Consider the following 1135058-nt stretch of genomic DNA (forward strand, 5'->3'; position numbering starts at 1 on the left):
GTACTCAATGAGTGTTAACTCCATGTTGGCTGTCCCACTACCCATTGCCCACCACCTCTGGTTTCAGCCACAGCTGGTGGATGGTCTTATGGGAGCCCTGACTTGTCTCTTGCTGAGTCTCACCTCAAGCATTCACAGATTTTCATTCTGCCCCATGGTCTTCTGTGATGCTGTGGGATTTCGCAGGATCAGAACACAAGTATTGCCCATGGTGTGAGATTAATGCCCCAGGGCAATGTACAACTAAGAGAGGCAGGAGCCTTCACTGCTCTTGTCACCTCACACTTCAGGCAGACATGGAAGGTATTCTGCAGGCTACTTGGGAGGACCCAGTGGAATCCAGCCTTAGTGCACATGACAGTGACCTCAGTAACACATCCTTATACTGGCTTTTCCTCTTCTCTTGTCTTACTCACTCCAGCCCCTCACATCTGCTTCCTGGGATCATCTCCTAAATAAAGCACCCACTTCCAAGTACTTGTCATAGGCTCTGTTTTGGGGAGACTTTTAGACTCTGACTTTGAGTCTAAAAGTGGCTTGAAGCTCACACTTGAAGCACACAGAGCATGACCAGGATGTGGTAGGTAACCAAAGAGGGCTTCCTGGAGGAAGTGACCTCTTACTTTAATTTTAGAGAAGAGAAGAGAAATGTGGATTGGTAAATCAAAAAAAGCCCCTTTTGGGCTGCAGGGATTCAATTCCCAAAGACTTAACAGCAAAGGGCGGAGAAGTGAGTCCACACAGACCACAAGGTTTTTTACTTTACTCTGGGAAGATGGTAACTATAGCTGCCAGGTTTCATGCTTTTCCATCTTCAACCCTTCTTCATAGAGAGAGAATTTATAAGAATGCTTTTCCATTCCTAATGAAAATTTAGCCTTTCAAGTCTTATTAACTATAATGGGAAAAAAATACCTCACTCTCTTTTTTTCTGGAGGTAAAAGCAATGATATTAAATGATCCAATTTACCCATTTCTAATGCCACTCTGGTCACTAATGAAGATGCATCTGTGGCATAATGTGTGGTTCACACACAGGGCATGACTGCTCAGATGGAGAGCATGCAGACGGCTCTGTGGAATAAGGATGCTAATTAAATTTTTGTGAATCAAATATTGCTCTCTTCTTGATTCATATGACTGTTTAAGAATCATAGTTTCTAACAAGGGGGGGCCTGAGTGGAGGATCTCTCTCATGCTGTCCCTTTCCTCATTGCCATGTGGCTGATACCCATAAGGAAAAACGTGCACAAGGGGAGAGCGCCTTTTTCAAGTCTGATATAGTAGTTGAAGCAGTATCATATTGGCATAAAAACAGATACGTTGATCAATGGAATGATAAAGAGGGTCCATAAATAAACCTATACATATGTGGTCAATTCATTTATGACAAAGGAGGTAAGAATATAAAATGGGAAAGGAAAACAACAGTCCCTTCAATAATTGATGTTGGGAAACCTGGACAGCTACATGCAAAAGAATGAAACTGGACCACTTTCTTACATAATATACAAAAACTAACTCAAATGTATCACAGGTTGTATGTAAGATCTGAAACCATAAAACTCCTACCAAAAACAAAAACAAAAAATGTAGGTGGTAAGCTCCTCATTGCTCTTAGTGGTTCTTCTTCTTCTTCTTCTTCTTCTTCTTCTTCTTCTTCTTCTCTTTCTTCTTTTTGGCTCTGACTCCAAAAGCAAGGGAAACAAAAGTAAAAATAAATAAGTGGAGTACATCAGACTAAAAAGCTTGAAAGAAATCATCAACAAAATGAAAAGGCAACCTACTAAATGGGAGAAGATACTCTCAAATCGTATATCTGACAAGGGGTTAATATCCAAAATATATTTTAAAAGCTCATACAATTCAATAACAAAAATCTCCACAATAATCCCACTTAAAAATAAGCAGAGGAGCTGAATGGACATGTCTCCAAAGAAGACATACAAATGGCTGAAAAGGATATTAAAAGATGCTCAACATCACTAATCTTCAGGGAAATGTAAATCAAAACCACAATTAGTATCACTTTATACCTGTAGGAATTGCTATTATCAAAAAGACAAGAAAAAAACAAAAATTGGCAGGCATATGGAGAAAAGGAGCTCTTGTGTACTGTTGGTATGAATGCATATTGGTGCAGCCACTGTGGAAGACAGCATGGAGGTTTCTCAAAAAAAATCATTTGGCAATTCCTACTGGGTATCTATCCAAAGAAAATAAAAACAATAATTCAAAAAGATATATGCACCTTTATACTCCTTGCAGCATTATTAATAATAGCCAAGATACAGAAACAACCTGTGTCCATTTTGGGGTGAATAAATATTTCTTGAACAATTATGCAATGCCAGGTACTGGTATGTAACTGTTACCTTTGACTAGCATTCTTTAGGGTAGCTCTTAACTGTCTCATGCCCTATTTCATGAATTCTCACAATAATTCCTACTCATATCCCCACTTTACAGATGAGGAAACAGAGATATAAAGAGATTAAGTTCACAAAGTCACATAGCTAGTAGCTGAAGAGCTAGGATTTAAACCCAGCCACATTAGACCCCAGAGCCACCTTCTCTGCTAAACTCTAAACTCCCTTCCAAGGGGAGGAACTAAAATTCAAACTGAGCCTTCTATGTCCAAGCTATGATTTTGCCACTATGTCACACCGTGACATAAAATTCACAAATGATATTATGCACTTAGATCTGTTTATACTAAGTATACAGTTGTGGCTGCATTAGCAGATGCTTGGAACATATTAAAACGATAGTCATTTTTTAAAAGATTGATGGATTGATTGATTGATTCATTGATTGATTTGAGAGAGAGAGAAGGAGAGAGAAGGAGAGGGAGGGCCAGAGGGAGAGAGAATCTCAAGCTGAATCCATGCTGAATGCAGAGCCTGAAGCCAGACTCTATCTCATAACCATGAGATCAAAGCCTGAACCAAAATCAAGAGCTGGACACCTAATCATCTGCCCAATTGAGCCACCCAGGTGCCCATAGTCACCATTTTCACAACTGAAGTCATCTGTTTGGGCGAAGACCCATCACAAGTGAGAGTTCTGACACCATGTTATGTCTCTTTGTTCCACTCATCCTGGAGGTATATTGAATAAAAATTAAGGCAGAATTCTGAGAGAAAAAGCCCAATACACATGAGCTGAGGGTATATACCCAAAGTTTGACCCACTGGGGACACTGAATTGCCAGAGAGAATCCAGTATCATAAGAGCAAGGCATAAGATATGAGGTGGCTTCTCAGACTTAGGCTCTATGCACTTGTCCCTGCCTCAGACAAATCTTGCTCCCACAAGGCATCCAGCTGCCTTTGTGGTTCTGGCTTTGGTGGAAGCTCTGTACATATTCCTCTCAAAATGAGCATCTTTGTAACAAACCCCAAATGAGTATCATTTCAAATGCTAATATGTGAGGTGAACAAAATAAAAGAGATGAAAAAACTCATCTGAATATATTTATTTGTGATGATACATGAAGTCTGGTATTTCAGGGAAACCATTTTCTAAAAGGAAAGCTACCCATCATGTGAGTTGTCGGACAGCTAACTCAAAAGCAGAAGAGGCATGGGATTTTTCTGCATATTAAATGCACAATCAAAGAGCCATCTGCCCCAGATGATAGTGATGGATATTGATAGACAATTCCATTAAGTATAATCTTCAAATTGAGACTTTCAGGAACAGCATGCAAGAAGAGGGTATGTTAAAGATTTATTATGCTTATAAACTATTTTCATACAATTATTCAAAACAAACTGAGAGTAAATTATTTCATAAAATGTACTTGAAATGAGTGTGTACATTTAGGCCTTTAAAGTGTGTGTATTTATTAAAGAGCTCTTAACATCCTGCTATTTTATTTAGCATGTGGTTTTTGTTTTTAAATGTCAGTTAAGTATTTCCTTTTTTAGGGATATTTTTCAAGCATTCCGATAGGCAATGGGAAACATGATATGGCTGCTAATTTAGTAAAATTACGTCTGGAGGGACACTGAACTCTGGGTCTGTGCTCTACCTATTTTATAAATGGCACTATATCAAACAGCAGAGGCGGTTGGTATATTTTAAATATGATGGGAAATAAGTAAGACAGGCACTAATATCTTTATATATTATTTATAATGCCCTAATCTCATGCTTTCAGGAACTTCTAGCCACACTCTTATGTGATAATTCAAGCTAAACTTCATTCACTTTCATATCTGCTTCCCTAGTGATCTTTCTCATCCCTTTGTATCTCCAGGCAGAGTCTGACACTTCTCATTACCTCCTCCATTCCATCACTTTGATCTTGTAGGACTTGAGGGTAATGGAGCCTATTTCTCCTTCCTCTGAAGAGACAGCTCTGAAATATTTGGGTTTGATACATACAATTATACTCTCGAATCCAGTCCATTGTGTGCCTTCTGAGAGCATGTCCCTTTTCATGCGAGAAAGGACCAATGCCAAGGAAAGAGATGGGCTGTATGCTGTTTCTTCTCTTATGGCCAAGCAATACTTAAGAGTCTCTTGTACCCTTTCCCATCCCCAGGTCTTGCATTCTTGAAGAAAGGAGCCTTGGTTTTCATGAGTCTACCCTGTGGCAAACCTTTTGGAGGCTTACCACTAGCTATAAAATAAATTGTCTTAGAATCAAATATCAGCTTAACTAAGAGAGAATGAAGAGGAAAAGTGAATTAGGGGTTGTTGTACCACCAGAGACAGACATGAAGAGTGAGCCAGATTATTAATATTTTTTGTTTAATATTTAACAAACCACAGCTCTCCACTTGCCAAAACTACTCCCTGGGTATAAATGTGGCCCAGATGGAATGAGAGGTTTCTTTTCCCTACTGCAAAATCTGATTTTTATTGTTCTCTTTGCAGTCCTAGAAATTGTCATATGCTCTAAATTTACTCTCTTCTCCATCCCAGTATACCAAAATTCAACCTGTCCTTCACCATGTCCTTGAGTTAAATACATTCCCAGTCATTGAAATAGTTCGGAGCATTTCCCACAGAGCTAGCAAGTCTCCTGCAGTTTTTTTCCTTCTCTGTCTCATAGAGACTTCAGACATAGGGAAAGAACAGGGGTTTGTGACCAAATCAGAAAGTTAGAACTGGGAGAAGCTTTGGAGAAATCACTCAGGGACCAGGATGCCTGGGTGGCTCAGCAGTTGAGTGCCTGCTTCAGCCCAGGGTGTGATCCTCAAGTCCCGAGATTGAGTCCCACATCCAGTTCCCTGCATGGAGCCTGCTTCTCCTTCTGCCTGTGTCTCTGCCTCTCTCTGTGTGTGTCTCTCATGAATAAATAAATAGAATTTTTTTTAAGTATTTAAAAAAAAAAAAAAGGAAATCACCCAGGAAAACTGAAGCCCAGAGGGGAAGCAATTGGGCCAGGGTCACATGGCCAGCATGACCTGGGGCAGACATGCCAACATCGGTAAGGATGCATTAGCTCTGGGATCCAGCTACCAGAGGTCCAAGCCTGGTTCTGCCACTTGCTAGCTGAGTGCCCTCTTGAAGTTTCAGTTTCTTCACCCAAAAATTGGAGATAGTAACTGATATGTGCCTACTGTGAGAGTTTTGTGGTATAACATAGGAATATAGCAAGGAGGGATGCCTGGGTGGCTCAGCGGTTAAGCCTCTGCCTTTGGCTCAGGTCATGATCCCAGGATCTGGGACTGAGTACTGCATCAGGATCCTTGTAGGAGGTCTGCTCCTCCCTTTGCCTATGTCTCTGCCTCTCTCTGTGTGTCTCTCAGGAATAAATAAATAAAATCTTAAAAAAAAAAAGAAATATGGCAAGGGTCCAATCAGTGTCAATTATTATTAAATATAGAGCGACTACCCATTTCATTAGGAAAAAAAACCCCTCTTTACCCAAATGTTGCTTCTACAGAACTCATTTTTCTTTTTTGCCACCATGGGATTTAGCATACTCACTCACTATTCTGCCTATAAACGTCGAGAATAAACACTAGAGCAGCAATCTGCCATTCCTCATGCCCCATGTATTCCCAAAGACATTATATTAATATCCTCTCTTGCCCTTGGTGACTTGACAAACCAAAAAAACCATGGGATATGGTTAAGGGAGAAAGGGAAAGGGAAATGAACTTCAGAGGAGGGCAGTGCACAGAATGGGGAGGGAAAGAAAAAGAGGGTTCCACAGGAGCAGGGAAAATTCCTTTCTGCCTAGAACTTAAGAAATCATCTAATCTAACTGCTCACATTACATAGGGGGAAACTGAGGCACGGGACTGGGATGGGTCTCCATGGGGCAGAGGTAGAGTGAGAACCTAGGATCCAGTTTTCCAAACGCCATTCCTTCTGCCTTGAATGCTTCTCATTCTGCACCACTCTCCCCATACCACCCTCTTGCCTAGTTAATGCCTATTAATTTTAAAATCTCAGTTCAAACATCCCTTCTTCTAGCGAGTATTCTCTGACTTTCCCCCACCACTTGATCCAGTTCCTGTTAACACACTCTCATAGCACCTGCCAGTGTGTTCCTTCCTCAATTCCCCATTCTCTACCCACCACACAGGGCTGGTAATCTGTACTCCATAAACATACCAGTCAATTAAGGAGCAGGAAACAGAGAGCATGTGCTCCACGTGGGATGCTTTACTATAGCAAAGAAATATCTCCATATAACTCATTCATAAAGGAACAGACAGAAATAGTTTCCATTGATGCATCTTTCAATAGCAAGGTTCACATAGGATTCATTAAAGGAGACTGTTAATTGTGATGTTCCCTCCCCAAGAGTCAATGTGGCTTTTTCTCCCTAACCAGTTCCTTCTTTCAAGGCAAGCAGTGCTAAAGAGAAGAAGAACTAATAAGCAAATTCCATCAATTGTTCTAGTGCTTAATTTTTTTCTAACACTTGCTCTTATCACCCCAGACATACTTTATGTGGAACAAATTGATTAAAACATAAAACGAGGATTCTCTTTCTGTTAGGCTTTGCTGTGTGTAGTTACTGGGATGTAAAAAGATCTAAGTGGCTTAACTAAATCCAAAAAAAAAAAAAAATCCATCTCCTACTGTCTTATCTTCAGCAGTAAAGTTTAAGCTCCTTGCTGAGAAGGGCAGGGGAGGAGAACGGACATTTATTGAGTTCCTACTACATGCCAAGCACTAGGTGAGAGAGTGTTCATCATGATTGTTCAGCATGAATGATAACTTGACAAATATTTGAGTATGGGCACTGTCCTAGGAGCTGGGGAGTCAGCAATGAAAAAAATAAAGTCCCTGCCACCCCTGAGTTTCCAGGCCAGTGAGGGGAGACAAAAGTGAGCAAAGGAAAAGACCACATGATGTCAAATAAGAATTCTTTCTATGTAGAGAAATAAAGTAGATGGAAGACATAAGAATAATGGGAAAGATTTTTGGTATAGTGGCTTTTTGAGGAGGTAGCCCTGGAAAAGAGACCTGAATGCTGTGAATGAGAAGGTTCATGACTACTGGGACGAAGAGTATTCTAGTTGGAGAAAGCAGCCACCTCAGAGGTCCTGAGGTGGAAATATGTTTGGGTTGCTGGAGGAAAAGGAAGGTGGGCCAACATATGAGAGCCCAAGAAACAAGACAATAAGGGTCAAGGGATGTGGACAAAGGTCAAATCATGTTGCCACGCTAAGGGCTTTGAACTCTATCCCAAACTTCACAACAACATTATTGGAAGGTTTTTGAGTGAGGGTATACCATGATCTGATTTACTTTTTTACATGGTTGTGTGTCATTTAATCCTCAAAATAACCTTAAGAAAGAAGTAGTATTAGCCTCAGTTTATAGAGGTAGGATGGGGATGGGAAGATTCAATATCTTGCACAAGTTGGTGCTGCTTGCAAATGGTAGATTTGCAATTCCAACTCAGGGTTCCCAATGTAAGGCTTTCCACACCTTCCCATGCCACCTGTGTCCTGCGTAATTTTGAAACATGGCCACAGCACCCAGCATGCAGCCACTACCTGGTGGGTATTCCCTAAATGAATGCAGGAGATTCAAACTGCCAAATTCCTGGGACAGCTGGGTGTTTGAGCTATTGAAGAGGTAGATATGGAGAATAAAGGAATTTTTATCATCTAAAAGAGAATGAAAAAAATTAAGATGCTTTGATCTGTGCTCTATTTCAGGCACTATTAGTCCATGGAAAAACATGATTTTTTTTTTCAGTGCTTCAGTGCTTACTTCATCTGATATTTAAAATTTTTGTCTTCTACATATAGTTCTGCATGCACACACATATCAACTTTGAAAATGATGATGACTTGCTGTTCAGTCCAGGGGGCTACTGGAAATGACATCCATTAAGATTTGAGTTTGCTCCTAATGGCTATCACATCAAGATGAGTAAACCATGACTGGATGGTGTGCCTTTTCTCTTATTTTTATTTTATTTATTTATTTATTTGCTTTTCTTTTCTCTTATTACATCCATATAGCCCACCATAGAGTGGCACTTTTCCATCCTTTTCCCCGGGGTACCTGAAAGAGAAAAGACCATTTTCAGGTGAATGAATACACATTATGTGCCCTACCTCTGACTCAAACCCACCTGAACACCCCAAGGCTAGTCCCTTATAGTCGTTTTTGCAATAAAGATTAACAAGGAAAGTGACGCCTAGGGTTAGGAACTGTCCTTGGTGCTGGAATGCTAGTGAGCTAAGCCAGGCTGTCCTTGATCTCAGGAACCTGTAGGCTTGTCTGGGGCATAAGGCCAAAGACATTCTCACACAAATATTAAATGGAAATGTGGAAAGGCACCAAAAAAAACAAACCAGAAATTCTAAGAGCTTCCAGGAGGGCCGTCACCTAATCTGGGATGAAGGCACAGAGCGTTCTCTGATGAGTGACTCACAGAGGATGGGCAGGCATTAAGAAGATGAAGAGGAGAAAGGGGGAACAATTCAAGCTAGGAGCTTTCTTGGAGCTCTGTAAAGGGCAGAATCAAGGCATGCTGGAGGACATGAAGAGGACTATTGACTAGAGCCTAGAAAGAGCACAAGAGGACTTTCGGAAGGAGGCATGGACTTTCAGGACCTGATTTCTGCATTGCCTTTGCCTCTAATTCTCACCATACTGATTGTTGACGTAACCTCCAGGTGAGACAGCACAATAAACAAGCAAAAACAGGCCCAGGAAATCCTAAAAGCCCCTGGGGTGTCGAGACATAGCAGTTTTCCAATCCTATAAGGAGACAGGGGGTGAAGAGGAATTTGCAAAGAATGCCATTAACATCACCTCCCCGGGGAGAGGAACTCCAGGTGAGGCTCTTGGGGGAACCTGGCCGTGGTGAATAGTTTACTTCCTGGGGCTCCTGGATGAAATGAGAAGCAGTCATTAGCACAGCAAGCAGCCCTCATCCTTCCTTCTCCATAATAACACTGTCACCAGAGGATGGAAAATTACCCTGACGTCTTTATATCTCTAAATTGCACTTTGGAGACAGACTGCGTAAGGCAAACAGACCCCGAGTGAAAACCTCCTGGCTAGACTTCCAAGCCAAGGACTAATAAATAACCCTGAAATATACAATCTGACTGCAGCTTTGCTCTGTAGCTCGTGGCTTCTGCCCTAGGGAGGACCATGAATTGCAGGGCCTGACAGAAGGGTCAGAAAAGTGGTGTCTGCCTGGTGGGTTGAGGACCTGCAAATTAACCCCATGGTGGTGCTTTCAGAGCAAGTTAGCCTGCTTAGGCAAAAACTAACCCCTACTAGAGGAGCAGGCCTGGAGGAAAGGCCTCCTGGGCATGAAAGGATCAACTCCATCCCACAAAGTGCAGGGATGAGACATCCTGCCTGAATGAGGGAGCTCTATGAATCACAGAATGGAAGATTTTTAGCAGTGATTGAAAATGCTCATTAGGGGAGAGCCTGTGTGCATTAAGTGAGCCCAATTGAAAGGTGCAAAATTTTCATAGACTGTGTTTTTCTTTCTCAGTCAAAAACACTCTCAATTTGCCAAAGCATTTTTGCAATCATTTGTAAATTGGTCTGCCAGGATCTCCATGAGAATGTTAAATGACAAGAAAAGAATCAATATCTCATTGCTGACTCGGGGTAGGCATCCGTGTGAAAAACAAGATTCAAAGCACCATAGAACGATGCAAAGATGTCAGTCTCCTGGGATGAAAAATAGTTAAGCAAAAGGTGCCAAATGCCAAGCTAGAGAGAATGATCTAAATAACGAATGCAAGTAAATCCAACATAAGGCATCTATAAATGTTGAAACTTTTTTTTTTAATTTGATTTTGTCAGGGACTACTGAGAAGAATTACATCAAATAAGATTATCAAAATAAATTGACTCGCACTGAAGCAATGGCTGCAAAAAAATTGTGATGTGAATTATAGAGAAAATATAAAAACAACTTTGGAATAGGGAATTTACAGAGTTTAGTACAAAATCTGCATCCTGGAAGAGGCATTGCTTCTGGGGTGGAGGACTGCTATTTGGGAGTCAATAATTGTTAGTGTTTGTCAGGTGTTCACTACAAAAAGGTACCTTTGTGAGGCTTTCTTTTTTTTAAGATTTTATTTATTTATTCATGAGAGACAGAGAGAGAGGCAGAGACACAAGCAGGCTCCATGCAGGGAGCTCAACGTGGGAGTCTATCCCAGGTCTCCAGGATCACACCCTGGGCTGAAGGCGGCACTAAACCGCTGAGCCACCCGGGCTGCCCAGGCTTTTTTTGAACATTCAACAAGCCCTATGAAGTATACAGATTATTATCCCTGTTCTTTAGATGAGGAAACTGTGCCACAGACAGTTCAACTATCTTATCCAAGGTTGTGCAGCAAATCAGAGCTGGGATTCCAGTCTCAGTCCCAGAGCTGTTGCTATTTGAATCTACTTTTTATAATTTCCTATTCATTTGGCTCAGAAAAAAGGGAATATTGGAAGAACTAACTGATATTCACACAAGAACAAGGAAGAAATAGTTTGATAGCTTCACCCAAGCAAACTGTTTTCTGGGGGGAAAAAAGTGAAATGCCAATGGGAAGAGAGAAGATCGACATTGTTTGGGTCATGACCATCACCAAAGCTATTTCCTTTCCCCTCAATGCCATTGCAGAGGCTTCAAGCTTCTGGCTGCAACTTCAAAGAGAATCCTGGGTTTTTCTCTAAACACAGTTATATTTAGCAAAATAAATATAAATTGGAAAGCAAGAGACAGAAGTATTACTTATACATGTTTTTCTCAAGCTCTTATAGGAAAAAGAAATTCAGCAAAGCAATCATTTGAAATATTTTTAAATAATTGCACAACAACAAGGCAAAAAGCCAAAATATCCTCCTTTTTTTTTCAAGATACTGACTCCTTTTGCGTTGTTACTTCTTAGAATAACAAACCATTGTCTCCTTTTATTTCTTTTCTGTTTCAGAAAAGCTGCACAAATGCCCCTCAAGTCCATGTCATACTCTTCTCAGCAAATTATCAGTGTCTCTTGAAATATTTCCTCAAACATTGTGAAGGCTCGTAATCAGACCCTTCAAGAATAAACAGAACTTTTTTCTTTCCTTTTCGCTTGCAGTTTTATACCAGCAATATCTTCTTTTTCATCCCAAGAAATATATGAATCAAATTCTCTTCCTAAATAACACAAGACTATTTTCATGTTTTATCCTAGAGGGAAGGTCTGGAATGATTGTTGACAGAGTCCAGGCCAAGAGCTTCCACCAGTAGATGCCAATGATCCCATTTTCTCTGTACTTGGTAGCCACTTTGCTTTTTTTTTTTTTTTATGGCTCTTTTGTTATGCAGACCTGCTTGGCAGTGAAGGAGGGCATTAAGTCAATTAATTGTGCTTGGATGCTGTGGATCTTGTATTCTGTGAGCCAACAGAGGATTGCTTGGCTGAGAGAAAAGGAACTCAGAGAGGGGGAAAGAGGATTAGGTGGTTTTCTGGGGAAAGTACTGAAAGACAGCCCACTGCCCAATTGGCCCAGGTGTGAATTGAATGGTGACAGGGAAAAGGCAGGCCAGCCAGAATGAGCAGCCCTGGCTCCGTGGGGTTTTCCCTTCCAGCCAGCAGCTCAGTGCTTCCTTCATGAAATCACGATACATTCTCCTCTGGGCCTTTCTTTTCCTTTGGTTTCCTCAGCCATTCAGAAAATCTTTTCCTTCACTCCCTTCTCCCCTTTCTCTCCCCTCTCCTCCTCCTTAATCTCTGTCCTCTTTCCCACCTTTCTTTTGTCACTAATGTTTTATAGAACACACTCCATTTGGTTGGCATTTTCCCCCAGGGAAATTGGTGTGCAATCTTTTGTTCTTCCAAGCTGTTTTTGTTTCCAAGAGACAAAATACCTACTTTGTGCCATGTTCTCTTGTGTGTGACTAATGATAACAGAACAGTTATGAGCTATATATTTATATTCTTAGAAAGCTTAAGTTAGTGCCATTTTTAATATAACAATTATATTAGCGTAAATTGCTTCTAAAAAAAACATTTGAAAGCAAGTTAAGTGGCTTAAATTATAGATGTCCATTGACTACTAAACCATTAGAAAATAAAGACTAGTAATCCTCAGTCCAAACTGTGGCACTATTTCTGTTACCTACATGTTCATAAGATGACTTCCTCTGCCTTCTAAGAACACAAGAATATCGGGGTGGGAAGAAATAGCAAATACTATTAAAGCCAATCATGTGCACTTGTTATCATTTTTGATATTTCTGTGTTGGTTCTCTCTCTTAACATTTTTGATATAGCAATTAATAACACTCATAAGATAAAAGGCTTTTAAAACTAAAGATCTTGCCGTATTTGAACTTTTATTTTTTTATTATTTTTTAAAGATTTCATTTATTTATTCATGAGAGACACACAGAGAGAGAATGGCAGAGACACAGGCAGAGGGAGAAGCAGGCTCCATGCAGGGAGCCCAATGTGGGACTCGATCCCAGGATCACGCCCCGAGCTGAAGGCAGGCACTAAACCACTGAGCCACCCAGGAATCCCTGAACTAACTTTTAATAAACATTACTGGATGAGTGAATGAATTGATGAGTGATGTTTGAGTAGATGAATGGTAGGTAGATGGATGTATGTTGAGTAGATGCTGGCTGCCTAGCTGGATAGTAGATAGATGAGAATGGATAAGTGGATGGATGAATGAATGGTTGCATGGTAGATCTAAGCTCACTCTTCTCATCAAATCAGATAATTTGAGGAACATTATTATTCAGTTTGTTCATTGTCAGTCAAATGAGTCCCTGCTTTATGCAAAACATACAGGTGGGTGGATATTTTGAGACAATATATAGAAGATATGCTCTCAGCCCTCAAAAAAAGTTGCAGTCTAATTCAGAAATAAGACAGTACACAAACTACAATATGCTTTTGATTAAATGCAAAATTATGTGGTACAAACTGTTCAGAGAAAACTCAGGTGGTAAGTGCAAAAAAGAATTCCAAATAAAGAATGGAATATTCAGGGAAAGCCTTACAGAAGAGACCTAACCTGAACAAGAGTTTAAAGACAGATTAGGCTTGGGCAAGTGGGGAGGAAGGGCTATTTCTAGGAAGTAACAAATGAAATTTGGTGCCACCAAGTCATTTCTCTTTTACTGGTAGTTTTCCTCTGTTCAAGGGCTTTCAGTAGGAGACACTATAACCTGTCTTTTCTTTAACAATGCCCCTAATACCTAGCACAGTATCTTGCACAAATTAGGATCTCAACTAATATGCAGTGAATGAATGATGAATGAGATGAATGAGGAACTATACTCAAAGTCCCTACCTGGGTTATGATCCCTCCTTGGGATTCTTGGCATATAATGAGGTTTGGCTATACCTTGGCTAGTATGGATTATATTTGATTAGACTCTTCCTGCATAAAAGAGCCCTTATAGCAAGTTTACAATGTGGGTTGATGATAGATTGATTAAATAAAAGTTGTTCTTTAGCAATAATGGAAACAAATAATTTTTATATCTTTCCAAAGGAATCATTTTATATTTGAAATGAACTTTTAAAAAGGCCAAAGGGAAAAATAGAGCCGTACTTTGACACAATCTTAATTAAATAACCTCACTTCCAGCTTTTTAGAAAAATCAAATCTAGTAATATTTTGCCCACGGATTGTTCTTCAAGAGGATAATAACAAATCACTCCACTGACTTTAGCCTTGTAACCAGCATTGTACAGTAATTTAATTAGCTGATATGCCATATCAACAGTTTAGAGACTGCAATTGACTACTCAGAACTAGACAGGGAGCTTGACTCTAGAAGTCTTGAGCAGGAAGTAATGCAGGGAGTTTGTTAAAGATATTAAATGTTCTTAAGTATTTGAATCCTGGATTCCCTAAAGTCCATCTGTTCTTGAAGTTCCTCTGTGAACTTTTATTTAGCTCCAAGGCTAGAAAGAAAATAATGGGGGAAAAAAAGAAAATAATGGGGAGAAAAGAAGGAATATTATAGCCCCCAAGAAAATCTTGCCTGCCTCAGGGCCTTTGCATTCCTTCTGCTTAGAAGGTTCTGCCTACAGCAGCCCAGCCTTCCATTATTTCTTCACTTCCCTCTGGTCCCTGCTCAAATGTCATCCCAACAGAGATACTTTCCCAGGTCACCCTATCTATTTTAACATTCCCTCTCCTTCCTTCTCCCTCCTGACCTCCTTTACTCTCCATACCCCTACACTGCCTTATGTTCTTTTCATAGCACTTATTACCACATAATGTAAATATTTGTTTGCCTGTTGTGAGTTACGTCACATGTGAATAGATGGGATATTGCTTGACAGTCACATTCAATACTTAACCTTCACTCAAGGCTAGAAGGTGCCTGATACACAGAAGGCACTAGTAACTTTAAGGACTAAAGGAATCAATTTTTTGCATTTTTGCCTTGTATATTTTATCTCCTTAAAGAACTAAGGTGAAAGCAAGAGCTCTCAAAGGACTTGTAGTTAGCATTTCTCAAATACCTACTCTATGTGAGGCCCTGTGTTAGTCACCCTACACTCATTAGTGCATCCAATCGTCACAACAACTTTATGGAAGAGATTCTATTGTACCCCTTTAGTAGGGAAGCAAGCTAACTCAGGCACTGCCTGCCACACAGAAGAATTATATTTAGGATCATCTCATTAGTAACCCATGTGTATTGAAAGTAAAGAAACTACTTGAACTGAGTGATGATGGTGATGATAAGCTGACATATAAAGTACTCACTATGTGTTGGGTACTTAACTGAGCACACTACATTACATTGCACATAATTAATTCTTTTAATCCTCACCATAGCCTTATAAAGTAGCTCCTGATATGATCTCCATTTTACAAAACAGGAAAATGAGCCAGAGAGAAGGAACTTGTTCATGGTCACACATTCAAGATAAATGTCAGAGTCTGGCTCCAGGGTCATGTAGAAATGCCATTTAAACAACAACAAAAAATGGAACCCCAAAGAAGAGAGGTGTTCAGGACTGGAATCTGATTCAGCTCAACAGATCCACAAGGACTCAGCAGTTGCTGTCAGAGGAGTGCTACAAAGGACCCAGAAACTGGAGCATTACTTTTCCCTGAAATATTTACAGAAATTGTTCATTGAAGAAACCATTAAAGGTGCAATCTCTTACCAAAGGGTATTTTTATACCTAATAATTACTAGATAAGTGAAAAAATTCATGCTCCATGGAGCTAAAAATTCTCTCCCAAGGGGAATGGAAAAAGCAGTCCCCAAAATAAAAAAACAGACATGTAGGATAATCATTATGCTAAATAACATACATGACAAAAACAAAAAACAAAAATCACCCAGTCTCTTGCATTTAGCTGAAAACTTTTTTTTTTAATGAGGTTCTTTTACTTGCATCTAAGAGATTTCTTTTTCTGCATGAACTGCTGCAAAAAGAGCAAGTCAGAGAGAAAAGTTAGTGGGTATGGAATTCAGTAATATTTAGGGAGAAGTAAAATTAAATATTATTTGATGTCCCAATTCCTGGCTGGCCACACATAAGTTCCTGGCAGGGAGCTTCCTTAGAGAAGCTTCAGGAAGCTTCAATGGGTTGTGATTACACACACACACACACACACACACACACACACAGGAGGAGGGTAGAGAGATAGAACGAAAAAAAAGAAAAAGTTTGAGTTCTCTAGTAGCACCCAGCACGCAACTCAGAGACTATAGCTCAGACTTTGTGTCTGTATTCATGTCACTCTTCTTCAGCCAACTAGCTCCTTAATAACTTAAATATTAATAGTTATTTGTTGAGCACTTTCATGAGCCCAGAACTATGCTAAGTGCTTTCTGATTATTATATCATTTAAATTCTCATAATCCCATGGAAGAGATGAAGAAATTGGGGCCCAAAAAGGTGATCAAGACTAATCCCACCTTACAGCTGGTAACAGGTGCAGCTGAGATGTGCACTGTGGCAGACCCCACTGAAGAATCTGAATTGTCAACCATGCCATAGTTAAGAACCCTTTTGATGTAACTTTAGTTCATTTCAAATCCCACTCCCACACCTCAGAGAATGAGGCCAGATGAGAAATGGCTCCTCAGAATGAAGAGGTGGGCTCTTGCACCAGAATAGGCAAAGTTGGAAGAAGCGACAGACCAATTCCAGCAGTTGTCGTTTATATGTGTCATGGATACGTGAAGAATAGTCAAGGGACACCATCCAGATATGATGATATCCTTATAGTCCTAGGTATGGGAGAATCCATTTCACAACACGATAACCCTAAAGACGAGCTCCATGCTGCTCAGTGATGCCCAGGCCACTTCTGCACTGGGAGAAATGGTTTGTCACCTGATTTCTTCAGCATCACCAGAGATGTGATCTTAGAGGACACTGAAATAGGAAACACCAGGCAGCTCAAGGTCAGCTACAGAGTCCTCCTTTCATTTTCTTTTTGGGATAAATTCAAGCATATTTTCTCCAATTAGGATCCCCCAGAAACAAATCCTAAGTTGATTGTTTAGTACAAGTCACTTATTTGGGAGGTGATCTCATGAAAACCAGGAGGAAAGGGAAGGGAAGGGAAGGGCACCAATGCAGAGTGTTTACAAGCAGGTCCCATTGGGGTTCAATCTTGCTGAGGACCTCAGGGATCATTTAGATTATGCCTCAGACTCAGGGTATTTATCTACTAACTACTGTCCAATATTTTTTGAGAGCTGCTCCCAGGGGCAGCTATATGACATTTCTGGCCACCCTGTGGTTATGCTGAGAATGCTCAAGTGGACAAAGAAAGACCCAAGGGATAAAAGGATAGGTAAGAGCAGTCCAAAGCTGTCTGGCTGGGGTGTGTGGGAATGGAACAGGCTCAGAGGAAGTGGCCCAGGTGCCAACAATGCCTGTCACATGTACAGAATACTAGTTCTCTGCTGTGCAAAAGGCAACAGTCTGCACATCAACAAGAAGCTAAGTAGCAGCTACTTGCTCCAGCTAATTGTTTGCCATGCAAGAATATGGATCTGGGTTCAAGAGAAACTACAAATCTAAGTTTTATTGGAAATCTTTTGATTTTCAAATGCATTGATAATTAAAACACTATGCAGGCTAAAAAAGCTCATCTACTAGTCCCAGTTTATAGCTTCTGGCACAATGGGTACCTGTCACCTCACAAGGCCTTTATCACATCCCAGGAAAAAGCCCATCTTGAGAGAGTTTTCTTGCAGAGAGCACATCTCAGAGTTGTCTAATCTGTTGATACAAAGTTCTGCCAGCTTTGGCTGTCTTTTCCCCTAAGCCAACCAATTGTTTTGTGACTCTATCAGCCCTTGTGGATAAGCCATCATCAGGGGTGGCAGCCTTAGATAGGAGGTTCTGGGGGAATGAAGTTTTCCTATTCATTTTTCCCCACTATCAAAGATGTGAATTCTTAAGGGCAGTGGTACCATCAGTTGGTACCTCTTCCAGTTTGTATACCAGGAAATCTGCTTTCATAGCCATTCAGCACCATTCTTAAAAAGAAGGGGGCAACAGTCACCACAGACAGTGATAATAAAAATTATTTTCCAATCACACACACACACACAATACACCTCTTCAAACTTCTAGAGAGGTCATGGTCAGAGAATGAGAGCCAGACTTATTTACTCATTCAACAGATAATTACTAGTGCCCACTGTGTGCCAGCACTGTTCCAGGCTCAACAAGAGATGGACAAGCTCTCATCTCATACGGCATTTATATCCTATTCAAGGAAATGCACATCCACATTGGAGAAGTTGAGAAAACATCCCCATTAATTACCTATGAGACCTCCTTGCCCAGAGGAGAGCAATACCCCCTAATCTGCCCACCCTACTGAGCACCACCTACATCTGTGTCTGGAGCAGGTGAAGCCATGAGTGTAGGAGTTGGGAAACTGAAGACAGTGAACGCATGTTCATCACTCACCTGGTCCATCCCCCCCACCCAGCCCCAGTCTCTCCCAGGTGGAGAAGAACTGAATCTTTTAGTCACACAGGAGGAATTGGTTAGGTAACATCTCTAGTGTTTACCCAGAAGTTACACCTGGACTTGACAACTTCTCATATGAGTATTTGGAGTTCACAAGAAAATCATTCCCATCCATAAAGATTCACCCTTTCATAGAAAATTAATGTATTTTACCCTAAAAATTTGGGAAATTTAAACCAAAGCCTATAGCCTTGTGTTTGGATGTTTCTTATAAAAGTGGGGTTAGTGAATCTTAATAGTATTCAAAGATGGGAGAGTCTGGAAACATCATCTTGGCCACTCTCCATTTTTATAGCTTGGAAAATTGAGGTCTGGAGAGAGGACCTGACTTGTCAGAGGCTGCCTATCTGGTGAGAACAGAACAAGACCAGGACTTCGTCCAGAACACTCTTGACAACAAATCACAAAAATGGCCTTCCGTGTGAGTCTGTCTGACTCTTTCAGTACATTCCTACTGAGCACTTTTCAATGCAAGGTCCTTGGATAAGTACTCGGTACAAGAATTTTCTTAAAATAAGTTTCCCAGTTGCTTTTGCTGGGATTTTAATTCAGGAGTTTCAAAGTGGGCACCTATGTTTATAACAAGTGCCCCTGAGTTACTCTGCAAGCCAGGAAAGCAGCAATACCAACCTGACTGGCTTGGAGCATGGTTCCTCTCCAAGTTGAGCATGACCGTCTTAGAGCACACATCCCTGGGAACCCCTCCAGTGACACTTCATAATCATTTCATTTTATTTCAAAAGCTTTCCTGGGGAAGCCTGATCCACATCCTGTACCTGGGAACTCCTGACATCATGGGTGAGACCACTGCTACAGAGGCCACACACCTGGATTCAAATCCCAGCTCCCCAGTTACTGGCTGTGTCATGTGGGGCAAAGGAACTTCTCTACTGCAAACCACAAGGAGAATGACAATGGAACTTCTCTCTGAGGGCTCTTGTGGGGATTAAGTTAGACGGTTCATGTTGAGCCCTTAGCATAGCAGCACATGGGCACATGATGAATGTTAGCTATTGTTTTATTTTATATAGTCTGGCAAATCTACACTTACTCGGTAGTCTAAAACTCCACGTGAAGCTACGGTTCCTTGGTGTAATGAAGATCAATAATGTTGGAAGAGAGCATGTAACCAAATATTTTGTACTAAGAAAAGAAATGCTAAGAGCTTTATACTTTCAATACTGAACAAAGAGAATGTATCCCACATTGTGAAAACTGCCCTTCCCTTCTCCACATCCAATCACCAGCCTTCCTATGTATCCCCCCAACTTAGGGATGCTACCTAGCACAAGCATTCCAGTGAAGGAAGCATTTGGAATTACCTTTGCATTCAAGGCAAGGCATACATTATGATCTTCTCAGAAAATCCTCAAATCTTTCAACGTTACCCAAGAACACTGTTGAACTGTCAGAGATGCTCTGAATCAGGCCACTTAAAAAAAAGATTTTATTTATTTATTTGAGAGGGAAAGAGTACAAGCAGGGAGAAAGACCGAAGGAGAGGGAGAAGCAGGCTCCTGTAGGGCTCAGGCTCAGGGTCCTGACCTGAGCCGAAGGCCAACATTTAACCAACTGAGCCACCCAGGTGCCCCCAAATCAGGCCACTTTTTTAGCAACTTCCCTAATTAGGGGTTCCTGAGAGCCATCCATTTTAGTGTTCTGCAAAGAGATTATCCCATTTTAGGGAAAAAGACTATTTCAAAGGAGCTAAGAAAATAAACACACTTTTCCTATATTAAAGCCTCTGCCTTCTTTGAACTTCTCATTTTTAGAATATCTCCACTGATAAGGACAAATGCAATTTTCACCATCAGTGGATCTGAACAGACAATTACATTAAGGCAAATAAGACAGGGTGAGGCCAATGATGTAAATCACATTGTGTGCATCTAATGTGCAAACAAACCCTCAGATAAAAATGAACCCTCAAAAAGCAGTCAACAATTATTATTCTTTTTTTTCATCTAATCAGGATGCAATTTGCATAAACATTCCTCTACCTCCCACCTCCACAAAATCATTTACTGGCATTGGAGGTCTGGGGAGAAAGTAGAATTCAGTCAATTTGCAAAACATTTTTCCTCAGGAAACCACTTGACCCCTGGGGAAGGGCTTACAGGAGGCTAACAAAAAGAATGTCCTCACTTTTACAGCATTTCAGGTCCACAAATATCTCATATCCAGTTCCCATTCGGTCCTCCCCATAATCCAGTAAGCTTGGCAAGAGATACCATCTCTTATCTTTATAATGGAGACAAACCCAAGTTAGGAGTGATCTCACAGAAAGTGGCAGGACCAGAATTGGAGTCTTACTTTCCACTGGACCAGGCTAGGGCTGTCTCTTAAGTCTTTGCCCCGGCAATGAGTATTAGCCCATCCAGTATATCCTCTCAGGCCTGATGCTGCTCTGAGCCCTCAGTGCAGAATTGGACAATACTACAGAGCAAAGCACTACACTGCACTCAGCAGAGCTGAGATTTACATTTTTTGCAAGTGGCGTTTGAGCCAGCCAAGCGGGGGAAGCAAAAGGTCAAGCTCACAAAATAAACTCGTGTTGAGCTTTTGTGTAGCCAAAGAAAGAGAAAGAAATGATATTCGGGAAAAGAGTGTCAGGGAAACCACAGGGAGGGTAAGATGGAGCGAGGCATGAATGCACAGGCAGAGAAAGGCAATAGCCTGCTCTTTCAAATCTCCCTGGTGCTTCTCTGGCATCGGAGAACAGAGACCCTGGCGGATGTGCTTCTGAAAGGGAGCTGGCAGCTCATGGGGGTATTATTTGCAGGCCTTGCAGTCATAGCAGTCCATGCTTGATGAAGGCCTGGGGTGCTAGCCAATGTTGGGGTGCACTAGTGTCACAAAAGAGTGCAGGCTTTCCACAGCCCACCCCACAGCTTGGCCTTTGACATGCTTCTGCATCCCCCTGGCTGCTGATGCCGGCGGCGGAGGACACTTTTGCTGCTTCTCTGTGGAAGAGGCAAGCTTGGAGTGAGCATGGGGCAGAGGGAGGAACGGATTAGGGAGAGGACTCCAGTCTCTGGGGAGATTTGGCTTCCCCAGAAAAGCAAGGGAGAATCCGTGAAAGGGTTTAGCCAGAGCAACCTTGCTTTTTGCTGCTTTGTGTACCATCTTGAGCTAAGAAAATGAAGGGTAGGGGATGACAAAATGGTGTCTATCAAAATGAGGAAAAACGATCGATTGCAAAACACTGCCTATATCCTTACTAAGACCTTTTCCAGATCTGAGGTTTTAAGATTCTCCCCTTTTCAGCAAAAATGGGTCTGCTTCATTCTCCAACCTGATGTTTTCCTGAGTTGGGAATTAATGTATTACCAGGGATTTTACGTGGTACTTGGGAAGTGCTGTTTAACAATTATGCATTTATTTTAAAGTGGCATCTCATGTTTATAGCAACCGACACTGGTTTTGCATTTATGATAATGATACAAAATGTCTTTTTAAAGTCAGTTTATTTATACTCTTTAAAAGTAAGTTGCTTTCATTATTCAGTAATTATTAAGTAATACTATGTGTTAGACATGGAGATGGCAAAAAGCATGCAGCAATGGGGGACTTGCTGTGCTGACCGTTGGTGAAGCCAGCTCAGCACTGGCATGGAAGCTAGTGGACTGCCCAGCAGGCCCCAGAGGCCCATTGGGAGTCCCCAACCAAGTCACTGTGAAGCAGTGGCCACCATGTGAGCATTCATAACCGGCCATTGTACGGGCCAGAGCAAGGACAAGCTAAAGACACAAGCCACAAGACGAGGTAGCAAAGTCAAAGCTCCTGCCCACAAAGGTGGAGTGGGGCAGGTACAGTAAGAGAAAAGAATGGATACCAACTTTTTGTGAGCTTGTGTCCAACACAAACTTTGTCCTCTAACCAGGCTGGTCTAGCAGTCTCCCATAACCATGGTATTAACTTTCATCCATATACATTTTCCTACCAGAAATGACCTCTTTTCTCCCCTCTATCTTATGGAGCTCATGGTCTACCTTCTCCCTGAAGGATCTCCTTTCCAATCATTACAAATATTACAAATATTTTGGTGCTTCCCTTTGGCATTTTCCATGCACTTACCACTATTGCTTCAACCCAGCCTGCTTTTCCCCAGCAAGAAATACACACCACTGATGATGTATGGGATGATTTAAGGGTAAACTGACACAACCTTAAAAATAACATTAAATCAGAGAATGAGAAAGTCACTTCTTTTTTGTTTTTTTATGCCGGTGCTTCTGATTAAGTCAAGAAGAGAATCTCAGTTGGTACTAACATGTCTTTAACAATACTTGCTAATCTCTCTTTTAAACAGAGAGGGAGTTCTAGATGAGACCCTTTGTCATGCATTAATATCCATCTAGAATTTAATGAAATTATTTTGGTTTTATTGTATCTGTTTTTAATTAAAGTTATTTTGCTTTTTCACTTGGAATCATGATTTTTGAATCAATGTATTTAAACAAAAATTTAATTGATTTAAAGAAAATATGTGGTAGCACGTAGCAATGCATTTATACATAAGGTGCCATATGGACATAGCAAATTTTGGGAAGGTAGTAGGTATATCAAGGACTGAATTTAGAAAACACTGTCAAGCTTTTTTTGTGAGCATGATTAATCTGTTCATCTTCACATGGCAGAGGTTAACCAGGATGAGCAGGAGTTAGAACTTAGCACTAACTTTTTCTGGCTTCCCAATCCACTCCTTCATCATCTAGACTCTCATTCCAGTTCCAAAACCTCACTGACTCTTCTCTTAGGAAATAGTTAGGGTGCAGATGATGGAAACAACCAACAACAGCAACAAAAGACAAATAAACAGAGAGACAAAACAAATATACTGGCAGGAGATTGGGGTCTCACAGAAGCAAGAGGTAGCTTCTTTAAAAAAAAAAAAAGATTTACTTATTTATCTATTCATGACAGACACAGAGAGAGAGGCAGAGACACAGGCAGAGGGAGAAGCAGGCTCCACTCAGGGAGCCTGATGTGGGACTCAATCGCAGGACCCCAGGATCACTCCCGGAGCTGAAGGCAGACACTCAACCGCTAAGCCATCCAGGCGTCCCACAAAAGGTAGCTTCTAATTAAGGCAGCCCCTGGGGACCAAAAAAGGGAAGCACAAGAGTTTCTGACAGTATGAATCCATTACTGCCATGAAAGAGTCTCAATGAACCACCCATCTGTGTGTCCCTCTCTCAAGATTCATATGCTGGTGAGGGGTCTAAATGATTAAGCCCAAGTCACAAGCCAGTGTGCTGGCTGCCAGCGGGAAGGAAGAGGGAAAGCATTGTCTTCTGCTATGGAAACTGAGGCAATGGCACTGCCTCCTCCAAGACCGTACTCAGTGAGGACCTCCTTCAGCACAGGAGGGATGAGTAGAAGCCTAACACTCCAAACACGGCAAATGTTCATAAACACACACATACACAAACGCACACACACTTGCCTATGCTCTGCATCTCATCTCAGTCCCACCTCCTAAAGTTCTCCTTCTCTCAACCTCTCTCTCTCAGCTACATTTAATCTCTCCCTCTTCTGGCCCCTTTCCTTTAGCCTATAAACATGTTTGAATCTCTCTCATTATTAAAAACCTCCTTTACCCATTCACTGCTTATAGTCTATTATCACCTAATCTTTTCCAAACAGGAGCGGAAAGCCATTCACTCAGCACCTACACTTCCGCCCACCCACTTACTGATCGTCCCACTGCAGTCAGACTTCTGTCTCTTCCACGCTGGCACTTCCCTGAAACTACTTTCCAAAGGGATGAACTTCAGGTTACTCAGTCAAAGGAGCACTTTCCAGTCTTAATGTCTCCCAGGTGTTGATCCCTCTGTTTTCCTGAAACACTCTTCCACCTTGGCTCCAGAGTACCTTCATCCAGTTCTTCACTGAGTAACTGCACACCAGAGCAAGCATTGAGGTTGGATCTGGAGACTCAGTAATAAGCAGGATACTCAGAGTCCTGCCCTAAAGGCCCTAAGAATTTAGTGGGAAGACCAGTAAACACGCCAATGTCATAACTTTTGACATGGATGTGGCAAATCGGATTGTTGTCCCTCACTCTTCACTTCCTTCCTATGATGGAACTGTATGTAGGCCCTTGCCCTCTGCCTTGCGAATATGTGCTGTGGGTATTTCCTGCCCCTCTAACTTTGGGCGTGACCATGTGGCTTGGTTTGGCCAATGGAATGTGAGCAGATGTGAAGAGGTAGAGGCTTTAAATGTGCTCACATTTCTTGGTTTGGCTTCTTGCACTTTTGCCATCTGCAATGATAAACAGCATGTCCTAGAATGAGATACACAAGGAATAAACCTTGCCAACAGCAGCCTGTAGCAAAACTGCCCTAGATAACACCTCTACTCATGAGCAAGGAAATAAAATATTATTGTGAGCTACTGAGATTTGGCAATTTGTTACATATCCTTGTAGCAGAAACCTGGCTCCCTGTGTGAAATCACTGACCTGATGGGAGCACAGAGGGTGGGACTCAACCTTATTGTGGCTGATCAGGGAAGGAAGTGTTGATAACTAAGATGTACAAGTAAGAGCTGGTCAAGGGAAAGTGGAATGAGGGTGAGGGTGAGGTTCCTGGTGGAGGCAGCAAAAGCACTGAAAGGAGGGAATCTGTCAGGCTTGAAACATACCCATTCTTTGCTTTAGTTGGAACATAGACTGTAGGACCTTTTCATCCATTTCTCTGGGCAATCTCAGCTAGTCATATGACATCTTGTGCTGCCTTCTCCTAAAATACATCTCCAACTCAGACTTCTCCCAAGCTTCAGGATCCTTTCTCCAACTGCCATCCTAATGGGGCTTTCAGAGACAACATGTCCTAAGCTTTCTTACTCAGTCCCCTTAAATCTACTCTTATTATGCCTCTGATCTCAACCAATAAACACCCCTGCCAGGGGCCCAGGCCATAAGTCTGAACCTCATCTCAGTTATTTACTTCTCATCCAATCCACATCCAATAGAGGATGAAGTTTATTTAAGTACACACCTTTATCCCCCAAATTTGCTCCTGACTTTCCACACCTCTTTCCACTGCAAATTGTCACAGTATTGGTGAGCATTTTTACATTGTTTCTGGTTGTTAAAGATTTCTGATGGCTATAGTTTATCAAATTGTGGAATTTTCCCTCTATTCTTAGCTTACTATGAGTTTTTTTTTTTTTTGAAAGACACGGGTGCTGATTTTATAAGGTTTTTTATTCCCGAATTAATTAAATGATTACATAGTGTTTATTCATTAATCAGTTACTGAAGTAAATGTTCTGAGACATTCATCAACCATATTTGGTCATGATGTAGTGTCCTTTAACTCAATGTTTAATTTCATGGAATTGTGGGTTTTGTTGTCATTCCCGCATTGATTTCTCCCAGCCAATATCTCCAACTCAGACTTTTTCCATCTATGTTCATGGCTGATATTGACTTATGTCATCCATTCTTATAGGATATATAATATTACATGAAATATTTTTATAATTCTTTGATAAACTCAAACAATAGGTTAGAACCCTTCGGGTCATCTCTACAATCCTGAAAGTGTATGTATATGGATAATGGTCACTATATTTGCATAAAAATGGATAACAGAAATTACCCATTCCTTAATGGTTTAGTAGAATTCACTTAAAAATTAGTTGGACCTAACATACTTTTAGGGTTATATCTTTCATTGTCTTTCTAATTTCTTGCATGATTATTGGTCTTCTTGGGTGTTTTTCAAAATGACTTAATTTGATTTTATTAATAAAGCTTAGTTATTTTCTATCTTATTAATAGAAATTAATTTTTATCAGTTTTATTTAACATTTTAACTTTTTGGTTTATTTGATGTTTTTTCTAGCTTCTTAAGTTAAAGATGCGTTAATTAATTTTCAATATTTCTCAGCTTCCAGTATATGCTCTTGAAGCTACGTATTTTCCTATGAATGCCATATTGGCCTTCTCCCATTGGTTTTGACTTGTAGTGCTTTTACTGTCATTCATTAGAAATGGCTTATAAACAATCTGGCTATATTATATGGAAAATCATTTCTCATTGTTTTTTGGCTATTGTTGGATATTTTTCTATTCCACATATGCAATAGACAAGACATTTTAAGTTTCTTATTATAATTTTAATTGAGATTTTATCATTGAGAGTTTTTAGTTTAATTGGGGAGAATTTGTATTAGATTTCCTAATAACGTGGTATGCATCTCCATTTGTCTAGCTAGATCTTCTTTTGTGCCCATCAGTGAATTTAGCATAAGTCTTAGGCATCTTTGGTTTGTTCTTGCTATTATGGATGGGATCTTTTCCTTTTTATGTTTTCTAATTGGTTATTAATGATGCAAGGATAACTAACAATTTTGGAGATGTTTGTATTTGACCATGTTACTAAACACGTTTGAGAATTAATAGTTACTTGGTTTATCCTCCTGCATTTTCTGCCAGAGAAAAGACAATCAAACTATCTGCAAACTATTGCTCAAAATAAGTGTTAAATGAATATTTGTTGAATGAACCCTTGTTGACTTTCTGAGCTTGTCTTCCAAGAAGTATAGAAAATCTCATGCAACTTGGATGTCCTTTAAGAACTTTGCCCTATAGGAATCTTTCAACTTTTCTGAATACACTCTAAATTTTCTCCACAAATTCTTTGTACCTCTGTGATTTATTTTACCACATTACACAAGCTATTCTCTGGTCTTAAATAATTTAGAAGAATCAGAATGTAAAGAATTCATAGAGCATTCTCACAAATATTAGGGCCTCAGTGATGAATACTCTCATATTTCTGAAAGACCTTCTACATCATATCTGAACATCAAAAGTGAGAGTATCTCTATTCTTCCTCATTGCAAAAGGACATTATGGGAAAATGCCCTGTCTCCTGTCAGAAAGCACAGACTAACCTTTTGTCTCCACATGCTCTTGACACACAGACTCCTTCCACAGAGAAGGAGCAGAAAAACGAAATGCTGAAACTTGCCCTAGTGGCAACACCAATCCAAGAGGACTTGAAAGAATTGAGAAAAACAAACTGTCCTCCAAGAGACACATTTACTTTTTCTATATTTGATTTAAGCAACCCAAACTTTAAAAAAAATCAATGAGGGCTAGGGAGGAGAATGGAGGCAGGAAAATGAGCCCTTTGAAAATTCCTCTAGAGAGCCAACTGAAGCCTATTAATATTAACACAAGGCACCTCTACCCTTGGATGCATTTGGAGATTCATGGAATGGCTCTCGGGACCCTGCTGTGCATGGTTCTTTTTGAATGTTAGGAATAAAACCCATGCCTCTAAGTGAGGCTGAAAAATGTCCATTTTCCTTTGTGTACACTCTTTCATAGGAAGCTGCCTGAGGCATAGAAAAGAAGGAAAACAATGAGAATTTTTAACCACAGTTTGTTCCTTGGCAAGGAAAATCCTTATTTAAGAATCTTACAAGGTGAAGAGTGAATAGGAGACAATGAAATAAAGCTCAAATTCATCTCAGAAAATTATTTCTTCCTGAGATGGACTCAATTACTGTACCTGCTTGGTGACTTGCAACAATTTGTACCCAAAGCTACAGTGAAAGCAGCATGGAACCTTGGGCTCTAGACAGAAAATGACTGGAGAGAAGGAAGACTTTTTAAAAATTGGAAGAAAGAAAAATAAGTGCTTCAGCCATTTCTTAGATACTTAGTAGGAATTCATACTTGACCTAGAACACAAACAGATTCTCACCACTAGGCATCCAGACACTTGGCCACACTGCTCTACCTTGAGTTCTCTGAACAAGCCCTCTTGTTTGTGTGTCTCTCTCTGCCATGATCTCCCATTGCCTCTTAACCTGCTAACTCCTACCAGTCTTTAAGGTCAGCTGAGATGTCACTTGCTCCAAGAATTCTCCCTTAATATCCCAGGTCTCATGACTACTTCTATTGTAGCACCTATCACACTTGGATATAATTGCCCATTTAGTCCTCGGTCTTTTCCCCATAGACTCTATGTCCATGGCATTGAATATTGTTCACCTGACACAGTGCCTGGTCCATGCTAAGAACTCAATAAATATTTCTTGAATGAATGAACAAGGTATAGACCAGCACAGCATTTCTGGAGGCATTAAGTCACCCTCTCACCCTGGGGCTGCATTTCTGTTTGAAATGAAAGCATTTTCAAGGTTAAATATATTCCTGGAGTCACATTTAATTGGCCAGCATCCCAAACACTAAATCATTTAGTTCCAGGAGGAAGATTTTTTTTTCTCCCTTAGCAAACATTTTCTAAAGAAAAACAGATGAGGTGACTGTTGGAAGAAAACGAAACGTTACCATGGAGTGTGCAGACATCCAAACATTGCCAACAATGTCCCATGAATTTGCCCACTTAGGGAATATCTATAAATATTTTCCTTGGTTAGACTATTAAGATAAAATTATCTTGAAAACATCTTCTAAACATTAAGTCACAAATGTTTTCTAATAATTCATTTCCCTTCTTTACTCTCCCTTCAACATAGTTGGGTGTCCTTCATTTCAGGACTACATTGAAAATCTTCAGCCTTCCTTACCATTTCTCTTAAGAAATGGCAAACTTAAACAGTTAAGCTTTAGAGTTTGGTCAAAACAATCTTCACCCCTTAAATGAGGTGTGTTACTTTGTATATTACTTTGCTAGAACTTGCCATAACAAAGGACCATACACTGGGTGGCTTAAACAGGGGAAATCTATTTCCTCAAGATGGTGGATGCTAGAAGTCTGACACCAAGGTGTCAACAGGATGATTTCTTCTGAAGTCTCTCTCCTCACCTTGCAGGTGGCCACCTTTCCCCTGCATCTTCACATAGTCTTCCCTCTGTGCATGATTGCATCCAAATTTTCTCTTCTTATAAGGATGTCATATTGGAATAGAAATCACCCTAATGACCTCATTTTAACTTAAGTAACTTTTTAAAAGACACTATGTTCAAATATAGTCACTTTCTGAGATACTAGAGGTTAGAATTTCAATATATGAATGGGAGGGGGTGGGAAGACACAATTCAGCCCATAACATCAGGATAGAATTATTTCCTGGGATATTTGTGGGCAGAGAAATGGAAGACATAGCAACATGGACTCATGGCTATATTTCTTCATGGGTGAAAAGGGAAATGAAATCTGTCCACTCAACATATGATCTCTAGTGGGAAATCCCAAGGTGGAAAAAGCTTGTTTTTTCACAAACAAGTTTTTCACAAACAAAAAGATGTTTCTGTGGTTTAAATTTCCCCAGCCCCATCAGAGTAAGAATAAGATCATTCTGACTTAGTTGGATTTCTATTTTGGATTCACTTTTCCTTTCCATTCCCAAAGTACCAGGAGGCTGAGGACAAAGGGTAAAGTTGTCAGGGATGGGTGAGGGGTGACCCCTTTCAATCTATTCCCCATGATGGAGATACGTGATATTAGTATATCACTTTCCTCCAGGACTCAGGGTGAGAGTGAGGGGTTGTTTCTCTCTAAGGGAGAGAAAGTAGAATGAAAAGTGACTTTTGGAGGTTGCAAATCACATCTGCCCTGACTTTGATTAAACATGCTGCTGACTGCTTTTAGGAGATAAACAGTGTTTAATAAGATAGCCTAAACATGCCATCACTCTCCACCCAGACATGGAGATTTTTCTGAGCAGATGGGAAAGCAGGCTGTCAGGATCATCACTTAGCCTGATTTGACAATAGCAGAAGACTTGGAAAGAAATGCCAGCGATGCTCAGAACATGGCCCTGCAGTGGACATCTCTGAGTGCTTCTTATACCCTATCTCATGTCCACCTTACATGTTCAGAACATTCTTATTTTCCTTTGGGGAAAATTCCTTTTGTTCTTGCTCCTGAGAAATTGCCATAGTTACTGTCTATTCCAAATCATTTTTTCATAATTACCTTAGATTCTGTGAACTATTTACATCTCCCACCCAGGCTTCTCTCTCAAACTCTACTCATATATCTAAACCCTGCACTTAAATAGTTAGCAGGCACCCCAAACTCCAATCTAACTCCTAATCTCCCCCCTACACTTGCTATAGCCATAGCCTTTCTCATATCATTGGATAGCAATGAGTTACCCAGGCCAACAACCTTGGAGCTATCTCAGACTCGGGTCTTTCTCTCACATTCCACACGCAATGTATGAAGACTTCCTGAAGTATATGTAAAGTATATTCAGAATCCAGCTCCTCACCACCTCCTGGACACCATCATCTCTTGCAAGGATGTACTGCAACTGCCTCATAATTGGGCTTCTTGCTTCTGCAGTCTACTCTACCAAAGTATATCTTCCAAAATGAAATTCAGAGCATATCACTCCTCTGTGCAAACCCTCCAGGCTCGCCATTTAACTCAGAGTAAAATCCAAAGTCCCTGCCATGGCCAGTAAGAGCCCACATAGTTGGAGGCTCCTTTTCATCTCTCCAACTTCCTCCATTGTCTCTCTCTCCCAACTCGCTCTGCTCTAGCACATGCCTCTACTTTCTGCTACTGGAACATACCAAGCATGTGTCTGCCTTTGAGAGCTCTGACTGGCATGGCTGACCCCTCACTAGCTTCAAGCTTCCCTTCTTCAACGTGACCTGTTCTGATCAACCTGCTAAAAGTGCCACCTCTGGCACTCTTGCCTTGCTCTACTTCTATTTATTTTATATAACTTATCGCTTCTCGTATACCCTGTAACTTGCTTATTTTTCCTTATTGTTTACTGTCTGTCTGCCCAACAGCCCTTTCCCTTCCCCAGCGAGACACTAAGTTCTACAAGTTCAGGGATCTTTGTCTGTTTTTTTTTTTTTCTCTGAAACATCTCAACACCTAGAATAATGCCTGGCATGTATTAGGTACTCATAGTTTTTTAATGAATAAGATAACAAAGCACATATCCTTCCAATGAACCCCTTTTAATTCAATCTAGCCCAAGTCCGTTACTGTTTCTTGCAAGCAAAGCAGTCCAGCTGAGAGAGTGCACTGCACTGAGCACCATGGCCCCAAAAGAAAACCTGTTATATTTTTCTAAGAAAAAGGATCAAAACCAGAAAGAAGCAGAAAAGATACATACTATTATGCTTGTCTCTATATTGAATTCAGCTCTGATCTGAGCAATTGGCCCTTTCTGCCTTCCATGTTGGTAAAAATCAGTGGAAAAGTCATTGGACTTGGAGCCAGGAAACTCAGCAAGGTGCCTTGACCCTGCTATTTTTGAATGGTGATCTTGGGCATCACTCAACCTCCTTGGACCTGTTTTTTCTTCTGTAGGGCAGAGCTAATGTTCCCTATGCCTCAAAGTTATTGCAAAGATTAAATGAGATAATGAATGTGACTCACTCAGCACAGGTCCTAGGACTAGGAGGATGGATCCCTGCTCCTTACAGAGCATGAGGCCAGACAAACCAGTTCAAATTCCACCTCCACCACTTATTGTGATGAACTCTGGGCATATCACCTGGCCCCTCTGAGCCTCCATTGCCTCATCCTTAAAATGGGATAATAACAGTAACCTTCCTCAGAGGATGAGCCCAGGAATCACTGATTCATACCCATCAAGTGTTGAGGACAGCACCTGACACATGCAAAGTGTTCAACAAATATTTGTTGTTGTTTTTGATGGGGCTCAGCAAAGGTTAATTTTCCCTCCTGTGATGAGAGCTTCAGCGTGTGAGCCAGACCATTTATTTCTTTTTTCTCCTTTGATGCCAAGGATGACATAAAACTTGCCCCAACAACCTGGCTCCCCTGGAATATTTTGATGGGATAACAAAAAGTGTGTTTCTTAAGACTTCTACGGCTACAGTCCCTATGACTTCTGGCCTGGAACTGTCAAAATAAGCCTGAAACACGGGCTTCATGCCAAGTCCTCTTTGAGTGGGAGAGAGTTAGCATTCAATCCTTCCTTTCTGCACTGCCCCCACCTCCACTCAACCCAATTCTTCTGCCGCAGCACATTGTGTCAGCCGTGTATGAGAGGGCTGGTAAAACAAGGGTTTATTTTAGCTCCATTGGCAGAGCACAGGGTAGTGTGTGGAGAAGGCGCATGAGTAGAGGCATGTGAGAACAGAAATGCCTATGATTTGGCTGCATCAGGGAGCTGGAGGCAAAGGTTATGATGCTGTACCCTTGAGGCTGACTTGGAGTCACAGCTTGTAAAACCTTGCATGTTAATGGGGAATCAGAGCAACTAAGGACAGACAAGGATACCTGTCCACTTTGGAATAGGTCTTCCAGGGTGATAAGTGTTGTCAGGGGCAGCACTTGGCTGCCAAACCTTGTTGTCACATCATCATAGCTTCTTTGTCACTTCTGATTGTGACGTGAGTCCTATAAAACAGACACCCTCCTGCTGCCTAAGGTCTCAGAGTCAGGAATCTGTAAAATTTCACCTCAAGCTCATACAAACACACCATTTCCATGGTCTCTGGACTTCTGCTCTGACCAGGAAGGCTAGGCTCTCATAGGTTAACTTTCCACATAAACCAAACCTCTAAAAACCACTGTATTCCATCCATAAATTATCAGCTACACAAATGTAGACCTATGGTTGAAACAGAAACCACTCACTCAAATCTCCAGCAAGTATGTACATTTGGAAGTAACTCATTGTCTTCCTGGAGGAGGTCGCCTTCCTCACTTAGACAGGCTTATATATTGGTCAGGACTCTTGGATGCAGATAACAAACCCAAATGAAATTGAGTTAAACAAGAAAGGAGACAATTGTGGTCTCTGTGACTAGAAGCTTAGTGGCATAGCTGGATCCAGCTTTAGGCATAGCTGGATCAAAATATCCAAAAACTACTCCCAGACATTGATTTCTCTATTTATTCCATGCTACAAGGATGAATTTCAACAGTTCCCCTTCTCAAGCTTGCATCTTGCTGGTAGAGCTGCCCTGAGAGAGGTTTTCTTTGCCAATATTTCCATCAAAACTCCCAGCAAAGGATGGCCAAGGCTCTAATTGGCTCTATCTGGGTGACATGCTAACCCAACTATGGCTAGAGGCACGTAATATTCTCACACAAACCCCATTTTGATAGCTGCTATTAATTGTCTACAGTGTACCAAGACTTTAACCACTTTTTCTCTTTATCAGCCTACTTTCAGATGATGAAATATAATTAAGGGGATTAGATAACTTTCCAATATCACATCCTAAAGATAGAGAAACAAAAATTTGACCCAGTTCTTCTGAACTCCTTGGAGTGCTGACATCTTTGCTGCTCTGGAATAAGTGAACTTGCTCATAGAACATGCATCTATTCCACAAATGATTATGAGGCACCTACTCTGTGCCAGGCACTGGGCTAAGACACCAGTTATGACTGGAAAATCATGAAAACATTTCAGCACTCCAAGAACCACTGTCCTTAAACCTCACACGGGCCCTTTCTGGGAAGTGACCTGGTAGTGCTAGGATGAGACAAGGCTCATCAAGTACTCCTGGGTGGTAGAACTTGCCCAAAGAAGGCTAAGTCACAGTTCTCAACTTCTGCTCTATTTGATTTGCCCTCAAGGGGCTCAGCATCTTAGGGGAAGATAGAAGTGAAAAAAGGGTCACAAAATGTTTGATATCAGCTATATTTTTCTCATCCCACATGGTATTTTTTTCTAAACTGGTTTGTTGCCAACATTAAAAAGACAGGACATCTTACATTCAATACCACATTTATAGCTTCTAAACATATTAGATGCAGCAATAATATGCCCACACTCCCGCATGATGACATTCAATGAGAAATAACCAGAGCACTGGTTGCTGATTTTGGGTGGGGCATGGGCTCCCTAGTTTGCCCTAGTCCCCTTCATTCCCTTTTGCCTTCCACCTAAGCTGCTTTACTCATTTCCCTGTTAAGTGAGCAGAATGAATTAGATGCTCAAGGGTACAAACAAGAGCCTATGGGCATGCTGAGAAAGAAGCAATGGATTCTTCTGGTTGGAAAAGAAGGAGAAATCAAAAAGATTTTTCCAGGAAGTGGTTAAGGTTGAGCCCACCCTTAAAGGACCAATAGGATTTAAAATATGAAAGTCTTTGTCATAGGTAAATTGTTATCTTGAGAGTGGAATGATGTGGTGGTGTGGGAAAGGGGGTGGCATAAGTGAGTGAAGGGCATGGGGAAAGATCTAGGCAGAATGCCCAACTGAGATTTGGGGGAGCCCTGCCTGCAGAGACAGTATTTTAGGAGGCCAAACTATGGAGTCCAAGCAAGGTGGAGACTAACTGAACTGAATTTCGCAGCATGCCTACCCAGCCTCTCAGGAGCATCAGTATAGTTGTGAGAGAAGGCACCTGGGTAGCTCAGTCAGTTAAGCAACCAACTCTTGACTTCAGCTCAGGTCATGATTTCAGGGTCATAAGATCAAACCTCATGTCAGGTTCCTCACTGGACATGAGGCTTGCTTAAGATTGTCTTTCTCACTCTGGTTCTCCTTGCACTCCTGCTCCACTTGCACTCTGTTGCTCCCTCTCCAAAAAAAAAAAAAAAATGTTTCTCATGGTTTCAGAGATGCAATTGAGTCCAGCTGGCCAGCCCACCCTGTGGACCAGAGTAAAGAGCATTGCTCCAAACTCAGAATCATCCCTCAGAATCATCCCATTATCTCTATAAAGGTGACTGTTTCCTCAGCAAGCCTGATGAGCATCTTGACCCACATCCTGCTAGGATCAGGACCTTTTGCTTCCTCTCCCAACTTCTGTTCTGTCTGCCCTGGCTGTTTCTGAACCCCTAAGGCTCAGACACCTCAGCCACACCACAGCCTCCTCTCAGAAGATAGAGAAGTACCCCAGCTGAATCTGGGTCCCCAGGGTTTTGCATCATCAGGTGGGGGGCCTAGGGCCCATGAGGTGGATGAAGGGAGGGCAGGGCAACAGGTAACAAGGTGCCCTGCACGGCTGGGTGCTTTTATCCAGTGCCCCTGGAGAGTTGGTAAAATGATCCCAAGTTTACAAAGGAGGAAACTGGAGGTTGGAATGGTTAATGACTGGGCAAAGCCTCTCAGCTTCCATTTCATTTTCCATATAGTGAGGATAATTTACAAATCTCCCAGGGTGTGTGTGTGTGTGTGTGTGTGTGTGTGTGTGTGAAATTTAGAAATAGTGTATAAAGTGCTGGCTTGATGCATTCATTTGTTTCAAATAATTAGGAAATGTCTTTTACCCCAGGCACAGAGTTACAACACTCAGTAAGACAGACACAGTTCCTGCCTATAGGGAGTTATAGTCAGTGTGTGTGTGTGTGCATGTGTGTGTATGTGAATGTGTTGTGGTGGGGAGAGTGAGTGACAACCTCTGATACAGTGTATAAGTGACCATTGAGAGGAGTGTTCAAGGATAATAATTCTGGATTTGGGGATGCAGGGAGGATATGCCATTTCAACAGCAGGTTTATAAAACAGAGAAAGTCAGTGTAACTGGAGCAAAAATGTGCCTGGGAGAGAAGGAGATAAGACAGGAGAATGGGAGGAGCATAGGCTCCAGCAGAGGGGAGGGGAGACAGGGCCTTAGACATTGTATTCAGGAAGTTGTACTTTATTCTAGGGCCCCTAGCATGTTGTTTAAGTGTGTTGGTGGAGGGGAATGAAGAGAAGTGGGGGTTCCATGTAATAACCTTCCACCTGGTCCTTTGGCCCACTGCAGTTCATCTCAACTCCGCAGGCAAAGCAATCCCTTTAAAATGTCAGTAGGATCATGTCATGTCTCTGCTCAGTACCCTGCAATGGCTCCCCATTTTCCTCTGCATGAAAGCCAAAGTCCTCACAAGGCCCCCCCATGCTCACTTCCCTGTAGGACTTTCTCTCTGGTTGTTGACTCCATCTGGGATGCCCTTGCTCTTCCCTCATCACCTTCATCTCTCTGCACAAATCTCACCTTCTCAGTGAAGCTCATCTTGACCACCTATTTAATACTGCAGTTTGCCTCCAGGGTACCTCTAATACCCCCTTTTATACCTTGCTTTGCTTTCTCTACAGCACTTCCCTCCTAACTGTCAATGCCTTCTGGCCAAAGGCCAGGAGGCTGCTCTGGGACATGCTCAGTTTATTACTGTTGCAATGACAGACATGATATACCAGGGCAACTGTTGGGAATCTCCTTCGGTGCAATGAGCAATAAATCCAACTTGCTCAACTACACCTGTGTTTCCAGTGGCCTTTGCCTGGTGGACGTTGACAGTACTATAGGAATTACTTGCTTGTTCTGTTCATTTTGTCTTCTCTTCTAGTTTCATGAAGGTAAGGATGTTCTTTAACTGATATATCCAAGGGCCTAGAACAGTGTGTAATACACAGTAGAAGCCAAATTCAAATTTGCTGAAGGAATTAGCTCAGTAATCCAGGCAGTGACAGGACTTGGTGATTGGTTGGGGAAGGAGGCAAAGAAGAGTTACAGATGGCACTAGACGACTGGCTATGGCAATGGGGTGGGTGAAAGTGTCATTTGCTAAGATGGAGAAGACTGGAAGATGGGCAGGTTTTGTGGGTGGGTATGCAGGCGGGGAGGAACTGACAGGCTTGAGTTATTTTCAGTCACAGAATCATTAGCTCATCTTCCTGTGTCAGCCTCACCCACCTGCTTGCTGGGCTGCAATCACAGCCTCCACTCCCACCCTACTTTACTCCCAGGCATGCCTCAGCCCTCGGTGAACTTCCCCAGCAGCACGGATAAGAACACTATTGTAACATATGCTAGGCACTGCTCTAGACGCTGGACACAGATTATTTCACCTAGTCAACATCCTTATGATTTTAAAGATGAAACTGAGGCACAGGAAGGCTAGGTAAATTGTGAGTCGCCAAGCTGGGATGTGAACCAAGGTGCTACAACTTGAGGCTAAAACACTTGGGACATTCAGCAGCCCTGAATTCATATGCCAGGAAACAAGACAGGGCTGAGGAGACATGGCACCAAGGCGAACTTGACTTTGGGGTGTAGCAAAGGAATCCATTTTTTTTCATCTGTTAGGAGGGGGCAGTTTGCAACAAACACTGCTCTGTGTCCTGCAGGGAACCCCAAAGGCTGCCCAACGCCTTCACAGCTGCCAGGTCTCATTCAGCCCACTCTGCCCCATTGAGTGAGTCAGCCCCGCTGGTTATGTAACAGGAAGGGACTGGTGCCTCTGACACGATGCACCAACTGGGAAATTCATAAAAATTTTAAAAGGGGCCGTGCCTGGTCCTTCTCTCTCCTCCAGAGGAGAGCAGCTGAGATCTGAAAAACAGGGTTATTAACTCCAGCAGACACCCGAGTTGCCATGGATACCACCAGCCCAGAATGACGCTTCTGCCCCTTGGTCCTAAACTGCTTTGCTCTTCAGCCCTGACTCATGCTGGCACAGGAAGGATTTTTCTCCCCTCCTCCCCAAAGCTGGTCCCAAATGTGGAAGGATTTGACGACTCAGAGCTGGAAGAGCTCATTCTGTTCCATGTCGTCTTTTTAATCACTGACTTCTTTCAAACTCTGTGGTGCATGATGTTAGTTGCATTCACATCAACGTGAACTTGTGCATGTGAGTACAGTGTGCTTTTAGAAAGTATGTCTCTATGCATTTCTACCATAGTTGAAGATTAAATGCCCTGGCGGTCTGAAGAGGGGAAACAAAGAAGAAAATTAACAAGTTCAAATGTCTGTGTATGTGCCTATTACAAAGATGGTCATTGGTGATCCTGAGGCTAAATTAAAATTACAGATATCAACACGCTAAAGTGAAGCCTAAACTTTGTTCTGATGGTAAAACCTCCACCTTTCTCCACCACAGGGACACTGATTGATCTTTGTGTTCCCAAGACTTCATACGCAACTATGTCTATCACTGATATTCTCAATAAACATTGATCAAATAGGCAATTTGAATGCTACTTTTTTACCTTTCCAAAAATTCCTTGTCTCAATTGAAGTCCACAACTACATGAAGTCAACACGAAGTACTATTAGGCTAAAAACAGTACTATAAATGATAATCATCTAAAAATGACAGAGTAGAAGTTTACTTGAAATGTGCCAGTCCTAAGTGGCTTGATGGCTGGACAGAGGAATGATAGAGAGAGAGAGAGAGAGAGAGAGAGAGAGCTGTGAACGAGCAAATACAGCAGAATATCAATGGTAAAATGTCTGGATTGGACAAATCTCAATGCTCCTTTCATTTCCCCAAATTCTGCTTTTATATTGATTTCCTAAGCACTCATCAGATACTCACTATAAAATGAAGATTAATTGACATTGGTCAGATAAGATCCATTTAAGATTAAGTTTTGCAGCTATTCAGAATACAGCCAAAGTCTATCAGTCAGGGACTAGCTTATGCCGTGCTAGTGAATGGTACTAAAGGCTCAGGGCTCTACAGCTACAGAGGTTTATCTCTTGCTCATGCTACATGTTCACTGCAGGTTAGCTGGGGGCTTTGCTCCAGCATCACCACCAACATTGTCATCTTTGTTGCTCTCACTCAGGGCCCAGGTGACAGAGAACCTCTGTACTTGCCCAAGGGAAAGAAGAAAAGTCCAGCAAAGCACCAATGCCTCTTAGACTTCTTCACATTTCATCAGCTACAGCAAGTCGCATGGAGTCTCATGACCGAGGGAGGGGAGCAGGTCTTCTGGATCGTCCTACAGACCTTTTGGCAGAGTAATGTACTTGCTTTTTGTCCTTTCTCTCCTTTTAGATTGTAAGCTCCCTGAAGTCAGTCGCCCTTGGGTTTATTCCCCTAATTATGCAAACTCTGTCTAAGAAGTTCCCACCTCTCTGACACACCCAGTGAACATCTGCCATCAACAGAGAGTGAATTTCTGATAGCTTCACCCTCTGAGGAAAGCAGGTCTTCTTTGCATGTGATATCCTTGTTTTGCCAGCTCCAGGATGAAATCCCATGGACCGTGACAAAGATGGGCCTTAGAACCTGTGGAACAAAGGCCCTGCGTGCCTTTCTTTGCCTGGTTGAGATTAGAGGCTCAGCAGTGGGACTGTCTCTCTTTCTGGAAGCTCTCAACCTGACACTCCGCTATTGTACCACTGCAGCAGGGAGCAGGGAAAGAGGGAATCATTTCAGGACCCCAGGGGCTCGTGTGGAATTTCCACAAGACAGAAGTGATAATAAAAACTCAGTGGAGTGGGACAATTGCAAGGGAGAATACGATTAGCAGTCTGGGTGGAAGGGGGAAAAGGGATTAAAAGGAACCCTGAGGTTTGTTTCCAAGGCAAAGATCTCAGCTCCCCCCTCACCCCCAGTGCCCAATCCCTCCACTGATGTGTTTGAGTCTACTCATTGCAGTGCTGTCCAAGGCCAGTCCCCTCCCCAGAGGCCATCGAGCCAGATGATTCATGCTGTACAACCCGGTACATTCTGACACAGGCTTCTGTGAAAGCCAGCTTGGCTCTAAAGCGGCAAAGTACAAAGCCCTTCACAGCGAAAGCCAAACAGGTACATAAATGAATCAATACTCAAGCGCTCAGCACATTCACACATATTTACTACAGAAGCCCGCTGGCTCAGGCCCAGTACCTGGGCCCCTCACTGTGCTAGTCAATATCACTCGTCAATTAAAAACTAAAGGAGTTTTATCCCTCCCCCGACACCCCAGACTCCTGGCTCATAAAATGGATTTCAAGTCAGTGTAAATAGCTTGCTTGCCCAGCAGCTGTGTTCCTGAAAAGTTTCTTGTAAATCAAATCCTCTTTTAAAATGCATGAAACTTTCTGTTTAAAAGGAACCCTGTGATTAATCCTTTTGTAAGGCAAAGAATCTTTCTGTAATATAAAAACACCACTACCACCTGCCCCCATCTGCTCTTTCTCCCCACTCTCCGTCCTGGTGGCCACCTGCCCCTACACATTCTATTCTGTAAGGTCAGCTTTAGGCACAAATAACATTTTTAAAAGATGACTTACGTCTTTGTGACTTGGAAGCAAACCAAAGACCCATCTTTTTTAACATGTATCTTACAAGCATCCCAATAAAGAGGCCTGCAGAATATATATCACTTGTTTGCAGATACCACAATGCACAATCACCAGAAATGCTGATGAGCTTGGCTATGAAAGGAACTAGCTGATGTTCTCTGCAAGAATGCCTCATCATTCCTCACTCGGGACAAAACTGAAGGCAGCACCAAGGAAAACAGGTGGAGACATGGTGAAGACGCCCTTATATCCCCTCCCCAGGTCCTCCCAAACCTGCTGGTGAAGACTGAAAAATAGAATGAATCATGCAAAATACCACGCTCTGAGTGTCATTGGGAATATCACCCATAATTTTGCCCAAGGGCGAGGCCAAAGACTAGCTCAGGGTTTCTCAGTTTTTAGCTATTTGGGATTTTTACCATGTCCATGTACCACCCTGCAGTATTATTTACTAGATAATTTTAGTTAAATCGACTCACTGCTTTTTACCTGGCCCCATGGGAAACAATGAGATTCATGAATGCACAGGTTTAAGGTGTAGTTATATTTTTTGGACACATTAAAATCAATCTATAACTATTTTTTAAAAAGGATCCATCCAAGATGCCACCTAAAAATCATCCTGTGGACCATTACTGATATGCATACCATGCTTTGCCAAGAGTGGACTGAGTGGCCCCACCAAGTCTGATTGAGTCAGTTCTCTTCCCACTGTTTGCATGTTTGTGCCCGCATCATTCAACAGGCATCACTGAGTATCTACCCTACATGGGCTCTGTGCTAGGGATGGGTGGCAAGAGGAAGAGCCTTGTGCCTTTAGGACCTTACAATTACTGGAAAGAACGGGCTGGAGAAACAGAGTCATAATATAGTGTGTTGTACAAAGAACTAGTGGGACACACACACAAAAAAAAAGAAAAGTGAACTCTCCCTGAGGAGAAGGAGCCTTAAAGAGAACATTTTGGGTGGGCTTGGTAAGAATGGATATGACTCTTTCTGATGGGAGAAATGAAGGAAAGGTACTCAAGGAGAGAAGTAGAGATGTGTGCAAAGGCATGTGACAGGACTGTATATGGTTAGGAGGGGTGAGAGTTCTGGGTGCAGGAGAGGGGGCAGGTTCTAAGATCAAATCAGAGGTCTTCTGTGTGGAACCTCAAGGTTCACCCATGTGGTAGTATATGCCAGGATTTCCTCCCTTTTAAAGGCTGCATAATATTTCCTTACGGGTTGTTGCGAACTGAATTGTGTCTCCACAAAATTCTTATGTTGAAGCTCTAATCTCCATATGACTATATTTGGATATAGGGCTTTAAAAGAGGTAGTTAAGATTAAATGAGATTATGAGGGTGGAACTCTGATCCGAGGGGACTAGTGTCCTTAAAAAGGAAGAAGAGACAGTAGGGTGTCACAGGCAAAGAGAAGAGGAGTTGTGAGGACACGGTAGTGGGCAGCCTCCTGTAAGTCAGAGAAGCCTCAAGAGATATCAGCCCTGTTGGCACCTTCGTCTTCAACTTCCAGCCCCCAGAACTGTGGGAAAATAAATTTCTGTTGTTGAAGCCACCCCGTTTGTGGTATTTTGTTATGGCAGCCCAAGCAAATTAATAGGTATGTATACATCACATTTTGTTTATTCATTTGTCAGTGGACATTTGGGTTTTTTCCATCTTTTGGCTATGTTTGTTGAGGATTTTTGCATTAATATTCATGAATGATATTTTTCATAAGTTTTTTTATGGTGTTTAGGGAAGTTTTGTCTTGTTTTTGTTTACTTTTTGTTTGTTTTGTCTTATAGTATCTTGTCTGGCTTAGGCATCAGGGTAGTGCTAGCCCCATAGAATGAATTTGGAAGCTGTCCTTCTCCTCAGTTTTTTGTAGGAGTTTGAGGAGAATTGGTACTCGTTCTTCTTTAAATATCTGATAGAATTCTCCAGTGAAGTCGTGTGATTCTGGGTGTCTTTGTTGGGACGTCTTTGATTACTGCTTTAATCTCACTAATTATAGGTGTATGCCAATTTTCTATTTCTTCCTGATTCAATCTTGGTAGGTTATGTTTTTCCAGTGATTTGTCCATTTCTTCTAGGTTACCCAATTTGTTGCCTTTAACTTTTCATATTAGTTTCATTTTTATTTCTGTGGTATCACTTGTTACGTCCTCTCTTTAATTACTGATTTTTTTGAGTCTTTTCTCTCATATTAGTTAACTAGAGAAAGGCTATCAATTTTGTTATCTTTTCAAAATATTCTTAGCTTCATTGATTTTTTCTCTTCTTATTTTCTATTTATCTCTATTCTTTTTTTAAAGATTTTATTTATTTATTCATGAGAGACACAGAGAGAGGCAGAGACATAGGCAGAGAGAGAAGCAGGCTCCATGCAGGGAGCCCAATGCGGGACTCGATCCCTTGACTCTAGGATTACGCCCTGGGCCAAAGGCAGCACTAAAACCCCGAGCCACTCGGGCTACCCTATTTATCTATTCTAATCTTTAATATTTTCTCTCTTCCACTGGACTTGGGTTTAGTTTGTTTCTTATTCTAGTTTTTTGAGGTATAAGGTTAGGTTGTTGATTTGAGATCCATTCCATTTTTTTTTTTTTTTTTTTTTTTTTACTGTAAGTATATACAGCTACACACTTCCCTTTCAAAATTGCTTTCACAGAATCCGTAAGTTTTGGTATATTGTGCTTTCATTTTCATTTGTATCAAGATTTTCTAATCTCTCCTGTCATTTCTTCTTTGGCTCATTGGTTGAGTGTATTGTTCAGTTTCCACATATTTGTGGATTTCCCAGCTTTCCTTCTGCTACTGATTTCTAATTTCATTCCATTGTGATTGGAAAAAGATACTCTGCATGGTTTCCATTGTTTTAAAAAATTTAAGATATTACAATGTTAATTAAAAAGTTAAGAGTCATGGGGCACCTACGTGGCTCCGTTGGTTAAGTGCCCAACTCTTGACTTCAGCTCAGGTCATGATCTCAAGATCATGAGATCAAGCCCCAGGCTGGGCTCCTCGCTGGTCATGGAGTACGCTTGGGATTCTCTGTCTCTTTCTGTCCCTCCCTACCACCCCACCACCTCCCCACTTGCCACTTGCCTATGTATGAACACTCTCTCTCCCAAAAACCCTCTTTTTTAAAGTTGTTTTGTGGCCTAACCAGTCCTTAATCTGAAGGATGTTCCATGCCCACTTGAGAAGAATATATATTCTGCTGAATTGGGAGTGTGTTCTATATTTCTGTTAGGTCTAATTGGTCCATAATGTTATTCAAGTCATTTGTTTCCTAATTGATCTTCTGTCAGGTTGTTCTATCTATTATAGAAAATTTCCTACTATTACTGTAGAAATGTCTATTTCTCACTCAGTTGTGCCAAGTTTGCTTCATATCTTTAGGAGCTCTGATGTTCGGTGCATATAGTTTCATAGTATGTTATACCTTCCTGGTAAAGTGACCTTTTTTTATTATTATATAATGCCCTACTTGTCTCTTGCAACAGTTTTTGACATAAAGTCTGATATTGAGACAGCTACTCTTGTTCTCCTTTGGTTAATATTTGCAAGGAATATTTTTCTATCCTTTCAAATTTTTTTGCTTATGCATATCCTTAGATCTAAAGTGAGTCTCTTATAGATGGCATTTAATTGGAGCCTATTTTTCTATCCGTTCCGCCTATGTCTTTTGATTAGGAAATGTAATCCACATATATTTAAAGTAATCACTGATAAAGAAGGACTTCTGTTGCCATTTTAATTGTTTTTGGTATGCCTTCTAGCTTTCCTATCCCTTCTTTCCTCTCTTACTGCCTTCTTTTGTGTTTCATTGATTTTCTTGTGGTGATTGCTTTGACTCTTCTCATTTCCTTTTGTGTATATTTTATAGGTATTTTTTTGGTGGTTACTATTGTAATTACATAAGACATCTTAAAATTATAACAATCTATTTTAAACTAATAACAGTTTAACTTCAAACACAAAAGCTCTGTTCTTTTGCAGCTCTACTCTTACCCCATATCATGGTATTAATGTCACAAACTACATCTTTATATATTGTGTGCCCATTAACATTGATATATAATTATTTTTATGTTTTTTAAAAATTAGAAACAATAACTAACAGTAGATTTATGCACCCAATTAAAATGCTACAGGTTTCTCTATTTTCCTATATATTTGCTTTTACTAGAGAACTTTACATTCTTACATAGTTTCATGTTAATGTCTAGTATCTTATCTTTTCATTTCCGCTTGAAGGATTCCTTTTAGCATTTCTTGTGGGACAAGCCTAGTGGTAATGAACTTCCTCAACTTTTGTTTATCTGGAAAAGTCTTCGTTTCTCTTTTATTTTTGAAGGACAGTTTCTGGATATAGTATTCATGGTCGACAGTTTTTTTTTTTTTTCAGCACTTTGAATATATCATCCCACTGCCTTCTGGCTTATAAAATTTCTGCTGAGAAATCCACTGATAATCTTGCAGAGGCTCTCTTGTATATGATAAGTCACTTTTCTCTTGCTGATTTCAAGATTCTCTCTTTGTTGTTGAATTTGACAGTTTGATTATAATGTGTCTTAGTGTGGGAACCTTTGGGTTTATCCTACTTAAAATTCTTTGAATCTATTGAATTTTCATGTCTGTTTATTTCTCCTCAAACTTGAGGAGTTTTCAGGCATTATATCTTCAAATAAACTTTCTGTCCCTTTCTCTCTCTCTTCCCCTTCTGGGACCCCCATATTTATCTGCTTGGTGGTATTGCAGAAGTCCTTTAGGCTCTCTCCACTTTTCTCCATTCTTTTATTGCTTCTCTGACTCAATAATATCAAGTAACCTGTCCTCAAGTTTATTGATTTTTTTCTTTTGCCTGATCAAGTCTACTGTTGACCACCTCTAGTAATTTTTAAATTCAATTATTATATATATTTTTCAGCTCCAGAAATTTTGGTTCTCTTTTATAGTTTCTTTTTCGTTGATATTCTCATTCTGTTCATGCACCTTTGTCCTGATTTCTGTTTAGTTGCCCATGTATGTTCTCTTTTATCTCATGCAGCATTTTCAAGACAGTTGTTTTAAATTCTTTATCGATGATTCAGAGATCTGTGTATTTTTAGGGCCAGATTCTGATGATTTATTTTATTTTTTTCATTGGGATGAGTATCCCTGTTTCTGTATATGCCTTGATCTTTTGTTCAGGTTTGAGCATTTGACTAAACAGCCACTTTCTTAGTCTTTATAGACTGACTTTGTGCAAGGGAAGACCTTTACTAATCAGCCTTTCTAGAGGTTCTGGGACCTCTCAAAACTTTTCTGAGCTTTTATATTCTATGGACTTGTGTGTGTGTGCCTTTATTTCAGTACATATGACTGCTTTTAACTTTCTTAATTTCTCTAAGAGGCTCAGCCCTGATTCTTCTCAGGAGTTTTTTTGTTTGTTTTTTTGTTTTTTTTTTCTGCTTCTATTGTATTCCTTTGGCTATAATCTTTTGCTCCTCTGATAATTGCCTGTGGAATTTCAGACCTCCTGCTGCTTTAACATGATACAGTGCTTGCCTCTGTTTTTGGCATGGACATACTCCAACCTGGTATCTAAACAATGCCACTGTTGCCATCAATGCTTCAAGTCAGACAACAGAAACCAATCCCTCAGGCAGCCACCTAAATGACTGAAGCCAGAATGTTGAACACAAATTCCACTCTTTCCCAGGAGGACCCAGGACTTCAGAGGTTTGGGATGAAGGGATGCACTGCATTGGGGGGGGGAGGGGGGGGGCTGGAGTGTGCAAAATGCCACAAATTTTCCTAACATTTTAAGTCATTTATTTCTGGCTATATGTTCTCCTGGGTTCTTCAGCTACCCAACTGATTTCTGGAATACTCATGATATTGCTGTTAATTTGGTATCTCTGGGAAGGAATCATGGCCAGAAGCTTCTTATTACACCATCTTGCTGACATTACCCCCATCTACTGTTTTTTGCATAAAGGTGAAAAGCCAATTTAATGGAGAAATCATAGTCTTTGCATTAAATGGTCTGGGCTAATTGGATATACACATGCAACAGAATGACTCTTCACCCATACTTCACACCATGTATACAAATTTACAAATTGAATTAGAGGCAAAATCATAAAACCTAAAACTATAAAATTTCTAGAAAAAGGAAGAAAATCTTTGTGTCTTTGGGTTAGACAAAGGTTTTTTGATATGATACAAAAAGCATGATCCATAAAGAAAAATCTAATAAACTTCATCAAAATTTAAAACCTCTGCTCTTCAAAAGATTCTGTTAAAAACAAAAAAGCATTTCAGATGGTAAGTTTTGTGTAAATTAGAATGGATTTATATTGGTGTGAACCTAAGGTTTTAAATTTATATAAATAGATATGGAATAAATATAGATATAAATGTGTAAATATAAATTTCCTAACTCACCACTGTGAGAGCCTACAAGCAGTGACACCCTAGTAACAATAGTCACACCAGATCTAGGTTTCTAAATGCCATTCTTCTATAAAAGGGCCATGGCTCATTGAAGAAATTATTTATTTTAGGGCTAGGGTAGGACAAGTACATTATAAGTCTAGGTGTTCAAATTGATGAGGACATGACAAAAGGTCACAGAAGCCATCTCAAAGAGGCTTCCATTACTCAAATCTAGGATAATTTGTGCAACAAAATGAGTGATAGTAACAAGGCTATAACTAATTCACTAAATAAGAAATTGATGAATCCATATCAATGGACACAATAAATTGAAAGTTTAAGGAGAAATAAAATATCAACATAGTCTCAAAGCAAATCCCTCCCAAGAAAAACTTGTAAGTTACTCAGGGAACAAGAATAACTTTATAAATCCTAATAGATAGCACTTTATTAAATGATTAAAGTTAACATCACAAGTAATGAGACAAGTCATTGTGTGCCACCTAATAAGATGCAATAAGAAGCACATTTTTATGAGTTCTATCATATTTCTGCCAAAGATGCATAACCTGTTTAATCATAAGGAAACATGAAACAAATCCAAATCAAGGGACATTTTACAAAATGAGTGATCTATAATCTTCAAAGGTGTCAAAGTCTTAAAAATCAAGGAAAGATAGGCACTATTACAGTGTGAAGAAGACCTAAATATACATAACAACTAAATACATGTAATCCTGAACTGCATCTTTTTACTGAAAAGGATATGGGAACAACTGGGAAAACTTGGAGTCTGACGATTAGATTGCAGTGATGTCTCAATTTTAATTTCCTGAATTTGACGGTTGTATTATGGTTTTTGCAGTTACTAAAATATTCAAGGATAATGTAGCATCATATTAGCAACATATTCTCAGATGGTTTATATTGTTTTTACAACTTCCTGTAAGTTTGAGTTTGTTTCAAAAATGAAGGCTGATTGTAACAGTTGTTCAGATAAGCCTCAATGACAATATGAGCATGGAGCCATCAGAGCCCTTCCCAGAGAAAGAATAAGATGAGGAGGGTGAAACTGGCAAGACTCGGAGACTATTGAGATGAGGGGGCAGCAATAGCAGGTGGAGAATAAAATGACTGTCAGTTTTCAGGCCTGGATGATTGAGAAGATATTGGTGAAGTAGAAATGTGTAAGTTGGGCAGAAGATTAGGGTTGAGTGAGGACAAGAATGAATTTGCGTTTTGGGTATTTTGGACATGTTGAGTTGAAAGAGTAGTTCACAGCCTGTTCAGACTCCAGGTTCCTCTGAGGATTTGGATAAAGAGCAGATGCTAAACACAATATGTGTGTGTTGGAGCAGGGCAGATCAATGCAGGCTTGGCTTGTTCTGGGTCCACCTCAAATAACTGTCTGAATGTGCTGCATTCCTACATGAGTTATCCTCTTTCCCAGGACCCTGATTGTCCACACCTGTGAGGAATGAGCCTAAATATATAACTGATTATTCTTGGAAGTTTGCCAAGAGTAAAAGCTAAAGCCAGAAACTCCCCAAGCTGTCTCCAGAGCATAATGTATTTTCAGCTCACACAAATCCCCTGTTGCCAAATGATCTGTCAATGGCCTGGATGGTTAAAGAGATGGAATGCATTTCAGTTGCACAAATGTGTCCTTTGATAACCTTGTTATTTAGTTTCCTATATAAAGGCAATTTGTGGCCCCAATATCTTATCTTGGCATTTGAGACTCTCTCTAAATATAATTCCGTAGCCCCATTTCCTTTCTTTTCCTATCTAAGACCTCATTGCAGCCAGGCCTGTGTCCTTTTCATTGTCAAAGCTTGTCTTGCTTTTTCTCATTTTTGAGACTTTATCTTGTGGGTTGAAATTCACATCATCATGTCTATAGAAAGCTTTGTGCTAGGCACTCTAGACGCATTGAATTAATTAAACCATGACCTGTGTCCTCAAGGAATTTGCAGTCACAATAGATATATATAAGGAAGAAGATCTTTATGAAGGCGGATGTGGGAGAGGAGTGGGCATATGGACTCAAGACTGGACAGATGCTTACTTTTACAATTGTGGTGCAAAAACATCAAACCAACCTGTCCCCAAATCTCCCATTTACAACTGGCTGCTCCCACTGCCTGGAAAGTACATACTATATATACCATCTTCACCATCCCTTATTCTTCATGCCTCAACTAAAAATAAATACTTCCCTCAGAGTAGCCTTTCCTGATCCACCCCTGCCACCAACTACAGTATGATAAATGAGATCTACATTCACGCTTTTCTTTCTCATCAGGGAAAATGGCCAGGTGTGTTATAAAGAATTGGAAGCAAAAGATCAAAAAAATCTCAGAATCTCAAAGCTGGAATGGAGCTTAGCCAGCCCAGCTCCTTGTGTGGCAGATGAAGAAACTGAGGTCCAGACAGGGGAAATAATTTTCCAAATACCAAATGGCAGATCAGATGCTTTTGGATGCAAGAAATACAAATCTCAATCCAAACTGCCTTACGCAAAAAGAGAAGTTATTGGTGCATATAATTGAATAGTCTAGAGGTATATCTACCTTTATATAAGACTTGATCTTGAACTCCAATGATAAGATTGGGATTGGGATTAAGTCTCTCTCTCTTTCCTTCCCTCTCTCCATCCCTCTCCACCCCCACCCCCACCCCACCCCCAGCCCCCTGGGTCTCCTGTTGTGGCACCAGAATAGGCCCTAAGACACCCCAGAATACAACTACATATTTCCACCCTGGACTCCATCTCCCCAGTAATTCAACCAATGCTCCAGAAGTTGGTTTTCTTGGCTGTACTTGGCCTTTACATGGCTTGGTATGTGGTATTCCGCTGAACTCATCATTGTGGCCACAAACCATGGGATATGCAGACTTGTTTGAAGCAAACAGGGCCTAGTCCTAGAGCTGGAGGTGGGATCAGTTCACTCAAACCTAAGAAATATTGGATGCTATTGTGAGGAGAGAAAATGGATCATGGGGATACAATCCACAGTTGTCCACCAGAGAAAGCTACTGGCAAAGTCAGGGTTACATGCCAGGTCTCCCAGCTCTGTTTAATGGTGTCATCACATTCTGGAAAAGCCAGCTAAGGTTCTGTGGCATCAAGACGTAACCACATGGCCAATAGAGCTTTGCATTCAAATAATTCTGTACTGATTCTGGAGTGGCAATGCTAAACTCAACATTCCTCAGGCAAAGAGAAAGAAAGTCACCCCAGGACCTGAGTCCAGAGATGAGGTGCAAGAAGTAGAGAGGTGATCAAAACAAGGTGCAGATCTAAATCAGGAATGAGAAGTAGAGGACTTGCCAATGGAATTAAATTAGCATAATTAATTTGATCTACACAAAGTGAGACAGGTCTTCTGGAAAACTGCCTCTGGGGAGATCAGCAAGACCCATAATAGGCAAATCAAATGAAAATAAAGTGACGCTAAAGGTGGAGTTCTTCCAACCTGAAATACCCAGAGCAAACAGAGACTGACTAGTTGGAAGAGAGCACGGAGAAGGATGTGATTTATTCCAAGGGGTGATTTATTCCAAGGGGACCATGATTCAGAGTTGGCTCCACTGGGAATCTTTATTTGTGTATTATATTAAACGTGAAGTTCAGACAAAATACATTTTATTCCCGGTAACATGCAATTTAAAATATGCTTATTTCTTGGTTTAATCACAACAATATCACATCTGCCAATCCTCCTGGGCATTTCCAGTCCCATAATGGTAACCCCTTTTGGCACATCATACTATTACCAAATAAGCAGGAATGACTCAAGTCTTTTGATAATTTTCATCTCCATCATTTCTAAGTGTTCTCTTGGAGAGAAGGGCTAGAGAGTTAGAGGACAATGCTACCTTGTGAGGACCCTTTTCTGGCATATACTCAGTAAGAAGGAAACTTCCAATTCTTTGCAAGGCTCTCCCTAATCTAGTTCTGGCCCCTTTTTAGAATTCAATCTTTCAGTTCTCTGTTCGGTTTCTATTACAACAAGCCTGGGGCAGTTTTTCTGTACAATTTCTATGCTTGTCTGATGTGCTGTGTCATGTAGGCTGTATCCTTTACCTTGCCCACATCTATGAGCTAGATTCAGATGTTGTCCTCCAATTTGTGATCTCTAGATTAAAAGGTCACCTTTTTGGTAAAGCCTTCTTTGGTTCCCAATGAGAGAAGATGACCACTCTCTCCTTTGGACACCTCAGCATTTTTCTTCTCTCCCTCTCTTAGGCCACTTGTTACATGTCCTGCCTTGTGTTACTGTGATTCGTGCATCCATCTTACCTTTCATTTTTATCTATTGATTTCCAAGGTAGAAATGACAGATGATTTATCCCTGTAGTGCCATGATGCCTAACCTGGATGGATTTCTTGAAGACAATTCACATGGCAGAAACTGTGTATTTTATTAACTGTAGCACCTTGAACAAGTACAGTCAGATACCACAGGAAGGTAAATAAATGGGTAAATAAATGGAGAGAGACCCTGGGTTCATTCTCTGATGGCACTCCCTAAAACCTTATTTTCATTGCCCTAGCCCTGAGCCTTTCACCGTGAAGTCTATTTGTCATCCTCAACCCAGAAGAACTTTCACTTATTAAATTACCATGACCCTGGACAGTTGCTAATCTGTCAGGCAATTTCAGGCCAACATTCTTGGTGGCACTAATCATCTGGAAAAGTTATTGTGAAGTGACATCCAGCTGGTAACATGCCCTGAAGTGGGATGTTCCCAAGAAAGTTGTCTAGATTAAAAAATAGACTCTGAAACCACCAGTTATAGAATTAGATTCTGGTACCAGGGACCATTTGGGAGGTTTCGCTTTGTTTTGTTTCTTTTGCCTGTGCGCCTGCCGCCAACTTTCCCCAGGACTCCAGCTACCCAACCCTACTCCTGTCTAAAGTGATAGTCAACCTCCCAGGAGTATATTGCATACAAGATCTGAAGACAAAAGACTCTTAGCTTCATGTCTGCCTTCAGTTCAGGTCATGATCTCAGGGTCCTGGGATCCAGCCCCCTGTGGGGTTCTCTATTCAGAGAGTCTGCTTGTCCCTCTTCCTCTGCCCCTCCTCTTGCTCATTCTCTCTCTCTCTCTCTCAAATAAATAAATACAATCTTTAAAAAAGACTGCTAGCTTCCGGCAAAACTAATCAACAACCCATATGCATCATTAAAATTAAAATTAAATTAAAGTGAAATTAAAATTTCAGTATTGTGTTAACCACTAAAACTATGTATTCTAGAGTTAAGGTTTAAGGTTTGGAACTATCTCCTTTAGATGAGGGACCTTGAGAAAGTTCTCTGACCTCTTGGAGCCTCGGTGAACTTATCTGTAAAGTGATGACACCAATAGTGTTTACCATATAGGATTGTTTTCAAAATTAAATGAGATCATGCAAGGGAAGTTATTAGCACAGTACCTGACACATAATGGCATCAAAAATGTTAGATATTAGTAATGCATGGGTGGCTCAGTGTTTGAGCATCTGCCTTCAGCTCAGGACATGATCCCGAGTCTGGGGATCGAGTCCCACATCAGACTCCCCACAAGAAGCCTGCTTCTCCTTCTGTCTATGTCTCTGCCTCTCTGTGTGTTTCTCATGAATAAATAAATAAAATCTTAAAAACAAAAAGTTAGATATTATTTTATCTGTTTTATCATCATTATTAGTAATGTTCCATGTGCTAAAAATTCCTGGTTGTTTGCTAAAAATCCACAGGACAGGTTCTTAACTGCCATCTTTCCTGAAACTGAAATATTCATAGGCCATCAGGGCCCATCTTCTGCCTGCAGGAATGTCTGTTCTCACACATCTTTGAAAGAAGGTCCCTCGTCTTTTTGTCAGGTCCCTTGGATCTTTCATTCATAGATTCCAAGGACCAGAGCTAGAAACATCAGTTGGAAAAATATGCAGAGGCTAGTTTCAGCTCAGTATAACAGAAGAACTTTCTCACAAATTAGACAGTCTAAATATGAGAAAGACAGCCTCTAGAGGTAGTGAATTCCCCATCAAAGGAAATAGGCAAAAGCTGGGTGAACCAATTAGAAATACTGTGAAGTAATTCAGGTATCATATACAGAATTGAACTAGAAGACCTATGAAAACTTGACTAACCCTAGGATTCGATGCTATCTCTTTTTTCACTCTTAACACTTCCTTACAGAAAAGTAATTTGATAACATTGGAAAGTGTCTAAAACACATTTCAGCTGGGAACCTGCTTTGCAGAGCAGAGCATTTTGTAAAGCAAAGATCCCAAAACTATTATCTTTGGTTAATAGAAAAGAATGTCTAGTACACACGCTACCAACATTTACAAAACTCACACTTGGGAAGTCAAAGAAAATTCTGCTTCATAACTCTTATTTTGAAAAGGCATTCACTGAATTGTACCTTGAGTTGAATTAAGTTCAGGAGAAAAATGTACTTTAAAAAAAAATGCTTGACTTCTATCTTTTACTATAGCATGCCTTCTGGCTTTGGAATGTGTCTTTTATCTTCTGGGAGAATAGAATCTCTCATCCTAATCAAAGAGTACTTATTAGATGCTGTGGTATAATAAAGAATTTGTGTGTTCTGGGTCCCAGGTTCCTGGAGGGGAGCTTCCAAAACCCTTGGAATTTAAGTGACAGGAGTGTCTTTGTTATGCTAATAAGGTGACTAATGGTGGGTGCTTAAATAACTTTAGAATGGAACTTGGTCAATATAAAGACCAACCAGGTGATTAAATGGTTGTGACAGTTGGGCCAGAGCAATCTCTGGGGATGATTGAATTCAATGACGTGGCCAAGGATTTAATCAACTCTGGATACCAGAGCACAGTGAAGCTTCTTGATTGGTGAACACATTGGTATTCCAGGAGGGTGACATGGCCTAACTCCACAGGAAGAGGGCATGGAAGGTCTGCATTCAGAACCCTCCTAGAGCTCACCCTCCATGTATCCTTTGTAATAGAGTTGTAATTTTAAGTATATAGCACTTTCCTGAGTTCCATGAGTCCTTCTAGTGAATTATCAAACCTGAGAGGTTCGTGGAGCCCTCAAACCTGGAGTACCTCAGTTGGTTATAGGTACAGCCTGAGGGCACCTGAGGTGTGACTGGAACCTCAAGTTCTGCTTTTCAAGTTTTGCAGTGTTATTCAAATTTTGAATATTTTGAATGTGCTACCCGGGGAGAGCTAGGGACTTGGATGGTGGTCCACCACCAAAGTTTATTCCTCAAAGTAGTCAGTATGCTGTTTAGAATCAAATCCACACATGTGCAACTTGGAGGTTGGGCTCAGGAGCTCACCCACAACTTCATAGGATCCCTCTGTCAAGCTTCCTTCCCTCCACAACTTCCACATTCTTTCCGGAAGCCCCTTTCTGTCCTTTGGCTAGACAGTGTCTTTGTCTCCCTAGAGTACTATACATTTCTCACCCTTGAGTTTGCCACCAGGGACAAACGGTGGGAGGAGAGAGAGAGAGAAGCAATGGAAGAAGGACTCGTCTTCCCCAGAATTTTAGATGCCTTCCTGGCCACTGATGCCACCATTGCCTCCACCAGATTTCACTTTCGGGACTCGACTCCAGAGAAAGAGAAAAAGTACAGGACATTTCCCCAGTGCTCTGTGTAATAGGGGCTCCTCTTTCTACCCTTCAGACAAGAATGGGAGGGCTTCTCTTAGAGTGCTTTCTGTCCACATTCAGTGAGCTTCTCCAGGATTCTGGTGCTTTGGAATTTGTACCAGAATATACAGATGAGGGAAAAGGAAGGAAAATCAAGTTCATATTTTCTTCCTCAGTCAGGCTGATATTATCTAATTTTGAAGTCCTCAGATAGCCATTCCATATATTCTGTCCAGATATTTTAGTTATATTCAGTGGGAGAAACAGTATAGAGCATGTTTATCCCATTTTAACTATAAGTATTTTGTTTATTTCTTTTTTTAATAGATGTGATTTTTTTTTGTATATTTTTTTTATTGGAGTTCGTTTTGCCAACATATAGCATAACACCCAGTGCTCATCCCATCAGGTCCCCCCCCTTAGTGCCCGTCACCCAGTCATCCTTTTGTGTATTTCTTTTCTTTTCTTTTACAGATTTTATTTATTTATTCATGAGAGACAGAGAGAGAGAGAGAGAGGCAGAAACATAGGCAGAGAGAGAGAGGCAGGCTCCATGCAGGGAGCCCGATGTGGGACTTGATCCCAGGACTCCAGAACCACTCCCTGGGCCAAAGGCAGGCACTAAACCGCTGAGCCATCCAGGGATCCCCCTTTTGTGTATTTCTAAATTTTTTTTATAAATAGAATCAGACTTCATCATTCACTCAACATTTTAATTTTATATTACCATATTATGTCATATACACATATGTGTTCACTGCTATATGTATTTCCTTACTAATAAATGTTTAGTTTGTTTCTAACTTTTAATGATTGTAAACAATGTTGTAATGAACATTCTTAATACATGTTCTCTTGTGTGTGTTTTAAGAGTTTTTCTAGAACATATGCCTAGAAGTGTCACTGTTGAGTAAAAAGATATATGCTGTCTATTATAAAATATTCTCTAAAGTAGATGTATCGATAAATACTCTTGTTGACAATGTATAGGCATTCTTTACTCCTTCCCCACATCCTTGCAAACAAATAGTGTTATTAAATTAATAAAATATTTTCCAACTTTATGGGTGTGAAATGCTATCTTATGATTAATTTATTTTGTATTTCTCTTTTAAATCATTTTATGACCACAGAAGTACATATATACACTATAAAAGTAATATAGCTAATATAGAACACTTGAGAGAAAAGTATAAAGAAGGTTTTTTAAAAATCCAGTACACCAAACTATACGATTATCTTAGAGAAAGAGGACAGGTGGTTAGGAATAAACACCATAGTCAAAGGGGATTTAGCTATTTTTTAAAAAAAATAAAAAATGTATTCATTCATTTCTTATAATCAAAAATTGATTTACATGTAGTGATATATGTAAACTAGATTTTGTGGTGCTCATTTAGTGATATATACAAATATCAAATCATTATGTTGTATACCTGAAACTAATTTAATATTATATATTAACTATATCTCAATTTTTAAAATTAATTTAAAAATATATCGTGATTATTTTGTTTCATTATCTTTCCACTTAATATGTTATCATATGTTTATACATTATATATTATTCCTAGATACTAAATAAAACCCTATATTTGCAACTTAAAATCTTGGGTTTCAGTAACCATGCCATAATATTTTATTTTTTAAAAAATTTTGTAAGCATTAAAAAAAATTTGCTCATAGGAGCTTTATTTTTAAATTTGAGACATAATTGACATATAGTATTGTATAAGTTTAAGGTATACAATGTGTTGATTTGCTACATTTATATATTGCAATATGATCACCACCCAAGTATTACTAGCACTTCTATCACATCACATAATCATCATGTCTTTTTTTGTGGTGAGAACATTTAAGTCTACTCCCTTAGCAGCTTTAAAGAATGTAATATACTGTGGTTAACTGTAATTGCAATGCTGTGCAGACCTTGTTTATCTCCAGATCTCCAGAACTTATTTATCTTCTAACACTTTGACCAACATCTCCCTCACCTTCATTTCTGTTTCTATGACTCCCATGTAAGTGAAATCATACAGTATTTGTCTTTCTCTGCCTGACTTACCTCACTCAGCATGATACCCTAAGATCCATCTATATTGTCTCAAATGGTAGAATTTCTTTCTTTCCCACGGCTGAATAATATTTCTGGGTGTGTGTGGAGTGTGTATCTGTGAGTCATCTTCTTTATCTGTTCATCCGTTAACAAACACTTGGGTTGTTTCCATATCTTGTCAAATGTGATTAATGCTACAATAAACATGGGAGTTCAGATATCTCTTTGAGATACTGATTTCATTTCCTTTGGGTATGTACTCAGAAGTGGGATTGCTGGATCATATGGCAGTTCTATTTTAATTTTTTTGAGGAACCTCCATACTGCTTTCCTTAATGGCTGTAGCAATTTACACTCCCATCAACAGTGCCCAAAGTTTCCTTTTTCTTCACATCCTCACCAACACTCATTATCTCCTGTCTTTTAGGTGATAACTCTCCTAACAGGTATGAGGTGACATCTCATTGTGGTTTTGATTGACATTTTTCTTGATGATTAGTGATGTCCAACATCTTTTCATGTATCCTTTCATGTATCTGTAACTTCTTTGGAAATATGTCTATTCATTTTCTCTGCTCATTTTTAAATTGGATCATTTGGGGCTTTTTGCTGTTGTCACTGAGTTGTACATATTCTATGTATATTTTGATATTAACCTCTTATCTAATATGTAGTTTACAAGTATTTTCTACCATTCCATAGGTTGCCTTTTCATATTGTTGATTGTTTCTTTTGCTGTGTAAAACCTTTTTAGTTTGATGTAGTACCATCTATTTATTTTTGCTTTTCTTTTCTTGTGCTTTTGGTATCATATCCAAAAAATTGTTGCCAAGACTTTATGTTTTCTTCTAGGAGTTTTATGGTTTCAGATCTTATGTTTAAATCTTTAGTCCATTTTGTGTTAACTTTTGTGAATGGTATAAGATGGGGATCCAATTTTATTCTTCTGTGTGTGCTCATCCAGTTTTCTCACCATTTATTGAAGAAACTATTCTTACCTTATTGAATATTCTTTGCTTCCTTGTCAAATAGTGGTTGACCAAAAATGGAAAGGTTTAATTCTGGTCTCTCTGTTCTGTTCCATTGGTCTATTTGTCTATTGTTTCCCAGCACCACACTGCTTTAATTATTATAGCATTGAATTGTAGTTTGAAATTAGGAAGTGTGATACTTCTGGCTTTGTTCTTCTTTCTCAGGATTGCTTTAACTATTCAGAATCTTTATGGCTCCATAGAAATTTTAGATTTTTTTTCTATTTCTGTGAAAAATGCCATTAGGATTTTGATAGGGATTACAATGAATCTCTAGATGACTTTGGACAGTATAAACATTTTAACAATATTAATTCTTCTGACTCATGAACACAGGATATTTTCCAATTGTTGTGTCTTCTTTAAGTTCTTTCATCAGTCTCACAGTTTTCATTGTATACGTATTTTGCTTCCTTTGTTAAATTTATGCCTAAGTATTTGTTTTTGTAGACATCTTAATGGTCCATTTGTATATGTATGTCATAATTTACTAACCATTCACCCCCCCCTTAAAGGGATTGGAGTTAGTCTCAATTTTTCCTCCTTGGAGGGAAAATAGCACTTCAAAGGACATCTTTGTCAACATCCTGGATAATTTCCGTAAGTTAAATTCCCAGAAGAGGAATTAATGTATTGAAGCGTACGGACATTGCTAAGACTCTTGATGTAGTCTGTCTTATTATTTTCAGAAAGATTGGGTCACTTCAACCAGCAGCACATGAGAGCAGCTCGCTAGGATTGGAAGTTTCACTTTTTAACAATTCTCTAATTTCTTTTTTAAGTTTCTCAGAAAGAAAATCCATAAAACAATTCTTTAGCTTATCTAAGATATAACTTCACTATAGAAAGAAGAAGAAATGTGTGTGTGAGAGAGACAGAGACAGAGAGACAGAGACAGAGAGACACAGAAAAGAGAAATAGCACTTTTCTCCCAGCTAAAATAATGCCAATGGGCAAATCCTGAGTGAATCAGCTCCCAGGAAGGGCAAATAGAACAAAATTAACTTTCTTCTTTGTAGAAAGCTTTGTTTTTCAACTACATATTACTTCAGTTGTCGTGTTACTTCTCTTAATCTAAAACCACCCCCTAAACCCCAGCCATATGTAGGCAAGACAACAGCTATTATTGGTAATAGCATCTGAACAAAGTCCACTTGCCCAATCCTGCAGGAGAGTGGAAGAAACTGGAACTCCAGTCCTGAATGGTAGAACTAACTTTTACTCCAAATAACACAGAACGCTCATTTTATTCTACAACAAGGCATTTTAAATCCCTTGAGAAGTGCTTTTATCAAGTGGTTGAATTCAAAACATCATTTTATATTGTATAAACAAAAAACAGCTTTTTGGCCTTGGGAAACGCCCTCACAATTGTTGTTGTTGTTTGCACTTTGCTTTTTTCAGGTAATAATATATGTTAGCGATTACTCCATAGCAGTATATACAGAGAGTTCTCATTGCTTTATTTAGAAGCAAATTTTTATATTGAGGTAAAACACACACAACATGAAATTAACCATCTTAACCATTTTAAGTGTACAGTACAGTAGTGTTAACCATATACACATGGTTGTAAAACAGATCTCTCGATCTTATTTATCCTGCAAAACTGGAATTCCGTATCCACTGAACAACTTCCTCCCTCCTCATCCCCCAGCCCCTAGCAACCACCATTCTACTTCCTTATAGGTTCTTTTTGAAACTTTCGAATCATATGAAAATCAAACATACATAAAATGAAGTCACATAAAACAATCCCTAACTCTAGAAGCTAGTATAAAGCACTGAACACAGACCCACTTTGCAAAGATGAAAATAATTTATGAGTTTAGTCTTGAAAATACTGTTCACAATATTTCCAGTTTTTCACTATGCATATTTTTAATTTATTGGGATAATAACATTTAGACAATTTTTCTTGCTTTTTTTAACTTAACTTTTTAATGTAAGCATTTTACCTGCCATTCATCATTCATCCTAGCACCATTTTTAATAGCTGCACTATATATTATAGTTTGCTATTTGCCATTAGTTACCTGGAGAATTCCTATTAAGTAGGTACAATGATCATCTCCATTTTACAGAAAAGACTGTTGCACAGAGTTTGGTATCCCACTTCAGGAATGAAAAAAAAAAAAAAACTATCTAGTGATCCTTGACTGCTAACTGTGATTTCCATAGAAACTGAGAGTCCAAATAATCACTGTTTTAAAACCTCAGTTACCTTGTTTTAGTTGAGCTGGTGTCCATTTCCATGGAAACAGAGTGATAGCAGCAGAGGAGTGAGAATTGGCTTTGGTGAGCGTCAGAAACAATTGCTGCCTGAGAGCAGGACTGTCACTTCCTAAATTGCACCTGCCCAGCCCGCGGCAAAGCCACACAGCTGGAGTTTGTAGATTATTGACTTTGGAAAGTAAAAAGAAGAGTGCTGCCATATTTGACACCCAACTCCCCTGCTGAGCCTCGGAAGTCAGCCTAAATAATTTAAGCAAAATTAGATTTCTTTTGAATCCAAAGTTTGCAGAGAGACTATGTAGTTGTCATCAACGTTTTTAAGATAATTGATGATGTTCTACTTCGTTCATAGAAAAAAGCTTACTTTGACCAAAATGTGATTACGATTAAGTGACCAGTGTTCTGTGCATCGCAACAGAAGATAAGAATTTTATACTTATGGTTTCACTTCTTATGAAATTATCACCTCTAACTTCAGGAACAAATATTTTACTGTTTTGCGATGGAAAATTTAAAAACATCCACTAAACTAGATAGAATAAAGCATGGAAAGGCAAATTTTATCCCATAGGCCAAATCTGGCTTGCCACCTGTTTTTGTAAAGTTTTACTGGAACACAGCCACATTTCTGCATTTACACATTGTCTGTGATTGCTTCCATACAATGGCACAGCTGGGTAGTTGTAACCAAGACAATACGGCTTGAAAGCCTGAAATATTTACTATCGGGCCCTTTGTATAAAACTGTACAGGCCCCTGATCTAATGAACCCCATATATCCATCACTTGGCTCCAGCAATTAGCAAGGCAGGAGAGGCATACACAAGCAGGTAAGCAGTATTGCGTTAAGTCTCTCTTTGTGCTGCATGAGAAGCACTCAAAGATTTATACAAAATAAACATCAAGAGTCAAAAATAGTTACAACTATAGGCATGATAACTAAATCAAGTAGAGGTTTAGATAACAACATGGCCTGTCTTGCTGTCAATCCTCCTGCCCTTCTTGACTTGTGTCCCTCTGGACTTGGCACTGAGGAAATGAGAGAGGAACAGAACCCAGGGCTGAGTAGATATAAAGGTGCTTCAGAAAGGTGTGTGGCAGCTTAGAAGGGAAGGAAGACCCAAATGCTGACAAGGAAATTTCCAGAATCTTCTCCTCCCTCACCCCGTTAGCCCTAGGAGCCTGCTTGCACAGCACACACTGCCAGCACTGATGTCAAGATGTCCTTATACCAACACTTAGTGTAGGCACGAGATGGTGGGGTATGTTAATAGAGCACATAGCCAGCAGAGGAGGGCTCTGCTTTGCTGCTGGTGTGCTGTGCAAATTTGGACACGTCATTCACCAGTTCTGGGCAAATCAGTCCATGGGAGACTCAGTTTGCCAGAAATAAAAGGTCATCATCCCCACCTTCAAAATTTGGAGGATCAGTTGGGAAGGATATGCATAAATGTGCTTTTTAGAGCACTATAGTTTGCCTACATGGTAGATATGAGGGATAACTTGTTGAGACCATCTAAAAGATACTCAAGAATTTGGAATGAAATAAACTAACAACAATAAAACAAAGGGAGAAAAATCCTTTGGTTTCCCCATCTCTTCCAACTTTTTTATGTGCTTTTAGTTTTATCCATTTATTTTACCCTCAGAACCTGCCTTTAAGGCATGTAGGCAATTTATCTAAACCCACACTTTATAAATGAGAAATACAAGGCACTGAGAAATAAATGTCATTTCTCAAGGCCACTTGAAGGCATGATCATGTTCACAGCACAGACTGTGGGACCTCGCCAGTTGGACCTAGATTTCTGGCTCTAACACGTGCAATCTCTGTCTCCTGGAACAAATTTCTTAACCCCCTTTTCACCACTTTTCTCTCCTTTGAAAAATGTGGATAATAGCTAATAAGTACTTAACAAATACTTTTTCCCACAATGTGTATCCTGGGGGGAAAAAGCTCAATGTGATTACTGTTTTTGTGTTTGGGGCTTTTTATAGGAGAAGTAAGTATGTAGGGGTGACATGAAAGTAGAGTCCAGTCCTAACTCTGCATAAATAGTAAATGTAGAAACCACTTTGAACGGCAGAGAAATATTCAGCCTTTAAGAGAATGCTCTCTGTTCTGTTCTTTTCAAAACAGCAGTTCTAAATGATTAGACTACGGAGCTACTAGCCTTGACTTTTGGAAAACTTAATCTTCACCCAAAACTTGAGCCCAATGACTTTTGGGCTGGCTGAGTAAGGTATCTCCACTGGAAAGTTACTAAGCCATTAGGAATTCAAGGATATTCATGCTCACAGGCTGTAGAGAACTGCACCTCCCCAGCCATGGCACTCTCCTTTCGAGAAGCCAAGATTCTACAGGTTCCATGAATACACCCTATGCAAATAGAGGCCAAGGTAGACCCACACCTGCTGTGGCACAAAACTAAAAGGACTGCAGGCTGGCACATAAATGGGCCAAGTACACAAACCATCAAAATCTTTCTCATCAGTCTTCTGAGTCACATCTCTGCATTCTGTTTGCAATGGTGAGATTTTCTCCTCTTCAGCCTATTATCCTAGCATTCATCTGTCCTGTCAACACATCATAAATTGTTTATAATGCATTGCACCAGAACAGCACTGAAGTAATGAGAATAAATAGATCCTGATAGACATATTGCTACCCACCAAAATTGAACCGTTAAACAGCTCATGAATATTTAGAAAGTGTTGACTTGCTTCTCACCTCATAAGGCATTTGGGATATTTTGCCACAAATGGGAATCTGCTGTTAGAGAGCCATGGAGAAGCAATGAGTAGAAAGAATTGGGAGTGGGGCGCGTTCTAAGCTCTGTCAGTAACTAGAGCAATTGGTTGTGAGTTTATTTAGCAAGTCTCTTAAACTCTCTGTTTTAATTTGTTAATTGGGAATGTATCCCTAAGGTTTCTTTTAGGTGTCTGATTCTGAAATTCTGATTCTGGGGGATAAAGAGGTTTCTCCTCTGGACCTCATGGGCCACAGTGCTTTGGGCCACTTGTTCTAGTCCTAGCCAGTCAACACTGTGATGACCAACTCAGCTGGACCCAGCCTCAGCCTCACATTGATGGAACCTGACAGTGCCTGGCCTCAAGCATGCACTGCCCACCACCCTCTTATCATGGGATTACCCCACTTGGCACTGAGGTAAGAACACCCACGCTGAAAGTTTGAGGGTGTTCAAGCCCTGTTGGTCAAACACTGGACTGATAGGAGATGGGATCTTGCAGAAATTCTCCCTCACTCAACCAGACAGATTATTGTAAGAAGCATCTTTTTAGTTGGCATCGTAGAAGATGTTCCTATGAGATAGAACAATGAGTTACCTTTAACAAGTGGTGGCCAGTTTATCAAGACACCCTCATCCTGCCTTTCTCTCCTTTTCTGCTTCATTCCCTTTGTTCCTCGTACCTGCTTCCTGGGATTTTACTCTCTAATAAAGAGCTAGCCCGTGAGCTTTGCCTCAGGATCTGCTCAGGGGAAACTGAGCTAAATACTAGGAATATTCATGGATCAAATTAGACAATGTGAAATTTATGGTCCAGTAGAAACATCCAATGTTCTCTACTTGATTGGTGACTATTTTAGAAAGTAGAGTATCTTTGGGCAATTATTTTTGTTTATTCACCTAGAGAAAGATATAAATTCCTTTCAGAAATTTTTAAGTGAGGCAAGAAAAGGTAGGACATGGACTTCACCATCACTGAGACTTCTATCTGAGTGGGGGAAGATAGTCAAAATTCTTTTTTCACTTCTGCCTTGCTTGGCTTGAACCCAATAAAACAATAACTCCTACCAATGACTCCCTGAGACTTTGCCTATTTTCACCATCATCATTCACTGCCACCATATCTAGGGTTTTGTAGTTGGCTGTCTTCTGAAAATAATTCCGCCTAAAATTCTTATGTATTTCTATGTGGCCTCACTAGGGTCCAAGTCATAAGAGAAAGTACAAGTTCCATCAAAAACCTGAATTCTAAGATTGTACACAAAATGACCTCACTTCAGTATACTTTGGGTCATTAACTTGGACCCTGAAAATGCTCTCCAGTTTACACAAATGCATATTTGTGTGGATTGGTGCTATTGTTCAAATGTATCCCCAGTATGTGTTCTCTTGTCCCAGCCCCCACCTTCTTCTGATTATCAGCCTTGCTCCCTGCACAGGGTTGGGTATATGACTCAGGCTGGACCAGTCTTAGTGCCTTAACCTAGTCCCCAAGCCAGGAAAAGGTGCTTGACCCAATCTAGGTCAATCAGAGTACTTCACTGTTGTTTTTACTTTTTTTTTTTTTTAAGATTTTATTTATTTATTCATGAGAGACAGAGAGAGAGAGAAAGGCAGAGATGCAGGCAGAGGGAGAAGCAGGCTCCATGCAGGGAGCCCCACGTGGGACTCCATCCCAGGTCTCCAGGATCACACCCTGGGCTGAAGGTGGCGCTAAACCTCTGAGCCACCTGGGCTGCCACTGTTGTTTTTTTCTTAACAGAACATGAAAGATTCCTTTTTCCCCCAGATAGAAGTTTCAGAGATGTGATCCTAGAGTTTCTCTTAGCATGATCACTGCCAAATAGCGAAAACTTTTCTGTTATACAAAAGAACAAAGCCAAGACAAAGAGGAAAACAAAGAGATTGATAGAAGAAGACAAGGTCTTGGTACCAAGTCCTCAGTTCCAGTCTGAGCTTCATGTATTCCTGCAGCATTTTATTTTTTGAGATATTCCAGTATCATGTTACTAAATCCCCTCTTTACAAAAGCTGGCTGGAATTGGGTTTCTGTCACTTGCAATCAAAAGAATCCTGATTAATATAGATGTCTACAAAAAGAAAAGCCCTCTCTCTACTTTAATATGCTTTGCTATTCTTTTCTTCCCTGTGCAAAAGAAAAAAAAATGAATTTGATGTAGAGATAGCAGGACCTTTCAGCTACACTGCGTATTTGTTAGTTAAGCTGGATTTATGGTTCATCTTTGGACTCTGATATGTTACTCCTTTTTTTTTCATGCTATATAGAAGTTTTATTTAGATGTCTACACAAACCAGAATAGGAAGCCATAGCTTAATATGACAAAGAAAAGTCAACCAAGCCAGTTTGTTCTGCTTACTAGTCCAAAATTATGTTCACACATATAGCTATGGAAACATAAACCTCAAATGTTTAAATTTTATGTTTTCAGATTCAGATACATTGTCAGGTAGATAGAAAGCCCAGTCTTATTCTTTGGGTGGAGGCTTTTGACTATGGACATTCGTGATATTTATTTTCATATCTTTCAGAGACACAGACAGCTGAGTAATTATGCAACATGGAATATCTAATTGTATTCAATAATTACATGGGAAGCTGCAGTGTGGAAAATAAAGAGTTACCAAAATAACACTGTTTCTGACAAAATGAGAGGAAAGTATAGTTCTGGCTCCAGCAGGCACAGCTGCCTGCCATGAGGCTAGTGCCCTTTCTGCTCATCTGGGCAGCTCTACCACCCATGTGCACAGATGTGAAACCGCCCAAGACACTCTGAGACCTGACTTTTGTGGCTGGGACATGTCTTTCTCTGAAACAAATTATGTGGGCTCCTTTCATACTTGAAAAAGGTTGTGTTTCAAAAAATTGATTCTCAGGCATCTGTCACTCTAGCTTCTGAAATGTTTTCTTCAAAGATATAAGCACTTCAGTATGGAGCCTCACATCTACACATCCTTATGTCTTAGTTATTCAGCTCTGGCAGCCCTGCCAACCATGCAGGTTGGATCCCTATGTGAGCCCCTTTGCTCCAATAAACGCAGGAAATCAAATCCTTTGCATTTTCATAGCATGGTCTTCTTCTCAAACTCCTTCCATTTTAAACTCGAGTTCTACCCTATTTGGTTTATAAGTCAGGAGTTATTATCACCATTTGATAGAGAAGAAACCTGGAACCACGAAAAGGTCTTGGATGAGTTAGGACGGATCTTAACACATATAGAGAATATGACCTCCCTATTGCTGTACACATACACACACACACACACGCACACATCGTGGGAGGTATCAATTAGTAGTAATTATCTGCTGCCTAATTATTTTCCCCTGGAGATAGGAGGTCATTCCCAGTCCTAACTTCTCTTGACCATGGTGAATCATCCACTGAATAAAAAATTTAACTGTAATAATCAAAGTATGATTAATCCATCTGTGATCCCCTTCCTTCCTATAATCACCAGCCAGTTTAGAGTTGACTATAAATTATGTCAATCTTCACATCTTTGTAAGAAGAAAAAATTCATGATGCTATGCTCTGCCAGTCTACTTCGAGCCTCAAAATTCCTAGCATTGGTGTGTTAATTCCACAAAACTTAAAATACCAACAAAGACCTTTAGAAAATTCTTCTAAAGATGGCATAGAGATAAGCAAAAAATATATAGACACGGCACTAGAAGGTCACTGAAAAAGAACAATTCTTTCAATTATTATTAAAAGAACACCAGCAAAATATTACCAAAAATTTTACCAAAACATATTACCCAAAAATATTGCAAGGTCTCCTCTCATAAAATGTTTAAAGTCATATGATGAAATCTATCAAGGAGAAAACAAAGGCAGAGATGGCAGTGGAAGGCCAGCATCCATGGTGAGGAAGGAATAGACCTGAGAGGTCTTGATACATCGTTGTGGTTTTTGCACAATGTGAAATGTCATCACATAATTAAGAGTCCTAGAGGAGTGGTGTTCAGAGACATCCCCACCTGGTCTGATGAAGCATGGTGTCCACTAAGGGTCCCTGGTGGGTCTACCACTTAATGTCAGTGGGCCAAGGAAGCTGTGACAAACTGAGACCTGAAATCATCAGATAGTGGGTCAGCAGAGAGGAGCTGTCCCTGCTGCTCAGTGTTCTATGACTTTCTAGCTTACTGGTTATTGTTCTTCTGGGTGCCTAGAGACCATTTCTGAGAGGCACTTAGTAACTTGCTAGCTTCAAAAGAAAAGGAAAACAGGCCCTGAGTAATGTTGTGAAGAAAATGGAAAAAACAGTTTTCTGCTCAGAAAAGACAGTTTCAGGGATCCTTGGGTGGCTCGGTGGTTCAGCGCCTGCCTTTGGCCCAGGGCGTGATCCCGGGGACCCCGGATCGAGTCCAAATCGGGCTCCCTGCATGGAGCCTGCTTCTCCCTTTGCCTGTGTCTCTGCCTCTCTCTCTCTCTCTCTCTCTGTCTATCATGAATAAATAAATAAAATCTTAAAAAAAAAAAAAAAGACAGTTTTAGGGATGTCTGGGTAGCTCAGCAGTTGAGGGTCTACCTTCAGCTCAGGGTGTGATCCCAAGTCCAGGGATCAAGTCCTGCATCAGGCTCCCTGCATGGAGCCTGCTTCTCCCTCTGTCTATATCTCTGCTTCTCTGTCTCTCTCTCTCTCTCTCATGAATAAATAAATAAAATCTTAAAAAAAAAATCCACTTCCCTAAGAATTGGGCAATTTAAAAAAACAAAGATAGTTTTAAAATGTGGGACCACAGAGGGAGGGAGTAGAAGAAAGAGAGAGAGAGGGCAAGAGAGAAACAGCCTCTATTTTCTTTATGTTTTGGATATTGTATTGTATATATTCAGATTGTCATTGTTGATGTTTCAAGTCAATCCACATTGAGGCATAAGAGCCAGGACCACACATAGAAGTAGGTGGATATCTACAAAGGGTGACTTAAGGGGTGGGCAAGCTCCAGACCCTAAAATAGTTCTTCCCCAGGCTTGACAGGGCACATTAACTAGTGATTGCCTCACATTCCTCTCTATTTAAATGCTAATAACTCTGGAAAAGATAATATATTATGATAGTCATTAAGCCTTAGTGTGATTAGCTTAGCAGATCACTTCCTCCACTAGATTCCTAAGAGACCCTGGTTCAAGATTCACCCTGACTTAGGTACTAATTTGTGGTCTTGGTTAGTCCACTAGCCTCAATGTGCCTCGGTTTCATCTGTTATACAGACACCATGGTTTGCCCCATCTGCCTCTCAAGACACTTGTCAGAAATGAATGAGATAATGTATAAGTAATAAAGTAACATAGACTCTAATGAGTCATCACACCTGGAATTGGAAAGCACTGAGGTAGAAGGGCCTAAAGGGCAAGAACCACTTTACAACCTAGGGACCAGTCCTGGACACATACATATTTTCGTAACAGCTACCTTGTAGTTCAGAGAGAGCATTGAATTTAGAATCAGTAGATTTAGATTTCAAAACTCTCAAATAAGAAAGTAGGCAAAGATTATAAGAAGGAAGTTAAGGAAAGAAAGATTTAAATGGCCTAAAATACTTTAAAAATATCCAATCTTACCAATAATATAAGAAAAGCAAATTACTATGGCAAGATGCCATTTCCACCTTATAAAAGAAAAAAAATATTTTTAAATAGCAATACTCAGAGTTTATGCGTATTGTCAATGGTTGTACAAACTGGACTATTGGGTCAAAAGACCTTAAATTGTGTGACCCAAATTTTCCATTTCAGAAGTTTTCTTGAAGAAATAAATAAGAATATGGATAAACACTTAGCTATAAGAGTTTTTATTACAATATTGCTTGTAATCACAAAGACAATAGAAATTATCTAAAGGTGCCACAAAAATTGGTTCAAATTATGGTACAAACCCACAATTATATACTTACTATTCACCTATTTTGAAAAGCTGTGGAAATACATTTACTAACATAGAAAAGGTATTGAATAACTCTCTCAGTGAAAAACATGGTTGTGAAACAGGATACACAATATTAGATCATATATCTTCTTTCCCTCTATATATTTATATATCTATATCAAGGAATATTTATCAAAATGTTGACAGTAGTTCTCTATGGATGTGGGACCATAAGTATTTTCATTTTCTTCTTTTTTACCTGTCTTTCTGAAATTTCCACTATTAACTTTTTTTTACATATGTAAAAATGGTTAAGTGATATCTATCAAATGAAAGAAGTTCCTAGAAAAGCAGAGCTTTTTTTTTTTTTTTTTTTTTTTTAAGTAGAGCTTTTTAGATTCAAGCCAAGGATTCCCAATCTATAAAATGTGGAAAGAAGGAACCACCTTCCTTACAAAGTTTACAAAACTCTCAGGAAGAAAACTAAGATATGTGTGAAAAGAGTTTTGAAACCCATAAATCTCTCTGTAGCACCAAAATGGAAGATGGCAGAAGCATTATTTCTTCTCAGTTGCCTGCTGTAAGAAAAATCGTTTTAGAACCACAAACAATGAAGCTACTTAGTTTCATTGAAAAACTGGCCGTACCAAAGCAAGTAAAGGAAGTGTTAAAACAGCTTTTAAGTACAGGTGTGTGTTATGTAATTCAAGAAAGTATTTCATTAAAGTGGTTGCAGAGGGACACCTGGGTGGCTCAGCAGTTGAGGGTCTGCCTTCGGCTCAGGGCATGATCCCGGGGTCTCAGGATCGAGTTCCACATCAGGTGGCTCCCTGCATGGAGCCTGCTTCTCCCTCTGCTTGTGTCTCTGCCTCTCTCTCTGTGTATCTCTCATGAATAAATAAATAAAATATTTTTAAAATCATAAATTAAGTGGTTGCAGAGTGATTAGTCAATCCATTCAGGCACTGCTCTCCATAAGCATCTGCAACTCCTACCTCTGGTGTGCATGGGTAACAGCTGACAAAAAAATCCTACTATGTAGGGCTCTCTGAGACCCTCATAAGAAAGAGGACAGGATGCTCACAAAGCAATTTGTTTGCTCAACAGTAGCAACAACTACTACCCTTCTTGCCTTTTCAAACTTTACCTCCTTGACAGAATTTAGTTTATTGCTTTACGTGAACACAATGGGTTCTAGAGTACAGTGCTGTTACTGATGTTGTATATCACACCCACTGAGGAGCCCCCAGACAGGAAAAGCCTTGCAGGGAAAGCCACACACATCTATCAGCTCTCAGATTCTAACCACAGCTCCAGGTCAGCAAGGGATCTAGTACCAGAGCTAAGACTGCACATCTATAGATGAGGGAGAGGTGGTGGGAGGAAGGTATTCAGAGATATTCTCTGACTTCCAAATTCCTCCTCCCCTTTTCTGCTTCTATAAAGATCTGGACTTCACCTTTGAATACATTTTTTCATTGTACAGATATTTAACGAGCACCTGCTATGTGCCAGTCAGTATTCTAGGATGAGAGCTACCAGCTCTAGATTAAGTAAGAAGATAAGGTGCCCACAGAGAGTTTTACACCCTAGTGGGGGTGACAGGCAGCACACAAATAAGACAAAAATAAGCATTATAAATCAATGAAAAGAAGATCAGAAACTAGAGAATGGGAATGGGAAGCAGCTTTGGATTAGGTGGTAAAAGAAGGTTTCTCAAAGGAGACCTGAAAAATAGGAAGGACACAGCCATGGAAAATATTTGAGGGAAAAACATCCCAGGCAGAGGGAATGGTGAGTGTGAGGCTCTGAGTTGTGAAGAAGTCCAGCGTGTTCAAGGAACCAGAATTCAGTAATCAAGGAGACAGTGGAATGAGATGGAGCCAGGGAAGCTGGCAAAGGTCAGATCATGTGGATTCTTGTAAACTATGGTGTAGAAGTTGAATTGTATTCCATATGCAACGGGAGGCCAATTGGGAGATTAAGATAGGGAGTGACACTTAGGCTATTGAGTGAACATATTTCAGTGACTTAAATGTTCATGCAAATACCCTTGATGGAGGTAGCATCTTAATTGGAATCTATTGATAATATTCCTCTTCCCATTCCCATTGCAGTCCAGGAAGGATCAAAGCAGTAGATGTCTGGAGTTCTGAATGCAGGAAGAAGTGTTTCAAAAGGCAAAAACACATGTGCACCTGAGACCAAACAAAATTGCTAAGGGCAAACCTTGAAAACAGAGCCTCTAGCATGGTAAGAGAGAGAAATAGTAACCTTGGGAATCAAACAGTATTAAATTCAAAATCTGGCTCTTCAGTCCCCTATCCACTAACCTTGGACAAACTCCACCCTTAGAAAGTTGGTTACAAAAGCACATAGAATGGGCATCACTAGGTGCTATAAACTTAGTGTTTGTATTCCTCTCAAAACTTAGATGTTGAAAACCCCACCTTCAATGAGATGGTATAAGTGGGGCCTTTGGGAGGTAATCGGGATTAGATGACATCATGGAGGTAGAGCCCTCCTAATGGGATTGGCGTCCATAGAGCTTGCTTCCCCTCTCTGTTGTCCATCACAGGAGGATACAGTGAGAAGTCAGCAGGCTGCAACCCAGAGGAGAGCTCTCACCAGAACCTGACTGTGCTGGCACCCTGATTTGGGACTTTCAGTCTCCATCACAATAAGAAATATATGTCTTTGTTTATAAGCCACCCAGTTTATACTATTCTGTTATAGCAGCCTCAACTGACTAGCACTTGGAAATGTACTGGTATTTATCTAGGTTATCCCTATGAATTCCTGAATTGACTACTGCACTAGAGGAGCACTCTATGATTTAATTCAATATCATAACAACCAAGTGTTTACAATATGCCCAGAACTATGCTAGGTGATGGGGTTTCAAAAATGAATGAGACAGCAATAATAGCCACGTATTTCCATGCACACTATTTTTCTCAGAAAGCTATGAAATTTTAGAAGCATGCTTTGGCAAAGAAATCTTCTTAAGCTAAAAATAACAGGGTGGATATTCCAAGCATTTTTAAATGTCTGCGTTACTCTACACCAGTATGAAAAGAGTACTGCTTTTTGGGATATCTTCTAGTTCTGAATTAATTAGCAAGGTGAGTTGGAATCCACATCTAATTCTTAGGGCTTTTGGCAAGATGGCAGGAGTTCTGCAGTGTAAATTGTTTACAACTGATGCTAATGTCTGTTCATTTGATTTAATACGCGATGTGCTGTTCAATTGCTCCTGGGGAGGTGGGAAGGGAGAGAATGTCTCCTAATAGTCAATCTTGTCCATAATTGCAATGTCTGCCTGCCAAATGAATTCAGAAATATTAAAAAACAATTCTATGAAACAATGAATTGAAAAACCCAGAGAAAATTTGCCACAACATGAACAGGAACGTAGATGAAAAGGCAGAAGGGACTCTGCTGGAGTTGAGGATCAAAAGTAAGAAGCAAGTCCCAGGAAAGATGAGAGACAGAGGAAGTCATGTTAATTTTAAAGAAAAAATGAAGGGAAGGCAGGAGGGGGTGGGGCTGTCCTTCTAACAAGAACTCTCCCACAGACTCCACCTGCCTTCCAATGCCTGCCACACACATCCACAACCTCAGAGCAGGGGAAACGTGTTGTTGGGATGGAACACTCAGGGGCAAACACCACAATGGTTGGATATCTGACCAATTTCATATTTGTTATTTCAGATAAATAGTTGGCATCTGGTCCATGTATTAAAAATCTCAAACATACTTTGGTCCCCTTTCCCAAACCACAGCCTTGTCCTCAGTGACTTTCACTGATCTGAAGTAAACACACTTCTCACTCAGCTAATGAGGACAAAAACATGTCTGGCCATAGCCATCTTTCCTTTAAAGGAAAGTTGGAATTTTCCTTTAAAGCTTTTGTTTTCCTTTAAAAGTTAGCTAATAGAGGAGACCAAAATGTTAATGTTTTCTGTCTGTTCCTGGTTTATCACTGAATCTATTTTAATTTCAGATTCTTATACGACAAAATAAAATATGACTCAAATGAGTGACAGCTTATCATCATTATCAAAAAAATCAATCAGGTCATAGGTGAGTAGGTGTGACCATTTGGCAGTGGCTCTGGGGCCACTAACAAAATTCCAAAAATGAGAAAAGAATCTTCGAGAATCTGTGGAGTTGATCTTGGCAGCTATATCCGAGGAAGGATCTTCCCATCTAGTGAAAACATTGGGATGGAAATGTAAGCCTGGGATGATTTTTCTTAGATCATTTCTCTGGGAAACAGACCCTGAGATGGAGAGTTGCATGCTGGAAATGTATTTATTGGATAGTGACTTAGGAATTGAGACCTGTTTGGGAGTGAAGGAAATGGGAATGAGTAAGGGAAGAAGCTGAATTTAGTTGTGGATGCCAAAAAAGCCCTCAGCTGGCTCCATGTGGAGCCCTGGTGCTAAGAGGGCTCTTTAGTGTTGTACAGTCTGGAGGCAAGTGGGCTGGACATTTATACTCCCTCATTGACCAGTCATTATGTGGAGGGTGCCCTCAGGAAGGGGCATGGCCTGGAAGATGACAATTCCCAGAGAGTGACTCAACTGAGAGCTAATGGCTGTCACACTCCAACAGCTGGGGGAATGGTTGCCTCAAACCTAAAGTGCAGATCTGGGCTGCAAGCCATGGCATTCATTATATCACTGAGGGCCAGTGGCATGCCTGGTTAGTCCAGGCTGGGAATCTGTCCTCACAGATTGCCTTCAAACATTTGATTTCCCTTCTGCCTTCTTTCCTTGGATGACATTCTCTTCCAGCAGTAGTCTCTGATCACTGACTCTATGTGTCATCCAAACTGCATCTCCTACACACATTTCAGTCCTCACTTTCTCAAGTTTCTCTTGTAGAGGCAAAGGTTTCATGATCCAGTCTATCTTGGCTTTCTCCTTATCCTCATTCCTCCATTCTAACAGCAGTAGAAGGTGTCCTGATGTTCTTGGCACTGCACTCAGGATGGGACTTGCAAAGATGAAAAGGACACCAGCCCTTTCCCTGAGGCGCCTATGGTCTGTTAGAAGAATCGGTGAAAAAAGATTTCAGAACAATGTGGTAAGAGTAGTGATAAATGTCATGAAGAAAGTTTTTGGAGAAGGAATGACCAACTTCTGCTTAGAGGGGATGTTGGATCTTGGATTTGAAAAGTGAGTTGATCTGCCAGATGGGGAGATGGAGGTGGACATGCAAGGCAGGGTATATGCAGAGGTATGAGTGGGGTCTAGGGTCATTTAGGTTAGGGTTTAGAGACCTATAAAGTTCCTCACGGCTTGGGCATAGGAGGGTATGGAGGGCCTATTGTGTCAAGCTAATAAATTCTGTAAGAAATAATTCTGTAAGAAATGGGAAACTAATGTAATGGAAATTTTCAAGAAGGGAATGATAAAATTAGATTTTCTTTTCTTAAAATATTTAATGGAATTGTGAAGAAAGGATATGAATATAGGGGAACTTCCAGAAAGGTGATGAGACAAGAGACTTGAAACATTATTATTAAATATTCAATATTCAGAGAAAAACACAGAGAATGTAATGAACATCTTGTCCATACCAGATTCAATAAACCTTAACCTTTTGGGATATTTGCTTCAGGTCTTCTAAAAAATAAGAAAAAACTCAGAGATACTGTTGGAGCCCTCATTCTATCTCTCTCCTCAATATGGCCCTCCCCTCTTATACTGCACCCCCTCCCAGGTGAATGGCTTGTGATAGGAGACTAGAAACAATTCAGAGTGAAAATATAAGGCGTAGTTTAAGGCAATAGCAACTGGAAAGAAGATGAGAGCATGAATTCAAGAGGCATCTACATTGTACACCTGAAACTAATATAACACCATATGTTCACTATACTGGAATTAAAATAATAAAATAAAATAATGGGAAAAAGCCACAAAGAAGCTTCTTGAGATATAATTGACAGAATTTGAAGTAAATAGATTAAATGAAGGAGAGGAGAGTTGTCTTAGTCCTTTCAAGCTCCTATAACAGAATACTGTAGACTAGTAGCTTATAAACAACAGAATTTCTTTCTTGCAGTTCCAGAGGCTGGAAGCTCAGGATGGTTGTGCCACCAGATTTGGTGTTTGGCAAGGGCCCACTTTCTGGTTCATAAACAAAGCCTTCTCACTGTGTCCTCACATGGTAGAGAGGGCTAGGGATTTCTGTGGGGTCTCTTTCATAAAATCTTAATCCCATTCATGAGGCCTCCACCCCTCTGATGTAAATGCTTTCCAAAGGTCTACCTCCAAATGCCATCATCTGTGGGAGTTAGGATTTCAGTATATGAACTGCGGGGAATGGGGGACATAAATATTTAGACCATGGCAAGGAGGAAAGGGTAATTTCCAAGTTTTTAGCTTGGATTACAATTTAGCCTGTGATACCATTACTGAAACATGAAAGCAGATGTGACAAACTAGATTTGGAGAAAACAATAAAGAGTTCAGCTTAGGGTAGTTCTGGAAATCCAAAAAGAAGTGAAGGCTGGAGCAATGTTTCTGGTGTCCACATGGAAGTGATGTTCTGAATTTTGGTTACCTGTACCCTCTTTCTTCGTTTCCATTTTTTTCTTTATTGCAAACAATATATAAATGCAGCTTCAGAGAGAATTGATTGCCAGAACTGGAATTACAGAATTCGAGGGAAAGGAGCATTTGGCATCAAGGATTTGAACCTATTCATGTGCAGGAATTCCTCTTGTAGCTCACTCTTGCCAGAATCAGCTATTATCATTTTGACAGACGTTTTCTAATCTGATAGGCAAAGAATGGTTCTCTTACTGTTGTTTAAATTTGCATGTCTTTGATTATACTGGAAGTTGCACATTTTTCCATATGTTTGTTTACTGCTTTGCATTTCTTATTTTGTGAATCATCTGTTCCTGTCCTTTGCCCATTTATTTAATTCAGTTTAAATGTTTTCATAATCAGTTTTAGGAGTTCTTTATATAACAAAGCTATTAACCCAATGTCCTATGGCTTGCACATATTTTTCTCAGTGTGTTTGCCTTCTCATTTGAGTTGTGGGTTTCATTTTTGTTTTATATACATATATTTTTTCATACCTATTCTTTTGTTTAAGATCTTTCTGCATGCAACTGCTGAGCATGTATGTAAGACCCTTTGGGGTTTGGCTCCTTCCACTTCTCCCTGGCAATTCATCCCACAAAAATGCAAAGGTAGGTGTCCTCAATGATCTCTCCCTACATAAATGCAAAAAGTTCTCTCATACCTCTAGAACTTAACACATGTGCCCAGAACACTCTTTCTGCCCCCATCAACCAAGATAACTTCTGGTCCTTCAGAATCCAGCTCTAGCATCATCTCTACAGCAGTGTCATGAAGAGGTTGGTGCATGGACTCCAGAGTGAGAGGTCCTGGGCAGGATTCCCAGCTCTACAACTTCCTCACCTATTATGTGAAAATAAAAGTAGTGGTTCCTCAAAACATTAAACATGGAGTTACTGTATGACCCAGAAATTCCACTCCTAGGCATAAATCCAAGAGAATTAAAAACACACTTTCAAACAAAAACTTGTACATGAACATTCATGGCAGTATTATTTACAATAGCCAAAAAGTGGAAACAACTCAGATGTCCATCAACGATTGAATGGATAACCAAAATTTGGTATATCAACAAAATGGGAATATTATTCTGGCATAAAAAGAACTAAAGTTCTTTATGCTACAACATGGATGATTCTTAAAAACATTATGCTAAGTGAAAGTAGTCAGACATTAAAAGCCACATGTTGTATGATTGCACTTATATGAAATGTCCAGAATAGGTAATTTCATAGAGAAAGAAAGCAGAGATTACTGGTTGCCAGAGGCTGTGGGTAGGAGGAATAGGGAGTGACAGAGTTTGTTTTGGGGTGATTAAAATGTTTGGAACTTAATAGTGGTTATGGTTGCACAATATTGTGAATGTCCAGGGAGCTGAATATGTTAAAATGCTTGAAACAGTGAATTGCATGTTATACAAATGTGCCAAGCTAACAGGGCACCTGACATGGGGGATGGCATGGGGTGAGTGCTACCGCCTTTTCACTAAGAAGAGGCTGTGGCCTTTGAAAGACCCTTTACTATCCTCTATAACCCAGCACTTATATGTATAGCAGACCTTGTTTTACCGGTGTGGGGGCTCCTTATGAGAAGGGCTGGGTTATAGTCAGCTATGTGTCCCTGGTGCCCAACATAGAGTCTGGAGTACACATTTATTATTGGGTAAGACTAGAGAATAATTGAGAGTGAAGCTGGGTCTAAACTCTAGGAATATACATGTCTAGTGAATAGGAGTCCAAAGGATCAGTTGGAATTATAACTGTAATCTCACCTTTTACTTTGTAATCTCACCTTTTGCTACAGGAATAAACCAAGACCCAAAAGGTGATATATTCACTCAGGGGGCATCTGGGTGGCTTAGTTGGTTAAGGTCTGTCTTCAGCTCAGGTCATGATCTCAGGGCCCTGGGATCTAAAGCCCTGCCTCGGGCTCTCTACTCAGCTTCTCCTTCTCACTCTCCCTCTGTGCTATCTCTCTCTCTCAAATAAATAAATGAAATGAAGTCTTTAAAAAATACACTTACTCAGGCCACGTGGGGGATGAAAAGAGAGGATGGATCCAAGATACCTCTCTGGGACCACTCCCACATACACACACACACTTAGCACCTATAGAACATTACTATAGGTTTTGGATTGAATGGTGTCTCTGCAAAATTCCTATATTAAAGCCCTAACCCCTAATGTGACTGTATTTGGAGAGAGGGCATTTAAAAAGGTCATTAAGATTAAAGTCAGTCATAGGTAGGGCCCTAATCCAATATAATTTGTGTCTTTATAAGAAGAGGAAGAGACACCAAAATGTGTGCTCACAGAGAAAAGGCCAAGTAAGGACACAATGGGAAGAGGTAAGCCAAGGAAGAGGCCTCAGAAGTCTACCTGCTAACACCCTGATCTTGGGTTTACAACATCCAGGATTGTGGGAAATAAATGTCTGCTGTTTAAGCCACCCAGTTTGTGGCATTTGTTATGGCAGCTTGGGCTAATTCAGTCACCAAGAAGTTGTAAAATGCCTGCTCAGAAGTATCCCACCCCTAGAAGGAAGAGGCCCCAAATGATGGATCAATGTGAAGGTGAATGCAAAGGGAGTAGAGTCTCCAGGTCCTCTCACGTTCTGTCTTTGCCCACATCTGTGGCCTCTCTGGCTGCAGGAACATTTCTCTAGCATTGCTTAGCAAAAGGAGAGCTGGCTTTGTGAAGAGCAGGGAGGAGTAAGATGGGACATATCTGAAGGCCAAAACCAATGTCCTGGATTGTAATTCAGAACAGCCTCCTCCTCCCACCCCTAGGGTGACCTTCTCCCTCTGAATGGTTAATTAATCCCATGAATGGTTTAAGATACAGGCACTAAATTAAACAGATCATTTTCTATTGTGAATTCTCCTACTGTCTTAGTTACTTTTTATGCCTGAAATTAGTTTATTTTTAGTTAACACATTTTTTTAAAAACAGAATTAAATGCAAATCCTTACAGAGCTTGTCCGACTCCTGTAATGCTTAACTACATAAAAATTTCAATGTATTATTTATATCCAGATATGCTGCAGCTGAATTTTACATGTAAATGTTCAGAATTCCAAGTTCCTTAACTGGAAGAAAAAGAACGTTTTCACTGCCACTTGCTTTCTCTCATCTTTTATTAAAGAGTCTGTTAACACTTTAAAATGTGGCCCTTTTACACACCAGGGACTCCAAACCAAGTTAACATCTTGCCTTAATTCACAAAAGAATGAAAATCCAACATCTGAAAAATGTTCAACCTGTATGTAAACGCTCTAAGTGGAGAAAAATCAGCAAGAAATGTCCTGAGTTCTGAATAAGTATTCTCCTTGCATTCAGGGAGACAAGAAAAGCTTGGCTTCCCCTAATAGCATCTATACACTGTGAATTTGTACCCTTAAAATCAATCGTTTAAGTCCTAAGCATGTGGTGAGACTCAGAGAGAAATCAAACAGATAGACTGAGGCTCAAAATCTTCAGGCCAATTATAATCATGGAAGCAGTGATGCCAACGGGAGGCTAACCTGCCTCATAAAGAAGCACCAGGATGCTGGGAAAGGCACTCAAAATGCTGCAAGGAGAGGGCAGAGCCAGGTTTTAGCAGCCAGTGAGCACGGTGGGTTGTGGAGGAGGAAGTCAAGAAATACTCCCCATCACTATCTCTCACACCCACAACCTCTTCTAGGTTCTTCCATCATCCTGTTAATGCTCCAATTGCATTTTGTGTATTGAAGAGACTGGCCCTTGTTCTCATAGTTTGGAGGGGTGTGGATGAAAAGCACACTGCTTTTAGAGAAGGGGCTTGCTTGGGGAGAGAATGACTCCTCTAGCATACTTCTGACTAGGAGAAGGAAGACCCAATTCTAGGTCCCCTTTTTGCTCCACCCATGTGACCTCGTGATACCCACACAACCTCAACAATAATATGAGTCTATCTTTAGTGAAAGTAGGTTATTGCTTGATGTTCCTTGAAATTCTGAGTTCTAGGAGTCTATGAATTTGCATTAGGACCCTATAGCACTACAGTAGGAAGATGCCTGGGAGCTTCCTCCTTCTTCTCCTGACAGGTGGAGTAGGCTGCATCTCTGGGGAGAATCTGTGCTGTCAGCTACTCAGAGAACATTTCCTGGAGGAGGTGGGTTTCAGGAGCAGGCAGCTAAAGAACTTTCAGTAAGAGTCAATGTAAAAGCCAAGAAGTCACTGAGAAGCCTGAAGCTCTCAGAGTTTAAAGGGGTGGGACTTTCTCCACAGAAGTAGAAGGGCTAGGAGAATAAACATCAGCTGTAGAGAGTGGCCCCTGATGGTCAGCACGTCCTACACCCAGTGCAGGGCACTGAGGCACATAGGTTCTGTGCTATGTGTGAGTGTGCGTGTGTGTGTGTGTGTGTGTGTGTGTGTGACCAGGCTGGGTGCACAGAGGAGACACTCAGTGCAAGGGTGGGAGATTATTCCCAAAGGACAGGCAAAGGTTTGAATGTTTTACTACTAAGAGTCACAGGAAGGAGGGCCAAAGGGATGGAAAGAGACCTTCCTGAACCATCAAAGTTCATGAGTGTGGGGGAAAGAAAGGACCCTATAACTACAAACACTAATCTAATAATAATAACAATCATATAGTAGTTCAATTGAAGCACTTACATATGAAGAAATATATTAGGCACCTTACCTACATTTGTTATCTCATTTGACTGTCATAAAATTCCTGATATATAGATATTATTATTCTTTATTTTTGATGGACAATCAGTAACTTGCCCACAGCAAAACAGTTAGGAAATTCCCAGACAGGGGTTTGATGTTACAGGATCAAAAAGAACTGGAGTTTTAATCCTTACAAAGATTACTTAAGCTTATTATCGTTGTCACTTCCTGCTGAGTTCCTCCTAATAATACAAGTGCATGGATGTCTGTCTTAAGAAACAAGAAGGTGGAAAAAAAAAAAAAAAGATAGAAACCAGAAGGTGGGAGCTGCCTTCAGGTAGCCAGCTCTGGGGAAAGAAGTATTCCCTTCATGAGGGCAAGGAAAGCACTGGGCAGAGACTCAGGGGCGGGAGAAATGGTTGTGTTGTCTAGAAGCTGTGTTCACAATCTCCTTTTCTCAGAGTAAGTCTTCAGTAAAATGGCAGACAAACTGTTTACTACTGGGCTGCTATAACATACTAAACCCTAAATTTTGGTGGTTGGATCAGTCCTGGTCTGTTTTGAGCTGATGTTTTTGTGTTCCCAAAATTCATATGGCGAAGCCCTAATTCTCTCCCACCATGTGATGGTCTTAGGAGGTGGGGTCTTTGGAAGTAATTAACTTTAGATTAGATCACAAGAATGGAGTCCCCAGGATGGGATTAGCACCCTTAGAAGAAGAGAAAGAGACAAGAGAGCTCTCTCTCTCTCTCCACATGCAAATAAAGAAGAGATCATGTGAACACACCAAGTAGAAAGCCATCTGCAAGCCAAGAAGAGAGCTCTCACCAAGAACTGAATCAGCCAGCATCTTGACCTTAGACTTCCCAGCCTCCAGAACTGTGAGAAATAAATGTCTGTTGTTTAAACCACCCTGTCTGTGGTATTTCGTTATGGCAGCCCAAGCTGACTAAGACAGGGTTCTTGGCTGTGAGCAACAGAAACAGAGGGAATCTGCCGAGGATTTCAGGACACTTGTGGAATCTGTGGAACAGCAGACTTGGGAAGGGCAGGAAACAAGAGGGTGACACAATGCCAGGAAATGGGCATCAGAAGCACAGTAGTTTCTCACATCTGAACAGCCTGTCTGGGACACCAGTCATCCTCTCGGTGTGTCCTCTGCTCTAAGTCTAACTCCCGAGAGGTCATGTTCCATTGGTCAGTCCCCAACAAACCAGGGTGGGCAGAGAAAGTTTTTGTCTTCGGTTTCTGCAATGGATGCAGGACCTGAAACTAGCCTCCCCCTAAGGCAGTAAATGCTGGGAGAGAAGAAACTCTCCGAAGGAATCTGGGTGCTGCTGGGCAGGGAGGTGAATTCTGGTGGGCAGAAGTAAGGACACACACTTAGATATAAGATGTGAATGAACCTGTGAATGAAGGTGAGCACCATCCCCCCTTGTCTAGTCCACTAGGGAAGTACTGCGGTCCTACTTCCAGACCCCAGAGCCTCTGAGTCCACAGGAAATCCCACCATCCAGGGGCACCGTTGTCCATCCAGGGGGCAGAAGTCTGGAGGGAATGGAAGTGAGGGCCAGGGAGACTCTAGGAAGAAACAGACAGGTGAGAAGGAACCTCAAGGAAAGTTCACCAAGATGGAGTGAATAAATCTCTTCCAGGGAAACAGAGAGGTAAAAAGAAATCACCATGTTACTCATTAAAGCAAGACCTTTTAGCTGCATCTGGCAAGGTTCCAGGAGCCCAATGGCATCAATACAGAGAAGCAAGCAGCACTCACCCCCCACTCACCCCTGGCTCCTGAAGAGCCTCAGGAAGAGAGAATCCCATCTTCCTCTATAGTCATACCTTTCTAGGCGTCCCCTACCTGTGTAAACCACAGATGCTTTTCTAAAGTCCATTACATTTCTGTTTTCACTTCCACTTGACCTCACTTTGCATTATTATTTTTCTCTCTACCTAAGGCTATTGAATTTAGAAGGCAAGGTGGGAAGGTAGTAGGCAGAGACTAAGGATAACTGAAGGTGCATAGAGACAGAGAGCATGAACGGTGGATATGATAAATGAACTGCAAGAGTTTGGAGACCTGGCCTCTCTTTCCAGCAATACCACTGACCACCTCCCCATCCTGGGCGCTAGGCTGCATCTAGACTTCTGTTTCTTGTAAAACAGAACAAGGTGCCCCTGCTCCCAGATGCAGCCCATGGGCAGCTTGGCTATCTGGCACAGGCTATATTTCAGTTCTATTTACTTCTCTGCTAAGTTCCTTATATAGTGAAAAACCTACACAATTGGATGTGGCAAATCTGTTCAGTCAAATCATGTAACTTCTGTGCCTCTATTTCCCCAGCTGCAAAAAGGGAAGAATTCCAGCTGCCCTGCTGGAATTGTAGATAGGTATTCTCTTACATTTTTTGTGTATGAAATATAACTACAAACTGAAAAGTGGATGAAATAAATGTACAATGCCCCAGGGTTTTTTTGTTTTTTTGTTTTTTTGGCCCCAGGGTTATTTCAGGGGAAAATGAAATAATGCCAGGGAAGAGATCTGGAGAGTTATAAGTGCTAATTTAACTGTTTACTGAGTCAGAGCCAAGTGTTTTCACACCTTCAGAGGGAGAGTCTAGATTGAGTGTCTGCTTCCCATTCTTTACTAAGTCCCTTCTGGGCTTTTCCTAGGGGACTCCTATGACTCCTGAGTTAGGCCTTAGTGGGGACTCATGGCTAAGGAGGTCAAGAGGTGTTGTCAGGGATGATTGGTAGTAGTGAGGGGACTGGCTTCTTCCTCCTCCCAGCCTCAGTCGTTTTGTTTTTTTTTTTTTGTGTGTGTGTGTGTGGTGCTGGCTTTGTGGGGGAGATGTTGCAGGAGTTGGCTGGCGTCATAGCCTCCCCTCCTCCTCTCTCCACAATCAAGTCTGACTCACCATGGGGTGGGGAGCCTGAGTCACTCGCCCACTCACACACCCAGCAACTCTCAGCATCACAGATAAGAACTTACAGCACAGTCAGGTTGGTCTGATCCACTGCCTCTGAGCTGTGTGACCCAGGACAAATCACCTTACCTTTCTGAGCTTCAGTGTCTATATTCATCAAACAGGAATAATAAAACCTATCTCATCGGCTTCTATTTTACATGCGATAAGCAGTAGACAGATGTCAGCCATCACTGTGATTGTACAGGACCAGAATTCAGATCTCTTAGCAAACAGGCTTGCTGTTCTTCTAGACTCCATGTTGCTCCTTACCCACCTCACTGGAAGGTGTGGGGTAGTTCCAGTAAAAGCTAGCTCTTCATCTTCCCCCTGGGAGGGAGTCACCAAGAGAACTTCTTTCCCTAGTCACAGTGGTGATTTTTAATGAAAAGAATCAAGAGCTTGTAGAGGTAAGCAGCCATATGCTGATTCTGGCCTCCTGAAAGAACCGTCTTCCCCTTCTGACACTGAATGTGGTTGCAAAGAGGCTTGTCCCTTAGGAAATGTCTTTTTTCTTTACAAGGACAGGAAATAGTTCAGTAGCAATGCCTGTGTTCAGTGTTCATCCAGATTCTGACAGAAGTCGGTCTTTTCCTGGGTCTCTGAGAAGAAGTACCAGGACCTTCTCCCCATCTCCCCTTACGCTTGCACTGCTTAGGCTGTGACAGCACAACAACCACACGGGCTAGTCATTCTGTGGACAACTGTGATTGTGCATGCTCCACCCCAGAGAAGCAGAGGATTGTCAAGAACCTTCCATCTCCAGGCCACCAAGAGGCCTTCGAGGCCATTTAAAAGAAGGGCTTCATGCCTCTCTGGGAGGAGCTCATCCATGGACAGATCCAGAGTGTTTTCTAAGTACCCTGAAATCATATATGAAATTTTATCTTTGTTCAACATGTGAGTCATTTTAGGAAGAGAGTAGAGAGTTTTCACTGATTCTCAAGAAGATCCACATCCCCCCCAAATACCAAGAATAAATGACTAAGAATCAGGAATCAAGGGCACATACCCATAAGGACCACAAAGACAGTATAACTGTATGAAGCAGACCAGGTGAAGAGGTGAAAGGGATACGGTGAGCTGGAAAGCACATTTGCATTTAAAGATGCATACGGTAACAGCACTTTTTAGGACAAACAATATCTTGGGCCAGATCTGGTCCATTGGTCCAGTGTGCAAACCCCCCCAATCAGCAAGAGAAAGGACTTGTCTGAAGCCCCAGAGCCATCTAGGGCCACACCATACCTGGACCCTCCCACACCCAGGTGGGGATCTTTCTACGACACTCTCTTCCACAACACCGCTCTTATGTTCATAGAAGAGGAACAACAGAAGACTGGGTTTGGATGTACACTGTACCAGAAAAGAAGTAGGACTTAGAATGCCCAAGGAAGCTTGTCATAAAAAATGAGGCTGCAGGAAGTTTTAGATGGATGGGGAAAAACTATGTTTGGCCAAGGAAATAGAACTGAAACAGAAACCTGCAAGGCATTTGGCTAAAAGAGCTAAGAGTAAAGGTAAAAAAGCTTTCACTGAAACCTTCTGTTGCCTAATTAACACAGAATGTTTTTAAGGCGACAGGGGCTTTTCAGGACATTAGTGCTCTCATGGGCATGGGATAGAAGGTTTTGAGACACATTTGGTTTGGAAAATCATTCCAATGCCTGACTCACACCCTGTGCCAGACAGCAGTCCAGCCAGAGTGTTAGTCCCTATGGTCTGAGTCAGGAAAATAAAGGTGGATTTTATCCATCTCACCAGCTGCTTTTATCCCACAGAGAATGAGAGGCCAGTTAAATCCTTCCACAGGGAAATATGGCCTTTCTGTGCCCCTCCAGATGACTGGACTGACTTGGACAGAAGGAGGGGTGGCCACGGAGCAGGGAGTAGACAGCTGAGGGATGTCATTGAAAAGACAACATTCCACTTAGCCCAGCCTTCAGGCAAGAGCAGGGATAGTGCACCTGATTCATGACTGCAAGGGGTAGGTCACAGGTCACCATCGGTTTTGGAAAGCTTTTACCCCTTTCCTACAGAAGTGATGGGGCAGGAGGATAACAGAAAACTGCTCCATCAAACTACCTGACCAAGCTGGAGGAAGTGATCATGGGATTCCCGCCATCCATGACTATTCTTTACACAGTGCCCATTAGGAACATTCTCTCCTCTCCCCAGTCTCTATGGACTGGAAATTCTCCTTTGCTCCTCCAGGTCTCCTCTCCACATTGTGCTCTGTGCTAGGAGGCTGACCTGTAAGTGCCACATCCACAGGCTTCCCAATCCTCTCCCCAAATGGGGGCCCCCAGCAGACAGCAAGAGAGCAGAAGGGAGGTCAGTGTGTTTACTCTCAGTCTCTGCATGTCACCTTGGCTGGTTGCCACAATTTGGTAGAATAACATTCATGTAAAAAGCTAGTATTTACACACATGTACAAATGCATAGAAAATTATTTGGAAGGGTTAAAAACACTGATTAACTGTGAGAAGGTTGGTAAGATTTTATTGGAATAGGAGGTGAAGATAGATTTTTCTTCTTTAAGTATTCATGTTTGAATTTTTTTTATTAGCAGGTATTTGAGAATTCTTTCTGCAAATATCAAGTAACTACGTTGGACATGTATTGTGTTTTGGGATATCAAGGATCAATCTCTTACCAATAGCCTACAACTGTCTTTCAGGACATTGAGATTTGGCTCAAACATTCTAACTGCAACAGAACACACCTTTCTGTACTGCAAAGATTGGAGAGATCAAATCTACTCCTAAAGTTCTAGACATGGCTCAGGTTCTATCAGTAGATGCATTCACTTGAGGCCAGTTCAGAACAGTGTTTAATGTGGAGATGGAGTGAGTTTAAAAGCGCAAACTGTTCATTTTGTTGGCGTGGTGTGCTGCAAAGGAGGCTGCACCTTCGGTGGTAGCTTCCTGATTGAGCAGGGGTAGCGGTTCCTTGGTTGGCCAGCGCTACAATTTATTTTCCGAGTTATGCCTATAAGATCAGCCTAGACTTTTGTATTATTGTCTTAGTTAGGGTTCTCCAGAGAGTATATATATATATATTCCAATATATTCCAGAGAATATATATATATATATATATATATATATAGAGAGAGAGAGAGAGAGAGAGAGAGGGAGGGAGAGAGAATAGAGAGTATACTCTCTATACTATATATATAGTATACTCAGAAAGTATACTCATAGTACGTATACTCATAGTATACACTATATATATGGAGAGAGAGAGACAGAGACAGTGAAAGAGAGTGAGAGAGAAAGGGAGAAGGAAAGAGGGAAGGAGGGAGGAAGAGAAAGAGAGAGAGATTTATAATAAAGAATTGGCTACATGATTATGAAGGCTGACAAGTCGCAAGATCTACAGGCTAAGTTGTAAGCTGGAAACCCAGGAGAGATGATAATTTAGTTCAGTCCAAGTCCAGAAGCTTGAGAACCAGGAGAGCTGATCACGTGGTTCTTAAAGCCAGTAGAATTAAGACCCAGGAACGTCCAATGTTTTACTTTGAGCCCAAATGCAGGAAAAAGCCAACGTCCCAGTTCAAAAGCAATCAGGCAGAGAGAATTCTCTCTTCCTCAGAGTGGGTATAGGGGAGGGTCAGGCTTTCTATTCTATTTGGGCCTACAACTGATTGGATGAGGCCCACTCATGTTAGGGAGGACAATCTGTTTTACTCAGTCTACCAATTTAAATGTTAATCTCATCCAGAAGCACCCTCACAGAAACACCCAGAAAAAGGTTTGACCAATACCTAGGTACATCATAGGCCAGTCAAATTAACACATAAAATTAACCATCACAATTCTGTTCATTAAGCCCTATAAATGATTCTGTAATCTACCTACAGCTCTTAATAAATTGTCTTTTCCTTAAACTACCTTAGTGAGACTAAGAATTTCAACCATTAGCCTAAACCACAAAAGTGGTTGCTTCAAGACCAAAAAAGTCCTTAAGGGTTTGAAAATACAGAAGTAGCTAACTGATGCGGTTGGTTTTGAAAACAGAGAAGATCTAGTGACCATTAGAAGGCTGTACCTAATGGCCCTTGGCTCCAATGATAAAAAGTTATGTGGTCACTTGGAATCAAGAGCCTATTGAAATCAGTACTTAGGTGAACCAAATGGCTGATAGGATATATCACCATACACTTACAAAGAATGCAAGGTATTTCTCATTGTATTAGAAAACTTAAAGAGAAAAAAATTATAGGCTCTGAGCTATACATTTTTAGCTCAAGGCATGATAAGAGAGTTTTTATAACTGCTACAAAAGAATCTTTTTATATATCTATAGGGTATATATAAGCAAAAACGAGAAGCAGAGTTTAACTCTGTGGGCTGTTGAATTCATACTCTTTTCTAATCCTTATTTGACAATTATGGCATTGAATGGAGGAAAATGGCACCTTGAGAATTGAATCTGCAATATTTGGGAGGACTTAGTTGGCTTTGAATATTCTGAACCCCTAAGCCCCACTGATACCCCTTTCGCAGCAGAAACAGCTGTTCTGACTCCATCTGAAGGTTGTGATGCCTCAGTTGAAGAGCCCCTAATGACCTCATCTGAGGTGGTTCCATTGCAGGAGGATCTTAATCCTCCTTAAATCCCACACCCAACACTCCCCATTGTGTTTAAGCTGAACCCCAGACCTATCAGATCAAATTCATAGTCAAACCCAGGAGAAGGCCAAAACACTAAAAATGATTGCTGGATTTGCAAATTTACCAGCAAAAACCTGGGGGAAATGTACAAAATAGATTCTGAAGGTGCTAAGCACAGAAGGCAGAAGAAATTTTAGTTCAGACTGCATCTATCTATGTGGATATTCTTACCAGAGACTCTGGATTCAGTGTGTTGACTACAGCTAATCGTGGTTGTTAAGTGTTGCTTATTTGGTTAAGTAAAACTGGATTAAGTGGTGACCTGCATTGAATGTGGTATAAATGCCAGAAATTTCTTGGTATAATATAGCAGAAGAACCACAAACATGAGGATGGGAATGTTGGAATAGATTTATTCCATGTGACCAGCTCACCCAATATTTAAGTATATTTTTTTGAAAGGGCCCAGAGGAACCTTCCTTCACTAAGGCATACAATGTACATGTATGAAATACATTACAGTTCCACATGCCCAGACCTTGAATCAAGCTCATCTCTTCTTTCTGTCTTATCCCACATTTAACTCATCTGGAAATTATGTTGCCTTTGCCTTCAAAATACATCCATAATCCAAACACATCTCATCACAGCCACTGCTGTGTCTTTCCTGGATTACTACACTGGGTTCCTGATTGGTTTCCTGATTCTTCCACTGTTGGCCCCTTCATGTTGTCTTCCAAATAGCCAAAGTCAAATCACTCTGACTCTTTTTTCTAACAACAACTAATTGTTCAATTTTCTGACACCACTGGGTGTCCTATAATTCTATTCAACTAGGACGCTAACCACCAAGACCCCACAAGACTGTCCCCACTTCAGAAGCCATCTACAGACAGGATTTTCAGACTATCTGCACTTCTGCCCAACCAACTCCAAATTCAAGGGTTCTCACAACCCAATCACCCTTCTCAGGTCTGATAATTGGAATTAAAATTAGAATGAAACATAAAACTCAGGAAAGCACAATACTTACTAACATAATTTTCTTGTAAAGGGTACCATTTAGGAGCAGTTATATGGAAGAGATGCACAGGGCAAGGTATGAGGGCATGGGGGTGGAGCACAGAGCTTCCATGCTCTCTCCAGATACTCTACCTTCTTAGCACATTAGAGTGATCACCAACCTGGAAGCTTGGAGTTTTAATAAATGTTTCATTATGTAAGCATGATTGATTAAGTCATTGGCCATTGGTGAATGAGCTTAATCTCCAGCCCCACTACTTCCCCAGAAGTGGGGGACAGTGGTAAGGTAAGCCTGGAGGTTATTATCCACTCTCCTAGTCTCTTTTAATTGGTATATTTAGACTATTCACATTTAGAGTAATTGTTTATATCATTGGGTGACTTTCTACTATATTTATAACTGTTTTCTATTTGTTACCTTTGCTCTTTTTTGTCTTCCATTTTTTCCTGCCGTTTGTGGTTTTAACTGACCATTTTATATGATTCCACTTTATTTCCTCTACTAGCATATTGGTTATACTTTTTTTTTTACATATTTTTAGTGGTTGCTCTAATGTTTGCAGTATACAATTTTTACTAATCCAAGTCCACTTTCAAATAACACCATACTACTTCATGGGTAGTACAAGTACTTTATAAATAGAGTATTCCCAAATTCTCTTTTTTTTTATTTTAAGATTTTATTTATTTATTCATGAGAGACACAGAAAGAGAGAGGCAGAAACATAGGGAGGGAGAAGCAGGCTCCATGTAGGAAGCCCGATGTGCGACTCAACGCAAGGACTCCAGGATCATACCCTGAGCCAACGCAGATGCTCAACTGCTGAGCCACCCAGGCATCCCCCAAATTCTCTTTCTCAGCACTTATAATACTTGTTATTCATTTCACTTATCTATCACTATAATCACCAAATGCAGTGTTGCTACGATTATTTTGAACAAATTGTTGTCAGATCAATTAAGAATTATAAAAATAAAAGGTTTAATTTTACCTCATTTATTCCTTTTGTATTGTCCATCCTCTCTTTGTGTAGATTTATATCATATTCCTTCTCTCTAAAGAACATCTTTTAATATTTTTGTTTGCAAGGCAGGTCTACTAGCAACAAATTCCCTCAGTTTCTGTTGTCTAAGAAAGTGTTTATTTCTCCACTTTTAGAGAATCATTTTCTTGTACGGAACTGTAGGTTGGTGGGGTTTTTCTTTTAACACTTTGAATATCTCATCCCACTCCCTTCTTGCTTGCACAGCTTCTGAAGAGAAGTTCAATGTAATTCTTATTCCTGTTTCTCTATAGGTTAAGTATTTTTGTCCACTAGCCTCTTTCCAGATTTTCTCTTTGTCTTTCCTTTTATGTAGTCTGTACATGATATACTGGGGTATATATATATATATATATATATATATATATATATATATATATATTTTGGTATTTATCCTGCCTGAGCTTTCTGGGTCTATGGTTTGACATCTGTCATTAATTTTTGAAAATTCTCAAATATTATTGTTTCAAATATTTCTTCATTCCTTTCTCTCTTTTCCTTCTAGTATTCACAAGAAATATATGTTACACTATTTATAAATGTCTCACAGTTTGGGTTAGTCTGCTCCATCTTATTCATTCTTTTTTTGTCTTTACATCTCAGTTTTTGGAATTTCTATTGACATGTCTTTTTTTTTTATTTAAATTCAATTTAGGTAATATATACTGTATTATTAGTTTCAGGGGTAGAATTTGGTGACTCACCAGCCCTCTTTAATTCCCATTACCCAATTACCCCATCCCAACACCCCCCTCCCCAATAACCCTGTTTGTTCCCTAGAGTTAAGAATCTCTTATGGTTTACCTCCCTTTCTGTTCTCATCTTATTTTATTTTTCTTTCCCTTCCTCTACGTTCATCTTTTTTGTTTCTTAAATTCCACATACTAGTGAAATCATATGGTATTTGCTATTGACATATCTTTAATTGTCCTCCCTTCTGCTTGATTTGGGTTTATTTTTCTATTTTCTTCTCAAGGCTCTTAAAGTGGGAGCTTAGATTGTTGGTTAGAGATTTTTCGTCTTTTTTAATGCATACATACAGTACTATAAATTTCCATTTCTACACTTCTTTAGCTATGTTACACAAATTTTATTATTATACTTTTATCTTCATTCAGTTCAATGTATTTTTTGATCTGCTTAAGTACTTGTTTCTAATAATAACCAATTGATGGTTTGGCAAGTTGATTATTTAGAAGTACTTGTTTAGTTGCCAAAAGTCTGGAGATTTTCCTATTTTCTTTCTTTTATTGATTTCTAGTTTGATTCTTTTGTGGTTGTACACATACTGTGTATGACTTCAATTTTTAAAAATTTGTTGGAGTTTGTTTTATGGTTCAGGTTTGATCTATCTTGGTTTATGTTCCACAGGCACTTGAAAAGAATATGAATTCTGCTATTGTGGGTAGAATCTCCTATAAATATCTATTCCTTCCTGGTGCTTGATGATGTTGTTCAGTTCTTCTATATACTGACATATTTTCTGTCTAGTTGTTCTAGCACTTTAAAAAAGTGTATTAAATCTCTAGCCATAATTGTGGATTTCTCCTTTCAGTTCTATCAGTTTTTGCTTCACATATTTTGAAATTCTGTTGTTTGATTCATACACAGTTAAGATTGCTATGTTCTCTTGGTAAATTAACCCTTTTATCATTATGCAATGTCCCTCTTTGTCTCTGGTAATTTTCTTTGCCCTGAAGTCTACTTAATCTGATATTACTATTGCTGCTTTAGCATTCTTTGATTAATTTTTACATAATATATCATTCTTTATCTTTTTTCTTTCAACCAACCTATATCATTTTATCAGAAGGGAGTTTCTAAAGGGAACCCTCATGCATGGTTGATGAGAATGTAAATTGGTGCCAGCACTATGAAAAATAGTATGGAAGTTCTTCAAAAAGTTCTATTAAAAATAGAACTATCATATAATCCAGTAATTCCACTTCTAGTATATATCTGAAGGGAACAAAAACACTAACTTGTAAAGTTATCTGCACCCACATGTTCACTGCAGCATTATTTACATTAGCCAAGATATAGAAAACAAAGAAACAAAGAAAATGCGGTCAATCTATATTCATAAAAGTATTATTCAGACACAAGAAAAGGGAAAGCTGCCATTTGCAACAACATAGGTGGACCTTGAGGGTCTTATCCTGACTGAAGTAAGTCAAAGACAAATAACATATGATTTTATTTATATGTGGCACCAAAAAAAAAAAAACAACAAACAACCCAAATGCATAGGTACAGAGAACAGAGTAGTGGTTAACAGAAGTGGTGAGGGGTGGAGGGGATGAATTGGATAAAAGTGACCAAAAGGTAAAAACTTCCAGCAATAAAATAAATAAGTCCTGGGATATAATGTACAGCATAGTTTACAATGCCCTGTGATACATTTGAAAGTTGCTAGGAGAATAAATCACAAGGAAAATCATTTTTTGTAAGTATATGCAGTGATGGATGTTAACTTATTGTGGTGATCATTTTGCAGTGTACATACATATCAATTCAGTATGGGCTTAAGGGGTGCAGACCCCTTAAACTTATATAGTGTTGTATTTCAATCATATCTCAATAAAACTGAGTAAAATTTAAAAAAAATAAGTCAGTTTCTAGTAAACATCATATGATTAGGTTGTGTTTTTTATCCAGTCTGCCAATCTCTTTTAATTGGATTATTAAAAATATTTATATTTAATGTAATTATGTATGCATTAGAGTTTCAGTTTATTTTTTGTTTTGTTTTCTGTTTGTTTTTTTCCATTTTTTATTTCTCTGGTTTCTTTTCCCTGCTTTCCTATAGGTTACATCATTTTTTTAGAAATCCACTTTAATTTATAGTGATTTAAGTTTATAAGTATATTCTTAGTGTAGCTTCTTTAGTGGTTGCTCTAAAATTTTTTTTTTAATTTTTATTTATTTATGATAGTCACAGAGAGAGAGAGAGGCGCAGAGACACAGGCAGAGGGAGAAGCAGGCTCCATGCACCGGGAGCCCGATGTGGGATTCGATCCCGGGTCTCCAGGATCGCGCCCTGGGCCAAAGGCAGGCGCCAAACCGCTGCACCACCCAGGGATCCCTAGTGGTTGCTCTAGATGTTACATTTTGTATACACAATTTGTCACCGTCCACTTGTGACTGTGACATCATTTTACCAGTTTGAATGACATAGAAACCTCACTCCTTTTACTTCCTTTAAGCCTCCCCATTTGTAATATAATTGTCTTAAATATTTGTCCTATGTACATTCACATCCACACCAGACAGTGTTATAATTTTGCTTCAAAAGTTAAACATCGTTTTGAAAACTCAAGAGGAGAGGAAATTCTGTTTTTTTCTACCCATATTTTTCCTTCCTGATGTTCTTAGATTCTTGCTTTTAATCATTTCCTTTCTATTTAAAGGATTTCCTTTAGTCATTCTTTTAGGATAAGTCTGCAGGCAACAAATTCTCTGAGGTACTTTAGCTGAGAATATATTGATTTCCCCTTCATTCTTGAAAAATATTTTCATGGGATATAGGATTCTGGATTGATACTTCTTTCAGCTCTTAGAAAATATTGTGCCACTTTTTTCTGACCTTCATTATTTCTTTTAGAAATCTGCTGTCATTCTAATTTTTTTTCATTATGGTTAAGGTGTCATATTTTTCTCTGACTTTCAAGCATTTGTCTTTCACTTTCAGCTTAATTCTAGTGTGTCTTGACATAGATTTCTTTGAAATTATCTCATTTGGAGTTTGTTCAGTTTGTTGAATCTGTAGGTTTACACCTTTTGCCAAATTGGGGAGTTTTCCAGCAGTTATTTCTTTAGGCACTTCTTCAGTCATACTCTTTCTCCCTCCTTCAGAGACTCTGATGACACAAAGGTTAGATCTTTTGTTATAGTCCCATAGATCCCTGAAGCTCTGTTCAATTGTTTTCACTCTATTTTTTCCCAAAATAGAGAGAGATCTAAATCTGTTGTTTAGATTGAGTACTTTGTATTGTTCTGTCTTCACTTATTCTTTCCTCTGTTTTCATCATTCTACTGTTGATCTTGTCAACTGATTTTTTTCAATTATTGCTTTTTTCAGTTCTAAAATGTGCATTTCATTGTTTTTTATATTTTCTATTTCTTTTCTGGTGCTTTCTATTTTTTCCCTTATTACAAACATGTTCATAATTACTCATAGAACATTTTTATCATGGCTGCCTTCAAATCTTTGTCAGTTAATTCTAATATTTCTGTCATCTTGGTGTTGACATGAATTTATGAAATTTTCATTCAATTTGAAATCTTTCTGTTCTTCCTGGTATGATGAGTGATTTTTTTAAATTGAAAATTGGATATTTTCATATTGTGTTATGAAACAGGATATTATTTTAAAATTTTTTTGGTTGGCTTTTTTTTTTTGACACTGCTCTGTCAGGTGAAACAGGCACACTGCCTTGTTACTACCAAATGGGAGTAGAAGTCTAGGTTCCCTACTTAGCCTCCACTGACACCTGCACACTAACAGCTCCTCAGTACTGCAGAGTAGCAGTGGGAGTTCCAGCTTCCCATGTGGTCTTCACTGACACTCTGGGAGGATAGTACCATTATTACTGGGCTAGAGTGAAAGTCCTGACTCTTCACCAGTTCTGCTTTGACACCAAACACCTTATAACTGCTGGGTGGAGTGGATATACAGGTGGTCTACTGATACCACAGGAATTAGGCATCATTAGTTGCCAGCAGGTATGAAGTCCCACATTCCTACTTGGCCTTCCCCGACACCACCTCATTAGGGGTGGTGTTGGGGTGCCTCACAATAGTAGAAGTGTAGGTTTCCCACTAGTCTCCCATGGGCTTTAATGGCACAAGTGGGGATAAGAGCCATAATTTTTCCCATAGTATTTGGCTGGAGGAAAGCCACATGCTTTCTATCTTGCTAGACCACCCCTTTCCTGGACCTTTGTTGGACTTTTTTGATCTGCACCCCTTATTATTTCCAGATTGCTGACTTCTTCAGCATCAAATCTGAGACATTTGAGTCCAAAAGAAAACTCAGGGAACTCATCATCATGTTGTTTATTAGGTCCAGAGGTCTTCTTTCTTTCTATGTCTGAGTCTTCTGTTTGTTTTATATATGATCATTGATTTAGTTGTACTTTGAAAGGAGATAGAAAAAAGTACATCTATTCTATCTTCTCAGAAGTGAAAGAACCACTTTTGTCTATTTTTAAAAATTGGTTTTGTCTTCTTATTGAATTGTAAGAATTCCTTATATTTTCTGGATAAGCATCTTCTTTTCATTTTTTTATTGCAAAATTTCTTTCTTTCAGTCTGTGGCTTATTTTCTAAAATGTTTTCTTAAGAGTATCTTTAGAAAACAATTTATAATTTAGAGTGTTTTGTGTGTCATATATTAGAAACTTTCCCAAGTACACAGTAACTAAGATTGTTAATATTTTCTTCTAGAACTGTTATCATTATAGGTTTTATATTTAGGCCTATACTCCATTTTGTGTTATTATCCATATTTGTGTATTTATATGTGATTTGAGGTAAAGGTCAAGGGTTTCCTCTGCCCTGTGAGGTTATCTAATTTTTCCAGCACCATTTGTGAGAAGTTGAATGGTTATATATGTGTGGGTCTATTTCTGGACTCTATTCTGTTCCACTATTCTCTATATCTGTCTGTGGGTCACTACCATACCATTTTGATTCTTGAAACTTTATAATAAATCTGGAAATCAGATAATGAAGTCCTCTCTTTTTGTTTTTTTTTTTCTTCAAGATAATTTTGGTTATTTTAGGTTCTTCACATTTTGCCATAAAATTTTAAATAAGTTTCTCCATTTCTACAAATAACGCCTGTAGGTTTTGATTGTGGTTGAATTGAATCTATAGATCCTTTAGGGAAGAACTGATATCTTAATAAATTGAGTCTTCCAATGTGTGAGCATGGTATATCATTCTATTAGTTTCTGTCAGCAATGTTTTGTAGTTTTCGGTGCACAGGTCTTACACATACTTTGTCAATTTTGTCTATTTTTTTTAAAGATTTTATTTATTTATTCATGAGAGACAGAGAGAGAGGCAGAGACACAGGCAGAGGGAGAAGCAGGCTCCATGCAAGGAGCCCAATGTGGGACTTGATCCCAGGACTCCAGGATCACGCCCTGGGCCAAAGGCAGGCGCTAAACCGCTGAGCCACTCAGGGATCCCCTAGTCTCTTTTTTCATATATTTTACTATTGTAAGTAGTATCATTTTTTAAATATATAATTTTATTTTTTATTATAAGTATGTAGAAATACAATCGATTATTCTATATTGATCTTGTTTCCTGCAATTTAACTAAACTTGCTTATTTGTTCTAATAGATTCTATAGGATTATTTGCATAGATGATCATGCCATCTGCCAATAAAGACAGCTTACCTCTTCTTTTTTAATCTGGATGCCTTTTATTTCTTTTTCTTGCCTTCTTGTGCTAAGACCTCCAATAAAATATTTAATAAAATTGATGAGATTTTAGGAAGAAAGTATTTGGTTTTTCACTATTAAATATGACATTTGTTATGTGGGGATATTTGTAGTTGCCCTCTATCAGGATAAGATAATTCCCTTTATTACAAATTTGCTGAGAGGCTTTTCTTTTCTTTTCTGTCTTTTTTTTTTTTATCATAACTAGATGATGGATTCTGTCAAATGCTTTTTTATACATCTACTAAAATGTGGGTGTTTTCTTTCTTTCTTAGTCTTTTAATAAATCATACATTGTTTATTTTCAAATGTTCAATAAGCTTTGCATTTCTGGCACAGGAATATATTTACTTTTGAAAAGGATGTAGAAGTTATCTTTCGCAGGCAATTGATTAAGTTGGGAAAGGCCACCGTCCAAAGGAGATCCTTTTTCCAGGAGGAGAATGCTATCCAGGGGTGACAGAACAAAGCTGGCTACAGTTAGACATTGCTGCTAGCTGATCATAGTAACAGGCAACAGAGCCCAAGTAGTGATTAGAAACATGTGAGATAATATTCAATGGAAGACGATTGATCACTGGAGTCTGAGCAGCTCTGTGGTCCTACCTGCTCAAGGCAAACAAGACTTATGTGAGTCACTATGAAAAGAATCACAGCCCATTACTTAATCCCAAGGTCTTATAGCTGTACCTATAGTTCCTGAATCAATTTATGCATCTAGAGCCCCCAGAATAAACGGAAGACAGGGAAACATTAAGAATATTGATATAGCACAATTGTGTACTGGAAATCTCCCTCCTTGCCATGGCCAATGGGACTAGAGACCAGCATAACTGATCATTAAGGAAATGAAATACTGGGATCATTCAGAAATTGCTGGACTCCATCTGTGAGCCAGCAATTTCTTGGAGCCCTGGAGATCCATTGGTCAGAGTGTGGACTTTCTAAATTTTCTTCCCGTCTCTGTAGCTTTGGACTCTGTTAAAGTTAGAGGTTTTAGAATTTAAGAGAAAAAGGATTTTACCTGGAGATTGAAATTATGCTTACATTAAACTGAAAGTTAAAAATTCCACATGATTATTTTGAACTGCTCATGCCACTGGAAAAACAACCAAAAAGCAGTTGTGTTGGTTGGGGTCATTGATCCTGTCAAGAGGAAATAGGAATGTTCTACACAATAGGAACAAGAAGGAAAATTTCTAGAACCAAGGGATCCTTGAAGGAAACTCCTAAGCAATGCTGCTGAACTCTGAACAGTCTTGTAAGCATATAAATCCAGGTATGCAAAGAGATTCCATGATCCTTCCTCCAGCCTCCCCAGTAGCTGCCAATAGGTACACTGTACACATGGTCTAAGAAATAAAAAATTTCTACCTGTCTCATTTTTTAGTGAAAAGATACTTGAAAGAAATTGCTGGAGCTCAGGCATTCCAGCTGTGCCACCCTACAGAGGAAATCACTAACTGTCCATTAATATCTACCTGACCATCTTCCATAGTAATGGAGTTGAATATGGGATGTAGCAAACCAGCTAGGAACCATATTTCCCAGTTCCCACAGTGCCAAGTGACTAAGTTCTCATAAATAGAATAAGCAGAACAATTCCTGCCTCATATATTGAAAAAAAGTCCCCAATCCTGAACTGCTCTTTCTCCCCTCCTGACACTGGAATGGCAGTGAGCAGAGGGACCTTAGAAGCCATATGTTGAAACAGAAGCTCTATCATAAACCCAAACAAAGCTTCACCAACATTGTAACCATACATCTTAGATTATTAGGGGAAAAAGAAATGTATTTGTTTTGATAGCTACTGAATTACAGGGTCTCTGTTATGATCCTAACACATCTCTAATAGTTAATATGCTTTGATCTCAGGTCAGATGTTCAGTCTTTCTGTCAATTCTGTGATCTCTATAAATAATCTAGTAATTACAATTTTAAATATCCTCAGGAAAATAAATACCATAATCAGTCTCCAGCCATTACATTAGATAAAAAGAAATTATTTGACAGCCCCCTGAAAACACTCTGTTGGAAGGAATGCAAGTTCTGGCAGACATCACTGGTCATTGCCTGTATATGTTCTCCTCCTTTCCTATAGGAAAGGTTACCCTCTTGTAGCTGATCATAGCCATAGAACTATAGGAACAGCTATAAGACTAAGTTCTTGTCAATGACATATAAACAGAAGCGATATCTACAACTTTCAGATTGTGCTCTTCAAATGTGAGGGAATGCTCTCTCCTTCCTCTGCCTGGAATGCAGATCTGGTGCGTGACATGCTGTGCTAGCAAATGAGGCCAACTAGTAGAAAGAGCAAAAAAATGATATAGAAAGAGCCTGGGTTCCTGACCCCATAGTCCCTGACACCTGGGACTAGGTCCCTAACACCTGCTTTGAGAGAGAGAAAAACTTTAAAACCTGTTTAAAACACTTTTATATGAGAGGGAATCTCATTAGAGTGACCAGAGCAATGTTCTACCAGGTGTATAAATTTTGTGCTCAAAGCAAAAGTGAGACAGTGAAAGGGAAACTAAACTGTGTGGATTGGAAGTCAGGCTAGTGGCTCTGGCTTCAACAGGTCTGCTAACAAGCAAGTCAGTTCCCTTCTCTGAGCCTCAACTTCTCCATCTGAAAATGCAACCCCTGCCAAGATGGACAGTTAATGAATAAACAGAGAACATGTTGTGCTAAACACAACAGTGAAAAAGAATAGGCAAAATCAAGTCCTGCCAGAGGTGAACAAATCCTTGGGATACATAAAAAAAAAAAAAAAAAAAAAGATTAAAAAAACCCCACCAAGCCATGCATGTTAGAGGGGCAACTCTATGCCCCCCTCTGTTTTTTGCCTTGATGTTATTCTCTAAGACATTTGTGTTTTTAAATAAATCTTACAGATTCAGTGCCAAAATTCCATCTGCTTCCTCCTGCTGAGAAGTCATAATGCCATGTTTATGACACCAGGCTCTGTTTCCATGGGGATGATTGTGTCAGTGTAATTCTAGCATTATGACTTCTGGGTATGTTTGAGAAGATGGTTGAAGGCAATGAAAAAAATCTTCGAATATACACATTTGTTGTTATTCTGATAACTCACAGCTACATGAATGATGATGCTGAAAATAGAGAGTAGGAACCAGACAGATGCCCATTGAAGGCTGAGATCATTTTTCTGACTGCTGAAAAGGTCGCTTAACCCCCTCAGCCCCTCCTTCTTGAAATTTTTATTCTGCTAATTTTTAATTTTTTTGTTAAGTTTTTAATGCAACATAATTTGCATGAGGCAACTGTCAAGCTTTTATGTGCTCCATTTCATTGCTTGAATCTTTTAGCTGGGTAGGAACTGCATTAAGCTCAACCTGGATAATGGCTTCTATTATTTAAATCTATTATTTAAATTCAATTTTGCCAAGAAGCTATCACTCCTACTCTATCTGCAAATATGGAAACTTAAATGTAGAAGTTCCTCCTGAAATTTTCCACAGAGAAAAAAAAAAGTCATCTTTTTAAATGCACACTTTGAGCACATTTTGCAAATTCTGTGAGCAAACAACTTTAAACAACCTATTTCTTTATCATACCAAAATTGGGAATTTTAAAAATTAAAAATTTTGCTGATTATAAAAGTAATCTGTGCTCACTATAAAAAAATCAAACACTGAAGAATCTAAAATAGCAGTGTCTACTCAAAATTGCTACACCCCAGAGAAACATTGTTTTGTATTTATATTTTTTCTAGATTTTTGAATATAAAGAAACTTCAATATTTACATATATTAAATCATAGGATATGGTGGCAGACTGTATTTTCCAAAGAGAGTCACAATCGTATCCCCATCCTGTATGCTTTTCTGGAAGTGTCCTCACCACTTTCTCAACAAGAAATGCTGTTTTCCACCTCTTGGAATCTGAGCAAGCTACTTCAGACTACTTTGGACTACTTTGATCAATCAATCAATCTAATAAAGCCACCATGTCATACTAATTCTGCACATAGCCCTTAACTGGACTGATAACTTCCACTTTCTACTTCTTGGAAGCTGGCCACTGTGTAAGAGCTAAGACTACACACTGAGACCACCATGCTGTGAGAAAGTCCAAGAAAGCCTGGAAGATGAGATTCCATGTTGAGAGGTCAAGAAACTGAAGTTCACCAAGGCACCAGACATGTAAATTAAGAAGCTATCCTGGAAGTGGAAACTTCCATCCCAAATGACCCTGAATTGGGATGAAGCTGAACACATGCAACAAACTACCCAGCTGAGCCCTTCTTGATTCCAGGTACAAAATCATAAACATAGTAAAATCATTGTTTTAAACTCTGAAGTTTCAAGGTTGAGTATAACAAACCAATTAGATAACCAAAATATATTCTTTGAATATTTTTTATGTTAAAACAAATCCACTTTGTTTCTTTTAATGGCTCTCATAGTATTCAACTATATGCATTTACCATATGTTAACTCATCCCTAATAAATGTACTTTAAGACTGTTTTCCCTTTTATTAATCATAAATAATTCTGTAGTGAACATTTCTTTACCAATGCACCCATCTGATTGTTTTTAAGGGTGAATTCTTACAAGTCATATTACTGGACCAGAAGGTAATTCAAAAATTACATTTTGATATCCAGCCTGATGATATTTCAGAAATGTAAAAATTTATTCTTACACCAGGAAATATGAGAATTTCTCTTTTTCCCACAATTTCATCATCACTGGACCATATCAATCTTTATAATCTTAACTAATCTGCTAAAATATGCCAAATTTCATTTTATTGATCATCTTCTTATATTTTATAAATTGCGTGTTCATAAAGTTATTTCAAAGGCATCTTAAAACTTAGTTTCTTTATACTATATAAACAATAATTCCATAAATGTATGTATAGTAGATACTATTTCTGTTCACTAATATTTCAATTTCTCCTCCCCTTCTGGGGGGAGCACAGGAGTAATAGATTTTCTTGACTCTATGAATTTATATATGGCTATGTGCCTTGATTTGAAAAAAAGAAGGAAGAGGAAATGACATGCATCAAATCCAGGCAAAAACCTTTAATTGCTGGTGCACAATTCTCCGTGTTCTTTCTTCTCCAGCTGCGGCAATAATAAAAATACAAGTTGATAGGAAGATTTCATAAACTCTAAACAGCCTGGAGGCCTAAGCTAACCTGTTGAGAAAATTACTCTGGAGAGTCTCCCAGACCCTCAGACTTGGTGTGAGCAAGAAGTAAATGATTTTTTTATATTAATGCACTGATCTGTTGGACTGTTTACTACTGAAAAATAACCTAACCTATCCTGGCTAACAAAATCCGCATTGATTATATACACGCTTTCCAAATGCAGTCTTTGTCTTTTGGCTTGTTTCTTTATTGCTTGGTTCTACCCCTACCTTCATATATATCAGCACACACAACCTGGGTCACCTTAATAGAAAGATTTAAAAATCTGGTGTGTGTCCTTCCATATTTTTCTTCATGCTCACAAGACTATACAAATATACACATATGCATACATAGGAATGCAAGTATGTATATAAAGTGGGATTTTAGTCTTTGTTTTATAGAAAAAGAAAGTGCTCTGTATCTTGTATTTCTTACTTAACAAAAAGTAGTGAAATAAAGTCACCTACTATAGTTCTAATTCACTCATTTTATTGATTGTTCAATAGAATGTAGTACACATGCGGCAGGATTTATCAACCAGTCCCTTCTTGACCAGCATCCACTTTAAACTAGTATTGTGCCATTAGAAACAATGCTGCAATAAACACTTTAGTGCCCATGCCCCTTAATACATCTGCTTTTATTTCTATTGGCATTCTTGGGAGAAGCCTAGTAAGGTTAAATGATATATGTGTTTTTATTTTTAATAAATGCTGCTATTTGCTTCTGCCAAAGGCTATAACACTGCACATTTCCACTAGGAATATGAGAGTATTATTTTCTTTAAATCACCAGGAGTATTAAGTGTGTAGCTCTTTCTAATGAATGTAAACTGCTATCTCATTGCTCTTTAAATTTGCATTCTCTCGGTTACCAGGGAATTTAAGCATCTTTTCATATATCTGTGACCATTTTACATTTGCTCCTTTATGACTTTCCCTTAGTCGATTATCTAATAGTGCTGTATTTTTCTTTTCCATTTGGAGCAACACTTTGAATAATATGAACAACTTACAACTTGTTTGCATTTACATTATACTATTTTTTCCTGATCTATTTATCCATTGATTTTAATTGCTTCTTTAGCCACACAAGGTTATTATCATCCCTTCTATGGCACCACGTTTCTGCTCCTAGTTAAGAAGTTCTGTCTGATTCCTACATTGCAAGATTTTCTTGCAAGAGTTATTTTTTGTTTTTGGCTTTTTACACTGGGGGTCTCAGCATCTGCCTTTGGCTCAGGTCTTGATCCCAGGGCCCTAGGATTGAGTCCCGCATCAGGCTCCCTGCTGGAAGCCTGCTTCTTCCTCTGCCTATGTCTCTGCCCTTCTCTGTGTATCTCATGAATAAATAAATAAAATCTTAACAAAATAAAATATATAAATCGTGAGGAACCTATTTTGCTTTTCTTCATTTTTAAAAGTTAAGGCATAATTTATATAAGATAAAATGCATTTTAAGTATATAGTTTGATAAATTATAGTTAATGGTATGTGGTAAAGTAATCACAATCAAGATACAGAACAGTTTCATCACCATAAAATGTTTTCTTATGGCCCTTTTTACCTCCCCTCCCCAGTCCCAGGAAACCACTGGTCTGTTCTCTGTTTTGTCTTTTACTAAAATTGTGTATAAATGGAAATAATCTAATATAGACTTCTGTGTTTGACTTCTTTCATTTACCATAATGTTTTTGAGATTCAAAGATGATGTTGAATGCATTAATCTTTTGTACTTTTTATTGAAGTGCAGAATTTCATAGTACAGATATATCACAATTTATTCATCCACTAGCCAGTTTTTGTCTAACATAGATTGTCCTGCTATGAACATTGGCATACATGTCTTTGTATATATAAATTTTTCTTTCTCTTGGGTAACTACCTAGAAGTAGAACATCTGGGTCATATGGTAAGCGTATATCATACAGTTAGGGATACTACTAGACTGTTTTTCAAAGGGATTATGCCATTTAGTATTTAAACCAGAATGAATAAGACTTACAATTGTTCCATATCTTCACATATCCTCATTTGTAAAATATCTGTTCACAAATTTGGTCCTTGTTTTAGAAATACCTTCTTTTTTACTGGGATGTTTTACTTCTCATGTTTGAGTTATAGGAGTTCTTTATGTATTCTAGGTATAAGCCCTTTGTCTGATGCACATTTTGCAAAAAATTTTTTCCCAGTCTTTGGCTTGCACTTTGATTTTTCTTTAACTATGTCTCTTAGAATCCAAAAGCTTTTCATTTGAATGAAGTCTATTTTATCAAAGTTTCATTTGTATTTTATGCTTTTTGTATACTATTTAAGAAACCTTAGTGTAACCAAAGATCACAAAGATTACAAAGATTTCTCCTATGTTTTCTTCCTGAAGTTTTATAGATTTAATTCTTACATTTAGGTCTGTAATCCACTAAGAATTAATTTTTTGTTTAATGTTAGGTAAAGGTATAAGTTCCTTTTTTTTTTTTTTTGCACATGAATATACAAATATCCCAGTACATTTGTTTAAAAAAAGATCATCTTATCTCCATTGACTTGCCTTGGTACTCAAATGACCAGATATGTGTGGTCTAGTTCTGGATTTTGTTCTGTTCCATTGGACTATATAATTATCCCTATGCCAATCGTGATTGCTACAGATTTATGGTAAGTTTTGAAATCAGGTTGTGTTAAGTCTTCCAAATTGATTTTTCTTTTTCTTTCTTTTTTTAAAAAAATATTTATTTATTCATGAGAGACACAGAGAGAGAGGCAGGCTGCCCACAGGGAACCCATTGTGGTACTGGATCCCAGGACCCTAGGATCACTACCTGAGCTGAAGGTGTCCCTGATTCTTCTTTTTCAAAATTGTTTTAGCTATTTTATGTCCACTGCCTTTATTTAAAAAAACAGATTTTATTTATTTATTCATTAGAGACACAGAGAGAGAGAGGCAGAGACATAGGCAGAGGGAGAAGCAGGCTCCCCACAGTGAGCCCGATGTGGGACTTAATCCCAGGATCCCGGGATTATGACCTGAACCAAAGGCAGATGCTCAACTACTGAGCCACCCAGGCATCCCTGTCCACTGCCTTTCTATATAAACTTTTAAATCTGCTTGTCAATTTCTTTAAAAAGCATACTTATTTTCATCTCCAGATACTGGAGCATCCCAGATGTAGAGCCCAGAACTGGGAAGGTGTGGCCACTGATAAGGCCCAGAATAGGTGAAGAAACTGATCTGCTTTTCTGCCTGAAACAACTAACACATTGGACAAAATATATAAAAGAAAGTTTCTCAAGACATTGAACATCAAGTAAAGAAGGACACTGATCCCTGAAAGATTAGAAATAAATAAAATAATTGCTCTATAATTGCTCTAGCAAAGGTCTGGAGAAAATTTCCAGGCAGCAGCTCAGGGAGGAACAACTCACATGGAGCACAACTGTCTTCCTAAGTTAAAAAGGCATGGGGATTCAGGGATACTAAGGCAGCTAGAATTAGCAGGGCAGGGTGTTGAATAGGCGAGAGCTACAAGGAAAGAGAACTCTAGAGATCTATGAGAGTCCCAGTATTCTTCACACGTGCACGCGTGTGAGAAAAATACCAAAAGGATTAGCGGGGAAGGTCCTTGAGGATTAGGGCCAGAATAGTGCCTGTTCACACCATCTGAAGTGGATAATCCTTACATTTTAGGATTGGTAGAATGCTGAAGAGTTTTGCCCCAGTAGTAGAGAAAATTTTCCCCTAAGCTAAACATAGCTCTGTTCCCTCTTAACAAAGCTTAGCGCTGGACCTAAAAGGATTGAATTGTTTCCAAGTAACTTAACTGCATCCCAAATGAAGCTCAAGTATATTCATAGGAATACAACAACGTACAGCACTCAACAAGGAAAATTTCACAAAGTCTGGCATACATTTCGAAATTGTAAAGCAGGGATGCCTGGGTGGCTTAGAGGTTGAGTGTCTGCCTTTGGCTCAGGGCATGATCCCAGAGTCCCTAGATCGAGTCCCAAATCGGGCTCCCTGCATGGAGCCTGCTTCTCCCTCTGCCTATGTCTCTGCCTGTGTGTGTGTGTGTGTGTGTGTGTGTGTGTGTGTGTGTGATGAATAAATAAAAATATTTTTTTGTATTTTTTTTTGGAGTTCGATTTGCCAACATATTTTTAAAAAAGAAATCTTAAAGCATGGAAAGAAGTAGAAAAAAATGTAACCCATAAAGAGGAGAAAAGTGGATCAATCAAATTGATCAAAAAGACACAGATGATAGAGTTAGGAGACAAGGACATTAAAATAGTCATTATAATGCATTCCATACAAGCAGAAAGCTATAGGAAGACTGAACAAGGTACGCAGAGACATGTTATTTCAAAATAACAACAATACATCTAACTGGTTTTTCTTTTCAATCCTTTTTCTGTTCTTCTCCTTGGATAATATTTATCATTGTATCTTCAAATTCATCTACATTTTCCTCTATATATCCATTTGGATTTTAAATCCATCCAGTGAATTTTTGACTTCAGAAGTTGTAATTTTCATTTCTAGAATTCTATTTGCTTCCTTTTTACTCTTTATTTTTCCTCTGCTGAGATTTCCTTTTCTATGCTAAAATTTTCATTAATTGAAAATATGTTTTATTTTACTTCATGTAAGACAGTTATAATAGTCACTAAAATTACCTTGTTTGTTATTTGCAACATGTAGCTCATCTTGAGTGTCATGCTTGACTGGTTTTTTTTCTCCTGAGAATATGTTCCATTTTTTTTTTTATGTTCCATTTTTTAAATTATGTTAGATAATTTGGGATTATATCCTGGGGATAATGAATGTTAAATTGTGAAAACTCTGGATTCCATTATTTTCCTCTTATGAGTGTTTTTAGCAGATAATGTTCTTGCTTAGTTCTTAAGCTTCAACTCTATCTTTTGAGCAATGGGTATATTCTCAGTTCAGATCTTTTGTCTTCAGCTGAGTTGCTTTGAGTCTTATGCAAATATGTAAGGTGAGAATCAGAGATGTGGATATATCATCACTCCCAAATCTCTTCAGAGTTCACAGGATTCCAGCTTCAATCTTCTGGTTCCTCAGAAAGAAGGCAAGTTTTCCCACATGTACCCCATAGCAGCTGTGTGCACCATGGTGTGGAGGCACAGAGAACAACAAGGGGAGCTTCTCATTTTCCCCACTCCAAGTAAATGTACACTTCCCGCTAGAATCTGTCAGCTTCTCTTCACCCTCCCATACTTTCAGATAATTACTTCTTGTATTAAGTCCATATTTCATAATTGTTTTCTGCAATGGAGGGTGGGCAGGTTACCCAGTATGGCCTTAGTCCATGGGAGAGCCTGTAACAAATTTATCTTAGCATATGGTATCAGATAAGAGTTAATTTAGCTGGATGGTTAATTTTAAAACCCATCCTTTCCCATAGAACTTACCACTTTTATCATATGTTAAATTCTCAAGCATTAGTATTTACTTGGAAGGCTCTTCTATTTCCCTGATCTATCCGTTCCCATACAACTATTGCATTGGTTTAAATACAGTGATTTTGTGGCATAATATTTTTTTTAAGATTTTTAAAATTTATTTATGAGAGATACAGAGAGAGAGAGAGAAAGAGAGAGAGAGAGAGGCAGAGACACAGGCAGAGGGAGAAGCAGGCTCCATGCAGGGAGCCCGACGTGGGACTCCATCCCCGGTCTCCAGGATCACGCCCCGGCTGAAGGCAGCGCTAAACCGCTGAGCCACCCGGGCTGCCCTTGTGGCATAATATTAAAAAGCAAATTCTTCTTCATGGTTATTCTTCAGGGGTTTCTAGGTTATTCCTAAACCTTTATTCTTTAATATATATTCTAGAATTATTCATCCATATTTTTTAAAGTATTTGTATTACTAATTGAAATTGCATGGAGTTTATATATTCAATTAGAATATAACACTAACAATAAGTCTTTATATTCAAGAACAAGTTTCTTGGTGACATCTTTCTAGTATCAGTAAGATTTATAATTATCTTCAAATAGGTCCAATGTATTTCTTTTAAATGTATTCTAAACACTGTATAATCTGTTGTTTATAAACAATGCTTTCATATTTCTACATACTGATTTTAAGAATAGTATAGTTCATTTTATTTTATTCATATCTAGCCACCTAACCAAATGTCCATCGACTGATGAATGGATAAAAAAATGTGGTGCATCTATCATCTATCTATCTATTTAATGGAATTTTAGATACCATAATATTTTACACATATGGAATTTAAGAAATAAAGCAAATGATCATAGAGGGAAAAAAGAGAGAGGCAAACCAAGAAACAGACTTTTTTTTTTTAAGATTTTTTTATTTATTCATGAGAGACACAGAGAGAGAGAGAGAGAGAGGCAGAGACACAGGCAGAGGGAGAAGCAGGCTCCATGCAGGGAGCCTGATGTGGGACTCGATCCCGGGACTCCAGAATCAGGCCCTGGGCTGAAGGTGGCACTAAACTGCTGAGCCACCCAGGCTGCCCAAGAAACAGACTTTTAACTGTAGAGAACAAACTGATGATAACCAGAGAGGAGGCGGGTGGGGGGAGGGGTTAAATAGGAGATGAGGATTAAGGAGTGCACTTGTGATGAGCACTAGGTGATGTATAGAATGGTCGAATAGCGATAGTGCACACTTGAAACTAATATTACACTGTATGTTAATTAGCTGGAATTTAAATAAAAACAAAAAGCAAAACAAAACAAACAAAAAACAAATTCTGATAGCTTCTAAAAAGCAAACAAACAAACCCCCTCCCAAAACCCAAACTTTTAATTTTCCAAGTGTATAGATACCATTAACAAAAGCGTTGTTGTTCTTTCCTCTACTCCCCTAAGTTTTATTTCATGCTTTATATTGTTCCAGGTTTTGGAAACTCAGTACTAAATACTAGCCATAGCAAAATTCCTTATCTATTGTTATATTGAATGAAATCAGTTTATTCGCTAATGAAATCAGTTTATTTGCTATTAAGTTCTTTTTTGCTGTCAGCATTTTTGAATCATGTTTTGTAGTCATAATTCAAGTAGTTTCCTTTTATTGCTATTTTGCTTACAATTTTAATAGCTATTGAATTTTATCAAATTTCTTTTCTGTGTCTATTGCTGTAATATAGCTTTCTCTTTATTCTATTATTATAATGGACTACATTGATAGATTAGAATATTGACCTTCCATTCCTGGAGTAAATCATACTTAGAGCTATTGTTTTGATGCAAAAATGCTTTAAAAATAGCGAATATAATTTAGCAGTAGTTCTATATTCATAAGCAATATTGGCTGTCAGTATATTTTACATGAGAATTACCATAATTAGGTGTTAAAATTATATTGTTTTCATAAAGTAAATATATAAGAGGTTCACATTTTTCCTTGGCCTGAACTATGTAAATAATATTGGAATAATCTATTCTCCAAAGGTTAAACTTAATCTTCACCATGGTGCTCTTACCAGAACTTGCATAAAAGTCTGGCTTTTCCTAAGGGTACTAGTTTACTCAAATTTTCCAATTTCTGAGTAAAATTTAGTGATACTTATTTTGCTATGAATGATCTATTTCCTCTAAGTCTTAAATTTAGATATCATAGAGTTACAAGCAGTATTCTTCTGTAACTTTTAAATTGTTATAGCCCCCTCACTTATTCCCATTCTTGGCTATTTTTGCTGTCTCATCTTATTTATGCTTGCAAATGTTTCTGCTTTACTGTATTTTTGGGTTTTTTTCAAAGGAACCACTTTCTGGATTTATTTACCTTTTTTTTTTTCTATTTCATTGTTTCAACCTTTATCTCTATCAATTCCCACTTCTTTGTTTACTTGATTATTTTTTATAACTTTATATGATGAGTATTTTGTTCCTTTAATAGATTTGTCTTTCTGTTTTAAAAAATTAAGACATTTAAAGCTCTAGAGAATTCTGTTGTATTGGGTCATTTTATTTTATTAGTGATTTTTAAATTTTTTTTCTCCAATTTAAGTGCTTCCTAAAAGTGTGTTTCTTAATTTCCAAGTAATCAAGACTTTCAGAATCACTCTTTCATTATTTATTTCCACATTTATTGGGTTATAAACAGAGAATGTGGTCAGAAAAATTTAAGGTTTTCTTCATAGCCAAGTCCATTTTTAAACATGTGCATGAACATAGAAAAACTCCATTTTGTATTTGAAAGATGTAAAATTCTATCTACAGTTATCAAATCAAGTTTGAGTGTGATCAACTTCCACTATATAATTTCTTTTAAAAAACTTTCTAAAAAAACAAAACAAAACAACCTAAAAGGGAGACTAGGAGCCAATTAAAGGAATATCCACTAGCCAAAGCTATACAAAATTTTAGTGACAAAATACATTAAATAGTGAGAAGTTATAGCCCATAATATAAAATAAATTTTCATGAGTCCATATAGATATAAATAAATGAATAAATAAATAATTGGAGAAGAACAGACAAATCTCCCAGCAGAATTCCAAATAATTTATGTAACAACTCTAGTTACAAGGACATGGAGAATAACTCCCACTTCTGAAGTGTGGGCTATGTGTGATGACTTTCTTCCACAGAGTACAGTATGGAAGGAAGGGAAAGTAACCTTACGGTAGAGAAGCATTTATCTAGGTAACCAAAGTTGGCATCTACATGGTCTTTCACTCTGATAGCATGTTCTCTTGACATGATCTAATGAGATGTCATTTTACCTCTGTAGTATTTCTCCCAAAAAAAACATAACTCCAGTCTACTCATGAGAAAAATATCAGGCAAATCCCACTTAAGGACATGCTACAAAATATCTGACTAGTACTCAAAACTGTCAAGTTTTGATATTGAGATATCAATAAAAATGGCAGAATAAGGACCGACTATACCAAAGCTCTCCTTCCATAAAAGCAATGGGGAAAAAACTGGCAAAAATGGTCAGAATACACTTTCTTCAAACTCTGGAAACTAAATGAGCACTTGCTGTAACTTTGAGATAATTTGGCCAAAAAAACAACAAAAATAAAACAACAAAAAAATTTTTTAAAAAAACAGAACAAAAAAAAATGAAACACAATCTCAGCAAGAATAGCAAGCTTTGTGGTATTTTAACTTCCCATTTCCCACTCCTCAGCCCTGTGAAGACCTTCAAATATAATAGCCTGTGTTACTAGTATAAGAGGGAGCAAAATGGGGCTGGAGCTCTGTCTCAAAGTCCCATAACCAAGGAGAAGTCATGATTTGACCAATCTGGTAGTTTTCTAGAAGACCTGCCTCCAAAGTCTTGTCTTCATTTGATGTCAATAAAATTAGTTTAGTGATAAAGCTTCTCCTTGGAGGACACTTGTCAAACATCTTAAAATCTTGGCTTCCTGGAGCAATGAATAGTAGTTGGGGCAAACTATAGACTAACCAAAAAGCTTGAAAGAAAAAGTGGGGAATAAAATGTTCATAGGGGCTAAATGGTCATGCACACTTGTAGGGCTCTACACATGTTCAGGAAACACCAGAAGCTAAAGGGAAATCCTAAATTCTCACCACTGACTGACTTTGAGAATATGTGTAAGCAGCAAGTAAAGTCCGAGACAAAGTTGTAACTCACTGAGTGTTGAAGGTATTCCCAAACATGCACACAGAATCCCTTGGCAAATACCCATAGATTATAGGTTCTAGGCACTTAAGGAATCAGGAGAACAATGTGTCATCAAGTAGAAAATATCAATAAAAAGATAGAAATTATAGAAGACTTGGATTAAAGAATATTAACTGAAATTAAAAATTCACTAGATGAGCTCAATACAAGATGTAACACAGATATAATCAGGAAAAAAATCAGTGAAGATGAACATAGATTAATTGATTTTATTCAGTCTGAAAAAAAATTTTTAATGAAGAAAAATAAACAGAAACTCAAAGATCTATAAGAGTCTTTGGTGACACCATCAAGCACACCATCCCAAGAATAATGAAAATCCCATATAGAAAGAAGAGTGAGGGGATCCCTGGGTGGCGCAGCGGTTTGGCGCCTGCCTTTGGCCCAGGGCACGATCCTGGAGACCCGGGATCAAATCCCACATCGGGCTCCCGGTGCATGGAGTCTGCTTCTCCCTCTACCTGTGTCTCTGCCTCTCTCTCTGTGTGACTATCATAAATAAAATTAAAAAAAAAAAAAAGAGAGAAGAGTGAGAAAAAAGGGCAGAAAGAGTATTCAAAGAAATAATGAGTGGAAACTTACCAAATATTGGTGAAAGAAATGAATCTACATATAAAAAAGCTTGATAAATTTCAAGTAAAATAAATTCAAAGAGATCCACATCTAGACATCATCATCAATAGTTGAAAACTAAAGACAAAAAGAATATGCAAAATAGCAAGTCATTATTCAAAAAACGTGACTCTCAATAACACTAATAGCTGATTTCTCATCAGAAACCCTGGAGGCCAGTGGCACCTGGTTGGCTCAATCTTCAACTCTTGATCTCAGGGTTGTAAGTTTGAGCCCCATGCTGGGTATAGAGATTACTTAAAAATAAAATCTTGAAAAAGAAAAGAAAAGAAACCCTGGAGGCCAGAAGGTAATGGCATAACATATTGAAAGTGCTGAAACAAAAAAACCTGTCAACCAAGAATTCTATATTCAGCAAATCTATTCTTCAAAAAAATGAAAGGGAATTTTAGACATTCTCAGAAAAGCAAATACTATGAGAATTTATCACCTGCAGAATTATTCTGCAGAAATACTGAAGAGAGTTCTTCAGGTTAAAATGAACTGATACTAGACAATAACTTGAGTCCTTATGAAGAAATAAAAAGCATTAATAAAATTAACTACATAGTTAAATATAAATGACATTATGAATGTATTTTGTGTTTGTAAGTCTTTTTTTCTCTTGTCTGATTTAAGAAAAAAACAACTAATAAAGCAAGAATTATAAATCTAGGGAGGAGTAGGGATCCTCAACTCACCTGGCCCCACCAACTTACCTAGATAACTTTCAAACCATCCTGAAAACCTACAAATTCAACCTGAGATTGAAAGAGAGAACAGCTGGAACACTACAGAGAGAAGGGTTTTCGCCTCTAACAAGGTAGGAAGGCAGGAAAGAAAATAAAAAAGAATCAAGTGGGGAAGGGGCCCCACGGGAGCCAGGCTAAGGCCTGCAGGGAGAGCCTCAGGACAGGAAAGCCCAGCCCCGTAGAAGCAGGAACTTTAAAAAATCCGCGCTTGATTCTTCCCCAGTGGAAAGGCACTCAGCAGGGAAATCGGGCAGGATCACAGAAGGAGCAGTGGAGCTTCCAGTTTCCTGGAGTCACTATCAGAGGAAGTGCATCCCGGGAGAGCGCCCCACACACCTCGGGTCAATCTTGCTAAAGGGCTGGAGCGCACCAGGGGGCGGTCTGGGGGGAAGCTGGTTGGTCAGCCATGGGCTCTGGTCAGAGGGGGCTGTGCCCTGCTGCATTCGGTAGCTGCGGCCTAGGAGTGTGATTCCAGCAGCGCAGGCCCTGGATCCCAGGGCGCCTGGGGACACAACCCAGGATCCTGCACTCCCCCAGGACAGGTGGAGGCCGGGAGGGCACAGGACAGCAAGGACTCTCCTACCACCGAATGCCCTCAAGCTGAGCAGATCAGCGCCACCCCCCCACCCCCCCCCGGGGAGCATCCAGGCCATTGTGAACTGGGAGACTGCGGTAGTTACTGTGGGAGATGACTCCAGGGCTGGAGACCTGGCTGCTGCCCGTGTGGTTGTTCCTCCTGGTGGCACCGTGTGCCTGGGAGGGGCAGGGATCACCAGGGAACAGAGGCCTCACGAAGTAAACAGCTCCCACTGAGCCCCCCATTGGGCAGGGGACAGGGTAGCTCCCCCAGGTGCCCACACCTGAGAATCAGCACAGCAGACCCCTACCCCAGAAGACCAGCTGGAAGGACAGGGGTAGAGCAAGTTCTTGACGGAGCAGCGCTGGAAAGCTCCAGGGGAAGTCGAGGGATTTACAGTATATAAAACCAGAGGGTACACCTCCTATTTTTTTTCTTCCTTTTTCCAGGATACCTCGTTTTTATATCAGACTATAAATTTCCAATTTTTTTCTCTTTTCTCACCTTAACTACAATATTTTACCACCTCTTCATTTTTATATACAGAACTTTGCATCAGAATGCAATTGAATACACATTCTTCTCAAGCGCGCATGGAACTTTCTCCAGAATAGACCACATACTGGGTCACAAATCAGGTCGCAACTGACACCAAAAGATTTGGATTACCCCCTGCATATTTTCAGACCACAATGCTTTGAAACTAGAACTCAATCACAAGAAGAAATTTGAAGAAACTTGAACACGTGGAGGTTAAAGAGCATACTACTGAAAGATGAATGGGTCAACCAGGAAATTAGAGAAGAACTAAAAAGATTCATGGAAACTAATGAAAATGAAGATACAACTGTTCAAAATCTTTGGGATACAGCAAAAGCAGTCCTAAGAGGAAATACATAGCAATACAAGCCTCCCTCAAAAAATTGGAAAAAACTCAAATACACAAGCTAACCTCACACCTAAAGGAACTGTAGAAAGAACAGCAAGTAAAACCTACACCACCCAGAAGAGAGATAATAAAGATTCTCGCAGAATTCAATGAGAGACCAGAAGAACTATAGAACAGATCAACAAAACCAGGAGTTGGTTCTTTGAAAGAATGAATAAGATAGATAAACCATTAGCCAGCCTTATTCAAAAGAAAAGAGAAAAGACTCAAATTAATAAAATCACAAATGAAAAAGGAGAGATCACAACAATACCAAGGAAATACAAATGATTTTAAAAACGTATTATGAGCAGCTATATGCCAATAAATTAGCCAATTTAGAAGAAATGGATGCATTTCTGGAAAACCAGAAACTACCAAAATCAGAACAGGAAGAAATAGAAAACCTGAACAGGCCAATAACCAGGGAGGAAATTGAAGCAGTCATCAAAAAGCTTCCAAGACACAAAAGTCCAGGGCCAGATGGCTTCCCAGGGGAGTATCAAACATTTAAAGAAGAAACAATACCTATTCTACTAAAGCTGTTCCAAAAGGTATAAAGGGATGGAATACTTCCAAACTCATATTATGAGGCCAGCATCACCTTGATTCCAAAGCCAGACAAAGACCCCACCAAAGAGGAAAATTATAGATTAATATTCCTGATGAACACAGATGCAAAAATTCTCAACAATAGGATCCAACAGTACATTAAGAAGATTCACCATGACCAATTAGGTTTTATCCCTGGGATGCAAGATTGATTTAACACTCATAAAACAATCAACGTGATAGATCGTATCAACTAGAGAAAAAATAAGAACTATATGATCCTCTCAATAGATGCAGAGAAAGCATTTGACAAAATACAACATCCATTCCTGATCAAAACTCTTCAGAGTGTAGGGATAGAGGAAACATTCCTCCGCATCTTAAAGGCATCTATGAAAAGCCCACAGCAAATATCATTTCAATGGGGAAACACTGAGAGCCTTTCCCCTAAGGTCAGGAACATGACAGGGATGTCCACCCTCACCACTGCTATTCAACATAGTACCAGAAGTCCTAGCCTCAGCAATCAGGCAACAATAAGAAATAAAAGGCATTCAAATTGGCAAAGAAGAAGTCAAACTCTTCCTCTTCATAGATGACATGATACTCTACATAGAAAACCCAAAAGACTCCACCCCAAGATTGCTAGAACTCATACAGCAATTCGGCAGTGTGGCAGGATAAAAATCAATACCCAGAAATCTGTGGCATTTCTATACACTAACAATGAGACTGAAGAAAGAGAGAGTAAAGAGTCAGTCCCATTTACAATTGCAACCAAAAGCATGAGATACCTAGGAATAAACCTAACTAAAGAGGTAAAGGATCTATACCCTAAAAACTACAGAACACTTCTGAAAGAAATTGCGGAAGAGGCAAAGAGATGGAAAAATATTCCATGCTCATGGATTGGAAGAATTAATATTGTGAAATGTCAATGTTACCCAGGGCAATTTACACATTCAATGCAATACCTATCAAAATACCATGGACTTTCTTCAGAGAGTTGGAACAAATAATCTTTTTTTTTAAGATTTTATTTATTTATTTATGAGAGACCGAGAGAGAGAGGCAAAGACACAGGCAGAGGGAGAAGCAGGCTCCATGCAGGGACCCTAACATGGGACTCGATCCAGAGTCTCCAGAAGCAGGCCCTGGGCCAAAGGCAGGTGCTAAACCACTGAGCCACCCAGGGATCCCTGGAACAAATAATCTTAAGATTTGTGTGGAATCAGAAAAGACCCCGAATAGCCAGGGGAACATTGAAAAAGAATACCAGAGCCAGGGGCATCACAATGCTGGATTTCAAGTTGTACTACAAAGTTGTGATCATGAAGACAATGTGGTCCTGTCACAAAAACAGGCACATAGATCAATGGAACAGAATAGAGAATACAGAAATGGGCCCTCAACTCTATGGTCAACTAATATTCGACAAAGCAGGAAAGACCATCCACTGGAAAAAGGACAGTCTCTTCAATAAATGGTGCTAGGAAAATTGGACAGCCACGTGCAGAAGAATGAAACTAGACCATTCTCTTACACCATACGCAAAGATAAACTCAAAATGGATGAAAGATCTAACTGTGAGACAAGAATCCATCAAAATCCTAGAGGAGAACACAGGCAACACCCTTTTTGCACTTGGCCACAGCAACTTCTTGCAAGATACATCTATGAAGGCAAGGGAAACAAAAGCAAAAATGAATTATTGGGGCTTAATCAAGATAGAAATCTTCTGCACAGCAAAAGAAACAGTCAACAAAACTAAAAGACAACCAATAAAATGGGAGAAGATATTTCCAAGTGACATATCAGATAAAGGGCTAGTATCCAAGATCTATAAAGAACTTATTAAACTCAACACCCAAGAAACAAACAATCCAGTCATGAAATAGGCAAAAAACATGAACAGAAATTTCTCCAAAGAAGACATAGACATGGCCAACAAGCACATGAGAAGATGCTCTGCATCACTGGCCATCAGAGAAATACAAATCAAAACCACAATGAGATACAACCTCACACCAGTGAGAATGGTGAAAATTAATAAGACAGGAAACAACAAATGTTGGAGAGGATGTGGAGAAAGGGGAACCCTCTTGCACTGTCGGTGGGAATGTGAACTGGTACAGCCACTCTCAAAGAGTTAAAAATAGAGCTACCCTATGACCCAGCAATTGCACTATTGGGGATTTACCCCAAAGATACAGATACAGTGAAAAACCAAGACACCTGCACCCCAATGTTTATAGCAGCAATGTCCACAATAGCCAAACTGTGGAAGGAGCCTCAGTGTCCATCGAAGGATGAATGGATAAAGAAGCTGTGGTCTATGTATACAATGGAATATTACTCAGCCATTAGAAACGACGAATACCCACCATTTGCTTCAATATGGATGGAACTGGAGGGTATTATGCTGAGTGAAGTAAGCCAATCAGAGAAGGACAAACATTGTATGGTTTCATTCATTCAGGGAATATAAAAAATAGTAAAGAGATTAAAGGGGAAAGAGAGACAATGAATGGGAAATATCAGGAGGGAGACAGAACATGAGAGACTCCTAACTCTGGGAAATGAACAAGCGGTAGTGGAAGGGGAGGTGGGCGGGAGCTATGGGGTGACTGGGTGACAGGCCCTGAGGGGGGCACTTGATGGGATGAGCACTGGGTGTTATACTATATGTTGGCAAATCTAATTCCAATAAAAATATACAAAAAAAAGAAATCACAAGAAAAATTGATAAATACTTTGAGTTGAATGAATACAAAAATACAACACACTAAAACTTAACCTATTAAAAAAGAAAAATGATCTCAAATCAGTAACTAAAATTCCACCTTAAGGAACTAGAAGAAAGAGACCAAATTAAATCCGAAGTGAGCAGAAGGAAGGAAATAATATAGATAAGCATAAAAATAAATGAAATAAGACTGGAAAAATAGAGAACATCAATGAATTTTGAAAAGATCAACAAATATTGAAACTCTAGCCAGCCTGCCCAAGAAAAAGGTAAGTTTAAAATTACTAAAGTTAGGAATGAAAGAGAGCACATTACTATCAACCTTACAGAAATAAAAGGATGATAATGGAATACTATGAATAACTGTATATATACCAACAAATTATATAACTTAGGTGAAGTGGACACATTTCTAGAAAGAGACTAATTACCATACTGACTCAAGAAGAAATAGAAATTCTGAATAATAAATAGAGTTTAAGTTAGTAATCAAAAACACTTCCCAAAAGAAAAGCCCAGAACCAGATAACTTCACTGGTTAATAAAACATATAAAGAATATTTAGCACTAATCTTCCTCAAACTCTTTCACAAAATAGGACAGAAGGAATATTACTTTGATACCAAAATCAGACAGATCTCACATGAAAACTACATGAAAATTGACACAAAAGTCCTCAACAAAGTACTAGCAAACAGAATCCAGCAGCATATAAAAAGGATTATACATCATAACCAAGTAGATTTTATCCCAGGAATTTAAGATTGGCTCAACATCTGAACATTACTCAATATAACACGTGATACCAATAGAATAATTTTTTAAGGTCCACACAATCACCTTAATAGATGCATTCCTTCATGATTAAGAGACACCTTTCTCAACTTGATAAAGACCATCTATGAAAAAGACACAGCTAAACTAATATTTAATGGTGAAAAAGTGAATGCTTTCCCAAAGATCAGGAACAAAACTTGGATATTCTCACCACTTCTATTCAACATTTACTAGAGGTTCTAGCCAGAGCAACTAGTTTTGACAAAGAAAGAAAAAAATGTATGCATTGCAAAGGAAGAAGTAAAACTATTACTACACACAGATAATATGATCTTATAGAAAACTCTAAGGAATTCATGCACACAAAAACTAGTAGAGCTAATAAGTGTGTTCAGCAGGGTTGCAGGATACAAGATCAGTATGCAAAAACAGTTGTATTTCTGTATACTATTGACTCTTGCACAACATAAGTTTGAGCTGCATGGGTTCATTTATATACAGATTTTTAAAAATAAATACTGTAAATGTATTTTCTCTTCCTTATGATTTTTCTTAATACCATTTTCTTTTCTAAGGCATACTTTATTGTAAGAATATCGTATGCAATACATTTAGTGCTAACTATTTATGTCATTGGTAGTGCTTCCAGTCAACAGTAGGCTATTTATTAGTACTTAAATTTGGGGGGAGTCACAATTTATACATAGATTTTTCAATGTGGATGACAGGCTTAGCATACTTAAGTCCCATATTGTTCAAGGGTCAACTGTACTTTCAATGAACAATCTGAAAATGAAATTAAGAAAAACAATTCTATTTATAATAGCATAAAAAAGAATAAGATGCTTAGAAATAATTTAACAAAAAAATATGCAAGACTTGTGCACAGGAAAGTATACAATGTTGAAGGAAATTAGTAATCATATTCATAATAGTCACCTGGGCACCTGGGTGGCTCAGTTGGTTAAGCGTCTGCCTTCAGCTCAAGTCATGACCCCAGGGTCCTAGGATAAAGCCCCACATTGGGCTCCCTGTTCAATGGGGAGTTTGCTTCTCCTTCTCCCTTTGCCCCTCCCACCTGTTCATTGTCTCTTTCTCTCTCTCTCTCTCCCCCCTCTCTGAAATAAATAAAATCTTAAAAAAAAAAAAAAAAAGTAGAAACTACCCCAATGTCCATCAACTGATGACTGGATAAACAAAATGTGATATGTACATAGAATGAACTATTTGGCCATAGAAAGGAATGAAGTGCTGATATATGCTACAACATAAATGGATCTTGAAAACATTTTGCTAAGAAAAAAAGCCAGCAACAAAGTCCACACATTACATTTCATCTATGTGAAATGTCCAGATTAGACAAATCTATAGAGATAGAAAGTAGATTCATGGCTGCATGGGCTGAAGGATAGGAAATTTGGAGTGGAGGGGTAATAAAAAAAAATGACAGAGTTTCTTTTCAGGGCCACTTAAATGTGATGATTGATTCTAGTAATGGTTATACAACTCTGTGGACATACTAAAAGGCATTGAATGGTACACTTCAAATGGTATGTAAATTGCATGGTACATGATTTTATCTCGGCAAAGCTGTTACCAAAATAAAACAAGTAAATAAACATTGGTCTAAGTCATCAAAAACAAGAAAACTCTGAGAAACTATCACAGCTAAGAGATGCTTAAAGACACATGGTGACTAAATATGATATGGTATCCTGGATGGAATCTAGGTGTAGCTATACTCATATTAGTTAAAATAGACTTTAAAGCAAAGACTGTAGTAAAAGACAAGAAGGGCATTACATAATGGCAAAGAGATCAATCCAGCAAGAAGACATGATATTTATAAATATGTAAGCACCCAACATAAGAGCACCAAAATATATAAAGTAGATATTAAAAGACCTGACATTAAAAGAAACTGACAATGACACAATAATAGTAGGGGACTTTAACACTCACATCAATGGATAGATCACCTAGACAGAAAGTCAATAAGGAAATATCTACCTTAAATGACACATTAAGCCAGATAGATATAATTAAATTACACTGAATATTCCATCCAAAACCAGCAGAATACATGTTCTTCTCGAGTCCATATACCACATGCCCCAAGATAGATCACATGTTAAGCCATAAGACAAGTCTCAATAAATTCGAGAAGATTGAAATGACATTAAGAAAATTTCTGTCTACAATGATATGAAACCAGAAATCAATTTCAAGAAGAAAACTGGATAAACAACAAAAAGTGGAGATTTTTTTAAAAACATATTTTATTTATTCATGAGATATATATAGAGAAGCAGAGACACAGGCAGGGGGAGAAGCAGGCTCCTTGCAAGGAGCCTGATGCAGGACTCCATCCCAGAACCCCGGGATCATACCGTGAGCCAAAAGCAGATGCTCAACCACTGAACCATCCAGGTGTCCCAAAAAAGTGGAGATTAAACAATATATTTGATTTTGTCATTATGTAATATTCCTTTTTTTTAATCCTATTTAATGCTTTCACCCTTAAATCCCACTTTAACTGAGCCATTGCAGTGGCCCTGTGATACACATGTTTTCTACATGACCACAGTAAAGTGGGATCTTTGCTTTAACTTCTCACCTTTGCTCCCTCTTCTCCATAGTTTATTTCATAGACACCCTCACTTTAAGAGTTCTGGAACTTTTTCTTCACCTGTGGCCTCCCACTCAAATTTACTGAGCATTTATTAGAAATCCCCCCCACCATACCCCTACTGTTCTCCCTTACCATACAACATCAATCCATCTATATCTACTTATAGATATTCTGTTATTCACCTAATTTTTTCTCTATTCTTTTTTGGTAGTCAGTCATTTCCTTATTCTTTAGCTGAAGCATAAAAAGAAATATTTTTAGATCCATCTTTGAAACCATTCACTACTTCAGAAGTCACACAGATCCTGAGTTTATGGACAATTTAAGAAGTCATTAATGAAGAGAGTGATTCAAACTGTCTCTCCATCTGTTAATTTCTTCAGAAGGGTGCAAAGACCTATTTCCTGTCAGAGAAAGGTAGAGGTTTTCTCCTCCATGAAAGACTCTTAAAAATCACCACCTGTGAAGGCAGAAGCTGGAGGCTGCTAGAATTTACCTGCTTGGAACAGTCAGAAAGTATTTGTGTAAATGTTAGTGTAATTGGCAAAAATGAAAGGGCATTTTGGCCTGTCGGAAAAGGAGTGTTTAAGCCAAATAGAGCAGAGTCCCACCCGCTGGCTAAGGGAATAGAGCCAACCAAGCCAGCCCAGGTAGTAAGAGATAGATAGGTAGGTAGCCCTTTTCCTGCTCTCATTTCAGAAACCTCACCAAGAAGGATTTAGTTGTCTGAATAGCCTCCTTTGTAGAAAGAAGCCATGCCTCTGTGAAAATGAATTATTGTTCTAATACCACTCAGATTTATTTTAATGCATTGTTACAAGGGCCTGATTCTAAATAAAGGAAGGGAAGAAAGAGGAAAAGAAATAAGGAGCCAGGGAGAAGTTTTCATGTCTGTCTCCATGTGAATCTGCTAGGCCTTTGTAGGAATCAAACCTAACTTGAGATTATTTGGGAGTAGTTACTACTTTTAGTTTTCCGGAGAGAATGGTCAGTACCTGTAGCCAAAGACAAACAGATAAACTTGAGGTCTCCTGACAAATTTAACGGAAGATTTTATCCCAGGACAAATGGGACTTCAATGTTTCCTCCCTACATATTGATGTGTGTTCTCTTAGTCTTGTAGGCAGAGGTCTGAGACCACTAGTCTGGGCCCAGTGACTCATTACAATTGTTAGCACAATCACATTTTTTCAGATCTTAAGAAAGAGCCTTAGGGTATATTTTTACTTATAAGGTAGACTCAGCACTTGGCCCCATTATGAAACATCTTGATCAAAGTCAGACAGGTGAGTCCTAGGACCAGCTGGGAGTATTCATATAGTCTTATATTAGGCACTTTAGTTCCTCTATCCTCAAATCTGCTCTCACCTCATCATTTGAATATACAACATCTGTGCCGTTGTTCTCAATTGCACTCTCTGATGGGAAGCTATACGACTTGATCTCTTACACATTATAGGTGTTTCATTAGGATTATCATTTGAAATAAGGAAAAACGGCACACTCCAGGGTGCCACATATTAAACATTTTATCTCTTCTCTTTAAAACAATCAGAGCTAAATGTTTTTACAGATAATCCCAGATCTCATTATAGAGGAGTAAACGCATACTCTTATGAGCCACTTTTTAGATTCCTCAATAACCTGGCTTATTAACATTTTTCTCTTCTCTTTTCCCATTTTCACACTTCACCTAGTTTCCTCACCTTCTAAAATTGATCAGGAGCATCTCTGCCTTGTGTATTTTGGACTGAGTTCCCCGACTTCATTTCTGGAAATGATTTCTGTGGGTTATTTACTTAGTACCACCCACACTTTCACACTCATAACAAAAGTGTACCTGTAGTGGGCTGTCAGGAGTTGACACCTTTATGTCATTTTCTGACTTTACAGTGTATTTTGCAGAGGGGAAAAGTCAGTGAAGTTAGTAAATGCTACCCTTACTTCCCCCTCAGGTATTATTGCTATTGTTACAGTTGAGGTTGCAATGGGAATTTCCTTCTGTCAAGGGCAAAGATGCCTCATGAGTGAAGGAGTCCATAGACCTTCATGTCTGTCTCTCTGCCTCTAGGATGAGCTGGGGTCACTCTGGATTTCCAGAGCATTAGTCCTCCCTCACTGTGTGGGAGGGTTCAACTTCCTGCTCAATTGCGGTGAGTTTCCTCAGTGGAGCAGAAGCCTCCCAGGTCATCCTCCATACCAAGCCAGTCATAATCCCTTCCTTGGGAATATGGGTTGGGACTCATAGCAATATCTCCAGCATGTAAACCCAAGTATTGCTGGTGGCCATGTCTTACACCAGGTGAACTATTGAACTGAAGCAGCAAGGACGTGGAATGAGGAAGATATGTAGAGGGGAGCCAAGATGAAGGCAAAGAGAAGATCTGCTTCAGTGACATCCATGTCCTTGGGTTTATTCTTTTCTGAAACCCTGCTGTATCATGATCCATGAGCTACCCATATATAATAAATTCCCCTCTCACTTATTTTCCCCCTTAAACAGCTCCAGTAGGCTTCTGATGCAACCAATAAGGTTTTTACAAATAAACATTTCTAAGTTTTAAGGAATTATTCCTCTTCTCCTTTCCTTCTACCTTTTCCCACTTAATTGCTTGGCTTTTGCCTTTATGGTTTTTGCTGAACATGCACATGTGCACTTGTGTGTTATATACAGATCTGCCAGTCCATATAGAAAAAGTTACATTTATCCTATTCTTAAGCACGGGGGAAAGCACTTCAAAGCCTCCCTTGGTGATTCACTTCCATCACCTTAACAGGGGCATCCCTCTTCAGCACTAGTCCAGGTGGAAATGCAGAGCCAGATCTTTCACTTTTTTCATGAGAAGTCAGCAATATGAATTTCTGTGAGAAATCTCTAAATTTTGAAGTGTTGTCTCAATTTGTTTAAATATGCAATAGACCAACCAAAAGGGGAAAAAAACCCACAAAACTATCTGTGGGCTGCTTGAGATCTTTACTTTAGAGCCTTGCTATTCATAATATGGTCTGAAAACCAACAGTACTGGCATCACTCGGGAACAAACTAAAAATGCAGAAACTAAGTCCCACCCTAGACCTGATGAATCTGAATTGGAACCAAATCTCCAGGTCATTTGTCTGCACATTAATGACTAAGACATCCTGGCTTAATTCTTTATCCATAAACCATTGAGATTACCTAAGGAGGCTTTAAAAACACTGATATCTGTTTCCCATTCCCAAAGATTCTTTTTAGTGAACTTGGAATACAGCCTGGACATTTTTTCATAGCTCCCCAGGTGATTTTAACATGCAGCAAATGTCAGGGACTGCTGGTCTACCACAGGATTCCACCCACCCCCCCTCACTTCCTATTGCCTCTGAGATAATACACCCAGCATTTCACTCAGACCTTATCTGCCTTGGTCTGTGAATTGGCAATCCCTGGCCTGCAGTCTCAAGACACACAACATGGATGGAGCTGAATGAAATGTCAGTCAGAGAAAGACAAATACCATATGACTTCACTCACATGTAGAATTTAAGAAACAAAACAAAGGAGTGAAGGGGGGAAAGGGGAGAGAGAGACAAACCAAGAAACAGACTCTTAACTCTAGAGAACAAACAGATGATTACCAGAGTGGAGGTGGGAATGGGGGATGGGTGAAATAGGTGTTGGGGATTAAGGATGAGCACTGGGTGTTGTATAGAAGTGCTGAATCACTATATAGTACACCTGAAACTAATTTTTTTTTACCTGAAACTAATATTACACTGCATCTTAACTGTACAGGAATTTAAATTAAATTAAAAAGACTTGAATAGTTGGTGGAAATCGAAGGCCCACAAATATCACCAGATCTTTTTTTTCTGCCCAGAACAGTGTTTCACAAATATTTTAAATTTGTTGGTACTAAATAAGAAGACAGGACCTTGTTAAATCCTGTAAAGAAACATTGAGTATAAATATCTTAGAAAAATAAACTATTATAACCCAAAATAATCAATTACACAGTACAAAGGTTCTGAACACACATTTAAGACCTGTATCTTAAATGATCTCAGGCATCTGAAAATCCCAGTCCTTTGAAAATGTAGCCAAATGAGAAGAGAGAACAACAATAGCAAAATCACCAAGGTCAAACCCTGAGAGAATGGACACCTAAAATTAGAGTACAGGAAAAACATCTTTTACATTTTGACACCTAATGTTGCACTCTGATCACTGCTCCTACATTTCAGTAGCTAAAATAAGCTTTTTTTTCCCTCTCAAAACAAACTTTTTTTAAATTTGTATCCGTGTATGTATAAAATTCTCCCAATATGTGAACTACAAACAAAAAACAAACCCAGGTAATCCCGGGGTGGCTCAGTGGTTTGGCGCCTGCCTTTGGTCCTAGGCGTGATCCTGGAGACCCGAGATCGAGTCCCATGTCAGGCTCCCAGCATGAAGCCTGCTTCTCCCTCTGCCTGTGTCTCTGCCTGCCTCTCTCTCTGTCTTTCATGAATGAATAAATAAATAAATAAACCCCACAATTATTTACCCTCCCTGTATCTATGCTTTTGCAGTGTGACTTGTGGCTCTTCCCCTCCAGAGTTAGAGTCTAATACCTCACACTTTGAATCTGGGCTGGGCTGGTGACTTCCTTTGCCCAACAGAATGGGCAGAAATGACATTGTGCCAGTTCTGAACCTAAGCATCAAGAGACCTTGCTCACTGCTTCTCTTTGCCTGCTACTGCAGTGTGAACAAGCTGGATTATCTGAACTTGGGATAAGGACCCAAGGCCTTCCTAAACCAGCTGGCAGTCAGCTGACTCCCAACATTTGAGAAGTCCCAGCCAGTATCTGTAGTCACCTATCTAACCCATAGTTGACCAAAAGTGCATGAGCAAGCCCAGAGGAGAACAAAGGAATTACCCAACCAGCCCACAGAATCATAAGTTACATAAATGCTTGATTTGTTTTGGAGTGATTTCTTACACAGCAATATCTAACTGACATACCTAGCCCAGGGAATTTCAACATAACTATTAAATTTCTAAAGAACTGGAATCTATAGAAATAATTAGAAAATGGTTAAGCTAAACTAGAAAGACTAAGGAAAGGATTACAAGGTCTTATCAACTTCATTCCTCCATTAGGCCATATTGGCAATGTTGAATTACTTAGGTAGGTCAAGAAGCTGAGCAGAAATAGAGCCAGCTATTTGGAGGTGGTGTATATTCAAAGGATGTCCCTAGCAACCAGCATCTAATACTGATTTCTATCTACTTCCTAATTCTATCACCACCATGGCTTCTTTTATATTTCCACCCCCATGTTATTGAGCATCTTAATTTGGAGACTAAATTTAAATGTGAGCACTGGCTCATATTCTGAATAACACTAAGTATACTGATTCACACTTAGATAACTTCTATGACTTAGAATTACCATCTGAACCATACCTGTTGGCAGTACTGATCTACACATCATTGTTCTCAGGTATGTCCATCTTGTAAAATTAGTATGATTTCCCAAATTATAGCAGCATTACATATCTTAAGGTTTTCTACAAACTGCCTAAGAAAACTGAGCTGTTTCAGAAAATAAACTACTTTCAATATTCTTGCTAGGTCTGAAAATCATTTTAAAATTGAGCTCAAATGGCAAAAGAATAGAAAAAGAGAGTCAGCATTTAAAAGATACCACATACACAATAGACTTGGTCCTCCCCTTTCTCTAGCAAATTATGAGTAGTGTTCAATCATCTAACAGTAGACAGCTTTGTAGAAAAGAAAATTATTCTGCATGTAGCTAGCTCCCTGTGATACAGGATGAACACCAGATTTCTGCAAGTTCCTCCTAACCTTCATAGCTAACTTCAGTTTGTTAAGAAGGGGATAAAACCAGCCACATAATCCCAATGTAAGGCCATCCATGGCTTTTGAAGAAGATTAGGGGCTGCTTATAATAAAGATTCATACTGAGAAGCCAGATCTACATCAGTCTCACTTTCATGTAAATAGAAGACTGAGGAAGTTGCTTTTCTTTTTCTCCTAATAATGAGGCCAGCAAACTAGGTACATGACATGTGTATGGATCTTTGTCCTAGGGTATTATGAGGAGTAGAGAAGCCATTTCCTATGTAGTTACTGCTGTCAAGGAGACAAGATGGACATACCTGAGAGCAGTAGTGTGTAGATCAATGCTGTCACGAGGTGTGGTTCAGAAGGAGAATGGTACCAGAGTTACCAGAGTTAGGGGACAGCTAAGCCACAGTGAACTGGGCAGGTCAGGAAAGGCCATAGGAGAAATCAAGTAGTCTTCAAAGGACCCTGTGTGTTGAGAACAGCATGATTAAGATATAATTAAAAAATAAAAATGTATATATTTAAGGTGTATAACTTGCTGTTTTGATATATACTACAAACATTGTGAAATGATCACCACAATCAAAATTAACATCCATCACCTCACATAGTTATCATTTTCTTTTTTGTGTGAGTGATAAGAACACTTAAGTTTTCCCTCATAGCAAATCTCAAGTATATAATACAGTATTGTTAATTATAGTCACCATGCTGTACATTAGCTCTCTAGATCTTGCTCATCTTACATCACTGAAATTCTGTACCCCTTGAACTGCCTCTCCCCATGTCTTCCTCCCCCCAAGCTCCTGGAAACCACCATTCTACTCTCAGCTTCTAGGAGTATTTTAGATTCTAAATATAAGTGAGATCATGAGGATTCTGTCTTTCTGCATCTGTTTCATTTCACTTAGCGTCCTTCAGGTTCATCCATCATATCATTCACTGATCTGTGGAATGTAAAAAAAAAATTAACAAAGAAAACAGAGACCAAAAAAAAAAATCAGACTTTTAAATATAGAGAACAAACTTGTGGTTTCCAGAGGGGATGGGTGAAATAGGTGAAAGGGATTAAGGGATTAAGAGTACACTTATCATGATGAGCACTGAATATACTGAATAATATATAGAACTATTGAATCATTATATTGTACCCCTGAAACTAATACAACGCCATATATTAATTATACTTGAATTAGAAAACAAAGCAAACAAAAAACAGACATTAAAAGACAACCTACAGAATGGGAGAAGATATTTGCAAATGACGTATCAGATAAAGGGCTAGTTTCCAAGATCTATAAAGAACCTATTAAACTCAACAGCAAAGAAACAAACAATCCAATCATGAAATGGGCAAAAGACATGAACAAAAGTCTCACAGAGGAAGACATAGACATGGCCAACAAGCACATGAGAAAATGCTCTGCATCACTTGCCATCAGGGAAATACAAATCAAAACCACAATGAGATACCACCTCACACCAGTGAGAATGGGGAAAATTAACAAGGCAGGAAACCACAAATGTTGGAGAGGATGTGGACAAAGGGGAACCCTCTTGCACTGTTGGTGGGAATCTGAACTGATGCAGCCACTCTGGAAAACTGTGTGGAGGTTCCTCAAAGTGTTAAAAATAGACCTGCCCTACGACCCAGCAATTGAACTGTTGGGGATTTACCCCAAAGATACAGATGCAATGAAACGCCAGGACACCTGCACCCCGATGTTTCTAGCAGCAATGGCCACAATAGCCAAACTGTGGAAGGAGCCTCCGTGTCCATCGAAAGATGAATGGATAAAGAAGATGTGGTTTATGTATACAATGGAATATTACTCAGCTATTAGAAATGACAAATACCCACCATTTGCTTCAACGTGGATGGAACTGGAGGGTATTATGCTGAGTGAAGTAAGTCAATCGGAGAAGGACAAACATTATATGTTCTTATTCATTTGGGGAATATAAATAATAGTGAAAGGGAATATAAGGGAAGGGAGAAGAAATGTGTGGGAAATATCAGAAAGGGAGACAGAACGTAAAGACTGCTAACTCTGGGAAACGAACTAGGGGTGGTAGAAGGGGAGGAGGGCGGGGGGTGGGAGTGAATGGGTGACAGGCACTGGGGGTTATTCTGTATGTTAGTAAATTGAACACCAATAAAAAATAAATTAAAAAAAAAGATGAAAGATAGGAAGTGTTGGTGAGGATGTGGAGAAAAGAGAGCCCTTGCACACTGTTGGTGAGAATGTATACTGGTACAGCCATGTAGAAAACAATATGGAAGTTCTATTAAAAAATTAAGCATTTTGTCAAATGCTTTCTCTGCATCTAATGAGAGGATCATATGGTTCTTGGTTTTTCTCTTGCTGATATGATGAATCACACTGATTGTTTTACGAGTGTTGAACCAGCCTTGTGTCCCGGGGATAAATCCTACTTGGTCATGGTGAATAATTTTCTTAATGTACTGTTGGATCCTATTGGCCAGTATCTTGTTGAGAATTTTTGCATCCATGTTCATCAGGGATATTGGTCTGTAATTCTCTTTTTGGTGGGGTCTTTGTCTGGTTTTGGAATTAAGGTGATGCTGGCCTCATAGAACGAATTTGGAAGTACTCCATCTCTTTCTATCTTTCCAAACAGCTTTAGGAGAATAGGTATGGTTTCTTCTTTAAACGTTTGATAAAATTCCCCTGGGAAGCCATCTGGCCCTGGACTCTTGTGTCTTGGGAGGTTTTTGATGACTGCTTCAATTTCCTCCCTGGTTATTGGCCTGTTAAGGTTTTCTAGTTCTTCCTGTTCCAGTTTTGGGAGTTTGTGGCTTTCCAGGAATGCGTCCATTTCTTCTAGATTGCCTAATTTATTGGCGTATAGCTGTTCATAATATGTTTTTAAAATCGTTTGTATTTCCTTGGTGTTGGTAGTGATCTCTCCTTTCTCATTCATGATTTTATTAATTTGAGTCTTCTCTCTCTTCTTTTTAATAAGGCTGGCTAATGGTTTATCTATCTTATTAATTCTTTCAAAGAACCAACTCCTGGTTCTGTTGATCTGTTCCACAGTTCTTCTGGTCTCGATTTCGTTGAGTTCTGTTCGAATCTTTATTAACTCCCTTCTTCTCCTGGGTGTAGGATCTATTTGCTGTTTTTTCTCTAGCTCCTTTATGTGTAAGATTAGCTTTTGTATTTGAGTTCTTTCCAGTTTTTGAATGGATGCTTGTATTGCGATCTATTTCCCCCTTAGGACTGCTTTTGCTGCATCCCAAAGATTTTGAACGGTTGTATCTTCATTCTCATTAGTTTCCATGAATCTTTTTAATTCTTCCTTAATTTCCTGGTTTACCCTTTCATCTTTTAGCAGGATGGTCCTTAACCGCCACGTGTTTGAGGTCCTTCCAAACTTCTTGTTGTGATTTAGTTCTAATTTCAAGGCATTATGGTCTGAGAATATGCAGGGGACGATCCCAATCTTTTGGTATCGGTTCAGACCCGATTTGTGACCCAGTATGTGGTCTATTCTGGAGAAAGTTCCATGTGCACTTGAGAAGAATGTGTATTCAGTTGAGTTTGGATGTAAAGTTCTGTAGATATCTGTGAAATCCATCTGGTCCAGTGTATCATTTAAAGCTCTCGTTTCTTTGGAGATGTTGTGCCTAGAAGACCTATCTAGTATAGAAAGAGCTAGATTGAAGTCACCAAGTATAAGTGTATTATTATCTAAGTATTTCTTCACTTTGGTTAATAATTGATTTATATATTTGGCAGCTCCCACATTTGGGGCATATATATTGAGGATTGTTAAGTCCTCTTGTTGGATAGATCCTTTAAGTATGATATAGTGTACCTCTTCATCTCTCACTACAGTCTTCGGGGTAAATTTTAGTTTATCTGATATAAGGATGGCTACCCCTGCTTTCTTTTGAGGACCATTCGAATGGTAAATGGTTCTCCAACCTTTTATTTTCAGGCTGTAGGTGTCCTTCTGTCTAAAATGAGTCTCTTGTAGACAGCAAATAGATGGGTCCTGCTTTTTTATCCAGTCCGAGACCCTGCGCCTTTTGATGGGGTCATTAAGTCCGTTCACATTCAGAGTTACTATTGACAGATATGAGTTTAGTGTCATCATGATATCTATTCAGTCCTTGTTTTTGTGGATTGTTCCACTGAACTTCTTCTTAAAGGGGAATTTTAAGAGTCCCCCTTAAAATTTCTTGCAGAGCTGGTTTGGAGGTCACATATTCTTTCAGTTGCTGCCTGTCTTGGAAGCTCTTTATCTCTCCTTCCATTTTGAATGAGAGCCTTGCTGGATAAAGTATTCTTGGTTGCATGTTCTTCTCCTTTAGGACCCTGAATATATCCTGCCAGCCCTTTCTGGCCTGCCAGGTCTCTGTGGAGAGGTCTGCTGTTACCCTAATACTCCTCCCCATAAAAGTCAGGGATTTCTTGTCTCTTGCTGCTTTAAGGATCTTCTCTTTATCTTTGGAATTTGCAAGCTTCACTATTAAATGTCGAGGTGTTGAACGGTTTTTATTGATTTTAGGGGGGGATCTCTCTATTTCCTGGATCTGAATGCCTGTTTCCCTTCCCAGATTAGGAAAGTTTTCAGCTAGGATTTGTTCAAATACATATTCTGGCCCTCTGTCCCTTTCGGCGCCCTCGGGAACACCAATTAAACGTAAGTTTTTCTTCCTCAGGCTGTCGTTTATTTCCCTTAATCTATCTTCATGGTCTTTTAATTGTTTGTCTCTTTTTTCCTCAGTTTCCCTCTTTGCTATCAACTTCTTCTATGTCACTCACTCGTTCTTCCACCTCGTTAACTCTCGTCGTTAGGACTTCTAGTTTGGATTGCATCTCATTCAAATGATTTTTAATTTCTGCCTGATTAGCTCTAAATTCTGCAGTCATGAAGTCTCTTGAGTCCTTTATGCTTTTTTCTAGAGCCACCAGTAGCTGTATAATAGTGCTTCTGAATTGGCTTTCTGACATTGAATTGTAATCCAGATTTTGTAACTCTGTGGGAGAGAGGACTGTTTCTGATTCTTTCTTTTGAGGTGAGGTTTTCCTTCTAGTCATTTTGCTCAGTGCAGAGTGGCCAAAAGCAAGTTGTACTGGGAAAAGGAGAAAAAGAGAGGAGAGAAAGAAGGAAAGAAAAGAGAAAGAGGGAAAAAAAAGTAAGAAAAAAACGAAAAAAAAAAAAAAAGAAGAAAAAGAAAGAAAAAGAAAGGAAAAAAAGGGGGGTGGGGGAAGGAAACAAATCAAAAAGCAAAACAAAACAAAACAAAAAAACAAAACAAAACAAAAAAACAAAAAAACAAAAAAAAAAGAACCACGGGGGAGTATCTTCTGATTCTGTGTACTTTAAGTCCCTTGGCTTCCCCTGGAAATTGTCCGTCTAGCTGGTCTTCTGGGGGAGGGGCCTGCTGTGCTGATTTTCAGGTGTTAGCGCTTGGGGGAGCTGCTCTGCCCCCTGCTTGGTGCAGGGCTCAGTGGGGGTTGTTTACCCCGTGAGGTCCCAGGAGCGACAGCCCCAGTGGCGGGGCAGCTCTGGAAACCTGGATTCAGCCCCCGCTGGAACTCCGGAGCTCTCCTCTGCAAGGCCTGGAGGCTCCGGGGCGGGGCCGCTGATCTGCTCAGCTCCGGGCAGGAGCGTCCTTGCTGTCCTGGGCCCTCCCGGCCTCTTCCTGTCCCGGGGGGAGGCAGCATCCTGGGCTGTGTCCCGGCGCCCTGTGCTCCCGGTCTGCGATGTTGGATTCGCGCTCCCGGGGCCGTGCAGCCCCCTCCGCGGAGCCCCCGCCCGAGCCCCTCCGAGCTGCTCTGGGTCCCGCCGGGTCCCGCCGTGCGCGCTGCAGCCCTTAGGGAGCTCGGCGCACTCTACCGGGGCGCAGGTGTCTGTTATTGTCCCCGGGAGCCCAAGGCATCCCCGCCCTCCTGGGTCCTGCTCCACCTCCCTGCGAGCCCCTTTCCGCCCGGGAAGGTCGGTGCAGCTCCTGCGTCTCCGGGACGGGGCTCTCCTGTCCTGGGGACACTCGCCCCGGCCTCAGCCCGGCTCCTCGCGGGGCCCCTCCCCCTTGGAGGCCTTTGTTTCTTTATTTCTTTTTCCCCGTCTTCCTACCTTGATAGAAGCGCGAACTCTTCTCACTGTAGCATTCCAGGTGTTCTCTCTTTAATTCTCAGGCCGAATTCGTAGATTTTCAGGATAATTTGAAGGTTTTCTAGGTAATTTGGTGGGGACAGGTGATTTGGGGACCCTACTCTTCCGCCTTCTTGCCCCTCCTCGTCCTATCTTTCATCTTTTTGATAAGAGGTATCCAAACATGTGTGAGGTGATATCTCATTATGTTGAACATCTTTTCATGTATCTGTTGGCCATTTGTATGCAGGATCCTGTTTATTAAATACTCCTTTAGAGGTATGCCCTCAAAATCTGTCTCTATTCACACACACATACACAATGACAATACTATATTTGTCTCACGGAATCATCCCTGTCTCCTGAGAGATAGCTTGTAGTAGGTCATTGTTGTCGTTTCTTCACATTAGCTTGAGCTGACATAATCTGGGACAGGTGAACTCCCAGAGAAAGAAATAGTCCAAAGTGTTACCAATGAGACCAGAGCAACCCAGACAAGTGAATACACAACAAAAGCATCTTTTGATAAGTTCCCATGAATAGCAATTCTTAGAAAGCTTTCTATGGGATGCCATCTGGATGCATAAGTATCACCATGATAAAATAGCACTTGCTTCCACTCTAGCCATGCACATATCTTATAATTATCTATACTCCCAAGTTTTCTGAGCATTTATTTTTAAAATTAAGGGAAACTTTATCTTTGCACATTTGGTTTTCAATACAATTGTAGCACATTTTCCAAAATGCCAAGTAATCTAAAAGCAATTTACATCTGAGCTAGGAATATGTTGAATTTTAAGGATACTTTCCTTCTTAACTTTCTGAATTGTGCTCTGACTAATCTAGTAGTAAAATTAGTTAAATATTCAACTAGGCACAAACTGCATGATTAGGGAGGATAGCTATGAGGGCTGGAAGGAAACCAGACTGATTTAAAATTTATCAAGAGATCATTTAATTCCATGCAATGAGCATTTCCCAACTACCAGGGAACCAGTCATCATTATTCATTAAGACGTGACCCACATGGAGCTAGATTAAGGGGTGATCATTCAAAGGTCTCACTAGTTTTTACATACAAATGCAACCCCATAGTCTTAACAGCACAGACCAACCTACAGATGGCAATTTCACCTTGCAGTTATTAAAATAAGCCTCTTTGAGCTTTATCTAGCAGACAACCACCTAGGCTTCCTACAAGCAACCTGAAATGTGCTGCACGTTGTATCTTGCTGCCTTAATTAAAGTATACCAATCATCCAATTACACTGCACGATTTCTCAAGCCTCTCTTGAAACAAGCCCCTAGAAAACCAGGAGGAGAAATCAAACTAAAGAAGGAAGCCCCAGGATTTCAAAAGGCTCTAACCACAAAGGGTTCAATTGGCTCCTAGGTATATAAGGGTCAAAGTGAAACAAGATTCTTCTCTTATATGGTCTTCAACGGGCAGAGGATGTGTTTCAAGAAGGTAAATGTGAAAATGCTCATGAATGTCTCATTATGAAGAGACACCTGACTTCTCTTTGTTTCTCACCCACTAGGCTGACCGAGCTGGGTAGGTTTACCTTGGCTACTAAAATACAAATCTTTGAGAAGAAACAGCTTACCTCACTGACTATATCATTCACCAGCAAGACTATTCTTTACATTTGATAAAGTGAATTTCAAGAGATCTTTCACAGAATGTGTACACCCAATGTCTCTTTCCAAGTAGAAACCAAGTGTCCGTGTGGAGACTCCTCTTAAGAAATGTAACTAGCATTTTCTGAATCTCTGCTCTGTGGCTGACACAACGTTGATAAAATGTTAAGTGTTCAGTGCAGGTGATACCTTTACTCTTAACCATCTACATGGGGACCTTGAAGTTCAGAGTGGGTCAATAATTTCCTTACAGACAGGCAAGAGCTATGATGCAGAATAAGAAAATGCCACTGGACAATTTGAGAAAACAAGTCTGGGTTTCAGCTCTTCCCAGAAAACTGAAAACTGAAACACGATTAGGAGCATGAATTCTGGTGGCAAGCAAGCTTGGGCTTGAATTCTAATTTTACCATTCTATAGCTGTATAACCTTGACAAAGCTGTTGAACCCCACTGAGACTTGGTTTCTTCATCACTGAGATGGAGATACTCTCCTCTACCTTACAAAGTTTCAATGCGGAATCAATGAAGTAATAATTCATGCATAGTACTTAGCACATTACCTGACACTCAACATATTCAGTCAGTGCTGATTATTATTATGTATGACATTATTTTTTTGTATTACATTATTTTCCTCGGTTTGATCTCCTTTCAATCCCTTATTGGAGAAGCTAAAGATGGCAGCTTTAGCTAAAGCAACTTCCAACAGATGGATGCGAGAAGCAACTGGGAGATCATTTGCCATGATAGTGATAAAGCAGTAATTAAATGGGAATTACCACCCAAATTCAACCCAAGCAGGAGGGATTGGGTAGGAAATCTGGTCTATTGGGTTTTTAAAATTTTGTTGTTGTTGTTGTTTTATCAGAGGCAGAGCTGTGTTCCCAGTAATGCTGGAGCTGGAGGCAGAGAATTGTGGAGCTGGAGGAAGTGGAAGCCCTCATCACCTATGGCTTTCACTTTGATTAAGACTCCATCCTTTGTTCTGTACCCTTGAACAAGATGAACCTTGAACACAGGGTGTGCTGCAAGAGACTCAATTTGGATCTGCTGGCTCCCAGGGCCGGCCATCTGCCACATTGGATTGGGGAGCAGAGATGAAATTAAGTTGCTGCGGCATTATTCCGCACTCCCTAAGAAACCCACTGAAGGATGGCAGGCTGGCCGCTGTGGCTGCTCATAGGGCAGACCATTCTGCGTTAATGGAGCAGAAACAAGCAGGACAGCAAAACTGGGGGAGATGCATTTTCTGTTTTTTCATGGAGAGACCTCAAGGAAAGACAACATCCCACAGCAGAGTGAGCAAAAGAAACCAGAACCATGTTAGTATGGTGACATCTCTGTCAGTTCAAGGTTTCCCAGACCAGAGGAGCACGGAAAACTTTGAAGAGCGTTGCAAGGACAGCTGGAAATAAGAAAAAGGACTAATGCATGAGACCACTGCTAAAATGTAAAAGCACTGCAATTCACCCCCAATGTGGAGATGAAAGGGTCAGGTTGGGACATAGCACCCATCCCATAAAGCATACCTAGGCCAGGAGCAAAGGATCCTCAGTTCTAGTCCTATGAAGAAGCAGAAGGGCTGACGTGCTCTACAAAGGGGCATTTGCTCATTGTTTTGTTTTTGTTGGTTATTTATTTTTTTTTGTCCACATTTTACATTCACATAGATGAAAGACATCATAGGGCCTGTCTAGGTGTGAAAGTAAGACCACAAGACCCACAGAGAAAATAGTCCAAAGGCGGCATGAGCTTGCTGCAGCCCCTTCGCACAAGCTCCAGTGCCAGGCTAGCCCCCGGGCATCCTGCCTGCATGCAGCTGTGGCACACTGACCATGAACTGACTACAGAACTCAGAGATCCATTTTTAGCAACCGGTTGGGGGTGCTGCTGCCCGCTTTGCCTCTGCAAAGTCATGAAGCAGATTCATTTAGAGCTTTTAAAGAAAGGATGTTGTCAGTGTGTTGTTCTTCTATGGTGAGATTCAGACAAGAGAACTAATAAACTCAGGCTAGGGGAGCATTTCATCCTGTTCCTCCATCATTTAACAAGGGAGCCAACCAGGGCTTGGGAAGGCTGATTTCTGTAAGATTACACACCAAGGTCAGAGGTAGAACTAGGGCAAGAATTACACAGCTTTCGAGGAATGAAACTCCTTGTTGTTAGGAAGTTAAAACTGAAGTGTGCCTGGATTAGTGGGAATCTCTTTCCTGAAGGCATGGAAAATAGGACTGATTTTCTTACAATCACAAAAGCTCACGAAAATCAAAGTTCTTCCCATGCCTGAGAATCCACGAATACAGAAAAACAAAATGGAAAAACGACTAAGGGGCAGAGAGAGCCAGGTGGGCAGAATGAGACAGCCGACACGGCTGTATGACTGTAAGGTAGCTGGATGTGTTGTTGGAGAACACAGGCCGGGGCTGACCTTTGGCAGAGAATTTCCAACAGTCCAGGCACCCTTCTAGGCATGGCTGAGAGAGGGGCAGGGAGGGAAATAAAATGCAGTGTTGGGACCAGATACAACAGAGTGTCACTTGCATGTACGAGCCATGAGCTAAGTACTGTTTTTCCTATTTCAGAGAGGAGCCTCAAGCAGTGGCAAGAAAGAATTAGAGCTTGTGCATTCTCTCCCTATGCATCTTCAGAATTTAGCTAGAAATGGGTAGATACGTAGACAACCCAGACGAATTAATGAGGCTGATGTTTCAACAAATCTAAAGACTGTAACACAGAAAAAAGAGATGAACATTCTCTGGTGTCTCCACCCATAGCCATAGACACAGTGTTGACAGCCCCTTTGCTCCGCTTCTGGACCTAAGGGGCTGCGTGACTCTCCCCAGAGCAGAGAGTTAGCCAGTCGCAGAGTCCCTACAGCTTTGGGGCTTTGCCAACACAGTTTCAGGAGTCTAAACAGTGGGGACTCAAGAGAGGTTTCTGAGAAGGAGTGAACCTGGTTGGATATGATGCTTGCGGCCAGCTGGACCTGAAGGACAAAACTCAGGCTTGCAAAACTGGTGGGAAGAGGTACTTGGAGGAGTGGAGGGGAGAGGTGACAAAGATGAGATGAAAATGAAAAGAGTGAATGAGTGGCAATTACCTCTGGGCCCTGGCGTTAGGCAGCCTACATGATGAATCCATGTCGACATGGTATATGATTTGCTCCCACTAGCCTAGAGCATGCATGTAGCAAGAATCGCCTGGAGATGATGGCTTTCAACCCAAAGGTGGAAAATGAACCCCAGGGCGCAGCTGGGTGAGAAAAATCTGTCTGGAAAGGGGGCAGTGAAGTCTCACAAGCCCTGCTATGAGCATCTCTTGCATTCCTTAGCTGGGAGACACTGTTCCCCAGAGAACACCTCTTCCACCCACGTCAACTCCTGGCTAATGCAGAAAGAGATGTTTTTTGTTGAGTCCCTGTCCTATCTCCTTGTGCCCATCTTCCAACCCAGTGATGGAGTTTATCTACGAAAGTCTCTTTGCTGCTTTCCTGAGAAATAGGCAAAATCATGTCTTGCTTCTGAGGGACTATTATGAAAGCAATTTGATGATTAACTTTTTTTAATGTGAAGAATAGATTTTAAAATTGTCAGACCAATTACTGGGTCCTGTCCCTCAGCTTCACTCAAAGCTAACCACGTGCCCTCCTTTCGCCATCTATCACAGACATAAAAGCTGGTTAAAGATCCATTTCCTCCTCCTGCCTCCCATTATTATTACCCTAGTTCTAACTGTCAAGAGACCTTGCTAAAGAAAAGAATGCCATAATTCAGTATTAGCTTACTAGAAAACACTAGTGGGAGTTGAAATCACAAGTAAGCAGAGAATAAAGGGGGAAGGACCAAAATTCATCACGAAGTCATTTTCACCTCCCACACTCCACTCTGACCCAGACAGTACCCTCATTTGTGAAGAACATAAAGATTTGCTCCGGCACATCATAGGAAAAACATCATGATGGTTGGTTGCTGCTATTTTTTAAGTGTCAAGATTTTTATTCCTCTCCTGGAAAAGAGCAATATATTTTAAAATGCTCTGATCTCTTATCTATAATCAGCAGAAAAAAATTTATAATTTAGTTCACTTTGAGGAAATGATGTTTGAACTGGATTCCAAAAGCAGACTACATGGCTAATTGGCAATTCTCTGCCTTTAAGAGCTGTGACAGTGTCACAGAGGAGCCTTGTCCAGCACTTCAGCAAGAGGTCTCCGGAAGTCCTTAGATGCCTACCTGGCTCCTGATAGGGAGGCACAAGGAAAGCAGCTTTTGGAGGTGGCTGGCTAGCTTCAAGCACCCAGCAATTTGGCGACAGCAATTTAAAGGTAGAATTGTTAACTCTGCAAATGCAGCCCAGTCATCTTAATTAAGGCCAGAGCCTCTTCATTAAATGAAATAGCACTTGAGTTCGGGAATCCAATATAAGTTGCCACAACAAATTGGAAAGGATGGAGGGTGCTGATTGAATATACAGCTAAAGGCACATATGATTTTTAGTTGCCTTTTCTTAAAGCCTAGTCTCAGGCTAAAGGCTTAGTGGCTAACCAGGGCCAAGGGAGACAGTTTGGTGAGATCAAGGGTCTCTGGCTCTTGGCTTAGACACTGCACAGATAGCAACTGGCCTCGGCCTCACCAGGGGCTGTCCCTGTGTTCTTAACCCAGCAATGAGTCCCCCAGATTCTTCTTCACTCCAAGTCATTCGTGTCACCCCAACACTCACTGCTTAAAACCCTCCAATGTCTTCCCACTGCACTTAGACTAGCGAAGGCCTGCAGGGTTCCCAGCAGATTCAGCTCCAACCCTGTTCCAAACCCACAAATCCCCATTCCTGTTTGTTCATTCCAGTCCAGCTACACCGGACTTCCTTCTGTTCTATGCACACAATTAATTTGTTCCTGCCCCAGGATATTGGCACTTGCAGTTCCCTTCTCCTGAATTGCTCTTCTAATTTTCACATGGCTGGTTTCTTCCCATCATTCAGTTCAAATGCTAAGTGCTCATAGAAGTCTTTCTGATGTTCCCTAAAGTATCCTTGTTCCCACCGTAACTCTAATCACTGTCCTGGTTTTGTTTCTTTTTATGATCAATCTCTGACATTACTATATTTCTTGCTTACTGCTATTTCCCCATACTAGAATATAAGCTCCTTGAAGACAGAGACCTCACTTGTCTTGTTTGCCACTAGATCCCTAGTGCCTATAACATGCTCAACCAATATTTTTGAATGAATAGACAGATGAATTTGTTAGGAGACTTACAATCATTAAAATCTAGAATTGAATCTTGTAAAGATCTAGGCAACTGGACGAGTGCATGTGGAAATATGCCAGTCTGGCAATGCTTTACAGAGAATTCTGCACATGCCTTGTTCAGAGTCACTGCTGCAGCTCCCACCACCCCTGTGCTCCCGGCTGGCATCTGATAGAAGACAGAAGTAATTTGTAGGAAGTCACTTTATACTAAAAATCAGAGGTTCTAGTTTTCACTCCCCAGAACCATAACATTCATTGGTGAGTATTTTTACCCAGAAATGCATCCTGCACTCAGCCCCATTAATATCTTATGTAAACAAGGGACAAGGGGCTTCAGTTGGAAAGTCTTTAAAATAATGTTTCAAGCAGTCTGTGCACAGGCGATAGGTTCAGAGTGATGCACTGCTTGGGACAGAGTCTGTGATGAAAAGAAAAATTGCAATTGGAATCTCCTTCTGAAGTACACTTACCTACCTATTCTTCTTTCACATCTATTTAGATGTTGGTCCATGCTGCCACATGCACACCCAGGGAACACAAATAAGGCAGTTTTTCCAGTTATGATGCAAACTGTGAGCATGCTCACTGGAGCATGCTTTGCTTCATCTTGAGTCAGTGATCCAGAAAGGAAAGTAGAAAGAAATGGAACCAAATGAGGTCAGAGTCATTGATTGTTTTTGGTTTCCTCTAGAGTAATCCTAAAATAAATAAAGGTTAATGCTTTGTAGGAAGAAGGGTGTATGGTCAGTCTGAATTCTTTCTGAGACGGCTGCCTCCATGACTAGCTGATTTCTATTGGTCACAGGAGTTTCTCAGTGAGGACCTGAATGTGAATGATACCTCCATGAAGCCATACCAAACAACAAAGAAACTATTCAGGAGATGTAAAACAATAATGGTAATGAGAGTAATAATTCAGCTGTACTTCCCTAGGAATTGTAGGTAAGATTACTGTGTAGAGACTGAGACCCTTGCTTTCATGCTACTGTATCTGTAGGTGTAGAGCTGGCCTGGTGCTGCCAGAGTCAAGCTATCAGAGGGGAAATGTAAAAACTCCTTGTTCTGATGGGCTTCCAGCTTCTAAGCTCAGGGTCACTGCCTCCCCTTGTGGTGTGACCAAGGTCTGAGGGCATTTACATAAAGAATATTTTAAAAATCAGGCTGGAATAGATCAAAGCAAAACTTTTTCTCCTAAATCTAAGAAAAAACCAAGCATTTAGTAGTCAGGAGAGCAGCCCTGTTACGTACTCACACTCTTCACCACCATTCAGCCAATATCTGGGCACACACCATGTGCAAGGCACCCCATTATGTGCCAGCTTCTCAATGACAAACAAGATAGACAAGTTCTCTACTTCTTCTAGAGCTTCCATTTGCATATAAGGCTTTTAAAAATATATGACAGCTTTATTGAGATATAATTCATATATTGTACAATTCTCCCATTTCAGGTGTATAATTTAACGGCTTTTCATATATTCATAGAGCTGTTCAGCCATCACTATGATTGATTTTTTTTAAAAGTAGTGTAAGGTTTTAAGGAGCTAATCCCTTCATCAATTATTGGGTTATAATTGTGATCATGGCTTCTACCTCTTTGAAAGAATGAAGCATGAAACACCAGGGTTTTTTTTGGTCTTGGGGCTCCAAGAAGGCTTCCCACAAAGTGACAACTGAATTGCAGGCTGATTGATGAGTAGCAGAGAGCCTGGCTAAAGGAGCAGTGCGGAGGCAGCAGAGAAAACAGGAACACAGGCAGACTTTGTGGTGAATCTGAGAAATGGAGAAAAGAATTTTGAATTTTATCTTAGAACAATTGATTTTCTATTTTTTAAGTGTTTCAGGTCTCCCTGCTCTCCCTTCAATGCCCAAGCCCCCTATAAGATTTTCATTTCAAAAGTACATCTCCTGCTGATGGCTGGAGAATGGATTGGAGGGAGGCAAGAGAGAAAGCAGGAAGACTAGTTAGGAGTCCCTCATAGAAATTCAGCTATGAGATGATGATGGCTTAACTCAGTAGGAACAAGAGAAGTGAGTTAACTCAAAGTCTGTTAGGACCTGAATGGAAAGACCTTAGTAATTGACCAACTGTGGAAGTGATGAAGCCCAAATATGATGCCTTCATGCCTGAACTTATGGATTATGGAAGGAATCTGAAAGAAAACCAGGACTTTAGGAGTTGGGAGAGAGAGCATTATAAGTTCGATACTGCATATATGGACAGTGAAGTGTCCAGAGAGCTGTCAGGTAGGTAGTTGAATATGGGTCTGATGTCAAAGGTGAGATCTGGGTTAAAGATACAAACACAGAAGTCACCGTTGACCACAGACATACTGCAAGCAGGTAAGACCACCGAGGGAGAGACAATGGAGTAGAGAAGGGGTTCTTGGGTGAAGCCAAGGGGGAATGGCAACTTTTTAGTGGTGGATACAAGAGGATAAGCTGGTTAAAGCAGCTGAGAGTTTCCAGGGAGGAGGAGGTAAACCAGTAGAATGTAGTGACCTGGAAACCAAGGGAAGATGGTGCTTTAAGGCAGGAGAAGTCATTTACACACTGCTAAAGAGATGAAGCCTAAAGAAAATGTCCTTTGGACTTGGTGACATGAAAATTATTGGTGACCTTAATAAGAGTAATTTCTGAGACAGACAGGAAAGTGAAAAAAAAATAGAACATTTGGAGACTGTTTTGAGAAATTTGCCTGTGGGTGGGAGAAGAGAAAGGTGGTGTGGATGAAGGGATATGCGGAGTGAGGGAGGAAGGTTTGTTTTAAGATGGGAAAGATATAAGCAAAGGTCAATGCTAATAAAAAGGATTCAGTGAAGAGTGGAGCAGAGAGGAGAGGGCTAATGGGTAAAGTGCCTGAGAACACCAGAGGGATGAGAACCCAGCACAGTTGCAGGGGCTGGCCACAGTTAGGAGAGAAGCCTGCTTCTGTCCTGAGGAGCCTGAGGCAAACTGGTTTCAGCAATGGCCAGAGATGGAGCCGCGTCATACTGGCAGCAAGAACAATATTCTAAAAAAGCCTCATTGGGTATCAGTTGCTCTTCACCATGCACTGGGTGTGGGGTGAGAGTTTGTCTCCTTGCCTGCCATCCCTTTCTCTGCTCACACACACACACACACACACACACACACACACACACGTTCATGCATGTTCACTCATCAAACATGCGTTTTGGAAACAGGAACCACATAGGAGCCCCTACTCCTACTTCCTGATCAAAGGCTTTCTCCTTGCACAACTGAGACCTCAGTATATACTTGGTGCATCAAAACACCCTTTTTCCTTTCCTCCTCCTCTTAGAGTTCATATTGTCCATCCTCCACCTTCTCGGGATAATGACAAATGGCCAAGTCCCATGGACAGACAAACTGAGACATAATTAGCTGCAAAAGGAAGGTCAGGAGCATATCACTGCAGAGAGTGGTGTTTGAGTCACTGCAAGACATCATTTTCCCAAAGACAACAAGATAGGCGCTCAGCGGAACAGTGGTGCCAGAGGAGAACAGCCACTGCCTGATTCTCTGCCCCCAGCATCTATAAAATTTGCAAAGCCTCAGACCTGAACTATGAGAGAGGCAGCTGCCCTCTTTCTCTGGTCACAGAGTTCAGGTGGAATGGCCTTTGACACAGCTCCTGCGCGGTTGTGTCGGGGTGAGGACTAGGCTGTCTGTTGGACCACTGCTTTAGGAGGAGGGGAACCACACCAGAGCAGAGGCCCCGTGATTGTGATGGTGAAAGGGGATGATAGTTGGGAAAGGTCCTTGAACAGGTGGTTAATATTGTCATGAATCATTAATATTGGAAGGATTTGACAGAGATTCATATGGAGACCTGGCCTGTCTGGGAGATCTGGGCTGAAGGCCTATGTGGTCACTACTCTAGTACCAAACGGGCATATAAAAGTCACTCTCCCATATGTACAACAATACAATGCCTGTACACAGTTGAGATTTCATTTTATAAATTATGTGATAGAATAACTACTACGCAGACCTGTTGTTTTATACAAAGCAACTTTCCATAATGACATGCTATATACTACAGGGTTATCTTTTTTGGTGCACTTTCTCATTTATCACTCCACTCTTTCTTCACAATGACCCTCTGATGTTCCCCTCATGCATTTGAGGATGAAAGGGGAGCCAAGAAGGAACTATGGATGAGCATGTGCTTCCTCCATTTAATAGTAAAGCATGGTGACCAAAGACAAGTGTTTTTTCCAGCTACTACTTTGTATCGCTGCCTTGAATTGCCTCTTAGTCCAAGAATCTAAGGAAAAGTTCACTGGCATCAGGTATTTTAACCAAACAGTTGCCAACTAAATTCTTGTCAAGGATGCGGGGCACTGGGCCAAAAGTAGAAGGAATTGTGTTGGGATCATCCTCCACTCCACAACAGAGAAAATTAATGGCACTGCCCTTGATGCATTTGAGAGAACCACTTAACTAACTGCTGACTCTGCTAGCTCTAGTTATTTACTTCCCTGCTCAATAGAAGTTGAAAAATCACTTGTATTATTAATTTGCGTAAAATCTTCCAGTTTCAGAATGTGACTCTAAAGCTATTTTTACAAAGCAAAGTTGGAATTCTCAGCTATTTGCTCTCAGAGGACTATAGTCATTCATCAGCAGTTCTCATAAACATGGAGCTTACAATTTTTTTACCTTTCATTTTCTAGATGAGATAAACATGTACAGGTTAACTGAATTTCTCTCACACTGCACAATTATATATAAAACTTCCAAAATAGCCCTGAATCTCTATTTTCAGACAATCAGACAGTAATGTTCCCCTTTGGAAAAATCCCATTTATAATAAAAATTTATTACCCACTCTCTTTCCTGTCAATCAGTAGGCATTTGCTCACCTTCTACTATATCCTTAACACTGAGGTTGGCATGAGTGGAGACACTCAATTCATTTAGCCTTTGTTGAGTGCTAGGCTGCAGAAGGCTTATATTTCATCTAAAGAAAGCATTGGCCTCACAAAATGGTAAATGCACCAGTTGGGAGTCTATATTCTATAACTGTGGGGAACCTGTGGCATCCCGGGGCATGCTGAGATAGAGACTATTAGGAGGAGGAGTAGTCATGAGCATGGAAGAAGTAAGAGAGGAGGATAGGAAGTTCATTTCAGGCAAGGAAACCACATCTGTGTCTGTTTTGAAGACCATAAGTAGCCTGGACTGAATCAAAAAGTCTGACAATAGGGAGTCACTGAAGGTTTATTTACAAGATGAACAAAGTGTTCACATTCAGTTTTGCAATGGCTAGCAGGGAACTCTGACTTGACACCTCCAACTGGGTGAGTGGTGGACATAGTCACTTTGGCAGTGGCCTAGAGTTCTAGGGAAAGAAAGTGATTCCACATCCCCTCAGGGGAGGAACCCAGGAGGAATAAAAGAACCTGAAGGGACACTTGGAGTATGAGAGTGCTTAGCAGGAGTCTCAACTCCAGGTGGGGCCTCACCAGGACAGGGGAAGGAGCTTAGGCAGGAAGACCTCTTGCTCATGGTATACAAAGGTCATAGTTAAATCAAAGCTGGGGGTGGGTTTTGAGGCCACGGATCTTAAAAGGTGTTAAGTTTTGGATAGGAAGAGATGTTTACAAGCCCTACTGTTCTCGTCAATCAAATATGCCAAGCTATGGGAATTCTGGCCTAGGGAAGTACCTGCCCAAGAGACAAGTCTGTGTCCGGGATTCTAAGGAGAGCCGTCTTTAATTGGGCTGAGGGCCTCCATTAATGTAAGGAGGAAGGATGCAGTGGAGCAGAATCCAAATCAGCAGAAATGTAAGAAAGTTTCCTTCCTTGCTCATTTACAACAAGGATGATTCTTCCTCCACTGAGGACATTATTTCAGATTTGCTTTTTCTTAGCCATTATTGTCATTAGAAAAGATAAATGGTTAAAAAAAAAAAATAAACCAAAATCAGCTGTTTACGAAAGTGAGGCAAATAAGTGTAGTGAGATAAGAGCTCAGACCTGAAATCATGCAGATCTTGATTCCAACCCTCGCTCCACCACTGACTTTGCACAGACTCTTTAGCCTCTTAGCTCAGTCTCCTCATCTGTAAAATGGGAGTAATAGCAGTGCCTTATTCATAGATTCAGTGTTGGGGTTGAATGAGGCAAACCATGCACGGCGTTTGATGAAAAACGGTAGGACGGATAAGGGGAAATTGCCAGTGGGCAAATAGAGATATAACATATATATAAGAGAGAGAGTTGTGAGGATTAAGGTGTATTTAAGACGAGAGAATGAGGGTGTTTTTTGAAAAACAGCACCTAGCAACACAGGCAGCAAAAGCGCACAGTTACTTAAGTGGAGGATGGTTTGATAAAATGGTAAGAGGTGAGAGGACTTTGCAAAAATCTAGCCCAACTCGGTCGCTATTAGGATAAAGAAATGAGGTTCAGAGAGCATCAGTGATTTATCAAACGGTTCACAACGTGCAGAAAATGGGAGATCTGTGGCAGGAGACCAAGCTCTCAGATGCCCAGTTTTTATCCTTTCTCACACTTCTAACCTGGAGCCCAGGAACTGGCTGTGTGCCAGGTGAATGCTAATTAATATTGACCACCAGGATGAAATTGGCAATCGTGAGCTTCTACATTGGAGTAAAATAAGCATGAGTCAAGGAATTTTCACAACTACTACTATTCTTTGTCCTCTAACACAGGTCAATAAGAAACACCAACAAAAGCAAAACCAGAAAAAAGGCTTAAATGAAACAGAATCTCTTTAATTGAGGGCAGATTAATGATTTCAAAGGCTGGAAAGTCATCCCCCTCCCCCACACACACACCTTTTTTTTTCAGTACAAGGAAGCAGTAGGAAAAATCAGATTCAAACACTTCATTTCTGATGGGTTCATCCTGCTGTTCAGCCCAGACTCCCACATGAAGTGGACCAGAAGAAAAACTTGATTGTGCCGCCAAACTTCTAGGTCGTGAGCTGTGCTTCTGTAATTTGCAATATCTCCATCAAAAAACAATTGAATCTGAAGAGCTGGAAACGTGTGCTGCATGAAAGATTTCTGATTACAGCACCCACTCTCCGCTCAGAAAACAAACACTTCTCTAAATGATTCAAACGCCTTATGAACTTATCATCTTGACCGGTGGCTCGGCCAGTGTTTGAACCAAAAATTGCCACTTAAACCTCCCCTTGTAGTTCAGGGTACTGAGTGCACAAGATGGGAGAATTAATTACCCACCTCGAGCTGTACTTCTCTACCAAAAACAGGGACACGGCAGGCTGGGCACTTGATGGGGAGGGATATTATTGAGTTTCTTCTTTCTCATTTGATCTTGGGCTCAAAAAGGAAGTGAAATCCACTCATGCTGAGAACTTTTGTACTTTAGTACCCTTCAATGCTTTCAGCAAGATGGAATTGGGACCTGCCTTTCCTGCCTGATGGATATGCTTCAGATGATCTTTTTGCAAAGAAGGAGGATTAAGCCAGATTCCAGAGCCAGTGTGCTGCAGGGCGTCCAGCGCTTCGGGGAAACTGTTCCCATACGCCCCATATCACAGAGGGACCAATGCTGTTGTAAAACAGGCAGGGGTTGGGGACAAAAATAGATGAGCTTGGTTCTTAATACAGCATCCTTGAACCAGTCATATTACAAGTTTAAGAATTTTCCAGTGTTCATAGTGTATCATTAAACATTTTTAAAAATTCCTCCGCATTTGAGAGATAATGATCTAAGTTCTAATTTTGTGATCTGGAATCTGACTGTTCAGTCACTGTGGGACCTTGGAGAAGAGGCTTAAACTCTGTTCCTCAGTTTCCTCCTATATGAAATGAGGAAAAATAGGGAAAAAATAGAAAAATAGCTCCTACTTCACAATATACATAGAGCACTATCTGCCATGTGTACATACTGCACTTTAATATAAAGAACTAAATATATGAAGTGCTCAGTAAACCATTATCAGCCTCTGTTATTGAGTAGGCTAACTAGTGGTATAGCTATCTAAAATTTTCTTTAAAAAACCCAGCTCTTGGATTTATTCTTTTTCTGTTTTTGGATTAGTTTCACTTGATCATTTTCTTTCTTATGCTTTCCTTATTTTGTTGTGATTTTAACATTTCTTGCAAAAAAAAAAAAAAAAACATTTCTTGCAATGAGTATTTATTTTCCATTTGATCCTGTTTAGTGCTATGTTTCGAACTATAATTTTTATCTGAATACGGTCAGAGCCATCGTTTATGTAGTAATTTGATCACAGTCTAGGTATTCTGAAATTTCAGTCTTGGTTTCAATACAGCATTTCAAAATTTACAAGAGGCTGGCTTTTTTTCTTTTCTATTTTGGTCATTAAACTGTGGCTTTTTTCCCCCCCTCTTGCTGGACATAAGAGAATGCAGTCTTCACTATTCTTGGGCATGGAGCTCAATGTGTGGCCCAAACTCACAACCCTGAGATCAAAGCCTGAGCCAAGATCAAGAGTTGGACATTTAACTAACTGAGCCACCCAGGCATCCCTCCACTATTTCTAATTTTGAAATGCATGGGGATTTTCTTTGGCACCCAAAATAAGGTCAGCTTTAAAATGTTTCAGGGGAACTAGAAGGTATAATCTTAGTAGTTTGGATATAGAATTAAATATTTATATCTTAGTGATTATTCTCATGCTATCATTTGTTTGTAGATTTCATTTGTCACAGGTAAGTTACTGATTGTGTTTTAGTTTCTCCTTGCGTTTTCAGACACTTGCTTTATGTTTCTTGCTGCTGCTGGTTAGAGTGAACTACTAGAATAAATATAACGGCTCACATACACACTCAGTTTCACACTTTTTATCTGGTTAAACAATTCTTTACATTACATTCTTTCTGCCTAAATAACCGGGATAGTTTCTGTGTCCTGACAGAATGAATGCTGGCTCAGTGGTCCATGACCGATGTTAAAGCAAGCAGAGTGGGGTGTCTCACCACTAGTCAGGAACTGACACAGAGGCACTTTGGCTACCACATTCACCTTGCTCATTGTCCTCCCTACCCACAGGAATGAGGGAAGTGAACAGGGCAGGTAAGCAGGGAGGTTTATGGGCCAGGCCTAGTAGTGGCATTCACTACTTCTGCTCACATCCCGTTGGAGAACATTCCACTGAAGTCACAGAAATAATAAAATGTGTGGTGCATCTGAGCAGACATATATGCCCAGCTGTAATTCTGTTACTATGGAAAAAGAGAATAGATTATGATGGACATCTAGCAATTTCTGCCATGATGTTATTTTGTTTTGTATATAGATATAGGCCATTTGTATTCTAGTTACAGATTTAATGCTTTTTTTTTTTTTTTACGTAAAAAAATGTTGTCTGACATTACAGTGGAGAGCCGTAGTTATAAGGGATCTAGAGACTGTCATTTTTTTCTGTCTTGTGCTATATGGTCAATTTTCTGAACACCACCTCTCCTACCTGGCACCTTCTGATAATTTAAACTTACTTGTATTTCAAAAGATAAACTTTAAGAAAAGCTTTATTTCTTGATTTATTAACTTTAAAAAATGAAGTGAATAATACTTCTTTCTGTGGAAAACAAGGAAATTAGCTCACTTATACCCCCTTCTCAGTCCCTACTTTTATCAGCCAGCTCTAGGATTTTTGTCCCTGCCCATTAATTATATCATTTTATTTATTTTTTTAAGATTTTATTTATTTGACAGAGAGAGAGAGAGAGAGAGAGAGAGAGAGAGAAACACAGTGACTGCACAAGTAGGGGGAACAGCAGAGAGCGAGAAGCAGGCTCTCCGCTGAGCAGGGAGCCCAATGCAGGGCTAACTATATTATTTTAAATTGCCAAGTTTTTCTTTCAAGTCACCTTTACATTTTTTTCTGTCACTGCAAATTGCATTGTTGTTACTATTAATATTTTAATGGATTAATCATTTATGAGTAGTTCTTATGTATTTATTATGTTTTCTCCATTACTGCACTATTCACATTGATTTCCTTGGTTGACTGGATTTAGTCAAGTATTATTTTCAAGAAAGATTCACAGTGTTATGATTCCTTCCTGAGTTATTATGTATTGAAGAATTTTTTGCCTTTATAACTAGTTGGAAAAAAAGTCTTAGGTCATACTTATTGTGTGACATTGAACTGATGTGGACAAGTTAAGCCCTAGAAGATGATGGATTTTTGGTCTTCTCCAAGATGTTTCAGTGTTGCTCATTTTGTATCAATTTTTTTTTCTTTTTTGGAACATGATGTGTTCTCTTTACCTGCAGATTTAGTTCTTTCTTATTTAGGGAAAACTTTGTGTCTTTGATTTTTTTTTCTTCTATGCCAACATAGCCTTCTCTACCTATAAATACCATTTTTCTTTATGTTGATCAACCTTGTCCACCCCTATCTTTATCCTTTTCCATCAGCATTTACTCTATCTCTCTCATGAAATGTCACCATATCAGAAACCTTTCCACAACCATGGAAAAACTAATGATGTATGTCACTCTTTCCCTCCCCCTCCTGTCTTATTTCTCTTCATAGCATTTATTACCATACATCACTATGTCCCCAACGCCAACTAGAACATAAGCTCCATGGAGAGGAAAATTGTCTTTTTTTTCCATTACCATGCCAGAACAGTGTCCAGCATATAGTTGATACTCAATAAATATTTGACTGAATTATCTCAAGCTTTCCCTGTCAGCAATTGTTTTCAGCTATGTATATTTTGTTCAGTTTCTAATTTATGAAACTTGTTGCCTCAGCTCTATTTTTCTCTCTTTTTTTAAAGATTTTATTTACTTATTCATGAGAGATATAGAAAGAGGCAGAGACACAGGCAGAGGGAGAAGCAGTCTTCCTGCAGGGAGCCTGATGTGGGACTCAATCCCAGGACCCCAGGATCATATCCTGAGCCAAAGGCAGATGCTCAACCACGGAACCATCCAGGTGCACCTCTATTTTTCTTTCTTATTGTATTCTTATTTTGCTTTGATTTTTTCTTTCATAAATTCCTTTTCTCTTTAATTTCTTTTAGAATATAGGGCATTTGTTGTGGAGGCTGTATATTCAGAATGAGTTCTTCATTCGTTTTTTCCTATAATATTTTTACATAGTTTAGAGGCAGCTTCTTTCCAACTTTCTCACGATTGGCACAGCAATTCTGTGGGTACTCAGATACAATGTGGATGGTCTTCTGAGCCTCTTCCCAATCTGAACTTTTTTGTTCTCTCCCAGCTGTTTCCAGAGGAGTCCCTTCTCAGGCAATAATAAGTAAATGCCAAAGTTTACCCTGTTTGGAGGAACAATCTCATACTCTAAGTCCCTGTCCTTGGAAACAAGATGCCCTTAATTAGGCAGAGTGAATTCAGGTCTCCTAGTATTAAAACAAAACTCCAGAAAAAAAAAAGTAGTCATCAAATCCAATCACCATTGCCCATAAGGTCTCTCTAAGGCAATAGGACATAGGTCTACCGTACCTGTTCTCAGGCTATCATTGTAGACAACTGGTTCTAGGGGGTTGTGGTCACCCTTGCTCCTCATCTGCCTCCTTCCCAGATGAAAAATCAAAACGGCCACTCCTGATAGCAAGTTCCTTCCCTGCGGAGCATGACTGTGGCAGTCATGTAGTTAGTGAACTGCACAAAGGTGCCCAGTTAAAAGGGCAACAGGGGGCTGAAACAGTTTACACCTGGCTGAGCCACATGTTCTGGTATGCGGTTGTATCTGTTTAGCAAAAGAACCTTTTTGTTTGCACAACACCACCTAACCCTGTGCCCACGGGACTGAGTGTGCCCAGAAAGGGCGCCTTTTCCTAACTCACACAGATGTCATGTGGGCAGGGAGAATTGCTGGAGAATATGTGGTAGGGAAAGAACTTCTACCCTGAAAGGACATTTTCTATCTTTTTCCCCTAGACGCTGACTCAACACTCATCCAATTCCCTCCAAATGCATTAGGTTTTTCATAATTTATCTACTGACCTTGTCCTCACCCTGTACAGCTTCTGGGAGGCCAAAGTATAGGAGTGAGCCAAATACAAATCCCAGTGAGTCTTTTGTCTTCCCGCTGCTTTATAGAGTTTATGGTAGGAGGTTGTATTGCTTCTTCTGTTTGAATGCTGCTGGTTTTGTTTTGCTGATCCTGCCTCTCTCATTTTTCATTCATGTTTTTAGTTTCTGAAATAGAGTAGTTTTATGATCTGGCTGCATACTACCATGCTACTTCCAGCCTCTCCCTGATTTAAATGTGGTCTCTCTGTGCTGCTATAACTGTGTGGTCACACTGTGTTGACTCCTCTACTTTTATATGCCATCTATTTAATATGCATGCTCACGAGGGGCTACAAGCACATCTGAACCTACTCTTTAGAGTTCTGGTGAAAAGTTAAATTTATTCAGGTGTTCTATAAATGTTATTTGGTGTCCATAAGGCATCACCAGTTTATCACATATTGAAGATGACATCAAGATGATCCCACACTCTGATTTTTTTAAATTGAAATATGGCTCCTTCAGACTTAAATAAAATGTTAGGAAATCTGGAAAACACCATGTTTCTTAAAATGATAGCTCTGGAAATGTAGTTGAATTTGATATTCAGTCAGGAGTTTCCAACAGACGTTGCTTGTACAATAAACTTACACAGTGAATCTGCCATTGTGATAAAGGAAGCTTTAAATCAGATTTAAATCTTGTCATGCCTGGATAAATGTGCTAATATTTTCAGTCAGCCTCTAGTACAGCTGTTAAAACATTTTGGCTCTGTGGGCCAAATGGGACTTCCAAAATTCATATGAGTTCTGTGTTCTAATTCCTATTATGTTTTGCTTTTCTACTTAGAAAACAGACATTGGCTTCTGTAGAGGTGTACATCAAGGTTTACTGATCCCAACATATCTTTCAGTACAATAAATTTTAAATTTCATCAAAACTCAAAGTCAGTACATATGTCACAGATCCTGAAAGCCTGCAGCAGCATGGGAAAACCAGAATCTTGCATATGTAGCATTTAAGCAGGAAACTAAAACTCATTAAGGAAATATACATTTGCATTTGATGTTTGATTTCAATAAAGATGACAGGTTTCTGGCAACTTTGTTTAGCTTATCAGACTTTAAAATAATTCGTTAAAAAATGCAACAGTTTACTTTCCTCTAGATTTCAGCAAAAATTAAATACTTCAAGGGGTTTTTCTCTTTATATTCAGTTTCTTTAGCTATGAAGTATCAGTCCTCGATTCTCCCTGGGCTTCAAGTTTAAGGTTTTTTTATGCTTGTTTTATAATCTAAGTTCATCACTCTCTTTCCTTTTTTTAAAAAATGATTTTATTTATTTGAGAGAGAGTGAGAGAGAGATCACAGGGAAGGGAGCCTGACGTGGGGCTCGATCTCAGGGCCCTCAGGTCATGAGCTGAGCTGAAGGCAGAAGCTTAACCAACTGAGCCATCCAGGCACCCCATTTCTATCTTTTCATAAACTGTCTTAATTTATCAAATAATTATCTTCTTTGTCATATCCCTCTCCTTAAGATATTCTCTAAGGTCAGATTTTACCTCATTCTCCTCAATTTTGCCAAAGTGCATATATGATTTCTTATACAAGACCCACGCAATACACCGCAAAGTTAGGAGAAATGTGCCTGACTCTGCAGATTTTTCCATGAATTCACCCATCCATTTATTTGATATCAATTTGACTTGTTACTGAAGCCACCTGTCCTATGTTTCTTAGATCTACAAATGGGCTGCATCCTTTATGTAACAAGTTTGACATCTCAGGTGATACTTCTAATATGATTGGTCAGAAAAATGACTCTCTTTGGATCTCTGGCTAAAATTAATGGGCTGTGCTGTATAACATTCAATAAGGATATAAATTCATAAAACTTAAACGTTTAATCTATTTTCTATTTTTATTAAAGTTTGCTTAAATAAATTTGGTAGTAAAATATGTGTAATGGTAGGTACCATATATCCTCTTCCACTCTGTCTCCAGATCAATTAAACTGAGAATATTCAGGAGTAATAGACTTAATAGTGTGAACAGGAGAACCAAAAATGTGTCCAGATATATTCATTAATTCAGAAATAAAGTTTAATGATTTTCAGTTTTGTTTTTACTAGTACAAACTAGGTTAACAGTCTACTCTTCTGAACAATCTTATGCATGCCATATTTTTAGTAAGAGCTCAAAGAAAATGTTTGATAAGGTATATATTATACTGTATTTTATCCCAACCCCTAAAGTCAACACAAATACAAAACCACAGTCATGTTTACAAGGTAAAAATTGTACAGTAGCTCTGTATACTAAAATATTATCAACAATGCTGTTTCTGAGAATAAAAACATCAGCTGGCAGATCTGTTTTTATGATTTTACTGTATTTTTCCAGTATGACAGTGCCACTGAGTTAAGCTCACCATTCGTTCCATTCTTTCAGTATCTTTTCATTTCCAGTATGCACACCAGCTGGCAAATTCATTTTAATGGCAGTACTAGGTGGGAATTTAGTCTAAAGAGCAAAGACTCATTTCAATGAGTTATCTGATCATAAAACATGCAGTGGTGAACTTTCAATTCATTAACTATTTGTATCACTCAGTAAAGATTATTATTGTGGTTGGCATTATAATCATGAGGATTTTTTTTCCATGTAGTTAAAGCATGTTTTACCATTAGATTGACTATGGCGTGCGAGATCCACTAACTCTGTCAAGGGTGTGGCAACCACCTCACCAACATAATAAGTCCTTACATTCACGGCGGCCTGAATTAAGCTTCAATACAAAACTTAACAAACTTCCAGAAAACGTATTTCAACAGAGCCTTTTACACCTTCCTCACTAGCTAACCAGACATGGGTCATCATTGCTTGGCTTGACTTCTCCTTCTAGCAGCAAATTCATCACAACCTTTGTCAAATAGCTGCATGTTCCTCTTTTTCCCAGTGGGGGAGTGTTGTAAAAGGAAGTCATGTCATCCTACAAAGGAAAACAGTAAGTAAGTCATTTGATTTTTGTTTGTAAAGAGTTGACAGGTAAAATCAGTGTCAGCCTAGGGGGAAAAATAAATTCACAGAAAGATTTCCTCATGGAAAATAGAAACTTCTTGAGCTTTTCTTTCATTTTCCTAAGGCATCTTCTCAGCATATAAAACAAAGAGAGACATTTTTAGTATTCTCTTCTTTGCTGATAATTTTTATTTACTTAGGGAACCTTTTTACAGATGAGCATAAAATATTAAATGGAGAGCCTGGAAGGGACTATATTAGGTAGTATACACAGACCAATGCAGCCTGTTATGCATTCCCATCCTCCCCAGAACTTAATTTTATAGCCTTCTGGAATCTATGGCTCCTTTCTGGTAAAACACATTTTAACTGCTAACTATATAAAGGAAATTTATGTCTTCCCAATTTTTTTTTAGTCAGAGCTTCATAGCTGAGCTGACTAGTAATTAACTAAAAAGCACTACTAATTTCTCAAATAAGTCAGACTTCTCCCTGCCCCGCAAGTACTCTATTTTGCACTCTATAAATCTGTTTTGGAAGTTAAGTGATGAGAGATTAGGGATATTTTGAAGAGTCGAGACAATGAAAAAATTCTACAAAAAGCTGTTTTCTCTACTTACTTGTTTTTCAACTTCCTTTAGTCGACTCTCATCTTTTTGAAATTCATGAAAGGCATCTTTCACTAGTTTGTCTAGATCAACTTTGTCTTGGAATTCTAGCTCAGGGTTTCTTTCCAATACAATGGATACAACCATTAGTAACTAGAAGAGACAGAGGTTGAAAGACAATTATATGAACCATAAAAGCAACATAATCTGTACATGTTTTCATTCTTTACTCAGATTGATGGATGACCCTTGAATCTCACAGTGTGTTCTGTACAATGACTGATTGTAGGACCATTGTGAGTGGAATCTTTCTAATCTGGCAAATTAGTAGCGTTAAGTTCTGTTTGGAAACTGCACATTTTTTTTCAATATATGTATCTTTGTAGCTGTCATTATGTATATAACTTTGTAGCTTATTCATTTCAATGAAACTAGTAAGAAAAATTATTTTCCCAATCACAGTCAACAGTACATAGTGCCCTGTTCACCCAAAGTGTCTGAACTTTCTGGCCTCTGGGCATTAATCCTTATTGGCAAGACACCAAAATCAGTGTCCAGTGGGACAGAGGCTGCCCTAGAAAAGGTAAGTAGGCCACAATGCCAAAGAAGGCAGATGAGTTCAGTGGAGACTCTGGATCTAGGCTCATGATCAAATGACCTGGAGCCCAACATCCCCAAACGGGTATAATTCTGTGACATCATAGTGTTTCTCAGGGGATGGTTATGTTTTAAAAAACACACCTAATTTTGACCTCTTTCTGGTCTGAGTACTATTGGGTCTGCATATCTTAGTTTAATGCATCACCCTATTGTTTAGCTATCTCATACATTCATCCTAAGTAGTAACATTCATTTTAGATGACAAACTGTTAGACACAAAGATTGTGTCTGAGTATACAATGCTTGCTTGGTAAAGAATTTAGGATGATGATTATGGCTCTGACTTTGTACATGGAACAGGAAAAAAGACCTCATAATTCCTAATTTGGGAATCTTCCTGATTATACTTTATCTAAATGCTTCCAAAACAGAACCTAAAAGAACCAAATGAAACACTTTCAGAAAAATCCAGGTGTTACAATGTGGCAGGGCAGGACTTTAGCCAGGAGAATGTGAAATTTTGTTCTAGTTCAAAAGAGAAATTCTTCTGCAAAGAGACCCTCATTTGGTCAACAAGAAGGACCTCCATGTCTATTGTAGTTCCCACATGATAGGCACTAGACACTGAAAGGCTGACAGCACAAGGAAGGCATCCACCCCTCCAATAACCCCATCTCTTCCTGACCTCAGGTTGCCTCATTCCCACATGCTACAAAACTGATTGGCTGATAGTGTCAGGGAATCTTGGCACATCTGAGGTAAGACTGAATCTCACTCAACTCTGATTGGATTTTAGATGCCAGATCCAGGACTTACTGAGAGCTTCTCCCTCACTCAGACATATTACCCAACCACAAGAGACACAAAATCTGATGGAGACATTCCCAGAGAAAGAGACAAAGTGAAGATGTACTATATGCTAAATCCATTCATTATGGGGATTCTCTCCATATTTGGCATAATGTTTTAAAATGGCAAAAGAGCACATGTATACACCATGCACATGTGTGTATTTTAGCATTTAACCTTTTATAAAATAATACAGCACAAAATTGCATGTCTTCTCTGTTCACAGAGAGATGTTTAGTAAGATGTCCCTCAAAATACCAACACTAATGACCTATTGCTAGTGGATGTAGTGGATGGAGGGATTTTTTTTTTTTTTTTGCTTTCTTTTCTATAATTTTCTGAACTATTAAAACTTTCTACAATAGTCATGCACTATTTCTGTAAACAGAAAAAAAAAAAAACCCTGAAATTAAAGCAAATAAGAAAAGGTCACTTCCTCTGTTTTTCAGTAGTGTTAATGCACTTGCTTTTTTTTTTTTTTTTTAAATGCACTTGCTTTTGAGAAGTGAGTATGTGTCTAAAAAAGCTGGGCAGTCTTTCTACACGGAAGGATTTAAGATTTTTTTTTTTGTATATTTTTTTATTGGAGCCCTATTTCCAATGTAGATTAAAACACCCAGTGCTCATCCCGTCCAGTGCCCCCTCAGTGCCCGTCACTCAGTCACTCCATCCCCTCGCCCACCTCCCCTTCCACTACCCCTTGTTCGTTTCCCAGAATTAGGAGTCTCTCATGTTTTGTCACTCTCTCTGATTTGTTTATGTACCTTGACTTGGGTCAAGGATGGCTATATTCTCCAAGACTCAAACAGAGGAGATCCAGGTTAGGTAAGGAGTAGAATTCCTGGTCTCTTGAGCAGTTTCCTTTAGGTTAATTTTCAGGGAGCAGATAGAAAGCACTTTTCAGCAATCTACATTTCTAAATACAAACCTCCACAACAATCTGTCTGTACTTTGGCTGGTCAATATTTCCCAACATGTCTTCAACAAGGAGAGAGAAATTCATCTCATACATGGTCATATCTGACAGGGTTGGTTGCTGAAAAAAATAACTCAATATTAACATGCTGCATTGTTATACTGTGGTTCCCACTTAATAGAGGAATTTCATTTTCTAATCAATAACCTTTTTCAGCTCCTAAAAACCTTAGGGAGCATTTTAAGCATTTTATATATGTCAAACTACTGAAGCCAACCAGCTGACTATTGTGATAAATTAAACCTTCTGTTTTTAGTAGTTATCTTCACTATACAAATGTTAAAGGAAAGGGACTATATTGGAAATCCACTTCAACACACAAAAGAAACAGCCAAAAATTGAGACAACAAATAGAGTACATATTGCTTTCAGAATTAACACAACAAGTTATGCTTGCTGTCAGACTTTAGCATGTAAGTCACTTGATATTGAATTTACATCATTTCTGTGACAGGTCCCTTCTGAGCTGGCAGCATAAAAATGCATACAAATAAGCAAAAACAACATTGCATGTAGAAATGGCAGGAAAACAGAGGGAAAAAACTAAAACTAAAAGAATTCACCCTACCCTTTATATTTCTTTTAAAACAAGAGTATTACATAGTCTTCCATTTACTTTTTACAAACGAAATGAAAACAGCAAATAAACTCAAATCCAAATGCATATCCAATTCTGGGCATGATGGCTAACCCTCAAAGGATTGAAAAGAAGACTCTGTTAGGTTTGTGTGGTGGAAAGCAGATGGAGTTACCAGACTTATTACCAGAGATGCAGAGATGGTGAGTCATATTTATTTGCTTCCACCTCAATGATGATTTACAGTGAACTTAATCACAGCCTCAGAACAAAGTGTGTCTACTTACTACTTCAAATGGGACCCAGCAGGAATATCCCCTTGAAATCAAATGATAGCAAAGTTGTTTGATTTGGTATAATAATGCATCAGCCCTATAATTCAATATGGTTTACCTATTGTATTCTATATTCAGTATAATCTAACCTATTATTAATGTTTATAGATGGTACCTAGTTTGGGGAAACTGAAGCCCAGTTGTTAAACACAGTAATAATAATTCTTTAGATGTCTAGCAATGAGATTAGTAGGGCTACAGAAGGAAAGAAAGGTCCTGTCATGGTTTCATATCAATTTCATATTAATGTATCTCATTTGAAAAGTCAACCTGGCTACTGTGCAACCATGACAAACCTAGAGAAGAGACATCAAGCTTGCTTTATTTCCTACTCTCTCAAAGAATAGCATAGAAGTTAAGACAAAAGGTTTAGAAGTCAAATTACCAGGGATAGGGTAGGGGATAGGTGATACACTCTGGGTCAACTACTTCCTAGATGTATGACCTTGGGAAAAAACACTTAGCTGTACCTCAGTTTCCTCATCTGTAAAGTGGGAATAATAGAGCACCTACCTCAAAAGATTGTTGTGAGGATTTAAGTGCCTGGCAAAAAAAAAAAAAAAAAAAAAAAAAAAAAAGGGCCTGGCACATAAAAATATTTAGTATGCATCTGCTGTTATTTTTGTTAGCAAAGAGAGAATATAAAATGTAAGTGGCCTAGGCAATCAGAGAATTATATGCAAATCTAGTAGGTATTAGAGGGGCCTGAGAAAGCAGATAGCAAAAGGTCGCCATAGTCCAATGTATGCAGACATGAGGCCTAGCAGAAGCAGAGCAGGAATAATGGAGGGCTGTTCTCTGCTCATGACAGTGCTGCCCCATATGATGGTCACAGAGTATCTGAGGAGAGGGATGGAGCACCTATATTGACAACCAAATATAACTACTCAACAGTTTGTGAATAGTATAAAGAATTCTTTTAACAGTGATTATTCATTTTTAAAAATAAGTAATCAATGCACACAGTTCAAATTTGAATGGTTAAAAAGGTTTTTAGTGAAAAGCCTCCCCTGTGCCCTCAAACCACAGTTCCCTTCCCCAAGGCAAAGAAAATAATGCTACCAGCATCTTGTGAGTCCTTCCAGAAATACTGTGTACATATAAACAAAATAAGTGTGGGTATGTGTATTTAAGAATACTATATTTGTAGAAGGACCTTCATTGGAAATAATTTGGTTGACTTTTCATTACTAAAAACAAATATGGTACTACATTTCCAAAAGGCCTAATCATTCTTGTGTGTATATAAGCAGAATGAGTCAGATGTCAGTATTAAATAAAATAACCAAATCAAAGAAGCAAGCCAGTTTATACAACTTGTGTAACCATCCGAAGGAGGGAGCCCTAATTCATTTGGACCAAAGCTAAGTTATATCTTGAGTAAATTAAGTGATTATCTATGATCTAAAAATTTATTACATTTTTCACATTCACTGAAATTCAGTCATTTCCTTATTCACAGCACTACTAAGTCACTTTGCTTCTTAGGTCAGATTTGGTTCTGTCTTTTGAATGTATGTTTTATTGTTTGTGAGGTCCTCCAACACTGGCCCACTATCACTTGGTGTAAAGAAATACCAACATTCATAGTAATGCTAACATAAGAAACCCTAACTTCACTAATAAATAAACAAAGGAAGGACAGCTGCTTGGCAAAAGGTTTGGTCATATGGTTCCCTTAAACACAGAGCTTCCTTGAAACATTTGAAATAAAATAACACAAAAAGATTTTTGATTAAATACAACTTTTAAGGAAAATATCCATTTGGTTAAGCAAGGCTTTTGTATAGAGAGGCACTAATTTTAAAAAATTAAAGTAACTCAGACTGGGGAAAAAAATTTCCAATCCAATTGATTAGGTATCTTATTTTCTAGTATTCCCTCCCTTCAGGTATCTGGATATCCTTTCTTTAAATACTCTTAGAAAATGGAATAAGCAGAAAGACTATTTGCATTGCAGAAGGGGAAAGATTTCCCTACTCCCTTAGGTCCCCTTAAGTGACATAAATACAGTGGGGCTGTACCTGTGGCAAATGCTTCCCAGCTACAATGATACCATTGGGTGTACGCTCCAGGATCTGCCATACTCGGTCATAGAACCCAGCAGGAGTTCTATTCAAAGACCCATCAATCTGACGCCTGTTCAGCCAACATCTGTAGACCAAAAGAAAATGCCTCAGAGTTGAAAAGCAAGCTTGTTCTCATAGACAGCAGGGTTTTCAATATGAATTAATTGCTCCAATAGGGTGAGCAATAAAAGCCAAAATCCATCAATGATGCATATCTACCATGTGTTACAGAGGTTACTAAATATTTCATAGTGAATACAGAGCTTGCCAAAAGGAGAAAATACCCAAGATTTTAAAAAATTTAATAGGCAAAATGATATTCTCTAGTAAGTTATATTGTTCACTAAGGCATCAAATGACTTCCTAATATGCAAAGAAACTCTATTTAAAAACACAGAAGCAGGGAATTTCAAAATAATTTCATGAAGTCCTTACACACAATAAAATATACAACTTCAGGGATCCCTGGGTGGCGCAACGGTTTGGCGCCTGCCTTTGGCCCAGGGCGCGATCCTGGAGACCCGGGATCGAATCCCACGTCGGGCTCCCGGTGCATGGAGCCTGCTTCTCCCTCTGCCTGTGTCTCTGCCTCTCTCTCTCTCTCTGTGACTATCATAAATAAATAAAAATTAAAAAAAATAAAAAAAATATACAACTTCATAAAAGCATGGCTATCATATGGCTTGATCACTCCTATGCACTCTCCCAGAAAGATGCTTAATAAACATTTGGTAAGTAACGAAGGCTCAAAAAAGTATTATGCATCTAACGAAATTACCTTCTTTTAAACCTTATATTTTATTTTTTAGACCTTATATTTATTTTTTTCTATTTAAATATGGCGAAAGTACCAGTGCTGAAAAATCAGTTACATGATCTTACACATCATAGTAATCACACTATAGTGATAAGCCAAAATTCTAGATCTCTTATTTCCATGGATTAAGTATTACATCTTAAAGATATAATACTTACTCATTCACAAACTGCTAAAGATGCAGAATTTGCATAATTTGAAAAAGAACACACAAAGACACAGTAGTATATTCTTCCAAAAAGCTGCAGAGAGGAACAAATATACATCTTTTATATTTGGTATTAAAATAGGCATTGAGTGAAATGTTTTCTTTTTTTTAAGATTTTATTTATTTATACATGAGAGACACAGAGAGAGAGAGAGAGAGGCAGAGACACAAAGGGAGAAGCAGGTTCCGTGCAGGGAACCCGATGTGGGACTCGATCCCAGGACTGCAGGATCATGCCCTGGGCTGAAGGCAGGTGCCAAACCACTGAGCCACCCAGGGATCCCCGCATTGAGTGAAATGTGCCCTCAACCACAAGGTAAAGCATATGACCAACAATATTCTTAGGTAGGAAAATAGCTATGCAGGAGACATATATTGAAAAAGACATTTTTGTTCTGATGAAAGAGGACCAATTAAGTTTTAAAACTGCATAAAACGAGTGAGGCATCTTTTTTGGATGCACATATTTTTTTTTTTTTTTGTTAGACCCAGACTTGTGTGGCTGGGTTCAGGGTCTGGCTAAAGAGAAGAAGCTCAAATGTGCAGGGGTTTCTTCTCCTTCCCCTTTTCCTTCTCCCCCCAACCTTTTTTTTTTTTTTTTTTAAGAATTTATTTATTCATGAGAGACACAGAGAGAGAGGAAAAAAGAGAGGCAGAGACACAGGCAGAGGAAAAGCAGGCTCCATGCAAGAAGTCCAATGCGGGACTGGATCCTGGGACGTCCTGAGCCAAAGGCAGACACCCAACCACTGAGCCACTCAGGTGTCCCAGTGTAGGGGTTTCTTGCTGATGTTTTACTTTGGATAATGAGGATGCAAAACTGAATACCCAGTATTCTGCATCTGATTTTTTTTGATATTCCCTTTGTGAGACAATAAGAAAAAAAAAAAAAAAGGTGTTTTCAGAGTTCTAAAGGCATGGTTAGTATTATAAAAAGGAGAGGTTTATTTAGAACAACAAAGAAAGTAGAAATGTGTGAATACTCACAATGGAGATGAATTACTTTTGAGGACCTCTCTTTTATTTTTTATTTTTTGGCTTTTTACTTTGAAATATGTGATTTACAGAGAAGTCAAAAAATTAATTCACAAGGTTCCTATATACTCAGCTTCTCCTACTTCCATTATCTTACACTAACACTTGCCAAAACCAGGAAATGAACGCTGACCCAATACTATTAGTATGGACCTTATTCAACTTATGCCATTATGCCATTTTATTTAGTAATGTCCTTGCTCAGATTGTGGGTTCAATGCAGGACATCACACTGCCTTTGGTACCTCCGTCTCCTAAGGTAGGTTCTTCCAATCTGTAGCAGTTCCTCAATCTTCTTTCATCTTTCATGAATTTAACATTTTAGAAATGTCAGTTATTTTGCACCTCAATCCACCTCAATTTGGGTCTATCTGATGTTTTCTAATGATTAGACTTAAATTATGCATTTCTGGCAAGAGTATCCAGAAGTGGTTGTGCCTTTTTAGTATATCATATCATGGAGTACATGATACTGATGTGTCTTGTTCCTAGGATGCTAACTTTGATCATTTGATTAAGGTAGTGTCTACTGGGTTCCTTCGTTGTAAAGTTAGCATTTTTCCTTTTGCAATTAAAAAAGTATCTTGAGTAGAAATACTTTTAAATTACGCAAATTTTTTTTATTCTTATAATACTTCCACCCACTAAATTTAGCATCCATTGATGGTTCCTGCCGCAATAATGGTTACTATTGTATTCGTCTAATGATGCTCTTCTACTTCCATTATTCCATCTACACTTATTAATTGGAATTCTACTGTCAGAAAGAATCCCTTCTGTCCCATTTATCTATTTATATCAGCATGGACTCAAGTACTTTTATTCTATTGGTTATAATTCAATATTATTATTATTTATTTTGTTGCTCAAATTGTCACATCTTTGGCCACTGAGCCTCCTTCAATTTGTCTCCAATATCCTTCTAACACACCTCTATAATTTTCTGGAGTACTATCTTACTTTCTGGTACCACAAGATACTCTAGGCTTGTATCTTATATTTTTCCTGTCCTGGACCTAGAATCAACCATTTTTCCATGGAATGTTGGCTCCTTCTATTAAAAGATATTATTTAGAAACCAGTGTTTGGGCACTAAGTTAGCTCATTGCTGTGGGGGTTTCACTGCTTCTGGGTCTTCCCAATGGACAGAGCAAAGAAAGATATGGATATATACTCATATATACACACACACATCCATATTTATTTGTCTCCATCTGTGTGAAAACCATGAATTCATACTGACACCTGCAATTTCAATCTACCACCACAGGTTATATTCTAGCCCTTCCCCTTCCCTTATTTGTAACTACTTGCTCTAACAGAGCCAAGTATGGCTTTCATTACCCACAATATATTTACACTATATATATATATCAATTTCAAAATTGTTAATCTCTACCTTTGTGAGATTTAAAAAAACCTTATTAATATACTGTAAGTATAGTATTTGTGTATAGCTCTTTTTTTTTTCTTTAGCTTTACAGTATCTAGAAATGTTTTCCAAAGGTATTTGGGTTAATTCTTTTCTTCCCAACTCCCTTCAGTGTGGGAGTATTATTCATTTGGCATACAGTTAGGTTCATTTGTTACTATTTGTATTGTTTTGTATTCCTTCCACATCTGGATTAATTTTAATTAGTTACTACATTTTGGGTATATAAAATATTATGGCAGTTTAAGAGTCAGTGCTACACAAAATGGTGATATTCAGGAAAATACTGCTTTCCCATTCAACCCTATTACGCTGTACCCAGCTGTTCCACCCTGTTCTCATCCACTCCCTGAAGGTAACCAATCTCCTTAGTTACTAGTTTAACCTTCCTGTATTTCTTCTGCACAAATGAGCAAATATTTCCTTTCTTACACAAGTAGCATGCTACAGATGCTCTTTTGTACGGTTATTTTCATTTAACAATATATTGTAGAAATGATTCCATATCAGTTCAGAGACAATGCTCCTTCTGTTTTCACAGCTTCATCACACTCCATCTGTGGATGCACCACAGCTTATTCAAATTTTCTCCTATGCACAAGGATTTAGGTAATGGGCACTCCAAAATTTATACACAATGATGCAATATTGTTGGAAACACATCTCTAGAATAAATTCCTAAAAGTCAAGGGGTTAAGTGCACATGTAGACTTGTTTTAGATGTTGCCAAATTCCCATACAAAAGGGCTGTACCTACCAGCTACACAAGAGTCTTGTTTCCCTACAGCCACAGCAAATGTTTATCATAATGTTTAACTTTTGCCAGTCTGATAGATGAGAAATAGCATCCCAATATGTTTTAATTTATACTTCTCTAACTATGAGTTGGTTCAAACATCTTTTTTAAATATCTAAAGTCCATTTTTTATGTTTAAATGAATTTAATTAATCATATTTTCTCCTCTTTTTCTCTTGGGTTTTTGGTTCTTTGTCCCTCAGTTTTTAAGAATTCTTGGAAATTAGCCATTTGTAGCCTATTTTTTGTTCCAGTTTCTCAGCTGTCTTCTGAGATTGTCTATTTTCTGCCATGCAAAATGATGTTTTAAATTTTTATATAGTCTTATTAATCTTTTAATACCCCTAGATTTGAGCCATAGTTAGAAAGTCTTTCTCATACCGAGGTTAAAGCAGAATTTACCCATGTCTTCTTTTAGCTCTAGTGTGGTTTCATTTTTTATATTTAGACAGCAAACGCTATTTGGAGTTTATTCTTGTGTATGGTATAAAGTGTGGATTTGACTTTCTCTTTTCCTAAATGACTATTCAGTTGTCCCATCACTACTTATTTAAAAAAATAATGTCCATCTTTGATCCAGTGATATGAGATGCACCTTCATCACACATTAAATTTCCTATGTGCTTAAGGTCTGTTTCTGGGCTTTCCATTCTGTTCAGCTGGCCTATTTAAGTGTTCATGTGCCATCAGCACACTTTTTATCATAGAGGCTCCATAGTATGTTTCACTGTTAGGGCAAGCCCTTCTTTCATGTTGTTCTGGTTATTCTTGCATGCTTGCTTCTCCATATGAAGTTTAGTATTAACTTGTCTACCTCCATAAACAGCTTGTTGGAATTTTTTTGGAATTGCATTAAATTTATATCTGATATCTTTATAATGTTAAGTGCTCCTCTGTAAGAACAAAGATGTCTTCCCATTTCCTCAAATCTATTTTTGTAGAGGACTTCTTTTCTAGGCATATAACTATACCATCTTAGAAAATATCAGGCATACAAATAGTGCTATTAAATGCTTGCCTAAATAATTATATTAAAACTCTTACTGTGATAAAACAGTCTTCAATGCATTCCATAAGTATTTTTTTGTTGTTGTTTATTCTAAGCTTTACACAAGTTAAGTCTATGAAAGGATTTAGCTCTGAATAAGTTTATAGTCTACTTAGGAAGACAGAGTTACAGGCAATGTATTTAAATAATGTTACCTAACTCAAATCTTTATGCCAAAATGTTGGGAAGAGATGGTAAGTGCTACAAAGGTTCAGAAAAGGAATTGACCAAAGTGGTAAAAACTCTTATATTCTGTACAAAATAAAAATTAAGATACACTGATAAGCTATACCAGAAAACAGTATAAAATTAAATTTAATACAAAATCACAGCTGAAGATAAACATTTTGAGTAGTATCTTTGTGTACACTGTCTCCTAGTAAGGTGACCTCTGATACTGTTGTATTTTATTACTATCTTATTAATTTCATATATGAATGAAATATATATATGGCATATATATCAGAGTATGATGTTACTATAAATACAGAGTGTTCTGTAGGTAATAAAGGGTCCTCATTACCCTCCATTCTGTTGAGGCTGGAGAATATCCAACAGAAGCTGTTTAACTTCACTAGGTGACAGCTGATACAAGTCTCTAGCTGGTTTGTCTCCGCCACGGATCTGTAGTTCATACTCCATAGCATGGATGATCCACCTGAAACAAAGAGAAGCATGAATCAGTAAATCACCTCGTGCTTCTCACAGCAGTCCCCTCGACAGCACTGACCCATTCAAAGGGGAATGAAGAAAAAGTCATCGGAATTTTCTGAACCATTGATATAATTACTTCCATCAAGATTATATGACATCATCAGATTCTTAAAAAAAGAGGTCAGGTCTGCTTTTGCATATGTGCTTAGGTAGTAAACTTAAAAATAGGTAAGGACTGAGGTTCTTACTAAATGAGATTCTATCAATTTGGTACAAAAGTATACTGTGTACAATAGCTGCTACACTATTATTTTCATAATACTAGATATATCCAAGTAGGATAAAAACAATTCATTGGAATTGGAAATGGGCTGAGATATGCTATTACATAAGTGTTCCTTTCCCAGGAAGGACAAGCACTTATACCTATTTCCTTTACTTTGCAGTTATTCCCTTGTGTTTGGAAAAGACAGGGAAGTATCTGCCTTCGAAATACAAGGACACAGTTAGTTAGAACTCAATTATAGGAGTATATTAGAGAACATACTTTAACAGATTTCAGAAGAATCTTCTTTACAGATATTTAAATGCTGTTCATGTACCTATTCTTAAAGAATCTATTCTTTAATAGATATTTAAATGCTGTTTATAAAATATTTTTTTTATTGCAGAGGAGGCTTTAATGTAATTACTTAGGCAACTGGATTGCTATTTATGTGTCTTGCATTTTCCAAGGTAAAATATTGAATTATTTTACATATATGTCATTTCACTTTTTAATTTAAGAAGCTTTTAATATGTATTTTTACAGTTTCATCTCATTTCTTTCATTTACTGTATTTTGAGGAAAGAACTCAGACTAGTTATGCAAAACAAAGAAAACCATGGAAATAATACTGTGCCTTAGGGAATCAGAACTCTACACACCATTAGGAAGAGCTAGGGAATTAGTTTTATATAGCAGATTTCCAAGCTTTATCCTTAAATCCTTCGATGAACACTGAATAACAAACACAGACAGTGCAGCTCAGCAACTAGAAAGAATGTGCCTTCACCACCCATATTACTTTGTCTCCCAAAGGGGAGCAGTATAGCCAACCCACTGGGAGAAATGTCTGGTTACAGCAGTGAAGAGTTTAAAGTAGTTAAGTTACCGCACTCAAATATGTCATTATCTTTTTCCTGATACACTTTATCGAAAAACAACCCACAAGGCTATTGCAGGTACAGAGGATGAAAAAGCTGGGTGGAAATAATCAAAAGATTAAAGTCCTTCTTTCTCTAAGGCTGCTTTGCAAAACAACACTGATGCATCCCCATGGGATACTTTTAATGTCTCTCATAGGAAAAAAATAAGAAAAGCATGAAGCCTTCCCAGTTGAGCCCAGGTGATATCAGCCAGGCATATGTCCCTGCCTTCTGGGCCAGGCCACAGGCCACAAGGCAAATGTCCTTGTTTTCTGACTGCTCCAATCTCACTGCCTTCTGCTGAGGCGACCCAATTCCTTTTCCTACCCTTTCCCATATATTCTGTTGTTATCATTTCTGGAAGTTAGGAATTTAACTAGTTTACCAGTTAATTGCACTGAGATGTATGAAAGATACACAAGGATGGAACATAATAATTTAAAAAATATATATTATTACTATTATTACTGTTGATGGTACATGACAAATATTTAATAGTTGCTCACTGGTAAGAACAATAATGATGACAAAGCATGTGCAAACAACAAAATAAACAAAACAACAGAACATGTGACAGAATTAAGATTTACCGTTTATATTTCTCTAATAGGTTGAAAAGAAGAGCTGGACTAAAACTATATTATTGTCAAAGACTAGAATGTCTTTAATTTTTAATTCTCATTATTATGAATTGTATTTAGTCAAAATGTTATATCAGTTTAAAAGCCACAAAGATATAGTTTCTTTGGATGCTTTGATGTTAAAGTTGCCTATGAAATTAGCTGTTAAAGTAATAAACTGCTCCATGGGCCTCTGTTTAAATAAAAAATTGTTTTTAATTTTACAGGTTATAATTATCCTCTATTATTTTCTTTTCTTTAATATTTAACATTTACATTTGAGGTAACTTAGTATAAAAGGAAGAGCATCAAATTAAAAATCTAAACACCTGTCTTTTGGTCTCAACAAGTCAATGGAATGAAAAGTAAAGTGGGGTTTGGAAGTCCTTTACCAGATTAAAAGTGACTGAAGAGCTATAACAACAAATGCCACAGGTGGGTCCTGTTTGGGATCCTGACTTTTTTTTTAAATTTATTTTGAGGACAATCGGAGAAATCTGAATAAGAACTGGGCGCTAGGTGATATTAAGGAATTACTGATAAATTTTGTCGGGTGTGATAACAGTATTGTGTTTATTGAGAAAATGTTCTTTTAAAGATATACATAATTAAAATATTGAGAAGTAAAAGTAAAAAAGTCTGAGATTTGCTTTATAAGCTACCGCCAAAAAAAAAAAGATGAAGCAAATATGACAAATGTAAATTGCTAATAATTTAAATAATGGGAACATGGGTATTTACCAAATTATTCTATTATTAAACATTTAAATTTTTTTATAATGAAAAGCAAAAGCAATAAAGATAGGCTTAAGTGACAATTCTGTCACTTACCAACTGTGTCCCACTGGCAAATTATTTTTCAAATGGGAATATTATTCTTACTTGTTCAGCTCATTTTATGGAATTATTTTCAGGAACAAAAAGACAATGTATGTTAAAAAGCTTTTGAAAGTATAGAGTCATAAAAAAGTTAGAAAACTCCTTTTATTTGACCTCTGATACTCAGGTTGGAGAAAGATAATACAATGTTTATACTGAAGTCTTGAAGTTTCAGGAGGTGTCCCCTTCTAAAAGAAATAACTTTAAAATTTTAAAAACACTAAGTTTCTAATTTTCTAAAACTTGAATTATTAAAACTGAGCATTATTTATCACATTTACCTTTTATAATCTTTTGTGACAATAACAAGATAGTTGGAGATCTAAAAATTTCCCCTCAGGTTTCTTCCTTCTGTTCACAAAATCTCAGCAGTTCTGTGAGCCAAATTATAGAAAACATTGTACTCAATAGTCACCAAAGAAAGGTGACTGTTTTCCATTCATTCTAGCACAAATGAATATAATTTATCTGCCATATTACTAAAAATACATTTATTCATTCAAAAATACTGTCCAAACCAATCATTTTAGCTTAGAATTCTTCAAAGGACTAAAAAACAGCAAGTCTTAGACATAAACTACTACACTGGGATCCCTGGGTGGCGCAGCGGTTTAGCGCCTGCCTTTGGCCCAGGGCGCAATCCTGGAGACCCGGGATCGAATCCCATGTCGGGCTCCTGGTGCATGGAGCCTGCTTCTCCCTCTGCCTGTGTCTCTGCCTCTCTCTCTCTCTGTGTGTGTGTGTGTGTGTGTGACTATAATAAATAAATTAAAAAAAAAACAAAAACAAAACTACTACACTGCAGTCAAAGACAGAGAATGTAAATTACCTAGGGAGAAACACCCCCAGTTAAAAAATTCAAAGAGTTTTAATCCATTTTTAGAACTACTAATATGAAAGGGCATTAATTCCTTTGCATGAGAATATCTCACTTCTTATCCTTATTCCTGCTGACAAAATCATCAAATCTGAGTTGACAATTCCAATGTAAAAGCAGTTAATGCAAATGGGGAAAGAAAGCAAGTGAGCAAATGTGGAAGGTCAAAAGAATGAAGGTTATCCTTGGATCACATCCATATAAATTCAGTCTGTCTAAAGAACCAGGGACATGCTCTACTTGCCAATAAGCAAATGAGAAAGTGGCAGATACACACGACTGACCAGATCAACCTTCATGTGTATCAAGGTTTGAGTTGAGGACAATGAATTCCTCAGCACTGCTGCAAAAGTATGAAAAGGTGGACTAGTATTCCTATATAGTCCTAGGGACAACCTTATCCTTCTAAAAACTATCTTGTGAGGTTAGTAAGCATACTGTCCACATATTGGTATTTTTCTTTCCAACATGCCCCAATCAAGGAGTGCAATATACAGTAAAGTACATGGAAATCTGACATCATTGGTAAACCAGGACAGCTAACATTTTCTGAAAACATGCCTCTGATTCATAGCAAGAAACAATTTTAAAAATAATCATTTTGAGCCAATTTGAAGATACTAAGAAGTGCTTGCCAAGTTTGCTGTTAAACAGGGAATGAATAACTCTCTGCAAGCATTTACTAAGTCATGTAAGAGGAGATGGTAAAATTGCAGGAAAGGACTTTTTTGCTTGATTCATATTAATACAGAAAGGGTGATAATTTGAAAAGGCAAGCTGAGCTTCCTGTCCGGTAACTGGAGAACAATGACTCACTTACTCTACCCCTGAAATAATCAGAATAGAGGTAGGAGAGCTCTATCATCTCACTTCCTCATATCAAATGTCAAAAATAAAGACCTTTGAATGAGCATAAAGACATGCTAATGTACTCAGACCTCTAATTATCTCCTCTTTCCTTTATTGCATAAGCAATGTTACAGTCTAGTACCTATGACATCAATGGCCCAGCTGTGGGCATCAGAAGAGAAGACATGCCTGAATCATAATTGCTTACAGATGATGTCCTGGCAGTATGAAAAGCAGAGATGAAAAAGGCTTGATAACATATATCCTCAAGGGTTATCTCCCACTAAAGCCTGACTGACAGACCGAAAGCAGAAAGCAGTTGATTGGAGGTCTTTACAGTAATGGGCCTGTCAGGAACTTGATCTATTTCAACAAGAAAGCTGGAGCACAAATCAATAATGAGACAGCAAATCAAATCATTATCAGACTAGAATACCATTCCTGTGAGTAGGTTAATTTCGTTCACAGGAGTACCTGATAGCAGTAATGTTGAGAAATTGCACTGGCAGGATTAACTTTGGAAAAAAGAGGAAAGAAACATAGGTAGCATTGATCTAAAGCAACTGAGGCAGTGGGTGATATAAATAAATAAATTTTAAAAGCCCCCAAACCTCATAGAGAAAGGTTAAAACAGGGAGATAAAAGTATACATAGTGCAGAGGAACTCTAGGTAAATGGACCATGACTAAGATGAATGTTCTTATTTCTTATATCCATTCAGCCTAGTGAATGTTGGCATTTCAGGAGGAATATGGTGTTAAAAAGTGACTAAACTATCAATCTCTTTATTTGTAATCAACAAGAGAAACAATAGTAAAAGGTTAGATATGAATGAGTCTGAAATGCTTTAATTAACCTTTAAGGAAGTAAAAAATTAATGTTTTCTAGAACACCCCCCCTTCTTTTAAAATCATGCTGCTATCACCATAATACACAAAGGGGTGACTTAGAGGAACAGTAAGTTCAACAATTTATAAGAAATTTGACATTCAAGGACCCTATAAATGAATAATTTGCTCATCATTAAACAAACTAAAACTTTCTAGGGACTAACTCAAGTAAATTCTTGTAAGAAACATATATATTTCTGTAGCTGGCAGTAAACTAACATGCAAGCAAGCCATTCACTTAGGGAGCTGACGTCCGAGTAAAATTGACTAAGGATAAAGTGCAATACAAATATATTTAAAAGATACAAAAACACCTTTTCTTTTTTAGAGGGACACTATTCCAAGTCCCAGAGACAGGATAATTGTACTTCTCTAAAGTTGTCTGATATCCCTAGAATAGAAATAAGGTTCCAAAAACCTTTCTGTTAATGTGGTAGGAGAGCACTATGGGCACAGGTATAAGGGGATTTTAGAGGGTTTGGCAAGTATCTCATGAGGGATGATTAAGTGATGGAGGGGAGAGACCAGGTCAGATGGCAGTAGGGAATACAGAGGGGATTCTGAGTTAAGGTTTCTGTATGAAAGGCTTAAGGATTACTGCACTAGATTCTCAAGTAGAAATAACCACAGCAAAAAGGGATACTTCTAAGCTGAACATATTTTATGGGAGTAGAGGGTCTTTGAAAGCCTAGGACTGGAAGATGGGGGGAGGAATGTGTGTTGGAAGGGAGAGTGTCCTGCTTCTTGGGGCTTCTCGTGTGTATAAAGGTATGCCTAGACGTATCTATACTCCAAAGCCATATGATACATGACCTCAAATTACTGAATGTCACAGCAACACTGCTGAAGCTTTATAAAACAACTTCACATTCCTTACTGAGAATCCCCACAATCCAATGAGGAAGCAAAGCCAATGATAGCTTCCCTATTTTATATACAGGAGAGCTGGAATAGGTGGTTGGGAAACATGAACACTGGAGACATTCACTCTAGGTTCAAATCCTAGTTTGTGGTCTTGTGACCTTGGGCAAGTTACTTTGCTAAATTTTCACGGTATTTTAATACATTTCTTGCAGCGTACAAAGAGCTAATTCAGAATCAGTTCCAAATCATCCCCATTTGTTTGGTGCCATGATGAATAAAGTGGCAAAATTTAATTTCTTATGTTAACTTCTAATGCTTCAGGCTCCTTGGTGTGCCTTGCACTGTGCAGTGCCAAACAGTACTGATGCCGTATTAGAGGAATGACAAACAGAAGATGAAAACCATCTAGAGCTAATGTACATCATAGTTGCTACATGAATACTTGAATACAAAATGAGTCAGAAGTTGAAATCATGGAGAAGAGACCCTAAAGGTCATAAGATTTTAGGAAAACAGCAATGTGTATTTCCCTGAGAAAACAGCAACAGTCTACATAAGTGAAAACATATATAAAGCACTTATAATCAGATCAAGAACTGTGGAATCCGGCAGATCTGGGTATGAATCCCACTTTGACATACTGGTTTAACAAAGACAGGTCATCTAGGCTTTCTGAATCTTGGTTTGCTGATTTGGGGTACTAGTGCCTACCTCAAAGTTGTTGAATCTATTATATAGATAATATATGTGAAGTATTTTAGCATTTTGCATAGTATATAGTAGGCATTTAATAAGTAATATTTGTGGTTATGTTGGAAGAATATATGGAAGAAGACAATATCATAGTCATAGTATGAAGACAATATCATAGTTTATCATAGTGAACTTCTGAGTGCGCTAACCACATGCTATTCATATGCTTATCCCCTTAGATCTTAATTGGGAAAGCTATTTTAGAGAGGTACCATTATAAGGCAACTTGTACCATACTCTGATGTGATTAATTGTACCACTCCATTAATAAATGGAGAAAAGTGCTATATCCTTCTACCCATTACATGTATAGCTGGATTTTCATATAAATAAGGCCCTATTTAACTTGGTAAATTCCTGAAGGACGTGACTTGTACAAATCAAATAACATTTATCAAAAGTAAAAGAGTCCTTTATTTCTTTATCTAATGAGCAGAGGCAGGCTATCTTTTATTTTCCCTAAATTCCCCATTGCTGGCTCAAAGCAAGCTTTCTGAACCTACTTATAACCTACCTATATATTAAACAATCAAATTTTATTAAGCATCTCCTGTAAGCTAGACCCTGACATAGACAGGAAAATAAGATATAGTCCCTATCATTAGCAGAAGTAAATTTCTCAAATAAATTATAGCTTATTAAAAAAAAAGATTTCTCTCCAATTGAAAATGCAACACTATTTGGAGCTAAACCTGTGAGACCCAAGTGAGAGGGAAATACACAGCAATGAGTTGGGCAGGGACATTGTTAATATTCACAATGGAAATACAATGCCACATTTAATTCCAGGATGAGTTTCAGGACAATGAATAATTAAAGTTTCATGGCAAATCTTCATTAGAAGGTCTTCTGCTATCATTAAATACTAAGTCACATGCTGCTATCCTGACATTTTTATTTTGGGTGGCACAGTTTAAGGAAAAAAGGGTATATTATTTCTCATGGAAGGCACTGAGCATATAGAGTAGCAGATACAAAAACTGGAAGAAAACTATTTTTAGAGTAAATTAAACCTATTTCATTTCCATCAAGTGAAGTTTCAGGTCAGATTTGAATTCAAGAAAGAAAATTCCAATGGGTTTTTGGAAGAACATAAATTAGCCTAAAATGCTGAATAAGCAGTGAAGGAAAAACTACAGGTTGAAAAACACAGCATTGGAAGTAAAATTCTGGGAAACTGTTAACTTTTACTCTAAGGCTCTGTTTAAACCTCTGCAAGGATGACTATCACTTAAAGTGGCTCTCCTGAATAGAACATTTATTACAAGGAATGTGCTTTGGAACAGTTATAACCTTTGCTTCTCAGTCAGGTTCAGAGAAATGCCTGAGTCTGGGGCAAAAGAGTACTTTTAATATCCAGTATGGATACAGAGAATCACATTTCCTTTCATTTAGAGACAACTTACATGAAAGATCCATTTCTGTAACCTTATATGTAGTCAAGACATTAGAGTTAAAAATATTAAAGCAAACAGATTGAACAAATCAGGGTATGATGGAAAGTTCTTATAATTGATTTGGAATACCTCTAAATCTTTGAAAGGAACAACTTTAAAGAATAAAAATTAAGGTCAAGTTCTATGCTGAGTGAATTCCCTCTTTGATCAACAGAAAGGGGAGATAAAGGTTGGGAAATTCACCTGAAATATGCTATAATTGAAGTAAGGCCAACAGTTTAAAAATAATAACGTCAAATGAACATCTTTAAATAAAGCTGAAAAATATAACTTAGAAGTAGAAATCTCCTAGAGAAAATAACTGACAATGATTTTATATTTTTCAGGTATTTCCCCCCACATGTTATATGTATGTACAGTATTATTATTGCTCTTTTATTTAAAAATAGAACAATACATTCGAAACTTAGTTATTTTTTCACTTAATTTATCTTAGATATTTATAAATGTCAGTATAGACTTGCTCTTGTTACTTGTAATAGCTGATCAGCATTTTATTATCTGGCTATAATAATTTATTTAAACTAATTTCTACTGATGGAAATCTAGGTTGTCCCCAAGGTTTCACTATTTCAAACACTGCTGAAATGAAGACTGCTATAAAACATGTCTAAATTCCTAGGATGAGAATTGTTGAAACAAGAGGTATGCAGATACTGCCAAATAAGCAACTAGTTTTTTTTATATGTAATTTTGAATGAAAAGCTGGGTAATCACTTTTCACAAAGTGCTTCATACACATGTGCAAAATTAAAACTAAGGAATGGGGAGTGCCTGGGTGGTTCAGGTGGTTGAGTGTCTGCCTTTGGCTCAGGTCATGATTCCAGGATCCTGGGATTGGGCCCCCGCATCGGGCTTCTCCCTCTCCTGCTCTGCCCCCTGTCTGTATGCTCTATTCGTGTTACATAAATAAAATCTTTAAAAAACAAACAAAACTAAGAAATGAAAGGGAAATCAATCAACATAAAAAAAGGAAAAAATAACAAAAAGCATGGTAAACAGAAAACAAAATGGTAGGAACAAATAAGTCAAAATAGAAATGTCACAAATATGAAATACAGATTTCTATGAAAAGATAATCTCAGATTGAGTTAAAAATAAATACAGCATATATGTTGAATATAAAAGATATATCTATATTAAATGAAAAAAGAACATCAACGGTAAAGAGAAGACAGTATATTAAGCTAATAATGACATTAAGAGAAAGCAGGCACAGGAGTAGTATCAGACGGAAAATAATTTGTTATATTTTATGCATTGTAATGGTATCATGGTTATGTTTTTTAAAAGTCCTTATCTCTGGCAGCCCAGTTTAACACCGCCTTCGGCCCAGGGCATGATCCTGGAGACCCGGGATCAAGTCCTGCATTGGGCTCCCTGCATGAAGCCTGCTTCTTCTCCCTCTGCCTGTGTCTCTCATAAATAAATAAATATATAAATAAATAAATAAATAAATAAATAAATAAATAAATAAAATCTTTTTAAAAAAAAGTAAAATAAAAAGTCCCTATCTCATAGAGATACACAACTCAAGTATTTACAGATGAAATGATATGATGGATGTACTCTAAGCCTGGGAGGGGGAATGAGTGGGGTGAGTAATAGGGAGGGTATGAGTGAAATAAGACTGGCCACGTGATGATACTGTTGAAGCTGAGTGAAAGTATGGGCACAGAGGCTTTCCTATACTAGTCTCTATAATTTTAAAAATGATTGAAATTAAAACAAATCTTTAAAAGAATTCAAGTAGAAAATAAATGGCACAAAGGAAGATATATTGTTTAAATTCAAAGTGACACAGACAAAAAAACTTTCAAATATACAAAGCAAAACTAAAAAAAAGAAAAAAATGCAAGGAGAAGGAGACAAATCCATGATTAAAATGAGAAAGTTTTATGACTTTTTACCAAAAACCAAAGATTGGGTAGAACAGAAACAGTAAAGATACTAATGATCCAATTTTATTACCAGCCACCTCTACACTTATTCATACTTGCACATTCATATATATTTGCGCCTGACAGACAGACTCTGTGTTCTTTTCAGACACTTGAGGAACACCGTCTCAAACTGCCCATATATTAGATTCCTCTACATTAGTTTCCTTCTTTATTGTTTGATTCTATTCATGTATGTGATAATCAAAAAAATAGTAAAGAAAAGAAACATTTATACTTTATTTGGTTGTGGTAGGTTTTTAAAACATATCCTGTCATTCCATCTCCCATAAAACAATGAGCCTGGTATAAACATGAGGCTGGAGAGGCTCAGTCACTTATCCCAAGTCACTAAAGGGGTAAGTGGCAGCCAGGACTTACACTCCATTCTGCTGAATGCCAAAGCCTGGTCAGCCTGCCTGACCACATTGCCTCACAAAATTCTTGATTAAAAAGACTGAAGATCACCAGACCCTTACTTTTAATTTCTCCTCCAAATAGAACATGTAAGATTTTAATGATTAAAAATCAGATTCTGGTAGAAAAATGGAGGTAGTAGAATATTCTGAAAAGGACAAAAATTTTTTACTTCAGTGTGTTTTCCTGACATTCCGTTTTACTGAAAATCATACTTCGCTTAAGGTTTATCCATTTTATTTACAGGAATTTTTATGGGTTTTATGTTTGGTGTGTTCGTTTTGTTTTTTTTGTTTTTTAAACATGATATAGCTCTTTAAATCCCTGGAGTTTGATTTTATCAGAGAACAGTGTTACTTCATTATGTGTAACATGTGAATTAAAAAAAGCAGGAAGGTTCTTTCAGGTCAGGTCACAGGTATTTATTTCTTCACACCAGCAGATGCTGCCTCTATTACTTTGGGGAAAGATGTGCTCTCCTAGATACCCACGAGGCCTGGGGTAGGCCATGCCTATTGGAGGACAACTTGAACAACTCTCTTTATGCAAATGCAAAGCACTTTACTCACCCAATTCGTATTTTCAGCATGCCACTGAATAACTCAGGGTTATTGGAGATGATCCAGCCAATATGGATGACCAGTTCTTGTTGAATGACCGCCTCTCTCTCATCGTGGGTATTACACTTGTAATAGATGATGTTCTTAATCACTCTTGGAGACAAAGGATTAGAGATAACCTCTTCTTCATGCCCAAAGGCACCCAAAGTTACCTATAAGTGGCAGAATTTTATTGTAAAAATTTCCTAGCTACTAAAAGATAAAAGAAAAATATTCAAGGCTCAGGATGACTGGCAGGCTGAAATTACTCTACACGAGCTAGGGAATTAGGTAGAATAACTGTTCCTGCTATTTATTAAAATGGCTTTCAAAGCATGACTCCCACTGGAGTTCATGATGGTTCACAGTCTGGTCTGAAATATAAGGGCAGGTAAGGGTCCCAGTTAGGGGAGTGAAGGTGAGTAGATAAAAGCTGGAAAGGAATATAAATAACTATTAGGAGAAAATTATTCTGAATGACTTTAGTACTAGAAACTCCCCAGAGAAACCAAAATACATTGGATAGTTTTACTTTACTTCCCAGTCTACACAATTTAGTATTTGAGAGTATATTTTTCACTTCTTTTATATTTCTCATGTGGAACTTTTGCTCTTTAATAACACTATAACCTTTAAAAAGGTAGATGCAAGGTCATATAGCTCTAGCATAGACCCCACTTATCTCGGCATAGGGCTAGGCACCCGGTATTAAAGTACTTGTTGATTTATCTCTCACCTATGGAGGGGAATAAACAAGGCTGCCCACAGGCCTAGGAAATGAGATAGCACAGAGGGAAAGGACAATAAAAATTCAAAGCAGAGAATGCTGCTGAAGCTGGCAAGAGGAATACTCTGGTCTTTTTCTCTCTCTTCTCTACCCTTGGCATCTTGCCTCCCAGAAGAGTCTGCAACCCCTCCTTCCTCCTGATTACCCCTCTTCCATGGACAGTGCACAATTATAAGGGGCTGGAAAATGAAGAGCAGATGAAAGGGGCCTTGTGTTTTCTGACATGAGGGGAGAGAAGAGAACATTTGCCACAACTTTGTGATGAAATGAAAACTGAGAACATAATAAACTGGGTTTATTATGTCCCAAGTGGTACCAACCAGTTAGTCCAAGTGCAATTACTTTTATTAAAATGTCAGTGTGTAAAGAAAACAGAAGGCACATCACTGCTTCTAGAAGTATGAAATGTACCACTATTTCATTCTAGAGAGCTTGAGGTGATCTGAAAGTGCTTTGTAGAAACAGTATTAACTTCAGTTCTCAGGGCAGCATTTCATAAATGAGTGAATGCAAACTGAATGCTCCATCCTCTTTTTCTTTTGTAAAGGGGTAAGGTGCAGTCAGTGAATGGACTTCATGCACCTGAAGCGGAGCTGTCAGCTTCCCAGGCTTACTCAGCTCTGTAAGTGACTGTTTTCCTGGGAAGGCAATGGTCCAGGCACAGCCTCAGAACAGGCTCCAAAGCTTTTGGGATATGGGGAGCAGAGTTTCAGGATCATAGGCTGCAAGCTCTCATCAGAGAATGCACAGAATGGACATGACTAACCGTAACCTACCCCTCTCCAAGTGTCAGATCCCCAAAACCTTCTCAGATACTCATATGTAGTAGAATTAACTATATTTTCAGATATACTACAGTGGCCTAAAATTCAAGGAAAAATAGTATCCCATTTACTTTCTTTCAGAGGTGGCTAAGTCCAGAGCAACAATACGAGACTGTGGTTGGAGGTGAGGGCTGTGGTGAGGAAGGGCAATGGATAAGGTACTTCCTTGTACCTTGGTCTGTGTAGCTGATGAATGAGGATGAAAATTCTACCTCTTAATGATTTGGAGAAAATAGAGAAAATAACATATGTGAAAAGTGATTTAACTTTTCCTCAGGAGTTTTTAATTAGTACAATCATTTTTTCATTGTTAATAAATATTATAGGATAAAATAACTTAAATTTCTAACATTTCAAGCTGGATGTCAAGATGAAATTATTTCAATTTTAATGAATTAAGAGCCCTGAAATATGAGCAATGGACTGATTCTATTAAGGAAGGTTAATGTATTTCATATTATTAAAGCTTATTATATCCCTAGGTCAACTGTCAGGAAAATATCATAAAGCACACATATTCCCAAAGAAGAGAAAGAAAGCAAACAGGTTTTCCTTCCAACTAGATGATGATTCAGCCAGGTAATTAGAGCTCTGGAAAACAAAACAAAAAATGAGCAGCCACATCCCACTCTGCATATCCACATGCACAAGCTCAATTCAAGCCACATTCATCAAGTGCCTTCTCCAAGCCAGACCCCATGCTGGGACAGGTGCTGGACAAGACCTGGGCCCTGACTTCCAGGAGTTCACAGCCTACTCTGGGTGAAGAGACACACACTGAAATGAACTGGGATGCAGGGCAGACTGTGAGAAATGTCACAGGCCTGTCATGAAAACCTAGTGGAGAGAGGGACCATGCTAACTGGAGATGGCTCTGTAAGGAGGAACTAACAGAAGCTGGCCCTTGTGGGAGGGGAGGAGCTCTAGGGAGAGGTGGCCCAAAAGGTTTGGGATCTGGGGAGCCAATGCATTTCTAAGAGTGAGAAGAATTTAATATGGAATAGAAGGAAAAATGTGCCCTTCACTATTCACCTGTCTTTGCCCTGCCCATCCTAAATCTGTCTGGAGTACATTAGTTGGGATTATTCCATTTTCTGGGTCAGTATCTTCACTGACCTCAACACAGGAGTTGAAAATCACAGCTCTAAGGTTCAGCAAGAAAAAGGGGTGGTCTACTTAGTAACTGCATCTTTAAGACAAGGTTTTGCTTCTGCAGGAGTCTTCTGTAGAAATACCTGAGCCACTGTTAATGTGATTGAGAGGCCTAGGACACTGAAGCTTGCCAGATTTAAAAGGAAGAGTCCGATCCAGAAGCTTTTCTGATTGTGACCAAGGGAGAGTCTGAAAAAGATACTTACCTGTTTGCCCTGCACTAAAACATTAGTAATGGATGGGGCCAGGCTGTCCACTACTTTACTTAATAGACTTGCTGCACGGCGCACAACCGACCTGGGGGCAAAGAAGAGAGCACGCCAGAGATTGACAAACCTAAAAGATGATAAATGAATGGAGCCCCTGATGGGGGAGATTCAACATGTACACAATTAGTTCCTCACATAATAATTTGGAGGAAATACTGAACCTGACACTGGACCTAATATCTGAAGTCTCCCAGATTGTAGAGGACTCTCCAGAATTAGGAAGGGATCCCTCATCCTCACCTCTGTTACCAGCATTATTCATGCCATTATCAATTTTAAAAGAAAGAAAAAGGAGCTTAACCATTCCTTTGATGGGGAGTAGAGTAGGGGGAGGATTTAACTGAGTATTCTGATTTTGCATTAAAAATCATAAATAAATAAATAAATTGAAAAAATCTTAAAAAAAAAAATCATTATTAAGTCTGTCACTGGTAAACATCATCTATTCTTACAACCACTTTAAATCATGTTTCTTTTGGTGCATAGATAACCAAATCCCTGCATTTGGAGCCTCGCTTAGTACTCCATTTTAGGAAGTGATACAATGAAATACCAGCATTTTTTTTCTTCATAAAGCCAGAATGTTGGAGAAAGGAATTCACACTGCTATTTTTACATTTCTGAAAAAGTCTCAGACTCTAGAGAGAACAGATTTTTTTAAAAGCATGGCACATGCAATACATAAGACATTTTTTTCCCTCAAAAGTAAAATTCATGTGGAACTTTTAGAGGAAGAAAATAAAATGGAAATAAATGTAGGCTTAAAGCTGTTTTCCTACATTTCAGAATGTCCATGGAAGCTGACTTAGAAAACATATTTATATTCCTTAATCTCAACATACATGGACCAGTAGAAATTAAGTCAATAACTGATATAGTTAGTGAAACAAACACTTCCTACTTTTAGAGAAGCTTTAACCCACACACTTTAAGGCCAAAAGACATACTTAACCCTCATAATGCAAATAGGGCCACACGTTTCAAGCAGCTTGAGTTTTTCCACATTCTGTGTATGTTACCTGTTTCCCATGGACCAGAAAAGTAGTAATGTGTGGAGCTATAGAGGAAGAAAATTTCTGGGTAAAGGCAGCCCCGTAGCGTACCGCCAACCTGGGTGTGTCAGTGCAAAGCCATAAAAGGAAAAATACAATAAATAAACTTCTAGGAGCTTGTTCTTTTAAACCTAACAGCACTAAAAATATCTGCTAGCTAATGCTCTATCTAAAATGCAAGTATAATAACATAAAAACAAAAACAGGTTTGCTTAGCAAAATCTAAGACTATAGAGACCACATTTGAAACTTACTGGCTGAAAAGCAGTATCTATTGGTTTGCATGCCTTACTGTGCTGAGAATTTACAGTGCAAATTTGAGATTTAGCCAGAGGATTATTATATTATTTCTTCTGGGTCAGGATGGTTAATTTACTATAAATCACAGAACTGAAATACTGCTAAGGGATTGTTTTGTCAAATCCCCTTGTTTTAGAGATTAGAAACCCAAGGCTCATTGAGGTTAAGAGAGTTTCTTAGGGCACTGCTTGAGATTTTTTTTCAAAATGAGATAATAATAGGTCGTTATGTGTACTTTTACTTAAATTCTGCTAGTAAAATGGCTAGAATTGCTTCAAAATACAAAGGACTATGCATTTAGGCATACCTACCCCACTGTGAATTGAAACAATTTTATCTCGATTTACCTAATTTTTTTTCAATCCCTGGGAGACTACTTCTGCAAAATATATTAGTTATTCTACATGAAGCAACTATAATCACTGGGATTCACTCAACTTAAGTGATGAGAGAACTGCCTTCTATTATTTTTGGTTATGATTAAATGAACCATTGGTCTCTTTTTATGGCCTTCTATGATAACAGAACAGATTTCCTGAATACAAAGTAGAACCTAAAGCACCTTGGTGGGACAGAAGAGGTGCAGTGTAGGAAAGAGTCATTAGCATATCATTCCAGTGAATACTCTCTCCAGGTTCTATTCCTATGGAGGTCTTTATTCATAGACATTATATTTAGTATCTTGGGAGAGCCAATACAGTGGAATGCATGCAGATCCTTAGAAAATAAAATCAGGGCCATAACCTTGGAGTTTAAAAGTAAAAATTAGGATAAATAACCATCTTTAAGACTGGCCCATAATCTTTATGCCTTTAAATATGACAACGCAAAAAAACATAATGACAAAGACACTAATACGAACCAAAGCTTTTTGCTGCCAGCTCTTCTATAGACTCTCTCAATGTGATCAGAAACGGTACCTAGACATTGAATAATAGTCTTTGTTGAAAAAAAAAATACCCTTTAAATTAAATGCATAATATTTATTCTCTTTTTAAAAACTACCCTTGAATTTCATTTTGTTCCACTAGAGTTAATATATCCACATCCATTAGTATTCTGAACTACCTGATATATTTAAACATGTAACCCAAATACATATTGTGAATGTCCTGGTCATAGTTACTATTTGTTTTGAGTATATGATTTCAGTGAGTACTTTATTTCTTGAAATTTGTTTTCTTGCTTAATATATAATCTGAGTTTTTAACAAATAAAAAATAAGTTATTTTAATTTACTACAGAAAATAATCAGAATACAGCAAAGTGAACAAGTGCTGTAGACTCTGAATATATGATTCTTCATTTACTTCTCCCAGGAAAGTTTATGAAGGCTCTGTTATGTGCATGATTATTCCAATACATACTAGCCCTCAAAAGACACCACTGGACTTCATTCTTTTGCCACAATTTACATGTGATCTGGCTTCATGACTGGCTTGTCAATAAATTAATGACGGTGACAGGACAGAATAGTAAAAAGGAAACAAGGGTAGAGAACAAGATCTTTATCATTTTACCATGAATTTTTTTATTATAGCTTTATAACAAATTGGATAAAATTATATTCAGATTCTGTAGATGCTTATGATTTTCAATGTATCATAAGATTTTACAGATTTAAAAACTTAGTCTTTTAAATAACAAGAGTATTATTCCCAAGTTCATAAAAATAGTTGAAAAAAAGTAATTCAGTATTTTCATTATAAACTACTTTATATAAACCTTTTTTTATTTTAAAGCACTACTAAAAAACCCATTCTGCTTCTAGGTTCCTAATAAAATGCTTGCTTTTTAAAAATCCTATTGTTTTAGTTAAAGTATAAATTTCAATGAATGTCCTCAAATAATTGGAATTCTGCTTACAGTTTCAAGACTAATTAGAAACCTGGGGGATTCTGCATGAAATTTGCTTAAAGTTTTTCTGCCTTTAATCAGTTAAGAAAATTAAGACTATTCAGTTGACATACATAATATTCAAGAAGTTTATCTCTTAGCTACAGTAATGTAAAAACTAAGAAGACCTAACCTGAATAAACAATTATGTTTAGTTCACTACCAAAAGTATAAATTTTATTAATTACATTGCTGTTTAGAATCCTGACTCAATTTCTTTTTTTTTTCTGACTCAATTTCTAATCCTAAACAAATCAACATGCCCCTCTAATAGAGGAGGACTTCCCAATGAGCCAAAAACTACATGTTATCTTGAAATGTATTTTATATTATTCTATATAACAAATTGTTAGAAGCAGTCTGTGATGGAAAATTCAAGAATTCCTTAGAGTGCCTCAATATACAAGTGTGGATTTCAGGGGTAATTGGGATACATCCTTAATGCAGAGAGGACATGATTAGAAATGATTTATTTTTGTTAACAATGTTTAGAGCACAATTCTATTAAATGCCATGTTCCATTTCAAATGGCTGCTGCAGCCCATGAGGGAGCTAATTTTTACAGTTATAATGATTCAATATTCTTCTTAAAAATATACAGGTAATAAAACTGGAAACAGAAACTGTCAATAAACAACTATGAAAGAGTCATCAGAGGTTAATAGTCATAGGCAGAATCAGGCTCTAACACCATTCAGACAATCAGAGAAACAATCAAGCATCACTGCATGAAAGCAATTTAGGAGTTCATACAGTCTATTCCACTCTAGGAGGTATGAATAAACACTTTCCATTTAAAGGTTTCCAAATAAAAAGGTTTAATGGATGATAAAATACCATAATATTTTAGTATATATTCATTATCTATATTTTATATATGCTCAAGGATAGAGAGGTCTCATTATTTAAAAATTTTCTTTGGACTGTATACTTACCTTCCCTGGTGATGAAGTTGGGGCCTTCTCTTTTGAGTAGTATACCCAGCAGGATGGCTTGGCTAGCCAGACAACTGCAGTCCTAAAAACACAAATCATTGTGAATAACTGGAATAAAATGGGTACAAAAGTTATAGGGAATAAAAAATCAGGCAGTCACATGATGCAAAGAGGAAATCTATGAAATTAAATAAATATCAAATATTACTGATAGACTACTATGCATTAGATGACATTAAACAACTATTAATCTTAGGTATCTTGGAGACAGAGCATAGACAAGTTGGCTTCCTGATGTAGTAGTATTTAGTAATCAAATTTTCCAGGAAATAAAGTAAGCAATGAATAGAAAATATATTGTCTCCAAGCATAATACTTGATTAATACTTGATTCTGCCACTCTGAGAAATTTGACCAAGTCATTCCACCACTCCCTTTTTGACCCTGCTTATTCATAAATAAGAGACCATGTGGCTATCAACTTGTCGTGAGGAGATGGATAAAAGGAGAGGACATGTACAGAGTGCTTTTTATGTATTATGGCACTGTGCTATGTGCTTTATGTTTACCATATCATATTTATGCTAATAGAGATCTATAGATAATATCAATCAATAATAAGGACAAATGATGTCTAATAGGATATATATTTATTTATTTATTTATTTATTTATTTATTTATTTTTATTGGTGTTCAATTTACTAACATACAGAATAACACCCAGTGCCCGTCACCCATTCACTCCCACCCCCCGCCCTCCTCCCCTTCTACCACCCCTAGTTCGTTTCCCAGAGTTAGCAGTCTTTACGTTCTGTCTCCCTTTCTGATATTTCCCACACATTTCTTCTCCCTTCCCTTATTTTCCCTTTCACTATTATTTATATTCCCCAAATGAATGAGAACATATAATGTTTGTCCTTCTCCGACTGACTTACTTCACTCAGCATAATACCCTCCAGTTCCATCCACGTTGAAGCAAATGGTGGGTATTTGTCATTTCTAATAGCTGAGTAATATTCCATTGTATACATAAACCACATCTTCTTTATCCATTCATCTTTCGTTGGACACCGAGGCTCCTTCCACAGTTTGGCTATCGTGGCCATTGCTGCTAGAAACATCGGGGTGCAGGTGTCCCGGCGTTTCATTGCATTTGTATCTTTGGGGTAAATCCCCAGCAGTGCAATTGCTGGGTCGTAGGGCAGGTCTATTTTTAACTGTTTGAGGAACCTCCACACAGTTTTCCAGAGTGGCTGCACCAGTTCACAGTCCCACCAACAGTGTAAGAGGGTTCCCTTTTCTCCGCATCCTCTCCAACATTTGTTGTTTCCTGCCTTGTTAATTTTCCCCATTCTCACTGGTGTGAGGTGGTATCTCATTGTAGTTTTCATTTGTATTTCCCGGATGGCAAGTGATGCAGAGCATTTTCTCATGTGCATGTTGGCCATGTCTATGTCTTCCTCTGTGAGATTTCTGTTCATGTCTTTTGCCCATTTCATGATTGGATTGTTTGTTTCTTTGGTGTTGAGTTTGATAAGTTCTTTATAGATCTTGGAAACTAGCCCTTTATCTGATATGTCATTTGCAAATATCTTCTCCCATTCTGTAGGTTGTCTTTGAGTTTTGTTGACTGTATCCTTTGCTGTGCAAAAGCTTCTTATCTTGATGAAGTCCCAATAGTTCATTTTTGCTTTTGTTTCTTTTGCCTTCGTGGATGTATCTTGCAAGAAGTTACTATGGCCGAGTTCAAAAAGGGTGTTGCCTGTGTTCTTCTCTAGGATTTTGATGGAATCTTGTCTCACATTTAGATCTTTCATCCATTTTGAGTTTATCTTTGTGTATGGTGAAAGAGAGTGGTCTAGTTTCATTCTTCTGCATGTGGATGTCCAATTTTCCCAGCACCATTTATTGAAGAGACTGTCTTTCTTCCAATGGATAGTCTTTCCTCCTTTATCGAATATTAGTTGCCCATAAAGTTCAGGGTCCACTTCTGGATTCTCTATTCTGTTCCACTGATCTATGTGTCTGTTTTTGTGCCAGTACCACACTGTCTTGATGACCACAGCTTTGTAGTACAACCTGAAATCTGGCATTGTGATGCCCCCAGATATGGTTTTCTTTTTTAAAATTCCCCTGGCTATTCGGGGTCTTTTCTGATTCCACACAAATCTTAAAATAATTTGTTCTAACTCTCTGAAGAAAGTCCATGGTATTTTGATAGGGATTGCATTAAACGTGTAAATTGCCCTGGGTAACATTGACATTTTCACAATATTAATTCTGCCAATCCATGAGCATGGAATATTTTTTCATCTCTTTGTGTCTTCCTCAATTTCTTTCAGAAGTGTTCTATAGTTTTGAGGGTATAGATCCTTTACATCTTTGGTGAGGTTTATTCCTAGGTATCTTATGCTTTTGTGTGCAATTGTAAATGGGATTGACTCCTTAATTTCTCTTTCTTCAGTCTCATTGTTAGTGTATAGAAATGCCACTGACTTCTGGGCATTGATTTTGTATCCTGCCACGCTACCGAATTGCTGTATGAGTTCTAGCAATCTTGGGGTGGAGACTTTTGGGTTTTCTATGTAGAGTATCATGTCATCGGCGAAGAGGGAGAGTTTGACTTCTTCTTTGCCAATTTGAATGCCTTTAATGTCCTTTTGTTGTCTGATTGCTGAGGCTAGGACTTCCAGTACTATGTTGAACAGCAGTGGTGAGAGTGGACATCCCTGTCTTGTTCCTGATCTTAGGGGAAAGGCTCCTAGTGCTTCCCCATTGAGAATGATATTTGTTGTGGGCTTTTCATAGATGGCTTTTAAGATGTCGAGGAATGTTCCCTCTATCCCTACACTCTGAAGAGTTTTGATCAGGAATGGATGCTGTATTTTGTCAAATGCTTTCTCTGCATCCAATGAGAGGATCATATGGTTCTTGGTTTTTCTCTTGCTGATATGATGAATCACATTGATTGTTTTACGGGTGTTGAACCAGCCTTGTGTCCCAGGGATAAATCCTACTTGGTCATGGTGAATAATTTTCTTAATGTACTGTTGGATCCTATTGGCCAGTATCTTGTTGAGAATTTTTGCATCCATGTTCATCAGGGATATTGGTCTGTAATTCTCCTTTTTGGCGGGGTCTTTGTCTGGCTTTGGAATTAAGGTGATGCTGGCTTCATAGAACGAATTTGGAAGTACTCCATCTCTTTCTATCTTTCCAAACAGCTTTAGGAGAATAGGTATGGTTTCTTCTTTAAACGTTTGATAAAATTCCCCTGGGAAGCCATCTGGCCCTGGACTCTTGTGTCTTGGGAGGTTTTTGATGACTGCTTCAATTTCCTCCCTGGTTATTGGTCTGTTCAGGTTTTCTATTTCTTCCTGTTCCAGTTTTGGTAGTTTGTGGCTTTCCAGGAATGCGTCCATTTCTTCCAGATTGCCTAATTTATTGGCGTATAGCTGTTCATAATATGTTTTTAAAATCGTTTGTATTTCCTTGGTGTTGGTAGTGATCTCTCCTTTCTCATTCATGATTTTATTAATTTGAGTCTTCTCTCTCTTCTTTTTAATAAGGCTGGCTAATGGTTTATCTATCTTGTTAATTCTTTCAAAGAACCAACTCCTGGTTTTGTTGATCCGTTCCACAGTTCTTCTGGTCTCGATTTCGTTGAGTTCTGCTCGAATCTTTATTAACTCCCTTCTTCTCTTGGGTGTAGGATCTATTTGCTGTTTTTTCTCTAGTTCCTTTATGTGTAAGGTGAGCTTTTGTATTTGAGTTCTTTCCTGTTTTTGAATGGATGCTTGTATTGCGATGTATTTCCCCCTTAGGACTGCTTTTGCTGCATCCCAAAGATTTTGAACGGTTGTATCTTCATTCTCATTAGTTTCCATGAATCTTTTTAATTCTTCCTTAATTTCCTGGTTGACCCTTTTATCTTTTAGCAGGATGGTCCTTAACCTCCACGTGTTTGAGGTCCTTCCAAACTTCTTGTTGTGATTTAGTTCTAATTTCAAGGCATTATGGTCTGAGAATATGCAGGGGACAATCCCAATCTTTTTGTATCGGTTCAGACCCGATTTGTGACCCAATATGTGGTCTATTCTGGAGAAAGTTCCATGTGCGCTTGAGAAGAATGTGTATTCAGTTGAGTTTGGATGTAAAGTTCTGTAGATATCTGTGAAATCCATCTGGTCCAGTGTATCATTTAAAGCTCTCGTTTCTTTGGAGATGTTTTGCTTAGAAGACCTATCGAGTATAGAAAGAGCTAGATTGAAGTCACCAAGTATAAGTGTATTATTATCTAAGTATTTCTTCACTTTGGTTAATAATTGATTTATATATTTGGCAGCTCCCACATTCGGAGCATATATATTGAGGATTGTTAAGTCCTCTTGTTGAATAGATCCTTTAAGTATGATATAGTGTCCCTCTTCATCTCTCACTACAGTCTTTGGGGTAAATTTTAGTTTATCTGATATAAGGATGGCTACCCCTGCTTTCTTTTGAGGACCATTCGAATGGTAAATGGTTCTCCAACCTTTTATTTTCAGGCTGTAGGTGTCCTTCTGTCTAAAATGAGTCTCTTGTAGACAGCAAATAGATGGGTCCTGCTTTTTTATCCAGTCTGAAACCCTGCGCCTTTTGATGGGGTCATTAAGCCCGTTCACATTCAGAGTTACTATTGAGAGATATGAGTTTAGTGTCATCATGATATCTATTCAGTCTTTGTTTTTGTGGACTATTCCACTGAACTTCTTCTTAAAGGGGAATTTTAAGAGTCCCCCTTAAAATTTCTTGCAGAGCTGGTTTGGAGGTCACATATTCTTTTAGTTGCTGCCTGTCTTGGAAGCTCTTTATCTCTCCTTCCATTTTGAATGAGAGCCTTGCTGGATAAAGTATTCTTGGTTGCATGTTCTTCTCCTTTAGGACCCTGAATATATCCTGCCAGCCCTTTCTGGCCTGCCAGGTCTCTGTGGAGAGGTCTGCTGTTACCCTAATACTCCTCCCCATAAAAGTCAGGGATTTCTTGTCTCTTGCTGCTTTAAGGATCTTCTCCTTATCTTTGGAATTTGCAAGCTTCACAATTAAATGTCGAGGTGTTGAACGGTTTTTATTGATTTTAGGGGGGGATCTCTCTATTTCCTGGATCTGAATGCCTGTTTCCCTTCCCAGATTAGGAAAGTTTTCAGCTAGAATTTGTTCAAATACATATTCTGGCCCTCTGTCCCTTTCGGCGCCCTCGGGAACCCCAATTAAACGTAGGTTTTTCTTCCTCAGGCTGTCGTTTATTTCCCTTAATCTATCTTCATGGTCTTTTAATTGTTTGTCTCTTTTTTCCTCAGTTTCCCTCTTTGCTATCAACTTGTCTTCTATGTCACTCACTCGTTCTTCCACCTCGTTAACCCTCGTCGTTAGGACTTCTAGTTTGGATTGCATCTCATTCAATTGATTTTTAATTTCTGCCTGATTAGCTCTAAATTCTGCAGTCATGAAGTCTCTTGAGTCCTTTATACTTTTTTCTAGAGCCACCAGTAGCTGTATAATAGTGCTTCTGAATTGGCTTTCTGACATTGAATTGTAATCCAGATTTTGTAACTCTGTGGGAGAGAGGACTGTTTCTGATTCTTTCTTTTGAGGTGAGGTTTTCCTTCTAGTCATTTTGCTCAGTGCAGAGTGGCCAAAAGCAAATTGTATTGGGAAAAAGAGAAAAAGAGAGGAGAGAAAGAAGGAAAGAAAAGAGAAAGAGAAGAAAAAAAAAAGGGAAGAAAAAGAGAAAAAAAAAACGGAAAAAAAAAAAGAAGAAAAAGAGAAAGAAAAAGAAAGGAGAAAAAAAGGGGGTGGGGGAAGGAAACAAATCAAAAAGCAAAACAAAACAAAAACAAAAAAACAAACAAACAAACAAAAAAAAAAGAACCACCGGGGAGTATCTTCTGATTCTGTGTTCTTTAAGTCCCTTGGCTTCTCCTGGAAGTTGTCAGTCTAGCTGATCTTCTGGGGGAGGGGCCTGTTGTGCTGGTTTTCAGGTGTTAGCAGTTGGGGGAGCTGCTGTGCCCCTGCCTGGTGCAGGGCTCAGGGGGGTTGTTTACCCCGTGAGGCCGCAGGAGGAACAGCCCCAGTGGCGTGGCAGCTCTGGAAACCTGGATTCAGCTCCGGCAGGAACTCCGTCTGCAGGGCCTGGAGGCTCCGGGGCGGGGCCGCTGATCTGCTCAGCTGGGGCAGGAGCGTCCTCGCTGTCCTGGGCCCTCCCGGCCTCTGCCTGTCCCGGGGGAGGCGGGATCCTGGGCTGTGTCCCGGCGCCGTGTGCTCCGGAGCCTGCGCTGGTGGATTCGCGCTCCCGGGCCGCGCAGCCCCCTCCGCGGAGCCGCCCCCGAGCCCCCCCGAGCTGCTCCCGCCCCGCAGCCCCCTCCGCGGAGCCGCCCCCGAGCCCCCCGAGCTGCTCCGGGTCCCGCCGTGCACGCTGCAGCCCTTAGGGAGCTCGGCGCACTCTCCTGGGCGCGCAGTTGCTTCTGTTACTGTCCCAGGGAGCCCGAGGAGATCCTCGCCCTCCTGGGTCCTGCTCCAACTCCCCGCGAGCCCCTTTCCCCCCGGAAGGTCGGTGCAGCTCCTGCTCCTCCGGGACGGGGCTCTCCTGTCCTGGGGACACTCGCCCCGGCCTAATAGGATATATATTTAACCTACATGCTCATATTTGTGGTATGGCCCAGTAAGATGTCATGATGTTTTAGTTCTATCATTAGAATTTCATTTCCTTGGTAAGTACTATACTCACTCTCACCTCACCTCTTTAAAATGCAAATAATCTTAGGGTAGATAAAATATTAGGTTGCTAACATAATATTCATATGAATGTGGTCATAGGATTGCTTTCCTCAGTGACTGGAGAGACTTAAAACAAGCTATTAAAACCTAAACACAGGGACGAGAGGGAAGATCCAAGAAGGAGAGGATACTAAAAGAGAAGTCTGGATATCCCAAAGGCAACTATTCCTGACATATTCTTTAATGTCTCATATAATACCTTCATATCCAAGGCTACCCAATTCATCCCCACTCCTTAAGCATCTCTAAGACAACCATGCTAAAATGTTAGATCACGAGAATAGCCTCTCATTACTGCTTCTCTACTATACAGAGGCCATCTACCTCTAGGCACTTCCATACTTCCTCTGAGAGGACAAAAGAAATATGGGCTGTCCCTGAGAATTCTTGTTCGGTCAACCTCACTCAGAGCCATGTGGGAATTACATCTTCCTCACATTCAGTTTTTGAAGAATTTCATGGGTGGGCTTGTGCTTCCATTCAGCAATGGCGACATCTGGTTGCTGTTCTAGATCAGGAGCACTTGAGGTACTGCTTTGTCGTTTGACTTTTGAGTGTTTGGGAAATTCTAGTTCCTCAAAACTCTTAAATTCTGGAAGCCTAGAAATTAAAATAAACAGTTTCAGATTTCCTGCATTTCTAATTTCCTGCTTTTCTAATAATGACCCAAAGGGACTTACTCTTCTGTGTCACTGATTCGTAGGAAGTCAAGTTGTTCTACTACAGCTCCAGATATTAGTGTCTGAAATGTGATTGAGAAAAAATTCACAACTCTTAAATTCACAAACCCATACCCTTATGATCTGTGCATATACATTTCTGTAAGTTTGTAATACTAAAAAAAATTTACTTAAAAAAAGGTAGACACAATTCTTAAGTCATTTCTTAAGAGAGCATTCTAAAGTGAGATAGGTTTTCACATACAACAAAACCTTCTTAAATAACATATAGGGTCCCTGGGTGGCTCAGCGGTTGAGCGTCTGCCTTCAGCTCAGGGTATAATTCTGGAGTCCCAGGATCAAGTCCCACATCAGACTCCCTGCATGAAGCCTGCTTCTCCCTCTGCCTATGTTTCTGCCTGTCTCTCACTGTGTCTCTCATGAATAAATAAATAAAATCTTAAAAAGAACATATAAATCAAGTTATAAGTTCATGGGTCATAATAAATAGGAAAGTCAAGATGAGATTAACTGTATTTTCCCTCTGTTCTTAGAATTGTGGGCATTTTTTAAAGCTGGAATTAAAATTCAGTATCTATTAACATCTTAAGAATAGTTTAAAATAAAAAATCAAATACTAAAATTGCTTTGAGAAAAGATGATATGAAATTGCACTTTGGATTCTGTTACTGTGTTAAACTTCAGAGCTATCCAACAATGGGATACTGCCAAATCTTCATTTTTCAGGATCATGAAGTTGTTGATTATTAAGGCCAGTACTTCTCTACATTCTCGCAACCCATATCTGGTCATTTTATTTTTCATTAGTTCCTGATTATAGGTTAGCAAACTAAATAAGGCCACACTCAAATATAGTTTTTGTTTGTCAGTGGTTCACAGTGAAGAGCATAAATGAATGATAACCCACGATGGATTTTTTAGCAATATGTGTCACTACTAATTATCTGGTGAATTGTCAGATACAATTGAGAAATGTACTACATAAAAAACAAGCCATAAATTATTTTAAAAATAAGGCAATTCTTCAATCAAAACTGTCTTACATTTATTACTTCCTCTATTTTCTCACTGTTCTTTTCAAATATGAAACAACATGACACACAGGAAATGTTGCACTCATTGGTTAACCATCCAGGGTTGTACTGCCTTCTTCTCTAGTGGAAACTCATAAACAAAGTGGGTCATCAACAAATACTCATTAAAAATGTCAGGACAGACATATTACCAGCAACCATACAAAAGCCTTCTTGCAAAGTTTGAGTGAGGAAGGCCAAATATGCAACTGATTTGCACATTTTCATGTGGCAGTGGCAGTCAGGGTCTGAGAGCAGTCTGTGCCTAGGCAGAGAGCAGTGCTGAGCATAATTAAAAGTCCTCTGATGTATTTCCTAAGACTTGGGCTCAGATATACATCTTGCTCTCTGGTTGACTAATTTGTTAGACAAATATTTATTGAACACCCACCATATTCCAGGCACTCTGCTAGGTATTAATGATATAGCAAGAATAAAATACAAAATTCCTGCCCTCTGGAAATTGACTTTAGCTCTGTGTAGGAAGTAGACAATTTAAACAAACAAAAAACTAAATATGTTAGATGATATTAAGTACAAAATAGAAATAAGAAAGGTAGAGGATGAGAAGTGTTGGGGAAGGGGAATAGGAGGTGGCAGGTGATTGCCATTTTATACAGGTGATCAGAAAAGACTTCCCTCATAGGGTGACATGTAAGCAGAGACTGAAGGAAGGACTATAGTCAACAATATGGATATTAAGGAAGAGTGTGCAGGGCTGAGGAAACAGCAAGTGCAAAGGTCCTGAGACAGAAGCATGTTTGGTGTGTTTTAAGAGCAGTAAGGAGGAGAGTGTAAATGGAGTACAGTAGACAAGACAGAATGGTAGGAGATGAGGTCAGAAGAAAAGGTCCAGATCATAGACAGTGCAAAAACCATTACAAGGACTTTGGTTTTCATTTTGTAAGACAGAGTAAGTCATTGAGTCTTATGATACGTGACATAATCTAACTACCTTATGACCAGGAGGAGTATGAAAATGCTAACTGTCTTATGGCCAGTAGGAAATCTAGGTAAGGCATGATGGTAACTTGAGCTACGATATTAGCGTTAGAAGTGATGGGAAGTGGTTAGATTTTGGGTATAATCTGAGGGTAGGGAAAACCAGATTTGATAATGGATTGTAATAATGTGGGGTATGAAAGAAAGAGAAGAGTCAAAAATTATTTGATACTCAAAGCTAATAATATTGAAAGCATAAGAAAAATAATTTTGACTTAATATTTTCTATTATTAGCCTACCCACTCTATATACTGAATAAGCCCATAAAGTTAAGTGTTAATAGGCAAATGCTAAATTTCATTAATAGCCTCTAGAGCTTTTTTTTTTTTTTTTAAGATTTTATTCATTTATTCTTGAGAGAGAGAGAGAGATATTCAGAGACACAGGCAGAGGGAGAAGCAGGCTCCATGCTGGGAGCCTGACATGAGACTCGATCCTGGATCCCCAGGATCACACCCCGGGCCGAAGGCAGGCACCAAACCACTGAGCCAGCCGGGCTTCCCACCTCTAGAGCTTTTGATAAAAAAAATTCAGTTGGTGAACAGAGGCTCCTAAATTAGTTTTATAAAAAACATTACACTTATGATTAATTTACTGGGCATTACTACTTTAGTTTGGATGGTAAGTAAATAACATTATTATATATATGCCAAATTAAATATAATATTCAAAAAGGTATCCTGCTCTGCAGTACTTAATTATATCCCACCAAGGTCCTTTCCAGCTGAACATCCTACCTAAGACTGCATGCCATCCTATCATTCTGCACCCCTTCCTAGCTTTGTTTTTGGTTTGGCTCCTCCACTAGAATAAATCCCATGAGATCTTGTATTTTTTTTTTCACCATTTTATCCCCAGTGCCTAGAGAGGGAGCTCAATCAATACATGCTGAATTAATGAACCAATATTTATACATTTTCTAAGATAGAATAGTAGTGAGCAGAGCACTTTGGGAATTCAGAGATGACTCAAGCTTGGCCTGAAAGAGTTTTCAATCTACCAAGAGAAGCAGACACAAGAACTAGTACACCTAAATTAAGAGCTATAGCAAAGTTTCAAGCAAAGTGCCACAGAAACACACTGGAATGAGAAATTAATTCCAACCCTGGAGACTTCACTAAAAAGATGACAATGACCTAAGTTATAAAATTAAAGTATTTAAGAAAAAAAAAAAAAAGAAAAAGGCAACTCTAGAATAGAATAACAGTATGAGCAGGAAAAAAAAAAATCCAATTACATTCAAGGATTTTGAAACTACCTAGTATACCTGGGGAGTGGAAAGCCGGGCTGGGAATGAGCTTCATGGAAAGATCCTGGGTGATGAGGTGGGAAGGGAGGTTGAGGCCCAGTGACAAGAGAGACTGTAGAATTTGGGCTTGAAATAAAATGAGAAGCATATAGATGCCATTTCCATTTATTATATTAAAGAGAAGATGAAGGCTAGGGTGGGGGGATGAGAGATTGTTGGTTAGTAAGTATAAAGTTTCAGTTTTCCAAGATGAAAAGTTTATTCTCTGATGAAAGACCCTGTACTCAAGGGTCCTTCTTCAACCCTGTTCTTAGGATATGAAAGCAAAATGTATGTTCTTTGGGCAGGAGGTTGGATGTTTATTTTAGAAAGTGAAAAGCCTAGGAGAAAAAATTCTCCAGATATTGGCACCTGGGGTTTCCCCCAACAAAAAGGACCCTTGCCACCAGACTACCTGATAAATGGCTTCACGAATCCTTGTTTCCAAGCATAGAGCCTCCATTAAACTTATTCTTTCACTCTTAAAAATGAATGTAAGGCTAAAGATTACCGCACATCTGGCAAGTGCCTCTAACATAAAAGACTGAGCACAAAAAAAAAAAAAAAAAAAAAAAGAAAAAAAAAATTAAGAGAGAAAAGAAACCTGAAAGAGATCAAGCAGAGGAGAAAATTTCAAAAACTCTCTAGTAAATAACCTCAGAAAGATAAAATATAATATCCAGAAAAGCAGAACATGATACTGTGAAAAGGGAGAATTAAAAACATGATAGCCAAAATATAAAACTTAACAGGGAAGCTTCATGATAAATATGAAAGAAATTTTTCCAGGAAGCATGACAAAAAGATAATAGAATAGCAATAGAAAGAAATAAAAAATAAGGGGAAAAAGATTAAAAATTTAGATAAAAACCAATCAAGTATACAAAACACAAGTGCTAGGGGAATGAGTATGTAAACATTTTACCTACATAGGTATAGGTTTCTCTGTAAAATTTCCTCTTTCTTTCTCAATACTGAGAACCTGCTACAGGAAAGACTCTGAGATAATCACATTTCTTTATAGGAAATAAGGCACCTAAGTCCACTATAGACTACAATCTGAGTAGTTCATATTAAAGGTCATAAAAGGATGTTCAAGAAGAGTAGTGTTATTTTTGGTCTAGGTGATTTTGCAGAACTGGCCCTAAAGTTCCATAAGATTTTAAAGTGTAGGCGTCTTGAAAGAATGAAGGATATTCCAGGCAGAGGAAATGGCATGATCAGAGGGGAAGAACCTCACCAAGTCAGAACACAGTAATTAACTTGTATTGGCTGAAGCACAAAGAGCGTTTAGTAGAAGATAAATGTGGGCAGGGAGGCTGTTCTGGCTAACAGGGAACCACAAGGGGCTTCTGTTATTTAGGAGTTCTGAAGATAATGCTGTGAGGTGAACAAGGATTATTTCCTGGTTGGATGTTACTGAATAGGGAAAAGAACACTGGGCCAAGGAGTAAGGCAACTTATACCTGTGCCTACAGGTATAGGACTGTACAGCAGGTCACTTCATCACTCTGGACCACAGCTTCCTCAATCGCGAAATAGAGGGTGGAGAAGAGCTATTAAAGTCTAAAATCTTGGTTGGGAAACCTCTGCAATTGTTCAAGCATGAGATTGGAAGGACAAAACAACAGAATGGTTACAAAAGGAATAGGAAGACAGGCACAGAAAAAAAACCTTAAGACAAAAACCTTAAACAGAACATATATTAAGAAATACAGCTATATCCGTGCATTAATTGTCCTGAAAACAGAAACATGAAATTCAGAAGACTACCTGTAGACGATCAACATGAACTTTGACTCCTCCAACTATTCCTTTTTTAAAGGCTGCCAACATATCTAATATGGGGTTGAATCGGCTACCTCTAAAAAATATAAACAAACAAAAGATGCATTATTAATAACAAGAAATAAAAAATATAATACTAAGTATCCTTCACATATGTAAGTCTCTCTGCCACATTCTGACAGAGACATAAAAACAGTAGAAGGCCCTGCTTCCAAAGGGTTCACAGTGTTAAAGGGGATGAGACAGGTGCACCTCACTTCTTTCATCAACCTACCGTATATTGTCTTCCCGGATGAGGACAAGGAAAAGTGGACGTCCGTGCATTTTCCAGTATTGCTTAATGAACTGTAGGGCATTCTATCAAAACAAAAGAATGAGGCAGAATGTAATGGCATTATATCTGAGCTGATCAGGATGTTTAACCATTTGTGGCAAAGAGCCAACAAAACTCCAATATATCAAGACAATTCACGGTCAAACTCTGGATAATATAGACTACTAGGAGTAGAAATGAATATATTATTGTTTGCTAAGTTTGAAACTTCACTGATTTTAAGTTGAAACTTTATTGACTTTAAATTTTGTTCTTAAAAGTAATCAGATCACATGTATTTTAAGTCTGCTTCTTTTTTGGTGGCCTAAAGAATACAGTTTAAGAATAGTTCCAGGAGAGAAAAAAAAAAGAGAGAGAGATACAAACCAAGAAACATTAACTACAGAGAACAAACTGATGGTTACCAGAGGGGTGATGGGTGGGAGGATGAAATGGGTGATAAGCATTACGGAGTGCATTCGTTGTGATGAGCACCAGGTGATGCACAGAACTGTTAAATTCTATATTGTACATCTGAAACTAATATAACATTGTATGTTAACTATACTGGAATTAAAATAAATACTTGAAAAAAAAATGGTCCCAGGGAGGAAAACCCAAACCAGGACTGTCATCTGGAAGATTAATCCTCATTCCACATTACTATGCATGTATTATAGGAGGTAGAAGAAACTAGACTGAATCTCTACAGACCATCAGAAATGTGGAGAGAGTTTTTTCACTCAACTTCTATTATCATCACGTCATCAGCATATCAAAGGCTTACATAACACTTCACCTTATGTCAGGTACTATCCTGAGTGCTTTATATACATTAACTCATTTAATTCTCAGAATATTTCTATTATTATTCAGTTATACAGACAGGAAAAGAGAGACCCAAGAAGTTAAGTAACTGGCCCAAGATCACACAGCTGGTAAATAAACAGTAGAGCTAAGATCTTAACAAACGTCAAGTGTCTCCAGATTTCATGCTCTAAACCAGGACTCTAAGCTTCTCTACTCTGCAAATAGAAAAGGGAGTGGAGATTTTAACTGACTAGGTGTTATGAGTTAGCTGGGGTTTTACTTGACATTCTTCATAAATAAAATTATTTTGCTAACTCAATTTTTGTTCAAAAAGAGATAAACTACTGCTGTCGTATGAACATGGTTTTCAAATGGTCTCCCCCCTGCTTTATAAACTGTATAAACTTTTCATTTTTTTTATAAACTGTATAAACTTTTCATTCCATTTGTAGAATGGTCTATCAAGCAAAGTCATACAACTTTATATAAGACATACTCCATCTATTATCCTAATGCTGCAAGCAATTTAACTCTTTCCCCATAGCCATACAGATATTGTTTTACTTTCATGTTTTACACTGTGTTAACCCAGTGTCACAGACACCCAGGAGCACTCAATTTAATAACATATGATAAAATCAGTAGAAATACAGTCATCCAATTTCAATGAAAAGGGGTTTTGAAACTACCTTTATGTCATCTATCAGCAGTAAAACATCTTGAGACATGTAGAAATCACTTAGGTCGAAGATGATAGGGTAACAAACCACAGTCTTTCCTAGAATGCGATAAATCTGTAAGAGACAATTAAAAAAATAATACAAAACAGGACCAAAGGCAAAGGAACAGTAGCTTAAGTTCTAAAAAAGTTAAAATTGATCAAGAAATTTTAAAGTTTCTTGATTGGAACAGTAATATCACCTCTACTGTGATAGAAAAAGCCTCTGTTTAAATAAATGGCATAATCAGGTACCTTACAATGTTCAGAAATAATATAGCAGTAAGATGCTTATTCTCTCTTCTAAGACTTCTGTGATATTACACAAAACAAACAGTAAGATTTCCTTGTAGAAAATAATAATTCAGATAACCAGCCCAAGTATATAATGAAATGTGAGAATGGATGCATAGCAGGTCAAACATCATTTCATTCTGTGGTATTATAATCTGAACATTGCTCCACAAGGAAATTTTATGAGCACCTTTGATGTACCGAGGCAGCCAATGGGCCTATCTGGCCTTCCGGAGAGTCCTAATTTTTCATTGATACCCAGGTGGAAATAAGCCTGTAAGACATAAATTTATAAATCAGTCAGGCAGGAAGAATCTATGCTTTCTTTTTTGGTCCTTTTACTCCCCCTGACTAAAGCCCTGCTAATTTCTGAATTTTCCTGAGGAAAAGTGGCCAGGGAAACCTTACTCAATAGACTTGTAAACAAGCTAGCCAATGATGTCAACTTAGATTTGGGGGTACCGAGAGATTTGAGAGCAAATCTTTGCAGATCTGCTTAACAATATTCTAAAATCTGACATTGTTCTTGTGCTGTCAAATGTACAACTTGCATGGCTTTGCCAATTCATAAAAGAACACAAAGAGGCAAATGCTTCCTGTGTGATTTAAAAAAAAAAAAAAAGGCTAAAGTTTTAAAATTCAGGACCTCACATCTCCTACCAGATTCCCACCTTCAACTATTTCCCACCAAAATGGAAATGTCTGTATTGATCCTTCTGGTTATATGAATTTTATGAAAGATTTAAGCCACGTGCTCCAAGTGAATGATCCTGTTTACTCTCATAATCTCATAGGTAACACTCTTGCATTTTGGTATATACTGAAGGAAGGATAATTTATTGTGTAAGCCCTAAAAAACACCTGAAGTGTAGATAGGGTTACAGATTTTTAAAAGATATTTTATTTATTTATTCATGAGAGACACAGATAGAGAGAGAGGCAAGACATAGGCAGAGGGTCTATGCAGGGAGCCTGATGTGGGACCCGATCCTGGGACTCGGGGATCATGCCCTGAGCTGAAGGCAAATGCTCAACCGCTGAGCCACCCAGGCATCCCAGGGTTACAGATTTTTAAAAGTATATAGACGAATATATACCCATTTACACACATATATCAATATGTGCATATATTTCCATAAACAGATTTATAAACTATATATGTCTTTTTGGTGTCTTAGTTGTTAAAACTTAGTACTGTGGTGTTCCAGTTTCAAGATGGTAAACTGAGTCTATGCATGTACTCTACATTTCAATAGTGAAATGAATAAATATAAAGACCCCCCAAATATGTGTAGCATTCACTACTGGAAAACAGAAAAGGGTGCCACAGTGGAGCAGAAACTTCTAGAATTTCTACAAAGTAAAAACAGATGGACTTGGAATGAATTAGAAGGTAATCAGCACCAGAGCTGAGCACTTAATCCAATAAGATGCCTCCTTACTCTATTTTTTTTAAAAGATTTTATTTAATTATTCATGAGAGACGCAGAGAGAGAGGCAGAGACATAGGCAGAGGGAGAAGCAGGCCCCACGGAGGGAACCTGAGGCGGGACTCGATCCCGGGTCTCCAGGAGCACATCCCCAGCTGAAGGTGGCGCTAAACCGCTGAGCCACCTGGGCTGTCCTCCTTACCCTATTTGATACCTCTCCCTTGATGATGGTAGTTTCCAACTTTTTGTTATTTCTAATCCAAGTCAATAAACATCTATGGACAGTGTACTATTATTTCTGCAGAATAATTTCCTAGACTTGCTGGATTACAGAAAATATGTTTTCTTTGAAACATAATGACAGGGTGGTCACCCTGTAGAAACAGTGGATTAATTTATATTGGCATACACTGAATAGGCCTTTTTTGTTACTCTCTTGGGTCAAAATGATAGTTCTTAGTTTTAAATTGCTGTATTCAAATATTTTATGAACATTTTCCCATATATTTAATGGCTACTTGTATGTTCTATACATTTTTTCCATTGTTCCTCTTTCTATTGGATGTTTTTCATTCTTTTTGATTTGTAAGAGATCTTGGTATATTAAGAATATTACCCTTTGTATAAATATTTTACCCAGTTTGCTCATCTTCAATATTATTATGAAATGTGAGAATGACTGCATAGTAGGTCAAACATCATTTCAGCATGTGATATTTTAATCTAAACATTTTTCTACTAGGGAATTTCACAAGCACCTCTGATGTGCCAGGTTGTTTATCCCATCTTCAGCTGTATTTAGTTAAACTTGTCAATCATTTCCTTAATGGCTTTTTTAGCACTGGCATTATTCTAAGAATGGACTTTCACTCCAAACAGTTGTAAACTGCTCTTCTATTTTTCTTCTAGTGACTTTTTTATATTATTTAAAAAAAAAATTTAAATCTTTAATCTGTCTGGAATTCATTTTTCTATTTGACAAGAGGTAGAAATCTGTTTTCCTAAATGGAAAATCACACCAACTGTCTCTACATAATCTACTGATTACGATTTGAACTGACTTCAAATATCAACCTCACTGTACACAAAATTAATGTCATCATCACCAGAGGTATCTGTTCATTCTGCTACGGTGTACACTCCCTGTCAAAATTAGCTCTGTCTCTTTCTCATTCTGTATTGCTATGTTCCTAGAGAATAACATCCTTTCAGTTGGTTGGCACTGTGCCTGGCATATAGCTGTTGCTCAGGAAATACCTGAAGGATGAATGAAGGAGCAACTGGATGTCCTTCTGAGCTAACTGTGCTGTGAATACTGACTGGAATAATGATTCTGGTTTTAGACAAAGTCAGTTGGCCAGAAAAAGTACCCTATAAGCATTAGGATTTATAGCTACACTAAAACTATCGCATACTACACTAGATAGAGCGCCCCTTTTCTCTCAAATATTTTCAAATTTTCAGAAATAAATGTATGTCTAAAACTATTTGATTTCTTCTCTTAGACAAGTGATTAATCAACCATGTGCAAGTTAAAATGTACTGATCTAGGTTTCCTTTAAATACTAGTCTATTACAGTGAAAGAAATATCCTTAACTTTCTGAACCTAGATACAGCAGGTCTATGACAATTATGTAGACAGATTTGGAGTGCTTCCTAAATTCCAGGGTACAGACAGTACACATGCACACTATTTAATCCACTGAATGGTATATAGTAATGGCTAAACCACCCCAAAGTACAGAAGTACTACATTCTAGATCACATTATATTCACCTCCCCCACGAGTCAAGTCTCACCATAGTCCCCACATCATGAAACATTAGCTACACACAGTATAAGCCCTGCTCTCAGCTGTCTGCTCTCATATTCTCTTAAGTGGGCTGAAGGAGGGTACAGCTCCTCAGAACAGAGAGATTAGTCATTGGCATAAAAATACATATTTTTATAAAAATATAAAAAGATTAAGTATAGTAAAGTATTAAAAGATGAGAGAATACTTTTACTTTTAAAAGGTGGGCTTATTACTGAGTAAATATATAGAACTGTTGAATCACTGTATTGTATACCTGAAAGTAATATAACACTGTATGTTAACTACACAAGGACTAAAAATTTTTTAAATATGGGTTTATAAGAAGCAATATACTAGGCAGTATATCTTAGAGGATGAATCCCAAACAGCAAATAGCTTGGAACACAGAGAATCTTCTATCTTATCTTAACACATGCTTAGAGAAGTTGGACTCTTGGCTCCAAATCTCATTTTACCCATACCACATACTCAAACTCTAAACCATTTGTTTACACCATCTTTAAAACAACAAAACATAAAATAAGTCAGGTCCTGTTAGAAGTCTTCCCCTCACTCTTTCAATTTATTTATTTATTTGGGGGGGGGGGCGGGGGGATAGAGAGTGGTGCATGTGTATCATTCTGTGCAGGGCAGAGGGGGGAGGGAGGAAAAGAGGGAGGAGGAGGGAGAGGGATAGAGGGAGAGAAAAAGGGAGGAGGAGGAATCTTAAGCAGGCATCCAGTGCAGAGCCTGATGCAAGACATGATCTCAAGAGTTGGATGCTTAACCAACTGAGCCACCCAGGTACCCAAGTCTTCACCTTACTCTTAAAGGAATGCTTCCTATCACCTCCATGGCACCTTGTATAAACATCTATTATAGCACTAATCAAGGTGGATTGTAATTAAATATTTTTCCTGTCAAACCAGTAGACTCAGAATTCACTGAGAACAGGGACAGAGCACAGAGCCATTTTATCTGAGTGCCCCACAAAAAATTCTGTACATAGCAGGTATTCACTAATGAATGAATGAATGAAATGTCACATTTAAGTCATCTGGAGCCATGCTGGTCTTTTAAATCTTGACTGCATGTTATCTGGTGGAGTACAGATTTACCTAACATAAAAAAAAGTTGCAATATAAATTAGGCCTGAAAAAAACAAAGTCAGGTTTATTTGCACTGAACACATGTTTATCAAAGAATAATAATCTTTGTTACTATTCTCTGGAGCTTTCAGTGAAGGACCATAAAAAGTGTACCAGTAAAAACAGCCAGTAATAATAAATGCAGTGTTAGAGCCTTAGATTTTCTTCACTCTCATGCTGCCTCCTCTCCTTGCCTTGTGAATCCTCAGTTTCCTCTCCTCTTCTGCCACAAAACCCATTTACATCTTCGTGTGATTTCAAAATGTTACCTACTCTAGGGATCCTTGTATTTTTAGCCTTATCTCTAAGCAGAGGGGAAGAGAGCTCTAAATTTGTTAGAGGGAGTTTAAAAGCTCTCAAAGAGCTGGTACTCTGGGTGATCTGACACCCAGATCTGGGTTCGTTGCCAATGGAGAGAGTCTAGGCCAATGAGCAGTGACACTGTGAAGCCCTGCTTTCTCCTGTGCAATGTGCACCTCATGTCTCTAAGCTTTTCTTTTTTAATTTTATTTATTTATTCATGAGAGACAGAGAGAGAGAGAGAGAGGGAAAGGGGGGGGGGGAGAGAGAGAGAGAGAGAGAGAGAGATGAGAACAGAGACACAGGCAGAGGGAGAAGCAGGTTCCATGCTGGGAGCCCAACGTGGGACTTGATCCTGGATCCCCAGGAGCAGGCTCTGGGCTGAAGGTGACACTAATCCGCTGAGCCACCTGGGCTGCCCCTGTCTCTAAGCTTTTATTCCTTCTTATAGCATCAAGGCTTTGATCACAAACATTTTTATCAGCTGAATTGAGCTAATCTTGATCATTTGAGAGAGAAAACATTTATATCAAACACTTCAGAGTTTGTTCCTGTATTATTTTTTATCAATTACTAAGTAGAAGTGGTGGTTTATAAATAACTAGTGGAACTAGTTATTTATAGTCTATAGTGGAAGTCCACAATTTCCTGTCCCTAATGGGCAGGGATATTCCTAAACAGGCATTTCTGAATCCATCTGCAGAGTAGTACAGGCAAAAGGCCTCAAAAGTCACCTTTTAATCCAATTCAAAGAAGTATGTAACTTCATCAAAGATAAACTCAGATGTTACTTTATAATTACTTTGACACCTAGCAAACCAAAAGGGTGGGAATTACTTCAGACTCCAAATAGTAAGGCAAAAGAAAAAGAGAAGTAGTTATTACCAATAAATATTTAGATGAGAAGGTTTCCTTAATAGGTAATGTAAGTGAAAATTATCAAATCCAATGTAAAGGTTAATTTTATACACAAGGTACTAAAATTAAGGTTAATTTGTTATTTAAGTGCTCAGTCTAGGTGAATAATAGACTTTAGAAGAATCAATAAGACCCATGAATATAATGTATACACACACAATGCAGGGTTTTTTTTAGTAACACTGCCTGATAAGGCAGGTTTTTCAGCTTAATTAGAATGACTTTTCGATTAATGACCTATCTCAGAATCGGATTTTAACTGTGCTACCTGACTGTAAATTAAGCTAATCATCATGCTCTAGCACCTCCATAAAGTTGACAATAAAGAAGCAGAATCACTTACTTTCACCAGCTCCTGCTGAGCCCAAATCTGAATGGGTTCTACCTGTTGAGGAGTTTGAGTCTGAATACCATACGTGTTGAGGAAAACCTGAAGGCTAAAGAACACAGGGAAAAAGCAAGAGACATTTTTAGGCAATGCATGTAGAGTGTGGAGAATGGTGGAGGAGGGGAGGGAGCTAGCTTGCTGATCGTTTTAATTTATTAACATGAGCAATATACCATCTGCATTGGGATCCAGAGCCTTCTTGAGTTCTTCACAAGGCATCAGGTGGGAGCTCTAGGGGCTGGCAGATAGAATAAGCACTGTTTTGGGGAATTCCTAGTATCTGTTGCACTAACTTCTCAAAAACACAGCCCAGGCAACACTGGCACAGTTCATAGGATTGAATATTCACATCAATTAAAACAAAATTATTTTCAGATATGAAAAGAGAGTTGTTCTGGCACTTAAAGTAACATTACTGACATCCTTGAAACTCTGTTAAGGACTCTGTGAAATTCATCTCTGCCACTATACTCAATATTGCAACATAAAGTAGTAGACCCTCCACCCTTCCTCCCAAAGGAACACACTATCCATCTGGATCTCATACCGTTGGCTTTCTGCTACAAGTGCTACGTGAACTACGAGATCATTTTCCAGTGGACCCTGTAAGATAAAATGGGGAGGGAGGGAACATTTAAAAAGATCTGGTCATCATCAGCTACAATGAGAATCAAGGATGATATTAACCATCTCTAAGCAGTTCATTAAAATGATGGACATCTACTGGCTCCATGCAGTCACCTCTCTTTCCTTGCTCTCCACTGCCTACTAATCAATTTGATAGTGTAGACAGAGTAATGGAATACCAAGGAACAGAAAGCCATAAATCTCACCCCTACCAGAGGGGCTACCCTGTTAGGCCTATTTTGAATGATTTGGGGACTGAGAGTCATTTTCCATCATTTAACTCTGAAGGAAGAGAAGGAACTAAAAAAACTCAACTTATATATTCTCTGTAAAAAAAATGATTGTGAGTGAAAATTATTTTTTTTGACAACCACATATTAGGCTATTCCCTTTCTTGCTAGCCAATTTTCCTTTGGCACCATATACATCAAAATAGCTTTATTCTAATATATAGTTCCTATAGTAGAGAATGAACTACCCAGCTGACTATGTAATTAACACTGTGTTCATGAAATACAAGCTGTTGGGCTTAACAGTGCTAATCAAAGATACTATTGGATATTTGCTATTCTTGTGTGTGTGTGGAAAAGATTCACTATAGCATATATTATACACTGTTAAAATGGATCCAATTTTGAGCCGGTATTAATTAGCAGAGAACATTAAGAAGCATCAATAAATTACAGTACTAGGAAGCTCTGAAAAATACTGATCAAATATAATTTCTTTATAGTAATGAATACAACATTCCCAATAGTATGCTATAAAATGTCTGATTTACCATCAGTCAGTTCCCCTCTATGGTATTCAATATGTCACTAGAATTTATGTATGATGGAAAGCAAGAAACACCAGAATACATGTATCAGCAGTAAATATCATACAATCAAAAGGATGGTTCCCAGAATCATCATGAAAATGCCATTTCAGGCAGACTTCCATGTGATTTAAATGAATATATAAGAGAAAATATGATATAACAACCCAACAAAAATAAATACACATTAAAAATACCATAAATTCTATTTTTATTTGATAAAGACCTTAAAAGTTAATGTTACTCAGAAGGGTGAGAAAAAATTAATTATTCAGAGTTTCATCAAGATTTCTAACACCAAATGAACAGATTAAGGCTATTTCTGTCAGATGAAGTCTAGTATTTACTTCATCAAAAGAAGTAACCTTAGAGTGGGCAAGTTATCCACTATCCAAAATCTTCAGGATAATTAGCAATTCTTAAGTAAAAAGCAAGTGAATATATATACAAGAACAAAGATGATAATTTCAATGACAATAAGGCAGCTTACAGATCCTAGGTGGCAAAGTGGTATCTTCTTTTTGAATCACAGACCTGTTTAAGATAATGTTGTTTCCATTTGTATGACAGAGTACTCAGATCTAAGATGCCCACAACACATGTTGAATCATAAGTATTTGGTTAGGGGACTATTAGATGGCTGAAGAATTCTTTGATTGTAAAAACTCAGAATTTCAGAAAGTTCCAATTCACAAACCTTCATGATGGTTATAGGCCCTCACCACAGCCCAAGTGGGACCCTGCACTCTATTTCTACCTCAGAAAGAATTCGGTATGCGTAGTCTCACCCTAGTCATTCCCTTTCTCTGTCAAAGTTGGAACCATCTTTTCTCTATTTTCAGAATTTTCTTCAAAGCACCAACATTTTGTCTTTGAAATCTCTCTGAAAACTTCCTAATAGTAATTAATGTCTTCTATTTTTGAATTGTATTGCCCTTAATATTACTGTAATATTTTCTTTTAGGTTCATAAACTATGCACACATGTATATATGCATATACATACTCAAGGCCTGTATGGTACTGGTGCTCTCCATTTCACATGTATTTATGTACTCATTCATTTGACCAACAGTTATGACATTCTAATACATAAACCCCATGGTAGACCCTGGTGTTACAAGATAAATACAACCTAGTGTCCCTTTGTGAGGAGCTTAGAGTGTCCTGGGAAAGATGGATAGCAGATAAGCTTTCAAATATGTTTGGAATGTTTTTCCTTTCCAATTGTATTGTGAATGCCTTCTTGTTATGCAGGTTTCAACCTTATCCTGTTCCTCAAAAAGGTCTTCTCTCTCTACCACAGCCAGCCCCTATAATTTTACCTTATTTTGTCTACTTCATAGTACTTACCAGCTCCAGAAATTATATTGCATTATTATGTAAGTGTTCAATGTTATTCATTCCTACTAGAAAGTAATTCCCTGAAGACAGGAACCTTGATCTATCTTGTTTATTGCTATGTCCCCATTGCCTAGAAGAGTACCTGAGCATATAGCTGGTGTCTACTGTTTGATGAATGACCGCTCAAGCAAGCTTCTCAATTTTGTGTTTATCTGTAGAATGGGAACGATGATATCTAGGCTGCCTACCACACAGGGGGAGAATCAAACAAAAGAGGGCATGTAATATATTCACAAACTGATCTGTTAAACACATGATATGTACCGTATTTGTTCTGTCATTCTCTATGTCAGTTTACCTTGCTGACATTGGTAAATTGAAATAATAAATAGGATTATGAGGATAATACAGAGCACATATAAGCATTTAACACAGTGTCTGACATATCGTCTTAAGCATTCAAAAAACAGTAGCTTTCTTATCAACTCCAGAAATGCAATCACAATTCCAAATTATTGTAATATGCTTCCTTAATATTCTGCTTCATACTTGGCTCTGCCCATCTTCTGTAGTTTATTGTCAGGTTAATTTTCTTATGTCAGTGATTTATACAAAAGAAGTGGTCAAAAAAATACTTCTTGAATGAAGAAAAGGGAGGAAAGATAGGTGAGTAAACATATATTTATGTAATGTTTAGAATATCACTTCTATACTCTAAAAGTAGTGCTTCTAAATAAAGGTCCAACTTCCAGAAGATCTTTACGATGCCACTGCTACCTATGGTTCCCTGTTTACCTCCCATCTGTTTGCCTAAGAGTACTCCACTAAACACAGTTCATTCTTGTCCATCTCAAGTTTCTGCCTACTGTCCTTCTACATTTGAACTGCTCCTTTGTTCCTATTTATCCAGATCCTGACCCACTCTTTCAATACAGTCTCCTCCATAAACTCCGCAAACATCAGGGTGTCCAGATACCTTCTGTAACCTATCAGCAAGAGCAGGTAATGTTTGTATGAGTCACTTGACAATACTCTTATTGTCTCATTGAAAGGCTTTTTGTATGCTTATGAGTAGTCTATATAAGAACAGAGAGAATCCCTTGAGGGGCTCCCCATGCTCACTTTTTTATCTAGTTTGTGTACAGCACCTTATATTAAAAGAAAGACGGTTCATTTGGTGGTCTGTATGATGAATTTTTTTTAAAGTATTGCTGTTTATATTTATTAACAATACATAAATCATCTCTTGAATATACACGAGTATTTGCAAATATAAATAGGATATTTTCAACAAAGGGAAATAATTATACCTTGTAGCACACATATTTATATAAACTATCAAGGAATGTACACAGGTCATTTTAATCACATGACTGAGGACCAATAACCTGTGGTTAGAAATATTCTTATTTAAAACTTTCATTTTTACAAATGAATCAAGACGTTTAAAAAATGTTTTTACTGTGATAAAAATCCCAAAACACAAAATTTAGCATCTTAACCATGCTTAAGTGTACAGTAGAAAAAGAATTTTTATAGTATAATTGCCCATAAGATAGGTACTACCTGTATATACAGTGTAACTCTTTCTAAAAATTTTAAACTATGGTAATTAAAACACTGCATGTACATCTGTCTAGAGTCTAGTTTTTAAATTACCCAAATCAGGTCAAAGCAGCAAAGCTAAGAAATTTGCAGCTGGGAGCTATAAATAAAACAGTGTAATACAACTTTCAAAGGGTATACAGAGAAACTTTAACGTGAATATGCTCTAATGGTTTCCTTCTCCCTGTTCTTTTTTTCAATAGATAATTAATTCATATGGTTCAAAATTTCAAAATTATTAAAGTTTTCAGTGAAGTGTCTCTCCTTACCTGTGGTCCCTATTACATAGTTCCCCACTGTCTACCAACCAGGTAATTGCTAGGATTATTTATACCCATTTCCAGAATTTCCTTTTACTAGAAAAGCAAACAAGAATTTACATTCTTATTTTCTCACAGTTTTAGATAAAAGGCAGCATACTATCAGCTACTTTTTCCACTAAATAATTATATATGATGCTTTTCATATATTTGCATATAGAACACATCCTCATTTTTGTTATAACTGCTTAGTATTCCCTTTTATGCATATACCTTCTTAATGTTATCTTTACACATCTTTTATCATTTAAAGCTAGTCAACCTTTTGCATCAAATCCCTGGAAAGGGTTATAGTTACACAGTGGAATCAGTAAACATCAGGTTTTAATTTTGTTTCTAAGAGTGGAACAGGCACTAAACCTAAATCATTCTGAGGCATTTCTATCACTGGATTATTTGGGTCACTAGAAGACTGTTATTAGAAAAGATCAATAGGACTGGATTTTGGGAGGGAGCAGTAAGAAGAGTTTGAACATTTTCTAGAAGAAGACACATTTATAGGAATACCTCATTTTATCTCACTTCACTTTACTGCATTTTGCAGATAATTAAGCTTTTTACAAACTGAAGGTTTGTGGCAACCCTACGTCAAACAAGTCTATCAGCACTATTATTTCAACAGTATTTGCTTACTTCATGTCTCTGTGTCACATTTTGGTAATTCTCACAATATTTTATACTTTTTCATTATTATTATAGCTGTTATGGTGATCTGTGATCAATGATCTTTGATTTTATGATTGTGATTGTCTTAGGGTACCACAAACAGTGTCCATAAAAGACAGCAAACTTAACTGATAAATGCTGTGTGTGTTCTCATTGTTCCACTTGACCAGCCCATCTCTTTCCCCCTCCTCAGGCTTCCTATTTCCTAAGACACAACAATGTTGAAATTAAGCCTATTAATAACCCTACAATGGCCTCTAAGTGTGCAAGTGAAAAGAAGTCTCATGTTTCTCATTTTATACCAAAAGCTAGAAATGATTAAGTTTTGTGAGGAAGGCTTATCAAAAACTGAGACAGGTTGAGAGCCTGGGCCTCAGTGGGCCTCTTGCACCAGTTAGTCAAGTTGTGAAAGCAAAGGAAAAGTTCTTGAAGGAAATAAAAGTGCTATGCCAGTGAACACAAAAATGACCTGAAAGGGAAACAGCCTTATTGCTGATAATGAAAAAAGATTTAGTGGTCCGGATACATCAAACCAGTCACAACATTCATTAAGCCAAAACTTAACAGAGCAAGGCCCTAACTCTCGTCAATTCTATGAAGGCACAGAGAGATGAGGAAGCTGCAGAAGAAAAGTCTAAAGCTACCAGAGGCTGGTTCATAGGTTTAAGGGAAGAAGCCATCTTTAATACATCAAAGTGCAAAGTGAACAGCAAGTGATGTAAAAGCTGTAACTAGTTTTCTAGAAGACCTAGCTAAGATAATTAATAAAGGTGACTACAACAACAACAACAACAACAAAAAACAGATTTTCAATGTAGATGAAACAGCCTTCTATTGGAAGATAATGCCATCTAGGACTTTCAAAGCTAAAAAGTCAATGCCTGGCTTCAAAGATCAAAGGATCTGTTAGAGGCTAATATAGCTGGTGACTTTAAATTGAAGCCTATGTTCATTTACCATTCTGAAAAATCTTAGGGTCCTTAAGAATTATACTAAATCTACTTTACCTGTGCTCTATAAATGGAACAACAAAAGCTGGATGACAGCCCATCTGTTTACAACATACTTTACTGAATATTTTAAGCCCACTGTTGAGATCTACTGTATAGAAAAAAGGATTCCTTTCAAAATATAACTGCTCACTGACTGTGCACCTGGTCATCATCCAAGATCTCTGATGGAGATATACAATGAGATTAATATGTTCATACCTCCTAACACAATATCCATTCTGCAGCCCATGGATCAAAGAGTAATTTTGACTTTCAAGTCTTACTATTTAAGGCAGCCCTGGTGGCCTAGCGGTTTAGTGCTGCCTTCAGCCCAGGGCGTGATCCTGGAGTCCTGGGATCGAGTCCCACGTCGGGCTCCCTGCATGATCGAGTCTCACGTTGGGCCTGCTTCTCCCTCTGCCTGTGTCTCTGCCTCTGTGTGTGTGTGTCTCATGAATAAACAAAATTAAAAAAAAAAGTCTTCCTATTTAAAAAAAATACACTTCATAAGGCTATATATGCCATAGATAGTGATTCCTCTGATGGGTCTGTGCAAAGTAAATTGAAAACCTTCTGGAAAAGATTCACCATTCTAGATGCCATCAAGAACATTCGTGATTCATGGGAAGAGGTCAAAATATCAACATTAACAGGAGTTTGGAAAAAGCTGATTCCAATCTTCACAGATAACTTGGAGGGTTCAAGACTTCAGTGGAGGAAGTATCTGCAGATGTGGTAAAACAGCAAGAGAACTAGAACTAGAAGTGGAGTCTAGAGATGTGACTGAATTGCTGTAATTTCATGACAAAACTTTAACGGATGAGGGCTTGCTTCTTATGGATAAACAAAAAATGTGGTTTTTTGAGATGAAATCTACTCTTGGTTAAGATGTTGTGAAGATTATTGAAATGACAACAAGGAATTTAAAATATTACATAAACTTAACTGATAAAGCACCAGCAGGGTTTGAGAGGACTGATCCTAATTCTGAAGGAAGTTCTAATTGGTAAAATGTCACCAAATGGCATCATATGTTACAGAGAAATCATTTATGAAAAGAGTCAATCAATGTGGCAAGCTTCATTTTTGTCTTAGTTTAAGAAATTGCCACAGTCACCCCAACCTTCAGCAACCACCATCCTGACCAGACAGCAGTCATCAAGATAAAGGCAAGACCATCTTTCAGCAAAAAGAATATGATTCGGGGCAGCTCGGGTGGCTCAGCGGTTTAGTGCTGTCTTCGGCCCAGGGCCTGATCCTGGAGACCCGGGATCAAGTCTCATGTCAGGCTCCCCGCAGGGAGCCTGCTTCTCCCTCTGCCTGCCTCTCATGAATGAATGGATAAAATCTTAAAAAAAAAAAAAAAAAAAAAAAAGAATATGACTCGCTTAAAATTCAGATACTGGTTATCTTTTTTTTTTTTTTAGCAATAAAGTATTTTTTAATTAAGGTATGTTCATTGTTGCTTTAGACAGAATGCTATATTACACAACTGATAGACTATAGCATAGTATAAACATAACTTTTATATGCAGTGGGAAACCAAAACCTCATTTGACTTGCTTTATTGAGATACTTGGTTTATTGCAACGGTCTGAAGCCAAACCCATAATATCTACAAGGTATGACTACACAACTTATTCAATGGAAACAACAGAGAGTTTATTAGTAAGATTTACATTATCATTTTATTGATTATATTTGTTTTGCAGCCTAGTTTAGAATGTCAAAAAATTAATATATCTTGATAGTCTGCTATCAAGATGTATTATTTAAGCTCTATGTTATACAGTGTCACTAGAATTACCATATTTAAAGATCAGGAAACCAATATGGAGAAAGATGAAATAATTTGTCAAAGGTCATACATCTAGCCAGTGATAGAGCTTAAACCTGAATGTAGGTATGTCTAAGTCCAAAGTCACAAAGTCAATATGGAGCATGTCATAGGATGTATTTCACAGATTATATGCTGACTGCTGTTGTGGTTTCTATTAGTCAGGGTTCTGCAGAGAAGCAGAATTGATGGGATGTGTGTGCATGCGCGCGCATGTGTGTTGTGTATGTGTGTGTATGTGAGAATAAAGGGCAGAAAAAGATTTATTATAAAGAATTGGTTCAGGCAATTATGGTGTCTGGTAAGTTTCCAGATCCACAGGTTGAATCAGCAGGTGGAAGACCCAGGAGAATTGATGATATAGTTTATCTGAAAGCCAGGAAGCTCAATACCCAGTTCAAATCCACAGGCAGGAAAAAAAGCTGATGTCCAGTTTGAAGGCCATTAGGCCAGGAAAATCCTCAATCCTTTTACTCAGGGAAGAAATTAGGCCAGGAAAATCCTCAATCCTCTTACTCAGGGAAGAGTCAACCTCTCTGTTCTACTCAGACTTTCATGGATGAAGCCCATCCACATTAGGAAAGGCAATCTGAGTTCCTCAATCTACTGATTTAAATGTTAGTCTTATTCCCAAATGCCCTTACCCTCAGACCCAGAATATCTGATCAAATATTTGGTACTGTGTGTCTCAGTCAAGTTGACATAGAAAATTAAAAATCACATGGTTGCAGTAACATATTATGGGGAGCAGAGCAGTGAGCAAAAGCCCTTGTGATCCACCAACAGTCCACTCTTCATCCACTTCAGATCAGGTTTTAAGAAAACTCAACCTTAAGGGTTGTCTACAAAATACCTATTTTCTATCTGCTTTTTGATAGAATGTAATTCTATCAAATGTGATAGAATTCTAAATGATAGAATGTATTCTATCAATTAAATTTAAAAATTACCTCTTCTAATAAATAATGTACACAAGTATATAGAGTTCATAATTCTTACTTTTGGAAAATTGTATTGAACCCTAGTCTATGTAGCTTTATTTTTAAAATGTCATACGCTGCATAAAATCTATTGGGGCTGGCTTGAATGGGTGGAAAGAAGGAAAGAAAAAAAGAAGCCAACAAATAAATGGGTCACACCTCATCCAAGGCTGGTCTCGCCTCAAGGGTAGTGCATTTGAAACATTCTATGCCTCTGCTTTTGGGGCCTTACAGAAACTCATTTATGCTCATTAGCCTTCATCAGTAGGTCCTGCCAACAGCCAGAATTTTTTCATTACACTCATTTTTCAGCAAAACCTCATTAGCTGAAGAAACCAAGCAGATGCTTTATACATCTCAATTCCAACTGGAGACACTGCACCCGCAGTATTTTTCCTGTAAGAGCCAAGTAACAGGATACAGCAGTTTGAACACAGGCTCGTCCTGACTGGAACACATTGGCATCTTGTTCTGACATTTCCAACCAAGCCAAAGCAGCAACATGGAGAAAATTAATAGGGAAGCAGAGAAAAGGTAAGGAGAAATACCTGAGGAATGACAACATCAAGCAGGTTAAAGAGCTAAACTCATTCAAGAGTGGAGCCGGCCAGAGAGAAAATGGGCCTGTAGGATCCCTGTATTTATATGCCAAATTAATGATAATATAGCTTTCTACTTAAGAGCAAAACAAATGAATTTTTAAAAGTATTCCCAGACCTCAGACACATAGGTTCAAATACCGGAATGAATAAATCAGGCAATGTCTTTTGACAGCAGGCCTTTCAATGACTGCAATTATCTTGGAAGAGAATACTGATCATCACTTTGTCACAAGGAATTGATTTGTAAAACTGTTTTCACTCCTTTCTAAGCACTTGCTGTAACTAGATGTTTCTGTATTTTTATCTTAAAGAAATGACAGTGTTAAAGATCTTGCTACTTTTTGGCAACAACGCTAAAACGACTATATGGGCCCAGGTGGAGAAAGCCTGACTCATGGTGTTCATACAGCTTTAATCAAAACCAGAGGGAAGAACAAATTATGGGAAACTTATAGAAACAACATCAGGAAAGACTGGCAAAATGAGGTGAGACAGGGGAGGCAGAGGCAGAAAGAGGGAAGCATAGTTTCCAAAACTCTAATCATTTCTCTCTCAGGGATTTTGTCATTTCAAAGGGCTTCTGGACCTGGATTACCACCATGAAAGGCCTCTAAATGGTAGACAAAAGTAAACCACCTCTTTAGAATCATGGAAGAAAAAGAAGCAAACATAGCAAGCCAACTTTCTTTGGTTCTTCCCTTTTTACAGAATTTAAAAGGAAGGGGACGTGTTCATAGGTGCTGAATATCTTGGAGGCCAAACTAAAATCTGAAAAGAGATCACTGGATATATATCAATGAGAAGATCATTAGTAACCTTTTCATGTGGTTTTAGTGGAGTGGTGGTAGAGGCAGCTGAACTATGTACAGTAAGCAGTGACTGGGATTTGAGGAAATGGGAGATAGTGGCAAGTACTCTTCCACAACGTCTGAAAGGGAAGGAGACAATGAAGTAATGAGAAGCCTTTAAGAGAGAGGCCCAGTTGAGTAAATATTTTTTTTGGAGGGAAGGGGTTTTAGGTCAGGAGATAATTAAACATGTTTATGGATTCAGGGAGAAGAAATAAGCAGAGAAAAAAAGATTGAAATCTACAAGAAAGAATGGATATCAATATAAAACATGTTAAAGGTTGAAGGGAAAAGTTGAGTTAATGGCGTTTTCCTTAGACTTCTGGGATTCAGAAGAAAAGACTAAATCATAATTAGAGGCAAGGATGTCAGCATGTACTAGAATCCATTAGTCTGGCCTTAATCTTTATGTTTATAGACCCTTCTGAGAACTTAAAACTCTATCTCCACTTTTAATAATTTTGACCTAGTACAACAAGGAAGGCTCATGCTCTCCTACAGAGGATTATTCATTCTTCATTGCCACATTTAACTCATATTCTTGAGCTAACTTTATTAGCTTCTTTAGTCTCTAATTAATGATATGATTAGAAGACTCATTATCAGTGTTCAATTATCTGACTATGCCATAGTGTCCCTCAAAATTCATCTTCATTAACCATCCGGCTCTCCTGTCTGTAGGCTCCCACAATGGAAGACGTTTTAAATAAGATTGGTGAAAATAATAAGATGGTCACAAAAATAAATACAGAGAACAATAAAATATAAAGACTTTCTCATGAATGCACATGAGATTTATGAAAATTGATTAAATTATAAGGAAATTATATGCATGATAGGATATGGCCTCCTAGCTTCTGAAAGTGATTTTCAAAAGATATATTTCTTAGGCTTTATATTCTGAGATTTCTAATGCAATATTATTCTTAAGAAGTATGGTATACAACAGGATAGTGCAATCTGATAAAAGGCAATTGACAATTAAGTTGTAATATATCAAATCAAAACTATCAAGATATGGCTAATTTTTAAAGTGGAACTATATTCCAAATTTAAGAAAAGAACCTGTCCAGATTAAAACACTGGCTTGCATATGTATAGGGACAGTCTCAATCAGAGACATACACAGAGATAAAAGGAATTTAACACATCAAATACTCAAATTAAGTTTTTCTAAAATAATTATAATCTAAAAAATATATTCAAAAGGGTTCTTACTTAATGAGGCCAATGCTTCCTTTACATCCTTACCAATTCTCCACAAATTCAAATTTTATCTTCTGCAAAATAACCCAACAATAATATTTAATCAATACAAAATATAAAAGTTCACACAAGAAGTATTTTAATATATGATGATCAACAAGGTCAAACTCTCTGACTACTCAAAAAACAAAAATAAATGGGGGCAGCCCCAGTGGTGCAGTGGTTTAGTGCCACCTGCAGCCCAGGGTGTGATCTTGGAGACCTAGGATGAAGTCCCACGTCGGGCTCCCTGTGTGGAGCCTACTTCTCCCTCTGCTTGTGTCTCTGCCTCTCTCTCTCTCTCTGTGTCTTTATGAATAAATAAAATCTTAAAAAAAAATAAATGAAAAATTTTCCAACTTCCTAAGTTGCAAAGCAAAGGAATGGCAAAGGAATGGCAGAAACTACATAGTGGTTTTACATTCCTACGGATAAGTAATTGGCTGATAAATGATTATATGTTGGCTTAGCCAAATGCGCGTTGTTGGTGTGGGAGATGCAATAATATAAGACATGCTGCTTCCAACTAATCTAGCTAAGTCATAATTAAGGAACAATGAGAATACAAAAAATGGCATTAGTAATAAAAGCCCCATTGACAATGATTCTTTGAACAAATTTCACTCAGGCTCCTGAAACTTCTCCTCAGCTCATCTGTGTGCTTCTTTGTAAAATTTAGTTTTAGCAAGAATCCTGCTAATGATATCTGATCATCCTGAGCTCAGGCACCTCATCTTCCTCCATTCTTCAGGTAACGATGTCTGGTAACGCTGGCCTGCTTATTAGGTTGGTTTAGCCAGAATCCCCCTTCCTTATGATGTTTCCTCTTAGTAATTTTCCATCATCCACTGACCCCTGCTCTGATCCTTAGCTATAAATTTCCACTTGCTCAAGCTCTATTTAGAATTGAGCCTAGTCTCTCTCTTATTGTAAAATCCCATTGCAACTGTCCCTATACCTACTGTGATGGTTCAGAATCAAGTCTGCTGTATCATCTTTAATAAGTGTCACTGAGGTAGATTGATTGATTGACTGATTGATTGATTGATTTTTGAGAGAGAACGGCAGAGGGAGAGGCAGAAGGAGAGGGAGAAGCAGAGTCCTCGCTGAGCAGGGAGTCCCACACTGGCATGGGGCTTGATTCCAGGATCCTGGGATCATGACCTGAGCTGAAGGCAGACGTTTAACTGACTGAGCCACCCAAGTGCCCCTGAAGTAGTTTTACTTTTTAATATCATGCAGTAAATGTAAAATTTTCACCACATTGTACCCACCACGTACACTACCATATAACCATGTACACTGTCATGTAACCATGGTGTACATGGCTCACTTCAGTATCTCTGGGTCCCAGCTTTGGATTTGTACCCATGTGACCTTAGATATGTCGCTTCCTGCTCTATAAAATGAGGGAGTTAAAGAAGACACTGTTGATGACACTCCTAATACTATGCTCTTTATATTCTACCATGTATGTGAGGTACAGGCAATAAATACAAGTATAAATATGATATATGAAATCAAAGATTTTTGAACTTTATCAGTGAAACAAGAAGAAATCAACTCCTCTCTGTTACAGAGTTATGGGTAGTTTTATGGTTTATACAGACATATTTGATTAATAAATAAAACATTCCCAAATCTGGGCAAAGGTTTAAGATGATATGTTTGGATCAAGCATGTCTTAGGGAAGGAAAATTTTTGCAAAGTGATTTTCATTTTTATGATTTTTATTTAAGTGTAAACTTAAATTATTTTATAATCTCTTGCCTTATTTTCAGTAGCTAATGAACACTATGAAATATAAGATATTTCATGTAGTGACAGAAAAGCATTAAGTAGAGACCTTTTAATGAATAGCAACTTAGCCATACCAATTGTCTTAAAAATGCTATGATGCTGCATTAAACATCAAATCTTTTTAAAAAAATTTTTAATATTTGAGAGAGACAGAGTGAGCAAGAGAGAAATAGCAAACATGAGTAGGGGGAGAGGCAGAGGGAGAAGGAGAAGCAGACTACCTGCTGAACAGGGAGCCCAACTCAGAGACGCAGAGCTCAATTCCAGGACCCTGAGATCATGACCTGAGCCAAAGGCAGATGCTTAAGGGACTGAGCCACTCAGGTGCCCCTAAACAACAAAACTTAATCAACTCTTATTAGGAGAAACTTCTAGAATAGAAATGATTAGGTGTTTGGTAAAGGACTTTGACATAGCCAAATGAAAAAACACTGTATAGACATCTAAAGATTTTACTTATTTATTCATAAGAGACACAGAGAGAGGCAGAGACAGGAGAAGCGGGCTCCATGCAAGGAGCCCGATATGGGACTCAATCTTGGGACTCTGGCATCATGCTCTGAGCCAAAGGCAGATACTCAACCACTGAGCCACCCAGGCGTCCCATGTATAGAAATTTAAGATAATATTTTATTGAAGTAGTGTGAAAAATAACTGATAGTATAAATAAGTGTAACTGCAGAACTGAATATCAAACAAGGCTGCAAACACATAAGATAGCCTTTGCATAGCAATAGCCAAACTGTTAAAAATATAATGCTTTCCTCCAGACTTTTCAATATTTTTCTCATTCTCACTAAAGATAAAGTAATATTACTTATAAAATAAACTATTTGGAATAAAATATAAATAGCAATAATACTTATTAAGCTCTTATAATGTGTCAGACATTGTGTCAGGAGCTTTACATACATCATTTCATCACGTATGACCACCATGAGTTAGAAATGGTTATCAAAAGGGTGGGGTAAGATGGCAGAAGAGTAGAAGTCCTCAACTCACCTGGTTCCAGCAACTTACCTAGAAAACTTTCAAAACATCCTGAACACCAACGAAATAGACCTGAGATTTAAAGAGAGAATAGGTGGAATGCTACAGAGAGAAAAGTTTTCGCTTCTAGCAAGAATCATCTAGGGTAAAATTTACTTAGGCCATGGTGATATTCTTGACTCAACCGGCTCATACAGCCACTCTGCACTGAGCAAAATGACTAGACGGAAGAATTCACCACAAAAGAAAGAATCAGAAACAGTACTCTCTGCAACAGAGTTACAGAATATGGCTACAATTCGGATGTCAGAAAGCCAACTAGTGGCTCTGGAAAAAAAGCATAAAAAGGACTCTAGAGACTTTGTTACTGCAGAATTTAGATCTAATCAGGCCAAAATTAAAAATAAACGACATGCAATCCAAACTGGATGTCCTAACGGCTAGGGTTAATGAGGTGGAAGAAAGAGTGAGCGAAATAGAAGACAAGGTGATGGTAAGGAAGGAAGCTGAGGAAAAAAGAGAAAAACAAGAGACCATGAAGAAAGGCTAAGGGGAATAAATGATAGCCTGAGAAGGAAGAATCTATGTCTAATTGGGGTTCCAGAAGACACAGAGAAGGAGAGACGGCCAAAAATAGATTTGAACAAATCATAGCTGAGAACTTCCCTAATCTGAAGAGGGAAACAGGCATTCAGATCCAGGAGATAGAGAGGTCCCCCACCAAAATCAATAAAAACCATTTAACACTTTGACATTTAATAGTGAAACTTGCAAATTCCAAAGATAAATAGAAAATCCTTAAAGTAGCAAGAGACAAGAGATCCCTAACTTATATGGGGAGAAATATCAGATTAATAGCAGACCTCTCCACAGAGATCTGTCAAACCAGAAAGGGCTGGCATGATATATTCAGGTACTAAACGAGAAGAACATGCAGCCAAGAACACTTTATCCAGTAAAGCTGTCATTCAGAATAGAAGGAGAGATAAAGAGCTTCCAAGATGGGCAGAAACTGAAAGAATATGTGACCATAAAACCAGCTCTTCAAGAAATATTAAGGGGGATCCTGTAAAAGAAAGAGGAAGCCCAAAGAAATAATCCACAAACACAGGGACTAAATAGGTATTACAATGACACTAAATTCATATCTTTCAATAGTTACTCTGAGTGTGAATGTGCTAAATGATCCCATCAAAAGATGCAGGGTTTCAGACTGGATAAAAAAGCAAGACCCATCTATTTGCTGTCTACAGGAGACTCATTTTAGACCTAAGGACACCTCCAGCCTGAAATGAAAGGTTGGAGTACCATTTACCATTCAAATGGTCCTCAAAACAAAGCTTAGGTAGCAATCCTCATATCAGATAAATTAAAGTTTATCCCAAAGACTTGGGAGATGAAGAGTGACACTATATCCTACTTAAAGGGTCTATCCAACAAGAAGACCTAACAATCATGAATATTTATGCCCCTAATGTAGGAGCTGCCAAGGATATCAATCAATTAATAACCAAAGTAAAGACATATTTAGATAATAATATGCTAAAAGTAGGAGACTTCAACACGACACTTTCTGCAAATGACAGATGTTCTAAGAACAACATCACCAAAGAAACAAGAGACTTAAATTATACACTAGACCAGATGGATTTCACAGATATATACAGAATTTTGCATCCAAACGCAACTAAATACACATCCTTCTCAAGTGCACATGGAACTTTCTCCAGAATAGACCACATACTGGGTCATAAATCAGGTCTCAACCGATAGCAAAGGATTGGGATTGTCCCTTGCATATTTTCAGACCACAATGCTTTGAAACTAGAGCTCAATCACAAGAAGAAACTTGGAAGAAACTCAAAAACATGGAAGTTAAAGAGCATCCTGCTAAAAGATGACTGGGTCAACCAGGAAATTAGAGAAGAGCTAAGAAGATTCATGGAAACTAATGAAAATGAAGATACAACTGTTCAAAATCTTTGGGATACAGCAAAAGCAGTCCTGAGAGGAAAATACATCGCAATATAAGCCTCCCTCAAAAAATTGGAAAAAACTCAAATACACAAGCTAACCTCACACCTAAAGGAACTGGAGAAAGAACAGCAAGTAAAACCTACAACCAGAAGAAGAGAGATAATAAAGATTCACGCAGAACTCAATGAAACAGAGACTAGAAGAACTGCAGAACAGATCAACAAAACCAGGAATTGGTTCTTTGAAAGAATGAATAAGATAGATAAACCATTAGCCAGCCTTATTTTAAAAAGAAGAGAAAAAAGACTCAAATAAAATTATGAGTGAAAGAGGAGAGATCACAACCAATACCAAGAAAGCATAAACGATTTTAAAAATGTATTTATGAGCAGCTATATGCCAACAAATTAGGCAATCTAGAAGAAATGGATGCATTTCTGGAATACCACAAATTACCAAAACCAGAACAGTAAGAAATAGAAAACCTGAAAGGCCAATAACCAGGGAGGAAATTGAAGCAGTCATCAAAAAACTTTCAAGACACAAAAGTCCAGGGCCGGATGGCTTCCCAGGGAAATTCTATCAAACGTTTAAAGAAGAAATAATAACTATTCTTCTAAAAGCTGTTCCGAAGGATAGAAAGGGACAGAATACTCCAAACTTGTTTTATGAGGCCAGCATCATCTTGATTCCAAAACCAGACAAAAAAGGAGAATTATAGACCAATATTCCTGATGAACACAGATGCAAAAATTCTCAACAAGACACTAGCCAACAGGATCCAACAGTACATTAAGAAGATTATTCACCATGACCAAGTGGAATTTATCCCCAGGATGCGAGGTTGGTTCAACATTCATAAAACAATCAATGTGATAGATCACATCAACAAGAGAAAAAACAAGAACCATTTGATCCTCTCAATAGATGCAGAGAAAGCATTTGACAAAATACAGATCCATTCCTGATCAAAACTCTTCAGAGTGTAGGGATAGAGGAAACATTCCTCAGCATCTTAAAAGCCATCTATGAAAAGCAGCAAATAACATTCTCAATGGAGAAAAACTGAGAGCCTTTCCCCTAAGATCAGGAACACCACAGGGATGTCCACTCTCACCACTGCTATTCAATATAGTACTAGAAGTCCTAGCCTCAGCAATCAGGCAACAATAAGAAATAAAAGGCATTCAAATTGGCAAAGAAGAAGTCGAACACTTCCTCTTCACAGATGACATGATACTGTACATAGAAAACCCAAAAGACTCAACCCCAAGATTGCCAGAACTCATATAGCAATTCACCAGTGTGGCAGGATACAAAATCAATACCCAGAAATCAGTGGCATTTCTATACACTAACAATGAGACTGAAGAAAGAGAGATTAAGGAGTCAATCCCATTTACAATCGCATCCAAAAAGCATAAGATACCTAGGAATAAACCTAACTAAAGAGGTAAAGGATCTATACCCTAAAAACTACAGAACACTTCTGAAAGAAATTGAGGAAGATGCAAAGAGATGGAAAAATATTCCATGCTCATGGATTAAAATAATTAATATTGTGAAAATGTCTATGCTACCCATGGCAATTTATATATTCAATGCAATCCCTATCAAAATTCCATGGACTTTCTTCAGAGAGTTGGAACAAATCATCTTAAGATTTGTATGGAATCAGGAAAGACCCTGAATAGCCAGGGGAATATTGAAAAAGAAAACCAGAGCCGGTGGCATCACAATGCCAGATTTAAGTTGTACTACAAAGCTGTGATCATCAAGACAGTGTGGTATTGGCACAAAAACAGACATACAGATCAATGGAACAAATAGAGAACCCAGAAATGGGCCCTCAACTCTATGGTCAACTAATATTCGACAAAGCAGGAAAAGACAGTCTCTTCAATAAATGGTGCTGGGAAAATTGGACAGCCACATGCAGAAGAATGAAACTAAACCATTCTCTTACACCATACACAAAGATAAACTCAAAATGGATGAAAGATCTGTGAGACAAGAATCCATCAAAATCCTAGAGGAGAACACAGGCAACAACCCTTTTTGAACTTGGCCACAGCAACTTCTTGCAAGATATATCTATGAAGGCAAGGGAAAGAAAAAATGAACTATTAGGACTTAATCAAGATAAAAAGCTTCTGCACAGCAAAAGAAACAGTCAACAAAACTAAAAGACAACCTAAGAATGGGAGAAGACTTTTGCAAATGATATATCAGATAAAGGGCTAGTATCCAAGATCTATAAAGAACTTATTAAACTCAACACCCAAGAAATAAACAATCCAATCATGAAATGGGCGAAAGACATGAACAGAAATTTCTCCAAAGAAGACATACACGTGGCCAACAAGCACATGAGAAAATGCTTTGCATCACTGGCCATCAGGGAAATTCAAATCAAAACCACAATGAGATAGCACCTCACACCAGTGAGAATGGTGAAAATTAACAAGACAGGAAACAACAAATGTTGGAGAGGATGTGGAGAAAGGGGAACTCTCTTGCACTGTCGGTGGGAATGAGAACTGGTACAGCCACTCTGGAAAACTGTGTGGAGGTTCCTCAAAGTGCTAAAAATAGAGCTACCCTATGACCCAGCAATTGCACTGCTGGGGATTTACCCCAACGATACGGATGCAGTGGAATGCCAGGACACCTGCACCCCAATGTTTATAGCAGCAATGTCCACAACAGCCAAACTGTGGAAGGAGCCTCGGTGTCCATCAAAGGATGAATGGATAACAAAGATGTGGTGTATATATACAATGGAATATTACTCAGCCATCAGAAAAGACGAATACCCACCATTTGCTTCGACATGGATGGAACTGAAGGGTATTATATGCTGAGTAAAGTAGGTCAATTGGAGAAATACAATCATTACATGGTTTCACTCATAAGGAGAATATAAGAATTAGGGATTATAGGGGAAAGGAGGGAAAACAAGTGGGAAAAAATAGAGAGGGTAACAGAATATCAGATACTCCTAATCTGGGAATAGAACAAGCAGTAGTGGAAAGGGAGGTGGGCGGGGGGATATGGTGACTGGGTGACGGGCACCAAGGAGGGTACTTGACGGGATGAGCACTGGATGTTATATGTTGGCAAATCAAACTTCAATAAATAAAAATATATTATAAATAAAAAGAAATGGTTATCGCCATTAAATAGATGGGGAAATTGAGTCTAGAGAGATTAATTAAACTCTCCAAGGTCACAGTTTTTTTTTCCTTAAAGATTTTATTTATCTATTCATGAGGGACACAGAGAGAGAGAGAGAGAGAGAGAGAGGCAGAGACACGGGCAGAGGGAGGAGCAGGTTCCATGCAGGGAACCTGATGCGGGACTCGATCCTGGAACTCTGTGATCATGCCTTGTGCCAACGGCAAACCCTCAACCACTGAGCCACCCAGGCATTCCAAGATCACACAGTTAATCAGTAGATGAGACTGGTTATACAGTTGGGCCTGTATGATGCAAAGCCAGTATACTATGTCATCTTAAAAATATAAATTTATCACACACATATGTGGTATTCTTTAATCTTTTGGAAAATACTTTGTGCAAAATTTTATGCACCTGCATTTTTAGAAAACAAATATGAGCCCCCTCTTTTCTTCATTAATTTGAAAAATGAGAGACCAACAAGTGTACATGTTTGTGACTGAGTTCTGTATAAATATGTACATGATTTAGTAAATAAGTACTGATTTTCATCCTAAAATTAGAACTTCTGCAGCTTGGAAAATAAGCTCTTATTATGACTAAAAAGCATTCCTTTCATATTAGCCTTTTTTCCAAAGACTGTCAAAGTAGATCAATCCATTTTAATTGGCATATTAAATGTGCTAGTCTACTTCTCAGATTCAAAGCTTGGGTGTCACTGAAAATGATGAATGTAAAACTGAATTCTCTCAAGGGTGCTTCAACACACATGATCTGCTCTATCATGATAATTATGCCATAAATGTAAAATAGTGCTTCAAGCAGCTGACCAAAAATACTCATATTTTATTCACTGTATGATGACAAAAATACCTGGAACTGTCCAAGGACCTCATGAGGGAACATCACTCCTTGGGGAGGCAGGGGCTCCTAAAGTGCAGTCCTCTAGTTTAGAAGAATCAGCTCCTTGTAATATGGCTCATTAAATAAGAGGGGGTTAGAATAGGACTAAAGGGTACAGTTTTTCTTCAAAGATCAGTAGACATTTAAAAGCTGTTAATAGATTCAAAATAATTTAAAAAGAGAGGAATAGGAAAGTAAAAAGTAAGTTCATAAATTTATTTGTTGTTTTGAAAAAATATGATTTTCTTTTTCTCAGAGTAAAATGCCAGGAATATAAGTAAGCCTGGGGGGTTGGACCAAAGCAGGGGCATAAATTGAGACCTGCAGTATTCATTAAAATAATACTAGATCATAATGTTCCTGTACACCTTTATGGTGGATCAAAAGCCTTGCTTTTTTTACTTGGATCTATTTTTCTTTTACATTTCACCATAACTAAAAGAAGTCTTCATCTTGTTGATGAAATATTACATTTCATGTCTATTAATGGAACTTTTAATTTTAATAAGTTCAGTGGGTTAATTAGAATGATGATTTTTTTTTTTTTTTTTTACCTTTCAATTTAACATTTTTCAGTTCTGGATACTTTTGATCAAGGCATTTAATTTTCATTGCCCATGGTATAAATATTAGCTGATAGGAAACTCTCATTTCCCTTAAAGACTACAGACAGTATTACCTGAACAGAACCTCTGTGTAGCTGTGGCATATGCAGGCTAGGTTTTCAGGAGCATTTTTGATGCTTTGACTATTTTATTCTGTTTTATTATGATAATCACAAGAACTTCTGTTGAGTATTCAAATTTATTCCTATGCTTGTAGATAAATTTGGCTTTTTGGTCCCACACAAACACTTTCTTTCCTTGCCAAGCTAATGAAGTGGATTTTTTTTTAATCCTTTAAGTAGAAATTATGTTTTGAACTGACTAAACTATTTGGGAGCATTAGAATGAATTGAACTGAATAAAATTGAGCCTCATGCAAAATTTCTTTAAATCACCTAAGATTAATAAACCTTTAAAAACTGAACAGATTTGAAACAGGAATAGAAAAGGGAAGCAGGTATATAAGTCCATATTGTAGGAGTACAAATGTACTAAATTAAGAGAGGCTTATAACCTTTCTTGGATCGGAGCAAACTCAGTTCCTGAACAGATGGTCTTGTACCATTTAATCACTCTTTAACTCCCTACAATCTGGCTTCTGGGCACACTATCCACTGAAAGCACTCGAAGGTTACCAATAACCTAGGATCATGGAAGCCAGCAACAGAACTGCTAGAAGGAGATTTACAAATCAAACCCAGCCAAATAATTTTATAGATTAGAGAACTTTACCCCAGACATATCAGGAGACCTTCCCCAGATTACACTTCAGGTGAACCATGCAAGGTCTGAAGACTCACACCTGAATTTCTGCCAGTGCTGTGCTATTCCTCCCAGCCAACTAGGTAGGTTTGCCTTCTTGAACCACTGTCTCAAAGTCAATCTCCTCCACATTTTCTTACCCACTGACATTGTTTTACCTTCTTGCTAGATTCCTTTGTTCTGCCCTTCTTTTGAATATCCCTTTCTCCAACATCTGCTACTCCCCATATTCTGTTAAAGAACTAAGCCTCAGGCCTGGCCTTCCAAGAATTGTCTGCTCTCACAGTTTCAGTTTCATGTTCATGTTCAACCTTGTCCCTTTTCTTTTAATGAACTATTGGGCACCTCAATTAACTACCATGTCTGCATTGGAACTATGAAAATGCAAATAAAAGCGCTAACATTTGTTGAGTGTTTAACTAAAAACCAGGAACTGTTCTGAGCTCTTTACCTGTATTAACTCTTTTAATGCTTAAAAAAACTTTATGAGATACTATTCTGATTTTACATGTAAAGAATCTAAGGTACACAGAGGCTAATCAACTTGTCCAAGCTTGGATTCAAACCCATTTATTGTGTTTCCAGAAGCTGTGCTCTTTTTTTTTTTTTTTTTTTAATTTTTGATAGTCACACACAGAGAGAGAGAGGTGCAGAGACATAGGCAGAGGGAGAAGCAGGCTCCATGCACCGGGAGCCCGACGTGGGATTCGATCCCGGGTCTCCAGGATCACGCCCTGGGCCAAAGGCAGGCGCCAAACTGCTGCGCCACCCAGGGATCCCCCAGAAGCTGTGCTCTTAACTATTTTGTTAGGCAGAGTGTCTGGCAATAAGAAATCTATTTATAATCTTGAATATTAAAATAACATTTCATATCAGAGTGCTTCTTTCTGTGACTCTTCCTTTGATATTAGAATGGCTTATTTATGTAAAAATTCTGTTGCATTCAACATCTATTTCAAGAAACAAGATCAATTTTTCTCAAATTGGCTTAAATATAAAGGAAAAAAAATTCTGGCTGGTCTTACGCTATTACCTGTTATATGTGTTTATTTCAGATAGAATCCTGCAAATCCTGCCAAAAGGAATTAAGTGTGTTTTTCTATTTAACCAGAAATTTTCTGTATTCTAATTAGTATAACACACATTTCAAAATAAAGTCCATTTGCTATATTACTCCAGAAACCCACCCCCCAGTTGCTATAAATGGATGTCCTCTACAGAATTACCTTATTCCCAGTAGACAACAATAATATAGAATACAATGACTTAGTGAAATGTACACGGTCAGCTGGTTAGTTTCTGCAATAATTAGACCTCTTCCAAATATCAAGGAGCAGCAAAGGCTGGAAACAAACACCATCTTCAAGGACCATTTTCTCACATTAACATGGCAGAGGTGCTGCAATGTGAACAATGAAAATCTTATTCACAGATAATCAGTAGGTTGCCAGCACCAGAATTGCCTAGGCAACAGAAAATGATGGGCTCCTAATGGGAAACAAGTTGGGGAGAAAGGAGAGAGGACTAACCACTCAAAGAAGCTTGCTAGCCTCCTGAATGTACTTTCCTTTAGATAAGGAAGAGGGGAATCCCTAGTAAAATCACTAATGGTTAGACTTGTGCACTTGATCTCATCCTAATGCTAACAGGGAAGAAGAAACTAAAAATTAGACCCCCTTCATATGATAAATCTTATATATAATGTATCTCAGCCTACATTTTACTAATGTGACATCCTTGCACTTAATTTTCAGATCATTTCCACAGGACTCTCAGTGTTCTAAAGGCACAGCTGCAACTATTTTTCTGTGATGTGATATTGAGGCAGGCTGCTGGAGAAACAAGCTATCTCCTCTGTTAACTCCTTCACACCATTATGAAAATCACTGCTTCCAAATGCCTGACAGCTCTTCCTCCTTTCCTTCTTCAGTTAACACCTTCATATGGGTTCTGCACACATATTGACAAAAGTGTGGCCTTGGAAAAATATTAAACCTCTTTGAAACATCTATATGTAAAATTGGTATAATATTTATTTCAGAAAACTGTTGAAACCACACATAATACATATAAAATAATTTGAACAGTGCCTATAAACAGGAGCACAATAAATAATGGTTATTCTCATTTTTCTGACTTCCTTTCTCTTGCCCTAGAAGACAAAGCATATGATACATTTTCTGTGCTGAGGACCACTGCCAGAGAGGCAGGCACATAGATCAACAACTAGAGTAGTGTGGCAAGTGTTGTAACATGGAGTATGAAAAGGACTATAGGAAACCAGATTTAATGGCATATTTTTCAAATCCACAAGATTTGTTTTCAAGGAGGAATCTATGGGATGATTGGATAATATGGTCTTTTGTATAATTTGTCTATTCCAAATCAAATGTGACATAGGAAAGCAGGGGTAAGTGAAACAGACACTGTTACCATATTTACAAGAATAAAGGACTAACAATTGGGGTAAATTATTTTCCTTTAAATATTTCTTAATCAGACAATTTGAGTAATTTTCACATTTAATTTACTTGGTTTGCATCTACTTGTGGCCATCGCAACTGCTTAATGAACATCAACTCTGCCCAAATACCAGTGTTAGGGTCATCAACCAAGATCTGAAGTAGCATAGAGTGCAGATGGAGAAAAAGATACTTAACAACAACAAGGTAAGACTCAAGCATAGAAGGTGAGGCCTACGCTTCTGGTTCTAGATAAAAAAGTGAGTGTATAGACTCAATTCTGATCCTCTTCAGCCCCACAGAAGTGACCACATAGATATTTAAAATAAACATAAAAGACTAAAGTCATAGCAATGAATAGAAAGAAAGAGGGCCATCAAAGAAGATATGTCAGCACACTTTTAGTACAAAAGATGGCAAATGGACGTGGATTAAGGAATAAAGTAGAGCAGTGAAAACCGATATAGAGATATAGATATAGATACAGGTATATTCCAAAGTACACCAGCATCCCAGAGCATTACCAAAATACTGCCACAGGTATAGGAGCTGATCCACCAAAAAGAGAGGCTCTAGAGGGGCACTTAGTTTGCAGGTACAATGGAGGACAGATATAAGAAGGGGGGCATGACACAGAACTGACTAAAGGCCACAGGAGCCAGCTCCATGCCCTATATAGGGAACCACAGTCATCAATAAAACAGGGTTTTCTCTGAATGTATTGAACAAATTGGCTGTGATATGTTAATGCTTCTAGTATAGGCAATGGCTTCCTCAAAGTAAAGGCCTTCATATTCTGGCATTTGGCAAAGGTAGTGAAGTCTAGTTTGCTTCCCATCAGATCCCTGCGAGACAAAGGTCCCAAACACATCTTCTTCACCTCTTGTTGAGGTGGTGGGGGGAAGAAACTACTTAATATACTAAAATAACCAGACCGTCTATCACATTAATATATAATTAGATAAACGAGGAATTACCAGGTCTGCGACAAAATAACCAACAGAATGAGAGACAAATACCATGTTAATGAAACACAAAAATTACCTCAGACGTTATACTTAGTGAAATAAACCAGACATAGAAAGGCACATATTGCATGATTCCACTCATATGAGGCACCAAGAATAGGTAAATTCATAGAGACAGAAACTAGAATAGAGATTACCAGGAGCTGGAGGGAGAGGAGACTCACTTAATGAGTACAGAGTTTTGTCGGGGATGATATAAAGTTTTGAGTACAGATAGCAGTGATGGTTACAAAACACTGTAAATGTATTTAATGCCACTAAACTATACACTTATGAATGGTAAAATGAGAAATATTAGGCACTTTAGTGAATTGGATAGGATTAATTATATCTCAATAAAATTTTAATTAAGGGGAAAAAAGACAATTCAAGGAACAGAAGAAATCTTAATTCTAATTTCTACTTATAGAAAGACTCATGAAGATAAACTATTTATTAAAAGAAAGGAAAAAAATAAATAAATAAAAGAAAGGAAGGTGGGAACACAATGGCCTAGACTCAGTTTTCCCTCCTCCTCTTAATCCAATTATTCACCGTGAAAATAATTCAATGGATAATGATGACTCTGGGAGCTGGACTGGCTACGTCAGGACTTGAGGCAATGTGGTCACATTCCTGAGATCTCACATATGCTGAGCTGAGCACCAGAGAGGGCTATGGCCTAAAATAACCAACAGGAATAAACTAAAAAATAAGCACAAAACAATTAAAGTCTATTTTCTCTGGCTAAAGGACTAGGAAACAGGAAGCACAACAGAGACTGAGTTGGGGGAATCCAACCCTAGCTCTTCAGCTGAGCTCCCAACCAATTAGTTGCCCAATGTGCCTTTAGCAGAAGCTTCAAAGCTATAATGGGTCCACCCAACCTCTGCTTCACACAAGGTACTGGAGGGCCGATAGGGCTGTGGCATCAGCTAAGAAGCCCCAGTGAGCTGTCCTGATATCTGCTTTGTAAACTGGGCTTCAGTGGGCAGTCCAATTCACCTGTAATAGCAGCAGCAAAGCTATGAAGGCCATCTCAACCCCACTCCACAACCAGTGCACCAGCCATCTGATCTACCTACTGCAGCAGCTTCACAGCATGACAAGCTTACCCTGATCCTCACTTGCGATACCAGTTGAGTGGAGTGATCCACCCACAACAGCCGAGCTCAGTGTCTCCTAGCCTTCCACTCAGAGGAGATGCAGGCCAGACAGAAATGGTGTATTACCTATAAAACACAAATTTGAACTGACGAAGGATTTATCACCTAACACTAGGAAGCCAGAGAAAGTAGTACAATAATTCTCAGTGCTATAAGAAAACAACTGTCAATCAAAAAATTCTGTGACTAACAAAAGTATCCTTTAAGAATGAAGGGGAAATAATGACATTATCAGACAAAGGAAGACAACGAATTATGTTGCTAGCAGACGTACTCAAAAGTAATGTCTATAAAAAGCTATTAAGCAGAAAGAAAACAACAGAAGAAGGCTGGGATGTTCAGAAAGGAAAGAACAAGGGAATGGTAAAAGTTGAGATAAGCACAATAGACTTTTACCTCATGAATTTCTTCAATCAAATTTCACAATTAAATCAGAACTTTTCACACAGTCTGATATGCTGCTCAATAAATGCAGAGGAAATACTTTAAAAATATGTTTAAAAGGTAAAAAAGGAAAAAAACACTAAATGGAAGTAAGGTTTCTATACTTGTATACTTCTGTTCAAGGAAAACACTGATACCAGCAGGATTTTTGATAACTATGTATATGGTAATTTCTGGAGGAACCTCTAAGAAAATTTACAAAATCAATATACTAAAAAATATGACAAGTAAATCAAAATGGAATTCTAAAAAAGGTCAAATAACCCACAAGATGGCCTTCAACAGGTGAACGGTTAGACAGTGGTATGGTCATACTGTGAACAAGTACTCAGCAAAACACAGGAATAAAACTGATACATGCAGTAACTTGGATCTCTCTCTTCGGAATTAGGCTGAGTGAAGAAAGCCAATCTAGAAGGTTATACGCCATATAGTTCCATTTATATAACATTTGTGAAGTGACAAAACTATAAAATGGAAAACAAATTAGTGGTTGCCTGGGGTTAAGGAGAGCAGTGAGGGAGTAAGGAAGTTTTAGGATGATACAGTGATGGTACATTTCAGTATCTTGACTATAGAGGCAGTTACACAAAGCTACACATGTAATAAAAACAGAGCCACACACACAAACACAAATGAGTGTATGTGTAACTGATAAAATGTGAATAAGCTCTGTGAATTATATCATCAATTTTCTGTTTTTCATATTGCACTACAGTTACATAAGATGTTAATGTTGTGGAATGCTAGTGAAGGGTTCACAGGCCCTCTCTGGGTATTTCTTTGCAATTTCTTATGTACCTATACTTATTTCAAAATTAAAAGGTAAACATTTTTATTAAATTGACACCTCAAAAATTTTGGTTGTCTAAATTAATAATTACTTTAAATAAAAAGCCAAGAAGCTATGAAAGGTATAATCAAGCTTTGCGCAGTGGCAGTACCGTAGCCAATGAGGTTTATCCAAGGCACGATTATTGCTAATTGAAAGGTATAATCAGAGAACAAAGATAAGCTACTAGAAATTTAAAATATGGCTTTGAAAAACAATTCAACAGAAGAGCTGTAACAAAAAGTTGAGGAAGAGTGTCTAAATATAGGGGGGAAAACTCAAAAACTAAACCCCAGAACTTTTGTTTTGGGTTTTTTAACCCAAAGAAACAGAAACCATTTGAGGAAAAAAAAAAAAAAGGAAGAGATTCAGGGGATCATTCCTGGAGGACTAAGATCTAATAAAAGAGCCCTACTAGAAAGAATAGAAAAGCAATAATTAATGAGAATCTCTCACAGCTGAAGAAAGTCACAAATTGAAAAGGCTCAAGTGCTAAGCAGAACAAATGAAAACAAGACCCACAGAAAAACAGGTTCCCATGAAATTTTATTTTTTTTATTTTTTATTTTTTTAATTTATTTTTTATTGGTGTTCAATTTACTAACATACAGAATAACACCCAGTGCCCGTCACCCATTCACTCCCACCCCCCGCCCTCCTCCCCTTCTACCACCCCTAGTTCGTTTCCCAGAGTTAGCAGTCTTTACGTTCTGTCTCCCTTTCTGATATTTCCCACACATTTCTTCCCCCTTCCCTTATATTCCCTTTCACTATTATTTATATTCCCCAAATGAATGAGAACATATAATGTTTGTCCTTCTCCGACTGACTTACTTCACTCAGCAGGATACCAAAGATAAAAACAAGTTCCTAAAAGGATATGACCTCAAAAATGTAGTTTTACTACAATGTGTAGAGTAACAAAGGTGATAAATAAAATAATTAAAAATAACTACTAAATATCAGGAGATTAAGATAGAAGGGAGGCTGAGGTATACAAATGACCTTTTCAAACAAACAACAGAAATTGCAAAGGTAAGAAATGAAGCAAAAAGACTTTACATTATTCAGGAATTTGGAGACAGGTGAAAATAGGTATTGTTTTTAAAAAAAAGACTTTCTAGAGATAGGGAAATGGCATACCCAATATTCCCAGTGTAATATAATGTAATTGCACTGTAATCTCAACTATATTATTTCACTTTTTACAATAGGCATTTATACAATTTTTATACCCTATTCAAAAAAAGATGGGCAGTCCCAGTGGCCCAGCGGTTTAGCGTTGCCTTCAGCCCGGGGTGTGATCCTGGAGACCCAAGATCGAGTCCCACATCAGACTCCCTGCATGGAGCCTGCTTCTCCCTCTGCCTGTCTCTGCCCCTCTCTCTCTCTCTTTCTCTCTCTCTCTCTCTCTCTCTCTGTGTCTGCCATGAATAAATAAATACAATCTTTTTTTTTAAAAAAAAAAAAAAGAGGCACTATTTGGGACATGGATTTTAAGTATTCTGCCTGCAAAGAGGCCTGGGTTTTGGGGTGAAGATTGATGTGGAAGCCTAGGAGTGTGGGTGAGGGCAGGGTGCTATATTAGATCAGCAATCCTGCTCAAACTGTAGTACAGGAGGATTGGAAGAAATCTGGAGAAACTGCAAGATACAGGTGAAAAATAAGAAACTGAGGTGCTGTGTAGGACCTCAAATGTCAGGATATGGAGTTTACAATCTATCCTGGGGAGAGTAGGGAATCATGGAAGGTTTTTTTTTTTTTAAGATATATTTATTTATTTTAGAGAGAGACACACACATACAGAAAGTGCACAAGTGGGAGAGGTAGGGAGGAGGAGAGTGAATCTTAAGCAGACTCCACACAGAATGCAGAGCCCAACACGGGGCTTGATCTCACAACCCTGAGCCAAAACCAAGAGTCAGATGTTTAACTGACTGTGTCACCCCAGTGCCCCATCATGGAAGGTTTTAAGCAAGAAATTCCATTAATGGACCCAGGCTTTATAAGATCATGTGTTCTCAAGCACAAGGAATAAACAGAGAGACTAGAGACAGAGAGATATTATTAAAACCATGCCACTGAGTAGTAATGAAGTCTAAGTGGTACATGGCAATGGGGATGAGTATGAAGAGACAAATATCAATGCTACTGTGAAGGCAGAGCCAATATGAGAACCATCTGGACAGAAGAACTACTGGCAAAAGAAGGGACTACTGAAGGCAATGTCCTTATCCAAGACAAGCACAATGGAAGGAAGGGCAGATCTGAAGAGAGAAGCTAACACATTTCGTATTAGAAATGTATTTTTGCTCATCATCACTTATCATCAGGGACATGCAAATCAAAACTACAATGAGATATCACCACATACCTGTCAGAATGGATAAAATCAAAAACACAATAACAAATGTTAGCAAAGATGTGGAGAAAAGGGAACACTCATGCACTGTTGGTGGGAATGCAAACTGGTGTAGTCACTCTGGAAAACAGTGTGGAGTGTCCTCAAAAGGTTAAAAATAGAACTGCCTTATAGCCCAGCAATTGCACAGTATTTACCCAAAGAACACAAAAACACTAATTCAAAGGGATACACATAACCCTATGTATATAGCAGCATTATTTACAGGAGCCAAATTATGGAAGCAGCCCAAGTGTCCAAGTGATTGATGAATGGAAAAAGAAGATGTGGTGTATACATATATATACACAAACACACACACACGAATATTATCAGCCATAAAAAAAGAATGAAATCTTGCCATTTGCAATGACATGGATGAAGCTAGAGAATATAATGCTAAGTAAAAGAAGTCAGAGGAAGACAAATACTATATATGGAACTTAAGAAACAAAACACACAAGCAAAGAAAAAAAAATGAGAAAGAAAAAAAAGAGATAGTCAAAGCAAGAAACAGACTTAATTATAGAGAACAATCTGACAGCTACTAGAGGGAAGGTGGGGGGATGGGCTAAATTGGTGATGGAAATTAAGGAGTGCACTTACTGTGATGAGCACAGGGTGATGTATAGAACTGTTGAGTTGCCATATTGTACACCTGAAGCTAATATAATACTGTATATCAACTAGAATTAAAAAACAAATTAAAGAAAATTTTAATTCATAAAAAGTTTAATATATTGAACAATGTTATTGAGATATGATTGACATGAAAAAGCTGTGCATATTTAATGTCTACAACTGAATAAGTTGGAGATAAGTATACATCCAGAAATGATGGATCTTAGATACTAGATCTGTGGAGAGATGATCACCAAGTAGTTGGAAATTCAAGTTTAAATATTAGGAAAGAGGATTAGAGGTACAAATTTAGAGACATTTGCCTGAGAAGTCCACTATACCTTCCTCCCACACATACCTTCAAGTATACTCAAACATTCAAGTTAAACATGATGATTCTATCACAGGTATTGAAGCTACGAAAATAAATGAAACATTTTCTCTGATCTCTGGGAACTTACATTCTAAGATCTCCAAAAGGTGGGTTTCTGGAGGGGTTTTTTTGGAGGGAGTCAAAATCTCACAATACTACAAAGTATATCTGCTGTTGTTCACAATACCTTTCTTTTTACTCCTCTAAATTTACCTACAAAAGGGGATTTGTTTTATTCTCTATTCTTCAAAAGAAAACAGCAATTTCTGACTAGTGAGAGAGTAGTGAGGAAGGTCATCGAGATGATAGCATACTTTTCCAACAGCCGTCTTAAACCCAGGTATAAAAGGACTTCCTTTCACATGAAATTAATTCGCTATGGGTATTGTTAAGGAAATCAATAGCTCTCAATTTAGTCCTCAATGTTTTAGGTCTATAATTCATCAATAGCCCTATACATAGTTGAAGGAGTGGACAATGCCACAGTTCTGGCACACTTTCTCCTTTCTGGATTCTGGAAACTTCCTTCTGCCATAACCTTTTTGTGAAGGAAAGAATTAATTCAGCAGGCCTGGGCTGTTCAAACTCTGAACATTTCCAGGAAAGGCATATTTGCAGGATGGGTCCTTGGCTGGCTTCTTGGAATGTTCTGTCAGATAAGAGCGTTTTTGCATGCTTAATTAAGGCCTTTGGCCATACCGTACCAGTTTGTCCAGATGGTTTACGCTAACAATGTGATTTATGGTGAACATCTGTTTTCCCCCCCTCTCTGGGGAGCTAGAGCTTGAATAACCAAGGTCAATCATGCAGGTGCTATGTGCTTACATGAATGACCCTTGATAAAAACCCTGGACACTCAAGCTTGAGCAAATATTGGTTGGCAACACTTTGTATGTGTTTTCACACATCATTGCTGCGTAACTGTGTCTCACATGACTCCACTGGGAATGGACACTGGGAAGCTTGTGCCCGGTCTCCTCAAGACTTGCCCCGAGTGCCTCTGCTTATTTTATCCTGCATGCTTTCACTGTAATAAATCATAAGTGTAAGCAACACAGTTTCTAAATCCCGCGAGTTCATCTAGTGAATCACTAAGGCAAAGGATAAATGGGGACCTCTGATATAGCTTCCTTCAAAGTCAGGGACTTCTTTCATTTCCAGAAATTGCTTGAACTTTACTACTCCTTCTTTACTCTTCCCATCATTTAGTAGGGTTTAAAGCACCTGGACAATCCCTGGATATCAGTTAATTGCAAAGTCCAACCTGGTCAATAATGATTAAGAGGTCTGTGACATCAACATTTCAAACAGAGGGCTATGTCTGATCTCTATTTCATTAGTCCATGCCACCCAGTCCCAGCAATATGACCTTGGTCATGCTACTGCCAAGAAAGTGGCAAATGGCATCTCGTCATTTTATATATCACTACAACCAAGTTGCCAACAGGGTGAGGCATAATGGCTCCCGGGAATTTTCTGCTGCCAATCCTTCCATCATATCCTTCTCAGAAACTGTATGCAAGTCTGTATAGATATAATCCCTATGAAGCTGCAGGAGAGAAGTCTTTGTCCTTACCCTACAGCAAGACTCTTATGTAGGATGTGGCTTCACTTGGAAGGCACAGCACAAATAATTTAGTAGCAATTTAAAAAAATGATTTCAATATAAAAAACACACCTAGAGTGAGTTCTCTATAAAATTCTCACTTGTACTCTAATTGGCTTTTCTTGAATGGGAGAGAAAGAGTAGGAAGTATACTGCATGTCAAAAATTACACATAATCCACAGCCTTCCTTATATGTATCAAGCATGAAGTAACTGTTTGAATTGTTGATTTTGTTAGTTATGTGCTTTGGTGCTCTCTGGCTCCTATTCCCACAACTCAAATCTGTGACCTATTTATTTTCTAATAAAAGGCTTTGAGATTTCATTACTCTACAAAAGTGTGTAACACATGTGAAATGCTATGTAAATGATACATACTGGTCTTAAAATGGCTCAGAGTCACAGCAATGGGTAATATGAAGTTAAATGTATTCCCTATTTTACCATTTCATCAAGTGAAATTGCATATCTCAAATTTGTACAGAATATATACTTGTACTGCACTGATACAAGTGGTAACTAAGATAAAGCCCAAATCCTCACCTTACACAGGAGTCAACAGTCCAGTGAAAAATTTCTAACACATATTAACATAGGGATTTCACACTCTTGAGAAAAATCTTAACATTTATTTACAAGTCTCCGAAATAGCTTCTCATATATAAACCACTGTGAGTAATTACATGTTTTGTTGAAGACCAGCAAAAGAATCAGAGAAATAGTGTGACACAATCTAATGGACCTGGTTGGATCTCCCTTTCTCTCACTAAAACAAGTATTTATTTCTGTGTGTGAATGTATATGTGTGTATTATATGTATATGCATTTTTTTTAATAAAGGAGTTTTTTTGCGTGTTTTTTTAAATTAGGCTCCATGCCCAGGGTGGAGCCTAACATGGGGCTCAAACTCATGACTGTGAGATCAAGACCTTAGTTGAGATCAAGAGTTGAAAACTTAAACAACTGAGCCACTTAGGCACCTCAAAAAGGGCATTTTGATTTTATAAGCGTATCTCCTGGAAGTACTGTTACCCTTATTAAATAAATGTTAACTGCTTGGAATCCCAGGCACACACTCAGGTTCATTCCCTTTCTCCTCAGGCAGTTTCCATAATCCACAACATTTTCATTTTAACAGTCCTCATTACTGGTATCATTTAATACTTGAGGGTTTGCTCAAATCAACATCAATCTTGCTGATCCTGCAAACACTTATTTTGTTGACACAACACAGTCTGAATCCATAGCTAGTAAATGTAAAAAATTTTAAATTATTCCTGCACCCAACATGTCACTAAGTACAAAGAACACTCTGTCAATCACTCAGTTCTGTCACCGAGACACAGAAATAGAGAGAAATTAAGCACAGGGCCTTTCAATGAGACTCCATTTCTACCTCATATATTCCCTTGCCCACACATACATACTGTTTCCTCCTGAAGGCATTTAACACCTTAAACTCAAGCACTGTGAAGATGAAAACATTTGTCTGGAAGACATCCTGTTGGATACATCTGACTCCTATTTCTTCATTAATAAATAATCTTTTACCACAAGTAAATCTTAACTAACCAGAAAAGAGAAAAGCCTTGCCCTCAGAAAAATCAATAAAAACCTATTCAGAATAAATTTTTTTAAATTAACATTTAAATGTCTTTAGACAAGTCTAAATTAAGAAAAAAAAAATCTCTTTACTTGATTGGAAAACCTCATGCTCACGTTACGCTGATTCTGTAGTGGGACATAGCGCTGGACAGGATCAATGTCTTTAGGACTGATTAATTCATCAGCTGAAAAAAAAAAGAGAAGGGAAAGGACATTATTAAAAATGCATCTGTACAACACTATAAACCAACTAGACCTAACAGAACATTTTCCATATACAATCCTCAATAAATTTAAAGAATTAAAAGTATACAATGTATTATTCTGACAATAGAATGAAATTAGAAATCAATCAACAGGAAGAAATTTTAGAAATTCACAAATACATGGAAATTAACACACTCCTAAATAACCAATGGGTTAAGTGGGAAATTAGAAAATAGTTTCTAATACATATTCTGATAAGATGATTGAAAATGAAAAGACAACATACCAAAACTTATGGATGAGGCTAAATCAATGAACCCTGAAAGCAGGCTAATTCATTGGGGGAAAGAATAGGTTTATTCACAAATAGTGCGGGGACAACTTGAGTATATTTAAATGCAAATGAATAAAGTTGGACCTCTTCCTCAAATCATCTACAAAAAATAACTCAAAATAGATCAAAAGTTAAACATAAGACCTAAAACTTTAAAACTGTTCAAAGAAAATAAGAGTAAATTTTTGTGACTTTGGCTTAGATAAAACTATACAATCAAAACATTAAGTGATAAAGAAGAGATGAGATAAATTAAACTTTGTCAAATTATAACCTTTTGGACCTTAAGGGTAATGATTAAAAAGTGAAATCAAAACCCACAGAATGAGAGAAAACATCTGCAAATCATGTATCTTGTAAGTGACTTCTGTTTTGAATACATTAAAAAAAATCTTATGACTCAATAAAAAAAAGACAACACAATTAAAAAATGGTCATGGTACCCGAATAGACACTTCTCCAAAGAACATACACAAATTACTAATAAGCCCACAAAAAGATGCTCAACAACATTAAGTAGTTTGGGAAATGATTATCAAAATCATAATGAGACACCACTTCATATCCATTAGGATGGCTATTATCAAAAAAACAGATAAGAACAATGGTTGGAGAGAATGCATTATGGTACAGTTACTTTGGAAAACAGTTTGGAATTGCTCAAAATGTTAAACACACAGTTTACCATAGACTCAGCAATTCTAATCCTACGTATATACCCAAGAGAAATGAAAATATATGTCAAACAATAACTTGTATATAAAAGTTTACAGCAGCATTATTCATAAAAGCAAAATAGTGGGAACAACCCAAATGTCCATCACTAGATGAATGGATAAATCAAATGCAGTATATATACAAGGGAATGTTATTTGACCATAAAAGGAATTAAGTGCTGATACATCAGTGAACCCTGAAAGTGTGAAGTGAAAAAAGTCAGTCACAAAGGCCATGCATTATATGATTCAAGGTATATGAAATGTCCAGTATGGACAAATCTATGGAATAGAAAGATTAATGAGTGTCCAGTGTTGGGGGAAAGGATGAAGTGATAAGGGGTGAGTTGGGGGGACACCTGGGTGGCTCAGTGGATGAGTGTCTATCTTTGGTTTGGGTCATGATCCCAGGGTCCTGGGATTGAGTCCCTTATCAGGCTCCCCACGGAAAGCCTGCTTCTCCCTCTCTCTAGGTCTCTCATGAATAAATAAAATCTTAAAAAAAAAAAAAAAAAAGAGGATGAGTGGGGAGTGACTGGATATGAGTTTTTTTGAAGGGTGATGAAAATATTCTAAAATTGATTGTGGTGATGGTTGTACAAATCTCTGTAAATAAATAAACTAAAAACCAATGAATTTAAACTTTGAATAGGCTAAGATATGGTATATAAATTATACCTCAATAAAGCTGTTCTAAGAATAATGTATTTGCATTCTCTCAAGAAAGGAAACCAGTTCATGAAGAGCAAAGTATTTCCTAATACTAAATTCCAAAAGAGATTTCTGAGACAGGGTATTTTTTATGGGGCACTAGCCAGCATGAAAGCAATGGCTTCGGGGATCCCTGGGTGGCTTAGCGGTTTAGCGCCTGCCTTCGGCCCAGGGTGTGATCCTGGGGTCCTGGGATCGAGTCCCACATTGGGCTCCCTGCATGGAGCCTGCTTCTCCCTCTGCTTGTGTCTCTGCCTCTCTCTCTGTGTCTCTCATGAATAAATGAAGAAAATCTTAAAAAAAAAAATAAGGCAATAGCTTGGACTGGTGTTGTACTGTTGCACTGGAAGCCCTTTTCATGTGGTAGTTCCTTGTGGCAACTTTGGATAAAATCCAAGGACATAACAAGGAACGTAATTTAGAGTGGCTGAAAGAAGAGAGTACGGAGAAGGTATTTAGTCAGGAGTTCTCTGTGTTTACTGCTGTAACACACCTCAGAGAGATTCAGTACCTGAGGCTCAACGTAGCAGGGATTCTCCATGGACATGGAGAGGACTATGCTGGGAAGAAAACTTTCAAGTGTAATTCTGCATAACCTTTGCTGGAGTGCAAGTGGTGGTATTCATGCAAATTACAGCAGGTACTCTGTCCCAGCAACTGCACATCTATAAGGTTATCTTAGTTACGCCCAGATATGTAAAGCTAATTGGATAACATAAAAAAAAAAAAAAAAAGAATTTAACTTCTCCCAAAGTGAATCAGTACAATTTCTGCTGTACTTAAGCTATGAAAATGTCTTCTTTTCATATTTGATCTTCAGTTCTTTACTGATTACATTAAAAACAACACCATGTGGAGTTTTGTATAAATTCACCTGCATATAATATTTAGTAGTAAAAAAAAAAAAAAAAAAAAAACAAAAACCCAAACCTTCATTTTCCATAGCTTCTTTTAGTCAGTGAATAATTCTGAAAAACAGAGCAGAGAGTCAACCACAGACATGCTTGTAAACTTCTATGCAGCTGGGGTACTGTTTCTCATTATACAGGTATTTCTATTCTACGGCAATTTCAGGGTATGTATACAATGCTATCTGATAGTGTTTTCAGTAACTCTTGGAAGATGTTTTTAATAATAATAAAAGTGATATTAATGATAGTATGACAAGAAAAAGGAGGAACAGCGACTGTAGCAGCCATAGAAGCTGCCGCACCAAAGATACCACAGCTACTGCTGTCTCTGCCACAGGAACCAGGGCAACATTTCACAGTGCTTACTACATTCCTGGCCTCATTTGAGCATTTTATATATGCTAAATCATTAATCCTCATTACAACCTTCATTTTACAGATGACAAAATGGAGAAGTGGAGGGGCTAAGCAATGTGCACACAGCAGGTAAATGACAGAGCTTGGGTTCAAACAGGCAGTCTCTCTCTCGATTTTGGGTTCCAGACTAATCCTATCCTTTAAGAATACTGATACTGTACAAACACAGATGGAAAAAATACCAAGAGGAGAAAACATTAACCAAATAATTTGGTCCTTGATATGCTATATTTTTCCTATTCAAATCACAAAGCATTCTTTTATTTCTGAAAAAATAATAAACTTTTACAAAATTTAAATGAAAACAATATAGGCTTAATTAATGGCAAATATCGCCATATAATTTCTATTTATTAATATCAGTTGAACTCATGATGCAGGGTTGATTAGTACAGTGATATTCTAAATAACACCAAATTATTTCCCTATCTCATTTGTCTGATCACTGAGATGTGAAAAAATTTCCACTACCAACAAGCATTTTACATAATTAATGTTTCACTGTCTTTCTACAGAAATGAAATTCTATCTTTATTATTTTGTTATTTATAAATGATACAGAAAAATTAAGAAATCCTATATCCTTGGAAACCATAAATGCTAATCTATTAAAATTGATATGGATCAAACAGTTAACCAAGTCTCTTGAAAAAGCTTCTTTCTTTGCATTTCCTTCTCATTTCTCAATTTGTACTGCATCTATATATCTAGCTTGATATTCCAATCTACACCATGTGCTCATCTATAATCCCATGGGCTATATGCTTCTATTCCCTGCTTTCTAGCACAGCATCTGCCATATAGTAGGTGCTCAAGAGACTTATTAAACAAAATAATAAACTGGTGGATTAACAAATTAGGAAACATCAATTGCTGTAATCATTGCTTTCATTTCCATAATGGTAAAAGTGACTAATGCCTCAAAAGGTTAGGTTAATAGACATAGTCTTCTCACTGAATTGATTTTTAACATTCAGGAGGCAAAACAGAGTTCCTCAATGCGCTGATTCCACGGCAATGGCTTTCTCCTGAAGAGTGGCAAGCCTGAAAGAACTTGTGCCTGACCAACTGCAGAATATTTAAAATGAAAATAAGAGAAAAAGGATAAAAGAGTAATGGCTTTCTACATCTCATAATATGGTACCAAACCTCACAGATAATCAAGCATTTCTATATTTAGGGACAGCTGTCTTTAAATCTTTACATGACAGATTATGTCCATTAATATTTGTATTTTTTTATTCATAAAAATTTTATGAAAAATATACCAGGATTACTTCAAACAATCATTATTAAGGGTAAAAAGAAAATACCAAGAATTTTTGTTTCTTTAATAAAATGACAATCCAAAGGAAATTTAACAGAGCAAGTACTTTTATCATGACACCAAAATTACATAGGACATACTAAAATAGGCTCAGCAGATAATTTATGGGGTAAAAATTATGTGCTTCAAAGCCTAACTGATTCTCAGTTGCAATGACATATATTACTAACACATGTATTAAGAAATAAGCTACAGAGAAAAAGAAAATATAGATCCTCAACCTCATATACTATACCAAAAAAATTCAAAATTATAATTATTTTTAACTCAATTGACTAACAGGAATGGACTTCTCAAAATTAAAAGTTCCATGACCAGAATTAAATTAAAAAATAATGATATATCTAATTATGTAAAGATTTTAAATTTCATTCATCAAAAAAGAATGCAAAAAAATTCAGAGGCAAACAAATGAGGAAAATACCAAGGAGGTTTAGTATATCTAATATATAAAACATTCATGCATACTGATAAGGAAACCCATAAAAATCAAGGGTAAATGGGCAAAGCAAACTAGACAATTTGTAGAGGGCAAAAAATGACAAATATGTTTTTAACAATAAGCATATAAATGAAAACAGGATACAAATTAATATTTTACTAAGTTAGCAAACTTTTTATTTTTAATGAGCATATTTAATGCCACAAAGGTTACAAGTGACACAGTCACCCTGCAGACTCCTGAATAAATCAGTAAGTGTTAGTCATGGGCTATATGACCTTGTGTGAGTTGCTAAACTCTTCTGAGCCTCGGTTATGACATACAGTATCCATCTCATAAATAAGCTAGGAAGATTACTTAAGATAATACTTAAAAAGGACAGAGCACAGAATCAGATACATTTTAAGGCAGGTATTATTAGTATTTCTGGGAAACAGTCTGATAGTATGTTTGCAGTCTTCTCAGACCCTAGGTATCACTGCTTTTATATTCAATTTTATTAATATATTTAAGGGTAGGATCATAAATTTTTATGCAAGTTTTCTAGCCCTAGTAGCAATTCAACTAAACATTTTAGATTTAAGAAAGCCAGAAATTTATCTAATAAGCTAAGGGAAGAAAATCTTCTTAGATGAAGCTTTTAAAATTATACTGTATTACATGTGCTCTCAAGTTGTTTATAACGCATACTGCACAGAAATCCCACTTTAGGGCACTAGCAATCACAAAGATACCATGAAAAAGATAACAACAGTGCTTAGAAATCAATGTCTTTCTGCTTGAAGTTTCCTGAAGTGTAACAGCTGGGAAATCTCTTAGCAACCACAATGTAGAAATATATCCATGTACTCTTATCTGTTCGTTTTATCTTTAACTGATCAGTAACAAAACCATGTGCTATACTGAATAAGGCGTCAACTGCATTTGAAGTCAAGAGACCAATGAAAATCAAGACTTCAGTTTCTTCATGCACACTAGGGGGCACTTGATCACTAACTTTAACTTTAAAAAACATTAGATTTCCAGGCTTAGTAAGTTGCTTTTATATCTGACGTCAATTGGGCAAAAAACACCGTGAATGAAATCAAATACAAATGGATTTACCTTAGTTACAAACATTGTAATTAGAAACTAAGCTGCCCTCAGAGAGACAAATATTTCCTAGGTTGTCACATTCAATTCTGCTGTAGAGCTACTGGATGTCAGTAACTAGCATACAGTAGGCCTCTACAAATTGCTAAATCATGGAGAAGATGAATGGTTAAGTAGCAACTAGGGAAGCATTTTCTTCTTGTGATGTTTTGTGGCTATGGGGGTGCCTACAAGGAGGGCCTGTGAGCATCCTGAGTTGCCTGGTTAATAAGAACTATGAAATACATTTTAACAAATACTATCTCCTAAATGGTGGCTGAGAGAGGGAGGGAGGGTAGAAGGAAGTACAGGAAGTAGAACCATGTAACTATGTATCTGTCTCACAGTAAATGCTTTATGTCTATTTCTTCATCAATGAATCCTTTAAAAAATAAAGAAACTGACAATCAAAGAAGTTAAGAAAATTCTTCAAGTCATATAAGTGGTAAGTAGTAGAAATTGTATTGAAATCCTGAACTGTCTAGTTCCTTAAGTTTATGATCCCAAAACTCTTCATCTTCCTGCCACAGTTGAAGAAAAACATGAAGAAAAAAAAGAAGAAACTAACAGAGAAGAAAGTGAAGGATAAAGATGATTATATCAGAGAAATAATCTATATCACATGGTTAGTTCCAAGTGTGCTGGCAGTTAATAATCATTTAAAATATAGTTTCTACTGGAAAATAGATTCCAAATAATGACTTACCAAAGAACATTAGACACCTAAGAAATTAATTTGGGAACTTTATATGTACATAGCATTTTGGATATTTTAAATTACTTCTATATCTATTTTATCACTTTAAAAACTTCCTAACCCTCCTAGAAAATTCAGTAACACTCATCTTGACAAGAAAAAAAAATCCTTGTGAAATTCAAGAAAATTTTCATTCATCTGACTGTTTTGGGAGTGTGTGTGTGTTGGAGGGAAAGTTGTAGTTAACTAAAATTGGTCAAAATGTTCAGGGCACCTGGGTTGCCCAGTTGGTTGAATGTCCAACTCTTGGTTTCAGCTCAGGTCATGATCTGATCTGATGGGTCATGAGATCAAGCCCGATATCAGGCTCTGTGCTCAGTGAGGGGTCTGCTTGCAGATTCTCTCTCTGCCACTCCTCCAACTTGTGCCCCCTTCTCTCTCTAAAATAAATAAATAAATCAACTGTTCAATATTTTCAAGTTTAATTAGAGAACATGCCTTGTTTTAAGTATTGATACTTATTATTAATGTTTTCAAAGTATCCATCCTAAAAAAATTCTTCTATCCACTTATCTTAAGTTCTATAATGCTCTAATCTTTAATGATTTGGGAATCTTATAGTGGTGCCTAAGTGAAGGTCATAATCTTGAATATCTTAATTTTTTAAAGAAAAAAATACTGTAATAATTAACTATTTTCTCAGAATACACTGGGCAGTTCAGGCCTCAAGCCAGGAAATAGCATATTGAGTCTTTTTGCTCTAACAATGTAATAAAAGTCACATGGTTTTGTTGCATAATTATTCATTATTGTGTGTGTGTATATATATATGTATATATAAGAATATTTTGCTTATATATATGTATATAACTGACATATATATGTATATATAAATATACATATATATGTACATATAAAAGCTAAATATTCTCATTAGATTTCACTGGATAAAAAATTGGCAGAATTAGTGAAAGTCATATATTATAGAATAATTTCAAAGATTTACTGTTCTATGATTTTCAGATAACTCCAATTAACTGCCCACAAAATGCTGTCAAGAAGATATCCAACCAAGCCTCCTTTAATGAATAAATAAGACTTTGTTAGTAAATGTGGTATCTGGAATCTAAATAACATCCACAGAAGTCTGATGTTCTTGGGATGAGTATACAATAGTTTAAGAGCAACTAAATGATTTAGTCTTCTGAGATTTTATTCATCTTAATCAGTGAGTCTGTTAACCAGATGACACACAGCTAGGTCAGAGAGCTAATGAATATGCAGCATCTCTTTTTTCAGTGGGAAAGAAAGCATGTGGTTTCATAGTTTGCAACACACCTTCTGTATGTTCTCTACTGCCTTTTTAGGAGCTCAGCAGGAAAAGAGAAATTGACTCTTTATAAAGTTTTTCTTCTTTTTGGTCATGAAACAGATAGGATGGCATCGTCTGGACTATTTTTTGTTCACACTCATCTTAACATACGGAAATGCTATCTACACTCAAAATCTGCCTATATTCAATACATTTATTTTAGAGTAAGGAAGGGCCAATGCTTTTTTACCGATTGATAACATTTTCAAACTTCTTTTTAAAAGCCCAATTTGCTTATGTATAGTAAATTCTGCATTCCCAATTCATTAGCCTTCCCAATTTTATCCAGAGGCTTTGCTCAAATAGCACTCTTTCCAGCACTCAACCCTAGACTGGATACAGAGCAAAAAGCAGGATGATAAAGATTTAGATCTCAAATCCAATATCCATCCCAAGTTCTAGTTTTCAACATCAGAAAAATTTCATCATGTTCAATTGTAACAAATTTATATAGGAATTTATGATTCTGATGTTAAAATTCTTGTCCTTAGATCAGTTAACTACTCCTCTGCTACATGTTTTGTTTAGTTGTGTCACCAGAAGGCTTCTTTGTATTCATGCTATTAAGATGGAAATAACATTCTAATCAGAGATAACCTTGCCCAACCTGGCTTGATTTTAAGAAAACTACTTCATGTATATATATTTTTTCTTTCGGAAAATCTAAAAGCAAAACCTGTACAAATAATATCAACTCCTTATCAAGAAGCTGTCCCTTTAAAAGATGAAAATTTTTCTACTGGTTCTTAAATTAGCATTAAGTATATATGGACTCAAAAAAGCAGTTAGAGGGGATCCCTGGGTGGCGCAGCGGTTTGGCGCCTGCCTTTGGCCCAGGGCGCGATCCTGGAGACCCGGGATTGAATCCCACATCGGGCTCCCGGTGCATGGAGCCTGCTTCTCCCTCTGCCTGTGTCTCTGTGCCTCTCTCTCTCTCTGTGACTATCATAAATAAATAAAAAATTAAAAAAAAAAAAAAAAAGCAGTTAGGAAACAAGCAAATTGAAAACTGCATTAAACTTAATTTTCTCTTCTTTGGTTAGCTTCTGTGTGCTCTTATATGTCATTTGTAAAAAGCTTGAATTGGAAATCTGAAATATTCTTCCCTAATGGAATGTAAAAAAAAGAAACTAAAGATGATTACTCTTACAACACAAACAATTTTAGCATTTATGCAATAATACTGGGAAAAACAAAGACAGTAACAATTCTTCACACAGTAAGCAGTTCTTCTAGTGCAGGTACACACAGTATTTACAATCAACCTGTTTCATAATTTGTTTGCCATTAAGGAATTGACTCTAATATGATAGTCTTTTTGATGTAAAAGCTAATAATATTTGAAATTTTAGTAAGCAATGATGCAGAAAATGCATAATAATGCTTTTGTGTGTGTGTTCATTAAATTAGCCTTTATCTCAATGTATCCAAAGAGTACTCATATTCAGCAGAAGTTTTAGGATACCCTGAAAATTCTTCAAAACAAAACAAAACAAAACAAAACAAAACAAAACAAAACAAAACACGAATAATGGTCCCATTAAGCCTCTAAGCTAACTGAGTAAATTGCCAATGTATATTTTTGGGAAAGAGGAAAACTTTGAGATAACCAATTCCTTTTGGCAACTGGTTTATTAAAGCTATGACCAAGCATAAAATCAGAATTTTTTTCACATTATATAAATGTAACTCAAAGTTCCCACAACCTCCTGTTAGAAACCTATCCACTAGGCTGAATGCAGCCCCTAAACGACCATAAAGGTACCCACACCTACTTGACATTCTTCCCAGAAACTGTCCATCGTCATTCAGAGAAAAAGACACATTATACTTTTACATACTAACAAACTCCCCCAAGACCTCTTAAACAGTATGAAACACCACCCAAATCCAAGAAAGATGTCAGCAAAAATATACTTATTTCTAACAGCTTGATACCAAGGGAAAAAATGTACCCAACCTTCTCCACTTACCCAGGAGTTTTGCAATGATATAAAGAGCTTGTCCCCAAAGAAAGAGTTTTCCATCACGGCCACAGTTGCTAGGAAATCGCTTTTGACTACCAGGGTTTCTTTTCTCATTTTCTACAAAATCAGCTGGCACATAATAGTACTTTGGTATGACAGGATAACCTACGGAGTTTAAAAATAAATATCTGAAATATAAAAAACAGTGTCCTCCCCAAGTTTTCCCTTCAAGATATTGCAATGTTAGAAAGCAGAGAGAGAGAGAGAGAGAGAAATAGAGAGAGAGAGAGAGAGGTTGTAAAGGAAGTAATAGATTTGATAGGCTACAGAAAATTGGATATATTGGCTTTCAGAAATTGCCAGTGAAAAACATGGAAAAAGCTCCTTGACTTTAAAACACTAATTTGACAGCATATGATATGCTTTAGCCAATAATGTGTACATAATCTCCTTTAACAACATTTAATTTTAACACCTTTAAATGAATCAATAAAAATACAGTATGCAAACATTTAGAGCCATAGAAGTTATCTCTAATAGGATTAGTCTGTAGAAGCATTACAAATGAGATACTGTGTAATCTCAAATGAAGAATTATAACCCTGAGCCATTGCTTAAAGCAAAGAAATCCCCATTTTAAACATTTAGCCCATTATCTACTATTCAATATCACTGAAGAGAAAAAAAAATCCATTGTCCCCTGTGACTAACTCATTTAAAACATTTCTTAAAGGGCATGTGTTGTGATGGGCCTGCCATATGTAAGTGATGAATCACTAAATTCTACTCCTGAAACCAATACTATACCTAATATATTAACTAACTTGAATTTAAGTAAAATCTTGGAAGAAAATAAATAAATATATACATTCCCTGATGGAAACTAAAATTTATTATTCAAAGACTAAAATCTGGGATCCCTGGGTGGCTCAGCGGTTGGGCGTCTGCCTTCAGCTCAGGGCATGATCTTGGAGGCCCAGGATCGAGTCCTGCATTGGGTTCCCTGCATGGAGCCTGCTTCTCTCTCTGCCTGTGTCTCTGCCTCTTTCTCTCTCTGTGTCTCTCATGAATAAATAAATAAAATATATTAAGAAAAAGACTAAAATCTTGGTGGATAACACAAAAGGAAAAAAGCCAATATTCTTGTAGAATGCTACAGAAGACTTTTTGCACTGTCAGCCCATAGTAAACTTATTTTTCCTAATAAATTCCACAGATATTCCTAAAATTTGCCTCCTTCATACATCAATCAACAGTTATATTTGTGTCTAAAACCAGTAATAAGGTCTATGGCACACAAAGAATACTCTGAACATCATTCTCTGAACATGATAAAGGTTAAACTGTGGTACGCTAAACTACCCCCTCAATGCATCAAAGATCTACCACTGAATGCTAACAGATCTGATTCAAGGAATTTCAAATATTATATTCATTACAGCATACATTACATCATTTCTCATATTGGAAAACTGTTATTTGGAGCTGAAAATATAAATAACTGCTTTTAATAATTAATATTTATTTGGAATTCAATGTTTATCCACAAATGTTTCACTACTTTAATATTACAAGGATTTTAAAGGGTGGACACACATTATGAAGTTTTTACTTGAAAAGACTTGTGGGAAACCATAAAGAATATTACAAACATCACATGAGGAACAGGGCCCAGTGCCATAACTGCAAATTTGCATACCATGTCCATAAGACCATCCATTTTTTTACCCACCCACATCATGATTTTTCACTTTCAGATAAATATGTTTATAAAACTATTTACTCAAGAGAATATGTTCTTATTTATTAATACTTCCAATCCCCAAAGTATCTGGAGCTTCTTCTTTGTAATTTTTTGAGAATTAGTTTCTAGTCATACTGAAAAATTAGTTATCTTCTTTTATGGGCCCTGCTGGTGTTTAACTAAAACCAATATACTATACTCATAAGAGTCTTTTAGCTATTTCTATTATTAAACCCATCCTCAAAGGATGAGACGTTAGCAGAAGGCAGACATTCAAAATGATATACTAAAGGCCCAAGAAGCAACTCTAAAGAGGAGGCCAAAATGATCTTGGCAATGGTAGTACCTTTAGGCTAGGATAGAGTCTTTTAACGTAACCCTCTGTAGGGGGGCAGTATTCACCTGAACGTGGCATTTCTGATGATCTGGAGAAAAAGTGGTCACTCTACACAGAGTGGAGGAGTTTCATAGTAGATAGCAGGAAAAGAACCTGTGCCCACCTGGTAAACTATTTTGTAATTACTATAGCCATAACCCCCTAAGTTTATTCTCCATCCTTGCCTTGCTCAATGAACTCCTTTTATAAACACACATTTATAATAACAAATTAATACATTATTCTTTATAATTCATTGAAGGCTCAATTCACTTTTTACAATGTAATATAAATTGCTATATTTAAAAAGGAATCATTTATACATTTCAAAGCAACATTAAGAAAATATGAGGAAGAATTTCTTGAAAAACAATCCAACTATACCTTCTGTGGTATGATGAAGTACTGGAGTCAGAAGATCCTGATACTCCTTTACTTGTTGGGGATTGCCTCTAAAAACTCCTGAAATTTAAAATATAAAATCCAACAGCATTTGAGCTCAGTAAGTACCACAGAAAACTTAGAAAACTCTACTGGGGGCACCTGGGTGCTTCAGTCAGTTAAGCATTCAACTCTAGATTTCAGCTCAGGTCATGATCTCAGTGTTGTGAGATGGAGCCTGGTGGTTGGGCTCCATGCTGGGCGAGAAACCTGCTTAAGATTCTTTCCCTTCCTTTCTCTTTGTCCCTCCCTCTCCATTCTCTCCCTCTAAAAACAAAAAACAAAAAACTACTAGCCCAGTTATGTTTATTTTGGTAATTCTGTACATAAATACTATAAATAAAATTGAAAAAAGGTCATGCAAATATGTATGATATTATTCCAGGAAACTGATTTTATTTTATTTTATTTTTTTATTTTTATTTTTTTTGGAAACTGATTTTAGAAGGACATGTTAGCATTTAGAACTGAAAATTGAATTTCAATAGAAATTTCTCAATTCTGAACTGTAAATGTTATATTCACAATGTCACAGATTATAATACCCATTATTACTATTCATAAAAAATTTTTCTTTGCAAATATGAAAATATATTTGTATCATTTCTTAAATTCTTCAAAGTGTTTTTTTAATTCTTTAAATGACTTAACATTCACTCCGAAAGCAGAAGAGCAGCATATAAAAATGCAGAGCAGTTAACATCACTGAAATGTAGTCTATTTTGCTAGCTAGAAGGATCATATTTCATCCGCTTTTCTTTAAACCATTTATATTATATAGCTTAAATTTTAGGAGAAAAACTCACTTACCATCAATCATCATGTAAAGGAAAAATATGGGAAATTCACACTCAATGCCATCAAACAGCTAAAACAGAAAATAAAATATTAAAGATTTCAATGAAGTTAACTAGAACAATTATATTAGAACAATTATATTAATTAGAACAAATATGTTAATTACATTTATAGAATGATTGTTAGAACATTATAGTTAGGATATACATAGAAGATTTATTTTTTTTTTTTTTAAATTTTTATTTATTATTTATGATAGTCACACACACACACACAGAGAGAGAGAGAGAGAGAGAGGCAGAGACACAGGCAGAGGGAAAAGCAGGCTCCATGCACCGGGAGCCCGACGTGGGATTCGATCCCGGGTCTCCAGGATCGCGCCCTGGGCCAAAGGCAGGCGCCAAACCGCTGCGCCACCCAGGGATCCCAGAAGATTTATATAGTAGTAACAAAACTGGACTAATGTAAGTAGTTTTGTTGTTCTTTTAAAAAATTCTTAGAACTCTTATTCAAATTCTCATTCATTTAATCCATCACACAGTGATCATTCATTCAATAAGTGTTTACTAAGTACTTAGTAATGCCTGGCATCAACTAGACAGAGGGCTATGGCGACAAAGAAAGAAAGAACCTGCCCTCAAGGGCTCCTAGCCTAATGGTGAGTCAGGCATGTAAATAAACAACTATAGTATTATATGAGATGTCTATACATAATACATCAGGAACATAAGAAGTGAAATACCTGAGTCTGCCCAGGGATTGGGAAGGGATAATAGGAAAGGAAATGCTTCAATTAAGGCTTGATGGATTTCTCTGGGGAGATGAGCTAAGGGAACTCCATGCAGAGAAAAGAATAGTACAAACTACTGATGCACAGGAGAACAAAGTTTGTTAAAGAAACTACCAGCAATTCAGTATTTTTGGAACAAGCAAGCAAGAAATCATGAAAGTTAATACCCAAGAGGTGGGCTGGGGCCAGGCTAGGCCAGGCCAGCCACATCAAGAAGGAGGTGGGAAATTATGTTAAAAGACTGAGACTTTGATCTAGAAGTGACAGGGAACAACTGGTGAATACTGAGTGGAAACAGATTTACTCATTAGATTTACTTACTAGTTGGTCAGCTGGCAGTATTGAACAGTTTTAGGGGCAAGAAATAAGGAGATCAGCTGGAAGGCTACTTGGAAGCAATCCAAAGAGAAAATATGATAGCCTAAACTGAGGTTTCTCCACTTCAGCACTATTGACATTTTGGGCAAATAATTCTTTGCTGTAGAGGCTGTTCTATGCAAAATAGAATTTTCAGTACCCTCTCTGGCCTCTACCTTCCAAATGTCAGTAGCACCCACTAAGTTGTGACAATGAAAAATGTCTGCTTGTCTCCTGGGTCATAAAATCATTTGCTTATGAATCATTAACCTAAACCAAGGAGTTAACAGAGAGGAAGGGACAGATGTTAAGATTTAAAGGAGATTAAATCTACTAGGCCTGGGGAATGACAAAGAAAGCTGAATGAGATGGAAAAGCCTAAAATGACCTTCAGGTTTGGGGCTTGAGCATAAGCAGACTGAAGGACATCCAAGTAAGGATGTTCAAAAGGCAGCTGGATACATGGCAGCATACTCAGGGGATAAAGGAGATCTGAAGCTAAGAGTGATAGCTGAAGTTATGACTGCATGGATAGCATGAAAAGAGAATAGGACTAAGGATGAAACTCAGGAAAAGGGCAATCTTTTTTTTTTAAGATTTTATTTATTTATTCATGAAAGACACAGAGAGAGACAGGCAGAGGGAGAAGCAGGCTCCAGGCAGGGAGCCTGAGGTGGGACTCCATCCTGAGACCGCAGATCACGCCCTGAGCCAGAGGCAGGTGCTCAACCGCTGAGCCACCCAGGTATCCCATAAAGGGCAAAGTTTAAGAAGTGGCAGAAGAAGAGCCTGAAAAGGAGACTAAGAAAGACAAAGAAGAGCATTAGGAAGAGAATGGGCCCAGAGAAAGTGGAGAATGTTCCAAGAAAGAAGACTCAGTTAAAACATTCAAATGCCAAGGAGAGAGGTTCGGTGAAACAAGATCAGAAAATCATCCACTACCCAGTTACCTAAACCCAGACACCAACACGGCTACTGGGAAGTGTTGAAGCAGAGCTGGAATATAATATGAAAGAGTGAGTAGGAGGCAAACAAGGAGACACACCAAGAACAGACTATATACTTTTCAGAAGTGTGGCTACAAAGACAGAGATGATTGGAGGTAGAGAGGAGTAAAGGTTTTTGTTTTTGTTTTAAATGATGAACATCACTATGTTTATGCTGAGGAAAAGAAGCTGATTGGAGTTGGGGGAGTACAAGACAGAAGGAAGGGAGAAGTGAGGAAGAGGAAGAGGAAAAAAAGAAAGAAGCAGAGGCAGACATGCTTCTATCAGAGAAGAAAACAAATGATAGTAATAACCCCAAGGAAGTAAAAGAGACCAGAAGGGGGTGTACATACGGAAGGATAGCCCTGGGATGAAGGGCAGACATCACCTTCTGTGAAACAAAGAGAGATGGAGGTAGGGATGGATGCAGGAGAGCTACAGTAGCAAAGTCAAATAGAAATGAAACCTATGAAGTAAGAAGTCACGTCTGGGAACTTGAATACAAATAGGAAAAAAGCTGGAAAAGCTTGTAAGGGGAGTTCCTGCAGAGTCACACAGCAGTAGGGACAACAGTGAGGACTGAACCAACACAGGTGTTCTGAAGCTGGGATGGCATCTGTCAGTACTGCTATGGCTGTCCATACTGGTGCTCAGCAGCAGGTGCAGAGACAAAGAACCTCTACTTGACCGATCCAAAGCTGAAAATTTGCAAGGTGGTACGATTCAAATGTAAGTGCTATAAATCAGCTCAGGAAATGTATTAAATAGAGGAGAAATATCTGAAGGTGTTTAAGAGATAAATGGATCCTTTGACCATTTATAGACTGCTATAAATTATAGTTTCAAATATGTACACAATAATATGGCTCCTAATGCTTTCAGATGATAGTCAGTTATGAAATTAAAAAAAAAAGATAAATAGCTTGTCTAGTTGTCCAGCAAACCTAAGTGTGTATTAAATATTAAGAGTGGTATTTAACTGCCTAACAAGTTATAAGGTACAATGTTGCCTAAACATTTTCTATATACAGATTCATGGTCCCTTACCTATCTTCAAAGTTATGACCATGCTTACAAAAATATTTTTCAATCTACACCACTAAAGAAAAGTCTTCACCAATGTAGATGGATGCTTACCCTTTTTTGGGTGTTATAGTTTTCTGGACAGATTAAAAATAGCTAGAATAAACCTAGATAAAGTGGTATGTATGTGCATTTGAAATAAATGATTTAAAACTAAATATTTAGAGGACTATATTTCAAAGGGAAATGTCTAAGTAAAACAGAAAAAAGAGCATTTGCTTAAAAGATTGAAAGTTGAATCACAAATAAATATTTTCGGGCAGCCGTGGTGGCTCAGCGGTTTAGCGCTGCCTTCAGCCTAGGGCATGATCCTGGAGACCCAGGATCGAGTCCCACATCGGGCTCCCTGCATGGAGTCTGCTTCTCCCTCTGCCTGTGTCTCTGCCTCTCTCTCTCTCTGTCTCTCTCTCTCTGTCTCTCATGAATAAATAAATAAAATCTTAAAAAAAACCAAATAAGTATTTTCTATTATGTAAGGCAAATGATATGGAGCAAGTAGACAAAGTACTGAAAGTTCAGTTGAAAAATTATTCATCCAGTGAATCACCATGGCCCAATATGAGCAAATGGGCCTTACTAGCTAGTAAGGCTAACATTTACCAATAGCTTACTCCTGTGTCCAGAACCATTTGAATCACCTTTAAAGATATGTTAACTCATTTAATCCTCATACAAATTTCAATAACAGGACAAATAATAGTAGATACTATTACTATTTTAACAATGAAAAGTATTAAACATACTGAAGTTTATTAATTTGCCCAAGGCCAGAGAGTAAGTGGCAGTGCCAGAGTTCAAACCCAAGAAGTCTGTTTCCTGAATCAGTGCTTTTGACTCCTCTGTTATGATATGAAATATTTTTTGATACCTTAATTTCAGCTGGTTTGTAGTAGCGTCTGTTGGGATCTTCCAATGATGTTCTGTATCCATCTCTCAAGAAACGCTTAAATCCATATTTTCCTTTTAATTTTCTAACCACTTTATCAAGTGTTTGGCTAAACAAAGCTTCATCATCTAGGGCAAATGCTGGATAAGTGATGCAGGGTAGGAGGGCAGCATCTGTGTTCTGGGGGCAATAAGAAAAAAGAAGGGAATGTTAGTGTCTACAGGATAATGATCAGCACAGACCAAGGAGAATCAGGGAGATGAAAAGTCAGTAAGGTTATCTAACTGACAGTGAGACTGCTGTGCTCCAAGGGACAGACAGACATTTATATGACATAGTTTGATGAACCTAACAGAGGAGATAAAACTTTATCCATTGATAAGGAGTATTTTCAATATTCAACACGACTCAAACTCGAGGACATTAATAACAGCAATGTGCATGAATTTAACACAGATAATTACTACTTATAACTTAGTCTGTCATAACATTGGTTTACAATGGTGAAAACAGAAAACAATCTGAATGTCCAACAATTAGCTGAGTAAATTAGCAGCCATAAAAATTTATATTGTAGAAATGTTTATAGATATGGAAATATGTCCACACAGAATTAGACTATCAAGCATTATGAACAATATTCTTCCAGTTTTGTAAAACAAAAATGTTACATATGTATATAAAAATGTGTGGAAACATATAAACCCAAATGTTGCCACCCTAAAACTACTGAGTGGTGAAATAATGAGTGGATATTCTATTATTATTTGCTTATTTGTGGGTTCTGTTTTTTTCTAAATCATGATCTTGTATTATTTCTTTAAATCATACTCTTTAAATAATTAAATTATTTTATTTGGGGTATTTTCTAAGAATAGACCCACAAATAACCCCTAGAAAAATCTGTAATCCGGTACTACAGGAATATACAAGTTTGAAAGTGAGTTACATGAGAATAAAGAAATAAAGCAGGTAATTTTATTTAAAAGAAATATAAATCATGAAAAATACTTTTCTAATACTCTATGACTAAAAATTTCATTTTGGTATAATGTTGCTACTCTCTACCCCACCCTCAAAAAAAAGGTCTAGTTTTCTATAGTTCTACAAAAGACCCAAGGACAAAGTAGCTTTGTCCACAGTTCTGCTCACTTCCTAAACTAAACCTCCACAGGATGGTGGAGCGAGAGGCAACATTTATTTTCTCTTTTCATCTCTTCTGGCAATCTGTAACATTTTAAGCACTTTCTTGGGAAAGCAATCATAAATAGTAGTACATATTAATTTATTATAAATATATCTCACATGAGATCTTGATTCTCTGGGTAACAGTGAACACAAAGTTTGCCTATTGCGATTGTGAGCATCGAGATCCACAAATATAACCGACCAAGAACAGCCCTGGAACGAGAAAGAAAAACACATTTCCTGAATCAAGAAAAAAGAAATTATAGAATGCTGGACATTTTGGCTGTAAGAAATTTCACAAAAATATTAACATTGGTTACATTTGAGAGTGGCATTACAGAAGATTTTAATTTTCTTTTTTATATTTCCAGTATTCCTCAAATTTCTTGCAATAAACATTAATTTTATAATTATAAGAAATAAATATTATTTTTACAATTTCCCTATTTCTCCTTAGTCATCTTACAATTCAAAATGTAGTGATTAAAAGATAACTAATCAATTAAGGATATTTGGTTTAATAAAGATAAAAATAGTTTAGCTAGTATTTTGGCAAGGAATAAAGCAAGAATTAGGATGCACAAAATCTGAATTATACAGTCCTAAAAAGAACTGTGATTATATGATCAAACTATACAAATTTAGATACAATCTAGAATTAAAGCTGTAAAGAACTACTTGATTAAAATATGAAGATAGGGGCAGCCCTGGTGGCTCAGTGGTTTAGTGCCACCTAAAGCCCAGGGTGGGATCCTGGAAACCCAGGATCAAGTCTCATGTCGGGCTCCCTGCATGGAGCCTGCTTCTCCCTCTGCCTGTGTCTCTGCCTCTCTCTCTCTGTGTCTCTCATGAATAAATAAATAAAAATCTTTTAAGGAAAAAATGAGATAGAAGCATCTCTAATAATAATAATGCACATAATGCTAGCTAATATTCATGAGGTCAAGCACTGCTCTTCATGCTTCACATGGATCACTTAATCCCCAATACGTAGATATTATTATCTCCATTTTAATGAAGAGGATTCTAACTCCTAGTTTAACAGAGCAAGGGTTCAAAAATCAGGTCTTTGACATAGAAGCTCACATCATAACCACTGAGTTGTACAACTTACCACATTAAAAAATATCTTTCACATAAGAACTAAAAACTTAAAAAGATAGGTGTAAAAAAATGGCAATTGGTCTGATAACAAAATTTTTAAAAATTTACTATATAGCCATTAGTACTTTCCATATCCGAGAGCATAGTCATAAGTAAACATGGCTTTGTTCTTTAACTGGGAAGCTAAATATTTTGAAAACATAAGAGATGAAATTGGAATACAAAGACTACTTCCATAATAAGAGAACACTCAGAAAAATACATGGAGAAAGGAAAAAGAGAACTCTTATAACTTTCATGTTACTTTAATATTACCCTCTAAGTCTCATCCAAACTTACACCAACTTCAAAGATGTATTTAACCCTGAAACTAAAATACCTTGAATCAATCAATCACCTAAACTGACATTCCAAATCTAGTACTAGTAGGCCCTACCTCCAAATATTAGACTCATTATATGTATATTTTTCCTGTTAACCTGTTCATACATGAATATTAGCTCATGAAATAAAATAATTTTTCTATCATGGTATCATTTCTTAAATCTCTATTAACTGATCATAAATAAAAATGAGTGAAGCTACCTCTGAACAACGAGATTAATGCTAAAGTGTCCTTCCTACGATTTGAAAGTCTCAACTCCTCATTTCCAGCCATAAATCTGAGCCCAACAAAAGCTTGACACAGTAGCTGCCATTGTCAAGAGTCAAATGCTCTATCCTTTGAGAAAAATAAACAAGATAGGACCTGATCTCCTCTCTCAAGGAACTGACCCAGGTGATATATAGTCCCTAAACAAGATGAATAACAAGCAAAACAAAAAGACTGCACATAGCAATACCCAGCTACATACCAAATGATTAGCTTAGATGAAAGAATACTAATGATAATAAACTTCTTAAGTTAATAGGAGAAAAACAATAGGGCACTTGGGGACTTTCTGGAGAAGGTAAACTAAGTTATGAATTTTGGGGGAGAGGGGGGCAAATAGGGTGATTAGAATAAGGCAGCAGAGAAATAAATGGGTATGAGATGTTGGGAATCTCTGAGTATAGAAAATCAGACTCACGGTTTATCCTTAGGCTGATAATTAATAAAGTTAACTGCATGTCAAATCAGTCTGCCTTGAATTGAATTTTTAAAAGATACAATCTAAGTAGAGAAATAACAAAGTGAAATGGCAAATTTGGCAATTCCTGACATTACCTAATTAATATAAACAGCCAACTTCTATTCTCTGGCTAAAATAAATGGCTTGTTTACCTAAATTCAAAGTATTTGTTCAGGTCTCTTCCTTTGCCAGCCTCTAACAAATATACCCAAAAGGAAAAATAATCTCATAATGTTACCATATTTTAACACTGAGATAAAGATCAAAAGTTAGTTAACTGTATTGTTTGGGCAATCTCTTGAAAAATACACCATGCTTTAGGTATATAACCCATATTTACAGGAGAATAAAATTCATCCAAAGCCATGGGCCACTATTCCTAATCAGAAGCAACTTTTTCTAAAAGTCATCAAGGAAAACTTACATATGGAATTAATTATCACCTTCTTTAAATGATCAGACACATTAATTTTAGGACTGTAAATTTCAAAGGAAGCTACATATGTCTCCATTGCTTTGAACACTTTTCATAATATGAGCAATCTCTCCAGTCATCACCTTTTACCTTCTGACCTCAGCTCATCTGTTAGTATCTTGATTTCTCCAATTAAAGGCACAAATATGAAAGGATGTTTTATATGTATATATCACTGTAAATTAACTGATTAGCTTTGGATATTTTATTTTCATCTTCCATTTCTGAAATCTCACAACTCTGTCATAATAGCCCAACTCCAGTTAAAGAGTATATTTTAAGAGTGGTAGATCAAACTTTAACCCCCAAATTGAGTTTCTGTAATTGTGTCCTAGTAAATACACTAGAATTTGATTCAACCTGACTACTGTCTTGGGGACTTCAGTTTCAGTGGTGGGTAAGAGTTGCAATGACCCATCTACCCCAGGCTTCATGCCCACAACAAATCTTTCTGAGATAGTAGCAAGGGAGACATCTATGACCATTAGGTACTGCTGATCTCTTTAATTTCAATTCAAAGTGAAATTATTTGATGGATTGTCTGGGTCTTTCTTTTCCCCATTAATCACTTCTCTGAACCTGAGCTATTGGCTTGCTGTCCTCATCTATCAGCAAAGAATCAAACAATGAAACTGGTCAGTATATCTACTATATATGATACCTTCTCTATTCTCAGGATAAAACCACACCACTCTGATGAAACCATATTCCTCCTAGCTCAGCAACAGGCTGTCTCTTAGCTTTGTGGCAGATCCTGGAACGTTGTATTCTTACAGAAAGGATATTTACTGTTGGGCATTACCCCTCTGCACCATGGCTATGGGTGGCAACAGGTGTGTAAATATCCAACTTTTACAAATTGTCAAATAGCCTCCAGTAGCTCCTCCCACAAACCATGCTTCTTTCTTTACAGAAGATCCTACTCACATAAAGGATGTGAGTTTTTCAAACTACAGAAAGAGATGAACCTAAGGGTTCTCAGGTTTCAGAAGAGCAGAGCTAAGACTCAGACCCAGGGGACAGCCTGGGTGGCTCAGTGGTTTAGCGCCGCCTTCAGCTGAGGGCGAGATCCTGGAGACCCAGGAAACCCAGAATTGAGTCCCATGTCAGGCTCCCTGCATGGAGCCTGCTTCTCCCTCTGCCTGTGTCTTTGCCTCTCTCCCTCTCTCTCTCTCTCTCTCTGTTTCTCATGAATAAATAAATAAAATCTTAAAAAAAAAAAAGACTCAGATCCAGGAATCACAAAGCTTATGCTAACAATGTCGATGACACTTTGCTGAGTGTAAATTATGATTTACTTAAACATTACTTCTAATAATAATATTTCTATATATTGTCACAGAATATTGACAATATATAGAAATTTATATTTATACAGAATATATATTGAAACCATGATCAATATATAACTGTCACACTGAGGCTTATATGAGTTATTTTTCTAAATGCTACAAATTAGCCTTTTTTATAAACTTCTCAGTAAAGAAATTAAGACATTTTATCATATTTTCTTCTTAGTCTCTCACAAAGGAAAATAAATTTTGAAAATAGTTTCAGAGTAAGTATTTAAGTAATGGGTTTTCTTCCTGAATAATAAAATAAGTTTAATATTAAAAAAAAAAAGGAAGTAGAAACACATGCTAGTCATAATGAAAGCTAAAAATTTTTTCCACCCAATAATTTCCATAAAAATAAAAACATTTGTCATATACAGTACACAAAGGGTAAAATGCAAGTCTTTGCATTGTTCGGTGAGTTGATACCTCCTTCAGAAGTTCAATAAAATGGGGATGGGGTGAGTGACAGGCACTAAGGAGGGCACTTGATAGGATGAGCACTGGGTGTTACGCTATATGTTGGCAAACTGAATTTAAATAAAAAATTTAAAAAAATAATTAAGGAGAAAATGGTGTGGTCAAAGGTATGAACTCTCCATTATAAAATAAATCTTGGGGCTATAATGTACTGCATGGTGACTATAGTTAATAATACTGTATTTGTATATTTGAGTGTTGCTAAAGGGAATAGATCTTAAAAGTTCCCATCACAAGAAAAAAAAACTCTAACTATATATGGATGTTAATTAGACTTAATGTGGTGATCACTTTGCAATATATACAAATATCCAGTCATTATCATACATCTGAATGTTATATATCAATTCTATCTCAATAAAAATTTTAATTTCATTCAAAAAAAAAAGAAGAAAATGCCTTAAGAGTTTCTCAAGAAAAAGCACAGCTGGGATGCCTGGGTGGCTCAGCAGTTAAGCATCTGCCTTCGGCTCAGGGCGTGATCCCAGGGCCCTGGGATCGAATTCGGCATCTGGCTCTCGGCATGGAGCCTGCTTCTCCTTCTGCCTATGTCTCTGCCTCTCTCATGAATAAATAAATAAATCTTAAAGAAAAAAAAAAGAAAAGAAAAAGTACATCCGTCACCTCTAAAGGTGGAAAGCATTCAAGATTCAAGATTTCCTGTACTAATAGCTGATATTCCAGATTCATTACCAAGTGGCTTTGGTTTAATTCCTGGTTTTGCCTCTGTTTCATGACCTGTGAAAAGTCATCTCAACTCTCTGACCATTCATTTTGAGAGAAGGACCCTTCTAACTCCAAAGATCTATGACTCTCTGAGTTGCCACCAACAGGAGAAGCATTTTTGGAAAGCTCTAAATTAATTTAAAGAAGTCTTTAAAACACTTGAGCAGGTCTTCCAGAACACTGTACCAACAATATTAGAAATAACTGATAATATTAATGATAATACCCATGTGACCTGAAATCCCTCAAGTCTTGAAGAGGTTTCTTTGGGTTTTCATCTGAACATTTCTTTTTTATATTAGTTCTTTTTCTAGCTGCTCATCTTTAATGAGACCACAACTCTTTTAAGTACATGAAGCAATATTATAAGATGATTAAACACTAAAAAAAAAAAAAAAAAATCACATGCACTTTTAAATGTGCTACTGTTTAGCAGGTACCTCTTTTTAAACTGTTCTAGTGGTGGGAATTTGCAAAACTAGGATTCTCTCTGATATTATAAAAAAAAAAGGAAGACAAAGAGGGGTTCTACTTGCAATAGGTAACATCTGTGTGGCTACAGGAATAAGACATTATTTGTCTAAATTCTATCTGAAATAATCAAGGAATAGTCAAGTCAGTGAAATTTGGTGTATAGCTCAGCTGGAAACAGACACAAGCTAAACAAGGTCAAGAATGAACTCTGCTTAGAGCAGTTGTTCTCATCCTTGGCTGCACATTAGAATTCCCAGGCAGTACATGAAAACTTCAACATCAAGGTCTCCCCCAGACCAATTCAATCAGAATCTCTAGGGGTAGAATCCAGCCATCATTATTGTTCTTTAAGTTCTTCAAATAATTCCAATGTGTAGCCAAGATTAGAAATTATGGCTGGGTAACAATATTGGCAGTATATTTGTAATTAAAAATCAGAATGTATAAAAAAGCAATTCAGTGCTTTTAGAGTTCTGGCTAAGAGATTTATGAGAGCTTCTTGGGAAGAGCCGACTAAAGGCAGAGCCCTGAGAGACAGGCAGTTGGGAAAAGTGCCATTCCATGTGTGGGTATGTAAGTAGGTGGAGCAGGTATATACCAGATACATAAGCTGCATATGTTAATGTTCAAGTACATCAAAGGAGATGACACAGTTGCAAAAAAGAGCTGACCACCACTTAAGAACATCCAACCTAAACACACAGAACTGCACACGGCCACTATTTGGTAGGCCATGGAGAACAGAAGAGCAAGACCTGCATTTTTCTAGACTGTTACTGTAACACTACTAGTTTAGTCCATGACTCTTCTCTATCTCCTTGAGATACTCTCTAGAGGTTTTTCAGTCCAATCCCTTCATTTCCTTTCTTTAGGATTATCAGTATTACCAAAAATTCATTAATAGCAACAAGAGATAACACCTAATGAGGGTTTAATCTTGGCCAAGCACTATGCTAATTGTTTTTAATTGTAGGAAAACCTTCTCAGTTAGGTCCTAGTATCATTATGTCTACCTTTTTAGAACAAAGAAGCTGAGACATAGGTAAACAGCCAAAGTTACAGAGCTCACTGGTGGGAGTACAGAGCATACAGTGATTCTGTTTCCTGACTCCGAAAACAATGTAACAATGTCATTTCTTTATGCCATATTACTCTTCCCTTTCATCCTATCTACCTCTATTTATCTATCTCTATTTATTATATATATATTCTCTACATATTTGTATTTACACACACACATTCATACATATGTACACATTTAAATGAATGTATGGAGTAAGGAAGGGGTAAAAGGAAATGAAAAGCACTGGGGAAGCCCAGGTGGCTCAGCGGTTTAGTGCTGCCTTCAGCCTAGGTGTGATCCTGGAGACCTGGGATCGAGTCCCACATCAGGCTCCCTGCATGGAGCCTGCTTCTCCCTTTGCCTGTGTCTCTGCCTCTCTCTCTCTCTCTGTCTCTTGTGAATAAATAGAAAAACCTTAAAAAAAAAAAAAAAAGAAAAGCATTGAAAGATACATGTGGGACTTCCATAAGTATGGTGACACTTCGAGAGAGACGGAAATGTTGATACAAGCTAAGGGATTAGTGCTAGAGGAACTGAGAATCTCAAGGAGAGGTATAGTATTAATACTCATGATTTTCAATACGTTCATAACACCCCTCTATCCCCACAAGCTCTGATCCCTCCATTTCTCCAGCCACAGGTCTTGAGAGAGGAAAAACGGTATGGGAGTGGGTGATTGAGAGTCACCTCTTGGGAACCAGAATGAATTGCTGCTCCCCTCTTCCCAATCTTTTCATGTCTGTGCTCATTCTTCATTCTTCATGTCCTGGATATAACCAGAAGCCATCCTCCAGAGGAAATCGGAGTGAGAGGAAAAGACAGTTTGTATATATAGGGAGGGGAAAAGAGGCAGTTTGCTACCATACTCCAACTTGAAATATTCTTAAATTCAAGGCTTGAGGTGCATAGTATTATAACTGCCAAAACAGAAACCAAGTCACATTTTGCACGTCTGCGTTAAGTTCCTAAAATGTATCTGCACTGACTTAGCATTTTAATAGCTTAGGGTTAATTATAGTATCAGTTGGAAACTTCCTTTACCCTCTCATCTTAGAAATCTACAAAAATTGCTAAAGAAAATTAGTCTAGGGGCAGGTCTGATGGCTTAGCGATTTAGCGCCACCTTCAGCCCAGGGTGTGATCCTGGAGACCTGGGATTGAGTCCCACGTCAGGCTCCCTGCATGGAGCCTGCTTCTCCCTTTGCCTGTGTATCTGCCTCTCTCTCTCTGTATCTATCTCTCATGAATAAATAAAATCTTAAAAAAAAAGAAAAGAAAAGAAAAGAAAATTAGTCTACTCCTTGATTCAGAAAAGTAACCTGTATTCTTACATAGTATTGCCTTTCATTGACAACTCAGTTCATGGTCACTTGGGTAGTTCAATGATTAGGTACAGAGAAACTGGTTAAACAAATCATGAAAATTTAGGGCAACCCTCAGAGTTTCCTTTTAATCCCAAAGAAAATGAGATTTAGACATAAAATTACAGCCAGCTGAGGGTTAAACTAGGATCAAAGATTCCAATTCTTTGGCTCCACACATTACACAAATTCCCCTCAGCATAAGATATATATTGATACACATTAAATTAAAATCAACATGGGAACTGACAGAATATAAGTGGTTTATAACGTGAGGAATATTTAAAAACGTGAAAACTGGGGGTGCTTGGCTGGCTCAGTAGAGCATGTGACTCTTGATCTTGGGATTGTGGGTTCAAGTCCCATGTTGGGCACAGAACTTACTTTAAAAAAAGGAAAAAGAGAAATAAAAATTTGAAAGCTCAAGAAGAGACTTGAGGGAAAAATTATTAAACAAAGAAAATGAGAATTCTTTATCAAAGGATATTTTTAAATTAAGCAATATTTTTAGTTAGAAAAATATAATTTAACTAGCAAATCACATTCAAAGGAAAGGATGTTCAACCATGAGTTTGCTACATGAATTTCAGGCAATTCTTTGATCATAAGAAATGACTTGGTAAATCAATGGCCAAATTAATTAATCATGTAATTCAATAAAATAATCAAAGTTTGTTGTTAATATTCCTGTTTTTTGTTTTGTTTTGTTTTTTACCTGGTTGCCAAAGAGGTTGAATCCATTAATCGCTTCTAGTGCTGCTTTTGCTAAGCCAACAGAGCTAAAAGAGAAAAGAAATACTTTAGAATTCTGATGTCTGGCTACAAAATAAGAACCATTATCTAATGAATATTCACAAGCAAGTTTCTTTATTAACACTTATAACAACTTCCAGGAGAAAAATAATGTCTAAGAGACTTTAATCTGACATTTCACTATTTTAATTTTTCTTTTTTATGGTTAGTGATCTTATGGGAAAAATATTTCTAAGTTCACCTTGATCTAGATAAATGGTCATACTATTGATGGGAGTAGTTTTAATCCCAGTATCATTTATATTCACTAACTCAAGGGAAAAAAAAAGATGAACTTTAGAGGAAGGTGTATTATGATGAAATGTACTCAATAATAACCAGGTTGGGCATCATTAGTTCAGATCAATTTAACAGAGCTTTCCTGGCATCAATACTGAGCCTTAAAAAAGATCTTGCGTGTCATATACTTACTAGAGCTTAATATACCCATTCAAACATTCTTTGCTTAGTGTCCAATAAAATAGGCATTATTTTATTACTCAAAGAACAAATGATCACCACACATCTCATTTTTTGTCATATTCTTCTTTGCATAAAATGTGTATCCCTTTGGCCTCTAAAATGCCATATTATAATAGTGCTGAAAAATGGGAAGATCCTAATTTCATTAAGTGTGGCATTGTCATCTTATAAATATCAACCTTTAAATATTTTAGATCAAGTATCTAGTTTATTTTACTTATATTTTTTTATTTAAAGCAACTGCATATGCCATTAATATTTTCAAAAATAATGGTCTATCATCATCTAAGCGTTTCTTTAAAGCAGTGATATGTACGTAAGTATGGTCCCCAGAGCAGCAGCATTCCTGGGAACTTATTAGAAATGCCAGTTCTCACTTCTCTCTGTGAGTGGGATCCAACAATCAATGTTAAGAAGCCCTCTAGGTGCTTGAATGTGCTTTAAATTTGAGAATCATTGTTCTAAGCTGTTCATATCATCATGATCCACATTTTCTATGGGTTGTTTACATGAAATGTTCTTAAGTAAGCACTACTTTTATTACAGGATAGGGAAACTTACTTTGGAAGAAGAGAAAGAGGTGGGAAACTTATTTTGAAATACATGGATGGAAAGGTGGAACAGACGTAACTTTCCCTAATTCTTCTCACTAAATATGACTAAAAACCTTGGACACTATGTAAGCAAACATAAAAAGCTCAGACAATGGAATAAGGAATAAGGCAGACTGGCTTCAAGAACCTCGAGATTCCAGGAACAACACTGTGGTAAATACTCTAAGTTTCCTTTTTGCCTCAAATGCAACAGACTTAAAGAAGCCAACAAGTAGGAAGTGCCAGTAGGTGCATACAAAAAAACCTCAACAAAAGCCTGACAAAGGACCAGGAAAAGGGTAGCAAAACAGAAAACATTTAGACAATAACCATTCAGAAAAAAAACTGTGGCCTTACCCCAACTTAGTCCTATAAAGGCTGAGTGGGAAACCCAAACTTCTACATACCAGAGTCTATAATGAGGAACCACATCCATTTATCAATCCTCTCAATAGTGATGCTATCAAGAAAGTCCAAAGAGGAAGCCAAGACTTTTCATTCCCAATGGGTAGTAAGAAGTCTCCCTTCCTCATACTGTGAAAATCATACAAAGAGCCTAGATTTCCACCCCTACCCATCATTAATGAAATGAACCTCCCTATCCTGCTGTGACGGCACCAGAAGAGGTCCAATGGAGAGAGTCAGTACTTTCACTAATGCCCAGCTGTAAGGAGACTTATACCCTTTTCCTGTCATGTAAGTGGAAGCCAATTGGGAATAAGTAATGAAGCATTCCTATCCTTTCCATCTGGGGAAGTATCAGTGTAGGCCTACTGGGGAGCTATACCTCCCACCTAGCCCAGAAGTAATGAGGAATCCCCATCTTGGGTATCAACAAAAAAATCTGGCAATACATTCTCACCTGGCAATAATACAGTGATGTTTCTGTCCCCTTTCCCTACCAGGGTGGTATAAAAAAAATACAGCTAAAGTAAGAGGTTAAAAAAAAGCTCAGGGTCCTATAACACCCGAATGTTCATGTCTCAATAAAAAAAAAAAAAAAAAAAAAAAAAAATCACTCATCATATCTAAAAACAGAAAGATTTCAAACTGAAAGAAAAAGACAATCAATTAATGGTAATATTGTGATGAAAAAGATGTTAGAATTATGGGACAAAATTTTAAAGCAGCCATGATAAAATGATTCATTGAACAATTATGAATATGAGTGAAAAAAATGAAAAGATAGAAAGCCTCAGCTAAGACACAGTCTCAGCAAAACTGTTAGAATTGAAAAATAAAATAATCAAAGAAAAACAAACTCAGTAAACAGGACTAATGGTAAAATAGAGAAGATAGAAGAAAAATAACTAAATTAGAAGATAAAACAATAGAAATAATCCAATCTGAACAAAAGAGAGAAAACAAAACTGAAAAAAAAAAAATGAAGAGAGCCTCAGGGACCCGTGGGACATCTAACATTCATGTCATTGAACTCCCTGAAAGACAGGAGAAAAAGGGCAGGGCTAAAACAAGTACTTGAAATGATGGCAGAAAACTTCAGCAAAAGACAAAAGTTACAGATTCAAACAGCTAACTCAAACAGAATAAAAAATATTCATGCTAGGACACATTGTAAATTTTGAAAACACAAAGTAAAAATCTTAAGGGACACTGGCTGACTTGGTCAAATGAGCAACCCTTAATCTCAGGGTTGTTGAGTTTGAGCCCCAGAGTGGGTGTGGAGATTACTTAAAAATAAAAAATCTGGGGATCACTGGGTGGCTCAGCGGTTTAGTGCCTGCCTTCGGCCTAGGGCCTGATCCTGGAGTCCTGGGATCGAGTCCCACATCAGGCTCCTGCATGGAGCCTGCTTTTCCCTCTGCCTGTGTCTCTGCCTCTCTCTGTGTGTCCCTCATAAATAACTAAATAAATAAATCTTTAAAAAAATAAAATCTTGAAAATAGCCAGAGAAAATACCTTACCTATAGGAGGAAAAACAACTGAACTATAGCAACTTCTTTATCAGAAACCATGAAAGCTAAAAAAATGTGGCACAAAACTTTTCAAGCACTAAAAGAAAAGAACTATCAACCCAGAATCTTATACCAGTAAATACATCCTTTTATCTATTTATCTATCTGTCTGAGTGAGACATTCTCAGATAAAACAAAGAGATCTGTCACCAGCAGAACTACTCTAAAAGTGTGACTAAAATAAGTTCTCAAAACAGAAAGGAAATGATAGAAAGAAAGAGGCAAAGAAAACAATAACCTTGGAACAATCAAAAAGGAAAAAAGAATATGGTAAGCAAAAATATGGGTAAATACAACAGGCTTTTCTTCTCCTCTTAATGTGTGATAGTTACAGCAAAAGTAAAACTGCGTGGTTCTAAATGTATGGGGAGGAAATGTTTAAGATAATTACATCACAGATGGGCAAGGGTAATTCTATATTTCCCTCCAACTGGTACAATGATGACATCAAAAAGCTGAGTTATTATGTATAAATAATGTAATAACTACAGCAACCACTAAAAAGCTACACAAAAAGATACATTCAAATCCAATACACATAAATCAAAATGGAATTCTAAAACATGTTCAAGAATCCGCAGGAAGGTAGGAAAAGAACAATAGAGAAATGAAAAACGGAATAAACACAAAATAAAACGATAGACTCAACCTCAAACATATCAATAATTACATTAACTGTATCAATTAAAGGAAAGATTGGCAGAACTGATCTAAAAATACAACCCGGGGTGTCTGGGTGGCTCAGTTAAATGTCTGCCTTCAGCTCAGGGTCCTGGGATCGAGCCCTTCCTCAGGCTCCCTTCTCAGTGGGAAGTCTGCTTCTCCCTCTCACTTTTGTCTCTACCCCAGCCTGTGCTCACTCATGCACTCTCTCTCTCTCTCTCTCAAATAAATAAAACCTTAAAAAAAAAAAAAGAATAGAAAAACCAAAAATAACTGTCACCCAATTATACATCGTCTATAAGAAACTCACTTCAAATGTAACAATATAGGCAGACTGAAAGTAAAAGGATAAAAAAAGAAATATTATGCAAACATTAATTTTAAAAAAAGCAAGAGTGACTATATTAGTATCAGATTAAGTAGACAGTAGAGCAAAATTACTGGGGGCACAGAGGGATATTATATAATGCTGAAAAGATCAATTTACCAAGAAGACAGAACAATCTTAAATGTGCATGCACCAAATAAAAGAGCTACACAATATGTGAAGCAAAATCGATAGAACTAAAAGGACAAATAGACAAAACCACAATTATAGTTGAGACTTAACACTCCCTTCTCAACAATTAGTAGAACTAGACATAAAATAAGCAAGGACACAGAAGAACCATTAGCCAACACAATCTAATGCATATTTTTATAACACTCTTGATACAAACTGAATTATGTCCCCCAAATATACATACATTGAAGCCCCAACCTCCAGTTTCATATATTTGAAAATGAGTCCTTTAGAAGGTAATCTGGTTTAGATTACGTTATTACAGTGTGGCCTTCATAACATTAGTGTCACTATAAGAAGAGATACTAGAGATCTTGCTTTCTCTTTCTCTCTCTGCCCTGAGAGGACAGTATAAGAAGGTGACTATCTGCAAACCAGGAAGACAGTCTTCACCAGAGAATCAAATTGGCTGGCACTTTGGTCTTGCTCTTGGACTTTCTAGCCTCTAGAACTGTAAGAAATAAATTCCTAGTATTTAAGCTACCCACTCTGTGGTATTTTATGATAGCCCAAGCTAATAAAAATCTACATAAGAGTACATTTTTTTTGCAAGTGCCAACCAACAGATACCAAGATAGATCATATCTTAGCCATAAATAAAACCTTAAAAATATAAAACAACTGAAACCTTAATATGTTCTCTGACTACAATGACATCAAACTAGAATCAACAACATAAAGACCTTAGGAAAATCTACCAACATTTCTAAACAGAATACAATTCACATGGGTCAAAGAAGTCTTAAGTGAAATTAAAAAAATACTCAACATTCATTTCAACATGAAAATGAAAATATAACATCAAAATTTGTGTAGCACAGATAAAGCAATGCTAAAAGGGAAATGTATAACATTAAATGCATACCCTAGAAAAAAGAGAAAAAAGCCTCAAATCAATTATCTAAGCTTCAACATAACCTGGAAAAAGAGCCAAATAAACCTAAAGCAAACAGAAAAATATATATAGGTAAGAGCAGAAATCAATGACATTAAAAACAAAAATAATAGAAAAAAATCAATGAAACAACTGATTCTTTGAAAAGCTAATGAAAATTGACAAACCTCTAGCAGGGCTGACAAAAAAATAAGACAAAAGACAGAAATGACCAATATTTTTATTTTTTCCTAATATCATTACAGACATAGTAATCTCAAAAGGATAAGAAGTGAACACTACAAATAATTCTACATATAAAAATTTGACAACTTAGAAAAAATGAATCAATTCCTAGAAAAGGACTACCTACTACTACTTGCCCAATATGAGATAAATCATTTGAATAGCCCTATAACTTTTAAGGATATTTAATCCATAATTTCAAAATAGCCAAAAAAAAAAAAAAAAAAGAAATCTCCAAGCCTAGATGATTTGAGAATTCTCTCAAACATTAAAAAAAGAAAAAAGTTAACACATACATACTGTCTTCCAGAAAACAGGAAAGAAAGTACTTTGGGGTTTATTTTATGAAGCTAGCGTTACCCTGATACCAAAACCAGACAAAGACAGTACACAGAAAAACAACTATGCACCAATATCTCTCATTCATATATATATATATGAATCCTTTTTAAAAACTACCAAACAGAATTAAGTAACATAAAAAATGAATTATCACCATAAGTGACCAACTGGAGTTGATTCCAGGGACATAAGTCAGGTTCAATAATCAAAAATCAATCAATATAATCCAAGATAATATTAACTAATAGGCTAAAGAAGAAAACTCACATGATCTTATTATGTCTGTGATATCGTTGCCGGGATAGACACACAGAACCCAGAAACAGACTGATACAAATATGCCCACTATTTTTAATAAGAGCACAAAGGCATTTAAATGGAGGAATGATAGTCTTTTTTTTTTAAGATTTTATTTATTTATTCATGAGAGACACACACAGAGAGAGGCAGAGACATAGGCAGAGGAGCAGCAGACTCCATGCAGGGAGCCTCATGTGGGACTCGATCCCGGGACTCTGGGATCACACCCTGAGCCAAAGGCAGGCATTCAACTGCTGAGCCACCCAGGTATCCCATGGAATTATAGTCTTTTAAACAAATGCAAATAATTCTGGAACAATTGGACATTCTTAGGTAAAAAAGAAAAAAAGGAAAATAATCTCAACATTAGTCTCATCAAACCTTACACAAAACTCAGAATGGATCATAAACCTATATATAAGACATAAAATTGTACAACTTTTAGAAAACAAGTTGTTGAAGAAATTCTTAAAGATCAAGGGTTAGGCAAAGAGTTTATAAGACTTTATACCAAAGGTACAATCCATAAAAGGAAAAATTGATAAATTGAATTCCATTAAAATTAAAATTTTTTACTCTGTGAAAGACTCTGTTAAGAGAATATAAAGACAAGCTATACACTCGGAAATATATTTGCAAAACACATATGTGACAAAGGACTAGTATCTAGAATTACATTAAAAACTATCAAGAGGGACACCTGGGTGGCTCAGCGGTTGGGCATCTATCTGCCTTTGGCTCAGGGCGTGATGATCCTGGAGTCCCAGGATTGAGTCCCACATCCGGATCCCTGCGAGAAGCCTGCTTCTCCTCTGTCTGTGTCACTGCCTCTCTCTCTGTGTCTCTCAGGAATAAATAAATAAAATCTTAAAAACTATCAAATCGATGATAAAAACAAAAATGAGCAAAAAACATGAAGAGAGATTTCACCGAAGAGAATCTACAAATAGCAAATAAGCACATGAAAAAATCCAACAACATTATCCACAAGGAAATGCAAATTAAAACCATAATGAGGGGATCCCTGGGTGGTGCAGCGGTTTGGCGCCTGCCTTTGGCCCAGGGCGCGATCCTGGAGACCCAGGATCAAATCCCACATTGGGCTCCCAGTGCATGGAGCCTGCTTCTCCCTCTGCCTGTGTCTCTGCCTCTCTCTCTCTCTCTCTCTCTCTCTGTGACTATCATAAATAAAAATAAAAAATTAAAAAAAAATAAATAAAACCATAATGAGATACTATAAACCAATCAGAGTAACTAAAATAAAAAATGACAGTAACACCAAATGCTGGCAAAGATGCAGAGAAACTATCGTTCACACATTGCTGGTAGGAAAGTAAATGATATAGGTTTCTGGCAAAGTCTTGCCATTTCTTTGAAATCTAAACATGCAACTATCTACCATCTACTACTGGGCATTCATCCAGACAAATGAAAACTTGTATTCATACAAAAACCTGTAGAGAACCTTTTTGCTGTTGTTGTTTGTGCTTTAGTGTGATCTAAAGTGTAATCTTCTCTAATCCAAGGTCACAATGATTTACAATTATGTTTTCTTCTAAGAGTTTTATAGTTTTAGCTCTTACATACAGGTCTTTGATTCATTTCTAATTATTTTTGTATATACAGTATGAAGTAGAGATCTAAATTCATTCTCTTACATGTAGATACCTAGTTGCCCCAGCATCATTTGTTGAAAAGACTATCCTTTCTCTATTGAGTTGTCTTTGCACCTTCATCAAAATCAACTACCATAGATGTAAAGATTTAATTCTGGATTGTCAATTCTAGTCTACTGATCTCTATATATGTTCTTAAATCAATATCATACTAATTCTTATAGCATACTACTGTACATATAATATGTATAGTACTGTAGTAAATTTTGAAAACTGGAAAGTATGAAAGAACTTTGTTCTTTCTCAAGGCTGTTTTAGCTATTCTGAATCCCTTGCATTTTTATATGAATTTTAGGATTAGCTTGTCAATTTCTGCAAAAAGACAGCTGGATTTTTTATATAGATCACATTGAACACAAGATATCTTTACATTTTTGTATGTCTTCACTAGAATCTATGGTGACCATTCTACCCTGGTTTTCAAGAACAATCGAGCCAATAATCTGGTTTTACATACTGTCCTACTAACTCAAATCTGCAGTCTAGCATTTCACTGCCAGTGAAGTAAGTAATTGATGCTTCTACAAGTTAAACATTTCACATGGCACTGCTAGTATACTCAAGACAAGGACAGTGATCTCTTTTCACAACCAAAGCCATTTTAGAGAAGTGACTAGGCCTGAGACCCAAAGGAATAAAATCCAAGTGAGGAATATGTGGTGGTTTAATGCACAGAACTTACATGCATCTAACCTTAGTAATGCCAGAAAACTTCCCCTCACAGCATGGTCTTTATGTGTTATTACAACTTTTAACGGTATTTTGAGAAATGAGAGAAAATAACTTATTCAAAAGGCAAATACTTAAGAAAGTCTGTACTCAGGTAAATACATAATGTAGCCAGTCCAAGGTTCTGTCTTTAACAATGGTACATAAAGACAGTTAAGAGATGAATTTGGAAATTGTCTTAATAAACCATTACAAAAAAAATCAAACATTGTACCCGAAATACAGCAAATATTGAATTCTTTGCATTTTAACCTGCTTTCCCAATGCAACTGGTTAAATAATTGGACCTAACTGAAATTCACAAATATGCTACTTTATTATCCACTGGTTATTTGAATCTCTGGCAACAGCAAGCTATTTAGAAACTCAAACTTATCCCTATTGTGATCTACATTTTATTGGCAAATAGAATACATTATATTGAAAGAATTAAAAACATTTTACTGGCACAAAATACTCTCAGAAAATTAAATTGTTCTATGATTAGCTAATGAATATATTAATATTAGGGGACTATTATCAATAGAACATACACCAATATGATTCTTGAAGGTGTTATCTCAACATTCATTTAAAAGAGCTAAAAGCAACATTTCTTGAGATATAACTTGTAGAAACATGATTTGTTACATAAATCAAGCTTTACTAGAAAAAAGGATGGGTTGGGACTAAGTGATTTATAATACACCATGGAATCCAAAAAGGAACTGGCAAGCACAGGAACTAAATTCACAATCTCCTACTCATTAACACTATGCTCTAACTCACTGAGTTACCCAATGACATACTTCCTGAAAGAAAAGGATTTTACTATGGTTGTAATGGATGTTCATGAATTATTTAGTGATAAAAATTCATATAATGAAGGACAATGGATGGATAGTTGCTTCTATCATAACCTAATGACCAGTCCATCAAAAATGATTTAAAAAGGCTAAGTAGTTACTTTAAACAACAAGAACTATATGAAAAAAAAAAAAAAAAAAAAAAAAAGGACACTAAAAGCATCTTAAACTGAGTAAAGTGGCGTTTTGGTGGTTACTTGTCTTATATTTGTGTGATAGCTTTCCTTATTGGAAAAGCCAAGAGAATAGAACATAAAACCATTAAAAAAATCTTGAAAAAGGTTTAAATTTTTTGCTTCTATGATCTTTTTTATATTGCAAATATAAGACTTAACAAAGTTAAAAAAAATTATGCTGTTAAGTGTAAAGTTCTATTTAGGAGTCAATGTTTCAAAAACTTATCTTTCCATTTGGGCATGTATCTATATTACTAAGTTATTACATAATAATTTTTCCTTTTTGATTCCCAATAACCAAAACAATTCAAGGTTAGGTTTGAGATTCAATCATATCTTATAAGACACCTCTCTTCTCCAAAATAAAGAGCTTTGGTTTAAAGAGATTAAATGAAGCCCCGAGGAGTAGGAATAGCCCTACATAAATGAAGAGGAGGAAATATATATATGTATTTTAAAGATTTTATTTATCTATTCATGAGAAGAAATATATTAATATATTAAGATTAAAATACCTAAATTAAACTTAGAGAGGCTGAGAAGACTACTTGGATATCTAACTCTGGGAGTTAAGCATTAGTGCTACAATAAATATGTACCAAATTATATATGCAGTAAAATGCAATTAAATCAAATAATAGGATTTTTAAATATATAGGAACTTACTAAAAGACTTAGAGACTGACAGGAGAAAAGAGAACTATCTAATATAGTTCTAAACACCCTAGCAGAAACTGAAAGCATGTTGCTTGTGGAAAATAGGGTAACAGAAAAAAAACAGGAGAACTAGGAATGGTTAGGAAACACTTTAAGAGAATCACTGTAAGCTTAGAGCAATAGACCCTTTTACTAAAGCCCTGAAAAAGGTGAGGCTGCTGCTAGAATGGGGTTCAGATAAATGTAATGAGATCACTTTTTACAAAAAACTTTTGGAGTTTATCTAAGAAATACTAAATAATTAAAGAATTTGAATTGCAAGAGATACCAGCAAACCTGGGGCTGAAAAGGGCAGATGGGAAAGGGACTGACCGAAGCATTAAGCTGAATCAAACTTTAGCGATTACTTAAAGATATCCTTAAAAACTTACCAAAATTTCACCAAGATTGTAATTGTACATCCTGCTGTTATTTCAAACTTTAGGAAACTTTTTAAGACTTAAATTACAGCATGAAACAGTTGAAACAACTTTCCATTTGGAGGCCAACCACCTGGAATCCAGTTCTAGCTCTACCATTTAGCGATTTGTATTATTTAAGGTGTGTGTGTGTGTGTGGCAGGGGAGAATCACAAAAACTTCTAAACTTTAACTTTTTCCTGTATAAAAGGCAGTAATATGTTCCCCATGTGGCCTAAATAAAAAATATTCTGTAACTGTACAGAGCCACGAATTGCAATTATTAAAGAACAGCTGAGCTTGGGTGCTGAAGAGGGAGTCTCTGACCTCAGAATACTACATGCATGTGTACTGGGGGTCCAGAGGTGGTAGCCTTCTTTGATCAAGGTATAGCTTAGAAGGGATGTGTGCAGTGTGGTAAGGAAAGGAAGAAATATTTATCAAGCTAGCCACTTTGGCCAAGGCCTAGTAAGCACCAACGAACTTGTTAGACTATGCTCTTTTTCTGACCCCTGCTAAGAAAGCTGTATAGCCCAGAGCTGAAGAGAGGGGAAAAATAAAATTAGAAGACAAAGAACAAATGCGTACTCACAGGAGGACTTATCATATACTATTTCAGTATGTCTATGTCTGAAATTATGAGAACTGTTTAAGGATAGAACAAGGATAATGTATTAAGTAGTAAAGATCACATCCAACTAGGAACAGATAGTTCTGGGATAGAGAGTCCCTGGTTAGTGGCAGGCCTACATCCTACTGCCCACGCGTACATACAGGCTAGGCTACCAGCCTCCTACCAGCCTCAGTGTTGTCATCACTGAGTCCATGAGTACCATGAGGCTCAGTTCTCCTGTAGTTTCAAAACAGACCCTTTTGACACCAGACATGATACATCCAAAACATGCTTGTGGAGATCTGAGTTCAGAAATGTTTGGGGGAAAAAAAGCTTAAAGTTCTTTAGAGAAACTGTAAAGTGATACACCATAGAAAATTAGGAAATCAAAACAAAAAACAAAAAACAAAAAAAAAAAAGAAAATTAGGAAATCAATATTAAATGTGTAAAACCCATCATCCAAATTTAAATGGCAAACTTCATTTCCTAACCATTTGAATAAAACTGACCACCACAAATTAAGATTGATTTTCCATGTAAAAATAGCAAAGAACACCACATAATGATCTTCTGAGTTCTGAAAGAAAATATTTAATGATTCAATGTAAAGAATGACACCTTAGGTACATGAAAAACATGTTGGAGCCTCTGTGTTTGTTCACTGGGGACATTCTAATACCCTCTAGACCCTCTAAACCCTTTCTAGGGTTAATGGAAACTTTTACCCAAGGTTCTTCCTGAGTTGACTACAGTTTTTGTAAAGAGAAAAACCCCTACTCCAAATATTTTATAATGAAAATGTCAGTGGTTCACAATGGAATATACTAAATGGTTATTACAATCAGAGAAGGGGCTGATAAATCATAAATACAGAAAAAGTACATTTTCAAAAATCACCTTTTCTAATTAGATCCACTTACTTTCTTATAATTTGACTGATAATCTGGAGTGTCAAGAACTCAATTTGAATGATGGCTGAAAAATAACTTCCTATTTATTTTCCTATTTTTAGTATTGTCAGAATTTAATGCCTGAATTGAACTTACCTACAAATCATTTCACTACTTCAAGGACTTCTTCCCTGATTGCTACTATTCCACTCTATATTTCAAAATGTCTCATATAAATCATAAAACTTATGGGAAAATGTGCATAAATTAGTTTCCCAGAGTTAAGAGAAAAATCCTCTTTGTTTCAATGACTGTTAACATATTCTGAAATGTGTGAGTACACTTGGATTCTAGTGCTTACTTCTGCCCAGGTATTCAAATGATTTGTATATATTAGCTCTATCATTACAACAACTTTATAAAGTAGAAACGATTATTGTCTTCATTTTGTAGATGAGGAAACTGAGGCATGGGGATATTATATAGCTAGTGATCTAGGGCCAGTTTTCAGCTTACTGAGTATCTTATATTGGCTTGATTTTTTGTGTATGTTTAGTCCTTCTATTCAAAAAAGTATATCCTCTTAACCAGTATTTCCTAAACTGTTTCTCTAGTTCATTTAAGTCCCAATGATCTAAGTTGACCTATAGATGATACCCTTTAAATCTTAAATCTTTTAGTTTGAAAATGTCTAGACTAGTTAACTGAGCTATACTTTTCATTTTTAATTCAAGTATAATTAACATACAGTGTATTATGTACACATAATATTGTACTATGTAATATTAAGTATATTACACATACGGTGTAATATTAGTTTCAGGTGTACAATACAATGACTCAACAATTTATATATTACTCAGTACTCATCAAGATACTCTTGGGGCACCTGGGTGGCTCAGTCAGTTAGAGATCCGACTCTTGATTGTGGCTCAAGTCATGATCCCAGGGTTGTGAAATCCAGCCTTGCATCAGGCTCCATGCTGGACATCAAGTCTGCTTAATATTCTCTCTCTCTTTTCCTCCTCCCCTCCCCTCTCCTTCTCTAAAAAAATAAAATAAAAAAGATATGTATACTCTTGGGACACATGGCTGGCTCAGTTAGTCGAGCATGCAACTCCTACACTCAGGGGCATTAATTTAAGTCCCATGTTGGGTAGGGAGCCTACTCAAAACAAAAATTAAAAATAAAAAAAAATAAAAGATATGTGAACTTTTAATCCCCTTTATTTGATCCATCCCCCAACCACCTTTCCTCTGGCAACCACCAGTTTGTTCTCTGTATTTACGAGTTTAGGTTGTTTGTTGTTTTCTTTTTCTCTTTTTATATTTATTTTGTTTGGTAAATTCCTCATATGGCATTTGTCTTTCCCTGCCTGACTTATTTCACTTAGCATTATACCTTCTAGCTCCATTCATGTTGTTATGGCAAGATCTCATTCTGTTTTATGGCTGAGTATTATTCCATTATATATGTGTGTATATATAATATATATTATTCCATTATATATATTCCATGTGTATACATATATATAATATATATGTAATGGAATACATACATATATAATATACATAATGAAATACATACATATATAATATACATAATGAAATACATATATATATAAAATATACACACACTATATCTGCTTTATTCATTCATCTATTGATGGGACACTTGAGTTGCTTCCATAGTTTAGCTGTTGTGTACAATGCAGCAATAAACACAGGGGTGTACATATCTTTTCAAATTAGTGTTTTCATTTTCTTTGGGAAATATCCAATAGTGGAAATACCCATTGGGTAATTTCTGGAGGAACCTTTATCTATTCTCTATAATGGCTCACTATAGGGCTCAGTTTGCATTCCCACCAACAGCACATGATGGTTATTTCTTTTCACATCCTCATCACTTATTTGTGTTTTTGATTTTAGCCATTCTGATAGGTATAGAATGATATCTCATTGTGGTTTTAATTTGCATTTCCCTGATAGTGAGTAATGTTGACCATCTTTTCATGTTCCTATTGGCCTCTACAGGTCTTCTTTGGAAAATGTCCTTTCTAGTCCTCTGCCCATTTTTTAATCACATTCTTTGTTTTCTTGATGTTGAACTGTATAAATTATTTATATATTTTGGATATAAACCCCTCATCAGATAGGCCATTTGCAATATCTTCTCCCATTCTATAGGTTGCCTTTCTGTTGGTGGTTTCCTTCACTGTGCTTCTCCCTCTGCCTGTCTCTGCCTCTCTGTGTCTCTCATGAAAAAATAAATAAAATCTTTAAAAAAAAAAATACTGTCTGGGTTATCTTCTAGGAATTTTATGGTTTCAAGACTCACATTAAGGTCTTTTTTTTTTTAGATTTTGTTTTTTTTTTAAGATTTTATTTATTGATTCCTGAGAGACACAGAGAGAGGCAGAGACACAGGCAGAGGGAGAAGCAGGCTCCCCACGGGGAGCTTGATACGGGGCTTGATACGGGACTCGATTCCAGGACCCCTGGATCATGATCTGAGCCAAAGGCATATGCTACTGCCAGGTGCCTCATATTCAGGTCTTTAATCCATTTTGAGTTTATTTTTGTGTACAGTATAAGAAATTGGTCCAATTTCATTCTTTTGCATGTTGTTGTCCAGTTTTCCCAACACCATTTGTTAAAGAGACTGTCTTTTTTCCATTAATATGTTTTTGCCTCCTTTGTTGCAGGTTAATTGATCACATAAGTGTGGGTTTATTTCTAGGCTCTCTATTCTGTTCTATTGAGCTCTATTTTTGTGCCAGTACCATATACTGTTCTGATTACTATAGCTTTATAGTATATCTTGAAATATGCAATTGTGATACCACTAGCTTTGTTCATCTTTCTTAAGATTGTTTTGGCTATTTGGGGTCTTCTGTAGTTCCATACGAATTTTAGGATTAATGTTCTAGTTCTGTGAAAAATGTCATTGGAATTTTGATAGAAATTGAATTAAATCTGCAGATTGTTTTGGGTAGTAGGAACAGTATAACAATATTGGTTCTTCCAATCCATGATCATGGACATCTTTCCATTTGTTTGCGTCATTTTCAATTTCTTTCATCACTGTTTTATAGTTTTTGGAATATAGGTCTTTTCGTTTCCTTGGTTAAGTTTATTCTGAGGTATTTTATTTAGGTGTAATTGAACTATACTTTTCAGTTAAAAAATAACCTCCCAGGCATAAAATTTGGATATTTGAAAGGTGCAGTCAGTCACTAAAGTTATTTCCCTAACCTTAAGGAGTAAAGGAAATCCATACACCACTAACATCAGTCATCAGCTTATTTTTCTTTAGCAACCCCACTAAACCAGAATGCAAGATGTTTATCACACTTCCTACAGGAAACAATAAGTTAGGTTTTATATGAAGAGTGTGAATACCTGGTTAGGATAAAAAAGTCAGCTCTACAACATGGAAAGAAATTTTATGTGCAATGTACATACATTTAGTGTCAGGCAATTTTAATGTATTTGATCTTCCAAATGATGTCATTTCAAAAAGGAGAAAGAGAAACAGTTGGTTGAGCAGGAAGGCCAAGCCTTGGACTGGAGGCTTATATACATGTACTGATACCACGGGAAGTTGGGAAAGATACCCTGTTTTTTTCTTCCATCTGTTTTGGGGCACTGAGAGTAGCCTCTTGCTTTAATTTTAGGCAAATTTCATCTGCATCATACATAGGAAAAAGGGGATGAAAACTAACATAGAAATCACAGTTGCAACCTAATACAAATTCCACACATTTAAATTTTAAAAATTAAAAAAAAAAAAAAAACCACTCAGAAATCAGCCAATTACCTTGAATGTAGCTCTGTGCTGCCATTATTATATTTGCTTCCTCTTTCCCAGACACCAAAATCGGGTACACGGTAAACTCTTTCTACACAAAATACAAGGTTCTGAATAAAAGAGACCTAAAAGAAAAGAACATAAGGATATGCAGAATAACAGGATCTTTAGATACTGATAAGAGCAATTAGATTATCATTTGAATTCCAATTACACACTTGCTACCAACACTTTCTTAACATGTTCAAATTCCTATGATTATTATATTACTATGAATACTGTCATACCTGGGTTTTCTAATATAAAGCCTAAAGTGAGAACCTAACATACAATACAAAAATAAAATTTAATTCCTGTCAATGCTCCAACTATAATTTTTTAGCGACGTATCTATTACTGTTCATGGAAACTGGGTATCCTGAGAATTAAGAAAAATATATTGTTTTATACTAGATAATATTTATCTGAAGTATTCATATGAAATGTTAAATAAGTCTAAAACCTTGGAGATAAAGAGATATTTATCAGTTCTGAGTCAGCCCATTAACTCACTCATTAGATTAACCTGGAGTCTTAAGTCTATTAATCCTGGAATCTAATGTCCTTCTGGTCTTTCCTACAGTTATCGATATCAATTCTTACAAACTCAAAGCTTATGATAAGAGATGAATTCCAACCAACAGCCCAAGAGTCACAGTTTCCTTATATATATTTCAGACAACTGATGAAATTTAAACTCTCAAAAGTAAATATAGAAAGCAAATAACAAATAACCCATAACTTCCCTACCCAAGAGTGAACCATCATATAACTACAGTAAACTTTCTTTTTACTTTGAATATTAGTGAGGGTCTCCTCAGCTTTGTCAATTTCTTGCTAACTTGCCTATATACCCTAAGGAAATGTGCCTGTAGAAAAATCCTGGTCCATCTTCACAAAATCCAGGATCCTCAGCTTTTCTATTGTCTTTAGAGTTATTTAGGATTCTATAATACATACAGAAAATACTTTATACATTGTCAAGTCTTCAAGTTTAAAGATTTGAAAACTTCTAAGTCCTCCTTCCTTTCATAACAAACTTCTTAAGTATATGATCCATATTCCTGTTTTTTCCTCCTCTTAGGAGGATTTGAGGACAGTGTTAGGCCCAAGTAAGGCAGTCTGCTCAGAATGCCTAAATGGTATAATAAAAGGTGGGTGGAAAGGCATTTTTGGCTAACAGGCCCTGTGAGGAAACCTAAAATACCATTTACATTCTAGTTTCACAAATAAGGACCCTGGAAATTGCCATTCCATTCCATCCTAACAAATAAAAAGCTAAACAGACTGAAAAATTAACAACTTTTCTTGTATTCATAAGTGGTGGTGGGGGGAACACAGAGCATACTGCTCCCCTAAGACTAGAGAGACCCACAGGTGAATACAGGCCAATGGCTTCCTGGAACAGAGACTCATGAGCGGAAGTTACCTTGGGAACCAGTGCTGGGGTGGTAAAACCTGAACTGTGATTGAACTGCTAGAGGCTCCATTAAAAATTGAGTTAAAACTCTGAGAGTTAACATCTCTAGGAGGACCTAGTCATAAGGAGCTCCCCACAATATTGAGATTTATTGGCAAAAACTCCACCAGGTTCCCATAGAAAATGTCTTAGGAAAATCCCCCATGGCTTTCAGCAGGGGAAGTAGAAAAGAAACCATTTTGAAATAAAAAGTATCCGTGCTTTCTAGAGTTCATGTTATGCTAGTTCACTTTTACAGAAGACCTACATTACTACCTGATTTCACTACCTGAAAGAAATCCAAAGAGGATTTTCATTAAAAAAAAAAAAAAAAAAAAAAAAAAAAGCTGTTACTGTACTAATGCAGGTTTTTTGTAAAGGCAAAGTGATGTAATTCAAACTTCCAGAAAGTGGGGATAATAAAAGGTCTCATAGGAACACTCCACTTTCAGATTGTGGGGGAAGTCTCTACATTGAAACACTTTGTTTTTTTATAACAAGGCCTCACCTCTGTTATGGCCTCCCACCTCTGGTTAACTGTGGGAAACAGTTAACCAGATCTTGACCTACTGGGGTATTAGACCCTAACTGACCTGGGGAAGGGAAATACCTAATTTCAGCCAGCTCTAGCCTTTCACATGAGGATGAGAAATACTCAACTCCAGCCTACTAGAACTATCTTATCTTGCCTAAGGGGAGAAGAAAAAAAAATGAGATATACTTGTGAAGTTCACAGTCCAGAGGCATAGGCTAACTAAAAGACTAGACCTAACCATAGGATTACAGAATGTCTTGCTTCCTTCCCCTCGTATCTCACCACATTACTGAAGGCCTATTTATAACCATTCCTTTAATAGTACATCATGTCCAGCTATCAAGAAAGAATTACAGGTCATATCAAAAAGAAAAAAACCTCACACAATTTAAAGAGACACAGTAAACATCGGCCCTACACGTAACGGGGATGTTGGAACTACCAGACTAGATTTAAAAGAACTATGACTAATATGATATGGAATCTGTTGAATCAAGTAGTAGTAAGCAATGTAACCAGAGAGATGGAAATCCTAAGAACAAACTCCTCAAAAATGCTAATATAAAAAAATACTATAAATAGAAATGTAAAATGACTTTGATGGACTTATCAGAGACTCAACACAACTGAGGAAAGAATCTCAGGTAGAGGCTATATATACAGAATCCTTGAAAACTGAAAAGCAAAGAAACAAAGATGAAGAAACACAGAACAGAATATTCAATGTAATATTAAATAGGCATATAATAGGCATATCAGAATGAGAAGAAAGACAAAAAAGGAACAAAAGAAATATTTCAAACAATAACAACTGAGAATTCCCTCAAATTAAGTCAGATACCAAACCACACATACAGGAAGCTCAGAGAAAACTAAGTAGGATAAATGCCTGAAAAAACTATACCCCAGCACATCCTTTTCAAATAATAAAATATCAAAGATAAAGAAACCATCCAGAAAAAAGTCAGAGTAAACAATCACCTTACCTACAGCACAACAAGGCTAAGAATTATATTCAACTTCTTCTCAGAAACATCCAAGTGAGAAGAGAATGAAATACTGAAATCAGTGTTGAGACAAAAATAAAACTATCAACCTAGAATCCTGTACCCTGGGAAATTATCCTTCAAGAATGAATGAGAAATAAAAATGTTTTCCGGTAAACAAGTTGAGGAATTTGTTGCAAGTAGGCCTGTCTTGAAAGAAATGTTCAAAGTTCTTTAGAGAGAAGGAAAATAATATGACAAACTCAGATCTAAATAAGTGAAGGTGGGGATGTCTGGGTGGCTCAGCAGTTGAGCCTCTGCCTTTTGCTCAGGGCATGATCCCAGGGTCCCGGACCAAGTCCCTCATTGAGCTCCCTATGGGGAGCCTACTTCTCCCTGTGCCTGTGTCTTGGTCTCTCTCTCATGAATGAATAGATCTTTAAAAATAAGTAAATAAATAAATGAAGGTGAATTAAAAATTTTTATTTTTATTACTCTTAATGGATCTAACAAATAATAGTTTGTCCAAAATAATAAACAGCAACAATGTAATTGATTATGTACATTTATATCTATGTGTACGTTTATACATAAGTGAAGATGAGTAAAAAATGAGTAGTGCTTTACTTTAATGACAGCAAAGATACAAGAGCTGAGAGGAAGGAATTAGGGTTGTTATTATAAAACACCGCACACAAAGTAGTACAGTGTTATTTGAAAGTGGACATGGATTAACTGTAAATGTATATTGCAAACTCCAGGGTAATAAGTTAAAAAAATAAAAAGAGGTATAACTGATATGCTAAGAAAGGAGAGAAAACAGAATCATAAAGTCTCAATTAAAACCACAAAAGGCAAAAAAAGACTGGAATACAAAAATAAACAACAGGGCAACAAATAGAAAACAGTAACAACTATGGTAGAGAGTAATCCAACTATATCAAGAATCACTTTATTTTTTTTTCCCCAAGAATCACTTTAAATGTCAATGGCTTAAATGCACCAATTAAAAGACAGAAATTTCAAGGTTGGATCAAAAAAACATGACCTAACTATATATGTTGGCTATAAGAAACCAACTTTAAATATAAAGACACAAATAGATTACCAAGTAAATGAATGGAGGAAAATATACCATGATAACACTAATCAAAAGAAAGTTGGAATAGCTACATAATTTCATTTTTGGTTTTTTTGTTTGTTTGTTTGTTTGTTTGTTGATGGGCAGCAAAGCAAAATTTATTGAGCAATAGTAAAGTGATAGTACAAAGCTCCTGATGAGGGAGGGGACCCAAAAGGGTTGCCCAACAATTTCAGATAGAACACACCTCAAGGTAAGTAAAGTTACCAAGGGTAAAGAAGGGAATTACAGAATTCCAAAGGAGTTAATTCTCCAAGAACACATAAGAATTTTTAATGTGTATGCAATTAACAGAGCATCAAACTATGTCAAGCAAAAACTAGCAAAATTGGAAAGAGAAATAGATTAATTTGCTATCAGGGTTAGAGATTTAAACACTCTTCTATCAGAAGTAGGTAGATCCAACAGCCAGAAAATTAGTAAGGACATATTTGAACTCAACAACACCATCAGTCAATTGGAAACAATTGACACCTATAGATTAGTCCACCCAACAACATAAAAATACACATTCTTCTCAAGTTTACATGGAATATTCACCATGAAAGAACACATTCTGGGCCAAAAAATACACCTTAACAAATGCAAAAGAATATATACCATACAATGTCTTCTCCTAGACCACAATTGAATTAAACCTGAAATCCATAACAAAAAGGTAACGGGAAAATCCCCAAATATGTGGAGATTAAACGCCATACTGCTAAAAAACAAAAACTAAAGAAAAAAATCTCAAGAGAAATTTAAAAATATTTTGAAATGAAAACACAACTTTTAAAAATTTGTAGGACACGGGATCCCTGGGTGGCACAGCGGTTTAGTGCCTGCCTTTGGCCCAGGGCGTGATCCTGGAGACCCGGGATCGAGTCCCACATCGGGCTCCCAGTGCATGGAGCCTGCTTCTCCCTCTGCTTATGTCTCTGCCTCTCTCTCTCTCTCTGTGTGACTATCATAAATAAATAAAAATTAAAAAAAAATTTGTAGGACACAATGAAAACTATGTGTACAAGGAAATGTATAGCACTGAATGGATATTTTAAAAAGAGATCTAAAAACAATAATTTAAGATTCCACCTTAAGAATATTTGTAGTTAATAAATATATTAACGGCAATGCTTTAAGACTACATAAATTGTTTCTCTTCAGATTTCACCCAATAATTTTAGCTTCTGTCAGTAAATCTTGTTTATAGTAATTATTACTATAGTTCTTGCCTAAAGGTTATTTTCTATTTCCCTATTTATACTTTTATTTATTAATTGGAATTCTACTGTAACAAATGTTTTATGTGACACTGTTGCAATGAACATCTTAGTATGTTTCTAAAAAAGAGCTTCCCAACCATTTTGACAACATAGCACACACAGATCTAGTATCTATACAACACACTTAAGTAACTGTCCTGGAAGGTGGCATACATGCCTTTGGAATGAAGGACTCAGTTCTTGGGCCTATCTGTAAGCTGCCTGTGGTATCATAGCAGGAAGGCTCTGATCTAGGATACATATCTGAAAGTTGAATTGCTAAATTGTAGACTAAGTGCACTTTCAACTTCACTAGATGTTGTCAAAGTGCCCTCCATATTTAAAAAAAAACTCGTGACCAAGTTCTGGCCAATAAGATTAGGCCAAAGTCACAAGGTCAGTCTTCTAGAAACTTTTTAAAGTCCCTTCTTTCCCAATTCTCACTTACTAGTGTAAACATGATATCTAGAAGAATAGCGCCTTTATATGATTATTTGGATAAATGTCCCATGTTAAAAATGGCAGAATTGGAGAAAAAGAAGTCTATATCCTTGATGACACTGATCAGTTATTTTAAAGCCCAGGCCTTACAATCTCCAAAAATGTTGGTAAATGAAATAAAACTTGTATCTGTTGAAACCACTCTTTGCTGGGTTTTCTAATAGTTGTTGCCAAATGTAACTTATATGTTAACCATGACTCATTTCACATTTTCATTTTTCCACCTTTCCTCTTTTTCTGCTCTCCCCCTGCCAACTGGAGTTGGTTTGAAATTTAGGATTTTAAAACTTCCCTGCCCACTCAATCAAAAGTAGTATATTTGTCATTCTCTATCAGACCATGCCATTTGAATTTGCTACATTGAACCTTATCTTTTTCCTATTTTGCTGATTTTTACAACTAAAATGTAATTTCTACAAGGCAGGAGGTGCCTTGTCTGTCTTCATCACTCAGTATGCCTAGTGCCTAGAATGGTAATTTCTATAAAACAGCAACCCAATCAATTTGTTGAATGAATGGTTAAATGACCTACAAATGTTTTTAAAAGAATTTGATTTTTCATACTACCTCTGTCAAGTTGTATAAAACTATAGCAACCTTATAAAACTTACTGGGGAGTTTTCCTTGTTTTATCATTTAGGAATTACCTCTTCCTTTAAGCTTTGGTAAGATCTGCCTATAAAACTAGCCAAACAGTTCTTTTTTTGAAGAAGTTAAGGGGGAGTGGAAAGATTTTGGACAATTATTTTTGTCAAAGACTATGGATCATGCATTCCTGAGGTGAGAACTACTTCTCGGAAGCAAAAGAAAAAGTCTTAGATATTACAATAGGGTGTGGCCCTGGAATACTCAACTCTACCTTGACAAAAATCTTATTCCCTAATTTTTCACATTACAGAAAACTTATTCTCCCCCCATCTTGAGGGTAACAACAACAATAATAAAAAGATTAAGAAACACCATAACATAGGTCTATTTTATTTTTCTATTTCTTAGGTTAGTAACTGTATTAGTTTGCTAGGGCTATCAGAGTAATATACCCAAGACTGGTATTGGTTTATTTTCTCACAGTTATAGAGGCCCTATACTAAGATCAGGGTGTCAGAGGTTTGGTTTCTTCTAAGGCCTCTTTCTTTGACCTACGGGTGGGCCACACTCTTGCTGCTTTGTCCTCACATGGTTTTCCCTCTGATCCCCTGGTGTCTCTTTGCATGTTCCAATTTCTTCCTCTTATAAGAACACTAGTCAGATTGTATCAAGGCTCACCCTGTGGGCCTGATTTAAACTTTTCCTCTTTAAAGGCCTTACTCCAAATACATCTGCAACAATCCTATTTCAATATAAGACCACACTTTGAGGTATAGGGGGCCTTTGGGTTTTAACATATAAATTTGTAGGAAGTGGAAAGGGGACACAAATCATCTTATAGCAGTAACTTATGATTTTCCTAGAACACATTCCATTTGTGATCATTTTGATATTTATTGCCAAATAATTTCTTATGGTATATTCTCTCTCTTTAAATATCTACTTATTTGTAGGTATATTCTCCTTTTCATTCCTAATATTGTTCATCTGTTTAAATATTCCTTTTCTGTTGGGCAAGATTTGCTAAGAGATTGGTTTAACTTACTAATCTTTAAAAAAATACAGTTCTTGGGGATCCCTGGGTGGCTCAGCGGTTTGGCGCCTGCCTTTGGCCCAGGGCACGATCCTGGAGTCCCGGGATCGAGTCCCACGTCGGGCTCCTGGCATGGAGCCCGTTTCTCCCTCCTCCTGTGTCTCTGCCTCTCTCTCAATCTCTGTGTCTATCATGAATAAATAAATAAATCTTTAAAAATAAATAAATAAAAAATAAAAAAATACAGTTCTTGCTTTTGTTGACAATCCCTATTCTAACTTCATATTTTATATAATTCTTTCTTTTAGCATTATTACTTTCTTTTCTATTTTTATCTTTATTACTTTCTTCCTTCTACTTGCTTTATGTTTATTACGGTATTTTTTTAATGTATAAACAAGATACTTAACTTGTTAGTTTTTCATCATTTAACTCTTTTCTAATATGTGCATTCGAAGCTAAAAATTGCCTACTAACAACACTTCACAGCTACATTCCACAAGTACTGGTGCGTAGTGTTTTCATTGTCATTCTGTTATTTCTCAATTTCCATTTTTATTACTCTTCAAAATCATAAAACAGAAGTGTATATTTTTAGTTTCCAAACACAGGCTATTTAGTGGACATCTTTTACCTATCGACTTTTAAATTTTAACATGGTCAGAGAAGATATCCACTTGTTTGTGTTGTTCATTTAGTCTTTATAGTGTTTTGATGAGACTAATTGTGCTATTCAAATAATCTATATCATAACTTTTATTTTTTGTCTCCACGGTTCATCACATTCTAAGGGAAATGAGTTAAAAATCTCCTACCTATTCTATTAAATTTTTGTTTTATATATTTTGAGGATATACTGTTAGGTTTGTGCAGTACTATTTTATCTTCCCAGTGAAATGTTCCCTTAATCATTAAGTAATGGCCCTTTTTATAACTTTACCTTAAGTACATGGGGTAAAAAAAAGACTGCTGTAAAAAGACCCCCCACCCCCGCAATATGATGATGTCATTTTAAGCTGTAACTGATTTCTTGTACAGTATATTTTGTCTATGTGTGATATAGTCTTGTTTATTCATTTGTTTGTTTTAGTGTGGTCTTATCTCAGTTTTGAGGCTCTGGATAGAGACTGGTCACTTCTTCTTGTATATGATAGAGGATTAAGTACTGATTAAGTTCCTATCCCAGCCATTTTGCTTACTGGGTTCTTATACCCTGTGTATTATGCACTTAATGTAAGTACTTTAGGACTAGATACCATAAAAATAGAGACACAGATCCCGGGGCCCTCATGATTATTCAAATTAGCCAGTACACAGGGAGACTACAAAACCTTGTTAACTCCACCCTGCTTGTTATATATAAGCTATCCCCTATAGTCACAGCTCATTACCCTGTCCTGAGCTACAACCCCCAGCGTGGCACTACATAGGGACTTTCTCTCAGTTATAAACAAGAGTCGTGTATTTCAACCATATGAGTGTTACTATGTTGTTTCAAGTCATTAAAAAAAAAAAAAACTTTTAAATCTTCTAAGACACAGATTAGAGTTGCAGCTTAGTTCCACAATGTCATTTAGAGACCCAGTCTTTCTCTATCACTTGTTCTATAATTCCTGAGGGCCTTTCTGGTTGGGGAAAGGGTGCAGAGGAGGGGATAATTTATTATCTATTCTGTGCAAGACTCATATTTTCTTCAATTCTGATGATCAAGTCACTACTTATTCAAATATTGCCTTTCCTCAATTTTCTTTACTCTTTATTCTTATGAAGCATATTTGAGACCTTCTCATTCTATCCTCTATTACTCTTAAACCTGCTATCCTATTTTCTATATTTGTACCTCTCTTCTCCCAAAACTATCTTACGATTCATAAATTCCTTCTTCAACATTGTCCAATCTGCTCTTTATCACTGACCTTTTAGTGGTTTGTAATCATTATTTCTAGTAAACACTTTTGGTTCTTTTTCATACATTCTTTTATATTTTTTTCATTCTTTTATATTCTTATTTTATCTCTATAATATTAATATTTAACAATTGAAACATTTTTATTTTAGAGTCATTTTCAAATAGTTCTCTCACCTAAATTCTTGGAGTGCAAACTTTCCTATCTGCTGTGCATGGTTGTTTTGAATAATTTCCTTATGTAATTTGTGATCATTTGTAATTATTATTTTTATTATTTAATTCATTTCAGGAAAGGTTTTCATTTGTGAAAACATACCTAAAAAGCAATTTTATCTTTGTTTCAGATCCCATATCAGCATATGGCACAGGCTTAAGGTTTCAATCTAGGGTCCTAGACAACAGTAGCTTTCTATTCTCTGGCCCAGAGCTGAGATTTTTTGGTTCTCCTTCCAGACAGGACAGTTCTTTATAAGTTCATGCAGAGAATTCACATGTAACATTTCATCTTGAATGAGCCCAAGGCAAAATCTCTTGTTCCAATGTGACCTTATTTTAAAAACTCCAACGTTGGCCCACAAGATCTATGGTACAGCAATTACAAAAAAGGACTTAATCCTCTATCCATCTCTTTATTTATTTTTTTTTTTTTAATTTTTATTTATTTATGATAGTCACAGAGAGAGAGAGAGAGAGGCAGAGACACAAGCAGGCTCTATGCACCGGGAGCCCAACGTGGGATTCAATCCGGGGTCTCCAGGATCGTGCCCTGGGCCAAAGGCAGGCGCTAAACCTCTGCGCCACCCAGGGATCCCTCTATCCATCTCTTTATCTAGACCTTTTGAAATAGTTCCTTCCAACAAGAGGTCAGACACATGACTTACTTTGGTCAGCACAATGTGGCAGAAGTGAGGGGTTGCCCATTCTGAGCCGGCCTCAAGAGGCCTCATATGCATCTGCTCTCTGATTTTTTTTTAATACTTTATTTATTTATTCATGAGAGACACAGAGAGAGGAGAGAGAGAGAGAGAGAGAGAGAGAGAGAGAGAGGCAGAGACACAGGCAGAGGGAGAAGCAGGCTCCATGCAGTGAGCCCGACGTGGGACTTGATCCTGGAATTCCAGGAACATGCCCTGAGCTGAAGGCAGATGCTTAACCGCTGAACCACCTGGGCTGCCTGGTCTCTCAGATTTCTAATTTTCCCTTGAGAATAATCCTAGCTCCTTTACGGACAATGATAGACCATGTGGAGCAGAGACGGCTTAAGATGCCATCTTAAATCAGAAGTGAACCTGTCAGGGAGCCTGGGTGGCTCAGTGGTTGAGTGCCTGCCTTCAGCCCAGGCGTGGCCTGGAGTCCCTGGATCAGGTCCCGCATCAGGCTCCCTGCATGGGGCCTGCTGCTCCCTCTGCCTATGTCTCTCTCTCATGAATAAATAAATAAAATCTTAAAAAAAAAAAAAAAAAAAAGAAGTCAATCTGTCAACTAGCCATAAAGTACATGAGTGAGCTCAGCTGGTCTTGGCTGACCAAGCAAAACCGGCTAATCAGCAGAATTGACTAGCCCTTCTGTAGACCAGTAGGGAATAAAAGTTATAAATAAGACACTAAATTTGGGGGTACTTTGTTAAGGAACTATAACAGCTAAGTGATAGAATATATCTGAATCTATTAGGTCCATGAGCTTACCCATATCCCCAGATCAATGCTAATCTGCTCATTTTCTCTTCATTTCTGGCATCTAGGAATCTCTTTTTCTTTCATTTGTGCTTGGTTACTTGGTTGTTGTTTTTTTTTATAAATAAATTTTGTTATAAGTTTACCTATATTACATATCATATATTTGGAGTGAGGCTAAACAATGAGCTTATTCAATTATATGATCACATTTACATAAACATAAGCAAATACCTTTCCAGACAGGTGCCCTATTCTCTTTCTGGTTGTTCCCCAAAACTTGGAAGTGAACCTTCCTCCAGTTCCTAAAATAATCTATGTTCTTTCTCAAGTTTGGTGATTTCTACGTATTACTGCTTCACCTTTTTCCACTGCTTCACCCACATATAATTCCTACACTGTGTTCCAGTATTAACCGGATGAGGAAATTTCCTAAAAGAGAAAAACTCTGATTTGACAAATTTAGATGAGCTATCTTTTTCACCATTTTATCCCATTATGTGTCATAGTTTCTTATACATGAGAGGTCCACAAGAAATATTTGTTGAAAAAAGCATATATTTACACATCTGTAAACATCAAAAGAAAAGCCAATTATCCTTTCAGTGCTTTGGCATTATTTATTAAAAAGATTTTATTTATTTATTTGAGAGAGAGTGAACATGAGGGGAGGGGCAGAAAAAAGAGGGAGAAGTAGGCTCCTCGCTACCAGAGAGATAGTGAGGGGCTTGATCCCATAGGACCTGAGCCAAAAGCAGATGCTTAACCAACTAAGCCACCCAGGTGCCCCAAATCCTTTAGCCTTATTCAAGAAAAAGCCCTCCCTACCCTAAAACAGTGATCATTTGTGTGTATAAATCCCAGGAATATTAAAATTAAAAAATTAGTTTTTTCCTGACTGAACTACACCTTGCATCCTCCCAAAATATTAATATAGTTTGTCATTGATGAGGGCTTCCTCTTCTAACTCTGTTATACTGTTATAGGTGACAAGTGCAGGTGCATTAAATTCTAAAGAACTTTCATCCAAGGATTTCAGAAAACAAAACTTTTGTCATCCTAATAAAAATTCTATTGAAAAAAACCCCAGGGGATCCCTAGGTGGCTCAGCGGTTTAGCGCTTGCCTTCAGCCCAGGGCGTGATCCTGGCGTCCCGGGATCAAGTCCTGTGTTAGGTTCCCTGCGTGGAGCCGGCTTCTCCCTCTGCCTATGTCTCTGCATCTCTCTCTCTCTCTCTCTCTCTCTCTCTAAGTCTCTCATGAATAAATAAATAAAATCTTAAAAAAAAGAAAAAAAAAAAAAACAAAAACAAAACCACATAACCTTTGCCAGATTCAGGATACTGCAATGAAATAATATACCATTAAATACCAAATAATATAACTTGATCTAAAATTCCCATAAACAGGTGCCTGGGTGGCTCAGTGGATTGTGTCTGTCTTCTGTTGAGGTCATGATCCTAGGGTCCTGAGACAGAGCACACATTAGGCTACCTGCTCAGTAGGAAGTCTGCTTCTCTCTCTCCTTCTGGCCTCTCCTCTACTTGTGTGCACTCTCTCTCTCTTGCAAATAAATAAAAACCTAAAGAAAAAAAACAAAAAAATCCCACAACTAAAATAAAATTCCCGTAAAAACCCTTTGTAAATTTTTAAGTGAGCCAAGTGGAATTTTGAAATAGTAAAAAGGAAAATACTAAAGTCTTAAGAATTACCAATTAGGTATCACAGGATACTAAATAACAATAAAGGAATTTCAAAACTGTAAAATAAGATCTTCAAAGAATGTTATTCACAGATCAAATATTTATTTATTTTTTTTTTTAATTTTTATTTATTTATGATAGTCACAGAGAGAGAGAAGCAGGCTCCATGCACCGGGAGCCCGACGTGGGATTCGATCCCGGGTCTCCAGGATCGCGCCCTGGGCCAAAGGCAGGCGCCAAACCTCTGCGCCACCCAGGGATCCCACAGATCAAATATTTAAATCCTAACTTTAGCACCTCATCTTATCATCAGTGACCTCATTATCATGGTAGTTGAGAACTTGCAACTAATAGTAACAAAATCAAAATGTACTAATGTTGCAAAGGCCTAAAAAAACAATTAAAAATAGGTCACACTAGGGGATATTAATGACTCTTATAAATCTTGACAAAAATTATAGGAAGATTATATATCTTAAGTGCTACTTAATTACACAAGAATTGTTCAAAATTTCAATAACTTTCAGAAGTTCCTGCCTTTCTCTTAAAGTAATTTGGAATAATTCTGAAAGTTGAAATTTATGATATAATTCAAGAATGATTATTCAAAAGTTGCTTTGTAGCTAAACATGATATATTTTAGTTTGACCAATACAAATGAATTTTACTTCACAAGAAGTCATTTCATTGCCCAATTAGATATATTTGTCACAAATGATATTTTCCCAAGAAATTCCTTGTATCTAATTCTAAAGTAACCATCATACCACATAACAGATTTAAAACTTTTAGACAATTCGCCATTCACTAAACTAAATACTAGCATTTCCTAATGAAATAGAAAAAAAAGACTCTGACTATATGTAAATTTAACTTGTAACACTAAAAGTTTTTTTTAAAAAACACTAAAAGTTTTAACTCTTTGTTTATTAAACATATTTGAAAAGTAAATGCATTACTATGAACAATTACTAATGTTATATTCTTTTCCTGTAACATGCCTGGGTGGCTCAGTGGTTGAGCACCTGCCTTCAGCTCAGAACATGATCCAGGTCTGAGGATCAAGTCCACGTTGGACTCCCTGTGGGGAGCCTACTTCTCCCTTTGTCTTTGTCTCTGCCTCTCTCTCTGTGTCTCTCATGAATAAATAAATAAAATCTAATTTAAAAAATGACAAAAAAAACTGCATGCAATATAGAAAAGTGAATCCATATTATAATGACCATTTTATACAGTTTGGATAATTTGTATAAATTTCTGCAATAAGAGAAGTGGCTATTCCAGCTATTATCAATATTTTTTAACCTATCAGTTTTATTTCAATAATAACTAACATTTTGGAATAAATCTTTTGGTGACACGATTCTTTAATTAGGTAAAGAAATCTTTTTTATTTTTATTTTTATTTTATGATAGTCACAGAGAGAGAGAGAGAGAGGCTGAGACACAGGCAGAGGGAGAAGCAGGCTCCATGCACGGGAGGGGAGGGGAGGGGAGGGGAGGGGAGGGGAGGGAAGGGAAGGGAAGGGAAGGGAAGGGAAGGGAAGGGAAGGGAAGGGAAGGGAAGGGAATGGAAGGGAAGGGAAGGGAAGCGAAGCCCGACGGGAGCCTGTCGGGAGCCCGATGTGGGATTCGATCCCAGGTCTCCAGGATCGCGCCCTGGGCCAAAGGCAGGCGCCAAACTGCTGCACCACCCAGGGATCCCAGGTAAAGAAATCTATACCAAAATACTGTAGGCCTAATTTTTTTTTTAATTCTTCAAGATACAACATTAACTTGAAATGGGAAAAAACAAATTTTTAAAAAGGGGGAGATCCCTGGATGGATGGCTTCCAGTGGTGGAGCATCTGCCTTCAGCCCAGGTCGTGATCCTGGGGTACTGGGACTGAGTCCCGCAGCATGGAGTTAGCTCCTCCCTCTGCCTATTTCTCTGCCTCTCTCTGTGTGTCTCTCATGAATAAATAAATAAAATCTTAAAAAAAAAAAAAAAAAAAACAGGAAAAAAACCTGAAATGGGAAATTACTGTAGTAACAATTACAAATCCACTTTAATCCTATTGAACACTTTTAAAATTTCCCCATCTCTCTTATATCCTATCAACACTACACACACACTGAGACAAACAAACAAAATTCAAGTCTCAAATTTCAAAGCATGTATTAGGGAATGAGGGACAAATTTTTATGTTTGGGAAATATTTTTATTTGGTTGACAAAAATAGAACAAAATTGCTATTTTAAAATATTTGGAGACTGAACTGGAAAAGAACTCAAGAGATCATCTATACCAACCATTTCTAGGTGTGTCCTGGAAAGACTTCTGGCATCTATTCTAAATTATTTAAAATGATGTAAGCACTACAAGGCCCTATTTTTCTAACAGTAACAGACCTGAATCCTCTCCAGGATCTGTAAATTCCACTTAGATTATAGCACCACAACTTATACGCAATACTGGAAAATATATCTGTACCATAGATGATGATGATTTGTTTCTTTCTGTAACACACCATACCAAGATACCTCTTAAGTAACACTGTAATACAGTCTGAATTATATGTAAAGTATCACAAAGGAAGGACAAATTACCATTTGAGATATGAGGAGAGTTTTTAGGAATGTGAACATTTCAAGAGACCCAGCATGGGGACACAGAATGGCAGCAATGGTCAGACAATGAGTCTGATGACTGGATTGGTGCTCTAAAGAACAATCTTTTTGCAACAACTTAACATTTTATCTATTAAAAAAACAGATTAACATTGTGTCCAGATATCATGGCATGTACATGGTTGGCTTAAGAGACACTAAATCTTTTATGAGACACTACCAGCAAAATTTAAAAATGAGGTACAATAAGCTTTCTTTCATCAGGAAAAGCTGAGTGTCAGAGTGGGGTAAGGAGATGGGAGATTATCTAAAGGAAAATAGTTTCCTGATTCTTGTACAAAATCATTTGATAACGTTATGAAAATTAAATGTAATTGCAATTGACAGGCAAGGTAAGACATGAGCCACCTGTGTCTACTAAGTACTTGCCATGTATTAGGCCAAATTAAAATGGACTTTCAGTGTAAAATACATACCAATTTTGAAGACAGCAAAAATTAAAAAATACCTCCTTAATAATCATTTATATTTATTACATGTTGAAATAAAGATGTTCTAAGTATATTTATTGCATTAAATAAAATACATTATAAAAACTAATTTCAACTGCTGTTTTTAATGTAGCTATTGGAAATTTTAAATTACCACTTATTTAAATAAGTGGCTCACATTGTATTTCTATTAAACAAATCAACTATGGAGTTTGGAAAAAACATATATGCTTTCCCAGCCTGCCTTCTTAGCTGGAAGTACCTTATATAAGGCATAAGCAGGAGTCTGCTGAGGACTTTTGGGAAAGCTGATAAAAAAAAAAAAAAAAAGGCTACTTATGATAAAAAGTAGCTAACACAACACTTCTATCAACCATCCCCCTTCTTTTTGCCATTATACCAGTAATTAGAGCAGCCATTTTGAGATCAACAGAAACTGACAAGACCACGCAGCCGGCTATCTCCAGGTATCATATTTATGAGAAAAACTAAGCACCTTTTCATTTACACCACTATAGTAATTCCCAACAGATATATAGGATGAATTAGTATGACATTTCATAATGAACTATAATTTTAAAAAGGCAAGGATGAAAGATAAATATTATTAATAAGACAAGATTTATTAAATACAACAATCCTAAATTTATCTGATGACAGTCATATATGCAACAAAAATTACAAAAGCATTTCTATATAATTACTTGGGAATTCTAATTTAGTTTTCTAAAAATTCAAAGATACTATTTTGGATGGACATAAGTAAAAATTCACTGCTTAATTGTGAAATCAGTAAAGTGACAAAAAAATCTCAAGGCAATAGCTAAATTCTAACAATTCTTCATAAAATAGGTACATTCAGCAAAAAATCATCTATTAACAGCTTTACTGTTATAAAAGAAACATAATGTCCAAGGGAACAAGGGGTGCCACAACAGTCATCAAAACACACAACAGGCGTTTGCTATACATTTGAGAATGAGTGGAGAGTAAGCACTTAGTTGCATATTTCTGACAGAGGGTACAGAATCTCAGACAGCCATTAAATGTGTTATTATATAGACGTTCCAATGCAACAAAACAGTTGTAGAATATCGAAGGTTTTTAAAAAAAATACAGGTAAAAATACATTAGGACTGCTGGGTCAATTGATTTTATAGAATGACTACACTGAAAGATAAAAGGCAGTTGGGGAAAAAGGGTATAAATAGAAAGTTACATCAAAAATACAGTGGGAATTCAGCTCACAGAACTCAGAAAATCTAGTCATCCATAAAACCAATAAGAATACTGACAAAAATGAACAAAATCAGCTTTTTTAGGAATCTAGAAATTAAAAAAGAGCTTGCAACAATGCAAAGAACATTTAATCAAGATAAAAGGACTGAAATCTCAGTTGAGTGAGCCTTGAAATGTATTAAATTGTCCTATTCCTCCTGCATCTCCCATTTTGTTGTAGCCTAGGCCACACAATCAGCCATGAAAACCAGCAGACTAACAGCCACCAGAAAGGACAGAGGGGTTTAGAACTCCCCCAAATCACCACCTCAGTGAATTGTCACTATTTTAACTGTTTGGCAGCTTCTTAAAAACTAGCACAAAGCTTATGTTTAAATGACCTGACTCAGAGCTTTCACAACATGCATAGCTTTTTCCCTAGGCATATAACAAAAACAATCAGTGGGAACTACTGAGCACTACAGCTGCCTGAAACAATTTTTTCTTAATAGACAGAAAATGATATACACGTAGGAGGATTTGAAAATCTCCAAAATATTCCTGGAAAGATAGGAGGCAATGCACATTTATAGGGTATGCCTATAACCAAAGAAGCCCTGAGACGTAATTAATATCATTGAGGCTCTGCAAAGGAGAAAATAAAGGCTAAAGGAGATATACTGCCAGTGAAAGTTTTCATGCTATGCCCCAAAACACACAGAAGGCCTTGGGAAAAAGCTAAGAGACTTATTTGTTCAAAGCTTTTTTTTTTTTTTGAAGATTTTTATTTATTCATGAGAGACACACAGAGAGAGAGACATAGAGACATAAGCAGAGGGAGAAGCAGGCTCCATGCAAGGAGCCCGATATGAAACTTGATCCCAAGACTGCAGGATCATGCCCTGAGCTGAAGGCAGGCACTTAACCACTGAGCCACCCAGGCATCCCCTCTCCTCTTTTTTTTTTAAAAAGAAATTACTCTCTTGCCTTTGGAGACATGTCTGGCAAGAAGTTCCTCAAGAAGTTAAAAATAGAGCTACCCTACAACCCTGCAATTGAACTACACAAATGTAGTGATCGAAGGGGCACTTGTACCTTAATGTTGAAAACAGCAAAGTCCACAATAGCCAACCTGTGGAAAGAGCAAAGATGTCCACTGACAGATGAATAGATAAAGAAGATGTGGTATATCTATACAAAGAATATTACTCAGCCATCAGAAAGGATGAATACTTATCATTTATATCGATGTGGATGGAACTAGAGGGTATTATGCTGAGTGAAATAAGTCAATTAGAGAAAGACAATTATCATACAGTTTGCTCATATGTGGAATATAAGAAACAGTGCAGAAGATCATAGGGGAAGGGTGAGAAAACTGCATGGGAAGTTATCAGAAAGGGAGAAAAACCATGAGAGACTCTTAACTATAGGAAAGAAACAGAGTTGCTAGAGGGCATGTAGGTGGGAGGATGATGTAATTGGGTGATGAGCATTCAAGGAGGGTACATGATGTGATGAGCACTGGGTATTACACACAACTAATCAATTATTGAACGCTACATCTGAAACTAAGGATGTGCTATATGTTGGCTAATTGAATTTAAATTTTAAAAAATCTTAAAAATATATGTAGAATTAAATTAAATGTTAACAATATTATATAAAGCTAAAACATGCTAAGGGTCTTAAATGGTCGAGAAAAGAGTCAAAATACAGAGTAGACCCTAATAAGTTGAAGATACTATGATTTCTACAGTTAACACTAAATAATAGAATAACAGAAGGCCTAATGAGTTTATGAAAGGAGGGATGTTACAGTAACAAATGTTTAATCAATCCAAAAGAATGTAAGAAAGGAGAAAAAAATACAAAGAACAGATGGAATCAACAACAAGCAGAAATATAAAAGACAAACCAAGATACATTAAAATTTACATTAAATTGTAAATGAACTAAGTACTCCAATTAAAAGGAAAAGATTGCAGACTAGATTTTAAAAACAGCAATAATTATATGATACAAAAGATACAGTATACAAATACTAATCAAAAGAAATTTGTCTAGTTAAAAAAAAAGAAACTTGTTTAGTTAGAAAAGGAGATTGTAAGAAAAATTTTATGAGTTGAAATGGGACATTGGGAACATTAAAAATTATAACTTTAAATCACATGTCTATATACACATATAGACACATAAATCAAAAAGTTACAGAATTAAATGAAGAAAAAATTCAATCATAGATACTGAATGAATATAACAGAAAATTGCACAACATGGAACGCCTGGGTGGCTAGGCGGTTAAGCATCTGCCTTGGCTCAGGGTGTGATCCTGGAGTCCTGGGATCAAGTCCCACATCAGGCTCCTTGTATGGAGACTGCTTCTCCCTCTACTTATGTCTCTGCCTCTCTTTCTTTGTGTCTCTCATGAATAAATAAATAAAATCTTAAAAAAAAAAAAAAGAAAATTGCACAATACATATAAGGTATAAATAACATATCTGATTAACACAGTGTACCTAATTAACATAAAGAACATTGAAGCCAAGAGTATTTCTGTCATGTTTCTATGAAATACCAATCAATAACAACCAAAATCTGGGTTATAAGCAAATCTCAACAAATTTTAAAGGATTGGAACTGTATAGAATATGTTTTCTGACCACTGCAGATTTAAACCAGAAGTCATATTAAAAAGACAGAAAATCTTCAAATGTTTGGAAATTAAGAAATACATTTTTAAACACCTCGCTGGTAAAAGAAAATATAATGGTGACTGGAAAATATTTTTATTGAATGATAATAAAATTGTAACATAAACTTTTAGAATGAAGCTAAGCAGGGAATAGTTAAAGCCCTAAATGTGTACATTAGGCAGAAAAAAACCCCTAAAATTCAATGATTGAAGCTTCTATATAAAGAAAGAATTTGAAAAGGGATAAATTAGACATAAAGAAAGTAGAACAAAAGAAATAAAGGTTCAGTAGAAATGAATTAAGCAAAAAAATATGCAGTAGAGAAACTCAAAAAGACTGAAAACTGGTTTTTTTATTTTTTATTTTTTGAAAATTGGTTCTTTAAAAATAAAACTGAAAAACTACAAGCAAGATCAATCAGAAAAGAGAGATGTCACAAATTATCAAAATGAGGAACAGAAAATAGTACATCATTACAGAACCAACAGTTGTCAAAATGATGAGGATTTTGTAAAAATAATGCTGCAATAAAAAAAGATAGTAACAGAAAAAAATGCTCTTAAGTGTTCATTACATAGTAGAAATAATACATAATCTCATATAAAGTAATAATCATTTGGTGAAAAAGATATAAAGCTACAAAAACTTTAGGGACTGCTCTCAAATATTTCAAAATTCCTAAATCATTATTTTGCATTACATAATTAATGTTAAAAATGTTAACATTAAGTATTTTGTTTTAAAGTTTGCAAGAAATGGAACATGATTTACATGTTCCCTAGACAAATTGGATTATTACTAAGCATAGTTGAACTTATTCATTTAGATATAAATGTAAAATCCATTTTTAAGATAGAAGTTTGAATTAGTAAAATTGTTGTTGGTTCCAAAGTATTCAAATTCATACCCTCCACCCCCAAATGGCAGATACAGTCTTTTGTGTGCAAGCAGTTGTGTAATACACTTGGCCTCTCTCTTGCTCCTTCCCTCACTACTTCCCAGGAGAAGAGGAGGAACTTAATTGGATTGAGTTTGAAAAGACATATTGGTATGTATAGGGCAGCCCCCTTCCTATTAAGGCTCAGCTTTTGAGAAACACCTGATCTGCTCTGGTCCTCAAACTTGAAATTATATCTTAGGGAGCTCTACCTTGCCTCCTTAAAGCTCTGTTTGTGACTGAGGGTAACTTTGCCTAAATCTGGAGCTCACAAAGGCAAAGCTCATTTGCTGTAGACATATGTTTCACTCTCTGTTACGAATTTTATCAGAAAGAAAGGTGATATGCTGGTCTCCTATCTGCTTTATTCTTATTTTCTTATGAGTTGGTCCAGCACTTTGGTGGATAAGAGTAGTGTTTTAATTGAGCTCTTTCAAACCCCAAATGAATAAGCATATTTTGCTCCTTATATCAATTTCAGTCTTCCAAGAAGGGAAGGATTTCTCCCCTATCTGCAGACATGACAGACCTAAGACAAAGGCAATAAGTTAAATTTTATAAAACTGTTACACATGATTCTTGTGTTCAAAGGAAGTCAGGTTGGGCGCCTGGGTGGCTCCGTGGGTTAAGCGTCTGCCTTCAGCTCAGGTCATGATCCTTAGAGTTCCAGGATGGTGTCCAGCATCAGGATTCCTGCTCAGCAGGAGTCTGCTTCTCCCTCTGCCCTCACCCTACTTGTTCTCTCTCTCTCTCTCTTGCTCAAATAAATAAATAAAATCTTTAAAAAAGCAAAGCAAGTCAGGTTGATTAAATTGCTCCCTTTGAAGCAAAAACAAAAAAAACAAAAAAAACAAAAAAAACAAAAGTGGTCATATATTTCTTTTTATTTTTATATTTTTATCTACATATATATGTAAGTGTACATTATATACACACATATATTTAATATATGAATGATTTTATTCAAATAATCCCTACTGTGGCATAATAAAAAATATATTTATAGATCTATATTTGGTCTTTAAAAAAAGGACATTATGAAAAAATTTATTTTGACATGCATGAGGATTTAGACTGAGAGAAAATTTTCTTGTAAAATACAATTCACTGCAACTAAAAAAACCCCACAATAATGGGTCAGTAATAAGTGGGAGTTGAAATTAGTAAAATGAGTACTTAATCATACTTGGAACTTTCTATTCCTTCAAATCACCATATGAATTAAGAACTGTGATTTAACATCTGAGTTTTCTTAAAATATATGCTGAATAAAGGTCAAAGAAACAAAGTAAGGAAAAGTTATACTTGATTTTAATAATGGGCTTTAAAGAAAATTTCTTATTTAAATTAAATTAATTAACATATACTGTGTTATTAGTTTCAGAGGTAGAGCTCCGTTGATTCTATATATAATACCCAGGGCTCATTACATCACATGCCCTCCTTACTGTCCATCACCCAGTTATCCCATTCCCACCCTCTCTCCTCCAGCAACCCTCAGTTTGTTTCCTATGGTTAAGAGTCTCTAATGGTTTGTCTCCCTCTCTGATAATGTCTTGTTTTATTTTTCCCTCCTTTCCTCTATGCTCCTGTTTTGTTTCTTAAATTCCACATATGAGTGAAATCCTATAATTGTCTTTCTCTGACTGACTTATGTGTAGTTAAGTAAACTGGCATCACCAGATTTTAGTGATGCCACTAACAACACCTATGAAGTTCATAAGATGCCTGACACCTCAGAAAAAGAGGACCTAAGAAGAAATAAAAGCATCTGGAAAACTAGGCTGCATCACAGCAAACATGACATAGTTTTATTTTCTCATTTGATGTTCACAACTGAACTCTCATTTGAGTTCATTTGGAGTACTTACAAATCTCTAACATTTCTCATACATAAGGGACTATCATTTTCAATTTTCACATATAATTTTCCCATTTGGGTTGGAATAAACAAAAAATGATAATATATACTCTGATTTGTTAGCAACTATTACTCTTGCTCATTAATTTAATACAAAGAGCTCTAAATATTCTAGCATCTAAAATAGTTTTTATCACTTACATATAAGCTATAAATTCCTGTAATTAAGATGAATAATACATGATGAAATATTCTTTTGTAGATAGGCACAACAAGGAATAATTTATTAAGCCACAGTTGTGGTTTACTGTGCCCAAACTGTTAATACAAACAAGGTTTTTTTTTCCCTAACCAGATGTTGCACTGAACACCTGCTTTGCTGAGACTTGGAAATCTGGTACCTGCTAGGAAGAAGGTGTTTACGTGACCAGAACCCAATAAACACCTTGGGCACTAACTTCCTAATAAGTTTTCATGGTAGAGACAACATTTCACACATGTTGTCATAATTGAACGCTGGAGGAATGAAGCATGTTCTGTATGACTACAGCAGGAAAGGACTACTGGCAGCTTGCATCTGTTTTGTTCTAGGCTTTGTTTCATGTGCCTTTTCCTTTGGCTGAGTTTGCTTTCTATTCTTTCACTGTAATAAATCTTATCCATGACTCTGACAACATGCCAGGTCCTGTGAGTTCTCCCAGAGAAACATCAAACCTTAGGGATGGCCTTTGGAACCCCTGAGACAGTACCCCTCATTTATTTTATTTATTTATTTTTTTTGGAATTTAATAAATTTATTTTTTATTGGTGTTCAATTTACCAACATACAGAATAACCCCCAGTGCCCGTTACCCATTCACCCCACACCCTGCCCTCCTCCCCTTCCACCACCCCTAGTTCGTTTCCCAGAGTTAGGAGTCTTTATGTTCTGTCTTCCTTTCTGATATTTCCCACACATTTCTTCTCCCTTCCCTTATATTCCCTTTCACTATTATTTATATTCCCCAAATGAATGAGAACATATAATGTTTGTCCTTCTCCGATTGACTTACTTCACTCAGCTATTTGCCGAGAGAAGTATTTTTAAGTGACATTGACGTAAAATTTCAAAAGAGGGCTAAGAATCTACAATCCAATATAATTGACTATAATTGACTTGGTTCAAAGAGGTCATGCATTGACTCCTTCTAAGCAACATCTCAAATTATTATTATCCTTCTAGATATAAAAGCATTCCCAAATCCTTAAAATTGTTTTTTGTTAAACGGTTTTTGACATAAATTTCAAGAGTTAGAAACACAAGGCCAACCTTCAATCACATAAAGTCATATAATGGAAATTAATTAGAATGGTTCTTAGAATTTTTTTTTCATTTAAAGTCACAAACCCATGTGTCTATTTCACTTCTTCCTTTTGAACTCTTAATCTACTTTGCCCCTTTTCATATTCAGCTGACATTCCTGCTTTCCATTTCATCATGATAATAGTAGCAATCAAAAGAGAACTTCCACATCTACCAAACTCTAGATTTACCAACATTCCAGGTTTTTCACCAATTAATGCTTATTTCTACTCATATTTTAAGATTGTAAGAAGAGTATCTGAGGTCAGTTTTTTTTATAAAATGATGTAACACTATGACTTGTGATCCATCATTAAATAACACCAAAATTAGTCATGTAACAGCATGACACTGGAGAAAGGACCTTAGAAATCATACAGTTTGTCTACCTCCATGTGTAAGGACATACAATTAATAGATTTTAATACCTCAACTAAAAATAAAAGCAAATCCAAAATATAGGAAGGGAAGACAATATTTTAGCTTTGTATATCTTCACTTTCAAAGTACTCTTTAAAACATAAAGTTGTGGGGTCACCAAAGTCGAAAATAAAATCCCTTCTTTATTAAAGAATTGTAAGTCTTTTTATATGATGAGGCTTTCAACAAAAAGAAAGAATAATTATCTAAAACACAAAGCAAAAACTAATTTGTTACACAAATTTGTGGGATGTGTGGGGTTCTTTTATTTTAAATAAAGTAAGTTTCTATGGATCCATTTCTGATTGATTTCTTTCCTATTTCTTTTAATCTACCCTTAGGAAATTTATTTATGGCATGGAACATAACATAGAATGCCATGCAGTACTAGTTCTTTACTTTGCCTCCCTCCAACAGATGTGAGTTACCTCCATTAATAGAGAAGGGGTCAGATTTAGGTAAACTTTATACTTAGGTGATATATATATATGTGTATATAAATATATATATATATATACACACACTTAGGTGATATATTACATATTTATATTTATATTTATAAGATATATATAAACTTCTATTAAAATATGTAACTTTAATATTTCTCTCCAGATAAAGAAGAGAAAGCAAGTAAGAGTGCCAGGAAAGAAATAAAAAGTTTGCCTATTTTACAGTTTTCATTTTTAATAAAAATCCAATATTGTAAATGTGCACAGCAATACTTCTATAGACACCAATTTAGCCCAGGTAACCACAAAATATGACACTTGTGTAGGTAATGAAAAACATTAGAAAATGAGCATCCATTACTATTCCTGCCTTTAAGAAATATATTCCCCAGCAAGGCCCATGAGCTCAAACACTGGCACTCAATATTTTCACAGCATCTTAGAAGGGATACCTGTAAGACAATGGCCTTCTCCTAAAGGAAATACAATGTGGATACAAAGTTTATAAAAACAAGAGAATCAGTAAAGATATGATGATTAGCTGTTAAATTAAGGAAAATAATTTATTGAAAAAATAAACCAAAGTTGCTGACAATATAATATGTATATTATGTGTGTGTGTTGTGTATGTAAGCTCTCTATTCTCCAATCCTAAAAAGATAAGGATTTGGGCAAATGAAATATTCACCAGTAAATAGAGAAAGAAATGAGTGGTATTCCCACTTCCTTCCCAGGTCCTTGGGTTGCCCAGAGATATAATGTGGTTGGGAATGAAGAAAAGAGACAGGACTATGAAACTTCCCATTCAGGGTATAAGGTACAATTAAAAAATGAAATGGGGATCCCTGGGTGGCGCAGCGGTTTGGCGCCTGCCTTTGGCCCAGGGCGCAATCCTGGAGACCCGGGATCGAATCCCACGTCGGGCTCCCGATGCATGGAGCCTGCTTCTCCCTCTGCCTGTGTCTCTGCCTCTCTCTCTCTCTCTCTGTGTGACTATCATAAATAAATAAAAATTAAAAACATATATATATATATATTAAAAAAATACTTTATAAAAAAAAATGAAATGGTCCCAAGTCATACTATCTTTCAAAGGATTCGTTTCTCTGAAATATCTAGATAAAAGGAATTTCATTCCCTGAAAGATTTTATGCAGGCCCAATTACTGCTTCTCTACATAATTCTTGACACAGTATATAAAAAATCAAGGAAAAAGACAGTAAGCCCCAATAACACATTTTATTATTCTAGGATTTTAAGTGTATATATTAAAGGCCTATTGAAATTAGCTACATAAAAATATCGTATCTACCAAATAAAAACTTCTAAGGGTAAGGAAAAAACATCAACAAGAAAAAAAAAAAGAAAATAAGGTTAAGAAGAAGATACTAAATATGCTCAAGTAGATTCAAATCATATTAAAAAAGATAGAAAGGTTAAAGGTGTATCATATTTTTGAAAACTGTCAATTGACAACTGAAGATTTAAAATTAACTATGGTAGATACTGAAAAAGCAAAAAATAAAATGTGAAAAATGAAAATAAAATACCAAACAAAACAATGCTACCACTAACCAGGGTAATTTCACCACTGCCATCAGTAAGGTTAATGGAAAGTCACTTGGAACCATCAATGTTAGCTGTCACTTTTTTTTTTTTAAGATTTTATTTATTTATTCATGAGAGACACAGAGAGAGAGAGAGAGGCAGAGACACAGACAGAGAGAGAGAAGCAGGCTCTACTCAAGGAGCCTGATGTGGGACTTGAACCCAGGAATCAGGATCATGCCCTGAGCCGAAGGCAGGTGCTCAACTGCTGAGCCACCAGGCATCCCAGCTGTTGCTTAATATAATGGTAATCATACTATGTTGTGCTGGATACATGTCTCAGTGCTTTGGAGTTTCTAAGAGAAGCTAAGTGGGCTGGTTTTGGGAGCCTTCCTCTACTAGGTCAGAGGATGTTTTGTGTTTCAGGATGCTGCTTAAGGGAAAACCCTTCTCTAACCAAAATCTTTGAATACCACTATTTCACAATATTATAAAAACAGAACTTTTTGGATGAAATAAAAACGTAGTTCTTTGAAGAATCACAAAACATTAGTGAGTATTAATAATTTCTTCTTTACTGTTTATCTGTACAACTAAATAGACTTCACCTGGGCACCTGCCTGGGTGGCTCAGTCAGTTAAGCATCTGCCTTCAGCTCAGGTCATGATTCCTGGGTCCTGGAATTAAGCCCTACAGCAGTCTCCCTGCTCAGCAAGAAGTCCACCTTTTCCTCTCCCTCTGCCCCTCCTCCCACTTGTATGTGCCCCCTCTCAAATAAATAAAAAAGTCTTTTTTTTTTTAAGATTTTATTTATTTATTCATGAGAGACACAGAGAGAGAGGCAGAGACACAGGCAGAGGGAGAAGTAGATTCCATGCAGGGAGCCCGATGTGGGACTCAATTCCGGGACTCCAGGATCACGCCCTGGGCTGAAGGCAGCGCTAAACCACTGAGCCACTGGGCTGCCCAAATAAAAAAATCTTAAAAATAAATGAATAAATAAATAAATAGACTTTACTTACTATTAAAAAAGCAATAACTGGAAGGATGTAAGAGACTATAAACTACTGGAGGACAGGACTATATATACTAATATCATACTGCAGTCCAGTGATGATTTGGGTGTTAATTACATGATACATTTGTTCTCCCTGTACAGATCACAGGAAAGAAATAATAACAAGCATACGTAGCACATCTATTCTGATGAAGTCTCACTGTACCAGTGCAATAATAAAAACTTTTGCTTTCACTGTGGCATACCTGAAAATGTGTCAGCATGTGTGTCTGTGTGTCTTTTCAAGCATTAGTACCTATGAAATGAATGCTTCTCATCTTTGGGATATAAATTCTTTTCAAGTTTCAAAAACATCAAGAACCTTACTGAGGTCTCACAATAAAAATAACATGATAGGGACGCCTGGGTGGCTCAGCAGTTAAGTGCCTGCCTTCAGCTCAGAGCGTGATCCTGGAGTCCCTGGTTCGAATCTCACATCAAGCTTCCTATGCTTCTCCGGCTGCCTATGTCTCTGCCTCTCCCTCTCTGTGTCTCTCATGAATGAATAAATAAAATCTTCAAAAAATAATAATAATATGATAAAAGTATCTTTTTTTAAAAGGATGGGTTAAAAAAGGGAACAATATGCAAAAAAGACAATAACTCTAAGAAAATCTGCAAATGCTATTTTACTTTCATTGTTATAAAATTTTCTGAAAGTTTCAAGTTTTTATTTCATTCAGATCACCTGAAGCACAGCTTTTTATAAGGGTAAAGCTTTACAGCCTGTCATATATTTCATTCATTTTTGAAGTGCTTTGCATTAAAAATATTCTTGATCCAACATCCAAAATCCAGTATCTGATTATATGAATAAGCCATTTTTATAAAACTGAAACTAATTTTTAAAAAACTAAAAGAAAAAAAGATATTCTCAGAGATGAAATTGAGTACTAGAAAATTTGGGCAATTCATACCTCATCAGTGTTATAGATAATCTGGAGTCCTGAAGAAATCATTTCCACAAGGTAAAGGAGATAGAGTGACACTGTATTTATCTGAAAACAAACATTAAAAGGTTAAAGGAAATAACAAAAAGACTATGTTATGAAATTATATGTAAGAGCCAAAATTATAAGTCATTTCCTCTAATAGTAGCAAATAAAAACTATTTCCTTTCCTATTGTGAAATAAAGGAGCTGAGTGTTTAGCTCATCATAAAATCCTAGCTTTGAATATAAAACTCTAAAATCCTCAAATTCATTGTGATGGTTAATACCTGATTAGGGAAATGGCTGCAAATAGAACTGTTAGCAACTGTTTCTATAACATTTGTTCTCTAAGATTTACTTTCAAATTTTGGGTTTAAAGTACTCTACTTTGAAGTCATTTTGCCCCACAGGCAGCTATGTAATGTTAATTCATCTCAAATGTATGTAAATGAAAAAGTTATTTGGCAAGTAAGATATTAGGACTTTGCCAGTACATCATAAACAATAGGCAGTGCATCTTGAAAATAGTCTTATTCTCAGACAATACAGAATTTATGTAAACAACTGCAGGGACATATTAATTTTAATCAATGGTATAGCATATAAAATATATTTGTGAACAAATGAGTTTTATAAACAAATGAGTCACTTTTTTCTTTTAATCTATTCAAGATAGACATTATATGATATAAAAAAAAATGAAGACAGTAATGTCCATTTTAACAAAACCAGATTCTCACAGAAGCCTGAATGGGTGTATAAATTGTGTCAAATAAGTAAGTAGTGAAAGACAAATACTACAAACCTTGAATATGCTAAATGAAACAAGCCAGTCATAAAAGACCATATACTGTATAATTCTATGTACATAAAATTCATAGAACAGGAATATTCATAAAGATAGGAAGTAGATTGGTGATCGCCTAGGGCAAGGGGGTTTTGGGTAGATAGGAAGTAACTGCTAAAGAGCACAGATTTCTTTATGGAGTAATGAAAATGTTCTGAAATTAACTGTGATAGTGATTGCACAACTGTGAATATAATAAAAACCATTGAATTGTACACTTTAAATAGGTGAATTGTATGTTTTGTGAGCTATATCTCAATAAAGCTGTTATATAACAAACACATAGGAATCAGTAAAAGAACTTTCATTTAGCTAGGAAAATGGTAAGTTAAAATCAAAGAGAAAGCACAATTTAATTTAGTGCTGGTGTGATTCTAACCCAGAAGAGTATTTATTACCTTCTAACAGCCTTGGTGGCTCAGGTCTTCCTTGACTCACTTTCAGTCCTTACTGAGTAACTGACAGAAAGTCAGGGCAGAAAGTTATTTGTGTCCCAGAGGCCTTGGCAAAGCGGCCTTATGCTAGCAGGTGTGTTGGGTAGTGCTGCCTAATCATCTCTGCCTGAGACATCTTTGCCACAAGCACTTCATCCCAAACATTCTCAGTGTGTACATTTTCTCCACATCACCACCTGGCCATAAAGCAATTTTGCCATAAAAGATTATATAAAAAAAAAAAAAACTGGTTGACAGATTCGACAGTTTAGTTTCATTTCTCCATTGATGTGAAATTCCCACTTTTATATTATATAAATCTTATATTTTTATAATTATTCTTTGTATTCCATACTTTCTATATTATATAAATCTTAGCCCTCATAATGGTCTCTCTACAGTGATCCAGATGTTTGAACTCACATTTTCCACACGAGTATGGAGTGCCTATGAACAGCATATGACAATATGCCAAAAACAAACATACAGTGTAGATGGTGTTCACAAAGCAATGCAAAGCTTTGTTACAAGTATGAAAGTGCTACCCCTCTTAATGAAGGAAGAAATTTTAGTGAAAAAAGAAAAAAGTGTAATGCCAGATGAGAAGGCAAATCAACAAGCAAAAAAAAAGTATTACTCTAAACAAAAGACTTTGAAAACAAACGCTTAGGTACGATCCAAATAATAAATTCAGTTATTTGCACAATAGTGCCATGAATTTACACATATATTTTTTTAAGATTTTATTTATTTATTCATGAGAGACACACAGAGAGAGACAGAGACACAGGCAGAGGGAGAAGCAGGCTCCATGCAGGACAACATGGGACTCGATCCCAGGTCACCAGGATCACGTCCTGGGCTGAAGGTGGCACTAAACCGCTGCGCCACCAGGGCTGCTCTACACATATTTTAAATGTATTTAGTGTTCCATATTCTGCAATAAGGTTTTAGTTTTGTCATTCATTTTTCATGTTATATTATGTCCTTTTTAATGATCCTCTTTTATTTTTTGTGATTTTATCTTTCAAAGTAAAACTGCCTTACAGTCAATTAGTTATGCGGTGAAAATACATGCAATGAAAATTGTGGCAGCAAAGATGTGAATTGCAAAACTACTTAACACTGCCGCCAGGGCCTGGCAGTGCTGATGGCTCTTTCAGGAAGCAGAACTGTCTTGGACACCGCCTGACTTTTCAGCATTCAAAATCCAGAGGTTAAAAACAAAACAAAAATCCAGGGGTTGTCACGGTCTTGTCATGGTTCAAGTGAGCAAGACACAATGATACAGGAGTCTCATTTTAGGGTTTTTAGACTGACATTAATTTTTGAGTGATCCTTCTTAAAACATGGTAAACATGGTAGAGAAGAGCTTCAAAATATTGCCAGTCTCACCCAAATATTTTCTTATAGCACTGACACTGGTCTATCAGAAATGACTTCAAAGAAATGTCATTGCAGCCATTTATAGCTACACCTCCAAGAGCTCTCTGCTCTGACTTGCAGAATGCCTCTGTGAGAAAATATCATTAAGTGGCAAATTGTACAGAAACAGCCAAATAACAGGTCAACCAGTATTTATTTAAAATCTACCATGAGGCAGGTACTAAGCCTGAATTCTGGGATAAAAAATAAATGAGCTGGTATATTCTGAAAATCGTATTTCAAATAGTAAACATATTTGTCAAAGCAAAAAATACATACAATCTAATTAGATTATAATTATAAGAAGGTCAAGCAACTACATATTCATATAATACTAATTCTCCAAGGTACTGGTTACAAAAAAGTGTTAAGAATTTCTGCTGCATAGAAATGGGGACACTGCTTTCCATGACTCGGAGGAGTCATACTAAAGTAAGACATTTCAGATCTCTAGAGAGACAGAGGGACTATAAAAAGGACATATTCTTATTTTAGTAAAGAATATATGAATAATAAGTATTCTGTCTTAAAGACAGCAGAACCAAATGATGAGCAGGAAGACAACTCATTAAAAAGCATATATAATATCTATATCCTAAAAACAAGGCAACAGGATGTCCAGCTATAAGCAGTACACAGATATAAGAGAAAAAGAAGTGAAAGCAAAACATAAAATACCATAGTACGTTCTTAGCCCAGGTATAAAATTTAATATACGAGACAAAATTTATAGACTCCAGAAATGCCTTTTGGGATTACATTTCAATGTTATGCTTATAGCTTTGTTGAAGGTTGATATATCAAAAATGAAATGTCATGTAACAAAAATTTCTGATTTGCTGTTCTATCACTGCCTACTGTCTTTTATTCCATAGTTCCTAAGTGTTGGCATTCTTCTAAATTTGATAATAAGTTTAAGCTTTTGTCACAGAAAAAACTGTGGGATTCTTTCTTTGAGATAGGGAACAATATTATAAGCCATCCACTTGCCCTTTTCTGCTTGCTGACCAAGACCACAATCTGACTTAATAATGCTCAGTCACAGTAACTAACTCAGCCCTGGTGGCTCCCATTTCACTACCTCATTTTAGGGTTGGTTTTCTGCTTCTGTTTTGAACAATTTAAGAAATCTACTTTATCCAATTTGTAAATAGCTCCAAATCTTCTATGATGTAGAGTATGCAGAGAGAAGAAGAAAACATACAGTACTCTCCTCTTACCTGAAGATGACCGTATTCTTCATAGGAGAGGACCTCATCTCCCGTGTGCACATTGAAAACAGAGTGAAGACAGGTTGCTGGGCGTGGGTCCTGCTTAAACTGCTGGACCTAAAATCAAACACAAAATTCAAATAGTACTAATAACTCACACTATCACCCAAATTTAGAGATTATAAATTATTTTTCATGAAACCTTTCAATAAGGAAAGCTGCAGTCTAAAGGCAGAGTACAGAGCAAAGTAGACATGTTATTTTTCCTAAAGAAACAAAACACTGACAAAACTCGTAAGTACTAAGGTAATACTTAACATGATTGTAGAATATTTAAATGATATTTCAAAAACAGCAAATCAAGTGTAATAGGGAGCTTGTGAATATGGTAGCAGCAGAGTTTGCAGTTTGTTTTGTATTCATTTTATTTTAGAGTTAAATAATAGTTTACTCTGTGGGACAGTATTTCAGGGATTACATCCCACTGTATTGCTATTTGGAAATGCTTCCATGACACTCAATGAAAAGGTGGTTCAGACCTCATGCTAATTCAGTAAGTGTTCAAAACTTCAAATGCTGTTTCCTTTTCTAAGGATCAAAAGTTGTAACCTTCGTACCTATCAACATGTTTTGACTTCCTTTGCCACATATACTCTCTTTACTAAGGTACCAATTCCAAGAGAACATAGGATATACCTGCACTAGTAACTGCACATAAAGTTTAACCATTTAAAAAAAAAAGTTTAACCATTTTAGAGTACTAAGTAAATATTAAATGATACAACAAACTCCAAGGACCAAAAATGAAATCCATCTCCTTTTTTAGAGCCTCTTCAATTCAATTTGGTGAATATTTCCTGATAGGAAGTATGAGATGCATAAAAACAGAGGATGAATCAATTAATGCATAGTTATATGTAAAGGGAATGATTTTTTCTTCCTTCGAAAATATATAAGTGGTTATAATATCTGTGATGTCATGATCTTGCATTGCTTCATTTGGCTAATGAAGCACATAGAACCATATTATTTTCCTCACCTTCAAAATCCTTCTCATCCTTAAAATTCTATCCCCCCAAAATATCTTCTTTTATAAAGTCCCTTCTGAACTGTTTCTCACATTTCTTCCTTTGGACTCCATATCAAGGTGCTTATCCTTCAATAATTTCTCCTCTTTTCTATTAGTTGTCTGTGACTTTCACTATCTTATAACTTTCTAGCAGTTACATTATCCAATATGGTAGATGATGGGGAACAGAGGGCTAACTGGGACAAAGCACAGCAGGTATCCCACAAAGGACCTGCTCCTAGAGTGGGATATGTGTGACATTCCTCAGGAAGTTTCCAATTGTCTTAATGTTAATGTCTTGCTGAAGGGAAAAACAATCTTTAACCTGACCAAGGCAAGGTTTCCAGTATCTAGTAGGTCCTCCTGACCATATGAAAATGCTTTTGAAATCTTTTCCCTACCTCAACCAACTCCCAGGTATATAATCAGCCACTCCTCACAAGGCCAAGGCAGCACTTGAGGAGTCCTTGAAATAGGCAGAGGGACATTCCTCTAGGGACTCAACTGCCTTGATGTTTTAATACTTTGCTAAGGGTAAAAGGCAATCTTAGCCCAATCTCCAGGATCCTGTAAGGCTCCTTTAACCTATAAAAATTTCTTTAGAAATTTCCTTTATTTCTAAACCCCCCAAGATATGAATTGGCAATCATCCCCCAAGCTATGGCCCACGAATTTACATCTGAATGATCTCATGACTAAAGTTTTACTAGGTGGTAATAAATGACCTTTTTCCAATAGCCAGCCCCTCAAAGTCCTGAAAACCTGGCTTCCAAAATTCCTTAGAGAGTACACTATTCCCAAACCTCTCCCAACTTGAAAATAAATGATGGGCCACTTCTCTGGACTCCCAGGCAGCTCTTCCTAACCATGGGTCCTGTCTCCATGCATTAATAAAACCACCACTTTGCACCAAAAAGGTCTCAAGAATTCTTTCTTGGTCATTGGCTCTGTACCTCACCATACCAAACCTCACCTATATTCTAAAACTTCATCAGTAGCCACTAACTACAGACAACTAAATAAATTACAATTAAAGAAAACTTAGAAATTCAGTCCCTCAGTCACACTTGACTACATATCAAATACTTAGTATCCATATATGACTAGTGGCTTCTGCATTGTTCAACACATTAATACAGAACATTCTATTATCACAGAAAGTTCACTTAACAGTGTTGTGCTAGAGGGCTAATACCCTTTTATACCCCACCCCCCAAGAGGCCTGCAAATACCCCACAAACAAATACACGGCCCTCCTTCTCATTCAAGTCAACAATAAAAGCTAGGCCCTACCAGTAGATAATCAGGAATGAGAGGATGAGGATGAAGGTAGGGCTATATATCTTTTTTTTTTTTTTAAGATTTTATTTATTTATTCATTGTGGGGGTGGGGAGGCAGAGACATCAATAGAGGGAGAAGCAGGCTCCTCACAGCAAGCCTGATGCAGGACTCAATCCCTAGACCCAGGATCACGACCTGTGCTGAAGGCAGACGCTCAACCACTGAGCCATCCAGGTGTCCCCAGGATTTATATCTTCTATGTATACAGTGACCAAGCCATCCAGCATAAACTCAGAGAAGGTGAAAAGTCTATTTCTTCTCAGTATCTGAAACTGCTGGCCACAGTCTTAGACTACACAAATAGAAATCAATGTGGTCACTCTTTTTACATTATTATCTCAAGATGCTGAATATTACTCGGGGCTCTTAGACAAAAATATGGTTAAATTAAAATTGTACCTACTTGATAAAGATCTAAAAGGATGAGATTTTATTAGATTAATAAAGTTATTGCTACAGTTGACAATGTAGTGTTTGTCATTTGTCTTCAAGACATACAAATATCCAGCATGAGAATTTGTATTTGATCACTGTGCCAGGGGAAAAGCAACTCTTAAATGATTAAAGATACTCAAAAGGGAAATTATGTAACTATGCTTTGAATCTTACAGCTGTTAAAAGACAAATAATTTAAAATTTCAGGAAAAAATATGATCCAAACTATAGATGCTTTGAATATTAATGGAGCGCATTATATGTGAATTATAGAGAGCAACTATTCTTGAAATCAGTCAAAAAATAAGGGGACATTAATCTTTTTTTATATATATCTGGCACCTGCCAAGTAAAATAAATGATTAAACAAAAAATTTCATAGACCAAAAAAAATCCAGAATAATGTTTTCTCTACTTGTATTTTATTTAGATTTTTCCTGGAAACTTAAATCATTGTGAATAAACAGTTTGTCATTTAGGAAAAGATGAATATTTTGTCATCCACTCTTAATGTATAATCTAACTCAGCATTTAGGTGCAAAAACTTATCTCATACGGGAATGCTGGAAGAACAAATTTTATAAAATTTTAATGATTTTTCACAAGCTAGAAACTACTCAGTAACATTTTAGATGAACAAATTATTTATGTAGATAGTGAGGAACAGCAACATTCATAGCCCATTATAAAGGAAATCTGTGCCTTCTTAACTACTAAATGCAAACTGAATTTATTTTTAAAAATTCTGAATGCTTCTCTTTAGGGAGTATTAGAAAATAAAGTAAATGAGAGAATACGTATATGAACATTTAGAGGTTAAAAAATATCTAATATGAATAAGTAGGCATTAAGAGGTAATACATTACAGAAATCAGATTGCTCTACACTCTGCAAATCAAGGACAACTCTATTCATTCAAAATGCATAATGAATTAAAATATCTCTTTTAGATAGTATTTTTAGAAAATGTGTCAGGAAGCATGTCATGATTTTACTTCAGAAGGCAAAGATGAACCTTAACAGCAAATGATCACTACAAATATGTTCCACTTTAGTTTTAGGAAGAGGTCAAAAGATATATATATTTCACATTTTAAAATATGGTAACATTCCCTACTGCTGCAGGCTCATGAAGGAAATTGTGAGCATCAGTGAGGTGAAGGTTTGGTAGAGGCAGTGAGCTGGACATGTGTGGTTAAATCTCTCTGAATCACTCCCTCATAGTCACATGTGAATTATGATATATCCTTCATTCACTCTACAAAGTTATGTGGATCAAGAAAGATTATAGGGGCGCCTCGGTGGCTCAGTCGGTCAAGTGTCTTGACTCTTGATTTCAGTTCAGGGTCATTATCTCAGGGTTGTAAAATCAAGCTCTGTCAGGCTCTAAGATAGGCAGCCTGCTTAAGATTCTCTTTCCCTCTCCCTCTGTCTGCACACTGCTCCCCCTCCACATGCATGTGCATGCACTCTAAGGAAAAAAAATTTACAACAATAAAAAATGCTTTAAAATCTGTAAAACCCTATATTTTGTGGTATGCATAAATACCTAATCCTAACGTGCTCCATACCTTCTTATATATTATTCTGATTGTCTAACATCATAACTACATAAAGAAAAGAAATGCTAATTCTTTATAATTTAAAAAATTTAAGACCTCTTAGGTTCCATTCAAGTCATATTCAAAAGAAAATATAATTGAGAAGACTAGTCAGAAAAAGACAAATACCATATGATTTCATTCATGTGGAATTTAAGAAAAAAACAGATGAGCATATGGAAAGGGGAAAAAGAATAAAGGAGAGAGGGGAAACAAGCCATAAGTGACTCTTAATGACAAAGAACAAACTGAGGATTGATGGAGGAAGGCAGGTGGGGATGGGCTAGAAGCATGATGAGTATTAAGGAGGGCACAAGTTGTGATGAGCACTTAGTATTGTATATAAGTGATGAATCACTGAATTACACTCCAGAAACCAATATTGCACAGTATGTTAACTAACAAAATTTAAATTAAAAAAAATTGTATGTTAACTAACAAAATTTAAATTAAAAAAAATTGTGAAGACTGGTTAAATAAGCCACAAGGAACTTTTTGTATCATCATTTCCTTTCCTTTTGATAAACAAAACTAATTTCAATCTGTCAGCTTGTTTAGTAAACATGAAATCCATGGCTCTCACAATGTTTCCTTGAGAGTAAAGTTAATTCACAGGCATTAGGCATTCATGAAATGATAAATGTAAAATAACAGTAAATTATTCACACTTAGGAAAAAAATTTAATCATAATTACTTTAAAATATATGACATACTAGTTTAATTCAAGTATACCAATATGACATTATTTTAACCACTGAAAAACCTTTATAATGATTTGCAAAGTGAAATCTTAGCAGACACCTACAGTTTTGTTATATATTTTTATTATCATTGGGTGAGCAAATTTACTTTTTCTGCCAACTAACATTTTCTTGTTACCACATTCTACTGGCAGAATATAATTTTTTTAGCTTCGACTTCAGATACAGATCTTAAGAAGAAAATGTGCAGTCACAAAAACTTAATGTAATAATCACAAGATAAAAACCTACAAAAATGTTAATTGATCAGAACTGACTGCATAATTAGTGATGTGCATCTTTGCCCATGAATCATCGAACCTGAGGGTAGTCTTAGGGAACTATGATACACTCACTAATGTATATGAATAAATATATTAGGACCTGGTGACACAGAGACGTAGTTAAGTAGGAGAAATATCACATTATATTTGTATAGAACTTTACAGTATTTATTATGTATATTATTTTAATAATAATAATTACTGACTATATTATTTTAATTTCCACAATAACCCTATAAAATATGCTATTTTCTAAGCCATTAATTCCTGTCCTCTCTACATGTAAATGATGAAGTATTTTTAAACTGAAGTTCACTTAAGCTAGGACAATCACATGAGCAAAAGGAATTTTGATAAGGATTTCCTTAAGTAATATAATATTTGTTAGAATTATAGATATTGTAAGGTTCCTGAGAAACTGAGTCTTTATCAAGCAAACACCAAATACAAAATACAAACAAATTCAAGCCTAAATAACAATTCTCAATCACCTCATGCTTAAGATGTTTCTTCAATTTCAGTATTTCAAACCCTGGGCTGGGAAGGCAGAGGCTGTTTTAACCCATCTAGACAGCCCCAGGATATGGCTTTACCTTTTGAAAGTACATTCTTCTTCAGAAGATACTACTGCTATACTGGTTAAATTAATCCTTCAGAATGATGTGAGAATTCCAGTCCACACTAGTGTTTTACCTTATCGGCCTGACGCATATAGCAGTAGAGAATTCCTCTCATACATTTTATAGCAGAGTGCTCCAGCTCATGGGTTCTTCCCTTGTCATCATCAATGCGCCTGGGTGAGAGAGATAGCTCATGAAATAAATTGGAAATGCATTTGAAAAGGAAGCAGAGCTTTCGGTAATTAAGTATTTAACTATCTGACTAATCCTATGTTCTGGCGACATCTACTAATTCTGTAACAGTGAAACTCCATTTTCCCAGCAGATGTAGAAATGCTGCAATAAAAAAAAAAAAATCCTATGATGAAATTTGTGTTGATTTATCCTTCTTTTAAGTAAGTAAGCCAATTGCTTCAAAAATAGCATACAATATTTCTACATTGACTTGGCTAAAACTTTAAGGGATATTCTATATTGGAAAAAATCTACCAAAGATTTTTTTTTTTTAATTTGCTGTTACAGAATAAAGGCAATTTTTAGTTATCAATCCCTTTATGCAATGGCCATTTGGATTCAAAGAAACACAGATTGAAGTAGACACATGCCTTCTTTGTTCTGCCATATGTTTAATAATGTCAGGGTGGGCACTTTAGTCAAGGATGCCTTCAAATAAATACACATCCAGTATGATACATGATGTATGTGGGTGGGTACAGTTTTGCATTCTTGGGTCTTAGTTTAAAATCAATCGTCCACTGTTTATACTATTTGTTTTTAAAAAGAAAAAAACAGCTAACATCTAACTAATAAGTGAAGTTAAGATGTTCTTCTGTTCTTAAGTTCCTTTTTTTTACCATGGATCAAAAGGTAATGAGAGTTACCCACTATTGCAAATCAAAGGAACTTATTCATTATTTCACTAAATCTTAACAAAAATATCTGGCAATCATCCTCACTTGATAAAAAGCATCACCAGTCTCCTTAAAAAGCATATTACAATTATCTCCTCTTCCAACTGCAGATCTCATATACCAGGGGTTAGAAGGAATAATGATCATTTTAACATAGCATTGTCAATGTCAGACAAAAGTAAGTTGTCATTAGAACATTATTCCTCCCTTCATATGCAGGAACTACAATAAAACTACCATGATTTTGCTCTATGCTGTATTTTTTTGTCTAATGTCCTACACAAGTGTTTTTTTTTTTAAAGATTTTATTTATTTATTCATGAGAGACAGAGAGAGAGAGAGAGAGAGGCAGAGACACAGGCAGAGGGAGAAGCAGGCTCCATGCAGGGAGCCCAATGTGGGACTCAATCCTGGGACTCCAGGATCATGCCTGGGGCTGAAGGCAGGCACTAAACTGCTAAGCCACCCAGGGATCCCCACCAGTGTTTTAATAGAGGCAAATTATGGCATAGGTAACAATGGACCAGGCATTAATACATGAAGGAAACAGTACGCTTTGGGTTAAATGAGTTCAAATTTGTTTCCAACTCCTACTTTATCTAAAAACAAAAGCAAAAACAAAAACAAAAAAAAATGAAGTACTTCTAAAATTGTCTTTAAAATAATTCTCTGCCCCTAATTTCAATAAGCATTTAACCAAAACAAAATATTTCAGAATAAATCATCCACTATAGAGTTCTATTTTAATGAAGTTCTCTTATTTCTCAATTCTTCTGCAAATAAAATAGAAACCAGAAGAGTATTTCTCTTCTGAGAGAGTAAAAGAATAGTTGCATGTGAGTAAAAACATTTAGGCCACCAATCTATATTTTATTACCTTTTCAAAGATTTAAAGTGAATCTGATGATCCAAAATAATTCCTACATTTTCCACCAGGCTCTGGTAATATTCTACCTCTTTAACAAGCTCTGTGGGTGTAAACTCAAGTTTTAATATGATCTAAAGAACACTTTGACTGAATAAATGAAAGAACTTTAATCTGTGCATTTACTGATTACAAGCTATATATGAGTGTTGAGATATTTCTAATATATCAAATCCTGCAATTATATCTGAACTAGAATTTTATACTTATAAATATATATCCAGTGAAGAAACTGAACATTTGAATCCTATTGTTAGTGCATTATGTCCCTACAAGCAAGCTTAAAGGAAAATAAAATCAATACTGTTTGGTAGAAATTGTCATATGATCTGATTGTTTACCAACAGTAACTAGGGCCACCTATTATTCTCAACTCCTAAAACAGCTATAAATCTGATAACTGGGAGGAAATATGCTGATTTCATGCAGAAGTCTACCTCTCTCTCTCTCTTGGATAGTGCTTCAAAGGTATATCCTCAATGTTGGCTGTGTATTCTCATTTTTCATATATATATATATACACACACACACACACACACACACATTTAGACCATCTACACATACTCTTTGAAGTCAATACTCTTCAAAAAATTACTCCTCTCAAATATAAAAAAGAACTAAATTCCATATTTGAAGCCTAATGTAAAGTCATTTTTTTCACTAGAAATCATTAGAAACAAAAAATGAAAAAACATTACATAATACCTTTTAACATAGCATAAAGTATAGAATCAAGATTCATTTAACAGATTTTGTGTAATTGAGTAGGTTCAGAAAGTTTTAAACTGAGCCATGTAAACAAAAATAAGTATACATAATGAAATTATAACTATATAATAAAATAATTATATTAGTTATAATATATAGTTATATATAATTTAATTTTAAACAGCAGTACATTGAGAACTGCAACATGACATATGATATTTTACTATATTTTAATTTTTTTAAATTTTATTTATTTTGAGAGAGAGAGAGAGCACACATAAGTAGAAAAGGAAAGGAAAAGAGAATCCCAAGCAGACTCCATACTAAGTGCAGAGCTAGACACAGGGCTCAATCACAGGACCCTGAGATAATGACCCAAGCTAAAACCAACAGTCAGACACTTAACCGACTGCACCACCCAGGCACCCATATAAATGATACTTTAAGGGACACCTGGGTGGCTCAGTGGTTGAGCGTCTGCCTCCGTCTCAGGGCTTGACCCCGGAATCCAGGATTGAGTCCCACATTAGGCTCCCTGTGCGGAGCCCGCTTCTCCCTCTACCTATATCTCTGCCTCTCTCTCTCTCTGCATGTCTCTCATGAATAAATAAATAAAATCTTTAAAAATAAACAAACAAGCAAAAAGTCAAACATAGGGCCACTGGGTGGCTGAGTCAGTTAAGCCTCTGCCTTCAGTTCAGGTCATGATCTCAGGGTCATGGAATCAAGCCCCACATAGGGCTCTCTGCTTAGCAGGGAGTCTGTTTCTCCTTCTCCCCCTCCCTCAACACATGCTCTCTCTCTCTCTGTCAAATAAATAAAATATTTTAAAAAATAAAAAATAAAAAGTCAAACATACTAGTTTTTCTTCCCTCCTCTAAAATAAAGTGCAACCATAATACTATATTCAAAAAAAACTATTTCAAAGTGTATTTTTGCAAAGAAATCACCTCACTGTTTCTAATAATAAACTATCTAATTAAGTAAATAACACCAAATTATACTCTTACATGAGTATAAAATATAAATGTGCATAAAATCTTTTTAAGCCCTCAGTACACATACACAAATCCAAACAGGTATGAGGTTTCATGAGATTGTTAATAAGACTGAGAACTAATGCAATGAGAATAATCAAATTACTCACAATTTTTAAAAATTAATAATTTTATATCATACATTCATTAACAGAAATACATATAAGTTTCTAAAGAGAAAATATTGACAGCTTAATTTTTCAGGAATTCTTCTTTTTTTTTTTTTTTAAATGTTTATTTATTTATGATAGTCACAGAGAGAGAAAGAGAGAGAGGCAGAGACACAGGCAGAGGGAGAAGCAGGCTCCATGCACCGGAAGCCCGATGTGGGATTCGATCCCGGGTCTCCAGGATCGCGCCCTGGGCCAAAGGCAGGCGCCAAACCCCTGCGCCACCCAGGGATCCCAGGAATTCTTCCTAATGTAATCTTCTGTATGACTTCATTGCCATTAACAAGTAGAACTAGAGGGCAGCCAGAGTGGCTCAGCGGTTTAGTGCCGCCTTCAGCCCAGGGTGTGATCCTGGAGACCCAGGATGGAGTCCCACGTCAGGCTCCCTGCGTGGAGCCTGCTTTTCCCTCTACCTGTGTCTCTGCTTCTCTCTCTGTCTGTGTCTCTCATGAATAAATAAATAAAATCTTAAAAAAAAAAAAAAAAAAGAAACAAGTAGAATTGGAAACAAATCTTCTATTAATTTTACATGGAAATTCTCTAAACAAATCATCACAACCTAATATTGCAAAAGTAAAAAAGGACTTTGGGATCCCTGGGTGGCGCAGCGGTTTGGCGCCTGCCTTTGGCCCAGGGTGCGATCCTGGAGACCCGGGATCGAGTCCCACGTCGGGCTCCCAGGGTGCGATCCTGGAGACCCGGGATCGAGTCCCACGTCGGGCTCCCTATATGGAGCCTGCTTCTCCCTCTGCCTGTGTCTCTGCCTCTCTCTCTCTCTCTCTGTGTGACTATCATGAATAAATAAAATCTTTAAAAAAAAAAAGTAAAAAGGACTTTAATAATTCTGTTATAAGTACCCCTGCAATTCTCCAAAAGGGAAACAATTTCCTTGCTAGTAATATAAAAAATGTAATGCTTTATATACAAAAGAAAACAAATTATCCAGGGAGTTGGTACATACACAGTGTGCCCACAAAGAAAGGATGTGAAATTCTCTATCAAATGTTTAAAGCTTTCTGAGGAAAGTCATATACACTTCTATTTTTTAAAGCAATATTCCCTATTCCCCCAAAATTTTATTTAGGAAATGTTCAGGACTATAGAAAAATATCTTAAAAACAAGGACATTCACCTACATACCTATAATATTATTATTACATCCAAGGAATTTAATATTGTTACTAAATTATCTAATATATATGCTATAACAAATTTGTCCAATCATACCCAAAATATAACTTTTAGGATTTATTTTTTTAAATATTTTATTTATTCATGAGAGACACAGAGAGAGACAGAGACACAGACATAGGCAGAGGGAGAAGCAGGCTCCATGCTGGGAGCCCAATGCAGGACTCAATCCCTGGACCCAAGGAATATGCCCTGAGCCAAAGGCAGACGCTTAACCGCTGAGCCACCCAGGCATCCCAGAATTTATTTCTAATTTATGATCCAATCAAGTACTGGAATTTAGTGTCATGTTTATTTTCTGTTGAGTGATTTAACATTTTAGATTTTTTCCTTTTTTTAGATGAAGTATAATTAACATAGTGTTACATTAGTTTCAGGTATACAATATAATGATTCAACAACAAATGTTAGTTAGTGCTCATCAAGAAAAGTGTACTCTGGATCTCCTTTATCTATTCCACCCATCTAGCAACCACCAGTTTGTTCTCTGCATTTAAAAGTATGCTTTTTTGTTTGCTTCTTTTTTCTTTTGTTCATTTGTTTTCTTAAATTCCATGAGCAAAACCATATGGAATGTGTCTTTCTCTGACTTATTTTTCTTGGCATTATACCCCCTACATCCCTCCATGTTGCTGTTAATAGAAAGATTTCATTCTTTTTTATGTCTAAGTAATATTCCTCTGTGTGTGTGTTTGTGTGACATCCACATTTTCCTTATCCATTCACCAATGAATGGACACTTGGAACATTTCTAGGTACGGAAACAATGGTTTTGTATCTATGGCATTGTCAATAATGTTACAACAAACATTGGGGTGCATAAATCTTGTTGAATTAGTGTTGTCATATTCTTTGGGTAAATAGAAAGTAGAAGAATTACTGAATGATATGGTAATTCTATTTTACGTTTTTGAAGAACCTTCATAGTGTTTTTTCAGTGGCTGTACCAATTTTATTCCCATCAACAGTGCACAAGAGTTCTTTTATCTCCATTCTCTGTAATACTTGTAATTTCTGGTGTTTTTTATTTTAGCCATTTTGAGAGGTATAAAGTGTTATTTTACTGTGGTTTTAATTTTCATTTCCCTAATAATTATTGATGCTTTTTCTGTGGTATTGGTTGTTATTACTCCCTCATTTCCAGTTTTCTGGTTTTGAGTCTTTTTTTTTGGTCCTGGCTAAAGGTGTAATTACTTTGTTGAGATTTACAAAGAATCACCTCATTAATCTTTTTTTGTCTCTATTTTATTTATTTCTATTCTAATCTTTACTATTACCTTTCTTCTACTGGCATTGCTCATTCTTCGTTTACTAGATCTTTTGGTTGTAAGATAAATTTTTCTTGAAGGAGGTCTGCATTGCTATAATGGCCCCTCTTAAAACAGGTTTTGCTTTATCCCCCAAATTCTGGATCATTGTGTTTTTTTTTTTCCTTTTCTTTTCTTTTTAAGATTTATTCATTTATTTGAGAGACAGAGAGAAAGAGAGAGCACAAACAGGAGGGGTAGAAGGAGACAGAGAGAGAATCTTAAGCAAACACCATACTGGGTGCAGAGCCCAATACAGGACTTGATCTCACAACCCTGATTCAGGACCTGAGTTGAAAACAAGAGTCAGATGCTTAACTGATTGAGCCACCCAGACATCTCATGTTTTCATATTCATTTGCCTGCATGTAGTTTTTTATTTGTTGACACATTCATTGTTTAGCAGAATGTTATTTAGTCTCCGTGTATTTGTGCCCATTCCAAACTTTGTTTTTATGATTACATTCTAGTTTCATACTGTTTGGGTTATAATAGATGCATATTATTTCAGTCTTTTTGAATCTATAGAGACTTCTTTGGTGACCTAAGTCTCCTGGAGACTATTCCATGTGCAGTTGAAAGGAATGTGTATTCTACTTATTTTGGGTGGAATATTCTGAATATATGTTAGGTCCATCTGATCCATTGTGTCATCCAAGGCCACTGTTTCCTTGTTGACTTCCTGTCCAATTTATCTATCCATTGATGTAAGTGGGGTATTAAAGTCCCCCACTATTATTGTATTCCTGTCAGTTAATTTTTGTCTGTTAATAGTTGCTTTATGGGGATCCCTGGGTGGCGCAGCGGTTTGGCGCCTGCCTTTGGCCCAGGGCGCGATCCTGGAGACCTGAGATCAAATCCCACATCGGGCTCCCGGTGCATGGAGCCTGCTTCTCCCTCTGCCTGTGTCTTTGCCTCTCTCTCTCTGTGACTATCATAAATTAAAAAAAAAAAAAAAAAAAAATAGTTGCTTTATGTATTTTAGGTGCTCCCAAATTGGGTGCATTAATAATTACAATTATTATACCCTCTTGTTAGTGTATTATTATCATTACAATGTACCCTTTTCTCTTGTTAAAGACTTTGTTTTAAAGTCTATTTTGTCTGATACAAGTATTGCTATCTGAGCTTTTTTTTTGCTTCAATTTGCATGATAACTGTTTTTCCATTCCTACACTTTCAATTTACATGTGTCTTTGGTTCTGATGTGAGTCTTTTGTAGGTAGCATATAGATGATGGTCCTGCTTTTTATCTATTCAGTCACACCATGTCTTTTGATGGGAGCATTTAGTACAATTACATTTAAAGTAATTTATTGACAGATATGTACTTATCACCATTTTGTTACTTGTCTTATGCTTGTTTTAATAGTTCTCCTCTGTTCCTTTCTACTCTTCATGCTCTTTAGTTTTATGCTTGGATTTCTTCCTCTTTATTTTCTGTGTATCAATTATAAGTTTTTGATTTATGGTTACCATTGGGTTCATATACAACATCCTATGCATACAAGTCTATATTAAGTTGATGGTCACTTATGCTTGAACTCATTTGAAAAGCACTAAATTTTTACTCCCTCCTCCCCACATTTTATATATATGATGTCATAAATTATATTCTTTTATTTTGTGAATCCTTTGATTTTTATAGATATAATTAATTTTACTGTTTTCTTCCTTCAACCTTGATACTAGTTTAATAAGTAATCTGCTTTTATTATGTTTGCATTTTTCTGTGAATTCTTTTCCTTTCATAATTTTCTTACTCTTGACTATCGCCTTCTCTCTCCATTCAAAGAATTCCCTTAACTACTCTTAGAAAGCTGGTATAGTGGTGATAAACTCCGTTAACTTTTTTCTGGAAACTCTCCTTGTATACTAAATTATAACTTTATTGGGTAAAGTATTCTTGGTTGCAGGCTTTTCCTTTCAATACTTTGAATATATCCCTCTGTCCTGTAAAATTTCTTTTGAAAAATCAGCTAATACCCTTATAAGGTTTCCTTTATTTCTGTTATTATTTTTTCTTGCTATCTTTGAAATTCTCTGTCACTAATTTTTGCCAATTTAATTATGTGGCTTGGTGTGGAACTCCTCAGGTTAATTTCACTGGGGGCTCTTTTTCATTTCTGAACCTGGATGTGTTTCCTTCCCCAGATTTGGGGAGATTTTGGTCTTATTTCTTCAAATAAATTTTCTGCCCCTTCTCTCTCTTTTCTCCTCCTAGTATCCCTATAATGTGAACATTATTACAGCTGATTGTGTTGCTGAAATCTCTTAATTCTCATTTTTTATTATACTTTTTTCTGTTCAACCACATTGCTTTCCTTTACCCTATATTCCAGGTTGTTAATCCATTCTTCTGCCTCCTCTAATCTTCTATTGATTTCTCTTGGTGTATTTTTTGTCTCAATTATTCAAATTATTCATTTCTGACTAGTTCTTTTTTACATCTTCTTTTGGTTGAAGGCCTCACTGAAATCCTCCACTCTTTTCTCAAGTCCAGTGAGGATCTTTATGACCATTACATTAAATTCTTTATCAGACATACTGCTTATTTCCATTTCATTTAGCTTTTTTGTTGTGGTTTTGTTCTGTTCTTTCATTTGGGTCATATTTCTCTTGCTCCTAATTTTGTCTAATTCTGTTTGTTCTATGTATTAGAAAAGTCAGGTACATCTCCTGTTCTTAAAAATAGTGGCCTTATGAAGATGTTTTGTCATGCCCTATAGTACAATGCCCCCTATTCACCAAAATCAGATGCTTTATTTAAAGGTGTCTCCTATGTGGGTTGCATACACCCTAGTATTATGGCTGAGTCGTATTTGCCTTCAGTCCTATTGGCTGCAATGGCCCACTTTGCCTGTTGTTGATGTACCAAGTAGGGTTTTACGTCCATATCGTTAAGAAGCCAGTTTGCGGGGGGGGGGGATCAGAGTTGTATTTGAGTAGTATCATCAATCAGATCAGATGCCTGCCTTCAGTCTACTTGCTGGGGCTGACTGCACTGACATACAGAGTGGTCTCCTTTCCTATCCTCTGACAAGTTGTCATTAGTGGTTGGGGCTGGCAGTCAAACCAGATGCCTGGCCCTAGTCTGACTGCCATGGTTGCAGTCACACCGATTGGTAAGGTACTGTCTCTGCATGGCTAGCTATAAAGTTCAGCTGCTGGAACTATGGACTCACTAGGTTATGTGGTTATCTTCTCCACTCCATAGGAAAGGAGTCACTGTAAAATAATGCCAATCCCTGCCAGGAATACATGCAAAGTGTGTTGGCACAGGAGATGCTTTGGAGACATGCTTGCTGAATGGAGCTGGTTGAATGGGATAGATCCCCAGGAGAACACAAGAGCAGGGCCCTTGGTGCCAACAAGATAAGTGGAGAGTGTTTGTGCTAATTCTGCAACTGTCTTGCTTTCTAGGCTGTGTAGGGGGAAAGAAATGTCACCTGCCACCTCTTTTGTTCTTGGAGAAGTCTCCTAAAGATCCCTCCTCCTCTAATACCTGTTCTGATAATAATAAATAAATCTCCTTTATGAAGACCCCACACACTTTTCAAACTCTTCCTCCTATGCTGTATGTCGACCACATTACTTTTTTTTTTTTAAGATTTTATTTATTTATTCATGAAAGACAGAGACAGAGAGAGGCAGAGACACAGGTAGAGGGGAAAGCAGGCTCCATGCAGGGAGCCTTATGTGGGACTCAATCCCGGAATCCCAGGATCACACCCTGAGCCAAAGGCAGACACTCAACCGCAGACACTCAACCGCTGAGCCACCCAGAGGTCCCCCAACCACATTACTCCTTATGTTGGCTTTTTAAAGGCAGGAACAAGGTTTCCTATCACCCTCCAGCTCTTTCAAAACAAAATTAGGAATTTTTAAAGAATTAAACCCTGTTGATTGTAAAAACTATTGATGTTAAGCCCCACTGGTTTTCAAAGCTCAGTGTAATAGGGATTCACCTTCCCAGTGTGTGCCTTGTGCCTGGGGTGCCTGGTGGGGAGTCTGATCCTCTGACTTCTCTGGGCTCATGGTACCCCTCTCCTTTGTAGTTAGTCTCACAGGGGATTTGGCTCCCAACCATGTCTCTGCCCCTCCCACTCTTTTGGATGTGGCCTCCTCTCTACAATTAACTGTGTAAAAGTCTGTTCTGTCAGTCATCAGGTCATTTTTAGAGTTAGTTACATTGATGTGACCGTTATCTTGGAATGTCTGTGGGACAAAGTGACCTCAGGATCCTTCTACTCTGCCATCTTCCTGGTTGTCATATCTTTTTTAAGTCAATTTTACTCTAGTTATATTCATACATATGATATGTATGTAACTTCTATGATAGTTACATTTTTTAAGAGTCTAGGCAAGTTGTCTTATAAGTAGCCACAATATGGCTTTGTCTGTTTATTTACAGGTAGATTTGTTTTATCATTTTGGTAAGAAGTCAACATTCATGATATCCACTCACCACTATGTCACAGTGAAGCACCTATTGTCCCATTATTAGCTTGACCACTTGGTTAAGGTACTACTGGTGCTCTTTATACTCTTAAGACCATGACACTCAATGAAGCTAAACTGTGCTCACACAGTATGTAAAGAAATGCCTGTAGATAAGCAAACCAGTGTGCTAAAGGTGACTGTTTCATATTATCTCAGTATTTAATTTTCTTTTACAAATGCAACACATCAATAATTTAAGACAGAGAAATCATGTTCATGTTAAAGATACAATTTCCTAACTGTAGTATTTTTTTGTCTCACTTCAGAAAATTAATATTCAGAAACCTAATCTTAGTAATGGTTAAAATGTATTACTATAGAACTATAAGTCAGGACACATGTTGGATATTTTCCATATATAACAAAATAAAGAAGATATTTTGTAGTTTGAAGGGATTTTTTTGTTTACTTTATAAAATAATTATTACACACACCTTGATTTAATAAGTGATACCACAAAGAAACTGCAGGGGGAAAAAACACTAAACTGGGGTCAGGTGGGGTAGGATGGGGGGGGGGCTTTGATCTGCTCAATCATTAATTGGTTATGTAACTTTGGATAAATCTGTTAACTGCCTGAGCCCCAGTTTTATAATTTGCAAAATTTGATCAGCCATCAAGTCCCTCTGAAACCAACCAACTCAATGAGAATGAGAAGCTCATTCTGCCAAAGAAGAATGATTATTTAAAAACCTTGAGATAAAAAAATTTTGGTGACAGTCATAAAATGTTAGGACTAGTCTTGTGTAAATCCTTAGGAAAACTGAAATGTTTAGAGGCCTAAAAAGAGATGTGAGCAGTCATAGATCACATAGTGAATGAGCAGCAGAGCAAAAACATAGCTGCCCAGTCTGTCTTAGGCCAACAAAACCCTATTATGCAAACATAAAGTTACTAGAAGAGCACACACCAGCTTACCTGTATGCAAGAGCCAAAGCCCAGGCCCCAGCAGCACAATACAGACTGTCCTGGATTTTTGCCTTCTGATCATCTCCACATGTTTTAGTGGGAAAGAGACCTGTGGTTGGACTTTGATACAGTAGCAATGTTGACTTGACTGGAATGGAACACAAGAAAAAAGTGAATTATACAGCCATCCATTTTCGTTGCGCTGAAGATCTTAATCTTCAGTTCTTCATCCTACTTCTGACAATGGTGGTGTTCCTAAACTTAACTATAATATGCAACTTTTTAGGATGCAGAAACTCTTCATTTAAGTCATTCCAGCTTAAGTGGGAATCCACCCTGAAGGAAGGGTGTTTCCACGTCTGAGGAAAGGACTCAGCTAATTAGCAATTAAAAAGCTTTTAGCTGGGCCCTCTAGATGGCTCAGTTGGTAAAGGGTCTGCCTTTAGCTCAGGTAATGATCCCAGGATCCCTGCTCAGTGGGGAATCTGCTTCTCCCTCTCCCACCACCCCTTCTCCTTTCTCACATGTTCTCTCAAATAAATCAATTAAATTAAATTAAAAAAACAAAAGCTTTTAGCATATCCTACCTAATGTCAGTAATTGTTGTAAGGCAATAGGTACAAGAAAAAATAATCAATAAAAAGTAAGTATATTTTGAACAATAAGTTCAACAAAGCAAATATACAACAAAGAGTGCTATTAGTCACTAAATCCAAAGCCAACTCAACTGCTAGAGAAACCCAAATCTTGTTTTCCCCTGATGACTAACATGTCTGGTGTTCAGAGGAATGTATTTGTTTTACTTTACATATCGTATTATACAGGCTAGAGACATGTTTAACATTTCAAACCAAATCCCATCCTTATATGACATGAAAACAAGTAATAAATATTTGGAGAAAATTTTACTTAAATAAAAGAAGTCTGAAATTAATGTTTTACTACCTTTTATACAAGAGTCCTAAAATATAAAAATATACCCACCAAAACTACATTTCCTAAAAGCCACTTTATTCCTAATTATAAATGTTTTCCACAAAATACATTAAATTACTCTAATCTAGATTAACATTGTCAACTTCTTTTAGGATAGTTTTTTTTAAAAGGTCTAAAGCACTCTGCTCCTTCCAAAAGATTAAAAAAATAAATCTCTTTTTCTCAGACAAAATTGATGTTATCATTACCATCTTTTTCAGAATACCAGGGTATTTATCATTTTTCCCAGAGTAAAGAATTACTCCTTACAGTCTAAAGTAAACAACTGACATTTCTTTAAAAAGGTACTAAATTTTTTTTATCTAGTTATGACTACAATGATAATAAAAGGGCTACATAAGAATATATTTCAGAATTGTCAGCAAAATAAGATGAATTAAGGTTTTACCTGGAGTTAACACAAATAACAAAAAAATTCTTATCTTAGGGGGAATAAATAAATTAAATTTTATATTATTTGCCATATAATACCATGTAAATGGCACAAGAAACAAAATGGCAAAAATTAACAGGCTTTTCTAGCTTACACTCTGATGAATAAAGAAGAGTCCCATGCATACGTATCTCAAAGTTGATTCCTCATATTAAAAAACAAAATCTTCCAGGCTGCTCTTGGCAAAACAAAACAACAACAAATAAAATAGTGACCTGTTATTTGTAATAATAACCTGAGATTATTATTTGTGAATTAGAAATAGATATAAAAGCCTTAGGACTGCTTAGGAACCATGTATAGGTAAATGAGTAAGGAATACTTCTACAAAATCTTTATGTAAGCAGTAATCAAGAAACACTCTAGATCTCAAATCTGGTAATAATTAGGAGGGCTAAAAGGACACAGAGGACATTGGTGACAGTTTTAAAATTATTTAAGGGACAGATGACTTGCTAGAGTTCTTTTATAGTCCCACTATCAATATGCAATTGGAATATATAGCTGCCTAAGCAATGAAACTACCCCAACATCCAAATGAGAGAATACCATCATGCACATAATATACGCAATATAAGGCAGAATAAATACTAATCATAACTATGTAAGGACATGTTTTCTTCACCCTGTTTTGCTTACCAATTCTGTAATAATGATCCAATTTATCCCACAGAGTTGCATTATCAGGTCTCGGAAGATTAATGCTTTTAAGAGGTTCATAAACTGAGCCTAAAAGAAAAATGAAAACCCATCAAATGCAGTCATTTTCACTAAGATAAACAAAGAAAACTTCTAAGAAATGAAAAAGTATACTACTTAGGAATCTAATTTTGATTTTTATATGTGAACTACCACATATATTACTGGTCAAATTTTTGGTGGGGAAAGGAGAGAGAAGAAATCGCCCTTGTAAGAAGTAGAGAAAGATTCTGTATGTTATGGAAACCCCCACCCTCACCCCTGGTAGCTAATCTAACTGACTCATATATGTGTACTGGTCCCAACAATTCAAATACCATTAGTACTTAAGTTCTAGTCACTAGTTCAATAACTTCAGTTCCCTTTGAGAAATATCTACACTTAAATGCCCTGAAACCTGAACCTTATTCTTTATGCTTATGATCAGGCAATTTTCTGTCAAATGATCATACCTCAAAAACTTCAAAGAAAAAGATAATGCTGACATGTTCCAAAGTCATCCACTCTATGAATATTCAGATAGTTTTCAAACTGAAATTCTGAAGCCTCTACTTTTTCCTAGGTAGATAAAATTCATACCTTATTATCTGGACTAAAGCAGAAACCATTTCTACTTCTCAGCCACGAAAACTACACCAAGGTATTAGGAAAGCATACTGCTCAAAAGCTACAGAACACACAATAATTATGATAATTTCCCACAAAATGGATACAGAAAATTGTTCACTTGACTAGTGCATATTCTCAACTACTGACTGAAAGGAAGACATCTGAACCTTCAGCCATCAGACTAAGTACTGTCTCTCATTCTTCTTAAAAGCACTCAGAAATTATAAACATCTCAAGGTCACAACTAATCCACCTCTGGATTCAGATAATATACATCATATAGTCTAACAAATAGCACAAGACTGGCCCTAAAATTTACCTGAGGTTATAGGAGGAGAATGTGTTGGCATGCATTAAGAATCTTTTTCTAAAAAAATTAAAGCATTTTGTTCATAAAAGTGCAATGTCCAGTATGCTAGTATAAAGCCAAGGTATTTGGAATCCCTTTATGTTTAGAGAGATAGTAAACATTATGAAGGAAGAAAGGAAAAGACCTATATATTGAGGCAATAATCTCTTTATCTTCTGTTGGAAAGAGAGATGATTTAAGCACCAAAGCAGGAATACGAAGTGACCTAAGTGAAGAGGTTTTCTGAAAAAGAATCTTTGCAATGACACCCACCAAAATCACCCTGTAGTCAAGAATGGGGAGACCTATCAACATAGCCAGGAAAGCATCAGGAATCCTGCAAAATAGGCAAAGGCCCGGTCACGTACTCTGTCTCCCTGCATTCAACAACTCTGGGTGGGCATAAGAAATGGGCAGTCTGGCAGTTCAGAAAAAAGAATATGGCCAACGCTTACATGTCAGGTGCTAAGCTCTGGGAGTCTACACACTCCCCATGAAGCTCACTCAATCTGGGTAGGCATAAGAAATGGGCAGTCTGGCAGTTCAGAAAAAAGAATATGGCCAACGCTGACACGTCAGGTGCTAAGCTCTGGGAGTCTACACACTCCCCATGAAGCTCATTCAATACTTAATAAAATAAAATCAGGTACAAATCATCAAAAATTTTAAATTGTGAATATATATGTATATATATATACATATATATATATATATACACACACACACACACATATACACACACACAAATTAAAGGAGACACCTTTGCTGGGGTGAAAGGACTGTGAATGACTGATATTTCTATTTTTTATTTAGAAAAAATTTTTGTTAGAAAACCTAGCATCTTGCTTTATATAAGGAAAAACCACTGGAATTCACATATACTTTCATTACATAAAGGTAAAACAATACATGTGCATATGAATAAAACTGAAATGGGATATGCAAAACTGAAATCCACTTTTATATCTACCATAATAATTGTAGGTGAGTTTATTTTGAAAGATTGTTTTAATGATCTTGTATCATGATTTTTAGGGTAAAAAATATTTATTTTTAAAAGTGCTATTACATCTAAGGTGTCCCACACCTCCCAAAAAAACTAAAATGATTCTGTTATCTAATGTTTCTCAATTAAGTTACCAATGGAGTTTCTCGAAAGCAACAATAAATAAACAGAAGGAAAACCAGACTTTTCAGGAAAATAAATACCTATGCAGTAAGAGCTAGAAGAGAAGATGTTCAAAGCATAGCAGAAAAGTACAAAAGTAAAATCACCTAAGAATCAATATTTTCTTATACCTTCTTAAATCTTGAAAGAAAGCCCATGGTGAATTAAGAACAGCTTGCCTAGATAAATGTTAACATTTTAATGATCACCACTGTATTGTTTCTGAAGCAACTGCATAAAATTAAACAAGGATGTTCCACACAACTTACGGGAAACAATACCACAAATCTGAAGTCAAAGGAAAAGTGATCAATGGTAACATTTTAAACAAGAATTAGACATCTGAAAAGAATCAATACCAAAAAAAAAAAAAAAAAAGTGGAAGAGAAAGCAATCAATAGAGCATGAATTTCCAGACAATGAAAAAGATTTAAAATTACAGAAAATACTAATAAATGATCAGACTTCAAAATGAAATCAAGTTTTTAAATGTAAGTATTTCCTTTTTTCCTTTTCATGTTTTTCCCAGTTGAATTATGACTATATTCAAACATCAAAGTAAATAAAGGTAAAATAAAAATTATCTTTTCCCAGTTTGTAAAAATGAGTTTAAACATGTTGATTTGATTTTTTCCTTGTCAATTCTCTTGCTTTTAGAAAAATACAATCAATCTACTCTTCATTTCAGAACACTATATTGCCAAAGACATTCATTGACAAAGATCAATACAAGAAGAGGCAGTTGTTCCTTGAAGAGTAATATTATAGCTTTAGCATGAAAGAGGAAAATGTTACTTTTAGGAGATTAAACAAAGAATTTCCTAAGAATTATCCATGAAGCAAAAACAAGAAAGAGCATAACCAAAGTACAAACTTCCTGAACTTGGCACTATAAAACACTTAGTGTTATGGGGAGGCTTTTAAGCAATCACAAAATAGCACTGGTAATTCAAATAGCAACCACTAAAAGAATAAAAATGAGGACTTCAAAGGGAAGTCAAGATAGAAAATAGATCAGCAAACCAAAACAGTATCAATAGTCTATTATTTGAGCATACAATTTTTCATTATATGATTGAAAGTCCTTTAATAGGGTACATACAAAAATGTTATTAATCAAGACTTTGATGAACCCTTAAGTAGCTTAATTATGTTTCCACATATGGTGATAGACTAAGATAAATACCATTATTTATTTATTCAGTTAATACATGTTGTATATGCATAAAACTCTGGACCATACATCTAGTAGGCTACCAGGACTCACAGATTAGTAGGAAAGGTAAGATAAGGTTTTGAATAAAACTAACACAAGTTAGAGTGCTGAGTTTCTTAAAAGACAAAGGATAGGAAAATTCAGTCCCTTTGCGGGACTGAGATAACAGGAAACAAATCCTGTATTGCAAACTCTGAAAATAATTGCAATTTCAAATAATGAACTACTACCTGAATATGAAGATAATAACTGAAATCTAGGTGAATATGAAGTCATAAACACATATGCATATCAGCAGACATATTATCATAGCTCCAAAGCTTATACACGTCTTATAAAACAAGACACTACATACTAAGGGCTTTTTTGAAGTTTGCCTGCCTCTAATCTAACTACTCAATAGTATAAAATTCAGTAATAAATGTACGTTTTATAAAATAATGGCAAACTGCATTTTTTAAAAGGCTAAAACAATTCACATTCCTACTAGATTTAAGTGCTCCATCCTTTTAAAAGTTTTTCCAGGGGTACCTAGGTGGCTCAGTCGGTTGAGTGTTCGACTCCTGATTTTGGCTCAGGCCATAGTCTCAGGATCATGAGATTGAGCTCAGTGTTGTGCTCTGTGCTGGGTATGGAGCCTGCTTGGGATTCTCTCTCCTCCTCTCCCTCTGCTCCTCCACTTGTGATCTCTCTCAAAAGTTTTCCTATCTGATAGTATCTAACTTTTGTTCTTCGTTTATCATATACTTAGTCTGAAAATCTTTGCAAACTCAACATTTGGATTTGCTCTTCTGTGAATTGTCTACATCAAATTGTGATTTGTTACTGTTTTGTTATTGTTTTCATCATCAAAATCTAAAAGCTCTTTGTATATTTTATTTGCTATTTAATATTTCATTTCAAATATTTTCCCATGAATTTTAATTAGTATACCAATACTACAACATAAAAACTTTCAAGAGTTGAATATATCTATCTTTGCTCATTTGGTTTTAGTTTTCTTTTTTTTTTTTTTTTTTTAAAGGTTTTAGACAAAATGAGCAAATGGGAAAAAAGAGAGAAGGGCAAACTAAGAAACAGACTCTTAACTCTAGAAAACAAACTGATGGTTACCAGAGGGGAGGTGAGTGGGGGGATGGGTGAAACTGGAGATGGGGATGAAAAAGTGCACTTGTGATGAGCAGCAGTTATTGTATGGAAGTGTTGAATCACTATACTGTACATCTGAAATTAATATTACACTGTATGGTAACTAACTAGAGCTTAAATAAAAACTTTAAAAATACCAAAATACAGAGGTTTTTGACAACTCCTAGGTTATACACAGTCACCTCAATTTTCTGCTAAGCTTTTTACTATGTCAAAAAATTTTTCCATTTAGGTATTCAATCCATTGAAAATTTGTTTTCTAAACCGGTTTATTTATATTTTAATTTATTTTACAGAGGGAGTAAGGGGTCGGGCAAAGGAAGAAAGGAAGAGAGAAGGAAGCAGACTCCTCGCTGAAAGCAGAGCCCTACATGGGGCTCGATCTCACAACCCCAAGATCATGACCTAAGCTGAAACCAAGAGTTGGACACTTCACCTACTGAGCCACCCAAGTGCCCTAAAATTGTTTTTAAAGTAAATAGTGAGGTCCAGACTTTTAAAAAAGATTAAATTGATCAATTTTTTATTTTAGATTACAGAATACTGAATAGAAAGATCCATTTATCCTAAATTAATAGCAGAGACCATCCCAAGTTATGGGATTCAAATAGAACATTTTCTCTTGAAATAATATAACTTAATTTTCAGAAGCTATATAAATAATTTCTAATAATGTAGCATTTGGTCTACTTATATTTTCTCATAGATATAACACTTTTATGCTAGATTTCAAGCCTATCTGGAATATATGATGTTTACAATAGCTTAAACAACAGTCAGCTTTATGTGTAGTCACATTAATGTCTCTAAAAATATTACTGCTTCTGGCAACATACATTGATTTTTTTAAAAAAGTAATTTATGCAGCACTCAATACTGAATATTGACACAAAATTAAAACATAAACAGTATACGTTCATTTTTCTATGGGTCTTGGGTTCTAGCAGAAAATATACAAAATTCAGGAAAGTAAAATCTTAGCCCAAGGAAAGAATCAATCAGTATCTTCCATCTACATTTTATTAATGATTGTCCTGCTTTGGAAATAGAGCAAATTGAAGTTCACTCATCCTAATGATTGCAACTTTAGAATCCTCTCCTGCATTAGTCAGAGTAAGCAGCTAATTTGATAGATAGAGGACATGTTAAAACCTGTGACTTTTCAGTCAGGAACAAGTCTCCGAAAGCCTAAAGAGTAGTTTTTGAAGACTCTAAGGTACAGACACTAATAAACTAATAAGATAGTATATACAGGGTCACGTGGGTGGCTTAGTGGTTGAGCCTCTGCCTTTGGCTCAGGTTGTGATCCTGGGGTCCTGGATGGAGTCCCACATCGGCTCCCCAAAGGGAACCTACTTCTCCCTCTGCCTATGTCTCTGCCTTTCTGTCTCTCATGAATAATTAAATAAAATCTTTAAAAGAAGTATATACAAAGAAACAGTAAATAACCAAAATCTCTGAGCTAACATGTTCCAAAGACCATTAAGAACTAAGCAGAATGTGAAGACCTTGTATTTTAGAAGGTCAAATAGCCCCATAGTTTCATGAGATCTATATATTCCTTGTACTCTCACATGCGTGTAGAAAAGGTGAGGAGGACAGGAAGGGCTAGAGCAGATAGGCATAGGAGAGCAAACAGACAGCCTTATATATGAATATACAAAATATATGCAAACCTTTGTGGTTTATCAGTGAATTACTGATAAAAATCTGTGGTTTATCAGTTGATTACTTAAACACTAATTTTGGGGCTAAGATAGCAAGAGTTCTTAGAATACAATAATCTGTATATCTTACATATAAATCTCTATATGATACAATGTTTTTTCAAACAACTTTAAAATTTAAGTTATATCATCAATGTGAGATGATAATTTCTTCATGGTAAAATTCCCTTTCACTCCTCACTGATAAAAACCAGGATACCACTATAGAAGGGACAAGTTATTTCAAGACATTCTCAACTCTATATCCCTGATGCTAGTACTAAGAGGTTCTCAATAAGTATCCTGAATTGAACTGGATGATCACATGATCAGAAGAAGCCTTCTTGGTGCCTGGGTGGCTCAGTGGGTGTGTCTTTTGGCTCCAGTCATGATCCCAGGGACCTGGATCAAGTCCCACTTTGGGAGCCTGCTTCTCCTTCTGCCTATGTCTCTGCCTTTCTGTTTGTGTCTCTCATGAATAAATAAAATCTTAAAAAAAAACAAAAAAAAAAGCCTTCTTGAATTCCAACAGATTTAATTGTTTCATCTTCTGCATTCTTATGACACTTTGTAAATAGATTAATTATAGCTCTTGTCACAATAAATTTTATTTTCACTATTTCATTAATGTGTTATATTATATCAGAAGCTGATCAATGATAGGGGCCATGCCTTATACGTAGTAAATGGCAGTAACATTTGGTAGGAAGGAAGGAAAAGGAGAGAAGCTGACAAAAATATGTCTCAGAAAACTTTAGATGACCAGTTTTACAATTTTCTTCTCACAAGCTACCCTATCTCCTATTACTGTCCCATCCACATCATCTAATTTAATAATTAAGTCCCACTTCTTCAGACTTCTATAATTAGACAAATTGCAAAATCTCTTTACTAACTTTAGATGTACACATGTTAACTTTTAGAGTCAAAAGATATGAATATACTATGCACGACTCTACACTTCGAGCACCTTCAAGATCACCAATATCTCCTTGCAAAACAAAAAAACAAAACTTAAACCATGATTTTCTTTACTGTTGAGTTCCTTCATGCACTGAAATTTAAAATATTAAGGAATAAATGTACCCCCAGTAGAAGAATGAATAAATTATGAGACCTCCATTCAATGAAGTACCTTTAAACAGTTTAAAGAAATGAGGTAGATCTCTTGTAATATCATGAAAAAAAACAAAAAAATTGTGTGTAAAAGTAACCTTGTAGAATAAGACTTACAGTATGATACTACGTGTTGCAATACTATGCAAAAATAACTACACATATGTGATGTTTACAAATGTATATACATATATGGATAACTAAGAACTTTAAAATGCTCAAAAAGGATACACACCAAACTGTTCAAAATGTTACTACTCAAGAGGGGATTGTGATTTTTACTCTCTATATTTCTGATTTATATAAGATAGTATTCATTTAGGGGCACCTGGACAGGCCAGTTGGTTAAGCTTCTGACTCTTATTTTTAGCTTACATCACGGTCTCAGGGTTGTGAGATAGAGCCCCATATCAGGCTCCATACTGATTGTGGAGCCTACTTAAGATTCTTTCTCTCCCCGTGCCTTGCTCCCACTTGGGCTTGATCATGCTCTCTCTCTCAGAAAAAAAAGATGGTATTCATTTACTACTTATAGAATTTTTTAAAATGATAAATGGAGGGCAGCCTCGGTGGCACAGCGGTTTAGCACTGCCTGCAGCCCAGGGTGCAATCCTGGAGACCCGGGATTGAGTCCCGCGTCAGGCTCCCTGCATGGAGCCTGCTTCTCCCTCTGCCTTTCTCTCTCTCTCTGTCTCTCATGAATAAATAAAATCTTTAAAAAAAATGATAAATAGAAATTCTGAATACCTACTACTATGCATTGTACAAGATATTTTATACATACTGTTCCATTTCATCATTTCACAAAGTTCTAAGGCTGGCATTAAAGTGAGACACAAAGAAGTCAATAAATGGCAGTCTGAATTTGAACACAGGGCTCTTTGAAGACAATCTGTGTGTAGTCTTTTCCCTATCCTATGAGACCTCAAAATTACGAGGTTGTTCCAAAATATGTGCATATATGCATACATGTATATTTTTAACCAATTTATTTTCACAGTTCATCTGAACCCTCAACTTTTTAAGTCTGTATGTTTCTCATGGTAAATTAGGTAAGAAACATTTTAAATGTAAAATATGAAATAGCAAATATGAAATAACACGTTATAAAAATGAAATAAAATTTCCCTGTTCAACTTATCCAAATAAGATGTGAAAAGGCCATTCCACTATTCTCATTTTATTTTTAATAAAAAGATATTAAGTTCTTCCAATGACCTTTATAAAAGGAGCACAGCCTATAAAATCTATTTAAGGATATTAAATCCAGTTGATGTTTCATATGTTGACCTTATAAATACCAATCACTCAATTAGCTATTTCATTTTCCTTTTTTATTTATAGTCTAGTAGAATACCTTGTCATAATGTTCCATGAATTTGTATGATTTCTGTGAGGTCAGAGCTATATTCCAATAATTCCAATCTTTAAAAAGTTTTTGGAACTCCTCTCTATATAGAAAAAAAATGCATTCAGAAGTGGCACAAGTTGTTAAATTTTGTCAAGAATGGTTGTTTCATTCACTGTTTTAATTCTAGTGCCAACAGTGCTTGGCATACAGTAAGTACTCAAATATTTATTGAACAAATGAAATTAATATCTTCTGATATCTAAAATTTGCCAAAATTTACTCATAATTAGCTGCAATGAATAAGATGATTCATTAGGACAGATGAAATTAAGACTACTAATTAATAACCTAAGTTGTGACAATAAAGTAATTTAACTTGTTCTACTCTACTCATATCCTATTCTGTGCTCATAAAGGTGGATCTAAATGAAATCATAAAATGATATGATTAAAAAATGATTTGATCACAAGAGTAAATATATATAGCCTTACAAGTGGGTCACTTTCTAAAAGATAATGCTAATCTGGACACATAAGATTTCTCCAAAGAAACCCAGATTCATTATTTCATACTTATACTACAAGTAAAAATTATAAATTCCAAACATCTAAGACTTAAATGATAAAGTTTTAGTTCAATATTAATTGAATTATAGAGGGGGGCTAAAAGAACTTCACTCTACACCATTCCTAATCTTTACAAGAAATATTTAACTTTATTAACATCTTCTGCTATTATAGTGATAAAAACATGTCACAAGTTATTATATACAAGTCTGAAAGAAATGATACTTTCAAAGTCATTCAGCACTTTGAAAAGTGGAACTGAACCATTTCCCTTTATCATTTAAATTTTGATGAAGCCTGGTCTGTATCTCTAGTCTTGGTAAAGTTCGGAAATGCATTTAATATGAATGTCATCACTACTAATTAAAAATTGTCCTGATAATACTTTGTACAATAGGCATGTATAGAGTAAGTCTTGAATGTTAATAATAAAAAAAAAAACAACACTATAAACTATGAATTAGCAAAGTAAGTTTACCACGGTTAACAAAAACATACTACCAGAATAAAACTGGAAATACTACTAAAAACTAGTATACAGTTTGTAGATAATGAAAGCTAGTTAATTTTCTCATCAAAATGCAGTGAAGTTAAAAAAAAAAAAAAAATGGGGCAGCCGGGTTGGCTCAATGGTTTAGTGCCGCCTTTAGCCCAGGGCCTGATCCTGGAGACCGGGGATCGAGTCCCACATCGGGCTCCTTGCATGGAGCCTGCTTCTCCCTCTGCCTGTGTCTCTGCCTCTCTCTCTCTCTCTCTCATGAATAAATAAATAAAATATTTTTTAAAAAATGCAGTGAAGTTTAGATCACTAAGTCAAACAGGGCAGAGACGGCACTGCCATTTCTTATGCTATACCCTCAGACTTTGGTGGTCTGCTTCAAGCCTGTCCTATGGGTCTTTGTCAATGAACTGCCTTCTGTTAAGATCCACCTGCAGGGGCACCTGGGTGGCTCAGTGGTTGAGTGTCTGCCTTTGGCTCGGGGCATGATCCTAGCCTGCTTCTCCCTCTGCCAATGTCTCTGCCTCTATGTCTCTCATGAATGAATAAAATCTTTAAAAAAAAAAAAAAAAAAAAAAGATCCACCTGCAATAAAATCATTAACTGACCAAACTTTCTTTTATGGAATCCAAGCCATATCTTTTAAAAGGCAACTTTCACTCATTAGAGAATAAAGTTAAATCCCAAAGTTCAAATAAAAGAGAAGTCTCTCTGCTCTCCGCCACTTCTCCTTCTCAAATCCCCAAAGTGTAAGGAAACTTGTGAATGGAGAATGTTTTAATATCTAAGAGGCTGTCTAAAGAACATGGGTTTTGAAAACAGAGAGATCCAGACTACAATCACAGCTATATCACTTTGCAACTTTTAGGACTTGGACTCTCTCTGAGCTAGGTCTTCTTATCTGTGATGTGGGAAGAATTATATAACCTCCCACAGTTATTTTGAGATTTAAAGGAAATATTCTGAAAAAAGCAACTAGCACAGTGTATATTAAATACCAATTATCTTTCCTTTCCCATCCTTAAACTTTATGAATCTTCTCCAGCACTTAACATAGGATTGGTCACAAAAGAAGAAATCAAGGAATGCTTGATTAACTGGCTTTGTCAGTTTAGTATCTTGACTGATGCAAGGATGGATGCTCCACAGAGTGATTTTAAATCAGCAATTTACATAACCAGTAACTTTTAAGAAATAGCAAAAAAAAAAAAAAAAAACCAACTGAGTGGAATCTGAACTGTGATATTAAAGTACCCCTGGGTTGCTATGCATTTTTTAGTGCCTATGTGCAGGAGCCATAAGAAACCAAGATTATGGGAACCCTGGGTGGCGCAGCGGTTTGGCGCCTGCCTTTGGCCCAGGGCGCGATCCTGGAGACCCGGGATCGAATCCCACGTCGGGCTCCTGGTGCATGGAGCCTGCTTCTCCCTCTGCCTGTGTCTCTGCCTCTCTCTCTCTCTCTCTCTCTCTCTGTGTGACTATCATAAATAAATAAAAATTTAAAAAAAAAAAAAAAAAAAAAAGAAACCAAGATTATCACTTTATCTAACCAGAGGAAAAAGTATTACTTAGGGTGTAAGAGGGAGAAATACTCCACTGAAATAAGACCCTTTGCTACACAGGAGTGATGCTAACAAATCTTTAATAAAATTTTATAACCAAAATGAATAATTATTTCTGAAGCATGACTATTCAGAGCTAATCTTAACTTCACTCATAAATCACTACCAACCTCCAAGTCTGATCAGAGCCAATTGTCAAATGCCCCAGGAAAGCATACTCTCTGCAGAGAGACAAAGCAAACTTAAGACCCTTGGAAGTGAAATCAAATCTCTCAGTAAGAAGTGTAGGATGAGTGGGGTGCCTGGGTGGCTCAGCAGGTTAAATGTCTAATTCCTGATTTCAGCTCAGGTCGTGACCTCAGGGTTCTGAGATCTAGCCCCACACAGGGCCCTGCATTCACTAGGGAGGCTACTTGAGGATTTCTTTCCCTCACCCAGAAGTATGAGTATTAGGCTGCTGTATCCATGCAATAATGAAAATATTAGTAAGTAAATTAATCTTTATAATACATATGTTTAACATTATAGAACTAGAATACCAGAACAGGCATTCCTTAAGTTCTAAGTATATTCATTCAGCAATACACTTTTCAAACCATCTACTTTGGCTTAAAATTTTTCATGTCTATTCTAAGTGTAGCTTAACTTTACCATATGTTTTATGGACTGTTAGTTTTTTATGTAATACAAAACTGAAAGAGTATAACTCTGGGTGAACACTAAGACTATTAAAATTTTGCTGTACTTTAATTTGCATTATAATTTAGTTATAAGGATTTTATTGTAGCAAAAAATTGAAATGAAAACTGGAGTCATGACAATGGATATTTAAGGTATTCAGCTTATACTATTGCAAATGAAACTAAACTACTACTGTAACATGAAACCATAATGGAAATCAGCCCTGAAGTTGATGGGTTTTGTAGTTAATTTGAAGACTGCCTGCTGTTTCCTCTCCTCTTCAAACAAAATTATATTCTATTATTTGAAGCACCTACCCTCGTTTTTATGTTCATTCTTTAAGACTGTTGAATATTATCTTAAAAGGATGCCTAGGAAAAAAATTCTAAAGTCAGTGTTAACGGACATCATTCTGCTTTAAATGATAAGCTCTGTGAGATATGAAAAAAGCCAAGTCCTCCCCACTTCCCACCCCTGCCTGCAAAATGACCACCACCATGAGGGACCTCCACAAAGATCTTAAAACAATCATCACTACAGTTTCTCAAAGAAATACGTGGGGAAAATAAACTGGACTGTGGGGGAAAAAAATTCAGCTTTACTTCCAGTGCTGACCAATCATGTCTCTCATTTCCATTCAATTGGCTAGGCAACTCTCTAAAAATGGAGGGGTTCATTGCATCCTAAACAGAGCTGTCTATTGAAATGGAAACTACATGGTCCTCAGGACACAGAAGGATCACGAAATATAATTACTGAAATCAAATGGCAAAGAGACTATAAGGAAAAGTGAGTAACAGTCATTTTCAATAACATCTGTTGGAAAATTTAACTTATGTTCTTAATGTACAGCAATAGCCTCAAAATGGGAGCCCTGAACTGGCAATTCAAATGCCCCAACTCAGCTGAATAAAAGGATGTGCTCCAGGTAATTCCAGGCAAAAGTCAGAGCCTGGAGCAGGCCACAAAACTGGTAAAGGCCGAGAGCTATATTAGTGAAAGAAAGCTGCAGAAACAAGCCAGAGTCACATATAGTAACTATGGAGTTGTGCCTAATGGGAATCAGAGATGCTGATAATGACATATTCATCTAAAGACTAAGTTCAAAATTGGGAATATAAGGATGCTTAATTCAGAGCCCAAAATCTAGAGTCTACAATGCAAGGCCAAGAAGAGATGAAGATGTAATAAAGACCTGCTGCCCAATAAGCATGGTACTTAGTAGACTTTTGCTCTTTAAATGGTAATCCAACTACCAGCAACAGGATCTCACCTGGGAACTTGCTAGAACTGCAGACTTTCAGTCCCCATCTCAGACCTGCTGAATTAGAGTCTCCATTTTAAGGAGATCCAAGAGTCTACAGAGATAATAACTCCATCTTGCAAAACACAAGATAGGGGAGGAAAAGAGAGGGAAGAATAGGGGATCAAAATCAACTAGCAGCGTTGTTATCTTAGGAAAATCCAATTCTACAACACCTAGGAGGTTAAGACTACGATCCAATTAAAACAGTTTAATATCAAGATAATGTCTTACTCGCTGAGTTGTGCTTCAAGATCTTCAATCACTGTAATAACCAATCCAAAGCTATCATGTCATCAATTCTGCCCAATCACAACCAGTTCCCCATCTTCTAAGATCTGCCTGAAAAGCACTCAGCTTAGGTTCTGAAACCCTAAAAATATTCTCCCTTGACTACACTGAAGTTAATGAGCAAGATATATATTTTTTTAAATATTTTATTTATTTATTCGTGAGAAAGAGAAAGAGAGAGAGAGGCAGAGACACAGGGAGAGAGAAGCAGGCTCCTCACAGGGAGCCCAACACAGGACTCGATCCTGGGACCAGGATCATGCCCTGAGCCAAAGGTAGACACTCAACTGCTGAACCACCCAGGCGTCCCAATCTCTAGTCTTGAGATATATTTTTTAAAAGATTTATTCATTTGAAGGAGTGAGCATGCACACATATGCACAAGCAGGGGCGAGGGGCAGAGGAAGAGGGAGAAGCAGACTCCTCACTGAGCATGGAGCCCAATGTGGGGTTTGATCTCAGGACCCTGGGATCATGACCCAACCAAAAGGTAGACGCTTAACCAACTGTGTCATCCAGGCACCCCAAGACATAACATTTAGAAGCAGAAAGGAATATGAAAAGTATCTAGTCTAAGCCCCTTATTTTATGGAAGAAACTTACAATTTGCTCAAGAATACAGAGCTAGTTAAGAGGAGAACTTACCCCAGAAACAAGAACTTCTGAAAACCTCCTCAGAGGTCTGATTTTTTTTTTTTACATTAATTATTTTCACCTCTATGTCCTGAAGGACGTTGCTTAATGTTAATATAACTTACCAGTATACCCAAACACCATGCTTAATGTGAGCTATCAATAGGCAACATGCCAGACTAAATATAAATACAATAAATCCACTTCCAACCCAAAGAGATCAAAAAGGTAAAGAATAATATAATCTCATTATTACTAGCATCATAAGAAAGCAGTTAACATTGGGATGCCTGGATGGCTCAGTGGTTGAGCATCTGCTTTTGGCTCAAATCATGATCCCGGAGTCCTGGGATGAGTCCCACATCAGGCTCCCTGAGGGATCCTGCTTCTCCCTCTGCCTATGTCTCTGCCTCTCTCTGTGTACCTCTCATGAACAAATAAATAAATAAAACCTTAAAAAAACAAACAGTTAACATTATTAGGGCATTTATCATGTGCAATGTACTGTGTTAAGAACCTTATATGCATGGTTTCATTCAATCCTCACAACCCTATTATGTAGGTAGTATTATTATTTCCATTTTACAGATACTGAGGTTAAGTAACTTTTCAAATGTCACACTGTTAATAAGTGGAAGAGCCAGGACTGGTGTTTTTCCTTGTTTATTTCAGGTAAAACAAAACAAGATGAGTATATACTTATTAATGTCTTCTCTTAAAAATTTCATTTCTAATTATGAAAATAACACATGTTCACAGCAATATAGAACCTGCTTCCAAGTAACATTTTTTTTTTTTAATTCTGTGGTTCTTTGCTTTTTTTTTAAGATTTTATTTATTTATTCATGAGACACAGAGAGAGAGAGAGAGAGAGAGAGAGAAGCAGACACACAGGCAGAGAGAGGAGCAGGCTCCATGCAGGAAGCCCGACGTGGGACTTGATCCTGGTCCCCCAGGATCACCCCCTGGACTGAAGCGGCGCTAAACCGCTGAGCTACCAGGGCTGCCCCCAAGTAACATTTATTTATTTATTTATTTGTTTGTTTATTTATTTATTTATTTTATTTATTTATTTTTTTTAAGAGATCTTATTTATTCATGATAGACACAGAGAGAGAGAGGCAGAGACACAGGCAGAGGGAGAAGCAGGCTCCATATTGGGAGCCTGACGTGGGACTCGATCCCAGGACTCCAGGATCACGCCCTGGGCCGAAGGCAGGCGCTAAACCGCGGAGCCACCCAGGGATTCCCCCCCCAAGTAACATTTAAATGAGAAATATTGCTTTAACGTTTTTCCACCAAGGCACTAAGCTATTTTCCAAGCAATTCTAGTGTTGATCACTGCACTCTGTGCATGTTAGCCATGGAAATGATCTGTTTCAGACATTATACCTAACACACCTGTCCTTTACCTAGATTTCATTTCCCTTTACTTCTATTAGTTCAAGACATCTGCTGTACATAAGAATAAAAAGCGCTCTCTTCTATAAGTTACATACATAACAACGGATAGGCTTGATTTGAAGAAATCTACCATGAAAGGAGATTTTTCTCTAGTGTATTATTAGAAATAATTTTATATCATTTTTTATTCTGAAAAATTTTGTACTTATTCTCAATAGCAATGTTTAGGAAGCCAATTTCTTCTCATTTCATTTAAAAGAGTGTCATTTAAAAAAAAATACAGGGGTATCATTTTATTGTCCTTCATTTTCACATTCCTGAAATTTAGATGCCACTGTTCAAATTTTTTTTGGTATCTTGGGTAAAGATATTATGATAGACAAGGCCTATTAAACAGCATTGACTTTCTCTATGTGTGAAAAAATAGACATGCTACTGATAACTGATATTTTGAAAACAATATAGATAAAAAAAATCTATATGATTTCTTACATTTTCCCTTCTGAGAAAGCAAAATTTAGTACAGAGATTGCTCAAGTTTTTTAGGCATGGGACAAAGGCAGTTAGAGCCAGACAGGATTGGCCCTGGAGATGCTGTCCACAAGTGAAGAGAACAATCAAGAGTGCCCAACTCATGAAGACACTACACTCTAAGATTATATTTTGCTTCACTTACTAGATTTCTTTTTTGAATTTGAACTTTGAATCTTTTTGGATTTGACCGTAAGGAAAATCTATTTAGTATGAAAATGTATTATTCAAAAACAGCTAGAAAATCAAGTCATCAAATTCTATTTACCAAGCATAAAAGCGAAATGATTAGACAACATAGAGCACTGACAAGTTTATTCTGTACTCAAACTGAACTAATTCTTTCCAGTATGATTCATTCAAGTTTAAGTCCCCAGCTCCAAGGCTTTATCAGGGGCTACTGATACAAAATACAACCAATTCAGTCTGACCTAAAACGATTCATAACCCAGAAAATAGATGGGTATGTAATTATGGCAATTCAGGGACATAAGAGCTAAAAGAAGCATGCATAAAGTGCCAAAGTACAAGCTGCACAATTCAGTGAAAACTGAGATGCAGAGAAGAGTGTAATCAGAAAATATGTAAAGATAATAATCACTGGAACCAAATAAAAGATTATAGGAGTATATCAAGTTTATAGAGAAAGACTGCTGAAAACAGGAAGAACCTCACTATAAAGGTGCATAAGCAAGAAAGAAAGTGTCCCATATGGGAGTTGCAGATTAACAGCACTACAAAAGAGAATGCAAGATGGAGAGGAGAGTGGAAAGGTATCTAGAAATCTAACAGTGGAGAATACTAAACAATAGGTTCTAGGTTTGCATTTTATCTTTTGGATAATGGAGAGCTGCTGCGGGGGGGTGGGGGGGGGAGGCGGTTAAGCAAGGGCATTATATAATCAAAACTTTAAAAATATAACTCTTAAAAATAAATAAATAAATAAATAAAAATATAACTCTTTTGGCACTGTGAAGGACTGCATAAGTGGTGAGTCCTTGGAACGGGTCTATTGGTTAAAAGTCCATTTTAACCAATGTTTTGGTTAAAATATTCATTCTAGAGCCTTCAATTAAGATAGTGACAGCAAGAAGGCAGAGGGGAGGAAAAATTCAAGAAATATTTAACACATAAAATAAAAAGACTATGGCAAAGCTTAAATTTGATACAGGTGTTAGGTAAAATATCAATACTGTATAGTTTAATACACAGTAGAAGGAGTCCAGTGATAATTCCTAATCCCTAAATGGTTTTTATTCCTTCAAATTATGGTAATTAACTTTACATTCTGCTAGGATTTTTTTATCCTTGTAGTTATTGTGCAAATGATTATTATCAAAGCTACAAGCCTATTGAGAATTGGGATTAAGTGGGTATAACAAATGAACTGAGCTTCATTATGTACTTCCATGAAAACAAGATAACACAACCAAACACAAGGATCTCTGAACTGACAAAAACAATGACAGAAACTGATAGATTCCACATTGCAAGGGGCAAGGGGGTGGGGTGGGGTGAGGACTAAAAGATGGCAGCACAGAAGGATCCTGAACTCACTTCCAATCATGGACATACCAAATCTATAACTGCATACGGAATAATTTCCCCCAAAACTAGCTGAGAAGCCCCCCCCCCCCCAAAAAAAAAAGAATAAAAGGTCCACGTCAAGGTAGATGGAAAAGGCAGAGACATGGTCTCACCAAAAACTTCACCCACAGTGCAGTGACCCCAAATCAGAAGGGATCTCAAACATACAAAGCTTCTCCTGAGTAGTGAAGCATTTGTGTCTCACATCAGGACCTCAACCCTGAGGACCTGCATCAGAGATATAAGTTCTCCAAATTGCTTTGAAAACCAATAAAGTTTATGTCCAGGAGACTCAAAGGGCTGCAGGGAAATGAGATTCCAGTCAGAAGGAGTCCCTCAGACTCAATCACCCTATGACTCAGAACAAAATCAAGTTTGAAAAATGCCTACACTATGTGTGGAGATTTGCTAATCTTAGTATGTGATGAAGGAGTGGGGCCCATTGAGACTCTCGGGATAGAGACAATGGTGGGAAGCTCTTTCAACACTCCCACTTTACCTTGCTAGTGCCAGTGCTACCAAGTCCCATTCTTAAGCTCTCCCTCTATCTCCCTAGAGCTGAAGGACCTACACAGTAACAGCATTCTCCCAGTGTCCCAATCACCTTGGGCAGCATGCCCCTCCCCCTGAAGTCTACACCTCCCTTTCTAAAGTGAGCAGGTGTGCCCTGACCATGTATTCTCACACTGCCTTGCTAAAGCTGGCAAGTATGTGCTGGCCCTTCATCTCTTGTTCCCTTGCTACAATTCACAGGAGCCACCCTAGCCCTGCACTTTTATGCTGTCTCACTACAGTTGGAAGTTGCATCACAGCCCTGGAAGATTCTGCTACCTTGCCAAAGGCAGCAAACACACACAGTCCACATAGGGGATGCCCCTAGATCACTTGGCTCTGGAGGTCAAGGAGACTTGCATTTCTGGGCCTCATGGGACCAAAACGATTGGAAACATAATTCTTATCAGCCTATCACCCAAAGGGCACTGCACAGACAGCTGACTGAAACACATCCCAGGTGTTTCTGTGAAAAGGGCCTATTTACTGGTCTTGGAGCTTAAGCCTGAGGGAAAAGTGTCAGGTTTCCCACACTTATAGAGACTATGGAAGTGATCCCAGGAGGCACAGACTGGGGAAAACTATTTTTGCTTACTCCCTTAGCTTCACTACAGCTTACTGACACCTACCAGAAAGGAGCTCAGACATTTGTCTGGGGCCCCAATTTTTGCAAGTGTTGCCCAGAGACACCTCCAGATGTCCAGGACAGGAAGCTACCAAGGTTTATAACTGCATTCCCACAAGACTATATATATTTGAATGCTTTAAAGGTTGCTGCCTGAAGGTCTGGCACCCATTCAGCCTAAACCTAGGTGCTGACTGAGATCCCTCCCTTTGGAATACTGACAGGTCTTGACAGTCCTCAACAACTGGGACCAGTCAAGAATAAATCAAACTGCTTAGACGATCACAAAGGATTGAGTGACAACTAAGAGCTGGGGCAAGGTTGAACCATAAGGTTCCTCTCCTACATGAGGCAACTAGGCCAAGACTGGGAGAGGTAGCTGCTTATCTAATACATAGAAACAAACAGAATCAATAAAATGAGAGAATAAAAGAGTATGTTCCAAACAAAACAAAATGAAACCTCTGAAAAAAACCTTAATGAAGCAAAGATAGGTAATTAATCTAACAAAGAGTGCATAGTAATTATCATAAAGCTGAACTCGAGGCAAGAATGCACGTATATAGAGAGAACTTAAACAGACAGGGAATATTAAAAGTACCAAATAAGAAGAAAGAAAAAGAGAGATAAAGAGAGGGGTCGGGGGAGGGGAGGTGGAGGAGAGAAAAAAAATACCCAACAAAAGCCACAAAACCAAAAAATATAATAAATGAATTAAAAAACACACTAGAGGGATTCAAATCAGACTAGATAAACTAGAAGAAAGGATCAGTGAGATAAAAGACAGGCACTGGAATTCACCAAAAAAAAGCAGAAAAAAAATTATTTTAAAAAGTACAGACAGCTTAAGGGACCTATGGGACAACATCAAATGTAATAATATTATTATAGAAGTGCCAGAAAGAGAAGCAGGAAAATGACTAAAAACTTAAAGAAATAACGGCAAAAAAACTTACCTAACCTAGAGAAATAAACAGACATCACGCTCCAGGAAGCCTAGAGAGCTGCAATTAAGATGAACCCAAAGAGAACCACACCAAAACACATTATAATTAAAATGTCAAAAATTAAAGATAGAGAATCTTAAATGAACCTGGCTGAATCAGTCAATAAAGCACACTAACTCTTGATCTTAGGGTTGAGTCCCACAGTGGGTGTAGAGATTACTTAAAAATAAAATCTTTGAGGCACCTAGGTGGCTTAGTCAGTTAAGAATCTGCCTTCAGTTCAGGTAATGATATCAGAGTCCCAGAATCAAGCCTCATATCAGGTTCCCTGCTCAGTGGGGTGGACTCTGCTTCTCCTGCTGCCCCTCACCCCACTTGTGTTTTCTCTTTCTTGCTCTCTCTCAAATAAATAAAATCTTTAAAGAAAAAAAGAATTTTAGATAACATCTTTAAGCAAACTATAGAGACTTCTGACATACAATGCAACACCCAGAAGATTGTCAACAGAAACACTATAGGCCAGAAAGGGGTGGCTGGAAGGAAGAAATTTGCAATGAAAACTACTCTATCTGGCAAGCTTAACATTCAGAATTCAAAGAGAAATAAAAAAAGTATTCTAGACAAGCAAAAGCTAAAGGAGTTCATCACTACTAAACTGACCTTACAAGCAATGTTAAAGAGACTACCTTAAACTTAAAAGAAAGGGCACTAATTAGGAACAAGAAAACATGAAAGTAAAAAACTTATTGGTAAATATTTAAAATGGTAAAAAATAATGGGTTAATCATTTATAAAGCTAGTATGAATGTTAAAAGTCAAAAGTAGTAAAAATGACAATAACTACAATAATTAGGAAATATACAAAACAAAAAGATGTAAAATGTGACATCAAAATTATTAAAAAGTATGAGGGGAGTATATACGTAGTTTTAGAATGCATTTAAACATAACTTGCTATTACTCCAAAATATTGTTATATATACAGGATATTGTATGTGAGCCTAATAGTCAACACAAAATTTAAAAACTATGGTAAATATATAAAACAATGAGAAGGGAATATAAACATAACACTAAAGAAAAATATCATACCACAAATGAAAAAAGCAAGAGAAGAAGGAAACTACAAAAGAAGAAGAAAGGAACTACAAAACAGCCAGAAAACAATTAACACAATGGCATTTAGTACATATCTATCAATAATTGCTTTAAATATTAATGGCCGGGATCCCTGGGTGGCTCAGCGGTTGAGCATCTGCCTTCAGGCAGGGCCTGATCCTGGAGACCCAGGATGGAGTCCCACATCGGGCTCCCTGCATGGAGCCTGCTTCTTCCTCTGCCCCTCTCTCTGTCTCTCTCTCTCTGCCTCTCATGACTAAATAAATAAAATCTTAAACAAACAAACAAACAAATAAATATCAATGGCCTAAATATGCCAATCAAAAGACACAGATGTGACTGAATGAGTAAAAAAACAATCTTTTTTTATGCTGTTTTTATGCATAAACAATCATCTTTATGCTGTGTACAACAGACTAACCTCAGATATAAGGATACAAGACCAGAAGTGAAGGAATGGAAAAAGATATTTCATGAAAATGAAAACAAAGATGAGGTAGTTATACTTATATCTGAAAAAAATACAGTAAGAATGTAATAATAGACAAAGATGCACATTATATAATAAAAAGGGTCACTGTAACAAAAGGATAAAACTTTTGTAATTATTTATGCAATCAACACAGGAATACCTAAAAATATAAAACAGATATTATCACACTCAAGTGAAAAAAATTGATAGCAATACAATATCAAAGAATATTAATACTCCATTTACATCAATGGATAGATCCTCCAGATAAAAAAACAATAAGAAAACACTGGCTTTAAATGACACATTAGACCAGATGGACTTAATGGCTATATACAGAACATTCCATTCAAAAGCAGCAGAATAAACATTCTTCTCAAGGGCACATGTGTCCCATGGAACATTCTCCAGGCTAGATTATATGTTAGGCCACAATACGAGTCTCAATAAATTTAAGAAGACTGAAATAATATCAAGCATCTCTTATAAACATAATGACATCAAACTACAATAACATAACAAGAAGAAAACCGGAAAAATCACAAATACGTGAATAATAAACAACATGCTATTCAACAACAAAGGGGTCAACACAGAAAGAATGAATCAAAAATTACCTTGAAACAAATGAAAATGGGAATACAACATACCAAAGTCAATGAGGTAGCAAAAGTAGTTTTAAATAAGAAGTTCATAATGTAGGGCAGCCCAGGTGGCTCAGCGGTTTAGCACCACCTTCAGCTCAGGGCCTGATCCTGGAGACCTGGGATCAAGTCCCATGTAAGGCTCCCTGCATGGAGCCTGCTTCTCCCTCTGCCTGTGTCTCTGCCTCTCTCTCTCTCTCTCTGTGTCTCCCATGAATAAAAAAATAAAATAAAATCTTTAAAAAAAAAAAGTTCATAATGATTAAGGCTTGCCTCAAAAAAAAAAAAAAAAAAAAAAAAAGAAAAATCTCAAATAAACACTCTAACTTTAAACCTAAAGGAATTAGAAAAAGAAGAATAAACAAAACCAAAAGTTAGTAGAAGGGAGCCCATAATAAAGATAAGACTTTAAATAAATAAAATAAAGGTTTTAAAAGAAAATAGAAAACATGAATGAAACTAAGTGGTTTCTTTCAAAAAAATAAAACAAACCTTTAGCTAGACCCACTAAGGAAAAACAGGGGGCTCAAATAAATCAGAAAAATACAAAAGAATCCTAAGAGCCTACTATGACCAATTTCATGCCAACAAATTAGACAAGCTAGAAGAAACAGATAAATTCCTAGAAACACAATCTTCAAGTGATTGAATCACTAATCAAAATCCTCCCAAAGAAAAATGTCCAGGACCAGATGGCTTCATAGGTAAATCCTATCAAACATTTAAGAAGAGTTAATATCTCTTCTTCCTAAACCATTCCAAAAAATTGAAGATGAGGGAAAGCATCAAAATTCATTCTATGAAGTAAGCATTACCCTAATATCAAAACCAAAGACACAACAAAAAAAGAAGAAAACTATAGGCCAATATTTCCAAAGAACAAAGATACAAAATCCTCAACAAAATATTAACAAAGCACCTCAACAACAAAGTCATTCACCACAATCAAATGAATACCAGAACAGTTTGATATTCACAAATCAATCAGCGCGATACATCACATTAATAAGAGGAAGGATAAACATCAGATGATCATATCAACAGATGCAGAAAAAGCATTTTACAAATTCAATACCCATTTATGATAAAAACTTAATAAAATGGATATAGAGGAAATGTACTTCAAAATAATAAAGGTCCATTTGATGAGCCCACAGCCAACATCATATTCAATTGTGAAAAGCTAAAACCTCCTCCTGTAAGACCAGAATAAAACAGATACCCAGTCTTGGCACTTTTTTTTTTTTTTTTTTTAATTTATGATAGTCACACACAGAGAGAGAGAAAGAGGCAGAGACACAGGCAGAGGGAGAAGCAGGCTCCATGCACCGGGAGCCCGACATGGGATTTGATCCTAGGTCTCCAGGATCGCACCCTGGGCCAAAGCAGGTGCTAAACAGCTGCGCCACCCAGGGATCCCCAGTCTTGGCACTTTAATTCAACATAGTATTAGAAGTCTTAACCAGAGCAATTAAGCAATTAAAAGAAATAAGAGGAAACTAAACTGGAAAAGAAGTAAAACTGTCATTATCTGTGGATGACATGATTTTATACACTAAAACCCTGAAGACATCACCAAAAACTATCGTAAGATTCATATCCTAAAATCAGTTGTGTTTTCATACCTAATAATGAGTTAGAAAAAGAAATTAAGAAAACAATGCCATTTACAGTTGCATCAAAAAGGAGAAAATGCCTACAAATAATTTAACTGAGGAGGTGAAAGATGTGAACACTAGAAAAACTACAAGACATTAAATGAAAGAAATCAAAGAAGACACAAATAAGTGGAAAGATATTCTGTGCTCATGAGAAGAATATTTTAAAATATCCATATTACCTAAAGTAATCTACAGATTCAATACAATCCCTATAAAAATTCCAATGACATTTTTCACAAAAAAGAAAAAAACAATCCTATAATTTGTATAGTAACACAAAAAAAACATAAATAGAAAATACAATCTTCAAAAAGAACAATGAAACTAGATGTATCATGATCTCTGATTGCAAACTATATTACAAAGTTATAGTAATCAAAACAATATTGTATTTTCATAAGAAAAGAAACACAGATCAATGGAACAGAATAGAGAGCCCGAAATAAAATCATACATATATGGTCAATTAATTTATGACAAGAGAGCCAAAACTACACAATGGGAAAAGGGCAGTCTCTTCAATAAATGGTGTTGGGACACCTGGACAGCCACATGTTTAAATAAAACAAAGAAAGGAAGAAACAAATAAACTAAACTATCTTATACTATATACAAAAATTAGCTCAAAAGGGATTAAAGACTTGAATTTAAGACCTGAAAACATGAAATTCCTAGAAGAAAAGACAGGCAATAAGCCTGACATAAGTCACAATGACAATATTTTGAATCGGACTCTGAAAGCAAAAGCAACAAAGAAGAAACAAATAAGTGGAACTACAACAGACTAAAAAGCTTCTGTACAGCAAAGGAGATCAAATGAAAAGGAAACCTGCTCAGTGAAAGAAAATATTTGCAAATAATATCCAATAAAGGGTTAGTATCTAGAATGCATAAAGAACTCCTACAATTCAACACCAAAAAAACCAATCCAATTAAAAAAATGGGCAGAGGATCTGTATACACATTTTTCCAAAGAAGACATCCACATGGCTAACAGACACATGAAAAGATGCTCAATATCACTAATTATCAGGGAAATGCAAATCAAAACTATAATGAGATATCATCTCACATATATTAAAATAACTATTATTGAAAAGGCAAGACAAAACAAGTGTTAGCGAGGATGTTGAGAAGAGGAAACACTTGTGCACTGTTGATGGGAATTAAATTGGTTCAGGTACTGTAGAAAACAGTATGCAGATTCCTCGAAAATAAAAAAAAGAACTATCATATGATCCAGCAATTCCACTTCTGGATATTAATCCAAAGAAAACAAAAACACTAATTTAAAAAGATAAATATATTGCCATGTGCACTGGAGAATTATTTATAAGAACCAAGATCTAGAAACAACCTAAGAGTTCATCACGGATGAATGCATAAATTGTGGTACACACACACACACACACAACGGAGATGTATTATTCAAAGGAGTTGTACTTGTATGGAGTTTTTAATTCAGTCATAAAAAAAGGATGAAATCTTGCCTTTTGCAACAACACAGTTGGACCTTGAGGGTATTATGCTTAGTGAAATGTCAAACAAAGACAAATACTGTATGATTTCACTTGTATGTGGAATCTAAAAAACAAACGAAAAAACGAAAAGTCATAGATACAGAGAACAGGTCAGTGGTTGCCAAAGGGGAGAAGGAGTATGGGGGTAAGCAAAATGGGTGAAGATAAAAACATCCTACAACAAAAGAGTCATGGTGGTGTATTACACAGCATGGTGACTCTGGTCAATACTGTATTTGTATTTGAGAATTGCTAAGAGAATAAATCTAGAAATCCCAGTAACAAAAAAAAAAATTTGTAATTTTCTATGGTAACGAATGATAACTTATTGTGGTGATAAATTGGCAGCGTATACAAATACTTAATCATTATGTTATACACCTGAAACTAAGATGTTATATATCAATTATACCACAATAAAATAAATACTAATAAGAAGAGTCCATCAAGCAAAGATAATCACTCAGAAATATGTAAATTAAGAAAATAAGCTCTTGATATAAAGAATTATATAAATATATTAAATATTACAAATATTTAACATGAAAACTTCATTGTCATCAGTAGCCCATTTAAAAGAAACACAATTGAACAGAAAAACTCTCATCCTAGCAGAAATGTATCAACTGAAATGATTAATACACTCTACCAAAGAATAGCATAATACCAAATAAATTATGTTTAGAGAACATTTTTAAATAATTATTTTTAAATAAGTTATGTTTTAAAATGTATTTAGAAGTATGAAAGTTGAAGTCTAAAAGGTCACCTAGTAAGGCATGGCTTTATTTCCTATGCCACATCATGAACAAAGCCTCATTGATGTTTACTACATTTTCTCTAGAGCTCCAGATTTCTTAGTATGAATTTCCAGATGAAGTTACCTAACCAAATCTATAATACCAACCTAGTCAAAAACTATTGAGTGCTGGGGCACCTGGGTGGCTCAGCTAGTTAGGCCTCTGACTCTTGTTTTCTCAGTACACACACACACACACACACACACACACACACACAACAAGCCTATTTACATTATCACTATGAACTATTTTGGTCCTTCCTCTTTCCTCCTCCTCCTTCTGTGTCAAGTCCATAAAAGAACATATAAGTAAAAAAAAAAAAAAAGAACATTTAAGTATGTGATTCTTTGGAATTGGATTGTGTGGTCAATGGAAACCAATGTTTTAAATTCTCTGGAAACATGGGTCATGGATACTATATTTAAATAAATTTTGGAGTCATCAGGTGGCTGGATTCTTCCACCAATATTTTCACCCCTACCTGTTCTCTAAAATAAACAAACAAAAAAAAATAATAAAATAAAATAAACAAATAAATAAATAAAATTTTGGGGAAAAAAATGAAAAACAAAACAGAACAACAAAAAACAAAAACCCAACAGTGCTGCCGACCTTGAAATCACTTGGCCATAGGATGTTCTGTTGTTCAAATCTTACTAGATAAAATGTTTTTACTTAAGGAGAGAGGACATGGTAATACAACCTACATTAAGATAGCAAGGTCTGTGGTCAAATTATACCCACACATACTCTCTCATTCACACACAAGAGTTACTTGAGACATGCCAAAATTTCCATTATCATATGATCAGTAAATGCTTATATCAAAATATTTAAAATAAAAGATCACAGTAGGTTTAGAGGTTTATTCCTTAATCGTTAATTTCTGAAGAATTAACTCTGTACAACTGCCATTTGGTTACAGATGCAAATTCATGAAAGAATATATTTAGAAGAAAGAAAAAAAAAGATGAGACTGAAATCACTATAAATTAGAAACTGTTAAAAGTTCAGATGTAAATTTCAAAAACTAACAAACATCTGCCCATAAAGCTAAAAACTTCACAGAAAAAAACAGTACACTGATTAAAGCCACAGCAAGCCAAGGTCATGTTTATGGCAAACTGATTTTTTATAACTAGAAGAAATTATCAGATATTTATGACCAAGCTTAAAATTAATTGAACCACATAAAGAAAAAGAATTCAAATACACAAAAAATTCTTCACTGGTTCACCTCCAAAGCGAAGATAGAAATGTAACAGAAAATAACAAGTTAAGCACATGATACGAGTATGTTCAAAATATATCAGAAACGTATGCGATAAAATACTGTCCAAAGCTCAACTGTCCAATCCCAAACCCTGGGCTTGTCCTTGTCAGATTACCTGCACAGCTTTAGCAATAAGACTCAGTCTGTTACCAAATAACAACATCATGGCTGTTCATCTCCATGAGTAAGATCTATATATTTGCAAAAATTTAGTCCTGAGCTATAAGACTTGAATCTTAAAAGCCAAAAAGGCAGGCCATGGATATGGTGTGAGGTTACAGATTTATTATTGCTTATTAGCAAATACAACAATAAGCTTTTAAAATTTTTATGTAACAAGTTAAAAACTAATGCTGTATATTTGAAAGACAACCAAGAACACGAGACATATATCAGAACCTATAAAAATGGCCAATTTCAATTATACACATAAGAAGATTCACACTGGTTTCTGGAAATCACCATTCATCTATAAAAAGCAACTTCCTCAAGAAATTCGTGAAATATGAACTGCAAGAGAAGAAAGCTATGAAATCAAAAAATTAAAAATGAATAATTGGCTTTAAAGGATGAAGGTGTAGTCATATCATTGTTGGTAAAAAGTAACTAATAAAATCTATAAGAAAAAAAGGAAGAAAATAGAAAATAGGAACAAGTTTTTTCATCTTTTAAAAACTACTTCTAACCAATGCAGCCAAATCCTAATGTGACAAAAATGAGAACAAGTATGAATTTATTAAAAACACATCACAGAAAACTATAATGAATGATCAAAAAGCATTTACTAATTTTTCAAAACCAGGTTTATATCAACAGTTACAATTTCTGTTTTCTACCTAGAGATTTAAAAATAAACCTCCCTCAAAATCTTAAAAGACATATTCTATTATGTGTTTACTAGTAAAAATAAAATATTTATATCTGTCACAAACCCAGTATCTATTAACAGGTAAATCAAATGCTATATGCATTTTTCAGTCTGAACCAAGAAAAGATACAGCAGAACCTAGCAAAATTTTGCAGATTATTTTTCAGAAATAGAATGGCCAATCTGTCATTTTAAAATACGGACAAAGATTATAATGACATAAGAATAAGATTTATAAGAATTTACTATATATATGTATATGTGTGTATATATATACACACACACACAGGAAATCTTCTGTTGAATTCTAAAAGTCTGTTGAGTCAAAAATTATGTGATAAATGGTAAATGGATTCTAATGCATAATCAAGGTGATCACATTTTCTTTTTTTTTTTTAAGATTTTATTTATTTTTTCATGAGAGACACACAGAGAGAGGCAGAGACACAGGCAGAGGAAGAAGCAGGCTCCATGCAGGGAGCCTGATGTGGGACTTGATCCCGGGTCTTCAAGATTATGCCCTGGGCTGAAGGCGGCGCTAAACCACTGAGCCACCAGAGCTGCCCTAGGTGATCACATTTTCTGAATCTGGACTGATGACAGAGCCAATATCTGCCCTTTCATAGACATTCATCACCCAACATGGACTGAGTGACCTACATGTCTGGCATTGTACCCTGTGTTCCTGTGTTAAGTGTCAGAAACAGACATATAACACATGGTGTCTGCCATCAGCTACTCCCTGTCTTCTCCCACTCTCCAAACTATTTTTCACTTAGTAGCCAGAGGATCTTCATAAAATGTTACTTGGTCTTATCACTGTATTACCTCAAATTTTCAATAGCTTTCCCTCTCATTTACAATAAAACCAAAGTATCTTCAAGGCTTCCAATGGTCAGCCCATCTCAGTCATCTTCTCTCTCCTATTCCTGTCATTCACAATGCTTTGTTCTTTGGCCTTTTCAATGCTCCTCCAATGTCCAGCTCTATCTATCCAGGATCATAGCCTAGAACCCTCTTCACCCTAAATTTTCATTTGATTTCTACTTCCTCCTTTGGTTCAAATGTTACTTCCAGAGAAGATTTCACTAAAGTCCCACACTAATGGTGCAAGAGATGGGGAGCTGATGAGTGGTATTAAGTAAAAAAATAACAGGTCAGTTTTTGTTTTAGAAAAATCATCCAGATAGGAGCTTGTAGAACGTTGCTTGCTGGAGGTGGTATGAGGGCAGATGAGGGCTTAGGCAGCAAAGTTAAGTAGGAAATAGTCCAAGAGAGAGATAGAGATTCTATGTATACAAGAGCACTAAAGTCACCTTTAGCTCTACACAAAATTCCATTAGGCTATGAGCTCTCCAAAACCAGTATTATATATTACAAACTTCCTATGACATTAGAGAACCCCATAAACATTAGTTAATCTGAAATGAGTGAGAGAAGAGCTGTGAACATAACCAAGATACAAACAATAATCACTGCCATTCATTTGTGGAACACTTAGGCATTATACATAATGAAGAAGAGGAAGGCAGCAGTGGTTAGCAGTAGTTCTGCCAGAGTCTGTATCACAGCTTCATGACTTTATGTGAATTTACTTCTTTTTTTTTTTTTTCAAGAGAGAAGTAATAGTACCTACGGCAAAGAATTGCTGTGAGATTTAAATGAAAAGCACTGAAAACAACACTGCTTTTCACATAGTGAATACTTAATAAAAATTAACTACTAAATTAGTCACTGCTGTCATCAACATTATAATCTTTATTGTTATTATATTAGTACCACTACTACAACCACCAGGTACTTCACAGGCATTATTTTACCTTCACAAAATAACTTAGGAAGGAAATACTATTATCTCTACTACCCAATGAGGGAAAGTAGATAAAAAAACAATTCAAATAGTTTATAAGTATCATACTGGAATCTGAGCCTAGTAGTATGAGTCTAAAGTCTGTATAGTAAACACATGATGACAGTCTTTCAAAAGGGGCAGGAGGGACTCAGGTGTGATAAGTGATACAATTTTTTAAACAATATGATTTACTGAACATATATTATGCTCCAAGACCTCTTCTAGGCTCTAGGGATACAGGAGAGGACAAAACAGATGAGATCTCTTCTCTCATATGTGACAGGCAAGAGAAAAATATCAAATAGTGAGAAGTATACTACAGAGCATTAGAATTAAGAGTGATGTGTCTTGGGGCCATTGAGATTGGATAGACAGAAAAGGATACTTAAGTTTAAGATGAGAACCTAAAAGACAACCAAAAGGGACAAGCACACACTACCAAACACCAGGATACAGAGCTTTCTAGGCAGAGGAACTAGCTATCACAGGAAGCCTAAGTGAAACAAAATGGAGTCTTAAGCAACCAAAACAAGTCAGCATAGCTGAAGAGCAATGGGTGAGGAATGGAGTATTCCATGAGAAGATTACAGAGATAGGCAACAGCCAAGTGCCTTGGGTCACCCAAGGGAAGGGACTGTGGATTTTATGCTTAAAGATAATAAATGATCACAGGAAAGTGACATGATCTGACTTATATGTTTAAAAGAATCTTCTCACTGTTGGGTGGAGAACAGATTGTACTCAGGCAAGAATGTGAGTTCTTTCCAGGCTATCTCAGTAGTTTAGATCAGAGATGAAAGTGGCTTAATCTAAAGAGGCAGGAGTACAGATGGAGAAAAATAGACAGATTTTGGTATACATTTTTGGAGATGGAGTAGAAAGGATTTACAAATGAACTGAATAAAAAAAGATGAAGAAAAATGGAATAACCTCTGTATCTTTAGCTTGAACAGCTGGAAGAATAATGGTTTAGTTTACTGAGATGAAGAAGATTAAGGAGGTGCATATTTGGGGTAGGAACAGGAGTTAGATATAAGAGTTCGGTTTTGGCCAGGTTTCATTTGAGATGCCCATCATACACCCATTTGGAAATGTTTAGTAGGCACCTGGATCAGAATTAGGAATTGTGAAAGTTCCTCCTATCCTTTCTCTTGCCTCACAGACGACTGAAGATAAAGAAAACATGAAGAGGAAAACAGATTTTGGGATGCCCAATGTGAGTATTCTGTAACAATCTGAAACAGTGAGAATAAGACGTTGTACTCCTCATGAAACTATTTCACTTATAGAATCTAAAGCATCATGTCTGCTGAGGATAATGATACAAAAAGAAAGCAAGCTTTAAGGTCAATGAGATTCATGCCAGGAGAGTTAAGCCACATCATATGGCCTCTATTTCTTAAATCTTTTAAGATTATAGGGCGGGACCTCCTAAGAAGAGATCAGAGCTCCCAGCAGGATACACTTTACAAGTGTTTCTGAAAATTCCATCCCACTTGAAGGGAACCCATTGCATACCCTATAGAAGATAAAAATAACCTCTAACTGTACATAAAATAATGACTGCTCTCCCTACTCTCTGACAGGAGTTTCCATGGAAACTGTAATAAAGAATTTCTTTAGACTTCTGATTATTGACAAAAATGAAATGGAATTGGAATCAAATGAGAACTAGATAATGGGTAATCAAATTTAAGCTAATTGCGTTTTAGTATGACAAGTTTTCTTAATCAAATGGCTACCTAGATCATAGATATAAAAATAAGAGAGATAAGCAACCTTATCTGTTTTTGCAGAAGTCCTATTCTTAAATACCTTATCAGCAATATTGTAAAAGACCATGTTAGGAAAGATAAGAACTAAAATTTATTGGGCAGCTACTAAACATCAAGTGTTTTGTGTGTAACACCTTATTTAATTCTCATAATAATCCTTCCAGGTAGGTTTTATTACCCTTATTTTTATAGAAAAAGAAGCCAATTCTCAGGTATTACCTGAGGTATTACCTGTACTCCCTACACAGTGCAGAGCCTGACACAGGACTTGATCCCAGGACCTTAAAATCATGACCTGAGCCCAAATCAAGAGCCAGGCACCAGATGTAAAGTAACTTGTTCAAGATCAAACAGTAAAGAACAAAGCCAGGATAAGATTTAGGTTTAGTTGAATACAAAATGTATACTTTTCTTAGGCTTTTAAAAGGGGCTCACAGTGGCCTAAGAGCCCAGGTATGTGATCTCGTAAAACCACAAGAAACTTTTTGATTAATTGTTAAATTAGGCTGAAGACAGGGCTATCAAATAATGGCTAAAAAAGAAGGGTGTCAGATATGTAAAATAAAGAGTTGAGTTATGCCCAGAATATATAATAAAATTTTACCAAGTACTGATATGCTTATAAAATGAAATTAAAAAAGGAAATTAATCAAAGAACCTAAAAAGACATCAGGAAAAAATGCAAGTCTTAAGCTGATAAACTCACTTAGATGGTGATAAGCTTAGGGAGCTAAGATAGAGATACTTCATTTTAGGAAAGAGTAACTTCTAAAACTATTATCTAAGAATAAAACTAAAAATACCAAGACATTTCTTATCTCATTGCAAAATGCTATAACAATTACCACAAATAATTCAACCGCAATACCACCGTGACTGCTATTGCTGACTAGCTCTGTTAACCTAACATATTGCATAACTGTACTAGTCACATGAAAAATGGAGGCAATATGAGGTACTGAATGCTACACTCCTTTCCTAATTCCATACCTTATTTTGCTGGTGGAGTTTGCCTATAAATTCATGGTCTTGTACATTTTACTCCAAGGTTCTTTAAAGAAAAACTGGGACCTCCAGGTATCTCTTTGGATTTAAGTAGTGGAAACCAAATAAATCATATTCAACCACAGCACATATAGACACATTAGCAGTCAGAGCACAACTTAAGCATGCACACACAGAAATGCAGGGCACACAACAAATTCAGCATAGGGTAGAACAAAGACAAAATAGTAGAAATAAATTCAGGAGAAATAAAGAGGGTTAACAATGCATAAAACAATCTAGGTACATTGGACGTTAATTTCCCAAAATCAAGGTAGTCATTAAAGGTACAATCAAGGTTTTCATTTTTTGTAACATTGGATGGTGTCTAGCCAAAAGCACCAGGGAAAAGCTCAGGTGTCAACCAAGGACATGCTTTAAAATAATTGTTTTTTTTTTTTTTTAAATAATTGTTAAATAAAATTATTCCTTTTTCTTAGGATTGATTGATTTTAGAGAGAGTGAGAGTGAGAGAGAGAGAAAGCAAGCAAATGAACAGGGGAGGGGCAGCGGGAGAGAGAATCCTCAAGCACACTCCCTACAGAGTGCAGAGCCTGACACAGGACTTGATCCCAGGACCCCAAAATCATGACCTGAGCCCAAATCAAAAGCCAGGCACTCAACTGACTGAGCCACCCAGGCACCCCTGAAATTATTCCTTAAAACACTCTCGTACAATGATAATGTCCAAAGAATGACACAAAGGAGAAAACAAATCATTTCCAATGCAGTATTTCTCAATTAGTAAATAAATTATAAATGCAAATCACTCTGAGTATTTTTAAACAGATAAAAGATTTAAGGAGTTTTTAAAGTCATTATTAAGTTTTGGTTAGAAGAGCCCCCCCTCCCCCAAAAAAGTGTAAATGTTGAAAATAAGTCACAAGGAATTGGTTCCTGAAGACTCTTTAAAACTGTGAGGTTTGGTATATTTCTATTTTGTTTCTTGGGGCATTTTATTTCAATTTAACATAGCACTGGAAATGTTTCTTGTATATGCCTTCAGACACTCTATATAATGTTAAAAACACTCTACATAATGTTAAGTCCTTATGTCTTGAAATTTTCAGGACTATTGATGCATAAAAGCGTATCTTTAGTATTCTCTTTCCGCATAACTGCTGAATGACTTTACTAGTGCTGGAAACCCACCAAGCCCTTATTATTAGGAAAGCCAAGATGGAAAACAGAGCCAAGTGCTTAAATTACAGAAAACACAGTCCAAAGATACATGTCTTCTTGTTCTCTTAGTTCAAAGATTAAATTAGAAATCAATTGTAATATCATATAGTATATACTATTTTGTTATTTAGCAGATGACAACTGAAGACAAGGATCATTTTCATTCCTTAATAAGAGCTTTCTTATCTGTGATTTTTCCTTAAGCTCCTTCCTATTTCAAGATTGAGGAAGAATCCTCAATCTTGCCAATATAGGATTTAAAGTCTAAATGGAAATAAAGGGAGAATCACTGTCAGGGCTTGGGCTGCCTCATCACACATTTACCTATTAATGAGCCTTGAGGTTGAATATTCTGCTTAAGCCATTTTTGAGACAAAAAGCAGCCTCTTGCCAACAGGTTTCTCCCAGAGTGTTCATACAATGAACAGGTTTTAAAAGGCCAAGATGGGTAACTACCTACAGGAAAAAGCTGTAAAGTGTTTAGTCTTCATTCTACCTCTATGGCCACTAAACAAAGGCCTTTTCTTCTTCTGTAAAGGAAGAATGATTACATCCAAAGACCTGAATTCCTAATGAGAATACAAAGGTGGTCTCTCTTAGATGCATGAACTTCCTTGAAAATGTCTTCCAAATCCTGGGCACTCATCAGGGAAGCAATCAGCTTTCATCCAGCTTGCAAAGGGTCTCAACGTGACAGTCTAAGAGCTACTGTGCCAATGTCTCCTCTAGCCCTTATACTAGGATGCCTGAGGTGGAAGGCAAAGCACACAGCCTTGAAACATAATAGTCTAAGATTTGGGGCAAGATGCTTTACCTTTGTGAGCTTCCTGTATATAAAAATACCTACTTCACAGGAGCACCTGGATGGCTCAGTCAGTTAAGTGTCTGACTCTTGATCTCAGCTCAGGTCATGATCTCAGGCTCATGAGATTGAGCCCCGCATCAGGCTCCATGCTGAACATGGAAGCTGCTTAAAATTCTCTCTCTCTCTCTCTCTCTCTCTCTCCGCCCCTCCTCCCATCTCTCCCTCTTAAAAAAGAAAAACCTACTTTGCAGGTAGTTGATGGCAAGGAAATGATTCTAACACTAACCAAGAATTTCTCATTTATAGAAGTTATTTCCATTATGCAAGGAGATGATAGTCACTTAAGAAGCTTTATAGGTACCCATTTTACAATTGAGGGTCCCAGGCACTGTGGCTCCTAGGCTCAGGTCACACAGAGCTGGTATAAGGACGGGATCTCCATTCTTACCCTTCTCATGCCTTAAAAAACACCACCACAGGCCACACTCAACATACAGTAAGTAAAAAGTTGAACCTAACAACAGCAGAAATGATACTAAGGCTTGGGTCCACCAAAGAAGAAATTTTTTAAAAATTATACCAACATGGTTGACATCAATCTTCAGAAACAAAGGTATTTAAAATTACCAAGTGACCCGTTTGGGGTCTACACACTTACCAGACCTTAAGAAAGCTGGAGGAGAAGAGATGACGGCATCAGGTGAGCTGGCCATTTCAAATTGTTGACTCTAATCATAAGTGTCGCAGGCTAAACTACAGCAATTTTCAAAACTGTTTAGTGAAGGTTAGAAGCAATCAGCGTTAGATTAATTGAAAGCAGTGTGAGTGGTTATTAACATGATGCAGTGTGCAACAAAGGCAATAATTGAAGTTCATTACAATTTTATTTTCTTTTTAATGACTTGAAAATCTGATTTTCTTTGCTTTGATAAATTACATTTGCTTATATGGATGAGGCAGGAAATATATAATATCTACTTATTAAACATTACATAAGTGTAACATACTCTATTGAGCAATGAAGTGATTATGTGACTATGTAACAATGCTCAGAACTTTGCAGTGGTATCTATCTCAGAATCAGGTTAGCCCAAGTTTTAAACTAAGCTCAGTTTATACGTTATTCTAAAAGACACAGGAATCAATGATTATTTTTAATGACACAGGAAATCAATGATTCATTCAATAAACTTAGTAACACCTTACAGAGTTAGAACCTGAAACCTAAACTAATTTGGAGGAATGACTTCAAATGGTAACTCTTTTACTACGATGATATATACAGTAACATCCAACATATATACTATGCACTTAACTACCTTGCACATGAAACTGGACTTAACTGACTGCATTCAACAAAAGTTAAATACAATCAGGCTCCCCCCCCCCCCCCAAGAAAGAGAAAGTAGGTCTTCAAAGCTTACTGTTAAGACATGCAATTCAGAGAAAATAAAGACTGGAGAATAAACCCTGTATGCTTATTAAGAGAAAAGAGAAATGCTGTAATATAGACGTTGAAGGCAGAGCTCAGTTCCCTGTAAGAAAACTCACGTTACTCTCTTTGACCAGATTATTAGCAATCCAATTAACACTTTTTATAGCCCAGGTAGACACATTGTTAGTCAATATTTCAATATGACACAAAAATTTTAAGTAGCGTGAAACAAAAATATATGTGATTACTCCAAGGAACTATACTGACTCTGAAATGTACTAAGGACTTACTTGTCAAAAAATTTCTCATACTTTTGGGGTAGTTTTGCTATAACCTAAGTAAATAGCGCAGAACTTTTAGGTCTAAATAAGGTCTAAATATAATAAGGTCTAAAATAAGGTCTAAAACATAATGAAATCAGCAAACAAAGACTGAATGAATGTCTCCTGTAGGATTTATGAAATTAGATGCTTTCTTTAAATAAATTTTTAAGAAAAGAAAAAAGGCAAACTACACCACAGACAACTAAGAACTTCACAAACTGGAAAAACCCCAAACATAATGGGGTATATTAGCTGAGAAAACAAAACAAAACAAACAAAAAAAAAACAAAAGCCCTCCCAATATCAAGGCAAAGGCAGAACTGATGTTCCCAGGGCTATGCCTTTCCTCGTCCAACATCAGCATCTCTCAACATTGACACATAGTAACGTCAATCCTTTAAAAGGGGGGAGATTCTTAAGGGAACACTTGTCGTTCCACCCGTCCTTCCTGTTTTAGAGGCACACTTTTCGCTCACGATTCTATCCAGCCAACCAGAAATAAGGGAAGTTTCCATTCCATCTAGAGGAGTGGTGAGCCACGAGCGCTAACTTCCAAGTCGTGACTCTGCAGTTTGGACGAGTCAGCGGAGGGGCCGGCCTCCAGCGGTGCTAACCGCCTGCGCAGCCGCGGCTCCGGGCCTCCGCGGCTCTGGATCTGGGACGCACAAGAGGGATCCGAATCCTGGGGCCACCTGCCCAGGTGAACAAGCCCACTTCCTTCTGGGCCCTGAGCATGCTCGAGGGACACCCCCCCCCACTCCACCCCACCCCGCCACCTGCACAGCCTCAGGCCCTGTCCTCCCTCAGCTTGTGACACGGAGACAACCGGCTGTGGCTCAGAACTTGCCGAGAACGTAAAAGGGAGATACGGAACAGGGCAACGCTTTCCCGCTGCCAGTTCTCTAGGACCATGTCATAGTCCCATCCTAAGAATGAAGCTATTTGACTTTTGAGGGAGGACGCAGTCTCCGCGGACCCTGGCAGCCGCCTCATTTCTCCAGGCGTAGCCGACACCACCACCTAACTTTCCAAGGTGGGGGCGGGGGCCGGGAACACAGACGAAATAGCACTGGGGGGAATACACATGTATGTAGTAAAGTTGGGGCCACCGCCCACTGGTGGAGGTCGAGGTAGACCAGGGGAGGAAGGCCAGGGCCGCCTTCTGCTTTCCAAGGGGAAACACGCGGGCACAAGTTCAACTCCAGCACCCCCCCCCCGCCCAGACTCCCGCCCAAGGCGCTAGAGGGGGTGCACCACCCGGGTGCCGGGGGGAGGGGGTGGCGCTCCAGCCAGCCAAACCTGAGCGCTTGGCCCGGGCTCTCCGCTCCAACACCTTCCAGTTCACTTCAGCCATGAGCCCCGCCGCCCCCACCACCGCGCTCGGGCCGTCTAGGCCACCGCCCCCAGGGCCGCTTGTCAGCTCCGCCCGGCAGGCCCCGCCCCCCCCGCGCGACACTGTCGGGAGGCGCGCCGGCCGGAAGTGAGCGCAAGGGCGGTCTTCAACCCAGCTCCGCGGCCTCCGAGGCGTCAGAGGGGTAGCCCTAGGAGAGAGTGAGATACGGACCGGCGGCGACAGCCACGAGCGTCGGGGCTGTGCGCCTTCTCTCTCGGCCGGCCGCACGGTGCTTTCCGGCTGCCGTCAAGCGCGGCAGTGGGCCGGCGGGCGGGGGCCGAGGGGCTGCCATGGCGGCGGCGGGCCGGCTGCCTAGCTCCTGGGCGCTGCTGGCGCCGCTGCTCGCGGGGCTCGCGCTGCTGGGAGTCGGGCCGGTCCCGGTGCGGGCGCTGCACAACGTCACGGCCGAGCTCTTTGGGGCCGAGGCCTGGGGCACCCTGGCGGCCTTCGGAGACCTCAACTCCGACAAGCAGACGGACCTCTTCGTGCTGCGGGAAAGTCAGTGCTTGCCCGGCCCTCCCTCTGTCCGCTGTCCCTGTGCCCCTCCCGGTGTCCCCACACCCCTCGCCCGGATGGCCGGTCCTCCTGCATTTCCCAGCCCTTCTCTCCCAACCCTGTCTCTCCCTTTATCTCCAGCATCCTTTGCAGCTTGCCCGTTTTCTCCATCTTCTCCAGCCCCGGGTGCTGGCCCGGCCACCCACACAGTTTGATCTTCCACCAAAGCCCTGGAAACACCCCACATTTTTTTGTTGTTACTAAAAAGCCTGCGGCCTTCACCCACGTACCCTCTCCTCCCCCATGGAATCACCTGCCTTCCAAAGTCCTTCCTAATTCCAAAGACTTTGTAGCTTGCTTCTGTACCCTCCCAAAGCCCCTTTATTCCTTTCTGCTTTACTTCCTTCAATCTTCCTTATCCTGTAATGAACTGGAAAAGATTTCAGCTTGACAATTTCTTCTCGTACCTACCTTCTCATTTGCCTCACTCACCCGCCCCTCCCTTTGTCAGGTCCCAGCTTTCTTTGAAGCTACTGTGCCCTGCCCCCCACCCCATGCCCTGAACAGTCCACAACCCACACGAGCATTTTGCAGGGACCATGGATAAACCCAGTGTCTCCTTGGGAAAGGATTCTCAAACTGCAGATTCTTCTCCCTGCTGAGCTGTCTATTTTGTGCACCTGACCTTTTCCTCACTTCGGTCACCACCCTAGTCTTCCAAATCTCTGCTCTCCTTGTCAACTTGAGGTTCTTAGGAGTTATTTGCTTTAACCATCACTAAACAAACTGTATTGTCAACCTTGATGCTAACAATGGGTAATAAAGGATCTTAGCATTTTGAGCACCCACAAACTTGGGTAGATGAAAGCCACTAAGGAAGAAAGTGAAGCAGGTTTATACAGAGCTTCACAGGATCTTGGTCCAGGTGGCTCTGGACTCTGGATAGTTTTCCTATCTTTTTTATGACTATGTATTTATTGCAAGAAGGGTGCATCCTGCCAAACCAGTAGCTACTCCATCCAAACTGGATACAGAGACTCTCCTCTTAACTCTAAAGATGATTTGGGTTTAAGTAAACAGTTTCAAAAGTCTGTTGCAATGAGTTCTCATGAATGCAGCCAATGAGTCCTAATGCTTCAACTTGGGAGATGGTTCCATAGGAGCCACAAGAGGAGGGTCTTGGAGGATTCGACTTTTTCATAAATATGTAATCATATCCTTGTTACCAGTCAGATACCTACAGTAAGAGTTCCTTTTTCCTGGTGCCATGCATCTGTGTGATAAACTAAAAAAACCTTGAAGAGATCATGTTGTTAGGTTTGGGGAGACAAGGCTTGACATAGACTATAGTTAAAAGGCACGTTCTTTATATGGTTCTTTTAAGTCACCTAATCTGATTCCTGGCAAAAGCCATTGGCCTCAGTTTGTTTTGGCCAACTGCATTTTCAGTGTTCATCCTTCCTGTTTCTGTATCACTTAACACTGAATTTGTGATACACTGTTAGGTATCCCCATTCATTCAGACAAGTAGGACTCACTGTGAGAGGGAAGAGGAACTGGAGTAAAATAAAAGTTCTTTTGTTAAGAGTAGTACCCAGAACGCTTTTTGTAACCCCTGATTGGAAGCTATTTGGAAATAATTCTCTAATAATGTATATTCGCTTTTTTTAGGAAATGATTTAATCGTCTTTTTGGCAGACCAGAACGCACCCTATTTTAAACCCAAAGTAAAAGTATCCTTGAAGTAAGTACAAGTGTATCTGTTCCTGTAAAAACAATCATTATTGTAATGATTGATATGCAATACCTAGTTGGATTGTCTTTCAAATCAACTTTACTCAACTTTGTTGACACGAAACCACTGGTTATAAGGTGTCAGTAGCAAGTAATTTATTAGGAAAAATAATAAATATACCAAAGTTTAAAAATTATTTACTTTTTAAAAAAATGAATAAATTTGAGTAAATCAGGTCTGTTCTCCATAAACACCTTTCATTCTCTTGCAATCTAGTATCCCTTCTTGAATGTGTTGAGGACTGTCACTCATTCTGAGTGTGCATGTGGGAGCACCAAGCTCAGCAGGTCAACCATGTGTTGAGGGGGTGGGTGGGCTTCATTTGCACTGGGAAAAGGTCAGTGACCTCTTCTAATTTTTGTTTGACGGGTAAGTGCTGGGTTTTTTAAGGTTTATTTTAAAGGAATTTAAATCAAACATTTGTAAATGTTCAAATAGTAGTTCTTATTTTTCTTTTATATGACCAGCACTGTCTGAAACTCAGTGATCATCATCAATAGTGAACCAGCAGAGTTTTGAAACATCAAAAAACAAGGTTTCATTGCTGGATGGTTCAAGGAAGAAGAAATGAGTTAGTGCAGACTAAAGTGGAAGCTTCTAGAAAGTTATAGGATTTCAGTGACCTTCAGTAAAATATAGGTGAGGGCTTTCAGATTTGAGAACACAGCGTTAACAGGAGTGACAGTAAGCATGTTGTGAAGAGGAGGTGGAAAGATTTACCTAACAGACATGGATGATATACTTGGAGAGTTATGGACCAAGAAGATGAGATCAGGGCAGACTAGGAACCTTCATAAATACCACAGTTTGAACTCAATCCCATGAAAAGTGGGGAATCTCTATAGGTTCTTGTTTAAAGGAGAGCTGAAGAAAATGATATTTTAGGTTGATTTTCTTAGCCATGTACAGGATGCATTGATTTGTAGAAAGACCAGAAATTACTTGGGAAATGGTTTAAAAAAATATTTAAGTCCCTTTCTGGGCTAATGACTACTCAGACTCTACAATAGTTAAACTCAGACATACGTTAAAAAAAAAAAAAAATTGGACTTAAGTTAGAACATCGAGAGGAAAGCTTTAAATGGACAAACAGGAACTTATCCCTCTTTAGAAATTTCCTAGTACTGGATGTCTAGTATGCATGCATGGAGTGGGCAGAGAACATGAGTTGATAAATATTATATACAAGAAATGACCTGCCTAGAAGTAATTTTTCTTGGAAAGAAATGTTTGAACAAATTTCAGTTTGAACAAAGAACTAGAATTCCACCCAATTTGTTTCATTTTCTGGTTTTGATTAATGCAGTGTTGTTTGATATACTATTAAAATTTAGACTTGTTTTTATTTTGTTTAGAATATTTTTCAAAGGAAAAATAACTCTTCTTCACTCTTTTCTTCCCCCACTTCCCTGTTCTTCTCTCACATACAACCACTTTTAGAACCTTCAGTTATTTTGTCTGCTGTTTATTTCCATGTTTTAAAATAAGCATTTACAGTGTAATTTCTTGAGTAATTATCTTCCTCTCTTGGATTTTTGTTAGCATAGATGAGGGTTTGCCATCTTTAATTTATCTCTATCATATCATATTTTTAGTTAAATCAGTAAATATTATTTACATTTTGACCATGTAGATTCAGTGCACTTCAGAACAAACTAGTACATAGTAATTTCATTTCTGTAGAGTTTTTCCTCCTAGAATATATGGATGCTTTTTAAAAAATCAGTTATGTAGCTTTCTGTGTGTATATCCTTAATTTCTTGGTAGATGTTCCATCATACTGGCCAGATACTTATTGTACACTTTAATTTTCCCCATTGAGTCCTCTACACTTCTTTTTTTTTTTTTTTAAAGATGTTATTATTTATTTATTTATTCATGAGAGATACAGAGAGAAAGGCAGAAACATAGGCAGAGGAAGAAGTAGGCTCCCCGAGAGGAGCCTGATGTGGGACTTGACCCTAGGACCTGGGGATCATGCCATGAGCCAAAGGCAAACGCTCAACCACTGAGCCACCCAGGTATCCCTAGTCCTCTACGTTTGTAACCAATCTGGATTCATTCTCTATGCCTTCTGCAAGGTTAGTATTTGGGGACTTTGTTGTTCTTTCTTGGATCCTGTGCCATTTTATTAGCTGCTTCACTTACTTAGCTGAAGTACATCCTTCAGGAAATTCCTGAGAAAGAGTATATGCTATGTCCTTCCATGTCCAAATTTATTTTTTTTTTACTTTTAATACTTTGGTTGGCCTATAGTCTTGTGACATCAAAGTAGAGGGCCCCTTCAAACTGCAGGCTTCTATCCGTGGAGGCTTTTTAAAAGGTTTTTTTCTTTAGTGATTTTTTTTTATTCTCTTAGGAATTCTTATCATTTAGTTATTGGAATGCCTGGGTACACCCTTTATCTCTTATATTTGTGTTTTTGTCATTTCTTTTTTTTTTTTTTAATTTTTTTTTTTTAATTTTTATTTATTTATGATAGTCACAGAGAGAGAGAGAGAGGCAGAGACACAGGCAGAGGGAGAAGCAGGCTCCATGCACTCCATGCACCGGAAGCCTGATGTGGGATTCGATCCCGGGTCTCCAGGATCGCGCCCTGGGCCAAAGGGAGGCGCCAAACTGCTGCGCCACCCAGGGATCCCTGTTTTTGTCATTTCACTTTGTTTTCCTTTCCAGGGGATTTTCTCTATTTGAAGCCTCTATTGAATTTTTTGTTAGCTGTCATATTTTTTTTTTAAGATTTTATTTATGTATTCGTGAGAGACAGAGAGAGGCAGAGAAATAGGCAGAAGGAGAAGCAGGCTCCCTACAGGAGCCTGATACAGGACTCAATCCCAGGACCCTGGGATCGCAACTTGAGCCGAAGGCAGATGTCTGCTCAACTACTGAGTACCTGTGTGCCCCAGCTGTCATATTTTTTATCTCCAAGAAGTTTTCTTTGTTCTATTATTATTTTCTCTTAGGAAATTATTATTTTCTATTTTTGTTTTATGGAACTACTTTCTTATGTCTTCAAGTGTAGTTTTGAAGTTTCATTGTTCCCCTTATTATCTCTTTTCCTCAGATCCCTTACTGCTATTTATTTTGGCTCTCTTTAATAGTCATAGTTTTCTTCAAAAAGCAGGGGTATCATATTTAAGAATATGGCACTAGAGAGCTAATTGGAAACTCTGACTTTGCATGGTGGGACTATCTCCTGTCCGCTGCCCTGCATGTATGTTCCTGGCTGACTGGCATCCAGAAATAGGGTAGAGCTGAGGGCAAGGGTCAAAATGTTACTTCTGTATATTTTCCATTAACTCCGTTTTTTAACTTAAGTCTAAAACCTTACCCTCTGCTTGTATCTTAAATCCCTAATGCCTGATTAATAAACTGCATAGTTCTTTCCTTGCTGAGAAAGAGGGACATGGGACCATCACTCACAAAACAGATTTTCACTTAAACCTGTTTTCAGCCTTCTGCCTCACCTCTTGTCCTTCACAATTTCTGATGACTACAAATTCTGAGCCTCTTGGGTATTCTTCTGGGCAAAAAACTTTCCTTGTTAAGCCTTTTTCTTTAGACATTCTAGCTTATAGCCAGTTGCTTTGCCCTCATAAATTAGTTAGCAGTCCCTCCCTTCCATTCCCTATCTCCCTTCATGATCTCTGTTTTTGAGAGTTAGGTTTAAAAAAAATTTTTTTCATTCTGTATCATGTTAGTGGGTTCTTTGAGAGAAGAAAAAATAAATGCATGTCAATATGGTATCTTTAAACATTCTACTTAACGTTTACAACCATAAAGAAGCTGGGCATTTGTGGCAATTAGGTTAAATTTGCACCTAATCCTTTTGTAATATATTCCCATTTATTCCAGAGTACTTTTCCCCCCAAAATTGTGAATTTATTTACACAGTAAATAAATAAGTAGATGTGGTATATGTTACTGGGTATGCACCTCTACCCACATGCACATGAGGAAGTCTCCACAATTAGATAGAGTTGGCTACATAGTAGCATATATAGCATATATAGCTGTTATATGACATTATATATATGTCATTTCTAAAGACCAGGTATTTTTCATGGAAAAGTTAAAGTATTATTGGAATTATTTGAGGAAACTGGCATTACCAAAATGACTTTATCATAATGAAGATCAATTTTAAAGGCTAACACAATTTGAACTTCAGCTATTCCACTTAACTAGCTACTAGCTAGGTAGCTGGTTAGTTGTTAGCTTTTAGCTTTAGCTGTTTAATCACTCCAAACCTCAGTTTCTTGGTCAGTTCAATGAGAATGATAATACCTATGATGTGATGAGCTACCAGTTAATAGTTGTTAAGCATTGATGTAACATGTGGAACATAGTAGGTAGATGCATTATGATAAAACTATTGTTTTTATTCACACTGCTTAACCTTGCTTAACCTTTTCAGTATTTTTCTCATTTCCACCTTAAACCCGTTGTATATATTTTTCTTGATGCTATTTATAAAACAATTATAGTCTTTTGGAAAACTTGTTGTCTTGCTATTGCTCTAAGTGGAATTAAATATAGATTGAACTTAAGGCCTATTTTTTTGATTGGGTCATTCAGACATTATGACAAGACATGTTTTAAGTTTTCAATGTTAATATAATTTCAGAATTATTTCATTATTAAAATATAAAATTAGGTACGTATGTTTTGATAGTGTATTACCAGGATTGGTAAAAAAAACTTACCTACCATTGTAAATCTTGAGTATTTTTCAGAAATCAAATGATTACTTAATCTTCACATCTACATTAAAATCCAAAATTAAATATTTCACAAATAATACCTTTGACGACAGTGATAATCTTTGCTGCCTTAATTGATTATAAGCTTGCATTTCTTATAAATCAGACAAATGCATTGGTATCCTTGACAAAAGAATTAAAGAATTAAATACAAGGGCTATAAGCCAGCGTAAGAACATAAAACTACTTTCTTTTGAAATATTTCAGATTTGTCTTATTTCTTAAGACAAAATCCTGAATTGTTTTATAGACCAAAGAATACTACATACATGAAGGATGATAAGAGAATGAAATGAATTAGTTCTGTGATTTTAAATTTCTTTTTGAAAATATTTGTGTTTAGTACAAATACAGAAGTGTCCTATTATAGCTTGACTAGATACCTGTGTGTCTTTTAGGAATCACAGTGCATTAATAACAAGTGTAGTCCCAGGGGATTATGATGGAGATTCACAAATGGATGTCCTTCTGACGTATTTTCCAAAAAATCATGCCAACAGTGATTTGGGAGCTGTTATCTTCTGGGGACAAAATCAAACATTAGGTAAATTTGTTTTAAGAGTTTTTAATACTTATCATTGGATATTAAAGGAAAAAATAAACCTGTTATTGCTAGATAAATATAAGCATTTCATGTATTTAAGCATGGACATTTTAGAGTCAGGTGGTTTTGTGCATATTGTCAACTGCTCTAGTGCTAAATTATATTTAAAGAAGACTCACCTAAGAGATTTTTAGAATGAAGCCTCTAAATAAAGTTATTATAATGATGGTCTTAACTATATAATAAACACCAGTATTTTGTGCTGATGTCTATTTAAGTTAGATTTACAGTGTCTTGTTAATAGTAGTAGTTGGAATTAATTATAGATGAATCTTGAAAAGAATAAAGATATCTTACCCCAAGTGTAGATATCAAAAGTAATATAAAGTGCCTGCTGACTTATATATTTTCTTTCTATACAGATCCTAACAATATGACCATACTCAATAGGACTTTTCAAGATGAACCACTAATTATGGAGTAAGTATGTGCTTGTTTCCCTTTGAATGAATTTAAACTTAACAACATAAGGTTTCTCATATCAAAGACTATTTTGTGAAGTAGCATTGACACTAAATTCATTCGCCCTTTGACACTGACAGAGGCTTATACCCTTGATTATATGGTATTTATTTGCCATGATAGAAAAGGAAAGTGAAATTCAATATTTTGGAAAGAGGAAGAAATTTGTGTTTTTGTTTCTGCTTCGATAGCTTTGAATGTGTCCATAATGGATCTAGGTTAATGGTAGCCATGTCAGTTTTCAAATAATTAAGGTAACTATTTCAGGGTAAAACTATTGGTGTTTAATGGACAGATATGAATGGTATGAGATTTCCTCCAGAGATTTAGAAAGATGTCTATATTAAGGAGAAACTTACTTTTTTTAAAGCTCTTCTTTAGTGTTATTTATTTTTCAAAATAGACCCAAGTGCAATCCAAATTCCTGTCAGGAATTTTGGTAGTCATGTAGAGATCATTTGGGGATTATAAGCAATGTACAGACTTTTTCTTGTTTCCATTACTGCCTTTCGTATAATTATTAAAAACAGTCATGTATCAGTAGGTCAGTGAACATTAGAAGTCTGAACTATAAACCTGTATATTAATCATCTTAAGGGCCTTCAGTTTGATTTCTTTCATAGTTGTGTATTTTTCATTGTTGTTGCAATATTTAATGGCCAGTACGAATTTTTACACCAACTGGGGATTACTTTTGTGGGTTATTTCTCCTAAGTCCATCTAACTACATAAGTTAGGTCTGAAATAAGTGCTGTCTTCTTGCCAGGGATGGTCAAGGTTATGCAGAAACTACAGACAACCCTAAAATTTCACAACGAAAGTTCATTTCTTGCTTACATGCGTGTCCAGTGTGGGTCAGTGGTAGGCTAAGCTCTGTGCCATCACTTAGAGGCCAGCCACATCATCTGTGGAGCAGGACCATCTGAAACACATGCTCTTTTCATGGCCACCACAAGCTTAAAGAGGGCTGGAGGGTCCAGTAATAAATAATAATAAACCCTTTGGCCTAGAAGTGACACATGTCTGACACTTGGGCTGACATTTTGTTGACTACAGCAGAAACTGGTGAGCATTGTGATGGCAACTACACCTCCCAAAGGTTATTTTCCTTTTAAAGCTAGAACATGACAGTTTTATGAAACAGCTACTTAATGTTTTTAATGTTTTCCTTTCAGCTTCAATGGTGATTTAATTCCTGATGTATTTGGTATTACAAATGAATCCAACCAGCCACAGATACTGTTGGGAGGGTAAGTAAATATGATTATAACTATGTCATTAATTGTACTTATTGCTGCTACAAGATCTGTGTGTCTATGTGAATTGATTACTTTAACCATTAGGAAAAAACCCAGCTTACTGAAAATCCTTGCTCTTAAAGATTTTTAAATGGGCATTTGTTTGACACAGAAGCTTTCTCAAATAGTTTGGGATTTGATCTGCAACTGCTCTCTAGGAAGAACCATCTTAATCCATTTATCCCTCTGGAAATTAGAAATACAGACTTTACAAGTGCCCATTTGAATTTGGTTCATTAGATGTTTTTTAGGAAAGATTTAACTTAAATAGAATGGATAACTGCAGTCTTGAATGAGTTCTCCACCTTAGTCATGTTAGCTCTGAGGCTTTTACTGATAAGCCCGTTCCTTCTCCCTTTTATTTGTTCAGAGAGCAATCACTAATTGCTTGAGAATGTAAACACGCCTTCTCTGGGCTCTGGAAACTTTTCTGCATGTACTTTATGCTTGACCAGTATGTGCTAAAATTCTCTTACCATCCATTTGTGCCATGTTTCAAAAATCTATTTGGAATCTTGTGTTCAATGATATAGTTTCTCTAGACTTAAATAGAACTGGCCTCCTAATATTTATAGGACAATACTTTTCATGAGATACCTTTAGCTTGGTTAATTTATTCTTTGTCTGATAAGGCAAAAATTTAGCTCAACATTGGGCTCCTGGGTGGCTCAGTTGGTTAAGTGTCCAGTTCCTGATTTCAGTGAGGTCATGATCTTGTGAGTTATGGGATCAAGACCCATATCAGGCTCTGCGCTCAGCAGGGACTTTGGTGGAAATTCTCCCTCTCCCTCTGCCCCTCCTCCCACCTGCATGTGTGCGAGCACACTCTGCTTCTCTCGCTCACTCTCCCTTTCTCTCTTGCTCTCAAATAAATAAGTATTAAAAAATATGTAGTACAGAATGAATTTACTTGTTTGACTTTCCAGCAAGTGCGAAGAAGTACCTTTATTAATCTGTCTTCTCCAGGTGTTTGAAAATCTAATGGATTTCCTTTCTGTGTTTTGGAAAAGTCATATATTTTTATATTTACCTTTTGAAATGTGATTTACAGCCCATAGATGAATAAATTGTCTAAGGTATTATGAGAAGACACTGTCACATTTCCTATCACTTTTTCTGAAGGTTTTCAATAAATAATATGGATGTTTTGATACTAGTGATAGTGATCTTTGAGGGACTTAACTATGAATCTTGAATGAGAAACTTGTGGGGTTTTTTCCCCAATGTTTGAAAAATACCTGGAAAGAGAGCCCTGCTCTAGAGACCAATTAGATGGAGATCTTGCTTTGCCTTTGTAGTCCTCCAGGGAACTGAGTGTGGGTGGGGTTGGAGGGGAAGGCACAGTTCATTCCTGCCACTGCCAAGTTCTGCTTATTTGCCTTGGGCTGGGACTACTCAGGAAACTGTCTTTTTGTTTCTTTTCTACATATCGGGGGCACCTGGCTGACTCATTTGGAAGAAGCAACTCTTGATCTTGCAGGGCATGAGTTCAAGTACCATGTTAGGTGTAGAGATTATTTAAATAAATAAGAAGTTGCGGTGCTTAGTAGCTCAGTCAGTTGAGCAGCTGATTCTTGATTTCTGCTTAGGTCATAATCTCAGGCTCACTGGGTCATGGGGTTAAGCTCATGCTGAGCAGGGCATGGACGTGAGATTCTCCTTCTGCCTCTCCCTCTGTACCACCCCCCACCTCATGTTCACCTGCACATGTGCCCACACACGCTCTCTCTCTCACTCTCTCAAATAATCCTTTTAAAAAATCAAAAATAAATAGGTAAATGAATAAAGGCATACATATGATTGAGAACGTGATGGTGACTTCTGGCCTGCTCTATTTCACGGTAACTTCCATTTTAGCCAAAGAAATACTTGGAATAAATACCTTTCATATGTAATTTGACCTTTAGAAATTAAAACTTTTGAAATAGCTATTGTTTTTAATTCAGAAAGTAAACTTTCTAATATCTTTATGGTTTCTCTACTTAATCTACAAAAAACTAGAGTATCATGTGATTGTGTCATAGGTTATTCATAATTTTGCATTAGATTTTTTTCTCTGATGCTTACTGAAAAACAGTAGCTTTAAAAACTTATTCTGGCTAGAGACATATTTTATTTTTTAGACATAATATACCAGAATATTATGTATACTGTATACCAGAGTATTCAGTATACTGGAATAGTATTCCTGGTCTTTTATTCTCATTTAAACTCATTTACAGATTAAACAATAATAACTAACCATATTATAAGTAAGAAATTTATATCCAAGATTTATTCTGATGCCAGTTTAAAAAATGAAATTATATAAATTGGCAGAAAAGAATTCCTGTCAGTAGCATCGTTGGGATAACTATAGCCTAGCGATAATTATGATTCCAGACAACAGAAAGCTGAATTTGTCTCTAAAGGAGCAAACATTAATGTGTTACTAAAATAAGAAAATAGGGCAGCCCCGGTAGCTCGGCGGTTTAGCGCCGCCTTTGGCCCAGGGCGTGATCTTGGAGACCCAGGATCAAGTCCCACATCGGGCTCCCTGCATGAAGCCTGCTTCTCCCTCTGCCTGTGTCTCTGCCTCTCTGTCTCTCTCTCTCTCCATCTCTCATGAATAAATAAATAAAATCCTTAAAAAATAAATAAATAAAATAAAATAAGAAAATATACTTAGGCTGTATCACTTTTAGAAGTTACAGATATATGTACAGGTAAATAAGTAAAAAAGCCATCAGCAATGACATTTTAGACTATTCATGTGACCTTGATTGGCAGCCCAATCAGATTTATCAAGAAACCCAACCTACCTTTTGCAACTTAAATGTGCTTTATGGTCATGGCAGACCCAAGATTATCTTAAATTTAATTAAATTTTACCAACATCTTAATTTTATGGGAAATTTGCAATGATCTTTAAATAGAGTACTGAATGCTCCCATAGGATTGTGCTGAAAAGCCCAGCTGTAACCTGGTCTAGTGCAGACATGGAAATAGGAGATTTCCCACAAGTGAAACTAGCATGACTGATCTGGCTAGAGTAAAGATACACATACATAGTCAGTCTAAGCAGGCAATGGTAATAGGCAGAAGGATCCTTTTTAATTGATAATGTGGGGGCTATCTAACAAGGACAGGAAGGATGCTAAATCTACTTAGATGCCAGCGATAATTGAACTATATTAAATGATCAAAGGTGAGGCTTCAGTTTGTCTCAACCTGACTTTATAATGACTTGAAATAATGTAATTGTGTGCCATATTACTTAGAAATAACACCTAGCCATTAAGTATTAGAGCAGCTTTTGCAGTGATGTGAGGTTATCATTAATGAGCATTTTCTTTAAAAGGGAATTTGAAACTGATGTTGCATAAGCATTCAGAATATTTAGTATTGAAATGAAAACATTTGTACCTGTAATTTTAATCAAAGCCAAATATAACATTGGTCTGTTCAAATTTCTGTGACTCATATACTGAGTTCAAACACATTTCTGGGTCAGGCCCAAGTTGTATACTTGGGAATATTAATGTAGATGTGTCATAGATAACTGCTGCTTTTCCATGTACTTTGTTCACTTCATAAGTGATTGCATAAAAATTTTGAATGAATATTAATATCACAGAAAGCAGCCATTTTAAACTATTAGTTATAAGGATGGATATTTTTCTCCACTGCCAGCAAAAAACTGTATCTTCTATCTAAATATAGTTAGCCACTCTCAATCCAAGAGATGTAAATGCCTATTTTTCTACATAATGTCCTCTTTTCTCACTTTATACCAATGACTGATTTATTTAATCACGCTTCATTTTTACTGCTTATTTTATTGGTTTGCTGATGTATTACAGAAAATACTGCAAATATTGGTCTTAATGAAATAATGATCTGATATTCTGTCACTTAAATCTGTTGTTTAGAAAAAACACAAAAATTAATGATTTATAACACAAAAGGAACCAAATAATTATCACAGCAGCTTTTAACTTTGTAATCATTCATAATCTTAACAAAACAGGTAGCTTGAGATGATTCATATTTTCTGATATAAAAATACTAGAATTCCCCTAGCAGCCTTCTCCCCTCTCACTTTTATACACTGTTTATATTTGGAACATTGTTGTTTAAAGGAATCTATTAGAACTTGAGGAATTAATTTTTATTAGTATTTCCATAGAAACAGTGCAACAGTTTTCTAACTTTTCTATTTTCCTAAAGAAATATTCCTGTTGGAGATAAATTCTTTTGTTTTTCTATTGTTTTTTATCTAAACCTTTTTTTTTCAAAACTAAGCCACAGAAATAGTGAAAAGCTTTAACAGATGACAAAATCGAATATGATATGATTATTTCAAATGGCATGTTACTCAGGGATCTCTAATTTGATTTTCTGGATTTCCACCAGGAACTTTTGAAGGGTCATATGATCCACATTCCCTGGTAATTGATCATACTGCTTTGTTTCAGGTATTGTCTGGCAGTATTGTTTGTAAGTGAATTTTTGTTTGTTTGTAAGTAAATGATTTAAGATGTTATCCTTAAAATTTAGTCACTTTGCCTTTAGTTAAATATTACAATTTTTAGCTATTCTTTGTAGTAATCATTTGGAAGGAGATCAGCTTTTTTAAGAAAAGCATAGTTTTATAGTTTCTGTGTAAAGAAATTTGATAGTAACATTTCATCATGAATATTGATGATTTAAAATGTCTTGGATTCAGCCTATTTCTATTAGCATATATCAAGTTTTTGTTTCCTTCTTTGAGGGTAAACTATTTTTTACTTCATTACTATTTGCATATGTACTGAAGAAAGTCTATTTTAAACGAAGCATAGTATACACTGAACTGTACATTTAAAAATGATGGAGATGGTAACTTTATATTTACTTATAAAAGTAAACATAATTGGAAAAAGAAAATCATAGAGAAGCTGTGTATACAGCACACCAAGCAAGATCAGTATATATTATTTCAATTTAAGGTAAAATGATTCAAAATAGTTTATAATAGTTTGTAATTTGGAAGATACAGGTTAAATCTCTTTCATTAGATTTCTATTACTTTTTTTTTAATGCATTTGCTATTGAAAATGCCATACAAGTACTTGATATTTACCAGTCTGGAGGCCTAAGCTCTAAGCTGCAGTTCTTGGGTTCCACAGTGGTCCTGAGTTAGACAGTCCAGCTATGAGGGCCTGTGCTTCTCTTAAGTTGTACTTGCCTGCTCTAGGAACTAGAGCACATCTCCCAGGTATAATATTACAATGCACACTCAATGGAGGTAGGAATACTGGGACAAAATAAGGATATGGTGGAAAGAAATCTCCACATTTTCTTCTGTGAACATAAGATGTTATTTCTGTGAAGTCCTTAAGATTTATCTGCTCCATTCCACACCTTTGAGTTCTTGGAGACACCCATAGTGAGTGTATGACTCATCAGGTATCACCAGGGTAACTTTGTCCTCCAGTGATGCTTTTCTTCGCCCCTAGATCCTCCCCTAGGTTCTCCCCTAGATCTTGCTCCTCATTGTGCCCCTCCAAAAGAGGCATACAATGGAGTTGCACAATTTATCTGTGTTTTTTTAAGTGTATATATATATATTTTTTTTTTTTTTTTTAAGATTTTATTTTTTATTTGTGAGAGACACAGAGAGAGAAGCAGAGACATAGGCAGAGGGAGAAGCGGGCTCCTCGCAGGGACCGGAATGTGGGACTCGATCCCCAGACCCAGGATCATGCCCTGAGCCAAAGGCAGATGCTCAACCACTGAGCCACCCAGGCGTCCCTCTTTTCTGTGTTCTGAGAGGCTTAGGGTTAGATGGAGAGAGAAGCGAAGAAATAATATCTTAAATGAAGCTGGTTTTTTAATTATCTACTGAGTAACTCTGGGGCTTGGCACGTTACATTACTTGTCTTATATTTTTTCTCACAACAGATAGCTCATGTGGCTAAAGAGGCTCTCGGAAGGAGGTTGCTTAGAGAGGCTAATTGAAAGGTGAAGTGACCACTACAAGCTCGGGATTCAGAAATAAATGGTAGATCTGGGATTTGAATCCTGGTCTTCCAAATTCTACAGCCTGTACTCTTGTCTTCATTTCTGTATAGCCATTACCATTCTTGTAATCACAGAGGACCTTTGGTGGTGCTGCTACATGGCTAGCTTGGACTTCCTCATAGCATAGTGGCTACTTGCCAAAAAGGAGCTTTCTAAGAGGTGTAGGTGGAAGCTGTAGATCTCTTCCAGGCCCAATCCTGGAAGTTAAACTGCATCACTTCTGTTACACTCTGTTGATCAAAACAGATCAAAGAACTAGCTAAGACTCAAGGGAATTGGAGGATTATAAGCTCTCCCTATAGATGTGAACATGGCAGAATTGAAATGTGAAAGAGTATGTGGGATGGGAAATAATGTGGCCATCTTTGGAAACACAACACAATATATTTGTGTTTATTTACTTTACCATGAATGAAGACCTGCCAAGGAATATGCAAACAGATCATTTAAGTAAATCACTTTCTATATCCTCAGGTTTCATAGGTACTCCTACCTAAAGTTGATGTGCCTGAGAATGTACCTGTTTTCACTATAATTTTCTCCTCCTTCATATGAGAATGCCATATCCCTTACCCTTCCTAAATTTTACTCATGTGTTTCCTGGAAAGTAAAAGCCCAATGGCACCAAACATAGATATACTACACTATTTCCAATATTTCTGTTTCTTTATACCTATGTCTCTTAAGATGAAGGTTGACTGCAAAAGGGAACATTTTGATCCACAGTGAGATATTCTGAATTCAGATGTGGTAGAGTAGGATTGTGAGAGTGTGAGAGTAATGACAGTTTTGTTTTAATGACTTTGCCTCTTCCATTCCCTGACTGTTGTCAATAATCTGTTAACTGTTGAGAGAGGGCCCTGCGAGAATAAAGCAAAAAGCATCCATAACAAACACCCTATCCCAATAAGCAGACCTTTCAGCTTTTCTTAGTACTCTATCCCTAGGAAACAACATTAACTGGAAAGAAGGCACCTTTCATCCCAATGTAGTTTTGGATGATGACAATGATTGTTATATATGGGACTAGAATGTTCTCTAGGACTACCAAACCTACAAATAAAACTTTTACATAATTTCCTTCATATTCAATATGTATTTTTCTGTCGTATAGCTGAAAACTATTTTATCACATCATACCAAAAAAATTCCATTTCAAGTCAAGGATTTTATTATGTATTATGGAATATTTGTTTTCTTTCTCTTATTAGTAAAAAATAAATTTAGTGCTGGCTCCTAAGCCAGATGATTTTTTTCTAGTATATGCCTTTCTCATTTATTACAGTCACAGGAAAAGTTTGTTCTGTGTAAAGAAATGTAAAACAAGTGTTCTCATTTTTATATACCCTTTAAAAAAATGTTTATACTCTATTTTTATTGAATTACTCCAAAAACCAGATAGCAGAAGTCAATATTCATGCACATTTAATGAAGAGCTATTATACTTTATCATATTTCTTGTATTATAAATTATTTTAGCTGTATTGCATTGCTATAAGTTAACTGATAAACAGCATGTTGCTTTACTACCTTCTTTTTATAACCTATTTTATAAAAATAAGTAAATCAATTTTATAAGAACTATGTTATTTTAATCTTGACTGCTTTTAGTAATCTATCCCACAATATATATTCTACACTTTTCTCAACAGTTTTTATACTATTCTTTGAAAGACACATTAATGCATATATTTGAATTGAGAAACTTAAGTCAAACTTTGACAGAAAATGACATTCATTTGGAAATTGGTTTGACAAAAAGAACTGGCTTTGCTAATTGGATTATATGGCAGACATTTTTCATACATTGAGTTAAATCAGCAGCTCTAATATTTTTTACTTTTATTTTTTAAAAATTTAAAGGTATGCAAAGGTACATAGAATGAGACATTTAAATTCCATATAACGTACTTGTCCACTCTTACCAGTCTTATTTCTTTCACATCTTCCCCTCATTTTTCTCTTCTGGCCCACACCCAATATATTTTTAATCTATATTTCAATACGTGTTTCTAAAATACTTCTAATAAAGATTTTAAAAATACATAACCATGATATATTTATCATGGTGTATTTATCATACATATATTAGATACATTTATCTAAATATCTAAGAATCATTTCCAGGGAGATTTTAATTTAAATATATGAACAAGATTTCTTAGCATTTTTACCTATAAAGACGGAGGCCATGAATAGACTTTTTGCTGAATCCTGTCTCATTCTGGCAATGTCATGATGTTAGGAGGAAAAATAATATATTTTAAAGCTCTGGTCATTACTTCAAAAAATGCATTTCAATAAAATTTAAATTCCATTTTAATAAATTATCAAACTATGTGTTTTCATCAGTTGTACACTAAGAGTTAAAATAATGCAACTTCAGGCCTGGGTGGCTTAGTGGTTGAGCGCAGACCCGGGGTCATGGGATTGAGTTCTGCATCCGGCTCCTTGTGAGGAGCCTGATTCTCCTTCTGCCTATGTCTCTGCCTCTCTGTTTCTCATGAATAAATGAAATCTTTAAAAATAATAATAAAATAAAATAATGCAACCTCAAAGAGATTTCTTTTAATATTTGAATATATAAACAAAACCAACTTAAATGCTAAGTTTAATTTATGTATCAATTTGTAGACATACATTTCTTGGAGACATATGATAGTGACCACTACAACCACTAAACAAATTTCAGATGTAAAAACTTTTTTTTAATTTTTTTATTTATTTATGATAGTCACACAGAGAGAGACAGAGGCAGAGACACAGGCTGAGGGAGAAGCAGGCCCCATGCACCGGGAGCCCGACGTGGGACTCGATCTGGGGTCTCCAGGATCGCGCTCTGGGCCAAAGGCAGGCGCTAAACCGCTGCACCACCCAGGGATCCCCATTTTTTTTTTTATTTTATTTATTTATTCATGAGAGACACACAGACAGAGAGAGGTAAAGACACAGGCAGAGGGAGAAGCAGGCTCCAAGCAGGGAACCCGATGTGGGACTTGATCCCAGGTCTCCAGGATCACACCCTGGGCTGAAGGCGGCACTAAACCACTGAGCCACCCGGGCTGCCTCTTTTTTTTTTTTTTTTTTTTTTTTTTAAGATTTTATTTATTCATTTATTCATGAGAGACACAGAGAGAGAGAGAGGCAGAGACACAGGCAGAGGGAGAAGCAGGCTCCAAGCAGGGAGCCCGGTAAAAACATTTTATATCAAGATAAAGTTCTGTAAGAAAAATGCAATAGAAGTACAAGGTGGGTAAAAAAGGGAAAGATGTTTAATTAGAGAAGACCTTATTCATGCGTATCTTTAAGTCTACTAGAGTTAATATACAGTGTTTTAGTAGTTTCAGGTGTACAATATAATCATTAGACAATTCTATACCTTACTCTGTGCTCATCAAGATAAGTGTAATCCCTTTAACCTACTTTACCCATCCCCTACCCACCTGCCCTCTGGTAATTGTCAGTTCTCCATACTTAAGAGTCTGGGTTTTTTTGGTTTATCACCTTTTTCTTTCCTTTGTTTTTTGATTTCTTTCTTACATTCCACATATGAATAAAGTCATGGTATTTGTCTTTCTCTGATTTATTTTGCTTAACGTTATACTTGATTCACCCATATTGATGCAATAGACAAGATTTCATTCTTTTTTTAAAGCTGAATAAACAGGTCTCACATTTAGGCCCTCAATCCATTTAAGATTATTTTTGTGTATGATGTAAGTGGTACAGTTTCATTTTTTTGCATGTAATTATCAGTTTTCCCAGAACCATTTGTTGAAGAGACTGTCTTTTTTCCATTCGATATTATTTCCTGCACTGTCAAGGATCAATTGACCCTTTAATCATGGGCTTATTTCTAGACTTTCTATTCTGTTCTATTGATCTATGTGTCTATTTTAGTGCCACTATCATACTGTTTTGATTACTACAACTTTCTGGTATAATCTGAAATCTAGAATTGTGCTGCCTCCAGCTTTGTTTTTCTTTTTCAAGATTATTTTGGCTATTTGTGGTTTTTTGTGGTTCCATACAAATTTTAGGATTGTTCTAGTTTGTGAAAAATACTGTTGGTATTTTGATAGGAATTGCATTAAATGTGTAGATTGGTCTGGGTAATATAGACATTATAAGAATATCGGTTCTTCTTATCCATGAACCTGGGCTATCTTCCCATTTGTGTTGTCTTTAATTTCTTTCTTTCATCAGTGTTTAATAGTTTTCAGAGTACAGATCTTTCACCTCCTTGGTTGAGTTTAGTCCTAGGTATTTTTATTATTTTTGGTGCAATAGTAATTTGGATTGTTTTCCTAATTTCTCTTTATTAGTATATAGAAATGCAACAGATTTCTGTACATTACATTCTGTACATGCTGTATTTTGTATCCTACAACTTTACTGAATTTAATTGTCAGTTCTAGTAATTTTTGCTGGAGTCTAGGGTTTCTGTATATGGTATGTCATTTGCAAATAGTGAAAATTTTACTTTTTCCCTATGAGTTTGGATGCCCTTTATTCCTTTCTTTTTTTTTATTTTATTGGAGTTCAGTTCGCCAACATATAGCATATCACCCAGTGCTCATTCTGTCAAGTGCCCCCCTCAGTGCCCATCACCCAGTCACCCGAACCCCCCCCCCACCTCCCTTTCCACTAACCCTTGTTCGTTTCTCAGAGTTAGGAGTCTCTCATGTTCAGTCATCCTCACTGGTATTTTCACTCATTTTCTCTCCTTTCCTCTTTATTTCCTTTTACTATTTTTTATATTCCCCAAATGAATGAGACCACATAATGTTTGTCCTTATCTGATTGACTTATTTCACTCAGCACCTAATACCCTCCAGTTCCATCCACGTCAAAGCAAATGGTGGATATTTGTTGTTTATAATGGCTGAGTAATATTCCATTGTGTACATATGCCACATCTTCTTTATCCATTCATCTTTCAGTGGACTCTGAGTCTCCTACCACAGTTTGGCTATTGTGGACATTACTGCTATAAACATTGGGGTGCAGGTGTTCTGGGGTTTCACTGCAACTGTATCTTTGGGGTAAATCCCGAGGAGTGCAATGCTGGGTTGTAGGGCAGTTCTATTTTTAACTCTTTGAGGAACCTCCATACAGTTTTCCAGAGTGGCTGTACCAGTTGACATTTCCAACAATGCAAAAGAGTTCCCCTTTGTCCACATCCTCTCCAACATTTGTTGTTTCCTGTCTTATTTTTTAATTTTCACCATTCTCACTGGTGTGATGTGGTATCTCATTGTGGTTTTGATTTGTGTTTCCCTGATGGCAAGTGATGCAGAACATTTACTCATGTGCTTGTTGGCCATGTGTATGTCTTCCTCTGTGAAATTTCTGTTCGTGTCTTCTGCCCATTTCATGACTGGATTGTTTGTTTCTTTGCTGTTGAGTTTAATAAGTTCTTTATAGATCTTGGATACTAGCCCTTTATCTGATATGTCATTTGCAAATATCTTCTCCTATTCTGTAAGTTGTCTTTTAGTTTTGTTGACTGTTTCTTTTGCTATGCAGAAGCTTTTTATCTTGATTAACTCCCAATAATTCATTTTTGCTTTTGTTTCCCTTGCCTTCATAGATGTATCTTGCAAGAAGTTGCTGTGGCCAAGTGCAAAAAGGGTGTTGCCTGTGTTTTCCTCTAGGATTTTGATGGATTCTTGTCTCACATTTAGATGTTTCATCCATTTTGAGTTTATCTTTGTGTATGGTGTAAGAGAATGGTCCAGTTTCATTCTTCTGCACGTGGTTGTCCAATTTTCCCAGCACCATTTATTGAGGAGACTGTCCTTTTTCCAGTGTATAGTCTTTCCTGCTTTGTCAAATATTAGTTGACCATAGAGTCGAGGGGCCATTTCTGGGTTCTCTATTCTGTTCCATTGATCTATGTGTCTGTTTTTGTGCCAGTACCACACTGTCTTGATGATCACAGCTTTGTAGTAAAACCTGAAATCTGGCATTGTGATGCCCCCAGCTCTGGTTTTCTTTTTTAACATTCCCCTGGCTATTTGGGGTCTTTTCTGATTCCAAACAAATCTTAAGATGATTTGTTCCAACTCTCTGAAGAAAGTCCACATGGTATTTTGATAGGGATTGCATTAAATGTAAATTGCCCTGGGTAGCATAAACATTTTCACAATACTAATTCTTCCAATCCATGAGCATTGAATATTTTCCCATCTCTTTGCCTCTTCCTCAATTTCTTTCAGAAGTGTTCTGTAGTTTTTAGGGTATAGATCCTTTACCTCTTTTGGTTAGGTTTATTCCTAGGTATCTTATGCTTTTGGGTGCAATTGTAAATGGGATTGACTCCTTAATTTCTCTTTCTTCAGTCTCATTGTTAGTGTATAGAAATGCCACTGATTTCTGGGCATTGATTTTGTATCCTGCCACACTGCCGAATTGCTGTATGAGTTCTGGCAATCTTGGGGTGGAGTCTTTTGGGTTTTCTATGTACAGTATCATGTCATCTGTGAAGAGGAGAGTTTGACTTCTTCTTTGCCAATTTGAATGCCTTTTATTTCTTTATGTTGCCTGATTGCTGAGTCTGGGACATCTAGTACTATGTTGAATAGCAGTGGTGAGAGGGACATCCCTGTCATGTTCTGACCTTAGGAGAAAGGCTCCCAGTGTTTCCCCATTGAGAATGATATTTGCTGTGGGCTTTTCGCACACCGCTTTTAAGATGCTGAGAATGTTCCCTCTATCCCTACACTCTGAAGAGTTTTGATCAGGAATGGATGCTGTATTTTGTCAAATGTTTTCTCTGCATCTATTGAGAGGGTCATATGGTTCTTGTTTTTTCTCTTGTTGATATGATCTATCACATTGATTGTGTTACAAGTGTTGAACCAGCCTTGCACCCCAGGGATAAATCCCACTTGGTCATGGTGAATAATCTTCTTAATGTACTGTTGGATCCTATTGGCTAGTATCTTGTTGAGAATTTTTGCATCTGTGTTCATCAGGGATATTGGTCTATAATTCTCCTTTTTGGTGGGGTCTTTGTCTGGTTCTGGAATTAAGGTGACACTGGCCTCATAGAACGAGTTTGGAATTATTCCATCTCTTTCTATCTTTCTGAACAGTTTTAGTAGAATAGGTATTGTTTCTTCTATAAACGTTTGATAGAATTCACCTGGGAAGCCATCTGGCCCTGGACTTTTGTGTCTTGGGAGGTTTTTGATGACTGCTTCAATTTCCTCCCTGCTTATTGGCCTGTTCAGGTTTCTGTTTCTTCCTGTTCCAGTTTTGGTAGTTTGGAATACCTTCCAGACATGCATCCATTTCTTCTAGATTGCCCAATTTATTGGCATATAGCTGCTCATAATACATTTTTAAAATCATTTGTATTTCCTTGGTATTGGTTGTGATCTCTCCTTTTTCATTCATAATTTTATTAATTTGAGTCTTTTTTGTTTTATTAATTTGAGTCTTTTTTCTTTTGTTTTTTCTTTTGTTTTAATAAACAATGGTTTATCTATCTTATTAATTCTTTCAAAGAACCAACTCCTGGTTTTTTTTATCTGTTCCACAGTTCTTCTGGTCTCTATTTCATTGAGTTCTGCTTGAATCTTTATTAACTCTCTTCTTCTGATGGGTGTACATTTTATTTGCTGTTCTTTCTCCAGTTCCTTTAGGTGAAAGGTTAGGTTTTGTATTTGAGTTCTTTCCAGTTTTTTGATGGATGCTTGTATTGTGATGTATTTCCCCCTCAGGCCTGTTTTTGCTGTATCCCAAAGATTTTAAATGGTTGTATCTTCATTCTCCATGAATCTTTAGTTTCCATGAATCTCTTGAATTGTTCTTTAATTTCCTGTTTGACCCTTTCATCTTTTAGCTGGATGGTCTTTAACCTCCACGTGTTTGAGTTTCTTCAAATTTCTTCTTGGGATTGAGTTCTAGTTTCAAAGCATTATGGTCTAAAAATATGCAGAGGATGATCCCAATCTTTTGGCATCTGTTAAGACCTGATTTGTGACCCAGTATGTGGTCTATTCTGGAGAAAGTTCCATGTGCACTTGAAAAGAATGTGTATTTAGTTGCATTTGGATGTAAAGTTCTGTAAATATTTGTGAAATCCATCTGGTCCAGTGTATCATTTAAAGCTCTTGTTTCTTTGGAGATGTTGTGCTTAGAAGATCTGTCATTTACAGAAAGCGCTGTGTTAAAGTCTCCCAGTATTAGGGTATTATTATCTAAGTATGTCTTAACTTTGGTTATTAATTGATTGATATACTTGGCAGCTCTCACATTAGGGGCATAAATATTCATGATTGTTAGGTCCTTTTTTTGGATAGACCCTTTTACGTATGATATAGTGTCCCTCTTCATCTCTTACTACAGTCTTTGGGATAAAGTTTAATTTATCTGGTATGATGATTGCTACTCCTGCTTCTTTTGAGGACCATTTGAATGGTAAATGGTTCTCCAACTGGATGCCCTTTTTTCCTATATGTGGTTTGATTGCTGTGGTGAAGACATCTAGTAGAATTTTAAATAAAGTGGTGAGAGTAGACATCCTTGTCTTATTCCTGACCACAAGGAAAAAGCTTTTTCTTTTTACCATTGAATATGATGTTTGCTGTGGGTTTTTCATATATGGCCTTTATTATGTTAAGCTATGTTTCCTCTAAACCTCCTTTGTTGAGGGATTTTATCATGAAGGAATGTTGTACATTGTCAAATGCTTTCTCTTCATTTATTGAAATGATCGTATGGTTTTTATCCTTTCTCTTTTTTTGTTTTAAGGTTTTATTTATTTGAGAGAGAGACAGCATAAGTAGGAGAAGGAGTAGCGGGAGAAGGAGAAGGACAAACAGACTCCCCACTCTAAGTCTGGAGCCCTACTAAGAGCTTGATCCCAGAACCCTGAGATCATGACCTGAGTTGCAAGTCAGATATATAACTGACTGAACCACTCAGGCACCTCTATCCTTTCTCTTATTAATGCAACGTATCACTTTGATTTATGAATATTGAACCACCCTTGCATCCCAGGAAAAATCACAGTTGATTGTGGTGAATGATTTTTTTAATATGTTCTTTGATTCAATGTGCTACTATTTTGTTGAGGATTTTTGCATGTGTATTCAACAGAGATATTGGCCTGTAGTTCTTTCTCTTTTTTTACATTTTTATTTAAATTCCAGTTAATTTACATATTGTGTAATACTAGTTTCAGGTGTGCAGTATAGTGATACAGCATTTCCATACATCACCTAGTGCTCATCACAACTGTACTCCTTATTTGCTATTTAGCCCATCCCCTCAACCACATACCTCTTGGTAACCATCAGTTTTTTTTTTTTTTTTTTTTTTAGGTTTTATTTATTTATTCATGAGAGACACACAGAGAAAGGCAGAGACATAGGCGGAAGGAGAAGCAGGCTCCCTTTGGGGAGCCCAATAAGGGACTTGATCCCAGGACCCTGGGATCTCGCCCTGAGCCAAAGGCAGATGCTCAACCACTGAGCCACCCAGGCATCCCTCAGTTTGTTTTCTATACTTAAGAGTCTGTTTCTTGGTTTGCCTCTTTTTTTCCCCTTTGCTGATTTGTTTTGTTTCTTAAATGCCACTTATGATTGAAATCATAATGGTATTTGTGTTTTCTCTCGTCTTCTCTCCATGTTGTTGCAAATGGCAAGATTTCATTCTTCTTTATAGAGGAGAGACATTCCATTGTATATATTTACCATATATTCTTTATCCATTAATCATCAATCGGCATTTGGGTTGGTTCCATAATTTGCTATTGTAGGTAATGCTGCTATAAACATCAGAGTGTGTGTATCCCTTTGAATTTATATTTTTGTATACTTTGGGTAAATATTTAGTTGCGTAATTGCTGGATCATAGAATGCTTCTATTTTTAACTTTATGAGGATCTTCCACAATGGCTGCACCAGGTTTCACTCCCACCAACAATGCAAGAGGGTTCTTCTTTTTCCGCATCTTTGCCAACACCTGTTGTTTTTTGTGTTGTCGATTTTCGCCATTCTGACACGTAGGAGATGATATCTTATTGTGGCTTTTATTTGTGTTTCCCTGCTGATGATCAGTGATGTGGAGCACCTTTTCCTTGTATCTGTTGGCCATCTGTATGTCTTTGGAAATATGTATATTCATGTCTTCTGGCCTTTTTTAATTATTCATTTTGGGGTGTGGAGTTGTATAACTTCTTTATATATTTTTGGATACTAACCCTTTATAGAATTGTCATTTGCAAGTATCGTCTCCCATTCAGTAGGTTGTCTTTCAGTTTTGCTGATTGTTTCCTTTGCTGGCAGAGGCTTTTTATTTTAATATAGTCCCAATAGCTTATTTTTGCTTTTGTTTCCCTTGCATCAAGAAACATCAAGAAAAATATTGCTATACCTGATGTCAAAGAAATTACTTCCTGTGCTTTCTTCTAAGATTTTTATGATTTCAGGTCTTACATTTAGGTCCCTAATCCAGTTTGAGTTTATTTTTGTGTAAGAAAGTGATCCAGTTTCATTCTTTTGCATGTTGTTGTCCAGTTTTCCCAACATCATTTGTTGAAGAAACTGTCTTTTCCCCATTGTATTTTCTTTCCTGTTTTGTTGAAGGTTAATTGACCATACAGTTGTGCACTCATTTCTATGTTTTCTATTCTGTTCTACTGATCTATGTGTCTGTTTTTGTGCCAGTAGCTACTATTTTGATCGCTACAGCTTTGTAATATAACTTGAAGTTCGGAATTGTGATGCTTCTAGCATTGTTTTTCTTTTCAAGGTTGCTTTGGCTAATTCATTGTCTTGTGTGTTTCCATCCAAATTTTAAGATTGTTCTACCTCTGTGAAAACTGTTGGTGTTTTGATAGGGATTGCATTAAATGTGTAGATTGCTTTGAGTAGTGTAGATATTTTAACAGTATTAGTGTTTCTGATTTCATGAGCATAGAATGTCTTTCCATTTCTTTGTGTTACCTTCAGTTTCTTTCATACATGTTTAACAGTCTTCAGAATATAGGTCTTTCACCTCTTTGGTACATTAGCTTTGTATCCTGCAACTTTACAGTTGTGATGAGCCCTAGGTGATGTATGGAAGTGCTGTATCACTATATTGAATTTGTTTATCAGTTCTAGCAGTTTTTTGGTGGGGTTTTTCAGGTTTTCTATACATATATAGATAGTGTCATGTCATCCACAAATAGTGAACGTTTTACTTTTTCTTTGCTGATTTGGATGTCTTCTATTTCTTTTTGTTGTTTGATTGCTGTGGCTAGGATTTCCAGTACTATGTTGAATAAAAGTGATGAGAGTGGACATCCATGTGTTGTTCCTGACTACAGAGGAAAAGCTCTCAGTTTTTCTCTATTTAAGATGATAGTAGCTGTGGTTTTTCATATTAAGCCTTTATTATGTTGAGATATGTTCCCCGTAAACCTACCTTGTCCACAATTGTAATCATGAATGAATGTTGTGCTTTGTCAAATGCTCTTTCTACATCTATTGAAATAATCATATGGTTTTATCCTTTCTTTTATCGATATAATGTATCATGTTGATTGATTTTATAGATATTGAACCACACTTGCAACCCAAGAATAAATCTTACATGATCGGGGACGTGTGGGTGGCTCAGTGGTTGAGCGTCTGCCTTTGGCTCAGGGCGTGATCCCTGTCCTGGGATCGAGTCCCACATCGGGCTCCCTGTGAGGAGCCTGCTTTGCTTCTCCCTCTGTCTATGTCTCTGCCTCTCTCTCTCTGTCTCTCATGAATAAATTAAATCTTTAAAAAAAAAATCTTATATGATCATGGTGAATGATTTCTTTCCATGTACTGTTGTACTCAGTTTGTATTTTATTGAGAATTTTGGCATCTATGTTCATCAGGAATATTGGCCTCTAGTTATCTTTACTAGTGGTATCTTTTTTATTTTTTATTTATTTTTACTAGTGGTATCTTTATGGGGTTTTGGTATCAGGGTAATGCTGGGCTCATAGAATAAATTTTGAAGTTTTCTTTCCTGTTTATTTTTTTAATAGTTTGAGAAGAACAGGTATTACCTCTTTAAATGTCTGATAGATTTCATCTAAAGCCATCTGGTCCTAGACTTTTGTTTTTTGGGATTTGATTGAATTGAGTAGTGATTCCATTTCACTGCTTGTAATCTATCTGTTGAAATTTTCTATTTCTTCCTTATTTGGTTTTAGGAGGTTGTAGGTTTCTAGAAATTTATCCACTCCTAGTATGTCCAATTTGTTGGTATATAATTATTCATTGGGATGCCTGGGTGGCTCAGCGGTTGAGTGTCTATGTTCTATTGTTTTTTTTTAGTTTTTATTTTGTTTATTTCTGGTCTAATCTTTATTACATTCTTTCTGCTACTGGTTTGGGGTTTTGTTTGTTCTTTTCTGAGTTCCTTTAGGTGTAAGGTTAGGTTGTAGATTTTTCTTGCTCTTGAGGTAGGTCCATTTTGCTATAAACTTATTCTTAGAGAATCTTTGCTGTATCATGCAGATTTTGGAGCATTGTGTTTTCATTTTCATTTGTCTCTATGTATTTGGGGGGTGAGGGGAAGGAACAGAGGGAGAGGAGAGGGAGAATCTTAAGCAGGCTCCACACCCAGCATGGAGCCCAATAGTGGGCTCAATCTCATAACCCTAAGATCATGACCTGAGCTGAAATCAACTCAAGTATTCTGCCTCCATGTATTTTTTTATTTTCTCTTTGATTTTTTGGTTGACCAATCCATTATTAGAAGCATGTTATTTAACCTTCATGTATTTGTGCTCTTTCCATATTTTTCTCTTGTGGTTGATTTCTGATTTCATAGTGTTGTGGTCAGAAAAGATCCATGGTATGACTTCTATCTTTTTCAATTTGTTAAGACTTGTTTTGTAACCTAATGTGTGATTTATTCTGGAAATGACCCATGTGCACTTGAAAACAAAATGTATTCTATTGTTTTAGGTTGGAATTTTTGAATATATCTAGTAAATCCATGTGGTCCAATGTGTCATTCAAAGCCACTGTTTCCTTGTTGATTTTCTCCTTGGGTGATCTGTCCATGATGTAAGTGGGATGTTAAAGTCCAATACTACTATTATATTACTATCACTTAGTCCCTTTATGTTTGTTATTAACTTTTTTATATACTTGGGTGCCCCTATGTCAGGTGCATAAATATTTACAATTACTATATTACCTTGTTGGATTGATTCTTTTATGATTATATGGTGTCTTTCTCTTGTTTCAGTCTTTGTTTTAAACTTTATTTTGTTTGCTATAAGTATTGCTATCCTGGCTTTCTTTTTGCTTCCATATGCTTCATAAATGCTTCACCATCCCTTCACTTTCAGTTTGCATGAATCTTTAGGTCTTAAATCAGTCTCTTGTAGGCAGCAATGCGCCTTGCATTTTATGCATTCTGTCACCCTATGTCTTTTGATTGGAACATTTAGTCCACTTATTTCCAAAGTAATTATTGATAGTTATGTACGTAGTTGCCATTTTATTACTTGTTTTGGTTGTTTGTTTGTAGTCCGTTCTTCTCTTGCTCTCTTTTCTCATGGTTTGTTGTCATTCTTGAGTGATATATTTAGATTCCTTTCCCTTTATTTTTTTTTATATCTGCTACTGGTTTTTGGTTTGCGGTTACCATTTGATTTGTATGTAACTTCTTCTGCGTAGAGTAGTCTATGTTAAGTTGATGATCACTTAAGTTTGAACCCTTTCTTTGCTACTCTCCTCCACCTCCCCAGATATATAGTGTTATACTTTACATCCTTTTATTTTGTGAATCCCTTGACTGATTTTTACAATATACTTATTTTTCTGCTCTCAGGCTTCCTACTTTTCATGCTATTCTTATGTTCTGCCATTTTCACACAGAGTCTCCTTTAAGATTTATTATGGGACTTCTTTAGTGGTCATGAATTCCTTTAACTTTTATTTGTCTCAGAACTCTTTATATTCTCTTTATATTCTCCTTCTATTCTAAATGATAGCCTTGCTGAATATTCTTTCATTCAGCACTTTGACTATATCATGCCACTCAATCTGGCCTCCAGAGTTCCTGTTGAAAATCAGCTGATAGCCTTTTGGGGTTTCCTTTGTTTGTAACTGTTTTCTCTTTCTGCTTTTAAAATTCTCCCTCTGTCACTACTTTTTGCCATTTTAATATTATGTATCTTGATGTGGACCTCCTTGGGTTGATTTTGTTGGGAGATCTCTGCCATCTCCTAGGTCTGGATATGTTTCCTTCCTTATGTTCAGGAAGTTTTCAGCTATTATTTATGAAAATAAAACTTCTGCCCTCTTTTCTTTCTCTTCTCCTTCTGAGATTGCTATAATGAAAATGTTAGTAAATTTGATGTTGTTGCTGAGTTCCAAAAGTCTATTCTCATTTTGTATTTTTTTCTTTCTCTCCTGTTCATCTTGATTCCTTTTCATTACTGGGTCCTCAAGTTGCTAATCCATTCTTCTGCTTCCTCTAGTCAACTATTGATTCCTTCTAGTATATATTTAATTTCAGTTGCTGATTCTTCATCTCTGATTGATTCCTGTGTATAATTTCTGTCTCATTGTTAAGGGTCTCACCAAAGTCCTCAACTCTTTCTCAAACCCAGTGAGTATCTTTATGATCATTAGTTTAAATTCACTATTGGGCATATTATTTATCTTTGTTTTGTTTTTGTCTCTTGCTGTGATTTGCCCTGGTCTTTCATTCAGGATATATTCCTCTGTCTCCTCATTCTAACTCTTTGGTCTGTTTCTGTGTACTAACAAAGTAGCTACATCTCCTGCGCTTGAAAATTATGGCTTTTTGAAGAAAAGGTCATGTAGTGCCCTGCAGTGCAGTGTTACCTGTTTACCAGAACCTGGCATTTAAGGACTATCTCCTATGTGTATTGCCTGTGCCCTACTTTTGTGGCTGAGCTGCTTTTGCCTTCAGTCCAGTCATCCTCAATGGCTCTCTTTGCCTGTTGTGGGCTTTATTTGGTCCCTGTCTCGCTAGTAGGCCAGTCTGAGGCCACATTGGGCTTGAGTTGAGACAGACCAGGTGTTTGTCAGAGATGCAGTAGCACCAAACTGCAGAGTACCCTGTGTCATCCTCTGAGAAGCTTTGATTGGTGGATGCAGTCTGCAGTCAGACCAGCTATCTGCTCCTAGCCCACTGCTGTGTCCATGGTCTGACTAGTGTATGTGGTTATCTTTCCCTCTCTTTGAGGCAGGAGTTACTTTGTGGTTGTTCTGGGACTTGTTGGGGCTGCTTGCATACTGCCAGGCTTTTGGCACTGTTTTGAATGTGCTCTAGCCAAGAGCATATTTGAGGCTGTGGATCCACATAGTTTGTCAAATCAGACCTGCAGTTTTTGCAAGGTTTGCAATCATGTCTTTGCAGGAGGGAAGCTGCAGTCACCATTACTAAGGCCAGCTGGTTTGGAGGGAATAGGTCCACAAAGTATGTGGGTTTCAGTGCACAGCGTTAGCAAGGTTTGTGTGGGTCCTCTGGGGGAAGGGTTTTGCTGGGGCAGGACTTGCAATATAAGCAAGTAAGCTTGGGAGTGTTGGCACTGCACTGCTTCCCGCAGATGGACATGTATGTATGCTGGGAGGCTGGCGTGGGGAGTACCACCTGCCAACCTCTTTGTTCCTAAAAAAGTCTCCCATGGAAGCCTGCCCCTCCAGCACACGCTCTGAGAAGTATGACCCTGGCACTTTTCAAACTGCTGCTTCTATGCTGTATCTCTTCAAGCTGTTTATTGTGCTCTTTCAGGACAGTGACTCCATGTTCTCTCACCTTATGGTTCCTCCAGAGTGTGGAGCCCAGTGATTTTTAAAGTTTCAAGTTTTAAGTCCTGCCGGTTGTAAGAACTCCTGAAATTTGGTCCTTTTGGTTTTCAAAGCCCAATGTTAGGGGGATTTGTCTCCCTGTGAGGTTGCCTGTAGTGAGAGTCTGTTTCTCTCCCTATAGTATCCCTCCCTCCTGCCTGCTGGTCTGTTTAGCTCCCCACCTTTTAGCTCCCCACTTTGTCTTGCCCTTCCTATCCTCTTAGATGTGACCTGTTCTCTATATTTAGTTTGGGAATTGGTTCTCCCAATCTTTGGGTCTTTTTCCGGGTTATTTAATTACACTGTGAGTGTTATCTAGTTGTATATATAGGATGAGATGAGCTTAGGGGGTCCTCCTGTTCCCCCATCTTTTCCAGCAATCTTCTTGATGCAGTTTTTCTATGGAGAATAATGGGTAAAAATTCAACATGATATTTATATTCCACTGGATATACTTTTTAAAGAGTATTTTATTATAACATCTTAAGAATTCTGGTAGATTTGAAAATTACATATTTTGTAGCTGTTTAAACTGATGAAAATATTTAGATTACTACTTTTTTTTAGAAGTGAACTTAATGTGTTAAAGGATACATAGTTTTCAAAGATTCCTTTAGAGCCTATCTGAGCAAAAATGATTGAAGACCACTAGACTAAACTAGAGAGCTTGGAAAAGCATGCTATACCCATCTCCTGGTAATTGCTTTTATCTGTATATCTAAAATAATGATAATTCATGGTAGACTGATCACTGAAAAGTGGGTGGATTCGCAGTCATTTCAAAGTCATTTGAGTCAAAAAGTCATTTCAAAGAGCAGTTACCATAAGCAGCTAAAAGCTACAGGTGACATTAATTACATTGAAATTCATTCTTTGATAAATGCTATTCTTTGAGATTAAGGGTAATAGTGCCCACAAATTAGAACATCTTGATATAATTATGTTTCCTGTAGGGTGGGGTGGTGGGTAGCTAATAATTGTAATGTTCTACAGAAGTCAAGAAATGTCAATGAATATACTCGAAACGGCTCAGAACTGCCCATTTTTTCATCTCTGCTGTTTCTTCCTTTGTAATCAGAACAGTTTGTATTTGTGACCATGGTCTTCAAATGGAGTTAAGCATATATATGAGAAGATTATAGTTTATATGAATACAGTTGCTTATAAAGATGGTGTCTGTTGCTTCTTAGCAAAAAACTGATTTGTACAGAGAACAAAGGTAAAGGTAGAAGGAGAAATGAATTTTATTTTCAACTCTAAATTTTTAGACAATTGAATTTTAGTATACAACTGCATATACATTTAATTTTCAGCTATCTTAAAATGCATCACAAAAAGAAAGAATAGCTCTTCCCTTCTCCCTGCCCCCATAAGCTAGTAAAGTATAAGGATTAACTTACACCTGCCTTTTAAGAGAGATATTAACTGCCTTTTAAGAGATATTATTGTAAATTAACAGAGTATAGGTAACAAATATAAAAGTTAAAATACTGTGAAGACCTTGAATATTGATTTGAAGTGTTCTGGAAGGGAATATTATAATTAATATTTTGTTAGGAGTTGCAAACTCGAATGTCTAGATGAACCCAAAAAGAAATCAAAATGAGTGAAGCAATTTGGGAAGGTGGGGACATTGGCTGACCATAGGCAGTATAGCCCTTGTCTGGAAAGGGCCAGTTTGTTATCAGACCTGGTAATTTCAAGAGAAGCTGGAAATCAGATTTTTATGTAAAATCCGATTTTGTATTAAGTTTTACCAGTGAGGGGATCCCTGGGTGGCTCAGCGGTTTAGTGCCTGCCTTCGGCCCAGGGCTTGATCCAGGATCAAGTCCTACATCAGGCTCCCTGCATGGAGCCTGCTTCTCTCTCTGCCTGTGTCTCTACCTCTCTGTGTGTGCGTATCTCTCATGAGTAAATAAATAAAATCTTTAATAAATAAATGAATTTTACCAGTGAATTCAAAGTATTAAAAAAAAAATCTTCATGCTGAATTTGGCCCATAGTCTGCTACTTTATCATTTTTGTTTTATTGCTCTTTTAAATTCTTTATTTGAAGTGTACATTTTTGTCTAGGAGTTAGTTGAAGTTTTCCAAAACTTATTTCAAAGCAAATCTATAAAAAATTCTTTAAGGAATAAGATCAATAATTTCTCAGGCAGTAATTAAGGACAACCACATAATTAACCTCATTGAGCTCAATTCTGTAGAAGCTTATATTTTTTAATTCACTTTTGACCTATAATTACAAATTTCTTGGGAACATTAGGAAGCTCTTCTGAAATGACTTTGGGTTAAACTTGTTGTAGAATCTCTCTAGCCTACTTCTGATTATTTTGTTAGTAATTAAAAATAATTTAATGCTTAGAATTTAAAGAACCTATGAATAAATGGTCTAGCTTAAAAAGAAGTGAAGGGATCCCTGGGTGGCGCAGCAGTTTGGCGCCTGCCTTTGGCCCAGGGCACAATCCTGGAGACCCGGGATTGAGTCCCACGTCGGGCTCCCAGTGCATGGAGCCTGCTTCTCCCTCTGCCTGTGTCTCTGCCTCTCTCTCTCTCTGTGTGACTATCATAAAAAAGAAAAAAAAGAAAGAAAAAAGAAGTGAACCAGCCATTTTTAAATTGGACTTGATTGAAATTATTATAGGCATTTCTAACCTTGTGTAGTATGAAAGAATAACATGACATGAATGCTTGGCATTGAATTACCTTACACTAAATGCTGAATACAATTTCTCACTTTTATATCTTACTGCCATAACCTTATATTATGGAATTTTGATTAAAGTAATAAAATCAGGTTATTCGAGCATTTGCTTAATTTTGTTTTTAAGGTCTTATTTTGGCAACAGATGAGGCCTATTGTATGCTAAAAAGTATGCATAAGGATTTTGGGAAGAAGTTAATGTTTGTAGAACATGGACCCCTGGTGGAGGGAAAATCCTCCTGCTGAATGCTTATTCTTTTTCCCAAGATTCACCTGCCTAGAGCATATTAGTCATTTGTTTCTCTCTGCTTTCCCGATACATCAAAACCAAGTCCAAATAAATCTTGTTTGCTACCCAGTCACTTAGATGCTATATTGATAATTCAGTTGGACTTATTAATTAACCTTAAAGTTCTCTTTGGAGATGGCATACCTAGGCTTCCATATTTCACTCGACCATACATAGTATTGCTGGGAAAAACATTGCATGTTCTCACTAGAGGTAGAGAAGAATAGGAAATGCTACTTGATACTATGACATAATCCAGCAAATATTTGCTGACTATAGACCATGATTCATTTCAGCCACTATTTGGGAGCCATGTCCTGGTTAGGCAATGTAAATAGATAAATACATGAATCGGGGTATCCAGAGGAGCTTACAGCTCTTTTTTTTTTCTCCAGGAAGTGGAGGTGGAGGAGGAGGACGAGGAAGAGAGAGAGAGAGAGAAAGAGAAAGAGAGAGAGAGAGAATGGGAGGAAGGGCAGATGGAGAAGCAGAAAGAGAATCCCACAACCCTGAGATCATGACCAGACTCAATATCAAGAGTCAGATGGTAAATCTATTAAGCCACCCAGAAGCCCCTCAGAGGAGCTTACATCTTAAAAACTGCTATTAGTAGAGAAAAGTATACTCAGATACCAGTAAGAAATGCAAAGCAGGGCCTTGATAAATGAGAATGACTTTGACACTGGAGTGTATTCTGATGAGGAATTGAGAAATTATTTTATTTAGGCTTGCTCTTTCTTCTATAGTTCATAATAGTTTACCAGAGTGACCTTCTTGGTTTTGATAATTGTACTATGGTTATATTAGATGTTCACATTAGAGGAAACTGAATGAGGCATATATGGTTGTTTTTTATAATGAAATAAAATTATATATAATTAACCATATAAAGTGTACAATTTAATGATATTTCATATATTCACAATGTTTTACAACCATCTTGTACTTCAAGTAGCTTTTCATCATTCCTAAAGGGAACCCTGTACATATTAAACAATCATTTTCCCTTTACCCCTACTCCCAGTCCTTGGCAACCACTAATCTGCTTTCTCTCTCTGTGGATTTTTCTATTGCTTATATTTCATCGAAATGAAATCATAGAGGATATGACCTTTAGTGTCTGGCTTCTTTCTTATAGCACAATGTTTTTTGGGGGTTTTTTAAATATTTTATTTATTTAAATAAATAAATAAAAGAATAAAATAAAATTTAAATAAATAAATAAAAGAGAGGGAGAGAGAGAGGCAGAGACACAGGCAGAGGGAGAAGCAGGCTCCACGCGGGGAGTCCGACACCGGACTCCATCCTGGGTCTCCGGGATAACTCCCTGGGCTGAAGGCGACGCTAAACTGCCAGCCACCCAGGTTGCCCAGCACAATGTTTTAGTGTTCATCCATGTTACACCATGTATCAGTAATTTAGGTGGTTTTTTTTTAGCTGTATAATATTTTTATTTTATGAATGGCATTTTGTTACTACATTCATCTGTTGGTGTACATTTGGGTCATTTCCAGTTTTGGGCTGTTGTGAGTAGTGCTGCTAAGAGTATTCATGTACAATGAGTTGTTTGAATATGTGTTTTCAGTTGTTATGGGTATATACCTAAGTATAGAAATGCAGAGTCATGTGGTAATTTTATGTTGAATTTTTTGAAGAATTGCCAAACCGTTTTCTACAACCAGTGTACCATTTTATATTCCTACCAGCAGTGTACAAGATTTCCTATTTCTTTACCTCCTCCCCAACACTTACTATTTTTTGGCTTTTGATTTTTGCCATCCTAGTGGTTGTGAAATAGTTTCTCATCATGGTCTTCTATTACAATTCCTTCATGACTAAAAATAAATAAAAATAAAAATTCCTTTATGACTAAAATGTGACCATCTTTTGATGTGCTTAGTAGCCATTTGTGATATTCTTAGGAGAAATATCTAGTCCTTTGCCCATTTTTAAATCAGATTGTTTTTATTGTTGAGTTATAAAAGTTTTGTATGTAGTCTAGATACTAGGCCTTTATCAGAGATATTTGCAAGTATTTTCTTCCCATTCTATGGAATTGTCTTTTTACTTCCTTGATAGTATCCTGTAATGTACAAGTTTCTAATTTTAATGAACCTAATTCATCTATTTTTTTCTTTTGTTGCTTGTTCTTTTGGTGTTATACCTGAAAATCCATTTCTAAATCCAAAGTCATGAAGATTTTCCCATATGTTTTCATTCAAAAGATTTATAGTTTTAACCCTTTGATCCATTTTTAGTTACTTTTTGATATATGGTCTGAGGTAAGGGTCTAAATTTATTCTTTTCCTTAGCTCAAAATGTTGGAATTAATATTCATAAGAGATAATCATCATCATTCTTTATTGTCTTGGAAACAACATCTATGATAATATTAAATCATTAAATCATTTTTTCTTAAAAAAAAGAATCAAAGACAAATATGAGAGCTAAAACTAAAAAATTCTCAGGAGAAAGCATAGGAGTAAATCTAGATGAACTTGGATTTTGAAATGGATTCTTAGATATGACAGCATAAGAATAATCAACAAAAAAAATAGGTGAGCAGGATTCATGGAAATTAAAAACTACATCACAGGACACTATCAAGGAAGTGAAAAGACACTATTTAGAATGTGATAACTGGGCAGCCCAGCTGGCTCAGCGGTTTAGTGCCACCTTCAGCCCGGGGCCTGACCCTGGAGACCTGGGATCGAGTCCCACATCGGGCTCCCTGCATGGAGCCTGCTTCTCTCTCTGCCTGTGTCTCTGCCTCTCTCTCTCTTTCTGTGTCTCTCACGAATAAATAAAGTAAATAAAATCTTAAGAATGTGAGAACTTTTGCAACTTAAAAGTAAAACACTATATTTAATAGTCTAACTTAAAAATAGGCAAAGGATTTGAGTAGACATTTCTCCAAAGGTGTACAAATGGCCAGTAAACACATAAAAATATGTTCAACATCATTAGCCATCAGGAAAATACAAGTCTAACCGCACAATAATAAAACAAAGGGGCAATAAATAAGTTTTGATTTAAAAATGGAGCTGGAACCCTCTGACGTTGCTAGTTAAGAACATAAATGCTAAATCCACTTTGGAATGTAATTTGACAGTTCCTCAGAAAGTTAAACGTACAGTTACCACGTGACCCAGCAATTCTTAAATATATACCCAAAAGAATTGAAAACATGTCCACATAAAAACTTGCACATGAATATTCATAGTACCATTATTTATAATAGCCAAGAGTGAAAACAAGCCAAATGTCTATCAACAGATAAATGAATAAACAAAAATACAAATATACAGTGAAATATCATTCAGCCATTCATTAAAAGGACTGAAGTATTGACATATGCTACATCAATCAACCTAAAATTATTATTCTATATGGAAGAACCAGATTCCATTTATAAGTAATGTCCAGAATAGGGAAAATCATAGTTATAAAAAGCAAATTAGTATTTGCTAAGGGCTATAGGGAGGGGAGAAGAGAAGTAACTAATGGATACAGGGTTTCTTTTTGAGGTAAAGAAAATTTTTTCCAAGTCCGTAATGGTGTTGTTTACAAACTGTGACTATACTAAAACCATTAAATTATATACTCTAATAAAAGAGTGAATTTTATGGTATGAGAAATATCTCAACAAAAATCAATAAATTTTTAAAATATCTTACAGGCAGGGATTTTTCTGTTTGAAAACAATGCTTATTTGATATTTCCCTTAAGAAAATTATTTTTTTTTAATTTTTATTTTTTAGGAATTTATCATGGCATCCTGCATTGACCACTAAAAGTAAAATGCGAATTCCACATTCTCACGCATTTATTGATCTCACTGCAGATTTTACAGCAGGTAAGTTGCACATAAATGTAAAATATTTCTTTCAAACTGCCAAAGAATTATAAGGTTTTACTTATTCTTATATTAGTAATTATTCTTACTGAGTTGAATGTTAAAACCAAAATTTTAAAAGGTTATAAGGAAGTCAGTGATATTAGATAGATATTAAAAATACTGGATATTGGGGCACCTGAGTAGCTCAGCTGGTTAACTGTCTTCAACTCAGGTCATGATCCTAGGGTCCTGGAATAGAGCCCAAACTCTGGCTCCCTGCTTAGCAGGAAGCCTACTTCTCCCTCTACACTCACCCCTGTTCATGCTCACTCTCTTTCTCTCAACTAATTAAATATTTTTTTACAAAAAGTACTGGATGTAATAAATAAACCTTTAGTTGTTGCTTTTGTTGTTTGTTAACCACATCAGCATTTGTATTCTCCACTTAACGTGGACTTAGATAATTGAGACACCTGTTGCCTGATGTTTCTTTCCCTTTTCGTTTAAAAATTATTGCGACTAATAAATGCTGTAAATTTAATTATAAGAAAAATACTTAGCTTATAATTTAAAATTTTCAAAGACTTTTTACAACTTTTTATAATGAAAAATCCTAAACATAGAAAAGTAGAATAGGATGATATAAGCACTTTTAAATTATCAGTTAGCTTCAACAACGATCAGTATATGGTCAATCTTATTTCATTGGTACAACTATTCACAATCCCTCCTGCCCCAAATAATTTGAAATCCCAAACATTGTATCATTTAATTTGTAAATATTTCTCTAAGATTTGATTGATTGATTGATTGATTGATTTATGAGAGACACACACAGAGAGAGGCAAAGACATAGGCAGAGAGAAAAGCAGGCTCCCTGCAGGGAGCCCAATGTGGGACTCGATCCCAGGACCCCAGGATCACACGCTGAGCCAAAGGCAGATAGATGCTTAACCACTGAGCCACCCAGAGGCCCCCATTTGTCAATATTTTAATCTATATTTCTAAATGATAAGGACTTTTTTTATTTTTAACAACCATAAGATCATTTTGATATCTAAAAAAAAATTTAACAATGGTTTTTTAATATCATCAAATATTTATTCACTATTGAAAATGCCCCAGTTATGTCCTAAGTATTTTTATCAAATCAGGAGCTAAATGGAGTACATACATGTATTAAGAAAACATTATCTATGTTATAAAATGTTTCAAACTGTGTTTTGCCAATTCTGTCTCCACAGTCTTAGCATGTGACTCTATACCCTGTATTTCTTCCTAACCAGTAGTTAAATTTGAAGCCTTGATCAGAATAAGACTTTGAGGGGTTTTTGGTCAAGAATACCTCCTAGATACTGCTATTTGTTTATAAAGTACAGTTGAGAGAGCCAGGTTAAGTGCTGGATGTTTGCTTCCTCCTATGTTTTTTTCCAGTTATTTTTAATGTGGTCAAATACTCATAAAAGTTGCCATCTTAACCATTTTTAAGTATATAGTACAGTTGTATTAAAGGCACTCATAATGTTGTCCCACCGTGTAACTCTTTCATTTTATAAACCTGAAACTGTGCACCCATTAAACAGTATCTCCTCATTCCCTTTCTCCAGCCTCTAGCAACTTCTATTCTATGTTCCGGCTCTGATTTTGACTACTTTAAGTACTTCAAATAAACAACATCCTGACAGTATTTGTTATTTTGTGACTGACTTCACTTAGCATAATGTCCTCAAGGTTCATACATATTACATATATCAATCTCTCTTCCTCTTTTTTTTTTTTTTTTTAAGATTTTATTTATTTATTCATGAGAGATAGATACAGAGAGAAAGGCAGAGACACAGGCAGAGAGAAACAGGCTCCATGGCAGGGAGCCCAATGTGGAGTTGATCCCAAGTCTCCAGGATCACACCCTGGGCCAAAGGCAGGTGCCAAACCACTGAGCCACCCAGGCATCCTCCTTCCTCTTTTAAGCTAAATAATACTTCATTGTACATATCCCACATTTTGCTTATCCATTCATCTGTTCATGAACATTTAGTTTACTTCTGTTTTTTAGCTGTTGTGAATAATATTGCTATGAACATGGATGCACAAACATCTCAGAAATCCTGCTTTCAATTGCCTTGGAAGTGGGATTTCTGGATCATATGGTAATTCTTTTATATGTATGTTAAGGAACCGCCATCACGGCAGCTACACCATTTTCTATTCCCACCAACAGTTCACAAGGGTTCCAATTTCTCCACATACTTGGCAACATTTGTTATTTTCTGTTTTTGGTTTGTTTGGTTTTTTCATAGTAGTCCGCCTAATGTGTGTAAGGTGGTATCTCATTGTAGTTTTGATTTGCATTTCCCTAATGATTAATAATGTTGAACATCTTGGGGCACCTGAGTATGTCAGGCGGTTAAGCATCTGACTTTTGGTCTTAGAGTCCTGGGATGGAACCTTGCATCGGGCTCCCCGCTCAGCAGGGAGTCTGCTCAAGGATTCTCTCTCTCTCAAATAAATCTTAAAGAAAAGAAATAACGTCAAACATCTTTTTGTGTGGTTTTTGGCCATTTGCATATTTCCTTAGTAAGAATGCTTATTCAAGTCTTTGCCCATTTTTTAATTGGATTTTTTTTTTTTGGTGTTGTTGAGTTTGAGTTATTCTCTATCCAGAATATTACTTCCTCATCAGTTATATGATTTGAAAATATTTTCTCTCACTTTGGGGATGCTTTTTTGCTCTGTTGATAGTGTTTTTGGATGCAGCGATGTTTTTAATTTTCATTAAGTCCATTTTGTCTGTTGTTTCTTTGTTACCCATGCCTTTGGTGTCTATCCAAGAAATCATTGCCAAGTCCAGTATTGTGAAGCTTTTGCCCCATATTTTCTCATAAGAGTTTTATACTTTTATCCCTTACTTCTGGACTTTAATCTATTTTGTGTTAACTTTTGTATACAGTGTTACATAAGAGTCCAGCCTCATTCTTTTGCATGGACCAATTTTCCCAGCACCATTTGTTGAAAAGACTTATCATTTCCGCAGTAAATAGTCTTGGCACCCTTGTCAAAAGTCATTTGACAGTATATAGGAGGATTTATTTCTGGGCTCTTTATCTGTTCTACTGACCTATACATTTGCCTTTATGCTAATACCACACTGTTTTGATTATGATAGCTCTTCAGTAAATTTTGAAATCAGAAAGTGTGAATTCTTCAACTTTGTTCTTTTTCAAAATTGTTTTGGCTATTTGAGGTCCTTTGAGATTCCATGAATTTAAGGATGGATTTTTCTGTTTCTTCCAAAAATGTTGGGGTTTTGATAAGGATTTTCCTGAATCTGTAGATCATTTTGGGTGATACTGACATCATAACAATATTGTCTGGCAATAGAACATGAAACATGTTTCCATTTATTTAAATGTTTTAATGATTTAATGATTTATTTCAACAGTGTTTATAGTTCTCACTATACAAATCATTCACCTCCTTGGTTAATTCCTATTTTAATTCTTTTGATTCTGTTGTTAATAAAGTTGTTTTCTTAAGTTCCTTTTTAGATTTTTCATTGTTAGTGTGTAGAAATGCACCCAATTTTTGTGTGTTAATTTTGCATCCTGCTATTTTGCTGACTTCACTTACTAGTTCTGACACTTTTTTGTGGAATCTTTAGGGTTGTCTACAAATTAATTCATATTGTCTATAAGCAGAGATTATTTTGCTTCCCTCTTTTCTAATTGTTTACTTTGTATTTCTTTTTCCTCTTCATTCCATTTTTACCAGTAAAGAGATTCTCTTTGAGTAATCTTTCTAAAGTTAACTTAAAATACATGGGGAAATATTAAAAATTATCATTGTTAGTGTTATGTTTTTCAAAACCTTATTTCTGCCTTTAAAATCATTTCAGCAAGGGCAGCCCAGTGGCTCAGCAGTTTAGCACCACCTTCAGCCCAGGGCATAATCCTGGAGACCCGGGATCAAGTCCCACATTAGGCTCCCTGCATAGAGCCTGCTTCTCCCTCTGCCTGTGTCTCTGCCCCACCCCCCATGTCTTTCATGAATAAATAAATAAAATCTTTTTTAAAAAAAATTAAATAAAATAATTTCAGCAAAGTTATTGAATACTTGCTGCATGCAAAGCCCTCTGCTCTTTTGTTATGTGAAATACAAAGATGACAAAAAATATTTGCAGTCATCAAAGAGCATTTAGTGTAGAAGAGGCTTACAAGTCTAGCTATGTTATGTAGCAGAATAAAATAAGCATATATTAATTACAAACTGCTTTACAATAACAACAGAGGTAGTAGGAAGAGAGATAGCCCTGCTGTTCTTGGGACTGGAGTCCTGATGCAATTGAGCTAAGAATTGGCCAAATGAAAAAGTGAGTTATATGTTTCTCATTATCCATCATATGCTCTATGCTCATTCTTTAGAAAATCTAAAGCTTTTCTGAATGATTAGTTCTAGAAGAAATTCTTGTCATAGATGGAACTTCTATGAGAAAAAGATATGTAATGTAGTAATTGAGTTGGCCATAGCATATTTTTTTAAACATTGTTTATTAGATTTTTTTTTTTTTTGTAATTACCAAAACTGTGGCTTTTAATGACTTTTATCCATTGTATGGTAACTAATCCTTTTTTTTTCTTTTTTTTTTTTTTTTGACATCTTCTAATAAGACCTTTTTAATTTCTTGTACTTCTTGGCTAAGTCTTATAGAACTGTGGCCTCCTTTGAAACTTAAAAATGAAGGGAAAAATTAAAAAGCCAACACTAAGTTCAAAAGATGAAGCAGGGGCAGCCCGAGTGGCTCAGCGGTTTAGCGCCTGCCCTTGGCCCAGGGTGTGATCCTGGAGACTCGGGATCAAGTCTCACGTCGGGCTCCCTGCATGGAGCCTGCTTCTCCCTCTGCCTGTGTCATGGAACGCTTCACGAATTTGCATGTCATCCTTGCGCAGGGGCCATGCTAATCTTCTCTGTATCGTTCCAGTTTTAGTATATGTGCTGCCGAAGCGAGCACTTTTTTCTTGAACAGTAGTTTCCAGTTTTTTGTTTTGTTTTTTTATCCTAACTAGACCTCTGGTACCTTATTTTGTGTATATCTCTCAAAAGTTCCTCAAAGACAGGTCCTGGAAGTAAAATACCTAGTTAAATAAGTATAAAGATTTTTAAGGTAAAACATTGCTACACTGCCCTCCAGAAAACAATGAAAGTGCTTATTTCTCCTACCTTTGCCAAAACTTGATATTACTTTTTAAAAATTTACTACTATTTTGATAGATGAAAAAAAAATATGATATGTCCATACCAAGAACCAGTTCTTGGATTGTTAGGAGAGGTGAAATGGTCCACATGTCCCAAGTCATTCACCTGTAAATATCTTCTTTCTCAATTGGACTTTTGATACAGGTTCTATTTTATAACAATACCTGGGTTCTAGTATATGTTTTTATTTTTGAAGACAGGTATCTTTTCCTTAGTTACCAAATGGGGTAAATTGATGATAAGATGGTTTTTCTTCTGTAGGAATAAAGGAATGCAACAGAGTCTACTCTAGGTGATGTGCAGTAATTTCTGCTGTGTATAGAAAGGTGGGCTAAGACACTAAGATTTTTTTCTTAAGGTGGATTATTGGAAAAAATGAGATGATTAGAAGAACATGTTAAGAAATACAGAATGTTTTGGGGGTAGTAAAGAACTGGAAAACTTGAAGACTATTTAGAAAATGGTAGCCCAAGTGAGTCAGTTGCCAGTGGTTGTAGAAGTCCCTTGGTTGATAGAATAACAGAATTTTAATCCAGAGTGGAGAATTTAGGAAGCACATTTGATATGGGAGAATTTGAGTTTAGACAAAGGTATTTGAGGCCGAGGTGGGTGGGGGACACCTACATGCAAGCAACCATTGTCAGTTTTACCCTAGAACTTGAGAGCATGAGTGCAAGGTGAGAACTTTAATCTGGGTGTTCTACGTTGTCAAGGCTGTGGAAGCGGCAGAGCCCTGAAAAAGTGAGATTGCAGTGGTAAGAACAGAGGGCTATGAATTTGGTATCTGGGTTTTTTTTGTTTTGTTTTGTTTTGTTTTGTTTTGTTTTGTTTTTTTAAAGATTTAATTTATCTATTCATGAGCGACACTAGAGACAAAGAGACAGAAGCAGGGTCCCTCCAGGGAACCCAACACAAGATTTGATCTCAGGACCAACGGATAATGCCCTGAGCCAAAGGCTCAACCCCTTACCCACCCAGGCGCCCCTACATTTGGTTTTTGTTTGATCAGTTATTCATGTGTGTATTTATATATCTTAAAAATTATTTAAAGGTAACGTGATTATGATAAAAAAAAAACTCAAACAATTCAAAAGTGTGTAAAGAGAGGCAACCACTATTTTCAGTTTCCTCCGTGCTCTTCCTGAATTGTTTTGCACAGATTCACACTTTCCTTTTTTACCGAAGTAAATTTTGTATGTAATTGTGAATCTCTCTTAATTCGTATATATTAACATACCAGCACATATAGATCTACCTTTTTTTTTTTTTAACGAATTAATGGGTCTTCCTTTATAGACAGATACTCTAATTTGACTAAATATCCATCTCTTGATGGACATTTGTATCCTTTTCCTTTTTGTTTGCAACAGTACTCCATTAAACCTTTTTGTTCATACATCTTTGTATTCATGTGCAAACATAGGAATATCTCATATTCCCAGCACTTTAATTAAGATTGTGTATGTGCTTTACTTTCCCTTAAATAGCTTTTATCTTAGAATATTTTAAATACTGAGGAGAACAAAGGATAAACTAGAATGAACACAGAAAACTTTTATTTTTGATTCTCATACATATTGCAGTTTCTATTCAGAGACTATACTGATTTGCACTCCCACAAAAAGTATATGAAAGTGCTCATTCTAGCCAATGTCGGATATTTTCTTTTATTTTCCTAAATGTGTATTATTAATTATGAATTATTTCAGGCATACAGAAAAAGTAAATATGGGCAGCCCATGTGGCTCAGCGGTGTAGCGCCGCCTTCAGCCCAGGGCGTGATCCTGGAGACCCGGGATCAAGTCCCACATCCAGCTCCCTGATTGGAGCCTACTTCTCCCTCTACCTGTGTCTCTTCCTCTCTTTCTACCTGTGTCTTTCATGAATAAATAAATAAATAATATTTTTTAAAAAAGAAAAAGTAAATATAACATTTGTTATTTTAAATGTTCACATTTTTTGCTAATCTAACAGATACAAAATCACACCTTATTTTGATTTGCATTCCTTGAAATGTTATTAATGTTAAACAGCTTTTCATATAATTATTACCCATTTACAGTTCTTTAAAATTTATAAAAGTTATTCCTTTTCTGATATCTTTTTCTAATTCTTTATGTAAATTCAATTTAGTTATATACTGTATTATTAGTGAGGTAGAATTTAGCATACATGGATTGTATATAATGTCCTCCTAAATGCCCTTCACCTAATTACCCCCCCACCCACCTCACCTGAATTAACCCTCAGTTTGTTTTCTAGAGTTCAGCGTCTCTGTGATTTCTCTCCCTTTGTGTTTTCGTCTTATTTTATTTTCCTTCCCTTCCCCTGTCTTCATCTGTATTTTTTAAGTTCTACATATGAATGAAATCATATAGTATTTGTCTTTCTCTGACTGACTTGTTTCACTTAGCATAATATCCTCTAGTTCATCTACATAAAAAGATCTTCTGCCTTAAGGAAATTATTCTTACTTTGTGATACATGCTATATATATCTCCAGCTTGTTGTATAATTTCCTACTTTATATTTAGCATTTTTTGGACAATATAGAATTGTTAAATGTTTACGAATGAAATTTTTCTTTCATGGTTTTTAAGTTTTGTGTCATGCTTGGATAATACCATTTGTATGTAAGATTTTTTTAAACAAATTTTAAAAATATTTTTGGTGCTTTTATATTGCCTTTAAATCTTTGATTGAGTTGCATATTTTGTTGATATTTTTATTATATCTTTAGATTCACATCTTTCTGTATCTGTGGCCCCTGAAGATTCCTTCTTCAGCAACACAGGCTTCCTTGCTACTGAGGAATTAATTCCTGTACTTAACTGTTTATCCGTGTCCTCCCTTATAGAGCATATTCACTTTAAAAGGAATATCAGGGATCCTTGGGTGGCGCAGCGGTTTAGTGCCTGCCTTTGGCCCAGGGCGCGATCCTGGAGACCCAGGATCGAATCCCACGTCGGGCTCCCGGTGCATGAAGCCTGCTTCTCCCTCTGCCTGTGTCTCTGCCTCTCTCTCTCTCTCTCTCTCTCTCTCTCTCTCTCTCTCTGACTATCATAAGTAAATAAAAATTTAAAAAAAAAATTATAACAGATTACAACATAGGTATACACAGTGAACAGCCTATTTATTTTCTAAAATCAAGGCCCTATGCCTTGGGTAGGTATGGGAGAAAGGGAATTTAAGCTTCTCAATTAAAATGATCTCTTTAGGATTTTAATTTGTTGGTTAAATTTTCAGTTTTTTTAGACCCTACCCCATTTTTCCTTCTAGCATGAATTACAACTGGGTGAGCCTAAGCATAGGCTCATAAGTCCTCAAAGAATTGGAAGGAGAGATCTTTGTATCTGCTTTGAGGTCCTTGTACCACCACACTGATGGCCCTTGTACACTAGATACCCTGCTGGCATTTGCTGCTGAAGTAGGCAGCTGGGGACCTACTGATCTTTTCTGACTCAATAAGAGCTTCGTAGTCTGCCCTGACTAACTTAATTCTACCTTGAATCTCGCTGTTTTAATGGATTCCTCTGAAGCTCCACCTCTTTTATTCAGCCCTCTGACTGAACCTGTCCTCTACCATGGGATTCATTTGACTTGTACCATATTAGCCCATGCAGGTCCTTTGACCCTCAACTGACTACCTTTTTGATCTTAAGTCTTTCTCTACAAATGAAAGTCAAGGGAACTATGAGAATGCTAGGTTAGACATTCTGTGCTTTTATGTCACTAAGGATAAACTCCTGTGCATAGCTGTCATTTCACAAACCAGGCTTCTCCCTGAGTTCCAACAGGAAGCAGTGTGCAGTTCTGTACTCTGCTTTCCCTTCAGCTTCATCACTTTCTGTATTCTCAGTGTTTTCCTCCTCCAGGTTGAACCTTGACACTGAGGTCAGGAAAGGCAGTCAAAGAAACGGGCCTTGAATCTCCTCTTTCTCTATTCTCTGACTCCTCTTTGCCCCCAGCTGCCTTCTTGCTTCCTCACATTCAGACTTCAGTTTTTTTCTACCTGTGATTTAAATAAAATTTGTTCAGATCCCCAGGTTTTGCTTTTAATATGTAAATAGAATTACAGGGATTTAGGAATCTTTTTTCATTCTCAACAGATCCTGACTTTTGGTACTTTTTTCTGGCTGGAGACTCAAAAAATGCTATTTTGGAGATCAAAAGCTAAATAATTGACTCATTTTGTGATTCTGCTGTGGTAACCTTAATTTTCCCCTAGACCAAACAGTTCTTAAAGTGTGGTGTGGGTATCCCTGAGGATGGCAAAAACCCTTTGGGGGGTAGGGTCCTTGAGGTCAAAGTAATTTTTATAAAAACCATAAGACATTACTTGCCTTTTTCACCCTCATTCTCTCACATTCTTTTCACTGTCATTCTCTTTGCTCTCATTCTCTCAACTACACAGTGTAGTTTCCCAGAAACGTTAAAACATATAGTGTGTTCATTGCTCTGACACTTGTGTGTGTGTGCTTATGTATTCTTGTGTTTTTAAAATGTCTACTTTAATGGTGTGTGGCCAAATACCCAAGTTCAGTAAATGCTTGTTGAGTAAATCTCCAACATAAATTTGACAGAGACTGCCCTGGACTCTTGACCATATAAAATATGCTTTTCACATAATTGTAACTTTAGTAATCCTATTTTTTTTGTAATCCTATTTTTTAAATGCTAATTATTTTAATTAAGACTTCCTTCTAAAAAAAGTATCTGCTTTCACTTTTAATTTGATAGGTTATAGCAATATTATATCTATTATATGATAGATACAGCTCGCATAAACAAAAGCTCTCAGGGATCCTCAATAAGAGTGCGAAGAGATCCTGAAACCAAAAAGCTTGAGAACTGCTGCCCTAGGCAAATGGATGTCTCTGACTGACTGGGGTCACTGTACAAAGTAATGAAAAAGAGTCATGTAATATATTTATCAACCAAAGATAAGACCTTGGCTGTGAAAAGTCAGATAGATTATAACAGTCTCTCTAAGCAACCCTCCCCCCACCAACCACCACCTTGTTCCTGCCAAATAGTTGCCATGGTTCTGTCATCTAGCCCTGAAAGGGAACCAAATGAAGGAACTTAGAGGCTGGTCTTTTGGTGAGCAATACAAAATATACAACCGTTGGCCCCAGGGAGCCTACCATTTTCTTTGTTAGGTCATTTGTCTGCTTATTACAAAACTGGAAAGATATCCCATTACATGGCCGCTAGCCATGTGTTTACTTTTAGAACTTGAAAGTTCACAGAATACCTCCCTAGTTACTTCCTTGAGCAGGGTGGATGGGGCCTGCTAGGCATTTAAAGGGGCAAGTGTTGTATTATTGGGAATCATGACCTGAATATTTCTTTGTTTTTCCCCTATTTTATTGAGATCTATTGACATATAGCACTATATAAATTTAGGGTTTACAGTATAATGATTTGATTTACATACATTTTGAAGTGATTACCGCAATAAGTTTAGTTAACAGTTATCATCTAATAGAGATATAAAAACTAAGCTAATAAAAAAAACAGCACACGTGCAAAATGTCTTTTTTCCTTGTGATGAGAGCTCTTAGGATTACTCTAATAACTTTCCTATATATCATACAGCAGTGTTATCTATAGTCATCATGTTGTACAATACATCCTAGTGTTTATTTATAACCTTACTACAATTCCCGCTGCCCCTACTGGCCACCTCTGATAACCACAAATCTGATCTTTCTTTCCAAGTTTGGTTTATTCTCTTGTTGTTTTAGGTTTCACATATAAATGAAATTTGTCTTACTCTGTCTGTCCTGTTTCACTTGGAATTATGCCCTCAAGGTTCTATCCATATTGTTGCAAATGTTAGGATTTCATCATTTTTTATGGCTGAATAATACTTCATTGTGTGTGTGTGTGTGTGTGTGTGTGTGTGTGTATAATTATATACATATAATTTCACCCAGGAGTGGACACATAGATTGTTTCCATTTATTAGCTATTGTAAATAATGCTGCAGTGAACATGGAGACACAGATATCTCTTCAGCATAGAGTTTTCATTTCCTTCAGATGTATTCCCAGGAGTAGACTTGCTGGATCATGTATAGTAACTCTAGTTTTAACTTTTTTGAGGAATCTCCAGGTCATTTCCATAGTGGCTGTACCAATTTACAGTCCTACCAACAGTACATAAGGATTCTCTTCTCTCCGCATCCATTCTAGCATTTATCTCTTGTCTTTTTGGTGATAGCCTTTCTAATAGGCATGAGGTGATAACTCATGGTGTTGATTTGCATTTCAACATGACCTGAAAATTTCTTTGCTATCATAAATACATTTTCACTCATTTCTCAGTCTCAATAATTACTGATTTTCAGGCACCTAGATGGCTCAGTCGGTTAAGCATCTACCTCTGGGTCAGGTCATGATTTCAGGGTCCTGGGATAGAGCTCAAATTGGACTCCCTTCTCAGTGGAGAGTCTGCTCCTTCTTTTCCCACTATCCCGCCTCCCTGCTCGTGTTCTCTCTCTCACTATCTCTCAAATAAATAAAATCTTTTTTAAAAAGTTACTGGAATTTCTTCTCTGTGAGGCATTATGCTGGAAACCAAAGCTTTAAAGATGAAAAGCAAGATCGCTAGACTCAAATGCTATCTTAGCACAAACCTTAAGGATGTTATAATAGCAAGATATCCCTTTATTCATGTTGGATTCAGAAGTTTAAATTTGAGTTTTAAATACACTGACTGATGTACATCTTAAATGTTTTAAAATGCAGCAGAATTTCAGAACCAGGTGCATGTTAATGCTGAAGAGCAATTGTTTATAGTACATTTGGTGGAGCTACACAAGATTCTTTTTACCTTTCTTTCCTTGCACAACCTTGGTGATCTCATGGTTTCCAGCATCATGTACATGTAATGACTGCCAAGTTTATGTATCTCCAGGCTGGATCTCCCTCTGAGCTCCAAAGTCACATATCCAGCTGCCTGCCAGCCATCTCTACATCCAAATCTCTGTCTGATTAGGTATTTCAGACAATATTTCCAAAACTGTATCCCTGATCTTTCCTTTCAGACCTCCTCACCCCAAAATCTTCCATCTTAATGGTATCCCCATCTTTCCAGGTACTCTGTCAAAATGTTAGGAGTCATCCTTGCCACTTCTTTCTGTCATCCCCAACATCAGATCTGTCAAGTAATGAACAGGTACTGTTCATTCTGCTTTCTAAATATATCCACAACCTGACCACTTCTCATGACCTTCACTGTAGCTACCCTGATACAAGATATCATTTCTCACCTGAATTATTCCAGTTACTATTCCCCTGCTTCTGCTTCTGGCTTTGTCCCCCTGTCATCTGTGTTTAACACATGAGTTATTGTGATCTTTAAAAATATAACTCAGGTCATGTCACTGCTCTCAAAAGTTTCCCAGTGGCTTCTTCATTAGGTTTAGAGGTTTAAATGCCTTTAAAATGGCCAACTGGGCCCCCCATAATTTTACCCACTATCACCTTTCTAGGCTTCTATTTTCTTTTCCCTTTGATGTATTGCACCAGCCACACTAACTTCCTTGATGTTCCTTAAACACTACAAAGCAAGGTCCAATTGCAGGGCTTGGGTCAAGTAGCTATTATCTCTGCCTAGAATATTATCCTTCCAGATACCTGTATCACCTCTTTGAAGTTATTTCTCCAAATGTACTTCATTTCCTTCACACATTCATTCAGATGTCATCTTATTTCTCTTTTTTTTTTTTTAAACATTTCTTTCAATTTATTTATTCATAGAGACACACAGAGAGGCAGAGACACAGGCAGAGGGAGATGCAGGCACCATGCAGAGAGCCCGATGTGGGACTCGATCCAGGGTCTCCAGGATCACGCCCTAGGCTGCAGGCAGCGCTAAACCGCTGCGCCACCAGGGCTGCCCGCATCTTATTTCTCATTGAGTCCTGCTGGATTCAGAATTGTAACTCACAAGCACTCCCCTTTGCTTTTGCTCTGCTTTAGTTTTTCTCCAAATCCCTTTCCCTTGCTAAAATATTCTATACTTCTTTTTTATTATTATTATGTCTTCTCCTACTATAACATAAACTCCATGAGGGCGGGGATTATTTTTTGTTCTGTTCAGGGTCATTTCTCTGTTACCTAGAACAGTGCCTAGCACCAAAGGGACTTAAAAATATCTGTTGAATAAACAGTCCCAAGTTTGGCGGCAGAACAGAACCTGCAAACAGCTAGCATATTTTTAAGTGCTTGAACTGTCCTAATTGGTGGGCCTCTCAGCTAAAGATTTAACAGCTAACAAAGAAAGCTCTTGGGGCAGCTCTGGTGGCTCAGTGGGTTTAGCGCCACCTCCAGCCCAGGACGTGATCCTGGAAACCCAGGATCGAGTCCCACGTCGGGCTCCCTGCATGGAGCCTGCTTCTCCCTCTGCCTGTGTCTCTGCCTCTCTGTGTGTGTGTCTCTATGAATAAATAAATAAAAATGTTTAAATAAACAAACAAAGCTCTTGACGAAAATGGTATTTGATTGCAGTTCAAATATATTATTAGAGGGGTTCTCTTTTAAAACTCCACAGGAGTTTTCTCAGAACTATATACAAAGCTTAGGAGCTTTAGCTGTGGAAGTTTTATCTAAGCAGATGTAGAAAATAATGGAGACATTTGTCAAGAGTTCTGTCCATTAAAAAAAAAAAATACAGAAAGGGAGACAGAACGTAAAGACTGCTAACTCTGGGAAACGAACTAGGGGTGGTAGAAGGGGAGGAGGGCGGGGGGTGGGAGTGAATGGGTGACGGGCACTGGGGGTTATTCTGTATGTTAGCAAATTGAACACCAATAAAAAATAAATCAAAAAAAAATTAAAAATAAATTAAAAAAAATACAAATTAAGCTATTTCAACCCTTAAGATACCATAAGGTTATCGTGTAAGTCCCTTCTAAATGCATTCAGTTTGAACTGATTCAAATTCTGTTCTAAACAATAGTTGATATTTATCAGCAAAGATGAAGAGACCTGTTTACTAAAAATTGCAGTTGTTTCTGATGTTATCGTTTTGGTCTCTGATAAGGATAGGGCGCTAGGGAGACAAAGTAATAGAATATGTTTTTTTGTAAGCATCCTGTAACTTCTCTGGTACTTACACAGTTCATTATTAAATACTTCTGAGAGAGACTTTACAGAAATATTAGTCTGTAGTAGCACTGTTACACTTGTTTATTTCATAACTGTTAGTACCAATTATTAGTAGGTAGGTTTAATAAAGGGATGTCTATCCTTTCCTCAACCCTTCCCCCCAAAAAACGTCTATTAAAGTATTGAATCTGCCACATATATATACACACACACACACACACACACATATATATATATATATATATATATATATATATTTTTTTTTTTTTTTAGCTCTTACCTGAAGTAGAGTCAGGAATTAATAAGAATCACTACCATTTATTGAGCACTTACGTGAGCCTGACCCTATTACAAGCAGTTTAATTATAATTTATTTAGTAAGTATTTAATTATTTGATCCTCATGACAACCTTATAGAACATACTCTATTATTAAACTCATTTCTATATTGTGAAACCAACATAGAAAGGTTAAGTAACTTACCCAAAGTCGCACCATAGGACCTGAGGAAGAGATCCTCTGCCTCTAAACTTTCAGTTTATTATACATTTATATAACTGTATAGAGCTGTATTCTTAACATTGTTGTGATACTAAATCCTTTTGAGAATCTGGGAAAACTATGGAACCTCTCTAAAGAAAAATGTTACCCATAAAAATAAAATATTTTATTCACGAACACCCTGAAACCTCTATATAAACTCTCTAGAAGGTCCCCCCAGTGAAGAATGAAATAATACAGCTCTCTGTCCTTTTTTTTTTTTTTTTTTTAAGATTTCATTTATTTATTCATGAGAGACTGAGAGACACAGAGAGAGAGGCAGAGAGAGAGGCAGGTTCCTCACGGGGAACCTGATTCAGGACTCAATCTCGGAATCCCGGGATCATGCCCTGAGCTGCTCAACCACTGAGCTACCCAGGCAGTTCAATACAGCTCATTTTTAAATACTCAAACATTACAGACAACTGATACAAAAAACAAGTCCCACATTACCTGAAACCCTAGATATTAACATTGTTATTGCTTTGGTCTATGTTCATCAGATTGTTTTCTAAGCATATTCTCTGCACAAAAGAAAACATATGTGATTTGTTTTGTGTTTTGCTTTTTTAATGATATTGAAAGTAAGACCTCTATTCGTCAGAAAATATCATTAAAATAAAACAAGAAGAAAAGCCACAGATTGGGAGAAGATATTTGCAAGTATATAACCAAGCATGAATTGAATTCCAAACTAACTAACGAATTCATAAATCAAGGGAAAAAACAGCTTATAGAAAAATGGACAAAAAATATGGACAGGCATATCACAAAAGAACAGCCAGTTAACCTTTATCTATAAGAAATCAAAGAGGGACACCTCAGTGGCTCAGTCAGTTTAAGCATCTCTGCCTCACATTATGATCTCAGGATCCTAGGATCGAGCCCCACATCAGGCTCCCTGTATGACGGCAAGTCTGCTTCTCCCTCTCCCTCTGTGATGTCCATTGCTCACTCACTCTCAAATAAATAATAAAATATTTTTTAAAAAAGAAAGAAAGAAAGAAATCAGAGAAATTAAGTGAAATCCACAAGGTAACATTTTACAGTCATCTGATCTGCAAAAATTATTGAGACTTCTACACAGTGAAAAAAACTATTATACATATTAACGTGAATGAATCTCAGAAACAATGTTGAGCAAAAAATAAAAGTCTCAGAAGAGATTTTAGGTAGAGTTCAAAACTAAGCAGAACCAAATAATACACATTGCATATATATGGGTGTGTATAATAAAACTATAAAGAAGAGTGGAGAAATAATCAGAAAGTAACCTTATGGAGGAGGAAGATAAAAAGATTCAGCAGAGAGTCTCTGGATTTGAGTGACAAAGAGGAGATCTATTTAAGGAAGCAGAGTATACTTGAGTGTATATTATTCTCTATATCTTTGATAGATTTTGTTTGTATGAGTTATTTCACAATTTTAAAAATGATTGCCAGAAATGAGGGTATATACTATTTTGACACTTCCTTTTTTCACTTAATTTCTTAGAAACACTTCTATTCTGGTATTTTAGTTCTACTTCATCTATATCATAGCTGAATTATTTTTAAGTGAATATGTATCTCTTTTAACATATTAAGTCTTGCCACTAAACACAGATTGGGAAGTACCCCAGTAATAAATGCTGCTTACCACGTTCTGGCTTGTGAAGACATTCTCCGCGTTCACGTGGATTTTGCATATTGTTTATAAGATACCACTATCATCCAGTGGATTTAAGGCTTTTACTTTGTTGATTTAAAATTTAAATTTTGTTGGTTTAGGGACACCTGGGTGGCTCAGTGGTTGAGCATTTGCCTTCAGCTAGGTTGAGCATTTGTAGGGAGCCTGCTTCCCCCTCTGCCTGTGTCTCTGCCTCTCTTTCTTTCTCTCTCTCTCTCTGTGTCTCTCATGAATAAATAAATAAATAATCTTTTTAAAAAATAAAATAAATTTTGTTAAAGTTTATTTGAACTTTAAGTAAACACATGCTGTAATGCCAGTGTGCTGTTATATGTAGCACTAAATCTGCTTTTAGCTTACTTAACATAGCGTTCTACATTTAGCACTGACTTCTCATTTTTCTTTTCCCAGCTTTTTATTCTGAAAATTTTCAAGTACTCACACATATTTAAAAGACTATTAGAATTAAAATACCCTTAACCTACATTGAACAATTTTTAACATTTTGCTATATTTTCACATATATACATGTGTGCACACATATGTACATGAAGATTTTTCCTGAACTATTTGAAAGTGATGTTCTCTTACACAACCATAATACACAACCATATTCAACTGTTATTAGATCTAAGATAATTAGTAGTTCATCCATTATATCATTTAATAATCCATTTGTATTCGCATTTTAAAATTGTTCCCAAAATACCCTTTATAACTACCTTTCTTTCCTGTTTAGGACACAGTCAAAGCTCATCTATATGTTATTTCTCTAATATCTCTTAATCTAGTTATCACCTTGCCTTTTTTTTAATGATACTAACTTTTTAAAGAGTCTTAAGACACTTGAAATATAGAATGCCCCACATTCTGAATTTACCTGGTTGTTTCCACATGGTATTTAACTTTTGGACACCAACTTCTTACAGTGAAAAAATGGAAGGTACTCCAGTAAACTCAGTGTTGTTGGCTCAGGGTGTTTTGACAAAGATGAACTTTTTTTTTCTTTTCATTATGAAGAAGAGAAAGGGGCAAATGCTACAAATAGCACAAATGTGATTTAAAAAAAAAAGAGGACGAGGATCAAATATAATGAGTGTTTATTATATTCACTGTATTTCCACAGAGGGAGCAATGTGTTGGCCATAAGCAGTGTATAAAGTCTCTTTGCAATTAAAAAAAAAAAAATCAAACACTTTTAAGTTCCTTTTTTTCTTATTATGTTAGTGCAGTGTGTTATTTATTGTATAGAAATAGCAACATAGAAATTTTTTCTTTGATTCGAATGGTTTTTGGTATTTATTGCATGGAGTATGATTTTTCCCCTCCATTAAATACAGCTGAATTTCAGTATGTGAGATATGTTTTCTTTGATTCTATACAAATGTATTTGACCCTCATATTTTGTGGTTCTAAAATTAAAAACATAATCTCTTTATATGTATGATCAATTTGTTCATTTAAATCACTTACCAGAAGCAGCCAGGGTGGCTCAGCAGTTTAGCACCTGCCTTTGGCTCAGGATGTGATCCTGGAGACCTGGGATCGAGTCCCACCTTGGGCTCCCTGCATGGAGCCTGCTTCTCCCTCTGCCTGTCTCTCTCTGCCTCTCTCACTCTCTGTGTCTCTCATGAATGAATAAATAAAATATCTTAAAATAAATAAATAAATAAATAAATAAATAAATAAATAAATAAATAAATAAAATCACTTACCAGTAAATTTAGCCTATAAATTATAAACTGTTAAGATTAGACAACATAGTTGAAGTCACTTGGCCATTTGGTACCAAATAGAAATATATTCCAGATACTTATACTCACAGAAGGTTAAATGAACATTTTTTAACACCATGCATACTGGCTCTGTGGGCCAGAGTAAAGGTTCTGTAGGGAACTGTGACTGTGACACCCAACAAGGTTGGTCTTTGAGTTCTTCCCCTCACGTTTGGGTTTTGATCAAGTCTTTTTTGTTTTTTGAGACTGTATTCTCATTTGATAAAACAGATGGTATCGCATAGCTTGATGAAGTGTCTTTAGAGCATTTCTGACTGAGAGAAATAAAATATTTTGCACCATAACCTATACATACATAGTTATACTATGCATATTTATAGGTCTATACCTATATAAACATTAACATTTTTACATAACAAGGCTTACTCAGTGTCTGGTACACTTTATATTAAAATGTTGATGAAATTGATTTCATGACCCAATAAAAAGGTAGTGGCCCTTGGTTGGAAACACTGTATAATGATTCAATTAGTTTCAGATTCTACTACCAAAATGATTCTACTCCTCTGGTCATTCGATTAGCAAATGTTTATTGAGCAACTATCATGTACCCGCGAACAAAACTAGCAGTCCCTAGCCTTTTCTTATTTGTATCCCCTTGGGGAAGAGAAAAAATATATAAGAAAATGTGTCATTATGAATTGTCAACTAAGCCACAAAGAAACACCTGGGCAAGGTGTTCGCATGGGCATGTGAAAGAATACTAGAAAGGATCTGCCTCATATTGGGCATGGGAGGCTGCGGAGGGAAAGGATGAAAGAAGTAGAGCAAGAATAAGAGAAAGCTTCAGTGGGGCTTTTGAAACTTGTCTTGACAAGTTGGAAAATTGTGCTTTCAACCGTGTCTCCTGAGGTCACTGATTTTTTGTAAATGATCCTATTGTAATTAACCACATAAATAATACACAAAACACTTTCCCAAATGATTTTAATCTTTAACAGTCTGTTTTAATAATCATCCCCACGGGCCAACACCTCCAGCTCATTCAGGCACCAGTTCCCTGGTCATACCAGTGCTTATCCCAGAACTCCTATGACAATCCCGTAGGAGTCGTGTCTAATTTAACCTCTAAGCAGCATCTGACACAATTTTTGTGTTAACCCTTACTTTTTAACCCTTACTTTTTTTGCCCACTTTGAAACCTGATTTTCTTTCTTTTTAGAACTCTTTGTCCCTTTGACTCATGAAGAGAGATAAATCTCAGGATTTTGTCCTCAACGCCTCTTCCCTTTTTACACTACTCTTCCTGGGCACTTTATTGATTTCTTTGTTCACTTCCGTGGCCTAAATCAGTTGCATTAGCTATGCCATCACCTCTCAAATTTATATCTCCTATCCAGATCTCTCTTACAAATTTACCATTCCTGCAATCCACAGGCATCTTAAACTCAACATGGCCAACACAGAACATGTTATCTTAACAACGAAACTTTATCATTTTCTTTCTGTTTCGTTGGATGGCAACATCATCTCCCCAGCCATCAAGCCATTTATAAGAGTCATTCATATTCCTCTCTTTCTCACTCATGAAGTTACCAAATCTTCATGATTTTGCCTCATAACAACCTTTGGAAACCACTATTTCACTACTCAGGTTTAGACCACCTTGTATCTTACTTTACTGTACTTAACAGTCACCTGACTGGTCTCATAGTCACTAGTGTTCTTCTCTTCAAGTCTTGTGTCCAGGTGACATCCTAAAGTCTAAAGTAGAGAGTTGATCTTATCAAACCCTTATTAAAATCTTAGTGGCACTTCATAGCCAATGGGAAGAATTTTACACTCCTTATCACAGCATCTAAAGCCCTTCCTTTCTCTAAACCCCACCTCTTTGTACTCTTGCCAAATGGAACTTATGTGCCCCTACCTTTCAACTGGCTGACTTTTACATATCCTTCAGCTCTCAGCTGAGTTCTGTCTTTTTTTCTGGGAAACTTTCTCTGATCCCTAGTGTAATGGCTACTATACTGTTGTAATTGCTTGTTTACCTGTCTTTTTCCTCTAGGAGTTTGTCAGCTTTTTTTTTTTTTTTTTTTTTTTTTTTTTTTAGTTTGTCAGCTCTTAAAGAGAGTTGTCTGCTCTGTTCATAGTTTTAGCTTGAGCTCCTGACAGTGCTGGTGCCTAGCCATACTATTTGAGTGACAAAGGAAAGAATGCTAGTTGCAAAGGAGTTGTACCATTGTGGTTAAGAATACAGACTTTGGAGTCCAGGATTCTAAAGGGGAGTCCACCACTGACTAGCTGAACATTATTTCACCTAAGCTTCAAACTCCCCATCTGTAAAAATGATGATGTTATTAGTTCTAATGTTCCAAGGCAAGGGATAAAATCAGAGAATACACATGGAGAATCTAGCACAGTACCTGTGGCATAACAAGTGAAAGAACAAGTGTTCTTTCATTGCATTCTGATATATGAACAGATTGAACTAAAAAGCCATCTGATTATCACTATCGTGTTTTTGTTGATAAAAGCACACATACCTAGGGAACTACATGACCACACTGACAGAAATTACTTAATTAATATCGAGAGACATGAGACATACTGTTATATGTGGTCTTCAAGTCCTGAAAATATTAGAAAAAAGTTTAATTATAATATAAGTAAAACAAAATCTTTACTTGTTATAGGGAAATGTGAGCAGTAATTACAGTATATTAAAAATGTCCTTTATAACAGTATGCTGCATGAAACAGAAGGGAAACTTTATCGTTATCTAGTAAAAGGTGGAAAGAAGGTGAGGTTTCTAAACTTTTTCTCATGGAAACTACTGTCTACTAAGGAATATATCTTAAAATGTTTTTTTCTTAAAGCCAAGTCAATTGTGGCTCTCTGTTAAAATCCACTTACTAGTATTATTCCATTTACCTTTTATTTCATGTTCACTGAACTTATTATTTGAAACAAATTAATTTACTTGCACCTTGGTAACATGTCTTATGCTCCCTGCCATCTGTCAGAGTAGCCCTAGCCCTCAAAATGTCATCTGTGCAGAGAGGGACCCACTTGCCTGAGCTGATTAGAAGTACATGGAGAGCGGTTCTCTTCTTCCTGACATAGAAAGTTCTTTCCATTGTGGGTTTTATCTAGTCTGATCCACACATGTGTTTTGAAGAATTGCACTATCTCTGATTAATGTTCACTAAAACATTGTCTGGTGAACAAGTACGGAAAGAGCACCATTGAAATCATATTAGCTCTTTAGTGTCACTAAGGCTCCATTTGGTACCCTGAAGTAGAAATAAGTGACACTTTGGCGTTGCGGTTATCATTCTGAAAAGAATGCCTGCCCGTGGATTAAATTCTTTACCTGTCAGGAAGGATCTGATTTATTTGTGGGCATTATTGCCTCGATGACCTTGTTTGGTATCTAACTTATTTTCAGGGAGAGGAATAGAAAAGGCAACCTGTATCAAGGTAGTATTTTCTTCTTGGAAACAGATTGCTTCAGTTATATTCAGCCTTTTATAAATTCCCATCATTATAGAAAAAATAAATGTTAACTGAAGTGAGCAAAACAAATTTACAGAACAGCTAAAAAAATGGTACAAATTTGGAAGCTTGAGTTAAAGATTTTCTTCTTGAAGAGGAGGAGTTAAAATGAAGAAATCTAATGACCCGTGTTTTAGCTTTCATGAGTATTTCTAAAATCGAGCAGTACAATTTGAGTCGATTTTTCAAGAAGTATTTCCATACTTCTTGTACTAATTCAGGCCTTTTTTTCTTTTCCTGCATCATGCTTCCTGCCATTTCTTTGTTCCTCACCACCTCTAAATAAACACTGGAAATGAAGAGAGAATAAATAAATAAAGGTTTATCATGTTTTCTCTATTGAGTAATTGAAGGGGGTACATGGCAGTGCTGTTAAAAGCAGTGTAGCTTAAAGTCTGAACTTCAGGCTAGCCTACTGTGTGCCAGATCACCTGTGGGACACCACGTCTCTCCTCTAGGGCCTACTGTTCTGTCTTGGAGAAGAGACCTCAGGGAAGTGTTAAAGATTAAAGGCATGCTTGCAAACAGAGGCCCCTGGGTGACTCAGTGGGTTAAGCGTCAGACTCTTGAGCTCTGCTCAGGTCTTTTGTTTTCAGCTCAGGTCTTGATCTGACCCCACCCCACGTTGAGTTCTGTACTGGACGTGGGGCCTACTTTTAAAAAAAAAAAAAAAAGTGCTTGTAGACTGAAAAGACAGGTTCTGATAAGGTTCCAATCATATGTAAAGCTTCCCAAATCAGAGATGTTGTGTAATTTCTTTTCTCAGAGACCTGCAGTAGCTCCTCTTTATACCCTAAGTTAGAGTATGCTGGTTCCTAGGCCTGCACATTTTGTGGCCCTAGCCTCCTTTCCCGCCTTTCATTCCAGAATTTGCTGCCTGGTATGCTGCACTTCAGCAGTACAGAACCGAGCATGCCCTAGTTTTCCTTGTTGCTATGCCTTTGCTTATGCTCTTTGCTCTATCTCACGGTTTCTCAAGCATAGCAATATTGACATATTGAGCTGATAATTCTTTGTTGTGAGGAGCTGTTCTGTGCATTGTAGGAGGTTTATCAGTATTCTTGACCTCTAACCTCTGAATACCAGTAGTAACCAAAAAGGTCTCCAGACGTCACCATGTATCCCCTGTGAAGCAAATTACACATACAGATTATCTCTGCCCTAAGTTTCTGCACATCTACTCCTTTGGGGCTTCTGCCACCCAGCTATACCAGCTGTCTTCCATTTTTCATTACTAACACCTACCAGTTGGTCAGTTTACTAGAGATAAAATGCCTCCCAGATGACTGTCTAACTGCTGCCATCATTTTAGATGATTTCATTGTCCACAGAGATGACCCCAACCCGGCATCATTACCTTCCCACCTCAGCTGCTTCAGTTAATTCTGTGTACCTTGTAGGTTCCAGAAAACACTGTCTCAAAAATCACTAATCAGATGTTGCACTCTCCTGCTACTACCTCCTGTCTTTCTAGGCTGTCTGCCTTAAGTGCCTTCCCTGCGACATTTCTTGGACCTTACTGAAACCTCCAGTCCACTGACTGACCCTACTGCTTTATGTCTACCCATCCCCCTCCCACCTTCACTAACCCTCCCTGGCCACGGTGCATCAATAAAAACAGTCTCTTGCGAACACTTTTAACTTCTCTCATTCTCCAACACTCTGACACTCTAACCCTAGCTAAACCCAGTTCTTCCTCCAAGAAAAACATTAATAAAATCATTGAGTTGGGAGTTTTCCTGATCTCAGTCAATGTTCTCAAGTCAAGGCCTCATTTTATTCTCTCATATTTTCTAAACTTTTTCTTCCCTTTGTCACAGTAGTTTGAAATTGAAGTCTTTTCTCATTCTGATGTATATCAGGTGGTCTCTCCTGTTCCCTTCCTCTCCCTCCTCCCTACCTCCAACTACCCCTAGGGGAGAAAGCCATGCGTGCATTTCAACAACCACTAACAGCTCTACGTGTTCCATTTTGGCATGTAGGAATCTATTTGCTCTGAATGGCTTCAGAGACAAATGACCTCCCCCTCACCCATATTCTTAAGAAAATAAAAAGGGCAGTTTAATGTTCTCTACCACTATGGAGCAGACTAAAGTAACAAAATATCCTGTGGATAACTGCATAGACATAAATTGGGTCATCAGATATCTAAAACATTAGGCAGTTTTTTACCAGGATACTGATATGACATTTAGTAGCAGATTATGTTGCATGGTTTGATATTTCTTCAGACTTGCTTTCTGAATATAGATGTGTTCTTAATCTGATATCCAGGATCGCATATTGCTGATGATAGACACAAGGCAATAATATTGTATTATCTACATAAATGTAACTCAGCTTTTTTGACAAAATTATGAAACTGGGCATTTTTATTATTAATAGAACTTCAGAAATTTCTAAAGCAGTATTTGGTAACCTTAGATACTCAACTCTTAAGACTATACAGTAATGAAAATAAAATTATGTGTTTTGCTTCCATTATACATGTTTTCCATGTATTCAGGTACCCTAAACAATGATTCTTAATCACCTGAAGATTTCTTTCAGTTTTGTCAGTTATTAACAGAATCGTGCTGACATTTTAACTCTTAACTAGTTAACTTTTCATAGGGCTATATGGTAATATGGACTTTTATTTTTATTTTTTTATTTATTTTTTTTTTTTTTAATATGGACTTTTAAAACAAGTTTGTTTACTTGGGCACACAGGCTATGTCTTTTAATCTGAGTGACAGTTTATGTCATCTCCAAGCCTCACATATTATGCCAAAAACCTTAAATGATTGTGGTAGCTCATTCTCTTTTTAATACCTTCTGTGGTAAATGTACATTAAGAGCTTAAGTTTTTTGATTTATTATCTGGGCATATTCAACATGAACTAAGTCAATTTCTATCAATGATAGTTGGTTTACTATGAACTTAAAGGCTAGTAACATTAAATGTCCTGGACCTTGAAACTTACGTTGGTACAGTAAGGAAAATTATTTTTAAAAAATTATTTTTAAATTATAAGATTAACATTGAAATTAAGTCATATAAAAATGTTTTGACCAAGATGTATCTTAGTAGAAATGATCTATAATCATAATAGGCTCTTCATATTGTATATTATCATGCAAAGCAAAAACATCTGAAAAGAAATACTTAGATGGACCATGCCTGCCTTTCCCACAAAACCAAAAGAACCAGTTTTGCATTGATGTTTTTTGGAAGGCTGGCTGAAATTACAGGAGTAATAAGAAACTATAATTTTTACTGGCTAAAGAATCCATTGCAGTCTTTTAGCACCAAGGATCTTGGTTATCAGTCATGCCATTGGGGTTTTTTGAGAATATTTGAGAATGCTTTCAGTATCTATATTTAGAAACATAAAGTAACTAAAATGTGTGGTAAAATGAGCTAAAAATATGTAGAATGACTTTTTACAAGTCATTTTACAAAGTAAGAGACTTTTAATTTTTGAAAGAATTTTCACTGTAATGCTTCTGGCAAACAATAGGACGTTAGCTCTTCAACTGTAGGAAAACACATTGTGCCTGGGACATGGCATCCTGTCAACTTTGTCAAAGACACTGTTATATGTGGAGATTTTTTCCCCCCTCCTATGACCTTTATCTAAGGTGAAATAGAACTTTTATTTCTGAAATCAACTTTAGAATTAGTCTATGTCAGTGAGTCATGACAGATTTAAAACAAAGCTATCGGGATCCCTGGGTGGCGCAGCGGTTTGGCGCCTGCCTTTGGCCCAGGGCGCGATCCTGGAGACCTGGGATCGAATCCCACATCGGGCTCCCGGTGCATGGAGCCTGCTTCTCCCTCTGTCTGTGTCTCTGCGCCTCTCTCTCTCTGTGACTATAATAAATAAAAGGGAGTGTTTAAAAAAAAAACAAAAACAAAGCTATCAGGAAGGCAGAGCAAGCTGAGATAGAGGTACTTTTGACTCCTGAGAGTTGCAAGCTATCAGCTGACTTTAAAGTATATAGTATTGCTGAGTGAAGTAAGTCAGTCGGAGAAGGACAAACATTATATGTTCTCATTCATTTGGGGAATATAAATAATAGTGAAAGGGAATATAAGGGAAGGGAGAAGAAATGTGTGGGAAATATCAGAAAGGGAGACAGAACATAAAGATTGCTAACTCTGGGAAACGAACTAGGGGTGGTAGAAGGGGAGGAGGGCGGGGGGTGGGAGTGAATGGGTGACGGGCACTGGGGGTTATTCTGTATGTTAGTAAATTGAACACCAATAAAAAATAAATCTAAAAAAAAAATAAAGTATATAGTATTTACAGTCAATTTAAAATGATAATCAGTATGGGGCCCCTGGGTGACTCAGTTGGTTAAGTGCTGGCTCTTGATTTGCCTCAGGTCATGATCTCAGGGTTCTGGGATCAAGACTCCCATCAGGCTCCACACTCAGTGGGGAGTCTATTTGATGATCCTCTCTCCCTCTGCCTCTGCCCTTTCCCCAGCTTGCACACTCACTCTCTCTAAAATAAATCTTTAAAAAAAAAAATGATCAGTATGCCAAACACACACACACTTTGTTTCCTTAAAAATACATCTGTAAAACAGCTCGGTTAGATCTAACATTTAAACGTTTCTGTCCTCTAAAGCCAATGTTAATTTTTTGTGATCACTAAAAATATAATGCAGATGAAAGAAATAATGGGTTCTCTTACAAAAACATTTAGTGTATGAACTAACATAAAATAATGAGTTCTTAAAGCCTGCTGCTGAGTAAATTCTTTCCTATTGCTCACAGAAGCATTTCTACTATTAGTACTAGAATAGATGCTAATTTCCAGCATTTATACTAAACTATATAAAATGTTTAATATCCCAAAGGATGAATCCTAATCCATTTTGATAATTGAGAACTCTGTTTACCTAAAGAGATTTAAATTAAAAGCTATATATATTAAATGACACTGAACTGTTTATTATGGTTGCCTATGGTTTTATTAATCCCTCAAACATAGAATAGCCAAATGTTAGATGAAGTTTGTTATAATGCCACAGTCTTGTTTTTTTTTTTCACGGTCTTGTATTTAATAACTAACTTTATATTTATTGGAACATGAAGTCACTTTTTTATGAGAGTTTTTAAATCTTTGTTTTTATTTATACATATAACTAAAATTTACCATTTAAGTTTAATTGTACTTTTCATTCATATTATCAAAGGAATTCCTTTCTTTTTCAGGTTGGCTATTCCATTGTCTGTATATAACACATTTATCTGTTGATAGATGATGCTTGGGTTGCTTCGGTGTTTTAGTTATAATGAAAAATGCTATTTATGAACATGAGTGTACAAACATCTCTTGGAGATCTTGTTTTTAATTCTTTTAGGTATATACCTAGAAGTGGAATTGCTGGATTCTGTGGTAATTCTATTTTTAATTTGTTGAGGAACTCCCATCACAGCAGCTTTACCATTTTACATTCCCACCAGTAGTGCACAGGGGTTCCAGTTTCTCCACGTGCTTGCTGACATTTGTTATTTTCTGTTTTTCCCCATGGTAGCCATCTAATGGGTATAAAGATATCTCACTGTAGTTTTGATTTGTATTTCCCTAATGTTTATTGATGTTAAGCATCTTTTTATGTACTTATTGGTGATTTGCATATTTTCTTTGGAGAAACATCCCTTCAATTCCTTTGCCCTGGTTTAATCAGGTTGTTTTTCTTGTTGCTATTATTGAGTTTTAAGAGTTTTTTTTTTATATGTTTAAGATATTCTCCCTCACCAATACCTGATTTGCAAACATTTTCTCCCATTCTGTGGGATGCCTTTATACTCTGTTGATACTGTCAGAAGCAAAAATGTTTTTAAAATTTCTACAAAGTCCAATATGTCTATTATTTTGTTGTTGTTGTTAACATTATTCTCATTATTATTTTCCAATCCAGGAATATGTTATTGAAGTCTCCAACTACTCTGCTAGAACTATCTATTCTCTCTTCAGTTCTGTCAGTTTTTACTTCGTGTTTTGAAATATGGTATACTTCATACTTCATTTCACATTTTACTGGTCCATGTAAATGAGATGTGTAAATGTTACTGCTGTTCTTTGTGCTGTATTGCACATTTTAATGATAGATAATGTCCATTTTTATCTTTTCAAACCTTTTTTGATTTAAGTCTATTTTGTCTAATATTAATATAACCACCCCTGCTCAGTTTTGATTATTTGTGTTGAATATGTTTTTCTGTCTTTTTACTTTTAGTCCTTTTGTGACGTTAGAGCTAAAGTGAGTCTCTTGTACGATATATAGATGTGCATGTGTTTTTATTCGTTCTGTGAATCTCTGCCTTTTTTATTGGAGAGTTTAATATATTGACATTTAAAGTAATTGCTGATAAAAAGGAGCTTGTTACTTCCATCATTTTTCTATTTGTTTTCTACATGAGTTACGGTGTTTTTTTGCTTCTCATATCCTAAATTACTATCTTTTGTGTTCAGTTTTTATTCTGTTATGGAATATTTAAATTCATTTCTTTTTGTATATAGTTTGTATCTGTTTTGTTGTGGTTACCAAAATGATTACATTTAACATCCTAAATTATAATCCTCTAATTTGAATTTATATCAGTTTAACTTCAAAAACATAGAAAACCCTGCTCCTTTACTGCTCTCTTCTCATGCCTTTATGTTGTTAATGTCACAAAATTGCATTGTTATTTATTATGTGACCAAAAAAAGATGAATAATTCTTGTAAATGCGTTAGTCTCTAAAATTATAGAGAAAACAAAATATATTGATATAAACCAAAGTTATGATGATACTAGCTCTTAGTTGATTTTTTAACAATGTATTCTTTTATATCATGTAGAAGACAAAAAAGTGGAGTTAGAAACCATTGTTTAAAACATTAGCCTAAAAAATAAATAAAAAATAAAATAAAATAATAAAATAATAAAATAAAATAAAATAAGCCTAGGGCAGCCCGGGTGGCTCAGCGGTTTAGCGACACCTTCTGCCCAGGGCCTGATCCTGAAGACCTGGGGTCGAGTCCCACGTGAGGCTCCTTTCATGGAGCCTGCTTCTCCCTCTGCCTTTGTCTCTGCCTCTCTCTCTCTCTCTCTGTCTCTGTCACTCATGAATAAATAAATAAAATCTTTAAAAAAATAAAATAAAAATAAAAAATAAAAAAACATTAGCCTATAAAAAATAATTTTAAAATGTTAAAAAATTAAACACTCACTTGTATATAATTACTTGTGTATTTGTTTTACTAATATCTTTATTTCAATATATAACTTCAGGTCACTTTCTAGTGTCCTTTCATCCCTACCACCCCCCTGCCCCCCAGGACTCTATTGAGCAGTTTTTCAGAGCAGGTAGTGGTCATGAATCTCCTCAGCTTCTGTTTATCTGAATGTCTTAACTCCTACCTGATCATTGAAGGACAATTTTGCTGGATATAGGATTCTTGATTGACAGGTTTTTTTTTTCTTCTAGCATTTTGAATTTATTTGTGCACTGCCTTCTGGACTCCAGTGTTTCTGATTAAAAGCTCTTAATTTGGGATCCCTGGGTGGCGCAGCAGTTTGGCGCCTGCCTTTGGCCCAGGGCGCGATCCTGGAGACCCGGGATCAAATCCCACATCAGGCTCCCGGTGCATGGAGCCTGCTTCTCCCTCTGCCTATGTCTCTGCCTCTCTCTCTCTTTCTGTGACTATCATAAAAAAAATAAATAAAATAAAATAAAAAATAAAAATAAAAGCTCTTAATTTTATTTATGATCCTTTGTATGTGATTAATTGCTTTCAAGATTCACTCTTTGACTCTGTCTTGAAAGTTTTGATTATAGTGTTTTGGTGTGACTCTTTTTGAATTCATCTTTTTTTGGAGTTTGTTGAACTTCTTGGATGTTTACATCCATGTATCTTGTTTAATTAAGGGAGTTTTCAGCCATTAGTTCTTCAGATTTTGTCTCTATCCCTCTCTTCCCTCTCCTTTTGAGATTCCCACTGTGTCCCACAGGCCCCTTAGGGACTGTGCCTTTTTCTTCAACCTTTTATCTCTCTGTTCCTCACTCAGTAATTTCCAGTGTCCTTCTAAGTTCACTGCTTCCCCCACCTCCCACCCCCCCCCACCCCACCCCCCACCCCCCCACCCCCCCCCCGCCTTCTGCCTGCTCAAATCTGCCTTTAATTTCTTCTGGTAGATGTTTCATTCATTACTGCACTTTTTAGCTCTAAAATTTCATTGTGTTTTCTTTTTAGGTTTTCTCTTTGTTGATAATATCCATTTTGTTCAAACATTGTTTTATTGACTTTATGCACAACTTCCTATATAGTTCTTTGATCATCTTTAAGATGATTGTTTTAAAGTTCTTATGTACTAGATCTACCACCAGGTTTTTTTTCAGGGACAGTTGCTGTTGATTTTATTTTCTTTGAATGGGCTGCACTTCATTTTTTCATTGTATGCATTGTGATTTCTTATTGAACACTGAACATTTGAATCTAATAATGTTTTAATCTGGAAATCAGATCTCTCCTTTCCCCATAGCTTACTAGGTTTTGTTGTTTATTTTTTTATTATTATTATTGTAGGCTCTCTCAGTGCCAAAAATCAACCTGAGGTTTAAACTTAAGATCTTCTTAGGTCTTTTGTGGGACTGTGCCTTTCCCTGAGCATGTGTGGTCACTTTCTAATTTTTCACATATATTCAGTTGCTCTTTAATATCCTAGTCTTTAACGTCTAATTCCTAAATTGAGAAAAAGAGAAAAATGGCAATTAGAGGACCAGCCCTTTAAATCCCTTGGAAGTCACATCAGCTGGAGGTAGGGAGCAGGGGGTGCAACAACAATGGCCATCCTCCTCTTTGCCTGCACCTCTGCCAATCAGACACAGCAGTCAGTGATCAGAGGACAGATCCTCAGTATTTGGAAGGCAAAGTCGTCTTTGCCCACCCTAGCTTCTGCACACTGTGTTGATATTGCTTCAGTAACAGGTACACACTGCCTACCATGAAGCTGGGAATGACGGGTAGGTGGCTGATACTGGGCTAGGAGCTGAAATAGACCAAAATTAACTGTAGTTTACCATCCATGCGTTTCCCTGGAAATTGCAAGCTTCGATAGGCTACAGAATTCCAAAATAAGTACGAGACAGATTCTGCCAATGCAGTTGTTATCTTGGTGGGAAGACAGATTCTTGGAGCTTTCTACTCCACCATCTTCCCAGAATCTTCTCATCTATAGTCACTCTTAACTGTGAATAAACTTGAAAAGATCATTCCTGTGTGCACTATAATAAATAAAACTTGCCTGTTTCCTCTGTACCACTTATTCTTGCAGGATCTCTCCAATCTACCAAAGACCTTCTCTTGAACTTTTAGAACATTTCAACATGAGCACAGCCCTTTGGATAGTGTATTGTGTGTGCTACATATCATTATACTACCGATTATCTAATTTGCTAGAAGAATAAAAGGCTCAATCTGAAGTATGACGTAGTCAGAAAAGGAGCAGATACAGGGATGCCTGGGTAGCTCAGTGGTTAAGCATCTGCCTTCAGCTCAGGGCATGATCCTGGAGTCCCAGGATCAAGTCCCACATCGGTCTCCCTGCATGGAGCCTGCTTCTCCCTCTGCCTGTGTCTCTGCCTCTCTCTTTCTCTCTCTCTGTCTCTCATGAATAAATAAATAGAATCTTAAAAAGAAAAGAAAAGGAGTAAATACGTTAGGTGGATGTGTCCTTGGCTGTTGTTAGAGATCCGGGAAACTGGGGACTAGGTGAACTTCCGTATTACTTCCTGATTACCTAAGCTCCAGTTTTCCTAAAATGACAGTTCCACTACTTTTATAGCTCTGCTTTTCTATATATATTGTTTTGTTTCTCTTTCATCTGCTGGTCAACTGATGTTCCTCAAAAGCTACAGCTTTGGATGTGTGCACAGTCACCTTGGTATGACAGTAGTTTTCGTAGGGCTTTCTTTGTCTCTTTCGCTGATCACACTCAACTGTTAGACTACAGTTGATCACTCTTATTATTTTCAACAATACCTTGGGCATAAATTGCTCCATAGTCTGATATAAATAAATTTGGACTCCTTTGCAGGTTAGTTTTTTAGGTCAGTGTTTTAGGTTAGCATTTAGGAACTCAGGCAGGTTCATATTTCTTCTTTCCTTAGTTCTCTCTGCTAAGCTATCCAGTGTGTGGTTTAGGAAATTTCCTTCATGAGGCTGACAGGCTCCTCTAATTGCTTGTTTTCATTGGTTTTGAGTTTACCCTTAAGCTTGAGCTTCCCAACTTTCTGTTTCAAATAGAGTCAGTTCTTTTGACAAGAGTCGAGTCTGTGTACAGCCTGCCTCTCCTCTTGGGTAAAATTCTTGAGCCATAGCTCTAAATCTGGGAGCCAGGACAGTGATATACTTCTTTGAGTGACACACCCGCTTTAGGAGAGCACAGATTGAGAGTGGTAACTTCTGATCTTCTTGGCTTACCTCTCTAACACAGAACCAACAGCCTACAAATGAGCTGGGATGCAGATGATCAGAACACCACTATTTTAAATATGCCATGACTAAGGAAGATCCTCCATCCTATAATGGGGACTGAGTTGAAGAAGAGATTTCCCTGATATCTCAGCTACTCTCACACATTACTGTGAGAGATGTAAAATCCTGGCACCTGCCCCTCCTAAGAACATGCCATAATCCTTAGTTACCCTAGAAGAATAGATTGGTATCAAAAAATAGTTTGATTGGTAGCTGGGGAGAAGGGAACCCTCTGTTTTGGCTGTACCTGCCTAGGGCAGAGATTCTATCACACTGAGCTAGGAGGGAAAGGAAGAGAGCTGGTTGTGGTTCATATGCCACAGATTCTCACTCAGTAAGAATACTGAGTTTTGTTTTGTTTTGTTTTGTTTTGTTTTGTTTTGAAGAGATGTTTCTCCATCTGCTATAGGCTTTTACAACAATGTCTAGAGACTTAAAATGGGTTTTCTTAAATGATTTTTCGCAGTTATGCTTGTTTTGCTAGGGAGCAGGTCTGTGGCACGAGCTTCTCATGCTGCCATCCAGAGATGGAACATTCACATTTAGTAGGTATTTACCAACCTAAGAGGAGTCCATCCTAATGCCAAATTGTGATTCTTCTTTGAGCCTACGGGCTTGAATTTAGTTGTTCACTTTTTCTGGTGGAGTTTTTTAGGCTGAAGTTTTTGGGGTTTTTTTAAAGATTTATTTATTTATTCATGAGAGACACACATAGAGAGAGGCAGAGACATAGAGAGAGAGAAGCAAGCTCCATGCAGGAAGCCCGATGTGGGATCTGATCCTAAGACTCCAGGATTATGCCCTGAGCCAAAGGCAGACACTCAACTGCTGAGCCACCCAGGCGTCCCAGGATGAAGATTTATAATGGATGCTATATGGGCTTATTCTGGCATGTTAGAAATTATTCTGTAAGTAAATATGACAGATTTACAAAGCATCATTAGAACTTCTGCATCTGGCTTAAGCCTTTCCTTTTCTTATTTTTGACACAGTGTTTTAATTAGGTTTTCAATTTTAAATGATGAAGTTCTGATTCTCATACAAGGCCCTTTGACATTAAAAAAGAAAGGTTAAATCTCTTCTCATTTGATGTGAGCACTCTTAACATGACCTATAAATAACATTTTGCTATTATAACAGGCAGAGAAGACAGATTTAAAAGAAGGTTAATTAGAGGTTTAATAGACACTATAAGGTTTACTATTTGCATTACAGCTGTCCACTTTCCATATCATTAAAGCTGTATTTTTGGAGTTAACATTAGGTTTTTTAAATTATTTCATGTAACTACTTGAAAGCTTTAATGCATCTAAATGCATCTAATATACATTTAACTTTTATGTTTAACCATACTGGACTTGTTTTGCTTCATGAGAAATACATTTATAATGTCACATGTGGTATTTGGGGATTATTTTAATCAATTCCTTATTGAGGAAATTATTTCCTTCTACAGAATTATCATTAACTTCAGATTTTGTATAGCAGGAATGGGTATATGTGCAGTTTTTATAATTGTCAAGTGTACTTGGTGTATATATTACATTAGTAAGATAAGCTTTACCTAATACTTGTTTCTGAATAAGGGAGAAGCCATGAATGTGTCTCATTTTTTTTGAGTGAGTTGCTTTAACTTGAAGTTTCCTAATGATTTGATTGTTTGGCTTTAACTTATTCTGTATATGTGGAGTTTTATATGCTACAAAATATCATGTATTGGTAGTATTAGCAAGTCCCTGATAAGAGTATAATAACTTCTGAAAGTAATTACCCATTACATTTCTGACCACACAAACGTCACCTTCTTGGTGAAGCCCTCCCCAAATTCATCTAAGCAGTGAGTATCTCTGTCAACTCAGTTCCCATTGCACACATTCATAATTCTAGCAGACCTTTGTGCCACATGGTATTTGTCCATCTCCACATCTGTCTCGCTCACAAAGTTCCTCAAATCTAAGGAGCATGCCTCATTTGTGTTTCTCTAATACCTAATTAAGTGCCAAAAACATAGGAACATAGGAAGTGTTCAAAAGATGTTGAGCAAATAGGTGGATATGATATGAAAGAAATCTTAAAGATCATTTAGTTTAACCACATCATTTTATAGGCAAGGAAATGAAGCCCGGATCGGTGAATGCTGTGCTTTTACTTTTTCCAGCTTACTGGAATTTATTTACATTTGAAGCATTTTGTTACTGCATTGCTCAAGATTGCCCTTCCATTATGTTCCAGAAATGTGAAGCATAGAAACCATATAATTAGAAGTACTATTAGAATACTATCCTATTAGAAGTTTGCTTTCGAGTGACTATGAGTTTAAGTCATTTTAAATAACTCATTTTGTATGGTAAACTGTCCTGCCCCTGGATTTACAAGAGGAATAATCTGCTAAACTTTTCCAACCATATGTATTGCATTTTGTATTTCAGTCTGACATAGGCATTGTCAGAGAGACCAACAGCTTCTACTCATAAATTTTAGAGCATTCATCACCTTGATTGAATCATGCCACTTGAGAAATAAATTACTTTCAGGTTGAATTCGACTTTAAATGTCTAGCCACTATTTTTGTGAGCAAAATTGAGGTTTCTTGCAAACCCCCTGAGTAGGAGCCATCATGTAATGAAAATTAAGACTTGTGTTAAAAATTAAACAACTCAGGAGACAGAAATGAGTAAAAGATACAGTTGAGGCCCCTTAACAGTCCTTTAACATCAGTATAGAGTGACACACAATCTTTATGCTTTTACATATAAATCTACATATAACGTTGGGATTTTTTTAAAGTTTTTATTTAAATTCCACTTAGTTAACGTACAGCGTAATATTGGTTTCAGGAGCAGAATTTAGTGATTCATTACTTACATACAACACCCAGTGCTCATCACAAGTGCCCTCATTAATCCCCATCACCCATCTAGCCCATTCCCCACCCACCTTCCTCCAGTAATCCTCAATTTATTCTCTATAGTTAAGAGTCTGTTTCCTGGTTTGCCTCTTTTTTTTTTTCCTCCTATGTTCATCTGTTTTGTTTCTTAAATTCCACAGATGAGTGAAATTATATGGTATTTTTCTGACTGACTTATTTTGCTTAGCACAATATATTCTAGCTCCATCCACATCATTGCAAATGGCAAGATTTCATTCTTTTTTATGGATGAATAATATTCCTGTGTGTGTGTGTGTACACCATAATTTCATTACCCATTCATTAGACAATGGACATCTAAGCTCTCTCCAAATTTTGGCTATTGTTGATAACACTGCTATAAATATCAAGGTGCATGTGCCCCTTCGAATCAGTATTTTTGTATCCTTTGAGTAAATACCTAGTAGTGCAATTGCTGGATGGTAGGGTAGTTCTATTTTTACCTTTCTGAGGACCTTCCATACTGTTTTCAGAGTGGTTGCATAAGCTTGCATTCCCACCAGGTATAAGAGGGTTCCCCTTTCTCTGAATCCTCACCAACACCTGTTGTTTCCACAGTCTTTTTATCCAGAGGCAATAAGTACTCAAATCCAAGATGCCATGTTAGTGCTGTGTAGGCAGCTGTTGAACAGTTGGCAATATGCTGTTTTTATAAATTTGTAAATAAGACATAAGTGAACGTGATATTAAAGGATCATAATTTTGGAATGAAAGGAACTAATGGAAGTAGGTAGCCTTATTAGATAAGCCAAATGGATACAGACTAACTTCACTGCCCTGAGAAAAAACAGCAGGCCAAATGCAGTTCTAAAATTTGTCTTATAAAACCTTCATTCAAGTAAATTTACTTTACTGAGAGTTGATGGAAAATATGAAAATCTTAGTGGTAATTAATGCCAAGTTCTCCAGTTCTTTCCATCATTAAGTATTATCATCTCTAATGAACTCTTTACCTTCAGAACACAGAGGATTCTTCTAGAAGATGAAGTGTCTTCTCATATTGGAATTTTGAATCATAATCATAATAGAAACATCACAAGATTAAGAACATTAAAACTGAAAAATCCTCCTGGTTCCTTAATACTCTGACCTCTGAGTAGAGGAAATATGTGACTTCAATTAAAAGATAGATATATAAAACACTAGAATTGAAAATATTGCTAAGACTTTGAAGATCATTAACTTATAACTATCTTGATTACAATTCTCTTAAAAAAATTCAACATTCGGGATCCCTGGGTGGCGCAGCGGTTTGGCGCCTGCCTTGGGCCCAGGGCGCCATCCTGGAGACCCGGGATCAAATCCCACGTCGGGCTCCCGGTGCATGGAGCCTGCTTCTCCCTCTGCCTATGTCTTTGCCTCTCTTTCTCTCTCTCTGTGACTATCATAAATAAATAAAAATTAAAAAAAAAAATTAAAAAAAAAATTCAACATTCAAGCTCTGAAAAATAAATTTCCTATAGTAAAAATGTAGATAATATATATCCACTCTTCATTTGTCAATAATCCTCATCAAATGGAAATTAAAACCCCCTTAATCATTTTATTTTAGGGTGCTTATTGGGCCCCCTCATCATGTGCTGCCAGCAGCCTATTAGAGTGTCTTGTTTTCACCTGATACTCTCATGTTCCTACACAATCTGAAAGAAATAAATCCAGTCTTTTTATTTTCTTACAACAAAAGAACTTCTAAAAATGATTTGACTAATGAGGGAAGAGGGAGGGGCTGTTCGTTGTTTGCCCAGGGTTGAGGGCTTGTAATGTGTGCCTGTGTTCCGGAGTATGGTGTCTAAGTCTCTCTGCATCTTGTGCACATTTACTTAAGTTGGAGGTAGTTAGAGCTCTCTGCTAAGTATAGTGAATCTTCATTTGGGGCCCAGTACTTCAAGATAGGAAAAAGAAAGGGAAGTGAATTCTAGATAGAAGGTTATGAACTTAAAAAATGAAATTGAGGGGCACCTGGGTGACCCTGTTTGTTGAGCGTCTGACTCTTGATTTCAGCTCATGTCATGATCTCAGGGTCATGGGATCAAGCTCTGTGTTGAGCTCCACACTCAGCATGGAGTCTGCTTATCCTTCTCCCTCTACTCCTCCCCCTGCTTGTGCTCTCTCATGTACACACATGCTCTCTCTCTCTCCCAAATAAATAAAATATTTTTTAAAATGAAATTGAAAAATGATTCCTAGAAACTTATACTTCTTCTTTAAACATTGTTTTGTGAGTGGAAATCCATTTAAACAGGTTCCTCATATCATCTTATTAAATGTAGTGCATCTGTACAGAATATGATTTGGCAGTAATATTTGACATAGGAATATAGGAGGTAGGGCTGGTTCTATGCCCAAAGATATATAAGCAAAGCAGTAATGTATCAAAGGTTCCAATCAAACCTGGAGCCTGCAGAAATGTTTTTGGTTTCTTGCCCTTACTGCTTAACATATTTGAATTAGATTTCAATGTTTTTAAAATAAAATTTCTCATATTTAAAAAATCATATTTCCATAACCGTCATTGCCTGGAGCTAATTAGTTGGTGTCACCTTTGGGCATTGATTGGTTCTTGTTGCTTCCTCTAAGTCCACTACTTCCCACTGTCGCATCCATCCTGAGATCGTAGTCAGCTCTTTGTGCTCTATGACTTTTTACTATCTGATCATCTTGGTTGTACCAGGACCTATTAACTTACTTACATTGGGGGCTTATGCCTTATAACATGTGAGTTGATGACCTCTGAACCACAGTTCAGTTAAACTGATGCCGGAAAGAGGAAGAGCTCATTTGTCTTTACTATTTCAGCTGTCATGTGGACTTCAGTGTGCTTTTCTATGAACAAGGGAAGCAGGAGAAAGATATTTTTATTCTACACACTTATGCTTATCTTCCCTAATACAACCAGATACTATCAAACAGATGTAAACAGGAACTTGGCATGTCCTCCTGGCTCAAGCATTGAAACAGTGCAAACTGTGATCCTGCTTTGAACCATTCTTTGTGGAAATACCTGAAGCTTCCAGAAAATACTAAAAATGTTTTATTAACTGTTTTTTTTTTTCCAAATGAACCATAATATTTACTCCCTTGGAAATATAGTAACTTTCATCATTCAGGGAGAATTTCTTCAGGAACTCTAAATGATATTTTAAAATCTCCATCAAGGGGCAGCTGGGTGGCTCAGGCGATTGTCTGCCTTCTGTTCATCGTATGATCCCAGGGTCCTGGGATCAAGCCCTGCACTGGGTCCCTGCTCAGTGGGGAGTCTGCTTTCCCCTCTCCCTCCCTCTCCCCCTCTGCCTCTGCCCTTGGCTTGTGCACTCTCTCACTCTCTCTCTCACTCACTCTGTCTCTCAATATCTTTAAAAAAAAATTTACCATCACAACATTTAAAACATGAAGATTTCACACTGAAAGGATACAGTGCTGGAAATTACAATCTTTAACCTCTTCTTTCCTACTATAGTATATCTAAAGGGTGTTAGGTGCCCACTACCATCTAACTTTAAACTTTGATCACAATCATAAAGCTTTGTTTGGATTTTTCCTAACGTGATTTAGTTTGCATAGTCAAACTTCCAATTTTAGTTTTTAAAACTCCTAAGTGGGCTTCCTTTTGATGCCAACTTTAACAAGGCTTTTCATTTGAAGGGAAGGCTGTGCAGCACTTGGCAGCATTTAAAACTGCAGTAGCTTAATCCTTTCAAGCTATGAATGGAGATAATTGAAGCAATACCATTTAATGTTTAGTATACACTTACTCAACTATGTGTCTGTATTTTCTGGGGAAGAAAGTGCATGTGCGTTGAATAGTTTCACTATTTTACTTGATACAAGATTCTAATGAAAGAGGATTTAACTGAGTTTGGGGTTTATATCCTGAATTTTTCACTAATTCATGATGTGATCTTTTGTTAAGGATTATTTCTTCAAGTGAATGCCAGTGATGTCAGCTATATCATCATACTGTTTTTATTAGCACTTTAGAAAATAGTTTCCAAGACAGGAAAAATCATCCAGAATGTGATCTATTCCTGTAAAGTAAGTTGCTGCCTTCTCTAGGATGGAAAGGATCCAGTGTAATCATCTTGCGCCAACCCCAAATTTTTATTCTACTGCATCCCACACCTCATCTTCCTTTCCCCACCCCTTACCCCTACCTTGATCAAGCACTCTCAGAATATAGTCTCATGCATACTCTCCTGGCTCCTGCCACTACATGTTAACTAAGTCATGGACTTAATTCAGGCTATAGTTCCTTTTTCCCTTACATGTACATCACATTCCTGGTCAGGGTTAATCCCACTTTGTGGCCTAGTGGCCAGGAGAGAGGATGAGACAAACTGTAAGAAATTGGGAGTTTCCCCAGTGGGAGCAGAATCGTCTTCATCATCTTTAAACAAGAAAGAACATTAGCCTTTAGGGAGAACATCATATTCAAACAGAAGCAAATACCGGCTTTGAACAGTGAAGATTCAATCACTTTATGCAAGCTTTGCAGGTCAAGTGAATCCGAGGGTTAAAGACTTTCAGGTTCATCACCCAGATGATCCTAATTCATGAGTCTAGTATCATTCTTTCCCAGCTAGGACCCTAACCTTACCATAGCAGACTGGCTTGGGTTGAGAATTTAACCTTCTTGGGAGATCTTCTACTCTTACCATTAAATTCTGGTCTTAGTTTTTGCCCTCCTACTGCAGGAAATGAGAACCTTTTTAGATACTACCTAAGAGGCCCTCTGGCTTTCACACATAGCTTTTATTTTCTCATCAATCATGCTTAGCCTTTGTGTCTCTCCACTATTTCCTCAAGTAAGCTTGGCAATAGCCATCTAATTTCACTATCCTTATAGTTAGTGTTTACCCCACACTTCCCCAAAAGCCTGAAGTACCACACTCACTAGTGCATTGCCTTCTACCAGAATACCATCCCGGTAAAAGATAGTATGGCTATCTGTGCACTGCTTGACCCCACTGAAAGAATCCTTCTTAGCATAGCTTTTTAGGTGATCCAACTCTAAAATCGTACTTAGTATTTGCTTTCTCAGATCACTTTTGGTATCAATGGTTATAGATGGTGTTTCCTGGGAAGGAGACTCTGAAATGAAAACTAGTGTGCAAGAAGTTTAATTTTAGGGAGTGCTCTTATAGTCAGTACTGCTGGAGGAAATGGGAAGGAAGCAGAGCTTGGCTATGATTTAGTGCCAATAAAAGCCTCATCTGACCTTGGGCTTCTGAATGTGCTGTGGCCCTGCAGAGTTGTCCTGAGTGATGATGGTGGGATGTAGCCTTTATTTCTCTGATCTGACCAGTTACTGAATGTAGGCTAGTGCAGAAAGGGATGCAGCTTTTGGCAGGGTAGCAGCTTTTCACCCAAAGCTGTTCCAGAAAGGCCAACTACATAGGGTTGTCTGCCAGCAGCATTTCCAGAGGCTGAAGGAATAAGTCTTTCATGCAGAGGGGATCTGGGTGGCATGTCACAGCATCTGTTACAGTTTCATTGGTACATTTCCTTTCATGAGATTGTGTGAATTACTTTTACCCATGTAGGAGGGTGAGAACTTGGTTGCTTTATTGACTAATTTTTTTTCTAGCTATCATTTCATTGAAAGTAAGAGGCTTGATTTCATCTTGAATTGTTAATTATTAATTATCTCTATTTCTCCACATAATGAATCATTTATTTTTTTCTCTAACCTTTTTGTATAATTGAATAGTGAAATGAATTTTTTAATGTTTTACAAGGTACTTCCAATGCCTTTTCTCACTTTACTATATTTCAAAATCTTAATAACTCATGAAGCTATGAAAATAGAATCAACAGTCATTTTAGTTATAGTTGTTAAATTTTCTAATTATGAATGGGAGAGCTGAAAACTCATAATTTATCACCTTTTACACAAATCTATTGAGACTTGAGCAACACCAACAGAAAAAAACATTTTGTGTCATTTTTCCAGGAATGGTGATAGATTGCTGGTAACCAGCTACCCCTCTCTTCTCACTATCCCTGCTTGGTCATTCGTGGTAACAAAATAGCTCTTCCAATCCTACAAAGCTAATTGGCTTATCAGGGCAACAGGCCTGTGATCCCTTGTTGGAAAGATGCCTCCTCATTTCTTCTCAAATACGTCCAGAGTTTCAACAGTGTAATGTTTTCAGTTTGAACAAATTCACCTGTTTTATATAATAATAGTGTAATTGTCTGTCTTCTTTCAAATAGCTCAGAGCTTGCACTGACATGGCAAGTCATAAGTGGTTCTTAGAAATCTCTGTGGCTATTAATCCCTAATCACATTCTTACACTGATTACCCACATTTTCAGATAAAAACAGCTTTTAAGCATTCCTAAGACAGGAGTCACTGTAGTCAGTCATACTTATTTTTAATGAAATGCTTTAACATAAAACCCTTCTCTTCCCAATAAGCTTTTTTTTTTAAGATTTTATTTATTTATTCATGAGACACACACACACACACACAGAGAAAGGCAGAGACATAGGCAGAGGGAGAAGCAGGCTCTCTCCAGAGAGCCCATGCGGAACTCAAGCCCAGGACCCCAGGATCACAACCTGAGCCAAAGGCAGATGCTCAACCACTGAGCCACCCAGGCATTCCTGAATAAAATCTTAAAAATAGAAAAAGAAGCAGCTCAGGCAAGACATGTGAAACTGGAATATAATGGAATTTTGTAATAACCATACCCATTGAGATATAATAGTCAAATAGCAATGGAGGGAAAGCTATGCGTAGGGAGAGGAAGAGCCTCAGGAACAGTGAGGACACCAGATGGCTGTGACATAAAAGGATACTCCAGAGAGTTAGTTTCTTATGAGGAAGTAGCAGGAAATGAGCATGGAAACTTAGGTAAGTATACCTCCTTCACACGGGAAAAAGAGATCCTGGAAGGGAAGGAATGACATGAAATATGCACTTAGGTTTTTTCATCATGCTGCTGGCAATGTTAGAAGGAGAGGATGTTGGCTGTAGATACATCATCTCACAAATCTCAGGTATTGTTAGGGAGTTTTCCTAGATGAGTATGGAAGTAAACACTTCATTGGGAGTGTATTTTGACCAAGTAAAGAAATTACCTTCATAAAAGACTACATTTGTATATCCACAGGCAAAGCATCCTTAGTGTGGTAAAAATAAATGCAGAGATATTTGGTACATTGACAGAAAGAATAGTTCCACTTGCTTGGAATCAGGAGTTTGAGTATTATTAATTATAACAGTGAAGAAATTACTTAGCTTTCTGGAGATTCCATGAAAATTATTGTTATAATTATTACATAAATCAGTGTCATTAACCTCATATGAAAGCTCTACAGAAAACACATTAAAATGCAAAAGATAGTTTTCCTAAACATATTTCATGGGGCAAAAAAAAGCCTTTTCTTTAAAATAGAGATGGTCTGCATATCACTCTGAGTAAGTCCCATTTTTTAAAGCACAAAAGAATAATGTTATTTTAATATTCTTATGAGTCAACTCATCATTTTGAAATTTTATATATTCACTAAGTAAAATTGCCATTATGCAAACGTAATAAATACTGCTACTAGAATAGATTTGCAGTTCACCTGGCCTTTGCATTAATAGGATGTTAGATTTGACTGTCAACCTATTATTTTTCAACAAATTTTATTAAAAATCTTGTACTTTTCAGTAAAACAGACTTTGTTTAGTTGGACTATATGAAGACAATTGTTCTATTCAAAATTTGAAATACAGGGCATCCCAGGCGGCTAAGCGGTTTAGCGCCACCTTCGACCCAGGGTGTGATCCTGGAGACCCGAGATCAAGTCCCACGTTGGGCTCCCTGCATGAGGCCTGCTTCTCCGTCTGCCTGTGTCTGTGCCTCTCTCTCTTTCTCTCTCTCTCTCTCTCTCTCTCTGTGTCTCTCATGAATAAATAAATAAAATCTTTAAAAAACAACAACAACAAATTTTAAAATACAATTTATTCTTCACTTAACATGAGTACTAAAGACTTTGGATGCTGTAATTATATGATTTAAAATAATTCTTAAACCCAACTATGATATATAGTGAAGCATAGCTTTTAGGTGAAAAAGCACAATGTGATTCTGATTCAGATATTTTGTGATAGTCTGCCTTAAAATAAAAATGTGTAAGATAAAAAGGTTAGTTAGTACACATAACTGTTCTTAAAAATAATGCTCTTGAAGGACTTATACCAGATGCTCCCTTTAAATACATTTTTATTAATTGTACTAGTACATGATCATCTGTTTTCTTTTCTTGGTTGGGATCAAGCTTCTGAAAATATAATTTAAATTATGTTTAAGTTACAACTCTGTTAATTCTTACATAATGCATTTCTTGTTTTAAATGTACACATTAGTAACAAAACTTACAATTCTCTTATTTTCCTTCTAGATTTATTCCTCACGACATTGTCTGCCTCTAGTACCTTCCAGTTTGAGATATGGGAAAATGTGGTAAGAAATCTCTTCTTTGAAGCATTTTTAAATGATGGCTTTCAGTAAAAGCACACAATTTTAGAAAATAAAATGAAGGTAATCACTTGGTCGGTTGGTTTCAACAATAAATAGAACAACTTTAAGAGCCTTTGGTTGCATTGCTGCATTCAAACTGCTGAATATTGCTGAAGGAAATGATTCATTCAGCATCAATTCCACTGCAGGTTTTTAGGCATGACTGCCAATTAAACCAATCAGTCTGCCCTAATGCGAATGTTAACAGGGCCCCTGCTAGGCTGTCAGCTGTTGAGAGAGGTTACTGTCATTTAATTTGTCAGCATGATGGTTTACTGAAGAAACCCCTTTTTAAAAAACTAATTTTTTCCTCCTTGCCTTCAGGCTTATATAAAAAAAGTAAGAACAACACACACTAAACTTATTGCCAACTTGACCAAGATTAAGGAGTCTTTCCCAATATATGTATTTTTTATATTTTTTATATATTTTTTTAAAATTTTATTTATTTATTCATGAGAGAGAGAAGAGAGGCAGAGACACAGGCAGAGGGAGAAGCAGGCTCCATGCAGGGAGCCTGATATGGGACTCGATCCCGGGTCTCCAGGATCACACCCCGGGCTGAAGGCAGGCGCCAAACCTGCTGAGCCACCCAGGGATCCCAATATATGTATTTTTTAATTGCAAGTTGAAGATTCCAAAATTGATGTCATTAAAAAAAAAAAAAAAAAAAAACAAAATTGATGTCATGATTTTATTTTACTTTTAGCCTGATATAGATTATATGAAATATTAATTAATGAAGAATTAGACCACTCCAAATCTTAAAGTTGAATTTCAGGCTACATAATAGAGGATAGGATTTGAGGACAGGCCAAATTGGCCAACTGAGTGACATCCATCAAGCAATAGTCAGGTTTTAAATTTTACTTTCCTCATATGCAAAACAGGAATAAGAGTGCTTCATATAATGTTAGTGAAGATTGAATGAAATAATGTGTGTAAAGTGCCAAGCACACAGTAGACACTTAACAAATTTTAATTTTAGATCTCTTGATTTCCTATTTACTAATGATTATATTTTATTCAATCCAAATTAAACCTATAACATTTTTATATTTTTATTAAAATACAGATGAGAAATAAGCAGATCTTAAAAACTGTACCATAAAAGCTTGTGGAAGGAAATTCATAATCAGCCATGTCTTAAGGCATAGTCAGTGGTGTTGATCATGACTCAGATTTTTTCATAGAAAGAAACTAGGATGAATGGAGAAGCTATGTGTAGACAAGACCAGAGCTTCTATATGGGACTTCGACAGTAAGCAATTTTATCATTTTTTTTTAACATGAGAAAAGGGAGAAAGGCTGTGAAACCAAAAAAATTTATTTTTGTTTACTTTTTTAAAAATATAATTATATTTGTTTTACTGATGATAGAAATATAATTGTTATATACATAATGATTACTGTAAATTATATCTCCCAATGCTGGGGGGCATTTGTTTTTAGGTGGCCTTGGAAACATACCTAAAGTGAATCTTGAGGTATTAGAAATGAGGAAATCAGTGATTTTGACTAAACTATCCATCTGGAGGATAAAAAGCCTATTGCACATAAATATAAGGTGTATATAAAATTATTAAGTACTTTTTAGTGTACGTTGTCTTCTTAGCCTGATTTTCTTTTTCCCTACATTAAATTATTATTCTTTTCATTAAAGTATAACCAGCAAAGTGTTATGTTAAATTCAGGTATATAATATAATGAATCAGCAGCTTTGTGCACTTCTAAGTACTCATCAGGATCCTTGTACTCTTAAGCCCCTTTATCTATTTCGCCCATCCCCTCACCATCTCCCTTCTGGCAAATATTAGTTTCTTCTGTATATTGAAGAGGCTATATCTTATTTGTCTCAATTCTCTTTGTGTATTTGTTCATTTTGTTTCTTAAATTCCACATATGAGTAAAATCATATGACGTTTGTCTTTCTCTGGCTTATTTCACTTAGCATTATACCCTCTAGAGTCATCCATGTCATTGCAAATGGTAATATCTCATTCATTTTTATGGCTGAGTACTTCCATTATGTATATATACACCACACATCTTCTTATGAATGGACACTTGGTTTGCTTCCATATCTTGACTGTTTAAATAACGTTGCAATAAGCATAGGGTTTCCTATATCTTTTCAAGTTAATAGTTTTGTTTTCTTTGGATTGATATGGTGATTCTATTTTTAATAATTTGAGCAACTTCCATACTGTTTTCCACAGAGGCTGCACCAGTTGGCATTATAATCAACACAGAGGATTCCTTTTATTCCACATCCTTGCCACTTGTTATTTTTTATGTTTTTGATTTTAGCCATTCTGACAGGTATATAGTGGTATCTAATAGTTTTAATTTCTGTGATGGTTAGTAATGTTGAACATCTCCCCAAGTGTCTGTTGGCCATCTATGTCTTCTTTGGAAAAATGTTCATTCAGTCCCTCTGCCTATTTCTCAGTCAAATTATTTGTTCTTTTGGTGTTGAGTTATATAAATTATTTATATATTTTGGATATTAACCCTTTATTGGATATCATTTGCCAATAACTTCTCCCATTCTGTAGGTTGCATTTTGTTTTGCTGATGGTTTCCTTTACGGTGCAAAACTTTTTACTTTGGGAGAGTCTCAACAGTTTAATTTTGCTTTTGTCTCTCTTGTCTTTCTCTTGCTTTTTCTTTAGACATATTTAAAAAATGTTGCTACAGCCAATGTCAAAGCAATTACTGCCTATTTTCTTTTCAGGAGTTTTATGGTTTCTGATCTCACATTTAGGTCTTTAATCTATTTTGAGTTTATTCTTCTGTATAAGAAAGTGGTTCAGTTTCACTCTTTTGCTTGTAGCTGTCCAGTTTATACAATACCATTTGTTGAGGAAACTTTATCCCCTTGTATATTCTTGCCTTCTTTTTCAAAGATTAATTGACCATGTAAGTGTGGGTTTATTTCTGGACTGTATTCTGTCCCAATGATCTATATGACTATTTTTGTACCAGTATCTTACTGTTTTGATTGCTATAGCTTTGTACTATATCTTGAAATATACAGTTAAGATACCTCCAGCTTCTTTTTTCTTTCTCAAGATTGCTTTGGCTATTTGGGGTCTTTGTGGTTCCATATGAATTTTAGGATTGTTCTAGTTCTGTGAAAAATGATGTTTGTATTTTGATAGACATTTCATTACATTGTTAGATTTCTTTGGGTAGAATGGACATTATGACAATATTGACTTTTCTGGTCCATGAGCACGGAATATCTTTCCATTTGTTTGTGTCACCATCAGATATTTTCATCAGCATTTTATAGTTTTTGGAGAGTCACTTACCTCCTTGGGTAAGTATATTCCTAGGCATTTTATTATTTTTGGTGCAGTTGTAATTGGGATTATTTTCTTAATTTCTCCTGCTGCTACTTCATTTTAGAATATAGAAATGCAACAGATTTCTGTATACTTCTTTTGTGTCCTGTGACTTTCATTTATCAGTTCTAGTAGTTTTTTTATATGTTTTTAGTAGTTTTTTCTTTCTATACATAGTATCATGTCATCTGCAAATTGAAAGTTTTTCTTCTTTCTTAACAGTGGATGCCTTTTATTTATTTTTCTTATTTTATTACTATGGCTAGGATTTCCAATACTATGTTAATAAAAGTGGTGAGTGGACACTCTTGCCTTATTCCTGATCTTAGAAAAAAAGCTCAGTGTTTCACCATTGCATATGATATTAGCTGTGGGTTTTTTTTATATATGGCCTTTATTATGTTCCCTCTAAAACTATTTTGAAAAAAAAAAAAACTATTTTGCTGAGAGTTTTTATCATGAACAGATGATGTGTGTATATTCTTAAATGCTCTTTAGGCATTTGCTGATATGATCACATGGTTTTTATCCTTTCTCTTGTTAATATCATATTATCATACTGATTGATTTGCAAATATTGAACCACCCTTGTATCCCTGGAATAAATCCCTGCAGTCATTGTGGATGATTTCTTTTTATGTGTTATTGGTTCAGTTTGCTAATATTTTGTGGAGGATTTTCCATCTGTGTTCATCAGAGTTATTGTCCTGTAATTTTCATTTTTTGTAGTGTCTTTGTCTGGTTTTGGTATCAGGATAATGCTGTCTTCATAGAATGAATTGAGTGGCTTTCTTTACTCTTCTATTTTTAGAATAGTTTGAGAAGAATAGATATTAACTCTTAATGTTTGGTAGAATTCACTTGTAGAGCCATCTGATCCTGGACTTTTATTTGTTGGGAGTTTTTTAAATACTGATTAAATTTTACTACTAGTAATCAATCTAATCAATTTTTCTATTCCCAATTCAGTGTTGGATGTTACAGGTTTCTAGGAATTTTTCCATTTGTTCTAGGTTGTCCAATTTATTGGCATATAATTTTTCATAATATTATCTTATAACCCTTTGTATTTTGTGGTATTGGTTGTTATTTCCCCTCTTTCGTTTCTGATTTTGTTTTTGTTTGAGTCTTCTCGCTCTTTTTTTTCTTTCTGGTTTTGCTTTTTGGATGAGTCTGGATAAGGGTTTATCACTTTTTATTGATCTTTTAAAAGATCCAGCTTTTGAGTCTTTAATCTGTTCTTTTGTTTTTTAATCTCTATTTCTGATATTTCTGTTCTAATCTGTTGGGGGTTTTTTTCTTTCTACTAGTTTTGAGCTCTAGTTGTTCTTTTCTAGTTCCTTGAGGTACAAGGTTAGGTTGTTTATTTGAGATTTTTGTCTTGTTCCTTGAGGGTTCTCTTGCAATAAACTGCCCTCTTAAAACTGCTTTTGCAAACATCCCAAAGATTCTGGATAATTTTTTTTCATGTTCATTTGTCTACACATATTTTTTCTTTTCACTTTGTTTTCTTCCTTGACCCATTCATTGTTTAATGACATGTTATTTAGCCTCCATATATTTGTGTCCTTTCTAGATTCTTTCCTATGATTTATTTCTAGTTTCATACTGTTATGGTCAGAAGAGATACATGATATGACTTCAGTCAATTTGAATTTATTGAGACTTGTTTAATGACCCAATATGTGATCTAATCTATACAGTGTTCCATGTGCTCTTGAAAAGAATGAGTATTCCACTGCTTTTGGGTAAATTGTTCTGAGTATATCTGGTTCAATATGTCATTCAAAGCTATTATTTCTTTGTTGATTTTCTGAATGATCTATCCATTGATGGAAGCGGAGTATTAAAGCTTTCTATTATTGTATTCCTATTGATTTTTCCTTTATGTCTGTTAATATTTGCTTTACATATTTAGATGCTACCATATTAGTTGCATAAATATTTACAATTGTTGGATTGTTTCCTTTATCTTTATGTAGTATTCTTCTTTGTCTCTTGTTACTGTCTTTGTTTTAATGTCTTTTATTGGATATAAATATTGATTGCTACCTCAACTTTTCATTTGAATTTGCATGGTAAATGTTTTTCTGTCCCTTCACTTTCCGTCTCACGTGTTTTTAGGTCTGAAATGAATCCTGTAGGCAACATATAATAGATGCATCTTCCCTTTCTATCCATTCTGTCACCTTTTGTCTTTTAGTTGAAGTATTTAGTTGGTCCATTTACAATTACATTCAGTGTAATTATTGATAGATATGTACTTATTATCATTAAGTTACTTGTTTTATGGTTGTTTTTCTTCTCTGTTTTCTTCTTTTGTTGTCATCCCTTTTGGTTTGATGGGTTTTTTTTTCTTTTAGTGATACGCTTAGATTAATTCCTCTTTATTTTTTGTGTATGTTACAAATTTTTGATGACATGGCTACCATTAAGTTCATATATAACATCCTATGCATGCAGTAATCTGCATTAAGTTGATGGTCTCTTAAGTTTGAACCCATTCTAAAAACATTAAATTTTTACTCTCCCCCCTGACATGTTTTCTGTATATGATGTCATATTATATCCTTTTATTTTATGAATCCCTTGACTGATTTTTATAGATATAATTGATTTTAGTGGTTTTTTTTCCTTTAGCCTTTGAACTGGTGTTATAAGTGATTAATCTACTGCTTTTATTATGTTTGTATTTACCTGTGAAATCTTTTACTCTCATAATGTTCTTACTCCTAATTATTGCCTTTTCTCTCCACTCATAGAATTCCCTTTTAACATTTATTGAAAGGCTGGATTAGTGATCATAAACTCCCTTTAACTTGTCTGTGAGAAACTTAATCTCTCCTTGTCTTCTGAATAATAACTTTGTTGAGTAGAATATTCTTGGTTGCAGTTTTTCGTTTCAGTACTTTGAATATATTATTCTGCCCCCTTCTGACCTGCAAACTTTCTGCTGAAAAAATCAGCTGATAGCCTTATGTGGTTTTCCTTGAATGTAACTGTTGTTTTTGTTTGTTTTTAATCTCTCTCGCTGCTTTTAAAATTCTCTCTTTATCATTACTTTTTGCCATTTTAATTATGTGTCTTGGTGTGGACCTCCTTGGGTTGATTTTGTTTGGGATTCTCTGGGCCTGCTGAATCTGGATGTCTGTTTTCTTCCCTGAATTAAGGATGTTGTCAGCTGTTATTTTTTCAAATAAATTTTCTGCCCCTTTGTCTCTCCTCCTTCTGGGATCCCTATAATGCAGATGTTATTATGCTTGATGATGTCACTGACTTCCCTAAGTCTATTCTAATTTTTCTTATTTTTTTCCTCTTTGTTGTACAATTTGGTTGCTTCTATTATCTATCTTCCAGGTTGCTAGTCTCTTCTTCTCCCTCTTCTAATCTACTGATTCACTTTAGGGCTTTTTAAATTTGTTACTGAGTTCTTCCTTTCTTATAGGTGTCTTTTTATATTTTCAATCTCTTATCTCACTGAGATTCTACTCTCTTTTCTCAAGTCCAGTAAGTATCTTTGTGGTCATTACTTTGAATTCTTCATACATACTGCTTATCTCTATTTCATTTAATTATTTTGCTGTGGTTTTGTTTTGTTCTTTCATTTGAAAAATATTCCTCTGTTTTCTCAGTTTGTATAACTCTATGTTATATATTAGGAAAGTTGGGTATGTCTTTTGATCTTTCAGGAGTGGCAGCCTGCTGAATTAAACCTAGTAAAGCAATGTAGTAGAAAAATTGTCAAGAAGAGACTAGACTTTGATTTTATCATTTTCATTATTGTTGTCTTTAAAGAAAGTTAATAAGTTGACTGTTGGACAGTGGAGACTAGTGGTTGTTCTTACTGTAAAACACTGAATGAGTAAGGTCCCCATGTTAACATTAATAAATCACTGGTACAAATTAAGGGAAATGTAGACTCAATATCAATTAGTTTAGGTTTTATAAAACATCAAAGTGTAGGTTTTGTAAAATGGATGAGTATTTTCAGGTAGAGATTAGGCAGACAATTTGTAGTATTCACTATCGGCCAAAAAAAAAAAAAAAAAAAAAAACAACCTTGAAATCATATTACATAGAAGAACTAGAACTTCAGCAAATCTTGTTAGAATGTCAGTGTGCACAAAGTCCCAGATAGGTGCTCTAGGAAGCATGAAATTTAAAGGAGCTTATAAGTCAAAAGGGGTAAGATGGGAGTATGGGCAACTCTGGCTGGTTTGATGAGATATAAAAACCTCATGCTGCAGGTAGCTCAAAGACAGAGTAGTTGCTACCATTTGATCCACCCAAGATCATCAGGGAAGACTTTAAGAAAAATATGGTATTTAAAACGGCCAGTACGGGGATCCCTGGGTGGCGCAGCGGTTTGGCGCCTGCCTTTGGCCCAGGGCGCGATCCTGGAGACCCGGGATCGAATCCCACATCGGGCTCCCGGTGCATGGAGCCTGCTTCTCCCTCTGCCTGTGTCTCTGCGCCTCTCTCTCTCTCTGTGACTATCATAAATAAATAAAAATTAAAAAAAATAAATAAATAAAACGGCCAGTACAAGTGAGCAGGATGTTCACTTGTACAAGTGGTAGGAGGTTCCTACCTAGTGATAGGAAGTGACAAAAAAGAGAGAGATGGGCAAGGGAGGGCACAGGAAACCCAGGACATATTCAGTGTGTAAAATGTGGCTGGTTTGGGCCAGAACATGAGAAGATACTGGAAGGTAAGATTATAAGAATTAGTTCAAATAAGATCAGCAGAAGCTTTCACTTCTAAACTAATTTGATCTTTTAAGCTTTAAAACAATTTAGGACTGAAGGTGAGATGAACAAGAGCTTTCATTATTGCAGTTATCTTGCTATCAGATAAGTTTGCATGGAAGATCTGGAGATGGGGAGATCACTTAGGTGGAATTTACTATAACCTGGTAAAAAGGTGAATGATTCATTTGGGAAAGGCCTAGAAGGGACAAATGTGATAAGAAAGAAAGACCATTATTGCAAGTTTAGCTTGTGTTTTCTACTAATGACCAGTAAGAGAAAAGACAAATGAAATATCTAATTTGAGACAGGAAAAAACTTATTTTAGCTAAGAAACATATCAAGGAGATGGTTAGAAATATAAGACTTAGGGGCACCTGGGTGGCTCAGTCGGTTAAGCAGCTGCCTTTGGCTTAGGTCATGATTCCAGAGTCCTGGGATGGAGCTCCACATCGGGCTCCCTGCACAGCAGGGAGTCCGCATCTCCCTCTGCCCCTTCTCTCTGCTCCTATACGTTCTCTGTCTCTGTCTCTGTCTCTCTCTCGCTCTCTCTCAAATAAATAAAATCTTTAAAAATGGGATGCCTGGGTGGCTTAGCGGTTGGGCATCTGCCTTTAGCTCGGGGTGTGGTCCTGGGGTCCTGAGATCGAGTCCCACATCGGGTTCCCTGCATGGAGCCTGCTTCTCTCTCTGCCTGTGTCTCTGCCTCTCTTTCTTTCTGTGTCTCTCATGAATGAATGAATGAATAAATAAATAAAATAAAATAAAATCTTTTAAAAAAAAACTTTGAAAAAGAATAAAAAAGGAAGAAATGTAATGCTAGAACTCAGAGAAGAGACTAGGTAAGTGTCACAAAGGGGAACAACTAGGACAAGAATGGCAAAGTCATTGGACTTTACCTACCACCCTTTATGTCAGAAATTTTTCATCTTGGCACTATTACCATTTGGGTCCAGATAATTCTTTATTGTAGAGTTCTGTCCTGTGTCCTATAGGTTGTTGATCAGTATCTCTGACTTTTACTCACTTAGATGCTAGTGCCTGACTCAATTGTGACAATCATATAGGTCTCCAGTCATTGTCCCATATCCCCTGGAGAACAAAATCACCCCTGTTGAGAATCATTGCTTTATATGAATAAAGATGTAGACACAAAACAGCTATCAGCTATTGCTTCTTTATCATTTTTTTCATAAATTATAAATATGACAGTTTTAACATTAAATATTAAAACATACAGACTGGGGACACCTGGCTCAGTTGGTTAAGCATCCAACTCTTGATTTCAGCTCAGGTCACAGTCTCAGGATTGTGAGATTGAGCCCCACATTAGGCTCCACACTGGGCATGGAGCCTTAATATTTTCTCTCCCTCTACCCTCCCCTTTGGTGCACTCACGCTCTCTCTCTCTCTCTCTCTTTCTCTAAAAAAAAATAACAGCCAACAAAAAAACGTGCAGGCCAGAGTATAGGTAGTCATCTACAGAGAGGTACTTGTTAAAACATTGCATTTGTGGTTGAAATTAAAGCAGAAAATGGCAGGTTTTTTTCCTCTGTCAATGGCAGTGGGTTAGCTATTTCAGTGGTAGGTGGTAGTTTTGGTAACAGAAATACTGATATTACTATTAGTGTTCCTACTAGCAATAATAGTTAATGTTAACTAAGTGATACTATGTACATATATTCTACTAAGCACTTTATATGGATTATTTCACTAATCCTCACAGAAATTTTGTAAAAATACATTTTCAAGATAAGTAAACAGATGCTTAGATTAGAACTAACATATTCAGGGGATCCCTGGGTGGCTCAGCGGTATAGCGCCTGCCTTTGGCCCAGGGTGTGATCCTGGAGTCCCGGGATCAAGTCATACGTCAGGATCCTTGCATGGAGCCTGCTTCTCCCTCTGCCTGTGTCTCTGCCTCTCTGTGTGTGTGTGTGTGTGTCTCTTGTGAGTAAATAAATAAAATCTTTAAAAATAATAAAAAAATAAAAAATGAAGATGGGAAAGAACTAACATACATATCTGAACACCAGTAAACAGTGGAGCTAAAAGTTGAACTAGGAAATCTGTCTCTAAAATTTCTACCTTTAAGTCATTCATTGTACAATCATTTCAGAAACCAGATAGGCAAAAGGAAAGACAAAAGACATAACTGCAGCAGAACCACTAGTAACTTAGCTCAGCTTTGGTTTGCAGGGATACAGTGAAAGCCAGTAAGAACAGCATGGTAAAGAATGGGACAGAATGCCTTGTATTAGTGTCAGATAGCCCATGAAAAAAGTACTTGCAGCTCATCAGCGCAGGACTGCCATTATAAATATACCATGTAAGTGCCTGATAACTTCACATTTTGAAGAATGCTTTCTAATCTATCATTGCATCGATCCTTTCTAGAACCCTCAAGTAGGCGGTACATTTATCCCTTACTAACAGTTAAGAACTAGGACCCAGAACAGTAATGTTCCAAAGCAGTACAACTTGCCAATGAAAACAAGACAAGAATCCCTGTCATCTAATTCTATGTCTAGTGCTTTCTACCAGACTATTCTACTCTCTCAATATTAAAAGTCTTGATGCTGTACTTGTATTTTCTACATTAAACAAGTACATAGAAGTTTCATGTTTGAAAATAAGTGTACTTATATATCATGTTAAAATGTGTTACCTCATAAACATATTGATGAAGTTTGTTGAATCATTTTTATTACATATGTAAATGACACTAATTTGAATGGAGATTGAATTATATATAGTGTTTTACTACCAAATGGGAGTAGAGAACAAATAATAATAATAAAGGGAAGTTAAATTTGATAAGGTATTGTCTTTCCCCCATTATGTTGTTTGTAGAATGTATTCTGCATATTCTCACCATAGCAAAAATATATTCTCTTTCTCCAGTGGTTGGAAGGAAGTATTGCTTTCCTTCTATTGGGGTTCAGAATTTATATGACATCTTGGACATGGGAGGCCATCACCTGGAAAGTACTCAGTGTTTCTTGATGGAGATACATCATGAGGTTATATCCAGAAATATTTCTAGATATATTTATTAAGTTTAACAGAACTTCATTGGGGTAATTTGTTCACATGAATCAGTATAATGGGTTGATACTCCACTTTAGTACATAAAGCTGATGTATTTTAGAAGAGATTTTTCTCCATTCATTCTAGAACCATTATGTCCACTGTACACCCAATGCTATGATCTTTCTAAAATGCAAAAGCATTTGACACTCTAGTCAGAAATTTGGCACCTTTGATATATCTATAATGTAATTTCAGGTACTCACACTGGAGGGGATTCATAAGGTTTAAGATACTATGTAAATAAGATTTCTATAGAAAGATCATTCAAAAAGCATATCAGATACTTTAATAATTGTAGGGGAAACATGTTTCTGAATGTAGATAATGGAGTGTTAAAATGTTTGGAAAATTGCCCATCACAAAACAAATCTTACCCACTTACTCATTTTCCAAGCACTTGGTCTTCATGTTTTCAAGGCAGCAGTGCCTTTCTATGTAAATATCAGAAGGGATTTGTTCACATGAAATTAAGAAATTAACATGCAAATCTGAATATCCTTAGGGGAAAAATTAATTTTAAAAATATTTTTCAAATAGATAGATATCTGTATAAAGTATGTCATAATCAGGGTCAGTATGTCAAATAGTGAATAGAGATGTCAGTGATAAGAAGAGAGCTCTGTATAGAACTAAGTGCTCCAAATCCCAAATTCAGTGTGTTGGTTGATTTTTCTGGTGTCATAGTCTAAAATTATAGAAAGGAAATAATAATTTAAAGAAATGCATATTTTTATAAGTAAGATGTGTACCTCCATTTTGGAAAGAGTAATTGAAATAAAGGATCTCTCATGGATTTTTGTTCTTATTTATTAGCTTAGCCACCTCTCATTAATACCTGCCAGTTGTCTTCTTTGCTCCCTTTTCTCAATGATACTTCAACTTGAGTTGCTAAGAAATTGGCTCTTTAAGGAAGAGTGGAATTCTTATCTCATTTGAATCTTAACTTTTTTCTTAATTATGCCCAACAGAGGTCTTCTTTCTTTGAAATCTGTAAGATATAGTATCTTTGCCACTTACTTGTACCATTTATATATATTACGTTCAGAAATTCTATTTTCCTGACATATCTTATGTCCCAACTGGACTATAAGCTCCCTCAAGGTAGGAATGATCTTTTTATACTTATTTATATTTCCAAATATAAAGAATATACCAAATATACTACCATTTTCATGGTACTTGAAAGTAGAAGACACTCATTATGCCTGAAATTATAATGAAGATTAAGTAAATGATATAAAACTAGAAGGGACACCAAGGAAAGCACTCCAGGCAATCTTTATCAACTTAGAGCTTAGAGCTTCTTTTTTTTTTTTTTTGTGATAAAGGTATTATAAGAAAGTGGAATAATTTTTGTGCAGTAAAACAAAAGCCTTAAATTATTTATTTCCCTGCTTCAGTTTAAATGCTTTCTGACACACTTGACAAATGAATGGTTTATGATAGTCTAACCCAAAATTTTCTGCCATTAACAGGATGGAAATTTCTCTGTCAGTTCTATAACTATATTTGAAAAACCTCAAAATATGATGGTGGTTGGACAGTCAGCATTTGCAGATTTTGGTAAGATTCTTTTCATCTTTCAAATTCTACCCCTGTCTCTAACCTAGTCATCTTAATTTCCTCTACTTGAATATAATTTTATTATCTTCAGAACTATTAAAGATTTAAAAGATGCCTTTCCTAATATTATATGTGGTAAGCGGTCAGCTCCTTAATACCAGGAGCAATTTATGACATTTATGTTTAAAGTATAATTAGAACTTAAAAGATTCCTGTTTGCAGGAGTAACATGCAAAACAAGGAAGTCTATTGAGGCTTTTCTAGAGAATACCAAGTAGTTGTGAAGTCTTCATATACATCTAAATTATGGAACCAAAAAGAAAAATTGGAATTAACCTGACCTCTTGAAACTTCAATACTAAGAACATTTTTTTATTTACCTCTTAATCCCAAAGAGCAGTAAAGTAACATCAAGGAATTTGCCACATGAGGACACATGAATCTGTTTGCCATAAAATTCCATACTATAAGTCAAGTTCACATTGGTTAGGAACTTCCAAAACATGTATGGCTCTTTCACCATTTTTCAATTATTATTAAAAAGGATTTTGGTATTAGATGGGAAGGTAGTCTAGATGACCAACACTGAAGAGTTTAAAGTTCACTCCCCTCCTACTTTTTCTTCATTCGTCCAATAAACACCTCAGCCTGTTCCTCAGAATTCAGATGACATGTCACCATGTTCAGAGGCCTGTTTCCTCATCCATAAAATGACAGTGTTGATCATATGCACCTCACAAGACTACAGTGAATGACAGAATGTGAGTAAAGCACAGTGTTGGGCACAGAGTAAGATCACAAGAAATATGAATCTTTTCATCAGACTTAACTGGCTTTATTGTTATCACTGCTCTTTGCTCAGTTGACTGAATCAAAATCAACCCATCATTCAGTGTCATAGAGATAAAATAAATCCTAAGGCATCTAAAGCAGGTTTAATAGTGTTATTTGATGGAAACATCCACATACATCTCTGTGTTGTACTGTATTTTAGTTTCATTATGTTGAATGTTACTTTGATTTTGAGCAGATTTCTGGTGTCTTTAATAAATAAATAAGTATAGAATATATGAAAATATTCCTTTTAATTTGCTGACTGACATAATTAGCTGGATTAATGACAAATCCTTTTATAAGTCTCTCTCTAGAAAAAAAAGTATATATGCATTATGTAATTCTCAGAGGGCACATATACCTCCCCTAACCTCTGGTTAAGAACCTCGAAATTGAAGTTACTTGTCTTATAATTGTGGTTTGTATGATAAAGTGCCTTGTTTTTAACAAAATTGTTAAAGTCCATGTATTTTTAGTTGGGTATTATCAAAAAACAAGACTGCTAATGAGTCCAAAAAAGCAGATGACATTTAATAAGGTTATGAATATTAATATATACAAAATGCACATTTTCTATACATTTGTTTTTTTGGGTTTTTTTTGTAAATTTATTTTTTATTGGTGTTCAATTTGCCAACATATAGAATAACACCCAGTGCTCATCCCATCAAGTGTCCCCCTCAGTGCCCATCACACAGTCACCCCCCCGCCCACTTCCCCTTCCCCCCCCCCCAGTTCGTTTCCCAGAGTTAGGAGTCTCTCATGTTCTATCTCCCTTTCTGATGTTTCCCACTCATTTTTTCTCCTTTCCCCTTTATTCCCTGTCACTATTTTTTATATTCCCCAAATGAATGAGACCATATAATGTTTGTCCTCCAATTGACTTATTTCACTTAGCATAATACCCTCCAGTTCCATCCACGTTGAAGCAAATGGTGGGTATTTGTCGTTTCTAATGGCTGAGTAATATTCCATTGTATACATAAACCACATCTTCTTTATCCATTCATCTTTCGATGGACACCAAGACTCCTTCCACAGTTTGGCTATTGTGGACATTGCTGCTATAAACATCGGGGTGCAGGTGTCCTGGCGTTTCATTGCATCTGTATCTTTGGGGTAAATCCCCAACAGTGCAATTTCTGGGTCGTAGGGCAGGTCTATTTTTAACTCTTTGAGGAACCTCCACACAGTGTTCCAGAGTGGCTGCACCAGTTCACATTCCGACCAACAGTGCAGGAGGGTTCCCCTTTCTCCACATCGTCTCCAACATTTGTGGTTTCCTGCCTTGTTAATTTTCCCCATTCTCACTGGTGTGAGGTGGTAACTCATTATATTTCTATACACTTGAATACATCTGTGAATTGCATCCTATCCTTCACCCTCAACTCCCCTTCCCTACACACAGCACACACACACACTGTTAGAACCAAGTCAGGAGAAGGGACTGACAGCCAGGAAGTCAGCATGATTTCAGAAATTCGCTATTTACCAAATGGGTAAAATTGGGTTTTTGTGTTTTTTGTTTTTTTTTTTTAAAAAGCACATGCTTGAATAAATAGAACTTACGGGAAGAATCTTGTACCAGAAAGGAGGGTTTAAATGGCCCCCAGCTCACTTAAATTGCCTAGGAACAGAAGTTGCTTTACAGCTATGATGAAATATTTAGCTGCTAACATAAAATATTTTATTACAGATTTTTAAAAATCTACTTCAAATTTAGGCTATTCTAGTTATAGCCAAAGGGAGGTAGGTAGGATGGTTGAAAATCTCACACATCAGGAGCCTTTACCAAAAAAGCAGCAGAATAATTATCCAAGCTAAATATAATTATGTTACTTATTTCTTTAATAAGACAAAGAAATACTCTTTGAGAAATCAGCTAAATAAAACTCCATGGAATATTATACAGCCAATGAAAATGATAGTTAGAAGAAAAGAGCAGAACAATATGTTACACAATGTAACATCTAAAAAACAATATGTTACACAATGTAATCATCTAAAAAACAGATTAGAAAAAAATAGATGAAACTGATAATGATGGTTATGTGAAAGCAGGTTATCATATTATTCCATGTTCCTCAGATTTTCTGTTATGTGGTTAGATTAATATATTGATTTAATAATGAAATAGTAAATTATGGAAGCGTAATAGTGAGCAAGAAAGAAAAAAAGTATGTACCTAAAGTGTCATTAGATTTTTTTGGCATAGTACTTCTAACTTCGTATATAATTGAACCTATCCTCTGAGTTGAGTGAACAACTTCTTTAGAGAACATAATGTACTTTAAGAAGATCTTTAACTCCTACAGATAAAATGCAAAAGTTAGACCTGTCATGTTTTAAGTATTGTACTGAATGCCATGTAAGAAAGCACAGATTTTTAAGGTAAGATCCTTCCCTTTAAGAATTGTATAGTCTAATGGGGAAAACAAAAGCGCAAAATTTGTAAAAAGCACAAGAATAAAGAAACAACTGCCACAATATAAGAGAAACTAGGCTGTATTTCACTATTAATTATGGAACTAATGCCATAGACATGATGCAAAGTATTGTGCCAAGTTGAATCACTTTAGGCCGTGAAAGGGTAGGAAGGCTCACAGAAGAGGTGAGTATTGGACTAGACTTTGAAACAACTCTGAAAAAAAAAAAAAAAGAAACAACTCTGAGGTTTGGTTTTTTTTTTTTTTTAATTTTTTTTTATTTATTTATGATAGTCATACAGAGAGAGAGAGAGAGAGAGAGAGGCAGAGACACAGGCAGAGGGAGAAACAGGCTCCATGCACAGGGAGCCCGACGTGGGATTCGATCCCGGGTCTCCAAGATCGCGCCCTGGGCCAAAGGCAGGCACCAAACCGCTGCGCCACCCAGGGATCCCTGAGGTTTGGTTTAAAATATGTAGAGGTGGGCAGCCCCGGTGGCTCAGCGGTTTAGCGCTGCCTTTAGCCCAGGGTGTGATCCTGGAGACCCGGGATCGAGTCCCACGTTAGGCTCCCTGCATGGAGCCTGTGCCTGTGTCTCTACCTCTCTCTCTCTCTGTGTCTCTCATGAATAAATAAATAAAATCTTTTTTAAAAAATATGTAGAGGTATGAAAACAAGGTGTAATTAGTGACTAGTGAATAAACCACTTAAGGCTTGAATAGAGTTTCTGTAAAAATATAAAAACATACAAAAATCGGCTGGAACACACTGGATTACCAAATTATAGCAGATAAGCAAATGTTAATTTTATTCTCTGAAAGCAATGGGAAGACAGAACAATTTTGAACATCTTTTTGTTAATACCTTCTTAAATTAACTTCAGAAAGTAAAAATCTTCTGGTCTGGTAGGATATGCAGAAGATATTGCTTCTTGGACATGGAATAGGAATTCAGAGGAAAATTATTAGAATCTCTGATACGCCTGAGATTTTTATATCAAAAGAGAAGCAGATTTAAAGTTTTAAAAAGTACTGGATTTTCTAGAGATAGAAACTAGTCAGGAGATAGGGCAGGTCATGAAGAGGTAAAAGCATGTGCTAACTACATCAATAAATGGGAGGGACAAGTGTGAGAAACATTGCAAAGAAAGAATCAGTAAATTTAGTCATTGATTTGACATTAGAGAGGTTAAAAAAAAGCCTCTGAGTGACTAAAAGAATTATTTTCTCTACCATGCTTCATAGAGATAGGTAATTAGAAGAGAAAGCTTGTTTGAATACTTTAGAGATACTTCAGAGTCATCACATTAATTATACTAGTAAGACAACAAAGCTGGAACATTCCTGAAACATTTAGGAAGCCTAGCTTCAGGAATAAAGCAAAACAAGCTTAAAAATCCTCCAAAAGCTAAGATGTCAAGACCCAAATGAGACCTCCAAGGAAGAGAGTATAAATAGCTTGACAGAAAAATAAGATAAAAAGGGCCAAAAGGTGGTTCAAAGCCACTGACAATATTATGACAAGAAAAAGCGTTTGCATTTACAGGTTAAAAGGGCACTAGTGACCCAAAAGATATAATTTGCAGAACTCTTTAGCAATCTCTGAGCCTTAGAAATCAACTCATAAATAGTGGCTGCTACTGGTTACTGTCAGATGAGGTGCTTAGATCTCCAACCCATAGATGCCTCCAGTGGTTAAGCAGTCATCTTCTGGAAAACACATTTTGTGTCTTATACTGTATAATTCTTTTAAACTGTATTTTAGGTCAAAATACCATATTCTAGAATTTCTACAGATAAGGTGGTATCTCTCTATTAAATTACATAGGACAAAAAGTCAAGAAAAATAAGGTACTTTTTACCTATCAAAAAGTATTATAACCAAAAAAAAAAAAAAAAGTATTATGACCAGACTTAAAGAAAAAACATTAATTTTGTATACAATAACAGATGTAGTAGAAATTAATAAAGAGCCACAAAACTAAAAGTTAAATTGAAAGCTTTAATAGAGTGTTAGCATTTTCTATAGCTTGAATCATTTTAATCTAATAATATATAAATTTATGTATCTAAACCTGATGCTATATCATATATATCAGATTATCATAAGGAGATGACACTTTATTCTTGAAGCGAAGGAAAAATGCCTAGCATGTTAGTGAAGCCTGGGAATTGTCAGTCAGGTCATCTAAATAATTTTATAAGAAATAAAGAGGCTGATGAAAATATAAAACTTGATCATCCTTCAAAGTTATTAACATAGATTGTGTCACTGATGGTTGAGACCCCGTCATGTTCAATTGAGTATCCCCATTGCCTAACCCAGTAAATAATCAATGATGTCTTTTAAAGTGAAGGAGAAAAAAGGGGAAACCACCAAATCAAATTATTTTATGAAGTCTATATGCTACTTGGAAAAAATTTAGATTTTAATTCCAAATTAAATTCTACCATAGTAGAACTGAAATGCTTAGTTCAAGATAACATGGTATTTATACTTTCTCTTGTTTCACAATTAGGTATACTCAATAACAGTCTGTCAAATTAAAAGTTTCTTGTTAGTCCTTTATCTTGTAATAAAAGTAAATCAGATGAGCCATGTTCAGAAATTTGAATTTCATATTTAGCCTGAATGCTAATGGAGAATTGAATGTTCATATTATCTTTTATAAAAAATATTTAGAAATCAAATGCCTTCAAATAGACAGATGACAATTATTATTACAAGAGAGACTGGAAAGGGAAAAGTTCTGGGTGTTATGTTTTCTGGGCTTGGTCTCATTATGAGTCATTTAAAGCTATCTTTTGTTCCAAAGACTTAATAGTAGAGTTTATTTGTTTCTTATACTTGGAAATTGGCTGCTCTTTTAAGTAGCTTTATTTGTATTTTCATCAAGAAGGTGACACTGACAATTGAATTCAGAGAAATGTTTCAGGTTTCAGAAACTCTCTCTTAAATATACTACCATAGCACCTTCATCACCAGTGAAAATTATTAAGTAGATACAAATATAGAATACTTTAATATATGGAGTATGGACAAATTAGATATAATTCCTGGATTCAAGGAATTTGAAACATATAATACTTGTACTTCTTTGAATTTTATGATATAGACATTTTAGTTCAAATAGTTTATTCTTTAAAATTATATGGTAATTAGCTGTTCCATTCAATTTTCTTCCTCTTTTATGCTGAAAGATGTACAAGATGTTAATCTATTCAAAAAATATTTTTTAAAAAAAATATTTTTTTGAGTGCCTTCTATTTGGACTGCTCTATCCTAGCTGCCTGGCATATACACAAGTGAAGGATACACGAACCCTGCTCTGATGTTTAAATTCAATTGAGGGGGGAAAAGATAATTAAATTACTAAGGCATTTTTAGAAAGTAGTAAGAGCTTTATGAAAATAAAGTACTGTAATGGGGGTAAGAAGGGCTATTTTCCATAGCTGATTGGAGATCATATTTAACCGAAGACTTGAATGAAGTCACAAGAGGTCTTTGGAAAGTGTTCCATGTAAAGATAACACCTAAGTGAATGTTGAAAGGAACAAAAAGAAGACTGGCACTTGACCAGGTCTTTGGAGCCTTGAGGACCTAGATAGGTAAAGAGTTTAGATTTAATTCTAGATGTAATTGAAAGCTTCAAGGTGACTTGTTAAGAGGATATGCAGTTAACCAGGCAAAAGAATAACCAAAGCAATCATAGAAGATAAGAGAAGCGGTCATATTTAGATATGGGAGACAAAGTTGATGGGACTTGCTAATGGATTGGATGTTGGAAGGAAGAGAAGAAAGGATGACTTCTAGGTTTGGGACTTGAATAACTGTCTGGATGATGACACCATTCACTGAGATAGAACTATATTCTAACCACACTGGCCTCTGTGTTCCTCAAACAGGCCAGGCATAAATAGTTTCCGCTGAGGGCTGCTCCTGCCTTTGTTCATTCCTTTCTGTAGAATGCTCTTCCTCCAGCTATTTCTCATGAGTCATTCCCTAATAACCTTCTAGTCTTGCTAAAATATTGCCCTATCCAGGAGACCTTCCCTGATCACTCCATGTAAGTTCTACCCCCTCCCCTGCAGCACGCTTATCTTCTTTCCCTCTTTATTTTACTCCATGGCATTTATTCACTATCTGACATACTGTGCATTTTACTCATATACTCTCACTAGAATATAGTCCATTGATGTGTTTTGTTCACTACTATATTTCATGCCTGGAGCAGTGCCAGTCACATTGTGAATAATCAATAATTTAATTAAATGAAAATATATTCTAATTTATTTAACTAATTGCTTTTTAAGAATTGAACCCAAATTTCAGCTAGGTCTTAAGTATCTTTAACCATAATCCTACTAAACAGAACTTCTAAGTGTCACTTATATGATGAGGACTGATCTAACTTACTTTTGCTCATTTTGATTAAAGTTAAGTGCTTCAACTAAAATGTGTTCTGAATCTCTAAAATAGATGGGTGCTGATTCTAGGATACATTCTGGGTCCTTATAAATTTTTATTCTTAATCCTCATATGTCTGTTTTTCTAATTCCTGAATTCTGACAATATATATTATCTGTAGTATTTATTTTATTTAACATTGGAACAAACTACAGTATTTGTATAGCTTCTCAATATTTTGGGGGTCTTTCTAGTGCCAATTTATTCGGACATGATCAAAGTAAAATCAGCTAATTTAAACAGTTTTCTCTCTAACCTGCTAGACCTTTGTTTCCCTCCACTTGACCTGCCCCTACCCCACTAAAGACAATATTGTTATAAATTTTTGGTAAAACTGAAATATATCATATGCACACATTGCCATGTGGAACATAAAGTAATTAGATGTTCTTAGAATATTCTGAGTCCAGTTTGTTCCATTCCATGTCACTGTAGCAATTGCACTGCAGTGGTTGCCATAGCAAAAGCGATTACTCTCCGAGTTTCTACTTTCTAGCAAAGACTGAGGCATCTATCTTGGTGAGTCATGGATGCCAGATGTGATTCTGATAAAATATTTTGAATGCTTTTTGATTGGAAATGGTAATTTATACACAAATTATAAAATTGTTGCTTCAGAGTCCTGATTTTATACATACTCAGCATTTAAAGCAGCATTAAAGCTGTATTCATTTCTTTTAAGATATACAAGCATGAGGAAAAATTAGGACCCTAAATTCCTGGAGCCATTATGTACAAGTTTGTATATATATTAGATTCTTACCTTTCTAGGTAAGAGTTCTGTTTTGTTCTGATTTTGTTGTTGTTGTTGTTGTTGTTGTTGTTGTTTTTTAGTAAAGTTATACCTCTGATGATCTATAGTCTCAAAACTACACTGTTCCTTTTTTTTTTTTAAATGACTCAAGGTATTAGAATGTATAATTGACTCTTTGGATATTAAATTTAAAGTACTTAAAAATTCTGTAGGATAATTATTTTTACATTATTACATTGCTATTTTGTAATTTAACAAGTAATATTCTTATTACTTTATCTAATATAACCCACAACTTAATTGGAGCACTTGTCTCTCTAATCTTGCCCTAGTGATAAGTGGAGCAACCCATATAACTGCCCTGTGATGTTCACCAGGCATTTCTGTCTTCCTTATTTGATTGCCATAGCACAAGGAAAGTGATTATTGCAGGATCTTGCCTGTTCTTAGGGCTTCTAGATAAATACAGCCTAGAAAAGAGGAAAGACATTGAAATTTATTCCTCTTTGGTATATTATACTTGAGGGGAATCCCCTACTATCAGAGCAATAAAGAAGCATGAGAATAAATTATGAAGGTCCCAGTGCCACCCCTTTTCTAAATGTCCTATTCCATTTTCAAACAGCTTAGGTTTTCATTTCAACCCCATTTTCTTCCATCTGCAATACTGCCTTTTCATTCTGTGTAAATGCCCCATCTGCTGATAAGCAAAAGCAAACATGTACTTTTTGGATGTAGGTAGGTACACAGACCACTCTTCTTTGCTTAATTAACTCTTATGCACTAAAGAGTTGACTTATGGATTGGACGAATGGATTGATAGTTAGGTAGATGGTGGATGGATAGTGGATGGATGAAAGTGCCTTTTGCTAGTTATCCTTTGTCTGGAGCAATCCATTCCCATAGTGGCTCTCAAAATGCAATCCCATTTTCTTGTTCTGTTCCTGTGGAACAAAATAGCAAGTCAGTTCTTTTTCATTCCCTGTTACATGCAGAGATGAATGGACATTATGTGTACTTAACCTGCCCCTGCCTATCATCATATTACCTCGTATAACTAATGTATTCTTAATTTAATCATAGGAAAGTTTCAAATTTTTGTTACTCAGCAACATTTAAGGATTTAAGAGTTTAGTATTTTCCAAATGTTTGTTTACTTTTTCATAGTACTTAAAAGTACTTATTATTTGGCAGGAACTCTTTTACATTGACAATTCTCCCCAACCCTCCTGAGGTGAACAGTTTTATTTATCTTCTTTATACAGATGTAGTAACAGCGGTTCAGAGATGTTAAAAAACTTGCCCAAGGGCACAGCGCTAGTAAATGGCCAAGCTGGGACACACAGTCCTTGGCTCTGTCTCACAAGCTGGTTTTGTTGTTGTTGTTGTTGTTGTTTTGTGTTTTTTTGAGGGAGGGGTGGTGGGAAAGGAAGAAGGAGAGGGAAAATCTTAAGTAGGCTCCACACCCAGTGCAGAACCCAACACACACACACACACACACACACACACACACACACACACACATAATCAGTGATTCTACAATATAGGATGCTTACGGATTCCAGAAAAAAATAAACATAAAGATTGGTGGTTTTGATTTAAAAACTCACCATAGGGAAGCCTGGGTGGCTCAGCAGTTGTGTGTCTGCCTTCAGCTCAGGCCGTGATCCTGGGGTCCTGGGATCAAGTCCTGCATCAGGCTCCCTGAGGGGAGCCTGCTTCTCCCTCTGCCTGTGTCTCTGCCTCTCTCTGTGTGTCTCATGAATAAATAAATAAAATCTAAAAATAAATAAACAAACAAACAACCCTCACCATATATTAATATCTCCTGAAATAACACAGCTTTTCAGATATCTTTATCAAGTATAATAAATTTCTAGTTATTAGTGGTATAAAGTCATTTCAATATTAATTTTCTGAGTACTTGTGGGAGATCATTTCCTAGAAATAAGCTCCTTGCTCTCCCTTTGATTTGATTGTTCCCCCTTACTTGTTTATGATTTTCAGCCACATGTCCATATTACTTAGTGTTTGAAACTGGCTCACTTCTAAATTGTGACTCATCCTTTGATAGCAAGATTTCTCTATGTTTATTCAAACACATTCTTCTTATATAAATTCTTTATGTTCTCTCTTAGTTCATATTTTTTTAAGATTTTTTTTATTTATCAGAGAGAGAGAGCACACATGAAGGAGGGGGAAGAGAGCAGGGGCAGAGGGAGAGGGAGAAGCAGACTCCCCAGTGAGCAGAGGGCCTGATGTGGGGCTCGATCCCAGGACACCAGGATCATGACCTGAGCTGAAGGCAGACACTTAAACAACTGAGCTACTTAGGCACCCCTAGTTCATATTTTTTAAATCAAGAATTTTTTGCTTCATATCATACAAATGATTTCTTTTTCTGTTCTCCTTTGATTTGGTAGTCTTCATTTGAATCATTGGCTTATATGTGTCCTGCATTAAGAATGTTTATTAAGGGGATGCCTGGGTTGCTCAGTGGTTAAGCATCTGCCTTTGGCTCAGGGCATGATCCTGGAGTCCCAAGATCGGGTCCCACATCAGGCTTTCTACGTGGAGCCTGCTTCTCCCTCTGCCTATGTCTCTGCCTCTCTCTCTCTGTGTCTCTCATGAATAAGTAAATAAAATCTTTTTTAAAATCTTTATTAAGTCTACATCTCATATAATCTTTTCAAAATAAGCTGCCGCTTTTAAAAATTAAATTCATTATTATTTATTTTAATTAATTATTTTAACAGTTGCAGGTCCCCATTAGAGGGAATATGTTGCTTTTGTTTTGTTTTTATTGAAGCATAATTGACATACAATGTTATATTAGCTTCAGGTATACAACATAGATTCAAAAATTCTATATATTATTGAATACTTGCCATGGTAAGTATAGTCACCATCTGTCATTGTACATTATTACAGTATTATTGACTGTATTCCCTGTGCTGTACTTTTCATCTCTGTGATTTATTTACATTATAACTGGGAGTTTGTACCTCTTAATCCCTTTTATCTATTTCACCATACTCCCACTCACCTCCCTTCTGGGAGCCAATTTATTCTCTCTCCCTCCTCCCTGTCCCACCCCTTCCCCCCCATAATGTTTTTCGTTTGTGGGGCTTTAACTTATGACCCCCTAAGATCAAGACATGAGCTGATATCAAGAGCCAGACACTTAAACCTACTAAGCCACCCATGCACCCCTATTCTCTACATTAAAGAGTCTGGGTTTTTCTGTTGGTTTGTTCATTAGATTCTACATATCAGTGAAATCCTACACTGTTTGTCTTTATCTGACTTCCCTTAGCACCATACTCTCTAGGTCCCTCTATACACATATGATAAGATCTCACTCTTCTTTATGGATGAGTAATATTGCTTTGTATGTGTAGTATGTGTATGTACACCACATCTCTTGGACACCTGGGTTACTTCCACATATTGGCTACTGTAAATATACTGTAGTAAACATAAGGGTGTACATATCTTTTTAAAATATTGTTTTTATTTCCTTTGGGTGTATAACCAGTACTGGAATTAATGGATCATATAGTATTTCTATTTTTAATTTTTTGAGGAATCCCCATACTATTTTCCACATGGTTGCACCAATTTACATTACCACCAACAAGGGTTCCTTTTTCTCTGCATCCTTGTCAACACTTGTTATTTCTTGTTCTTTTAATACTAGCCTTTCTGACTGGTATAAGGTGATATCTTATTGTTGTTTTGATTTGCCTGATAGTGATGTTGAGCCTCTTTTCATGTGTCTCTTGGCCATCTGGATATCTTTTTTGGAAAATGTCCTTTCAGGTCCTCTGCCCATTTTTAATTGGATTATTATATGATGTTGAGTTGCATAAGTTACTTATATATTTTGGATCCTGATCCCTTATCGGATTTATCATTTGCAAATATCTTCTCCCTTTAAAGTGGTTGCCCTTTTGTTTTTACTGATGGTTTCCATTGTTGTGCAAAAGCTTTTTATTTTGATATAGTCCCAATAGTTTATGTTTGCCTTTGTTCTCTATGTTCCTGTGGGGACATATCTACACAATGTCCAAAGAGATTACTGCCAATGTTTTCTTTTAAATTTATGGTTTCAAGTTTCACAGTTAGGTCTTTGATCCATTTTGAGTTTGTTCTTTTTGCGTATGTATGTTGCAAGAAAATGGTTATTTTCATTTACTTGTATGTAGCCATCAGATTTTCCCAATACCATTTATTGAAAAGACTGTCTTTTTTCCATTACATATTCTTGCCTCTTTTGTCATAGATTAATTGATCACATAGATGTGGGTTAATTTCTGGATTCTTAATCCTGTTCCATTGATTTGTGTCTGTTTTTGTGCCATTACCATACTGTTTTGAGTAATATATCTTGAAATCTGAGATTGTGCTTTCTATTATATCTTGAAATCTGAGATTATGGTGACTCCAGGTTTGTTCTTCTTTCTCAAGATTGCTTTGGCTATTTGGAGTCTTGAGGTTCCTTACAAATTTTAGGATTGTTTGTTCTAGTTCTGTGAAAAATGTTGTTTGTATTTTGATAGGGATTGCATTGAATCTGTAAGTTTCTTTGGGTAGTGTTAACATTTTAATGATACTAATTTTTCAAATCCATGAGTATGGAGTATCTTTCCAATTGTTTCTGTCGTCTTCAATTTCTTTCATCAGTGTCTTATAGTTTTCACAGTATAGATCATTCACTTCTTTGGTTAACTTTGTTCCTAGATATTTTATTCTTTCACTACATTTGTAAATGGGATTAATTTCTTAATAGCTGCTTTTGCTACTTTATTATTAGTGTATAGAAATATAACATGTTTCTATATTTTAATTTTTATTCTGCAACTTTGCTGAATTATCAGTTCTAATCGTTTATTGGTGAGGTCTTTAGGATTTTCGATGCATAGTATAATGTCATTTGCAAATAGTGACAGTTTTCCTTCTTCTTTATCAATTCAGATGCCTTTTATATCTTGTCTGATTGCTGCAGCTAGGACTTCCAGCACTATGTTGAGTAAAAGTGGTGAGAATGCACATCCTTATCTTTTTCCTAATCTTAGAGGAAAAGCCTTCAGTTTTTCACCATTGAATATGATGTTAGCTGTGGCGTTTTTATACATGGCCTTTACTGTGTTGAGAAACGTTCCCTCTAAACCCACTTTGTTGAGGGTTTTTATCATAAATGTGTTTTATATTTTGTCACATGCATTTTATGCATCTATTGACTTTATCATATGGTTTTTATTTTTGCTCTTGTTAATGTAATATATCACATTCAATGATTTGCAAATATTGAGCCACTCTTACATCCCTGGAACAAATCCCAATTGATTGTGCTGCATGGTTTTTTTTAATGTATTACGGAATTCAATTGCTAATATTTTGTTGAAAATTTTTGTATCTGTGTTCATCAGAGATCCCGGCCTATACTTCTTTCCTTTTCTAGTGTCTTTGTCTGGTTTTGGTATCAAGGTAATGCTGGGCTCATAAGTTTTCCTTCCTTTTCTGTTTTTTGCAGTCGTTTGAGAAAAAGAAGTATAATTTTTCTTTCAGTGTTTGGTGTAATTCACCTGGACTTTTCTTTTGTTAGGAGTTTTGTGATTAGTGATTCAATTTCATTACTAGTAATCTATCTGTTAAATTTTCTTTTTCTTCCTGATTCAGTTTTGGAAAGCTATGTGTTTCTAGGAATTTAGTTCTTTGTTGTCCAATTTGTTGGCATATAATTTTTCATAATTTTCTTTTATAATTCTTTATATTTCTGTAGTGTTGGTTCTTATTTCTTCTCCTCATTTCTTATTTATTTGAGTCCTCTCTTGATGAATCTGCCTAAAGGTTTCTCAATTTTATATTTTCAAAAAGCCTTTTCTTGGTCTCACTGATCTTTTCTATTGCTTTTTTAGTCTCTATTTCATTTATTTCTGCTCTAATTTTCATTATTTTCTCCCTTCTAACTAGCTTTGGCTTTTTTTTTTTTTTAAGATTTTATATATTTATTCATGAGAGACAGAGAGAGAGAGAGAGGCAGAGACACAGGCAGAGGAGAAGCAGGCTCCATACAAGGAGCCTAACGTGGGACTTGATCCCGGGTCTCCAGGATCACGCCCTGGGCTGAAGGCAGTGGTAAACCGCTGAGCCACCTGGGTTGCCCTAGCTTTGGCTTTAATGTTCTTTTTCTAGCTCCTTTAGGTATAAGGTTTAGATAGTTTGAGATTTTTGTTTCTTGAGGAAACCCTGTATTGGCTATAAACATCCCTCGTAGAACTACTTTTGCCTAGTCTCAAAGACTTTGGACCATTGTATTTTTATTTTGATTTGTCTCTATGAATTGTTTTATTCCTTTTTTATTTTATCTTTGACCCATTCATTGTTTAGTAGCATGTTATTTAGCCTCCATGTGTTTGTGTTTTTTTAGATTTTTTTCTTGTGATTGATTTCTAGTTTTCATATTGTCGTGGTCAGAAAAGATGCTTGTTTTGATTTCATTCTTAAATTTATTGAGACTTGTTTTGTGGTCTAATATAGTCTGATCTATCCTAGAGATTGCTCCATGCACACTTTTTAAAAATGTGTATTATGCTGGTTTTGGATGCACTGTTCATCTAGCCTTATGTGTCATTCATTCAAAGACACTCTTTCCTTGTTGATTTTCTGTCTGTCTGGATAATCTATCCATTGATGTAAGTAAGTTATTAAAGTCCCCTGTTTCTATTATATTACTGTCAGTTTCTCCCATTAGCTCTGTTAGTATTTGCTTTATGTATTTAGGTGCTCCACTTTTGGGTACATAATACTTATAATGTTCTATCCTGCTGTTGGATTGTTCCCTTTATCATTATGTAGGGCCCTTTATCTCTTGCTACTGTCTTTGTTTTCAAGTCTGTTTTGTCTGATATAAGTATTATTACCCTGGCTTTTTTTTTTTTTTTTTCATACCATTTGTGTGGAAAATTTTTTCTATCCCTTTACTTTCAGTCCATATGTCTTTAGGACTGAAGTGAATCTATTATAGGCAATATAAGCTACAAGTTCTAAAACTGGTATATTTTATGATTAGTGGGAGCAACAGAAAATAGGAACATAGTGCATTGTATGTAAGACACTTGGAAATCAATCAAAAACCTGTTAAAAGTAATTGAGGACTTATAAAGTATAATTTGTATTTTATCTTAAATCTATTACAAATCACTTATAACAGTATTATTTTGCTATTAAAGATTTGTCTTAGGCTTTAGATTCACATGGATCTAGATTCAAACTTCAGTTCTGGGTAAGTTACTCAAACTCTTTTTTTTTTTTTTTTTTTAAAGATTTATTTATTTATTTATGATAGAGAGAGAGACAGACAGAAGACAGACACAGGCAGAGGGAGAAGCAGGCTCCATGCCGGGAACCTGATGTGGGACTCGATCCCGGGACTCCAGGATCGCGCCCTGGGCCAAAGGCAGGCGCTAAACCACTGAGCCACCCAGGGATCCCCAGTTACTCAAACTCTTTAACCAACTATTGTCTCACGTATAATATGGGATTATAACTACATTTGTGAGAAACATAAAATAAAATGATATTTTAGTTGCTTTAGTGCCTTGCACATGGTTCAGGCTGAATAAATGTGAGCTGCAATAATAATATTTTAGATCATTTACTTATAGTTTAATATTCTCTTTATTCAATATATTCTCCAAAAGATATAAGAGAGGAGTTCCTAATACAAATTCATTCTTTAAAGCCTTTCTCTTGGGGATCCCTGGGTGGTTCAGCAGTTTAGCACCTGCCTTCGGCCCAGGGCATGATCCTGGAGTCCCGGGATCGAGTCCCACGTCGGGCTCCCTACATGGAGCCTGCTTCTCCCTCTGCCTGTGTCTCTGCCTCTCTCTCTCTCTCTCTCTCTCTCTGTCTCTCATGAATAAATAAATAAAATCTTTAAAATAAATAAGTACAGCCTTTCTCTTTTCTCCTCTCCTCCTAGAATATCTTCCTAAGATTTTACTTTCTTTTCACTGTCCCATAGTCTTCAAACCACCAAAGTACATGGATCTTACTTCCTTCATATTTCTTTAAACTGTCCTTTTAAACGGATATACTTCTTTATCTCTTCTTTCTCCTAGCTTACTAAAAGATTACGGATCTTCCAACTCTATTCTTGTGCCTCTCCAAACCATTCTCCACTTTGTAATGCTACTTCAACACAAAATTAAATATGTATTTACTTATTGAAGAGAGAACATATGCAAGCAGGGAGGCAAGGGGTCAGAGAGAGAGGAAGAGACTCTCAAACAGAAGCCTGATGCAGGCGATCTCACAACCGTGAGATCATGACCTGAGCCAAAATCGAGTCAGATGCTTAACTGACTGAGCTAGCGGGTGCCCCAAAATAAATAAATAAGACTAAAATTCTTTAAAAGTTCCCCGTGCCCTTAGGATAAGGTCCAGTGTTCACTGGCACAGCAGGTTCTTTTAGGTCTAGTTTCTCTTAACTACACAAAAACTTTACGTACACACTAATCTGTGTACAATTGCCCAAATATATCATACTCCTTTTCCTATTTCATTTCCAAGCCTTGTGGACATTCCTTTGCCTGGCATCACCTTCCTTCTCTTTTGCCCTCCTAATACCCTACTCACTTTTCAGGTCTTAATAGTTATTCTTAACAAACTAATCACCGTACCTGACACATAATAGACTCTCTGAAAGTGTTTGCTGGATGGATAAATAAGGTACTTATTTATATTTGATTGAGGCGGTGATTATATCAGATGGAGTTTCAAGTTAGAGTGACTTGCCAATTCCGAGTTGTTCCTGCTATACCTTCTCTGTTTTAGTACCTGCTGTACCCTTGCAATTATTTATTGAGTTGTTTCCCCCACTTTACCCAGAATAACTTTTCATATTTATACTTCAGTGTTTAGGATAGTGGTTGCCACACAATAAACACTTAGTAAATGTTTAATGAATAATTCCTTTGAGAGGAGTCTGCCTATATAAAGTCTTTTAAATTTTTAACAATTTTATTGCAATATAACTTGCATGACATGAAAGTTTCCATTTTAATTAAACGTGTAGAGTTCAGGGATGCCTGGGTGGCTCAGCAGTTGAATGTCTGCCTTTGGCTCAGGACATGATCCCGGAGTCCAGGATCGAGTCCCACATTGGGCTCCTTGGGGAGGAGCCTGCTTCTCCCTCTGCCTCTCTCTCTGTGTCTCTCATGAATAAATAGATAAAATCTTTTTTTAAAAAGTGTAGAGTTCAGTGAGTTTTAATAAAGTATGATACTGTTGTGCAGTCATGACCACAATCCTAATTTTGGAATACTTCCACTAACCCAAAAAGTTTCCTCATGCCCATAGGCAGCAGTCTGCATCCATACCCCTAGCCACAGACAGCCATAATCTATTTTGTTAATTGTGGTTACAATGACTTAAAAAATTTTTTTTTCTATCTGCTATGGTTTCATTTTGATGATTGTTCCTTTGCTGCACAGAAGCTTCTTAATTTGATGTATCCTCCCTGCTTATTTCTAGTTTTTTTTGCCTTTGCTTTTGGTGTCAAAATTATTATTCTGATTATTATTGATTGTTAGTATATAGAAACACAACCAGTTTTTCTGAGTCAATCTTGTGCCTTGCAACTCCCTTAAATTCATTCATTATTACATCCAGTAGCTTTCTTGAGAATCCTTTGGGGTATCCTCCATTATAGCTTCATATCTATAATAGAGATAGTTTAATTTCTTCCTTTTGAATTTGAATGCTATTAATTGCTTTTCTTATCTAATTGCTCTGGCTAGAACTTCTGTACAGTGTTGAATAACAGTGATGAAAGTGGGTATCTTGTTCCTGAACTTGGGGGGGATAGTTTTCACCATTATGTTAGCTCTGGGTTTTCTTAAATGTCCTTTATCAAGAAAGTTCCCTTTTATTCATAAATTTTTGAAATATTTTATCAAGAGTGTTGGATTTTATGAAGTGCCTTTTCTGTGTCACATGAGATGATCATGTGGATCTTTTTTTCTTTGTTTAGTCACTATGATGTATTTAACCTTAATTGATTTTCTTATGTTGTGTCTCCCTTGCATTCCTGCCATAATGCCCACTTATTCATGTTGAATAATCATTTTAATATGCTGTTGAATTTTGTTTCTTGGTGTTTTGTTGAGAAATTTTGCACAAAAAATCATAAGGAATACTGATCTGTAATGTTCCTTTGATTTCTTTATCTGACTTTGATATGAGGGTAATTCTGGCCTGAGCTAGAAAGTGTTCCCTCTTCTTTTATTGTTTTGATGAGTTTGAGAATTTGGTGTTAACTCTGTAAATATTAGTAAAATTTACAAGCCATCTGCTTTGACTCTTTTTAGTTGTAAAGTATTTGATTAATGATACAATCACTATACTTATTATAGGTTTAATGATATGGTCTGTTTGTTCTTGAGTCAGTTTAGGTGATTTGTGTATTTCTCAGAATTTGTTAATTTCATCTAGATTATCAGATTTTTTGCCAAAAGTTCAAACTGTTCTCTTATACCTCCTTTTTATTTCTCTGAAGGCAGAAATAATGCACTCACTCTCATATCTGATTTTAGTGATTTACATCTTCCTTTTTTTTTGTCTCACTAAAGTTTTCTCAATTCTTTTGATCCTTTCAAAAAGCAACTTTTAGTTTTGATTTTATTTTCTGACCTCTAGTTTCTTTATCTACAAAATAGCCTTTAGTTATTTTCTTTGTTTTTCTTAATTTGAGGATAGTTTTCTTTTTTCTTATTCCTCAAATCATATACTTAAGCTATTGATTTGAGATCTTTGTTTTTAAGGTAGACATTTTATTTATGGATATAAATTACCTCTGCACACTGTCTTCACTGTATCCCATAGGTTTGGTTTTGTTGTGTTTTCATTTTCATTCATATCTTAAGTATTTTCTAATTTCCCTAGTGATTCTCCTTTGACCTATTGGTTGTTTAAAACTAGGCTCTTTAATTTTCACATATTTGTGAATATTTCTGTTTTCCATCCGCTATTGATTTTTACCTTCACTCTATTGTGAACAGAGAAGATATTCTATGATTTTAGTCTTTTTGAATTTATTGAGATTTGTTTTGTGGCCTAACTCATCATCTATCCTGGATAATGCTCTGTATGCGCTTGAGAATGTATATTCTCCCATTGTTGGTTAGAATGTTTTGTACATTTCTCTTTAGTTGTTTTTTTTAGTGTTGTTTAACTCCTCCTTTTCATTTTTTAATCTCTGTCTAGAAAGTAGAGTATTGAAGTTTCCAACTATTGTAGAATTATCTTTCTTTTTTCAGTTCTGTCAATGATGGCTCCATATATTTGGGGGCTCTGTAGTTTGGTGAATATGTTTATATATAGTATATCTTTTTGGTGAACTAACCTCTTTTTCAATATATAATATCTTCTTGGGGACACCTGGGTGGCTCAGCTGTTAAGCATCCAACTCTTGATTTCAGCTCAGGTCATGGTCTGAGGGTGCATCCAAGTATGCCCCTTCTCTCTCTCTCTCTCAAAAAAATATAATATATATATATATATATATACACATATGTGTATATGTGTGTACATATATGTGTGTGTATATATATATGATGTCTTCATTTGTCTCTTTCAACCATCTTTGACTTAAAGGATATTTTCTCCCCAGCTCACTTTGGTTACTTTGCACGGAATATCTTTCTCAACCCTTTCACTTTCAACTTATTTGTATCTGGATGTATACTGTCTCTTATAGCATATACTTAGATGTGTTTTTATTATTGTTTCTTATTGTTTGTTTTGGGTTTTTTATCCATTTTGTCAGTCCCTGCCTTTTGATTGGAGAGGTTAATCCATGGACACTTAAGTTACCACTCATAAAGGACTTTATTTTACCATTATGCTCTTTGTCTTGTATATGTCATTTAGCTTTTTTGTTCTCTTTTCTTTTGTGTTTAGTTGACTTGTAGTGACTGTTTTGATTCTTTTATTTCCTTCTGTATAGATTCTGTAGATTTTTGTGTGTTTATGTTACCATGGGGATTACATTTAAGAACTGAAAGTTATGGGCAACCTGGGTGGCTCGGCGGTTTGGTGCTGCCTTCGGCCCAGGGTGTGATCCTGGAGACCCGGGATCAAGTCCCGTGTCGGGCTCCCTGCGTGGAGCCTGCTTCTCCCTCTGCCTGTGTCTGTGCCCCTCTGTGTGTGTGTGTGTGTGTCTCTCATGAATAAATAAAGTCTTTTAAAAAGAAAAAACTGAAAGTTATAATATCTAATTTGAATTAAAACCAACCTAACATTGTAGCATACAAAACTCTACCCACATACAGCTCTGTCCCTCCCATTATTTTGCTGTCCCGAATTACATGTTTACACAGTGCATGCTCAATAACATATGTGTATAATTGTTTTAATGTATTTGTCTTTTAAATCATGTAGGAAATAAAAACTGGAGTTACTAAAAAAAGATTTAAAACTAGTGGCCTAGGGATCCCTGGGTGGCGCAGCAGTTTGGCACCTGCCTTTGGCCCAGGGCGCGATCCTGGGGACCCGGGATCGAGTCCCACATTGGGCTTCCGGTGCATGGAGCCTGCTTCTCCCTCTGCCTGTGTCTCTGCCTCTCTCTCTCTCTCTCTCTGTGACTATCATAAATAAATAAAAATTAAAAAAAAAAACCAAACTAGTGGCCTAAAAATAAATAAATAAATAAATAAATAAATAAATAAATAAATAAATAAATAAATAATAAAAATAAAATAAAAATAAAACTAGTGGCCTTTATATCCACCCAGGTATTTACCTTTACCAAAAATCTATTTTTTTCATACAGCTTTGAGTTACTGTCTAATGTTCTCTCATTTTTCTCAGAGAGCAGGTTTGATGTAAACAAACTCATTCAGCTTTTGTTTATCTGGAAGTATCTTAAATTCTCCCTCACTTTTAAAGGATAGTTTTACCAAATATAGAATTCAAGGCTGACGGTGATTTTTTTTCCTAGTGTTTTTATTTTTTTATTTTTCCTTTTTCCTTTTTTTTTTTTTTTTTTTTTAGAGGGAGAGCACATGAAGACGGATAGGTAGAGGGGCAAAGAGAGGGAAAGAGAGAATCTTAAGTAAGCTCTGTGTCAAGTGTGGAGCCTGACGTGGGGCTTGGTCTCACAACCCTGAGATCCTGACCTGAGCTGAAATCCAGAGTTGGATGCTTAACTGACTGAGCCACCCAGGTGCCCCTCTAATGTTTTAAATATGTTATCCCACTCCATGGTTTCTGATGAGAAATTGATTGTTAATTTTAATAGCTTTCCTTATTCATCATGAGTTGCTTTTCTCTGATTGCTTTTAAGATTTTCCCTTTATCATTGGCTTTTGACAATTTCATTATAATGTGTCTTGGTATGGGTCTTCTTGAGAGGGTCCTGGTTGGAATTTGTTAAACTTCAGATTCATGTCTTTCCTCAAATTTGGGAAGTATTTAGCCATTATTTCTTCAAATATTTCCTTCTGTTCTTCCCTATCTCTCTCTCCTGACACTTCCATAATACCGATATAATCCACAGATGGTTTCCCTCTTGTGCCTTCAGCTCTGTTCACTTTTTCTCATGTTTTATTTTTCTTTTTCTTGGACTTTGATGCCACTTTTTCTGTCTTGAAGTTAACTATTTCTTCATTGGAATGCCTGGGTGGCTCAGTAGTTGAGCATCTGTCTTTGGCTCAGGGTGTGACCTGGGTCTGGGGGTTGAGTCCCATACTGGGCTCCCCATGGGGAGCCTGCTTCTCCCTCTACCTACATCTCTGCCTCTCTCTGTGTGTCTCTCATGAATAAATAAATAAAACCTTTTTAATAAAATACTCTTCTTCCTTATTGCACCTAATGTTGAATTCCTCTAGTGAACTTTTCAGTTATTTTCCTTTTCAGTTCCAAAATGCCTATTTGGTTCCTTTCTGTAATCTTTTTATTGATATTCTCAACTTATTTTTATGTCATTTTCTGCTTTCTTTTAGTCTTTTTTTGTTTTTTTTTTCCCATTTTTGGTTTTGTTTTTTAGCCCTTTGAGCATATTTAAGACATTTAAAGTGTCTACTGAGTCTGTCTGAGCTTCCTTCAGAATGGTTTCCATCCAGTACTTTTGTTTCTTGGAATGGGCTGTCCTTTCCTAATTCTTTGTATACCTTGTGATTTTTTGGCTGTAAGCTGGATATTTAAATATTATAATGTGGTAACTCTGGAAATCAGATTCTTACCCTATCCCAAAGTTCTAGTCTGAAGGACTCCCATTTATTTAGGTACTTTCCCAAACTTTTCACAAAGACTGTATTCCTTGTCTTGTACACTCAATGAAGTCTCTATATCTTTAGCTCACGTTCTTCTAATGTTTGACAGAGATGTCCTTGAATACCAGGAGCTTTAAAAAAAAATTTTTTTAAATAAAAACAACAAGCTCTTTGCATATTGGCCCTATGCTGGGTCTTTCCTTCAAAACATAAAACATAGCCAGGCTTCTACTTAGTCTATGGAACAGCCCAATGTGAAAACTTTGGATTATTTCAGATCTTTCTAAGGTATGTGGCTTTCTAAATCAATCACTTTCCCCATCCCTTACCTCAGATACTTTTAAATTTTACAAAGAATGTCTTTCAGATTTTTGTTCCAGGACTTAAGCAGCCAATTGTGTCTTGCCCAACACATCTGTGGTCCTTGCAGTGTTTTTGAGCAGTACCCACTGCTTTTCTGGCCTGAGTTTCATTTTAAACAAAAACCCACAAGGACCTTTCTTTCATCTGTCTTTCAGGGAACCCCTAGACAGGTTAAAATAGATATATACAATAATTTGCAAATAAGATCGGTTCCTGACTCTGGATTCAGGATCTCACACTGGGAATAAAAACCATCACTGTTTCAGCACTTCTGTCACACTGAGAGGGGTAGGTCATGGACAAGTAGAAGTACCACAAACTTTTCCTACCATTTTCAACTTGTCTTTTTTTTAAATCAGAATTTGCAAGGCACTTTGGTGGTTCAGCTGTTTAAGCATCTGACTCTTGATTTTGGCTTAGGTCACGATCTCAGGATCATGAGATTGGATCCGAAAGTGGGCTCCACCCTGGGCATGAAGCCTGCTTGGGATTCTCTATTTCACCCCCTCCCCATCTCTCTAAAATAATAAATAAAGTCAGACTTCTGGTTGCTGTCACCTTTGACTGTTTTCAGACTTCTGTCAGAGTTGTTTCTGTAAGTTTCTGCTTGTGGTTATTTTGGTTGGTTGGTTGGTTGGTTGGTTGGAGTTTTTTGTTTGTTTTTTAAGTATGTCTTTGAGGGAATAAAAGCCTGGAGGTGCCTAGCCTGCCATCTTGCTCATGTCACTTATCTACTTTGTCTAAATAGTTTTGCCTATTTTAGAAATTGTATTTAAATGAAATCATAAAGTATTTCTGGCTTTTTACAGTTAGCATCATGTTTCTGAAGTTTATTCAGGGTGTAGTATGTATCAGTAACTTGATCCTTTTTATTACTTAGTGGGATTCCATTGAGTATACTATCCTTTGTCACCCATTGATGAACATTTTAGAATGGTTTTAGTTTGGAGCTATTATGAATAATCCTGCTATGAAAATTTGGTTAAAAGACTGTGTAGACATATGGGTTCGGTTTTCCATTATTATTACCAGGAGTAAAATTACTAGGTCTGTATGGTAAATATATGCTTAGCTTTTTTTTTTATGCTTAGCTTTTATGAAGTTGCCAAACTGCTCTCCAAAGTGGCTATATCTTTTTAAGTTATTACCAGCAGTATATGGGGGTTCCAATTTCTCCACATCCTTGTCAGCATTTAATATTGTGATTTTTTTCTGTTATAATCATTCTGTTGAGTGTATAGTAGTATATTATTTTGCCTTTTATTTTCATTTCCAATATGATTAATGATGCTGAGCATTTTTTTGTATTTTTATGCCGTCTGAGTATTTTCTCTAGTGGAATATCTATTCCAATTCTTTGTCCATTTTTTTAAAACCTGGTTGTTTTATTCAGTTGTAGGACTTCGTATATTATCAATATGAATCTTATTTCAGATGCATGATTTGAAAAACTTTTCTCTCAGTCTGTGGCTTATCTTTTCATTTTCTTATAGATTCCTTTGAAGAGCAAAAGTTTTAAAATATTCTGAAGTCCAGTGTATCAGATTTTCCTTTTACTCATCATGCTTTTAGTGCCATATCTAAGAAATCCTTGCCTAAACCAAGGACAAAAATATTTTCTCCTGTTTTCTGTAAATTTTCTAATTTTACCTGTTGCATGTAGGACTATGATTCATTTCAAGTTAATTTTGAATAAGTTCCTGAGTGTTATATGTAATCAATATGTTTTTTTTCTCATCTCAGAACAGTGGATTATTTAGAATATTTTTCTAATCATAATATTTGTGTGTAAAGAGAATAGTATAAAATTTAACCTGTTTGAGAGACAATAGTAATATTGACTGATGATTATTTGTTATAGTTCAAGGTGAAGAAGAAGCTGCACAGTTCTTGGTTGTCAGAGTTGAAATTGCATAGACCCAAGTGTCAGCATTATAATCTAGCTGACAGTTCTTCACCCATATAAAGATAGATAATTTGGCTGGAAACATGTTTTCAAGAAATGAATCCTATACTAAAAAATTTAGTTTAAGTTTCTGAAATTACTTGGTCTGGTTTTTTTTTTTTTTTTTTAATTCATTGCCCCTAGATTCAGTCGTTTATTTAATATAGAATAAAGTGTATATCCTGTAACCATAACTCCTCATCAGGGAAATAACATCATTTATCAAGAAACTAAGAAAAAATACACTTCTCTGTTAAGAGAGGGTCTTTGGATGGAAGTAGCATTAGTAGCATTGTCTTAGCAAAACCAATAATTAATCAAATTAAGTGAAACACAATTGAAATCCTCTTCATATACTAACACTGTTCTTTCACAGTACCTGTTGGTGGGACAACTTAACAATATGGTGAATACTAGGTCTTAAATACTACTAGGAATATCTAGTAAGATACTGTTTGCAGTGAAATAATGCAGATGTGTGTTTTACAATTGATGACTTTTAAACTCTAAATTTGAGCCATTGAGGTTTTTAAGGGTTAATATTGCTTAGTAAATACCCAGTCAGTGATGAAGAATACATTTATTTTCCTGTTCTAGGTGCAAGATAAAGAGGCCCAGTCCCTTAAAGTATTAAGGAGCTCTCATGTCCACTCAGCTCATTTTGTGGATCAGAAAATTGAGTTATATGAACTAAAGTAATTTGCCTTTGGGCCTAAAGTCAGACAGTTTTTGGTATGAATCTCTGCTCCACCTGTAACTATATAAATTTAGGAAAGATACTTAACCACTTTATATTGTGCTTAATAAATGCACTGTTAATATGCTTTGCTAAGTGAAATATTTTAGAACACATGTTCATATTTCTTACACCTGAACTGATGAACTCAGAATAAGATAAAATCATATTTGAGAATGTATTCATTATGGTCCACTCTCTTAAAATCCAGAGAAAAACAGTGTTCCTCAGCTGTTTGTGAGGTTGAACCTTTGAAAATGTCAGTTTCAGGAAGGGAAGGAGACAGTCTTGAGTAATGAACTTAGACTTAATTTCAAATCCCAGGTAAAAAATCCCAGGTTTACCTGCTACTCACTGGCTTTTTGCCTGGGTGGTTAATATCACCAAGGATCATTGTCCTCAACCATAAAATGAGGATAATATTGGGGTTTTTTTTATCTTTTTTTGTTTTTTCAGAATTAAATGTGATAGTATATTATAAAAACAACCTCTACTGGGACTTAAGAGATATTAAGGAATTATTTGTTCTCTTTCCCCATCCATCCCAGAGAATACCCTTCCTTTGTAACAGAGTGGGAAAAAAAGTTGAGAACTACAGCTTTTGGCTTAGTGTTTTTATTTTTTTTCAGTGTTTATGAACATAATTAAAATAACTGTATTTATAAATGATATAGTAAATGATGTTTCAGCTGTTTCACAGATGAATAACTCTTCAGATAACTCTGGCACCTTTAAACAAATGCTGCTCTAATGGAGAATGTAGTTGGAAAGATGACATCAATATTCTGATGTTGTACAGTGAGTTATGCCTAACAAGTTGTGTAATTAGCTGGCTCTATTTCCTGCATGGTTGAAGGAACATGTGACTGGAGTCAGGTCTTGACTCTTCCTTTCCATGTAATACTGGAAAAATAATTTAATCTTTCTGATACTTCATTTTCCCATCTGTAAATGATAGAGGTAAAGAGTATAATTTTTATTGCCCTTTGTATTTAAAATTATATAATTTTAAATCAGTGAGAAATTAATCTACTCAAGCTGATATATTCTATTGACTGATTATTTAAAATAAAGGAATTAATAATTTGGAAAATATGTGAATAAAACAGTGTTATGAGGGCTAACTTTATACCTCTTATTAGGTAGAATATTTTACTTTTAATTAATGCACAGGAAATAATTAGAGATCACAATTACTATAGACGTCATTGTTCAGTTCACTTATGAACTTACCAACTTCATAAAGTTTGTTTTACTATTCCTCCTTTGAAAAGGATGGATAATAAAGATTTTAATCTCAAAAATGAGTATTTTGTGAGAGTAATGGTATTATCACTGTTATCAATGTTTATTTCATCTATCCCCATCCTTCTGACAAGAAGTTCACAGCCAACCAGTGAAACAAAATTCAACCAAAACCAGAAAAAACCAGCAATGTTTAAGGCGTTCTATACTGAAGAATCTTTTATTAATATTATAATGCCAGGTGCCTCGTTAGCGCAGTAGGCAGCGCGTCAGTCTCATAATATTATAATGCCTCGGTGGCTCAGCGGTTAACCATCTGCCATCATCAGCTCAGGGCGTGATCCTGGAGTCCCAGAATCGAGTCCCACATTGGACTTCCTTCATGGAGCCTGATTCTCCCTCTGCCTGTGTCTCTGCCTCTCTCTGTGTCTCTCATGAATAAATAAATAAAATCTTTTAAAAATAAAAAATAAACTATAAAAAATATTATAAGGTAGGAAAAGGAACTTCTCAAAGATAGGGAGTCAAGACTTGAAAGCTTGATGTCCTAATAAATAACTTCTTTGGTATTAATAAAGATGCGTACGTGGTTGTTTAATAGCTGTCCTAAATAAATTCTGGTCCTCAATGGAAATTAGAACTCCTCCATAGTTATGAAGAGAATTAAAGATGTTTATCTTCTGAGAAAAGTGCTAATTAGCTCATTGATTATACAACCAAATGACAAAAATCCTCTAAAATACTTTTTTTTATGAAAAATTCAAAATTAGCATGACTAGTTTATTTTTCAAAAGAATATGAATCTAAAAACATCTGAAATTTAAAAAAAAGAATATGAATCTATATATTTCTGAAATTTATCCTTTATTAATACTTGTAAACTATTCATGTTTATTTAAGATATTGCCAGTTATAAAAGGATCTCAAATGTGAATCTCCCAAAGATACATATTTCAAAGAAAGATAAGTCTAGCCAGAAGCTGTAAGATAACCTTAATTAGTGGTTATTATCAACATCCATTTAGACAGGAGACTTCAGAAGGTACTGTGAAGGTAACACCCTCGTTCATGCTCTCCAGAAGAAATTATATAGCCATAGTCCTTCCCTGTTTTTGGAGATTGGGGATTCTTGGTTTATATAAAAGCAATAGTTTTGACATTTTAGTATCAACATTTTACCCCTTTGACTATTCATTATACTGACAATAACTATCTCATATTAAGCTTCTGTGTGCTAACCATTTTGCATTTCAGTAACTAGAAATAGGGGTTCTAGACTCAGTTTAACTTTGGCTCTTATTACCTCATTGTTTATGGGCAAGTTACTTAATCTTGATACCTTTATTTCTTCTCTTTTTTTTTTTTTTTTTTTAAATAATCAAAACCTGTTTTTTTTATCTTTTTTTTTTTTGTAGATTTATTTATTTATTCATGATAGACATAGAGAGAGAGAGAGAGAGAGAGAGAGAGAGAGGCAGAGACACAGGAGGAGGGAGAAGCAGGCTCCATGGCGGGAGCCCGACATGGGACTCGATCCCGGGACTCCAGGATCGCGCCCTGGGCCAAAGGCAGGCACTAAACCGCTGAGCCACCCAGGGATCCCCCTATTTCTTCTCTTAAATGAAAGTAACAGTATAGGATAGCACCACAATAGTATTTGTAATGAACATTAAAGGAAATAATATATGTATAAAATTTATAACTGATGTCATGATTGTCATCATTTAATATTACAAGGAAAGGTTCAGGAAATATGCATTTTACAAATAAAGGAAGTAGGGATGCCTACATGACTCAGCGGTTGAGCGTCTGCCTCCGGCTCAGGGCCCGATCCCGGGGTCCCAGGGTCGAGTCCCATGTCGGGTTCCCTGCATGGAGCCTGCTTCTCCCTCTGCCTGTGTCTCTGCCTCTCTCTGTGTGTCTCACATGAATAAATAAATATTAAAATATTTTTTAACAAACCAAAACAAATAAAGAAATTAAGGCTAAGAATGATGAGTAACTTGCCCACTGTCGCACTGCTACTAAGTGATAACTAATTTTGAACCCAGGTCTCTGTGACGCTTGAGTCTTGCTGTTAAACTATACTGTGACCTCAGTGAAAGTGCACTGTAGATGGCATTTTATCTTAATTTTTTGTTTCTGTGAAACAACATTGTGTAGAAGCATCTTTCTTTATTTTAGATTTACTTAAATTTATTTTAGTTAACATAGAGCATATTATTACTTTCAGCAGTAGAATTTAGTGATTCACCAGTTGAGCATAACACCCAGTGCTTATTACATCAAGTGCCTTCATTAATGCCCATCCCCCAATTGTCCCATTCCCCCACCCACCTTCCTTACAGCAACTTTCAGTTTGTTCCCTTTATTTAAAAATCTCTTATGTTTTCCTCCTTCTCTGTCTTTATCTTATTTTATTTTTCTTTTCCTTTCCCTATGTTCATCTGTTTTGTTTCTTAAATTCCACGTGACTAAAATCATACAATATTTGTCATTCTCTGACTGATTTATTTCACTTAACATGATACCCTGTAGTTCCATCCACATCCTTGCAAACGGCACGATTTTAAATGACCAAGTAACATTCCTGTGTGTGTGTGTGTGTGTGTGTGTGTGTGCATATTCACATCTTCTTCATTCATAGACATCTCGGCTCTTTACATATTTTGGATTTTTGTGGACATTGCTGCTATAAACAGTGGTGTATGTGGCTCCTTCAAATCAATATTTTTGTATCCTTTGGATAAATACCTAGGAGTGTGATTACTGGGTTGTAGGGTAATTTTATATTTCATTTTTTAAAGAACCAACCATATACCGTGTTCCACAGTGGCTGTACCAGTTTACATTCCCACCACAGTGTAAGGGTTCCACTTTCTCTACATCCTCATGAAGTCTGTTGACTTGTTAATTTTAGCCATTCTGATGGTGTGAGGTGGTAAGTCATTGTGGTTTCAATTTGTATTTCCCTGATGCTGAAGATGTTGAGCATTTTTGCATGTGCCTGTTAGCTATTGTATGTCTTCTTCAAACAAATGTCTGTTCATGACTTCTGCCTATTTCTTGACTGGATTTTTGTTTTTTCTGTGTTGAGTTTGATAAGTTCATTATAGATTTTGTTTATTAGCACTTTATTTGATATGTCATTTGCAAATATCTTCTCCCATTCTCTAGGTTACCTTTTAGTTTTATTGATTATTATCTTTCCTGTGCAGAACCATTTTATCTTGATGAAGTCCCAGTAGATCATTTTTGCTTTTGTTTCTTTTGCCTAGGGAGATGCGTCTAGTAAGAAGTTGCTATGGCCAAGGTCACAGAGGTTGTTGCCTATTGACTCCTCTAAGAATTTGATGGATTTCAGTCTTTTTCATCCATTTTGAGTTTACTTTTGTGTATGATCTAGAAAAGTGGTCTGGTTTCATTCTTCAGCATGTTCTTGTCCAATTTTCACAGCACCATTTGTTGAAGCAACTTTTTTTTTATTTTATTTATTTATTCATGAGAGACATAGAGAGAGACAGAGAGGCAGAGACACAGGCAGAGGGAGAAGCAGGCTCCATGCAGGGAGCCTGATGTGGGACTCAATCCCAGGTCTACAGGATCACACCCTGGACTGAAGGCGGCGCTAAATCGCTGAGCCACCCAGGCTGCCCGAAACTGTCTTTTTTATATTGAATATTCTTTCCTGCTTTGTTGAAGATTAACAACCATAGAGTTGAGGGTCCATTTTTGGGTCCTCTGTTCAGTTCTGTTGATCTATGTGTCTTGTTTTTGTGCCATTACCATACTATCTTGGTGATTACAGCTTTGTAATACGGTTTGGAATCTGGAATTGTGCTGCCTCCAAATAGCACTTTAGCTATTTGGGGTCTTCTGTGGTTCTATACACTTTTTAGGATTGTTTACTTTAGACCTCTAAAAAATGCTGGTGTTATTTGTATAGGGTTTACAATGAATGTGTAGATTGCTTTGGGTAGTATAGATATTTAACAATATTTGTTCTTCTCCATTTCATTGAGTTTTCTTCCTTTTCTTTCATAAATGCTATATGGGGACGCCTGGCTTTAGGAGGACAGGGATCCAATTTCCTTTCTCCAGGATGGTTGCCACATCATCCCAACTCTAGTTACTGAGTGATCCATCGGTCCTCCACGGACGTGCAGTGACACCTCTCTCATACACTGAATTTCAGGCTCTATTTCACATCCCTTTCTGTACTTTCCCGTGCCACTCATCTGTTCCACACCACTTAGATTCCTACGGCTTCAGGATGCGTTTTAAAATCTGGTCTGGGGATCCCTAGGTGGCTCAGTGGTTGAGCGTCTACCTTTGGCCCAGGGAATGATCCCAGAGTCCCAGGATCAAGTCCCACATCAGGCTTCCTGCATGGAATCTGCTTCTCCCTCTGCCTCTGTCTCTGCCTCTCACTCTCTATGTCTCTCATGAATAAATAAAATCTTTTAAAATAATAAGTGTTGTATAGTTTTCAGATCTTCTACCTCTTTAGTTAGGTTGATTCCGAGGTATTTTATGGGTTTTGGTACAATCATAAATAGGATTGATTCCTTGATTTCTCTTTCTTTTGCTTCATTATTGGTGTATAGAAATGCAACAGACTTACGTATAATGATTTTATATCCTGAGACTCTGCTGATTTTATGTATTAGTTGTAGCAATTTTTTAATGGAGTCTTTCAGGTTTTCTACATCATCTGTGAGGAATGGAAGTTTGACTTCTTCCTTAGTGGTTTCAGTGCCTTTTACTTCTTTTTATTGTCTGATTGCTGAGGCTAGGACTTCCAGCACTGTATTTCACAACAGTGCTGAGAGTGGGCATCCCTCTTGTGTTCTTGACCTTAGGTTAAAAGCTGTCCGTTTTTCTTCACTGAGCATTGTGTTAGCTGTGGGTCTTTCATACATGCCTTTATGATGTTTTCATATGATCCCTCTATCCCTACCTTGTGGAGGGTTTTCTCAAGAAAGAATGCTATACTTTGTCAAATGCTTTTTCTGAATCTATTAAGAGGATCATTTGGTTCTTAATCCTTTCCTTATCCTTAACATGCTGTATCATGTTGATTGATTTGCATATATTGAACTGCCTTTGCAGCCCTGGAATAAATTCCACTTGATGGTAGTGAATAATCCTTTTAATGTACTGTTGGATTGGATTAGCTTGTATCTTGTTGACATTAGTTGCATCCATGTTCATTAGGGATATTGGTCTGTGATTCTCCTTTTTGGTGGGGTCCTTGTCTGGCTTTGGAATCAAGGTAATGCTGGCTCATAGAATGAGTTTGGAAGATTTCCTACCATTTCTATTTTTTGGAACAGTTTGAGAATAGGTATTAATTCTTCTTTAAATGTTTGGCAGAATTCCCCTGGGAAGGCATCTGGCTGGCCCTGGGCTCTTGTTTGCTTGGAGATTTTTTTTATTACTAATTCAGTGCTTTAGCTGGTTATGATGAGTCTATTTAGATTTTCTGTTTCTTCCTGTTTCAGTTTTGGTAGTTTATATGTTTCTAGGAATTTATCCATTTCCTCCAAATTGCCCAATTTGTTGGCATAATTGTAATAAAATGTAATTATAATTGTATTTCTGTGGTGTTTGTTGTGATCTCACCTTTTTCATTCATGATTGGTAATTCTGGCCAGGGATTTACCAATCTTTAATTCTTTGAAAGAATCTGCTCCTACTTTCATTGTTCTCTTCTACCACGTTTTTTATTTCTATATCATTGATTTCTGCTTTAATCTTTCTTATTTTCCTTCTTCGACTGGTTTTAGGCTTTATTGGCTGTTCTTTTTCCAGCTTCTTTATATGTAAGGTTAGGTTGAGTATTTGAGACTTTTCTTGCTTCTTGAGGAAGGCCTGTATTGCTATATGCGTCACTCTTATGACTGCCTCTGCTGCATTCCACAGGTTTTGGAATGTGTTTCCATTTTCATTTGCTTCCATGTATTTTTTAAAACCTTCTTTAATTTCCTGGTTGACCCATTAATTATTCAGTAGGATGTTCTTTAAGTTCCATTTACTTGTGGTTCTTTTTTTTAATAATAAATTTATTTTCTATTGATGTTCAATTTACCAACATACAGAATAACACCCAGTGCTCATCCTGTCAAGTGCCCCCCTCAGTGCCCGTCACCCATTCACCCCCACCCCCCGCACTCCTCCCCTTCCATCACCCCTAGTTCATTTCCCAGAGTTAGGAGTCTTTATGTTCTGTCTCCCTTTCTGATATTTCCCACACATTTCTTCTCCCTTCCCTTATATTCCCTTTCACTATTATTTATATTGCCCAAGAGAATGAGAACATACAAAGTTTGTCCTTTTCCGATTGACTTACTTCACTCAGCATAATACCTTCCAGTTCCATCCACGTTGAAGCAAATCGTGGGTATTTGTCATTTCTAATGGCTGAGTAATATTCCATTGTATACATAAACCACATCTTCTTTATCCATTCATCTTTCGATGGACACCGAGGCTCCTTCCACAGTTTGGCTATTGTGGCCATTGCTGCTAGAAACATCGGGGTGCAGGTGTCCTGGCGTTTCATTGCATCTGAATCTTTGGGGTAAATCCCCAACAGTGCAATTTCTGGGTCGTAGGGCAGGTCTATTTTTAACTCTTTGAGGAACCTCCATACAGTTTTCCAGAGTGGCTGTACCAGTTGACATTTCCAACAATGCAAAAGAGTTCCCCTTTGTCCACATCCTCTCCAATATTTGTTGTTTCCTGTCTTACTAATTTTCCCCATTCTCACTGGTGTGAGGTGGTATCTCATTGTGGTTTTGATATGTATTTCCCTGATGGTAACTGATGCAGAGTATTTTCTCATGTGCATGTTGGCCATGTCTATGTCTTCCTCTGTGAGATTTCTCTTCATGTCTTTTGCCCATTTCATGATTGGATTGTTTGTTTCTTTGGTGTTGAGTTTAATAAGTTCTTTATAGATCTTGGAAACTAGCCCTTTATCTGATATGTCATTTGCAAATATCTTCTCCCATTCTGTAGGTTGTCTTTTAGTTTTGTTGACTGTATCCTTTGCTGTGCAAAAGCTTCTTATCTTGATGAAGTCCCAATAGTTCATTTTTGCTTTTGTTTCTCTTGCCTTCATGGATGTATCTTGCAAGAAGTTACTGTGGCCAAGTTCAAAAAGGGTGTTGCCTGTGTTTTCCTCTAGGATTTTGATGGACACTTGTCTCACATTTAGATCTTTCATCCATTTTGAGTTTATCTTTGTGTATGGTGAAAGAGAGTGGTCTAGTTTCATTCTTCTCCATGTGGATGTTCAATTTTCCCAGCACCATTTATTGAAGAGACTGTCTTTCTTCCAGTGGATAGTCTTTCCTCCTTTATCGAACATTAGTTGACCATAAAGTTCAGGGTCCACTTCTGGGTTCTCTATTCTGTTCCATTGATCTATGTGTCTGTTTTTGTGCCAGTACCACACTGTCTTGATGACCACAGCTTTGTAGTACAACCTGAAATCTGGCATTGTGACGCCCCCAGATATGGTTTTCTTTTTTAAAACTCCCCTGGCTATTCGGGGTCTTTTCTGATTCCACACAAATCTTAAAATAATTTGTTCTAACTCTCTGAAGAAAGTCCATGGTATTTTGATAGGGATTGCCTATCAAATCTGATTTGATTCCACACAAATCTTATTGTGTGGTACAACCTGAAATCTGGCATTGTGACGCCCCCAGATATGGTTTTCTTTTTTAAAACTCCCCTGGCTATTCGGGGTCTTTTCTGATTCCACACAAATCTTAAAATAATTTGTTCTAACTCTCTGAAGAAAGTCCATGGTATTTTGATAGGGATTGCATTAAACGTGTAAATTGCCCTGGGTAACATTGACATTTTCACAATATTAATTCTGCCAATCCACGAGCATGGAATATTTTTCCATCTCTTTGTGTCTTCCTCAATTTCTTTCAGAAGTGTTCTGTAGTTTTTAGGGTATAGATCCTTTACCTCTTTGGTTAGGTTTATTCCTACGTATCTTATGCTTTTGGGTGCAATTGTAAAGGGGATTGACTCCTTAATTTCTCTTTCTACAGTCTCATTGTTAGTGTATAGAAATGTCATTGATTTCTGGGCATTGATTTTGTATCCTGCCACGCTACCGAATTGCTGTATGAGTTCTAGTAATCTTGGGGTGGAGGCTTTCGGGTTTTCTATGTAGAGTATCATGTCATCGGCGAAGAGGGACAGTTTGACTTCTTCTTTGCCAATTTGAATGCCTTTAGTGTCTTTTTGTTGTCTGATTGCTGAGGCTAGGACTTCCAGTACTATGTTGAATAGCAGTGGTGAGAGTGGACATCCCTGTCGTGTTCCTGATCTTAGGGGAAAGGCTCCCAGTGCTTCCCCATTGAGAATGATATTTGCTGTGGGCTTTTTGTAGATGGCTTTTAAGATGTTGAGGAATGTTCCCTCTATCCCTACACTCTAAAGAGTTTTGATCAGGAATGGATGCTGTATTTTGTCAAATGCTTTCTCTACATCTAATGAGAGGATCATATGGTTCTTGGTTTTTCTCTTGCTGATATGATGAATCACATTGATTGTTTTACGAGTGTTGAACCAGCCTTGTGTCCGGGGATAAATCCTACTTGGTCATGGTGAATAATTTTCTTAATGTACTATTGGATCCTATTGGCTAGTATCTTGTTGAGAATTTTTGCATCCATGTTCATCAGGATGTAATTCATATTGGTCTGTAATTCTCCTTTTTGGTGGGGTCTTTGTCTGGTTTTGGAATTAAGGTGATGCTGGCCTCATAGAACGAATTTGGAAGTACTCCATCTCTTTCTATCTTTCCAAACAGCTTTAGTAGAATAAGTATGGTTTCTTCTTTAAACATTTGATAGAATTCCCCTGGGAAGCCATCTGGCTCTGGACTTTTGTGTCTTGGGAGGTTTTTGATGACTGCTTCAATTTCCTCCCTGGTTATTGGCCTGTTCAGGTTTTCTATTTCTTCCTGTTCCAGTTTTGGTAGTTTGTGGCTTTCCAGGAATGCGTCCATTTCTTCTAGATTGCCTAATTTATTGGCGTATAGCTGTTCATAATATGTTTTTAAAATCGTTTGTATTTCCTTGGTGTTGGTAGTGATCTCTCTCATTCATGATTTTATTAATTTGAGTCTTCTCTCTCTTCTTTTTAATAAGGCTGGCTAATGGTTTATCTATCTTATTAATTATTTCAAAGAACCAACTCCTTGTTTTGTTGATCTGTTCCACAGTTCTTCTGGTCTCGATTTCGTTGAGTTCTGCTCGAATCTTAATTAACTCTCTTCTTCTGCTTGGTGTAGGATCTATTTGCTGTTTTTTCTCTAGCTCCTTTATGTGTAAGGTTAGCTTTTGTATTTGAGTTCTTTCCAGTTTTTGAATGGATGCTTGTATTGCAATGTATTTCGCCCTTAGGACTGCTTTTGCCGCATCCCAAAGATTTTGAAAGGTTGTATCTTCATTCTCATTAGTTTCCATGAATCTTTTTAATTCTTCCTTAATTTCCTGGTTTACCCTTTCATCTTTTAGCAGGATGGTCCTTAACCGCCACGTGTTTGAGGTCCTTCCAAACTTCTTGTTGTGATTTAGTTCTAATTTCAAGGCATTATGGTCTGAGAATATTCAGGGGATGATCCCAATCTTTTGGTATCGGTTCAGACCCGATTTGTGACCCAGTATGTGGTCTATTCTGGAGAAAGTTCCATGTGCACTTGAGAAGAATGTGTATTCAGTTGGGTTTGGATGTAAAGTTCTGTAGATATCTGTGAAATCCATCTGGTCCATTGTATCATTTAAAGCTCTCGTTTCTTTGGAGATGTTGTGCTTAGAAGACCTATCTAGTATAGAAAGAGCTAGATTGAAGTCACCAAGTGTAAGTGTATTATTATCTAAGTATTTCTTCACTTTGGTTATTAATTGATTTAAATATTTGGGAGCTCCCACATTCGGGGCATATATATTGAGGACTGTTAAGTCCTCTTGTTGGATAGATCCTTAAAGTATGATATAGTGTCCTTTTCATCTCTCACTACAGTCTTTGGGGTAAATTTTAGTTTATCTGATATAGGGATGGCTACCCCTGCTTTCTTTTGAGGACTATTTGAATGGTAAATTGTTCTCCAACCTTTTATTTTCAGGCTGTAGGTGTCCTTCTGTCTAAAATGAGTCTCTTGTAGACAGCAAAAAAGATGGGTCCTGCTTTTTTATCCAGTCTGAAACCCTGCGCCTTTTGATGGGGTCATTAAGCCCGTTCCCGTTCAGAGTTACTACTGAAAGATATGAGTTTAGTGTCATCATGATACCTATTCAGTCCTTGTTTTTATGGATTGTTCCACTGAACTTCTTCTTAAAGGGGAATTTTAAGAGTCCCCCTTAAAATTTCTTGCAGCTGGTTTGGAGGTCACATATTCTTTCAGTTGCTGCCTGTCTTAGAAGCTCTTTATCTCTCCTTCCATTTTGAATGAGAGCCTTTCTGGATAAAGTATTCTTGGTTGCATGTGCTTCTCATTTAGGACCCTGAATATATCCTGCCAGCCCTTTCTGGCCTGCCAGGTCTCTGTGAAGAGGTCTGCTGTTACCCTAATACTCCTTCCCATAAAAGTCAGGGATTTCTTGTCTCTTGCTGCTTTAAGTATCTTCTCTTTATCTTTGGAATTTGCAAGCTTAACTATTAGATGTCAAGGTGTTGAACGGTTTTTATTGATTTGCGGGGGGGGGGGGGGGGGGGGGTCTCTCTATTTCCTGGATCTGAATGCCTGTCTCCCTTCCCAGATTAGGAAAGTTTTCAGCTATGATTTGTTCAAATACATATTCTGGCCCTCTGTCCCTTTCGGCACCCTCGGGAACCCCAATTAAACGTAAGTTTTTCTTCCTCAGGCTGTCGTTTATTTCCCTTAATCTATTCTCATGGTCTTTTGTTTGTCTCTTTTTTCCTCAGTTTCCCTCTTTGCCATCAACTTGTCTTCTATGTCACTCACTCGTTCTTCCACCTCGTTAACCCTCGTCATTAGGACTTCTAGTTTGGATTGCATCTCATTCAATTGATTTTTAATTTCTCCCTGATTAGATCTAAATTCTGCAGTCATGAAGTCTCTTGAGTCCTTTCTGCTTTTTTCTAGAGCCACCAGTAGCTGTATAATAGTGCTTCTGAATTGGCTTTCTGACATTGAATTGTAATCCAGATTTTGTAACTCTGTGGGAGAGAGGACTGTTTCTGATTCTTTCTTTTGAGGTGAGGTTTTCCTTCTAGTCATTTTGCTCAGTGCAGAGTGGCCAGAAAGCAAATTGTATTGGGAAAAGGAGAAAAAGAGAGGAGAGAAAGAAGGAAAGAAAAGAGAAAAAGAAAAAAGGAAGAAAAAAAGAAAAACAGAAAGAAAAAGAAAGAGGAAAAAAAGGGTGGGGGAAGCAAACAGAAATCAAAAAGCAAAAAACAAAAACAAAAACGGGGATGTATCTTCTGATTCTGTATACTTTAAGTCCCTTGGCTTCCCTTGGAACTTGTCCGTCTAGCTGGTCTTCTGGGGGAGGGGCCTGTTGTGCTGATTTTCAGGTGTTAGCACTTAGGGGAGCTGCGCTCTGCCCCTGCCTGGTTCAGGGCTCAGTGGGGGTTGTTTACCCCGTGAGGCCCCAGGAGGAAAAACCGCAGTGGCGGAGCCAGCTCTGGAGCCCAGGCTTCAGCCCCCACAGTAACTATGGAGCTCTCCGTCCACAGGGCCTGGATGCTCCGGGGGCGCGGCCGCTGATCTGCTTAGCTCGGGGCAGGAGCGTCCTTGCTGTGCTGGGCCCTCCCGGCCTCTGCCTGTCCCAGGGGGAGGCCGGATCGTGGGCTGTGTCCCGGCGCCCTGTGCTCCCGGTCTGCGCTGTTGGATTCGGGCTCGGGCCGCGCAGCCCCCTCCGCGGAGCCCCCGCCCGAGCCCCTCCGAGCTGCTCCCAGGTCCAGCCGTGCGCGCTGCAGCCCTTAGGGAGCTCGGCGCACTCTACCGGGGCGCAGGTGTCTGTTAGTGTCCCAGGGAGCCTGAGGGCACCCCCGCCCTCCTGGGGTCCTCCTCTAACTCCCCACGGGTGCCTTTCCGCCCGGGAAGGTCGGTGCAGCTCCTGCGTCTCCGGGACGGAGCTCTCCTGTCCTGGGGACACTCGCCCCGGCCTTAGCCCGGCTCCTCGCGGGGCCCCTCCCCCTTGGATGCCTTTGTTTCTTTATTTCTTTTTCCCCCCGTCTTCCTACCTTGATAGAAGCGCGAACTCTTCTCACTGTAGCATTCCAGCTGTTCTCTCTTTAAATCTCAGGCCAAATTCGTAGATTTTTAGGATGATTTGAAGGTCATCTAGGTAATTTGGTGGGGACAGGTGATTTGGGGACCCTACTCTTCCGCCATCTTGCCCCTCCCCCTACTTGTGGTTCTTCCAAGTCTCTCTTGTCGTTATCTTGAAGTTTCGTATCATTTTGTTCTGAAAATATGCATGGTATGATCTGTCTTTTTGTACTGGTTGAGTCATTATTTGTGACCCAGTATGTAATCTACCAGGAGAATATACCAAGTGCATTTGAAAAAAAAAAATGTATATTCTGTTACTTTAGGATGAAAGCCTCTGAATATATCTGTGAAATCCATCTTCTGTTTGCATCATCTGTCCATTGCTGTGAGTGGGGTGTTAAAGTCCCCTGCTATTATTGTATTGTTATCAATGAGTTCCTTTAAGTTAGTTTTTTTGATGAATATGTTTGGCTACTCCCACAATATTTACAAGTGTTAGATCTTCTTGACAGATAGACTTCTATCATGATATAGTGTCCTTCTTTATCTCATTACAGTCTTTGGTTTAAAATCTAGTTTGTCTAATATAAATATTGCTACTCCACCTTCCTTTTGATTCCACTAGCATGATAAATGATTCTCTACCCCCTCGTTTTCAATCTGGAGGTGTCTTTGTGTCTAAAATGAATTTCTTGTGAGCTACATATCCATTCTGATACCCTGTGTCTTTTGATTGAAGCACTGAGTCCATTTACATTCAGAGTAATTATTGAAAGATGTGAAATTAGCGGCATTATTTACCGGTAAAGTCGCTATTGCTGTATGTTGTTTCTGTTCCTTTCTAGTCTTCTTTACTTTTGGTCTCTCCTGCTCCAAGGGTCTCCTTTAATATTTCTTGCAGAGCTGGGCTAGTGTTCATGAACTCTGTTAGTTTTTGCTTGTCTTAGAAGCTCTTTTTCCTTCTATTCTGAATGGCAGCCTTGCTGGATAGAGTATTCTTGGCTTCATATTTTTCCCATTTAGTATGTTGAATATGTCATGCCACTTTCTTTTGGCCTGCCAAGTTTTTGTGGACAGGTGTGCTCTTAACTTTATGTGTTCTCCTTTGTAGGCTAAGGACCTTTTCCCCTAGCTGTTTTAAGAATTCTCTCTTTATCTTTGTATTTTGCAGGTTTCACTATGATATGCCAATAGGCATTGACCTTTTTTTTTTTTTTTGGAAAAAATTCTTTCTGCCTCTTGGACTTGAATTCCTGTTTTCCTTCTCCAGATTCGGGAAGTTCTCAGCTATAATTTGTTCAAATAAACCTTCTGCCCGTTTTTCTTGCTCTTCTTCTGGGACTCCTGTGATATGATATGATCCACTTTAATGAATTGCTGAGTGCCCTACATCTGTATTTGTGATCTAACAGTTTTCTTTCCATCTTCTTTTCTGGTTCATTATTTTCCATAATTTTATCTTCTTTACTGCCTATTCTCTCTTCTGCTTCTTCGGTCCTCAATGTGATTATATCCAATCTGTTTTGCATCTCAGTTGTAGCATTTTTTACTTTGGCTATTTTTTAGGTCTTTTATCTCTGCAGTAAGGGCTTCTCTGGTGTCTTCTGTGCTTTTTTTTCAGGTCCAGCTAATATTCTTATGACTGTTTTTATAAATTCTTCTTCAGATATATTGCTTCTATTGTTTTGCACAAGTCCCTGGCTTTGATATCCTCCTGACCTTTCTTTTGAGAAGGATTCCTCTGTCTTGTCATTTTGGCTAAGTTTCTTTCATGTGTTGTGGAAGCCTGTTATGTTTCCTGCACCGATATTTAAAAGAAGTCATACACTCTCCATAGTCTGGAGCTTCAGGAAGTGTTTGTGGTGCTGTTGTATTTTGGCTGCTCTTTCCCACATGTCAGTCCTCCACAGAGTTCCTCCTTGCTGGTAGTGGGAAGTGTTTGGACCTTTATCTAGGTGTGCTTTGATCTGTTTGTGAAAACAGGCCTGCGAGGTGAGGGAGGAAAGCCTGATCCAAAAATAAAAGTGTAAAGGGAAAGGTACAAACAAAAAAACAGACAATCAAAAAACTGTAAGCCTGATTCCAACAAAATATAAAGAAAGAAAAAAGAAAAACAGAAGCTCGATCAAAAAGAGAGACAGAGAAAAGAAAATTAGAAACATACTAACAAAACACTGTAAGCCTGATTCCAAAGGAACAAAAAGGAATGGGGGGAAAAAATACAGCCTGGTCCTATTTCCACCAGAATTGAAGGGGACATTTTGAAGCACTGTATGATCAGTAGATTTGCTGATCTTCTGAGGAAGAGGCCTGCTGTGCTGGCCCAGAGTCAGTCCTTTCCTAGTAAAAATGCATTTGCCAAGCACAGGAAGTGCAGTGTTTGATGTAAGTGGCTTCCACTGATGGCCTCTGTGTTGCTCTCCAATGTCCCACCTTGTTAGTAGTGAGGGTAAAATGGCAACATACCACCCTCTTATCCCAGGACAGGGGTGAGAGGATCTCACACCTGCCCCATTGTTCAGGAAACCTTCACAGAAAAGTGACGGTTCTTCGATGCCACAAGTCTCCTGGGTTCTATCTTTGACACAACTGGGATTCAAAACTCCAGATCTTAATGGAGTTGGCACAGCTAGGATCTGCTTCCTCCTCAGGATTAGAGCCTTGCTTTGCTGTGATTAGTGACCTTTGTCCCAGAAAAACAGTCCCACGCCTCCTCAATGCCCAGAATCTATGGTGTAGCACCAGGAAAAGCAGTATCCTGATTACCCACCTTCTTGCATGCTTTTGTCCCCTGCCAATGAAAGGCCATATACTGGTGCCTGCAGGGTCTTTTGTACTTACAGGAGCAATATACCCTTTTCCAAGTGTACTCCAGGAAGGGGAACGATCCCTCCCAGTGCAACTCCAGGAGATCCCTACACCATTTCATGTGTATTCCCAGACCAGAGCCCTCCTTTCTCCTCAGAAGTGTGAACCAAAGCTCCAGTAAAAGTTGCACACTTCTAAAACCTCAGAGATTGAGCTCCATACACACTGTTTGCAAAAAAAAAAAATCCTGCAACACTCAGTTTCTCTGGCTCCCCAGTCTATGGCCAGAGAGGTTTTCTTCTTGTGTGAACCGATGCCACACTCTGTCAAACCCTCTCTCTTTCTCTTCCCAGGAAAGAGTTCATTCCCCTCTGCCACATGCAGTTTTTCTCTCCCTCAATTCACTTCCACACACCTCACACCTGCCACATTATCTCTCTCCAACCATGGTGATCCTTCTTCCTTCTCAGATCAATTTCCTGGGTGTTCCAAGTGATCTGACCTCAATGCAGCTGTGTTCAAGAGACAAGGAAAGATCAGGGTCCTCCTGCTTCTCCACCATCTTAACTTCTATGGATAGCATTTTAGAATGTCACGGAATCTAGCCTTTTCATATTATGGATGAAAAAACTGAATTAGCCAAGCATCTTACTAACTAAACAGACTTAAAAGCAAAATATTTCTACAATATTTCATTGTCGTTTCTACTACACCCAAACATGCCTGTATCCCAAGAATTATCTGGGACAACATCATACATATTTTGATTCTGACCCCTCCCCAAATGTAAATACTAGATTGTTAGATTTATTTAAAGCTCTTGAGTTTAAAGATTTTATTAAATAAACTAATTTTACTTATACTGTCATTGTTTGCTTCCTTATCAAAGCAAGAGTTTGAGGGATCCCTGGGTGGCGCAGCGGTTTGGCGCCTGCCTTTGGCCCAGGGCACTATCCTGGAGACCCGGGATTAAATCCCACGTCGGGCTCCCAGTGCATGGAGCCTGCTTCTCCCTCTGCCTGTGTCTCTGACTCTCTCTCTCTCTCTCTCTCTCTCTGTGTGTGTGTGACTATCATAAATAAATAAAAATTATAAAAAAAAGGCAAAACAAAACAAGAGTTTGAGTCATTTTGCTACCATTTTTGCAAGTGTGGGTTTTTATGTTTAAATCATTTCATGTTATGTTGAGAGCACTCTGAAGTAAATAAATAAAGTAATACTCTTTAAATATTACTCAGCATAGTGGAAAATAAGGAGGATGTTAAAGTATGCTAATCAATTACATAACAAGTAGAATAGATTTTTTTCTGTGTTATCAAATTGGTTTTGAATTATATTTGGTTGCTATGTAAAGATATATTCAAGATGTTTAAAGCATTATTAATATTAATATTTGTCTTCATTTTATATGATACATGAACATTATGGAAGAATTCACTGTACATAGTTAAATAAACATACTGTGTTCATTTTTGGTAACAAGGTAAGAATTATAGTGGCACAGCATATTTGATAACTAATATAAAATAATAGGTACAGAGTTACAGATTTAATCATAAGAATCTTAAGAATAATCTGTTTAAGCCTTCCTCCATTCACCCACCTCCCAGTTTCAGATGTAAAATAAACAAGGCCATCGCCATGCAGAATGTTTAGTAGGAGACATTTCCACTATCATGTACCTGCTGATGACTAGGCTGGAATTAGGCCTCTTTACCCTGTTACTTCCTTCTCACCAAAACAGGTAATTTTTACCTTTGTTCAGATAATAGAGCAAGGAAAACGCAGAACAAAAAGTGAAATATGCCATGACTTTTCTAAAATTCCTAATAAGGAAAGAAAATTACTAAGACATCGTGGTCAAAGAATCAGCTTATTCAGCAAAACAGAAAGAAGCATCAGCAGATAAGTTTCAGGAGACATTAAAGCCTAATAGATATTTAGGTATTTAAATGACAAGGAAAAATATTTTATCATTTCAAGAAGAAATAATAGAATTGACAAGAGAAATCTCAGTCATTATGAAAGTCCTATTTCATGACTATCTACTCACAAAGCCTGAACATATATTAAAGCAAATTTGGTCATTTTGTATATTCTTGGTCCTGCCTAATGCTTTCCAGCATTACCATGTCTGATAGTAACAAGCAGCATCTTAAAGAATTATAATTTCTCTATCTTGATCACATTCATATTCTTTGACAATATGTGTTTCTCTCAGTGAAATTGTTAAGGCCCTGGTACTTTGTAGAAGTCTTCAGTCACATACATACATTAATACTATGCTTATATGAGCATAATTAAAAATCAACCTATATGCTATTCAACATCTGAAACAAAATTAAGTAAACTGATGTTCATATTCATAATTCTGTCATTTATGTCATTTAAAAATGAATATTTTGAAAAAACATTGACTTTCACATGATAATGTGATAATATATTCTTTTTTCTCTTTTTTTAAGTAATACAGCAACTATTTCTCATAGGTTTACGAGCATTTTTTAAAAAGCTAAAGAAATTTAATAGTTTCATTCATGCTCTCTTTTTTATATAGTTTATCATTTTAAAAATATGAGTTTTACTTTCTTTAAAGGTCTAATTTGGCTATTTTAATAGTTTTTGTATCAGATTCAACTTATTTCTGCATCAGTAATCTCGCTTATTTCCATATTCTGAAAAATATAAAGTGATATACTTCATATCTTAAAATGGAAATAAGGAAATGGATTTTTGGTAAATGGTTTTTTATTTTAGCATGTGTATTTCTAGCTTTATATTAATAATCACCAAAAAATGTAGTTTAATATATGAATACATTATCTGTCATATGTCTCACATGCCTCTTGACAAATGTGATGGGAAAGCTGTTACTTCTACTTATATTCTGGGTCTATTTTAGCAAGAAATTCGATTTTAAAAGTCCAATACAGAAATCTTTCAGCCTTGTGTTAAAAGTTAAAGCCTTGAATTCTATTTAGAACCTTCTAACATTAATTAGTTGTGTGACTTGTGGTATTTATATCTTGCGTATGCTATAGCCATCCATGAGTAAATTTTCCAGATGGTGGAAGGAATCATTTTGACTTATTCCCCGTTTGAGCTGTCATAACTTGTTCTACTCTGTAATTCAGAAATTACTGATTTATTTTTGTTATTGAACTCAAGAGTTCCAGGTTATAGATCTAAATATTCAGCCATTTTACTTAATTTTTTTTCCATCTATGGAGTGACATTCATCAAATCCTAAATTGTTACTTTAATTTTTCATGAACAAATGTTTCAGTGTTTACTACTATAACCATTAAGTGGGTCCTGGAAGTGCAAAAAACCAGTCTGTTCTTTTAGGAGTTACACATTTTTTTTTTACTCTCTTGTCCACCTACTAAGCACAGTATACCACTGTCCTAAGTACACATTGTGATAAGGGGGATATATAGAAATAATGTATTCTGTTATAGTTGTTTACTCTTTTATAGTATTTCCCAAATTCTTTTCCCATTTAATCTTCATAATGACCCTTTGCAGTAGCCAAATTATGTTCCTTTTGATCATTGTACAGATAAAGACAATTCAGAGATAATGAGTTTCCCGAAAACTAGATCATTCAGTAAGTGGTATGGGACAACTGGATATATCCATCTCTGTAAAAGTGCAGTAGGATCATAACTCACAGCTTAAGTCAGAATAAACTCTAGATGAATCAAAGACCTAAAAGCAACAATAATGTCCCCAAGTACTGTGAATTTCAAAGGCCTTATAACTTAAAAGGAAAACCTAGATGCTACAAAGAAAAGTATTAATAAATCACAGACAAAAGAACAATTTTCTTAATGTAGAATACACTCTTGTAAATTGGCAGGAAAAAGACCAACATTTTAATAAGAAAACTAAAAATTAAGACTACAGTGAAATACCATTTTCACTTATCAGTGTGGCAACAATCAGAGTATTTGGTGATTCACTTATTGGTGCAACCTCTCTAGTGAAGATGCTCAAAGTATAGTCTAAAGTATAGACCTGGGATTAGGAGTGGAGGGAGGCTTCCTGCAACTCTTTCAGGGTGTCCATAAGGCCAAAACTATCTGCATAGTAGTATTAAGATGCAATTGGCCTTTTTCACAGTGTTGACATTAGCTCTGATAATGTAAAAGCAATAGTGAGTAAAGCTGCTTGCCATTTAGCACAAACCAAAGCAGTAGCACCACTTTTTATTAGCATGCAATGCATTACCATGCATTCTTCACCATTATACACTCACAGTGTTAAAGGAGAAATAAGAAAAACAGTTTGACTCAAGAATGTTTTCAATGAAGCAGTGAAAAATAATTTTATTAGATCTTGACTCAAGTACACACCCTTTTAATACTCTATGTCAGGAAATATGTGCATAAAACTGAGCATGATGGTTGTCTTGATGAAAAGCTCTAGGGTGATTATGTTGTAATCTGAACTAACCACTTTTTTTTTTAGTGTTGTACCATTTTTTTACTTGAAAGAACAACTGACAAACAGAAAACTGTCATTCTCACTTGGGGTTTAGTAGACATCTTCTCTAAAATGAACAAAACTGGGATCCCTGGGAGGCGCAGCGGTTTGGCGCCTGCCTTTGGCCCAGGGCGCAATCCTGGAGACCCGGGATCGAATCCCACGTCGGGCTCCCTGCATGGAGCCTGCTTCTCCCTCTGCCTATGTCTCTGCCTCTCTCTCTCTCTCTCTGTGACTAGCATAAATAAATAAAAATTAAAAAATTAAAAAAATAATAAAATAAAATAAAATGAACAAAACTAACTTGTCCCTTCGAGATAACAACTAATGGGAAGGTGCCAATGATAAAATTTAATGTCTCAAGCAAAAATTAGGATTTTAGAAAACCATAACCTGCTACCATGAACTGACAGCTTCCCAATGCTTAAAAACCTTTTTGAAATAAGATAGGTGGTGATATTAACAAATGGGAATTTTTGATATTGTATAATGAATTATTTCAACACTTGGAATATCTACATAACTCAGTTTCATAACCACATAACCACTCAGTGGTTCAGTGAACCACTATCTTCTAAATGTTTGACATGTGGTTTTACAAAGTCATGCAATAGTAAAATCCATTCAAAATGCAAAGTAGACTACTAGATTTTATTTAACAGTAAGAAAACTTCATTGCTTGGCTCTGTATTCTTCATTGGACTAATCTTTAAGAAATTATCACTTGCTGAGTTTTTGTGGTAGTATGAAAGAAGTTCCAGAGTTATCTGAAGAAACTATTAAAATACTTCCTGCAACTATATATTTTCACATTTGTCATCCAAAACAACAGATTGAGTACAAAAGCAGCATGAAAATCCAACTTTTTTCTGTTCAGTCAGAGAATGCCACTCTTCTTGCAAAACATTTTTGCTTTGGAAAATAGTTATTTTTCATGAAAATGTGATTTTTACTGTATATAAATTTATGACTATATTTTTGACTTACTAAATATTTCTCAGTCTTAATTTCTGATATAAATACCTATCAGTATAACCCACATAAACAAAGCTTGTTGAGATCCTCAGTTTTTAAGACTATAGGGATTCTCAGAACCCCTGGCTGGCTCAGTAGAGCATGTGACTCTAGATCTCAGGGTTGTAAGTTCGAGCCCCATGTAGGGCATAGTGATTGCTTAAAAATTTTAAAATCTTTTAAAAAAAAACTATAAAGGACTTTTGAGACTAAAAAGTTTGAAAACTACTCTGTGGAGATTAAAATAAAAGCTTTAAGTTCATTATAACCATCAAAACCATAATTTCCATTTTAACAATTTATACTACAGATATCATCTCAAAAGATGACATAATACCTGTACAAAGTTACTCATTGTTGGATTGTTTGAATTATAAGAGATCAGAAACAACCCTGGTATTTGCACATCAATAGAGGATTGATTATATTGAGATATATCTTTGTAATGCTGTGTTACATATGAGGCATATACAAATCAACTGATGTGCAGTGATCTCAAAAATACATTAAATGAAAATTTCAAGGTGCCAAAGCGATATAACCATACTAACATTTGTGCACAATTATATATAGTTTATGTATATGCATAGATTATGTGTTGAACGATATATAAGAAACTGCTAGTGGCTGCTACTCTGGAGGGGAGCTAGCAACAAGAGTAGGAGGAAGACATTTCTAAAAAACTGAATACATCTTGAACAGTTATAAAAAATACTAAAAAAAATGCTGCACTTGTTCCCAAAAAGTCATAATATTTTTAAAATTATTTTTCAGTTTCTTTCTCAAAATTATATGACTAATTACTTATTCAGAGTTAAATCAGGTTAAAAACCCAAATATGTCTGATCCTTGTTCTACCTGCTTTCCATTATGCTAAAATCTCCACACACTCTCATGGAGTGGCAAGACATTCACAGAAAACAATTGTTTTCTGGAGTAGTAATTGTTTTGTTGCCATAATGAGTTGACTGCCCAAGAGACCTAATTTATACAAGATGACCTGGAGTCAGGCTGAATGGAACACAGCTCCTAAGGAAAGGATACAGACTTAGTCCTAAATGGGTAATGGAATTTGATTAGCAAGAGAAGTTTATTCTAAATGGAGGATCATGATCAGGACAGGAGTAAGGATCCATATATATCCCCCTGATGTTCCTGGGAGATCAGTATAAATACCTTAGGTCAGTGGTTCCTGTACCTTACCATGCATCCAGCCAGATACAGATTGCTGGGCCCTACTCTCAAGATGTTCTCTTTCATTAGATCTCGACAGGGGCTTAAGTTCCCAAGGTGATGCTTAGGCTGTGGACTGGGACCACAATTTGAGAATCCCTGCATTAGAGAAATTGTTGTAGGAAGTTGGATAGGTAATATGTAATCTGGGGCTAGAACAGAGTTATAATTTGTTTAAATGATACCAAAGGTCAGTTAATTTCACGAAATTATGCATGTTTAAGAGGATAAGTAATATTTATGTGACTCCTTTTTTTTAAGACTTATTTATTTATTTTAGAGAGAGAATGCATGCATGAATGGGGGGAGGGGGAAAGAAAAGGGGAGAGAGAGAATCCATAGGCAGGCTCCCCACTAAGCCTGAATTGGGGCTTGATCCCAGGACCCTGATACCACAACCTGAGCTGAAATCAAGAGTTGGTTGCTTAACTGGCTGAGCCACCCAACCACTCCTATGTGATCCTTTGTTATATGTGTAGCTTCTTCTTTGCCCCTGCTTAATTAAAAACAAAAACCATTATATAAAAATTGATTATCCATTTTTATGAAAACAATAACTTAATTTCGGTGCCTTCTTGGTTTTAAGATTAAAATTTTTCAGAAAATTAGTTTGAATCATTAAATGTATTTCAATAAGTTCTTTATATGTTTTTAGGGAAGAGTTTCATCAGAAAATTGTAAGGTCAACATCAGATGAAAATTAGCATGTGTTCAGTGTGCATTGTAGTGATCAGCCATTCCAAAGGTCAATTTTTACACTGCAATTTCTAAAATAATTAGAATACCATTCCTTCTGTTACATTTTCTGTTGAGTCTTTGAGAAGTGATGTTAGCCTTCAAGAAAACTTGAAGTGCCCTGAAATCCTAAGGAGAAGAAGATACAAAGTTATTAATTCCTGGGACTTCTTTAAGGAATGTGTCCAAGTTCACAGACTGGTACCTCTGTCAGCATGACTTCTTCATAGTCTGCTCAAAGTCACATTATTTCAAAAAAAAAAAGTCACATTACTTCTTATAGAATATGCTTAAATGAATATTAGTTCTAGCCTTGGGCCTTTGGTTCATGTGAAATTTACTTTTCTGAAATTATTTTTTTCTAGGCATAAAAGTTTAAGTATTATTGAAGTATTTTTCAGAAGTAGAAGATTCATGCGGTCTTTAAAAAAAAAGATACAGAGATTATAAAAGACAGAGGCTATGAAAATATGCTAGATTCAAGGATGCTAAACATGCAATTCCTAACCCTAGATTGGATTCTGTGTTAGAGAGGCAAAAATGCTATGAAGAATATTGCTAGGTCAATGGATAAATTTGGAATTTAAATAGTACATTAGATAGAAGTATTTGTCTGAATTGCTGAACTGATGACCACTATGGTTAAGTAAAAGAATATCCCTATTCCTAGGAAACACACACTCAAGAATTTAGGGCTAAGGGGCCATGATCTATATAATTATGTACATGGTTCAGCAAGAACTTGATTTCATAGAGCACACAAATGATAAAACAAATGGGGTAAAATGTTAACAATAGGCACATCTGGTTAAACGGTGTTTACATACATTCTATGTACTACTTTTATTGAACATTTAAGTTTAAATTATTTTCAAATAATTTGTTTTAAAAAACCTGCAGAAAAGTGAAATCTGTGAAATTTAAATGTTAGTTGCCTTTAAGAAAGAAAATTTCCTTTGGGCATGAAGTTGGACTCTCAGAAAGCTTTTCTCTTGCTTCCTCTAAATATCAAAAAATAGCACTTAGAAGGGGCACAAGGAAGACATTCTCTGATAAAGATCTCCATTTCTATGACTATATCCGTAAAATACTGCTGATAATTTATACCAAAAGGCATGATTATAAATTATCACATGAGTTTGTTGTATGTTTATTAGATGGTTATTTGCTAAGTCATAGTTGAAATACTCGTAGGAAATAGGAAGCTACTGGGAAGAAAGAAACTAGAAGAAAATAAAAGTGTAAATCAGAATCTAATCTGAGTATTTTGCCATTGGGTAAAAATGAAGGGCAGAGACTTAGTAATGGTCTTCTAATTGGTCCCCCATTAATTTGCAATAAAATGGTTTGGCTTTTAATGAGGTCTATAATATTCCTAGAGCCTGCTTATAAATCACATTTTGCATTTAATTCATTCTTACTTGGCTAGCTCTTTTTTATTTATCTTTAACCATGATATATGTTTATGTCCTTGGAAACCCTTTTCCTTTCCAAGTATTCCTGCCTAGAGTTGCATGTTTCTCTCAACTTCTCTCTCACTAATCCAAATGCATATATACTGTCAAATACAGATGTTCTCCATACTTTCCATTATTAATTCAACTATTTTATTTAATGTTTTACTCCTCTACTTAAGGGTTTATAATCACAAATTATATTAATCATAAGGATCATAAGTAATTAAACCATGAAATTAAATGAAAGAAATTTATTTTTCACTATGCTGTGCCTTTTATTTTTCCTTGCTGAGGTCAGCTTCCATTGGCTATGTTTTCAGCCCACTTAAAATTATTTTTTCCCTTTCGAATATATTACTGAAGACTTGATAGGTTTGTTAGAATTCTGTATTTTCTTAATATGTAAGCCTGCACATGGAAGAATATTTATTTATTGCTAATCCTTATTATTTCCTTCAAACTGTGAAGGCACTTACCTCAGACACACATTATATATTAAACCATAGCAAATAAATCAGCGACTAAAGCAGCACAGAATGTAAAATCTAAATGACTATTCCACTGTGCATGTCACTGTAGAGATTTAACTCTAGGACATCAAAATCCATAAACCCCATCAGATAAGAGGCAGTGGATAGGAGAGACCACTAGAGGAACAGATTCCACGTTCCTCAGTAACCTCACTTCTGAAGGTCTTTGCAAAGCATTGTGCAGCTTTTCTTTAAAAGTTTGTATTTATTTATTTGAGAGAGAAAAAGAATGTGTGCACATGTGTGGGCACATGGGTGGGGAAGGGAAGGCAGAGGGACAAAGCAGACTCCATGTTGATGGCAGAGCCAGACTCAGGACTCCATCCCAAGACTCTGAGGTCATGACCAGAGCTGAAATCAGATATTTAACCGAGCCACCCAGGTACCCCCATTGTGCAGCTTTTTAAAAGCAGTCAGCTGGAAAGGACATCTGCATTCTTTTCATATGCTTTTTTACTGATAAAAAATTATTGGTGCTTAGAAGCCAGGATGCTGAGAGCTTTAGAACTCCTTCCTGAATTAAATCTCATACTATGTAAAAGATACTTAAAAGCATGTGTTTAAATAAATTAATTTGTAAAGACACATTTAAAATAAGATAAAATAATTGCTATTGACAAGCTTCTTTTTCTCCTGTGGCAGCAATGATAATTGTGTAAGTAAGTCAAAAGCCACATTGTTTAAAAATTGATGATTTTATCATTAAAGCCTGAAATGGGTTTTTTCTCCCAATATTGGGTAAATATTTAACTACAAAAAGTGAGCAATTTAAAATAAGACACAATCCAGGTAATAGGTGGCAAGGGCCAGAATAATTGTTTTAATTGAATCGCATTTATCACAAAGTCCTACATCAATTTCTTCCATTCCTCCAGATTGATGCAGACTTTGAACAAATAGGAAATGTAATCTGCCATACAGGAACACTTTATTTTGTAGCTGTTAATGGACTCTTGAAGTTTCTTTTGGCAGATGGAGATGGACACATGGATCACTTATTGCCAGGCTGTGAAGATAAAAACTGCCAGAAAAGCATCATTTACTTAGCAAGATCTGGAACAAAGCAGGTATATCAGCTTGTTTTTTAATGTCAATAGAGTTACCTTCTTGAAGAAAATCTTCAGAGATTAGAAAAATTATCTAAATCAGAACACAGAGAAACCCTATATAAATTATTGACTTCCTCATTTTAATGAAATGCATTTAAATCTTTTCATGTTTGTTTTTTGAGGGGAAGGCACTGTTATAATCATTTCTGGTGAAGAAGACCAATTCTTGGTCCCGTAATTAAATGATCCATTAGCATTTTATAGTCTAGGAATAAGGTAAAATGCACACTAACTATAATAAAAGGTTATGGAGAAGAACACAACAATTGTCGAAGCTAATCTTTATTTGTGCTATCTATATCTGTTTCATTCACTTATGCCGATGTTTTGCCTGTAGCTTGTAGGTAAACAATTTAGAATCCAATAGTCAAAGCAGATTATGTGGCAATGATAGGTTGTAACACTGAGAATTTTTCCATATTGATAGCACCAGACAGAGAAAGCCAGTATTATAGTACTAGAATTAATCAGTTCTGTTTTCTATCTTAGGGTAAGAAATGAGAAAATAACATACTGACTTTTATTGCCCTTATATAAGGAAACCACATTTATACTCAGACACTAAAGAAAAACTTCCATATCAACAGTCTAAAAACTTCCAATCAACACTCTAAAAACATTTAACTTCTATACTCATAAATTTTATTATCTTAAGCCTTTTTAAGTTTTGAATCACTGAAAACATGAGGTCAAGTAACACCTAATCATTGTTTCATGGATATAAGTAAACATAGTAATTATAGCCTGGCTTAAGTGACAGACTACTCTAAGAATATTTTCAAATTATCCTCATCTCTCTGGAAAAATAAATGTCACAGTTCTTTGGTGACTGTTAAGGATGTCATATGAATATAAAATCTTTTTACTTTTTAGACCTTAATACATTTACATTAATAAGAATACTTTATCCTCATTAATAAACTGTCAAGCTTTTCAGAAGTTTGTGATAACATTTTGCGAAACTTCCCATCTTCTTCCAAAACAAAACCAACTATTTTTTTCAAAGTTGGGTAAATCATTTTGATAATATATAATTCTTTTTGCTTTAAGAAAGATTGAAAAATTGATCTAAGATGTAAACAAGTTTTTTTAAAACAGCTTATTTACTATAAATGTGTCCTTATTAGCTATTTTTTCTCTTTTGCCTTGGCAAATTATGCTTTCTTTGGAAAACCTAGAAAATGTTTGGGATATCCTTTGTACTAAACCCTTTTTAAGAAGCCATTTTTAATGAAATTTGACTTGGAGCCATATAAGGTGTCACCTGCTTAAAAGAAAATAAACATATATAGGCACGTTTGGCCTGCTGTCATTTCAAGACAGCTGTACCTGTTTGAACATCTCTAAGGAGTGTTCCAGTATCCATACTCTTAACTAATTATGGGCATATTTATAATTTTAATGGTATGGTTTCCACTCCTCAGATTTTTAGTTTGCATTAGGTTATTAGAGTAAAGGTTAAGGCATTAAAAAGAGGAATGGATTTCCAAAAGCTCTTCTTGAAATCAACTTACTCTCTCTGTTTTCTTCATTACAATCAATATAAAAACAAAGAATTTACTAAAAGTAGATTACAGCTATGTTGATGACAAAGTTCATCCCCCTGGACAGGCAGAACTTTTTCAGGGCCCGTGTTGTTAGGAAAGCCTCAGAACTCTTGGCTCTGAAGATGATAACTAAAGTCATCATCATGTATAAAAGGCAAAAAGCAGGGGAACAAGGAAGACTCTGTCATCTTCTTTCTTCTTAAGCTGATCCTCCTGAAAGGACATCAGTATTAGATGATATTACAGTTTGTTCTAACTTAAAATACTCATTTGCAGAGTGCCGAGGTGGCTCAGTCAGTTAAGCATCCAACTGTGGGTTTTGGCTCAGGTCATGATCTCAGGGTTGTGACGTAGAGCTTCCAGTTGGGCTCCATTTTCAGAGGGAGTCTAATTGAGATTCTCTCTTTTCCCTCTTCCCCTCCCTCTTGCTTGCTCTCACTCCTTGTCTAAAATAAATAAATGAATCTTTAAAAACTAGTCACTTGAAATTACATTTCCACTCAACACAGGTTTAAAATGGGGGATTCAGGGATCCCTGGGTGGCACAGCGGTTTAGCGCCTGCCTTTGGCCCAGGGAGCGATCCTGGAGACCCGGGATCGAATCCCACGTCGGGCTCCCGGTGCATGGAGCCTGCTTCTCCCTCTGCCTGTGTCTCTGTGCCTGTGTCTCTGCCTCTCTCTCTCTCTGTGACTATCATAAATAAATAAAAATTTAAAAAAAAAAATAAAAAAATAAAATAAAATGGGGGATTCAACTATAGGAAGCAACATCAATTCAAAGCTAATATTTGTGATTTTGTGAAAAACTTCAAAGGCTCTGTGTGCCAGTTCAAGGAAAAATGACTAGTGATGAAATCTAAAGGGGACTTTATTTTTTCCAGAGTGTCAGTTATCTGTTAGTCAAAGTAAATTTTAATACCCTTTGTATATTGTAGAGATAAAGAAGTTTAAGTGAGATGAGGCTTATCCTGAGAACTTTTAATGGATCATTTGTTTTGTAAATGGTGAAATTCTTTTTCCTAAAGTAACTATAAAATCTCCTCTTCTTCCTCTTATTCCATAGTGGATTCCAGTTCTCCAGGAGTTCAGCAACAAGGGCACACTCTGGGGCTTTGTGCCATTTGTGCATGAACAACGGCCAACTGAAATACCACTTCCAATTACTCTTCATATTGGAGACTACAACATGGATGGCTATCCAGACGCTCTTGCCATACTGAAGAATACATCTGGAAGGTATGGAAATTAAGTCAAGTGAGAAATATTTCTAAAAATATCTTTGTTTTGATACTTTGTTAACTGAATAGCAACTAAATATGGTAGAGTACCTTAAATAAGGAAATGATGAGCTTATAATTCCTATTTCTTTACACTGTACTTGAACTTCTGGTGGCCTAGAATACCTAATTCTTTCCCGATTTATTTTCTATAGAATAGAAACAAACATCTAATCTGAAATACAAAGCTCATTTTTCATTCAACAAAACTTTATTTTTAAAAGGCCAAATTTGTTTCTTTTTAATGAGTGTAATTGAATCAATTCAATATGATAAATATTAACTGAGCCTTTTTTTTCTGCAATTACACATGAGCCCTACAGGCAGAATGCTTTCATTCTGGAGACAGAGATAGGCTGGAAAGCAAATAACTGCAATATGGTATATTACATTCCATAATAGAGGCAGATACAGAGGACAGAGTGCTTTCCTCCTTATTTTTGGTGGGCTTTTTCCTAGAAATACTTGAAATTTTATTTCCTTCTTGGTTTAATTTCTGTATTTGAGTATAATTGACACAATGTTACATTAGTTTTAGATGTACACCTAGTGATTTGACAAGTTTAGTGTAACTACCATCTGTCACCATACAACACTATTATAATACCATTGACCAGTATTACTTAATACAGTGCCTTTAATTCTGTGACTTATTCTTTCCATGAAAGGAAGCCTCATATCTCTCACTCCCTTTCACCCCTAAGGCCAAAATTTTTTAAAACAAATGACCCAGTTACATTTTGAGACGGAAAAGCATCATGGTTAAGAGCTGAACCTAGGCTTCAATTTCAGTCCAGCCAATTACCACCTGTGTGACATTAGGCAGATTACCTAAATTCATCTGTAAGACAAGAATAACAATTGTATCTATGTCATGCAGTTGTAGGGAAGATTAAACGAGGTAAAAATAAGTGAAGCAATTAGTAAGTACCTAGCACATCCAGACTTTCAGTGAATATTGCCTTACTATTGCTTGTTTACGATTGCATTGAAAATTCAGACATAATTATTTGTCTTATTTGTACACATAAAATGTATATTTATTACATTACCAGTGATCTTTAGAGCTGCAGCTCCTTTTTTTCTCCTGAAAGTAGAGGAACCAGTAGATAAACCAATATAGTTAAATTTGTAATTAGCCTAAATCTTTGCAGATTCCATGAATATGACTCTTCCTTAATTTTAATACCTTTTTGTTTTCTTCCTATTGCAATTAATTGTGTTTCTTGGCCCTTATTCTTTATCACCTCCTGCATCATATCTATCCACAATTTTTCCTCTGTTCATCAATTCATTTGTTGACTCTGGAATTAGTGATAATTCAGCTTCACATTTCCTACCAGGCTCATGATGCAAAACAACTTCCCTGATTAAAAAAGAAAAAATCACATTTATTGTTTTTAACACTAAACAATAAAATCTAGAAATATGATTTTTAGAGAAAGATATATTATTAATGAGTGTTCCTAAATATTTGTAGAAAATTATAGACAGTCTGTACTTAAACTTTTCTTAGGATTTGATTTGAAATTACAATTGCTTTAAGTTATGTTTACTTAAACATATGTTTTGTGGACATGATCATCCTGCTTCATAATACAAAGTACATACACTCAGAACCTATGTGTGTGAAGCAATTTAATGTAAAAAAATCTCTGAACTGACTGTGATTATTATTCTTTTAAAGGACTATAATGGAATAGGGATCCCTGGGTAGCTCAGCAGTTTAGCGCCTGCATCCAGCCCAAGCCATGATCATGGAGTCCTGGGATCAAGTCCCATGTCAGGCTCCCTGCATGAAGCCTGCTTCTCCCTGTCTGCATCTCTGCCTCTCTCTCTGTGTGTCTCTCATGGATAAACAAAATCTTTAAAAGAAAAAAAAAAAGAAAAAGAAAAGGAAAGATATAGTGGCATATAACAACAAAGAAATGTAAAATTGCTTTATTCTAGACATTAATTCTATTCAAAAGAGTAAGAAATTGCATCTCAGACTCATTCAGGTCTATGATTACTCATCCTTAGAAGACTAGCCAAACAATTTAATGTTTTGGTCATAAGGGTTTTTTGGTTTGTTTGTTTTTTTTTTTTTTTAAACTAATGAGTTACTTTTTGTTATTGTTTTTTAAAATTTTAAGTCCCGCTATAGTTGACATACAGTGTTATATTCGTTTCACTATATCACAATATAGTGATTCAGTAATTCTATACATCATCCGATGCTCATCATAGGTACCCTCCTTAACCCCCTTCACCTATTTCACCCATCCTCCCACCTGCCTCCTCTCTGATAATCATCAGTTTGTTCTCTGTAATTAAGAGTCTTTTTCTTGGCCATATTCTCTCTCTCTGTCTCTCTGTCTCTCTCCCTCATTTTCTTAGCTTATTTGTTTTGTTTCTTAAATGCCACATATGAGTGAAATTATATGGTATTTGTCTTTGTCTTATTTCACTTAGCATTATACTCTCTAGCTCCATACATAACATTGTAAATGGCAAGATTTCATTCTTTTTTATGGCTGAATAATATTCCACTGAGTATGTATTGTCATAAAGTTTTTATCAATATTTACTCTTTTAAACCATCAAATATTTAACTTACGTTCCTTTACCATTTAGCCATAATGTTGGTATCAACAGCTAATTCAGCAGGGAACAGTGTAACTACAGAAAAAATAAGGTAAGAGGCAGTCAGTCATAGACACTTGAGCTTTTATAAAAGCAACTATTTAAAACCTGGGATTTCTTTTTGGTTCTCATGGGGTAGATGAGAATTAAAAGATTTTAGTGTATCTCATTGTTCATTAAATCACTAAATCAAAAAGAGTCCTATACTTGAAGATGTGTGTCTAGGAGAATTTAGCATAATATATTCCTTGAAACATAGAAGAAGGCAAAAAAGACATAGTGTGCATGATAATCCTCTCCTACATGAATTCATGATTGTCCAAAAAGCATTTTATAATTTTTTTATTCATGAGAGACACAGAGAGAGAGAGAGAGAGAGAGAGAGGCAGAAACACAGGCAGAGAGAGAAGCAGGCTTCATGCAGGGAGCCCAACATGGGACTCGATCCTGGGTCTCCAGGATCTCACCCTGGGCTGAAGGCGGCGCTAAATTGCTGAGCCACCGGGGCTGCCCCATTTTATAATTTTTAACTGATTTCAAGATTGTTGTATTGCTGAGAATTAGTGCAAGGGTTGATGTTTCTAATTTGAAGGGTTGCTACCTAGAGAATTCTGTCTCCTTTTTTCCTGCAGGTTTTAAAAATGAGGTAGAGATTATGCATAAGAGTAAAATCCAAACATGTAATTCACAAAAAGAAATTCTGACTTGTTTTGCGTTTTTGTTTTCACAAGAGAGTTACGTGTTTGTTCTTTTATTTTATATTAAAAGGCCTAATTTATCCTAAGTTAACCTTTAAAATCATGGTACATGAAAAATCTTTTTTTTATTTTTTTTTTTTTGAAAAATCTATTAATGACATTCAGTAGAGGCAGCCTTTTCTAACATCAGTCATTTTCCATATATGCCACCACTGACTGAAAACCTTATTTTTTGCTTGGCTATGCCAATGCTACTCAGTTGCCTTTAGTTTACTGTCATATTATATGGATAGTCATGTCTTAATTCTCTGAATTTTCATTTTATTGAGAAAAAAAGGAAAACTAAAATGACATTGTTGTCCTCTCTCTAGAGACAGAGGTGCAGTTGGGCACCATTTTTGCAACTTCCTCTACCTTGCTAATGTACTTACCTGGCCCTATATACAAAAATCTGGGTTATGTATGTCCCACCCTGAAACACTCCACAGCCGTAACTTGCTAGAGTGCCAGGCATGCCCCATCCTAGTAAACCCAACTGGTGGTCTTCCAGACTTGTAGGTATGCCCTAGCCTGACTTACCCCTGGGGGTAAGGCCATCCCACCAAAGTTGACAAGCAGTTGCCTCAGTCTACACTTTCACAGAGTCCCACCAAAGCCAGGGGATTTGTATATTTCAAATAAGTGATAACCCTTGAATACCTGGCTTTGGTGACCAGAGAGACTTACTTTCTGGGACTCATGGGACTAAAACAATGGGAGAGACAGTTTGTGTCAGACTACCACCCCTAAGGCACTGCACAGACAGCAGACTGAAACACACTACTAGTCTTCCTATGGTTGCTTCTTCAAGACTAGAAGTAACCAGTTCTCCTAATACATAGAAACAAACACAGAGATTCCAGCAAATGAGGAAACAGAGGAATATATTCCAAATAGAAAAACAAGATAAAATCCCAGGGGAAAAAAAAAAGAAAAAAGAAAAAACTTAATAAAATGAAATAAGTAATTTACCTGATACAGAATTCAAGATAATGGATACAAAGATTTTCACCAATCTTGGGAGAAGGATAGATGAAAACAAAGAGAGAGAAAATATGAGAAAATACCAAACAAATCAAAGAACTGAAGAATACAATACTAAACTGAAAAATACACTAGAGGATTTCAACAGCAGAGTAGATGGAGCAAAAGAAAGGATCAGTGACCTGAAAGACAGGGGCAGTGGCACTCATCCATACAGACCAGCATAAAGGGGTGGGAGAAATGGGGTAGTAAAGAGAGATAGCATAAGGACCTATGTAACACCATCAAGTGTGCTAACATTTGCATTAAAAGGTCTCAGAAGGAAAAAAGAAAGAGAGGGAGGCCTGGGTGGCTCAGCAATTGAGCGTCTGCCTTTGGCTTAGGTTGTGATCATGGGGTCCTGGGATCAAGTACCACATTGGGCTTTGGCAGGGAGCTTGCTTCTCCCTCTTCCTATGTCTCTACCTCTCTCTGTTTCTCATGAATAAATAAATAAAATCTTAAAAAAAAAAAAAAAAAGAAAGAAAGAAAGAAAAAGAGAGGAGGTGGCAGAAAACTTATTTGAAGAAATAATGGCTGGAAACTTCCCTGACATGGGGAGAGAAAACAGACTTCCAGATGCAAAAAGCCTGAAGAGTTCCAAATAGGATGATCACCAAAAAAATCTACTCCAAGAAACATTACAATTAAAATGGCAGAAGAGAAAATCTTAAAAGCAGCAAGAGAAAAACATCATTACATACAGGGGAACCTCCATAAGACTATGAGCAGATTTTTCAGCAGAAACTTTCCAGGCCAGAGAGAATGGCATGATATATTCCAAGTGCTGAAGTTAGAAAGCCTGAGTGGCCCAGTGGTTGAGCATCTGCTTTCAGCTCAGGGTGTGATCTCAAGCGTCCTGGGATTGAGTCTCATCCTTTTGTAGGGCTTTTGTAGGGAGCCTGCTTTTGTAGGGAGCTTTTGTAGGCTTTTGTAGGGAGCCTGCTTCTCCCTCTGCCTATGTGTCTGCCTCTCGTTCTGTGTCCCTCATGAATAAATAAAATCTTTAAAAAAAACGTGTTGGGACACCTAGGTGGCTCAGCAGTTGAGAGTCTTCTTTGGCTCAGCACCTGATCCCGGATTCCTGGGATCAAGTCCCACATCGAGCTCCTTGCATGGAGCCTGTGTCCCCTCCCTCTGCCTGTGTCTCTGCCTCATTTTTTGTGTCTCTCATGAATAAATAGATAAAATATTTTAATAATTCATTAATTTTTTTTAAATGTTGAGGGCAAAAAATTTCCAAGCAAGGATACTCTATCTGGCAAAGTTATACTTCAAGTAGAAGGAATAAAGATTTTACCAGACAAGCAAAAACTAAAAGAGTTAACCACCATTAAATTGGCCTTATCAGAAATGTTAAAGGGACTTCTTTAAGCTGAAAAAAAGAGGGCACTGATTAATAATAAGAAAACATGAAAGAAAAGATCTCACTGAAAAGACATAGTAAAGGTAGTGGACTAATCAGTTTTAAAACTAACATGAAGGTAAGACAAAAGTAGTAAAAATAATTACAATAATCAATTAAGGGATATACAAAAACATGTAAAATGTGACATCAAAAACAGAGCATATATTTCAGAATTCAAACTTGCTGTCAACTGAAAATAGAGTGGTATATATACAAGCTAATATATGTCAGCCACATGTTAAACAAAAAGCAAAACCTTAAAAAAAAAAAAGCAAAACCTTGAGTACATACACAAGATAATGAGAAAGGAATCTAAACATATTACTGTAGTCATCAAAACACAATAGGAGAAAGCAAGAGAAGAAGAAAAGTACAGAGTACAAAAGAGCTGTAAAACAACAAAATGGCAGTAAGTACATATCTACCTATAATTGCTTTAAACATAAATGCAGTAAATTCTCCAATCAAAAGACACAGAATGGCTGAATGGATTTAAAAATACCCCTTCATATATGATATATGAGACTCACCTCAGATGTAAGGATACACATGGATTGAAAGTAAAGGGAAGGCAAAAGATGTTTCCTGCAAATGGAAACCAAGAAAACCAGAGGCAGCTACACATATAGCAAACAAAATAGGCTTCAAAGCAAAGACTGTGAGAAAGGACAGTATGGGCATGACAAGATGAGTGAGTCAATCCAAGAAGAAGATGCACCATTTGTAGACATTTATGCACCCAACATAGGAGCTACTAAATATATAAAGTAAATACTAATAGTCCTAAAGGTAGAAACCAGCAGCAATACAATTATAGCAGGGGACTTTAATATCCCAGTAACATCAGTGCATAGAGCAGCCAGACAGAAAATCAATATGGAAATATCAGCTTTAAGATATTCTTCTAAAAGAGAAGTTTGTAGTTAGGCAAGACTACTTCAAAAACAAAACAAGGGCAGCCTGGGTGGCTCAGCGGTTTAACGCCGCCTTCGGTCCAGGGAGATCCTTCGGTCCAGGTCCGGATCCTGGAGACCCGGGATCGAGTCCCACATCCGGCTCCCTGCATGGAGCCTGCTTCTCCCTCTGCCTGTGTCTCTGCCTCTCTCTCTCTCTCTCTCTCTCTCTCAATCTCTGTGTTTCTCATGAATAAATAAATAAAATATTTTTTAAAAAAACAAGGAAAAATCTCAATTCAGTAATCTAACTTTATACCTAAAGGAACTAGAAAAAGAAGAATAAACAAATTCCAAGGTTAGTTTGAGGAAGGAAATAGTAAAAAATAGAGTAGAAGTAAATATAACAAACTAAAAAGATAATAGAAAGGATTGATGAAATTGAGAGCTCGTTCTTTGAAAAGAGAAACAAAATTGATAAATCTCACCTAGATTCACTGAGAGAGAGAGGAGAGGTCTCAAGTATTTCTTTATCCATAGGAATAGCCCTCTTCATGTTTCTAATGTTATTTGCCTTCTTTATTTCATTAATCAGACCTGATAAAGTCTTGTCTATTTTATTTTTTTTAATAGCCTTGTCTATTTTATTACTTTATTCATGTCTATGTTTTTATTATTGGTGTAGTTATCCAAAGAATCACTTTTATTTTCAATAAGATGAAATTTTTCCATAAATATTTTGTTTTTATATTTAATTTGTTTTGCTTTCTTTAGGTTTATTTTTCTTTTTTGCTTTTTAAAGCTTATTTCAAAAAAATTTTTTTTAAATTGAATATTTTTAATAGATTTTTACCCTCATTTCCTAATAAGTATTTTTAAAACTAAATATTTCCTGTGTATTTGATTTTAGACTACATATTTTGATAATTGGTACTTTTATTGTTCTTTTATTTAATTGTAAGTTTCTATTAATCTAAGCGTTATTTTATTTTATTTATTTTTTATTATTCAAATTAACTCATATTTTATTATTTAGAAATCTTTTGATGTGTTGATTCTAAAGAAACTTCATTGATGAAAGGAGCCTGCCCTTTCTCTCACTAGAGTTGATGATACCCGGGATCCAACTGACTGTTTCCTCCAATTCAGTAGAGTAGAGGATGGAAATAAAATAATGTGGTTATAAATGGTTATAAGTATGCATGGTTTGTGCATGTTTCACACAGAATTAAGGACAGGTAACACATCTCTGTATTACCAGACATTGAAAACAATCAGGTCCCCATCCCTAGGGGACCTTGTTAGCTTTATGCAGCCATGCTGAGTAAGTGGGATAGAGATGAAAGGGGAGAAAAAAGCACAATTAGGTGCTGCTAAAATGAGGAGAAGCTAATTTCAGAATTCCAATAAGTGTGCATATGTGACTTCTGAATTCTATTCTTTTGTCTTTGGAATACTGATCTCAAACATATTAGATAAAGTTAATATTTTACAGGCTCGTTCAAGAGACTATCTATGACTTTATAAAGTTGAGTTCTGCATCCTGTCTGTATTTTAAATAAGGGCATACAATGATGTTTTCAAGCAGGGTGATGGACATGGTCCTGGACAAAATTCAGGAAATTATTTATTTATTTATTTATTTGTTTGTTTGTTTATTTATTATTCATTCATTCATGAGAGACACAGAGCAGAGACATAGGCATTGAGGTTTGAATCTATATTTTTATTGTTTATTCTTAAAAGTGTTGCAATGCAAACATAAATTTGTCTTAAGTGATACTTTCTGTAACTTTCCGAGATTTTTCTGGTAGTTGGATAGCCCAGTGAATGATTATTTGAAATATCATTCATGTTAATTGCATTACTAAAGTCTTCTATATGTCCTTACATATTTTATGTCCTTTTAAAAGTATGTTAATCCTTCACTAGGAATACATACAATTGTCAATTATTAGGTGTGTAAGGCTTTATGACTATTCTGTCCTCTTCACTTCTTTTATTAATCATTAAAAATCCTGTTTTTCCATTTAATTGTTTTTACTTTGAATTCTTTTTTGTAATATCAAATTTCTATGCTATTTTTCCTTAGCATTTACCAGGCATGTATCTCTAGCCCTTAAAAGTATAACTAGATAAGTTTTGATAACATGTAAAATTAGTACTCCATCCAAGATATAAAACTTTCATCACCCCAGAAAATTCTCTCATGCTTCCCTTCTGGTTAATCCCAGCCTCATAAGTAACCAGTGTTTTGATTTTTAAAAATGTAGGTTGGCTTTCCCCATTCTTGAGCCCCAGAATACTGTAGAGAGTAATTAAAGAAAACCTAAGAAAAAGTGGAGAGAGAAAATATTTGTGCATCAGAATACTCAGTATTGCTACAAAGTCAGTTCTTTCCACCTTGATCTATAGATTGAATGCAGTTCCAATCAAATTCCCATATAGTATTTTGTAGAAATGTATATGCTCATTCTAATAGTTGTGTGGGAAAAAAAAAAGATTAGTTGGATTTGAAAATTAAAACTAAAAGCTAGATTAACCAAAATTATCTTTTTTATGATTTATTTATTTATTTTAAAGACTGAGTGTGAGGGTAAGGGGAGGCACAGAGGGAGAGGGAGAGAGTCTCAAGCAGACTGTGTGCTGAGCATAAAGCTTAATCTCACAACCTGAGCCAAAACAAAGAGTTGGACACTTTGCTAACTATGCCACCTAGGCGCCCCTAGCCAAAATTATCTTGAAGGCAACAACAAAGATGGAAGACTCCTACAACTTTAAGACTTGCTGTGAAACTGCAGAATTCAAGACCTTGTGTATTTACATAAGGATGCTGATAGAGATCAGTGCAACAGAACAGAGAGTCCAGAAATAGTGCTATACATATTATGATCAACTCATTTTTTTTTTTTTACATAGATGCCTAGGCAGTTCATTGAGGAACATATATGAATGGCCAATAAGTATATGAAAAGGTGTTCAACATCACTGGTAATTAGGGAAATAAAATTAAAGCCATCATGATATATTTTTCACACTAGTTAGAGTAGTTGCCATTAAAACTACTGGTAATACCAAATTTTGGAAGAATATAGAACTAAAACACTCATGTTTTTTAATTTATTTTTGTTTCAAGTTTTTATTTAAATTCTAGGTAGTTAATAAATAGTATAATATTGGTTCCGGGTGTAGAATTTAGTGGTTCATCACTTACATACAACACCCAGTGCTCATCACAAGTGTCCTCCTTAATACCCATCACCCATCTGTCCCATTCCTCACCCAGCTCCCCTCCATCAGCCCCTCATTTTGTTCTCTGTAGTTAAGACTCTCTTATAGTTTGCCTCCCTCTCTTTTTTCTTCCCCCTTCCCTTATATTCAGGTGCTTTTGTTTCTTAAATTCTGCATATGAGTGAAATCATATGGGATTTATATTTCTCTGACTTGTTCGTTTAACATTGTACTACTAGGTATTTACCCAAAGGATACAAAGCTACTGATTCGAAGGGACACATGCACCCCAGTGTTTATAGCAGCATATCAACAATAGCCAAATTATGGAAAGAACCCAAATGCCCATTGACTGATTAATGGATAAAGAAGATCTGATATGTAAACCATATATATACCAATGGAGTATTACTCAGCCTTCAAAAAGAATGAAATATTGCTATTTGCAATGACATGGTTAGAGCTAGAGTGTATTATGCTAAGAATTTAATTCATTTAAAGCAATATAATTTAGTAGTTAAAAATCCAGATTCAAATTCTGGCTCTACAATTTTTTAGCTGTGTGATCATAGCAACTACCAATCTGTGTCTTAGTTTTAATATCTGTTACTGAGAATAATAATGGTATCTACCTAAGATTATTCTGAGTATCAAATGAATTAATATATGTAAAGGACTTAAACACTGCATGGCACAATGTAAGTTCTATGTGTATCTGCTATTGTTTTAATTATTTAATAATATGTGGTCACATATGTTTTGATTTATTCCTGCCATTTTATGTTTTGTATTCATTATGGTTTTTTTCTTGTTTTTTTCCCCTTCTTTTCTCTCTTCTGTTGGATCATTCAAATATTTCTTCTGTAGTTCCTAGCACAGTTTGTACATTATAAATTTTATTTCTGTTTTAGTGGTTACACTTAAATGTTTAGTATGTATATTTAAATTTTATTCTTAAATGAACTACTAGAGGGGCACCTATTTTCATTTTGAAAAAAACACTTGGGGAAACTAGATGTGATCACATTCATATGGTTGGCTCCCTCCTCAGTACCTTTCATCCAGATAAAAATACATAATGGAGTGATTTGAGAGGGCAGTTCTGAGCTTGTCAAATGCTATAATCTGATAATAAAGTCTAGCTGATTCTGGTCAGCCAATAAAATGAGACCTATTAATATTTGAACTGGGATCTTTCCTACATTTGGAAAGGAGCATTTATGCTAGGATCTGATGATACAGAACTGAGCAAGACATACACATATCCTTATTCTCATGATGTTTCAATCTGGCTAACTGCACAATTCTTTTCAAAAGTTGAGTACTGGGGCCCCTGGGTATCTCAGTCAGTTAAACATCTGCCTGTGGATCAAGTTATGTTCCCAGGGTCCTAAAATCAAGCCCTAGGCTCACTGCCCAGCAGGGAGTCTGCTACTCCCTCTCCCATACCCCTGCTGGAGCGCTCTCTCTCTCTCTCTCTCTCTCTCCCCCTCTAATAAACAAAATCTTAAAAAAAAAAAAAAAAAAAAAGTTAAGTGCTGTGATTGAATAGGGCAAGAAATAATGAAAATGTACCACAGGGCCATTTCTTCTATTCTAGAAGGATTCAATGTGAAGACTTTTAGAAGGATTCAATGTGATGTCAATAGTTGTTGTTATGTATATATGACACTGTATAAGATAGAAGTTAGGTTGAGACATTAACCCTATCCATGAGTTGTAACAGAAGTTAATGCTTACTTTTCATCTTAACAATGAACTGTGAATCTTATACAAATGGCCAAAAACACTTGAAAAGATGCTAAACATCATCTGTCGTTAATAAAATATAAATCAAAACCATAATGAAATACTACTTCACACCCACTAGTGCAGCTGAAATCAAAACTTGGTAACAAAGGTGGCAAGGATGTGGGTAAATTGAGACTCTGATACAGTACTGGTGGAAATGTAAAATGATGCAGCTGATTTGGAAAACACTAGCAATTCCTCAAAACGCGAGCATTTTGAGGAATTAGGAATTACCATGGAATCCAGCGGGCCTAATCCTAGATACGTATGCAACAGAATTGAAAACATGCTTATCCAAAATGTGCATGTGAATATTCAGAAGTTATTCACAAGAATGAAAAGTAGAAATAACCCAAATGTCCATCACCAGATGAATGGATGAATATACAGTGAAATACTACACTTTCAAAAATAGGAAAGAAGTACTGATACATACTACTGTGTGGGTGAATCTTAAAAACATGCTAAGTTATGTTTCAATTTATTTAAAATTTCTAGAATAGACAAATCTGTGATACAGAAAAAAGATTAGTAGCTATCAGGAGATGGGGGCAGAGAGGAATTGAGGCTGAATGCTAATAGGGTGGGGTTTCTTTTTTGGGGTAATGGTTATATTCTGGAATTAGATAGTGGTGATAATTGTACACCAGACTGACTATACTTAAAACCACTTAATTATATATTTAAATGGCGAATTTTATATATGTGAGTTACATCCGTGGATTATGCCATTCATATAAATTTTTTTCAAAGATGTGTGTCAAAAAATATACATTTCTCTTGTTCGCTAAGGAACAAGGAGAATAATTCTAATTAGAGTGGCCATGGAGAAAGTGCGCATAGTTTATCTGCCCCCTTATGAAATGATCTGACAAGTGGTTAAAGAATATAATAAAATAGGTATTGGGATTTTATTTGTTTGAAGAAAAAGTTATTTTTTAAAAGATTTTATTTTTTTATTTTTTTTATTTATTTTTTTTATTTATTTATGATAGTCACAGAGAGAGAGAGAGAGAGGCAGAGACATAGGCAGAGGGAGAAGCAGGCTCCATGCACCAGGAGCCTGACGTGAGATTCGATCCCGGGTCTCCAGGATCGTGCCCTGGGCCAAAGGCAGGCGCCAGACCGCTGCGCCACCCAGGGATCCCCTAAAGATTTTATTTATATGAGAAGAATGAGCAGGGGAGAGGGTGGGGGAGAAACAAACTCCCCACTGAGCAGAGAGTCTGAAAAGGAGCTCAATCCCAGAACCCTGGGATCATGACCTGAGCCAAAGGCAAATGTTTAACCAACTGAGCCACCCAGGCACCCCAAGAAGAAATAATTATTATGAAAATGTTTATCATTTGTTTAGATGATGGCTACATTGTACATTGCAGCTGAAAAAGATATCAGAGAAATTAAAATTTTGTTACTTCTATCAGCATTGAAACATTGTGTGAGAAAATAATGTTTTCTAAAGCTACTATGTAATAACACAGTGTTTAAATAAGTTGCATATTCTGTGACTAGAAAAATGTATATTTTATAGGTACTCTGTTTTTTGCTAGGATTTTAGGATACTTCTATAATACATCATTTTTTATAAATGTATAATTGTTTCCTACCCTTATTAATACACATACTGTAAATTTCACCCTTTTAAAGTATAGTTTAATGGCTTTAGATAAACCACAGAGTTGTGAATCCATCACCACAGTCAACTTGAGAGCATTTTTATTTCCCCACAGAGAAACCCCAGTGCCTCTAAGCCATTACCACTCCCCAAGCCCCAATCCAAGGGAACAGCAGGCAACCACAAATGTACGTTCTGTCTCTATTGGTTTGCCTGTTCTGGGCATTTGACATAAATGGATTTATACAATATATGCTTCTTTCTGGCTTCTTTCACTTGCCATAGTTTTCTCAAGGTTTACCCATGTTGTAGCATGTATCAGTACTTCTTTCTTTTTATCGCCAAATAATTTTCCACAGCATAGAGATATACCACATTTTATTTATCCAAGCTTCAAGTGCTGGCTGACACAATATTGTAGAAGGATACCAAGAATGACATTGTATTATGTATTAGTGTAATACCACAAATAAAGTATCTTATAAAAACACATTTATTCTGTTACAGTTCTGGAGGTCAGAAATCTAAAATCAGGGGCACCTGGGTGGCTCAGTCAGTTAAGCAGCTGCCTTCATCTCAGGTCATGATCCCAGGGTCCTGGGGTGTAGCCCTACATCGAATGGATCCTGCTTCTTTGTCTCTCTCTCTGTCAAATAAATAAATAAAATCTTAAAAATAAAAAAGGAAAAGAAATCTAAAATCAGAGTATTAGCAATGCTAGTTCTGTCTGGAGGCTCTAGGGAAAAATCTGATCCTTAACCTTCTCCAAATTCTCAAGGTTGCCAACATTCCTTGGGTCATGGCTCCTTCCTCTGTTGTCTGAGCCAACAGAGTAGTATCTTTGTATTAGTCAGGGTTCTCCAGACAAATGGAACCAATAGGGTATATATAGATATATAGATGATGAGACAGAGATTAATTGTAAATAATTGGCTCACATGATAATGGAAGCTAACAAGTACTAAGACTGGCAGTTAAACAAGCTCAAGACCCAGGGAGCCTTACGTAGTTTTTCAGGCCTAGTTTGAAGGCCTGAGTACTAGGAAGGTCAATGTAAGTTCCAGTTCAAATTCCAGCGTGCTCAACTCTTGAAGTGCTCAGTTCAAGCCCCACATTGGGTTTAGAGATACTTCAAAATAAAATCTTAAAAAAAAAAAAAAATTTTTTTTTGCATGCTCAAGACCCAAGAAGAGCCAATGTTTCGGTCCATATCCAAAAACCAGAAAAGACCACTGTCTTAGGAGTTCCCTCTTTCTCAGCCTTTCTTATTCGGGTTCAAATGTTAGGATAAGACCCACATACATTAGAGAGGGCAATCTACTTTATGCATTCTACCGAAATGAATGTTAATCTCAGCTAGAAAGATTCTCACTGACACACCCAGAATAATCTTTAACCAAATATCTGGGCACACCTTCTCCTAGTCATGTTGATATCTAAAATTTTAACTATCACGAGCTTCTTTCCTTTCTAACCTATACTTCTATTTACGTATCTTCTCCCCCACACTCCCACCCTCCTTCTTCCCTTTTATAAGGAATGTTATTGTCTTTGAGGTGGCCATTAATCTTTCTTGGACAAGCTCATCACTATTTTTGGCTTCTAAGATGGCTGAAGAAACAAGTCACACCCCTAATCTCTTCAGAGAGCCTGATTTGTGACTAAAAAGGGCTCTTTTGCTCCTTCCAGAGACTAACAATATATTGTTCTGTCACTGTCACTTTATTTTTTTGTTTTGTTGTTGTTGTTGTTATTCAGACACCTTTTTGACATTCTCTCCAGAGTATCTTTTCCTAACAGTAAATCTTAATTTATGTGTCTTTTGTAACCTGCCTAGACTGAAAATTTCCCGAATCATCAAGTTCTGGGATTTAACAGTTCTTCCCTCACTTTATCTCTTTCCTCTCACAGTTTACTATTAAACACTAATACCAGGTTTTACCTTCAAAATTTTTCTTCAGAATCTTCTCAGTTAAATGTCCACATACATCAGTTGCTATTCTGCTTTTCATGTAATAGTAGGACACAACTCAGCTAAGCTTCCCTCCATTTTCTAATAATATGCTCCTTACTTCTTTCTGAGCCCTTATCAACAGAGCTTGTAATGTCCATATACCTACCAACAGTCTGTTCATGAAGATTTAGGTATTTTCAACAAAGATACAGATTTTCTTTATTATATTCCTCACATCATTCTCAGCCTTCACCATCAGTCTTTAAAATCCATATTTTTACAAATAGCAGACTGTTCAAGGCAAAGTAGGCCTTTTTTATCATGTTCCAGCCTCTACAAGTTACCAATTTTAAAGCCACTTTCACATTTTTTAAAATTATTTTACTTATTTATTTGAGAGAGAACACAAGCAGGATGAGGGGCAGAGAGAAGCAGACTCCCTGTTGAGTGGGGAGCCTGACACAGGGCTCCATCCTGGGACTCCAGTATCAGAACCTGAGCCAAAGGCAAACACTCAACCTACTGAGCCACCCAGGTGCCCCACTTTTCACATTTTTAGATATTTGTTACAGTACCACCCTACTTCTGGTATCAAAATATGTATTAGTCTCTTATTGCTACTAATTTATTGGCAAATTACCACAAACTTAGTAGCCTAAACCCAAATTTATTCTACACCAATTCTGGAGGTCAGAATTTCTGTATGAGTCTTTTAAAGCTAAAACCCACTGTTAAAAGAGCTGGTGTCTTCTGGATTCTCAAGGGGAATTCAACCTTTGCATGCACTTCAGCTTCTAGAAACTATTCTCATTCTATCAAGGCCCACATTACCAGTTCTACTGCTCCCATATCATACCACCTCCCACATCATACCACCTTCTTCCTCTCTGCTTCTGATCTCACATGGCCTTCTAGCTCTAACTCAGATCTCTTCCCTCCCTCTTATGAGGATCCTTGTGATTACATTGGGCCCACCCAGATAAGACAGAATAATTTTCACACCTCAAGATCCTTGATCCCTTCTGAAAGGTTTTTTTTTGTTTTTTGTTTTTTGTTTTTTTTTTCTGTATAAGCTGACAAATTTAGAAATCCTGGGGATTACAATGTGGGCATTTTTGGGTGGCCAGAATTCTGTCTGCCACAAGCTGTTTATTGGTAATTTTTCTCATATTTGTTAATTTTACTGAGCATTGATGATGTGTCCTAAGTGCTCTGATAAGAGATTTAAATATGGTATTTCATTTAATCTTCACTACTATCCCGGTAAGCTACTCATTATTACCCCATTTTATAGATGAGCAAACTGAGATTACCATAAAATGAACTGAACACAAATGACAGCATATATGAGATGGTGGATAGTATTTAAAATACTAGATTTTGGGGGCAGCCCAGGTGGCTCAGCGGTTTAGCGCCACCTTCGGCCTAGGGTGTGATCCTAGAGACCCGGGATTGAGTCCCACGTCAGGCTCCCTGCATGGAGCCTGCTTCTCCCTCTGCCTGTGTCTCTGCCTCTCTCAATCTGTGTCTCTCATGAATAAATAAATAAAATCTTTAAAAAAAAATACTAGATTTTGGGTTGCCTGAGTGGCACACTCAGTTGAGCATCAGACTCTTGGTTTTGGTTCAGGTCATGATCTGGAGGTCATGAGATTGAGATCTCACCTTGGGCTCCATGTTCAGTGCGGGGTCTTCTTGAGACTCCCTCCAACCCTCCCCCACCATGCTCTCACTCTGTCTTTATAATAAATTTTAAAAATATTTTTAAAAATAGTAAAGTAAAATAAAATACTAAATTTTTAAAACCAAGTGGAATAGCCAAAACAATCTTGAAAAATAAGAACAAAGTTGGAGGTCTAAGACTTCTGATTTCAAACGTAGAAACCATAGTAATCAGAACAATGTGATACTGTGGCATAATGACAGACAACAGGGTAGAATAGAAAGTCTAGAAATAAACCTTCACATATATGGTCAAACCATTTTTAACAAAGATGCCAAGATCACTCAAGGGAAAGGACCAGTTTTTTTTTAATACATACTGTTGGGAAAACAGTAACCACATGCAAAGAAAGAAAGAAATTGACCCCTTACCTTGTACTGTATTCAAAAGCTAACTCAAAATTAATCAAAACCTAAAGATAAGAGCTAAAACTGTAAACTAGATGAAAATATAGGAGAAAATCTTCACCACTTTCAATTTGGCAATAACTTCTTGGATATGACACCAAAAGCACAGGCAACAAAAGCAAAAACAGACTAATGGAACTACATCAGAATTGCAGACTTTTGTATGTTGAAGGACACTATCAACAGAGTAAAAAGGCAACCCATAAGATATGAAAAAATATTTATAACTCACAAATCAAATAACAGGTTAGCATCTGTAATATAAAAAGACCTCCCAACATATCATCAACACAATAACAAAAACATAAAACAGACAAAGGACTTGGATAAACATTTCTTCAAGGAAAATATACAGATGGCCAATAAGCACATGCAAAGATAAAGCACATGAATACTAGGGAACTGTGAATCAAAACCATTATAAGATACGACTTCACATGAGTTAGGGTGACTATTATTTTACAAGAACAGGACAAATTTTGTTGAGGAGGTGGAGAAATTGGAACACTTGTACATTTCTGGTGAGAATGTAAATTGCTGCAGCTACTATGGAAAACAATATGGTGGTTCCTCAGAAAATTAAAGATAGAATTACCATATGATCCAGCAATTCTTCTGGGTATATATCCAAAAGAACTGGACTCCAATAAATATTTGTATGCCACATTCACAGCAGCACTATGCACAATAGCCAAGGAGAAAGAAATCCATGTGATTGTCAACAAATGAAAAGATAACAAATGTGGTGGACAAAATGGAATATCATCAGACTTAAAAAGGAAGGAAATTCTGACACATGTTACAATATGCATGAGCCCTGAAGACATTATGCTAAGTGAAACACCAGTCACAAAAGGACAAATACCAGAGTAGTCAGATTCATAGAAACAGAAAGTAGAATGGTGATTACCAGGAGCTGAAGGAAGAAGGGAATGAGGGAACAATGCTTAATGAGCAGAGAGGATTTCAGTTTTTGAAGATTAAAAAAGTGCTGGAGTTGGTTAGTGGTGATGATCGCACAAGACTATGGACGTACATAATGCAACTGAACTGTGTACATTAAAACTGTTAAAATGATAAATTATGTATATTTTCCTCAACATAAAGAATATTAAGGGAGTTTGTCTACGTCTGCAAAAATGGAGGCATTATATATGTTATCTAAGAGAGAGGGGGAAAAAAAACAACTCAGTATTTCCTTACCATAATAACCTCGAAAACACCTAAAACATACTTTTAATCAACTAAACTGATATATATGTTTTCTTTCTCTTCTGTTTTAACTTTGTGTTATTTTGGTTTGTGAAGGTATCTTTTCTCTTATGCAGATTATACTTGTTTGTGTTTTCATTCACCTAGAAAACAAATAGTGCTGCGCATTTTTTTCAGGTCTTAGAGCAAGAACAAGAAAAGACAAAGCCCTTGTTTATCAGTCAGTTTTACATTCTAGTGGTTGGGGCTGAGACCAGGATGTTTACTTTTAACTCATACTTGTCAAATAAGGAATTGCCAAATGCCAAAGTAATAATGTTTGAGATTAAGCTAAAATTATGAGGATATAGTCATAGTCACATAAGAACGACTGCATTGTAAAACTTGATTAAAAATTTACACATTAAACAAATTTTGTTGAGGATGTACCATGTTCCTGGCTCTCTTCTATACTTGGAAAATAATAACATGGAATGAATAAAGTCCCTAATTTCCTAAGATTGACCTTATAATTGGAAGAACAGTTTGCAAACAAATATATGTAAATATAAAATGTTTAAAAAAATACCAAGAAAAACAAAATTAAGCAAGGTAATATGTGACAGAGTGGGAGTAGGCAGCAAAGAGATGGTAGATAATTTTGGGCTAGAAATCAGGTGAAGTCTTTTTGTAGAAGTAACTTTTTAGGAGAAACCTGAATTTAATGAGCAAGAAGTCATGGGACTATCTAGTTAAAGAACATTCTAAGCAGAGGAAAAAGGTCCCGAAATATGTTAGAATATTCCAGGAAAATGAGTGTGGCTAGAGTGAGTGATCCAGAAAATAGTTGGAAATGAGGCTAGAGAAGTAGAAAGGGGCCACATGATTTACAGCTTTATGGGCAATAGTCAGACTTTGGATTTTACTTGAAGTATCATAGAACATAGATGTGAACAGATGCAGGATTTAATTTTTTTTTTTAAGATTTATTTATTTATTCATTCAGAGAGAGCGAGAGAGAGGCAGAGACACAGGCAGAGGGAGAAGCAGGCTCCATGCAGGAAGCCCGATGTGGGACTCGATCCCGGGTCTCCAGGATCACACCCTGGGCTGCAGGCGGCGCTAAACCGCTGCGCCACCAGGGCTGCCCAAGGATTTAAATTTTTAAAATTATTTCTAATTATTCTTGCTGCTGTTTGGAGAATGGGTTTGGGTAGAGACTGAGCAAGATTTGACTAAGGGAGGCCAATTAGGAGGCTACTGCACAGCTGTAGGCAAGAGATAATAGTGACTTAAGTTGATAACAGGGAAGGTGTGAGAAAGTGATATGTTTTGCTAATATATTTGAAGGAAGAATCAACACTTTTCTTATGAATTGGATATGAAGTCTAAGAGAATGTGAGGAGTGAAAGATGAATCCATAGTTTTTGCCCTGACTAGCTGGGTGGATAGATGGGGGTGCTATTTCCTGAGATGGGGAGCACTAAGGGAGAAGCACTTTGAGCACTAGAGAAAGGATTATGTAGATCTGTTTTGGATATATTTTGGTTGAGATACTCATTAGCCACCCCAGAAGAGTTATATAGAACAGTAGATATATAAACACGAAGTTCAGGGAAGATAATATAAGGCTGAATTTAAAAAAAAAGAGGGGCATTATCAGCCTATATATAATATTTAAAATTTAAGATTGAATGAGATAGAGAATTGGTATTGATAGAGAAGTAGTCTCATAACTAAGCTATGGGGCCCTCTGACATTTACAAGTTAGGAACAAGAAATAACTAGCAAATGAGACTGAGGAGGTCTGGCCAGTGAGGAAAATCATCGTAGTCTGATTTCCAGAAGAAAGAGTTTCAAAGAGTAGGAAGTAATCAGCTGTGTTAAATGTTGCTGAGTCTGGATAAACTGAAAGTATGAGAATTCACCATTAGATTTAGCAATGAAAAGCTCTTGGTAACTTAAACAAAATTGTTTTCAAAGGATTGAAGTTCAGTGGAGTAGATTCAAAAGTAAATGGGAGCTTCCAGTTTCAGAGAAGAATAATCAAAATGCACTTTATCCCTTCTGATTATTACTAAAAATACATAAAAGAATTATAATAAGACTCTGAAAAGTGAGGTGGGGGAGGTAGACTGGCTAGGATCCTCCAGGACTACAGGAGCAACCCAGTAATGAGTCCCCTAGTTTTGGGTGTTGTATTATTTTTGTATTTAGTTGAGGGTTTTGTTTGTTGCTTCTCATATATCCTGACCTGCTTACTAGAGTAGCTTGCAGCTCAGAAATGCCAGTGGGCAAAGACACAACGAAAAGGCCCAAGAAAAGATTCTCAAGTCAAAGGATTGGGGAAATGGAGAAGTATTGTACAATAGAAATCCTTTTGGCAAACCTGCTGTTATTTCTCACAGTTTGGGAGGCTAGAAGTCCAAGATCAATGTGCCATCAAAATTGGCTTCTAGTGATACCTTTCTTCATTGCTTATAGACAGCCATTTGCTCACTGTGTTCTCACATGGCCTTTCTTCTGTCTCTGATATCTCTTCCTCTTTTTATAAAGAAACCAGTCTTCTATCAGATTAGCACCCCACTCATTTAACCCTAATTATCCTAAAGGCCCTATCTTCAAATACAGTCACATTGGAGGTTAGGGGGTTCAACCTATGAATTTTGAGGGTTAATGGCGCCTACTCTACACCAAATGAATACCAGACAGACTCCACTACCTCTTCATGGGGTTCCATTAAGACAGAGTGGAGCCTTGTGGAATATAGCACTGTGCATTTACAGGCAAAAGCAGCATTCTTCCCCTTCTCACCTGGTTAAGAGACTGAGGAAAAACCCTATTGACCATTGAGCATAATGGTCAATTGACCATCTACCCTGTCTCTCACTGTGGTTTGCAGACTATGGGAATGGGACACTCTTGACCATCCCACCCTAATGTAACCAAATATTAGCAAAGAGCCCATGCTCTACCACCTACCGACAAGACTGTGCGGAGAAGATTAAGGAGAGGAGGGAGCTGAAGAAGGAGATGCTTAAACCTGTTTGAAATCCTAGGTATGCCCCTAGGTGGCCTATGCCACTTGGGGACTTCAGCTTGAAGTCCCCAAAAGTGAATTGGGAGATGCATTCTGATTGACTCCTCTAAAATAGAAGAGTCTAGACAACTAGAGTCTTAGAAAATGTCAAAGATACAATCCACAGTTAGTCATACAAAGAACAAGGAAAATCAGAAACTCAAATGAGAAAAGACACTTGGCAGGTGCCAGCAACAAGATAACACAGATATTGGAATTGTCCAAAAAGTTTAAACCACTGCCATAAAAATGCTCCAACAGCAATTTCACCCTAGTGAAATAAACAGAAAAATGCCCTCCAAAATAAAGTATACCAAAATGGAAATTTTAAAACTGAAAATTACAATAACTAAAATTTAAAACTCACAGAATGTCTCAGAAGCAAAATAGAGATCACAAAAGAGAGACTCATTGAACTTTATCTTAGATTAATAGAAATTATCCAGCCTCATATTAGAGAATATATAGATGGAGGACAAAATGAACAGAACTTAGGATTTTGTGATACAGTAATAAAAAATCTAGCATTCATTTCTCTGGAAACCCAACAAGTTAAGCAATGCAGGGCTGAAAAACATGTGAAGAAATAATGGAAAAAAACATCCCAAATTTAGTGTAAGATGAAAACCTACAGAATAAAGAATGCCAAAGAGATTTTTTTTTTTTTTTTTTTTTTTTTTAGCAAACAGATTCAGAAGAAATCCAGGGGTGGGCTCAGTCAGTTAACACTCCAACACAGTCTCGGCTCAGGTCATGATCTCAGGGTGTGATATTGAGCCCATGTCCAATGCAGAGCCTCTTAAGATTCTTTCTCTCACTCTCCTGCTGCCCCTGCCCTCCGTCTCTGAAAGAGAAGGAAGAGAATGAGAAGAGGGAGAAGAAATCCACAAATCATAATCAAATTTATGAAAACAAAGATGAAAAAAGTCTTTAAAGTAATCCAAAAAAAAGGAAGCATTGCCTTTAAGAGAACATTGATCCAAATGACTACATATTTCTATCAGGAACCATGGAGACCAGTAGCACTGACACAACATTTTTCAAGGGCTGAAAAAGAATTATAAGCCCTGAATAATTATGAGCCTAGCAAAATTATCAAAAATGAAAATTAAATTTATATCCTCAATAAAAGATATATTCTCAACGGAAGAAAGCCTGAAAGTTTGTAGTCAGAAAACTTGCTATAATAATATTAAAAGGAGGGCACCTGAGTGGCTCAGTGATTGAGCATCTGCCTTTGACTCAGGTTGTGATCCTGGGGTCCTAGGATCAAGCCCCACATCAGGCTCCCTGCAAGAACCCACTTCTCGCTCTACCAATAAATAAACAAAATCTTTAAAAATAATAATAAAAGTAATATTGAAAGGAAACCCAGAATATCAATAATGAGGAAAGAAAGGGTAACTATCTGGGTAAACATAATAGATTATTATTTTCCTTTGAATTATTTAAACTATGTTTGATGGTTGAATGCAAATAATGTATCATTTTCCTGATATGTATCATATCCCTTTCCTGAAAGGGCTCTCAGTGTGTTGTATATGAATGTGATCACTAGAGCAACCAGCAAAGGAAAAACAAAACAAAAAACTATAGGTACATATACTCAAAAACAATAAATAAAATGTAATATTTTTAAAATATTCAAATAACCAAATGGGAGGCAAAAAGAGGATAAGAATGAAAAACAGAAATTAATAATATAGCCAATACTTACATTAAAGGTAAATGGTTGAAACATACTAATTAAAAGACAGAGACTGACAGAATAGATAAAAAATTATGAGCAAATAATATACTGTCTGTAAGAAATGCACTTCAAATATAAAGATATGGGAAAAGACTACCATGCCAACAATAATTAAATGAAAACTCAAGTAGCTATTTTAGTATCAGTAAAGTAGACTTCAGACCAAAAGAATTTAGCAGGGACAGAATATTACATGATTATAAAAGTGTTAATTCACCAAGAAGAAACTGACATCCTAAATGTGTATACTCCAAGCAACAGAGCTGCAAATACATGAATCAAAAACTAATAGGATTGAGAAGAGAAACAGACAAATCAACAAATATAGTAGGAAAACAGTACCACTCTCTCAATCAGTAGAACCACCAAACACAAAGTCAGCAAGATATAAAAAGGACTAAACAATGTATTAAGATCTAATTCCTAATTGCAATGGACTCCATGCAAAAGTGGGAAAATGCACATTCTTTTCATGTAAACACATGGAGCACTTGCTGAGATAAAACAAACCTTGCAAAATTACCTGTATTGTATGACCAGGACGGAATTAAACTAAAAGTTAATTAAAGATAACAGGAAAGACTGTAAACACTTAGAAATTCAGCAACACTTCTAAATAGTATGTTGGTAAAGGAGGAAGTCTGAAGGAAAAAATTTAAAGATACTGAAGTAAATGAAAATGAAAGTACAAAATATCAAAAATCTTGTACAGATTTTTTTGTGTATTTGTACAATAAAGCTGGTCTTATGAGAAAATTTAAAGCACTAAATACATTTAAAAAGAACAGCTGTATTAAGTCAACAATCTAGAAAAAGAAACTAGTAAAAGAAAGCAAAATGAACTCAAAGGAGTCAGAAAGAAGGAAGCAATACAGCTAAGAGAAGAATTCAATAAAATTTAAAAGAGAAAAACTGTAGACATAGTCGAATCAAAAGCTGATTCTTTCAAAAGATCAGTAACATTTAAACCCCAAGCAAAACTGATTGCATAAAGAAGAAAAGAAATAGAAAGTACCAATAACAAATGGAAAAGAGACTATCACTACAGACCTCACAGACTTTTAAAGAATAATAAGGGACTACTGTTAACAACTCTATATGCACAAAATAACCTTGAACATAATGGATCAATTCTTTGAAGACTGCAAACTACTAAAACTCACCCAAAGTTAAACGTTATAAACTGTTGTATAACGATTTTTTTAATCCTTTTTTTTTTTTTTTTTTTTTTTGGTAGATTCCTCTTGAAAAAGAAACCTTCATATCCAGGTGGTTTCACTAACAGAGTCAACTCATTTTAAGAGACCTATATTACCTTGAAATCAAGTCACAGAATCCAATAAAAAGAAAACTATAGACTAATTTCCTTCATGAACAGAAATACAAAACTGCCCAGCAACATATTAGCAAATTAAATCTCTTTGATTCTCCAGTACCAGTTGAGTGTCCCCAACTATTCAATCCTATTCTGACACTTAACTGCCAGAGGTTAGTGTCAGACTCCACAGGCTTAAAGGTTCAGTCTCAAAGGAATACCCTCACTTCGATGCCAACTTCAACTCCCAGTCTCTAGGCACTTCTATCTAACTTGGCTACAAATTAAGGATTTCTACAACATCCATGACTTCCAGGATTGATAATTTGTTAGAACCACTCACAGAACTCATTCAATTGTTAAATTTACTATTAGTTTCCACATAGAAACGAACAGCTAGAGAAGTACATAAGCCGAAGTCCAATAAAAAAGACAATTTATGTGAAAAGACAAAAGAACTAGAATACCTAAATCATCTCTACAAGTATTTCTGGTTTATATAAATTTGGGACTGAGCATCTTCTAACATACAGAACTTAATATACTCAGAACCAAGAGGATCACCCTCTAGGACCCGTCAGGTAAACTACATTCTCCCTCCACTACAACTTCGTCACAACCACCATCTCCCAGTACCCCCGCCCCTCCCTATTTTTCTTCTCCTTTTTTTTTTTCTTTTTTCATTTTTTTCCTCTTTACTTTTGCTTTTTTTCTTTTTTTTCTCTTTTTATTTCTTCTTTGGGATTCTGGGCCATTTATTTTTTACTACTTTGTTTTAAAATTTGTTTTTCACTTTAGTGATGCTTTTGTTTTATTTCATTCTGATCTTTGTTTTCAATATCTGGTCTCTGACCTCGTCAGAATCATCTAGGGTGAAATTTACTTAGGTCGTGGTTGATACTCTTCACTCAGCCAGCTCATACAGCCACTTTGCACTGAGCAAAATGACTAGAAGGAAGAACTCACCTCAAAATAAAGACTCTGAAACACTACTCTCTGCCACAGAGTTACAGAATTTGGATTACAATTCGATGTCAGAAAGCCAATTCAGAAGCACAATTATAAAGCTGCTGGTGGCTCTGGAAGAAACCATAAAGGATTCAAGACACTTCATGACTGCACAATTTAGATCTAATCGGGCAAAAATTAAAAAGCAATTAAATGAGATGCAATCCTAACTGGAGGTTCTAACGTCGAGGGTTGATGAGGTGGAAGAAAGGGTGAGCAACATAAAAGACCAGTTGATGGCAAGGAAGGAAGCTGAGGAAAAAGAAAAACAAAAGACCATGAGGAAAGGTTAAGGGAAATAAATGATAGCCTCAGAAGGAAAAATCTACATATAATTGGGGTTCCAGAGAGCGCCAAAAGAGACAGCGGGCCAGAAAGCATATTTGAACAAATCCTAGCTGAAAACTTCCCTAATTTGGGGAAGGAAACAGGCATTCAGATCCAGGAGATAGAGAGGTCCCTCACCAAAATCAATAAAAACCATTCAACAGCTCAACATTTAATAGTGAACTTGCAAATTCCAAAGATAAATAGAAAATCCTTAAAGCAGCAAGAGACAAGAGATTCCTAATTTATATGGGGAGAAATATTAGATTAACAGCAGACCTCTCCACAGAGACCTGGCAGGCCAGGAACGGCTGACAGGATATATTCAGGGTACTAAATGAGAAGAACCTGCAGCCAAGAATACTATATCCAGCAAGGCTGTCATTCAGGATAGAAGGAGAGATAAAGAGCTTCCAAGATAGGCAGAAACTGAAAGAATATGTGACCACCAAACCAGCTCTGTAAGAAATATTAATGGGGACCCTATAAAAGAAAGAGGAAGCCCAAAGAAATTATCCACAAACACAGAGACTGAATAGGTATTACAATGACACTGAATTCATATCTTTCAGTAGTTACTCTGAACATGAATGGGCTAAATAATCCCATCAAAAGACGCAGGGTTTCAGACTAGATTAAAAAAAAAAAAAAAAAAAAAAAAAAAGCAAGACCCATCTATTTGCTGTCTACAAGAGACTCATTTTAGACCTAAGGAAACCTACAGCCTGAAAATGAAAGGGTGGATAACCATTTACCATTCAAATGTTCCTCAAAAGAAAGCTGGGGTAGCGATCATCATATCAGATAAATTTAAGTTTATCCCAAAGACTGTAGTGAGAGATAAAGAGGGACACTGTATCATACTTAAGGATCTATCTAACAAGAGGACCTAACAATCATGGATATTTATGCCCCTAATGTGGGAGCTGCCAAGTATATCAATTAATAACCAAAGTAAAGATATACTTAGATAATAATATACTAATAGTAGGAGACTTCAACATGGCACTTTATGCAAATGACAGATTTTCTAAGCACAGCATCACCAAAGAAAGAGCTTTAAATGATACACTGGACCAGATGGATTTTACAGATATATACAGAACTTTGCATCTGAATGCAACTGAATACACATTCTTCTCAAATGCACATGGAACTTTCTCTAGAATAGACCACATACTGGGTCACAAATCAGGTCTCAACCAATACCAAAAGATTGGGATTGTCCCCTGATATTTTCAGACCGCAATGCTTTGAAACTTGAAGTCAATCACAAGAAGAAATTTGGAAGAAACTCAAACACATGGAGGTTAAAGAACATCCTGCTAAAAGATGAATGGGTTGGGATGCCTGGGTGGCTCAGCGGTTGAGCACCTGCCTTTGGCTCAGGGGGAGATCCTGGAGTCCTGGGATCAAGTCCCACATTGGGCTCCCTGCATGGAGCCTGCTTCTTCCTCTGCCTCTGTGTGTGTGTGTGTGTGTGTGTGTGTCTTGAATAAATAAATAAAATCTTAAAAAAAAAAAAAAAGATGAATGGGTCAACCAGGAAATTAGAGAAGAATTAAAAAGCTTCCTGGAAACTAATGACAATGAAGATACAACCATTCAAAATCTTTGTGATACAGCAGAAGCAGTCCTAAGAGGGAAATACATCACAATACAAACCTCCCTCAAAAAATTGGAAAAAACTGAAATACATAAGCTACCTTGCACCTAAAGGAACTGGAGAGAGAACAGCAAATAAAACCTACACCCAGCAGAAGAGAGTTAATAAAGATTCAAGCAGAACTCAATGAAATAGAAACCAGAAGAACTGTAGAACAGATCAACAAACCAGGAGTTGGTTCTTTGAGAGAATTAATAAGATAGATAAACCATTAGCCAGCCTTACTGAAAAGAAAAAAGACTCAAATTGATAAAATCATGAATGAAAAAGGAGAGGTCACAACCAATACCAAGGAAATACAAACGATTCTAAAAACGTATTATAAGCAGCTGTATGCCAATAAATTAGGCAATCCAGAAGAAATGGATGCATTTCTGGAAAACCACAAACTACCAAAACTGGAATAGGAAGAAATAGAAAACCTGAACAGACCAATAACCAGCAAGGAAACTGAAGCAGTCACCAAAAAGCTCCCAGGTCACAAAAGTCCATGGCCAGATGGCTTCCCAGGGGAATTCTATCAAACATTTAAAGAAGAAACAATACCTATTCTACTAAAAGCTGTTCTGAAGGATAGAAAGGGACCAAATACTTCCAAACTCGTTTTGAAGCCAGCATCACCTTAATTCCAAAACCAGACAAAGACCCCACCAAAAAGGAGAATTATAGACCAATATCCCTGATGAACACAGATGCAAAAATTTTCAACAAGATACTAGCCAGTAAGATCCAACAGTACATTAAGAAGATTATTCACCAAGACCAAGTGGGATTTATCCCCGGGATGCAAGGTTGGTTCAACACTCATAAAAGAATCAATGTAACAGATCACATCAACAAGAGAAAAAAACAAGAACCATATGATCCTATCAATAGGTGCAGAGAAAGCATTTGACAAAATACGGTATCCATTCCTGATCAAAACTCTTCAGAGTGTAGGGATAGAGGGAACATTCCTCAACATCTTAAAAGCCATCTATGAAAAGCCCACAGCAAGTAACATTCTCAATGGGGAAATGCTGAGAGCCTTTCCTCTAAGATAAGGAACACAACAGGGATGTCCACTTTCACCACTGCTATTCAACATAGTACTGGAAGTCCTAGCCTCAGCAATCAGACAACAAAAAGAAATAAAAGGCATTCAAATTGGCAAAGAAGGAGTCAAACCCTCTCCCTTTGCAGATGACATGATACTGTGCATAGAAAACCCAAAAGACTCCACCCCAGGATTGCTAGAACTCATACAGCAATTTGGCAGTATGGCAGGTGTATGTCGTCTTTGGTGAAATTTCTGTCACCAGAAATTGGCAGGATACAAAATCAATGCCCAGAAATCAGTGGCATTTCTATACACTAACAATGGCAGGATATAAAATCAATGCCCAGAAATCAATGACATTTCTATACACTAACAATGAGACTGAAGAAAGAGAAATTAAGGAGTCAATCCCATTTACAATTGCACCCAAAAGCATAAGATACGTAGGAATAAACCTAACCAAAGATGTAAAGGATCTATACCCTAAAAACTACAGAACACTTCTGAAAGAAATTGAGGAAGACACAAAGAGATGGAAAAATATTCCATGCTCATGGATTGGAAGAATTAATATTGTGAAAATGTCAATGTTACCCAGGGCAATTTACACATTCAGTGCAATCCCTATCAAAATACCATGGACTTTCTTCAGAGAGTTGGAACAAATAGTCTTCAGATTTGTGTGGAATCAGAAAAGACCCCGAATAGCCAGGGGAATATTGAAAAAGAATACCAGAGCCAGGGGCATCACAATGCCGGACTTAAGTTGTACTACAAAACTGTGATCATCAAGACAGTGTGTTACTGGCACAAAAAACAGGCACATAGATCAATGGAACATAATAGAGAACCCAGAAATGGGCCCTCAACTCTATGGTTAACTAATATTCGACAAAGCAGGAAAGACTATCCACAGGAAAAAGGACAGTCTCTTCAATAAATGGTGCTGGGAATATTGGACAACCACGTGCAGAAGAATGAAACTAGACCATTCTCTTTCACCATACACAAAGATAAACTAAAAATGGATGAAACATATAAATGTGAGACAAGAATCCATCAAAATCCTAGAGGAGAACACAGGCAACACCCTTTTTGCACTTGGCCACAGCAACTTCTTGCAAGATACATCTATGAAGGCAAGGGAAACAAAAGCAAAAAATGAACTATTGGGGCTTATTCAAGATACACAGCAAAAGAAACAGTCAATAAAACTAAAAGACAACCTACAAAATGGAAGATATTTCCAAATGATATATCAGATAAAGAGCTAGTATCCAAGATCTATAAATAACTTATTAAACTCAACACCCAAGAAACAAACAATCCAATCATGAAATGGGCAAAAGACATGGACAGAAATTTCACCAAAGAAGACATACACCTGGCCAACAAGCACATAAGAAAATGCTCTGTGTCACTTGCTATCAGGGAAATACAAATCAAAACCACAATGAGATACCACCTCACATCAGTGAGGATGGTGAAAATTAACAGGACAGGAAACAACAAATGTTGGAGAGGATGTGGAGAAAGGGAAACCCTCTTGCACTGTTGGTGGAAATGTGAACTGGTGCAGCCCCTCTGGAAAACTGTGTGGAGGTTCCTCAAAGTGCTAAAAATGGAGCTACCCTACAACCCAACAATTGCACTACTGGGGATTTACCCCAAAGATACAGATGCAGGGAAATGCCAGGACACCTGCACCCCAGTGTTTATAGCAGCAATGTCCACAATAGCCAAACTGGAAGGAGCCTCGGTGTGCATCAAAGGATGAACAGATAAAGAAGATGTAGTGTATATATATACAATGGAATATTACTCAGCCATCAGAAAAGACGAATACCCACCATTTGCTTTAACATGGATAGACCTGGAGGGTATTATGCTGAGTGAAGTAAGTCAATCGGAAAAGGACAAACATTATATAGTTTCATTCATATGAATGATATAAAAAAAAATAGTGAAATGTGTTGTAGGGGAAAGGGTAATTTCTCTAAATATTGTTCACTTTAAACAAGCCTAGAAACAATACTCAGGACCCAGAAATGAATGGATATAAACTTTCGGTCTCTTTAGACAGTGGGAGGATCAGGAAACAGGGAAAAGAAGGTATTTGAATAAATATTTGATATAAAGTTGAAACAAATTTCTTCTGCCTTAGTTATTATATATATAATTTCGTGGTAAACTTTAAAATGACCCTTTTGCCTAGGTTACTCCTATTGATTATAGACAATTCCGAACCTGAACTGGAAACATAAGCTTTCTCCCAAATCTTAGAGCTAAAATAAATATGCTTGGACATCACACATAGTCATCTCCTTACAGATTAAGAAATGCAAATTACATACACTTTAAAACACAGGCTTTGTTATTGTAGTTTGTATTTTACATGTGTGTACTAATTCTTCCAAATCCACTGTGTATTTTACATTGTACAGTTTAGTCTAGCCACAATTCAGTTGCTCTGTAGCCATTGGTGGCCTCCTGGCTGCCATATGAGGTAGCACAATTTTGGACTAAGTCATTTCATTCTTAACAGCCTGAAAATTCAAATTTGTAGTTACAAATATATAATTACAAGCCAAATTTCAATTGTTATTGCCACTGAAAATTGCATATTAAATGGCCATACCTAATTTCCTTTTTAAGTTCTCAGGTATTTTGCTCATTGTAACTGTATTTTTATATTTAATTTTTATAATTGAGAAATAAAAATGCATGGATTATATTTCTAATAAATAAGCTAACTGGTTTTAATATATTTTATTATCCCTTATGACCTATGTAGTTCAATTGAATATATAATCAAAATATTTTTTATATATTGTTATGTGTAAGTTATCACAATATTAATGATAACCACTAGCACTCAGTAGCCTCTCCTTTTGTGACAGGAAATTACAGGGAACAGGGTAATTAAATCCTGTGTAATATTAGAAATGTTTATGTAGAATAAATATAGGTTATTTTATATGCAGTCTAAGCTTACTTGATCTAATTCAGTAGTACTGATATATCCTATGGCCATAAAGGTATATTCTGGTATTTTATCATAATACTTTAACATTAAAAATAATAATAATAATAATAATAATAATAATAATAATAATAATAATACTTTAACATTTTTCCTTTTTCACATAAAGGCTTTTAATCTACCAAATGTATTTTTGTGTATTGCATGCATTAAAGGGATCTAATTATATTCTTCTCCTCTTGGATAACTAATTGTTCCCATATTTACTGAGCAATCTCTTTTACCCCCACAGATTTTAATGACACTTTTGTTGTATATCAAGTTTCTCTATATACATGGTTCTATTTCTGTGCCTTCTGTTCTGGTGCCTTGTCTTGTTTGTCAATCTCTGTATGGATTCCACATTGTGTTAATTATTGAAGCTCTAAAATAAGTTTTGAGGGGTGCCTGGGTGGCTTAGTTAGGTGTCTGACTCTTGGTTTTTGGCTCAGGTCATGGTCTCATGGTTGAGTAATCAAGCCCTGGTCTGGCTCTATGGTCAGGAAGGAGTCTGCTTGAGATTCTCTCTCTCTCTCCCTCTGCCTCTTCCCCCCACTCATTTGTGCTCTCTCTCTAAAATAAATAATAGGGGTACCTGGGGGGCTCAGTCAATGAAGCATCTACCTTCAGCTAAAATCATGATCCCAGGATCCGGGGATTGAGCCTCATATTGGGCTACCTGCTTAGTGGGGAGTCTGCTTCTTCCTCTCCCTCTGCCCCTACCACTTATGCTCTGTTTCTTGCTCTATCTCAAATAAATAAATAATCTTTAAATAAATAAATAAATAAATAAATAAATAAATAAATAATAAAATCTTTTATGAAATGAGTTTTGATATGTGATAGAGAATATTCCTGTGTAATTTTTTTCTTCAGAATTATCTTGATTATTCTTGTCTGTTTGTTCATCCCACATAAATTTTTAAATTATTTTTTATTTGACCAAAGAAAACTTATATTGGGCCCTTTATTGATTTGATTACATTATATTTGCTGATCAATTTGTTGGCATATTTGTGATTTGGAATCTTTTGATTCGTAATACTCATATTTTCTTTGATTATTCTGTAGTAATGTTTTGAAGATATTTTCATAAGACTCCCACACATCTTTTGTTAAACTGCCCCTTGATAGCTTAAAGATTTTGTTGTTACTATGAATGAGATTTTTCTATTAATTTTTTAATGATTATTATTGGTATGTGAAAATAGTATTGATTTTGATATATGAATCTTATTATTCACCAATCTTTCTTTATTCTTTTATTCTAATAGTTTATATATCCTGTTGGATTTTCCATTTATATAGACGTTTCATTTGAAAATAAGGGTGTTAGTTCTCTTGCTATAGAATTGTTATAACTGTCATTTCTTTTTCTGGTCTTATTGTACTGGCCAGGACTTTCATTACAATATTGAATGGTAATGGTATTTTCTGGCATCATTTATTTGTTCATGACCATACATTTTGTTTCTATTCAAAAGAGTAGTTTATTTTTTAATATGTAACAGAAACTGTCATGATTTAACAATTAAATATAAATGTAGTACGGTATTTTTATTTTACATATTCAAATTATAGAAATTTAGAAAGTACAAATAAAAAAATAAATTAAAATCACCCATAATCATCCACAGATGATCACTATTTGCATTTTGGTATATAGCAGAGTCATAATTTAGGCTTTGAAATCAGTCTAAAAATGGCAAAATTACCCTTAAAAATTCATTAAATCACCCATAAATATTTATGTATGTGTGTATTTATATATGAATTTGTGTAATCCTCCCTACACATAATGTATACTTATAAAATGAAATAGAAAATACAGGGATCCCTGGGTGGCGCAGCGGTTTGGCGCCTGCCTTTGGCCCAGGGCGCGATCCTGGAGACCCGGGATCGAATCCCACATCAGGCTCCCGGTGCATGGAGCCTGCTTCTCCCTCTGCCTATGTCTCTGCCTCTCTCTCTCTGTCTCTCTGTGACTATCATAAATAAATAAAAATTAAAAAAAAATTAAAAAAAAAAAAAGAAATAGAAAATACATGTGAAAATACATTTCTCGAGCCTTTTTACCGTATTTCTGGAATTCTTGAACAACAGATTATATATAATTCTCTCAGTCTGCCAAGCATTACACATAAAGCAGAATTCAGAACATTAAATGTATGTGGATCAACTCCAATATGATATTCACTTTACTGAGTTAAGCACCTATGCTTGTGTAAGGTACAACTCCATCATATAAAATGTACCACATTTTATAAATATCTATTCTAGTATATTTACTTGCTAGTATTTTGGTTTAGGCTCATGATTAGCATTTCAGAACTGGTGCCCTTTTTAATACAAAAACAGCTAGACTGAAGAAATTTAATAGCAAAGTAGAGGCCTGAGATTCTCACTTTCCAAGAAAATACATTATTCAGTCTTAATCTTTTCAGGAGGTGGACAATTGATGTCAACTAAACAGAGGAGAATAACATATTAGTACATGCACGAGTGCATGTGGGAAATATATCAAAAGATTTTAGGAACATGAATCCAGGTAAGGGAAACTATTGGAATAACAGAAATCTGGTATATAAAACCCATGTTAACCAAGCTTTTAAAATGCTTTTTAAAATGTTCAGAGGTATTAGAAACTACCCCCCTCCTTTCTGAATAAGTGAACATCAGAAACCAAGTAGATTGCCAAAGTGAGAATGGTACCTAATTATAATTTTTCATATGCTGTAGAGTTTCTGAAGAGCAAAGGAGAAATCATGGACTGAAGGAATTTAGGCTTATGTTGCATCATAAGTAGGGTATTTAAACACATTTGCTTAGGTTTTTTCCCATAGAACATATGGTGAACTCATGGTCATTCCCACAGTAGTGCCAGATACTTCATTTTCAACAGTTTATTATTTGTTACCACCAGTCCTAACACAGGAGTCATAGTTTATTTAGTATAGTTTCTATAAATTTTCATTATCACAAGTATGTCGTTACTTGGCAGTTTTAAAGCCACTATTATCCCAAGAACAGAGGATTTTATCTTACCTTTGAGTAATGGTAAAAAGTAATTTAGGATGATGAGCCTAAGTCTTAAGTTGGGTCACTTAGGATCACTCAAGGCCAAGAAAGACCTGACTAGAAAGTTTTCAGTTTTGTAGAAGCACTAATTGTGTTACATTTGCTTTTTCTTTCAGAGCTTTAGCTAATTATCTAAATGTTTTGTCCTCTGCTTAATAAAGGGTTTAATAGGTGATTATGTATACATTCCTGATTTAATCTTATTTTAATGCATTCTCATTGATAGGACGATGCTCTTTTTTTAAAGATATGTAATTATCTTAACTCAGCATGTTATCAAGCTTTCCCAAGAAGATAAAATTGAACTTAAATGTAGTTAGTTCTTTTGTCTCATAGGTAAAATACAATAGATTTCTTACCTTTCACAAACTCATGGATATTTCAGAAAAATTGGTTTTAGAACATGGTGTAGAAAGAAAATATGGCTGGTGACAGAACAGTTTGTTTTCCTTGATTGAATTTTATTGATTAAAAAAAAAAAAGAATTTTATTGATATCCCCAAATATAAATGAATATGACTGGGATTTATCTAAAAACAATATATACAGATGAATCAGTTGCCCATAGAAGTCACCTTAGTAGAATAGACATTTCTTTAATAATGTTTAAAACACTTCAGAAATTCTTCTATAAGAATTACCTGTATAGGGATTGACTTCCAGTGGTATGGGATTTTATGAGGGTGATGAAAATAATCTGGAATTTGATAGTAGCAATGGTTGCATAACCTTGTGAATATACCAAAAATGGCTAAATTGAACACTTTAAAATGGTGAACTTGGGATCCCTGGGTGGCGCAGCGGTTTGGCGCCTGCCTTTGGCCCAGGGCGTGATCCTGGAGACCTGGGATCGAATCCCATGTCGGGCTCCCGGTGCATGGAGCCCGCTTCTCCCTCTGCCTGTGTCTCTGCCTCTCTTTCTCTCTCTCTCTCTGTGACTATAAATAAATAAAAATTTAAAAATAAAAAAAAAATAAAAAAATAAAATAAAATAAAATGGTGAACTTTATGGTATATGAGTTGTATATATCACAATAAAAATAAGCCCATTAAAGAGTCAGACTTCTGTAAGTCTCACTGTTTAATTACATGCTTTGATTTTGTATACATATTAACCAACCTATTTACTGACCTTAACTATAGCACTTAAGTTCACATTTACTGCTCACATTGAAGATTTACCATAGCTGAGAATGACAGAAGGCTCAACAATGTTTAAAGGCATCCCCCAAAGAGAAATCACAAAAACACTGTAAGCAATGACATTGAAATTAGTATAAAGCATCACAAGTTAGCTTACATGGAGGATGCAAGATCTGTATGTGTTCTGAGATTATTCTTTTATAAAGATGAGTTCTGTCAACTTGTCAGGCCCAGTCTTTTCTTCTGCAACAGTCCAGGACTACTCAGGGCCTTGTGAGGTATCTCACTAGGCAGCCCAGAGAGGTATTTGTCCTCAGATTCACAGTATTATTGGAGATAAAGTCCCTATTAAGCAGACTTTATCTCCACCATTTTCCTTTGCTTCTAACTTATTTGATCACTTCTAAAATAGAAGAACTTAGGAGAATCAGTGCTTAACAATAAATTAAGCTTTTAGTGTTTATTACAAAAGTGTTACTTATTAAATTTTACTTCAGTATTTATGGAGTGCCTATTGAGGCAAACTTGGAATGTTGAAATATAGTGCAAATAAGAGATAAATTTGGAAAAGGTAGGCAATAAACAAGCAAATCAAAAATAGGAAAGTGTAAGGTAGTGCTAAGATTATGCAGTGAGTTAAAATAAAGTACGTAATGTGAGAGAGTGAGTGGTGACTATAGGAAAACATTTTCTGCTTACTACAAAAATATACATTTTCACATCAAAGGAAATAAAGTAAAACATACCTAAAACCCTGCCTACTAAGAGACAGCCACCATTAGTCTTGGGTATACATCCTTCCAAAACCTGCTGTAGCCTCTTTCTGCTCATGAGTATGTGTATGAGTATGTACATGATGTTTTGTTTGTATTACAAAACAAGATCATATCATTTACTGTCTTGTGACATGCTTTTATCCCTTTATATATAATGAACAATTTTATGGCAATAATTACTACTTTTATAATATTTTAATAATTGTAAAATATTCCATTATGTTAATTTAACCAACTTTTAGTTATTGAATGCTTGCACTGTCTTATAGCATAACTTAAAAATAACCACATGCTTTGTCATATTTAGCTAAAGTTCATGTATTCAGAAAAGTCATTATTTAAAAAGATATCATTCATTTATTCATGAGAGACACAGAGAGAGAAGCAGAGACATAGGCAGAGGGAGAAGCAGGCTTCCTGTAGGGAGCCCATTGTGGAACTCGATCCCAGGACCCCCGGGATCATGACCAGAGCCGAAGGCAGACGCTCAATCACTGAGCCACCCGGGCATCCTAGAAAAGTCATTTCTAATGTTGAATGACAAGTTTCTCTCCGTCACTGGATTGTTGGGTTTTTTTGTTTTACTCTCTTACCTGCCCCGAGGACATTCCACAAGTTGGAATCTTCAACTATTGATACTTCCTACATTTCTCTACTGGGCTACTTCATTCAGATATATAGCACAAGTCATCTTAACTTGTAGGTGAATAACTCCCAGATGAGTACCTCACACTTTGTCTTCTCTATCCTATAGATATCTAACCATAATCATACCTCCCCTCCTCTTTACGTCCAACCCTTCCTCATAATTCTCTGTTTACTGCAAAGATTCTATCATGGCCCCAGTCATTTTAGCCTGTAAAGGTTAAATTACCTCTGAATGCCCTCCAAGAAGGTATAGTCCTCTTTGACAATGTGATTTCAGGCTTCGTTTCTTTTCATCATCACTGCCACCTCTTTAGATCAAGTCACTTTCTCCTTACCCTGATTTATTGTAACAGTTTCCTCAGTGATTTCTCTGTCCCTATGGGCTACCCTCTCCATTTCAATTCCATCTGCATCCTCTGATGCATAAGTATCCCCTCTCCTTTGCTTTCAAAGTCTTTTCATTCTACCCTCTTTTTCCCCATATTTTACATAAATAGGTGCAAGTCTCTCCAAACTTAAAAAAAAAAATTAAAGATTTGTGACTCAGGACAAATTTGTCACCTGCTCTGTTACCTCAAATTCACCCATAACCTATCATTTTAGCTTCAGCCCACTCCACTATACTAAACTTTTCATTTAGCCTCAGCGACTTCTAGCTGACAAATCCAGTGGACACTTCACATTCCCTCAGTCACCAGATTCTTGCCTACATTTGGTTGTTGATGATTTACTCTTAAAGCTCTGCTGGTTCTCTCTATACCCTCTCTAACTTCCTATACCATCTCTTCTGAGAACTCCCCATCTTAGCCACCTTAAGTATTGGTGTTTTTTAGGGTTTCGTTCTCAGCCCTTTGTTCTCTTCTGCATGTTCATTATCTACTTTGACCATTTTAATACTTAGAAGCTTAGGACTTCTAAATCCTTTTATCTCAACCTTATACTTGTGTTTGTTTGTGCCTGTTGGATATTCCCCTGAATGCTCTACCTATGGCACCCCAAACTGAAAGTATCCTTTCTCCCCTAAACCTGTTCTTAGTGTACTGTTTATCTCAGGTGATGGCTCACTCCATTATTCAAGTCAGAAAGGTGAAGGTTGTCCTTCATTTCCCTTTCTCTTTCCTCATTTCCCCTCTCCCGCTATCCAACTCATCACTGCATCCTACAGTATCAACAACTAAACCATCACTGCATCCTACAGTATCAACAACTAAACCAGAATTATGATTAGAATAATTTCCTAATCATCTTTTTGTTCCTTTTGCATGTGTACTTTATAAGTTGTGGCATGTCCATGAATTTCTTACTCTTGAATCTGAATATCCTGTTTATACCTTTGCCCAGCTAACAAATAAAATTAGCATTATATTCCATTTTTCATAATAAAAAACACAAATATCATAATACCTGGAAGAAGATGTAGTGGCTACCAAATTTGCCAATATGCAGGACATCTTTGAATAAAGATATATTAGAACATGACAACATTTTTTCTAACCACTTACTTAACAAGAACTTGTAGCAGTCTTACATCCTATTAAGCTTTGCCTTTCACTTGGCCTTGCTCTACAAAACATGATTGTTTCCTCCTTTCATTCAAGAAGCTTTACTACCTGCCCACTGAATCTTACATCCTAGATGCTGTTTGGCGAATAAATGTATTGCTTTTACCCAGAGCTCAAGTGAACTTTATTCTGGATACCAAATTTATCACCCCTTTTGAACATCTCCAATTGTCAGTCTGTGTTACAGAAATACTTCAATAATTTTTAATATTTCAAAGGAAAGTTTTACTTTGTTATATTAGCTTAGCTGAGGATTCTACATTTACCAATAGCTGGCAGCATAGTTTCAGAGCAGCAATTTAAAAAATAGAAAAATTGTTTTATTTTCAGAAGATTCCTAATGGACGTATTTGGGTTTCTTCTTAATTTGTTTTTCTTCTGTGTGTGTAGAGCTGTCTTTCTTAAGGCTTATATGGAAAGATAGGCATATCCTCAAATTGAAGTTCGTTTCCTTCCATATGAGCGTAGGCTGATAATGAAATTGGGGAATTCAAAGGAAGAGTTAAGGACAGTCTAGAAGAGCAGAACTCACTGGAGATAGAAATGACTAAAGTGGACACACAAGCTCTAAGAGCAGCCAGGGAGAAAATCAAACTTCAAGTTAAATGATCCATCAGCTACCTTTCTTAATGAGAAATAAGACAGATGCACACAGATATTAACAACCTAGGATAAACCAAGCTTTGTCAATGGTATCAAGAAACAACAGTAACTTTATAATCTTGAAAGAGAAATTAAAACCAGCCTCAAAAGGCTGCATGCTTAAATGTATAAATACCAGCCTGTTCAGAGAAGAGGCATTTGATATGTGCATTTTACATGTTATATCTTTTAAACATTCCCCCTGGGGTTTTTAATGGGTTAACATTTTCTGCAATTCTCTTTTTTTTTTAACAGCTTTATTGAGATAGAATGTACACACCATACAATTCACCCATTCACCCATTCATACTATTCAGTGGCTTTTAGTATATTCATATAGTTGTGCATTCATCACCACAGTCAGTATTAGAACATTTTCATTACACTGGAAAGAAATCCCACTTGCCTTAGTCATCAGTCTCCAATCTCACCAGCCCTAGGAAATCACACATAAGTCTCTCTAGTTTTGCCTATTCTGGACATTTTATGTAAATACAATCAAACAATGCATGATATTCTATGACTAACTTGTTTGACTTAGTGTTATGTTTTCAGGGTTCATCCATTTGGTAGCATGTACCAGTACCTCATTTCTTTCTGCTGTTGAATATATTCCGTAGTATGGATATACCACATTTTATTCATTCATATGTGAATGAACATGAACATTCATATAAAAGCTTTTCTGGAGATGTGGTTTCATTTCTCTGAGATATACCTAGGAGTGGAATATACTTAAGAACGGAGCCATTTGAGGAACTACCAGGCTGCTTTCTAAAGCAGCTGTGCCATTTTCATTCTCACCAGCTGTTTATGAGGGTTCCAGTTTTCCCACATCCTCATCAGCATTTATCTTTCTTATTGTAGCCATCCTAATGAGTATGAAATGTTATCTCATTCTGTTTTGCTGTTTCCTAGAGGACTAATGATTTTGAGCTTCTCATGTGCTTACTGGCCACTGTGTATCTTTCTTCAGTGATTGTTCATTTAGATCCTTTGCCCACATTTAAAATTGAGTTATTTGCTTTTGTATTATTGAGATACAAGAAGTCTTTATATATTCTACATACAAGTCCCTTGTCAGATACATGATTTGCAAAAGTCATCTCTCATGCTGAGTCATCTTTTCACTTTCTTGGTGTCATTTGAAGCATAAATGTTTTTCATTTGATGATGTCAAGTTTAGTTTTTATTTTGTTGCTTGTGTTTTTGGTTTTTCTCACGAAGGAGTAACATTTTAAAAGCTTTATTGAGGTTTAAAAGCTTTATTGAGGTTTAATTGACACAAAGTAAAGTACACATCTTTAAAGTATTTACATTGATAAGTTTTTGCATATACCACCTATGCAAATATCACTACAATCAATTAAAGAGCATATACAGAACTCACAAAAGTTTCTTTTTACCCCTTGGCAATCTACCCTTCCACTCCTTCCACCCCTTTAACCCTTCCCTCATCCCACAGGCAACCACTAGTTTTCCTTTTGTCACTGTAGATTAGATTGCATTTTCTCTTATTTTATATTAATGAAGTCATGGGCTTTATGTTCTTTATGCCTGGGTTCTTTCACTCACCATTATAATACTGAGATTCATCTATACTGTTAAACATATCTTAGTTCATGGTTGCTTATGGCAGAAGAGTATTCCATTGTACAGATATATCACAGTTTGCTTATTATATCCATTTACATGTTGCTTGACATTAGGTTTTTATCAGGTTATTACAAATAATCTGCCATGATCATTCTTGTAAAAGTCATTGTATAGATGTAAGCTTTTATTTGTCTTGAGCAAATACCAAGGAATGGAATATCTGGCCTTTGGGAAGATGTGTGTTTAACTTTTTGAGAAAATGCCAAACAGTTCCAATTGGTTCACCTTTTCAGCATTGGTATGATCAGTCTTTTTAATTTTGGCTATCTTATTTGTAGTGTAGCTCTTTGTAGTGTTAATTTCAGTTCCTCTAATAACTGATGATTTTTTTTTTAATTTTTTATTGGTGTTCAATTTACTAACATACAGAATAACACCCAGTGCCCGTCACCCATTCACTCCCACCCCCCGCCCTCCTCCCCTTCCACCACCCCTAGTTCGTTTCCCAGAGTTAGCAGTCTTTACGTTCTGTCTCCCTTTCTGATATTCCCCACACATTTCTTCTCCCTTCCCTTATATTCCCTTTCACTATTATTTATATTCCCCAAATGAATGAGAACATATAATGTTTGTCCTTCTCCGACTGACTTACTTCGCTCAGCAACTGATGATTTTTTAAGATCTTTTCATATAATTATTTGTTTTTCATAGATCTTTGATGACGTGTCCAAATCTTTTGCCCATATTTTATTTGGGATATTTGTTTTCCTAATTGGGTTTTGAAAGTTTTTCATATACAAATCCTTTATTACTATTATTTGCAAGTATTTTTTTTCATCTCTGGCTTAACTCTTTGTACTCTGAACACTGTCTTCCACAGGGCGATAAGTGCTTAATTTTTAAAAAGTCTATCAATTTTTCTTTTATGGATTTTGATTTTTAGTGTCATATCTAAGAAATCTTTACCTAACTCACTCACAATGAGTTATGCCTTCTAGAATTTTTTTAAAGTCCTTCAAGTCCTTCTGCATATTCATTATCTACTTTAGGTCTATGATCCATTTTAAGTTAATCTTTCTATATGGTACAAGATATGGGGGAAAAAAAGAAGGTAATTCCTTTTTTCTATTCAATTGCTTTTGAACTTTGATGAAAATCAGTTGGCCATATGTGTGTCAGTGGGTATATTTCTTCACTTTATTCTGTTCCAATGATCTGTTGTTCATCTTTGCAGAAATACTACAATTGTTTAACGGTTGTTTACTTATAATGAGTAGTAAATTCAGATAGTGTAAGTCCTCCAGCTTTATTCTTTTTCAGAGCTATTTTGGCTATTTTACATATTTGGTATTTTCTATGAATTTTAGGCTATTTGTAATTTTTGCAAAAAAAAATATTTTTAAGTCTGCAGAGATTTGGATTGGTATTATAGTAACCCTCTCCCTTTATCCATGGGGATTATGTTCCAAGACTACCAGTGGATACCTGAAACTGCTGATGTACTGAACCATATTTTTTTTCCTATATATACATAACTATGATGAAGTATAATTTCTGAATTAACCATAGTAGATTAACAATAATTAATAACAAACTAGAATTATATAATATATAACTATGATGAAGTTTAATTTCTAAAGTAAGCATAGTAGATTAACAATAATTGATAATAAAATAGAATTATACTATAATAAAAGTTATGTGAATGTGATCTTTGTCTCACAAAATGTTTTATTGTACTGTACTCAACTTTCTTGTGATAATGTAAGATAATAAAATCCCTGCATGATAAGTTGAAGTGAAGTGAATGATGTAGACATTGTTATATAGTATTAGGCTACAATTGACCTTTTAATATATGTCAGAAGTAGGGTTGTCTCCTTCTGGACCACAGTTGATTGGGAGTAACCAAAACCATTAAAAGTGAAACTGTCAATAAGGGGCTACTCCTGTACATTGCCTGTGTAAATCAATGTGGAAATAGTTGATATCTTAACAAAATTGAGTCTCTGAACCCATGAACTCTGTGTGTTTGTGTGTATGTGTCCATTTGTCTTTTTACGTGTTATAGCTTTCTTTGTACTTCTTTTGTCAGATACCTACATGTTTCATTTTTGTGATTTTATCACTGGTGCTTATTTATTTCAATTCCTAATTGTTGTTTGCTAATATATAGAAATACAGTTGACTTTTGTATATTAATTTTGTGTTCTGCTACCTAGCTCAACTTATTAGTTCTATACTAGGTTTTCTTCTAGATATGATAGGGTTTTCTAAATAGGTGGTCAGATAATTTATAAATAAAGACAGTTTCACTTCTTACTAATCTCAATGCTTTTTATTGTTTTTCTTGTCATTTACAATGGCTAGAACCTATAGTACACTGTTGAATGGAAGTGGTGAAAGCAGACATCCTTGCCTTGTAGAAATAAGGTTCTTAGAAGGGCAGTCTTTCAAAATTAGTATGCTGTTTGTTATAAGTTATCCGTAGATGCCCTTTGTCATGTTGAGAAAGTTCCTTCCATTCCTAGTTTGCAGAGTTTAGATCTGAAATGGATATTGGGTTTTGTCAAATATTTTTTCTGTTCTTATTGAAATGATTGTATGGATTTCCTGTTATTAATCTACCGAATCACTGATTCATTTTAAAATATTTAACCAACTTTGCATTCCTGCAACAAACCCTTAATTGGTCATAATTTTTTTTGACCACAGTTTTTATGTATCTTTTTTTATGTATCCACAGTTTTCATGTCACTTGTTCTCTGAAACATGTCCATATCAGAACCATATCCTCTCTTTGCATGGTTCTCTGGTAAATCATGAAGCAGAGACATGGTTCCAAAATGCACAAGTATCAGTGAACATTGTACTGTATAAAGCAAAATCTGAATGTACTGTTAGATTTTATTTAATTTTGTTAAAATACTTGTGACTGTGTTCATTTGGAATATTAGTCTATAGTTTTCTTGTGATGTCTGTCTAATTTTCATATAAAATTCAGTATCAGAGAATGAGTTGGGAAGCATGTCTCCATTTGTTTCTTTAGGAGTTTGTGTAGAATTGGTATTATATCTAAATATGCAGTATAGGGGATCCCTGGGTGGCTCAGCGGTTTAGTGCCTGCCTTTGGCCCAGGGTGTGATCCTGGAGTCTCGGGATCGAGTCCCACGTCGGGCTCCTGGCATGGAGCCTGCTTCTCCCTCCTCCTGTGCCTCTGTCTCTCTCTGTCTCTCTCTCTCTCTCTCTATCATAAATAAATAAATAAATAAATAAATAAATAAATAAATAAACAAACAGTATAATTCATAAGTGAAGCCATCCTGGGCTTGGACTTTTTCAGATTTTTTTAGAAGATATAAAACTATAATTTCAATTTCTTTACCCATTTCATCTTCAGTGCACTTTTGGTAACTTGTGAGTTCCAAGGAATTCGTTCATTTCATCTAATTTGTCAATTATATTGGTACAGAGTTTTTGTTTGGTACATTCCTTTATTATCTTTTAATACTGGTATACTATGTAGTGGTATTACCTCTCTCATTCACAATAGCTGTACTTTGTGTCTTCCCCCATTTCAGTTGGAAGTTTATCAGTTTTAAAATTTTCTTCACAAAAACCATCTTTTTGTTTCATTGATTTTCTTTATATTGTTTTTGTTTTCTACTTCGTTGACTGTGTTTCCTTTCTTCTGCATATTTCATATTTCATTTGCTGTTCTATTTCTACTTTCTTAGGAAAGAAATTGACTGTGGTCAGTGTTTTGAGACTTTTCTCCTTTTCTAATAAAGTAGTAATAAAGCTATAAATTTGCCTCTAAATACTATTTTAGTGACATACTATAAATTCTTAATATGTTGTATCTTCATTTTCATCAAGTACTTTGTAATTTCCTTTTTGATTCCTTCATAGATTTTTAGTAGTAGCACTTCATTTAATATCCAATTATATTGGAGATATTTTTTAATGTAACTGTTACTAATCTTTTTTCTATTTTCCCAGCCTTATGAGATATAACTTATATATAACATTGTATAAATTTAAGATGTACGGTGTGATGATAAACATATCATCATGCAAGTATATTGCAAAATGTTTACTGCATTAAGGTTAGTTAATATTCTTCATTTCACATAATGACCATTTTCTTATTCATGTTGTTACAGTAAGAACATTAAAGCTTTATTCTCATAACTGCTTTAAACATACATACAGTATTGTTAACTCCAGTCACCATGTTGTACATTAGATATCCTGATTATAATCATTTTACAAGTGAAAATTTGCATTCTTTAACCAGCATCTTCCATTTCCCCTACCCCTGGCAACCACTGTGCTACTCTGTTTCTATAAGTTCAGTGTTTTTAGATTATACATATAAGATTATACAGTATTTGTCTTTCTGTGTCTGGCTTATTTCATTTAGCATAATGTTCTCCAGATTCATCCATATTGTTTCAAATGTCTTTCTTATTGAAGGCTGAATAATAATCCAGCATATATGCCTGTGCATGCCCCATTCTCTATTCATTCATCAGTTGATGGACATTTAGATTGTTTCCTTATTTTCCTATTGTAAATATAACTGCAGTGAATATGGGACTTCAAATATATCTTTGAAATCCTGATTTCAAGTTCCTTTCAATATATACCCAAAACGTGGAATTGCTTTATCATAATAGCTCTGTGTTTAATTTTTCTGAGGTGCCTCCATATTCCTTGCTGTGGTTGCTATACCTGTGTATACTCCCAACAGCAGTGTTGTCTTTTCCCTTTTCTGCCTTTATTTGAATTAGGTGAGGATTTTTTTATGATTCCATTTTGTCTTTTTTGTTGTTAAATTATAAACTATAAATCTTGTCATTTTAGTGGATGCATCTTAACTTACCCGTCTGTCTTCCAACAATATTGTACCACTTCATTTACAACTGAAGACACATTTTCATTTTCCCTCCTGGCCATAGTGCTCCTATTTGACATGTTCTATGTCTCCTTATGTCGTTCACATCACACTTATGTAATTATCAATTATCAATTATCTTTAAAGAGACTTCAATAATAAGAAAAAATATTTTTTATTTGCCCACATACTTAACATTTTCACTGTTCTTCATTCCTTTGTGTAAATGTAGTTTTCATTTGGTTTCATTTTCCATCAACATGATGGACTCACTTTAACATTTCTCACATTTCCATGAAGAAAAATATTGATATAAATGACTATATGATATTATAAACTTTTCCGTGAAGAACACCATAAATTTTTAAAACAAAATAAAAGGCTGGAGCAAAATGTTTGCAACATATCAATAATAACAATAGCCATATATAATAATAATAACAACAGCATATATTGAATGTATGCTGTGCAGTGTCTCAGGCACTTTACAGAACTCTTTACCATGTACTTTCTCATTTAATCCTTTCAACAGCCATTTGAATTAACATACTATTTTTGCCCTTATGTTACAAATAATGGTATCAAAGTAACAGGTAAGATGTTAATGCCCTAACAATCAGAGATGTCCTAAAAATTAATAATTTAAAAATATTCTAAGTGCCAATTCCCAGAAGAAACACAAATAGTTGATAAATACAAAAATAATCCTCAGGGGCTCCTAGGTGGCTCGGTTAAGCGTCATATTCTTGGTTTCAGCTTAGGTTGTGATCTCAGGGCTGTGAGATCAAGCCCTGTGCTTGGAGTCTGCTTGGGATTCTTTCCCTCTTCTTCTCCCTCCCCCCTCTGCCCCTCCTCCCACTTACACACACACTCTCTCTCTCTAATAAAAAAAGAAAATCCTTTTTTTAAAAAAAATTTTTTTTAAAGCAATGATTTAGCTGCTCTTACACTCAGGAGAATAAGATTTTAAGCTACCCAATTGGCAAACATAAAAAGCAGTGAGGCTAATGGCAAGATATGGAGAAGGATATACTCATATACTACTAGAAGTACAAATTGGTGCATTTTAGAAGTACAAATTGGTACATTTTTTAAGCTACCCAATTGGCAAATATAAAAAGCAGTGAGGCTAATATTGGCAAGATATGGAGAAGGATATACTCATATACTACTAGAAGTACTAATTGGTACATTTGTACATTTGGCTTTAGCAAGGGACATTTAAAATATGCATATTCTGGGCAGCCCCGGTGGCTCAGCGGTTAGCACCGCCTTCAGTCCAGGGCATGATCCTGGAGACTAGGGATTGAGTCCCACGTCAGGCTCCCTGTGTGGAGCCTGCTTCTCCCTCTGCCTTTGTCTCTGCCTTTCTCTCTCTGTCTCTCATGAATGAATGAATAAATAAATAAATAAATAAATAAATAAATAAATAAATAAATAAAATCTTTTTTAAAAATATGCATATTCTTAGACCAGATAACTCCCAAGGGAAAATAACATTTTCCCTTGGGAAAATAACATTTATATGAGTGTGAAAATGTGATATGCTATAATGGAGAACAATTGAAGACTACCTATCAACAGCAGGGTGTTGAAACAAGTGATGGCTTAGACATATTGTGGAGTACCCCCTGAAAAAAATGCACATATGGAGAAACCAGCAATATGATGGGCTGCTCCTAGGAGATATAAACCACAACTTCTCTGAGGGAACTTTTCAGAATAGATATCAAAAGTCCTTATTCAGGTGATATCCCTTTCCCCCATGAATGCTGTCTTACTGATGTAAAGAAATAAGTTGCAGAAAAATCTGTGTAGTAGAACCCAAGGGAGGAAGAAGGGATGGACCTGGCAACTCCACATAAGAGGAGAGAGGCCAGCAACAAGGTAGCCCCTGAGAATTTTTGCCAAAGGCTCACAGAGGATAGCCAACAATTTAATTTTTTTATGACACAGTACAATTATCAATAAAATGTGGGTTTTTTTTTCATATCAGTTCACTATATACTATTTCTCATCTCTTTGATTCTAGGAAATACAGCACAGCTGATACTATACAGCACTGATGTGTTATATTAACTAAATGCCTTTCCTTTATCTTACAGCAATCAGCAGGCCTTTTTACTGGAGAATGTTCCTTGTAATAATGCAAGCTGTGAGGGGGCACATCGTATGTTTAGAGTCTACTGGGAGCTCATGGACCTAAATCAAATCAGAGATGCCATGGTTGCCACCTTCTTTGACATTTATGAAGATGTGAGTTCAGAGCTCTCCTCTGTATTTGGAGTCTAATTGCCATCCACTTCGTCTCGCTTTCGCTTCACCCTGTTTGACCAGAAAATGTAGATGAGATAATGCAAGCAAATGAGTTAATTAAAGAAAGCCCCTTTTAATGTTAAATGGCACAGGGAACAAATTTATTGACACTACTAGCTGATCAGTACAGTGAAATATGAAAACGCCTTTATCTCATTTTGTGCTATTTAGATTAAACCCCTAGAGATTCATGCTCTGAAGCTGGCAAGTGTGCATGTGCATCAGTAGACAAAAGCATAGCCAACAGATTCTTAATCTGTACAAGATCATAGAAGAATGAATGTGGTACTCCTTTTTAAATCTGTGAACTAGAAGTAGCATCTATTGCCAGAGATTCCTGTGACTCTGTCTTCAGTTGCCAGGTGACAAGGAAAGGCCCTCAGGGCTCTAGTTTCCTCCGTTCTAATGTGAAAAGCCAGTTTACCACTCAGAAAAATAATACATTGTGATAAAAATGTGTTAAATTCTAGAGTTAATATATCACAATATATCCTTGTAAAATAACCTGATTAATTTTAAAAATTCAAAGTCCATCAGGATATTTATGTCTCCTCCTAATCTCATTTTTGGTTTTGTTTTGTTTTTTTTAACAAGCTGATTCTCAATTATATGCATTGTCCAGGTTCTTATTTTCTTCTTTCTGCTACCAAATCTCACGTTATTTCACTTTTAATTAATAGTTAACAAGCATAAAAGTAATTAACAAAAATACTGTAAGGTAAAAGTCAAGAGGACTGAAGAGGGGCAAAGGGACAGGGAGAGAGATAATCCTATGCAAGATTCCACAGCCAGTGCAGAGCCCAATGTGGGGCTAGATCTCACAACCCTGAGATCATAACCTGAGCCAAAATCAAGAATTGGAGGCTTAACCACCTGAGCCACCCAGGAACCCCTACAAAGTTTTTAATTTCTTTACATAATCAAGTGAAATTTATATTCTGGAAAATAAACTTAATATGAAAGAATCAAATAGTATCTTTAATATAAGAAGGGTTTATACAAACTAACATAAGTCACCAGAAAGTCCCACTGGAAAAACAGAACATAATCAATTTACAGAAAAAACACATGTGGCCAGTATATTAAAAAAATATGGTAAATGATCCATATCATTAAGAATCAGTGGAATGGACTACTCTTGTGGTGAGCATAGCACAAGGTATACAGTTAATCACTTTGTTGTAGCCCTGAAACTAATGTCGTATTATATGTCAAGTATATTCAAAACAATTTTAATAAGTAAATAAAATAATCCACAACATGGAAATTTAAATGAGCATACTTTTTTTCCCCAATAAAATCAACAAAACTTCCCTCTTTTTTAGGGAAAAATAATGTTAATATGCCATGGTTATCAGGACAGATAAAAAGGTGCTCTGTTTCTCTGATGGTTGAAGACAGTTTAGTGGTCCATTTCATAGGCCTTAAAAAATTCACGCAGGAGCACTTGGGTGGCTCACTTGGTCAAGCTTCCAACTCTTGATTTTGGCTCAGGTCATGACCTGAGGGTTGTGGGAATCTGAGCTCAGTGAGGAGTAGGCCTGAGATTCCCCCTCTCCTTATGCCCCTCCCCTTACTGGCACACTCTCCCTTTCTCTAAAATAAATAAGTAAAGCTTTTTAAAAAAATAAATAAAATTAAGTAAAGTAAAAATTCTTGCAATTATGACTGAAAGAAAATATATAACAGTTACCTCCAGAGATTAAAATTACAGATTTTTTTTCTTTTCTTTTTTTTTTTTGTTTTGTTTTTCATTTTGTTTATTGTTTACTATTCTGCGGGTTTAGGGTTTTGTTTTTTTTTTAAGTTTCTATGTAAATTCCAGCTAGTTAACATACAGTGTAATATTAGTTTCAGGTGTACAATTTAGTATTCAACAATTCCTTACAACACTTGATACTTGTGACAAATGCACTCTTTAATCCCTATCATATCTTTCCCCCACCCCTCCCACTTCCGCTCTGGTAACTCATCAGTTTATTCTCTAGAGAAAAGAATCTATTTCTTGATTTGCCTCTCTCTCTCTCTCTCTCTCGTAAGGTTTTATATTTTTAATAGTATTTTTATTTTAAACATCAAGTTGAGTAAGGTTTATATTTATATGATAAACATGCAGGTATTTTCGTTATTTTTTCAGTTGCTGATTTGTTCTTAGAGCTTTTGTGTATGTTTTTTTCCAGGGAATCTTGGACATTGTAGTACTAAGTAAAGGATATACAAAGAATGATTTTGCCATCCATACACTAAAAAATAATTTTGAAGCAGATGCTTATTTTGTTAAAGTCATTGGTGAGTATTTGTTTTATATGTTTTATTATCAATTATTAACATTTAATTTTTGTATTCTATCAATGCAAATTTTCCAAAGAATAAAGAGACACTCCTACATAACCTATATATAACTCTCCAAATCAGGAAATCAACTTTGTTGCAACACTGCCATCTTCTACATAGACCCTGTTCAAATTTTTCAGCTGTCCCAATAATGATTTTTTTCTGTTCCAGAATTCTTTTTTTTTTTTTTCCTGTTCCAGGATTCTATCCAGGAATTGCTACTGCATTTAGTGGTCACATCTTTGCGTACTTCTTCAATCTAGAATTCCTTTTTCAGGTCTTTATCAATTTTTTAAAATACAGGCTTCATTCTGTAGTATAACCCTGTTTCTTCTTTTTCCACTCAGATCATACATTCTCTAGAAATTTCACTGCATGGAATGGCAGAACTGATGCTCTTCACTTCTCAGTTGTTATATCAGGAAGCACATGGTGTTGACCTGTCTCACCACCATAATGTTCATCTTGACCTTCTGGTCATCTTATTGACCACCAGGTCTGTCCACCTTAAGTTCATTGTTTCCCTCTTTGTAATCGCCATCACTAAGATAGTTGTCAAAGAGTGATTCTCTATTCTCAACATTCCTTCTACATTTATTAGTTGGAATTCTACTATAAGGAAGATCTTTTACTTCTCTCCCATGTATTTATGTATTCACTTATTAGTGTAGATGGATGTATTCATATTACATTCAATAAATAAAATAATTTCTCTTAATGCTCAAGGTATTCCCAGTAGAACCAGGTAGGAGCTCCTTCAGGCTGGCTCCTGTATCTTTTTAACACTTTATCTGAGATAGAAAGATATTCCAGGTTCATCTTATACCTCCCTTGCCCTAATTTTTTAATCTGACCTCTCTCCAAGGAGCCCTGTTTCTATTTTCCTTTTGTAGTGGGTGGTATTTAAAAACCAAGTTCTAGATTCCCAGTGTGCTTGATTGTTACTGAGTTGTCATCTCCTCTGGTTTCCCTCAATAGGCAGAGGAAATATAGGAAATATAGAAATGGCTTTATATACACAACATACAAATATACCCATCTAACTCTATGTTTGTATACAGATATTTACTTACTCTAAAACCATGAATTTATGCCATTACCTCCTTTTCTAATCCAACACAGCATTTCAAGGGTTCTTTCTAATCCTTTCTGTCTATAGAGATCTTCTTTAGCAGTGAGAAACTCAGGTCTCACTTTCCTCAGTAGATAGGCTTCAGTTTGCTCATTGTTACCTCTTCCCAATCATGCTGTCTCCTCCACTTGACACCCATGTTCACATAGAGATCCTGTACATTTTTTGTTAAGTATATGGCTAGATATTTTATTTTCTTTGAAGTTATTACAAATGTTGTGTTTTTAAGTTTGGTTTCCATGCATTTGTTTTTAGTAAATAGAAATACAATTGAATTTTGCGTGTTAATCTTGTATACTGCAACCTTGCTCAACTTACTTATTGATTCCTGAGGGTCTTTTAAGATTCGATAGGATTTTCTGTATAGACAATTATGTTATTTACACAGAGACAGTTTTATTTCTTCTTTCCAATCTATACCTTTTTTCTTCTTGTTCTGCCTAAAATTTCCATTACCATGTTGAATAAGATTGATGCCAAGGGACATCCTTGCCTTGTTTCTGATCTTGGGGGAAGTATTCCATCTCTCACCCTTCAGTATGATATTATTAGCTATGGGTTTTTGTAGATGCTCTGTATTGTGTTAAGTAAGTTTACCCTATCTCTAATTTGCTGAATTTTATCATGAACTGTTCTTGAAAGGTAACTGTGTTTGTGTATTACTATTAGTACACTTGACACCAAGACAGCCATCAAGACAGTCATTTGTTAACGAAATGGCGCATATTTATAAATGACAAAATGTAATTGTCTTTTCTAACCAGCATATTAAAACTGTAAACTAAAGGTAACTCCCATCTTCATTACTGTTCCAGGCTAAAAATATGGATGAGTTTACCCATTTCTACACTTTTTTTTTTTAAGATTTTATTTATCTATTCATGAGAAACAGAGAGAGAGAGAGGCAGAGACACAGACAGAGGGAGAAGCAGGCTCCATGTGCAGGGAGCCTGATGTGGGACTTGATCCTGGGTCTCCAGGATCAGGCCCTGGGCTGAAGGCGGTGCTAAACCACTGAGCCACCTGGGCCTCCTGCATTTCTACACTTTTTATCCATATGATTGTATGCTCTCCTTTCCCATTTTGAAGGAGGTATGATTTGGCTAATTTAGAGCTTTCAAAAAAATTTAAATTTTGCTGTATATTTGCTGTATACCTACTTTAAAGTGTATTTTTTTTCCAAGCAGTTTTCTTTCAACTTTAATCCTCTTTTTATCTGAAAGACAAAGAATCCTTAAAATTTTTGTTAATCTTAAATGTATGTGTAATTAGAATAACCTGGTTCAATTCACTGAATTGAAACAAGCACTGTTGAAGTAAGAGTTTGGAATTTGATCACCTACAGGTAAATAAGTCTAGTATACCCATTGACTAATGCAAACTTTGGTTGCCAAGGGGGAGATTCAACAATGCATACATCTCAAAATATCTATTCTATTCCCTTGGATCATTAGAATCATCCTTTGTGAATGACAGCACACTCCTAGTCCCCGTTGATTTTAATATATAACACATAATCTCCTCTTTACCCCTAACTCCATCCATTCCAGGATATTTGAGAAGCACTCTGAAATCTAGACTGACTTACTTAGATCACTTGCTTAACATCTTTCTCCTATAGTATACTGTGGTAGTCTAAACAACTTGAGAGTAATGTCTGTGTCTTATTTGTCTTTGATTCCCCAGTGCCTAACACAGGGCCTGACATATAGGAGGCATTCAGGAAATTTATGTTAAACAAATGGCCAGGTACTTTCCAAGGCATGGATTGGCTATCTCAATTTAAAAGTATTACCGCTAGTACCCAGGCAACATTTGATGCTTCAGACCCCATTTTCTGTTTCTAGGAAGCATTCTACCAAAATACGAAAATCCAAATCAAGGACATATTCCCACCATTAGCTGTTTTCTGATCTCAGAGCTATAGCTAGTCAGTAGTTCATTTCTTGAAAAAAGAAGATTGAGCCTTAGTGAGTGAGTTACCTGCCTGCTTAAGTTCTCAAGTCCACCTATCTTTAGGATTCTCTATGACTAGAAAGTAACTTACTTGGGGCACCTGGGTGGCTCAGGCAGTTAAGCATCTGCCTTTGGTTCAGGTCATGATCCCAGGGTCCTGGGATTGAGCCCCACATCAGGCTCCCTGCTCAGTGGGGAGCTGGTTTCTCCATCTCCCTCTGCCCTTCTCTGCCTTCTTGTGCATGCACTCTTACTCTCTCTTTTTCTCTCTCTCACTGAAATAAATAAGATCTTTAAAAAAAAAGAACTAACTTAATTTCCCAGTCTTATAAGCCAAAAATGTACAGAAAAAATATCATGACCTAAGAGAGGAGCTATCTCTCATGACCTTAATGGGATGCTGTGAAAAATAACCTTTTTGTTCCAACCTAGAATAAATACTATTTGTTTCAAAAATTTATATTGAAACTCAAATTAATACTTCTCTTTCAAAATACTTTTTTTTTTCAGTTTAATGAGATAGGTATAGGATTTGTGTCCTTGATTTGAGTTTTGCCAGTATACTTCAAAGAAACTATTTTCTCAAGTTTAAAGCTTTCTAAAAACCAGACTTATTGTTTAGTTCATCTGAATTTGAAGTGTTTATGTGTATGGCTGTATAAATTGAAAATTAATGCTTTCTAGAATAGATGTTACTCATTGAGTAGTAAGGAAAAATTCCAGTAAAAGAGATAAGTTGTATACAGTTAGGACAAATCAAGTTCACCCTGCACTCAACAAGCTCTTTTATTCAAGCCTTAAAACTGCTTTTATACTTAAAATTATTTGTTTTGTGCTCTTAAAAAACATAATTGAGCTTTTGTATTACACTCCCAAATTTGTTAGTTAATATGAGTGTGTGTGATGCTGTTATTTCCCATGTGTGCACCTGTAGACTCCCCTAGAGCAAAGGTTGTCAGTCATGTGAAATAGAAGTAAATCAGGGCATAAAATTTTCCTGCACCGATATGGAACTCAGATCCTCAGTTGCAATAATAGTAATAATAATAATAATAATAATAATAATAACGCTAAAGAGAAAAGGCAGTTTCTCAGCATGAAGCAGAAGCCAGTCTCACATTTTTTTTTATATTGGTCATTTGGAAATTGTCCATGTGGAAAATGTTTACATATAATTTAGAATCCTCAATCCTTCCTTGGTATTTTATTCACTTACATTTTTACAAATTACAGAAAGATCAGGGAATCTTAGAGATGGGAAAGGCCTCAGAAGGCATCTTGCCCAAGTGCACCCTAATGCAGCATCTCAGCCAGCTTCTGCTTAAATGCCTTGCAATAAAACTCATCTCCTCATAAAGCAACACACGCTTCTTTTATGAGTCAATTTAGCTTTTAGAACATTTATTTTGTATGAAGTCAAATATGCATATTGAGTAACTTCTGTCCATTGACACTAATGTCTGGTATTTAGCAGGTCTTTGATTAATATCTACTGAACAACAAAACAATTAGTCCTACTAAGATTATTGCAGTTTTTGTCCTTACAGTAGACCACAAATTATAACTATGGTAACAGAATACATAAATACATAATGGTCCTCCTCAGGAAAAAGTAAACTTATTTAAGGAATTAAATAATGAAGACAACAGACTATGTGAAAATGAAATGACATGTTCAAGGTGTTTCTTTAAAGTAATCCAGGGAAGTAGGAAGTGGAATGTAGGTCTAACAAGATTGGCCATGTGTTGTTGACAACTGAAATTATGTGAAGTGTGAGGGGGGCCCTTTCTATCTCTCTAATTTTGTATAATTGGAAAAATTCCATGTAAGAAGTTTAAAAACATACGAGCCTCTTGAGAATCTGTAGCCTGTGACTTCCTAGCCTAAGTCAGGGTGGGAACCACTGGGGCTCGAAAGCTGGGAACTGACCAGAAGTGGAAGAAGTATTTGAACAAGACAGTGGCTTTCAGGGTTCTCAGATAACACTGCTCAAGTGATGCCTTGGTGGTGAACTGTACCCACCTCTATGAGAATCACTAGCAAAGGACACTACAGGAGTCTCTGACTTACTCCTCTGGCCTCAACGTGGAGGAATCATCAGACTCTCTTAAGTCTGAGCAGAGTTGTGCTTTCCAATGGGAAGAAGAGAAGGGGCATCACAGGGAGATACAACTTATTACACGATCTCACTGCTTTGCTGGGCCTTTTTGTGTTATTTCACCATGTGGATTCAGAGGGTTGGTTTTTGGCAACACTCTAAAGTTATTTAGAACACTGTCTAGGAGCACCAGCAAGTCCCTCATTTTGCTTAGCTAGCTGGGACCTCCAACTGACAAATACATCTGTTCCCTGTGTGATCTTTCACAGAGTTCCAGGAGTCCTTCATGTCCTCCTTGCTCCCTTGGCCCCATCAGGCTTGCCCTTGTTCTTAGCCGTCACCTTGAGATTCAGGGTTTCTCACTGGTCTGCTAGGGGGTCCATCCACATTGCCCCATTGATTCTCTGACCTTGTCAGCATTAATTGGCTATTTTCTCAATATTATTTACCTATTTAATACCCATTAGAAATTCCTCAAATAGCTGCCATTAATCACACACTTATTTTCAGATTTCTTTAATCATTGTAGTAATATTTAGGGATTAAGGAAGATAAATATATGTTTTGCATTTTAAATTATTTACTTAAAGTTTTTTAAACATTTACCTAGAATCAAATATGCTTTTAGAGGTAAGACATCTCTGAAGTTAGAATAAATTTTAACAACTTTACATGGTGTATAAAAATGTACATATGTGTATAAAAATGTATATGTGTATAAAACATATGCCTACTACATTTAATATTAGTTTGCACAGGTAGAGAACAGGATCAAAATTATGTGAAAGAGGGCAGCCCGAGTGGCTCAGCGGTTTAGCACCACCTTCAGCCCAGGGTGTGATCTTGGAGATCCAGGATCGAGTCCCACATCAGGGTTCCTGCATGGAGCCTGCTTCTCCCTCTGCCTGGGTCTCTGCCTCTCTCTCTCTCTCTCTCTCTCTCTCTCTCTCTCTCTGTGTGTCTCTCATGAATAAATAAATAATCTTTTTTTAAAATTACATGAAAGATGACTATAAGTTTCTGTGTCTAAGTTCTTTTCGATGAGTGTATTTTTTTTAATTAAAGTAATTAAAGATAGGTAATCAACAGACATAAAAAGGTTTCCACAAAGTGTCTAAATAATGTCTGAATGACAGGAATAGCTGGGACAGGGGCTTTTATTTCCCATATGATATTTGATTATGGTATTTGCCTTATATTCACATGTCTTAAACCAAAACAAAAGACATTTTCAGAGAATGAATATGAGGAGACACCTATAATTCAGACAAGGATCTTTCATTTTTCTTCTTCCAAGATTTTATTTAAATTCTTTAACATTTAATGTACTATTAGTTTCAGGAGTGGAATTTAGTGATTCATTACTTAAATACAACACCCATTACACACCACAACTGCACTCCTTAATGTGCATCACCCATTTTAGCCATCCCACACCCACGTCCCTCCATTGACCCTCAGTTTCTTCTCTATAGTTAAGAGTCTCTTGTGGTTTGCTTCCATCTCTGTCTTTATCTCATTTTATTTTTCCTTCCCTTTCCCCATATCCAATCTATTTTGTTTCTTAAATCCCGCATATGGGTGAAATCACATGGTATTTGTCTTTCTCTGACTAACTTTTAGCCATTCTGACAGGTATAAGATGGTATCTCATTGTAGTTTTGATTTGTATTTCCCTGATGAGTGATGTTGAGCAGTTTTTCAAATGTCTGTTACACCCATATGTATGTCTTCTTTCAAGAAATATCTGTTCATGTTTTCCGCCCATTTCTTAACTGGATTTATTTTTTGAATATTGAGTTTAATAAATTTTTTATAGGTTTTGGATACTAGCCCTTTATCTGATGTCATGTACATATATCTTCTCCCACTCCTCACATTGCCTTTCAGTTTTGTTGATTTTTGTCCTTTGCTGTGCAGAAGTTTTTTTTATCTCAGTGAAGTTCCAATAGTTCACTTATGTTGTTGTTTCCCTTGCCCCCTAAGATATGTCTAGTAAGAAGTTTCTACAGCCAAGGTCAAAGAAATTGCTGCCTGTGTTCTCCAATATGATTTTGATGGATTCCTGTCTCAAATTTAGATTTTTCATCCATTTGAGTCTGTTTTTATGTATGGTGTAAGAAAATGTCCAGTTTCATTCTGCATGTCACTGCCCAATTTTCCCAACACCCATTGTTGGAGAGACTCTTCTTTCCATTTGATATTCATTCCTGTTTTGTTGAAGAGTAATTGACCATATAGCTGTGGGTCCATTTCTGGGTTGTCTCTTCAGTTTCATTGATCTATGTGTCTGTTTTATGCCATACTGTCTAGGTAATTACAGCTTTGTAATACAGCTTGAAAACCAGAATTATGATACATCCAGGCTTGGTTTTCTTTTAATTTGCTTTGGCTATTTGGGGTGTTTCTCATTCCCTACAAATTTGAGAATTATTTGTTCTAACTCTGAGAAATGCTGGTGTTATTTTAATAGGGCTTGCATTGAATGTGTAGATTGCCTTGGTTAGTACAGACATTTTAAGAATATTTTTCCTTCCAATCCATGAGCATGGAATAATTTTCCATTTCTTTGGGTCTTCATTTCTTTCATAAGTGTTGTATAGTTTTCAGATCTTCTACCTCTTTGGTTAGGTTGATTCCAAGATATTTTATGGGGTTTGCTACAATCGTAAAAAGGATTGATTCTTTGATTTCTCTTTCTGTTACTTCATTACTGGTGTATAGAAATGCAACAGACTTACGTATGTTGATTATATATCATGAGACTCTGCTGAATTCATGTATCAGTTATAGCAGTTTTTTGGTGGAGTCTTTCAGGTTTTCTAAAGAGTATCATATCATCTGCAAAGAATGAAAGTTTGACTTCTTTCTTGATGATTTCAATACCTTTTAATTCTTTTTGTTGTCTGATTGCTGAGACTAGGACTTCTGGTACTATATTGAACAGCAGTTCTGAGAGTGAGCGTTCCTGTTATGTTCCAGATCTTAGGGAAAAAGCTCTCAGTTTTTCCCCATTGAGCATTGTATTACCTGTGGGTCTTTCATACATGGCCTTTTGATGTTTTCGAATGTTTCCTCTATCCCTACCTTGTGGAGGTTTTTGTTTTTTTTTTTTTTTTAAGTTCAATTCGCCAACATGTAGTATAACACCCAGTGTTCATCTCATCATGTGCCCTCCTTGTGGAGGGTTTTTATCAAGAAAAGATGTTGTACTTTGTGAAATGCTTTTTCTGAATCTATTAGAGGATCATATGGTTCTTATCCATCTTTTATTAATGTGGTGTATCACATTGATTTGCAGATATTGAACCACCCCTGCAGCCCAGGAATAAATCCCACTAGGTGGTAGTGAATAATCCTTTTAATGTATTGTTGGATTGGATTAGCTTGTATCTTGTTGAGATGGTTGCGTCAGGACATTCGTCTATAATTCTCCTTTTGGTGGGGTCTTTGGTTTTGGAATCAAGGTAATGCTGGCTCGTAGAATGAGTTTGGAAGATTTCCTTCCATTTCTATTTTTTGGAACAATTTGAGAAGAATAGGTATTAATTCTTTAATTGTTTAGTAGAATTCCCCTGGGAAGCCATCTTGCCCTGGACTCTTGTTTGCTGGGAGATTTTTATTACTGATTCAGTTTCTTTGCTGGTTATGAGTCTGTTCAGATTTTCTATTTTTTCCTGTTTTAATTTTGGTAGTTTATATATTTCTAGGATTTTATCCATTTCCTCCATATTGCCCAATTTGTTGGCATATAATTGCTCATAATATTCTCTTAGAATTGTTTGTATTTTTGCAGTGTTGGTTGTGATCTCACCTCTTTCATTCATGGGCTTATTTATTTGGGTCCTTTCTCTTTTTGATAAGTCTGGCTAGGGATGCCTGGCTGGATCAGGAGGTTGAGCATCTGCCTTTGGCTCAGGGCATGATCCCCGGGTCTTGGGATCGAGTCCCGCATAGGGCTTCCTGTGAGGAGCCTGCTTGTGTCTCTGCCTCTCTCTCCATGTCTCGAATAAATAAATAAAATTAAAAAAAAAATAAGTCTGGCCAGGGGTTTATCAATTTTGTTAGTTCTTTCAGTATACCAGCTCCTAGTTTCATTGATCTGTTCTTCTGTTGGGTTTGTTTTTTTTTTAATTTCTATGCTATTGATTTCTGCTCTAATCTTTATTATTTCCCTCCTTTATTATTCTTCTTCCTCCTCCTCTTCCTCTTCCTCCTCCTCCTCCTGCTTCTCCTCCTCCTCCTCCTCCTTCTCAGTTTAGGCTTTATTGACTGTTCTTTTTCCAGTTCTGTTAGTTGTAAGGTTAGATTGTGAATTTGAAACTTTTCTTGCTTCTTGAAGAAGTATATTGCAATATACTTGCCTCTTAGGACTGCCTTTGCTGCATCCCAAAGGTTTTGGACCAGTTATGTTTTCACTTTCATTTGCTTCTATGTATTTTTTATTTCTTCCTTAATTTCCTGGCTGACCCCCATTCAGTCTTAGTAGGATGTTTAACCTCCATGTATTTATGGTCTTTCCAAATTTTTTCTTGTGATTGACTTCTAGTTACATTGTGGTCTAAAAATATGCATGGTATGATCTCAATCTTTTTGTACCGGTTGAGGTCTGATTTGTGATCCAGTATGTGATCTATTCTGGAGAGTGTTCTGTGTGCACTCAAAAAGAATGTATATTCTGCTGCTTTAGGATGAAATGCTCTGAATATATCTGTTAAGTGCATCTGGTCCAGGGTATCATTCAAAGCCATTGTTTCCTTATTGATTTGCTGCTTAGATAGTATGTCTGTTGCTTCGAGTGGAGTGTTAAAATCTTCTACTATTATTGGGTTGTTATCAGTTTCTTTAAGTTTGTTATTAATTGATTTGTATATTTGGCTGCTCCCAAATTGGGAGCATAAATATTTACAATTGTTAGATCTTCTTATTGGATACACCTCTTTATTATAAGATGCCTTTCTTCATCTCTTATTACAGTCTTTGGTTTAAAATCTGGTTTGTCTGATATAAGGAGGGCTACTCCAACTTTCTTTTGATGTCCCTTAGCATGATAGATTGTTCTCCACCCCTCACTTTCAATCTGGAGGTATCTTTGGATCTAAAATTAGTCTCGGGGGATCCCTGGGTGGCGCAGCGGTTTGGCGCCTGCCTTTGGCCCAGGGCGCGATCCTGGAGACCCGGGATCGAATCCCACGTCGGGCTCCCTGTGCATGGAGCCTGCTTCTCCCTTTGCCTCTGTCTCTCTCTCTCTCTCTCTCTCTCTCTCTCTCTCTCTCTCTCTGTATGACTATCATAAATAAAAAAAATAAAATAAAATAAAATAAAATAAAATAAAATAAAATAAAATAAGTCTCGGGGCAGCCCCGGTGGCGCAGCGGTTTAGCGCCGCCTGCAGCCCAGGGCATGATCCTGGAGACCCTGGATCGAGTCCCACATCAGGCTCTCTGTATGATGCCTGCTTCTCCCTCTGCCTGTGTCTCTGCCTCTCTCTCTCTATCTCTGACTCTATGAATAAATAAATAAAATCTTTAAAAAAATAAAAAATAAAAAAAAATAAAATGAGTCTCTTATAAGCAGCAAGCATATGGTCTTGTTTTTTTATCCATTCTGATACCCTCTGTGTTTTAATTGGAGCATTGAGTCCATTTACATTCTGAGTGATTATTGATAGATATGAATTTAGTGGCATTGTATTACCTGTAAAGTCACTGTTACCGTATATTGTCTCTGTTCCTTTCTAGTCTTTGTTGCTTTGGGTCTCTCTCTCCTGCTCAAAGGGTTCACTTTAATATTTCTTGCAGAGCTAATTTAGTGTTCATGAACTCCCTTAGTTTTTGCTTGTCTTAGAAGCTCTTTATCTCCTTCTGTTCTGAATGACAGCCTTAGTTGCATATTTTTTCCATTTAGCACATTGCCACTTTCTTCTGGCCTGCCAAGTTTCTGTGGGTAGGTCTGCTGCTAAACCTATGTGTCTACCTTTTTTGGTTAAGGATCTTTAATCCTAACTGCTTTCAGAATTCTCTCTTAATCTTAGTATCTTACAAGTTTCACTGTGATATATATTGGTGTTTGTGTCTTTTTGTTCATTTTAAGGGGAGTTCTCTGTGCTTCTTGAATTTGGATGCTTGTTTCCTTCCCCATATTAGGGAAGGTTGCAGCTGTATTTTGTTCAAATAAATCTTCTGCCCATTTTTCTTACTCTTCTTGTGGGACTTCTATGATATAGATATTATTTCACTTTATGGAATTGCTGACTTCCCTAAATCTATATTTGTGATCTAATAGTTTTCTTTTCCTCTCCTTTTCTGGTTCATTATTTTCCATAATTTTATCTTCATGTCACCTATTCATTCCCCTGCTTCTCCCATCTTGTTGTAATTATATCCTGTGGGTTATGCATCTCAGTTACAGAATTTTTTATTTCAGCCTCACAAGTTTTTAGGTCTTTTATCTCTGCAGCGAGTTTCTGGTGTCTTCTACATTTTTTCAAAACCCAGCTAGTATTCTTATAACTGTTGTTCTAAATTCTTGTTTAGATATATTGCTTATATATGTTTTGAGCAAGTCTATGTCTATGATTTCTTCTTGATCTTTTTTGGAGGGGGAGAATTCCTCTGTCTTGTCATCTTTGCTAAATTTCTGTCTTTTGAATATATATGAAAACTTGTTACATTTCCTGCTCCTGAGAGTAATGCTGTATTAAAAAGAAGGCACTGCCCAGGAACTTCAGGAAGTGTTTCTGGTATATGCTGTGTGCATTCTGCTGCTGTGTTGTGGCTGCTCTTTCCCACGTCAGTCCTCTACAGGGTTCCTCTTTGCTTGCAGTGGGGAGTGTTTTGGCCTTTAAGTAGGTGTGTTCTGATCTGTTTGTTCAGATAAGCCTGATTAAAATAGAAACACAAACCTGGTCCAAAAAAAGAGAAAAGGAAAAGGGACCCAAAAAAAAAGCAAACAGATAAAAAATTATAACCTGATTGAGAAGGAAAAGAAAGAAAGAAAAAAAAAGCCTGATCCAAAAAATGAGAAACTATAAGTCTGATTCCAAAGAAAAAAATGGGGGGAAGCCTGGTCCTGTTCCCCTAGAGCTGAAGCTGACCCTTAGGAGCACTCTATGATCATGTATCTTTGACACATATGGGGAGTACAGGAGTGCTGTATTGGTCCTCTAAAGGAGATGCGGCCTGCCACGTTGGCTCAGTCAGACTTGCCCTAGTAGTGATGGTCCTGCAGGGCAACAGGAGACCTGGGTTTGGTGTGACTGGCTCCAGCGCCCACTAGGGGCTCTGTATTGCTCACTGAAGTCCCACCATGCTGGTGGGTGGGGCAGAGCAGGGGGCATGGAAGATGGTATCATCTATCCCTCTTGACCCCAGAGAGGGGAACTCTCAGCTGCCTCTGCTCAGGAAGCCCCCACAGAAAAGCGAGCAATCTCCCCTCCTGTGGCCCAGGGCTCTTACATATCCCCACCCTCAATCTGTCTGTGCCAGGGCATGGGTATACTTAGCAACACAGTTCTCCTGTGTTTTATCTCTGGCATATGGCTGGGATTTAAAAGTCCAAATCTTAAAGGACCCAGCAAGGCTGGACTTGCTACCCTCCCCCAGAGGAGAGCCTCACAGCACTGGATTTTTCATTTTAAATGCTACTAAAACCATTATACAGTACTGACCTTTATAGCTTTGACTTTATTCTACTCATCCTTCTCCCAACCTACACCATGGTTTAGTGTTACAGTACTTACGCATGATTATTGCTATTTTTTGTTTTTGACATTTGTGTGAAGTAGCTAATATAAACTGAATCACAAAGCTATACCTTAAATATCTTTAAGAATACGTGAGCTATAACATATAATGTGTTTTAACATGAAATCTTAAGATCCTAAGCATTGTCAGGGCACCTAGCTAGCTTAGTCTGTTGAGCATGCAACTCTTGGTCTTGGGGTTGTGAGTTGAAGCCCCACATTGGGTGGAGAGGATACTTTAAAAAATCTTTAAAAAAAAAAAAAGAAGAAGAAGAAAAAAGACCCTAGGCATTGTCATTTTAAAGAAAATTTAGGAATTCTACATCCCATTAGTCATGTTTTAAACTAATCTACTAGTATCCAGTATTTCAAATAGCTCATTAAGTATTTTAATTACAGGTTTTCATTTAATTCTGTGAATAGGCTATCTTCCAAATTCCATTAATCTTTTTATAATAACTATAGTTTTAAAAGTCTAAGGGTATTAGAAATTACTTTTTAAAACAGTTTATTTGAAAAGGTATTATAAAATGTTACAATAAATCTACATAGGATTTTGTAATATGGTCAGAAATACATACTAGTAATTTACAAAAGTTGAATGAAATGGATAAAATTCTTAAAATTCTAAAAATTAGACTGTGGTTTAGCAAAGATCAGCTGGTTAGTAGGAAACCATTTATTGACACTTAAAATGAGCAACACAGATACTTCAACAGGCTCACAGTAGTGAAAAATACAAATAGTGGAAGGCTGGAATTGTATACCAGTATCTGCCCTGTGAAATTTCATTTTTCATAGGGGCTCTTTATTTTAGCACACCTTCCCAATTGTTACAGTTGCTTAAGAACAATGTTTTACTTAAAACAGTATAGTTTTATATAAACAGTATAACTGTCTCCCTTCTAGGAAGTGAGCTTTTGCTGAAATGATAATAAATTATGCCTTGAAGCATTTAGGAGTAGATTTTTGGTTTGTTGGGGGTTTTTTTTCCCCTGACTAAAGCACAGTAGATGGAGTTTTTATTCTGATGTCACTGGGGAAATTACATTCTTACAATGGATTAATAGATTACTGGTACTTTTTACTTGTTCTTAAGCTTGACGTTATGGAGTCTTAAAATTATAATTTCTGGGTGACATTTGTAAAAACACCATCAGAGTCCTCCCTTTTATTTCCTTGATTATGCAAGAGAATTTTAAGGCATTATCCTTTTTTTAGTGGTAAAGTTTTGACTTAGCACTTATTTTCTGATTACAAATAAGGCAGCCAAATAAAACATTTGGAAAATCTGGAAAGGTATTTTTAAAAAGTTATGCCCTTTGCCACTTATTAGATATAAATATTATGAGCCCTGAGCATTCTCTGCTAGCTTCTGGCGGTTACCAAAGTTTCAGGCATACCGAAAGAAGCTGTGGCAGTAAAATACTTCTAAATACTATAATCCAGAATTACAGAATCGATTCATTTAAAAAAAAAAAAAAAGCTACAGTAGCTAATATTTGTTGTTTATCATGTACCAGGCCCTCCATCAAGTGTTTTACATGGATTGTCTCATATAATAGTACCTACATATGATCACTTTTAGTGGAAACACATTAGAATGTATAACTTTTTAAAATACTATATAATCTTGCATATTAGGGAAAGAGAAGACAGAAAATTAGATTATAAAATAAGTTATATTCCTGGTTTTGCTCTGCATTTCTGACATACATGAACAAACTTAAAGCACTCTTTAAAACCAGACCACTTCTTCTGTGCTGGGGCAGAGTGGTCAGCACCTGAAACTATCTACCAGCAAGATAAAACCCAGTTTGGAATCATAGGATATGGGAGTTTTTATAAACCTTATAAATGATTTTATCCAACCATATTATTTTAAAGATTTTTCTAAAACTGTGAAACAGAGAAGTGAAGTCTTTTGCCCCCACCCACATTTTACTCTGGCTCACACACTTGATGAAATTTCTTGTACTGTATGAATAGGGTGCCTGAAAGGAGCTGATATTATGGATTTTAGCCAGTCTTTTTTTTTTTAATTTATTTTTTATTGGTGTTCAATTTACTAACATACAGAATAACACCCAGTGCCCGTCACCCATTCACTCCCACCCCCCGCCCTCCTCCCCTTCTACCACCCCTAGTTCGTTTCCCAGAGTTAGCAGTCTTTACGTTCTGTCTCCCTTTCTGATATTTCCCACACATTTCTTCTCCCTTCCCTTATATTCCCTTTCACTATTATTTATATTCCCCAAATGAATGAGAACATATAATGTTTGTCCTTCTCCGACTGACTTACTTCACTCAGCATAATACCCTCCAGTTCCATCCACGTTGAAGCAAATCGTGGGTATTTGTCATTTCTAATAGCTGAGTAATATTCCATTGTATACATAAACCACATCTTCTTTATCCATTCATCTTTCATTGGACACCGAGGCTCCTTCCACAGTTTGGCTATCGTGGCCATTGCTGCTAGAAACATCGGGGTGCAGGTGTCCCGGCGTTTCATTGCATTTGTATCTTTGGGGTAAATCCCCAACAGTGTAATTGCTGGGTCGTAGGGCAGGTATATTTTTAACTGTTTGAGGAACCTCCACACAGTTTTCCAGAGTGGCTGCACCAGTTCACATTCCCACCAACAGTGTAAGAGGGTTCCCTTTTCTCCGCATCCTCTCCAACATTTGTTGTTTCCTGCCTTGTTAATTTTCCCCATTCTCACTGGTGTGAGGTGGTATCTCATTGTAGTTTTGATTTGTATTTCCCTGATGGTAAGTGATGCAGAGCATTTTCTCATATGCATGTTGGCCATGTCTATGTCTTCCTCTGTGAGATTTCTGTTCATGTCTTTTGCCCATTTCATGATTGGATTGTTTGTTTCTTTGGTGTTGAGTTTAATAAGTTCTTTATAGATCTTGGAAACTAGCCCTTTATCTGATATGTCATTTGCAAATATCTTCTCCCATTCTGTAGGTTGTCTTTGAGTTTTGTTGACTGTATCCTTTGCTGTGCAAAAGCTTCTTGATTTTAGCCAGTCTTAATATCAAATAGTCGCTTTTGGATTTATTCTTGATGAACATTCATGACCTGTAAACTTGGTATAATTAATCTGATATACTAAAAAAACACCCTTATTAATAAGATGAACTACTAACACAAGCATAAAGCATATGCTATATTGTGTTTCTCAGCAGCATTCAATTCAGTTCTCCCTTTCTTTTTGCAGTTGTGTGTAATTTTAATAAGCTATAGTTTAAACTGAATTGATGAGTCTGTCACATTTTATACAGAAAAATATAGTAGAGAAATAAAAATAAAATTTTTCCTAATACAGCCTACACATTTGAAGAAACCTAATGCTTTTCAGACTTTTTTAAACTATTATTTTATTAACTCAAGAGAAGATAAAAGTGTGTATGTGAGTAGGCATGTCCCTTTTTTCTGATTGGAAATCTAAAGGGAAAACAAAAGGATTTAGTGGTAAAGCCAAAGCTAAAAGTAAAATTCTACTTTGAGAAAGCAGTATAATTACTGAAACTAGCTAAAGACATTTTTTCTGCTTCGTGTCACATATATAGAGCTAGTAGAGCCCAGAAACCATACAGTCTAAGTCTGCCATACCTGCTGCAGTTATTAGGTTGATGTCACTGGAAAAAAGTCAAATTGTTCTGTAGATGAAGTAATAATTTCAGGCTAAGAATAGGTTAGCCTTTAAAACAGTGTTTAGGAGTCCTGAATTCCTAACTAAATAATATTATCAACCAGAGTATTGATTAGGCTCAAGGATTATTACCATTTCTTCTTCTTACATTATGCCTGTAAAAACAAGGAAATACATATTCTATCTGTATTATGTAGACATCTCCTTTTATAAGACATATGTATGTATAATATATATGTGTGATATGTATCTTGATCTTATTGCTTATAGTATCAAACTTCAAGTTTGACAGAGGAGATCTTGTAAAAAACAGAAATAGATACAGGAACCCAGATTTTGGCTTGCTCTATACAAAATGAAACATAGTATTATATAATTTTGAGTAAATACTCTCAACTATGCTAACCAAGACACAGACAATTTATCCTATACAGAAAATAAAATAATCTACTGGTTCATCGATTTTTCCATCTCCTGTAAAAGTAGGATAATGTGTTTTTTAAATGAGTTAGTGACTAGTGGCCACATGTTCTTTCATAAGAGCTCCATTTGTTTTGTGACCTTGAGTGGATATACTAGCCCAAGCTTCAGTTTCCTTTTCTAAAAAAAGAAAGTTGGGGGCAGGGGAGCAACTAAAGGTAACTCACAATCTTTCTGTGAGCAAGAGCATATATGAAAGCAAATTCCTGTTCAGAGTTTGGCACTTACCAGAAGATCAATGAATGTTTACTAAAAAGATGTTTGATAGCCTTTCTGAAGGATGATTTCAGTATACACACCAAAAACTTTAAGATTAAACCCAGAAAGAATTCTAATTCTATACAGTTATCCCAAGAAAATTATCAGAGATTTGCCAGAGATTTGTGTATAATGTACCATGTCTGTAAAGATGATCTTTCCAGTGGTATTTATAAGAGGAGAAAAAGATGGATTATAGAGTGGAGAACCTAAATGTCCTAATAAGAATGGGTATGTATTTTTATGCATATATTTATCCATACATGCAGTGGAATACTGAAGTTATGTGATAGAAACATATTTAATAATGTAGGAAAAGACTGGATTATGTTAACCAAAAAGATTAAAAATTATGTGTAGCATGATTTCACATATGTAAATTCTTTTATTTGTATGTTAATCTCAGTCTGCCATAACAAAGTGTCATATACAGGCTGGGCAGCTTAAACAACAGAAATTTGGTTCTCGTAGTCTAGAGACTGGGAATTCCAAGATAAAGGTGCCAGCAAAGTAGGTTTCATTGTGAGGCCTCTTGGCTTATAGGTGGCCTCCATCTCCTTGGGTGCTCACATGATCTCCACTTTGTACGTGCAGTGAGTGAGAGAGAGTAAGCTCTCTCATGTCTCTTCTTATAAGAACACTAATCCATCAGATTAGTACTTCACCCTTATGAACTCTTTTATTTAAAAAAAAAAAAAACTTTTATTTATGTGACACACACACACACAGAGGGAAAGAGTACAAGCAGGGACAGCAGCAGGCAGAGGGGGAGGGAGAAGCAGGCTTTCCTCTGAGCAGAGAGTCCAATGTGGGGCTCAATTCCAGGACCTGGGATTATGACCTGAGCAAAGGCAGGTGCTTACCCGTCTGAACTACTCAGATGCCGCCTTATAAACTCATTTAACATTTTTTCCATAGAGGCTCCATCTCCAAATATGGCAGCACCAGACATTAGTACTTCAACATAAGGACTTTGTGGAGACACATTTAGTCTATGACAGTGTTGATATCTTACAACAAATTGGTAACGATATCTGGATGGTTGGATCACAAGTGACTTTTATTTTCTTCTCTACATTTTTGAATTTCTTCTATAATATCCTCAAAATATTCAGAAAAGTATGTAGACACAGAAGATTATGGTGGTTGCTTTGGACTGAGGGTGGGAATAGGAGGACTGGAGCATGATATCTAAAGGATACAGGGTTTCTTTTTAGAAGTGATGAAGAGTGATTGTGGTAATGATTGTACAGCTCTGGGAATACACTAAAAACCACTGAATAGAACACTATAAATGAGTGAATGCTATCTCAAAATGTGAATTATATCTCAAATATGTGTGTGTGTGTGTGTTTGAAGGTGGTTTTGGAAATAGATCTGTTTATTAGCACTTTGAGTCACCACACAGTATGTTCTTCCACAAAGTGCATTATTGTCTTGGCTTTTTACTACTACTCAGTTTTATTCAGTAAAGATCTATCCATTTATGTAACTAGTATTTATTGCTAACAGGAATCTGTCTACTTGAAAGAGGAAGATATATGCATGTACTATAGCTAAAAACCAGTGAAAACTGCTTTATATTTGAATTATATGTTCTATAAGATTATTAAGATCAAAGAAGGTTTCTGTGAAAATGATAGGCAAGAAGTTCCAAAAAGGTGGAACAATCAAAATGGATAGTGGCACAGCATTTCAGGTAGAAGGCCATGTTGATAGGAATAGGAATAGAGAATGAGCAGATAGTAAGAAGTAGAAATTAAATCACCTTCAGGGAGAATATCAATAGTATCCATTGATGAGTGGACAGATATGGCAAAGAGCAGAGATTGTCAATGACCAATAAAAACAGAAACTTACTGTATTAGTCTGGGTTCTCCAGAGAAACAAAACCAATAGACAAGAGAGAAGAGAGAGAGAAGTTAGTTTATATAAGAGATTATGTAATCTTTATATATATTTTATATATAATCTTTTAAAAATAAAATAATACACTGTTGTAAGCTTGTAGGAGAAATGGGGTTAAGAAAAATGGTAAAAGTCTACAGCTTAGTGAAATTTTACATAGGTATACCCCCTTAGATCAAGATAAAATATTTGCGGTACCACAGAAGGTCTCCCATCCCAGGCAGTACTCCACGCAAAAGTGTATCCACTGTTCTGATATCAGTCACCACAGATTCATTTTCCCTTTTTTGAATGTCATATAAAAGCAAGCATACAGAACTGTAGTCTTTGCCTCTGGTTTCTTTTTCTTTTTTTTCTTTTTTTTTAAGATTTTATTTATTTATGCATGAGAGACACAGAGAGAGGCAGAGGGAAGAGTAGGTTCCCTGTGAGGAGCCTGATGTGAAACGCGATCCCAGGACCCCAGGATCACTACTTGGGCCAAAGGCAAATGCTCAACCACTGAGCCACCCAGGTGCCCTGCCTCTGGTTTCTTCACTCAGCATTATGTCTGTGAGATTCATCCAACACATAATTTGTAAATAGAATCTTACTAAACATGTTTACCTGCATCTTGTTTTTCTTTTTTTTTTCTCAGCAAGAGTATAAACACTCTTTCAAGTCAGCACGTATAGGTCTCCTTCATTCTTAATTGGGAGTTTGGGGAGAATGAAGGAGCAGCTGTTTTAGTAAGTAGTAGTCATAGTAGTAGTAGTAGTCGTAGTAGTAGTAGTAGTAGTAGTAGTAGTAGTAGTAGTAGTTGTTTCAGAGGTAGAATTTAGTGATTCATCAGTTGCTTATAACACCCAGTGCTCATTGTATCAAATGCCCTCCTTAATGCCCATCACCCAATTACCCCATCCCTCCACCATCCTCCCCCAGCAACCCTCAGTTTGTTTCCCAGAGTTAAGAGTCTCTTATAGTTTGTCTCCCTCTCTGATAATGGTCTTTTTTTTTATTTTTCCTTCCCTTCCCCTGTGTTCATGTTTTATATCTTAAATTCCACATATGAATTAAATCATATGGTGTTTGTCTTTCTCTGACTTACTTCACTTAGCATAATACCTTCTAGTTCCATCCATGTCATTGCAAATGGCAAGATGTCATTCTTTTTTTTTTTTATCCAAAGGATACAAACATAGTGATTCGAAGGAGCACATGCATCCTAATGTTTATAGCAACAATGTCCACAATAGCCAGGATATGGAAAGAGTCCAGATGTCCTTCATTCTTTAATAACTCCATGTCATTCCATAATACTGTACATGTTCCAAAATTTACCCAGTATTTTCTCTCAGTGGATATGTAGGTGGTTTCCATTATTTCACAGACATGAAATCAGTAAGTTGAAGGGCTGTGCTTTTAATGTTAATAGGTAATACCAAATCACCATTCCCAAAAGATACAGGCATTTACATACCCACCAGCATATGACACTATCCAATTTAGCATATATTCATCTGAGAGGTCTAAATTTTTATTTCGGTAATAAATTTGGTTTTTTTAAGGTAAGTAATACATGCAAATATGAAGAAAAAAAAAAGTACAAAAGTATATGGTGAATAGTCATCTCCCTTTCACCTGTCTCCCAGTGGTGCAATTCCTTTCCCAAAGACAACTTTATGTCTCTCAAAGATAGTTTATGTATATACTTCTATTTTACATAAATGGTTGTTCTAGGCTTTGCTTTCTCCACTTAACAAGATATCTTAGAGACTGTACCACAGCAATATAATCTAGAGCTGCCTCAATATTTTAACTACTGAATAGTATCACATAGTATGGATACGACATAATTTAATGAGTTATTTTAAAATAGAAATCAGGCTATCTCAGTCCCTTATTATTATAAATAATGCACAGAGAACATCCTATAGGATAAATTTCCAAAAATGTAATTATTAAAAAAACAATATGTGAGGGGTGCCTTGGTGGCCCAGTCAGTTAAGCATTTGCCTTCAGCTCAAATCATGATCCTAGGATCGAGTTCCACATCAGGCTCTTTGTTCAGTGGGGAGTCTGCTTCTCCCTCTTCTTCTGCCTGTTACTTCCCTTACTTGTGCTCTGTCAAGTAAATAAAAAAATCTTTTTTAAAAAAGTGAATGTTTTGGGGATCCCTGGGTGGCTCAGTGGTTTAGCGCCTGCCTTTGGCCCAGGGCGCGATCCTGGAGTCTCGGGATCGAGTCCCGCGTCAGGCTCCTGGCATGGAGCCTGCTTCTCCCTCCTCCTGTGTCTCTGCCTCTCTCTCTCTCTCTATGTCTATCATAAATAATAAATAAATAAATATTTTTTTTTTAAAAAGTGAATGTTTTAAATAAATAATTATTGAAAATACATACAGAAAAGTATATCTAAGTACACAGGCCTGTAAATTTTCACAAAATAAAACATACCCATGTAATTATACCCAGATCAAGAAACATATAACCAGCAACCAGAAGCTTCCTCATGCTGCTCTATTAGTTACTAACCCACTTTGCCTAAAGTAACTACTATTTTAATTTCCAGCACCACAGATTAATTCTGCCTAGTTTTGAACTTTATAAGTTTTTATTTTAACAGATGTCCCTTCATAGAAATTGTATCAATTTACACTTTCATCTACAGTATATAAGAATATGTATTTCCTAACACCCTCACCAACCAATGCGTTATTAAACTCTTTGATTTTTGCCAGTCACATAAGTAAAAGGAATTTATTGTCTATGTTATTTTGCATTTTTCTTATACTAAATAAATTCAGTATCTTTTCATAGGTCTAAGAGTCATTTGTATTTTTATTTTTACAAACCGTCCTTGTCCTTTTTCATTATCTTATTTATAAATGCACTGTAGTATATATTAGGGAAGTTAATCCTTTGTTATATGTGTTGTAAATATTTTTCCTAGTTTGTCATTTATCTTTGATTTTATTGTTTTTCCTACAGGTATTTTACTTAGTCTTTTATTTTTTGCCTGTTAGGTATAAAATGATTTTTTTTCCCCCTGACTGGTGAGGTTGAGTGTTTTCGTTTATGGCTTTGATTATTTACATCTTCTCTTTTGGATATTGCTTCTTGATATCCTTTGTTTTCTATTGGATCATCATCTTTGAACACATACCTAGAAGGTCTTTGTATATGACCAATGGTATGGCTTTGTAATGTATGTTTACAATGACGTTTACATTATATGTTCTCATTCATTTGGGGAATATAAATAATAGTGAAAGGGAATAGAAGGGAAGGGAGAATAAATGGGTAGGAAATATCAGAGAGGGAGATAGAACATGGAAGACTCCTAACTCTGGGAAACGAACTAGGGGTGGTGGAAGGGGAGGAGGGTGGGGGGTGGGGGTGAATGGGTGACAGGCACTGAGGGGGGCACTTGACGGGATGAACACTAGGTGTTATTCTGTATGTTGGCAAATTGAACACCAATAAAAAATAAATTTATTATTAAAAATAATAATAATAAAATAAATAAAAATAGAAAATGACGTTTACCCCCTTATTTTTTTGTGAGCTCTTTTATTTATTTTTTTAATTTTTTTTAGTGAGCTCTTTTAAAGAGTGCTTTGCTGAAACATTAGTTTTTAATTTTTTTAAGAGTTTATTTATTATATCCATGACAGACACAGAGAGAGAGGCAGAGACAAAGGCAGAGAGAGAAGCAGGCCTCCCCACAGGGAGCCTGATGCAGGACTCAATCCCAGGACCCCCGAATCATGACCTGAGCCAAAGGCAGACACATCTGCTCAACCACTGAGCCACCTAGGTGCCCCTAGTTTTTAAATTTTTATGTCTTTTCAGTATTGTAACAGCTTTGAGATATAATTCACATACCAATCTATTCACCCACTTCAGTCGCTTTGAGTATATTCACAGAATTGTGCAATCACCACAATCCATTTTAGAAATGTTTATTACCCTAAAAGAAACCCCATGCCCGGGCAGCCTGGTGGCCCAGTTGGTTTAACGCCACCTTCGGCCCGGGGTGTGATCCTGGAGTCCCAGGATCGAGTCCCACATCGGGCTCCCTGCATGGAGCCTACTTCTCCCTCTGCCTGTGTCTCTGCCTCTCTCTGTCTGTGTCTGTCATGAATAAGTAAATAAAATCTTTAAAAAATATATTTATATAAATGAATGAATGAATGAATGAATGAATGAATGAATAAATAAATAAATAAATAAATAAATAAATACCCTATGCCCTTTAGTCATCACCTTAAACCCACTATCCCCGCCCCATCCCACCCCAGCACTAGGCCACCATTACTTCCTGTGTCCATATATTTGCCTATCCTGTATTTCCTACAAATGGAATTATATAAAGTGTGGTCTTTTGTGACTGACTTCTTTCACTTACCATGTTTTCAAGACCATTCATGTAGCATTACCAATACTATATTCCTTTTAATTGCCAAATAATATTCCATTATATGAATATACCACATCTTGTTCATCCATCAGTTGATGAATTTTGGCTATTACAAATAAACCACCATGAACATTAACTTACAAGCTTTCATATGGACATATATTTTAATTTCTCTATTTTAATATTTCTTGAGATATACGTAGGAATGGAACTGCTGAATTAAATGGAAACTGTGTTAATCCTTTTAAGGAATTGCTAGATTGTTTTCCAAACCAGCTGAACCATTTATGTCCACACCAGAAATGTGTGAGGAATCCCATTTCTCTGTATCCTCACCAACATTGGTTATTACCCGACTTTTTGATTGTACCCATCTTAATGGGTGTGGAATGGTATGTTGAGAGTTTATTTCATTTGTTTTGTTTTCTACCATCTTAACCATTTTTAAATGTACAGTGGGCAATGTTAAGTATATTCACATTGTTGTAAAACAGATCTCCAAATCTGAAACTCTTTACCCTTTTAACAACTGCCCCTCTTCTCCTCACCTTAACTCCTGGGAACCACCATTCTACTTTTTGTTTCTAGGAATGTGACTACTTTAGACACCTTATATAAATGGAATCATATAGTATTTGGCTTTTTGTGACTGGCTTGTTTCACTTAGCATCATGTCCTCAAGGTTCATCCATGTTGTGATATGTGACAGGATTTCTTTTTTAAAGCCGAATAATGTTCCATTGTATGTATATACCACATTTTATTTACTTCCATTCATCTGTTGAACATTTATTTGGGTTACTTCCACCTCTTGGATATTGCAAATGTGCATTGCATTGTGGTTTTGGTTTATTAATGATGCTGAGCATCTTTTCATGAGCTTTGTATATCTCTATATCTTCTTTGGAGAAATGCCTATCCAGATCCTTTGCCCATTTTTTAATTGAGTTGTCTTTCTATTATTAAAAGACAAGAGTTCTTTATATTATTTGTGTCCTTGCCAAATGTAATTTTTTACATTGAGTTAAAATCTAACTTTATTTTCCTCCAAGTAGCCAATTATCTACTACCATTTATTGAATAATCCATCTTTTTCCTCCTTCAACAAGTATTATTGAGCAAATACACTGGGTTAGGCCCTGAGAAAATAAGGATAAAATGATGCAGAGCTTACATACTAGTACAATGACAGACTTGTGAGAAAATAATTATTATTCAGCAAGATAATGGTTTAAAGTAAAGTTTATGAAAATCATTTTGCAACAAGAAAAAAAGAAGTACCATATCTGTCTGGAGTTGAAGGAAGAGAAACAAAGGAGGGGGAGACATTAGGGCTTAGAAAGTTGAGAGAATAAAAGAGTGAGAACGGGTGTCATGCTGGGGTAAGAAACTTAAACATTGAAAACTGTTTTTCAAATGCAAGACACTTATTTAACTGTTTCCTCAGATTGTAGTTCACGTAAATGTATTATAGCAAATAAACAAGTATCTTCCTTTGTGATGAAGTATGTCATGCTCATTTTTTTGGTATCTTTATATATACTTTTTAAAGTTTGCCTATACTTTAAATACCCGGCCTGGGTATTTTTATTATAATGATTGTCATTTGACATTCATAGAATATAAATAAATGTAAGGTACCCTTTTCTTATAAATATGTTTGAGTTAACAAATATTTATAATTATTATTAAGATAATCCATGCTTACTGAGCACAAATGTCAGCCATCTCTCTTTAATGCATAACATTTAATAGCACACATAATGTCCACTTTCTTACAAAGATGTCACTTCACATGAAGGGGTGGTAATATAATTATGTTTCAAAACTCATGTTACTTATACAAAGAATATTCAGACATTCTAACCTTTTCTTTCTTGGTGATTATAGAATAAACATGTCATTAAATTACTTTTGGATATTTGTTGTAGACTCATCAATTCTTCTATAGTTGTATTCTCTCCATAATAGTAATCAAGAGTGCCCAAAATCTTTGACCCAGAAACTTTGACTAGATAAGTGGAAAAAGTCTAATTTGAGATATAAAATGCTAAATGTGTTTTTCTCCATATACAATTTAATTGGTTTGCATTTGGCACTTCTATATCAGATTCTAAGTCATCCTTAGAATTTAGCTAACAGCTTGGAAAATAGAGTCAACAAGTATGGTATGATAGAACTATAATTAATTATCTCACTATATATTTCACAAAACAGCATCTTAACTGCTTAATAAAGGCTTTTAAAATATCGGTAGAAAGTGAACAACTTTCAAGAAACTTGATTTACTCAAATCCAAAGGAATTGAATTGGTTTCTGCTTGTGATTATGACTCAGTAGAGCATATTAATAGATTATAGGGGGAAAATTAGAGTTCATTTTAAATATGAGCTTAGGTTATATCAGTAATAATGGCCTCTTCTTATTTTTCCACAGTTCTTAGTGGTCTCTGTTCTAATGACTGTCCTCGTAAGATAACAGTAAGTAAACTTAATTCTCAGTTGTAAAATTTTCTGTGAAAATTCTCTGCATAATAGATATACACAAAATAGTTGTTATAATAGGTTACACTAAAATTGTTATTATTTAGAAGTGCTTAAAGTATCCTTTAGTGCTTAAAGTATCCTTTAAGGTCAGTGCTCAAAAAAACTTTACTGGGAATAAAATTATTTGCCTAAAAAATTCTCACCTCAAAGTTCACTCCTTAATGAAGCCTTTTCTGATACCTTGGAAAAATAAGCACCCCTCCCATTCTTTCTGGGCATACTACTGCCATTTTGGCATATATAATACTTGCACTCCCTTCTCTGTTTGTTTTAAATGTCTCTCTACACTAGTCTGGAATCCCTGGAGGTCAAGAAAGCTCTCATCTTTGTATACATAGTACATAGCACAGGGTCAAGCATATAGTAGACAATAATAAATTTTTTTTGTATAGTCTTAATATTGACTTTTGCTGTCTAATGGAATGTTTCAATGAAATAACTAAGTGTAAAAATAATTAGGCTTAGTTTTTTAAATTGCCAGTTCATGTCAATCATAAAAATATAACATTATGGGACGCCTGGGTGGCTCAGCAGTTGAGCATCTGCCTTTGGCCCAGGGCATGATCCTGGAGTCCCAGGATCGAGTCCCACATCGGGCTTCCTGCATGGAGTCTGCTTCTCCCTCTGCCTGTGTCTCTGCCTCTCTCTCCCTCTGTGTATCTCATGAATAAATAAATAAAATCTTAAAAAAATATATATATAACATTATATGTGGGGTGTGTGTGTGTGTGTGTGTGTGTGTGTGTTGGTATATGTCTGCTTGGGTCCTCATTGTAACCCTTGTTTCATAAGAAATTACTTCCATGTAAAGCTGAGGAACCTGAGGCTCAGAGAAACTAATTTGCCCAAAGTCATAGAGCTATTAAGTAGTGGAACTAGAACATAAAGCTACATGTTCTGATAATAGCCTCATACTTTTACTACCACTTAAGTACTACATGACCAACATTTTGTGTATGGTTGGGAAATTACATATTTAAGACATATGGAAACACACCCTGACCCAGAGATTTGCATGCAGAGATTTAATTTAGACTCAACAGCAACAGCTATGAAGTAGTAAGGAAAGGATTGGCAGAAGAAATTGGTCTGTGATGCATGGGGAGCTGTGAAGCTAGGATGGCCCCTCAGATGGCCCAAGGAGAGGCAGAGGAGCCAGGCCTTTGTATCCCTATATCAATCAGATACTGTGTACATGTAGTCCCCCGGAAAGGCTTATAATTGGTAGGAGCCAGCTCCATTTGGCTGGAAAACTGTTTCCAGGTAGGAACCCCCACTGTGAGCTATCAGCAGCCAACACTAGGAGCAGCTCAGAGAATTAGCATCTCCGGCCTGAAGAGAACATCTGGACAATGCATCACCACATTCATTATAAATGTATGTGAGTGCCTGGTCAAATTCATCTGTTTTCATATCATTATAACAACGTAGATGTATAGTGGGAGAGGCTATGGGATGGGGAATGCAGGACATGTAGGGGAAATCTCTGTACTTTCCAACTTAATTTGCTGTGAATCTAAAACTTCTCTAAAGAATAGTCTGTTTTTTAAAAAAATTTTAAGTGTAGATGTAATTAATCAGAGGCTAAAGATTAGTTCGGTTATTCAGGTATTGTCTACCCAGGCTGTGAAATGTTCAGAGCCTTTGTTCCTCTTCCTTTCTCTCATTGACCATATTCATTACATGGTCAAAGAACTTGAAAACATCGAAATGGAACCCACTTATTTTACCCACAAGTTCTGGCAGTAAAGGTGATAGGAAAAGGCTGCATGATTAAGGCAGAGTGCAAAAATGCTCCCATTCTCTTTGTCTTGAAATAAAAGCAACTTTAATTGTAGGGAGGACAGAATCATTTTGAAAGCTATGTAAGTAAAATTCAGCATGCAGAGGTGTTCTTACAATGATAACACTAAGTCCAGAGCCTTTGGGCTTTTCTGCCTCCTATTTGTCCATTTATTACTTTCTTTGAAATTCAGATCCTGTTGAACTGCCTTCCCATAGGTCATTTCCTTCTCCACTGATATCATAGATCACAATTTTATGACAACCTGAAAGAAATAAATGCACACTATACTTCTCCAGTTTTCCATATATCAAATGTGTACCCACTTGTAAAATTATTATTTCATGAAAAAGTGGGCCTTTTTCCTAATGCTTTGACATTAGATCCACTTGATCATAGGAGAAAGTGTTATATTAGGTATGACCCTGTGTAAGCCTAAGAAGAAAGATGCATCTACCATCTGATATTCTTTACCACTTGAGTTAATTTATGAGTTGAATAGCTCTTCTGCTGCCACTGTGCTCTCACCTGATACTGGCAACCTATCTGATACATGAGAGAGGAAAGAATTATCCAAATCAGAAACCAATCCCACTCAAATTCCTTTATCTCCATTTTGGAAACCCCAGGCAATACACCTTATCTCTCAGAACTATTTTACTTTTGAAATTTTAATGCCATCCATTCAGCAGTCTGACCACAATCTATTTTTCCAGCCCTCTCCCATTACTATTCCTGTTCATCTTTAAGACCATTAGTTTCCCAATCTCTTGCCTTTACCTTCCTCCTTTAGCTGCCACACAGAAACTCACTCCTGCCATTACTTTTAACTCCTATAAAGCACTCTCCTTCTACTGTGCCTGCCTAGCAGAATTACAGCCCCAGGTTAGTCCAGCTGTCTGTCTTGTTCAGTACTAGACCTAGGCTCCGGGGCATTTCTGAAGAAAAATAAACAGCCTTGCATATTGGTACCATAACTGGTTCATAGTCTTCATCCTGAAATGAGCATTCTTAATTGTATCAGTCTTATATGGATTCCTCATCCTCTTTTCTCCCATTCTTTTTCTCTGATTACTTTCAGGATTTTTTCTTTGTCTTTGGCTTTCTGCTGATTGAATATGATATGCATAGGTATAGATTTTTAGTTATTTTTCCTGTTTGGTATTCTTAAGCTTCCTGGATATCTGGTTTGGTGTCTGTCACTAATTTTGGAAAATTCTCATGTTATTATTTCAAACATTTCTTCTGTCCCTTTCTCTCTTTTTCCTTCCAGCAATCCCCTGACACATATGTTACACCTTTGGTAACTGTCCCACAGTTCTTGGATATTCTGTTCCATCTTTTTCATTAGTTTTTCTCTGTGTTTCAGTTTTAGAAATTTCTTTTGATCCTCAAGCTCACTGATTCTTTGTTCAGCTGTGTCCAGGCATTCATTTCTATTTTAGTATTTTATTTCTACCATTTCTATTTGATCCTTAAGAGTTTCCATCTCTCTGCTTACATTAATCTATGTTTGCATGTTGTCTACTTTTTCCAGGAGAGCTCTTAACATATTAGTCATAGTTATTTTAAAGTTCAGGTTTGATAATTCCAACATTCCTGCCATATTCTGAGTCTGGTACTGATGCTTGCTTCATCTAGTCAAACTTTGTTTTCTGCCTTTTAGCATGCCTTGAAATCTTTTGTTGAAAGCCAGAACTGAGGCAGATCTTTATGTCTATATGGCTAGGATAACTAACAACTCTATTTTCTGTTTGAGTAGCTATGCTCTCAGAGGTAGCATTTTTCTGTATTGCCTTTTTGTCTCCCCTGTTGTCTTTTTGTTTCCCTATACAGACTTATATTTAAAGAGGGTCGGAGTCTTGCAGTGCTTTTAGCTGTAATCCCATTATTAGACAGGAGCCCACTGATGTGGTGATAAAGAACAGATGGAGAAAATGCATCCTATAATCCAGTGATTAGGTCTCAGACTTTTAATGAGCCTGTATCCCTGGGATGTGACTTTCACAAGTGCTTCTTAGCTCACCCTTCCCCTTAGACAAGACAGGAAGGCGAGAGAGGGCTAAAGTTAGGCATTTCCTTTCCCCCAGGTTGGAAAGGTTTTAGTAGAATCCAAGTCACTTAAGCCCTGATAAAATAGTTTTCCCTTGAGGGCAAAATGTTAAGAACAAAAGAGGTCTGGGCATATTTCAGAATGCTCTACTTCCCCTCCCTGAGAGTTGTTTTAGTGTTCCAGTCTTACCCTGAGAATCTAGTGGGACTCTGGAGATAAAACTTTTGTTTTCCTTCCTCCCCCCAGAGTTTTACATTCTCAAACTAGTTCATATTGGGCTTCCAGCAGTTTCTCAGTTAAAATTTAAATGTCTGTGGGACTGGCTTCTTTCAGTCTCCTGCTTCTAAGGTCTCTGCTCCCAGTCAGCTATGATTGATTCTCTGTACCCACCCCTCTCTCCATTTTTCAGAGTAGCAGTTTGCCCTGTGATCTCAGTTCTCTGGATCTAAGGAGAGTTGGTTTTTACTTTCTTCAGCTTTTTTTGTTGCTTTTGTGAGGACTAGGAGCCACAACTTCCAAAGCTCTTTACATATCAGGCCAGAAACTCTCCTTGCATTTTTATCAGCATCATTTATCAGTATTGCCTTATCTTTATTTCTCACAGCTTTATTGCAGTGTAATTGACATGCAATAAACTGTACATAATGAATATATTCAATGTTATGTATATATTGTATATACGTACACTATTTAAATGGATATATATTTTTAGTAAAAGCTACTATAAGCATCTGCAAATCAAAAGAATATTTATATTACTTCCTGCTTTTTCTCTTAAAATACCAAACTAACTTTTTTTTTTTTTTTTAGTCTTTAAACCTTAGTATAATATATTCTGTGTTAGTGGAGATTAGATGGCTTCTTTCTCTGTCACCTGGTAATTCTTTTACCCAAAGCCTGGTGGTGACTTTTCCACTTTATAGATTATGAGTCTATAAGCAGGCATATGAATACTCTTCTCACTGAACAAAGGGTTTGGAAATAGTCCTTTAATCCTCTATGCATATTCCTTTTAAGTAGCTCCATGAGGGCAACAGGATCTGTTTTGCCTGCCAGTATGTCCTAGAACATAGCACAGGGCCTTGTGCTTAACAATGTCAGTTGTCTTCTATAGCACTAAATGTAATATCTTTATCCACACCCATCCCTTTTGCTATTTCTTTTTACTAATCAATGTACCATTTCTCTGTGGGTCCCACATCCTTCTTAGGGACTTCATTCCATTGTTTATTCTGCTTGACCTGTGTATTCAACCTCTGCCGCTCTGTTGCTGCCTTCTCTTCAGCATTTAAGGAGTGTCCAAATCTCTTATCCATAAGAGCATATATGCCTTCCTTCTAAAACCCTACATCCTCTCCAGCTACTGCCCAATCTCTGTTTTCTCTTCCCAGCCAAACATAAATTGTGCACCATTGGCTCTTTCCAATCACTTACTTCCATATCCTTAACCCACTGTTTTAATCTAGCATTTGACCTGCGTTTGATCTCCTGACACTCCCCTTTCCTCAGCCTCCTTTACATTCACCCTTCTCTGGCCATTCTCTCAGTTCCCTTATGGACATTTCCTTTGCCCACTTTTTAAATGTTGGTGCTTCTCAGGCTTTCATTCTAAGTTTTCTTCTCCCTCTACATTATACTCTAAGTTTCCTCAACTTCTCCCCTGTTTGGTGTGTTTTGTTTTGTGCGGCTTTTTGCCATTTGGATACTCTCCTGAGCTTCCGACTTTTATATCTGAGTGTCTTACAAAACCTCAGTCCACTTCCCATGTTTCCTATCTTGGTTACTTTTTCTTTTCTCTTACCCCCAGATCTACTAGATTATTGTTCTCAACCCTTAACTGTCCCTTTTCTCTATCCCACCATTATTTAATCCAAGCCACCATCCTTTCTTGCCTGACAGCTGGAGGATCTGAGCCATCCTTCAAAAAGGTACCACAGTGATCTTTTTAAAATACAAACCTTCAGTGGCTTTTCTTTGTCCTTGAAAAATGGTCCATACCCAGTTTGTTGGAACAGAGCTCTTGTTTACTTCTTCAGCCTTATCCCTTGCCATTCCCCTCACACCCGCTCCCAACTCTGTCAGCCACACAGAATTGCAGTGCTCTGCCGTGCTGTCCCCTCGTCTCCACCATCTCCTAAAGTCCGTAACGTGACCCTAGATCAGCTTCCAGACAACATTTCCTCTAAGCATCATTGTCCTGCTACTTAGAAGCTAGTGAATTCTGTGTTCAGTTCTTGAAGAAGAGACACTGGATCTTGTTTATTATTCTGTCCTTACTCCCTTAACACACACGGTAGCCTGCACATAGTAGCACAATAAATATTTATGTATGAATAAATGAGCTTTTCCTAAAATTTGGTTTCTTTTTAATGGTCCTTCATTGATAAATCTACCATACCACCTCTTAACCACAATCACATATTCATTGTTAAGTTTGAACATTTGCAGAATAAATTACAAGCTATTCACAAGAGAAATGCATTCTGCAAAGGCCTGATATAAAGGGAAAACATCTCTTATTTATGTTCTCAGAGATACCTCATTATGAGACACAGATGTTCCAATTGTTACTACAAACAGATTTATAATATATGTAGCAGAACAAGATGTCTTTAACATTTTTTTCATCTTTTCAATCAGAAATATTCTCAGGCTTTTCTTTGCTCTGTATAGGAATAGTCTGAGAAGGTATAAGGCAAGTAAGTTTCTCTTTTGCCTTTATTTTGATTAAGCAACTTACCTGACTTGGTACTATTTTACCTCTCTATCTAGCCTTTGCTACAATGAATATTAGGTATCACAACAGATTTATTTATTTAATATCTTTTTAAAATATTATTCTACCCTTAATTCTAAGTATCCACCTTTTTCTTATTACACTTGACATTGGTGATATCATGTTCTGGTACCAAAGATAGAAAAAAAAATGACATAAACATTTTCTGCATTTAATGTCCCTTTATGGTCCTTTACAAAGGGAAAATACCTTGCAGTTTTAACAGGAAAATAAACAAAGAAAATAATTTGTTGAATTTAATTGAAGAAATGAATAAGAAGCAATACAAAAATTCAATATTGACTAAATTAGACAATACAGTTAATACTAATGAAGATAAGGAAAAAAAATCCATGTTTGTAAAAAACACAAACAAGGTAAACAATTGCCTTTGAGAAAAAATAAAGTTCATACTATAAATCAGCCCCTTTTCTAATATTTTAGAATCATAAATTTTATTGCATAAGCCAAATATTGATTTTCATGTAACATAATATGTTTTATAACTTCTTCCAGTTTTACTATCCAGAGCCAATGATGTAGAATATACTAGGTCTCCATTGTAGGAACCAAGACCTTGAAATAAATCCTTAGATAATCAGGTACTTAACACTGACATAAAAACCCAAGGTTTGTCTAGGCTACTGAAAAAGATAATCTACAAAGAAAAATGGTGTATTTGAAACCTGATTTTATGTAAGTCAACAAGGCATAAGGTACTGTATAATACAACACCTAAACTGCACTGCATCGATAGGACACATTATAGAACAAGAAAAATGACCCAAATATAGTCCTTAGCTATATATATAGTATGGAAAAATTAAAAGATCACTAATATTTTTTAAATTAACTCCTCTGATTTCTTTCAAATATGAGACATGACATTTAAAAGGAAAAGTGGGGCAATGTGAGAGATTTGTACTAAGATTTTCTCACAGAGAGTGAACTTACTAGATGATGGAGTGCAGAACTCGGCATTCCATAGGAATAGCTAATGTCTTAATTTATTCTTACCAAAATTTATGAAATTAATTTATGAAGTGTTTTCCACAAAAATATTTCTGCCTTAAAAATAAAAACTAAAACTGAAACTATTGTAAAATTGTATGTTAATTATACTTAAATTTAAACACAAAAACAGGCAGATACGACATGACTTCTAATGAGAGGGAGGCTTCATCTCCTAAGTTAGAAGATGGCAAACTATAAAAGGTCAGAGTAAATAGTTTCATCTCTGTGGGTCACATGGTCCTTATCTCATCTACTCAGCTCTAGAGTGAGAGCAGCCATAGATAATATGTAAACAATGAATATAGCTGTGTTCTAGTAAAACTATATAAAAACAGGATGCAGGCCAGATTGGCTACAGGGACCATCTTTTGGCGATGCTTACCCTGGGTTCTAGATGATTGCTTGACTACTTTTTCAGCCCAACACAGAAAATCATTGTATAAATTTCCTATTAAGGGAGGTGTGTCTAGGAAAGATCCTTGGGCTTTGCAGTGAATGTAAGAGAACAAATGATCCTGTATGAACTGACACCCCAAAATACACAGAACATAAAATCACATTCCCATATACCTCTACTGAAAACACAAAGTTTGGTCACCCAAGCATATGGCCTAGTCCTTTCCTTCACCCAAATCTTCAGAACGTGGGGCACCACCCTTTCATACAATTCAAGCCATCAATGCCTCATGGTGTACCTTATGTTTGGGGCTGAGCTGGCAGCCTCTGAGTGTAACGGTCCTCCATTAGGGCTTCTTTCCTATCCAAGTTTCCAGAACCTTTACTTTCAAAAAAGTACTCAAACTATGGTTCGTGACCAAAACTGCATGTACCACACCCTAAGGTGAAACTTTCAGGCCATATTAAAACAAGGTTATGCACAATGTCCAGAATTTTTTTTATTAGAGAGGAAGGAGGGAAAGCAGCAGGAGAGGGAAAGAGAATCTTACACAGGCTCCACACTCAGCACAGAGCTCAGCCCAACCCTGAGATCATGACCTGAGCCAAAATCAAGAATCAGACGCTTAACCAGCTGAGCCACCCAGGCACCCCAATTTCCAGAAATTTATACAGAGAACTGATCTGCCTGTGTGTGGATGTGGCATAATACCTTCAGTCTTAGAATTACAGGCTATCTAAAACCCTCACATTTCAGTATAAAACGGAAGGTTCAGAATCACTGGAACTAGGTCATATCATGAGGCACTCCACACAAAAAAAGTTGCCAAACTGGAAGCAAGGAGAAGGTGTAAGACATAGAGGACAAATAATTCTTTACGACTGAGGAGATATCCATGTATTGAGTAAATATTCACTTTTTGCTCTAGGGGCTAGATGAGACAAAAATCACTGCCCTCATGGAGATCACAGTCTATATTCAGCAAAGCCTACTAGGAGGAGACATTTGAGCTGGGAGGGGCCTTTATATTGCACAACTCTAGAGGCTACCATTCACATCACAGTCTATGTCAGTGGCCCCCCTGGAGTGGTAAAATGGACAACCTGTAGAATCTGCCATGGTGACCATGACTTGAGTCTTGAAGTACTAGGATTTTAGTAGGTACAGAAACAGAAAGAGGGCAGTCCAAATAGAGGAAAATAGTATGTGCAAAGGTATCAACCATCATTTATTTAATGCCTACTGTTGACATGACTCTAGATCCTGGGGCTGCTAAGAGGTAAGTTCTTGTGACTTGCATTATAAAACTACATCACTCCTTCATGATCCAGGCTCTGCTATAACACAGGGGCATGTAGCAGTGAACAAATCAGAAATTGTGCCCAACTTCATGGAATTCACAATCCAAGGACATATGAATAATTACAAGAATGATGAGCACTTCAAAATTAAAGTACCCAATGTTAGGAGCCCTTATAACTAGGAGAACATGCCTACTTCAAATAATTAAAAACTGTGGGGATGGGAGAGGGACTGATAGAGTAAAAACATGAGAGAGGAGAATGGATTTGAATTATTTAGGAAATCAAATATCTATAGCAAAAACAAATCAGGAGCATCTTTGAAGAAAGTAGGCAACTCAAAAAAAGACATTTAATACACTGTATTCTTGCTAATCCTGGATATTGGGTCTCCATGGGAATGTGTCATGGGGAACGTTGACTTCAGTGTACATTCTGTGGGGGAAAAATTCAGAGAAACAGTTCATTTCATAGAAACTCTAGTATGCATTTATTTCATTAAGCAAGAACTCTTTGCACTTAGACAACTAAGATTACTGTACCACCTACCTCAAGTTACATCCTTAAAAGTGTACCTGGAAAATTCAAATGAAACCAAGGACCTACAAAAGCATCAGCAGATCCAATCCTAGATCCTGACTCAGCCTGCTTCCACCACTTCGAAACCAGGAAAAAAAAAAAAAAAAAAAAAAACACAAAAACCTACATATACCCTTTTCTGTTTGACTCAAGAGCTTAGATGTCTCACTATGAAAAGGAAGAAACTCTCATGAAATGGTGAAGAACTCTGTAATTATTCATTTAATATAGGAATTTTAAAGAGACTGCTTACTTCATACATTACTAAACATATTCCCATTAATAGTAAGTACCTTTTCCTTATCATATGTATATGAAAAACATTCTAAACATTAGAATTGAACAAAAATTATGTTCAATGTAATTGAAGTTTCTGGACCCCTAAGCCAGAATAACAACAATAGAAAGTAAAAGATACTTCTTTCTCTGATTTGCTAAATGTTCTGACCAATACACCTAAACTTTTTAAGCTAGCACCCTAAATATCCATTTGATCAAATATTTGCCTTTTCAGAGATGTTCCCTCCAAATCATTTTAAACTGTCTTCTGTAACACGGTATAAACTACAGAATTTTCTCATTTGAAATACTCTGTATTTATTGCTCAAGGTAAAAGTACTCCCCTCTTCATGATTATTCTCTTTCTCTGAATTTAAATCATTTGCAAAATAAAATTTGCAAATTTAATAAAGGTTATTTAATGCTAAAATATCCATATTTGATGACATATTCCACTTGCTTCTTTGCTTGTCAAGGGAATTCTACTCCCACAGGTATTCCAACAGGATCCTACACTTCACTTATATACCTATCTGATAGGCAGCCTTAAGTTTGCCTTTAAAAGGAAAAAGTCAGGATCCCTGGGGGGCGCAGCGGTTTGGCGCCTGCCTTTGGCCCAGGGCGCGATCCTGGAGACCCAGGATCGAGTCCCATGTCGGGCTCCCAGTGCATGGAGCCTGCTTCTCCCTCTGCCTGTGTCTTTGCCCCTCTCTCTCTCTCTCTCTCTCTCTGTGTGTGTGTGTGACTATCATAAATAAATAAAAATAAATAAATAAATAAATAAATAAATAAATAAATAAATAAATAAAAAAGGAAAAGGTCATGCTACTTTACTTTCAGATCATACTTCTTAGAGCTAAATAACTTAACGTAAATCTAAATATTGCAGATTATATCACAAATTCAGAAAGTTTAATGATTCCCAACTTGAACCTCTCCAACTGCCTTTCAAGTCTGTGAAATTTCCATTCTGTGAACCCTCATTTTACTCCTTTGCAAAACTTGTATTGTTTAAGAAAGGTGCATTGCTACTAAAGAAAACAATTTTCTGCACCACTACAAGCTATTGAAAGGAATAAGACGTGTTTCTAACACTGTTTTTTGTGCATCCAGCTGAATCAATGATTTTATTCTCTTGTATTCAATCAAATGCAATCATTAAACAAAGGTTTAGGTTACACAACATACTCTCATTAGCTGCCAATTTTTATAAAGTATATAAAATGTAGGGTCTTAGTAAGAGGTCCCTAACCTCCTGGCATCAGCATCTCTGGGAATTTTAAGAAATGTACATCCCCAGGCCTCACCCATATATATGAAATAAGAACATGTGGGGATGCAGCCAATGAATCTGTATTTTCAATGCAAATTATTCCAATACTTTCTAAAGCTGGAGAACCACAGCACTGGACTTTTAGAAAAGGGATTTACTGAAGGCCAACTTTGTCTCACACAGCAATTACATATACTCAAAAGCGGAATTTCATTCCAACCATATATATGCTTGCAAATGAACTATTCATATAGTTTTAGAATCCTACAATGCAGTAAAGAATACCAGAAGGCAAACTTGATAAATATTTCTGGTTTTAACCAAAATAATTTTACTCACCAGTATGGTCAGGTTCCGATGAAGGCTCTCTCCCTGGCTTGTCAAGGGTCACATTCTTGCTTTGTTCTCAGATGGCCTTTCCTAGGTTCAAGCACATGGAGAGAGTGAGATATCAGCTCTGTGGTGTCCCAAGGGTTCCATATTCATGACCTCTCTAACCCTAATTACTTTCCAGATATCATCAGATTAGGGGTTGGTCCTTCTACGTACAGATTTTGGGTGGACAAACAGTCCATAACACAGCAAAAATCTATTTCAGAGGAAGTGTGAGAAAGAAATTAATAGGAAACTCACAGCTGTGTTATCGTCATCATTGCTGGTTAATATTCCCATAGTTTGGACTCCTGGCATATTGGCTTTTCAGATCTCACATAAAGGAATTTACAATATGTGCATAAATACTTTTGTGAACTAGCATTATTTCAGAAATTCTTAATCCTCTTAAATTGAAAATCCCTTTAAAATACAAATAAGCACTCCCCAAATTATAAATTTATAAAAATTGAAATTTTTCTTTGGACCAGCATTAATATAAACCAGGTATGTAAAAGATATTAAAGATATAGCAATAATCCTAGCACCTCTATTGTATTAGAAGAAACACAGGTTAAAAGTTATTCCAGCTGTCTTGGCAGTCAGTGTAAGCATGGTCATTTTTAGTACATTTTGTTATGAACATTCATACAAATGCTAAATGGCACTATCTTGAGGAAAAAAATTCTGAAACATGTAATGGTATGACATGGAGTAAGACACCAAGAAGACTTATAGGCGTTGGTATCAGTCATATCATTTCAATTGAGGAAGGCAAAGTAGGATTTGAAAATATATACTCGTTATGTGTATAGTATAGAGCAGTGGCTCTTAAACTTCTTGGTCTGAGGACCCCAAAGAGTTTTTTTCTTTATGTCTATCAATATTACTCTATTTGAAATTAAGACAAATAATTGTTAATGTTTCTAATTAATTCATTTAAAAATAAAAACCTATTATATGTTAATATAACCTGTATTTTATGAAAAATAACTATACTTTCCAAATTAAAAAATTAGTGAAGAGTGGCACTGTTTTACATTTAATTCAGATCTCTAGTATCTGGAATAATAGAAGATTCTCTTTTTGCAGTTTTTTGTTTTGGTTGAAATACATGAAAAAAAATTTAACCCCTCACAGATATATAGTAAAAACAGGAATGCTTCATTTCCTGTTCAGATAATAATACTATACCAAAACTGAACAAGTGGCAGTTATTTAAAGGTTAATTGTAATGTGGAATTTGAAACCATATCAATGAATTTTTCCTTCTGTTACATTTCCCCCTGGTTATTTAGAAGTCTGTTGTTTAACTTCCACACATTTGTGAACTTAGATTTATTCGGGCTTGCTTTATGGTCTATTATATGGGTCTCCCTGGAGAATGTTTGATGTGCGCTTGACAAGTATATGCATTCTGCCAGAGGTGGGTGCGGTGTTCTAAACATATCTGGTAGGTCTAATTGATTTATAGCATTGTCATCTATTTCCTTGTTGATTTTCTGCCTCATTGTTCTATACGTTAATGAAACTGGTATATAATAATTATAACAGTATCCAACCATTGTTGTTATTTCTTTCTTCCATCAATTCTTCATGTATTGTAGAACTCTGTTTTTAGGTGCATTTATAATTGTTGCAGCTTGATGGATTGACACTTTTAACATTACAAAATGTCCTTTTTGTCTCTAGTAACAATTTTTGTCTTAAAGTTAATGTAACAATTTTTGTCTGACGTTAGTATGGCCACTCCAGCTCTTATTTGGTTACTATTTTAACGGTATATCTTTTCCATGCTTTTACTTTCAACCTATTTGTTGTCTTTGAATTTAAAGCATGTCTTTTGTAGACAGCATTTGGTTGAATCATATTGTTCTATCCATTCTGCTAATTTCTGCCTTGTGATAGCAGGGTTTTAATCCATTTACATTTAATATAACTTGATAAAGGAGGATTTATGTCTGTTATTTTTTTCTGTATGTCTTATGTCTTATGTCTTTTTTCTTTCCTCTGTTGCACCATTACTGCTTTCTTTTATGTTACATGTTTTCTAGGATATGATTTCAATTCCTTTGCTTCTTACACTCTTTTTAAAAGTTACTTTCTGGGCAGCCCAGGTAGCTCAGCGGTTTAGCGCCACCTTCAGCCGGCATGATCCTGGAGACCCGGGATCGAGTCCCACATTGGGCTCTCTGTATGGAGCCTGCTTCTGTGTTGTGTCTCTGCCTCCCTCTCTCTCTGTGTCTCTCATGAATGAATAAATAAAATCTTTAAAAAGAAAATTATTTTCTTAGAGGTTTCTCTCAGAATTACTTTTTTTTTTAAATTTATTTTTGATAGTCACAGAGAGAGAGAGAGAGAGAGAGAGAGAGAGAGAGAGGCAGAGACATAGGCAGAGGGAGAAGCAGGCTGCATGCACTGGGAGCCCGACATAGGATTCGATCCTGGGTCTCCAGGATTGCGCCCTGGGCCAAAGGCAGGCGCCAAACCGCTGCGCCACCCAGGGATCCCTCAGAATTACTTTCTATCTTAGAAACAATCTAGTTCATATTAATACCAACTTAATGTCAATAACATAAAAAAAAACTTTACTCCAATATTCCTCCCTCAGTTTATACCCCCCTTTTGCATTTCTATTGTCATACAAATTACATCTTCATGCATTATGATCCTGACAACATGTTCTCTTAATTGATTTATGCAATTATATAAGATTAGAAAGAAGGAAAAAAGCCACACAAAAAAATACATTTATGCCATCTAGTATATTTACTTGGAGTTACCTTTACTAGTACTTCTTGTGTGGATTTGAGTTTCTGTCTAATGGACTTTCAGTTCAGCCAGAAAAACTCCCTTTAGTATTTTCTGTTAGGTGTGTTAATAACTAATTCTCTCAGTTTTTACCTCACAATGTGTTAATTTCCCTTTCATTCTTGAAGGATATTTTTTGCTGAATTTTAAACTTCTTGGCTGACAGTCTTTTTTCTTTCACATTTGGAATATATCATCCTACTGTCTTCTGGCCTCCTTGGTTTCTCATGAAAAATCAGCTGTTATTTTATTGAGATTCCCTTGTATATGATGGGTTATCTCTTGCTGAATTTAAAATTCTTTGACTTTTATCAGTTTGACTAGGATGCATCCTAGTGTAGATCTCTTCAAGTTCATCCTATTTGGAGTTTGTTGAGCTTTTGGATGTGTAGATTAGTGTGTTTAATTTAGGCAGTTTCATGCATCACATTCTTTTTTGCCAGTTTCTCTCTCTCCTCTAGTTTGGAACCCCTATTATTGTTGGTATTCTTGGTGGTGCTTCAATATGTCACTGAGGGTTCTGTTCTTTTATTTTTTTTTTTTTTAATGTTCCTTCCTCATTTTTCTTTCTCTACCTCAGACTGGATAGTCTGAATTGACATAGCTTCAAGTTTGATTCTTTTTTCTGCCAATTTAAATCTGTTATTGAGCCTCCCTAGTGATTTTTCATTTCAGTTATTGTACTCTAGAATTTGTGTAATTCTATCTCTTTATTGATACTCTTTTGGCAAAACACTGTTTTCGTAGCTCTGTTCAGCTCTTTAGACATGACTTCCTTAGTTCTTTGAATGTATTTATAAGAGCTGATTTAAAATCTCTGCCTAGTAAGTCAAATATCTAGGCTTCCTTGGGGACCATTTCTTTTGGCTGCTTCTTTTTTTTTCCCTATTTATGAACCAAACTTTCCTGTTTGTACATAATTTTTCGTTAAAAGAATTTTTTATAATAATAATGTGTAAAAAAAAAAATAATGTGTTAATCTTGGAATTCTCTCCTCTAGGCTTGTTGTTGTTGCTGTTTGTTGTTGTGTTGTTAATGCTGTTTTTTCAGTGATTTTCCTGGATTAATACTCTAAAGTCTCTATTCTCTATTGTGCGTAGCCATTGAAGTCCCTACTCAAGTTAGCCTCATGGTCAGATATGATTGCATAGATGTTTCCTTAATGAGACATTAGAGATTAGGGTCTTTTCAGGTCTTTTGTGTGGAAACAGTGTTGCACATGTGTATGGCCTTCCAAATCTCCAGGAATGTGTCAGAGTTTTTCAAAGCTCATCTTTGAACATCTCGTTCACATTTTTCTTTTAAAATTTGTTCAATTTCTCACTAGCCCAAACTGATATAAAGAATTGCTAATGATTGTTTTTAACAAATGTTCCAGTTTGATAAGGCTGTCCATACAGAATAAGCTCTCAGTCTTGCCAAATAAAGATAAATACGGAGTATAGAGCTTGTCAGGAAGCTGCCAAACACATCAAATAGTGACAGTTCTCTGGGGATGAGGCTTTGGGGAGCTCCCAACCTGTTCTGCCAGCCCATCCACTAGCTGCTAGGCTTTACATTTTCACAGCTAACCTACTTGCACAGCTCTTGGTTGTCAAGACTGTTTCAAGGCTAGGGAAAGGATTATAGGAATAGGGCAAATTAAAACACAGCAAAGTACACTATTCTTACTGATATTCAGTTCTTTTCTTGAAGAGATACTCTCAGATTCTTGCCTTTGGTTGATGTCCAGAGTCCTGAAAAAGTTTATTTTGACAAGATTTTTGCCAGTATTGTCTGATTTTTATGAAGGAGATTTTTGAGGTCCTTACTGTACCATTCTAGAAATGATTCTTCCCTACTCTATTACTTTAAAATCCAATGGTCTATCCTATACTTTGAATGTTCTTTTATTCATGCATGGCTTAGTAACATGCATTGGTCATCTGGAAAATACTGGTTTACCGAATTATGCAGATCTTCCCAATATTAACATACTTCATTATACAGTTTTTTTAAATCATACTTGTTAATATCACCAAAAAAGTTTTTAGTTTGTCAGGCTCACAGTCTTACAAGTCCTCTAAAGTTCCAATTTTCATTTAGAAGCTGAAATTTTATCATTAGCCACAAATACTATCAATCATTTTCCTAAAAGTGATAAACCCACTTTATTTTCAAGAAAATGTTGGCTAAATTGAAAAGCCAAGTCTGAATAACCATAGTTTTAGTGCCACTGCTGACTACCCATGCTTTTTACAGTAGTATTTTGGGACCCCCAAGGGTCCTTGCACCACACTCTTGAGAACTACTGTGTGGAAGAATCAAATCTGGATTTCTAGACATTGTCTTTAAATATCCAAGTGACTGGTCCATGGTGAGAAGTGAACTTTAGCTTTAAGACTCATAATCAAGACAGGCTGGCAACTTATTTTTTAAATGAATATAGGGCAAGAGAGAAAAACTTGCCTAAATAAATCTGTAAAATAAGATAAAGTTGATAATAGTATGAAATTCTTCAAGTGTGAAATACAAAAAAATAGTCAAGAATACATTTGGGAAAGTTCACTGAAAACACTGCTTATAGTTCACGATACCAATCGTCTAGTACATAGACTAGATTGTGGATAATAAAGTAAATTTGAGGTTGTAACACAGTGATAAATGTAGCCTCATAAATATTACTTCAAGCTTCACTGGAATCAAACCAGTTTAAAGTATGAAAGGTCATACCCTATTCCAAAGAAACAAACCTAGGAGGGATGAAATAATTTATATTAAGAACTGTATACCACATTAGCAATGTTTGTTGCTAAGCATGTGAAGCAACATTTAGCTAGTAGGAGTATAAACTGGTATTACCACTTAAGAAAAAAATTAGCACTACTTGTGTGAGCACCTGGTGTTGTATGGAACAATGTGTGTTATACACGGCATGTTAACTAACTGGAATTTAAATTAAACTTAATAATAATAATGAAATTGCTACCTTTCAACATGGGGGAAAAGAAAAAAAAAGGAACAACTGAATATATTTTTAAAGAGTATTTAGGGGATCCCTGGGTGGCTCAATGGTTTAGCGCCTGCCGTTGGTCCAGGGTGTGATCCTGGAGTCCCGGGATTGACTCCCACATCGGGCTCACTGCATGGAGCCTGCTTCTCCCTCTGCCTCTCTCTCTCTCTCTCTCTCTCTCTCTCAGTGTCTCTCATGAATAAATAAATAAAATCTTTAAAAAAAAAAAGAGTATTTAGAGCCTCAGATCCCCTGGTTGCCTCAGCTAGGTAGATGACTCCCATGTCGATTCTCACCCCAGCAGAAGTCTGGGGTTTTATTCCCTGGAAAGGTAGCTGAACTACAGAACCAGAGACCTAGCCTGATGCAAGTCCTAACCCTAATACCTAACCTCTAACCCCTAAACCTAACCCTATGTGGAAGTCTCTGAACTGCAAGACATCAGGAACATACCCTAACCCTGGCCCTAACTCTAACCCTATATTGGAGGTGGAGGGGAGTTGGTATGGGGTGTGTGTGTGTGTGTGTGTGTGTGTGTGTGTGTGTATTATAAGGAATGTTACTCTGCCATTAAAAAAACATAATCTTGCCATTTGCAATGACATGGATAGAGCTAGAGAGTATTATGGTAAGAGAAATAAGTGAGTCAGAAAAAGACAAATACCATGATTTCATATGTGGAACTTAAAAATAAAACAAAGGAGCAGAGGGTGGGGAAGAGAATGAGAAAGGCAAACCAAGAATCAGACTCTTAACTGCAGAGAACAAACTGATAGTGGCCAGACGGGAGGTGGATCAAGGGATAGGTGAAATAGGTGATGGGGAATTAAGGAGTATACTTGTGATAAGCACTAGGTGATGTATGGAAGTGTTGAGTTACTATATTGTACACTGAAAACTAATACTACACTGTATGTTAACTAACTGGAATTTAAATAAAAACTTTTTAAAAATTGACACTATGTAGTACACTTAAAGATGCATGAATATATCCTTTGACTTTACAGTTCTACCTCTGGGTACGTAACTCCCAGAGGATGCTTATTAATGCTAATAAACATTAGCACTTGTGTGCATTAAGATGCCATGTTTATCATGGCAAAAAAAAATGTATTTTTTGTGTCAGTCAAAAGAATGAAAAATATTTATGCTATAATCATACAATAGCATACTCTGTAGCAATGAAAACCAACTATACAGGGCAGCCCTGGTGGTGCAGCGGTTTAGCACCGCCTGCAGCCCAGAGCGTGATCCTGGAGACCCTGGATCGAGTCCCAAGTCGGGCTCTCTGCATGGAGCCTGCTTCTCCCTCTGCCTGTGTCTCTGCCTCTCTCTCTCTCTCTCTGCATCTCTATGAATAAATATATAATCTTTAAAAAATTAAAAAAAAAAGAAAATCAACTATACAGCTTCATACTTAATCATGGATGTGTCTCAAAAAATCTATTTTAAAAAGCAAGTTATAGGGCAGCCTGGGTGGCTCAGCAGTTTAGCACCACCTCCAGCCCAGGGTGTGATCCTGGAGACCCAGGATCAAGTCCCGCATCGGGCTCCCTGAATGGAGGCTGCTTCTCCCTCTGTGTTTCTCCCTTCTGTGCCTCTGCCTTTCTCTCCCTCTCTCTCCCTCACTCTCTCTCTCTCTCTCGAATAAAAAAATAAAATCTTTGAATTTGAAAAAATACAAGCAAGTCATAGAAAGATACATACAGTATGGTTTCATTTACATAAAAGTTAAAATAGGCATTACCAAATATGTTTTAGCATATTTGCATAAATGACAAAACTATAAAGGAAAAAAGGAATAATTTTATGAAGAAGATAATTCCACAGCGTAACTCCTATGTAATTTATCTGTGGTTTGCTTTAAAACTATGCATATCTAAAGATCAATGTTCTCTCTTGCCCATCTACAAAATAGGGATATAGATAAAGAACCTTGGTAATTCTTTCACTGAAGTAGTATGTTGTACAAAATATAATAATCTTTTTTCTACATAAAAATACTTCATTGATAAATTTTTGTTATGAATTTGTGTGATATTCTTCATGAATCTTTATTCAGTTATATCTTAAGAGTAATTCCATTCTTAGAACAATATGTTTTGGGACGCCTGGGTGGCTCAGCAGTTGAGTGTCTGCCTTTGACTCAGGGTGTGATCCCAGAATCTGGGACCAAGTCCCACATCGGGTTCCTGCGAAGAGCCTGCTTCTCTCTCTGCCTATGTCTCTGCCTCTCTCTGTGTGTCTCTCATGAATAAATATATAAAACTTTAAAAAAAAAAAAAAAAAAAACAGGGCAATCCCGGGTGGCTCAGCGGTTTAGCGCAGCCTTCAGCCCAGGCCCTGATCCTGAGGGCCAGGATCAAGTCCCGTGTCAGACTCCCTACATGGAGCCTGCTTTTCCCTCTGCCTGTGTCTCTACCTCTCTCTCTCTCTCTTTCTCTCTCTCTTTCTGTGTCTCTCATGAATAAATAAATAAAATCTTGAAAAAAAAAAAGAACAATATATCTTATCATGGTCACTGAAAGCCAATGGACTTCTAATGTTCTTAAAACATCAATCAAGTAATTATTATATCAATGAAATTAATTTAATTTCTTGCCTTTCATCCTGGAGGAAAATCATTTCTAACACATCATTAGACTATCTACATGTCTTTGTAACTTTTCCCTACTTCACCGGGGAGAACAGTAGAATTTTTAATTCTGTGAAGTGTTCAAAGAATTTTTTGAGCATTTTATGATATGTTACTTGTTACTTGTTACGATACCCATTGCAGACAATGGTCTTTATACCCTATTTAATTAGTCTTGATATCTAAAGAGAATAAGTCATTGCATCAAGGTATGAGGAAAGTTCCAGAAATAAGGAACAATATATAAATTGGAGACAAACTTCACCATTGTAACTAGACTCTGCTAATTATGTTTTCCTTACCTGGAAAATAATGTATTCTCTAAGTCTAGGGCAAGAGAATAAATGTGATGGAGCTACTCATTGATATTTTTCATTCTATTATAATTGTTATGGGTAGATTTTATTCATTTTGATATTTACAGGGAAAATATAAACTATGCCTATCCATCCCAGAAGGGAAAAGCAATGCTAGAATCAACAGAAATGTCATAAATAGGGATCCCTGGGTGGCGCAGCGGTTTGGCGCCTGCCTTTGGCCCAGGGCGCGATCCTGGAGACCCGGGATCGAATCCCACGTCGGGCTCCCGGTGCATGGAGCCTGCTTCTCCCTCTGCCTGTGTCCCTGCCTCTCTCTCTCTCTGTATGTGGCTATCATAAAAAAAAAAAAAAAAAAAAAATGTCATAAATAAAACTCGAGTTCCATTTTGGGTAGAACCAAAAGTAGTAAAGAAAAATTGTGCTTAAAATATTTATATAATAAAGAAGATTAATAGTAGATCTTAGAAATATATAATAAGATTAATGAACTATATAAATGCAACTATCAAGTCATTTAAAATGTTTACCATTTAAAGCTAATTATATACATTTAAAGTGTTTCTACTAACAGGTTTTCTCTTGAATAGTTAACAGGTTTTTCTATTTATGGAAATGTTCTCTAGTAACTGCCATCTATTAACAATTATATATAAGAATGTTTTACTTTATTTGTAATAGATTTGCCTAAAATTTCAAATAATTCACTTACATTCCTAGTCTTAACTATTCCTTTTTCATTGCAGCCCTTTGGAGTAAATCAGCCTGGACCTTACATCATGTATACAACTGTGGATGCAAATGGATATCTGAAAAATGGTTCAGGTAAGACTAGATAAAATATCCGTAGTGCACAAAAACACCTTTAATCAATATATTGTCATGGATGACAAAAATTATCATCATGTTTTCACATGCTTTATAAAATCTTCACTTTTTCTGTTATAGTCTTTTGCACATCAGTAGATTACAAAACGGTCCTCATGGCAAATATATTAACATTCATTCCTCATATATCCCTATTGTGATATAGCCAAATCATTATCCTGTGTTTCAGTTGAAGTAACAGAAAGATTGGGAGAAATTACCAGAGTTATCTTGAGCAAAGTGCGAAGTGGTAAAGTAGTTAACAAAGCTATTCTTAGAAGAAATAAAAATTAGGAATCCAATCTACAACCTAGACAAATTCTAGTTTTTTCATACATGAAACAGTAGCTTAAATGTTACATAGAGGTTTTTTAATAAATGATTATAAAGAAAAACTTGTAGTTATTATATATTTGAATAAATAATAAAAGGAAATGCAATCAAAACAAAAAAGAAATAAGACTAAACAAAGGATGCCTGCTTTTGATAGATGATAGCTGACTGAAATGCGGTCCAAGTCACAGTAAATACAACTGTTCTAATTTCAATTCTTTAAGTAAGAAAACGAACCCTAACATATTAATAGGCTTCTCTGAGACTCTTAGAGTCCTAACCATGAAGAAATATAAGCAAAATTGCTGTTACTCCTCCATTTTTATGCACAAAAGAAAGAATTCATTATAGGCCATTCTTGTTTTATATAATACCTTACATAAATCAAATATACCACAGTGAGTTTCCTTTTTAGCTATTTGTACACATGTAAGACTCAATCATAATACTGCTTCAGCACAGAAACATTCCATAAAACAAAAGCAGTTTAATTAAATTCAAGGAGAAATTGACAAACACAACTAAAATCAAATACTTTAATATACCATTGTTAGTCAAGGAAACTTAAATAAGGTTATATAGACAATTTGAACAATTTATTTATGTTTTAATTCATATACATATCAAACAACAAAAAAGTTCTGGGACTGGCTGGTTTTATCTTGTATCAATTAATTACTTTTGAATTTTAGATATAGATAATTTCAGTGCTAGGTAAGGTGTTCCAGACAGGAGAAGAAAGATGAAGTTACTTATTTAATGAAGTAAGCATAACTTAGGCAAGGCCAGCATACCTAAAACCAAAAGCTTAGCTCACTGGTCAATTATTAATGAAAAACGCTATCTAAAATACTAATAATTTTGGGCATGTGGGTGGCTCAGATGATTAAGCGTCTAACTTTGGCTCAGGTCATGATCCCAGGGTCCTGGGACCAAGTCCTGCATCGGCTCCCTGCTTGGCAGGGAGCTTGCTTCTCCCTCTGTTGCTCCCTCTGTTTGTGCTCACTCGCTCTCTCTGACAAATAAATCAAATCTTATTAAAAAAAATTAAATTAAAATATTAACAATTTTAATTCATCTGTATTTTGAAAGAATTGCTTACTTAGCATCAAATTGGTGATTATCTCAGAATACACTGATGGTTTAAAATGGGGGGAAAAATAAAATAAAATGGGGAAAAATCTCTTCATTATCATAACAATAGGTCAAAAAATTTTAAAGACCCATCTTCCTCTCTTTTTTCATACAATGATATATTTTGCAAATTTTTCCATGTCAGTTTATATAGGTAATTTATTTGGGGATCGTTTTGTATATTGATATAATAATTACTCTAGACATGCTGCTGGGTTTTTTTTTCAATATAACAATATAACAGTAAAGATCTTTATACATATATTTTTATGCATTTAAATAATTCTTAATCCATGGGAAAAAAGCTAGAAGGATGTTCATCAAATTGTTAACATTTGGGACACCTGGGTGGCTCAGCAGTTGAGCCTCTGCCTTTGGCTCAGGGCGTGATCCCAGAGTCCTGGGATCGAGTCCCACATCGGGCTCCCTGCACAGAGCCTGCTTCTCCCTCTGCCTGTGTCTCTGCCTCTCTTTCTCTCTCGTAAATAAATAAATTTAAAAAAAAAAAGTTTGCAAATTATTCAGCTGTTCAACTATTAGAAATCCTATCTGTGCAAATGTAAATGAGTCAGAGTCATATACTAGAAGAATCCAAAGGAAGAAAACCACAAATTGTAGGGTCAACAAAACAAAAGATTTGCCTCCTGAAATTCTATTCTCAAACTGATTTCTAGTACAGTATTACAGTCAATACAGATTCTAATACCAAGGGAAAAAACACATAATAGTTTTAGAAACAGAAAGTGGGAGAAGGAATATAATTCATCTCTTCTGTGGTCTTTGCTAGCAAATGTTTTGCCATTCCACAAGTTGTTGGAAAGGAATTTGATCAAAATCTCATTCATGGACAGCCCCTGTGGCGCAGCGGTTTCCCCGCCTGCAGCCCAGGGAGTGATCTGGAGACCCTGGATCGCATCCCACATCGGGCTTCCTGCATGGAGCCTGCTTCTCCCTCTGCCTGTGTCTCTGCATCTCTCTCGCTCTCTCTGAATGAATAAATAAATAAATCTTTAAAAAAAAATCTCATTCATTACTCAGTAATACCATTGATGTATTCCTTTCTCATTGCCTCAGCTATTTTTTTTTTTTTTTAAGATTTTATTTACTCATGAGAGAGAGAGAAAGGCAGAAACATAGGCAGAGGGAGAAGCGAGCTCCCTGTGGGAAGCCCAATGAGGACTCAATCCCAGGACCCTGGGATCACACCCTAAGCCAAAGCCAGACACTCAACCACTGAGCCACCCAGATGCCCCTCATTGCCTCAGTCTTACTTAAGAACTTGACCATTTTCATTACCCATGTTTTCCTCCACCTCAGTTGTGCATAGTATAAACCACAGAAAGCTACTATGTACTGCAATAAAGGTTGAAATTCACAAATATATTATATACACAATGCCCATAATATAGGCAACAGTACACATTAAACTCAATGAAACAAAATTCTTGACATGATTTTCTTATGCATGCTTAAATAAAACATTGCCAATGCAAGGCATTATTTACTATAAGTTGAGTCTAAAATTATAATACAGTACCATTTGAAAAACACTAGATTCTGCATCTCCTTAATTTTTCACCATTTCTTAAATTCATTAGAAATACAGTATCAGGTAAAATCAACTAAGGGAACTTAAAGACGAAATGATCCGACTTAATTACAAATAGAGCAATTTACTCATAGGTATTTGCTTCCTTACACTAGCTCCATCTGACACAAATTCTAAATTGTTATTCTGTCGTGTGCTTTTTCTGTTATTAACCTGGACTTTCTAGACCATGAAAACAATAGGAGAATTAGAGGCTACAAAAAAACAAATATGTGATAAAGAACAATAATTAGATTGTCCCTGCTTAACATAATACCTCATAGCTCCCCATACTACTCCCACAAAGACCTAAGTCATGGATTCGTATTTTCTCATCTTTCCATAATCTCTGACATTACTCACTGCAAATTTAGATTACACTTATCTGAACAGTTTGTTCTCAATAACATCAGAGATTAACTTCTATAGAATGTTGAAATCTCTTAAGAAATCTTATAGAAATTCATCTTTCTAAAGCAGAAGTCTTTTTATATCCCTAAATACCTTCCTACTGCCTGAGAATCAAGGACTTCCATAACTGAACCTTAAATTACCTACCAGCCTTCTCTTTCCCCTATCCCCTTTATGTATCCTACACATATTCAGCTTGGTGTCCAGTATATAGCTTTTTCCACTTCTAATATCAATGCCTTTGTTCGCTCTTTCAGTCTTCACCTCTTCTCCATATTTTAGACACTGTCCCATCAGACTTTCACTAACCCTACTTCAAAAACTGGAAATAAACTTTCTTCCCACCAAATGTCAGTAGAACTTTATTGTATACCTCTCTTATGATACCTACCACACTCTACCTTGTAGCAATAGTTATATCTCTTGTTTTATCTCCTTGAAACAACAGACTCATTGAGGACTGGTTCTTTATCTAGTTTTTGTCTTTATGTACTTTGTCCATCCTAGGACACCCAAGTGTTGATTGAAATGATTACTAAGACCAGTAATAAGGATTTCTATTTCTTTAAAAAAAAAAAAAAAAAAAGAATCAAGACAAAAAAGCCTAACCAAAAGTAGATCATGGTGACAGTTCATAACTGGTTGTAAACAGATTTCTTAATCTAATATAAAGTAGTATAAACTTCATAATAACTGAATTAAAAATAATAAGTCTGTGGATGTTTATTATTATAAAGCCCCTGCTTTGTGCTGGGCACTTTTGTAGACTCACTGCATGTTATCTCATTGAATTTCACAATACCCTTGAATGGCAGCTCTTATTCTACACCAGAAGATACTAAGGCTCTGAAAGCTCAAGTAATTTAGCTATGTCAGTCAGCTATTAACTGTAGACCTGAACTTAAACTCAAGAACACTCTCTAACTACAAAACCTACACATTCTTTTTTTTTTAAGTTTATTTATATAATCTCTACACCAACATGAGGCTCAAACTCAAAACCCTGAGATCAAGAGCCTTTGTGCTATTCCAACTGAGCCAGCCAGGCACCCCTAAAACCTATACATTCTTAATAGTACTACCCTATGTTTAAATGTCATCTTTAAATGCCCTATGTTTAAAAAGCTTAGGGTATCCTAAAAAGAGGAAATTATTCCTAACAATTCTTGTTTCATTTCTATTTAAAACATGGTACCTGTGTAAAGTGAAATGATGACTAAACTTAACAAATTGTTGTTTTAAAATTTTTCTTTTTTATTCCTTTAGGTTTAAGACTTTTGTACTTAATGATTTTTTTTTTTTTTTTTTTTTTTTTGGTAGTGATTTCAAAAACAGCATTTGGATAATGGGTACATCCCTTGGCTTTCTGGGAGGTTGCTGATCCCCTTTCTTTATTCTCTAGTTGAGTGATAGGAAAAGATTCTACTGACCCAGTGGTTCTAACACACGGTATTTGTTCCTGAGGGACATCGTCATTCTCTTTTTTTGTCCTTAGGACTTGAGGGTACTCCTAAGTAATAATAATAGCCAACAGTGATCAGTACTTACTCTGGTCAGGCACTGTGCAGAGTATTGTATGTACATGGATGTCCTCATTTATAATATTAGGTGTAAAATTTCCTGTCAGCTGTACATATTGCATAAAGTTTTTGAAATTTAAATACATGAGGATTTAAAAAGCACTCTACTATTATAATAGTACATATAATGATACATAAAGCAGAGGAAATTTCTTAGTAAAGCAAGGAAAAATTATGATCCTGGTATTCTACTCTTGCATTTCTTTTTTCCATGATTTAATGAACATAGATTTCCATTTTCCTGAGATATTCAGAAGAAAATAATAGATATACCCTAAAACTTCTAGTCTAACATTCTTCATTTAAGACCAAAGAAATTACATTTTGAACAGTTAAGACTACAATTAAATTGAAGTATTTTAATTAAGTAATTAAAATGTATGAACAGATTATTTTATTAAATGTATCATTTTGACTATATTACTTTTGGTATCCTTAAATATTTTTTTTAAGATTTCATTTATTCATGAGAGATACAGAGAGAGAGAGAGAGAGGCAGAAACACAGGCAGAGGAAAAGTAGGCTCCATGCAGGGAGCCCAATGTGGGACTCAATCCTGGGACCCCAGGATCACGCCCTGGGCCGAAGGCACACATGCAACCGCTGAGCCATCCAAGCATCCTGGTATTCTTAAATCTTTTCCATTTAAGCAGAAATACTTTTAAAAGTTTTCCAGTAATACATAGTAAGGGCAGTTTTATTGTACAAAGTAGAAATAACAGTTTAGTTATATTCGAACTTTAGAAACATAACACTCACTCATGGGCTGAACACTAAGAACCAAATAGTATGCCCTGCCAAATGTTTTTATGTGGCTATTGTTATTCCTTTATAATAAAGTAGGTAAGGGGAAGTGCTTATTCTTTAATCAATAAATAGTTTAGAATTTCTTTTTGTGGCACCTGAATAATTTAATAGATGAGATGGAATGGGTGTTCATTATTAAAGGTTAAATTATCTTTTTCACTTCAGAAGGTATCATTTAATACACTCAAGTACTTTCAGGAAGGAGACGCTTATGGTCTTAAGGACTTTTTAGAATTGAAAACAGAAAGAAAATCATTCCATAACATTGGCAGATTCAGGCTTAGTTCTCAGATTCAAGAATGAAATATTAAGAACAAAAAAGGATACAGATTCAAACATTGTAATGATTTTTTTGTAATGTCTGGTATTGCTTCACAAGCTAATTGATATTCTTTAATGTTCTTCTAGCATTAATTCTTCTCACACTCTACCCTGTGAGTGAGTACTTATTTCAAAGGCTGTTATGCAGTTGCAACTATTAAATGAAATATAATAGGAAAGCACTTAGATACAGGTATTGCCCCAGGCAGAAATCTTAAATCATGTGGCAGTACTCAACAACAGAAACAAAAACAATTCAAAAATGGACTAAAACTAGTATAGATAATTCTCAAAAAAAGATATACCAATGATTAGTATAATACATGAAAAAGGAGCACCTGAGTAGCTCAGTCGGTTAAGCATACAACTCTTGGTTTCAGCTCAGGTCATGAGATTGAGCCCCACATCAGGCTTCCTGCTCAGTGCAGAGTCTGCTTGAGATTCTCTCTTTCTTTCCCTCTGTTTCCCCACCCCCCGATTCAAACACGCACTCTGTCTCAGATAAATATTTTTTTAAAAATACATGAAAAAATGTTCAGTATCACTAATCACTACAGAAAAAAAATAAAAACCACAATGAGATTCTAACTCACACTTAGTGGGATGGCTACTAACTAGTTAAAAAAAAAAAGTAACAAGTGTTTTCAAGGATACAGAGAAATTAGAACCCTGTATACTACTGATGTACTATAGGCTGAACATTTATATTCCCCCCAAACTCCTAAATTGAATTCCTGATGTCCAACGTATTAGAAGGTGGAGCCTCTGGAACATGATTAACTCATGAGGGCAGAGTCTTCATGAATGGGATTTGTGCCCTTTATAAAAAAGGCCCTGGAGAGTTCCCTCCCCCCTTCCCTCTATGTGAGGACACAGCAAGAAAGCTCTGGCCTAAACCAGGAAGCAGTATCTCACCAGAACACAACATCTCACTCTCAACCATGTCGTGATTTGCATGATAAATTCTTGGTCACCTTCTCCATGGAGTAAACTTTGTGGAAGTGTGGTCCCTCCTCCTTGCCTGGTGCCTTAGTCATATAACCTCCAAAGGGGTGCTACAGATTCCAGGGCTACTAATAACCCTCACAAGAAACTTCTTGTCTTTTGTGCCTCCAAAAATGTTTTACTTGTGTCTTCCTGAACTTGAAGGGGGAAAATGGGCTTAAGGTCTGTCAATGGGCTTGAGAAAGAATTTTGTATTAACATTGCTGCACATCTGCATTAAATACTGTGATAAAACCCTTTCTTTACAATATTTAAAATAAAAAAAAAAAAACTTCTTAATCTGGGGCTTCCTTGCCTCCAGAATGGTAAGAAATAAATTCCTGTTGTTTATGGGCTACCCAGCCTATGGTGTTTTGTTATAGCAGTCTGCGCAGACTAATACATGGCAGTTATGTAAATGGTACAGCCGCTATGTGAAGCAGAAGACAGTTCTCATAAAATTAAATAGAATTTACTATGTGATCCAGCAGTCTCACTTCTCAGTATATACCCAAAAGAATTTAAAGTAAGGTCTCCAAAATATATTTCTTTTTTTTTTTTTAAACTACAACAGCTTCAGGTGGTTTCTTTTTTTTTTTTTTTTTTTTTTTTTTTTTTTAATTTATGATAGTCACACACAGAGAGAGAGAGAGACAGAGACACAGGCAGAGGGAGAAGCAGGCTCCATGCACTGGGAGCCCAACGTGGGATTCAATCCTGGGACTCCAGGATCGCGCCTCTGGGCCAAAGGCAAGCGCTAAACCGCTGCACCACCCAGGGATCCCCCACCAAAATATATTTCTAAATCCATGTTCACAGTAGCCAAAAGGTAGCAGGACCCACATGTCCATTCACAGAGAAGGAGAATTCTGAGGAAAATGGCAGAAAAGGGGGATCCTAGGCTCTACACCTCCTAAGGATACAACTAGATAACCCCCACATCAGAGCAAATAACCCAAAAGATAACCTAAGACAGGCAGAACAGACTCTCCACAGATAAATGTAAAGAAGTCGTCACATTGAAGAGGGCAGGAAGGACAGAGATATGATCAGGAGCTGAGCAGAACTGCCAGACTGTCTGTTGGAGATAGTAAGGAAAGAGACCCTCAAACCGAGCGCCCCAGGCATGGTGAACCCACACAGGGAAGAGTAATCCCCATAACATAAGGCTTTGAAAACCAGAGGGGCATAATTTCACAAATTCTTATAGTCAGCAGGACTTAACATCTGGAAATTTAAAAATCAGCCAGTTCAGCTCTAGGAGAGCCAGAAGGGTGATGGGAAATTGAGTCTCCCTTGAAGAGAGAGTACAAACACTCCAAGGACATATATCATAGAAGAAAGTTTGGGTAAATGGGAGGGAGGTTTACTAATCTCAGAGCTTGAGCTGGAGGGGCAGGGGTCATTGGGAGATGGGAGACTCCTCCAGGGACAAGAGCTGGTGGACACCATTTCCCCAGCCTAGATACATGGACATCCATGCAAACAGCGAAGTACCAACATACTGCACTTAGATTGTTAAAAGCATGCCCCATCCCAAAGTTCTCCTGTGGACCCACCCCCTCCAATACACCCTTGCACAGAATCCATCCAAAGTGATGCCACAAGTCTGGCAGTGTGCAAGCAGCCACAACAGGAGCCAGCACCACTCTAAAGTGGCTCCTACGCCTTGTATTCCTCTCTAAAATAAATAAGTAAATTTTTTAAAAGATTTTATTTATTTATTCATGAGAGACACAGAGAGGCAGAGACATGGGCAGAGGGAGAAGCAGGCTCCATGCGAGGGTCTCAGTGTGGGACTCGATCCCAGAACTCCAGGATCACGCCCCAAGCCAAAGGCAGGCGCTCAACCGCTGAGCCACCCAGGCATACCAAAATAACTAAGTAAATCTTAAAAAGGAAGTGGATGCCTGGGTGGCTCAGTTGGTTGACATTTGACTCTTGGTTTTGGCTCAAGTTATGATCTCAGGGTTATGGGATTAAGCCCCACATGGAGCCTATGCACTTACTACAAAATCTGCTTTAGATACATTTCCTCTGTCCCTCCCCCTGCTCATGTACTCTCTCTGTCTCTCTCTCTCTAACATAAATAAATAAATCTTAAAGTGACTCCTACCCCTGGGAAGAAAGATAACCACACACACCAGTCCAACTGCAGCCCCAGCAGTGGGCTGGGGGCAGACAGCTGGTCTGGCTCTCTCCCTTGAGGCAAAGGAAACAAAAACAAAAATAAACTGTTGGGACTATATCAAAATAAAAAGCTGCACAGCAAAGGAAACAATCAATAAAACTGAAAGACAACCTACTGAATGGGAGAAGATATTTGCAAATGACTACTCCAATAAAGAGAGTGTCCAAAATACGTAAAAACCTTAAACAACTGAACTTGCAAAGAATAATAATAATAATCCAATTTAAAAATGGGTAGAAGGGATGCCTGGGTGGGTCAGCGGTTAAGCATTTGCCTTCAGCCCAGGGTGTAATCCTAGAGTCCCAAGATCAAGTCCCATGTTGGGCTCCCTGCATGGAGCCTGCTTCTCTCTCTGCCTGTCTCTGCCTCTCTTTGTGTGTATCTCATGAATAAATAAATAAAATCTAAAAAAAAAAAAAAAAAATATCTCCACACTTTCTACCTTCTTTGATTGTGGCCTCTTTTCTCCCTTTAGTTGTGAAGTTTGTTCTGTCAGTCTTCGGGTTGATTTCTCAGTTGTTTTTTTTTTTTTTTTTTTTTCATGATAGGCACACAGTGAGAGAGAGAGGCAGAGACACAGGCAGAGGGAGAAGCAGGCTCCATGCACCGGGAGCCTGACGTGGGATTCGATCCCGGATCTCCAGGATCGCGCCCTGGGCCAAAGGCAGGCGCCAAACCGCTGCGCCACCCAGGGATCCCGATTTCTCAGTTTTGTATATATTTTTACTTACTAAAATTGCATTCAAAGTATTGTGCCAAGCCCCTTGATGAGGATGCAAAAGTAAACAACAGAAGAGCTAGTGATCATGTCAGAAAAGATAATAACACGATCACTTATAAGACGAATTAAAATATATTGAGCACCCTTGAGGCACCTGGCTGGCTCATGTGGTAGAGCATGCAACTCTTGATCTTAGGGTTGTGGATCTAAGCCCCACTTTGGGTGTAGATTACTTTAAAAATATATTGAGCACCCCTGTGAAATAAATGCAGAGGATTTTTTTTTTTTTTTTTTTTCTGATTTATAGCTTGACTGATAGAGTATTTCACAGGTCCTCAGCTTATTCCACCATGGTGGGTTTGGCTCTGTATTCATGTTGTTTTACTATCAATAAACTGTGAGACTAAGGATTTGATACAAAGATAAATTCAGTAAGAATATTCCTAGATTGAAGTAGTATGCAAATGGAAATTTATTCTGAAGTGTGAGTTCTATTCTCATAAAATTTTATTAATTTTAGGAAAGATGATATATTTATTTTGAAAATAAGTCTTGGAGTCCCACTATCCAGTATCTTGTACAGATGTCATTAAAAATAGAAAAAATAGTCTCCCTATTGCAGTGGTTTCCAAACTTTGCTTCTCTTAAAAATCTCAGTGTCCATTACTACTATCTCATAGGGCTTTTAAAGCATATTATAGGGGGATATGAGCAAAGAATTTAATAAACTAGTCACATATTCAATAGATATTTTATTTTTAATGTATATATTGCACTTTTATATGTATTTGGTTTTGATTAGAGCAATGGTTCTCATACATCAAGTTATCTAGAAAACTAATTAAGGGGCACCTGGATTGCTCAGTATGTTAAGCATCCAACTCTTGATTTTGGCTCAGGTCATGTTCTCAAGGTCCTGAAATTGAGCCCCACATTAGGCTCCACACACAGCATGGTGCCTGCTTAAGATTCTCCTTTTCCCCCTCCACTTGTGCACATGCTCACATTCTCTAAAAAATAAATAACTAAATAAAAAAATAAATCACAAATTGCTAAGCTCCACCACTGAAGTTTCAATTCAGTAGAACTGTTATAGAACCAGAGAATTCATATGTCTGACAGGTCCCCAGTGGGTGACCCAGTATCCAAGTACTACATTCCGAGAACTATTAATAAGAGATTTACAATTAAGAATATTCCCAAAGGGATCCCTGGGTGGCGCAGTGGTTTGGCGCCTGCCTTTGGCCCAGGGCGCGATCCTGGAGACCCGGGATCGAATCCCACGTCGGGCTCCCGGTGCATGGAGCCTGCTTCTCCCTCTGCCTGTGTCTCTACCTCTCTCTCTCTCTCTGTGTGACTATCATAAATTTTTTTAAAAAAAATGATCTATAATAACTCGTTCAGCTTCTTCATATCCCCACAATTGGGAGTTTTTATATCAAGTGTAATGACATTTAAGAAGACAACATAGGAAATAAATTTACATTGTTACTAACAATTATCATCATTCTTGTAGATACAAGAATGATGTTTAAGGCATTTTCCTAGAGAAAAACCATCCTAGATTACTTGTTTCTAATATGTAATCTCTATTGTGTAGAAATATGCAAGTGAATAATTAGCATGGCCCCTCTGAGGTTGAAATACCACTTAAATTTTTTTGTATGGTAAATGTAAAACTTTTAGGTAATTCAATGTGGCATTCTAATACACTGATAAATTTGAAAAACAAGTATTTTAGCTCAAAGTTACTCATCCTGTAACTATTTCAAGTAAACGTATAGAAAACATGAGACAGTTTTATGGTTAATGACTGAAAAACTTTGCTATTTTCTTTATAAGACTTGATTCATATGACAGAACCAATATTTTGTTTTCTTAAAGTTAAATCAGTAACAACATTCTGATTCTACTACCTTCCAAAATATAATCTCAAAGCTTTTCAATAAAAAATTATACTACAGAGTTTATTACATCTTGACTTTCCCTACCTCAAAGTAGAAAATCAATGGAGCAAATATACTGTAGTAAAATCAGAGAAAATAATTTTAAGTACTTACTAAAACTGGCCCCACATCTTCCTGGGTTTTCAGGAATTTCACTAGGTTCTCATGATGAAGAGCCAGAAATGACCCCTCAGGCCAAGAACATTCTCTGTAACAAAAGAGAATGTTCTTTTTCCTACTCTCTGAGGAAAAGTCTTTTTCCTACTCTTCAAGGAAAAAGACCTTATGAGGGAATGGCATTTACTTGACACCGGTCCCTCCAACCTTCCTGTATTACACTAAAAATCTCAGGTCTATAACATCCCATATCAAGTATATCATATCTGGCACCCAGTGAAAAATTACTTGGCAAGAAAATACAGTCTAAGTAGACAAAGCAAACATCAGAACCAGGCCCAGAAACGTGACAGATTTTGATGAGAATGGACATGGACAAGGAAAGACTCAGCCTAAAGGACATGTCAGTAGTAATTCCCCAAATTGAAATGCAAAGACGAAATAAGAATAGAGAAGAAAAACACAACAAAGCATCCCAGAACTGTAGGACAATTTCAGAGTGTGAAATATGTGTACAGTTGGAATATCAGAAGAACAGAACTGAAGAAATAATGAAATAATAATGGCCAGGAATTTCCAAGTTTAATGACACACCAAACCACAGATCCAGGAAGCTCAGAGAACACAATGCAGGATAAATATGAAATCTACACCTAGGCATATCATAATCAAACTGCAGAAATCCAAAAGACAAAGAGAAGATCTTGAAATAAGCCAGAGGGAAAAAATACTTTACCTTCCCTATAGCAGAATAAAGATAAGAATTACAGGGATCCCTGGGTGGCGCAGCGGTTTGGCGCCTGCCTTTGGCCCAGGGCGCGATCCTGGAGACCCAGGATCGAATCCCACGTCAGGCTCCCGGTGCATGGAGCCTGCTTCTCCCTCTGCCTGTGTCTCTGCCTCTCTCTCTCTCTCTGTGACTATCATAAATAAATAAAAATTTAAAAAAAAAAAAAAAAAAAGATAAGAATTACAGCCAACTTCTTTTCAGAAAGCAATACAAGCAAGAAGAGAGCAAAATATTTAAAGTGTTGAAATGTTGAAAGAAAAAACTACCAACCTAGAATTCTATATCCAGCAAAATTATCCTTTAAATATGAAGAAGAAATAAACACTTTATCAGACAAACAAAAACTGAGGGAATTCATAACCAGCAGCTGATCTCTCCCACAAGATATGTTAAAAAAAAATTCTTCAAGGAAAAGGAATATGATAGGTCATAAAGCCATATCTGCCTAAGAAAGGAATAATATCAGAGGAGCAATAAATGAAGATAAAATAAGACCTATTTTTCTCAGCTGATCTAAAAAATTAACTTTTTAAAGTAATAATAGTAACAATGTACTGGGTGGTTATAGCATATAGATAACCAATACCAATGACAGCAATACCATAAGAAATGGGTGGGAGGAATTGGGAATACTCTGTTGTTTATTCAAATTGGCCCTTTCCTGGAAATGGCAATCAGGAGCCCCTCCTTATCACTAACTTTGTGTGATAATCTTTCAGTGAAACAACAGTAGGCTATAAAATTTAAATATACTGTTTCTTTAAAGATGAGTGACAGGGCAGCCTGGGTGGCTCAGCGGTTTAGCGCTGCCTTCAGCCCAGGGCGTGATCCTGGAGACCCGGGATCAAATCCCACATCAGGCTCCCTGCATGGAGCCTGCTTCTCCCTCTGCCTGTGCCTCTGCCTCTCTCTGTTTCTCATGAATAAATAAATAAAATCTTTAAAAAAATAAAAAATTAAAAAGATGAGTGACTTTGTAACACCCTCCCCCCAAAATTATGTTTGAGTCATGAAGTTAATAAAAGGTAAGGAACAGTAAATCAGAAGGACATGCAGAAGGACAAATCTGTAAAATAAGTATGAGCAAGAAAAAAAGGGAAAAAGCAAGAGAATAGAAACTGCTAAGAGAGTAACTGAAAATTAACAAGTAAAAAGTTCAAGAGCTGACAATGATTTCTAACATGAGAGTTGTCTCAGAGTTGGGACTGTACATTTAGATAGTAAACTACACAATGATAGTTTGCTCTGTGAAGATTTATTTTATTATTATTCAAAAAATGCTTATTGAACACCTAAGTAAAAGTATAATCCTAGGTACGTTAAGAAGTATGAAATAGGAGTGCCTGGCTGGCTCAGTACATAAAGCATGTGACTCTTGATCTCAGGATTCTAAGTTCAAGCCCCATGTGGGGTGTAGAGATTACTTTAAAGAAATAAAATCTTTAAAAAAAATAACATATTCATTATCCTCAAAAAATCTACAGTTTATCTAGAGAGATAACAAGAAAAAAAACATGATTTTTTTTAGTTTTTATCTAAATTGCAGTTAACCTACAGTGTAATATTAGTTTCAGGTGTACAATTTAGTGGTTCAGCAGTTACATACAGAGCACTCAGTACTCATCACAAGTGCCCTACTTAATCCCCATCACCCATTCTACCTATCCCCCCCATCCACCTTCCCTCTGCTAACCCATCAATTTGTTCTCTATAGTCAAGAGTCATTTTCCTGGTTTTCCTCTCTTTGTTTACCCTATGATCATTCATTCGGTTTCTTAAATTCCACATATGAATTAAATCATATGGTGTTTGCCTTTCTCTGACATATTTTGCTTAGCATAATATTCTCTTAGCTCCATCCCTGTCATTGCAAATTGCAAGAGATTTCATCCTTTTTTAATGACTGAGTAACATACCACATCTTCTTTATCCACTCATCAGTCAATGGACATTGGGGTCTTTCTGTAATTTGGCTATTGTTGATTATGCTGCTCTAACATAACAAGCCACCAATGAAGGATTTATCAGAAAACTAATACCTTTCTGGAAGGTGATGACTTCTTCTATGAGATTTAGGTATCTAGAGTAAAGTCCTAAGAAAGACTAGGATTCATATCGTTACTTATGACTTACTAGAAATTTGATGCCCTTGGCCTTATTTGTCTGGATAATTGAGCAGGACAGTTTGCCAGGTGCTATAAATGTGTAAAAATATTAAGATGCAGTTGCTGCCATGAGGAACTTTATATGAAATATAAAGTTAAATATATATATTTTAAATATCTTCATAAATAATAATTACAAAGCAATAAGTAAGTGTCAAATGAGTGGCAACAGTAAATGCTATAACAGTTGAAAGAAAGGAGACTGTTGTGGAGTGATTGACAGGTAACACTTTGTGAAGGAAGTCTTCATTTGAAGAACTGGTACAGTATGTATCAGAAAAAAATGAACAAGAAAAAAGGTATAGGCTGCATTATCAAAATCAAACTATGAGAGGGACGCTTGGGTAGCTCAGTGGTTGAGCATCTGCCTTTGGCTCAGGGCATGATCCTGGGGTCCTGGGATCAAGTGCCACATCAGGCGCCCTGCAGGGAGCCTGCTTCTCGCTCTGCCTGTATCTCTGTGTCTCTCCTGAATAAATAAAATCTTTTTTAAAAAAAATCAAAATATGAGAAATGTGACTTTATTAGGAGCAACACAAAAAGGAAATAATTTGACAATCAATAAAGTCTTGTTCTGGTTTTTGAAATCTATATACACACAAAAGTTGGAATACCTATGAATATTTTCTTTTTACTTTCTTAAGTACATTGAGGAATATCTCTAGTATTCTGGATAAATGTTCCAGTTGATTTCATTTAGTTGCTCTAGTATCTTTGCATAACTTGGTAAGTGGCCTGGAATTTAGAACAGTTACTGTTCTTTACACAAAATATTTGTTAGCTCTAAGTTTAATTTAGAGAGTTTACTAACCATTATGATACATGTTACTTAATTATTTTTTTTTTAAAGATTTATTTATTAATTCATTCAGAGAGAGCGAGGAGAGAGGCAGAGACACAGGCAGAGGGAGAAGCAGGCTCCATGCAGGAAGCCGGATATGGGACTCGATCTCGGGTCTCCAGGATCACACCCCGGGCTGCAGGCAGCGCTAAACCGCTGTGCCACCGGGGCTGCCCCATGTTACTTAATTATGCACAGTCACAATAAGTAATAATTGGGAATATCAGTTCTACTTAATTTATTTCAAGATTTTATGTTGTTTTTTAATCAATAAACAATCTTAAAATAGGCCTGGTTGCCCAGTTCTTGAAATGAATTTTAAAATAAAATGAATGAAAAATCTCCTTTTACCAAGTTCAGTCTTTAGGACTTTGTTTCCAGTTCAACAGGTAAAGAGCTTGGCTTAGAATTCATACTCCTATCCTCACCCCCCAAAAAGGTGGACAACTCCTCTTAGACCCATTAGAGAATTGAGTACACAAGGCAAACCACTACCCCCAAAACTGAAAAAGAGGCAAATACATAGAATCACAGTGTAACAGAGCAGAAATCACAGTGGGGCCAGCAAGAACACTTAAAGGGTAACTGACTAATTGCTGGAGACTGAGTTTGAGACTAGTTTAAGAGATTTAAAACCTCCTGGAGGCCCAGACTTAGGGGACCCTGCAGTTTTATGAGTTTCACATGTAGGAGCCACATTAGGTTCTCAGAGTCGAGATCTGAAAAAAATCCTGTTGTGCTTCTGTTGGAGGAAGGGAAAACTGAACATTTTAAAAGACTCCCAGAGCTACTGTTCACTTTAACAAAGGCCTGATCTCAAGGGAAATTATTTTACAACAGCCTAACCAACTTCGGTTTTAGAGCTTAACTGATTTGAGGGAAGTGAAATATCCAACTCTAGTCCCCTCTAGTCTTCCTGTCTCACCATCAGGAATGGATGAGGATTGAGGAGAAAGGACCTGAGAAGCACATGTAAAGGTCACAGCCCAGGGTCATAGACTCACTAAAAAATGACACCTAATTGTAGAACTATAGAATACTTAACCCTTCTACCAACAACTTAACACTATATTAATCAGTCTCCTGCATAACAGGAGATTACAGGTGAGCAAGGACTAAGCCCTTTTAAAAAGGAATCTCTAAGGAGATAACAAAAGAGACAAAAACAAGGACACTAGAGGAAATTTTAGCCTCTGACACTCACAGCTACAGCAATCAATAAATGCAGCCTAATTCCCAGTCAGGTAAACCTAAAGCCTCATACCATACCAGCTTTCAACAAAAAATTACAAGGCATGCAAAAAGGCAATATGAATAGACAAAGCAAGCATCAGAATCCGTTATGACAGAGAATTTGAAATTGTAAGACTGGGAATTTAAAATAACTATGATTAATATTCTGAGGGCTCAAACAGAAAAAAGGAAATGCTAGAAACCAAAAGCACCATAATAGGAATGAAGAATGCCTTTGATGGGCTCATCAACAGCTTGGACATGGCTAAGGAAAGAATCAGTAAGTTTGAAGATGTCAATAGAAACTTCCCAAACTGGGAAGTGGTTTGGCGCCTGCCTTTGGCCCAGGGCGTGATCCTGGAGTCCCAGGATCGAGTCCCGCATCGGGCTCCCTGCATGGAGCCTGCTTCTCCCTCCTCCTGTGTCTCTGTCTCTCTCTCTGTCTCTCTCTCTCTCTAGATATATATATATATATATATATATATATATATATATATATATATATTATCATGAATAAATAAATAAATCTTTAAAAAGAAACTTCCCAAACTAAAAATCAAAGAGAAAAAGAAAAAATAGAGTTTAGCTTAATGACCATTGAGGTGTAATCTGCTACACCAATGGCCCCCAATAACTCATAATATACCCCTTCCCCTATTGACTGTGCTTAACCAAGGGGACATCAGCAAACATGACACAACTAGAACCTTGAGATCTTATACTTGATGCTTGCCCTCTTGGGATGCTGTCCTGAGACTGCATGTAAAGAAACCCAGTCCAGTCTCCTTGAGAATGAAAGTCTAAAAGAAGAGAGGCCTATTCAGCCATCCCAGCTGACCTTCCAGCTGAATTGCAGCCACAAGAGTGAGCCCAGTTAAAACCAGCAGAAACTGCCCAGCCAACCTACACAGTCATGAGAAAATGGTTATAGCTATAAGCCACTAAACTTCGGGTTGGTTCATTACAGAACAATAAATAATTGCAAAAAGAAGTGTATTCTGCTTTCCTAAAGAGCCATATGTGAACATTTATAGAGATGGATCTGTCAACTTTAATAAAAAGGTGTGTTTGGGAAGTGCAGAGTTTAGTCGACAGGAAAGGGAAAGAAATATACAGAAGCAGAAGGTGAAAACTTAGAAGAGTTTAAGAGAATATGTTTCTTGACAGTCACAATTTTAATCATGTTCTCCAGGAAGAAGGTGCATGTGAAAAGAAATGACTTTGGTAAAGGAAAAAATGTAAGGTATTTTTGTGTGTATGTGTATCAGAGCCAAGTAATGTCTCTAAGTCTCTCCAGTTGACTAACATATAATAGCTACCTAGTCTAATGAACATTTTTAAATCACATGTTTTAGTGAAAAACCTTACTTGCAATGTGGGACTAAAAACAACTTCTCACCTTTGGTTTATTAAGAAGCTATGTATCTTTTATCTCTATTTTAGAACTAAGCAGTCTTACTCCCGTGTGCTTTTTGTCGCTATAAAAAAAGCACAGTTTTGACTGAAATGCCATCGCTAAATGGTTTGCCTCTCAGAGGTCTCCAACATGAAAAATAAAGTGCACTAAAGCATAAGCCATGCTTTCCCATTTAGCTCATTTATATCACAGTGTCCACTTTGGAAACCAGAGTTTATCTTGCTAATCCAGAGAATGACAGCTGAAACATAATTATACACAACCTCAGAAAAGTTTACCTCCCTAATGCAACTCTGTAAAGGAGCATTGACCATTAAATTAGACAGACATTCACAGTCAGTAATGAATGCCCAGTACAATTTGGCTTTATGAAAGTTGTGGATTTATTTTATTGTTTCCCTTCGCGTTATTTTTTACATGCATTGGCGGTGGTTTTTATCATGCCTTCATTAGATGCTTTGACCATTAAGCTGTAGAAAAACAATTATCAAGGGCACCTGGGTGGCTCAGTCGGTTAAGCATCTGACTGTTGATTTCAGCTCAAGTCATGCATGATCTCATGGTCGTGAGATTGAGCTCCCTTTTGGGCTCCATGTTCACAATGGAGTCTGCATGAGATTCTCTCCCTCCTCCCTCTGCCCCTCCCACCACATGTGTTCTCTTGCTCTCTCACTCTCTCTCTCAAAATAAATAAAATCTTTGATAAAGAAAAACCAGTTATCAAAATCAAACTACTCAGTTCCAAAAACAGTTAAATATAGAGTTACCATTTGAACTATTAGTTCCACTCCTAGGGATAATATTCCCAAGAGAATTGAAAATATGTCACACAAAAACTTATATATAGCAGCATTATTCATCATAGCTAAAAAGTATAAATGAACTAACTGCCCATGTTTATCCATAAATGGATAAACAAAATGTGGCATATCAATATAGTGGAACATTATCCAGCCATAAAAGCATAAAACATACTATAACATGGATGAACCTTGTAAAACATTCTAAGTGAAAGAAGTCAATCACAAAACACTGCATATTATACAATTCCACTTATATAAAATGTCTAGAGTAGGCAAATATTAGAGATAGAAAGGGACTGAGGGTTACCAGAGACTGGCAGAAGGAAGAAATAGGAAATGACTGCTAATAGTTACAGGTTCCTTTGTTGGCTTGGTGAAAATGTTCTAGAATTAGAGGTGACAGTTACACAACCTTATGATTATACTGAGAACCACCAAATGCTATACCTTCAAATGGTAGACATGGTGGCATGTGAATTATATCAACAAAAATGAAATTTAAAACTATGTTCCAAATTTATAAATGGGAAGCAGGGTGACAGATGAAGTTGAACAGAGTTCCAAGCTTCCTGATTTATTACAAAAGAGAAAGAAAAATTTCCATGAAAAATTGGTGTTAACACTATTTTTCAAGAATATGAAGTTGAAATTCAACCTAAAAAAAATATGAAGAATGATTATATAATAATCAAACTAACTAACATTTGTCTAATGCTTTGCAGTTTTCAAAGCACTTCTATAGGGCAGCCCCAGTGGCTCAGCTTTTTAGCGCCGCCTTCAGCCCCGGGCCAGATTCCAGAGTCCCAGGATCAAGGTCCACATCAGGCTCCCTGCAGCCTGCTTCTCCCTCTGGCTGTGACTCTGCCTCTCTCTCTTTCTCTCTCTCTCATGAATAAATAAATAAAATCTTTAAAAAAAAAAAAAAGCACTTCTATATACCATTGAAAATTAAATACCAGTGTGGGATTGCCTTACAAAATCCATGCAATAACTAGTATTGTAGTTCTATTTTTAAGGATGAGGAAACTTTCATGTTCTATTTTTCTGTTATTTCTTTAAGCATTTCCAAGTCAGTTTGTCTCTTTTTCATCTCTGTGTAAAAGGCATATATAATACACATTAAATATATGTTTAAGTGAATAAATAGACAAATTAAGGCTTAGGGAAGACAAGGGACTTTCTAAAAATCAAACAAAGCAGTGTTAAAATACCGTCTTTGGTGTTCGTATCCTGTGTGCTTTCCATAATACCACATCAAAAGTCTCCTGTGTTAGGAAATACATTTGTTCAAGTTCCAGTCTAAGTTGATGTCAAGTTATTATTAAAATGGATGTCTTCAACGGTAATTATTGATATGGCATAAAACAGTTGTCTTCCACAGTAATTATTGATATGGCATATTATATATAAGACCTCAGGAAAAACTAAAGTTAAACAATTACACAAATTAGACTTTGTTACTTACTACCAATCTTGTGGTTAATACATCAAATATTTACCAAGTGCCCATTAGGTATCAGCCACTGTGCTATACCCTAGAAATAGGTCATAAAAAGGAATATATCACTGGACTGGAAGCACCTAAGCCCTCCTTTCATGGAGCTATTTTCAATCTAATTGTAGGAGGTTCTCCCACATATTTTATCACTTTATCCTTGTCAGTTATCTACAAGCAAAGTTCAGATATGACTCAAAATACTGTAAAGGAATGACAGTCAAATCTGAGTGGATTCCTTCACTCTCCACTATAAGTCACTCATCAACTACCAGGAAAAGAGGCCAACAATTGTTTTAAGAAATTTTCCATAAATAGCTATACTTCTAAATTCTGAAACCCAGGAATTTAGCATTTGAGCATGTAACCTCACAAATTCTTCATATACTGTTCTCTTACGATAATGCAGGATCTCTCTTCTGGATCCACATTCTAGAGCTACTAGTAACATCACATACTCTTAAAAGGTTATTAACAACTTTCTCTGCTTGGATTTATGCCTTCCTATGAAGATGGGCTATTTCTTGCTCTTGACCTGATTACTAAGGACTATTAAAAAACAAGAGTATTCATACAGTGACATTAAATTAACACGTCTTACATTTGTAATTTGATCATAGATTGATTAAGATGCTCCTCCAGTCAACAGTGCCTGATATATATAGCAGGTGCTTCACATCTGTAGAACAAACAAACTTATTAATCACATATTTAGTGATTATTGAGAATCCACTTACACTGGAAACTAGATTTTCCCAAAGTCCAAGTAAAATAATGTGCTTTACTCATATAAGCCAGTAGATTTTGCCATCAAGAAAAGAACAACTCCTTCATTTCATTAAAATCAAGTGAAATTTAAAACAAAATAAGAGGAAGCTCCAATTTAGTAAATTTTTTGAATAGGCTAAGCTGTATCCAAATTTTATTTTATTTTAATTTTAGTTATTTATTCTTGAGAGACACAGAGAGAGAGGCAGAGATGCAGGCAGAGGGAGAAGCAGGCTTCATGCAGGGAGCCCGACGTGGGACTCAATCCCAGGTCTCCAGGAGCACACCCCAGGCCGAAGGCGGCGCTAAACTGCTGGGCCACAGGGGCTGCCCTGTATCCAAATTTTAAAATGAAGTATCAATACTTTTATTATTCTCAGTCAAAATTCTTTCCAAAATTTCTTCTCACCTTCCAAATCTATTATGTCTTCTTCTTTTACCACATTGAATTATGGTGTCAGATTACAATATGGTATAAAGAAATACAGGTGAATGTAGCCTGTTGACAAGTAACCTTTTTGTAACTAACTGTATTCTATATTTAGGAATTAGCTTTCTTCCCCACCCCCGGTAGCTGGCTAAACCCTTCACCAACAAATTTAAATGTTAAAAATCATCACTGTTTTGACTCTTAATTATAGAGGACATATCCATAGGGCAGTGGGTAGGGAGATTAGTCAAATAGGTGATGAGGGGATCCCTGGGTGGCGCAGCGGTTTGGCGCCTGCCTATGGCCCAGGGCGTGATCCTGGAGACCCAGGATCGAATCCCATGTCGGGCTCCCGGTGCATGGGGCCTGCTTCTCCCTCTGCCTGTGTCTCTGCCTCTCTCTCTCTCTGTGACTATCATAAATAAATAAAAAAATTAAAAAAAAAAAGACTAATTTAAAAAAAAAAAATAGGTGATGAGGACTAAAAGTACAGTTATCATGATGCACAGGATGTTATATGGAAGTGCTGGATCATTATATTGTAAACCTGAAACTAAAATAATTATACTGGAACTTTTAAAAAAAGAATAAAAGATTCAAAGAAGTAATTAAAAAATCATCAGTGTGTTAATCCATTTTATCACTTGCTGTCTTTGGCTATTATTCTTAGTTGATAATTTCTTTAAAAAGTGGTTATATATAAAAAAAAAAAAAAAAAAAAAAAAAGTGGTTATATATTACCAGAAATCATCCTACTAAAATAGCTTTGATATTCTATATTATCCAGAATATTCAGGACATTGGGGTCTTAGATCAAATATTTTGATAAGAAGCCACCAATGCCACCTTAGATTTTTTTTATTGATTTCCACATAATTAAAATAGGTATATGAAGCATCTGTCATACTCATTTTCTATAAACTTTGCATGTAAGCTGTTTGAAACTTGGAACGCTTTTTAAAAATCATTTTAAAATATGAGAGAAAGGATTATATTATCAGAATACACCAGAAAATCCAGTTTAACTGCTAGATTTTCTGGCTAGGAAATCTGATTTGGTAAATATTTACAATGAAACTTATTAGATGAAATACCACAAATTATTTTACCTCAGGTTGGCATTTAGGTACAAGGGACATGATAATTGTTACAGCTACAAAGATTTTATTAGCTGTATCAAAAACCTGCTCTGTAAGCAATTAAAATACACCAGTAGTGGGATGCCTGGGTGGCTTAGCAGTTGAGTGTCTGCCTTTGGCTCAAGGCATGATCCCAGAGTGCCAGATCAAGTCCCACATCAGGCTTCCTGCATGGAGCCTGCTTCTCCCTCTGCCTGTGCCTCTGCCTCTGTGTGTGTGTGTCTCTCATGAATAAGTAAATAAAATATTTTTTTAAAAAAATCCCCCTATGGGCAGTGAAAATAGTCCCAAAATTTTCACCCTGCTCTTTTAACTATCTTGAATGAGCCAGAGAACCTGACCCTATTCTAGTGTAGATCAAAGACTAGTCCATATCCAGAGTACACAGTCTTTTTCATAATCAAATCCTGTGTGGATATAATTGGATTAAACTCTTCCTCAGCAAGTTGGTGCCTGTTGTAGAAGATCAACAACGTATACCAGTCTCATCTCCCAGAACTGCTTAAATAGCCTAGGCTTTAGGTATAGAAGAGGATATCACAAAGCCCAGGAGCCACAGCCTGGATTTACAAAAATTAAGAAAAGCCATGTTAACTGGAATGGCTGCATATAAAATGTTATTCCCAGATCATATCCTCGGACACCACAAATACTATACAGATCCAAACAGTAGAAGATAAAATGCCATTGAATGGGGTTATTCAATGTCATTAGAAGTCCTTTTTATAGAACGGTAAGACAAACATCACACTTCTTTTTCAATTCAGAGTAAGATCACAGGTGATGATGAAGGGTGTCGGATTTGGAATTAGGCTGCCAAATTAAAGCCCCAGCTCCAATATTTATTAGCTGTAGGTTTTTTGTCAAATTGCTTAACCTCTTACTTTCCGCATAATCAAGTGGAGATAGTAATAGTACCTAGACACATGTAATTATTATTAACAACTGAACTAAGACACAAGAAGCACTTGCCGTAGTTTTTGGCACATCATACACAATTAATAGCTGTTAATTCATATTGCTTACAGAGAGTATTTTCTTTAATTTTTATACTTTGTCCTCTCTTGCTGTTCTTCATCTCCACTTTAATTGATGTCAATGTACTCTTGTTTCAGAGTTGTCCATTTTGGAATAATGAATACTTCTCAGAACAGTCTTCTCTCCCAAGAAGAGGCATGTTTTTCTCTAAAGTTGCATAAAATATTGGTTGTTTGAATGTGTTCTTTTATCTCATTTTTATAGAGATGCTATTTTTCCTCAAGCCAGGGCAGTGCCAGAGGACTTACAGACATTATTGTTAGATGCAAATTCCCAGTCGCTTAAACCCTTGCAGGGAGATAAATTTCAATGTCCTTTTGACTCAAAATAACACACACGCACACACATATCCACGTACCAAGGAAGATAAAATTTCAGTGTTTTCCCTTTAATTAGTGATTTTTCCTTTCCACTCTTCCTCCTCTTACATCAGCATATATACATTATTTAAGTTTTATTTTTGACAAATAGATATCAGAGCTACAGTTATGATAAAATTCATATCCAGTATTCTTTTTTTTTAATTTTTATTTATTTATGATAGTCACAGAGAGAGAGAGAGAGGCAGAGACATAGGCAGAAGGAGAAGCAGGCTCCATGCACCAGGAGCCCGATGTGGGATTCGATCCCGGGTCTCCAGGATCACGCCCTGGGCCAAAGGCAGGCGCTAAACCGCTGCGCCACCCAGGGATCCCCATATCCAGTATTCTTAATAAAGTTGACTTCCATATCTTACCTCAAAATAGAGGGCACGGGAATTATTTAAGTGGGATTTATCTCCTGTCCTGCCTTCTTAATTAACTTAGACTTTTAAATTACAGCATAACCTATTTTACAATGGCTTTAAGTAGTTAGAATTATATATCAGTGTAACATTCTCCTGGAGAATAAGAATGAATCAACTTTTAAAAATGTTATTTTTTTAATTACATAAATGTGTATTTGAACTATATTGGAAAATCAGATTATGATAGTCATAAAAGAACATACAGGCATTTGAATCTGGTAATTGGGGTATCACAAATGCCTTTTATGTATTTATCTTTAGGTAGACTATCTTTCTATATTGTAGGTAGACTATCTTTCTATATTGCCATCTATGTAGTATAAATTGCTACAGTATTTTTAAGTTGGTAATATGTTACAAGACTCAGGTTTGATTCATTTGGAAGGTAAAATTTCTTTATTCATGCATTTGTTTAGCAAATATGTACTGAGTGCCTAATATATGCCAGGCCTGTTCTAGGCTCTTATAATATAGAAGTAAATAAAACTAACCTAAATCTTAGCCCTCATAGAGATAACGTTCTAGTAGGGGGGAAAGAGGCAATAAACATAATTATTTAATATTATTTTGTTGTCAGCAAGTGCTAAGAACTGTGGGGCAGGTGGATAGTCATCAATTTTCTGTAGAGTGTTCAAAGCAGGTCTTCCTGAGAAAGTGTCATTTGAATAAAGATTTGAAGGAAGTAAGAGAATTGGACACATGGTTATCTTTTGAAGAATATTCTTGGCAAAGGAGAAAGCCACTGCCAAGGCTGGAAGGTATCAGAATTTGTGTAATTTTCAAGAAAGAGTGAAGAGCCAGTGTCTTAGAGAAGACAAAAGGGAAATTAAGGAGTTAAAAATGAAACTGAGTTAAATGAGGGTTGAGGAATATAAACTAAGTAGGACAAATTTTTATTCCTAGTGAAGCAACAGACAATAGGAAGAACAACAGTTGAAGCAGGGAAACCCATTAAAATAATTCAGCTAGAGATAATGGTGGCTTGGATCAAGATGATAGCAGTGAAGGTAGAAATGTGTTTGGATTGTGGACATATCTTTCATCTCTTGGCAGACTGTGTATAGGGCATGAGGAGGGGAAAGTACTATAACTACAAGGTTACTGGCCCAAGCAAGTAGAAAGATTGAGTTGCATAACTGAGATGAGTTCTATTTCTGTGTATATAACCCAAAAGAATTGAAAGCAGAGTCTTAAAGTGATATCTGTACATCTATGTTCATAGCAACATTACTCATAAAAACCAAAAGGTGGAATCAGCCCCAATGTCTATAAATGAATGAATGGCTAAACAAATCAAAGTATATACATACTTTGAATATTATTCAGCCATTAAAGGAGTGAAGTACTTACGATAACTGCAATAATTTATATAGACCTTGAAAATGTTATACTAAGTGAAAGAATCCAGACACAAGTGGCCACATGTTTGTATGATTCCTTTTACATGTAGAATAAAGGTAGAATAGATAAATTCATAGAAACTAAGAGCAAGTTAGAGGTTACCGGGGAGAAGGGAAGGGGGAATAATTACTTAATGGGTATATTTATGGGGTGATGAAATATTTGGAAACTAGAGAGAGCTAGTGGTTGCACAACATTCTGAATACACTTAAAGGCCACCTAATTTTTATACTTTAAAATAGTTAACTGTACATTATGTGAATTTCACACCTAAAAAAAATAAGGAAATGGAATGTAATAGGTGCTTTCATTGAAAACTAGTAGAAATGTAAAGTAGTACAACCTCTTTTTAGAAATCAGGTTTTCTTTTCTATATCATTATCCAGGTGTTCCAGCACAATTTGTTTAAGAGACTTTTTTTTTTTATCCAGCGAATGTTCTACTTCATAACCTAGTATTCCATATCTAGGATGTAAAAAACTAATCTGGATACAGACAAATACTGATGGGCAGAGATGTTCACCAAAGCATTATTTAAAATGGTGAAAGATTAATCACTTCTTGGCCTTTCGGCTAAGTATAGTATCTGTTCTTATCAGTTTAATATAATAGTGAAAAATAGGAAGAAATCCATCACCTCCAACAATAGATTTTTTTGATGATGATATAAGAGGATTAATGTAGGCAATAAAATTGTTTTGATAATGTCTGTGTAGATTTTAGAAAAATAATTTAAAAAAAAGAAAAATAATTTTAAAGGCATATGTAATCATAAATGTCTTTTAACTGTTATTTTGGTTTTCTCTTAATGGGGTTTCAGTGTTGCAATAATCTTTCTCTCTGCCTACCTGTTTTTAAAGAATTTAATAACATGAGAAATACTCATAATACTAATTGAGAAGCAATAAAACTAAACTATGCTAATGTGTTTGTGCCTGCACATGCCTAGGGAAAGTTACATGATTAAAAGTATGCTAAAATATAATACTTGTGTCTTCATTTTGAGATTTTGGATAATTTTATTTTCCTTATTTTTAATAGTTTTTAAGTTTTCTTATTCAACATACTATTTTAATTTGAAATTTATATTGTATGGTCTTAATACAGTATTACTGATAAATATTCTTATTTTGGTTCTTTACAGTAAGGTAATCATAGGAAAATAATTTGTATGTCTAGTTTATTTTTTTTTTTTGTATGTCTAGTTTAATGTCTCAAGTCAGTCTTTGCTGGTAGTGTAATGTAATCAGTATATATTTTATTTTTACTTCACTATGTATTAATAAATTTTATGATAACAAATACAGCTAACACTTATTATTTACTGTGCGGGACAAGATACTCAAGTTTAAGCATTATCATTCAATCAGCATAACTCCATAAGGCAGACTAATTCTACTAATTTGCAATTCACTGTATTGCTTTATAGTTTTACTACATTGTTTAAATACCTACCCCTAAGTTCGCTGTTTCTTTCCATTATATACACCTATTTCTAACATAAGAACTATATTAAAAAACCATGTATACTTTCAAATGATTTCATATCTCTGGTGATGTTAGCAGAGTACCAATGAATATTAAAATATTTAGATATTAATTAGTCTTATCCTTTAAACATTCAGTTTAATTATGTAGCAAATACCTAACAAATACACACATAGGGAGAGATTGACTTTTAGAATGCCAGTGTGAGGACTACGTGAACCTACTCTCCCCAAAAAGGAAAAAAAAATACTGGCCAAACAACTAATATCAACCATTTCAGAACTCTAGAAATTAACTAAAGCCAAAGAATGGACTATTTGTCTATCCAAGAGGAACTACTAACCCTCAGTAAGGTAGCAGGGTCTATAGCGCTTTAATTTGGGGCTATTACCACCCAAGCTCCCTTCTCAAGTACTGAGTGGTGTGGCAGTGCAGCGCTGTGAAAAGCCAGTAGCTCACAGTAGACAGGACTGACTGAATTAAAATTCCCATCCCCATAGCAGTGTCAAAATTTTATCTAAACTAGCAACCCCCTGGAAAAATCCCCATTCTCAGGATGTTGGGGCTATTTGATCTGAGTTGGAGTTCAGCCCAACAGTAAAAAAATAAAATTAAAAAAAAAAAAAAAAAAGCCCTATCCCCCAGGGCATTACCAAAACAACAATCCTCTGTCGGCAAAATGTAAGCAACCTAAGCCTATGATTTCAGGGATAGTGAAACAAGAGCCTGGCCAAAGTATAAAAGGAAGCCCTGAGGAACTAGGTGACCATAGACAACTTTGCAGTATATTCATGGGGATCTAGAAGGCTGTGAAGATGCCTAGAAAGGAAACTCCTTCATTCAAAAGTCAGCTTGAGGACAGCCCTGGCTCAGTGGTTTAGCGCCGCCTTCAGCCTGGGGTGTGATCCTGGAGACCTGGGATCAAGTCCCATGTCGGGCTCCCTGCCTGCTTCTCCCTCTGCCTGTGTCTCTGCCTCTCTCTCTGTGTCTCTCATAAATAAATTTTTTAAATCTTAAAAAAAAAAAAAAAAAGTCAGCTTGAGTATACTACCTTGAGGCCCTGCTCAAGCAAGAAATGAAAGCTAAAGCTGTCCTGTAAATGCCTGAAGTTTGAAGGCATGCTTCCACACATACTTCCCCCAAAGTGTGGAACACATATAGACAAGATTTTTAAGGAAATCCTGTGTACCAGTCATTGGTTATAATGACTCAAGTATGCCCCCTAGAAAGCCAGGCTTAAGACAAACACTTTAAAAATAAGAAAATAAATAACTTTGTGGCGGGGAATGCAGAATCTATAGAATTCATCCAGGAAAGTCATTAAACAAATGAGCACCACCAACAACTAAGAAAAACCGACAAAGCCCTGAAGGGAGATGGTTGATACTATAGTTGTTATAGTATCTAAGAAGTCCACTTGCAACAACAAATTATAAGATATGCAAAGAAACAGGAATGTGTGCCACAAATACATTTTAAAAAAATAAAAGCAAACAACATAAAATGTGCCCAAAGATACTGGACTTAGTTGACAGAAACTATAAATCAGCTATTATAAATATGTTCAAAGAACTAAAAGAAGCCAGGATAGAAGAATAAGGGTTAAGTATGACAACTATGTCTTATTAAATAGAAAATGGAAATAAAGAGATAAAGATCATTTTTAAAAATCAAATAGAAATTCTGGAGGTGGAAAATATAGTAACTGAAATGAAAAATTCAGTAGAGGCTCAACAACAGATTTGAGTTGACAAAAGAATAAACAAACTTGAATACAAATCTTTGTATAGAGAAAGTATACAACCTGTGTTACAGGAAAAACCTGAGAGAGGTGCCTGGTTGGTTCAGTCAGTTAAGTGTCCAACTCTTGGTTTCAGCTCAGGTCATGATTTCAGGGTTGTGAGGTTGAGCCTCTCCCCTTTCTCTCTCTCTCTCTTTGTAAAATAAAAAATAAATATTTTTTAAAAACATAAAACCTCAGAGACCTATGTATCTTCCATCAAGCACACTAACATATGTAGAAGGGAATTCTTAGAAGGAAAAAAAGGAAAGGGGGCAAAATAAATATATGAAGCAATAATGGGAGAAATTTGATGAAGAACATTAATCAGCACATCTAAGAACCTCAGCAAATTCCAAGGAGAATAAATTCAGAGAGATCCACACATAGTCAAACTGTCAAAAAACAAAGAGAGCTGCTACTTAATACATACAAGAAGCCTCAATAAGATTAACAGCTGAGGGGCAACCTTGGTGGCTCAGCAGTTTAGCACCACCTTCAGCCCAGGGCGTGATCCTGGAGTCCCAGAACCGAGTCCCACATTGGGCTCCCTGCATGGAGCCTGCTTCTCCCTCTGCCTGTGTCTCTGCCTCTCTCTCTCTCTCTCCTCTCTGTGTATTCTCATGAATAAATAAATAAATAAAATCTTAAAAAAAAAAAAAAAAAGATTAACAGCTGACTTCTCACCAAAAACCACAGAAGCCAGAAGGGGATAGTATACTCAAAGTGCTATTCTGCATGTATGGGCAGCCTGGGTAGCTCAGTGGCTTAGTGCCGCCTTCAGCCCAGAATCTGCTTCAGCATGATCCTGGAGACCCGGGATCGAGTCCCACGACAAGCTCCCTGCATGGAGCCTACTTCTCCCTCTGCCTGTGTCTCTACCTCTCTCTCTCTCTCTCTCTCTCTCTCTCTCTGAATAAATAAATAAAATCTTAAAAAAAAAAAAAAAAGGAGTTCTGCATGTGGCAATGCTATCCTTCAAAAATGAAGAAATTTAGACATTCAGATATTCTTAGGTAAACAAAACAGATAATTCACCTCCAATAGACCAACCCTACAAGAAATGCTAAACTGAGAGGGCAACTGGACAGTAACTCAAATCCACACAATTAAGTTGAAAACACCAATAAGACTATAGATAAACATAAAATATGGTAATGCCTCATTTCCTATCTGTCTTAAAAGACAACTGCATAAAATGATCATTATAAATCTGTGTTGAGGGGATCCCTGGGTGGCTCATCAGTTTAGCACCTGCCTTCAGCCCATGGCGTGATCCTGGAGACCTGGGATCAAGTCCCATACCGGGCTCTCTGCATGGAGCCTGCTTCTCCCTCTGCTTGTGTCTCTGCCTCTCTCTCTCTCTGTCTTTCATGAATAAATAAAATCTTTTAATTAATAAATAAATAAATAAATCTGTGTTGATGGGTTGATAATGCATAAAAATATAATTTGTATAATAAGAGCAAGGAAGGAGGAAGACAATAGCTATTTTGGAGCAAAGTTGTTATATGCACTAGGAATTAAAGTTGATTTTTTAGTTAATATGCTAATTGTAATCCCCATGGCAACCACGAAAACCATAATTCAAAAAAGAGAAAAGAAAGTAGAGAATTAAAATGGTATACTAGAAAACATTTAACAAAGCATCAATGAAGAAATAGAATTTAAAAGACATAAGACCTGTACAGGGATCCCTGGGTGGCGCAGCGGTTTGGCGCCTGCCTTTGGCCCAGGGCGCGATCCTGGAGACCCGGGATCGAATCCCACGTCGGGCTCCCAGTGTATGGAGCCTGCTTCTCCCTCTGCCTGTGTCTCTGCGCCCCTCTCTCTCTCTCTGTGACTATCATAAATAAAAATAAAAATTAAAAAAAATAATAAATTAAAAAAAAAAAAGACCTGTACAAAACCAGAAGTAAATGGGAGACATAAATCCTACCTTATCAGTAATTACATCAAATGTAATTGGAATAAACACTCCTATCAAAAGACAGAGATTGGTACAATGGATAATTATAATATGACCCAATTATGTGCCATCTACAATTATGTATCTTTGAGACGCTTTAAGCGCAAAGATACAAAAAAATTGAGGGGTGCCTGGCTGGCTCATTCAATGGAGCATGTGACTCTTCACCTAAGAATTGTAAATTCAAGCCCTACATTGGGTATAGAGATTACTTTAAAAAAATAAAATCTTTTTTAAAAAGACATAAATCAGTTGAAATTAAAAAGATAGGGAAAATTATGCCATGCAAAGAGTAACCAAAAGAAAGCTGGAATTGCCATTCTAATATCAGATTAAACTAGACTTTAAGATAAAAAAATGTTACTAGAGACAAAGAAGGACACTTCATAATGATAATAAAAACGGCAGTCCATAAGGAAACTATAAAGATATTGGCACCTAATAACAGAGCATCTCAAATACACGAAGAATTGAGGAGAGAAATCAATAATTCAAAAATAAATTATTGGAGACTTTAATACCGTACTTCTAGCAGTGGATCAAATGAGGCATAATATCTAAAAAGAAAGAGAAAATGACGCTGTAAACCAACAAAACCTGACATTTATAGAACACTCCACCCAACCGGAGCAGGGTATGCATTCTTCTCAAGCACAACTGGAAAGTTCTCCAAAGTAGACCATATACTAGGTCACAAAACAAGCCTCAGTAATGGAAAATGATTGAAATCATCCCAAGTACATTCCCCAACTATAATGGGATGATATTAGAAATCATTAATATTTGAACATTCACAAATATATGGTAATTAACACACTCCTAAAAAATCTATGGGTCAAATAAGAAATCACAAGGGAAACTAGAAAATATTTGAGATGCAAGAGAGCAAAAACACAACATACCACAATATATAGGATGCATCTAAAGTGGTTTTTGGAAGGAAATTTAGTACTTTAAGTGCCTATATTAAGGAATAGGAACAATCTCAAATTGATAACCACCTTAAAAGATAGCCAACTAAACTAGCAAACTAAAACCAAAACAAGCAAAAGAAAAGACTCATATTACTAAAATCCAAAATAAAATAAGATTCTACTACCACCCTTCACAGAAATAAAAAGGTAACTACACGTACATATAGCCAATAACATTTGAAAAGGCACTCAGCATCATAAGTCATTAGGGAAATGCAAAAAAAGCCACAATGAGATACCACTTCACAACTACTGGAATGGCTATGATAAAAAACGAAACAACAACCACAACAGATAAAGTGTTAGCAAAGACGTGGAAAACTTAGAATCTTCATACATAATGGTGGGAATACAGAATGGTGCAACCATTTTGGAAAACATAAGTTGACACAAATACTTGTATGTGAATGTGCACAGCAGCATTTTTCATAAAAAGACCACACATTGTATGATTATATGAATCTCCAGAAGAAGCAACTCTATAAAGTAGATTTGTGGTTGCCCATAGCTGAAAGAGTAAGGGTTAGAAATAGAATAACTACTAATGAGAATGGGGTTTCTTTTTTTGGGTGATGAAAACATTCTAAAATTTGACCATGGTTATGGCTCAAAAACTTTTTTAAGGGATCCCTGGGTGGTGCAGTGGTTTGGCACCTGCCTTTGGCCCAGGGCGTGATCCTGGAGACCCGGGATCGAATCCCACGTCGGGCTCCCAGTGCATGGAGCCTGCTTCTACCTCTGCCTGTGTCTCTGCCTCTCTCTCTCTCTCTCTCTCTCTGTGTGTGACTATCATAAATAAATAAAAATTTTAAAAAAAAACTTTTTTAATATACTCAAAACCACTAATTGTACATTTTAAATGGGTGACGCCTATGGTATGTGAATTGTATCTCAATAAAGCTGCTTTCTTTGAAAAGTGAATCATTGATGGTAATGAACCAGACATTTCATTTAACATTTTTATCCTTAAAGAATTAAGTTTTGGCACCTGAATTGTTAACATTTTATCATTTTAATATTTGATGAGAGCAGTGTTTACAAAGATGCCTTTTTTTTTTTTTTTTAATAAATTTAGCTGGACAACTCAGCCAATCAGCACATTTAGCCCTCCAACTACCATACAATGTACTTGGTTTAGGTCGAAGTGCAAATTTCCTTGATCATCTTTATGTTGGCATTCCCCGTCCATCTGGAGAGAAGGTGAGTAAAAATTTATTTTGCTTACAATTAATCTGTGTCATAATATACACTATTCAAATATCTGAATTTAACAATTTGAATTTAATCGAATTTGAATTCGAATAATTGAAACTTTTTAAAAAGAATGTAGGAAAAGAAAGTGACCCATCTAAGCTTATCTTACATAGAACACATCATAACTTAAAGATATTGTTTCTACCACTGCTCATAAACCTCATGACCTCCTTTCCCTCTTTCCTGCTTTTAACTTCATCTTCAATATCTAAAGTAATACTTTATTTTGTTTCTTGTCATACTTCGCCTCCACTCGAATTTTAACTTCAAGCAGCACTTGTACATAGCACTTTGAACAGTGTCTGCTACACTGTTCAAGTAAATTAATGAATCCATAAGACGGAAAGAAAATCCTTCCCTGAAAAGATCTAAAAAATTGGCCAAAAGGGCACCAGAGCCTTGTTTGGGGCTTAATATATATATATAAATTTAGCTTACTCCATACCTAGAATTTCAATTAATTAAGGAGCACTTGAGCTTTTTCCTTACTTATTTAATAATAATTCTGTTTTTAAAGTATACTAGATGTTAAATGTTCTTAAATTCTTTTTCCAGTCTATACGAAAACAAGAGTGGACTGCAATCATTCCAAATTCCCAGCTAATTGTCATTCCATATCCTCACAATGTTCCTCGAAGGTAATGTCCTTGCTTGAACTGATTTTGGTAAAAATGCTGTCAACTCAGAATCATAGGTACAGTTACATCTTGTAAAAACTCTCTCTGTTCTACTGTGTTCCCATGAGTGCCATCATTTAATTTGCTTACAGCAAACGTTAAATGACTAAACATTCCTACACAAAAGGTCTCTGACTTTTTTTATAAAGAACAAATTAAGCCTTATTAGAAAAACAGCCAGTTAACTAATTAGGGATTTATACATATGCTGCTTAAATAAACTGATCTTCAGTTTACTAGCTGTAAATCCTAAAATTTCAGAATGCTGAATTTTTTTAATGATTTATTTATTTATTCATGAGAGACACAGACAGAGAGAGAGAGAAAGAGAGAGAGGCAGAGACACAGTCAGAGAGAGAAGCAGGCTCCCTGTGAGGAGCCTGATGTGGGACTCGATCCCAGATCCCAGGATCATGACCTGAGCCAAAGGCAAGCGCCCAGCCGCTGAGCCACCCAGGCGTCCCAGAATGCTGAATTTTTTTTATAACAAGCACTGATCTTTCTAATAAATGCTTGGGAAGTGGTATATATCCCACAGTGGTTAGGCACAAGTTTTAGAGTCAAACAGACCTAGGCTGGAAACTAAGATCCACTGCTGAGGGTCAATTTCTGCACCTTTTTCTACCATAAAAGGATGTAGACAAAATATGTTTCCGATAGTGCCCAGCATAGATTAAGTTTTCAGTGAAAGGTATTTTTATCTTATTAGCAGAATATATTCCTTAAAAAGAAAAAGAATATATTCCTCATATAGGAATAGCATTTAAATCTAAACCCCCCTGTTTTTTAAAAGTAGATGATAAAGATATTCACTAACACTTAAATTTCACTAGGAAGAAAAATAACCAGGGATGCCTGGGTGGCTCAGCAGTTGAGCATCTGCTTTCGGCCCAGGGTGTGATCTGGAGTTCGGGGATCGAGTCCCATATCAGGCTCCTTGCATGGAGCCTGCTTCTCCTGTCTCTGCCTTTCTCTGTGTCTCTTATGAATAAGTAAATTAAAATCTTTAAAAAAGAAAAGAAAAAAATAACCAAGGAGGAAGGGTGTAATGTATCTATGAATATGTAACCAACAAGGTCTGGCTTTGTTACATTCCTTCTCGAAATGCCGTGTATATTGTTCTTTATTAAATTTTTAGGTGGAGTATATTCAGTGGTTTGCTAGTACCAGTTCATGCCACCCCATGAACTGATTATATGCATGTTTTTCCCACCCTGTTCAGTGAGGTCACACGTCAGCTATGATGGGAGTATTTACAACATGAAAATTGACAACTGCCAATCAGGGCTTTTTCCCCATCCCAGAGAGCCCGTTTACCAGCATACCACAGGATGTATCTTATGTGGGTTAAAGGGCTTTAGAACCAAACTACTTAAGAAAATAACTTTATTACAACATTATGCTTGAAATAAGATAACATCACTAGAAGGGCACCTGACAGGCTCAGACAGTGGAGCACATGACTCTTGATTTCAGGGTTATGGGTTCGAGCCCCATGTAGGATACAGAGATTACTTAAAAATAAAATCTTAACAAATAAAAAAGATGGGATGCCTGGGTGACTCAGCGTTTGAGCGAGCGCCTGCCTTTGGCTCAGGGTGTGATCCCACGGGATCGAGTCCCACATCGGGCTTCCTGCATGGAGCCTGCTTCTCCCTCTGCCTACATCTCTGCCTCTCTTTCTGTGTCTCTCATGAATAAATAAATAAAATCTTAAAAAAAATAATATCACTAGAAACAGTTCTAATCTGCATTCAAATATTTTTTAATGAATCTGTATTATGTGTTTGTTATTTTTCTATACGTGAAATTTATAACAAAACTAAAAAATCTGTACCATGAGTAGGAAAAGGTTTTGATATTTCTATATGGTATAATATCATCACATAGAACAGTTTCTTAAAATAGAGTGGTAAGCAAAAGACAATAAAAGAAAAATGTATTTAGAGTATGTAATTAACCATTTGTGATTTGAAAAAGGTATCTGTGCATATATGTCTTTATCTGTATAGAATATCTCTGGAAGGATATGCAAAAAACTGTTAAGAATGACTGCTTCTGAGTAAGAAATTAAGGACTAGCCTTTTGTCCAATTTTTTACCAAGATTCCTATTTTCATGGTTTTAAGTCTGCTTAAGAACTACCCAAAAAAAGTCTCATGAAAGAACTTTTTCCTTTTTTTAAGTATGAGGTAAGCTACTGAAAATAGCTAACCTCAACTAACAATAATCGTTTTCCTAGTTTTCTTACTTTTGAGTTTCTGGAAAATTCTTTTATAGTTTTCTTTTATAATCTCAACATTTTTCATGTTTCCCTTGCTCTTTCTGAAGAACTGTTCTTTTCAAATTTATGTACATAATAAAAACTGAATTGATTTTAGTTTGAGGTGTATTTTGAGATTTATTGACTAGAGGCTAACTTACAGATCAATAAATTTTAATTATCCCAAAATAAGTCAATCGTACTTGCTATTCATCAGAATGATCTTACTTTCATTAAACTTTTAAAATGAAAATAGGCTGAATGGATTAGAAAACAAGCCCCATCTCTATGCTACCTACAAGAGATTCACCTCAGAAATAAAGACACAGACTGAAGGTGAAAGGAGAGGAAAGATGTTTCACGCAAGTGGGAACCAAAAGAAGCTGGGTAGCTATATTTATGTCAGACAAAACAGACTTTAAAACAAAGACTGATAAAAGACAAAGAAGGGCATTATAAAATATTATAGGAGTCAATCCAACAACAGGGTGTAACAATTGGAAATATTTAGGTGCCCAACACAGGATCACCTACATATATAAAGCAACTATTAACAGACCTAAAGGAAGAAACCGACAGTAATACAATAATAGTGACTTTAAAATGAAATTTATGCATTACCTATTTTCAGAGACAACAAAATTCTTTGTACATAACCACCTACAATGTTGATGATATAGACCTCAGTTTTAAGCTTTTCGGAGTTTGCAAGTACTGTATTATGTGGACTGTTTTAGAAGAAAGAACTAGTTCTATTTATACTATGGTCTACATATTGCCATTAACACTAAGGGACTAAAAGTGATTTTCTAAGAAGTCTCAACATCATTATAGTAATATAAACCCTCCAACATGTTACAGAAATGATTGAAGTGTTTTTACACAAGCCATCTATTCTCACCCCCTTAGATATATGGCTGGTTTAGTTGCCCATAATACATATGTGAACAGAGATAAAAAAAATAAGGTGATACAAGATCTTATCAAAATTAGGTTTCAGATTCAGCAAGTAAATCGAGATGTAAAAAAAAGTCTCCAATTGTTCTAAGTACCCTTAATAAGTTTACGTAAGAATAATTCTCATAGGATCAAAGAAAAATAATGAAGCATCTCATCAGAAATTCTGTTCTTTTCCAGTTCTCTGAGTAAAATCTGAACTCTGTAGGATCATCAATATTCTTAAAACCCTATCTAAATTTATTGCTGTTGTTTTATGTCTAGTGAATGGATAGATGGGAGAATGAATTAATGGATGAATCATCTGATTCATTAATTAATAGCTATTTGCTTTTGGGACTCAGTAGAATTTTGTTATTTTTCAGTAAAATGTGTAATTTTAATGATTCTGTTTTATCTGCAGCTGGAGTGCCAAGCTATATCTTACACCAAGTAACATTGTTCTACTTACTGCTATAGCTCTCATCGGTGTCTGTGTTTTCATCTTGGCAATAATTGGCATTTTACATTGGCAGGAAAAGGTTTGTTCATTTAAGTGAAACATTAACTCTTGTTAATTTATAATAGTAATATATTGCTCTCTAAAAATACTAAATAGTATAGACTTTTTTCAAAAGACTAAGATTTTGTGATTTTTCACATTCTATCCATAATGTCCTCTTTTTAATTATAATTTCTTTCATCCCCTTAAGTTACTGGTGTCTCTTAGCAACTCATACAAATCACAGAAAATTATTTTAAAACTTCAGTGCTATACAATAGTAATAAAATGATCACCCCACAATTCCCAGGTATATAGAAAAACTTAATTAGAAATAATGTCATAAAGGCCCAAAAAATAATAATCATTTTTTAACTGGCCTGTGTTTATTATCTACTGTTAGAGCCACGAACACTTTTTTCCAGGAATAATGGCTATGCCTATATAAAGAATTAGAACACAGAGAGGTTAAATGATTTTCTCAGGTATGGGTGTGAAGTAACAACTAAAGTGATAAACGTCTTTTCCATCTATAAAATATTCTTTGCACTAAACTAAACATTTTCCTATTCTTTAGAATAATGGTTAAATAATATTTAAAAACAACAGTCCTGGGCAGCCTGGGTGGCTCAGCGGTTTAGCACTGCCTTCAGCCCAGGGCCTGATCCTGGAGACCCAGGATGGAGTCCCATGTCGGGCTCCCTGCATGGAGCCTGCTTCTCCCTCTGCCTATGTCTCTGCTTCTCTCTCTCTTTCTCTCTCTCTCTCTGTCTCTCATGAGTAAATAAATAAAATCTTTTTTTAAAAAGTGTAGATTTTTTTATACAGTGTTTATGAGGAGGAAAAAGGAGACTATCACATAAATTTACTAGCAGTTTAGATATAAATTGAAAAAGCTAATTTCTATGAAAATGTGGATATGAATTATACATGAATTAATATGAATATATGTTAAAGTATGTAACTAGCAGGTTCCAACAGTGTTTCCCAAAAAAGATTTCTTCATGTCATAAAAGTGTTTCCGTTTTTTGTACCTTCTCTGTTTTGAATGTCATGCCCATCATAATCATTTTTTGTAAACTAAATTTACCATGTGCTGTAGCTGTTGGGAACTTAGGGAGAAGAGATCTTAATTGTTCTGATAAATGTTCATAGGTTTGTCTCTTCCTAAAAAAGTACTCCATTACACTTTAAAAAGGATAAAAGAAACTTATACATTCATGTACTTTTAAGATTGCAACTGAAGACATAAAATAAAGGGTAATTCTACATACTTTTGTCCAGAAGTGTCAGAACATAGTCTGAAGAACATAGCTCTAGACCTATAAAAGGAAGAAAAATAATTTCATTAATTTCTCAGATCACCTGATTATAGTATAAACATAGTAATAATGATACAGTGGCAAAAAATTGAAGTTTTAAATACAGATGTAGATTTAGCCATGTATACTCTCCTATGGTACTGTGCTTCATCTCTACCTCTTTGACCACTTCTCATTCACCTAGCTGGGTGCTCCTTTTCTACCCATTCCTAAACACAGTGTCTGCCCTAAGCCATCCTCTTTCTACACTTTTCCTGCCAATTTTATCCAAAACCATAGCTCAAACTATCACCTCAAATATCCCTAACACTCATCTGTTCCTAAAGTTCTCTTAGCCCATTTCCAGCTGTATCCATGACATCTCTACCTAGACCACTTAAAACAAATACTTTAAAGCTTTGTCTCTCTTCTTTCCCACCTACTTATAAGATTTGATCAGTTGCCCTACTGATTCTGCTTCCATAACAATCTCTGTAGCTGACTCCACTTCTACATTCTTACTCTCAGGGCTTTGTCCTGTTCAGTCCTGCCTAGTCTCCCTGAATCTATTCTCTCCCTTTTCACTCCATTGATCACACTGCTGTCTTTATAACTCATCAAGTTTAGCCTTAATGATATCACTCCTCGGCTCAAAAATCCCTGCCTAAAATGTGTCAACTCCTTAACCTAGCCTTCATAGAACTTCCCTGTGACTCCATCATATACGTTTCCAACCATGTTTGTTTCACATATTCCCTGCTCCTGCCCAAGTTCCCGTGAGCGCACCTATTCTACTCCAAGCTTGGAAGGAATGCCTCTTCTCCTCTATTTTCCATAAATATTTTCTTTCCAAAGCTCTCCCTTTCCTCACTCCAACCTACAAGTAATCTCTCTCCCAGAATATTAGTGATATTTTTCTTTTTTTCCCTGAAATAGTTATTCAATATGTTTCACTTTTTTCTTTAAGTTTCTTGAGAACACGATACAAAACTCCGAATTTTTTTTAATCCCTCAAAATACCAAGCACAGTACTTTGCTGGGAGTGGAGGTCAATGAATATATGCTAAATCAATAGGTTAATGCCAAAATAATTAAGTTACTTAGATTCATTTATTAACATCAGTATTAAGAATGGGAAAAGTATAATAGGTCATTCCACCATTGTAGATTCTAATATTTACTACTACTTTCAAATAAATAAGAAATGATAACAAACTAATATTTTAGGAACATTTCTTATTGTTTTTAAATTCAATTACTGGGTTATTAATTATAAAATAGGTACTGTAAACTATAAAAATTTTATAAGATGATTACTTAATAAAATCATATCTTTTATCTATTTGCTTAGAGATTTGTTTTTTTTTCATTACTTTTTATTTCAGAAATAAGTCTTCTCTTGACCTTTTCCTATCATTTATAAACTAGTCTAAAATTCTTTTTCAGAAAGCAGATGATAGAGAAAAACGACAAGAAGCCCATCGGTTTCATTTTGATGCTATGTGACTTGCCTTTAATATTACATAATGGAACGGCTACTCACTTGATTAACTGGAACACTAAATTTGGCTGATAGAAGAAATTAAGGGACTTTGAATATTATTTATAAATGATGTATCCTTTGGTAATTATTGAAAAGTATTCAAATAAATATGGTCTGAACATGTCACAAGCTCTTTTTTTAAAGCACTTTGTATACAATAATTTGGGTTATTTAAATGTGCTGTACATTTTTGTTCCTTTGTGGAATGTGTTGCATGTACTCAGGTGTTTATGTATTTATAATCTTACTAGAATAATGATGATGGAAAAAGACATGTATAAATTAAAAAAATGAGCAGAGATTTTGTGTTCCACTTGAATGGGTCTTGCTTCTTATTCTAACAATACGAATTATACCTTTGCGAATGTATCACAGATAAAGTTTTTTCACCTTTGTCATAGCAGGTGATAGCACACAGGATACAGCTAGGGTACTCTGGCTTTGGAATTGCAGTCCAACAGACTTGCCTTAAATTCCTGGTTCCACCACTTACAAGCTGTTTGAATTTGGCTAATTGTTAACCTCTGTGAGCCTTGTTTTCTTGTTTACAAATGGGGCTAGTAATACTACTCACTTGGGTTTATAAACATCAGATGGGATGATGTATGTGGAGTGCTTAGCTTGGTGCCTAGCACAAAATTAGTTAACTGCTCAATAAGTGGTAGTTGTCGTGATTATTATTTTTAGGTTTTGTTTTTTTTTTTTACAGATTTCTACAACTAATTATCAAAATATTTAGACTCAATAGAATGTTATTTTCAGGCATGAGAAAATCATATTCTTTGGAAGACCTAAATTCTTAGTAGTTGGCATTACATAACAATTTAGTATTTGCTCATATGAACTAAAAATTATAGTACCCTCCGAGAATTAATGTGCACTAAAAATTTTCATTTCAACACTGATCCTTATCATGTGATAATGAGGAATGTCTGATTTCTTGAAAGGAACTGCTGTAGATAGCATCTAAGAATGCAAATATTCAACCACATTTTTATTCTCAAAAGCATATTGGAATCTCTAATTTACATTCAGACTTCAATGCAAATTTTTATGAACTTCACTTCACCAAAATATTACTTTAAGACTTACACCTAAGACTGGGAAAAGTTTATATATCAATGCTATTAATTTTCTAATATGCAGTGGACATGTGATGGCTATAAAACACAAAAACCCATCTAAAAACAATAATTTTGTTCTTCATGTTATTTTTTTCTTTACAGTTCATTGACAATGGCATGTGTATAAGTGGTTTACTTTGTGTATCTAAGCATGTTAATGTGTCTCCTTAATAAATACTGTGTATTGAAACAAAGTATTTTTGATGAGTTTGTAAGTATTTTTTAAGTATAAAGTCTAAATCATTTATCTGGACCATAAGACAGAGGTAAAGTGACTCACCTATTGCCTCCTTGTGAGTTCATGCAAGACCGGAATCACCTGACTACAGTACTCGACAACAACACTGCAAGGCACAATTCCACACTCTCCTAAAGACTATTGAGCTAAGTATCTCTCGATTGATACAGCATGAGTTTTAAAACTCACTTGGAGTCAGGATCTATGAGGAGTATGTTATAAGCAAAGAAAATGTTAAAGAGAAAAAAAGAAAAGAGGAAGGAATACTTCACAACTCCCTTAATAAGGTCAATATTTCCCTAATGCCAAAACCGAGTACATATATAATGACCAAGTGGATTACATCCAAAATGAAAAACTAATTTCACTATTTGAGGGAGGAAAAAGCAGTATAACTCACCATATTAGTAAATTAGAAAAACCCTCTTTATTTTCTCAGAGAAAACTTAACAAATCTAACATCCATTCCTGATTTTCTTTAATCTAGGCAAACTATGAATAGAAAGAACTTCCTTAAATTTAAAGGGCTTTTTTTTTAAATATGCAGCTAACAGTCTACTTCATGGTGAGATTGAATGCCTTCTGCCAATGATTAGGTACAAGGCAAGGATGTCCTCTCCCATTGATACTTTTCCACAAAGTACTAGAAATCTTAATGAAAGTAATAAAGAAAAGGAAATAAAAGGCATACAGATTGGAAAGGAAGAAATAAAACTATTCCTATTAGTAGATGACATGAGTATCCAGAATATTCCCAGGAATCTATACACACACACACGCACACACATACACAAAACCTCCTAGAACTAAGTGAATTTAGCAAGTTCAGCAGGACACAAGGTCAACACACAATCAATCATTTATATATGAAGACAATGAGCAATTGGAAGTTGACATTTTTTTAAGTACTATTTAAAACAGATACAATAATGAAATTCTTTTTAAAAGATGTATTTACTTAGAGCACATGAGCAGAAGGAATGGAATACCAGCAGACTCCCTGCTGAGCAGGGAGCCCAATGCTGGGCTCAATCCCAAAACCCTGAGATCCATGACCTGAGCCAAAATCAAAAGTTGGATGTTTAACCAGCTGAGCCACCCAGGTGCCCCTGAAATTCTTATGTAGACCTATAACAAAGCATTCATGGGATTTGTATGCAGAAAACTACAAAATGCTAATGAAAGAAATCAAGGAAGATTTGAAAGTAAAGACACTGTTCATGGATTGGAAGATTCAACCTATTAAAGATGCGAATGAACATTCCCCAAAATGATCTATAGATTTGATACTATCCTTATCAAAATCCTAGCAGTATTTTTTTTAACTATACATTATAAACTTTATATAAAAGAAGGAACTAGAACAGCTTAAAATAATTTTGAAAAAGAAGGTAAAAATGGAGGAATCAAACTATCTGATTTTAAGACTTCCGTTAAATCTTATAATAGGGGATCCCTGGATGGCTCAGCGGTTTAGCGCCTGCCTTCAGCCCAAGGTGTGGTCCTAGAGTCCCAGGATCAAGTCCCACATCGGGCTCCCTGCATGGAGTCTGCTTCTCCTCCTGCCTATTTCTCTGCCTCTCTCTCTCTCTCTCTCTCTCTTTCTGTCATTCATGAATAAATAAATAAAATCTTTTTTAAAAATCTTGTAATAAAGTTAGTAACTGAGAGAGTGTGGTATTGACAAAAAGATGGACACACAGAGCAATGGAACAAAACAAAGGGTCCAGAAAGAAACTTACACAAATATAGCTATTTGATTTTTGACAAGAGTGTAAAAGTGATTCAATGGAAGGCAGTCTTTTCAACAGATAGTGTTAGAACAATTGGTCAAACAACAGCAAAGAAAAAGAACTTAACCTAAACCTCACACCTTCTATGATAATTAACTCAGAATGGTTCATAAACTGCAGCACCTGAGTGGTGAGGTCAGTTAAGCATCCAATCCTTGGTTTTGGCTCAGGTCATGATCTCAGAGTTATGAAAATGTGGAACTTAAGACTCTCTCCTTCTTCCTCTGTCCCTCCTCCCCAAGCTCTCTCACTCTCACAATCAATCAATCAATCTTAAAAATGGATCATAAATGTAAAACATAAAACTATAGGCTTTTAGAAGAAAACAGAATATCTTCACAAACTGGAGTTAGGCAAAAAGTCCTTAAGAATGACACCAAAAGTATGATCCATAAAAGAAAGTATTGATAAATTTGACTTCTAAATTAAAGACATTTTCTTTGCCAAAACCAGCTTCAAGACTATGAATAGACGATTGGGGTGTTGGGTGGCTCAGTGGTTTAAGCATCTGCCTTCAGCTCAAGCCATGATCCCAGGGTCCTGGGATTAAGCCCCACAGGGGCTTGTTGCTCAGCACAGTCTGCTCCTCCCTTTGCCTCTACCCCCAGTTTGTGCCCTCTCTCTCAAATAAATCATAAAATCTTTTTTAAAAAGACTATGAATAGACAAGCTGCACACGGGAAGAAAATTTTTGCAAATCACATATCCAACAATGGGCTTATATGCAGAATGTATCCAGAACCCTTAAATGTCAACAATACATAATCCAATTTAAAAGTGGGCAAGAACTTGGATATGTCACTAAAAAAAGGTACACAATTGGCAACTAATCACATGAAAAGATACCCCACATCATTAGCTGCTAGGTAAATGAATATTAAAATCATGAAAAGATACCATTACACACATAACAGCTAAAACAAAAAAAATATTTGAATTCTAAGTGCTGACATGGATGAGGAACAACTGTATCAACTAGAATTCTCATATTCCTGATCAGAATACAGCACTCTCTGGAGATGGTTTTTTTTTTTTTTTTTTTTTGAGATGGTTTCTAAAGTCAACTGCACCTTTATATATGAGCAAATCAGAAACAAAATGGATTTTAAAACAGGTAACATTTACAAAAGCATCAAAGTCAACTATCCTTGAATCAATAACACAAGATGTATCACATCTCTATGGGGTTAATGATAAAACTTTCTTCAGAAACATTAAAGGAGTCTTCAATAAAAGTACATCTATACCATATTCATAGACAGGAAGACAAAGTATCATAAAGATGTCAAATCATCCCAAACTCTAGTCAAGAACCCAATGCATTGTTGTTATTGGTGCTGCTGCTAAACTTGACAAGTTGTTTCTAAAATGCATGTGGAAATACAAAGGGCCAAAAATAGCCCGGAGAATCCTGAAAAAGAACAAAGAACTTGATTCGTCAGATATCTAAACTTAATATAAAGTTATAATGATTAATACAGTATAGTATTAGTGAAGAGACAGATGGATTCCAGACCTAAACATGAATGCAGGGCAGTCCCTGTGGCGCAGCGATTTAGCGCCACCTGCAGCCCAGGGTGTGATCCTGGAGACCCAGGATCGAGTCCCACATCAGGCTCCCTAGGAGGAGCCTGCTTCTCTCTCTGCCTGTGTCTCTGTGTGTCTCTCTCTCTAATGAATAAATAAATCTTAAAACACACACACACACACACAAAAGAAATAAAACTTCACTTATACCCTGAAGCTCCCCATGTGCTTGTGCCTGATTATAATCTTCTCCCAATTTCTTAGTTTATCACTATTATCATTTCCTTCCTTTAGTTTTCTTTTTGTTCTTCCTCAAGGAACATAACTATTTTTCTCTTTTTGAAAAATGAAGTATAGTTGACATACAATCTTCTATTCATTACAGGTGTACAACATAATGATTTGGCAATTGTACGCATTACAAAATGTTTACCACGGTAAATGTAGTTACCCTCTGTTGCCGTATGAAGTTTACACTCTTACTATATTCCCTCTGCTGTACTTTTCATCTTGTGACATATTTATTGTGGAACCGAGATTTTGTACTTCTTAATCCCCTTTACCTATTTTGCTCATCCCTTCACTCCTCTCTGGGAACCACCAATTTGTTCTCTATATTTATGAGTCTGTATCTGATGATTTGTTTACTTAATTTCCATTTCCCAAACTTGAACACCTTTTTACATGTTTCTTGGCTACTCGGATTTCCTTTTTTTAGTGAATGACCTTTTCAAAACTTTTGTGCAATTTTTTACTGGGCTGTCTTTTCAAATAATTTTGTAGACTTTCTCTATTTTGGATAATTAGTCAGTTATATGTGTTGAAATATTTCCTTTCATTTTATGGCTTGTCTTCATCCTTTTAATAGTGTCTGTGATGAATAGAAGTTGTTAATTTTAATGTGCTCCTGTACATAAAGAATTTGCCATATAGTGTTTTTATTGACTTGAATAAGAAACCCATCCCTACCTCAGGATCATGAAGTTATTTATGTGTTTTTAGTTATTAAATACTAAAAGCTGGTAAATTTGCATTCATGTTCATTTTTTTATTTTTTTATTTTTTAAAAGATTTTATTTATTTATTCATAGAGACACACACAGAGAGAGAGGCAGAGACACAGGCAGAAGGAGAAGCAGGCTCCATGCAGGAGCATGGAAAGCAGATGCTCAACTGCTGAGCCACCCAGGCATCCTGAAGTTTTATTTCTTGATCTGGGTGTTGTTTACATGGCACTTAGCTTTATAATTAAACTGTACATACATGTTTGTTTTAGATACTTTTCCATGTATTGTATTCCACAATTTTTTAAAAATCTTAAAAAGTTTCCCAAAGAATCTTTCATAGATCACATATCTAGAAAGTGTTTCATTACAAACCTTATATATAAATCATAAAAAATAGAGATTTGTTGCTAATAATTGCAATAATTTAGACACAACTTCCTTTAAAAATGAAAATTGAATAACACCAATATATAGTTAAATATATTTGCATTCTAATCACACCAGCATTAATAGCATAGGAGTACATAGCAAGCAGCACAAATATTCAGTGCATCAAGGCCTTAAGTTGAACATATGAGAGTTACTCTATCTAGCAAACATTACCAAATAACTATATGAAGAATTTTACAGTTTAATATATGGTTTCATGTTTTATGAATAAAAAAAGCATTCATTTCAGTTTGCAGTAACCAGGTTTAAGCATAAAGTAAACAGATATTTCAAAATGGGATTTTGGCTTTTAAGAAAATGACACCAGGGGCGCCTGGGTGGCTCAGTTGGTTAAGTGCTGAATCTTGATTGCAGTTCAGGTCATGATCTCAGTCAGGGTCATGAGATCAAAGCCCTGAGTTGGGCTGCGTGCTGGGTGTGGAGCCTGCTTAAGACACATACACATTCTCTCTCTCTCTCTCTCTCTCTCTCTCTGCACCCCCCCCCACTTCGAAAAAAAAGAAAAAGAAAATGATACATATATGTTAGCAATATTGTTCTAAGAAATATCATTAGGATCTTTCTTGGTTTTTTACGATCAAATGAAAGTACCTGATCAGAAATTCTCTTGATAAAGCTGAGATACGGGGCAGCCCCGGTGGCACAGCGGTTTAGCGCCACCTCCAGCCAGGGGTGTGATCCTGGAGACCTGGGATCGGGTCCCACGTCGGGCTCCCAGCGTGGAGCCTGCTTCTCCCTCTGCCTGTGTCTCTGCCTCTCTCTCTGTGTCCCAATAAATAAATAAAACCTTAAAAAAAAAATAAAAACTTCTTGCTTTGCAATTACACTAAGCAGAAATTTGGAAACAAGTAGAGGTGACAGTGTTACTGAAAGAACTCATGTTGACATCCTGGAAGCAGCTCTTCAAAGTCATCAACACAAATAGTTTTGGTTCATGACTGTATGAATATATGGACTAAATTGTGTCCCCCATGCCCTACATTCATATATTGAAGCTCTAATCCTCAATGTGACTGAATGTGGAGACTGGGCTTCTGAGCATATAATTAAGGTCAAATGAGGTCATAAGGGTAGGACCTTAATGCAATCTGAGTGGTGTCCTTATTACAGGAATAGAAATGAAGAGTTGGCAGTGCACAAAGGAAGGGCCATGTAAGAGAAAGCAAGAAGTCTGCGGTCTGCAGGCCAGGAAGAGAAGTCTCACCAGAAACTAAGCCCACGTGCACCTTGATTCTGGACTTCCAGCCTCCCAAACTGTGAGAAAATAACATCTCTATTGTTTAAGCCACTAAGTCTGTAGTATTTTGTTATGGTAGCCCAAGCAGAATAATATGACTTAAAATTCTTTCCTGGGCAGCCTGGGTGGCTCAGCGGTTTAGTGCCACCTTCAGCCCAGGGGGTGATCCTGGAGACCTGGGATCGAGTCCCACATCAGGCTCCCTCATGGAGCCTGCTTCTCCCTCTGCCTGTGTCTGTTTCTCTCTCTCTCTCTCTCTCTCATAAATAAAATCTTAAAAAAAAATTTTTTTCTTTTCCTCCTTTCTTTCCCTAAAAAAGCCCTACAGATATATAATAACAATGTATCACTTTTCACCATATTTTGCCATCACCCTTGCCATATCCATACACTGTAAGAAAAGTGGTGTGAGACCCCCCTGTCATAACAGTAAAAATAGATTTTTCTGTACATCAGCTAGGTTATGTAAATTCCTCTGTCTTCCTTAATCATTATAGCTTTGCATTAGTCTGCTCAGGCTTCCATTAAAAATGCCATAGACTGTGTGGCTTAAGCAACATTTCTTTTGTCACAGTTCTGAAGGCTGGAAGTCCCACATCAAGGCTCCAGCTTCTGGTGAGAACTCTTCCTGGCTTACAGATTGCTACCTTCTCACTATGTCCACCCAGGGCATTTCCTTTGTGCTGGAGTGTCAAGGAGAGGGGAGCTCTCTCTGGTATCTCTTTTTATCAGGACACTAATCCCATTAGATCAGTGCCCCACCCTCATTTAACCTTAGAGGTCGCATCTCCAAATAGTCATTGGAGGTTAGGATTTCAATGCATGGATTGTAAGGGAAACAAACATTCAGTTCATAAAAATCTCTAAACATAACAACCTGCCTTCCTAGGTTATCATTTAATAAAATGTTAGAGCTCCCAAACTCTAGTGGAAAAGAGAGACAACAAAAAGCTGTTCGGTATATAAGCATTGAGATAAAATGCTATATGTTTTAAATGACTCATTTCATAGTAAGTAAATGCTACATACCATTCAAGTGCTAGAAGGGATTTAGTCGGAGAAAAGCAAGTTTAAACTATGATTCTGTGAGGAGGTGGAGAGGCTATTCCTATGCCTTGAACACTCAGGAGGGATGCAATGAAAGCAGAGTTCCAATCACCTGGGAACTGGAAGGTAATCTGGGAACAGACTTGAGCACTACTGGGTGGTCTTCCAGGGAAATAATAATTCAAATACAGAACTCTCCAACTGAGAGATATGCAAAGTGCTTTCATTTTGATTTAGTTAACATATGGCCACACAGTAGTCCCAGCTATGATCTGTGCTTTATCACGTTCCTTGAAAAAATCCACCACCGACAATTACACTAGCACGGCCAAAAGACAGGTGTCTTAAAAGGAAGCAAAAACTGAGCATTCCCAATCTACTCCTTGGGAATCTACATCTCAGCCAAGAACCTAGAGGAAAAAAACCTTTTTAGGCTTCATCAAAATGGTTCTACCAGTAAGAGCTACTAGGCCAAATGAGTCCTGTGTATATACTTTTTAAATTAATGGCTCTAAACACCCGCACCCCCTTCACTATATCCTCAACTGAACTGCCAGATTGGTCTTCCCAGAGCTGCATTACTCCACTATTAAAAACTATGCCTCTGGCCTCCCGAATCAAGCCCAAACCCCTCTGCTTAGCATTTGAACAAGAATCTCCACAATCAAAGCCCACCATATTCTATTTTATCTTTACCGCCAGACAGAACACTTGCCCCAAATGCAATGCCAACCCTTGCTTCTTGCCTGACTTGAAAGTTCTCCTTCCTTCTCTCCTCTACATTCACCATCCACAGACTTTTCATTCTGTCTCCTCCTTCATGAAGCATTCCCTGATGACATCACACTCTGATTCTTCAGTCAACAATTATGCATTAAGAACCTATTCTGTTCCAGAAGTTGAGAGGGCTCCTTCCTCCTAATTCTTTCTGTCCACATTATCTGTGACTTACATTTAACACTCTTACTACTGTCCTACTCTTCCCATATGTCACTTTATATTTGTGGGAAAGGATCTTAAATGTTTTATTTAGCAGCTGGTTTTTGTGTGCAATCTCACAAGCGACTTGTGATTTGTAGGTGATTTGTCTTGGGAACCAGCATATGCACGTCTTTTACACCGCCCATAGCACATGATGAAGGGCTAAATATCTTGCTATTTAATTGCTGTTAAGTATGTTTTCACTTTCAAACGTTGTGAATACTTTTGTGCCTTTCTTAGAGGGACAGAAGGAAAGAGGGAAGAGGTTGACATCCCTAGAATTTGTTCAGTTGCCTAACATTGTCCTTAACTATATAACTCGTTAACAAGTATTTATAGAGTTCCTATTACCGGTCAGATACAGGCACAAACGTTCCATTATGGTAGAGCCTTAATCAGTCTTAATTCACCAGCACCTATTGCTGTTTTCTGCACATAGTTAGCACTCAGTACGTGTTGAGCGACTATATGAATGTAGCCTCCTGCTGTCAAGCAGCTCTTATTTTAGCGGTGTAGGGGTAAATGGGATATAGGTGACGAACAAATAAGATGAGCCAGGTGATTTCAGAGCATGATCATTACTGTGAGAAAAATAAGACGGGATAATTAACATTATGCAGTTTGCCAGTTTGGGCTCATTGGGGTTTTTTGTCGTTTTTTAATCAGCAGAGTCAAGCGACCCCATGAGCACGGCTTAGTGGACAAGATGCCAGTCTCTGGAGGCAGATTTCCCGGATTCACAACCCGGCCTCCTCCCTCGCCGGGAGTCTCTGGACCAATTACTTAACCTGTCTGGCCTCGACACCCCCATCCTCTAACAGTACCGACCGCACGGGGTGGGTGTGAGGGTTAAAGAGAGGCGATGCGGAGCGCAAAGTACTGGGAGCCGTGCGGGCCGCCGAGGGAAGCCCCCCGGAAGCAGCGGGATCCCCAGGGCCTCGGTTAACTCACCTGGCGCCGAGGGAGGCGAGCCCCCCCGCCCCTCCCCCCGCGGCAGGTTGTGAGCAGGGGCCAGCCGGGCAGAGCTCTGACCTTGACCTGGGGTCCCTGGGGCTGAGGGGTCAGGTCCCCCGTCCGCCGGCGGGGGCAGAGGAGACGGGCTGGCGGGCCACGCGGGGGCGGCGCGGGCGGGAGGCCTCGAGGGCTCCGCCGGCGCCCCAGGGCGCCCCCGGCGGGGGAGGGGCCGGCTCGGCCCTCCCCGCCGCCCGCGGCCCGGAGCAGCGCCCCCCGCCCCCGCCCCTCGCGGCCCCGCCCCCGGCCCCGGCCCTGGTCCCGGCCCAACGGGCGCGGGCGCGCAGCCCCCCGGGGGCGCGAGGCCGCGGGCGGGCCCTCCTGGCGATTGGCCGGGCGGGCGCGGGGAGGGCGCGGGGAGGGCGCGGGGGGCACGCGGGCGGCTGGCGGGCGGGGCGGGGGCGGGCACATGCGCGCAGGCGGCGCGGCCGGCACGCGGCGCTCGCGCTCCCGGCTTAAATGAGCCTGGGCTGCCCGCGCCCGCCACTTCGGAGCTGCCCGTGCGGGCGCTGCCCCTCGCGCCAGCGCGCCTGGGCTCGCGGGCGGCCGATGGGACGGAGCGCCGCGGAGCTGGAGGCGGCGCCCGTCGGGGGGCTCGGGCAGCGCGGGAGCCCGCCGCGGGGCTCGGGCATGGCGGGCGGCCGGACCTGAGCCCTGCCCCGCGGGGAGGCAGCCTGCGGGCCGGCGATGGGGGCCGGGCCGTGAGCGCCGCTGGCCGCCGCCGCTTGGGCCCCTCGCGAGGCGCCGGGCCGCCCGGGAACATGGCCCTGGAGCAGCTGTGCGCGGTCCTCAAAGGTAAGCGCGGGGCCCGGACGGCGCCCCCTGCGGGCGGAGGCCGGCGTCCCCGCGTCCCTCCCGGGCGCCCGCGCGCCTCTTTGTCTGGTCCGCGCGGGTCGCCGGGTGCACCTGCCCGCCCGGCGCGGCTGCCCCAGCCTCCTGCGGGCCGGCAGGCTCCGGGGCGCTCCGGGGCGCGCGGGGGGCCGGGGAGCAGCGGCGCGGCGGGGCCCTCCGAGCCGTTCGCGCCCCTTCTTGCAATTCCGCTCATGGCTTTGCAAAGTTGTGGGGTTCGTGCAAGTGGGGCCGAGGCCGTTCTCCCTCGGCCTTTGATGACAGAAAGTCATTCCCCGCGGACAACAAAAGCCCCCGCCGAGGCGCCGCGGAGCAGCTCTCGGAAAGCCCCGCGCCGGCGGGGGGCGGGCGGGGGGCGGGCGGCGGGCGGCCGAAGGGCCTGTGCGCCGGGCCGGGTCCCACCTGCTGCGGCCGCGGAGGCTGCGGCACCACTGCGGGCGCCGCGACCCGGCCCGGCCCGGCCCGGCCCGCCGCCTCCCGGGACCTCGGAGCGCCGCGCCGCGGCCGCCTGCCGGGTTCGCTCTGCCTCCCGAACCGGGAACTAACACGGCGGCTCGCCAAGTGCACGAAGCTCCCGAACGTGCTCAACGGCTTCGCCTCTCCCTGGAGGTGTTGATTCTAGATAGAAATATATTGACGTAGATAATTAAGACTGTGATACAAAGTTGCTTCCGAAACTCGGGTGGCATAAATCCTTTGCTCGGTCGTCAGAGGAAAACCGCCACCGAAACGGGGCTTCCCCCTCTCCCCCCCGCTGATTGAAATTGAAAACTGAAGAGCTACGTTGCTCAGGCTGTGAAATGTGTTCTTTTATATTGGGTCAGGAGTTAAGGTTTTGTATTAGCAGCGTTACATGGAGCTTATTGTAGCCCGGTATTCGCACAGTGACAAATGGTGGGTGTTTTTTTCCCCCATTCCGGATTAACACTTTTTTTTTTTTTTCAGATTCATTAGAAAATTCAGTGTAATTTTGCTTTTAATTTTAACTGGACAAATTACCTGCTTTCCAGATTTTCCTGAGCTTTTAGCAGTTCAACTTAAAATGTTTACCCACTGGACACTTACAGTTTGTATCAAGGTAACCCAGTTACCTAGTGCACACTTCACTCATCCATGAATTCCTAGTGGTTTCTTCATTACATTAAAATTTAAAACTCGGGTGTTAATTTCATATAGTTTTCCTATATATAAATCTGATTTATATAGCCATTCCGTGGAAATTAAGATTGTCGTATTCTCTCAAAATAAATCGTGTGTGCACAGTAGTTTCTTCTGATGGTGCTCCGTTATCCGAATGTGCCTCATTGTCCTGATCGCTTTAAGGTCATCAACATCATGACAGTCCATCCGGGCAGCCCTGTTCTAGAGCCCTACCTGCCCAACTTCAGGGAACTGAGCTGGATAGGACAGATTCCCTGATCCTCCTGAATGAAGGGGTTTTTTGCAGCTTCTCTGCCTCTGCCTTGGTCGTTGGTGCACACTGCCCTCTCTGGCCACCGTGGTAAAGCACTGAGCTGTTGCACCTTTCAGGAAAAGATTCTGTGCTGATGGCAGAGCCAACAGTGAAAACAGTGTAGTATCTGGCTTTTCTTTTTAATGTACAGTAAATCTTACAGTAGTTTTACATGCTAGAGTGTTTTAAGGGTCAAGCTAACTTACAGTTGTAGGCTAGCTAGAGATGAAAGACTATTAAGTCTTCTAAAGTTTGTGTGCTTGTAAATATGGGGAATTGGTCTGGGGAGATTCAAGAAATTAACAAAACTTGATTCTGAGAAGGGAATCTGGGAGAGGACAGAGCGAAGGGAAGACTTCTCTTTCACTGCACCCTCATTTGTAGCACTTGATTTTTTTTTTTTTTTTTTTTACCAAATGTGTGTCACCTATACAAAAATTGTTATTTTTAATTTTAAAAATTATCTTTTGGTAAAACACTGGATTTTCCTAGTGTTTCCATTCATTGTGTGCGTCAAGGCAAGAAAAACAGCCCTTAAGTGTCCTGTGAGGTGAATTGCTTCAACACTGAAGAGGTTCTTATCAGAAGCAGTTATTTAATATTTGCATAATTATGGATATTACCTACCAAAAGCCTTGTTTGCAGTATTATGGTCAGTTTCTACTAAAACAAATCATCCATAATGAATGTGTGAGATTTTAAGTAATAGGTAATTTTCTTTAAGATGCCATTGATTCACAAAAAAAAAAAAAAAAAAAAGATGCCATTGATTCTTTTTGTTTTACTCAGCAGTGAGAACAAAAGGATAATTCTACTAGGTTTTTAAATCTTTCATACGTTGTTAAAATGGAAAAATTCACTTCTAACTGTTTATGATCCCTCCAGGTCTTATAAAATTTAACTTTCTGTCAAAGTTAAGTAAGCATCATAGTCACACGAAAATATTGCATCAGTATTATGAGCCCATTTTTTACTGTTTTATTCATCTGCACATTTTCGGAGAATCGTATTAGACTCAGTTATATTTAAATCTGTATAAACTCTTGTTAAATTTATTGTGTAACAGCGCGAATATCCCTCAGCACTATATTTTTAAAATCTTATGCGAGACTGACAAAAATTAACTCCTGTCTTTCATTCTCACACCTCATTCAAAAATCAGTAAACTATACAAAAATAAGTACAGTACTAGAAAGCTAGCTCTTTAATAGTGAAGTTCTTAAGCACAGTCTTGTTAAAAATTAACTTTTTGGCTTTTTCCCCCAGAATTTGGAGGAAATGTTTTAATGCTGAAAACTGAAGTCCGGCTAAACACTGGTTTTATTATAGTAAATCCTTAAACTAGAATCTAGTTCATCTGTGTTTTGAAACCAAGTTCACCTGTTAGAAAAAACATGCAGCCCTGTAATACACACCCATGTGTGTTCAAATCACTTTCATTTTTGAAATAAGAAAAAAAGATAAACTATGAATAAAAATCATATCTAAAGTTTTAAAGTAATCTCAAATTCCGTTCTTGGTTACTATCCATTACACAATAAATTACTATCCATTTAGTACAGTCTCCTGTAGTTTTTTTTTCAGTCTCATTTTTAAATTTACGCTCCTGCAGGGTAATTGTTGATGATTTAAAAAAATGTCTGTCTCCCTGAGTCACTATGAGATTCCAGTTATTACTTTCTCTGAGTTGGAAAGGGGAACCCTAAAATGTTATCTGGTCCATTGGTTTCCAAATTTTCCTTAACAGTAGAACTTCCTCAAAAGGAACCCTTCTCAGGGGGTACTCAAAAACCTAAACCAAGATGATAAGAACTAGATGGTTCTAGTTGGTGAGCAATCTCACCATCTCAAAGGCTCATCAGAGCAGCCCTCCCCAAAAAACTGATATTTTTGAACATGTGTGTTGTATCCCTCACAAAATTGCAGTGTACTAATCTGAAAGTTCAATTCTTCCTAGGCAAAATGACATTAAAACATGTTGGTTTAAATATGCCTAGAGAAATATGTTGGAAATTGCAGCACTAGTGGGTGAGAAGATACCACACACTCTTTAAAATGTGACCTGGTCACTTTAAATTTGTTCCTGTGGATGTCGATGTCTAAAGAAGACTCCTGTAAAGTGAGAACATCCAAAATTGCCCTCTTAAGAGCATTTGGCCAGCAAGGAGATTGTCACATTCTGCAGGAAGGAAAGTGCTTCTGCTATGGTTACTCTTTCTTAAAATGGTTAGCAGTCTGATTAGCATATGTAGACTGGAATGATCCCAAAGTTTGCCAAGTCCATCTTCTTTCTTAACCAATAAGTAAAAGTGAGTTTGATTAAATTTGAGTACTCTGTTCTGTGGAACATAGTTTACTGAAAACAAGTTACTACTACCTCAAGTAGTACGTGGACTCTCATGGAACTCCAGTCTGCTTTCATTATACCAAAGAGTGGAGAGCTGGAGACCAGTTAGGCGGTGGTTGCACCCTGGCACCTCGTGATAGATTCTACAAACTTTACATTTAATGGTTTGGTGCTTAAAACAGGAAGGCTTATTAGAAAGAGGCACATTTAATTACTAACAGAGGTAAATTGAGCCAGCTTGAGAAAAGTAAGAGGAGTGGCTAGATATCTGGAAAGAAAAATAAAAATCAATTCTTTGATTTATCCCTTGATTTATGCTTAGATAAAAGAAGCGGGATCATCTGTGTGACTACTGTTAACCAAGATGCGTGCTTCTTAATTTGTTAATGCAGGATGGACTCTGCACTGTATGTTGTAGTTACAAAAAAGACCTAATCACGGTCATGCTTAGTCATGCTTATTCATCTAGCTTTTATTGAATGATATTGTGGGCCAGGCAGTCTTCTAGTCCCTAGAGATGCATCAGTGAATCAGACAAGGTTCCTCTTTCTGGTAGGTATTGACAAATAATGAGCAAGAAAATATCGAGCGATATAAATAATAATTACAGTATTTATATAATAAAGAAGGATGAAGGAGAAAATGTAGAGCTTTTTTAGAAGTCAGAAAGGCCTCACAAGACCTGAATGACAGGAGGAACCAGCCATGCAGAAAGATTCTAGGCAAAAAGAATAAGCTAGTCCCTAAGGCAAGAATTAGCTTGGTATATTGAAGTAATGGGAAGAAGGCCCGTGTAGCAATAGGTAGCAACTGGGAGGTCAGAGAAGTGGTTAGATGCTAAATCACTAAGGACATCTGAAGTCCGAGTAAGGGGTATGGATTTACTCTAAATGTAATGGGACTGTATTAGAAGATTTTATGAAAGGCTGTGATATGATCTGGTTTATGTCTTGAAAGGATCACTGACTGCTGAGTACAGAATAGACTGTAGGGGACTATGGCAGAAATACCCAGTTGTCTCCCAACATCCATTTTACACTTCAGTAATTCTCTGAATTTTAATTAAGCCCATGACCACCCAACAGAAAGAGTAGATTTTCCAGCTTTCCTTAGGATTAGGTATGATCATGTGACTAAGTGAGTCTAGCTAATTAGATGTGTGTGCAACTTTGGGAAAGTGGTAGTGTTTTTTGTTCAGTTAAAATTTTTATTTTGAGATCATTATAGATTCTGGGCAAATTTTTTTATTTTATTTATTTTTTTAAAGATTTTATTATTCATCAGAGAGAGAGAGAGAGAGGGGCAGAGACACAGGAGGTGGGAGAAGCAGGCTCCATGCAGGGAACCTGACATGGGACTCGATCCTGGGTCTCCAGGATCAGGCCCTGGGCTGAAGGCGGCGCTAAACCACTGAGCCAGCCGGGCAGGGCAAATGTTTTTAAAGGAAGAATGTCCTCAAAAAAAAAAAAAAAAAAGGAAGAATGTCCTCTATCATTTCTTCATTCTTGCTGACTCTAACACAGGCATGGTAGATCCATGTTGGACCTTTAAGATGAACTTAGAAGGAAAGTCGTATACAGCTGAACAATAAGAAGTTAGGTTCCTAGGAATGATAGCCTTCACTCTAGCCTCTTGACTACTACTTTCCACAGTAAGAATATATTTGACACAAATATATTCTATCTGATATAAACTGCGTAAAAGTAAAGGCTAAAGTAAAAAACAAACCCAGACAGAACCATTAATAGTCATAGAAGTGAAAAATCTGAATGCTATCAAATAAAATTAATTTTGAAAGTGCCTAGAAAAGGCAGGTTTTAGACAGTGCCGAGGTAATTTGGTGAAAGCAAAGGGAGATCCACGGCAAGTACAGATGTTCAGAAATAAGAAATATTTGTAGAAACATTATGAGATTAGGTACCAGAGCAGAGCATTCACCAATATTTCCAAAACCAACTCATCTGCCTGCCCTCTACCCTGCCCCATCCATCTAGGCCCAAACTTGCCCCTGCCATCACCAGTGGAGACAAGGGGCAGCCTCTTTGCATTTCTTGCAGTATATTTTCATTCTTTTATTGTAGCAGTTGGACTGTGAAGTGGGCCCCCCCCAGCAGCTTTAGCATCACTAGGGAAATGCAAGTTCTCAAGCCCTACCCCAAACCTACTAGGTCAAAATCTCGGGAAGTAACCCCCATCCACCAAAATCTGTATTTTAGTAAGCTCTCTGAGTAATTGTGGTGCACACTACTGTCCCAGTGATTGATCCAGTTCTCCCACCTGCATGTAGACTTTGCCCAGAGGGATTTGTACACTTTTGAACACCAGTATATATTACCAGTTAACCTCCAAAAAGTTATGTCACTTTGCAGTCCAGTGACAATGTATGTCAGCTTCCTGTCTTGACCAACAGGGTATCTTTATTTAAATATTAGTCTAAATTTATGTATTGTTTCGATTATTGGCACATTTTCCTAGTGGCATAATCTTTTTTTTTTTCAGTTTTTTGTAGTTTTTGTCTTGAATAAATGAAGGTGTTCTCTACACAGAAGGATACATACATAATTTACCTTTTTGTTTTTTCAATCTGGTATTGGTATTTATTTTTCTGTTTAGCTTAGAAGTAGGATCTGCTTTCTTTTTTTTTCAAATAATTATTAAGTTATCTGAGAATCATTTATTAAACCTATCCTTTTACTGAGAGTTTCAAATACCATACATAAAATAAATTTTGAAATATATGTTATGTGTCTGTTGCTTAAACTTTTTCTTTTTTTTCTGTCTTTAAGCTCCTTGAGAATAAGAACCAAGGCTGCTTGGTTCATTGCTTTAGCCTCAAGGACTGGCTTGTCACACAGTGGGGGCTGGATATGTTTGTTGACAAATCATCTGTTTCTTTCTATACTGTTGCTACATTTTGAATTACTACAGCTTTATGATAAGTATATATTATTTTTAAGTATTTTATGTCTTTATTTCTAATTTTCCTTGGCCAATATAAAAAAGTCTTCAAGATGATCATCAGCAACGTTTTTAGTCCCCCAGAAAACTAAGATTTTGATTCAAATATATTTAAATACATGACTTGGAAGAATTGTTACCTTTACATTGTTTTATTATCCAAAACCTACTGTTTCTCCATTGTATTAAATTTATTGACTTGTTTATTTAATTTATTTTAGTCTTATTCTCTTCTCTTACTAAGGGTAATAATTTTCCAAGTAATTCTCTTGGGACTTCTAGGCATTGAGTAACATTATCTATAAATAATAATTTATCTCTTTTCCAGTATTTACTACATTGGCCAGTTTCCATTATTAAGTAACAATAGAAAGAATAAACTTGATCTTGACTTTTCCAGTGGAAGGTAAGGCCTTTAAACTAGAAGGCCTGGGGAGAAAGAAGCGAATATGACAGTGATTTAAGGTAAAAGTAGCAGCATTGAGAACTTGTATATAGCACCTTCCACAGAGTCTCTCTGTATCATGTAAGTCTTCATTAAAAAAAAATTTTAAGAGAGGGGAAGGGGTGGAGGGAAGACAGAGGGAGCAGGAGCAGGAGAGAGAGTCCAGGGTGAAGCTCAATGTGGAGCTTGACATGGGGCTCATGGTCAGATTCAGTCTCCTGACCCTGAGTTCATGACCTGAGCTGACAGGAGTTGACTTTTAACTGACTGAGCCACCCAGCTATACACATTATTACAAGGCCTGGACTAAACTCCAGAACCAGGTGTATGAGCAGAAATGGTGGGCACTCCCACTTTAAGCATCAAATCACAAGCAGTTCTCTATATAACTAAGTGGTATGTTTATAGAGTTTAGAATTTTTATTTTGTCATGGATCTACCTTGCAGAATTAGTGCCTTCATGGGATACCTGGGTGGCTCAGTGTTGAGTATCCGCCTATGACTCGGGTCATGATCAATGGGGTCCTGTGATCAAGTCCCATATTGGGCTTCCCGCAGGAAATGTGCTTCTGCCTATGTCTCTGCCTCTCTCTGTGTGTCTCTCATGAAGAAATGAAGAAAATCTTAAAAAAAAGAAAAGAAAAGAAGAAGGGCCTTCTTGGATACATTATCTTTGAATTCGAAATGTATGGTATTTCTGGATTTGAGTAATTATTGGTCCTTTTGGTAAGAGGAAGAAGGGAATAGTGACATGTGGTTGGAACTAAACACAGAAGAATTCCAGTGTTTGACATTAATGGAGTTTGTTTTATTATCCCAGTCTGGTTACAACAAGCAGTTTGCAAAGATCCTATTTTATACAACTAGGAGGAAACTATGTTTATTATGATATAGAATTTAGAATGATTAATAGTCACACCTGTATCACTAAATATTTGTATCCCTAATTGTCATGCAGATTCACCCCATTCTTTATATAACACTTTTATATTCAGTAGCACTGCTCATTTGGTTGATTTAGTTGTGAATAGTTTTTTTTAACATTTGGGGAAAAAGAAAATTGTGAGCAACCCTCTAAGTAAAGTAGAAAAGAATAATAGGTTTATTTGGGCTTACAATTTTATTTTTAAAATGATTTACCAGGGCAGCCCCGGTGGCTTAGCAGTTTGGCGCCACCTTCAGCCCAGGGCGTGATCCTGGAGACCCAAGATCGAGTCCCACATCGGGCTCCCTGCGTGGGGCCTGCTTCTCCCTCTGCCTGTGTCTCTGCCTCTCTCTCTCTCTCTGTCTGTCTCTCATGAAGAAATAAATAAAAATATTAAAAAATAAAATGATCTACCACAGTCACACTCTGTAAATTTCATAAGTCAGATATATTACATAGCCAAATTTTATTGATCATTATGTAATTTTATTGGCACGGTTCACCCTTTTGCCATAGTTCTGCCATTGCTCTCCTGGTTTCAGTTTGTTGATTTGTTACTTGCCCTGTCGGTCTTTGTGTTAACTTCTATACTGTGAATTATAAATTTGAAAACTAGTAAATTGTTATGCCCGTGATTCAGGATGAAAAGTATACTGAGCACAAAATTTTGATCAGTTATGTATCATCCAAATGATATTCCTTGGGAAATAGTGTCCTCTAACAAGATAAATTGATACGAACGGATGTGTTATTTGCTGAATTGCCAGATACCTAATATTACTCTAGTTTTTTTTTTTTTTTTTTTTTTAATCATAAATACTCTGTTTAAAAAAAAAAAAATGGGGACCCTGGGTGGCTCAACGGTTGAGCACCTATCTTCAGCCCAGGGTGTGATCCTCGAGTCCTGGGATCGAGTCTCACATCAGGCTCCTACATGAAGCCTGCTTCTCCCTCTGCCTCTCTCTCTCTCTCTCTCTCTCTCTCTCTCTGTGTGTGTCTCAAAAATAGAGAAAAACTTTAAAAAATAAAAAAGTGTTTCAGTTCTCCATTCCTCAAACTCTGATCCAGTGCAAAGTTGTGAAGATTTTGAAAGGAGAATTGTTCTTGTATGACAATGAGGTCTTCAGGACTACTAGCAACCAGAGAAAGGGAAGGGGAAGTGAAAGGTGTTGAGAGAAAACAGAGGAGACAAAGGTCAGCAAGGATACAGGAAACTAAAGATGAAGATGTCAATGACTAGATTATAAAATGTAAACAACTGGCAAGAATTTACTTTTTACTTTGGTGATTTGGGTAGTAGATACTCAGTACATGCTATTGCATGAACAATGGTATGACCATCCAGCAGTCACTTAACTAGCAACCTCTTCAACCTCATTTCTCACTACCTCAGCTCTCTCACAACCTCAACCACCCTCATCTCTCTCACTGCTTTCATCCTGTAAATCATCTGCAACTACTCTACATCTGAATCATGTTATAAGTCTCTCCTTTCAATTTCCAGTACCACTGCCCTGCTTCAAGACCTTACCATTTTTGTTTCCTGAATGGTCTCTCTTTTAACAGTTTAGACTCCATGAAACCATCAGATTATTGGTCTAAAAGACAGATGTAATATGTCATTCTCTAGTTTAAAAACTCAAAATGAGAGGCACCTGGGTGGCTCAGTCGGTTAAGTGTCCTACTCTTGATTTGGGCTCAGGTCACAATCTTAGGGGTTTTAAGAGCCTGCTTAAGATTCTCTCTCCCTCTGCCCCTCCCCCTTCTTAATAGATAAATAATTAAAATTTTTGGAAATAAAAATACAAAATGACTTCTCATTAGGGTCAAAAGTCCAAACTCTTTAGTGTGACAGCTTTTTATGATCAGGCCTCATTCTGTCTCACCTGGTATACCTCTATTTCCCCTCCTTGTGCTGACCCTCCATAGATCAGTGCTCCTCCGTGTTTTTGTCCAAGCTGTTTCTTTCTCTGTATCCTGGGTTGAAGCCTGTAATATCCAAAGAGAATATACCTTTTATTTCTGAAATTATCTTCACTCTGTTCCTCTTAAGCCCCAGCAGAATGAATGGTTCCTGTCTCTGCTTCCATTATGCTTTCTGTATAACTCCTATTAAACTTATTTTCACCTTGTATTGTAAATTCTCTTTGACAATAGATTGACTTCTTAAGGATGGTAGTTTCCCATCCTTTATTTCACAGAATGCCTAGCTTATAACCCTTGCTATGTGCATCATCTTATTTAATCTTCTCTACAGCCTTATGAGGTTGGTGCTACTAGGGCAATGTCTTCATTTTATAAATAAGTAAACTGAGTTAAAAAGGCCTCACAGCTGGTACACAGCAAAACTCGAACCCCAACTTGGATCTACCTAACTCATAAAGTCCATAATCTTAACTATTTTGCTGTATCCCCCCCACCCCAAAACATCTGTGTATCCTTGGTGCCTACTATCCCTTGGTACAGTAGGCACTCTGTAAGTGCTTATTGACTGAATGAATAATAAAAACTCCAGTTCACACAGGACTTTGAGGCACTGTGATTTCCATTGAAAGGGAGGGTGAAAGATATCAGTGCACCATTCATAAAAATAAAATGTTTAAAAGAATCATCAAAATACATACACAAAAGAATTCAATATATTGTTGACTGGGTCTCCGAAATGTTCAACTTGGGGGAAAAGCTTCATTTTCTAAACATGCTGGCTTTTGTAATGCAGGACACCATAGTACTGCACAACTATTAAACGTCTTGAATTTATTTCTGGGAGACTGCTGCCCCCTTACTTCTGTCTTTATTATAAATGCTCTCACAAGTCAGATAATCTAATTGAACTTTTACTGGCATAATACATTGTAGAGCTACCCAAATAATGCATGTAAAGTCTTTGAGATGGAGTACAGTAAATATAGGATGACTGAGGTCAACTAAGTTTGTTGCAAAAAAACTGTGTGTTTTTAATATATCATAAGTTGAAAAATATTTTATATGCCACATGCTGTTAGTGCTTGTACAGCATCAATTGTATTTTTTTCTTGGGTTGTCTTAAGTGCCAAATGGTAAAGCAGAACATAACATTTAACCCTTAAAAATCTTGAGAGTGAACATTAGTAAGAAATAGCTTTAATTAATCTTTTCTTTATCATCTGATTTTCCTTATAGATTTAGTAAAATGTAATATAGATTCTATTTTTTTAACTTTTCTTTTCTATTATTTCTCTAGTGTTGTTAATAACAGTACTTGTAGTCGAAGGGATTGCTGTGGCCCAAAAGACCCAAGGTAAAGTATTTCCAGTGATAACTTACCACATATTCAGGACAGTGGGATGCCTTATTGGAAAGGATTGCAGCTTTTGGATACTATTTCCATAATCCCTCTAGGGTGTTGCAGTGACCTAAGGCTTTCTGTCAACCTATCAGCCTCAATTTTACTGGGTTCCACTGCAGTTAACTGGAGTAAATTGTCAACATAAAGTCTTGCCCTGATAAATTCTTTAAATTGGCATCACTAGTAGCTCCTAGCACATTATGGATTATGTCCAAAAATTAAATGAGATTCGTGCTTTATCATTCAGCAAAAATAAAAATCCCTTTTTTCAATGTAGACAAATGAAATATTTCCATCAGTATCTTATTCAGAGCCCCGTGGACCTGTTCTGATTGTCCTTGTTTATGAAAGAAGATTAACTAGTTTGCTTTTTGAACAAGATTTTCATGTCAGAGCTTAGTACATCTCCCGATTCACTTTTTATTTTCATCTGAGTTCTACATACAAATGACAAAAATCAAAGCATTCTAAAAGTTAATTATGAAAAAGCAGTTTTCCACCCTCTGTGACTCCCCCATGGAGGTAACCAGAATTTTAGCTGAATCTTTTGGTATTTCCCTTCCTATTTCTAAATAATATGTTATACTGTTCCTTCTTAATTATTTCAGTTTTACTGTATTAGAGAATGATTTCCCACCATGGAAGATGAGCATTTAGCCCTTTCCTGTACCCACTTCCCATCCCTGACTATATATTGGTACTTTCCCTCTATACCACCTGTTTCTGTCATAATTCTGATCACATCTGTATTCAGAATTTACATTAAGTCACTCATAGAGCTTTTTCCACATGAAAATTTTGTCTTTCAGTTTATGAAATTTTTATTTCCTTTTTTCTTTGCTTAATTTTTTAAATTCCCCTTTCTCTATTTCTGTTCCTATCTTTAAGAAACTTTTATTTGGGTATGGAGTATTTTATTGTTTTTTTTTCTATTTTCCAACTGTCTTTTACTGTTTTATTCTCAGTCTTTATTGAGACTTCCCCAATTTTACCAAGAATTGGAAAACTTTTTCTGTAAAGGGCCAGACAGTAAATATTTAAGATTTTTGCAGGCCTTACAGTTTCAGGAGCAACTACTCACTTTTGCTGTTGTGGTATGAAACCAGCTGTGAAAAAAAAAAAAAAAAAAAAAGAAACCAGCTGTGGATCGCGGGCACATGAATGGACATGGATGTGTTCCATTGTAAACTTTATATTTACAGTAACAGGCCACAGGCCAGATTTGGCCCAGGGCTACAATTTGTAAACTTTCTACTAATTTTTCATTTCTTCTATTTTTAGAAAATTTTTATTTTCTGAATATTCTTAAAGTATCCTTGTTCTTTTTTTTTTTTTTTTCCCCTTGTTCTTATTTTATAGATATACTCTCATTTTCTCTAAGGAGATTAAATGACAGTTTTGTTTAGGTTGTTTTTTGTTTGTTTGTTTTGTGTGTGTGTGTGTGTGTGATTTTTTTTTTTTTTACATCATCTTTGTTTCCTCAGATTTGCTTTCTTCTTGTTTTTATTCATTGTTCATTGTTCATATTAGAAGCTTTCCTCAAATATCTGGTGACCCTTGAATTCTACTCTTATTTATGAGAGGAGCACTAAAATCTGATGATTAGCTATCTCCAAGTGTAGAAGGGATTTGTTTACTATGGCTCACACTGGTGAGTGACCCACAGTGGGGAATCCCTGAACCTACACTGGTGGGTCTTTTTCTTTGGACTGTTTAGAGTCCCCAGAGAGGAAGCTTTCCATTTTCTGCTTAGAGGTTCTGCTCTACCGAGAGCCTTGAAAGAAGTTGGGTGGGGGAAGAAGCCAGAAATGCCATTCACTGGTCTCCTTGTTTGCGGGTTGGTACTGTCACCCTCAGCTGTGCCTGGTGTCTCCTAGTCTAGTAGCCCTGCTTTATCTTCTTCTGCAGAGGAATAATCTCATTTTCTGGTAGGATGACAGAACAGCAGGTACCTAGATTTGTAGAGGAGAGGGTATTAGAAATCAGATTGATTCTAAATAGACTTTTAGCCAGGCCTCATGTTTTTAGGAAGCACAGTTTCACCACCACCTGTCATGCCTTATCCTGCTTGCAGGATAGTACACCAAGTACTACCAGTTTTTGTGATTGTACCTACCTCGTTGTGCCTCTCTAAGAGTTTGTTTATGCCCTTAAAAAACTTCCGGTACTGTTACCAAAGTTTAAGGAAAGAGAACTAAATGCATGTGTTCAATCTACAATCTTTAACTAAAATCTCTTTATAATATTTGGATCCTATTTGGTTTTTTTGTGTGAAACTAATTATAGAGGTACCACATCAGAGATAAACCCCTGGGATCCTTTTATTTTTATGTCACAACTGAATTTTATAGAGTTGCACCGATTTATCAGATTCTTCCACATGATTTTGCCCTTGTAAAATCTAAGCATTTTATTACCCCACTCTCCTACAGGGCAAACTTGTCCTCTGGCAGCAAGTTCTTCCCACCAGCACAGCATACAATTTTACCTTTCTCTCATTTCTGCTGTATTCAATTTGTTGTGCTAAACTTGGCAGTGGCTCTTGCAAAATTATATACACTATATGTGTAACATAGAGTGGGCAATTGTTTGGCTAAATTGTGGGGAAAAGAGCAGAATGCTATTCTCTTTTGCTATAATTTGTATTTTAATGCCATTTTTCCCTAAGATGGACAAAATATTGGAATCAAGCATATTCCTGCAACCCAGTGTGGCATTTGGGTTCGAACTAGCAATGGAGGTCATTTTGCTTCACCAAATTATCCTGACTCTTATCCGCCAAACAAGGAGTGTATCTACATTTTGGAAGGTATTTGACCAATTTCTTTTAATGGATGAATTTTAACTTTATTGTAAAACTAAGTACATTGGTAAGATGCCCAGTTTAAGCCAGTTTGAACAAAATGTAAGCATGTATTTGAATTAAACCCTAGTAATTATAAATATTTCTGAATATTGAACACATTAACAAAATAATAGTTGAAATTTTATAGGAATTTTGAATCCCCTAAAATATAATTCAGCTAAATATATCAGTATATATGAGAAACTTCTCTAGTAAGAACCTTTAAAAAAAGAAACTCAAACTTATTAGCATCTCTTATGCTTTATGCAAATTTATGTCCAAAGTTACATTAGTTCTTGTCATTTTTTGTTTTTCTATTCATTGTATCTCATGAACTGTTAGCTCTTCTACTCTAATTTTAATTAAGTACATTTAACTAATTTAATAACCTATTCCAAAGGGAAAAATCACTATAGTTCTCCAAAGCAGCATTGTTATTAGTGATATATAGTGCAACATTAATTATGAGTTTTATATATAACAATCCTCATTATGATTGTCTTCTGTGCAACAATAACAGAGCAGTTGTTTTGCTTTTCCCACTTGTGTAGGATGTTTATACTTTCCTTTGTTTGTGTTGCCCTGATTTGCTTGCTCTTATTTTCTAGCGGCGCCACGTCAAAGAATAGAGTTGACCTTTGATGAACATTATTATATAGAACCATCATTTGAATGTCGGTTTGACCACTTGGAGGTTCGAGATGGGCCATTTGGTTTCTCTCCACTTATAGATCGTTACTGTGGTGTGAAAAGCCCTCCACTAATTAGATCAACAGGGAGATTCATGTGGATTAAGTTTAGTTCTGATGAAGAACTTGAAGGACTGGGATTTCGAGCAAAATATTCATTTATTCCAGGTAATGAAGTTGTGTTTTTCAGTGGGTCTCACTATGGTTTTAGAATCTTATGTCTAGAAAAAGAGAATTTAGTCAAGTTATACAAACCAAAATGTTAAAGAAATGAGCAGGACCAAAAGGAAAATAAATAAAACCAAAAATTGGAAATAGAACTGTATCACTTGAATTTTGAAGCATTTCATCGATGGTATCACATTTTTCTTAGATTTCTTTGTTTTATAATGTATATCAAGGCTAGAAACATCAAGATAAATATATTTTAAAAGATAATTCAGCAAATTATCTTTTCATAATCCTTAATAAAATTTTGTCAGGTTTTTCCATTGGAATGACAATTAACTACTCATTTGAATAAGTAATCTCAAAAAAAAGAATAATCTCTAGAAAATATTGAGCAATAGAAAAAATACTGCTCTGCATTTGGAGGCAAAAGATTTGGGTTTGAATCCTTTCCCTGCTCCCTGACAGCTATGAGATTACTCAGCGCAGTAGAACCTGAGGGTTGCTATTGGTAAAATGGGAATGCCTGATGTATTATTTTCCTGAAGCTGCCTTAATTAGCTAAGTACAAATTTAGCAGCTGAAAACACAAATTCTCTCAGAGTTTTTGAGGGCAGAAAACCCAGCAGGGCCACATTTTTTCTGGGAAGTCTAGGGAAGGATCCATATTGCTCATGGCTTCTAGCCCAGCATTCCTGGATCTGTGGCCACATCACTCCCATCCCTGCCTCCATCTTCACATTGCCCTTTCTTCTCCAAATCCTGCCCTTCATACCATCTTGTGTTGTAATATTCACTCTTTTGTACCATATAAAGTAATACAGGTTCCGAGGATTAGGATTAGGGTCTTCATTCAGCCCCCTCTACCTATTTTACCCTACCCTGTGGTACGTGCAAACAGTTGGAGAACTGCAAAGCCTCTCTGGTATAAAACCATGCATATCCCTAACTCGGAAACACAAAGATACACAAGTTATTGCCGCTGTCTTCAAACAACTTAAAGACTAACGAGGTGAAAAAGTAACTCAGTATACCAATTATTTCATCTCTTTGCATATATTTGTTTTCATGTAAGAAGTTTCTTAATTTAAAACATATATATATCTAAATGAAAAGAAAATACCCATAATCTTACCATTCTACATATAAAAAACCACTGTTAACAGTTTGGTGTGTATCCCTTCGGATGTTTTTCTGTATCTATTAGTTTTATGTAACTGACAGCATACACATATATTACCTGCTATTTGCCTAAACAAGATAATCAACATTTTTTTCTTGTCACTAAACGTGGCAATTTTTAGGTATTGTTTCAGTATTTATGTTGTCAATGCCAAAGGATAACATCTTAGGAAGTAAAGTTTATCTAATAGACTTTATTTTTTAGTACAGTTTTAGGTTTCCAATAAAACTAAGCAGAAAAAAGAGAGTTACCACCATAGATCTCCAAACATAGCTGCCTTCCAGAATCAGCCTCCTGCTCCAGAGTGTGGTACATTTGTTAAAGTGAATGAACCCACGCTGACACATCGTCACCCAAAGCTCCCATCCCCGTAGTTCACCTGAGGGTTCATTGTTGGTGTTGTGTGTTCTGTGTATTTGGGCAAACGTATGATGACATGTGTCCACTATACAGTATCATACCAAGTATTTCCACTGCCCTAAAAATCCTCTGTACTCCACCTATTTATCTCTCCCCTAATTCTTGGCAAGCACTGATACTGCCATCTCTGTAGTTTTGCTCTTTCCATGTTACATAGTTGGAATCATACAGTATGTAACCTTTTCAGACTGGCTTCTTTTACATAGTAATATATATTTAAGTTTCCTCTCTGTTTTTTCATGGTTTGACAACTCATTTCTTTAGTGTTAAATAATATTTCATTTTTGTATGTACAATAGTATATCCCTTCTATTGAAGGGTATCTTGGTTGCTTCCAAGTTTTAGCAATTACAAATAAACTTGCTATAATCATCTATATGCAGAATTTTTCTTGCCAGGTTTGTAACTAATTTGGATAAATACCAAGGAACACAATTGCTGAATCCTAGAATAATTTGTTTTTAATTTTTGCTTAAGTGGATAGTGGTTGTATATGTACGTTATATTTTTTATTAAAATAAAATTTTTTAATTACCAAATTATCAAAACAATGTGAAAGTTCAAATGGGACTTATATACACCAAATTGCCAGAATGAAAAAATTGCTAGTTTAAAATATTTCAGTATCTTTAAATAGCCTGCAAAACCTATTTCAATACACAGTTTATTGTATTTAACTGTCTGCTCAATTCTTGTTAAAACTGTTTTTAATTCCAGATACTTTCTGCATAGTTCTATTTAAAAAAAAAAAAAAAGTAGGGGGGAAATTTTTAGCTTAATTGAAAATACATCTCAGAGACTTCCTTTTTTAACCTAATAAACCAAATCCAACTTTGCTGAAAGGGGATAACAACATTTCAGTTCTTTTGTGGAGAAATGTCAAAGACAAGTTTAATTAAATGCAATGGAGGGCAGCCCCAGTGGCCCAGCGGTTTAGCACTGCCTTCAGCCCAGGGTATGATCCTGGAGTCCTGGGACTGAGTCCCACATCAGGCTCCTGCATGGAGCCTGCCTCTCCCTCTGCCTGTGTCTCTGCCTCTCTCTCTCTCTCTCTCTCTCTCTCTGTCTGTCTCTCATGAATAAATAAATAAAATCTTTAAAAAAATAAATAAATAAACAGCAATGGAGTAAAAAGTCATAGGAGCTACCTGCCAAATGAATCAGAATTTCTTCATGTGTAGGCAATAATTCTAGGATGTTGTCACTCTTGCATTAAAATTTCCAAAATTATCCATTACTTCCAGGAAGTAGCAGTCCTGTAAGAGTCCTCTATCCTCAATAGATACCACCAATAACTTAGAGAATTTCATTTAAAATATACTAATTTCTTGGGGTGCCTGGGTGTCTCAGCTAAGTGTCCAACTCTTGATTTTGGCTCAGGTCACGATCTCGATCCTGAAATCGAACCCCACATTGGGCTGCATGCTCAGCATGGAGTCTGCTTAAGATTCTCTAACTCTCTGCCTCCTCCCTTGGGCATGTACACTCTCTCACAAATAGGTAGATATATAAATAAAATCTTTAAAATACACTAATTTCTCAGTACTAGTAGTCTTCTAGATTTACTGATCCCTAGACAAATTTATAAGTATGACTTGAAATAACTAAACACAGTCATAATTAGCTAATTATGCATTACCTACTTATTTTGATATTTTTTTCTTTCAGTGGTAAAACTATGGAATCTTCACCCACATTATAAAGGCAATATGGTAGGGTAAGAAAAATTGCCTGGAGAATTGCAGCTCAGCCTTAGTTTTGCCATTATAAATATAGTCTAAGAAAATCATAATCTCTCATTCAGTTTCCTCATCTACAAAATGGGATATTACATAGTTTTCCTGGTATTGCTATCATTAGCCTGATACTAAGCATGATGTATGTAGAGACTCTCAAGTACTATAAAATGGAAATGTAGTTTAGAAATCTTAAGTGTTTTATTATAATTTGTCTATATTTTAACTATAATCCATATAAAGTTGCTCTTATGATACATAAACTAATAGAAAAAGAGCTCCTTTTCTTCAAGTAAGACTTTTTATGTATTAAAAAGCCTGATTTTTAATACTTAAAAACAGTATTTAATTAAGAACATTGTTTTTGATGTCTATAAGTAGTCTGAGCTGATTCATATATAAGATTTTTAAAAATCTTTTTGATACTAAAGTGTCATTATTTCAGTTAATTGATTTAGTTCATAAAAATCAAATCAATTTACTGAAATCAGTTATTGTGATATGTGCTGTTGGTTCTTAATCTTCTATAAACTACTTCACAGAGCAGAGTATTCTGTATATCGCCTCATCATTTTTTCCCTGCCATTTTAAAAACACTCCTCACTAGCTACTACCTTGTATGTGTGTAGTGAATTACAAATAACATAAAAGTCACAATTTTAATCCTTTTTAAGTGTACAAGTACTTGTGAAGTACCTTTTTACAGTGTTGCCCAATCATTACCACTATTCATTCCCAGAACTTTTTTGTTAACACAAGCTAAAACCTGTGTCCACTAAACACAAACTACCCATTCCCCCCTTTCCTGCAGCTTCTGGTACTGTCTATGAATTTGATCAACCTAGAAACCTCAGTAAATGGAATTGTACAATATTAATATTTGTCCTTAAGTGTCTGACTTTATTTCACTTAGTGTTATGTTTCAGGGTTTATCTATGTTGTACCATGTAACAGAATTTTCTTTGTTAGGCTGAATAGTATTTCATTGTGTTATGTATACTACATTTTCTTTATTCATCCATCAGTTGACTAACTGTTGCTATTGACAGAAGGCTACATGTATCCAGGTGGCATAAATAAGTTACTCATGATGGGATCAAAAGTATAAACATTACCATTTTAAAAAACATTGTTCCTGTAAACAAGAACCTATAAACTATTTTCATGCCCAGGGGAAAAAAAAAAAGTGATCTGTAGTCTACACCAATGAAATCTTTCTTTTGCTTTGCTGTTAAATGAAGCATTAGACATAACTTAAGACATGAAATCTTAACTATCTCAATGCCAATTACTTTCTTCTTTTCTCTATTACAGATCCAGACTTTACATACCTAGGAGGTATTTTAAATCCCATCCCAGGTTTAGTATATCACCTCTTTTTCCTCATGGCATTTTGATCAATCTTATTTTCCTTTGAACATCATTCATCTATTCTTTCTAGATTGCCAGTTTGAGCTCTCGGGAGCTGATGGAATAGTGCGTTCTAGTCAGGTAGAACAAGAAGAAAAAACAAAACCTGGCCAAGCAGTTGATTGTATATGGACAATTAAAGCTACTCCAAAAGCCAAGGTATTATTATGTATTGAGTCACTTTAGAGAAGAACATAAGACAGTGATGAGCATAATGTATTATTTTAATAGTTACTGTTATACAAACAGCTGTTACAACTTTTTAAAAATTTTATTTAAAAAAAATAATAAAATAAAAATTTTATTTCAATCAGATTGGGCACCTAAGATCTCAGCATTGTTATAGTTAACTACAGTATAGTTTCAGGAATAGCATACAAACATGGAGATTCTTAAAATCTGTGTATTCCTGAATCGAGAGTGCAAGTATTGATCCATATCATCAATTCATAAAAAAACTTTATGAGAGGGAAAAATAGACTACAAGAGATTGAAGTGTCTTGTCAGAGTTCTCTAGTTGGTCATGGCAGTGTCAAAACCAAAACTTAGAAATCTAAAACAAAACATTAATCTAGTGAGCCTTGGTTCTGTGTTCTTTCCACGCTGTCCTCTGCTAACGATGTAGAGCTTTTATTGGAAAGTACCACAGGGAAGGATGTTTTTAAATAACTCTGACAGATTGAGATTGGTTGCTAACTACTTTTGCTTTTTGCTTTTAATTTATACTTCTAGGAATATTCACAGTGAAAAATATATTTAATGTGGATATATGTGAAAAGAGAAAGTGAGGATAAGAGAACAAACCTTTAAAGAATTATGAAAATCAAATTTAGAGTTATGGTAATAGGATGGATTAGATAACATGAAAATCTGACTTACAAAACACCTGGAAACATTGGGTAAAAGATAACAGATACCCTTTTAAAAGCATAGGTAAGATTTTCTTTTAAAAAGAAGGTAATTCTTGGGACGCCTGGGTGGCTCAGAGGTTGGGCGTCTGCCTTCGGCCCAGGGCGTGATCCTGGAGTCCCGGGTTTGAATCCCACATCAGGCTCCCTGCATGGAGCCTACTTCACCCTCTGCTTATGTCTCTGCCTCTCTCTCCCTGTGTCTCTCATGAATAAAAAAAGTCTTAAAAAAAAAAAAAAGGTAATTCTTATGGGCTAGAAATGAAGAGAGAACTATAAACCAGAGCAATAAACTGAAAACTGAAATTGATGGCAAAAGTGCCTCTTGCCAATTTTATCTCCCCACTCCCACTCCCCACTACTTACCAACAGACCTGCCAGGAGCTTGGTGTTAATATCCACAGTGAGATGGAAAAGGCTTGGGGCTCACATGACCTTTGTGAGATCCCTCATATAAAACTGGAACCCTCAAAGGGAGATATAATTGCTGTGAAATGGTAGATTAGACGCATCTTCTACTAATACAGGTTAATAATGAAGAAGCTTATCTTTCTGGGCTCAGTCTCAGTATAAGCCTCTGTTGTTTCCCCTAAAACTTTAATCTAGAGACCTGTTTTTATTAGAGTTTGGGATGTATGTAATTTACATGCCATGCCCAATCCAGGAAACAATTTTTGTTTAGAATTAACAAAATGGTCCTGGCCTCAAAAAAATTTTTTAGACACCTGGCAGAAATAAATACAAAATAACCACGGAGGCCGCAGGATTGCCATCAGTAAAACCCTGCTGAAGGTAAGCTCACAACTCAAAATTAGAAAACATTTAAGCAAACAACCCACCAGGAGTGAATTAGCAGACAAAACAGCAAGAAGTTAAATCCCTAAGAAATTAAGTGTTTTAGATATCTTACAAGAAGGAATCAAAAAGACAAAAAAGAAATGACCAGGTACCCTTTAAAAATAACCAAGTAGAACTTCCTCAGGTAAGAGGTATAGTTATTAAAGGATATAGACCTGAGAAAATAACCCACAATGTAGCTCAGGAAGTGGTGGTGGTGGGGTAGGTATTGACAGTTTATCAAAACATTCAAGCTGACAAAAAGCATTGACACAAAGTGACTCCCAAAGCAAGAAAAAAGTTCTAATTGACATCTTGCTACATTGGCCACAACAGGCAATGAGGAAATCTTTAAAGCAACTAGAGAAAAAAGCTATGAGAATCATTAATAATAAAATTGGAGCCAGAAGACAATAGAATAATGTCTTCAGAGTGCTGAGAAACAAAAATAACTGCCAATCTAAAAATCAGCACTCAACTGTCATTTTAGAATGTGGGCAAAATTAAGATCTTTCTGGGAAAAGATAATAAATGGACCAAATGCTACATTTAAAATCCAAGTATATTCTGTTTTAAGATAACTATGGGAAAATTTGAAAATAAAACAGGAAGGATATAACAGACAAATACCAAAAGAGATCTAATATAGCTATTGAAATAAAAATGTCACAAATTCATGAGATGCAGTTTTCAGTTTTATGTATTAATATAGTCTCAAAATGTACAAAATATGAATTGACAGTTGCTGAGGAATACTGACAAATCCACAATTACAGTGGGTAATTAATTTCACCTCTCAGTAATTAAGCATACCAAAAAAAATAGTAAGGCTCAGAAGATTTAAACAACACATTATGCCTGATGAAACATGGTGTCTTACTCCCAATATCCAGAAGATATGCATTCTCTACAAGCATGCACGAAACATTTATAAAATCTGATCCATACTCTAGACTAAAAACAAGTCAAATATGCTTAGTATTATGTAGAACATCCTCTGACAAAAATACAATTAAATCAGGAACGAACAACCAAAAGATAACTTTAAAACCCGTATGTTTGGTAATTTAATATATACCACTTAGCAATTAAAGGTCACAGAAGAACTCATGATAGAAATTTGAACATACTTAATGATATTGAAAATACTATACCTCAAAATATGTAGGATGCAGCTAAAAGTACTACAAGGGAGTTTTTATATGTTTCTTTTAGAGGAAGAAAAAGATTTAATGAACTAAGTTTCAACTGAAGAAGTTAAAAGAATAACCAAAGAAATCCAAAGAAAGGGTAATAACGAAAGGAGAAATAAATTATATTTTAAAAAGAATCAGCAAAGCGAAAAGCTGGCCCTTTGTAAAATATAACTATAGGCCTACTTCTGCCATGGTTGATTTAGCATAAAAGACCTAAATAATACTTAAAATTGGAAAAGGTCATGAGTTTACCTAGGTGGCTCAGTTGGTTAAGCGGCTGCCTTGGGCTCGGGTTGTGATCTCCGGGTCCCTGGGTCCTGGGATCCAGCCCTGTGTTGGGCTCCCTGCTCAGCAGTGTCGGCCTCTCCTTTTCCCTCTGCCTCTCCCCTTGTTTGTGCTCTTAGGGGCATGCACTCTCAGATCTTAAAAAAGAAATGGAAAAGGTCATGAATCAACAATAGCAGAGATTTTTAGAACTCTCAAAACTGAAGAAAACCTGTTGAACAAAAGAAAAAAACCTGGGGGTTCCTTCAATAAATAAATGACAAAGGGGGAAAAAGTGACATCTGTAGATTAAAACAAAAATGAAATGAACTTGTGGATTCAAACTATAAAAGTAGGAAACATTACAAGACCAGAGTCTGAACACTGGTATTTGATAAGAGATTAGTTTGATAATAGTATGAGATAATTTTTTAAGCATTTTTTGGCAATACACATAGAACTGTTGACCTGTGAAGTCTCTGGGATCTGTGTCAGTATGTGAGAGGCAGATGTGGGAGGGATGTTGATAACTGGTAAGGCTAGGATGGGAACAGGATGTTCAGGATATTACTTTGTCTCCTTTTGCACATTTGAAATTTTCCGTAACCAAACTATTTCAACTATTAGAGAAAATACTAACAGTAATTTTTTGCTGATAAATTCGTAAACAGTCTAAATGGACATTTCCTGAAATATACAGTGTATGTGTGTACATACATATTTGCATACATATATAAAGTTTACAAAAACTAAATCAGAAATAGAAAACCTGAATAAATCTTACCAAATTAACAAAATTGATTTTGTACTTAACTATGTAAATAGAAAAGTTGATCAGACTGGATTTTACCAAGTACTCAGGGAACAGGTTATATAAAGTTTCAGAAAATTGAAGGAAAAAAACATTCCCTAGCCAATTCTATCAAAACTAAACAGCATGAGAGAGAGTTATATATAAACCAGGATCTGGGGGGTGGGAGTGAATGGGTGACGGGCACTGGGGGTTATTCTGTATGTTAGTAAATTGAACACCAATAAAAAATAAATTTAAAAATAAATAAATAAATAAACCAGGATCATTTATAGGAGGGGGGAGGGAGACCAAAAAAACTAAGCAATAACTAAACCTAATAAACTTTTTTTTAGAAATCATGACCTAGAAATTAAATTCTTGGACAGTTTAATATTAGAAAATCAAATGATATAGTTTTCCATATTAACAGATTAAAGGAAAAAATCCAGATATATCAGTAGATGCAGAAACAATACTCAGTGAAACTTGATAAAAATTAGAAATTCCATCACAGGAGAATGCATCTTAACCATGATGAAGAGTATCTACTAAAATCCTAATTCAAACATAACTAATGGTTAAACCTTAAAAGCATTTCCTTTAAGCTCAGGACAAGTCAAGAATGTCTGTTGTCAGTGTTTTATTTGGTAGTATTTTGAAATCCTGGTCAGTGCAACAGAATGAGGGAAAGAAAGAACAGTTCATCAGTTGTAGAAATCAGCTGCTTTTCTTTATTAGAGCCAAAGTCAGTTGGAAAATAAAACTTTTTAAAGCACCGTTTACATTAAGAAATCAGAAAGTACCAGGAAGCAAATGTTAAAGTTATATGGAAATGCATAAAAGAAAGCCTATAGAAATGGGGAGAGAGAGATCATTTTCATGGATGGGAAGATTCAGTATCACAGAAATGTTCATTGTTCTCTAATTTATCAATTTAAAGTAATTCCAGTCCAGATCCCAAGAGAGCTTTCCAGGGAAGTTGGCAGGCTAATTCACACAGAAGAGGAAAATGTTCGGAAGAACCATAACAATTTTGAGTAAAAACAATCCTCCAAGATAAAGTTGTGGTCATTGGATGGAATGCAGTTGTCAGCAGGATATGTAAACTAATAAAATTGAATAAAGTATCTAAAACTACACATGTATGGTGGTTGCCAAAGGGCAGGTGGGTGAGGGGATAGGTGAAGTAGATAAGGGGAATTAAGAGGTATAGACTTCCAGTTATAAAATAAATAAGCCACAGGCATGAAAAGTATAGCATGGGGAATTTAGTCAATAATACTGTAATAATGTTGTTTGGTGACTACACTTACCATGGTGAGCACTGAGTAATGTGTAGGATTGTTGAATCACTGTGTTGTACTCCTGAAATTAATATAACACTATGAACTATATTTCAACTTTTTAAAAGTAAAAAGAAAACTACACATGTATGGAAACTTGGTATATGACAAATGTACAGGTATACCTTGGAAATGCTACCAGTTCAGTTCCAGACCACAACAAAGTGAATACAGCAATAAAGGGAGTCAAATGAATTTTTTTTGTTTTGTAGCGCATATAACAGTTATGTTCATACTGTACTGTAGTCTGTTAAGGGTGCAATAGCATTATGTCTAAAAAATAATGTACATACCTTTAATTCAAAAATGCTTTATTGCTAAAAAAAAAAAAAAATGCTAACCAGCATCTGAGCTTTTCGCAAGTCCTGTAATCTTTTTGCTGCCTCAGTGTGAATGTCTGCTGTCAATCAGGGTGGTGGCTGCTGAAGGCTGGGGTGGCTGTGACGATTTCTTAAAATAAGAGAATAATCAAGTTTGCCTCATCAATGGACTCTTCTTTCACAAATGATTTCTCTGCGCCGTATGATGCTGTTTGGTAGATTTTACCCACAGAACAACTTTTAAAATGGAGTCAATCCTCTTAAACCCTGTGGCTGCTTTATCAACTGAGTTCATGTGATATCCTGAATTCTCTGTTGTCATTTCAGCAGTCTTCACACCATCTTCACCGGGAGTACCTTCCATCTGAAGAATCACTTTCTTTGCTCACCCATGAGAAAGTCCTCTTCTGTTAAAGTTTTATCATGAGATTGTTGCAATTCAAATCTATTAATTTCAGTTTGAAATATTGGGAAAATTACCAAATGTGACCCAGAGACACAAAATGAGCAAATTCTGTTGGAAAACTGGCTCTGATAGATTTGCTGGATACAGTGTTGCCACAGACTTTCAATATGTAAAAAATGCAGTATCTGAGAAGCACAAAAAACAAGGTATGCCTGTATTTTTATAGAAGGGCCACCGAGAACAATGGACTGGAAAACTACTTGCATACTCAAACACCAGTGACTTCTTTTTTATACATAAGTAGATTTTTCTGAAACATCACCCATTAACTGCTTTATCCCATTTTGACTATTAACTGGTTAGAGTGTTTAATCTTTAACATTTTTTCCTTTGAATTTCTTTTTTTTTTTTTTTAAAGATTTTATTTATTTATTCATGAGAGACACAGAGAGGCAGAAGCAGGCTCTACGCAGGGAGCCCGATGTGGGACTTGATCCCCAGGATCATGCCCTGAGCCAAAGGCAGATGCTCAACCACTGAGCCACCCAGGCGTCCCTCCTTCAAATTTCTTAAATCTGGTTGCCCATTTAGTTAAACACAGTTTTGTTTTTGTTTTTTTTTTTAATTTTTATTTATTCATGATAGGCACGCAGTGAGAGAGAGAGAGAGGCAGAGACACAGGCAGAGGGAGAAGCAGGCTCCATGCACCGGGAGCCTGACGTGGGATTTGATCCCAGATCTCCAGGATCACGCCCTGGGCCAAAGGCAGGCGCCAAACCGCTGCGCCACCCAGGGATCCCTAGTTAAACACAGTTTTAAAAATTTGATCCAATTCCCATGTCAATTGTGTATAATATTTTGGGTTTTTAATTTTTAAAATTTAGTGATTAAAGTTACATTTTCCAGTGTTCAATATTACAAACAACACTTCTAAAAATTTATGAATATAGAATTTCTCCAAGAAGTATTTCAGAAAGAGAGCAAGAACTAAGAATAATTTCGTTAACACTTAGATAAGTAAATATTATCAAATAAGAAAGGAAAAACTATTAATATTATAGGTATAGAGGAAATCCATGTTCCCATTATCTTTTCTACGTACCCTATCATGAGTTTGAGTTTTATAATTCCTATATACAGTTTTGTATCTTCATATTTATGCACTATGCAAATATATACTATTCTGTATATTTTTAAAATTTGTATCAATTGTGGAAATAAATCACTATCCATTCTTTTAGACATTTAATTTGCTTCCGCTTTTTTTTTTAAGTTTATTTATTTAAGGCAAGGAGAGAGGGAGAGAAAGAATCTCAAGCTGACTCCCTGCTAAGTGCAGAGCCCACTGTGAGGCTTGAGCTCACAACACTGAGATCATGACCTGTGCTGAAATCAAGAGTCAGTCGCTCAACCGACTGAGACACCCAGGCGCCCCTGCTTTCACATTTTAATATATTAAATATAATGCTGCTCTAAACATTTTTGTATTTTTATTATGCCTATGTGTGATGATTTTGTTTAGTAATATATCCAGAAGTGTAGTTTTTGTATTGTAGGACATGACCATTTTCAGCTTTACCAGAGCATGCCAAAGGCTTTACAAAGTGTTTGTGGCAGTTTATTCTTTTAAAGCAAGTTAAGAGGGATCCCTGGGTGGCGCAGCGGTTTGGCGCCTGCCTTTGGCCCAGGGCGCAATCCTGGAGATCCGGGATCGAATCCCACATCAGGCTCCCGGTGCATGGAGCCTGCATGGAGCCTGCTTCTCCCTCTGCCTATGTCTCTGCCTCTCTCTCTCTCTCTCTCTCTCTCTCTCTGACTATCATAAATAAATAAAAATTTTAAAAAAAATAATAAAGCAAGTTAAGAGCATTTTCATTATTCAATCCTTGCTGGCACTTGGTTGTGTCAGGATACTTGGTCATGTCAAGTAACATATAGTAAAATTTTTTGCAATGCATAGTCCTATGACAGCTACCATAATCCAGAACAGTCTGGGTGGCCTGGGTGGCTCAGCAGTTTAGAGCCGCCTTCAGCCCAGGGCCTGATCCTGGAGACCCGGGATCGAGTCCCACATCAGGCTCCCTGCATGGAGCCTGCTTCTCCCTCTGCCTGTGTCTCTGCCTCTCTCTCTCTCTCTCTCTGTCTCTCATTAATAAATCAAATCTTTATAAAAAAAAATCCATCACCCCCAAGAAATTATCTCATGCTGTTCCTCTACAGTCAAAACCAATCTTCAATCTTGACTCTTAGCAACTAATGATCTTTTGCTATTCTATAGTTTTGCAGTTTCCAAAACTTCATATAAATAGAATCACAGTTTGTGTGAGTCTGAATTCTTTCATTTAGATGATGCATTTGAGATTATTGTTAGTGCATGTACCAATAGTTTATCTGTTTTATTGCTGAACATATTTTATTATATAGATATGCTTACTGTAGTTTACTCTTACCAGCTAAACAACATTTGGACTGTTTCCAATTTTTGGTTATTATGGATAAAACTGTTACATTTCTGTACAGGTTGTTTTGTGTAAACATGTTTTTAATTTTTCTGGATATCCATCCCTGAGACTACTGATTCACATGATAGCTTTATAAGAAACCACCAAGCTGTTTTCCAAAGTGCTTATATTGTTTGGCATTGGAACAAGGGGTGTTATCAAATTTTCAATTGCTCTACATAGTTCTCAGCACTTGGTATTATCAGTTGTTCTTTTTTTAATTATAGTTACTCGAAGGTATATGCTGTAAGTTTTAACTTGCAGATTTATAATGTCTAAATCTTTGATGAAGTGTCTGCCATGGCCATTTTAAGATTAGGTAGTTTTCTTACTGTTCAGTTTCGAGTTCTGAATTAAGACTTTTGGCAAGTGATTTGCAAACATTTTCTCCCAGTTGGTGGCTTTTCATTCAACAGTGTCTTTCACAGAGAAAAAGTTTAATTTTCATGCAGTCAAGTTATGAGTTTTTAAATGAATTTTCCTATGATGTATCTAAGAGCTCTTTGACCCAAAGTCCTAAGAATTTGTTCCTACATTTCCTTCTGAAACTTTTACAATTTTATACTTAGGTTTATGACCCATTTTGCGTTAATTTTTGTATAAGGTATTAGGTATAGCTCAAGATTCTTATTCTTGGGATCCCTGGGTGGCGCAGCGGTTTGGCGCCTGCCTTTGGCCCAGGGCGCGATCCTGGAGACCCGGGATCGAATCCCACATCAGGCTCCCGGTGCATGGGGCCTGCTTCTCCCTCTGCCTGTGTCTCTGCCTCTCTCTCTCTCTCTGTGACTATCATAAATAAAAAAAAAAAATTTAAAAAAAAAAAAAAAGAATACAATCCACACTCTAAAAAAAAAAAAAAAAGATTCTTATTCTTTGTCTCTTTTTATTTTTGGCTATGGATGTCTGATTTTTCTAGCACCATTTGTTGAAGACTTCTTTCTCCATTGAATTGCCTTTGTATCTCTGTTAAAAATAATAAGAATAGCTTTATTTGTAAGAATCTATTTCTGGGCTCGGTTCTGTTTTGTGGATGTCTGTCCTTTTGTCAGTGCCACATTGTCTTGTTTATTGGAGCTTTAAAGTCTACACTTGTGCACTCTACAGCTTCCAATGTGGTGCTGAATAGGAATTACCTTGTTATTGATTTTGAGGGGGAAAGCATTCAGGTTTTCACCATTAAGTATGGTGTCAGCTCTGGGTTTTTATAGATGCCGTTTACCAGGTTACAGAAGTTCTGATCTGTTTCTCTGAGATTTTCATTAAATGGATGTTGATTGTTTAACAAATTGATCATGTAGCTTTTCTTTTTTAGTCTATTTATAATAGTGGATTACATTTACTCTTCAAAATTTAAACCAGCCTTGCATTCCTAGGATAAACCACATTTAGTTGTGATTATATGAAAGTATTATACTTTTTACATATGTTGCTAGATTAGATTGGCTGATAATTTGTTGAGGATTTTTGCATCTATTTTCTGGGGTGATTTTTTTTTTTTTTTTTAAGATTTTATTTATTCATGAGAGAGAGAGAGAGGCAGAGACACAGGCAGAGGGAGAAGCAGGCTCCATGCAGGGAGCCTGACATGGAACTCAATCCCAGGTCTCCAGGATCAGGCCGTGGGCTGAAGGCGGTGCTAAACCACTGAGCCAGCCGGGCTGCCCTGGGGTGATGATTCTGATACCATTTCCAATTTGTAGAGTTTTTTGTTTTTCCTTTGTTTTTGTTTTTGTTTGTTTGTTGGTTTTGTTTTTGTTTTTTAAGACCAAGCAGTTCTCAGACACTAGCTGGGTGTCCTACAATTCAGCTCAGTTCTGATCTACCTGGAGATGGCATCAGATTCCAAGAATTAGGGGCTCAGTCTCACAAGTCTGGCCTCCACTTAAGATGCCAGTCTCATGTCCAGGTTGTCACCTGTGCTTCTGACCAATTGGCTATAAATCAGGTTTCTATGAGCCCCTCCTTGAGTTTGATTAATTTGCTAGAGAGGCTTAGAGAACTCAGGAAGCCAATTTACTTACTTAAATTTTAAGTAAGAGCATATTAAAGGATAAAAATCAGGGGTGCCTGGGTGGCTCAGTGGTTGAGCATCTGCCTTCGACTCTGGGCGTGATCCCAGGATCCCGGATTGAGTCCCACATCGGGCTCCCTTCATGGAGACTGCTTCTCCCTCTGCCTATGTCTCTGCCCCCCCCCCATGAATAAATAAATAATTTTTTTTTTTTTTAATCAACAGCTAGATGAAAAAACATAGGTGAGGAGGTCCTGAACAAAGAAACTCCTATCCCCGTGGAGTGTGGAGCCTAGCACAATGGCAGAATGGAAAAATTCTGTTTCACCAACTTGGAAGCTTTCAAACCTTTTGAGTTTTTATGAAGGCTTTTTTCTGTGGCATGGTTGATTAAATCATTGACCGTTGGTGCTTGATTTAACCTTCAGCCACACCCCTGCCCCTCCCCAGAAATTGTGGTGGAACTGAAAGTTTAAACCTTAAACTCATAGTTGTTTCCCCTAGTAACCAGCCCATATTTTTAAGGGATTTCCAAAAAATGCCTCATATTTCTTGTTAGAAGTGTTTGGGCAATTTGTTCCTTTTAAGGAATTTGTCCATTTCATCTGAGTCATCTGATTTGGGGTCATAGAGCTGTTCACTGTATTTTTTTTATTCTTCTTGTTTTAAGAGTTTATTTTTAAGTAGTCTCTACACCCAACATGGGGCTCAACTTACAACCCCAAGATCAAGAATTGTACATCCCACTGACCGAGCCAGCCAAACGCCCCCTTTTTATTCTTAATGTAAGGTCTGTAGTGATGCCCTCCTTTTTTATTCTTGATGGTTTATTTATTCAGGTATTTATCATTTCTGTTTCATTTATGAAGTTCCAAGATTCATTCTAATGACCTTTCTCTCCCCCCCCCCCTTTTTTTTTTTTACGATTTTATTTATTTATTCATGAGGGACACACAGAAAGAGGCAGAGACATTGGCAGAAGGAAAAACAGGCTCCCTATGGGGAGCCCCACACAGGACTCAATCCCAGGACCCTGGGATCATGACCTGTCCCTCAACCACTAAGCCACCCAGGTGCCCCAGTATCCTTTCTCTTTTATCTAAAGAATTTGTTTAGGCATTTCTTTCATAGCAGATCTGTATACAACAAACTCTAAGTCTCTTAAGTCTTTACCAAGGTTTTTATTTATGTTGCCCTCATTCCTGAAAGAATATGTTTGCTGGATATAAAATTCTAATGTTCCCAAGTTCTCTTTTTCAGGGCTTAAAATTTTTGATGCACTGTCTTTGGCTTTGATGATTTCTGAAGAGCAATCCACAGTCATTCAGGTAGTTTGCTTCTACAGAATACATCATTTTCCTCTTTCAGATCTCAAGACTTTAAATCTTCAATTTCAAGTAGTTCAATTTTGAAGTGTGTGGCCCTTGTTTCTGTTTGTTCTTATCCTGTTTGGTGTTTGCTGAACTTTTTGAATCTGTAAATTTTTGCCTCTCACCAAACTTGGGACATTTTTAACAATTATTTCTTCAAAAAAAATTTTTTTTTGTAGGAGTCTCTTCTCCTTCTGAAACTTAAGTGATGTGTTAAGCCTTTTGAAATTGTCCCACAGGTCCCTGAGGCTTTATTCATTTGTCCTCAATCCTTTTTTCTCAGTATCTCATATTAGATAGTTTCTCCTGAGTCATCTTCTAGTTGGTTGACTTTCCTCTATCCTCCCCATTCTTGGGCCCATACAGCAAATTTTTTGTTTCAGGTATTTTTCATTTTCAGTTCTAAAGTTTCCATTTGGTTCTTTTTCATAATTTATATTTCTCTACTGTGATTTTTCTACTCCCTCAGTGTTTGCCTTTACCTTATGGAATATGTTTATATTGTTGCTTCAGAGTCTCTGACAGTTCTGAGGCACCTGGGTAACTCAGTCCATTAAGCATCCAACTCTTGACTTCAGCTCAGGTCATGATCTCAAGGTCATGGGATCGAGTTCCATGTCAGGCTCATCACTGGTCATGAAAACTGCTTAAAAGTCTCTGTCTTCCTTTGCCTCTTTCATGTGTGCACTCTCTCTCTCTTTCTCTCTCTTAAGAAACAAAACAAAAAGTCTTTAAAGTCTTTGGCAATTCCAATATCTGGGTCTCATTAGGACTGGGATCTCTTGACTCTTTTTTTTTTTCATTTCAGAATTCACATTTCCTGGTTCTTTATATGTGAGTAATTTTTTCTTATGTCCTGGACAGTTTGAATATATGACACTGTGAACCCTGTTAGAAATACCTGGAAAATGTTGATTTTTGTTACTCGTTTTATTTTTGTCAGGCAATCTACCCAGTTAGATTCAGATTGCATGTGCCATGTCACTTTATGTGGGTGGTGGTTCCAATGGTGGTTGGGTCTTTGTGGTCTTGCCCAGGGCATGTGCCACTCAGGGATTTGGACAGTGGCTTGTACTATAGTTTCATTCTCAACACCTTTGTCATATTTCTTTAGTTCTGTTTGATGAATACACAGCTGGGGGTGCGGGGAGTGGTAAACCAGAATTAGTGCATTTTCTTTAGCTCCGTGTTCTTGTCCAAGACCTCCTTCACATTTTCCAGATAGCATGGTTTCCTTTTCCCATTTCCTCTAGTGGCCAGAAAGTTGTTTCCTTCAATTTCTGCCTCCTAACCTGTTGTGAGTTTTGAGTATCTAAGAGAGAAGGGAAAAAAATAATAGGAATTCCCTCCATACTCCCCCAACATCATATCCTTTTCTCAATCCTGCTAGTTAGAGAGATGGGATTTCTCTTGGGGGTTTAGATGCTGCTATAGCTGCTGCACACAGATCTTTACAACTGGTGCTGGGGGATCCCTGGGTGGCGCAGCGGTTTGGCGCCTGCCTTTGGCCCAGGGCGCGATCCTGGAGACCCGGGATCGAATCCCACGTCGGGCTCCCGGTGCATGGAGCCTGCTTCTCCCTCTGCCTGTGTCTCTGCCTCATTCTCTCTCTCTCTCTGTGACTATCACAAATAAATAAAAATTTAAAAAAAAAAAAAAAAAAACAACTGGTGCTGACCCAGGGCAGAGCTGATAGAGTGGAAAGAACAAACCAGATATCCCTGCTTCACCCCACTCTTCAGCTTGGAAAGGGGGCCCTCTTGCCAGTCTTCTGGCTGGGGCTCTCTCTAAGTTCCCGGAGTCCCTGGCATCTGTTTTTGCCGTGAGTTCTTGAATCAGCTCAGGAGACAAAGAAAAAAAAACTGAACCTCACCCTCTTTATGGGTCATTCAAGTTTGACTTCCCACCTACACCCATCTTTTACTTTCCAGAATTCTCATGTAGTTGCTTTTCATATTTTATCCTCAGTTTTTAGTTGTAATAGGAGAAGTAAGCCATACTGTATTTAATCTTGGCTGGTTCTGGAAGTTAAGTTTATTTTACATAATTGATTAGTTTTGTCTTTATATCTTGTGTCTTCTGTGTTTGTTTTTTTTTTTTTTTTAATTTTTATTTATTTATGATAGTCACAGAGAGAGAGAGAGAGAGGCAGAGACATAGGCAGAGGGAGAAGCAGGCTCCATGCACCGGCAGCCCGACGTGGGATTCGATCCCGGGTCTCCAGGATCGCGCCCTGGGCCAAAGGCAGGCGCCAAACCACTGCGCCACCCAGGGATCCCTGTGTTTGTTTTTAATAAACTTTCCTAACCAAAGGTTATAGAACTATACTTCTATATTTTATGTGTATGCATTAGTTTTTACATTTAAGAATTGATTTTCTGTCCTGTAAGACAGGGATCTAATGTCAGTAGTCGGTTGCAGTGCCAATTATTGTGTGTCTCCTTTTGATCTGGAATGCTATACAGGCATTCCTCCTTTTTCTGTGCTTCACAAATACTGCATGTTTTACAAATTAAAGATTCAAGACTTCACTTCTGCAGATGTGATGAAACAGCAAGAGAACTAGAATTAGAACTGGAACCTGGAGATGTGACTGAATCACTGCAATCTCATGATCAAATGTGAACTGATGAGGAGTTTGCTCCTTTTTTTTATTTGGGGTTAGAATGGATGTTTATTTTTTTATTTAAATTCAATTAACATAATATATTATTAGTTTCAGAGGTAGAGTTCAGTGATTCATCAGTCTTATATAATACCCAATGCTCGTTACATCATATGAGAGTTGCTCTTTTTGATAAGCATGAAGTGATTTCTTCAGATGGAATCTGCTCCTGGTGAAGACTGTTGAAATGACAACAGAGGAATCAGAATATTACATGAGTTTAGTTGATAAAACAGCTGTAGGGCTTAAGAGGATTGATTCCATTTTAAAATAAATTCTGTGGTTAAAATGCTACTAAACAGCATCACAGTCTGCAGAGAAGTTATTTGTGAAAGAAGAGTCAAATCAGTGCAGCAAACTTCATTTTTTAAGAAATTGTCACAGGGCAGCCCCAGTGGCGCAGCGGTTTAGCGCCGCCTGCAGCCAGGTTGTGATCCTGGAGACTGGGGATCGAGTCCCATATCAGGCTTCTTGCATGGAGCCTGCTTCTCCCTCTGCCTGTGTCTCTGCCTCTCTCTCTCTCTCTCTCTCTCTCTCTCTCTCTCTGTCTCATGAATAAATAAATAAAATCTTAAAAAAAAAAAAAAAAGAAATTGTCACAGCCTTCAGCAGCCACCACCTTGATCAGTCAGCAGCCATCCACATTGAGGCAAGACCATCCACCAGCAGAAGGATTATGATTTGCTGAAAACTTAGATGCTGGTTAGCATTTTTTTTTAGCAATAAGAATTTTTGAATTAAGGAATGTACATTTTGTAAACAATGCTATTGCATGCTTAACAGACCACAGTACAAGCTAACTGTTTTATGCACTGGGAAACCAAAAACTTAATTTGACTCACTATATATTGCAGTATTCCCTTCCTTGTCTGGAAGGAAACACCCAGTACCTCCAAGATAATGTCCGTAGTTCCTTTCATTGTCCATAGAAGATTTCATTGCATTGGTGGGAGCTGTCTTCTGAGGCACCAATAGACAGCATTCCTTTTTCCTTTCACATTGAGAATATGGAGATTCAAAATAGCTCCTTTATTACAGCAAAGGCTAGAGGAAGCAGCTTAGTGAGAGAGTTGTATTAGACTTGCTAATTCTCTACCCATCAGTTCTACCACCCACCTAAGTCTAGCCTAGACCAGTCCAGCCCCAGGAAAGTTTGCATCTGCAGAGAAAACCCACTTATTCAGGTCACTGCTTCCTACTCACCAGTCCAGGGAAAGAAAGAAGGCAGGAAAAAGAGACCAGACTCCATATCCTCAAGGTAACTCACTCCACTTCCCTGAGGAGGGTGTAGGAGTGGAATAAGAGACCAGGAGCATTAGCAGACCTGTCATACAGCCTGGGAGAAAGAGAAGTAGTTTGTGCCCCCACCCCCACCCCCCCGCCATTTCAATTTGTCAGGTTTTTATTGTTAGAATTTTTTTTTAAGATGATTTGTTTATTAGATTGAAGATGAGCAGGGGAAGGGACAAAAGGCAAAGAAACAGACTCCCCACTGAAAGGGGAGCTGGACAGGGAGGTAGGGCTGGATCACAGGACCCCTGAGGTCATGACCTAGGTCAAAGTCAGATGCCTAACTAGCTGAGCCACCCACGCACCCTTTGTTAAGAAATATTTCCTGAAAATTAGTTGAACTAAACCATTTCAATATTTAGCTGCATTCATAACAGAAAAGAATGTCATGATCATATGACTTAAAAAATATATCTTTAAGGAGCATTAACTATGGCCTGTACAGTACCATGTTTCTTTGGATTAAAAAAAAAAAGCAGAGAGCAGATACTTCAGACTTCTTGATTATTTTTCTTAGATCTACCAGTTCATGGTTTTATAAACCTAGTCATGTATTCATTACTTGCTATGAGCAAGAATTACACTAGATATAATTAGCACATGGTTCTCATTGGAAGGCCTCACAGTATACTAGAGAAGAGAATTACGGTATTAGTGATACTTGCTCACTACCACAGAACCATGGACAAAATGTTTCGATTATGTAAACAATGGAGAAATTGAGAACTAGTGTTATATTTAAGGAAACCTGTTGTTTCTATGTAATATATTTGTGAAGATTTTGTGAAGTTTTGAAATGGTAATCCTATTTAATTCTGATTCTCTACCATTTTCATGGAAGTAAGTAACCAATGATCATTTCAAATAAATGATCATTCCAAATGAAAATTACTTGGTCAATATATATCCCTTTGAGGTGTATTTTTTAATTTTTTGCTCTTAGTTTGTGCCATCAAGGTATTTTAGCGGGAAGAGATACCTGACATTACATTGTTTTTATATAAAGTCTTTTAAATTAAGAGGCAGGATGTGACTGGCTGGCTCAATCAGTAGAGCAGGTGACTCCTGATCTTATGGTTGTGCATTCAAGCTCATGCTGTGCATAGAGATTACTTAAAAATAAAATCTTTAAATAAATAGATGGAGGGATCCCTGGGTGGCGCAGCGGTTTGGTGCCTGCCTTTGGCCCAGGGCGCGATCCTGGAGACCCGGGATCGAATCCCACGTCGGGCTCCCAGTGCATGGAGCCTGCTTCTCCCTCTGCCTGTGTCTCTGCCTCTCTCTCTCTCTCTGTGACTATCATAAATAAATAAAAATTAAAAATAAATAAATAAATAAATAAATAGATGGAGGTGGCATCATACTGCTACCTCAGAGATAGAAACCAGAATGAATACTTATTATGTGTTTAATGACAAAGGAAATCTTTATTCTCTGCTCACTAAAATTTTAATTATAGAGTCACATAGGGGCAACTAGAGCAAAAAGTGAACTGTGTGTGTGTGTGCGCATAAAAGACATCCCAGGGAGTGGAGAGAACACAAGTGTTTGAGCCAGGCCAACCTAGGTCACATCACTCTGAGTAACCTTGGGCAAATTCTTAATCATCTGAACCTTAATTTTCTCCCTGCCTGTAAGGAATAATAGCTACTGCATTCACTTCTTTAGAGCTATGCATGATGTGTTTCTAAGCCCACAACCTGAACATGAATGCTCCCAGTCTTTCTAAGCCTATGATCTAAAGGAAATCTTCAAACAAAAGTGGGCCAACTGTATTTTAAGAACTTAGTGCCAGGTAGCAAGCTGCCTATAAAATTTCAAAAAAGAGAATGCTAAACAAAATAGATAGTGCTTATTTTGATACTGCAATTTATATCTTCCTGATTGAAAATGTAGAAATTGTTATTTATGGGGTGAAGCCTTAAAACTACATAAATGTGCAATATAGAATAGGGGATAAATGACAGGAGATCATGGGGGATGTGTATGGTTATGAAGAGTATAGATAAGATAAAAATGGTTTTGATGTGTTACAGGATATATATATATATGTTACAATTAAACTTGGGTTTAAACTTAAAAAACTGGGGAAAAAAAAATCCCAACAGTTGCTGAGTGATTGATTCATTTTCCCAATTGGTCGGTGCCATCATAAAAAAAAAAAAAAAAAAAAATATGTAATAGAGCCAGTGAGCCTCATGGAGCAAAAGGTTTCTTTATAGACAAAACACTAACTTTCAGTTTCTTAATGCTTAGTTCCACTAAGAACCAAAGGAGACCGGCAGCCTTAGTTCTTTTAACTCCTTCGATGCCAGCCTTCTAGCTGTTGGGTTTCTGTCAGCTGTCATATCTACCATGTTGACAAGATAGTGAAACTACAACATTCAAATTTATCTTTTCAAAAGCAGGGTTTTTCTTTGTTTTAATGTTACAGATTTATTTGAGATTCCTAGATTATCAAATGGAGCACTCAAATGAATGCAAGAGAAACTTTGTTGCAGTTTATGATGGAAGCAGTTCTATTGAAAATCTGAAGGCCAAGTTTTGCAGCACCGTGGCCAATGACGTAATGCTGAAAACAGGAGTTGGAGTGATCCGAATGTGGGCCGATGAGGGCAGTCGGCTGAGCAGATTCAGAATGCTCTTTACTTCCTTTGTGGAGCGTAAGTAAATACTACAACACTGAGATCTTTTTACACAATTTTCATTCATTCAGAATTCAATTATGGTGCATTTCCTCTTGACAAAGACTGCAAGTCAAAGAGAAGGCAGAAATAACTAAGTTTTAGTCACTGTTCTCAAAGAATTATCTGTTCTAGGTGAAAAACCACATTAATACATACATTGCAACACTGCCTTATTACAAAGGTGTAAACATATGACAGGAAATGCAGAATGGAAACTTCAAGATTTTCAAATTTAAAAATAATTATCAGTAGTATTAATTTAAAAAAAAAAAGTAGTATTAATTCAGCTTGGTGAATCATTATGAGCCTGCCAAACCATGCTCATCAAAATTTAGGTAGGCTGTTTTTTCTTTTTAAATAATTTTAAGCTGATCTAAAATTTTTTAAATAGGACAGAATTTTCATGTGTCCTTTACTCAGATTCCCCTAATAGTATAGTAAAACTGAAAATGAACACTGATACAGTATTATTGACTGATACATAGACCATATCCACACATCACTGGTTTTCCCATTAATGTCTTTTTCTGATGCAGGATCCACGTTGCATCTATCTACTTGTCATCTCTCCTTTAGTCTCCTCAGTCTGTGATGGTGCCTCATTCTTTGGTGACCTTGATACATTTGAAGAGCACTGGCCATTTATTTGGTAGAATGTTGTCCATTTGAGTTTCTCTGATGTTTTCTCATGGATTCATTTGAGGTTATATATTTCTGTCAGTATCACAGAGAGGACATTACACCTTTTCCTGCACATCACACCGGTGAGGTGGATGTGTGTAATGCAGATTTGTCCCTCGTTAACTTCCCTCACTTCCTTGGGGAGCTCTCTGTCAAGATTCTCCACTATAATGTTACTAATTTTTTCATTTCTAGTTAATAATGCTCTTTGAGACTATGCATATCCCTTTGCTCATAATTATAGTGTCTGTTAATGGTTTTCATCTGTAATAGGTGATACCATAGTGTTTACCTAATGGTAGTTTACTGTCTCCATTATTCCTTCTACACTTATTAATTGTAATTCTTTTGTGAGGAAGAACTGTTTTTCCCCTCATTTATCTTTTGGTGATTTATATCAGTATGAGTTTATGGATTTTTATTTTATGCCATTATTATTATACATATAAAATTATATATAACATACAATTAGTATAATACTAACATTATTTTGTTGCTCAAAGTCCCAGCTTTGGCCATTGGGAGCTCCTTCAACTTGTCTCTTTTATCCTTTGTTTTTTGTTGTTTTGGCGGGGGGGGGGGGTGTTTAAATCACTTTCTTTCTATCACCACAAGATAGCCCACGCCTGATTGTGTTTTCCCTGGCCCAGCCCTAGAACCAACCATATTTCCATCCAAGTACTAACCAGGCCCGACCCTGCTTAGCTTCCGAGATCAGACGAGATCGGGCGCATTCAGGGTGGTATGGCCGTAGACCCAACCATATTTCCAAGAAGCCCTTTTCTTCTTCTCAGAAAACACTGCTAAAAACGCTTACAGGGTTTTTTTTTATAGGAATCATAATGAATCCATAGATTGCTTTTAAATAGTAGTGTCATCTTAATATTAAGTCTTCCAGTGTATGAACCCAAAATGTCTCCCAGTTTGTTTGTTGTTTTTATTTTTTTTCAAGAATGTTTTATTCTGGAGATGCCTGAGTGGCTCGGCAGTTGAGCATCTGCCTTTGGCTCAGGGCATGATCCTGGAGTTCCAGGATAGAGTCCCATATCGGGGTCCCCAGAGACGGCTGCCTATGTCTCTGCCTCTCTCTGTGTATTCTCTCATGAATAAATAGAATCTTCTAAAAAAAGGTTTTGTTCTGTATACAAGTCTACATTGTTAGTATGTAGAAATGCACCTGATTTTTGTTTGCTGTTTGTATCCTGCAGCATTGCTGAATTAGTTTATTAGTGTGTAATCTTGTTAGCGTTTTCTACATATAAGATTATGTTGTCTGCGAACAGGTACTTTTCCAATATTGGATGCTATTTTATTTTTCATTTCCTGTTCTCGTCTCATTGTTCTTGCTAGAACTTCTAGTACTATACTGAATAGAAATGAAAAGGGACACCCATGTCTTGTGTCTGATCTTCGGAGAAAAGCTTTCAGCCTTTCACTGTTGAATAGGTGTTAGCTGTGGGGTTTTCATATATGGCTTTTATCACGTTGAGGAAGTTTTCATCTGGTCCTAGTTTATTGAGTGTTTTCATCATGAAAGGATGTTGAATTTTGTCAAATTCTGGTTCAATGGAAATGATCATGTCATTTTTTCCCCTTTCATTCTGTTAATGTATATTACATTGATTTTTGTGTGTAGAACCATTTTTCTGTTCCAGGAATAAGTCCCACTTTGTCATGGTGTATAATCCTTTTAATATGTTGCTGAATTCAGTGCTAGTATTTTGTTGAGGATTTTTGCATCAATATGCATGAGGAGAATTGGTCTGTAGTTTTCTAATAGTATCTTTCTGGCTTTAGTAGATGGTTATGCTGGTCTTTAGAATGAGTAAGAAGTGACCCCTTCTCTTCAACTTTTTGGAAAAGCTTGAGAATTGACATTCTATAAACATTTGGTAGAATTCACCAGTGAAACCATCCAGTTCAGGGCCTTTCTTTGTTGGGAGATAGTTTGATTACTGATTCAGTCTTCTTGCTAGTTAGAGATCTATTCAAATTTTCTTTTTTTTTTTAAGATTTTATTTATTTATTCATGAGACAGAGAGAGAGAGAGAGAGAGAGAATGAGAGAGAGGCAGAGACACAGGCAGAGGGAGAAGCAGGCTCCATGCAGGGAGCCTGATGTCGGATTCAATCCCAGGACTCCAGGATCACGCCCTGAGCCGAAAGCAGGCGCTCAACTGCTGAGCCACCCAGGCATCCCTAATTTCCACATATTTATGAATTTTCCAGTTTATTTGAAAAAGATACAAAAGATACTTTGTATCATGTCAGTCTTTTAAGATTTTTATGTGTCTGTGGCAGAACATTTGGTCCATCCTGGAGAAAGCTCTATATACACGTGAGAAAAATGTGTATTTCTCTGTTTTGGGGTGGAACTTTATGTATGTATCTATTAGGTCCAGTTGGTTTATAGTATTAGTCTTGTATTTGCTTATTTATCTTCTGTATGGCTGTTTTACCCATTAATGAAAGTGGAATATTGAAGTCTCCAACCATTTTTGTAGAGTATCTAATTTCTCCCTTAAATTCTAATAGTGTTTGCTTCCTATACTTTAGGACTCTGATTTTTGGTTTATATTTTTTTATAATTGTTGTATCTTCTTGATGAATCTCTTTTACCAATAACAGTGTCCCTCATTGTCATTTGCAACAGTTTTGATTTAAAGTCTACTTTTGTCAGTATTTGTATAGCCAGCCCAGCTGTCTTTTTGGTAACTATTTGCATGGAACATCTTTCTCCATTTATTCATTTTCAACCAATTTTTTTTTTTTTAAGATTTATTTATTTATTTATTCAGAGAGAGCGAGAGAGAGGCAGAGACACAGGCAGAGGGAGAAGCAGGCTCCATGCAGGGAGCCTGACGTGGGACTCGATCCGGGATCTCCAGGATCACACCCCGGGCTTCAGGCGGTGCTAAACCGCTGCGCCACCAGGGCTGCCCTTTTCAACCAATTTTTATCTTTAGATCTAAAGTGAGTCTTTTATAGAACAGTATATAATTGGACCTTGTAGGAGGGTTTTATGATCTATTCTGTCAATCTCTGCTTTTTGAATAGAGGGTTTAACTCATTTAGATTTTTAGTAATTAGTAAGAAGGAAGGACTTCTGCCCTTTGGCTGTTTGTTTTCTAAATGTCTTAAAGCTTTTTGTCCCTCATTTCCTTCATTATTACTTTCTTTTGTGGTTAATCGATTTTTTGTGGCAACACATTTGAATTTCCATTTGTGTATATTCTTTAGATATTTTCTTTGTGGTTATAATGGGGTTTTGTCTTTTTATGAGTTAGTTATGTCTTTAAAAGTCATCTTTACAGGATGCCTGGGTGGCTTAGTGGCTGAGCACCTCCCTTCTGCCGGAGTCCCAGGATCGAGTTCCACATTGGGCTCCCTCCATGGAGCCTACTTCTCCCTCTGCCTGTGTCTCTGCCTCTCTCTCTCTTGTGAATAAATAAAATCTTTTAAAAATTAAAATTAAAAAAATAAAAGTCATTTTTACTATTTTGTGGGCATGTGAGAACCTTTTCATATTAAAGAATGGGGTAGCTCATGTATAGATCCTGACCTAGCTTAAAAGTGGAGACACTCTTGAGGACAGATTTTAGGATCCTTCCCTTAAACTTCTGATAATTCACATGAACAAATTCTAGGAAAAAATTGGTTCTATTGCCTATCTCCTATAAAAGTCCAAATGACTGTTTTGTTGATTTTGTCATAAGTGCAAATCATATTACATTAGCTTTGATTTTTTTAAAAATGGCCTTCAAAAATACCATCATGTTTTTGGCTTGATTTAATTTTAATCTGCATTTGGATAGTGCTGAATGATTAGTCTCTCTCAACTAGTCCCTTTCCTCATGGCCACTTCTGTTCAAAGAAAATTACCATTTAAAGACTCATCCAAACTGCCCCAGTGTAGTTGAAGGTATATGTTCATATCACATATATTTTAAAAATAAATGGTAGATCTTCTACATTATCCTCAGAAGGAAATATTTTCACTTTTATATACTGACTAATGAATACAGTAACATGGTAAAATATGATTTTTGCAAAGCAAAATTTGTAAATATAAAGGTGTAAGAGTAAGGTACTATCAGATATTTTTCTTAAGAAATTTAGGACTTAGGGGCAGCCCAGGTGGCTCAGTGGTTTAGCACCACCTTCAGCCTAGGGTGTGATCCTGGAGACCCGGGAGCACATCGTGCTCCCTGCATGGAGCCTGTTTCTCCCTCTGCCTATGTCTCTCTGTATCTCTCATGAATAAATAAATAAAATTTTTTTTTTAAAAATAAAAATAAAAAATAAATAAATAAATTTAGGGGCAGCCTTGGTGGCGCAGCGGTTTAGTGCCGCCTGCAGGCCGGGTGTGATCCTGGGTCTCCAGGATCGAGTCCCACATCGGGCTCCCTACATGGGGCCTGCTTCTCCCTCTGCCTGTGCCTGCTTCTCCCTCTGCCTGTGTCTCTGCCTCTCTCTCTCTCTCGCTCTGTGTCTCTCATGAATAAATAAAAAATAAAATCTTAAAAAAAAATGAAATTAAATTAAAAAAGAAATTTAGGAATTAGCAATTTTTCCCTTTACTTATAATTTCAAGATATTATATTACTATTCCATGGATTCTATGTTAAATTCATGAATGGTATGTGACCTATACAAGCTTTTGCTATAGCTCAACTCTTCTATCTATAATTTTATTTATTTTTTTTTAATTTTTTTTAAACATTTTCTTTTCTTTTTTTTTATTTATTTATGATAGTCACAGAGAGAGAGAGAGAGAGAGAGAGGCAGAGACACAGGCAGAGGGAGAAGCAGGCTCCATGCACTGGGAGCCCGACGTGGGATTCGATCCAGGGTCTCCCGGATCGCGCCCTGGGCCAAAGGCAGGCACCAAACCGCTGCGCCACCCAGGGATCCCTATCTATAATTTTAAAAGACTTGATGAATTGCCAAATGGCTAGCTGGGTTATGAAACCAACCACCCTTCCTACCTGCCTTCCATTCATTTATTTAACATTTATCTTACAAGATATTGTATTTGCTATGAAGACACAAAAATGGATGAAACAGTCCCTGCTCTAAAAGATCTTATTATAGTCACTTAGGTGAGGTAACTTATATGCAAATGAGGCAGTTGCAGGAATGACTATGACAAAGACTGAGACAGAAAATGAAGTGCTTCCTGATTAAATATGCAGGTTACTTCTAGCAGGCAGCATTGATTATGGAGCAAGTAGTTAAGGTAGGGACTTGGGTTTATTCTTGAGGACAGGTAGGTTTTAGAAGGTAGAAATGTTGAATAATTGAAGTTATTATTCCGAACAGAGGCTACAGAGGGAATAAAATGCATAGAGCCCAGGCTTATCTGGATCACAAGAAGTAGTAAAAGAAAGAAGAGAGAAAAATGAGTCAAGAAAGATTAAAACTAGAGTTAGAAGGCCTTTAAATTAAAGGCTAAAATTAGAGTTCATATTAAAGGCATTGGGGAGTTTTGAAGGGTTTCATACTACAGAATGACAATCAGAGCCATGCTTCGGTTGTGGTGTAGAGGCTTTGTAGGAGGGAGGCTGACTTCCATAGTGGGGAGCCCTGGGGGTATGGGGGGACCAGGACAGTCTGAACCGAAGCAGTGACAGAAGAGAGACTTGTGGACGTAGCATCAACAGGATTTGGTGACTGAGCAGACAAAAGTAACAGAATGGGTCAAAGATACCTATAGCTGCCGTCTGACTTGGAAAATGAAAATTGGAGAGATAAGAGGGAAAAGTTATTTGGATTTTTAATCCAGTTATTTTGGATTTAGTGAGTTTCTCAAGTAGCTGGAAATGTCAAGAGCTCAGCAGTGATATTTACCGTGAGTAAACTGTGTTGCTACTTCTTGTTGCCCTATGAATCTAAGCAGTTTCAAAAAAGATTTTATCAACTTTTCACACTTAAAACAGCTATGTAAGGCTGCTTCACTATTTCAAATGACTACAAAGCAGTGCTTGATACAAAGATAGAGTTTCGGTTAGCAAGAAAGCGTTTCAGCTGTCTTCCTTTCTCCTTGGTTTACTTCTTCCCAGCATCTTACATCTGTGCTTTCCAGGAGTGCCCATCAGCCACAGGTAGCTGCTGAACACTCATAATGTGGCCCATCTCAACTGACATGTGCGATAATTATAAAGATAGATCCTGGGTTTGAAAGAAGTGGAATGAGGGATCCCTGGGTGGCGCAGCGGTTTGGCGCCTGCCTTTGGCCCAGGGCGCGATCCTGGAGACCCGGGATCGAATCCCACATCGGGCTCCCTGTGCATGGAGCCTGCTTCTCCCTCTGCCTGTGTCTCTGCGCCTCTCTCTCTCTCTGTGACTATCATAAATAAATAAAAAAAAAAAAAAAAAAAAAAAAAGAAGTGGAATGAAATAATGTAAAATATCTCATGAATAATGTTTCATATGTGTTAAATGAGAATATTTTGGGTATTGTTTCAAGGTTCCTGAACACCAACCAAATGTTAGGTGACTTCTTAGAAAGAGTCACAGGAATCAGCATGTATTTGAATACTTACTTATGCTAAGATTTTTGAGACTGAAAGGATATGGGATCAACAAAGGAGAATTACTGTCTGATTCTGGAGAAATCCTCGCTTGGGCTTCCTTAACACTCCCTCCCTCCCATGAAGAGCACACTATGCATGTGCATTTCTCCAACAACGAAAAAATGCAGTAGCATGCACAGCCGTTTTGTGGAGAGAAGCCCGTTAGAGCTCAGCACCCAAGATTTTTATTGGGAGCCGGTCACATAGGCACTCTCAGCCTTGCCTGTACCAAAATTGTAGACTCATAGCAGGAAAGAAGGTATTTGACATAAATGACATTGTTCACGCAAACTCTAGGCCCTGTGAACCTTATCATCTGGGAATGGAGGAAAGCCAAGTTCCCAGTTGCCAAAGCTAAGGGCAGACCTTGCACACAGACCCTTCTAAAGGGAGCGACCTCAGTCCTGCTATAGTAACACTTCTCTGCACAGATATATTGGGTTAAATAAGCTATTAGTAAAATTAATTCCTCCTGTTGCTTTTTAATGCATCTACTTCCTCACATTTTGGCTCACATTATATTTATTTTGGGCAGCACTGATCTAAACCTTAAATGCAAAATTCTTCTCTAATGTGTCTTAGTTAAGGTATTTCTCTATATACATTAATGATTTCTCCATCAGTACAGATATGAGAAGTAAACAGATGAAAAGCCTCCCTCAAGTGATGTCTTTACAATAATCACTAAATACAAGACTGAGTTAAAAGTTGCAGTAGACTTAGCTCCATATCCTTAATTTAGCTTTATTATCCACGAAGAACAAGAAAACCATCCTTCCAAATAAAAAGTCATATATCTGTGTGTATATGTGTGTGTATATATATATGTCATATATGTGTGTATACATATATATATATATACATATATACACATGTATATGATCAAAATAAAGGATTTTGTAAGTTTTTATGAAACAAAAGTCCCAGTTTGGAAGTCTCCTTGTAATAGGCACATTAGAGAGCTCCAAACAGTACGTTTTTACATGCTCATCATTAAATCAAACTATTGAAACTCTTTTGTTTTTCTCTAAGGTATTAATGATTTGTAACTGTTATGATCCATTCATGAAAACAATCAACCGTGAGTTGATTTTAGAAAAGACTTATAAAGGTGGACTAATTCTGCGTGAGACACTCACTTAATACCTACCCATCATAGATGCCAGAACTAAAATAACGTAAGTTGGCTAAAATGAATGATCTAGAATAGCAGTCAGTTTGTTTGCCTTCTTCCCAAGCACTGAGTACTAGTATATGTCTCACTCTTTAAGACAGGATATGGTTTTAGGAAAATAATTTCTAGGACTACAGCTGTGAAAGCAGCAGAAGTTATTTTTGTTAGAATAAATCCATAATGTGATTCTCAGTGACACACTGCCTACGGGGCCCCTGCAGGCCTCGTTGAAGAATAGGCCATCTTTCAGCATCATTGCCATATCTCATGAGAAGGGGAGGGAAACTGAAATCCTAATCCTCCTTCTTTCTCATGCTATGACCCAGCAGGGAGGAAAGGGGGAAAGTAGAAAATCCTCAGGCTTTAAGTAGAAAACAGTTCATAACTGGCACTATCTTTGCAATACTCTTTGTCCTTTACTTATAAATTCCTATAATTCAGCCATTTTTATAGTTTTTAACTGAAGTATGTCATTAATATCCCATGTCAGTAACTGATACTTGGATTCTCTTTATAAACAACTGTGCTTATCCACTAAAAATCCATAGAGCTTAATACAACTGTAATTATGAATATCATACATTTCTACAAAACAGTATCTGACTTTGTCAGTGTTGCTTTTTTTTTTTTTTAAGATTTTATTTATTTATTCATGAGAGACACAGAGAGAGAGAGAGGCAAAGAGACAGGCAGAGGGAAAAGCAGGCTCCATGCAGGGAGCCTGACGCGGGACTCAATCCCGGAACTCCAGGATCACACCCTGGGCCAAAGGCAGGCGCCAAACCACTGAGCCACCCAGGGATCCCTCAGTGCTGCTTTCTGATTGCCTTAAACAAGGTGGTGAGCAGTTGTAAAGAATTCTGTAATAAAAACTGAGGCTGCTTTCTATTCACTGTTCAATCAGTGAAAAACTTGCCAGAAAAACCTGTCTTTTTTGCCCCTTTGAAGCCATAAAGAGACATCAGAATGTGGTCACACAATGTTCTGTAGATGAGCTTAAGAGCTAATGATAGTTCGACTCAAAATCCGAATACCTAGAAGCCACAGCGCTGCTTAAAACTTCACCCAGCCTGCCGTGAAAATAGCTTCTGTTCCCTGTCTCCTCATCTGTGAACTGGATAGGACTGCTCAAATTAGAGGCCAACAGGTAATATGATAGAGGATATGATAGAACCATGCTGTAATATGTAAACCAAAGAGGAAACTCCAGTTTTCAAAAGTGAAGAATTAAAGAATGCTGTGTGTTCTCTAGGCCATTGGTTCTATTATAGTGCACACAGGGGGGTGATAGAATTTTATGATCTGTCTGACAAAACTGAGGTGGATACACTAGCTAATTTTATACTTAAATAAGATACCACCATACTTTTTCATTGGCTTTTCTGTCCTCAACCTGACGGCTTCTTTATGTAACTGATACCTTTCGTCCTTACAATAAGCTTTGAAACCATCAAGCATTTCTTAAGAACCATGAAATACTTAATGGTTTAAATGATACCACATAAGGGGCTCAGTCTCTGGGTAAATTCCTTACTGGTTATATACTTGATTCTTCTGAGAATAGAAGCATCAACATGATTGAGACCACTAATTTCATAGTCTCGTTGATTTTAGAAGAAGTCTGAAGTACCCTGTAGTCCATCCCATTCGTTTAAAAAGAGGAAGTAGAGACCCAGGAAGTTAGTTAAAACCTTAAAGTAGAAGGTTAACCAATAACAAAAACAATTTTTATTAATTATAGTCCTTTTTTTTTTTTTTCTTCTCTCTGCTTCATAGCACTATTTCCCAAGTTACAGTTCTTAGCTATTTTATTTTAGATTCTTGAGTCATGAGAGCCACCTAGGGGTTATTATACTTGAACTGGAGTGGGTTAAGTAATCAGCAAATTAGCAAGCCTAAAAGTTTTGTGCAGAGAATATTTAATTGTATATAGAAAAAAACTCATGCCTGAACTCAGTTTACAGTAGGGAGGAAGAAGGGATGGACAAATCCTAGTTCATAGTGATTGACCACAGGTTATTAGCCTACTGAACTGGAACTCAGGTGAATATTACTTTTTGGGGATTCTGCCTTAAGGAAAGATTACGTTTGCTCTCTCATTGCAAAGCAATCTTGGATTTTTTTTTTTTTATTTTGTTGTAATTGAAGAATAATTGATATTCAGTATGGTATTAGTTTTAGTGATTTGATATTTACATATATTATGAAATGACCACCACAGTAAGTCTAGGTTCTATCTGTCACTATCCAGAGTTGTTACAATATTGTCGACTATATTCCCTGTGCTGTACGCTACATCCCAATGACTTATCTATTTTATAACTGGAAGACTGTTCCTCTTACTCCCCTTCCCCTACTTTGTCCGGTCTCCCCACCCCCTTCCCTCTGGCAACCATCAGTTTATTCTCTGTATCTGTGAGTCTTTCTGTTTTGTTTGTACATTTGTTTTGTTTTTAGATTCCATATATAAGTGAAATCATACATATTTGTCTTTCTCTACCTTATTTCACCTAACAGCACACCTTAGGTCCATCCATGTTGTCGCAAATGGCAAGATTTCATTCATTTTTGTGGCTCAGTAATATTCCATTTTACATATGTGCCACATCTTTATCCATTCATCCACAGACGAACACTTAGGCTGCTAGCTTATCTTGGCTATTGTAAATAATGCTGTAATGAACAGAGGGGTGTGTATATCTTTTTAATTAGTGTTTTCATTTTCTTCGAGTAAAGAGTGAAATTGCTGAATTATATGGTAATTCTATTTTTAACTTTTTAAGGAACCTCCATAATATTTCCACAGTAGCTGCACCAGTTTGCATTCCCACCAACAGTGCACAAGGGTTCTCTTTTTTCCGTGTCTCCACTGACACTTATTTCTTGTCCTTTTGATAATAGCCATTCTGACAGGTAAAGTGATACCTCATTGTGGTTTTGATTTGCATTTCCCTGATGACCAGTGGTATTGTGCATGTTGTCCATTGACCTATATTATAAGACTAATAAATATTTGATAAATATCACATTGTGTTTTAGGGTTTCCTGGGGTCCCAGTAAACACCTATTTTTACAGCCCATTTTCAGAGCCAAATTGAGAAATAGACAAAGGGGGTCAAACAAGTGGATACTAAACTGTTTGTTGACCAAACTGTCAGTTTTATTACTGATAATGCAATTGGACAGTGTGGTTAGGTATTCTAAAGCTTCCTGTGATTGTAACCTCAAGAGAGAGCTTTCTCTTTAGAGGGAAAAAAAATACTAAATTAATTGATTTGATAAGATTCATTGTATGTTTATTTTTTAAAGATAATATTTAGAAGAGAAAATCCAGTTATTAGTCCTGTAAAATTTTAGATTTTTCTTTTCATCTTGAAAAGAAACTTTTAAAAAGAAAATATAAAAAATATTTGAGGTCTGTTAGTATAGTAGAGAGTGGCACTCAGTTTTCCTTCCTTGATGAGACATGTATCTTAAATGTAGAATATTTTAGACAGGAAGTACATTTTGCTCGATTATATTTTTGGAAGTCACATGATTAGTTGATTTTTTTAGGTGCTTCTGTCAATGTGAGAGAAAAGCTGTCATGTTTCTTGACTTTCAGATTCTTGTGTGTGTATCTTTACCACGAAATACGTATTATTACTATGTTGGTACTTTTATATCCAGTCTAGGACTTTACTTCTTAACAGAAGTAAACACACCAAGTCATAATCTAGTGTAACAAATATTTACATATACAAGGAGAGGTGTTACAAAGAAGCACATCTTTGTATGTGCTTATGACAGGAACACAGGAGTCAGAGGGCCGCATTTTGGATGATCTTGAAAGATGACCAAATGTTGACCGGGGAAGGGAAAGGAAGAGACATTTCAGGCTGAAAGAACAGTTTATACAAAATACAAAGTTACATGGTATACATTCCATATATCTTTATTGTTTTAAAAACTTTTAATTTTGAAATCGTAGGAAGTGATTTTTTTTTTTCTGGTAAAATCTACATAACATGAAATTTGCCATTTTAACCAATTTTAAGTGCATAGTTCAGTGGCATTGTTTACATTCATATCTTTGTGTAACCATCACCACTATCCATCTCCAGAACTTTTTTATCATCCCTGACTGAAACTCTGTCCCATTAGACACCCCCACTCCCCTCTCCCACAGGGCCCTGGTAGTTTTTTTTTTTTTTTTAATTTTTATTTATTTATGATAGTCACACAGAGAGAGAAAGAGAGGCAGAGACACAGGCAGAGGGAGAAGCAGGCTCCATGCACCGGGAGCCCGACGTGGGATTCGATCCCGGGTCTCCAGGATCGCGCCCTGGGCCAAAGGCAGGCGCTAAACCACTGCGCCACCCAGGGATCCCTCCTGGTAGTTATTGTTCTCTTTTTTCTCTCAATGATTTGACTGCTTCAGGTACCTCATATACCTGAAATCATAGAATATTTGTTCTTTTGTGTCTGGCTGCTTTCAAGCATACTGTCTTCAAGATTCTTCCTTGTTGTAGCATTTGTCAGAATTTCCTTCTGAATTTTAACCCTGAATAATATTCCGTTTGATATGTATATACCACAGTGAAGTATATACATATCAAAGGTTATCCATTCATCCATCAACGACATTTATTTAGGTTGTCTCCACCTTTTGGTGGAATAATGATGCTGTGAGCTCTGAATAATGCTGCCATGAACATTGGTGTACTAAGTGTTTGAGTTCCTGCTTCCAATTGTTTGGGTATGAACCTAGAAGGGGAAGTGCTGAAACATATGGTAATCTGTGTACATTTCTGAGGAAACTCTGTACTGTTTACCAGAGCAGCTGTACCATTCATTTGACATTTCCCCCAGCAGTGCACCAAGGGTCCCAGTGTCTCCACACCCTCCCCAACATTCTCTTTTAACATGTTGAAAAAAATTTACCAGGCTATGTACTAGCTCCATAAGCACCATGGTAACTATATTCATATTCTCATTATATTAGAAATGACATTTGGCACCCAGCTTAAGTCAAGTTTTTACACGATAAAAAAAAAATTTTCACATGAGACCATATCAGACAGCTTTGGCCTTTGTCTTACTATTTCTACAGTATGGGGTGTATTTGTGGAACAAGTTTAAACATAAATGCACTGGAATGAGTTCTTAGTGACAAACTTTTCTTCTTTCCTGCAGCTCCCTGCACAGGTAGCACTTTCTTTTGCCACAGCAACATGTGCATCAATAATTCTTTAGTCTGTAATGGTGTTCAGAACTGTGCGTACCCTTGGGATGAAAATCACTGTAAAGGTAAGTGCGCTGGCAAAGGCCAACCTTTCTGAGAGAAGAGTGGCCATTGCCCTTCATTAAGAAAGACTTAAAATATCCTTTTCTGTAACTGTGCTCAGCATAGCTGCTTCGGCAGAAATGGAAACACATAATATAAATGTTCTTTTAAATGGATCATAGACTTCTAGAATGTGGTGAATGCAAGGAAAAATACTTATTCTCAATGAATGCATTCTTTTTTTTTTACAAACTATGTTTTTTATCTTAAATTGTTCAAAAGTCTGCCGTAGTAGTTCCTGCATTATTTTCTTATTCATATTGTAAAGATATTTTATTCTCAGAATAATTTTTTTTAAAGATTTTATTTATTTATTCATGACAGAGAGAGAGGCAGAGACACAAGCAGAGGGAGAAACAGGCTCCATACAAGGATCCTGATGTGGGACTCGATCCTGGGACTCCAGGATCACACACCCTGAGCCAAAGGCAGACGCTCAACCGCTGAGCCACCCAGGCGCCCCCTTCTCAGAATAATTTAGAAAGTAACCTAGAGTAGTATTTTAAAAATTATATAGAAATAATATTTAATAAACATTGATGGATTCAATCTTAAAAAGCAGTAAAAGCAGACTTAAAAGAACTGCTGGGATGCCTAGGTGGCTCAGGGCGTGATCCTGGAGTCCCAGGATCAAGTCCCACATTGGGCTCCCCATAGGGAGCCTGCCTCTCCCTCTGCCTGTGTCTCTACCTCTCTCTGTGTCTCTCATGAATAAATAATTAAAATCTTAAAAAAAAAAAAAAAGAACGGCTTTGTTTAATTTTATAAAATTTCCTCTACTATATTTCCAGTGTCTGTCTAAGGTAAATATGACTTGTGGTAATAGTTGAATATCTACAGACATTATCAAATCACTGTCTCAGTCCTACAGTTTACCTGCCTTCTATTCCCTGAGAGTTGAGTAAATATCTTACTATGAAAAATTAATGTGATCTGATAGAACTGTCTTAAGTACTTGACATGAAGTATTTTCAGGTAATCATTCAAATGGTAGATTGCAATGAATAACTCGATGGGTTAGCCTGATTACATTAGTCCCCTCTTGCTGACGGCCATCAGTAGAAATACCGTGGATATACTTAAAGGTGGCCAAACATACCACAGAGCAGAAAGCTAACTTGTTAGAACAAAAGTGTTTCTTTTAGCATTTTCTTTACATTCATGTTTTTATTTTGTTTTTATTTTTTATAAGATTTTGCCTATTTGAAAGAGTGAGTAAGCATGAGTGAGTGGAGGGTCAAAAGGAGGGGAACAAGCAGACTCCCCACTGAGCAGGGAGCCCGTGGGGCTCCATCCCAGGACCCTGAGGTCATGACCTGAGCTGAAGGCAGATGCTTAACTGACTGAGCCACCCAGGCACCCCTAGATTCGTGTTTTTAGTTTGGTTTGCAAATTGTAGGCCTTCATGTACCTTCTGAGTAAAGAACCAAGTCTTTTTTCTTTTATGTAATCTAACTATATTGTGATTGGTTAGTTAAACTGGAAATCATCATAGGATTGTTTTATTTGTTTAAAAACTGAATTTTTGGGCAGCCCAGGTGGCTCAGTGGTTTAGCATTGCCTTCAGCCCAGGGCCTGATCCTGGAGTCCCAGGATTGAGTCCCACGTCCCTGCATGCAGCCTGCCTCTCCCTCTGCTTGTATCTCTGCCTCTCTCTCTCTCTCTCTCTCTCTCTCTCTCTCTGTCTCTCATTAATAAATAAATAAAAATCTTTAAAAATAGATAAATAAATAAATAATAAAAACCGAATTTTTGGGACACCTGGGTGGCTCATTGGTTGAGCATCTGCCTTTGGTTCAGGTCATGATTCCGAGGTCCTGGGATCAAGTCCTGTGTCGAGCTCCCTGCAGGGAGCCTGCTTCTCCCTCTGCCTATGTCTCTGTCTCTCTGTGTCTCTCATGAATAAATAAATAAAATCTTAAAAAAAAAAAACCCACATTTTTAATGGTATCATCTGTAGTGTATTTGACCCACGTGTCCTGCTTTACCTAAAAATCCCTTACCAATTCATGACAGGACTCATTAATGAATTTTGAAAGCCTTGTTGTTTCTCTTTCTGCAGAAAAGAAAAAAGCAGGACTGTTTGAACAAGTCACTAAAACCCATGGAACAATTATTGGCATCACATCAGGGATTGTCTTGGTCCTTCTCATTATTTCTATTTTAGTACAAGTGAAACAGCCTCGAAAAAAGGTTATGGCTTGCAAAACTGCGTTTAATAAAACTGGATTTCAGGAAGTGTTTGATCCTCCTCATTATGAACTGTTCTCACTAAGGGACAAAGAGATTTCTGCAGACCTAGCCGACTTGTCAGAAGAACTGGACAGCTACCAGAAGATGCGGCGCTCTTCCACTGCCTCCCGGTGCATTCACGACCATCACTGTGGGTCGCAAGCATCCAGTGTCAAACAGAGCAGGACCAACCTGAGTTCCATGGAACTGCCTTTCCGAAATGACTTTGCACAACCACAGCCAATGAAAACGTTTAACAGCACCTTCAAAAAGAGTAGCTACACTTTCAAACAGGCACACGAGTGCCCCGAACAGGCCCTAGAAGACAGAGTAATGGAGGAGATTCCTTGTGAAATTTACGTCAGGGGGCGAGAGGATTCTGCACAAGCATCCATATCCATCGATTTTTAATCTTCTACTAGAGGGGACATGAATTACTAAGTGTGTACGTACGCAGCCTACAGAGCACCCATACTCTTCTGTCAGAACCAGGAAGACCTTCATTCCCACTAACCTACTGTAATGGTGACGCTTTTATTGTCTCAGGCAGCCTGTATGTTAAACCAACCAAGGGACCTACTCCAGTCCACGAACAAAATAATAGTCACTTATTGCTTGGTGTCACACACACAGAGTTCCAGTGAAAGAGCATTTGAAGAGGGGCGTGCTGGTGCTGAGCCAGGCGCAGGCTGCCTGTTAGGCTTAGCAACGAATACTGCTCTGGATTCATACAGCTTGTCAACATTTTGATCCCACAAGTTTAAAAATAAGATTTGTCTCCGCATTCCTTTTGTTTTTCTTTTCTCTAAATTTAATTTGTTTTATAAGTCCGTGATTTTACCATTTTGGTTTCTTACATAAATATAAATGGTTAATGTACCACACATATTTCAATACAGGCGTTTGTTCTAGGATTTGTCAAAATATAACTCATTACTGTGGTACGTGCCAGTGAAGACCCAGAGTTCTGTTTCACCCATCTGTTTCTTCTTGACTAATTTCTATACTGCTGCCTTTTAATTACTGGATCCTTAGTCTTTATTTTTTGTGAACAGTGGATGATATGATTTATCACCTTTAAGTCATATTTTGTCTTATACTAGAAGATTTCATAATCCTAGGATGTATGCACCCTTGCCAGTTATGACTAAAAACTTGAAAAATATTAGAACTTCTAGAAATCCTTTGAAATTTCCCAAATTTGGTCAGATGTAGTGGTAGCCCATTCATTCACTTTGGGGGAGGCCTGTTTCTTTACAGCATTTCTCATCACCAGATTTGTGTTTCCTGTTATTTTTATAAGAAGATGATTTTGCTCCCTTTGTATTGGTTTATGTTATGGCATATGGTAGCCAAGGTTGTATGAGAGTTAAAGAAGAATTCCTAAGAAACTGTAAAAGCCCTCAGATTGCTTCTTACTTGGGACAATACATTTTTCTAGTTCTTACCAAGAATAACAACTTCCACTTTTTTTTAAACTGCACTTTTGACCTTATGTTTTTTTTATGGTATATAAACAATAATTTATAAACATGATATGAAAACTCATTGTGTTTTTTTAGACTTTTGATATTATTTGATACTGTACAAACTTTATTAAATCAAAATTAAAGACCTACATGACAGATTTCTTTCAGTGTTCACCTTAGTGGCTTTGTATACAAATATGCTGTGATGGAACTACGCATTATAACTTATTGTAAAGACCTTGGTAATGTGTACTTAAGCTTTTGTTTCCTTTTGTTGTTGCATTTAGTTTATGATGAATTTTTCACTATGTGTTATTTATTGTTCTAAATCACTACACAAGTCTTATATTAAAATATACATTGTTACATGATTCTTTAATCATGTTATTGCACTGAGCTTTTGGAACTTAAGATATATATGGAAAGGAATCTGTTTAACAAATTAAAACTAATACAGACATGCCATTTAAAAAGAGATAAATTCTCATTCTGATTTTTTGTAGTAAATTCTCATGAAATTAGAAATTGAAGTTTCACTGAATTTCATTGATTTTTTTTTTTTAAGATCTCACATCTATGGGTTTTCTCAGGTTAGTGAAAACTGAGACCTTTAAATATGAAACATATAAAATTACCCCTTCAAAATGTTTCTTATATCACATTTTTTATTTTTTTAAAGTATATAATATCCAGGAGATATGTAAACCTGTAGATAGTATATTCATGATTTAATTTTTTTTAAAGTCAGCATAATTTCCTATTTTAAAAATACAATTTGGAAGGTAGAAAGACTTAATGAATGTAGTATTCATTGAACTAAAGAATAAGAGCCAGATTAGATAGACATTCTTTCAGTAGCTATGTTGAATAGGCTTTCTAGTAGTTAGTAGCCAGCCAACACTTGAACAGCATAGTAAATATTTAATATAATAACTGTGATCTCATTCTTCATGATGGTGAAGGAAAATAGCATATTTTCTATGTAAAATTATATCCGTTATAAAAACAGCTGTTAAATCCATCTTTAACACCTACATTATAGTAGAAACTAATACAGTATGCTTAACTACATTAACTATAATCACTTGTAACTATATTTTTGTTTTTGAAATTTGTATTCTATATTCTTTTAAAAGGGCATGAAGAGGCCTACAAAATAGAGCCTTTAGAGAAGACGTTTAACATTAAAACAGCACAGAACTACGTAGCTTCAGGCAACTCCACATAGCAAGTGAAGCTTGGACAACAAATTTGGTTCTAAATGTTGAGGCTGCTAAAACGAATGAAATAGTTTTTGTTTTTCACAGTCGAGAACCCAAACTTATCTGCAGAGGCTAGTTTTCTCTTCAACTAAAGAAAGAGGATCTTTATATAGAACAACATTTCCTCAGAATTTAAAAAAGTTGCAAAATGCAGAGAAAAGTCAGAATGGTAAATCTTTATCTAGTGAAGGCACGTCTCAGTATGGTCTAGGATCATCGGTTTTTGATCAGTCTCTGCAGGGGTAGAACTAAAGAGTCAGATGATCAGTATTAGTTAAGCCAGCCTTCAACTGCCATATACTGTATGCCTTCACTGAAGTTTAGATGGGTATTAGGCCTCATTTGTTTTTTAGTCAAACACTTACTTGGCAGTACACTATGGGAAGAGGATGGAACTATTTTTCAGGCATTATTACCGTCAAAATGCTAATTGCTGTAGGTAGAGTCTTTCATCTTTGAGCTTAGTGGAAACTTTACAAGTTGTTTACTAAAGTAAAAGCCATAATAAATTTTAGTAATGGAAGATGAACTTTAGCCATCTTGTGGAAGCTATTACACCCTTCACAGAGAATGTTGAAGCCAGTTGTTAAACAGAGTAGAAAATGCAAATGTGGAGGTAAGAGTATCTGCAAGTCAGGAGCAGCGCCTAGGACACCTCTGCAATACTGTCGTGACCTCTCACCTGCGAGCCCAAGTTCAGCCACAAGATATCAACACTCAAGTGCCCACGGATTGCAGGAAACCTATGAATCCCAACATCTAAAGTATGTACAAATAAAGTGTGATGTACCTTTTATGGGGGGGAAATGTTCAACCTAAAGTTTTGACAAAAAGCAAAAGATTTTCCACATTTCACATCACAAAAGATTTAAAAGTCTCCTTTGACTTGTTAACAGCTTTTATGTCTGTCTTTGTCATGTTTCATGTAATTATTAGGCATTAAAAGAACCTCCTAAATGTCTGCTTCTGAACATTTTTATAGTTCTGCTATTATCTGATGAGCAGTGCGCTTTCTGGTTTCAGGGGTGTGTCACCTTGTCTCTTGATGAGACAAGACAGAAGGAAGGCCTCGGTTGTGATTCCAGGAGTAATTTCAAAGGGGGTTATGCCCTCTCACAAAATGGTGTCGGCTGTGTTGTTCATGATTAGAAGGGACCATGAGTTTGGGGGCTTTTTAAGATCCAAGAAAGATGATCTGTTCTAACTTCATTAATGAGAATTCTGAGGCCCAGAGAAAAGGAGTGAGTACTCGCATCTCAGAACCAGTCCCATGCTCTTGGCTGGTCTCTGCTGTTTTTTCCTTGCCTTCGCTGGCTAGAAGTTTTAAAGGTCAAGCAGTTCTAAACAGAAGCCCAGATGTTCCATGTAAGCTTGTCAGTCATTCTGATTTAAAATGTAATTTATACTATAATAATTTTTTTCAAAGCACTTTACCTTTTTTTTTTTAAATCTATGTAATGCTATTCTACAATTTTATTGCCATGACTTCTTGGCATCTGCAAACTGCAAGACAATTACTGTGAATTCTTAATAAACAATGTTAACAATTTATAGGCTTGGCATTAGATAAAAAGAGCTTTGGTGTTTTGGTTTTGTGATCTTTTTAAAATCTAACGGAAACAATGTGTACTCTAGAAATTAAAGATTTGTGTGCTATATCTCTTGAGTTTGGAGAATGATTTGAGTTCTGAGCCATGATGACAAGTTGACCTCAGATATCTTTTTTAGGTCCCTACAAAATCAATTTTCCATGTTTTATATGCCTCAACAAATTAAAAATTCTGAATTTGCTTTTTTTAGTAATTTTTTCATATATTTCTGTGATTGGTTTAATGACTACAAAAGCCCAAGAAGCTCATGACTCGGGTGCATGTTTAGTGGGTACTGTCTTGAGTACATTTTTTTAAGATTTTATTTCAGAGAGGGGAAGGTCTGAGTGAAAGGGAGAGGGAAAATCTCAAGCAGACTCCATGCGGAGCGTGGTGCCCAACGAAGGGCTTGATCTCACACCCTGAGATCATGGCCTGAGCCAAAACCAAGAGTCAGATGCTTAACCAACTGAGTCACCAAGGCACCCCTTGAGTAAATGTTTTTTTTAAACCAATGAATTTTTAGAGATGAATGTCCAGACCACACAAGAAGTCTTATATGTTTAATCCTGATTGACACTTCACAGTAAGGAATATGATCCTTGAACTGGAAATAAAACTTGTGTGTTAATTTCCTTGCCTGTCTCAATGACCACATCTCCAGAAGGGGCAAAGAATATTTACGTCTTTGCAGGACGAAGTTGGCATTTCCTACCCAATAGCTTCCAAAGTAAAATAATCTTAGGATAAAAAGAAAGGAAAAAAGCTCAGGCTATTACACCATGAGTTTTCAAATTAATCTTCAAGTAAAATTAACCAAAAAAATGTTTAAAGGTGAATTTAGTGTTAGATTGCCTGCAGATCCAGTGTGCGACATCCAGTCACTAAAGTGAGGACTTTCAGAGTGGGTTGTCAGAGCACACTGTCCTTTTGAGGCACAGAATGCATCAGTCACAGCCACAGCTTAGCAAGGATGCATGAGTAGATTTCACAAAAGGCGCACAATGAAGAGAAAGCAAAGAAAGGCAAAAACAGCTTTACAATCATACAGACCTAGATCAAGGAGTGAAGAAAGACGAAAGAAAGGTAGTTACCACTGGTCTGTCTCTGCCAATAGTCACAGAGAAATTTTATTTTCTGTGTTATTTAGGATCAAGAAACAGCTTTTATCTGAAAGTGCTCTTACCTGCCAAGTTTTGTCATACTCTGTAACATCTGGTGCCAGCGGGCCACTGAGCCGGTACATACTTTATTGAAACATTATGAGTAACTGCTGATTGCTAAAGGAATTTTCATCAGAAGTCTAGGTATTGAACCATGCTTTTCAAATGCTCTATTCTTCCACTGATGACTTTGTCCTATTGTATTAAGCAGTGTTTCAGAGAAGTATTCACAACTTTTGAACCAAAAAATTGCTGCATGAATTGTAGGGAAGTTCTTGCTAGACCCTGAGAAGACAGTTCAGCTCTGAAAATGTGCACGAGTAACAGTAGTGAACTTGCTGCAACTGCCTCTGTTTCTTACATTCATAGTCTAAAGGCAATCATGCTTCCTTGGTCATTTATTTGTAAAAAAAAAACGAATAAAGCTTGTGATAGGAGGCTTCTAGGACGACTCCCAGTGATCCCTGCCTCCTGCTGTTCACAATCTTGTATCATTCCCTGCTCTTTCTTGAGTGTGAGTTGGACCTGGGCACCTGCTTCCAGTGAACATGCCAATAATGCCATGTCACTTCTGAGATTCGGTGACAGGCTGGCTTCTGTCTTGCTCACCCATTTAGTTTTGTGATTTCCTGTTCAGATGGAAGCCAAGTGCCATGTGCTGAGATGCTCTATGGAGAGGCCCACATGACAGGAAATGGGGGTTTTGAGCCAACAGCACAGAGGCCATCAAGACAACCTCCTGCAAAGAACTGAGTCCTGCCAGCAACATGCCTAGAAGAGGATCCCCCCACGCTAGAGCCTTGAGATGACCACACACAATACCTGATGAATTGCATCTTGGGAAAGACCTTGAGTACCACTGAGATCACTGATGGCAGAAATTCAAGATATGTGCTATTTCGAGTTGCTGGATTTGGGGATAATATGTTACACAACCATTGATAACTAACTAATGCAAAGCTAGAAAAGGACAATGGCATATCCCAACTTAACCCCTTGGGGGGGAGAGTTGTTGATGAAATTTAACATGATGTTTTGGTTTGAAAAAAATCTCAAAGCAATGGTCATATCGTCTTAAATCTAGCAGAAGGGAATAAAGAAAGAGCGTCTTCCTCCAACATGAATACCTATCAGCCAATTAGTTTCCTTAGCCACACATAAAAACACCTATCTTTGACCCATCTCTCCTAAATACGGCAAAATACTGAAATTTTATTCTATATTTGAAATGAAAATCAAATTAAATGCTAACTCTTCAATAGTGCCCCTGACTCATCAAGTCTCCTTTGAGTAAAATGAAATTATCTAAAAATGAATAAAGGATAAAATTCTATTCAGATTCTATATGGTATTCCCATAATTTAGTCAACATCTTTCACATTTCCAATCACATTAACAGTTTCTAGACAGCAGGGCTGGTTACAATTCTATTATTACATGAAAAGGTGATTCTTGGGACAACTGATTTAGAAAGGAATGGAACCCCTGCCCCTCCAAAAAAAGGAGGGAACGGTCACTGAGAAAAGAAGTACAAGCCTTTCACGTCCTGAACGTCCCTACTCTCAAAATATGAAATGTGGCAAAAACATTTCTATATAGAGATTTTCCTGTGTAAAAAGAGATTTCCTATAAGAATGATCTTTTTTTTTCCTTTGTTTTAGTCAAAATGATTGAAAAACCAATCCTAGAAAGTTTTTCTTTCTGAAATAGTTTTCAATAGCTGGCTGTCAGCCACCACTACCTGCTATAAAGATAAAACTGTATCTTTCATTGTATCCATGTATAAACTTTTTGTTTGAATTTGAAGCCAGCTATTACTGACATTGTTTTGCCCTGTGGGTATAATTGTGTCCTAAAACCTTCTAATATGAATCCATGAAACCTTAGCCTCTAGAAATAGGATAGTACCTGTTCCTTGTACTCTGATCTCTGCAAAAGAAGCATCAGATGAAGCTTGGTGATCCCCATCCTGCCATTTTTAATTGCTAGATGGTAGCTAGGGACTACGTTGCTTGAAGCTTTTCATTTTCTGTGGGATTTGAAGTACCTACCTTTCTACTAGGAGCCTCACAGCTCTTGTTTTGTTACCCACAAATGCACACAGGTTTTTTTTTAAGGAAATACTAACACACCAAACCAGGTTCTCTAAAGAAACTCCCAAGTCTGTCAGTGAAAAGAAAGGAACTTCCCTAAACAGTATGGTATGGGTAGTAGTAGACGAAGTATACAGAGAAACTGCCTCTATCAAAAACCATGTCTTAAAGGATGTGCAAGAGAATGCTTCTATTTTAAGCTGGCATTCTCACCTCTTCACCCTGGAAAAATAGCTTGCTTCTCTTCCCCTCATCAGGTAGGCAAAGAAAGTGATTGCACACTGTTTTTAATTGTAGGTTTACATAAACCCACAATTCAAGAGCATTGATTTGTTGGACTGTAATCTACACTTTAACACACTGAGCTGCATTTAGGCAGCATGCCAGATGTGTAAAGTCAGAATTTAACGACGACATTTCAGTAGCAGCCCCAGAATTTAGTAGAGTACCACTGTCGAATACTAATGTGCCACTAACAAGAAAACAAAAGAACAAACAGCTTCTTTCTCAGTTACCTTTTGTCCCTTTCTTGGTGATGGAGAAAATGAAAGCAATTAACTATTTCATAGAAATCCCATCTTAAGGCAGCCCCAGTGGCTCAAAGTTTTAGCGCCGCCTTCGGCCCAAGGTGTGATCCCAGAGACCGGGATCGAGTCCCACGTCGGGCTCCCTGCATGGAACCTGCTTTTCCCTCTGCCTGTGTCTCTACTCTGTGTGTGTGTGTGTGTGTGTCTCTCATGAATAAATAAATAAAATCTTTAAAAAAGAAATCTCATAAATTCCAGTCAAAAGCAACCCATAGTAGTTATTGCTGTGGTCGTGGCACTTTATCAATCAACCAAAGGTAAATTAATTTTTAACACTGCCAAAAAAAAAATTTTTTTTAACACTGCCTAGTTACAAAGTTCATGTTTTTCCTGAAGACTTTATCAAACATTTTTACTCTCTGAAAATAATTATGTATATGAAATGTATTGTGAATGGAGTCACCATCTTATATCTGCTTTGTATGATTTTCAAAATGGAGCTTTATTTCCTTTTAAATAGAAGGGAGAGGGAGAAAATTTCTTATCCTAAAAGAATGGTATTTCTTTTTTTTTTTTTCTAAGATTGTATTATTTATTCATGAGAGACACACAGAGAGAGGCAGAGACATAGGTAGAGGGAAAAGCAGGCTCCCTGTAAGAAGCCTGATGTGGGACTCGATCCCAGGACCCTGGGATCATGACCTGAGCCGAAGGCAGACACTCAACCACTGAGCCACCCAGGTGCCCAACAATGGTAGCTCTTAAACCTGGCAGCATTAACATTTGGGGCCAAATAATTATTGGTTATGAGGGGGAATGTTCTGTGCACTATCAGATGTTGACTAGCATTCCTGGCCTCTGCCCACTGGCTCCCAGGAGCATACCCCCATTTGTGAAAACCAAAAATGCCTCCAGATATAGCCACGTGTGGAGGGCTCAAATCAACTTTGGCTGAGAACCACCACTGAGAGAGTTTAAAGGATTTAACAAATAATAACCAGAAGTTGTTAAATTCTATTTCAAAGAAATACTTCAGACTTCTGGAAAGGTATAAAGAAGAGTGAGCACCCACATACCCAGATGTCCCAATTTCATCCCCATCCTTCCAGCCTCACCCCTCAGGGGTCCCAAATTTGGTTTTCATCATTCCCATGTCTATATTGGTTAGAAGTTATATATCTACTTCTTACTTTTGTGGCTGATCTTCATGTTTTCTCATGCATGCATCAAGTCTAAAATTAACATGCTTTTTTTCTGAACAGAACAAGAATCATATAAGGCCTTATTTCCAGTCACCCCCCTTCCATCTTACATATTACTTTAGTTCTGATTTGTTGTATACATATATATATCTCCAGCAAATGGTCAATATGGTGAATATTTAGACTTTTCTCTGTTTTTCAGTTCATTTGCTCTTCATATATTCTTGACTCCCAGACCTTACATCTGGCTCACTTTCCTTCTCCCTTTGTTTGGAGGCTATTTATGGACACTCTACCTAGTGATCTGTCCAAGTCTTGCTTTTCTGAAACTTTATTTCTTCCTCATTATTGCATGATAGGTTATCTGGGTTATAAAAGTCATATTGACAGTTATTTTCTCTCAGTGTTTATTTCAAGATGATCTGACTTCTTTTATGAATCTAAATTCCTGGGTGCCTGAGTGGCTCAGTGGTTGAGTGCATGGCTCAGGTCATGATCCTGGGGTCTTGGGATCAAGTCCCACACTGGGCTCCCCACAGGGAGCCTGCTTCTCCCTCTGCCTGTATCTCTGCCTCTCTGTGTGTCTCTCATGAATAAAAAAATAAAATCTTTAAAAAAAATAAAAGTAAATCTAAATTCCTTTATTTAGAATCTCTTTTCCCCTTTAATGACTGCACAATATTCTTTGCTATTGTGTCATTTCACTATAATATGTCTACATATGGATATATCTTATGGTTCCATATGCTTCAATTGTAGAAAATTCTTTTATATCTCTTAATCTCTCAGTATTTCCATCTCTTCATATTTTCCATGTGCTACATACTCTCTTTAGCTATATCTAACTTCTGTTTATCTCATGGTAGTTGATTTTCTTGGATTCCAATGAGTACTTATCTTGAACGATTATATTGGCTATTTCTGGAAATTCTGTTTAGTTCTTTTCCAAATCTATCTGATCTTCCTTTTTTTTTTTTTTTTTACTTTACCTAAAGACTTTTTATTTTTTTAAAGATTTTATTTATTTATTCATGATAGAGAGAGAGAGAGAGAGAGGCAGAGACACAGGCAGAGGGAGAAGCAGGCTCCACGCAGGAGCCCGACGAGGGACTTGATCTGGGGCTCCAGGATTGTGCCCTGGGCCGAAGGCAGGCGCTAAACCGCTGAGCCACCCATGGATCCCTGATCTTCTTTCTACATATCTTTTTATTGTCTTGTGTTTTTATTCTGTTTTAAACAGTTTTACACGTTTTATATTCTGTACTCCATAATTTCATTACCAAAATTTCTTGAGGGTTGTAGTTATTTTTTTCTTTCTGTTGATTTACACACATGGTAGTTGGTTTTCGTGGGTGGCTTGTCTACTAACTTTCTTGTTATTGTGAATGCATCTGTGAAAAGGCTTTATATCTGTGGGAATCTGATGATGCCTGGTGTGAGTATACTCCCTCCCCAAAGGATTTGTTATTTGCTTCTGTGTGATGCCTCCAGGGTACTTTCAACCCAGGATAACTTTAGATTAATTTCTCATATTGGGATTTTAAAAAACCACAAGTATTATGAAATTCCATATTAATTTTATTAAACTTATAATTGAAATTAGATATAATAAATGCATGTAATTTAAGGGTCTAGTGGGATGAGGTTTGATAATTATATGTACATCTAGGCACCATACCAATCAAAATATAAAACCTTTTCATCACCCACAAAAGATTCCCTTGAGCACCTAACCCCCTAACTCCTAGCACCACTTATTTGCTTTCTGTCACCATAGTATAGATTCTTATTTCCAAGAGTTTTATGTAAATAGAATTGTATGTTATGTACTCTTTTGTGTCTGGCTTTTTCACTCAAGATAATGTTCCCGGGATCCCTGGGTGGCGCAGCGGTTTAGCGCCTGCCTTTGACCCAGGGCGTGATCCTGGAGATCCGGGATCGAATCCCACGTCAGGCTCCCGGTGCATGGAGCCTACTTCTCTCTCTGCCTGTGTCTCTGCCTCTCTCTCTCTCACTGTGTGCCTATCATAAATAAATAAAAATTAAAAAAAAAAAAGATTTAAAGATAATGTTCCCATTAATCTATGTTATTGAGTGTATCAAGAGTGTGTAACTTTTGATTGCATAATATTCCATAGTTGAGTATGCCCCAATTTATTCTTTTGTTGAACATAGGCATGTTTTCAATTTTTGCCTATTATGAAGAATGTTTCCATGTATATTCACATACAAGTCTTTCTGTGGACTTATGTATGTTTGTATCTCATATCAATATCAAAGAGTAGGATTGCTAGATCATGTATAAGTACATGTTGAACATTGTAAGAAATTCCCAGAGTTGTTGTACCATTTTACAACTCCACCAGCAATGTATGAGAATTCTAATTGTTCTACTGCACAAGGATACTTAGTATGATTAGTCTTTTTATTTTAACTATGCTAATGAGTATGACACCACATTGTTTTAATTTGTGTTTCTCCAATGACTAGTGATGTTGCACTTCTTTACATGTATTTATATATCTTCTTTGGTCAGGCTTTTATATAAATATTTTGCCAAATTTTTTTAGATTGGGTTGTGTTCTTATTATGGTGCAATAATATATGTATACTGAATACAAATCTTAGATATATACATTGTGAGCTTTTCCTGGGTTTTATTCTCTTTTTGTTCTTTAAACATTTTTTTTAAAGATTTTATTTATTTATTCAGGGATGCCTGGGTGGCTCAGCGGCAGAGTGTCTGCCTTCAGCTCAGGGCATGGTCTCAGGGTCCTGGGATTGGGTCCCACATCAGGCTGCCTCGAGGAGCCTGCTTCTCTCTCTGCCTGTGTGTCTGCCTTTCTCTGTGTCTCTCATGACTAAATAAATATTGTGTCTCATGAGAGACACAGAGAGAGAGGCAGACACACAGGCAGAGGGAGAAGCAGACTCCCCACGAGAGGCCCGATGTGGGACTCGATCCTGGGACTGCGGGATCACACCCTGAGCCAAAGGCAGGTGCTCCACTGCTGGCATGCTCCACCCAGGCATCCCTAAGCATTGAAATATAATCACATTCTATGTTCAACAATTCGTCATCTAAATTTCCAATTCTTTGTTGCTGATACATAGAAATGCAGTTGATTTTTATATACTGACTTGATACACAAGCTTGCTAAACTCGCTTATTCTAGTAGCATTTTATAGATTCCTTTAGATTTTCTATATATACAACATAACATCTGTTAGTAAAAGCAGTTCTATGTTATATATGCATTTTATCTCTTTTTCTTGCCTTTTACACTGGCTAGGACTCTCAGTAAGATTTGATTAGAAACGGTGAGAGTGCATATCCTTTTAATGATCTTGGAGGGAAAGCATTCAGTCTTTCACCATTTAGTAGTATTTCGATATACATTTTTCATGATGCTTTCTCTCAGGTTGAGGAAGTTCCTTTCTATTCCTAGTTTACTAAGATATTTTATTACACGGAGGTGTTGAATTTCATCCAGTGCTTTCCTGGCATCTATTGAGATGATCATATGGTTTTCCTGTTTTATATAGTAAATTACATAGATTGATTTTTCAAATGTTAAACCAAACTTGCATTCCTGGGATGAATTCATTTGTCATAGTGTATTATATTTTGTATATACTGCTAGATTTGACTTCTAATATTTTGTTAAGGATTTTTTTGCATCTATGTTGATGAGGAATATTGGATTATAAGTTTTTTTGTGATATCTTTGATTTTGATGTAAGGGAGATGCTAGCCTCATGAAATGAGTTGGGAAGTATTTTACTTCCTCCTGCATTTTCTGATTTTGTGTAGAATTGGTATTATTTCATCCTTAAATATTTGATAAAATTCACCAGTGAAGCCATGACTAAACCTATTCAAAGACTTTTAATAGGAAATTCTTTTTTGTTTGTTTGTGTCTTTCTTTCTGGGTTTGTTCTGGAATTCAAAAAATTTGGGCATTTCATTTAAGTTTTTTATTTTATTGGCATGAAGTTAGTCATAATATATCTTTTTTACCCTTTAGATTTCTGTAGCTCTCTTTTGTTCTTAGTGTAATGCGCTGCCAAAGCAAGCACTCTTCCTTTGTTCTTTTTTTTTTTTAATATCAGTAAAGTTAACATACAGTGTTATGCTACTTTCAGGTGTACAATATGTGACTCAACAATTCTATACATTACCCAGCGTTCATCACGACAAGGGCTCTCCGTAAGCCCCATCACCTATTTCACCCATTCCTGCACCATCTCCTCTCTGGTAACTGTTAGTTTGTTCTCTATAGTCAAGAATCTGTTTCTTGGTTTGTCTCTCTATTTTCTTTTGCTCGTTTGTTTTGTTTCTTAAACGCCACATATGACTCAAATCATATGGTATTTGTCTTTCCTCACAGACTTATTTTGCTTTGCATTCTACTCTCTTGCTACATTCATGTAGGAATGGCAAGATTTCATTCTTTTTAATGGCCGGATAATATTACGTTGTGTATATATACCACACCTTCTTTATCCATTCATCTATTGATGGACACTGAGCTGCTCCTATAATTTGGCTATTGTAAATATTGCTGGTATAAATATAGGGGGGCATGTAGTCCTTTGAATTCATGTTTTTCTATTTTGGGGTAGATACCCATAGAGTAGTTCTGGTCTTCATTTTTTGAGGAAACTCAACACTGTTTTCCACAGTGGCTGTACCAGTTTGCATTCCCACTAACAGTGAAAGAGGGCCCTTTTTCTCCACATCCTCATCAACACTTGTTGTTTCTTCTTTTTTTTTTTTTTTTTTTTAAATTTTGACCATTCTGGGATCCCTGGGTGGCGCAGTGGTTTAGCGCCTGCCTTTGGCCCAGGGCGGGATCCTGGAGACCTGGGATCAAGTCCCACGTCGGGCTCCAGGTGCATGGATCCTGCTTCTCCCTCTGCCTGTGTCTCTGCCTCTCTCTCTCTCTCTCTGACTATCATAAATAAATAAAAATTAAAAAAAATAATAATTTTGACCATTCTGACAGATGTGAGGTGACATCTCATTGTAGTTTTGATTTGCATGTCCCTGATGGAAGTGATATTGAGCATCTTTTCCTGTATCTGTTGGCTATCTAGATGTTTTCTTTAGAGAAATGTCTGATTTTGTCTTCTGCCCATTTTTAAATTGGATTATTTGTTTCTTTGTTTTTTTTAAGATTTTATTTATTTATTCATGGAGACAGACAGAGAGAGAGAGAGAGAGAGGCAGAGACACAAGCAGGCTCCATGCAGGGAGCCCGATGTGGGACCCGATCCCATGTCTCCAGGATCATGCCCTGGGCTGAAGGAAGGCAGCGTTAAACCGCTAAGCCACCATGGCTGCCCTGTTTGTTTTTTTAAAAGATTTTATTTATTTATTCATGAGAGATACAGAGAGAGAGAAGCAGAGAGAGAAGCAGGCTCCAGGCAGAAAGCTGGATGCGGGACTCAATATCGGGTCTCCAGGATCACGCCCTGGGCCAAAACGCTCAACTGCTGAGCACCCAGGCGTCCCAAGGATTATTTGTTTTTTGAGTACTGAGTTGTATCAGTCAGTTCTTTATATATTTTGGAAACTAACCCTTTATCAGGTATCCCATTTGCAAATATCTTCTCCAATTCAGTATATTTTGCCTTTTAATTTTGTTGATTCCTGGTGGCTCAGCGGTTTGGCGCCTGCCTTCTGCCCGGGGCATGATCCTTGGGTCCAGGGATTGGGTCCCGCGCGGGCTCCTTGCATGGGGCCTGCTTCTCCCTCTGCCTGTGTCTCTGCCTCTCTCTCTATATCTCATGAATGAATAATAAAAAAAAATCTTTAATTTTGTTGATTCCTCCTTTGTTCTTGATATTAGCAATTTGTATCTTCTCTCCTTTTTTCTTTATCAGTCCAGCTAGTTTGCAACTTTATTGATTTTTAACCAAGGTCCAGCCTTTGATTTAATTGATTTTCTCTATTGTCTATTTTCTATTTCTTGATTTCCACTCTTATAGTTTTTTTCTTCTTTCTTCTTTTTAAAGATTTTATGTACTCATGAGAGACGCAGAGAGAGGCAAAGACCTAGGCAGAGCAAGAAGCAATATCCCTGTGGGAGCCTGATGTGGGACCCAATCCCAGGACCCTGGAATCATGACACAAAAAGACAGACATCCAACCACAGAGCCACCCTCGTGTCCCTCTTATTTCTTCTTGATTTCAGTTTAATTTCTTATTGTTCTAGTTTCTTAGGGTGGAAGCTTTGATCATTGGCTTTAGACTTTTCTGTTATTAGCAATGTTTCCATTACTGATTTCTAGTTTAATTCTTGTGTGTTAAAAAACATACTTTGTATGATCTCTGTTATTTTAACTTATTAAAGTGCATTTTATAGGGATCCCTGGGTGGCTCAGTGGTTTAGTGCCGCCTTCAGCCCAGGGCATGATTCTGGAGTCCTGGGATCAAGTCTCACGTCCGGCTCCCTGCATGGAGCCTGCTTCTCCTTCTGCCTGTGTCTCTAACTCTCTCTCTCTCTCTCTCTGTCTCTAATGAATAAATAAAATCTTTTAAAAATAATAAACAAATTAAATAAATAAATAAAATAAAAATAAAATTCATTTTATAGCCCAGCATATGGTCTCTCTTGGTAAACATTTCATTTGAAATTTAAAAGAATGTGTGTTCAGGATGTCCGGGTGACTCAGCAGTTGAGTGCCTGCCTTTGGCCCAGGGCGTGATCCTGGAGTCCAGGGATCAAGTCCCACATCGGGCTCCCTGCATGGAGCTTGCTGCTCCCTCTGCCTATGTCTCTGCCTCTCTCTGTGTGTGTCTCTAATGAATAAATAAGTAAAATCTCTAAAAAAAAAAAAAAAAAAGAATGTGTGTTCTGTAGTTATTGAGTGTAGTGTTCTATAAATATTATTTAGTATAGTAGATTAATAGTTTTCATTGCATTATTTCAATTTTCTATATATCTATTGCTTTTTTTAAAAAGATATATTTATTTATTTGAGGTGGGGGGAAGAGCAAAGGGAGAGAGAATCTGGAACAAACTTCCTGTTGAGCATGGAGCCCAATGCTGGGCTCAATTTCATGACCCTGAGATCATGACCCTGAGATCAAAATCCAGAGTCAGTCATTTAACCAACCAAGCCACCCAGGTGCTCTTATAGCTATTGCTTTTTAGTCAATTATTAAGGAAGTGTTTTGAAATCTCAACCTATAACTGTACATTTGCCTGTTTTTTCTTTCACTTCTGTCCGTTTCTATTTCATGTATTTTGAAGTTTTGTTATATGCATAACTCATATAAGATTACCTTGTTCTTGAATTGACCCCTTTATCATTATGAAATTATCCATTTTATCCTTGACAATGTAATGATTATAGACCTGCACATTGAAACCCTGACAATTCAAACCATTTACATTTAATGTAATTGTTGATATGGTTAGGTTTTAATTTACAATCTTCCTATCCATTTTCTATGCATTCCATCTGTCCCATCTGCTCTTTATTCTTTTTTCTTTTTCTGCCTTCTTTTGTATTAGACTTTTTTTTTTCATTTTTCCATTTTATTTTCACTTAAGGGCTTATTATTATTATAGTTTTCTTTTTTTAAATAGTAGTTCTAAGGTTTTCAATACACATTAAAAAAAAATTTTTTTTTAAAGCTTTTATTAGGGATGCCCGGGTGGCTCAGCAGTTTGGCGCCTGCCTTCAGCCCAGGGCGTGATCCTAGAGACCCAGGATCCGGATCGATCGAGTCCCACGTCGGGCTCCCTGCGAGGAGCCTGCTCCTCCCCCTGCCTGTGTGTCTGCCTCTCTCTCTCTCTCTCTCTCTCTCTCTGTGTCTCTCATGAATAAATAAATAAAATCTTTATTTTAAAAAAAGCTTTTATTTATTTATTCATGACAGACAGAGAGAGAGAGAGGCAGAGACACAGGCAGAGAGAGAAGCAAGCAGGCTCCACGCAGGGAGCCTGATGTCGGGCTCGATCCGGGCTCTCCAGGATCACACCCCGGGCCAAAGGCGGTGCCAAACTGCTGGGCCACCTGGGCTGCCCTCAATACACATTTTTAACTTATACTATCTACCTTCAAATAATTTTATTTCCCTTCACATGTAATATATGAACCTTATACCGTAACATTCCTTTTCTCCCTTCCACCCTTTCCACTATCATTATACATATTACTTCTACCTAGGCTAAAAGCCCACAATATATTGTGACTACTTGCTTTAGGTATTTAATTATCTTTTTTAAAATATTAATGAAAGGAGATTTCTTACTTTTACCCACATATTTACTATTTCCTGCACTCTTTCTTTGTGAAGTTTCAAGTGTCTATGTGGTATCATTTTCTTTCTGTCTGAAGAACTTCCTGTATAAGTTGTAGTATAGGTCTCATGGGGTTTGTCTGAAAAGTATTTTTGGAAAATATATTTGCTGGTTATATAATTCTAAGGTGACAGATTTTTCTTGTCTTTCAGCATTTTAAAGATGGATTATTATTGTCTTCTGGCTTGCATCATTTCTGGCAGGAAGTCTATGGCCATTTGTTGTTTCTATATATAATGAGCCTCTTTTTCTGACTGCTTTTAAGATTTTCTCTTTATCGCTTTATCACTGCATCCTGATGGCGTCCACAACTTCTGCTGACCTCTTAGAACTCTAGAGAGGCCCAGTAGAGCATTGGTTGGAAGTTGTAGTTGCTTTTTTGTTCAGAAATGACTGGTTGACTGGTTGCAATGAAGTTATCACAGTGGAGTTTATATTTGCAAATGCTGACAAATCAAGCCAAAATGTCACTTGCACATTTATATGTGTCTATGTGAATATTCAAAAAATCCCCTTCCCAATGTTAAAGGAAAACAAAGCCTACCAATGGCTAAAGAAGTAAAAACAAATTTTACTCATGTACCGTTGAGATCAAGGAGAAGAGACTTCAGTATTGAATGGGGTTTGACTCCAAATACAGCATAGGCAAGTGAAAATCTATAGCCAAGGAGCAGGGCAGAGGTCAGAGGATGGAAAACTACTAAGACAACACATCAGAAGGAAGGAGAGAGTCCAGTAAACAGACTGAAACAGGACTCGTAGTGAAGGCCAGGTGATCAGACCTCCCTTGCGGGTGATGAAGGGGAGGAAGGAGTTGATCAGAGATTGAAGGTGATCAGATGTCAAGTGTGGGGAGATTCTCTCTAAACTGGCTTCACAAGATTATTGCTACAACTGGGTGAGGCAGTCCCAGGGAGGACAACCACTAAGGTTAAGGCCTAGCAACCTGAGAGGAACCGACTACAGATTAGTTGAGAAGATAGACTGTCACCCAGAGCAACAGAACATACCTCTTCTCAAGTGCAATGAAGCACTCCCCAGGACAGGCCACGTGTTAGCCATAAAACAGTTCCTGACAAATTTAAGAAGACTGAAATCACACAATCTTTTTCAACCACAACAGAATGAAGCTAAAATGAATAGCGGCAGGAAAACTAGAAAATCCAGAGAAATGGGAAATTAAACAACATACAAGCAACTACGGGTCAAAGAAGAACTCACAAAGGAAATTGTAAAATGGAAGTGAACACAACCCACCAAACCTTACAGACTTCAGTGAAAGCAGTGCAAAGAGAAAAGTTTATAGCTATAAATGCTTACATTAAAAAAAGAAGATCTAAAAAAAATAATTTAAAAAATAAAATAAAAAATAAAAAAGAAGATTTCAGGGATGCCTGGGTGGCTCAGCGGTTGGGCATCTGCCTTCAGCCCACGTCATAATCCTGGAGTCCCAGAATGGAGTCCCACATCAGGCTCCCTGCATGGAGCTTGCTTCTCTCTCTGCCTATGTCTCTGCCTCTCTCTGTGCCTCTCATGAGTACATAAATAAAATCTTTTTTAAAAAAATTTTTTTAAAAAGGAAAGATCTTAAATCAAGTACCTAACTTCACATTTCAAGGAACTAGGAAAAGAACAAACTAAACCCAAAGTTAGCAAAAAGAAAATAATAAAGGTTAAAGCAGAGATAAATGCAATAGAGAGTGGGAACAATATCCTTTTTATTCTTATGAATTTTATGAAACTTAAAACCCTAAATTGGTCACAGCTCTCAGCATTTCTATCCCAGAAAATACAACAGCACTTAGTATATTCCTTCCAGTCCTATATCCTCAGCTCGATGGTGGAATCTAGACATACCCCAGAACCCATTAAACTGGCCTTAAGTCCCTTATCCCTTGTTTTTTCTATGATGTTCTTAAAAGAAATCTAAGGATACTCTGTTCTTGTCCCCGAGTAATATATCGAAGACTCAAAGAAATTAAAAAGCACATGTAAAAAACAACAAATGCTGGATTTACTGGCGCTGAAAGGAATTAAGCCAGACGGCTTTCTGAAGTGTTCTGAACACTTTCCTGAAGAAGAAGAGGAACAACCTGATGAGAAGGTGGGCAGACTTCCCAGACAATGAGAAGACAGACTCAGACTGCAGGGGAATCCTCAAACTGGCAATAAACTGGGAGCCCGTTGTCCCTGATTACATGTGACTAGCCCTGCTCCTGCACCTCCACCAGACAGGGAGGACTACACAAGCCTCCCCTGGGGTGTCCCATTCACCCAGGCATGCTTTAAAAAAAAAAAAAAGAAGAAGAAGCCTGTGATGATAAAGCAAGTAAGATATGGATGCCACATTATTAATTCTGATTGCTCAGAATATGCCTATATGCTTTCATTCACATCCAGACTCCAGGATCTCACCATTACACCTTTTCATAATGCTGAGCTGGAGATGAAAGGGAATAGAACAAGCTCCAAGGAAACCAGAAGAGATGAAAGGATCACAGTTTCTTCAAATAACTCCAAAGACTTGAGAGACTCAAATTCCGCTTGATGGAGTGAATGCTGCAGAGCCCATCAGCAATCAATAAGACATAGTGCAACTCCAGAGAGCCTTGAATAAGTAATCAACAAGCCCGAGTCCCAAAAGATTGGGGTTCTCTTGATCTTGGTCAGTGTGCTGGGAGTGCTACTCACTTAGGGAGAATGTTTCTTCTCACTGGAGGCAGTGGGCAAAATTACAAATGATTACACAATCCCTTTCCCACCTTTACAAACAAAGCATTTGTATTAGGAGTCTTTGACTTGGAAATAACAACAACCTAATACAAGTCAGTTAAGCAAAAAAAATCAGTTAAGGAAAAAAAAGGGGGAGGTGGAATTTACATGGCTCACATGGCTGAGATGAATCCTGGGAAAACTCCCATAATTCCAAAGTTCTGTAAGAACCAGGGATTCAGGGACTGGAACCTGAATTTCATCTATGCATCTACATTTCTTGGTATTGATCCCATTCTCTCTCCCTGCAAGCAGGCTCCCTTCACTTGGCAAGTGCATGTTTATATCCTTCTAGCACCTTGATTCCAAAGACAAAGTCCCAAGAAGAAGCTAATGGGCCTGACTGAGATCACTTGACAATTACTGAAGCACTTCCTGAAGGCAGTGGATTGGAATCCTCTGTTTGACCGGGCCTGGATCCTTTGCCAACCCTATGGGTTGGGAGAGGTAAGACCAGAAAATGTGATCCAGCTCCCTTCAGAGCACCTAGAGTGGGAGAAGACTTCCCTGAAGGAACGGGAGGGGGGAGGGGTAAGACAGGGAGAGCTGCTGTGGGCCAACATAACGCTCAGTTGGCTCTTCCATGCACTTGGCCTTTATCTTCCCCACGCTTCCTGACCAAATAGCTCCATATGATCTCCTGGGTGCTAGCTTTGCTTTTAGGCCATGGAGTGGCTTTAAAAAAATTATTCCCCAAGACAAATGGTTGGTACCCTGGAAGGCCAGGATTGAGACTGAGTTGCCTAAGGAATTCAGGGAAATAATTGGGCCAGGCAGCATGGCAGCACAGACGTGGCATAAAATGTTAATAAAATTAAAGGTTTATTGAGCACTTACCAAGATTTATTAAGTACTTACTATATAACAAACATCACTCTGCCTTTTCTTCACACTAGGTGACGTTTAGGGAGGCTGATCAATGTTGAAAGGTCACAGAGCTCGCAGCTGGCAGGGCTGCAGCCCCAGAGCTTCTCTCAAACAGTTGGCTGCATTGCCTCCCCAGCTAAGCTAGATGGCGAAAGGCTTGGATCTAAAATATAAACGGGTGGGTGTATTGGGGTGGGTACTTTTCACTTTCAGATACTTTCTAGATTTTCTTTCATGAACATATGTTACTTCTATAATTAAAAACAAAAATGTATTGTCCGGGAAACAGAGAAGCCTAGGCCATGGCTGTGAATCTTCCCTAAAGTCATTCATTGACATTGACAGCATTTCTTCCCCCCCCACCCCCCCCGGAGGCCCCCAACTATCAGGTCCCATCTATGGTTGCTGGGAATTTGTCTGATCTCCCCTTCCAGGCAAGGGAGGGGATCAGTCTCTGGAACTCAGGGTTGGAAGGCTGGACCCACGGATACAAAATGTAACACAAGGGAAAATCAGGTCCGGGGAGCTCAGGAAACCAAAAAGTTTCAGGTATATAGTCCAATGCATGGGGAAAGGGCAACAACCCGATGTGAAGGATGAGGTGACAAGAGGCCAGGCAAGATAACTCAATAACTCTCTTGGAGAGACGCCCAAGGAGTCAATACAGAGGCTGAGAGTGTGAACACGGACACCCCTTTCATTTGGGGAACCCCCTTCCCACTGCACACAGACTTGATGGGACTGTCCAGGAGCCCATCTCTCCTGGGCTGGGTGTTAGGAGAACTGAGGACAAATGAAGCAAATCCTTACCAGGACACCTCACTGTTTCTGATGTCACGTTCCCAAAGCTGTATCAGTTCCTGTCAGGCCCAAAGACTGCTTCTTCCCCTTCCCCTCCAGTTAAGTGTTTGTGTAAGTCAGCCAAGGTCACTTTCCCTTGCTCGTGGCCAGAGAACTCTAATAGATGCAGCTGTCTCTCTTTGTGTGGATGATTTAACTTTGCCAATTTTAGGGTGGATAATCATTTACTGAGTCCCACTAAGTGCCAAGATCCATGCTGAGCCCTTCCACACATATCAAGAGAGAATATCCGTAGGTGCAGAGTCAGACCTGGGATCCAGTATCGAGTAGCTCCCGGGTGTCCGATGGGGTGCCTGACAACAGGTAAGCTAACACCCAATCCAGCAAGAGTCCCAGACTAAGCTGGTCAGCTTACCTTGTCCCGTCCCTGCTATGGTCACATCCCAGCATCCTGGCTGGGCCACAGTTTAGGGCCCAAACCATAGTTTTCTGGGACCACCTCCCATCCTGTACCTGACTGTGGCTCCCTGTCCCTCATTTTCTGTCTGGCTTTTGATCTCATACCTGTGCTTGAGGCTGCTGCTCTTCCTGGGCGGCCTTCTGGCTTCCTCTCCACCGGTGACTCGAATTTTCATTCTGCCATCATTCAACAAATATTGAGTTGCCAAGTGCCAGGCATAAATTAGACAGACAAGGTCCCTGTCCTCGTGAACATAGAAGCTCTTAGAGAAGGCTGATGTTAAACAAGCAATTTTTTAAAATGTGATGAGTGATGAAGAGGAATTAGAAGGACCAGCAGGAGCCCAGGCCAGGTCCTAAGCCTAGTCTAGAGCTTGGGAAAGGCCTCCATGCACAGAAGTGATTTGAACATATGATGACTTCAAGGCAGCACATTGTGAGTTTGCAGGACCTCGGAGACATCCAGGCGACTGCCCTGCACTTCGGGTTGTGTGGGCTTCTCCCACCCAGACCCAGCCCAGGGCCCGGGATCCCAGCCCAACAGACCTGAGAGCCCCATCCACATTTTCACCTTGAACCTGAAACAGACACATACAAGTTTGTCATCCTGGATGCTCCAAGCCGGCTAAAGACATGACAGTGGCCTCTGCTGAACAGAAGCCCCTTATCAAAGGCCAGTAAAGGCTTGCTAGGCTTGGTGGTGTGAGTGGGGCCCAGTATCAGAGAAAGGTCAGAGTGGGGGTCAAAGCTTCCTCCAGCACCTCACAAATAATAAAGGAGTGGTAAATATTTGCTGATTGATGCTTGTTCTCAGGGCTGGACCACAAAATCAGAAGGTATCTTTTTTTTTTTTTTTAAGATTTTATTTATTTATTCATGAGAGAGAGAGAGGCAGAGACACAGACAGAGGGAGACGCAGGCTCCATGCAGGGAGCCTGATGCGGGACTTGATCCCAGGACCCCAGGATCACGCCCTGGGCTGAAAGCGGTGCTAAACCGCTGAGCCACCCAGGGATCCCCCCAAATCAGAAGGTATCTTAACAGGGGATCCCTGGGTGGCGCAGCGGTTTGGCGCCTGCCTTTGGCCCAGGGCGCGATCCTGGAGACCTGGGATCGAATCCCACGTCGGGCTCCTGGTGCATGGAGCCTGCTTCGAACCCTCTGCCTCTCTCTCTCTCTCTCTCTCTCTCTCTCTGTGACTATCATAAATAAATTAAAAATAAATTAAAAATAAAATTAAAAAAAAAAAGAAGGTGTCTTAACAGAGGCAGGCTTTACACAGGATGGAGAGCCCAAGGCAGCCCGGGGCCACAGAAAGGGTGAGAAGCCTGAGTGAGGGAAGAAGCCGGGAAACCCTGGCGGGGAAATCTGCTCAAACATTCGCTGCCTCCAGCCCTTCCCCCGCCTGGGGTCTGGTTTTGGCTCAAGCCCTAAGCCCACGCTGAGTCCTTCCTTCCCTGGGGGTGGTGCTGCCTCTATGCTCCCCAACCAGGGGGGCCTCAGCAGTGCTAAGTCTCTCACTGGAGCATTTAAATATTATCTTCCCTTTAGACTCATATCACTGATAAAACTTGTCTAGACGGAAAGCAAGGTAGTGAAGGGGAAAAGGTTTATTTTAAAAAGGTTACGAAAATATCAGAACTGATTAGGGGCACCTGGGTGGTGCAGTCGGTTAAGCGTCTGACTGGGTTTCGGCTCAGGCTTGATGTCAGGATCATGAGATCAAGCTCCCTGGGGAGCCCTGGGGGTGGGCTTAGGAATCTCTCCCCCTCCCTCTTCCCCTCCCCCCCCCACATTGCTTGTGCTCTGTCCCTCTCTCTCAAAAAAGAGTCAGAACCGATAGTTGCACAAATGACACTCCAGAAGGCTAAAAAAATTCAATTTTAGAATAACTCGAAGAATACTTTGAGTTTTCTCCCACCACAACACAGCTGGAAAACAAACATAGCGGGCGGCTGGTGGCCCTAGAGAGAGCTCTGGGCCCCTAGCAGCGAGCAGCCCGCACCCCACCAGTGGGCCAGCCCCATCGCTCCCCCGTCATCTCCTGCACCATGACTTCATTTTCTCAAGCCAGCGCTACATCAGCCTAAGGCTGGAACAGCCAGCAGAGGAGGTGGCATTACTGGGGTTTTCACCTCACGCGCTGGAGGCCAGGGAGTGAAGGAGCTGCCCCCCTTTTCCAGACCACTGCCCTCCTGGGCCACAAGGAGGCCCGACTTTTCCTCTGCTGTTGGCCTCGGTGAATTATTCTGATAATCGTTCATTACCTGGAATTGCAGAAAATGAGAAAATGCTGGCAAGTGAGATGAAAAGAACACATTTCCAAGCACTCAGAGATGATGACGGAGGCTCCCTACGTACATCCTTCCCGATCTGTTCTGAGTGTCAAGGCCAACAGGTACTGTTTTTACCAAAACGAAGTCATACTACAGCAATTGATTTTTTTTTCCTCTCAACTCTTATTTTGAAAAATTTCAAGCCTACAGTAAGTTGAAGAACTAGTACAAGGAGCATCTCGAAACACTTCACCTAGATTCACGAACTGGTACCATTTTGCCACGCTTGTTTTGTCCCTGCCTCTCTCCATCGTCAGTATGTGTGGGTTCCTATAGGGCTATGTAAGCATCTATAGCGAGATGTAAAGATCTTTGTGTCGATATCCAGGTACTGTATAGATACTACATCGACACAGATACATAGATAAATACTAACCATTTGAGAGTGAGTTGGCCTTTCCCCACTAAATACTTTAAGCTATTTCCTAAGAACAAGGACAGTCACCTTACATTACCACCAAACAACCGCCATACTCAACAATGTTAGCAGGAAACAATACTACTTTTTTTTTTTAAACATTTTATTTATTTATTCATAGAGACACAGAGAGAGAGAGATGCAGAGACACAGGCAGAGGGAGAAGCAGGCTCCATGCAGGGAGCCCGATGTGGGACTCTATCCCGGGTCTCCGGGATCACACCCTGGACTGAAGGTGACGCCAAACCCACTGAGCCACCAGGGCTGCCCAGTACTACTTTTTTAAAGATATATTTATTTGAAAGAGAGAGGCAGGGTAGGGGTGGGGGGATAACATGAGCAGGAGGGTCAGAGGAAGAGGGAGAGAGAATCTCAAGCAGACTCCACACTGAGCTCAGAGCCCAACTCGGGTCTCAATCCTATGACCCTAAGATCATGACCTGAGCCCAAACCAAGAGTGGGACACTTAACTGACTGTACCACCCAGGCGCCCTCAGTAACAATGCTATGAACTAACATACAGCCCTCAGTCAAAATTTCCAATTGCCCAATGTTGTCCTTAATAGTTGGTGTTACAGGTTGGGTTCTTTGGATGCACACACTGAGATAGAGTTTGGGATGCAAGATGTTTATTAGGGATCTATGCCTGTGTAAGGAAGCAGGAGGAAACAGGATTGGGTAGAGGAAGAATTTAACTGCCACACAAGACCTGATGAAGCCTCAGTCTACCCAGTGGAGATGGTCTGGACCAAGAATTGCTCGTGGGGAGGTCCTCTGTGGAGCCAGAATGGGCTTTATGGTCCCTGCTGGATCAGTCACTTCCTAGGACCACCCTGGAAGGGCATGATCTGGGCCAGAGTGGCTCACCAGCTGAAGCAGGTCCAAAGGAGTGTGCCAGCTACTCTCTCAGCAGCTGAGCAGCAAGTCTTGAGGGGAGGTCTGGGTGGCATACCTCCATATCTTCCAGAGCTAGGCTTCCTTTCTTTTATTTTTTTTTTTTCCTTTAAAATCTGGATCTAATCAAGGGTCATGGTTGGACCATTGTGCATCTTCTTTAAATTACATTTGGAGCCCAAGGGCAGCTCAATCGGTTGTGTCCCACTCTTGATTTTGGATCAGGTCATGATCTTGGGGTTGTGAGATCAAATGGAGCCTGCGTAAGATTCTCTCTCTTCTCCCTCTGCCTCTACCCCTCCAAAAAAAGAGGGGAATGTGTCCATTCAAACCCCATATCCAGGGGGCATCGGACATGGAAAGAGGGGTAAACGATAGTGAAGAAAGCCTCTGAAGGCAGACCTGTGCTCTTATCCTGACTCCAGCCTTGATTTTCTATATGGCTTTAGGTTAGCCCCCGACCTCTCCTCTCATACCAAAACCACAGATATAATGTTCCCTGCCCTGCCTAGATTGGTGGCAATGAACAGGCTCTCATGGAGTGTAGATGTAGAAGTGCTTTGCAAACTGGAGCACATAAGGTGTGAGGGACTCTTCACACCAGGAGGGCCAGACGGGGACCAGATAACTGCCGTGATGTGGTCATTGGACCTGGGGCAGTCACCAGTCACAGGGCATTACTGACCAGCAACAGCCAGGTCAAGGGATCTATAAGCCACACACACCCCTGTACCTGACCTTCATGATTTTCACTGTCTGAAGCAGATCGAGTCTCATCCAGTCCACCCCTGGGATATGGGAAGCCAAGTCTCAGAGAAGTCTCAGAAACCAGCCACACCTGCCCAACTCAATGTTCCTTCAGTAAGAGGTATGAGCCTGGAAGGCAAGAAGAAAGAGGCTTCAGATCCCCCAGCGCTGAGCTCCAGAAATTCGGCTACTAATTGCCACTGGCAGAGTGGGCTGGATTTGCAGTCAGGCCAGGCTATCTTGGGATGGAAGCCCCCCGCTCGCCCCCCCAGGGTCAGCTGGAGCAGCCTACACATGCCTAGGATCCCACACAGCCTGGAAGCAACCAGTGCCAAGCTGCTCTGCCCCCAGGCGAGGAGGCCCAGAACGGAGCCCAGCCAGAGCCCGGGCGGACAGTGACTCTTTATAGACTGGGTGTAAAATGACTGACAGGAGGCTGCAGCTCAGGCCTTGAGGGAAGTTCATTCCTCCCTCTACCCAGGGCTGTAGGGATGGACAGGCTTGAAATGGGGAGCTGCTTGTGTCTCATAACCAGGCCTTCTGGCGGTTAAGTATGGTGATTATTATTCCTGCCTGGACTAGCCCTTGGAGAGGTTGTAAACTAGCCCCCTGGGTTTTTTGTTTGCTTGTTTATTTTTTGTCTTATTCCATATCTGGAAGCCTGTATGTCCCACTCCCCACTCCCCTTCACTCCTTTTTTTTTTTTTTTTTCTATTTTTATTTATGATAGTCACAGAGAGAGAGAGGCAGAGACATAGGCAGAGGGAGAAGCAGGCTCCATGCACCGGGAGCCTGATGTGGGATTCGATCCCGGGTCTCCAGGATCGCGCCCTGCGCCAAAGACAGGCGCCAAACGGCTGCGCCACCCAGGGATGCCTCCCCTTCACTCCTATTTGCCCATTCCCTCTGGGGGCCATCAGCTTGTTCTCTGCATTTATGGGTCTGTTTCTGCTTTTGTTTCTGTGTTTGATTTGTCAAACCTGTTTCATTGGGCCAGGAAAGTATTGTTGCCCTTAGGCTTTCTCCAGTGTGGTCCCATGCTCAGCTTTACCACCTGCCAGCTGTACGTGGGACCTGCCCAGTCCCTGAAGGACTTGAGATTGCAACCCCAGAGGCATTGCAACCCCAACGCTGTCCATTTTAACTCTTGCCTCCCAGGCGCACAGGAGCTGTGGCCTGAGTGTGAGAACTGAGATCCTGGTGTCTGCTCTCCTGCTGCCTGTGGTCCCACTGCCAGAGGTCTGTCCTTGAGGGTAAATGCAAACTCCTTGGGAAAGGAGGAAGTACATTACCTCACTAACAGCTTGGTACAAACTGAGTAATCAAACATCAGAAGAGAGAGAGGAAGGAAATTAGCATCTGTTAAGGGTTTTCCCTATGAATACTGGATATCTGATGCCAGTTGGCCTTGCCAACACCACCCTAAGACAGAGGTTCTCCCCATTGCACAGACTGGAAAATCAAAATAAATTAGCTTACCCTGACCTGAATAGAAAATACAGCACAAGGTAGTTTTTGAACCCAGATTCGAATGCAAAGCTGTGTTCTTTCCTGTACCCACACCCATGAGCACTTCTTATGTGAGCAGAGGACTAGACACAGCATCTGTCCTCACCCTGCTCCCAGCCTGGCAAGGGGGGATTTCAGCAAGTGCACGTGGCATCAACTCTTGCCCCTTTTCCCTCACCTGAAACTCAAGCTAAGATTTTTTCAAAGAGTGGCAGCTACCATTGGTGGGACATGGGATGATTTTAGGTAAAATGCAACACGAACTATTTTGTTGCAATAGTTATGTATTTAATATAAAAATACAGCTGGGGTGCCTGGGTGGCTCAGCTGGTTAAGCGTCTGCCTTCAACTCAGGTCATGATCTCAAGGTCCTGGGATCAGCCCCACATCAGGCGCCCCACTCAGCAGGGAGTCTTCTTCTCCCCCTGCCTCGGCTGCTCCCCACTGCTTTTGTTCTCTTTTTTCAAGTTCTCTTCTCTTAAATAAATAAATAAAATATTTTTTAAAAATTTATATTTATATGTACATGTATACAACTAGTTCTTCAAGTACATGGTTTCACAGACACTGTTTCAGGTTAGACCACAATAGTTGGCTGTGACGGCTGAGTAAAGGCCAGGAGACTAGAAAGGAAAATGCTATGTGGAACCCAGATGTGCCCCTGTGGCTCTTCTGGGCATGAGCCCAGGGGTAGAGCATCCCTACTCTACCTTTTCTGGGCACTTGATGAAAACAAGACCTCTTCTTCAAGTCCACCTCTACCTCATCCTGGCCACACCTGGTGACCTGGCCCCCAGGCCTATTTCCCAGCCCATGTCTCAGGTCAGCTTATGCAGCTCAAGGAGAGCGGCCAGGTCTCTCAAGCACCACGTCAGACATGGCACAGAGGCCAAGGGGGATGAAGGGGGCAGGAAGGGCCTGCTTCTACCCTGTGCACTGCCCAGAAGGAGTCAACAGGAGTTACCCACTCCTGGTTCCAGAACCGCCTCCAGCAAACACACACACACACACACACACCCTCATACCAGCCCATCATCACTGCCTCAGTGGCCACAATACAATTAGAGCAGCATTCCAGGAATTAGACATTCTTTGGAAAGGAAAATAGCCGTAAATGATTAAGAGCAATTTTTTAAAAAAAGATTTTATTTATTTATCCACGAGAAACAGAGAGAGAGAGAGAGAGGCAGAGACACAGGCAGAGGGAGAAGCAGGCTCCATGCAGGGAGCCCGACGTGGGAATCGATCCCGGGTCTCCAGGATCACGCCCGGGGCTGCAGGCGGCGCTAAACCGCTGAGCCACCTGGGCTGCCTTAAGAGCAATTTTCTTGACAAGAATGCATCAGGAGGCAGAGATTGCAGTTAATTAAAAGAAGAACGTGGGGCCTTCTCTGGGCTGGGGTATCACTACCCGAGTCCACCTCAACGCCCCAGAAAGTGAGATTCCCAAACCCTCTGTGGCCACTTCCCTTCAGGAGTGCCGCACTTTCTGAGGAATGGGCCAGGGTTCAGGAGGGGGAAGAATGAATGATAGAGGGGCAGTCAGAGGGCCAGAGAAGCAAAGAGAGATGTCCCTTACCCAGTCAACTCAGGCCATGCCATCATAATAAGAAGAGCTGATGTCTCTTGAGTCCTGGCTTACAAGCACCAGGCTGAGTTCTCAGCCCTGGATGCGTGTCACCTCATGTAGCCCTCACAACCACCCTGTCGGGTAGGTTCTGGTGTTTGCCATTCCCTCTTACAGACAAAGGAACTGAGGCTCAGATGGGGTAAATGGTTAATGGTCTGCCCCAGGTCCCACCAGTGAGAGAGAAGGTCTAAATCCTGTTGAGATTTCGGAAGCTCTAAGAAGGGCTAAGTGTGCCCACTTGTGCCTGAAACTCCACTATTAGGACTCATTGCTTTACTTAAGACCAAACTCATCAAAAGCAGCCTCTTGGGATCCCTGGGTGGCTCGGTGGTTGAGCACCTGCCTTCAGCTCAGGGCGTGATCCCAGGGTCCTGGGATCGAGTCCCGCATCAGGCCCCCTGCATGGAGCCTGCTTCTCCCTCTGCCTGTGTCTCTGCCTCTCTCTGTGTGTCTCTCATGAATAAATAAAATCTATATATTAAAAAAAGCCTCTTAAAATGCACACAGTAATCCCCTTTTCCATCCCTAAAACCTCCAGGCTGAGTATAGATAGAGTTAGGGTACAAAAGCAATGTCCCACTACCTGGGACAACACGTGATCCTGGTACCACAGGACTCAAAGGACATCCCATCATAGTGTCCCAACTCTTCCCATTGTCCGGTCACTGTTCCTAGGCTGCTCTGCACAGTGTGGCAGGGATGGGAGGGCCTTTGGAGTCAGAGGCCGTGGCTCAAGTCCAGCCAGGGCTGCTGGGCCTGGTTGTGTGCCCCATTCCCCAAAACACTTGACCAGTGGGGTTCTGTTTTCAGCTGGGTGCCTCCAGGACTGAATTCACCCAAAGGCTCTGTGAGGGCTAATGGGAGACCCAGTCAATGCCCTGCTGTTCTTCAGCTGTTGAGCTCGGGAAAGTCATGGCAACTTCTCAGAGCCTTGGTTTTCTCTGCTGTAAAATAAGACTAATAGTGTCATTTGTTCTACCTACCTGGCAGGTGTGGGTCGGTGACACACGGGGCCTGACAGTACTTTGTGAACTAGAGAGACTTTGGCCATCTGAGGAGGTGCTCCCCCAAGGCTCTCTGTGGCCACACCCTGACCTCCAACTTGGCAGGGCTTTGGGACCCCCCCCCCATCCTTTTATTTCTCCTTTAAGACCTCTTCTCAGGTTGTTGTTAATTTTTTTTTATTGATTGTTTAAAATTATTGTTAAAAAATTTTTTTTAACTGGTTAAAGAAAATTCAAACAGCTCTGATGCAGAAGACAAAAGGGAGAGGTCTCTCTTCCCAAAGCCCCTCAGTCTCACCCTCCCACAAGCCAGCTCCTGGCTTCATGCCCCCACCGTGTTGCGCTCACAGAAATCAGCTTGCACACACCCCTCAGTGAACACACTGAGTGCACACAAGTCAACATGGAACGGCAGACCCTCCCTTGGTCATCTGTGGGCCCCAAGATGAGTCTGAACTCACTTGCTGGGTGCCTGGGGCTGTTGCCTGTGTTTTCCCACCTGGCCATTGAGGTGGGTTGGGGGCTCCTGGCTGCTGGGCCTCTGAGCAAGGGAGCTGACCGGGGTGGCTCGACAGCCTTTTCTGAAATATCAATAAATCACAAATCTCTGCCTGATTCACCAGGATGGACCCAGTCACTTCATGAACTCCAATCCTAAGAAACACAACTCCCTACCTGTCATGCCTCCCCATGACAGTCGCCAAATAGAAAACCCCAGTGAGAGCATCTGACTGAGCAGGGTGGGTATGGGGGGTGGAGGTGAGTGCAGCATTCTCTGGAGCTTTCTAGGAGTTGGCTAACTGGTGGTGGGGACTGGCTTCTGGCACCGGCCCTGACCTGACTGTGACCTGAATGTGACCTTGGAGGAATCGCTTTCTCTGTTTTTACCTCAGTTTCTCCATCTTTACTAACCAACAGACTGAATCCACTGAGTGCCGAGCTTGACTTATAATGGGTTTTTTGGTTTCTCTGTAATAGGTTTTTGAGTCCTAACACTCCTTCTGTAAGGTAGGTACTTCCTATTACTGGCCCTTTTTTTGTTGGATTTGGAAACCCAAGGCATGGAGGGGTCAAAGACTGTACCTACAGATCACGAGACAAGCAATGGCGGAGCCACAGTTTGAGCCTCAGCAGCCTAACGGCAGCCCCTGTGGACCAACCCCCTGCGTACCCGCCTGGGGCTGCTCACTCAGGAGGCTGGACTGGGGGATTCTGTGGCCCAGCAGGAGTCTGGGAGCAGCTTTTCACAAAGGACTTGGGAAGTGGGGAGGAGAGAGATCCTGAAGAGCATCTGCTGGACTCCCGACATTCAGGGAGGCCTGGGAGTAGGGGGAGAAGGCAGGGCACTCTGTTCATGGGGATTCATGGAGTCAGAGCCCCCAGAGGCAGGGCCTCAGGCTGGGGTCTAGAGCAAAGGCCAGGGGCAGCTTCAGGGACACCTTCACTTTCCCCTTCCCTCCAAACCCAAGATGGCCATGGCTTCCTCTTTCTCAAAAATTCAAAGTTCCAATGGCCATTTCGGCCAACCCTGTCCAGAGCACAGGGGTAGCACAACTGAGCCCCACGCACACTAGTGCACTGATTGGGGGTTCAGCTGAAGATTCAACTGCGATGCACTTTCCCTTCACTATGGTTCCTCAGCAGGGCATGGGACCCACAGAGCCCCACTGCCAGGAGCCATCAAACGAGAGGTCTGCCCTGCTGTCCCCCATCCTCCCAGACGTGGCTACACAGGGGAGGCCCAGGAGCCCCTGGACACCATGGTGAAGAGGGAACAAGACTGCAATCTCTACCATACCACATACTTCCTGGGGGACCCCAAGCAAGGTCCTAGCTTAGGTCTTGTGGTTTCAAGAGACAGAAACCCACATCCAGCCAGCTCAAAGAAAAGGGGTTCTTCTGGGAGGACATGGGAGCTCCTTATCACCCATGTGCCTCAGGGAAAGTTACCTTGTACCACAGAGTACTGCCTGCCCACGCTACCCCTGTCCCATCCCTGCCTCTGCCTTCCTGACTTCTTCCAGGAAGAAGAATGGGGCCGCCATGGTGCCAGCCATCACCAGAAGGGGACCTTTCCCCTGCCTTTGTTCCAGTCTGACAAGTCCCAGAGAGCTTGGCTTTGATTGGCCAAGCTCAGGCCAGTTGCCCACTCCTGGCCCACTTGGGTTTGCCAAGGGCCACATGACAAAGGCAGAGCCACTGGCCACCTGTGTGTCTAGATCATTCCCGGAGAAGGAGATTCGCTAGAGACCAGGAAGCCACTCCAGTTGGTGCCTGTCACACCTCTCTGAGACAATTTCCTCAATTTTCCCCAGCCTGAATGAGGCTGATGTCAGCGCCTAGTGGGTGGCTGTGAGTTATTGTTGAGATAGTATGTATGTAAAGTGTTGGGCGCCTGGAAGTACTCAACAAATGTCAGCTTTATGATTGTTGCTGTTGCTGTTAATAGGATTTGCTGTGGCCAAGGGAGAACTGAGGTTCCTCCCCCTGAGAAGGCTGTTGGTCCTGCCTGCGTCTGGGTCTCCTGAGGCCACGCCCTGGCCCTGACTTCACGCCCCCGGACAAGCCCGAGGCAGGCAAGGAGGCCCCCCCTAGCTGCACACACCTCCCGGCCTCAGTCTCACTGTCCATCAAACAGGACAATAACCCGGACTCGCTCTCCTCTGCAGCAGCTGTGGGGAACAAGCAGGATATGAGTGGAAGGGAAATTGCAAAGTCTTATTAGCAGTTTATTATTGTTGTTATTAATTATCATCTCTAGAAAACTGCTGGGATTATGAGCCTGTGTTTTCTTCACGTTTTCTCTAATGACCGTTACAACAAGGAAAGCCAAGCAGGCTTAATTTGCTAATGCCAACTACTAAATTATGCAAAACCAGATCTGCTAATGAATTTCTCCCCTCTGGCTGCTGATGCTGATTAGTTTTTTCTGGTGCCTTGTCGGAGGGAGAAGGAGGGAAGGAGCCCTGGTGTTCATGGTCCCTCCTCCACACCCTTCAGCCGTAGGCCTGCACACGCCCCCTGGACAAGGACCTCAGAAGATGTGACTCCCCACGCTGAGAGGCATCAAGGGGGGCAGAATAGATTTTTTTTTGGTTTGAATAGAATCAAATAGCTTATCTCATAAGGAAGAAAAAGGCCACTATTGAATTAATGTAAGCTTGCAAATGACTTCTCTCTGCTCTATTTCTGATGACTATTTATAGATCCAAATCCCATCATTGCAAATGAGGGACACTTGCCTCCTCCCCCATCCTCACTGCTCCTGCCCCAGCTCCTGGAGGATGACAGTCATTGGGGAAGCTCTCGGGTGAGGCTTTGGGCACTGGAGCTCACATGCCCACACCCTCTCATTAGCTTCCTTCTGAGGACAGCTGCTTCTTCCCCTCCTGACTATGAGCTCCCCCAGGACAGGGGCTAGGGCTGCATGTCCCAGGCCAGGCCACGCCTGGGCACAGGGCAGGGCTCATAGCCATCTGTTACTTATAGTACCTCATGGCAAGCTAACTTTGGCTTTCCCAGGCCAAAGAAGGTAATTTACCCAAAAGATCTAGGCAGCTTATAGATAAAGGGCTAAAACCTTTTCCTTTGGAACAACCTGGGGATCCAGGTGACAAACACTGTATTCTTAGGGCACCAATCTTCTCCAGGTGTTTTTTAGGCCTAATAGTTCAAATCCCATGGTACTCACTGTGTGACCTTGGACAAGTTTCTTAATCTCTCTGGGTTAATTTGTTCTGTAAAATAGGGATCACAAAGCCTTCCTATAACCCAGATGCCAGTTGAGGCCATGCTATTCTTTGAAATTTAAATTGTTTGTGGGGGCCTCAGATCTCTTGTCACTGAGAACTCTGATATTTACTCCCACAATCTGTGACTCCTTGGAGATAGATGGTTGCACACAAGGCCGCCTCCTTCCCCTCCTGCATCTGCAGTTCGAGTGAAACTCCTGCCTTGCTGCACCCAGGTCTGTTTGTGTTGTCTCTGCTAAGTGCTGACCCCAAAATGGAACTCAGCCCCTCCACAAACACTCTCACCAGGCAATCTCTACTGAAATGGAGGTGGGGGAAAAGGAGGGTTACAGTGCCCATCACAAATAACCATATGTGGATTAAATAGTTTCTAAGGGGTGTCTGTGCACTTGTGAGAGAATTTAGGATGGTGACCAGTACAGAGTAAGTGTGTGTAAGGTTGTAAGTGTGTGTAAGGGTTACTGATTATTACCAAGAAATGAGCTTCCTGCCATTTTGTCCCATATTGCCCACAGTACCTCCTTTCTTCTCTACACTACCCCACCCCCACCCAAAATCTCCTGGAATTTCTTATATAGAGCAATGAATGATCTCTTTGCTTCATTGTCACCTTCCAAAACAGGATATTACCTTCTACCTCCAAACCATTTTATAAAAGAATCTTCTCCCACAGCTAACTACAAATTCAGTGGTGAAAAGCTGAAAGCTTTCCTTTAAGATCAAGAACAAGACAAGAATACCACTCTCACCACTTTTTTTTTAAGATTTTATTTATTTATTTATTTATGAGAGACACAGAGAGAGAGGCAGTGACATAGGCAGAGGGAGAAGCAGGTTCCCTGCGGGGACCCCAATGCAGGCCTTGATCCCAGGACTCTGGGATCACAACCTGAGCCCAAGGCAGAAGCTCAACTACTGAGCCACCCAGGCAATCCACCACTTTTTTTTTTTTTCAACATAGTATTAGAAGTCCTAGACACAGCAATTAGGCAAGAAAAAAGAAACAAAAGGCATCTCAATTGGAAAGGATTAAGTAAAACTAACACTATTTATAGATGACATGATATTATACAGAGAAAATCCTAAAGACTCCATCCAAAACTGCTGAACTAATAAATGAATTCAGTAAAGCCAAAGCATGCAAAATCAATATGCAAAATCTGTTGGTTTCTATACACTAATAACCAATTATCAGAAAGAAAAATTAAGAAAACCATCCCATTTCTGGTTGCATCAAAAAGGATAAAATGCCCAGGAATAAATTTAACCAAGGAGGTGAAAGACATGTATTCTGAAAACTCTAAAACATTGATGAAAAAATTGAAGACAACACAAATAAAAGAAAAATATACTATACTCATGGATTGGAAGAAGTAACATTGTTAAAATTCCATACTAACCAACAATCTACAGATTCAACACAATCCCAATCAAAATAGCAAAGGCACTTTTCACAGAAATAGAACAAATAATCCTAGGTTTGTATGAATCTACAAAAGGCCTCAAATAGCCAAAGAAATCTAGAGAAAGAACACAGCTGCAGGTATCACATCCCAATTTCAAATCATAATACAAAGCAATAGTGACCAAAAGAGTATGGTACTGGCACAAAAACAGATAAGGTAACAGAATAGAATCCAGAGGTGTACCTACACTTATATGGCCAATTAATCTATGACAAAGGAGTCAAGAATATACAAGGGGGAAGGACAGTATCCTCAATAAATGGTGCTGGGAAAACTGGACAGCTACGTGTAAAAGAATGAAACTGGACCAGTTTCTTACATCGTACATAAAAACAAACTCCAAATGGATTAAAGATCTAATTGTAAGACCTGAAACTATAAAACTACTAGAAAAAAAAACATAGGCAGTAAAATCTTTCACACTGATCTTTAGACAACAGAAGGAAAAATAAACAAATGAGACTTCATCAAACTAAAAGCTTTTGCATAGCAAAGAAAACCATCAACAAAATGAAAAAGCAACCTACTAAGTGTGAGAAGATATTCGCAAATGATATATCCAATAAGTGGTTAATATCCAAAATATATAAAGAACTCATATAACTCAATATAAAAAAACACAAACAATCCAATTAAAATATGCAGAGAACGGAATAGACATTTTTCTAAAGAAGACACACAGATGACTAACAGACACATAAAAGATGCTCGACATCAACATCAGGGAAATGCAAATCACAACCACTCTTGAACACTTAGAGGCCATTGTAGGCTATTAATTGGCCTAATTTCAATATAATTGTGTCTCAGGACTAGGGAGGCCCGAGGGGAGGGAGAGAGATGGGAGGAATGGCTGGTCAGTGAAGCAGTCAGAACATACACATTTATCGATGAAATTTGCTGTCTTACATGCGAGTGGTCGGTGGTGCCCCAAAACAATTATAGTTGTAACATCAAAGATCACGGATCACAAATCACCATAATAAATATAATAATAATGAAAAAGCTTGAAATATTACAAGAATTACCAAAATGTGACACAGAGACATGAAGTGAGCAAATGCTAATGGAAAAACGGTACCAATAGACTTGCTTGACGAAGTGTTGCCGCAAATCTTCAATTTGTAAAAAAAAACCACAGTATCTACAAAGTGCAATAAAGTGAAGCACAAAAAACAAGGTTTACCTGCACAAACATCCTATGAAAGATGGTCTAGAACAAAGGCAGTCAGTGCCTTGCCCAGGAGATATGCAGAAATTTTAGAGGCCCATGGCGGATTGTGTCCTTATGCTCAGCTGCTCTGCCCCTCCCAGCATCTGCTGCCTCCGTCATCAGCAGAGACCCTGGGCACCCAAAGCACCAGAGGACCACCTACCAACCACTGTCCTCTGCTCTTTGCCTCCCCAATCTTATTCTTTACTCTTCTGTACCCTCTCTCATTTTATTTTATCCTCCTTTCATTGCTTCTTCTTGGTTTTTGTGTATCTCTCCTACTTTCTTTCTTCCTCTCTTGATGATTTTTATTTCTGGGACTGTGAGCAAAGTTTTAAAAACAAATTAAACAAATTCGAGCCATAAAAGTGAGGAAGGAAAGGAGCGAGGCTCATCCACAATCCCCCACCCAGAGATAACCACAGTGAACATCTGGGCAACACCCCCCAGAGTTTTCTCTACACATATGTGCATGTATATCTACAGCCTTCCCAATAAGCTGGAATCCTATGTAGATGATGCTCACAGATAACTCCAGAGAAGGGAAGGCCTGTGGAGAATCCAGAGGAGAAACAGTTTCTCTCCCCCTTGAGAAAGGGAACAAGAGCCAACCTGGGATCATTGCTGGCTGCCATGGGCCTTAATCTTCCAGGACACCAGATGATCCTGGGGCCCCTTTGCTAACCCACTGCTGTCAGAGGAGAGCTTAGCTGTGAGAGTCCTCGGGGACAGGGCCCATGGCAGAGAACGCATGTGCATCCCCAGCTCTGAGCAGGCTTCCAGGAGGAGGCATAGCCTTCAGGCACAGAGAAGTCTCTGGATTATGGAGCAGAGTTCAGATTAAAGGCTGTGTGTGTGTGTGTTTGTGTAGGTGTATATGTGTGTGCATCACTCACCCAGACTTCCAGTGCCACTCCCAGCAGCCACTGTGGGGGCACTGCCACATGCACAAATTGTCTTTCCTTTACCTGGAATCTGGACTGATTCCCATCCTCGGATGTGCCTCAACCTTCAATCCCACCCCAGACTGAGCTGGAAGGGCAGCCTGACCAGATGAACTGGGAGGACCCATGGGGTTGATGGGAGACATTTAGGTTGTTTACAAACTCTCATAATACAGACAATGTGGGGTGCCTGGGTGGCTCAGTCAGTTGGCCATCTGCTTTCAGCTCAGGTCATGATCCCGGGGTCCTGGGATGGAGTGCTGCTTCTGGCTCCCTGCTCAGTGGGGAGCCTGCTTCTCCCTGTCCCCCAGTCCTGCTCATGCTCTCTGGCTATCACAAATAAATACATAAAATCCTTAAAAAAAAAAAAAAAAAAAGACAGGGGATCCCTGGGTGGCTCAGCAGTTTGGCGCCTGCCTTTGGCCCAGGGTGTGATCCTGGAGTCGCAGGATCGAGTCCCGCATCGGGGGCTCCCAGCATGGAGCCTGCTTCTCCCTCTGCCTGTGTCTCTGCCTCTCTCTCTCTCTCTCTCTCTCATTCATGAATAAATAAATAAATCTTAAAAAAAAAAAAGGACAGACAATACATTTCCAAAGTCTTTATAGGATAAGAAACCCAGACAGTAGCCAAGATCGTAGAACAATGTCCGACATTCATCCTTCTCCGGCCTCCGCTCCAATTCCCCTCGATGCAGAGGTGACCACTGACCATAGCTCAGTCAGTATCCTCGGAGTTATTCTTCACACAGGCAGAAATATAAGCCCATGTGAAATTTCGGTTTTCAACACATCAGTCTGCGGTGTTCTGTAACTTCCTCCTTTTACTCGCTCACTCAACAAGTCAGCGTAAGATGACGAGGCAGGGTAAGGACCCATCTGCCGTCCTACAAACATCCTCATCCTCGAACACATCGTGGTGACCAAGAGAAGGCAGGGCTCTGAGCCACAGGAACTCACCACTGCCAGGCTGCAAGACCTGGAAGGGTCGGGGATCTCCCCGAGTTCTGCCCCCTAATGCTGCGTGAGGGTTAATGTCCGGCAGAGTGCCCAGCACTCCGAGGGCCCCAAATTATGGAAGCCGCTACGATGATCTCAAAACCCAACAAAGCCATGAGAACAGTGCTCCAGCCTTCTGTGGTCCGGAGGTGGCGAGCATCTTCACCCCAGCCAACATCAGCTTGTTTCCAGCTCTTCCTCCATTCATTCATTTAGTCCACAGACATGATCACTTTCTCCTCGTGTTTTTTTTTTTTTCAAAGCACTACATTTGAAGTATTTGTTTGAAAAAGAGCCCAAATGGGCAGCCCCGGTGGTGCAGCGGTTTAGCGCCGCCTGCAGCTTAGGGCGTGATCCTGGAGACCCTGGATGGAGTCCCATGTCAGGCTCTCTGCATGCTGCCTGCTCTCTCTCTCTCTCTCTGTCTCTATGAATAAATAAATAAATAAAATCTTTAAAAAAAAGAAAAAGAGGCCAAATGGATACACACACTACTGAGTCACCTTGGGCAGCGCGTGGGATCTCTGACCTTGCTTCCTGTTTCTAAGTCAGAAAAAAAATTAATCCTGTCTCTGCACCTGCCCTCGGTTGCCTAGGGGACAAATAAGAAAGTTCCCATTAAAATGCTTTATAAACTCTGAAGCCCTATAGAGACTCCGGAGGGAATCCTGTGGCGTACATGCTGTGGCCCTACTAGAATATTCCTCCTGGGATGGCAGAGACCATAGGCTCAGGAAATGCCTGCTGAATAATGAATGAAACTTCCCTCCTGAAAATAAGAAAATTAAGGCCTGAGGGTCTTTAGAATGTTTAACAAGGGAAGAGGAGGGAAGAGGAATCACGCCAAGTGTGTCCTCTCTTGTCTTCTCATCTCTTTCCTTCCTCCCTCCTGTCTGTCCTCCTTTTCTTCCTTGCTTGCTTCCTTCCTTCCTTCCATCCTTCCTTCCTCTTATATTCGACACAGACTCTGTTCCTAATTTCTTAGGGGGAAGAGAGAGAGTTACAGTGACACTGACAACAGCTCATTTTTGTACACACTTCACAGTTTACAAAGCACTGGCCCACGATCACATCTATTTTCTCACTTGACCCTTTAAATTCTAACTGAACTGGGCCAATAGCAGCCTCTGGGAGACCTCCTTTGGCCCCTGCCCCTCACCCAGGCCCTCCCAGGGACCCCTTCTCTGGTCTACCTCAAACTCATTCATCCATTCTTCAGAAATGGCCTGAGCACCCGCCCTGGAGAGAGCCCCATGCCAGCAGTTTGGGGGTGAGCTGAGCTGGCAGGGTCAGTGGGAGAGAGGGGACATAGCCATTTGCACCATGGCTCCAGGTGGGAAGTATAACTGTTATACAGATGTGGAAACCGAGGCCTAAAATAAGTTACATAGTCTCTGCAAAGCCACACAGCACCATTCTGTCCCCTCTTCCACCACCCAGCCTCTTCCTTCTTGTCCCCTCCACTTCTTCCCAGGTTTCACTCCTGACCACACCTGATACCTGAATGTTTGGAAGGAAATGGTGCTGTTTCCCTTCTTAGGGGCCATTCATTCTCTTTTTCAAACACAGTTTCATCAAGAGTCCTTTATGTTTATGAGTCCTGGGCTGGAGACACTTAAATCACCTGCGATTGTTCCCCTGGCCCAGCAGGGAAGTCTTCCTCCATCCCCCCATCCTTCTCCCTTCCCTCCCTCCCTCCTTCTGTTCCTCCCCTCCCCTTCTTCCTCCCCTCTTCCTCCTTCTTCTGTCTCCCTCTCCCTCCCTTCTCTCCCTCCCTCCCTTCCTCTATTTCCCTTTCCTCCTCCCTCTCCTCCCACATTTCCTGAGCACCCTCGGATTGGCAGGCCTTGTACTAGGTGCTGGGATTCTCCTCTGACCTGAGAAGGTGCAGTCCATGCTTCCATGTCAAGGAAAAGGAGCTGCACCCTTGGTTTTCTCTCCTCTTTGATGTGGTTTCAGAGCAAAGAAAAAGGGAAGCTCTGCGCAGCGAAGCTCCATCAGTGGTCCTCCCGAAGGTGGAGGAAAATCATTTCATAAGCCAGCCCGCCCTCTGGTGGCCAGAGCTGGGGACCAACTGTGTTTATTTCTACTCCCAAAAGCTTCCCCGCAGAGACTGCGCCCTGGAATGTGCTCCCCGGGCTGTGGTAAGGCGCCTGAATCCGGCCCTCACTCTTTCTGACCTCCAGGTGCAGCCCCTCCCTCAGAGCCCCCCTCCAAGACCACCGTCTCCCAGAAGCGTCCATATCCCCAGTCCCACAGCCCACAATCCAGTCCCTGTACTTGGTACTTCCCACCTGGAACCATGTTGCAAATAAATGGCTGTGTCCCCTCTCTCCCACTGACCCTGCCAGCTCAGCTCACCCCCAAACTGCTGGCATGGGGCTCTCTCCAGGGCGGGTGCTCAGGCCATTTCTGAAAAATGGATGAATGAGTTTGGGGTAGACAGAGAAGGGGTCCCTGGGAGGGTCTGAGTTCAAGGCCTGAGGGTGCTGAGGGTGATCTCCCAGAGGCTGGACATTAGGTTCTCAGATGAAAACACTGGACAGCCCAGTTCAACTGGAATGTCAGATAAACAGCAAATGAAAATTTCTTTTAGTATAAGTATGTCCCAAATATTGCAGGGTACATAACTGAACTAAAATTTGTCTGGAGTTTAACCAATGTCCTGTATTTTTATTTGCTAAGTCTGGCAACACTCTTGACTCTCTAGTAAAGCCTATCTGGGCAAGGCAGGGGGTGGGGTGAGGAAGGCCTGGCAAGCAAGTCCCAGAGAAGCTGGTGGAAATCCAGTTTGTATCCAGAGAGAATATAGTAATGCAAACTTCACTTTTTTACCTGAATTTACATCCACATCATGGGGATATGAGGGGTTGAAAACAAGGATAGCTTTACCTGTTCTCAAGGCTCTGATCAAATATCCCCAGTCCCCAGTCTTCCCTGGGGCCCTACATCCATTGCCTTCAAACTTGTGTCTGCAGGACACAGACAGGACATTCCTAAGGGCTGAAATTGGGTCTCCTACTGTGTTTGCCCCAAGGCATCTAGGTGTCAATATCTGTGAAATGGATTAAAGAAAGTTGTAACCCAGTGGTGCCTACTTGTGCCAGGTGCCAGCTATTCCTTCACTGCTAATATGGGAATAATAGCCATGCCTACTTATAAGATAGTTAACTGATATAAAGTTCCTAGAATGGGGCCTGGCAACAAAGCCAGTGCTCAAGAAATGTTAGCTCTTACCTTTATGACTACTGCTGGAAGACTACCTACTGAAAAGTTACTAGCACTGATTTTTCTCCTGGAATGGTACTACATTCTAGTTCTTTCTCACATTCAATGGCACCTGTTAACAACCACGAAACACTGTGGGGAGATTTCCTTCACTTCCTGAGCAGGGGCTCAGGCTAGTCCCAGTGAACACCATGTGGTATCATACTCCCTCAGCGAAACAATCTCCTGGCCCCATTTCCCCGTGACCACGGCTGCACATCAATGTTTCTAGCAATATTAGATCCCATTTATAATGATTTATGGTAATTAGACTGGACAAGAGTTTGATGGCTATTAGGCCTCTCTATTTGGCTGAAAAACATTTGAAGCGTGAAGCTGCAGGAGACAATGAGCGCCAGCACCATTACGAAACATCCTTGTATTTGGAACCAATTTAAAGTGTCATTTTTGATATCACAGATTATTCATCTTCGGATTCTGAGTCCTTGGTATCTGTGTTCTCCTGCTCTGGTATCAGGAGGACAGACAGAGGTGGCAGGTCTGCCCTGGGAGCGGGCAGCCAGGCAAACACCAGCCTCCAGGAGTTGAGTTCCCAGGGGATGCTCAGTCTTTTCCCCAGCATCAAGCCACCTCTGGTTTACAAGAAGATACCAGGACAAATGGAAATGCCACCTAAAGTCCTGCCTTGATGTCCTTTCTTCACCCTTTACTTCCTTTACCCTCACCTTCCACTTTTGTCCACACCCAGGACCCCGGGACTGCTGTTGGACCAGCACACACCAACACATATACTGGCAATTATGGGCTGGCATCCATGCTGGACCTGATGCTCAAGATTTGAATATCACCCCTGAATAAAACAGGCATGAAATTATAATAAAAGTCTCTTGGGCTGTGTTTTTGCCATGCCAAAATAGCTGGATTAAAAAGTAAAAAATTCATGAACAGTTAGATGCTTAATTTTCTACAATAACACTAGAATACACTCATCTGCATTTTTGGCGCTTTCTATCTTAATGTTTCAATGTAGATGTGCACTCTGGCTCTTTTTCAAATCACTTCAACTGGCCCACACCAAACCCTAGGAGGCAGGTTCCTATTTGTAGTCTTTGAAGCACAAGAAAAGTAGATTGTGACCAGGAAGACCAGAGAAGCATGCAAGATTGAGGCCCCAGCCTATTCCTGAGCTGCCCCCCCTCCCCCCATGCAGGCTCCTTAGGTCCCTCACCACCCCCAGGACCCCCTGGAGAGATTTCTTTCCCTAGAAGGGAGAACACTGGGTGATGTGATTTGACCTTTGTTTTAATGACAAAGAACAATAAGGAAGCAATTACTGGGCCCAGGAGCCCAGGGCTACCTGGGCCTGGCAGGTCCAATTCATTTATCCTCCTCTTTATTTGGAAACTCAGATTGATTTTATTTTCTTTATTTATTTTTTAAGATTTTATTTATTTATTCATGAGAGACGGTGGGTGGGGGCGGGCAGAGACACAGGCAGAGGGAGAAGCAGGCTCCATGCAGGGAGCCGGACATGGGACTCGATCCCGGGGCTCCAGGATCAGGCCCTGCGCTGAAGGCAGTGCTAAACCACTGAGCCACCCGGGCTGCCCCAGACTGATTTTAATGGTGAGAGATAAAGTGGCTTCCAGGAGCTTCTCTTGACACAAATGGAGCCTGGGCACCCTTTCTTTAAATAGACACTGAAATACGCAAGAATACCTATGTCATCTCGACGCCCACGCACTAAGTTTTGAATAGTTAACTGCTCCTGATAATTAGATTCTGTAAAACTCCAGCCAGTGCAATGTCACCATTTGGGGAGAAAAATTGTTTTAATATCCACTGGTAAACTTAGGGTTTTATTTGCACAGAGAAAACCCATGAAACTGGAGATAAGGATGGAGAGAAAACCCATGAAACTAGAGATAAGGATGGAGAACAATCTCAGTGTTTGTACAGGTGATTTTAGAACTTCCTTCTCCCTCTCCATCCGCCCCTGGCCTGGTTTGGGAAGTGCGTATGGGGAAGGGGGGGCAGCAAAAGGTCAGCCTGACATTGATGGTTTTAGAGGATCTGCTTTCTCTTTCTATCACAGCTGGGACAAGAGGTTACTTCAGGAGCCTGGGGAGGGCAGTGGCCCCAGCTGCTCCCTGGAGAGGTGGCATAGACCTGGAGGGCCATCACTGTAGGTGTCCACATCACTGCCCGGGCCCAGAGGTCGGCCGGAGGAGCAGGGGGTGAGGGAGTAAATTTTGGTTTTAGTTAACTAAGTGCCCCCAGTGCTGGCCTGTGGACTGCGGATACCAAGCATCTCCAGCACTTTTGTCCACACCCACAGCCAGCATTGCCTCTGAGTTTAACAGCCAGAACTCCAACTGTCTTCATGACAGCTCCATGTGAATGAGTCAAGCTCACCACATTCAAACCAAATTCAGTAGCTTCCCTGACCTTTCCCCAACTGCTTCCCTTCTCATGCTCCCTGTTTCACTGAAGGACCCTCTGACCTTCCAATGCAGAAGCTAGAAACCTAGAAGTCACCTCATGTCTCTTTAGAGGCACCCCTTTCAACCTCAGCCCCCAGAGCAGATGCTGTTGGTGTTTGGCCCGTGTCCCCTAGGACTCACTACCTCTGTTCAGTGGCTATGGCCTCATCTTCCAACTGCCAGGATCTACATGGAGCAGCCAGGGAAAGCCACCCTTCCTAGGCAAGGCAGGCTGGAAGTGCCAGGAAGTTAGACCTCCCCAGGAGTATCCTTCAAGCAATGGCCGATGGCTCCCTCATCTCTCTGAGATGTATGTTTTATATTATTTCACCAGTTTCCTGGTGAAATTACGCCCAAAGGTAGAATGTGGGCTTTCATGGGTATGCAACACGTACAGCCGCCTAGGGCACTGATGCTAAAAGGGCTTGTGCTTGGCCAAATATTCTGCTGCCATCATTTTAAAATTCTTAATGATTTATGAGCAACAGGCCTCACATTTTCATGTTGCACTAGTCCTGTCCAGGGGTAGGCTGGCTTGAGAAGGCACTGGCTGGCTGTCTTCCTTCCTTCCCTATCTCTCTTCCCTACTTCCCTATATTTCCTGACCCCCTCAAAGACTCTACTTGAACTCAAATTCTTTTTTTTTTATTTTTTATTTTTTTATGAACTCAAATTCTTGTAACAGAATTTGCTTCTGGGGGAAGCCAACCCATGACCCTCACATTCCCATATCTTCTGAGTCTGCTGCCCCATGTTTATCCTCACCTTGCCACAACCCTCCCTGTTGCATGGACCACCATGGCAGCCTTCCAACCATTCTCTCTATGTCCATTTTGCTCCCTCCAATTTCTTCTCCACAGTAGCCAGAGGGTTGGTTCATTGGTTGGTCTGAACATAAAGCTAGCTAATCATGTGACTTCCCTACTTGAAACATTTAAATGGCTAATTCTTGAAGCTAGGTGATACACTAAGGATCTGTTATTTCCTTCTGCTTCTGTTTATATTTTTAAATTTCCACATTAAAAGTTAAATTAAAAAATCTCAATTGCTTCCCATTGCTTTTATGATGATAAACAAAATCACTGTGGTCTACAAGGCCCTGCAGAGCCGGCAACTTTTGTTTTCTTGTTCTCTACACATCAGCTATCCTGGCCTTTCTTTTCCTCAGATGCACTGTTTCTTTTTTGCCTTAGGGCCTTTGCACATACAGTACCCTTTGCCAGGAATGCTTTTTCTCTTCATATTCCTCACTCCACTTCAATACTTCTTTGCCTGGTTATTAACCTGTTTAACCTGTTTTGCAGTTTTTCTTTATCTTTAAAACGAAAATGATAACCCACACAGGGTTTCCTCATAAATTGTTATTAGGACAAAAGTGCCTGGCACAAAGCAAACACTCAATAAACACCAGCTATTATTAACATAAACATAATGCTGCTTTCTCTAGAATTTTAATAAAATTGACAATGCATGAGGCCATGTTTATTCTGTGGCTACAGATACCCCTGAGTTCCTTCAGTTTCTACACTCTGAAGAAGATCCTTGGCCAGCAAGGTGCTGTGGGAGGGGACAGTAGCTGCAGGCCACCCTCCACCCAATTATGGTAAGAATCAAGTGAACCTTGGTGATATTGAGGGTCTATAAGCATGAAGAACAATCAGCAAATGCTTGGGGAACCCAAGACAACAGATGTCCCTCAGTGAATCAGAAGCCTTGAGGCTTATGCCAGCCTGCTCAGCTGGCTGGGTGGCCACATATTTAAGCAGGTTCACCCTGAGGTTATCATAACTCACTGGGATGTCAAACATTTCCTCTTTGTGATTCAACCAGCTTCTTGACCTACTATATTGTCATCTAATTACACTTTGAGTATCATCATGTCCATGAAAATCCCAAAGGCCGTCATGTGCTGGAGTTAGGAAGAAGGCAGCCCATGGTTACTGTTATAGACTAAATGTGTCCCCACAAAATTCATACGCTTAGATACTAAGACCCAAAGTGATGGTATAAGAAAACAGGGCCTTTGGGAGATGGTTAGGTCATAAAGGTGGAGCCCTAATTTTTTAAAGATTTTATTCATTTATTCATGAGAAACAAAGAGAGAGAGGCAGAGACATAGGCAGAGGGAGAAGCAGGCTCCATGAAGGGAGCCGGATGTGGGACTCGACACTGGGACCACGAGATCACATCCTGATCCAAAGGCAGACGCTGCTGAGCCACCCAGGCATCCAGGATTAGTGCCCTTATAAAAGAGGCTGCAGAGAGAGCTCCCTTGCCGCTTTGGCTCATGTGAGGATGCAGCAAGAAGATTGCTATCTATGAACCAGGAATCTGCCCGCACCTTGACCTTGGACTTCCCAGGCTCTGGAACTGTGAGAAGTAAATGTTTGTTGTTTAAGTCTACGGTATTTTTGTTATGGCGGCCCAAATGGACTGACGGTTACAAAATACCCAATAAAGTCCAGCCTCTGTGCCAACCCCCTGAGATCTTTGGCATCTCATGGATTCACCCCAAAGTTGCTCTTTTTAGAGGTTCTGAGGCTTTAGAAGACTCAAAATGTGCTCAAGGTCACACAGGCAAGATTCAAATCCAGATCAGAAATCGGCCTAGTCCTAAGCTTGAATTCTTTCTCCAAGGTCCAGCGTGTCCCAAATTCAAGATTCCTGGGCCCCATTCTCCCACTCTTAATTCAGTAAATCTAGGCACAGGCCTAAGAATTTGTATTTTAAAAGTATCCTGAATGGCTGAAGATCAGCTAGGTTTGAGAATCATGTACAAAGAGATACCGTACTCCCCCAAATCCAAAATAAAAAATGGCCCCCAAAGCCTCAGTTTGAGCCTTTGGTCCAATTTCACTGCTTGCTTTTAAACAAATGAGTTTTAGACCATGACTGTCTTATTTCAAATTAAACCTTTTACCTTCTCAATCTAGAAAGTCCTTTGTTTATTGACTAAATCTCTGCCTCAAGACAGCATTTATTCTGTGACTACATGCACTGTAGACCTCTCTAACCCTGTGCTCCCTCTCATATCATCACCTCCCAAAACTAGAAATTGAGCATCTATCATCTCATCTGCACAGAGAGACGCTTAACACGTGCCTCAGCCCCGCACATGTGGCTTGTTAGGGAAAGATGGCCTTGTTGTCCTCCAATTTTATAGCAACCACTTTGGCTCGTGCAGAATTGTAGGCTTCTTTCTGGCAGGAAGATGAGACCAAGAGCAGCATTAGAGATACAGTTCTATGCCCTCCAAGGCATTAATAGACTGGAATCTTATTGGCACTTTCTAGAGCAGAACCATCTCTGCAGTTAAGAGCTGTGAGTCTAAACCAATTCGGGAGAGAAGCTGCTGCTTATGAAGAGGAAAGTCACTGAGCTTATAAATGGATTTTTTATGAATTTCTTGCCCTGCTTCTGATTTCAGCACTGGAGCATGCCAGATTATGCTTCTAACAAATGGCTTTCCCAATTCAAAACTTGGGCTTATAATAAGAACCACTTTTAATAAGTCAAAAAATCTATTTAAGTAGTGGTTTATTTCATACAGACTGTATTCATCTCTATGCAAAGAGCATAACCCTCTTGTGTTCCACCAACATCCACAGAAAGCCTTTAGGAACAATAACTAACTTAATAGCTAAAATAAATGTTTAAATCCTCTGTTAAAAATAATAATAATACCATAGCTGTATATAAACATTAAAAATAAATTGCCGGCTCTCCTGATTTGTCTTTTTCCTTCAGAGCTGGCCAGAAAAGAAACAAAAAATGTCCCACAGAACCAACTTAAAAAAAAAAACAAAAACAAACAAACAAAAAAAAACCCTGCTGGGAACGGCAGATAAAATGATTACAACAGTTTAAGTGATGCCAAAACATGTTAATGAAGAGAACTTCGTTGATTAACTATTGTTATTGTTTCTTACCATGGTAAGAAACTTGTTTGATCTCTTCCCACCAACTTTGATTTTTCTTAATTGATTCAATTTGCCTGATTGGCGTGGACTGTATGTGTATCAACTTCTATTAGCCCAACTGACTTAACCCCTGCCTGTATGGTACCAAGTGAATAATGCGTGGAGCATGGGAGCCTTGCTTGTCTGGACATCCTATTGCTTGAACCCATGAGCCAAAGTCATGCCAAGTCACAGCCCAAGGATTTAGCCACTGCACACCTTTTGTTAGGGTTACTACAGACGCTATATGGACATGAACCAAAGGCACATGAAAGAGGGGGCACAACCAAACCTGGGATGGGGACACAGAGAGGTTCTCCAAGAGGGGACTTTGCAGCCATGTCTTGGAGGATGAATAAGAAAACAAGTGGCAGGGACACCTGGGTGGCTCAGCGGTTTAGTGCCTCCCTTCAGCCCAGAGTGTGATCCTGGGGTCCCGGGATTGAGTCCCTCATCGGGCTCCCTGCATGGAGCCTGCTTCTCCCTCTGCCTGTGTCTCTGCCTCTCTCTCTGTGTGTCTCTAATGAATAAATAAATAAAAGGAAAACAAGTGGCAGATCATACTCAGAGACCAGATTAACCAGCTGATACACAGTCACTACATTATATATAATAGAGCCCGTGTAATGTTGAGTCTTCTCTCCTTACAAACATCTTGAGGAAAATGCTACAAGAATACATCCTTAACTTCCTGTCCTCAGTTTCTGAGACTGCCTTTGCTAACCCAGTGGACTGCTCCATGTAGCACAGGACTAAGTGGGCAGCCGTCTGGTCAGCTCAGCTATGTCACTGCACCCAGTACTCATTTTTAGTTCTTTTCACATTTCCTCCTATGTCAACCCACAACCGTTTAATCCAGTGTCCTGTGCAGGCATCCAGGGATCTGCCAAACCCTGGGGGGACGGGTGCTATGGAGGATTCCTCCAGGTGATAAGAGTTTCTGTGGTCTGAGCCTTTGTCTAGGCATCTAGAAAGGGGTGGCTTCTTCTTCCAGGGCTGCCCAAAGGCATTCCCAAATCCTTCCAGATGGCACTCTGTGTATGGTGGGCTTTACCCTAAGAACACTCAACTTATGGAAACCTGAGCTGACAAAGCATACACCTCAAGGGTGCATCAGGTTTGTTCATCCTGCTCAGCATCCAGGGTCCTTCTTCAACCTGGGGAATTGTATTTCATCAAGTCCATTATTTTTCCTCAGGGTCATTTCTCAACTATCTCAAGTTCTCCAAAGCACTCATTCTTTGAATGCTGTGTCTGCTGATAGTCTCTAAAGGTGTATCAATTCCCTGTGAGCTCATCGTTTCCAGGTGTGTGTGTGTGTGTGTGTGTGTGTGTGTATGTGAATAGGCATGTGTCCTATGAGCTCTGACATGTGAAAACAAACCCCGCCCCTGAGCAGGGCTGAGTTTGTGTCTGCTGAATACCCAAATATTTCAAATGTCAGTGATTAGTTTTTTTATTAATGTATCACTCTATTACTACAACAAGCAGGAATAAATTTGGGTTCCATTGTTGGAATTTGAGGGCTGAACTTCTCAAGTTGGTCTTTTTTTTGTCACCCAGAGTCCTGACAAGATAAACTCCCATGCTTGGGTAGGTGGGCAATGTTTTTGGTTCCCTAGTCCCAGATATGCAGTCATTCCAGACCTCGGGTTTTATCCAGGGGTCAGGTTCAATGCCTCACCACTTGTGACTGGAGGACTTGTCTCCTACCCAATGTAGCCAATAAAGTGTTTGGGCTAATATCCAGATCCATTGTCTCCTGGGCCATCATGGCACCAACTTGCATGGGCACTACTCTTGTATGAGTTTTCCTTCATCATTGGCACTTGGGGAAATTATTTTGAGCTTGGCCTTGGATTTGAACTTTTTAAAAAAATATTTTAATTGGGGGATCCCTGGGTGGCGCAGCGGTTTGGCGCCTGCCTTTGGCCCAGGGCGCGATCCTGGAGACCCGGGATCAAATCCCACATTGGGCTCCCGGTGCATGGAGCCTGCTTCTCCCTCTGCCTGTGTCTCTGCCTCTCTCTCTTTCACTGTGTGCCTATCATAAATAAATAAAAAAAAATTAAAAAAAATATTTTAATCTACTGTTTCCATCAAGAGGGAAGTTCACATTTTTTTCATTATGTCATATTCTGAAACCCCATGGGGTTAAGAGCCCCCAGAATGGGCTGCATTTAGTGATTTTCTTCCAAAGAATAGAGTATGGGGGCACAGGAGAGTAAGTTTACAGTGAAGAAACCTGGCAAACACTACTTGAACCAGGTAATCAAGGTTAACATCACCAATGAGAAGTCATGTTGATAGCATGTACCCTGATAGAATGTGATGAAAAGGGTATTTCACTTCTGTGATGTTCTTCCTAAAAACACATGATTCTGTGTCTCAGAAAAACATCAGACAAATCCAAATTGAGGGGCAATCTACAAAATACATAATCAGTAATTCTCAAAACTGTCAGTTAGGAAAAACAAGAAAAGATTGAGAAACTGTCATAGACCAAAGGAGAGTAAGGAAGTCAGACAACTAAATGTAATGTGATATTCTGGGTGTTACTTTGGAACAGAAAAAGGACATTAGTAGAAAAATAAAATCAGAATAAAATCTGGAGTTTAGTTAATAGTAATGTACCAAGTTGGTTTCTTAACTGACAGATATACCATGGCAATGTAAGATCTTAGGGAAGACTGGGTAGGGATGCCTGGGTGGCTCAGTGGTTGAGCATCTGTCTTTGGCTCAGGGCGTGATCCCAGGGCCCAGGGATCACATCCTGCATCAGGCTCCCTACATGGAGCCTGCTTCTCCCTCTGCCTGTGTTTCTGTCTCTCTCTCTGTGTCTCTCATGAGACACAGATAAAATCTTAAAAAAAAAAAAAAAAAAAAGACTGGGTGAGGGGTTTATGGAAACTCTGTGCTACCTTTGCAACTTTTCTCTAAATCTAAAATTATTCTAAAATAAGTTTATTAACCCCACCTTCCCTCCAAAAAGGATGGCCAAATATTTGTTTCCTTCTGGGTCTCTGCTCAATTAGAGACTCAGCATGGTCTATACCTTATTTGAGCATTTAGGTCTTTAACAAACACTATGGTAGGATTGATCAGGATCAAGAACTCCCATTACTTGTCATTTATCAGTGTCTTTCTATTTATGCCCTTATGCCCTTAGAGACATTTTTCAATCCCTGTATTTTTATCCAAGTTATATTAAAATAATTCATAAAATAACTGAAACATCTATTATGTGCTTGGGTACAAATACCTTTTTCCTTCATACGTATATTTTGTAATTCTAATGGAAAAAACTGTATCATTGTTCTCAAGTGGTTTGACGCCATATAGTTCTAATATTGGTTATTCATGATCCCATTGTCTTCTAGACTTTGGCACTTGATTTATTATTTAATTTGTAAAAAACAGAAAGTGGAATCCATAATCCCTCATAATCCCTCATTTATCAGTTCTTGAAGAACACTGGAAATGCAAAGCAACTCTAAGTCTGAGGTCTGATGGAAAGACTAATAATAAATCAATACTACATTTGCTAATTTGCTAAGATTTGGAGTGGATATTTTTTAGTTAAATGGAAATTATAAAAATAATTTTTAAATCCCATTAGTATCCTCAAACACATTTCCTCTGCATTTAGCGGCTAAAATGCATTCAGATTTTCCAGGAGTACCTTAAGCAGCTTTTGTCATGTTCATTTCTCAAAGATGTGCAGGTTTTTTTTAATGAAAATTTTTCCTCTATTCTTATTCTCTAAAGAAAAGTGTCAATATTGCCACCATTTGGAAGTTTAAAATTTATTTAATGAACTTATTTATTTGAGAAAGAGAGAGAAAGCAGAGGGAGGGGCAGAGGGACAGGGAGAAACAGACCCCTTGCTGAGCAGGGAGCCATGAGGCTCAATCCCAGGACTCCAAGATCAGGACCTCCACCTAAGGTAGACACCCAACAGACTGAGACACTCATGTGCCCTTGGAAGGAATTTTCTCACTCTTTCCTGGATTAAAAATGATTCCTTTGCTGTCTGTATTGATTTGATATATGCTACTGAAACTTGCCTAGAGTGTCTCATGGTTTTGTTTTTATAACAAAAGGAGTGCAAACCAGAAAGTCTAAAATAGAAGTTGCAACCTGGTGACCCACAGACAGAATGTTCCACACAGAGTTGTTTTGATAGGTCCCATATAACTTAACAATTTTTTTCACATGAAAATCTAGATTTTCATATTCTCTTAAAACAGCACTTCTGACAATATGGGATTCACATTTCCTTTTTTTTTTTTTAAGGTTTTAATTATTTATTCATGAGAGACACAGAGAGAAAGAGGCAGAGACACACGCAGAGGGAGAAGCAGGCTCCATGCAGGGAGCCTGATGTGGGACTCGATCCCAGGTCTCCAGGATCATGCCCTGGGCCAAAGGCAGGCGCCAAACCGCTGAGCCACCCAGGGATTCTCAGGATTCACATTTCCATCTGGCTACAATTAACCTAACCTGAAAAGGGGCTTCCTCATCTAGTTGACATACAGGTCCTCCAGAACGCCACAATCCGAATTGTAATATATTCACTTTACCGCATTCATGTTTCTCTGCAGCTAATTGAATTTCCAAGTCCTGATCTAGAATATCAAATACTCTCTTGGTCTAAATGATTTTCTTTGAAGTGTCAATAAGAGAAAATAACTAAGCTATGAAGCAAAATGAACCTTGTGCAAACCTTCTGTAAAACCAGCTTAAAGTTGTCACTCTACACATGTTTAGAATAAGTAATAAAGAAATTAATATCATTTTGGGGTAAGTATGCTACCTTTGGAATAATAATCTTGAAGCTGCCAACCAAAATCTGGGGTTCTTGGTACTCATGGCAAGAAGTAAGGCCACTTACTAATCAGCACCTACCTTTGCGGTTGCCATGGGATACTAGGCAGTTCTAGTGACTTCAGATTACAAGCTGAGTTGTCTTCCTAATTTTGAAGTGTAATTGTGACTGGAACATATCAGTTCTCAGTTTTCAGATGTTGTAGCATGATCAACAGCATTGAAAGAGGAAAAAAGACTTTTCTACATCCTTCACCATAGTGACAGCATAGTTAGATGTGAGACTTTGCTGCTAAGAAGACAGAGACTGCCCAAGCAGAACAGCACCAACAGAAAAGCATATTCTCATCCCAATTTCTTAAGACGATGGTGGACATTGACCTTTTCTTTTTTTTTTGAGGGGTAGGGAGAGAGGGGAGGAGGGGCAAAGGGAGAGACATCTCACAACTCTGAAATCATATCATGACTTGAACCAAAATCAAGAGTCAGGTGCTTAATTGAGCCATCCAGGCACCTTTGGACACTAGACTTTTAATGTCTGTCATGATGTGTGTTTTTTCACATTTTTCTGAAAGCTTAATCTATAACAATACTATACAACAACAAAAAAAGGAACTGATTGTTTTTGGCCTAATAGGATGTATATTCTGCTTTTTCTCTACTTAAAATAAAATTCATTTTGTCTTAAGTATTTCTAAAATTATCCACCACATCTTAGAGCCCTGAATCAAGTCATATACACTATGTATTAGACTCATGATTTTTTATATCCCTCTGTCTAAAGTCAGCAGGAGTTGGTGGAGATGTATCTGGAAAGTTGGTTTGAAAGCAGGAAATCACAAAAGTCAATTGTCCAGAAAGTAAAGAGAACCAGTATGACCTGGGGAGACATAGGTAGACACCACCCCTCCACAGCCCACACCACTTCCCCGCCCCAAATTCATTCATTTCCTGGTATCAAAGACTTGATCGTGGCCACTTTCTGGGCCTAGCAGCTCAGCCTCCTGCCTAAGAACAGATTCTACTGCCCTCTGGTTCAGGCTTACAAAGTACCCTGCCCTTTTTAACCCTATGAAGTGAGATAGAAAAAAAAGATCACCAAACTTTAGTAAATTGAGCCCTTTAGAGAATAACGCAGACCAAGTGGAGCCTTTCTAATGGAGTTTTCTTTATATGCTATTTAAGCCTGTAAAGCAGCCATCTAAGAGGATGTGGCTGTGGAGAGACACAGTTACTTCCTAAGCCCAAGCACAGCAGTGGACAGCAGCAGAATGGCCTGATACCATTCACTAATAGTGTGGACTGCATTATACCACCAACAGGACCAGGCAGATGGCGGGGAAGGATGGCTCCATGGACACCTGGTAGGCAACACACTTCAACTTCCTGGTATGACAAAAGCCCCTAAGAGCCTAGATACAACCACAGGAACTGCACATTTCCATAACCTGAGTCAAATAGAGGTCTTGGTAGAAATGAGTTATTGAACAACAGAAAAAGTTAGTTGTTGGGTTGTTTTTTTTTTTTTTTTTTTCCTTTTAAAGATTCGTTTGAGATAGAAAGCATGCAAGCAGGAGGAGGAGCAGAGGGAAAGAATCTCAAGCAGACTACCAGCTGAGCATGGAACCAGTTGGGGGCTCAATCTCACAACCCTGAGATCATGACCTGAGCTAAAACCAAGAGTGGGATGCTTAACCAACTGAATCATCTAAGGACCAAGAAAAAGTTCTTTTTCTTGCACACCTCAATTGTGTGCCCAGTACCAAATGGAAATTGATATGGTTTTTGCCAAAGCCTATAGCACTACGAAGCTGAAATCTTAAGACATTCCTGGCCACACACAGCTGTGGTCAAAGTGTCTGAAATGAATAATGATACATGGTGTTGTCTGCTTATTGGGAATGAGTGATTTATTTTATGATCTAAAATTTAAACCCTTTAATATGTGATCCTGGGTGGGGAGGTCACCTGATTTGGAAACATAAGAAGCAAAATTCAAGAATGAGTAAGAATACAGAGAAAGCAGAAACTGTTTCACTGAATTTTTTCTAACACGAACTTTGTTTTATTTTTTATTTTTTAAAAGTTTTATTTATTTATTTATTCATGAGAGACACAGAGGCAGAGAGAGAAGCAGGCTCCATGCAGGGAGCCCGAAGTGGGACTCGATCCCGGGACTCCAGAATCATGCCCTGGGCTGAAGGTAGGTGCCAAACCTCTGAGCCACCCAGGCATCCTTGAACTTTGTTTTATCCAAGCAAATTATATTAGTAATTTTTACTAAAACTTGGGTGTAATTTTCATTAAAATTTGGTAAAAATGGGAAACTGCATTCTAAACCTTTATTTGTATATAAAATAAGGATATATGTACTTATCTGTGCATAGGAAATATCTGAGATGATGCATAAAAGGCTGTTAACAGAAATTGCCTCCTGGGTGAGAAGGCTAAGGGTCTGGAGTGAGAAAGAAAGAATTCTTTACTTATGAATGTATTACTTTAATTTTAAAAATTTTAAAGATTTTATTTGAGAAAAAGAGAATGAGCATGAGTGGGGGGAGGGGCAGAGGGAAAGGGAGAGAGGTAATCTTAAGCAGACTCTACACTGAGCACAGAGCCCGATTTGGGGCTTGATCTCATGACCCTGATCTGGTGACCTGAGCCAAAATCAAGAGTTGGACACTCAAATGACTGAACTACTCAGGCGCCCCAAATGTATTACTTTAATTTTAAAAGCAACATTGGAGTGCCTAGGTGGCTCATTTGGTTAAGCACCTGGGCCTTCAGCCCAGGTCATGATTTCAAGGTCCTAGGATGGAGCCTAGTGTAGGCTCTCTCTGCTCAGTGGGGAGTCTGCTTCTTTCTCTCCCTCTGCCCCTCCCCCCCACTGCTCATGTGTGCTCTCAAATAAAATCTTTAAAAAAAATAATTAAAGCAAAATCAGCAATTAGCCAAAATAAAAAGTCAAAGCCATTGGTAAGTTACCGCTATTTATTAGAGAATAGGTAAAGGAAGCTAGTGAGCAAGGAGAGCAAGGCAGAGCAGGACACCAGAAATGAAGGCATGCAGCTCCCTTAATTGCACATGTGGTTCCTGGTAGTGGTTCCTAATCCCAGGGGTCAAAACTTGTAAATCCTTAAATTAAGACTTTATTTGAGTAACCTCAAAGGGATCTTTGCCACTCAAAGTGTTCCTTGCCACGCAAAGAGCCCTAACTAAAATCACGGTGGAGGGGTAGAGAGAAAGTGAGAAGCGGACTCCCTGCTCAGCAGGGAGCCCAATGTGGGGCTCAATTCCAGGACCCTGGGATCATGACCTGAGCCAAAGGCAGATGCTTAATCCACTAAGCCACCCAAGTGTGCCTTTTCCTTAGCATTTGACACTATTAGATATTCTATGTTTTTTGTATTTCTTTCCCCAGTCCTAACTGAAATACAAGCTCTATGAGAGCAAAGAATTTGCTTTTTATTCATGAAAGCACAAAACGTATCTCTAGATTCCAGCAGTGGCTAACACAGACTAAGTGCTCAACAAAAATTTGTGGATGTTGAAAGGATACACAAATGGGTTGTACAAAATTGCCAGAAAATCTCCATACATACTCCTTCCTACGCATCTGAGATAAATCCTTGTGCTATATAGATGATACTTACAAAGGCAAATCAAGTGGCTGTACATTAGGAGGGATACTATGCTTGGCAGGCATTGATTTTACCCTTATATACACCAACCATGTCTACAGGTATGAGATGTTAATGTCTCAAAAACTCTGGTCTTAGCCCAAATTTGAATCTTCTACGTGTTAAGTGATTTGGGGCATGTGTTTTATTTAGCCTTTTTTTCTTTTTTTTTTTTTTTTTTAAGATTTTATTTAGGGCAGCCTGGTGGCTCAGCGGTTTAGCACCGCTTTCAGCCCAGGGTGTGATCCTGGAGACCGGAGATTGAGTCCCACATCAGGCTCCCTGCATGGAGCCTGCTTCTCCCTCTGCCTGTGTTTCTGCCTCTCTCTCTCTGTGTCTCTCATGAATAAATAAAATCTTTAAAAAAAATTATTTATCTGACACAGAGAGAGCAAGCAGGGGGAGTCACAGAGGGAGAAGCAGGCTCCCAGCTGAGCAGGGTGCCCAATGTGGGGCTCAAGCCAGAACCCTGGGATCATGACCCAAGCTGAAGGCAGACGCTTAAGCAACTGAGTCACCCAGGTCCCCCTCTTATTTAGCCTTTTAAAATAAAGTGGTTGATATTCTTTACAGCATGACTGATACTGTAAAAATTAATATATGTAACATGTTAAATGTCTCTTCAGAATAACCTGTTTTTTAAATATTCCACTTACTTCCTGAGGTGACAAATAGTTCAAAAGATTAGAAATATTTAGAAAGAAAAATATCTGCTAGGTAGGGTTTAGTACTTTCAGTAGGAGAATTTGAATAATTGCTGGGGATGGACAGTGAGGGAAAGTCTTCCATTGCCTTTCCATTATCAGGTGTTGTAGGAGAGACAGGAAATGAAAGAGGTCCAGAAAGATTGAATTTTATTTTCCTTCAAAATTGGTATCTCTGATAACCAGTCACCAAGTTAGATCTGAAAAGTAGAATAGAAGCCACTTCATCTGCTGGGTTAAGAGTCAGAGAGGCATTAGATAACATGAGTGGATGGAAATGGAAAACTGGAGTTCAGGGTGAAATAATCGAGTTGTTTGTGATGGGAGCAACTGGAAGGATGAGGGCCTTATAGGTATGAGGTACTGGGAAGTACCGGGGCAATAAGGAGGTAGAGAGCTGAGCGTGTTCAGGGCCATTTTTATGCTTTACACACTTCTTAAAACAAATAGAACATGAAAGCTCTTTGTCAAGAGAAATCAAAATTATAAAGTAAATCCTCAAGTGCACAACTTATAACTGATAGGGAACATATTCATAATACAAAGTCACTAGGAATCTAGAGAAATTTTTATTGAATTGTAACATACACAGAAAAAGCACAAGAGTAGATAGATGCTTCTGTGTAGAGCCCCAGTCCCATTTGTAATGTGTTTATTTTTTAACACATAAAAAACTTAGTGTTTAACGTCTAACTCTTGATTTCAACTCAGGTCATGATTTCAGGGTTGCGGGACCCCTTCTCACCTCCCGCTGTGCCCCCCACCCCCCCAAACTCCTGTGCATGTGCTTGCTTACTCTCTCTTTCAAAACAAAACAAAAACTTTATGGAAAATGCTTGGGAACATAATACATTCAGAAAAACACATTCACTCTGTAAACATGTATTCAGTCTCTAGGCCAGGTATTTTGCTAGGAAATAGAAAAAGACAAAAACCACAAACTCTACTCATTGAGAGCCTAAAGCCTACTAGTTAGACACAAGTTGCACATAATCCAGTAAATGCTAGCATGCACACACACTAATGTTAAATTAGGGCATGCATTACCTTTCTTCAGGGAGTTTTATATTTTTGCTTTATACACATGTGAACGGTATTTCAATGCAAACTCGGTCTCTCCTGAACTCTTTTTCAATGAGGCCTGACTTTTTACTTCTAATTCATCTGTTTTGTCCAATTTACTTTTTTTTCTTTTTTTTTAAATTTATTTATGATAGTCACACACAGAGAGAGAGAGAGAGAGAGAGAGAGAGAGAGAGAGGCAGAGACACAGGCAGAGGGAAAAGCAGGCTCCATGCACCAGGAGCCCGACGTGGGATTCGATCCCGGGTCTCCAGGATCACGCCCTGGGCCAAAGGCAGGCGCCAAACCGCTGTGCCACCCAGGGATCCCTGTTTTGTCCAATTTAAACAAGAATCCTGATAAATTGGTTAACCAGAATCCCCCATCTTCTATATGTGATCACCCTCAATATGTAATCAGGTTCCTCATCCTCCACTAAACCCCAGATGATGTCTGATCATCCTGGCCTGCCTTCAGCAAGAATCCTGTTAGATCAGTTTAGCCAGAATCTTCCCTGACCTCAGATGCATCCTCTTAGTAATTTTCATTCCACTGACCCCACCCTGCTCCTTGACTATAAATTCCTACTTGTTCATGCTCTATTCAGAGTTGAACTTAATCTCTCACACGGCAAAATTCTAGCTCAGTGGTCCCTACACCTATTACACACAATAGCCCCCTTCCTCCACCCTAAATAAAAGTCTTCCTTATCAAGCGCTGACAAGCAAGAGAGATACAATTCTTGCTCCCATGAAACTTAAAGAAAAATGGGAAGGAATCGTTAAATTACTTTCACACTCAGAATAATGGAGAACAGTTAAAAGAAAGGCAAGCAGGGACAAGGGGCCCTGCCCTGAGAGGAAACCACCCTTAAAAAGAGTTCTAAATTGCCCTGAAAAGAGCCCACCACCCTTTCCCATGTGATAGGTAAATGACAAAAACCTGATTGGATGACAGGCTCATGGAGGGTTAATCAGATTAAGACAGCCAGCCAACAAGCCCATGAAAAGCCCTAGACTTAGAAACTCCAGTGGCAAACCTCTAGGGTCCCCTTCCTTTTCAGGAGCTTTGTACTATTGCTCAATAAACTTTGCTTTGCTGCCCACCACTCTTCAACTGGTCTACCGCTTCATTCTTCGAAGTGGTTGACTAAGAACCACGGGCACTAAAGGAAAAGAAATCCTGTAACAACATTTATTGCACAACAGAAGAACTATGGTCTTTGGTCTGCAGATATCTACAGACGGCATTTCCCTTATCCTTATAGAGCATTCTGGAACCTAACAATGATTGCTTATCTCCCATCTGCAAAAAGCAATGGAATCCTTCATATCAATGGGTAAACCACATTCACTTCTCAATGCCCTTCCAATTCAGGAATCCAATTGCTGGAGAACAGGCAGCCTTGAAGCTTCCTAGGGCATGGTCTTTGAGAAAAGAGGCTATGCCCATTCAACAGTACCTGGCAAGAGTGAGTATTCAATAAATGTTGTCATTACGGATGATCATCTCAGCAAAGGAGAGCAGCCATAACCTATAGTGATTTCCAGAGCAACTTTTAGGGGAGTGGTTACAACTAACATTTAGAGCTTCATTAATCTTGCTGAGAAAAGAGACAAAAGAATTCTTAAGAAATTTCTTGCAGGAGTTAGGGTGTGACACTCCACTCCAGGTCACCATTGAAGTGATGGCTTTCTAGATAAGGTGGGCTATTCATTCATGACCCTTAGTCTGCTAGTTCACTAATCTGGTAGGTAATAAACTTTTTTTTTTTTTTTTTTTTTTTAGATTTTTAAAATTTATTTATTCATGAGAGACACAGAGAGAGAGAGAGGCAGAGGGAGAAGCAGGCTCCATGCAGGGAGCCCAATGTGGGACTTGATCCTGGGTCCCCAGGATCAGGCCCTAGACTGAAGGCGATGCTAAAAGCACCAGGCTGCCTGGTAAAAAACATTTAAATAGCTTATCTTTGGTTTGCTGAAATAAAAATTCAGAATGGGTTCTTCTTTCCAAGGAAACAGTATTTTAGCATAGTTTCTTTTAGAGGAAAAGAGGGCTTCCATTGCCAAGACCAATTTCCTCTAGATTTCTTCTACGTATTTTCCAGTTTGACCTGAGTAGCTTATTTCTTTAGTAGGGAAAATCTGCTAGCCAGGTTCACAGCTAAACCACAGCTCAAGTAGTCTCCATTACGTTGACCTAGAAACTGTAATTCAAAGCTAGTGCTCTTTCAATTTCAAGGTATCTTTCCCTGAATCATAGGAGAAAGCTAATGACTTCAAGCTCAAATGGCAAAAGCTGATGCTGATGGCTTTATATAGTCCCCTGGGAGCTCTTTAATTCCACTATATTTGAAATTAATGCTTTCTGTTCTAAAGAAAATTTGAAAATCTTTTGATTAAAGCAACTTCCTTTAAAAATTAAACTACCAAAAATAAATTCAAAACGTGATTGAGTCTTATAGAATGCCCCTGAAGAATCGGATCTTTTTTTCTAAAAGTTGGGAAATAAAGAATAACTTCTAAGGCACTTTCATCTGTGGTACATACACATATCTTAATTACCAGATAATAAGGCAAGTGCCCATTAACAAAGAATTAAATGAATCATGGTACAGCCTTCACGATGTATGTTCCTACAAAAATATGAGAAAAAAATGAAATCCATATGTACTGACATAGAAGAATTTTCAGGATTCATTAGGTCATCAAAGCCAATGCAGAGCAGTGCATATAGTATTCTACTTTTCAAGTTAAAGGAGAGATAGAATATAAATTTGTATTTGACTTGTATCAAGACATGATGGAAGGCTAAGTTAAGAATTACAGGCAATGAAAAACAAAGAATTTCAGGCAATGCAGAGTGAGAGAAATGGGATAGAAGGGACAGGAATGGAAGCAATATTTCTCTTTGTATAATTTTTATATAGTTTAGACTTTAGAATTACAAAATGTATTAAAATTTCAAATCTTAATTTCTGGGATGCCTAGGTGGCTCAGCAGTTGAATACCTGCCTTTAGCTTAGGGCGTGATCTTGGAATCCCAGGATCGAGTCCCACACTGGGCTCCCTTGCATTGGAGCCTGCTTCTCCCTCTGCCTATGTCTCTGCCTCTTTCTCTCTCTCTCTGTGTGTCTCTCATGAATAAAATCTTTATAAATAAATAAATAAATAAATAAATAAATAATCTTAATTTCCTTGTTAGCAAGATATCTACATTCATGAACTCATTATGTCTAAAAAATATTCAAGTTGAGATAGATAAAAATGAAAAATAGCTGATTCTGAAAGTCATTTAATGAAATTTTTGCTAGATTGAGTTTTCTCCTTTTTCATTTGAGAAATCAGTTAATCCCTCAGATCCAGAAACTCAAAACTTTAGGACTCTTCCCACGTCAGGCTCCCTGCATGGAGCCTGCTTCTCCCTCTGCCTGTGTCTCTGCCTCGCTCTGTCTCTCTTTGTCTCTGTGTGTGTGTGTGTGTGTCTCTCATGGATAAATAAATAAAAATCTTAAAACAAAACAAAACAAAGAAAACATTAGGACTCTTGATTAGGCTAGAATTGGAAAAATGTCTGATATCTTTTAATATAATTAAAGTTCTATAATAAATCATCTTAGGGTTTATGAAGCATATCACACCCCTTTGAAATGGTTTCAAAGTAATATTGGCTGGTACTAGAAGTTTAAATTCCTGTGGATTAGGTCCAAAATTATCATAAGGTTGGAATTCTTCTTCTGGAATTCACTATCAAAATTCCCAGAAGTTCATCCCATTCTCTGAACTTACTTTTGCCTTCCTGTTCAAATAAAAACCTACAGGCCACTCTAACTGTGGCTGTTTTCTCCTCCTTACCCCTTGGTCCCTAGACTTTGAATGCTGCCAGAGGACAACTGTGGCAAAAGCTCTCGGGATACCTGGGTGGCTCAGCAGTTGAGTGTCTGGCTTTGGCTCAGGATATGATCCTGGAGTTCCAGGATCGAGTCCCGCATCAGGCTCCTGCATGGAGACTGCTTCTCTTCCCTTTGCCTGTCTCTGCCTTTCTCTGTGTCTTAAAAGTATCCCAGCTTTGACTTTTTCCGAGTTCCAAGTAATTCCTTAGCCTACATCTCTAGTTAAATTAGAATTTCAAATTTAGCTATGCCAAAATAGAATATTTGATTCACATAACCACATCTGCTTCTCCCCTTAGTCTTTTTCGTCTCTGTAAATGACTCTACCCCCAGCTTAGCCTCAAGTCAAAAATCTAGAAGTCATCTTGTCTTTTCAATATCCACATCAAAACCTTCAGCAAGTCCTATAGGGCCAGCATCCATAATCCATTGATAGTACTACATTCTTGCTAAAATCTCACTGTCAAAATTTATTATCTCTCCCTGCGCATACTCTCAAAGTCCTTGTTCCATTCTCACTTATGGTCTCCACTTTACTAAATCCAATCCTGGTGTGGTTAAAAGATAATTGGAGTCAGAGTAATAGAAGGAATGGAATGACAGTCAGTGAATGGAATTAAGTTTGGCAATGACAAAATTATAAAACTATGGGAATGAGTAGTTCCAAAGGAGTGGAGGACAAGATCACTGGATGTGAGTTCAAGTAACTGAAAGGCCAGGGTGTTGGAAGGATCATTTACATGTAAATTTCAAGCCAATAATTTTTTTTTTTTTAGATTTTATTTTTTATTTATTCATGAGAGACAGAGAGAGAGAGGCAGAGAGACATAGGCAGAGGGAGGAAGCAGAAGCCCAATGGGGAACTTGTTCCCAGGACTCCAGGATCACACCCTGAGCCGAAGGGAGATGCTCAACCGCTGAGCCACCCAGGTGTCCCTCAAGCCAAGAGTTAAGATAGTTAGTAGAGTTGGGTGAGGTAAAATTTTTAAGATATAAGGGGAGTGACTCTAGGGGCCAACAAATTGTCAATGCAATATGGGGTAGTAGATAATATGGTCTAATAACAAGAGAGTAAAAGCCTTATGTTTTTAAGAATTCAGGAAACAGAAATATCTGGAAACAGCAATGAGGATCATCCATCTTACCTCCAGGATTTACTGTTTACATTGTTTTAAAAAAAAGTGTAAATAATATCTGTGTTCAAAAATACAATCAGGGCAGCCCTGGTGGCCTAGTGGTTTAGCGCTGCCTTCAGCCCAGGGTGTGATCCTGGAGACCGGGGATCGAGTTCCACATCAGGCTCCCTGCATGGAGCCTGCTTCTCCCTCTGCCTCTCTCTCTTTCTCTCTGTGTCTGTTGTCTCTGTCATAAATAAATAAAAAATCTTTAAAAAAAAATAGAATCATGTAAAAAAAATATAATCATGTTAGACTATTTTTAAAAATACAAGTGTCCTCGGGGTGCCTGGGTGGCTTAGTCAGTTAAGCATCTGCCTTTGGCTCAGGTCATGATCCCAGGGTCCTGGGATCAAGCCCCATGGCAGGCTCCTTGTTCAGCATGGAGTGTGCTTCTCCCTCTCCCTCTGCTCTTCCCCTTGCTCAAATAAATAAAAAATAAAAAATCTTAAAAAAAAAAAAATACAGTGCTCTTGGGGCACCTGGGTGGCTCAGTTAAGCTTCTGCTTCTGACTCCTAATTTTGGCTCAGGTCATGATCTCGGGGTCATGAGATGGAGCTCTGTCTTGTACTCATGCTGGACATGGAGCCTACTTAAGATTCTCTTTCTCCCTCTACCTCCATACCCTCCAGTCTTATCTTTCTATACACCCTCAATATGTTGAAAGAGTTCCAAATTTACATCTTTAGCCTGGACCATCACCTATCCTAACTCCATTCTTAAAAACCCAACTGCTGGGGATCCCTGGGTGGCTCAGTGGTTTAGCGCCTGCCTTTGGTCCACGGTGTGATCTTGGAGTCCCGGGATCAAGTCCCAGGTTGGGCTCCCTGCGTGGAGCCTGCTTCTCCCTCTGCTTGTGTCTCTCTGCCTCTTTCTCTGTCTCTCATGAATAAATAAAATCTTAAAAAAAAAAAACAAACCCAAAACCTCAACTGCTTGTTTTACATTGCTCCTTGAATGTCTAATAAGCACATCTAATTTAACATGAACTTTTATTTGTACACTTACATTCCATCCAACTTTTAATTCTATCAGCTCCAAGTTCAAAATATATCCAGAATCCAACCAATCCTCACCAACCCCCCTTCTCCCAAGTCATCTCTCAGCCTGGGTTTTATTATAATAGCTTTTCCACACAGCTACTATCAGAGTGATACATTTAAAATGCAACTTAGTTTAGGCTTTCCTCTGCTCAAAACCTTTTAAGGATACAGAATAAAAGCCAAAGTCATAATGGACCTGACTGGGTCTCCCACAACTTCTGTGATTTCACAACCTCTCCTTTCACAACCTCTCCTTCTACTATCTTCATAAATTGCTGTACCCAGCCATATTGGCCTTCCTCTAATAACTCAGGGCTTTGCAGGCCCACTGCCTGGAAAGTTTTCTCAATTATCCTCACTTCTTTTTTTTTTTAAGATTTTTTATTTATTTATTCATTAGAATACACAGAAAGGAGAGAGAGGCAGACACACAGGCAGAGGGAGAAGCAGGCTCCATGCAGGGAGCCCAACGTGGGACTCGATCCCGGGTCCCCAGGATCACGCCCTGGGCTGAAGGTGGCGCTAAACCGCTGAGCCACCCGGGCTGCCCTATCCTCACTTCTTTTGGACTGAAATTCAAATGTCATCTTATCAATTACGTCTTCCCCAAATATCCTAAATAAAAATAGTACCTAATCGCAATACTTTTTATATTCTTTATCCCTTTCCTTTTCTCCAGAATATATATTACCACCTGATCTACTATATACCCGGTTATTGTCTATCTTCCCCACTAGATATACGTTCTGTGAGGGCAGGGATTTTGTTTTGTTTTTAAAGATTTATTTATTCATGAGATACATACAGAGAGAGAGGCAGAGACATAGGCAGAGGGAGAAGCAGGCTCCATGCAGGGAGCCGGATGTGGGACTCGATCCGGGATCCCGGGAGCAGGCCCTGAGGCAAAGGCAGACGCTCAACCACTGAGCCACCCAGGCATCCCCAGGGGTTTAGTTTTATTTATAGGCACAGGCCTTTATTTATTCCTATCCCTGAATAGTGTTTGTTATACAATGGGGCCATAATACATATTTGATGATGAATGGCAGGGAGGGGCAGAGAGAGAGGGAGAGAATATCTTAAGCAGGCACTGCACCCAGTGTGGAGCCCAATGTGGGGCTCAATTTCACACCCTGAGCCAAAATCAAGAGTCAGGCCCTTAACTGACTGAGCCACCCAGGTGCCTCTAAACATCCACTTTTAATTTATAAGCAACCTGGACTTTTTACAATGTGCTGACATGGAAAGGTCTGACAAGATGGGGTTTGACAAGTTAGCAGTGGGGCTATACACTCTATATAATCATATACACATATGTGTATATATGTTTGTATGTATGTATGTATATACGTATACATCATAAACCACCAAGTTGCCCCATCACTAAACAATCTAGTTTGGGAACCACAAGGAATTTAGTGACCTAAACCTCACAATTTTTTCTTCCCAGAGTACCATCACCAATTCTGTAGTCCGAATATCTTCTTTTTCTTTTTTTTTTTTCATTTTTATTTATTTATGATAGTCACACAGAGAGAGAGAGAGAGAGGCAGAGACACAGGCAGAGGGAGAAGCAGGCTCCATGCCGGGAGCCCGACGTGGGATTCGATCCCGGGTCTCCAGGATCACGCCCTGGGCCAAAGGCAGGCGCCAAACCGCTGCGCCACCCAGGGATCCCGTCCGAATATCTTCATGACAAGAGCCATTAGTACCTTCTTGTGTATCCCCTGAAAAATACTTTAACTGGGATCATCTGCCCTATACATTCAAAACTAATTAGATAAAAGGCTGAAAGAGGCACCTTGGTGGCTTAGTCAGTTAAGCATCAAATTCTTGGTGTCAGCTCAGGTCATGATCTCAGGGTCATGAGATCTAGCCCTGCCACGGGATTCGTGATCAGCACCGAGTCTGCTTGAGATTCTTTTCCTCTCCCTCCCCCTCTGCTCCTCCTAACCCCACTCCCACTTACATATGCACACCTGCACATACACACTCTCTCACTTAAATATTTTTTTAAAAGGCTAAAAACAAAACTGTCTGAACTGACTAAACCATATATACAAGGCTGTCTATAAAGTAATGGATTACATTGTTTGTACTATGTTGGTTGTGAACAGTATAAAAGGCCTTAAAGCTATTACAGTTCATATATCTCCTTCCTAGTCCTTATCCACCTTCTCCCCACCTTAATCCCTCACAATTCCATCAGTGCACCAAATTTTAAAAGAATTTTTAAAGGAATTGAACAACAATATAAGTCTGGCAGAAATCTGAAATCACTCCAGGCTCAAACTTTAAATCATTTGCCTGTTGAGAACAGCCCTCAGATGACTGTGACTCAGCATTTTATGGTGCCTGAGACATGAAATGAGATAAAGGTCTTGTTCCCTTCATGGCATTAGCTAAATATGGAGCTAAAATGAAAGAGCTACCTTAAAAACAAGAGTCAGTGGCTGAAGTGTTACAGTGCTCACACTGACACAGGTTTGACTCAATATGTGATGACAGGGAAGAGAGTATATGTCAACTGAAACACACAGAACTGTTCTAAAATAACCCATTGACCTATAAAGCTAGCAAATAATATGGATTGCAACTAACACTCAGAAAGGGAGAAAATATACATAAATGAAAACAAAATTAAAATATGAACTATGGTGCTGGTTTAGAGACAGGTAAAAAATAACTTAGAGCTAAGGAGGGAATTTATCCTACTATTCTTCAATGGACTATCAGAAGCTCAAATTGAACAAGTGAGAATTTTTTTCCTCTTGTTAAAAAAAAAAAAAAAAGTTGAGTAAAACCGAAAGAAACCGAAAAGTCCAGCTCTTTTTGACTCTTTATGAGCAGAAAGAAAGATGAAAATAAACTACAAAAAGGTTGCCATAAAGACAGTTTTCAGTTCACATTCTCAGGTGGAGCAGTAACTGATGAATGAAGAAGAAAATATGGTAACTGGCAAGCAGGGAGATGTGGAGAGGTGAGATCATGAAAAAGGACTGAGGGGCATTCCATAGAGACAATGGAGGAAGCTGGGGAATCCCGCTCAGGAAACCAGATATTTAAATGAATAAAGACAATGAACAGACATATAGAAACAACCTATAGGCAACACATGGGCAAAACCCAAGTGCTAATACTCGGCTTTAGCTCCTGTCCTAAGTATGTTAGGAACTCGTTTAGTTCTCTAAACAAGCCAACGACATAAATACTATTAAATCTAACTTTACGCGTGAGAAAATAGCCTTTAAAAATTAAGTAACTTGTTCAAGGTCACATGTTAATGAGGGGCAGATCCAGGCTACCAACCCCCATGATCTAAGTCCACCACAACTTTATACTGACTTTTATGAATGTCTCAAAATGTGAGAAGGAAGTGGGGAAATTGAAAATTACTGAGGCCTTTACTGCATTCAAAAGCAGATCTTGAGGGATACAAAAGAATGAATTTCCCTCTGAGTAATCTACCGCCTATTAATGGAGTTCAGACTCACACCGATAATACCTACTATTCAGATTGAACGTCAGACACATCTAGAAGAGGCACGACCCAAAGGGTAGTGGAAACTCAATTGAGAAAATGGTTTCCACCAGGTTATGGAATCAAAAAAGACATTACTGAAAGAAACAGCATTTTGTTTTTTTTGGTTTTTTTTGTGTTTTTTTTTTTTTTTTTTTTTTTTAGAAACAGCATTTTGGATAGGGTTTGAAGGAGAGGGAAGAGTTAGGTGGCGGGAGTACCAGGACTTCCCATCGATTACTTCCCAGGGTTTCAGGATACGCATCTTGGCATGGTACTCAAGGCCCTCCACAACCAGGCTGGAAGGGCCGCCAAGGAAGACCTATTCTGAGTGAGATGGTTATGCCGCAGTCTTTACTACCAGTTCAGGTTCCAAAGGGTCAGAACACCGCATTTCCCCCCGCCCCGTCAGGGAGTCGAGGGCAGGCCCTTCGGCTTGTTCTCTTGTAACACTCCCCTCCCCCAGTCCCAGCGTCTGCACATCACAGCACGTGGTAGGCGCCCTGCAAACATCTCCTGAAACGAACGTAAATCAGCGGGGACCGATCACCAGGTGACTGTGTGTCCTGCCCGGCTGCCTTACACCCTCTAGAGCTCCGGTGTTGGCTAATTTTAAAGCTATCGACACGTGATCCAAACGCAACCCCGTCGGCCTTAATTAGGATTCCGAGGCCACAAACCTACTGTGAAAGGTCATTAAGGCAACTGTGAGAATCCGAACATGGCCTTAGGAATTAGATGACGGATTTAATTTCATTAGATGTTGATTTGGCCTTAAAAAGTCATGTTAGGTATATACCTTATACTTATGAATAAGACGGTTTCTCTTAAAACACCCGAGATTAGGGGGGTATGGGCGGGAGGAGATAAATGAGACAAAACCGGTAAAACACAGCCAACAGCAGTTAGCTCTCCTCTTCGGTGCAACACACTGCTTTCGGTGAATGTTTAAAAATTCCTTACTACAAGACACACACACGACAGACAGACACACACCCGGGTGCTGTTTTCATCTTAGGCCCGGAGGGAACCAGACGCAGAGGGTCCACCGGCGGCATCTCGGATTCGGAGCACGGCGGGGACCCGGCCCGGTTTTCTCGCCCGCCGGGCCGAAGCTGGCCGAGGGGGCGGCCTCCTCATCCCCTCCGCACCCTCCAGAAACTCCTTTCGCAGAGAGCCGAACTCTTGGAAAGCGCGCGTCACAGTTCTCTCAGTTCCTACGCCGGACCTCGCCCCACCCGCAGGACCCTGAGGACAAGCGAGCCCAGATCCGGTCGCTTCACCACCGCGACCCCCAACGGCCGCGGCCGAGGGCTCGGGGGCGGGCTCCGCGCAGCGACGTCACGGCGCGCCGTGCGTCGGGTCAAAGTTCAGCCCCGCCCCTCTTCCCCCTCGCTGTCTTCCTCGGCCTGCGCTGCCGCCGACGCCGCCGTGGGCCTGGCTGCGCTCCGTCCGCTCGGTCGCCTTCCTCCCTGAGCGCTGCCCGGCCGGCCGCCATGGCGAACGTGGCCGACACCAAACTGTACGACATTCTCGGCGTCCCTCCCGGCGCCAGCGAGAACGAGCTGAAGAAGGTAGTGGGGAGCGGGACGGCCGGGCAGGGTGTGAGGGGCACGGGCCTGCTCGGCTGAGGCGGCCAGGCCGCGCTACGGGGCTGCCCACGAGCCGGCGCCGGCCGCGGCGGGCGCAGGCTGGGGGGCGGCGGCGGCGGCAGCGGGACCGGCCTCGGCTGACCTTGGGCCGCCGGCCCCGCCCGCCTGCAAATGCAGCAAATAAAACCCACCCCTGCGCAAACACGACGGGAACGCTTCCTTCCTCCCTCCCCCGGCGGGCGCCGGAGGCCGGGCGCTCCCGGGAGGCTGCAGCCTGCGCGGCCCTCCCCGCGCGGAGGTCATCACCCTGGAAAAACAGGTTGGACAGTGGCGCGCAGCGCATCCCCGGCCGCTGGAGAGACAAGTTGCCCACGCCGCGGTCGTGGGCTTCGGAGCCGAGCCCGGGCTGGGGTTAGGGCCTGGCGGGAGGGTCGCGGCCGCCTCCGCCGAGGCCTCCGGGCGGCTGGGGAATGTTTCGCGGGTGCCGCAGCAGCAGCTCCCTGTCCGCCGCCTCCTCCCACTGACCCGTGGCTCTCTGTTTGGGTGTATTGTTCTGTGGGCAGGTAACCTAGCTGTTCTGTACCCGCTTCAGGAATAAGCAAGCCGTGGGTCCCAGCCAAACACCTGAGTGTACACCGACTAAAAATAAACATAAGGTCTGATTATTGCTGTCTGCAATGCTGCGAATCTTTGATCTCGGGATTTCAAAGCTCCTGCGGCATCTGATTAAGCGCTACGCCGTCTTCACGGAGCTGAGAGCGTACAGATTCGTACGCTGAGAAAACGAGAATGCTCCTTAGGCACTGGGACGGGGTAGAGTTGAGAGTAAAATGGACTTCCTGTTACCTTACCGGAAATGCTAGTCTGTATTATATAATTGGTGTGTCTGTGAATGAAGAGTTAAGTGCTGCACGTCCTGGCCACCTCAATGTATGCAACTTCACGAGGACCGAGCCCCCTCCAATTAATCCACCGTATGGAAAAATAAAAGGAGCTTCTCTTGACTTTGTCCTAATGTTTCAATTACAGGGAAGGCAGGAGCCATCCTGACCAGAGGTTCTTACTTTGGCTTGATTTTGGAGTTTTAACAAACTTAAGGATCATTTCTTTAGCCTACATTGGACTCTTCTTTTTCGTCTGGTTACTAACCTTCAAAGGCATTTGACAATAGTGAAAATAGGGAATTTTCCAATATTTTGTTTTTCTCTGACATGGTTCTAGTATAGTTTCTGTCTGCTTTTCTGGATCAAGTTAGCGAGTAAACAGTATTGAGGTGGATAAATTAGTAAACAGTATCGAGCTATTTTTTTCAGCTTACGAATTCAGATTGTCAATCTCAGTGAATAAAAGATGTTTTTGGAAAGTTATGGTTTTAAAACATTGCCTCTCAGAAAAATGGGATATTTAGTACTCCTAAATCTTTAAATTAGATTTTGTATGTAACCTTTTTTGTTTGTTTTTTATTTTTTATTGAAGGCATACAGAAAGTTAGCCAAGGAATACCATCCTGATAAGAATCCAAATGCTGGTGACAAAGTAAGTTATTTGAGGACTCCCCCTCCCCCCCCATGAGGTTTCAGTTTTAAATTGCCCTCCCTGAAAAAAAGAGGAATGTTTTGTAAAGAAAAGTCCCATCTGTTCCCATACAGCCAAATTTTTACATAAAGAGTATTTTGGTTTTGTAATGGGAATGCTAACATTCCAGGCAGTGGTGGGTGGGAGGTAGGACCAGAATCAAACCAAAGGTAATTTATAGCTTTTGTTAGAATAACTAAATTCCAGATTCCTGTAGCCTTTCCCCCACTCCTCTACTTGAAAACCCAATTGTTTTCCTTGTTACTTTTTTTTTTTTTTTTATAGTTCAAAGAAATCAGTTTTGCATATGAAGTACTGTCAAATCCTGAGAAACGTGAATTATATGACAGATATGGAGAACAAGGTCTTCGGGAAGGTAGCGGTGGAGGTGGTGGCATGGATGATATTTTCTCTCACATTTTTGGTGGAGGATTGTTCGGCTTCATGGGCAATCAGAGTAGAAGTCGAAATGGCAGAAGAAGAGGAGAAGACATGATGCATCCACTTAAGTGAATATCTTTTTTTCTTTTTCTTTTTTTTTAATTAAGTACAATTTTTTCAAGTAGTAATGCTTAGTAATGAGAAAGGCATCAAAAATGTTCCATCCGTTGTCAGAAAAAAAAAATCTTCATTTCCTTACTGTTCTCATTGGATGACTAAATTGAATTTGATAACCTGGGTTATTTTGCTACAGATCTTAAAGGGTGGTTGATATTTCTACTGAGTAGGCAGCTGGTTTTGTTAATATTGATCTGAAGCCACTTGTTACTATATGATTTAAAATTTCAATTTTGAAGATTATTTTCTTTTAAGTATTTAAATTTTCCAAGTTACTTTTTATTCAAAAACTTACAAAGTAAGTGACTGACTAGTTTGTTTACATGTTACAGTCACTCATTACTTGATCCTCAGTGTGAACTCTCCTAAATTGGTTTCCATGGAGCTTGTTGGCTTCTAGCCTGACTTTAACCTGCCAACATATGAATGGTGTCTGACCTTGGTCTTAGACTGAACCCATGAGCCCTCTACAGTATGAAAATAGCTATTTTACTTTGCAAAGTTTGTGAGGTATTTTATCTTCTTTTTCGTGAACCAATAATGGTTTTACTAGCAAATGCCGGAGACTGAGTTTCAAGTGTTTATTTAAAATATTTCATATTACCTAATTTATACTTTTGAGTAGATTAGAGGAAATATAAACTACATTATTTGAATGTCATTCTTTAACTTTTTGTATTTTGAAATAATTTATCCTCAAATTATCATTTGGATATTATTTCAAGAGTAATAGTTGTACAGTGTGGGTTCTTTTTTCTTTGATATAGAAGTGATTTAAGAAGTAAATAGGATCAAGAGAGTACTTACTGTACCTTAATAAAAATTCTTAATATTCACCTGAAATTTTTTTCATTGTATACTGTAACTGCTGTTTTCTTTTTAACATTACTTAAAATTTATCTGTTGTTAAACATTTCATTTTGGGTGGCTTTATAATATTCCATCCCATGATTTATTTAATCATTCACCTTTTATAGAGGATGTTGCCAATTTTTTGCTGTAATAAATAGCAGTTTTTGAGTATCTTTATTATACAGCTTTGTCTTTTCTTGGTAGAGATTCCCAGGCAGGCATCAGTGTTTTGAGGCTGATAAATACAACTAAATTGCCTTGTAAAAAGATTGTACCAGTTTAACACCATTGGTGGAGAGTGCCAGCTTAGCCCAGACCATTACCCACATTTTTCCTTCATTGGCCATGTTTGTTGAAGTGCATATTTTTCTGGTCTCTTGGGTAGTGGTTTTGCATACTAAATGTAATTTAAAATATAAGGAGGAAAAGACCTGCCTGTTTGTTTTTTTTTTTTTTTTTTTAGAGGATTTGGTTAAAGATTGTTACGAGTATAAAAGACAGATGCAGCCAATTGCTTTTGTCTGATTAAGCTGTGGCTATGTCATTATTTGGAAGTGTTGGTAATGTTCCATAAGCGTTTTTATTCTTATACTGCCTAGAATGTATAACAGTTTTAGCTCGAAGTAATGATTTTGAGAAAGTTTGAATACCACGAAATAAATAGTATAGGTGCTTTTCAAAATACTCTTAACTATTCTATTTTTTTTTTTTTTAAGATTTTATTTATTTATTCATGAGAGACACAGAGCGAGAGAGGCAGAGACACAGGCAGAGGGAGAAACAGGCTCAACGCAGGGAGCCCGATGCGGGACTCGATCCTGGGTCTCCAGGATCATGCTCTGGATTGAAGGCGGCGCTAAACCGCTGAGCCACCCGGGTTGCCCCTGTTATTCTGTTTTAAAGTAAAGCTTCACTGCTAAAGGAGACTTGAAAAGACAATGAGAAGGGTAAAACCACATTAAAAGCATTACTTTCAGATCCTAAATGAATAGTATTTTTGAGACTTGATATACATAGATTTTTTTTTTTTTTTTTTTAATTTATTATAGTCACAGACAGAGAGAGAGAGAGGCAGAGACACAGGCAGAGAGAAAAGCAGGCTCCATGCACCCGGAGCCCAATGTGGGATTCGATCCTGGGTCTCCAGAATCGCGCCCTGGGCCAAAGGCAGGCGCCAAACCGCTGCACCACCCAGGGATCCCAATATACATAGATTTTGAGTTAGTTTGGAAATGAATGGTCCTGTCATTCAAATATGCTATATAAAGATGAATTGGCTTTTATCAGTTATATATTCTTTATGAGCTTTTAAACTTTTTTTTTAAATTATAAACCCCTTTGGAAATTTGGTAAAAGTTGTTCAAATATATAATTTTGCTTATAAGTCCGTGGGTCCTTAAGACCTCCTTAAGAAGCCTAAAATTCTGGGCTCTGTATTGAAAACCTGTTCTTTTCCTCCGCTCTGTCACACTATTGATAAGGTCCCTTTCTTTGTTTTGTTTTTGGGACATATGCAATGCAGTTGCATATAACCCCCATAAGTTGTCATATAACTTTGTCTCCCATAAGTTGTCATATAACTTTGTCACCTTTCTAAAAATTGTCCTTTGAGGGGAGCAGCACCTTTAGTAGAGCATGGGTTCTGGAGTCAAGCTGCCTGTAATCCAGTAAGGCAATTTAACCTTTCCATGCTCAGTTTTGTCTTTTAAAAGGAGGATAATAATTTAACCTCATTCACAGGATTAGGTTAGCTGGAGGACTCCTGACTGAGTCCAGAGGAAGGTTATGATGCTTGAGTTTATGTAGTTACCAGCTTTATCAGAAAATGCAGCATAGCAAATTGTTGGCCTGATCCTGTAGGTTGTGGCTTTGAGCACCACATATACTGTCCATAGTCATAAAATTCTACTAATTTGAGCCAAAAATAAAGCTTCCATCATTTGACTTAATGTAGGTGATTTTTAATTCTTTAAAAGGTTATAGTGGAATTTGCTGTATTAGCTGTTATTTATATATTATATTTAGAAGAACTTGGGCAAAATTTGATTAAACCTAATGCTTTTCTCCCCAGAGTGTCTTTAGAAGATCTGTATAATGGCAAGACAACCAAACTACAACTTAGCAAGAATGTACTCTGTAGTGCATGCAGTGGGTAAGTGTGTGTTCTGGTTTACGAGATAAATTTTCATCTGTTCTTTCAGTGGCATGTTTAGTCTATACCAGGTAAAAGTTGTTCATGATTTAAACCACCCAATACAGAACATTTTCTGATACCTATGAAAGTCAGTTTAAATACTAGTCATTGGGGGTTAAAGATGAAGGTGAAAAGCACATTTCCTATTTGTCATGGCCTATTGGAATGGTCTGTGAGCAAAAAATCTGATTTATACTTTTGTTTGCTTTAGCCAAGGTGGAAAGTCTGGAGCTGTTCAGAAATGTAGTGCTTGTCGGGGTCGAGGTGTACGCATCATGATCAGACAGCTGGCTCCAGGAATGGTACAACAGATGCAGTCTGTGTGTTCTGACTGTAATGGAGAAGGTATGCATGCCGTTACTTCTGCTTTTATGTGGAAATGGATTGGGAATGAAGGAGTTGGAGAGGCTTACAGTTTTTCTCTAATACATGTTTGTATTCATCTTATTAAAGAAAAGATACAGAGTTTTATTTTTTTTAAGATACAGAGTTTTAAAAGAAAAATGTGAAAATAATTATTCCATTATGCTTAGAACACAAGCAGTAAATTTGTATTACATTTGTATTACATTCCTTTCATTTCATTGAAATGAAAGGATAGGCAAAGTTTTTTGTCCCTTTATATTTTTAAAGATTATATTGGATAAAGAGGGAGACAGCAAATTGTTTAGTTATCATTCTGATAAGTGGAGGATTTTACTGTAAGTTTTAGCTAACTTTTAAGGATAGATATGGGGATTGAAGCATTTCTCACAGAAGTAAATACTTTAGGCTGTGGATACCTTTGAAATACTTAGGCTCAGAATGATTTCTGAAACTACTCCTCAACTCTGTCCTTGTAGTGCTTTTATAGCCATAGACAATATATAACCAAATGGGCATGACTAACTTCCAGTTAAACATTTTTTAGAAAAACAAGGACATACCCTATTTGACCTATGGGTTTTAGTTTGCCAGATTTTATTCTAAAGCAGTGCTATCTGATAAAATTTTTCTGCAGTGATGGAAATGTTATGTATATGCAGTGTCAAGTATGGTAACCACTAGTCACCTGTCACTATTCGGTACTTGAAATGTACCTAATGTACCTGAAGAACTGAATTTTTAATTTTAATTAATTTAAACTTTAAATAGTTACAGATGGCTGGTGGCTACCATATTGGACAGCAAAATTCTAGAGCATCTTTTTCCAAATTTCTCCAGGAAGTGATGAGATAATGGAGAAACGGCATATTATATTCCCCTCCTGGAAAGTCTCAGTGCACTATACCTTATTAAAGCCTCTAATAGTTCCTGCTATCAGAAAACCAAAGTTTAGTGAAATCTTGTCCCCTGTACCATTACCATTATGAGGAATTGGTATTTTGCAGTACATACTTTTTGAAAGCAGCATTCTAGAAATAGTCCCTGAAGTCATTAATTATACATGTTACCTAAGCATTAAAGTATGCCAGTAATCAGCCAGTAGTAATCAACCAGTAGTAAAGTATGCAAGTAATCAATGCTATTTTTTCACAATATACTATGTAGAGCTTTAGTTTTACTTTATTATACCATTAATTAAATGTTTCAGAAGAATACAAAGAGAGAAGAAGCCATGTTGTCTTAAACATGATGTGGAGATACTCAGTGTCAGCTAAAATTTAGCCATTTCTTAATTGGTTTTGGAAATTTCTCAGTAATAGTATACTTACATAAAGGAAGATCTATAATAGGACACCTGAGCAGAGGTTAGTCTCGGAAATAAATAAGATCCTGTACCAACTATACAATGTAGTAACAAGCCATAAAGGATTTTAAAATTTTTATTTCAGTGGTCTCTGTCAGCAGGGTTAAACTTATATGAAACTAAGAAAACAAAAAATGAAGTAGTGCTTCTAGAAGTTTTAGCATCAAACCACCCATTTTGTTTCCTTGATCCTTAGTCTTTGTTTTAACTTTAGGAAGTAGAGTCAGGAGCCAAGAAAGTGTTGTTTAAGATGTATTGCATTTTTCATATGTTTCTTCTCTGAAATGGAGGGAACCAGGTAGCTGAGTCTTTCAGGTAGCCCACAGTAAGATGTGAATCTCTGTTATTAGGATTGATAGCATTAAATAAAACTTTAGATAGCAGTTAAGTCCAGAACATTTATTTAATGAATAAAAAGATTATCAAGATATATTTAAGAATGCAGTATAATATACTTGCTGGAAGTTTGAATACTCTTTCTTTCTAGGAGAGGTAATTAATGAAAAGGACCGCTGTAAAAAATGTGAAGGGAAGAAGGTGATTAAAGAAGTCAAGATTCTCGAAGTCCACGTAGACAAAGGCATGAAACATGGACAGAGAATTACATTTACTGGGGAAGCAGATCAAGCCCCAGGAGTGGAACCAGGAGACATTGTTCTTTTGCTACAAGAGAAGGAACATGAGGTAATTTCCTTTTTGCTTGTTTGATTTTCGTTTTATTCAGAAATGGGTCTTGTGGTCAAGATACAGGTTAGATCTTTTTGGATACGTAGAACAACATTGAACATAAATTGTTAAGTGGTTGGGCTGAGTTCATAAGAACTAACTTGTTTAGTAGGTGAACAAGGCAGGTGTAGTCAAAGCACTGAAAAGGAGTCAGTTTTGGTTCCAGCTCAGCCATTGACTAGCACTATAATCTTAAATAATCCTGTTGTCTCTGTACCCGTTTCTTTGTTTATGAAAATAAGGGTATTGGACCAGATGATCTAAGGCAGCTTATTTTTCATTGTGAAACTCCTTTGATGGGTGGTGAATGGTGGGTGGATAGGACTTCAGTGCTGGTCTCCTGATTTGTTTTACATAATGGGTTAACCAGGTAAGCTTTTCTTGAAAGAAAAGGTTCTACAGCTTAAAAGAATTATCTTGGGGGCACCTGGGTTGTTCAGGTTATGATCTTGGGATCCTGGGATCAAGGCCCCCATCAGATTACCTGCTCAATTGGGAGTCTGCTTCTCCCACTGCCCCTCCCCTCTGCTTGTGCTCATAGGTGCGCCTGCACGTTCTCTCTCTCAAATAAATAAAATCTTTTTTTAATTTTTTTTTTTTTTTTTTTTTTTTTGAAAATATCCCATAACTTTAATTGACCCTTGCCCTCCCCAGGCACACACGGCCCCATAGATTCATACAGTGAATCAGACAGGGAGCGGCACCCGCATCCAAGATGTCAGTCCATTCAGAAGATGAGGGACAAATTAGTTCCATATCCCATTCTGGCGAGTGCATAGCTGTGCCCTCCACTTGTTATCTCATTTAATCCCCATACAGAAACCGAGGCTCAAAGTGGTCAGTAAAATCTTTTTTTAAATAAATAATTTTGGATATATATTGTATGTCATGTACAAGGCATAATTAACTGGTCCAACGATGTGGTCTAGTGTATATTTTAATTATATCATTGCACGTACATTTTTTTTAATATTTTATTGATTTATTCATGAGAGACACAGAGAGGCAGAGACCTAGGTAGAGGGAGAAACAGGCTTCATGCAGAGAATCCGATGTAGGACATGATCCCAGGACTATGGGATCACATCCTGAGCCAAAGGCAGAAGCTCAACCGCTGAGCCACCCAGGCATCCCTGCACATATATTTTTTAAAGTGCTATAGACTATACTGTGGACCTTTATTCTTGAAGACTATATCTGGAGCTATTCAGGAAACCCCTTTAGTAATCACCCAGATCCTTGACTACAGAAGCCTTTGACAGGGTTCTGGCATCATACTTGATCACATTGACCTGAGTTTCGTTTCGTTTCTTTTCTTTTCTTCTTTCCCTTTCTTTTCCTTTCTTTTCCTTTCTTCCCTTTTCTTCCTTTCTTCCTTTCTTCCTTCCTTTCCTTTCCTTTCCTTTCTTTCCTTCCTTTCCTTCCTTTCTTTCCTTTCTTTCCTTTCTTTCCTTTCTTTCTTTTTTTTTTAAAGGTTTTCTTTCTTTTTTTTTTTTTTTTCAAAATAATTTTTTTGTTTTTTTATTTTATGATAGTCACAGAGAGAGAGAGAGAGAGAGAGAGAGGCAGAGACATAGGCAGAGGGAGAAGCAGGCTCCATGCACCGGGAGCCCGATGTGGGATTCGATCCCGGGTCTCCAGGATCGCGCCCTGGGCCAAAGGCAGGCGCCAAACCACTGCGCCACCCAGGGATCCCAAGAAAACCTTTAAAAAGGGATCCCTGGGTGGCGCAGTGGTTTAGCGCCTGCCTTTGGCCCAGGGCGCGATCCTGGAGACCCGGGATCGAATCCCACATCGGGCTCCCGGTGTATGGAGCCTGCTTCTCCCTCTGCCTATGTCTCTGCCTCTCTCTCTCTCTGTGACTATCATAAATAAATTAAAAAATTAAAAAAAAAAAAAAAGGTTTTCTTTATTCATGAGAGACACAGAGAGAGAGGCAGAGACACAGGCAGAGGAAGAAGCAGGCTCCAGGCAGGGAGCCTGATGTGGGACTCGATCCGGGTCTCCAGGATCACACCCTGGGCTGAAGGCAGCGCTAAACTGCTGAGCACTGGGCTGCCCGACTTGAGTTTCTCTAAAGGTCTTTACATCATAAGTCAAATCATCTTTTTAGTTTGTAATAAAACTTTCTCCCATTTGATAGTGATTTTTACAAATAAAGTAAATTTTGAAAATCAAGTAAAGAATCTAATAGGGGATCCCTGGGTGGCTCAGAGGTTTAGCGCCTGCCTTTGGCCCAGGGTGCGATCCTGGGACTCCAGGATCGCACCCTGGCCCAGCATGGAGCCAGCTTCTCCCTCTGCCTGTGTCTCTGCCTCTCTCTGTCTATGTCTATCATGAATAAATAAATAAAATCTTTAAAAAAATCTAATAGAGAATAAAGCTATTATTGAGATGCAGATTCTGGGAATTTGATTAGATTAATTCCCTCACTAGAATGTGGCTTGCTTTCTTACACGAGTGTTTCTCGGTAAATTTCTTACCTCAACAAAGCTGTAAATTACTATATGTATATCTAGGCCCTTTTAGGATATTGCCAAACTACAACTAGCAAGGGCTTCTTGCTTGCTAAAAAATAGTAATTCTTAGAATTCTGCCTTAGGATCTTTTAGGTGTGAAGTATTTGTAACTCTTCTAAAAGGTTCTCTGTTAACTGGTATTGTAGCCATTTCCTCATTTGTGCAATCATGCCTTTCTTGCGCAACACCATAGCAAGGCATAAAGGCAGAAAGATAGCCAAGTAATTGAGACGTTTACCGTATATTTGAGTATAAACTGTATTGTGAGATGGTACAGATAACTTGGGTATTTTTGTTGATCTATCATTGGAATAGTTTGAGGGCAGTTACCAAATGATGTTGGGCAATGCAGCAGCAGGAGGGTAACGGAGAAGTTAAGAAGTAATGGCTATTTGGAGGAGAGTTTTTGGTTTGTCAGACTGGTGAAACCTTTTTCTATCCATATATTCAGCCTTAGTGTTGCTACATAATTAAATTAGGGTTTTAAAAATACAGATTACTGGATTTGGAGACAAGGACTTAAATTCCGACTCCGCATTAACTACTAGTTTTGGGCTCCCTGGGCTTGGCTTTGCTTTCTAAATACAAAGGTAGGATATTGTAGAATCAGATGAGATCATGAGTAAGCTCCTTTTCTTTTTTGGGGCTGTGGAGAGGCTTTTGGAAGAAGGTCCATCTCTTGTTGGAACTGGTGGAATTGCATGGAATTTCCAACAGATAGAGGTAATTGTCTAAGGTAGAAAATAGGAGCTGGTAGAGGTTAGAGTGGAAGTTCAACTAGTGAGAGGTCAAAAGTGGTTACTACTTTGGTTTTTTATGACAAGTAAAGTAAATTGGAGCCCAAGATGAGATTTAGGCATCTTAATTAATACCACTGAAAATATTAATCTTTTTGTTTTTTTAAGAATTTACTTGCTTTGGGGGTGGGGGCAGGAGGGAGAAAAGGAGAGAGAGAATCTCAAGGAGACTCCCTGTTGAGCACGGAGCCCAACGCGAGCCAATCCCATGACCTTGGGATCATGATCTGACCTGAGAACGAAACTAAGAGTTGGATGCTCAACTGACTGAGCCACCCAAGTGCCCTGAAAATGTTCATCTTCTAAGAAAATTTGGCTAATCTCAACTAGTTCGTGAAAAAGCTTGTAGCTATTTTGTTTGGGGCTTTTTTTTTTTTTTTTTTTCACTCCCAACTCTTGTGCTGAAGGAATTGTCAGGCCATGAGGTCAGGGTGGGTGCTGTAGCTAAAACAGTATAAATCTGATTAAAAAAAATTTTCAATTTTGAGAGTGCTATATATAATGGGTATTTGTCTTTCAGTACAGGTGTGTGTCTGTTTTGGTGATAATAGCCACCATTGTGCATTTGCCCAGCAAAGAACCACTATATCTGGTGATATTAGTCTCTTCTCTAATGTTCTATACTTTGTTTTCCAGAAATTATTATATCTTTAAGTCTTTCACTATCTAGTTCTTAGGTTGTCCCTCTTTATTAATCTGATCTTTCAAAGATTCCCTGAATGTCCTTGCTTGTTTATTCTCTGTTCGAATTTTCACATCAAATTTTCCAGTGTACTCACCCTTCCACCAGTTAGTTCCCCGTACCCCCCAAAACAATCCTGATACCATCTTTAAATGGAATCACTTTAAGTTGAACTGTGGTCTAGTGTATATTTTAATTCCAAGAATATGGTGTCTTGTTCTCTACTTCTGATGTAGCGTTAACCAAAGGATATTTGGTTATAGATGGTTCTTAGAACAATAATATTATAAAGATGTTCAGAAACACTAGCATTTTACAGTTATAAAAACAATAAAACAGGGATGCCTGGGTGGCTCAGTGGTTGGGTGTCTGCCTTCGGCTCAGGGCATGTTCCTTCTGAGGAGCCTGCTTCTCCCTCAGCCTGTGTCTTTGCCTCTCTGTGTCTCTCATGAATAAATAAATTAATTTAAAAAAATTTAAAACATCTGTGTTAAAGAATTCTTACTGAATTTAATTTTTCCACCCACTGTGAGAAACAGTTGAGTAAATACACAGAGGTAATACATTTAGTGGTTCTCTACTTTAGCTTACATTAAAATCACTGGGGTTAAAATCAGAATCACTTTAAAATCACTGGGGTTAAAATCAGAATCACTACAGATTGCTGGGCCCCACCTCCTTGGTTTCTGATGCAGTAGGTATGGGGTGTGGCCCAAGAATGTGCATTCCTAACAAGTTTCCTGGTGCTGCTGAGGCTGTTGGTCCAGGACCACTGATCAAGATAATGGTTTGAGATTAACTTTCCTTTATTGGTAAATTTAGGAAATTCAAGTGAAATTCAGATTTTCATTTTTACCTAACTGAACTGGCCAGGATTTAAAATTTTTTTAATTTAAATTCAATGTAGTTAACATATACTGTATTATTAGTTTCAAGGGTAGATTTTAGTGATTCATCAGATGCATATAGAACCCAGTGCTCATTCCATCAAGTGCCCTGCTTAATGCCCATCCCCCATTTATCGCATTACTCCACCCACCTCCCCTCCAGCAATCCTCAATTTGTTCTGTATTGTTGAGTCTCTTGTGATTTGTCTCTCTCTGTTTCCATCTTTAAGTCAGGTGTGTGTGAAATTGGATGTATTTTTCCTGCACATTGAAATCAGCTCAGGGGGATCCCTGGGTGGCGCAGCGGTTTAGTGCCTGCCTTTGGCCCAGGGCGCGATCCTGGAGACCCGGGATCGAATCCCACGTTGGGCTCCCGGTGCATGGAGCCTGCTTCTCCCTCTGCCTGTGTCTCTGCCTCTCTCTCTCTCACTGTGTGCCTATCATAATTAAAAATAAATAAGTAAATAAATAAATAGATAAATAGAAATCAGCTTAGAAACATACTTGATGTTTATTGAATAATCTTTGCATTATCTAGTCCATAAGCTAATTAGTTACTGTTAGCATTTGCTATCTTGATATATTCATTTAAATTCAAAATTTGAATTTTAGGTGAGATAAAACTCATAAATGTGTAAAGTATGATAGTGAGCCCTTTTAGTGGCCAAGCATTACTGGTTGAGAAATATTCAACATAAAAGTTGAACTTGGGCTCTCCCCTTCCCCTGTTAGGATCATGTCTGAGGAGTACTCCCCAAGGTGAACCTGATCTACAGAATCCTGCTGGACTGTCTACACCTTTTTTTGCTCAGAGGCAGGGTCAGGAAATGAGCCCCAATTGGAGAATATACCTGGTTCTGTTTTTTTGAGCCTCAACTATGCCTTATGAACCATTGTTTTCTCAGTTCTAATGCTTTTCTGATAGAAATTTCTAGCATATTAGTGAGAATAGCTAAGTTTCCTTTTATAAATTTAGGGAATTACGGATGATGACAGTTTGGCTTTTATAATGAATGGTAAAATTAAGGCTTTGAAATAATTTTGAGGAACACAACACAATAGGGTATGGCTCCATAATTTTTTAATTTGTGTGTGTGTGTGCTTTATTTGTAGGTGTTCCAGAGAGATGGGAATGATTTGCACATGACATATAAGATAGGACTTGTTGAAGCTCTATGTGGATTTCAGTTCACATTTAAACACCTTGATGGACGTCAGATTGTGGTGAAATACCCTCCCGGAAAAGTAATTGAACCAGGTAAATCTTGATTTCTGTCTGATCCAGGGTTCCATGTGTGTGTGTTTTTTTTTTTTTTTTTTTTTTTTTTTTTTTTTTTTTACAATTTGTAATTTTTTATAGTAGATGACTCAAAAGAACTACTGAATACCTTTCTTCTTTGGTAACATTCTTAATAGTTTCTTTTTACTTACTCAAATAATAGGATGTGTCCGTGTAGTTCGAGGTGAAGGAATGCCACAGTATCGTAATCCCTTTGAAAAAGGTGATCTTTACATAAAGTTTGATGTGCAGTTTCCTGAAAACAACTGGATCAACCCAGACAAGCTTTCTGTAAGTGTTCTAAGTATAAGCAAACAAAGTTCAATAATAGTAATATTTCTTGGTCACTTTTGATTTATTTTTGGTACTTAGATTTGAACATGTAATTTTGAAAATTTTGCTTTTTTACCATTAGTTGGGTCATGCTGGTGATTTTTTTTTTTTTTTTTTTAATTTTATTTATTCATCAGAGAGACAGAGAGGCAGAGACACAGGCAGAGCAAGAAGCAGACTCCATGCAGGGCGTCCGATGTGGGACTTGATCCTGGGACTACACCCTGGGCTGAAGGCAGTGCTAAACCACTGAGCCGCCTGGACTGCCCCATGCTGATGATTATTAAAGGCGAGGCTTGGGTCGCTTGAGTGACTGAGTCAGTTAAGCATCCAACTCTTATTTCATCTCAGGTCTTGATCTCAAAGTGGTGAGACAAGTCCTATGTGAGGCTCCAAAGCCTGCTTAAGAGTCTCCCTCTCTCTTTATTTTTTTCCCCCTCTCTCTTAAAAAAAAACAACAAAAACAAAAAACCGGGGGGGGGGGGGGGGGGGGCGGGGGTGCAGCCCAGGTGGCTCAGCAGTTTGGTGCCACCTTCAGGCCAGGGCATGATCCTGGAGTCCCAGGATTGAGTCCCACATCAGGCTCCCTACATGGAGCCTGCTTCTCCCTCTGGCTGTGTCTCTGCCTCTCTCTCCCCCCCCCCCCCCCCCCATAATACTAAAATTTTTTTTAAAAAATTGAATTAAAAAAAAGAGTCTCCCTCTCCTCCACCCCCACACTCTTTATCTCTTTAAAAAGAAAAAAACAACAAGTGTTGCTGGTGTAAATGTTCATGGTGCCAAGCAGGAAATACATAAAGAATTAAATCATACTGGATGTAAAGCAATTGTTTCTTTGTTTCCTAAGCAATAGTTGGGTTGTGCAAAAGATTATCTGCAGATTTGACCTGTGGGTCATCAATTTGTGATCTCTGGCTTAAAGTGCACTAGACTTACCTATTTTACCTCTCAAAGAAGTATATACCGTGGATTGTATCCAAAGGAACATTGAAGATAGCCCACAAACTCACTTGTTTTGTTTTGTTTTGATTTTAATAAAGGAACTAGAAGATCTTCTGCCATCTAGACCAGAAGTTCCAAACATAATTGGAGACACAGAAGAGGTAGAGCTTCAAGAATTTGATAGCACTCGGGGCTCGGGAGGTGGTCAGAGGCGTGAAGCCTATAATGATAGTTCTGATGAAGAAAGCAGCAGCCATCATGGACCAGGAGTGCAATGTGCCCATCAGTAAACTGCAAACAAATTGCACAGGTGGATTTTCTTTTCCACATTTGCCCAGTTTGCTTTCAGCGATCCAGCTGGAGTGTCTGGTCAATCCAGAAGAACTGATGGACATTTGTTGGTCTATGTGTAACTTTTAAAATTGGTATAGTATCTACAGAGTGTATAATTTAAACTAACCACAAAGCTTTACATCTTCATTTTGACTGTTCTGTAGCAGAATAAAGCACTTGAAAGGAAACAAGACTCCCTTTCACACATGGGTTATAAGTTTCAGTCCTGGTATCTGTGCTTGATTTTTATCAGTTTTGTGTAGATTTTATGTTTCATATTTTAAATCCAAATCCCACATTGTAAAGTTTGTGTACAATTTGTCCTGAAGCTTTGTGTTTGGCTGCACCTGCGTAAGCTGCTACAAATAGAATAAAGAATTTCATAGCCTGTATCTATCATTTAGATGCATGGAAAAATGGGCTTTGCACACAATGGGTTTGGAGCTGACTGGGAACAATGGAAAAAAAAATAACATTAGCTGTGGTTGTAAAGTCCCCCCCCCCTTTTTTTTTTACCATCTTGTGAAAGGTTTCTGAAACTCGATAATAAAAAGCAGTTGGTATAAATTATTCTTTGTGTCACATTTTTAGAAGGAAGAACATACTTTGAACTGTAAAATGTATCCTTAAACTGGAGAATGTATCCTTCATTCTGGTTCTTAAGCAGCCCTTAAAAACCCATTGGCCTGAAGCTTATGCCTCAGGTATGTGCCCATTTTATAGTCTTAAAAGGCATAAAGAAAGTTTGATATGTTGGTAGAAACAGGCTTTATTGGCTTCAATTGATGCTTGTACAGTCAAGGACATCTGAGTTCTGTAACTCATAAGTTATGATCCTGAGCGTTGGGGCCAGGTTAACCTAGCCTCTGTATCTCCCCACCACTACCCCCTTTTAAAAATAAGGTAACAGCAAATCAATATTAGAACCATGTCTGCATAGAACCTGTTAAAATGCTCTGTTTTCATTAAATGTTAAGTTAAAGATTCTCTGTCTCCATTAAGTTGAATATTTGAGATTGGGGGAAGCATTGATTACTAATGTTTTTTAGAAAAGTAAGACTAGTAGGCTGGTATGAGAAAAATCAGGTAAAACTACTATGAAGAGGATGTGTCACTCTTCTTTCCATCTTCTATTACCTTTTCATTCCCAGAGTAGATATTTTTAGAACACACTTTAATTTTAGGGGAAAGACATCAGTTGTACATTTTACATTTGTAAAAGAACAAATGGGGGAAACTGAGAACTAAAAATGTATTATGCCATCCCTGAGCCTAAACACAGTACTTGTAGTTTCTTTCTGGGTCTACCGGAACCTGAATGGGGGCGGGGGGAAGTGTCCTGGCTTTAATCAAGGCCTGTGAGGTTTAAATTATTGCCCTATCCGCTCTACCTCCATTGTACAAGAAATATTTTACAACCAGCCTGGGCAAGATTCAACAGCATAGTAGTTTTGTATCCAAGATTACTTCCCCACAACCACTTTAAGGGTAAGAAATGAAGTGGCAATATAAAGTTTGTAGCCTTTCCAATAAAGGTTTATAAAACATTAGAGTTGTTCAGTGTAGTCTTTGTTTTAATTCTTCTACCCAGCCTTTTTGGCCATAGCAAAACCATAAGGAAAGAGGATAAAACCTTGTTAAGATCTGTTATTTCACCTGTATACAGAATAAGCATATATATAGTATCAACAGCACAAAGAATCTTTTTTAACAACTTTATTGAAACAATAACTCCTATGCCATTAAATCTACCTTTTAATAACAGGTGGAAAGTCATTGGTCTCCAGTATATTAAGTTTGCAACCATCACCACTAATTCCAGAACATTTTCATCACCCCAGAAGAAAAACCCCAAACCCATTAGCATTCACTCCCCTTTCCATTCACCAGCCCCTGGTGTACAGTCACTTAGTTTCATTTTGAATAAATGGAGTCAACATCTGGCCTTTTTTAAGCTGATCATTTCTCTTTAAGCTGTATGTTTTCAAGATTTTTCCCTGTCATAGAATGCATCAGTACTTCGTTTTTATTGCCAAGTAACCTATTGTGTAGCTAGCAATACACCATTGGCGTTTGTTTACCCATCCATCACTTGATGGACATTTGGGGTTTTTTCCATTTGAATAATGCTGCTATGAACACGTATAAATTTTTGTGTAGGGATCCCTGGGTGGCGCAGCGGTTTGGCGCTTACCTTTGGCCCAGGGCACGATCCTGGAGACCCGGGATCGAGTCCCACATCGGGCTCCCGGTGCATGGAGCCTGCTTCTCCCTCTGCCTGTGTCTCTGCCTCTCTCTCTCTCTCTCTCTCTCTCTCTCTGTGACTATCATAAATAAATAAAAAAAATTAAAAAAAATTTGTGTAGACATATTTGTAATTTTAGATCTATACCTAAGAGTGGAATTGCTGGGTCACATAGTGTTTAATCTTTTGAAAAACTGCCAAACTTCTCCAGAAAGTGCACCATTTTACCGTCCTACCAGCAATGTATGAGATTTCAATTTTTCCGCATTAACTGCCAACGTTTGTTAATACCTGTCATCCTAGTGGGTAAGGAAGTGGTTTATTTGCATTTGCCAAATGTCTAATGTTAGGCATCTTTTCATGTGCTTACTGGCTATTTGTATATCTTTGGAGAATTGTATTCAAATCCTTATCTCCCCACATACTTTATTCAGATTTTCTTCGTTTTTATCTTCTGTTCCAGAACGTCCTGTTATATTTAGTCATACCTGCATAGGCTCCTCTTTCCTATGACGCTCCTCTTTCCTATGACACTCCTCAGACTTGCTTTTTGATGACCTACACAATTTTGAGGAATACTGGTCAGCTATTTTGCAGAACGTCCCTTGATTATATGTGTAAAGTTGTTTCTCACCGCACTGGTTGCAGGAATGAATCTAGTATAATGTTGAAAAACCTGTTTATTCTGCTCATAACACTTCTGACACTACCTGGAGTTAGCGCAGACCCCCCAGGTTAAGGGCTCAGTCACACAAGCCTGCCCTGACTTCAAGTGTCAATCACAAGTCCCAGGTGGTTGCCTACACTTCTGACCAACTGCTAATCAGCGGTGTCTACAGCCCCTCCTCAGGTTCAATAATTTACTAGAATGGCTCACAGAACTCAGAAAAACTGGGCAGCCCAGGTGGCTCAGCAGTTTAGTACTGCCTTCAGCCCAGGACCCAATCCTGGTGGCCCCGGATTGAGTCCCATGTCGGGCTCCCTGCATGGAGCCTGCTTCTCTCTGCCTCTCTCTGTGTGTCTCATGAATAAATAAACCTTTAAAAAAATATAATGCCCAATACCTGCCACCGCAGTCTTAATCAGTGGTAGAAGAATGGCCAGTCTCAGAACAATTGGTGTCATTGGCCATTTTTGATTGAACTTAATCTCAGCCTCTCTCCCCCTGCTGGAGGGAGGTCTGGGGTAGGGCTGAAAGTTCCAACCCTCTAGTCATATGGTTGGTTCCTCTGGTAACCAGCTTCCATCCTTCTAGAGTCATCTCATTAGCATAAACTCACATTTGGTTGAAAGGGTCTTGTTTTGATTAAAAAAGACTCCTCCCACAGCTACAGGGAATGCTAAGGGTTTTAAAGAGTTCTGTTCTGGGAACCAGGAATAGAGACCAAACGTGTATTTCTTAGTCTATCACAGTGTTATCTCAGTGAAACCCCTCAGCACACACTGCTGCACATTAAAACTCTGTCAAGGCACACGTGTAACACAGGTTTCAAACAGCCTCCTTGCACTCATCATCAGTCTAGACTGTTATTTCACTGAATCATTGAGAAAGCTTGCCCTGCCATCTGCCTACCATTTGCTTAGTTGTTGAATTCCACTCTGCATGTACAGTGACCTAGCAGAATTGTAAACCTTTGCCCACATGGGAAACAAGTTTATCAACTAGTGTACAAGCTAAGAATAGTTTCTTTTTTTTTTTTAAGAATAGTTTCTTTTACAGATTTCCAGAGTGACGGGTCAGCAACCTCACTCCAGGGAGATTGTTTAATATGTTGTAATATATAGTTAGTGTTTTTGTGTTCTGCATTTCATTCTAGGAACAACCCCCATCACCTCCTAAGTGATGTTTTTAAATCTGCATACATTGAGGGTCACCGTGCTATAAAGTTCACTGTGTTTTGACAAATGCATTGTGTCATGTATCTACTGTTACAGTGTCACACCCTAAGGAAACCCTGTGCTTCACCCGTTCAACTCCCCTCTCCCCACTCCTGAACCCATGGCAACTTCTTACACTTTCTCACTTTTCTAGAATTGCATATAATTAGAGTGATACAGTTAGTATACAGCCTTTTCAGACTGGCTTTCACCTAGCAATATGCATTTAAGATTCATCTATATCTTTTCATAGCTTGGTAACTCATTTCTTCTCGTTGCTGACTAAGATTCTATTGTATGATGTACCGCTATTTATCTTTTATCAAGATATTCCATTTGCAAAATTTTTTTGCCACCTCGTGGGTTCTCTTCACTTTCTTCATGTTGTCCTTTGAAGCACAAAGATGGTGTCCTTTGAAGCACAAAGATTCTTTTTTTTTTTTTTAGCACAAAGATTCTTAATCTTTAAGTCCAACTTATTTTTTTCTTTTGTTTACTTGTGCTTTTGGTGTGACATAAAGAATTTTAACTAAAATGTGTAACACTGAGGATGGAACCTTCAGTGTTCATTTTGGTGGAGTAGCTGCTTTTTTGCATACAACAATCATAGTTCTGGGGCGTAGGAAGGACATTGTGGATCCTACCTGGTAACTGATATTTTACTTGGGAAGCCCACGTGAAGTTACTGTTAACAATGGTATCAATTAGGTCTTACCTATTTGGCTGAAAGTACTAATTATACTGACTCATTTTCTTGCCAATCCATTTACTTATGCCACACAGAGTAAGTTAGATCCATAAACCGAGACTTCCTTTTTTGACTCTCTATTTTGCAAGTCTTATGTTCTTCCAGTGTCAAGTAAACACATTTTATATTAATATAAATAGCTGGGGTTTGATTATAAAGAGATGGATGTAATCTAATAATTATTCCAAGAGTCTTATGATTAATTCATCCCCAGTTACAAGGGATTTGATAAAATTCTGAAGCCCACATGGTCTAGCGCAGACTTCTACAGAATATTTAGTGTAATTCTTGTTTTTAATTTCTGAAAGTTCAGTTATATCACTGGTCAGAATGAAACAATTGCCAGTACCACTGAATGTCAGGCTAAAGAAAAGAACCTGAAGAAGCTCTTTCACTGTGGCAGGTTGAGGACTTTCATTAATGATATTTTACCAGTCTATGTGTGAACAACTAATCATCCTCCTGTGATCTATAAATTATTTTCTGTTAGGAAGGCAGCACCTGATCATTAAAAAATGAGATTTGAGGGCAGCCCGGGTGGCTCAGTGGTTTAGCACCGCCTTCAGCCCAGGGTGTGATCCTGGAGACCCGGGATGGAGTCCCGTGTCAGGTTCCCTGCATGGAGCCTGCTTCTCCCTCTGCCTGTGTCTCTGCCTCTCTCTTTCTCTCTGTGTCTCTCACGAATAGATAAATAAAATCTTTTGAAAAAAAAAATGAGATTTGAAAGAAATGAATAATCCACTTCTCAAATCCCATACTAATGAGACTATCAGTACAAACAGATTGGTCTTTATTCAAGATTTTTTTTAATGCATATAGAACCAAGCCTCCCTAGGGACACCTGGGTGGCTCAGCAGTTGAGCATCTGCCTTTGGCTCAGGTCGTAATCTGGGGTCCTGGGATCGAGTCCCACATTGCGCTCCCCATAAGGAGCCTGCTTCTCTCTCTGCCTATGTCTCCGCCTCTCTCTGTGTCTCATGAATAAATAAATAAAATCTTAAAAAAAAAATTGAGAGAGAGAGAGGAGAGATGTCTCTTTTTAATGATGTCTTCTTTTTAATGATCTTACAGGTCTGATATTTGGATGAACCTTCATCCAATCTTCTGTTGGTAAGATTGACCTTAAAAATAAAATGGGGGGATCCCTGGGTGGCGCAGCGGTTTAGTGCCTGCCTTTGGCCCAGGGCGCGATCCTGGAGACCCGGGATCGAATCCCACGTCGGGCTCCCGGTGCATGGAGCCTGCTTCTCCCTCTGCCTGTGTCTCTGCCTCTCTCTCTCTCTCTCTCTCTCTCTGTGACTATCATAAATAAATAAAAATTAAAAAAAATAAAAATAAAAAATAAAATGGGCAGTTATTTTAGCAACAAATTAAGCTTATCTGGGAAATAGTAGAGGAACTGCAATTCAGGACATGTAAGTTATGGCAAACCACAGGCAAGTCTGGAGAATAAAGGAGAGAAATTTTGCTTTATAGAGAAAAATGAGGAAGCCAGGAGGGGTTGCTTTGAAAGAAAGTATTGGAAAAAAGCAAGAGTTCAGGGTGGTGATGATAATCATTGGCTGAGTTGTGACAGTCTCTCACTAGTTGGGCTGTTGCTAGGCAGGGAGAAAATCTTCCTCCCTCTTGCTGAGGTAGTAAAGTGAACTTGTTCAGGAATGTAAAGTAAGCTGTGACAGAAGCTTGCGTGTGAGAGCTCTCCCTTCAGGGTTTCCCAACTCCATTCCATTTTTTTTTTTTTGAGGTTTATTTACTTACTTTTAAGTAACCTCTATACCCACCATGGGGCTTGAACTCACAATCCTGAGATCAAGAGGTGCTTGCTCTTTCAACGGAGCCAGCCAGGTATCCTTCCCAGACTCCACTCTCAATGAAGTTTCCCTTCATTAATTTTCACAATAGATATTTGGATTGGTTCCAATTATTTCTTATTACAAACAATCAGATGGATAATAACTTCATAAATAATTCTGTGCATTTGTATACAAAGCACAGACTACAAAGTTAAAGTCCTAATACATACAAAAATGGCACATAGTGGAATCTAAATAAATATCTGTTGAATGAAAAGAATGCCTCTTGAAGATGAAGACAAATATGAAAGAATAGTATGTAAATGTCCTGTGTCTGACAAAGAGGGACAAAGAGGAAATAATTTTTTAATGGGAAGAGAAATGAAAGGAAACAGAGAAGTAAAATGAACCCATTATGGCCACATAGAATAAATGGGAGCCTTAGAGAGAATGAGTGGGAGTCAAAGATCACCTGAAGAAAGATTTCTCTAACTCAGCACCATTGACATTTAGGGCTGGATATTTTTTGCTGTACCACTTGGCTGTGCTGTGCATTGTAGAATGTTTAGAAGCATCCCTGGCTTCTACCCACTAGATGCCAGTAGCCCTCCTCCTCCAGTAGTGACAACCAAAAATATTTTCAGATATTGCCACATGTCTTCTGGGAAACAAAACTGATCACACACACACACACACACACACACACACACACCCTCCTTCCATTGAGAACCACAAATATAAAGCTAATAAAATAAGAAGAACCTAAGTAGTGAAAGGGAGAACTAAGGTCATTATATAAACGCATTAGTATAAAGGAAATCATTAGAATAAAAAGTACAAATTTTGCTAAATATTAATACACATCTTAAAAGGACCCAAAATATCACATTGTGAAAGAACCAGTAGATATGACAAATAAACACAAAGCAAACACAATATAAAATATTATGACAGATCTGAAAACAAACACGTTGTATCACTAAAAGGAATTAGGTCTACTTCACTTGTTTTTTTTTTTTTTTTTTCTACTTCACTTGTTAAAAGGTTTCAGATTGGTTCACAAGGTAGAACTCAACTCTGTGCTGTAACAAGAGGTATACCTAAAATAAAATAAATCAAAACAACTAAAACCAAAGGTCTTCTGCATGATTCAAGACAATTATACATTCCGTAAGCTGGACTTTTAGTAGAGCAGGGATGGAGAATGAGCTCTTATAGCCACACGGGGGTGTCAGATATGGGTATGCTGGGGGTCCTAGAGCACATGGATCCACGACTTGGAGCTAAAGTAAAGAAACACAGTTGCTACAGTTTTTACTGTTAGTGTTTTAAAGGGAGAATCAGGAAAAACAACAAATGAATGAGCAAAGGAACAGCAGACACATGCAAACAAGAACCCAGGGATTATCTTGGCATCAGACAAGTCAGAATTCAGGCCCAAAGGCATCAAACAAGACAAAGAAGGACATTTTACCATGCTAAAGGACACAACTCACAAGGAGGATGTAATATATGTTAACTATTCACTGCATAAGAAACAGCCACTTCCTTAAAGCAGAAACGAAGAGATGCAAAGAGAAATAGAAACATACCAATAATAGGAGCTTTAGTCACTACCCTGAGTCCACCATAGATTGGGGTAACCAAAAAGAGGAAGATTGCAGAAGACTTAAACAAAATAATTGTAAGGAAATTTCATGAATTGTATGAAAAAAGAACTGCAAGAAAATGAACTATTTTCAAAAGTCATGGTAGTAATAGTGTTGGTATTTTATTTGGATACTGTTTTGTGTGTTATGGGAAAAAACAAATGAATAATTTTGTTGGTGTAATTGAGAATAGGTTTTTTCTCTGGGAAGAAAGGAAATTCATATGTTAGATAAAGGAAGTTAAGTAAAACCCAGCAGTCCTGAATTTGATTGGAAATATCACCAAGATCTTACTTTATCATTAAAATGTATATGTGTATGTATGTATTTTCTAGCTCTGTCTGCCGAAAAGGCCTAAAGACAATGAACAATCTATTTGGAATGTGCATACTTAACCCCCAGGGTGTGGTCTCTAAATATTATTTTCCAATAAAATGAACCAGGAGGGCTCTTTGGAGAAAGAGCTGATTCCAGGCCCAGAGCAGGAAATTTACAAGATAAACCTGGAAAATCTTGTCATCCCAGAAAATGAAAGCTACCAAAGACCACTCATGTCATGTCAAGGGGACTCAAAAGCCAGCTTCAAAAGACTCGCACTCCACAAATACAGACAATTTGAGCATTACTACCACTAATAGTAATAGCAATGGATGGTAACATAGTAAATATGTGTTAATCTAAGAATTCATAATAACTTAAACATTTTTAAAAAATATTTTTTAGTTATTTATTCATGAGAATCACAGAGAGGCAGAGACACAGGCAGAAGGAGAAGCAGGGTCCTTGCAGGGAACCCGATGTGGAACTCAATCCCCAGACCCCGGGATCACACCCTGAGCTGAAGGCAGACGCTCAACCGCTGAGCTACTCAAGCGTCCCCATAACAACTTTTTAAGTTCATTTAGTTACCTTATGAAAAATGTCAAGGAACCAACTTATTATTTTGATAACCGTAAATGCAAGGGGAAAAAAGCAAGCATTTAGACTGCTTTTCTTGTATGAAATGTATTTCAGGAAAACCAAATAGTTAAGGAGGGGAAACATGATATAAAGTTTCTCTTTAGAAAAGTGTTCTAGCTATTAAATGAAGAAGGATAGGGATCCCTGGGTGGCACAGTGGTTTAGCGCCTGCCTTTGGCTCAGGGCGCGATCCTGGAGACCTGGGATTGAATCCCACGTTGAGCTCCTGGTGCATGGAGCCTGCTTCTCCCTCTGCCTCTCTCTCTCTCTGTGTGACTATCATAAATAAATAAAAATTTTAAAAAAGATTTATTTATTAAAAAAAAAGAAGAAGGATAGAATTGAAATATCACATTTTGAAGCCCCTATGAAAATAAATCCTGGGGACACCTGGGTAGAGATTACTTAGAAATAAAATCTTTAAAAAAAAAAAAAGAATTCTTAGGGAAAAGTTTAAAGTCAAATCTAAATTTGATCAAGTATCTAGGTCTAAGAACTAGTTTACAGATTATGTAGAAGACAAGAAACTAGTTTAATGACACAGTAAGGATACAACTGACAATATGCAGAGTCTGGAAAACTCAGCAAAAATGACCTAACTCTAAATTGAGTTGTAAGGTATAACCTTATCTGAATCTTGATTCAAACAAGCTCTTCTTAAATTTTGTGAGACAATCCATAAAATGTGAACACTAAATGAATAATTTTATTATATTAATAAGTAGTTTTTAACTTTTAGGTGTAATGAGGATTTTATGCATATGTTTGTTATTAAAGCCATCATTATCTTCTGGAGATACATACTCAAATTATTTATGGATGGAATGATACAACATCTGGGATTTGCTTCCAAGTAATCTTTGGAGGGAAAGGGTGACAACATACGTAAAACAAGAATAGCCTGAGTGGATAATTATTGAAGCTGGACATTCATTATGCTTTCTACTTTTGTAGATGTTTATAATTTTTCTATAATAAAATGTCTTTTTTAGAAAAATAAAGAAGAGCAAGTAATAATTTGTCTATGTATACTATATGTCATGTATATAATATAGTAACATATATTATATATAACAATATATACATATATACATATACTATATACACTATATATATATTATATACTATCTACAATACAGTATATGTATATAGTTTGCTTTTCTTGCCAAAAAATGCAGGACAAATTAACTAACCATCATTACCTACACGGGATGGATGGGAATGGGGTGAAAATCTAGCAATGGAGAAAAACACTCTTGAGTATATCTCAATAGTTTTTAAATTTTATACCAAGCAAATTCACATATTCAATTATTTTACAATTGAAACAGAGACAAACAACATAAAATAAAATTGGTATCATAGTCACAGGGAGAAAATAATTATTTTAAATCATTTTTGAACACAGAACTCTGTCTTACTGATATTTACTCTAAGGATAGGAAGGATTGCAAAGAAATCTTCAGCGTGACTTAGTTTATTGTTAATAGTGATATGGATATCACAATTTTGAAATAATTTTATGAACATATATGATTAAATAATGCATTACTGTTAATTAGCACCACGCTGTAATCTTGTAAAGGAGATATAAGCAACAAAATGGCTGAATAAAAATCATGTAATATTAAATTAGAATATTAACAGGAATTAATGAAATTTAAAATACATATATATTTCCTAATTCTGTCCCTTGAAAGTGTCCAGAAGCAATAACAACTCAGTAGCAGCAATGAACACACTAAACGCCTAGCTCTTGGTTTCTTTTCTTTCTTTCGTTGGTTTTTTTTTCTTCCTTAGTACTCAAAGACTGTAGATCAATTATTAGATGATATCATGCTCAAACCCATATGTCAACTGTTAGAAAGCTTTCAGAATAAAAAGTTGGAAGGAAAAAATCAGGTGCTATTTTACAGAAGAATTTCAACAAACCTTCAAAGAATATATAGTCCCGCCTTAAACAAATTATTCCAAAAAACAGGAAAAGAAGGAAACTCTCTCAAACCCTTAAGTATGATAAAAATAAAGAAATCCTCAACACTGGAAGCCAAATGAAATAAATGAATTTAATGATATATAAAAACTGGTAAATAATTATTTCAAATTACTGTCACACAGTACCCTGTCTGTACATCTCTGGTGAAATCTATCCAAAGAACAAAATTGGGGAGGGATGGAATTTAGAAGCCTGACAAATTCCCTAGACTTCTCTGGCCCTTCCTTTTTTTTTTTTAAGAATTTATTTACTTATTCATGAGAAACACAGAAAAAGAGGCAGAGACATAGGAAGAGGGAGAAGCAGGCTCCATGCAGAGAGCCTGATGTAGGACTCGGTCCTGGGACTTCAGAATCATGCCTTGAGCCAAAGGCAGACACTCAACTGCTGAGTCACCCAGGCGTCCCTCTGGCCTTTGCATTTATCTCATGGCAGTGTAAATGACGTAAAACTTCATGGTAAATTAATACTGAACATTGCATAAAAATCACAAAAGAAGACCATAAAAGTCTATAATTCCAGCATCCTGAGATTACCATGGTGACACTTTGCTAATAGATCTTTTCAGAGTGTTTTTGTGCCTATACCCACTTTTGTAATATTACACTTGTTACTAATAGTTCTTTGTGGGCATTTTTTAAAAATTATTTATTTATTTATTTATGATAGACAGAGAGAGAGAGAGAGGCAGAGACATAGGCAGAGGGAGAAGCAGGCCCCATGCACGGGGAGCCTGATGTGGGATTCAATCCCGGGTCTCCAGGATTGAGCCCTGGGCTAAAGGCAGGTGCTAAACCGCTGCACCACCCAGGGATCCCTGTGGGCATTTTTATATGCAGTTGTGTATGTGTATTTTTTGTCAGATTTTAAATGACTCCTTAGTTTTCTGTGGCCTGCTGATTTATAATTTATGCCATATTCTCCTTTATTGGATATTTTGATTATAAAATGTTTTGTCATCATACTGCTACCATGAACAACCTCATAGGATGATTGTTGGACATTATTTAGGTCCTGATTGACCATGAATTTATTGTGGAATGGAATTTAGAAGCCTGACACCTGCACCAATCTTTCTGATAATTCTTTTACTTTCTTACAGCAAAAGTTAATAGTATGAATGCAGGTAATAGATAGGTTGCATTTTGTATTTTTAAATGATTGACATTATGTCAGGCAGACGTAACAGAAGACAGCGGTAAGAGTGCAAAGTTATTGGTAAGAGTGTTTGAAATTAGGTGTATGGCACCTAAACTGGATAGGAAGGGATATCAAGACAGGGAGGAGGTGACAGACAAGAGGGGGGCCTAGAGACTGAAGATCCTTAGGTGCATTTTTCTTCACCTCAAAAAGAGGGAACCCAGCTCAAACTAACTTAACAAAAAAAATGCATTGGCTCATGTGAAAAGTCCAGCAGCTGAGTGGGTTTTGGCTTAGCTAGTATCTACAGCTCCATTTCTCTGGAATTCCCTAGGCTGTGTGCTTGTGGTTCCAGGCAGGCCTTCTCAAAGCAGTGAAGTTCAGAAACTAATTTTCTAGTACCACTTCTCTACCTGCTATTTCACTGGCACAAATTGGGTCATCCATTTCTGATCATCCACTTCTTATCATCATGGGAATGTTATCACTGCATAGCTAGTTGTGTTCCTAGATGAAGAACAGGCCAAGGAGAATGGGATTATCCTCAGACAAAGCAGGCCCTGTCTGGAACCTAGAGTAAGGGAAGCCCTGAGGCATGTGGGCTTCATAGAAAGATAATTTACTTAAACAAAAATTTTAGTACTCTTAAGAAGGAGGGAAGCAACCATCAGTGTCCACCACAGACACTAAGAAATAAACATGTAATAACAGACTGGGATAAATGTTATGAGAAGTGGGGTAGGAGTTTGTAGCTTTTAAATTGAGACCTGAGAGAGGACTTCCAGAGAAGATGGTTGGAGTAGGGGATCCTGGCCCATGGATACAGCTAGAAAACACATCACTAGTAAATAACCCAGAAAATGACACAAAGACTGACAGAACAGACTCTTTACAGCTAAATGTAGAGAAGAGGCCGTATCAAAGAGGGTAGGAGAGGTAGATAGGCACTAAGAAGCTAAATGGACCCAGGACTGTCCAAGGGACAGTCCTTCAGGAGGGACCTGATGGCATGGAGAGGAGAAAGGACCAGACAGTCACACTGGGGAGACCACACAGGGAAACTGAATCCCCATAACATTTGGCTTTGAAAACCAGAGGAGCCAAATTTCACAAGTTCTTACAATCAGCAGGACTTAACATCTGTAACTTTAAAAATCTCTGGGAGAGCCAGGAGGGTGAGAGGAAACTGAGTCCCACCCCTTAAAGAGACTGTACAGGGATCCCTGGGTGGTGCAGCGGTTTGGCGCCTGCCTTTGGCCCAGGGCGCGATCCTGGAGACCCAGGATCGAATCCCACATTGGGCTCCCAGTGCATGGAGCCTGCTTCTCCCTCTGCCTGTGTCTCTGCCTCTCTCTCTCTCTCTGTGTGTGTGTGTGTGTGTGACTATCATAAATAAATTAAAAAAAAAAAAGAGAGAGAGACTGTACAGCAAAGAGCCCATGGAGATACAGCATAGAAGCAGCAATCAAGCTGAACAAAAGGGATAAAAATAATAATAATAAATGAAAATAGAGAACTCAGTGATACCATCAAGTCTAATAACATTCACCTTATATGAATACCAGAAGGAGAAGAGAGAGAAAAGGGGGCAGAAAATTTATATGAAGAAGTAATATCTGAAAACTTCCCTAATCTGGGAAAGGAAACAGATGTCTAGATTAAGGAGGTGCAGAGAGCCCCAGACAAAAATCAACCAACAGAGGTCCACACCAAGACACACAGTAATTAAAATGGCAAAAAAAAAAAAAAAAAAAAAAATAGTGATAACGAGAGAATCTTAAAAGCAGCAAGAGAAAAGATAAGAGTTACATACAAAGGAAACCCAAAAAGGCCATCAGCTGATTTTTTTCAGCAGAAACTTTGTAGGCCAGAAGAAAGTGGCATGATATATTCAAAATACTGAAAGATAAAAACCCGAAGCCACAAATACTGTCTCTGTCGAGACTATCATTCAGAATAGGAGACATAAAGAGTTTCCCAAACAAAATTTAAAGGAGTTCATGATCACTAAACCAGCCCTACAAGAAATATTAAAGGGGACTCTCTGAGTGGAAAGGAAAAACCATAAGTAGGAGTAAGAAAAGTAGAAAGCACAAAACCAGTAAAATTAAGTATCTTTATAAAAATCAATCAAAGGATTCACAAAATAAAAGGATGTATTTACCTAAAACATAGGGGGGAGAGGAGTAAAGAATGGGTTCAAACTTAAGTAACCATCAATATAATATCGACCACTATATGCATAAGATGTTATATGCAAACCTAAAGGTAACCACAAATCAAAAACCAGTAATAGATACACAAAAAATAAAGAGCAAGAAATCCAAGCATCTCACTAAGAAAGCCAGCAAACTGGAAAAGAGAGCAAAAGAAGAAAAAGTAAAGAATTATAAAACAACCATAAAACAAGAAAAATAGCAATAAATACATACGTATAATTACTTTGTAAATGGACTATATGCTCCAATTAAAAGACATAGGGTGACAGAACAGATAAAAAGGAAGACCCATTTATATGCTGCCTACAAGAGACTCATTTCATACCTAAAGACACATGCAGATGGACAGTGAGAGAGATAGAAAAGTATTTATCATGCAAATGGAAGTGAAAAGAAAGCCAGGGTAGCAATTCTTATATTGGACAAAATAGGCTTTAAAACAAATACTGTAACAAGAGACAAAGAAGGACACTATATAATTATAATTAGTGTTATATAATTAACAATCTAATAAGTTCTATAACAATTATATATATTTATGCCCCCAACATAGAAGCACCCAAATACATAAAGCAGCTGATAACAAACACAGAGGAGGTAATTGAGACTAATACAATAATAGTAGGGGACTTGGACTTTAGCATCCCACTTACATCAATGCATAGATCATCCAAAAAGAAAATCAATAAGGAAACAGTGGCTTTGAATGACACATTGGACCAGGTGGCTCTAACAGATATATTCAGAATATTCCATCCTAAAACAGCAGAATACACATTCTTTTCAAGTGCTCATGGAACATTCTCCAGAACAGATCACCTATTGGCTACAAAACAAGTCTCAACAAATTCAAAAACATTGAAGTCATACCATGCATATTTTCCAACCATGATGCTGTGAAACTAGGAAATTGACCACAAGAAGACATCTAGAATGAACACAAATACATGGAGGTTAAATAACATGCTGCTAAACAATGAATGGGTCGACAAAGAAATCAAAGAGGAAATAAAAAATACACCAAGACAAATGAAAATGAAAATACAATGGCTTCAAATCTTTAGGATGTAGCAAAAGTGGCTCTAAGAGGGAAGTTAGAGCAATACAGGCCTACCACAAGGAGCAAGAAAAATCTCAAATAAATTGAGACCTGAAAGATGAGTGGGCATTAGCCAGGGGATGAATGCAGGGAAGAAGAATCCATGAAGTCGGTATTGCCTGTGCAGAGGTTGGGAAGAGCTCACAGAAAGGGGGTTGCCATGACTGAAGTGTGGTAAAGTAGGAGAACAGTGTGTGACAGAAGGCAAGTGCGAAATCACAAAGCAAGGGTGGGAAGCTGAGTAACATGACCTGATATATGTTGTATGAAAATAATGTGCTACTTCTGGAGCTCAGGTTGAAGAAGGCCAAAAGTAGAAGTAAGAATGCTGGTTAGGAGGTGACTGCAGGGGATCCCTGGGTGGCGCAGCGGTTTGGTGCCTGCCTTTGGCCCAGGGCGTGATCCTGGAGACCCCGGATCGAATCCCACATCGGGCTCCCGGTGCATGGAGCCTGCTTCTCCCTCTGCCTGTGTCTCTGCCTCTCTCCCTCTGTGTGTCTACCATAAATGAATAAATAAAATCTTTAAAAAAAAAAAAAAGACGTCTTTTGGAGATTTATTCCACATCATCTTGTGATTGGTTGTAGAGGCAAGAGGGAGATTTATTCCACATCATCTTGTGATTGGTTGTAGAGGCAAGAGGGAGAAGATTCAGAGGTGACTCTAATGTCTGACTTGAGCAACTTGGATGGATGATGCGATCTTTACTGAAATGAAAAAAAGAAGAGATTGGTGGGCTAGGAGGAAGCTCAGGGGAATCATTGTGGACCTGCCAACTCCCAGAGGAGATGCCAAGTAACTAGTTGTACAAATCTGAGCTCAGGAGAGAGATTAGCAGCAGGACTAGCAGCACTAGTGATGCCAGAGGTGGGGGGTTCAAGGACAAACATGGCTGAGCTGGCGTGGCCAAAGACTGCATGGCTATCCTGTTATTGTCTGGGCCACTCTGGGTGATGACAAGACTTCGAGCCAGGGGAGGAGGTCTTCAGTGATTGTAGGGGCAAGTCCAGGAGGTGGGGACTGACGCAGGCAGGGAAGGGCTATGAGATGATACAGGTGAACCATAGGGGCAGGGTTTCAAAGGACCTACTGGTGGAGCATGGTCAAGAGTGCAAGCCCTGGAGCCAAACTGCTGGACTGGAATCTAGGTTTTCCCGTGGATCTGGGATGAATCATGAACCTGAGCCTCTGTGGCTCCCACCAGGGCTGATAACAACATGCCTTCATAGACAGTTGAGGTGAGACTAAAACAATGTCATCCGTGGTCCTTAGCAGAGCGCCTGGCCCTCAGGTCCTTCATACATGGGAGCCTTTACAGCTATTAGCTCCCAATCATTGGTCACAGAAATAAGGGAGAATAGAAAGGAATGATCTGGAGACAGCAGCAAGATATGAGAAAGACAGCAACCCTGCGTCCCCTAGGAGGAACCTAGATGGGGAGCAGGTGAGCAGCTCGTCTGAGGGAACTGCTGGGGGTCATGGTCTTTAGGATAAAAGCGGACTCCAGCAGGACCGGATGATACTGCACAGGTTAGGCAAAGAGAGGGAGGCACTAGAGGCTGGTCAATGTGCAGCAGGACTTCTCAGGGCATTGGACAGGCCTGGAGGGGAACAAGAGGGTTTCAAAGAGGCTGGCTCAAGGAAACAGCAAGCCAGGGCACTGAGGGCTGGTCATTAACATTGACATGTGAGGTCGTCCTGACACTGAGAAAGAGTTCAGCTGTGGGCTTTATCTCTGGACAGCAAGGGAAGGCCCAGAAGAGGGCGTAGAGCATCACCTTCCTGCAGAAACACACACAAGCAATGGGCAAAGGCCAAGAAACCGAGTCGGGCCACTCAGCACACTGGGACCGGCGGTGCTGGTGGACTTGGCCCTGACTTGGTACACAGATCAGAGAGGAGGAAGAGCTCCTGTCTGTGTGTCTGTGGCCGGAAATGAAATTCACCTTCCAGACCCTAGAATCCCTCACAGACCAACAGTGAATCAACATCAGAAAGTCCTGACCAGAAAGAAGGCTTTCTGTTCCTTTCTCTTCCCTTGCCAGGAGAGTGGGAAAGATGCCCACCTGTGGTCAGTGGCCTTGCTTTTAATCCTCTTTAGCCATAAAACTCCTAGAAGAAAACATTGGGGGGATCCCTGGGTGGCGCAGCGGTTTGGCGCCCACCTTTGGCCCAGGGCGCGATTCTGGAGACCCGGGATCGAATCCCACATCAGGCTCCCAGTGCATGGAGCCTGCTTCTCCCTCTGCCTATGTCTCTGCCTCTCTCTCTCTCTCTGTGACTATCATAAATAAATAAAAATTAAAAAAAATTTAAAAAAAAAGAAAACATTGGCAGTAAAGTCTTGGACATCGTTCTTGATCATGGCTGTGATGGAGTGTGGGTGGAACGGGGAAGGATATAGAGCGTTGACCCAAGCAACAGTGAAGAAGCTGCCTACTGTTTCTAGGCTTCTCCTTCCCCTCCACCTGCTCCAATCCCTGCTCTCCCCATTCAGCTCTGCCTGCCCCAAACCCACCTCTCCTGGCTGCCTGCTTTCCTCATGCCCTGGACACCCAGGACAGCTGACCCCTGTTTCTACTTCTTCTTTTTTTTTTTTTTAATTCATGAGAGACATACAGAGAGAGAGAGAAAAAGAGAGAGAGAGAGAGGCAGAGACAGAGGAGAGGCAGAGGCAGAGGGAGAAGCAGGCTCCACGCAGGGAGCCTGACGCAGGACTCGATCCTGGGTCTCCGGGATCACACCCTGGGCTGACGGTGGCACTAAACCGCTGAGCCACCCAGGCTGTCTGTGTTTCTACCTCTTACTCTTCCCGACTCTCAACGTCCATTGCTTTCTCCCTGTCTGTCCCTTTGTTCCTTCTCTTCCCTTACCTGTTTCTTGCACTCCCCATCTACCCACCATCTTTTCTGACTTGCCACTCTTTCTTCTCTCAATCCTTCCTTTGGTCCTGATCTGCCTCCTTCCTCAGGCTGCCTGAGCCCTGGAACCATGGAGTCCCTCACACCTCCTCTTCAGACCTCAACCCCAAGGAACCCCGATCTCACCTAGATTCCTGGTTCAGCCCAAAATTTGTGGCAACATGAACACCCAGCAGCCTATTGACAAGATGGCCAACAGAGAGCCAGCCCTAGGCCAGCCCCAATCCAGGAGGCATCTCCCTCAGTTAGGATTGCTTTCTCAGGTGTACTAGTCATACTAGTCATGTCCAGCAATGACTATCCAGACTGATAGCATAATTCTTGTTCCTGCCTGGGTTGGCCAGTCAGCTTTAGTGGATCCCAACATTTGTAACAGATCTCTGGGCCCTGCTAATAGCAAGAGCATGGCAATAAGATGTCTGTGGCACTGTCCTGTCTTCTAGGAAGGCAAGCCCTGTGGATCTGGTCACTGTCAGAGCACTTGCAAGAAAAAATTCACATGAAAACATGTCAACAAGACCTGGAACATCTCTTCCAGGGAGACAATGACTAATTTTCTCCCAGATCTCACCTTTGTCCCAAGATGTGCAGAACATTAGTGCATCCCAACCACTACTACAACCTAACACTTGAGATTCTGACTCCTACAGGAAGAAACGGTTTCCAATGGATTCTGATTAAAGCCATGTCAATGCCTGAAATCTCTCTCTCTTCCCCTCTACCAGTTTACAACCAGCATTCAAGGACAGCAGTTGAAAAGGCAAAAAAGTTGCCAATGCCCCACTCAGCAAAAATAAAGAGTGAAAGTTGATTAGGAAATTTCATTCTTGAGCCACAAAGACTCCTGGACATTACCACAGAGGTGAGTGGGAGAAGGAAAGAAAGAATCCCCATAAAGACCCTCCAGAGAGCTCTCCTCTCCTTGAGTACAAAGTGTGTCAGCTCTGTTCCTGAACAGGGAGGCAAATCAGAAGAGCCAGGTAAAATTCAGCCTCTGGGAAACCTTCCTTTCTTTTTATCCATAATCATCCTTGTGTTATTTGGGCCCCAGATACCTCGGATTTCTAGCATAGAGATCCCAGGGGAAAATCAAAGCAGTTATCTGGAGAAGGCCAGCAGCCCAAGGAGCCACCTGTTAGGGACCAAAGGCAATGACTCATGAGTTTGTACATCCATCCACGTGTGAAGAACCATGGAGAACAGTGAAAGAAAGAGGTTAGTCCAGCACAAAGGGCATGAGATCATACAGCCTCACTGGACATTCCTGATTCCCTGTTGCCCTTTCCTCCACGCTTTGAGGGCAATGAGAGAGATGCTAGAAGAGCCCAAAACAAGTTTGTTTTTTCTTTCAGTTTAATTGATATAATTTATTAATTTATCAGGTCACTTCATCCCAAAGTAGGGTTTAACTAGCCAAAAACTGAAACACTAGGGATCCCTGGGTGGTGCAGCGGTTTAGCGCCTGCCTTTGGCCCAGCGCGCGATCCTGGAGACCGGGGATCGAATCCCACGTTGGGCTTCCGGTGCATGGAGCCTACTTCTCCCTCTGCCTATGTCTCTGCCTCTCTCTCTCTCTCTCTCTCTGTGTGACTATCATAAATAAATAAAAATTAAAAAAAAACAACAAAACAAAAAAACTGAAACACTAGCCAAAGTATGAAAATAATGAAATTAAATGAAAAATGAAAATAATAAAAGATAAAGAAGTAAAAACAAAACCAGACAAAACGAAGTCAGGGTCTGATGCACAAATTGCTAACCAAAAAGGGCCTGTTCGGTTTTAGAATTGAATCTTGAATCTCTGAGCTTCTCGGTGGCCAAAATTCATCCCATTTTCATTTCAGAGTCACTAAGTTCAATCACAAATGTTGGGTTTTTGTAAGAAATTAGTTGCTAAAAGAAATTCCCTGGAGATAACATGCCCAGAATATGCCAGAACAGTTTAGCATGACCTCCAGCCTGGCTAGACAGCCTCACCTCCTCCATCTATTTCTGCTCAACTTCAGGAGTAGGGTTGGGTTGGGGCCGCATACATAGTCATGAACAAGTTGTTTCTTACCGGGTGCTGTCTGTGAGGGCATTTTCCTGTCTTGCCCACCCCCCTTCCCAGTGAAGTTTGCAGTGAGGGTTTCAAAGAAGCAGCTTGCCACCACCACCACCACACCACCATCACCACCATCACCACCATCACCACCACCATCATCACCACCAGGGCCCACCCTTGCCCCTTATGCTCATCTCCACTGCCTCTAATGTGTAGCAGCTATTCTGTGCCCTGTGAATTCCCTGAAGTACTGAAGCTAAGCCATCTTCTACATGGAAGGAAGGAGTCTTTTCACCGGGGTGTCATATTTGTCACCTGGCACCAGAGTGGAGTCAATGACTCTCCAGAGATTCTAGTGACAGTGGCCCTGTCAGCTGCTGCCCATGGCTCCTCTCCTGCTTGGGCTCACATGAACCTGTAATGCCAATCCAGAACCACCCTTACAGGTACATGTGTTTTCTTACTCTTTATTCCTGTGGCCCTCATCCTGTAGGTGGCATGATTATAGGGTATTCTCCAGCAACAAAAAAGTGAAAATCGAATGTGATTTCAGGAAGTATCATGTAATGGCAGACAGGATCAAAATCATCTGCACATACAAAGAGATTAGATGCCCTGATAGGAAAATTGATGTCTGTATGCATCCTTATTCTATCTGTAGTGTTTAGGCAAAATTGTTCAACTGGATCCTACCCTTGACCATTCTGATTCTCTTGACTTAACTAATGGCTTTTCAACCAAAGCAGCTCTCAGCCCTGAGATGTGGGTGGACAGACCCACACTGAGAAGAGGGCAGGGTCACTGGGCACAGGCTCCTTCTAGGGTTCCTGACAGGGACCAAGTGAGAGGTGTGTCAGAGGGCAATGAGGCCCCCAGCATGGGGCGTGGAAATATAGTGAAGGCCACTACATCAAGAGGCGATTCCAGATTTGCCTACAGTCAAAGGAAGGGAAAAAACGATGCTAAAGACAGGGTAGCGTTAGTACTGATGTCAGGAGAGACACACCAGCCAAGAGCTGTGGGAAGTGGCTGCCACCCCGGACTCAACGGCACAACTTGAACCCCACTCTCCTGCAGGCCTTCCCTGACCTCCCACATGTAGCACCAACCTCTAGGTGCAGCTGGGGCAGGGCCTGACATTGGTGTCTGCTGCTAAGCAGAGGGGGCGCTAAGGGGAGGATCAAAAGGAGAGGTGGGCTCGAAACTGGGATAAGGGATGCTTCCCGTGAATAATTCTGACTGTGGGCACTGGCTCCATTCAGAAGGCTCCCCAAGCAGCCGGGGGACTGCAGCCCTCTGGACAATAATGCTCTTAGGAGGGAGGATGTGTCTGGGGGACTAAGTCTATAGGAGTCTGAAAGTGCACGCCTCACTGGAGGTGTGTGAAGGAGGCTTGTCCGTGGGCCAGAGTGTATTGTGCATGCCCAATGGGTGGGCCCTGTAGGGAGACCTGAGTGGGGGGGATTTGGAGGAGTCCAGGAGCCACTCAGGTGGGGCCCGCACGCGGTAGACCGGGCTGCTAAGAGGGGAGCCCAGGGCAGGAGCCAGACCTGGAAGTCCTAGGCTCGCACACAGCCAAAAAAAATGCAAATGGAACAGTGAGGGGAGCCAGTGCACCAGCAAGCCTGGGGAATGCAGCCTCGACCACGAAGCTTCCATACTCTCCTCCCCAAAGGGTGTTCCCCTTCTCCACAAAGTGACTAAACATAAGCTCCTATTTGCAGCCTGGAGGCAGAGAGCTATCCCTCACTGGGGGCCCCAGAGCAGGATGAGGCAGGGAGGACTCAGGGCCCTCAGAGGTCAGTCAGAACCCAAGCTATGTTATACAACTTCTCGAAGGAGGCTATGGGGTACAGTGAGGCTGAGGCTGCCATGACGGGGAAATCACTGCCGGTGCCAAGGCCTACAAGAAAGTGGGTACCTAACGGCAGCCTCAGCCCCTGGTCCCTGCCCTCACCCTCTGGTCTACTGCCTCCTGAGAAGTACATGGAGAGTCCCCTCGGTGTCTTCAAGTTACCTCCGAGGAGCGGATGCCCTTCTTGGGAGAGGCTACAGGAGTCAAGTAAGGGGTGCAGCTCACGTGCAGCACCCTTCCAGCGTCACATTCGCTGCCTTGGTTTCCCATCACCAGAGTCTGACCTGTGGGCACACAGGCTGAGGCCCAGGCTGCACAATCTGCTTCCCAAGAGCAGCCTCACGTTAACAAAGCTCAGGATGTGCAGACCCAAACGTCTGTTTATTGGAGCAGCAAAGCCCTGCTGGAGGAGGTCTGGGTGCCCCAGCAAAGCAATGAGGCAGGACCCAAACACAGAAGCCACCTGAATGAGAACTTCCTCCAAAGGAAGGGTCGAGTATGCAGAGGAGGGTCCACCTGGGCCCTGTCTTCCCTCCTGGCCAATGCCGCCTGTGCTCTCAGGCTGAACCTGCCGTTACAAGTTGGGACAAAGGATCAAGGGGGTAATGGACATCATTCACTTGGAGCATGAGACACTAGCACACCTCCAAGAGCAGGGGTGCCGGGGACACCTAAAGGGGAAGAGGGCTCAGCTGGCTTCCACGGTGAAGGTTCCTAAATGCTTCCTAAATGTTGACCCTCCTACACAGGTCAAATTGGACTGGCTCACACAGGATGGCTTGCTAATTTGCGGTACCTTGGTCTTCAGAGTTTCTCCTTAGGAGGGTTTAAAAATATCGACCAGAGGATTTTTCCTTGAAATTCTGACATCTCTGCCTGTGACAAGCCAGGGACAAGCAGGCTTGGGATAAAATTGTGCCACACATCTGGGACGCAGGACAGTGTTCAAAGTCCTCTCAGCAGGCACACACCGACTCCCCCCTGCCTCCCCCCTGCTCAGCTGTGGCATGGCCATCAGGAATAAGGCTTCCACCAAGGGGAAAGGGGTGGGGGATGCAAAAATGCAGGCCTGGGTTCCCGTGAGGCCTAATACTCCATTCGGACACATCTAACTTGAGGATTGACTCCTTGAGAAAGGGGACATTCTTAAACCCCATTTCCTGTGTAGAAGTGGTATCCCATGGGAAGAGGTATGCCGTGGCTGCATGTCCTCCCCAGTCTCAAACCCCCTGCCCCCCACTATATCTCTCACACATACTATTGCAGAGAAGGAAGTCCACACAGCTAGTATTAATATTAGCTCAGCCTTGCTCTAAGCATTGGCAGTTCTGACCAACCCAGACCTTTTCCTCTTTAGGGATTCTCAGTTTCTGTATTTGCTAAGAGGAGAATTCATAAGGGAATTTTAGTAGGAGACACGGCCCACAAAGTGCTTTGAGATCCTTGCACCTGAGTTACCTGCTCTACTGTGGAAGGGGATTCAGTACAACAGTTAGGAACACCTCAGGCTCCAGAGACATCTCGTTAAAGCCTGCCTCTGCCTCTGCCACCTGCAGACATGCCACCCAAACATGTCACCTAGCCTCAGTTTTCTCCTCTGGGAAATGGATAGATTAGGACCTTCTGGCTGCCATGGGGAATCAGAGGATGTGCTTAGCAAAGTGCTTAGCACAGAGCCTGCCAAAGAGCAAATGCTCAATAAATAATGGCTATTTTTGCTATTATGAATAATTATTTATCAGGGTTTTTTTTTAAAGATTTTATTTATTTACTCATGAAAACACAAAGAGAGAGAGAGAGAGAAGCAGAGACACAGGCAGAGGGAGAAGCAGGCTCCATGCAGGGAGCCCGACGTGGGACTCGATCCCGGGTCTCCAGGATCATGCCCTGGGCTGAAGGCGGTGCTAAACCGCTGAGCCACCTGGGCTGCCCTAATAATTATTTAATAATGACATCACTGATGTTCCTCCTCTTTGCTAAGGTCATGGTGGTCTGCTTCCGGCCACTGATTCCCAATTATGCCCTCTCTAACCAGTCTCAAAATTCTTCAGTATGGATACACCCCACCTGAAACCCACCATCTATGATAATTTGCTGATATGTGCCAACGGACCATGTGTACCTATGGACAGTGTAAAGGCCCTGTGAGGTCTGGAATCACTGCTCAGGACCACTGATTTACCCCTAAACCCCCTGTTATCAGTCTGGCTCAAACAGATAAAGTCCTCACATGGCAGCAAATGTAAAGAGAGCCCAAGGACCGGGATTTTTATAGGAGAAAAACAAATTACATTTAAGAAAAGTGCCTTCAAACCATAACTATGAGGGACCCTTAACTATAGGAAACAAATTGAAAGTTTCTGGAGGGGTGGGGGGGGATGGGGTAACTGGGTGATGGGCATTAAGGAGGACATGTGATGTAATGAGCACTAGGTGTTATCTACAACTGATGAATCACTAAACTCCACCCCTGAAGCAAATAATATGGTATATGTTAACTAAACTGAATTTAAATTAAAAATAAAAAAAATTAAATTAAAAAAAAAAAAAAGAAAAGTGCCTTCAAATCTGGCTCCTTAGCATTTGTAATTCACTTCCAATTAATCTGGATTATACCAAGCTAACTTCCCTGGGTATATACCAAGCCTAAACATTGGGTAAGTTTCTAGCACACATCTTATGATCTCAGGAGATTTAAATATACATTTATCTCTTTTGCTGGGGGAAGGGTGTCTCCTACGCTGCTTTCCCTCCTGCATGCGTTCTCCGGTGGGCGCTGAAGTGGGAACTATTGTTGAAGTCTCTCCCACACTCCATGCACTTGTAGGGTTTCTCCCCAGTGTGGATTCTCTGGTGAATAATAAGACTAGAGCTCTGGTTAAAACATTTCCCACATTCTCTGCACTTATAAGGCTTCTCTCCCGTATGAATCCGCTGGTGAGTAATGAGGTTGGAACGATCACGAAAGAACTTTCCACACTCAAGGCATTTGTAGGGCTTCTCTCCTGTGTGCACTCTCTGGTGTGTGATGAGCTTAGAGCGCTCACTGAAGCACTTCCCACAGTCCACACACTTGTACGGTTTCTCCCCCGTGTGGGTTCGTTGGTGGTTAGCCAGTGTGGAGCTCTTACTGAAGCTTTTCCCACATTCAGCACATTCGTATGGTTTCTCTCCCGTATGGATTCTTTGGTGACTAATGAGGGCAGAGCTCTTAGAAAAGGTCCTTCCACATTCAGAACACTGATAAAGCTTTTCCCCTGAGTTGGTACTGTGTGGGCCAGAATTCAAGTTCTTACTGGCACTATGAGGTTGTTCAAGAGATGGCTCTTCTGTAGAGTTCCTCCAGTGAGCACTAAAGGATGGGCTTGGACCAAAGTTTGCCCCAGGCTCACTACAATGGTCAGGATTGCCTCCCAAGTGGACTCTTTGATGTTTCAGCAAGTTTGAGCTCTGGTTGAAACTTTTCCAACATTCCCCACATTTGTAGGGTTTTTCCCCTGTGTGGATTCTCTGGTGGGTGACAAGATTGGAGTGATCACTAAAGCTTTTCCCACATTCAAGGCATTTGTAGGGCTTCTCTCCAGTGTGGATTCTCTGATGGGTATTAAGATTGGAGCGGTCACTAAAGCTTTTTCCACATTCGAGGCATTTGTAGGGCTTCTCACCTGTGTGAATCCGCTGGTGGGCGATGAAGTGGGAGCTCCTACTGAAGCTTTTCACACATGTATCACATTTGTAGGGTTTCTCTGCCAAGTACAGGCCCTGATGGTCGATAAGTTTTTCTAAGTCCTCTTCAGAAGAGCATTCTTCCCACTGCTCCTGGGGGCAGTTTCCCCACTGCCCTTCACCTTCACCGTCACTGTCTTGCCCCCAGTCAGAAGGGTGGCAAACATCCTCTCTAGTACATTTTGATAAGGCTCCAGGCAAATCCTCAAAGATGTCCTGCTCTGAAATCTGGTCTTCACCCTTATGCCTCATCTCAAACCCTGAAATAGAAATGCAGTTTTTCTTCATTCATTAGTTAACATCTATTTTACAGATCTTGTGTCTTGTGAATTTAACTAATGTGAATTTGTATCATATATTTTCTTTTCATATCTTATAATGTGACTAACATGAAATTGACCAAGTTTTGGTGCATATGTAAATTTCTGAGCTGCAAAGCAGAGAACAGAGCCTGGAACATGGTGACCTCACCAACAAAGTCATGAGGCCGAGGCCACGTGGCCAGCTAGTCAGTCTCTTTGGTCAATTTCCCTATTGCCCTACTCAATAATGAACACCTCCTTCTTCTGGCACATTCCAAATAGCCTGTGCTGTGTGAAATTGAATAAACTCTACAATTTCCCAGATAAAACCCAGTAAAACTGAGACTTGGCTGCTTATTTCATTTGGGGGATTACACAAAGCTAGAGACTGAATCATCTGAGCAAATCACCAATGCTTTTCCTATTCATGTCCATTCTCTCTTGCAGCTCAGAGACAAACAATAATGAGTTGGCCCCTTGCTCTCTCTGCATGCTCCCGGATTTTGTGGGCATCGAATTACTCTGGGCTTACCAGTGTCTGGGGTTTGAGGACATGGGGCTGGAGATTTGATGGCATCTTCATCTGCCATCTCATCCCAAGCCTGCTGGTCATCAGCCTCCGTACTGCTCTGCCCAGGCCTTGGAAGACCTGCTGCCTCCCTGAGGGTTCCCATGGCTCTGACCGCAGTCCGTGCCCTCATCAGTGAGTCCAGCTCCTCATAGAAGGGGCACGTCCCTGGTGGGTGGCTGCTCTTGGCTTTCCGGTAGCTTCGAAGGAGGTTTTTGAATCTGTAGCGACACTGCTCCAGCGTCCGCAGGAAGCCCTGTGCGCACAGCCGCTCTGCAATGGCGCGGTACACCTGGCTGTTCTGGTGACAGGTGCGAAGCTTTTCAGAGAACGGGGATTCACTGAGAATGGTCAGGAAGGCCTTGGTCTCCTCATAGCCCCAGTGCACACCTGCTATCAGGAGTGAAGAGTTCAGAACTGTGAGGTATAATGAGACTTGCCTAAGTCATCAGGGATCAGGGTCCCCCAACCCACCAAATGCCTAGAACACAGGCACCTCAAAATCTTCCAGGCACCTGGGGCCCCAACAAAGACTATTCCCTTGCTTCTCAGGAGTGCACCAGAGCCTCCCGCCCCCTTCTAAGAGTCTCCACTAACTCTGGAGTCTTAGCTGAAGAGGACTGAGGTGGCCACGTTATACTAGGTGACCCTACTCCTCTGGTTTCCATTGACTAGTGTGGGGAAAGACCTGTAGTTGGATCCAAGAGACTTTCTCTTTATCTATTCCATACATATCCTCTATTTTATGAACTTTCCTCTTAACAAATGTGGGAATTGAGAATCTCTAAACATAAGTGGGACTTCAAATAACTTTACAACAGCATCCAACTGAGGAAGCGCTTTCCTCTTTTGTGGAGCAATGAAAGGAGGCAGTCTGTTCTCAGGTCCTCTGCAGGTAAATGATGCAGCCCAGGGAGGCAGGATTGTGGAGAGGAAAACCACACAAAACTGGAGGCAGAAGCTCTGGGCTCTGACTTTGACTCTGCCCCTAGCCCATTGTCTATATTTAGATAAGACATGTCATCTCTTGGGCTTCAGTGTTTCCACTTATACAATGACTGTATGTTTCTCCAAACGTCATGTGTTCAACCATACACCATCATGATTTCTGTTATATGTTAAATATTTCACTCAGTATCTTTCTTTACCTAAATTTACTGTCTGTGAAATTACAGGTTGATATGCTCATCCACAGTAAAATTAAAAGTTCACTCATGTAACACTATAACCATCCCCATACTTCTAGTGACACACTTTGGCAAATACAGGTGAAATTTGAACAACACAGGTTCAAACTGCAGATCCACTAATATACAGATTTATTTTTTTAAATATATAGTACTGTAAATATATTTTCTCTTCCTTATGATTTCAGTGATATTTTTCCTAGTTTACTTTATTGTAAGAATTCAGTATATAATACATATATTAAATATAAAATACATGTAAGTTATTTATAGTACTGGTAAGGCTTGTGGCCCACAGTACGCCATTAATAGTTAAACTTGGGGGGAGTCAAAGAGCTATACATGTATTTTTGACTGAGCAGAGGATCAGTACCTTAACTCTTGCATTGTTCAAGGGTCAAATGATACTGAATTAGCTCTCTAAAGTTATTTAAGGCTTTAAAAGTTTGCTACTATAACTAAAATTCACTCTAGGAAACTAATCATAGAGGAAAAGAAAGGTTGAGGATAACCTAAGGAACTGAACACCTTACTCCAGTGGCATCAATCTAGACTTGCGGGACATGTGGGTGGCTCAGTGGCTGGGCAGCTGCCTTCAGCTCAGGTCGTGATCCCGGGATCCGGAATCGAGTCCCACATCGGGCTCCCTGCTAAGAGCCTGCATCTCCCTCTGCCTATGTCTCTGCCTCTCTCTGTGTCTCTCATGAGTAAATAAATAAATCTTAAAAAAAAAAAATCTAGACTTGCAATCCAGTCTATGTCCTGAACTTAGCAAGCAGAAGTCTCATGGGCTGGAGAGCTAGAATCTGGATCCATGATACCCCATCGTTCTTACCGATACGACTCTGGAACAGAGTTGGCCCCCCTGGAATCCTGGGCTCCTGGACGGACTCGTCAGTGGCCAGCTCATCACCATTACAGTCTTCTGCTACTTCTTCAGGCTCCCAGACCCCTTCCTCCTGCTCATCCATCTCTGCATCGCTATCCCCCAGCCTGGGGAGTACCATGGCCTCTCCTGGACCCTCTGTGGCTCTGTTGGCCGTCCGAGCCCTCACCAGGGCCTCCAGCTCCTCATAGAAGGGGCACGTTCCTGGTGGGTGGCTGCTCTTGGCTTTCCGGTAATTCCGTAGGAGATTTTTGACCCTGTAGCGACACTGCTCCAGTGTCCGCAGGAAGCCCCGGGCCCTCAGCCGCTCTGCAATGGCCCGGTACACCTGGCGGTTCTGATGACAAGTCCGGAGCTTTTCAGAGAAAGGAGACTCACTCAGAATTGCTAGAAAAGTCTTGGTCTCCTCGTAGCCCCAGTGCACACCTGACACCTTCATGTCCTCTGTGTCCCACTGACATTGTTCCTCCCAGCCCTTGGAGTCTCTCCAGGCCGATGCCTGAGCTGGTCTCATTTGCTCATTACCCAGGTTGTAATCTACAGTGTTCCTTTTTCCAGAGTTTATAAAGTTTGGATGCCAAACTTCTGGTCCTTGCTCTGGCTGGCAGTTGATACTTGGTTTTGAAACTGGAACTCCTAAACAAAAGAAAGAAGAGGAATGATTAAGTAGAAATGATACACTGAGCACAGCATTTGTCCAAAATGCCCTGAAACAGATCATTTCCCTGTGTGAGGACAATAAGAAATTCCTATGCTGATTCCCCACCTTAACTGACCTGTTTTCTTTGTTCACTTGCTTCCTTTGTTGCACTTATGAAATATATCACACAAAGAGTAACTGTTACTGATGGGAATGTGGCCTAAACTGGCCCAATCAGGATGAATTTAATGGCTAGAGAAAAGATTTCCCTCTCTCACTCATTCACTGTGTGTGTGTGTGTGTGTGCGCGCGCGCGCACGTGTGTGTGCATGTGCACACCCACACACAAGTGTTTTGCTAGGAAACTTGTGAGCCCAACTGTCATCTATCTTTTTTTTTTTTTTTTTTGTCATCTATCTTTTGATTATGACACATGACAGTGCTGGTGGGAAGCTGACAGTGAGGATGGCAGAGCAGAGAAAAAGAACCTAAGTCTGCTGTGACCTCGCTGAGCCACTTTATACTGTGGCTGGAGCATGTCCTCCTCTCGACTTCCAAAAATGTGAGAAAATACATTTCCTTATTTTTTTAAAACACTTAGCAGCTCTGTGTAAAGGACTGCTGTCCCAACAGCTCCCAGCCCTCACAAAACAGGAAGCTTTTAATTAAAATAAAAATTTGAAGAAGAAAACCAGATCAGAAAGAACTGAGAACTAAAAAACTTTAGGCCTACCAAAGTTTGCTCCTGTGAACACTATCTCCCCCAGATATCATGGTTGAGGTAAAAAAAATAAAATAAAATAAAATAAAATAAAAAGAGTTCTACTGTCAAGAAAGGTGCCAATAAGACTTCTCATGTCTCCTCTTACCTCCCCTTAGGAGGCACACCTATCACTATCTGCCACTTTATTCCGCTCATGTCTAATCCCTCACACTAACCCCAGGCTCCACAGGGAAATAGTTCATTTTTGTTTGGCTCCTGTGGAGATGCAACTATAGAGACAGGAGTTAGTATGGGCGATGTGAGCTTCAAGTGCTTTGAGCCCTGTGATGTTTACTTCTACTGTGTTTAGTACATCAGTCTCAGGGGCTCAGCTTACTGGAGTCTGTCCCTGAGAGATGGACCCTGTTTGATGCTGAAAGGACTGGATTTCTGAGATGGCCTAGGACAGCCATGATGAATGTCTTGAGGAAGCAAGTCCCAAGAGGGCAGGCTTTCAGAAGCCACCAGCCTATATCCAGGCAGACCCCACATCCTACACTCCATTTCTGCCACCAGTGCTAGCCATAAAGAGCATGTCGTCTTCTTGTCTTCTTGTGTCTCAAGTTCCAGACTTCCAGAGCCACGAGTCTTAAGGGAGTGACAAAACAATTCTTTGGGAACTGAGTATAACAGAAACCAGACAATATTCCTGAGAGGGCACTGTTTCCTTACCTAGGGGCATGCCGTTCCCACACCCATCTCCTGGGGGATCCTTGGAGAATTCCTTCTCAGCATGTTTGCCAGGTCCCAGGGCTTCCTGTGAGATGTACAAGACAAGGACCACAACTGAAAACAGCCTGGGAACTCTGCTAGGCCCCAGGAAAGGTAACAGACACAGGGATACCATGTGTGAGGCCAGTGTCATAAGAAGCAACATGACGGAAAAGGCCCAGTAGATTGGGAACCAGGGCCAGAGGCCGACGCCCTGTGACATATGCCCTTCTGCTGAGGGCAGGTTACAGAGAGAGGAGAGGGGCATGGGGGTAAGAGCCCAGAAATCAGGACAGGAAAGAATGGACAAACCACAGCTTACCTGGGACTCCGCTGTCACCTCCCAATCTCCAACACTCCCCATCTTTGGGAGAGTAGGGACTCGGGGAGTGAGAACAGCTGAGGAGAAGAAAAGTCTCTAAAACCCAAGCTCTGGTTCCCGAAAAACCACGCCCTCCCAAGTCCAGCTTTCCAAGTGCCATGCTTGCCTCAAGTGGAGACTGTCCTGATAGCCAGCAGATTTCCCCTTTTACTTTCCTTCTGGAGTGTGGCTCTGAAGCTGAGAGATGTGCTGTGTATAAGATGCCAACTCAAACTCCTATGATCACCACCTGGCCCCAACCTGATCTGAACATGCTGCGGCACTAAGCTCAGTGGGGTTACCAACATCGCTGGGAGCTTCATCTTCTTGCACAATGCTTACTCACTCGCCTTCCTTCTTGGCATGTCCATCAGACACTATTTCTACCCCTTGCCTTGAATTCTTCATATCCCTCCTCCCTGTGCTTCCTTCCTTATCCCCTCTAACCCTCTCCTCTCTTCCCTCATGTTCTCTGATTCTTGATACTCACCACTCTCTTTCAAGGGCTGTGGCACCATCTTGGTGTCTAGATGTTTTGGAAGGTCAGGGCATGAATTCTTCACCCACTGCTTCTGGCACTGGGCTTCAGGCCAGTGATTTGCTGGGTGCAGCTGGCAAGGCTGAGATTCCTGCATTGCCTTTAAGGACCTGGTCTCTTCTGCACACAAGCCCAGTTCCTACACACACACAGTCAAAATTCCCAATTGTCAGTTCAATAGGACCAATTTTGCTAGGGCAGGGAGTGTTCTTTTGAGTACAGCTGTGGTCCAAGGGTTAACAAGTTCTTTTTAAGATTCAAAGATGCCTCAAAGTGGTGTAACAACAAAACCATGAGACTGACATTAGTAAACGGACCAGCACTGATACCACCAAATTACTACTGTTTTGTTTGACACAGGGAGGCTATGCAAGTGTCTCAGCGAGGTCACTACTGTTTCAAACATTTTTGAATCATAAAACATGATTTTATGATTGAAACATAATCTCTAAATATCAAAAATAGGTGGTTTCATTTTTAAGTTATCAAAAAAAGATAAAAGTTGACTGGGTATACGTCAGAAGATAAAAACAGATATAACAATAATTCTAAATATAATTGCTCTAAATATTTCTGCTGCAAGGCAAAGAAAATTCAAAAATAAATATAAGAGAAAGGATAGGCAAACAATTACAGATGGAATTTTAAAATGGAATGAAAGTGTGTGCTGTTTTAGAGAGGTCCATCTACTCTCAAAACAGAAGGAGAAGCAGAGACAAGGCACTGTAACTCAAAAGGAAAACAGAAGTGGCAATTCGATTTCAATGCAGAAGTTCAGGCAGAAAAGCATTCAGAGACAAAGAGCAAATATATAAAACACAGGAGAATAATCAATTAAGAGAGGACAGTACCAAATTCAGCATTATCAATCATAAAGCTCATTTCTTATCTGTTAGTTGGTTCCAAATTCAGAGATGGAGGCAGAGAGATTATCTCCTGGCTCTAAAACCCTAACAACGTAATAATCTCATTGCCTTGTAGAAACTTTAAGAAATATGTTTCAATGTTTTCAATAAGTATTTTCAATACTCAGGTGGTTCAAAAATAGAAACTATAAGGGTTTAGTTAGTGAAAATACCCTATCCCTTCCCCTGTGCCCATCCCATCTGCCCAGTGTCTTCCTTTACCCCATTCTTCCCCACAGGAAACCACTGTTCTGCACCCTTTTGTTTCTTTATATACAAGCATCTATGAATACAGACTTCCCTATTTTTATACAAAACATAGCAATTATATACATTGCTCTGAACCTTATTTTTTTATTCACAATAGTAATATCCTCACCTTCATCGACTTAATGAGTTTGTGAAATATATAACTCCAAAAATCTTTTGGCTGATCTATAAACTCCAGTCCTTTCTTAAATAAGACAGGGATGTTTATCCTTAAGATATATGGAGTGGGCCATGAGCATAAAAAGCCATTCCAAAAGAGGCCATCCACCAATGTCCTGTGTGGTTTACAGGGAGAAAACATCTGCTTACAACCTTTTTCCATGGTTGTTTAAGGAAAAAACAAATGAACTTCTCTTTGTTATAGCTCTAATCTTACAATCTACAGAGTAACTATGTGATTAGACTCCATAACAATCCTTACTTCCAGCCCAAGTGCCTCCAACTACTGCCATGCCTAAGTAAAGACACTGATGCCATGGATGACAATTGTAGACACAGAGGAGGGATTCAGGTGACAAAAAGGGGGAAAAAATAGACAACTGGTTGGGGTAGGGATAAATAAAGAATCCATCAAAAATGCCTATGCATGAAGGAACTTTAATGAATACTACTAAGTGAAAGAAGCCAATCTGAAGCCAATCATACATCCTGTATGATTCCAACTATGTGACACATTGGGAAAGGCCAAACTATGAAGACAGTTAAAAGATCAGTAGTTGCTAGGGGTTTGGAGATAGGAAGGGTAAGTATGCAGAGCACAGAGGATTTTTAGGGCAGTGAAACTACCTTGTATGACACCGTAATGGTGGATGCATGTCGTTACACATTTGTCAAAATCCACAGAATGCACAACACCAAGAGTGAGATCCTATATAAACTCTGGACTTTGGATGATAATGATGTGTCCAATGATGACAGGTGCACCGCACTGGTGGGGAATGATGTTCATGGGGTTGGGAGGCAGGAGGCATATAAGAAATCTCTGTACTTTCTGCTCAGTTTGGTATTTTTGGTTTGTTTTTTTAAAGTTTTTTTTTTTTTTTTTTTTTTTTTTTTTTTTTAATTTATGATAGGCACACAGTGTGAGAGAGAGAGAGGCAGAGACACAGGCAGAGGGAGAAGCAGGCTCCATGCACCGGGAGCCTGACATGGGATTCGATCCCAGGTCTCCAGGATGGCGCCCTGGGCCAAAGGCAGGCGCCAAACCGCTGCGCCACCCAGGGATCCCTGATTTTTTAAAGATTTTATTTACTTATTTGAGACAGACAGGGAAAGTACAAATGTGGAGGCAGGGCAGGGGGAGAGGTAGGGCACACTCCTGGGATCAAGACCTAAGCTAAAGGCAGATGCTTAACCAACTGAGCCACCCAGGTGCCCCTTTTCTGCTTAGTTTGGCTGTAAACTTAAAACTGCTCTAAAAAATAGTTTCGTTGTTGTTTTAATCTTTTTTTTTTTTTTAAGATTTTATGTATTTATTCATGAGACACACACACACACACACACACACACACACACACACACACAGAGGCAGAGACACAGGCAGAAGGAGAAGCAGACTCCATGCAGGGAGCCCGACGTGGGATTCGATCCTGGGTCTCCGGGATCATGCCCTGGGCTGAAGGCGCCGCTAAACCGATGAGGCACCTGGGCTGCCCGTGTTGTTGTTTTTTTTAAATGCCTATGCACCTGATGGGAAGAGGGGTTCTGGAAGAGATGATAAGAGAATAAACAAACCAAAACCCACCCAACAGCAGAGCTGAAAGGTCTCTTTAAGGAAAATATCATGGAGGATTATTAAGCCCAAAAGTGCCACCTTTTCCAAGTGGTTCTCTCTTCTGGACCCTAGTTAGCTAGTAAGACCTGGAAAAATTTCACTTGCAGAAAACTATAACTGAGTCAGGTCCCCTGCAATGGAAGATCACAAGCTATAACATATGTGAGGGCAGGGAAGCTCCTCTACTACCTACCCATTTGTTTTGTGTGTGTGTGTGTGTGTTTTGTTTTGTTTTTTTTAAAGATTTTATTTATTTATTCATAGAGACAGAGAGAGAGAGAGAAGCAGAGACACAGGCAGAGGGAGAAGCAGGCTCCATGCAGAGAGCCCCATGTGGGACTCGATCCAGGGTCTCCAGGATCATGCCCTGGGCTGCAGGCGGCGCTAAACCGCTGCGCCACCGGGGCTGCCCCCTACCCATTTGTTTGGACATTTGGGAGCACTAAGGAGGAGGGAGAAAGTTAAAAAATAAAAACAATAGTCATAGGAAAGTAATACATCATAGAGAACATTCAATTACCTTACTTTTTTCCCCTCCAATTTTAGAAGCAGTTCAACCTCTGCTCAGCTCACAGGGATATAATTTGAGAACTTTTGGCCTAGCCCAACCCTCTCATTTTACACATAAAGAGTTATGAAGACCTTGATTTAAATCGATTGATTCTCATCTCAAGTTATCTTTCAGCTCTGAAGTCCTAAGACTTCCATTCGTTTTTTTCACTGCCACTTAAGATGAATAGCTGGTTTCTTTAAAAGAAATAATCTGGGAAGGCAGTGTGGTATATTAAAATAAGGTACACTCTCTCACACTTTGTTCTATAACTTCAAATAGTAGCTTTCTGTGTCTTCAGTTTGTAAAGGAATAAAAAAAGCCAAGCCACAGACCATAAACCTTCCTTCCCCTAATCTCACACCTGTCCAGAGCTTTACCCCTTATGACATACAGAAAACCCCAGCCATTTGCAAAGGATGTTCTCAAACCTATAGCTGCCCCCAACAAAGTGTGATTAACTAGAACATCACAAAAACTACTGACTATGTAAAGGGAAGCAACTGGCTTATGCTGAGATGAAGGTTCTGGGTGGCTGGCTCAGGCTGCAGCCAGCTCAAGGACTTTGTTCTACACATGCCAGCTCCAAAAACAGGATTCAAAAAGAGTGTGCCACAGAAAAATTAGAAATGATATCATGGGCCTTCGGTCTCTTGCAAACTATTGAAACTGTGAATGTTAAATCCACAGTGCTTTCACTTCCTTTACCTCGGCTCTACCACTGAGTTATCCAAATCTAGACAAGTTACTTACATCTCTGAGTCTGTTTCCACATCTGCAAAATGGTGGCACGACAGCACCTACCTTATTGGGCTGCTGTGTTGATTAGATGAGCAATGCAAATAGAGCCGAGAAGAGTGTCTGACACACAGTGAGCACTCATGTCAGTTACTATCTCCTTTGAGTCTCATGCCTCAGAGATATTTTAGTTCCCACGGTTTGCAGATGAGGCATCTGTCATGTCATAGAAATGACAGTAAACTTGGAACCTGAGGATCTAGGTTTAAGCTCTGGTTTCCTACTGGCAGAGCTTTGCGAGCCACCTGACTTCTAGGGCCTTAGTTTAAGCTAAATAATGAGGATGGTAATGCTACATCTGTCCACCCAAATTTCTGCTATAAGCACCCAAAGATTTCATCACACGTGGAACATAATACAAATTACCCACACTATGAATACGGCCCCAGGAGGCCGTCTGGGTGGTTCTGAACATGGGTTTCTGTGTCAGGCTGCCCAGACACACATCCTGGCTCTGTTGTCTGGGGCTGTGTGACCTTGAGCCAACCACCTATCTTCCCTTTGCCTCAGTTTCCTCATTGGTAAAATCAGGGTTAACAGTACTTATCTCATTAAACTTTGACAGGACTAGATGAGTTAATACATGCAAAGCACTGAGAACAGTGGTACACAGCAGTGCTCAATAAATGTCAGTTGGTTAATAACAATAATTATTATTACCACTGTGGTTTTGGGCAATTATTAACCTATTCACAGCCCCACCACCTTGTCTGACCTGCTCCTTGGAGAACAGATTGTTTGCCTCACCCTCTGTCCTGCAGCCCGGACCTCTCGGTGCCAATCTTCCACGAGGGCCACTGCCTCCTCACCACTCTCAGGGTGGCGCGCTTGCACCCAGGCCTGGATCTCCCTGGGTAAGATAGTCAGGAACTGCTCCAGGACCAGCAGCTCCAGGATCTGCTCTTTGAGGCGGATCTCTGGCCGCAGCCAGTGACAGCAGAGTGCCCAGAGCTGGCTGAAGGCCTCGTGGGGTCCAGCTGCATCCCTGTACTGGAACTGCCTGAAGCGCTGGCGGGAGGCCTCAGGGCCAGGGACAGGGTGATGGTCCTCCTCTCGGAGTTTGGATTCTGATCTCCACGAGTCCCCCTCCCGTTTCACAATCAAGAGTTCTTCAGGTTCTGGTCGAGGAGAGGCCTGGGCCTGGGGTTCCAGGGCTACAGCCATAGTCGGTCCTGGACACCTCGCTTCAGCTGGGCTGTCCTTGTTCAACGTTGTCCTGCATCTAAGGCGTGTCCTTCAAGGGGCTCCTAGGAGAGGCAATGCTCCCCAAGGCTCTGAGGCAGAGAGACAAGGGACAGTGTAAGAGAACCCCCGTATCTTCCACTGCCTTCTCATGGGGTGGGGGTGTGAAGAGAGGAATGGGTGTAAGTGGGAAGACAAACCACAACCTGGCACCCAAACCAGCACACCTTGGAGGGCAGCACAGTATGAAATCCTCTGGGATGTGCCTGAACGCTACCTTCTGGCATCAAGGCCTTCACGATCCAACATGCCTTCCTTCCTCTACACATGCCCAAGTCTGACCTTTCCTCCAAGTGGGTTCCAAATGTTACCCCCTCGCTCTATCAGGCCTTTTCCCCCCAGACCTTCAGCTTTCTTCTAAAGGTGCTCTCTTTACAAAAATCCCTTCACTCCCTCTTGGCCAACCCATCCATTTGGCATTTTTTACCATCTCGAAACTGATGACTCTCAAAACTTCCACCAGGACCTGCCTCCAGACTTCCAGACCCCAAATCCAACCATCTACAGGATATTTCCACTTTGTCTATGAGGCGCCTCAAACTCAGTGGGCCACAAACTTAATTTGTTATTTTCTCCTGCAAACTTGTCCTTCTGCTGGAGCTTTCCACCGAGCCAAGCCACCACCACCCTTTTTTTCCCTAAGATTTTGAGACAAAGAAAGCGAAAGAGAGCAAGTGCATAAGCTGAGGGGAGGAGCAGAGGGAGAGAGAGAAACTCAGCAGGGAGTCTGATGCAGGCTGGATTCCAGGACCCTAGGATCATGGCCTGAGCTGAAGACAGACGCTTAACTGACTGAGCCACCCAGGCACCACCTTCTATCAAGTTACCCACGCCAGAAACCTGGTTATCATCTCTCTCCAACATCCCCAACATCCAATTCATAAGCAAGCTGTGCCCTCCTGGACTTCTAGGCATCTACACCTCAATGCCATCACCTCGAGTCAGGGAGTAGCCATGCTTATCACTGGATCAGCCTCCTAACTCATGTCCTTGGCTGCTCTCCCCTCACCCCAACCAGGGTTCTTCACACCACAACCAGACTAGCTCCAAGCCTGACCAGGTCACTTCTTGCTAAACACCTTTGAGTGACCTCCTACGACCCTCAGGATCAAGTGTGAATCTTGCCCACGGGCCCATCTTATCTCTTTGCCCACTTCCGCTGGTCAGGAAGTTCCAGCTGCATAGTTTGCTGCCCTCTGAACCCTCCCACAGGCAGCAGGCAGTCTCCTTTAGGAAGGATCCTCCCTTTCTTCACCCAGCTAAGTCTCAGCTTCAACTGTACTTTTTCCAAGAGACCCTTCCTGTGCCCTGAAACGAGATTCAGTCCTTCCTATGGCACAAGCTTCCACGCCACCTACATTTTCTCTGTCATCACCCTGATTATGCTCTAGTGGAGTTATCTTACCCACTAGATCATAAGCTTACTAGCACCACGCTCAGCACATGCAGGAAGCACTTAATAAACAGTGAGACAATGGTCAGCTCACGATGGTGATGTGTCATACAACAAGGGTTATAATTAATCCCCTTCTGCACACACTAGCTTTTTTTTAAATTACCTTCTTGCTCATGCCAGAAGGAATTCTTTTCTCCACTTCCATCTATGTCACACATGCCACATTCTCTGTTGTATTACAGCGTTGTCTGTATGTGCAGCCCCAGAGAGATTACAGCCTAAGGACGAGGAATATAGCTTACCCCTTCTCTCCTCCGCCCCAATAAACACGGCGCACCAAGCACAGGAGGCTCTCAGTAAATGCTTGTTGAATGGACATCGGGGGTTGCTTCTTTTACACAATGAAGACTCTGACAACACTTATGCTGGCTTATCTGGAAAAACGAGCTCTTTGTGTCATTCCCAGCACATTTGGATGACATAAAAAACCCCACTCAAAGGCAGCTATCAGCTGCCTCCAAGCAGGAATGACAGAGCTCAAGTGAGAATGGAGGGGCGTGGTATTCAGATTTTAGGCCATCTGGACTGTCCAGAAACAAGGCCAGGGTGATGTAAAATAAAGCCTTGTCCTGCCCGAAGACTGCCACATACACAAGGAGGCTAGGTACACAACTTGTAAGCACCTGGCGACTTCCTGTCTGTCCTTCGGCTACCATGTCAATGTCACCCCACCTGTCAAGAGTTCCTTAACATGCCCTTGTTGTGCCCTGCCCCCATCCCTGCTCTCCCAGAATTGCCTCCTCCCTCCTAAGTTCCCAAAGCAGTTGGCACATACCTCCAACATAGGTGTTATCCTACACCACTGTAATTACCTGTTCCTACCTCTGACAGCCCCACTGAATTGGATTATCAGGGCCAGGACTCTGTTACTCATTTCTGTATCCACAGTGCCTGATAAATACCAGGGCCACTGCCTCTTATTTTTTGTTTTTTTGTTGCTTTTTATTAAAATGGCAGGTCTAGTATATCAAAAGCCTAATGCGCTATGGGAGGTACATCATTTATATTAAACTAAAGAACTCACTTTTCATGAATTTTCTTTTTTAGCCACAGCCTGAATCATGCACTAGCCCAAAAAACATTTGTGTCACTCTCTCACACAAGGACTAATTCACCACCAGTCATTTACAGACTCCTACCATGTACCTGCCCTGTACTGGTAGCTGGTGAGCCAACAGTACCTAGGACCTTCACGAAAGTTACACTCTCATGAGAAAGACAGTCAATAAGCAAGCAAAGAAGTGCTCCTGCAGAGAGAGAACAACACTACAACAAAACAGGCAACTAGTAGTTCTGCAAGGCCCAAAGCCCAGAGTCTCAGGTAATAGGTATTTTCTTCTGGGAAGACTTGAAAGTCCCAAAGATTAGTTTCAAATACAAATCTGAAAGCTTTTTCTGCTACTCTCTTAGATATGAAAAGCTGCCTATTCACAGACAGAGGTCAATACAGTCGGCGGATAGCAAGGTGACTTTACACAGAGCTGACAGAAAAAATAGCTCAGTCCTAGACACCCAGGAGTATCCAGGCCACACCAGGATCAGCAATCTCGAAGAGTACCCACCTACTAAGTGTCCATGAGGTGCTAGGCTTGACACTAAGTGTCCTACATTCATAATTTCATTGTATCCTCCAGGCAGGCATTAGGGGCAGATCTCTGACCACCCCACTGTCATTAGCATGGAGGTGCACTACACTGATCTATAACTTACACATATTAAACTGCATGAAACACCAGAAAGCGTAGGAAAGACATAATTTAAATGGTGCAGTCAGTTCCATTCACTATGTGTCTATTCCAGAACAAGCATGACTTTCCTGGTCTCCAGGTTGATCTAAGTTTCTCAAGCCTTCCTTTCCAGTGTGTGTATCTTTCATACATCAGGGTCCCTAAACACAGGCCAACTCTTTCATCTGACATTCAAACAAGAAAACCCAGCTGTGCTGGTTAGCTTACTGAAAGACAATGTGTTGGTTTCTAAGTGGATCCTTGCCAAAGGATTTTCAAGAGGACTGTGATTTTTGGCTAAATGTGATTTCCACCTTCTGTGCTGACTTTAGAATAGAATTATCCTGTAAAGTATGAGTCCATATCCTCAATTTACATACAGGGAATTGAACTTCTATGAAGCAGACTTGCTTAAGTTCACAGAACTAGCAAGCAGCAGAGTTGAGACTCAGTCAAGATTTGTTCTATCTAGTCATTTTTCTTAATCACACTATGCAGCTTCCTCTAGGTCTGCCAATCATTCAAACTCCTTGAGAAGATGGTACAAGAGTGGAAAGAACATTAAGGCAGGAGGGAGCAAACCAGGGTTCCAGTTCCACTCCTGCCATTATCAGCTGTTGGACCCTGGATGACAAGTCATGTGGCCTCTGCACCTTACAGCTTGACCCTACTCAATGCTTGCCCCAGATTCCCCAACTAATATGATGGGAGCAGAGCAAAGGAGAAGGAAGCCTAGAATCAGTGGCTACACACTTAAATGGCTATAGGGGCCAGGCAATGTAAATGGGTACATGAGTGGACCGGGGGCTGTGGCTAACTATAGAGCACTAGAGAGAACACTGGCCCAGTTCCCAGGCCTTCTATTTTTTCCAAGAGAAGCTAATTCTGGATTTTTAAATATTGGCAACCAACTCGAAATTGTTTCAAACACCAGGACTAAATAGAGGATAATGATAGGCTTCTTTCAGCATGGGCTGTCATCACTTGACCATCTTTCAGCTAATTGATATCAAAGGTCTCTTCCAGTATCTAGGAAGACCAGAAAGGGTACAGATTCCTCCTAAGCAATGAGGGATTGGTGTTGACTGGGGTCAGGATCCCTTTACTAATACAGGGCAGCTGAGGGGCATGCTGGCTCCTAGGGTTTTCAGCATGGATGTGAACATAAGGAGCCCACCCACTTAACAGTGGGGTGGTAAGAGCTCTGCCCTAATCCCATGGGAAAGACCAAAACTGGTCTGTGACCTCCAAAGAAGAAACCAGGAGTCTCCAAAGGCTGTTAAGCTTACTGGGCTGATGGTCCAGGCTACTGCTTAAAGTAACTTGACCTCCCATTTAAGGGCTTAAACCACGGAGAGCAAATGGGCTTCACGTAAAGCATCAACTTCAGTCAACTGCACTAAGGACTTGGAACCCCATGTCAGTATGTGTTGTCACTAATTAGTTATGAGCACCAGACACAGGGAGGAGAAGTGGCAGCACACATCCTATGTATTTGCCTCCCCTGGATTAAACTCTCATAGGTAATAAATCAGCACCCAACAAGGATAGCCCTGACATCTCATGCCCCTAGAAATCCACTGGAAGTAGTAGTCTTCAAGACTGAAAAAGCAAAGTTTACCCTGGACTGTCATCATTCACACATGCATCAAGTATTGACCGATTTACTTGATTTACATCAAGTATTTACTACCCAGGGCTGGGCAATGAGGAAGTGGAAGAGACTCAGAAACTGTCCTTGCCCAGAGACACTTACAGTCTAGCGGAAGAGACTGCCCCACCTCCAAAAGTCACAGATATTTATGGTCAAAGGTGGTAAATGCAGTAAAAGAGGTCTGTGGGAACTGGGGTTGGGACATGGCCTAATCTGCTTAAGGGAACTGAACAAAGTAACATTTGAGTTGATTCTTGGGAAAATCGTTTTCGTGGCTGGCCATGGGGCAAGAATGTGAGAACACCATACAGAACAGTGGAAAACCAAACAGCCTTAGGCTGCAGAGGGAGTTTATGAAGGGTCCTGACTATCAGGCTAAGGTGTTTGGACTTCATTCTACAGGTGATGGGAGCCAAGATGGTTTTTAAGCAGAGGGAACAGTAAGATCTGTGGGTTAAATAGATGACGCTAGCTACGATGTGTCTGTCCGAGCTGGGGAAGCGAAAAGGTGGGAGACTTCAGCAAAAACCCTGACCAGAAAGGGGCAGATTCAGGACACATTAAGGAAACAGAACAACCTGGAGATCCTGGATGCAGGAGAGGGCAAGAGGAATCAGAGGGTCTGGCTAAAGTGGATGTTGGTGCCATTCTCCATCAGGCAGAAGGAAAGGGGTGCTGTGTGGGGCCACAAGCCAGTCCCACCTACTTGGTTCCAGAGGTCACAACCATTAGAGGAAGTGTAAGGGGGATCAAATCAGCTGTGTTCCTCAAGGCGAGCAGGTAGCGGCTGGAACACTATTCTTAAGGTCGGGCTTCCAGCTCAGGCCCTTTTCTCTTCACTTCTTGCCAGACACCGAGAACCCTCTAGCCTTCCCTCTGTGGTCTCCAGAGCCTCCCAGGACTCTCCCACCTCCAGGACCTCTCGCAGCCTCCTCACCTACAGACCTCTCCACGACCCCCCTCACTCTCAGGGCCTTCTATCTCCCCGCTCATCCCCGACCCCTCTATGACCCTTCCCATCTCCGGACGCTTCATCCCCTGGCCGCCCCTCACCCCCGCCCCCACAGAAAAGCTTCGTTCTCCCCTCTCACCTTCCCTGGCCCCCTGGGACACCACCACCTCCTAAGCCTCCAGCCCAGAGCCTAGAGTCTCAGCTGCCCCCGCCCCGCCACCCAGACTCACCCACCGAGACACCCACTTCACGACAGGGCGGAAGTGCTCCGGGGTTCGCGCAGGGAATGCTGGGACGCGCAGTCCGAACCGTGCCACCCCGGGACGAGAGCGTCTGAGACTACAACTCCCAGAAGGAACTGCGCGAGAACCAGTGGGCGGCTCCCTCCGTTTGCTGCCAGTCAGATGCCGTCAGCCAATAGGTGTGTCATCTTCTCCCGGTCTTGGGCACCGGAACAAATCGGAACAGGATCTGTTCTTGAGGGCGGAGCCTATCGCGACCCCGGTCCTTTCCACAGGCTCCGAGATTATGGCACCGCCCAGTGGGCGGGCACCCAGGCTGAAGGGGGCGGGGCCGGCTTCTGGAAAGACGCGGGAGAGGTGGGCCGGGGAGACGTCACAGCAGAAATAGGGAGAAATAAAGAGAGGGAGACTGCTGGAGAGGAGAGTTGGGCAATTGTAGGTTCAATTTCCAGCTCACTGTTAAGCTACGTGATTTTGGATCGATGGTGAACCTCGCATTCTTCACCTGTCAAGTGAGGATAATAACAGCATCCGTTCGCCGGGGTTTTGTGAGGCTTCAATGAGAAAATACACCTAAAACGATTAAATCAGGGCCGGCGTCCTAATAATACACAGCAACTGTTAGCCATTATTATGTAAATCAGTTAGTACAGAGCTTGGCATTTCGTGGGTGTTGGAAAAATGTTCATCATTATTTGAATAATAATAATAATCAGAATAATTTCAATATAAATGCAGTTGCTTTGTACCATTATAAATACTTCGGGATATGAGCAATCTCATATGGGGTTGAACATGTGGGGTTTGCAGTCAGGCATGGATCCAGATCCCAGCCCAACTACTCCTCTAGCTGTGTGGCCTCAAATGTATTACCGTATCTCTTTTGTGTTAGGTTTTCGTGTCTGTAAAATGCAGGTGATGTAATAGAACTCACACCACAGGATGTTGTGGAGATGAAATGAGGTAACTCGGGTAAAGCATGATCTCTGGAATCAAGCTGCCTGTGTCTGAAATGTCTTCCAAATGCAGGATGTAGGGTTTGCCTCTCACTAGTTGTTAAACCTCTGGCAAATCATTTAACCTCTTTGTGCTTCAGTTTCCTTATCTGTAAAATGGGAATTTTCATAATGGCATCTATCTAATAGCATTTGTGTGAGGAATGCCTAGGAAAGTTTGTAAAGGACTTGGCCCATGCCTGGCAGGAGGTTAATAATCATTCGCTATTATTATTTTTACTAGTAGGTATGAGACTTTAGGGAAAGTAATAGTACTCAGCATATGGCAAGTGATCAATATATGTTGGCTCTTGTTAGAAATTTGGGGAATTCTATATTTTAGGTTTTTTTTTTTTTTTTTAGATTTTATTTATTCATGAGAGAGAGAGAGATAGGGAGAGAGAGAGAGAGAGGCAGAGACACAGGCAGAGGGAGAAGCAGGCTCCATGCAGGGAGCCCGGTGTGGGACTCAATCCCGGGACCCAAGGATCACACTCTGGGCTGAAGGCAGGCGCTAAACTGCTGAGCCACCCAGGGATCCCTATATTTTAGTTTTAAAGGCCCAGTTCCTCCTCACGTTCAAAGTGAAACATGTTCCAATTTATTCATTGTTGACAACTCAAGTGATTGTGCTCAGTGATCATAATAGTGACCTGTATACCACTCCTTGCTATTGAAGTCTTACAACAGCCCCATGAGGCTGGCATTATTACCTCCAACTTCCAAGGAGGAAATGGGGACTTACACAGATGAAGTGACCTGCTCAAGATCACATGGTAAGCGTCAAGCTGGAATTTAAACTGCTGGCCGTGATTCCAAAGGCTTCTTCTGGGCCCCATAGTGCATAGGGAAAAGATCACGGTTGGAGTAGAGTGGGGGTTGAGTAGAGAGAGAGACAGTGTGCCAGACATTTGAAAGAGTGTCAGGGTCTGAAGCTGGAAAGGAAGATTTGCCAGGCAAAGGATGGCAGCTTCAGGATATCTGCAGGAAGACTGTGGTGAGATAAACACCATTAGGACACAAGAGGGCGCCCCACACCCTAAATCCAGCCTGATATTGGTTGATGGTTTCCCTTTGCTTTTTTTTCTAATTAAAGCCTGGCATTTTAGGGAAGAGGAAAATTAAGGCCCTAAGAGGCCAAGTGCCCTGCCCAATGTTATATAGAAATAATCAACAGAGCCTGGACCAGCTCCCATTTCGCTGCTTCACCATCCACCAAGATTTTTTCTGTGCACAGTTGTCTGCAAGACCCCCTCTGTGCTGGGCCAACACCAGGCATCTAAGGATGCACAGGTGAATCAAACTGGTCCCTGTCCCCAGGACCTGATCTCCAATTTTTCCAGAGCGAATTTCCTTTTAGTAAATTAGTAATGCTTCCTATTAGTAAAATATTCTTGAACCCATACTTCCAACATATGTGTATCTATTTACCTATAAATGCTATACATATATGTAGTACCTATGTAATTACATAAAAAACTAACTTCTATTGAACACTTAAAATGCACTACTACCAGGTCCTTCTCTCAGTGCTCTATGCATATTTATTCACTTAACCCTCACAAAACTCTCTGAGCAAGAGTCTAATACTATCCCATATCACAAAAGAAGAAACTAAAGGTACAGAGGTTAAGTAACATAAAACCGTATGGTTAAAAAGCAGGCAGTCTAGCTTCAGAATAAAATGAGATTGAAAAATAGAAATATAAGTTTTAACATTTTTCCTAAACCCCCAGGAGTCATCTTGTGTGCACCTCTTTGAAGGCCAGTGCTTGAGGGGCCCCCAGACCTGTGTGGGCCAGTACAATGTGACCAGTACTTTGAGAAAGGGAAGTGCAGGAGGCTATGGAACCCAGAGGCAGCAGCTTATCTAGCCTGGGAGGTCAGGGAGGGCTTCTGGAGAAAGTGATAGCTAAGCTAAATCTTAAAAGATATGTAGTAGTTCCCCTGGAGGAAAGAAATTTGGGGAAAGTGTTTCTGGGTGAAGGAGCAGTGCGTGCAAAGGCCCAGGGTCAAGAGTGTATGGTGTTCTGGGAGCTCCAAGTAGTTTAGGATAGCTAGACACAGAGTGCCCAGGGGGTGGATTTCTCCTCCCAGTGTTGTTATGAGGCTCAAATAAGACCATAGGTATGGCCACGCCTTTGTGTTTTTGCTGAGGGAATAAGCAATCAGTCTGCTGCCTCCTGGGCAGCATCCCAGCTTTTTGGTCCTCAGCTGCCAATTCCTCTATAACCCAGATGGCAAATGGGGCCTCTCTGCCCCCTTGAAGATCTGATTGAATTGGCCTGGACCCCATTCCACAGTTGTCACAGCCCTCTCTCCTTCCCCATGCCCTCTATGAGTTTCCAACTTTATTTCCTCGGAGCTACAGCTTCTGTGACCTCAACCCCTACGCCTCCTGCCTCATGTGGATTTCCATCTTAAAACAAAAAGTCCAATTAAGCCAAGCGTTTCATGGATTTAGTAAATTTACTAAGGATTTGGAGATCTTGAGATCACATCACATACCACACAGCCACCTGCCATCTCCCAATTTTCTCATTCAGAGGCTCATCCAGAGCTTTCCCAAAGCCTGTGTTCCCAAAATCACCAGCTGATCCTCCCAACACATGCAGCACTCCCACCTCCCACCAGAATCTGGGTTCAGTCTCATGTGCCCACATTTACCCACTATCTCCCTGCCAGGCTGGTTTGTTTTTCCTATCCCCAACTCCAACATGCATGCACCCACTCCAGCTAAACCCAGGTTGCCCTAACCTGCTCCCCAGCCAAGCCCAGAAGCCATCCTTTCTTTCATCTTCCCTGGGTCACAAGGAAAAGTCCCCTCTGCAGAGTAGCCAGGCCAGTCCACAGTAGCCAGGGAGGTGGTGGTGGGAGACAGGCTCCAGGAAGACCAGCAGCAACACTGGGGGATGAGGGAGCAGCCAGCCAGAGGAAGGTGGCCAGATTAGCAGAAAGTTCAGGCAGAGTGACCCCAAAAGAGTTCCAACCCCCAAAGTTTTGGGACAGTGGCGCCAGAGAAAGGAGAAAAGTGGGATTCTTGGGGAGGCCCCCAGCTTCTGGCCAAGCACAGCTGGTGTGATACTATGTGCTTGTGTGTTTTGGGGGAACCACTCAAGCCAGGGCCCCACCCAGGCACTGGCACACTGGCAGGCCAAGGAAGCCCCCAGAATATACACATACTGGGTTATCTGGGGACTGTGCTCCTGGAGGCTGCCATGGAGCATAAGGCCTGTCTCCCAATCTAGCACCAAGACCTGGAGACTGCCCGGGCTCTGGAAGCAGCAGCAGGCAGTATCTCCAGCCCCGCTGTGACCAGATACAGCACCTCAAGGCTGGGCAGCTCACTGACAGCTCCTCAAGCCACCCTGGGCAGGGCCAGGCTCAAGGCCACAGTGCCCACAGCTTCAGCTCCCGTAGGCTGGGCAGCCCCGAGATGCAGTGGGCCCTAGGCTACGTCTGCCCGCCCATACCGCAGCTACTGGGGCCTGGAGAGCTGCCAGAGGAAGAAACTAGAGGCACCCTGGGAGCATAGAGCCTCCAAGTATTGCCAAGCAGGGAGAGTTGGCAAAGGGTGAGGAAGATCTTGGCGACATTCCGTGTCTCCAGCTGCAGTGCCTCGCCTTTGGCAGTCAGGGTTTGCAAGACTGAAAAGGCGAGAGAAGCCAGCTTCCAAAACTCCTTATCTGAGACTGCAGAAAGCTCCAAGCTGGTCAACAGGGACAACTCTACCCGGGAAGAACCAGAGGGGAACTGCAGTCTCAAGGTATGCAGATTCTCTGAGCCATAGAAGTTCAAGGCCAGGCTGAGCACCATGTGAGTACCCAGCAGGTTTAGGGTGATCAGTGTGAGCAGAGGAGCCAACCAGCCCTGGCCTGGGGCTGCCAGTGGATTCCTGCCAACTCTGACATCTCCAGCCCTTTAGACCCTGGAATATCTGGCCCCCCAGACAAATCAGCTGGTTTCCCTGAAGCAACAGCTCCCCGAGAGAAAGTGGCTAGGGACCGGGTACTCACCCTTTTATTGTACAGATCCAGGGCCTGCAGTCCTGACACAGCCCCTGTTCCATTTGTGCACAGCACAGCACTCCACAGTCGGTTGCCACTCAGGTACAGTCTCTGAAGCCTGGGTGTGGCAGCCAAGAACCTGGTCAGACCCTGTTAAACCTGGTTAAACCACTGTTAAGACCCAACTCTTCAGGCTGTAGCAGGAAACTAAGGCCTCCAGAGCTATGTGCCCCTTGGAGTGCATCCTAAATTCAGTTCCTACAGCTCAAAATGGGCAGGTACCCCAGCCATGTTGGTGTTTATCACAGTCAGGGTGTCCAGTCTCTGCAGTCCCAGCCCTACCACCACAGGCTGCCTCCCTGGTGATCCAGACAGGAGTCCCCAGCTGGAGGCCCTGAAGGGCCCCAGGACTGGCCACCTTTAGCCAGGTGGTGAATGACAGGTCCAACATGCCCAGCGTCCAGGCATCACCAGAGAAGCAGCTAAGCACCAGGTCTAGGACGATGTTGGCCAGCTCCCCCACATTCTGAAAGCAACTATACTTGACAGCCAGCTGCATGACTGGAAGAAAACTGAACACCCCAGCTCCCATTTAGGCAGGGGCCTAGGAAAGCAATGTACTGAGGAAGCTCAGGTTGCCCAAGCTGTTGGGGGTGGAAAGAGGTAATAGGCTCAGGGGCCAGTGAAAACACTGCTAGCAAGCCCAAGCCCCTGAGAGCTCCTGGCTGAAGCTGAGTGAGACGCAGACTCAGCCCCAGGACCTGAACTCAGCAAAGTAGCAGAAGGCATCCGGGACAGGACAGAAGTGGAACCAGTGAGACAGAGCCCCTCCACACTCTGTGGCACAGCCTCCAAGGCCTGCATCAGGTTGGTCACCGAGGAGGCCGCTGCAAGGAGGGGCGGCTAGGAGCAGCCCAGCCTGCACACAGAAGAAGAGATAAGAGTGCTCACCCATCTCAACACCAAGCCTGGTCGGCACAGAGGCAGAATCAGGACCTCACTCTCTGCCCTCTTCCCTTTACTGGAGGGGATCCCAGACCCCATCCCCTCCCTCCACACACACTCATTCAGTAGTCACAGTCCTGACAGGATGCACAGCCCCCAGGGTACCCATGAGGCTCTGGAAGGAGGGCCAGAGGGCCACAACGCTTCCAAACTGTACAATCGCTGGAAGGGTGGGACTAGCTTCGGAGATGCTTGGAGCCCAGGATCCAAGGGGCAGGGAGAGGCAGAAGTCCACTAGTGGGAGGAGGGACCCAGCTCTTGCTCTGCTGTGAACAAGCAAGCAGTGTTTCTGAGCACAGGATTTGGGGCTTAAGGTCTAGAATCTCACTCCACCATTGTCTTTCAGTGCAGGGCACGTAGCTCCGCAAGCTTTAGTTTCCTCCTCACCCCAAGTGTACTGTTACCTGCTTCACAGGATTTGCTGTAAATGACTTATGGGTGCAGAACAGAGTTTCTCTCCTCAACATTCCCTTATGCTACTTCCTCTCCTTTCTTTAGTAGAAAGTCTTGAGTAAGTCAGGGTTTTTAAAATGCAGATATTTTATAAGCAAGGTAATACATCAAAATGATGCCTTCATGAACATCTTGTAATGCTCCACGTGGAAGATTCCAAAAAGCCCAAGATTTATTCAAGAAGACTATAGGGGTCCGTTCCTGCCCTTCCAGTCTGGGGCTAGGAAGAAGGGTCTTCTAGGCTTTGATCTTGACATGCCCTACCAGGATGGAGTCAGGACTCCAGGGGAAAGCAGAAAGAAAAAATGATGCTTTATGATGATCTCAAACAATGCAATAAACTATTCAATAGAATTCAATCTGATCATGATTTTTAAAAAATAATAAACTCAGAGAGAAGAAAGATGCCTGACTTTACCCCAAGTCTACAATACATATAAATCTTTTTTTTTTTAAGATTTTATTTATTATTCATGAGAGACACAGAGAGAGAGAGAGAGAGAGAGAGAGGCAGAGATACAGGCAGAGGGAGAAGCAGGCTCCATGCAGGGAGCCCGACGCAGGACTCGATCCCGGGTCTCTGAGCCGAAGCTGTTGGAGGTAGAAAGGTAGATGCTCAACCACCAAGCCACCCAGGCGTCCCTACAATACATATAATTCTTTTTTTTTTTTAATACATATAATTCTTAATGGCGAACCATTTATTGCATTCAATTTAAAGCCAGGAACGAGGGATGCAGGCCTTAGCCAATAGAATAAGAAAAAGAACAGAAATTAAAATTATAAGAATTTTATTTATTTATTTTTTTAGTGTTTTTTAAAAATATTTTATTTATTTATTCATAGACACACAGAGAGAGGCAGAGACACAGGCAGAGTCCGAGAGGGAGAAGCAGGCTCCATGCAGGGAGCCCGACGTGGGACTCAATCCCAGGTCTCCAGGATCACACCCCAGGCTGCAGGCGGCGCCAAACCGCTGAGCCACCGGGGCTGCCCAAAATTATAAGTATTTTAAAAAACAGAAGGGTCATCATTTATAAGATGCTGTGACTGCCTACATAGGCATTCCAAGAACTTCTAGAAACAAACTTAAAACTAAAGAGTGTTTAGCAAAGGTGCTGGATACTAGATACTTAAATAAAAACAATAACTACAAAAACCTTTCTTATACACCAGTGCACCACTGAGAGTCTCAACAGAAAACAGCACATTCAAATCACATTTTTTCTAAGGGTTTGTGTGTAAAGAGACTAATCACAAGCCTGTTAGCGGGGCTTAAGGGTACCACAAGGGACCCGGAACTGGCAAACACAGGAGCTGTCCTCATGCCTAGAACTGAAGGTGATTGCATTTCATCAGATCTAAGATGCTCATTTTTTCCCCATATTTTTTAACACCTTTGAGACAGAGCTGTGTCCTACAATTAATGACACCTTGCTATTGCTGGTAACCAGGCAGCATTCATAATATGATCACTGTTGCCTGTGCATATGCATACTTGGTCATAGCTGTTCATATTATTAGCACTTCAGCTGAGTTATGGATATTGTTGATACTACCCATTTTTATTTGGTTGTGCTTTACAATGTCTTTAAAAATATTACACTGTAATTCCACATTGAAATGAAACGTTATTGTATGTGCAAGAAGAGCATGGAAAGAGAGCAAAAGGGGCGCATATTCTCTGTTGGAGAAGTAACATGAGAGGAACTCAGAGGAGGACTATAAATATGAAGGCGTTTGAGGAATACCATAATCAATCAATTTCTTATATTTTAATTTTTTGTGTGTGCAAAAGTTATGCAAGGTAAAAATCTATGTCTAAATACGTACAAAATAGCTCTAAGTTATAAGTGATGAGAAATCATTGTGTCATCATGTAACTGGATCATTTTCCTTAATGGTATGTAAAATAATGGTTTGTTCTACAACTGATTCTTAGAGTCAATCAAATGCAGTAATTTAACTGTTTTAAACTAATTTTTCTCTTCTTTCCTCTCCACCATTATTTTTTAATAGTGTATTGGTGGTGGTGAATTTTACAATGTATTGCTCAGATTGTAGAATTTTGAAATAAGATAGTAGTCATCAGAGGAGGCACCCTATCCCGCAGCACATGGACTGGCAGCTGGATATAATTACTCCAAGATTTAGGTTGATTCCTTGGGGATGAGAAAATACATTATCAATTGTTCAAAAGATGATTGGTTGTAGTATAGTTTTTGGAAGCTTTATTTTGAAGTGTAAGTATTGGGTAAAGGGGTTATGTCAATGGGCAAGCCAAGAGGTAGACAGAGTGAGCGTTTGTTATTCATTTAGCATCCAAATTCCCTTCCTTTATGCCTGTAAGTAACCATGTCCACCTTGCCTCTAGTGGTTAAATGCTACCGGTTGGGGTCTACTGCTCTAGGATCCTGAAAACATTACTGAAATCAGGTGTCCATGTCAACTGCAGCTTCCTACAACTATTCTAGTCTTACAAAGAACAATCACAATAGAGTTTTTCAAAGATGACAGTATTAATGCTCACTAATGCTTTCAGAGAGGGATTGTCTTCTGGGCCCATTCTGGGGATACAGTTAGTGAGTGGGGAACATAGTGCATATGGCAATGTACTCAATAATTCAACCTCCCCTCTTCTATTGTATACCAAGGAATTCAAGGCATCTTAACCTGGTTTATTAGATCACTGGTTAGTCCAAGATCCAGTCAACCAACAAAGTGAACAAATTACAACACGTCTGGTTACTCAAACTAGTCTATTGAAATAAAAACCTCTGGTAAATGCATCCATAGCAATACATTCAGTATAATCTAAAATCATGTTGCATTCCAGGCCTGCTTCTCAGATCTATTCTTCTCCTTCCCCCGCTCTGCTCCACATCACTGGCATGCCAACGCCTGCAAGGTATATTTTCTGACTCTCTGGCAGTAAGAGGTTGGAGGGCAGGAGAAGAGGTAGAGATGTTTTCTCCTCCTTCTCTGTTGGTGGCATCTTCAACATCAGTTATGATTCTTCTTCCATAGTCCCAACTTCCACTGGTTGGAAGGCCTGTGCATATGCATAGTTCCAGCTTCCACTGGTTGACTCTGGGACCCGGGTTCCAGTAACACTACCTCTTCCCCTTCTTCCTGTCTCTGCAAGAAATTTGAGATTCTTCAATCACAGTCATAAAACACTCTTAGCTTTTAGGTGGACAATTGAGCTGAGTAGTTAGGATAGGAGCTTAAAGTCTCTGTGCCCCTCATACTGACCTATGGCATGGCTGCTCAGCCTCTAGAGCTTTGCTTTCAATAGACACTTCATTCCAGGTGACCGAAACTTTTCATTCAATTGACTGCTTCACCTGACTGCTTCACCATTGCATGTCTGATCTGTCAGAGTCCTAAGATTTAAAGTTGAGGTTTCACTGCTCTTGGTCCCACTTGCTGCTGCTGGGGCTACCTTGCCCTGTTGATCCCTCAGAAGTTAGATGCTGGAGCTGCTGCCCCTTCTGCCCCATTAAAAAAGGGATTCTGACTTAGTTTCCCTTTGTTATGGTTACCAGGAGATTGATTTGCTTTAGACTAATTCCCCACCTAGGAGCTGAGGGGGCCAGCATTTGATGGAAAACTCTGGAATCCTTTCCTTCCTCAGTCGTTCAGGGATCTCAAGAGACTTGAGACTTGCCTGAGCTGGAAAGGCACTCTGGGTTCATGAGGATCAAGCAAAGAGCAGGTGATAGAGCTGGGATCAGAACCCAGAATCATGATCAGGTCAGGGGAAGGTGATGGGACAGAGGGAGTATTGGTGGCAGCAAGAGGCCTCCACTCCTAAACATGGGAAATGAAGTGAGACTCTCAGAGCCCAGATGACCCCTCCCACCATCCTCCTGGCCCACTGTACCCCACACACATTCAGAAAACAGAGGTCTCACCATCTCCTCCTTGGGATGTGATGTGAGGAGTTTATGGAGGGATGCTGAAGTCAGACCAGTTCTCATGTTGTAGTCCTGCCAGAGTTGTCCAGAGAACTGCTCTGGGAAGAAGGAGAATGGAGATACCAGGTTGGAAAAGAAATGAAGTGGAATAACAAAATAAATATAATATATAAAATAAAAAGAAACAGATGCCTTTGCTTTGGGCAGGGGTCACTTTCTGGTGGTGCTTTCTCTCTCCGTCCATCTATCTTTCTCGCCTCTATGCCCAGTACATCCTTTCCCCCCTACTTTCTGTCCATCCCCTGTCTCCACCTCCTCCTCCCGGCCAACCCCACAACCCTGCCTAGGCGCTCCTGTCCCCTCAGAGGACAGACTTCTGAGGCACCCAAGTGACGGTCTTCTCTGAGCTGTTAACTTGGCAACCAATATAATTTCGAATCATAACCAGTTCTTAGTGATTTCACTGCATAAGCAATTCAGGTAACATCATTGAAATTCTAAATAAAAAGAAAAGTTGTATTATAGACAGCTCTGCCATCACCAGATCAAATGGCTTTTACTTGCATGAGTTCACTTCGGTTCCTGTCCCAGCTTTAAATACTTTTCCCATAACCACAATTCTTACACTTTCCTATGTGCCAGGCATCCTGAGAGGCACATTAAACAATATCAGCCCAGAAATATTTTATTTCCCAGAATCCCCCCTTTTTTGGGTTACCTAGAATCCCTTTTGATAATAAAAATAACCAACATTTGTTGAGAATGTACTGTGCTAAACACGATGCTCTCATGACCCAGTTTGTGTATACTTTTCACTCATGTTCTCTAGGTGAAGAAATGTGGTCCAAGGAACTGCAGTGGCCTATCCAAGGCCTATCCTGACATGGTTAGTTTCCTCCTCTGGATAAAGGTAAGAATGTGGGGGTGGTTGGGTGGCTCAGTCAGCCTTCAGCTCAGGTCATGATCCTAGGGTCCTGGGATGGAGGTCCACATCAGGGTCCCTGCTCCGAGGAGAGTCTGCTTCTCTCCCCCTCCCTTACCTCCTCCCTCCCCCTCTCTTCTTTCTCTCTCCTTGCCCCTCCCCCATTCACACTTAAGCTCTCTCTCTCTTGTCCTCTCAAATAAATAAATAAAATCTTTTTCTTTTTTTCTTTTCTTTTCTTTTTTTTTTTAAGTGGCTCAGTGGTTGAGTGTCTGCCTTTGGCTCAGGTCATGATCCCAGGATCCTGGGATGGAGTCCTGCATCAAGCTCCCTGGGGGGAGCCTGCCTCTCCCTCTGACTATGTCTCTGCCTCTCTCTCCGTGTCTCTCATGAATAAATAAAATCTTTAAAAAAATGTGGCAATGGGGATGCCTGGGTGGCCTAGCAGTTGAACGCCTGCCTTTGGCTCAGGGCGTGATCCTGGAGTCCCAGGATCGAGTCCCACGTCAGGCTCCCTGCATGGAGCCTGCTTCTCCCTCTGCCTGTGTCTCTGCCTCTGTGTGTATGTGTGTGTCTCTCATGAATAAAGAAATAAAATATTTTTTAAAATGTGGCAATAATTTTAAAAAAGAGAGAGATGAGAATGTCCCAGTTACTACTTCCCATTTGGGTTTTCATGGACCGTTGGGGTTTGACTGTGAGTTCCTTTGTTGTCACTATCTTTGTGGCTTTGGTGTTTTCAGGTGTAATTCCCAGCAGCCCTGGGGAAGAATGGCCTTGTTTCCTGTTATTTCAGACATCACAAGGACAGACAGAGGGGTCAAAACAAGGGCTACAGAGGGAAGATAGATGCGTTGATACATAGAACAAATGGGAACCCAGCCAGAGTAGCTGGGGAGAACCTGAGGGGAAGAGCTCCCCATGGGCCCACAGCAGTGATAGCCCCTGTAGGGAGGGGAAGGAGGCCACCCCAGAGCAGCCTGGGCTACTCTTTTGTCTTAGTTGAGGCTCCTTTGGTGTTCAGGAACAGAAATCAAGTCAGACTTTCCCAGGCACAATTTTTTGGGAAGATGTGGAGGTATCTCATGGAATCCTAAATCAGCCATACCTGGGAAAGGACTGAAGCCAGGGAGTGGGGCAGTCAGGCACCTTCCAGTAGTTTCTCTCCCATCTCTGCTTCAACTTTCAATTCTCTCCTGAACAGCCATCTCTGCTTCGGTGCTTTCATGGCTGACAATGGCCAACCCATCCCAAAGGACCACCAGGCTGAGCTAAACCCAAGGCCAGCTTTGGAGGGTGCAGAAGCCCCATCCCTCCTTTCTCCAGTCATGTTTACCCATCCCAAACATTTCCACCACCCACCCTGTCTGCCTGAGGCCTCCCAGCTACTGATTTTGATACCTTCTCCCTGAGCCCACTTGCCCTACTCCTCCCACCAGATCTACTGCGAGAGCCCTGAGGGAAGAGAAGCCAGCATTTTCCTTCCTTGGAGACCACCGAGAAATCCCTCTCCATATGGCTCCCAGTCTGTGTTGTGAGCTTGTTGGGATGCTCTGCTTGGGGATGAATGGCTTTCTCCACAGCTCTGGGGAGAGAAGCAAACATTTCCTTGCTCAGGAGAGTAGCAAAGCAAACCATTGTTCCATTCCCAAAGAGAGCTTACAATTTGGGCTGTAAAGGGCCATTGGGTTCTAGTTTTTCAATGTTCCCTTTCCTTTGGGCCTGCAGATTTCATTATTTAGACAGTCTTCTTTGTTTTTTTTTTTAATTTTTTATTTATTTATGATAGTCATACAGAGAGAGAGAGAGAGAGGCAGAGACACAGGCAGAGGGAGAAGCAGGCTCCATGCACCGGGAGCCCGACGTGGGATTCGATCCCGGGTCTCCAGGATCGCGCCCTGGGCCAAAGGCAGGCGCCAAACCGCTGCGCCACGCAGGGATCCCGACAGTCTTCTTTGTTGACGAAGTGTGCAAGCTTTGTTAGACAGTTACCCAATTTCCCACTTGTGTTCACAGCTATTGTAAGCCAGGCATGGGTACAGAGGCCAAGAGGGCAGAGTTTCTGCCCTTGAGAGGCTCATGGAGGTAACAAATCCATGAAAAAAGGAGTAACCCAGATGTTCTCTTGTTTCTCCTGTTTTCAGTCCACACTTCCTTTTAATGAGTAAGCAGCAACAATTCGAGCTCTCAATCTGCAAAGACTTTAGGAAATCTGGTCTCTTCCAGGTTCCCTTTTCCAAGGATCTTTGAGAATTCTCACATATTCCAGTTATTCATTGTGGTTGTCACTTGTCACTGGACCCTGTGTCTGAACACTGGCAGGGCCTGCCCTCAGGAGAGCTGCCCTCCTCAGGCCCCAACTTCCCATACAACTTTGCCTAACATGGGACTATTCTCAGGGAAACTCCAAGCTCCCTCATCACCTCTGCTGTCTCTCCCTGGGTGATCTCATCCGGTCCCATGGCTTTTAAATACCATCTGTCATATTTGCCAATGACTTTACAAATCTGTTATCACCACCAGTGACTTTTCCCCTGAGCTCCAGACTCTTACATCCAACTATCTATTTGTCACCTTTACTTTTTTTTTTTTTTTTTTTTTTTGTCACCTTTACTTGAAAGTCAACTAGGCAATTGGAACTCAATTTAAAAAAAACAAATTCCAAATTTCCTGACCTGCCATGCCTGCCCCAACTTGGTCCCCTCCAAGTGTCTCCATTTCAGGGACATCTCAGTACATAGTGTGACACCATCCACTTAGTTGCTGGACCTACAAATCTGAAAGTGCAGGTGCACCTCATTCTTCCCTTTGCTGACTCCCAGCAGCTAACTCTGTTGATGCCACCTCAGAACCTATTCTGCATCTGCCCACTTTTTTCCATCTCTTGTCTAAATGATGACAATGGTATCCCGACTCCCTCTGCTTTCACTCCTGCCCTCTGCAACACATCTTCCACACAGCATCCAGAGTGCTTCTAAAATTATAAACCAGATCATATCACTCTCCTGATTAAGTCCTTTAATGGTGGGATGCCTGGGTGGCTCAGTGGCTGAGCGTCTGCCTTTGGCTCAGGGTATGATCCCTGGGTCCTGGGATCAAGTCCCACATCGGGCTCCTTACATGGAGCCTGCTTCTCCTCCCTTTGCCTGTGTCTCTGCCTCTCTTTCTGTGTCTCTCATGAATAAATAAATAAAATCTTTTAAAAAAATCCTTCAATGACAAAAAAAATCCTTAAATGGCTTCTCATCACATTTTTATAGAGATGGGGAGAGAGAACAGGGGAGGGGAAGAGGGAGAGGGAGAGAGAATCTTAAGCAGGCTCCATGCCCAGTGTGGACTCCAATGGACTCTTAGGACCCTGAGATCAGGACCTAAGCCAAAATCAAGAGTCAGACACTTAACTGACTGAGCCACCCAGGCACCCTTCTCATTACATTTAGAATAAAAACTCAGTTTCTTGCTCTGATGACAACGGCCTCCTGCCTGCCTCTCTGCCACCACTGAATACTGTCCAAACAGCTCCTGCTCTCCAAGTCTCCCCTCTTTCTTGTTCTCCCCTTCTCTCTTACAGCCACACTTCATCTTCTCTCTGTTAATCAGAAGGACCAGGCCTACCTCCACCAAAGGATCTTTGCAAAAGCCACTCTCTTTGTCTGGTGAGCTCTACCTCGCCTTTGAGAGCCTGTGTGTGCATGCGTGTGTGTCTTCTTACTAATCATGAGTTAATCCTACAAAGTGAATGGCTTTGCATATGCTTTACCACTTTTGGAAGTTTCTGCCTGAGACAAAACAATTCTCCTAGGCCATTAGGAGGTTCTGTTCTCCCGTCATATTTTCTTAGCAGATCACATGCCTTTGAGCAAAACAGAGCAAAACACTTTGAAGTCTTTCCAATAATAATAAAAAAGAAGCCATAATTTGGGAAGAAGAAGAAGAAGAAGAAGCAGAAGCCATAGCAGCAGCTGGAGGAGGAAGAAGAAATAGACTAAGACCAAATCATTACGTGAGGTTAAAAAGGATCATATTGAAATAATAAAAGCTATATTACTAGAGTAACAAAACATACAAACCATGGCTTTTAGAAAGATAAGGAGAAGTTAATAGAAGCAAAATGGTAATTTTCAATTATTTGCCCTGCAAATGGTAGACTGCTATGTTCCAGGCACTGTCCTGAGTGGTAGGGAATAAGCAGTGAACAAAATATACAACACCTCTGAGCTGTGGAGCTCACTTCTAATGGATGAGAAAAGACAATTTTAAGTAAATATACAATATGTTTTGTAATAATGAGTTCTATGGAGAAAGATAAAGCAATCAAGGGAGTTGGGGAGAGAACCAGGGGAGGGTTGGGGTTGCAATTTTAAATAGCATGGTTCAGGAAGACCACCTCTAATGAGGTGACATTTGAACTGAAGCCTGAAGAATGAGAGAAAGATCCACACTGGTCTCTGGAGAAGAGCACTCAAGACAAAAGAAAGAGCAAATGCCCTAGTGTTGCAATGTATTTCTAACTTCCAAGGCTAAGTTAGAAAAGCTTTTGCCTTGTTCTCACTCTGCAGACACTCACCCTTGGAACCTAGCCACTCTGCTGTGAAAAAGCCCAGGCTACGAGTAGAGGCCATAGGTATTCCAAGTCACAGCCTCTTCTAATGTCCCAGCATCCAGTGCCAGACATGTGAGTGACAGGGCCTTCAGATGAGTCCAGCTGTCCTTGCTGATGCCGAGTGGAGCAGAGATGAGCTGTTCCTGCCAAGTGTTGCCCACGTGGCAGGTCTGCCAGCAAAATGAATGTGGTTGTTTGGGGTTGGTGCGTTATGCAGTGATAGAGAGCTAAAGCAGTAGGAAGTTGTGAAAGCATTTTGTATACCGGAAAGCCATCTACAGAAATGGATCATTAGTTGGTAGACATCCTGAGCTCATCTCATGACTCCAGCTACAAGTTTTTCTGAGCTGGCTGTCATCTCAGGCCAGGCTCTGACTCCTTGCAGCAGCAGGTAGCGTTACCTGTGACACCTCACAACCATAATCTGGTTCCAGGCCTCCTCTACTCTCAAGCACCCTCCCCCTCTATCAGGCGCCCCCTTTGCAACCTCCCCACAGAACTCCTTCCACATACATTATCCAGCTATGTCTCTGTGCTTTTTCTCATACTTTTTTTTCTGGCTGAAAAACCTTTTTCTCCTTGGGCCGCAGGGACTTACTTCACTCAATCTTATCCAAGGCAGGACACCAAACCTTCCTGTGGGAGAGAACTTTTTCCCATTTCTCTATTGAGATCTGAGAATTGCTTGCTAAAAATATGCAGGACCCAATGCCCAATGCCTCTCAGCAGTGGATGGAGGAATGAGGTGGAAGGGAGCCACCACCACCCGCCAATGGAGAGGGAAGAGAGGAGAGAAATTGGAATAATCTGTGTGAGTTTGGGGCTGTGATTTTGAGTGATCAGATGGTCTCCAGCTCCCTGGAAAGTATACCCACCAACTTTTATTGGTTCCCAAGCACACCTCACTTACGTTCAAGGACAAGTCCTTTCCCACAGCAGCCCTGCCATTTTGCTGACCCTCAGCCCTCTCCACACTCCTGCTGAGCTGACCCATCCTTCAGAGCCTGATTTCCATAGCCGCTCCTGCCGGGCACAGCTGGTGTGGGCCATGCCTGCAGCCATGCTGCCAGAGGGCCTGGGCAATGGCACTGCCCCTGCTTCATTGCTAGGCACAGCACACACAGTAAGGGATCATTTGTTGGGAGAATAAGTAAAAACTACAACTGTACTTCGTGAAAGTCTTCCTAGATTTTGATCTGGTGCCTGGATCTTCCTCCCCATAACCTCCCAGGCCCAGCAGCACTCTGACCCCCTAGGTGATCTGTAGTAGCAGGAGGCTCCTTCCCTTTGTGTTACAGGGATAACTTGGGTACTCACAGTCCTTGTCAGCCTGCAGGGATGAAAGAGGCCTTGATATCACTTGGGACAAACATGTTGCTAGCTCAGTACTGCACCATCCTAACCCAGGTAACGGCTGGGCTCAGAATCATCACAAGCTCACTCTGCCCTTGGCATCTGTGGGAGTCCCAGAGTTGTCCCGTGCATGCTTCCACATGCTGCTCATGCTGCCTCCTCCGCTCTACCCTTGACATCACTCAGGCAGATGCTCGCCTGGCAGGGCTTACCTCTGAATGCCTCTTAAGATTCTGCTGGACTGCTGGTCAGTGCCTGTTCCCCTCATACTACTCTTGCCTTTTCACTCCTAGGATGATAGAGAAATGAGTCTCCTTCCGTCATGCCACTCCCTTAGCCAGGAATCCCTTACCTAAGTCCCAAGGTGGCACTTTTATTTAGACTGTTGTTTTGTTTTGTTTACATCTATGGATACACAGATGCTGGAGCCAGAGCCATGACCTATCCATGTCATTCAGACTCTGAGTTGAGGCTCATTCTTCATTTCAGTTTCCTTTGTGCATTCAGCTACTAGCTACCAAGGGCCTGTGTTTAAGTTATGGCAATAACTTGGCACATTAATTTTGTACTGCTGTTCAACAGATTACTGCAATCTTAGTGGTTTAACACAACATACACACATTCACAGTATTGGAGGTCAGAAGACTGCAATAGGTATGCAGACCCTTCTGGAGGCCATGAGGGAGAATCCATTTCCATGCCTTTTCCAGCTCTTAGAGGCCACCCATGTTCTTTGGCTCATGGCCCTATATCATTCCAACCTCTGCTTCTCTCATCACATCTCCTTCCCTGACTCTGACCCTCCTGGCTTCCTCTTACAGGGATCCTTATGATCACATTGGCTCTGCCTGGATAATCCAGAATAACCTCCCCCATCTCTAAATCAGCTGAATCACATCTGCAAAGTGCCTTTTGCCACATAAGAAAGGCAATATATTCTGAGATTTGGGGGATTAAAAACATGGGGAGATGTCATTCTGCCTACCACACTGGGTATCCAGTTGAATGGAGTCTATCTGACGGATGCATACTCCTTTCCTGTAATTTATCCTCTAGCACTCACCTTTCTCCTCCCAGTTTGCCAAACACACTTGTTCATACCTGAACCCTAATTGTGAGCCAAGTCCAAGTTCTTTTCTCAAGAGCCTCCTCTTCAGCCCCCCTATAAATCAGAATAGACAGATTTCCCCTTCCTGGGGGGCCCATTCCATCCTTAGAGGTTAAGGCCTCTGGCTCTCCTGTTAGTGTCACAGAGAGAACTCAGATATTCCGGTGAGACTATTTGTGTGTGTGTGTGTGTGTGTGTGTGTGTGTGTGTGTGTTTTCTGGTGAGACTATTGAGTCCATGGTACACGTGCATATATCCACATATAATCCTGGGTGAATTTCCTATCACTTCCTCTTGCCTGTCCAGGCCACTCTCCACTCACCTCCACCCTGTTCTCTATACCAGGTGATTGACCTCCACAAACCACATCAGTGAGCACTCTTGTCTTCTGGATTCCTGTCTGGTTCAGCCAATGGGAACTCCAGCCGGAGATGAGAGGGTGGAGAAGAGTGTGGGCAGGGTTTGCCTTCCCCTGACTGCCTCCCTGTGGGGTGGCCCAGGACTGCTATATTCTTCCCTGAAGGCCTTAGCTCCTGTTGGCCGCTGTGGGTTCAGGCAACTGTTCTTTTCCCCACAGGCATCCAGGCTGTAGAGATAGCCCCAGATTTCACACAATCTCTTGTGGGTTCCTCAAACTCTGCCCACCCTTTGTACAGACCCTTCATTAAACTTTTCTCAAATTATCCAAATTGAGTGTTTCGACTATTTTCTGATGGGATTCTGACTGTTATGTTCTCCAAAATGTAACTCAGACGTCTGCCAAGCTTCCCGGGCCTCAATGAATGATCTTGTGATATAATTTAGATCTGAGTGTTGGCAGCTCAGTAACTCCACACCTAGTCACTGAACAAATTCAGTTCCCTTATAACCTCCTAGAATTCTTGAGTCCCCAGGGATTGCTCACAACTGGTCACTCCTTACATTCCCTCCATGCCTCCTCTGCTCATGCTATGGTCCTAGGCCCTTTATGGACAGAATGGAGTTTCTAATTCTGTTGGGATCCAAGCTCTTCCTGAGACCTCAGTACTTTTCTCTAAGCCACATTGAGGTGGTTTGGGTAGGCTGTGGATATGCAAGTCAAAGCCACGTGACTCTAAATCTGACTTAATATAGACATGTGCATGCATACCTTCTTTCCTGATCAACTATTTGCCAAAACCTCTCCTGTGCCAAGAGCTGGTTTACTGAGAAAATGGAGCCGTTGGGCAGGAATTGGGGGGGGGGCACAACCCCATCCCACATCCGTAAGAATAACCACTTCACCATTCATCTTCACCACCTTCCTCATCTCAGAAGATGTGTTTCTCTTTCTGTTCAAGGCTCATCCCTACATTTTTGCTCTTGGCCCCACGCCCTCCTGTCTGCTCTGACAGCTGTCTCTATCTAGCACAGGGAGCTAATTCCTCTTTCTACATCTTTGAACTCTCCTCTATGGAAATACTCTGGTTTGCCTGCAACTGTTCTCAATGTTTTCTTAGTGTGAAGAAGAGGAAGAAGGAGGAGGAGGAAGAGGGGGAGGCAACACCCTCTTTTGTTCTAGAGTTGGCTATTTCTGCCTCTCCTTCTCTTCTCCAAGTTACCCAAAAGAGCTACCTCACACTTCTAACTCCATATCCTCATTTCTCATCATCGACCCACTGCAGTTTCACTCCTGCCGTTCTGTAGTCAAAGAACTTCTTAGATGTCAAGCCCAATGGATACCTTTCATCCTCATCTTATAGGATTTCCCCACTGCATTTAACTATATGGACCCCAGAGTCTTCCATTTCCCCCCACCCCCACCAAAGGCGGGGTCCTCGTAGCAGAGACTTTGAACTTCCAGACACGGGTTTCTTTCCCTCTTCTTTTTTTTCACACCCTGCCCCCCACCCCCTTGTAACAGAGAACACAGCTGCCCTGCTCAAATCTACATCCCCCAGATTTCCTGCAGCTAAGCATGCCACTATGACTTGTTGTCACCCTGTAAGGAGGTAAGCAGAAGTGATGTGGCAATCTCCTGGCCTTACCCTTGGTACTGTGGACCCAGAAATGGGAGCTGCATTTAAAGGATAATAGCCTTAAGCCACCAACCTCGGTCCCAGATGACTCTTTGGAACAGAGCTGGCCCTGCCGGCCATGGACTATTCCCATCTGGACTTCTCACATGAGAAAAATAAATACATATCATTTATGTTATTGTACTTTGGGATGTTATTATAGTAGCTTAACCTGTACCCGAAGTAACATAGTGTTGACTCAGGAGCAGTCAGTCTGTAGGCCTTTTAAACCCTACCTCAACCCCAACCTAATTTAGATCCTCTTACACTCTCTTGTAGCATCCTGTACTTACCTTCAAAGCACGTATCACAACTTGCAATTAAATAATTATTTGGGTAATGTAGTGTTCACTATTGACTGCTTCCCCCACAGCTATCTACCCTCCCTCCCTTTTATCTCACAGAATCCTGATGTGATTTAGGAATTCATAGCTTCCTCATTCTAATTCCTGCTCCATGAAAAGATGAGTGTAAGCCCATAGATTGTCTCTCCTAGATTTTGAAGTTAGAAATAAATAATAAGCCACTTATCAAAAGGGTCTAAGATGGAAAATTCACAGTGTAGAGGGAGCCAGTGGGGTTGTAGCGGATCATGTGCAAACCAAAGCTAGGAATGAGAGTGACAGGCAGGTAATAAAGAAGCAGGTACATGAGGTGCAGGCAGACCGTGCTCATGATGACCTGTGCATCATGTCTGCTGAGGATCTGCAGCCACCTGGATTCAGGATTATGTCCCAGTTCCAGTCTCTGTTCTTGGTCTTCACAGAAAGCATCTACAATTACCCCTAAAATATACTCTTTCCCTGGGCTAAAAAGAGTGCACACTTGTTTCTCAGAATCAAGCAGGCCTGTATAAAGCAGTAACTTTGGCCAAATTTATTTAACAAATATTTTTGAACACCTACTATGTTCTAGGCACTGCTGTTATGCACTTGAGTACTTAGGGAGAACAAGGTGGGCTGCCTAAAACATCTCTCTGAGAAGCAAAGTCAACTACAGTCCTCTACCTGCTTTTAATTCTTCAATGGTTTCTAATTGTCTTCAGAATAAAGCCCTCAGTCCTTGTGGTTTTACAGGCATCCTTACGTGAAACAGCCTCTGTCTGTCGTTTGAATCTCCATTCTGTTACTTTACCTTTCCCTCCACTGCCACCAGATCAGGTCCCCCAGGGTGCCAGCCTCTCTCATACATGCAAGTTTTTGCACATATTCTTCCATGTACCTGAGTGTGGTAAGCAAAGACATGAGGCAAGGATGAGGATGGTGACGAGGTACCACCACCTGAGCACTTGTATGTACTTTATATGTATCCTTCTTAACCTTCATCATGATGTACATTCTGTTGTCCTCATTTTACAGATGTGGAAACTGAGGCTTCAGGAGCTTAGTTACTTGCTTCAGATCATTTAAGAAAGGGCAGAGCCAACATTTGAATCCAAGTCTTTTTGACTCCAAAGGATACGCTGTCTAGGCCAGCAGTCATCTCTTTGCCACTCTTTCGAGCTCAGCTTCTGGAGGCAGACAGGCTTGGGTTTGGATTCAGGGTTCTGCTGCTTCCTGAGTGGTTGGCCTTGAGCAAGTCACTCAATCTCACTGAGCCTCAGTTTCCTCATCTGGAAAATGAGGTTGGCAACAGAACCTACCTCAGAAAGTTACTGCAACATTAAAATGAAAGAATGCGTGTAAGGCACTTGGAGTCACGCCTGGCCCAGAGCATTCGGTGAAGGCAGATACCATTTCCTTATCATCATTATTACCATCTTCACCGAGACAAGTAGCTCTCTCCTTAGCCCTGTCCAGGTTAGAGCTCTGCGTCTTGTCACAGACACAGCCTAAGAGCTGCTTCTTTGCTGGGCCTCCTGGGGCCAGGCCTGCATGGATCTGTGGAAGGAAGCTTGGGCCACAGAGGAATGGACTGTAATTGATCCCAGTTAGAGGTGGACAGGGCCTGTCCTCCTCAGCTGGGGCCTCAGGAAGCAGGGCGCTGCCTGATTTATGTCCCTGCTGCACAGAGGATGACCTGGTGACCTCTCTACGTGTTCTAGCATCAGACAAGGCCATAAAACGGAATTGGTGTTGCGCGTTTGTTCCTATCAGGTCCGACTTGTACGCTGTTGCATCCACCTTAGGTCAATCCTCTGCAGGGCCCTCCCTACGAAAGGTTAGTGTGTGTGGCCACTCTGTGCGGCCAGGCCACTGGGAGTTCAGGGACAGTGTATAGAAGGGAAATCACAGTCTTATATACTTTCACGGCTTCCATGACCATCTCCAGTGAAATATGCTCAATCCATATCCTGAACCTACAGCTCCCCGCAGCCTCAGACTCAGATGTCAGTGGCCCACTGAATACCTCTTCTTGGACGTCCACAGGCCCCACTCTGAACTCATTGTGTTCACCTCTCTGCTGACTCTTCTCCTCTCCTGGATGGCACCACACCTGGGCCAAGGAGGCTGCTTATTCCCTGGTCTGGTGTAGCATCTTTGTACAGACTTCTTTATAGCTCTGACCGCCGTTTTGTGATGAGAACAACTTATTGCAGGCGTCACCATTATGTTTCACTCTGTCCCCTCCAATAGACTGTGAAGTCCTAGAGGCAAGAGACCACAACTCAGTCATCTCTGCACCCCCAGGACCTAGCATAGAGGCAGATCAGAGAACAAGCCACAAACTTTTGATGACTGAAGGAGGAAATGGATGGATAGGTAGATGGATGGCTGAATGAAGGAGCATAGAAGGGTATCTTTCAAGACAGTTTTCAAATAAAGAACAAGACTTCTTAAGAGGGACCCCAAATTTCCACTGGGAAGAGTGAAGTTAGATATTAGCATCTTCGAGCCAGATTAACCTTATTAATTGCATACTCTGAGCTATACTCGGAGCTCTTCCATGTACAAATGACAGAGACCCAGAGAAGTTAACTTCCCGAAGGTGAACAGCAATTTAGTGACAAAACCCCTGAACCAGTCCCCAAACCTCCTGCCTCTACTGTCTGTAGCTTCTTCCTTTCTTTCTGCATGCTGAGCTTAAGTGAGCTCTTCACAAACTCCAGAGCTTGGCTTCCAGAAATGCACTATAGAAGGCAAGGGTCTTGGGGTGCCTGGATGGTACAGTTGGTTAAGCATCTGACTCTTGGTTTCTGCTCAGGTCCTGATCCCAGGGTTGTGAGATCAAGCTCAGGTCTTCCAGACTACCTACAAGGTTTTATTAACAACAACATGATCTATAGCAGAAAAATTGAAATGAGCTTCTCAGAAGTCGCAGTTCTGAGGCTAAGACTATATGACAGTGTGGCCCTTATCTTCACTGAGCCTCAGTTTCCTTACCTGCAAAATGCGAATAAGAATGGCATCTGTCCTGGTATAATGTATGTTTTTCACTTTAGGCTCTTGCAGTAGATTGTATTATTATTCCCAACTATTTGCTGCACTCTCAGTAAGAAGATCATCCATCTCTGCCCATACCAATGAGACTTGCGGTGCTTCTCTGTGGGGGGGAACTATACCTCACTGCCCCCCGGGTGTCAGCCTAGGCCATTCGCTTCTTTTGGCCAATGGAACATGAATAGATGGGACAGAGACCACATCCCAGCGGAAGCTTTAAGAGTCATTGCAAGATTCAGCTATGGCATTTTTCTTTCTGTCTCTGGACTGATATAGGGGCCGCTCCTTCAGTCTGAGACACAGAATGTGAACACATATAGAACAGAACCTCAAATGACCTGCAGCTGTCATGTAGCATAAATAAGAAATAAACTTTTGTTATTGTCAGCCGTTGAGATCACGGGGTGGTTTCTGCTGTGTAGCCTAGCAAATGCTGACTAATAACCTTTCACTTCTAATAGAGACAGACTCATTTGGGACATCTTAAAACAGACAGGCTTTGTGGTAATGATAACCACAGAATGCACCAAATCCCAGGTAGTTCCGGAGCCAGTATTAGTAGTCAGATGAGCTGCTGTAGTGAGAGACTCCAAGACAAAAGTCTTAATAAGGTACACATTTACTTCTCTTTTGAAACAGAAGATGTAAGTGGCTGGTCCAGGGTGGTTAGGCAGCTCAGCTCTGTTAGGCTGCCCAAAGATCCAGGCTCCTTCCAACCTACTGCCCCTGCTACCTTCCAGGGTGCTCTCCTCATCTGCACCATCCACATTCCCACCTGCAGCAAGGAGGAGGGAGAGAGCAGGGATGACCAGGGCTCCTTTTAAGGGTGTACAGAGAAACTGCCCACAGCACTTCTGCTCACAGGCCACTGACCAGACCTTCTTTATATGGCCATAGCTGTGTAATATAGGGTGCAGCTGTATTTCACAGACAGTTTCTGACCAGGTGACCATGAGCCTTAATGAAGCACAAAGGGGACTTTCTATTAGTAAAAAAAAACGGGGGGGGAGGGGATACAATATAGTGGTGTTTGGAGCTAGCTTACATAAGCTCATGAGAGCCAATCACATGTATTGCCCCCCCAATTCCATGTTGGTTGGCATGACTTGAAATTGGCCTTAGTGGGAATAATTATACCACAGGAATTGGCAGACACTACAAATCTGGACTTCCCTTTCACTACTCCAGTCTGCCAGAGAGCCCGCTGTTAGACCTTTGCCAGCACGGAGGGTAGCAGGTCCTGATAGACAATTAGCACCCTCAGCCACAGTTGAGCTACTTTTTCTTGGTGTCTCTGTTGTATTCTCTCCCTCCTGAGCAGCTTCCTCACCTTCTGCTCCACAAGAAGTCCTCCTTGGTTCAAATTTGTGAGTGCAGCTCATCTTTCTTACCTCTTTCTTGCTGTAGATTGACTGCCCTGGGCCAGACGCCGACAGTGGGGCTCCTCAGCTATGTCCAGGGGTAGAAAGGCTGGATGGGCATCATGCCCAAAGCTGTCCTCAGAGGAGTTGTGGGCAGAACTGACCCCAGAGGCAGACACTGTGTGCAGCTGAGGAGGGAAAGTTCTTTCCCTGTCCTTATCACAGAGTTTAAGTTGTAGGAGACCATCCTTGTGTAGTTCATCGAATATTCCTTTTTATTGTGGTAAAATACACATAACATAAAATTTACTTTCTTAAACCATTTTTAAGTGTACTGTGTAGTGATAGCAAATACGTTTGCAATGCTGTGGAACATTATCATGCATCTCCACATCTCTGATATTCCTTTTGTACCTCTCTGATTAGATGGCCCGGTTTGGAGAAAGAGGCCCTTGCTGAGATGGCAGGGAGGCATAGCTGTGCCCTAGGCCACAAAGGCAGCAATTTGGGGTATAGACAGGACAGCAGTGATTTGCAGGAGACCTGAGATCCACATCCAAGGACCTAGGAAAGGTGGCTAGATGAGTATCTCCCCAGCAAGGCAATGTGGTAGGAAAGAAAGAATGCAGACTTCAGAGTCGGAACCCAGAACCTGGCCCAGTCGCTTGGTGACCTTGGGCAAGCAAGGGGACTTGGAGCAAAAACTGATAAAAAGAATATTTTACTAAATTAGCATCATTTGAGGCTGTACTGGTGCAAACCAGCTAAATGTCATCCCTGGCTATAAAATGGAGGGACTGATACCCAGCTGATCGAAAGGGGTGCTGGGGAAGGTAACATCAATCAGCCCTGTGACACACTAGGAGAAGCAGGCCTAACATAAAGAAAACACTAGAAGCTTAGAACACATTAGAACAGGAATGGCTGCACTTCACCTTCCGGCTCTCGCCCCAACCCCCATCCCCAAGAGAGATAGACAAGCCCTAATAACCAGTTCCAGGTGTGGGGGAAATCCACCTCAATCTGGAAAAGGTGTCAGTGTCTGGGAATTGCAAATATAAAAGAACAGAACAGGACCAGGTGGCAGGAGAGACTGTGGCTCTCAGGAGAACCCTCCTTAACTAAAGAGAGTTAGAAATAGGGGTCTCTCTCCCCCTGGAAAGGCCTGGCCAGGCCCCCCTCTAGCGTTCAAAACCCTAAGCCCTGTGCTCCTAAAGTTCTCTGCCCTGAAAACTCATTCAAAGTAGGAGCAGAGTCCATTTGGTCCTGAGACTCCAGTCTTGAATTTTCTTCTCCCCCTGAGTAGCCCTTGAGAAGGGAACATGGAAGACCCAGATGCTGGGGGGTACAGCCTGCCTGCCAGGCACCAGGTGAAGATGAGAGATCTGACTTCAACACAAAAGAAGAATTTACTATAAGGACAGGAGATGTGTCACAGAATCCAAGGCTAGGGGCAGCATAGGGAAGCAATCAGGAATCTCAGCATCCTGAAAACTCCAACCATCACTGTTGCTCTTTTTTCTTGCTGCAGACTGATTGGTTCTTTTTCCTAATACGCATGGTGGAAAATGTTCACTGCCAACAGCTCCTAATGTCACCTCCATTCAAGAGAGCAGCCAAAGGCAAGCAGCCAGGCTTCAGCTCCATTCCAGGGTTTTGGAGGTGGGATGTGATTGGTTCAGCTTGGGTCTGTCGCCTGCCCTGACCAATAATCTTGTGGCCTAAGGTGAGGGGCGGAATCATAGGTGTATTTAGCTGCTCTTTTCCCAGCCGTGTGGTTACAGGAGAGGCAGACTCTTCGTAGAACAGGAATACCAAGCAAGCAGTAGACACAGGTACCTTCTACATGTAATTTGTCTGATGTCACTTAGCTCGAAAATGACACACCAGTTCCAAATGACTTCTATGTTCTTTCCATTTTGCTCTGTTTCAAGGAGGGAGCCCAGAGCTGCAGACTCCAGTGAGGGTTTGGGAGGCAGTAAGTAGAACAGTGCTTCCCAGTCCTGGCTTCCCTGTTGGCATGTAAACTGGGGAGGACTGTGTGTGTCTAGCAAGAGTCTTGGCAGGTAGGTGTACTCAGTAATTAATGAAGGGAGCAAAGAAGGAAAGAAGGGACGGAGGGGAGGACTGTGCTTCTAAATCACTCGTAGTTTGGTAAAAAGAAAGATTACCATAGTGAGCAACACTTATTGAGCAGCTAGCAATTTTGAGACTTGGCATGTATTAAATAATCTTCATGTCAAATCAATGAGCTGAATATTATTGTCACCTTTTAGAGACAAGATATTGGGGCACAAAAAGGTGAAGAATTTCACCCCAAGTTCACTGGGTTAGTAGCAGAACCGTTACAAATCTAAGCAACCTGGCTCCTGAGCCTCTCAAGATGTCAGCAGCCTGCCCCAGACCCAGAGAATCAAACTCTCTGACGGTGAGACCTAGGAATCTGCATTTGACTGAGTTTCACAGGTGATTCTAATGCACAGCCAGAGTCAGACCTAACACGTTGGCTCTAACAAGCGGCCTCAAGCCTGGGGCCAAGTGACCAGAACAAATAAGGCTGCTGCCAGGATTTTTGAGTTTGATCCTGTGAACATGAGGCCAGCCAAGGAGAGGAGAGGCCCCTGTGAGGGGAACCCAAACCCAGATCAATCACAAAGACCTCTCTGGAGACCTGTGAGTAGAAGGCCAACTCGGGAGACCTGCCTTCGAGACACTTCTCCGCAGGGTCTCCGGGCACTGGCCACCGTCCTCAGAAGAGCCGGGACTAACCCTGTACCTGCCTAGTTCCTGGACTTTAATCTCCCGTCTGACCTCCTTCTCACCCCTGCTCTGATCTGAGGACTCCTGCTGGGTTGACCCCACCTCTGACCCCAGCCCGCCCCAGTTTTCAGGCTCACTGCCCCAGGCTGACAGCCCACAGGACGACAGCTCGGGGCAGTACAACATTCGAATCGGCCACCAGTAATGGGAGCAAGATGCCATGTCTTCTAATGATGTAGTGACAAATGGAATCTTCATGTCAGGAGAACTGTGACTTTCAGAGCGGAATTCGGGTATCTTTCGCCAACTCTACAACCATCACCGAGCGTGGGATGTTGAAATAGTGAGAAGTGAGCTGCCCTTGATCTTCACTGGAGCAATGTTCTTTTATTCACTGAGCATATGGCTGCTGGGAGCTGATTCCAGGACGGTTTCTGTGTCAGCACTGGGGACCAAAAAGATGAACCAGACATCGTCTCTGCCATCGAGGAGTTTCTGTATGCCTGATTCTGCTGTGGCATCCAGAAAAGATGATGCCTCAAAGATTAGCCAAAGACTTGGTCTAAAAAGAAGAAAAGCCTGCAGGATTTCACTTTCACATAAGGGATGGTTTCTAGCTTTGTCCAAGGCTGCAAAGTCCCTCAATGACAGGAACTGCCTGTGGAAGTTTTGGGGGAGCGAATAATGAGCCTCAGAACACAAACAGCTTTAAAAATCAAGATCTGGATGCGCTCAGGTGGCTCAGTCGGTTAAGTGTCTGCCTTCAGCTCAGGTCATGATCTTGGGGTCCTGGGATTGAGCCCTGAGTCAGGCTCCCCACTCAGCTAGGAGCCTGCTTCTCCCTCTTCTGCTGCTTCCCCTGCTCTCTCTGTCTCTCTCTGTCAAATAAAATATAATAGAATCTTTAAAAAAACAAAAACAACAAAACAAACTGATATCTGTCTGTGCACCAGAGATTTAAGCCCAGGGGGCAGGTAGCCTTCTTGATAGGCATCAGAAGGGCTCAGGATTAAGCCTTGGGCTCCCCCATTCTGTTCTTGGCTATACTCTACTTTGATGTAATCCTAGACAATTCACACTCCCTCCCTGGGCCTCAGTTCCGTCAGACCATTTCTTTTCTGTTTGAATGCCCTGCCCTTCAAAGACTATTTGATAAATGTTTGTTGAATGAATGAATGAATCTCTGAGGTCCCTGCTAGCTCTGATACTATGAGTCTATGAGCTGGAGACATCTTTAAGAAAGAATCTTAGGGGCGCCAAGCCGGCTCAGTCAGTGGAGCACATGACTCTTGATCTCAGGGTCATGAGTTCAAGCCCCACATTGGGTGTAGAGATTACTTTAAAAAAAAGGAAAGAATGAAATTGGCCAAGAGGAAAAAGTTTAGTCCTATTCCTAAGGGACCTTGGGTCACACTCCCTTATGTAAGTATGATCTGCTCCTTATAGACAACCTCTCCTTTCTCTCCATCCCTTTCCTTCATTTTCCATCCCCTCTGTACTTATTGTAGCGGGTTGAATTGTATACCCCAGAAAAGGTGAAAAGATATGTTCAAGTCCCAACCCCTGGTACTGGTGAATGTGACCTTTTTTGGAAATAAGATCTGTAGGGGCACCTGGGTGGCTTAGTGGTTAAGCATCTGCTTTTGGCTCAGGTCATGATCCTGGGGTCCTGGGATCAAGTCCCACATTGGGATCCCCCACAGGGAGCCTGCTTCTCCCTCTACCTATGCTTCTGCCTCTTTCTCTGTGTCTCTCGTGAATAAATAAATAAAATCTTAAAAAAAAAAAAAAGGAAATAGGGTCTGTAGATGTAATCAAATTAGGATGAGTTTACATTGGATTAGAGTGGGCTCTACTCCAATAGAACTGGTGTCCTTACAAGAAGAGGGGAATAGGGACACAGACACCCAGGGAAAGTGTCACGTGAGGATGGAGGCAGAGATGGGAGTAACGAATGCATCTATAAGCCAAGGAATGCCAAGGATTGCCAGCAGCCACCAGAAGCCATGAGAGAGGCATTGAATATATTTTCTTTTTGAATCCCCCAGAGAAGAAACCAACCATGCTGACGCCTTGATTTTGGATTTCTGGCTCCTGAAAGGTGAGAGAATAAGTTTGTGTTGTTTTAAGCCACCTAGATTGTGGCATTTTGTTATGGCAGCCCTAGGAAACAAATATACAGATCCAAGGCCATTAACTGGAAATCACCCCACTGATGCATGTTAACAGAGCCCTAAAAAGCACCAGTGGCCCTGACAGCTCTCCAAATGTTCATTGCAGATGAGTCATCACTGGGCCTATTGTGGATCTCTGAAACTAAGAAGCCTGAGTCCCCCATGGGGGAAGGAAGGAGGCTTTCCACACGATTAGCAGGAAGAGGATGCTGGAGGGGTGGGGGGTTGCCAGCTGCTTTTCTTCCCCACTGGGGCAGCCCAAAAAAGGGGACTATCTTCACTATTAAATGTCACAGTCATTTACTTTCGCTCCCTCAGTAAGTATTGGGTGGAGCACTTATGGTGCCGGGTGCTGCTGGGTGGAAAACATGTGCGTGTGGATGGGGGAGGAATGCTACTGAAATAGAGCACACATTCCGTGAGTTGTATGAGCCATGCTGGAGTGGGAGACCAGGTCATGGTGGGTCGCCAGCATGGACTTGGGAATCAGACAGTCCTGCTTGAATACTGGCCTCCCACCGACTTCCATTGTGATCTTGGTTGAATTACTTAATCCCTCTGGGCCTTTGTCTTAGTGTAAGTATTAGATAAGATGATGTTTATAGAATAAGGCCAGAGTTAAGTCCTCAGTAAATGTTATTTTCATCATAGGAGAGCAAAGATGTTCACCAGAAACAGCTCAGTACAAGAGCAAGATGATTATGATCAAACAAGACCCCATCACCTCTTGCTTGACATTATCTGATCAAATGCTCAGAGTAGCTCTGGGAGGAAGTTAGTCTCAATTTACAAATAACTGTGGTTTAGGGATGTAAACACTTAGTCAAGTTCACAGAACAAGGAAAGTGGCCGAGTCAGGATTCCAACTAGAGTTCCCAAGCTCATATTCTTATTCCTGGGCAACCTTCATTTGCAAGTCAGGATGGGAGTGGGTGGGGCAGCATATGGTTGAGGGAGATGGAGAGGGCCTGTACTGGACTTACAAGTTTATTCTGCTTAATTAAAAATACGCCTCTAGTGCTTCCTATAGGGTGTGCTTTATGTTAGTAACTCGTTTATCTTCACAGGAGCCTAGAAGGTGGGCACTGTATTATTTCCAGACACGGAGAGGTTAAGCAACCATTCCAAGGTAGTGGAAGCAGGATTCACACTTGCTTCTTTAGCTCCAAGAAACCTTGCTCTTAACCACTGTTCCATACTGCCTTATCTTTTGGGCTGGCGGTGGTTTAGCTGTCTGAGCATGTACTTTGGTGGGGGGGTGGGGGGATGGAGGGGAGAAAAGGTGAATTAACACCCTCCACACAAGCCACCCTTTGGTGCTATTGCTGCAATAAGATCGGGAGTCATTTGACCCTATAAGGTGAATGGCAGGATGGGGGCTGTTTAGCCCTGGATTTCTCTTGAGTCAACAGCTTTTCATCCCTGCCCCACTTCCTGAAAACTCTTTGCTCCTCAGCTTTGGAAATCCTTTGAGCACAAAGAGCTCATTTCCTGTGGCCAGGAAGGACAGGCAAGTTCCTGATGACAGCTCATCTCCCTCATTAAGGCGCTCATAAAAGTGTTTCAAAGGAGCCTGACTTATGGCTCCGCTGTTTGTCAAGATCCCCTTCTGCAAGGAGCCACTCTGGTAATTTGGTGCTAGGAGATGTGCAGGGGAAACCAGCTCCTTTGAGTCTGGGAATTATTTATGATCCTAAGAAGAGGGAATGTCATTGGAGAGATAACAAGGGTTCAGCAGCACAACAGGCTGTTTAATATGCCACAAGGGATGGGGAGCAGCTTCAAAATTCCAAAGCCAGCTTGGAAACCTTGAGAGATTCTGTACACGTGGGTTGTCTGTTCCTAGGAAAGCTCCTGAGGCAATAACAGCTAACAATTATGGAAGTTTTATCCTGAGCCAGGACTTGTACTAAATGCTTTTTATATGTTAATTCGTTTAATTCTCATGGCTGTTCCCATCCTATTTTACAAATGAGGAAATTGAGGCACAGAGAGGTTAAGCAACTTACCCAAAGTCACACATTTGTGAGTAGCTTTTATCCCAAAAAAGTCTGCCTTCACAGTTGGGCCTTTTTAAGATTATATTTGTTTATTTGACAGAGAGAGTGAGCACACAAGCAGGGGGAGCAGCAGAGGGAGAGGGAGAAGCAGGCTCTCCACTGAGCAGGGAGCCTGATGTGGGGCTTCATCCCAGGAGCCTGGGATCGTGACCTGAGCTGAAGGCCGACACTTAACCGACTGAGCCACCCAGGTGCCCTGGCACAGTTGGGTTTTTGAACCCCAGTCACAGTTTAGGAGGAAATTGGCTTTTAAATCAGCCCAAAAGTGAAATGTACAATACATTCAAAATTACCTTTGATAATCCCTTAAAATGTCCATAAAGTTTAGCATATTTAATCTGAGGCATATGTCCTTGTCCTTCATTTTAAAGTGAAATGTACAATACATTCAAAATTACCTTTGATAATCCCTTAAAATGTCCATAAAGTTTAGCATATTTAATCTGAGGCATATGTCCTTGTCCAGTAATTAGAAAACCACTGAGCTAACTTAAAGGAAGGAGCAGAAGGTAAGCCCGTATGCAGATGTTTATACTTTTAAACTTCTCTGCTTTTTAGGCAAATTATCAAATCACTAGGGGTAAGAATCAAGAGGCAGAAAATTGTAGAGAGTTCTTACCCACCTACAGAGGTGACTCTATTCTTTTACTATTTAGCCTCTGTGACCATAACTCATACCACCTGTCACATGATGTTTTTTGCTGGACTAAGAGCATAGTCACATTTTAAGAAGGTAGACGGGAAAGTTCTTTTACAGATGTCCAAGTCCAAGCCTAAATTAAATGAACCTGGTACAAAGAGATTTCATGAGTCTAGCTTTGGAGCGTGATAAATCTAGATTTGAACCTAAATCTGTTACTTACTAGCTATGTAGCCCTTGGAAATTTGCTTAATTTCCGAAAGCCTCAGTTTTTTTAAATCTGTAAAATGGTCATAGCAACACCACTTTTGAGAAGACTGAATGGAAAAGTTTGTAAAGTATTGAGTATAAGTCATAGTACTTAAGTACTAGCTTTTAAAAGCTGTTTGACCTGAGGCAGGTCTTGCACCTCTCTGAGCCTCATTTCTCCTCATCTGCAATATGGGCATACCTGTCTGCCTACTAAACCTCAAAGGTCATTATAAAGAAACACTAAAGCACGGTACAAAGTTTGCAAGAGGATCTTTTCTCCGCCGCTCTGTATACCTGGAATTGTGAGGAGGTACTGGGAGACCCCTGCTGGAGAAAGTCACTCGAAAGAGTCCTGGGCCTGAAGTGAAAAATGGGCTCAGAGCTCCCCTTTGGCCATTTGGTGTGACTGTGTGACTTCGGGTGAGTGACCTCATCTCTCCGAGCCTCCACTTTCCCTTCTTTTAAGTAGGGTCAACAGTCCTGCCATCACAAGGTTACCCCGAGATTCATATCCTGCAGAAAAGTGCCAGGCACGTGGTAAGCGCTCATTTACTGTTTGCTGAGTCTGAATCCTTCTGAAAGGAGCCAGGTCCCACCCCTCTCCCTCCGCGGGGTGGGAAAAGTGCACGGTGTCTCCACACGGAATTCAGGTAGGAGGGATGCTCCTGGGGGCCACGGGGCTCCCGAGCCTCCCGAGCCTCCCCGCTCCCCGTAGCCGCCCCCCCCCGCCCTCCCAGCCGTTGCCATGGCCACCGGTTCAGGCCCGGAGCAGCACCTAGGCGTGTTCAACCCAATCCCCGCCTTCCCAGAGTGACCATTGGCTGGAGCGGCCACGTGACGCACGCTGGTATGCTAATATATGGTAATCGCCCCACGCCCCTCCTCCCCGGCTGTGTCCGAGTAGCCAGCAGGGTGCGCGGCGCCGAGCCGAGGGGGCGGGCTGAGGGGCGGCCCCCGGGAGAGAGCGGCCAGGTGGAGGAGGAGCGCGAACGCGACCGCAGGTAACGGGCGGGCGCGTGCGCGCTGGGGCAGGCTCGCCGCGGACGCGAGGCGCACGGGGCGCTCGGGCCGCCGCGCTGCCGGCTTAACCCTTGGGGCAGCCAGCTGTCACGGCCGGGCCGGGGTGCGGCGGCCGGGCCGGGCCGCGCGGGGCGGGGCGCTGCCGTGGGCACCGGCGAGCGGGCGGCGGGCGGCGGGCGGCCTGACCCCGAGATTCGCGGCGCGGGGCCCGCGGGGCGACCGGCCGCGACGCGCAGGGTGCGGGGACCCAGGGGCCGCGAGGGCTGCGGCGCCGCTGCGGGGCCGGCGCTTGCGGCAGGCTGACGGGCACCGGCGGGAGCACCGGCCCGGGCGGCTTCCCGGGGGCCGAGCCCCTTCCGCGCAGAGGCCCGCGCAGAGGCCCGCGCAGAGGCCTGCGCCCGCCGCGCTCGTCCCGCAGAGTGCGAGGAGCCCCGGCGTCGGGCCTGACCTCGGCGTCCTCCCCGCCGCCCCAGCCGGGCCTGACAGCCCGGCCGCCCGCACTTTTGACCCGGAGTCAAGCTGGGGCCCCCAGTGGGACGAAGGCGAGATTGGCACTTAAAGGGGCACCAGCAGAGGGAACTGGGGGTTGCCGGTGCTGGGAGGAGAGGACAATCCCCTAAAGGAAAAGCAGGCCCCAAGATTTGCCAGGTTTGAGAAGGAGGGATGCCCAGGAAAGGCACTGGCCCCTTGTTTTCTGTGCTGGGTGATGACCTGACACTCATGGGCAAAGGTCACTGCCGGACACCAGGATCGGGTCTGTCATGTCCAGAAGAAGCGGCTGTTCTGCGTGAGTTTCTAACAAATTTCTTATAAGGCAAGGTTTAAATTCATCTTCCTTCCTCACCCTACTCCTAGGTCTGCTACAGAGTGTTGTGTTCTTTGGATTATCCACCCCCCCTCCCCCAACCACCAGGAGATAACTAAGGTCTGTGGCAGCTTTCGGCTCACGGTGTAATTTAGCTTTCACTACAACAGAGATGGTAGGATGGGCCATGTGCCACTAATGTTAAGCTTGCCCTGGGAGCTTCTTGGAAGTGTGTGTGTGTGTGTGTGTGTGTGTGTGTGTGGTGGGGGTGGGAGGGGATGCTGCTATTATCAATGGGAATGAAAATCTCGCTGATGTGCCAGTGATATCAATAGAATTTCCTTTATGAGTCTAAAGTCGCTTCTCCCAAATCAAGGGAAGATGTGGTTACACATGAAAAGTACCAGGAACCAATTTGATTTTTGCAAGTGAAGTGCAAATTGCACTGCTTACTGCTCTTGATGTCTTTTATCCCATAACAACAAACACTAGCTATATGCCAGGCACTCTGCTGTGTCTTGTGCTATGTCTTGGGGCTGCAGAGATGAATAAGATAATTAGTCCTTGTCCTCAAAGAAGTAGTGAGAGAGACAAATAAAATTGCCAGTAAAAGTGATAGCATAATAGATGTGTATATAAAGAGCTATGGAATCACAAAGGCGGGAACAATTAGCTGTCTGAGAGGGTCAGAGAAGGCGTTCCAGAAAAGAACATGTTTAAGCAAGATCTTGAAGGATGAATAGGAGTTTGTCTTGCAGAGAAGATTGGAAAGGACAGGAAGGGCAGCCAAAGCAGAGGAATCAGTGAATATAGACGCTTGAAGGGTATGGTATCTCTAGGCAATGGCTTTATATAGTAGCCATGGCCTTCTTCCTTCCTCGATAAAGTAACTTTCCAGAAGTAATCTAGAATTTCTAGTTGCCACTACAATTTTCCAGTGGTGTTTTCCTTCTTCTTCTTCTTTTTTTTTTTTTTTAAGATTTTATTTATTCACGAGAGACACACACACACAGGGGGAGAGAGAGAGAGAGAGGCAGAGACACAGGCAGAGACACAGGCAGAGGGAGAAGCAGGCTCCATGCAGGGAGCCTGATGTGGGACTCGATCCCAGGACTCCAGGATCACACCCTGGGCCGAAGGCGGGCGCTTAACCACTAAGCCACCCAGGCGTCCCTCCTGCTTATTCTTCCTCCCCACTTTTTCCCCTCATCAATTTTTCTGAGCCTCACCCCTGGTCTTTGTCACTTGTATCTTTCCAAGTAACAGTCCAACATGTGGAGACGGGGGAAGGGATACTTTGCAGTAGCTCCCAAGTAGAAGGCCTGGACATAGGGTAGAATGTGTGGTAATAGAGGTACGATCCTGAGAGAACAAGAGGAAAATAGAGGGCATAACCAGGGAGGCAACACTGAATGTCAAATCTAATGTCAGATTTCTGAGACCTAAGGAAGTGAGTAATAAGGTCAGAAGCCGGGAGGATCTGGAGCAAGAGAGGATCTGGCCTTGATAGGGGTCAGGACAAGCAGTTCAGGATTGAGCCATGAATCATGCAGAAGCAGCAGAGCCCACTGTTACGTGGTGCCAGCCGCAAAGGACAGGGTTGGATCTGACAGCTTCAAGCAACTATTCAGAAAAGGACAACACCATCTCCTCAATAGACTATTTCTAGCATTTCCTTTCTGTTCTGTCTCCCTCCTTACTGTTATCCTCTTTTGCTCCCATTTTCCACCCATGATGCACTTTTCTTAGCAATCAAAGCAGAGAAATCCTGTTCTGCTGTCTTAGCATCCACCTCCAGAATGGTCCATTTAATGTCATAAGCCATCAACTAGCCAGCCTATTTTTACTTCCTAATCATTTGGAAACAGCAAGGATTGACCTAGAGGTGGTACAGTGGACATCCCCCAAACTCATCTCATGTTTGAATCAGATAAAGGCTTTTTAGCTTTGCTTAAACCACATTTATTTTTGGAATGGATAGTGGTGAATTTTTGGCAAATCCCCTGTCTTGAGCTCTACTACAGATCAAGCAATTGAAGAAGGTGATATGCCTAGTATACATTGCTAGGATTGACGATTCTGTTAAGTGCTAGAGTCACAGGTGCTATTTAAGCAATTTTCTCAATCACCATGTTTACTGAGCACCTGCTTGTGTGCAAATACTGTGCTGTATTTGTGGTTTGGAAGAGACAGGAAAATGAGAGAGGTGGTATAGTCTGGGGAGTAGTCTCACCTAAACAAGGACTTGGATCCCAGTTCTACCAGTTACTTGCTATGTGACTTGGACAAGTTAGTTGACTTTGTTTCTTCATCTATAAGAATGCAACCTAACTCATGGAGTTGTGAGGATTTTTTTTAAAGATTTTATTTATTTATGAGAGATACAGAGAGAGAGAGAGGCAGAGACATATGCAGAGGGGAGAAGCAGGCTCCATGCAGGGAGCCCCATGCAGGACTCGATTCCAGGCCCCTGGGATCATGCTCTGAGCCGAAGGCAGACACTCAACCACTGAGCTACCCAGGCGTCCCAGTTGTGAGGATTAAATATAAAGCGGCCATTCAGTAAATTTTCAAAGCGCTGAAACATGTGGTATTATAGTAGTCAAAAAAAAAAAAAAAAAGATCATTATGGACTACGATTATGAAGGAAGGCTTTTTTCAGAGGCATGGTGATTTTTGTTATATAAAGAGGAGGGTGTAAGGAATTTCCAGATGGGAAAAATCATGTTTATAAAATACAGGACTGGAGTAGGGAAGAAAGTTTTAGGGACCAATCTGGCAAGATCAGAGATTTAAGTAGAGAAATTTAAGACTGGAAGGGGTGGTAGAAGCCAGATTTTAATAGGCACTGAATGCTGCACTAAGGAGTTAGAACTTTATTCTGTATGATGGAAAGTCTGAAGATGTTTGGTTAGGGAAATGTAGGGGGTCCAGTGCAAAATGGATGAAAAAATAACAGTATTTTTTAAAAAAAATTCTCAACAACAGTGTGGACAATAAACTTTAGTAGGTGTAGAAAGAGAAGAGAACTGCACAACCAGCTAGCACATTATTTAAATAGTCTAGATGTGAGGGGGTAAGGAACTGAATTAAGGTGATGGCAGTGAAAACAAAAGATGGGTTCAATTAAGTATCACAAAGGAAGTGTGAACAGGATGTGGATATGAAGGACAAGAAATAAGGAAGAGGGGCAGCCCTGGTGGCTCAGCGGGTTAGCGCCGCCTTCAGCCCAGGGTGTGGTCCTGGAGTCCCGGGATCGAGTCCCACATCGGGCTCCCTGCGTGGAGCCTGCTTCTCCCTCTGCCCCTCTCTCTCTCTCTCTCTCTCTAAAGAATAAATAAATAAAATCTTTAAAAAAAAAAAAGAAAGAAAGAAAGAAAGAAGGAAGAATCAAATATGGCCCTGAACATGGGTGACAAGATTAACAAGATTGTTTGCTATGTACCAAACAAAAAGGAAAGCCAGTTTGGGGAGAAGAGGAAAAGCTGGGTGCTAGACATCTTGAGGTGATACTAGAACTTACAAGTGGACATGTCCCCTAAGTATTGGGAAGTGGGAAGTTGGTGCTCAAAAAAGAGAAGTCAAGGAGTCTGATGTGAAGAAGGTGATCATTGAAGCCATGTGATTAGTCGACCAGAAGTGGCAGTATACAAGCCGAGGTGTAGAGGACCAAAGGTTGAAGCTTTGTGGGCAAAGCCCACATTTAGGGAGATAGGAAGAAGAAATATGGTCAATCTGGTAGAAAAGGACTATCAGAGAAGTCAAAGAACCACCTAATTTATTCATCTGACAAATGCATTCTCTTCATGATCATTTGTATACCTGATAGATGCAAGGCTGACTGAACAAGCTGTTATCCATGAAGGTGCAGTGTCAACAGAAGTCAGGAAGGAGAAGACGGTCTCAAGATGGAGGAATTGATTAGTAGTATGACATTGTACAGAGGAAGTGGGAAATGCCCATTTTAGTTAGTAAGCACAGGCTCATTAGTAACTTTTTGAGAACAATAGCTTCAGTTCAGTGGGGGGTGGCCATGGGCATATTAAACACGAGAGTAAAGAGGATTGTGGCATAAGATGTGGATAAAAAATGGAGGCAGCATGTACATTGCCCTTTGTATGCTTTGCAATAAATGGGAAGAGAGGAGTAGGAAAGTGATTAGAGAAGGCGATTTTCCTTGTCTGCCTCATTATTTTAGTTGTCCCCAAATCCCAATTGCATGCTTTCATATCCTTAATAGCAGTTCAGCAATTCATTCTTTAACTTATTGCTTTGATAATTACCTGCATATTTCAATGAACAATATTAGTTCAGCTACCACATGTTGAGTGCTTACTATGTGCTAAACACTTTGTATACATTCTATTCATTATCCTATTTAATCCTCACAATACTAGATTACAGCTACATAACCTCTTGGAAGCATGAAGAAACTAAATAAACTGCCTAAGATCACATGAGTAATGGGTAGCTTGATGGGATTTGGACCTGACTCTGACCCTAAAGGACCATGCTATATTGTCCCTGAAGGCAAGACCAGCTTTGCAACCTCCCAGAATCCTGCACTTAGAAAGCCTTCTCACTTGGTTATAATGCTCCATTGTTGATCTCTTGAAATTCTTAGTTTTTTAACAAGAGTCCTGCTTTTTCATTTTGCACTGGACCCAAGACATCATTGAATAAGTTCTGCCTGAAGGCATCAATACTATCTCCTAAAGTGGGAAAAGCATGTTGTACTAGAGCCCTTGCTTTGGTTGTGTAGTGTGTCTTAAGTCCTTGTGTCATGGTGCACATGGTGCAGCATTTTCCTGTGGTCTTCTCATTTTGAACTCCTGATATAAAGGGCAAATGGGAAATATTTTGAATATTTGAATATTGACTATCAACTAGATAGCCAATATGAAGAAAAAGAGAATAAGGAGGCAAGGAATTATTACCCAGAATGGTTGTGGAAACTCATCCATCCTGTCTTGAGAGTATTATTAGATAGAGTTACAGTCCTGATGCTGTTGTTACTCCCAATTTAAATAAGAAATGAGTTCGTTTCTTTTCCTTTTGTAGTCAAATATCCCCATTTGCTTGAGCTTTTTTTGACCTAAAATAGAAGTTGGGATTGAACAGATAAAATACAGCTTATCTGCTCTGACCTAATGCATTTTTAGTCAGGCTGATGCCACCCCTTCACCCCCATATCAGGGACTACCCAGAGCTTTGAACAATGTGACCAGGTTACCACATTTGTCTTGAATGCTCGTGTTCCACCTTTGCCTTTATTGTCCACTCTGTTCCTTTATCTACCCATCTGAATCAGGAAAACTTAATCTTTGATATTATATCTTATTTTTGGCTTTACAGTCATTACTTGGCACTGACAACAAATGAAGTTTTTTTGATTCTCCTGATTACTGCTCTCTCAAAAACAACTTTTACTCATCCTCTTCCTCCTCCCACTCCTGGTCCCTCTGAGTAATTATTTGACTAATACTGACCAAGTCCTTATACCACTTGATACTAGCTAGCCACTTGACCAGGTCCAAACACTAACCAACCTAGGTTCTTCTGTGGAAGATATCAGACAAGACTGAGATTGTGTTGCTTCCTCCCATTACCTGTGTCATTCCCATTCCCATTCCCATTCCCATTCCCATTCCCATTCCCATTCCCAGAGCGATTGTTCTCACTTTCTACTCAGTGTGGACCAGGTGAGCCTAAGGATATGTAGATTAAAACTATAAAGAGATTTAGAGTATAATCTGTGGTATATTTCACAAAACCAAGTTTAGATAGCCAGATGTTCTCCATGGTCTCCTGTTTGTGCTAGTGGTATAGTCTCCATAAGCACTGTAGTAGTTATCTATTGCTATGTACCAAATTTATTAGCTGAAAACAACAAACTTCTCTATCTATAAAGATTCAATTCAAACATTGCATCTCAGGAGCATTTCCCTACCAGCTTTTAATGAATTAGTATCCTTCCTCTCTAGTCTTCTTCCTTTGTACATTAACATCTCATTTTAGCACTTACCACATTGTTAAAATTACTAGGAACTATATATATATTTTTTGTATCTGTAGCTTTAGTTCTGAAAAACCATTCCTTGAACATAGTAGGTGCTCAATAAATAGTTGAATATGCTTAAGAATAGCTTGTACCTTTATATACTTTTAACTCTAGAAAACATACATACTGCAAAGTATCTAGCCTTGTGCCCTATGATAAATATACTCTTCTTCATCTCCCTGTTTAGAGACTCAAGTATCATTGTTGTTGAAGATATAAAGAAACCATCCCATTGTACATGTCAAAGACTTATTGACATGCCAATTTAACCTATTCCAGGAAGGGTTTCTTGAACTTGTTTCTCCATCCATACTCTGAAACCAGTTCTGGGCCTTTTAGGAAATTGTATAACAAGCCCCTAGCCCAAAGCTACTTGGTTCAATAACAAAGCCAACATTGGTTCACTATTTAAATATTTGACTATAAACTTTATGAAGGCAGGACCTGGGTCTGACTTATTCACTGCTATGTTCCCAGCACCAAGTACTATTAGATGCTTAATAAATACATGGTGGATGAATTAGTAACACTCCATAGTTGATAACTCAGTGTTCCATTCCTGTTATCCAGGTCCTAAACTCTGATCACCCAGAATCATAGGCCAGAGTTCATCATTTCATATGGCCCAGATTTTTTGTCTTGTTTCTTGACTCTTCTATTCCAGCTCTTTATCATAGCTGAGCTTTGGGAATTTGACCACTTGCTTACTTGGAATTAATTTAGAGGCCCCTCTTCTTCTCTTGATCTTCCTAACTAATAATATTGGCCAGATGCTCTTAGGAGAATATTCTTTTCTCTACCTATAGCAAGAAACAATATATATGTTGAAAATATTGAACTGAAGAGAATTATATTCAAATTTCAAAAGAAAGGAGACCGGCCCCTTAAGAAGCACATTTTGGCCAGAAACCAGGGTCTGAAATTTTAGAAGTCTGTTAAACTGATTAACTTGTAAGCTTAAGCAATTCAATGCAAATTAATTTTTATACCAACCAGCAAATCAAAGGAGAGGAGGGAATTAAGTGAGTGTGTAAATATGGTTGCCAGGGAAACTTTTCCTGACAGAAGAGAACCTCACAGGAATTTATGCAGGCCCAAGAAAGCAATGTAACCTGATCTTTCTCTGTTCTCTCTCTGATGGGAAGAAAACAACGTAGAAATCACGGGGTACAGATGAGTGTGGCTTTAGGCTTTTCTAGAAACTTGAGTAAGTCTCCTTCTTGAGGCAGGACTGAAGACTAGAGTTCTCCAGAGCATATATGACTATGATAAAGCACCCGTTACTTCTGAGGAAACATCTGGAAATGTAGAGTTCTGAATCCAAATCTGACAAAGTGTTCATTCAACACATATACATTCAGCACTTTCTAAATGGCCCATTGACCAAAGGGAATATGATTATAAGGGATTGATAACAGTTTGAAGGTGCTACATCACACCTAGTGGATGGTCTTAAAATTTTGTCTAAATTAATTTTTTGGATAAAGGGTAATATGGACCTAAATATTTAATGCTTTTTTAAAAATAAAATTGTTTCTGTAGAAGAGTCATGAACACAAGTGCACTTTCTGCCATATTTCTCTTGGGAAATACCTAACCCGTTGATCCATAAAGCTACACCCCAAGATGGATGGATGTTCATCTAGTGACACTGTCATCTGAATTGTCAGTGTAGTACCAGTAAAAGACAAATATATCTCCTAGATAGCTAAAATCATAAGAGACCCTAAATATTTTAGCTATAAATGGTGGGTGGTTTGAGTTCTAAAATCTGGGCTGTAAAATCATTTGGATCGAAATATATAGCACTGTCGTGTATCTGAGGCCAGTCATTCAGGGTTTGCCCTTATGCTTTAACATGCTGGAGTTTTGTACTGCATACAGTGCCTTTCAATGGCCTGGAGAGGGCAAAGAGGGTAATGGTTAACTGCATGGATTCTAGAGCCAGACCACTCAGATTCTAGCTCTGCCTCTACCACTCATTAACTGAGCTTTACAACCTTCTTCAAGTCCCCTTGTGCACAGTGGGGGATAATAATAGTACTTACCTCGAAGAAGTATAAAATTAAACAGGTTAATATATGTGAGGTGCATAGTAAGCACCGTGTAAGTTGTACCTTTTATTATTTCCTAGATAGTAGGGTTGATTCCATTGAAGGAAGAGCTGGTTGAAATATATAGAGGTATAATTTCCCTAAAGTTGCATGCTAAGTTTGGGCTCCGATGTTTTGCATCCTTAATTTAGCCCTGAAGTTTTCCATTCCACTTTGTAAGAGAGTGAGAAAATGAGAATTGGAGTAGGAGAGAATAATTTGGCTTTTGGAGCATTTTGAAATAGGGGTTATTTCACAAAAGATGTGATACTAAAGCATATGAAAATGAAGTTGTCTTTTCAAAGGCAAAATGAGTGTGAGAAATGGTTGGGAATCATATAAGACAGGGGATGTCTTACTGGGGTGGGCCTGTCATATGTTGAGCCCCAAATTCTGTCTCTGATAATGATAACAGGAGATAGTTGGAGGGAATCTTATAGTTGCCATTCATGATGGGATCTTCTGATTAAAGGGATGGACCCCCCCCTCCAAAAAAAAATAAAGGGATGGACCCTCCCATCCCTAACTGTCTTAGTGTCCTGTGTCTTGTTCACTCAAGGATTTAAGCTCTACTTCTATTTTGGGTCTTTAAAATCTCTTCATTTATTCAACATTTTTAAAAGTTCTGTGTCCCCTTGCTAGTAGCTAGGGATGCAAAGATGACTAGAAGCCAATCCTGGCACCCCAGAAGTTTATAAAAGAAAAATGACATGAAAACATGAATTATAGTATTATACTCACTGCAATTAATAGGTGTGTGGACAAGGTGTTTTGAAAGCTTAGGGAAGGGCAGCCCTGGTGGCCGCTGGTGGCGCAGCGGTTTAGCGCCACCTGCAGCCCAGGGCCTGATCCTGGAGACCCGGGATCGAGTCCCACGTCGGGCTCCCTGCATGGAGCCTGCTTCTCCCTCTGCCTGTGTCTCTGCCTCTCTCTCTCTGTGTCTCTATGAATAAATAAATAAATTCTTTTAAAAAAAATTGAAAGCTTAGGGGAGGGATCACTTAGTTCTGCTTAGAAAAGTCACCGTCTAAAGAAAGTGACATTTGAGATAATTACAGAAGGATAGAGAGTTCTCAGGCACATAGTGTGGCTCAGACAGAAGGAGCAGCATGTGCCAAGGTGGGGTGTCTGTGTGTGGCAGAGCAAGTATACATGGGGAGTTGCAAATCATCTGACATGACCGGAGCATAGCATACGAGGAGGGTAGTGGCAGAAAACAAGACTAAAAAGTAGGCCAGGAGCAAACACAAAAGGCTTGGCTGCCCAAGCTAAGGAATCCAGACCCATTGTTGGAGGCCCTGGAGAACTGTCAAAGTACTGGAGCAGTGATGGGGTCAGAGCTGCAGTACAGAGTTGTTTGGACCAGATTAAGACTGGACACACAGTTATGGTCAGAAGGGCACCACTAGTGTGACTTCTTATCTCCTGCCAATATTTTTACTACTGAGTCTGTGCACTTCTTCTTTCAGTCCAGACTGATCATCGCCGTGCCAGGTACAGAGCTAACCATTGGAAATCCCAAAACAAACAACACACTACCTGTGCCTCGGACTTGCTGGCAGGGTCTTGTTTGTCCTAAATAAAAGCTTGCTTGAGTTTTTCAGCTCTCCTGTCCACCTTCCACTTTACCTCAGTCCCAGGTCTGGTGTTTCGTGCTTGAAGATGAGCTGGTTTGTGTTGGCCTTGTCTGTGCTCATTATGATGTCACTGTCCTCATCATAACTCACTTCTCTCAACCTTCCTTTTTCCTAAGTGCAGAGTTCTCATCATTTAATGAATTTCTGTGGAGAGGGAATCTATTACATCCCCCCTTTTAGACTTTTGCTATTTAAATTCTTCATTTTGTCTCGTTTCCCCAGACATCAGGCATTCTACCTTAGTGCTCTTAGTCATATGGTAAACGCTTTGGGCTCTACTTCCTGTCCTTTACTGGTTTACAGAGTCTTTACTCTCTTCATTCTTCTTTTTTCTTATCCCAAGGATACAGTTACCAGAATTTCAGACTGCATTATTTTCTGGGCTTTTTCTATGTGGTGTTAATACCTTTCAACCATGAGATCACCGGCCCCAAAGGAAAAACTCCCCCCACTCTGAAAATAAGGAAATTGAAGACGAGAGGGTATTTCTACTATGATAGGAGAGCAGATAGTGTTTTATTAGAAATAGTGTTTAGTACATCATAATAAGTTGTGATTATGATTTATGGAGCAGCTATTATATAGACTAATTGTCATGCTAGAACTTTATATGAATTCTTACTTAAACCTCACAGCAACTCTGCAGGGTACAAACTTATTACTTCTATTTTACAGATGAAGAGACAGGCTCAAAGGGGTGAAATGATTTGTCCAGGTCACATCACTAATACATATAGTGTCAGCTTTCAAACTCAGGCCTGATTCTAGAAGTGAATTTCTTCACTACTGTGGAGTACAGGGTAAAATAAAGATGCAGGGTCTGAGTGGAGGTACCTGTGGTTATCAAGAGTGAGCCCGTTGTTTTCAATCTTTAGTGACAACTGCCATTGTCAAATCTAGTTCTTGGTTCTTACCAGCTATTTTATTTTATTTTATTTTATTTTATTTTATTTTATTTTATTTTTTATTTATTTTATTTTATTTTATTTATTTTTATTTATGATAGTCACAGAGAGAGAGAGAGAGAGAGGCAGAGACATAGGCAGAGGGAGAAGCAGGCTCCATGCACCGGGAGCCCGATGTGGGATTCGACCCCAGGTCTCCAGGATCGCGCCTTGGGCCAAAGGCAGGTGCCAAACCGCTGCACCACCCAGGGATCCCTTACCAGCTATTTTAATAAGCTATTTTTATTTGGATCGTAAGAAGGCACAGTAAGTTTCTAGTAGTATTGCTCCCCCAAAGTTTGTGATGTTTGTCTTAAAATTTTGAGGATTTGCGTTTGTATGTTAGCCCTTAGAGATGTTGCAATTCATTATGGATGCAATGCTCACAGTTTGGGGACCTACTTGCAGGTGAAAAGCTTGTGCGTTGGCATATTCTAACAGGTTTGTTGTAGAGAGAGCTAAATGGCCTTTTAAAAAATGTTACGGAGTCCAAAATAGTGGAGAAGTAGGAGACCTACTATCAGCTAGATAGCTATTAAATCATTTTGAATACCTGTGGACTCAACTGGAACTCTCAGAAAAGTATAGCTGCAACTCTACAAGGAGAAAAGTGACTACTTTTCTGCAAGGTAGAAGATGCAGAGAAGTGAATCCTAGGCGATATATGGGAAGATAAACTGCAAGGAGGCCTCCATCAACCACTACTGGAAAATGATATAGCAGTGGAGCACAAAATCAGAACTTTTAGAAGTCTGCTCCGGGGAGGAACAGTCCCTGCCTGAAAGGTGCTCAGGCAGTGAAGTGGGAGCAGAATCGTAGGTGGGACAGTGTGGACTCAGGATCCCCAGGGTCACAGACCGAGGGGGAGGGTGCTGTGTGCAGCAGAGTTCCCAAGCATCAGAGCGGGGAAACCAGCTCCAATCAGCGAGCCAGGAGTGGGGTCTCAGCTCAGGGTTGCCAGAAACCTCTAACTGCTGCACAGTCAGCAGGACTGCTCTCCGAACAAGGGCCCAGCAAGCAGCAGAACCGGCGAGATCCCCTTTTTCCACTGGGAGGAGTGGTGAATGCAAGCCGCAGGAGTTGGCAGGGTTTGGGGACTCGAAAAGGGGTCCTGTGCCTGACATAGAAACCCTCAGTCACAAGCTGGGGGAGCATAGAGTGTAGACAGTGGCCAGGGAGACAGGACAGATTGACTACTTTTCCCTGAGGGCACACTGAGGAGGGGCCCAAGCTCTCCACTCGAGGGCTGGAGATTGGGAAGCCGCCATTTTCACTCTCATTCTCTAAAGTTGCATGGAAAGCCTACAGGGAATATTACTTAGCCTGCCCCTGGCAAGGGCATTACAGCTCTGCTTGGGGCAAAAGACTCTTGAGAATCAGTGCAACAGGCCCCTCCCCCAGAAGATGAGCAAGAACATCCAGACAAGACCAAGTTTACCAATCATTGAGAACTGCAAAACTCCAGCACTAGGGGACTATAGCATATAGAATTCATGGGTTTTCCCCAGTGATTCTTTAGTCTTTCAATTTTATTTTATTTTATTTTTAAATATTTTATTTATTTATTCATGAGAGAGAGAGAGAAAGAGGCAGAGGGAGAAGCAGGCTCCATGCAGGGAGCCTGACATGGGACTCGACCCCGGGTCTCCAGGATCACATCCTGGACTGAAGGCGGCACTAAACCACTGAGCTACCAGGGCTGCCCTAGTCTTTCTTTTTTTTTTTTTTTTTTTTTTTTTTATGATAGTCACAGAGAGAGAGAGGCAGAGACACAGACAGAGGGAGAAGCAGGCTCCATGCACCGGGAGCCCGACGTGGGATTCGATCCCGGGTCTCCAGGATCACGCCCTGGGCCAAAGGCAGGCGCCAAACCGCTGAGCCACCCAGGGATCCCTGCCCTAGTCTTTCAATTTTAATTTTTTTCTTTCCTTTTTCAACCAATTTCTTATTTTATCAATTCGATTTTTATTTTTTAAAGATTTTTTTTATTTATTCATGAGAGAGACAGAGAAAGAGAGAGAGGCAGAGACACAGGCAGAGGGAGAAGCAGGCTCCATTCCATGCAGGGAGCCTGATGTGGGACTCAATCTCAGGTCTCCAGGACCACACCCTGGGCTGAAGGCAGCACTAAACTGCTGAGCCACCCAGGCTGCCCTCAATTCGATTTTTTTTTAAGATTTATTTATTTATTCAGAGAGAGAGAGAGAGAGAGAGAGGCAGAGACACAAGCAGGCTCCATGTAAGAAACCTGACGTGGGACTCGATCCCAGGTCTCCAGGATCACACCCTGGGCTGCAGGCGGCACTTAACTGCTGCGCCACCGGGGCTGCCCCCTCAATTCAATTTTTAAAATCTTTTTTAATTTTCATTTTTTACAGTTACATTCTATCCTTTCATTGTTTTTAATTTTTTTGTACATATATATGTTTTTCTTTCATCACAATTTTGGGATCTAGTTTTCTAATAAACAGACCAAAATACACACAAGATCCAGTGTATTGCTCTATTCTGTTTGAATGTCTGATATATTCTCTCTCTCTCTCTCTCTTTCAGTTTTGGGTCTTTTCTGATTTGTTTACTATATATTTCTCTGGGGTCATTGTTGCCATTTTGGTATTTTGTTCTCTTGTTCATCTATCCTTTTCTAGACAGAATGACCAGATGGAAAAACTCACCTCAAAAAAGAACAAAAGGCACTACTGACTGCCAGGAACCTAATTAGTATGGATATAAGTAACATGTCAGAACTAGAATTCAGAGTAACAATTATAAAGATACTAGTTGGGCTTGAAAAAAGCATAGAAGACACTAGAGAATCCCTTACTGGAGAAATAAAAGAACTAAAATCTAATCAAGTCAAAATAAAGAGGATATTCATGAGATGCAATAAAAAATGGAGGCTCTAACTGCTAGGATAAATGAAGCAGAAGAATTAGTGACATATCAAGAAGACAAAATGATGGAGAAAAAAGAAGCTGAGAAAAAGAGATAAACTACTGGATCACAAGCGCAGAGTTTAAGAGATAAGTGATAGCATAAAGCGAAACAATATTAGAATAATTGGGATCCCAGAATAAGAGGAAAGAGAGGGGCAGAAGATATATTGAAGCAAGTTATGGTGGAAAACTTCCCTAATCTGGGAAAAGAAACAGGCATCCAAGTCCAGGAGGCACAGAGAACCTCCCCCCAAAATCAATAAAAATAGGTCAACACCTTGACATATAATAGTGAAGCTTGCAAATCTCGGGGACAAAGAAAATTCTGAAAGCAGCTCAGGTCAAGAGGTTCATAACTTACAAGGGTAGAAACAGTAGAGTGGCAGCAGACCTGTCCACAGAGACCTGGCAGGCCAGAAAAGACTGGCCTGATATATTCAGGATGCTAAACAAGAAAAATATGCAACAAAGAATAATTTATCCAGCTAGGATGCCATTCAAAATAGAAGGAGAGATAAAAAGCTTCTAGAACAAACAGAAACAAAAAGAATTTGTGATCACTAAACCAGCCCTACAAAAAACTATTAAAAGGGATCCTTTAAGCAAGGAGAGAGCCCAAAAGTAACATAGACCAGATAGGAACAGAGACAATATAAAGAAACAGTGACTTTACAGATAATACAATGGCACTAAATTCATATCCTTCAATAGTTACTCTGAATGTAAATGTCTTTCACCCAATCAAAGGCACAGGGTATAAAATTGGCTTTAAAAAGTAAGACCCACCAATATGCTGTCTGCAAGAGATTCATTTTGACCCAAAGACACCTCCAGATTTAAAGTGAGGGGGTAAAAAAAATAAATAAATGAAAATTAAAATATAAAAAAAAATAAAGTGAGGGGGTAGAAAACCACTTATCATGCTAATGGACATCAAAAGAAAGCTGGGGGGATCCCTGGGTGGCGCAGCGGTTTGGCACCTGCCTTTGGCCCAGGGCGCGATCCTGGAGACCCAGGATCGAGTCCCACGTCGGGCTCCCGGTGCATGGAGCCTGCTTCTCCCTCTGCCTGTGTCTCTGCCTCTCTCTCTCTCTCTCTCTCTCTCTGTGTGTGACTATCATAAATAAATAAAAATTAAAAAAAAAGAAAGCTGGGGTGCCAATCCTTATATCAGACAAATTAAATTTTAAACCAAAGACTGTAATATGAGATGAGGAAGGAAGCTATATCATAATTAAAGGGGCTATCCAATAAGAAGATCTAACTATTGTAAATATTTATGCCCCTGACATGGGAGCAGCCAATCATATAAGCCAATTAATAACAGAATTAAAGAAACACCTTGATAATAATATAATAGTAGGGGACTTTAACAACCCACTCACTGCAATGGATAGGTTATCAAGGAGGAAGATCAAGGAGGAAATTAGGGCTTATATTCAGAACATTCCATCCTAAAGCAAGAGAATACACATTCTTCTCAAGTACACATGAAACATTCTCCAGAAGAGATCACATACTGTGTCACAAATTAGGTCTTAACTGGTACCAAAAAATTGGGGTCATTCCCTGTATATTTTTAGACCACAATGCATCGAAAGAAAAAAGACTCAAAAGCATAAACGAAAAAGAGATCACAACACCAAAGAAATAACAATTATAAGAACATTATGAGCAACGATATACCAACAAATTAGGCAAACTGGGAGAAATGAATGCATTCCTAGAGATGTATAAACTACCAAAACTGAAACAGAAAGAACTAGAAAACCCAAACAGACCCATAACCAGCAAGGAAATTGAAACAGAACTCAAAAATCTCCCAACAAACAAGAGCCCAGGGCCAGATGGCTTCCCAGGGCAATTCTACCAAACATTTAAAGAAGAATTAATACCTATTTTTCTGAAGCTGTTTCAGGAAATAGAAATGGAAAGAAAACTTCCAAACACTTTCTATGAGACCAAAATTACCTTGGTCCCCCAAACCAGAAAAAGACCACACCAAAAAGGAGAATTACAGACCAATATCCCTGATGAACATGGATGCAAAAATTCTCACCAAAATACTAGCCAGTGGGACCCAACAATACATTAAAAGGATTATTCACCACAACCAAGTGGGATTTATGCCTGGGCTGCAAGGCTGGTTCAATATCTACAAATCAATCAATGTGATACACTACGTTAATAATAATAAAAAAAAAAGGGCATAAGTTGTATGATCCTCAATAGATACTGAAAAACCATTTGACAAAGTATAGCATCCTTTCTTGATTAAAACTCTTCATGTGTAGGGATAGAGGGAACATACCTCAATATCATAAAAGCCATATATGAAAAGCTCACAGCATATATCCTTCTTAATGGGGGAAAACAGTGCTTTTCCCCTAAGGTCAGGAACACAGCAGGGATGTCCACTATTATTGCTGCTGTTCAACATAGTACTAGATGTCCTAGCCTCAGCAAACAGACAACAAAAAGAAATAAAAGCTTTCTGAAATGGTAAAGAAGTCAAACTTTCGCTCTTTGCAGATAACAAGATACTCTATGTGGAAAACCCAAAAGACTCCACCCTAAAATTGCTAGAACACATACAGCAATTCAGCAAAGTGGCAGGATATAAAATCAATGCACAGAAATCAGTTGCATTTCTATACACTAACAATGAGACAGAAGAGAGAAATTAAAGAGTCAGACTCATAAACAATTGCACCCAAACCCAGAAGATACCTAGGAATAAACCTAACCAAAGAGGTAAAGGATCTGTACCCAAAAAACTATAGAACACTCATGAAAGACATTGAGGAAGACACAAAGTGATGGAAAAATAGTCCATGCTCATAGATTGAAAGAACAAATACTATTAAAATGTCTTTGCTACCTAGATCAATCTATATGTCCAATGCAATCTCTATCAAAATACCATCAACTTTTTTCACAGAGCTGGAACAAATAATCCTAAAATTTGTATATAACCAGAAAAGACCCCAAATAGCCAAAGGAATATTGAAAAAGAAAACCAAAGCTGGTGGCATCATAATTCTGAACTTCAACCTCTATTACAAAGCTGTAATTATGAAGACAGTATGATACTGGCACAAAAACAGACACATAGATTTGGAGCAGAAGAGAGAACCCAGAAATGGGCCCTCAACTCTATGGTCAACTAATCTTTGGCAAAGTAGGAAAGAATATCCAATGGAAAAAAGTCAGTCTCTTCAACAAATGGTGTTGGGAAAATTGGACAGCCCTATGCAGAAGAATGAAACTGGACCTTTCAGTACACTATACACAACAATAGACTCAAAATGGATGAAAGACCTAAATGTGAGACAGGAAGCCATCAAAATCTAGAGGAGAACATAGGCAGCAACCTCTTTGCGGCTGCAGCAACTTTCTACTAGACATATCTCTAAAGGCAAGGGAAAGAAAGGCAAAAATGAACTATTGGGGCTTCATCAAAATAAAAAGCTTTTGCTCAGCAAAGGAAACAGTTGACAAAACCAAAAGACAACTGACAATCTGATAAAGGGCTAGTATCCAAAATATATAAAGAACTTATCAAACAACACCCAAAGAACAAATAATCCAATCAAGAAATGGGCAGAACATGCTCACTTCGGCAGCACATATACTAAGAAATGGGCAGAAGACATGAACAGACATTTCTCCAAAGAAGACATACCAATGGCCAACAGACATATGAAAAAATGCTCAACATCACTTGGTCTCAGGGAAATACAAATCAAAACCACAATGAGATACCTACCGCCTCACACCAGTCAGAATGGCTAGAATGAACAAGTCAGGAAATTTCAGATGTTGGTGAGGATATGGAGATATGGGAACCCTCTTGCACTATTGGTGGGAATGCAAACTGATGCAACCCCTCTGGAAAACAATATGGAGATTCCTCAAAAAGTTGAAAATAGAGCTACCCTACAACCCAGCAATTGCACTACTGGTTATTTACCCCAAAATACAAATCTAGTGATCTGAAGAGGCACCTGCATCCCAGTGTTTATAGCAACAATGTCCACAATAGCCTAACTGTGGAAAGAACCCAGATGTCCATTGGCAGATGAATGGATAAAGAAGATGTGGTATATATACAATACAATACTACTCAGCCATCAAAAAAAAAAAAAAAAAAAAGAAATCTTGCCATTTCCAATAGCAGGGATGGAACTAGAGGGTATTATACTAAGTGAAATAAGTTAGAGAAATATAATTATATGATCTCACTCATGTGGAATTTAAGAAACAAATAGGATCATAGGGGATGGGAGGAAAAAATAAGACAAAATTAGGGAGACAAACCATAAGAGACTATTAATCATAGGAAACAAACTGAAGGTTGCTGGAGGGGAAAGGGGTAGGGAATGGGGTAATTAGGTGATGAACATTAAGGAGGGCATATATGTAATGAGCACTGGGTATTATATAAGACTGTTGAATCACTGACCTCTACCTTTAAAACCAATAATACATTTTATGTTAATTAATTGGATTTAAATAAAATTTTAAAAAAATGTTTTATATGTTATAATTTCCACACAAGATCAGTCTACCCCAGGGATGAGTATAATAGGTTGAATCATGGCTATCCAAAGATAATTAGGTCCTAATCCCTGGAACCTGTAAATGTTATCTTATAAAAGAAAAGGGATCTTTATAGATGTGATTAAGTTAAGGATCTTAACGTGGAGATTGTCCTGAGTATCTGGGTTGACCCTAAATCCAACCACAAATGTCATTCTAAGAGGCAGAGGGTGATTTGACACACAGAGAGGAGGAGGCAATGTAAACCCAGAGGCAGCGATTAGAGGGGTGCAACCACAAGCCAAGGAATGTTGGCAGCCACCAGAACTCAGGAGTCCAGGAGTGGATTCTCAAAAATCTCCAGGGAGAATGCAGCTTTGCCATCCCTTTGATTTCAGCTCAATGAGACTGGTGTTGAAATCCTAATCTCCAGGACTATGAAAGTATAAATTTCTGTTTTAAACCAGGAAGTTTGTGGTGATTTTTTATTCCAGCCAGAGGGAACTAATACAGTGAGAATGGTCACTTCTTGTACTGCTTCATTAATTTTGAGGACATATATCATGACTTAATAAAGGTGGCAACCAACTAATATAGCATGAATAATAGTGATTTTGACAAACACTTGTGTATTACTCACTATGTGCTAGGTACTATTATGAGCCTTTGAAATGTATTTATTCATTCAATTTTCATAACAGCCACACATGGGGAGTTCTATTACTATGTCCACTCTAAAATGAGGACATTGAAATACAGAGAAGTTAGTTAACCTGGCCAAAATTATGTAACTAGTAAGTAGTGGGGCTAGGACCTGAACCCAGGCGGTCTGGTTCCAAGTGTTCATGCTATGAAACACTATCCCATATGGGGGTTTGCACTTGGGTGGCATTCAACAAAGGACACAGTGACACTGTTAGTGTCAGTCCTCTGGCCACTTTCTCTCTTCGTTTTTTCTGCTGTGTTCACTGAATTTGTCTTCTTCCATTTGTTCTTTATTTTTAATGTCTTTTCTCTGTTTTGTTTTTTCTTTTTATAATTGCCTTGTGTGGTTTTGGTATCAGTAATTAGGTAAGAATTTCCTTTTTCTATTTTCTGGAAGAGTTTATAGAACATTGGTTTTATTTCTTTTTTGAGTCTTTAGTAGAAATCACCAGTAAAATCACTGGGCCTGGCATTTTCTCTATGGAAAGCTTTTATAGCAAGAGTTCATGTTCTTTAATAGATAAAGGACTATCCAAGCGATATCTTGAGTGAGCTCCAAAAGCTTGTGTCTTTCCAAGGATTTGTCTATTTCATCTAAGTTATTTATTGACTGTAGGATCCTTTCAATGTCCGTAGGATCTTTCATTCTTATTATTGATAATTTGTGTCTTCTCTTTTTTCCCCTCTGACCAATCTGAATAGATTTTCACCAATTTTATTGACTTTTTTTCACAGAACCACCTTTTCATTTCAAGTTTTCTCTATACTTTTTTTGCATTCTATTTCATTGATTTCCATTCTCATCTTTATTATTTCCTTCCTTATGTTACATTTTATTTGCTCTTTTTTTTCTAGCTTCTTAAGGTAGAAGCTGAGATTAATGATTTGAGATCCTTTTTTTTCTAATACAGATGGTTTTAATGCTATAAAATTTCCTCTAAGTATGGCTTTAGCTATATCCCATAAATATTGATAATGTAACATTTTTATTTTCATTCAGTTCAAAATATCTTTTACTTTCCCTTGTGATTTCTTCTTTGACCCATAAGCTATTTTGAAGTATGCTGTTTTCTTTCCACATATTTAGGATTTTCCCAATAGCTTTATGTTATAGATTCAAGTATAATTTTGTTATGCTCAGAAAATATAGTTTGCATGATTTTATTTATTTTTATTTATTTTATTTTATTTTTAGTTTGCATGATTTTAATTCTTTTAAATTTATTAAGACTTGGAGCAGCCCGGGTGGCTCAGTGGTTTAGCACCGCCTTCAGCCCAGGGCCTGATCCTGGAGACCTGGGATTGAGTCTCACATCAGGCTCCCCACATGGAGCCTGCTTCCCCTCTGTCTGTGTCTCTGCCTCTCTCTCTGTGTCTCTCCTGAATAAAGAAATAAAATATTTTTAAAAAATTTATTAAGACTTTTTAATGATGCAAAATATATATTGTTGTTATTGGGTAGAGTGATATAGATATATAATATCAGATTAGTATTGTTGTTCAAGTCTTTTACATCTTTTTTTTTTTAATTTTTTATTTATTTATGATAGTCACAGAGAGAGAGAGGCGCAGAGACACAGGCAGAGGGAGAAGCAGGCTCCATGCACCGGGAGCCCGATGCGGGATTTGATCCCAGGTCTCCAGGATCGCGCCCTGGGCCAAAGGCAGGCGCCAAACCGCTGCGCCACCTAGGGATCAGTCTTTTACATCTTTATTAATTTTTCTATCTACTTGTTTTATCAGTTACTAAGAGAAAAGAATGGAAACTTATAACTGTAATTGTAAATTTATCTTTTCCTCTTTTTGGTTCTATCCATTTTGCTTTTTGTGTTTTAAAACTCTGATGCTGGGAATCCCTGGGTGGCTCAGTGGTTTAGCGCCTGCCTTTGGCCCAGGGCGTGATCCTGGAGTCCCGGGATCAAGTCCCAGTTCGGGCTCCTGGCATGGAGCCTGCTTCTCCCTCCTCCTGTGTCTCTGCCTCTCTCTCTCTCTCTCTCTCTCTCTCTCTCTCTCTATCTACCATAAATAAATAAATAAATAAAATCTTAAAAAAAAAAAAAAACTCTGATGATGAGTGCATACACATTTATGATTGTATATCCTCTTGACTCCTTTATTACTATGAAATGATCTTCTTTTTTCCTGGTAATATTCCTTGTTCTGAAGTCTACTTTACCCAATGTTGATGTGGTCAGTATAGCTTTCTTATGGTTATTATTTGCATGGTATATCTTTTCCATCCTTTTACTTTTAACCTATATGTATCTTTATTTTTAAAGTGTGTTTTCTTATAGAATGCATTTAGTTGAGTCTTGCTTTTTAATCCAATATGAAAGTTTCTGCTTTTTAATTGAGATGTTCACAACTAGCATTTATTATAATTATCGATATGGTTGGATATAAATAGCCCATCTTTCTGTTTGTTTTCTATTTGTCTTGTTTTTTTTTTCCTTTTATTTTCTTTGTCCAATTTTGGATTATTCAAGTTTTTTTATTTATAACTTTATCTTCATTATTGGCTTATTGCCTATATCTTTGTTCCATCCTTTTAAAAAAACAACAACAACAATTTTATTTATTTAAGAGAGAGAGCACAAATGGGGAGGCACAGAGGGAGAAGCAGACTCCCCATGGAGCAGAGAGCCCAATGTGGGGCATGATCTCAGAACTCTGGGAACATTACCTGAACTGAAGGCAGATGCTTAACTGACTTGAGCCACCCAGGTGCCCCCATTTTATTCTTTTTTATAATTGCTTTCATGGTTATAATATACATCTTTAATTTATCCTCATTTATCTTCAAATAATATTGTATCACTTCATGTACAGTAAGAACTTTAAAAGCATATACTTCTATTTCTCCCCTCCTTTGTGCTGTCATCATATATTTTATTTAATGTTATTGTTTTTAATTTAGATAGTTATCTTTTAAACATATTGAGAAAACATGACTTTTGTGTTTATCCACTTTTGGAGATTCTTTTTATTCCTTTGTGTTTCCATCTTTTATCAATATCTTTTAGCCCAAAGAACTTCCTTTACATTTTTGGTAGTACAGGGATGCTAGAACTAATTATTTACGTGTTTTTCTCTTTGAAAAGTTTTATTTTATCTTCACTTTGAGAGATCTTTTTACTGAGTAAAGAATTCTAGGTTGACAGGCCTTTTTTTTCTAATACTCTAAAGATAACTATCCATTGGCCACTGGTTTGAATCATTTATGATAAAAAATTTGCTGTAATTCTTATCTTTGGTCCTCAGTAATATGTCTTTTTCCCTCTGGCTACTTTTAATATTCTCTTTTTATCACTTAAGCAATTTGATTGTGATATTTTTTGGAACCATTTTCTTATCATTTGTCCTGTTTGTATTTGCACTCATTGGATCTGTGGGTTTATAGTTTTTATCAAGTTTGGAAAATGTTTAGCCCTTATTTCTTCAAATATTTTTTCCTGTCCCCTTCTTCCTTAGATCTCTTTTCCTTCTAGAACTCCAAATTCATGAATGTTAGATTGCTCGATATTGTCCCACCATTCACTGATGGTCTGTTCATTTTTATTTTGTCTTTTGTTCCTCTGCTTCATTTTGCATAGTTTCTAAGGCTGTGTCTTCAAGCTCACTGATCTTTTCTTTTGAAGTTCCCAATCTATTTTATTTTATTTATTTTATTTTTTTATTTTTTTTGTTTTTTTTCCCCCAATCTATTTTTAAATCTAATTTAGCATATTTTAAATTCAGGTATTATATTTTAGTCTCTAAATGTTTAACATCTTTTTTCTCAAAATCTTCTCTTCATTTTTCTCTTGAACATGTGGAATGTATTTGTTAAAGATATTTTAATATTCTTCTCTGCTAGTTCTTTCATTCCTGTTATTTCTAGGCATGTTTTTATTTATATTATTTTCTCTTAATTAACAAGTTTCTTTACATGCCTGGAAATTTCTAATTGAATAGTGGGATATTGTGTGTTTTATATTCTTGGTTGCTATATTTTGTTATGGAATGTACTTAAATTGCCTGTAATCAGTTTGATCCTCTCAGGAACTGCTTTTATGCTTTGTTATGGGGGTCTAGAGCAGCCTTTATTCTAGAACTAATTTAGCTCCTACTACTATAGCAATACCCTTTGAGGATTCTATCTAATTTCTTGTATATTACAAGGTCATTCTACTCTGATTGATGTGAACACAAACTATTTCCAGTCCTGTGTGAACTCTGGGAATTGTTCTGCTTACTCTTTTACAATAGTCTTGTGTAGTTTCCTCTCATACATGTACAAATCTGTGCTCAGCCAAAGACTCCAGAGAGGCTTGTCTATAGATGGAACTGTGGAGTGTGTACCCTCCTTCCCCTCCTCTCTGTGCCACACCATACTCTCTGGATTTCTATGCCACAAATTCTAGTCACTTGCATCCCCCTCCTCACTCCCCACCCCCCCCCCCCGCCCCCCAGCTCTAGTCTCAGTCTCCTTAACTCAATGAACTCTGTTTGGGCTCACCATCTTTATACTACATCCTGGAAACTGCCTTAAGGCAGTAAGCTAATACAATCATAGGGCTCATTTTGTTTTCTCTTTTTTTCAGAAATCATTGGCCTGCATTGTCTATCAACCAATGTCTGAAAAACGTTGCTTAATATATTTTCCCCAGTGTTTTGTTGTTTCAGGCAGGAAGGTAAATGTGATCCCTGTTTCTCTAATTTTTGTTTATAAGAGAGGGAGCATGCAAATGGGGGAGGAAGTGAGGAGGAGCAGAGGAAGAGACAGAATCTTAAGCAGACTCCATGCCCCACATGGGGTTCAATCTCCTGAACCTGAGATCATGCATGACCTGAGCCAAAATCAAGTCAGACACTTAAGGAACTGAGCCACCCAGGTGCCATCTCCTATTTTTTAAGTGAAAGTCTCTAACATATTTTCTAGGGACTTTACATGTTGATAGTAGGTTCCTTTCTTTAAAGAAATTTGGGGGATGCCTGGGTGGCTCAGCAGTTAAGCATCTGCCTTCAGCTCAGGGTGTGATCCTGGAATCCTGGGATCGAGTCCCACATCGGGCTCCCTGTATGGAGCCTACTTCTCCCTCTGCCTGTGTCTCTGCCTCTCTCTCTCTCTCTCTGTCTCTCTCATGAATAAATAAATACAATCTTAAAAAAAAAAGATAAAAAAAAAGAAACTTGGGTCACTTCAGATATGGCTTTTGAATAGTTAAAAATTAGATCTGCATTTAAAGTAATAGTCATACATCTAGATAAATCAAAATAGGGTTTAAGAGGTTTAAAGACTAATTCATTGTTGTTAGAATGGCAGGGAGTCAAAAAGGAATTTCAAAATAGGGCTAAAGCTATCCAGATGGTGATTTACTGAGGTTCCATGGTTGTACAAGGCCATATCCAGTTACTGAGTCTTGGCTCTAAGCTTTTTAACTGCCTTACTATCTATTTAAATTCCTTCTTTGTTAATGTTTAGTTTATGCCTCATCCCAATATTCAAACAAGAGTGAAACACTCACAACCACTGAGATAAAGATCAAAACTGTAATGAGAGGATTGAAGAAAATGCCAACAGTGTTTGAACTGTGGAACCCTCCACCAACTACTGACTGTCTGACCCCAGAATTGATATTTTTGTTCATGTCCTTGCTGGCCACTCCAAAAACAAGTGAAGCCAATTACAACAATCTATCCTTGGGCTAGGTTATGGGGGCAATAAATCAACCTCAAGTAGTAACCTTGTGTGTGAGAGAGAGACAGAATATATGTGCAAGTATGCATGTGTACATTTTTAGCATCTTATATGTGCCAGGCATCCATTTAATATTTATAATAACCCTATGAATTTTGCTTTTAGGTATTACATACTAGGTAGTCAGTGAAAGAGCTGAGATCCAGAGATACCACATGACTTGTTCAAGTTCATGATACCATACCGCATTACCTTTAGTAGCACCATAATTCAGTTGTCAATAGACCATAAACACAACCTGGGGCCATTCATTTTGAATCATGTACTCTGGACCACAAGCGGTATTACAAGACAGGGTTGGAGAGATAATCAGTGTCTTTCATTAGCAAAAACCATTCCAATTTCATAACCTACAGGCAGTGGATCAAAATAATAACACAGTGAGAACAGTACATTATTATCTATACAGGCCCATTTAACTAAAAAAGACTGATATACCCTCAATACCACACTCCATGTTGTTCAAAGGCAGACATCTCAGTTTTAAGTCATAGTTACTATGATTAGCAAAGTCTTTGTCTACAACTTTGTCTTTTAAACTTATGACCTTCATAAAGAACTTTCACATTTGAGATAGCTACCATGGAATGGTTTTTCTGTGGTTGCTTTCCAGCTGTGCCATGCAGTATAAGATTCCACATCAAAGTCATAATTTTATCTCCTTTGCTAGCTGTATCGTCCTTGATTTAGCTCATCACAATGAAGCTACCTCAAGTTCCTGCTATTTTTTTCTGCCTATGCTCTGTCTAGTGTTAGTGGATTGGCTGTATTTCAAGATTGTGGTATTCAATAGTAGGCTCAATAAATACTTGTTAATTTAGCAATGCTAGTTATCCTATTATTCATGTTGCTTCTGGTAAAACCTTGATTATAACTACCTAAAAATCCATACATAGAGTCCCTGATGATAACCCCAAGTTTCTTCAATAACGACATAAATGTCACTAGCCTTTACTTTGGCATGTGGTTACTTGGATATTAGGACCTAAGTTTTAAAGTCCACAACAGTTTTTTTTTAATTCTGTTTTTAAATCTGCCAATAAATATCCTCTCCTTCATATACAAGGATGACGGTTCTAATGCATATCAGCACTCTCACTACTCTTTCTACTATTAGAGATGAGTTGTATGGAACTAGAGCATTTGCCATTCATCTGGGTAGGGCCTCGGTAGGGTACACATATCTGGATTCTATTAGTGAAGTTTTAGCCAGTGTGAAATGTGTTTACCATTAAAAGTTTAAATATGTAACTTTATTAGGCAATCAACCTTCATGCTTTGTACATATACAATGAAGATTCAGGATTCACATCTTGTTTTCTTTCTTCCTCTTCGCCAAAATTTAGGGTGAAGCTAGTGGTAATTCAATAGCATAGAAATAATGTTAGTGTTTGTGTGTATGTACATAGTAACACCTTGATTACAAAGTCGTCTTATAATAGTTAAGAGGAAGGATCTGTCTGTTATTGTATCTTGTGACTTTGATAAATTCACTTTAGTTCTAGTGGTTTTTTGGTAAATTCCTTTGGATGTTCTATAAACACAATTATGTCATCTGCAAAAAGGACAGGTTACTTTCATCCTTTCCAATCATTATGCTTTCCCCCCTGCCTTATCAAGAACCTCCACTATAATATTGAATTGTCATTCCCAGTTTTTAAAAAAATGTTTAAGTTTTATTTATTTATTCTCAGTTTTTTTTTTTTTAAAAAAGATTTTTATTTATTCATGAGAGACACAGAGAGAGAGAGAGAGGCAGAGACACAGGCAGAGGGAGAAGCAGGCTCCACGCAGGGAGCCTGACTTGAGACTCGATCTTGGGTCTCCAGGATCAGGCCCTGGGCTGAAGGCGGCGCTAAACCGCTGAGCCACCCAGGCTGCCCTCATTCTCAGTTTTGAAGGGGAAGCATTTGTTTTTTGTTTCATGGTTTTTGTTTCATGTCCTTTTTCATGCTGAGGAAGGTTTTTTCCCTATTCCTAGTTTGCTGAGAGTAGCTATGATTAAGTATTGAATTTTGTCAAATATTTTTTCCTTGTCTATAGGGATGATCAAGTGATCTTCTTTATTCTGTTAATACTTTGATTTGCAATGACTGATTTTCAAATGTTAGATTTTTTTTCTCAATATAACAAGGAAATAGAGATATTCCAGTATATATATATTGTTGCATTTGTTGGATTTCTGGCAAAATCTTCAGGTAGTTTAAAATCTCTAGGCTTGGGCAGCCCTGGTGGCGCAGTGGTTTAGCACCGCCTGCAGCCCGGGCTGTGATCCTGGAGACATGGGATCAAGTCCCGTGTCGGGCTTCCTGCATGGAGCCTGCTTCTTCCTCTGCTTGTGTCTCTGCCTCTCTCTCTCTCTGAATAAATAAATAAATAAATCTTTAATAAATAAATAAAATAAAATCTCTAGGCTTATTCCCTAGTCATCTCTCAATTATAAATCTATGCATTAAAGACATAATAACAATAATACACATTTTTGGGGGGAGAACGGGGATTATATCAAGTCTTCCTGATTTGTGATTTAAATATATTTTAGTAAAATCTGAACCAGCACAAACCTCTTACACTGACTTTCTGACCATTTACTTCTCCCATAATGCATAGAAAAATAATCTTGATTCTTTTGAGGTGGTCCTTTTTAAATAAATGAATATATTAGATAATGAAACTAGTAAGTAATACATAATTGTTGAGAAGTATTTGTATATTTAGAAACTATTTGGGAGGGGCATATGGGTGGCTCATTGGGTTAAGCACCTTCCTTTGATTCAGATTGTGATCCCAACGTCCTGGGATCAAGCCCCTTCTCCCTCTCCCCTGCCCCTCCGCCCCTGCTTTCTCTCTCTCTCTCCCTCTCTCTCTCCCTCTCTCTTTTACTTGTGTGTTTGCTCATTCTATCAAATAAATAAATAAAATCTTTAAATGAAGTTATTTTGGGTAATAATGATAATATGCAGAGTTTCCAGATGAACAAAGGCTTAGTTTTTCATTTGGTGATAAAGAAAAGGAAGATGGCCATAGTTGGTGCCTTGATTTATCATGCTTGTTATGTAACCACGACCATAATATAATGCTCATTCTCTTTACAGGAAAGCATTTTTATTGTTTGTTACTAGGTATTACTGGGCCTGTTTTATTATACTGACTGCTATTTTTGTAAAGAAGGCATTTAAATATAGTAAGAGTGATTCATTCCCCCCTATTACCACTTCCAGTTCTGCAAATGGAAATAGCACTAAAGGGGACATCAGCTGATTTAGTCTTCCACTGAGGTTCTATTTGCAGAGCCTATGATTGCTAAAGGCTTAGTCTGCCCATTACCTCAACAGACCTTTTGTACAAATAAAATTGAATCAAGCAGATGAGTGAATAAGTGTGTCTGGAACGCAGCCCTGCAATCTCACTGTCCTTCTTATGTGCATAGCTGCATTTCCCAGCCCTCTCTGCACATATACCGCCCCTGGGGTCAAACCTGATTAGGTGCCCTCATCATCTCTTTTACAGGATTGGCCTCTTCAGCTTCGAGAAGCAGCATGACCTGTTCCATTCAGCTGCTGCTCTCATCCCATTCTTTAGCTTCTTCTCTTATGTTCCCATGGAGTAAGGCTCTGGGCTTGTCCTGCACATGCCCTCTGAGCAAGTCATTCACAGAGACAGTCTGCTCTCTAAGGGGAAGCATTAGTCAGTGAGGAAAGAGATGACAGGTTGTACCAGCCAAAGGGGAAGAATAAGGCATATTAAAAATGACATTAGTGTAGTAATCCCATGGGGTCTTGAATTGAGCTTGTATGTTTTTCCTGGAAATTCCAGTTCATTCCAGGCATTCATTTTTTCTATAAAGATTTGGGGGCAGTTTTGATTTTCTCCATAACACAGAGACAATTAAGTAGCAGAGGCAATTAGGCCTCATTGACCAGCACTACACAGAACTACTAAATATACAATAGATATATCTAACAGGGAAAATGCATGAAGTTGTTATAATAATGACTTTCCTTTTGAATATTGTCTCAAAATATTTTTATTTAGTTTGCATGTGAGAGATAATATAATGTCATAAGGATAGCTTAAAATGGAGATTATTTGGTAGAAAACAATCATATTGTAAGTATACAACATTTTTTAAAGATGTGCTTATTTATTTGAGAGAGAGAGAGCATGGGGAGAGGCAGAGGGAGAAGGAGAGAGAAACTTTAGCAGACTTCTCTCTGAGCTTGGAGCCTGCCTTGGGGCTTGATCTCAAGACCTGGAGATCATGACATAAGTGAAAACCAAGAGTCAGTTGCTCAACCAGCTCTGCCACCCAGGGACCCCAGTATACCACATTATGTTACCAATTTATGTGGGTAAGTTTCTAACTATAAGCAATCAGTTCAGTTCAAGAAATACATATTATGAGTCATCTACCCACTGCTGATAGATGAATAATACTCTATTCTGGGTGGCCAAAAAGCTGAGAAAAGCTGTGTATAAACCAAGTGTGGAGAGAGCATGGAATTAGGAAAATACAGACTTCTCTACTAATCGGTGATAGATGGATTGAACCTAGAAATGGCTGGTCTACGGAGGCCAATTATATTTATCTATAGGGAAAGGAACTCTATTTTATAATCAGTTTTTTTAATGAGCAAAGCCAAGGAAAAACCACTGTTCTCCTATCACCCCAAAGTACTGCTATTAACATTTTCAGGTACTTCTAGATTTTATGAGTACATACATATTATTGATCATACCATATGTCTTCTTTCATAAATTATTTTTATCGTGTTGTGAACATTTTGTATCATTAAATAGAGTATTCTATTATATGAAGGTACATATTACTAATCCCCTTCTGATAGGATTTTAAGTTTTTTTTATTTTCCCTATTATAATTATCATCCAGGTAGCTAAATCTTTGTGAACACCCATGAATATTTTTAAGACAAGTTCAGGAACATGCAATTAATGGATCAAAGTTGTATAAAATACAATGACTCTTGATGCATATATTTAAAATATTCCCCAATACATATATCTGTCAATGATGAGTATATAAGGAAAGTCTGACTTTAAAGATTTTTTAAAATATTTTTTTAAAGATTTAATTTATTTATTCATGAGAGACACACAGAGAGAGAGAGGCAGAGACACAGGCAGAGGGAGAGGCAGGCTCCAAGCCGGGAGCCTGACGTGGGACCCAATCCCAGGTCTCCAGGATCAGGCCCGGGGCTGAAGGCGGTGCTAAACCATTGAGCCACCCAGGCTGCCCCTAATGATTTTTTTTAAGATTTTATTTATTTATTCATGAGAGACACAGGCAGAGGGAGGAGAAACAGTGGAAAATCTGACTTCTAAGTTGGACATAATTGAACAGTATCAAACTCTATATTTGTATTTATCTACTTGTAAATACTTGCACTCTGATTAAATCCTCAAAGTTGATACAGTTTTCATTAAAAAAACAGTAATTTTCATGGTTGTCAGTATGCAGCTAATGCCCTACCACAAGTAGGTGGGAGGTGAGGGAAGAGATGAATTCCTAAAAATCTAGTTCTCAGATGCCTTCAGGTCCCAGGTTGGTAATAAAGAAGACAAGAAGACTGGAATTTTATCATTTTTGTCCTAGGTCCTAGAGAAAAGGGGATACTCATTAAAAAACAAGAAAGATCTCAGATTACCTGGGTAGCTCAGTCAGGAAAGTGTCTAACTCTTTATTTCAGCTCAAGTCATGAGCTCAGGGTTGTGAGATTGTGCCCTGCATGGGGCTCTGTGCTGGGCATGGAGCCTGCTTAAGATTTTTTGTCTTCCCTTCTATCCCTCTCCCCTCCCTTATTCCCTCTCTCTAAAAACAAACAGAAGAAGCACCCCTATATCTTAGGGGGGACTGGCTGGTGCAATCAGTAGAACATGCAACTCTTGATCTTGAGGCTGTAATTTTGAGCTCCACATTGGGTTAAGAAATTACTTAAAAATAATAATCTCAAAAACAAAAATCTTTAGTGCTTACTGCCTAGTCAGGAGAGAGAGAACATACATCTATGTGAAGCAAACATTATGCAAATAATAAATTCACATAATTCAAATTGTTCTTTTTGGTTAATGTTTTAAGTATGTTATCCTAAGGTGCCCAGATGGCTTAGCTGGTTAAGCATCTGCCTTCAGCTCAGGTCACATGATCTCAGGGTCCTGGGATCAAGCCCCACATCCGGCTCCCTGCTCAGCAGGGAGTCTGCTTCTCCCTCTGCCCCTCCTCCTGCTCATGCTCTCTCTTGCTCACTCTCTCTCTCTCTCAAATAAATAAATAAAATCATAAATAAATAAATAAATAAATAAATAAACAAATAAATAAATATTATCCCTTTTGCTTATAAACAATCTGACAGAACGTGACCAACTTGATTCCCTCCCTCCCCTGTTTAAAAGTCATCTGTTGGCTTACTATCATGCTTATGTTAGATGGTTGATAATTAGGACCATTGAGGAGGACTAGGAAAATTGAGAGAAATATTCTTTTTATATTTCTTAAGTATATCAAAGAGGTAACAAAATAGTAAGATAATACTGTGCTATTATCTAAGAACTCAGAAGGCAAGATGACCACTCAAAGCCTCTTTTTCTCTGAAGGAATTTGCTAGTCTGGAAGAAATACTTGTGAAATAAAACTGAGTGTTTGGTAGCCTTATAGGGCAAGGGAGACAGGAATCAAAACCTAACATTAAACCTAGGTAAGAAATCTAATAAACCATCCCCTTCTTTAAGCTAAGACCCTAAAGAGTTACACCTTCAGAGAGAGTAACCTGGAAGTAAACCTGCCTTGGAGCAGTTCAAATTTGTGTCACCTAGGTTGTTCATGGAACTGCAAACTTTTAATTTAGTCGAGAATGGTTCCATACTAGTAGTGTCTTGGGGTGCCTTGCAGAAACAAAGGAAAATCCTTTCTAGTGGATGGTGCCATTATCCTAGGATTCAAGTTAATTTTTAAAATAATTTTTTCCAAATATAATGACCAGCAAAGATAATAAAAAATAACGAGATACCCTGAATAACAACCAACAGAAACAACAGATAACACAAGTTCCCACAAAAACTTCAGATACTGCAATTATTACACAGATATTAAGACAGCTTTGCTGACTATATTTAAAGAGATTTTTAATTTTAAATTTTTAAAAAAGATTTTATTTATTTATCCATGAGAGACACACAGAGAGAGAGGCACAGACACAAGCAGAGGGAGAGGCAGGCTCCATGCAGGGAGCCTGATGTGGGACTCGATCCCAGGTCTCCAGGATCACACCCTGGGCTGAATGCAGCGCTAAACCGCTGAGCCACCCGGGCTGCCCTAAAGAGGTTTTTTAATAAGCAAAAATATCTGGAGGAACAGAAATCTATAAAAAGCATTATAACAGATTTGAAAAAGAACTAAACAGAACTCCTAAAACTGAAAAATACAATAATAACCCAAATTAAGAACTCAGTGAACATATTTAGTAGAAGATTATACACAGCTGAGAAGAGAACTGAAAGATAGATCTGAGGAAATTATCCAGAATGCAGCAGAAGAGATAAAATGATAGAACATATCATCATAAGCTAGGACATTTGAAGAAGTGATGGCTAAGAGTGCCTCTGTTCCAAATTACTTCTTCACACCTTCTGGGGCTCTCATTAAAAGCATGTTAGGTCTTATTCTACCCTTCATGTTGCTTATCCTATCTTGAGAGGGTATTTCTAGAGATAAAAGGTGTTACTTCAAAAGAATAAAGATTTTCATTTATCAGAAAGATAAAAGGATTTAAAAATTATATATGCACATGATAAAATGGCTCAAAATACATAAAGCCAAAAAAAATTGCAGAACTCTGAGGACAAAGATAATTTTACAATCAAGGTATCTTGTTTACTTTCTCTTGTGGTACTTGCTATAACAAACAGAAAAATAGTAAGAATATATAAGATTTGAATAACAACAAATTTCACTGATGCACATATATAGAACACTAAACCTAATAACTGCAGAATACATATTCTTTTCAAACACACATGGAGAATTATAAGAGCTGACCAGACCATACAGCTAGTCTCAACAAATTTACAGGATTAAAATCACACCATTTTATGCTCTCTGACCAGAGTGTAATTATATTAATCAATTAGATAAAAGTGACTGGAAACACATCATTTGCCCCAAACATTTAGAAATCAAGCAGCATACTTCTGTATAAACCATGGGTCAAAGAACAAATCACAGTACACAACAAAAATATTAACTGCATGATAATGAAAAATACTATATATAAGAACTTCTGAGGTGTAGATAAAGCTGGATTAGAAGGAATTTTATAGCTTTAAACTCATCCCTCTCAAGAAGTTAGAGGAAAAATAATGAAAATTAAACCTGAAGAATATAGAAGGAAGGACATAAGAAAGACAAGAATAGAAATTAGCGAAACAGAAAATATTCACAAAGTGGGACGCCTGGGTGGCTCATGAGTTGGAGTACCTGCCTTCGACCCAGGGCATAATCCTGGAGTCCCAGGATTGAGTCCCACATCAGGTTCCCTGCATGGAGCCTGCTTCTCTCTCTGCCTATGTTTCTGCCTCTCTTTCTCTATGTCTCTCATCAAAAAATAAATAAAATCTTAAAAAAAAAAAAAAAGGAAATATTCACAAAGAATTGGCAAAACAGAAGTTGGTTCTTTATGAAGACTAGTAAGATTATAAATCCCTATTAAAACTGATCAAGGGGCTTCCGAGTGGCACCGTTGTTTAAGCTCTGCCTTTGGCTCAGATCATGATCCCAGGGTCCTGGGATCGAGTTCTGCATCTGGCTCCCTGCTCAGCAGGGAACCTGCTTCTCCCTCTCCCTCTACTGCTCCCTCTGCTGTTCCCTCTGCTTGTGCGCTCTCTCTCTCTCTCAAATACATAAATAAAATCTTTAAAAAAAAAGACTGATCAAGAAAAAAAAGGCACAGATAACCAAAACCAAGAATGAGAAAGAAGATATCTCTGTAGATCCTACAGACATTAAAAAGAATACATTTATAAAAGCATGAACTCCAGCTTCTTATTTTGCATGTACACAGCCCTGTGTTTTCTAATCCTTGCATTCCTCTTGTTTTATACCGCTTGCTCTCTTGTTTACTATGCAGTCATCAAATATGACCAAGTTTGTTTCTATTTTAGGTACTCTGTACTAACTAGTCACTTTTTCTGGGATGCAATGACTGTCTCAATTGACTGTCTCCTCAATTCTAACTATAACATCCTCAAAAAGCCCATTCCAGACCAACAATCTGAAGTAACCACCAGTCATTCTCTGTCACATTTCCCAATTTTAATTCCCTAATTAGCACATATTACTACCTGACTTTTTAATTGTTCGCTTTCTGCCCCAAATATAAAACAAATATAAAGCACTTTTTTTTTCCTAAAAAAGTAGGAACCTTATCTTGCTCACCACTTTGTTCCAGAGTGCACACGATAGGTGCTCAGTAAATATTTGTTGATTGAAATACCATCTTCTGGGATCCCTGGGTGGCTCAGCAGTTTAGCGTCTGCCTTCAGGGTGCGGTGTGATCCTGGCATCCCAGGATCGAGTCCCACATTAGGCTCCCTACGTGGAGCCTGCTTCTCCCTCTGCCTGTCTCTGTGTGTCTCTCATGAATAAATAAATAAAATCTTAAAAAAAAAAAAAAAGAAATACCATCTTCTGATTTAGTCATGGAAAGGTGGACTAGAGGAAATAAGGTAAAAATTAGAAACAAAATGAAGAAAAATCAAACTATTTAAGGACCTATTGCGTACATAAATATAAAGAAAAGGAAAGAAGAGATAAAAATGCACAATGGATTGAAAAATGAGAAGAAATAGTAGTACCGTCATGTTTCAAAAAACTCTTAATTAGGGGTAAGGAACTAACTTTATTGGCCTCCCTCTATGGAGGAAGCCTAATTTCCAGATTACATTTTTTGAAAGTTTTCATTCCTACTTAGAGCTACAACCAAAATAATTTTCCTTGTTTTCAATCCCTTACTAGGAAGAAAAGAGAGCAAGATTTTTTTTTTTTTTTTTTTATCTTATAGGAGGGTGAGGCAGGGGAGGGGAGCTATTTGCTTTATGGAGTAATATTGCCCAGGATTACTGGTAATGCCATTCACTGAGACAGATTATTAGAAAAACCGATTTTGGGGGGAAATCATGAGTTTCATTTTTAACAAGTTAAGACTGAGAGGCTTTAAACATCAAGTAGAGATGTTGACTAGATCATGCGATACCTCAACCTAGAGCTCAGAGGAGAGATCTGAGCTAGAGATCTAAGTCTTTGATATACAGGTGGTAATTGAAGCTATGGGCATGGATGTGGATGTCTAGAGAGAGAGAACAGAGTATGAAAAAACGAGGTTCTAGGGATGAAACTTTAGAAGGTCCAACATTTAATAGTTAGGTGGTGGGAAACAAGCCATTGGAAGAAAATGAGAAGGAATGGCTAGGAGCCTATGGTTTCATGAAAGCTGAAGTAGGATACTTTTTTCTTTTCTTTTCTTTTCTTTTCTTTTCTTTTCTTTTCTTTTCTTTTCTTTCTTTTCTTTTCTTTTCTTTTTTAAGATACTTTTTCAAGGAAAGAGGATGGTCAGCAGTATTGAGTGCTGCTGAGATGTCAAAGAAAATAAGGAATTAAAATGCTTTTTAGATTAATGACAGTAAAGTCTTTGACTGCAGTGAAAGTAATTTCAGCAGAGTGGTAGTAGAATTTGAGTCATTCTTAACTGTGCAATTACAGTGCCTTTGCATATGGTAGACCCTTGATATATTTTTCATTTGTTTTAGTGTGAAATGTTTAATTGTGTAGAAGAATGTATAATATATGTGTAGAATTTGTTTCTTTAAAGATTTTAATTTATTTATTCATGAGAGATACAGAGAGAGATAGAGACATAGAGGGAAAAGCAGGCTTCCTGTGTGGAGCCCAATGTGGAACTTGATCCCTGAACCTGAACCCAGGATCACACCCTGAGCCAAAGGCAGACATCAACTGCTGAACCACCCAGGCGTCCCTACGTGTAGAACTTAAAGAATAATTATGAAGTGAACAAAATTTACTGACCACCCAAGTTAATAGAACTTTAACTTTAATGCAACTTCCCTGGTTGCATCTACCTTCTTTTTCCATCCAGAGGTATTATTCTACCAACCATTGTAATAAGTATTCCCTTGCTTTTCTCTATGACTTTATCATATATGAATGTTTTCCTAAACAATATACTGTTATTTTTACAACATACATTCATGAGAGACAGAGAGAGAGAGAAAGGCAGAGATACAGGCAGAGGGAGAAGCAGGCTCCATGCACGGAGCCTGACGTGAGACTTGATCCTGGGTCTCCAGGATCATGCTCTGTGTTGAAGACAGGCACTAAGCCACTGAGCCACCCAGGCTTCCCGTTTCTTGTAAATTTTAGAATTAGCTTGTCCAGTTTATTTTTTAAAAACTTATTGGGATTTAGGGTGCCTTTTTAGTGTCTTTCAGTGAATTTTTATAATTTTCCCCTTAAGTGTCTTGTATATCTTTTGTTAGATCTATTTCTGAGTACTTTGTATTTTTGTTTCTATTATAAACAGTTCATCTTTTCATCTATCACTTATAACTCTTTGTTGCTAGCATATAGAAACATAATTGATTTTTATACTTTGATTTATAGTCTAAAAAATTCTGCAGACTCTTATTCATTCCATTTAACAGTAGATTCAATTGGATTTTCTATATACACAAATCATGCAATCTGCAAATAATGGCAATTTTGTTTCTTCCTTCCTCATACTTTATACATCTTAGTTCTTGTTCTGCCAGAATGGGGTGGCTAGGACAGCCAGTACTATATTAATAAAGTGATAGTAGGCACTCAGTCAGTTTTCACCATAGTGCATGATATTTCAGTATATACTGTACAGTATATACTTGTACAATATGCATATTGAGGATTAAATTGAGAGATGTGGACTAGAAAAGCTATAGCTGCTTTAGAGAAATGAGGGCTCTGTTATTTAAGGAAGGTTCTCAATTGACATCCTGAAATCCAAACTGAATAGACTTTGGCCAAATAAGAAAGGCATTGCCAGGGCAGGAGGAGGAGAAGAGCAAGAGCAAAGGCAGGAATGAACTTGGCATACAGATGGCAGACTAAGAGGGCTAAATGATTTTAGTTCCTTTATTTATTTTTTTTTAAGATTTATTTATTTATTCATTCAGAGAGAGAGAGAGAGAGAGGCAGAGACACAGGCAGAGGGAGAAGCAGGCTCCATGCAGGAAGCCCGACGCGGGACCAGGGCTGCCCGATATTGTTCCTTTAGATGAAATCAGCAATCCTCTCAGCTTAACCTTCAAAATACATTCATAATCAGACGCCTTCTTATTACTTTTATTGAGACACCCTCATGCCAACTACCATCATCTCCTGCCCACATTTCTGCAAAAGCCTCCTGACAGATCTGTGCTTCAGCCCTTGCCCCTCTGCAGTCTGTTCTCCATGCAGCAACCAGAGTGAGACTTTAAAAACATAGCTGAGGGATGCTTGGGTGGCTCAGTGGTTTAGTGCCTCCCTTCGGCCCAGGGCATGATCCTGGACTCCTGGGATCGAGTCCCAGATCGGGCTCCCCACATGGAGCCTGCTTCTCCCTCTCCCTATGTCTCTGCCTCTCTCTCTCTCTCTCTCTGTATGTGTGTGTGTGTCTTTCATGAATAAATAAATAAAATCTTAAAAAAAAAAAAAAAAAACGTAGCTGAGACCATGACACTCCTTTACTCTTAGCCCTTAACTGCCTCTCAGCTTACTTGGAGTAAAATTCAAAGTCCCTGCCATGGCCTACACTGCCGTATATTAATCAGTGTTCCTAAACCTTGACACTACTGACATTTGGGCCAGATAATTCTTTATGTAGGGGCAATCTTGTGCATGGCAGATGTTTAGCAGCATTCCAGGCCTCTACCCACTGGGTACCAGTGGCACCCCAGCCTCCAAGTGTGACAGCTAAAAATACCTTCAAACATTGCCCAATGTCCCTTAGGAAGTAAAACTGCCCTCAGTTGAGAACCACTGGCCCATGTGGTTCAGTCTGCACTATACCATACTCCACTCTCACCCTACCTCAGCCACACTGGTGCTCTCCTTTTTTTTTTTTTTTTTTTTTTTTTAACTTTACTCTTCTTCAAACACATGAAGTGTCACTTCACCTTAGTGTCTATGCACAAAGCAATTCTCTGTGCCTGGGATATTCTTCCTCCAGATCGCTACATGGCTCGCTTCCTTACTCATTTCTATCAGGTTTCTGCTCAAATGTCCCTAAAAAGGAAAGTCCTTCCCTATATAATAATAACCTTCTCTACCACCCCTGGACCCTGTCCCCTTGATCCTACTTTACTTTTCTCTAAAGCATTTAACACTGCCAGATATTCCTTTTCTGTCTCCCCCAGCTGGAAAGTACACACCACAGGGAAGTGTCTGCAGTGCTCCACTGCTGTATCCTCAGCATTGAGAATAATCCCCAGTACATGGTTGATGTTCAATATTCTGTTGAGTGAATGAACAGGGATTTGGGATAGGTCTAACATCCACTGGAAGGCAGTAACTCTCACATTAAATTGCATGAATTTTTTCCTGAAGTTTAACTATTAAGGCATTGATGGAAGTGGGCTGAAAAGTCAGTAGAAATTAGAGATTTATAGAGACATCTTAAACCAGTAGGGCTGGGCATTATGAATGATAGGAGAATGGACATTAGAAAGAGGGAAAGCCTGTAAGAACAGAACAGTAACCCAGCCACATTATGGTGAGGACCTGACAGAGAGGGAAGCCATCAGAATACAAAAGAAGGCAGAGAGGAGAAACTGGACAGGTAGCTGCCAGGTGCATGGAGTCCCCTGCCATAACTTGGGTTTCCTCCGGACACACACCATCTGTGTGCGCCACATTTCCTAACGAAATCCACACACTGTGTGCTGGTCCAGACTTTCCCAACCTCCTGTTCGCATTGCTGTTATAACACCCGCACACATTCTTCCTGTGTTTCTGCAGCTTGTTCTATCCCACACACAGCCCTTGGAACAATCCTCAAAAAAATTGAATTGTATCAATCACTTCTTTTTATAAACAAATTTGCAAAAGCTCTTCTTCTCACTTTTAAAGCTAGATCTGTTTGGGCCTTCAAGATTCTCTTACTGCCCTCCTCTCATTCTTTCCCTTACTATCCTGAGGAAATCAGGTCATTTAGGAAAACCTACCATCAAAATGTACATTGACCAGCCCTCTTCCCAAACAAAATGGTGGTAATTTTTACATTAGGAAAGGGTTTATTTATTTATTTATTTTTTGGAAAGAGTTTATATTTGGACTAGAGTCCTTTCATTTTTCAGACAATTCCCCCAATGCTTTTCTTTATTACTTTTTAAATATAAAGAAAGGGAATCCCTGGGTGGCTCAGTGGTTTAGCGCCTGCCTTTGGCCCAGGCTGTGATCCTGGAGACCCGGGATCGAGTCCCACATCAGGCTCCCTGCATGGAGCCTGCTTCTCCCTCTGCCTGTGTCTCTGCCTCTCTCTCTCCTCTGTGTCTTTCATGAATAAATAAATAAAATATTTTAAAAAGTATATAAAGAAAAATAACAGTGATCTCCTGCCATATCTTCTTTTTTTATTAACACTAAGTGGGGAGCATCTGAAGTATGTTATTCCAACCAGGATCTTTTCAGTTAGTAATCTGTCTTCAAGATCTTTACATATGAACGTGTACAATTCTAACTAACTTCTCTTGACTGATGCAGAGTGTTCTGGTGTATGTGTGTGTGTGAGAGAGAGAGTGTGTAAACAAGGGAGCAAGTGCGGGAGCAAGTATGTGAGCTCTAGAACAGACTGCCTATCTGGGAATCCTGCTCTGTCACCTACTGTGTGACTTTAGACAAGCTTCTTAACCTCAGCGAGTCTCATTTTCTTCATTTATAAAATGGCTAAGCAGTAATTCCTACCTGAGAATTTTCACGAAGATGAAATGAGATATGCATGTAAAGCATCAGAAACTACCCACCACATAGTAAGTGCTCAGTAAATATTAGCGGTTACTAGTTTCACAGTTATTGTTCCTGGTGGTTTTATCATTCCTACTGTGGCACTGCTGAAGAATACTTGGTTTGTTTCCAGGTCTTAGCTGTAACCAACAGTGCTATAGTGAACATCCTAGAATATATATGTTAAAATACCTTGGGAATGCATATCCTTAAAGGTAAATTCCTAAAAGCAGAATTGATGGGTCAAAAAAATGTTCATATCTCTTGCTAAATTACCCTCCAAAAACGATATTCCAAATCGCATTCCCACCAGCAGTATAAGAAATATATTTACCCACCTTATTCATCCTGGGTATTACCAAATTTCTAAATGTTTCCAATCTTAAAGGTGTTATTTTGCTTTGCATGTCTTTAAATATTAGGTTAAATATCCTTTTATAGATTTGTCACTTGTGTTTTTCACAAGTGATGATGAACTGCATATTCATATCCTTTGCCTATTTTTCTATTGTTACATATTTTTTTTTATTGTTATATATTTTTTTCTTAACTGATGTCTATGAGCCCCCAAGATTTTATAACTAAAAATATTGACAATCAATTTTCAGAAAGATAGTTGCTGGGGAAAATTAGGTGTAACTGTGGTAAATTACATTCATTTACTATTATCTTATAAATATTTTAAAGCTCCCTCACACGACAGCCCCACATATATCTGGAACATTCCCACCTGAAATTGCTTGGGGTCAGTGCTGTGACCTCTCTCTCTTCCTTTGTTCCCTCCTCTCCCTTAGTCCTAGCAGCACCTACTTCTTTACCAAATTCAACGACTGGTAGAGAGGCCTTGCTATGGACATTTCAAAGGAGTGGACTGAGTCACAACCCTAAGACATAAGCCACCCATTGAGCCTTGTAAGGCTCAGAAAATTGGAAAGTAGTTCAGAGGCTAAGTAGGCCCCCTATACATCTCCAAAGACAACAATGTTTAAATCCCTTACAGCAAATAAAAAGATTGGCCTATTTGTATGGCATCAGCCAGGAAAATTTGGAGCCAATAACCAAGCTTTTTAGTGTCCATTCACCTGTAATCATATGGCTCCATGGGACTTTTCTAAATGGGGACAGTGATGATGATAATGTCACTACAGTGTGGTCTCTCATGGTCCTTATCAACTCTGAAAGAGGAATAGTCGCAGTACCTTTTGTGAGTGCCTAATGTGTGTGAGTATACCTCACAGGCATCCTGCCTATTCCTTACAGAGGCCCTTCAAGAGTTGCCACCTCTGTTTTAGAGATGAGGAAACATTGACTTAGTGAGGTGTACAGCAGGTTGCCCTAGGTCACACTGGCAGCAGATGGCAAAGGTAGCCCAGGCCTGGGTAGCCCCAAAGCCACTGCACCACACTGCTTTGCTCCACTGTTCACTTTGTACATCTGTGGCAGAACTGTTCATATTTTGCTTTGCATTATATATAGTTCCTTACATCTGTGTCTATCATCTGTACAATATTGTCAAAGTCCTTGAAGGCAGAAACTGTGTCTATTCCACCTACCTTCCAAGCAGCACTAAGTAAAGTGAACTGGATTGAGTGACTTGCCCCGAGGACACTTTGTGGTCAATATCTGGGTCAGGAGTTGTATTCCCTGCTGGAATCGATCCTAGGAATCTGATGCCTCCCATCTTTGTGCACTCTCTTGCTCTGCAAAATACCACATAGTCCCTGGATCCATTGGAATATATATTGAGGGAACCAGGAATGCTTCTAGCCCTGGTTCAGCAGGTGTCTGGATGCCGTGGGCCACTGTGGACAGACTCGCACCACCAGCTTCTGAATGACCAGGACTTGTTCAGATGGAGAATGGGCACCCTTTCCCTGAGGTTTTCATTTTTCACTTATGTTTCATGCTGAGAATATTGTGGTTTCAGCCCAGATAATTAAAAAAAAATATAGACAATTTAGAAAATAAAGAAAAGCACAAACAAGAAAATAAAAATCAACAGGGGCCATACCACCCCAAGCAACCATTATTAACATTTTGGTATGTATCCTCCCATCTAGTTCTATATCCAGTAATACATAATTCACAAAAATGGGATGATATTGTGCATATCATATTCATAACATGCTTAGTCCTGTTCATTTTTTTGCCTGCTTAATACAAATCTAGTGAAAACACTGGGAGAACAGTCCTCTCCTTCCTCTTGCCAAGATTTAGCAGAGTGGAGGTGGGGTTAAAGCATAATTACACTTACTTAATTGCACTTAACAGTGGGCAAAGCACTTCACTTCCTAATGAGGAAGAAAATAGAGTCTTGCTCACAGTGCCGAGGCAGGATCAGAGTCCATATCTGCACGCTGGCCTCAGAATCTTTCCACCACTGTGTGTTCCAGCTTTCCACGATGCTGTAAACTTTCAGGTTTCAGGAGAGAGAGAGAGAAAGCAGGACAGTTATAAGTGGAGCTAGATGATGTAATGGCAGAGCCAGATGGGCTATTGTTTTTCATTGCTTTTCTATCTGAGGCATTCTTTTTTTAAAGTATTATTAACTAGCTAATTTCTGAATATGTTTTACATGCATAGGGAATAAAACAGAAAGAAACAAAAGGGTACCCAGTGAAAAACAGGCCTCCTCCCACCCTGTCTCCCAGCTGCCAAGTCCCTCAGCCCCCTGATTGCCCTCTGTGGGGCATCACCGGGAGCAGTTCTTGTGTGTCCTTACCTGAGGCATTCGGAGCTCAGAAGGCAGGAGTTCACAGAGGTTATGGGGGTGAGAAGAATGCTCCTTAGTATTTTCCTTCATTACATCAGTATTCTCCACTGAGGTCATCCAAGCAACCAGGCCTCAAAACCCCCAACATAGTCCAAATGGGACCACAGTTCCTCCTTCCAAAGCATCCAGCTCAAGGCTGGGGGTGGGGAACCCCACCACTGAAGCCCCACTGAAGAGGGAGCAGAACCTTTCTGCCGCTGGAGGCAACAGCTTCAGGAAGGCCCAACCAAACCTGGGCTAGCCTCAAGGTCCATGATGAAAGCGGCATCCAGACTCTGCCAGACTGAGTCTAGGCCACTTAACCTTAGCTTTCTGAGCTGTGGCATTTGATCAGGTAATCTCCAAGGCCCTCCCTTTTCTGAGCATGTAAGACTTTAATTAACTAGACATCTTAGCCTGGGCTGCTTTAACAAAATACCATAAACTGGTGGCTTAGAAAGGACCAAGATTTATTTCTTAGAGTTTTGGAGGCTAGATGTCTGAGATCAAGGTGCCAGGGTCATCAGGTTCTGATGAGAGCCCTCTCTGGATTGCAGAGAGCCAACTTCTTTTTTTTTTTTTTTTTTAATATTTTATTTATTTATTCATGAGAGATACAGAGAAGCAGACACATAGGCAGAGGGAGAAACAGGCTCCCCATGGGGAGCCCAATGCGGGGGTGAGGGGTGGTGGGGTTAGATCATGCCCTGAGCCAAAGGGAAATACTCAACCACTGAGCCACCCAGGCTTCCCGATCAACTTCTCATTGTATCCTCACAGGGCAGGGAGCCAAGCCAAGCCCAGCTGAGCAGGGGACGCAAAATCTTGCTAGCTTCTAGAAGGGCGCTAATCCCATTTCTGAGGGCTGTACCCACATAACCTCATCTAATCCTACTCACCGACTATAGGCCCCACCTCCTAATGCCAACACGTTGTGGGGTAAGGTTCCATTTTAGGAATATGGGGAGGAATTGAAACAGTGCTTTTCAAGTTTTAATATGCATATGAATCCCCTGGGAATCTTGTTACAATGCAGATTATGATTCCGCAGATCTCAGGTGGGGCCCAGAGCTCTTCCTTTTCAACCTGCTCCCAAGTGACGTGAGCCTGCTGAGATCCTGAGGACTGAACTGGCCTGACTAATACATGTCTGTGACTAAGGGACAAGAGATTGTCCTAGAGACTAAGCACCTGGGATTTTAGAGTAAGGATTACTTTGAAGCCTAGCAGCTCCCTCTGGAGAACCCTTGGTGTCCAGTTTCCTAAAATTGTTCTCTGCTGGAGAATGCTAACATTTTGTGAGCTCTCCTGTGTGCCCCGCACAGGACTGAGTCTCAATCCTCACAGTTACCCAGGGGAATCAGTGTTGTGATTATCGTCATTTTACAGATGAGGGCACCTAGCCTTAGAGAGGTTGAGGTGCTCAAGATTACACAGTTGGTAAGAGGCAGAGCAGGCATTCCCAACCAGACCCAGACCATCTGGCCCCAGACCTCTCATTTCATTGCCAAACCAAAGAGCAGAGAATGATGTTCTCGGTTCCTGCCTGGAAAGAGGACACAATGGGGATTGCTGTATCATGGCACCTGCTCTTGTGTGTATGTGGGAAATGAACGCCCCTGGCTATTCGCTCAGAGCATATCTTCCAAAGAAACCTGTCTCCCCTTGCAGACCCATCCTCAGCCTCAGATTTTCTTGATAACTCTTACGGGGTTCTGACTGTAGTAACAGCAGTCATGGGGTAGGAAGGCTTCTTCTTCCATGACTCTTCTCCATGCCTCAACAAGAGGGTTCCTCGGCTGGGAAAAATTTGTAGATTGTGTCATAGGAAGGCCATGGGCCTTCACAGGCCACATCCATTTTCATTTACCTACTGAGAGAAGATTAGGGAGAAAATTCAATTTTGCCTAATGCCTCCCCCAAATGGCTAATTTATATGCTAATTAGCAAGATAAGAATCGATGAAACTGGTAATCAATATGATATCCAAGGCACCAGTAATGAAATTCATTTTGAGATACACTGCCAGTGGAAATGAAGCAATTATGCAGAATAAATGGGGCAGCTCAGGGACCAGGGGCTCCCTCCATATTGCACTTGACTGCACTATTTCCCTTCTGCCCTCCCTCCCTCTCAACCCACCCCTCTGGAATCAGCTGTCATTTGATCCCTTGGGGCACCACACACCAGCTTCTTCCTTCCTCAATACCTGACCACGCACTATCCCTGTGGATCTGTGGGCTGCCAGGGGGAAGTGGAGCTAGGGAAATTACAGAGTCTGAGAAGACTAGAGGTGCAAGCCCTGGAGGAGAATTAGGTGCTAAATAGGAGCTTTTAAGCCATATACAGAGTAGTGAATAGCACTTTACCCTCATACTGGATGAGGTTGGTTTACAGTTTCTTAGTTCTAGAGCATAAATATAATATTATCCAGATTTTCCAGACCTGTTCTGACTTAAGTATTTTGTCTCATCAGACCATATGTTGAGTGATGAGTCTTACGTAGGTCCCTGTGAAGTGAGCCATAGTGTCTCTGCAAGATTTAGCCTGACACTAGAAGTCTTGTTTCAACCTGGACATTTATCACATGGATTCTGATTGTTTTTCTTTTCTTTCATGTATATGTGTTGGGGGCAGGGAGGTTGTGATTACCATCACCTCTGGAAATTAGGGTCACAACATTATTCATTTCATACTTTTCAACTAAGAGAATTGAAATTTGTCTTTTACCCCAATGTATGCTCATTGGAATCACCTGGGGAGCTTCCCCTCCAAATTTTTATTATGAGAAATTTTAAACATTCCAAAAAGTTGAAAAAATTATACAGTGAATATATTTAGATTCTACAATTAACATTTTGCCATACATGTCTCATCACATATCTGTCCAACCATCCATCCATTTATCCATTCATCTTATTTCTTGTCACACATTTCACAGTAAGTTGCAATCATCAATATACTTCACCCCTAAACACTTCAGCTTGCGTGTCATTGAAGTTCAATATTTGTTTCTTTTTTTTTTTTTTTTTAGGTAAAATGTTCTTACAGTGAAAGATACAAATCTGTGAGTTCTGACAGATGAGCATACTAATGTGAAACACCCCCTCTCAGTATCTAGAACATTGCTATCACCAGGAATTCCCTCATGCTCCCTCCTCAGTCACTCCCTACCCCTACTCCCACCTCCTACTTGCAGAGGCAATTATCACTCTGATTTTTTCCACCATAGGTTAACTTATCTTGTTCCTAGAATTTCATATAAATGGAACCACTCAAATTGTACTCTTATGTAATGGTTTTGATTCATCCAGCATAACATTTTTGAGATCCATCCATTGTGTTGCCAATATCAATCATTTGTTCTGTTTTGTTGTTGAGTAGTACCCCATAGTATGCATATACCATAATTTTTTTTTAGCTAGTATGAATAAAGCTGCTAGCAACATGTTTGTACAAGTTTTTTTATGGACATATGTTTTTATTTTGCTTGAACAAATTCCTAGGAATGGAGGTAGATGTATATTACATTATATAAGAAACTATGAGACCATTTTCCAAAGTGCTGTGCTATTCCTGGGAAACTCTTTAAAAACACTGCTGGGGTGCCTGGGTGGCTCAGTCCATTAAGTGACTCTTGATTTTGTCTTAGATCATGATTTCAGAGTTGTGAGATTGAGCCCGCATCCAGCTCCACGATTGACATGGAGCCTATTTAAGATTCTCTCTCTCTCCCTCTGCCTCTCCCCAACCCAGACTCTCTTTCTCTCTCTTAAAACAAAACAGAACAAAACTGCCTCTCCCACAAATCCCAGAAATTCTGAATTAATTCATTGGTCTGGAGTGGGACTCAGGCATACCTATTTCTGACTTGCTTATTTGTGGTTCAAATGTGCAGCAAGAGGTACAAGTCACTGAAGGTTTAGCAGTTAACACCAGATGACAGAATTTTGAGTACCTATAATAAATGCAAAAAAATCCTTTTTTTTTTTTTTAAATTTTGAAAGGTGGCTTTCTGTTGCTGACCTCTCTTTTCCCTTTATTTTTATTGTTACAAGGACTTGGGCATGAACAGGATGATCTGGACATTACAATTCAGACTTTAGAGTAAAAATACATGTTTTTTAATCCCAGCTTTGCCACTTGATAACTATATAGCTTGAGCAAGTCACTCATCATTTCCTCTTCTGTAAATGGGATTTATAGTATGTATTCTAAGGTTATAAAGATAAAGGTGGCTGACTCAAAGAATTTTCTGAAATTTACTATAGACCAGGGTGGGAAGAGTTATCCAACCCTCCAAATGAGTAGAATTCCTTGACTCTGCCTTCCTGAACAAAGGGAGATTGACCATTGTTTTATGTTTGTTTGTTTGTTTGTTGGGGGAAGGAGCATGTTCTATAATATGGCTCTGGATGGTAAGGCTGTATGTGTCAAATATTGGAGAGCTGTCACTATCTTTCTAGAATGATTGGAGTATAATCATCTCTCGCTTACAAATATGTAAAAGCTACAACTCAGTAAGATAGGGGATTTGAACCCGTTTTCCATCCTGGTGGTAACTTGGACTGATCTTTCTATGCACTGTCCCTGTGTAGCCAATAACACACCTTCCTAAGCCTGCCAGTTAGAACCCATATTAGGGGAACAGTCAGGAGCTATCCAGCAGCTGAGATCACAGGCTTTTCTTGTCTTCATGCTGGATTACTGAGCATTGAGTCAACCACACAAAACAAACTACTGAAATCTGATTCCTACCATCTGAAGCCTGGCCCACTCTCCCAGAGGAGACAGACCTAGACACTGTCTTCTGAGTCCACTTTTTATTCCAGTCCAGATCTGAGTGAACTAGCCCCTGGACCTTACAGAAAGTCAATATGCATGGTTCCTGACAGTGTTTTACATCAAATGCTCAGTACTTCTTGGGAAAATAAAAACAGAAACATCTCTTTAAGGAGTCTTATGAGTGATGTGGCTTCTCTCATTGTTCAGACATTTGAATGAGGATTTGCCGGTTGGCATCAAGAAGAATGCAGTTGTAAACAATGGGTTTTCTCATGTAAGATAGGCCAGTATGGGCATAGACAAGGTTCTTAAATCAGGCTAGAAGTGCCAGGTTTTAGCTCCTTTCTGAACAGGAAGACTGTGGAGGATTCTCCTTCATGTCCTCCCCAGACAACTACTGAGAATGTGGTATTCCTTGCCTTCCCAGGAAGGTGGGGTTTCCAGAGTATCCGAGGTTGTGCTCTGAGCTCTAGTTATAAGTACAGATATCCAGGATAAAGGATGGTGACTAATGAGCCTCTTTTCAACTTTTTGGCCCCCCTGAGTGTCTGTGGAACCTGCATGCTTTTGTTAGGGGGTACAGGGCAGAGGGAACAAGGGAAAGAGATCAGATGGCCTGCTATCCGAGGCATGTGCCTGACTTCAATAGTCCCCTTTTGGGTTGGTTTTATTCTGTAATGCGTCCCCTGAGAAGACAGACTAAGCAGCCTGGGTTACCCTGCAATTTCTCCAAACTATTTGCATGAAATACTGCAGGCAAAAAGCCCAGCCCCTGATTGGCTGTTGCTAGGTAACAACATAATCATCAGGAAATTAGGCTGTCCTTTTTTTTTTTTTTTTTTTCCAACCCAGAGTATGTGTGTGATTGCAGCGTTGTGCAGGAAGAGAGAGGGAGTGAAACAAAGAGAGATAAATGGGATGGTCTTGAAGGCGGGGACACCACAGCCACAAACCTGCATCCCACGGTAGGACAATCTGCTTTGGGTTGGGCTCTTTACTCAGTCAGGCCAATATTGGTACCTTTTCTTTTTTATAAGAATGACAAAGCTAGCAGTTTCTGCAGACAGCAGGAACAGAAGCTATGGAAGCAACTTTGACATTTGAAGTGATTTTTAGAAGCAGGATGTAGTGTTTAATATATGAAAATGACTCCAAATGAGAATGAATAAATGAATGTGTCTAGAGAACGTGTGTAGGCAGATAAGAATCCATTAGCTTGGCTATAGAGCACCGGAGAGGAACAGAGCGTGAGAATGCGCATGTGAATGAGGCGTGTGATGAGAAAAAACAAGCATGCTTTACAATGTGGAAGGAAACCCCATAAACTGAAGTTCAGAATTGTGTCTGCTAAAACTCCGCCAATGTTTAGGCATGTGGTCCTCCTGTTATTCAGCGAGGCAGTCCTCAGCCTACCTTTCCTCCTGGTTAGATTTGGCAGGTAGATGAAGAGATGAAGAGTAATATAAAGAGAGCATTTGTGTATGTGTGTCTGTGCACACATGTGTGCATGCAGGTGTGTGTGCATGTGCATTGGTGTGTGTGCACATGCACTGAAGCACCTAGTTCATTTTCAGGGTTGTATCCTAGCATGATAGCATGTGGCACCCTGACAAGTGTACAGCTACACCTGGACACTTCCACTGGCTAATAAATATCCATGGAGACCACGAGGGCTTTCCTTTCCCTTCCTGCTAGCCCCAGATGGCTTTCCCACCCCTAACCTCCCTTATCTTGTCCTCCTTTTGAGTTCCCTAGCAATGACCCTGCCCTTACACTAGACCCTCAGTTGCCATACTGCATACTTCATTGGCTTGCTACAACCCCAGGCAAACTAATTGCCTTTTGCCATTCATTGTCTACCAGATTAATGACTCTTGTGTCTGGTTCCCCGTAGCCTCCTCTGAGATTCCTCTGTGTACTCTCTAGCTTGTCTTTCCTTCTACCCCCTCCTCAGTCCAGCCTTTCTGAGCCCCACATCTGACTTTTTAGAAGTCATTTAATCTAATGCTAAAATAGAAGCACTGTCTTTTTTTTTTTTTTTTTTTCCTGATCAAAAGAATTAGTCCCGGGAATAATGCAAAAAGGACCATTCTGTAGCAGTGGTAAAAATACAGAAATGTATCAGGAGCAAGACAGAATGTATATATGTATGTCAATAACCAAGATTCAGACCTTGGTTCCTTCCAACAACACAGTCCCCCACAAGGACTCCCTGCCTCTAGTGGGTGAGCCTAACAAGACTCAGAGCTCCTACTGTGGAGGAAAAGAGCTGTCACCCAATCTCCAATGGTTCAAAGCCCCTTTCTGAGTATATGCACTAAATAGAATGAACCTGGTGCTCTGCAGAGCATCCATGCCCTGTATGCAGATAGAACAGATATTCTTTAAGACTATTGTTCTCAGAGTAAGGTCCCTGGACAAGCAGCATCAGAAATCTGGGAGGTGGGGCCCAGCAATGTTTTCCAAACTCTCCAGGTAATTCTCACATATACCATAGTTTGAGAACCACTGTGGACCTGAAAACTTGCATTTTTTAAAAAGTTCTGTGATACTGACAATTCTTTGAAAACCTCTGCTCTAAAAATAGAAACAGGGGATCATGTGTAATTGCTCTCCTTTTACCCAGCATGGCCCCTCTGCGTTCCAAAGTCTCAGTCAAACCCATCTTTAAAGACCTACCCCAAATGAAACTTATAACTGATTCAACCAAAGGTTATTACATGTTTAGGGGTCAGCAAACTAGGGCCTACAGGCCAAATCCAGCCCACAACCTGTTTATGTAAGGTCTCACAACTAAGAATGGCTTTTATATTTTTAAATGGTGGGGGTGAAGGGTAGGGTGATAGTTGAGGGTCAAATAAGAATATGCAACAGAGACCATATGTGATCTGCAAAGCTTAAACTATTTACTATCTGTCTTTTTACGGAAAAAGTTTGCTTCTGTTATATTTATCTATGTACTTTTCCTATTTCTCCTCTTAAGCTCCTCTTAAAATCTTCTTAACTCCTTAAGAAGAGTCAATATCTGAATCATTTTTGTATTCTATTCAGTACCAAGCACATAATAATTGCTCAATGAACATGGAAAGGATGGCTAAATGGATGTTGGTTGGGTGAGCTAGTTGGGCGGGAATCCAAAAGAGATCGGCTTTCCTACTTAGCCACTTTGTGGCTGCCCCATCCATGAAATAAGAACAGTGATTTCCCCCATCTTGAGTAGTTGATGAAAATCAGGAAGTTCATACAAATGGAGCTTATTCTTTTCATTAGTAACCAGAATGATGAAAACCATTTTGATGCCGTCCTACAGCCTGACAAACAAAATTTACTTTAGAACATTCATAAATGGGATAGTTTTAAAAATAAGCAAAAAGCTTAAAATTTCAGTTGGATTGCTAGCATCCAGTAAAAGATTTTCATGGAATTATATGCTAGCAGTGTTAAAAGAGCTCCCAGGGGCAAGGCTGCATGCATCACACCTGCTGCATGGTAGCTCTGCCTCTGCCAGCATGCCTTCATCCACTGGAGACTCTGCACAAAGCAGCCCCCTCCCCTTGTTCCTAACTCCAGGCGTTAGTGAGTACTTTTCTCTGTTGAGTTGAAATCTATCTCCTTACAATTTCCGCTCTGTAGTCCTACTTCTGCCTATCCTAGCTATCAAAATTAGCCACCTACATTTCATAAATATGAGCAAAGAAGTAGGGTAAAGTTATACGTGGCTGGAAAGAGTGGAAGACTGAGGGGGATCTACCCCATTTAGATCATTTTCCACTGCAAACATTAACAGAACAGGTTAGAAATATAAGAGGCTGGGGCAGCCTGGGTGTGGCTCGGCGGTTTGGCGCCTGCCTTTGACCCGGGATATGATCCTGGAGACCCGGGATCGAGTCCCACGTCAGGCTCCCTGCGTGGAGCCCGCTTCTCTCTCTGCCTGTGTCTCTGCCTCAGTCTCTCATGAATAAATAAAATCTTAAAAAAAAAAAAGGAAATATAAGAGGCTGAAAGCCAACAGGTAGGCTAAGAGGAAAAGCAAACATATGGGTATAAAATGGAATAGAGTATAACATTCCAAATACAACAGGAAGCAAAAGGCTGGTGGTCACAGTAGATCATGGGCTGACCACAGACGTGCAGTATGTTTCTGCTAGAGAGGAATGTTAATAGCAATTAGAGGCCATTATTTGGGACAAATGAGGGAAAGAAGGCCCCAGAGCTGGGCCTGGGGGACTCCGGAATTGCTTTGTGATTCCAAAGCTCTGGAACAGCTGCCAGGACAAGTTGCTAGGGCAGAAGGAGAGCAAGAGAAAGCCTCTTAGGAATGGCTGAGTCTTCTAAATGGTGGGCTGGGCCAAAGCAGTGAGGGTCCAAGCAGGCAACTGTCCCCAGAGAGGATGGGAGGAGGGGGTAGAGAAAGAAATGAAGGTTAAATCTCAAGATGTATGCCTGTGGACAATGTAATGTAGTCAATATTAATCCAAATACCTCGAGAAGTGATCAATCGTGTGAAAAACAGCTCCAAGAAGAATGTTTACTGATCACTTACTTTCTGGATTTCTAAAGCACTTTTACTGCACAGAACCTGGTAATAGCTTCCAGTCTCTCACTACCCCCCTTTCCCACCCATGTATATACATGAGTGCACATGCGTGAACACCGCCTGACACGTGCACATACATACTGAGTCTACCCTAGTTATCACTTTCTTCAGTTTCACCTGTAGGTGGGCTTTTTTTTTTTTTTTCTTTTCTTAGGAAGAAAATTCCTAAGATTTGAGAATAGAGCTTTTTGGACTCTGGTGAAAATCTTATAATCACACCTGGACTAAGAGTATATTGAGTAATTGCAAGGGATTAAAAGCCCAAAGTTTTACTCTTCCCTGCTCCACATTTATAGCACTCCCCTGTCACTGGGACCTACTTAATAGCTTTATAGTCTTGGGTGAATTACAGCACAGAGCCTGCTTCCTCATGGGTAATCGCTACTCTAAAACAGTGCTGTAAGGATTAAGCAGGCAGAGAGGCTGACAATTATTATATGTCTATTCCGTGTTGCACACTGTGCGAGGTGTTTTGCTTGCATTTTCTTATTTACTTTACCCAATAACTCTTGATAATCTGTATCACTGGCGCTGTTTACAAATGAGGAAACTGAGGCCCAGGGAGGTGAAGTAACCTGCCTAAAATCTCCCAGCTGGGGCAGGGTCAGGAATCAAAACAGTGTTCTCTGAATACAAAGCTCCTCCTCTTCTAAATCTTGCTGCCTGCCTGGCAGAGTGGTGGTTTTTTTCTTTGGTATTACTTTTCAATTAAATAGTTAAAGAGGGAAAAAAAAAAAAGTTAAAGAGGATTTTGTAAACACTGCTAACAGGATCAGCCATATGTAAAGGTAAGATACCTGAAAATACCTCTGAGAGGAAAGGCCTACAAATATTAGACATGCCCTAGTGACTACTCCATTTGTGAATTCCAGGGTATAAGGCAGGCCCTGGAAAAGTCAGAGTTGGCAGGTTTGCCACGGATTGAACCCCCCACTTGAGATGACTTATATGAGATAGCCTATCAGACACTAGGCAATAGGAGCCAGGTTAACTTCATAAGAACTCATGGGCCCGGACTGGCCTAGACTGCAGTAAACACAAGTAACTCGGCCTCTTGTGCAGGGACTTGCAACCCTAGTTTCAGATCCTACACCTGCCATTTGCTAGCTCTGTGGCCTCAGATAAGTTTGGACCTCCCTGAACCTCAATTTTCTTGTAGGGAAAAATGAGGAAATAATCCCTGTGTTATAGGGTTGTTGTGAGGAATACATGAGACAAGCCCTTGGCCTTGAGCAATAAATGGCAAGAATTATCATTTCCCGGGACCAGGCTGGAGACCATTGGCCTCTTAATGGATAAAAGAACACAGAACACAGAACAAAACTCTTTGTAACAGAAGACTTCTATCCCAAGCAGTCTCTCTCTTTTTTTTTTTTTTTTAAGATTTTATTTATTTATTCATGAGAGACGCAGAGAGAACCAGAGACATAGGCAGAGGGAGAAGAAGGCTCCCTGTGGGGATCCTGATGCGGAACTTGATCCCAGGACCCCGGGATCACGACCTGAGCCAAAGGTAGACACTCAATCACTGAGCAACCCAAGTGCTCCAGTCTATCTCTTTATAATCCATCAAAGTCTATAAAGTCCCATTCCCAAACTCCTATAAGGGATGTAAAGGGAAACTCTGAGGAAGAAGCTTACACTCTTGGAATAAGTTCTGGGGGGAGCATACCCAGGTAGAAGTAAGAAAACAGGGCACCCAGTATATATAGTCCCTACTTTTTAAAGGCATTCTCAGCTAGTGTTCCTAAAAATGAGCAAATTCCTAACCCCGAGGGCCACACAACACTGAGTTAACTGATATCAACCAGGCCCCAGTAGGTCTGAGCTATGTCCCGGTTTAGAGGAGTAGAACAAGAAGAAAAAGAGAAAAGAAGGCCAGTAAGGGATTTATAGATAAATTTCCATGCCTTTGAACAATGATTTTGAAAGCCTGGCTGCTGTCCATGATCTCTTTCCTGAGTTAGTTATGCTTGGCAGAAAGACTGGCCTACCATGGTTTATAATTAACGTACATTGTATTAGTTTCAGGGGTACAGCATGGTGATCTGATGCTTGTATACATTGTGAAATGATCAGTCAGTCTCCTAAACACCCATCACCACACATAGTTACAGAATTCTTTTTCTTGTGGTGAGAAATTTTAAGATCTATTCTCTTAGCAACTTTCAAATGTGCAGTGTAGTATTACAAACCACAGTCACCATGCTATAAGGTACATCTCCAGATCTTATTTATTTGGTAACTGGAAGTTTATAACTTTTTTTAAAAAAAAGATTTTATTTATTTATTCATGAGAGACACACAGAGAGAGAGAGGCAGAGGGAGAAGCAGGTTTCATGCAGGGAGCCTGATGCAGAACTCGATCCTGGGACTCCAGGATCAAGCCCTGAGCCAAAGGCAGATGTTCAACCGCTGAGCCACCCAGGCATCCCTGGAAGTTTATAACTTTGAAGAGATTTTTATAGAGGTTTTTTGTTAAAGCATTGGCTCCTGAGATTTCTGTGCACAAATCCCAAGAATGTATAGCTCTATTAAGAAAAAAAACAAGGAAGAAAGGAAGGAAGAAACAGGAAGGAAGAATTTATTGTCACCAGATTAAAAAAAAAAAAAAGATTTTTTTGAACTTTAAGGTTATTGATGGAAATAAAACTATCTTTTCCTCTGGAAATAAAGTGCTCAGTCTCCTCTCTTCAGCCTGTGCCACACAGTGGGTGGCTTAAAGCAACAGAAATGTATTATCTCACAGTGGTTGAGATTAGAAGTCTGATATCATGGAGTGTGCTGGGCCATGCTCCCACTGAAGGCTTTCCTTGCTTCTGCCTAGCTTCTGATGGGCCCAGGGCTTGTGAAAGCCTAATCCCAACCTCTGTCCCCATCTTCACATGGCTGTCTACTCCCAGTGTATGTCTGTCTCTTCATATGACATTCTTTCCTAAGGACACCAGTCCTATTGGATTAGGGACCCACCCTGCTCCAGGATGACCTTACTTACATCTGCAATGACCCTCTTTGCAAATGAGCTCACATTCTGATGTACTGGAGGTTGGAACATATTTTTTTTTTTGAGGAGACACAGTTCAGCCTATAACAGGCAGTACTTAAGGTGGGGGCAAAAGGACATGGACACTGTGTGTGATGGCTAGCTAGGTAATTAAAGAAGTAAATGTCTTTTTTTTTTAAGATTTTATTTATTTATTCATAGACACAGAGAGAGAGAGGCAGAGGCACAGGCAGAGGGAGAAGCAGGCTCCATGCAGGGAGCCCGATGTGGGACTCGATCCAGGATCTCCAGGATCACACCCCAGGCTGCAGGCGGTGTCAAACCGCTGCGCCACCCGGGCTGCCCAAAGAAGTAAATGTCTTAAAGCTAGGTACCAACTGAACAGAACGACTAGATCCAAGTTTGTGTACATATTTGTCTTTTGAGCAACCAGTAGAATAGGATTTCTATTTTAGCCCTGAAATAAAAGTTCTTTCTGAAGAAGAGCCTTTAGCAGCATCAATAATAATAAAAATGTCAATAATGATGATGATGATTGCAGGTAACATTTATTGTTTGCTAAGTGCCAGAGCAGGTCTAACTGCTTTACCTGGATTTGCTCATCTACTACAGCAACCCTCCAGGATGGTACTATTGTCTAAATTTACAATTGAGGCTGAAGCTTGAGGTCCTGTAACTTGCTCAGTCACACAACTAGGAAGCTGAAGTTCTAGGGCATACATTCTCAATCCCAATATAGAGACTGACTTTCTTTACATCTTATGTTCCTCAAGAGCCTTCTAGAAAAGCTTTAAAAAAGAGACAAAGATTGGGGGTGCCTTGGTGGCTCAGTGGTTGAGTGTCTGCTTTCAGCTCAGGGCATGATCCCAGATCTCAGGTCCCGGGATCGAGCCCTGCATCGGGCTCCCTGCAGGGAACCTACTTCTCCTTCTGCCTCTGTCTCTGCTTCTCTCTGTGTGTCTCTCATGAATAAATAAATAAAATCTTTAAAAAAGAGAGAGAGACAAAGATTTAGACAGGTAAAATGGACCATGGCTCTTTATAAAGAGATTTTTAAGTGTAACTCTGGCCCATGACCAGAGATAACTTATGGGATCCTCACTATTTGAGGTGAAAGGAATTGCTTCCACATCTCCAGTCAGGCTTGCACCCTTGCCGTATGTCACATGCTTCCTATTTGCTAAGTATTATCTTCAGGGTTGTTCAGATACTTCATTTAATCCATATAATGGCCTCATAGGGATATGTGATCTCATTTTACTGCTAAGGAAATTGAGGCCCAAAAGATGATACAACTTGCTCAAGGAAACACAGCTAGTGTGTAGCCTGATTGGAATTTGAACTCAGGTCTTTCTAACACAAAAGCCTGTGCTGTTAACCAGCATGCTACAGCTACTCTGCCGGCATGTGGCTGATGTATAAAAATGAGTTTGCCACAGAACAGGGTCCTATAAACTATAGCTTGCAGGCCAAATCCAGCCCACCACCTTTTTTGGTAACTAATGTTTTTTTGGAACACAGCCGCACACCACTTATGACTTGTCTAGGGCTGCTTTTGAGTAGCAGAGTTAAGTAGTCGTGGAGAGACCGTATGCCTGCAAAGCATAAGATACTTGCTAGCGGGTCCTTTACAGAAGAAGTGCCAATCCCTGCCATAGGAGGTGCAGGCTGTGAAGTTGCCTCATCTTAGAGCAATGGGATTAAAGCTGCCTGGGTCTAGAACACTTATGCTTGTACCTCAGTCCCATCTGCATCTGCAAAATGTGGCTTACCTATACATTCCTTCCAAAAGAGACCAAATCTTTCTTTTTCCTCTTCATATACTTCAACCAAGGAGCACCTACTTGTTATAGAAACACTTGATAGTCTCCTTTTTCTATAACTTATGAAGAAAATAATGAGGTTTCAAAAAAACTTATTTAAATCTATGTGGTTTTATTTCACAATGAAATGATTATTTTTTGATTGCTAGGCTTATGTGGTCCATTTTAATTTCTCATCCTTCATTTCTGTCTTTGTTAGCCTTTATTTACTTTGGTTTCTAGAGACTCTGAAGGAGGCATCATGCAGAGGATTGGGGAGAGAGGGGGAACTTTCTGAGGAGATTTGAGCTGAATCCATTTGGACTGCTTCCAGTGTATCAGTGGCCTCAGACAGCTGCCAGAGGCATAAGACTGGTGTAAATCAGGATATTTATGTTAATGCAGCAGCTCAGAGGTGTAAGGTGGTCTCCCCCAGGTCCCTTATGTCTAGAGAGCCTGAACACTTTGCTATTTTTGACTTACACCTCGGACAGAGAAGCAACCGAAGAGGAGAGGCAGAGCCAGAGCAAAGGAACACGGTCACCCCATCACCCTGCGTCTCAGACTCTCCACACACAAGCCACTATAGGAATGATGATACCAGCATCATCTGTTATCATCCCTCCTTTGTGGGGCAGACTAGACCTCTCATTTCCTGTGAGTCTCCGATTCCATTAGGAAAAGCCCCACCCCACTTTACCCCAAGGGCTTTGGGCTCAGAATTTGGAGAGCTTTGTTTTTAGTGTCTTTCCCCTTCACTTCCCTGGAACCTCTGCCACAGATATAATCCGCAGCAAATGGATTTCCCTGACCCTGGGGACAAAAGGCTAGTGTGCCCTAGACTTGGTGGCTCCTGGGAGGGCAGAACCTCAGCATTTCTCCAGCTGCTGGTCTCAGTCCCTGTGGGCAGCAGAGACCTGTAATAAGATCACTATCCAAGCAAAGTACAGTCAGCACGTCATTCAAAGCGGCCCCTTGCGGTTGACAAAGGAGAATTAACTAGAGTGGGAATCAGAGCCTTCAGAGCTTGGGCTCTCACAAAACCGCAAAGTGAGCTGGAACCCAGCGAAAAACAGACTTCCGGTTCTGGATGTTAGCCATTAATCAGATTTGGCTGTGGTTCACAGTGGGAGTCCACAAGGGTGGGTGGCCTTGGGGAAGAAATAAGGAACTAGTTTAGAAGGAGAAGAAGGGAGGAAATAAGAGCAGGAATTAAAAGGAAATTGAATAGAGGTGTAGAAGGTGCTGAAAGCCTAGATGCTATGAAATTTAAAGGTTCAGATTTTCTAATATGAAGCCCCAGCATTGGGCACTTTATGAGAGTCTATGGATACCTTACTGAGACTCCACAACACCTCCTTTGTATCCCATAGACCAGAGCTTTGGGGAAAAGAGAAGTCAGGAGTGGGTAAAACACAGAGAGCTCGGGTTTAAAGAGAGGAACTATAGTAGAAAAAATTTGAATGCTACTGTATCAGTCCACACTTTCTAATTGATTCCGTTTCTTTCTAATTCAAGCTCCCTTCTACTGGGATACCATTGAGAAAGTGACATATGCCAGGACCCTAGCTTCTGATCTCTCTTCAGGGCAAACTCCAACCTTCTGGTTGAATAAATCTCCACTACCATGAGTAGGTTTTCTGGGTGTGCCTCCCGTGTCTATGCTACAGGAAGAGAGTCAAAGGAGCCATATCTCCTTGAGTAGCCACTTCCCCCAAAACTGGGCCTCAGTTTTTGCATAGGAAAAACAAGGGAGATTATGGTAGTGTTGGTGGGTATACATGCATATTATCTTTTATGTATGTATTATATATAGGGAGATTATTTATAAGTATAAAATATTTAATAGACATTGGGGTACCTGGGTGGCTCAGTCTTCTTAAGTGTCTAAGTCTTGATTTTGGCTCAGGTCACAGTCTAAGTTGTGAGATCAAGCCCTGTGTTAGGCTTCACACTAACACAGAGTCAGCTTGGGGTTCTCTCTCCTCTCTCCCTCTGCCCCTCACCCACACCTGCACTCTAAATAAGTAATTAAGTAATTTAAAAAATCTTTTAAAAATATATTTAATAGACATTAACAATTAAGAGATTAAATTCAGTGGTCATAGTTCCTTTCCACTTCTGAAAAATCTAGTATACTCTGAAATGGGCTTTGCCCAATGTCACTGAATAATGGCTCAAGATGACATTATGGGTGAAGTATCAGAGGGTATAGTGGGGAGAGCTCTAGCTTTGTTGTTGTTGTTGTTGTTTTTTTAAGATTTATTTATTTATTCATTCAGAGAGAGAGAGACAGGCAGAGGGAGAAGCGGGCTCCATGCAGGGAGCCCGACGTGGGACTCTATCCCAGGCCTCCAGGATCACGCCCTGGGCTGCAGGTGGCGCTAAACTGCTGTGCCACCAGGACTGCCCCAAGAGCTCTGGCTTTGAAGTCAAACCCAGTTTTGAATCCTACTTCACTGATGACCTTAGATGAGTTACTTAGATAAGTTCCTCATTGACAAAACTGGGATAATAAAACCTATATCATAAGGGAGGTCATGAATATATTTAAAACATCTACTATAGTGCTGACATGTGGTAGTAGGTACTCAATAAATAAACATTATTAGTAGTAGATATTCTTGATGGAAGGTACAGAAATTAAGTCACCGATTGTGTATTTTTTTTAAGATTTTATTTATTCATCAGAGACACAGAGAGAGGCAGAGACCAGTCATGTATGTTTTAAAGAAGTTTGAGATGGGCAGTCTGGGTGGCTCAGCGGTTTAGCGCCGCCTTCAGCCCAGGGCATGATCCTCGAGACCTAGGATCAAGTCTCATGTTGTGCTCCCTGCATGGAGCCTGTTTCTCCCTCTGCCTGTGTCTCTGCCTCTCTCTCTCTCTCTGTGTTTCTCATGAATAATAAATAAAATATTAAAAAATAATAATATAAAATAAAATAAATAAATAAGTTTGGGAGAATCTAGATGAGGTAGAAAGAAAGCTGAGCTTTCAGATGAGAAGTAGGACCAAGTGTGGTGCCTTTCAAACAATTCTGCTCAACAAACATTTATGGAATGAAGTATCAGGTATATATGGGAAAATATGACATTACCCCTGTTCTCCAGGAGTTCAGAGTCCAGTGGTGAGCACATAAGCAAATCACTTTCTTATAATACTACATGATGAGTGCTAGGAAAGAGGTAAGCACATGAAGTGTTGTGGGCAAAGCTATCCAATTGGAGGGCTCAACAGAAGATGTTAGAACCTAGTTTGAGGGAAACAAGAGAAGTGTTAGAGGAGGTGTACTGAGTGTATGTTTCACCAAAGAGACACAAGTTGTTTTGAAGATCAAGTTGGTTAGGTGAAAAATGGAAGGGAAGCATTTCAGGGGAAGAGAACAGCATGAGTAAAACCACATCAGTAATCCGTAGAAGTAGGGAACTGCAAGGTATCCAAAATTTCAGGTTGTTTGGAATAATGCTAAGTGACAGTATAGTGTGGAAAAAAATAGTGGGAAATGAGGCCAGGGAGGCAGGGAGGGCTAATTCAGGGAGGGTTGATATGCCATACTAAGAAGCTTGGTGGGGAAATTGTGTGGGCCCAAGAACAGAAGTAATTCAACAAATGGAACAGAGACAACAGGAATATCCACATGCAAAAGAATTAAGTTAGGAAAAACAATTTGGTGGTTCCTCAACAAGCTAAACGTAGGATTACCATATGATCCAGCAGTTTCACGTCTGGGTAATAGCCAAGAGAATTGAAAGCAGGGATTCAAGCAGATATTTGTTTTTTTCTCTCTCTCTTTTTAAAGAGATTTTATTCATGAGAGACAGAGAGAGAGAGAGAGAGGCAGAGACACAGGCAGAGGGAGAAGCAGATTCCATGCAGGGAACCTGATGTGTGACTCGATCCCGGGTCTCCAGGATCATGCCCTGGGCTGAAGGCGGCGCTAAACCGCTGAGCCACCCAGGCTGCCCCAAGCAGATATTCATACACCAATGTTCATGGCAGCATTATTCACATAGCTAAAATGATGGACACCCAAGTGTCCATCAACTGATGAATGGATAAACAAAACGTGATATACACATATAATGGAATTCAGCCAAAAAAGGACACATGCTACAACATCATGAGCCTTGAAAACATTATCCTAGATGAAATAAGCCAGACACAAAAGGACAAACATTGTATGATTCCATGTACAGGAGATATCTAGACTAGACAAATTCGTAGAGACAGAAAGTAGATTAGAGGTTACTAGGAGCCGGCAGGGGCAAGAGGAGATTGAGGAGTTCCTGCTAAATGATTTTAGAGTTTCTGTTTGGAGTGGTAAAGAATTCTAGTAGTAGAGAGTGGTCATTACCACTCACAACATTGTGAGTGGCAAATTCGAGTTATATATTTTTTACCACAATTTAAAAAATGAAAATAACATTGTACCCTTATCTCACACCACATACAAAATTAACTCAAAATGGATCTAAGGCCTAAATGTAAAAACTGTCAGGGCACCTGGCTGGGTCAGTTGAAAGAGCATGTGACTCTTGATCTCAAGATTGGAAGTTTGAGCCCCACATTGGGTATAGAGATAACATACCAAGATAAATAAAGAAACTTAAAAAAAAGTAAGAACTACAACTATAAAACTCTTTGAAGAAAATTTAGGTGTAAATCTCCCTCACTTTGGATTAGGCACTGTTTTTTTAGATGTGGCAGCAACAAAAGAAAAAATAAATAAATTTGACTTCATCAAAATTAAAGAGCAGGAGAAATCATGATGAACATGCTGTATTTGGTGAAGGAAAGAGCCACCAGACTACAGCAGTAGACTCCCATCGCGGAATACAACTGTACCTCTTTTGTAATGCTTCACAGATACCATGTTTATTTTACAAGTCAGAGGTTTGTCGCAACCCTGTGTCAACCAAGTATATTGGTGCCATTTTTCCAACAGCATTTGCTCACTATGTGTCTCTGCGTCACATTTTGGTAATTCTTACAATATTTCATACCTTTTCATTATTATATTTGAATGGCATTTTTTAAAAATTTTTATTTATTTATGATAGTCACACACAGAGAGAGAGAGGCAGAGACACAGGCAGAGGGAGAAGCAGGCTCCATGCACCGGGAGCCTGACGTGGGACTCCATCCCGGGTCTCCAGGATCGCGCCCTGGGCCAAAGGCAGACGCTAAACCGCTGCGCCACCCAGGGATCCCTTGAATGGCATTTTAAAGCAATAAACCATTTTTTAAAGATTTTATTTATTTATTTATTCATGAGAGACAGAGAGAGAGGCAGACACACACAGGAAGAGGGAGAAGCAGGCTCCCCACAAGGAGCCTGATGTGGGACTCAATCCTGGACCCTGGGATCATATCCTGAGCCAAAGGCAGATGCTCAACCACTGAGCCACCCAGGTGTCCCAATAAAGCATTTTTAAAGTAAGGTATATACATTATGTTTTTAGACGTACTGCTATTGCATACTTAACAGACTCCAGGATAGTGTAAACAAATTTTATGTGCACTGGGAAGCCAGAAAATTCATCTGCCTCACTTTTTTTTTTTTTAAAGATTTCATTCATTTATTCATGAGAGACACACAGAGAGAGGCAGAGACACAGGCAGAGGGAGAAGCAGGCTCCTGGCAGGAAGCCTGGTACAGGACTCAATCCCAAGACCCTGGGATCACACCCTGAGCCAAAGGCAGATGCTCAACCGTTGAGCCACCCAGGCATCCCTGTCTCACTTTATTGTGATATTTGTTTCATTGTGGTGGTCTGGAGCCAAACCTGCAATATCTCTGACACATGCCTATATACAGTTAGAAAAGTGGAATGAGGCTCAGAGGTGAATCCTCACAAACATACACCACCACTATCCCCAGCAGGTATTATTATGACCCAATGTTGCAGGTTAGGGAACCAAGACTCAGAGAGAGAGCCTGCCTTGCCCAAGACCAAAGGCAACAGTGGACAGGTATTCCCAAAGCTAGGATTGCTCTTTCTCCTTTAGTGCATTGCCTGTCCTAGGAAAATTGAGCCACTGAGAATACCCAGAAGGAGGGGCTGGGCACTATCTCTCTTACAGCAGTGACTATTTATCCAGCAGCAGTGTAAATCTGGGCTTCATAAAGCCTAGAGTAAGCCCTTCTCCACTGTCCATCGATCACACTGCACACATTCCTTACACCTCACTTTTCTCCACACTAGCCAATGTTGTCTCAATCACTCAGGTGGAACTTAGCATATAGTAGTGAATAATAGTTTTGTCTTCAAATTTGTACTTCCTGCCCAATTGCTGGAGCTTCTTAGTCCAGAGTTAATGGGCAGGGTGAAAATCATTCACTAACCTCTATAATTATAAGTACATTTGTGTGTTAGTCACATTTTTTTCTGGGGCAAGAGGCTTTAGGTTTTACCATTTCTGATATGCTCACAAAAGTGAAAACCTTCAAATGAGGATTCATGTCTTCTACTTCTTTTCTATTCCCAGTACTTAGCAAGAATACCCTGCATCTGGTAGATGCTGAATAGATGTTCAGATTTTGGGGGAACCAGAAACTTGTTGATTACAAAACATTCTAGAAGTGACTGACAAGGAGTGGAGGGTGGGACAGGGCAGCTTTATTCAGTGAAAGTGAGAAAGTGTGGGTTTAGGCAGCTCAAATGTTGCTTCTCCTTTTATGTTTTCCTTAATTTCCTAAGCAGTCTGTCCTTCCTTCCTTCTGCTTTGCATGAGTGAGTGAGAGAGCCAAAGAGAGAGTGTACACTTGAGAGACAGTAGTAGCTATCAAAATCTTGAGTTAGAACAGGGAGTACCAGCCAGAGAGAGGGAGGGAGAGGGAGAGGGCACATGCACTGTCTAGAGCACACACTTGAATAGAGGTGAAAGGATATGCTGGATCAGGCCTGGGGGAGAGACATCCTCAGGCCGGGAAGACCCCAAGAAAGAAGAGAGAGCTAGAGCACAGGAGGCAAGGAAGGCAGACACAGAGTGAGCCAGCTCTGGAGCGAGGGACCTCAGAGGCAGGGCAAGCAAGCAGGTTTAGGGCACAGTGTGGGGAGAGAGCAGAAGTCAGGAATGGAGAGAGAGCTCATTACAGTAAACTGGAACAACCACTCAGGATCAATGGGACCTGGGTAAGAGAGAGAGGAGGGAGTGGGGGAGATGCATGCTCATGTTCCAGAGAGTCAAAGAAAGGGAAAAAGCCCAGAGCCATAGCAGAATCAAGGTGAGTGTGATCTTCCCCATGCAGGAGGATGGGGCCAGTGCAAGGAAGAACCCATATGACAGAGGATAAGGACCGGGGCAGTTAAGAACAGGAAAACTGGAAAACCAGGGAGTGGGGGAAAATTTAATGAGAAAAAATGAAGTGGAGTTGCGGGGCAGAAGCCAAAATGCAAGAATGAAGAGAGAAGGGAAAGGCAGGCTTAGCAGCAGAAGGAAGGAGACAGGCAGGAAAGAGAGTTCAGGAGACCCATTGTGTCTGTGTCCCCATGCTGCTGAGTCTCCCTCCCCAGCACGAGGAACAGTTGCTGTCCTTGCCTGCCCAGTTCTTCTATGCAGGAGTGCCATGCTCTCTTTAGGACTGCGTCCTGTTTCATTTCTACGCTGTGCACGAGATCTGCCATAGCTGCTAAAAAAGGAAAATAAACCAGAGCTGAGGCTCGATCATGCAGGATGTGTAGATCACGCTATCCTTAATTTGCTGTGGCCGATGCCGTTTTCCCATGTTATGTTTTATGTTTATAAGTGCTTCCACTGAAATTTCCTAGGGCAGAATGAAAGTGAGACCTGAAACCCAATCCTGATCAACATCTTGGGAAAGGGAGGTGAGGCACTTAACTAAAAGAAGACTTCTGATGGGATGCCTGGGTGGCTCAGCGGTTGAGCATCTGCCTTTGGCTCAGGGCGTGATCCTGGAGTCCCGGGATCAAGTCCCACATCGGGCTCCCAGCATAGAGCCTGCTTCTTCCTCTGGCTGTGTCTCTGCCTCTCTCTGTGTCTTTCATGAATAAATGAATAAAATCTTAAAAAAAAAAAAAGATTTCTGGATTCTATGGGATATTCTGTGTCCAAACATAACTCTGATTTGTCAGTGATGATCCTTGACACTTCAGTTGAGCCTCATCTCTAGAGCTAGTTGGTCGATTTCTGCAAGATTGGAATTCTACCTTGTGTTCCTTTCTGTCCAGCCCAACTGTCCCTCCCTAGAACATAAGACAAGGTAGGTTTCAACGGAGCAGAGCACAGGAAATATTTGTGGACTCTGCGGTTTCGTTGATCCTACGTTGCTGTTATCATCGTCAGAATCTTTCACAAGTGATGGCTGTACTGAGACCCAGCACTGTGTACAGCTCTGGACAAAGGGAACTCCTGGACAAGAGCTTTGCCCTGTGGCAGTAAACGCAGACATACAAACATTAGGGGGAAATCACTGCTCCAGGACCTAGGACCTGAGCGCCATTTGCAGGTTGCTCTCCTGCCCTGGAAGCCACAGGCCTCCGAACTGGGAGCGGCCTGCATTTCCTTACCTCACTCGTTCCTATCCTTTAGCCTTTACCCCTACTTTGTTCAGTTCACTGTGAAACCCACCCTGTCAGAAGAAGGCAGCCTGAGGAATGTTGACAGCCTCCAACCTGAGCAGCGTTGGGAAGAAGACAACAGGACATTGATGACTATTTTAGTTTTTTCTCCTAACTAATACTTACTGGTTTTTTTTCTACTAACCAATGCTTTATTTTTCTACTAACCAATGCTTTATTCCTTTTTAAAAAGATTTTATTTATTTATTCACGAAAGAGGCAGAGAGAGAGAAAGAGAAGCAGAGACACAGGCAGAGGGAGAAGCAGGCTCCATGCAGGGAGCCTGATGTGGGACTCGATCCCGGGTCTCCAGGATCACACCCTGGGCCAAAGGCAGATGCTAAACCCAGGGATCCCCGCCCCCCATCCCATGCTTTATTTCTTAAACCAGCATAATCTGCAAGCAAAGAATTCACTGTTTATGATGAGATGGCAAGTGTCATTTCTAGCTATAGGAAAGAATAGGTAGAAGGAAGAGCTCATATGTAGAAATGAGAATTTTAGGAAGAGCATAAAAGAAGAAAGAGGGGAACTTAACCTTGGACCGGGTCTGCGTCTCCTACCACTCATCCTTCACTCCCAGCCTCTTCGCTCCCCAACACGTGTCTCAAGGGGACATGTCATTTCCAGTTGTGAATCCAGATCATAGGATGGTCCCTGAGTGAATTCCTGGCATCCTTTAGTGACAAGGATAGAAGGTTCCAGGAGGCTGGAAGAGGATTGATCTATTGGAACCAGACTCGGAACAGTTTTAATAACCACAACAACAGCCAGTGCGCTCAGTATTTGCCTGACACTCTCCCAAGCACTTTGTATTGTTATTTGACTTTATTCTCCCGCCAATTCATGTATTCTTACATCTGACAGATTGAGACAGAAGGTTGGACAAGTGCGACTTGCCAAGGCTTCCCAGCGTAAGCAGCAGAGCCTGGATGAAAACCCAAGTCTTTCCGATCCCAAAACCTGCAGTTCAACCACACTGCTTGATGTAGTGCCCTGCTCAGGCTCAGCATTAGATCAGAGGGCACTCACTAAATACTCGTCAAGAAAACAGAGACTCCAGACACACTGGCAGCTCTTCTAGCCTTGAAAAACACAAACACTTCAGCTCATTTTATTGCCTCATTTGTCTCTTTCCCTAATTCTGTTCTCTCCAGACTTGTAATCCCATTTCTTTCATTAATCGACTATATACATGCAGATGAATAATAAGTTCTCTGATGCTCAGTTTTTCCATCCCAAAAGTGAAGAGGTAGACATGGGGTAAGAGATGACCCCTAAGATCATTGCCAGGAAGGCCACTGTAGGAAATCTGCCTCCTTTGCTGGTTTTAGCTGGTTTAGCAGAAGGAAGAATGGCAGGTCATAGATATTTTTTTTAGGTTTTTTAAATTTATTCATTTGAAAGAGAGTGAGTATGAGCCAGGGCGTGGGTAGGGAAGGGCAGAGGCAGAGGGAGAGGATAACCAGGCTCAATCCAAGGGCTCAATCCCAGGATTCCAATATTATGACCTGAGTTGAAGGCAGATGCTTAACCAACTGAGCCACCCAGGCGCTCCCAGGTCATAGACTTTAAAGTCAGGCATCTAGGGGATCCCTGGGTGGCTCGGTGGTTTAGCACCTGCCTTTGGCCCAGGGCGTGATTCTGGAGTTCCAGGATGGAATCCCACATCAGGCTCCCTGCATGGAGCCTGCTTCTCCTTCTGCCTGCCTGTGTCTCTGCCTCTCTGTCTGTCTCTCATGAATAAATAAATAAAATCTTTTTAAAAAATCAGGCATCTAAAAAATAAAATAAAATAAAATAAAATAAAATAAAATAAAATAAAATAAAATAAAATAAAATAAAATCAGGCATCTGATTTCAGATCTCACCTAGTGAACCACACCTGGCCTTGTCCTTCTGGTGGCAGGTATGTTCCAGGCCTCAGTTCAGGAGTGGTCTCACCCCAGGCTGATGGAAAGCTGATGTGTATGTGTGTGTTCTCTAGGAAGCATCTTGTGACATTTCACTTCTGCCTCTTTGCTCCCAGCATCCGCCTGCTCTTCTGCTGTTGGAGCGCCCTGACTGTGCCATCCCGCAGGCCATGGAGAATGAGCTGCCAGTCCCCCATACATCCAGCAGTGCCAGTGTTGCCAGCAGTGCCAGCAGTGGCTGCAACAGTGGCAGCAGTGGTGGGAGTGGCCGCCCCACTGGGCCCCAGATTTCTGTGTACAGTGGCATTCCTGACCGGCAGACCGTGCAGGTAAGAGTCCAGCTGATCTAGAGATTGTATTCCTGGATCATCTTGGGGCTAGCCAGGAGGACGTGTTGGCATGGGCTGGTGGAGCAACCAGGGTATGGAACCTAGATTGGGCATAGGGAGGGGGTGTTCCTGGTTATATATCTAGGCACAGTTAGGAGAAATGATGCTAGACGGGTCCAATCAAGGGGGTTCAGGGAGAGTGGTAACACTTCACAACCTGGAAAATTATCTCACCTGGTGACTCAGATCCCAGAGTCCTGTTTGGGAGGATAGGCATGTGAAAGTGTAAAGTGGGTAGGGAGCTGGAACAAGTAAAAATAACAAGCAGAAAAAAATGATTGGGAACTTCTCAGCCATGACCTAGACCTATTCGAAGGACCATTGCCCTGTCGTAAAACAAAGTTTCTTAGAGACCAAAAAGGAACCCCAAAGCAAGCTGCCTAAAGCAGCGGTCTGCTAAGTGTCATCCATGAGGCTTCTGAGTGATGATGACACCTGGTTCCAAACAGTCATGCCCATGTCTCACCATCTGCTTTGTGCCCCACACTGTACGAAATCACCACAGATGTATCTTCTCCTGTAGCTGAAAATGGCTATTATAGGTACAGTTCCATAACTGAGAAGGCTGAGTCTCAGTAAAAGTAGTACCTTGTCTAGGTCATTCAGATAAAGACCAAAAAAAGCTGAACCTCATTCTACCTGCAGCCCTGTGTTCTTAATCACCACAGTATCTGTTTGAGGCCCCCAGATAAGACACAGAAAGAGGGGATGCCTGATTGGCTTAGAGGTTAAGTGTCTGCCTTTGGCTCAGGGCATGATCCTGGAGTCCCTGGATTGAGTCCTGCATCAGGCTCTCTGCATGGAGCCTGCTTCTCCCTCTGCCTATGTCTCTGCCTCTCTCTCTCTCTCTGTGTTTCTCATGAATAAATAAATAAAATCTTAAAAAAAAAAAAAAAAAAGAAGCCACAAAGTGTATGCAGCTGAGAAGAGTTCACTCCGAAGAACTTTGCTAATCCAGCATGGATGTACCAGACAAATGACCTTGCCCTGCTTTGGCCCCTGGCCCAGATTAGGGAGTGGAGGAGGGGTCACAGCAGACAGCGGGAGAGTATGAAGACACCATCAGATACACTAGAGTCTTCCCTCCTTGGGTTACATCTGCCTCCCCCATGGGATAAAAACCATGTTTCCTACACCCATTCCTGCCACCCCCCACACACCTAGCCTTTTCCTAGCCCCTTGGCATGTGAGTGTTTGAACACAGCTTCTAGCAGCTCACATTAGAATATGCCATCCTTCCACCCCTCATCACAACTCTAGATACAAGGGATTTGGGGTTTTCTGCAATCTGCAATGGTAGATGGAATCGCCCATGGCTGTGTTATGTACCCAAGCAGGTACAGGGTTCTTGCCATTTCCACTCATTGACACCAGCCCTCTAGTGAGGAAGAGCCACAGTATCTCTGCTACTACTGTCTAGATTGTGGGGAGGTACTTTCAGGAGTCTAAGGAAAATAGAGAGGCCTAGGTAAAGGGAATAAGAAGAAAGAATTCTGGGAGAGAACAAGGAATAAACAGAACTGTGCTTGTATAAACCAGGACCCTCTGAGGAGAGAGAACACTGAAGGGGAGTGGGATCTGAAGGCTTGGGATAGGGTAGGGGAATCAGGAGACCCCAGAGCCCATGAAGAATCTGTGATGTTAGCCTGTTTTCACAGAACTCCAGATCTGAGCCCACATATGGTTTTGTTCCAGAGCCAGCAGCCCTAGAAGTCATGCTTAGCTAGAGAGAGCCAGACTGGATGCTTGCTTGTTGGGGGCAGGACCCAGGGTTGGGAGCAGTCCCATGGTCAGGGATTTAGCAGAGCTAAGGGGTAGCAAGCAGGTCAAAGGCTGGTCAGGGCCCGCATAGAGCATCAGGGGGCAAGAGATGGCAGATAGGTGACCAGGTAAGGAGAAGGGAGGAGAAATGTCTGTGGGGCTTAGGAGAAGAAGACAGAAGATCTCAGGGTTGGGTGAAAGGCATTCACTTTCTTTGTTCCTAGGGGCGAAGGGAGGCTTTGGGACACTGAGTGAAGAGTGGTGGGCAGCGGTGGGGGGAACCAAAGGCAACCTTTGTCGCTTCCTAGAGACAGTGGCTTAGCCAGTCCCATCAGGAGAGAGAAGTAGCAACAAGGCCAGGTGATGGTGATGATAGCCAGAAAGAGGGAACGCTGGAGAAGGGAAAGGAAAGATTACAAGAGAAATGCATCATCCTTGTGCCACTGGCCTGCTTTCCAAGGCCAATGAGACCATCTTCTAAGGGACCCATAGCACTTCTCAGCAGCCAGGAGCAGACCCTGGCAAGCAGCCCCAGTGGGAGGGTGTTGCCCCAGGCTGTTTCCACTTGGCTGGCACTGTTAATGCTGGACTAGGCCCCCCTTTGCACCGGCCTCTCTCTCCCACCCCTTTCCTTCTCTCTGCCTCTTTGGGCTTCAGTTCCCCTGCTGTCACCGTCTAGTGGTCCAGTCACCCAAGTCTGAGGACAGGGAATGGCTGGGAGGTGGAGTGGCAAACAAGCCTGGCATGGGACAGTTCACCGGAGGCTTACAGGACTGCTAACCTCTCTGAGTCTCCCCAGTGCCCAGAGCAGACCAGAGCAGCACTGCTGCTCTGACTTTCTCCAAGCTGGCAGCTGACACAGAAGCAGATGCAGTTGGGGAGGAGCCGAGGCACACAGGAGCCAAAGATGTGCAGGACAGATGAGGGCAGAGAAGTATCAAGTTTGAAAGCCTGTTGTCTTCTCGCCTCCCTAGGGAGTGGCCATCTGTTCCAGTGGTGGTCACAGACCTAGTATCCTCTGAGCAGCTAGGGGGAGCTGGGGTTGACAAGGCATTGTTGCAGAAGGGACAACCCCCTCCTCTGCAAGCAAGGTGACAGTGCAGCCTCCCCCTGCCACCTGGCCTAGGTGATCCAGCAGGCCCTGCACAGGCAGCCCAGCACAGCAGCCCAGTACCTGCAGCAGATGTATGCTGCACAGCAGCAGCACCTCATGCTGCAGACGGCAGCTCTCCAGCAGCAGCATCTCAGCAGTGCCCAGCTCCAGAGCCTGGCGGCCGTGCAACAGGTGAGAGAGGGCGCCCAAGGGCGTGGGGGGGAGGTATTGGTGGGAGGGTGCTGGGAGCAGTCATGGCATTGACAGAAGTAAGAGTAGGGAGGAGCAGACCCTGTGCATGGGCTCCCCAGGCCTTCTCTTACTATACCCTCACAGAACCCCGGTGAGCAGGTGCAGGCACAGTGGGCATGGTCCTTTACAGCCAAGGAAGGAGTCTGTGGGAGGTTGGGCACACAGCCCATGAGTGGATGGTGGAACTCTCTGCCCACCTGGCCCAGGAAGACAGCTGGAGGAGTCCCTCCTCCCCATAGCACCACACTATTAGGAGGGGCCGAGGAGCCGAGTGGGTGTCTACAAGACAAGGCCATTGCCCACCTAGCATCCTGTCTGTCCTTGGTGGCTGAGAAGAACTCATTCGTTCACTGGAAGTTTCGTGTACCTACTGTGCGCCACAGTCCATGTCAGACACTGAATCTACTGCAGACCTGTCTTCTTGGAGCTTCAAGTGGGGTGACAGCAAGTAAACAGACACCCAAAGAGACAAGGAAATAACATATCTAAATCTCTAAGTTGCCATAAGCACTCTGAAAGAGAAGAAGGGCTTGCTCTGACCAAGAGACAGGAGGACTGCCCTCGGTGGGCGACGAGGGACAGTCTGTCTGCTGGAGTACTCGGAAACCAACACGTGAAGAAGAATCCAGCCACGGGGAAGGGGGGCAGGCTGGCCATGCCAGACAGAATGCGCAAAAGTCTTTCACGGGGTCCATGAGCCCAGTATGATAGAGCAGGCTAAAGCAGGGCTGTCCAGACACTGGGAAAGATAGGTAATAATTATAGCTCATGATCTGAGTGCTTACATGTAAATGCTTTGCCTTATTTAATCCTTTCCTTGATGCTACAAAGTAGATTCTGTTATCATCCCCACTTCATCAAGTGGAAACTGAAACGCATACTTGAGGCCACACAGATGAGGCAGATGAGGGATGGACTCCTAACCACTGTCCTAGAGTGCTTCCTCTGAGAGCCTGGGGAATGGCTGGGGTTGACCTGGGACCCCTGTGATAAGAATTGTTCTTTTCTAGGCAAGCCTGGTGGCCAACAGACAGGGGAGCACTTCTAGCAGCAATGTGTCTGCCCAGGCCCCAGCCCCGTCATCCTCGGTGAGTAGGTTGGGGAACAGCAAACAGAGCCTACAGCTCTGGGACCAGCTCCTTCCTCCTTGCCCTAGATAGATGCTCGCGTGCTCCCAGACCCAGCTGGTGAATCCTCAGCCACAGACAACCATGGCTGGAATCTATTACTCTTGCCAGAAGGGAAAAAAAAAAAAAAAAAAAAAGCATATGTCTGTTTCTAACCCTGACTTTCGTAACTCCCTGTCATCTTTCTTGCCAATGTCCAGGCTCTCTGTTTATAGTTCAGTTCTCTGCCCCATTGGACCCTTCCTACAGCCCCACACGGAAGCCAGGGTGGTGCTGGGGGATGCTCCAAGGCCCAAGTACCAAGGAAGGTCCTAAAGAAGGCTGCATCCACAAAGGAACAGAAGATAGGGAAAGAAAGAAATGAAGGAGAGGGGCCCAGAGTTAATCAACAGAACCTCCTGTTTGTTACTGTGTGTGTCTCTCTCACCAGATCAATCTGGCAGCCTCCCCAGCAGCAGCCCAGCTCATCAACAGGGCACAGAGTGTCAACTCCGCAACAGCCTCGGGCATCGCCCAGCAGGCTGTGCTCTTGGGCAACACGTCTTCTCCAGCCCTGACTGCAAGCCAAGCACAGATGTATCTAAGGGCACAGATGGTGAGTACCCAGCCTGGGCCATGGCTCAGGTGGGCTGGGAGGATGGAGGCAGAGAAGCCTGGCCTGGGAGGTTAGAGAGGGTAGGAATTAGAGACGTGGGGGGGAGGGAAGGAGCACCAAGGAACAGACAGCAAGAGGTTAAGGGGTGGAATAAACAAGAGGGCACCTGACAGGCTGAATAGGAGCTTGGGTACAGGCTCAGTGACCCAAGGACAGGTGGGGTTTCTGGCTGAAATGGAGAAGATAGCCCATGATGTATCCTTTCCTTCCCTAATTGTCCTCTTCTTATCAGAAACCCCAACCCCCCAAAATTAATTAGGGTAGAAAATGCAGGGGCCCATGCCCAGATGGTCAGTATCCTTGGACGCTTAAGATAAGCAAGCACACAGACATCCTTGTACTCTACAGAAATGGGGTCATAACCCCCTGTGGCAGTCCTTACAGGGACTGGCCATCACTAGTTCAAGCGCCAAAGGTGGATTCCAGTCCAGGTGGTGAAGGTGGCATTCAGCTTCAAGATCTGCTGCTGCCTCCACTGCTCTCCCAACTGGGCCCCCATCCAAATCAGGGTCACTCTATCACCTGTTAATTCAGCATATTTGAATGTGCCAAATGTGCCCGGGATGGTATCATCCCCAGACCTGCATATCTAGGATCTCTCCTTTACACCTGTCCCTAAGGGATGCAAAGGTCCTTAGGAACCTTATGGGTTCCTAAGATTTAGAAGAATTTCCAGGGAAGACAGCGGCATACTCCTCAGGAGGCAGTTAACATCTAGCTCTCTGTTGGGCTCACTGAGTCTGATCTTGTGTCTCCCATCCTGAAGATTTCTCTCTCCGGCTCCTTGACACGCTATCCTGAAGACAATACAGTCCTACCCTCCTTTTGCTTCTGGGGCCAGAACTGGGCACCTGGAGCTTTTCTGGTCTTGTCCCATCACTTCCTTTCTTGACTCTGAGTTCATTGTTTGTGGTATTCCATTCCCAGGGAATAGCCTCTTGGACACACAGTATGGAGTAGACTTCCACTTCTCTAGGGACAGGACAAGCACAGTGTGACACTGCCCAAACTTGCCTTTGTCTTCAGTTGACTCATTCCCTTGTCCTACTCAGCTGCCCCAATTGGAGTCCTTAAGTAGGGCAAACATGCACAGAGGACTAGACATAGGTGCACCTCAAAGTCTGGGGGAAAGCAGCTCCTGAGTAATCAGCACGGCCACATGGGCACCAGCTAGGCTCGTGGGATTGGAGGTGTCATGCAGAGACTACCGTGTAGCCCACAGCCCATGGAAGGAGATGCAGACATGAATGCGGCTCTGGGCACCCTGGTTCCTCCACCACTGTTGTCTCTACACCCCATACCCAAATCCAAATTTGACTAAAAACTGAGGAAAAAAATACATCTAATTTGATCCCTTGTGCAGGGGAGCCCTGTTCTGGCCCAGACCTGGAGTCAGGAATGGGTTAGACCAGGAAAGAGGTCCTAGGGCATCTGTCTGAACCTAAGCAAGGTCTCTGCTCCCCGGGGTACTACGGAGAGAATGACTTCAGAGTATCCCAGGAACGTTGGCCCCTCTAGGATGAGCAACTCACAGAGGCTTCTGAAGTAAACACAACATGCATCCCCAGATTGGCTCTCCTCCGCCATCCCCCTCACCACCCAGCCTGGATCAGGATGCTACAAGCCTCTTGAGACTTTCAGGTGGTCCCCTTGGACTCTCCCTCTCTTGCCTCCCTCTTTCCCCATATCTGCTCCTTGGCTGAACTGTCCTGTCCTGTAGCTGAGCCCACATTGGGCAGGTAAAAGGCGCCTCGTTTCCTGTGATTCCAGGCCCAGCCAGGTAACCTGGTGCAGGTAGCTAGGAGCCTAGGCGGCACTGTTCCTTTGTCCCCTCAGCTCATCTTCACGCCCACGGCCACCGTCGCTACTGTGCAGCCTGAGCTCGGCACTGGCTCCCCCGCCCGGCCCCCCACCCCCGCCCAGGTGAGGATTCCATGCTGGTGGGAGGGCCGGGGGGTGGGCACCTCCGTAGAAGGGTACTGATACTGGGTATGGGCACAGGCCCTGAGGTACTTTGATTATTTGGAAAGGTTGGGATCTTCTAGGAAAGCTGGGGGGAGACAGGACATCCCGATGCTCCCAGACTTACTCCTTAATTAATATCCCGTTGAGAAGACCTCAGCCACTCATGACTCTGTTCCACTCCCTCAAACATACATAGATCAGGAGTCAGAGAGCAGCATGCTGAGGCAAATGCGGTTGCCAATAATGGATGGTCATGACTAGCTTTTTACTGTACACCCTTCCCAGTATAACTTCTGTGTTGCTTTTCAAGTGGAACATCCCACTCTGGTTACGCACGCTAGCCCCTCTAGTTCAGGAAAAATGCCACAGAAGAGGGAGCAAAGATAAGTCCTGGGTCCCCACCTTCTGCTGGCACACAGATACTGCTGTGGCTGTAAAGGTGCTATGGGCAGCGGGGAGCAAAACAGCCCCTCACACTCCCTCCTCACCCTGGCTACAGAACGGGACAGCACTTGGTAGCAAGAGAATCAGATTTGTTGGAAGTGAGTCTGGCACAGCCTCGGCGCATCCAGCAGAGGGCACCAGGGGCCAGGTTGAGTAAGCACACGGATCCTGGTGTAATAAACCTTATTCTGAGGACATGATGATCCTTTGCCTGGTGGCTGCGCTGGTCAATTAACTTTCACTTTTGCCCTGGCCTTTTTGAGTGTGAGATGCCCCATGCCCCACTGTAACTGGGAATTCTTTCCAAATGGAATGCATCCCATCCTGATAGTTTGGGGGAGGAGAGGAGGTAATGGGAGAGAGTGCCCACCCCAGCCTGGGCAGTCATCCCTTCTCAGAATTCAATTTCTTCTGCTGACGGATCCAATCACTAGCACTCTTTCTTGTCCCCTTTAGAAACTACTGCTCCTGGTTCCTCTTTCAACCCCTAACTCGTTTTCTCTCTTTCTCTCTGATTTTGCAACCCACTGTCCTATTTAAGCCATTCCTAGGTCCATCCCTGACTCCTTCCCCGTCTTAGCCCCGTGTGATGCCATTACTCCTACCCACATTCTTGGGACTCCCATAGACCCCTCTTTTCCAGGTACAGAACTTGACCCTCCGAACACAGCAGACACCAACTGCAGCAGCCTCGGGCCCTACCCCCACTCAGCCTGTCCTGCCCAGCTTGGCCCTGAAACCCACGCCAAGTGGTAGCCAGCCTCTGCCTACCCCATCACAGGGCAGAAACACCGCTCAGGGTTCCCCCGCAGGTGCCAAGCCTGGCATAACTGACAGTGTGATGGAGCCACTCAAGAAAGGAGATGGTAACAGCAGTGTGCCGGGGAGCATGGAAGGCCGGGCTGGGCTCAGCCGGATGGTACCTGCTGTGGCCACCCACCCCCTCGTTGCTCCAGGTAAGGGCTCCAGGAACAAGGATCGTATCCCAGAAAACTCAGGACTAGGGGGAGGAGGAAGCTTTCAAACTTTCCTTTTTCCCACAGACATACTAAGATACTAGCCCTGCATCTCTTTTCTCTCTTCCAATCTTGAGAAGTTCATCAGCTCCTGGTTCTGCATCATGCCTCCATGTAGCTTTAGAGGAGGAAGCCACAACATTTGGAATAAACTAGTCCTTTGTGATGGGCGCAGTGGTGAATCATAGCTCTTAGCCATGAGAGAGTGGTGGTTGGCAGTTGGACTACTTTGAAATACTTGAAGGGTCAGTTACAGGGATGGGGACAAGCCAGGTGCAAACAAGAACCACACAGGGAGTTGAAGTGGGAAGTTGATTTTATCATCATTCAACAGACATCTGTTGACTAATATATGCCAGTTATGTTGCCAGTTTTAGATGCACAGAGATGAATGAGACTTAGGCTCTGCTCTCTGGGAAGGGTACCGGCTGGGAAGACAAGTACTATGAGGTGCAGTGTGATCAGTGCTCTCATATATGTGAGCTCTGAGCATGGCAGGAGCATGGCAGGAGCTATCCAGCTCTGGGGAAGGGAGCCAAAAGGCTTGCCAATGAGGGTATCACTTCAGGAAAAAATTTAGCAGATTAAAAAATATATAATAATCAGATTACTTATGAAAAAGATTCTGTGATGGGGCTGAGTCAGCATTCCCAGAAGCTGGATCTCTTTCCCTGTCTGCTAGCATGTCCCAGTATTGCCTTTTCTAAGCAGTCTTTTCTCAGAAAAGCCTTAGAAGCCAGCTTATCAGTCTAGGGAATAAGACCATGCTGTTAGACCATAGAAGTAAATATAATAGCGATAGACTACATGGCTTTGCATTAAAGAGAAAATCAGGGGTACCTGGTGGCTCAGTGGTTGAACATCTGCCTTCAGCTCAGGCTGTGATCCCAGGGTCTTAGGATAAGTCCCACATCAGGCTCCCTGCAGGGAGCCTGCTTCTCCCTCTGCCTATGTCTCTGCCTCTTTCTGTGTGTCTCTCATGAATAAATAAATTTAAAAGAGAGAGAGAGAGAATCACCCTGGTCACATCCTTGAGACAACCACTCACCTTCTGTCCTCATCCAGACCATTTTGCTATCCAGTCTAACCTACATTTTTTTTTCTTGAGAGCTTGTGTATGCTGGTTACTAGATTAACCAACGGGGTCAAAATACAATTCCTTACCTAAATGTGCAGTCAAAAGGAGGGAGCCAGGTATATAAGCAAATCCATTCAATTTCATAAATTCTATTACAGAAGTAAGTTCAAGGTAAGTGTGGACACACCCAACTCAGTGCCAGGAGGAGGGGTCAGAGATACTGTCCCTCAGAGGAAATGGCATGTGAGTCTCAAAGCAGGAGTAGTTTACCCAACAACAGACAAAGTAGGGGAAGATATTCAAGATAGAGGAAAGTACAGGTCAAGTGTCACGACTGAGCAATGAAGAATCTGAGCCACAATCCTTTATTTACTTTCTTGAGGTTTCGAGGACAAAGGATTGGTGATTCTCTGCCTTTGGACAGTCACTGCTGGGCTGAGGAAGGCAGCTCCCTACACGTCACTTAGCACTTCTCCCTTCTCATTCAAGCTACAAACCCTACAAACCCTACTTCCTGAGAACCATACGCACCCAAGCCAAAATGTAGCCTCTCCCCAGATCCAACCCAGCCCCCCAGGTTCTAAGGACTCTTCAAAAGAAAGACCCGTTCTTGAATTCTTCCTAAATGTGCTAGGCAATCCTGGGGTCTTGAGAAACAGGGCGCTATTAAAACAGCTGTTGTAAACTAGACCATATGCTAGGCATTTTTATGCATACCACCCCTTTTTGCCTTGGAAAGAACCCTATAAGGTAGGTGTGTTTATCCATTTTGCAGAGGAGAAGACGAAAGCTCAGAGAGGTTATCCAAGAACTTGCTACATGTGTCGCTCAAGGTCACATAAGTTGTAAGAGGCAGAAGTGGGAACCAGGTCCATGCCCGACTGAGTCAGATTCTGTGTCCTTAGCCATTAAACCATATTTGCCGCTCTCAATTCTTGCAGTAATGTGGGTCTTTCCTAGGCCATTCCTGTTCATGACCCAAAAGTCAAAGAGCCTGATGGTTCTAAGTTCTGTAGTTTACAGAATCGAGTGGAAGGCTCTCTGAAGGTGAACACCTGTGAGTTACAGGCTGAGGTCTGGGGCCCCTGGCATGGCCTGAAACTAGCAGTATGTGGCTATATGCAATACAGAGACAAGTGGTTCCACAGAACTTTCTGTGGGGCAGCTGTGGGCTGCATCTAGATCACACAAATCAGTGGGCTTTGCATGGTTCCTACCTCCTACCATCACCTCCCATTCTTCCTTACTTCTTCTACCCCTTCCTCTCTACAAGCCCAGTGATTCTACTCCCCAACCCCTAACCTCCCAGATGCAAGGCAATGGGGAGGGTCAGGAAGCTGCAGATCCTCTCAGGGCTCTGGAACAAAAAAAAGACAAATAATCTTTATGCCCTAGTGGGGGCAGCCTGGAGGAGCCCCTGCCCTGGGCTCCTGCGTCCTCAGGCAAAGGTAACTTCTGGCCTCCTGCCCAGCCAACCCACTGCAAATGAACAGAGATCAGAGCATGTGCGCATGTGCTTGTGTGTGTGTGTGTGTGTGTGTGTGTGCCTGCGCACGCGCGCACGCGTGTGTGTGTGTGTGTGTGTGTGTGTGTGTGAGAGAGAGAGAGAGAGAGAGAAAGAGAGATTGAGAGAAAAAGAGAGAAGGGGGTGGCGGTTTTTGTTGGTTATTGAAGCATTTTCGAGCTGGCTGGCTCGTTGCCCCCAGGGAGAATAACCAGTGGAGACCTGCAGTGGGGCAGTGGGGGACCGTAGGGGAGAGAATGTGTCCCCCTGGGGGCCATGTCCTCCCAGAACAGGCAAATGCTGTAGTCCCAGCTGGGACTGCTCCCACTGACAGCTGTTTGGGGGCAAAGCCCCTCCCCCATGGCGAGCTCCCTGCTGTTCCTGCTCCTGTCACCTTGGCAACCAGCTTCTTTAGGATCTGCAAATAGAAAAGGTCCCTTATGCCCTGAAAAGGGGTGGGTTGGCAGGTGGGGGAGGGGAATAAGGGGCGGAGAGCAGAGCCTAAGAAGTTGGGCTTCTTGGAAATTCGAGGACAGAACCAAGGAGGGCAGGAGAGGCAGGCTGCAAGGTCCCATGGGCCAGGCCTCCAGGGAAACCAAGTCCTAAGGGAGCTGGCCCACAGCTCCCCACAAGAGGCTTGGTTCTTGGAGTCCTCATTCTAGGGGATAAACTCAGGGCCTTGGTGCACACTCAGGCCCAAAGGTGAGGAGAAAGTTGCTGACCAGGAGGTTGATGCTGTGAAAAAAAGGAAACTGTCAGATTATTGAAAATTCTAGGCCCTTTCCACACAATTGTGCTCCAGATGCCAGGTCTTTGTTCTGCTTCCTCATCCCTCCTCAGGTCTCATCAGAGGAGAGAAAACTCTCTGCTGGAAAGGCCTGCCACATAGCAGCTTTGTTTTATTGCAGAGAGGGATTTGTGTCAGGGAATAGTGATTCCTGTCTGTGATAGGCCGGACAATGTGATGCTTGCTGATTCTAGGACTCTCGGGCACCACATTTCTCTCCCAGAGCAGCTTCCAAGCTGTGAGATAGACACTTTTACTTAGAGAATCCAATAAAAACAAAACATACAAATGGACTCGTTATCTCGCTAGAGTCAAGATTCCCAACAATTTTGATGTTAAAATTGTGCAACCAACCACGAAGTTCATTTCAACTATCACTGTAGGACCAAATTTAGATTCCTAAGAAGTTCCTCTTTATATTAGGGGGAAAAAGTCTACAGGATATCAGTGGAAGAGTTTGATATTTTGCTTAACACATCATAGGTGTGCACGTGTGTGTATGTGTGTGTGACAGAAACAGAGGAAGAGGATACAACTGTGATACACAAAGGGCCTTGGAAGTGTTGAGCCTTCTTTCCTGAAATCCTTCACCCTAGGCTCCTATTATATTACCTCTATGAGTCATTGCCAACTACCAGTTAATAATAATAATAACTACGAGTTGATGAACAGCCATGTCCCAGGCACTGTCCGAAATACCCACATATCTTACCTACGTATCTCATTTAATCCTGACAATTCCATTCCCCTAAATGAAGAAGATATGGCTCAGAAAGACTAATTAACTGTCATCCCCAAATAGTTTTTCTCTGTCTCTTTAATTGTTTAGTTCAGCTCAATAAATACTCATTTAGCACCTATTATGTGCCAAACATAATGCTAACCATATGGGAGTTACAGAGATGAACAAGAGTTTAAATTCTAATTGGGGTGTGGAAATCTGAGTTGTGCCTGAAAAATGAGTAAGTTTCAAGAACAGAACAGAAGGAGGATGATCTCAGCTGGCACTGGGAAGCACCTACGTCCAGAATGGCCACGTGTGCATGTGACCATCTGTGCGTGTAGGTGGGACCTGCTCCTCCCTCCTTTCCCTTTGCCCCCACTGCCATTAGCTGTGAGACTCCCAAAGACTCAGTCCTGTCCTCCTGGTGTTTTACTCCAACATTTACCCCCTAAAGGAGCTTGTCTGTTCTTCCATTTCAGACACCTACCACCTGTCTGCAGATGACATCTGAATATGGGCCCCTCCCTGTCTTCATTCCCCTTCCCTGTAGATTTCCTGTCTATAGGATATTCCCCTTGGATGTCACTCCACCACACACACATTTTTAAATTTTACAGAATTCATAAACAAAACAAAAACAAAAATCTGGATGTGTTCCTCTGAGGAAGAATCTCCGTTCCCAGTTTCCCAGCCACTGCCCACGGTCATGAACTAGCAACTCTTATACCCTAGGCTCACAGTCTCAGGGTTATTTTTATTTCATTTGCCTTTAGCACAGAAGCAGAGTGTTATAATGGGAAAAGCATGGGCTTCAGAGTTAGATCTGGTTTCAGACCCCAGCTTCCCTACTTACTAGTTTTATGACCATCATCAAGTTACTTAATCTCTGTAAACCTCAATTTCCTCACCTATAAAACTGAGATGATTGTACTTCCCACAGGCTATAAAGATGAGTGTGCTGGCCTGCAGAGGTGACCCGCACAGAGTAGGCTCTCCACAGCTCACAGCTCCCTTTCCCTCCTTGGTCCCACCTTCCATCACTACCCAGCTCATCACCAGGCTCTGATGATACTTCCTCTGTGTTGGCTCCCTGCCTTCCTCGAGGCCTGCTGACTATAAGAGGCTTAACTGATGGCCAGGAATTCCCACTCACAGCTGCTAGAATCATCTTTCTCAGAGACTGTTATTTCTTTCTTGTTGGGAAACCTTCCCTGTGTCTTTCTTTCCTACTTTATCAGTTGTAATGCCTAGCCTGTAGGAGGGACTCAATAAATAGCGTGTTCATGACTTCTGATAAGACTGACTCTGACTCTGTGGGGGGCCTGCAAAATCCTCCCCAAATTGCCCACTGAACCACTCGAATTGCTCATGGCTTCCTGGGACAGATCTGTCTCCTCTCCCCCACTCCTACCACTTTGTGACTTACTTGACCCATCGCATCCCTTTTACCTCCCTGCCTTCTGACAAAAACACTCCCTTTTCATTGTTCTTCCTCCAAGATCACCTGCAAAGGTCTGAAGAGCCTCCAACTAATATTCCAAGGCTTGCTATTTTACTTTGTGCTTATTGGCTTGTTTTATTCACTTGCCCATCAGCACTTTTGGGGTGTTTGTTACATGCAAGGCACTGTGTCTCATCTGTCAAGTAGAATCGATTTTCCCTTAACACACTGCATTGTAGAAGTCAATTGGAAACTACTCTCAGTTCTTGTTTATAAGATGGGAACACTGCCCATTTGCCTCATAAGCTTACTGTTATGAATAAATGAGATTCAAATTATAAAAATGCTTTGAGAAGTTCAAAGCAACATGCAAATAGCTGATAGTATTTTAAGAATAGCTTCATTTGATGAGCATCTACTAGGTATGTGCAAAGGCAGTGAACCTTTTTGTGATTTAAACATAATATTCCATGTGGTGCTAACAGCTACACTAGGTGGTACATATCACCATTTATAGAACAGGAACGCAAGGGTCAGGGAGGATAAGCAATTTGTCTAAAGTTATACCATCTATAGGTGGCAGAACCAAGATTCAAACCCAGATCTGGCTCTAAAACCCATGCCTTTAGCCACTCACGCAGTACTACCATCATTCGGCCAAGGTGGGGTGGGAGCAGAGATGCAGAAACCAGTTTTCTTTTTTAATGCTCCAAGCATTCCTTATAAGGAATTCTGCTCACAGAGGATATTTGCTAGTTTTGCCAGATGGCTACAGAGCAGGCTTAAAGACGTTAAGGCATAGACAGACCACCGTGGAGTGCCTCTGCAGTTGGCAATCCTGTTGCTATAACCTAGTTTCTTCTTACAGGGAAACTTCCCTTAGCTTTACTTCCCCCTCAAACTCTTAGCCCTCAGCACAGAGGAACTGCATCATGGAAAATTCATGTGGCTCTTGCTTTAGGTTTTTCTAAAAGGAGCTTCCCTGTCTATGTGGGGCTCTGCCCTGTAGAGTCAGCCTCAATCTCAGTCACCCCCGAGGCCTGATCCTATGAGACAGACCTCTTCAGAGAAGAGCAGCCTTTTATGGATACCAGCATAATTTAGACTCCTCCTAAAACTGCCTTCTCTTCTGGCTCCTCTACTATAGACACTCTGGGAGTGTCTGTAGAGAATGCCCTACAGGTTTCTGAATGCACTGTAGTCTTTTATGTCTCCGGTTCTTCCCATGTGCTATTCGTTTTGTCATCTTCCTAACTCCAAGTCATGGTAAATGCTTCCTCGGGGAAGCCTTCTCTGCTCTCCTGAAGTTGAATCCCCTTTTCTGTGTTTTTGGTATTCTGTGCTTATCTCCTCTTGTAACATTTACCAAGATATGCCAAGAGTAAATGTCTCTGTTACTAAACAATAATCTATTCTAGGGACCGTGTTTCAGCCAGCAGCAAACATGGTACTTGGTTTGTAGTAGGTGCTTGCCAATGTTTGTTATTTGTTCCCCCTCCACCAACCTTCTCCCCCCCCCAGCAACCCTCAGTTTGTTTTCTATGGTCAAGAGTCTCTTATGGTTTCTTTCCCTTTCTGATTTCATCTTACTTAATTTTTTCCTCTCTTCCCCTATGATCTTCTGTTTGTTTCTTAAATTCCACATATGAGTGAGAGCATATGATAATTGTCTATCTCTGATTGACTTATCTCACTTAGCATAATACCCTCTAGTTCCATCCACGTCATTGCAAATGGCAAAGTTTCGTTTTTTTATGGCTGGGTAGTAATTCCATTGTATATATACCACATCTCTTTATCCATTCATCTGTTGATGGACATCTGAGCTCTTTCCATAGTAGGTATTGTGGACATTGCTGCTATAAACATTGGGATGCAGGTGCCCCTTTGGATTACTACACTTGTATCTTTGGGGGTTGTTAATGTTTATTTAGTGAATGAATGATTAAAAGTATCTCTTCACTTTCTAAACCCTGAAGAGCAGTGGGTAGTAAAGAGTAATGCCATCCTCTCTGAGAGGCATTTCCCCTGACCCAGAGACTAGCTAATTCCAGCAACTCTAGTCTGTTATAGCAGAGTCTTTGAAAAAATAAGTGTATAAGCAGGCCTGGACCCATGAAAGAGATGCTGCTCTGGTATATTTTGGGACAAGAGTCTCACTCAGCATGTCTGGGGCAGTGAGCTATTTCCTGCATACTTGAAGCCTTGAGATCAATAGAGATTAATTATTGATAAGTTCTAACAGTGAATACAGTGAAGGGTGCCAGCCAGTAATCCCTCCTACTCTGGGGGACCTTAATCCTCTTGTTGCCAACAACCAACTGGTTTGGGAGCAGTGAATTGGCCTCTTGAGATTTTAAGGAGGCTGTTCAAGGTTAGAGCACCAGACGGAAAGATGAGCATTGCCTAGAGTCTCTCTCTTGCTTGGCTCTAATTTGTGGAGGCCCTGGGCCTGCCCCTCCCCTGCTCCATAATAGGAAGGGCTGATGGAGCCTTCCAAAGTTGTGGTCAAGGTCCCAAGGAAGCAACCCTTTGTTCCTTAGAAGCAGTGTACTTTACAGCAGGAGGGGATAGGGGAGCCAAAGTAGGTGCAGGGAAAAAATGAAGCTACTGGGCACTAGAAAAAGTTAAGAAAAAGAAAAAAGAGATTTCTGTGTATTAACATTTCATAAACCGATATGCCCCATCCTACCTGTGGGAAAGAGGAGCATGGCCTGCTCTGGTATCATGGCTGCAAATGCCCTTTACCACCCCAAACTGAGCTGGAGGGCATGGTAGAGGGAGATGCATTCATTGATCTTACTGTGATCAACAGCAGACGTTTACTAAGCATCTGCAAACACGTAGAGTATCATGTTGGACAACGTAGAAGGTAAAAGGAGACATAAAAACCTTCCAGCTAGGGCAGCCCGGGTGGCTCAGCAGTTTAGCATTGCCTTCGGCCCAGAGCGTGACCCTGGAGACCCGGGGTCAAGTCCCACGTCGGGCTCCCTGCATGGAGCCTGCTTCTCCCTCTGCCTGTGTCTCTGCCTCTCTCTGTGTGTCTCTCATGAATAAATAAATAAAAATAAATAAATAAATAAATAAAACTTCCAGCTAAATTAAATCATATCTTTTAAATTAAAAAAAATAAAAAGAAACATAGAACATACCTTTGACTGAAACAGGACAGCTAGAGAGATAGGAAATACACACAAGAATAAAAGTATTCCCGTTTGACTTAATGTAGGAGGCCACTGATTGTGAGATACACCATTATTTTATTAAACTTTAAGGAAGAAAAGCACTGCCAGTTGACCAGATAGCAGTTGCCATATGCATCCCAGTTCAAAGGATATTATGTTCAAATGTGTGCGTGTTTGGGGGGTGGGGATAAGAATCAATGTTTAAGAACCAGTGAAATACGTATACAAGATAGTACATGTTAAATCACAAATCAATCAAACGATAAAAACTTCCAGGAATTCTGCGGGAAAACCCATAATTAAGAGTTAAGGCAAAGAGGGAGACAACAGGAGCTGAGCCTGAGCCAAAGAAGCTTAAGCCTCAGATCACTGAAGCAAGAGGAGGGCATTCCAGAAAATGGAAGCACCAAAATCAAAGCCAAACAGGCACGATGGGATATGACATTTTATGCACAGCGAGTGGAGCAGCTGGGGTGGGTTGAAAGTTAGTGCAGGAAGGTAGTGAGCAGGGGTTGAGTAGGAGGAAGGTCTTCCATAAACCAGAATGCTGATTAAACCAAAAAGATCATGGGTTTATATCCCTCTCATCCATGTTCTGGCTCTGAAAAGGAAAGGTTTTGTGGGACAATAGCTGGAGTTCCACCACGTTGTCATTCATTCATTCCCCAATACTGATTAAGCATCCACTAAATTCAAGGTTCTTTGGATGAAATAAGTGAATCCCATCAATTCTGCCTACTAAAAGAGACAAGTCATTTGAAATAGGTATCATCATTACCCCTTTTAATGATGATGACACAGAGAAACAGAGAGGTCAAGTAACTTGCCCAGCATTACAGTGCTGGTAAGAGGCAGAGCTAAGATTCAAATCCAAGCACTTTGACTCTAGAACTGTAAGTTGCCCACTAGACATGCTGCATCTCTGAGGGCGATGCAAAGCAGACAGACCTTGATGTACCTCAAAGGGAAGAATTTCCTTAGCTGTAAGGGCAGAAAAAGGATGATGAAGATTTGATTTGTGTGACACTCTAGGTGGGATGAGACAAAGCATAAACTGTACAGGGGACAATGAGTAGTAGATTGCTTGGATCAAAAAAATAATAGAAATTAAAAGGTTGTAAAGAGATCTCGAATGCCTGGAGCTTTAGTCAACAGACAAAGGAGGATCCCTGTTAGCTTTTCTTTTTTTTTTTTTTCCTGTTAGCTTTTAATCGGGAGTCAGATCTATGCGCTAGGAAGATTAACTTGCAAAAGAAAGATTAATTTGCAATCTATAAAATGGATTATAGAGAGAAGAAACTGGAATCAGAAAGACCAACTACAAAGTTATCACAGTACTTTAAATAAAAGGACTTTTGACCCAGGATAATGCCGGAGTTAAATCGTGGTCTTTGCTTTTTATTAACCTCAAAAGTTTACAGATGTACACTTCCCCAAAATACCTTGAGCCTTTGATTTATGAACTTATCTAAGGCTTCATGAGCTTTGTTTCCAGCCATGGCATACACTAGCATCATCTGTTCCAAAACGATGCCTTCAGTTTTCCAGGAGCAGCAGAGGGGAGAGTGGGATAGATGGGGAGGCCCTGGGGTAGCCGGCCAGCAGGCTAGCAGTTGCTTTCCCAATTTGGCAAGCAAATGTGTTTTGTCCTTAACTGTACTCTATGCACTGGAGACTTAGAACTCTTTTCCTCTCTGACCTTCTTTTCACCACTTTGTATTTTATTTTTCTTTAAAGATTTTATCTATTTATTTAAGAGAGAGAGAGAGCACAAGTCGGGGGGAAGGGACAGAAGGAGAGGGAGAGGCAGACTCCTCACTGAGCAGGATGCCCAATGCATGCCTTGATCCCAGGACCCTGGGCCATGACCTGAGCCAAAGGCAGACGCTTAACCAACTGAACCACCCAGGCGCCCGCCTCTACACCATCTTTTTTTTTTTTCCAGATTTATTTATTTATTCAGGAGAGACACACAGAAGAGGCAGAGACACAGGCAGAGGGAGAAGCAGGCTCCTTTCAGGGAGCCCGATGTGGGACTCGATTCCGGATCCTGGGATCACGCCTTAAGCCTAAGGCAGACGCTCAACTGCTCAACCGCTGAGCCATGCAGGCGTCCGTCCCATCTACACCACCTTAGTTTTAAACCACTGAGTTTTAAACCACTTTCCTATGATAGCCACCCCCATCAGACTAGAGCTGGGAGAGACTCATGTGTTCACCTCACCCAAACTTCCTGTTTTAGATAAAACTCTGAATCCCTGAGAAGGAATAGGACCCACCTCTGGGCACACAGCCAGGGAGTGGTGGGATGTGCCATTGACGCTAGCTCCCTGCCTCGTGCCTGCACCCGTTCTTACCTCTGATGGGCAACCCCTAGAGCAACTGTTCCAGGGCAGGACTTCATGACTTTATACTGAGAGACAGAAAGATTTGCTTGGGTTTTCAGTGATGGTACCCATCTTTCTATGGTCTTTATGGTCTTCGTAACTGCTCAAGCCTAACGGGGCACTGTGTGGCATCTGTGGGATCTCCCGGGTGCCTTATCGACAGTCCTCTCAAAGAGTCCTGATTGTTTAGTTTGCCTGATTGACAATCTTTGCCTGATTAAGTTATGAGCTATTCAATGTGGAATTGGGAGAAAAGGCTTAAGTGGGAGGCAGGGGCAATTTATAATCACCAAATTCCTACTGACAATTTCCATTTGGATGGTCCCCCATCACCTCAAACCTGGTGCATTTCTCAACCCTTTTCTGCTCTCTGCCAGTTACCAGAGACCATGTTGTTTTTCCTTTCCTTTCCTTTCCTTTCCTTTCCTTTCCTTTCCTTTCCTTTCCTTTCCATTCCATTCCATTCCATTCCATTCCATTCCATTCTGATTGGCCTTCTGCTTGGAATTCTATGCTGGGCTGTGATGAGATAGTTGGAAACGTATGTGTAAATAGACAAAATTTAAGAAAAAAGCCCCAGCTTAGTTTGAAATCTGATTGCTTTGCACCTGTTGGGATCACAGGACTCTTAAAATGTTAGCTCAGGGTCCAAAATTTGCCTTTATCCCTATTAGTTTGGAGGCTTTGGTTGTAAAAATCTGTTTGTGAGCTTCCAGCTGTGGCCCTCTGCGTTGGCAAGGCATAGCCTGTCTGCAGTAGCTCCCCAGCTGTGGGAGTCTTGGTGGAGGGCCCCATTCAGGCAAGACAGATTCGGGGGAGCTACCCTCATGCTAAGCTGGCCTGGATGCCACTAGGCAGGGTTAGGAGGAAGGACAATCAATCTCTAAGCTGAATCTAAATCTGTACTGTATACAAGGCATGAGCTAGACACTAAATGGATTACTAAAAAAGTATGCGAATCCCTACCTCAAAGAGTTGGCCTGGTTAAAATGCCAGGAGAAGAAAAGGCTAGCGGCACATGGCAACAAATGGATTCCAGTTCAGGACAAGAAGTTTATTTCTTTAGCACCCATCCAATGTCAGGCATTAGGCCAGGTTCTGGATAAAGAGACCCGGGATAATTTCTGACACAAGGGGTTCACGATCTCCAAGGGAAGAAAGTTTTTTTTTTTTTTTCCAAGGGAAGAAAGTTAAGAAACAATTATAATACACTGTGATACATGTTCTTATGGTAAATGTAAGTCCAGCATACTTTGAGAACCTAAACCAATCATCACTTTAATTATAGCTAGAAATAATCGAGCATGACTGTTTGACAGTTACCGTGCTATGCACACCATATCACTTTTTTTCTCATTTTATTCACACAATTTTTTCTCATTTCATCCCTACAACAACTTTCTGGGTGGGAATGATTTTTATTTCCAACTTTCAGACAAGGAAGCCAAGGCCTAGAGAGGTTTAGCAGCTAGCCTGAGGCCCTTCTGTATGTAACAGTCCCAGGTCCCGTGTGCAATTGACTCTTGGCGGAGGAAGCCCAGCCTGAGCAGAGCCAGGGTTGGGTTGGGCAATGGGAGGCCACATTGATTGCAGGCTCAGAGAAGAGTGAGTGAAGGGCATGGAGGGGCCAGACAATATGGCACACCGTAGAATCCAGGGATTCTCTGAACAGCTGGCACGGTCCAAGAGGGCTTCCTAGAGGAGGTGAGTTTTGCAGTGGGCTTTGAGGGGCAGCCAAGCTTTAGCACAGGAGGAAGGCAAGGAAACAGACAGTTGGGGGCTGTGGCAGTGGCCTGGCCAGGCCAGGGTCTAGGCAAAAGCTGAAAGAGATCAAAGCCGAGACCTTGAGTCTGGGAAGCCATTGTGATATGTAGGTGGGAGGGGCAGAGTTGGGGCCACAGCAGAAGATGAGGTCAACCTGTGCCCCCTGACCTGATCTGTCCCCCTGCAGCCTATGCTCAGCTGCAACCGCACCAGCTCCTCTCGCAGCCACCCTCAAAGCACCTGCAGCCCCAGTTCGTACTCCAGCAGCAGCCACAGCAGCCAGCACCACCGCCACCACCGCCACCGCTGCCACAGCAGTCCCGGCCAGCGCTGCAAGCCCAGTCCCACCCCCAGCTCGCCTCGGTCCCTCCCAGCCTGACCCTGCAGCCCAGCCCCGAAGCCCACGCCATGCCACTAGGCCCGGTTACACCCGCCCTGCCTCTCCAGTGCCCCACGGCCAATCTGAACAAGGCTGGCAGCACTCAGCAGTGTCACCCTCCCACGCCAGACGCTGGGCCCCACAATGGATACCCTGAGGGCGTGGCCCACACCCCTCAACGCAGGTTCCAACACGCTTCAGCTGTCATCTTACAACTGCAGCCTGCTTCACCAGTGGTGAGTAAGCCAGTGCCAAGGTCTGGGGAACAAATGAGAAGACACAGCTCGGGCAATGCCACAGCCCCCATGCGGATGTGTTTTGGTCTAAGTCCTCTCTGGGTGATCCAAGAGAGCCAAGAGGCCTCTCCCTAATTTAGGGCTGGCTGAATCTTAATGTCCTTGCCTGCTACCCAGACTCTTCGGAAACAGGGCAAGTATTCAAGGATGTTGAGGCAATTTATAAGATGATCTCTGTCCTCTCCCTTCACAGCCCCAGGAGTGCAACATGGATGACTGGAAAGAAGCAGTACCTGGAGAGAAGAGTGTGCCTGAGACTCGGTCTGGCCCATCACCACATCAACAGGCCATCATCACTGCCGTGCCTGGAGGCCTGCCTGTCCCCAAGAGCCCTAACATCCAGCAGTCCCCAGCTCACGGTATGAAGTGTAGTGGGGCCCTCGAGGGAGGGGGGAGAGTTGGCTTTCCTTGCCATCCCACATTTCACTTGGACATCTGGCCTGGGCGGGTAAACCACTGCAAGCCCATAAGGCAACAAGGAAGCTGGTGTGGGTAGAAACAGAGGGGGGAAACGGGAAGATAAACCAAAGATAAAGAAAGGGGACCTAGAAGATAGAAAAGGATAAAGAAGGATAAGGAAAGTTCTAGATCCAGACTCTGAGGCCTAAATGGCATTGCTGTCAGATACATCTGCATATTCATATGTCAGGTTCAGAGTTCAGGCAGGTATGAGGTTGTTTCAATTCTCTGCTTCCTTTGCTTTGAGAGGGAGTTCTTGAAATTGAAAATATGACAAATGGCTGCCATAAATCAAAGATAAGGCAAGTGCCTAGGGGAAGGGCAAAGGGAGTTCAGAATATGTTCAGCTCATGGAAAGCATCTTTGAAAGAACTGCTCAGTTCTGGGATCCCCGTGTGTCTGTGAGTGCCCAGTGACAAATGGCCTTCTCCATGACTAGGTTTCAGGACACTCTGCTGGATCCTCTACCCTGATGGGAGAGTCACAGCACAACCTCTGGGTCCCCTCTCTGCTGGTATGCAATCTTGGCCCAGATCTGTGACATTCTGAGCAATGGGCCACCTGCAAGTCTGGGAGGCAGTTCTAGTCAGTGGACTAAGGGTGTGCTGGGAGTCGGGGTTGGGAGAGCCGACAGACAAAGAGGTTGGAAACTCAAGAAAGAGAAATGAGAAGACAAGCACTTGGGAACAAAGTAGGGGAAAGGGCTCTTGGTTTTCTGTAAAGAATAGAGGATGGGATCAAGGAAAAGAAAAGTAAAAGAGTGGAAGGAGGCCATCCATTCTCTTGGCACTTGCAATAGTAAGGGGTTCACCAGTTTGAAAAGCAGCCCATTCCATTGTGGAGTTGCTCTAATTATCAGAAAGTTGCTCTTCAAAGTAAGCCAAAACCAGCTCTCCTGGAACTTCCACCACTGGCTGTGAATGTTTTGTGAATTATAACAGGGTCCATCTCCATCTCCTGCAGTGTTTGTAGACAGTTACCATGTCCCTTTCTTGTCCTTCCCATTAAGAGGGAAAATCTCCAGGCTGCATATTTGAGACCTTTTTTCCCCCCCATCCCATGTCAAGACCTTCCATTCTCACCATCTGGTTGTTCTTATTTAACCACAGTCTACCTTTGCATTAATTCTCCCAAAGTATGAGCCCCCAAATTAAGCACAGTAATTCCAAATATAAAAAGCCACTAGCCACCATCGGTTGGCACCCAAGTCCACTTCAAGTCCCTTGAAGGGCTTATCTGTATAAGCCCTTCAAGGGACAGGACTGTTTCCTAGATCTGTTTGGTATGGTAGGGAGGAACTGAGATTTGTTTGTATACCTACTAGGTACCAAGTACTGTTCTAAGTTTTCCTTTACTCATTCATGAGAACCCTGAAAGATAAATACTATTGTCCTCATGATTCAGAGGAGGGAATAAAAGCCTATAGAGAGTACAGGTCACACTGCTATGAAAAGACAGTGCCCTGACTCTGGCTCCCGAGCAGAACTCCCTCACCTTCCTACATCAGTGCAACATACTCATAGCCCCATGGTAGCTCCTCCTTCCCAGGGGAATGACACTGCCGGCTCACAGAGCCCTGTGTCACCTGAATCCCAGAGGGTTGGCTTTGGGGTTTATTTTTTATTTTGTTTTTGAGGTTTCGTTTTACATGGACTGCTATCATTCCAGGTCTCTACAGTCTCAAACTTGTACAATTTATATTTTGAGCCAAAATATAATTATATCTATTAAATGTTACCTTGTGAGGTCAGCCTGTAGTTCCTGTCCAGCAAGAAAATGGTTAATAGCTAATATTTACTGAGCCTTCTCTGCCAGGCTTTATGTGTATTTCCTCATTTAGTCCTGACAGTAACCCTGTGAGGTAGGAAAGGACTTTTATCATCCCCATTTGAAAGATAGGAAAACAGAGACACGGAATCAGTGATGGGGTGGGAATGTTTTAAACCTGGATTTTGTGATTCTTTATATTAACTCCTCTGCTTGACTTTGCCATCTGTAAATCATATAGCATGTTCTCTTTGTCTTTAACCAATGGGCTGATAGAAATGTTGAATAGGACCCGACTGAAGACACATGATCTGTTTGCAGGTTGGTGATAATATACATTCTTTGTTCAAGTACTTGTTATCCAGCAACTCCTAAATGAACTGACATTACCTGTTTTTCTCTGTCTTCTCTATGGAGCTCTCAAAAATCTCTCTGAAATCTATAATTACAACAAGCATCCTGTTCTTGAGGTACTATCTCATGAGAGAAGTAAGCTTTGCACAGTGGAAACAACTGTGAACCACCCAAGACTTAAGTATTGATCCATTCTGTATGTTTGAATGCCTGCTCCATGCAAAGCACTGTGGGCTGGGAGGTAATACATAGAGAAATAAGGTCTGTGCTTCACCTTCAACGAGCTTAAGGTCTGCTGGGAAAGATGAGAAATGCACAGGAAGAAAACATACATTAAAAACCAAAATGTGATAAATGCACTGGAAGGATTATAGGTAAGTGCTTTAAAAGTTAAGAGGGAAGAGTTACTACCAAGTAGAGATTATCAGGATAGATTGCCGGGAGGAAGTGGCACTGTTCTAGAGCGTGGGCCAAATCTATCACATCACCAGTTTTTGTAAACTGTTTTATAATGGGTTTTACATTTGAAAAGTTTTTTAAGACTCAAAAGAAGAATACTTCATGATATGTGAAAATTATATGAAATCTAAATTTCAGTGTCTATAAATAAGAGTTTTATTGGAACACAGTATTTTGTCTGTGATTGCTGTCCGACTACAACAGCAGGGCTGAATAGTTGCCACAGGGAAAGTATATCCAGCCAAGTCTAAAGTATTTGCTGTCTGACTCCTTACAGAAAAGGTTGTCCAGAACTTGAAGGATAAGTAGGACCTAGACCTGCAGAGTTGGGGAAAGGGCAATCTAGGAGGAAGTAAAGGTAAGGAGGCAGGAAACTGCGGGCCTGCTTAGGAAATAGGAGTATTCTATCCTGTGTAAGTATAAGAAATGCAAATCAGAAAGGAGGAGGAAATGGGAATATTTTTGAAAGAAGACATTGAAAATTCGAAAAACAGTAGAGGGAAAGGAAGAGGAATAGGGGGAAGAGGGAGTGAACAATCAGTGCATATAAAATAAATATAAGACGCAGAAACAAAGGAAGGGAAAAAGCGGGGGCAGGGGGCGGGGTGAGGGAGGGAGAATACGAATGCTAAAAAAGGCAAGAAAATAGGAAAAGAGGGCGTCAGGCATGGAGGGAGAAGTCCGCGTCATCTATTCCTGATAAAGCTGGGGGTGGGGCGGCGAGGCTGGGGGGTCACCTGGCCCACCTCTTGCATCCCCCACGGCTCCCAGCGTAGCTGGTGAATGGACACGACCATTCCGTTTAAACCAGGGTGGTTTAGGAAGAGAAGAAACATTTATTGGGCTCCAACTGTGTGCCAAGCACCGCAGGCAATTTGTGTGAATGTCCTCAGTTAACCTTCACAGTAAGCCTAAAGAGTAGGCGTTATCTCCGTTTATGGTGTAACTGGGTCACTTGGGTCATTACTTAACTTCTCTGACCCTCGGTTCCCAGTGGGGAGAATAATGACTACTTGGAGGGTCATTGTGAAGACTAAGCGGGGATGCGTGCACGGAGGGCTCGGCGCACGCTAAGCCCTCGATTACTGCTGGTCGTTATCACTGTTGCCTCCGAATCGGGGGGCGGGAGGGAGTCAACAGTCCGCCACGCCGCCGGGGACTCGTGCCGGGCCGCGCGGCGCCCGCCTCCCTGCGCCCAAAGCCCAAGTCCCTGAACCGCCGCGGGGCCGGGACGCCTTCCGGAGAGCGCGGGGCGGGGCCGGCGCGGCCGCACAAAGGAAGCGCGCGGCCCGGCTTCCGCGCCGCGCCCCGCCCCCCGGGGGCCCCGCCCCGCGCCGCCAGGCCCCGCCCCGCCCCGCGCCGCCAGGCCCCGCCCCGCGCCGCGCCCCGCCCCCGGCGGAGGCGGCCGCGGGAGCCCTGCCGGGACGCGCTGCATTGTCTCCGCGGCGGCTGCAGCCCTCGAGCCCCCGCCGCGCGCGCGCAATCCGGCCGCCGCCCGCGCCCCCGCCCCGGCCTCGCGCCCCCGCAGCCCTTTGTTGACGCCGGCCAGGCCGGTGCGGTCGGACGCGCCGCGGCAGCCCCGGGCCCCGGCTCGGAGGCTCCCGGCGGAGAGGAGACGGCCCGCCCGGGCCCGGGACCCCGCGCGAGGCGGCGCCCGGCCGAGGGGCTGCGTAGGCCCCGCCCGGCCAGGTCCAGCCGGGCCCTGGACAGGTCAGTGCCCGTTGGCGGGGGAGGGGTTCTCGCCGGAGGGGTCCCGCGGCCGGCGCTCGGCGCTCGGGGAGCCGGGCACCGCCCTCCGGTGCCACTCCCGGCCCGGGCCTGCTCGGCTGCCAGGCCGTGCCAGCCCGCCACGCTCGCCCCCTCGGCGCCTGGGAGGTGCCCTCCGCCTCCCCGCTCGCCGGGGACCCTGCCTGCCCCGCGCTCCCCGGAAGCCGCCGTGTCAGCCCCGGCGTGCCGGACGCTTCCGCGTGTGCCCGCGCCCTCCTCCCGGCCCCGCACCCCCATCCTCCCGGGACGGCGCCGCGTCGGGCAGGGCACGACCCGGCGTGGAGGCCTGCGGCCCCGCTGCGGAGTTGTGTTTTGGAGCTAGTTGAGTCTCACGAGGTTCTTAATTGGATGGAAAGGACGAGCTGTTCCGTGTCTGTCCTGTCTTCCATTTTTAGAAGAGCATTTGCTCTGTTTTCGCACGCCGAACGAAGGTATACTGAACTGTGGATTCTTTACGTAAAAATCGGGATTTGTGAGATTCTCTATTTCAGTTGAAGCCCACAGACAGGGAAATAATCTGCCCAAGGTCAGGTTGCGAACGGATGGTGAAGCCACAGCCTGAACTGGCCCGTGACTCCTGTATCCATTGGATACCACCGGTCTGTGCCAGTGATCCCCACCCCCCCCCCCTCCCCAGCCCTCTCCGTCCCTTCCCCGCACCCGCCTCCGATGCCTAAACAGATTTCACTGACATACTTTGAGTTCGGACCAACTTTGCTTTCCTCCCTCCTCCATAGAATGTCCCCCTTCCAGTGCGGTCTACAGGCACACTCTTTTATTCTTTCTCCTGCTTTACAAATCAGTGACAGCTTTCTCCGTAGACGTCTCCCATCCTAGGGCTTTAATCCCCTCCATTAGCATATTGGGCCCAGAGATCCCTTGTTGTGAAATAAGCAACCGACCTAAATCCACCATATGTCCCCGATTTTTCTAGGACAGCCCCAATTTAAAATATTCCATCCATTGTCTTATCAGCCTAAGTGTCTTGATTTTTGGTTTAGAAAATAATGTCCCTTTAACTCTATCTGGCCCTGCCATCCTAGCCTTTTCCAGCCATTTGGCTCTGGGGCATAACTGGGTAATCCAATTATCATTCACCTGGGATTTTTCTTCTCCTGAGTCCACCCAAATGTTGGAACTGCCAGGATTTCTGGGTGAGTCTGAAAATTACAGGCTAATGAAGCAAGGAAATGCATTCTTGCTCTTATGTTTCTCCTCCCTCCCCCTCACCCCCCTTCCCCCTGGCAGCAGACCTGTGGCAGTGTCTGTTCATTGGGGTTTAGGTTTAGGTCACCAGGATGTAGGGCTTCGTATCACTTCACCTGTAAAATAGGAAGAAAGTAACTTATCACATTGGTTATAGGGCAGGAGATTCTGTCTGGAATCTTAAGATACCTGCACAGCTAAGTAGTTTGGGTTTTATTCAGATTAACACACTTTTATTAGGCCCCTGCTTCATACAAAGCACTGCGCTAGGCACACTGGGGAATATAAAAGTGATTTTCCCCCGTAGGATCTGTGTTTGGAAGCACCCACACTTTTGGATCAGCTGATAAACTGTGTTTCCCACCGCTTCTATACCTGAATTCCAGTCCCTGCAAGATAGGAACCAAAGTTTCTGGTTTGGCTCACTCACAGGGGCTGGCTTGTTTCACAGAGGGTCCAGCAGATGGGTAATGGTGCTCTTTTGGCACCTGCCCTTTCCAGGCACTCTTCATCATGTGCGCCCTGCCCACCCAAGATCTGTTTCCAGGCTTGTCTATACACACTGGGAAGAATAGGTGCCTTTTCTCTCCAGCCTTAATCTTGAGAAAGTAGGTAGTTTCTTGTGCACTTCTGTTCTTGAATTGGTTTCTCAGTTATCCAACTGTGTTTGCTTGAGCAGTCTCTCCTGCTGTCACTCCTTTTTTTTTTTTTTTTTTTTTTAAGGCTGTTGTTTTACTCATTTGTGGCACATAGATGCTTAAGGCATATTGGGATTCCATCATGTACTCACCTCCCAGCTTTTTCCACTTCTCTTCCAGGTGTGGCTTGATTTCCAAATTATCTTTGTCAGGCATACTCAATGTATATGACTTCCACTTTCCTCTGAGGAAGGAGGAAACTCCAGCTCTTCTTTCTGTCTGGATAATGGATAATGATTCTCTTAGCTGGAGGATTCGTCAGCCATGGTCTCTCTGCATTTCAGTGGAGGATAAGCTTTTAGGAAGGTGGTGTTACGCTTCTCCAGATATATCTCCTCTGTCACTGACTTTTTAGTCTCAGCTGATTGATCCTGAGACTTCTCCTGCCCCCAAGGCCCCCTCCCCCATCTTTGACCCTGTGTCTGCTACTTGCTCTGGCTCAGCCCCAGAATCCACTCTTTTTCAGACCACATCCTTTTTCCTGCCTTACTCATTTCCTGTCTCAGATACTTTGGATCCTTTAGTTCTGATCTTTCCGAGGGGAAGAGAATAAACTAAGAGAAAAGGAATACATGGATAGATGATCTTATAAAATTGAACTGTTCTTTCTCACTCTTAGGCTGTCCCTAGGGAGAGTTTTCTTGTTTAAGAGAAAAAGAAATGATGACTGAGAATTAAGAACCTCCACCTGTGAGTCCATGTCTTTTTGTCTTTTTTTTTCCCCTGTTGTAAATGTATAAAGAGGATCACATAGAGTCTTAGACTCTTCTCTAAATCTCTGTCCTCCTTTGGGCTGTGGGCCTCATGTTAGGCATTTGGTAACCATTTGCCAAATAAAGTTCACCCACTTCCTATCAGAGTCCTTCAGTTTCAGCTCGCATGAATCAGTAAGCCAAAATAGAATTTAAATTTTAAGAACTAGGGAATGGGGTGATGGTTCCAGTTCTGATAATACTGCTCCACGTTAGTACGATATCTCCCAAGGGTTTTTTTCCCTCTTTCTTTGTATCATTCCAAGTTTATGGTAAAGTTCTCCCAGCTATCCAGTGTCCTGTAATCTCCAGACAGATTTGGTCAGGTCCTCAAAAAAGATTCTCTTGTGAAAAGATACATTTACTAGAGAGGAGAGTAGGGAAATGAGAATAAGGAGCCTTCATAAGTGATATTTTCTTTTCTTCCCTTTGTTTTGTGCCATTTTGCAACTGGAAGATGAGGATGATGACTTTCTGTGGTCAGTAGGAATCTCACCAAAGTGGCTGTAGAGAGATGCTATTGTGTTTTCCACCCCCGTGGAAAAGCAGGGTGAGGACTGGCTGCCTTATGCAATCTGCCCCCATGAGGCCTTTGTGCCAGTAACAGAAATGACTCTCTCTGTAGTGACTTGGCACCTTGTTTGGTGGAAAGCAAAGCTGGCCTATCCCTCAAGATAGATGTACGAACACATGTAGATTTGTATTTTAAAAGTTTTTATGGCGTGGCTTAAACTATAATGTGAGTCACCACTTAAAGATTCTGAGTATGTTTTCTCTTAAAAAATTAAGAAATGTGCCTGTTTAAGGTTACTTATTCACATCTCAAATAGATGTAGGTTTCATTTTGAGCATTAACTTACTTCAAAATTTCAGTTTGAATTACCAGCTATAGCAGACCACTGATTTGAGAAACTCAGAGGCAAGCCACACCAGGTTCAACTTTTTGACACTTGGGGAATTGTTAAAAAAAATAACCATTTGTTTATCCAAGGCAAAAAATCGTATAGATTCTGGACTTTTTCCCATCAATAACAAAAATAGAGTATGATTGACATAGTCAAGAAATGGAGTTTCTTGTTACATAGTTAACCAAGAGTTATACAATCAGGGATTTAGTTTTTTGTTTTTTGTTTTTTTTTAATATATATATATATATATATATATATATATTTATTTATTTATTTATTTATTTATTTATTTATTTATTTTAGGGATTTAGTTTTTGGAGAAAGAAAGTGTAGTAAGAAACCTAGCACATAATTTAATTATTGTTGTATACATTCATTGTAAGATCATCACAGCCAGCAGGGTAAACTTTTTTTTTTTTTTTAATTTTTATTTATTTATGATAGTCACAGAGAGAGAGGAGAGAGAGAGAGAGAGGCAGAGACACAGGCAGAGGGAAAAGCAGGCTCCATGCACCGGGAGCCCGACGTGGGATTCGATCCCAGGTCCCCAGGATCACGCCCTGGGCCAAAGGCAGGCGCCAAACCGCTGCGCCACCCAGGGATCCCCCAGCAGGGTAAACTTAATAGGGTTTTTTTTTTTCCCTTCCCCTTCCAGATTATTTATAGTTAGTGAAAAAGGATGTGCTTTCCTTTTATTTCAATTTCCAAATGATTTTTTTAGTTTAGATAAGTCCAAAAGAAGAGCATGTTCTTTCGATGTCACAACGAAAGGATTGTTATTAAACAGACATTGCCAGTTCTGAGATAAATCCAGATGTTGAAGAAAATCCCAGTTTGCTACTAGGGCTGCCTCTAAAGCAAATATCTGTTTCCTGGATGATTTTCTTCTCAGCAGTGAAATTTATTACTGCTTCTCTTATGAGATGACTGTCAGATGCCATGTCACAACTAGCCCTTCTCCAGATTAGGAGGACCAGGCTTGAGACTGTTGGCAAGATAATGAGAGCTCTTGACCATTGGAGGTTATTGTTAAGGCTTTAGTTGCGTGGCTATTATGTCTCAAATAGTGTATGATTATCCCTAGTTACTGATATCTTTCGCTTATTTGAAACCATCCATATGTGGCCTAAATGCATACAATTCAAATCAATCATAATCTATATTAATCCAATCTATATTTAGACATGTTTAAACAATCAAAGCAAATGACACTTTGAATTGAAACAAAATTGATGCCGATCAGATACCGTTTTTACAAAATCAGTGAAGTCTGCGTTTTCAGGCTTCCAGAGTCAGTATTAGTCTGTGTCTGTCAGCTGATTGGTAGCAAAGGAGGATGATTACAGACTTGGACAATGGTTTTAGGAAGGAAGAAAAAATGTCTGCCAGGAGCAGAACCGGTCAGGAGGGTTGGTTTGCAAGATAAGTATCATCTATCCCATTATATGGGCAAGACAGCTGAGTCTTAGCTTTTTCCCCATGGTCTCTGTCCCCCCTCCCCTGCCCTCCTCTCTCTTCCATTTACCTAAGAGTATTAGTGCTCCTACAGTTGCTAAATAAATAAAGGCAGGGTATCAGGCAACTTAGTGGCCTTTCCTTATTATCAACCTGAAAATAATTAAGGAATTTACTAAACATTTTAGCTGTTTCCTGTCTTTTTTTTAACTGTTGGAAATCCATCTTCCATGATTTTATCTTCAGCCCTTTAACTTTTCACTAAACTACCTCCTAGCGTTACAATTTCCATAAATTTACTATTCCAGCGCTAAAGTGGCTCTTCAGTTGCTCCATAGTTATCCTGTCTGGCATCTGAGGCTCCGTGTCTGTGGGATACCCTGGGACTCTTTATGAAAGAACCAACCGTATGGAAAGCGAGTGTGGTGGTTGCCTTGTCCTTGGGATTAATGAGTGTTGAAGGTGAATTGAGACATTTGGTTCGCCCTGGAGGCAGGTGCATTTCTGTTATGTTGCTGCCATTGTCAAAGTGGAAGTAACGTTTCTCCTTGAAGCCTGACCTCAAGAGAACCAGAACAGGATACCCTGTGTAGACCAGGGTGTCTAAGGAACATGAATGGTACCTGAGTTTGGGCCAATGGAAGAATAGCTCTGCCCTGGAGCTATAAGAAGCCAGGCTCTGTGAGAGCAAGATTAAGAGATTAAGAGATTAATACCTCACGTTTCAGTAATGTTAGCCCTCCTACAGCCTGTTCCACTGTGTTGTTCCTGCATTATCTTATATAATCCTTACTGTAGCCATGTGAGGCAGGTCTAAGTACCCATTTTACAGATAAGGAAATTAAGGCCTCGAGTAACTTGTCCAGGAACATACTAGGATTTAAGCCTAAGGGCTCTGTGATCCCAAAGTCTTAACTGCCACGTCGCACAGCTTCTAAATGGGGTCAGTGCCAGGAATTGTACATACAGTAATTCTAACTAACACTCACCGTAACCTTGCAAGATATCTTGGCAGTATGATCCTCATTTTTATAGATAGGGAGACTGAGGCTCAGTGCTTCAAGCTCACAGATAAATCAGAGATGGAAACAGAATACAGAACATGAACCCAGAGGTACTGACTCAGGCCTAGACCCAGCACTCCTTCCACTCTGCTGTTCTGACTTCCATCTTCTGTGATCTTGCCGTCTCCCGTGGAGAGCCTATCCTGTTGGTTCAGACATTTTGTCTTGTGAAGTCCAGCACCTGCCAGAGAACTATGATGGGAGAATATCTGGGAGCTGTCAACGTAGCAGTGGATACTGAGAGACTGGCTTCATCTAAGTAGGAGTCTGAAAACTCTCGTTGCCTCCCTGCAGTCAGAGTCAGCTATTATTCCCTGGTGCATTGCCCTGTCCTGTGGGAAGTCACCCTGCGGTCCTGCAGGTGCTGCTGCTGAGCGTGGTCTGGTTGCCTGAGGACCCTGTTGCAGGAGTCCGCCTGTGGGCCGGGAAGCAGTTCCTGCAGCTGTTTGGAAATCCCCCAGTGCTCCCGTTGTCCTGACCTGCATGGGGGAGGGTGGCTGTGCGCTCCATTGATTCCTTCCTTCATAGCTGGGGGTGGCAGCTTGGAAAACATTCAGCTGTTTACAATTCAGCTTATGTACACTGTAGCTGGGGATTGTGGGTGAGTCAGAAGGGCTGCTCTCTCTGCCTGTGTCCTAAGAGACAGCAGGAAAGTCAGCTGTATGGTAATGGCTGCCAGGGAGGAGGAGGAGCCTCCCTAACAGATGCCTTAACCAGAGTCACTCAGCCCAGATGCTTAAGATCTGAGAAGCACGTCTGCCCGCCAATCCTCTTAACCCAGACTCAGCGAGGTCATTTTGCTGTGACACATGAGAGCAGGTTTGGGGCTACCTGGTTCAGCCTCCCTTTCATTCTGCTGGCCCCCTCCCCTGCAGGACCCCAGGCATGGCCTGTGAGCCTCCCCTCCCCTTCCCGTAACTGCTCAGCCGAGTGCCCAGAGTGCTCCTCCTGTCACGGTCCCCTCATGAGAAACGTTGGTCAGAGCAGGCTGCTCTTGTTTGGCAGAGCCCAGGAAGGTACTCTGAGAAGCAGGATGGAGATGGCCATAGCCTACTGTGTGCCCTCGAGGTAAGGATTTCTTCTGTATCTGACAGTTAGATCCTTAGCAGAATTGAAAAAGTTAAAAAACATTTGGCATTGGTGCCTACTGCCTTCTGGTACTCAGGGTGGGAAGGGGTGTGTCTTCCTCACTACGAAGAGTTCCGTTTGTGCGTGTTTTATAAGGTACTGCCTTCCAAATATATGGCATCCACTCTTGCCTTGATTCTAAAATGCACACTTTTCCTCACCTGAAAAAATAAGATGCTAGACTCTGGTCCTGTGTGATCTAGTGCTCATGATATAGAATAATCACTCTCTACTTCCATGGCTCCCACAAGCACCTTACCTCGAGGACACAAGCAGGCTGTCTCGAAATGGGGAGGAAAGCGAGCTGCCTGTCAAGTGGTTCACAGCAAGGTGTGAATGACTGCAGGTGTCTATTCGCATTTTAAAGAAGGTTGTTAACCAAATAAATCTCTGATTGATGGACTCAAGTCAGGGTCCCAGGATGGAGCCACCAGTCCTTCTTCCCTCCTCCCCTGCCCCTCATCTCCCCTCTACCTATATCCACCCACCCCTTCTCTCTTATTGCCAGCCTCCACTTCACTTTCCTACCTCCCCCTGGTGGAGCGATTCCAACAAATGGGCACTTACGAAATAACTTACCTCCCTCACTTTCAGAATGGCACCATAATGGGCCAAATATAACTAAAGGGATTGTAAGAGTGGCCGGCCGACTTCACCACCCTCAGCTTAGTGTGCTGTGCTACCGCCCACCAGGCCAGCTGCTCTCCGCCTCCTGGATATGGTTTCCCTGACTGGCACTTTGCAGGTGCTCTACATGGGCTCCCTAGAGCAGGCAGTTCTTTAGGAATCCTGCTGTCCCCCATCCTGGCCACATGACTGGGCCTGCTAAGGTGAGGCACAGAGTGTGTGATTTCAGAGCCAGGGGCCTGGAGAAAATGCTCCATGTTGTATAAGCAGCCTTGTTTTGCCATTTGTCGAACAGGATTTGCCACAGGCAAATGACCCATGTTATCGCCTACTTTGCTTCCTTAAATTCTTTGGTAACTTCATTAGCTCTGTTTGAACTCCTGCAATAGTCAGGGAAGGGTAGTTAGAAGTCTAGTAAATTAAAACACTCCTCCTAAGAAATAGTGAAAGGGATTATAAGGGAAAAGGGGAAATGAGTGGGAAAAATTAGAGAGGAAGACAAACCATGAGAGACTCCCAACTCTGGAAAACAAATAAAGGGTTACGGAAGAGGAGGTGGGTTAGATGCTCCCTCCTCACCACCTTCACCACCACTGAAGCTTGGCCTGACTTCACCTCCCTCAGCCTCTTGCTCATGGCATCCGGGCCTCCACCTTTCAGATTCGGGTGCCTAGCTGTGTATAATGGCCTTTGAGACTTGTGGGGATCTCCAACCGCAACACCAGCCTCAGGCTGGTGGCAGAAAGGGGTAACTGGGTGACAGGCATTGAGGAGGGCACTTGATGGGATGAGCACTGGGTGTTATGTGTTGGCAAATACAAATTCAATTTAAAAATTAAAAAATAATGGGATGTTTGGGTGGCTCAGTGATTGGGCGCGGCTGCCTTCAGGTCAGGGCGTGGTCCCAGGGTTCCAGGATCGAGTCCCCGGCTGCCTCAAGGAGCCTGCTTCTCCCTCTGCCTGTATCTCTGCCTCTCTGTGTGTCTCATGAATAAATAAATAAAATCTTTAATAAAAAAAAAAAAAACACTCCTCCTGTCTGGAGAAAATAGAAATGAACGCCATGGACTAGGCTGAGGAGGTAGAAGCAGCTCTGCTTGCCCTCCATTCCTTCTGAAGTCAGGTCTTGAAGATGACTTGTTTTAGGAACAAACACAATGAGTGGCCAGGCCATCTGAAATACCCATAATAACTTAGTCCTAAACCATATTCCAGCATAACTGATTTTTGTTGTATCTGTGCATGTAAAGAACATAAGAATCGGTTCTAAAATGGCCCAGATTTTGCATAGCTGTAGCCAGCCAGACCTCTATCTTAAGTGGGCAGGAGAGCTAGCTCAGCCTCTCTGGACATCTGAGGGCAGGGCCACTTTATAGGAGCTTCCCAGCTTTTGTCTCTAGAGGTCATCATGCCTTTCCAGATGCCTGGAGCCTGCACACATATTTCAAAGCAGCCAGGGAATCCAGAACTTCAGCCTTCAGGGCAACTTCATGCTTCTTAGTGAAGAAATCCTTGCCCTAACAGGAAGAAGTGGGTCAAGGAATAGCTCTTGTTCTTTATAACCAGGTACCCAGAAATGCTAGCCCTATAGAAGGCACTGGCCTACCTGCTCTCAAATCATTATAGCCTCAGTAAGTCCTTTACAAATCTCAAATGGTACCAAGTTTCCCGTTTCAGACTTAGGAGACAGACCTGCAAATACTGAGACCATGGATTCTAGACCATCCAGTTTAACAGACATTATGTAGCTATCCTATAGCAGACATGGGGTTAGCCTCTAAAGAGTCAGAGATAACAAATCATAGCTCATGCCTAAAGAAACTTGTTCTGCCTAGCAGAAGGGACTAACCCCGAAGTAGATAATCTCACAAACAGGCTGCTGGGTGGTTCTTATTTTATCTAGCCCCTATAAGGGCTCTTTCTGCCAGAGCCTGTGAATGAGACCAGAACTGAGAAGCAGCCTAGAGGTCGAAACATATATAGTATAACAACTTCCCCAGAACAAACTACCCTGTTCATTCCTATCTGAATACTTGGCCCTTTGTGGGCAGCTTCATTGAAGGTTAGATGCTCCCTCCTCACCACCTTCACCACCACTGAAGCTGGCCTGACTTCACCTCCCTCAGCCTCTTGCTCATGGCATCCGGGCCTCCACCTTTCAGATTCGGGTGCCTAGCTGTGTATAATGGCCTTTGAGACTTGTGGGGATCTCCAACCGCAACACCAGCCTCAGGACTGGTCAAGAGGATTCAGGGATCCCTGGGTGGCTCAGCGGTTTAGCGCCTGCCTTTGGCCCAGGGCGTGATCCTGAAGTCCTAGGATCGAGTCCCACTTCGGGCTCCCTGCGTGGAGCCTGCTTCTCCCTCTGTGTCTCTGCCTCTCTTTCTGTGTCTCTCATGAATAAATAAAATCTTTTAAAAAAGAATTCAGGAAGGAAGAATTCCTAAGACCGAGTCTTTCTTTCTCTTTATCTTTTATCCAGCCTCGAAGCCGGCAGGACAGGTTTCTGCAAGTTTCCCTATTAAGCTGCTTTCCCTCAAACAGGCTGCAGAGCAGTCTGGGAGAGTGGGAAGTAGATTAAATTAATCTCAGCATGCTGAGCGTGGCAGGGGGTGAGATTGTGTTTGGTCATTCCAGAAATAGCCCAAACTCCTTTGTGCCTAAAGCAGATGAGGAGGCCTTGGCCTCCAAGATGACTGCAAACCTTTGTATATTCATAAAACACCCTCCCTCTGTCCCCTGGCTTCTGTCTCTTTTGCCAACCTGTCCCAGAGTTACAATGGAGAGGGATCAGTTCTAACGTTAGGGCGAAAGGATTTATGTGTTTGTTCTGCTTAATAAGATCCTTTTTTTTTTTTAAGATTCCAAAAAGCCTTTGCGTCGGCTCTGTAGACTCTGAGCTACTGAATGTATCTGTTCACTACTGTATTTGGCACGAGGAAAGAATCTGACCTCAAGAGGTATGCCCGCACGCTGCGCTGCCCCGCCTTGCAGTGCCCCAGTGCCCCAGCGCACAGGAATAGATGCTGCTCTGAGAGCTCTGAGAGAGGGGAGGGAATGGGGTAGGGGGCGGGGAGACAAGTGAGGATGGAGAGATCCCATAAAAGGAGACAAGATATCAGAAGCAGTTTGGTGATGAATCTCCATGAAAAGCTGGAGGTGGGAGTGATCCCAGAATCCAAGAAGAGTAGATTAATTCCACAGAGGTATTAAAAACGAAAACAAGGGAGTCACACTTATTTCCTTCCTCCTGTGCTAAGTCAGGAACTGGACTGTGTTGAAAAGAATCAAAACAAAAACCTCACCAACCTAGTCTCTTCCATCAATGCACTTGATTTTTATGTTAGTGTTGACTGGCTCCCTGACTTGGAAAGATGTAAACAGAACGCAAAGGATGATGATGAACTCAGCCTTTTGTGTAAAGAACAGTTGAAGCCACAGAGGGAGTTTGGCCAAGAGGAGAGAAGACACACTGTGGTCATGAGTGAAGTGCTTCCTGAAACTGAGGAGCATTTCTTGAGCACTTCCTAGTGTACCAGTATGGCTCTGCTGCTGATTATCTCCTCTGGCCCTCCTAGCCACCTGACATGGGAGGGTAGATACTGTAATTGTCCTTATTTTATGGCCGATGAAACTGAGGCTGAGAGAGAGAGGTCAAGGACTTGCCCCTAATTCACTTGAGTGATAAAGACCTGACTCTAAGCCCATGATCTGAGCCCATGTTTTTGCCCTTCTTTCAAATATTGATTACCCTTGTTCTGCATGGTCTTAAGGAACAGATCCAGGGTGGGTGGGCAGAAATTAACAATATTTTTGGCTCCATAGTAAGGAAGAACTTTTTAAATGAACTGTCCACAATAAGAACAAACTACACTGGAATTTGTTACCAGCAGAGATAGTAAGTTCCTTTGTCATTGGAGGTATTCAAACAAATGCCCAGGGTGGGAGTATTGTAGAGAAGGTTCAAGCATTGCATTGGTAAGGGGTTGAACCAACCTTTCTAATCGTGCGATTCTATAATCTGTAATTAGAGAAATTGGGATATTTACTAGAAGGAAATAAGGCACCATCTAAAAATAAGATGTTAACTTATATCTTTGGTTTTATATTTTAGCATTTATCATTTTAAGAAAAATATATTTTTTACACATTTAAAATATTAAAAGAAAACTATGTAAATGCAGGCTTAAATGTTTAAAATTTCAAAGCAGAGAAATTTGATTGATTCAATTTGATTAACTCAGTCTTGCTAGTTATTCATGGACAACTGAGGAAAGATTTGTTGTTATTGTTGCCAAACACCTTTATAGTTTAGAAAGACTAATTCTAAAGGGGAATGTTTCCATCTCTACAGTAAAGTCAGAGCTGTCAAAAAATTTTTTTCAAGTGACTATGAACACTTAAGGGAATTTTTCTAACTTGCCAGTGTGACTGTCTCAAACAAAAATTAATTTGAAACAGTCTCATCATTCATGTCTCTTGGATGACTCTCGCTCAGCTCTGAAATTTATTATTGAATTACAGAAGTCTGAGGAGTGATGGCACGGGTCATAGCACATTATTTTTCGTCAAACAAGATTTATTCTAGTTTATCGAGCATTAGGACTGCAAGTAAGAAAATGAACCAGTTATAAACCTTTTCTAAAATGAGTTTGTTGTTATTTCTCCATGCTCCATATCTGACACTGGATTCCTGTTCCTTGGTGGGATTTGCAATCTTTAGCAGGAAGTTAGAGCATCGACATATAAAGTCTTGTGCAAAAATCACTTAACTAATGTACTGAAATCATTTTTCAAGTATGTAACACACAGGGTTATGTTTAATGTTAATAGGCTTGTTGCAATAAAGAAATGGCTTTTTCTTTCTCTTTTTTCTTTTTTAGGAAGTTCCAGGTTACAGGCAACCTCAGCTCACACAGTTGGTGGTGGTAGAGAATGGTCCTGTTTAGGGGTGGGGAGGGGGTAGCAAAAGTGAGGTAAAGAATTGTTGCCCCTCGAAAGCATGGGGCAGCTCAGAGAGGGGCTGGCCAAGTGGAGAAGAGGAAGTTCCCTGTGGTGTATTCTGGAGAGGCACCTCGTAGCACACTTTTTTTTTTTTTTTTTTTAAAGATTTTGTTTATTTATTTGAGAGAGAGTGGGAGTGCACATGAGTAGGGGGAGGAGCAGAGGGAGAGGGAAAATCCAAGCAGACTCCCTGCTGAGCATGGAGCCCAACACAGGGTTTAATCTCACAACCCCAAGATCATGACCTGAGCTAAAATCAAGAGTTGGGCACTCAACCAACTGAGCCACTCATGTCCTTCAGAGGGTGGCCAGGGGATTTCTTCGGAGGAAGACCAGTAGGCCCATGAGGAAGGAGACTTCAGGAAGGGTTGTCCACAGAGGGAAGGACACTGTGGTTGGGTGAGGACCAGACCATATGTGGAGCTGAGAACAGGGCAAGGAGGGCTTGATCAAGAACACGGGGCCAGCAGAAGCAGCACAGAGTCCCATAGCCTCAGCAACCTTCTTGGGGGAGAACTTGAATGCGTGTATATCTCAGCACATGACCTCAGACAACCAGCCTCTGGATCACACTGTGTTCACTTGGGGCCCAGTCCTCTTGTTCCCTTTGCGTTCATCTCGGGGGGTCAGTAATTTGACATTTCACAGGATGCTTAAAGTGGAATCCTTTCCCATGGATCATCAGAGAAGATGTAACCTCTCTCCCCATCATACCTCCAAACCCCATACCTACTACAGCTTTTCCTCCTGGTTGTGGAGGTCACCTTGTAGATACGTCTTCTCCCTGGAACTAAAGATGATTGTGTTTGTCCAAATCAATATTGAGTGCGGTCTTACCTCCTCAAAGAAAATTGTTATTTAACTTGGTCGTACAGTTGGGCAATTAAATTCTGCTTAGCTGATGAGCTACCTCATTTCAGACTGATGACAGTCACACTTGGTGGCATGTCCACCGACTCGACTACTTTTTAAATAGGTCATTGAGGGAGGGGACTGAATCCTTGGTTTGCATTGTCATCTGGCTCCATGGAAAAAGCCAGGCACATGCTGAGTCCCTGCTCTCATGCTGGTCTGGACCTGGTTCTGACCTTCCCTGCTTGTGTCTTCCTACTCTCCCTTGTACAGAGACAGGGCAGGGCATTGTTCATGCACTGACCGACCTCAGCAGCCCCGGCATGACCTCAGGGAACGGAAACTCTGCCTCCAGCATCACCGGCACTGCCCCCCAGAATGGTGAGAATAAACCACCACAGGCCATTGTGAAACCCCAAATCCTGACGCATGTTATCGAAGGGTTTGTGATCCAGGAGGGGGCGGAGCCTTTCCCGGTACGGACTACTTCTTTTCCCCTCTTTTGTTTTTGTTTTTTGAAGTATATTTTGGATGTGTATTAGAATATTTTTACATTTCCATGTAAAATTTCCAAAAATGTAAACGGTTTGCTCTTTCCTTGCTGATTTCCCCCCAAAAAAGAATGTCAAGAACCATTTTCTTTCTAGGATTGAGTGTCTTCCTAGGGTCCAGAAGGGATCGGTGATTAGGAATAATTGGCAAGGGCCCCTTGGTTAGAAGTGGCCACACACAGACTCAGCTGTGTCCCTGCTTGGTGTTGTGTGACCTCCCCCCCCTTAGTTAGAAGGGAGTTCACATTGGGGTGTTTTGGGACAAGAAGATGGGTTTGGGGAAATGAGACCTCATTTAGTTTTGAATGCCAGGACCTCTGAATGGCAGAATTTTGTGAGAGAACAAAAGCAAAGTGCGTAGAACAGAATTTTCAAGATGTGTCTTGAAATGAAGATCAGAGAACAGGGTTGTAGCCTGAGCTGCTTTTCTGGGGTCAGAGCCTTGAAAAGAGTGAATGAGAGTGAGGGTACTTTAGAAAGGGTGCAATCAGATGTCTCCGGTGAAAGCATAAGACCAAAGGGAAATATAAAAGAATCAAGAAAATGCCATATTCAAACAAAGCAACCAGAGCTGACTGTGCAGTGTGAGTTGGTGAGGAGAGGTGGCGCTGCTCCGTAGATGGGAGGAGCCCAGGGACAGGTGCACACCGGCCTCTCCGGTGATGAAATTATCTGGCTGTTAAAGAATCCCATCTCCATGGGATGCCATCTGCTTTGCTCATTCTTTGAGTCCATGAATGGTTTCAGTAGTCAGTGGAAGACTCTAAGCTTGATTAACTGAGCTGGATGAACTGCCCTCCTAAAATGTCAGAAGACAAATAGGCTCTTGTTCATTTTCCCTCCGAAGGTTGCTCAAGGCCCCTGGTAGAGAAATCACCTGGAGCACCTTAGCTATAAGCTCCAGCCATGTCACATCCCCTCCCTCATTAGACTAGGTCTTCGACTTGGCCTTATAGAGAAACTGCAGAAACCAACTAATCTCACAGGGTGGATGCAGATTGAATAACACTCCAGTACCACCTAGGGATCTAACTGCCAGGATGCCTGAACAGAGGCAACAAACGAAGGACCAACAGAGTGAATAAGCCAGTCTAGGATCCTGGCCACCATGGTGGGCATTTACCCTGTGGCCCAGAGTCTGTTCCTTCCTGCGCTCCTGCACGGCTGCCTGCACCTCTGGCTCAAGTAGAACAGTGAGAAGGTGGAGGACAGTAGGAAACCAGAAATGATTGCAGAGTGTGCCCTGTCCTACACACACTCACACCCATGGCCTCAGCTGTATGCCTGTCCCGTGACATGTGAGCACCGGGTCCTGGCAGTTGTTCTGGTGGTACAGGAAACTTGATTTCTGCCTCTGTCTCTGCTCCTTAGTCACTTGGAAGAATAGGTATTTTCCTAACCTCCGAAGCTGTCCTGGACTGAAGCCATTGCGGCACTTTGGTGACAATTGGCATCTTGCCTCATGAGCTACACAGCAAAATAGGGCCTTGAGCAAGGCACACTGGGATGATGATGTAGAGGCTGGCATCTGCGCCTCGATGCATTATATATGTAATTTTGATGAGGCTGGATAGCAACCTAACCCTCATGACTTCCATTGTTACCATGTCCTCTAGGTGGGACGCTCGTCCCTGCTGGTGGGGAATCTCAAGAAGAAATATGCACAAGGGTTCTTGCCTGAGAAACTTCCACAGCAGGATCATACCACCACCACTGATTCTGAGATGGAGGAGCCCTATCTGCAAGGTAGGCATCTCACCCTGAACGCTAGGGCCTTCTGATTTGGCTGAACTGACCAGGAAAGAGACAAGGCTGCAAAGGCTGGCCCTACACACTTCCTCTCTTACTATCCATGGAGGAACGCTGACCAGGGAGTATGTAACTTCCCTGTCCCTAGAAAACAAGGAAGGGGGAAAGCCCCTGCCCTTGAGGAACTGTTGCCTGCCTCTCCTCCAGCCCCACTCCAGCCAGCCAGAGGGGCCCAAGAGTTGCTTTTCCTGTGGGAGTCCTTGGCAAGAGGTAGCAGTGGTGCAGGCAAGGGGGCCCTTCCCTCACCACCTGAGCTGCACTCAGCCCCCGGGGCCCGGTTTTCAGGCACCTCCGTGGCCAGGCCAGGGCTGCACTTGCAGCATGAGTCACTCACTCAGTGGGCCCTATGGAGGTTACAGAACTCCTGGGTTCTGTGATCCAGGTCAGCAGTGAACTAGTACATCACCATAGGGTAGGATAGTTCCAGATCAGTTGTGACAGTACCCAGAGTAGTCCCAGTCTCTAGCCAGGGTCATAAGGAGGGGTGCTGATTCTTTACCACCTGTGTTTGCCTCAGGCTCACAGCGCTTAGGAAAGAAACCTGGCAGGTATCCAGGGGCCATCACCAAACACCACTGGGTACTTTCCAAGGTGGGAGAAGCAGCTCTTCCCAAACCAGTGGCGAAAGCAGCTGGGCATTTTCCAAGCTAGACCACCACTGCGTGTCACAGCTTATTGGGACAGGAGGAAGAGGCAGGGCAGAGAAGGAAGGCTTTGTGGGGGGCTGTCCGGGGTCCTGTGGGAATTGGTCCTCTAAACACTCACTCTAACTTCCATACCTTCCAGAATCCAAAGAGGAGGGTATTCCCCTCAAACTCAAGTGTGAGCTCTGTGGCCGGGTGGACTTTGCCTACAAGTTCAAGCGTTCTAAGCGTTTCTGTTCCATGGCATGTGCAAAGAGGTGAGTGACCTCGGCCCCGCTGTCATGCCAGCCCCTCCCCCTCCTCAAGATTGCACCTCGTGTCCTCCCCTCTTCAATGATAGTCCATCCTGGGCACCCTAGGTGGAGCTCAGCTGCCTTCTGGTTTCCTCTACCTCCCTGGAAGCAACCTCCTGTCACTAATCCACCAGGTACTAGAACCCAGAACTCAAGTGAGCAGCTCTGAGTCCAAGGAAAGGAAGCAGTGTTTTAGCTTGGCTGTCCCTCCTGGGCCCATTGAATCCTTGGCAGCTGTCCCCTTGGGGTAAGCCCTCCACCAGAAGCTTCACCTGGAGCCCCTGCCCTAGTTAACAGATGTTCTCTGTGAGCTCTCACACAGCATAGGCCAGGGACCCTGGTCAGGTGCAGTGTCGTGTACTGAGAGCCTGTCATGGGCCAGGCACTGCACTAGGCAGTCGGTATGCCCTGTGTCACCTAATATTCAGAGTAACCGTAGGCAGGGAAGTCTGCTGTCCCCTTATACTCGCTAGCAGACTAAGGCACCAAGGATAAGTAACTGCCCAGTGTCACGGAGTTGAGAGTCAAACTCATCTGACTCTAAAGCCCTACATGGGCTTCGTACTAAGGTGGGAGTGGCACTGACCCTGAAGCCCTGAGCCCTCAGAAGAATAGAAATCCCTAGAGCCCTGCCCACTGGAATAAGGCTCTCCTCAGATCTGTACCAGAGGTCATCAGGGTGCCTTTGTGAAGCTTTGCCAAGCTACAGGCAGACCTCGTTTTACTGTGCTTCGCAGATACTGCCTTTTTTTTTTTTTTTTTTTTTTTTTAACAAATTGAAGGTGTGTGACAGCCCTGTGTCAGACAAGGCTGCCGGCGCCATTTTTCCAACAGAGTTTGCTCATTTTGTGTCTCTGTGTCACATTTTGGTAATTCTCACAATATTTCAGACTTTTTCATTATTATGGTGATCTGTGGTCTTTGATATTACCGTAGTGATTGTTTGGGGGTGCCACAAACTGTAACCACATAAGATGGTAAACTTAATCAGTAAATGTCTTCTGTTTCCTCCGCTCCACCGACTGACTGTTCCCCTGTCTGTCTCTCTCTCCTCGGGCCTCCCTATTCCTAGAGACATGACAATGTTGAAATTAGGCCCATTAATAACCCTACAGTGACCTCTGAGTATTCAAGTGAAAGAAGTGTGGTGCGCCTCTCACTTGAAATCAAAAGCTAGAAATGATTAGGCTTCGTGAGAAGCACTCATTGAAAGCTGAGACAGCCTGAAAGCTAGGTCTCTTGCACCAAACGGCCAAGTTGTGAATGCAAAGGGAAAGTTCTTGAAGGAAATTAAAAGTACTACTCCAGTGAGCACATGAATGATACAAAAGCAAAACCTTTGCCCTATTGCCCATACGGAGAAAGTGTGAGTGGTCTGGATAGAAGGTCAAACCTGCCACAACATTCCCTGAAGCCGAAGCCCAATCCAGAGTAAGGCCTAATTGTCTTCAATTCTGTCAAGGCTGAGAGAGGCGAGGAAGCTGCAGGAGAAAAGTCAGGCAGCCCAGGTGGCTCAGCGGTTTAGCACTGCCTTCAGCCCAGGGCGTGATCCTGGAGACCTGGGATCGAGTCCTACATCGGGCTCCCTGCAGGGAGCTTCTCCCTCTACCTATGTCTTTGCCTCTCTCTCTCTCTCTCTCCCCCCCTCCCTCCCTCTCTCTCTCTCTCTCGAATAAATAAATAAATAATCTTAAAAAAAAGATTCTCTAAAAAAAAAAAAAAGAAGAAGAAAAGAAAAAAGAAGAAGAAAAGTCCATGAGGTTTAAGGAAAGAAGCCACCTCCATAGCATAAAAGTGCATAGTGAAGCAGCAAGTGCTGATGTAGAAGCCACACAGCAGGTTATCCAGAAGATCTAGCTCAGATTGTTGGTGAAGATGGCTATGTTAAGCCATAGATTTTCAGTGCAGACGAAACCGCCTTCTACTGGAAGAAGATGCCATCCAGGACTTTTTGATAGCTAGAGAGAAGTCAGTGCCTGGCTTCAAAGGACAGGCTGACTTTCTTGTTAGGGGCTAATGCAGCTGGTGAGTTTGGGTTGAAGCTAGTGTTCACCCAGTATTCTGAAGATCTTAGGGCCCTTAAGAATTGTGCTAAGTCTATGCTGCCTGTGCCCTGTTGATGGAACAACAAAGCCTGCATGATAGTACATATGTTTATAATATGGTTTAGTAAATATTTTAAGTCTAGTGTTGAGACCTACTGCTCAGGAACAAAAGATTTCTTTGCAAATATTACTGCTCACTGACCGTGTACCGGGTTACCCATGAGCTCTGATGGAGATGTGCAATGAGATTCACTGTTTTCATGCCTGCTAGCACATCATCCATAATGCATGCGGCCCATGGATCAAGGAGTAATTTCGACTTTTCAAATCTTTTTTTAAAAAATGTATTTTGTAAGGCTCTAGTTGCCATAGATACAGATTCCACTGGTGGATCTGGGCAAAGTCAATTAAAAATCTTATAGAAAGGATTTCACCATTCTAGATGCTGTTAGGAAGTCATTCAGGATTCAGGGGAAGTGCTTAAAATATCAACATTAATAGGGATTTGGAAGAAGTTGATTCCCACCTCCTAGGTGATTGTGATGGGTTCAATACTCCAGTGGCGGAAGTAGCTGTAGGTGTTGTGGAAATAGCCAGAGAACTAGAATTAGAGGTGGAGCCTAAAGATGTGATTAAATTGCTGTAATCTCTCTTTTTTTAAAAGATTTTATTTATTTATTTATTTATTTATTTGAGAGAAAACAAGTGCTAGGAGAGAGAGAGCACACAAGAAGTGGGGGGTAGGGGAGAGGGGAAAGCAGACTCCCCACTGAGCAGGGAGCCTGATGGGGGGGCTCTGTCCCAGGACCCCAGGGTCAGGACCTGAGCCGAAGGCAGATGCTTCACCTACCAAGCCACCCACTCGTCCCTGCATTGCTGCAGTCTCATGATAAAAACTTCAGTGAATGAGGAATTACTTCTTAGGAATGAGCAAAAGTGTGGTTTCTTAAGGAAGAGTCTCCTGCTGGTAAAGATGTTGTGAAGATTGTTGAAATGACAACCAAGGATTTATAATATCAAATAAACTCCGTTGATAAAGTGGCAGGGTTTGAGAGGATTGACTCGTTTTGAAAGCAATTCTATGGGTGTAAGATGCTGTCAGACAGCATTGTACGCTACAGAGAAATCATTCGTGAAAGGAAGAGTCCATTGATGTGGCAAATTTTTCACCATTATCTATTTTTTCTTAAATTTTTTTAAAGATTGATTTATGTATTGGACAGGAGAGAAGCAGACTCCCTGCTGAGCGTGGAACGTCGATCCCATGACCTAGAGATCATGACCTCAGCTGAATTGAGAGTCAGGTGCTTAACCCACTGAGCCACCCAGGCGCCCCTATCATCGTGTAATAAACTTCAGTGTAGTGTAAACAATTACTACTTTTATATGCCCGGGAAATTAAAAAAACTGACTACTTTATTGCCTATCAGATGTGGAACAGAGCCTGCAGTATCTCTGAGGCACATTTGCACTTTCCAGCAGGACAGTAGACCGTTATTTCCTGGCACAGGGAATATTTAGCGTACGATATGTCAGCCATGAGTTCTTACAGTGATCCAAGTTGTGTCCAGTGCTTTACACACATTAGCTCATATAATTAATCAGACCAGGTTTAGAAAGTGAGTCATCCCATCCATAGCTCCAGATGAGGAAACTGAGGCTCAGCAGTCCAGTGACTTGCACTAAGTCAGCCAGCCAGTAGGAAGTGATAAACTCAGCATCGGAGCAGATGGATGGACTCCCGTATTGCTGGAGCGCCTGGCTGCAATCATGCTACCAGGGGCCCACGTGCCCCATGATGGCTCTGACTCCCCTGTTCCTCTGACTCGCAGGTACAACGTGGGATGCACCAAACGAGTGGGGCTTTTCTACCCAGACGAGAGCAAGCTGCAAATGGCAGGAATCACAACCCACAACCGCCGTCGGGCCAGCAAAGCCAGTCTGCCCACACTTACAAAGGATACCAAGAAGCAGGTGAGAGTCTGGCCAAGCCCAAAGCTACCTTGTCCCAAGTCCCTACCAACTTCCCTTCCTAACAAACCCAGGATGCCCACATTCCTTTTCCAGTGCTGACTTAAGTATATTCCGTCATGTTCTCATTTCTCACAAACCGTCACATCAAACCCTTCCCAGGTCCTATAATGGGCCCCAGCATTTATACCCACAGATGCTTGTGAGGTGATTTCCTGTGTCAGTGACCTTGCCCCTCTCCAGCTCTCCCCTTCCAGCTTGCCTCCATCCTTCTGGGGCCATGGAAATGGGGTCTCCTCTGCCTGGCCTGGTGAAGAGACAGACTGTCCCTGTTATCTTATACCTTACATGGAGGGCCAGGTATGGAGGCAGCCTGCAGCCTTTCCCTACCTGTACCTTGTGGCCTCCTCGAATCCAAAGCACTGAGTTCTTGAAACCTCTACCAGGAACACGGGTGTTTGTTCAGTGCAGATTTTGTAGCCCCACTTGTGTGCCAGGCGTGCCATCTGGCATTGAGGCTGAGTCGCCCTGCAGGAACCCACAGCTTCATGGAACATTTCATAGCCTCATGGTTTCGCTGTTCGTCATCATTTGGGTCAGAAACCTCTGTAATCTGACGAAGGCTGTGACTGATCATGCAGACGCACAGGAAATTTTAAGACTCTTTCACAGATCACCCCTGAACTCTCTAGAGCCCTGGCTTCAAACCCCACCTCTAGAAGAAACACAGTAGGCATAGATAGAATCAGATTGGTGCGGTGCGCTGCCAGCAGGAGTACTGGGAGGGACCCTACTCTGCATCAGGTCAGAGAGGGGACAACCCAGAAGATGCTTTTTGATCTAAGCACTCAAAGGTATGTAGTCACAGACCAAGTAGGAGGGGGAGACTGCCTGCCTTCGCCCATCACTCTGCTGGAGACCTAGAGTCGGTTTATCACCCCATCCTGAAGCCAGCTGTTTCTCTCTGCTCCCAGCCAACAGGCATTATGCCGCTTTCAGTTACGGCTGCATTGCAGCTGACACACAGCCAGGAGGACTCCAGCCGTTGCTCGGATAACTCAAGCTATGAGGAGCCCTTGTCACCCATCTCGGCCAGCTCATCCACCTCCCGCCGGCGACAAGGCCAGCGGGACCTGGAGTTCCCTGACATGCACATGCGGGACCTGATGGGCATGGGGCACCACTTCCTGCCAAGTGAGCCCACCAAATGGAATGTGGAAGACGTCTACGAATTCATCCGCTCCCTGCCAGGTAAGGCCCCTGCAAGTCCCATGCCTAACTGGAATAGTGACCCATGAGAGAGGGGGAGGGACCTTCCCTCCCACTGCTGGGAAATGACTCAGTCAATGACTCAGGTTCAGAAATAGGAGTGCAGAGGTGAATCAGTGCGATCCCTGCCTGGAAGGGCTTACATTTCACTACAGAACACAACCGTAAATGGTACCCTACAGGGGTACCTAATGCCATCATTAGGTGCATTTCCTGGCGTGGCAAGTGGTCTGTGTGAGAGGCAGAGGGGACAGCGCATCAAGGCCGTGTCTCCTCTGGGCCAGGGTACAAGAGGAGTCAAGTGGGAGTGTAGGGAACCTGTCCAGGAGAACATCAGCATAGGAAGAGGTAAGCCGAATGACAGTGGGCAGGCAGGCCTTGGCTGGTTGGAGAGGCGACAGCAGGGTGCAGCTTGAGCAGAGGCACTGAGATGTGGAAGTGTATGATGTAGCTGGGAAACCACACAGAAGCCTGCTAGGGGAGTGTACGTGGCTTTGAGGGCTAGAATTTAGGAGTGAGCCTTGAAAGACAGACCTCATGTTACTCACAGGTACTTTCAGTGGGATCCCAAAGCTTCTCTACTGTTGTTTCTGCCAGTGTCACCCAGCTACTGGCCACGTCAGGTATGGATGGCAGCCACAGTCCTGTTGCTCAGAGACGAGTAGGAGTAGCGGTGGAGAGCACAGACTTGTCTGTCAGAACTGGGCTCACATCCTGGCTCTGCCCCTTTAGTTCAGTGTGTTAGTCATCTATTGCCGCATTCCCAGAATTTGCCACCACACAGTACAGTAGCTCAGGAATCTGGGAGTGGCTTGGCCAGACATTTTTGCCACAGGGTCTTTATGAGGTTGTCATTAAGATGTGGACCAAGGCTTCCATGAGCCTGTAGGATCTATTCTAAGGTGCCCCGCTCCCCTCATCTCCAGGAGGGTATGGCTGCCCACAGAAGGCCTCCATTCCTCTCCAAACGGGCCCCTTCAGGACATCATGCTTGCGTGTTCTTAGGACAAGGCCACCACTTCTCCCCACAGGTAGTGATCCAGGAGAGTATGGTGGAAGCCCCCATGCCCCTTTTGATCTAGACTCAGAAACCATGTGGCGTCACCTTCACAATATCACACAGGTCATGCCCACAGGTGCGTGAAAGGAAAGCCAGGTTTTTTGGGGTTTTTTTTTTTGTTTTTTGTTTTTTGTTTTTGTTTTTTTTGGAAAGCCGGGTTTATTTGGATCTGTTTGAGGGCTGGTTACCATAGTTCACCAGTCACTGGTCCCCACAATTCATGCTCCCCGCTCAAGCAGACCACCCTTACCCCCTTCTGTAGACCCCACAGATCTCATCCTATTGCAGCAGTAGTTCCAAACTCAGGGTCTCATCAGCAAACTCCAGTCAAGCCCAGTTCCTCTTGTTCTGAACACCTGAGAATTAGAGACACATTACCCACTTCCTTCCACAAGCCCAAGATGGGGTGGATAGGTATAGGATCACCACTGTAGGCATGCCTGCGCAGAAAAGGGAAGACATTGTTGAGGAGTGGGAGGGATACAGGAGTCACCGATGGCACCAATCCTGGAATCTAGCAGGGTGTGTGTTGGAATTTCTCTGATTAGGACTCAAAGCCTGGGAGTGATTTTCTTTCTTGCTTCCACCCTCAGAGTCATCCTTCCTTTCCCATGAAAGGTAGCCTGAGCTTTCAGTGGACTAGTTTTCTTGGCCTGTATCCTGCTGCTGTTCATTTCTATGACCCCAGACCCTTTCACTTCAAGCAGTGTTTATGCCAGTATAATTGTCTTAAAATGTTTGTGGGCTTCCAATGCATCTTGTTAGGGTTCACTCCATTAGACAACAAACAAACCCAAAAAGGCTCTAAGATAAGTCGTTCTCTGTGTTGGCATCTTCTGAAGCTGAGGGACAGTCCCCCTTAATATGTAAGATGCTCTGCTGGTGGATGGCGAGGATTGGTGAGGCACACCCGTAAAATCCTTACAGTTCTCTGAGGCAGCACCTTCAAGCTTCTGAAGTCTTGGTGAAAGATGTGTCATGCTCTCAGTTCCACCTCTAGACCGTGTTTTCTCACCTGTGTCCTGGATTTGATCTTCGCCTAGAAACTGCTTCTTAGTTTTGGCATCATTTGCTATCTGGGAGGACAGCGATTTTCAAACAAGCAAATCCTGGCTCCTTGATGTCTAACAGTTTGGCCTTTCCTCGTCGGTCCTCATTGTCCTGTGAGCGGTGGTCAGAAGCCCAGCAGCACTTTCAGTGTTCTGCTGGAAACGTCCTCCCCTAGATGGCTCCGTGAGGTGCAGTACACTTACCGGGTTACACCCCCAGCAGGGCCGCAACATTTTTTCCGTTTCTCAACAAAGATCCGTTTCTCCCAGTTTCCAGAAACCGTTTCCTTTCCTTGAAGACTCCCCCAGTCTCCTCACAGACCATCAGCCTTCTGTCCCGCCCTGGACACATCACTGACACTTCTCAGAGTCCTTCTGGCTCCCGTCTGCCACTCCCCTACCCACAGCAGCACTCCCCTTCCAGAAACCAGAATCTGCATTCGTTACTCTGGAGCGTCATGGCTTTTTACCCCGGGTTCTGTGGGGTCAGGAACGCAGCTTAGCTGCGCAGCGCTGGCTTGGGGGATCATACGGGGTCTCGGTCAAGGTGGCAGCCAGAACTGCGGTTGGCCAAAGGTTTGATGCCAGAGGACCTGGTTCCCAGGTGCCCTGCTTACATGGCTCAGGGGTGGAGTGCAGCTGTGGCCAAGTGGCCTCGGTTCCTCTCCATGTGGGCCTCCTCTGAGTGTTGCTTGCATGTCCTCATGACATAGTCACTGACTTCTCCCAAGTAAACGCTCTGGAAGAGCAAGATGGCAACTGCTGTGCCCTTTGCTACCCAGCTTTAGGAATCACATGCTGTCACTCCTGTAGCAACTTGTGGCTCTGCTGGGTCAGCCCCGTTCATCGGGGTGGTGGGGTGGGGTGACCAGGACATATATGAATGAGGTGTGGAGCACTTGGACGAGTCACGTAGCCTTTCTCGGGCTGTCAGATGAAAACAGAGTTGCCTTCCTCGAGGTGTGCCAGGCACACCGGTCAGCACCGGTACCCTCACTGATCCTGTCTGTGGTGGTGTCCCCCTCAGGCTGCCAGGAGATAGCAGAGGAGTTCCGTGCCCAGGAGATCGACGGGCAAGCCCTGCTGCTGCTCAAGGAGGACCATCTGATGAGTGCTATGAACATCAAGCTGGGGCCTGCCCTGAAGATCTACGCCCGCATCAGCATGCTCAAGGACTCCTAGGGCTGGCCAGCGCAGCTGGGGCTCTGGCCCGGGGCTCCTCCTCCCGACTGAGCAGAGCCAGACAGACATTCCTGAGGGGCCCAGAAGTGGGGCCAGTTGGAGGGAAGGGCTCTCCCTATGGGGCGTGGCTGGTGAGGAGGTCTTGGCACCCCCTCCATGGCTCTCAGGGGCCTTTCTTTCTGTGGGAGGGGCAGAGAGGTAGGTGGCGCAGAAGATGGGGCTTTATGCTTGTAAATATTGATAGCACTGGCTTCCTCCAAAGTCCCAATACTCTAGCCCCGCTCTCTTCCCCTCTTTCTGTCCCCCATTTTCCAGGGGGTATACGGTCAGGGCTCCCCAACCTGGGTTGGGCTATTTTCAAGGGCAGCCGTCAGGCCGGATAGAGGCCTTGCAAGCCCTTGCCTGCCTTCCTCCCACTCCTCTCTCCGGGCTTGGCTAACTCTTCCGTTGCCGGCTTCTCCCCCTTCAGCCCGTTTCTGAAGCAGCCAGGGGTTCTCCCCCTTCACCCTCCGCAGGTGGAGAGAGAGAAGCTGGGCCTGGTTTGGCCACGCCTGCTGGCACAGACGCCTTAACGCTGTGTGTGTGACTGGATGACTGTGTAGGAGCCTGGACTGGCAGATGGGCCCAGAGCCACCCTCTGGCATCTCCAGGTGTTCTGTAGCAAACAGCCACTTAGTGCTTTGTCCTGGACTCTGCTCGGCCTCAGAATGGGGAATAGAAAAGAAGGGCAGCCTCCACGCAGACAGGCAAGATCAGAAAGCGGCGAAGATCAGGAGGTTTTCCTTTCCAGAGTGGGCACGCTATCTCCGAAGCCCTTCCCACACTGTGAAGCCCCCAACTGCCCTGTTGGGCCACAAACAGCATTAAGGGAGCCGCTAGAGGCCGGGCCAGGCCTCCTGGCCTGCCCATCCGCCCGCCGTGGGGGCCCAGAGAACATCCGAAGGCAGAGAAGAGCCCCCAGGGTGATGTGGCCATGAGGAAGGCAGCCTTGGGCCTCCTGCCTCCACAGTTCTTTGCCTCTCGAACTTGCTAGCAGTTTGAACTACCTGCGGAGGAGGTAGGGCAGGAAGGGCGAGGGCCTGCCTCTGACTTGCCCTGTCCTTGGAGGCTCTGGGGGAAGAGCGGGGCTCTCCCTGGGAAGAGGGTGGGCTCCTTTCTCAGCTTGTTCTATTCCCCACTCACACCCCCAGGCAGGGTTGGAAATGAAGGACTTTTTTAACCTTTTGTTTTTGTTTTTTAAAAATAAATCTGTAAAATCTGTTTCTTCTGTGCCTTTCTCGATTGGCTACTTCTCGTCCCGAAGGAGAGGGATAGTTGTTTGGAGGAGGGACAACCTCCCTAACCGGACAGCAGGCCCTCCACCCTTTGCCGGGGCCAGGTCGTCTGAGGGCGCCCGTAGTAGACACGGCCTCATTTTCACAGGTGCCCCTTGGAATGGGAGAGCCCAGACCTGATGCTGTTGGGCCAGGAATATCTGGAACACCTAGGGCAGAGCCCAGACTCTTCCATCCGCGAGCGCACCCCTTCAGTTGGTGCTCAGTGGCTCCGCATCAGGGATAAGCCCTTGGGATGGCTTGGGTTCACTCAGTGCACTCTGAGCATTTTTCAGACACTGAAATTACTATCAGAGTCACTGTCCTCCATGAGGTGACGCGGTGACACCTAAACCTTAAATAAAGAGGAAAGGGGGAAGTGCCTGGGTGGCTCAGTCAGTTGGATGTCTGCCTTTGGCTCAGGTCACGTTCTTGGGGTCATCTTGGGGTTGAGCCCTGTGTCTGGCTCCCCGCTCCCAGGGGTCTGCTTCTCTGTCCTGCCCCTCCCCCACTCATGCACGACCTCCCTCAAACAACTGAAATCTTTAAAAAAAAAAAAAAAGGAGGGGGGATCCCTGGGTGGCAGAGCGGTTTGGCGCCTGCCTTTGGCCCAGGGTGTGATCCTGGAGACCTGGGATCGAATCCCACATCGGGCTCCTGGTGCATGGAGCCTGCTTCTCCCTCTGCCTGTGTCTCTGCCTCTCTCTCTCTCTGTGACTATCATAAATAAATAAAAACTTAAAAAAAAAAAAAAAAAAGGAACGGGCGTTCCAGGCAGAGGCGGAGGAGGTGCAGATGTCGAGGCAGGAGCTTGGCTGGGGCGGCCCAGGTGTGCGTGGCCAACAGCAGCTTGCGCCACCCCGTGCCTCTCTGAGCCAGGCCCGGTGGTGAGCAAAGCGGCCTCCCCGGCTTGCACAGAGCCCCGGATGGGAGGAGGGAGGCCACCTGGCTCCCGGGCCTTGCCTTCTCTGGGGTTTTCCTGGAGGCCTTGTTTCTCTGCCTGTTTAAAATGTGGGTTGGAGGCCTGGGGCCCAGCTCTGAAGAGTCTCCAAGGGCGGGCCCAGGAAGATTGGGCTGAGTAGCTGAGGACTTTGATAACTAACACCTCTCCGGAGAGCCTGTTAACGTTTAACCAACACCTGGAGGAAGAGAAGGTGACTGAGATCCTGACGCCCGAGGGCGGAGCCAGTCCTGTGCCCGAGGGAGCCGGTGGGGGGCCCAGCTGGCGGAGGAATGCAGGCCTGGGGTCCTGGCGGCGGGGCACGTCCCTACGCCCCAGACCCCTCCTCCCTTCCGGGAAGAGTAAGAGCCAGGCCTCTCCTGGCCGTGTTCCTCCACGTGCGGGGAGGGAGGAGGGCGCCCAGACTCCCCGGGTGAGGATGTGCTGACGGCGCGGCCGACGCAGGCGAATAGCGGTGCCACTTCTCTTCTTGGTGCCAGGGCGCTGCTCTACGTCCCGGTGGGTCCCCCTGCTTGTGAGAGCTCACGTTAGGCCGCCTTTACAACAGACCTGCGTTAGAACCTGGTTTCACTGACCAAAACAATCTCTGAGAGGGTTTTTGCTTTTCTGGAAAACAGGCAAAAAGTGAAAAGAGCGTCTTTTCTGCAGCAGGCTGCCCTGGAAGCCGCCACGCTCCGGCTCCGCGGCCTGGGCTCAGGAGCATCTGTGCTGCACCTCCCTTTATCCCACTATCTATTAGCAAGGTGTGTTCTAAGGCGACAGAGAAGCCTAAGGTTACTTTTTGGCCCTGGGAATGCTGGACATACTTTCCATAGAAAATAATAAACCACCTTCGCTTTACGTCTTTTCTGCTTATGGAAGTTTTCATAAAGAATATTCTGATTTCAGAGAACAGGAAAGCCTGTACTTGTTCCTGTGGCTTACACTTCTTTTTTTTAATTTTATTTATTCATGAGAGACACACAGACAGAGACACAGAGGGAGAGGCAGGCTCCATGGAAGGAGCTGACCTGGGACTCGATCCCAGGCCTCCAGGATCACACCCTGGGCTGCAGGCAGCGCTAAACCGCTGCGCCACCAGGGCTGCCCTGTGGCTTACACTTTTTTTTTTTTTTTTTTAGATTTTATTTATTCATGAGAGAAACAGAGAGAGAGGCAGAGACATAGGCAGAGGGAGAAGCAGGCTCCACACAGGGAGCCTGATGTGGGATTTGATCCTGGGACTCCAGGATCATGCCCTGGGCTGAAGGTGGTGCTAAACCACTGAGCCACCCAGGCTGCCCTGGCTTACACTTTATATAGAATTTTGCAGACCTCTTTTGATCATGAGCCACGGTTTTAAAAAAAAAAAAAAGCTTCCCAGTCTCACATATGTACTTACAGATATCTGAAGCAAAAACTTCACAAAACAATACCTCCCCTTATGTACCTTCTGATATTTTCAGTTCTCTTCCTGTTCATACGTTTTAAATCTTGCTCACAGTCCACAAAACTGTGGTGCCTGAGGGTGCACAACTGCACTTTTAGAAACCCTGCCCATTGTACTTTCCAGAACTGTTCCATATGCTCTACCTATGGGGCTCTTACACTGTCCCAGGTGACTGGTGTATGTACCCGTTTTACTGTTGAGTTGTCCAAGGTCACAATCAGGTGACCAGTGCCCTTGAGATCTGACTGAAGCTCCATGTAGGACGGAGTCCCCCCTGGCCCATAGACTCTACGAACTGACCCACCGACCTCCCCAGGGCTCCAGGACACTAAAGAGGCCCATAGGGACCCTGGGGCAGGTAAGAGAAGTCAAAATAGCTCAGAGCTTCTGGCCTACCGGAGCTGGCCTTACTCAGATCCACCTTCTTCCAGGTGATTGGCCCCAGAGGGGCTCCCGACACCCACCCTGGGGCCAGCTTCCTCCAGCAAGCACCGCCCCCAAGGGAGTCCCTCTCAGGGCAGTCCATCCCTGCCTGCTTCTGTGGGTGTGGTTTCTGACAGATGGCCCGGAGCGGTTTTGTCCCAGGCACCAGGAACTGGTCATTTCTTCTCTGGCACCGAGCTAGAGGGTTCTTCTTGGTGGACTGTCCTACCAGCTTCTCGAAATGGCTCTCAAGGAGGGACTCAGGTGAGTTGGGGACACTGCCAGCCTGTGGGGAAATATGGGGCAGAACAGCCGAGCCGGGAGGAGTCCAGCCTGGTGGCCAGGACACCCACGAGGAGCCGGAAGGCTGGCCTGCTGCGTACCAGCCGAGCCATGCTGATGTCGAGAGAAGGGGACTCTGAAAGGGGACATCACTCAAGGGTTAGAGACGGTCCATGGGGCAGAGCAGGAGCAGGGGACTGCATCCCCCTCACAAGGAGATCTTGTGGATCTTGTCGCAAAGCTGCGTAACTGCTCTTGCTTTCCTTACCTCCAAGCCCCCTTGGGGAGCAAGAGAAGACACAGTGCTGTGTCCCCCACCATAACCAAGGGCTTGCTCTAGTCTCCCTGGGACAGGCCGTCCAGGATTAAAACTTGTTCCCACTCGGGAACTATCTCCAGCCCTGTCTTGAGAGCCAGGAGGCTGGAGGGGGCAGAGCGTGGGGGGGCTTGAGGGCCCAGCTTCCACCAGTGGAGCTGGGGTGGGGGGGTGCTTCTGAAAATAGCTGAGCGAGGCAGGTGGAAGAGTGGGTCGGGTCAGACAGAGGCCCCTATGGCCTAAGGGTCCCCAGGCTGGGACACTGAGGGGGTGGCAGGAAGCGGGCGAGGGCCTACCATGGGCCCAGATCCGGGCCCCTTCCGAGCCCTCACCGGGGCTACTTGGGGCCAGCTCCACCGGGCTGCCCTGACTGAGCCCCAGGGCCCAAGATAAACATCAGCTCCCCCCCACCCCCAGATAGGAGGGTGCCGGCTGAGCCGAGAGAAGTGGATGCCAGCCTCCCTGCCCCCGGAGCGGAGCGCAGCCAGGGGCCTTCCTGGACCGGCCCTCTGGGGGTGGCGGTGCTGGCGAGGGAGGAGAGCCAGAGCTTCCGGGGGAGGCCTGGTGGGAACGAGAGGTGCCGAGCTGCGGGGGACAATAGCAGGGCTGGAGACCCTCGGGAGAGGAGCCTCGGGGCTGATCTGGGGCCCGGCCATAAGGAGTCCCAAATGCCGTGTTCTGGCTTTGGAATCCGTTTTAGTACATGTGCTGCCGAAGCGAGCACTGGCTTTGGAATCAGACCTAAGTCCAAACCTCGGCTCCCCCATTCAAGCAGCTGTGTGACCCTGAGCAAGTCATTTCACGCTTCCGAGCCTGTTTCCTCCTAAGGTGGAGATAGTCGCGGCATCTCCTTCAGGGAACCGTGGGCAGACCTCACTAGGTAGGGATACAAAGCACCCGGCAGGCAGAGGGGCAGAGGGTCCGCTCCCTAAACTCCGGGATCAGGAGTAGCGTAGACTTAACGCTGAAGCAGCCTTTTTTTTTTTTTAATTTTTATTTATTTATGATAGTCAGAGAGAGAGAGAGAGAGAGAGGCAGAGACACAGGCAGAGGGAGAAGCAGGCTCCATGCAGGGAGCCCGACGTGGGATTCGATCCCGAGTCTCCAGGATCGCGCCCTGGGCCAAAGGCAGGCGCCAAACCGCTGCGCCACCCAGGGATCCCTGGAGCAGCCTTAAGAAGGAGTCAAGGTTTGGGAAAGAAAGACAAGAAAACCATCGATTGCCTCATTCCTTCGTTTACTGAACAAACAGTCATTAATACACTAACCTCAAGGCAGGCTCTGGGGTTTGGCGCCAGGAACGCGAAGCAGGCCCCGCGGCGCGGCGGGCGGCGGCCAGAGGCCAGGGGCTGGCCCGGCAGGTGCGGGAGCGGGTCCGCCCAGGCCCCGGGAGCGCAGGGCGCCGGGCCGGCGTCCCAAGGAGGCTGCGTACCGAAGCGTTAGCTGGAGCTTGACGGTGGTTGGTAGGAAGATCAGGGCAAACATAGGAGGTGGGAGTCCCCGAGTCCCCGCAGGTTTGGGTCCCCCAAAGTCGCGAGACTAAGCCAGGGCAGGTGAGACCCAGGAGTCCAGAGCAGCGGTGCGGCCGGCTGGCTCTGCGGGGTGGGCACAGGGAGCTGGGGCTCTGGTGGGGAGGCAGAAGCAAGAGGCCTGGGTGACTGAGGAGAGCGGAAGGGGCCCCCTGGGGTAACTGGGACCAGTCACAGAGAACACAGGACTTCAAGATGTCATTTCCCAAGATGGAGGAGACCTGAGTGGGGAGCAGGTTTCTGAGGAAAATGCAAGAGCTCCTTTTTGGCCATTAAGTTTGGGAGACATCCAAGTGGAGGGCTGAGGTGGCACCAATGCCCCAGGTGTCCTCCTCAGGGGCACCTGAGCCCCACCCCGGTTGCAGGAGGGATCTCTGATCCCGGATGTGGTAGATGATGACTTGGGTCTCTTCCCTGGGCTCCCAGCACAGAACTCCCCAAATCCACGGAATTTCCTGATAGGAATCTTTTGTTATTCATAATGAGCCCTTACCAGGGCAGAGTTTGTGCTAAGGAGGTTGCATAAGGTAGCCTCCCTGCCCCACCCCCCCCCACCCCCCGCCCACCTGCCCCCCACTCAAGTGATTAGAGACTTGGAACGTTTAGTTAGCCCCACCCCCTGCCTGGGTTATAAACACACCTGAACAACAAAGTTGAGCAAGTTTCTGGGTTGGTGAAGGCATCCCAATGCGGGTAGGGGCACGGGGTGGTGCATTCCAACTCCTTGGGGATAGAAGCTCCTCCTGAGCGCTGGACCCTTCTGGATGGCACTCCATGGAGCACGTCATCTGGGTGTTCATAAATAAACCTGGAAACGGAAGTAAAGGGCCTCCCTGAGTTACGGGAGCTGTTCTGTGAGCCAATTATGGAACACGAGGGAGTTGTGGGAACCCTGGAGTCCAAATCAATCAGCCAGAAGTAGGAGTGGCCCAGGATTTGCGGCTGGCATCTGAAGAGGGTGTGGTCTTCCAGGGCTGAGCCCTTTAACTGAGGGACCTGGGACTAACTCCACATAGACAGTATAGACAGTAGAGAATTGAATTGTTGGACACCCACTTGATATTGGAGAACTGAACTGGTCATTGGTGTTGGAAAGCACCCCACAGGGTGACTAGAACAAGAGGGGAAGCTGGACAAGAGATGACTGTGAAGGGACGCCTGGGTGGCTCAGTGGTTGAGTGCCTGCCTTTGGCTCAAGGTGTGATCCTGGATTCCCAGGTTCAAGTCCCACATCAGGCTCCTTGCATGGAGCCTGCTTCTCCCTCTGCCTGTGTCTCTGCCTCTCTCTCTCTCTCTCTCTCATGAATAAATAAATAAAATCTTAAAAAAAAAAGAGATGACTGTGAAGAAACAGACATTTTCTCCTGTTAGACAACATTAAAGAACAAAATTCAACTGAGTAAATGTGAAGATCGAATGGGACTTACTTAAGGATTCATGAATCGGACAGCATCTCAGCAGATTGAAAGGAGCTCTGAGGAGCTGTACAAAATGGAAGACTTTTATAGGCAGGAGGGAATATTGGAAAGGAAGCTTCTAGCAAAAAGTGGACTGTTCCAGACAAGGTCACTTTGGAGGAAGGCGAGGGGTCTATTGGGCAGATTATACCTCACTAGTGCCGACCAGGGAATTCCAGACCGACTGGTTAAAAGTTAACATTCCTGGGAGAAGTTGGAACTGCAGTTATGTTAAGTACTAAGTCTTGGTTTGCGGACAGTGTGTGGGGGGTGGGGCTTACTGTGTGTGACTCCATTCCGGGCCCGTTGTTTCTTTTTTAAGAATTTCCTCCTTTAGACCAGACTCTGAGTTTAACTGAGACAAGCATTAGCGCCGCTCCCATCTATCGCTCCATCCAAAGTTCTCCCAGTTTTCACTGATCCTCAGTGTGGCATTCACTGCTCCTGACTTCAGGTTTACAGTTTTTAAGGACATTTCACTTCATTCCCTTCTTGATGTTCCAGCCTCCGGGAGATCATTTGCTTTGTGGTTAGAGGCTTCAAACATGCATTTAAAGCTTTTCAGAGAAGACAGTGCCCTAGGATTACTACTGCATTATACACAGGATGCTCTGTGTATAGAGTGCACTTAGGGGCCATGGTCCCCAAGACCCAAATCAGTCAAAATCAAGTAAGTCAAAGAAAGACCCCACTGGAGAAGTCACCATTTTAAGGTTTAAGAGATCTTCCGTTAACTGAGCTTTCACTGCCCGGGAAGTGTAAATCCAGGTGCAGGCACAGCACCTCCACGTTCAGCTCAAAATTCAGCAAGGGCTGTCCTTTTATTAAAACCAACTCTGGGGCAGCCCGGGTGGCTCAGAGGTTTGGCGCCTGCCTTCAGCCCGGGGCGTGATCCTGGAGACCCGGGATTGAGTCCCAAGTAGGGCTCCCTGCGGGGAGCCTGCTTCTCCCTCTGCCTGTGTCTCTGCCCCTCTCTCTGTCTCTCATAAATAAATAAATAAATAAAATTAAAAAAAAAAAAAAAAAACAACTCTGGCCAGAGTCTAAGGATTTTCATTGTGCGACTATTGCTCTAGCACTGGATTTGTGCCATACTTCAAAGAGTTAAGAACAGTGTCCTGATCACAGCCTCATTTGTTTTCACTCCTAACCAGGGAGTTAGGGACCTGCCAAAGGAAGCAAATCCTGAATCACAAAAGCCTCCCCGGTAGGTCCTTTCTAACTTGACCTTGTAAATTTAGGGGAGCTCCCTGACAGGGTATCTTGGTTTGTTTGTAACCAGTTAGGGGCCCAGTTACATAACCCTCTTAGATAAGAGGCATTGCCTGTCTAGGCACTTAACAGGCCCATAGGGAATGAGAACCGCCACAAAGACAGACCCTCTGAGCACAAACCACTCCTGCTAAGGTGGCACTGTGAATGGATTCGATCATCACAAGACAGATCAGAGTTTTTGAAGACAAATCCAGAAGTCTGAAAGGTTACCTTCCTTTAGCAGTGGCCCAGGAGATACGGATGAAAGTGTTCTTTTTCCAGGCCAATGCTAGAATAAAGGAAAGAAAGAAAGGAGAAAGGGTTTTGTCGTTAAAGTAGGAAGTCTCGATCTGGTGTCTTGGGTGGAAGCAGTCTACCTGGATGCCCGCTACCCCTCTTCCTTGTCAATCTGATTTGGAGGTCGCCAGCATCTGCACAGGATCAGATGTCAGGTGCAGCCTTCTTTGGCTGTGAGGTGAAGGTATCCAAGTTCACATCCTTGAAGTTTGGCCGCCATCAGCGTAGTGAGGAGGACCTGGTATAGTCCCTTCCAAGGAGGTTCAGGGCATTCTTTGTTCTTGGTGACTCCAAGTTATTTAGGAGAAAATTGTTAACATTAGTTTGGGGAGTCGTAGCCAGATATTTGAAGAAACTAGAAAAATTCAGGATCTGATTCTGTTTACAGGCATTTATTAACAAAATCTCAAAGACAATAAACAGGATTAGAATCTAATATCTACAAGGTGCAAACAACTTTTCTATGATTACCTGTGTTCACCAAATATAATCACAGTAAAACTAATCTGTTTGCATTAAGTTGACCTGATTATATAAGTGCAGTAAAAATAGTGGTTGACAAGCCCTTCTGAAGACTGCTCTGCTGGAACTTCTCATAAGGAATCTCAGATTGAACTTTTTAAAAGTCTCTGAGGCAGGAAGCCAAGCCAAGGAGTCACCATGAGATTTTACTGAAATACCTATAGTTTGGGTGATTTCCTATGTGTCTTACTACAAGAACAGATTCTCCTAGAACTTATGCAAATAACTAGCTATATTGCTCTGAAAAGAACACTCAAGTCTCCAAATTCAGGAGAGGATCAGGTTGGGGAAAAAAAATAAATGTTTCATCTTTGTTTACAAAGGTATGCTTTACTGAATTGCCGTAAGTCATACAGCTTAAGAGAAAAGGTTTCCTTAAATATGGAAAAACAAAAACATTAAGGAACCAGCAGTGTTTCAGACGGAAACTTGTAAAAAATTATAATCATCTTCCTTGTTCATTCGGTCCCATGTAATTAATACTTTTTCTGTTTGAGTCCAGTTTCCCTATTAGTTCTGAAAATTTTTACCCATTTCAGCTTTATGATCTTCAAGTTACCAGAAACCTGTCCTGAATCTCCTTACTTACAGCTGAAGCACTTTTGCAGCAATATTTTTGCAAAAGCATCAAAGTAAAACCATACCATCTACAAATGACAAAAGGTTTTAAAAAATGGCCGTGGTTAAATAGAATTGACAAGGAAATTTGACTATTTCTGTAACATACAACATTTTAAGACAATAACCAAGGTTATATGACTGATAGCATTATACCAGGACATAGTAGATCTTCAGGAATTTCACATAATTTCTCGAATATTTACATACTACACAAATACAACATAAGGAAGGCTTCATTTTTTTTTTAAGATTTTTATTTTATTTGGCAGAGAGAAAGCACGAGTGAGGGGAGGGGCAGAGGAAGAAGCAGACTCCCCAGTGACTGGGGAGCCATCCTAGCACCCTGGGGTCAGGACCTGAGCCTAAGGCAGACACTTAACCCGACTGAGCCACCCAGGTGCCCCAGGAAGGCTTTGTATTTGACAGTGCTTCCCAAATAAGCCTAATTAGTTTGGCATCTCTCTTTTTATAAGGAGAACAAAACTCTTTTGCAGTTTTTCCAAGGATCCTATAGAAAATTTCAAAATTATTTTCAAGTTAAAAATATTTCCTTCAGAATTATATTGTGGGAGTAAGGGGGAAAGAATTTATAAACGGTATCAAAGGGTTTTGCGCCCGAGCGCCTGGGTGTCTTAGTCAATTAAGTGTCTGCCTTCGGCTCAGGTCATGATCTCAGGAGCCCTGTGTCAGGCTCCCTGCTCAGTGAGGAACCTACTTCTCCCCCTACCCCCTGCTCGTGCTCTCTCTCAAATAAATAAAATCTTTTAAAGATTTTATTAAAAAAATAAATAAAAAAAATTAAGGGTTTTTGGGGGTTTTTGGTGTTCTTTAGAGGGAGGAGGGGCAGGAGAGAATCTTAGGCTGGCTCCAGGCTGAGTGCAGAGCCCAATGTGGGGCTCAGTCTCAGGACCCAAGACCATAGCCTGAGCCGAAATCAGAGTCTAATGCTTAACAGACTGAGCCACCCAGGCACCCTCAAAGATACAAAAGGGTTTTTTAAAACTTGGTCAAATAAGATCATAGGTCATCGTGAAGCATAACTTGATTATCTATTTAGCCATAATGATGATTTGTCTGCAGACAAGTACAGAGTTAAGGAATTGTAAAACAAAAACAAGCTCTTAGCTTTTCTAATAGAGAAGTCTGAGTTTTCTTAAGTAACCAAGAATCTGATATGACACACAGGAAATTATTTTGAGAGGACACAAAATCTTTGTTTTCTAGGCAGATTACTTAAAGGTAAAGAAAAACCTTTATAATCTCATATCAACTGCAGACCTATAGTCTAAGAAAACTTTGTCCTAACAGAGAGGAAACCAATTTTAATTGTGTACTTGAGCACTTTTGCTATTAACATCAATTCACTTTTTAAACTTACTTATATCCATTCCAGTCTTAGCCATCTTGACCACACATAAAATCCCTTTCCTGGGCAGCCCAGGTGGCTCAGCGGTTTAGCGCCACCTTCAGCCCAGGGCGTGATCCTGGAGACCCAGGATCGAGTCTCATGTCGGGCTTCCTGCATGGAGCCTGCTTCTCCCTCTGCCTGTGTCTCTGCCTCTCTCTCTGTGTGTCATGAATAAAGTCTTTAAAAAAATTTTTTTTCCCAAGATTACTTTTCTACAGACCATCTGCAACCTTCTTTTTTACGTTCAGATTTCGTCCTGTTTTTTCTTTCCCTTTCTGAATAACCAGCCTTACTTTTAGGACAAAATTACTTTCCCTCAACAAAAGTGCATTTCCATCCTCATACCTTCTCTTACCGAAAATGCACATCCTGCTTTCCTTTCACACAGAGAACTTTCTTTACTAATGTCAGTATTTTTTATTTTATTTTATTTTGAGATGATCTAAATATTCAGTGAATTCAACTTAACCCATCACTTAACATAGAAAGACTTTAAGGTTTTAAAGGGTCAAAAGATTTTGGAAACTATTTGCTGAAAAGTTACCTAAAAACTCTTATCCTGGGATCCCTGGGTGGCACAGCGGTTTAGCACCTGCCTTTGGCCCAGGGCACAGTCCTGGAGACCGGGGATCGAATCCCACGTCGGGCTCCCGGTGCATGGAGCCTGCTTCTCCCTCTGCCTGTGTCTCTGCCTCTCTCTCTCTCTGTGTGCCTATCATAAATAAATAAAAAAAAACCTCTTATCCCATTTACATCTATTTAAATAATTTATTCTTAACAATTATATTAAGATTACCTGCAAAAATATCATTCATTAGAAATTAGACAAAGTAGGTTATAATCCTAAGTTATTTTTCAGGCTGACAAATTTTTGTAATAGATATGAACTTATTTTTATTAGTCAAACCCAAGTAGAATGAAATTTGTGTGTCTGGCATTTAATGCTGATAACTCTAAAGACATATCAATTTTTAAAAAGCAGTTAAGTAGTTTTTTTTTAGTAGAGTTCTTTACACATTAATTTTGGCAGTCCTATTTGTAATAGAAAATACTACAACATCTACAACACATAGAGGCAGACACATATGATCATAAAGACATGCTGAGACCTTACGGCTTTTGTTTTAAGATTTTAGCCATGAGGAGTACCTGGGTGGCTCAGTTGGTTAAGCAGCCAACTCTTGATTTTGGCTCAGGTCACAGTCTTAGGGTGAGATGGAGCACTGTGTTGTGCTCTGTACTGGGCATGGAGTCTGCTCAAGATTCTCTCCCTCTCTCTTATAAAATAAAATATAAGAATAAAATAAAATTTTAGTCATGAAACCAGTATGATAATACAAAACTCACTAGGTTATAAAAGAATAGTTGGAATAAATTAAGTTTATCTGCTCAGATGGCTAAAGCTTTTTATTAGTATTTATGGAGAAGACACTTAAGATTTTTATTACTCTTTGACAATCTAATGGAAGCTGTGGACTAGATTATGGGCAAAGGAATGTCTATAGCAGTTTGTATGTCTTAAGAGCCTCTTTCCTTCCTTTTCCCCCCATTCTATTAAGAATTACAGTTGATTCTTCAAAACCTGGCTTTGAATTGCACGGGTCCACTTATAATGGATTTTTTTCGATAAATACAGTATAGTACTGTGAATATTTTCTTTTATGATTGTTTAAATAACAATTTCTTTTCTCTAGCTTACTTTATTGTAAGAATACAATATATAATACGTATAACATATGAAATTTGTTAACTGACTATATTATCAGTAAGGCTTTTGGTCAATAGTAGGCTATTTGTAGTCAAGTTTGGGAGGAGTCAACATTATATGCCAGTTTTTACTTCAAAGGGGGTATCAACACCCCTCACCCCCTGTTCAGGAGTCAACTGTACTTCCCTGAAGTTTGCAGTTTAAGGAGATGGCCTAGACCAGAAGAGGAGAGTCCCTGGAGAAAATCAAGTAGAGTATTTACATCTCAAAGGCACAGGGAAATACTGCAAACTCCTTCAAAGAAGGACACGAGTTCCCTAAGGCCAGAATGTTTACAGTACATACACGCCTTTTGAGGTGAATCCGGGCAAGGTTAATTGTTAAAAAGAAGGGTGGACTTTGAATTTATATTTTTAAGTAATTTCTACATCCAACATGGGTGGATGTAGAAACTCACAACCCAGAGATCAAGAGTCACATGCTTACCAACTGAGCCAGTCAGGTGCCTCTATTTTATTAAGTAAGCTCTACGCCGAATGTGAGGCTTGAACTCACAACCCGGAAATGGAGTCATATGCTCTACCAACTAAGCAGGTCAAGCCTCCCCACCCCCCACCCCAGAATGGATGGACTTTGAATTGTTTCTAGAGCTGCATTTCTGGTCTTGCAAAGATGTGGAGAATAAGGATAGCTGCTTCTAACTCCTCGAGAAATTGAGCTGTAGCCTGGAGGACATCCCAGGACTGACATGCCCATCCACCATGTTGGAAAGGTTTTCTTTCCCTGAGTACATTTAGCTTAAGGGAGAAGGTTTAAAAAATATTCATATCCGGCTCTGAATATCAGCTTTCAATTTGGCCAAGTTTATGACCACAAAATTATTAAATTCTTCCAAATATCTTGTCAGGTTTCGGCTAGGACAAACAGTAAGCATTTCAGGCAGTACAAAACAACCTCATGAACCCCAAGAGTTATCCTCCAGGAGGGTACAAGAGATTATTTTCACAAGCTCTAGAGCCATTCCCAAAGATCAGTAACGAATGGCCTGGATTTGGAAAGGAAGGGACAAGGTGAAAACTTTTCTCTTCCTACCAGATACTAAGAGATCCAGGAGAGCTGACTCTGGTAAGAATATTCTCACCTTTAGCCAGCTCCTTCCAGTCTTTCCCAGGATCCCACGCAGGCCCCAAGTGGTGTGCTTTTTTTAAGTACGCTCCATGCCCAATGTGAAGCCCAACTCAGGGCTTGAACTCACAACCCTGAGATCCAGACCTGAGCTGAGATTAAGAGTTGGATGTTTGCTTAACCAACTGAGCCACCTAAGCACCCTATGAGTGAGATTTAAAGTAAAGGGTGTAGTTACAGTATCTATTAGAATTTGGCCAGTTGTTAAAATTAATTTTAATTTTAGTTTCCTCTTTCCTGTTTAAGGGAATTTCGGGAGAATCCCTTGGACACTTGTCAACTCTGAGAGGGGCCTATATTGGAGGCCCACCTTTGGGAATTGATACAAGGACCTTCAAGGTGATGTTGGATATTTTGCATAGGGCCTTTGAAGACAATGTCTTTTCTAGCATCTGTTGATTACAACTGAGACATTGATGGGGATCCCTGGGTGGCTCAGCAGTTTAGAGTCTGTCTTTGGTCCAGGGTGTGATCCTGGAGTCCCAGGATCAAGTCCCAGGATCGAGTCCCAGGATCGAGTCCCAGTATCGAGTCCCAGGATCGAGTCCCATATCGGGCTCCCTGTATGGAGCCTGCTTCTCCCTCTGCCTATGTCTCTGCCTATCTTTCTCTCTCTGTGTGTCTCTCATGAATAAATAAAATCTTTAAAAAACAAAAAGCAACTGAGACATGGTCCCCTGGGCCAGCATTTTAATGATGGGCCCCTAGGAAGGTACAATGTGAGAGGCCCAGATGCTATTTTAAGTCTCTGTCTGGCCTTGCAGCTGTTGTAGCTGTAAGACTAATGGCTTGGCAGACTTCTCTTTATGATCTTGTGTCTAAATTTTCATTGGCCTTTTGCGATGAATTTTTTTAATGAAGCTATTCTGGAATCTTGAAGCCTGTGGAAAGCTTCTGTATGTCAGTTAAAATAGGTATCCCATTCAATTGGTTTGATTTGGGAACCTCTCCCCGCCCCCCTTTTTTTTTAGATTGATTTATTTATTTGAGAGAGAGTGCACATAAGAGAGCACGAGCAGAGGTAGCGGGAGAATTAGGCTCCCTGCTGACCAAGAAGCCAGACTTGGGGCTTGATCCCAGGACCCTGGGACCATGACCCAAGCTGAAGGTAATCACTTAACTGACTGAGCCACTCAGGTATGCCCCCCTCCTTTTTAAAAAAAAATTTTTTTTAATTTATTTATGATAGTCACAGAGAGAGAGAGAGAGAGAGGCAAAGACATAGGCAGAGGGAGAAGCAGGCTCCATGCACCGGGAGCCCGACGTGGGATTCGATCCTGGGTCTCCAGGATTGCACCCTGGGCCAAAGGCAGGCGCCAAACCACTGCACCACCCAGGGATCCCCCGTTTTGTTTTGTTTTTTTTTTTTAAGATTTATTTGACATTTGACAGAGAGCAGGGCAGAGGGAGAGAACCTTAGCAGACTTAAGCTGAGCACGGAGCCCGACTCAGGACCCGATCCCATAATCCCAAGATCATAACCTGAGCCACTCAGAAATCAAGAGTCAGCCACTTAACTGACTGAGCCATCCAGGCACTCCTAAGAACCCTTGCTTTTAAGTGTACTTCTTACATGAGTCATGAGTGATCTTGTCTAAATGCAATATTCTCCATAATGGCAATTGTAATTCTAGGTTGCTTTAGTAAGATTTGCCATTTGGTAGATATTGATAGCTTTCAGGACTGCATCAATAAAATAAGACACAAAATAAAATAAGACACAAAATAAATCAGTGTACTGGAAGATGGTATGCTTAACTCTAAATTTTAAGGATCCCATTATTATTATTAGCTATTATCATTTTTCAGCTAAGCCATTAGGTCTCTAAGTACCAAACTAACACCTAAAAGGGACATGCTGTTGAATTGGGAACTGCGTGATATTTTACAGTATACCTTGTTGCATTGAAATTTTGAGGTTGGCAGGTGGCCTAATGTCAATCTGAATCTAACCTTAGCCTCGCCCAACATATGAGTTTTTAGGTTAGAGGGCAAGTGCTCTAACAGTTTTTAAATGCTTGGCCCACGCCCAACAATTCTTACAGCTTGTTGGCTTCTGAGATTCCCATTAGCAATAGCTTTTACTATGTACATATTAACAGAAATCACCGGTGACAAAAGAAATGAGACTGTGGACACCAGCAGCAATCTGTAGATGGGCAGTTAGAAGGCCCCTTGTGTGCACCACCAGCCAGTCCTTATGCAGAAGCCGGGAGCTGGTGGGGAACTGAATCACAGAGTCCGAAGAATGAGGACTGCAGACTGAGTCCAAATGAGCAGGAAGTGCAGCTGCCCAAAGCAGGTCCCAGTGTGGAATCTGGGGACAGAACTGAAGTGTTGGGGGGTCCAATCAAATAGAGGAGGTATCAGACTATAAACCAAGGGCGAGGGGCTGGGGTTATGGGGGAACCTGCTGCCAGCTCAAGCTGACCAGCCCCAGACTGGAAAGCCAATTAGATCAGAAGCTTGATGCAAAGACAGTGGAGCTCAGAACCAAGGCAAATTTACCTAAGGCCCTCAGAAACAGTGAGAAAGAGAATTCAAAGGGTTCACGGAACACCTGCTTCTCATTGTCCCTAAAGCCACCAGAAGCCTCCTTTGATCCTATCGGTACTACCAAATCTGTTTAAAAAAAAAAAAAACAAAACAATTCAGCTGAGTAAATGTAAAGATCTAACTGGCTTTATTTAATGGTTCATGAATTGGGTAGCATCTCATCTCCGCAGATCGAAAGGAGCTCTGAGGAGATGTACAAAATGGAAGGCTTTTACAGGCAGGAGGGGATGGGGAAAGGAAGCTTCTAGCAAAAAGTGGGCTGTTTCAAGCAGAGTTACTTTCCTTCGGGAGAAGGCAGGGGTCTATCAGCCAGAGAATCTCACTAGTGCTGACCAGTTAATTCCCAACTGACTGGTTAAAGGTACATTTCTGGGAGAAGTTGGAAACTGCAGGCAGGTAGGTATTAACTGGTTTGGTTTGTTGACAGGGGGCTTAGTGTGAGTGACTCCATTTGAGGTCTATTGTTTAATAACAACCAAAGCACCACATTGTATGGTGGAACATGATAGAAGCATATCAAGTAGAAATCCCCTCTTCGTCCAATCTCAGCTCCATCAACTGTGCAACTCCTTCTGAATTGTCATCTAACCTGGTAGCCGCCAGCCTTATGTGGCTACCAAGCACTTGAAATGTGACTAATTCCAACTGAAATGTGCTATAAATCTAAAATACACACTGGATTTAGTATTTAGACTTGGTACAAAACAAGGATATAAAATATCCCCATAATTTGTATATTGATTATATGTTGAAAGGTTTATTTGGGATATATTGGGTTAACTTAAAATATTATTAAAATTAATTTCAGCTGTTTCTTTTCACATTTTTTTTCATGTGACTACTAAAAAATTTCCATTTATATATGTGGCTCACATTATACTTCTGGACAGTGCTGTTCTAGATCTTCTCCTGCAGGTTTAGAAAAGACCACAGATAGCACGTCTGTAAACGCACAGGTTCGTAGGTGTAAGGACTTTCCCCTCATAGAAGTGAGATCAGCCTCTATATACTCCTGTTACTTCCTTTTCCACTCAACACTTCAGGACCTCTTTTCCAGAGAGTACATATTAATCCATCTGATCCTTTTTAGGGGTCACGTTGCTTTCCGTGGCTCATTCATCCAATACCCCCCTGGTCAACCCTGGGGTTGCTGACATCCATTTGCTATTTCAGACAAAGGTACAAGACCATCCTTGATCTGCCCACTGTGAGTCTCCATTCCTCAAGGTGGGATAGCCGGGCAGGTGACAGCACTTCACTTGTGACAGCAAAAGAGCCAGATCCTTAAGGCTTCGGGGACAGGGCTAAGAGGTGTAGACTTGATCTTGCAGGCTGTAGGAAGGCTTAAAATGCCTTGTTGTTTTTCTAAATTGCTAACGCTGTACTTTTCCTTCATTAAAAAGGCAGTCTAAGCACATTACAAACAACTGGAAGGGGAAAATAAAGGGAAAAAGAATCCTACTATAACTTACTGCATAAGACACTTACGTTTTCCTCTTTAGTCTTATTTTCTGGCGCATGTTTTAATTCCTGCTAAATTATAATCATACTGCCCATCAATTTTAGAGCCTGCTGGGTTTTTTTTCTTTTCTTTTCTTTTCTTTTTTTTTTTTTTCATTTAAGCTTCCTGTGTAAGTATTTTTCCAGGTTGTCAGATAAAAGGTTATTTCGTCAGTCTGTGGGCTGGCTGTTGGGGCCTTTCCAGCCGGCCACATGAGGCCTTCTCCATGGTGCGCCCAGTCGGGATCCAACCAAGCTCCAGTGACCCTCATGAAAGAAACACACATCCCTCCACCAATCCCAGCCCCTTGGCCTCCTCCAGTTACCATCCTCCTTCCTTTTTTTTCTTTTTAAAGATTTTATTTATTTATTCATGAGAGACACATAGAGAGAGAGACAGACAGAAACAGAGACACAGGCAGAGGGAGAAGCAGGCTCCATGCAGGAAGCCTGATGTAGGACTCGATCCCAAAACTCCAGGATCACGCCCTGGGCAGCTGAGCCACCCAGGGATCCCCCTCCTTCCTTTTTTACAGCCATACTTCTGGAGAGTCATCCGGGCCCCCTGCCTCCACCACTGCATCTCCAGTTACTCCTCCCACCCCACCAGACAGTCTGGCACTGTCTCCTTTCCCAGCCCCCTGGCCCTGGCCCTCTAACCCAGTTTTGCCCAGCCCACTGCCTTAACAGTCCTTCACCACCTACACCTCCCCACCCCACTTCCGGGTGTCTCACGCCACTGCCACTGGACCCTGAGGGCTGGCAGGGGCCTAGAACCTGCCTTTCTGTCTCCAGACATGCTCCCCTACTCCCAGTGTCCAGGCTCAACAGTTCGGCTGGAATTTTTTTTTTTTCCAAATAAAAATCTGACTGCATCATCCCCTGGGGAAAGTATCTTTCAGGGCTCCCTATGGTCCTCAATATGAAGCCCAAAACCCTTAGCCTGGAATGCAGGCAGGGTGTGATCTGGCCTTGGCTTACCTCCAGCCTCTCCTCTCTCCACTCCCCACCTGCACTCCACCCTGCAGTGCCATGCACAACCCAAGCTTTCTCTCACCTCTCACTTTTGTACATTGTTGTTTTCTTCTCATAGACCTTCCTCCCTACTCTGCTGCCTTCTTTGCCTGGGTAACTTCTAATTATTAGAGGCCACCTCTTCCAGGAAGCCTTCCTGACTTCCTCCCCATTAGTCAAGGCTCAGTTGCTACCCTCCAATTCACCCTCACAGCATCTTGCATTTATACTAATTCCGGCCTTCACTGTGCTGCGCTCCATTAATCTCTTCACGGTCTGTCATCGAACCCATTCTCTCTCTTTCTGGCCACCCACATCTTCCTGACTCCATTCCCTGGAGAGAGGTCTGTGCCTCGCTCACCTCTGAATCCCTGACCTAGCAAGTGCTTGATTCTGAGCTCATGCCCAGTAAATAGAGGGTGAATACATGAATAAGCAGAAACTCGTGAACATCTTGATGTATAAACTTTTCCCATACAGGTGATTTCTGAACAGGCTCCTGGAAGTTGGGCTGATTGGATTAAAAGAGATGAACAGTGAAGGCTTTGATGACCATAGCTTTCCACAAAAGATCTAGCAAACTTCACCCCCACCAGCAGTGTAAGAGTGTCTACCTCATTGTATCCTTGCTGCGTGGCTGTTTTTATTTCTTTTTTAAAAGCTCATTTTACAGGTAAAACATGCCAGCTTGTTCTAATTTGTATGTCTTTGGTTACTGGTGAGGTTGAACATTTCCGCATACATTTGCTTCCTAAATGCATTTCTTCTTGGATGATTGGTCATGTGATATGGACACTGTTAAGGCAAGCAGGCATTTTACAGCATGGCTTTGGGGGCTGTTGGAAGTGGCTGGCAGCAGGGAAGTTGATGCCACAATGATCCTGGTGAGGGATGCACAGGCAGTTGCCATGGGAGATGGGGGTACAGCAGGAGCTGAGTGGGGGACATCAAGGAGGCCGTGTCAACCCTATCCTGGGACTGACAGCAAACAGGGGTGAGGGAGAAGGAGGGGTTTCAGGCATGGCCAACTGAACAGAAGGTACCATGTGCTGAGATGCTGGTGCAGGTGAATATGGGTGTGCACACACGACTATGAGATGCTTCTCCGAGCTATCTACTAGATACATCTGCTGAGGAACAGTCAAGTGGGGGTGGCAGAAAAGGCCAGGGAGCAGGAATGTCTGATCTGGCAGGCTTCTTGAAAGAGACTACGGGGGGCCCAGACTTGGGAAGGATGTGTAGGGCAGAGAGTGGAGTTGGGAGGTTGTCCCGGGGATGAGGGTCTGCTCAGGAATAACAGTAGCAACAGTCCAGAGTGTACTGAGCCAGTACTATGTGTGAGGCCCTGCTCTCATCGCTTAGCTTTATGCAATCAATGGCATACTGGGAAGCTGGGAAAAAGGGATAGCAAGCACTCCCAGTACGGAGAGGGAATAACCTCAAAGACAAGGGTCCGTGGAGGTGGAAAATGCAAGATGCAGAGGAGCCTATCTACTGTGCTCCCCTTGAGTCGGGGGAGGGAAAGGGGGAGAAAGGAATTGCTACCATATTTCGATCTGCCTCCATGCAGAGCAACTAAATGGCTGGGACCTGGAAAGACTGCACTATACAGACTGCTTTGTACTTTTGAATGCCTGTACCACGTGAATAGGATAGATTTGTATTTAAAAATCAATAACACAAAAAAATAAATAAATAAAAAATAAAAAAATAAAAATCAATAACATGAAACATTAAAGTTACATAATCAATTTCTCATGTGTATGTCTGGAATATAAATGAGTTGCTAATGCCCTTCCCCACCACCTAGGACCTGGAAGAGAATCTTCTGGCAGCTGATCCTACTTGGGTTTGGCCTCTCAGGGCTGCTCCTGTATGGGCTCCCTATAGTCAGGTACTACCCCCTTCCCCCAGCACAGAGTATGGGAACCAGCAGGGTGAGGATTAAAGCAGCTCCTTCCGGGTGCTGGGGGAGGGGGGGAGAGTGGGGTGTGTGTGGCTATCTTGGCCTCACACTTGTCCTTATGGGTTCTCCCTCCTTGTAAAGAACAAAGTGAGAAGCTTCCCCCTCCCTGCCCCCTCAGCTGGCTGTCATGCCCCTCCCTCACTGCTGCCCCCACCCCCACAGGCATCTGGAAGTCCTCATCCCCATGGGTGTCTGCCCTTCTGCCAGAATGGCCATGCTGAGAGACAACTTCACTGGTCTCCTGCGTCTCTGGTAAGACGCTAACACTGACATACCCTCCAGAGCTCTGCCCCAGCGTCCCTGCCCTCCTCACATCCCTCACCCCAGCAGGGCCAGGTACTCCTTCCAGTGGCCCCATTAGGTCACAAATCTCCCAATCCTTTGTACTGGATCTAGGCTAGGGATCTCTAGGGGTAGGGGCTGGGTCACACCCATTTGTGGGTCCCGAGGGCCCAGCACTGGGGAGGTAGCAGTGCACATGCACCAAATGGGTGGATGAATGAATGGACCTCTCTCTCCATACCTGCCCTGGCCAGGGCCCGGCCTGATGTTCTGACCTGTACCTCCTGGGGGGCTCCCATTATTTGGGATGGCACCTTCGACCCAGCTGTGGCCCAGCAAGAGGCTCTACAGCAGAACCTCACCATTGGTTTGACTGTCTTTGCTGTAGGCAGGTAAGGCCTGGGGAGGGGGGGTGGGGCTATCCAAGCAGAGAATGGAATGGGTGGGTATGTGACCTAAGGGCGGGGCACCCTGTGGGCCACAAGATCCCAAAGTGAAGAGGGAGTCAAATGGAGCACCTCTCGTCCTAGACTCCCAGTGAGAGGGCAGGACGGTCCTTTCCCTTTCCCTCCACCCTGGACACCAGCACTACGGTGCTGCCCCCAGGGCAGCCCTTATGATCCCAGGGATCCCTTAAGATCCCAGTCGCAGGGAGTCCCCCAGGGCCTGCCCTTAATGATCTCTGTAGGGAGCTGCCACAAGCTCAGTGCCCGAAAACAACAAACAACGGCTGTCAGCACAGCTCCTGGTTCAGGAGGCAGATTTCCCCGGGGCTCCGTAGGAAGGGCTCCTGGCCGCTGCCTCCCAGGGTCTGGGCCTCCCGGGACGGCCGACTGCTGTCCCCACACAGCCCTCCGCGCCCCTAGCTGGGCTTCCTCAGCGCCCTGCGGCATCAAGGGCCTGGGGCTTCACAAGCGAAGGCTCCAGGCCCGAAGGAGGCACCGACTAAGGCCGCCGCCCGTCCCAAGGGCCAGCACAGCCTCTGTGCCGCGCCCCGCGTTCATCCAGGCAGGTGGCGGGGCCGCGGGGAGGGGGGGGCGGCCGCCGCGCCTCTCGGGCTGACCCCCCGCCCCCGCAGGTACCTGGAGAAGTACCTGGCGCGCTTCCTGGAGACGGCCGAGCGGCACTTCATGGTGGGCCAGCGCGTGGTGTACTACGTGTTCACCGAGCTCCCGGCCGCCGTGCCCCGCGTGGCGCTGGGCCCCGGCCGCGGGCTGCGCGTGGAGCGCGTGGTCCGCGAGCGGCGCTGGCAGGACGTGTCCATGCAGCGCATGCGCACGCTGCACGAGGCGCTGCACGGCCGGCTGGGCCGCGAGGCGCACTTCGTGTTCTGCATGGACGTGGACCAGCACTTCCGCAGCTCCTTCGGGCCCGAGGCGCTGGCCGAGTCGGTGGCGCAGCTGCACGCCTGGCACTACCACAGGCCGCGGTGGCTGCTGCCCTACGAGCGGGACGCGCGCTCGGCCGCCGCGGTGGCGCCGGGCGAGGGCGACTTCTACTACCACGCGGCGGTGTTCGGGGGCAGCGTGGCGGCGCTGCGCGGGCTGACGGGGCACTGCGCGCGGGCCCTGCAGCGGGACCGCGAGCGCGGCCTGGAGGCGCGCTGGCACGACGAGAGCCACCTCAACAAGTTCTTCTGGTTGCACAAGCCCGCCAAGGTGCTGTCCCCCGAGTTCTGCTGGAGCCCCGACATCGGCTGGCGGGCCGAGATCCGTCGGCCGCGCCTGCTGTGGGCGCCCAAGGAGTACGCCCTGGTGCGCGACTAGGCCCTGCTGGGGCCCCTGCCGCCCCAGCCAGAGCTTGGACGGAAACGGCCCCAACGTTGCGGCCTGTGCCTTTGGGGCCCTTCTCGCCGGGAGGGAAAGATCCCCTTTCAACAGCGACCGGTGTAGCAGGACGGCGGGGCGCCTCTGCCAGGCTGCTGATAGACCTTTCACAGCTCTAGCCCTACTGGATTCGGCCGATGCCTCCTGAAGAGCTGTTTTAACCCCCATCACGCACCGACACCCCTTCTTAGTAAGGAGACTGAGGCACAAAAGGAAACAAAACTACCTAAGGACACAGAGAATCTACGAGTCGGTCTGGGCAGCAGCAGCAGAGCCAGGGCTGGCCTTCACTCTGAAAACAGAGTAGCTTCTGGGCAAACAGGAGAACGCCTCTGCTGCAGGAGAAACTTGGTGGCATCTGAGTCCTTGGCTTTGCCCTTCCATCTCCCTCGACCCTCAAGCATAGTTTGTAGATATTTAAGTAATATTGTAATAAAACTATTCCAAAAGTGTCCCTATGGCCCTTTCTCCCAGGCAATGTCCACAAAAAGGACATGTCCTTGACGTGGGGCTCTTAGGGCTGTCTGGGAGGTAAGTTTCCTTACCTGTGGCTGCTATTCAGAGTCTTCATCAAGTGGGGATAAACACAGGCTCTGAACAGGAGGGAAATCATCAGGCCTTCCATGAACGGCGGTCACAGTGCCAAAGAGACAGCAGGCAGCAGCTGGAGGCCCCTGGGCTGTCCTCTGACAGTTGGGACTGCTGAGGCCTTGGGAGAGTGAGGTTTCACCCCAGGTCCCCTGAATCCTTTGTGTAGTGTTCTCACAGTCCTTGCGTTTTTAATAGCCTCCACAGTTCCTTCAAAAGACAGCAATTCTGGCATAAATCAACCCTGATGGTTTTTACAATCTGATCATTTTTACAACCAGATTCTACTTATTGATGATGTGAAATAAGAGATCTCTCTACTCTCAAAAACAGTTTGAAGTTCCCCAGCGCCTCCTGCCCAAACAAGATTCAGCAAACCTTAGAAGGCCATTTGGACTCTGGATTAGAGGTAAGAACAGGCTAGGTGTGCCTAAGAACAGATTATTGCTTGATGATTTGGGGCTGGCACATCCCTTCCTCTGGTGGGAAATTGTCCTCCACCTTACCCTGCAATATTCACCAAGAGCTACCCACACCAACCTTCATCACCCGGGGCCATGAGAGACCTGAGCTTGAGCTAATAAGATCTGGGTGGGAATCTGTTCCTCTTCTAACTCCGCGAGTGACTCTGGCCAAATCCCTTACTTTTGCTGACTGTTGTTTCTCGTATGTAAAGTGGGGATGCCGATCAACCTCCTTGCGGAGGTTGGGGTGCTCCAGAAAATGTGACTTGCCTTCTCCCTCTCCTTGCTTGCCCCTTCTCCAGCAAGTTCATGGAGTGCAAAGGCTTTGCCAAAAAGAACAGCCATTTCCTGTCTTAAAGAGGAAATAATGGCACAGTCAGTGGTTTCCAGGTGCTAGGCTGGGGCAGCTCCACACTGTGGGTGGAGACCTTCCTGAGGAGGGGGAAGGGTCAAAGAAGCTGTGGTATGGAACAGATGACTTCTTGTGAGTGTCTCCCTCCTTTGTCTTACCCAGAGGCCCTCAGTGTGTATGTGTGGTGCATTAGAGGGAATAACAAGCAGGGATAAGCTTTTTCTGTCGCCACTTCCAACAGTGTCACTGTCAATCAACACTGTTAGAATCTGATCATCTTTACAAGCAAATTCTACTTATTAAGATCTGCTCTCAAAAACAGTTTGAAGTTCCCCAGTGCCTCCTGCCCTAACTAGATTAGCAAACCTCAGAAGGCCATTTGGACTCTAGATTAGAGATAAGAACAGGCTAGGTGTGCCTAAGAACAGGTTATTGCTTGATAACTTGGGGCTGGCACACCTATGCTGGTACCCTCAGGGCCAATCAAAGCTCCTGAGAACTTCCAGGCAAGCAGGTGAAAACTGGACTCCCAGTCCTCAGAGTATCACTGCCACATGTAAAATCTTCACCTGCCCCTGCTGCCCACCCTGCCAGGCCAGCTCAGATGCCACCCCCAGAAACTGCCAAACATCATCAGCTGTCGGTCATAAGGGACTTAGGTTGACCAGGGCCATGTCAAATAGTAATAGTCATAATTACATTTACTGGTACTTAATACCTACCGGGCACATAATGTTCTAAGCATTAGACATATATTGACTCATTGAATCCTCACATCCACCTTACAAATTGGTTACTATTATTTTTTTTTTACATATTTTTTTAATTTTTATTTATTTATGATAGTCACACAGAGAGAGAGAGAGAGGCAGAGACACAGGCAGAGGGAGAAACAGGCTCCACGCACCGGGAGCCTGATGTGGGATTCGATCCCGGGTCTCCAGGATCGCGCCCTGGGCCAAAGGCAGGCGCTAAACCGCTGCGCCACCCAGGGATCCCTTGGTTACTATTATTGCCCTCATTTTACATATAAGAAAATCAGGCATAGAGAGGTTACATAAGTTGCTCAATGTCACACCACCGGCAACTTAAAACTCATTGATGTGAGAACGAGCAAGGAAATTAAACCTGGCCAGAAGCTGGAGTCGGGAACTGAGTCTTGACACCGGCTCTCGGTCTCCTCTGTCCATCTCTGCTTCTGTCTGACTCTGTCCTGCTTGTGTCTGGCCCAACACACATCCCCAACCCCCGGACCGCAGGGTCTTCCAGTTCAGGAGTCCACCATCTCCTAACTTATTCCTAATCCGTGGGCTGGCGAAGCTGGTTGGAGAGTCAGCTAGTGCTGTCCTGCAACTGGCTCCAGGAGAAAGAAAGCCCCCATTTGTAGCCCTCCCGAGTTTGTGTTGTATAAACCCCAGCACGGCTGATGTCAAACGACAACATTCACTGAATGTGGAGCTGGGAAGAGGCGTGCATCGAGCACCCCCAACCAGGACGGCCTGGACACTGCACTGGCGCCATCGCTACGACTGGTCTCAGCGCCGCAGGCGCAGTCACGTGTCCACTGCTGGCCAATCAGGTGTGGCTGGGGTCGGGTCATGTGACGCAAACATGGCTGCCGGAGCCCGCCCCTTCCCCGCGCCGCCGGCTAGGGGAGGTCAGTATCAGAGACCGCAGTGAGGCCTGTGAAATTACCCAAGTTGTGATCCTGGCTATTCCACACCCTTTCCCCCTGCCGATGTGAACACGTCTGGTTTCCTTTTGGGGAGATGTACTGTAGATTGGGGTTTCACCCTCTGCTCCCGGCTTGGAGCGCGGGCTCCAGGTCTGAGCTGATCACGTACAGACTTTGCAGTCACAGTGATTGGCTCGGGGATGGTACCTAACCCAGTCCCAACCAGAAGACCCGATTAGACTACCTGGGGCTTCTGGGAGAGAGACAAAGGCTTGACTGCTGGAAATCTGGGACCTGTGAGGCCGGAGCTGCTGACCGCACAGGAGCCCGAGGATGAAAGCGACTCCGAGAACAAAGCCAAGAGGCGAGCTGGAGACCCCTCTGAGCCCTGAGGCTGGCCTGACCCCTGCACCTGCACCATCCTGTAAGGTGGATGGATTGGGCTCTTCGTCACCCGCAGCCAAGCCTTGCCACACAAGGCCTGGGAGGGCTCCGGGTGAATTCCCGAAGGTGAGCTCCGGGGTGACTCTTGGTAGAATCACTTCTGGCTCTCCAAGGATGTCCCCAGCAAAGGACCAGCCTTGATAAGCCTTGGGGGAATTAATTCCTGCATTTCCCCCTCAGGCAGTCAAAACATGGACCCACATGGGGAGAATGTATGTGAAGGGGGACTTCTTGGCTCCCTCAGTCCCTGGAATTGCTTCCACAAGTCAGGTCACTCATAGTGGACCCTGGAGACGGGCAAGATAGGCATGTGGCTGCCCCTCTGGGAGCGGGGGCTGTGAACCTCACTGGTGGACCCCATACATCCCCAAAGGCTTCATTCAGCATGAGACAAGCCTGGGTGAAGTTTGTGTACCTGCCACTTGATTCCACCACGATCCTCAGCAAAAAAAAAAAAAAAAAAAAAAATCCCTCGTGGTTGGCTGCCCCCTCCTAGGGGGCTGTAGGGTGACCAACACCAAGCACTCGGCTCAGCAGCTGGGGTGAGGCCAGCCCACAGTACAAGGCCATTTCCCTTGGTCCCCAGGTCTGGGGGGCGGGGGAGGGGAGAGGAGCATGGAAAGGTGCCCCCCAGCCCCGCCCTCGCACAGAGCACGCCACACACCGCCGCCACCCAGGTGCGGGTACAGTTTATTCTTCACAACAGAGAAATACAAAGAGCAGAGGGTTTGGAATTCCTTTGTTTCTTGCCCCATTTAGTGTCTTCCCCCACATTCGAGTTTGTTGCCCCCCACCCCTTTTCTTAAATCTAATGCAAACTTGTTTCCTGAAGCATTGAGGGGCACCTGCCCTCACCTCCCTGCCACCAAGATGCAGACTGAGAAGCCAACAGACTGTTTTCTCTTTTTTAATAAGGTAACTAGTTCTAAATATGGTGGCCTGGAGGTCCCATAGAAAAAAGCAAATGGGGTGTTAACAGTATGTAGAACAGCGTATTTACAGGGTAGTAACATGCGGACAAAAAGCTACAATACTGAGTTATCAGACGACGCAAGTCAAACAAAGGGGTGGGGGTAGGGGCAGAGAACCCCATGGGAAAAAAATACCCCAGGAAACGTTAAACTGGTAAATCAATGGCGAGTTAAGGCTTAAAAAGTGTATAAAAATAACACAGTTAATATTCAAAACGGAACTCCAGATACAGAATATATAGATGAGTTTCTGTCTAGTTTTCTTTTTTTTTTTTTTTTTCCCGGGGGATGAAGGGGGGCTTCTCCGGGCTCTGTACATAGTTCCTATATACACGGACACGCATGGCTTTCAGATTGGGGTGTGTCTGTGGGGGGCTGAGGGCAGGGTCTGCTCCTGGGACCCTCCTCCCCGAGGATCCCTTCCCTGCTGAGGGGCCTAGGGCCTGGACTGGGGGTTCCCCCTCCATGACAGGGAAGACAAAACCCCTCCCTGGGCACTGCCCCATCTGGAGGAAATTCTGGAGGGGAGGGGTCCTAAGCCCAGGCCCACTCCCTCCCCACCCCCGCTGCCCACAGTCTGGATGGTGGGAGAGGTAGCCAATAGGTTTCCTGGCCAGCACCGAGGTAGACTGGGGTGGTCTTCAGGGCAGTGGAGGGCCAGGTCTTACCCAGCCCACCCTCACCCCATTTCCCTGGGCCTGCGCCCAGCCCAGCCCAACGCTGCACCCTTTGGTCCTGCGGATCTCTCAGCCCCTCTCCCATTTTGCCTCCTGAAGCCTCGACAGCCCTGGTAGCTGCCGCATCCCTCTGCTCAGTAATGCCCAGGGCGTAGCTCGAGAGGTGTGAGCTGGACACCTAGGGGTGAGTGGCTCACTCCAGCTGCCTTCTGTCCCCTCCCACCTGGGGGTCCCCTTTGCAGTCCAGAAACCCAGGCCTGAGCCTTCCCTCAAGACCTGAGGCTGTGGCAAGAGAAGGTCCCACGCTGCCCTCTGTTCTCTGTGTCCATCTGTCCGATTCTTTTAATTTCTCGGTCTTAGCAGCACCAACTTCTTGGCCAATAAATATCTTTTCTGTTATTTCCAAAACAAACTTAAAAAAAAAAAACAAAACAAAACAGTGAAGCAAGTGGAGGGTGGGGAACAAAAAGAAACCCAACAGAGAGGTTCAAAGTGCTCTGAGATCGTCTTTGGATGCCACCAAAACAGTCCAGAATCTTGCAGTTGGCCTGGCCGCCCCCGGAGCTGGACCGGACAGGGCTTCTGCAGCCCAGGCTTTCTGGAAGGTCAGGAAGGTCATGAGAGAGCTCGGCTGTTCCTGGAGGGCCCCTGGAGGAAGTTGGGGCCTGGTGCTGCCTGGGTCTGTGTCTGCCAGTGGGCAGGGTGGGGCGGCGCCTTGGGTCGGCTCAGATGAGGGAAATTCGCACCGGGATGCCGGGGGACTCCGTCCTCTGGGGCGAGTGGTGGCTCACCAGGTGCTCCACCACTGTATGTTTGGACATGTGCTTCATCAGGTAGGTCTCCTGCGGGCAGGGGTGAGATTCAGAACACGGAACCAACCAACCAACCACTGGCAAGAGATGCGGGGGGCGCGGGGGCTGCAGTTCCCACAAGTGGCCACTGGAGGGCTCCTTGGTAGGTGGGCCAGCTAATGGGGAGCAGCCCTGGCTCTAGGGCATCAGAGGGCAATGGGCATTAGGTCTGGTGATGCTGCATCGCTGCTAGGGGTGAATGCTGTTCACTTACCAATCTCTGGGCCCACAGCATGCCAGCCGGAGAGCTGGCAGGCACCGGCTTGTCCCTCGGCAGCACCCACCTGGACTTCCCTAGGCCCAGGCCAACAGGCTATAGCGGGGCATGCTGGCCAAACCTCAGCCTGCCATGGGGATCACGCATAGCTGCCCCCATCTGGCTGGTGCTCCAGTGTGGGAGGAGCAGGAGGCCTGGGTCTGAGCTGGGTTTTGCCGTTTCCTAGCAGTGGAACCTCAGACACATCATCTCATATGTCCCAACCCTGTTTTCTCCTCTTGAAGACCCAACCTCAGAGGGTTGCTAGAGTGGGCAGAGCTCCCAGCATGCAGTATGGGTTAAGGGGACTACTTTTTCTTTGGTCTCTACACTGCATTCCAGGTGGCGATGGGAGCCCTGGCCACTGCAGCCACCTCCAATCCCCACCCCACTCGACCCTCCCTGGGTAAGAAGCTGGACCTGATAGCACTGGTGACTTGCAGAAGCATAAAACTGGGCATGTTCGGCTCGCCCCTTGAGTGCCCCCACAGGTTCTGCTAAGTCTGACCTGAGGCACCCACAGGTGGGTGGGTGAGGTGACCTCAAGGCTCACCTGCAGGCCCAGAGGCCCTCACACTCAGTGGGAGGAGGTGGAGCACTTGGTGAGCCACCACTCACCCTCCAGCCTCAAACATCACCTTGCTCAGAAAGTGGTAGAGCAAGCCCTCAGGTGTGGTGGCAACATGCTATGAACCACCACCAGAGGGAAGCAATCAGCCACGTCCACACTAGGAAACCATTGTCAATGAACACATTGCAGGGAAAAAAAAGGCCCAGGCTGGGGAGGGTGGGCGTGGGGAAGACAGGGTGGGGGGATCAACAGATTTTAAAACATACTGATTGGATGCAGTGTAGGGAGCTTATTTATTTGGATCATGATTACAAAATCAAATTGTAAGGAAATAAAATTCTGGCCTTCAGGAGACAAAAATGTGAACACTGACTGGGTATTTGATGATACCCAGTGGCGAATGGTAAAGATATCGTGGATATGTTCAAAAAGAGGAGTCCTTTTGCTGAGCGTTCTCAGCAAATTCTCAGATGGAATAATATAATGTCTATTTTACTTCCAAAAATAAGGATATGGATGAGGCAAGATTAGTTGATGGCTCTGGAGGCTAATGGAAACAGAGTGTTCACTATTCTAAAATGTTTCTTTTATGTATAAGGTAGTTTAAAATTCAATCCATTAAACTTTTTTGTTTTTTTATAAAAGGGATGTTGGGGTGCCTGGCTGAATCAGTTGGTGGAGCATGTGACTCTTGATCTCAGGGTTGTGGGTTCAAGGCCCATACTGGGCATGGAGCCTACTTTTTAAAAAAGGTATGGCAGCTTAATTTAATTACAAACAAAAATATATTAAAAATAAAGGTCATTATTCTTGTTCTAAGGAGTTCAGTTCAGGGTGGGGCTGCAGGCCAGGTGAGCTGGGACACCTCCTGCCCCCAGAGTTCAAATAGACTCCATCTAGAACTGCAGCCACAACTCTGGCAGCCCCTTCCCTGGGAGCAGGTGTGAGGAGGCAAATGTTGGGGTGAAGGTCAGCCAGCTGAGTGGGGCTCCTCAGTCTGGGGTGCCCCACCTCGCCCCTGGGGGCCCTTCCCTACAGGTTCTGCCTTCTTTCATCTCTCCTCTGCCCTGTGAACTCCAGGGAAGGAGCAGTGTGACGCAGGCCTGGCTGGCACCTGACATACTGCTGACCACCTCACATGTGCCCCCTCCAGTCAGTGACCTTTCAAAAGTACCCTCCAGACAGTCCCCTCCCCACCACCCATGGCTTCCCATTTCACCTGGCAAATATCCAAACTCCCTAACAGGGCCCCCCAGCCCTGTATGACCTAATTTTCTTTTAGTTCCTGGGACACGCCATGTTTGTTCCACCTCAGGGTGTCTGCATTCACCAGTGCCCTGCTTGGAAGGTTCTTGCCCTCCTTACCCTTCAAGGCTTCACTGGCCCCCTCAGTTGGCCTACCCAGACCTACTCCCCTTTCCCAAATCCATTCCAGCCTCCCTGCTGCTTTATCAACCTACATTTCCTTCAGACCAGTGGTTCTTGGTCTGAGGAGAGCCACCCCCTGCCCCAGGACATTTGGCAGCATCTGGAGGCATTTGGGGTTGTCAGAGCTTAAGGAGGGGGTTGCTGGTGAGCAGAGGCCAAGGCTGGTGCTAACATCCTATAATGTACCTGACAGCTCCCCACCCCCAATGAAGAGGGCCCTGGCCCAAATGTTACCAAGCACTGAGGGTGACAAACCCGGCTTAGAGCAGTTACCACAACTTGTCATTCCATGTTTATTTGTGTAGTTACTTGTTTAATATCTGTCTCCAGCCATAGACTCCAACCTCCCTGGGGGCAAAGAATATGTGTGTTTGATTCATCGTGATGCCCCAATGCCTGGCACAAGTGTTCCGTAAACACCAAGTGAATAAACAGCTGTGTTAGCAGACGTTTGTTAGGCACTGTGCTGGCCAACAGCCCAGTGAGGTGAGAACTACAACCTCCTCTGTGTTACAGATAGGGAAGAGGAGGCCCAGTGCGCTCTGTCTGGGTTTACGTGGGCTCTGTGGACCAGAATACTTCATTAGCTGAACACACGCACCCAAGCGACTTGCCAGACTCCCTCTGGCGGGTGCCGAAGCGCCTCTTTGCTTAGGGAGCCTTCCCACCCAGGGACAGGGGGGCTGGATGAAAAGACCCTGTACCCTTCAGGCCTTTCGAGAGACGAGGCGGCTCTGGGCCGAGTCACTGAGCCCCCTAGCGGCCACGATGGGGCCTGCAACTTCTCCAGTGGAGAAGGCCCTTCCCGCTCCCTGGCTCTCAAGAGCAGAGAGGCGGGTGCCTGGCGCCCCCACTACTGCCTGGAGTGTTCCGGGGCCCAGAGGAAACCACGCCCGGGAAAAGTAGGCTGAAGGCCACCAGGTGGCCGGGAGTAGGGCCTAGGGCAGCCAAAAACAGAACTGGCTCTGCCACCCATCATGATCTCGGAGAGTCATTCCCCTCTCTGGGCCTGTTTCCTTGTCTGGAAAGTGGGGAGAATCTACAGATCTGATGAGGAGGAGGCTCCCCAGGGACCCCAGGCACTCACCGAGGTGTAGGCCCGCCCACACATGCTGCAGCAGTAGGCCTTGGCGTGCTTGATGGCGTGGGCCGAGAGGTGGATCTGCAGGGAGGCGGAATCCGAGTAGGCCCGGTAGCAGTTGGGACACTTGTAGGGCTTGTCCTTGTTGTGCTGGCGCTGGTGAGACTGGGGGGGGGTGCACAGCAGGGGCTCAGGGGCCAGGCAGGGCTCCCCAGCCCCACCCCCTTCTGCTCCCTTTGCACCTAGCAGGCAAGAGCCAGGCGTGCACTCACCTGGAGGTTGGAGAGCTGAGTGAAAGCCTTTTCGCAGCCAGGATGTGGGCACTTGTAGGGTCTGTCGCCTGTGTGGATTCTGTAATGGGCAGTGCAGTGAGGTGGAAGTCCCTGACAGGTACCCCAGGCCAGCTCCAGTCCCCAAGCCCTTGGACGGCCTGCACCTGCACCGTGTATCTGGTTCCCAAGCTTCCCGGTCTCCACTCCCCAGAGAGCAGCACCAGGCAAGAGCTGGGAACTTCAAAGACGACGCCCCCCCCCCTTCTCCTTCCTTCTCTGGCCTCCCACTGCCAGTCTGTGACCAGAGCCCCCCTGCTGAATCCAGCCCACCACCAGCGCCTACTCAGAAACGCACTCTGAGACCCAGCCCAGCCTCCAGCTACACATCAGGGGCTTGCACAGACAGCTTTCTGCCCCTCTCCTCTTAACCCACCTGCAGACCACCACGGAAAAGAACACAGATCCACAGCTTGCCAGGAACTGCCCTGTCCACCCTCCTCTTTCCCTCAGAAGGAAGCCTCTCTCTCTCTGACTGGCCCCCAATTTCTGTCTCCTGCCCTGTCCCCACACCAGAGACATATCCATGGTGGCTACCTGGTCACCCCAGCTACTGAGGGAATGCAGGACAGTGAGGCCTGAAGTTCAGCCCCTCTGTCCACTCCTACTCCTGGGTTCTCATCCTGGCTCTACCATCTACAAGCTGGGTGACCTTGGGGAAAGAAATCCCTGGGCCTCAGTTTATCTGCAAAATGGGCATAAAAATATGACCTCACTTCACTTTGTGAAGATCACATTAGATAAAACATGTTAAGGGGCTTATCCAAGTGTTGGCACAGAGCTGACTCAGTAAACACTTGCCAGTATTACTATCATTGATTCATTCAACAATTATTACATTGGGTACCCGTGTGCCAGGCACCATGTTTGGTACTCGGAATGAACAAGACAGACAAAAAGCCACTGCCTCATGGAAACAAACAACAAACATAAAGTAAGTAAGTAAGTCCCATGTAGAATGTAGTCAGTGCTGTGAGAAGAAAAAAAAATAAGGTGGAGGGAGCATGAATGTTCTGGGATGGTGGTGGTGGGGGTATGTGTGCTATTTTTTTTTTTTTTAAGATTTTATTTATTCATGAGAGACACAGAAGAGAGAGAGAGAGAGACGCAGAGACACAGGCAGAGGGAGAAGCAGGCTCCATGCAGGGAGCCTGATGCGGGACTCGACCCTGGGATCATGCTGCGAGCCAAAGGCAGACGCTCAACCGCTGAGCCACCCAGGCGTCCCGGTATGTGTGCTATTTTAAATAGGGTGGTCAGGGTGGGCCTCCCTGAGAGGGTGACTCCGGACAGAGTGATGACTTCAGAGCTGATGTGGCTTATTTTCTGCTCAAGTCTGCGCTGCTGCACATGCTTGTCTGACAGCCCAGGTGAGGAGGAGGTGGGCCCAGAGCAGGTGTGCAGCTGCTCAGGAGCCCGGCACACGGGGGCGGAAGCCCCGTCCTCCATGCGAGCCTTCCACTTTCAGCCTGTGCTTGTCCTCTGTCACCTGTTCTGGCAAATCCTCTCTGCCAAGCAGGTGGGCAGCGGAATGCTGGCTGGCCTGAACCTTGTTTCCCTCATTTGCCACCGAGCATCAGGGGGAGGGAAAACCCGGCCCTGGCCACTTGGTGTCGGTTCCTGTCCCTGGTGCCCCAGCCCACCTCGCTGACGGGGCTTGCTCTGCTCATCAACAAACTGAGCAAACAAATTGAGGTTCCTGTCGCAGCAGGCCCCGTGCTGGCCAGGCCGGAAAGAAGAACCCTTTCTGCCAACAGTAAGACCCTGGCTGCCCACTACTAACGTGGATAGTCCAGATTCCTTAGTGTGGCATTCAAGGCCCTTCACCATGGGCTCTGGCCTCACCTCCCTGCTCCTCTGCACCCTACCTCCTGGTCGGAGATCCGTTTCTCATCAGGCAACCTTGTCTGACTGATGACTCTGCCCGCCACACCTGTGTCCCGGCTGCATCCCCAGGAAAGGCAGCCACCCCCCATCCCGCCATCTCCTCCATGAGGTGGGGACCGGAGGGCAAGCACAGGGCAGCCCACAAGCTGCATGGAGACTTGCCAAATGCCACCGGGCTGGCCTGGTTTTGAGAACCCATATTCGACCTGTACATTTCTGGCTGTCACACACGTGGGGACTCATCCCAGCTATGGCACCCTGTCTCTACAACAGAAGGACCTTAACAGCTATCTGGACTGACCCGGCCTGAGGCCATAGCCCTCCATTTCATCCCATTCTCATTCCCCTCCAGGGCTGGGGTATTCCTTCAGCTGCAGTTGAAGGGCAAAGGAGGGCAGCCCGAGTGGCGCAGCGGTTTGGCGCCGCCTGCAGCCCAGGGTGTGATCCTGGAGACCCTGGATTGAGTCCCGCGTCGGGCTCTCTGTATGATGCCTGCTTCTCCCTCTGCCTGTGTCTCTGCCTCTCTCTCTGTCTCTATGAATAAATAAATAAAATCTTTAAAAAAAAAAAAAAAAAAAAGAAGGGCAAAGGAGACCAAGGGACCCTGGGACATGCACTGATTTTGTTCTAACCCACCCCCCCAACAACCCACCCCAGAGTCCTCACCTCCCACTGGGCTTCTCCCCTGCTCTCAGCCTCCATTCCCACTGGCCTCCTCTTGGCACCACTAGATTCCAGGCTCCTTCCTTTATCCAGGCTGGCTGTCCCCTCTTCTGGGCATGCTTCCCTCAGATAATGGCTGGTGGAAACCCATACTCCTATTGTCAGCATAGAAGCTTTGACTGGGCACCTTTCCTGACTCCCTAGATCAGGTCTGCCCTCCGTAGCCCTCCAACACCCCCCGCCCCAAGCGTTGGTACTTATGTTGTCACCATCTAGTCACTGTTTCCTGGACTGCCTCCTGAGGCCAAGTGCTTCCCTGGTCTCATTTACCACCATTACGCCAGGGCCTGGCGCAGGCTCAGCTCGAGGACATGGTACGTAGTCATGGACTGAACGTAGGAAAGTGAGTTTTCTCTCCGAGGCCGGTCACAGTCAACAGTACTATGCTCCGCACAACCAAAGCCGTCCGTACTGCACAAGTATTTGTTGACTGCCTGCCCAAGCACCCTCCAGAGGACATCAGGTCCTTCTTCAGGGACCCCACCAAGCCCTCCTCCAGCCTCCTCTAGTCTAAGTGCCAAGGCTGCCTGGCCTCCTCCCTGGACTCCCAGCCTCAGCCTTGCCTCCCCCCACCTGCCCTGCCTCCTCCACCTGTGCAGCAGCACAGGGACCTGACCTTGTCATGACCCCACCTGGCAACCTCCACCGTCTTTCCCTTTTCTAGGACAGAGTCCAAACCCTGTGCCTCGGTATTCAAGGCCTTGGTTTCTAAAGCCTCGCTCTCCACCACTGCTCTCCCCAGTGCGGCATCCTTCCAACTTCCCCACAACACACGTGCAGACACATACCCCAGCAGGCCCCAGAGAACTTTGCTTGTGCTGTTGACCGTCTCTAGGAAGGGTTACAGACCCTTCAACACCTGACCCAGATGGTCCTCCCCACCACCACATACTTCCCTTTTATGAACACTTCCACACCCACCAGCCTCCAGGTCACAGAGGGCTTCCTCTGGGCCAGGGCTTGCCTCTGACCATTGATCGCCCTTGTGTGTGCCACCCACCAGTGGGCTGGCTCTGAACGGGCTTTGGGGAGTGCCAGCTGGGTGACTGGAGGGCAAGGCTGTGTGCTTTCCCTGAAACAGCCCCCAAGCTCTTCAGGCCCTGAACTGCGAGTCAGAAGTAAGTCCTCAATTCCCACAGCACAGTCCTGCCTTTGCCCTGCACCTTCTCAGTAGGGGACAGCCCAGCCCCAGCTCCCACAGGGGCAGTGAAGGGGAACTCACCGTGGACCCCAGGCAATACAGGGGCCCCACCCCGGGGCCCCAGAGACTCACTCTGTTGTGCCTAGCACCTCCATCCAGCCAAGCTCCTTCTGCAGCCTGACTTCCGCAGCCCCTTCCTCCCTGTGCCACATGCAGGCTCCTGGGGGATCTGGGCTTGAACACACTTCCATCTCCTCTTAGCGGAGTGACCTTGGGCAAGTGACTTTGCCCTCCTGACCCCAGTTTCCTCAGCCCGAAAACGAGGATGATAATAATAACCGAAAGGACTGTAAGGACTCAGTGACCTATTCTAAGGGTGTTCCTAAGATACTTTCATGGTGATAGTTTTTTAATGCATTCATTTCTATTTAAGACAAATACTTTATGAAAATCAAAGAGTTTACTCAATGTTTACATAAAATCATTGAAAGTTCATTAGTTCTCACTGGTCTTTTATTTCCCAGGTAATAAAGGACGTAGAGTGACTGTGCTTTGTAATTCACATGACGCTAAGTTCGGCGACTGAGCCTTCTGCAAGAGGACTCCCTCTCCCTGGAATTTTTCAGATGTGCTATCTCTTACTTAGAAACACAGATTCACAGTGTAGGAGGACTCTACCGATGCCTTGTATGGAATCACCTTCTGCAGGGCCAGGCACCCAGGAGCCTTTGACAAGGACTAGTTGTTGTTACGATTTTATTACCATGACCATCATCATTGGTGGAACTCGAACGACACCTACCCTTGCCACCAGCATCGGTCCACATGTACGCATCACAGAGCCCAGAGAAGAGAAACAAATGCAAAAAACCAGTTTTCAGCCTGAGTAAACAAATCCAGTCACTTGTGCCTTTTCCTATAACTCACTAACCCACTCACAAAATGCTATCCCTGATTTTGGCATCGTGATGCTGCGCATCTGTGATCTTATATACATGTGCTAACTGCTGTTGTATGTGTGACAAATGCTGTTTTTGTTTGATGACTGGACTCACTACAAAGTTCTGCTGACTTTCTTTTGAACTACATGTGGTATTTATTATTTACTGGGCCAACCCTGAATCTGAATTTCTAGAACACTCTGCCAATCACCTGCTTTTCTTTACTTGCTGTGTCTTCCTTTCACGGGAGGTCCCACCAAAATGCTCTAGCTCCTCTAAACTACAGTACCAAAATGCTCCCAGGCACATCTTTCTCAACAAGCAGAGTAATCTTGCTCAACCTGTTTCTAACTCCCATTTCTATTACATGACCAAGGCTGGGTTAGCCTTGGACATGATCGTCTTTTATTCCCATCATTACTGGCAGTCACCCTTGGAGGATGGATTTGATTTATGCCCTGATTAGTTCTCTGTGGAGGGGCAAAAAGCAGGAGTGAGTCTCTGTGGAATGGTAGGAAACAAGGAACCTGGGATCCCTGGGTGGCGCAGCAGTTTGGCGCCTGCCTTTGGCCAAGGGCGTGATCCTGGAGACCCGGGATCGAATCCCACATCGGGCTCCCGGTGCATGGAGCCTGCTTCTCCCTCTGCCTGTGTCTCTGCCTCTCTCTCTCTCTCTCTGTGTGTGACTATCATAAAAAAAACAAACAAACAAAAAAAACCAAGGAACCTGGATTCTGGTTGCTTATTTATATCTGGCTTTTTTTGTTTGTCTCTCTAACGGATTCAGGGACTTGTGGGCATTTAGGACACCCACCTCTTTGTCACTGGATTAGGACACATTGGTTTAATTATAGGTGCCGCTGTCTAATGGCTAATAATTTGTCTCGAATGTTAATAGGACCCTCTTACGTTGCTTGTTTGGTTTCCTACCATTATGCACTCAAATCACTCAAGAGAAAAAAAAATATGTGTCCTCGGGAATAGAAAACTATCCTTGGATCAAAAAACATCAGCAAAATATCCTCCCCTTCAGAGGCCTGTTAATTTTTTGCTGCTTTTATGGTCATGGTCTTGTTTAATATTTTAAAACAAAAGTTTACTTCTAAAAAAAACTAGGATTCTTTTTTTAAAGATTTTATTTATCATGAGAGAGAGAGCATGTGTGTGAGAGAACACAAGCACGGAAAGGGACACAGGAGAGGGAGAAGCAGTCTCCGCTGAGCAGGAAGCCCCATGCAGGGCTCGATCCCAGGATCCCGGGACACAACCTGAGCCAAAGGCAGACACTTACCTGACTGAGCCACCCAGGTGCCCCAAAACTAAGATTCTTCATACTTATCACTACTTGCTACTAATGTTTATTTTCTATTAGACCAAGGCTCATACCTGCCTAGGCTGCCCACCTTGTGCCCTAGCCTTCTCAAATCCAGGCCTCAAAGCAGAATAATAAAGTTATCAAAGTATCTCTTACACCTAAATGCTCTTGGACTTTCTAGATGGCCACCAACGACACCAAAGATTTTTTCTTTGATTTATAAGAAGAGGAGTGCTCTAAATGATCAAGTGTTTTGTATTTTCTAGTTTTAATTAGCAAACACTAGAGCGAGGGCTGTCCTATAAAGATGCAAGCGTAAGAAAGTTGGCAAATCAAAAGAAGAAACGCTCAAGTTGGCTCAGTCAGTTAAGCACCTGACTCTTGATTTCAGCTCAGTCATGATCTCAGGATTGTGAGATCGAGCCCCTGCATTAATTTTATATTTTATGTGTGTGTGTACATATATATGTGTATAAATAGATATTTATATGTATTATATATATGATTATATGCAATTCATATAAATATATAGTATATCATATAGAATTATATATATGTGCACTTTAAAAAATTATTATTTATATATTCATGAAGACGCAGAGAGAGAAGCAGAGACATAAGCAGAGGGAGAAGCAGGCTCCCTGCAGGGAGCTCAATGTGAGACTTGATCCCAGGACCCCGGGATCATGATCTGAGCCAAAGGCAGACACTCAACCACTGAGCCACCCAGGCGTCCCTATATATGCACTTTTTTAAATGGAGACAAAAAAAACAGTAATTTATTTTCATGTACAATAAAAAATCAAAAAGTAATGTTCTTAAAAAAATTTTTTTCTACATTTAACTACACTTAATTAGTGACAGTCCTAACACATGCTTTATGAGATAAAGTAGAACCTAAAGATGGCTCAATGCCCTTGCTGCCTCAAATATGTTCTTAATCTGAAAAATTGATCATACATTATATCTTAATAGAAGACTCCACTCTCCTCCATTCTGACATTGTCGATTGTTAAAATAAATGTTGCTTATTACAATAAATGGGCCACGTAGTCTTATCAACAGTTCCCCATCCCAGCTGCCTAAAGGCGTCTACTTCAGGTCAGAAGTTGAGTCTTCTGAAAAAGACATTAAGCTTGAGTAAAGGCCCGTAGCACACACACTTGGCTGTCTATTCTCTCAGGGAATAGATGATGAATGAGCACAGCTTCCACGCTGATGCCATCACCTTGACCGGACACTGCCTGACAAGAAGGCAGGACCCAAGACTCTTCAGTCCAGAAACAGACACTGTGGCAAAGCAGACTACCCAAGATCAGCAGAACAGGTGTTACGACCTTGAACTGAATGAAAGTGATTTAACCGGAGTTCATTTCTATTTCCTAAAGGGGATATGAGAAGACCCTTTTCTTCTTTGATCTGCCTCTAATCCTCAATTTAGGAGGCTATGTTTGAACAAGGAATAAAATATTTCTTAAATGGTGCCTTCGCAACTAACCCTTCAGAATTCTGGGGGAAGAGGGAAACTAAACAAAGTTAACATAGATATAAACTCATGAATTATCAAGGAAATTTTAAAATAATTCTGTTGGGACACCTGGGCGGCTCAGTTAGGTGAACATCTGACTCTTGATTTCTGCTCAGGTCATGATCTCGGGGTTGTGGGATTGGGCCCTGCATCAGCCTCTGTGCTTAGCACGGAGTCTGCTTAAGGATTCTCTCTCTCCTTCTGCCCCTCCCTCCCTTGTCCCCCAACTCTCTCTCTCTCTCAAATAAATAAATAAATCTTTAAAAAAGTAATAAAATTAAAAAATAGTTCTATTGAAACAGCATGTTACTGGCCCCACCTACAAAACTGCTCAGAATAATCGCTGACAAATACAGTGCCTTTACTGGGATCATTTACTCCTCGTGGCTGTTAGTTTGGTAAATAGGGTCAGTAAGAATCTGTCCCCCTTCCCTACAGGATATAATTGGGTAAATCAAATTTGTAACCATGACCATGCCAGAAATGTCACATTTAAAGACAAATTTCATTTAATTAGGCATGACAAGCCTGAGAGCAAAACACAAGGGCCAACCTTCACATGTGGGAATGTGGCCTCCCTAGGAAGCTGCACTAGATCTGCTCCCTGGCTTGTGAAACCCCAGCCCTTAAGGTTACAGAAAAAGTGGCTCCTGCCAGCCCAAGACACTGACAAACGGGAAATCTGCAAAAAGAACGTACCCTGACCGTTACAGACTGTAGGGGCAACAACCCAACAAATCTGAACTGAATGGTTCTAGCTTTCTGATCCTAGATAATATCCTAAGAAATTTTTTCACACACAAGATTAAAATCATGACCCCGGGGTTTTGCGAGGTCTCCTGACAGAAGTTAACTCTGAAACCTCAGTGTCACATGCTCTGATTTTAATAGCCATACAACCAGCAGGACTTTGTTTATTAATCACCCCCCCCCCCAGGGGCATCTGGGTGTCTTAGTTGGTTAAGCCTCTGCCTTCAGCTCAGGTTGTGATCTCAGGGTCCTGCGACGGAGCCCCTTGTCCAGCTTCTGGCTCAGTGGGGAGCCTGCTTCCTCCTCTCCCTCTGCTTCTCCCCCTGCTCATGCTCTCTCTCTGTATCTCTCGGTCTCAACGAGTAAACAAAAAAATAATCAACACCTCATTACATATGCCTGTGTCCAAAAAAAACTGGCCAAACTTAAAAAAGAAATCAAAGTAACGACAAACATCAGAAAATTGCTGGAACAAAAACAAAAACAAAAACAAAAGAAAATTGCTGGGACACACTTCGATGGTCAAATCCTTATACCTCGGGAGGCACAGGAGCGAGAGAAACAGAGGCTTGCCCTGCTGTCACTCTGCCAATGTTTCTTACTTATCAAACCTACACATTAGGTCTCCGAGTCCAAGAACTAGACAAGGCATTCTGCATCCTGTGATAAAGCCTACTAAGACCATGGACATATACAAATAAATCACAACAGTGATAACAATTTTTAAAAACCTAGAAACAAAAACTAGGGTCTCTCTGTCTAGCATTAGTCCCCCAAAGAGAGAAAACTTGATTGCTCCAGGCGAATTACAAGCTCCACAGCAAAAATCACCTTATCCCCGACTTTTACAAAGCTGATATTGGCCAACAGATAGCAATGCTCACAGATGTGATCATCACTGGTGGAGAGAACCACTGTGTCTCTTCCTCTCTGAAGGGATGAACTGCAATCTTGGTAACCTTTGGTATGTTTCTTTAAATACCTATGGTATTTTTATTTGGTGAGTGCCAAGTTAGCCTTTCTGATGTCTGTATTCCCCTGCAAAAATTTGTCTTTCCTCAAAGCATTTGTATTTCTGAGGCTGTCTTTCACACACTTCGCTAGACTGTATGCCTATGAGGACAGGGATTTTTGTCTGTTTTATTCACTGCTGTGTCTCCAGCACCTAGGATCATGTCTGTCTTAGAGCAGAGGCTCTGTAAATATTTGTTACATGGATGAATCATATGCCCTATAAAAGATAGTTCTATTTATTCCACAAATATTCAACAAATGCCTAGTTGCTTGTTACGCTCCACACAATGAGGATATGGGAATGGAGACGACCAAGCCCTTGCCTTCAAGAACACCCAATGTATTTGGGGTGGTGGGCAAAGAACCTGGCAAGACAGCCTGCCACTGCTCTGATGGGGATGCACATGGCCTGTTGGGGCCCCAGGAGGACTTCCCTGGGGGAAGCTGAATAGAGAGATGGCTAGGAGAGGGCCAGAGAAACAGGATAAAGAAGGGAGAGAGTGTTTCAGGTAAAGGACACAGCAGATGAGAAACACTGGGAAGGGCAGCATAGTAATGATGGCAGAGGCCAGTGAGGTCTATAAAAGTCCTATTATCAGAGGCCTCAAAAGCCAAGTAAAGGAGTTTGGTCTTGACCATCAGGGCAGTAGGCACCTAAGAAGGTCCTTGCACCTGGCATAGGTGCTGAGCTGATACCGGCTGCAGGGGGGGCAGCACCAGGCAGGCCACTCACCTGGTGTGCTGCTGGAGGTGGGAGAGCTGTCGGAAGGACTTATCACAGTAGGAGCAGTGGTAGGGCTTGACGCCCAGGTGGATGCGCAGGTGCTGGGCCAGGTAGGAGGCGTTGGCAAAGGACTTGGAGCAGTGCGGGCACTTGTGGGGCTTGGCCTCGGTGTGTGACTTGGAGTGGATCTGCATCTCAGACTTGGTGAAAAAGGTCAGCGGGCACACCTTACACCTGTGGGGCAAGAGGCACATCATACCCGGGAAGTGTAAGCTTCTGCCTGTAAGCTCAGGGGACTTCCGCAGCACACAGACCTCGCACCTGGCACAGGGCTTTCTTGTGAGGAGTCCACCTTGGAAAGACAGGGGGCAGCCTGCCAACCCAAGCATCCTCCAATGTGGAGGTGAAGGCTGTCCTACTGGGGGCCCATTTGTAGCAGCAGGGGAGTGGGTTACATTTCCCCGGGAGGAGAGGCACAGCAGTCCTGGAAAGGTGTGCCCAACACTCCTTACTCCTTAACACTCAGGAGTAAGAAGTTCTCCTCTGGGCTGCACATCAGAAGCATCTGGGGAGCTTTCAAAAAGGGCTGACTGGACCTCTGCATGTCCCCCCACCTAACAAATTAAATCAGGATTTCTGGAGGTACAGTCCTGGGATTGGCATTTTCTGAGCGTTCCCCAGATGATTGTAACTTGAGGGCTGAGAACATTGTTGGAAGGGAGGAAGAATCAGACTCCCACATCTCCAGGCTGCCTGTGAGGTTGGCTCCCAGCAGCCCTGCACATGCATAGAGTACAGCCCCCAGCCCACCTGCAAAAGGTCAGAACTCCCACTCCTCTGGGCCTGGCACCCACCCTCAGCCCCCAGGGTCCCTCTTTCCAACCCCAGCTGCTGGGCATCTAGGGCGAGCCTCTGCCCCATGCCCATGTGGACCCCCTCCCACCAAGACCCCCACCTGTATGTCTTGCCCTCCTTGGCAGTCTCGCCTGAGGCCAGGATGGGGTAAGGGACTACGAGGACAGGCGGCCCCCCTGGGTTCTCCGCCTTGATCTTTTTGCGGCCGCGCTCGGACTTGGGGGGGCCAAGCAGGCCGTGGCCCTGGATTGTCTTGATGGAGTCCAGGAGGGGGGGGCTGGTGATCCCTGAGATGAGGGTGGGGGACGAGGCGATGAGGCGGCTCTGGCTGGTGGTGGTGGGTGTGGACGGGGTGCTGGTACCCGTGCCTGCACTCGACTCGGACGTGCTCACAGCCGGGGTCCGGGAGGAGAGCCCCAGACCTGTGGAAGACATGGGGGTGGGGGCAGCTGCAGAGGCCTTTCCGAGCCTCCCCTTCCCTTCGTAAATTACCCAGGGGTGACTCCATGAGAGCCTGTGTACGTGTAAGATGCCTTACACACCTAAGGACTAAATTGGGTTGGTAACAGAGGCCCTTTGGAAATACTTCAAACCACAGCAAAAAAGCACAAAGATGTTCACTACTGTATTATTTGCAATGGCAAAAATCAGAGTAATCAAAATATGCAACATGAGGGAAGAGGTCAATAAACTGTGATCAACCTTCTCTACTGAATATTAACTGCCCATTAAAGAGATGATGTTTGTGAAATGAAACACACGCACAAAACAAATGAACAGACATGTTATATGTATGTACAGAAAAAGTAAGTAGGGGAAGAAGAGGTACCAAAAGTGATGTGGACAGTGGACAGTAAGGTTAGGAGTAAAAAAATTTTTTTTTAAGTTTTTTGGCTTAACTGTACTTTGATTATTTGACAATGAACTTTTTCAAAAACTTCTGTAATACAAGGGCGCCTGGCTGGCTCAGTCAGAGGAGCAGTGTTCAACTCTTGATCTCGGGGTTGTGGGTTCGAGCCCCACACTGGGTGTAGAGATTACTTTAAAAAAGGGGAAAAAGAAAAAAAAACTTTTGCAATAAAAGGCATTCTTTTAAAAATGAGAGGACTAGAAACATTTACAATATCAGGTCAAGCAGACCACAAGAGGAAAGTGGTAATGATCATGTAACAAAAACAATGCTGCTTTTAGAAAGAAACTAAAAATCCATCCACTGAGAAAGGTAAGATCCAGAGATAGACAACTGTTTGTGTCACCTGCTGCCAGCAGGAGTGTGCATTTATCACCCTCGATGGAAGGCTGATGGCCAGAAGCCATTAATATGTCAAATGTACCTAACTTCTGACAAACCAATGACTTTTAGAAATGGCACATGAAGAAATATTTGCACATGAGCACAAAGATGTGTGTATATGGACTTTCTGTACGACCAAACTGAACACAACCAGTTTGTCTTCAGCAGGGGCTGTGTAAAAAGATGTGGTCCATCCTCCCTATAAAGGACTGAGCAGCCACAAAAACAAGAAAGACGCTATGGCGTGGTGGAGAGAGAAAGCCAAATGTGCTGTTGTCAGGTGAAAAAGCAAATCACAGACAGTATGAACCCATCTATTTAAAAAAACACACACCTAAGCTTCATATGTATGTAAAAGACAATAAAGATGTGTGTGTAAATGCTCAGAAATAGATCTGAAAAGACACACCCAACTAAATTTGTGTATAAATTGTGGTTTGCTCTAGGGAGGACGAAGAATTTTCTGGTAAAAGGAGACTTTCATACTTTGTCTATCTGCTTCTATTATTATTTGAATTTTTTTACCTGGTGAATTCATCCATTTTTTATATCTGTGATTAAAGAATAAAACAAAATAAATTATAGAGAAAACATACGAAAAGGCTAACAATAGTAGGACTCGGGCTAATTTTTTCTTTTCAGCTTGTCTGCAATTTCTAAATTTTCTATAAGGACTATGAATTACCTTTATAATTAAAAAAAGCATTAAACATGCTTCTCATAGAATGGTGAGTAGGAAAAGTGAGTTGAAGTCATGGGTAAAGCCCTACTACAAGCTCAGCAAAACACACACGCATATTAAAAAATAAACAAGATGGAAAAGGAAGGAAATGAACCAAAAGGCTCTCTAAGCTGCTGGGTTAGGAGCTGGGAATTATAAGTGGGTTTTTTTTCCCCCTTAGTTTTGCTTTTTTCCAAATTTCCCTTAATATGCTTATATTACTTTTTTAATATTACTTTTATAATGAAAAAAATAAATTTAATAAAATCATAATAAGGGGGGGATGTGCAGAGTGTAGCTGGTGAGGCCTCGGGGGAGGCTCACTGGGTCCCATAATTCCTGGGAAATCTGAGAAGGGGCGAAGGAGGAGAGAGGCAGGGGTGAGCCAGGGGAGGAACAAAGGCCCAGCTGCAGTGGCCTCCAGAGAAAGCCTGGCCGCCAGGCTCTGAGGTAAAGGTCAGGCAGCCCTGGACCCGTGATACCACCTCAGGATGTGCCCCACACCCTGGTATCAACCTACCCGAGACTGAACTCACCTTTTTCCTTACTAGGTGCTTCCTCCTATGATTCCACCTCCCGGGCAGTGCCTGGGGTGCTCTCTCACTCCTTCCCACTCTTCACCCCTACGTCTAGTCCAGCACCAAGCCCTGTCCATTCCCCTCAACAAGTCCCAGATCTATCCCCTTCTCTCTATGCCCACTGCCTCTGCCTGATCCAGGCCACCACTCTCTCCTGCAGATCTCCCTGCTTCCTCTCTCAGCAAGCCAGTCCTCACTTTGCAGCCAGACTCAGGTCTGCAACCCAAATCTGAGCATTTCCCTCCCCTACTTAAAAATCGTCCATGGCTCCCGGTTGCCTGCCGGTAAAGTTCCAAACTGCACAGCCTGGCCCACAGGGCCCTTCACATCTGGTCGGCTTCCTCTCTGAGACCAGGTAGAGCCAAGGGTCATTAACACATGGGCTCTGGAGCCACGCTGCCTGCCTCTGCCTCCTGCTGACTGTGCAACTCCGACTCAGTTTCCTCATCTGTTAAATGGAGACGTCAGAGTGAACAGGAAACTGCTGTTTCGGAGTCAAAAATAATCACCTGTTCAACCTCATACTAGCAGTACCCACCCCACAGGGCTGCTGGGAGTAATGCATGAACACCACTGGCCACACACAGGGGTCAACTGGAGTCAGCTGCCATATTATAGTCACCACCATCATCATCGTCGTTTGGCCCTCCCACCCCGACAGACCTTCCGACGTGTGCTTTCTACACACGTACCCGCCTTGCACGTGCTGTTCCCTCTTCCTGCTCCATGGCCCTCAGCCAACCTGCACCTGCACATGGCCCTTTCCCTCACCCCCAAGTCCGGTCAGGGCTCTTCTCTGGATTCCGTAAGTTCCCAGGAGGCAGCGCCCCACCCCGGTCAGGGTATGGGGGTCCTCCCAGGCCAGGATGGGAGGGGACCTTCGCCCCGGCCCGCCCGCGCGCAGCCCCGCCCCTCGCCCCGCCCCTCGCCCGCTAGCCCCGCCCCCGGCCGCCGGCCCCGCCCCGCCCCGCCCCGCCCGGCCCGCCGTACCTGTGACGGTGCTGGTGGCGGGCCGCGCGTGCAGCGCCACGTCGGGCTGCGGCACTGCCTGCGGGTGCAGCCCCGGCACCTGCTGCAGCTTGGGCAGCGACATGACCGCCTGGCTGCTCTCGGCCGGCGCCGGCGGCACCAGCAGCGGCTGCTGCGACGAGGCCGACGTGGGCGGCAGGTGCGGCGGCCGGATCTTCTCCGCCATCAGCTGCTCCTTGATCTTGTTAATCAGAACCAGGTTGTCCAGCTGCGGGCGGGAGAGGAGAGGCACTGAGGGGGCTGGGGCCGCGTCCGGCCCCTTCCCCGGGCCGCCGGTCCCCCGCGAGCCAGGAGCCCCGAGCCCCGAGCCCCGCAGGCCGGGCCGAAGCCAGGGCAAAGCAAAGCAGCTCCAGGAGGGAGGGCGGTCGGAGGGCGACGCTTGGTCTTACCTGGCTGGGCATGGTGGGAGGAGGGGGCCAGAAGTAGGGGTTGTTAAATCGAGGCTCGGCCATCCTGCGGGGAGAGAGCGACTGTCACAGGGACCCTCCCCACCCGCCTGGGGCGAGCTCCCATCAGCCGTGCCCACTCAAGACTGGCCCGGTGTCTGGGACCCCTGCCCCTGTGGGACCCTCACCCTGCAACAGACCCCCTCCCAGGCCTGGGCAACAGGTCTCCAGGCTGAAAAGTCAGGAATTCAGTGTCTCCCTCTGTGGGCCCCAGAGGGCAAAGGTCAGAGACAGATCAGCTGTGCTCCCAGTCCCCCCATCACCCTGATGTGGGCAGACCAACCCCCATCCCCTAGAAGGGCCCAAGGCTGCAGAGCTGACCCCATGGACCCATGGATTCCACACAGAAGCCCCCCATCTCCCCCCTCCCAGACAGAGACACATTGGGGAGTCTTGGAGCACTTTGTAAATGGCCATAAAACAGAGGTAACTGTCCAACCCTGATCCCTGCCCTTCTGACCACTGACCCCTTGAAGGCAGACATCCTCATCAGAACAAGGGGGCAGCCTGGGTCATCAGATACGGCCACTCTGAAGGGCAATTTGGCACGATGGTTTAGAGACCCAAATGATTATTGCCCTGAGACCTGAGAAACTGTACCTCTGGAGAGTTTTCAAGAAACAAGCGTGGACGCGTACAACATTTTACCTACAAGAGTGTGTCAGCATACTGTGCTTAAGGAGGGGCTTGGGGAGGCCTGCGGCTGGGGCAGTTTAGGACTCTTCAGTAGAAGTATGTGACAATCTACTGGTGGCCCTCACCTCTGGCAAGTTCCATGGCAGGCCCGTACAATTAGAAAGCCATTCAACCATGGCAGTGTGAAAGATGGGCCTGCAGAGCTATCTTACTCTTCCAGAGGGTTCTAGTCTTCCTGCAACCCGGGAGTAAGTCAAGAAGTGACTTACAGGGACCATCCTGAAGACTCTTGCTCTCCATCAATATTCTCTTCTTTATCTCTCTGTTACAGAAATTACTAAATACCGACTGGTATTGCTGTTGAAGTAAAACTTCCAACAGGCAAGGCCAAAATAAAGTGCCTTCAACCTCTTTTCCTGGTCCTAGAAGCCCAAGGAGCCCCTACTGGAACTGTAGGCAGAGGGTTTTAGGAGAAAGCTCTCAATACAATCTAATTTCAACACTTTTCATAATGACTTCTAATATAGATTATCCTTGTAATCTTTACTTGAGAAATAAGCACAGGAGGTATTATTACCCCATTTTATAGGTGAAGAAACTGAGGCTTGGAAAGAAGGGGGGGACCTGTCCACGACAACAGGGCTAGGGTGCCAGAGTCAAACTGGTAACTGGATTTGCTCAAGCCATTTGCTCTGGGGAATTTGCTTTGCAAACCTCAGTCCTTGCTTGAGCAAACACCCACATGCAAAGAGCTAGATACCTACACAAAACATCCTCTGCCTTTCACTCCCAGCCTGGGGGCTGCTTGGGGTCTGAGCCTGGCCAGGCTGAGGGTCAGAGTAGCCTCCTCTAAGGTGGCTGGGACAGCCCCTGCCCTCTGAGGGCTCTCCTGCTCCCTCTACCCACAGACACCAAGCTGCCCTTCCCTCAGCCCAGCATTAAGAAGCATTTCCTGCCTGGAGTTCTCCCTGAGTGTTCCAGATCCCTTTCTCAGAAAGACCTCAACACAGTAATGACAGAAGGCTGCCATCTACCAACTGCCTACCTTGTACCAGACACACTGACACTCAAAGACAGGTACTTTCATCATCCCCATTTTGTAACTGAAACTGAAGTTCCCAGAGGTGGAGTGACTTGGTCAAGGTCACACAGCAAGTAAGCAGAGCTGAGATTCCTGCTCTAATTTGCCTGACTCCAAAGTCCAGCTGATTGGTCCCTTAGTTGTCCAGGGGAAAGACAAGGCATCCTGACTGCTGGCTTGTGATTATGTCCTGTCTTAGGATACAATGAGCACCACCCCAGGGGGCGGGCACCCACTCATCCAGCAGCGTTAGGACCTGTCTGTCCCTCCCAGCTGTTGCCCACCAGGGAAAGTGTGAAGGGAACTGAGCTGGAGAGCCAGGGAGTGGAGGCTCCAGGCTGGGGGGAAGGGGACCCAGGAACTAGATACACCTATCTCACCCATCTCAGTATCCCCAGCAGCCAGGCCCAGAGGTGACCAACAATGAGAGTTGCACGACAGAATGAATAAATGAAGGAATAAGAAGAAGAATTCAAGGCAACCACACACAATTTGACAATTAACAAAGCTCTTCTCTGACATTCTCCTCAGAGCCCCAGGAAGAAGGGAGTATCTGCATCCCCATTTTGCAGAGGGAGGCACTTTGCTCCAGGCCACAAGGACAGAGAGACAGAAGGGAGCACCTCACTGCACTGCTGGGCATCCGCTCTCAGAGACTGAGTTCTCATCTGTGAAATTGGGTGAAATAGGCTGCTCCGCTTCATTCCTGCTCTGGCCCAGGAGTCTGCCTACCACACCAGCTGTTCTCAGAGTTCTGGGGGAGCTACCTTCTCCTCCTCTTCAGCTCAATGTCAAGTTCAGGCTTCCCAAAGGCTCACCCCTACCCCCAATCAGGGAGATATGGGGGGAAGAAGGTGGCTGGCCTAGGGTCCCATGGCTGGGATAGAGCATCCTCTCTGCCACTTGTCAGGCTCCTGGGCAGACAAGGATGCCCCTCCCCCTGGCTGGGGCCATGGAAGAAAAGGATTTGCCCCGGACCACTTAATCTGATCCCCACAGTCTCTGCCTAATTTCTCCTTGTCCTCCTCTGGCTGGTCTTAAGTAATTTAATGATTCAGTCTGTGCCCCTGGCCCTGGTGTACACCTGTGTGTCAAATGCGGGGAAGGCAGTCGGGGGATGGCCATTTGCTAAGCTCCTACTGATGTCAGGCTTCCTGCTAGGCTCACTCCAGGAGTATCTCATGGGAGCCTCCCAGCAAGCCTGTGGGGTGGGTACCTAGCTGTGCAAGCCTGGGACCTGCTCGACATGGCGGGCCATCGCAAGTGGTGGGTGGGGAGGGTCACGCTCAGACCTTGTCTTAAGGGAGGGGTTTTAAGCAGGAGACCGGCCAGGTGTATGTTTAGGACAGGTGTGTGTTTAGGCAGAAGGGCATTCCCAGCAGAGACCACAGCTTGAGCGGAAGCACGGATGTGTGAAAGTACAAGGGCAGGTTTGGGTCCCTGAGCCGCCACCTTCAGGCACCAAAGAGAGTGGGAGAGGGGAGGTAGTGAGGGCCAGGCCAGACAGTGGGGTGCAGAATGCCTGCTGAGGGGTGGGGCTGGAATGGAAAGTGGGTGGGGAGAAGGTCTGGGAGGCAAGAGAGCCAAGGGGGTGGAGGTCAGAGGGAGCAGCCTGAGGGCAGCACCCCCTGGGGCAGAGGAGATGGGGCCAGGGGCTGAGTGTTCCTGCAGAGACAGACAGAAGAGACAGGCTGGTGGTTGGGCAGGATGTGTTCAAGCCCCAGAGAGCAGCCAAGACTGCTATGAGCTGTGAGACCCGTAACCCTGACCCTCACAGCAGCACAAGCACACTGTTTTTCTTGCTCCACAAGGTGAAAAGGGCTGGATAGGTGGATGAATGAAACACCTAGAGCTGCTTCTGAAAACAGTATCCTGATGGCAGCTGGCCCATCCACCATCCACCCATCCAGTCGTTCTGGATATACATCCTCTGGGCCACACAGGGACCAGTGCTGGGGAAACTAAGGTAAATGGGGGTGGGGCAGCCCTGCCATCTGGGAGCTCCAAGCTAAGTGGAGGAGGGAGACATGTCACCCACAATCTTCGGCAGAAAAGAACTCTTGCCTGAGACCTGCTACATGCCACTGAGGACCTCCATGGGGTCAAAGCTGAAAGGCCACCTTCTAGTCGGACCCTTCATGGCTTCATGCTGCCTGGACCACCGTGAAGGTCTGGGCTATGATCCTGGGCCCCTCATCTCAGCATCTCTCAGAGCTGTCACCCATAGGCCAGGCTTCTCCTTCCCACCTGCCTCATCCCTGGGTGGCCCATCCACTCTAGGACTTCAAATATCGGCCAAGCCCCAAGTCTCCACCCCCAGACCAGGCCTGCCCCTGGAGCTCCAGGCCCACCTTCCAACTGCCTCCCTTTTGCTGTCTCATGGGATGGTCAAACTCAGCAGGCTTAAGCTGGACTTGGTCTTCCCCTAAGATGTGTGCCCCTCTAGCCATTCCTGTGAGCGGACATCCCCATCTGCCCAGATGCTCCTGCCACAGACACACATGGATCCCCAACACAACCCCGCCCACCCCTCCCAGCTCAGATCCATCACCAGCCACGTCCCTGGGACTGCATTTCCTAAATCCCCCTCAAATCCACCCTCTCCACTCTATGAGTCCTAGCTACGACCACCTCGCCTGGCCCATGGGACAGTCTGCTTTGTTTAGAGCCCAATCCACCCAGCTTCCAATCTCGGCTCCAACTCACCAGCTGTGTGATCTTGGGCAAATCACTTGCTCCTGCCCCCCAAGTAAGGGATGACAGCCCAGAGCCAGGGACCTGACCCAGGATGGAAAAAAGAATCAGGGAGGACTGCCCACTGGAGGTGATGCCAGCTTTGGGTCTTAAAGGATGAATGGGAGTGAGCCAGGCAACACAGGACTGGGGAGCATTCCTGACAGAAGCAGCAGTCTGAGCAAAGGCCCGGAGGTGAGAAGCAATACGCCATGTGCGAGGAGCCCAGTGTGCTGGTGTAGACTGGGAGATGGGACGGAAGGCTGGAGCCAGCAGCCAGGGCATGACCTAGAAAGTTGAAGAAATCCTACACCTGGAGTCTGGCCTCAAAGCAACGGGTGATGGGATCGAATCTGTGGTTTAGAAAAACCTCTCTGACCGCTCTGTGCAGTGGGACTGGAAAGGCCAGGAGAGGAGGCAGGAGGACACCTGTTAGGAGGTCCCTGGAGAATGGGATGGAGGCGAGAGGCAGCGGCTGAGCTGGGACCCAGAGGAGAGTGAGTAAGGAGCCCTGGCTATCTGGTAGGAGCTGGAGGCCAAGGAAGCATGCGGATCGCCCCCCACCGTGTGGCCCAGAGGGACCTCTGGATACGCACACAGACAAACACCATCACAGGAACATGCAGACAGCACCACACACGGACGCACGTGACAGACACAGACCTGTGGTCCCAAACATGGACAGACGGGGACACGGAGCAGGAACCCATAGCCACCGGGACACAGAGTCACAGGTGGGCGCTGTCACCAGAGGGTGAGTGCACATGAACTCCGGGACAGACCCAGAGGGAAGCAATGAGGGCACTCGAGGAATCTGGGATGAACACAATGCCTTAATCCCCCCCAAAGAACAAACCCCTCATTCACAAATTTCAACCTGGAATCACAGGCTCCTTACCTAGAGTGTCCTTTCCCACTTGGTGAACTTCTACTCATCCTTCAAGACCCAGCTCAAGTGTTCCCTCTTCTACGGAGCTTTCCCTGAACCCCCAGCCAGTCACTTCCTCTGTGTTCCCAACAGCACCTTGTATATGGGAATAACAATAACAATAATAATAAAATGGCAGCTACCATTTATTTCAACACCTACTACATGCCAGGCACTGTGCTGAGTATGTCATACACATCATGTCACAGAGTCTTCCCAATGACCCTGGGAGATGTGCATTTAACAGAAAAGGAAACCGCAGCTCAGAAAGGTTGACCAACTTGCCCAAAGTCACACAGCTAGCAAGTAACGGAGTTAGGACACCACCCAGACCTGGTCCAGCCCCACCCTGATGTGCTACCTGTTTCCCTGGGTGACTTTCCCGCCAGACTGTGAGCTCCTCACAGGTATAGCCAATGCCCATTCACCTTTGCCATTCCAGCACCTAGCCCACCGTGATCTCAGAAACTCTTTGTGGGATGAAAAAATAGAATAATATTGATTACTTATTCTTGAGCACTTACAGTGGGCCAGGAACCGTGTCAGGGCATTTTTTACAGTCATTATTTTACTGTTGCAATAGATCCGTGATACAGATGAGGAGACTGAGGTCCAGAGAGGTAATGTAACGTGCCTGAGGTCACAGAGCCAAGTCTAGATTTGAACCCAGATCTGTCCATGATCCTTTCCCAGGAAGATGGTCGCTGAGGCCAGCCTTGTAAGCTCTACAAAGGGGCACTGGGAGAGGAAGTACCAAGGAAGGGGCATGCCAGGGGGCAGGCCCTGCCACCTGCAGCAGTCCGGGTATAGACAAACACACAAAGAGGACAGGCAGCCCAGGGTGGCATGTGACAAGCCTTGGCCACTGCAGGACAGCAGGGTGCGGTTAAGCAACTCTGTCCCACCCGCATCCCCAGACCATCCCACAGGCATTAAAAACTGAGATTTGTCCAGACTCCGTGGCCACAGAGGAACGAGCTCTCAACAAAGCAAATGGGAGAGAGCAGGACCAAAACCGTCCGGACACTATGATTACAAGGAGGCAAAAATAAAAACCTGCGTCAGAAAAAGCAAGCTGCAGGGAGCCACACCCAGAGGGAGGGCTGGGAGAGGTGGCTGGAGCCGATCTAGTTTTTGTCTTTGTTTCTCTGATTTCCAGATTCTCTGTAACCGCGTTCAGTTGCTTTTATAATGAAAACAATAAATTTATTCTCCAAGAAAAGACAGAAAATTGTTGGTAGCCCAAGGGTGGAGAGGGAACAGATGGAGGGTCCGGGAGGCACAGGGAAAGGTTAGGGTCAGCTGATGGTGGGCACTCCACTCAGCAGTGCACACCAGGCCCTGTACAGTCTGCGTACTCTAGACACGTAGGACCCAGTGGGGCGGTGGTGGCTGTCAACAAGGGCTACCTGGCACAGGTAACATTCAATATGCACTTTGGAGCTGTTTTTAGGATTCCATAGAGTGGGGAAAGGTCTCCAGCAACCTTTCTCTGCCTTGGTCCTCGCCCCCTTTGGCAAGAGTCCCCTCATTGATTTCCCTAGCTCTACCCACAGCCCCGATTCCATTCTCCTTCTGCAGTTGCTGTGATATTTCTAAAATACAAGAGCAGATCACGGTATTCACCTCCTTAGAACCTCCCATGGCTCCCTATTGCCCTCCAGACAAGGTCTGGATTCCTTGGGCCTTACATATCCGGCCCTGCTGACCTCTTTGGCCTCACTGATTGTTCTGACGTTACTCTCTGCCCAGCCAGCCATAGAGTTCCCCCAGGGCTTCACTTCCCTTATTTTCTAACCTTCATTCAGGCTGCTTCCTCTCCCTGGAACCCTCCGTCCTCCTCATTTTACTGGCTAACTCCAAATTATACTCAAGCTCTGGCTTATGGACCACTTCCTCCTGAAAGCTTTCCAGGACTGTTCCACCTCCACCCCCCTAGGCTATGCTGGGTACCTCTCCTCTGTTCCCTTTGTACCCTGCACATCCATCATCAGAACATGTATCCCCCTATTTTCTGATTGCTTGACTATCTCTGGTATTAGGCATGCTCTCTCTCAGGGCAGAATCATGGCTGAGTAATTTATCTTTTAAGCCCTGCACAGTATCTGCTAAATGTGTGAATGAATGAATGAATGAATGAATATATGAATGAATGAATGAATGCTCTAGGTGGAGGGAACTGAAAGGGTCAAGACCTGGATAGATGAAAGTTCCCTTCCCTACCCTGGCACCTTACTGTTCCTGGTGTCACCCTATTCCCTATTTCCTGTATCTAAGCCCTGTCTTCCTAAGTGAGCTGAGAAGGGGCTATGTGTGCTCCATAAAGACTAGCAGACCAAAAAGGATGTTAACAGCTAATCAACACAGAAAGTGGCTCTGCTTCCCTGGCAGTGAAAATTAAATGAGTTTCACCTCTTAAAATAGCAAAAAGAAAGAAGAAAATGATAATACCCAGTGCTGGTGAGGGTAAGATGAAATTGGCACCGCTAGGCATTACTGGTAGGAACATAAACTGAAACAAACATTTCTTTCTTTTTTTTTTTTTTTTGGAGAACTTATTATTAAATAATCTCTCCACCCAACATGGGGCTCGAACCAACAGCCCCGAGATCAAGAATCACACACTCCACCAACTGAACCAGTTGGGCACCCCATAATCATTTCTGAAAACGGTCTGGCAATAATGTGTCAAGAGCTCAAAAAAAAAAAATGTTCAGACTTCCTGGCCTAGTGATCCCATTCTTGGTCATCTGTCCCTAGAAAATAACCCAAATATAGACAAAGTTTTAAGTACAAAGCTGTTTGCTTCAGTTTTTTTTGTTTTGTTTTGTTTTGTTTTTTTTTACAATAACGAAAAACGGAAAGGGCCAGATTTTTAAATAGGAGGATGGCTCTGTAAGTCACGTTACCCAGTGACATAGTCAGCAATCATTACTAATAGCCAATGTTTACTGGCATTGTCATGACTCATCTGACACCCATATCAACCTTACCAGGAACTGAGGCACGGAGATATTAGGTAAGTTGCCCAAAGCCACGCATGAACAATTTGAACCCAGAAAGTCAAGCTCCAAAGCCCATGCTTTTCACTCTGACACTGTTAGAAAGAAGGGCTGGAACCACTCCAAAGTCATGTAGAAAATACCCGTGATACAATGTTTGTCAGGGAGATAGGGTGGGGGAGCAGATTTTCTAAATTGTATGTGTAGACAGAGCAATGACATCTATATAAAAACCAGGTACTGAGAAGAGGGAAGGAAAAACCAGAATGCTAATAGTGATGGTACCTCAGGCTTGGGGTGAGGGCAGAAATGGTAGGTTTGGGTTTACCTTATTTCCTTATTCTTTGACTTCTCTGCAGGGTAGTTATGGGACCTTTTTTAAGGCATATTTTTCATAAGACTAAAGGTTCAGCAAGCCTAGGCCAAGCAAGACAGCCCAACCCCTGCCCACAGCTCCAGTAGGATTCTGGCCTCAGGTCCTGCAGGTTTACGTGGGAGGAGAGAAGAGCTCAGAGAGGGCCAGGGGCTTGCTCAAAGTCCCACAGTGAGCCTCCAGCCCCACCCCAGACCCCAGCCAGGAGCACAGAGTCAGGAAGGGGTTGCTTGTCCTATGGGGAAGACCAGGCTTCAGCGGGGAGGACTAGGCCAAAGCCTGCCCAGGTCACTCACTCCTGCCTGAAATCTCTCTTGGGTTCCCATCGCTTTTGAGGTATAGTTCCAAATCTCCAGCACAGCACCCAAAGGCCTTTACCAGTGACGTTCTGTGGGCCACACACATCCCACACACATACGTCCCCACAGCTTCCCTTCCTTCAGCCTCACTACACCACCTGCAGGTCCCGCAAAACAAGCTGCACTTTCATACCACCGTGCCCTTGCATAGGCTGTGCCTTTTCATCTGGGGCCATCACCCAGCTGGAGCCCTGCCAGATTCCCATTAACCACCAGTCAGCTCCGCTGTCACACCCTTGGGGAAGTGTTCTTGCTCACAGGCCCCTCCACAGCTATTTGCAGCCTCTTCTCTGAGCTTCCATAGCTTCCTGGACCTCCTCCACCACAGCACTGACCCCACTCTTCTAGAACTGCCTGGTTCCCTGTCCGTCCACCCAGTCTGCCCACCACATAGCTGTGAACTCTGAGATCAGGGCTTGGGTTTGGTTCTTAGTTATGACCCCACACCCTAACACGACCCCACAGCTCACCTGGTTCTTCCTTCAGGTCTCAGCTAAAGATCACGTTCTAACTCTCTCCCCAGCATGAAGCGGACAGCTCTGTTATTCACACCCACGGCCCCCTGCATTCTCTACCTCTCTATCATGCCTCCAGATCCTCCCTCCAGTCGTGACCCACAAGTACAGAGCCACTAAGGCGGCCCCAGAGCCAAGTACTAACCACATAGGAAGTGCTCAGATGCCTAGTTCATGCTAGGTGCTCAATAAATATTCACTAAAAGAGAAGGGCTGTCCCCGAGAGAGAGGAGGGGACTGTCCACATGAGCTCTACAGACTGAGAAGTTTGCCAGGAGAGCCAGAGGGTAGAGGGAGAGCATTCCAAGCCGAGGGGCAGCATGTGCAAAGACATGGCCAACTGCTAGCTTCTTAGGGTAGCTGAGGGTTCTCAAACATGCTCCCTGCCCCAGAGTGACAACGAGCTGCTGCTGGGGCTCAGCTGAGCTATGGGGTACGGGTGTTCCTGGGAAGATGAGCTCATCCCACTGAGGGGTGCATGAAGATTTCATGAACGTGGGACTTAACAATGGGGGAAAGCAGACAGGTCAAGAGATGCCAGGAAAGGGCAGGCTAGGTGGTAAAAAGTTCATGTGCAAAGGCCCAGCAGTAAGAAAGCACAAAGCATCACGTTTGGTCTGGTGTGGGTATTGTGCAGGGATTTGCAGAGGAAGCAGGGAAAGGTGGCTGGGACTGGTCACAAAGGGCCAGAGTTCCAGGCTACGGTGCTTGGATAAAAGGCTATGGGGAGCCATGGAAGGTCTCTGAGCAGGGGAAGGCCATGGTCAAGGTTTTTGGTGGACAGAAGGATGCCCTGGAAGTGATAAGCCGGAGATAGTCTAGTGGGGAGAAGCTGAGGTTTCCCACTTTCCCAGCGTGAGCCCCCCACGTGCTCCAAGTCTGCCTCTCACGATCCCTGTGCCCTCCATGTGTCCCCACTCCACGCAGCCCAGAGTGCTGAGCTCCAGCTGCTGGGCCCCACCCCAGCCCCAAGACCCAGGCCAGCCTCGGGAGCTGGTTCCTGGGAACTTCCTGCAAGGACCAAGGCTCCCGAGGGTCCTGGATCCAATTAGGCTGGGTTTCCGGAGCCCTGCAGGGTTGGAAGGGCTGTTCTCATCATGAGGGCGGGAGTCATCCGAAAGCAGGGCTGCTCTGTGCCCTGGTCAGGGGGCGCTGGATGCTGCTCTTCCCCTCTTTGTCCCTCCCACTCCCTGTCCCCAGCCCGAGCCACCCCAACACCCCCTGAGCCACCCCATCACCCTCCCTGGGAGCCTCATCTAGAGAATGGGCCAGGTTACCCTTCTCAGGCTTTGAACACATGCCCTTCTCTACTTCCATCTCCCTTGGGGCCCCCCAGATCCCATCCTCACAGGGAAGCCCTTCGGCCAGCAAGAAAGGACAAGAGGATGGGATCCCTGGGTGGCTCCGTGGTTTAGCACCTGCCTTCGGCCTGGGGCCTGATCCTGGAGTTCCGGGATTGAGTCCCACATTGGGCTCCTTGCATGGACCGTGCTTCTCCCTCTGCCTGGGTCTCTGTCTCTCTCTCTCTCTCTGTCTCTCATGAATAAATAAATAAAATCTTAAAGAAAGAAAGAAAAGAAAGAAAAGAAAGAAAAAGAAAGAAAGAAAGAAAGAAAGAAAGAAAGAAAGAAAGAAAGAAAGAAAGAAAGAAAGAAAGGACAAGAGGAGAACCTGAGCACCTGTTCTGTGCCAGGTACTGTTTGCTACCTAACAAACATTTCTCTTAGGCTCTTAATGACCCTGCGAGGTAGATGCTGGGAGCATTTTGAGATACGGCCTGCATTCAGAAAGATGCTAAGAACATAAATGGACAGCTTTGTGACTTATAAAACACACATCAAGGCCCCCAAGAAGCCCCTACCCCATGCCCCTTCTCACGTCCCCCAAGGGTCCGGCCCTCCTGGCTTCTACCCTAATCTCCTCCTTGTCGGGAGTCAAGAATGAGGCTCAAGCCCAGGCACACAGCTGGTGAGGACAGAGGGAGACCGGATCTACCATCAGCTTGCCGTATGACCTTTAGTGAGTCCATTTCCTCTTTGGGTCACCGTTCCTTTCTCTTTCTCTCTCTCTCTCTCTCTCTCTATATATATATATATATTTTTTTTTTTTTTTTTAAAGCAGGCTCCAGGGCACCTGAGTGGCTCAGTGGTTGAGTGTCTGTCTTTGGCTCAGGTCGTGATTCTGGGGTCCTGGGACTGAGTTCTGCATTAGGCTCCCCGCAGGGAGCTGGCTTCTCCCTCTGCCTATGTCTCTGCCTCTCTCTGTGTGTGTCTCTCATGAATAAATAAATAAAATCTTTTAAAAAGTTAAAATAAAGCAGGCTCCATGCCCAGCATGGAGCCCAATGCGGGGCTTGAACTCATGACCCTGAGATCAAGACTCGAGCTGAGACCAAGAGTCAGATGCTTAACCCACTGAGTCCCCCAGGCGCCCTACCCCTTGCTCTCTAAGACAGCTGAAACTAAATCCCAGCCTGAGTTCCTGGACCCTCTGAGGGACAATGTGGCGACTCAAGGGTTAAAGTACAGTTTCCGTACAACATAGCCCGAGTCAAAGCCCCAGCTCAGGCCCTTGGGATTATTACCAAACTGAGGATGACAATGGTATCCCCATAGCACTGTTGTTGGGATTAAATGAGTCAATCGGTATCAAGTCTTGAGAACAGTGCCTGGTGCAGTAAGGACTCTGTAAGCCTTAGCTGTTGTTGTTCTGTTAGTAGGTTCTCTCAGGCATAAGGGAGCCCTTCCCAACATTCCAAAGACCCACATGGAAATCTGACCAACCAGGGAGGTGAACTGGGCTGGGGCTGGGGGTTGCTTGGGGATGCTGCAGCTCTGGGAGGCTTCCAGGACCCACAGGGGCTCCTCTGCTGACTGCTGGAGAGCCAAGCCTGGAATTAACTCTAAAGGGGACAGTGACTGCTGAACCCCTGCTACAGCCTGGCCCCAAGGAGCTTTCTAGAGGGGTCCTAGAGGTCCTGGGCTGGGAACCACTGGCAGGTGGTCACAGCCTGTTCTTGAGCTGTGCCTCAGGACCCCCAGGGGCCGGCAGCCTGAGAGATAAGTGAGACAGAGCTCAGGCCCCTGCAGGGGGCAGGGGAGGCAAATAGCGTGAGCCCTGAGTAGGACAAGTCAGCAATAGAAGATTGGGCTGGTCAGATAGAGGAGTGGGGAGGGGTAACAACAGGCCACGGAAAACCCACAACCACTGGCCCTCCCCTTCCCCCCCCGCTCTTGGGGTATCATCTTCCCCATGTTCCTTGATTCCCCACTTCCTGGTCTTTGCCCAGGCCATACCCTCTGCCCAGAATGCCCTCCACCTGGAAAACTTCACAGTTCAGATGATCACTTCCTTCCAGAAGCACCTCTGCCCTCCATACGCCATGACCATCACTCAACTCATTAGAGTAAAACCTAAAACCAACGACTCAGATAGTGGGGAGCCATCTCCCCCAGCTCAGGATATCCTGTAGCTATATGGATGAAGCAGGGACAAGGTAGGACACTTTGGGCCTCAGAACCAAATCCCATGGCCTTCCCCACATACCTTATCCAGTAAAGACACCACCTGGTCCCCTCCCTAAATTCTCCTGGCTTCTCAAGCCCAGCCCTAGCCCCAGCATCCAGGAAGCCATACCCACACCCCCCAACCCACCTCCACCATGCCCACTTCCTCATCCCCATCCAAGTGTCAGGCATGACATTGGGTCTTCACATAGCCTATATATCCAGAAACGCTACCCCTGTTACGGAGGTAAGGAGACCGGTACTACAGGAGAGCTTCTCCAAGAGGGCTGCTCCTGCTCTGATCCCCACATACTATGGGGAGCAGAAAGCCCCCCAGGCAAAGCACCGTAAGGTGTGTATGGTCTTAGACAAGTCCTACCCCTCCCCTTCCTGTTTTATTCCCCCAGTGGACAAAGTGCGGTTTGCGTGGATAATCTGTGAGGTCTACCTCTCTCCAATTAGTGCCAATTAGTGAGTGACTTTGAATCTCAAATGGTCCTCCAGAAATTGGGTACGTAAGCATCATCAGAGACAGACTTTCTTGGGGCTACATGGAGAGAGAACTGTCCTCTTTCCCCGAGTACTCCAATCCCCAGAGCCAGCACCTAGCACAGAGCTCTTGGGATTAAAGGAGCTCGGGATGCATGCTCGGTACACACTCATTCATTGACTGACTCGTCATTCAGCACCACGCACCGCGGCTACCCGCCCTTCAAGGAGCTCACAACCCAGTGCAGAGAAAAAGGCTACTGAGGTCTTGAGACCACAAGGTCAAAAGCCCTGGGAATCCAGAACACGAACATCACCCCCAAATGTTATTCACAGGGAAAGTGCAGTACTTTGTAGAGAAAATCTTTCTGGCCACGTCAAGTATCTGACAAGAAGAAGCTGGGGGTCCTGGTGGGGAGTTCCCTCTAGTGGAGATGGGAGGCCCTTTTGTCAAGGAAGTGGGAAGGGGATTCCTGCTCTGTGCAGGGGACGGTTGAGGCTGGACTTCCCCTCAACAGCTGGAGGATTCGAAGGAAGAGTCCCAGAGTGCTGGGTTCAAATCCTGCAATGCCCCTGACAAGCTCCGTGGACTCAGGCAAGTTACCTAGTCTCTCTGTGCCTTGATTTCCTCATCTGTAAAATGGGGGTAATGACAATGAGCATTCAATACATTAACATTTATAAAGTCTTTTGGAACATGGCCTGCCACAAGGTACTCTGTGCTGCTAAATAAGTAAGGCAGAGAGGGTCCCTCTTATAAGATTCTAAATCCCAGATCATGCATGGGGTGCTAGCACCTACGTTCAGCAGTGGAGACAGGCAAGGAGGACAAATCAACAAATCAACAAGAAAGCTTCACACACTGTCAAGAGCCACAGAGAAAGTGGAAAGGGGCCGAATGTGACAGTGTCGTGACCGTAGGAAGCTATCCCAGAGCAAGTGGTCAGGGAAGCCTCTCGGTGGAGGTAACATCTGAGTGGAAACCGATGAAACAAGAAGATGCTGGCCATGCAAACATTTGGGGAAGAGTGTTCCAGGTAGGGGATACGGAAAGCCTCCAGCCCAACAATCTGTAAGTTCAAAGTACAGAAAGCAGCTGGTGTGGCTGGAGGCGGTGAGCCTGCGGGGTGGGCAAGGGAGCTGAGGGGGGACAGGCCCTCCCGGACCGTGACGGCCCCTGTCTTCCCACTCGCAAAGGACTTCGGATTTTTGTTCTTTGAAATGCCCTGGAAACATCTGAAGAATTTCAGCAGGGTAAAGACAAGCCAGGGCAGGGCTTTCAGGGTCCCCAGACCACTTGGCTCATTCTGAAACATCACGATGGTTTCCAAAAATCAAGATGGGGCCTAGGTTGGTGATCAGTGGTCCTTATCATTCAGTTGGTATATACTGAGGTCCTCCCACATGCCTGGCCAGGGCTCAGAGACATCCCACATACCCTTGTTACCCGCCCAAACCTACAAGAAATTCACAGTGGACCCCTTCTTAAAGATCAAGAAACTGAGGTTCAAAGAAGGGAAGAATGCATACAAAGTGACACAACCTATGGACCACCCAGCACAAACTGTAAAGTCAATTTGCAAGTGAGACTTGGTCCCAGGCCCCAGATCTACCATCATGACCATTTGTGGAACTAAGTCCTCTGGTATTGTCAAGCCTCCTCTTCATCAAGAGACCTCCCCTGTAACACATGCAGGCACCCACAAATACTGCCCTGGCTAGTGCTCCCTCTACTTGCGGTCTTCTTCCTTGTTGGCTTGAGCCCAGGAGGACTGTATTTGTATCTCATGTGGCTGTCCAGCCTGTGCTGGGTGAGCTGGAGACCAGGTGGATGCAAGGACTGAGGGACGGACTGCTAAAATGGCTAACCACTAAACTAACAAGTGGACAGTGAAAAGAATAAAGGAATGATCTAGAAAGCCAGTGAATGACTAACTGATGGCAGTTAGAAGAAGGAAAGAAGAGGGCATTTGGGTGGCTCAGCAGTTGAGCACCTGCCTTTGGCTCAGGTCATGATCCTGGGGGTCCTGGGATCAAGTCCCACATCAGGCTCCCCAAGGGGCCTATGTCTCTGCCTCTCTCGGAGCCTCTCATGAATATTTATTAATAAAATATTTTAACAAAAGAAAAAGAAGGAAAGAAGAAAGGAAGGGAAGGAGGAAGGGAGGCAGACAGAGAGGGAGGAAGGGAGGACTCTGCCTTATAGAAAGGCAGGGCAAGGAAGTGTCTGCCCAGAGAAGGATGGGACAGGCTGGCTTCAAACCAAGTCTACACCTCACCCCCACACCAGCTTCCTCTCCACCTGGGGCCATCCCCCATTGCCTCCACTCCCCCAAGCACACAGATAGCCTATTTCTCAGCCCCTTGAACAAACCCATGTCTCTGAGATGTTGGCCATTATAATACCCACTACCCCATCACCAATCACCACCAGCAGCAATCACTACTCCCCAGGGCCCAGTGGAGCCTAGTAGAGGGTAGAGTGGTTCACTCCCCCTCTGAGTTTCTCATAGAGGAAGGGAGAAGGGAGACCAGGGCTCTGGTCCTAGCTGGGACCCAAACTGCTAAGTGACTTCAAGCCAGTGGCTTCCCCTCTCTGAGCCCAGATGACCTCTCAGGGCCTTTTCAGCTCTGACACTGTTTGGTGGAGCCCCTAGATTTTTGCACAGCCACTGGGTCAGCAGAAGAATCTGACAGATCAAACACTAGAAGGTGGGTTAAAGTCCTACCTACAAAGCACCAAAGTCCACCTAGAAAAAGGCCTGGACAAGGAGTCTGGAGACTTGTTTTTAAGGCCTCCTGTGCCACTGCTCAACCTCTCCAAGACTCAGTTTCCTAAATTTAGAAATGGGGTTAAATGTCCCCATCCTAACGATTTCACCCCAAGCAAGTTTCTGGGAGAGCCTGACGTGATAACCACGCACTACACCATGCAAACTATAAAGTTCCATTCACAAGGAAGGCTTATGATGGCCGGGAGCAGGGGCAGTGAAGGGGGACATGCTGTCCCATTCCAGTCTAGTTCTGTCCAACGTGACTCTTCCAGGAGTCAGGGCCTCCAGAGAGAACACCAGTGACAGCCCAGAGGTGGGAGCCTGGACATCGGGGTCCCTATCTTAGCCCTCCTCTTAACTGGCAATGCAACTTTGGGCAAGTCACTTCCCCTCTCTGAACCTCAGTTTCTCTATCTGAAAAATACCTAGCTTGGTACCCCCTGGCCCAGGCATGTCAAGTTCTGCAGCCCTGAACCCCTAAACCCCAGCCTTCAATCCCTGACTCTGTCCTCAGGAAGCTCACGTTGTCCTGTGGAGCCAGGATACAAATCAGAAGTGAGACGAGAGGGGTCTCCTGTCCAGGAGATGCTGGGACAGGGCCAGAAGGGCTCACGGTCTTCCCAGGACAAACTTTCCCAAAGGGCTAAAGACCAGGCCCAACCTGCCCCGGTGCCTTGGACAGCGCCTGCCACTCCAGACCTTTGGGCCTGGTAGACCCTCCCGTAGTCTTCAACACCTGCAGGCTCTGACCTGTCCGGCAAGACACTTCAGTAACTTCACCCAAACCCAAACTGTCTCCAACACAGGAGCCTTCAGGGTGCCGGCAGAAGTAGCAGAAAAGAGTAGAAAGGTACCAACAGGGAGAGGCTCAGACCAGCAAACCAGTGCCCTCCCCCCACCAGACGACCCCTCCTCCCCCTCCCTTCAGACAAGACCCACTGGGGCCCCCAGCCTGCACCCTGACAAAAGCCCACCACCCAGGGGCATCTGCCACCAGATGCCACTTCCAGAGGCCAGGAGGCCCACCAGATCAAAGAAGGGGCTCTCCAAACACACACACACACACACACACACTTGCCGGAGGGCTCCAGAAGCCACCCCAGCGCCCGGGGCATGATTCCCGCCTACAAGGGGGGCCCCCCCTTGGCCACCCATGAAGGAGACAGCCCCCTCCCCTCCACACACACAAACCGCTGCAGGGCAGGGCAGGGGAGAGCAGGGTTATTTCCTCATGCCAGGGGTCTGAGCTGGAAACCGTGGGCCCACTCAGAGCCCCTATGGCCAGCCCTCTCCCCCAAATCCGAGGATACAGTTCCTCACAATGCCATTTTTATAGAGCGTTTTCCAAAAGACATTTCCTGGTCCCCCCCAAGCCCCCATCGCCAACCCTCCACGTGCCCCCCGCAGCTCTGAGGAAGCCGGCAGTTAACTTTTTCCCAAAAATCCTGCAAAGGCAGCTGGCTGGGGGGAGAAATGGGCCCCGAGATCCTTTCGCGGCATTTCACCGCCTTCCAAAAAAAGAAAAAAAAAAAAAAAAGAAAGAAAAAAAAAAAAGAAAAGAAAAAAAAAGAGCTTAAAAAAAAAACAGAAAAGAAAACTTTCGGAGTTAACTTTAAATTCCCAGCCCTCCCCCCTAAATCGCCCAGCGGCTTCCTTTTTTTTTTTTTCTTTAAAGTGCAATTGCATTGTGTCTCACCTCCCCGAAAGGCTCGCGGCTCTCGCCAAAGAAAAGGAAAAAAAGCCAACCCTTCGGGTGCCCCCTCTGCTTCCAGCCGCCTCTCCCACATTCTCAGACAGTTTTATTAAAATTTTCAGACAAAAGAAAAACAAAAATGGCAGCCTGGCTTATTTTTAAAACAGGACAGGGACGCCATATTCTGCAGATCTGCAAAAAAGGGGAGAAATCCGGCACTGGCCGCTCCACCGGGCCGGCTGCAAAGTGCGCGAACCGCGCCGTTTGCAATCCGTTTATTTGCATTAAGCCCCATGAATCATTGTTTACCGGAGAATTGCAGCAGGTTTGAATAGCCCGGCTTAAGAAAACACACACACACAGAGACACACACGCACACACACACGCACACGCACACACTCGGAGAGCAGACCCAGACACGCCGCCGGAGACACTTCCTACCCGCGCGCCGCCGCCGCCGCCGCCGCCGCCGCCGCCGCCGCCGCTCCGGGCCCGGCCCGAGGCGCAGGCGGCCCCGGGCCCTCGGAGCGCCCCGGCCCGCGCTGACAGCGCCCGCGCCCGGCCCGCGCCCCCGCCCGAAACTCGGCGCAACTTTCCCGCGGGCGGGCGCCCGCCGCCGCCGGGCCCGCTCCCCGCGCGCCCCGGGCCCGCACGGACCTGGCTGTGCTGGCGGCGGCTCCGGGACGCGGCCGCAGCCCCGCGCCCGGCGGCCCGTGCAGGGCCGGGCTGGGGCTCCGGCTCCGGCTCCGGGCTCCGGCTCGGGCTCCGGCTCGGTGCGGAGCCGCGCGCAAACCTTCCGGGTCGCCTGCTGTTCACTTCTGGGTTCTGCAAGCGCCGAGGCGGCGGCGGCGGCGGCGGCGGCGGCGGGAGGCTGGGTCTGCAGCGCCGCGCGGCCCCCCGTGCGCTCGGCGAGCCCCCGCGCCAGGCGCCCGGCTCCGGGGGAGGGGGGGCCGCGTCGGGCCCCCGCCTCTCCGGCTGCGCAGCCCGTCCGGCCCCGGGGGCTCCCGCGAGTGGGCAGCGCCGGGCGCGGGCGACGGCGCGCGAGGGGAGGGGGCCGCGCGGGGGGCGGGGGCGGGCCGCGCTGGGGGCCCCGCTCGGGCCCCGGGGCCTCGTCTCGCGCTCGCCGCCGCCGCCGCCGCCGCCGCCGCCTGGCAAAGTTGCGCCGCGCCCCCCGCCCGCGCCGCGCCCGCGGCAAAGCCACAAAGGAACTCGTCGCCCCCCTCCGCCCGCCCGAGCCGCGCGGGGAGGGCACCGGCGCCGGGCCCTAGGCCAGCCCCTTCCCCAGCGCGGGGGCTCCCGGGGCCCCGGCGGCCGCGGCCATTGTCCCGCCCAGGCCGGGCCGCCGCCGCCGCCGCCGCCGCCGCCGCCGCAGCCTCAGCGCCCCCGCCCCGCGGTGATGGCGGGCTGGGTCCCGGGGCCGGCGGGGCCGGGCCGCCCCCGGGGTCTCCTGCGCACAGGGCAGGCGGGCGGGGACCCCCGGGCTGGGTCCCCACACCTGGTAACCGGCGACCGAGCTCAGAATCCAGGCTGAGATTTTTTGTTGTTGTTGTTGTTGTTGTCGTTAAGACGAGGACATGGGGATGGGGGCAGAAGTTTGTACTGGCCGGGCCGCCCCTCCCGCTGCCGGCTCCGGCCATCCCTGGCCCTGGGCCCGAGCCCCCGGAGGGTGGGGCCGCCTGAGGCTGTCAGCGGCTCTTCTCGCAGAGTCTATCGGAGGTGGCACCGGCTGTCCCCCAGCTCCAGACCTCAGAGCCATCTGCGTGTGACTCCTCCTCCCGCCTCACCCTCCCCAGCCAATCAGTCACCAAGTCCTTCGGATTCGGCCTCCCGGGCTGTGTCAGCTCCCAAACTTCACTTCTACCTGAGGAGGCGGCCGGCCCCTGGGTCCTCTCACCGACTCCGACTTCTGTGACACTCACTGCCACTCAGCCTCCGGGCCAGGGGAATCAGGGCTGGCCTGCCCTCAGGGAGCTCCCAGTCCCCAGGGAAGAACACACACACACACACACACACACACACACACACACAATCACCTGCCAGGGTGTGCTGGTCCTCCCGGAAGCATTCCCCAATTGGGTAAATAGGGATTGAGGACCTACGATCCCACGCTGTGCTGATTGGCTGCCAACAGCTGCGAGCAAGTTGGACAAAGTTCCTGCCCCCATGGGGGGTCCAGTCTTGCACAGGACGCCTAGGCTGCGAGCAGCTGGAGGTCAGGGCCTACTTAGTCCGTTTGCTTTCAAGCCCCAAGCACAGTGCCAGCACAGAGCAGGGCACAAAAACACAGTGTGGCAGGAATGAGTTGGGATTGCAAAGCATAAGGGGCGGGGGAGGACACAGAGGAGGCCACTCTCTCAGGGAAGTGGGGAAGTTCTGAAACTAGATCTGGGGTGAGCTAGGTGAGGAATAAGGGAGGACCTTTCGGTTTCCAGGAAAATGGAGGTGATAAAAGTGTCACCCCGTTGTTGAGAAGTTCAGTGAGATAATAAGAAAGGAGACGAATATCTGGTGCAAAATATTTCAAAAATAATTTATGGAGATATTCAAGGATGGGAAGAAAACTCTAGGCTCTTTAGGTGTGGGCTGCACCTGGTGACTTCCTACAAAATGTACAGTACGGAGAGGGAGAAGAGAGTAACTCCACAGTGGGGAGACCTGACAGCTACTACCTCAGCCAAGCTAACACCAACAGTCACAAACGTATACTTGACGTTATGTGATAAAAGTAGTACTTTACCTCTACAGTCTTCCCCCCAAACAACCTGTAACACCAGTCTTGTCATGAGAAAACCATCACGCCAGCTCAAATTGTGGAACAACCTAAAAAAATTCCCAACTGATACTCCTCAAAACTGTCAGGGTCATCACAGAGTATAAAGTCTCAGAACCTGTTAAAGCCCAGGGAAGCCTAAAGAGATATAACAGCTAAATATACTGTGGTATCATCGGTGGGATCTTGGAACACAAAAAAAGACATTAGGTGAAGACTAAGGAAATCTTCTTAAACTATGGATTTTAGTTAATAATAACGTATCAGTAAAAGTATTCACCAGTAATTGTAATAAAATGTAACAAAAACACTAACTTAAGAGCTTACCAGTAGGGAAAACTGGATGGGGGGTATATGGGAACTCTCTGCAGTATTTGCTCCATTTTTCTGTAAATCTAAAACTGCTCCAATACAGTCTACTACTAAGGAAAAAAATCCTAAAAAAGTATACAAACCCACATCATTGTTGATGTCCTTGTTCAATGAAAGGATGCTTGACACAGCACCTAAGGGCCCAACAAATATTATGTTACAATTATCACCATCATTGTAATTCCAGACACTTGGAATAGCACATGCAAAGGCACTGGAGTTTAGGGTGTGGAGGGAGATGGAAGACAGAATCCTGAAGGCTTTGATTGCTGAGCTGAGGTCTTTCTAAGGGATTCATGGGCAGAGGGTGCCATGAACTGATCGATCTCTGCTTCACCAGCCTCTTGCAAAGTTATGCTCCAGCCAGCCAAAGTGGACTACCATCTTAGACCTCGTCATCTCTCTTCTAAGGACTTTGCACATGCTGTTCTTCCCTCTGCCTGGGACCTTTAGTCCTTTTCTCCCATCTCCTGAGTCTCTGGCGAACACCCACTCGTCAAGCCTCGGCTCAACCATCACTTGCCCTGTGAAGCTGTTCTAGATCCTCTGCATGGAAAGAGGTATTTTCCACTGGTTCCCAAGAGCACCATGGTCCTCTGGCCACACTGCTGGCAAAGTACTTATCAAGATGCATTAGAATAAATGTTTGCTGAATGGATGGACTAATGATGAAGTGGACTACAAGTCCACTCTAATCCACTACAATTCTTCAAATCCTCATTCTTTTTCAGGAAGCCCTCCATGACTATTCCAACCAATGAGCTACCTCCATCTTCTTTAATTTTTATAGTCTAGCCCCTGATTATATTCTAACTGTTGTATATATAAGTATCTGTCCCTTGGATGAGATTTAATTTTTTGAGGAAGAAACCATGCCTTACATGTTCTATTTTTTTCACTCATTCATTCATTCATTCATTCAACAAATATTTATAAAGCTCTTCTTCTATGTCCCAGACGCTAGAGAGGTAGTGATAAGATCCAGGCCCTGCTCTAATAGAGCATTAATTAGGATTATTAATTAGTCAAGATAAATAAGATTATGCTGCAGTAACAAAGAACTCTGGAACCTCAGTGACATCACACCAGAGTAGTTTCTTTCTCCCTTTTTGCCACATGTTCATCCTGGATCCTCTACTCTAGTGGCCCAGAAACCTAGGCTGAGGAGTCCCTGCCACCTTGAAGCTCTACCCACCGAAGGAAACAGGTGGCCTTTTTAGTTACCAATCACAGGAGAATAGAAAACTGGTGAATCCTGCTCGGTATTCCAGTGCTTCAGCCGGGAGGGGACACACATCACCTTTCCTCACTATCCACTGCGCAAGACTAGTCACATGGCCCTGCTCAACTGCGAGGCTGGGAAGTACAGTGTTCCTCTAGAAGAAGAAAAGAAGACCTTAATTTCAGGAGACAGAATTTAACAAGAAAGCGCTCAGATGATTATTTGTCTCCTAAGAGCTGCAAAAGAGAGATGCGAGGTGTCTGGGGTGCGGGTAAGAGAAGATCAGAGAGAGCTTCTCAGAGGAAGGGACATTGAAGCTGAGCCCACGAAAGAGAGGGGACTAGAGCATTTCTGGCAGGGAGAACCATGTGTGCAGGTTCTGGGGCCAGGAGGAGCTGGCCATATTGAAGGACCACAAGGGACCATGGAGCAGGAGTGAACTGAGGGGGACTGCAAGGTGACCCTCTGGGCTGGATGTCTCAGGAGCACCCTGGCAAGGATTTAGCTTGAGAACAATAGGCAGTCATGAGGAGACAGGCGTTAGGCAGCAATGCAATATGATCACATCTTATTTCAAAAGGCCCATGTGGCTGCTGGGGAAAGAATGGACTGAAATGGGCAAAGCAGAAAACCAGGGAGGCCAGTAGGGAGATTTTCAAAGTCTCCCAGGTAAACAGAGGCAGTGGTTTTAGCAGAGGTGGAAAGAAGTGGACAGATGTGCGACATGTTAAAGACTCGGTGACAGGACGCCTGGGTGGCTCAGTGGCTGAGCATCTGCCTTCAGCTCAGGGCATGATCCCAGTCTAGGGATAGAGTCCCACCTTGGGCTTCCTGGGAGGAGCCTGCCTCTCCCTCTGTCTGTGTCTCTGCCTCTCTTTGTGTGTCTCTCATGAATAAATGAATGAAATCTTAAAAAAAAAAAAAAAAAAAAAAAAGACTCGGTGACTGATCCAAGGAGCTACAAAGCGGGAGATGTCCAGGTAACTCCCAGGCCCTGTAACTCCTGTCATGCTAAGCACAAGGCTGGCTTCCTAACATTCCATCTCCAGCTTGCTCACGGTGGCTTTCTCTCCTTGCCCTCTACTCAAGCTAGCCCCTTCGCCATCCTCCAAATGGGGTGTACCTCCCACCAGAACTAAATTAACGTCAAGCATCAACACAAGCACTTTCTAATTAATAGGAGCCCCCAGAGGCCCTGGGAGAGAGGCTGGCAGGAACGTTATCCCCCATTTCACAGGGAGGAAAACTGAGGCCCAGGAAGGAAAGTGGTTGGCTCAGTGTTGGGGCCAGGCCTGCAGCCAAGGTCCTCCTACTTGTGGTTGGGAGAACCTGGTGCCAGTGGGCGCTGTGTGCCTGTAGCTGAGAGGCTGAGTGAGTGAGCATGTAAATTCCCAGCCCATTCACCCTCTTCACCTTTGTTCATTTTGCTCCCCTCAAGATGGCCATGGAGTTTAAGATGATAGATTAGGTTCTAGAGTCCAGTCAGAGCTGGATTGTACCCTGGCTTATCATTTATCGGCTGCTAATTGCAGGCAAGTTTTTTCCTCTCTTTGAGCCTTGGTTCTCTCCTGTGCAAACTTAGCGTGATGACATCTACTTCATGGGGCAGGTCTACATGAGATCACGTGTGAGGCCATGGTGATGTGGCTACCAGTACTTCAGGGACCTGCCCCCACCCCACCTCTCCTGGAAAATCCTCCCTATGGACACCGGCCCACACTTCTCTACCCCCAACAGAAACTTCTGTACCATCCAAGTTATAACACGGAAAAGGGTTGTTTAAATCCCAAACTGTCCACTCTATCTTCTTAAGGTAGTAGCGTAACTCATCCTGGTGTGAAACCACATCTCTGTGTACCCTCCATTCCATTTGGGTCAGAGGGACATGAATGGGGAAGGAAAAAGTTCTACTGCTTCATATGGAGAGACTCAGAGTGTTTGGCCCTCTGTGAGCAGAGCTGTTAATGGACGTTAGGATATACCAATGTTGTCCAGGAGCTGAGCAAGAGACAGAGACCTAAATTGCTCTACATGATGAAATGACAGGGATTGTGGTTCCCAAGTGTCTGTTTCTGGTCTGGCCCCTCCAAAAGCCTCCATGCTCTATCAGGACTACTTTCCCCCTTGGCCATGATGGTCCAGCCATGCAGGCCTCATGTGAGCTCACAGAAGACATGCTGATTGCTTTTGTCACACAGCCTTTGCAGTACTCTCCTCCTAACATATGCCCCCCACCTAACCACATCCACCATGTCCCCCATCACCTGATGAACACCCACTCATGCAACACACCATGCTCATAGCCACATGCTCAGGGTGGCCGTCTGTTATCTTCAGGATGACCTCATAGCTCCGTGCACCTCTCTTTTTTTCGTACACTTATCCCAGCTATAATTCTGCATTCAGATTTCTAATCCCATGATTTGACAGCAGACTGTAAACTCAATACATATTTGTTGATGCATTCATCCAATTAAAAAAAATGATGGAGGTTGAATTTTTGAAGGTGAGGGGGCTCAGAAAATGGATGAGCTGGAGTATGTGAGTACTGAAATATGGGAATGCTCAGTGAAATGGCTGAGCTAGAAGAGAGGGGTGCCAGTGGACAGGTACAGAACTTGTCAGATATTACTCAACTGTCTGCCCTTTGCATTGCCATGATACCTCCCCCCCGCCCCAACTTGGTTTCCTCAAGCCTTCAGTAAAATGCACTGCATGCTGGATGTTTGGTTGGCACTGGGGGGCCCAGATTGGCCCTGAGCAGAGATGACAACAGGCAGAGAAGAGAATGAAGGCACACTGGGAATGGAAAGTCAGAGCAGTAAGTGACCAAGACTTCATAAGTCACTGGACCTTGAAGAAATCTTGGAGATATCATCAGATTTCCACAAAATGTGAGGGAGGAAATTCTAGCAAATTTTTATTTAAATCTCCAACGACTCAAAATCTGAGCTTTAAACACAGAGAACGCTGTGACTGATTAGCAATGTCCATCATGGGCAGTGACAGCTGATTACATAGACCAGCCTTATGCTGGGGCCCCCAGATCTACCATTTAGCTTAGCATTTGCTCAGCCAGAGGGTCAAGACTATGTTCTATTCATCTTTTGTGTCTCTACCATTAGTAGTGAGCTGGGGGCTTGTGGGATGTGGGAGAGGTGACAGGGGGAAAGACAGGAGGTACAGCAGAGCCAGCAGCACGTCTGAGCCCCAGCTCAGCGGGGCAGGACATGCCGATCCATGTCCTGACTCTGTTAAATCCCTCGATGAACTGGGTGGGGCAAGCTGGGCCTCAGTTTCTTCAACTGTGACTTGGGCCAGTAGTATCTGTGGTGAGTTGTAGGTGAAAAAAAGCATGCTTTCAGATCGGGGGCACACAGTTCAAATTTCTCTCTCACTAGCAACTCGAGGGCATCTCCAGTCTGCTCATTTATGAAAGGTGGATAATAATCCTTATTTCACAGGATAGCGTGTCCGGATTAGAAATTGTATACACCACCGTTTACCAAGCATTTACTATAAGTGAGGCATCTAGCTGGGCATTTTATGGACATGATCTCATTTAGGGAGGGCACAATGCCCAGGACCTGGCCAGTTCTCGAGTGTTATTACTCATTTCCCATAGGATCTAAGGAGTCTGTGGGTATGGAAGGGCTGTATTATCCACAAATCACCTTCAGAAAGTGATAGCAGTAACTATTTACAGCCCTTCCCCCCAGCTGCTCTCCACAATCCTCCAGTGATGGGCTGTCACGGCAGATCTGGACCTAGTTGTCTTTTACGACTGGCCTGGAGGCTGCCAGAGAAAAAGGGCAAAAGTGCTATAATAAAAGGGCAGACAATTACCTTCCCTTATAATTACCATTTGCAGTAATTAAATAATAATAGCCTTTGTAGGCCCTGAGAACTCAAAGCAGCCCACATGGATAACATCTGGTTTGCTTCTCTTCTGCCAGGAATTGTGTGCCCACAGGGACAGATGGGGAAGTCGAGGTAAAGGAAGAAAGAAGGCCAGCCACCCTATGCCATACAGCATTCAGGGCATCAGAGTCATGAAAAGAGCCTTGAAGTTGTGACTCAGAGGGGCAGACAGCCAGGGGCCCGTGTGTTTGTGTCCTGGCTCCATTGCTCACAAGCTGTGTGGCTATAGGTGGTTCATTGCAGGTTCTGAGCTTCAGTTTTCCCATAGGTAAAATGAGATGGAACCAACACCTGACCTGACCTAAGTCTACTGTTCTAGGCTTTATTCCATTCATATATAATTCTTGCAGCACCTGGGCAATGTGGTCAGTTAAGCTCCAGACTCTTGTTGGTTTCAGCTCAGGTTATGATCTCAGGGTCATGAGATAGAGCCCTGGGGCAGGCTCCTCGCTCAGTGTGGAGTATGCTTGAGATTCTCTCTCTCTGTCCCTACCTCCTGCTCACTCTCTCACTCTCTAAAATAAATAAATCTTTAAAAAAATACTGAATAATTCTTTTTACATGCTTTGGGTTGCAAGAGATAGAATTGCATCTCAGAGGGGCACCTGGGTGGCTCAGTCTGTCAAGCGTCTGCCTTCAGCTCAAGTCATGATCTCAGCATCCTGGGATGAAGCCCCAAGTCAGGCTCTCTGCTCAGTGGGGAGTCTGTTTCTTCCTCTCCCTCTCCCTCTGTACTTTCCCTCTCCATCTCTCTCTAATAAATAAATAAAAATCTTTTTTAAAAAAGGAATCCATCTCAGAGTAGCAAATAGGCAGAAAAAGGAGAGCTAGTAGCAGTTCACAAAATCCAAACTGCAAGAAGCAAAGGTCTTGGGAACAATCGAACCAGGGACAAGTCCATTTCAGACCTCTCTCCCTCCCTCAAATATCAACTGTATTCTTTCTCTACCTTTTTACAGAGTGCACCAACAGCTACACTAACATGTGGTTCTGAGCTTCAGCTGCCAAACAGAATTTGTGCTCACTGGCCCTGCTGGTCAGGCGGCCACTCTGGAACCAGCCATCTGCAGCTAGGAGGGCAGTGTCCATAATACCCACATGGGACTGTTAGGGATGGAGCCAGAGAAGGGCAGGGCCCAGAAAAGGTAGAGGACACGGGGCAGGCAAAATAATAATTATCCACTAAAGCAAAATTCTTGCCCATGGTCTGTAGGAAAGTCAGAGAAGTGTCATAAAACCAGAGCAATGGTATAAATCACCAGGAATACAGAAATACTGAGAAGCTCGCCAAGGAGGGGCAGGGGAAAGTTATACAGGCTTTAGACCCTAGTCCCCTAAGCCGTGTACCCAGTCCTATTAGAGCATCCCTTTTGTATGCTTCACTGACCAAGGCGGCAGCAATCTCCAGGCTTCTCAAGGGCCTGGGTGACATACCCTTGGAGTTGACATTGATTCTGGCTGCCGGCCTGGCTTTGGCCTTTTTTAGGGAATTGCCACAACTCTTATTCCAACCAGGTGGTTCCAGCAGGGTTTGGAGGGTCACATGACCCAAGCCAGGCCAATCAGAATTCTTCTTCCAACCTATCCTTGGGCACCTAGGACTATGTCCTCCAAAGAAACCGTCCAAGAGAATAGAAATCTCCATGCTGAAAGGGGCAGAGTCCAGCGAAGAAGGTGCTGGAAGCATCTCGTCTCCTTGGCTGGACCCAACCACCAGAGAGTTTGGCCTAATTGCAGGCGCTCCCACCTTGGTTTGGCCATAGGGAGCCAGTCAGATTCCCCTTGGGCAGGTGTGTTGGTTTTCTAGAGCTGCTGCAACAAGGTACCACGAGCAGAGTAATGTAAAATAGCAGGAATTTACTCTGGCACAGCTCTAGAAGCCCAGAAGTCTCAAATCAAGATCGAGCAGGGCTACAGTCCTTTCTCAGGTTCTATAGGGAAATCCCTCCTTGCCTCTTCCAGGTTCTGGGGGCTCCAGGCAGCCTTGGGCCTGTGGCTGCATAAGTTCCAGCTTTGCCTTTATCTTCACATGGCTTTCTCTCCATCTGTCACTTATAGGGTCACTTATCACTGGGTTTAGGATCAACCCTTGTACTCCACAACAATCTCATCTCAGGATCTTTAACTGAATTACATCTGTAAAGATCCTTTTTCCAAATCAGGTCACATTCATAGGTTCTGGGGGTTAGGACATGGGGGCTACCATTGTTCTGGTTCTGGACTCAGAGCAACCTTTGAAAAACTAATTCCAACTCCTTTAGAGAAATGTGATCCCTCTCTGAGCCTTGGGTTTTGTCTCCTACCTATAAACATGGGGGCTAATACCATCTATCCACAGGGTTTGTTGAGCAGATGAAATGAAATGTTCCATGTAAGACCCAATCTCACCATTTACACTCCACTGAGCTGGTCTCCTTAGCCCCGGTCGTGGACAGAGTACTCAGGTCACTCACTACAGAGGAGTAGCCACATGACACCTGGTTCATTCCACAGGTTCCCTAGAGTAGGACCCTCTGGACCTAACAAAATCAAATGTCTTCTCCTGCAGAGCCGAGGGCTAGAGCCTCTTTCCAAGTCTGTGGCCCCTGCAGAAGATTGAGAACCTGAAGGCTGATAAAATGAGGTTTGCAGTCACTGAGGAAAATCCTAGGGACAAAGAAAACACAATATTGATACTGGTGGCCCAGCCAGTATCCCTCCACACCCAGTGCCCTTGACCCCACTTTAATCCTCACCACCATCCTGGGAGGCAGCTCTCGCCATCCCCAGGCTACAAAAAAGTTGCTGAGGCTCAGGGAGGTGATGTCAGGGGTTCAAGGCCACATGGCAAGTGAACCTATGGGGCCTGGTGAGATCCCATGCAGCACCTGTCTTTTTTTTTTTTTTTTTTTAAGATTTTATTTATTTATTCATGGGAGACACAAAGAGGGGCAGAGACATAGGCAGAGGGAGAAGCTGGCTTCCTGCAGGGAGCCTGATGTGGTACTCCATCCCAGGACCTGAGCTAAAGGCAGATGCTCAAGCACTGAGCCACTCAGGTGTCCCATGACACCTGTCTTGATCACATTGTCACAGCAAAGCGAGCTACCCCCAAGTGTCTCCTCCTGGTTGGACAGTGACATCAGAGTTCTCATAAGCCCAGTGAGATAACATTTACCCGAGAGATTTCCCCCCACAAAATGCCCTGTGCCTGCTGTTCTTCTTCCATCAGACTTTGATTCACAGTTGTACGCTTTGTGGCTACAACAGCACCTGGCACAGAGGTGACACTCAATAAAATTCAAGTAGCAAGGGCATTCCTGCGGTTAGTGCCCCAGGGAGGAGATGACAGGACAGCACAGATAACAAAGGGCTCATGTGCTGAGCCTTTTCCTGGCCAAACCCTAGGCCCAGCCAGGAGACCTAAGACTTAGGGAAACACGTGATAATCCCCAAGCCTGGAAAGGACTCTCCTTCCTACCCATTGTCCTGTGGAATAGGAAAGGCAGAAAGGAGCATGACAGACGGCGTAGAATGTTCCAGGGCCCCAGAGAAGGGAGCCCTGGGTGGGTCTATGGGATCTGAGAACCGAGGCACGTGTGCAACCATGTACCTGGTGCTCTGCGCATTCGGGTGAGGAGGAAATACCTTCAGGTTTGTCTAGGCAGACACAGCTGACACGGCCTCAGGGCGACTGCTGCACAGACAGGGAGTGGAGCAGGCTTGGGAGAAGTGGGGGACAGGGACCTGGAAGGGCTGAGGCGGGTACTGGGAGGCAGGCCTTGCTGAGGCTTGGAGCCTACAGGAACGCAGAGGTCTCTCCCCTGCTACAGGGTTGAAGTTCATGACTCCAGGTATCATCCTGCTGGCCAAGTCTGCAAAATGAGACAATGTTTATAAAAAGCACTTTGCAAAACAGAAAGTGCTCTATAAATTTGAGCGATTATTATAGGAGCTGCATTCCTGCTTCCCTCATCCCAGCCCTCCACTGACCATTCTTTCACTAATCTCCAAGTCCCAGGACTGTTTTTATCTTCTTTTTCCTTTTTAAAAAATATTACCTTTATTTTTTTCCATGATAAAAGCCATGCATGCTCATAATAGAAACAGTTGAAAACACCTAAAGGTGTACCCTCAGGTCCATCCCTCCACCTCCTGCTCAGTTGTTTTTTAGGATTTGCAGTTTTTGTATGGATTTTTTTTTTTAAAGTAGGCTCCATGCCCAGTGTGGAGCCCAATGCAGGGCTTGAATTTATGAGCCTGAGATGAAGACCTGAGCTGAGATCAAGAGTCAGATACTAAACTGCTTGAGTCATGTAGTTGCCCTGTGGATTTTTAAAAAAGGACTGATGTGGAGGAGAGGAGACAACACCCTGGCTCCCCTAAAACAGCACCCATGCCTTACAAACACAGCTGTCATTTTTCTGGTTGCAACATCCTTATGTTTCTGACCAGGGGCAGAGAGTGGGAAAAATAAACTATTTGCATCTTGCACTTTCTCATTAAATGTCTCAGGTGCTTTACCATTTCCACTTCTCAATCTACCTCCATCACCTTCTAATCAGAGGGAAGCCTTGATTATGAGCATGGGCTGATTTTCAACCCTGCTTTTCAATGTCTTAATGAATTTTTGCCTTTTTCTGAATCTTCATAGATATGCTTGTGGGTGTACTTCTAGCTGCTTGCCAGAATCCAATTCTTAAAATTTGTCCTTATCCTATTTGACTTTTCGTGGTATTTGTCCCCATTGACCATATACTCCTGGGGAAATTCTCACCTCTCTGGACCTCTGTGACACCACTGTCATTTAATCTTCCCTTTGCCTCTACGATTACTCCTGTTTATTTTGCTGACTTCTCTTCCTCAGTTAGCTTTTTTTTTTTTTTAAGATTTTATTTTTAGGGCAGCCCAGGTGGCTCAGCAGTTTAAAAGCGCTGCCTTCAGCCCAGGGTGTGATCCTGGGAACCTGGGATCGAGGCCCATGTCGGGCTCCCTGCGTGGAGCCTGCTTCTCCCTCTGCCTGTGTCTCTGCCTCTCTCTTCCTGTCTTTCATGAATAAATAAATAAAATCTTAAAAAAAAAAAAGATTTTAAGTAATCTCCACACTCAATGTGGGGCTCAAAAACTCACAATCCTGAGATCAAGAGCCACATGCTGTACCAACTGAGCCAGCCAGGCGCCCCTTAGCTAGCTTTTTTTTTATTTTTTAAGATTTATTTATTTTAGAGAGAGAGAGAGAGCACAAGCACGGGGAGAGGCAGAGGGAGAGGGGGAAAAGAGAGAGAGAAGCAGACTCCCCACTGAGCACAGAGCTGGATGCAGGGCTCCATCTCACGACCCTGAGATCATGATCTGAGCTAAAATCAAGAGTTGGAAACTTAACTGACTCAGCCACCGAGGTGCCCTGGCTACGTCTTAAATCTTGGTCTCCCTGGGGTTCATCCTTCTCTGTGTAATTTCTTCCATCCCTTCTATGATTTGTACAAAGTAAGTTCTCCCTCTTTGATCTCTCCCTCCAATCCCAGGACCACATACCTAGTAGCTTGCTGGATCCTTCCCCTGATCACCCCTCAGGAATCTGAGATAGTTGTCCACAGCCTCCTCATCTTGCTGGACTGGTAGATTCTCATTCCCTCTCTCTCTCTCTCTCTCTCTCTCTCTCTCTCTCCCCTGTGTCTCTCCTCTTGTCTCCTCCGTCTCTCTCCCATCCACCCACAACCCATGGCTAAGTGTTACTCTCAGCTCTTCTCTCGCGTTTACCCCACATACCGCTGGATCCAGCTTTACCTGCCTGGAATTTTTTTTTTTTTTTTTTTTGGTAAATTTTCATCTTACAATAATTTCAAATTTATAGAAAAGTTACAATAATAGCACAAAAGAACTCCCAAATACTCTTTACCTAGGTTCACCATTCATATATATTTTGCCTCATTCACTGTTATTCTGTATCTGTACATGTGTCTTCACATACACACAATACACACTCACATGAAGACATCTTGCCCTTTTCCACCAAATATTTCAGAGCATATTTCCTAAGAGCAAAAGCAGCCTTTTAAAGAACAATAATACAATCATCCAACACAGCAATTTAGCATTACTAAAATTTTCTTGTCTACTCCACTGTCCATGTTCAAATTTTGTGTCAGTTGTTCCAATAATATTCTATATAATTATTTTTTTCTCAGTCCAGGATCAATCCAATATGACACATTGCATTTAATTGCCATATCTCTTTAGTGTCCCTTCATCTGAAACAATTCCTGAACCTGTCTTTGTCTTTTTTGACCTTGACATTTTTGAAGATTCCATGGACAAGTTATTTTGTAAGATGTCTTCTTCATGACCAGAATCAGATTATACACTTTTGGTGGGAATGTTGTTGAAGATTGTACACTTCAGGCATTCACCCTCCAGAACAGATCTTTTTAAAATTAACACTCCCCACCTTTTTAAAAAAGATTTTATTCATTTATTCATGAGAGACACATACAGAGAGAGGTAGAGACAGAGGGAGAAGCAGGCTTCCTGGGACTCTGATGGGGGACCTGATCCCAGGACCCTGGGATCACGACCTGAGCCAAAAGCAGACGCTCAACTGCTAAGCCATCAGGAGTCCCAACACTCCCCTCTTCTATATGGCACAATTATTTTCAGAAATAATCAAGAAATGATATGAATGATAATAGTGGCCCAGAAAAGAAAACACAGAAATGTCACTAAAAATATAAGAAAATAAAATATTAAATAATATTATAGGGGATCCCTGGGTGGCGCAGCGGTTTGGCGCCTGCCTTTGGCCCAGGGCGCGATCCTGGAGACCCGGGGTCGAGTCCCACGTCAGGCTCGCTGCATGGAGCCTGCTTCTCCCTCTGCCTGTGTCTCTGCCTCTCTCTCTCTCTCTCTGGGTGACTATCATAAATAAATTAAAAAAAATTAAAAAAAAATAATATTATAGAACACAAAAGGAAAATATTAATGGCTTAACAATGTTTAATTACATTAGTGTAGTTTTAGAATAAGGGAGGAAAAACCTATACCACATGGGGATCTGTCACAGAAATGCCTAACAACTATCTAGTTTGTTTTTGTGCTTTAACTGATGTAAATTTCTCATGACTTCATCAGAATCTATTTGATTCAGGGATCCCTGGGTGGTTCAGCGGTTTAACACCTGCCTTTGGCCCAGGGTGTGATCCTGGAGTCCCTGGATCGAGTCCCACATCAGGCTCCCTTCATGGAGCCTGCTTCTCCCTCTGCCTTTGTCTCTGCCTCTCTGTCTCTGTGTCTCTCATGAATAAATAAATAAAATCTTAAAAAAAAAGTCTCTATCTGATTCATATGTTCATGTCCAATAGAAAATGTAGCCAGGTTTGTAAATCTGTCTATTGATAGTTGATCAAAGAATACCTTTTATTAATTTTAATTATTTAGAAGTTTCTTTCAGGGGTGTCTGGGTGGCTCTTAATTTTGGCTTTAGGTCTTGATCTCAGGGTTATGGATTCTAGTCCTGCATTCGGCTTCGCACTTAGTGGGGGGTCTGCTTGGGGATTCTTTTCCTTCCTCTCCCTCTGTCCCTCCCCTGCTCTCTAAGACACATAAATAAATCTTTTTTTAAAAAGAAGTTTCTTTCACATGAATCAACAGATACACAGATAGTTACAAAATACTGTTAAACACAGGGTGAGTTTGGAGGAGACTCATAAAAATCCCTTTCATAATAAAACCAAGAAATTGCAGTGCAGCTCATGGCTTTGTTTGTTTGGGATTGATACTGATTCAAACACCTCTACCATCAAAAAAATTTCCACTAAAACATATTCACCAGAATATTCATCAAATATTTCTATTATACTTGGTTTAAAAAAAAAAACAAAACAACTTCCAAAGTTTTTCTTCTTTTGCAAAAACAGACAAAATGGCTGAAAACTAACATTGTTTGATCCATTGTCTTTCAAGTGTATCCAATTCTTGCTGAAAACGATTGCAGCATCCAAGCATTTCCCTTTTATTTCTTCTGGCAGACTAAGACCAGTATCTTCTGTTGCTCCTCCCTGCTCTCTTCTTGGAAATTTGATTATTTTTTCTCTGTAAACGTCCACTTCCTTACATGTGTTGTTGCATAGTTAATGAACTCTGCAGTTTCTGTGCCGCCAGGCTTCAAGAAGCAACGTTAAAGCTGGATGTTTTACTGTACAGTGATCAAGGCTGATCCTGGCAGATTCAAATATTTTTGTGTTTGATTGACCTCACCTAATACTTCACACTTGACAAAAGATAAGTCAGGAAAAAATAGTCACATACAGCAGAGAGCAAAATCTGAACAGATCTCCCTTTGGATCACACAGTTCTTCAAAGGCTGAGGTTAACTTTTCAAACATCAACTCCACTGCATGCACAGCTTCATGTGGAGCAATCATTTCGTCTGCGAAAAAGCTTTTCCACTGTGCTTCATTCTGCAGCATTTCCCATCAATGAAGCGAGGCTGAAAAGAACAACTCCATTTTTTCAAAAGTTCCCAAAAATGTCACACATGGGAAAAAGACTCCAGGTAATCACACAGAATGTCAGAATTACACTGACTCGGTTTAGTTTCTTTGCCATCACTCTGCTACCATTGCTTATTTTGAAGCTACTATTTAAACACGGGATATGCAGTTCCACAGGGGTTGGAGGCACAAACTGCACCAAAGTTAGTTTGAATAGTTACGAACTGAAATTATCTTACTCTGAAAAAAGAAACACAGTCTGCCGAGTCCACATCCACCAGGGCCAGCTGTGTAACTAGGAATTTGCCGAATAAACTCCACTTCGAAGCCAATGTTGATCGGGAGATAAGTGATTAAAATAAGCTCATTTGAAATACATATGCATGTATATGTTTACACATACACACACAAAATTAAATACATACCAAATATATAATTAAATATATGGTTAAAACTCAAAGTAATGGCAGCAATTGCTTGGATGATTTCAGAGAGGACTGCTTCATCACCAAATTGCTGGCATATGGTGATAGTCAAAAAAGAGATCAATTTTAGCTGGTTTTAAATTTTTTTAAGTTTTAAATTTTAGAACACAATGTCCCCCCTAACTGCCTGCACCCAGGGCAGTGATTCCCCGCCACATGGCCACACCCGTGATGTGCTATGAATCCAGTGCATTATATCAGGAAGCACACCATGTCAACTCTTCTTCATACTGGTGGTGTCCACTTTGATCATTTGGTGAAAGTAGAAGTCCTTATAAAGTTCCCATGTTTCCCTTTGTAACTTATAAGCAGTGTGGGAGAGATACGCTGAGACAACATTTATATGCTGTTCCTCATGAGGATTTTACCTACTAGTTCTACCGTCCTTTGATGACATTCTGACCTGAGCATTTTTTATTCTGCATTTTGGGACCTCTTTGCCCCCACACTTCTGGTGGTGGACTTTGCCCAGGGGGTCAGTCACTAGGAGTCATTCTCACTCCTTCTATATTTAGTAGATGATGTACTACCACAAGGAAAAAGCTTCTTTCTTTCTTTCTTTCTTTCTTTCTTTCTTTCTTTCTTTCTTTCTTTCTTTCTTTCCTCTGTCCTTCTTTCCTTTCCTTCCATATGAAGGATATAGATTATTTTATTCAACAAGTTATAATCCATTATTATCATTTATTATTTTGGCTTTCAGGGTTGTCCCTGATTTGGCCACTGCGAGCCTTTTCAAGTTAGCTCCTGTGTCCTTTCGATACACCCCCATCGTTCTTTTGAGCACTTCCTTACTTTCTGGTGTGTACCAATATATGTAATGCATGCCAGGATGTGTCTATGTACCAATATGTATAGGAGTACCAGGAAAATGACCTAGGGTACCCCAAACAGAATGTTGAGGATCCCCCCGAGGGTCCCTGTGTGGGGTCTTGCCAAGAATACTGGAGCAAGAGAGAGCATATCTGAGATTCTATTTTGGATTTTGGCTGCAATTCCCCACCAGACCCTATGTTAGTAGCATTTGATAGTGGTGCAGCAGCACAGATTGGAGGATGGGGTGGGTGTTTCCTGGTTCATAGTGATTCTTCCGGGACAAATTCATCACTTCTGTGTTCCCCATGCCTTCAATCAACACACACCATTTGGAAAGCCACTCCTCCTGTATTTATCTACTTATCCCACAGACTGGGTGGCTTAAAGAGCAGAAATTTATTTTCTCATGTTCTGGAGGCCAGAAGTCCAAAATCAAGGTACTAGGAAGGGTTGGTTCCTAGTGAGGATTCTTCTCAGCTTGCAGATAGTACCTGCTCATTATCTTCACATGGCCTCTTCTCTTGTGTGCACATGGACAGATCAAATCCTGCTGTCTCTTCCTCTTCTTATAAGGACTCCGGTGACCTTATATATGACTTTATTTAACCTTAATCACCTCTTTAAAAGCCCTCTTCCAAATGTAGTCATATTAGGGGTTAGAATTTCAACATAAGAATTTTAAGGGGTCACAATTCAGTCCATAACAGTCTCCTTTTGTTTTGTCTCTGTATATTTCTTTCTTTTTTAAAGATTTTATTTATTTATTCATGAAAGACACAGAGACACTAGGTCAGGCTCCACGGTCAGCAAGGAGTCTGCTTGTCCCTCTGCCTCCATCCCTCCCTCTGTTGGTGCACTCTCTCTCTCTCTTTCTCTCTCTCTCAGATGAATAAAATAAAATATTAAAAGAAATATACAGGGATGTCTGGGTGGCTCAGCGGTTGGGTATCTGCCTTCGGCTCAGGGAATGATCCTGGAGTCCTGGGATCAAGGCCCACATTAGGTTCCCCCACAGGGGGCCTGCTTTTCCCTCTGCCTATGTCTCTGCCTCTCTCTCTCTGTGTCTCTCACAAATAAGTAAATAAAATATTTAAAAAATATATATATTTATTTATAAATTAACATCTCAATGCCTCAATTTCCTTATCTATAAAATATGGCCAGATAGGTAATTTTGTATTAATCAGTCTGGATGATGCTAGCTACTGTAATAAACAACCCCAATATCTCATTAGCTTGGTACAACAAAAAATTATTTCTTATGTTGGGCATACTCCACTGCTGAAGGTCAGAGGCCAGTGGTACACTAGCAGTTCTGCTCTGTGAGGTCATTTGGAGACCAATGCTCATGTGGTTCCATCTTTTTTAACACATGGCTTCAAGGTTGCCCTCAGTCCACTGGTAGATTAAAGAAAGAGAGACTGAGAAGGCCATACTGCCTTCAACCGGAAATCATTTCTACTCCCATTCCATTGGCAAGAGCTATTCCTATGGCTCCACCCAGATGCATGGGGATGGGGAAATGCAGTTCACTGAGGGTCCAGGAAGAGGAAACGGATCTGATGAGCATCCAGCCAATCTCTGCCATGGACTCCAGGCTATCATGAGGACTGAGTTAGCAAATAGTGTAAAGATTTAGAAGAGTGTCTGGCCCTCATTAGCACTCGATAAATGTTAGCAGTGATTACTAGTGAAGCTAGAGGGGGAAGAGGAAAACACTCTTCTCCTTTGTGGTGGGAGAACCATATTGATATAATCAGAGAGCAGCCTGCAGCTATGGCTCCCATGAGTGGGGAAGGCCAAGCATGTGGAAGAGATGCTGGCACAGAAAGAGGAGTTGAGGTGAGAGATAGAGGCCAGAGAAAAAGCCCTTCCTGACTGCTCTAAGGTACCTGCTACAATCAAGTCTGTCCTTCTCTAATCTTGGTTGGTCTGCAATTAATAACAACCATGATAAGAGATAACATTACGTGCCAGATGCTTTGATAAACTCTTGATAGACACTAACAATTTTCAAATTCTAGCCACAACCCATGGCAGGGGGAGGAGCTGTGAAATCATTTTAAGGAGCTGGTACCAATATTTTGTAATAAACAGAACAGACTAGACTAAACTGTAACAGAAATTATCAGAGTATATCACATATAGTAAGGGTAAATATTGTTTTATGGCTTCTGTTTTATATTATGTGTATACTGGGTCATGATACAAAATAGCTTTCTGATTGTGCGTTACATTCACTGCCCTAATTCATTGACCCTTCCCAACAACCCAGTGAAGGAGGTGTCATTATAACTCTGTCATTTAGACAGGAAGATTGAAGTGCTCAGAGGTGTCCATGCTTGCTGGAGGCGGCATGATGGGGAGTCAGTGTTTGCTGCCCATAGTTTGGCTCCTGAGTCCCACTCTGAAATCTACCCTGGTATCTTTTTTTTTTTTAAAGATTTTATTTATTTATTCATGATAGACATAGAGAGATAGAGAGAGAGACAGAGACACAGGAGGAGGGAGAAGCAGGCTCCATGCCAGGAGCCCGATGTGGGACTCGATCCCGGGACTCCAGGATCACGCCCTGGGCCAAAGGCAGGCGCCAAACCGCTGAGCCACCCAGGGATCCCCCTCTACCCTGGTATCTTTTAAGGAATCAGCAACTTTCCTTTTGGCTTCAGCTTCTTCAAGCTGGATTTCTGTGCTAGGCAAACCTAAGAGTTCTAGCCAATGGAAGCTGGGAGGAGAGAGTGTGGGCCAGGCACAGGAGGCAAAGGAGGGAGGCCAGCTTCTAGACTGGGGCTCAGCCTGGAGCTGCCCAGAGAACTTCAGCAGGGGACCTCACCTTTTCCCGTCTGTCTCCTCCTCCTGGAAGATGAAGGCTGCAATAATACCTCCTTCAGAGGCTTTTGCCAGGAAGAAGTGAGCCGATCTAGAAAAGCACGTGTCCTAGGTCAGGCTATGAGTAGGGATGCAGGAAGGGGGGGTGGGCAGGGCTGGGACAGCACCTATAACCGTCCAGAGGTGGCATTGAGCAGGGCAAGGAGAGATCAAGCAGCAGGAACTGGAGGCTGGCACGCCAGGCAAAGCAGATGTGATGAGCCTCAAAGGCCAGATGGGGAGCATGGATAGATAGGATCCTTGAACCCTGCAGGGCCCTGGGAGGTTCTGGAAGGGTGAAGAGGGAAGTCCCCCAGGGTCCTAAGGCACGCACAGGCATTTCCTGTGAATTAAACTTGAAGAGTACACAGCATGGTACCTCCATCCCGGGTGGCTAACAGAGGAGAATGGGAGCCAAGTATCTCAAGCCTGTGACTTCAGAGCCGGGAGGGGAGTGGGAGGCGGTTGAGGAAGCCTAATGGCCGACCTTGGACCTTGGCTGGGGCCTCCGCAGTTCCCAGGGCTTCACAGCGGGCTCCGTGCAGAGCAGGAAGCCAGGAGCGGCTGGGGAGGGCAGGCAGCTGGGGGGGCCTCCTCTGGGAAGCCGCCCTTTGGTCGCCCTAGCCGCCAGGGGTCCCACTTCCTGCATCGCGCAAGGCCTGCAAGGGACCTCAGAGGTCACGGAGCCCAGCCTCGTTGGACACACGCGGCCAGCGGAGCCCTGAGAGGGGCAGGCCCGCGTCAGGTCACACAGCCGGTGGGCCACTGGGGCCAGCGTGGGGGCCACAGTGCTCACCCAGGGCCGCCCCCACTCCTCAGTGTTCTCCGGCTTCCTCTGGCTCTGCGGGAAGCAGGCAGGGAGGGCCTGCTCCTTCCGATCTCTCTGCTGTGGGGGGTCCGTTTCCTGTCAGAGCTGAGTTAGTTCAAAGGCCCCTGGAATGGGGGGGAGGGGTCTGGACAGCCCAGGGCGGGGGCGGGGTGGGGGAATGGGTCTTTAAGTCACAAAGACTACTTTATCTTTCGAGATTTTAAGTGGACAGAAGCCAATTTCCTAACATCCTTTCTTCTGATGTGGCCCTTGGCAAAAATTATAACATGGGCTGGGGGCAAGGAAACTGAAGGTATTTGAGCCCCTGCTATATGCTGGGCTCTGTGCCAGGTGAATCTTTCATAGACATAACAATCTCCCCTGGTAAGGGATTGGTTTCCTCATTTTACAGATGAGGAAGTGGAGCACAGTGAGGTGAAGTAACTTGTTCAAGGTCACAGAGCCAGGATCTGAGCCCAGGTGTGTCTGATTCTAGAGGCTTAACACGATTTAACTTCAGGTTACGTCGTCGGTGCCCCAGGGGTTGTGTTCTGGGTAATCTCAGTTCTGCTTCTATGTTAGGGTTCTCCAGAGGAACAGAACCAATGATAGATCAATGATAGATAGATACAGAGAGAGAAGGGGGAGGGGGAGAGAAAGAGAGAGAGGGACAGATAGGCAGATAGGTAGGTAGACAGATAAGCAGACAGATAGACAGATAGACAGGCAGGCAATTTATTATAGGAGTTGGCTTATTATGAAATCATGGAGACAGAGAAGTCCACTGATTAGCTAGAGACCCATGAAAGCTGGTGGTGTAGTTAAAGTCCAAGCCCAAAGGCCCAAGTCCCAGTCTGAGTGCAGGAGAAGACCAAAGCTCCTGTTCAAGCATTCAGGCAGACAGTGAATTCACCCTTCCTCCACCTTTTTGTTCTATTCAGATCCTCCACAGGTTCCATGATGCCCACCCACACTGGGGAGAGCAATCTACTTTACTCAGTCTACCAATTCACATGCTAATCTCTTGCAGAAACACCCTCACAGACACACCCAGAAATAATATCTAACTACATATCTGGGCATCCTGTGACCCAGTCAAACTGACACAAAATTAACCGTCACAATTGCTCCATTCATTTATTCAACAAGTACTTACTAAATGTTTGGTAGGTGCCAAGTGCTTTGGGTACACAGATAATAAAAATAGACAGGATCTATTCATACTTGTTATGTGCCAGGCACTGTTCTAAGTATTTTACATGAGTGAATTCACTCAGTCCTCACAACAATTGTGCAAGATAGAACCTATTGAATATTCCTATCTTATGGGGAGTGACACAAGCACAGAGAGATAAAATGATGCATATAGTCCCATAGCTAAGAAGTGATGGAGCTGGAAGTCAAGCTGCCAGAATGCATGCTTTTGACCATGGCACCGCACTGCCATGTTAGACCTCCTGAAACTCACAGTCTCATGAGAAGACAGTCAAGCCTCCAGGAATTACAATAAAATGTGAAAGGGGAAATGAGGGACATTGAGGTCATGCAGAGGAAGGGTAAGCCAGCTTGGGTCATCAAGAAAGCCCTCTGAGAGAATGTGACAGCCAACCCTGTGCTTAAGGAGTGACAAGTCAGGCTGAAAGGAAACAGGTCCCAGGCAGAGGGGAAACATGTGTGACGGGGCACGCCACAGAGACTGAAGGAATTCAGTCTCACCAGAGCTTGGAGCCAGGTTGGGGAGTGTGGAATGGTGAAGTTTGAAGCTGAAGAGGGTGGAAGGGACCAAGGATCCCGAATGCCATAGCAACAAGTTTGGGTTTTATCCAGTGGGCAATGGGGAGCAGAGCTGTATGGCCCTGGAAAAGTCACTTGACCTGACTGCACTTCAGTTTCCTTATCCATAAATTGAGAGTAAAAGAGCCTACTTTATATGCCTGTAATTATTGAGTGGGAGAGATGAGACAACGTGTTTGTAGCAGGAACCTCACAAATGTTAGTTTCCAGTCTCCACCGCCTCTCAAATTAGGAACCAAAATGTGGAGATGCAACGAACAAATGCCACAGGAGCTGGAGGCTCCCTGCATGTCAGTCAGGAGGCTTTGAGCAACAAGGAACAGAAACTCCAACAAAATATGATTTAATCCATAAGGAGTTCATTTTCTTACATAACAAAGGAGAGAAGTTCTAGAGTTGGGAAATTCAGTAGCTCAGTGGCTCAATGGCTCAGTGGCTCAAAGAAGTGTCAGCCTCCTTCCCATGTTGCCAATGTCCTGCCTCATAGTCACAAGATGGATGCAGCAGTGCCTGCCATCACACATACATGATAATGTTTAATGGAGAAGGCATTTCCTCTTATTCCCCTTTAAAGATAGAAAACTTTTATTGAGAGCCCCCCTATCAGACTTCCCCTCAGGTCCCATTAGCCAGGATTGGATCACATACTCTTCACTAAACCAATACTGGCAAAGAGAATGTAATCATCATGATTGGCCTAAGCCAGGGTGAGAAGGAGCTTGTTCCCTGAATGCTTGGCCTTAATGTGGCAGGACCCAAATAAAACAAGCCTTTCCAGCAAGGAAGAAGAGGAAATAGATTTGGCCAGACCATCAGCATTATTTGTGACTCCAAGGACCCAAGTCCAAGCTCTGGGCAATAAAGATAATCCCTTTTCCTTACCTGCCTGGATTCAGGAGCTAAGATCATTCTATGACACCTGAGATCAGGACAGACAGAGCCCAATGCCCTGAGCCTTAGAGACTGCCTCTATAGGGCTAGGGGAACTGGGCTACATGTCCTGTGTTCCTTGGGTCCAGCTCAGTGCTTCTGGCAGGATCCCTCGTTCACTTATCAATCCACAAATATTAATTGGGCACCTACTTTGTAGTGGAGACAAACAATGAGCAAAACTCAACGTGGACCCTGCCCTCACAGAGCTTACTCCCTAGCTGGGGAGGCAGGAATAACCAGACAGGCATGTGTGTGGTACAGCCCTGATCAGTCGTGGACTGACAGGCCCTAGGCCATGAGAGGAAATAGCAGGGAGACTTGACCCAGGCAGGGAGGTTGTGGACTTTAGATTTGATAAGCGTCACTTGGGGTCCAGGCTCAGCCTTTTACTGGCTGTGTGACTCTTCAAAGACATTTTGCTTGACCTCTCTATTCCTTGCTCTCTTTGGGAACCAGCCAAAATAATGGTACCTGTCCCCTGGGTTTGGTAGGCTAAGAAAATGAGACCAGGTGGCCACTTGGACCATCACACAGTAACGGAGAAACCTGCCATCAACAATCCAGCACAGCACAACAGCCAGGGTTTCTGGCTCAAGCCAGAGTGCACATGTTCAGAGCTGGGCTCTGCCTCCTTCTGGCTGTGTGCCATTGAGCCATTTCATCATCTCTTTGTGCCTTGGTTTCCCCATCTGCAAAATGGAGCCAAAAATAGAGTTGCTGCAAAGGTTAAATAGAGTGCTCTCAGCACAGGCCTGACCCATAGTAAGCTCGATAAATGTTAGTGAAAGCTACTATTATTTTTGTGTTGTTGTTTTGAAGCTCAACATAAAAACAAACATGAAAATGTGGTTGGTGTAGGGATCTTCAGTCCAGCGACTGCGAAGTCATTCTTCTTGCTGAAATTTCAATAATAAAGGTGTTTGTCATAGCAAAAGGCGTACAGCTACGAATGTTAAACATCCCTGAGAGTCCCTGGGCTTGATTACATCGAGATTTTCCTCCGGAGTACCGGCCTTCCCATTTCTATCAGCGACACACCTTGAGAAGCAACCATTGTTAGGATAAACAAAGCGAGACCCAGCCAGCGCTGCAGCCTCCGCTTCCAGGCTTTCAGCTTGCAGTGGGGTCTAACCAATCGCAGGCCGCAGGATGCAAATTGTGTTGCCTAATTGATCCATCAAGCTCTGCACGGTGCTGGTTATGAAAACCGGCGCTGTGGGAGGAATGCCTGTGCATGGAAACGCTTAGCACCGGGCCCAACGGACAGCAAGTGCTTGGGGAGCACTGGTTACTGTGTTTAATATTACGTATCCCCGAGATGGTGGGAGCATCAGAGTCCTACAAGCTGGAAGGAGCCATCACCAGCTCTGCTTTCCCTTCCCTTTGTAAGACCACTGAAGCTTCTTCAGCTCACCGTGTTAAGTCAGAACCACACCTACCTCGGAGGGAGGTGGCAAGGACTACAGGAGTTGGCGCGCGTGATGCGTCTTGGGAATGGTGCCTGGTACAGCCTAAGCATTCAGAAGCCACAATAGCATCAGCAAGAGTGATTGCTAACACTGAGCACTTAGCAGGCTCACTCTCCAGATTTAATCCTCACTACCTACCAGCGAGGTAGGCATTAATATCATTCCCATTTTACAGGTGGGGAGCCTGAGGGCATAGGTTAAATAACATGCCTTAAGTTAGTCAGCAAATTTAAATGTTGGCTGCTATGCTATATTCTTCTTCCAAAGTAGAGTGTTAATTTGGAGAGTCAGCAGAAGCACGGCTATATGTAAAAACAAAAACAAAAACCATACTACCTTGTGCACGGGAGAAAAGGCCGGCAGGAAAACACTTCAAAGTATAGTGTTTGTCTCTGAATAGGAGGAATATGGGTGGAGACTTCTTTCCCCTCTTTTTTCATCAGTCTGTGTCTACTAAGTATGACTTTTGCATTGGGAGAAAAGAATCCAAATTAATGTTTTAAGTGGCTGTGGCAAAAGCCTAGATGGATGAGGAGTGGAGGGAGGGTTGCTGATCAGGTCAGTAAACAATTGCAATGGTGGATGGGGGGAAAAGGTGAGGTCTGTACCAGGGAGTTGAGGGCAGGGTGGGGGGCATGTGGTGAAGGAGGCAGCAGGTACCAACAAGCATAGAAATTAATTTGTACTTGCTTGAATATGTGTGAAGAAAGATCCATTCATTCCTTTATTCCACAGATGACTACTGAGGTACCCACGAGTGTTCCTGGAGGTGTTCTAGGAACCAGGGTTGCACAGGACATGTCAATCCCTAAACTTATAGGGCTCCCTTTCAACTGGGAAGGCACAGATGATAAAGAAGCCAGTGCCTGATGAATCAGATGGTAAGTGTTCTAGAGAAAAGCAAGGCTGGTGAGTGATAAAGAGTGCCACAGGGAGGTGGCGGGGAACTACAGAAGACCCCCTCCTTCAGAAACAAGGGGTGAGAAGGAAATGAGAGGAGAAGCTCTGTGTGTATCTCGAGCAAAACCATTCCTTGCACAAGGAGTCATCACAGAGTCTTTGTGACAAGAGCATCTTGGGTGTTATAGAAGAGCAAGGAGGCTAGGGTGGCTGCAGAGAGGGAAGGAAAGAGAGAAACAGCAGTGGATGGGATTAGGGAGGCAAGGGAGCCAAATGAAGTGGGCCATTGTCAGGACTTGAACTGTTATTCTGAGTGAGGCGGGAAGCCGGTGGAAGTTTCAAGCAAGTGACAGGCTTGACCTTCATTTTAAAAGGATCACTGGGGCTGCTGTGTGGGAAATAGATATAGGCAAAGTTGAAAGCAGGGGACCAGTTAGGAGGCCTTTGCAATAATCCGGGAGAGAGATGACAGTGGTTTCGGAGTAGTAGAGTCACACTGAGCAGTGTTGGATTCTGACTGTACTTTGAATGTAAGAGTCAGCAAGAGGAGCAGCCAGAGGAGTCAAGAGTGAGTCCAAAGCTTGTAGCCTGTGCAAGTAGAACAGAGTCAACATTTTCTGAGAGGGAGAAGGCGTCCTGAGAACTAGATTCGTGGAAGGCAACCAGGAGTTGAAGTTGGGCATGTTAGGTTCAAGATATGGTTCAGAGGGCCCATGTGGATGTCAAGTTGGCAAGTGGACATACTGGAAAGAAGTTCAGAGAAGAGGGCCAGGGCCAAAGACAAAAATGTAGGAGTCATCAATGTACAAATGATATTTAAAGTCCAAGAACTAAATGAGAAGATCCAGGAAGTGAGTATAGGAAAAGAAGAATGATTTCTGGGTTTCAGGCTCGGGTTATTGGAAGGATGGCTTTTCTTCTTCAGAGATGGAGGACATGGGAGGAGGAACTGGTTTCAGAGGGAAGGTGAAGTGTTTGCTTGTGACACAAGAGTTCAAGGTACTGTAGGACATCAGAGTGGCAAGGAGTGGCTTGGTAGGCAGTTGGGTCTAGAGATCATAAGCTCAGAGAAAGGTTTGGGCAAGAGAGGGGGTGGGGGAGGAGAGAGAAACTGAGTTTCCGGCAAATTTACATAAAAGAAATGCAAATCTATACAAACCTGAGCCCTTTTTCTAATTCCCAGAGCCAGGGCAAACAGGTGTCAATGCAGGTGTTCCAGGGATTAAAACGGGAATTTGAACCTGCAGGTGAAATCTTCAACCATGTATAATGTGAGAGAAACACCCTCAAAGAAGAATGGGGTGAGGGGGAAAAGAAAGAGTCTGCCCTCCCCAGTTCTGAGAACCATCTGTCTCTCCAGGGCGCCTGGTTGAAGGACTCCTAAGAGACATGGGAAAACAGAACAGAGATAACAGATTGTACAGCTGGGAGCGGGAAGGTGACTCTGTTTATCTATTGCTGCACAACAACCTATTCCAAATTGGTAGTATAAAACAACATTTTTTTATTATGTTAATGCCTTCCGGGGGTCAGGAATTTAGACAGGGCACAACAGAAATGGTTTGTGTCTGCTCTGTGATGTAGGAGGTCTCCAGTGGGGAGACTGCCATGGCTGGAGACTGGAACCATCTGGAGGCTCCTTTACTCACAAATCTGGCTCCTGGTCTTGAATAGCTGAAGGCTACATTTAACTAGGCGTGTCACCCGGAGCATTTATATGTGGCTTTTCAGTGTGTCTTGGGCTTCTTAACAACATTGAGTCCTGAGTAAGAAGGTCCCAAGGACCTGTGTCTAGAGAAAGCCAGACAGAAGCTGCTAAAAAACCCCGACTCAGAAGTCACATATTGTCCCTTCCATCATACACCATTGGGCAAAGCAGTTGCAAGCACATTCAGAATCCAGGGGTGGGGACCGAGACCCAGCTTCCCATAGCAGCACTTTTTAAATCATTGGCAGCCATTTTTAGCAAGTTTTATTGAAATATAATTTACATATCACACGATTCACTCATTTCAAGTATGTAATTGAATAGTTTTTTGTATTTTCACCAAGTTGTGGAACCTGTCACCAGAATCAATTTTAGAACATTTTCATCATCTCCCAAAGAAACCCTATACCCTTTAGTTATCACTGTCCCCACCCCTCCAGCTCCCCAAAAAACACTAATCTACTGGCAGTCTCCATAGATGTGTTTTTTCCACACAGTTCATATAAATGCAATCATGTGTGTGGTCTTCTGTGACTGGTTTCTTTTACTTAGCATAGTGTTTTCCAGGTTCTTCTACGTTGAAGCATCTGTCAGAACTTCATTCCTTTTCATCACCAAATAATATGTAATTGTATAGATGTGCCATATTTTGTTTCTTCATTCACCAGCTGATGGACCTTTAGATTGTTTTTACCTTTTGACTCTTATGCATAACGCTGCTATGAACATTCATGGACAAGTTTTGCAGCCAGTTTTTTAAACCACCACTGATCCACAGGCAGGACATCCAGGGATGGTCGGTCCCAAACAGGATCTTAACATGTCCTAGCTCTGTGACCTTCAGCAAGTTACCCAACATCGCTGAGCTCGTCTGCAAAATAGGATGATAAATGTCCCTGGACAAGTGAGGACTAGCGAGCTCAAGGATGTGAAGTGACTTTCACAATGATAATCTGGCAGATGCTATGTAAAAGAACATTTGGGTTGTCCGCTCAACAATACCCCTTTTCTCAGTAATAGAACCTTGATTTTGGTCAAGCATGAAGACGCTATCTGCCTTGTGGGTCTGGACCCCTTCCACTACTACAGACAAATCACGATCACTCTCAGCCAATCATAATAATCCTTCATTCTCTCCTGTAAATGGTTTTGGAATGGCCCAGTGATATAGTCCTGGCGAATGAGACAGGAAGGAGATCTGCTGGGAGTACTGCAGAACGTGGATTTCTTAGCCCTTAAACAAGAGGTGCAGAAAAAGCAGCTATCCTCCTTAGTGACATATTGCCACGTCTTCTTGTGAAAATGCTTACCAATCAGCCAGCAGAGTGTGATAAATGTGAAAATGGAAGGCAAACTGATGGCAGCATTGAACTAACATTGGAGATGCCCTGCCTCTGGATGACTCCTTCATGAGACAATAAATATCCTTATTCTTTAAGTCACTTGTTGAGTTTCTTGTAACTTTCAACTGAAAACATCTATGCTTAAACAAAACCCAGCAGGTACCTGGGTGGCTTAGTGGTTGAGCATCTGCCTTTGGCTCAGGTTGTGATCCCGGGGTCCTGGGATTGAGTCCCACATCGGGCTCCCCATGGGGAGCCTCCTCCTCCCTCTGCCAATGTCTCTCTGCCTCTCTTTCTGTGTCTTTCATGAATAAATAAAAACTTTAAAAAAGAACATATATTAGATTCTACCTATCTTCTATCTACTTTCAGAAAGAATTAGATTTATTTACAGTAAAAAACAGAAGGAAAAATCAAAATAAGGGTAAACAACGGAACTGATGGAGACTTTTGTCTCTGACATCATGGTGTACTAAGTACCCTTAATAACCCTGTTGATAAAAACAGCTAGTTATTTTAAATATGTATTTTTAATTGAATCAATCTGCTTAAATTTATTTAAGTCAAGGGAGACCAAACATTTTTTAAAAACCCAATCATAGGGATGCCTGGGTGGCTCAGTGGTTGAGCATCTCCCTTTGGCTCAGGGCATGATCCTAGGATTCCAGGATCGAGTCCCACATTGGGCTCCCTGCAGGGATCCTGCTTCTCCCTTTGCCTAAGTCTCTGCCTTCTCTCTGTGTCTTTCTTGAATAAATAAATAAAATCTTTACCAAAAAAACCCCAATCATAAATAAATAAAGTATATAATATGTCAGAAGGTAGTAATGTATAGTGAAAAATAATTCAGGGAATGGGCACCTGAGTGGCTCAGTCCTTTAAGTGTCCGACTCTTGATTTTGGCTCAGGTCATGATCTCAGGGTTGTGAGATCAAGCCCTGCAACAAGTTCTGTGCTGGGTGTGGAGCCTGCTTGAGATTCTGTCTCTCTCTCTCCCTTCCTCTGCTCCAACCCCCACCCCCACTGCTGTCTCTCTCAAAAAAAATTAATTAACTAATTAAGTACTTTGTAAAAAAATAATTCAGGAAGAGAGATCAGAAGTGGATTCAACTTTAAATAGGATGTTCAAAGTAGGCCTCATTGAAATGGTGATATTTGAGAAAAATATTCTAAAGTGATGAGGGATATAGCTATATGATTATCTAAGAGAAAAATGAATCAAGTAGAGCAAACAGCCAGTGCCAAGAGCCAATTGTGTGAGTCTGTCTGGAATGTACAAGGAATGACAGAGAACTATGACTGGAACTAAAGAAGTGAAGGGAAGAGTAGAAGATGAGGTAAAGGATATAGTAATAGATAGAAAATTCTAGATTGGCAGTTTTTTCTTTCAGCAATTTGAGATTATCATTCATCTCATTGTCTTCTGGTCTCCATGGACTCTGTGTAAAAGTTTCTGCCAGCCTTGTTGTATAGTTTATGAAGATAACATATCTTTATTTTTTACTCTGGCTGCTTTTAAGATATTATCTTTGTCTTTGGTTTTCAGAAGTTTTGCTATTATGTATCTGAATCTGGTTTTCTTTGTATTTATTCTGTCTAGGGTTTTCTTTGTATTTATTCTGTCTTGGCTTCATACATCTGATGACTTGATGTCTTTTCTTGATGTCTGATAGGTTTCAGAAATTCTCACCTATCATCTCTATGTATATTGCATCTGCCCTACTTTCTCTTTCCTTTCACTCTGAGATTCCAATTACATACAATTTGGACATTTTCACTGTGTGTCATTTGTCTCTTCTATTATTTTCTGTATTTTTTTTCATCCTTTAGTTTCTCCGTACTTTGGTATGGATGTTTTCTTTTGGTTTATTTCCAATCCACTAATTCTCTCTTCATTTGCATCTAATCTGCTATCAAACTCATCTACTGAGTTCTTAATTTCAATTCTCATATTTTTAAGTTATAGAATTTCTTTTTAATAATCTTCTTAGTTTCCAGTTCTCTGCAAAAATTGTCCATGTTTTCATGTAAGTTGTTGATCATGTTAATCACTGCTATTGAAAAGTCTGCCAATGCCAATAGCAGGGTCTCCTTCCTATTGTATATCTGTATATGTTTTCTCTATTTTTTTTGTCAATTATTGTCTCTGTGCATGTTGGTAACTTTTGATTAATTTTTAACATTGTGTATGAGAAATGTAGAGAAAATTTGAGGCTCTGGCTCATGTCCTTTTCCTCAAGAAGTGATATACTTTTACTTTTGATGAGTAGTAAAGGCAGATCACTTTAATGCAATCAGAGATTGAGCTGGCTAGCCATCTATTTCTGATCCACTCAAAATTATAAACTATGAAAAGTGCTGTGAAGGAGGAAAACAGAATGATAGAACAGAGAGTAATTTGGGTTGGGAATGAGAGATGGGTGGTGCTTTGGCTAGAGTGTTCAAGAAAGACTTCTGTGAGAGATGACACTTGAGGCCTGATATGAATGATGAGAAGCAAACAGCCATGTGAAGATATAGATTCTTCCAGACACAGTAAGCAGTAAATGACAGTGCCCTAAGGGAGAAACGAGCTTGGCAGCTTTGTGAAATAGAAAGAAGACAGAGTGACACTACAAGGTAGATAAGAGTCAGGTATTATAAGCCCTGGCAAAGGGGGTACATTTCATTCCAAGTGCAGCAGGAAATTATTGAAGAATTTTATGCAACAGAGTGACATGGTCTGGTTCATATTTTTGAAAGATTACTCTGGCTGCTGTGAGAATAAATATTTAAAGGGAGGGCAAAAATCAAAGTAGAGGACCATTGATAAGACTATATGCAGAAATCCAGGTGAGCAGTGACAATGGCCTGGATTAGGTGGCAGTGCAAATAAGGAAAAATAGATGGATATAAGATATATTTTGGAAGTAGGATTGACAGGGCTTTTTGCTGGGTTAGACATAGGGTGAGGGGGGTTTGAACAATTGGGTGGATGGTGGAACCATATATCAAGATGGAGAAGTATAGAAAAGCATAGGTTTGGGAGGTAAAAACTGAGTTCCATTTTGAAGCCATTTACATGCTATGCAGGTAGCGTTTATTTGATGTCTTTTGGTTGCAAATGTCAAACTGACTTAAGCAAAAATGGGAAATTGTTGGCAGACTCTCTTGGGAAATATAGGCTCATGGACATCTGGATCCAGGTACTTTGCCATCAGAACACATACACTTTGCTATCTCTCTCTCCTCCTCCTCTTCTCCTCCTTCTCCTTCTCCTCCTTTGCTGGGACGATTTAAGCTTGGTGTGACTGCAGCCATGACCTTCTCACCAAAGAAACTGTCTAGACCAGGAGAAAAGGCAGCCATCGTACAGCCCCTGCTGCTATCACTACAGTCTCTGCTTTATTTCTCATGCTGGGTGAGATCATCTACCTATGTTTTTATCCCTCTAGGAACAGCCTGGACACCTCTCAAGGGGAAGGTTCAAGTCTTCTCCCTTCTGGACTCCTAGCTTAGTGAAATGAGGAACGAGTTGAGTTTGGAGTCAGTCACTTGGGTTCTACCGGGCTTTGACTTTTAGTAGCTGTGTGACATTGGACAAATCACTTTACTGGTCTGAGACTTATTTTCCCTCATCTGTAAACTAGTGATTGGAAATGTATAATTGGGTAGGTTATGAGGATTAAATAAGGTCTTGAAGAGAAATGCCTGGTTCAGCTTTGAACTCTACGTTTTGATAAATAAGGATATTACAAAGGCCATAGCACTCCCCTGGGTTTGATCTCAAAGAAATGGGTGGGGAGGTGTGAAGTTAGAGAGCAGCCTGGCTGCAGGGAGGTTAGCCAGTGGGGCAGGGGGCAGGAATGCCTGACCCTTGCTGTGGGGTTTTCTTGGCCAGCCCCACCCCAATGCTGGCCTCAGCCCAAACCTGCCTGGGGGGCCCCTCACCAGGTTCCCACCCACAGCCAGGACGGGCTCTGGCCTGTTCCCCACTCCTCTGCCTGCGGCTGGGGTTTACCAAAGCCACATACATTCCTGAGGGATTGATAAGATTCTGGAAGCCACACCCACCACCCACTGCCTCTCTCAGACTGGACAGGAGGGGCATACCAGGCCATCGCCCTCCACACAGTAGGGGATGACTGCCAGCAAACCCACCCCCTCAAATATGCATGCCCATGTCCTTTTTTGCAGAACCACAGAACAACACAGCTTTAAGTAACCCCAAAGAGCCCCCAGTGCTCTTCTTCAGCTGACCCAGGTTCTGCCAATCTGGTGGTGGAGGCCCCACCATATTCCCCACGAAGCACCAACCAGCTTCATTCCTTTCTTCCCCACAAAACCCACAATTTTTTTTTAAAGATTTTATTTATTTATTCAAGAGAGACACACAGAAAGAAGCAGGCTCCCCACAAGGAACCCAATGTGGGATTTGATCCCAGGACCCCGCGTTCACACCCTGAGCCCAAGGCAGACGCTCAACCCCTGAGCCACCCAGGCGTCCCAAAACCCACAAATTTTAACCCATGCTCAGAATCCTTTGGCATTAGGGAACCATGCTTCGAGCGACCTAACGGTAGATGAATGTACCTGTCACTTATCTTCACCCTGATTATAACTCCCAAGACTCTGGGTGCCTGAGCTGCCAGGTAGGAAACCACTGGTCTTGCTGGGTGCAGGATATGGTCCATGGTCTCTTATGGTGGAGAACAGAGAGGGGAATTCTTTGCCTCTGGGGGCAAACACAGGGCTGTGCCCTGACTCCCTGACTCCTCAGCGTGGGCTAGAGCAAGTGGTTTAACTTCTTTGAGCTTCTTGTGACCTCATCTGTAAGACAGAGATTGACAATAAAGTAAGTGAGGATTGTCTAGAATAATGCTTGTAAAGAGGTTAATAGGAGGCTGGGCGTAGAGCAAGCAGTCTATAATGGGAGCTCTTACTGCCGTTGTCAGTAATACAGACAGAGGAGTAAGTAGGTAATCCTGCCTTAACCCGGGACCAGGTTTGCTACGCAAAAAAGTTCAGAGATACCCCTCCTCCCTCTGCCGCTTACTTGTGGAGTTCCCAGGACCTCACTCCCTCTTACCTGCTCATCTGGCCTCATCAAAAAGCTCACAACCTGGGGGCCTGAGCCCAGCCCTCTCCTTCCTGTCTGCCCAATGATTCATCCCACCTCCAGGCCACAGTCATACCCAACAGAAACTCATGTTTCTGGTTTCACCTTCTGAGCCAGCGGCCTCTTGGGCTTTGCCTTGCTCCTAGCTAAGGGAGGGATAGAAGCCCTGAGTGGAAACTCAGTCTTCCCCTTTCCCCCCTCTCTACACCTGGGACCTAGTGGGGTACTGGGAGGCAAGAGGGAAGATCGGAGAGGAAGTGAGGCAGGAGGCAACCCCCTCTCTTGGCCTGAATTAGGTCTAGAGCAGCTCTGATCCCTGGGCAGGGATGGACCTAGGTTTTGCTGGGTGGGGGCGGGAGGCTGGGAGGAAGGGAGAGGTCAGGCTAGAGCCCTGATTTCCTACTGCTGTGAGTGTCCCAAAAGTCCCCCAGCGTTCAAACTCAGCCCAACGGGAGCAGAACTTTTCTCCTGCACCTGCCCTGGCTGTCCACGATGCACCCCGCCCCCCATAGAAAACCTAGCCAGCGCATCTCATTAGTTGCCAGATGCTGCCCCTTTCAGAATGTTTCTTGCCAGTCCCTCCCACACGCAAGTCCTTCCTCACGTCCTGGTGTGGGTCCTCGTCAGCACCCCCCAACACACAGTCTCCTGTCCTGCAGTGTCCCTCCATATAGCCAGTCCAAAGGGGATCTTCCTTAGACACAGGACTGGGCCAGTCTGGGGACAAGCCTGGGAAGGAGCAAACCCAGCCATAACATCAGGAGCCAGGGCTCCTCCCTGGTCAGCCAATGAGTGGAGGGCAGGGGTTAGGGAGTAGGTTCACACTCCTGAGCGCCTACCTCTGCCAGGCTACATCATCCCTCTACTCAACTTTTCTTCACCCTGCCCCCATGAATGTGGGTATTGGTGGACCCATTTTACAGATGAGGAAACCGAGAGATAGGGAGGGCATGAGGGCTGTACCCAAACTACAGCCAAGAGGTGACAGAGTTGGATATTAAACTCTAGTCTGGCTTCAGAGCCTGATTCTCTTCACTGTTCAGCTATCTCTAGGGACGAGGGGGAAATCATTCTGTGTTGGGGAGCCCTTAGAGTCAATGAACCAAGTAGTTTCCTGAGAACCTGAGAAGCTCTCTTGAAGGGTCTTTGTAAGATGGGGTGTGTGCATGCAGGCATGCTGTATGCGTGCATGCGTGCATGTGTGTGTGTGTGTGTGTGTGTGTGTCCAGCTCCTGGCAGCCCGGTGCCCTGCCAGAAAGCTAATCTTGCCCACTGCTGCCCTCCACTGACCAGAGGCAGAACTGCTCCTGTCTCTTGGGAATCTGATTTCACAGGGACCCACATTGTCCAACCCTAGGGACCCTGAGGAACCAGGTGGTCTGAGGTTAAAACCCTAATATACAAAGAGCTCTTAAAAAGCAATAAGAAGCAAACAAATGTACCCAAGAGATAACTTGTCACAGAATACAAATAGTCTATTTCACAAAATATCCAAAGAGCCAATACACATAATCTCACCAAAAACCAAGAAATGAAAATAAGGGACGCCTGGGTGGCTCAGTGGTTGAGTGTCTGCCTTCGATTCAGAGCGTGATCCCATTCTGGGGATGGAGTCCCACATCGGGCTCCCTGCAAGGAGCCTGCTTCTCCCTCTATGTCTCTGCTTCTTTCTGTGTGTCTCTCATGAATAAATAAAATCTTTTTTTAAAAAAGAAAGAATATAAAAAAGAGATGACATACTCACGTTTCAGATTAGAAATTGCGAGTGCCCTCTGCTAGCAAGAGTGTTGGGACACGGGCATTCATGTTGTTGGTAGAAGTGAGAACTGCTACTAACTTTTCAGAGGATAATTGGACAACGTATGTAAAACGTTTTAATGTTCACATTTTTTGAGCCAACAATTTCACATCTGGAAATTTATCCTAAAATTGGAGAAGAATATAGGTTTAAAGATGCTCATTGAGCAGTATTTACAGTTCATTCATTTGTAGAGGAAAATAGGGAGCTACTAAAAATAAAGTGGTAGCTAGGGTTTGGTCACGTGGCTGCTGACCACATTACACATTTGTGTACGTGGTATATTTATATGTGAGTATGTGATCAAAATCAAGAATTTTGTAAATAGCAAGGTAAATATTTTTTACATATTCATGACATATCATCAAGTGAAAAACTTAGATTGCAGCATAGTTAAAGTACCATGATCCCATTTACACAAAGTGTGAGGGTCTGAAGTTTGTGTATGTGTGCATGCGTGTGTGAAAAGTTATCTCAAAGACTACTGACAAAATCTTAATGGTGGCTACCTTTGTATAATGTGATTAAACTGGAAATTTACTTTCTCTTTTACACTTCTGTTACAGTTTAGATTTCAACAATAGGCCTGTATCATTCCTATGATGAGAATAAAGCTATTTTGATTTTGAGAGAAGAAAGCAAGCAGAGGGGATCACTGGGTGGCTCAGCGGTTTAGCACCTGCCTTTGGCCCAGGGCGTGATCCTGGAGTCCTGGGATCAAGTCCCACGTCGGGCTCCCTACGTGGAGCCTGCTTCTCCCTCTGCCTGTGTCTCTGCCTCTCTCTCTCTCTCTCTCTCTCTCTCTGTGTCTCTCATGAAAAAATAAATAAAATCCTTAAAAAAAAAAAAGAAAGAAAGAAAGCAGAGTCTTGCTTCCCCAGGTGGTGGGGCTCCATTGTGGGGATGCAGGGATGACCCCATTAGGAGGGCATACTAGTGGGTTGGGACATTAAGGAGGACACAAAGAGCTTGGCTGGATCTACTGACCCATTGTGAAGTTGTCTGGAGCTAGTCGTGGGCCATCAGAGATGGGAGGGTTTGGGGGGAATGACATGGATCTGCTCCTGTAACACCCTCACTTTGAGGCAGGAGGGAGAGTAGATGGTGGCTCAGAGTGGGCTAGGGACTTGGCCAAGGTTACACACTGAGCCAGTGCTGCACCAGACACCAGAAGCCAGGCCTTCAGACCCGAAGCCAGGGCTCTTTCTTGCTGCTTTCACATCAGAAAGTGGATCTGAAGGTCAGAAGTGAAGTCACTTTTAAACAGCATGTTTCCAGAGACATGCTACCACTGATTTGCTGTGAGAAAAGTTCTGTCTGACTCAGTTTCCTCATGGTGGAGCCAGGAAGTCACAGCTTTGCCACAGGGCCCTCACTGATGCTGACCAGGAAGCTGAGGGACAAAGGACTAGAGGCTGGCCTCTTCTCTGTGACCCCTCTTCTCTGTCTCCCTTCAGCCCTCTTCTCCCTGCCTCCAGTACTGACTCAGTGACTCTACACCACCCTCAAAGGGATGCATCCAAAACCCCACTCCCACTCTGTCACCTCTGCTTGGAAAAGCTTTCTGTAGTTCTCTACTGCCCTCATTCAAGGGTCTCAGTGATGACTTTCATCTGCAGCCTCCCATTTCTCCCCTCTAGCCCTCTGCTGGGGTCACATCCCACATGCTGACCTGACATGTCCTTTTATCTCCCTGTCATTTGCTCATATACCCCCCTCTATTTATGATAATATCCCTGCCTCCTCTAGGGGGGCACCTTCTGCTCATTCTTTAAGATCATCTTAAGTAAATGCCCCCTCCTCCAGGAAGCCTTCCTTGGTTTCCATCGGAATTTTTAAGGGGCTGCATTAAACTATTCTTGCCTGCTTTCCCATGACTTCAATCCACATGCTTTTGCTTTGTTTCATTTTTCTTACTTCACATCTTCTTTTTAGTTGATTTCATTTTTCCTTTCCATTGTTCCCTCAGCTAGTGTGGAAGTTAACTGTGCGTAACGTACACTTAAAAATCAAGAGATGAATAAAAATCCCTCACCTTCTTTCTTCCAACCAATACCAAATCAGATGTTTTCAATCTGTCTTATAATTATTATCATTATTAGATTAACCACTACTTATTTAGATTCACTAACAATTTGTCAATTTCTTTGTTCACTATCACCTCTTACTTCCCACACTTTCCTTCTAGGGTTTTTTTCTAACACTTGTAGTGAGGTATAATTGACATATAATAGGTTGCATCTATTTAAAGTGAACAGTTTTGATAAGTTTTGGCATGTGTGTATACCCATGAAATCATCACTACTATCAAGATAATGAACATCACCCTCAAAAGTTTCCTGGTGATTCATAATTTCTCCCTCCCTCCCTCCACTCCCTGCCCCACCCCATGCTCAGGCAATCGCTGATCTGCTTTCTGTCACTCCAGATTAGTTTCATTTTCTAGAATCTTATATGAATAGATTCACACAGTACGTACTATTTTTTTTGTCTGACTTCTTTCACTCAGCACATTGTTTTGAGATTCAGCCATGTGGTTGCATGCATAGGTTATCCTTTTTATTGCTGAGAAGTATTCCATTGTACTGATACATCACCTCTTATTTATCCATTTAGTTGTTGACTGGGGACATTTGAGTTATTTCCAGTTTGGACTATTATAAATAAAGCAGGAATGAAAATTCACGTGTAAATTTATATATAACAGATGCTTTTATTTCTCTTGAGCATCTGGAAGGGGAACGTCTGGGCTGTATGGGGGGTATATGTTTAACTTTATAAGAAATTGCTAAACTGCTTTTCCAAAATGGTTGTACACTTGGCATTTCCACCAGCAACAAAGAAAGATTTAGTTGCTCCACATCCTTGCCAAGACTTGGCAGGGTCTTAGCCATAACCGTAGGTGCATAGTAGTATCTTCCTGTGGTTTTCACTTGTGTTTTAACGATGACTAATGATGTCAAATGTTCTTTTATATGCTTATTTGTCATCGACATATCTTCTTTGATGAAGTGTCTGTGCAAATGTTTTGCCCATTGGCGGGGGAGGGGAGCTGTGTTTTTCTTATCACTGAGTTTTCAGGGTTCTAAATATTCTGGATATGTGTGATTTGCAAATATTTTCGCCCAGTCTGTGGCTTGTCTTTCCATTTTTTTTTAATTTGAGAAAGAGAGAGGGAGATAACATGAAAAGGGTGGGGGAAGAGGCAAAGGGAGAAGCAGACTCCCCACTGAGCAAGGAGCCTGACTTGGGGCTTAATCCTAGGACCCTGGGATTGTGACATAAGCCAAAGGCAGCCTTTTAACCGACTGAGCCACCCAGGTGCCCCTGTCTTTCCATTTTTGCAACACCGTCTTTCAAAGAACAGATTTCTCTTAATTTTGATGAAATCCAATTTATTCATTTTCTCTTGTGCGTCGTATCCAATTTTTAAAAATTTCTGTGTTGTATCCAAGAAATCTTTGCCTAACCCAAAGCCCACAAAGAATTTCTTCTATGTTTTCTGCTGAAAGTTTTATAGTTTTACATTGTACATTTAAGCCTAAGATTCATTTTGAGTCTTATCTTTGGTTTTGTGTTTTGCCTATGGATATCTAATTGCTCCAGTACTATTCCTTGAAAATATTATCCTTTCTCTGCTGAATCACTTTCACATCTTTTCAAAAGTCAATGGAGTAAGTGTGGATCTATTTTTGGAATCTCTTTTCTGTCCCATTGATCTGTGTCTCTTGCAGCCAACGCCATAATCTCCGCTTACTGGACCTTTATCATAAGTTTGAAGTCAAGAAGTAGAAGTGCTTCAAATGTCCTCTTTTTCTTCAAAGTTGTTTTTTCCATTTTAGGTCATTTGCATTTTTATTTTTATATAAATTTTAGAATTAAGGATGCCTGGGTAGCTCAGCAATTGAGCTTCTGCCTTTGGCTCAGGGTGTGATGCCGGGGTCCTGGGATTGAGTCCCACATCAGATTCCCTGCATGGAGCCTGCTTCTCCTTCTGCCTATGTCTTTGCCTCTCTCACTGTGTCTCTCATGAATAAATAAAAAAAATCTTTTAAAAATAAATAAATAAATTTTAGAATTAGCTAGTCATTTTCTATGAACACACACACACACACACACACACACACAAGTCTGCTGGGGGTTTCATTAGGATTCTGTTGAATCCATGGATGAATTTTAGGAAAATTGACTTGGTAGCAATATTGATCCTCTAATCTAAGAACACGGTATATTTTCCCATTTATTTAGGTCCTTCTTGACTTTCTCTTAGCAAGACTTTGTAGTGTTCAGGGTAGAGGTCTTACACATCTTCTGTCTGATTTATCCCTAAATATTCCATATATTTCATGCTATTGTAAATGATGTCTTTAGTTTCTGATGATCTGTTGTCAGTATGTAGAAATACTCTACTCAATTATGATATTTATAATATATATATAATATATACACACACACATATATATGTATATATATATATATATATAGAGAGAGAGAGAGAGAGAGTATATACATATACTCTACCTGCATTATGATATTTTCCACTCTTGCTGGTGGGAATGGAATTATTCCTGGCTACATGTGAACTCTGAGAATATCTGCCCCCTAATCCTTCCTCAGCCTTGGATCATATCCTCATGTGCATGTATGGATCAGTACTCCATACTCCGCGGCTCCCTCCTCTGGTACTTTGTCCCACAAACTTTCAGTTCTTCACCTGCTTGGACTCCAGCCTGCTCCTTATTTTAGGAAGGCCACTGGGTCTGCCTAGGTTTTCCCTTTCTGCTCTGCGGCCTGGAAACTTTCTCTAGGTGGTAAGCTGGGAAAATTGTAAGGCTGGCCTCCTTTGTTTCCCATCTTGAGGGATCGCTGCCCTTTGTTGCTGGCTGTCCAACGCCTTGGAAATCACTGTTCATATATTTTGTTGTCCAGGTTTCAGTTGTTCCAGATAGGAGAGTAAATCTGGCTCTTATTATTCCAGCTCGGCAGAGAGAGAAGTCTTTCCCTTCCAAGTCTGATTTTCTTCCTGCCAAAGTTCATCCTTCCTAAATTCTTTGAACAAAAGTCTGAGATCAGATTGCCTTATCTCTCAGTCTGTGTCTATCTGAAAATCTCTCTATTTCACATTCACCCTTAAATGTGGGTTAGCTGAATGTAGGATTCTAATTGTTTTTCGGATCACTCTGAAGCTATTATCCCATTGGCATCTACTGTTGCCGATGAGAAATTGGCTTCAGGCAGAATGTCATTCATTTGTAGATAATCTGTTTCCTCTCTGATGGCTTTTCAGATTTTTTTCTTTCTTGTGTTTTAATTTCTCCACAACATGTTCAGGAATGGAATTTTTAAATCCTACTCAGAACTCAGTGTTTTTCAGTTTAGGGGCTCATTTCTATCCATGTATAAAAGATGCTCCATCATTAGTTCTGCAAATGATGCTTCTCCTTATTTCTTCCTTCTGGAGCAACTATTAGATAAATGTTGGAAGCTCTCATTTTTCTCCATCATATCTTTGAATTTATCTTTCATATTTTTCATTCCTCTATCATATTAGCTGATTTTTACTGAGCACTTACTATGTGCCATAAGAAATATAACTTGTTGGAGCAGTCTGGGGGGCTCAGAGGTTTAGCACCTGCCTTCAGCCCAGAGCATGATCCTGGAGTCCTGGGATGGAATCCCAAGTGGGGTTCCCTGCCTGGAGCCTGCTCCTCCCTCTGCCTGTGTCTCTGCCTCTCTCTCTCTCTGTCTGTCAAGAATAAATAAATAAAGTCGTAAAAAAAAAAGAACTATAACTTGTTAATAAGAACTATATACATTTAATTCTAATAGCAGCATGGGACACCTGGTTGGCTCTGTGGTTGAATGTCTACCTTCGAGATCCCGGGGTCCTGGGATCAAGTTCCACATCAGGGCTTCCGCAGGGAGCCTGCTTCTCCCTCTGCCTATGTCTTTGCCTCTCTCTGTGTCTCTCATGAATAAATAAATAAAATCTTTAAAAAAAGAGAGAGAGAGAGATTAATCCTAATAGCAGCAGCATGAGGTAAGGACTAGTATACCTCCATTTTATAGATGAGAAAACAGAGACACAAAGAGTTTTAAACATGTGCCTGAGACCTCACACTGAGTAAGTAGCTGAGCTAAAATTTAACCCCAGGTGAGTGGCTTCAGAGCCTGTGCTCTCCACTCACATTCTACACTGTCCATTACACTTTCATCTTTTTGTGCTGCTTCCTGGGCTGCATTCTGGGTGGTTCCTTCAGACCAGTTTGACTTTACTGATTCCCTCTCCAGCCTGTGTCTGGTGTGCTTTTCAAAAACATGAGTTGTGTTTTTGATAGTTCATTTCTACTCAGTTTGGTTCTTTTGGTCACAAGCTCCTCTTGCCTTATGCCTTCTGGTCTTCTTTGTATCTTTCTGAAACATACTTTCCGATTGTTCTATTACCTGAATTTTTGGCCTGTGCACCACTCACATCTCCTTTCATACAAACTTGCCATTCGGCCACAAGGGGTACAGTTAGCTGACAACCTTGGCCTTTGGGCTCCGGGCTTCATGTCTTCCGGGTCTGCCTAGACTTCTGACTTAGGTAGGCTACGCTCTTCCTTGGCAGTCCCCCAGCAATGACTGATTATGAATGAGGTGCTAGAGTCTTGCCCTTTCTTTTTTTTTAAGATTTATTTATTTATTTTAGAGAGAGAGAGCACGAACAGGGGGAGGGGCTGAGGGAGAGGGAGAGAGAGAAGCACACACCCTGCTGAGCATGGAGCCCCGGTGGGGTTCGATCTCACAACCCCAAGATGGTGACCTGAGCCAAAATCAAGAGTCAGACGCTCAACCAACTGAGCCACCTAGGCGCCCCTCTTTGCCATTTCTACTCAACCTGGAACTCTTCCGAGGGATATGGTTTGCTCTGTAGTTGCCCTTGGGGTTAGCCAAGACTTTGTCAGATCTGCATCTCAGTAGAAGTTATCACCGCCCACCCTCGTCCTTCACAGGCATCACCCATCCCCAAACCCATTGCACTCCCGGCTCCACCCCTGCTTTGACATCCCTGCCTCACTAATAAGGCTTATGAATTACCCAAGTTGTTCTGTCTTCTGACCTTGTCTCCTAGAAGTCTCTCTCTTCTCATACTTTGTAATGTTTTGCTCGTGGGAGTGGTTTTCTCTGGAAGTCCCCTGTGCCCCAGATTGCAGAGAAGTGCCGTGGGGAGTTTCACAAGAAGCTCCATTAGTTTAACGAGTCCCACTGACAAATGTTATTTCCATTTCTTGGCAAGGTTTCCCCCAGCTCCCACTACCACCATTGTACTGTTAATACAAACTGAGTCCTCACACCTGCATTAGTGCGGGCTGGGACTGCAGTTACTCCCAGGTGATCCTTCCCACCTACAGATTGTACACTCAGGTAGGTATTTAAATATACACTAATAATAACTTATCCATCATTTCCATTTAGAGTGGGAGCTGGAAGGGACTTCTGTGCTCACTGTAGTTCGCCGTGCTTACTGAAAGAAGCCCAAGAACCTACATTAGGTATATATATTCTCTGAACTATATTTGCATATGATTGCTTTCCTTGGTCATCCTGCCTATTTTTTTAACTTTTTATTTTGAAATAATTATAGATCCTCAGGAAGCTGCAGAGAAGCCATAGGTACCCTTCTTCCCACTTTCTCCCAACCGGGAGTCTATGTTTTCAGCAAGTAGTCAGAGGTAGATGCAGGTTGGTGCAGGTGCTGTCAGGTCCCCACCATAACCCCTGGACTTTCCTGCCAACTGCTAGCAACTGCTGGCATCTGCCCCTACACAGTGACTTACACCCCAGCTCCCTCACCCCTCATGTGGCTTCTGTGTTTTGTACCATTGTCTGGAGTTCCCCTGCTGGGATAAGCAAGCTTTGAGAACCAGCTGTGGTAACTGGCCTACTAGTGTGCTTTTCTTGGATGCTTTGCTGCCTCTCCACTTCCCACTTCTCTCTCAGTTAGTGGATGCTTCCCCAAATAAGTGAGTTTAGCTCAAGTCCTTGTCACAAGTCCTATCCTGAGCTAGGACAGCTTGTACCAGAAGTGGTGTTCAGAAGCAGATCCTTAGGACAGAATTCTAGAACTGGATCACTTGCCAGTCAATGGCAACAAGACCCCACTGTTGGTAGACCTTGACATGTAGAAGCCCCATTATAAGAACTCTCACTTATGGTGCCTTGGAGGTTGAGCTACAAGTGTAAGGGTGTGTTATGGTTTATACAGTCTCTCCAATATTTGAGAGGTGGGGGCCAATAGGAATTAGTATATGTGCTGCTGAAGAGAGCACAGGGGGCAATGGGAATTAAAAGAACTGGTGGGGGCAGCCCGGGTGGCTCAGCGGTTTAGCACCACCTTCAATCCAGGGCCTGATCCTGGAGACCCGGAATCGAGTCCCGCATGGAGCCTTGCTTCTCCCTCTGCCTGTGTCTCTGCTTCTCTCTCTCTCTCTCTCTCTCTCTCTGTCTCTCTCTCTCTCTGTCTCTCATGAATAAATAAATAAAATTTTTTAAAAAATTACTTAAAAGAACTGGTGGAGTTTTTTGGTTGATAAGATCCACTGATGTGATGAAAGAAGAAAATGATGAGCTCAAACTAGCCAACGACCAGTTGAGGGCATGGCATAAAAGCCAGAAAACCTCTATGACAGAACCGTCACCTAAGGCAGACAACTTGCAAGAGGATATTTGCCCTTTGTAAGACCTGCTCACACATTGTCTTGTGACTTCTAGCCAATCACCAGGACTGGGTCTCAGCATGGCACCACAGAGGAACTGTTATCTCTCCCTGGAGAAATGGGATTTTTACAAAAAGAATCGCAGGATCTGGCTAAAAGGTGCCATAAGAAATCTGGAGAAAAAAAAAAAGAAAAGAAGAAAGAAAAGAAAGAAAAGAAAAGAAAAAAAGAAAAGAAAAGAAAAGAAAAGAAAAGAAAAGAAAAGAAAGAAAAGAAAAGAAAAGAAAAGAAAAGAAAAGAAAAGAAAAGAAAAGAAAAGAAAAGAAAAGAAAAGAAAAGAAAAGAAAAAAAGATTGGGGGAACATGCCTGGGATTGATATTGAGGGTGTTAACTTGGGAGAGGAAAGGGAATATAGGGCTGGGTTGGGGAATACTTTGTTGATGTGGAGGCACTCTCCTGGGCCTCTGGATCTTTCTTCCTTGCAAGGGCATCTGGAGGTAGGATGGCTCCCTGAAACTTGAAAGGGAAAAAAAAGATCAGGGTCCAATCAGGGGACAGAAACCACAGAACTTATTTAAACAGAGTGAATTGAACGTATAGTATTGTGAAGTAGGAATAATGCTATTAATTCGGTAAGTGAAAAGGTAAACAGAGAGAGCACTAAGTTATCACAAAGGTAGCACTTACAGGAGCAGATGCCATGCCTGAGGCTGGTGAAATAAAGCAAGAGGGTAAAGTTACCAAAATCGAAAAGTTTCGAGGAGGGGTTCCAAGAAACTGAAACTCAGACCTCTGAGGAGGGGCACCAGAGTGTTGGGAAAACACACTTCCTATGCTTAAGCTAGTCCTTAGACCAAGGGCCCATTGTTTTAAGGAAAGACTTGGTTCCTTTGAGAAAGGACCATGCAATACCCAGTAAGTATATACAGAACTGATTTCCCCGCTCTTTCCTCAAAGGGATCTATGGCCTTTTATTCAAAGTAACTGCACTAAGGGATGCAGATGTTTCTACAGTTCTTTTTTTTTTTTTTAAGATTTTATCTATTTATTCATTATTATTATTTAAGCAGAGACACAGGCGGAGGTAGAAGCAGGCTCCATGAAGGTAGCCTGATGTGGGACCCGATCCTGGGACTCCAGGATCATGCCCTGGGCCTAAGGCAGGTGCTAAACCACTGAGCCACCCAGGTGTCCCCTGATGATTCTTTTTTTATAGCATCTGGGCTGACACTAATACCAGGGCATCCAAGATGCCACTGTGGCCCTCCTGTTAAAATAAGACATTTGGAAGCAAGAGGATAAATGGAGTCTTGGCCGAAGCACATCCCACAGTTGGGTCCATTGGGTCTGTAGACCCTCCTGTGGTCATTTCCCCATTCCTGAAAATTGGGATGAATAAACTTAGTAGCTGGTAGAAACCTCACATTGGTTTCTTAATCTGTATAGAAAGATCCATAATGGTAGGAAGGTCAAGGAGAAGCATCTAAAATTACATATATACCCCCAGACAAGATAATTAATTAGAAGTACTATTGCAGGGATGCTTGGGTGGTTCAGTGGTTGAATGTCTGCCTTTGGCTCGGGTAGTGGTTTTGGGGTCGTGGGATCCGGTCCTGCATTGGCTCCCTGCAGGGATCCTGCTTCTCCCTCTGCCTATGTTGTTGCCTCTCTCTGTGTGTCTCTCATGAGGAAAGAAAGAAAGCAAGAAAGAAAAGAAAGCAAGAAAGGAAAGAAAGCAAGAGAGAGAGAAAGAGAGAAAGAGAGAAAGAAAAGAAAGAAAGAAAGAAAGAAAGAAAGAAAGAAAGAAAGAAAGAAAGAAAGAAAAAGAAAAAGAAAGAAAGAAAGAAAGAAAGAAGAAAGAAAGAAAGAAAGAAAGAAAGAAAGAAAGAAAGAAAGAAAGAAAGAAAGAAAGAAAGAAAGAGGGATCCCTGGGTGGCACAGGGGTTTGGCGCCTGCCTTTGGCCCAGGGCACGATCCTGGAGACCCAGGATCGAATCCCACGTTGGGCTCCCGGTGCATGGAGCCTGCTTCTCCCTCTGCCTATGTCTCTGCCTCTCTCTCTCTCTCTCTGTGTGACTATCATAAATAAATAAAAATTTGAAAGAAAGAAAGAAAGAAAGAAAGAAAGAAGAAAGAAAGATTGCACTCGGTGGTGAATGGCAGAGATTAGCACTGCCCTTAAAGATTTAAAGAATGTATTCCCATTTAATTCAAACTAGGCACTGCAAAAATAAAAATTAAAACAAATTATGGTTAAGTGGTGGTGTACTACAACGGATAGACTTAACAGTAGACTCAATTGTGGTTCTCTTGCCAGATGTGCTGTCTTTACTGAAACAGACCGAGGTAACTTCTGGCACTTGGTATGGAGCAACCATCCTGGCAAATGCATTTTCCTCCCCTCCCTCTCAGTCATTTTCAGGAAGGAAACTCAGAAACAATTTGCATTCACTTGGATGACAGCAGTGTACATTCATGGTTATGCCCCAGGGCTATGTTAACTTTCCTACTGTGTCACAATAGAGTACCTGCCATTCCTCGGAACCTCATACTGGTTCTGAGAAATACTATGTTGATGAAATCATATTAATCAGACCTGGGGAAGAGGAAGTGATAAGTCCTCTGGATGCCCTCTAATGTACATGTGCAAGAGGGTGGAAAATACAAAGATTCAGGGGTCTGATACAACAGTAGAAGTTTTAGGGGTTCAGTGATCTAGGACATGCAGAGCCATCCCCTCCAAAATAATAGACAAGTATCTTGTTTCTCTTACCACCAAGAAAGAGGCACTCGAAGTACCTCTGGATTTTAGAGACAGCTTATATCTCACATGGGAATACTGCTCCAAACCATTTTTAGATGCCATAGCAATAGAGGTATTCATAGGTAAGGACATATGAAGCCTTTGGCAAACTCAGTAGGAGTCTTCAGTGCAGACTTCTAGGAATCTGGAGCAAGAATATACTTTCTTCAGTATTTGAAAACCCACACCCGGCATGCTATTGGGTTCTAATAGGACTGAGCAATGACCACAGGAGACCAACTGACCATGTGGCCAGAGCTTCCCATTGTAAGCTGTGTAGCCAGACCGTTGCAATAGCAAGCCATCGTGGGATGGAAAAGGGACATTCAAGACCAGGCCTGAACAAGCCTAGAAGTCACAAATGAATTCTACAAGCAGGCCAGACCTCATGCTGTCACCCTATTTTCACTAATGCCTCTCCCTCTAGCCCATAACTATATCTCATGGGGGATTCCTTATGACCAGCTGCAGAGGATGATAAAGCTTGGGGCTGGTTTATGGACAGGTTACCCCAATAGGCTTGTAAGAAGACAGAAAACAAAACTTTTGCTGCACTTCAGCCTCACTCAAGGGTATCCTGCAGGATAGTGGGAAGGGGAGATTGTCCTAGGAGGTAGAACTTCAAGCAGTGCATCTGCTTGGTTCAAAAGGGATGGTGGCCTGAGTAAAGAACTCCAGGCAGTGGTGAATGGCTTGGCTGATTAATCAGGAACCTGCGAAGGGCAACACTGAAAAATTGAAGTTCAGGAAGTCTGGAGAAGAACCTTGTGTGTTGAACTCTGGGAGAAGATACAAAATGTCTGGGTCTTTCTTATTCAATGTCTACCAGAGAGTGTCCATTGTAGAGGAGGCACTGAACCACCAGGTAGGTAGCATGATTCACCTATGATTGAAATGAGTTGTCCTCTTATCTCAGCCACCTCAGAGCATGCACATGGATCTGTGAACTGAGAGGCCATGGTGGCAAGGATGGAAGCCATGCACGGCTCAACAGCATGCGCGCTCTCTCTTCAAAGCTGATCTAGGTATCACTGCTACTAAGTGTCCAGCCTGTTAGAGCAAGATTGATGCCGAGCTCTTGATATGTACTACCCCTCGAGGAGCACACCCAGCTGCGTGGTGTCAGCTTGATTACAACAAACCCAACCATCACAGAGGGGCCATGATTCTTCCATGATTTCATGAAATTTATATAGGTTTGTCTTCTTCGTCCACAATGTCTTGGCTAACATTACTCTGAGGGTTCCCAGAGTGTAGCATGGTAGCATCCTGGGAATCCCCCATGACCATGGAGGAAGTGGACACATGACCATATTATCCACTGGTCCTACTATATACCATATCAACCAGAAGCAACCATACTAAAAGATGTTGGAATAATCACTTGAAGGTAAAACTAAGGCATCAGCTTGAAGATAGTGTTTTTGTGCTGCCTAAAGACATATTTCTATACCTTGAGCCAATAGCCATTATTTATGGCTATTCCCTGATCTGTGGAATATACAGGTCTGGGAACAAAGGAAATGGCCCCTTTTACCTTTATTCTCAATGTCCTGCTTGGTAAATGTATGCTTTCTACCCCAAACCCTTGGGCTCTGCTAGACCAGAGATCCTAGTTCTCAGAGGGCAGGGGGAGAACACTTCCACCAGAAGACAGAGTAATGGTTTTATGAAAACTAAAATCTTTCAGTTGCCCTCTGGTGCTAGCTGGCCTAACAGTGCAGGCTTATGGCACTGCTTCCCCTTCCCTGGATCACTTTCCCCGCTTAGTAGCATTGCTTACGCTTCCCAAATAAACTATTCTCACTCCACTCCTTATCTCAAGGTCAGCTCTCAAGGATAACCTACGCTAAGACACATGTGGTTCAAGGACCACGCTTTGAGAAACAATAATTTAGAGAGTGAACTTGTTTGTATTTTTTAAAATCTCTCTCTCTCCCTCTCAGTCTCTCTCTCCACCACCCCCTCCTCCTCCCCTGTGTGTGTGTGTGTGTGTGTGTGTGTGTGCACGCGCGAGAGCACAAGCATGTCTAACGTGAAAAGGTCTATAAGGATATAAACAAGTATTGACAATAGTTCTTTCTGGGTGGTGTAATCATGAATATCTCAAGTTTCCTTTGAATTTTTCTCTGTATTTTGTTTTTCTACAGCAGTGACTGTATTAGCAGCTCTCTTTAATTGGCAATTAGGAGATTATTAGTGACTTTAGTGAGTGGCAGGGAGCAGAGCCAGGCTGCCGGGGGTTGATGAACAGCAGGGGAGGGTGTGCAGGGGACCCTTTCAAAAGGCTGGGGTGGGGTGAGGCAAGAAATGAAGTGGGAGCCAAAGGAGAGGGGACAGGGCCGGTGGCACATGCTGTTTGCAGAGACATGTAAGCATGCTCGCAGGCTGAGGGCAGGGAGCTGATGCTGGGAGAAGAAACACATAGGCAGTGGCAAAGGGGATCCCTGAAAGACCTGGGTCCCAGAGGAGGTGGAAGGGAATGAGATCAGGGCCCAGTTGGAGGAATTCATTTGGAACAGAAGGCACACTTCACCCTCAGGCTCGAGCAGAGGAAGTAAGGATGAATAACGTTATCAGTGCGTTGACTTCATCCATTTGTTTATATTACACTCTGCCTCATTTCACAAAGGACTTGAGGTATTTCTATAGCCATGTTGATAGGCTGAAGGGGGCTGGAAGTTGAGAAGTGTCCCCCCCCCACTCTGCCCCCAGAGGAGTCTACTTTCTTCGTGGGGTGGGAAGCAAGGTCCCCCACAGAGAAAGAGGAGCAGGGGTGGGGCCATGGGCTTGAGGAGACAGGCAAAGGTTTGGAATGGGGAGGGACAGGGACCGCTGGATGGAGCTGAGGGCTCAGATCAGGCACAGCTCCAGGCTGCCCACTGCTGAACCTTCTCCAGCAGCCCAGGGTGGAAAAGTCTGTGCCTCCTCCTTGGTCTGGCACTAGGCAAGTCATTCACCCCTCTGAGCGACAGAGTCCTTATCTGCCAATGGAGAGAAAAACAGCAAGTCTGGAAGGTAGTTGTGAAGATTAAATAAAGCTGTGCCAGGAAGTACCTAGCACAATGCCTGGTACACAGGACAGGCTCAGGCAGTGCTCATTCTCCTGGCCCTCCCCTTCTGAGCAAACCGGAGCCCACTGTACCTGGGTGGAAAGGGACATTGCTGTTGGTGCCTTGTATTGGTAGATGCTGCTAGACACCACAACATTTTAAAATATATTCCACTCATTACTCATGGTAGCTGTGTTCCATGAAATTGCCACAAAGGCTGAAATAGGAAATACTGAATCATTGCCCCTCGAGGAAATACAGCATTCTTGGGAGCCTCTGGCCGCAGTTTCATCAACCAATCAATACATAACCTTGTTTTATGTGTGTTTCTTCTTAAAGACCCCTTATCTAACATATATTGTTGATTCATTAACATTGAACTCATGGCCAAGAGCACCATAAGTCATGCTAGAATGACCAGTTCATCTACCTCAAGTGTTTTCTCCCTGAGGCTCATCATAGCCTCCCTGCACTTAGGAACTAGACAGCCCTTCAGTGCTACCCATGGGGGTCAGTTCAAACATCACCAACAAAAAGCTCAAAAACAAGAAAAACATGGCACTGAATAGACCATGAAAAAGACACTTGTTTACAGCATGAGGGCTGAAACAAGAAGGCAGAGCGTCATCTCGTTGGACCTCAGCTGGGAACATGCATATCAGGCAACTCTAAATTTTTTTAAAAGATTTTATTTATTTATTCATGAGAGACACAGAGAGAGAGGCAGAGACACAGGCAGAGGGAGAAGCAGGCTCCATGCAGGGAGCCCAGTGCGGGACTTGATCCCGGGACTCAAGGATCATGCCCTGAGCCTAAGGCAGGTGCCAAACCGCTAAGCCACCCAGGGATTCCCTCAGGCAACTCTAAGTTGTCACAACTCCATGCATGTGTGGATCCTTACATGATTGCAGAAGTTGCTCAAGTATTGATTTGGGATTACAAATAAATTTACAAGTTGGTGAATAGTGCCTGGGTGGCTCACTCGTTTAAGCATCCCACTCTTGGTTTTGGTTCAGGTCATGATCTCAAGGTTGTGAGATGGAGCCCCACATCCAGCCTGCTTCTCTCTCTGCCTCTAATGAATGAATGAATGAATGAATGAATAAATAAATAAGCAAGCAAGCAATGGCTTGCCAAACTTAACTATAACCAGCAGTTTGAGTGGGCATAGTGTTCTGCATCTTAGCCAAGATGGTGTAAGGTCAACAGATCAGCCCCTGGAAAGGTAAAAAGGCTAAAAGTAGAAAGCACTTTGAAAGTTCAAGAGACTGATTTACTTTACAGCCAGAGAAAACCATATTCCATACCCTTGGGAAGGGATTGGAGCTACAGAGCAAGGGGGCATAGCCATTTGAAAGGATTCAGACAATAGCATCACATAGTAACAGAGCTTCTTCTAAACACAGCAGTGGGATAGCATGGGGTAGGCCACGCTGCTGCAAGAAAGAGACCCAAAATGCAACGGCTTACCAAAAATGGATGTTTATTTCTCTTTCTTTCATGCACATGGGTGAGTGATTACACTCCATGTCGTCATTCAGAGCTCGGGTTCCTTCCTTATCTTTGCACTATCAGCCACTTTGAAGCATTATTGAAGCTGGGTCCCTGGCACATCTGTGTTCCAACTCAAGGGAAGAGGAAATGGAGCGTGGCAGAGCAAAAGCCCAATGCCTTAAGGACTGTTTCTACTTACGTTCTATAAGAAAGGACTTAGTCACAAAGCCACACTCAGCAGCAAGAGCAACTACAAAGTGTGGTCTCCAGCAGACCAGCCATTTGGCCAGCTACCATATTGCTATAGGAGAAGAGGGTAGATTACATGTTGAATAAAAAAAGCCCATCCATCCATCACCAAGCCTTTTTTCTTTTATTTTTTTCCTTTTTTTATTTCACTTCTAATGCTTAAATAATTTAGACCCTCCCCTCCTTACAAAAAAAGATATTGGGGATGCATACTAGTGTGTTACTGGGGATTCTTTCGGTTGCCAAGTGACAGCACACCACTATTTAACTTGTTTAAGCAATAAGGTGGACCACCTCATATATCCAAAAGTCTAGGCTCTGCATCAGAGCACCATTCCTTCTTCCCTAGGACTCTTCCAGCCTCAGTCATGTGTTGGCTGCATCCTCAGACTGGGAGCAAGTTAGCTGCTACTGCTCCAAGCATCACCACCAAACACATCCACAATTGGGAAAGCGGACAGAGTTTTTGAAAGGGGACAGACTTTAGCAGAAGTTGCCTTGCCCTCTGGTTTTTCAGACCAACCTGTATCACATGTCTGAAGCCCAAACTGTTATTGGCAAGAGGAATGCAACCACTACAACGGACTTGAACCAATAGCCGACTTACTCTTAGATTGGACTGGGGCCAGCCTTCCTTTGGTCATATGGGGAAGGGACTCACCTGAACAAAATCAGCTCTGACTGCAAGGAAAAGTCGAGGAACGGTTATTGCATGAGTTACCAACTTGTTTCTGGCAATGATGGAGGCACAGGACCAGGTGATGATATGGAGGGTACATAAACAGCAGGGGAGTGAACTTCCAAAACTTCCAATTGTTTCTTAAATCATACCTCAATAACTCTAGTGAAGACATGTCTGGAGAAGGCAGACACTGGGGAGCCATGTTCAATATCTCTTTCTCTCTCACCCCCATATCCAATTCCTTACTAGATTCCATAATGTCTAACTTTCAATACCCTAGCCTTGTCTCCTTCTCCCAGTTCAGGTCTCCTGCAGGCTCTATGACAACAGTGATCTAACTGGGGCCAGTCTCTCTTCCTGTAATCTCCATCTCTGCTGCTGTTACTCAGCTACTCAACTTGAATGTATAGGAAGCACTGCACATATGCAGACATATCAGAAAACGTCCCTGCCTTCACCTTGCTTATGGTATAATGAGCATCTCCCTAACTCTCTGAAACCCACAGCCAAGTCATTTCTCTGCTTGAAAGATCAGTTCCTTCAGGAAACATTTTACCACGACCCACAACACCCTCCCCTCCTTGTCTTCCCACCCTCCCCAACATAACAGAACTACTTGCACTTCCCTCAAATTGCCCTCCCCTTTCACGCCTCTGTGCTTTTGCACCGGCTGTCCCCTCTATCTAGAAATCCCTTATCCCCTCTCCATCTGGCAGACAAGATAAGGTCTCCTATTACTCTCTCCTTCTCTCCTGCTCCACCCTCCCCAACCGCCACACACACACACACACACACACACACACACACAAATATAGCACTCTGGAAATGTTTCCTGAATGGAGGCTACTCTTTTGGTTAGACAGTAGCCGTCCAGAGCTTCCTAACCGCGTCCCCCCCTCCACTAAGCACTCCTTAAGAAAGTGAGGAGGAGGGATCCTGGATGGCTCGGTGGTTGAGCGTCTGCCTTTGGCTCAGGGCGTGATCCCGGGGTCCCGGGATGGAGTCCCGCATGGGGCTCCCCCAGGGAGTCTGCTTCTCCCTCTGCCT

The 1135058-nt window shown here is 39.9% G+C and overlaps 8 protein-coding genes, 9 long non-coding RNA genes, 1 other non-coding gene and 2 pseudogenes across 103 annotated transcripts; 8 read left to right on the forward strand and 12 right to left on the reverse strand.

Moving 5' to 3' along the window:
* Positions 1-8242: 8242 nt before the first annotated feature.
* On the reverse strand, positions 8243-139500 carry LOC144314448 (uncharacterized). Its single transcript, XR_013380326.1, has 3 exons — positions 139429-139500; positions 126241-126394; positions 8243-8493 (listed from the first exon to the last, which is right to left on the reverse strand). It is a non-coding gene; the product is annotated as an uncharacterized LOC144314448 (long non-coding RNA).
* A 13498-nt stretch (positions 139501-152998) lies between these two features.
* PHKB (phosphorylase kinase regulatory subunit beta) lies at positions 152999-373793 on the reverse strand. 5 transcript variants are annotated; one of them, XM_077898540.1, is made up of 32 exons: positions 373658-373790; positions 371259-371371; positions 335680-335769; positions 333621-333759; positions 322024-322123; positions 315868-315975; positions 311927-312007; positions 283580-283695; positions 267596-267659; positions 258869-258964; positions 257546-257743; positions 253474-253531; positions 252607-252684; positions 250109-250267; positions 239961-240055; positions 205802-205857; positions 205210-205303; positions 199465-199548; positions 198952-199056; positions 197414-197496; positions 197125-197215; positions 191988-192049; positions 191745-191907; positions 184491-184572; positions 182522-182579; positions 180245-180335; positions 177246-177448; positions 165812-165946; positions 159908-160037; positions 156924-157031; positions 154559-154699; positions 152999-153909 (listed from the first exon to the last, which is right to left on the reverse strand). In XM_077898540.1, the coding sequence occupies exons 2-32, from the start codon at positions 371311-371313 to the stop codon at positions 153772-153774; spliced, it is 3261 nt and encodes a 1086-aa protein (XP_077754666.1). In that variant the 5' UTR covers positions 371314-371371; positions 373658-373790; the 3' UTR covers positions 152999-153771. The 5 variants fall into 5 exon arrangements, with proteins under 5 accessions (XP_077754666.1, XP_077754669.1, XP_077754667.1 ...); XM_077898543.1 differs by lacking the exon at positions 180245-180335 and adding an exon at positions 181327-181417; XM_077898541.1 differs by lacking the exon at positions 373658-373790 and adding an exon at positions 372025-372304.
* On the forward strand, positions 233356-233486 carry LOC144315039 (U4 spliceosomal RNA; annotated as a pseudogene).
* Positions 372945-664850, forward strand: ITFG1 (integrin alpha FG-GAP repeat containing 1). 3 transcript variants are annotated; one of them, XM_077898547.1, is made up of 18 exons: positions 372945-373058; positions 375918-375990; positions 381203-381348; positions 381771-381828; positions 383046-383120; positions 411783-411877; positions 455577-455638; positions 468362-468449; positions 521010-521104; positions 523757-523929; positions 572225-572375; positions 574616-574724; positions 600845-600888; positions 622283-622361; positions 656130-656254; positions 656864-656946; positions 660608-660725; positions 663433-664850. In XM_077898547.1, the coding sequence occupies exons 3-18, from the start codon at positions 381261-381263 to the stop codon at positions 663490-663492; spliced, it is 1503 nt and encodes a 500-aa protein (XP_077754673.1). In that variant the 5' UTR covers positions 372945-373058; positions 375918-375990; positions 381203-381260; the 3' UTR covers positions 663493-664850. The 3 variants fall into 3 exon arrangements, with proteins under 3 accessions (XP_077754673.1, XP_077754672.1, XP_077754671.1); XM_077898546.1 differs by lacking the exon at positions 372945-373058 and adding an exon at positions 373305-373391; XM_077898545.1 differs by lacking the exon at positions 372945-373058 and adding an exon at positions 373853-374249.
* LOC144314454 (uncharacterized) lies at positions 384199-389231 on the forward strand. The gene is made up of 2 exons (XR_013380375.1): positions 384199-387625; positions 389094-389231. It is a non-coding gene; the product is annotated as an uncharacterized LOC144314454 (long non-coding RNA).
* On the reverse strand, positions 416761-416867 carry LOC144315062 (U6 spliceosomal RNA). Its single transcript, XR_013380864.1, has one exon. It is a non-coding gene; the product is annotated as a U6 spliceosomal RNA (small nuclear RNA).
* Positions 602755-700735, reverse strand: LOC144314452 (uncharacterized). Of its 48 annotated transcripts, none has more exons than XR_013380355.1 (9): positions 700335-700735; positions 697894-698063; positions 684808-684910; positions 661960-662007; positions 653795-653954; positions 646644-646802; positions 643882-643959; positions 612749-612829; positions 610180-610713 (listed from the first exon to the last, which is right to left on the reverse strand). It is a non-coding gene; the product is annotated as an uncharacterized LOC144314452 (long non-coding RNA). The 48 variants fall into 48 exon arrangements; XR_013380335.1 differs by lacking the exons at positions 646644-646802; positions 653795-653954; positions 697894-698063; positions 700335-700735 and adding exons at positions 627418-627496; positions 642997-643050; positions 643285-643320; positions 688017-688196; XR_013380351.1 differs by lacking the exons at positions 653795-653954; positions 684808-684910; positions 697894-698063; positions 700335-700735 and adding exons at positions 617264-617328; positions 643285-643320; positions 670260-670430; positions 673885-673986.
* NETO2 (neuropilin and tolloid like 2) lies at positions 674422-733667 on the forward strand. Of its 2 annotated transcripts, none has more exons than XM_077898549.1 (9): positions 674422-674739; positions 686145-686201; positions 688918-689058; positions 689703-689951; positions 694605-694649; positions 694732-694859; positions 713039-713267; positions 726896-727009; positions 729109-733667. In XM_077898549.1, the coding sequence occupies exons 1-9, from the start codon at positions 674706-674708 to the stop codon at positions 729687-729689; spliced, it is 1578 nt and encodes a 525-aa protein (XP_077754675.1). In that variant the 5' UTR covers positions 674422-674705; the 3' UTR covers positions 729690-733667. The 2 variants fall into 2 exon arrangements, with proteins under 2 accessions (XP_077754675.1, XP_077754676.1); XM_077898550.1 differs by having other exon boundaries at positions 694605-694628.
* Positions 733668-768296: 34629 nt separating this feature from the next.
* On the reverse strand, positions 768297-799961 carry LOC144314456 (uncharacterized). 2 transcript variants are annotated; one of them, XR_013380376.1, is made up of 2 exons: positions 799279-799961; positions 768297-769135 (listed from the first exon to the last, which is right to left on the reverse strand). It is a non-coding gene; the product is annotated as an uncharacterized LOC144314456 (long non-coding RNA). The 2 variants fall into 2 exon arrangements; XR_013380377.1 differs by lacking the exon at positions 799279-799961 and adding an exon at positions 770586-770927.
* DNAJA2 (DnaJ heat shock protein family (Hsp40) member A2) lies at positions 799212-816830 on the forward strand. The gene is made up of 9 exons (XM_077898553.1): positions 799212-799856; positions 801351-801410; positions 801735-801958; positions 804931-805011; positions 805265-805398; positions 807270-807466; positions 813507-813651; positions 813836-813963; positions 815046-816830. The coding sequence occupies exons 1-9, from the start codon at positions 799227-799229 to the stop codon at positions 815235-815237; spliced, it is 1791 nt and encodes a 596-aa protein (XP_077754679.1). The 5' UTR covers positions 799212-799226; the 3' UTR covers positions 815238-816830.
* A 22741-nt stretch (positions 816831-839571) lies between these two features.
* ZSCAN20 (zinc finger and SCAN domain containing 20) lies at positions 839572-859375 on the reverse strand. Of its 8 annotated transcripts, none has more exons than XM_077898560.1 (8): positions 859068-859375; positions 852554-853080; positions 847462-847648; positions 846933-847009; positions 846572-846656; positions 844446-845132; positions 842388-842813; positions 839572-841813 (listed from the first exon to the last, which is right to left on the reverse strand). In XM_077898560.1, exons 2-8 carry the CDS (start codon positions 852968-852970, stop codon positions 840564-840566), a joined length of 3129 nt encoding a protein of 1042 aa, XP_077754686.1. In that variant the 5' UTR covers positions 852971-853080; positions 859068-859375; the 3' UTR covers positions 839572-840563. The 8 variants fall into 8 exon arrangements, with proteins under 8 accessions (XP_077754686.1, XP_077754683.1, XP_077754681.1 ...); XM_077898557.1 differs by having other exon boundaries at positions 842388-842816; positions 859084-859374; XM_077898555.1 differs by having other exon boundaries at positions 842388-842816; positions 859072-859374.
* A 3506-nt stretch (positions 859376-862881) lies between these two features.
* LOC144313573 (toll-like receptor 12) lies at positions 862882-863890 on the reverse strand (annotated as a pseudogene).
* A 4306-nt stretch (positions 863891-868196) lies between these two features.
* Positions 868197-903949, reverse strand: LOC144314460 (uncharacterized). 5 transcript variants are annotated; one of them, XR_013380380.1, is made up of 6 exons: positions 903627-903949; positions 902829-903030; positions 881831-882068; positions 880616-880702; positions 869457-869557; positions 868197-868677 (listed from the first exon to the last, which is right to left on the reverse strand). It is a non-coding gene; the product is annotated as an uncharacterized LOC144314460 (long non-coding RNA). The 5 variants fall into 5 exon arrangements; XR_013380381.1 differs by lacking the exon at positions 881831-882068 and adding an exon at positions 898871-899028 and having other exon boundaries at positions 903627-903829; XR_013380382.1 differs by lacking the exon at positions 881831-882068 and adding an exon at positions 868795-868925 and having other exon boundaries at positions 903627-903810.
* On the forward strand, positions 892993-1014949 carry PHC2 (polyhomeotic homolog 2). 7 transcript variants are annotated; one of them, XM_077898564.1, is made up of 15 exons: positions 892993-893109; positions 961186-961398; positions 964346-964504; positions 965575-965652; positions 966122-966286; positions 968117-968269; positions 969399-969711; positions 982829-983256; positions 983510-983675; positions 1002090-1002292; positions 1003984-1004113; positions 1004963-1005077; positions 1008991-1009132; positions 1010104-1010380; positions 1013535-1014949. In XM_077898564.1, exons 2-15 carry the CDS (start codon positions 961240-961242, stop codon positions 1013687-1013689), a joined length of 2643 nt encoding a protein of 880 aa, XP_077754690.1. In that variant the 5' UTR covers positions 892993-893109; positions 961186-961239; the 3' UTR covers positions 1013690-1014949. The 7 variants fall into 7 exon arrangements, with proteins under 7 accessions (XP_077754690.1, XP_077754691.1, XP_077754689.1 ...); XM_077898565.1 differs by lacking the exons at positions 892993-893109; positions 1013535-1014949 and adding exons at positions 893555-893915; positions 1011430-1012579; XM_077898563.1 differs by lacking the exon at positions 892993-893109 and adding an exon at positions 893561-893915.
* Positions 989366-1011130, reverse strand: LOC144314462 (uncharacterized). Its single transcript, XR_013380385.1, has 3 exons — positions 1010947-1011130; positions 990119-990245; positions 989366-989444 (listed from the first exon to the last, which is right to left on the reverse strand). It is a non-coding gene; the product is annotated as an uncharacterized LOC144314462 (long non-coding RNA).
* A 2172-nt stretch (positions 1014950-1017121) lies between the features above and the next one.
* On the forward strand, positions 1017122-1037990 carry A3GALT2 (alpha 1,3-galactosyltransferase 2). Of its 6 annotated transcripts, none has more exons than XM_077898572.1 (7): positions 1017148-1018079; positions 1028641-1028733; positions 1033945-1034137; positions 1035275-1035358; positions 1035593-1035682; positions 1035967-1036104; positions 1036791-1037990. In XM_077898572.1, exons 3-7 carry the CDS (start codon positions 1034013-1034015, stop codon positions 1037476-1037478), a joined length of 1125 nt encoding a protein of 374 aa, XP_077754698.1. In that variant the 5' UTR covers positions 1017148-1018079; positions 1028641-1028733; positions 1033945-1034012; the 3' UTR covers positions 1037479-1037990. The 6 variants fall into 6 exon arrangements, with proteins under 6 accessions (XP_077754699.1, XP_077754701.1, XP_077754698.1 ...); XM_077898576.1 differs by having other exon boundaries at positions 1017153-1018079; positions 1033945-1034064; XM_077898571.1 differs by lacking the exon at positions 1028641-1028733 and having other exon boundaries at positions 1017151-1018079.
* On the reverse strand, positions 1019411-1036929 carry LOC144314461 (uncharacterized). 2 transcript variants are annotated; one of them, XR_013380383.1, is made up of 4 exons: positions 1026046-1026209; positions 1022885-1022942; positions 1020583-1020750; positions 1019411-1020397 (listed from the first exon to the last, which is right to left on the reverse strand). It is a non-coding gene; the product is annotated as an uncharacterized LOC144314461 (long non-coding RNA). The 2 variants fall into 2 exon arrangements; XR_013380384.1 differs by lacking the exons at positions 1022885-1022942; positions 1026046-1026209 and adding an exon at positions 1036807-1036929 and having other exon boundaries at positions 1019412-1020397.
* Positions 1037991-1041734: 3744 nt separating the features above from the next.
* ZNF362 (zinc finger protein 362) lies at positions 1041735-1082020 on the reverse strand. Of its 7 annotated transcripts, none has more exons than XM_077898578.1 (10): positions 1081756-1082020; positions 1067520-1067645; positions 1066595-1066666; positions 1062115-1062178; positions 1061687-1061933; positions 1058204-1058525; positions 1057258-1057482; positions 1047169-1047247; positions 1046903-1047061; positions 1041735-1043551 (listed from the first exon to the last, which is right to left on the reverse strand). In XM_077898578.1, exons 2-10 carry the CDS (start codon positions 1067555-1067557, stop codon positions 1043435-1043437), a joined length of 1323 nt encoding a protein of 440 aa, XP_077754704.1. In that variant the 5' UTR covers positions 1067558-1067645; positions 1081756-1082020; the 3' UTR covers positions 1041735-1043434. The 7 variants fall into 7 exon arrangements, with proteins under 7 accessions (XP_077754704.1, XP_077754706.1, XP_077754707.1 ...); XM_077898580.1 differs by lacking the exon at positions 1081756-1082020 and adding an exon at positions 1080918-1081060; XM_077898581.1 differs by lacking the exon at positions 1081756-1082020 and adding an exon at positions 1068074-1070064.
* A 5458-nt stretch (positions 1082021-1087478) lies between these two features.
* On the reverse strand, positions 1087479-1102106 carry LOC144313498 (uncharacterized). 2 transcript variants are annotated; one of them, XR_013379143.1, is made up of 5 exons: positions 1101976-1102106; positions 1101145-1101231; positions 1092173-1092399; positions 1090934-1091191; positions 1087479-1087951 (listed from the first exon to the last, which is right to left on the reverse strand). It is a non-coding gene; the product is annotated as an uncharacterized LOC144313498 (long non-coding RNA). The 2 variants fall into 2 exon arrangements; XR_013379144.1 differs by lacking the exon at positions 1101976-1102106 and adding an exon at positions 1101667-1101839.
* On the forward strand, positions 1101795-1110149 carry LOC144313499 (uncharacterized). Its single transcript, XR_013379145.1, has 3 exons — positions 1101795-1102096; positions 1106919-1107064; positions 1109359-1110149. It is a non-coding gene; the product is annotated as an uncharacterized LOC144313499 (long non-coding RNA).
* The last annotated feature ends 24909 nt before the right edge of the window (positions 1110150-1135058 follow it).

Source organism: Canis aureus, chromosome 5 (genome assembly GCF_053574225.1).
Source record: "Canis aureus isolate CA01 chromosome 5, VMU_Caureus_v.1.0, whole genome shotgun sequence".
NCBI lineage: Eukaryota > Metazoa > Chordata > Mammalia > Carnivora > Canidae > Canis > Canis aureus.

What these genes read in the sequence shown, in the direction of transcription:
- PHKB (XM_077898542.1), bottom strand. Translation starts at nt 373,712, where the DNA reads ATGGCTGAAGTGAACTGGAAGGTGTTGGAGCGGAGAGCCCGGGCCAAG. An exon ending in GGATCATTATTACAGAATTG is followed by an intron (nt 333,760 to 335,679) that starts GTAAGCAAAACA and finishes GTTCCATTCCAG; the next exon opens with TCAAGTCAACATTGCTACTG. An exon ending in TTCATGTTGATCGTCTACAG is followed by an intron (nt 192,050 to 197,124) that starts GTAGTCTTCTGA and finishes ATCACATTTCAG; the next exon opens with ACACTAATATCTGGAGCTGT.
- ITFG1 (XM_077898545.1), top strand. Translation starts at nt 374,042, where the DNA reads ATGGCGGCGGCGGGCCGGCTGCCTAGCTCCTGGGCGCTGCTGGCGCCG. An exon ending in CTGAAGAATACATCTGGAAG is followed by an intron (nt 523,930 to 572,224) that starts GTATGGAAATTA and finishes TTTATCTTACAG; the next exon opens with CAATCAGCAGGCCTTTTTAC. An exon ending in TCTTTGACATTTATGAAGAT is followed by an intron (nt 572,376 to 574,615) that starts GTGAGTTCAGAG and finishes GTTTTTTTCCAG; the next exon opens with GGAATCTTGGACATTGTAGT.
- NETO2 (XM_077898549.1), top strand. Translation starts at nt 674,706, where the DNA reads ATGGCCCTGGAGCAGCTGTGCGCGGTCCTCAAAG. An exon ending in TGTGGCCCAAAAGACCCAAG is followed by an intron (nt 686,202 to 688,917) that starts GTAAAGTATTTC and finishes TTTTTCCCTAAG; the next exon opens with ATGGACAAAATATTGGAATC. An exon ending in AAAATATTCATTTATTCCAG is followed by an intron (nt 689,952 to 694,604) that starts GTAATGAAGTTG and finishes TCTCTATTACAG; the next exon opens with ATCCAGACTTTACATACCTA.
- DNAJA2 (XM_077898553.1), top strand. Translation starts at nt 799,227, where the DNA reads ATGTTTAAAAATTCCTTACTACAAGACACACACACGACAGACAGACAC. An exon ending in GCGAGAACGAGCTGAAGAAG is followed by an intron (nt 799,857 to 801,350) that starts GTAGTGGGGAGC and finishes TTTTTATTGAAG; the next exon opens with GCATACAGAAAGTTAGCCAA. An exon ending in CGGAAAAGTAATTGAACCAG is followed by an intron (nt 813,652 to 813,835) that starts GTAAATCTTGAT and finishes CTCAAATAATAG; the next exon opens with GATGTGTCCGTGTAGTTCGA.
- ZSCAN20 (XM_077898557.1), bottom strand. Translation starts at nt 852,970, where the DNA reads ATGGCTGTAGCCCTGGAACCCCAGGCCCAGGCCTCTCCTCGACCAGAA. An exon ending in AGGTGACAGCGGAGTCCCAG is followed by an intron (nt 846,657 to 846,932) that starts GTAAGCTGTGGT and finishes TACATCTCACAG; the next exon opens with GAAGCCCTGGGACCTGGCAA. An exon ending in TCTGTTCCAGAGTCGTATCG is followed by an intron (nt 842,817 to 844,445) that starts GTAAGAACGATG and finishes CACTCCTGATAG; the next exon opens with CAGGTGTGCACTGGGGCTAT.
- PHC2 (XM_077898564.1), top strand. Translation starts at nt 961,240, where the DNA reads ATGGAGAATGAGCTGCCAGTCCCCCATACATCCAGCAGTGCCAGTGTT. An exon ending in TGCAGCCTGCTTCACCAGTG is followed by an intron (nt 983,257 to 983,509) that starts GTGAGTAAGCCA and finishes CTCCCTTCACAG; the next exon opens with CCCCAGGAGTGCAACATGGA. An exon ending in CAAAGGATACCAAGAAGCAG is followed by an intron (nt 1,009,133 to 1,010,103) that starts GTGAGAGTCTGG and finishes CTCTGCTCCCAG; the next exon opens with CCAACAGGCATTATGCCGCT.
- A3GALT2 (XM_077898572.1), top strand. Translation starts at nt 1,034,013, where the DNA reads ATGACCATAGCTTTCCACAAAAGATCTAGCAAACTTCACCCCCACCAG. An exon ending in TATGGGCTCCCTATAGTCAG is followed by an intron (nt 1,035,359 to 1,035,592) that starts GTACTACCCCCT and finishes CCACCCCCACAG; the next exon opens with GCATCTGGAAGTCCTCATCC. An exon ending in ACTGTCTTTGCTGTAGGCAG is followed by an intron (nt 1,036,105 to 1,036,790) that starts GTAAGGCCTGGG and finishes CCGCCCCCGCAG; the next exon opens with GTACCTGGAGAAGTACCTGG.
- ZNF362 (XM_077898578.1), bottom strand. Translation starts at nt 1,067,557, where the DNA reads ATGAGTAGAAGTTCACCAAGTGGGAAAGGACACTCTAG. An exon ending in AGTGGGAAAGGACACTCTAG is followed by an intron (nt 1,066,667 to 1,067,519) that starts GTAAGGAGCCTG and finishes ATCCTGGGTCAG; the next exon opens with GTCCCTGGCTCTGGGCTGTC. An exon ending in CTCCCACCATGCCCAGCCAG is followed by an intron (nt 1,061,934 to 1,062,114) that starts GTAAGACCAAGC and finishes TCCCGCCCGCAG; the next exon opens with CTGGACAACCTGGTTCTGAT.